The sequence below is a fragment of the Rhinatrema bivittatum genome, chromosome 2, assembly GCF_901001135.1.
Source record: "Rhinatrema bivittatum chromosome 2, aRhiBiv1.1, whole genome shotgun sequence".
Classification (NCBI taxonomy): Eukaryota; Metazoa; Chordata; class Amphibia; order Gymnophiona; family Rhinatrematidae; genus Rhinatrema; species Rhinatrema bivittatum.
Genome location: NC_042616.1, coordinates 688,511,856 through 689,612,284, shown reverse-complemented (window position 1 = coordinate 689,612,284; position 1,100,429 = coordinate 688,511,856). Strand labels below are relative to the sequence as shown.

At 43.2% G+C, this 1,100,429-nt stretch overlaps 2 protein-coding genes across 10 annotated transcripts; both read right to left on the bottom strand.

Moving 5' to 3' along the window:
• Positions 1–19,286: 19,286 nt before the first annotated feature.
• On the bottom strand, positions 19,287–240,699 carry LRRCC1 (leucine rich repeat and coiled-coil centrosomal protein 1). Of its 8 annotated transcripts, none has more exons than XM_029591575.1 (19): positions 220,867–220,978; positions 209,113–209,318; positions 203,031–203,096; positions 198,662–198,829; positions 188,655–188,830; positions 185,945–186,157; positions 177,150–177,355; positions 170,933–171,131; positions 160,851–160,999; positions 138,734–138,938; positions 116,651–116,790; positions 111,297–111,498; positions 103,639–103,824; positions 86,903–87,077; positions 73,207–73,370; positions 53,753–53,961; positions 53,522–53,659; positions 36,718–36,853; positions 19,287–19,698 (listed from the first exon to the last, which is right to left on the bottom strand). In XM_029591575.1, exons 1-19 carry the CDS (start codon positions 220,923–220,925, stop codon positions 19,576–19,578), a joined length of 3,120 nt encoding a protein of 1,039 aa, XP_029447435.1. In that variant the 5' UTR covers positions 220,926–220,978; the 3' UTR covers positions 19,287–19,575. The 8 variants fall into 8 exon arrangements, with proteins under 8 accessions (XP_029447435.1, XP_029447436.1, XP_029447440.1 ...); XM_029591576.1 differs by having other exon boundaries at positions 103,639–103,755; XM_029591578.1 differs by lacking the exon at positions 19,287–19,698 and adding an exon at positions 46,898–47,005.
• Positions 240,700–422,509: 181,810 nt separating this feature from the next.
• On the bottom strand, positions 422,510–1,088,873 carry RALYL (RALY RNA binding protein like). Of its 2 annotated transcripts, none has more exons than XM_029591573.1 (8): positions 1,088,618–1,088,873; positions 845,513–845,588; positions 740,353–740,400; positions 636,937–637,100; positions 595,982–596,095; positions 555,977–556,149; positions 509,920–509,975; positions 422,510–424,272 (listed from the first exon to the last, which is right to left on the bottom strand). In XM_029591573.1, the coding sequence occupies exons 1-7, from the start codon at positions 1,088,871–1,088,873 to the stop codon at positions 509,934–509,936; spliced, it is 873 nt and encodes a 290-aa protein (XP_029447433.1). In that variant the 3' UTR covers positions 422,510–424,272; positions 509,920–509,933. The 2 variants fall into 2 exon arrangements, with proteins under 2 accessions (XP_029447433.1, XP_029447434.1); XM_029591574.1 differs by lacking the exon at positions 1,088,618–1,088,873 and adding an exon at positions 914,498–914,610.
• Between the last annotated feature and the right edge of the window lie 11,556 nt (positions 1,088,874–1,100,429).

The window sequence follows — 1,100,429 nt, the reverse complement described above, 5'->3', positions numbered from 1 at the left end:
CTTAGGTATTAAGTTTGAAATTAAGAGAATGCTTGGTTGAACAACCAGGCCATGTGCTACATCATCGCGTTCTGCGATGTGTCATTAGTCGAGGTGCACACGAGTAGCTGGGTCTCACGTTTTTTTATCCAAACTGCACAATATCTGTTTTATATTTATACCCACTTCCTGTAGCTGCCTCTTTGAGGATGTGTTGAGGCACGGTAGGAGGTGAGTTTGTAGTTTAGTGGATTAGGAGTTCTAATACCGATTTCTGAGTGTGTTGTCCTGTTCTTGACTGTTTTTCCTTGTATTTACCTTGACCTTTGTCTTTTATCTATCTGTGTGTGAAAGTTTTAGTTTGTCACATTTGTCTGTTTGCCTTTTTCTGTGAAGATGGTAAGTGGAGGAGTGAGGAGGTGAGTGAAGGAGGTGAATGGAGGAGGAGGTGAGTAGAGGAGTGGAGATTGCGGGATGGAGCATGAGAGGTGTGGGGAGAAAGGAGAGGAGAAGGGAGGAGAAGGGCAGGAGTGCTAGGGGAAGTAGGAGTAGGGACAGGGCCAGCAGTAGAGATAGGCAGGAAGGAAGGGATAGGAGGGGAAGGGGATAGGCAAGTGAGGATGGAGGGAGAAGGACTAGGGATAGAGAGAGAGGGAAGAGGGGGAAGGGAGTTTGCAGGCCAGGGAAGAGAAGGGGGGAGGGGAGATTAGAGTAGGAGTGAGAGCGAGGAAAGGGAGGACGTGGCACCCCATTCTGGCAGCCAGGCAGCAGGATGCCCTCGGCTAAGGACTCTATAATTCAGCATCGAAGACAATGAGTGTCCTCGAGCATTATCCCTTTCTGTTTGGAAACCGTGCATCCAGGACCTCCAAGGCATCGAAGGGCCATATCTAGCGAAGCATTGCACAGGCAATATCCATGCGGAGTGGTGTCGAGCGCAGTGCTGAGCAGGGGACATAAAGGCACAGTTAAAGATGAAGGTCACCAGCCGCAACAAGTACTTCCGGCAGCCCAATGGTGCTCACGCCCATGGAGGAGCACCTCATCCAGTGGCTGGGACTGGACGTGTTTGAAGGCATTGCCGAGCGGCTTGACACCATGCGCACCAGAGGTGGTAAGTTCACCTTAAGTGTTAATGACAAGGGTGTTACATTTGTGCACATCATTTGTCACATTGTTTGAGATGCTAAGTGCACGTCATGTCACGTGTTCCATATGTGTACCTCTTATCTTTGGTACTTATGTTTTCTTCTTTGTTTCCACGGCCCAGGCCTCTGCCGGTCTCAGCCGTCAAGCCCCAAGGACCAGCAGTCAAGCCCCAGGGACCAGCAGCACAGCTGCAATGTTAACTGCACCCTTGCTTGTGGATGCAGAGATCCAGTTCAGTGAGGAGGAGAAGCAGCAGCAGCATCACAGCCTGCTTCTGGATGTCCTGACCTCAGCAAGCCCGCTAAATCTCACTGGCTTAATGGATGAACCCTGCCTGCAGTGGGACACAGTGTAGGCAGTGCAACTTTGATCGAGCACACCACATTGCCAGCAAGAGGCAGCAGCCCACTCATGCCTCTTCTGAAGAACGAACCATCATCTGCCAACATGAGCATAGCACTACCTCCATCCCCAGCACCAGTTCTGCCACCAGCTCTCCCAACGGCACCATCTAGAACATTGGCCTCCATATAGGAGCAGCTGATTTTACTCTAAAGGAGCCATCGTTTGCAGCCACACCAGATACGGGCAGAGCTAGTACACCTGAGGAGGGCTGTCAATGGGCAAACCAGACATATGGTTTCACTATAGTGGTAACATCAGTAAACAATCTCACTGCTGTCGTGACCCAGATTCTGCAAAGAGTGCCGGAGCCAGCTCCTGTGGCTTCCCCAGCCTCACACGACCCAACCCTACACAGCAGCGCCTGTTCAGAGAGGTGACTGAGGGGGAGGCCTCCCAAGGTCATGTCACCCCCAAGTGGCAAGCCACATCATGGCAAAGGCCCATGAACCCACCCAAACACCTGGCCTCTAAGGCCAAAGAACAAGACTCTAAGGACTCTAAGGCCTCTAAGGCCAAAGAACCAGGCCTTACTATAGAATTCCTGTGCAGGCTAGATGGAAGAAGACTGCGGGACCCGCTTTCACTACAGCGTTCCTCTGCCGGCTAGATGGAAGACAACTGCAGGGTCCATCCTCACTATAGAGTTCCTGTGCTGGCTAGATGGAAGAAAGCTGCGGGGCCTGTCCTCACTACAGAGTTCCAGTGCCAGCTAGATGTAAGAAGGCTGCTGGGCCCCATCCTCACTACAGAGTTCCTGTGCCAGCTAGATGATGGCAGTAGTCAAATGTGTGCCACTGTAGTCCTTCAGTCTACTTCTAATGACCTCCTCTATGCTCTGCCTGTACTTTAGCCTCCTAGAGGCCATTTCTAGGCATGGTTCAGCTGCTGCCGCTGCCTCATCCTGTCTCATGTACTGCTCCTGATGCTAGTGTCTTATCTCATCTGAGCCTGCTGCTGCCACTGCATCATGTGTCATGAGCTGCTCTTGATACTGATGTCTCATCTCAGCCTGCCGCTGCCTCATGTCTCACGTGCTGCTTCTGATGCTGGTGTCTTATCTCATCTCAGCCTGCTGCCACCTCTATGATCCTGTCTTCTCCTGCCTCCATGCTGCTGTGTTTTCTCCTGGGGCTCCTACCTCCAGGCTGCAGTGCTCTTTGCTCCTGGTCGTCTGCCTCCATGCTGTGCTCTGCTGCCTTGGCCATTAGGCTGTCCCCTTGAGTGCACTCTTTCAACATGGACTGTCTGGGCCTTCACTTGAACTCCATTGCCTTGGTTCTTAGGCTGTCCCCTTGAGTGCACTCTTTCAACATGGACTATCTAGGAGGGCCTTTGGGTTAACAGCACATAGTTGTGCTGTTAATAGCTCTAGTATTATAGTTTTAATGTAGCTATTGGGGTGCCACTTCCGTTTTCTATGTTCTTTGCTTTAATCATGATTGTGTAAAAAGGATAAGATGCAAAGCCTGTATATGTAATGATGCCATATCTAACAATGTATGTACAGGTCTAAATGCAATGCGCTGTTCACTTAATTTACAATGTTATATGTTATTTGCTATCTTGTCCTTGCAGAATGTGATTACCAAAGACATTGACTTGCTTTGAATCTGTTGACTAGATTTGTTCAGTAATAAACTGATAACAGGTTAGAAATATGCATTTTCTGGTTGTGTCTTGTCATTGTGTGTATTTTTCATAAGGGTTAACGCAGTCAAAGGTGTGGCCTCCACATGATCTTGCATGCTTGTGAGCCCTTGCTTATTGCAAGTAGACTCTTAAGAAAATGCCATACTGGGTCAGACCAAGGGTCCATCAAGCCCAGCATCCTGTTTCCAACAGTGGCCAATCCAGGCCATAAGAACCTGGCAGGCACTACCATATGGCCTATGGCATACAGCTCAAAGCTCACTGTATGCTCCCAAAGAAGACAGCAAGAAGTGGGAGCTCCTTACTGTGGCACTTCACTCTTGGCACCTGTTGCCTTCTTCACTCAGGATACGGTTAGCTAAGTATTGAGTACATAGGTCTGTATATGAGATGTCCACTAGGTAGCTAAGTATTGGATATATGGACCTGTATGCGAGATGGCTGCTAGGTAGCTAGTGTATAGCTCCATATGCTGTCGCGTACAATTGGTGTCAAAATGTTTGGCTACAGGTGAAATAGCTATATCTTCACTCTGTGGGGGCCCAATCGGTGGTGGAGCTATGCAGCCACACATTGGAGATAAAGCTTCTACGGCCAAGTCCAGAAGCAAAGAATGTTCAAGCAGCATTGTCTGAATTATCAGGAAGGCTGTTCACCACGGAAAAATGTTGCAATAATTTTGTAATGGGTTTGACAGATGCTTGGTTTCTGCTTGTAAGAATTACTATCCTTAACATAAGAAATGGGGTAATCTGCACGGGGCAGCAGGTTTTGCCATGGGAAGCTTGCTGGACAGACTGGATGGACCATTTGGTCTTTTTCTACCGACAATGCTATGTTACTATATAGTACAGCTACAACAAATAAGTGCCCTCTTCCATTGTCAAGATATATCACCTATGACCTTTTAATGGGCTTTCTCTTTCACTATGGGCCCGAATGCTCTCATGACATCACTCTTTTTTCAGAAGCCTACTTGAACAATTACCAAAGCCCAAGGTTAGATTCTTCAGTAATGAACTGAAAGGTGCAGCTGCAGAGGACAGGGCCAGAGAGTACATTCTGAATATGTCAAGCTTGTGTGGTGTAACTTTACCTTGGGCCCTCTTGTATCCTCAGTACATTAAAAATGCTATGTGTCTCCAACCCCTTTTATGGTTCACACTACATCAAATAGATTAGCAACTTGCAGGCTACAGGAACATGGTGCCATCTGCCCTATGACAACTGAGGAGGAGTGAGGGAGTTGTGTTGTGTACAGAATGGGCACAGGTGAAGAGCAGATGGTCTAGAGGACTACAGCTGCTGCTGTTTGGGACTAGGCAGACTTGCACAGACCAACTGCCACCCCTGTACTGGCCTTGCCTATGGATCTGTCTACCATGCATTTCAACCTTCAAAAAAAGACTAAAGACCTGGATATTCATACAAGCTTTCCCGGACGCCAACATGGTCAACTAATCTCCAACTACACCTTGTTTAACCATATCTTCTATCGTTTACCTGTGTGAATTAATAACCTGTCCTTTCTCTTCCTTCTCAGCCAAGTTCTTATCACCCTGTTATATGTAACTGCCTTTTCAGCACCATTGTTATAGTTATGTTTACTATGCACCCCTGTTTTATGTGAACCAGCACGTTGTGACTGCTGTCTCGAATGCCGGTATATAAAAATCTGAAATAAAAATATAAATAAAATAAATAATACTAATGTTTAGAGCAGCAGACTACGAACCAGAAGACCAGGGTTCAAGTCCCACTGTTGTACCTTGTGACCTTGGGCAAGTCACTTTACCCTCCATTGCCTCAAGTACAAACTTAGATTGTAAGCCCTCTGGGGATAGGGAAATACCTACAGTACCTGAATGTAATCCTCTTTGAAGTGCTGAAAAAAGTGCAAAAAGCGGAATATAAAAATCTAAATAAATAAAATAAATAATACCTGTTAGCTTAGGAGGAGATAACAGACTGATCCACAAGACAGCCCAGTACAGGTTTGGTAGCCAGTCTGTGCCAGTCTGCTTGGTCCCAAACAGAAGCATCTACAGCACTCTAGACTGTCTGCTCTCGGCCTGTGGGCATTCTGTACATGACACAACTCTCTCACTCCTTCTCAGTTGTCACATGGCTGATGGCACCATTTTCCAGCAGCCTGGAACAAAACAGCAGTGCATGATGGCAAGGTGGCTTATTTGCAAAATTAAATGCCACAGGTTTAAAGGCAAGCTTGGCCCCTACATTACACAGTGGATTGATGCCACCACTTCTATGTCTGCAGAGTAAAAAAATTTAGCTACATATGCCTGATTCTAGGCATGCATACCCTGTCCGTGTATACAGATGGTGAGTATGTGTCAAATGATGTGGCCTGCTGTGCCACCCTCTAGGTCAACTGTACATGTTATGATCTATAGAAAGGAGGCTAAAAAGGTCACTGCCCTAAAAAAGGAACCTTACAATCTGAGTCGTGGCAGGCCTCATGCACCTGCAACCCCTCATCCCCCCCACAGGTCTCAGCAGCATGCTGCCTCTGTGCCCATAAAGCAACCCAGGCCTCCGGATAAGCCTAACATTGCTAGCATGAGGGGGCCATTGTGACTCTGCGTTCCAACCATCCCTGCATCCCCACATTCCGGGGACACCTTTTAACAACCACACCCCTGCTAAACATGATAGGCCTCCCTATCAGCAGATCGTCTGAGAACCCTGCACACCTCCATGTTACCGGACTATTACCACCACGCGTGGTATTAGGTGGAAGATCAGCCAGGTTGGGGGGGGGGGGGGGGGAGGTGTGCAGTACAGGCAGATATGAAGTCATACCAAACTGTCAATGCATATTGGAGTTGTGATGCAGCCAATTGTCACTCCCCTCCCCAACGCCTCCTCCTCTCAACACAAGTTCTTACCAGTGATAGGCCTAAGGGGAAGGTCAAAGTACAACACATGAGGCCATTCTGACAACAGCCCATACTATCAGGTCAGTGAGGACACCCTTGTCATGAGTGGAAGCACTGGATTACTGCTGGGCAAGGACTGTGTGTCCAAAATGAATGTCCACACACTGCCTGCTGTGAGGTATGCATTGCAGAGGTAAGGGACAGAATTACTAGGCCTACACCACCCCACACACATAAATATTGATAGAGGCTCACACTGTACATCACATAGCCCCCCTCCCCCCACATACACATATCTGTGGTGAACAGACTACCAGCACAAATTCATGCACCTACACATGGGCAATGTGTAGGTTTCCTTGACACTTTGTAATCAAGCATCTGTAATATCAGTGGCGGCCTGGTCCCTAACAGCTAATGATGTAGTAAGGTATACTTGGCCTACACCCTTATCTACACCAGCATGCCAGACACAAATCTGTCCGAGATCTATATGGTATGTACTTTGTCTCAGGTACTGACATAGGCCCCTCAAGGCCTCAGGTGGCACTAAATGTGTGTTTTGCAAGAGACCAACACAGAAAATGCATAAGCCATCAGGCAACCACATGAGACACAGCCTATAGGACAGCTACTCCTCTGAGGGGGCCACAAGTCATGGCTGTCATGTGGACCAGCAAGGGCCTCTTAACCCTAAACCACCTGCTTGTGCCTTCATCATCCTGGACTCTGTCCTTTCTGCATGCAGCTCACCTCAGGAATCATACAACTATGTGCTTTAAGGGTGCCAACAGAAAGCATATGGAGTGTAACAGATAGTAGCTATCGCTATTAACATACAAGTATTCATTAATTACAGGTACATACATACAGCAGCACATGATGACTAGCCCTTAACTGTATGGGCCAAGGGCCAACCAGCACCATCACATCTCCTTATTGGGCTAAGCCTACCAGAGATATCTCATGCTAGGCAAATCGTTTCAAACCCACTTTTGCAATGGGTTCAATTAGGGGAAGCTTTGGTTAGGAGACATTTGGGTGATATTACAGTCTTTACAGTCTTTCCAAACCATACTGTAACCTTGACAATGGGGACGTGATTTTATAATACAGGTAAAGGCATACCACCATCTAATTCCATGTCCTGCTTCAAACAGTCTGAACAGCACACTTGTCTAGGCTCCCTGAGAAGTCAACATTACTAACCTGACATCCCAACTGACAAGGCCCTCACCGTCTGGACATGATAGTTTACATTTAGCCTAGGTAGCTGGAGGCCGGTGCATGTGCGTATGGTTGTACCCAAACCCTCACAGATATGCTGGCTTGCAAACACCAGTGAGCATTGTGGGAATGACACTATCCTTGTTATGCTCGCTAGGAAAGCCTGTTACTGCACTCCTGCTAGATGAGCAGGTGTGCAGTGGCTCTGCCACAGCTGATACATTGCTGGCATCAGTGACTTCACAGGTCCTTGTGACACTAGGCATCCCATGTACTGGTGCAATCGTCAGAACACGGATGTTTGTTATGGAAGGAGCCCGTTAAATGTGTACTCTGAGAATGATATTGTACCTAGCTGGGCTGCACATGATATCTAGATCTGATGGTCTCCATGTTCCAGGGGCAGATGGAGTCCCAGCACAGCTATCAGGTCTGGCAGAAAGCATTCAACAAACTAGGTGGCTGCCTAAGGCATTGGAAGCAGGCAGGGAGCTGTGAGCGCCACAATGGATGTGAGGGAATTATGCGATGTCCGCACAATCTCTCTGTGAGATTGCCAGAAAGAGAGAGAGAGAGAGACCAAGTGGTAGGTTGTCATCACCACCTCGGGTGCCTGTGCATCCTTGAACCAGCACTGATGCCCACAACATGTGAGGTGTAGGACTGTGTGCAAAAGCCTAGGGTCAGCCAGCCTAACACAGCAAGCTAGGGCAAGTTATGTACACTGTGTTGGCATGCCTACATGAACACTATGTAGAGTACATACATTAAAGCTCATACATTACTATGGGTGGTACATACATTAAAGCTCCACCTGTCGGCAGGTGGAGTGGGCTGCTATGGAGGTATAAGCTGCTATGGAGGTATAAGCCATGGAGGTATAAGCCATAAAAGAAAGAAAAATAGGCAGATGTGCGGGGTTTGAAGGGTCAGGGTTAACTGAGGGGAGTGAAAGCTATTCAGCTAGGAGGGTTTGGAGGACGTGAGTGAACTAGGACAAACTGGTTTAACTGGCAATGGTGTCGGCACACGCTACTTTTAAAATTCCCCAATTTACTCGGTAGAAGCAGGATTTGCGAACGCCTACTTGAAATTTGGCACACATATGCTCATGGCCAGGCAATTTTATAACATTCATGCATATGTTATAAGATGGCCATGTATCTCGGCACAGGCCAGCATGCACACACATATCTCACAAAGTGCACTTGCTCGCATAAAACCTATTGAAAATTCAAGAACATATATTGTATCAAATTTCAAAAGCCCACTTACACGCGTAAACTGCATTTACAAGTGTAAAAGGAGAAATTACTACTTACCTGATAATTTTCTTTCCTTTAGTGAAGGGTAGGTCAATCCCAATAAGTGGGTTATGTATCTGCCAGTAGATGGAGACAGAGCAAAGGTTGATGTCACCGACATCAGCCTGCCTGGAAAAGCCAAACTGTGGACAAACTGATTATACTTGAACATTATTATCCACAGGCAAACATTCATGTTTCTCAACTAACAGGAACACTGAACCTCAAAGAAAGGAACATATCTATCAAACTAAGGGCTAGAGAAGTCACTTACCAGTTGACAACGAAGAGCAGGAATCATACTCTGCACAGCACACTCTAAGAAAAGCTAATCACAAATTCAAACACCGGAAGCCAAGGGCAGGTCTGGGATTGACCTCCCTTTCACTAAAGGAAAGGAAATTATCAGGTAAGTTGTAATTTCTCCTTCCATAGCATTCGGGTAGGTCAATCCCAATGAGTGGGATGTACCAAAACTAATCTTGAAAAGGGTAGGAGACTGCCAGTGATCCAGACAATACCATCCGTGAAAAGGCAGTTTCCTCCCTAGCCCTAACATCCAAATGGTAATGCTTGGAGGAGAGCAAAGATGTCCATTTCGCTGCTTGGCAAATTTCAACAGGCAACAAAAAAACAAAGTTTCACTCACGATACAGCCTGAACCCATGTGGAACACAGTCTAATCTATCTTGATAAGACAACTTCAGCAGCCACCTAGGCTGCCGAAATGACTTCCTTAACCCAGCGGGCAATCATTGCCTGTATTGCTGGAGCTCCTTACTTATCTCCATCATGGAGCATGAATAGGTGATCAGACTTCCGAACAGCCTTAATCACCGCCTAACACCACTGTAAAGAATGGTTGACAACGAAGGAATGCAAAAGGCAGTACTAATCTTCATCTCCCTCTCCAAGGCAGGCAGAGAAATGGACTGATTCAAATGAAAATCTAAAACCACTTTAGCAAAAAAGAGGGCACCATCCCAAGTTGAACTGCACCCAGAGTCATAAGAAGATGATTCATGGCAGGAAAGAGCCTGCAGCTCAGGACCCGACATGCCAATTAGATTACTACCAGAAAACATCTTCAAGTTAAGCAGCTGCAGAGAAAGAGTACGCAGTGGTAGAAAAGTCGGATTTGCCAAAAACTCGAGGACCAAGTTAAGGCCCCACAGAGGCACCAGAAGCTGCAGCGGGGAGTGAAGATGTTTAACTCCCTGCAAGAAGCAGGACACATCCGGATGGGAAGCCAAATGTCCTCCAATGGCTCATCCTCTATAAGAAGCCAGAGCTCGGACTTGACCTTCAAGGTGCTAAGGCAGAAGAAAGTTCCTATTTTGGTCATCCTTTACAAGGCTTTTTTCTTTCCCCTCTGGGCTGCACTCCAGGAGTTGACTTCTGGAATGGAGTGCGCCAGGGGTGTCTTATAAAGGAGGACGTGTCTTGGTGGGTTTAAACCCCTTGGATCCGCAGACCAGAGAGTGGTTGCATTTCCCTAGGGTGGATGCCTTGGTGTGTTCTATCACAAATTGTAACTCCATCCTGGTAGAAGGAGCTGCAGCATTAAAGGATGCTCAGGACTGGTGGATTGAGACTATCCTAAAGCAAAGCATTTGAAGTGTTTTCAGCCTTATAGGGGAGGTTCTTTCTAGAGATCCTGTCCCTTCCCTTTTGCCCCCGAGGACCTTGAAAGGATATGAAGTCTGGAAGTGGAGCCCCTCTGACTGCCAATGAAATTTGGTAGGCTCACCTTTTGGTTCAGGAGATAGAAGGCTCCCAGCCAGCAGAAAAGACCAATACAATCCAGAGTCTTTCTCCCTCTTTATCAGCAGCAGATAAGGCAAGAAGTACTGAGGAGAGGAAGATGAGGAGGCAGCAGTAGCGGATCTATAGAGCACTCACATTTCTCCCTTATGCTCCTGCTTTCACATTCAGGCCCCATGGGGTAAAGAGAGCACCAGCAGTCTCACTGCTAGGCCAGGCAGAGGCAGATAAAGTTGGTGTCCTGCCGGGCTCATAGGAGTTGGTGATATCGTGCTCTGATCTGGGTGAAGAAGGGACCAACCTCCCACTAACCAGAAAGAGAAGGAAGCAAGAGAGCTTCCTGTCATACCCAATAAAAATCAGCCAATTCCTGCCCAGACTGATGAGGAAAGATCAGTCTTCTGCTGGCTCTGCGACACACCTCCCGGGATCTTCATTTTCAGTTTTAATTTTGCCTGTAAATTTCAGTGTTCTCCTGTGCGTTATATCAGTCATTTTTCCACTGGCTTTTTTCTGTTAAAAAATTCTCAGGCAAAATAAAAAAAAAAAACTAAAAACAAAGGTCCCTAATAGGACATCACAGAGCAAGCCTTAAATATTTGTTGAATCATATCTAATTTTTATCCTACTTTCTGAGGGAAAATAAGGCTTATGAGAAGACGGTGAATTGGTCTGTTGGTCCTTAACTTATGTTTAGTGTCCTAGCCATACCAGGTTTTCCTGTGTGGTGTTTGTTTTAATGAATCTATGCATTCTGTATAATGTGCATGACCCAGAAAGTAAGCTCCTTTAGTTCAGGGTGGAACTTGTATCTATAATATTCCAGTCAAAGGTCAAGTGCTATACAAGTACAGTTGTTTTTTTAAATGCAATATGGCAAGTGCAATGTCTCAGTGCAGAGCACTTGCACACATTTACTCACCCTTTGGATGGTGTAACTTAATGCTTGTCGACATATGCATACTTTTTAAAATCAAAAAGTATGTCAGTAACTTTCAAACTGATGCGCATGCGCATATGTGCACACATGGACATGCAGATTTTATAACATATGCGTGTTGGCAACGCATTAGGCCTATTTACCAGTTCCCTCCCAGTTCTCCCCAGTAAAGGAGAGGACTTCCTAACCCCCTACCTAATTTGCCTCTCTTTTACCTACTAGCCCTGACCCCCTAAAACCCTGCTGACTACCCTTTTTTTTATTGAACTACTTATACGTAGTCCATAGCAGAAGCAAGTTACATGGTTGTGGGATTCTGGCGCGCGCTTGTGCACATAACTGACTTTATGATGCAGTCCTGGCCCACCCATGCACCCACCCAGACCATGCCCACGTCCCACCCCTTTTCCCCAAAACATTTTTAATGCGCGTTCCGGAAGATACGTGGCTGTGGGCCTTTTAAAATCCACACAGCCCCATGTGCTTCCGAGTTACTAGCGTATCTCTCGGCTTGGCCGAGCATAGGGTTTTTAAAATCTACCTGTATGTATGTAATTGCCAACTCTACCACAACTTTGCCCACTGGAATGTCTCTTCTTAGTAAATGTCAATGTACTCGCAAAACCCAATTACACAGCTACTTTAAGCGCTCTAAGATAGGATCAATTTTAGAACACCCATTTTTGTGCATAAAAGGCTTTGAAAATTACTCCCAGAAACATTAATTTTGATATGATCATATTATACACCGTTTTGAATTTCTATACAAGTATACACTGAAACTTGAACCTAAAACAATTAGTTATACTTAGAGATAGATTTTAAAAACATACGCACGCGCGAACAAAAGTACACTGGATTTTCTAAGGTACGCGCGTAGGGGGGTCACGTGATGCGGTGCAGCTGAGCGGACGTCTCTGCTTAAGCTCTGTGTCCCACTCTCCCGAATCGGCAACAATCGTCAGAACCCAGAAGCTAAAAACCTCTCAAAACTTCGGGAAACTAATCTTCCATGTCCATAGACAAATTCATGCTGAAATCGGCGAACACAATGCCCATCAAGGGAGCAAAACGAGACAAGGAGAAAACAATCAGTGTCGGCCCCAAAATGGCGGACCCTGTCAGCCTTACGGCTTCGCCGGCCTCGACTCCAGTTCCCAGCACTAAAGAAGATCTAACCGTGAGTGTTACCAATGCGGTGGTATTAGCGCTGGACACTAGATTCACTGAATTGTCAGCTCAATTTCAAGAAGTTAAAGAAGCGCTTATTGAGCTACACCCGAGGTTTGACCTTGTGGAAAACCGCGTTTCCATGCTAGAAGATGAACGAGCTGCGCTTACTAGCAAGATTTCTAGTTTGGAGAAACTGACAGAGGCCCAATCAGAAAAGATAGATGGTTTAGAGAACAGGGCGAGAAGGAACAACATTCGCCTTACAAGATTTCCAGAAAATGCAGGAGAGCAAAACTTAGAAAGATTTTTAGAAAAATGGCTCCGAGACACACTGGAGTTGCATGACTTACCTGAACCCTTGCATATTGAACGAGCGCACCATATAGGGAGAAAAATGGATGGAGATCGCCGACCCCGTGTAGTAATTGCTAAAATTATGAGTTGGGCACATAAGCAAAAAATCATGCAGTCCTATCGGCAAAAACAGAAGATATCTTACCAAAATTCGGAGATACGCATTTTCCAGGACTTTTCCACTCAACTAGTGCAGAAGAGAAAGCTGTTCAGCCCGCTATGCACTGAATTATATAAAAGCAATATACGCTTTCAGTTGGCCTATCCCGCTGTTTTGAAAATCCGACACGCAGGGAAGGAACATCAGTTCACTGAAGTGGAACCCGCCAAATTGTTTGCATCAGAACTGACCAAAGACTGAGTCCATATTATGGTTTTCTTTTTACCATTGCTGGTAACACGGCCTGATCTTCCACCATCGTTACTTTTGCTGTTCACGTTCTGGGTTCGATGTGCGACTTGAGCTGTGCAGCTGGACGGCAGACTCTTTAAGACTTAGACACATCAATACACAGAGGGCTGCCGAGAGAATACCCCCAGTCTATGGGATAACCCTTCCTTTTTACTTTAGCACAAGAGGAAGTTTACAACTCTCTCAGATAGCGCATCACTGTTCCTGAATTTTGGACTGAATCAGTTTTCATCTTTACACATCTATTTGGAACTGAGTTATTTTTCCCATCCTTAAGCAGACTGAATACTTCTGTTACCATCGTTGGTATTCTACCGCCATCTTATCACTCAAATCAGGCGGTGGAGAGACAGTGGTGGTTCACCCGCATGAGCTTTTCCACTTCCCAAATATTACCGCCACTTACTCGATTGAATGCAGAAGGATTAAGCTCCACTATAAATCAGAAGACTCTGCAGCAGGGGAATTCAGGAGAGGATGATCTACATCAAGTTTGAAAAATTTCGTTTTCTCTGATTAGCCACTCTAAAACGTTACTGGGTTTTGTATTTCTATTAATATGCTGTCACTTGTTCTTGTTGCTGGTTCGGGAGGGGAGGGGGGGTCACATCGCATTATAAATGTACCCCGGAAATCTCCTATTCATTGGGGAAACTTTATTTGAGTTAGATTATGGGGTGGGGGGAAGAAGGGTAAACTGGGTGAGGTAATTTTCTCTCTTTGTTATCTACTATGCTGTAGATTGAATTATGTAGTTGTATTACAGGCTGCCAACATTTTTACTTCAGGTGTAACTAACTTAATAGTGAGTGCCCCAGATGTTAGACTTGCAGGCTTAGGCTGGGGAGCCTGCAAGCCCTTATACCTAGTACAATGGAACAAAATATTAAACACCATAAAATCTTCTAAATGACATTTCGACTAGCAAGTCTGAATGTGAATGGTCTAGGCAGCCCCATAAAGCGTACCAAAGTGCTAACTTTCCTTAAAAGATCTAAGGTCCACATTGCCTGCTTGCAGGAAACTCATCTCACTGCCCATGAAAGTGCAAAACTATAGAAGGACTGGGTGGGCGCCACTTTCTTCTCACCTGCTGTGGGGAAGAAAGCAGGGGTGGCTATCTTTTTACACAAAAGCGTTTCCTTTCAACTACTATCTGAATTATCTGATCCAGAAGGCAGATATATTATCATTATAGGCAAATTAAATGGGAAAGAGGTTACTATATGTAATATTTACGGTCCAAATACCCCAGATCCTAAATTCTTTACATCATTGGCTAACCTGCTGATAGCTCATGGGAAAGGGGGGGGGGGGCATTCATCATGGGAGATTTTAACTGTGTTCATGATTCTTTAGTGGATCGTTCTTCCCCCATAAGGAATACTGCCCGGAAGTCTCACAAAACGAGTATCAGTCAATTATGTCAGGACCTCCATCTTTTGGACTTCTGGAGAGTTCTCAATAGTGATGCATGTGATTACACGCATGTTTCCAAAGCACATGGCATTCTTTCTGGGATTGATTATATCTTAGGCTCAACATCACTTTTTCATTTAATTGCCTCAGCAACCATAGGGTCAGCAGGGGTCTCTGATCACGCCCTGATATGGGTAGATCTTAACTGGGAAGATAAATTGCCACCACATTCTTGGTGGCGTTTCCCCGCTTATTTGAAAAACGATATTCCCTTTCAGCAATACTTACAAAATAAGTGGGCTCAATATCAAGAATTAAATGAGTAACATAAGAATGATTCTAATCTATTTTGGGAAACCAGTAAAGCGATCATGAGGGGAGAAATTATTTCCTATGTGAGGAGCAGAAATAAAATTCTCCATGCAAAGATCATTTCGTTGGATGCTGATTTAAAAAAGGCCAAAGAGGATTTGATCAGATACCCAACACTGGCCAACTTTGATCATTATTATGTAGTCCTCAGTTCCCTACAATCATATCTACACCAAAAATCCCTGAAAGACTACCAATTCAAGGAGCACACCTATTTTAAATATGGAAATAAGTCAGGGAAACTATTGGCGAAATTAGTGAAACTCAAACTCAGTAAAACATATATAGAGAAGCTGAAAACACCACAAGGGACTTGGGCAGTCAAAGGGAATGATATCTGTGAGGTGTTAAAACAATTTTATGAGAACTTATACACTGAAGATAGAACGGGGGGAGCACTGAAGAAGCCTCCTTCTTTGATAATCTCAAAATTCCACAAATTTCCCCATCACAATTAAATTTCCTGAATTCCCCTATCACAGAACCTGAAGTCCTTACAGCAATCAAAGCATGTAAATCGGGCAAAGCCCTGGGACCCGATGGTTTCACCTACGATTATTATAAGATTCTGGGTGATAACTCCACTGAGGTGCTGTGCTCATTCTACCAGGGCGCACTTGTAAAACGGGAATTTCCAACGCTGTTTAATCAGGCATACATAACTATACTGCCCAAACCAGGAAAGGATCACACTCTACCAGCTTCTTACAGACCAATTTCGTTATTAAATTGCCACCTTAAACTACTTGCCAATATTCTGGCAAAAAGACTTAGTGTAGTACTGCCCTCTTTGATTTCCCCACATCAAGTTGGGTTTGTTAAGGGGAGGTCGGCTAGTTCGCACATAGCTAAATTGGTTACCGCCATTGCTTACTGTCAGAAGTATAAAATTCCATCCATGACAGTGAGCTTTGACTCAGAGAAAGCCTTCGATCGGGTTTCATGGGGATATCTTTTCTTGGTTTTGGGGAGGTATGGTCTCCAAGGTAATCTCTTCACGTATATCTCCCTTCTTTACCACTCACCATCTTCCCACATACTAGCGAATGGCCATGCCTCTCAAGCCTTCACACCACAAAGAGGGGTCTGGCAAGGATGTCCTCTATCCCCTCTATTATACATTATGGCAATAGATCCTCTGCTATGCATCATCTTTAACGACACTTCAATCACAGGTCTCACACATCTGGGCCCCACGTTCAAAGTGGCAGCCTTTGCCGACGACATTCTCATTTACTTAACACACCCACAAGAATCGTTACCCAAAGTTCTGACCTATCAGAAATGGTATGGTACTTTTTCTGGTCTAAAGATTAATGTGGAAAAATCGGAAGCCTTAGAAATTTACGGACAGTTGCATACCTCATGGGGTTCAGATTTCCCCCTTAAATGGGCCAATAAGCAAATTAAATATTTAGGAGTTTATATCCCTAGTTCTATCGCTGCTACTTATGACATAAATGTAAAACCTATGCTCCAAAAAAATGGAAAAGCGAGTCACAAATTGGCTTTCCCTTCCTCTCTCCTTAACAGGGAGGATACACTTATTTAAGATGGTAGAACTCCCTAGGTGGTTGTACCTCCTTCAAATGCTCCCAATCTGGTTAAAAGGTCGGGACCTGTGCTCAATAAATAAAAATTTACAAAAATTCATATGGCGTGGGAAAAAAATCACGGCTTGCTTTGAGGTTCCTGCAGCTTCGGCCAGTTAATGGAGGGCTAGCGTGTCCCAACTTTCGTGATTATAACTTAGTTTGCATGATGAGAAATATCAGAGATTGGACACTAGGCACAGAATACTTTTCTCCTTACGCATTCATCCGGAGTTGGCTAAGCCATTACTCACTGCCGACCCTTCTACAATTAAAATCGCACCAAATCCCACAGGTTTGTAAGGGATACTTAATCCTCCACTCAAGCAGACAAGCATGGTCTTATCTATGTAGAAAATTGGGTATCCCAGGGAGTTCAACATCCTTAACAGAGCTCTGTGATAACCCACAATTCTTGCCAGGTAGAGGTCAATCAGTATTTCAAGCATGGGCCCAAAGAGGCTTAGTAAGAGTGTCTCAGCTCTTTTCCAGAACATTTAACATGATGTTATGTTTTCAAGAGTTACAAGACCAATACCACATTCCAAGAGTAGATTTTTACGCATACCTCCAAATAAGACACTATATTTCGCAATCACATCTGAATACACTCTCCTCCTGTCATCAACCCTTCTTGGAAGAACTGTTTGGTTCTCAACCAACAGTGAAATATTCTTGTTCGTTTTTTTCCAAACTTTTGCACTCTTATCTGAATATCACAGCGTATGAGGAGGTGTTGAGTAAATGGTCTAAATACCCAGATATTTCTTTAACATCAACAAAAGTCAAGCAATATTTATTAAAAAGTGGAAAAATAACAGAAAATGCTAATATGAGGGAACTGCAATTCAAATTCATTTGGCAGTTATACTGCACTAGCACTGTGGCTTTTAAGATGGGGATTGCCACATCTCCTCTTTGTCTGAAATGTAACATTGAAGAAGGTGATTATTTACATTGTTTTTGGAATTGTATTAAGGTCAAGAAATTTTGGCTGGATGTTACAAGTCACTGCTCCCACGTGTGTAATTGTATCCTCCCGATCGACCCTATGTTATGGTTGTTTGGTTTTCATAACTACACTAACCTCAATTTAACGTACCCGCAAAAACTCTTTCTAGATATGGCAGGCATAACTGCTAAACACATAATTGTAAGTAATTGGATATCTACCGAACCTCCAAGCTTTCTTCATTGGAACAGAAACCTTTTACAGTTAGCCACGTTTGAGCATATGACCGCTAGAACTATGAGTGCTCAGAAACAAAAGTATACAATGGAACTATGGTCTGCCTATCTTCAAAGTCAACCTACTGGATTAGTTTAACATATCGGTCGCCTGGACCCTGAGGAGAATCAGAAACAATGCTTGGGACTTCATACCTCTCCATAAGAATATCCCAATTTAGCGTCCAAACGTTCATGGCAATTATCTAATTTATACACAGCATTTATTCAGTCTGTGTACTTGGTCTGATCTCTAACGTTCCTTTGTTACAAGGTAAAGTTTTAGTTTGAGCATGACATCTTAGTCTGTGGTCTGTGTATATTCCTTGGGGATTTTGAAACACCCTAGCAACGCAACATATTATATCATACTTTTTGGCACTCACTAGGACAACTTAAGACAACTTAACCCAAGTTAATTCTCTGTTACTATATGTTACTTCCAATTCCTAAATGTTGCCTTTATGGGATGCAAAGAGAACACGCAGATCGAAAAGAGGATACAGTTGGGGGGGGGGGGGGGGGGGAAGGGGGGAGAAAAGAGAAGATTCAAATGATTTAAATGCTTCAAATGACTCTAATCATCTAAGTTATTCAATTTGGTTTTCAGTAGTGTCACTCGTTGGAATCATTGTATGTTCCTGTTATCAAGTAACACCTTAATGACATTTCTGATATTATTTGAAGTTCAAATATGCACAATGTTGTATACGTTTGGATTTTCTATAAAATCAATAAAAATGTGTAAAAAAAAAAAAAGATACGTGCGTAGCCGCGCGTATCTTATAAAATCCTGGGTCGGCGCGCGCAAGGGGGTGCACATTTGGGCAACTTGCGCGCGCTGAGCCCTGCGCGTGCTGCCCGTTCCCTCCGAGGCTGCTCCGAAATTGGAGCGGCCTCTGAGGGAACTTTCTTTCTACCCGCCCAAACCTTCCCTTCCCTAACCCACCCCCCTGGCCCTATCTAGACCCCCCTACCTTTATCGGAGAACTTACTACTGCCTCCGGGCAGTAGTAACTTATGCGCGCCGGTGCGGCAGGCCCCGACACAGGCTGCTGTGTCGGGGCACTCGGCCACACCCCTGGACCGCCCACACGCCCCCGATCCCTAACCACGCCCCCTGGCCACGCCCCAACCGCCCCTTTTTGCAAGCCCCGGGGCTTGTGCGCGCCGCCGAGCCTATGCAAAATAGGCTCGGCGCGCACAGGGAGGGTTTGGGGTAGGTTTTCGGGGGTACGCGCGTACCCCTTTGAAAATCTACCCCTTAGTTTCCACTCAAGTGAAAGCAGATTCAAAATTTTCCAGTTCTGCATATCCCCCACATCCCTGTACTAACCATACTGAATAGTGTTAAATGTCAATGTGAAAGATATGGACAATCAGAAAAGCACTGTTCATGTGAAATCTTTTTTTGTTTTGTTTAAACGTTTTTATTGGTGATAGCAAGTTAACACTGTAAATAAATATAAATACAATCGTATCACCGTTTTTTGTTCATGTGAAATCTATGCAGAAAGACTATCTTTATTTAATACAATGTTGTATACAATGATGGCACTACATAAATAATTATTATTTGTTTGTACTGCTCCAATGGCAATCATGGTTTCCAGGTTTCACTCTGTACACAGAGCATATTTTTTAATCTCTCCAAATAATGGAAGTAAACAGTGTAGGATAAAATTTGCTTCAGTTTTTAAAAACTTCATCAGAGGTCTTGCTGAATATCACTTAAAGCATTTGTAAGTCGCCTTATTTTTTCCTCCATGGCCTTTTTGCTGTTTGCTGTCTCTTGCAGAAGCTGGCGCATTTCTTCTTCAACTTGATAAACCTGTGTATAGAAATATATATATATATTTTTTTAATTTTTTATTTATGCTTTTGAAAATACATACAATAAAATATAAGGAATACAGATATTCCATAATCTAACATAACAGAAATGCTTATTGTAATGATACACATCTCAGATTACATATCTGTATAAATTAGAGGTAATCCCCAGGAAAGGAAAAACCAACTTAAGCGGTTAAAGGAAAAAAGAGAAAATCCCCATTGAACAACTGAAAAAAAAAAATATGATTGCACTTAGAATCTCATTTACTTTGCCTCGGATCCTAAAGCTAAAGCCTCTTGGGAATGGGAATCGAGAAAATTGCGTAATTGTGAAATTTCAAAAAATATAAATTTCTGATTTTGACGCATAATCTCGCACCTACATGGGAATTTCAAAATCATGTTACCCCCCATATTCTCCACTTCAGATGTAAGTGCCAGGAATTTCCTCCTCCTTTCCTGTGTTAACCTAGAGAAATCAGGGTATATCCAAACTTTTTCCCCATGGAAATTTTCCATTCTCCTTCTCATGTAGAGGCGGAATACTGCGTCTCTATCAAATGCAAATGTGAAAGTAACATGCAATACAGATCTAGTAGCAATAGTTGTTTCTATAGTTGCTTCTAATATAGCCATCAAATTTAATGATGAATCCTTTGGTTTATTTTCTGAAGATATATTATCTCTATTAGAAACATAATAAATCTTTGAAACAGGAGGCAGAGATTGTTGAGACATCTTTAAGACTTGAGTTAAATATTCTCTAAACATATCTAATGGCGATACTAAATCCAGCCTAGGAAAATTTAATACCCTAAGATTTAAATATTTTTGTGAATTTTCAATAGCCTCAAGTCTTTTATCATATAATATTTCATTTTTTGTAAACCTTTGATGACAGGTTTCTAAATTAATCATCCTCACTTCCATCTGCTGTCTTTCTCTTTCAGATTTAATAATAGAATTCTCAATATCCATAAATCACTGATTTGAATCTGAAGTTATTTTAGTTAGTTTAGTAATCGCAGCTTCTAGCGATTTAATGGCAGACCATAAGGATTCAAGTGTGATCACATTTGGTTTTTCCAATTGTTATTTATTTATTTTATTTAAAGGTTTTTCTATACCGAGGTATGGCTAAGTGCTTTCACCCCGGTTTACATGTACAACAACCAAATACATTTGACAGTAGAAATTTAACATTTAACAGTTTAACATTTAACAGATTAACATTTAACCGTTTAACATTGGGCAGTAGCTGAGAAGGATAAAAAAAACTTGTTGCAATAACTCATAGCATTTTGAACAGGGTCTGTCAGATTGGTCAACGAGGTAAAAAAGGAAAGTAATATTGTAAAAAGCACGAATTATCGAAAAAGTCTTGTTTATAGTGACAGGAGTCATAGTTTACGGGGTGAAATTATCAACCAGGGGAGGTAAAGGTAAGTCTCAGAGTTACATATATTTGATAAATTCAAAGTGATTAGTGACATGATCTGTGAACTTAACCGATACCGTTGTATCGGTTGTAATAAAGCATTCTCAGATCTCGGTTCCCATTGTCCCTCTTTAACCTGGTCACCTCCTCTCATCCCTTGTGGGGTATTTAATTGTAGAAAATCAGGAGAAATAACTGAAGGTGGAGGAGGAGTACTCGGGGCACCGGGACTTAGAGATGTCTCAGCCGTATAGAAATATATTTGTTGTTATTTAGATAACTTAAATGTATTAATGAAACATTTCTAGTTATATACAGGAGCAAATGTATTACATTGTTCTAATACTTTTATAAGCATTAAAATACATTAAAATCTTTAACAACATGTAGAAGAGAGACGGCTGAGGGAGGGATATGATAGAGGTCTACAAAATCATGAAAGGACTTGAACAGTTAAATATAAATTGGTTATTTACTCTCTCGGACAATCAACTCCATGAGTTAGCAAGTAGCTCATTTAAAACAAATCAGAGAAAATTCTTTTTTTACTGAACTCATAATTAAGCTCTGCAATTCATTGCCAGAGGATGTGGTTACTGCAGTTAGTGTAACTGGGTTTAAAAATGGTATGGATAATATCCTAGAGGAGAAGTCGATAAACTGCTATTAATCAATAAGAAATAATAGTTTGGGATCTATTTAATGTTTGTCACAAGTACTTTCCAGGTACTTGTGACTTGGATTGGCCACTATTGGAAACAGGATGCTGGGCTTGATTAATCCTTGGTCTGACCCAGTATGGTATCTTATGCTCTTATCTAGTTTACATGTGTTAGCTTGCAAGAATTGTAATGCAAAAACTATGCTGATGCACTGACACAAACAACAACTACCCACAAGGAAGTGTAGTTAAGCTTTTACGATAATATCTACAGATAAATTCTATGCATACTTTACAGACATCCTAAATTGCAAGTCATTAACATTGGCTGTTAGTATGTACAATAAATACCATGTTAACAGCTGACGTCAGCACACTTCAGTACATTGGTCCCTTAGTTTGTGATACCACTTCTATGAAATGGTACAATAAATGAAAACAAAAGCATAAACAGACACGCTGTCTTTTTTGGATTCTTTGAGACCACCCCATTTTCTGATGCTACCAGTGTGAAAGAATAGATTTGAAGAAATTTTAATTTATGATAGATTCTCAAACTTTAATACAACTTCTGAGCAGATCTTGAAGCTTGGGTTCAGTTTGCTCTGAATTATTCTCGCGAACACCTCTTAATCATTTCTTCATGATCTGTTAAGCTCTGTCTCATATGGGATCTTTAGTGCACCGGATGGTTTGTGTCCTCCACTAAATGGATATTTGGACAGCAGTCCACATGAACATTTAAGGAAAATTTACAGCCAAATCCAATGCTGTGTGAAGGAGGTTTGGGGGGGGGGGGGGGTATTATGATTCATCGAAGTCCTTTGAACTGTGTCATAGACTTAAAATTACAAACACAATGACTTCTATGCATTGAGTGTGGCATGGAGGACTGTTTACAGCCATTTTCAATTTACTAGAAGTGTTGTCTTTATCGGGACTGGTGGAGAGACTGTTCTTTGAGCTTTCATAGGGGACACACATAAAAACCACTAATAGTATAGTGCCATGGTGGAGAGACTGTTCTTTGAGCTTTCATAGGGGACACACATAAAAACCACTAATAGCATAGCGCCATGGTGGAGAGACTGTTCTTTGAGCTTTCATAGGGAACACATATAAAAACCACTAATAGTATAGCGCCATGGTGGAGAGACTGTTCTTTGAGCTTTCATAGGGGACACACATAAAAACCACTAATAGCATAGTGCCATGGTGGAGAGACTGTTCTTTGAGCTTTCATAGGGGACACACATAAAAACCACTAATAGTATAGCGCCATGGTGGAGAGACTGTTCTTTGAGCTTTCATAGGGGACACACATAAAAACCACTAATAGTATAGAGGCATGGTGGAGAGACTGTTCTTTGAGCTTTCATAGGGGACACACATAAAAACCACTAATAGCATAGCGCTGTGGTGGAGAGACTGTTCTTTGAGCTTTCATAGGGGACACACATAAAAACCACTAATAGTATAGAGGCATGGTGGAGAGACTGTTCTTTGAGCTTTCATAGGGGACACATATAAAAACCACTAATAGTATAGCGCCATGGTGGAGAGACTGTTCTTTGAGCTTTCATAGAGGACACATATAAAACCCACTAATAGTATAGCGCCATGGTGGAGAGACTGTTCTTTGAGCTTTCATAGGGGACACATATAAAAACCACTAATAGTATAGCGCCATGGTGGAGAGACTGTTCTTTGAGATCTCATAGGGGAACCCTAAAAAATCATTAAGAGTATAGTGTTTTAATTGTCTTTTCATACATTTTTTCTCTACTATTATTTTTCCTCTATTTTTTTCCTATTATTTCTTTGGTTTTGGTGCTTTATGTCTGTTTTTAACATGATATGGATGGGTTGGTAAATGAAAAGAATACAGAGTGATTTTTAGAAATTGTGTTAGTTGAAAATATTCTATACATTTGATAAATAGTGATAAACTGTGATTAGTGAGAAATAAAGATATTTAAGGATTATCTTAAAGTTTAGTGATTTTACTTCTAATAACTGGTACTGTTCTAGTTGGATGTCAGGATATATATCTTTTGAGAACAGTAATTAAGTATATTGTAGATCTTGAAGTTAACAAGTATGGCACTGTATTTATATCTATTGCCTGCAAACTTTAATTCTATAACTGCTGTATTTCTTTCACTGATGTATTTGATGCTTATTGTAGATAGCAAAATGTATTATAATATGTTTTGAACTCTTCTGTTGGAAAAGTGTGATATAAATAAACACTGAGGATGGCAACCCTTGACTTAGATTATAGACATTCTTTTTTTTCAATCCATCTTGTAAAAATAATTATATACAGTGAGGTTTGATGGCTCAGAAGCAGCCACTTGAGCAAAGCATTACACCAGAAGCCTTTTTGTTCTGTCCCCCACCTCCCCCCACACACTCTACCTCACTTTTCCATAGAGTAAAAGATACAGCCTTGGCTCCTTGTTCTCTTTATAAACCAAGACTAGCAATAGGAAGACGTATGAACATAGTGACAGTGACTGTTGACGGCTGGAGTAAAGCAAATTACCTGTAAAAGGTGTTCTCCTTGGACAGCAGAACAAACAGTCACACACGTGAGTGACATCATCCAATGGTGCCAAGTTGGGTCCTGCTCTCAGAAAGGATAAAAGATCTTTCTAAGAATGCATGGGAGTGCCTGCATAATGTCACTGTGCGCATATCTCAGTCTGTTTCACAAGCTCACTTCAACTGACCAGGAAGGGAGGGATTGTGAGGCTGTTGTTCTGCTGTCCACTGATAACACCTGTACAAGTAAGCAACTTCGCTTCCTCTGTGGTCAGGCAGCAACAATACAGCCATACAAGTGGGGACTCCTGAGCTGAGGGCTGCAAGGAAAATAATATGATTTGATCAATTTGCATCCAAGTAGCAAAAAAGTGGGCAGTTGAAGCTGTTACTGAAAGTTTTCCAAATGGCTTGGCTTGGCCAAAATTACTGTCTGTATATGATTCATGATCCAAATAATAATGCTTGGTAAAAGTATGTATGGATGACCAAGCAGCTGCCTTACAGATATCCTGTACAGAAGCTCAATTAAGATGCGCCACTGAGGTGCACCTGCTTTAATTTGATGAGCCTTGAAAGGTGAAGCTCGGCAGTCTTGTATGGCAGTGAGAAATACCTAGAGACAAAAATCTGGACATAGTTTGTTTCTTGATTGGTAAGTCTTTCCTGTTATCATAGAAAGAAATGATTGAGATGATTTTCTGTAAGGTCTGGTTCTATCAAGTTGAAGAGAATGGCTCGTCTACATTCCAACATATTTATTTATTTAACTCTTTTTTTTATACCGACCTTCATGGTAAAAAACCATAACAAATCGGTTTACACAGAACGGGGGGAAAACTATACCAATAAACAATCATTTAACAGAAGAAGTAAAGTTACAATCAACAAGGAGGATAAACTTGGAAGCTTATTCAGCTGGAAAGATAGGGGCGGAGAAGGCAGTTAAACTAAAAAACATAATAAAAATTAAGAATTAAGTGATTGTATGTAGGGATTGTTTTGCTGCTGAGGAGTATAGTTTTGGGGAAAAGATAGAAACACTATTGAAATTATGAAACTTTTGAGTAAAATTTTTGAATGTATTTTTAATACCACATTGTTCTTGATGATCTGTGTATAGGGTGAGTAATCCACTAGCACTTGAAGCTCATTGTGTGAGCTGAAGTAACTACTACAAGAAATGAGATTTTCCAAGTCACAGATTTGGAATCTGTTGTAGTTATTGGTTCAAATCGAGATTTCATTAGTTGTGAAAGTACTATGTTTAAGTCCCATTCAGTTGGGGGTGTTTTTATCGGGGGCCATATACCCTTTGAAAAACTTGGAAACTAATGGCTCTTGTGAAGCCAACAAGCCTTCTGAATGTTGATGGTAAGCTGCTATTGTATTTAAATGCACCCTGATGGAGTTTGCTTTTAATCCTGAATCAGCTAGGTGGAGAAGATAACATAAAAGTAAAGGAATTGAACATGAGAAGGGATCTTTATTATGAGAAAAACATTAGTGCAAAACTCTTTTCCATTTAAAAATATATTTACATCTGGTAGCAGGTGTTCGATTTAGAGTGATCCCAATTGTATTGATGCACTGAGGTTGACAAGGCCAGAATTAGACAGTTAGAAATAAGGCTTTAAGTTCTTCTTTTAGTTATATAATTAAATAATGCAGAAACTGCTAAAAGCTGGACATGAGACAAGGAGGCTATGCATAAAGCACCTAGAAATAAGTATGGAATAACCAGTTATAACCAGTAGTAGATTACTACTTAAAAGACCATTAGGGTTGCATAAGTTTAGCTGCACCTGTGATTAATGAATATTAATAAGCAAAGTACTACAATTCTGCTTTTAGCGCAATGATGCAGTTCCTCTTTTTATAGAGATATATAAAGAGAAATAATTAATAAGAGAATAATTCTCAATCCTTTACCTGATATGTAAAAAAGCAGACATAAGAAAGTGTATTTAGTGCTGAATTTTAGCTGCGTAGTCAGGCATTGCTTTCTGAACTTTTTGTGATAGCAAGCCTCCATATACACATACTGAATAAAACAGAAGTGGTTTACAGCTATGAGAAGGACTGTGAGTTAATTCTTTTTAACGGTCTTATCACAGGAAACTAGGGAATCCACACATTTTTTTGCTGTCATCAGTACTTGTTTCACTTCTTGTGAAAGGGAAATAATGGGGCAGATTTTAAAACCTGCGCGCAAGTGCAGATTTGTTCGCTCAACCTGGCGCGAACAAATCTACGCCCGATTTTATAACATGTGCGCGGCAGATGTTATAAAATCCAGGGTCGGCGCGCGCAAGGGGGTGCACAATTGGGCAACTTGCACGCGCCGAGCAGCCTGCCTCCGTTCCCTCCGCCCCCCCCGCACCTTCCCCTCCCTAACCCGTCCCCCAGCCCTACCTAGAACCCCCCCTTACCTTTGTTGAAGAAGTTACGCGCGCTGGCAAATGGCCGCTGTGCCTGGAGGCTCAGGGCCCGCACCCGCTCCTTTTTGCAAGCCCTGGGACATACGCGTGTCCCGGGGCTTGCTCGGCGCGCGCAGGGGTAGGTTTTCGGGGGTGCGCGCGTATCTTACGCACGCAACCCTTTGAAAATCTACCCCAATTTGAACTTCTTTGTATTCAGTATTCACGCTGCTAATGCTAAAGACCAAAGAATGGGGTGAAAGCAACCTCCTGAACTGAGATAGAAGATTTGGATATATTGGAAGCCAAATTGGTGGAGCTAAACAAGCTTGTGTAACCATGGGAATCAGATTTGTTGAGGCCAATATGGGGCTACCAGAATCATTGTTCTGGTGTCTTTTCTTAGTCTGAGCATTATTTTGGCAACTCAAGGAATGGAAAAGAACACATATGAATGTTCCTTGTTCCATGGAATTGCAAAAGTATCCATCACTAGTGCATCCCATGATGATCTTTTGGAACAATAACGAGGCAGTTTGAGGTTGAGGAGAGATGCAAAAAGATCTATGCCAGGAGTTCCCCATTGATGAAACAGAAATTGTACTGTGTCTGAATGGAGTGACCATTCATGTGGCTGAAGAGGACAACTTTGCCTGTCTGCTATAACATTGTCTTTCCCTGGAAGATAAATTGCTAAAAGATGAATGTTTCTCATAAATGCCAGCAAAATTAACAAAAAAGGAGAAGGAGAAAGTGAAACCAGTAACAGAGAAAATGGCTGCTGAATAACCACCAGGCCCCCTTGAAATTGCAGCTAGTACACCAATCTCTGAGATCACTGTGGCAGTAACAGAAGCTGTCTCCCGGAAATTTGATGTGATTTTGGAGTAGATAAGTGAGGTAAAGAATTATCTTACCAACCTTAGGCCAAGGCTGCATATGCTGGAACGGCATGTGGTGGTCGTTGAAGACTAAGCACTGGTGGCAACGAGGAAAGTCCACAAAATGACCTCCACAATAACAACATTAGAAGATAAAGTGGACAATTTAGAGAACAGATTGAGACACAACAATTTGTGCTTTGCAGGCTTCCCAGAGTCCATCGAGGAGCAAGGGCTGGAGTCGACGCTGCGTAAATGGCTACTGGAGGCTTTTGATTTATCAGAAGATTGCCATGTCTACCCTGAATTATTTATTTATTTATTTATTTATTTAGTGTTTTTCTATACCGGCATTCGCGAAAGGTATCACATCATGCTGGTTTACATTTAACAAGGGGTGTAAAATGAAGATACAAAAAACTTTAACAGGTAGGAGGCGAAGCATTGCAGTTACAATAAAACAGGGAGGTATACAACTGGCAGCAGAGAAAAGGCGATAGGAATTTAACAGAAAGAACAATTATTTACATAGTTGTGGTATTTACAAAGTTATGGTGTTTACAATGTTATTGTTTACTGTGTTATGGTAATGTCTGAGAGTAACTTAATGTGAGTTAAGGTTCAGTTGGGGTCTGGAAAGGCTTTCTTAAATAACCACGTTTTGAGCCTTTTCCTGAATGTTGGAAGGCAGGGTTTCTGTCGCAGATCCAGAGGAATGGAGTTCCATAGAGGTGGTCCTGCTGTGGAGAAGGCCCGGTCTCTAAAGGTTATATGATGAGAGGTTTTGCAGTGTGGTACATGTAGTGATTCTCTATAAGTCTCTCTGATGGGTCTGGAGGAGGTATGTTTTCTGAATGGGATTTGAAGGTTAAGTGGAGAGTGGTGATGGACAGCTTTGTAGATGGTACTAATGGACTTATAAATGATTCTGTAGTGAATTGGCAACCAATGTAGGTCTTTGAGGATTGGAGATATGTGGTCCCTTTTCCTTGAGTTTGTCAATATTCTGGCTGCCGTGTTTTGAACCATCTGAAGAGGTTTGGTGTGAGATGAGGGGAGAACTAATAGGATAGAGTTACAGTAATCTAACTTAGAGAAGATTATTGCTTGCAGGACTGTTCTGTAGTCATGAAAGTGGAAGAGTGGTTTTATTCTTTTTAGGACATGTAGTTTATGAAAGCAGTCCTTAGTTGTTTGGTTAATAAATGATTTAAGGTTTAGCCGATTATCAATGATAGCTCCTAGGTCTCTTACTTGTGATATTTGCAGGTTGGCTGGAGGATACTTTATGATGTTACTGTTTTCCGGGGATATGAGGAGTTCGCTTTTTGATGAATTTAGTATTAAGTTTAGGCTGGAGAGGAGGCAGTTGATTTCTAGAAGGCAATTTTCCCAGAATTCTAGCATTTTTGTGATGGATTCTTTAAGGGGGATCACAATCTGGACATTGTCGGTGTATACAAAGTGTTTTAGGTTCAGTTTGGATAACAACTGGCAAAGTGGGAGAAAGTAAATGTTAAAGAGCGTGGGTGAGAGGGATGAGCCCTGAGGAACTCCTAGTGAGGAAGGATAACAGTGAGATTCTTTATTGTGTATTTTGACCTTGTAACATCTGTTCCCAAGGAATGTTTTGAACCAGGCCAGTGCAGTACCTGTTATGCCGATGTTCGCCAACTGATTTAGGAGGATGGAGTGGTTAACAGTATCAAATGCTGCCGAGAGGTCCAGGAGGATAATAAGTAGGCATGACCTTTATCGAGGCCCATGATGAGGTAATCTGTCAGGGATATGAGTAGTGATTTAATGATTTTTGGAAGCCATATTGAGTAGGGAACAGAATTTTGTGATCTTCGAGGTAGTCCGATAATTTTGTGTTAACTAATTTTTCCATGACCTTGGCTATGAATGGGAGGTTGGAGATTGGACGGAAGCTGTTGGGATCTTTAGGATCCAAGTTTGGTTTTTTTAGGAGAGGTTTGATGGAGGCCATTTTAAGGTCGTCTGGATAGATTCCCTGGGATAATGAACAATTGATAATGTCCGCCAGAACTTTGGAGATGGTGTCAGGGATTAGCAGAAGCAGTTTGGTCAGGATTTGGTCAAATGGATGTGAAGAAGGTTTCATTTTCTTCAAGACTGTTTGGATCTCTGAAGTTGTGATGGGTTCGAAGAATTGGAGAGATATGTCTTTGTTGGGGTGGAGATAAATGCTGGAAGGCGAAAAGGAATTAGGCGTCAGCTGTGTTAGAAGGTTAGTGATTTTATTGCTGAAGAAGAGGGCCAACTCATCTGCGTTTGCTTGAGCTTGGTTAAGTGGAATGTCAGGTGCATTGATTTGTGTTAAATTGGATACGTAAGCAAAAAGGGCTTTAGAGTCGAAGATGAGGTCATGGATCTTATGAGAGTAGAAGTCCCTTTTTGTTTTTAAATGTAGAGCTCTTGTATAAGTGGAGGGCGAGATTGTAAGCAGAGAGGGAGGTCGATGATGGTGCTTTACGCCATTCACTTTCTTTCTGTCATAGATAATGTTTGAGTTTTTGAAGTTCATCATTAAACCATGGTTGCCTTTTGGATGCATTGTGTTTGAGTTATTGCCAGTGGATAAAGTTTGTTTGCTACCGTTTCTGTTATGTTGGAACAGGAGTGGAGGGTAGAGTTAGGAGTGGAGACGTCTATGAGAGGGAGTTCTAGGGCAAGGTGTTTGTTGAGGTCGTCAGAGGAGCAAGGCTTCCTGTAAAGAAATTGTGATCGAAAGAGCTCATTGGCTTGGGATCAAAAAGGATAAAAAACCGCACCTGAGTGGTGATTGCGTGTTTTTTAAATTTTGCTCAGAAAAATAAAATCTGGCAATTATATCAAAAAAGACCTCCGTTTGTTATGAAAATAGAGCAATAAAAATATTTCAAGATTACACGATGTCTGTTTCAGCCAAAAGAAGAGAATTTGTGCCTCTCTGCTCAGCGTTGGTGTCCAGGAAGATCTGGTTTGCATTACAATTTCCAGTAAAGTTGTGGATCTGGCATGAGAGAGTCTCTCAGGTGATTGAAAAGGTGGAAGAGGCAAAAAAAAATTTGTGGACACATTCGAGACCTGATGGATATATTTGCTGTGAGGTTTTGCATTGGTATAGCAGCCGGTTTCATGATTGTTGATTTCTGATTAAAGTTAAGCCAAATGACTCATTGTACTGGGAATACAATATTCGTAATTTAGATTACTGGAATGTCTAATTTTCTACTTAATTTGTTTGTTTTCTTTCTAACAGGTTCAGATTGGTCTTTTGGAAATTTAGAATTTGGAGATGGCACTTGCTCCTGACATCAGGGCAACTCCATCTCTCAAAAGAGAGCATAAATCAAAGATGAGATGTTTGGTGATTTCTTTGGGGGAGGGGGGGATTGGTGATTAGTTTGGGAATAGTTTTGGTAATAAAGGGGATTACAAGGAGGGATTGGGGGAGGGGGGCTGAATCAGGCTGATGTACTATGTCCATGTTATTTTACCCTATTAGCCTCTCCAATTGGTAGTTGTACTTTTATATAATTTTACTTTGTTCCCAATGTTCAGAATGTTTCTCATCTGGTGGCCCTGAAGATGGTTGGTATTTGGGTGCATATATCTGAAGGTAAAAATCTTGTTTTAGCTGTATAAAATGAATAAACATATAAACTATATCTCCTGGAATGTTGTGGGGATTGGCTCACCAATCAAAAGGGAAAATGTATTGTCACAATTAAACAGACTGAAAGGTAATGTGGTGATGCTGCAAGAAATACACATGACAAATATTGAACAACAAAAATTGAGAAAGAAAGGTTCAATCGATTTTTTATTCATTGGATTCCTCAAAGGTAATATGAAGTGTCCATCTTGTTTCATAAGAATGTCTCCTTTTTTTATTAGAGAACTCTTGCCATGATGAAGAGAAACTCTTTGGTAAATCGGTATTAATAGCTTTGGTATACATGCCCAATTGCTACTCCCACCCTTTCTTTACCATATTGATTACATGAATTTTAGAGTTAGGCTCAATCCCGTTGATAACGGGAGGGGACATTTTTGTGTGTGTGAGGACTGGCTGAGCAAATTCCTCTGGGCTGGAGCAGTAAGCACACTGATTCCAACCTTTTCTTATACAATTTCTCTTTATTAAATCAAACAGCAAACTCAGCTTCACAATTACTGCTTACCTTTGCAGTCTTCTTTACAACACAACTTCCCAGAGCAGTTCAGGAGCTCCTACTTCTAGAGGGATGGGGCCTCTCTATCCCAGCTGGGCTTAATTTCCCTCTACCTGGTCATGCCCTCTGAGCTCCTCCTGCCCCGCAGGGTCCCACCTATACAGCACTCTCCCTTTTGGGGATTTAAGGTTTATAGGGGAAAACTAGGGGCACTCTCTCACATTCCCCTCCCCTCAGCTTTGACCCATTGGGCCAAGTGTCCTCAATCCCCCTGGATTTTATCCAGGGAAGTGCTTCACATCGCAGCTTCCCCTCAATAGCCCTCTTGCCCCCTAGAGTTAAGCCTAGTTTTCTAGGGTCATGCTCAGCCCCTACTACTAGGATTACCCTAAACAGCACTACCACCAGCACTTAGTGTGCTGTTCAAGCAGTGTGCACCTGCAGTCATTTTACTGTGTCCTTTGCTGGCTCTGGGATCAAATTCCTCAACAGAGCTTCTTGGACTAGCTGGAGGACATCAAGTGCTGGTTCCTCTGTTCCCAGCTGTGAGCACTTCCTGGCATCTAGTATTTCCTTTGTAGAGCCACTCCTTGTCTCCTTTGTATCCCCAGTTCCTGAGGTCTCCACAGCGCCACCCTCCTGGCTCTCCGGGGTCTCCTCCTCCAGGTTCTCTGCAGCGCCTCCTTCTGGGCTCTCTGCGTTACCTTCATCTGTGATCTTTGCAGTGCCTCCCCTCTGGAGTCTTTGCTGCGCCTTCCTCTAGGGTCACAGCGGTACCTCCCACCAGGGTCTCTTAGACCGCAGCTCCATCTGGCTTCCTTGCCATGTCTGTGCTAGGCCAATCGATGCTTCATTCTGCAGGCCACTCTATTCCACCCCTTCTGTGCACTCTGTGTTATTGCTTCTTGGCAAAGCTATGAAGCTTTCTGTTTCTTCCAACACAGTTCTTGCAGGATCTAGTCCTTGGCACTCCTCCTGCTCAGTTGCCTTCTTTGTGAGCTCATGCCCCTCAGAGTCTGCTTTGGCATGAGCCGGGTTGTCAATTCCTATTCTCCCCAACATGGACTTTTCATTGATGGCTTGGCCTGCAGTCAGGTGCATCCCTCAGCTGCTGGGCTTCCACAGGGTCCCTCCTGCAGTGGCTTTCTCAGCTCCCAGGATATGTAAGTTCCCCTTTGTAAGGGTGTCAAGAACAGCATTGTTTGCTTCCAGGATCTGTTTAACCTTATCCCAGCACAGCTGGCTCTGTCGAAGGCTCTCCAGATACTTCCTTTCTCCTTCACGGAGGCTCTGAATCCAAGCTTGCAAGCCTCCTTCAGTCATGCTTCCAAATGTCTGCATTCTGGTGCTGCTCTCTCTTTTCTCCTCTCTCTTCAGAGCCTGAGCTTATTAGGGCCAGGCCCAGTGCACAAAAGTAATCCCTTCAGTTTCTAGAGGGACCAAGCCCTTTTTTTAGCTCCGTGCACAACTGTGAGCTTTTTTGTTTTCTGCTACATTTTTTTTTAAAAAAAATAAAACAAAAGTAAAACAAAAACCTGCCTCACCAGCTCTTACTATACTTTTGATACAAGTGCTAACTTGGGATATAGCTTGTCTCTTTAGTCCACAGAAAACATAAACCTGCTTCTTTCCAGGCCCCACTGCTGCTCTCTGCTTTAAAAGCAGTTTCACTCTTCTCTTTTTTTTCCTCTGTGCACTGCAGTCCTAGCAGTGCCTCCTTGCTTCAGTGTGCTCTGTGAGCTATACCCTTTTGCCTTCAGTTACTTCTGGTAAGCACCACAGCAAACCTTTCTTCCTTCCAAACAAACCTTTCTCTTCTCTGTGCTCTGGTGCACACTACAGCAGTGTATGCCTTCAATCCTCTGGCAGGCTATGCATATACAAACTTTTCTCACTTTTCTCTTTTCTGGAGATTTTGGGCTTTACTCTATACCATACTTAAAGAAAAAAAAATCCCATGTATGACACCATATGTGAGGACTGGCCGAGCAAAATCCTCTGGGCCGGAACATTAAGCAAGCTGACAGCCTTTTTTTATACAATTTCTCTTTATTAAATCAAATAGCAAACAACTTCACAATTACTGCCTACCTTCGCAGTCTTATTTACAACACAACTTCCAGAGTGGTTCAGGAGCTCCTGCTCCTGGAGGGACGGGGCCTCTATATCCCCCATCTGGGTTTCCACTATTATTTCCCCTCTAGCTGGTTATGCCCTCTGTGATCTTTCTGCCCCGCAGGGTCCCACCCATACAGCACTCTTCTTTTTGGGGATTTAAGATGGACCAGGCATCTAGACTGGTCCTGCATAGTTTTATAGGGGAAAATTATGGGCCCTCTCACAGTGTGATAACCTAAATTTGTTAGATATTTGGAGAGTCCTCCATCTGGGAGAGCGAGATTATACACATTATGTCAGAGTGTATGCTTCTAAATCATGTATAGATTATTTGTTAGCATCTCCTACTTTCTTTGATCAGGTTGTAACGGCCAAAATGAAGGAACTAGTTATCTCAGACCACTGCCCAGTTTCCTGCCAAAAAGATGCCTTTAAAAATCAGTGTCCATTTGGAAACTGGCAGATGCCAGGTTGGCTTCATGAAGATCCTCAATTCAAAACATTCATAGTTGATACACTGATGTGGGTGGCACTGTGCGTGATGGTGCCATACTTTGTGCCATAGTGCTTTTCTGCATGGTATTTGGCTTGCACCGAAGATTCTTTGGTGCAGTGATGATTTGATGCTGTCTTTTTCAGCAAGGTCTCCTTCGTGTGGTACTTTTTCTGAGCTTTTCTCTTTGGAAAAGAGGATTTTCTGCTCCTTTATCTAGACTGGATCAGACTTCACTTTTGAAGATGATACCTTTGGACATGACCTTGCTTTGTTTGATGGGGAATACAGCTCGTATTTTAATTTCAAGCTTCTGAACATGCAGGCCCATGGGGAGATTTTACCACAGTGGTCAAAGTTTGAAGAGTCACGGTTAGGACCTAGACACCTCAAATAGAGGTCTTGAAGTCTGCTGGTCATTTTATGTTGGCACTTTGTGCAAAGCTTTAAAAGCTTCTTGCCTACCTTGTCTGATTTTTCCAACATGGCCCCAGAGAGGAAAAGAATATATGAGATAAAATAACTTTTTTTTCTAATTTTGTAAGGCAGGAAGGAAAACTGTTGAAAAGTACTTATGTTGGAAAAAAAAATTTAAATTCACAAAACGCACAGCTACAGGAGAGAATAAAAAATGAATAAAGGATGTGCGTGACAGCGAGGTAATTCCTGTGCATACTCTGGGTTTTGGTTTTGTTTTTTTTTAATCTTTCTTAGCTTTGAAAGAGCAAGACCTGACTGTGCCATTGGATGTCGTCATCCACTTTTATGGCTGTAGTGCTGTTGTTTGTCCATGGAGAATGGATTGACAAGTTTGGTCCTGAGTGCTTCCTTAATTGTGTTTCTGCTAGTAACATTTAGCACAGACGTTGACATATAGCCCCTCAAATATCCAATTATTTCAGCAGTATGATCTTGTCAATTTGTTTAGAAATGAAAATCTTTATAATACATTGTTCTTGTAGACAACTGGAACCTTAAAAGACTGCAATACCTTTTATTGGATGACATAAAAACATGCTGTACTTCAAGTCTTAAAATATATTGTATAACAATTACAAGTCTGAGTGAATCATAAAAAAAAGCTAAGAGAGCAATTTTTGCCCATTCCATTTATTTAAATAAAACTCTCAAAAAGTGCTTTAAAAGCTATCAAACTGTTGTATTTTTTATTTTATAAAAGCTAAAGTTCTCATCAGGAATATGACACACTGTGCATTTTCTGTAAGTAATAATATATATGATACTTAGCTTCAGCATAAGCCAATGATTTCTGCCCATATCGCTGCTGTGACAGCACAGCACAAATGGGCAGACTGGATGGGCCTTGTAATGCTTACCTGCCAACATCTTCTGTTTCCCTATGAACTGTAAATATCTTGCAGGCATACACAAAAGCATTTTTTCAGTCAAAGAACTATGGAATTTCTTGCCAGAGAATGTGGTCAAAGCTAGTAGTATACAGTGGCTGAGTTTAAAAAAAAAGATCTGAACAATTATCTGGAGAATTAGGGAACTGACCTTCCTATTTAGATCTGCTGAGTTCTTCTAAGTGACCCATACTGTTGAAGACAGGATGTTGGGCTTGATAGACCATTGGTCTGCCCCAGCATGGCACCTCTTATGTTCTCATGTAATATTCAATGAAAAGTAAAATTCTATTTCAATAGGCTCATATTTGAGGCAGTGCAAGCACTGATAACATCATTAATATGAGGGATTGCTCCCTGCTTAAATATGGAAATAGTTTGCACAGTTATGCTACTAATCTTCTGCATAGACGAAGTTCATGATAATTCTACTTTAAAAGCTACTGAGACTAAATAATGAGTGAAGAGAATGAGGTAGGGGCCCTTTCATGGAAGCTAATGATCTGCTGAAAGAGTTGAGAAACCTTGGATCTTTATCTTCATCAACTTTTACTGAACAGAATGTCCTTATTGTTTTATAAACTAGATTGGGGGGGGGAGGGATGGAATAGGTGGGGCAGAAAGTAAAACATATTTCTTTGTTTACAATTGTGGGCATTTTCTGGCCGTTAAAGCTTGCCATGGTAACCAAACAGAACTCAGCATTCCCATGCCAACATTCCATTAACTTGATTAAGTCTGTTAAGTTCTATTAGGACTACTGCCATAACAGAAGGGAAATAATTTAGCTGTTTAGAAATACAACATCAATGCAAAAATGAAACTGCAATATGGAAAGATAGGCATTATGCTACAACTACGAATCAATATTTACACAGTAAATGGCACAGTAGAAAACCAGACATTACCTTTTTGTTTGCTGCTTCAATTTCTTTTTGCTTGTCATTTGCTAGCTGTAGTAATTCTGCTTGGTGAGCTGCTAGCACTGACTCAAGCTGTCTTCGAAATGCATCGTCCACAGAGTGAAGTTTTTCCACTGCAATCCTAAACACAAGTATTTTCAGCTAAATATGTGTCCTTAGATTACCATCTGAAAGAATCTGGTTTTGCCTTCAGCATCATTTTAATCCCTTGTACACTTTCTGTAGTGTTTACTTTTCATTCCATGCATTCATAAGCATCTCTGAATATTTCTAATGAGATGTTTTATTACTGTATTTATATTTTATTTTCCCAGCTATGCAACATTCTTCTGTAAATCATTTACATTCAGATAAGCCTCTTATTATAGAAAGCATCACATGCAGCACCTAGTAACTTATAAACAAGCTCCCCTGTTTATTTTAATGAAGCTATCTTCGGCCATTCCTCTGCATAAGGATAGGAAATTCTCAGTCAATCCAGAAATCTCTTTGATTAAACTCCCGCTGCCGCAGTACCTGAAATTAATTCCATTTGCCTTTTATTTATTTATGCAAGAAGCTGTTGCCAATAGGGACTTAAAATATGTAATGGAAGGAATTGATGTGTATATATATGTATAAGAATACAGACAAAACTTGAGGTTTAAGAAATGCCTCAAAACAAAGACAATAATATTAATATATCTTCTGAAACTGTAGCTGATTTAAATGTTAGCAAAATTAAACTACTAAATTTTCATTAAAAAGTATTATGTAAATATTGTATTTCCTTGCTAGGGTTAAGTAGAAGAAAATCTAGAGATTAAGATATTGAAAGGTAATAAAATATGTTTAATTGGATATCAAAGGAAGTTCAGGTCCAATGCATATCTACAAAGAAAATGTATAGGAGGGGGAGGAGGAAAACAAAATGGCTTCATTACATAACTATGTATAAAGAAAAACAAACAAAAGGATGGTGTTTAAACAGCCGAAGGGGCACAAGACAGGGAAAACATTCACAAATTCAAAGAGATGTATTGAGCACTAACGATGGCCATTCATTTGAAATGACTGGGCACAACATGATAAATGAGCTTACATTTGTTTCATTCGTGGCCCCCTGAAACAAATGGAGAGGTCTCAAAAATGAAACAAATATGTTTTATCCCATTTGTTTATGTTTCCCATTCATTTCAATGACTCATTGACTTCTATGGTTGTGTACTGCTAAGAAAAAAATCTAGTAACTATAGCAACCAGCTCTTGCCTATATGACCTCACCACCTTAACAGAGCCAAGGCAGGACAAGTTGGCAAGGAGACTAGCCAGAGGTTAAATCATGGTGCATCATCTATTTATCTAGCCTATAGCTGCTATCTGGATCAAGTAATGCTGATGTTCTACCATTGTAAAGTCCAAGTATGTATAAGAAAGCAACCTGTATTTCCTCTGTAGCTCTTTGCATAGAAGGATGTGCTAAGAGAAGCTGCCATGCTCCTGATATACCAGCTTAAGAGGTCTTACCGCTCATCTGCCTACCTGCCATACCCCTGATATACCATGAGGGATCTTACTGCTACTGCTCTGCCTACCTGCCATGCCCCAAATGTACCACCTTAAGGATCTTCCTGCCACATTTCTACCTGTCATGCCCCTGATATACCATCTTAAAGGTCTTCCTGCTACTGCTCTGCCTGCCATACCTATTATATATCAGCATGCAAGTTTTGGTGCTTCTATATTGTTTGATGTTTGGATCTCAGCCTAGTTCTCTCGTCCTGTTATATTGATGTGTTTTGTCCCCAGAAAAAAAACATGAAAAAAGAAATAAAAAGTTTATTCTCCTGCCCCACCTCTTTTATAGTTCTTTGTTTTGTTGTACCTTTCTAAAATCCCAGCCTAATTCTCCCACTCTATTTATTTTATTTATTTATTTAAATCTTTTCTATACCGACATTCAAGGGAATATCACATCGGTTTACATTGAACCGGGGTAACCATTAACTTAGGAAATTAGAAATTACATGTAACTTAAGGGAGCTGTAACTGGGAGAGAGGGCTAGAGTAGCAGAGTCAGGTAAAGGAAAGGTATGGTAACAAAAAAGTTAACAATTGATTAAGATATATGACAATATTGTTTAAGATATATGCTAATATATAACAATTATTTACAGTATGTACAATATGTAATCGTAGGTTAGTTACTTGAATGAGATAGTAACCCGATTAGAGAGAAAAAGGAAAAAGAATAAAGGCTATTGGGATATCGGATTTCGCTGGTAAGAGGGTAAGGGGAGGTGGTGGGGCACTTAATTGAAGTAGAGTAGCCTTAGATTGAGGGGTACAGGGAAAGTATTTGTAGGAATGGTGGAGGGGTGGGGCTTTGATCTAGGGCTGCGGGGTTAAGTAAAGGCTTGTGGGAAGAGCCAAATTTTAAGGTTTTTTTTAAAGATTTGGGAACAATGTTCTTGGCGCAGGTGAGGGGGCATTGAGTTCCATATGGTTGGTCCAGCGATGGACAGAGCCCGTTCTTTCGTGGCTATGTGATGGGTGAGTTTGGGGGGGAGGAATGTAGAGGGTTCCTTTATAGGCTGTTTTCGTGGGTCTGTTCGAGGTGTGATATTGCAGGGAGTTATTCAGCCATTGGATGTTGTGGTTATGTAGGGTTTTGTGAATAATAGTAAGAGACTTGTGAAGGATTTTAAAGCATATTGGGAGCCAGTGGAGGTCAATGAGTATGGGGGTTATGTGATCTCTTCTGCGGGAGTTAGTGAGAGTTATGGCCGCTGCATTTTGGAGCGGTTTGATCGAGGTAGCAGGGAGGCCTAGGAGGAGGGTGTTAGTCAACACGAAAGCTTATAGACTGAGCAGGATTTTTCATCTCCATGAGTGGGCTCTACACCAGAGGATAGTCAACAGTCTTTTTAGGATGTGGGACAAACCATGCATAGACTTATTCACAACAGAGAATAAAACAAAGCTACCGAGGTTTTGCTCTGTGTACCCAAGCCTAGATAGAATCTCACAGGATGCGTTCCTGATACCCTGGGTGGGAAATCTGTTTTATGCGTATCCCCTGATACCACTAATAAGTTGAGCAATTCAGAAATGTATCTCAGACGAAGTGGATCTTATATTCATAGCTCCAGCCTGGCCAAGACAACCATGGTACACCTATCCAGCTCTGGTTCGCCCCTAATACCTCTGGAAAACAGAGTAGACCTTCTATCTCAGGAAGACTGTACTCTACCCCACCTCATGTATTCTTCTCTACATCTGATGGCTTGGAGGTTGAAAGGGAGGTACTGAGTCACCTCCCTTTGTCATTGAGCATTCAGGATGTCCTTGTTTCTGCTAGAAAGCCGCCTACCAGAAAGAATTATGCATTTAAGTGGCAAAGATACCTAATTTGGTGTGGGTCAAGGAGCACAGACCCCTTTTCTTGTTCCCTTGAAATTCTACTGGAATATCTGCATATGCTATTCACATGAGGACTAGAGACATCATCAATCAGAGTTCACATTAGCGCAATAGGTACTTATTATTCAACAAAAGATAGAAACCCCAGTTCAGTCCATCCATTGGTGTCACGCTTCAAGATGGGAGTTCTGCATCTTTGACCACCAATTGCAAAGTCTGCAATCCTTTGGGATATCAACATGGTACTGAAGTCATTCATGCATCCAACTTTTGAGCAGTTAGGAACTACTTCTATGAAGAATTTAACTTGGAAGGTGTTATTCCTTGTAGCACTGACATCTGCGAAAAGAGTTAGTGAACTTTAACCACTAGTTCACTATCCTCCTAACTTACAATTTTACTATGACAAAGTCACCTTACAATGTACCTGTCCTTCTTACCAAAGATTGTTTCAACCTTTCACCTGAATCAAACAATAACACTACCTACATTTTTTCCAAAGCCTCATAAGAATAACTGGCAAAGACTACTCCTCACATTAAATTGTAAACAGGACCCAGGCAAACAACCGGGTATCCCAGCTATTTGTATCCTTTAATCCAAACGCACCGGGACCATCAGTAGTGAAAAGAACTTTGGTGAACTGGTTAACTCAATGCTTTCACTTTTGCTATTCAGCCAAATCTATTGTGCCATCATCCAGAGTTAAAGCTCATCAACTTTGAATCGCTGCAACTTCAATTGCACAAGGTAGCAATATGGTCTTCTGTCCATACTTTCACATCTCAATACTGTCTCAACCAGCAAACAGCTTCAGATACCCATTAGGATCAGCGGTTTTACAACATGCAACTAGGACCTGAGACTGTCCACAGAATATGGGGGTTGTGCACACATCTCTTACCAAAAGTACTTGTAATGCCTGAGCCATCTTTTTCAGAAGTCAACCAGATTTGTGTGCATTATGACAACCCTAGACAGGGGACTCCCATACAGAATGGCTAATTCAAACTGCTTATCGACGGGAAAAAAGCAAATTTTCTTACCGTAAACAGTGTTTTCCATAGATAGCAGGATGAATTAGCCATGTGATTCTGCCCTCCTCCCTGGACAACTCTCGGATTTTCGCTGCACTATGCACTATAACATCAACTAAGGAGAACAGTCAAACACACGGGTACACCTGTGCAGCCGCACACAGCAAAGCTCTGTGCTCTTTTAGAGAAGCTCCGCCCCGTGCCACTAGAGGACATCACCAATACAGCATGGCTAATTCATTCTACTATCTACGGAAAACACCATTTATGGTAAACAAACTTGCTCTTTGTGTGTTAGGGAATATTTGCGCAGATGTTTTAGCAAGTGTAACTTGTACATAAAGACTGAGTGGAATAATTTTCAAAGCGGACTTATGTACGCAAGTCCACTTTGAAAACTGGTACAGTTTCCACGTGATTTTAACTCTCTTGTATTCAGGCTTTTGAAAATTAACTCCTGAACATGTAATTAAATATAAAATAATCAGATCAATTTTCAATAAGCAGGTAAGCAGAGAAGTTATCTGAATAAACCTACCAGGATAAATTCAGCTGAACATTCAGTGGCACTTATTTGGATGCTGAGCCTAAAGTTACCAGGGCAAAATTATCCAGATAACTTTGCATCTCACCAGCTTACAGGCAAATTTTAAAAGCGTATGCATGCAAAAAATTGCATATATGTGCATAAGCAGCTGCTATGCACATATTCCATATTTTATAAAAGCCGCAATTATGTGCATATATTCAATTTGTGCATGAATATACATGTGTAAAAAAAGGGGGGGTCTAGAAGCATTCCAGGGCGGGGCTAACACATGCACATGTCAGTTGCTATTTTAAAAGACATGTGTGCGTATATATTCCAACTTACTTGTATATTTTTTTACACCTGCTAATTATCTGGCGTAAGTGATAATAAATGAGTTTATTGTATAGTACTGACTGGGGGAGTAGGTCTGGGTAAATTGGGGGGGGGGGGGGGGGGGTTCAGGCTAAAGAGTCAGGAGAGTCTAGATGGCTTAGTGAAGGATTGGTGGACCAACTGGTAAAACTGGCAATTTCCTCAATGCATTCATGTTATAAAATTGGACAAATTACATGTGCAAATTGGGACTTATGCTAGTAAATCCTCATTTAATTTTGCATGTAAATTATACTGTATGTGCATGTATGTATAAACAGGTGAGTAAAGTATGCACATTCAATGAATGGAAATATGTGGTTTTAATTCATAATATGTATTCACATGTAGACCTACATATGTGTGCATGCTGTATAGTAAATATACACGTATTTTATAATATATGCATATATGAAACACGTATGTATATGGGCACGCGCGGTCATGTTTCAAAGTTATCCTTCCACTGAATATAAAAAAAAAAAAAAGCATCCAACAGTACCCCAATCTCTCCCTCCCTCCCACCCATAGGATAAACATTTTTTTAGCATGGCTGAATGGACCCTTCACCACCTCCAATAAAAGTGAATTTTCAAAACTTGTGCATGTAAAAATCAGCTTAAACAGTGTAAACAGCATATACTCACATATATGCTATTTTATAAACTTCAAAATACATGTACAAGGGTCCACAAGTAAATGTGTGTGTGTAGAAAAGGGGCAGGCCAGGGGCATTGCCAACATTTATGCATGTAAGTTGCTATTTTATAAGCAATTTATGCAAGTAGATTTGGCAGCTTGTGTATATTTACACCTAAGAACATGACATACTGCGTCAGACCAAGGGTCCACAAGCCCAGCATTTTGTTTCCTACAGTGGCCAATCCTACCAGTATCTGGCAAGTACTCAAAACACTCCATGGTGAGACCACACCTTGAATACTATGTACAATTCTGGTCGCCGCATCTCAAAAAAGATATAGCTGTGATGGAGAAGGTATAGAGAAGGGTGACCAAAATGATAACGAGAATGGAACAGCTCCCCTATGAGGAAAGACTAAAGAGGTTAGGGCTGTTCAACTTGGAGAAGAGACGGCTGAGGGGGGATATGATAGAGTTGTTTAAAATCATGAGAAGTCTAGAATGGGTAAATGTGAATCGGTTATTTATTCTTTTGGATAATAGAAGGACTAAGGGGCACTCTATGAAGTTAGCATGTAGCACATTTAAAACTAATTGGAGAAAATTCTCTCTCACTCAACGCACAATTATACTCTGGAATTTGTTGCCAGGGGATTTGGTTAATGCAGTTAGTGTAGCTGGGTTTAAAAAAGGCTTGGATACGTTCTTGGAAGAGAAGTCCATTACCTGTTATTAATCAAGCTGACTTAGAAAATAGCCACTGTTATTACTAGCATCAGTAGCATGGGATATACTTAGTTTACAGATGCAATATGACATTTTCTGTTTTATTCACCAACCCTTTCAAATAATTCCTAACATTCTGTTTGCTTTTTTGACGGCCACAGCACACTGAGCCAACAATTTCAATGTATTATCCACTATGACGCCTAGATCTCTTTCCTGGGTGGATGTTAGGTTCCTAATATGGAACCTAACATCGTGTAACTACAGCATGGGTTATTTTTCTCTATATTCATCACCTTGCACTTATCCACATTAAATTTCATCTGCCATTTGGATACCCAATTTTCCAGTCTCACAAGGTCCTTCTGCAATTTATCACAATCTGCTTGTGATTTAACTACTCTAAATAATTTTGTATCTGCAAATTTGATTACCTCACTCGTCATATTCCTTTCCAGATCATTTATAAATATATTGAAAAGCACGGGTCCCAGTACAGATCCCTGAGGCACTCCACTGTTTACCCTTTTCCACTGAGAAAATTGACCATTTAATCCTACTCTCTGTTTCCTGTCTTTTAACCAGTTTGTAATCCACGAAAGGACATCATCACCTATCCCATGACATTTTACTTTTCTTAGAAGCCTCTCATGAGTTTGTCAAATGCTCTATATCTGGAGTAGCTAATCATAAACGTCTTAAAAGTGAAATGGGTGGGGGAAGTTCAGGCTGACGAGCCTGATGTGTCTCAATGATCTGCAGAAGGACTAGGCAAGCTGGTAGCTAATTGGTAAAACTGGTAATTTCATTGCTGCGTGTATATTAGAAAATCTTCCGACTTACATGCATAACACCCAAGTTATAGGGGATAAATGTATGTAAATTATGCAGGTAAAATCTCCACATGGATATTTTTAAAGTGAGATATATACATACATAAGTACAGTACTTGCATGCTATTTATCTGGATAAATCGGAGTTTGTCCAGATAAATAGCATGCAAGTACTGCACTTATATACAAACTCCGATTTATCCAGCTGCATAGTGGCTTTGCTGCGACTAATCTAGATAAATTATGATTTATCTGGCTAAATGTAGGCTTTGCTGCTACTTATCTAGACACATTTTGAAAGTGGCACTTATCCAGATAAATTCTGATTTATCTGGCTAAGTAGCAGCAAAGTCACTACTTAGCCGGATAAGTCTTAAAAGTGCTAATTATCTGGATAACTAAGATAGACGGATAAGTCTCAATAGAGCTACTTATCCAGATAATTAGCTCTATTTGAGACTTATCCATCTATCTTAATAATCCAGTTAAGTAGCTCTAATTGAGACTTATTCATCTACCTTACTTTTCTGGATAAGTAGCATTTTTCAAACCTATCCTATCTGATTTAGCTGGATAAGTAAAGTTTTTAAGATTTATCTAAGTAAGTGCTTTGCCGCTACTTATCTGGCAGCTACTTAGCCAGATCAATTAGACCTTATCCAGATAAGTGCAATATGTATTCACGCCTTTTAAAAAACTTTTTAAATGCACGTGCATGTTGCAGGATACATTTACACATATTTTATAACCTGCGTATATCATATACATGCAGGTTATAAAATACAGGAGTACATTTGTGCACGCCCAAATACACGTGAATATGGATACACAGCTGTTTGAAAGTTATCCTCTAGATTTTCAAATTGTAGCATTGTCCAAGCAACCCTCCTCTCCTGCCTCTCCGTATGTCTTAAACTTGTAGCACTGCTGAGCAGCACCAATTTCTTTCTTTTCCACCTTAAAAAAAATTGTGGGCAAAAATCTCATCCTCACCCCCAAATCCCTGAAACTGTCCCCAAAGCAGACTAGGACGAGAAGAGATCTTACCTCCGCCCACTCTGCTACATAGTGAGTACCGATAGATTTGATAGCTACCGGCACTTACCATTAATTTATTCACTTCTTTCAGGCAATAATTGGTTCCTTACTGATAACCAATCACCATTCAGAATTAATTTCTGCTATCTTCTTTCATTCCCTCCATGTCCATCCTTGTCCTCAGTCTCCTATGGCAACAGAAAGATCATCATCAGGCCAGCAATGCAGTAATACAGGTGTGACTGTACTCCTGGATCCTCCACCTCGCCTACTGTTAGACCTGTGAAGAAGATCAGGCCCAAGAGAGACAGGAGCTCCACTAATTACTGAAGTGGCTCACACTCTGTCTTTCCCTGCCAGTGACCTGTGCTTCTCATGCCTGCTGGTGGGCTGATTTTCAACTTTCACTGTAAGTGGCCTGTGTCTAGTCTCACTAGGGTCCTGATAGTCAACAAGTGTACCAAACAAATCTAGCAGGAAGACAATGTTGTTTGCAGGCTACCTGTTAGCCATCCTGTGCCTTTGAAAGTCACAATATGTAAATATTTGGAGAGTCAGCTTTCACTCTAAATTTAGTCAGGCATCCCCTTGAGGGTTTTTTTGTTTTACATACAAGGCATTTTAGCTGTTAAGTTATGGCTAATTAAGCTTTAAAAACTGGAATGTTTCAAACCAGTATGCAATAGAAGTCTTACAATATTCCCTGGACATAGTACTGAGGAAAATGAGAACACCACCAAAAATGTACTTTAATAAAAATATGGAATGCCTCTTTTATTGTCTAGAAAAATAGTCCTTCTTAGAAGCAGTTTACATCTGTAAAAGCAAAATCCTCCCTTAGTTCATTATTTGGCAAAGGAACCGCACAATTCCAAAGCATGCCGGATAACTCAATCTGCATACATTAATGGAACTAAGCTGATTAAACAAATTGGCAGCTTCTATTAATTTATTTTTAATCACTTATTATATTCCATTTTATATAAAGATATAAAAAAATCACCTAATATGAAATTACCATTGAAATGTGCACAGATTGATGGATAATAACAACAGTCATGCTGTACAAGTGTATTCAAGTTTTAAATATTAAATAATCATTAAATCTTGAGCATGCAGCATCACTAGATGGAAAATGTTTTCTCCACATAGAAGTTAAACATTTTCTATGGGTAGTACACACAGATCTCATTTTTCATCTATGTGTTTATACAACTTCAGTTTTCCTATTTAACTTTAGTTGAAGATACAGAGGATAACTTTCAAACAAATGCACGCAGCTGCAAATATGCATATATATGGCCATGAGTATATCTAAGCAAGTATTTTATAACACACATGTATGATATGCGCAAGCTTTATAAAATATGCGCATCTCTACCACACAACTTATGTGCGAATACAGGCAATGAATTGAAATTACATATTTCAATGCATTGAGCGTGTACTTTTCCTGCTTTTTAAAAAATATACGTGTACATTTTATACACAAAAGTTGAGTAGGACTTACATAAATCCCGATTTATGTGGGTAAGTCAGCCAATTTTAAACCATGCACGTGTAAATGAAATTATCTAGCTTACCAATTAGTCCACCAGTTCGCTCAATCCTTCTCTACGTTATATCAAGACCTTGCTGGTTCTTCAGCCTGAATTCTCCCCAGTTCACCTGGATCTTCCACCCAATGAGTACTATACAATACACACATTTACTATCACTTATACCATACAAATAGAAGGTGTAAAAATACACGAGTAAACTGGTAAATGTACACGCGTGTCTTTTAAAATAGCAACCTATGCACATAAGTGTTGGGCTCTGCCTGGGAATGCCCCAGACCACCCTTTTTTAAAATATGTACACGTGCATGCGAAAGTGAAAATACACAAATATTTTTACTTTTATAAAATACGGAATATGTAAGTAGATGCTACTTATGCCAGATAACTCGAAAATCTAACCAGCTAAGGTTGAATATAGACAGTTAGGTTTTCAAGTTGTCAGGCCTTGTGTGGCCGGATAGCTTTCTACTTAACTGGATATCTTCAAAGATATCTTGTTAAGTTGCGCTGTCAGTGTCACCCAAAAAAGAAATAATTCAAAGGGCTCGTGGCCTGACTGTGTGCCTCCCTCCCCGTACATAAACGGCCAACAGCCTCAAAACAAGAACATTCCTCCTCAACTGGGCAAGCCAGGCCACACCAGTGGGTTGTGCATTCCAACCAGCAGGTGGAGACAGAGAACAAGGATTCACTGAAGTCCCTCTCACATAATTCACCACAGACATCAGCCAGCCTGTATTTCTCAGTCTCCAGCAGGTGGTGGACATGCATCCTTGCTTGTGGACCGGATTGAACAGGCTGTCTTGACCTCCCTGTGGTGATAGCATTTGCTCCCTCCCTCAGCTGAGTGTCTGATTTGTCGGACAGGAGTGAGGTGAAGGCTGGTGCCCTTGCCCTCCTCCTAACAGAGGGAGAGTTCCTGTAGGGAGAGTGCGGTAGGGTAAGGGAGCCTTGGGCTCAGTCCTGTTGATCTGACTCTCTGCCTCTCTCCTGTTTTGTCCTCCTCTCCTCTGCCTGATCTTTACCCCGGTGTTTCTTTGCTATTCTGCTTTACCCAATCTTCAGCATGGTGAATAAAGTTTGAAAAAAATAGAGGCCCCCCCCCCCCCGCACCAGCAGTTTGCTGCAGCGATCACGCACAGAGCAGGAGCAGGGATAGAGGGCCATGTTGCGTGATGGGGCCAAAGTGCTGCTATTTTTGAGCCGGCCAGAGTGCTGTGGCAGGAAAACCACACGGCAGACACCATTTTGGAGGTGCAGTAATACTGCTGAGGCGCACGCAGGGGAGAGATGGCGTCAGGAAAGCAGCACAGAAAAAAGCTGCGCGTCTACTCCGCCGGCTACATGACGGTAATTAGCCCCAGGAGATTGCTGAGCATTTGCCAGAAATCATTAAGGCTCAAGGGGATGTCTGCAAGGGGAATTTGTCCCTGCAGGGACTTCAGGAGCTACAGATTCTCAGGAGGGAAGTGTGGCCACAGCTCCTCCTAGGTGGAGGTGAGAAGTCCTTCCCACCGCCTTGCCTTCAATTCCCACAGGGGTGAGCCCAGAAGGGGCCTCCCTACTAAGGCAATAGATCTTTCCACTGTGTCATGGGTGGAATTTTTTTAAAGGACTGTAGGGCTTTTTGTTAATAGCAGGATGGGCCCTGGGTATAATCTCGGGAATGCCTGCATCAGCGGTCTCCCTCCTTGACATCAAGGAAGCGGTCAAAGGAGAATTTGTCCCCCCCAGAAGGATAAAGCGGAGAATGGCTCAGCGTGCTTAGGGAGAAGGTAAGAATGCAGATTCTTCAGGAGACTCCTGGGAAGAGACAGGATCCTTGATGGGGGATCCTGAGGCATTTTTGGACGAGGGGGAGATTCCTCCAGATGCAGAGCCACACAGGACGATGCTTCAGCTTTTTCACAGAGACAAGATGGGTTTCATTTTACAGACCCTGAAGACCCTTGGTTGTGAGGAGGCCTTGCCTGCAGCAACTCAGGAACCGAAGAAGAATCTTGTGATGGTTAGTTTGTGAAAGGCGTCCTGGTTTTTTCTCTGCAAGAGGCTGTTCAGGAATAGATCGATTTGGAATGGTGTTCTCCTGAGGCTAATTTTAAAACAGGTTGCTTGCAAGCGGGTTTGTACCCTATGGGTCCTAAAGCTCTAGTTTTCCAAGGTGGATGCCCCGGTCTGCGCAGTGACAAAACGTACCACCATTCCGGTGGAAGGAGGTCCGGTATTAAAAGATGCCCAGGATCGTAAGATTGAGGTGATTTTGAAACAGGCCTTTAAGGCAGTTGTCATGAATCTTCAAATCTCTGCATGCTGTTGTATGGTCACCAGGGCCGGATTACAGTTGGCCCAGGAAGCTCAGGCATTGATTGGGAATGGCTCATACCTGGAGCCAGGAGCTGTGTTCTTCGCAGATGCAGGATATAATTTGGCATATAAGACTGGTTGGGGGGGTAGGGGGTGGCTTCACAGATTGCAGCTCGAAGACTCCTCTTGCTGCGGAACTGGTCTGCTGATATTGTTTCAAAGTCCAGTCTCACCAAGCTGCCTTTTAAGGGGCACTTATTGATTAGGGAGAAGTTAGAGAACATGGCAGATTGATGGGAAGACTCCAAGTTCCCTCGGTTGCCTGAGGACAGGAAGTCTACCCCCCCCCCCCCCCCCGGTTTTAGTCAGTGAAAGGGTGATTTTGGAATGCCAGGCATTTTCACCATTCCAGAGGTTCAAGTAATCAGTACCTGCTCCTTTGCCAGGTCTCAGTCGTTTTGGGCAAAGAAGCCAAGTAAAAGAGGTGCCTCCGGCTCCGGAGCTCCTCAATCCTCCCAATGAAGTTTTGGGGGGTCCATCCTCCGGTTCCAGAGATAGGCAACTACTTGTCTCAATTTTATCGGAGGTGGGTCCACATCAATACAGACCAGTGGATCTTGAAAGTGGTACGTGTGGGTATGCCTTTTGCTTTTATGGTTTCCCCTTGCCATTCCGCAGAAAAGCAGACAGCAGTTCGGGCCACGTTGCAAAGGCTGCTTGCTCTGAAGGCCGTGGTGCCGGTTCCAAAGGATCAGAAAGGCAGCGGCCATTATTCCATTTACTTTGTGGCTCCCAAGGAGGGCTCCTTTCCACTTATTCTAGATCTAAAGGGAGTCAATCGAGCCCTTCAGGTTACCCATTTTCGAAAGGAAACCTTAAGGTCAGTCTTCATAGCGGTACAAAGGGAAGAGTTTCTTACTTCTCTTGACTTCTTGGAAGCATACCTACATATTCAAATTTGCAAACAGCATCAGTGTTACTTGTGCTTTGCGGTTTTAGGCCGTCATTACCAGTTTAAGGCATTGTCTTTTGGCCTGGCCACAGTGCCCTGGCCCTTTTGTAAGGTGATGGTGGTGGTGGCTGCAGCTCTCCGCAAGGAGGGAATTCTGGTTCATCTGTATTTGGATGACTGGCTAATCCGAGCCAAGTCGGATGTGGAGAGTTGGGTAGTGTCGAACAGAGTGGTTCAATTGCTGCAGCAATTGACTTTGTCCAAGAGCAACCTGCAGCCATCTCAGGTTCTGGAGTATCTGGGTGTCTACTTTGATACAGCTCAGGGTAAGGTGTTTCTTCCAGAGTTCCGCATTCAGAAGATCTGGGGTAAGTTTGCGCCCTGAGATTGGCAGTCTCTCCATCGGTGTGGTCGTACCTATAAATGCTGGGTTCAATGGCCACAATGATAGAGGTAGTTCCTTGGGCAGGCGTGCATATGCATCCTCTGCAGAGGTCCCTTCTGGCCTGCTGTCTCAGGAGTACAATGTGCAGTTGACCTTGCCGCTGGAAGTGATGGTTTCACTGGAACCATCTGGAGAAAGGAATAGGAGTTGGAGACTACAGATGAGAGTCTACAGGTTTGGGGAGCTATCTATCAGGAGCTCCTGAAGAGGCATCTTGGTTAGTTGGCTCCTGGAGAGGCATCTTGGTCCATCAACCAGCTGGAAGCCCGAGCAATTTGGTTTACCTTACTGCAGTTCAAGGCCCAGTTGGTAGGAAAAGCAGTGAAAGTAATGTTGAAATACGCGACAGCGGTGGCCTATATAAAATCATCAAGGGAGGACTTGGAGTTGGCAAGACTCTCAGGAAATGGATCTCCTTCTATGGGAAGAACAGAATTTACTGGCGTTGTCAGCTTCTCATATAGCAGGGGTCAACAAAGTGCGTGTAGACCATCTCAGTTGTCATGAGTTGGATCCAGGAGAATGGGAACTGCTTCCTGAAGTGTTTCGACTCATCGTGGAGCGATGGGGTTAGCCCATTCTGGATCTGATAGCGAGTCTCAAGGATGTGAAAGTGGATCGCTTTTACAGTTGAACCTGGAATGTTCTAGCACGGAGTGGATGTGTTGGTTCAGTCTTGGCCATGGGGCCATGTTTCCACCTTGGCCCATGATCAGTAGTTAATATAGAAGACAGTGTAGCATCCAGGCTTGGTGCTTCTGGTGGTCCTGAATTGGCTGCACAGTCCATGGTATTTAGATCTCCGTTTACTGGCAGAAGATCCGTGGCAGCTCTCACTGCCTGGGAGGTTTCTGCGGCAGGGTCTGGTATTTCACGACAATCTGGATCAATTTTGTCTTACAGTTTGGCCCTTGAGAGGGCTCAGCTGTTGAACCGGGGGTATACAGGTCCAATGGTGGAAACTCTTACTTGCAAGAAAGTTTTCCACTTCTTTGGCCTATATCCTGGTCTGGTGGGTTTTTGAACATTGGAGTCAGAGCCACTCTTGTCCCGTTTCAGCTTCTATTCCTTTAATACTGGAGTTTTTGCAGGAACGTGAGTAAAGGTTTGGCCTTGAACACGCTCAAGTGGATGTCATAGCGTGTTATCGTGGACGCCTTCAGGGGAGGCCCCTTTCTTCACATTCAGATGTCTGGATTTCTGAGGGGTGTGAAGCATCTTAGACTCCCCCTTGCATTTGCCAGTGCCTTTATGGGATCTGAACCTGGTTCTTTCCTTTTTGGTGGGTCCAACCTTTCATCCTCTGTGGGGTATTTCCTTGAGGTTGTTGATCCTGAAGACCCTTGCTGTGTAGAGAACCCTTTTTGTTTATCACGCCGTCAAGAACCATATTTGCCTTTCTTCCGAAGGTGGTTTCAGATTTCCATTTGAATCAGTCAGTTTTTCTACCATCCTTGAATAGTGATTAGGATGGACACAAATGTAGAAAATTGCGGCTTTTGGATGTGCAGCGGCATTTATTGCATTATCTGGAGGTTACCAATGTCTTTAGTAAGATGGATCGGCTCTTTCTCCTTCACTGTGGCTCAGTGGATTAAGGAGGTGGTGACAGCAGCATACATGGATGCTGGGAAACCTCTTCCGAAGCAGATAATAGCATATTCGACCCAGGCGGTTTCCTGAATAGAATTGCATTTGCTTTCTCCGGTGGATCTGTAGAGTTGTGACATGGGCTTCCTTGCATTTATTTGCCAGATAATATTGGTTAGATCTGGCTGCACGGGAGGATTCATCCTTTGCTAGGGCAGTGCTGCTTTGGCCTCAGGCAGCCTCCTGCCCTTCTGAGGAGTAGCTTTGGTACATCACACTGGTGTGGACTGGCTTGCCCATATGAAGAGGAAGGTGAAATTACTTCTTACCTGATAATTTCCTTTCCTCAAAGTAGGGCAAACCAGTCCACCATCTCACCCTGGGCCACCTTGCGGCATTCCATAATCTTCTGTTGTGTGAGATCCTTATTAAGGAACATAGTATATGGTAAGGATCTTGCATGCACATGGAATGGTGCTATACCTGGTGAGTTTTGTTCTGCAATATTCATTGTACAGTTTTCCTATGTGACTACTGTTGGTGAAGCTGAGTCCAGTGTTTCATTATGTTTAAAAAAAAAAAATTGAATTATTATATAATGGAAGAATGCTCTGTTTTGAATAATGATTATTGGAGGATGCAATAATGTTTAGGTGGTTTAGTTTTCACAGTTGGCTTTGAAGAAAAAATACTGGCTGGCTGATGTCTGTGGTGAGCTATGAGAGGAACGTCAGTGAGTCACTGTTCTCCATCTCCACCTGCTGGTTGGAGTGTACAACCCACTGGCATGAACTAACTTGCTCTACTTCGAGGAAAGGAAATTATCAGGTAAGAATTAATTTCACCATTTCCCCCCCACCCCTCTCAACCTTTCTCAGTTTCATTAAAAAATTTGTCATCATTACCCCTGGACTTCATCTCTCCCCCATCACATCAGAAACAGGTCTACTCCGGACTCTTCTATCCAGCCACACAAGGCCAAATAACTAGACCTGCTCTGAAAAAAGTCTAAAGTCATCCAGCTATAACCTATCCAGATACATTTATTTGGCTGGGTTAGTCAGAATTCTTAGTCCCTCTTTGGAACGCCTCCAAAATGCCCCCTTTATTATTCAGCTAAATTATAGCCAGATAAGTAGTTATCTGGCTGTAATTTAGCCGGATAAGTAGCTGAATATGCCAATTTTGCCATTTAGTCTAAATGACTAATGAAAATTCACCCCATAGGCTAATTCTTTAAACATAACACATATAAATTCTCTTGTAAAATATTTATTTTCAAAGCAAACAAAAATAATAATACATTTTTAAGGAAGTATTAAAATCAATATCGCTTTTTCTTCCATCTCCTTACTTTTGAGTTTGAAGACTTCTGTCTCTCTCTTCAATCAGTTTCTTTTCCTTGGCATCAAAATTTTCTTTCATTTGTCTGACTTGCATCTCAAGCTGGGTTAGCAAGCCTGCTTTATCTTGCCACTTTTTATTCATTGTACTGAAAAAGAGAAGGCTTGAAGTGAGCCAAGCTCCCCGATGAATATCAGAAACAACCCTTGTGCAGCACACAATGCTGAATATGGTTTATCACCTGTAAGCCTTTTTAATATCTTCAAGTTCAGCAGTCTTTTCTTCTAGCAGTATTTTTAGCTCCTCCTTTCTCTCATTGTGCCTTTCCAATTTCATCTCTAGCTCTTCCACCCGTGCAGCTCTTTCATCAATTTGTTCTTGAAAGACCTTTCGGATTTCAAGATTTTCATCACGATGTTTTCTTATTTGCTCATCTCTCTCCTGAAGTCCCTAGACATGACAATATTTACTTTATTTTGTTTGACAATTACTTCTTTATCTTGTGTTACCATTCCACATGACAGATATGATCCAATAATTGTAAAGCTAAACAGACATCAAAATAAGCTCAGCATAATTTGCGCACACAGCCAAGTCAATGTACCAAGCTAGTTTTTCTAATTTCTTTCAAGAAATCTGATTTAAGTATCTCTGTATGTATTTAAAACATTCTTGAAAGCATATTTATACGCATGCAATTTTATAAGAATATTGCCTTACAGCACTCCATACTTATTTGCACAGAAACTCATTTACCATATGTGAATTCCAGCTGCACATGCATTGTAAACATTTTTTCAGTGTAATTAGTCCTGCACTTTGACCCAGTAAACTCAAAATGTCAGGTAGGCTGAATCGCTTCCAGAGTGTAGAACACTAAAAAATAGTGGTGTAACCTTCAAAATGAGAGCATAACATCTTGAAAAAACAAAACAAACAAACAAAAAAAAAAAATCCCCCACTGTGATTTTCCCTACGATTTGAGACTTGGCACATGCTAAGTGAAATCTTGTTTTCTCAAACGCACTGCCAACCCCCCCCCACCTATTAGTGCTCATCACATACAAATGCATGTTGATGAGTCTATTAATCGCCTGGGATACTGAAAGTAAAATGTGCGGCCAAGTCGCAGATTTTATTCTCAGAAATTAACGCCTGCCCAAGGGCAGGCGTTAAATTCTAAGCAACCCAGAAGGGTGTACAGAAAAGCAGAAAACACTGCTTTTCTGTACACCCTCTGACATAATATCCTAGCGATATTAATTCGGAGGAATGGAGAAATTACTTACCTGATAATTTAGTTTTCCTTAGTGTAGACAGATGAACTCAGGACCAATGGGTATTGTGCTCTTCTGATAGAAGATGGGAGACGGAGTCAGATTTCAAAGCTGACGTCAGCCTACATATACCCGTGCAGCATGCTTAGCTCTTCAGTATTCTCCTCGAAAAGCCAGTGTGGATATATGTTGCTTGATACTTGATTACACTTGAGTATACTTGATTAACTTTGAACTGGTTCAACTGATTATATATATAAAAAATTTTTTGGCACTGGAGATCGCCGGTGCGCTGAAACAATAAACGCCGACACCTAGGTAATTGCGGGTGTCTTAACATAGAGGTAGGCCGAGGCTTACCTGTACAGTCTCAAGACTGATATCAGAGGTTCTCTATTTCTGGAACAGCCATGGGCGGGATGCTGAGTCCATCTGTCAACACTAAGGAAAATGAAATTATCAGGTAAGTAATTTCTCCATTTCCTAGCGTGTAGCCAGATGGACTCAGGACCAATGGGATGTAGAAAAGCTACTCCCCTACTGGGTGGGAGGCTGCCCGTGGCCCACTTAGTGCTGCCCTTGCAAAGGCTGTATCCTCCCTGGCGTGGACATCCAGGCGGTAGAACCTGGAGAAGGTGTGTAGGGAGGACCATGTCGCCGCCAGACAGATCTTGGCTGGCGAAGGCAGCCTGGTTTCAGCCCAGGAGACTGCCTGGGCCCTTGTAGAATGTGCCTTGACCTGTAGAGATAGTGGTTTTCCTGTCTCTATGTAGGCAGCATTAATGATTTCTTTGATCCAGCAGGTTATGGTCGCCCGCGATGCCGCTTCCCCTTGTTTCTTCTCGCTGTGAAGAATGAACAGGTGATCAGTTTTGCACAAGGGTTCCGATCTCTTGAGGTATCGGACTAGGATTCTGCCAACATTCAGGTGGCGAAGGAGGCGCGAGTCTTCCAAATCTCTGTGTTCATCTGGTGATGGTAAGGATATGGTCTGGTTCATATGGAACTGAGAAACCACTTTTGAAAGGAAGGATGGTACCGTACACAGCTGTAAGTTGCCTGGGGTGAACATGAGGAACGGTTCTCGACAGGATAATGCTTGAAGTTTGGAAATGCTCCGGGCTGAGCATATTGTGATCAAGAATGCAGTCTTTAAAGTCAAGAGGCATAGAGACAGGCCGCTTGTTGGTCTGAAGGACTCCCCTGCTAGGAAGAGGTTCCATAGATATACCAGCCACTTTAGAGGTGGCCAGAGTTGTTTGACTCCTTTCAGGAAGAGAGACACATCAGGATGAGTTGATAGTCTGATGCCATCCGCTTTGGACCTGAAGCAGGCCAGTGCAGCGACTTGAACCTTGATGAAGGAGTTGAGCGACAACCCCTTCTGCATGCCGTCCTGTAGGAATTCTAGGATTGTAGGAATCTTGGCTGTCCTCGGAAGGAGGGCATGGTCTTCACACCAGGCCTCAAATACTCTCCAGATCCGTATGTAAGACAGAGATGTGGAGAACTTGCATGCTCGGAGCAGGGTGTCAAGCAGGTTAGTCCTCTCAAGGGCCATACCATAAGAGAGAATCGAGTCGGGTCTTCGTGGGAGATCGGTCCCTGCTGAAGAAGGTCTCTGTATGGCAGTAGACGCAGAGGATTCCCTGCCAATAGTCTTCGCATATCCGTGTACCATGGTCTTCTTGGCCAATCCGGGGCGACTAGTAGGACTAGTCCCCTGTGGTGCTCTATCTTGTGAATGACCCTGCCCAGTAGTGGCCAGGGTGGGAACGTGTACAGGAGGTCTTCCTTTGGCCAGTTCTGGATGAGAGCGTCAATTCCTTGAGACTGTGGTTCTCTTCTGCGGCTGAAAAATCTGGGGACTTGGGCATTGCGACAAGTTGCTAGGAGGTCCATGGTTGGGGGACCTCATCAATTCACTATCAGCTGGAAGGCTGTGTCCACCAGCGACCATTCCCCTGGATCTAGGCTCTCTCTGCTGAGATAATCCGCTGAGATGTTGTCTTTTCCCATGATGTGGAAGGCCGAAATCCCTTGCAGGTTTGTTTCTGCCCACTTCATGAGAGGGTCTATTTCCAGAGACACCTGCTCGCTCCTGGTTCCTCCCTGGCGGTTGATGTAGCCACGGTTGTGGCGTTGTCCGACCTGACTCTGACATACTCGCCTCGGAGTCTGTGGCTGAATCGCAGGCAGGCTAGTCTGACCGCTCGAGCTTCCGGGTGGTTTATGTTCCATTCCACCTCTTCTTTGTTCCATTGTCCCTGTACTGTTAGTTCCTGACAGTGAGCTCCCCACCCTCGCAGACTCGCATCCGTGGTGAGCAAGATTCACTTTGGTGCAGATAGGTTTATGCCTTTGCTTAGGTGTTCTTCTTGTAGCCACCATTGAAGCTGATGCCAAACCTCTGTTGGTAGCTGGAGGTGAATTGAGTAGTTCTGGGACACTGGATTCCATCGTGACAAAAGGGAGCATTGTAGAGGTCACATATGGGCCCTTGCCCATGGAACAACTTCCAGAATTGAGGTCATGAGGCCAAGGACTTGAAGGTAGTCCCATACACCTTGGGGCGAACCGAGTTCAACAGGTTTCGCAATTGACCCATCAATTTCCTTCTCCTTGGAGGGGGAAGGTAGACTTTGTCCAGCTTAGTATCAACCCGGACTCCCAGGTATTCTAGTGACTGGGAGGGCTGTAGGCAGCTCTTGGCTGTGTTCAAGACTCACCCAAGTTCTTGTAGTAGGTTCTTGACTCTGGTGGTCATGTGGCGACTCTCCTTTGGAGACCTTGCTCTGATCAGCCAATCGTCCAAGTAAGGATGTACCAGAACTCCTCCTTTCCTCAGAGCGGCCGCTACCACCACAATATTTGTGAAGGTTCTGGGAGCGGTGGCTAGTCTGAAGGGTAGCGCTTGAAATTGGTAATGATTGCCCAGTATCACAAAGCGCAGGAAGCGCTGGTGGTCCTGATGGACTGGGATGTGAAGGTAGGCTTTGGATAGGTCCAGGGAGATTAAGAATTCTCCCGATTGCACTGCCATTATAATGGAGTATAGGGTTTTCCATGCGGAAGTGTGGTACCTTCAGGTAACGGTTGACGGCCTTGAGGTCCAGGATGGGTCGGAATGTTCCTACTTTCTTGGGAACGATAACATAGATGGAATAGTGACCAGTAGTTTTTTGAGTCGCAGGCACCGGAATTATTGCCTTCAGGCTGAGTAGTCTTGCTAGCGTGGTTTCCACTGCCAGTCTCTTGGGGTGGGAGTGGCATGGTGATCTCATAAATTTGTCTGGGGGTTGCTTTGGAATTCCAGGGCTTACCCCTCTCGAATGATAGTTAGGACCCACTTGTCCAATTTTACATCGACCAGTGGCCAATCCAACAGTGGACTGGCCACTGTTGGAAACAGGATGCTGGGCTTGATGGACCCTTGGTCTGACCCAGTATGGCATGCTCTTATGTTTGGTAGAAGAGGGTAAGTCTGCCTCCTATGTCTTCTTCCTGTGGATGGGTCTACGACTTCTCATTGTGGGGCATAGCCAGAGCCTGCTCCTCTCTTAATGTGGTTGTTCCGAATGGACTGAAACCTTCCTGAAGTACGAGGTGCTTGGGACTGTATGTTCCTGTAAGGTTTAAAACGCTGCAATCCTCTACCCTTGGATCTTCGGGGGGAGGAGCGCTGATATGTTCTTTTGTTCCTGTCTTCAGGTAATCTGGGTACTGGGGATTCGCCCCATTTGTTGGATAACTTCTCCAGTTCGCTTCCGAATAGGAGAGATCCTTTAAAAGGCATTTTTGTGAGGTTTGCCTTGAAAGCCGCGTCAGCTGACTAGTTTCGGAGCCATAATTGTCTTCTGGCCGCCACTACGGCAGCGACACCCCTGGATGATGTGCACACAAAGTCAGCAGTAGCATCAGTGAGAAAGGAGACCGCAGGTTCCATTGCTTCTCCAGGCGTGGTCGAGTTTCTGGAGAGGATCAAACAGGAACGTGCCACCAAGGCGCAGCAGGAGGCTATTTGTAGTGTCATTGTTGAAACATCAAAGGACTGCTTAAGGATGGCTTCCAGCCTTCTGTCTTGGGCGTCCTTCAGTGCCACTCCTCTCTCCACAGGGATTGCGGTGCATTTTGAGACACCACAGATAATAGCGTCCACTTTAGGGAAGCGTAGAAGTTCCTTGGCCGTGGGTTCCAGTGGGTATAGAGCTTCTAGTGCCCGTCCCCCTTTAAAACTGGCCTCTGGTACATTCCATTTCATTCCAGGTCAATTAGTTCCTTGTTGGGCTCCAACATGGGAATATAGCATGAGGCTTTATGGATATACACCAACATGGATTCTTTTTCGGTTCCAATGTGGGGTCCGTGCCTGGGGACCCAGTGTCTTCATAGTTTGGGACACGAGGGCTGGTAACTCGTCATTGTGGAAGAATCGGAGCATGGTTCGGTATGGCTCCATCTCTGGAGGGATTTCCCCTTCTTCCAGGGAGTTGGTTTCCTGTTCTGAGGTGTCTGGATCCCCATCCGGGATGATCTTGGTTAGGAGAGGCATGTCTCGAGAGTCTCGGGAGGTGCTGGGAAGGATTTGTGCTTCCGGTGGAGTTTGAGGCAAGTGTACAGCTGGGGCTGGTTGCGCCTGGACAAAGGTTTGCAGCAGCCCTTTGAAAAACTGGACCCAGGAAAAGTAGAAGTTATGCGCCATATGGGGTACATTTTAAAAGAGAGCACGCGCGCGAACAAAAGTACGCTGGATTTTATAAGATACACGCATAGCCACGCGTATCTTATAAAATCTGGGATGGTGCGCGCAAAGGGGTGCACATTTGTGTAACTTGCGCGCGCCGAGCCCTGTGCGCGCTGCCCGTTCCCTCCGAGGCCGCTCCGAAATCGGAGGGCCTCAGAGGGAAATCGGAGCGGCCTCAGAGGGAACTTTCTTTCTACCCCCCCGCACCTTCCCTTCCCTTCCCTAACCCCCCCCCCCCCCGGCCCTATCTAGAAACCCCCCCCCCTACTTTTATTGGAAAAGTTACTACTGCCTCCGGGGAGTAGTAACTTATGCGCACCGGCGGGGCAGGCCCCGACAAAGGCCGATGTGTCGGGGCACTCGGCCACGCCCCCGGACCGCCCACACGCTCCCAGACACGCCCCCGATACATAACTGCGCCCTCTGGCCACGCCCACGACCGCCCCTTTTTGCAAGCCCCGGGACTTGCACACGCAGGGGGGGTTTGGGGTAGGTTATCGGGGGAGGGGGTACGCGCATATCTTACGCGCGTACCCCTTTGAAAATCTACCCCTAAGTGCGCAGAAGTTATGCGTGCAGGCGGGTTTTGTGCACTTGGCCCAGTTATGCGTGCAGCCTAGTTGTGCGCGCAGCTAAGCGTGTATCCCTACAGGCATGCTCAAGTGAGGCACCTCGGGCCTCTGGCCTGCTCTGAGTGTGATGACGGCGACGGAGAGAAGATGGCGCCGACGACCCCGGCGACAAGATGACAACCCCCCCAGAGGGTCTCCACGTGTGTGGACCCTCGACCAGATCGGAGCCTAGACAGAGGAAGGCTGCTCAACCCGATTTAAACCCCGTCAGAGGAAGGTTGGTACGGCTGTTCAAGCCTTGGAGACCGGAGATTTAGATGAAAAGGTTTCTACCTTATCTGGTCTCGGCGCTTACCGGTCGCGTGCCGGGCAGTCTCCAGCTGCGGGGGAAGAGGGAAATACCTTCACCTCCGTGTTCGAATCTGCACCTGCTGCCTTTCAGCCACCCTGGAGGCAACATCCACGCCGGGAATCGGCCGGCGGACTAAGGCTCACCTCTGAAGGATATCGAATCGACCTCAGGAAAGTCTCGACTGGGGGAGGGACCATTAGGTTTCACCACAGGAGAAGCAGGGCTCTCTTCTTAAAAGTAAATTTTCTTTTCTTCTAAATGTTACACTATTCTCTTTTGGATAGTGTCCGCATCTACTATGGAAGACAGAGAAATACTGAAGAGTTAAGCATGCTGCACGGGTATATGTAGGCTGATGTCAGCTTTGAAATCTGACTCTGTCTCCCATCTGCTATCAGGAGAGCACAATACCCATTGGTCCTGAGTCCATCTGGCTACACGCTAGGAAACGAAAAAACAAACAAACAAACAAAAAAAACCAACTGCCCAGTGGTCAGTGGGTTAGAAAAACGGCCGCTCAATTTTACCGACAAGCGTTTTTCTAACCCGTGGCTGTCAGCCACCTCTTTACTAATAAGGAGGCACTAGGAACATGCTATTGTCCCTAGCACCTCCTTATTAGCCCAACACCTCATTTAAATAGAGAACCGAACACCCAGGAGAGGTGCCTGCGTGTGCATCGGGAGAGTGGGACCTCAACATGGAGCACTGGCTCTCCCGCATTTTTTACATTATCGGCCCGAGAGTAAGCCCTGAATTTCAAATAAAGTGAAACCCCCTACCTGCAGTTATTTCTGAAGACAAAAGAAAAATAAATCACACTTTTGGGTTATATGACTTACACTCCATGCATTGTCTATCTCAGCATGCACATTTTCTCTCATTCATATTCGTTGTAGATATCCTGAAAACCCAACTGGCTGGGGGGGGGGGGGTCCCCAGGACAGGGTTGGGAACCCCCGGTCTATCTGATGACATATGAGACATGTAACTCTGATGCTGCTTGTCAAAGCAATACAACATTTGTAATTTAAAAATTATTTTCTATATTTTATTGAGTAGTGTGTTATACTTTACCACCATATACTTTCAGGAGGCATTTAAGCATAGTTGATTTTGAACCTTGGGTTGTGTTTGATTTGTCACTTCCAACATGCTGATAAAGCCTACAGTTTGAAATTGCTTAAGCCCCTTCACATTTTCCTCTGTGACGTCTCTCATTTATTGCCAAATCACGCATCAAAATCATCTCCTTGTCTTCCTTTGGCCTCTTCTTTGTTACACCTCAGATAAAATGCTAGTACCAGTCTAATTTTTCTGTCTCCTGTTTCTTCCATCTTCACAAATTCAAACAACTTGGTACATTTGTTGTCTAAACATATTTATATTTCAAATTCATTATGTATAGCTCTTATTTCTCACAATACTCCATCATGCCCCTTCCATTCCCACTGTCTTTGTAATTTATTCTTTTTTGCCACATAAGCTTAAACAGGTTTTGCGCCTTCACTCTTTCTTACCTACATTTAAATGTACCTTTCCAACATGAAGATGACCTAGAGATTGCCAGCAAATGTAAAAAAGCATTAGGGAGGACGGCAGGATGTTAATCCTCACAAGTGGGTGTCATCATCCGTTGGAGACTGGCCTGAACTTTTATGTCAAAATTTCTAGAACTTTGAATGCCCAGAATGCCATTATGCCATGGGTTCACATGGGGGCCCCCCTTCAGTCTTATTCCTTATCTTAAATAAGGAGAAGCCAACTCCAAGGAGAGGGCGTGTGGGTTTTGTGAGGACTGACATCCTGCTGTCCTCGGAGAACACCTGTTTCAGGTAAGTAATTCTGCTTTCTCCAAGGACAAGCAGGACATCAGTCCTCACAAGTAGGGAATTCCTAGCTACAGACTGCCCTGAACAAAAAAAGGGAACAAAGCAGTACCAACGGGACAACAAACTGTTTTTGTTTGAAACAGACCTTTTTTCATTTGTATATTCCTAAGATTGGCAATATGGAGCAAAACCAAAGGGCTCTAGGAGAAATGAAGCTCGTTTCTACACCTCAAAGATTCTGCAGGACAGACTAGCTAAACCTATTGTCACATCAGGAGTCCCTGTCTAAACAGAAGTGTGATGTGAGGAAGTGCTGACAGCAAAACCTTCATCTGCTGATGAAGGTTTAGACTTGCTGGGAAGAAATGCTTAAATCTCGAGACAAATTTAAAAATATAATAATTTTTGGAGGATTAAACTATTATTGGCTGTTTACACTGTCTGCTAGTTTTAAGGTTAGTATTTGCCAGTGTTACAAGTGTATGGATAGTAGGAAAATAGACTGATTCTCTGAGCTATTAATAGATAGCATTTTTTTTTTTACCAGTGTTTAAATTGTGAGTTTGCAGAGATCACTTATTTGATCTGAGAAAGTGAATGTACTGGTTCCAGAGCAACTAGTTAGATTCCCAATCTCCCACCCATCCCATCTCATTTTTGATATATAGATTATCACCCCCATTAGGAGCAAAGTCTTCAAAATAAGTTATTCACCGTCAATAACATTAAATTATTCAGAGTAGTTAAATCACAAGTGGATAGTGATAAATTGTAGCATACATAACTGGAGATAAATGTTTAAACCACCCCATTTTTTGGAATTAATTTTTAATAAGGTTGTCTTAAACATGGGCAAATTGTAACTACAAGATTTTCATTACTTCAATTTTATTTTATTGTCACCATTTAATTTGATTTTATTTATATGTTTTTAAACAATTTTTTGATATTTAATATTTATGTTTTTGTTGATTATTGATTGTTTGTCTTTACAGTAAACAAAGCGTTTTGTATAATTTATTTTTAGCCCCTGAGGCAGCCGTTCCGTAGATGGCGAAACTCGGCCAGAGTCGGGCTTTAAGAAATATATACGTCTCCACTGCAATAAAGTTTTGAAAAAGACTGAGACTGGAAGATTGGGCATCTAAATGGCAGCTGAAATTTAATGCGTGATGCGTATAGGAAAAAATAACCTATGCTGTAGTTAACCACCCAGGAAAAAGATCTAGCCATCATAGTAGATAATACATTGACATCGTTAGCTCTGTGTGTTGCGGCAGTCAAAAAAGCAAACAAAATTTAAGGAATTATTAGGAAGGGAATGGTGAATAAAACATAGACTGTCATAATGCCTCTATGACTTCCATGGTGAAATTGAGTACACTGTTCAATTCTGGTTGCTGCATCTCAAAAAAGATAATAGATGCACTGGAGAAGATAAAGAGAAGAGTGAATGATAAAGTAGATTGAATGGCTCCTGAAATTAGGGCTATTCAGCTTGGAGACAAGACGGCTGAGGGAGGATATGATGGAGGCCTGCAAAATCATGAGAGCACTAGAATGGATAAATGTTAATCGATTGTTTACTCTTTCAGATAACAGGAGGACTAAGGGGCACTCCATGAAGTTAGCAAGTAGCACATTTAAACCAAATCGCAGACCATTATTTTTCACTCAATGCACAATTAAGCTCTGGAATTTGTAAAAGGAGGATGTGATTAGGGCAGTTAGCTTAGCTGTGTTTAAAAAAAGGTTAGGATAAGTTCCAGGAGGAGAAGTCTATAAACTATTAGTCAAGTTGACATAGGGAATAGCCACTGCTCATTACCGGCATTAGTAGCATGGGATCTATTTAATGTTTGGGTACTTGCCAGGTTCTTGTATCCTGGATTGGCCACTATTAGAAACAGGATGCTGGACCTGATGGACCTTTGGCCTGACCCAGTATGGCAACTTCTTATGTTCCTAACCCGGATTTTTACTGATTGACTAATTTTAGTCTGGCTGCTGGTCATGCACTAATAAACATTAATCACCAAATTATTACATTTAAAAAAATGCAAATTTTAAGACACTTAATACATTTAAAAACTCTAAGCACATCCAACAACCCTTAAAAGAGACATATCTACTCCTTACCAACCTTAAGACTTTATCAACTCAACAAATTAAGATACAGACAGAAGCCCAGAAATGAGATGGGAGTTATCCAGTCTTTTGCACTGCGTGTCAGAAGTATGATTATCTACCTGTTGGTGAGAGTTTGCAAAGAAGTTCTGGCTCTCAGAAAACAAGTTCCATCTCTGAAGGCCAAAGTGGCAGACCTGAAAGAGCTGAGGCAGACAGAAAGGTATATAAAGGAGACCTTCAGAGACATAGTAGAGTGGTCCCAAATCCAGTCTAGCAACCCTTGTGCTGCTTTGGAGGAGCAAGTTCACCTAGCAGGAGACCCTGGTCGGGCAGGAAGTGATCCTGTAGCTAGGACCTGCTCTTCAGGTGATGCTTTATCCTCTTGCACTGAGGATGTCTTTCCATGGGTCTGTGCCCAGGAGGAAGGGTTAGGGCAGCTACTATAGTGTCTGATTGGATCATTAGGAAAGTACATAGCTGGGTGGGCTGGTGGGTGTGAGGACCACTTCATAACTTGCATGCCTGGTGCAAAGGTAGCAGACTTCATGTGATATTTAGATAAGAATTTAGAGATTGCTGGTGCGGAGCTGGTGTCATGATACACGTGAGTATTATTTATTTTATTTATTTATTAGAAGCTTTTATATACCGATGAACGTTGGGAACATCTCATCGGTTCACAATGAACATAGGAACACAATGAATATTACAATAGATAGGAACAATACATAGGATACATACAATACATAGGAACACAATGAACATAGGAACACAATGAATATTACATAGGAACGTTCAGGAGGGAAGGTTCTGGAAGATACATTTAGGCTTTTAGGTAGGAAACTGAAATCCAGAACCTCCAAGGCTGCAATTCTCAATGTTTCCCATTGGACACCAGAGGCAGACCAAGCTCCAGGTTCTCAATGCATGGATGAGATGGATCTGTGAAGAGGGCTTTAGATTTGTTAGGAACTAGGGAATATTTTGGGGAAGGAGGAGCCTCTAATGGGATTGGTTCCCCCTTAACGAGAGTGGAGCTAGGCTGCTGACACTGACCTTTAAAAAGGAGATAGAGCAGCTTTAAAACTAGATGATAGGGGAAAGCAGATAGTCGCTCAGAAGTGTATGGTCTGAAATGAAGTACCTTTGAAGGATACTAACAAAATAGGGAAGTCAGGGCATCCTGATAGAGAGATTGCAATAAATACAGTAGCCCAGATGACTAAGTAAAGAGCAGATAGAGCAGGAAGATTCCAACTGATAAGCAGGTGGTTAATACAAACAAAAAACATACTTTAAAATGTCTATACAAATACTAGAAGTGTAAAAAAATAAGATGGGAGAATTAGAATACTGTATCAGAGGGAATAGCTAATCCGATCATTAACATATCATATACATGCCGCGGGCGGAAAGGGATACGCGTCGATTTCAAGAAGTGGTAAGGACGGGTAAAACCGGATACCGAATCGCGGGTTAGACATACGTGTCCAAATTGTGCGTACAAAGCGGGTTAGAAACAGGGTAACCGCGGCCGCGCTTTACTGTATCGGCCTGAAAATTAGCAATATAGTAATTACAGGTGATTTCAATTATCCCAGTACTAACTGGTTAAATGTCACATAATGATATACTAAGGAGGTAACGTTTCTAGATGAAATAAATGACTGTTTCATGGACTAGATGGTACAAGAACCAATGAGAGAGGGAGATATTTTAGACACAATCCTTAGTGAGACACATGATTTGGTACGACCGGTAATGATGTGGGGGCTACTTGGCAACAGTGACCATAACATGTTCAAATTTTTTTTTTTTTTTTATAACTGTCTATTTTTAGAAATGCACAAGACACACAAGAGAATATAAACAGATTACATGGCATTGAAGAAGGTCAAATAACAATAAAAAGATATTGAATCCCAAAGACTCATTCAATTATAAAAGGAAGGGAAACAAATCAAACAGGAACAGTAACTTTTAAAGAGCTGCGTGGGTGCATACATACGCGCATATGCCTGCTAATGGACTATATGTGTATACAAGTGCGCGCAATTTTATATGGACATGTGCAGGTGCACGCAAATGCTGCCTCTACCGCGTAAGTGGGGAGATTTTGCTACACATGTGCCGAAGCAATTGCCAGTTTCCCCAGTTCGTTCCCAGTTCGCCCAGTTAAAGAATAGGACTTCCTAACGCCCCTAGTTTCAGAACCTACTTTTTACCCTGTTAGCCCCAATCCTTAAAACTCAACTAACTGTTTATTTTTTTTCGTTTCAGGACTTACATGCTATCCATAGCAGAAGTTACGCGGAAGGGGACCCCATCGTGTGCTTGTGCGTGTAAATACTTACGCACAGATTTCATTGAGAAATCTAGGAATGTCTGTACCCTGCCTCTGTTTTGCAAACTATTTTATATGCACGTACAGCAAGTGTTGCTTACCTGTAACAGGTGTTCTCACAGGACAGCAGGATGTTAGTCCTCACATATGGGTGACGTCAGTGGACGGAGCCCTGCTATGGAAAACTTTTCTGTCAAAGTTTCTATAAAGCTTTGACTGAAGCTGGCACACTGAGTGCACTAAGCATGCTCAGCCTGTAATTATCCCTGTGACCACAGGTGTCTCCCTCAGTCTCGTCTTATAGCAAAAAGTGCAAGCGAAACTAAAATAATAAAACGTATGTAGACCCAACTCCGCGGAGTGGCGGGTGAGTTTCGTGAGGACTAACATCCTGCTGTCCTGTGAGAACACCTGTTACAGGTAAGCAACACTTGCTTTCTCACAGGACAAGCAGGATGGTAGTCCTCACATATGGGTGAGTACCGAGCTGAGGATGCCCAAGAGTGTACCCAATGCAGCCAAGACGTGCAAAACGCGCAACGACAGGGGTGGAATTTGGTAAGGAGGGCATCCTAAAACCCTTAACGGGTTGTGGAAGGATGTTGGGTAGTTAAACCGAACAGAAAAGTAATAGAAGGACTGGCCAAACATGGAAGCATGCCGGCCAGTCTTATCTAAGGGATAATGGGCTGCGAAGGGATGGAGAGAGCTCCAGATCGCAGCTTTACAAATATGTACAAGCAGCACCAGCCGAAGGTGAGTTATTGAGGCTGGTACGGCCCTAACAGAGTGTGGTTACACATGGTGTTGTAGTGAAAAGCCTGCTTGTTAGTAGGAAAGAGAGATACAGACCGTCAATTAGGAGGAATAGGTCTGTTCACCCACTGAAACTCGCAGCTTGGCTTTTGCCACAGAAGGAAAGTGTTAGGTGTAATTCCTATGGAGTGTAGTGCGGTCTGGATAGAATGCAAGTGCACGTTTACAGTCCAAGGAGTGGAAAACCCTCTCGCTCTGGGAGAAAGAGGTGTTGGGAAAGTGGCAGAGTATATTTTGAGTAAGGTGAGATGCTGCCTCTACCTTAAGAACGATATGTAGTTGAGTATGTAAAACCACTCGGTCACGGAGGGTCGGGTGAATATGTAACAACGTGTGGAACTCACTGACCCTGTTGGCAGAAGTGATGACTACAAGGGAAAGAATTTCCCATTGCAGACTGTTATGTGAGAGGAATGGCAAGGCTCGAATGGGGAACGCATGAGTCTTGTAAGCACTAATATATATATATATATGCCCCTTTCCGTAACCAGTAAAATAGAGGCAGCTTAATCAGTGGATAACCCATGGTAAGCTAACTTGGAAGGAGTTGAACCGTTAATCGGGTATCCCCACTCCCAAGTGGTACGCCAATTGGAATCGAGGCGTACCCATGTAGAGGATGTCTGGGAAGCAGAATCCGAGGGAGTAAGAGAAAAGCGTGGTGAAGAAATAAAGGGGGGTAACATTTTGAATGGTAAGATTTATGTGTAGAAGGTTTTTGAAAATCTACCAGTACCTGAGAACATCAGTGAGTCCATGATATGAGACTGACCTGTGAGAAGGCGAATTGGTTACTGGTATGATAGATTGAGAAGTATGGGAAAGCATACTGGTCTCGGCCAGGACATGGGTCTGAAACAGTGAACACCGTCCCAGTGCAGCATAAAAAGGGTGCTGGCTATGAGAGGCATCGAAAGAGACACATATAAGAGGCCTTTGTTGCAGCAAAGGCGTCCATGGGAACGCATTGGAGACATGTGTAGGGAGTAGAATCTGTCCACCGTGTGGCTTTGATTCAGACGCAGAGGGCAGGTTCAGTTCACCTCAGCAGTAGAAGATTTTTCTCGCTACACATATAATCCAAGACCATCCGGGAGCATGGATCTTATGTGGAGAAGGTCTACTAGTGCGTTCAGTAAGTCTGTTAGATAAGTGGCCCGGGGATGCATGGAGTGAGCAAGGGCCAAGAGTAGAGCTGCACAGCTTCCTAGCAGAGCAGCTAAGAGGTTGTGGGTGCTTGTGTGTTGGAAATACCACAATGTCACTATGCTGTCTGTCTGTATGCACAAAGGTTTGCTGCATCGGCAGTATTGTAAGGCATAAAGGCATAACTCATGGCTCAAAGCTCCAGGAAGTTAATGTAAAAGTCTGCATGGAGCGGAGAAGACGCAAATTGGGTTGAGAAGATGTTAGTTCGAACTCTGCAACCCTGAGTAAATGCGAGCATGAGCAGGACCAGTCTAGATTTTGGCTCTAGATCTGCAATATGGATCAGGGACGATAGCGGTTGAACATCTTACGTCCACTGATAATTGGATTTCACTGAATCTTACTTATAGCAAAAACTTTTTTTTTTTTTTTAACCCATGAGTAAATGCATGGTGATAAAATACCGTGGCCCAACAATGAAAGAATTGAGGGGCTCAGGTTATGGTGTAAGAACATAAGAACATGCCATACTGGGTCAGACCAAGGGTCCATCAAGCCCAGCATCCTGTTTCCAACAGTGGCCAATCCAGGCCATAAGAACCTGGCAAGTGTATGCGCGCAGAGACACATAAGAATTTGTCAGAATGTCTGTGCGGTTGTTGGACAGGAAGGTCGTTGTGACTGTGGTGTCCAGAAGTATGCTCTATGGGATTTATGGTAGTGAACAGCAATCCCAGGTAGTAGATTTATAGTGAGTCATGAAGAAGGTAGAGGTCCTTGCTTGGGTTGACTGTGTTATGCAGCTGTCCATGCAAGGAAAAGCATGAATGATGTTTTACTCCGTAGAGAAACAGCAGTCACTGCTAGTGATGTAATGAAATACCCCAGTTGCCGAAGCTGGTGCAACCGGCAGAGCTTGGGATTGTAATATTGTTGACTCACCATGAAGCACACAGAAAAAATAGAAGAGAGAGGCAACCTATTTACTGTGGTACAGAAGCATGGTGACGAGAGATACCATTTTACCTGCACCTTCTGAAGAAAGTTGATATTTCTGAGGTCCAGGATGGGCAGAGAGTAACTACTTTCTGTTGAAAGAAAGAATAGTGAGATTAAAACTCCCCCCGCCCCTGCACTTTAAAGCGTCCGGGGGACTGTACCCTGAACCTTGGGACAAAGTGGGGTGGCTGCTCTGATATCCGGCAAGTTGAGAGACCAGGAGGTGTCCAACTAGTGAGGCTGATGTAATCAGGATATCATGTAATCTCCCACGGGAGCATGAGCGGTAAAAGTCGTACCCACATTTGTGTGTGCTATACAAGAAAACGACGAGACCTGTCGCCAGGTATTGAGGTGGACTTGCAATTGAGACAGTGTTTGCTGAATCTCGTGTTTAGCAAATCAGCGAATGCATCTGGAATTTCGGTCCTTAATTAGGAACCAGAAACCAGAGTATTAATCAGTACAGAGCCCGTTGCTAACAACGGGAGGATGTCCTGATGTAATCCCAAATGATTGGTAGAGAGGTTCTTTTGGTATTGTGTCCAACATAGCTGGCAATAGCGATATGTAATACTAATACGGCTCTTGGAAGGCCAGACGACCTAGAACCTATCGAACCATATGGCCTGGTTTAGGGAACAGGTCTCAATGGGATAGTCGCTGAAGCAGGATTAAAGTAGAGTACTTACCATCCGTCGTGGATCGCAGAAGGAAGAGCCGGCGAAGATGGATGGCTCCGTGGATTTCAGGAGTCATAGAGGTATAGCCTGGTGGAAGTAGACTTCCGACTCAACTCTGTAACCCGGTATGGTGGCACAGGTACAGAGGAGTCCAGGCTGAGCGTGTCTGTCGCTACCACATTAATTTGTGGAGGTACAGAACCCTGCACCGGTGTCGGTGGGGAACGCCTCGGGTACAGGGGAGCCATTATGACTCATGAACCCAGCCCTCTTTGCAGCGGCTCGATGTATGGTGATGCCAGTGCAGAATTCCTCGGAACTCGGTCCGGTCATTCTGGAGCATGGAGGACTGCCAGCGTTGTGTGGAATAGCGGCGGTGGAAGTAGCGATGTTGCTCGGCCTGGGCATTCTCCAGCACCGAGTAGGATAGCACCGATGTGCTGGATGGCGTCAGTGGCAGACGATCACCGTGCCGGTGACAATGAGTGCCACGGTGCTCAGCCCGGTCTTTCCCCAGCGCCAAGGTGGACGGCCTCGCTGTCCTGGATGGCGAATGATGATGGACTATCAGCATGCCTGCACTGCTCCTGGCACTATGTAGTGTCGTAGGCTGATATGGGGCTGTAGTAAAAACCCCAAAGCATGGAGCACTGTGTTTAGGTGAGGGCATTGCGTGTAGGTGCAATATTGACGGAATCGATGGCGGCATGGGGTGGCCTTGAGGGTATCGTCAAAAATATATATATATATGAAAAAATGTTGATGGCTGGGCAAAGCAACGATAACAGTAACGTGGCTCCGACGGCATCGACGGCAATGATGTGGCATCGAAGGATCGAAAAGACATCGATGGCATCGGAAAATTGATGTCGGCATCGACGAAATCGATGGCCGCATCGATAGGATCGATGAGGACACCGATGGAAACGACTTGGGCGTTGACGGCATCTATGGATGGAGACGGGCACCAACAGCATCGGTGGCATGGCCACGTGCATCGACGGCATGGCTACGGATGTCGACGTCCTTGATGGCATTGAGTTGGGCATCGATGGCATTGACCTGGGCGTCGATGGAATCAACATCGACAATGGCATCGATATGGCATCGACCCGGGCATCGATGTCATGGATGGAATTGATCCGGGCATCGATGGAACCAGCCTGGGCATCGATGGCATCGATAGAATTGACAATGGCATTGATGGCACCGACCCGGGCATCGATGGAACCGACCCGGGCATCGATGGAACGACCCAGGCATCAATGGCACCGACGACACAGAGGTGTGCATCGATGGCATGCGCCCGGGCATCGATGACACTGATGGAAAAATCAGCTCCATGGATGAAAACATCGATGGCACTGAATCAATGCGGGGATCGATGGCATCGACGGACCACCGGGGGAGGGGTGTCGAAAAAGGCAGGATGGCCTGGAAAGTGGTACCGATGGCAGCGATGGGGCATCGACTGCACAAAGGTACCGAGATATGAATTTGACAGGGGGCCCTGGCGGCAACGGTAACCATGGAAGTCCCTATTCCACTAGCGCTAATAACCAGGCAGAGGGTCACAGGGGACACTCACAGGCTATGTGGGGCTAACTGTGAAAACATAGGGAGAGGGAAGGCCGCAATTCGGTTGGTAGGCCGGGGAAACCGTAGTGAGGTGACAGGAACCGACCGAAAAACAGGGCATAGTACTCACCGAACGTCGGTTAAACGTACGCGAGGGGAGACCCGCACAGGGAAAAAGCATTTGTGAAGTAAAAGTTTAAGTGTTTCCGTGCGGAAAAGTTGTGAGAATTTCTCACAGAGCTCCTAACCGCTATGCTTACTGCAGAGCGGAAAAAAGAAGACTGAGGGGAGACACTTGTGATCACAGGGATAACTGCAGGCTGACTATGCTCAGTGCACTCAGTGTGCCAGCCTCAGTCAAAGCTTTATAGAAATTTTGACAGAAAAGTTTTCCGTAGCAGGTCTCCGTCCACTGACGTCACCCATATGTGAGGACTACCATCCTGCTTGTCCTGTGAGAATGGGAGATAGGTGGTATTCGCGCGCTTTTTAAAATCCACACAGTGCACACCAGCCCACCTTCTGGGTGTATCTCACAGCTCTCTCACATAGGACTTTTAAAATTCATCTTTTAGAATATATCAAGGTGTCAGCAAGCCTGTCAGTGTGCCCTTAAGTGCATGGGCCATCCGGTCAACTCATTCATCTATCCTATGAGCAATCGCAGAGAAAAATAAAGCTTGGGCTTTATGTTTGATTCCGAGACTGGTTATCTATAGACATTTTGTAAGTGCATATATAAAAAAAAAAAAATACTGATCAAAGGCTAAAGCTTTTGAATGTATATACTGTTGTATTTGAAGTATATGTTTTGCTGATGCAATGTTGTAAGCTGCTTTGGGTCCTCTGTTGGAGTAGGGCGATATATAAATTGAAAATATAGTGCAATGTAATAACACTATTTTAAGATGAAATCTGGGGATCAAAGAAAGGTTTCTTGACTGTGAGAACATTGCACTGATTGGGCTGGCTTCATATAACCAGGGAGTAAACAAGATATCTACAGTCCACTCCAGCTCCTGCTGGAAAATAGCAAATATAATAAATATCAAGGCACATCTGGTATTTGCTATTAGTGTCAATTCAGTATAGCCAAAATAAAATAATATAAAACCTACAAGTTTTATGAATTCAGGGCAATATTTTACACTAGAGGTAGTCTAATGAGGAACATGTTTGAATGTTATTTGTTCTGAAAATAAAATAAAAAACAACTTACTTCCTTTAATTTTCTGATGGTTTCTGTTTGGTCGTCCACAACTTTGGTTTTAATTTTCAGGGCATCATTATTATGTTCAATTTGTTTTTTAAGAGTCTCATTTTCAGTAATTAGAACCTCAATTTTAGCCTCCAATTTTCCCCGATCTTGAGCTAACGAAACTCCTGGATAGCAAGAAAATTCAAGTTAGAAAACTTTCCAAAAACAGCAAATGCAAAATATATTTTTGTCTGGCAGAAATTTCACACCGGTGCAAACACAAAAAAGACAGCTTGAAATACTTAATACATATGCAATGGTATCTATGGTTAAGCATTTTTTAACACAAAATTGTTACGTAAATGGCCTCGAAAGGCCTTGCATACTGTTACATATGCGGGTGATTTAGTGTGCCCTTGGGTCTCAGCCCAACCCCAGACGAATCCAGGTCCGAGCTGAGTGTTGGCGACGTGTCCCAGGATGGCAGAGACACAGTCTTACCTTCTGCCGGACCTGCAAGCTCCCAGCGCCAACAACATGATGATGTTGGTAGATGAACGGTCTCTGACCGTTCCGAGCCCTTTCGGACCTGCCGCTTGGATCGGCATGGAGCAGCAGGCCGGCCTGAGGATGAGGGCAGACGGAGGCCTTGACACAAAGACATGACACCAAAGTTGATGCGACGGCATCACATACGAGGGTTGAAGTGAAGACATGACACCAAGGCTGCTGAAGACATGACACCAGGGCTGTTAAAGACATGACACCAAGGCTGATGCAACACCATCAGAGACAAGATGAGGAACTTGACAACGTCCAGACGAGACTAGAAGCTGGGCAGGTAGACATTGGCACTGTCTCTCAGGGCGCCCTACTCAGCCCACCTTCACGGGTGGACCCAATGGGCTGGTCGCAGAAAACCCTGTCCCACTACGCACCCTACACAGCCCAAGGAGGCTGGTCACGGACCACAAGGAGAGCGGGACGAGCGCAGGGAAGAATCCAGCCGAGGCAGAACTTCGATGATGGAGCCAGATGTCATCCGAAGCACCACAAAGGCTGGCAGGACAAGACGGCTCAGGAGCACAGTCCACTGCCGGCATCTTCCATGACAAAGCTGCATGACCCGGAGATCCACGGCCAGCAGAATAGAAGGCTCCGGAGCAAGAATGAACACCAAGGAGGGCTAGAACACCAGGAAGCGAGACGTCAGGAGATGAGACACCAGGACACCTGGACGGGGACCTCAGGCAATGAAGACATGGCATGACGACATGGTACGAAGCAGACGAGACGAGGAGCTCCACAAAGAAGATCAAGGACTTGTCTGAGCGCTGGCAGGCAGGAGCCTCCAGGGCTGAAGTCACTCCGATGCAAGGCAACGAGGAATAGCAGGAACAGCTCTTTTATAGGGCTGAAGCAGGAAATAGTCACAAAGGTGGGGCCCAGGGCATATCCGGCCGTGGGCCCTTTAAATGGAGCAGAGAGGCGCAGCTGCGCGCCTAGAAGGCAGGAAGCAGGAACTGTGCAGGCCCGTGGACAGCAGTCCTGCACCGATGTCTGTGTAAGAGCAGGGCTGAGCTGGAAAGCAGGCGATGTCGGCAGCGGCTCCTGCCGCTCCAGGAAGCCCTGATGACGGCTCCAGCCGCCAGGCAAGACCGGGGCTTGCGGCCTCCAGCCCCAGAGGTAGATGAGACGTCGGCGGTGGCTCCGTGCCGCGAAGATGAGGCAGGCAACATGGGAAAATCCGCGGCGCCTGCCGCGGTGAAGCAGGACACCAAGGGAGGCTTCCGGGCCGCGTGAGGAACTCGAGTCCGCGGCTTCGGCCGTGACGGAGTCCCGACATCGGCGGCATCCGACTGCATCAGATGAAGAAGGCAGCAACGTGGTAACTGGAGCCTGCTCGCGAGGGGACCCGCGGGCAGTGTTCATAACAAAAATCTGCCCAATGTACAATCAATGTATTCCAGAGACAATTAATAGTCACACAAGCACAATGGAGAAGTCCATTACCTGCTATTAAGTTCACTTAGAGAATAGCCACTGCCATTAGCAATGGTTACATGGAATAGACTTAGTTTTTGGGTACTTGCCAGGTTCTTATGGCCTGGATTGGCCACTGTTGGAAACAGGATGCTGGGCTCGATGGACCCTTGGTCTGACCCAGTATGGCATTTTCTTATGTTCTTATCTCAATATGTCTACTGGTATATTCTTCAATTTTTTTGTATCCCATATAGCCACATTTATTACATGAACATATATATTTTCATAATCTTTGGTTGTTTTATATTATTTATATTATTTATTTTCATCAATTTTTTATATTTCATCAATTTTTTATTTTCCTAAGAAATGAATCTGTTGATGATGATACTGCATGGAAAAAAATAAGTTTGTGTCAAGGGAATTTTAAAATTGTTTTTGGAATCTAGACCACGTCCACATCGGATACCTACATCATTTTTGCTGAATTTGGCGCAGATAGCCTTATGTGACAACTATTTTGTATTTAGTGAGCAATTTTTCATGCAGATCCACGGCACAGCTATTGGTGCCACTATGGCCCCCAGCTTGGCAAATTTATTCATGTCAAATTTTGAAGAAACTCACCTTTACCCAACTCTGATTTTCAAGTCAGTTTCTCATTGGACACATTACATAGACGATATCTTTTTTCTATGGCATCAAGACGTACAAAGTTTACATCTATTTCTTGATTGGATTAATTCCCTTGACACAAACTTATTTTTTTCCATGCGGTATCATCATCAACAGATTAATTTCTTAGACATTTGCTCATCCGCCATGAGAATCATTTTGCGACCACATTATATAAAAAACCCACTGACAGAAACACTTGCATTTTTCAAGTTTTCATTCTTACAGTTTGAAAAATAATTTACCCAATGGTCAATTTTTACGGCTCCGCCGTTTATGCTCTAAAAAAAAGTGAATTTCTTTCACAAGCACAGCAGCTGTCATCAAGATTACTGTTTTGTGGATATCCTCCTGCTACCATCAAAAAAGCTAAGAAACGGCCCTCCTTTGCCCAACGTGAATGGCTCTTACTTGACAGTTCCAGCGGATCAGAAGAATACCCTCTGGTATGCACAAAAAGATACTCTACAAAATTATCTGAGATTGCGAATATTATTCGCAAATACTGGCACATTCTCAAAATTCATGCAATTTTTGTTGAACCCCCTATGATTGCCTACAGTATGGTTAAGAACCTCATAGATTTATTGTCTCATTTCTTCTTGAGATCTGAAGTTGATCCACAATCAGATTTGCCGCCCGGACACTGGCCTTGTAATACATGCTCACTGTGCGCTCAAACTTTACTCGGCCTTACTTGGACCGATAACATGGGCAAAACTCATATGGCAAGAACTTATTCAGATTGTTCCACCTCTAATGTCATGTACATAATCGTTTGTCCGTATGATAAAATCTATATCGGCCATACCAAACGGCCAATTCGTACTCGACTGATTGAGCATCAGAACTGCCTCACCACTGAGAAACTTCAAGCTCCCATCGTTCTTCATTGTCTACACCAAAAACACAATTTTGTGGATCTAAAGTGGCGGGTGATGGACCGAATACAGCTGTCAACTAGGTAGGGAGATCCACAATATCTGCTTAATTACTGCGAACAGCAATGGATTTTTTATTTAAATAGCACACATCCTAATGGATTGAATGCATCGATTGAATGGTACACTATTATTTAGAGTTTTGTGCCTATAGTTACCAATGTCAGTGGCTGCAATCCATGTGTAATTCTCCTATTGGGTAACAATCCCTTTAAAAATGGCCCATGTACGGCCCCTATGGCAGAGGAAACGCATTACCGTTAGGTCGGTGGAAATGCCGCTGGAATCAACAAACGTTAGTACCGCTACATTGAGTGTCTTGTATATTTGTGAATTTTTATTATTGTTCCAAAAGTCACCTTCATGCTGTTTTCAGATACATTCGGCCCCTTGATGAAGGCAGTTGCCGAAACACGGTTCGTGTCGGGCTTTTAGATCTTGAGTCTCTTGAGGTTTTGAACATATGGGCGTTTCTTCGCAAAATTCAAAGTTAAGATGACAATATGTTATAAATTATACGCAAATGACAAGCGATGAATAAGTGTGTTCATCTATGATTGTTGAAAGACTAAGTATATATTCGCTTTTGAACTTTGATTTCACTAAGCATACAAAATTTCATTTAAAGACCTATGATTATATTACTGGTGCCAAATAGTTTCTGCTATTGAGCATTAACAACTGATGCCCACGTATGAGGTCTATCAAATGATTAAAAAAAAAAAATCATAATCCACGGTGCATTATCTTTGTGGTAAAACTTTTGGTACTTTAGCCTTTCTGTTAACATTAAAGATAAATTAATAAACCATTTTTCAAGCTTATCTCTTCTATTTACAGAAATATCTCCTGAATTCTCAGATACTGTAAGTACTTGACTTTTCACCTTCAATTATATTTCCCTTTCATTGTCTAACTTCCTTTTCTTTTACAGATTTTCTTTTAAGAAGTTTATTTCCTAGATTAATTTCTCTTAAACTTACAAGTTTCAAAAGTTACTCGAGAATTTGAAATCAGATAAGGCCAGTTCTATTACAAATTCAGGCTTTTAATATATCAAAATCCCTGCAAAAATTTGATTCTTTTCAGAGATTGAACATGTACAAGAATGCTTCCAGGTCAGTAGAACTGTTTGTTAGCTTCAAGCTACAGATTATAAATATTTGAAAATGTTAGGGGCGGATTTTAAAACCCCTGTGCGCGCAGGCGCGCGTAAGTCCCGGGGCTTTCGAAACGGGGAGGGAGGGGGCGTATCCGGGGGCGTTCCCGAAACGATGCGGCGTTTTGGGGGCGTGCCGTTTCAGGGGCGGGCCCGGGGCGTGGCGCCGGCCCAGGGGCGTGGTCGAGGCCTCCGGACCACGCCCCTGGGACCGGAGGACGGAGCGGGGCTGCCGGCGACGCGCGCAAAGTTAAGGGGGGGGTTTAGATAGAGCCGGGGGGGGGTGGGTTAGGTAGGGGAAGGTGGGGGGAGGGCGAAGAAAAGTTCCCTCCGAGGTCGCTCCGAAATCGGAGCGGCCTCGGAGGGAACAGGCAGGCCGCGCTGGGCTCGGCGCGCGCAGGTTGCACAAATGTGCACCCCCTTGTGCGCGCCGACCCCGGATTTTATAAGATACGCGCGTATCTTATAAAATCTGGTGTACTTTTGTTCGCGCGTAGTGTTTTAAAATCCGCCCCACAGTCACTAGTGTGTGTATACAGATTCGGTGCAAATCTTTCTCTATATAAAACTGTCGCAATAGTGAGCCCTTGTGCTGTGGCAGGGTTGACACAGCCTAGCAGGTGAACCTACTAGGCCCACACCAGCAGCTGCTGGACACGCCCTTCGACAGGACTGAGCTGGACCATCATCTATACCAGGCCATTTTCCCACAGGTTGAGCCCTTCAGTTCTAGGGGACTGTAGGACTTAGGTGAGTATCCCTAGGGGCAGTCACAGAGGGAATGTTCAGAGGTCCGTGGAGGCAGCAAAGAGACAGACGCCAGATGCATGCCAATGATCCGGGCAGGCAGCAAGCAAGGTGTAGTCAGGATACAAGGCAGAGGTCAGTATCAGGAGATCAAGCAGACAAGGGGGCAGAAGAAGGCAGGAACATGGCTGGATGTGGCAAGGCAGGCTGGAGCATGGCAGGATCCGGGATAGCAACACACTCTGCAAGGCTGCAGGGGACCTTTAGCTTAAGCAAGGATAGGGGGCATGGCTGGGGTTTATGTACCCAGCCACATGATGACATCGATGCACGCCAGCCGCTCCAATTCCCATCATGGGACTTTAAGTGGTGGAGCACGAGACTAGGGAGGCCTGTGGGAGGAGTGGCATGGCGGTATCTTCACCGTGTTGGTGTCTGGGTAGGCTCATGGCAGACTAGATGAGTAGGCCAGTCATGGGATCTCCCCGCAACCAACCTAATCCTAGAGCCCCAGGGGCTCTAGGATTAGGTTTCTGGGGACAGCACTGATGGAATTCTTCGACCATCTGAGGGACTTGGAGTCACCTGAGCTGCGAGTCGCCAGGGTCTTAGGCTGTTGCTTGCTGAATATGTCGGTAACAGTTGTGTACTGGAATGGCCGGCCTGGCAGGTTAGGCAAGATTGTTTGGGCCTCTGTGATAGATGGCAGGATCTGAGAGGAATAGTGCCTCCTGGCAGGAAGAGCCCCAATAGGCAATTTGCAATGTACACTAATTTATGGTAGATTAGTGGAGTCTGAACCAGGGCACCCCGAGAATGACAGGGTTAATTGCTCTAGGTAGCACATAGAAAGTGATACTTTCCTGTTGGAGGTCAGTCTGTATGGTTAGAAGTAACATGACCTTGGTCAGGTAGCCAGGCAGAAACTCACTATAGACTGAGGAAATGGTGAGGATTATGACCAGCATGGTCGTGGGCAGGTTATACTGATGGACCAATGACTCCTTGATAAAGTTGCCACCTGCTCCGGAGTCCAGCAACACCTGGGTTTGAATGGTGGACAAACAGGAACCACCAGCTGCAGAGAGGAGTCAAGATGACCCAGGATTGTCTTCCTGACTAAACTTGAATACAAAGGTTTTCCTGACCTCTTTAGGCAGTAGCTAGCAAAATGCTCCTGAGCTGTGCAGTAGAGATAGAGATTATGCTGTCTCTATCTCTGTTTCTCTCCATCTGAGTTCCAAAACCGATCAAACTACATGGTTTCTTCAGAGGTGAGTACCCTCACAGGCTCCGATGCCGAGTCTAGGGAATGCTAGAATTAGAAGCCAAACTGATAGGTCGCCTGGATGTTTCCTTTTCCTGGGCTTGTTCTTGGAACCTTAAATCCACCCAGATGGCCAAGGCAATGAGTTCTTCTAGTGTGGATGGAAGATCTTAGCCTGCCAGCTTGTCTTTTTTTTTTTTTTTTTTTTTAATTTTAAACAAACATTTTGTTTTCACATGGAATGACACCCAAAAAGTGCATAAATGAACAATCATCATACAAATATCTGTCATTTCCATAGCAAAGAAAATATGTGAGTTTCATGTTAATATCATCCTGTTCCCACCCTCCCCTTCTCTCTCTGCCTCTAAGTAACATTCACTGTCTGGAATAGGATACTAGAAAACATGAAAAGCATTCTAGATATCAAATGAGAATATGATGAACAGAAGCCCATATTAATGAGGTTGACAACAATGATCTATCAATAACTGTATGTCTTTTTGTAGATATGAAGAGTTCTTTTCATGTACTGATTGAGATTCCAGACATAATAAATCCATCAATGTGCTATGCCAGATACTGATGGATGGATGTTCAGAGTCCAACCATTTCAGCAAAATACATTGTTTTCCAAAAAGCCAACATCTATGTACAAATGCTTTTGCATAATTCCTGTTAATCAGCTCATTAACATCAATCTCCAATAGACATAGATCTACTGAGCAAGTTGTGACTTGTACCCTCCAAGTCTAGAAGGACTTAGATGAGTATACCTAGGGGAGGTCAGAGAAAGAATATCCAGAGCCAGGCTGAGGTCAGGGCAGACAGTGAGCAAGGCATAGGCAGGATCCACAGCAGAGGTCAGTATTAGGAGAATAGACAGGCAAAGGACTAGAAGACTGGAGCAAGAATGGATGATGCAGGGCAGGCTGAACAAGGCAGGACAGGATGGACAAGGCAAGGCAGGCTTGACGAAGCAAGGCAGGCTGAAGCATGGCAGGATCTGGGGTAGTAACAGGCACTGCAAAGCTGTAGGAGACCTGTTGCTGAGGCAAGGCTAAGGAGTGTGGCTGGGGTTTATACACCCAGCTGCATGGCATCATCCATGTGCGTCAGTCACTTAATTCCCACCGTAGGGCTTTAAGTGGTGGTGGGCGCGCCAAGGGGGGTCTGCAGGAGGAGCAGCATGGTGGTGTCTGGGTGGGCTGGTGGTGGCCTAGAAGAGTGCGGCCGGTCACAGGATCTTTCCAAAACTAGCCAAAGTCCCCTCCCCAGGGTTCTAGGCTTAGATTTCTGGGGATAGTGTTGATAGAATTCTACCATCTGAAGGACTTGGACGCTAGATGCAAGTTTAAGAGGAGGTTCCAAGAAGTCTTTATTTTTTGGAAGAGCGTGAAAGAGCATCAGCTCATTGATCCTTGTCTGTGGGAGGGAGGGAAGGGCCCTTTGGGGAAGTGAAGGCATGATACATGAATCCCTTGGTCATCGTTTTATGTGAGGACAGCCCCACTCTCAACGACAATGGCTTCTACTTCCAAAACGGGATTTAGAAAGATCCAAGTGGTGGAGACAGATCACGTGGGAGTTCTAATTTGAGAGATTTAAATGCCTGAATGGCTTCTGTCTCCGGTGTGGACAATAAATGGACCCTGTCCTTAAGGGGCATCTTCCTTAGTAGTGGGCAGTCGCCAGAGCTGTGAGGCAGCAGGGTCTTATAAACCCAGCTGTGTGACATCATCCATCTGTGCCAGTCACTCCAATTCCTACCACAGGGCCTTTATGTGGCTGTGTGCAACTAGGGGGAGACATAAGGAGCGGCATGATGGCATCTGGGTGGGCTGATGGCAGACTAAGTGAATGCAGTCAAATGTTACGATAAGCTTCTGGCCAAAGATGCTTTTAAAGCTTGTGAGAGTTTAAGATTCATGATTCCAAAGCAGGAGTGTGTTGATGCATGTCTAAGTCAGATCTGAAATCTTTTATCCTGGTCTGTGTTCTCCATCTCGACTCTTCAGCACCTACTATCCTAAGCTTTAAAAACTCAACAAGTGACTCCAACTACTGTCTTCATAAAATTTCCTCTGGTATTCTGTCAGAAAATGCCAACATTTTAAATTTCAGGATACTATTGTGATTTTGTGAATCTGGCATTTAAAAAAAATTATAGAAGACCCACCCCTCTATTTCACTCTATTATTATTAGATAAACTTTGTTATGAAGAGTGTGTGTTATATGTTACAGTCTGGCTTATACTGTATAGGCTTTTAATGATTGGGAGTGGGGGGTTTAAACACTCAACGTTTGGAATTATTCTTCTAAATTTTAATCAGTCAGACTAACACTATGAAAAATATATCTTCCAATATATGTTAGGAATTTTTTATCGTATGTCAAACCTCCAAATTTCAAGGTTTAGAACTTTTTTTTCTCATAGGAGACATTTACTCAGCTTCCTATTAGCAACTTAGCACTGTGGCCAGCACTGAACAAACATTCTGAGCTTTACTGTGGAAATTTATAATTGGCGTTTTTCAGTAAGTCTCTAAATTTTAGCACCCAGTGTTAATTCTCCTACTTTTGTGCGCAGCCAATTTTCTTTCACTCAATTTTCTCTTAAAGCCAAAAAACAAATTCCCACTTTTTATTTTTTATTTATTTTTTTAAACTAATCCTTTCACTTAAGATTTCTTTTCTTACTTTTGCCTTTTTTCTGTCTTCCTTTAGTCAAAGGAAATAGGTAGCAATAAACATTTATGATTATGTTCTGACTGGTTCCCCATGCCCTCTGGAGTTCCTGAGGGCTCGGCATTATATGCCTTGCTCTTCAACATCTATTTGGCGCTTCTATGCAACCTACTGTTCAGCCTCTGTGAGGGCTTCAGAGTGTATGCGGATTATATCCAGTTTTATATGCCAATGGAAAAATCCTGGGTGGAAACAACATCCTCGGTTAAAAGTGTATGATTTCATTTAGAAGATAGCTCTCTGAGAGCAGGTTTGCATTGAATGTTGCTAAGACAGAACTATTGGTATTAAGGTATTGTGAATCTGTATCTCTGCCCTTAAAGATGTTTATCGATGGCCAGGAACTCAAGATAATTTCCCACACAAAAAGTCTCGGTATTATAATGACTTCAGGGTTGTTGTACAATTGTTGATCTTACCTGTCCTCGACTATTGCAACGCACTTTAACTTGGTTTGCCTAATGCTGTAACTAATGTTATGCAGCTGTTGCAGAATGCTGCCGCTCGATTGATTTCAGGCCATTCAATGCAGGAGCATATTTCCCCTGTGTTGGCTAACCTGCATTGGCTCCCTGTACATGCAAGAATTGAATATAAATTTGCTATAACTGTCTACAAATTGCTTTCTCAGAACCCTCCCCTTCTGGATATAATGTGCTGATTAAAAGATACAATCCTGACACAGCTTTACATTCTTTCCAGAAATCACTGGTGGAGGTTCCAAGTGTCTGCCAAGCCCATTTCAAGGATACCTGGAGTTGTGCTTTTTCAGTTGCTGCATCTAAAGTATGGAATAAGTTACCTGAAGCCTTATGGTTTACCACGTTTAAAAACATTTAAAATTCAGTTAAAAACCTTCCTTTTTCAGGAAACATTTTAATTAATACACCTTTGTTGTTTGCTGTTTTAATACTTTTTTGTTCTGTATCACTTTACCCTCCATTGCCTCAGGTACAACTCAGATTGTAAGCCCTCTGGGAATAGGGAAATACCTCCAGTACCTGAATGTAATCCACTTTGAAGTGTTGAAAAAAGTGCAAAAAGCAGAATATAAAAATCTAAACAAATAAAATAAAATACATAAAATATTACAAAGTTCTTTTATAATTTTAATGTTTTGAATATTCTTAAGTTTCATTAGGAATGCTTGTAGGAGTCCTTAAGGAATTTTATCATGTTTTTATTAACTTATTTTAGCTATGTATTTTTATATACTGAACTTTTATCATGAATGTCCTTTATGTGAGCCACTTATGGATTTTAAACGGGTTATAAATAAAGAAACCATAAATCAAACTCTCTCTCTTCCTCTATATATATTATGGTGAATTTTAAAAGCCCGGCACACGCCAAAACTGGGAGATATGTACAAAAGTTGGGCCAGCACACGCTGAACGGATAGTAAAAAGCTCCCAGTACGAGCATAAAACATTTTTCTCAAAGGCAGGGCGTGGGCATGGTCTGAGTGTTCATGATTTTCTCAGTGAAACCACTGTCTAAATACTTACATGCACAAGCACGTGCTGGGGTCCCCTGCTGCATAACTTTACTTCTGCTATGAATGGCGAGTAAATTATAAAAAAAATCTAGGTATGGCAGCAGGGTTTTAAGGGTCGAGGCTAATAGGGGAGAAGGGAAGCTATTAAACCCCCAGGGTGTTTGAAAGTCCTATCCCTTAACTGGACACAAACTGGGAAAATGGCCAGTTGCATCGGCGCACATGGCTTTTAAAATCCCACTTTTGCAGTAGAAGCAGCGTTTGCATGCATAGACACGTGCCCACTTAAAATTGCATGCATTCAACCTATTTTATAACATGCACGCATATATGCGCATGAGCTGGCAAATGTGCACTCGCGTGCCTGTTTCAAAGTTAGTCATACTGTATATTTGCAACAATGTGCAAGCTTTCCTGTCATATTCATCCTCAAAGGATAATTTTAATAGTTATGAGTCTCAGTTCCTAAATTGTATTTTAAAGTGTTCCACACAAAAACTTTTTTCTTTCCTTTAAAATAAAATTCTTAAATTTTTGGAAGCTCACAGCAACTCAGCTAATTAGAACCATCTTCCCTCCTGGTGTCCCAACTATAATCTGTCACTTTCTCAATTGACTCACGTCTAGTGAGCTCCTATATTGCCTAGCAATGCAGGGCAAGCCTCTTTCCTTCTCTCCACCCCCCCCCCCCCGCCCACACACACACACACACACACAGAGTCTCTGTGGCAACAATCAGTCCCCTTTATAGAGTCAGTATATAGCCACCAATGTATAATCTATATCTAGCTTTTAACCCCTGGTTATATTACTATCACCGCTCTCTATTATACCACCACCCCATCACACACACACCACTGATCCTTGGTGCTGCTGCTGCTGCTCTGTCCTCTCCCATCCCCTGCAACCACTGCCAGACTACACAGCTCTAGTTACTAACTCAGAACCTTGGAGATCAGAGAGCATTTGCAGGAGCACAGAGGTAAGCTGCATGGCTTCAAGTTCATAACCAGCGTGGTGTGGTCTGGCAGAAGCAGTAGTAGTGGGGGCCTTGGGAAGGAAAGGATCAGCAGCAGAGGCTACAGGGAAACTGAGACATGGTGGTGGAGGTGAATGAGAGCAGAGATAACTGGGGAGGAGGAGAGGAGATACATGGGAGGAGAGAGAAAGGGAAAACAGGAGAGACTGGAAGGAAGGAGAAGAGAGGAAAGAGGAGAAAAGAAAAAAACATGAGTGGGAGCAAGATAGGTTAGAATAAGAAGAAACAGAGAAATAATCATGACAAGTAAAAAACTGAAATTTGAAAAATATAAAATTGACAAACCAAATAAAAGACAAGAAATTATTCATATGCACACAAAAAAAGGCTAGAATTTTTTTTTACATGGTTTAAAAATAGATTTTCAATAAAACTAGTCAGATTTTGTGCAAGTAATATACAATGTATTCATGCAAATGAATAGCAAAATATAAAAAAAAATGTTCTACAGAATATTCTCACCCTTGCTACAGAACCTACCCTCAGCTGGGAGTATTGTTTGTCTCTTCAACCACATATCACAATGTTCATTCTTTATTTATTCAGTGCTTACATAATAAAGGCTAAAAAAAACAAATGCCGTTTTTAGGGAATCTGATTTCTTAATTTTATTTTGTATAGAAGGTCTAAATAAAAGACATTTTTTAAAGCTAGAAATATGAAGGATGGTATTCAGCAGGCCCTGTATGGATAAAATTAAATGGGCAACTTTTACTGCATAAATTTAGACCTGATTTTCAGCAGGAACCTGGAAAGACTAACTATCCGGTCTAAAGTTACTCAGACAAAATTGACTGGGTAATTTTAGGCCTGCTATTTTCCAGTGCAGAGTGCAGCTGCAATCAGGAAATGCCCCAAGTTCAGCCTTTTGTATGGGTACAGTTTTCCCCAGACCAAATTTAGCCAGTGATCAAAGAGAAAAAAATGTAACCTCAGAGTTTGTTCAGCTAACTCCCAAAGTTAGCTGGGCAAACCCTTTTCAAACTTGATCTCATGATTTCCATATTATTCTGGATGAAGGAATTGCAGTAGGTCTCCTACAGAAACATTTTGTTTGCCTCCTGTAGTGCATCACCGCAGTTAACTATAAAGGAAAAATATTTTACAATTTTGATTACCATTCTGTTTCTGTCAAAAAAATAAAGATTCAGACATTCAGCACCATTTCTCTGGTTAAGTTCAGACTAAGTCAAACAAAGGGTGCGATTTGAAAATCCTGCATGCTGACTGACCCCTAGTTAGCTGGATACATTTTTATCTGGCTAAAGTTATCCGACTAACTTGGGGTGAGAGTTGGAGTCTGCTATCCGGTTATGTTAGCTGGATAAACACTGATTTTGAGTGTGTATCTGGCTAACTTTAGGATAACTGAAGATAGCTATGGATATTCAGCAGTGTGCCCACGTCTCTGAATCTTCCTGTAAAGGTAACAGATAAGTTTATCCAGTTAACTATGCTAGCCGGCCAACAGCTGAATATGGATCTCAGGGTATTTTTGTGTTTTAGGGTTGTTGCACCTATAAGCTGGCATGCAGTAATAAATATGCAAGCATACTGTGAAATGTTAGCACAGAAATCAGCTAATGTATTTAAAATATTTAAGAATAAAAATTAGCCAGTAGACTGTCAAGATTCTCATGAATAAGTGAATTTTACCTTGTTGTGCTAGTTCTTGCCCCCATATTTTTCTTTCTGCTTTTAACCCATCGATTACAGACTCCTGGGCTGTGAGTTGTGAAATAAGTTTTGATTTTTCCTGCTTAAAGAGCTCAATTTGAACAGTTTTGTGTTTGTCTTCTTCAGCTACCCTTTCAAGGGCTCTGATTCGACTCTACATACAAAAATAAAAAATAAAAATAGCTTAAGATAAATAATACAGGCTCAATTCACCCTCATTCAGTTTGGATCTGAGCAAACAGAGCTAAAATCATGAAAAACTTTAAAAAGATATTTGGCATGTGCAGGAGGAGCTGTCATAATAGAACCTCCATTAACATTTTCCACTTTGCCTGTACACATCTCACAAACACTCATTCACCCAAATATGAACATTCTTTTTATTTACCACTGGCAGTTCTCAGACCTGAATATGCTTTCTCCTCAAACGCCAGGGTAACACTGAGTCCAGCTGTTGCCACCATCCCACATTGTTCATTACATCCTATGGAGTGATTTTGCCACTTACAAATTTAGCTTTGTGGGAAAAATAAGACAAAGTAGTGTGGTTGCCACTTTTTTAAATTTTATTTTTAAGTGTGTCTCTTCAACCACATATCACAATGTTCATTCTTTATTTATTTATTTATCAAGTTTTATATACCGTTGTTTGGTTTCACCATCACAACGGTTTACAAAGTTCCGATGTTTAACATAAATAGCAAATAAATAAATAAATAAATAGCAAAACGACTACAATGGCTCAAGCCCGGAAATACAAGATGTGTACAAGTGTAATCGGCAACAAATCTTTACACACTGATTTTCCAGTTTGGTTGTCATACTAGTTTGCTGACCTTTGTTTTTGGGAAAAACATAGCAAAGCTAGCTTGCATAAACTTTCTCTGTCACATAACATTGCCCCAAAATATTTGAATAACCTCACTATTTTAGCATGTTTTATGCAAATCTGCTTATGTTTTCACTTTGTCGATTTTTGCACAAATTATATGATATCAATTACCCCAATATCGGGTGAGGCATCTAATATAGTATTGAACAAAAAACTTTTTTATCCAGAAAATATTTTTTGATGAGAAGAGGAACATTTCATATATTGGTATCATGAACCCCACCAGGTGATACTGTTATGTTATAATCATGAACGGACCTCCTCCATCCACATTTTTTTTTATCGTGTGATACACCAAGTGAAGAAATCATTTGTTTAAAAAAATTTTGCTTGTCTGTAAATTCAACGCTTGTGAAACTTGAACAAACGATATCACAGTCCCAGTATTATTTGATGTGACAGAAAAGCTTAAAGCTCTATCAATGTGCCAGACTTGGATGGACCTGAAATGTGGTTGCGTCGGTCATTGGTTTACAATATCAGATAAGTCGGGATGTTGCTTGAGCTTGTTTCAAGCCTTTTTAACAGCAAATAATGCCTGAGAGGTTGATATAGCTTGTCAAAGTTTCACAAGCGTTTGATTGAACGAATGGTCATCTTATGTCAACAATAAATAAGTCTGGCACATTGATAGAGCTTATTTAAGCTTTTCTGCCACATCAAATAATACCGGGACTGTGATATCGTTTGTTCAAGTTTCACAAGCATTGAATTTACAGACAAGCAAAAATTTTTTAAACGAATGATTTCTTCACTTGGGGGTAGATTTTCAAAGGGGTACGCACGTACCCCCCGAAAACCTACCCCAAACCCCCTCTGCGCGCGCTGAGCCTATTTTGCATAGGCTCGGCAGCGCGCGCAAGCCCCGGGACACACGTAAGTCCCGGGGCTTGCATGGAGGGGCGTGTCGGGGGGCATGTCGGGAGTGACGCGGCGTTTCGGGGGCATGGTTCCGGCCCGGGGGCGTGACAGCGGCCCCTGGACCAGCCCCCGGACCGGAACATGGAGTGCGGCAGCCGGCCCGGCGTGCGCAAAGTTACGCCTGCTTCGAGCAGGCGTAACTTTCGTGATAGAGGTAGGGGGGAGGTTTAGATAGGGCCAGGGGGATGGGTTAGGTAGGGGAAGGGAGGGGAAGGTGGGGAAGGGTGAAGGAAAGTTCCCTCCGAGGTCGCTCTGATTTCGGAGCGGCCTCGGAGGGAACGGAGGCAGGCTGCGTAGCTCAGCGCGCGCATGCTGCCGATTTTGGGCAGCCTTGCGCGCGCCGACCCCAGATTTTAATGGATACGCGTGGCTGCCCTAGCGTGTATCACATGATAAAAAAATGTGGATGGAGGAGGTCCGTTCATGATTATAACATAACAGTATCACCTGGTGGGGTTCATGATACCAATATATGAAACGTTCCTCTTCTCATAAAAAAATATTTTTTGGATAAAAAAGTTTTTTGTTCAGTGCTATATTAGATGCCTCACCCGATATTGGGGTAATTGATATCATATAATTTGTGCAAAACCTTTTCTCGAGGGGTTTGAGATTCATCGATTGATTCATTGTATAAATTCCTTAAATTTATTGGGTGCCATTTAAAGATTTGGTGTTTCACTTTATCTGTGACATCTGACATCACAGGCAGCAATTAGTGATGCAGTTGGCCTCATGGTGTGGACAACAGTGGAGCAGTCCTGCAAAGCATATCCTGACAGACTGAAGACTAACACTAGAGAGATCTGGATGAGCTCACCCATTGGGTCAAAGTCTGCCTCCAGGGTACCCTGACCAGAGTTGGCTCCTACCTCTTGTCTACTCCCTGTGGGAAATAAAATAAATACTGATCTATCTCTTCCACGCCAATCCTTATCACCACCTTCACCATGATTAACCATCTCCTCTATTGTTTACATGTTTAAATTAATTATTTAACCTGTCCTTTCTCTTCTTTCTCCGCCAAGTTCTAATCACCCTGTTATATGTAACTGCCTTTTCCGCACCATTGTTTTAGTTTATGTTTACGATACACCCCTGTTTTATGTGAACCAGCATGATGGGACTGCGTTCTCGAATGCCGGTATATAAAAACCTGAAATAAATAAATAAATAAATCTCCCAGCCCCTCTCACTTGCCGACAATTTCCAAAGCTCCTCTCCTTGCAAAGAATTTCACTTCTCAAGTGAGATTCTCTTCCCTCACTCCCCAAGTAGAAACAGACAGAACGTTCCCTCTTCCCACAGAGAAAACCTTGAAGTACTCAGCCCCAGATTCAGAATAATTCTCTGTCCCATGGAAACCAGGGAATATCACAGGGAGTCGCTAAACTGATAGGCTCACATGTTTATAATTTTCACATGCTCTAAAACTCCTCCATTCACTTGTTTTTCCTAGGTGGTGGTATCATCATGCAAGCAACATGTCAATTGGGGAACACACTAAATTGCACCCAAAGCAGCTGTAAAACAAAGACACAACTATTGCTACTTCTCACTTCTAGATATATGCAATGTTGTACACTTACACATAAGGGACAATTCCTTATCTGAAGAGCTTACAATCTAGAGAAGAAAAACATAAGGAGAAAAAAAGACCTTGGGAAATCATTTATTAAGAAAATTATTAAAACCAACAAGGCTGTGATCAGGAATATCAGGTGGGATTTTAGAATGGATGTGAATAAGGCCAGAGTGTGTGCATGATGCAGCAATTCAGGAAGTCTATTCCAAACGTATGAAGCAGATGGAGAACTCAGAGTCTGGAGTTGGCAATGGAGAAAAAAAAGACAGATAGGAATGACATGCCCCATTCAGCAGAGTTCATGAGGAGAGGTATAAGGAGAGAGAAAACAGGAGAGATAGCGAGGAGCTGTAGAATGAATGCACTTGCAGGTAAGAGAAAGTTGCACTGCATATGGAAGTGGTTAGGGATCCAGTGTATTACTTTGGGGGGGGGGGGGGGAGGGGGAGTCATATGGCCTTAGCAATACTGGCAAAAGATAAGTTACGTAACTGAATTTTGAATAAATGGTAAAGGAGAGAGATGGTTCATTGGGAGACCTGTGAGGAGTGGGATATAGTAGTCTAAATAGGAGGTAATGAGAGAGTAGATAAGGGTTTTGGTAATGTGTTCAGAAATGAAGGGAAGTATTTTGATAATGTTATAAAGAACACTTTTTGCAGTTTTTTTGGATGTGTGTAGAGAAGGAAAAAGAGAAGTTGGAAGATGACTCATAGGTAACAGGATGGGGGGGACTGAGAGAAAGACAGTGTTATCCACAGAAATATAGAATGGGGGGAAGAGTTCCTGCAACACACACAGAGTAATTATTACACAGACACATACAATGAAAACACTAGCTCAGTTATGAAAAATATATTGTTTTAAGGCAGAATTTTCAGTGCCATTAACGCATACAAAGCCATTCTTTATATCCATACTAGCCGTTAAGCCCATAACAACGGGCTACATTTAAAAAACTTTTTTCGGTCCATTTCCTTCCCACTCCCTCCCCCTCATTCTCCCTCCCTCCCTCTAGTCTCCCTCCCCCCTCCCCTCACTCTCTCCTCCCTCACTCCCTCCCACCTCTCCCCTCTATTCTCCCTCCCCCCTCCCCTCACCTCACTCTCGCCTCCCTCCCTCCAACCTATTCTCCCTCCCTCTCATCTTCCCCCCTATTCTCCCTCCCTCTCACCTTCCCCCCTCCCTCTCTCCTCCCTCTCCCTCCCCCTCTCCCTCCCCCTCTCCTCACTCTCTCCTCCCTCCCCTCACTCACTCCCCCTCTCTCATTCCCCTCCCCTTTCAGCTCATCCACAACCGATAACAGAGGCTGTCCTTCCCTCCCTCGCGCGCCGCTGCTACTCTCCTCCCGCTCCTGCTCGTCGTCGTCGCCGCTGCTACTGCTCCTCCCGCTCTTGCTCGTCATCGCCGCTGCCGCCGCCACCGCTACTCCTAGCAACCCAGCGCCATTTTATTTTTCAGGCACTCTGGCCGATGTGCTCGCCCGCGCATGCGCGGTAGAGCTGCTCTCTACTGCGCATTTGCGGCACGTCGGTCAGGGTTCCCTTATCTAGTAGATAAGGCTGTTGGAAAATAGTCCTGGGCACAGTGCACATAAAAGTATGTACATACATTGGTTTTGCAGACTTTTACACAAACCGGGGAGAGGCTTTCTGGGGGAATAGGGGAAGAGAGTTTGAATTTACATACATACTTTTTGATTTACAAAAATATGCATGTAAGCTAACCCGCACAAGGTATGTCCTCTGAAGAGTAGCTTTAACTGTGCAAGTTGTTCTGTTTGTACACCAAGCCAGTTACCCACAAATTTTCAAAGCAAAACCTCAGGCGCATAAATTCACTAAGAAAGTTCAGGGTAAAGTCTGCATGTAAAAGATACATGAAGACTTTACCCACCTGTGCAGAATTATACAATTACTCTACTACAAAATAATTGTTTTCATAAAACACACTCTTAAGTTGCCATGCAATTCGAAGCTTAAGAACATAAGAAATTGCCATGCTGGGTCAGACCAAGGCTTCATCAAGCCCAGCATCCTGTTTCCAACAGAGGCCAAACCAGGCCACAAGAACCTGGCAAGTACCCAAACACCAAGAAGATCCCATGCTACTGATTCCAGTAATAGCAGAAGCCATTCCCTATGTCAACTTGATTAATAGCCGTTAATGAACTTCTCCTCCAGAAACTTATCCAAACCTTTTTTTGAACCCAGCTACACTAATTGCACTAACCACATCCTCTGGCAACAAAATTCCAGAGCTTAATTGTGCATTGAGTGAAAAAGAATTTTCTCTGATTAGTCTTAAATGTACTTCGTGCTTACTTCATGGAGTGCCCCCTAGTCCTTCTATTATCCGAAAGTGTAAATAACTGATTCACATCTACTTGTTCAAGACCTCTCATGATTTTAAACACCTCTATCATATCCCCCCTCAGCCGTCTCTTTTCCAAGCTTTTCCCTCATATAGGGGAGCTGTTCCATCCCTTTTATCATTTTGGTTGCCCTTCTCTGTACCTTCTCCATCGCAACTATATCTTTTTTGAGATGCGGCGATCAGAATTGTACACAGTATTCAAGGTGTGGTCTCACCATGGAGCGATACAGAGGCATTATGACATTTTCCATTTTATTAACCATTCCCTTCCTAATAATTCCTAACATTGTTTGCTTTTTTGACTGCTGCAACAAACTGAACCAACGATTTCAAAGTATTATCCACTATGATGCCGAGATCTTTTTCCTGGGTGGTAGCTCCTAATATGGAACCTAACATCGTACAACTACAGCAAGGGTTATTTTTCCCTATATGCAAAGGAAAATTGGTTCTTACCTGCTAATTTTCATTCCTGTAGTACCATGGATCAGTCCAGACCCTGGGTTATGTCACCAATCCAGCAGAGGAAGGCAGAGAAAACATTCTAATGACTCTGACGTATACCCTGGAGCATGCAGCCAATCAGTATTGACCAGTATCAAAGCAGAAATTTAACTACTAACATATTAACTAGCTATCTAAATAGGAGAACGAATTTCCAACTCACAAATCCTAAATGGAAGCAGAATCCCCCCACAAAAATCTTTGGAATAAACAAGAAAATATTAAGAAAAATAGACAGCATGAAAAGACGGTTTAATCACCCAAACAGTGAACGAGCGGACTCTCTGAAAAGATAAATATAATACACAGACATAAAGGGTGGGCGTCTGGACTGATCCATGGTACTACAGGAACGAAAATTAGCAGGTAATAACCAATTTTCCATTTCCCTGTATGTACCTGGATCAGTCCAGACCCTGGGATGTACCAGAGCTGATACAATTAGGGTGGGACCCAGAGAGTCCCGCTCAAAGAACACTCTCTCCGAAGGCTGCCGAACTTGGAGCATGAACATCCAAGCGGTAATGACGAGCAAAAGTATGCAACGACTTCCAAGTCGCTGCTTTACAAATCTCCTGAGGAGAAACTAACTGTCATTCTGCCCAAGAGGTAGCCTGTGACCTAGTAGAATGAGCTCTCAACCCTTCAGGAAGGTCACGACGAGCTAGAAGATAAGCTGAACGAATTGTCTCTTTTAACCAACGAGCAATCGTAGCCTTCGAAAGCTTATGACCTTTGCGAGGGCCACTCCACAAAACAAACAAATGATCAGACAATCGAAAATTGTAACTTCAAGATAACGCAACAGAACTCGTCATACATCCAATTTTTTTAAGATCCCTAGAAGAAGGATCCAAACGATCTAAACACGGAAAAGCCGGAAGCTCTATGGACTGATTTAAATGGAAAGAAGATACTACCTTAGGTAAAAAAGATGGTACAGTCCGTAATGACATTCCTGTATCAGAAATTCTAAGAAAAGGCTCTCTGCAAGACCAGGCCTGCAACTCTGAAATTCTACGAGCTGAAGAAATGGCCACAAGAAACACCACCTTCAATGTGAGATCCTTCAAAGTTGCATGATTAAGGGATTCAAAGGGAGCCGAACACAGAGCCCTGAGAACCAAATTCAAACTCCAAGCAGGACAAGGATTCCAAAATGGAGGACGTAGATGTTGCACACCTTTGAGAAAACGCACTACATCCGGGGATGCGCAGCCAAGGATAATCCCTAAACCTTACCACAAAAACATCCAAGCGCTGCCACTTGTACCCGTAAGGAACTACAGGACAAACCCTTGGCTAATCCATCTTGTAAAAAAGATAAAATATTGGATACAGAAGAGTGAACTGGATCTACTTGATGCTCATTACACCAAGATTCAAAAACCTTCCACAACCTTGCATAAGCCAAAGATGTAGAAGGTTTTCTAGAACGCAATAAAGTAGTCACTACAGCATCTGAATAACCTTTATTCTTTAACAGATGCCTCTCAAAAGCCATGCCGCTAGAGAGAAGCGTTCGACCTCTTCCAAACAAACCGGACCCTGAGACAGAAGGCAAGGAAGATCTCGAAATCGAAGGGGACCGTCCAGTGCTAGTCTGACCAGGTCCGCGAACCACGGACAGCGTGGCCACTCCGGAGCCACTAAGACAACGTCAACTTGTTGAACTTCTATCCGACGCAGAACCTTGCCGATCAGAGGCCAGGGAGGGAACACATAGAGAAGAACATCCCTTGGCCAAGGAAGTACCAGAGCATCTACTCCTTCCGCTCCTCTTTCCCTCCTGCGGCTGAAGAACCGAGGGGCTTTGGCATTCTGAAATGTGGCCATGAGATCCATTGCCGAAGTGGACCATCTGTTGCATATCATTTAATAGGCCTTCCTCGCACAGTTCCCATTCACCTGGGTCGAGATGATGCAGACTGAGAAAGTCGGCTTGAATGTTGTCCACCCCGGCAATGTGTGAGGCTGCGATGCTGAGCAGATGTTGCAGATGCTGAGCAGCTGTTGTGCTTCCTGAGCTACCAGGAAGCTTCAGGTTCCTCACTGACGGTTGATGTACGCTACCGTGGTCGCATTGTCGGAAAGAACCCGTACCGACTTCCCGCAAAGGAGAGGTTGAAGAGCGATTAAGGCTAAACGAACCATTCTGGTCTCTAAAAGATTTATCGACTACTGCGCTTCCTCTTCGGACCACTGACCCTGAACAGATGTATTCTGACATACCGCTCCCCAGCCTGAAAGACTGGCGTTGGTAGTGACCACAGTCCATTCTGGAATCTCTAGCAGTACACGTTGTTGCAGATTCGCTGTCTGTAACCATCAATCTAGGCTGGAACGAGCCGTCTCTGTAAGAGGAAGGGGAAGGTGGTATAGTTCCGAAACCGGATTCCAGCGTGAAAGCAATGCAGACTGAAGTGGTCTCATGTGCGCAAAGGCCCAGGGAACCAACTCCAGGGTAGAGGTCATTGAACCTAAAACTATCAAGTAATCCCGCACACAAGGAATAGGAATAGACTGTAAGTCTCAAATTTGTGATTGAACTTGAGAAGGCGATGCTCCGGAAGGAATACTATCCCTTGAAGAGTGTCGAACCGTGCATCCAAAAACTCCAGAGATTGGGAAGGTAATAGGTGACTCTTGTCTTCGTTGATCACCCAGCCTAGAGACTGCAAAAAGCTGATTACCCTGTTGATTGTATAATAACAAAGAGATTCCGACTTCGCTCGAATCAACCAGTCATCCAGGTACGGATGTACCAACAAGCCCTCCTTCCTGAGTTGAGCAGCCACCACAACCATTATCTTGGTAAATGTTCTGGGAGCTGTGGCTAATCCGAACGGGAGAGCCCTGAATTGATAATGTTGCCCTAGAATGCAAAACCTGAGAAACTTCTGATGATCGGATCGAATGCCGATATGAAGATAAGCTTCGGTGAGGTCGAGAGATGCTAGAAATTCTCCTCTGTGAACCGAAGCTATGACAGATTGAAGAGTCTCCATCCGGAACTATGGAATCCTTAGACAATGGTTAACCCTTTTGAGATCGAGAATGGGACGAAAGGTTCCTTCCTTTTTGGGAACAACGAGGAAAATTGAATAATGACCTTTCCGATGTTGGAACTGGAACTATAGCTCCTAGGTCGCTTAAACACTGTAGCGAGTCTTGGATAGAACCCATTGATCCGACGTACATCTGGCCCATTCTTTGTAGAACAGAGACAGCCTGCCCCCTATGACGGGAACCGGAGAAAAGACCGGCCTCATCTCATTGGACAGACTTTGTGCCTCCTGAGACTTGGGAAGTTCCAGGTCTACCAAAGCAGCGGCCACGAAAGGACTGAGACCAATTCTGTTGTCTACCTGAAGACTGTTTAGCTGGAGGAGCCAACGGATGAGAAGAACGAAATCTTCTGTTAGACCGAAAACGAGAGCGAGATGAAAAAGAGCTTCTAGGTCTAGGATGGTCCTCTGGCAATTTGTGAATCTTATTTTCCCCTAGGGACAAAATTAAATCTTCCAATTCCTTACCAAATAATAAATTTTCCCTTAAAGGGTAAAGCCCCTAATTGAGCTTTGGAGGATGCGTCTGCGGACCAATTCCTCAACCAGAGAAGTCTGCGAGCAGATACAGAAGCAACGATAGAGTGAGCCGAGATCCTAATGAGATCATATAAAGCATCTGCACTATAAGCAACTGTAGCTTCCAGTCTACCAGCCTGAGCAACTTCCTCTTCAGAGAGGGAAGAATTGTTTTGTAAAGCCTGGACCCATCTTAGTCCAGCTCACAAAGCCAAGCTACTACACATGGCCGCCCGCACACCAAGAGCAGAAACCTCAAAAATTCGCTTAAGCTGAACCTCCAGCTTACGATCTTGGAGATCTTTAAGAGCCGTAGCCCCAGTTACTGGAATAGTTGTTTTCTTAGTGACGGCTGAAACAGCGGCATCCACCTTAGGAAATTTTCAAATTTCCAAAGCTTCCTCAGGAGTATCCCACTCCCGGTATATAAGGTCAGTGAGAGAAAGATGAAAAGGAAATGATGTCGTGGGACCTTTAAGGTCAAGCAACACTGGGTCAACGCCACCCATCCGAGAATCCTTCACTGGAGCCTCGAGACCCAATTCCAGTAAAATTGCTGGAATTAAGGGACTAAGTTCCTCTCTTCTAAACATGCGGACTACTTTGGGGTCATCCCCATCGACAACATGAGGGTCTGAACTAATACTCAAAGCAGGGTCTTCATTTAAATCCAGCAAGGACTTATCCGGGATAGGTAAAGAGCCATGCTCAGAATCATCTGAAGAAGAAAAAATTGTCTGATCCGGACCCGGAAGAAGGGGATGCTTCGGAGCTGATCCCACTCCCAAATTCGAGGAACTAGCCCTTTTAGAGGAACGTGGCTTTAACCTCTGTTCAGATGAGAGACTCTTATGTCTCTTATGAAATTTCTTAGATTTGTAAGCTTTGCGAAGAAAACGAAGAAAATCCCCTGAAAAGGCAGGAGAAGAGGAAGAAGAATCTGAAATCTCTTCCAGACTTTCAGCCGATAAATATGGCCCTGTTTCGCGCGGCTTGTCCCCCCCAGGGACCGCCGGCTGCGGTGACAGCGGAGGTGGGTCAGAAGCACCCTGAATAGCTTGTTGTGTCGCCACTCTCAGAGTAGACAGGAGTGCCTCAGTTCCAGCACTGCAGAGAAATTCCGGGGCAGGAGAGCAGCTGGGCCGAGGTTTGGGGCCGCGCGAAGTGGCCGAGTCCCTTTTGTTATCAGCAAACTTGATGAGCCTTCCCCCCCCGGGGAGACACGATGAACAGAGACTCTCCCTGGAGAGATGGGCGCGCGCATCTCCACAAGCGCGGCAGGCAGTGCCTCGCAGCATTATAAAGAAAAAACGGCGCGAAATAAAAAGTATGAAGTAAACTAAAAAATTAAAAGAAACCGCGGCGAAAAACAAAGGCACGGGCCCACCGAACACCAAAAGGTAAGTAAACAACGATTCAGCTGTGAAGAATTATTTTTATTTTTTAACTGACCGAAACGCCACAGCCTCCAGGAGCTGCTCCAAGTAGGGTGAGTGAGCCGGGCACCCCGGTATCACCCATGCCAGGAGTGGTTGCTGGGTTCAAAACCTCCCCAACTCTGGCAGCCTCAAAAACCAGGAGGGATAGTCCTCCCAGGACTTGGCAACCTCCCAGGAGGCAGTGAAATGGCTGTGAAGAAAAATAAAACCTTTTTTTTTTTTAAATAACTTAAATGAAAAGAACAGGCTCTCTTCAAAAGAAAAAGAAAGTTTGCAAAAAATTAACTCCTAAACTACCTGACTAAAAAATAACAAACTACCACAGACTGCAGGGGTTAGGAACGTCCACCTCTGCTGGGAGACAGAGAAATACTGATTGGCTGCAGGTGGTGCTCCAGGGTATACATCAGAGTCATTAGAATGTTTTCTCTGCCTCCCTCTGCTGGATTGGTGACATAACCCAGGGTCTGAACTGATCCAGGTACATACAGGGAACAGGAAGATGAAGCTCTTAAGAAATCAGTACTGTGGCCATTTTGTTGGGTTTTTTTTTTTTTATGTACCACTTTGAGTTTTAATAACTTGACATATTTATGACAAACTAGTCTCAGTCTTCATCAGCTTGACACCTTTTAATCACAGATCTGTCATCCTAAAGCCAGAAGTTTCCAGGGTGGTCCTGGAAACCTCCAGCCCAAGGATGCTGGATCCATGACTTCCTTTAATTGGAAACCTTAGGCCAGAGGATGCCAGGCCCATGATTCCCTTTTCTTGGAAACTTTCAGCCCTAGGATGCTAAACCCATGATTTCTCAATCAACTGGAAACACTGCAGCACTTTTCAACTTTGTGCTGTTTTTTTTATGCAGTTTTCTGAATTTTAGTTTTAACTCCAGTTTTAACATGCTTTTTTGACTTACCAAAGATTTTTTTTTTTTTACTCTGATTGTATTTGCATCCATTAGCTTACTGCATCCCATTGGACCGCATGTTTTTTCCACGCACATTAAGGAAAACCTGCGCTAAAAATTAACCCCCATGTTAGCATGGGTTTTTATTACATCAGTCTCTAAAGTAGCAAAATAAAAAATAAAACTAATTCAGTTGATATTACACTGAACAAACATGCTTACATCCCTTTCTCTTTTGATTATTTCATTCTTCATGAGATATGAGACTATGAAAGCTATTCCAATTTGACTAATTTCACCATTAGGGATCTAAGTAGCCAGGGGTGCTACTGGATGACTTTCATCAAAACCCTTTGAAGATTATACTAATATATGTAAAAATGAAATATGGGAATATAAGACTTTACACCTGCATTGTGTTGTTTAGGCAATAAGCTGAAGGCATGAGTTGATACAGACCATAAGCATAAAAGGTTGTATCAGATTTATGCCAGTAGGCACAGATTCTCAGCTCTCATCAGCTGACAGGACAGCATCAACAGTAGCACAAGCACAAACAGGAATTTCAAAAGAACCAATCCTCTAAAAACCTACACCAACATAAATGTTCTATCAATATTCGTCAATCAAAAAGTTTTGTAATGCTAGGAATGTTTTAAGCTATTAGCTTTTTTTTGTCAGTCAAATTTGATGAACAGAATGAGACGAGGTTACTTGTAAAATGGAAGAGACTGAAGAACTTTCTTCTTGGCTAGTAGGGATTTTATAGGGGGTAATATTCAGTAGGCTGGTTAGTGGACAAGTTATCTGGCAAAGATAGCTGGATAACTTGTTCCGTATATTCAGCTGGAGAAATGTCCCACTGAATATACTTGCCTTAAGTTATCCCCCTACCCCCCCCCCCCCCAATTTCACTGATACCCCTTTTATCCCCACCCTACATCTCCTCCTAAATTTCAGAAACCACCCATGGTCTGCTGCTGATCCTCCCCCCCAAACCCCTTCCCTGGACTGAAAATCACTGCTGCCGCCAGGCCCTCTCACCCCCCCCCCCCCCCATCTAAATAAGCTCCCCAATGCACCAGCCCTCTGACCCTCCCCCACCACTAATGTAGTTTATGCTTCCAGCGCAGTTTTGATAGAGCTGCACTGAAGATCGCCAGAAGCTGGTAAGTTCAGACTCCGCTCCCAGCAGGGACAGTTTTTGGGGGGAGGGGAAGGAGGTGGAGCATTGGGGAGCTTATGCAGATAGCCTGGGTGGGGGTGGAAGGGCCTGATGGTAGCAGTGATTGTCAATCCAGGAAAGAGGCTTGTTGGGGGCATTTCTACAGCGGACCATGGGTAATTTCTGAAATTTAGGAGGAGATGTGGGGTGGAGGGTGCAAGGGGCATCAGTGAAATTTTATGGGGGAGGGGGAAAAATAAGTCAAGCCACTGTATGATTTTTTTTTAATGGACATTCCTAATGCTATTTGCCTGGATATCTTTTGAAGATATCCAGATAAGTAGCAAGTTATGCAGTCATACAAGGCTGGATAACTTATCCAGATAGCACTGAAAATCAGCTAAGTTAGCCAGATAATGTTACTCCTCCATGAAATACTCCTAGAATACCTCTTTTATATCCAGCTAAAATATATCTAGGTAAATGGCTGAATGAGACAAACCTTGCCATTTAGACTGATAGCTTATGCGTTATCATTCTAAATGGCTTTTGAATAACAACCTCAAAGTGTCTTTATATAGCATAAGGCCAATATTCAAAAACCTGGAAAACAGATAACCTATCTGAATAAAGTTAGAATACAAACGGTTAAGTGGCGAACTACAGATATAAAAAAACAAAACAAAAAGAAAAAGAAAAATGATTGCAGGCATACTGGTCCTAACACAACTCCATACTCCCTCCTATCCTAGTTCCAAAAGCTCAGTTCTGTCAGCCCAAGCCTCCAGCTTGCCTAAAAGCCCCTCCCATTTAATTAAAAAAAAATAATTTAAGGGCAGGGACCAATGCCAGTCTTTGCCTCTCTCCCTACTCTGGTACAATTATTTAAAAAATGAACTCTCCAAGGATCCCCTAATTCTCCCACCCTCCCAGTAACTTAATTTTAGGTTAGTTTCAGCCCAGATTGCCTACCGTGATCTGGGCCAGGTACTTTTGCCGTTACTAAGCACATATGCTAGAAGCGCAGGCTGCTAGGATAGCACATCTAAATTATGCTGCAAGCCTGCAATTTCAGCATGTTTTCCCCTCCCAATTCGGTTTTCGAAAATTCTACAACACAGAAATCCTCCTACTCTCACTCTCTGACTCCATTCTAAGAGATTTTCACAAAGGTCACTCACACTTACTAGCACTTCTTGACATCTCAGCGGCATTTGACACAGTGAACCACAACATACTCCTTACGCGCCTCAGTGAAATTGGCATTACGGGCACCCCATCTCTTTGGTTTAAATCCTACCTTACCAATAGAATCTACAAAATAAAAATTGAAGATTGTGAATCGAAACCGATCCACCTCTCCAGTGGCGTCCCACAAGGTTCCTCTCTCGCTTTCACTCTGTTTAATATTTATCTATTTCCCCTCTGCAAGCTGCTCTCTGACCTTCACCTCACACACTTCATTTACGCGGATGACGTACAAATACTCATCCCCATCACCGACTCCCTAGCCGCCACCATGAAAAGATGGGAAAGCAAGTGTTGCTTACCTGTAACAGGTGTTCTCACAGGACAGCAGTATGTTAGTCCTCACATATGGGTGACATCACAGGATGGAGCCTTGGACGGAAAACAAACAAAGGTACCCTCCTCACCCTGCCCCCGAAATATATTCACCTCAAATCTACAAAAGAGTGGGCCTTTTCAATCGCCGGCCCCTATGCCTGGAACACCTTGCCATAAATTTAAATCAAAATTCAAAACTTGGCTCTTTAAACAAGCCTACCCTTAAATCCTTTATTCTTTATCCTTACAATCTATCTACTTCTATCGACCTCACCTTCTTCCCACAGAGATCCCCTCAGCCCTCTCCCCCTTTCTCTCCCGCTGTTAACCTGGTTAGGTTCGCCTGTATGTAAAGCTTTGTCTCTACTTCCGGTGCTGCCTCTCAGCATCCAAATATTGTGAAATTTATAGCTCATTTAACCTGTCCACACATTGTACGCACTATTGGATATTTGCACTCCGTCATCCCATCTTAAATGTTGGGACACATATTATGTATATAAGTTAAATGTTGGGACACATATTATGTATATAAGTTTGCTATACTGCTTTCAAGCCTTAAGCTATTGCTCCTACTTGCATCTTCCTCTGCACCTCCCAGTTTTTCCTTAACCTGTTTTTTGTAACTGCTCTCTTCATGCTTTGTTTTCCCCTGTTACATGTAAACCGGCATGATATCTCTGATGATGGTCAGTCAAGAAAAAATAAACAAATAAAATAAATATTTGTAGAACACCAGGCCCGGATAATGATAGATTGCTACCATGATCTTGGCTAAAGATTAACCTAAAATTAAGATATCAGGAGGGTAAGGGCTGGGGTAGGGGGGATAATGGGGGATCTAGAGAGGTAAAATTTTTAAAAATATACTGGACCTTGCAGTGGGAAGAGGGGTCAAGACAGGCAGAGGTCCCTGCCTTTACATTTTTTTAAAAATTAGATAGAGGCGGTTTTAAGGTGACTTCAGGCTTGGTCCTGCAGGGTCAAGCCTTTGGAGCAAGAATGGGAGGGAAGCCAATAGGCCCACAATCATTTTTCTTTTTTTTTAATTCTTCATTTTCTTCTTAATCATCTATACATGTTCCCAGATAACTTTAGACCTGCTCTCAGGCACGTCTAGAGGTAGCCGAATAACTTTTCCAGCTAACTCCAAATACCAGTTAACTGGACAAGTTATTTGGCTAACTGAACCCAAACATACCCCTTGCTTACTTGGCTAAATCTTAGCCAGATGACTTATCTGGCTAAGCAAAGAAAATAACAACTAGCCATTTAGATGGATAACTTGTGAGTTATCCATCTAAATCGTTTTGAATATTAACCTCTATATCTTTACAGTTACACACTTTGGATCGAGTTTACATATGCCACTGTCCCTCATATCTTTAAATATGGTCAAAACAAGTTTTGAGTTGGTTGTGTCCTGACAACGAATGATGGAACACAATCAATAGGCGCAGAGCAGCTTTCACAGTGACTGATGGCTACTCTATCAATAAACGCTAAATTAAAACAGCAACCTCTGAAGTTAACCCAAAAATTAGGAGTTACAATTAAAAAGTCCCTTCTAAAATTAAGGTGTAAGCAGAAATCAGTTTACGGTTTTAAAAATAGTTCCATGCTTTTAGTAATGCTATATGCACATAACAGGCTTTCAGGAAGCCAACACTTAAACCTGAACTGCTAAAGCAACTGTCATTATAGATTTACAGCTCAACTAAACTAAAAATACATAAAGTAACAGAGAAAAATTGGTTCAGAAGCTCATACCTTTAAGTCTGATGTCATCTCCTGTTTTGACTTTGTTACTTCTGCAATTTTTGCTTTTTGCTCTTTTACCATGGCAGTCAGTTCTTGAATTAAAGTTGTTGACCTCTTTTCCTTTTGCTGAGACAAAGCAAGAGAATCCTTATATTCTGCTAACTCAGCTGTAACATTTTCAAATCCATCCTTAACCTACAGAAGTCAAACAAAAAGTTTTCAGTGAAACTGCTGCATCCATTTTTTTTTTAAAGGTCATACTTTGTATATTTATCTATTTAACCACATTTTAAACTGTCTTTACATCAGAGTATCCAAGATGATAAACACAAGAAAAATACAGTATGATAAATATAAATGAAAAAAATATATTAAAACTGTACATGACCAATAAAACTGACAAATAGTATAAATATAAAAATCACTACAGAATAGCTAAAAGGCACAAAGCCAAACAAATAGCCTCTTTTAGCCTCGTAACATAGAAACATTCATAGAAACATAGAAATGACGGCAGAAAAAGACCAATCGGCCCATCCAGTCTGCCCAGCAAGATCCCACACTTATTTTCCCATATTTACCTGTTTCACTGACCATCAAGTTCAGGGCCCTTGTTGGTAACTGTTTGATTCAAATTTCCTGCCAACCCTTGCCATTGAGGCAGAGAGTAATGTTGGAGTTGCATCAAAGGTGAGCTTAAGGCTTAATGGTTAAGGGTAGTAACCGCCGCATCAAGCAAGTTACCCCGATGCTTGTTTATCCAGACTGCACAAATCATGATCCATACAAAAGAGTTGAGGCTCACTAAGAATCAAAAGTTAACTTAAAAAGCCATGTTTTAATGTATTACTGTAACTGGAGAATACAAAATTCCTAGGAAGAGGAATCTTTCTTTACACTCATCTCTCTCTCTCTATTTAAATCCTAAATGGCTAAGTAACTTAGTCAGATATAAATTATCCGCAGAAGTTGTTACATAGCCGGATAAGTTGTATCCGTCTAAGTTTAGACCTGCTATTGAGCAAGTCTAACTTAGACAGACAACTTACCTGGCTAAACCCTGAGCAGAACCACCAGATCCGCCAATAACGGATTAGTGACAAGACCACCACCCAAAGCCACACACCTAAACTCGACTCGTGAACGAGCATTATCTATAGCCAGCCCTTCCATCTGAAACTCTATGTCGCTAGAATTAAGACTAGAGCCAAACACCGCAAACTTAAAAAAATGCGAAAAACCTGGCTGTTTATACAAGCCTTCACATGACACACACCGACCACCATGACCTATAACTCGAATATCTCCTCAATACCCTTTGTATATAGTTACTGTCCCTCTCCTCGCCACCTTCTTTCCATATTTTTTCAAATTGCCGTCTTTTTTTTTTTTTTTTCATTACTTTATTAAGTTTTCATAATAGGGTATAAAAAACAACACTGATAACATGTTCATGCAAAAGATTCAGAGCTCCCCATCATAGTCTCAGATAATCTCTACATTCTTTATAAACTTCTTTTATGTTTCCCCCCTCCCCCCTTCTTCCCTCCCCCGTCAAGCCCTCTATGCTTGGCATTGGTGTCCATTTCACACGAAGATTATGATGAATTGCCGTCTCTTATCCTTATATATCCTAACTGCCTCCAATCGTTGATCAACTTGAAAGTTCACTGAGTTGTAATTCCTGTTCTTAAGCCAGTTACCGTATTTTTGCTCTTTAAGACGCACTTTTTTCCCCCCAAAAGTGGGGGGGAAATGTCTGTGCGTCTTATGGAGCGAATATAAAAAAAAAACAAAAACCCATCCCAACCCTTTAAAGGAGGGGGGGGGGGGGGCTTGTAGTTAATTAACTTTAAAGGGTTGGGATGGGGTTTTTTGTTTTGTTTTTCTTTTTTTCCCAACAAAGAGAACGATAAACATTTTCTGATCCGGGAAGTGGACAGAAATGGCCCTCCCCGGACTCGAAAATGAAATGGGGACCAAAAAAAATGTTATGCCCTCCCCTAATTTGCTCCATAAGACGCACAGATGCCCAGGAACAGAGCCGGTTTAGCACACCATTATTATTTTTTTTTTTTTTTAATTTTCCCACTCTGAATCCTAGGTGCGTCTTATGGTCAGGTGCATCTTATGGAGTGAAAAATAGGGTACATGTATCAAGCTTCTCACTTGTTGTAATGTATCAAGTTTCTCATTTGTTGTAATGAAAACCGATGTGATGTGCAAACGAATGTCGGTATAGGAAAAGCTATAAATAAATATATAAACAAGTCTAAACTTCGCCGAGTAAGTTATCTGGCTAAGTAGCACTGCCCTCATCTGCCCACTGCCCGCCCACAAAGTTCTCCAGCTAAGAGACAGCCAAATAAGTGACTTTTCCGGCTATGTAGTGGCCACTGAACTTAAGCAGATATTCAGCGACTGCTGAACATTGGGCCCATAATGTGCTTATGAGGAAGTGGTTTCTGCAGAAAAGAGCTAGAAGGTTCATTTGCATACTTTTCCTAACAGCCCCAGAGGACACTATGAACCATCTAGGTTTCAGTTTTCATAGCCCCCTCCTTACACTGTTCCAGTAGCAGAGAATTGGAAGGCTTATTTGCATGCTTTCCCCAGCTCACTGTGCTGTAAGAAGACAGTCCTCACTTCAAGGGCTGAAGCATCTGCCTCTAGCACAAATAATTTTGCGGGATCCAGGTGATTTAGGCAGGGGTCCTGGGTGAATTCCTGCTTGAGTCTGGTAAATGGATGAACAAAGAAGATAGATGCCTGATGTCTTATGAATTCCTTTATTGAAGCGGAGACACAAATTTTGTGTCTCCGCTTCAATAAAGGAATTCATAAGACATCAGGCATCTATCTTCTTTGTTCATCCTGACGGCTTTCATAGATCGCCTTCCTTCGTGCTTTTTGAGTCTGGTAAATGACAGTATGGCCTCCTTGGTCCAGTTTTGAGTATCGGTGCCCTTCTTAGTAAGAGCTGTGAGGGTTGTGGTCAGAGTGGAATATCTGTGGACAAATTGCTGGTAGTATCTGGCAAACCTTAGGAACAGCTTCAGGGCTTTGAAACCTACTGGCTGTGATACTCTTAACTTATCAGGGTCCATTTTGAGACTGGTCTGGGATATAATGTACCTGAGGAAGGGCAGCCCCTGCTGCTCAAAGGTGCATTTCTCTAGTTTCGCAAAGAGGTGGTATTCTGAAAGCATTGAAGGCCTTGCTTAACATGGTGTCGGTGCTGTTCCAGGGTCTTAGAGAAGATGAGAATGTTATTGAGATACACGACTACATGAGATCAGAGAAGATTCTGAAAATCCTTGCTCATCATGAATTGGAAGACTACAGGGGCATTGCCTAAGTCAAAGGGCATTACCAAATATTCATAATGCCCATCTCTGGCATTGAAGGCGGTTTTCCACTCATCGCCTTCTCGAATTCTGATTCAATTATTTGCTCCTCGAAGATCCAACTTGGTGAAAATCTGAGCCCCTCTGAGCCAGTCGAAGAGCTGTATGATGAGTGGCAAGGGGTAGCGATTCCTCTTCATAATGACATTAAGTCCTCGATAGTTGAAACAGGACAGAGAGATCCATCCTTTATCCCTCACAAAAAAAAATTCAGCTCCTGCAGGGGAAGATGATGGCCGAATGAATCAGCTTTCCAGATTCTTATGAATATATTGTGACATGGCCTCCATCTTAGGAGCAGAGAGAAGATAAATCCTCCCTCAGAGAGGCATCTTCCCTGGCAGTCTTAGCCCACTAATACCGGTATATAAAAGTTTCTAAATAATAATAAATAATGATGTGGAGGAAAAATCTCAGCACTGGTCTTGCTGAAAACAATTGCCAAATCGGCATATGGTGACGGCAACCCTGAAAACTGCAGGACAGTCAGTGGCAACAGAGTCGGCAGCAAGACTTGGGGTAGGTATTGTTCATGGCAAGAGGTGCTCTACTTGGCAATCTGAAAAGATCCACAGACAATGTGGGGATGGTGTTGTATCATCCAGGGTAAACCCAGGATCACCTCATTGACAGCTTTAGGTAGGACATAGATGTGACTCTGTTCCTGATGAAGCCGGCCAGATTGCAACTGAATTGGTGCCGTGACTTTGGTAACTCAGCCTGGTAAAGGTTCCCCTGATACTGAGGAGACCATGAAGGTGGTCTTCATTAGCTCCTTGGGGATCTCATAATCCTGTATTGGCGCCTCCTCAATAAAGTTTCCAACAGCACTGCTGTCCAGGAAGGCTTGAAGATAGATGCGGGTATCTCTGAAGGAAAGGCAAACCGGATTAAGATCTGGGGAGAGGTGCTGGGTCAACTTAGGATGGCATCTGAATCACTCTCCCTCACACACACACACACACACACACAGGCTACACAATCACTGGCTTGATCTCGCTCACACATCACACGAAATCACAGTCATTGGCAAAACTCCCCCACAGGCCCGTTCATGCTCACTGGCTCTCTCCCCCAAATAAACAAGCTCTCACACACTGGCTTGCTTTCCTTCAAATACACACTCAGGCTTCCTTCTCTATTCATATATTTGGCCAGCAGGGCTTGGACTCCCTGCTGGTTGTCTACTCATGGGGGTGCATTTTCTTCTGCCGGCAGCACTTGAGCTCTCTGCCGGCCTGCTGTTCCTGGAATGCATCTTCTTTGACTGGCAGGGCTTGAGCTCCCTGCTGCTCCTGAGGTGCTTTTTCACCCAGGCTGCAGCTCCTTCCACCCAGTGTTGGTAGCTTCAATGAAGTGAATTCCCTCTCTACTGCCAGTGGCATACCTAAAGTATTTGGCACCCAGGGTGGATACTTCCTTTGGCACGCCTCCAAAGTTTATTTCTCCATCGCCCCTCCCCCAACAATCTCCGGTTCCCCGCTCCCTCTCTCTCTCTTGCGCACACACACATACATCCATACCCACAAAGGCTGTCTCTCTCTCGTACACACAGCCCATCATACAGGCTCTCGTTCGCACAAACATCTCACTTCTCACAGGATCCCTCTCTCTCTTGCACACATTTACACCTCTGCTCAAAGGCTCCCTTAATTTCCCTCTCTCACACATACACACAGGCTACCTCTTCCGTTGCTCCCGGCATGCAGGTCAAATATCAGCTGTTTGAATAGCACAGGCTACAGAGGTCTCCACAGTTCAAACAGCTGTTGAACTGTGGAGATCTCTGCTCCTGTGGCACATTGAACCACGTGCCACAGGAGCTACAGAAGAGGTGCTGTGCCACCTTTGGCAGTAGGAAGGAGACTCCATTGAGAGGCTCTGACTTAAGGCCACTGGCAGAGCACTGGAGCTGGGCAGGAGGTGGTTTTCAGGCTGGATGGACTGCAGCTGGATTGGAGGGCTATAATTGAGATATTTAGCCCTCCTTCTGGTTTCCAGACATCTCCTGAAATATTCCTACTATCTGGAGAAAATCCAGACAGTTGGCAACCTTAGTCTCTATTCAACTGTAATTATTGAAATTTTATAGCTATTGGGGGGGCCTCCTGACCCCCACAAGACTTGCCAAAAGTCCAGCGGGGGTCGGGGAGCGACCTCCTGCTCGCCGGCCGTCCGATGCCAGTACTGAAAATGGCGCCGATCACCTTTGCCCTCATTATGTCACAGGTACCGACGGTCGGCCTCTGTGACATAGTGAGGGCAAAGGCGATCTGCTGCCAGTATTCAAAATGGCGCCGATCGCCTTTGCCCTCACTATGTCACAGGGGCCGACCGTCGGTACCTGTGACATAGTGAGGGCAAAGCGATCGGCGCCATTTTGAGTACTGGCATCGGCCGGCCGGCGTGCAGGTCACTCCCGGACCCCCACTGGACTTTTGGCAAGTCTTGTGGGGGTCAGGAGGCCCCCCCAAGCTGGCCAAAAGTCCCTGGGGGTCCCGGAGCGACCTCCTGCACTCCGGTAGTCCGATGCCAGTACTCAAAAGGGCACCGATAGCCTTTGCCCATACTATGTCACAGGGGCTACCGGTGCCATTGGTCAGCTCCTGTCACATGGTAGGAGCAAAAGATGGCGCCGATGGCCATGTGACAGGGGCTAACCAATGGCACCGGTAGCCCCTGTGACAAAGGCTATCGGCGCCATGATGAAACTGGCACAGAGGGTGTGAGTGCAGGGGATGGTTCCCGGACCCCCGCTGGACCACCAGGGAGTTTTGGTAAGTCTTGGGGGGGGTTCAGGAAAGTGGGGGGTTTGTTTAAATTTTTATTTAAGTGGCTGTATAATTCGGTGAAGATTCGTGTATTCGTGGGGAATCGCGATACATTTCGCTTCCCCACGAATACTACGAATAGTGCAATATACGTTGCGGATCGCCAATACGGCGAAAACGAATGCACACTCCTAATGTAGGACAGGGTGGTCCGTGACCAGACCAGTAGTACTGGCTGTGTAGGGCACGCTGAGGGATCGTGCCACTGTCCTTATACCCGAGTCTCGTCTGTGCATCAAAGTACCTTGTTCCTGAGTCTACGTCTGTGCATCCAAGTACCTCGTTCCTGAGTCTCGTCTGTGCATCCAAGTACCTCATTCCTGAATCTCGTCTGAATCTCCATGTTCTGGTCTTCGCTGCCCTGGCCTCCATCCGGCCTCCCGCTTCTTGCCGTACCCTGCGGCAGGACGGAAAGGGCTTGGAACGATTGAAGAACTGTTCATAACACTACCATTGCGTTGTTGGTCTTCCGAAGCGTGCAGGTCCGGAGGAGGGTCAGTATCTCCAGTCCAGCCTCGCTCCTGTTCAACCCATGCTCGGGCATGCCTCGCTTACCGTGGCACCTCTTCGGAGTTCCTCTGGGGTCGAGCCGTGGCCCAAGAACACATCTCCTGGTAAGCTGACTGCTCTCCTAGCGCTCCACAACACTACGTGCGTAAATCACGGGGGGTTACGCTCGTGGCCGGGTCTTGCATGTGCTGCGCACATTTTACAATAGGCCCAGCCATGCACGTAACCCCCGTTATGTGCAGAAGTGCCAAGCCCAAAAAAAGGGGCAGGTTGGGACAGCGCTATTCGATGCTGTCCTGGGGAAGGTTACCTTGGCAGCTGGCCATCACACGGAGATTATTTCTGCTCCAGAGGAGCAGTAAGTACGCATAAAAAAAATGAGGGGGTAGTAAGAATAGGTTTAGGGGCGGAGAAGAGAGGAGAAGAGGGCAGAAGGGTAGGGTTAGGGAAGTTCACTCCCAGTCCGCTCCTTAATTGGAGCGAGCTGGAAGGGACCTGGGGACCGGCTGATCGCGTCGCCGCTCATAGGTTTTAAAATCCCCCCCCCCCCCCGCGTGCGTAAGTCGCGGGCTGCCCGCACGGATTTTAAAATCCGGCATGCATGTGCGCGCAGCCAACGGATTGTATAACATGCGTGCGCATGTTATAAAATCGGTGTGTCCATGTGCACACATCAGGAACCATGCGCGGGTCTTAAAATTGAGCCCTTAGATATGAAGTCTGATACCAAAGTATCATTGTCCTTAAAACTAAACAGAATGACAGTTTGCAAATAGAATATTTATTCTAAAAAGAACTTTTTGAAATTTATGTTAGGCAGGGAAGTAGCGCAACAATTCATTGTAAGTGACAAACATTTCTTAAAAGATGCACCAGCCAGTACAACATAAAAAACTGTGAGAAATAAGGCACAAATTACCTCTTTAAATCGTTTAGCTTCAATAGTCAAAGCTACACGAAATTCATCTTCTAAATCTGAATACTGCTGTTTCAGAGTATTAATTTTCTCTTGAAATTCTTTAATATGCTGAGTATGTCTCTGCTCATCTTTTGCAATTTCCTTGGCCAGTGCTTCCTGGAATTCAGGCCCATACAATGCAACTCTGGCTTCAAGTTCTTTCCTATAGTTTGTTCAGAGATATATTAACAATAAATAGCTAATGTCATTAACAAGCCAAAGAGAACATTTAACCATGTAGCAAACTTTTGGAATGGAAAAGAAATTCCCTGTGAGTCTAAAATGTTCAGCTTATACAACTGTAGAATTATAGTATTTTATTATGATGATATTTATACTTTGTTGTACACCACTTTGAACTGAAGATCTTTCCAGGAATGCGGTGTATAGAAATGCAACATGACATGACTTCTAGGATGGAGATCTATAGAACAATTAATATCATAGCCACATTTAAAAAACTTGCAAATAAGGTTTTAATTTTCAGCATATGGCCAATTTTTACAAGTTGTTTCAATTTAAAACTTCAGTTTTGAAGTTTTCTCTAAAGATGCACAGTGCTAAAGTAAAGCACTAATCAGTTTCAAAGAGAAAACAAGGAGGCGTCTGGACAGCAGGAAGTCCTCACACATAGGTGACATCATCGTATGGAGTCCAGCATAGAAAACCTATGTCAAAGTTTCTGGAACTTTGACTAGGTATAGTGAGCATGCCCAGCATACCATATAACACATATCCATGCAGGGTTCCTCTCGTTTTGCTTTCTGGCCGCACACGCACACACACAGAATATACTGAGGGGCTTGCCTGTACTCCCACAAGGCTAATGCTCAGGAAAGAGGGAGATACAGAGGGGCTTCTCCGATACACAAACAAACATGTACACATACAGTGAGTCAGTACACCAGAATCCAGGTATCAGATGGAAAATTTATTTGAGCACTTACTAAGCAAGAGGATAATAACACAAATGGTAAACAGAAAGCACTGGAGAGGTGATTGCAAGCAAATAATAATAATTAGAAAGGTATTAAAAGATACATATAAAGATAGCAAATCTTAAGTTCCTAATGATAGATGAAATGGACCCAAGAAAAATCAATTCAGCTCCAGAAGTCTGAAATAAGTAACAGGCGACGCTGCTGTTCTCACAGCTCTGCTTAATTTTATCCTAACTTGCAAAAAGCAGGAGTGAAGTCCCCCTCCCTCCTACTGTTTTTATCACATTCCAGCACATCTGCTTGGTACTGTATGGTGTTTACTGCTGCCCCCCTGTTACTCCCAGGTTTATGGTCTGACTTTGGGTTAACAGTTCTCATGGTTTCAACACAAGCATTTTTAGCATCTGCATACCCTTTGGAAAAAAAAATTAGTTCCTAGAGACATCTAGAGAGGACTCTCTAAAAATAACAGTATTTGCAACAAGTGTCTTAAACATCTTCCTTCTCTGCGGCCTTTCTTTTACCTGAGAGTTCTTTCACTAACTGAGGCTGGCTAATTGTGGCCAGCAATTAGACAAACCTCCAATAGCTCTTCAGTCTCATAACATAGAATTAACGATAAAATTAAAATTAAAAAAATAGGAGAAACCCAATTCCGCTGGGAGGCAGGTGGGTTTCGTGATCAGTTTCCACTCCAGCAAAGTACTTTATAAGTAACTCTGCTTTCTCTTAGGACAAGCAGAATGGAGGTCCTCACACATGAGTGAATCCCTAGCTACAGGCTGCTCCCCAACTCAAAAGGGTACCAATAGGCACCAACCAGGTGCCAATGGGCACAACAACCACAGTGTTATTGGTAAAAGAGGGGGACACAGCCTGACTCCAAACAATTGGCCCTAGGCAAGGTTGGGCTCTACACCTTAAAGAGATTCCTGAGGACAGACTGGCCGAACCTACTGTCATGTTGGCCATCCCTATCCAGACAGCAGTGGGAAGCAATTGTGTGGAGAGAACTCCATGTTGCAGCCTTGCAGGTCTACTCTATGAGAACTGCTCGCAAGTGGGTCACAGACATTGCCATGCCTCTGACAGAATGAGCTTTGACATGACCCCCAAGATGCAGTCCAGCTTGGGCATAATTTCTATGTTTCTAAGATGCAGTCCAGCTTGGGCATAATAAAAGGAGTTGCAATCTGCTAGCCAATTGGATAGTGTGTATTTGGCAACAGCAATTCCCAACTTATTCCTATCAAAAGAAATAAAAAGTTGGGTGGACTGTCTACGGGCTTCTGTCCGCTCCAGATAGAGGGCTAAGGCTCTCTTGCAGTCCAAACTGTGCAGTGCTCATTTGCCTTGGTACGAATGGGGCTTGGAAAAGAATGTTGGCAGGACAATTGACTGGTTATTCGGCACCATATTAAGCAGGAACTTAGGATGTGCACGCAAGACCACCCTGTCATGAAAAGACTTAGAGTAATGTGGATAAGTCACTAAGGCCTGGAGCTCGCTGACCCTGCACACCGAGATGACCACCACCAAAAATATGATCTTCCAGGTCAGGTACTTTGGGTCACAGGAATGCAGCAGCTCTAAAGGAGCTTTCATCAGCTAAGCGAGCACCACGTTGAGGTCCTAAGACACAGCGGGAGGCTTCAATTGAAGCAGGCCCCGTATGAAACTATAGGCTGTACAGAGATGGGCATACCACCTATACCATGCTAGTATGCGCCAAACACACTCAGATGAACACTAACAGAATTGGTTTTCAAGAAGGTAATCAAGCAGTTTTTGTGTGTAGTAGGAGAACAGATCTAGGGCCTTCTACTCACACCACATGGAAAATCTCCTCCACTTCAGTCCATAGGTCTTTCTAGCGGTAGGTGTTCTGGAAGCCACCAGGATCCGAAACACATCCTATGAGAGATCGAGCGGTTGAGAATTAACCTCTCAACATCCAGGCTGTGAATGACAGAAACTAGAGCTTGGGATGCCACAATCTGTCTTGGTCTTGAGTGATGAGCTCCTGAGAAGTCCCCAGACCCATCAATTTCTGGATGGATAACTCTTGAAAAAGTGCAAATCAGACCTATCTTGGCCAATGAGGGGCTATGAGAATCAAAATCCCTCTGTCCTTGCGGAGCTTCAAGAGAGTCTTCGCCACTAAGGGAATCAGACGATATGCATATAGAAGACCCTTGTCCCAGTGGTGGGAAAAGGCATCATCTGCCATCTGTTTTATATAGGGAGCAGAACTGAATCACCTTTCTGTTTGAAGGGGACACAAACAGATCCATATCTGGTCTCCCCCAGAGGTGGAAGATCTGGTTCGCTACACCCTGGGTCCAGAGACCACTTATGGGGTCTGAAAACATGACTCAGTCTGTCCGCTACCACGTTCTCCGTTCCTGCCAGACACATGGCCCTGAGCACCATCCCATGGGACAGGTCCGGAGGCTGGTCCAGGGGCCGCTGTCACGCCCCCGGACCGGAACCACGCCCCCCGGACAAGCCCCCGAAACGCTGCGTCACTCCCGACACGCCCCCGAAACGCCACGTCACTCCCGACACACCCCTCCATGCAAGCCCCGGGACTTACGCACGTCCCGGGGCTTGCGCGCGCCGCCGAGCCTATGCAAAATAGGTTCAGCGCGCGCAGGGGGTTTTGGGGTAGGTTTTCGGGGGATACGCGTGTACCCCTTTGAAAATCTACCCCATTAGGTTTTAATTCTTAAAATCAGGCTCTTCTGATTACGCACTCAGCCAATCAGCTCTCCTAGCCAACAGAATAGTGCCATTAAGTAAAATGGGATGTTTATTACAACAAAATGAATAAAAACCGTGACTACTTTCTGTCCTAATGCAATGTTTTAAATAATGAGTGTTGAGGGAGGGAGGATATGGAGTGGAGATGGCATATTTCATGGCAGTTAACTCCCTAAAGGGAGATACTGAAGGCTTAAATTCAATGTCATGGGCCCCTAAGAAGAAATGACTTACCTTACAATACATTGTGCACAGGGATTTTTAAATTAAAAAAAAATGTTTAAAATAGTCTTTTAAAAAATACTTTCAGAACTGCAATAGTCAGCATTTTGCAAATTCTCAATGAGACTGACATTCAAAACAGTTTGTCCAGCCAAACTTGGGGTTTTTATCCTACCCAGGCAAACAGCTAAGATTTAGCTGGTAAATTATCCGGCTATAACTTAGCTGGATAAAAAAAAGCCAGAGTGTCAATGAAAGGATCAACTAAGTGAGGGAGTATACTGAATAAATTATTACTTAAGTTGCAGTAGCTATCAACACAAATCATGAGAGAAGCAGGAGGTGATACGATTTCTCTTCCTCCCACTCTATAGTAGGTATCCAGATTGCGGGAGGGTATGCTGGTAAGAAATATAGTCACTGGATATCTTTATCAGGGTAACTTTAGCTGAGTATATTCAAAAGATTTGTCCCATTGAATTAACTAGATAATTTAGCACTCGCCAGTCACATAATAGACCTCGGGAGTAAAAAGATGTGGTATCAAGATTTGATATCATCCAATCAGAATAACCCAAAATTTCAAGGCCACACCCAAGAGATCTAATGTACATTATTTTCAATTTTTCAACATGATTTACATGCATAGAAGGTAATTTTTACATCATTTCCACTGATGAAAATGAGCTTATTTAAAATAGTCACCCAATATGCAAGTAACGCTTTTTGTATATGTCTTATTCATGTGTAATTTACCTGGATTGAGTAGAGGTACTCCTGGGGGCAAAGTTGAGGTGGAGTTTGCACTTTACGCATATACTTTTGCATTTTAAAAAAAGTATGTGCATAAGTTAGCCCAACAAATTCTGTGTACATTTTAGCTGGTGGAATTGTGTGTGAGAAGTTGATTGGGATAATTTTCAAAGCAGATTTATACATATAAGTCCTCTGAAAATTGGTATCTCTTACATGTATATTTGCTGGCTAACGTAAGATATTACAAAATTACTCCCACAAAACCTATTGCTACAGTATTAGTTATTTCAGTATTCTGATCTGGTTTGATTCCCTTATATATTCATCCAAGTACTTGCTCTAGGGCTCAGTGTAAACTAGTTTTCTTTTGTGTTCACACTTAATATCAAAATTGCTGACTCCAAAGTACCTTTCATATTTAATCTAATATTAGATACTGTCAGAGCAACTAATCCAGAAGTGAACACAAGCAGTTATGTCTCAAGTAAATGCAGTTTAGTACTAGATCAGAATGTAAGAAAATAGTACAATCCTGAGCATTCCTTTAAATTGAACTCTTTTTTTTCTAGATTTTATCAGTTAGTTTCCATTCTGTTAAAAAAAAAAATAAAAAAATACAGTCACGTATAATACCTGTGTGCTTGCTCTCTTGATGCAAACAGTTCCTGAAGTTGTTGGACCTTTTCTTTATGTTGCCGAATAGATATTCGAAGTAAATCAACTTCTCTCTGAGCAGCTGCAGTTTTCAGTTCAGCATCTTGAATTCGTTTCATCTGTTCCAAATAAAAAAATAAACAAGAAAACAATTCTTTCCTGTTAAATTATTGCTTTTGTAATAACTGGAAGTTCTAGAAAAAGAACAAGTGCTCTCAAAGCTGGGTCTGTCTGGCAGGCAGTGCAGGGAACCCAAATATTCAATAAACAGCTTTGTGATCTGTCCTTGAAATGGAGGTGTTATCTAAATTGGTTATTTTGTATGCTTATCTACCCAAGATGTTGGAATGCTAAGGAGGAAGACAACAAAAACCGTCCTGGATAAGGAGTGATATCTTGTAAGCCGTCACATTCTATGGATGGCAGCTGAGATCTATCCTTAGCAGTGTGGACAGAATTAACTGGGTAGACTGGATGGACTGATTGGTCTCTCTCTGCTGTCATCTACTATTACCCTTAACCAATAAGCCTTGATGCTTTTGTTGCAACTACAACCTTGCTTTCAATTTCAACGGCAGGGGGAAAAGGGGAACTGAATTCAGACAAAAACCAATGAGGGCCCTGATTCTTAAGGTACGGGGAATTGATAAGCAAGGGGGTGGCCTGCATGGAGCAGAGGTTATTACCCTTAACAGAAGACATGGGATTACTATCCTTAACCAATAAGCTTTGATGCTTTTGAGGCAACTGCAATATCGCTCTCCACTTTCACAGGGGTGGGGGTGGGGGAGAGGAATTACATTCAGATAATAATCATCAACACAGGCCTTGACTTTTACAGTCTGTGGTACTGATATGCAGACACAAGGAAAAAAGCATGACTGCTTTCTATGGCCAACTCCATAAGTAAAGCACATCAAGCAGCACTGTCTGAATTTTCAAGAAGGTTCATCACCCAGTAAAAATGTTGCTAGTAGTAAATTTTTTTATCCATTATCATATGGCTTGGGGATAACTGCACAGAGCGGCAGTTGCTACCCTTAAGAGAAAAATGGGGGTAACCTGCATGGCACGGCAGATACTACAATAAAAAACTAGCTGGGCAGAGTAGATGGACCATTTGATCCTTTTCTGTCGTCATTTCTATGTTACTGTTTTCATTACAGTAGTATGGCTTTCACACAAAAAATCTACTCTTGGATTAGTTACTCTTCAGTATCCTAGTAAGACTGGAGTTTGGCATCTAGATTAAATACAGATTTACTACCTTATCAAAATTATGCACAAACAATTTTTATAATACACTGAGGTTTTTTGCTTCTCAAAAGAACCCAGTTTCTGTCTTCCAATCAGTTCTAAATATCCTTACAGGTAGTACAAGCTTCCACCCTAGTGTCATTTCCATTGTTTCATGGTTTAAATTGGCAATTGTTTTTCATATTTGGTTTTACTTTTGAAGAATTAGACTTTGGGAGCCATTTGACTGAATTATAATTATTTTAACAGCATATACAGATATGACATGGCAAAACTGTGAGGAGATAGTATCAAAGTACGTAAAACCATAAAAGCAATGGAAAAAGTAAACCAAGAACATTTATTCACCAAGAACATAAGAATTGCCAGACTGGATCAGATCAAAGGTCTATCTAACTCAGTATTTTGTCTATTTGCTGTCCTATATTCTGTCTCATAACAGAAGGTACCAGATGATATGATCAGGACTGAGTTTAGAAAAGATAAGTACTTATCTGTAAAACACATGGTTAACATGTAGAATTCACTGCCACAGCACACTGTAGAAGCAAACAGTAAACCTAGATTCAAAAATAAAGCTCTGGAATTTGTTGCCAGAGGATGTGGTTAGTGCAGTTAGTGTAGCTGGGTTAAAAAAAGGTTTGGATAAGTTCTTGGAGGAGAAGTCCATTAATGGCTATTAATCAATTTTACTTAGGGAACAGCCATTGCTATTAATTGCATCAGTAGCATGGGATCTTCTTAGTGTTTGGGTAATTGCCAGATTCTTGTGGCCTGGATTGGCCACTGTTGGAAACAGGATGCTGGGCTTGATGGACCCTTGGTCTGACCCAGCATGGCAATTTCTTATGTTCTTATGTAAGGAAAGCAGAATTTCTTACCTGTAACAGGTGTTCTCAGAGGACAGCAGGATGTTAGTCTTCTCACACGGATGGTAGTCCTCACACATTGGTGACATCATCAGATGGAGCCCAATGCATGAAATTTTGGCTAGGCACACTATACCACGCATGGTCCCTCTTCAGTCTCATAACACAGAATTACGATAAAATAAAAAATAGGAGAAACCCAACTCCATGGGGTGGCGAGCAGATTTCGTAAGGACTAACATCCTGCAGTCCTCGGAGAACACCTGTTACAGGTAAGCAACTCTGCTTTCTCAGAGGACAAGCAGGATGGTAGTCCTCATTCATGGGTGAATATCTAGCTACAGGCTGCTTCCCAACACAAGAGAGGACCAACAGACACTTAACAAGGTGCCAACTGGCACAACAATGGTACATTGGTAACAAGGGGGAAGACAACATGAACCCAAACAACAGGGTCTAGGTTGGGAGAGTTGGATTCTACACCTTAAACAGGTTCTGGAGGACAGCCTGGCCGAACCTACTGTTGCATCTGCCATCCCTATCCAGACAGTAATGTGATGTGAAAGTGAGCAGGGAACTCTATGTCACAGCGCAAATCTCCTCCACAGGAACTGCTCACAAGTGGGCCACTGACACTGCCATGGCTCTGACAGAATGAGCCTTGAGATGACCCCCAAAATGCAGCCCCGCCTGGATATAACAGAAGGAGATGTAATCTGCTAGCCAATTAGATATTGTCTGTTTGGCAAAAGCAACCCCCAACCTATTCTTATCAAAAGAAACAAAGTTGGGTGGACTGTTTATGGGCTTCTGTCCGCTCCAGATAAAAGGCTAAGGTTCGCTTGCAGTCCAAATTCTGCAGCGCATGTTCTCCTTGGTGTGAATGGGGTCTGGGAAAGAAAATTGGCAGGGCAATTGACTGGTTAAGATGGAAATCCATCACCACCTTAGGCAGGAACTTAGGGTGTGTACGCAAGACCACCCTGACATGATAAAATTTAGTGTAAGGTGGATAAGTCACTAAGGCCTTCTAGGTCAGGTACTTCAGGTTTCAGGTGCGCAGTGGCTCAAAAGGAGCTTATATCAGCTAAACTAACACCACATTGCGGTTCTAAGACACAACAGGAGGCCTTTAAGGGAGGCTTCAATTGAAGCAGGCCCCACATGAAATGTACAACTTCTGCAGCAATGGTCACCAAGGCAACTGTCCTCTGGCATAGCAGAAAGGCCTTGGTCTGAGCTGTGTCTAGCAGGGCTCTGATGGAGTCCACTTGAGGTGACAGACTAAGATGGGACTTTGGGTAGTTGAGAACAACTCTAAAATCCAGATGGTCAAGCACATGGACCTGGTGGCCCTGTTTGAGTCATGCTCTTGACCAGCCAATCGTCCAAAACAGGAAAACATGCACTCCCAGCCTGCAAAGGTGTACCGCTATCACAGCCAGGCATTTTGTGAAGACCCGTGGGGTTGACGTGAGCCCAAACGGCAAAGCCCGGTACTGGAAGTGCTGTTTTCCCACCACAAACCAGAAATACTTTCTGTGACTGGGGAAGATTTTGATATGGGTGTATGAGTCCTTTAAGTGGAGGGAGTATAGCCAGTCCCCTTTTTGCAAAAGGAAGATCAAGGTGCCTAGAGAAACCATCTTGAACCTTTCTTTGCTTTGAAACTTGTTCAAGGCTCTCAGGTCTAGGATGGGATGGAGTTCTCCTGTTCTCTTTGGAATCAGGAAGTAACTGGAGAAGTCTTTGCCCTCTTTGCCCTGGTGGTACAGGCTCAACTGCTCTGGTCTTTAAGAGAGAGGAGAGCTGTAGTACCTCCTGATGCACTACCGGCCCCGAAAATAGGCACAGAGGGCAATTTGGCAGGACACATAATAGATTTAATTGGTACCCCTGGCGGACGATGGACAAAACCCACGTGTCCAAGGTTACACTGGGCCACTGGTTCACAAAAGAACTGTAGCCTGCTCCGGACCGGAGGATCCATTGTCCCGAGTATGGGCAACTGGCTTACGCTCCCTGAGGCCCAGTGAAAACCCCAATCCTGGAGTTGATTGAGATGCTAGCTGGGGCTCGGGAGCTTTCTGCTGCCTGGGATGGCCGCGGGAGTTCTGATGCTGTGGAAGGGATCAAGGAGGCAAAGGATAATACTTCTTTTGGCAAAAGAAAAACTTCCTTGGCCCCAGCCTAGATGGGCTCCTAGAGAAGGAAGACAGGTCTAGAGTACTGGCGAAGAGTTGCTGGAGGATTTCATGCTGGTCCTGGAGTTGGGCCACAGCATCCCTCACCCTATCTCCAAAGAGATTCTCTCTAGTACCCGGTACGTCAGTGAGTCATTCCTGTATCTCTGGTTGGAGATCCAAGGCCCGCAGTTATGCCATTCTGCGGGTGCTGATTCCCACTGCAGAGACCCTCAATGCTGTCATGAAAACATTGTAGGTGGCATGGACCTAATGTGTTTCCCATACTCGAGACCCTTGTGCATCAGCGACATGAGGGTGTCTTGCTGCTGTTGAGGCAGCTGCTCAGCCACCTCCTGCACCTGCTTCCAGATGTTCTGAGAGTAATGGCTCACATAGCACTGGTAGGCAGCGATGCAGGCAATAAGCATGGTGCTTTGGAACACTTTCCTCACAAGAACATCCATCGCTCTGCGGTCCTTCCCCGGGGGCGCCAAGGAATGGGGCCGAGAGCACTTGGCCCTCGACACCGGATTTGATCAACTGGTCAGGCAGCTGACACTTATCGATTCCGGCAGCCTTCTGGACGAAGGGAGGCACTGTGAAGGGTTATTCCCAAATCGTCAGCAACTCCTTAAGGATCTCATGCACCGGGACCACCACAATCTCCTTAGAAGGCTCCACAAACTGGAGGATCTCAAGCATTTTGTACCTGGCATACTCCTCGGTCAAAGCTGGAATGGGATGGCCTCAGCCATCACCCTCACAAACCCTGCGAAGGTTAAGTCCTCAGAGAGTCTTTGTTTGTTTTTCTACTGCTGGTTTAATTTCAAAATAGTTTATTTTATTTTTTTAATTCTTTTGCATTCATTTTGATTTCTTCCTCTTCTCTCTCCTCCAGCTTTCTTTAGAACAGTCTAGCAGGACAGGGTTACTCTTGGCCCCAGATCAGTGTCAGGCCCTGAATTTGAAGTGCCCCAGTTTTTTCCAGGAAAGTAATTTTCATACTATATCCAAATCTCTCAGTGTTGTATTAAAGACAGTTTATGCAGCAACAGATGAGGCACTTAATCTTAAACATTTTCCCAAGTAAATTAAATACAAATACCTTATTGCTATTACAAATGGTTTTTGAAAAAAAAAATTGCAAAATTTAATTTATTCATGTATTAAATTTATTGCATGCTTGATCAAAGGATTCTCCAAGCAAGGTACAATATACAAAATTCCTCTACAGGAATTATAAATACACAAAATAAGACAATGCCACACTTGGAAAAAAGCAACATAATACAATTATAAACAGTTCACCAAGTTGAAAAACATCTCTGCCTGCTTGTGACCAGCTGGCATGCTGATCCATGAAGTTTCAGACAGACCTATATAGATTTTTTAAAAGACTCTTTTGCAATCAATTTTTGCAGGTACTGATGGGATCTGAAGAACGTGGGACAAATTAATAATACATTACATAGATCAAAAAGTTATATTAGTTATGTCAATTTTTTCCTTCCTCTTACATGCTGTTAAAAAGTGAACATAAATATGATTAAGCTTCAATAACAAAATGTGCATAGGGTGTAACATTAACCATTATGCATATACATGACTTTCAGTGAACACAGCATTCCAGTTAGACTGTAAAACCCAAACTGAAACCACAAAGATAATATGGAGGCAGGAAAAAAAACAACCACCACCGAAGGACAATAATCAACAGATAATTTAAAAAGTCCTCTGGGTCAGTGTTACAAATACCTAATACAGAACTGGCAAGCTAAGGTGAAAATGCAATGTAAAAAAGGAAAGAAATAACCAAATGTAAAGTAATGAGAAAAGTACATACGAGAATGTTCATGCCCAGTTATCATGACATACCAAAACAAACACATCTTTTCTTTATTTTCAATTATATTAGTAATTTTTATAAGTAAAATTTCTTTTCATGACTATTCTCTCAAAATATTTTCCCATAATTCTGGTAAATAAAATTATCTTGACAGTTTAATGTGTGGTGTTATAAAGATCTATTAAAAGCTCTATTTATCTTAGCAGGTGCTGAGACCACATCGATAACTACACTATCAAATTCAGCACAGACAAAAGTATTTAAGACTACAAAATAGGTAATGTCTGTCACAAAATCTACTGGCATCTTATGGCTCCAACCTACTCCACACTTCACCCAACCAGACTGTTTCAAGGACAATTATTTGAGATACATGCAAAGCCTGAACAGACAATTGTTCAAACATTGCTCATTATCTAGATGCTTTCTCACAGCACCAGATCCCTTTGTTGAAGCCATAGCTACAGAGGATCTAGTGAAATAAAGAAGTCATAAGAAATTTTGCTTATAAAAAAAATACTAAAAATATTCTTTTGAGAGAAAATGTTTTTGATATGTCTTGATGATGCGAAAGGTCTGGTCTTTATCCCTTATGTTTTTTTAAGAGGGATATTTATTATTTTTATTCTGCTTTTTTGTGATACTTCAAAGTGGATTATATTCAGGTACTTCCTCATCCCCAGAGGGCTTACAATCTAAGGGGCTCATTCACTAAGCCACAGTAAATAAAAGCTATTACTGAGTGATATTTACCATTAAAATTACACGGTAATGGCTAGCATGTACCACGGTATTTAGAAAGGCTAGGAGGTATGGTTATGAAAATATCATACAAAGTGCTTTACGCCATCTTTCCTTGCTCTATAAAGGCCAACTTCTATTCTTGCTCTTTTGAAAGTTGGTTTGGTGTTGAAGGAGAGAGGACTGAGAGACGAGAGGAGTTTTAGAGAGAGGTTCCAGATTTCAATTACTTCATCTGGTCTTTTTCTCTTATTTTTCTAGTGCCATTGCCTTTCCCCATTGTCTGTAGTCTTTACCTGGGAGTGAAAGAAGTGTATGTGTTTGTTCTTTTTGTTTAAAGTGTGATAGGTGTGTGAAAGGTGTGTATGTGTGCGCACACGCTGGAGACAAAGATGGTGAGTGGCAAGGGAGTAAGTGGACTTGAGAGGTGTGAGACTGGGGTCAGTAGGAATAGGAAGAAAAGGGGAGAACAGGAGAGGAGGGTAGGCCAGGAAGGAGAAACACTAGAGTGCTAACGAGGCCAGAGATAGAGGGAGGGAGTGGTAGAGGGAGGATGGAGGTGGCAAGGGGAAAGAAGATTGCCATACAGCAGAGAAAGTGGGGGAAGAGATGACCACTCAGTGGAGGAGCAGGAGGTGGAGAAAAGGGCAAGGAGATGGGAGTGGGTTGGAGTGACAGGAAGGGAGGGAATAGACTGCCCTCCATCCCCCCCCCCAAAAAAAAAAAAAAAGTGCCAACCTGGCCAGGTGGCAGCAACACAAAGGGCAGACAGCAACTAAGTGCTCACAAGTTCTCCATGGAAGAGAATGATCTTCTCATAGAGGGAGTAACCAGATCTTTCGATGACAGGCAGGCAGCCAAAACTTTTAAGAGCACAAAGACCATGATCTACAGCAGGATTGCCCAGTGAGAATGGAAGGAGCAGTAGTAGCAAGAAGGTGGCCCACTGCTTTTGTGACCTAAGACTAGCCATAAACAAAATCACAAAGATAGGCAAACACCAAGAGGGAGCCTGGAAGACATGCACCTTGCCCAATTACTCTGTCAGCTGTAGAGTAGAACCTGAGAGATAATCTGTCTCTCAAGGGCATTGTGCTGGATCTGGATAAAGCACCCATTTTTTTTCATTGAACTGTGTAGACTTCACATTCTAGAGAGTTTGATTCTATACTTTGTGTTTCCTGGACTGTTTTCCATGACGCAGGCCATGGCAGACGAAATGCTGTCAGCGTCGGAAGTAGATGTCCAGCATTGAAATCACCGTTAGTGGGTAATTGGCAGCCATTTGATGTCAACTGTTCCTGTGGACTCAGTCACCAGCAATATTAAGTTAAGTTTTCTAAGCATTCATATAGAAAACTGGCTGCAATATTCTCCTTGAACAAGCAGTTTCTCCACTTTGCAGAAGACTACAGATTTTACACATTGTAAGTAATTTGATAAGAAATAGTACTAATCTGTCTTAAGAAAAAGGTTTTTGTGGTTATGACAAATTTTGAAAAATTATTGATACATTTTGAAAAATAGCAACAGCATAAAGTGTTCTTTCTGGAGGTTTTTTTAAACTAATGATGGTGCCATTAGTCACCTGATTGCCAGCAGTTTCTGCAGAGATCAGGCATCTGAAGTTTTTTCCTCCAGTTTGAGCAATCACAAGTGCATTTAAATAAGTTCACTGAAGGCTTTTTTCTCTTCTACTTATTATATTATCAGCTATCAGTTTATTCTCCTTTTTTTTTTTTTTTTTTTAATGTTCCTTGCTGTGAGTAATGTGTGCAGTTCCGGTTACTGATTCTCAAAAAAGACATATCAGAAGTAGAAAAGGTACCGAGAAGGGCAATCAAAATGATAAAGGGGATGGAATGATTCTTTTAGGAGGAAAGGCTAAAGAGGTTAACGTTCTTCACATTGGAGAAGAGACAGATGAGTAGATAGAGGTCTATAAAATAAGTAGAGTGGAACAGGTAAACACGAATCAGTTTTTTACTCAATGCATAATTAAACTCTGGAATTCATTGCCAGAGGATGTGGTGAAAGCTGTTAGTGTAGCTGGGTTTAAAAAAAGCTTAGAAGAATTCCTGGAAGGAAAGACCAGAAACCATTATTAAGATGGACTTGAGGAAAACTACTGCTTATCCCTGGGATAAGCAGTATGGAATCTAATCGAGCTTTTGGGAAAGTGCCAGGTATTTGTGACCTGGATTGACCACTGTTGGAAACAGGATACTGGGCTTCATGGACCTTTGGTCTGACCCAATATGGCAAAACTTATGTTCTTATGGTCTCAATGGAGAAACTGAGTGGAATTCCCTAGTGTAATGGCTAACAGGGTCATTCATTATTTTGCTATGTGCTGGTATCACGTGCAGTAGGGCCTTATCGCACATGATAAGGCCCTACCATACACGATACCAGCTGCATCGCAGCGGTATTATTAAAATTAGGTGAAAGGGAGGAGTGTGGGTGGGGTTTGGGTGGCGTTATGTCCCAGCACTGCTTTTCCCATGGTGCTATGGGGGCGATAGTGAGCGGTGCGGCTGAACTGCAGCGGGTAAAACCACCACCACCACGATGCAACCGACTGCCCACCATCGCTCCCCAACCTCTTCTTCTTTCGCGACTCATCATTCTGCAGAATGATGAATATTAATATGTTTTATTTGTTGTGACAGTAATGTGGGATCAGCGACTGACGTCAGAAGTATCATGTGTACTTTTCTTTTGGGGTTTTATGGGGGCCTTTCATTAGCTTAGGCATTATCATATGATCCTGCACTTTCAGACTTTAAATCGGCTTTTTTGAATATTCACAGTGTTTTTTTGATCGATGAGCAGATATGAGACGTGTATTGAAATCACAGGGGTCAATATTAAAACATGCACGTGGTTCCCAGCACGCACACATGGACGCGACTATTTTATAACATGCGCGTATGTTATATAATACGATATCTGCATGCACATGCGCACGCCGATTTTATAATGGGCAGGCGGGTGCCCATTCACGCGTACAGGTGGGGGAATTTTTCAATTACGCGTGGCGAGATCGGCCTTTTTTCCAGTTCCCTCCCAGTCCATTCCAATTAAGGAGCGGACTCGGAGGGAACTTCCCTAGCTCTAACCCTATCCTTCTTCCCTCTTCTCTCCTCCCCGACCCCTAAACTAAACCTATCTATTCCCAATTTTTATTTTTATTAATACTTACTGCTCCTGTGGAGCAGAAGTAAACTCCGCGCACCAGCCAGCTGCCGGCGTGTGTTTCCCCGGGACAGCATCTAATGGCACTGTCCCAGTCCGCCCCTGCCCCTTTCTTCAGGCCCAGCCTTTGTGCGTGTATCAGGGGTTATGTGCGTGACCGTGCCCTTTCGAAAATGGCCACATATGTAACCCCCGATTTTTATGCATGCAGGGCTTTTAAAAATTTGGGAGACAGTGAGTATTCGAATGGTTTGACAAGGATGTTTTTAGTTTGGGATTACGGTTTTTAATTTCAAGTTAACTTGTTAGGTAGGATATCCACTCATGTCAGGGATAGGACCCCGAGAATTATCCTTTAAGAAAAGAATGCCTGTTAATTCTTCTTCAGTGTGTAGGTGAATCCAGACAGAAATCTCTGACCTAAGATTTCACTGGTCTCTTCGCGCACACAAATGTCTAAAAGAAATCATACTTTTTTTTTTTTTTAATTTCAAATTCTTTGCCAGCAGGGAACACTGTGAAATTTCCCCAAGATTATTTTAGTTCAATTAGACTTGGCGGGCATTCCAGACTTGGTGAGCATCCCAGAATACAACGTAACACAAGGTTGTACATAAGTAGATTGTTATGGTTTGTCAGATTAGATAAGCAACTTTTTTTTTTTTTTTTTTTTTAATGTTTATGAGTTCAGAACTCAAACAATATTTTGTAAATCAGAAACCGTAAACAAATATTGTTTATAAGATTTAAAATTGTAAGTCCAGGGCTGCTGTCTTCTGTGACATGCCAGTAGATCTGGTATTAGTCTGTATGGGTGAGTCTAACCATTTAGTTTCTTTCTAAAACCTTAAAAATAAGTAATTTTACTCAAAGAATATGAGGTCAATTTTAAAAGGCGCGGCGCAGTTCCCGGTGTGTGCACATGGACATACCAATTTTATAACACGTGCACGTCAGCGCGCGCATGTTATAAAATATGTTTCCCACGTGTGCACGTGCTGGCGGGTGAATTTTAGAATAAAATGCGTGGTGACTTATGGACTAACATTTGGCAGTTTGTTTAATGAAGACGGCAGTTTTGGTTTTTTTTAAATTCTTTATTTATCAATTATTCAACAGAATGTTTACAAGAAAGTTCTTGTTACAAAGCAGAAGAAGAAAACATAATTCTATTACAGAATCTTTCATTATTAAACCACTATATACGTTCTTCTTCCTACAGGTAGTCCACAATAATACTGATTTAGGATTTTACAAGTACAGAAGAAAAATTATTGAACAAAACAGATAGAGATTGGATATTAAGATTATATTTTAAATATCGGCTTGAAGAATTTCTAAAATTAAAGGTTAGAATATATCCGGATGTATCCAAATCAACACAAAAAAGGAGGCAACAATTCTTGTTATTGAGGACGAAGTTTATCCAGATAGGGGGGACCTTCTTATTGAAATACCCATGTAAGTGTAATGTAAAACTTAAAGGTGTGTCATATTTTTTTTCAGCCGTCACAAGTGATAAACTCCTGTGGTATAGTAATTCTGATTGAATTATCCTACATAAGATTAGGAAAACCTAAAATATATGTATAGACGCTGTACCAACTGCAAATAACAGAAAATTAATTCTGTTCAATTGAAGACGGCAGTTTAATGAAGACGGCATGTGGATGAGCGGGGACCCCTGAAGAAGAAAGAAGTTTTGAAACTTTGCCATGTCGGGTTCAAGCGCTCCTGGTTATCAAAGCTAAGTGCTCTTTCACGTAGTCATTGGGTTCAAGTATTCTTGGTTACTTAAGCTAAGTGTTCTTTCACGTCGTCATTTAAAGCTCAAGTGTGTTTGTCGACTAAAGCTAAATGCTCTTTCACGTCGTCATTTTTTGAAAGTTTTACATCATCAAATATTGCCTTTCAAGTTGTATTTAAGATAAAAAGCAATTTTTGTGCCACTGTTTACAAATCAGCATATTTGAATTTTAGTGGTGGTGAGCTGTTTAGTCCAAAAAAACCCCAAAACATTTTTTTTTTTAAACAAAGACATTTTTTGAATATTTTTTTATTAAAGTGATAAAACAATGGATGGACGGGGGTGTTCATGATTAAAACTAAGAGTTAGGTTAACCTGGATGGTACCTGTGCTCATTTATGAAACAACCTCCACACATCTTAAACATTTTTTTCTTGTGTTGATTTTTGAAAGTAATTTTTAAAAAAATATACAAAAAAGTGTTGATATTATACATCATTGAATTTAAAAAAAAAAGAGAAAAACATATAATAGATTTTTGTTTGTGTGGGTTTGATATTGTATGATTTAGCTATTACCTGCATTCGTGGTTTTGTGATTGGGTTTGTTACTGAATTATTCTTAGCATTTACATATGTAAGTGCACTTTATGCTTTTAAATGGCTTTTAAAAAGTTGCTACAATAGTATGTTACATTTATACATGTAACGTCTTTGAAAATTACCTCTACAGAGTTAGTCTCTGAGAGTTACCAAGCACAGATAGTAGTGTTATAGGAGAAGCTTAAACAGGACAATCTGGATACCTTTGATGCATCTCTTAAAGAATAAACAGAATATTGATTGTTTTAAAATTGAGATTAAATGCATCAAGATTTCTAAATTACAGAGAGATGAGCAAGATTATGCCATAACAAGCATACCTATGGTTGAAAAAGGTACGGTAGATGCAAGCGCCACTAAGAAGAGAGTTGCCTTGTTTTTCCATCTGCTTCAGCATAGCTGTGATGATACAGGGACACCATATTAGGCAAACCTTCTTTAGAAAGAAGCTTCCAGGCTTGCAGATATTGCCAACAGTATCAGCACCCTCGAGGTGTTAGTTTACAGTAAACTACCTTGTGACACAGACCAGTCACGAGGTCTCAGACTCTTCAAAATTGGTGGTGATTAATCTTTCAGGTAAAGAACATTCCCCTATATAAATTCAAGTATTAGACCATAGTCTAGCGTATGTTCCTTCATCTAGATATCAACCTTTTAAAAGTCATTTTCAGCTATAAAGATTATTTCAGATGTTACAGCTCAAAGATTGCCAAATATGTCAATAGTGAAGACACATTTGTACTGGATACCTCCAGACCCAGTGAATCCGTACATTTTAATGTTTCAAAATTTGGTAATAGATTTGGAAGCCTGTAAGCAGCAGCTGAATACATTTTTCAACTTATCTACTCAGGAGAAATTAGCTTTGAAATCTTTAGAAAGGGACCATGAGCTTGTTATCAAGCCTGTGGTTAAAGGTGGAGCAAGAGCAGTTATGGATGTAAGAGCGGTTATGGAGACAACTAAGAGATACACACTACTACTGTAAATTGAAAGAAGATTCTATGAGACTGGGGAATGAAGTTGATGTCTTACTAACATGAGTGTCTAAGCAAGGATTTTTATCATCTAAAGAACTATCCGTTTATGAGTGAAGAGGTCTCGTATACCAATATTATACAGTGTACCCAAAGTACATAAGGCTCTTATTAAACATCCTTGCTGGCCCATAGTTTCAGCCAATGGTTCATTCTTGGAACCCCTCACAATCCTTATAAATCAACTCCATCTTACATTCAAGACACCTCTCATATATTAAGGAAGTTAACATCTTTAAAGTATGTCCCAGAATATTCATTTTTGGTTACACTAGATTGCTTTACACGAAACATAGAAACATAGAAATGACGGCAGAAGAAGACCGAACGGCCCATCCAGTCTGCCCAGCAAGCTACGCACTTTATCCTTTTTTTTTAATCTTTTACTCTCTCCCACCTGTTACTATTGGCTTCCAGTACCCTCCAGCCCTAATTCCCCTCCACCCCACCACCAATGTAGAGAGCAGCGCCGGATCTGCATCCAAGTGAACATCCAGCTCAATTAGGGGTAGCAACCGCTGCAATAAGCAGGCCACACCCCTGCCCCATACTCTTACTCACCCCTGTTTTTTTTTTTGGAGATGGCAGCCCTCCATCCTTCCGCTCCGAGAAGGTGGAACACCAACCACTGGCATCCCGCTCCGTGAATGCCTCTGTGGCTACTGCCGCTCCGTGCAGTGTTTTGCTGCCTCCTCTTTATTCACGTCCTCTAGACTTGATGGATCCACAGTGTTTATCCCACGCCCCTTTGAAGTCCTTCACAGTTTTAGACTTCACGACTTCCTCCGGAAGGGCATTCCAGGCATCCACCACCCTTTCCGTGAAGAAATACTTCCTGACATTGGTTCTTAGTCTTCCTCCCTGGAGCCTCAGCTCATGACCTCTGGTTCTGCTGATTTTTTTCTGATGGAAAAGGTTTGTCGTAGTCTTTGGATCATTAAAGTTTTTAAAACATCTGAAAGTCTGAATCATATCACCCCTGCTCCTCCTTTCCTCCAGGGAGTACATATTTAGATTCTTCAATCTCTCCTCGTATGTCATCCAATGAAGACCCTCCACCTTCCTGGTCGCCCTTCTCTGTACTGCTTCCATCTTGTCTTTGTCTCTTTGTAGAAACGGTCTCCAGAACTAAACACAGTACTCCAGGTGAGGCCTCACCAAGGACCTGTACAAGGGGATAATCACTTCCCTTTTCTTACTCGATATTCCTCTCTCTATGCAGACAAGCATTAGAAACATAGAAACATAGAAATGACGGCAGAAGAAGACTAAACGGCCCATCCAGTCTGCCCAGCAAGCTTCACACATTTTTTCTCTCATACTTATCTGTTTCTCTTAGCTCTTGGTTCTATTTACCTTCCTCCCCCACCATTGAAATATCTAGCTTGATTAGTTAGGGGTAGTAGGGGTAGTAACCGCCACAATAAGCAAGCTACACCCATGCTTATTTGTTTTACCCAGACTATGTTATACAGTCCTTATTGGTTGTTTTTCTTCTCCCCTGCTGTTGAAGCAGGGAGCTATGCTGGAAATGCGTGATGTATCAGTCTTCTCCCATGCCGTTGAAGCAGAGAGCCATGCTGGATATGCATCGAAAGTGAAGTATCAGACACATTTGGTTGGGGTAGTAACCGCCGTAACAAGCCAGCTACTCCCCTCTTTGTGAGTGTAAATCCATTTTTCCACATTTCCTCTTGCTGTTGAAGCTTAGAGCGATGTTGGAGTCACAGTAAGCATGTGTATGTTTATTGAATAAGGGTATTGTCTCCAGGCAGTAGCTGTCATTCTGGTGAGTCACCCACTCTTCATTGGCGGCCTCTTGACTTTATGGATCCACAGTGTTTATCCCACGCCCCTTTGAAGTCCTTCACAGTTCTGGTCTTCACCACATCCTCCGGAAGGGCATTCCAGGCGTCCACCACCCTCTCCGTGAAGAAATACTTCCTGACATTGGTTCTGAATCTTCCTCCCTGGAGCTTCAAATCGTGACCCCTGGTTCTGCTGATTTTTCTCCTACGGAACAGGTTTGTCGTTGTCTTTGGATCATTAAAACCTTTCAAGTATCTGAAAGTCTGTATCATATCACCTCTGCTCCTCCTTTCCTCCAGGGTGTACATATTTAGATTCTTCAATCTCTCCTCGTACGTCATGCGATGAAGATCCTCCACCTTCCTGGTCGCCCTTCTCTGTACCGCTTCCATCTTGTCTTTGTCTTTTTGTAGATACGGTCTCCAGAACTGAACACAGTACTCCAGGTGAGGCCTCACCAAGGACCTGTACAAGGGAATAATCACTTCCCTTTTCTTACTCGATATTCCTCTCTCTATGCAGCCCAGCATTCTTCTGGCTTTTGCTATCGCCTTGTCGCATTGTTTTGCAGACTTCATATCGTTAGACACTATCACCCCAAGGTCCCTCTCCTGCTCCGTGCACATCAGCTTTTCCCCCCCCCCATCGAATACAGTTCATTCGGATTTCCACTCCCCATATGCATGACTTTGCACTTCTTGGCATTGAATCTGAGCTGCCATATCTTCGACCACTCTTCCAGTTTCCTTAGATCCCGTCTCATTCTCTCCACTCCTTCCGGCGTGTCCACTCTGTTGCTGATCTTCGTGTCATCCGCAAAAAGACAAACCTTACCTTCTATCCCGTCCGCAATGTCGCTCACAAAGATATTGAACAGGACCGGTCCCAACACAGATCCTTGCAGTACACCACTTAAAACCGCTCTCTCTTCAGAGAAAGTTCCATTTACCATCACACATTGTCTTCTGTCCGTCAACCAGTTTGCAATAGAGGTCACCACCTCGGCACTCACTCCTAAGCTTCTCATTTTATTCACCAGTCTCCTGTGCGGAACCGTATCAAAAGCTTTGCGGAAATCCAAGTAGATGACATCGAGCGCTCTTTCTTGATCCAATTCCTTGGTTACCCAGTCAAAAAAGTCAATCAGATTTGTCTGCCAGGATCTTCCCCTGGTGAATCCATGCTGCCTCTTGTCCATCAATTCTTCCGACTGTAGATAGTTCACTATTCTCTCTTTTAACAGTGACTCCATTACTTTTCCCACCAATGAAGTGAGGCTAACCGGTCTGTAGTTACCAGCCTCCTCTCTGTTCCCACTCTTGTGAAGAATGTCCCAAAATCATTAGGACTGGATATAGTTGAAGGTGTTTTGAATCAGAGACCATCGCCACAGCAAATTACATCCACATTTGTGCATGCTTTCTCTAAATTGGTTCTTTGCCACAATTTCCTTGTTTCAAACAGAGTTCTATCATCAGATCCATGGAGTGATGATGGGTTCACCAGTGGCACTATACATTGCAAACTTGTATGTGGCTCAATTTGAAGAGCATGTCTACACGGCCCCTTTTTTCAACCATGTGATTTCATTGAATAGATATATTGATAATATTTTTCATCAGGACAGGCACAGAAATTCAACTCCAAAATTTTCATAAATGTATCAGTTTGCAAGATACAACTCAAAATTTCCTTGTATTATTATTGGCCTAATATATCTTTCTTAAACAATATTTGTAAAAGTGACACTTTTACAGTAACCAAACTATATCAAAGAAACATGGCAAAAGAAAAAGATCCTATGGCACATCTAGTCTACTCATCTTTCCAATTTATCTAGTCTTTACAATACCCATCACTCCCTTAGAAATCCCCTTTATTTACCCCTTGTTTTAATTCAGTTACCGCTTTTGCCTCCACCACCTCTACTGGGAGGCTGTTCTATGCATCCACTACTCTCTCTGTAAAGAAATATTTCCTAAGATTACTTCTGAGCCTTCTCACTTTCAACTTCATCCCATGACCCCTTGTTCTAGAGCCTCTTTTCCATTGAAAGAGGCTAGCCTCCTCTGCATGGAAACCTTTGAAGTATTTAAATGCTTCGATCATATCTCCTCTATCTTGCCTTTCCTCTAGAGTTTAGCTCTTTAAGACTATGCCCATATGCTTTAGAACGAAGTCCACTCCATTTTAGTAGCCATCCTCTGGACTGACTCCAACCAGTTTATATCCTGCTGAAGGTGCGGTCTCCAGAACTGAACACAGTATTCCAAATGAGGTCTCACCAAGAACCTATACAAAGGTAATATCATGCTGACCATTTCTCTCACAATGCAGCCAAGTATCTTTCTGGCTTTTGCCATCACTTATCCACCTGTTTGTTTCTGATGATCTTAAGGTTGCCAATCACCTCCAAATCCCGCTCTTCTTTAGTGCTTAGAAGAATTTTGCCTCCACTCTTGGGTTTTTGAACCCTAAATGCATTACTCCACATTTTTAGCATTAAATCTTAGCTGCCAAACCAAAGGATGCTGTCCAGTAAGCAGGTGCATAACCTGTGATTGACATGGACATGCTGTTGAAAAAAATATAAGAAATGAGACGATGGAACTTTGGAGTCCTCTATCATCATCGTCAAGAAGAAAGCCTGGGAGCAGACCCATCCATCTGGTCTACAGGGAACAGTTTGTCAGTTATTTATTTTATATACCGTCATTCGGTTAGACCATCACAACGGTTTACAAGTTAGTAGAACGTAAGCTAATACAATAATTCAGAGTAAAACACAAAAAATAAAACTTAATACAATCTACAAAATAAGTCTTACTGTATTTCTTGCAAGATTAATTTTACATAATCTTACTTTATATTTAATCCCTTCAAGATCCCAAGTTTCCTAGAGACTCTCTCACACATACTCAACACTCTTATCTCCTTTCCCAATTACTCAGATTTATCAGACAGAAGATAGTTCAATCCTCTTCCAGTTCCCAATTTAATCCCAGTTCTCCCCTTTGTAGGGCAGCTAGAAACAGTTCCAGTATTTTAAACACACCATAGTCCCAATTCTCATACCTTTCAGAGAGTCTTCTGCTAACACCGGTTGCATCATATAAATGGTCCTTCAAGTAGGAAAACATTGTTGAAATAGCTAATTCTTAATTTGTTTTCGGCAACACAAATAGCCTCCAAAAATTTCAAATACAGAGGAAGGTTATTCCATAATGTAGGCACCACTGCTTAAAAAGCACAGCCGCAAGCCCTTTATAGAGCAATGAATTTAAGAAACGGAAATTTTAACTGACTACCTTGGGAAGAATGTAAACTGCAAGGTGGGATATAACTCACCAGCTTTTTTCATAGATATACAGGACCATCACCTCCCAAAATGTTGCATAAAGATAATAATTTTAAACTCTCTCTGAACTACAACTGATAACCAATTTAAATTCCTTACAAGAGTCACATAGTCCAAGAACTTTAATCTACTTAAAATTCTCGCAGCTGTGTTCTGTAAATCTTTCCAAGATAATCAGACTTTGAGGACAAAACGGGCAAAGTTGGCTTTTGTGAAAATACCCAAAACAAGCTTTCACAGTCTTTGAAAAATGAGTTCACAAAGCGAGTCTTGAATCAAAGAATTCTCCTAAATATCATACAATAGACAAGAAAGGCAAAGTAGAATCAGCAATACAGATTTGAAAAGAGGGCTATGGCTTTTTCACTCCAACCCACAAAGACTCTGAATTTTGAACATTAATCCTTATTAATCATATCCATTTTATCCATCCTATCTGCAATTATAGGGTCACAAATATGCAAATCTGCATAACAATAATGAAGACTTGCCTCCCTAAACCACCGTATACAATGAGGACTAAGGAGAAATACTGTATACAATAATAACTAAGGAGAAAAAACAGATAATTTTAGAACATCCCAGGCATTGCCGAGAATAAGAATAAGAATAAGAATAAGAATCTACAATTTGAACTTGTTGATGTCTTCCAACCAATTAAGAGGTAAATCAAGTACAGTGCTCTCCCACACTTGCCATTGGCACACAAGCAAGCAATATTCCATGATTAATCGCATCAAAAGCTGCTTATAAGTCAATTAAAATTACAATCATTCCCTGACCCTTATCCCTCTGCAGATATAAATCATCCAGTAGAGATAATAAAGTCTCTGTGCTGTGATAAATACAAAAGCCAGACTGAAAAGAAGCTAGACACCAAGGATCATCCAGAAAAGTCCAAAAGTTGCTGAACTACTGCCCTCTCAATCAATATACTTGAAAAGGGCAAATTTGAGAATGGTCTAAAGTTTTCCATCTTATTCAAATCAAAGCCCAAACTCTTCTTTAAAGGATGAATTAAGGCCTTTTTCAGAGGCCCAAAAAATATTTGACAATAAAGAGCTATTTACTGTCAAATTGTAGTTTATCTATCAGATCAGGTGCTGCTAACATTAATGCTGGCAGCCGCTAGAAACACCTGCCTGGCCCACTCCCCTCCCCCACACATGTATCTACAGTGAATGAAATCCAAGACACAAACTGAAAGCATACAAGTAGTATGAATTAGAAGTATAAGCAACAGTTTATCATCAAATATATATGAACAACTAACCCTTACTCGAGCTGTGGTATATGGAAAAACCGGGCTATGCCCACCAATTATGCCACCTACCGTGATAAACCAAGCAAAGCAGCGATCTTTGCTCTGGCCCACCGTTTTTCTAAGCAAGGGGGCCAACCCTCCAAGGCATATCTGCATGCCTCACCATTTTTGCCGCAAAGGCGTCCTCTTGCCACAGACAGCTGACCTGGTATTATGGCGAAAAACTCCATCGCCAGCAATAAGAAACTTGCTGACGGCTAGGGTACCTACCCATAGGCATGATGTAAGAAAACTTTTGCCTCATCCCCCTAACACTCATCTACGGCCTTCTATAACACCAAATAGTTCCTCGAAGGCCTCCTGCAACGCATTGTTAAAAATGTCATAACCAATGTCAGACAAATGTGTCTTATCTGGCCTGAACAAGCCTTCACATTGTACATCGGTCCATCCATGCCCAATCTGGCACCCACCCCGTTTCTGATCCCACACGCCAATCTGGTGATTTACCTTTCTCCCCCAGAGCTTCACATCATACCATTTTCGGCATGGGATGATGTCAGACCAGAAAAGACAAGTCCATGAGATCCAAGCAACTATCTTAGAAAAGGCTTGCCAGCTTGTGTTAACCCAGAGCTGCAAACCCTTATCTTGAACTTTAAATTTGTTTAAGTGAAGATACCTGGGAGATCCACATCATGAATGAGATTTGGAGGAGAGGAGGCTTCGAGGACTGTGTGGAGGAGCTGATCCCGCTGCCAAGTGGCAATTTTGAAAATTGGTTCAGTACTCAATATACTGCAAGTGCAGTGGTTCGTCACAGATATCCTAAGATATCGTTAGATATCCTAAGCCGTGAACAAGATAGAAATTGGCGAACCATGTGGGACGCCGCTGAACGCTGCTGCCAGCAAAGTGAAGGAGCCTCCAATGATGTGGCAGCTTCAAAAGCTGAAGGCAAAAGGGATGGGCTTCCCAGACCTTGCCTTTAAAGGGGGCCTGATGTTGCTGGGCTGCGACTGCCATCCCCACCCAATGACATCATCCGGCATGACCGGCACCCCTGGATGACGCTGTCGGCGCGCCAAACCAATGCACGCTGACAGAGCGGTGAGCAGATGGCAGTGTCCCAGCGATGCAGCCCATGAGGATTGACAGCGCTGGAAGTAGGGGGTAAAACAGGACGCGGTGCCAGGTTACTTGTGGGCTCCAGACCATTTAGCCCTGGCCCGCACATAACCAATATAAAGTGACAAAGGTCTACAACACACATGGTTCCTTTTAACTCCTTTAACATCTCTGCCCAGTTCTCCTAACTAATCAAATGAAATGCATTCCAGATAACATCAGAAGTATCAGAACCCCTGTCTGAAGTTGGCATCTGACCTAAGTCTTGATCACCCTCTTCCAATCCTGTGTCACCACTACTTGATGAAGCTTCTAAAATGCCTCCTATTGTCTGAATATCAACTCCTGCTCTCAGAGGCTGTCATCTGTTTTCCACTCTCCATTATTTGTGTCATAATCCCTTTTCTCAAAATAGGAACAAATTACTTCAATCTTATGTGTGAAAAAGTTCATACATTTATTACAATGAAGAAACAGAATTAACCAATTTGACCTCAGAGACTGCTGTCAGGTGTTTAACCAATGAAACATGGTATCCAATATTAGTATGCTTCAGCTAACTTTTTTCCAGACCAATTTAACCATGTTAAGGCCTCGCTGCACAGCATGCTATTTTTAGCATACAAAAGAGAGCATTTAAAGTGCATATTAAAAATATATTGCACAGGCCTTTAAGTGTCAAAAAACATAACTAGATCGCCACTGAAATATAAAGGGCATCAGATGACTTTAGTGGATAAAAAAGAAATTAAGGGAAACTGCAGGGCCACAGCAGTATTAAACCTCTGTACAAAGGTCTTCCCGCTTTTCTAGCTCTGGAATAATCTCTCTGTTCAGCGCAAACTAGTCTCGTCACTCACTTGTGCAACTCAGTGACCTATTTGGCTTCAATAGAAAAAAACCCCCAAAATATTTAAACACAAATCACAAGAAGAACCCAAAGGCATTTTCTAGACTGAGAATATAATAGGTCTTATTTGTTAAACAAACTCCCCCTTTTAAATTAAATGTGAATACCTCTGTGGCTTGTTGCTGCACTCTTTGAGTATCCATTTTTGATAAGGCTTCTTCCAAACTTTTTAAGGCTTTCTGTTGTTCCTCTTCTTTACTTCTCACCTGAGTCAATTCATTACCAAGTCTTTCAGTTTCATCTTTCAAGTGATGGACAAGACCTTCAAGTTGGATCTTAGCATTCCTTTCTTTTAAAACCAACTCCTTTAGCCTGAACATTAGAGAAATAAAAAAAAAATATTTACTTCTGTTAAATTGAATGCCTTTCTACAAACTCTTTTCTGCAATAAGACTAGTAGCTAATCAATAATAGTTATCTTTTGCAAAACAATGGCAGAATAATGATCTAACGATTATAATGCAAAACCAGTTGAAGAACTGCTGGTTGTTTGCAGGTCTTGAACAAGTCACTTTTCCTTCAAATAAAAAGAAAACTTATCCAAGTCAAAATCCCAAAATATGAAACTTCAAGTTAGTTTGCTTTTCATAATAAATCTAAATAATTTTGCTAGTTTTAAATCTTATAAATAACTCCTAAACATACAATTATTGAAGTGCAGTGTACTACTAAGATACCAAAGTTATTTATTAATAAATAATATTGAAATAATATCAAGCGTCACTGTAATGGCTAGTGATGCCTGCAGATTCTTATGGCTATGGGCTCATCTTTTTGTGAGAATGTGTAGGAAAAGCTTGCAAATATGCCTTGCAGTGCTGGAAATCTCTTCAGAGGTAAGGGAAGGAGTGGAACTCATGAAAAATCACCACTCTGTACTTCAAATCTTATCTACTGCCATCTCCAAAGCATATATTACATCTTGGTTTCGTAGTGGATCTACTCATGGCGAAGTAACTGAGCTGTAGATAGAAACATAGAAATGACGGCACAAAAAGACCAATTGGCCCATCCAGTCTGCCCAGCAAGCTCCCACACTTATTTTCCCATACTTATCTATTTCATCAACCAGCAAGTTCAGGGCCATTGTTGGTAACTGTTTGATTCAAATTTCCTGCCATCCCCTGTCATTGATGCAGAGAGTAATGTCTCATACCCCACGGATGAGTCTCATACCCCACGGATGCGTCCATTTCCGCAACTCAAAGGAACTGTTGTTCGACTAATTGCACTATCTTATAACTTGCTTAATTCATATACACTATGTAAATTTGTACATAATTCTTATCCTGTAAGCACCCTCTCCTGCTTTTTGCCCTTCTCTCCAGTTAGAATTTGTTTAACCTATCTTTTCTCTAACAGCCTAGTTCCACGTTCCCTGTTATAATGTAACTTTTGCTTTCTCTGTTAACTGGTTCCCCCTAGTTTATTGTAAACGGTACGATAAGACCTGGTCTTGAGCATCGGTATATTAAAAGAATTTAAATAAATAAATAAATAATAAACAATGGTTCCACAGTATTGTACATAACATGTCAGGACAAGTTGAAAGAAAAATGTACATCTACAGCCATGTTAACACTAGGAAAAAAACTGAAGAACTCACCACAGGTTTAAGTAAACATAAGTATATATGAATATAAAGTTTAAAACACTGTATCCACCCTCCAAATATTGTTAGTTTTTTGTATATGCATACATACAAACTTCTTCCAAGTTCCTCGATTTACATTTCAACTCATTCAAGCATCTACTTCTGGGTAAATTTTATTACAGGGGTCAGGAATGTTTTTCGCCGAGTGCCAAAAAATTTGCAAATCTGTATGTTTACTATCTCAGGAATGGGCAGTAACCTATCTATTCAGGGAGGATAAATATAGAACAGCCCGCCTTGGGCTAAAGTCTGTGTGAAGAAAGTACACGTAAGACTTTAGCTCAAATTTTCAAAAAGGACGTATACGCTTTGAAAATCACCAGGTGTGCGTGGAACTCTGTGCAGAATACATGTACAACTTTACATCTGCTACTGTGCGTGTACATTTTCATGCAAACTTTCGAAAATGGAAAGCATGCATCAATTGTTTCCTTGCCTTAAATCTGCCCCTCCCCAAAACTGCTTCTTTCAAATGCATGAAATCACTTTTGTGCACACATGTATACACACAACCTCCAGAGCAATTTTGAAAAGCCTATTTACGCACATGAAAAACATTTTTATGCGCCTATATGCTTTTGAAAATTCATCCCTAAATGTACCAATATGACTGAATGCCACCTAAAGAAAATTATAGACAAGTGATTTCTGACTTGACCTTTTTTGGGACCTCCATTGACTGGGATTACTTTTTTCTAAAGACAAACTGGTACTTCTATGTTCTTTGAAAATAACATGTTTCACCTAAATATGCTGAACTAAACTCTCTGAAAATAAACACTGTAATTGCAAAAACATGTTACCGTAGAAAAAGAATGGGAATTACAATTACTACAGTGGCCATAGAAATTCTACACTCCCTTCCAAAATGTTCTCCTTTTATTGCTTTATAGCCTGAAAGCAAAATGCATTAAGCCAGTGTTTGTTTCATGCATACACACATCCTACACCACAATTGCTAAGTGAACAATATATTCAAGAATTTCTTAGAAAATGAAGTAGAAATAAAAACATGGACTAACTTGGTTAGATAAGAATCCACTCTCCTTCTTCTGAGCAATCCTAAACACTTCAAGTTCTAGTGTAACCAATTGCCTTCAAAAAGCATACATCAAATACTTGACCCTACCTGTGTTAAACTGCATTGCTTTAAATGATGTTAAGTCTCTCTGCTGGATAATGCATTTAAACAAACAAACAAACAAACAAAAAAGCCCCAAGGAGCTATAAAAAGAACTCTGGGACAAAGTTGTGAAAAGGCATAGGTCGTGTATAAAAGAATTGCAAAGTCCTCGAATATCTCCCAGAACACAGTCAAGAGGATTATTAAGAAGTAGAAAGTGTACAGCACCACCAAAACTGTGCCTAGATCAGACTGTTCCTCCAAAATGGAAGACCAAGTAAGGAGGCTAATCAGAGAGGCAATCAAGAAGCTAATGGAACCTTTCAAAAAGATACAGGCTTTCAATGCCAAGCGTTGTCAAAGTGTGCATGTGACAATAACATCTCAAGCACTCCACAAATCCGGCCTGTATTGTAGAGTGGCAAGAAGAAAGTCATTATTCAAGAAAGCCCATTTTGCATCCTATTTGAAGTATTCAAGGGAACACTATAGCCATGTAGCAAAAGGTTTTGTGGTATGAAAATAAAACATTTTGGCCTGAATGCAAAGCATTGTATTTGGCAGAAACCAAACGTATCGCCCACAGAACAACATCCCTACTGTGAAGTATGGTAGTGGCTGCATCATATTATGAGGATGTTTCCTATCTGCGGGGAATGGGATACCTTTCAAGAAAATGAATGGACAAAAAGTACAGAAAAATAAAATACTCAAGGAAATTCTACTGCACTTTGCAAGAAAGCTGAAACAAGGATGGAAGTTCACCTTTCAGCATGACAACAGCTTGAAGCACAAAGCCAAAGCTACACTAGAGTGGCTAAAGAAGAAAATGGTAAATGTTCTGGAATAGCCCAAAGCGAGCCCAGAACTCAACCCAATCTAAAATCCGTGGCATAGAAGACTACTACACATCAAAGTTCCCCAAGGAACTTGACAAAAGCTTCAACAGATTTGTAAAGAATGGTCTAATATTAATAAATCTAGGTGTGTAAATGTGCTGGAGACTTATCTCAGACTCCGAGTTGTAATTACTGCCAAAAATGTTTCCACCCAATTTTTTGGCCCTGAAAGGTGTGGAGTATGGTATGTTCACGACTGGAAAACAATTCTAAGAAACAACAAAATGTGGTGAGTGTGTGTGTGAGAATGTGTATAAGAGTTTAGATAAACTACCCATGTTCTAGCAAAATGGAAGAATTTGCTGCAATAATTAAAGCAAAATATGTAGTTAGTTTGCTTTTAATACTGTCCTATGAAAAATTAATTGCAAAAATGTCTGCTTGTGTTTTTTTGCAGATACTTTTACAAGGCAAAACTACATGTGTAATTTTGATTAAAAAAAAAAAAAAAAAATGGTATAGTTGTTCCTCTTTCCCCACCCACATATCCCCATCCCAGGAGCACCTACAAAACCCCATGGGTAAAAGTACACGTGTTGGCAATAATCAAACAGCCCATTTCTGCAGGTAAAACTGCATTTTATCTTTTGTTATTGCCCTCAGAATGTTTCACTGTAAATCTGGGTTCCTGGCTAGAGAGTAGGGAAGGAGGCAGTCTTTCCTGTGGCTCCTTGAGAACAGGTGGTGAGGGAGGCAAGATCTCTAGTATATCCACAGGGCCAGCTGAAGAGGAAGGCAGGCCTTCCCGTGGCTCCTCTGGGAAGGGCAGGGAGACGAGCCTTCCTGAAGTTCTGAGGCTGGGTGGAGGCAGCCTTCCCACAACGCTTAATTTTGTATAACAAAAAGCTTTACTTAAAAATAGTGGGCTCGATTTTAAAAGCAGCGCACGCATGTCTATGTCCATGTGCGCACGGTTCCCGGCGCAAACACATGGACGTGCTGATTTTATAACATGCCCGTGCTGGCACGCGCATATGCACGCTGGATTTTAAAATCTGCGCGTGCACATTCGGGTGGCATGCGCTGGGGGGTGGGGGAGGGGAATTTTCGCAAAATATGCGCGGCGTCGCTCCAATTAAGAAGCGGACTGGGAGGGAACTTCCCTAACCCCTTACTAACCTTCCTTCCTCTTCCCCTCTCCGCCCCTAAACCTAACCTATTCCCAAATTTATTTTAGTACTTACTGCTCCTCTGGAGCAGAAGAAATCTCCGCGCGCTGGCCAGTTGCCAGCGCACACTTCCCCAGGACAGCATCAAATGGCACTGTCCCGGCTCGCCCAGACCCTGCCCCTTTGGAGAGGCCCGGCACTTCGACATGTACTAGGGTTTACGCGAGTGGCTGGGTCCATTGTAAAATGCGCACAGCGCACGCAAGGTCCATCTACGCACATAAACCCCAAAATCTACGCGCATAGCCAATTTAAAATTTACTTGATTATATTCCTGACTACAATGAACAGGCACATAAAACTAATTACAAGCTTTATCTCTATTTATATTTATAACATAGCCGCGCACACAAATATACAGGATTTTAAAAATCCACTTGGAGTCTTCAGCCCTGATTTGGGGATGGGGAAATGGAGCAAGCAGGCCCAGGAGGATGAAGCATCTTCAGCATTCATCAGGGTTGCAGGCTAAGGGTAGGGAGAGTGGGGTTGGAAGGCAGAGGAAGAAAAGTACAAGAGGACTGAAGGTTGGGGGAGTAATGGAGGAGAGAGAAATAGTGCTGTGGGGTGGAGGAGAGGAAGAAGACCTGAAAGAGAACAAACTGTACTTTGTGAGGTGGGAAACCTGGGAAAGGAAGGGGATGTGCACTTATCAGGGAAGAAAGGCACTTATGAATGCCTACCCTCTGCTTCCTCCTTAAAAACAAATTATTTGGATGCGAGGAGGAGGAGAAAGAATGCATGACAAGTGGAGGAATTATTGAATCCCTGCATACACATACACACCATGGCCAAAAGTAAGGCATCTCACAAAAGCCACTCAAAGTAAAGACAAGGATTTGGCACAGTCTATAACAAAAACTGATTGCCCACAAAAGATGAGAAATTTCAAGAGGGATTGAAGGCAACTATGCAGTATGGAAATAAAATATATGAGTTTAGTGATGACACTAGTATGAAGCATGGCTGCATTTTAGTGCCACTGATTTTGACATCTTGTTCTCTATTCTTAAGTATACTTTGGGAAAGGATCAATCTGGCATAACTAACTTCAGGATGGATGACAGTATGGATGATCAGTATTGTCAGAGGGCATTGATATTCCACAAAGCTCTGGACAACCTGGATCACATCTAATGCATCAGCTCATTGCTTACTAGTTTGCAGAATCTAAGACAGCATGGATTTGCCAGAGGAAGATCAAGTCAAACAAATCTGATCAGTTTCTCTGACTGGGTGATCAAAATGACAATGTTCAAAGAATTTTACCCGTTCAGCAGTCTTAATATTTCCCTCCCTCAATGTAATTAAACGTTTGTAGGTATTTTCATAATGTGCACACTTCAAGCCTCATTGACAGGTGTTTGCCATAGGGGAGTGTTTAGGTAAAGGAAGAAAGCATGCATAAATTTCATTTGCAAGTCTACTCACATACTTTTCCAGTAAAATTCTACCCACAGAAAAAGCTGATGCAAGTGACTGTGCATACTTTGTACCTGCAAGTTTCAAAGTCAAAGTACTTGCACACTTTCACTTTGAGAACTGGTAGAAAGCCCACAAGTAGGGACCAAGATGGCCACCACATGAGATGCAGTGGAAGGAGCTCTCTCTGATTTTCCTGATCTTTTTTTGAAATTTCCTGATAATGCCGCATACAAAACACAAAGCGCGTTTGAAAGATTCTACTAATTTGAAAGAAGAAGAATCACTGCAACAACAACCTAAGATTGAGTCCTTCTTCAATCTTACCCCGCAGTTGCCGGAAGCGAGGGCCGCTAGGGGTGAACTCCAGGAGCTCGGAGCGATCCCCATGACCGAGGAGATCTCGCTTAGCCCGGGCGCACCCAAGACGCCATCACTGCCGTGAATCCAAGGGAGAGGAGGAGGAGAGGAGATATCGCGAGCTCTAAGCGAGAGGAGGAAAGAGCTGCTATCCCCCCCCCTCTCGAGACAGACGGAAGCGGCAGAGAATCGGCGCACGGAGAGGGTGGAGGAGACTGGGAAGGAGTTGTTGCCGCCACGCCTAAACCCATAAGCTTACCGGGGCACATCAAAGAAAATGCCCTTCAAGAACTGGTAAACTTACATTCCTTTAAAGCATTTGTATTACAGAAACCTCCTGTGGTGACTTTAGACATGCTGTGGAAAGCTATGGCGTCGATAGAGTCAGCTGTTTCAACCTTAACGCAGGCATTCTTAGATTTAAATAAAAAGGGATTGAATGCTGAAAAAACGACAAGTGAGAACCAAGGTAAAATCATAAAACTGGAGGAGAAAGTAATTTCTATGGAAAAAGTCCAAGGAACTATAATTAAAGCAAACTTAAATGCAGAAAAACGCTTTGAGATGATTGAGAACACATTAAGGTTTTCTAATCTACGAGTGGTGAACTTTCCAATGCTGAAACAATTATCTCCGGTAGAAATGCTGAGAGAATACATGCAAGAATGTTTAAAGATTCCTAAAGAGATAATACCGGTTGCTTCAACGGCTTATTATGTTTATAAGAAGGAAACACCACCAGCAGCAGTAGAACAAAATCAAGAAAAACAAGAAAATAAATCTTTGAATGCCTCATAATTATTGGAAATGTCTTTACAGACTGAGATTAAGAATAGGGGTACATTATTAGCAACTTTTCCGTTTGAACAGGATAGAAATCTAATTTTGAAATATTTTTTCAGGAATAGAAATGTAAAATACTACGGGCAAAATATTTGGACTTATCCAGATATTGTCCGCTCCACACAGGAGCGGAGAAGAAAGTTCTTGGTAATGAGGCCTGAAGTATTGAAACGTGGGGCCACAATGGTCTTGAAATACCCCTTATAAATGTTGTTTAAAATTTCAAGGAAATAGATACATATTCAATGAACCAGACCAATTAAGAGGTTTCCTGGATGGTAAGGGTTGAGGGGATAATATATTAGGGGGTAATGCATCATGTGATGGCTTATTTCTTTTTTGTATGTTTAAAGGTATTGAGCTCCAATATTTCTTGTTAATCTTGGTCCCAATATTTCCTGTGTTTAAGAGAATTTGTTTAATAGTATTTTTCTTTTACTTTATTACCTTAGTGAAATATTGTAAGCTCTCTTATACTTTGATATATGATGTAATATATCTGAAATAATGCATAAATAAAAAATTAAAAAAAAAAAAAAGAAACCCCACAAGTAAAAATTATGAGCAATCTTTATCCCAATCCCCAATGAGGATAGTATGAAAAGGTTCCCACCTCCCCTCAAATAATTAGATCGGGGTAAACATGTTCACTGGGTCCTTGGAATTCAGTAAGGCTAGAGGTGGATCTAGCAGGCTAGAGGTGGATCCTAAGATGGTTAAGCTAGTTGAGTGATGGGAAACAGAGGATAATGGTAAATGAAGGTCATGCCAAGAGTGGTCATCAGTGAAGGACCTTGACAAAAATCTGGCTTCAGTTCAGTTCTATTCAATATTTTAAGTGCATTTTGCAGATGATACAAAGATTTGCAACAGAGTGAATGAAGCAGATGGAGTAGAAAACTGAAAAGCGATATAAAAATGTTTGAGAAATAGTCAAGTGTTTGTCAATTAAAAATGAATGCAATAAAACGTACGGTCATGCATATGGAGTACAGAAATCTAAAGGAGCAGTAGTACTTTTTTTTTTTTTAGACTTCTAGCATTTGTATACAGGCATTTCAAAGTATGCTTTTTGTTTGTATTAATAACCCGCTTATCAGTTGACAGGGGTAATTTGGAATCTTTCTGCTCTGTCTCCTGTGAAGAAATACTTCCTTACCTTACTCCTGAATCTATCCCCATATTCTGTCCCCTCATGGAATGATTTTCTTTCTACTAAAAACGGCTTGCGGCTTTAATATTAATAGCTTTGAGATGTACTTGATGGAAGTACTTGATGGAAGAGAGGAACTGAAGTGCAAAGACAAAAGATCTTGGGATGATTACACCTGAAGATCTCACGGTATAAAAACAGTGTGACCAGGTGGTGACAAATTCTGGCTACACAAGAAATAGTTGTTATTTATTTATGATTTAAAAAAAACAAACTAGGTGATGTCTTTCTACAGGTTATTAATGAATCCTTATCTGAAGCATTGTGTCCAAACCTGGAGGCCATATGTCAAGAAACAATTAGACTGGAGTACAGACAGTTCAGAGAAGGGCTATTAAAATGGTACAAAGTTTGTATCTATAAGCCCTATGTAATGAGATTATGAGGGTAATTTTTAAATTGTCCAAACTGGGAAATGTACACATGTACTTTTGCTTTGCAACTTGATGTGGTTACAAAGTACTTATGGACATTTATATCTTTTTTTATTTATTTTTTAATGGAAAATAAATTCATTTGTCATAGGGGAAGGAGGTGTGGGTGGAGGGGAAAGGGAGGGAAGGTTGATATTCTGAAAAGCATCTGAACCATGTAGCCCTGGTTTATTGTATTTGTTTTCTGGTTTGTGATAGATTGGATGGTTCAATAAAAAATTTGAATTATAAAAGAAACTAATGCATTTACTGTAGATCTGAAAATGCAATTTATGCATGTTATTTCCCTCCCCTGAATTACCCTCTCCCCACACCTCCTCCAAGGAACACCAACTAGTAGCTGCATTGAAGGACATCAATTTTCAAATGGCTGATTTATGCAGGTAAACACTTTTTACTCATGTGAATGACTGTCTAGAAAATATACCCTAGAAGAAAGGAGGGAAGAGGGTTAAGACAGAGACATTCAAACATCTCAAAGCTATTAATATTAAAGCAGCAAGCCGTTTTCAGTAGAAAGAAAATCATACCATGAGGGGAGAGAATATGGGGATAGATTCAGGAGTAAGGTAAGGAAGTATTTCTTCACAGTAAATAGCAGACAGAGCAGAAAGATTCCAAATTACCCCTGTCAACTGATAAGCGGGTTGTTAATACAAACAAAAAGCATGCTTTGAAATGCCTGTATACAAATGCTAGAAGTCTGAAAAAAAATAAGACAGCAGAGTTAGTGTGATTAACACCGGATGAAAGGGGTAGATATAACTGGCATTTCAGAGTTTTGGTGGAAGGAGTATAACCAATGGCACACTGTGATAAAGTACAAATTATATCACAATTATAGGATGGTTCAAACTGGTGGAGGGATGGCATTATATATTAAAGAGGGCATTGAGCCAAACAGGATAAATGTTCTGCAGGAAACAAAATGCAATGTTAAATCTTTAGGGACAGAAATTCCAGGAGAAAGGAAAATTTGTTCTTACCTGCTAATTTTCATTCCTGTAATACCACAGATCAGTTCAGGCATGTGGGGTTTGCATCCCTACCAGCAGATGGAAGCAGAGAATAAAAACTTTTCAGGCCCTGCTATATAACTGAGCGTAGAAACAGAGGGTGATCGGTGTGAAACAGCCTTTATTGGAAAAAGCCCGACTCTGGCCGAGTTTCGCTCCTACAGGAGCTGCCTCAGGGGCTATCGTTATAGATTGTCTTCAATTGTGATCAATCAATATACTGTCAAAAAAACATGTACAGTCCAGGCTGAGCAACTTGGTGTGATAGTCTTCAACATTTGTTGATTAAATGTGTAAAATGGTGTAGCGACATTACTTAATATGACTCTGGCTGAGTTTCGCTCCTACAGGAGCTGCCTCAGGGGCTATTAAGGGCAAAAAATATAATTTAAAATCTGAATCACATACAAATATGACATACATAGGTGTCAACAATAAAAACATACATGCATATTTAACAAAATACATATATGCATTTTTTTATATATGTATTTTTTATATAAGTATTTTGTTAAATATGCATGTATGTTTTTATTGTTGACACATCTATGTATGTCATATTTGTATGTGTATCAGATTTTAAATTATATTTTTTGCCCTAATAGCCCCTGAGGGAGCTCCTGTAGGAGCGAAACTCGGCCAGAGTCATATTAAGTAATGTACTTATCGCCTTCTTCAACCATCTTGCAATCGTGCCCTTGGAAGCCTTACTTCCCTTCTTTGCTCCCCTGAGCAGGACAAAAAGATGATCTGATTTCCGAAAGGCATTCATAACCTTAAGTTATTGCAAGAGAATTCACTGCACATCCAAGGGGAAACCCTGGTGATAAATGTGGAAAGGCCAGCAGTTCCACCATCTGGTTAAGATGAAATGAGGAAACAACCTTAGGCAAAAAGGAAGGAACTGTTCGTAACGACACACCCTCCTCTGAAAAGTGTAGGAAAGGGTTCCAAGAATATGGACTTCAAAGTTATATTTTTAAGGAAGCCCTTCTAATCGGTTCAAAATGAGGACTACACAGAACCCGAAGGACCAGATTAAGGTTCCAGGCCGGGCAAATCTTCCAGACCAGTGGACATAGATGCTTTGCTTCCTTCAGCAAACGAATCACGATCGGATAAGACGACAACGAGCTTCCCTGCACCTTACCTCAAAGACACCCCAAGGCGGCTAACTGAATCTGTAGGGAATTATAGGCCAAGCCCTTAGTTAAACCGCATTGCAAAAAGGCTAAAACCGGAGGAGTCTCCACCTTCAATGGTTGCAGTTCATTCTGCAAACAACATGACCCAAATATTCTCCAAACCCGGAAATAAGCCAAAGACGTGCATGGTCTCCTTGCCTGAAGCAAAGTCGTAATCACAGGTTCCGAATAACCCTTCTGACGGAGAAGTTGCCTTTCAAAAGCCAAGCCGCTAGACAAAAGCGTTCTGCCCAGTCTGAAAAGATGTGCCCCTGCCACAACAACCCATACAGATGGGCCAATCGCACTGTGGGATGAACCAGATCTGCAAACCATGGCCGGCGCGGCCACTCCAGAGTCACTAGAATCACCCTGCCCGGTGATGTTAGACACAACATAACATTCAACCTATGATAAGCCATGGGGAAACATATATAGCAGCATTTCTGGAGGGCCATGGTTGGACAAGGGCATCGATGCCCTCAGAGGTGACTTCCCTCTGGCGACTGAAGAACAGAATTGTCTTTGTTTCATAGAACCACTATGAGGTCCAACTCTGGCCTGCTCCATCTGGCCTGTATAAGGGCAAAGGCCTCCACCAACTCCCACTCCCACTCCCTCAGATCCAGACGTTGCCTGCTGAGATAGTCTGCCTGCACATCATCTACTCTGGTCACAAGCGACGCAGCCATTCCCGCTAGATGGTTTTCTGCCCAAGCAAACAGCTCCTGCGCTTCCTGTGCTATCGCACGACTCTTCGTCCCTCCTTGATGATTGATGTAAGCCACTGTCATCGCATTGCCCAAGAACACACGTACTGCTCATCCTTGAATGAGGGAGAAATAAGAGACAGGCTTTGTGAACTGCTCTGGTCTCCAATCGATTGATTGATCAGGACGTCTTCTTTGGGCATTTTCCCTTGACAAATTGCCCTCCCCCCCAACCTTTGAGGGTGATGTCCGTGGTTACCACCACCTAGTTGGGGACCTCCAGGTCCATTCCTTTCTCCAAATTGTGATGAGACAGCCACCAAGAGATACTGGACCTGGCTTTCCACTGAAGCGGTAAAGGAAGCTGAAATTCCTCCAAAAGCGGGTTTCAACGGGACAAGAGGACCCTCTGAAGAGGTCGCATGTAAGCAAAAGCTCATGGAACTAACTCCAGCGTAGACATCATAGAACCCAGGACCTGCCAATAGCCCCAGCCTTTGGGAACCGAAAGTCGTAGATGTTTGAGCACCCGAGCCTGCAACTTGTTCATCCTCTACAAGGTCAGAAATACCTTCCCGACTCGGGTATCAAATTGAGCTCTCAGATACTCCAACGACTGGGATGGTTCCAAGTGAATCTTCACCAGATTAGTCACAGAGTCCAATGACTGCAGCAGCTGCATGACCCGTCAAACTAAATGACGCAATTCCAACTCTGCTCTGATGAGCCAATCATCCAAGTACAGGTGCACCAGGATGCCTTCTCTCCTGTGTGCTGCCGCCACTACAACCATCACCTTCGTGAACATCCGTGGTGCTGTTGCTAACCCAAAGGGAAGGGCCTGAAATTGGAAATTCTCCCCTAACACCATGAATCTTAGAAATCTCTGGTGGTCAGCTCTTATGGGAATGTGGAGATCGACCTCTGTCAAATCCAATGACGCCAGAAACTCCCCCTTGCATACGACCATTATCACCAACCGCAACGTTTCCATCTGAAAGCGTGGTACCTGGAGAGCCGCATTGACATTCTGAAGATTCAGTATGGGCCAAAAGGTTCCCTCCTTCTTGGGAACCACAAAATATATTGAGTACCTTCCCTGTCCCCGCTCCTGAAGGGAATGAGAATGACTGCGTGCAGGCACTGCAACTGCTGTCACTCCTGGTGCTTCCAAATGAGCAATTTTGAGGTCCCCAACCCCTGCTCGTCCGAACCCTACTTCCAGGGTGGATGGTCCCACCAGGATCTGCCAACCCTCTGGGAGGGAAGATGATAATGTAAAAAACGAATCCTAAAATCAATAACTTTTCTTTTTTGAACCTAGTCTATTCAGGTACAGAACTGCAGGTTTTGCACCACCTCCATTTGCTGGAGAAAGAGAAATACTGAGGAGATGCAGGCGGCATACTGGATTAAGAGGAAATGCCTTTGAAACTATCTCAATCTGCTAGAAGGGAGGTAAAACCCAGGAGTCTGAACTGATCTGGGTACGTACAGTGAACAAAGAAATTTAAACATGACCTAAAAACATGGTTATTTCAAAATGCCTATAACCTAAAGGAAAATGTGGTTCTTACCTGATAATTTTCGTTCCTGTAGTATCACGGATCAGTCCAGACTCCTGGGTTTAGTCATCTGTGCCAGCAGGTGGAGACAGAGAAAGTAAAACTGACACTGCTTTATATACACTGATGCCACCTGCAGTTACTCAGTATTGATCTGTACCAAAGCTAAATGCAAAAAACACCATAAAAAACATTTGAATATAAACTTGATTAAAAAAAACTTCTGATGTTGAGCGGACGACTCTCCACCCTCCTTAATATTTGGGCGGGTTCTGGATTGATCCGTGGTACTACAGGAACGAAAATTATCAGGTAAGAGCCAAATTTTCCTTTCCCTGTATGTACCCGGATCAGTCCAGACTCCTGGGATGTACCAAAGCTTCCTAAACAGCGTGGGACCTGGAGAGTCCCGCTCGTAACACACTTTCGCCGAAAGACAGACTCCCGATCCGCCACATCCAGCTGATAATGTCTTGCAAAAGTGTGCAGAGTCTTCCAAGTTGCCGCTCTACAAATCTCTTGTGGCGATACCAAGTGAGCCTCTGCCTAAGAGGTCGCCTGAGATCGAGTGGAATGGGCCCTCAAGCCTTCCGGAACTGGCTTCCACTTGAGAATGTAAGCAGAGCCAATAGCCTCCTTAAGCCATCTGGCAATGGTAGTCTTGGAACCTTGAGACCCCTTCTTCGGAGCACTCCACAAAACGAAAAGATGATCAGATTGTCTAAAACCATTTGTGACTTTAACATAGCAAAGTAACGCTCTACAGACGTCCAGTAGCTGAAGCTCACGAGCATTAGACTCAGAGGCTGCCAAATCCGGAAAAGCCAGTAGCTCAATAGACTGATTAACATGGAAGGCGGACACCACTTTCAGGAGAAAGGATGGCACCGTTCGTAAAGACACACCCACCGATATTTTAAGAAAAGGATCTCAACATGACAGAGCTTGTAATTCCAAAATTCTCCTCGCAGAGCAAATAACTACTAAGAAAACAACCTTTAAAGTCAAATCTTTAAGAGTAGCTCTGCGGATAGGTTCAAACGGAGCCTCACACAAACCCTGAAGTACCAGATTGAGGTTCCAAGGAGAACAAACTCTCCTCACTGGTGGACGTAAATTCTTGACTCCTCGAATAAACCTGATCACATCAGGATGAGAGGACAAGCAGTAACCATCCAGCTTTCCCCTCAAACAAGCCAAAGCTGCCACGTGAACTCTAAGAGAGTTGAAAGCAAGGCCCTTGACTAAACCGTCCTGAAGGAAAGACAAAACTTGTGACACTGAAGCTCGCAAAGCCTGAACCCCCTTAACCACACACCAGGACTCAAATACTTTCCAGACTCGGACGTAAGACAAGGTGGACTTCCGTCTAGATTGGAGGAGAGTATTAACTACCAGTTCCTGGTACCTTCTCGACCTTAAACACCTCCTCTCAAAAGCCAAGCCGCTAGACAAAAGCAATCTGCCTGGTCGGAAAATACGGGGCCCTGTCACAGGAGGCGAGGGAGATGACTGAGTCGTAACGGGCCTTCGACCGCAAGGTTTATCAGATCGGCAAACCTAGGATGGAGCGGCCACTCTGGGGCTACTAGCACTACCTCCCCTGGATGCCTCTCTATCCGCCGCAAGAGCTTTCCCACCAGCAGCCAAGGAAGGAAAACATATAGAAGAACTCCCTGCGGCCAAGGAAGGACCAGAGCATCTACACCCTCTGCTTCGTATTCCCTTTGTCTGCTAAAAAACAGAGGAGCCTTCTTTTTGTGGTGTGTCACCATCAGATCAACCTGAGGGTAAGCCCCATGTCGTGCAAATGAGTTGCATCGCTCTGTCCGACAACTCCCATTCTCCAAGATTGAGTAGCGTGCGACTGAGATAATCTGCTTGCACATTTTCGACTCCGGCGATATGAGACACCGATATTTGAACTAAGTGCTGTTCTGGCCAAAGGATCAACTCCTGAACTTCCAGAGACACTGCATGGCTCTTGGTGCCTCCTTGTCTGTTGATATAGGCTATGGGCTGTCGCATTGCCCAAAAGAACTCACACTGAACACCCCTGAACTAAAGGCTGAAAGGCAAGCAAAGCCAAACGCACTGCCTTGGCTTCCAAGCGATTGATAGACCAAGACGCCTCTATAGCTGACCAGGTGCCCTGAGCCGCTTGACTGACAACCTGCCCCCCATCCAAAGGGGCTTGCATACGAAGTCAGAATCACCCAATCCGGAACTTCCAAGGCGTGAGGTTGAGTGTGTGCAGCCACCAAGGCAGACTGTCCCTGGTCGAAGGGGGAGAGGAACAGGCTGGCGATACTTCTCCGACAATGGACTCCACTGGGCCAGAAGAGCCCTCTGAAGGGGACGCATATGAGCAAAGGCCCATGGCACCAGATCTAATGTGGAAGTCATGGAACCAAGGACCTGCAACACATCCCAGGCTCTGGGGACATGCAACTGTGCCAAGCGCTGAATCTGAGATTGTAGTTTGCGCACTCTCTCTTCTGTTAGAAAGACTCTGCCTTGGCTTGTGTCAAAAAATGCTCCCAGATACTCCAGAATTTGAGACGGATCTAGGTGGCTCTTGGCCAAATTCACCACCCGGCCTAACGATCGCAAATTCCAAAGGACCGCTTGCACGGCTGTATGACAACTGGTCTTCGACTTCCCCCGAATGAGCCAAATATTGAGATAAGGATGGATGAGGACTCCCTGTCGCCTTAACGCCGCCACTACGACCACCATAACTTTGGTGAAGGTACAAGGCGCTGTGGCCAATCTGTATGGGAGCGCTTGAAACTAGAAGTGCTGCCCTAAGACCATAACCCTCAGGTAGTGTTGATGGTCTCGGGAAATGGGAATGTGGAGATACACTTCCGTCAAATCCAATGATGCCAGGAACTCCTGGGTGCGTACCGATGCTATCACCGACCGCAACGTTTCCATCCGAAAACGGGGAACTTTCAACGCCATGTTCATCCGCTTCAAATCAAGAATGGGTAGAAAGGCTCCCTCCTTCTTCTGGATCACAAAATAAATTGAATATCGACACGTTCGAAGTTTGTATGGAGGCACCAGAACCATGGCCCCCAAGCGCTGCAACCTGTGCAAAGTCTTCCGCACCGCCCTGCGCTTCTGCAGTGAGCTGCAGGGGGAGATTAGGAACAGGTCGTGGATGGGCCGAGCAAATTCTAAAGTGTAACTGTCCCTTATCACACTGAGTACCCACTGATCCTGGGTAATTTTGGTCTTCTCCTCATAAAACCAAGCCAGCCGACCTCCTATAAAAGGAATGGCAGAGTGGGCCGGCCTCCCTTCATTGTGTGGATTTGGGACCAGAGGAGCCGGTATTGGTGGGGGCTCTGAAGGGCTGACGTCCTCCGCGAAAGGACTGCCCCCAGGACTGACCTCGAGAAGAAAAGGACCTTTGTGTCGCAGACGCGCTGCGCGGTTGCCGAAACCTCTCCCAAAAACGCAGCCGTGCAGGAAAACTACGTCTGCCCCGCGGCTTGTCCTCCGATAAAAGAAGCACCTTAGACTCTCCTAATTGCTTTATGAACTGATCCGACTCCTTGCCAAATAAGAGCCAACCTTTGAACGGTAAAGATGCCAGCTGGGCCTTAGATGAAACGTCTGCGGATCAGTCACAGAGACACAGGAGGTGCCTCGCGGAAACCACAGCCCCCATAATGCAGGAAGACGTCCGCACCACATCATACAAGACATCTGCCACAAATGCAATGGCCGCTTCCAACCGGTCTGCCTGAGCACCTTGCGAACCCCCAAACGTTGGATCCTCCTGGGAACACTATACCCAGCGTAAACATGCCCGCTGCATGAAACTGGAACAAATACTCACACGGAGACTCAAAGCAGAGACCTCAAAAATCCAATTGCAATGGATCTCCAGCTTGCTATCCTGAACATCCTTCAGAGCTGTTACCCCCGCAACCAGAATGATCATTTTCTTTGTGACGGCGGATACCGCAGCGTCCACCTTAGGGAGCGCAAACAACTCCAGGGCCTGCTCCGGCAAGGTATAGAGCTTGGCCATGGCCCAGCCGACTTTCAATCCCGTGTCCGGGTTATCCCACTCCTGATACACCAACTTTTTAATGGACTCGTGATACGGGAACCTGGAAGAGGGACACCGCGTGCCCTCCAAAACTGGATCCGCACCGTCCTTGCGAGGGTTATCAGGTGGAGGCTGTAGTCCCAGCTCCTCCAGAACTTGGGGAATGAGAGGTGCCAATTCCTCCCTGTGGAACAACCGTAGGATCTTAGGGTCATCCCCCTCTGCCACAGGCCCGGGATCAAGATCATCACTTTAGCTCGTGTCCGTCATGTCCGCCACCCGATTACCGGAAAGCGGTGCCCCTAGGCCAGAGGCATTTCCCTGCGGCGCCGTAGCAGGTAAGCGCAATACTCTGGCGGTCGCAGTAACTTTTTGCAACCCCCCTGCCTGCCCTGAGCTGGACTCTGGCAGTGACCTGCCTGGAGTTAAACCAGCCTCCGGGAGTAAAGAAGGGGGGTTTTGGCCACCCCTGCAGGGCACAAAGCCCTCATGTTGTGCCAAAAAAGCTTTGTGTATAAGAAGCACAAATTCCAGCGAGAACGGAGCCGGGGCCCATACGCTGCCCACATCCGGAGAAAAAGAGCCCCCCAGGCAGCCTGCAGAGTTCCCCTGTCCCCCAATAGGGCCTGGGTGAACCAGGGAAAGGACCGGAGTAAAATCCTCCTCAGACCCCAAAAACGTGGGCCTTACCACCAAAATGGCAGTCGTTCCCGTGCCGGACAGCTACATGCGGACTGAACCGCTCAGAGCTGCAGGAGGAGGAAAGGATGCAACCTTCCTCTGTTTGGCAGGCACTGGGAGCTCCAAAGGACCCTCTCCCCACCCGAAACACAGGCTGGGCACAGACCACGGCAATTCAGCCACGCGGGAGTTGCTCCACACGCGTGGCCACCCCCTCACCATTGCATCGCCGGCGGCCTGATCAAATGCCATAAGCAAAAAAATAGAAAAACTAAGAAAACCTTTGAAAAAGACCTCTGAAACCGCATGCGTGGGGGGAGGAGAACCGACCTAATCCGCTGTTCCTACCTGCTCCTGTGCTTCTGCCTTTATTTTGTTTTTAAACTTTACTGCTCTAAAATTAGCCTCACTGCAAGTTCCTGCTCCTAACCCTGAAAAGAGCTGTCCAGCTCAATTCAGCAAGTGAACGAAAATAGGAAAGTGAGGAAAAAATAAGGAGCCAACACATGAAAGTGTGATCTGGAACATCAGGAGTGCACCTCACGGTTACCTGTGGAGCGGGCATACAAAAGGGTCACCGACCCACAGCCTGTCCGCCTCGACCAAACAGGGTAGGTGTCCCTCATGAGAAACTCCAACCTCTGGGAGGAAGGCTCAGAGCAAAAATCAAAAACAGGACCAAAAAGTACTGGAACAAACTGCAGGTTTATGCATCAATCACCAACTGTTGGAGACAGAGAAATACTGAGGAACTGTAGGTGGGATCAGTGTATATAAAGCAGTGTCAGTTTTACTTTCTCTGTCTCCACCTGCTGGCACGGATGAATAAACCCAGGAGTCTGGACTGATCCGGGTACGTACAGGGAACTTAAAATCACCTGAACACAGAGCATGCACCCTCAAGGACAATAATAGACAAAGTTTGACCACCAAATAACTTGTATTTCTACAAGTTAAATTTCCACGTGCTCCAATTATATATGGAGTTCCTAAGATACATTAAACTTTGATTAATCCTCCATGTAGACCCATAGTGTCAGCAAATGGGTCGATTTTGGAACTGGCCAAGTTTGTGGATATGTTTTTATAACCATTCGTAAAACAAGCAAGGTCAAACATACAAGACACCTCTCACATGTTGAGAAAATTATCTGAGCTTGAACCTCTTTCTGGATGTCTTGATGTAGAGGCATTATATACTAATGTCCACAACAGGCAGCGTTACAAATAGTGAGAGACACACTTATCTCAAAGAGAGAAGCCACAACGGGTGCATCAGAGTTTTTAATGCAAATTACAGAGTTAGTGCTGAAACAGAACTTTTTCTTTTTTGGTAAAGACATATATTTGCAAACCCATGGGGTAGCAATAGGTTCCCCTGTAGCCCCGGATGTAGCCAATCTGTTTGTAACAGTTTTTGAAGAGACAGTGGTTTATAAGTCTCAATTTTTCCATTCAGTGAGGATGTGGTCCAGATATATAGACGTCTAACAATTTTATCACAATACGGCTTCAAAATCCTCATGTCAATCAACATGCAAACAAAACACAACACCATTATTAAAGTGGAGTTGCAGAAATCCAGAGGTTTTCTGGATTTCTGCTTCTAGCTCCCCTTCTCTCACAGCTAGCAGTAGTACTGGTGGGAGCAAAGATGGCGGACAACTGAGGAGCAGGATCTGAACGCTCTTGAATTACCTGCACTAACAAATTTCCTGGCTTAAAATTTTCTTCGTTTACTTATGCCGCATACAAAGAGAAAAGCCAAGCTGCGTGAGAGCTTGGCAAATTCGGATGCCTTGGACAAAATTCAGCCGAAAATACAAAGCTTCTTTTCCTCCATGCTGGAAGAGAGGGTCGCTTATGGAGGAGATGTAGAGCAAACGCCTCCCCAGATGGCCAAGGAGATATCACTGAGCCCCGGCCGCTGTCCCCACCCCGACTGCCGGAGGCTGTAAACCTCGCAGATATTGAGGCTATTACAAATTTTCCTGAGAACATGGACAAGCGAGAGAAAGTCCTAGCAGAAGCGGGAGCAGTTCTGAAGATGAACAAAGCGCTGGATGTATTATTGGAGGGTCATTCATTGGCCTACTTGCTTTCATCGTTAAAGGAGTCATCGTCAACAGCATTGTTGGACCAGGAACTGATTCGGGACACTGACATAGGAATCACGGAGAGGGGTAAGCAAGAGGCCTCTGCAGGTTTATTTTTAATTAAACCTAAAGTAATAACGCTAGGGGTACTGTGGGAGGCTTTAGTATCGATACAATCAACCATGGTTACTTTATCTCAGACATATACAGATTCTGTAAAAAAAAAACAAAAAAAACTGTGAATATTGAAAACAAAATGTCTGAACAAGAAGAACAACTGAAAAATGTTGAAAAGAAAGTAGAGCTATCTGAAAAAGTGCAACAGAAGCTCGTTATCTCAGAAAACATTCCACAAAAAAAGATGGAAAATATAGAAAAAAAACGCTTTAAGAAATCTTAATATAAGTGTTGAATTTTCCAATTGTGAAATTACTGGTGCCAGTAGAGCTGTTTAAAAATTACTTGGTTAATAATTTGAAAATTCCTGAAGAAGTATTACCAGTTGTTACTAGAGCATATTATTTGCCACAGAAAAAAAATAAAGAACAACAAAGAGCTGAGGAAAGTCAACATTTAATGAATGTCTCTGACATTTTAGAACTTTCACAACAAGATATATCTCAGAGGAACGTTATTAGTAAGCTTCGCATTTCTATTGGATAAAAATACAGTATTATTTATTTATTTATTTATTTATTTAACAGCTTTTAATATACCGGTGTTCGTGCGAGCACATCACGCCGGTTTACAATAAACTTGAGAAAGGAGGAAAGTTACAAAAAACAGGGAGCTTTTTCCAAAACAGAGATAAAGAATTCCATGGTTATAAAATATGGATTTATCCTGACATTACACGTACTACTAAAGAAAGGAGAAAGAAATTCATCTCGATGAGATCAGAAGCATTAGTGATTTGTAATACGTTCATACTCAGATACCTTTGCAAATGTGTTGTAAATTTTCAAAATTTCAAGATATGTTTTCTATGACCCATTACAGCTGCGGACCTTTTTAGACTCACACCCTAAGTGAATCGTACCTATGCAGATAGGCATGTGTTCAAAGCAAATCTCAGAAGTCCTCTAGATTTCCTTTTTGTTGTTACCTTTGATAAATCGCTCAAGTTTTCCTAAGGCTCCTTCTCCCAATTTTACCTTGAAAATTATGGAAGAGGCTTTAATATTTACTGGAATTGTTATTTATCCGCCAGATGTAATGCAGTTAATGGAAATATATGCCTTTCTATTTCTTAAGCACAAGAGTAAATGTGTTTAAATATTGAAAATTAATTAATTAAAAAAAAAAAAAAAAAGCTGTGCTGGGAGCATATCCTTAATGTAACCAAATAATTTTAAGCAAGTATATTCAGCGGCTAACCTTATCCGGCTAACCATAGCTGGATAACTTGTTCATTAACTGCCCTACTGAATATGGACCTCCCACTGCTTATCCCTGGAACAAGCAGCTTGGAATCTATCTATCCTTTGGGATCCTGCCAGATATTTGTGACCTGAATTGGCCACTATTGGAAACAGGATACTGGGCTTGATGGACCTTTGGCTTAACCTAGTATGGCAATCTTATGTTCTTAGATAATGGATTATTGCATTAAGAACTATATTAAATGTCTTGTATTATGAATTTATATTATTTATTGCATTATGAATTGTATTATGATTTGAAATGTATTACAAATTGGTTGTAAGCAATGATGGGCAATCCTTTGGGATTAGGAAGGTGGTATTCAAATGTAACTAAAGATAGATAAATAGAAATTTTATTTTACCTGTCTGTTGTGTATACAGCCAAACTGTTAATATCTTTTTCTTCTTTTGTCTTGCTTTGTAATTCTTTTATGTTTTCGGTCAATTTCTTAACAATCTGTTCAACTTTCCACCTCTTTTCTCGCTCCTGATCCAGTTCTTGAACTAGCACCTGGCAATACAATGCACAGTAAAGTGAATTAATTGACAGTCTGAATCAAATTCTTATGGACATAAATAGTTCTCAGAAGTCTATATTCCATTTTTCTCAGAAGTCTATATTCCATTTTTCTCAACTATGCTATAACCCAATGACAATGCACATCCTATGTGAGTGCCTACTGATGGGATGGTGTATTAGAAAAAAAAAAACCACATCACATTTTTAGATCATATTAAAATTCCTGAAAATCAAGTAAATCCACCATTGCTGCATTATGGTTTTATATTTGTACAAGAGGCTGTTTGAACAATTACTGGAACTAGATAAATATCCCATGATCTTTCATAAAATTTTAGTATGCGGTTTTCATATATGCATAGGAGCACCACAGGGCATTTCACAGCACTTGATACTGGTAGTTTCTCCTCATAAGTTTATAAACAGTCCCTCAAGTATCTGAGACAGAAGATAGCGTAGTAGTTAGAAAAATGTTTAAGAAACCAGGACGCCTGGTTTCTGCCACTAATATTCACTGCAACCTTAGCAAGTCACTTTCTCTTTCATTGACCTAGTCCTTACTTTAAATAGTAAGCTTTCTGGAGAAGGGACCCATTTTACCTGTATGGAAGTAGCTCTAAAGCACAGTGCTACATAAATACTAAAATAAAAAATAAAATCATCATAAAAGCAGAGTAGTTTACCTGTAGCAGGTGTTCTCTAAGGACAGCAGGATATCAGTCTTCACACATGGATGACAACATCCGATGGAACCTGGCACAGAACTTTGATCTCAAATATTCTAGAGCTTTCAGCATGTTCTATTCAGCCTGTGCAGCTGCAGTCACCTCCCTGCCCCCTAGGCAAAGTTCCTCAGTCCCTAATATAGCTAACACATGGAGAACCAACTCCCAGGGGAGGCAGGAGGGCATTCCAAGGACTGACATCCTGTTGTCCTTGGAAAACACCTGTTACAGTTAAGCAACTCTACTTTCTCCAAGGACAAGCAGCATGGTAGTCTTCACACTTGGGTGAATCCCAAGCTACAAGCTGCCCAAAAACAAGGGAAAAAAGTAGGGAAATCCATAATGTGGAAGATACCACATTTCCATCTATTGTTTGTGAGACAGCCAACCCATCATGGGCTCTAGAAGGGAAAACAGTTGGGTTCAATGCCTCAAAGAGAACCATAGGACAGACAGACAAAAACCCCAATGCACAGCATAGGCGCCTAAGGCACAGGTGTGATGGAAACCCCTGGCGAGAAGCCCACTTTGCCGCACAAAAAGTAATGCAGGTAGAGATTCTGTACTGTTAACTCTGATAAGCTCCAATAAGCCTAGGTCCTCCTGTACAAGAAAGGGCATAAATCAACAACCAAGAAAAAGAGCTCTTGGACAAAGACCGCATAGATTTTCTTCAGTGACACAAGACAAACTGGGGCTAGAGAGCCCTCCAGAAAGAAAACCACAATTCACTAATATCTAAAGAAGAAGAACAGACTGCATTCACAGTTACACCTGTTGTTTGGCCAACAGGGACAATGGGCATAGAAACCCAGCACTGGCTTGGAAGAAGAAGCGACAAAAAGTATTAGTGTCCGTGGCAGACCCCCTACCAGCTAAACAACTACAAGAAAAGATCTAACCTCCCAGGTCAGATGATGGAAAGAAGTGTGCCAAGGCATGAAATGGTCATCCCTCTAATGGGAACGCCAAGCCAAGACCCTTTGCACAGATGGAGAGCTGCAACTGAAGCTCACTCAGGCTCGACAATACCATGACAGACAGACCCCATCCACCTGGCAGGAAGCCCAGGCGAAAGGGATGCACCTTGGCCAGTGAAAGCTCAAAAAGCCAATAACAGAGAAAGGACGGTATACCTTTCCCTGAAGTTATATGTTAAGATCCACCAAATCATACCATAGCTTCTCCCTTAACATTCCTATGGGAAAAAATCAGAAGAAGCGAAGAATACAAGGAGGTAGAACCTGGGGTTGCAGGTTAATAAAGAAATAGCCTCTGGGCCACAGTAATCAATGTTAGGCAATTCCCCAACTAACCCTCTGCTGATCTCATCAGTGAGTTACCACCAAGGCCGTCTCAGTCCATAGGGACCATCTCCTCTCAGCAGAGAGTAACAACGTATACTTAGAGACAAGGGTGAGAACATTCTGAGGAAGAAGTTCAGAAACCTCTCTGATGACAGCACAAAAACAGAATGCTGTAAGAGCCAGCTTCTGTAGAAATTGGACTGCTTCATTGATCTGGAAACCCCGAGGGACCAGATCAGGTTCAGTCTGACTAGCAGAACAGACTGCTCACTAACCGGGCATAGGTATCAAAAACCCTTCAGTCCACTCCAAATAGAACACTACTTGTCATTTGTAATCTGAATTGCAACATCAGTTCATCTTTTTGTATTTAGGCACAACCATAGGCAAGGACTTAGGAATGTGTGCAGAACCACCATATTGCAAAAACTTAGTGTAAGGTGGAAAAGTCACTAGGGCCTGGAGCTCACTCCGCATGCCGGTGACTAAAAAAAAAAAAAATTATGACCTTCCAGGTCATGTACTTCAGCTTATAAGAGCTTAAAAGAAACATTTTAATAGCTGGGTGAGCACCACAATGAAATTTCACAACATTGCGGGAAGCTTGACCTGAAGCCAGCTCCACATAAAAACATACAACTAAAGGCTGTAAGGAGAGAGATTTACCTTCTTTATGGTGGCAAAAAGCACTAATTCATCTGACTAAGTGGACACTGTCCTCAAAAGCTCATGCTTCAATAAATTGGTTAAGTCTATAAGATGTCACCTGACTCCTGTCATTTATTAATTTCACCAAGGTCTACTTTAATTGCATTTGTTGCCAAACTGGCTTTTAGAAATATAGATGGTATTCAAGCAGTTTTGTGTGAAACAAGAGAAAGGATCTAGGGCATTTCCCTAAGCTACACAGTAAAACTTTGCCTTTCCACCCTGTAGGATTTCCTCTTGAAATACTGATTGAATACCAGAGGAAAAAGAGAGACATCAATGGGCAGATTCAGAGATTGCAGGGCTACCCTTTCTCATCTAGGCTAGGAGAGCCCAAATACAAGCTGGGACGATATAGCAGTCTAACCCATATAGATCAGCTTTTGGAAATTCCCCAACATGACAGGATACCTGAAGGATTTCATCCAAAAGGAACATGAAGCAAGTCTGTCTTGGCTAATAGGAAGCTATAAAGATCATAATTCTCCAGTTTCTTCTGAGATTCCATAAGGTCTTCCAACCAGAGGAACTGCAAGATATATTCACTGAAAGCCCTGACTCCAGTCTAGGATGAGGGTATCCGAGATTAGTTGCCACGTTTTCCTTTGTTGCGACAGAAGTTTGGGAATATCTCTATTAGAAAAGCTGGAAACTGAGCTACCAAGGGTGTGCTGCTCCTGCAGAATATCTGGTCTTCAACTTCCCCATCCATTAACCATTGAAAGGTTCAGGACCTGACTAAATCTTTCCACTAGGACAGTCTCATTGTCCATCCAGCATGAAGCTTTGAGGCTATATTGTGAGACATGGCCCTGGTTCTTCATCAAGACAACTTCCTGTCACAGAAGGTTCGATCCTGTTCCTCCCTTCTTGTTGAGACAGAAGATTGCAATCTGAATGTCTGTTTGGATGAGGACCAAATAGTCAGCCAAATGAATCCCCCAAATTTCTTTAAGGCAACTCTAACTCCCCTTTGCTCAAGGAAGTTTCTGGAATGAAAATTCTCCTCAGCAGATCAAATTCTGGATGTGGAGCCCCTCTATAGGGACTCCACAACCCAGGTTAGACACATCTGTAATCAGGACATATTTTACTAGAAGAATCTGAAATGAATCAGCCATTAGGACAGAGTCCCTCATAAATAGGTACTGCAGATGCTGCTACAGAGATTCTTAATGGCTGGAATCCACCAATAATGTAGGGTCCATTGTACTTTTCAACAGTGAAGACACATCATAGAGAACCACATACGGTCAATACCATAAGAACTAATATAACATGTCCACTACTGATATCTGCTGACTCGTTCATATCCTCTCCGCAACAGATATCAATACATTAAATCACTTTATGCGGGAGAACGGCTTTTGCCCAAGTCATGTCTAGCAGAGTTTTTATAAATCCTATTGGGATAGCAGCCTCAGTTTGGATTTAAGGAAAAAAATGAACTTTGGCAACACCAACACCCAGATGCTCATTAATTCCTCCTTGAGATGTGCCTATGAGCAGTCAACTGTCCAGGTGAGGAAAATTTGACCATCACTTCGCATAGGTAACCCTATAAGGTTTATTTATTTATAACATTCAGTGTGTGTAGGAGTAGCTTAGTGTTAGAGCAGTGGGCTACGAACCAGGAAAGCCAAGATTCAAATCTCATTGCAGCTCCTTGGGTAAATCACTTCGCCTTCCATTATCTTAGGTATAAACTTATAAGTAGATTTGTTAAGCAGCGATAAGGGTGTAAGTGTATCTCCAGCTATTCTTTATAATAATCCGCCAGTGATGGACTATTCTGATGCTGTTTATTCAGAAGCTCCAAAAGAGAGAACTAACATGGGTACAGTCCCGTGACACAGGCCATGTTTCGTCAGGGAGGCTATGTCAGGGGGATAAGGAGAGCTGTACACCTTTCATCTGTGTAAGAGGAGACTCAGATTACAATAAAGAACAGCGGCAAAAGTACAACTGCATCCAGCAGAAACAAGAAAGTACAAATACATACCATTTCAAAAGAGTTTTTATGCTTTTTAACAGCAGAATGCTTCACTCAAACGGTACATTTACAGAACACTAAATGATGATTGAAAATTGTGCCAGTAGTTAACAATCAGAGACAGAGGATGTCAACTAATCTCATAAGAGAAGGATGAAGGGCAATGGCCATTCATAAATAAGTATCACTATTCCCACTAGGAGTGCTACATTGTTGTGAACCAAAGCATAAGTGAATGGGGGGAATTTGAACCAATAAGAGGGTGGGTTGATGATGCTGAGGAGATAAAAATTTAGACAAATTTTAGACAAAATGTCCACCTCCTCATTAACAGGAATCATAGGTTCTCTTCACAAAGCTGCCAGAGGAGATGTCCTCTGGAGGAGAAACATTGCCTGTGAAGGTGGCGATTCAGAGAGATATTCCCTGATATCAGGCGTCCTCAGATCCATAGATCCACTCTTAGGATTATCCCATCCGGACAGGATGGCATGACAGAGTAGACTGGGATTTTACTCAGATAGTAGGCACTAGGGATGTGAATCGTTTTCCATATCGTCTTAACGATAGAAATCGTGTGGCAGGGCAAGAAAATCGTCTTAGGCACGATTTTTTAGTTAAAAAATCGTTAAAAATCGTTTTTTCCGATTAGTGCGCACTAACTCGAGTTAGTGCGCACTAACTGGGAGTTAGTGCGCACTAACTGGGAGTTAGTGCGCACTAACTGGGAGTTAGTGCGCACTAACTGGGAGTTAGTGCGCACTAACTGGGAGTTAGTGCGCACTAACTGGGAGTTAGTGCGCACTAACTGAAAATGATACAATTTGACACTTTTCAGGTCAGTTAAGGTCAGTTTAGGAATGAATATGTATTCCTATTGGCTGCCCTCTTATTTATTCATGTTACCAAGTTTCCTACTGACAGTATATGGGGGATGGGAAATGGAAACAGTTGGTAGCTTGACAAAACAAGTAATGTGATCAGTCAATGTGACTAGAACTTGTGCCCTAACCCTGATACCAGGGGTATTGTGATCTTCCTGCACACAGTGCCCTATCCCTATTAATACCAGGAGTGTTGTGATCTTCCTGCACACAGTGCCCTATCCCTAATACCAGGGGTGTTGTGATCTTCCTGCACACAGTGCCCTATTCCTGATACTGGGGGTGTTGTGATCTTCCTGCACACAGTGCCCTATTCCTGATACCGGGGGTGTTGTGATCTTCTTGCACACATCCCGGTATCAGGGATAGGGCACTGCATGCAGGAAGATCACAACACTCCTGGTATTAATAGGGATAGGGCACTGCATGCAGGAAGATCACAACACTCCTGGTATTAATAGGGATAGGGCACTGCATGCAGGAAGATCACAACACCCCTGGTATCAGGGATAGGGCACTGTGTGCAGGAAGATCACAATACCCCGGAGGAGTGAGGGTCAGGCAGCTCCCCCCTGTCTGTGAAGCCAGCCTCTCACTAGTAATGCAGGGAGGGAGCTGTCTCAGACTTCACCATCCTCCCCCCCCCCTTACCCACACACCATTCACTAGCTGGGACATGGGGGAAGTCAGGAGTGAGGGTCAGGCAGCTCCCCCCTGTCTGTGAAGCCAGCCTCTCACTAGTAATGCAGGGAGGGAGCTGTCTCAGACTTCACCATCCTCCCCCCCCCCCCTCACCCACACACCATTCACTAGCTGGGACATGGGGGAAGTCAGGAGTGAGGGACAGGCAGCTCCCCCCTGTCTGTGAAGCCAGCCTCTCACTAGTAATGCAGGGAGGGAGCTGTCTCAGACTTCACCATCCTCCCCCCCCCCCCCTCACCCACACACCATTCACTAGCTGGGACATGGGGGAAGTCAGGAGTGAGGGTCAGGCAGCTCTCCCCCCTGTCTGTGAAGCCAGCCTCTCACTAGTAATGCAGGGAGGGAGCTGTCTCAGACTTCACCATCCTCCCCCCCCCCCCTCACCCACACACCATTCACTAGCTGGGACATGGGGGAAGTCAGGAGTGAGGGTCAGGCAGCTCCCCCCTGTCTGTGAAGCCAGCCTCTCACTAGTAATGCAGGGAGGGAGCTGTCTCAGACTTCACCATCCTCCCCCCCCCCCCCTCACCCACACACCATTCACTAGCTGGGACATGGGGGAAGTCAGGAGTGAGGGTCAGGCAGCTCCCCCCTGTCTGTGAAGCCAGCCTCTCACTAGTAATGCAGGGAGGGAGCTGTCTCAGACTGGTATCAGGGTTAGGGCACTGTGTGCAGGAAGATCACAACACTCCTGGTATTAATAGGGATAGGGCACTGTAAGAGATGACTGTAGTAGATTGAATAAAGATCTGATGTTTCTGCTCTCCTCACACCAAACAAAAACAACACACAAGCAGAGAAGCCCTTCTTACAAAGCTGAGCTAGTGAGTTAAGTAGGAGGAAAAGTAAACATACTGGTGCCAGTGTGGCTACTTAAAAAATACACTTACCAACAATCAATTACATATATTTGAACTGTGTACAGTTCCAGCCAGGACCACCTTTCTAAAATGCACAGTGATTGGCAAATTCAACATGCACTAGCATTTCAGGTGCCTGCTAACAAAAATAATAAACAAACAAGTTCTAGTCAGGTGAGTGCTGATCATTACATTACTTTTTTTGTCAAGCTTCCAACTGTTTCCATTTCACATCCCCCCCAACCATATTGGTAACATCAATAGATAAGAGCACAGCCAGCCAATAGGAATACATACATACATATTCATTCCTAAGTGACCTTTACTGACCTGGGAAGTGTGAACACTTTGTTTCATTTTCTGTTGGTGTTCGTTAGTTTCCAGTTCCATTTCCCATCCCCCCAACCATCACCTCAGTGGTAACATCAATAGATAAGAGGGCAGCCAGCCAATAGGAACACATATTCATTCCTAACTGACCTTCAGTGACCTGGAAAGTGTTTATTTGTATCATTTTCAGTTAGTGCGCACTAAATCGAGTTAGTGCGCACTAACGGGGAGTTAGTGCGCACTAACTCGAGTTAGTGCGCACTAACACGATTTAACGATTTTTAACGATAAATCGTTAGAATTTCTATTGTATCGTGTTCTATAATGATTTAAGACGATATAAACATTATCGGACGATAATTTTAATCGTTGAAAAACGATTCACATCCCTAGTAGGCACTATACCAGGGAGGACCTCAGTTGCTTATGGGACTCAGCCTGAACATCTGCCAATGCACTTGAAAGATGCAATCAGTACCTTGGTGCCCCAAAGTCGATTCTCATCAGTGCACCTGCATCAGATGCCAATTCCCACCAGTGCACAGGCACCTATCAGTGCATTGGCACATATTAGTGCATCAGCAACTACTGATTGTTCCTGGAGCTTTCTGTCCAACTCCTTTCTGAAAACTGCCCATGCCAGCAGAGACTGGGAGGCAAGAGGGGAGGCTTTGTCTTCCTGAGCTCCAGAGGTGAATGAGTCACCTGAACCCTTATAGATTGGTGCAATTCCCAGGATTCTGGCAAGGGTAAGTTCTCCTCCCCACAGGAATGCCTTGAAGCATTCTTGGCAGATGCTAGAATTGCCCTTCTCACAGCATTATGCACCAACCAGTTTCTGAATCCTTCTTGGTGCATGGGTCCAGAGGAAATAGATGCCATGTCAATGTACCACCAGCGGTTGGTGCAATCCTGAATCCCCTGATATTAAAGCCAATTGGACGGGTTACAGAATCCCAAACCTACCGAGAGCGCCCACCAGGAACAACTTTTTCCACTGTCACAGCTTCACAGAGGAAGCGGTCCAAGAAGCTGTGATCCATTCCCAGGTAAAGTCCTCATCCATCATGGGGCGAAAAAGACCTAGCCCTCCTGCACGGCAGGGGTGGGGGTGGGGGGGTGCAATCATCTACAGACCAAGTAAGGAATTAGACAAAAAGGCAAAAAACATGGCTTGAAGGCTGAGAAAACCTGACTAGAGCAGCACCTGGGGCACTGGAACTTATGCACCATATGACCAACAGAAAATGAGAAAATACACTGACAAAAAAAAACCTACCTAGAAGGCAAGATAATAAAAGCAATACAGTTTCTCTTAAAATTCTAGAAATTTTCACTGTAGCAGCTGTGAGAGACAGAAAGAACTGATAAGTACAGGCTTCACAGAGAAGATGAGAACAAGGGGCCCTGCATGGGATACGGGACATGCTCAAAGGTTCTAGAAGCTCTGACATCAGTTCTATGCTGGGTTCCATCTGATGATGTCACTCACATGTGAGGCTGCCATCCTCCTTGTCCTCTGAGAATTCTGGCAGGTTGAGATAAGCACAAGGCCCTATATAGGATGATGTCAGCAAACCAGTTGCTCTCTGCCTCTATCTGTTGGTTGGGAACCATAACCCACTTGTCTGGACTGGTTTAGCAAGACGACGATAACGACCACTATTACTACAACGACAACTACTACTACCACTAACACCACCACCACCACTACCTCTGCTGCTAATAGTACTTAATATTTCTATAGCACCACTTGACGTATGCAACAAAGTATAATTTTATTTGATGCACAATCAAGCTGTGGAATCTGTTGCCTAGGGATGTGGTCAAGGCAACTACCATAGCTGGATTTAGAAGGGATTTGGACAAGTTGCTAGAGGAAAAGTCCATAATTATTAGCCAAGTAGACTCTACTGAAATCTGGGAGTGAGCAACAAGGTATGGATCTACTCTTCGTCCTAATGACCTGGATTAGCCACTGTCATATGGTGGGCTCAATGGACATTTGGTCTGATCCAACATGACACTTCTTATGTTCTTATGTAGCCTGACTCCATTCATTCAACAATTAGTTCAAACAGACTCATGCAATCACTTGTTTATTCTAGGTATAGGAAAGAATGTTCTGTAATTTGAAGGAAAGGCAGAATTTTAAATCTGGTCCTGTGATTTTTGTTATACATTTATCAAAATGATTGCTTTAAGTTGTGAATGAAAATATATTATGCCATAGCAGATTGAGCTGGAGGCATAAAAGGGAGCAAGAAAAAGCTTCTAGCATTAAAATAAAAAAAAGTAAAAGTAAAACTACATTGTTTGTTAGTTAATTCTTGCCCCATTTTTGCCATCACATGTTCACCACTGTCAATGAAAAAAGTGATTTCCATCACTCTTGAAGTATTTTAAAACCAATACCCTGTAAGTGGATTCTTCAGCAGTACTTGAAGTTACTGCTTCTGTTCTTCTATGTGGGCTCTTCTGTGCTGTATTCAATTTTCTGGCCGACACTCTCATGCCTTCGTCTGCTTTTCCTGAAGATGGACTGCTATATAGCTCCTCTCCTTTTTCAGAACTTGGTTGTTTTGGTTTCCTTGTGATACTCTGTTCCCGGCCACTAAAAGAACAATCAAGTCCTTGAGAAACATGGACAATGAAGAGACTAATCAAAAAACCTATTCTATAGCACAGGAGTGAGCAATCTGGGGGCAGGTCCCCCCATGGAGGGGGTCTTGAACAATCCTGAAGTGGGGGCAACACTAGCTGCCCAGTCAGTAAAGAAAAAAATGGCTATGCTGTTGAAATTAGGTACTTTGGAGGCACTGCAAACTCAGGAAGGAGCTGCCAGAACATAGTGATGACATTGTAAACATGCCACACCTTAGCCAGGTGTCTCTTTTGGTGGGCCAGGGAGAATGGGCTGAGTTGCTTTCTCTGTGACAGAATTCGACATGGGAACAGCCATCAGAAAGAGCTACCACCCCTCAGGTCTCAGCCCAGGAGGAGTTCCCTACTACTACCAGGTCCCTAACCGGGGAGAGAGAAATCACAGCGCTTGCCCACTGGAGGAAAAGAAGTGGTGAGTTTGGGGAGGGGAATAAGCAAAGAGGCTAGAGAGAATCAGGATGTAGAAGGGAGCAATGGAAGAGGCGGGGAAGAGAGAATAAAGGCAAAAAGTGTTTTATAAAAGTTAAATAAGCAATTCAAAACATGAGAAAATAAAATGAACAAGCAAAAATACAAAAAGAGAAAAAAGAAAAATTAGTGAGAAAAAAAAAAGCAAAAATATAGTTGGGCAGGATGGGATGGAGTTGCTCAGTTCCTAAAAAATTGAGGCTGGCACCTATATTTTTTGAAAAAATTTCCATCCTTTACCAGTGTGGTGTGTAGTCTCTCTCTCTGTTTGTCTCATGTGCTTTGGTTTGTGTGCGTGGTCTATGTCTCTGCATGTGGTGTGGTCTGTCTGTCTGTCTTTGTTATGTTTATGCCTCTCTCTATGTGTCTATTTTTATTTAGACATTTTATATACCATTGTTCCATTATAGATCACAACGGTTTACAAAGTGATATTCATAATTATAATACGATTAACAGATAAGTATGGATTGGTTAGAGGTGGTATGCAAAGGCAGGCATTTATCTATCAAATCTAATTTTCTAGTACATATTAACATTGATCTAGTACACAAGGAAGAGTTTGAATGATAAAAATACGAGTGATGGTTTTCATGTCTTAGTCAGCGAGTTGTTTTGAGGATCTTGCATTCTATTGTTTGATTTGTTCTTCAAGGTTCAATTAATATCTTTTGTCCTTGTTTTTGTGGTTCTGTAAATTCTGATGATTTTAAGTTAAAAATTATATGCGTTTTTGAATAACCATGTTTTTAATTCACATTTGAATCTCTTTCTATCTGGTAAAATACGCAACGTCTCAGGCAGAGAGTTCCAGAGCTTTGGACCTGCTATGGAAAACACTCTACATCTTATTTGCGTCAGATGTGTGCACCATATTGTGGGAATAGACAATAGTCCTTTATTTTGAGATCTTAGTGTTTGTTGAGGATTGTAAGGTTGTAGTGTCACTCCGAATAAGCCAGTGTTATTGTCGTGAATTATGCTGAATATAATCATTAATATTTTATAGTAGATTCTGGATTACACTGGTAGCCAGTGCATTATCAGTGCTGGTGTAATGTGATCATATTTCCTAGATCCTAATAATAGTCTTGCTGCAGCATTTTGCAATAGTTATAGTGGTTTTAATGACTTGCTGGAAGACCTAGTAGTAAGGAGTTATAGTAGTCAAGGTTTGAGAGTATTAGAATTTGCAGTACAATGCGGAAGTCTGAGAGTTAATAATGGTTTCAACCGATGTAGAATACGCAACTTGGCGTAACCTGCCTTGATTAATTTACTGATGTGCATTTTCATTGTGAGGTTATCATCATAACCTGTCCTTTCTCTTCTTTCTCTGCCAAGTTCTAATCACCCTGTTATATGTAACTGCCTTTTCCGCACCATTGTTTTTAGTTTATGTTTACGATGCACCCCTGTTTTATGTGAACCAGCATGATGGGACTGCGTTCTCGAATGCCGGTATATAAAAACCCGAAATAAATAAATAAATAAAATCAAACTGTATACCTAAATCCCATATTTGATTTAAGGGATTAATTTGAAAATTACCCAGGTCTAGGGCAGGTTTCTTCTCAGCTAGATGATTTCTGTCTTTTTAGGGTTTAATGTCAGTTTAAGTTGTGATAGTTCTTGTGGTATTGCTTTCATATATTTAGAGAGTATCGAAGCTATGTTTTCAAACAAATCTAGATAGTGGTATGTAAAATTTAAGTCATCAGCAGACAAGAAGAAAGTTATTCCTAGATTTGTCAGTAATTTACACAGTGGGAGCATATAAATGCTGAATAGTGTTGCTGAAAGGGCTGAGCCTTGAGGGACATCTGTATTGCATTGGAAGGTGTCAGATGTGTTCTGTTAGATAGGAATGAAGTGAACCATCTGTGAACCATGCTATTGATCCCTATATGTTTCTTATCTGATGGCAAAACAGGTTATGGTCTACAGTGTCAAAGATGGCTGTTAAGTCAATTAGCACAAGGCAATAATGTTGGGAAACCCGACCACTGCAACCCGCGGCCAGTCCCCCCCCTACATGCCTTGGCCAGCAACGCTTCAGGGCTTCCCCTCTCTTGGCGCAGCAGGGCGCCAAATCGGCCAACAGTGCCTCTCACACGCGGCCCAGGATGCCGCCGACTTCCTCTGGGACATGCCAGAATTTAAAGGGGCTGCAGCGGGAAACCGGCCTGGCCCCCAAAGATAACGTCACGACTCCTGATAACTTAAGCCCAGTTCAGCTTCCTGTTCTTCACCTTGGCAACAGGTTCTGCTCGTAGGAGTGCGTTGTTGCTGCATTCCAGAGTTCCTGATCCTGAGTTCCTGCATCCCACTCCACAGATTGTCCTCTTGGTTCTAAGTCTGGCTTGGTTTCCTGTTTCGGCTTGTCTTCTCGTCTCTGCTCATCCACTGCCTGCCCCGACTTCCAGCCTGGTTCTCTGTACTGCATCTTCGCTGCCAGCCTTGACTCCTGGACTGTCCACGACCACGCCTGTACTCCGCCAGCCTCGACCCGGACCCCCAGATGCTGCCTCATCTTCTTTCTGGACTCCGCTTCGCCAGGAGACCCGCACCTAAGTCGTGCCGGCCCCAGCACCCAAGGGCTCAACCTGAGGGGACGAGGGCTGGTGTAGGTGAAGCTCCAGCTGGGTCTCCTCCACCCATACCACCTCCCGGCGACAAGGACTACTGGGTTGCCGTCCCTCGGTGGTGGTTCCAACCCTCTTCCCGGCCCAAGGGTCCACAGCACCAACAAATACGATTCATTTGATTCAAGCCCTCGTAAAACAGAGTTTGTTAATGAGAATAGCAATGTCTCAGTTAAGTGATGTTTCCTGAATCCAAATTGGTTTGGGCAGAGAATATTTTGAATTTCCAGGTGATTTACAACTTGTGATAACACTGCTTTCTCAAGAACTTTAAGAAACACCAAGTTGGATATTGGACAATAGTTGTCTCCATCATCAGTTCTACCAGTCTTATTTTTTAGGATCGGTTTGATCACTGCTTGTTTTAATTCATATGGTATAATTCTTTCTGAAAGTGAATGATTAATGTTGTGATTGTCGGAGTGATAACATGGTGTATGTTTCAAGGAACTAGCTGATATTGGGTCACGTGGGGGAGTAGCAGGTTAATTTTAGCAATGATTTGACTGATTTCCAGTTTCAATGCTCTGTCGAATGTTGACCATTTAACTATTGATATCAATCTCCGCCTAGATGAGACCGAAAAGTATTTAATCTAGTGTCCACAAAAAACAAAAAATCTCACCCTATATTTTATTTATTGTAAACTAGCAACGCATTTTAAGAATAATCAAAAATAATTGAATGCGGGATGAGGTAAGTTTCATATATTTAGACGCATGCCTCCACGGCCTTGCCTCATAATTTACAATATAATCATTAACTTACCTCCCACCCACACTCTTTGTTTTGTAAAATTTTTTATAATTTTTATTCAGTACTTTACATTTTACAAAAAATTTAATTTGAATAATGTACTCTTTGCCATTTCCCTAAGCTCGCCAAGTTTTATGTCCTTCAATGTCTATAAAGTATCTTATTTCAAAAATAGGACTATTTCCTTGTTCTTTGAAGCTTTCTACCTTTAAAGACTTTTAACCGCTTTAAAATCTTTACTTAAAGTAGAAACCTTAGTCTTGCGGCTTAGCGGATAGGGTCAAATACCTCTTCAAATCCGACAGAAAATGTTTGTGAAAACGCCAACATTTTCCCATGCTCCCCTCCAGAAGCCATCTTGTCACTCCAGCTCCCATTGAAAACCACATGCATCCCAAAGACAAACTCAGGCAACTCATCTGAACTGCCTCTCTCCATGGATTAACTCCTTCAAAAATCCCCTGCTTGACCTGTGATCGCCACAGCAATTCCTGCCACTGTGAGAACACTGCTACTCTTTCTCTATTTTATTTTTTTAAACTTTGTCACCGCTGCAGTGCAAGGTAGACCAAACTTTAGAGAGGCAAACACCCCAAAAACACACATATTATCCAGCAAAGGGGGAGGAGAAAGAGAGGGGAAAAAAAACAAACAAAATCTGAATCCTGCTGGAAGCCTCTCGGTTTCACAATGAGGCCCTGAGGGAGGAAACCACAGCAATCTCCTCAGGTATTTTTTTAATTTACCCGGGATCCTGCTCATCTGAGGGGGAGGGGGAGAAACAAGCCTTTACCTCAGGATCCCTATTACTTTTTTTCTTAAGCCTAATGGGCTGCAGTCCACTGTACAAGATGCTTGCCTACCGTCTGCTGGAGGCAGATATGCTAGTGTCAGCACATATGATTATAAGGAGTGATATCAGCAAGCCTGTTGCTCTCTGTCTCCATCTGCTGGTTGTGGAGCACAACCCACTTGTCTGGACTGGTCTGACAGGATGAAGAGGAACTACTCATCACCTCCCACTTAGGCTTCTGCAATTTGTTCTTCATGGACCTCCCACTCAACCATCTTTCTTCACCACAATATATTCAAAATTCAGCTGCATAACTTGTCTTCCTTGAACATGGCTAGGCTCATGTAAATCCATCTTCTCAAGCTACTACATGTCCACTTCCAAGTTCAAGATTCTCTTACTTACCTACAAATTCATTCGCTATGCAGCTCCTTATTACCTATCTTCTCTCGCCCTACATTGCTTACGAATTCTGTTCATTGGGCAAAATGCTCTTGTCTGTGCCCTTCTCACCTATTGCCAACTCCCAACTCCGTGTTCTCCACCTTTCTGCAGACTTCCTGATTTGGTGCATGCTGCTTTCTCTGGCCATATTCAAGTCCAGTCTAAAAACTTACCCATTTAATGCTGCTTTTAAATCCAAGCCACTTCTCTACAACAAATATACTTCCTAGAAATTCTCGTTTGTCATGTATTTTTGTCGACTAGATTGTAAGCTCCATGGAACAGGGACTGTCTTTTATATGTATCTGTACAGATTTGTGTATGTCTAGTAGCAGTAGTAGTAGAAATATAAGGAAATACTTCTTTATTGAGAGGGTAAAGGATGCCTGGAAGAGTTTATGAATAGCGGTGGAAGTAACTACAGCTGTGAAAGAATTCGAGCTTACTTGGGACTGATACAGAGAGTTGTGATAAAGACAGAGGAGGCTGATGACCAGAGCCAGGCAGGCTGGGTGAGACAAGCTTTTCTTACCTGCTGACATTCACTATGTTATACTATAAAGCAGCCCAAATTTACCCTTTATTACACAAAATTAAAAAAAAAAAAAAAAAAGAAAACTGATCCTATCCTTGTAGAACAGAGTAACTTCTGCTGCCTTACGAAAAACAGCTATTTCTATCACCTTCATATAAACAGACTGACCAACATGAGCTGTGAAAAGCAAAGCATGTCTAAAAGATACATCTTAAACAAACAAAAGAAAATGTGAGGCACGCTGAAGTGAGCCTAGGGTCCCATTTATGGCAGAGAAGTGCTCAGCGAATATTATTTGCTGTGTTAGTATTCAGCTGAATAGAGTACCTGTCAGACACTTTGCCTTTCACTGGCTGTTTGGCACGGTGCCTGGAAGACTGGATGTTTTTTCGATAGTTGGGAACCTTGGTTCGTTTAGTCGCGCTCCTGTGGTTTTCTTTTCCACTTTCAAAATCACTCTCAGACACCACATCCAGGTCTCTCTTTGCTTTTAGCACATTCGGAGGTGTGCAAGTTCTTGAAGAAGTAGAGGACTGTAAAAGGAAATAAGCATTTATCATCATTACTGAGCTTCTTTCATATAATTATCTGCATAAGTTATATTAGTTTATTCTATGCATGTGAGCTCAATCAAGCAGATGTCTTTATTGGAAGGCAATTTCCAAAAGTGATTTACCTGTGGAAAAGCGATTGTTTGAAAACTGCCCAGCCAGTGTGGGTAAAACTGTTTGTGTTGAGGAACAATGCATATATTTTTACCTGTACAGGGCGGGGTTAGGCCAGGGGAGGCAACATCACATGTAGATTTGTGTTTTCAGAACTACATGTTTACCTCTGAAAAGGCACCTGCAGAAACAGCAGATGCAAATGTCCGAGTCCTTTTTCCTGATGCAATTTTCAAAGGTAAAGTGTGTGTATACTTTACCTTTGAGAACTGATGCAAAGCCTGAAGGTAAAAATAACTGCTCACTTAGTACCAACATGGGCAGTTTTGAAAATGATCTCCTTAACTAATAAATAAACTTAGAGGAATAATTATATATCTCAGTTTGTTTTTATAATGTTAAAGAACTGCCAGGGTTGCTAAAAGGCATATTTAACAACCTCTTACCAGGGAGATTAAAACTAGTTTCCAGTTGAAATTCTGTTTTAGGGTCATGATCCCCGAAAGCAATAAGAAAGGAAATATTGGAGAACAAATGGCAATCTCTCTGGACCTTCTCACTGAACAACATAGTTGGTGGGTGCTGCAAGTGGAAATGGCACATTGAACCCTTCAGGAAATGATAGCCAGTCTGGATTCCTAACATAGTCTGATGTAAGAGGATCACCAAAATGCTCCTTACTATATGCATCAATGTTTTCACAAACCCTGAATGTTTGAAGGAGGAGAATTGGATATTGTTCCCTGACACTCCCCAGTGGGAGGTATCTTGCAGGGAGAATATTTTTAACTAGACTCCTGAGTCCACTTTGAGTCACACAGAAACATAGGACATGATGACAGAAAAGGTCCAAACGGTCCATCCAGTCTGCTCAGCAAGCTTATGGAAGCATCTGCTGTGTCTTACAAGTCACCCCCTTACTTAGTTTCCCAAACTGTCAAAGTCAGGGCCCTTGTTGGTTGCTGTCTGAGTCCAATGCCCTGTTACCTCTTGCCATTGAAGCAGAAAGCAATGTTGGAGTTGCATCCAAAGCATCAGCATGTTGGTTAAGGATAGTAACCACCACACCAGCAAGTTACCCCCATACTGGTTTTCCCAGACCATAAAATCAAATGTCCTTGTTGTTTTTGTCTGAATCTAATTCCCCTTTTCCCTCGCCGTAAAAGCAGACAGCAATAATGGAGTTGCATCAACAGTTCTTATCTGTTGGTAATTTTCTTCAGTATCAACTCTGCAATTAGATTGCCCAGTCTGACAGTCTTCAAACTGACTCCACTCAGAAATCCAGTCTTTAGAATTGTTAGGTCATTTCTGACAGCGTATGAGTATGGGACTGACGTCTCTCTTCTTTCAGATCATCTCTTGAGCCTTTCTATGCTCAAGATCCTTCTTGAATATCAAGTAAATTACCAAAGTCCGAGGGCCTGGGGTCCTGTAAGGAGCAGTCGGACAAAGTCAAGTAGCGAGCTGAGATCAGCGCAGGCAGCAAGCAAAGTGTGTCAAGGTTCAATCTGAGACCAGGTCAGGCAGCATCAAGGTCCAGCTTGAGCTAAGGGCAGGTAGAGATCAGGAAGTGTTGAGGTTCAGGCTAAGGTCAGGGCAGGCAGCAGTCCAAGGGCATAATCAAGGTCCAAAGCCAGGGTCAAACCAGGAGTCAGACAGAGACAGACAGAAAATGACAGGGGTCCAAGACACAGCAAACAATAATGCAAGGCAAGACAAGAAACACAAAGGCAGGGCAAAAGATAGCAAAGCTAGGCAAGGAGAGAGGTAAGGCAAGGCAAACAAGACAGCAAGATAGCATCATGCACTGTAGGAACAGGAGGATCTGCAACTGAGGCAACTGATGTAACATGGCTGGGGCTGATGTCATCACTGGGTGCTGGCAGAAGTATTTCCTGCTACGGGGTCTTTAAAGCACACACATAAAGGAGGCCTAGGGCAGGAGCAGAATAGCAGCTTCCCCCCGCCATGATGGAAGTGCTCAAGGATAAGTGCGGCCAAATGTTACAGAACACCACCAACTTGGTGTGTTCTATCTTTGTTTTCAACTAAGACTTGGAAGAAGACCTCCAGAAAGCTTACAGGCCTTGAAAGAGATTTTACCTCCCTGACTGGAAAAGAATCAGAAGCATGGACCCCAGAAATTTCAAGTGAGCCCTTAAACCTACTAATATAGTAACATACTAAACGATGGTAAACCAGTGGAACAGAGTCCACACCTGCACTGTAAAAAAATAAATAAATCTCAAACTGAATAATGTTCAGCTTTGTTGTAATCTGTAAACGGGTGGTTGGACTCTGTGCCCCAATGCTGCATGAATTAAGAAATGCCAGGTGGCGGTATGTTGCAATCAAGGCACATGGTCACGCATTTTATGAAATCAGCCTAAACTAATGCACCCAACATTAGATGCCTCACTAAATGAACTCTGGAAAGAAAGCAAAAGGTTATCTGTACTGTAATGGAACTAAATTTAAATAGGACTATGTAGACTCAGTGTTGTAGGTGATGGTACTGCATATTTGGTTTTCATTAGCCTTAAAGTAGAGGTGGCCAATCAGCAACTATTCCACCTCCAGACTGTTGCTCAATCCACTCCTCTCCTTGAAATTCAAGCCCTTCCTGTGGTGCCTACCTCCAGAGCTTACAGCTCCTGCAAATGATGATCTTCTCCTTTCTCAACAGTCAGCATGACAGCAGAAACTCTCTCAAACAACTTCTGCCCATATGGTTGCCTAGAAGGGAGAAGATCGCCTTGTGCAGATCTGTGAGCACTAGAGCTACCTGCAGTTGTTGTTGCCACCATTGTCGTTTCCCTCCACCCAAAAATATATCTGGCTAACACAGCAGAGTGGAAGGAGGGATGGAGCACTTGCTAGATCCAGCAGTCAACTACTATAGTCAGTGATCTTTCTGTCCCAGGAGGCCCGTGGCTGTCAGTTTGCTGCCTAACCCGATAAACAAAACGTTTTGAGGGAGAGGGGAAGACATGCTGAGTGCAAGGAAGAGAAAGAGAAAGAGACACTGGGTAGAGTGTGGGGGGAGACAGAGAGGCAGGGCCAGCATTAAGTAGGCAACCAGGGTAAATTGCTGTTATGATATCGAGGTGTTTGGTGGATTCTTAGGGGCAAGAGTGATAGCGACTCCCACGGGGAGAAGCCCCGTAGGGAACTGTAGCACCAGGCTAGACTCAGATGCACAAACACAGAGAATATATCTTTATTATGCAGCTTGTATAGTTCACCAGATTAGATAGCAATGGTCTGTGATCATCGGTGGAGGAGACCCGTCCCACAATGGTGGTATAAGGCCCCGTTGCAGATATCCAGTAAGGCGCTGTAGGAGAGACAGACTGGTTGATGTTATTACACACTCCCTTGTAGCTGAGTAGATAGAGTTCCCAATAAGCAATAGAGAGAGGATAGGTAGCAACAGTCTGTGATCCTCGGCAGAGGAGTCCCGTTCCACAATGGTGGTGTAGGGCCCAATGCAGATAGACAACGAGGAGCTGTAGATAAACGGACAGGGAGAAGTAGTACTCACTCTCTGTAACTGATAGGTAGTGTTCCAGCAGGTAGAAGAATTGGTAGCAGGCACCAGGATAGACATACAGGCCCTCGAGGAGCGAGTACCTGGATTCAGGATAGGCACCTGGAAATAAACAAAGGGCCCCCGAGGAGCGGGTACCCAAGTTAGTAGATCCCCTGTGGGTGAAGATAGCTTCCAGCAGCAGCAGAAGCAGCAGAGCAGCTTCACACCGGAACAAATCCAATCCATTGCTAACTCGGCAAGAGTCAGCAAATTGGCAACCTTTTGTAGTCGGAAGCAGTGACGTCACTCGAGAGGGACGCCCCCGAGGTTCGTGCCAACACTGTTATAAAACGTGAGGCGTGCACGCTCCCTAGGAGGCCTCAGGTCAACATGGCGGGACCCCGCGCCAAAACTGCTCCGGGGACGCCGGAGGGTGCGGCAAGGAGACGCTTGGATGCCATTCTCCCGAGGCTGGTGGAGAAGGCTGAAATAGAGGTGAGGCATGTCGGGCGAAGCCGTCTGAGACCGACGGACACAATAATTACCCAGTACTTCCATGCCATAAGTAGCCCTGTACATGCCCAAAGTAGGCACAGTTTGGTTTCAGGCCTGGCCCACCATAGATGGCACTGAAGACTGTAAGGTATATATTAAGACCTCCTTAAAAAGATAAGAATCAGACATTTAGCCTGGTTCACTTTAAAGATAACTCAGAAGGGAATTCTGGTCCCAGGGCATTTTCCTAAGAAGGGGACTAAGAATAGACCCAAGAGGGAACAGGAGGCCCTGGTGACAAGGAGAAGGCAATTCCTACTACAAGACTGATCTATTGCTGTAACTTTTGAGTTAGAACTGCTGAGGTAAGCAGATTCTCTCTATAATTGTTTTGCTGCACTGTAAAATAAAGCCAGTTCTGTGGAGAAAAGGCCAGAGTTCTAGACCAATCAGTCCTCCGGCACCCTTATAAAATCAAAGACTGCTCTAACATTATCACATATGGTGACAGAATAGGAGGTCTATTTTATTTAATTTTTAATAACACCATCAATAGCACATATCTTCAAAGATCAACAAAAAATATCTCCTTAAGATAACAATCTTCAATACTCAACAAATGGTTCATAAATTAACAGCTTTCACTCCCCCCACCTTCTAGATTACCATAAATAAAAGAAACTAGCTAGACATCGTATACCTCTCCAAAAATGGCTCCCATATAGCAAGCAGTATGTTCAGACATTAAGTCTTTATGTAAAGCTGTCAATCAACATATATAACATACTGTCCATATATATTAAGTAAGAGAGGACAAAGTTGGAATGAGATCTGTCTTCTGAGAGGCTTCACATCGTGCCACACATAGAATTTATAGAGTCAGCTTCAATTTCTTCACTGGTCAATCCTCCAGTAGAATGGATAATAAAAAAAACAAAAAACAACCTTAGGATCCCTAGGAATGTAATTCCCTAAGAATTACATTTTCTATTAAATTTAGTTACCACAACCCCAAAGTTTTGAATCTTCACACATTCCCACCATATGTGTAGGAAGGTACCCTTCTTTCCACACAGTCGCCAAAACTGCTCTGAACATGTGGGATAAATCCTATGCAACTTAGGAGGAGTGAGGTACCATCTATACAATAGCTTATAGCTGTTCTCCACAATAACAGACATAGAACTCTTAACCACTCCCCAAAAGCATTTATCCCATAAATGATCATCCATCACCTCCCCAAAATCCTATTCCCAGGCCAATACATCTTTGGCTTTCCCAACTCAGGGTGAGTATGGAAACATAGAAATCTTGGACAAAAGACCCTTAGTTGGAGTTTGTTTGGAACATAGATGTCCAAATGGTCTTCAATTGCAGGAAATCTTACTTTTAATTACATTTCTGAGAAAGAACATGTCATATTTGAAAATATTTGAAATCAATGCTGTGCTCATGTATTATATTTATCTCTCAGGTCATCAAAACCCAAGAATGTATTGTCCTGAAACAATTGCCCACATACCCTTAATCGTAACAGCTCCCAGTTATAAAAAAAAAAAATGACCATCCCTCTTTTAAATAAGATCTGCTAGTATCCCTTAATGCATTAGAGGAGAATTTTACCTATGACTAGTTAAAATCCTATGGTATTCCCACAACTGCAAGGTGAGAGATGTAAAAGAGTTAAGCAACCGGTGATAATGACCAATAGGTTGTGGGCTCCATACTAACATGTATAAAAATGCCAGATTTTAAAGACCTGCTCCATAGAAGCCCACTGTTTAAGAATGTGAAATGGATGCCAACCACATATTACTCTAAGCTGGGCTGCCACATAATACTACCAAACTTTTAGAACCACTAGGGCAGTGATGGCTAACCTATGACACACGTGTCAGAGGTGACACGCCGAGACGTGTTTGCTGACATGCGCAGCATTTCATGGACTATCGGGATTTTTTTTTTTGGCTGTGCCGAGCCTTTTTTTTTTTTTTTTTTAGCGGCTGCGCCGACCCTTTAAAATTAATTTAGTATCCCCCCCCCATATGCCCCCGGGTGCAGAGAGGCTCATGCAGCGCAACGACAGGCAGATAGGGATCGCATTTAAACGCGTTGAATCCCCTCCTCCTTCCTGCCTGTGCGGCCCGGAAGTAAATGTTGCCGGAGCCACGTGGGCAGGAAGGAGAGAAGCATCAGCACGCGCAGAAGAGGAGCAGCACTTGAGCTTACGGGTCGCCGCGAATCCCACCCAAGTCGCAGCGGCCCGAGAAGAGGAAGAGGCCCGGTAGCAGGGCCGCCGCGGCCAGAGAAGATCAGGGCCACCGCAGAGCCCATCCTGCGGCGACCCGCGAAGAGGCGGCCCAGAGGTGAGAGAGGCTGAGGGTCTGTAGAGGGTGTGTGCGTGTATGAGACGAGTTGAGAGATTGTGTTTTAGAGTGAATGTTTGCAGAGACAGCATGAGACAGCATGTGCTTGAGCAAGACAGCATATGGGAGTGAGAGAGAGCCTGTGTGTGTGAAAGTCAGACAGCATGTGCCAGTGAGAGCCTATGTGTGTGTGTGTGTGAGAGAGAGAGAAATGTATGTGAGAATGAGAACCTGACTGTGTGTTTGAGGGAAGAAGATGGAGAGAAAAGAAACAGAAAAAAAGACAATATAAAAGGAATTGGCAAAAAAAAAAAAAAATAAGAAAGGGAAGGTGGAAAAAAAAAAAGCCTGTGACCAATCAATTAGAAAACTAAGATCAGACAGCAATGGTTAAAAAAATATATATATTTTTAGTGATTGGCACATGTAATCTTTGGGAATGTGCAAGAATAGTAACATCGCCAATAGTCATGTGGCAGCAGTGACAGTGGCAGCAGAGGAATGAGAGAGGTTCCGAGGTTGCTGGCAAAAGAGAGGGGGGTCTGCCTTTAGTGTGTGCATGTGTATGAATGGGACTCTGCCTAGGGGTGTATGTGTGTGAATGCATAGGTGCCTGCCTGGGGGTCTGTGTGTGTGAGAATGAATTGGTGCCTGCCTGGAGGATGGAGCGGGAATGGTGTGAAAATGAATGGGAGCCTACCTGGGGGTCAGTGTGAGAATGACTGTGAGCTTGCCTGTGTGTGTGTGTGTGTGTGTGTGTGTGTGTTTGTGTGAGAATGATTGGGAGCTTGCCTGGGTGTGTGTGTTTGTGTGTATGTGAGGGAGCCAGTGAGTGTGAGAGCATGAGTGTGTATGAGAAAATCCAGGGGAGTAAGAGTTTGTGTGGGAGGGGCGGTGGGGGAGAGAGTGTTTTAATTGAAGATTTAGCTGACGAAATTCAGCAACAAAAAAGTCACTAAGCAGGCAAGGTAAAGAATTATTTGTTTTTGCTTTATTAATAAATATAGTACATATATTAAAATTATAACTTGTTATTAATTAGAGCTACAAATATCACAATTATGGATTTTTCTAGAAGTGACACACCACCCGAGTTATGCTCGGTTTTTTTATGAATTTTGACACACTGAGCTCAAAAGGTTGGCCATCACTGCACTAGGGGGACTTCATGACTCGAGAGCAGTGATTTGCCTGTCCCAGCCAGCCGCCTGAAGCTTTTTTTGTCATTCAGCATCAAGGTGGCAATCTAGAGGTCCTGATGCTGACTTCTCGGGGTGATGATAAAAGCGGCCAGCCTGGAGAAGAATTTGTGGACTTCCTGACTCAAGAGCAGTGTGTTGCCTGTCCCAGTTACCTGACGTTTTTTGTCTTCTTGGAGTCAGACTCATTATTGGGGCTCCATACATAGCGCAGTGTTTATTTATATAAGTAGAATGCCAAACTTAAGTGGACAAATTTTGAGATGGTGACTAAGGATGAAATTATGCAGGTCATCTCCAAAATGAACACCTCTTCTTGTCCACTAAACTCTTGTGCCACAGTTGTACAATATCAGTGACTCACCAAAATTGTGAAACTTTCCCTCTCTGATGGTTATTTATCCCTGAAGCTTAAGCGTGCCTTGGTTCATCCATTCTTAAAAAACAAAACATCTTTAGACCTTCAAATCTGGCAAATTTTCATCCCATTTCATCTCTGCCTTTTTTTTGACAAAGGTGTGTAGTTCTAAAACAACTAAACGCCTACTTGGATGAAAATGCAATTTTTCTACCAATTTCAGTTAGGGCTTCAGAAATTTATTTATTTTTTTTAAATACAGACACCCTTACGTTGTCAACCCTCGATACATTCAGATGAAGCTTTGATAATAAGCTCACTGAAACTGCTGAGAACTCTATGCAGTTTTTACACTAGGGGGATTCTCAACCCATATACAATTTGAAAGTGCATGCACTCATTTGCTACAGATTACATTAGGGCCAGCTTGCATGTTCTAGAGCATCCATATTAGTGATGGGTGTCAAAATTAATACATCAATTGATATTTGAAAAATGAAATACCTTATGCAGTAGTTGTGCAATCTGATCCTCTAATTTTTTGATCCTCAGTTCTCGGTAGAAGCTGTTAGCATCCTCACGTTTAACACTTTCTGGCTCAGAAGAGGACATTTTATCTACACCAGAACTGCTTTGTGTTGATACAATTACACGTTGTCGATATTGTGATAATACTTTGTCAATGCAAGGAGTGACCAGTGGTAAAACAGCAGATCTCTACTGAAACAGACAACTTATGAGTTATATTCAAAGCAATAAGAACAATGTTTTCTTATTAAAGCAGTACCGGCAAACAAATATAATTTACTTGAACATTAATGGAGAAATCAAGGGGACACTCCTGTTTTGTTCAGATTCTATGTTCATTTCTGAGAAGAGGTGAATGTTTAAAGTTGCTGAAAGCTCCATCTATTTAGTTCTTCCTATCACTGTACTGTTAAATTAAATAGGGGTATGGTTTTGCTCATCTTTGACAGAATCTCATGTGGGCAGTAGACATGCAACCCATGAATATAAAATAAGCAAATGAAGGCAAAAGGTCAAGCAGAAGAAAGGATTACCAAAGAGAAAAAGCAAGGTAACAAAACATTTTTGAGATATATCAGAGAAAGAAGAGAGGTCCGAAATGGTACAGTGAAACTAAAAAGTGACAAGGAGCAATGTGTGGAGAGAGACAAAGAAATGGCAGAAATATTAAACATACACTTCAGTTTGGTATTCACTAAAGAAAACCCTGGAGAAGGGCCATTGCTGGTTGAAAAGACAGAAGAAATGGTGAGGTAGAAGAAACTCTGTTTATAGAAGAGAATGTACACAAAGAGCTAGAAAAACTGAAAGTAGATAAGACCATGGTACTGGATGAGGTGCTGACGGGTTCCTCTGAAAGACCTGTTCAATAGATCCCTGGAAACAGGAGTGGTGCCGTGGTGGTTCCACCTCACAAAAGTGGTAAGCAGAGAGGAGGCTGGAAACTACAGGCCAGTTAGCCTCACCTCGGTGGTAGGAAAATTAATGGAGACGCTGCTAAAAGAAAGGATAATCAACTATCTACAAACTGGTGGGTTGCTGAACCTGAGGCAACATGGATTCACCAGGGGAAGTTGCTGTCAAACAAATCTGATTGATTTTTTTTTTTTGTAGAGAAATGGCTCAAGGATGAGTGTTCAATGTGATTTATATGGATTTCAGCAAAGCTTTTGATTCGGTCCCGCACAGGAAGCTCGTGAATAAAATGAGAAGCCTGGGAATCTGTGTCAAGGTGGTGCAGTGGACTACAAACTGGCTGACTGACAGGAGACAGTGTGTAATGGTAAATGGAACATACTCTGAAGAGAGAACTATGTTAAGTGTAGTGCCACAGGGATCAGTTTTGGGACCGGTTTTGTTCAATATCATTGCGATCGACATTGCGGAAGTGATAGAAAGTAAAGGTTTGTCTATTTGCGGATGATACTAAGATCTGCAACAGAGTGGACACGCCTGAAGAAGTAGAAAGAATAAAAAGTGATTTAAGAAAGCTTGAAGAGTGGTCAAATACTTGGCAGCTGGGATTCAATGCATAGAAGTGCAGAGTTATGCATCTAGAGTGCAGTAATCCAAAAGAGCAGTATGTGATGCGGGTGAAAGACTAATATGCACGGACTGGGAGAGGGTCCTTGGGGTGATAGTGGTTGGCGATATAAAGGCAGCAAAGCAATGTGACAAGGTGATAGCTAAAGCCAGAATTAATGCTGTGCTGCATATTGCATAGAGAGTGGAATAACAAGTAAGAAAAAAAAAGGGGGGAGGTGATAATGCCTTTATACAGGTGAGGCTCACCTGGAGTACTATGTTCAGTCCTGGAGACCGCATCTCAAAAAGGAGAGACAGAACAGAGGCGGTCCACAGAGGAGCGACCAAAATGGTGTGGGGTCTGTATCAGAAGACTTATGAGGAGAGGCTGAAGGATCTGAATATATATTCCCTGGAACAGAGGAGGTGCAGGGGAGATATGATGCATGCCTTCAGGTAAGAAAGGTTTTAATGATGCGTAAGCAAACAGTAAACTAGTGGTCACAATGTGGAACTTCAAGGGAAACGACTCAGAACCAACATCAGGAAACATTTCTTCACGGAGAGGGTTTGGATGCCTGGAATGCCCTTGCAGAAGAAGTGGTAAAGACAAAAACAGTAAATGAATTACAAAAAAGCATGGGATAAACACTGTGGATCACTAAAGGCTAGAGCTGGGGGGTAACCAGCATAGAGTGGCAACTACTACCCCTAACAGAAGATATGGGAATTACTACCCTTAACCAAGTAGCTTACATGGATTCTGACAGCTGCAACTCTCCGCTTCAACGGCAGGAGGGGAGGGGAATTGGATTAAGACGACAGCCAGTGCTGGGCCCTGACTTTTACAGGTCAAGATACTGAATAGCAGACATTAGGAAAAAAAAAGTACAGGACTTCTTCTAGACCAAGTCCAAAATAAGCAGCATTGTAGGGATTATCAGGAAGGCTGCTCACTCTGAAAAACTTTTGCTAGGAGTAATTTTGTTATGGGTTTGACAGTTGCTTCATTTTCATTATTAATATTACTAGCCTTAACATAAGGCTTGGGGGTAACCTGCATTGAGTGGCAGTTATAAGAAGCTTGCTGGGCAGACTGGATGGACCATTTGGTCTTTTTCTGCCATCATTACTATGTTATGCTACTGTGTAATATACATACCTTCCCTTCATCCAACACAGTTTTCCCAGGATCCAAAGTTTCCAAATGTTTTAAAAAACTTTCTAAAGATGATAAATCTGAATTTTCTTCAAGCACATTTTCAGGTTGACCCAACAAATTCTTCTCATCTAGTACCATTAACTGGGGTAAATTCTTCAGAACAATTTCTCTATAACCTTGAAAAAGAAAATGTATACATTTAGGCATGTTTTTTTCTCGGTCTTTTTTCATTTTGCTAATTTTCTACAGCAGTTAGAGACTGGATAATGGCAGAAGGGCTTTGGTTAGATGCTCTAATAAACAACTGAAGCCATTACAGACTGTTCAAGATGTAGACAAAATTATGATCATACTATGCCATAATTTCAGAGAAAGGCAGAAAAGCAGCTGCTCCCAAAGTCTCCAGATGTCACTTTTGAGCTCTAGTAAAATCCCAAGAGAAAAAGGACTTCAAAATCCTGATCCTTCAAGAATTTTCTCTCATTTGTGCCTATAGAAAAAACCTCTGGTAAATCAGACCCACTATATTTTCCACAGCTTTAACAATTTACACAGCTTTTAACAATTTACAGACTAAGGAACTGAATTTACTAATGGGGTAATTTTCAAAGAGTTCTACAAGATTTGTGTGCGTAAAAGCACGTTTGCTTACCATAAACAATGTTCTCTGTTGACAGTAGGATGAATTAGTCATGACATGACATAACATAACATTTGTTAGTGAACAATTTGGAGAGGGAAATGATGGAAAGCCACCATTCCAAGGGAATGAGGTATTACAAGAGATGTATGAGAAAAAGAATGGGAGTCATCCCTTGGAGGAATATGAACAGGTTTCACTATGTGAATTAAAGCGCTGGTGAAGTCATCAAACTCATGTAAGTTTAGATCCTTGCACTTCTTGGTTAAATCAAGGGATGTCAGATAGAGTTTTAAGATGGTTGCTAACTTTTGTGAATAGTTCACGTGAAAAGGGATGGGTACCAAGTAGACTTCAAAAAGCTGCTGTTTTTCCCCATTTTGAAGAATGAATCAATGGGTCCATGTGAATGTAGTAGCTACAGACCAGTTTCAAACTGGCGTATATGGTGAAGATTTTCAAACAAATTGTGACAAAGCAATCATTAGATTATTTGGAGATGAGGGAGTTCTTTAATGTGGCACAAGAGGTTTTAGAAAAGCATGGAAAACTTTAATGACATCGTTGATAGATGAGCTCTTGTCAGGAACTGATAAAACGCAGATGGTTTTGTTAAGTTTGCTGAACTTATCCAATGCTTTTCATTTAGTTGACCATTCTATTCTATTACAGAGATGTAAGGATTGTGGGATGAATGGGGTAATCCTAAAAATGGTTGAAAGATTACCTTAAGGACAGACAGCAATGTGTATTTTTTCTAGGAAAGAAATAGATATGGCAGACGGAGTGGGGGTACCGCAAGGCTCCTCCCTTTCTCTTCTACTCTCTAATGTCTTTTTTATAACTATTGGGTAAAATAATTTGTTATATATGTGGACGATATCCAGATTATGGACTCTTTGGGTCACAAAATGGAAAGATGCTATGGTATGTTTAAATGAATGTTTAGAGGGGGTTATAAATTGATTACTTGAGAACAGATTGTTTTTAAACATCTCAAAAGACAGAACATTTGAAATTTGGGAATGAATGGCCAAATTTGGGGAAATTAGAGTTGCTCCCTAAAGAGGAAGTTAGATTGTCAGAAAATATTTTATTATTTTGTGTTTATTGATAATTACCTATATTCAGTGTACTCGTATTCAATAGGCCATAAGAAAAATGTAAGCATTAATACCCATATGCCTTTTTTTTTTTACTTTTCAGAAACTGTAGCACTAGTCAAAGCCTCTGCTGGATACATTCCAGACCTTGAAAAGAGCTGCTTTGAAGCTAATTCCTTATCTATAGTGGGAAAGGAATGTTCAAGGTTTGAATTTTATGGCTTTGGGCAGCCTCAACCATTTGGTTGCTCAGGCATGTAAAAGTCCAATTCTTTTAATTAAAATGCACATGGAGCTTCCTAGCAGGCCGATACAGTAAGAACGCTGTAGAAAGAGTGCGGCAGTGCCGGGCGCACCCTCGTTTGCCGCACGCACAGTTCAGATCACATACCGCTCGATACAGTATTTAAATGGCATGCAAATGCAAGCCGCGTCCAAGAAGCGTCCATGAAGTGCAATCCATTTTACTGTATATAGAGCGGTATACAGCGCCTATACAGTATCCTGGGTGCGCTGATACCTGTCATTTCAAATGTCATTTGAAATGACAGGTACCAGGAAGTGATTCCCAACTTTAAGCAAAAGAAAAGGATCAGAGAAGTATCAGCCGGCCATTAACAGCAAGGGTCATGATTTAGCAAGACAATTCCCCTAGGGGAAAAAAAAATACAATCAAATCAGACCAAAAGAAAAACGTATTAGGAAGGACCTGTTATTTCCAAGCATAACCTAAACTCTTGCCTGCCCAACCTAAAATCCAAAGCACCGGGAAAGCCACTCTTCAGATCGCGACTAATCCCATCACTGGAAGGACGAAAGATTTTTTTAAGCATCCCAGTTCCTCTCTCCGCTATGTTAATGCATTCTCCTTTCCACTGCAATGCGAACAGTATTCTGAAAAATAACTTTCAAAACCAGAGTGGTGGAGCATTGTTGTGCTTGATAAAACCTGCACTCAACAGAATCGGGCAAACTTTCCCCCAAGCCCCCGCTCACATGCCCTGGTCGCGTCCATGGGTGCCGGTCTCCGGAGCAGCCCCAGTCCTCTCTCCCCTCCTCCCGGGGGCAGCCAGAAGCGAGAGCGGCTTCAGCAGCCCGGGGCGGATCGGGCGCTCCCCATGCGAGGCGGCTCCCAGCAGCCCTCGCCGGCGATGGTGAATGAGCGTACGCCGTGACCTCGGACATCCAGCCGGGCGCACAGGTCACGGCGTGCGTTCATGCACCCCGAGATGTGCTCTGTCCTCGAGCATTTTCTGCATATTTGACTAAGTCAATCTGCTAGCATATTCTTGTCTCCCAAAAGGTAAGTCACCTAAAGAGACATCCTGAGGTTGATCACCCACTTTCAGATCTTAAGGGTTTTCTGACAAACCAACCACGACCTCGTGCCGCCCTGCTTGTTGATGTTGAACATTGTCACGTGATTGTCTGTTTGGATTAAAATCCTCCTTCCAAAAAGAGTAAGGGAGAAGACTAATGGCATTGTGGCTCTCTGTTCTACTATAAGAACCGGAAAGTCTGACTGGGACCATATTCTAAGTGTAAAATGAGTGGGTATGTACACCCATCCCTCTGTGGATGTGTCAGTGCCTAATGTTACTTGGAACAAAAATGGCCATAGAGAGGATCCCATCTCTAGAACCCCCAGAGACAACCATCAATGAAGAGATGTGAATATGCTCTGGGAAATCCATACCAGGACAGACCAGCATTACATCAGCTGGACGAAGCTCCACTGGCCTCATGTGTAGTCATATGTAGATACAACATGGACTGCTGCAGCTATGTGGACCAAAGCCACAAGGACAGATTTGGCCACAGCTTGAGCTTCCACATTGGAAGCTAAAGTTAATTAAGTTTTGCAGGAAGTTAAAAATGATAGTGGGAGATTATTGTTGAAAATGAAGGCTGCATGGCTATTTGTAGACAGGTTTCTGTTAAATGGATCACATTTTGTTTTGTTATATTTTATATTTTGTTTAGTTTTTATGTATTGTAATTTGAGGTTTTAATTTTGTATATCGCTTTGGGTGATTTCTAGAAATCTGTAAAGCAATTAAATATTTTTAAATAAATAAATACATAGAAGTTCTCAACCGTAGGGCCCTGTCAGCTGGAAGATATGCTATTTTCTCCAGGGAATGTATCCACACCCCGAAGAACTTGAGCTGCTGAGTTAGAAAATAAATGAGACTTGAAAAAGTTGATGAGAACCCTAGGGACTGAAGCAGAGTTATCATCTTGTCCCAGAAAATGATTACTCTCTCTTGAGGTGGGCCCATCACCAGCCACAAATACACAAATGCTCTGGCAATAGAGCTACACCGCCACCACCACCATCACCAGGTACTTGGTAAAGATTTCGTTCAAAGTACTCATGATGATACATAAAGACATTCATAAAACCGCCCCTCTCAATCTGTGCCATCAATTCCGTGCTCATTCCTCTGAAAGACCTATCAGAAAAGCTTATAAGGGCTCTCTGCATGTCCCCCCTACTAAATCATTACTAAGCAAAAGAGCATTATCTACTTCTGAGCCGATGCTTTGGAACACTCTCCCACCTGACCTCCGTCAAGAACAGTGTCTCCTAACCTTCAAGAAGGACTTAAAAACTTGGCTGTTTAATCAAACTTTCCCTGAAAACCCTGGTTCTCCCTGATGCAGATCCCAAAACATGAATGCAAGACTTATGACTAATCATTTAGTGGACTTATTGAACTTTCTCTTCACAGCCCTTTCAGGTCACAATCCTATTTTAATAATGTACTATATGTTTTTTCGCTTCATTCATTTTATTTATTTTATTTTATGATTGATTCACAATTTTATTTATTTTTGCTCTCGGCTTGCTGTTGTTCCTTGATTCCAATTGTTTTTAAATGTTCAATGGTTCATGTTCACTGTTTAATGTATCGCCTCCTAGCGAAAGTTTAGTTCTTTTGTAAACCGGTGTGATCTATATTCTTTATAGGAATATCGGTATATAAAAAATTCAAATAAATAAATAAACCCCAGGGCAGTAGGGAAAGTACCTTGTACTACCAAAGGGAAGTACCTTGTACTGATAATGGGACTCGCCCACCCAGAATCAAAGAAATTTCCAGTGAGAATGGTGGATGGGTACGTAAACATAGGCTTCCCTCAGTTCTTGAGTACACATCCAATCCCCTTTCTGAATAAAGGGAAGAAAATTGTGGAGAGCATTCATCCTCAAGTTTTCCCACACGAAGGTCTCATTCTGCCTTCATAAATCCAGGATAGGTCTCAGGCCTCCCGACTTGTTGGGTATAAGCAAGTAGCGGGAATAGAAACCCTAGCCATGCTCCAGGGCTGGGACTGGTTCTATTGCACATTGGCATAGGAGCCAATCCAGTTCGAGTCATAATTGAGGTACTGTACTTGAGACTGATCTGAATTGAAAGCTGAAGTCTGAGAAGAAGCAGGGGTACTGGAGAAATGTACGCAGTAACTATATTCCACAATCTTTAGAATCCAACTGTCTTTGGTGATCCCTAAATTTGTCTGCCTATTGGAGGATCCTTCGATGTGGGAAGAGGCAGCTCTGTAGGTGGGATGTGGTTGAATGGTCTGGCCAACCATACTGTCAAAAAGCTCCCCCCCCCCCCCCCCCCCCCCACACACACACACACTTGGCCAGAGGAGCCTGAGCCAGCTTCTGTTGATGTTGCTACCCCTGGGTGTCGAGAAGGGTTGCTGTTGTTGGGCTATGAGTTACTCGTAGCATTGAAAACTCCAAAACAGGCAGCAATGGTAGAAAAAAGGGCTGCCTATATACCTAACATGTTAGACAGGCCAATGAAGCCTGATGACAGGATTTGCAGAACCTCATGATGCTCCTTAATTTGAGAGATAATTTCCTGGACCTTTTTCTGAAAAGGTTATCCTTTAGGCAGGGGACATCTGCCAACTTGTCATGCACATCCTCTCGAAATTCTCTTGCCCTGAGCCATGCAGGCATCTGGCCCAGATGGCCGCTGCCAAAGCCCTGACTGCCTCAAACTGAGCAGGTGAAATACTGCTTACATTTCTCCACCTTTTGAAATGCTTGGCAACTGGATTCATTCTTTTCACCTAAGGTCAACATCATGGGCTGCATATGACTAATACAATCATAGAGATATTGCAGAAGATACAGTTGGTGATTGGCGATTCTGGAGTTTAACATTGAGGATTGAAAGAACTTTTTGCCAAAGGCATTGAGGAGCCCAGAGTCCTTGTCAAGAGGCAAACAATTAGTATCTGAATTTCTTTGCCTTCTTCTGGGCCGATTGCACCACCACGACAAATTGGTGTGGTAGTTGAACCACCTCAAAACCTGGAGAATGCTGAATCCTATATTTTGGATCCTGCTTCTGAGCCACCAGAACACAAGAAACTAGGAACTCCCACATTCTGGACTGTAGTGCAATATCTTGTGACCCTTAGGGCCGCTGGTTCTGCCGGGGTTTCCAACATCTGCAGGATGTCGAACATCTCTGCTCGTGGGTCGTTGTCCTTTTGGATAGAAATGTTAAGGATCTTGCCCACTCTATCCAAAAACTTAAGAGCAGGAAAGGTTCTTGGTTAGAGAAGTGTTCTCTGGTGTATACAAAGGGGTGCTCTGACAACATCCATGTAGAACCTTATGGCAATTCATAGGACAGGGGACTGACTCAAGACACTGACGAGAACCCTGGAAATTTTGAGTGAAGCCTTTCAGGAGATCAGGGCAGGGGGTTTGCTGCCCTCTAGGATGTCTCCTCCAGATGAACTATAGTCACACTGGCAACCACTGACCCCTTGGAACTAACCCCCAGGCATGGGAGATTGGAGGAGGGAGACCTGCAGCTGTGCCGAAGTAGTAAGCTGCTGTGTCCCTGGTTGTCTGATGGCCAGGGCCATAAACCATGCTCGAAATAATTCCATAATCTGAGCTGGAGGCTGGCTGGGTTGCCCGGGTACCATATTGGTACATCCTCCACTAACACCAAGATGATGTAATCGCTCTGGGATTTCTCCGCTTATTTCCACAGTGGCGCTTCTGTCTAGACCTCCAGCTCCTAGATTGCTGACTCTGACGTGTGAGCCAGGGTGGAAGTATCCTGCACTGGATCCAAGTAAAAAAGGTGGGACATTGCCAGAGAGTTTTTCCTTGCCAGAACAAGGATGGAACCTGCACAGGGTCCAGCAGTGGAGATCTGGGCTTTGCTCCCAACTTATGCCAAGACATAGTCGAAGAGACTCTGGGTGAAGGAAGCGAAGAGGAGGGGCTCCTCCTTGACATCAGTGCCAATTGTGTCAACAGAGCCAAATGTTTCAAAGGCTTTGCTACCCACTCTGGAAGCAGCATTTGCGTAGTCTGTTCTGGTTGTGTCGACTGTGGTGGTGCCATATGCAGACTGTACTGACAATGCTCAATGCAGATGACTCAGTATGATTCCCAGATGGTGCAAATATCTGCACTGGTGGCACCTTAGACTCCTTGTCACATTTATAACCAAGGGACTGCTCTTTTTTGGCTGAAGCCTGACCTTTTATGGAGATGCTTAACCCTTTTGATGAGTCTTGGTAGTGAGCATAGGACAACTCACCACTGTGAATGGTAGAGGAGGAAGAGGATGAGTGTCGATCCTGGAGCTTGGCCATTTTGTGGGTCCTATTGCTTGGTGACCTTGGTGACATCTAACCTGTTGTAACAAACACCGGTAGCACAATTTGTGGCCATCAATGATGGATATCACTCTCCAACAGAGGCAGGCCTTGAAGCAGTCAGCTTTTTTATGGCCAGACAGTTCTGGTGCAAAGCAACAAAAGCTACAATTTTGTTTTGTTTTTTTACTTTTAGAGCACTGAAAAGTATTGCTGGGGAACTGCCAAGGCAGCAACGCTATAAAAGTTCAAGAAATCGAATACTAAGGAAAAATGTAGACAGAGAGAAAGCAGTGGTGGACAAAAATTAACTTAGGGGCTCACGAGATAGCACATGCATGGGAACCACCACGCTTGCTTTGTAAAGGAAAACTCTATCAAGCTAGAGAGAGGGGTCAGTTTTAGTGCCTTGGATGATGTCACCTATATGTAATGAATAATTCAGCCCTGCTTGTCAACAGGATATGCTTGCATATGTTAGTCCTTGTTTGTGGTAAGTGAATTTTCAGGTCAGAACTACATGTATACTACTATGTAAGTAGAAAAGATGGAGTTTGGGAGGTAGGGATCAGAAGTAAATGCACAAGTATTTTGTAAATACTGAACACAGACATTGCATGCACACTTTTGTACCTGCTAGTTAAGTCTCAGACGTGAAATCACACTTATCTTTTACAGTTTTTGAATGAGAGGTCTAGGCGAACTGGCAATTAAAAGTATGCATACAAGCAAAATATGCACATACTGTATGCTATAAAAATACCTGCTTTCATGCATAAGCCAAGGGTAATTAAGCATACATAAGAACATAAGAAATTGCCATGCTGGGTCAGACCAAGGGTCCATCAAGCCCAGCATCCTGTTTCCAACAGAGGCCAAAACCAGGCCACAAGAACCTGGCAATTACCCAAACACTAAGAAGATCCCATGCTACTGATGCAATTAATAGCAGTGGCTATTCCCTAAGTAAACTTGATCAATAGCCGTTAATGAACTTATCCAAACCTTTTTTGAACCCAGCTACACTAACTGCACTAACCACATCCTCTGGCAACAAATTCCAGAGTTTTATTGAGCATTGAGTGAAAAAGAATTTTCTCCGATTAGTCTTAAATGTGCTACTTGCTAACTTCATGGAATGCCCCCTAGTCCTTCTATTATTCAAAAGTGTAAATAACCGAGTCACATCTACTCGTTCAAGACCTCTCATGATTTTAAACACCTCTATCATATCCCCCCCTCAGCCGTCTCTTCTCCAAGCTGAACAGCCCTAACCTCTTCAGCCTTTCCTCATAGGGGAGCTGTTCCATCCCCTTTATTATTTTGGTTGCCCTTCTCTGTACCTTCTCCATTGCAACTTTTTTATATGCGGCAACCAGAATTGTACACAGTATTCAAGGTGTGGTCTCACCATGGAGCAATATAGAGGCATTATGACATTTTCCATTTTATTAACCAATCTCGTCCTAATAACTCCTAACATTCTGTTTGCTTTTTTGACTGCTGCAGCACACTGAACCGACAATTTTAAAGTATTATCCACTATGATGCCTAGATCTTTTTCCTGGGTGGTAGCTCCTAATAGGAACCTAACATCTTGTAACTACAGCAAGGGTTATTTTTCCCTATATGCAACACCTTGCACTTGTCCACATTAAATTTCATCTGCCATTTGAATGCCCAATCTTCCAGTCTTGCAAGATCCTCATGTAAAGTATCACAGTCTGCTTGTGATTTAACTACTCTGAATAATTTTGTATCATCCACAAATTTGATAACCTCACACATCGTATTCCTTTCCAGATCATTTATATATATATATTGAAAAGCACCGGTCCAAGTCAGGTTACAATTATTTCCTGTGTAAAATATATACATGTACTTTTATAAAATAGATGCACAAACTATTTGGATACCTGCATTAAAAAAAAGCCACACTCATAGTGACACATATGCATATACTTTTGAGGTAGAGATACACGGAATTATATAAACTGTACAACTTCCACCGCACACTTTATGATATACAAGCATAAAACTTTCCCAGCGCCCACTTGTATGTGCTGACTTATATGTACTCTTGAACGTTACCCTCAAGTGTCTCCAGTGAGGTTTTATCTTATGACTTACCTGACAATCTTCTAGGAGCAATTTAGAGGTCCAGTTCTGAGAAGGAACCCAAGTTAGAGACTAGATCCCAATAATTAACTTCCAAAATATATATATATTTTTTTTTTTAATATATCGACATTCAATCTGACATATCACATCGGTTTACATTCAGTTACTGTAGGCATTTCCCTATCCCCAGAGGGCTTACAATCTAAGCTCGTACCTGAGGCAATGGAGGGTAAAGTGACTTGCTCAAGGTCACAAAGAGCAACAGCAGGACTCAAACCCTGGTCACCTGGCTCATAGCCCACTGCTCTAACCACTAGGCTACTCCTCCAAATATAAACTTTCAGACAAGATTTAAACAGCCCAAGAGCACTGATAAGGCCGACAGGAAACATCTCCAGTTCTCAAACACATCTTCTAACTACTAAATCCATGCTCACTCTCCAGGCACTTTTCAGGAATACCTATAGATAGTAAAAATTAGTTACTCTTACCTGGTGATTCGCAAACTGGATTCTTTTTTCCATTCTTTTCCAAAGTAAGATAAGACAAGCAGCACAACCCTGCCATACACTGGAGTAAATGTTCAAGCCCACTAATGCAGTTACTATAGAGGTCAATATTACTAATTCTATGATTCGTTCCATGAAGATGCATAAATCCTGAAAGCAAGAAACAGGAGAAAAGCAACAATTTCTCTCTCAGACAAAGCAATGTGATAGCTGTGCTCTTCTGCTTGAATGCACAGAGATAAAGGCTAACAAAAAAACCAAAAAAACATTAATCCAATAAAAAGGTTTCACCTAATACATTCCTTGACCAGCTTTTGAGAGTTAATAATCTCTTCCTCAGCTCAAAATATAATTCTGGATAGGATTCTATTCTGACCTGAGGAAGAGGGAGTATTTGCTCCAGAACGGAAGGAAGGAAAGAAGGAAAGAAGGAAAGAAAGACAGACAGACACTTTGTTAACCTTTACTTCTTTATGTTCTTATGAAAGTCAGTTATAAGACCATGCCTGGCAATCTGTGCCGTTCTGACAAATCAACAAATAAAACACTGAAACCTTGAAAGAAATTATTCAGTCACAGGACAGTTTTCTCTAGAAACTGTACACTAACTGCTATGTAGACAAATACAAACCTAGTCAGTCCCATGTTTCATACTTTAAAAGTTTTCAGTTTCAAAGGACTTAAGTAAAACGGTAAAACCTTGCTTTTCAAACTGCTCCAACAATGGGAATTTTCTTTACCCTCAACTCCTGTTCTATTAACTTTTACAGCAGGCAGGAACTGTGGTATCTCATAATGTATGATTAAACAGCAGTTTGAAGATCATTAACTGGGGTAAATTCTTCAGAACAATTTCTCTATAACCTTGAGAAAGAAAATGTATACATTTAGGCATGTTTTTTTTCTCTGGTTTTCTTTTTTCATTTTGCTAATTTTCTACAGCAGTTAGAGACTGATTGACCACACAGTAAAAGAACCCTAAGCAGATCAAGAAGAGCTCCACTAGAACTCGGAAGACTGCCAGACTGTAGGTGGCACCAGCCTAGATAAGGCGGAGTTTTGTTTGTAAACTTCTGTCTCCATCTGCTAGAGGGGGGGCATAACCCAGGAGTCTGGACTGATCCGGGTACGTACAGGGAAGATCAAGATTTCACTTGTTTATCTCAGGTTGAACTGAACTGTTGTAATTTAGCTGGATGCTACCATGCTTGATGTAACAAGAATGATCATTTAAGTAGTCATTAGAACATTTTAAAAAATTATCAGGGGGGGGGGGAAGGAGAGCGTACCGGCTATTGCAGGAGTCCTGAGGCGAGTGCTGACGCTGAAACAGAGAAAAGAACACACTATCTCCTCGTCGAAGGAGAGGAGGACGCGGCTGTGGACACGCCCCCAGGTGACGTCATTCTCGAGCACCCGGAACAGCATAAAAGCAGGCACCTGCGGCGCGCAGCCGAAGCCGCGCGCCAAAGGGGCGCGCCCCTGGTAAAAAAATCTTTTGTTGGTAGAAGTTTACCATGGGGAAGAAACGCAAGTCAAAGAACTGGACCTCCTCACCAACAACTCCCGTCGTAAGAAAAGGACCAATGGACAACCATATAATTCATATGGGTGAGTCCATTGTACGGGGCGATTTTGAAGGTAGTTCCCCTTTGGGGGTCTCCTTGAGCCCCAGGTCCAGTCAACCCCCCCAACAACCTTTAATGGAAGGTACTAGTGAGATTATTACAGCTGAAAACCCACGAGTGAACCCCCTAGGAAATTTAGAAGGGGGTAACACTGGAGGGAGTAGGCTGTTTGGTCCCATTATTGAAGGGAGAACTGATACTGCTATTGATAACATTGTGCCTTGTCCAATGGTATTGCCAGAGTTGACCGAAGAGGTAGATGAATGTAATATAGAACCAGAAAATGTTACTCTTTCTGATGTTTGGAAATTGTCAGCAAAAATAGATAAAAAACTAACTAGATCTGTAGTGCAATCACATGAATTCTCTCTTCAGGTTAAAGCAAAATTTGAAGATCTTGATAATAGAATTATGAAAGTAGAACAAGCAGTTGAGTCGTTGGGCCCACAAGTTAATACTATTGCTGTCACTAATACCTCATTTATAAAAGACAATTTAATGCTACATAATCAGATTGAATTATTAGAGAATGAATGTAGATCATTCAATTTAAGAATGTTAAATTTTCCTAAAACTAGATTATTGTCAGCAGGAGAATTGTTTAATAAATATGCAATGGAGATTTTATCCTTTGAGAATGATAAAATACCAATACTATCAAGGTTATACTATTTACCTATTAGAAGGATTACTCAGGTACAAGAGGAGGGGATGGATATATTGAATAGCCCTGGAGTCTCCACTTTTTTGGAGGATTCCATGGATATCATTAATTGTAGAGCTACATTGTTAGTCTCTTTTTCCTTAAAGAAAGATAAAGATAGATTTTTCTCTAAATATTTTCAGGTCAAGGATCTTAATTTTTGTGGGCATAAAGTCCAAATCTTTCCAGATGTTTCCCGTGCGACTCAAGCACGAAGGAAACAATTTCTTAATTTGAGGAAACAGGCTCTTGATTTAGGGGCCAGTTATTTTCTAAAATTTCCTTGCAAATGTTTAATAACTTACCAGAATAATAAGTTTATCTTTACCGACCCCATCCACTTGGAGCGATTCTTAAAGGATAAATCTCAGCAATCTTAGCAGTGAAATTAGTTTTGTTTGTTGGGATAGGGTTGTACAAGAATAAAGACATAGCAAGTAGCTTGGAAACCCTCTTTCCCACCCAGGATGTGGACTAGGATTGTTATGTAATGTGGATTGTGCCTAATATTTTGTGATATTTTATTTCTTTACTTTTCTTGGTTATTTCATTTGTGAAAAAATGTTATAATTCAATAAAACATTAAATAAAAAAAAAAAAAAAAAATTATCAGGGGGTGAGAAAATATTCAAAATATTTTTACATTAATTTTCAAATCTGCTTGAATCTTTGATTTTAATTCTGTAGTAGACCTGTTGTGGGCTATCAAACACTTAACACCAGCAGCTAAAAGAGAAAGATCTTTATTCCAGGAAATGGAATATTCCAGAAAAGTGCAATTAACAGCAAAAGCAATTCAGGAATAGACTCAGAGAACATTATTGATACAATAGATTAAACAGATTTACACACCAATGAGTTAATTTGCATAACATTTTCTTAATTGGTTGGCATTATAATTCTCTCATATATGCTAATAAGATTGAATTTTTGAAAGTCATATGATTTCTTGTAAATTGAGCAAGAAGGCAAAAACGAAATTTAGTGTTGAACCTTAATATTATTTTTGCTCTTTTACATACATTCTAGCATTCAGCATACTTGGATATTTTTTCATATCTGATCAGGGCAATTTCATAGTGCTGCAATGAGCTTTATTTCTTCACTATCACCAAACTAGGTTGACATTCATAGGGAAACCTTTTCAAAGCACCCCTATAGACCTGTATAACAACTTATATCTTTAGCAAAATGTAATATATTTTTTTATTTCAAATCTAGTCACCAGAACATTCCATACTACTTGTCTTTTTTTTTTTTACACAGTAAGATTTTCACCATTAACAGAACTTTCCTGGAAACATTACCATGGTAATGTGTTTACAATTTTCCTTCTTTCGTTTACAGAACTTAAATCTATTGCACATTGTGCAAATCATCAGTAAGATGATTTAAGATTACAACTAGCCTGGAATTTTTGTAAGTGGGATAAAAGGACATCATATTTACTATAGATTCTATCTCCAAACCATGTTACAAAATATCCCTATCATAAATATTACAAAGTCTTGTAAGAGTGACATAGGATCATGTTCAGTCAAGTGGCAAGGAATTGGACAAGTTGAAAGGTAGCTTACACCTCCCCGTAAGAAACTAGAGGGCTCATCTTACATCAAATGTCAAAGGGTAAAGCAATTCAAGGATTATTATACTTGTGCTCTTTATTTTTAAACAAGAGTTACTGCCACCATTTTTAGCAAAAGGGCTCACCACTTCACAGATAAAAATACATGTATGTAGAGGACACAATATGAAGCTACAGAGCTACTGTCAGTCTCAATGGCTAAAATAGCTTGCATGTGTGCTTATGGAATAACTGGGCAAACTGGATGAATATTACTAAGTAACTGTACTCCAAATGCAAACATTTTTATCCTAACATGTAGATGGAGGAGAAGTTAAAGAAATCTCCACCAGGTACAAAGCAGGAGCAGGTCGAAAGAGGCTCAAAAATCATAAGTACTGACTGCATGATTTCTTTTTATATTAAATGCATTGTGCACTGCAAAATTTTACTTACCAGAAAGGTCATTTATACGGTTGTATGATAAATTCAGTTTAGTAAGGTTAACTAGCTTTTGAAGTCCTAAACAAAAGTAAGAAAAAGTGTGGTCAGAACCAGTAGTGCTAATCAAGTCAGTTGCAGTACTGCTGTGTTTCAAAACATTTCCCCCACTCCTTAGCTTATGAAAAACTCCACTCTTACAGTAATCAATAATCACAAAAGAAATCAGGGCAGCAACAAAGAAAAGCAAGTTTGCTTACTGTAAATGGTGTTTTCCAATATAGCAGGATAAATTAGCTAGGACGTGTGATAACATCATCTGGTTGTACCAAACAACTCTCTCTCTCTCTCTAAGCTAGTAGAGGTTTTGCTCTACTGAGCATGAGTGGAAATTCCCACTTGGGCACTGCCTCATGAACCACCTCAGTCAAGTTTAGAGCTATATCTAGCTAGGTAATTAACTCTCCAGGGAGGCAGGTAGATATTTACCATGGCTAATGCATCCTGCTATCTATGAAACACACAGTTTATGGTAAGCAAACTTGCTTTTTCTGTCAATAAGCAGGGCTAAAATTAGCTTCGACATGTGGGGAGTCCCAAACTGAAGGATGTTAAAGGATCATCTACTGAATAAGCAACCCAGACCCTCACTGTGGAGAGCTACTGTGTGAACAGGCTACAAAAAACTGCTTGCCCGAATTTACTGTCACTCTTTGCGAAAGATTGTTTAGTTAGTAATGATAAGTAAGGGTGTGTACTGACGATCAAGTTACAGCTTTTCAGATGTCTTCGAGAAGTACAGCTTATAGATGAGCCAGAAATGTAGTCATAACTCTCACTTGATAAGCCTTGATAGACATGGTACTCTGGATGCCTGCTAGGAGCATAACAATGTGCAATACAATCTGCAAGCCATCTGGTGACTGGTTGAGGGGGAGGTAATATATCTCCATCTGATCCCATACACCTACTTGTGTGACTTATATACAACTGTGTAGGGAGAGTTGTTGCCTGATGAGTTGATGCTTCTGACAATGAGGCAATGAGGAACAATGTGTAGACATATGCGCCAAATGGCGCTCCATGCATCATCAGTGTCGATGGCACTCAAGCATCTAATCTTCTTCAATGCAGAATGTTCCAAGTGTTCCGCAGAGCAGTGCCACTTCTTCTTAGACACGTCGGCCGTCTACTCGACTCTGAAGAATTGGCCTGTTCTGATGACGAGGGACATATGTTGGAGGAGCTCCTGCTCAGCAACCTTCCCAATGAGGCAGATGAGGCTGCACTTTGGGAGGACCAACAGTGGCTTCTCCAAGCCTTTCGAAGTTCCTCCATTTTGTAGGTCCTCGATTTCGACATACGCAGGGAAATCATTCCTCAGTTATAACAGTTGGCTGGTCATGGTCAGGATGCAGGCAAATGTAACAAAGCTCATGTCCATGCATAACAGACATTTTTCTGCCACAAATACAGTCCTAAAAACCACTTATTGTGGTCATCTTCTTTACTAATAATGTTAGAAAATTTTTTTTTGAGATGTAGCATTGAAAAGTGCTGTTTAGGGGGCTGCAGAAGCAAATTTAGATAGAAAAAAATATGAGAAAAAAGTAGAGATTTACATCTATGCTTTTGCTCAGACAAAAAAAAAAAAAAAAAAGAAGACTGAGAGGGTTCACAAGGCAACATCCAAGTAGGAATTCCTGCACATGCTCAGTAGAGCAAAAGCTCTATTAGCTTGGAAAGAGAGGTCTATTCAGTGCCACCAGATCACCAGATGACATCACCTAAATGTCATGGTTAATTCAGCCCTGCTTATCAATGGAAACATTTGTTTGTATGCATTTGGGAGGGAGGGGGCATCAATTCACTCTTTCAACAGAGCAAGTAGACATTTGAATTTCATTTGTCTCAAACCTATTTGCCCAGTCTTGATGGAGAAATAAAGAAATAATTAAACAAAACATATGGAAAAAAAATACTGTAAGATTCCTTAAAACAAAGGCTTAAGCTGGAATCTCAGATTTCTATTCTTAGATTCAAAGACACACAAGAGGAATATGTACAGACAGAAAGTAAAATTAATAAATTATTTCTATGTGAAAAAAAAAAATCACAAAGCAACAGACCAAGGACCTGAGTTTCAGATGCAGGACACTAACATCTAAGGAGTCTACCTAAGGGTTCTATCAAAAGCCTAGATTCATCATTTTCCTATATTTATAGCAGAATGATGAGCCATGCGGAAAAAGGGGGCAAAATTGTACAGCCGGCCACATCGCGGCGGGGTGTTTTTGCCCGCTGCAGTAGCAGCTGAACCGCACAGTTTCTCACCCGTAGCGCCACGGAAAAGGTGTAGTTATTTCTTGTGGCGCTGCCGGCGATAATGTACTGCTGGGACATAACTCTGCCCAAACTCTGCCCACACTCCTTCCCTTTCCCTAATTTGCATTATACCGCTCGATGTGGTTGGTATCGCGTGCAGTAGGACCTTACTGCATGCAACACCGGCACATCGCGGTTTGATGAATGACCCGGAAAGTTCATTAAAAACTCAGAAGACCCTGAAGGGGGAAGAGAGATGTGAAGTAAACACATGGTTAAGGTTTAAACCTGTGTTTCCCAAACTTTTCAAACCCAAAGTTCACCTACATAAAAAAAAAAAAAAATGTTGCATGGCGCACCAGCCTCCAAGAAGCAGGCAGCACCGACATGGAGAGAACTCATATGATCAAAAGATGAGCTAAGAAAGCGCTGAAAGCCCAACCAGTCTCGCAGGGACAATAAGAACCAGCTCCCTCTATGAACAAGTATGAGATAAAAGAGAAGTTGATGTGATACAGGAAACCAGCTAAGGGGCTGATGCAATAAGGTGCATTCAGTAGAGTGCAATTTTACCCTTAGTTATATGCCCATTTTTGTGTGCAAATGTTGGTCCTGATGGAGCAAGGAGTTTTGCACATAAAAATTGTGATGTAAAACTATGTGCCTTGCTTAACGCCCACAAATGAAAATTCCATGCAAATGAAGGCATTAATTATTATTGCCCACTGCAAACAGGTGCCCTCGCTTAACTCAGGTTTTCCTAGAACTGGAAATTTTAAGTTTCCAGCACTTGTGTTAGTCTATGGGGAAAAGCTGAAATTTCAACACCAGGACCTGTAAATCGGGATTTATGGTTAGAAAACTTTTTTGTATACACAAAGCATGTTTTCTGCACATAAACATGCTTTCTGCAATTAAAGCATTTTTGAGCAAAAAAAAAAAAAATCACATTTTGTGCACATAAATCACTTATGAGACTTCCCCACTTCCCCAAGTTTAAAATGTGCGTTCAACTGGTGCTGAGCTCACATTTGAACTCTGGTTTCTGTGCATATTTTTCAGTCACAGCACTTTAACTCCTGATATATTAGCAAACCATTAGCTTACTGCGTCGGGAGTTAAAAAATTTTAACCACAGAGTTTCAGCACACAGTTTTAACCCACATCTTATTGCATCGGCCCCTAAGTTAGTTACCTTGGCTGCCACATGTGGCTGCCAGAGCTCCTTCACTGCTGCTTCTCCCAATACGTGAGTAAGTCACATAAAGTGCTCCATGCACGGTCTCCCCATCTCATAAGAACAGAGGATATGCCATAATGGGTCAGACCAAGGGTCCATCAAACCCAGTATCCTGTTTCCAACAGTGGCCAATCCAAGTCACAAGTGTCTGCCAAGTACCCAAACATTAGAAAGATTATTAGCTACTATTGCTTATTAATTACCATCATAGCAGTTTATGAATTTATTCTCTAGGAACTTATCCAAACCTTTTTTAAACCCAGTTACACTAACTGCTGTAACCACATCCTTTGGCAATGAATTCCAGAGCTTAACTATGCACTGAGTGAAAAAGAATTTTCTTCAATTTGTTTAAATGAGTTACTTGCTAACTTCATGGAGTGCCCCCTGGCCCTTCTATTATCTGAGAGAGTAAATAACCGATTTACATTAACTTGTTCAAGTCCTTTCATGATTTTGTAAACGTCTATCATATCCCCTCTCAGTCTTCTCTTCTCCAAACTGAACAGCCCTAACTTCTTTAGCCTTTCCTCATAGGGCAGCCGTTCCATGCCCCTTATCATTTTGGTCGCTTTTCTCTGCACTTTCTCCAGTGCAGCTATATCCTTTTTGAGTATTCAAGGTGCAGTCTCAACATGGAGCGATACAGAGGCATTATGACATCCTCTGTTTTGTTTTCCATTCCATTCCCTTCCTAATTCTGCTTGCTTTTTTTTTTTTTTTTTTTTTTTTTTTTTATCACCACAGCACACTGGGCCAATGATTTCAATGTATTATCCACTATGACGCCTATATCTTTTTCCTGGGTGATAACGCCTACGATAAAACCTAACATTGTGTAACTACAGCAAGGGTTATGTGGACTTTGCACTTGTCCACATTAAATTTCATCTACCATTTGGAAGCCCAATCTTCCAGTCTCGCAAGATCATCCTGCAATTCATCACAATCCGCTTGAGATTTAACTACTCTGCATAATTTTGTGTCATCCGCAAATTTGATCACCTCACTCATTGTATCTCAGCTTGGGGTAGGACAGAGGCTGGAGGAGCTCAAGATTTATTTATTTATTTAGCATTTTTATATACCGATATTCAAGTAACATAGTTACCAATCACGTCGGTTTACATTCCAACAATAACCATGACATGAGGATGTCTTACATTAAACCAGGGTAATCAAACTTGGATACAAAAGAACTGGGTTTAACACAATATATAAGCAAAGAGGATTAACCGGCGAGCCTAATGCTTGCTGGTGTAGTGTTCGGTGACTAGTTAAAGGTAGAAGAGTTAAGGTGTTCGGTGACTAGTGATGGGGAATTTGAGGAGATGCACAAAGTGGAACCCAGCTATTCATGTCCTACATGCTGTCCAAGTATGGGCTCATGATATAGCTAGGAAGAAGAGGCATGCACATAATTACACGATCTCAGAAAGGAGCATCTACATATTTAAGAGCCATCGCTGATGTTTCTTGATCCTGTGATGTGCCGAGAGCTGTGCCTAGCTAATCGCTTTTATCTGAGCATCAGGCAGTGGTGATTTTTCCACTGTACACAAGATTAGGTCTGAAGGTACACCATGACGCACTGGAAACATTGGTTTAAACTTCTGAAAGATTGCTAGCCTTGGTTATTTTTCAACTACTCTAAGTAGTAAGGAGATAATCTTAACAATAATTATAATGAGATTGACAGCAAATGCATTAGTTTAAATGGTGACCCTGGATATAGAATGTCAAAGTCTAAATCTACGAGGGTCATCAAACAGGATTCTTAGTTTCTTTATCCAGAAAAATGAAGAAACGTTCAAACAGAATGGAAATGTAAAATTAAAACCACCAAAGGGAAGATCATCATGGAAACAAATACAGAAACAGTATCACATAAAGTGGACACAGAGAACCATTCAATTATCAAGAAAATAATTATAACAGCCTGATGTAAATGTCTAGAATGAAAGACTGACCTTTATACAAGCATCAAAAGTTAAAGTTTTTAGACAGAACACTGAATTATAAATACTTTAAAAGGGCAACTGTATTGCAAGGTGTATTCTCAAGTCACTGCTGATATTATGCTAAGTCATTCTACTTAGGAAGAGAAAAAAAATACATAAAATAAATTTAGTCCATCTTTTGACACCTCACTATCAAATTTAAAACCACTTTCATACCAAATTAAATTCATAAGTTAACTCCTTTATCATATTAGTAAACATATATTCAGAAAATTGGTTTCAACAGACTTCATTTGGGAGCATAGATATAGGAGGTAATTTTTAAAGGTGTTGCACACATAAATGTTAACATACTATCGTAGCAATTTTCAAAAGCCCATTTACATGCTTAAAGTTCACTTATATGTGCATAAAGCCTTTTGAAAATTACCTCCATACTGAATGTTTTGTTGCTGCAGCTTGCACATAAACAACTTACAAAATAGGGAAGATTGGCAAGAAATGATATAGAAAGTCATTTCTAAGAAGAAACACAAACCAAAGGAAAACTTTAAAAAAGTCAAACACAAACCTTCCACTTTTCTTAGCAAATTGCAGGACAAGTTTAAGGTCCGCAGATGGATAAGTGTATTCAGGCCTTCAATACAAGTTATTCGATTAGATGACAGGTCTAAATGGTGCAAGTTCTGAATGTGCCCAAGTCCCTCAATCTTAGCAATATGGTTACAGTGCAAGTTGAGCGTATGGAGATGTGAGCTTAAAGATATCTGTAACAAACTAGAAATATAAATCAAACCATAATTAATGCAAATCACCGTGTCATAATTAAGCACCTGGAATATGTTACAGTACTACATTAAAAGGAATTTATCACAGAAATCATCTTTAATTCACTAAAGTCTTTCTATGTTGATATTTTGTCCCAAATATACAAAACTGAAACGGACATAATATAAAGCAAACAATGGACCATCAAATTCAGTATAACTTTGTTACCCTGGCATCACTTAAACATAAGCAGAAAACAAATGTTAGCAATCTGATGGCAAAAGGAAAGAGAAAAATAAAGTATGGATGCTGGAGAAAAAAACCCCCAAAACAAACATCTGCTCTGTTTTCATACAATTAATTTAACATTAATCTGTGAATTAGGAACGTTGCCACACACCCAGAAACTTCTGTGGCACCTGAAATGTTTGAGCCACGCTCCTGCTGCAGTTCAGGCTAATGGAACAGCTGTTTTCTGGTGTGGGCTTTCATCCCATAGCCCACGATGCCCAAACACTCGTGAGACTGAGACCAGTGCGAAAGTTTGGGCACCTTGCATCTGAAATTCACTGACAGCCATACAATGCCTGACCGACAGCAGTAGCCACAATCCAACAAGATGAGGGACAGCACTATTTTGCTTGGCTTTTTTCTTTTTCTATTTGGCACCCCTACGGGTAGGCCACTAGATGTCCCTAGTCACCCATAGATGAGTACTAGGACTTAGCAGCTCCGCCTCGATGAGGTAGCTGAGGAGGTGGACCTGGCTATAAGAGGGTCAAAGGGAGTTTTTGCAAGAGGAGTTGAAGGGAGAGGAGCCCTAGGGTGAAGGGTCCCTCCCTACGGCTTTCCCCAGATCCTTTAGGGGGATCAAGCCTGTCCACATCCTGGTAGGTTAAGAGCTATGCAGAAAAAAACATAAAGCAGCTCCTGTGTCTGAAATACTATGGTCTGGGCTACAGCCTGGGTTTTGAAGATGGAGAAATCCCCAACTATCAATCTAAGGAGTATTTCAGAAGACCCCTCCAAGTATCTTTAGTCAGGGCATCCTGTGAGGTCGGCGGGACCCAGGCAGAACTGGGAAAAATACCCAGGGAACCCTTTCAAGGCAGGGCCAGCCAGGAGGAAGGAAACTCACCTCAGAGCCAGGGAATCAGTACTTACACAGGGAGCGTAAAAGGATGATTGTACCAACAGTTACCACACTTGGAAAAGGACGACAAGTTGCTCAGAATCATTACAACTTATTATTCGAACACCCATCCTGTGTGCATCTACCCTGACTACACATCACCAAGGGCACATCAAGGAAAGTCACCGCACTACCTGGGCCACAGCAGAAAGAACTCACCCCTGGAGACTGCGGCAAGGAAAAAAAAGCCCCAGGAGACAAACTCTTTTGCGTGCTCTCTGAGGAGAAGCTCTCCGAAGAAAAGGGTTACATTTATATTTGCTGCTTCTCCTTTATTTTTTTGCTTTTCATAAGTGATTGTCATACTCACAAATGTACATGTATATATTTAATGTGTGCAATAAAATGTGGGAAGCAACATGAGATTAAGGAAAAGATTCTGTAACTCACTATATTATTCAATGCAGAACTTTTGAATAATTAGAGACTATATTGGGTATCTCCATACTCTTGGTCAAGGCTTCTTCAATGTGGCTACCAGTGTATATTTTTGTAGCCACTTGATGGCTCCCTGTAGCTCTCCTCTCTATAGGTACTTCATCTGCTGCCACTCCCCAGCTCAGTACATTCACTGCGTGCTGCCCATACCTTCACACTGTTTTTGCAAGAAACAAAGCAGTGCATGAACATGAACACTATACGTCTCAAACTTACTGAGAACTGTGGAGCTAAAGATTCAATACTGGTGCAGGGAGCATGCAGGAAGACAGCCAAACAGCAGTGGTGGGCAGGCCTGTAAAACCAGCTGCAGATTAACTCAATAGGATCAATCCAGTCCTGGGTTTACTCCACTGCATGCAGAGACTTACAGACTTACTTTTCTTCAGAATGTGAACAGGGCAAACACTCCCAAAGGCAGCCCATGCTACAGGTATTAACCAGTGGGCTCCATGTCCCACGGGGTAGCCACAAGATTCCATCTCAAAGTAATATCTGTGAGGTGGATTTTAAAAAAAGAAATAAATAAACAAATTCCAGAGCTTGGTAATTTTCACCAGTCTCACTAAACCACCACATAGGCCAAACAACATGCAGATGGTCAAACATTCACTCACCAGAGTGATTCAGTGTTCTGGCGATTCCTTACTCAGCCTTGAGAAAATCCCATTGGGTGACTACTTCCCTTCCACTAGGCCTAATTTCCTTAGGCAAAAAAAAAAAAAGGGGATGAAAAGCAGACTGCATTCTCCAAGAGTGCATACTCTCGCATTGAAGCCACTACTACCCATCCTTAAACATCTACAAGAATGAAAATCTGTGTACATATATGTACCCACACACCGCCGCACAACTGTACCAGCACACATGCAAGTGCGCATTCATGTATCTTACTTGGGTGGATAACGGTTCAACCACTCTCACTTTTGTTATTCTGATGCCGAAATAATAAATCATTAACCAGCTTTGCTAAGGCAGATAATCTCTGTCCTAAAGCCTAAGGGCCGATGCAATAAATGTGCGCTGAAAGCGGGCGCTGAACACTCAGCACCCGCTTTCCTACCGCACCCCCAGGCACCCTTCTTGGGTGCGCCATGCAATATTTAAATTAGGGGGTCGCATTGTCAAGGAGGTGCTAGGGACGCTTGCATGCCCCTAGCGCCTCCTTGAGAACAGGAGCCCGCGAGTGACGGCCATCCCCCAGTTAGGAAAACGGACGCCGAATTTATCGGCATCCATTTTCCTAAACGGTGCACAGCCAGGGGTTCAAGAAACGGACGCTTGTTAACTGAGCATCCATTTCCTGAACCTGACCGCTGGCGGGTTTGTGGGTTTTTTTAAAGACTTGTTCCTCCTACTTAATATCGTAATGATATTAAGTAGGAGGATGTACAGAAAAGCAGTTTTTCTGCTTTTCTGAACAACTTCTGAGTGCAAAAATGTGCGTCTTAAAGACACACTTTTTTTTTTTTCATTTGGAGTGAAGAGCTAATAGCCTCATTCACATGCATTTGCATGTGATGAGCGCTATTAGTTTCGCTCCGCATTGGATGCGCTTTGTGGAGGCGCTAATCCCCAAGGGGTGGGGCCTATACAACCCGCATCCAACTGCCAATTAAACAGTACGCTCGGCTGAACACAATGTATTGCATTGGCCCCTAAGTAAGTATAACCCTTTCTTGGGGAGTTCTGCTTTCCAAAGGCACACAAACTCATTTTGTCTCTGGGGCTGCTCCGGCTAGTGCCTCTCCCCTCTCTCTTTCTATGGCGGGAAGCTGATGCTTATGGCCCAGGCAGTGGTGTGTTTCTGGCTCAATCTTCCTCAATAACTGTAATGTTGTTCCTGGGACAAAAGGCAGGACAAGGTTCTGGGTGAAGAAAATAAATTTTACAGATTCTTGAAAGGCAAATCAAACTCCAATTTATCCAAAAGGTGAAGGTACAGCTGTGATGTTTACAGATGTCTCTCTTTTCTCTCTCTTATAATCCTGGGGTTTTAGCTTACCACTTTTACTCAGGGATGGTAACTTTTAAACAGACACGAGGGCGAACATTCGTTGGCTTGCACTTAGGGATACGGCCATTTTATAACATACACGCATGTTATAAAATAGCCTGACTGTGCGTACATATGCACATAATTTTAAGTGTCCGCGTATCTATGTGCGCAAATCCCGCTTCTACTGCGAAAGTGGGAGGATTTTAAAAGACAGACGCATCAATGCCATTATCAGTTTTATCAGTTCTTTCCCAATACACCGAGGTAAGGAATAGGACTACCAAACCCCTCTAGTTTAGTAGCCTCCCTTCTCCCCTGTTAGCCCTGACCCTTAAAACACCACCGATCTGTCTATTTGTCTTTATTTTATAATTTTCAAATCATCCATAGCAGAAGTAAAGTTACCCGGCAGGGTACCCAGTGTGCACCTTTGTGTGTAAGTACTTATGCACAGATTTCAATGTGAAATCCAGGAATGCCCATGCCCTGCCCAGATCATGCCCCGCTCCTGTTTTTGGAACTTTTATTTGTGCACCAAGCAGCAAGTATGCACTCATCCAGGTGGCTTTTAAAATCCGCTCAGCGCGTGCCAGCCCAATTTGTGCACATATCTCCCAGTTTTGGCAGGCGCCGGGTTTTTTAAATTCACCTTTAAAGTGCATAAACTGTCCTAGAGCTATAGGGAAATCCTATGGTAGGTGGGATCCCCTTTAACATGGAAAAATCCTACCTTGGAGCAGATGGTCATTCTTGGTCATGTGGGGATCTCCACGATCTCAATTAGTGTCTCTCACATTCAAATAGATGTGACTTCTCAGAAGGAAAAGTCTGGAGAACAGGAAGCAAGCTAGACCAGCCTAGTTCCCATAAGCGGAGGGGTGGAGCAAAACAACCTCCTCACAACCAAAAGGGATTCTCTAATTCCAAAATCTCTCAGTGGCTGAGGTGATGCCATCACTGGTGCTTGCCTCTTCTAGGGAATAGACATAAGGCTCACAGGTCTTCAGGTAACCTTCCCCAAGAGGGAACAAGGTTTTCACAACAGTCTCAATCTCCAAATATTATAAGAAATTATAAGAAACTCTGGCCATCAAAAACCCATGTTGGGTACTGCTGTTACTAGTGCTTGCCTCTCCTAGGGAGTAGAGGGATGGCTCACAGGTTTCAGCCCCTGGTCCTAGGATTGGTGTTTGTCCCTCTCCAAGGAAACCAAGGTTTTCCCCAGAATGCAAATCCAAAAGGAATCCAACAAGTCTCTATATCGTCCCAAAAATTGAGTTAGGACCCCTCAGACAGAGAGTGTACTGAGAGGAGCCTCCTCGCAAAGAAAAGCCTTGAATTCAGATTTGGTTAACTAAAAAGGACTACACTGATCTTATTGATTACCTCACTAAGTACCCTGAGAGAAACAATCATGGCCCTCCAGGTTGGGATGGACTGAAAAAGAATGGAAATCTCATTGAACTATTATTTTTCTGAATATAATTCCTAGGGTCATCTATGAGCTTCTGTGTTCATATTTACATCTGGACTGCTATGTCAAGCAATCTAATAGTCCCTGTCAAAATGGGGTGGAGACCCAGGCCCCATATACGAATCCTGGGGCACTCCTACATCCAATCCCATCCCACCACAAAAACCCTCCAGATTTCAGGTACTCTCCATCTTATCTTCTCTCCTCTTTTTTGGAGTTGAAGAGAGAGGGTCCAGCACAGGAACAGCAAGCTCAAGCACCAGATCCACTGCACTCCATGAGCTCTAGTCCCCCTCTTCCCCTCCCAGGTCCAATTCCACCAGAGCAAGATGGAGACTAGTTAGAATGGGGAAAGGGGAGATACACCCACCACAGAACCCAGAGGAGATAGCAGCAATGACAATTGCAAGATTTCCAGAGAGCATGAGGACCCTGGGTCTCCTGCCCTCCCCACCTTCACCCTCTTTGGACCTTTTAAAAGCTTAGTGGATGGAATCAGCCTTCAAAGCACTCCCTCTGCCTACCCTTGCCGTTTTGGAGGTTACCCTCTTAACCTTCTTCCAACCCATGGCATCCTGGGATTTATTCCCCTGGGTTGGCAGGGGGGGGGGGGGGAGATAAAGGACTGAGGTCAGAGCTTGGGGGTACTTTGTCACTTATTTTAGGGGCCAGTGGGATTACCTATGGGGAGCTAGGGTGTTCCTGGTCCCTCCCAGACTCATGTGACTCTGCACCCACACCAGTGAATCTACCAGACTGTAATGTCATGGAACATTTTCAGGCTTAGCGGCCCCAGGAGGTGAGGCAAGGAGAGGCATGTGAACCAGCAACAGGACACCATTAACTGGTGTGCCCTAGCTTGTGGCAATGGTCATATCCCACCTTTCTTGCAGCATATTAAATCCTGTAGGGATGGTCCAAGAGGAAAACAAAGAGTCACTTAGCCCCCCCCCCCCCCCCCGATGTCCCTCAAGCAACCAGATATTAACCCAGTGCTTAAAGGATTTTAGGTGCCAAAGCACCGCATCCTTGTACCCTGGGGAATTAAGGAAATCTACTATGAAACTTTCCCCAGGACACTGAGGCGGGCCTCAACAGATCATTCAAGAGTGCCACGTTTGTCCCCAGCAAATACAGGGCTTCAACCATTGTTTTGTGACCCCCAGTCTCAGTGCCATTCCCCTGAGCTCATGTCTCTGCAGCCATGGAAACAAGGAGAAAAACTGCTTCCCCGCTTGCTTCAGTGACTGCCAGTAAAGCCTTTTGTCCCATCAGATTGGCCACAATGGAGGCGTACTAATGGATGTTAAAGTCCCTAAAGGAACCAGAGACAAAGGTAGTGCTGTCAAATGTAGTGCTTTACCTCTCAGATATCCTTTTGTGGCCCCACCTGAGTACCCAGGGGCAGGTTACATATGAGATCTTTGCAATTCCCCTGGAATACAGGGATGCAGAGCTGTGGCATCTAAAATCCTTCAGATGCTGGGTTAACATCCAATTGCCTGAAGGCCAAGAGATGAAGGGGGAGGTGTGTGTGGTCTTCCATTTCAGCCAGCACTACAAGACATAATATGCTGCCAGCAAGGAAAGGTGCTACCACTACCACAAACCAAGGCTCACCAGGCAGTGGTGCACTGTGGCTAGTGCACCTTTCGCCCCTCCTCTGGGGCTTCCAAGCAGTGGAAAGGTTCTGTGGCCTTGCAGCTTGGTAGATCCAGCAGTGTGGCTGCTGTGTCATTAAAGTCCAGGAATATCCAGGAATACCTGAGCTCCCCAGGGGTGATCCCACTGACCCCGAAGGTCAGCAGTGAGATACATCTCAGGACCATTTTGAGTCCCTCCTCTTCCCCAGCAGAATTTAAATTCCAAAGCATCATAGGAAGGCAGGGGGTCAGCAGAGAGAAGTAGCTTCGCAGGTTGACCTCCTGCCCCAGGAGTGCCTTAGAAACGCCCAGAGGTGGAGGAGCAACACGAGTGGTAGCTCCACTATTGATCCCCCACATAAGTTGTCAGAAAGCCCAAGGAAGCAGTGAAGAAGGATCACCTTAAGATAGCCTCCTACTCCAAGGGAAATTCAGGGGATCTGGGTTCATCTCACCCCCACCCTCCTTAGTGGGTGCTATAATGGATGAATCCCTCTGTTCCCCACTATAACAGGTTTCACCTCACTCTGGGGGAGATGGATTAAAAGTGGAGAAGAGGAAGACACCTAGGCTCTTGGGGTGGCGAGTAACTCTGCAGTGGAAGAAGCATTTGTGCCCCCCCCCCCCCTCATTCCTGTGTTAAATCTTCTCATCCCTATTCCAAAGCAGAGGAGCTAGGAGAAAGCAGAGCACACCCGCAGTCCTTCTGGAGGAGTGTTTCTGTGATGGGGAGAGCCTGGACACAGCAGTACCCAAGGAGTTGTATGTAGGCCCTCTTGAGTTGCTCCCCTTTTCACATTCTTTGGGACCAGGACCCTCACCCCACTCTGAATGAAAACAAAAACTAGGCTGGATACAGCTCAGCTCACATGAAGCATGTGCATGGAAGAATCTATGTTATCTGAGTGTGCGTTTCTTGTATGTGCATCTGCGTAAATTGTCACTACATGAGTATATTCTGTAAGCCCTTGTAGTATCTGGGTCTCCCCTACCATCTCTATTAGGCAGAGGGCAGGGTGGGTAGCACTGTGCCCTTTCTTCAAATGGTTCCATTTGGAAAAAGGGGGTGCATTGATTTTCCTTTGGATGATATTCTATCCACTAGGAGGAAAGATGTCATTCTAGAGGGTAGATTTTCATTGTCTTTTTTTTTTTTTAAACAGGTGAAGCTGGAAAGGCAGATACTTGACATGAGAGACTGTGAGAATTTCTCCTTGTTAAGTCAATGAGGTTGCCAAAAAGTAATTAAGTACACACGGTGAGGGCATCCACCACTTTCATTGCCTGAAATAGGCAATAGGAAAATCAGAAGCACAAATTACTGTATGCAATGGGGTAAATTCAGGACCGAATCAACCCTATCGGGCAAATCTGAAGTCAGTTCACCCTTAGCAATGCGTGAGTTCCTAAAGGAGAAATAAGCCATCTCAGGCAGTATGAGAGAAGGAACAGCAGCAGCAGTGGTTGTACTGGCAAGGGGACAGGAGGCAATGCACTCAATCCCCTCTCATGCACTTCCTTACTCCCCTTCAGCAAAAGAGCAGAGTAACATAATGCCTTCCTGCCAGAAGGTTTGAACAGCTATAGTAGTAAGAGAAGACAGTAGCTAGCAAAGATGTATGTTGCCAGTTGCTGACAGCCTGTAAATACTGCCAAAAAATGGATGTCTAAGTTGCATAAATATCTTCATGCCACTCATCAGGGCCAGCACAAGGGTATTAGGTGCCCTAGGTGAACCTTCTGCCTTGCGCCCACTCCCAGCCCCAACCTTATTCACTCAGACAGGCCCCCCTCTTACACACACTTAGGTTCCTTGTCTCATTCACAAGCGCACCCTTACACAGGCTCCCTCCTTCTCTCTCACTAACACCATTGCGCTCTCGTACACACACAATCCCTCTCACTCACACACACACAAACAGAGGTGCTGCTCATGGCCCGCCGAGACTCTGCTTCTCTCGGCTGCAAGCAGGCTAGGTGCTGCTTGCGACCTCAGTGTCTGCTTTTCTCGCCCGTAAGCAGGATGGGTGTTGCTCGCAGCTCAGAGTCTCTGCTTCTTTCAGCCACGAAATGCATGGCGCCTCTCACGGCCCTCTGAGTCTCTGCATTTCTCGGCCGCGAGCCGGATGGATGCTGCTTGTGGACTGCCAAGTCTCGGCTGCTCACGGCCCACCAGGTTTCTAATCCTCTCAGCCACGAGTAGGACAGGCTCTGCTCATGGCCTGCCGAGTCTCTACTCCTCTCAGCCGTGAGTGAGATGGGCTCTGCTCGCAGCCCCATATGGCTGCTCTTTGCCGCCCCCTAATGGCTGGAGCCCTAAGCGACCGCCTAGCTCACGTATTGGGAAGCGCTGGCCCTGCCACTCATAAAAATACTGGTGATCAGCAACCCAGGCAAGATCTTTTTTTCTGGTTCCCTCCATTAAGTGGGGCAGACGCAATTTAGTGCACTCAGCCTAGTACACAGGTTGAAGCATGGTTGGACGCATGTTTTGAACAAGCTAGAATAACACCAGATGCAATAAGGGGATTAGCACGGCTAAAACATGCAGCCTAACAAACGAGTAGTTAATAGCGCTCATTACATGTAAATGCCATGTAAATGAGGCAAAAAAAATCACAGTGCTCCCGATACGCACGTTTTAACATGCAAAAATTAATGCCAGCCCCAGAATTGGGTTAAGTCTTGACGCGCCCCAAGCATCCACAAAAAAAAAAAAAAAGCAAAAAATACTGCTTGCAATATTAAATAGGAGGAACCACAGAAAGCAGCATCATGAAAAAAAAAAAAACCCCAACAACTCTTGACGACAGATGTTCAGTTTACGAGCGTGTAAAATTGAGCATGTTTTCCTAATCCACACAAAGCCACATCTCCTGGGCTCCCGATGCCAAGGACACGATAGAAAAACAAATGGAACCTCTATGTGTAAGAAAAAATAACAATACAAGAATAAAAAAGGATTTCTTACTTCATATATTGGACTGTGAAGATATTTGTGTTTATGTACTAGCAACCATCATATAGCACAGAGTCCCGGATATCTTGCCGGGTGACCCGTAGGAGCAATAAGCTTGTGTGCTGTAGGGTATAATCATCGGTCGCTATAACACCAATCTCATATCGATGCTAGTAGGCAGATGAAGTGCTTTTCTGCATCTTATTTTTTTGGCCGAAATAGCACTGGTCTGCTGAATGCCGCTTGAATATCACTAGTTGCTGAAATAAGACAGGCTTTAAATGGCTGCTGTCAAATTCGCACTATTCAAATGTTCTTTTTTCCAAAAACATACCGCCTGCTGTCAAAAACGCTCGACTCTGCAGGGTTTCGGGGAAATCTCCTTCTTCAGGGGTTCAGCAAGCTTTTCAAAAACTTTGCGTGTGCTATGCATTTAAAGCAATTGCACAACGTATCTGTATGCGGCTCAGCTCCTTGATCTTGTAGATGGGTCAGCGCTGCTTTGTGTTGACGTTTTTTCTATGCAATGGATTTGACAGCGTCTATGCAATCCATTGCATAGAAAAAATGGCAACACACAGTAGCACTGACCCATCTACAAGATCAAGGAGCTGAGCCGCATACAGATACGTTGTGCAATTGCTTTAAATGCATAGCACACGCAAAGTTTTTGAAAAAGCTTGCTGAACCCCTGAAGAAGGAGATTTCCCCGAAACCCTGCAGAGTCGAGCGTTTTTGACAGCAGGCGGTATGTTTTTGGAAAAAAGAACATTTGAATAGTGCGAATTTGACAGCAGCCATTTAAAGCCTGTCTTATTTCAGCAACTAGTGATATTCAAGCGGCATAAGCGGCATTCAGCAGACCAGTGCTATTTCGGCCAAAAAATAAGATGCAGAAAAGCACTTCATCTGCTTACTAGCATCGATATGAGATTGGTGTTATAGCGACCGATGATTTTACCCTACAGCACACAGAAGCTTATTGCTCTCCTATGGGTCACCCGGCAAGATATCCGGGACTCTGTGCTATATGATGATCGCTTGTATATAAACACAAATATCTTCACAGTCCAATATATGAAGTAAGGACGTGATAGGGCACACACTTGATCCCCAACGCGTCCTTTTTAGCGCAGCACCTCATTAACATATTGCATAGCACACCCAGGAAAGGTGGATGGATGGCTGTTTTCTATCTGCTTTTATTGCATGGGCCCCAGTCTTAGTCGCAGAAGCTGTGTGTTGGGAGGGGGCCACAATTCAAAGTAAATGTTGTTTCATGTCAGAAGGAGGTACTAGCAGTAGCTTCCTTATGTTGAGCTCAGAAACTCTTGTCCTGGACAGCAGGGAGAGTGATGCCATGTCCGAGAGTTCTTCCCACTCCCAATCCACAGACATTTTAACTATCGTTAAAAAAAAAAAAGAAGAAGAAACAAGCTGTCAGTAAAATTGTTTTTCAGGCACTGGGAACCCTGGTTGTTCTACGCCCTATTGTCAGCTGGAGATAGGAGGAAAACAGTCAAAGTACAATTTGCTACCACCAAAAAAAAACATTACAAGAATCCCTGCTTCGGGTTGTCTCACTGCAGAGCGACAGCATTGCCATAAGAGTACCGATAAAGGAAAGCTCAGGGAAGATTTCGCTGATCGCTTACTCAAACGAGTATGCGAATTCTGAAATATACTGTGTCAATTACTGGGACAGCTGTTCAGCATCATAGTTCACGTGAAAGCACATCTGTAGCAGTTGTATGCACATAAACTCATGCTCCGAGTGTCACTGGAAGGTTGTGCAGCCGGCGCTGGGGAGTAAAATCAAACGGCGCAGCGGAACCAGCACCAGCGACCCTACCTGGATATGTCTTTATCCATGAGCGAAAGCTCCCTGCATGCGGGCTCCCCTCCCGCCATCCTCCAGCGCCAGCAGCTCCAGAAGAAGACGGAGGAAAAAAAAAAAAAGAAAGTTGTCCCAGAGGAGAGCGCGGCAGTCGCACGACCCACGATAAACAGAGCCCCCTCTTCGCCTCTCTCGCGCCGCGATTGCCGCCTTCTGTTTCAAACGAGTTCGTGTCAAAGCCAGCGACCCACTTCCGGTTCGACTCTGCCGTGCGGCTGCTGAAAAGCGTCGCGGAAGGGCGGAAAAGCGAAAGCGTCTGGCTGCGCGGGAAACAAAATGTGCCAGGCTGGTGGCGGTCGTTCAAGTCAGGCGTTCTTTTTTTGTTGTTGTTATGGTCTGCAGCGGAGCTTTGCTCTGATGCGTTTGGAAGACGTCCCGTGCCCGCTTTGGGCAGAAAGGAGGGAGAGAGGTCTCTTTTCGTTTCAATTCTCTGAACTTCCAGTAAAGTTGCATTTTGTGCAAATGGCGCCCAGGTCAAAAGGCGTCCCCTCGCTTTGGCCGTGGCGGGATGGGATCCGCCGAGGCCACACCACCACAGGATGGGTGATGCGGTTGGTGCCCAGGAATCGCCCACTCCAACAATTTGCCCTTTGCAGGCCGTTACAGTACAGTGCGCTCCTAGCCGGCATTTGGACGCGCGTTTTCGACGCGCTAGCTTTACCCCTTATTCACCGGCCGATACAGTATGGAGTGCACTGTTAACTGGCATTTTTTTTTGTACGCGCTATTACCCCTTACTGACAGGTCAATCCAGTAAAGTGCGGCCGCGTTTACCCTGCTCCTAACCCGTTTTCTACTCACTTTCAGGCCGCGTTAGCCCTTCCTGCGATCCACAATCCCCTTTAACCTACTCTTACCGCTTCCTTAAATCCCCGGGTAACCCCTTCCACACGCGGCATGTATATTACATGTAAACGATCGAATTAGCTATTCCCTACTATCCACTAATGCGCGCCCCGACTATAGCTTTTTTACCCTGCTGTTTTGCTGCGCGTTTAACCTGCTAACTTACCGCCTACCCTTACCCCTGCGTTAGAGGCAGGGGTAAGGGTAGGCGGCAAACTTTCCCCCAGCCCCCGCTCACCTGCCCTGGCCGCGTCAATGGATGCTGGTCTCCGGGGCAGCCCCAGTCCTCTCCCCCCTCCTCCCGAAGCAACGAAAGCGGAAAAAAATCTAAAAATCGAAAAGCGCAAAAAAAAAAAGTAGCAACGAAGTAGACGGTCGGGATGGCCAGTCCTCTCTCCCCTCCTCCCGAAGCAAGGCTGCTTTACTTTACTGGATTGACCTGACACGCTTTGAATCTTTCCCGTATTTTTTCTTCCCCTCCCTCCACTTTCTTCCAGCACTTTGCCTGTTTTCTTTTGGGGGACTCTCGTTTTCACCACTTCAATTCCCTGCTCCCCCCAGCAGCGAAGGCCTCCTCCCTCCTCACAGTCCCATGTGTAAAGCAGCGACTAACTTTTTTTTTCGCAGCCGCTCGAGATTGCCAGTCCTCTCTCCCCTCCCGGAGCAAGACGCGAAAAGCAGCCTTGCTCCGGGAGGAGGGGAGAGAGGACTGGCAGTGTAAAGCAACGACTTACTTTTTCGCAGCCCTCCTCCGAAGACGGACCGCGGCTCCCCTGCCTCCCGGCGAAGATGGATGCCTGCACGGGCGAAAGCGGCCCCTGTGCGTGCAATTGGGCCGCTCAAGGCGTGACATCACGACGTTTGGCGTCACGGCAAAGTTAGTCGTTGCTTTACACATGGGACTGTGAGGAGGGAGGAGGCCTTCGCTGCTGGGGGGAGCAGGGAATTGAAGTGGTGAAAATGAGAGTCCCCCAAAAGAAAACAGGCAAAGTGCTGGAAGAAAGTGGAGGGAGGGGAAGAAAAAATACGGGAAAGCTTCAAAGCGTGTCAGGTCAATCCAGTAAAGTAAAGCAGCCTTGCTTCGGGAGGAGGGGAGAGAGGACTGGCCATCCCGACCGTCCACTTCGTTGATTTTTTTTTTTTTTTTGCGCTTTTCGATTTTTCCCGCTTTTGTTGCTTCAGGAGGAGGGGGGAGAGGACTGGGGCTGCCCCGGAGACCAGCATCCATTGACGCGGCCAGGGCAGGTGAGCGTAGGAGAACCGTCCACTTCCTGGTACCTGTCATTTCAAATGTCATTTGAAATGACAGATACCAGCATGTCCGTGAAGCGTTAGGCCCGCGCACCCAGGTTACTGTATAGAGCGCTATACAGCGCCTATACAGTAACCTGGGTGCGCGGGCCTAACGCTTAAAGGACGCTTCTTAGACGCAGCTTGCATTTGCAAGCTATATACATACAGGATCGAGCGGTAGGTGAGCTGGACTGTGCGTGCGGCAACCGCGGGTGCGCCCGGCACTAACGCAGCTCTCCCTACCGTTCCTTACTGGATTGACCTGTGAATAAGGGGTAAAGCTAGTGCGTCCAACCCTCCCCCCCCCCCCCACCCCCACGAACCTAATAGCACCTGCAGCATGCAAATGCATGTTGATGGCCCTATTATGTATTCCCGCGTGATTCAGAAAGCAAAATGTGCAGCTAAGCCACACATTTTGCTTTCAGAAAATTTCTCCGGGCACTGGGAAAGTGCACAGAAAAGCAGTAAAAACTGCTTTTCTGTGCACCCTCTGACTTAATATAATGGCGATATTAAGTCGGAGGTCACGAAAGTTTAAAAAAGTAAAAAAAAAAAAAAAATTGAAATCGGCCCGTGGCTCGCGGGTTGAAAACCGGATGCTCAATTTTGCCGGCATCTGGTATCTGAACCCGTAGCTGTCAGTGGGTTTGAGAACCAACACCGGCAAAATTTAGCGTCGGCTGTCAAACCAGCTGACAGCCGCCTCTCCTGTCCAAAAAGAGGCGCTAGGGACGTGCTAGTGTCCCTAGTGCCTCTTTTTGCCGGGGGCCCTCATTTGAATACAGAATCGCACGCACAGGAGAGTGGGCTTTCGCCCGCTCTCCCACGACTTTTACTGTATCGGCCCACTAGAGACCGATACAATATAAAGCGCGGAAAGCGGGCGCCATGCAATATGCAAATTAGGGGGTTGTGCAAGCCGCACATTTTACTCTCAGACGGCACCAGGCAAGTGTACAGAAAAGCAGAAAAAACTGCTTTTCTGTACACCCTCAGACGTAATATGGAGATATTAAGTCTGAAGTCCCAAAAAAAGAAAAAAGCTGTCCGCCAGCTCGCGGGTTCGACAAGTGATGCCAGTAAAATTAATTGTAGGCTGTCAGACCTGCTTATAAGGAGGCGCTAGGAACATAAGAAAATGCCATACTGGGTCAGACCAAGGGTCCATCAAGCCCAGCATCCTGTTTCCAACAGTGGCCAATCCAGACCATAAGAACCTGGCAAGTACCCAAAAACTAAGTCTATTCCATGTTACCATTGCTAATGGCAGTGGCTGTTCTCTAGGTAAACTTAATAGCAGGTAATGGACTTCTCCAAGAACTTATCCAATCCTTTTTTAAACACAGCTATACTAACTGCACTAACCACATCCTCTGGCAACATATTCCAGAGTTTAATTGTGCGTTGAGTAAAAAAGAACTTTCTCCGATTAGTTTGAAATGTGCCCCATGCTAACTTCATGGAGTGCTCCCTAGGGATGCTAGTGTCCCTACCGCCTCCTTATTAGCGTGGGCTCTAATTTAAATAAAGCATTGTGCGCCCAGGAGAGGTGCCTGAGCGCGAGTCGGGAGAGCGGGTGCTCGCCTCGGAGTGCCGCTCTCCCGCGGAGTGTATTGAATCGGCCTGACAGTTATGTTCACAGCTACCGCTCCTGGGCGCTTGATATTAAATGAGCTGCGGTAAAAAGGACTCACAAGGGAAGAATTGTGCATCCCTAGCACTTAAATGCCTCGGAACCCATAATTGCAATAGACACTCAATATAAACATCCATTTTATCCCGCTTCAGGTCAGTTTTGTCTAATACACACAGAATAGCAAGGGGTGAAATCCGCCTAGAGAATGTTTATCGTGCGTGTATATTGTGCATCCAGAATTTTTTCTCATCGAGCCATTGCATTATACCATTCTTAAATACTGCAAACAGTAGATTTAAGTATCATAACTATATTAAGTAGGAGGAACCACAGAGGACAGTATTTTTTAAAATTTCTACTGAGCCCTTGTCTCATGGATTGACTTCATGCCAGCTCCAGGGCTGGAGTTAAATTTGCTGCATTAAAAAGTGTGCGTGAAGCGACTTCCGGTAGCATGGTGAAGGAGTAGGACGGGCTTCTGCAGAACTCCGCTCTTCCTCCCTCCGTTTTGTTTCTTTTCTGTGTCCTTTCCTACTCCCTCGACCCGTTTTACTTACCTCGCTTGCCGACGGACCTATTTGCACGTGTTCCAGCAGCTTGGACTTTAACTTGTGCTCTGGTTATGGAATGGCAGCGAAACCGCAGCGCCAGGGCCCGGACAAATACCGCCAAACGGAGCTAAAGATGGCGCGGCGACTGGCTCTCCCTCATCTCCCGAGATGGGAAGGTAACCGAGATGGTAGAGGCTGTGGTCGCAGCCCTGGATGATAAATTTGATAAATTATACCAAAAATTTGAAACCATGAGCCAGCTGTTGACAAACTCCTCGACTCGTCTGCAGGAAGCAGAGTCTCTTATCTCAACGGTAGAGGTTCGGATTACTCAGCTAGAAGAGCAGCTCGTGGGTTTACAAGCAGAGAATGAGAGGCAAGCTACAAAGCTCGATGACCTTGAGAACAGGTCGAGGAGGGGAAATCTAAGATTCATCGGCTTCCCCGAAATCCTGAAAGATGGTGAGCTGGCAGCCATCTTGGAAACCTGGCTTCCCCGAGCCCTTGACCTGATGGAGAGACATGACGCACTTAGAATAGAAAGAGCGCACAGGCTGGGTCAGAAGCAAGCCAATGTTCCTAGACCGAGACCGGTCCTAGCGAAACTCTTAAATTCAGCGTATAAAATGGAGATTCTGGCCACCTATCGAAAGAAGCAAGCGATTGACTATGACGGCCACACCATCTTAATCTTCCAAGATTATTCTGCATTGGTGGCAGCGTGCCGCAAAGCATTTGTCCCTATCTGCACAAAGCTGGCCCGCCACAAGGTAGCTTTTATGCTCCAATTTCCTGCCCGGCTACGATTTTGAATCAGTGGATGCAACGACCCAATTTGTGAATACTCTGGATCTGCCGCCAGGAGACTGAGCTGCCTACCTAGATGAGAATCCTCACCTCTATTCTTGACTGCGCTAAGACCGGTCGTAGAGTATGATTCCTGGATTTATTTCACTGGCGATTTTCCTCATCTTGTATTTGGATGAGAAGATATGACGCAAGCAGTTTTCTCCCTGTTGGATGTTTCACATGTTCTTATTGTTATTGGGAACAGCCTTGCTTTTTGTTCCTTTTTGATAAATCTTGTCCTTGAATCTGGAGACGCTGGGAAATGGTACTGACTTTTCTTTTGGCATCCGGGATGGTGATAAGGGACTGTTATTGGTTTGTTTTTTTTTAACATATGTGAAGGACCAGTTCTTTATATATTGACTTCTCGGACTATGATCTCCATTTTTGGATATCCATTTTTGTTTTGGTTTTTCTCCCTGTGCGGGCTCATCTGTGTGATCCCAGGGCTCCTACTGAACCTGTCTGCTGACTTCTGATTTGCTTTTATTTACTCAGATAGTGGGAGCCATTCATATTTCTTAGGACATGGGATTGGACACAGACTAGTTTTTGGGGGTTTTTTTCTTTTGTTCTTCTTTCTCTCTTCTTTCTTTTTCTTTTTCTCTCTCTCTCTTTCTCCGTTTGTCTCTTTTTATTTTTTCTTTTCCTTCTCTACTCTTCTTCTGCTTTCTTGCTCTATGCTTCAGCGGCAGGGAGGAATGGTCTGTGCTTCAACGGCAAGAGGAAATGTGGAAAAAAGGATTTGCAACCACATAAAAGCAGGTGAGTAGCTTGCTTGTTACGGCGGTTACTACCCCAAACCAAAAATACCTGATACTTCACTTTCAACGCAAATCCAGCATAACTCTCTGCTTCAATGGCAAGGGAGGAAGTTTGACACTTCACACATATCCAGCAGAGCTCTCTGCTTCAACGGCAGAGGAGGAAATTTTGACACTTCACACATATCCAGCATAGCTCTCTGCTTCAACGGCAGGGGAGGAAGTTTGACACTTCACACATATCCAGCAGAGCTCTCTGCTTCAACGGCAGGGGAGGAAATTTTGACAATTCACGCATATCCAGCATAGCCCTCTGCTTCAACGGCAGAGGAGCAAGTCTGATATTTCACTTTCAAAGCAAAGCCAGCATAGTTCTCTGCTTCAATGGCAGGGAAGGAAGTTTGACACACATATCCAGCATAGCCCTCTGCTTCAATGGCAAGGGAGCAAGACTGATACTTCACTTTCAATGCATAGCCAGCTTGGCTCTCTGCTTCAATGGCAGGGGGGAATGAAGAAAGGTGGATCTATATTCAGGCAACAATCAACAAGGACTGAATTACATAGTTTGAATAAACAGATAAGCATGGGTGTAACTTGCTTATTGCGGTGGTTAATAGCCCTAACTAAATTAAGCTATTTCACTTAGATGTAGTTCCAACACTGTTCTCTACATTAATGGCGGGGGTGGAAGGGAAATAGGAAAAAAAAAGGTTACTAAAAGCCAACAGGAACAGATAAGTATGTGAGAGAAGAAAAAAAACAAAGTGCGAAAGCTTGCTGGGCGTTTGGTCTTCTTCTGCCGTCATTTCTATGTTTCTATGTTTCTTCTTATCTATCTCTTCTGGAGGGAGTGCTCCATGCTGAAGGAAGTGCATTCTCTATGGGAAGAGAATGGAATGATGGGTTGGGGGAGGGGGAATGGAGGGATGGGATGGGGGGCGGGGTTGGGATACAGAACATCAGTTTTTTTTCACCGCTTTCATTGGTTCTTTCATTCATATGGCACCATTGAATTGATGGACTTGGGTCTAGGCTGAGGGACCCGAGTCTCTACTGAGTATTTTGTCTTCGGTTTCTTTGTCTCTTTTTGTCTGAGGGTACTATGTCACAGTCAGTAATCCGTTTTGGCTCATGGAATGTCTCAGGAATTGGCTTTGTCATAAAATGATATAACATTTTACAGTCTCTTCAGAGACACCAGATCCATATTGCTCTCCTACAGGAAACTAAATTAGATTGAGATGGAACATCAAAAGCTCCACCGCAAGTGGGTTAACCAAGTGTATTCAGCGCAAAGTTCCTCTAGGACGGCGGGGGTCTCCATTTTGATTGGCAAGCAATTTCCTTTTAAAATGGAGCGAGTTCTGGCTGATCCTGATGGTCGCTACCTCCTTTTAATTGGGCAACTTCAGGGACGGGATTTCACTATCTGCAACATATATGCTCCAAATGTGTATAATCATGGTTTTTTTGCTCGCCTGATCACTTTGATAGCAGCTAACGCTAAAGGTCACCTCCTCCTGGGCGGTGACTTTAACTGCGTATTAGACCCCACACAAGATAGAACTACCAAGAAGGCAGGACCTGGAGATGCCCCCACGAAAGGAGTCTCCATGATTTGTCATGCTCTTAGTCTATTGGATACGTGGAGGACACGCCATCCCAATGATTTGGAATATACAGATATCTCCAGGGCCCATGGTACAGGGTCTCGGATTGACTATGTTTTAACTCAAGATTGTGATTTTGCCCAGATACTTCGAGCTGACTTAGCCCCTTAGAAATAACGGACCATACTATGGTGTTGGTGGACTTTTTAGTGGGTGTTCCTTTTGACTCCCTGCGTCTCTGGCGATTTCCCCATCGTCTCTACGGTGATGCGTCTTTTCGCGCCTCTCTTGCACAGTGCTGGGACACTTATGTTTCTAATAACACTCAGCATACCTCCCAGCCCTTGCTGTTTTGGGAAACAGCAAAAGCTGTTCTTAGAGGTGATCTTATAGCTTATACTGCCCGTAGCAATAAAGCTTGCTTGCAACAGATTCGCCAATTGGAAACTCAATTGCGGGTCGCCAAGCACAAGTATGAGCAGTTCCTATCGGTAGCCACTAAATCCTCATGTGCATCCAGTTTCTTATCAAGGGGCTGTCATCAGTTCTGTTCCATTTGGCAAGGTACTCCTGGTTTTCACAAAAATGATCAAGCTCTGCACCAGCTCTCTCCATGTAATAAAAATACATTTTAAATTAAATTAAATAGGTTCTAAACAAAAACAAAACTGAAATCCTCATTATAGCACCGGAAAACTATACCCCCTCCTCACATTCTAACACTAACCAACATCCGGACACCGCAGGGCTCTCCACCACGCAACAAGTTAGAGACCTGGGAGTCATCATAGACAGCAGACTCAGTCTCAACAAATTCGTCAACACCACAACGCCTTACTGGATATCTGCAACGGGGCCTTATACCACCATTGTGGGACGGGTCTCCTCCACCGATGATCACAGACCATTGCTATCTAATCTGGTGAACTATACAAGCTGCATAATAAAGATATATTCTCTGTGTTTGTGCATCTGAGTCTAGCCTGGTGCTACAGTTCCCTACGGGGCTCCCATGGTGCTGCGAGTCAGGTAGGGGGACGCGGTCGTGGGGCGCCACGGCCGCGGAGCACAACAGCTTGAGGGCTCTGTGGCGGTACTGGGTTTGATTCCTGGGCCAGGATTCTACTCCTTCGGCTGACTGAGGCTGGAGATGCTATGAAGGAAAAGTAAGCTCCAGCCTTCACTCAACAGCTAGACTCAGGGTCCAGACTGCCGCGTTCTAGAGGGAGCTACAGTCAGTGGTACATGGCCGAGGACTGTCACTTAAATGAGTAGACTAAGTGAGTTAGGATGGGAAACAAATAGAGTAAAACAAAAACCTTGATTATTAAACTTTGGCAGAATGAGGGAATATTGAATATAAGCTGGACTGCTGAACTATGGGAAATGCTTTAGTTTGAAAAGATAACTATTTCCATCAGAGATAAATATGAAGTTTGTATGGTCACATTTTGAACTGATGGCTAAATCAGTTAATTCAAAGTTAGATAGTTGGTTGTAAATTGTGTTGTGTCATTTAGCATGTTTAAACTTCATAAAACTGGAATTATTCACCTCAAATGATATTGTTAAAAGGCATTCTACTGATAGTAAGGGGTTTTCTTTATTATTTAGACTGTGGAAGGAGGAAGTCAGTTAATTCATTGTTCTTAGAAGCAAAAAAATAGGGAAGTCATTATTAGACACATTTTAGATGTTTGGTATATTGAAATTCATGGGTAAGAATCATTGTATATCTAATGCAATAGCCGAGAAATATTTCAATAAAGAAAAACTGACATTATAGCAGCCAGATGAGAACATTGTCAGTACCCAAAGGTACAATTTCCTTGGGTGGCAGGACTATGAGGTATGAGATGTTCACCAGCAAATAGAATGCAATAACGGTAGATAATACTATTATCACACAGTGGGGAATGCTCTTGCTGGGGTTTTCATTCTCCTCTGAAAATATATAAACTGGTGAATAAATCAATAAAAAACATATACTGACACTGGGCACTCACCAGAGAAAAACACAGCTGAGAAGAGTATATCTTAACATAAGAGGAACATTCTCTATAAACATAGATTACCCTGTCCAGTGGGAATCTATTCTTAAACCAAGTCCAATACTATTTCTCATTTTTACCAGAATAAGCCAGATAAAAAAAAGGTGGCCTAAAAAATTAGCTCTATCTGGGATAGAACATCAGTGGCAGATTCAAAAATTACAATTTCTCTAAAGCTTAACTTAAATACATCTTGGTATTTCCTTCTGAGAATAATTCAGAATAATGCATACTGTATTCAATGCAGTGTAGTGTATAAAGCTGATTATATCATTTACAATTGATACAGAACACTGCGGCGAGGCTTATAGGGTAGTCTGAAAAGGAATGAATCTGTTTCACTGATGCTATGTCAGCTTCACTGATTTCCTATGTCGCCTGCAGTTTAAGCTGGCAGTTTTATTATTTAAAGCCCTTTATGGTACAGCAACCTTGTATTTGAAAAACAGAAATGCCCATTATTCTCCATCCGGATATTTAAGATAATCTGAAATGGACCTTCTTCGGGTACCTGAGTTTTGGGAAATTATACTTGTTAAGGAGCTGTGTCCATGTTTTCTGTGGCTGCTCTTATATTTTGGAATTCTCTTCCAGCACAGCTGAGAAATGTCAGTGACCTCTGTGTATTTCACAAGCATGGCTTTTCCGCAATACAGTAAAGTTTCAGTAAACTGCTGGATTCTGTTGTATAGCATTTACTAAAATGCAGTAGAATATTATTTATTCTTTTGTAATATGTATATCCTTGTTGTATTTGATATTTATGTAACAGACACTTTTGTTACCATTAAGGCCTGGGTGAACCTTTAGTAAGAGCATAGGTTAGTGAATGGGGGAGAGGTTACCATTCAAATTCAGCCCCTTCCTTTGAGGGGTCTGGAATGGCTGTCCCCCTTGAGAGTTTTTTTTAAACAGAACTCTCCAGAGATTTGGGAGGCAGTCCCGTATGGTTTACTAGCAGTTAGAAGGTAGAGAGAAGATTTTTCCTGTGTTGACTTTTTTCAGGCCCAGACAGAGGAGCCAAGCAAACCCTGCCTGGGGTTACTGACCAGGGTCAGGAGGGTATTTCCTTATCCAGTCCACTCATTGGCTGGTCAGGATTTCCCCTATGGGTTTGTTTTTTAAGTGGTAGAAGCCTTGTGAGACCCAGCACACCACCTGAACTCTGGGAATGAGGAATCTGGTTTCTGGGGCTTTGCAGGTTAGGGAAGACCTGCTCTTCCATACCCTTAACAAGGAAGGAGGACGTGGTGACTTGCCGCAAGGAGAAACTCCAGTGTTAAACTCAGTTAAGGGAATAAGCTCTTAAGTTTTGAGATCCAGGAAGAAGGGGCAGCCAAAACCTTCCTTTCTGTTGGAACAGGGAGAGCTGCCTACTTCAAAGGTTCTTATGGCCTGGATTGGCCACTGTTGGAAACAGGATGCTGGGCTTGATGGACCCTTGGTCTGACCCAGTATGGCATTTTCTTATGTTCTCCCATTAGAGATCTGAAAGAGATTGAAAGAATCAAGAAATTCAGAAGTTCTGTTAACCGTGAGTAAAAGAAACCAGTCATCACTGGGGACACCTATCCGGTGTCTTCACCCCTGGGGAGAGAGCCTTGCTTGTCTATGTCAAGGGCAGTGTCCATTTATGCCAGTGCTTGAGGGGTTTTTCCTGCTCACATATGGATAATCTCTCCACTTGGAAGCTTCACTTTTCTATCCCCTGGAGGGTGGATGTTTCCCTGCCATTAAGAGAGGTGATATGAGGGATTGGGCTTTCCTTTCACTGCAATGCTGATGATGTAATCTTTAAACTCTAATTCTCACATTGGTGAAGAGGTTGTAAAGCTCAGTGACTGAAGTGACTGCATAGTTCAGAATAAATTAACTACAGATTAATCCCAGTAAGACTCAGGTTTTATGGATTAGTAAAATGTTGCGAGCACGGAGGCACGGTCACTTATTCAAGGGAAATTGTGAGCCCTTGGATCATGGTGCGGCTCAGGAGAAGCCCCAAGACAGATTGTGGGAGGTGAGTGTGTACAGGCACGGGCGGAGCAGGAACAAGACTGGACCGGAAGCAAGGCAAGGAACGTCAGGAACTGGAACAAGGCAGGCTCAGCCCTCCACTGGACCTATATGCCACTCGGTAGCCCTTCTGGATCCGCTGCTTGTAACGACGAGTGCATGAGGTCAGACGGAGACTGAGGGCAGGAACAAGATGAGACAAGGAACTTGGGAGACTCAGACGAGGATTCAGGAACTTGGAAATCTCATGCAAGGATTCAGGATTCAGGCATTAGTACTGGGTGATTACTGCATCGCAGCACACTCTACACAGCCGTCTGTGGATGGTTGCAGATCATGCTGAAGCGGAGCAGGTTCTTTCAGAGTCTTGGGCATGGACGGAAGCAGATACAAGGTACTCTGAAGACCAGGACAGGATTCAAGACTCGGAACTTGGCATTAAAAATGGGAGCCTTCTGGAGGCTTGCACTGCAGACATGAAGGTAGGCCTTGTGCCACGAATCGCCCTACACAACCCCCCATGGGCTGGTTCTGAACCATGAGGGTGGCACGCCAGGAAAGGTAGACAAGCAAGCAAGGAACCTGGAAGCAGGATGAAGAGCTAGAGGCGAGGACATCAGAACCAGGACTAAAACACGGAACATAGAACATCAGGAACTTCTGGACCGAGAACACCAGGGACTTCTGGATGAGGAACATCGGGACTTGGAATATCAGGACAAGGAACAAGCAACGAAGGGGGTCCTACGAGGAACAAGACCAGGAATATCAGATGAAGGGGACCAGGAACAATCAAGAGCATGGAACATGGAGCCATCTGGGCAGAAGCAGACCTCAGAAGACTTTGACTGGAGAAGAGGAACATGGAACCCAATTCGAAGGCCCCAAGGAAGTGAAGCTGAGCCCTTTTGTAGGGCTTGGACTAAGGAACAAGCTGATGGCATCATCCGGAGGGGCTGTGGGCTTTTCCTGCCGCTGGCCCTTTAAATATGATGAAGAGGTGTGTGCCAGTGCCTAGAGGAGCCCGGAAGATGGAGGCCTACAGCGTCAAAGAAGAGCAAAGCTGGAGGCAGCTTCCTGCCACAAAGAGGTATCCCAGCGGCGGCGGCTTCCTGCCACTTCAAGGGATCCTGGTGGCATCTTCCCTGCCCCGAAGGCGGAGTCAGCAGTGGCGGCTTCAGGGCCGCATGGGAGGAAGTCTGCAGTGGCTTTGCAAGCCGCAAAGAAGAACATCGGCGGCAGCGGGCCGGGTACAGTGGTAAGTGAAGGACCTGCTCGTGGGATGGGCTCCACGAGCAGGATCGTAACATAAAACCAATATCCCTAATTGAACTATGTATGTTCATAGCCTGGATATTGGATTCAAGTTTATAAATGGTTCCCAAAATCTTTTTGATTGTTAAGACAATCTTTTAGTTACTCAGGTTGCACCCTTTCTGCCCTTTCTTAGATAAGCCCTTGTTTCAAAATCAATTCATTCTTTTGTTATGACCCATCTTGGCTGCTGCAATTTGCTTTTGGTTGGTCTACCTCAGAACTCCATAAGATGAATGTAGTTGATCCAAAATGCAGCTACTCATATGATGGCTGGCATAAAGTACTCTGAGAGCTGCACTCAGAGGTATTGCTAGGTACTTAGACTTGGACATGGGCCTATGGGACTCGGGCCCATTCAGTCACCACCTGAGATTTTGATAATTAAAATTCAATAATCATGATCCACCTCTCCCGAATAAATAAGTAATCTTGTAAGAACACAGGACACTAGTATTACTGAGATCTTATGGGACAATTTAAGAAATTGGCACCAACTACAATGGAAGAGCCAAAGAGGATATACTTTATTGGCTGATTCTTACACAATCAGTAATGTGCATCCAGTTTCTTATCAAGGGGCTGTCATCAGTTCTGTTCCATTTGGCAAGGTACTCCTGGTTTTCACAAAAATGATCAAGCTCTGCACCAGCTCTCTCCATGTAATAAAAATACATTTTAAATTAAATTAAATAGGTTCTAAACAAAAACAAAACTGAAATCCTCATTATAGCACCGGAAAACTATACCCCCTCCTCACATTCTAACACTAACCAACATCCGGACACCGCAGGGCTCTCCACCACGCAACAAGTTAGAGACCTGGGAGTCATCATAGACAGCAGACTCAGTCTCAACAAATTCGTCAACACAACAAAAGAATGTTTCTTTAAACTTCAAACAATAAAGAAACTCAAACCACTCCTTCTTTACAGAGACTTCCGCATGGTTTTACAAGCCATCATACTCCCAAAGCTGGATTACTGTAACTCTCTCCTAGGCCTACCAGCATGCACCATCAAACCACTTCAGATGGTCCTGAACGCCTCTGCAAGAATTCTATCAAATGCCAAAAAAAGAGATCATATCACCCCAATCCTACACCACCTCCACTGGCTTCCGATTAAATACAGGATCCAGTTCAAGTCTTTAATGATGATACATAAGGCCTTACACAACATCGCACCTCTCAACTTAACATTTCAAATTAAACTACACACATCCGTGAAACCAACCAGAAGCGCCTATCAGAACAGACTAATCACACAACCGGCGAAATCCGTTCTGAGGAAATGTGCATTATCCACAGCGGGCCCTTCACTTTGGAACTCGCTCCCTCCAGACCTTCGTCTGGAACCATGCCACACTACATTTAAAAAGAAACTTAAGACTTGGCTGTTCAAACAAGCTTTCCCCTAGAGCCAAGAACATGAAGAAAAGTCTTTTCAAGCCCACAACGATTTATTCAGATCTATTATTTTCTTCCTTTATTCAATCAGAAATTTACATATGCATGCTGACTAGATACATACTACATATACTCATATTGACTTCATATTTTCCATGCTATTTATTGACTTAACTGCATGTTTATTAACGGTTCAATATCATACACTATTTGCTTACTTCGATTACTTTGTTCAATGTAAAAACTTCTTTTTTATTCTGTTCTATGTAAACCGCTAAATGTAGCGAAAGTTACTGTTCCTTGTGAACCGGGGTGATATGTATACAGGAACCTCCGGTATATAAATTATATTAAATAAATAAATAAATATAATAACACTGAAAATTACACTTCAGTCATGGGATTCTAGACAAATTCTTAAACCTTTTACTGCATCAGCATACAAATAATATAAAGATATTGTACATGAACATTTGAAACCACAGAGATCCTTTCTTCAGATGTTACATCAGAGACATTCACATTTGAAGAAGGGATCTCTGTGGTCTTGATAGCTCATGTACAACATTTTTGGACAATACTTACATTGATCCAATAATTTTTTTTAAAATGTATAATCTGCCTTTTGTGACATGTCAAAGCAGAAGGGTCAAAATATCACAGGGGGCGGCCCTGCAGTATTTTGCCCCTCCTTGACAAAATATTATGGCATTATTGCCACATTCTTTTGTACTGCGGGAAAGGTCCCCTATATAAAACATGGCTGAGGCCTCCTAAAAGTACAATGGCTGCACCCTACACAAGGGGCCACCATCACTTTAAAAGGCCATGTAGACCGACCCAAATTACCCCCCTGCTTTAAAAGTATTAAAAAAAAAAAAAGTCACCAGGGTCTTGCTATACTTCCCACCCACCTCAGGGCCACCTTTTGAGGAGATCCCACAAAACAAAGTTTAAAAAAATAGAATAGTAAAGACACAGCAATGCCCTGGACCCCAAAACTGACCCTTTAAATAACCCTTCTGGGCAAAGAAAATTGCCCCTCTTAGTAAATTCCTCCACATTTGGACCCTCCTTTCCATTGATACCCCATGTAGGTTTCCCCCTCCGCTAACCCCCAAAAATTAGCCTAGTGAGCTAATTCCTCCCCCCCCCCCCCCGATTCCCTGACTCCCCCCATACCTTTAAAATGCTCATTGGTGGTGAATGGAGGGCTCAGTGCGATCCCCTAGCCCAGGGCCTGGTTGGAGCCATTTTCTTAAATGGCACTGACCAGCCTTTGACTGTACCATGTTTTGAGGAGGAAGAGGAGGAGGTACCAAGGCACAGTTTCTGGATGTATCAGAGGAGCTAGTTTTGTGCAGGTTCAACAAGGAAACCATACTGTATCTATGTCAGCAGTTAGAGCAGAACCTCACCCTCCCATTCAGAGAGACCATATCTTGCCAGTATACCTCAAAGTCACCTCAGCCCTTGCCTTTTTGGCCACTGGTACCTTCCAGACTCCTCTAGGATTCATGGCAGAATAAGTTAGCCACCTCCTTATATATTGATCAGTTTCTGGGTGTATTTCTCAAGAAAACACTTTAAAATATATCTTTCCAATGGAGCAGACAACAACAAGTCTCAATTGATTTCTACAAAATTGCATATTTCCCCTCTGTTTTGGAGGCTGATTGTACTCACATCCCTACAAGGGTATGTGCAAACAACGAGGCCACCTTCTGCAACTTCAGCTTCTTTCACTCCCTTAACATGCAGGTGGTCTATGATGCCAAAGATATCATCATGGTCATGGATGTAGTGACCAGATTTCCTATATCCTGTCATGATACCTACATCTTCTCACATTCAGTCATGATTGCTACTAGTAAGCTCTAGTCACTGGGTGTTGGCGTCTGCGTTGGTATGCTGCTCTCAATACAGTGACACAGCAACAAACCTGTGCTCTTTTCTCTCTCTGTCTCCAGGTGGTCTTACCACTTAGAACCAGGAGGGCCACTCCACCCTCTACCAGTAGACAGATTCACTGCCTACCAGTTTGGAATATCTCAATCTCCTCTGCTTTCTCCCCTACAGGTGATAGAGGATATCCACTCAAAAATTGGTTTATAATCCCACTGGAACACCCACAGATTGCAGCAGATGTCTCCTACAGCAGGATCCACCAGTAGACTACGGGTAATCATTGAGAGAACCTTTGGCGACTTCAGAACATGTTTCCTTTGCCTGAACAAATCAGGATGATATCTTCTCTACAACCAAACAAATATCTGACATCTTTCTAGCCTACTGCATACTTCATAACCTGGCCAAAAGCCAAGGCCTGCCTCCACCAGAAGGAGAAGATAATTATCTTTCAGGGCCCAGTGATGAATAGGAGGAGGAGGAGGGGCAACATACAACCTGAGTGAGGAAGAAATGCAGGAGATACATCACCAAACTCAGCAGATTGTATAGGAAAGGAACACAATGATACAAAGACATTTTCAAAAGGTGAAGATTCATTTATTTACAAAAGATAGGTGATTTTTGTGCATTGCAAACAAATTATTGGGATGTCTTCCTCTATAAAGGGATGCTCTGGTCCATTGGACTGCCCAAGCCTGGTGCTTCTGCACTGAAGTGGCAATCACTACTGACAGTACCTTCAGAGGTCATGGGCACAGAAGGCAGTGACAAGTGATAGCTGCAGGAGAGCTCTGGAGGTGAGAGAGGCTCCTGAAAGCAGATGATTGGGGCTCTAGAGAATGAATGCCTGGCTGCACTGGTGTGCCTTTCCTTTTCAGCTCGTGTTCAAGATGAGGCTATCCCCATGAAACCCCCTCTCTGGCAGACAACCCCTGATGCAGGGGCTACAGAAAAGTCTCAAGTGTTAGTGGCGCCAGCCGCAGCAGACCGCGACTGGGACCGGGTGTCATGGCCGCCGGCCGCGACGAAGGCAGGATCAGGGGCAGCAGGCTTAACTCACCTGGTTTGCCGGAGTTTGGCTGCGGGAACTGCGGGGACGGACAGCCCTTCCTGTCTCTTCTTTGGCTGCCGCTACCGCTGAGCCAGCAGCGAGGCTCTGCGGCAATCTGACTCCTCCCCCTGTGCCTCTTAGGGCCGCGCGCGCGGCTGCAGGAGAATCTTAAAGGGACCATGACAGGAAGTGTCATGGCTCCCCCTGTAGCTCCTCCTCCTGCTTCCTGTACTTAAGGCAAGGACTGAGCATTCAGTCCTTGCCTTGGTATTAAGGTTCCTGCCTTGAGTGAGCTCCTGGCTCCTGGTTCGTGCTTCATCATCCCGTCTTCTCCCCTGCTCCGTGGATTGATTCTTGGCTGCTGACTTGGACTGGTGGACGTGTCTTCTCTGGATTGATCTCGGTACGGCTCTGGACTCTTCTCTGGCCTGACCTCGGTACGGATTTGGACCCTTCTCCTGTCTCGACCCCGGTACGGCTTCGGACCCTTCTCCTGCTTCAACCCTGGACTGGATTTGGACCCCACTGGCATATTGAACTTGGACTGGCTTTGGACTCTTCTTCGATTTCATCCTCAGACTGTCACGACCTGCTGGAGGCGCCAGCCGTCTGGAACCCACGACCTGCAGGAGGCGCCTGCATCCAGACGCCTGCATCCAGACCTCTTACAAGTCTTCAGGCCTGCATCCAGACCTCTTACACGACCTGCAGGAGGCGCCTGCATCCAGACGCCTGCATCCAGGTGCCTGCATCCAGACCTCTTACAAGTCTTCAGAGAAGTCGCCTAAGTCCCAGCGGCCGGACCCTTACGGGCTTTTCCTGGGGGGGGTCGCGTGCTTCCAGGGTGAAGCCTTCTAGCAAGAGTCCTCGGTTCGAAAGGCCTCACCCTTCGACGGTAACTGTTACCTCGAAACAGCGGTCCACTTTCACAACATCAAGGCTGTCTTTGCTCTCCCAGATCTCCAAAACAGTCTTGCACCAAACTGCTGGAGTCTTGCACCAAACTGCTGCAGTCTTGCACCTCCCTGCTGGAGACCCTGGCCCTGGGGGCCAGGGTCTCCAGCAGGGAGGAGCCTAAGCCTATGGAGTCCTAGGTGCTGTGGTGGGATAATCAGGCCACACAATCAATTCACTCTTGTAACAATACTCATAGTGAGAGGGTCTGCTGATCTAAAAGGGCATCCTTGAAGGAAAACTCAAAGTCCAAGGTTGGTATTCAAATAATAAAAAGGTTTACTTCAGCTTAAAAAAGCATCTGCATGCTAGGCTTCCACAAATCATGAACAGGATGAGAAAAAGATGCAAATCAAAAATACACTTGTCTTTGTCCATAGTGCCTCTTTTGATGACCCCCCTGCTCTTAACTGAAGGTCCTGGTCCAAATTGCCTTCCCCAATAAGGGTTTGTAAGTTCTCCTCCAATTATAAGATAAACCAGGGATGATGGAAAACATTCCTCAGCTTCAAAAATAGAATCTCCAAAGTATTTTCCAAAATACTCAAAAATCCTAATCTGTTTTCTACTTTGCTGTTAATGGGGCGCAAGATGCAAAAACAGGAATACAGCCCTTCCATCCAGGGGTCTTCCCTCTAACTCAGAAGCTGATCCAAAATTTCAAAAATCAGTTCCCAAATCCTCAAAAAAAAACTCAAACCCACCACTTACTTCCAAAAACCACTTCACATGATTACGCCTTGGGGACCTACAGTTGAAACATTAAAACTCAGCTTCAAGGTGCTGCCCCAAGAACACACAGAGGTCCAAATTTAATACAAACAAATTTAAGTTTATTATTTAATATTGAAAGCCAATCATATGAGACCTCTGGAAGACTCAGAGTGAGAGCCTCATGTTTTTTTAAGGCTCTCTCTGCATGTCTTAGCGTTTGTCAGTGAGTGCTGACTTTTTATAGGTAAAACATAAAATGATCCCTAATAGGACTTCATAGTGTATCAGGTACCACGTGTCTTGTGTCCAAATCAGACAACCTATGTCTAAGGTACTGTGACGCTTTCACCGGTCCGTACACCGTCTGCTTGCATCCATTCCCGGGTCCAAACCTTGTCCGAGCTTCCCTGGAAACTCAAATAGCAGTTTAAACATATTTATCTTAAAAGTCCCCAGGTGGGATTTGTACCCTCATCACCTGGATGGAAGGCAGATGCCTTCCCTACTGAGCCAGCAACTCACTTTCCAACCACTGGCTTCAGAAGTCCCTCTCAAAGTCCATAGTTCAAAAGTCCGGCCCCACTGGGCCTAACTGCCACCTCCCTCCGTACCTCTGGGAGCTCAACCCTTCCCCAGAGATACAGCCACCCACCGGCAGTTCTCCAGGCAAAGTATCCTTGTCGTTCGTCCAACAACAGAAGTCCCCGCGCTCACCTTCTCTGTGATAGTTGCGGCAGTCCTTCACATGGTCGGGGAATGTCCAGCCTCGACGTCTCCCAGAGCAGACAGGAAATCCAATCCTTACTCCTCAGTCCCCCACAGGAGACTGAGACTGCTCTACTAGGGAGTCCTTTTTATCCTGTGGAAACTCCTCCTCCTCTGCCAGCTGATTGGCTCCAGGGAAGTCCCACCCTTAACCTCCCACACCTGTGTTTCTTCTGCTCTTGTAACATCCGGGGGAAGGAACCAAGGGACGTCTGTTGCCTGGTGTTGCTGTATTTTCCTTCCCCCTCCCTTCCCTTGAATCTTTGGTTCCTGGGTCTTTACCTTCCTATCTAGTCTAGCATAGTGACTCCGTCATAGGTACCCTGGTCCTGCCTCCCATATTGAGATCCAATTAGGCCCAGCAGATACCCACATTTCTGATGATTAGTTTCAGTAGGCCACGTGTCTGATGATTAGTTTCAGTAGGCCTTTGTTCTGTCACTCTTTCCAGTCTTTTGATCAGACTCCTAATCTCATGGGGATCTCCAGTTACACTGGGCCCCTCAAGTTGAGATAGTATTCTGTGAGAATATGGCCTGGTCCATGTGTTCATTGTGACCTCATAACCCTCCATCATATCTGAATAGGTCTGAATTCATTCCAGATGTCTCCCAGAAGCCATTCAAGCTCGGGTCAAAGAATAAGGAATTCAAGAAAACATTTGATCCACACTGAAACATATCACACTCTAAAAGGGCAAACAGTGGAATATGGTATTTGAGTAGTGTGATCAAAGCAGCTTTCATAGACAAAGGTAAGGAAAGACATATTACATAATCATTTAGCTGATTCAGCAAAGAAATGCATATAAGTATTAGAAGTTATAAGACTGGAAAATGCTACAAAACTTGGAATGAACAAACTTCCCAAATCCTCAAAAAAACCCCAAACCCACTTCACATGATTACGCCTTGGGGACCTACTCAAAAAACACAGCTTAACTGTGAGATCCTGGGATGACCACCTTACTCTCTCAATATCTCCTAACCCACTGGCTAATGCATGTGCTCAGTGGCAATTGGTACTACTGAAATCCATCCCAAAAAGAGGATGTCCCAAAAGCTTGGAAGGTGTAGGATATGCAAAAGTCCACTTACAAAAATCCAAGATGAACACATACAGGATAACATGGCCCCAATATCAGCATAATTTTTAAATGGACAAAAACCACAGAAATTTACCTGTCAATCAATGCTAGCAGAGCACCAACATTAGCACTCCAACAGTCCCGATGTCAGCACCATTTTTAAAAGGACCTAACAGCAATACAATATTTGTCAGTCAGTGCTACAGTGCCAATGAAGATGAAAATTAATTGCAAAACCATCTTAGGAGTAGAATAATGTCCATTATCCTGTTCACATTGCAGATTTCCAAAATTCAATTTGTAAAGATTTTTTATATATGCACATACAATATAAATACAAATAGAGGCAACATCACCTACTATCAGTACCTTAAGGGTATTTTTTTTTCTTTTCAAAAGCAACAGTGATATCTTTAAATTGTATGATTTTCTCAGCAGAGCCCTCAAAACAGCAAATTCTATAAGAGAACTCTATAGTATACCAATGGTTGAGATGGACAGATGCTGAGCACAAGTCTGGATGAAGAGAAGCTTGAAGAAAATGGCAATCCAGTTTGCAGTAGTGTTCGTGTCAAAGGCTTTGTGATTAGAAGAAACAGTAAAATCCTTTGTCTCTTGTTTCAAGAGACAAAGGATTTTGTTACAGCCAAGGAGCCTCTTTCAAGGTTCTATAGTGTCAATTCCATTCTAGGGCTGTCATTCAAGGATAGCAGGAAGTTTAACTATCTTTTCACAAATGTTTTTGGGACTTTAGTCTCTATGATGTGCCTTTCTCTGTATGATGTGTACTGTTACATGAGGGGCCTCGAGAGGCCTTGAATTCTGTTACATGAAGGGCCTCGAGAGGCCTTGCATTCTATTACAAACGGGGGTGTTTTAGTGTGCCCTTGGGCCTCAGCCCGACCCCAGACGGATCTAGGGCCGAACCGAGGGTTGACGGTGTGTACCAGCATGGCTGAAGGGCTTACCCTCTGCCAGGCCTGCAAGCTCCCGAGGCCAACAACATGATGATGTTGGAATGTGAATGGTCCTCCGACCATTCCGAGCCCTTTCGGACCTGCCACTTGGATCGGCATGGAGCAGCAGGCCTGGCCTGAGGACGAGGGCAGACGGGCCTTGACACGAAGACATAACAACAAGGTTGATGCTACGGCATCGCAGATGAAGACATGACACCAAGGCTGATGCGGATGGCATCAGAGATGAGGGCTGGCACAGGACATGGCACCAAGGTAGCTGAAGACATGACACCAAGGCTGATGCGAAGACATCACGGACCAATGGTCGATGCGATGGCATCCTGGACCAGGGTCGATGCGACGAAATCAGAAACAAGACATTGACATGATACCAAGACTGATGCAATGGCATCCAGGACGAGACGAGGAACTTGACAAAGTCCAGACGAGATGAGAAGCTGGGCGGAAGGACATTGGCACTGTCTCTCAGGGCGCCCTACACAGTCCACCCGCAGGACTGGTCGCGGACCATCCTGTTCCACTGCGCGCCTTACACAGCCCGAGGAGGCTGGTCACGGACCATGCTGAAAACGGGACAAGCACAGGGAAGAATCCAGTCGAAGTGGGACTCCGACGACGAAGCCAGATGTCGCCCAAAGCACCACAAAGGCTGGCAGGACATGATGGCTCAGGAGCAGAGGACACCAGTCCACCTGCCGGCCACTCCATGCTCGGGAAAGACATCATCCGATGGAGTCGGGCCTGACACGACCTGAAGGCTCAGGAGCACTGAAGCAAACACCAAGAAGGACAGAACATCAAGGAACCTGGGACATCAGGAAGCAGAAGAGCAAGACGAGACAGCAGGACACCTGGACGGGGACCTCAGGCACGAACATGACTTGACATGACAAGAAGACGAAACGAAGAGGAGCTCCACAAAGAAGACCTGATGGAGCTCTGGCAGGCAGGAGCCTCCAGAGTGAAGTAACTCCGATGCAAGGCGGAGCAGCCCTTTATAGGGCTGGAGCAGGAAGTCCAATCTTAGGTGGGGCCAGCACACTTCCTGTGTCTGGCCTTTAAATCCTGTAGAGAGGCGCGCACCGGCGCCTAAGGAAGGAAGCAGGCGCTTGTGCAGGACCGCGGACAGCGGCCTGCACCTACGTCTTCGACGCAGGAGGCAGGGCTGGCCTGAGAGGCAGGCCTCGATGACGGCAGCGGCTCCAGCCGCTGAAGGAAGCCCCGGGGGCGGCTCAAGCCGTCACTCGAGCCCAGGGATGCGGCCTCCACAACGCGAAGAGGAGATGACGTCGGCGGCGGCTTCTAGCCGCGAAGAGGGACAGGAAGTCCGCGGCTCTGGCCGTGGTGAAGACAGGCAATATGGGCGGCCTCCGTGCCGCGCAGGGAAACAAAGTCCACGGCTCCGGCTGTGCTGGAAGGCCCGACGTCAGCGGCGTCCATGCCGCGTCGGGTGAAGAAAGGTAAGCAGTGCCTGCTCGCGGGGGGACCCACGGGCAGGGTCCATGACATGTATAGCTTGTTGTGTTTGATTTTGTACACAGCAGTGTGTTTTAAAAATTGTTTTATAATTGAAGAAGTTTGAAGAGGCTATTTGAGGCTAAAGTATTCTATAGACAGTCACTGTCAGCAGTTTTGCTACAAATATGGAATTGAAAAAAGATCAAAGAAGCTGAATTCATTTTTTTTACATGGTATGAATATTTTGGCATCTAACTGCTGATATAGCAATTTTTTGATAAGATTAATTGTATCATCAATACATATTGTATTTAATCACTCGCTTCCCATTAGTGATGAATGAAGTTGATTTTTTTGTGTGTGTGTATGGCTGATGCAGATACTGTAATTTTGAAACACTGGGATAGTGTCAAAAATCCTCCATGTATTGAAGACACTAATAACAGATGAATTGTTCGTGTTTCTTCTTATTTTATTTGCATATATACAAAATTGTAATTTTGGAAATTATGTATTGTGGACAGATGAGAATAATGGATGCTAAAGTGATTTTAGATACATGATGTATGTGTCATCAGTGTCTTTTTGATGGCCACAAACACAATGCAACTTCATAGTGAAGCTGGCAGAGAAGGAGGCAGACACAGGTAAAAAGCACTGCTCTACTGCCACCAGTGAATTTTATAAGAATCATAAGCAAGAAATCTCCTCATATTTACTGGCAAATGTTTAATCTGTATTAGATTAGAGTGGGATTTTCTTGGATATTATTTGAAGTTTTCTTCTCTGAGATTTTTTTAAATATAGTAATGTTTCCATTCATGCCAGTTAACCCTTGAGAGGTTGTTTTTAACAGAAACCTCCTAGAAATGGAGTGAGATTACAAGTACCAATTCCAGCTGCAGTAGGGATTTCATCTGAGCAAAGAGGCTTGATAATTGGGGAAATAATTGAACCAGCTGAGACAACCCTCAGAGAAATATGGAAAGTAGTCTCAAGGACTGAGACTTCTTTGTCTTGAACTGTTACACAATGCTGTACATTTACCTCCAAAGCATAAAAAAAAATATAGCAGATCTGGAATATAGGATGAATTCTGATGAAAGCAAACTTGAAACATTAGAAAATTCAACCAAGACTTTATAGGGCCCGATATTCAAAGCACATAAAATGCTATTTAGCCAGATAAGCAGGACTTATGTGGCTAAGTAGCGGCCGCTGAATATGCGCCTACGTTCAGCAGCCTCTGCTTAGTTGTCTAAGTCCCTTATACGGCTAAATGTTACATGCCAAAAAGTAGGTGTGTACTGTGTGGATCAGGGCAGAGTGAGTTATAACTTATATGTATAAGTTATATGGCCACCACTGTATCTCTCTATAGGAGGGCTACCTGATAGGTCGAGGTGAGGTGTTAGTGGTGATTTATGGACCAGTTTCGCATGCAGAGTGAGATGTATGAACAGCACAGTACACCTTGGTGAAGATTTGACATAATTTGGAGTGAGCAAAGTCTCACAAAGATGAAATTTCTATATGTTCTCTCACCCTAGCTTGATGGTCTAACAGGGTATCATTTCAATACTTTCTCATGTAGTCTGGAAGGAACAACTGTCTTCCCTGAAGGGACAGTCACTATGGTAGCCAGAAGTATCTTAGTGGGATTAATGATGAGTCTGGGAGGTTCTGGGACATCTTCTATCTGGAAAGAGAGGGCAACTGCCCATTGATTCATGAGTGTGGGGCGATACTGCAGTTTGAAATTGAAGTGAACGAAGAACAAAGACCAGTGAGCTTGTCTTGCATTTAGACATTGAGCTAGGTGAAGATGTTCCAGGTTCTTGTGATTTATATATATTTTGATATGGTGTTGAGTCCCTTCAAGTAGGTGGCACCACTCCAAGAGTTAATTTAACAGCCAAGAGCTCTCGATCTTTGATGCCCTCTGCAATTGAGAATTTCTTTGAAAAGAAGTAACATGGATGAAGTACTCCTTCTGGAAAATGTTGGCTTAAAAACAGCTATGTCCAGAATAGAAGCATAGATTTCTAGGACAAAAGGCCATGTAGGATCTTTATGAAGTAGGCAGAGCCCATCCACAAAAGCATCCTTCAGGTTCTGGGATGCCTCCAAGGCTTCAGGTGGCCAGTTCTTGGTGTTGGCACTCTTACAGGAAAGCGCAGTAAGGGGAGCTGCCACGGAGGAGCAGATTGGGATAAACTGACAATAATTAGCGAATCCCATGAATTTCTGTATAGCCCAAAGTCCCACCAGACAGGGCCAGTCCCTGATGGCTTTTACTTTGGCAGAATCCTTATAGAATCCATAACGAGAGACAATGTATCCCAGAAAGGGAGTTCCTATTCAAAGAAGCATTTTTCCAGCTTGGCATATAGATTATTCTCTTGCGGGCATTGTAGGACTGTGCAAACATCTCGAAGTTGGGTGCTGAGGGTTTGAGAGAAGATCAATATGTTGTCTAGGTACATGACCATACAAGTGTACAGCAAGACACAAAAAATCTCATTAACCATCTTTTGAAAAACTACAGGTGCACTGCAAAGCCCAAAGGGCATAACGATACTCGTAGTGTCCATCACTTGAATTAAAAGCTGTTTTCCACTTGTCGTCAGCCTTGATTCAAATGAGATTATATGCCGCTCTGAGGTACAGTTTGGTGAAAATCTTCACTCCTTGTAGGCAGTTGAAGAGCTTCAATATTAATGGTAATGGGTAATGGTCCTTTTTTGTGATGGCGTTCAAGCCCCAGTAATTGATGCATGGTCTGAGAGAGCAGTCTTTCTTTGCAATGAATAAAATTCTGGCTCCAGCCAGGGAGGAAGAATGACAGATAAAACCATGTTCCAAGTTTTTCCCGGATATAGTCAGACATGGAAGTGACAAGGGGTAGACCCTTCCCTGCAGGAGCATGGTATCTGGGAAGAACTCAATCTTACAGTCCTATGTACAGTTAGGAGGCAGGATTTCAGCCTTCTTCTTTAAAAAGACGTCTTCAAATCCGCATACTGCGGAGGAAGTCCCAGAAGAGTTGTAGCTACGGTGAGGTGGCAAGGAGGCTCAACATGCTCCAGATAGTGATCCATACATTCTTGATCCCACCTAATGAGTTGTAGGATAGCCCAGTTAAATTGTGGGCTGTTCTGTTGGAGCCAGAATAATCCCAAGACAATGGGATGGATTTATTTATTTATTTATTTATAACTTTTATATACCGAGGTTCAATTAACAAGATTAATTATCACTTCGGTTTACATTAAACAGCAAAAATATAACAGAGACAAAGTCTTGCTTTACAATGAACAGGGAAGAAATAACCTGGATAAACAATGAACAGGGTAGAAATAATTAGGAAAACACATATTCTGGATGGACCTGGAGATTAGATGTAAACTGAGTTCTTCCTGATGGAGGAGACCAGTGAGTAAGGTCACCAGCGTTGTAGTCAGGGTGACCTGGCCAAGAAGATATTCCTTGTAGATGGAAGAAATTATCAAGGGGGAGGCCCTCCAGATTGTGGGAATGAGGAGTTGATCCACATGTTCTTTCATGATAAAGTTCCCACGGAACCTAAATTCAAGAATGCTTGTATGGCAAAGCTTATGGGACCCAGTTCCAAGGTCACAAGAAGTAGTAGTTGGAGAGCTGGAATAGTAAGGCTTAGGGTCATCTCCCTACCAGACACTAGGCACTGGAGTTTCCCCGACTTCAGCGGACAGTGAGCTAACAGACATTCCCAACCAGCACAATATAAACATAGGCCCTGCTGTTTACAGCAGAGCCTCTACTTGGAGGCCAAATAACTATGACCCATGTGCATGGGTTCTTGCGGAGGGGTAGAGTTGGTAGATTAGATGCTGGAGGTGAGACTGGCCGTTGGAACCAAGGTGCTAGTGTAATGTTTCTTAGAGGTGAATGAGCCTCACGTGTCCTGTTGGAGTCAGCGATCAATCTTCCCGGTCAGCTCGATGAGTACTTCTAAGGAGCAGCGAACTCATCCTTAATCTTTGAGGAGACACCCTCTAGGAAGATTGTGATAAGACAGTCCTCCTTCCAGTTGAACTCTGTAGCCAGGCTCTTAAATTCTATGGCATACTTGGCCAGGGTTCTGGAGACTTGGTGGAGGTGGAGTAAGTTGGAACCTATGGTGGCTGTTTGGCCAGGATCCTCCAAGACTGTCTTAAACAGGTCAGTAAACTGTTGCAAGTTGTGCAGCAGTGGGTCTGCAGGCTCTCAGAGCAGAAGGTCCAAGCTAGGGCTGTTCCATCCAATAGGGAGAGAATACAGGTCATTTTCGTCAAGTCATCTGGAAATAATGGTGTTTATAAGGAAAAGTACATGTGGGACTGATTCAGGAACCCTAAGCATTGCTTGAGGTTCCTGGTAAAGTGGGGTGGAGCCAGCAGTTGTGGTATGGGACAGCTGGAGGCTTTGGATGGTAGCAGTACTGACATAAAAGGTAATGGAGCCTCTGAGGTAGTGAGTGCATCTAGTCATGTGGAGAGCCAGTCCATAGAAGCCGCCAGGATCTTCTGCTGGTCTTGTAGCTTATGAAGCTTGGGATGGCCTACAGGGATATCAGATCCGCCAGGTCCATGGCCTCAGCAACCTGTTGCAGAGAGGAACCCTGCAGGTCCCCTCTGTCAGCAGATGGACCCAGATGAGGCAGAGGCCCAACTGGAGCTTTGCCTTTACCAGCCCACATTCCCCTTGCATTGAGCCTTTGGGTGCCAGGGCTGGCAGGTCTTAGGTAGGGGCATTTGCTGATGACAATGGGTTCCGTTGATGTAGATGGGTCAATGTGGGTGTGTGAGGTTTCTATGATGGCAGGCAGAGGTTTGTGGCAGGTGGCATTTCAAGTGTCCAGGAATCAAGCTATGGTCAATACTGGGTATCCATCTGAAGGTAAAGGCGGGCTGGATAGGTAGGATAAGAAGGCATGGAGGAGAACAGTCAGGCAGCAAGGGAGGCAAAGATGTACTGAAGAATGAAGACAAGGATCACTTGAACTGGAGATGTGAAGACAAGGACCACAAGAACTGAAGACAAGGAGTGATGGGGCAACATACACTACTGAAGGGTAGGGAGACCTGTTGCTGAGGCAAGGAAGTGGAAGTCTAGAGGGCCTTTAATAGGCCTAGCTGCATGATGTCAGAGCATGCTGCAGGACCTTTCCTGCCAAGGGTTCTTTAAATCGAGCAGCATCGGCTGCTCACGCGCCTAGGGGAGATATGGTGATATGGAGTCAGCAGTGTCCTGCTATGAGGTAAGCTGCTGGCATAATGCTGCAAAGGAAAGAAGGGTATAGCATGGAGTCGGCAGAATTGTGACTGGGGCCCGGCCTGAGAGGTTATGGTGGTGGTTTGCGGGGTTAGCCCAAAACTGCTGAATGCAACACTGGGTAGCATATTCTGCAAAAAAAAACTTTAAAAAAATTGGGGCATGTGCGGCCTCAGATACTTGTCTGATAAACATTGTCAAATTCTAAATAAATATGAAAACAAGAGGGAATCAGAGACATCTTTTCACATGATAGGCTCCTCCACTAAAGGGTAAACCATTACCTAGGTCTGCGTAACAAAGGAAACACATCCTGGTTAAGACTCCACTAACTGCCCACAAGCTTAGTGCAATACTCACATTGAGGCAGGAATATTTTAGTACACCTGCAGAGGACACAAAAATACCTGCACCTTCAATGCTATCTACCATAAAGCACACACCATCAAACAAGTAAATTGAACTTCCTAATTGAATCCTGTCATTCTCTCTTTTTTTCTCCTCTTTTCTTCCATTTCTCCATTTTAGCAGTCATCAAGATTGATGATTTTGGCCTGGGATGTAAAAAATATATATATATTTCTCCTTGACTGGTTTCAAGTGCATTAATTTCCTAGGTAACTGTTGCTAAATGGTTAATTGAACATCGGTACTCTATTATAAACCATCACATATTAACTGTTAAACAACTTATTTCATGATAATGTGCTTAGATTCTTCTGCAGTAAGGCCTTTTGGTTTCTACAGTTCTGCAGATGTAAACCAGGTCACAAGTACTGGATTGCGAGAGTTTGAAAGATTAGGTTGTTGTGTCTGCAAGTGGAACAATCAGGGCTATCCAATGCAGGCTTTTGATCAGCCATCTGAGCAGAATGGAGGAGTAGTCTAGTGCAGTGGTTCCTGACCCTGTCCTGGGGACCCCCCAGCCAGTCAGGTTTTCAGGATATCAACAATGAATATGCATGAGAGACAATTTGCATGCACTGCCTCCATAACATGCAAATTGGTTGGGAACTACTGGTTTAGTGGTTAGAGCAGTGGGCTGAGAACACCATTACTTCAGATATAAACAAAGGGAGTCATTTGCCAAGCTTTCAGGCCAATTCATTAAAAAGTCCGGGAGAACTGGTACTCCGTGTTGAGCGCCTGCTCTCCCGACGCGCGCAATTTTGTAGTTAAATTAGGGCCTATGCTAAAGGAGGCACTAGGGACACTATCGCATCCCTAGCACCTCCTTATTAGCAGAAGTGGCGGCTGTCAGTGGGTCAGACAACCGAAGCTTAATTTTACCGGCATCTGTTTTCGAACCCGCTGACAGCCATGGGTTCGGAAAACGGACACGGGCAAAATTGAGCGTCCCTTTTTCAACCCGCGGACTGGCGGGCAGATTTTTATTTTTTTTATTTTTGGGGCCTTTGACTTAATATCACTATGATATTAAGTTGGAAGGTGTACAGAAAAGCTGTTTTTTCTGCTTTTCTGTACACTTTCCCGGTGCTTTCTATGGTTAACGCCTGCCAAAGAGGTGCTAAACGGTGTGCTCGGCTGATCGCACCGTACTGAATTGGCCCATTTGTTGACTCCGTCCTTGGGGCTATCTCTGGGACTCATCTACTACTAGGCGACTCCCCCGCTCCTTGGGGTTGTGCCTCCACCTTGAACGAGATTGCCCATGCCTCCCACTTCTCAGGACCGCGTCTTCATACTACAGTGATTGCCATAGCTTCCCCTCTCCTCGGGGTAATGCTGTCCATCTTCTCTGGGGCTTGTGTGCTTCCCTGCTCCTCGGAGTTGCACCTACGAACGACATTGTGACTGCCTCCACTTCCCCGCTCCTTAGGGAGGTGCTATGTCATCACTAGAGGCTCAGCTCGGGCTTCCCTCTCCTATGGGCTGGCCTACGGCATTTCATCATCACCCTACGCTGTGCAGCTCCTCCCTTCGGGGTTGCCCTCCGGAGTACCTCCTGCTTGGTCAAGCCTCACGTCCCCCGCTCTGCGGTCTGTCTGGCATCCCTTCCCTCGGTTTCCCTTACCAGGCATTGCGTCCCCTCCTGGTGCTGAGGGATCTCTCTATTGCCTCACCCAGAGCTCTCTGCTGTCTCTGACCTCACCTTCCGAAGGTGCAGACCTGTGGGAGTCCTTCCCACAGGTAGTATCAACTTGCACCTCAGGCCAAGGTCCCACATACCCACAAATCATAACAAGGTCTTTACTGCCTGGTAAACAGAGTTTACTACATGGTAATTGCCTTATGCATAGATAACAAGCAGTATTTCCAATAGTGCGGTTTATCTACCCCCTAAAATCCCGGTACAATGTGGATATTAAAATTAATTTATTTGCATGCAAATCAGCTCATTACTTGGAGATCTTATGCTAAATGAAAAACATGACTTGCCTCAAAATTCGCCAGCCGTGTTATTTCATCGATAGTTAACTACATCTCAAGAGGTGAAGCTAACTTTCCTTGGGAACATCAGAAATTAACATACATCTTGATGCTCCAGGATCAGGTCTTAAAAGGTCCATTCAGGCCCAGAACTCTCCTCTCCAGAAGAGTGTAAAAATCAGGGGGGTCTATTGAGAAACCCTCTCCAACCCCCCCCCCCCCCCCCATCTGCTGGATTATATAACCAAATTTTGAAAAATAGATAATAATTGAGCCTGTGGTAGCCTGTCTCCTTGTTCTTAAAAATATTATCTAGCCATTCTACCTCTCTTCAGGCACCATAATTCATTTGCTATTAACCCTGGTAGTCTAGCCGTGAAGGACACAGTGCACTCTAGTCATCTTGCTCTGGGGACTCCATTTTCAAAGTGGTACAGGAAAGCTTCGGGCCTCCCTTTGTCCCTGTCATGGGAACAGCCTAAACATCCCCTTTAAAACATGGTGTCCTGGGATGAGGAGGCCACCATTGTGCAGCGTTTCTTCAGGACTGCTTTGCCACAGTATTTTTTGCCACATTATTTTACCACTAGGAAAAATGCTGCATGATGCATAAACCTCCAGTAACAAGTACCACTAGTTAGTGAATCCCATTTTTTCATCAGGAAAAAAATGACCGTGTCTTATTACATACACCCACCTCTCTGCCCCAGGCAGGGAAATATCTACTACACTTGAATGTAACTTGATTTGTGATTGATTTTGGAAAGACAAGTAATTACATCCAAAAAATCAAATTAGGATTAACCATTGTCTTGCATTTGGATTTATTGTTACTGAGCTGGATATTTTAAATCTGACTTATATGACAATCCCAAGTATGAATAAGAGGTAAAGGAGAGGAGTATGGTAAGAGGAGACTAGGGTGATTGAAGGGAGGGGAGGGTGTAAGATGAGAGGAAGGAAAATAGTATGGGAGGTGTAGGGTGAGTGAATGGGAGGGGAGTAGGACGAGAGGAAAGTGTGGAGAGTGAGGAGAGGGGAGTAGGTAGGATGAGAGGGAAGTGGGGCAAGAGGAAAGTAGGATGAGAGAGGGGAGGGGTGAGAGAAGGAAGTGAAAGGAGAGGAGGGAATGAAAAGAATGGGATGAGTGAAGGAGAGAGAGTAGGATGAGAGGGAAGTGCAGAGTTTGAGTCAAGGGAGAGGGTGAGGGAGGGAAGTAGGGTGAGAGGAGAGTTGGGTGAGTGAGCAGGATGAGTGAAGGGAGGGGGTGAGTGAGAAGGGAAGGGAGTGAATGAAAAGGGTGAAAGAGGGAGTTAAAAATGAAAGGGAAGGGACACACACAGACACTTCTCAGAGGGGCTGATGCAGGGGAAGGGGAAGTGTTGCCAACATCCGAGAAATTTGGAAATATTACTGGCATGTTATCTGTTACACTCCTGGGAACTTTATTTTCACAGTATTTCAAATCATCCAAAGGGCCAGATATACCCCAGATATACCCCAGACTGAGTTGGCCCTCCTACTTACCCCACCCCAGTTCAGAAAACTCCAAGTGGGGGAGGGGGGGAACTCTTGCGGCCTTCTTGATGATTTTAAATTTCCTATGTGGCCCCCCTGGGAAAGTTTGGGTACCCCTGAGGTGGGGCCTTAGAGGGGGGATCAGGCAAAACTGGCGAGTGATTTGGGGTCAGGGTGAGTAGGAGGGGAGAAAGAAGTTGGCAATTTTCATATAGGAAATGCATGGTAGAGTTAAATAAAGGTTACTAGAATGTCGCACATTGTCTTGGGAATGTACAAAAAGGCAGGAATCAGAATATATTACTGATGAAACTTGGAAGAGCAGACAAAACAGGTTATGATGCGCAGAGTAAAAGACATCCATCTCTAAAAGCCTGAATGAAAAGCTAATTTTTAACAAGGTGTCTATTAGTGCAAAGAATGATCTCATAAACAAGCTTCTTTTGGAAGGAAATGCCACAGGCAGTGACAGCACAATGGCAGGTTTTAACAAGTTGTGAGATACAGGAAACTTCCTCAAACCACCTTAACAGACTGGCCACAACTATCTAGCCTGGTCCTCCTTAAGGATCAGCCCCCTCAAGGAATTCTGGGTGAAGAGAGGCCCCAACCCCACCATTAGGGTAAGATGTCAAAGCCCAGAAAGGGTTAGAGAGGCCCCTGGGAACAGGCAGAAAGCCAGAGTACTGCCAGATTACTTGTATTTGTTTGATTGTTTTGGAACTGCAAGGAAGGACTTTCTCCCATTCTGTATCTATGGGGAAAATGCTTAGTAAATGAGGTCGTTTGGAAGCTGTTATGTTTTTCTGTTTTTGTAAATAAAATTGGTTATAAAGAAATAGCCAGAGTCTTCCTCCTTTATCCCGCTGGCTGCGTCCCAAGCCATGATCGCCCAAGTTACCACACAAGTCTTAATTTATTTTAAAGCCAAAGATTCTAAAAGGCCATCTCCGGCCAACCTAAGTGTCCTCTAGAAAACATACCATGTTTTAAATAGGAGGGACTATTTTCTTTTGTGTTCCAAAAACTCATGCCTTGTATCCCCCCTGCATCCCACAGGCTTGACCGCAAACTATTATCTTTTTTTTTTTTTTTTTTTAATTTTTAATTTCTCATTTTAATATACATCCAAGTCAATACTTGTTTGAAAATTATAAAATACAAATGGAAACACAGTAATCTTCACATCTTATAAGGCAACATACTAAATTTGTATTTTAAATAATAAAGGAAATACGGAGACACCTCATATAAGGAGCGATTTGAGGTAATCTATTACAACATGAAAATTAACAGCCTGATAGAACTCTTGCTTATTTCAATTTCCACTTTATAGTGAGGCTTCTTAGGGGCGAGAAGCCAAGAAATCCCTAAGCTGGGAGGGTTCAAGGAAAATATATTTCTGTTCCTGGTAAACAATATAGCATTTGCACGGGAAGTGCAGTTTAAATTGAGCCCCTTTTTGAATCGCTTCAGCTCTCATATCAATGAAAAGTTTACGCCTAGTTTGGGTCGCTTTAACAATATCAGGAAAACACCACAGTTTATGACCAAAGAATTTTTCTTGACTATTTCTAAAAAAATATTTAGAAACATTATTTTTATCCATAAGAAATGCAAAGGAAATCAGTAAAGTTCTCCTCTGGGTCACAATCATCTCTTGTGAGGATTCAAGTAAAGTGGTAACATCAGGTAATAAATGTTCATCTATATTTCCACGATTAGAATCCGCTGTTGGTAGATAGTATGCTTTCGTTACTACGGGTTTCACCTCTTCAGGCATTTTCAAAATTTGAATTGTATAAAGTCTGAATAAATCAAGTGGAGAAATATTTTTCAAGACCGGGAAATTCAGAAATCTCAGATTGTGGGATCTCAAGGAATTTTCTATATTCTCAAGCCTCTTATTGACAGTTGATTCACTCTGAATTAAGTTTAGTTGTATTTTTTCTACTTCCTTTATACGTCCATCCATTGTTTGTATTCTCACTTCTTGTTGTGTAAGCTCAATTGCATTTTTTGTTACTTGGTTTTTGACTTCCCGAATTTCTTTAGTGAGACCCACAACTGCTTTTTCCAGTGCTTGCAAAGCGTTCCAAATCATTGTTAAGGAAATTTCTGTTGGAGGAATTTTAACTCTCTCAGTCTTAGTTAAATCTTTCCTCTCGTCTCCTCCACCCACTATATCCCCGGCACCAATATCCAGGCTCGGATTACACAGCCTAACAGCACTTTCCAGTCCCAAGATGCCATTACCCCTCTGGGGCTGTACCTTTGCCGTTTGCTCTAGATTTCCTCGACCTTCCGATGGTATCTCTCGTCCAGCTGTTTCTTCCCACTCCTGGGGGGCTACAGCTTCCAACGTTCCTCTCTCATCCACGAATCCTGGTGGTGCCGGTTTACGTGGAGACCCGGGGCTGAGAGATGTTTCAGGAGTCAGGGAGAGCGGATCACGCTCCGTATCCACTCCCACAGCGACTTGCTCTCCGGGTGTTCCAGGCAGGACCGCCGCGAAAAAACTCCCGATGCGGGGTTGACTTGACTCCAACGGGGTAGATGTCATCTCTGTCCCCCGTACCCTCGCTTTTCTTTTAGTATGGGGCATAACGTTCCTGAGGAAAAACAGTTCGAAGACAAAACTTCGGGAGCTTCTCACAGACGCGTCTATTCAGGCGGCCATCTTGTGGGCGTCTCCCAACTATTATCTTTAAGGAATGAGTGTAAGAAGTTGAGTCCTCACTGGAGTATCTTAGATACTGTTTTCTAAAATGTTTCCTTAGTCTGTATCTCTAGAAAAGCTCTTTTGAAAACAGAAAAGCAGAGATTAGTTAAGATAACTGAGAAATTATTTTCCAGAATGGTGGATCAAGCTTAGTTCTGAAGAAAAAAAAATGGTTAGAGGATTTCTTGCTAATTTCTGCGGTCCCCTGAGTTTCTCAGTAGTCCCCATGTGCTGCCGCATTGAAACACATGGAAATATGTAGGAAAGAGGAGAGAGAAGTGAAACAATAAATATCTATTTATTTTCTCAACTCTTTGGTTGAGGAAAGAAAGCCCTTTTTGCACTTTGCAGTGCCGTCAGAGATCTGTCAATTACCTCTCTTTGCTAGCTCACTGGGATATGATTACATTTCCTGATAACGGTAAAATGAAATCCTTCAGAATGATGGAAATGGAAGCTAAAGCCTGCACATTCATGTAGCAGCAGTGATATAAGCTGTTAGCCCATTAGCGACAAAAGATTAGGGATCCAGGAATTTATAAGCCAAGGAGTGAGTTTCCCATTTCAAACAGCCTAGACAAATAGGTATCACTCATCAGTTAAAACCAGTGAAAGGGCAAGGATGCCCCTTTAATCTGGCATTTAATTCAGAGCTAAGCCTACTGTATTTGAAAAGCTTGTCACACCAGGTCAGCAGCTGCAAGGTATATATGTCCAGAAATACACTTCCATTAGCGAGATCTGGAAAATTGCTCTTTGTTAAGGACAGAAATATTGAACAAAACATTAGAGAAGATTCAAAGCCTGGCTATTATCCTTTTCAGAAGTGTTACCTGTTCATGGAAAGGAAAAGGAAAGTTTATGCTATATAGATAATTTCAATGTCTGGCTCAAAACCTGGTGTAAGGAAAATGCTTTTGGATACATTGGAGGCTGGGGCTGTGTATGGAGCAATAAAAGATTACATGGTAAGGATGGCCTACATTTGTATGTGGCAAGAAAGAAGATGCTAAGTGAAAAATTCAGATCATACATTATCAGGCATTTAAACTAGGGAGTGGAGGTGACAGAAGGTGGCCAGTGGAATTGGAATGTCACCCCCAAGCAATATAGGAAGTTGAAAGATAAAGTAACAAAATCAATCAGTTCAAAAAAACAGATAAGATGACTAGGAAGAGCAGCTGGAAAGCTATGACCACAAATGCTTAGTCTGAGCAATAAAATCCCAGACCTGCAGGCCTTAATGAAGGAGGCGGAATTGGACATTGTTGCTGTTATGGAGATAAGGTTCTCTGAGTCTCATGATTGGGATGCGGCTATCCCAGGTTATAACTTGTTATGGAAGGACAGAGAGGACAGAAAAGGAGGGAGGAGTAGCTCTTTATATGAAAAACAATATCCAAGCAACTGAATTGCAATGGACATCGGGGTAAAGAAGAAGCATTATATACCGTCCTAAAAAGAGACGATGGTGCTTCTATTTTTACTGGTGTGATCTACAGGCCTCCGACTCAAATGAATGAACAGCGCAGAGACTTGATCGAGGACATCCAAAAGTTGGGAAAGAAGGATGAAGTGTTTCTCCTTGGAGATTTTAATCTGCCGGATGTGGATTGGAGCATCCCTTCTGCAGAATCTACAAAAAGGTAGAGAGGCAGTGGATGTCCTTCAAGGTACTCTGCTCAAAAAATTGTAATGATAACCACAAGGGAGGGTGTGATCCTCATTCTTAGTGCTCACTAATGGGGAAAATGTCTCTGAAGTCCAAACAGGGGCTCACTTGAACAGTATTGATCAGATGGTATGGTTCAATATCACAAATAGGATACAGAGAAACATAGAAACATAGAAACATAGAAATGACGGCAGAAGAAGACCAAATGGCCCATCCAGTCTGCCCAGCAAGCTTCCCTCATTTTTTCTCTCATACTTATCTGTTTCTCTTAGCTCTTGGTTCTAATTCCCTTCCACCCCCGCCATTAATGTAGAGAGCGGTGATGGAGCTGCATCCAAGTGAAATATCTAGCTTGATTAGTTAGAGGTAGTAGGGGTAGTAACCGCCGCAATAAGCAAGCTACACCCATGCTTATTTGTTTTTACCCAGATTATGTTATACAGCCCTTATTGGTTGTTTATCTTCTCCCCTGCCGTTGAAGCAGAGAGCTATGCTGGATATGCATCGAAAGTGAAGTATCAGGCACATTTGGTTTGGGGTAGTAACTGCCGTAACAAGCCAGCTACTCCCCGCTTTGTGAGTGTGAATACTTTTTTCTTCTCCCCTGCCGTTGAAGTTATGCTGGATATGCGTGAAGTATCAGTTTTTCTTTTCCCCTGCCGTTGAAGCAGAGAGCTATGCTGGATATGCATCGAAAGTGAAGTATCAGGCACATTTGGTTTGGGGTAGTAACCGCCGTAACAAGCCAGCTACTCCCCGCTTTGTGAGTGTGAATCCTTTTTTCTTCTCCCCTGCCGTTTAAGCAGAGAGCTCTGCTGGATGTGTGAAGTAACAGTTTTTCTTCTCCCCTGCTGTTGAAGCAGAGAACTATGCTGGATATGCATTGAAAGTGAAGAATAAGAATGGAGTGATCAAGCTAGTTGAAAGGCATCAGGAATAGAGGAAGGTGGAGGTAGTAATTTGGATATTTGGTTTGGGGTAGTAACCGCTGTAACAAGCCAGCTACTCCCGTCTTTGAGAGTGCAAATCCTTTTTTCCACATTTCCTCTTGCTGTTGAAGCTTAGAGTGATGTTGGAGTCACAGTAACCATGTGTATGTTTATTGAATAAGGGTATTGTCTCCAGGCAGTAGCCATCATTCTGGCGAGTCAGCTACTCTTCATTGGCGGCCTCTTGACTTTATGGATCCACAGTGTTTATCCCACGCCCCTTTGAAGTCCTTCACAGTTCTGGTCTTCACCACTTCCTCCGGAAGGGCATTCCAGGCATCCACCACCCTCTCCGTGAAGAAATACTTCCTGACATTGGTTCTGAATCTTCCTCCCTGGAGCTTCAAATCGTGACCCCTGGTTCTGCTGATTTTTTTCTTATGGTAAAGGTTTGTCGTTGCCTTTGGATCATTAAAACCTTTCAAATATCTGAAAGTCTGTATCATATCACCTCTGCTCCTCCTTTCCTCCAGGGTGTACATATTTAGATTCTTCAATCTCTCCTCGTACGTCATGCGATGAAGATCCTCCACCTTCCTGGTCGCCCTTCTCTGTACCGCTTCCATCTTGTCTTTGTCTTTTTGTAGATACGGTCTCCAGAACTGAACACAGTACTCCAGGTGAGGCCTCACCAAGGACCTGTACAAGGGAATAATCACTTCCCTTTTCTTACTCGATATTCCTCTCTCTATGCAGACCAGCATTCTTCTGGCTTTTGCTATCGCCTTGTCGCATTGTTTCGCAGACTTCATATCATTAGACACTATCACCCCAAGGTCCCTCTCCTGCTCCGTGCACGTCAGCCTTTCCCCCCCCATCGAATGCAGTTCATTCGGATTTCCGCTCCCCATATGCATGACTTTGCACTTCTTGGCATTGAATCTCAGCTGCCATATCTTCGACCACTCTTCCAGTTTCCTTAGATCCCGTCTCATTCTCTCCACTCCTTCCGGCGTGTCCACTCTGTTGCAGATCTTAGTGTCATCCGCAAAAAGACAAACCTTACCTTCTATCCCGTCCGCAATGTCGCTCACAAAGATATTGAACAGGACCGGTCCCAACACCGATCCTTGCGGTACACCACTTAAAACCGCTCTCTCTTCAGAGAAGGTTCCGTTTACCATCACACATTGTCTTCTGTCCGTCAACCAATTTGCAATCCAGGTCACCACCTTGTCACTCACTCCCAAGCTTCTCGTTTTATTCACCAGTCTCCTGTGCGGAACCGTATCAAAAGCTTTGCTGAAATCCAAGTATATGACATCGAGCGCTCTTCCTTGATCCAATTCCTTGGTTACCCAGTCAAAAAAGTCAATCAGATTTGTCTGACAGGATCTTCCCCTGGTGAATCCATGTTGCCTCTGGTCCATCAATTCTCTGGACTGCAGATAGTTCACTATTCTCTCTTTCAGCAGAGACTCCATTACTTTTCCCACCACCGAAGTGAGGCTAACCGGCCTGCAGTTGCCAGCCTCCTCCCTGTTCCCACTCTTGTGAAGTGGGACCACCACCGCTCTTCTCCAATCTCTCGGCACCACTCCCGTTTCTAGGGATCTATTGAACAGGTCACACAGCGGACCCGCCAGAACATCTCTGAGCTCCCTCAATATCCTTGGATGAATCCCATCAGGCCCCATGGCTTTGTCCACTTTCAGGTTCTTTAGCTCTTCCCACACATTTTCTACTGTAAAATGATTTTCATCTATTCCCCTCCAGTTTCTTGTTGAATAGAGATGGTCCTTCTCCAGGGTCTTCTTTAGTGAACACAGAGCTGAAGTATTCGTTTAATATTTCTGCCATTTCTTCGTCTGTCTCCACACATTGATCATTACCACCTTTCAATTTCACTATACCACTTTGGACCTTTCTCTTTTCGCTGATGTATCTGAAAAATGTTTTGTCACCATTTTTTATCTCCTTGGCAATCCTCTCTTGAATTTTACAAATACAGAATTTGTCAAAATGGGGATGTACCTAGAGGAAGGACTGGAAGACTGGGAGAAAATGGGTGAGGTGGAACAGTAGGCCAAATTAAAAGGAGCTATTACAAAGGCAACAAATCTATATGTTAGGAAAGTAAAGAAGAGTAATAGGAAAAAGAAACCAATCTGGTTCTCAAAGGAGGTGGCTGAAAAAATTAAGGCAAAAAGAAAAGCATTCAAGAAGTAAAGGATTCCAAAAAAGGAACACAAGGAATAATATCTGTTAAAAATGAGGGAGACAAAGAAAGAAATCAGGAAAGCAAAAAGTCAAGCAGAAGAAAGTTGCCAAAGAGGTAGAGAGGAGACAAAACATTTTTCAGATGTATCAGAGAAAGAAGGGAGGCCCGAAGTGGAATAGTGACATTGAAAGGTGACATAAGAACATAAGAACATAAGAAATTGCCATGCTGGGTCAGACCAAGGGTCCATCAAGCCCAGCATCCTGTCTCCAACAGAGGCCAAAACCAAGCCACAAGAACCTGGCAATTACCCAAACACTAAGAAGATCCCATGCTACTGATGCAATTAATAGCAGTGGCTATTCCCTAAGTAAAATTGATTAATAGCCATTAATGGACTTCTCCTCCAAGAACTTATTCAAACCTTTTTTGAATCCAGCTACAATAACTGCACTAACCACATCCTCTGGCAACAAATTCCAGAGCTTTATTGTACGTTGAGTGAAAAAGAATTTTCTCCGATTAGTCTTAAATGTGTTACTTGCTAACTTCATGGAATGCCCCCTAGTCCTTCTATTATTCGAAAGTGTAAATAACCGAGTCACATCTACTCGTTCAAGACCTCTCATGATCTTAAAGACCTCTATTATATCCCCCCTCAGCCGTCTCTTCTCCAAGCTGAACAGCCCTAACCTCTTCAGCCTTTCCTCATAGGGGAGCTGTTCCATCCCCTTTATCATTTTGGTTGCCCTTCTCTGTACCTTCTCCATCGCAACTATATCTTTTTTGAAATGCGGCGACCAGAATTGTACACAGTATTCAAGGTGTGGTCTCACCATGGAGCGATACAGAGGCATTATGACATTTTTCGTTCTATTAACCATTCTCTTCCTAATAATTCTTAACATTCTATTTGCTTTTTTGACTGCTGCAGCACACTGAGCCGACAATTTTAAAATATTATCCACTAAGATGCCTAGATCTTTTTCCTGGGTAGTAGCTCCTAATATGGAACCTAACATCGTGTAACTACAGCAAGGGTTATTTTTCCCTATATGCAACACCTTGCACTTGTCCACATTAAATTTCATCTGCCATTTGGATGCCCAATCTTCCAGTCTTGCAAGGTCCTCCTGTAATTTATCACAGTCTGCTTGTGATTTAACTCCTCTGAATAATTTTGTATCATCTGCAAATTTGATAACCTCACTCATCGTATCCCTTTCCAGATCATTTGTATATATATATTGAAAAGCACCGGTCCAAGTACAGATCCCTGAAGCACTCCACTGTTTACCCTTTTCCACTGAGAAAATTGACCATTTAATCCTACTCTCTGTTTCCTGTCTTTTAACCAGTTTGTAATCCATAAAAGGACATCGCCTCCTATCCCATGACTTTTTAGTTTTCGTAGAAGCCTCTCATGAGGGACTTTGTCAAATGCCTTCTGAAAATCCAAATACACTACATCTACCGGTTCACCTTTATCCACATGTATATTAACCCCTTCAAAAAAATGAAGCAGATTCGTTAGGCAAGACCTCCCTTGGGTAAATCCATGTTGACTGTGTCCCATTAAATCATGTCTTTCTATATGCTCTAAGATTTTGATCTTGAGAATAGTTTCCACTATTTTTCCCGGCACTGAAGTCAGGCTCACTGGTCTATAGTTACCCGGATCGCCCCTGGATCCTTTTTTAAATATTGGGGTTACATTGGCCACCCTCCAGTCTTCAGGTACAATGGATGATTTTAATGATAGGTTACAAATTTTAACTAATAGATCAGAAGTTTCATTTTTTAGTTCCTTCAGAACCCTAGGATGCATACCATCAGGTCCAGGTGATTTGCTACTCTTTAGTTTGTCAATCTGGCCTACTACATCTTCCAGGTTCACAGTGATTTCGTTCAGTTCGTCTGACTCATCACCCCTGAAAACCATCTCCGGAACTGGTATCTCCACAACATCCTCATTAGTAAACACGAAGGCAAAGAATTCATTTAGTCTTTCTGCAATGGCCTTATCTTTCCTAAGAGCCCCTTTAACCCCTCTGTCGTCTAATGGTCCAACCGACAAGGAGCACTGTGTGTAGTGAGAGGAAGAAACAGCAGAAATATTAAACAAATACTTCAGTTCAGTGTTCACTAAAGAAGACCCTGGAGAAGGACCATTGCTGGTTGAGAAGACCGAAGATGGAGATGGGGTAGATGAAACTCCATTTATAGAAGAGAATGTATGGGAAGAGCTAGGAAAACTGAAAGAGACCAGATGGGGTACATCCCAGGAAATTGAGGGAGCTCAGAGATGTGCTGGCGTGTCCGCTGCATGACCTGTTCAATAGATCCCTGGAAACGAGAGTGGTGCAGAGTGGTTGGAGGAGAGCTGTAGTGGTCCCGCTTCTCAAGAGTGGTAGCGCAGAGGAGGCTGAAAAGTACAGGCTAGTTAGCCTCATCTTGGTGGTGGGAAAATTAATGGAGACTCTGCTGAAGGAACGGATAGTGAACTATCTACAGTCAGGAGAATTGCTGGAGCCAAAGCAGCATGGATTTACCAGGGAAAGGTCCTTTCAGACAAATCTCATTGATTTTTTGATTGGGTAACTAAAGAATTATTATTTGTTTATTCTCTCTTTCTTCTCAATCCTGCACTCTCGTTGCCCTGTTGGCTTTGTTTTTCCCCTCCCCATCTCCCTGTTCTAATGTATTTTCCGCTCATTTTGTTAAAATGTGAACCGGCATGATGTCTCGCACTAATGCCGGTATATAAAAACTATAAAATAAAATAAATAAATAAATAAGATTGAGGAAGAGCGCTTGATGTGATCTACCTAAATTTCAGCAAAGCTTTTCATACGGTCCCACATAGAAGGCTTGTGAATAAAACGAGAAGCTTGGAAGTGAGCACCAAAGTGGTGGCATGAATTACAAACTGGTTGACGGATAGAAAACAGCATGTAATGGTAAATGGAACTTACTCTGAAGAGAGAACAGTGTTAAGCGGAGTGCCACCAGGATCGGTGTTGGGACCGGTTCTGTTTAATATGGGGTAAATTTTAAAAGCTGCGTACATGCATCCATGTGTGTGCGCTTCTCGGAGAGCGCAAAGGGGGTACACTAATGCAATTTCTGGGTAGTGACACATCCCGCCCTTCCCCAGTTCACTCCTAGTCCTCTCCAATTAAGGAGCAGACTGGGAGGGAACTTCCCTAACCCTTTACCTAACGTCCCTTCCCTTCTCCTCTCCTCCCCATCCCCTAAACCCTTTTGCCTACCTTAACTTTTTTAAATTTTATTGCTTACTGCTCCGTTGGAGCAGAAGCAACTTGCATGCGGTGGCTGACTGCTGACGCGCTTCCCCGGCACAGCAGCAAATGGCCGTAGTACAGGCTACCTCCAGCCCTGCCCCTTTCTCTGGGCCCAGCACTTTGGCGCATAATGGGTCCCTTTGAAAGTATGTGCGCAAGGCCCAGCCACGCGCATAACTCCCATTTTTCACATGCATGGAGGATTTAAAATTTGGCCGTATCTTTGTAAGCGACATTGCGGAAGGGATAGAAGTTAAAGTTTGTCTATTTATAGATGATACTAAGATCTGCAACAGAGAGAACATGCCAGAAGGAGTAGAGAGAATGAGATGTGATTTAAGGAAGCTTGAACAGTGGTCAAAGATATGGCAGCTGGGATTCAATGCCAAAAAGTGCAGAGTGATCCATCTGGGGTGTTGTAATCCAAAAGAGCTGTATGGGATGGGGTGATCGTGTCTAGTGATCTGAAGTTGGCAAAACAAGGTGACAAGGTGATAGGTGAAGAAAAAAACAAAGAAATGGATGCCACAAGATAGTCCTTTTCAACGTTTAATCAAGGAGACGTAAAATTCTTATAAACATGCCCGACTCTGGCCGAGTTTCGCCACCAATGTTGGCTGCCTCAGGGGTTTGTTGGTCACAGAGCAGTATTCAGATGGTGGTCCAAATAAGATCAAATGTATATCTATGTCAATCGCGCGTTTCTCGTAGCGATTCGTCTCCTCTCAATAACAGATAAGCTTATCGTGTCTAGTGATCTGAAGTTGGCAAAACAAGGTGACAAGGTGATAGGTGAAGCCAGAAGAATGCTGGGCTGCATAGAGAGCGAAATAACTAGTAAGAAAAAGGAGGTGATAAAAGCCTTGTACAGGTCCTTGATGAGGGCTCAACTGGAGTACTGTATCTCAAAAGGGACAGAGACAGGATGGAGGTGTTCTTTATCAAATGATGGGGGGGGGGGGGGGGGTCCTCTATCAAATGACTTATGAGGAGAGAATGAAGGATCAGAATATGTTTACCCTGGAGGGGAGGAGGTGCAGGGGAGATATGATACAGCCCTTAATATACCTGAAAGGTTTTAATGATGCACAGTTGAGAAACCTTTTCCATTGGAAAGAAATCAGTCTAACTAGGAGTCATGAAATGAAACTTCAGGGAGGAAAACTCAAAACCAACATCAGGAAATATTTCTTCATGGAGAGAGTGGTGGATGCCTGGCATGCCCTTCTGAAGGAGGTGGTGAAGACAAAAACAGGGAAATAATTCAAAGGGGCATGGAATAAACACTGTGGATCCCTAGAGGATGGAAATGAAGAAAAGAGTGCTTGGGGGTAACTTGCTGGTGTGGCAGTACTACCCTTAACCAATGTTACAGAACGTGCCCTCAGGCCTGTTAGGAGTGCGGAGGCACGGTCCCATCTCAAGGGATCATGGCGCAGCTCAGGGTGAAGCCCCAAGCCACACCATGAGAGGTGAGCAGGTACAAGCATGGGTGAAGTAGGAGCAAGGCTGGACTGAAGACAAGGCGAGGAATATCCGGAACTGGTAAAAGGCAGGCTCAGCCCTCCACTGGACCTACACGCACCAATGACACCCATCAATGCAATGCTGGTCTTGAGAGTAGCCCTCTGGCCACTCGATAGCACTTCAGGACCCACCGCTTGGGAACGATGAGTACGTGAGGCCAGACAGAGGCTGAGGGCAGGAAGAAGAAAGACGTAGACTTGGATACTCAGGAGGCTCAAATGTAGACTTGGATACTCAGACTCAGACTTGGATATTTGGACAAGGACTCAGGTTACTCGAAAGACTCGGGCAAGGATTCAGAAGACTCAGAAGGCTCAGATAAGGATTCAGGAATATCAGAAGACTCAGACAAGGATTCAGGTTTCTCAGAAGTTTCAGGCAAGGATTCAGGAGTCAGATGAAAGTACTGGGTGAGAACTGCATCGCAGTGCACCCTATACAGCTGCCGGTGGCTTGTCACAGACCACGCTGAAGCGGAGCAGGTTCTGGAAGAGGCTTAGGCATGGACGGAAGCAGGCACAAGGGACTCCGAAGACTGGGACAGGATTCAAGACTCTGGAATCTCAGAAGCAAGGCATTAAAAACAGGAGTCTTCTGGAGGCTTGCGTTGCAGACGAGAAGAAGGCCTTGTACCATGAAGCACCCTACACAGCCCCCCATGGGCTGGTCATGGACCACGATGGTGGCACACCAGGAGAGGTGGACAGACGAGGGACCTGGGAACCGGACGAAGAGCTGAAGATGAGATGGACAAAGTCAAGACAGGAACATCAGACATTAGGGACATGGAACATGGTACCTCAGGACATGGGACATCAGGAGATCTGGACACGGAACATCTGGTACATCAGGAACAGAAGACAGGCGATGAGGGAGCTCCGACGAAGGACGAGACCGGGAACATCAAGGAGACGAAGTTCAGGAACATGAAGAACACGGAACGAAGATCCATCAAGGCACAGGAAGACCACAGAGGACCTGGATCCGAAGAAGACCACAGACGCTGTGAAGACTGGATCCGAAGGTCCTGAGGAATAGAAGCAGGACCCTTTTAAAGGGCTGATCCAGCGAAGACTGATGACATCATCAACGAGGGCCATGGGGCTTTTCCCACTGCTGGCCTTTTAAATATTGAAGAGAGGCACGTGCCTGCACCTATTATGAAGCAGGAAGCTAGACTGCATTGGCGGCGTTCCTGCCACATGGGAGGCCCGGAGGACAGCGGCTGCGGTAGTGGAAGCCCTGCTGTGAAGAAAGGAAGCAGGCAGCAGCAGCGGCTCCATGCCGCGGTGAAGATGAAGGAGGCATCGGGCTGGACAGTGGCGCTAGGACCTCAGAGGCCCAACAACAGGGTGGCCTTGGGCCGTGCTTAGGAACAGCGTCGGCGGCCTGGCTGGACACAGAAAGGAAGGGAACTGCCCACGGCTATCACGGGCAGAATCCTAACAGTACCCCCTCCTCAAAACCCCCTCCTCCAGCCTCTTATCAATAGCATGGAAGGGTGAAGGTATCATTCCATACCATGGGGAAATCAAGGGTCCAAGGACAGAAGCTGGAATTTATTGGCGATGAACTGTAACGATGGAGATACTTGTAGCTGAAGACTTGACGTAGAGGGTTGAAGATCCAGGCAAGACGTAGACAAACACTGAAGACATAAAACAAGCAGAATGCAGGATTTGCAGGACAGCAAGGCTTGCATCTCACATTCTAGTAGTCAAGATGGTGGAAATTGAAGACAAGGAGTCCAGGATGAACAGTAGGCACAAATGAAGATAGCATCTTGGAGTAAGGACCAATTCTTGGTTCAAATTAGTCAGAACAAGAGTAGCAAGTAGACAAGCATCATCTTCATGGTGGTAGCATTGGTGAAGACAGACCAGGCTTCAAGATGGATTCTGAGATGCAAGGATGGTACTCCAGGAGAGTAGGTAGACAAACCTACAAGCGCCACTGCTCTTGGATAGCTTCTGGTACCAGGAGGACTCGGATGGAATCAGGAAGTCCAACGAACATTGCTCAGAAGGTGGAGAGTTGGTCCAGGAGGCAATTTTACCTTTAGAAGATAGTTGGCTCATTGCTGAAGAAGGCAAGTACAAGAAGCTTAGGATTGCTGCTTCCAAGCTTGCAAGGCCAGATGAGAGAAGTCCCTTTACTTGGAAAAGGAGAGAATTGCATCTTGGGAAAATCCATATGTTTAATACAGGCTCTTTTATGGTGGTGAAGTTGTTCTCAAGAGGAGCTTGGCAGTCGATAGATGTTGCTGTAGTACTTTATGCAAGGGAATTTCCAATTGACAGAAGAAGTATCTCTCAGGATTGAGTCAAGGAGCTATTTAGGCAAGTGAAGCTTCAGGAGACACAGCTCATAGACAGCACAGGATTCCAATGAGTACACAAGTGAATCCCCACAGATGGATGGTTGAAATGCAGCCAATGGCAAACATCCTTGCAGAAGCAGCTCACTGGTGGAAGAGATAGAAGTTGTCAAATACTTTAGTGATCTCGTAGAGCCATTTGGAAAGCTCTCTGGGGTGATGGACTGAAGATAGTTCCCAGTAGTTCAAAGGATGGAAACCTCTGGTGAAGATGACCATAGGCGTTTTCATGGACCCAGGAACAGCAAAGTAGAAACGCCATGCGGTTCCAAAAGAAGACAGAGTCCTTCCAGGATGATGAACAGCACAGGAGTGCAGGCATACTGGACAAGCTGGAAGATGGAGTTGCAGTCCTTAGCCTAGCAACGAGACAGTACAGAAGAGCAGAAGACAGGGAATCAGGATCTCCGAGCCACTAGAATCAGGATTTGGGGGATCCTGATTCTAGTGGCTTGGAATGCTGCATGAAGGATGCTGGAGGATTATTGGCAGCAAGTTCTCTGGATTCGAGATGGCTCACAATGATGATACAGGGTAGAGTTCCACTTGCACGGAGCAAGGGCTGGATTGAAGCTGTGGATTCGAGGCAACTCGCCATGTTGAAGTCATGAAGGTGACGTCTGCAAAGAACTGACATGGAATCCATGGCTGAAATCACCACTTGCAGAAGCGGAGAGAAGTTTAAGCTGAAGATGGCCCCAGGGCAAGCACCAGGACAGTACAAGCAGGAGCTGAGTTGGGATTGATGAGACAAAGACAGATCTAGGGTGCAGGCGTCTCCTGCAGGTCATACAAACCGAAAGACCCGGAGTGTTGATGTGGAGTACACTTTAATGGGACATACTCCCTGATGCATGAAGATGAACTTGATGCTGGATGTGGAACCTGGGAGCAGGCGCCTCCTGCAGGTCGTATGGTACCCAGGGAGATAAGCCAACATTGCAGTGGAAAGAACGGAGATGGTCTCTGGAAAAGTGGCAGGTGCCTCCTGCAGGTCGAGAAGGGTCCAGGACCGGACTGGACTTGGAGATCTGCATGCAGGCACCTCCTGCAGGTCGTGGGATCCAGACAGCTGAAGAGGAGAGACAAGCAACAAAAGAAAACAAAATTGGCTAAAGCAAGGTATTAAATGTCCAGAAAACTGAGAGCAAAAAATTCTGGGCTAGGAACAGGTTATCAGAATGTCCAGGAACTAGGGCCAATTAGCTCAATAGTGACTTCCGGACCTCCATTGAGGAGGACTTAGGTGGGGGTTTGCAGTTAAAGTTTAGTATGGGGAAAAGGTTGGGGTGGGGGACGGGATGGGGTAGAGAGATGCTGACAGTGGGTAGGGGTAGTGCATTTTGCTTCCGAGACAACCAGGTCGGCCGGTGTTGCCATTTTAGTGCATAAAAATGTCCAGTTTTCTGTTAGGCAGGAAATTAGGGAACCGCAGGTGCGCTTCTTAATTTTAGTCGCGGACCTGGATCGGAAACCTGTCATTTTATGCAATGTCTATGCACCCAGTAACCCGCATATGGAGTTTTTTCAAACACTATATCAGTCTTTGTTACCTTATGTAGAGTAGGACCTGATCCTGGGCGGTGATTTTAATTCAGTTCGAGAGCCACTTTTGGACAGGGCTAGTGCCCAGTCTCACGACATACCGCCGAGTAAGGGTATTCATTTTTTGGAAAAGTCCTTGCATTTGATCGATCCTTAGTGTCTTCTTCACCCCTCGGAAAAACGTTTACCCATATTTCCAGAGCGCATCCGTCGCAGTCCCGACTTGACTATTTTTTTATTAGCAACTCTTTGCCCAGGTTGCGCATACAGAAATAGATGATGTCATACTCTCTGATCATGCACCTATATGGCTGGAATTGAGTTGGTCTACTTTCCATTCGGTGGGTCATTGGTGGCGCTACCCCTACTTCCTGGCAGAAGATGCTTCATTCTAGGATTACTTACATACTAAATGGGATGAATACCTTCACTTTAATGGTGCCCATATGACTGACCCAATTTTGTTTTGGTATACTGCAAAGGTGGTCTTGAGGGGGGACATCATTGCCTATTTAGCACATCGCAGGAAACTTTTGGATAAACAGCTTTTGTCCTTAACCACGCAGCTGCGGCAGGCCCGCCAGGCCTTACAACAAGCCCCCTTTGCAGCACATAGGGAACAGTATTTTGCACTCCAATATGCTACTAACACTCTGTTGCATCAGAGGGCCAAAAAAGGTCTAGCACTCCAGAAAAATGTCAGAATCATAAATTTTTCTGGAAGGTTCTCATATAATCTGAGGGCTATGCCTTCTGGAGGCAGTGTCCGTGAATGAGCCTGAGCACTTGCTGCCGTTTGGACGTCTGGAAATAGAATGCTCCAGGGAAGTCCATGTGTGCTCTTTTTTTTTTAAAAGGAAGATGATTCTGCCTCAAAGTCGACCACCAGGGTGCAAAGGACCCGTGGGGGTCTATGCCCTGACAAATGATCCATGAGTGGTCTCTTTTTCTTTTTACGTGAGCTTTCTGGCATCATGTAGTCTTGGTGCCTTGTTGAGCTTGCGCTGGTATGGCGCCTAGAAGTCGGCTCCTCGACACTTGTGGCTTACGCGTCGAGGTTTCGGAATTTTGGCGTTTCGGCACGTTGGCGGGCTTGTCGTTGCACCAGTGGATGCATCGGCAGTTGGGTGTTCCGGCAGATATGTCAGTGTGCCAGTGGATCCGTCGGCGCCTTGGTGAGCTGGCGGACGCATCGGTATAGCGGTGGACGCACTGGCGGTTGGGTCTGCCGACGAATGCTACTGAAATAAATTGACATCCAATTGGTTAATGAATCAGTGGCTGGATGTGAAGTCTTTGAGTGAGCTGCCTTATAAGCTAGAGGTTACGCTCTGAAGAAGCTTCTTGCGCCGGTGGACGCTGGCGCCAAAGGAGGGATTGATGCACCAGCAGACGTGTCACCGCTCCTGTGCATCGGGAAAAACGTGTTGGTGCGCCGTTGGATGCATCACATGTTAGTGTGTTGATGTGCCGGCGGGCGTGTCAGTACTTCGAAGTCGGTACATCAACCCGTTGGCTAGTTGATGGTGCGTCGATGCAGATGCTGCTTCGATGCCATGATAGCACTTCTGGCTCCGTTTATCGCTATTGCAGGAGCTCATCTCGGTGCCAGCCCGGGCAGACTGGGAGGCCACCGAGGAGGTCAGCACTGGAAGGCCTCATATGGCCCGAAGAGGTCCGCGGAAGATAGGATTCCTCCACAGGTAGTGAATTCAATCCCTGCGATGCAGGCCGTCTGTGTCGCTGAGACCGTGAGGGGCACAAACAGCTGCAGCTGGAAGGATAAGGAAATTGGGTCTTAAGCAGGGGGACACTGATTACCTGTTGTCTACTTTTTTTTTTGCTGATCACATTTGCCAACTTGGCAAGTTGACATCCGACGGACATGGTCCATCAATGAAGGAGTAGTTAGTAATTCTCTTTATTTCTTCAATCTTTTTTTTTTTTAATTTATTTTTTTTTTAAAGAAAGTTGAGAGGAGAGAGAGAGAGAGAGCTCTGCATGCACTTAGTAGCACGGATAAAAACGGACTGAGCAGATGTGAGGTAGCGCAGGCACATACAAGCAGGCGCACTTCACTACAAAGATCAGTTTAGCTTTGAGAGCTCTGCCACCTAGTGGCACGGAGGACATCCCAGACAGCATGGCTAATTCATGTTGCTTATCTATGGGAAAAAAAAGTGTTACAGGGTAGATAGACATTCTTAGAAATGGTAGTAATACAAAGGTAGACATCTAATGTAGAAATAGAGCTAGATAAAAAGGGTTAGTGAGGGGAGGTGGGATATTGAACGAAAATTATTTATGTTATCTGAGTCAAGTGGAAGGCATTTTTGAATAGCCAAGATTTTTAAGTCGCTTTTGAATTTCTTTATTTAATTTCTTTAGATCTTTACATTTTTCCTTTCTCCTTGTCAGTTTTTTTCATTTTTTTTCTTCCTTTAAGCCACTTTTCTCTTTTTCCTCTCTTCCACTTCCATCCTCTGTCTTCTTCATCCCTCCAATCCACTTTCTCCCTCCACCCTTTCCCCTTTGTAATTTTCCTCTCCCTCTCATGCATCATTGTCCCCTCCCATCTATGCTCTTCCATCTCTCTTTCTTACTCTTCTTTCAACTCCCTCCTATCCACTCTCTTCCTCCTTGTTCCAAGATCCTTAGCCTGCTTTTCATGATTCTGTGAGCAACATGGTACTAGGAGTAACTGAGCTCTCATTGTTTACCACAAGAACAGAAAGTTATAGCTCGCCCTGCCTGACTTATACAGCAAACAGAGACTTGCATAGTTGGCTACAGAGGTGGCTGGCAGATAGACAGAAGAGGTGATAGGAGATGTTTCAGGGACCGGTGGGGAGGATGAAGCTTTCAGTTCAGTGGTGGATGGTATCAGAAAGCCTTGTGGATAGTCCATGTCTAGGGAATCCTGCATCAGAGATAAACAAAGATCGAAAGTACGCACGTACTTTAGGTTTCACATGCACTTATGTGGGAAACTGAGAATTGTGGTTATATGTATGTTGAACTAGAGCAAATGTCTGGAACTTTTGTGCTTCTCAGCAATAATGCTCCAGTTCAATGTGGACAGGGCGCATACACTTTGCAATGGGAAATCTGTTACCTACATCTGAAATTCCCATTTTGTCCTGTTTTAGGAAATATAGCTATTGCCAGGATGCCTTATTGTGCAGACACCATTTGGAGAATTAGACAGTGAGTCACAAACCATAACATGGCATATTGCCAGCTCTCTTTGTAAAACTGGAGCTCCTGAAAAAAACTTACTTTTTTTTTAATGGAATGCAGAAATGATGAAATGATTTCCTTTCCAATCTTACCCACACACCCTTTTGAAAAGGAATAAATGTGTGTGATTTCAGTGCTTTCAATAATAACAAAATTGATATTCATGTTAAAAAATGATTACATAATTATCATAAAAGCACCATTATTTCTGCACAAAAAAAGTTGATTATTATTGGCTCCTATAAGAGCATGAATACATAAATGAGAGTAAATGCTAGCTCCTTTATTCAATTAACAGATTAAAAGCTTATGAAACAGACTTAACTTTCAAAACTGAGCAAGGGAAGGATCTGATACAGGAACGCTGGTATATAAAATAATAATAAATAAATAAATAAATGAGGAGAGATCTTTGGATCGACTGCTGGCTTAAGCAGAAATAGTCTTTTATCTGCTTGTTTACTTTCTCACATTCTAACTGAAACACAATTAAAAGTGGCCACTTCTGCTCCCAGTTCTTTCTGTCTGGTCTCTCAGGTGCTAGCTTCTATATTTTTCTATTCCTTCACTTGCGCCTTCCTGTCTACTTCACTACAACACAGTTCCCTTTTTGTATAATGGTTCAGGGTCTCCTTTTCTGGGTGTCCAGTGGGGGCGAAGACTTCATATCTCACTCAACAGTTAATTAGTTTTTGCAACATCTAAATTACTAACTCAGAATTATGCATCGTGTGATTTTTCTAACAAGCTTCATGATTAGATAGTTAAATATTGATATATCTTGGCAATGTTCCCAATTCTTTCTCCCTGGATTTTTTTTTTTTTTTGCTGATTAGTACCATTATTTCTACTTATTGTCTATTTTCCTGTTTTTATCTTGGTCTCTTTTGCTGGCCTCATATATCTCAAGTCCTACTGCAGTACCTTCTCTGATAAATAATCTGTTCAGCTTTCATAATTTCCATTACTTTGTTTCCTCCAATGCCTTTTTCTGGCTGTGACAGGGAATAGGGTTACACTATCTTAAGATTTCTATGGACCTTCTGAAAACAGTTCCTTGTGTAACCCCACCCCAATGTGCAGGTTCAGCACAGGTGAGGCCATAAAGTTATTTTTTAGATTCTCTGAGGCAGGGACCCCGGCTAGCTCTTTTATCTCTCTTAACTCCCACGGTGTGGATCCTTTTTGACTGAGGGTTGAAAGGGGTCCTCTCAGGTCCCAGTCTGGGGTGACTAACTTCCTCCCTTGAATTCCCCTGGGTGAGGAGACTTTTCACATACTGTGTGCTGGGTGCTCAAAGAAGAAGCAGGAACCACTGGATTAGTGTCCAAAAATACTTTACTGTAAACAACTCCGGGTTTATGACACAATAAATATGAATTTCCAGCTCCACAGTTATCTCTATTTCTTTCTCTTGATTTATAAATCCTGTGTCATCTATCTATGCAAGAGTCTTTGGAAAGGCTGGGAATTCAGCCACCCTCCAGGATTAGGCTGAGTAGTGGTCCTGTTTGGTCTTTACACAGAGAATGAATTTTTCTCTCTTCCCTGGGTTTATGAAGACACCAATTGGGAGTCCTCCAATTACAGATAATTTTTTTACTCACAGTTAGATATCCTTGATCTGAAGGGGATCCCTGATGGAAGGAATCCTGGATGGAACTGCAGGTTTCACAGGTCGACAGATGAGTAGGAAGAGGGACAGAAAATACTTCCTCCCAGGTCTTGAAAATCATCTTCTTTTGTCTTCTCAAAAAGTAAATGACACCGGAGATCCCTGCAATGTGTCACCACCACTTCCCTATCCCTGGGCGTCTTCAACTCAGGGTTCCCCAATCCCTGAGTCTCAGAAAGGCCCAGGTGTTCAGCAAAATGTCTAAAACCCCCCACTGTACCTCTGAAGAAGAGCACAGCAGAGGAGCCAGAGCCACTATGGAGGATCTCCGTTGGATTCCAAGGCTCCAGGTAGGCCCAAAATGTAACAGGAAAAAAGTCTAACCTTCCTCTCAAACTGCCAACTAAGACTGCCCCCAGAGTCCTTTGCAGAGCTCTGCTATAAAATCTCCTGCAGTGGATATCTGTTACAGCCCTGCATTGGGAGGGCTGTCAATGAATTGATCCTCCTCTTTCTCTCGCTGCACTCTCAGGGCTTAATGGTAACCCGGAAAGATGCCTGGGTTACACTTATCATCTGCATGTCTGCAGGCCTTCCCATCTTCCTCCTATATTACTGCACATCTTTCTAATATTAGCAAAGAACACTATATGTCAGCACTTCAGCAGGGATAACAATATGCCGAAAGAAGAAAAGGGAAAGAGAAATATATGGAAGTCTATAAACAGAAACGCTCATAGTCTAGGTCAGGGGTCTTCAAACTTTTATGAAAAAGGCCACATAAAACGTTATAAATTACTGAAAGGGCCAAATGAGAACATAAAGTTAGCATAAAAATTAACATCAAGCTGTGAACTAAAAAGAAATAAACAGAAGGCAAAAATGTCATTTTGTTCTAATATAAGCTCTACTGGTAATCAGTGAAAAACCATGAAAAGTTGTGCTCTTTCCACCAAATAAAATTCAATTCAATGGCCACAGCTCGCAATAAAGTCTTATAAGTGAGGCGCTGTACAAACCCCACTAGCCAGTCCGCACTCTCCAGCAGCAACATTAACCTACCACCAGGGAACTGCCAACCAAACAGCCAGGCTGGAGTAGCTGGAGCAGTGGCTATATTCCTTCACCTAGGAGCCAGAAAACAAAGGGTTAGGACACCCAGAAGCCAGGACACAGCAGCACAGAGATAGCAATTCTAACACACAGCCTCAGCCAGAAAACAAATTGCTGGAACACCAGGGAGGATGGCTACAGCCAAAAACAAAGTACAAGGATATCAGGAAGCCATGTTAGAGTAGCTGCTGCGGCAGCGGCAAAGTACTCCAGTGCTGTGGAGCCAGAACTAACAAGGCTGGAGCTATGGCACAAGTCAACTATGATTAATATGTACTTTTCAAAATAGCTTGTGAAATACTAGTATTTCAAAAAGTACATGTACTATATAATAATATAATAATTGAATTCTTAAATTAAGAAAAATCACACAAACTGATATTTAAATTAATTTTTTCCTATCTTTGCTCTCCATATCTTTTTTGCAACAGTGCATTGTTCTCAGTTTCCTCTGCTTTTACCTTGTCAGTCTTGTCCTGAAAAAAAAAAAAAATTAAAAATTCAAAGGAGCAGTTGCCCAGGTTAAAATTGCATGAGGCATGGACATTGTTTAACAATATCCTTGTTGGAAACCCAGATAAAATATATTCCATATAAAATATATTCCATTCATTAAGAAAGGTCAAAGAAAGACAAATTGACTGCCAGCATGGTTTAATGGTGAGGTGAAAGAAGCAATTAAAGCCAGGAAAAAGCATCTTGCAAAAAAATAGAAATCAGACCCAAATGAAGAAAATAGGCAAGAGGTTAATATTGGCAAGTTAAATGTAAAACAGTAGTAAGACAGGCCAAGAGAGAATTGGAGAAGAAACTTGCCATAGAGGCAAAAACTGATAATATAAACTTTTTCAAGACCACTTGAAGTAAAAATCCAGCAAGTGAGTCAGTTGGGCTGCTAGATGACTGAGGGGAAAAAAAGATGCTCAGGGAGGTCAAGGAAACAGCAGAAAAACTGATCTCTGACTGTATCATCACTTTTTCCATCTAGGGTTGTCTACTATTTTTTTTCTCTGTTCTCCTCTGGAGCTGGACAAGAAGACCCTTTCTTTGATCTCTCCTTTGTGAACCCTGGCTCTCAATGTCTTCTTTACCTTTGTTGCTGGTAGCTAGAGTGCCCATCCCAACCAAGGTATAATTCAAACAAACCTTTTTATTTCTGGGATTTCCAGCCAGACACAATTTACAATAGACTAGAGGTTAAACAATTTTGCAAAATAATTCAGGGATCAACAGGATTCATAGCTAAGATACAGTTAACAAAATCAACTAAACAGTGCTCCTTAGTTTACAGTGCCATTTTCAACACTCTTCCCACTATTCCACATTTCTTCAAACTACTCCCTGCAGGAATGTGCGAGTCAAATGCCTGGATTACTCCTACATCCTCAGGGCCATTAACTCACCCCACCAGTACTATGCTCTCCATCTTCATCTTCTCAGGGTCCCTCTACCTGAGGTACTGTCAGGGTCAACAGAGTTTGAACCTGTGGCCCTGGAGATTCCAGGCTATGGACCTAACAGAGAACTGCAGAGGCTGTTAGCTTACCAGGAAGTTCTAGCATTTTATTCTGTTTTCCTGGAAAGTCACACATGTCCTTTCAGGCTCCCTATTGGACCAGCATTAGATGAGTCCAAAATTGAATCCATGGCTCTCTTCAAGAAAAGATCTGTATAGAAGTGCCTGTTAAGCTAGACCTCTAGGCTATAATCATCACCTCTGGAGGGAAAAGGAATATATCATCACAATCATGCATGATGCCATGACTAGCAGCTGAGTTCACAGAATGGGCTTTTGGCCCACTCAACAGACTCCTCTCCAGGTTGAGTATGCAACAGTTTCCAAGACTCTCTTCCAGGCTATGCCCACAGCATCTAAGAAGACTCCATCCTATATGCCTGGGATTTCTGATAGTTTAAAAGACCATTTGTTACCAATAGACTGGTATTACCTTCTGCAGCAAATTCCTCTGGTGAGTCCAATTCAGGTAGCACCAGCAAAGGCAGACTCCATTTTATGCTTTGCTGGCCAGATTCAAAGATTCCATTCCAGGCTGTGTCTGCAGCCCCAGAGACCTTACTTCAAGTTGTGCCCATAGTAGTCTCCCAGACTCTGTTTCAGGCAGCTCCCACTACCATGTCTCAGACTTTTCTTCAAGCTGCACCTGCAGCAATGTCATAAGCTTGACTTCAGGTTGTACTTGCAACAGCAATAACTACTCAGCTCCAGGCTGTGATGGCAGTGTCTCTGAACATTCAGTTCCAGGCTGCTCCAATAGCATTCACAAAGACTGCTCCAGGTTGGTCCCACAGCACCTTAGGCCTTGTTCTAGGCTGCTTCTGCAGCGTTGCCAAAGACACTGCTCCAGCCACTCCAGCTCCAGCAACTTTAGGTGACTTCATTGATAACTCTAGTGTTACAAGCTGAGCTGGCTGCTCCTGCCACAACGTCACTCCAGGCTGAGCTAGCTGCTCCTGTCTTGATTCCACTCCAGGCCATGCCAGCTGTTTTATTTTAAATAGGTAGTTAGAAAGTCAGGCAGCAAACAGAAGTTTGTGAGTTTTATTTTAAATGGGTAGTCAGAAAGTCAGTGTTGTGTTCCGCGCCTGCGGTCGTCCGTGGGCATGCCCCCCCTACCTGACCACGATGGTGACCCGCCGCGGCAGCATTGGGAGAAGAGCCGTGGTCCGGTGCCAGTTGTTCCGCGTTTTGGCGCGGGCCCCTGGGGTGACCGCCGGGCTGGAAGCCGTCCCTGCTCCTCCCACGCGGCATCAGGCAGCTTCTCCCCCGCGGCCGGAATCCAAGATGGCCACCGCCATCTTAGGTGCGAGGCCGTGCCTCCTCACCAGATTTAAAGGGACCTGATCCCTTTAACTACTTTCAGCTGTCTCCAATGAGCCAGAGCAGAGGAAGTATATAAGGAGGCTTCCTCTGCTCATTCCTTGACTTGGCAACGTTCCATGTAGTCAGGTCTGCTTGTTTCGGTGAGTTCTTGTACTTTGGATCCTTGATCCTTGGTTCCCGTCTCGTCGCAGTGATTCTTGGTTCCTGACTTCGGATTGGCAAGCGTTGATTCCTGGTGGGTGACTTCGGACTGGCAAGTGGTGATTCCTGGTGTGTGACTTCGGACTGGAAAGTGGCGATCCCTTGGTGTGTGACCTCGGACTGGTAAGCGATGACCCTCTGGCACTTGACCTCGGACTTCTTCTGGACCCTCGTCTCCAAGGGCCCACCTAAGTCTCAGCGGCCCGGGTCCCTACGAGCTCCTCCCGGGTGGACCGCGGGCTTCCAGGGGTGAAGCTCCAGTTAGCCCTTGCCCCGATCTCTCGACGCCTTGACCTCGCAAAGGTCCACCTAAGTCCCAGCGGCCCGGGTCCCTACAGGCTCCTCCTGGGGGGACTGTGGGCTTCCAGTGGCAAAGACACCGTTCCTCTTCTTGATGTCACGACTCTTCATCTGTCTCCACAGTCGCCTCAGTCTCCAGTGCCGAGGGTCAGTTGTTCGCATCTTCTGTTCAGCCTCGCCACCCGACGGGAGAACCTACGGATCCACCTCCTAAGATATACCATCCTCCCGTCAGTCCAAGGGTTCACAAGCCTGAGCATAACAGTCAGGCAACAAACAGAAGTTTGTGTGTTTTATTTTAAATAGGTAGTCAGAAAGTCAGGCAATAAACAGAAGTTGTGTGTTTGTATTTCCCAACACTCCCCCCTCTCCCACCGTCCCCTAGCTAATCCTTTAATTTATAGGCAGGTGTCATGTTCACACTTCAATTTTTTTTTTTTTAAACCAGCCTTTTAACTTAACCTCAGAAATTCCCCACACCTTATCAAGAGTTTGATCATTCCCTTGTAGGTCATTATCAGATATATAGTTAATACACTAATACAAGTAAAGGAACCTAGTCATTCAGCAGCACATGGTTCACAAGGAGGTATCTTCAAAGGATACTAATGAAGCATTAGAGTCAGGGCATTCCAACAGAGAGGTTTCAATAATAGAAAAAGTAGTCCAAGGGCCTATAATTAAAAACTCACCCTCACTAAAAGATTCCAATTTATCCATTTCAACTGAAAAGCAGAATGTAAATACAAACAAAAAACTCACTTTGAAATATTTGTATGCTAATGCCAGAAATCTAACAAGTAAGATGGGAGAATTAGAGTGTATAACAGTGAATGATGATATAGACTTAATTGGCATCTCAGAGACATGGTAGAAAGAGGATAACCAATGGGATAGTGCTATACTGGGGTACAAATGATATCGCAATGACAGAGAGGAACATCTTGGTGGTGGGGTGGCGCTTTATGTCTGGGATGGCATAGATTCCAACAGGATAAAGATCCTGCATGAGACTAAATGTACAATCGAATCTTTATGGGTAGAAATCCCTTGTGTGTTGGGGAAAGAAATAGTGATAGGCGTATACTACCATCCACCTGGCCAAAATAGTGAGATGGACAATGAAACGCTAACCAAACTGGTAGTGCAGTAATAAGAGGAGATTTCAATTACACCAAGATTGACTGGGTAAGTGAAATATCAGGGCATGCTAGAGAGATAAAGTTCCTAGATGGAATAAAAGACAGTTTTATGGAGCAATTGGTTCAGGAACCGACGAGACAGGGAGCAATTTTAGATCTAATTCTCAGTGGAACTCAGGATCTGGTGAGAGAGATTACTGTGGTGGGGCCGCTTGGCAATAGTGATCATAATATGATCACATTTGAATTAATGACTGAAAGGGGGACAGTATGTAAATCCATGACTCTAGTGCTAAACTTTCAAAATGGAAACTTTGATAAAATGAGAAAAATAGTTATAAAAAAAATGAAAAGTGCTGCTACAAAGGTAAAAAGTGTACAAGAGGCATGGGTATTGTTAAAAAAAAATACCATCCTAGAAGCAAAGACCAGATGTATTTCATGCATTAAGAAAGGTGGAAGGAAGGGAAAATGATTACCGACATGGTTAAAAGGTGAGGTGAAAGAGGCTATTTTAGCCAAAAGATCTTCATTAAAAAATTGGAAGGAGGATCCATCAGAAGAAAATAGGATAAAGCATAAGCATTGTCAAGTTACATGTAAGACATTGATAAGACAGGCTAAGAGAAAATTTGAAAAGAAGTTGGCCATTGAGGCAAAAACACACAATAAAAACTTTAAAAAATATATCCAAAGCAGAAAGACTGCAAGGGAGTCAGTTGGACCGTTGCATGATCAAGGGGTTAAGGGGGCACTTAGAGAAGATAAAGCCTTCATGGAAAGATTAAAAAAAATCTTTGCATCAGTGTTTACTGAAGAGGATGTTGGAGAGATACCCGTTTCAGAGAAGGTTTTCATGGGTGATGATTCAGATCAACTGAACAAAATCACGGTGAATGTGGAAGATGTGGTAGGCCTGACTGATAAAATGAAGTGTAGTAAATCACCTGGACCAGATGGTATACACGCCAGGGTTTTGAAAGAACTAGAAAATGAAATTTCAGAACTATTAGTAAAAATTTGTAACCTGGCATTAAAATCATCCGATGTACCCGAAGATTGGAAGATGGCCAATGTAACCTCGATATTTAAAAGGGGGTCCAGCGGTGATCCAGGAAATTATAGCCCGGTGAGCCTGACTTCAGTGCCAGGAAAAATCGTGAAAACTGTTACAAAGAATAAAATCACAAAACGTTTAGATAGACATGGTTTGATGGGACACAGTCAGCATGGATTTAACCAAGGTAAGTCTTGCTTCACAAATCTCCTACATTTTTTTGAAGGGGTGAATAAATATGTGGACAAAGGTGAACCGGTACATGTGGTGTATTTAGATTTTCAGAAGGCGCTCAACAAAGTCCCACATGAGAGGCTTCTAAGAAAATTAAAAAGTCATGGGATAGGAGGTAATGTCCTTTTGTGGATTGCAAGTTGGTTAAAAGACAGGAAACAGAGAGTAGGATTAAATGGTCTGGAGTGCCTTAGGGATCTGTACTTGGACTGGCACATTTTAGCATATTTATATATGATCTGGAAAGGGGTACAAGAAGTGAGATGATCACATTTGCAAATAACAGAAAATTATGCAGAATAGTTAAATCTCAAGTGGATTGTGATGAATTGCAGGATGATCTTGTGAGACTGGGCTTCTAAATGGCAGATGAAATTTAGTGTGGACAAGTGCAAAGTGATGCATATAGGGAAAAATAACCCTTGCTGTAGTCACACAATGTTAGGTTGTAACTTAGGAGTAACCAGCCAGGAAAGAGATCTATGTTACGGTCGTGGACCCTTGGGCCGGCTGAGACGGTAGATGGAATACTGTGAGAACCCACAGGAAGCATCACAGCCGGGAGGTGGCGCTGAAGAGACTCTGGAGACTTCACCACTGGAAGTCCGAGGTACCCCCAGGAGGAGCCCATAGGAACCTGGGCCTCGGACTTAGGCGGGACCCTATGCGACCAAGGATCCGGGCAGCGTCCAGAGAGGTGGACGAAGAGGACGGCTGGGCCCAGGAGGCTGGAAGAGTCTTCACCTTCGGAAGCCTGCGACTCCCCCGGGAGGAGCCCATGAGAGCCCGAGCCGCTGGGACTTAGGAGAATCCTCTGGGCCAGCGAGTACCAGATACCTGAGGTGGTGGAAGAAGCCGAAGTCAGAGTCCAGGAGCAAAGCCGCATCAGAAGCCAGAAGTCAGAGATCCAAACCAAAGCCAGGGGTGAAAGCTGAAGACAGAGTCGTGGGACGGAGCCAGGTCGGAAGCCAGAAGTCAGAAGACAAACCAAAACCAGGAGCGGAAGCTGAAGACGTAGTCAGGGAACGGAGCCAGGTCAGAAGCCAGAAGTCAGCAGAGACGAACCAGAGTCCAAACACAGCAACTAGCTGTGTTTGGACTCTGGTTCGCTCAGGAACTGAGCGAACCTCGTTGCAAGGCGAGGTTTAGGTCAAGCTGCAGGGTTTAAATACCCTGCAGCATCTGACGTCATCCTGAGGGCGTCCCCCGAGTTTCCCGCACTGGCCCCTTTAAATTCCGCACCGCTGTGCGCGCGCACGCCTAGGGGGTGGGGCCAGACGTGACAGGACGCCGGCGTCTCCCTCGAGGAGGGAGCGCCGTGGCTGAGGCCTGGGAAGGCCGAATCGGCAGCGCAGCGGCCTGGGCCGCCCTCGAGGTGACTGAAGGACCAGGGCATGGCCCGGGGCCGTAACAATCTAGGCATCATAGTTGATAATACATTGAAATCGTCGGCCCAGTGTACTGTGGTGATCAAAAAAGCAAACAGAATGTTAGGAATTATTAAGAATGGAATGAAAAATAAAATGGAGGATGTCATAATGCCTCTGTATCGCTCAATGGTGAGACCGCACCTTGAATACTGTGTGCAGTTCTGGTCACCGCATCTCAAAAAAGACATAGCTGCACTGGAGAAAGTTCAGAGAAGGGCGACCAAAATGATAAGGGGCATGGAATGGCTGCCCTATGAGGAAAGGCTAAAGAATTTAGGGCTGTTCAGTTTGGAGAAGAGACAACTGAGGAGGGGGGGGGGGGGCTATGATAGAAGCCTACAAAATCATGAAAAGACTTGTGCAAGTTAATGTAAATTGGTTATTTACTCTCTCAGATAATTGAAGCACCAGGTGGCAGACCATGAAGTTAGCAAGTAGCTCATTTAAACAAATAGATGAAAATTCTTTTTCACTCAGTGCGAAGTTAAGCTCTGGAATTCATTGCCAGAGGATGTGGTTACAGCAGTTAGTAAAACTGGGTTTAAAAAATATTTTGATAATTTACTAGAGGATAAATCTATAAACTACTATTATGGTAATTAATAAGCAATAGTAGCTTGATTCTATCTAATGCTTGGGTACTTGCTGGGTACTTTTAACTTGCATTGGCCACTGTTGGAAACAGGATACTGGGCTTGATGGACCCTTGCTCTGACCCAGTATGGTTTTTCTTATGTTCTTATGTTCTATGTTCTTATGTAAAATGTATTCCTTTGTGTTAATTGAATTTTCTTCTTACATAGATAGTGTCACATACTGCACCACACTTCATCAATTTCTCCCTTTGTCATATCTATAGCTCAGTTTGGGTTGCACTGATACACTGCTTGAGACATTTATTTATTTATTTTAAAATCTTATATTTCCTTATATTTCAAAAAAAATGTCTTCAATGCAGCGGACACATTTAACAGTCAAAATTGCATATTTCACAACTACTAATCATCACATACACATCATACATTAACAAATTACATATTATTCATACAGTTAAGAACATAAGACATTCCGATATTGGGTCAGATCGAGGATCCATCAAGCCCAGCATCCTGTTTCCATGAGTGGCCAATCAAAGATACAAATACTTGGCAAGTATCTAAACATTTAATAGATCCCATGCTACTTATGCCTGTAATAAGCAGTGGCTATTTCCTAAGTCAGCTTGACTAATAGCAGTTTTTGGATTTCTCCTCCAGGAACTTGTCCAAACCTTTTTAAAACCCAGATAATCTAACTGCCTTAACCACATCCTCAGGCAACAAATTCCAGAGCTTAATTATGTGTTGCGTTAAAAAGAATTTTCTTCAATTTGTTTTAAATGTGCTGCTTGCTAACTTCATGGAGTGCCCACTAGTCTTTGTATTATCTGAAAGAGCAAACAACTGATTTACATTAACCCATTCTAGTCCTTTCATGATTTTATTTACATCCATCATATCCCCCATCAGCTATCTCTTCTCCAAGCGAAATAGCTCTAGCCTCTTTAGCTTTTCCTCATAGGGGAGCCATTCTATTCTCTTTATTATTTTGGTCACCCTTCTCTGTACCTTCTCCAGTGCATCTATATCTTTTTTGAGATGTGGTGACCAGAATTGAATACAGTACTCAAGGTGTAGTCTCAACATGGAGCAATACAGAGGCATTATGACATTTTCTGTTTTATATATCATTCCCTTCCTAATAATTCTTAACATTCTATTTGCTTTTTTAACCACTGCAGCACACTGAGCCGATAATTTCAATGTATTGTCCACTGGGTAGTAATTCTTAACATGAAACTTAACATCGTATAACTAAAGCAAGGGTTATTTTTCCCTATATGCATCACCTTGCACTAGTCCACATTAAATTTCATCCGCCGTCCAATCTTCCAGTCTCGCAAGGTCTTCTTGCAATTTACCACAATCCGCTTGTGATTTAACTACTCTGAATAATTTCATGTCATCGACAAATTTGATCACCTCAATCACCCTTTCCAGATCATTTATAAATATATTAAAAAGCGCCCGTATGACATAGTGAGGGCAAAGGTAGCGCCGGCGCCATTTTGAAGATTGGCAATATGGACCCCCGCTGGACTTTTGGCAAGTCTTGTGGGGGTCAGGAAGCCCCCCCCCAAGCTGGCCAAAAGTCCCTGGGGGTCCAGCAGGGGTCCGGGGGCGATCTCCAAAAGGCGTGATGTCAGGAGCCAGGAATCAAAATGGCGCCGGCGCTACCTTTGCCCTGTCACATGATAAGGGCAAAGGGCCACCGGCGCCATTTCTCAATGCAGCCGTGGCCAGAGAGAAAGAGGGAGATCGCGTCGGGAACCCCCAATGGACCCCAGGTAATTTAAAACATTTTGGGGGGGTTCGGGAGGGTGGGGGATTTCTTTTAAAGGTTCGGGGTGGGTTTTAGGGTTTTTTTGGTGTGCTGGTTTTCCCGCCCTCCCCCGATTTACGATTTTTAACGATTTTTTAAAACAAAAAAACCCGACGATAAGATTTCCCTCCCCCCCAGCCAAAATCGATCGTTAAGATGATCGATCACACGATTCACACCTCTAAAAACTAATAAGAGAAAATATTTTTTTACTCAACGCATAATAAAGCTCTGGAATTCATTGTCAGAGGATGTGGTGAAAGCTATTAGTATAGCTGTGTTAAAAACTTTTGGACAAGTTCCTGGAGGAAAAGTCAATTAATCTTTATTAAGGTAGAGTTGCAGAAATCCACTGCTTATTCTTGGGTTAAGCAGCTTGGAATCTATCTACCCCTGGGATCCTGCCAGGTACTTTTGACCTGGATTGACCACTGATTGAAGCAGGATACTAGGCTTGATGAACCTTTGGTCTGACTCAGTATGGCAAGTCTTATGTTCTTATGATCATTTTTCCAGTTCTCATAAAGGAAACCCACATTAGAACCTCTTGATAAACCTTATCTGGAAGATTCCCAATAACAGACATATAATATAGCTCACCACTGTTTCTAATGCCATCTAGTAGCGGTTCACTGGTAGTGTGACCCATACCTATTTTTTTCTTCCAAATCTTCCAATAGAGACATGATAGGGCTCCTCACCCAAAGTTCCTCAAAATAACACATTTCTAGACATGGCCCCCATTTATGGAGGTGTCATTACATCATTCTTTCAAATAACATAGAAAAGACTAAATTCAAGCAATGGCATATTATGTTTTACCATGCAGAGAAAACCTTTATTTACTATTTACTGATTTGTTAACACTACTAGACAGACTTATGCAGCACTGAAATTCCTGTACTGCAGGCTTCAGGTATGCTTAGACTCCATCTCTACTAACAGCAGACAAGCAGCATAAAACAGAAGTCACTGGGCTGAGATGACTCTCCTTAATAATATACAGGCCTACAAGACACATTCAGTGTAGTACCTGGGGATAGTCTGGGTGGACCAAGAGGTCCTTTTCAGTTAAGGATTGCTATGTTATGTTATACATATGTAATCCTGGGATGGTTGAACTTGGATGGTGGTACCAGAGGCCATATTTCAAATCACAGTTTTAGGTATTCCATGTCTCTTGTTATTAAATGCTTTTAATCTCCAGGATTCCCTGATCAGAAAGGAAGATAACTTTCAAGGCCCTGTGTATTGCAATACTTAAACCCCCAGTTCACATGTCTTGTATCAGCAGTGAGGATAACAGCATTATAATGAGTGTTCAAGTCACTGTGATAAAAAGCAAAATGGAAGCTGACTTTTTGCTTCTAACTACTTTTATTGAGATGTTGTGAAATGATGAAAATAGTTTTTACAGCTGCTTAGTCCACTTATCAATGTTGTAAGTAACTCAATAAATTTGTGAGATTTCAGAGTCTTATTAAAGTTTAAGATGGCAAAGCCTATTAATTCAGTCTTTGATGTTTCTCCAATCCCATTGGCATAGGGCAAGTTTATTACTTCCCTCCCAATGTAGGTGAAATTTTAAGGATGAAATCCAGTTTTAGAGGTCTATTCACATATACAGTCTGATCTCCTACCTCCCCATGCTGTATTCTCCTCGGAACTCACGTTCTCCTCACCGTACCTGAATGGCACCAGTCACTCTCCTCTTCTCCCTTTTATTATCAGAGCAATACTATTACTCCTGTTATTTCTCTTCTCCCAAAATCTGCAGTAGATATTCATGGGCTCTATAAGGGGTCCATCGCAACTCATTTCTCCTCCTTCTTCTTTGGAAGGCTATAAGTCTGGACACTGATGATCCTCAAGTGTTTTCTCAATGAAGCTACCCCTCTAATTAATGTTAGATCAAGAAAAAAAAAAAAACGGAGTCCCTAGTTTAGTAGTTAATGGGCACTCAGAACGTAAATAAATCAACACAAGAAGATAATAGGGATAGGGAGAGTGGAAAGAAACTCCCATATCGAAAATAAAAGTCTCTATAGAGGCATTAAACAATAGAAAAATCAGGGGGGACAGCCATGACATGCTGTCCCTGGAATGGTAACAGAAAATCTACACCTAGAAACTAGCAGTCTGGCTTTATATAGCAGAGGAACACACTATGCACTCTGTTCCACCTGGGGGATTACCTACCCTTAGGTTTAAAATATCTCCTCCACACACAAATGGTACATCCCGTATGGTTCTTGGTAGAGATCTGACAGAATCTCTACATACATATGTCACTGAAGAACAGACTATTTCATTTTGGTTAAAAAAAACTATAGATATAGTATCAAAGTCTCAAGAATAGTAATATATATGTCCATATTGAGTAATCTGGCAGATGGGAAAGGTATCTGGGTAAACTTTCTTGAATATTCAGTGGAACATACCGAGTTAGTTTATAAGGTGCTACCTTTCTCTTGTCATTTTTATAGTCAGATAAGTGTTCTGCTGAGTATACCCAGAAAAAGTTAGCCAGGTAATTTTAGGACAGGTATTTTTTTCAACCAGACTTTCCTATCCCCTCGGAATCCCCCAGCACTGCCTCTTTTTATCTGGCTAAGTTTTGTCTGGGTAATGAGCTATGCAGACAAAATTTAACTGGATAACTGCTTTTGTTGGGGTAATGCCAGAAGTCACCCTGGTACACCCTTCAAATATTGACCTTGTAGCTTTCATCAGTAGAAGGAAGGTGAGACATCTGGTAGTTTTCTCATCTGAAGGCAAGATGCACAGTTAAGTATCTTTTAATCAAATCATTTGACTTGGACTGTGTTACTATGGATGCGTGTTGAATATGCATGTTTCAGTTTGCTCATATTCCTCCATGTAGAACCCGGATCCATAGGCAATACATGCTAGAATTAAAGAATGGAAATCAGCCCTAGGCAATTTCCTATTTAATTCAGTGAACAAAACAGCACTGTCAAAAATATCTAGTGCACTTGGAGAGTTAATTAGGAAAACAGATACTTTGATTTAAGAAAATTAACAAGCAGGCCAGAAAAAAAAAGAACGACATCTAAAAAGAGCAAGAGTGATGGAGAGAGACTTTTTTTTTTAATGGAGATAAAAAAAAATGATGTAAAATAATTGTTTCACGTAATTGAATGGGAATGTATAAGATCAGCAATTATTAATTTTTGCCCTTCAAAGCTTTAATTAAATCTTTATCAGTTCAATTAGTGCTGCTGAAAACTGCAAAAAATATTCTGCTTGAAGAGAAAATCAATTTTGCTGAGAAATAGTAATCTGTAATTCAGCACATGATGGTAATAAATCAAGCTTTGTTTCTTAAAGGACATGGAAATGAAGAAATTAGATAAAGCAAGCACATTATTATTTCAGGTACAATGGCTCAGTAGCAGATGTTTTGTGAAATGCTACTCTATAGTTGAAAGACTGAATACATCACAGAAGCTAGTACACGGCTAGAAGCTAGACTAGTGTACTGATTATTAATGGAGACACCAGGAATTATGCATAATCAGAGCTAAGGCTGAGGGAATAGATTCATGATATCACCAGACAAGAGGAGGAGGGGGAGTCTGAATAACCTAAATCAAATTCAGACAATTTGCAAATATGTCCAGAAAAAACACAGCCATTTGTCACGACCCAAACAAATCCAAGTCACTTGACTTGACTCAGATCTTTACTTCCAAATTTGCAGATAGCATGGACAGTGTGACTACTTGAGATAGAGTTAGATATATGCCTACCTACCTACACTCCCCATCCCATCATGCAGAATACCTCTGGAGCAGTATCTCTGTTTTATAGAACACAGCTTAAGCTTTGTCCGGCAGTTGCTTTCTGCAGTAAATGAGAGTTCTTCACATGAGTCCTTTCAGCATTTTTCAGTGTCACAGCAGAATCTTATCATCATCTGCTATCCTAGAGCTCACATTATAGTTTGAGGTGGGGCCTTAAGCCAGCAATAATAATATTAAAAATAAAAGAGCAGACTATCAGTTCTGATCCACCACTTTTAGGATTGTCATTCCATGGCAATGGAATGGCATATTAACGTACAGCCATGTCTATTATCCCAAGGACAATGAATGCAGTTCCAACATTGGTATTGTCCCAGCAGGCTTCTTCCTGCAGTTGCAGATGGTGTGAGTCCTCAAAGATTAAAAAAAAAAAATACAGTAAAACACAATGGCTCAAACCTTACAAAAACTTCTGTGTGCAGTGACCAAGAGAAAAAAAAAATCACTGCTGATCACATATCTATATGCAGGTTTTTGAAAAAAACAAAACTTAGGACCCCCCCCCCTTAAAATCTTAAGAGGGAGATGAGGCACAATCTCATTCCTTTGCCCCATAATTATGCCATGGGCTACAAGCCCTCTGCCTGTTTGCAGGAGATGAGAAAAGGGAAAAAAGAAAACAACAACAAGGAGACAAAAATCCAGTACAAGACTTTCAGCACTGTTGAAAGCTCTTAAGGGTAATTTTAAAAGGAATGTTCGTTCACTCATAAATGCAGATATAGGCACGCGAGCGGAGAGATGCTGCAATTTTAAATTGTGTTTGAAAAATGCACATGCATCGTATTTCGGCGAGGCTTTTATGCACATATGCAGGTAGATTTTAACACATGCTCACACAAGGGAAAAATCAGTTTTTCAAAGTAGTCCACCAGTTTGCCCAGTTCATATTGAGGTCTTCAAAACCCCTCTGGTTCTTCATTCTGCAAACCACCCACTTGACCACGAACCCTCATGCTGTGTTAAATGCCCTAAAACTCAAGATCTCCAGACTTGCTCCTCATCAGGACCAGAAGTAAAATTATGTGGATAACAAGCCGACGCACGCCATGATCAGCTTTTTAAAAATGCATGTAAGTCTTGGCCCGGCCCTGTATGCCCATGCGCCCCCATGCTCCATGCCCTTTCTGCCCCTTCTTCTTGATGCGCCCACAGGTATGTATGCGTGTACTTCATGGCTTCTTAAAATACATGTTTTTTGCATAAAGCCCGCATACATGCATATGTGGCTGTTTTTGTGCAAGCAATGCTTTTAAAATCGACCTGATAGGTTCTAACCCCAAGGTAAAAAAAATTAGAGTAGAATACCCTTAATCCAGTTTCATATCTGACAGCGCATCAGAGCAGAACATTCCACCTCCATCTCCTTTGAGGTCTCTAGAAGGTCTGTATGAAGTTTAAACCCCATAGTGGTTAGGTATTTTACTTCCTCCTCCACCTGTATTTCCCCCAAGGTGCCTTCACGTGTGTCTGATGGGAGCTGGGAGTTCCCGCCCTTCCTGCACTCATAAACTCCCTCCCTAGAGCCCCATTGGTCACTGTCTACCTCATGCACCTTGGAACATGTAGTTTCCTATCAAATCTTCTCTGATCTGGGGATTATCAGCCTATATCTTGCCCTACCCTTAACAGGCTGCTTCCTGCTTCAAGGCAGAGCTGAGGGGCTTATTTCATCAGTGCACACACACACACACACATACAAATATATATGGATAGATAGATTCAAATATCAATATAGATATTTTAAATCAGTGGTTCTCAACTAGGGATGTGAATCATTTTTGAACGATTAAAATTATCGTCAGATAATTTTAAAATCGTCCAAAATCATTAGAGTGCACGATACAATACAAATGCCCCCGATTTATCGTCAGGGGCATTTGTATTGTATCGTTAAATAGGGCACGGGAATTATTTGGGGAGGGCGGGAAAACCGGCACACCAAAACGACCCCTAAACCCACCCCGACCCTTTAAAACCAATTCCTTACCCTCCCCCACCCTCCTGAACCCCCCCAAAATGTTAACTTACCTGGTGGTCCAGTGGGGGGGGGGGGGGGTGGGGGTCCCGGCGCGATCTCCCGTTCTCGGGCCATCGGCGCCATTTTGGCTGCCACTAATTAAAATGGTGCCGATGGCCCGATAAAAAAAAAACCCCACCGACCCTTTAAATTGACCTCCCCTTAGCCTCCCCCACCCTCCCGACCCCCACAAAACCTTTTAAATTTACCTGGTGGTCCGGGGGGGCGTGGGGAACGATCTCCCGCTCTTGGGCCATCGGCTGCCACTCATAAAGATGGCGCCGATGGCCCTTTGCCCTTACCATGTGACAGGGTATCCGTGCCATTGGCCAGCCCCTGTCACATGGTAGGAGCACTGGATGGCTGGCGCCATCTTTAAAGATGGCGCCGGCCATCTTTACTCATCAGCCCCTATTATACTATACTCTATAATAGGGGCTGATGAGTAAAGATGGCCCTATTATAGAGTATAGTATTATGGAATACAGATGGCCCTATTATAGAGTATAGTATTATGGAATACACTCAAACAGGAGCAACCCTATCTATGAAAAGGCAACACTACAAATATTAAATCAGGCCCTAAAAACCAATACACCTCTTATTAGGAAAACAGAACTAGCAAGCAGCTATAGTTCCCCACAATTGTAAAACTATACTAATAAGCAGAATAAATGTTTCAAAACAGCTATGAACAGAATAACATCCAACAATTAAAAACTCATAAAAACTATTAAACATTCTCCAAACAACAATAAAATATTTAAAAAATGCAGACATCACATAATATTAAATAATTAAAATGGCAGTCAATCAAGAAAAATAAACTTAAAAAGCCACCTTTACTTACCCCCTCCAGCAGCTCTCCTACTCCCCTTCCATGCAGGCCGTGGCACACACCTGAAACAGCAGTAGAAGCTAAGCTCTATACTCATGGTCCTCTTCCTTAGTGCCCATGTCTCTCATACACACACCATACCAGTCATGCCCCCAGGACCAGTTTCTGTCTCTCACACACCAATCATCTCCCAAACAGTCTTTGACACACACACACCAGTCACCTTCCTGAACAGTTTCTCTCATGCCATACACACACACACAGGCGTCCCACTCCCGTTTTCTACTTACATATATGGGCTTCTCACTCTCATAATCACTTTCTCTGTCTTTCACACACACACACACACACACACACACACACACACACATACACACACACTCACCAGTCTCTCACTCCCATGTTTGTTCTCTCCACATGCACAGGCTTCTCATTCCCATAATTACTTTCTTTCTCTCTCTCACACACACACACACACACACACACCAGTCACCTGACCTCTCTCATGCATACACACACATACACACAGGCTTCCCACTCCCATGTTTTCTTTCAGATATACAGGCTTCTCACTCCCATGCTGTGTCTCACACCCACCTAGGTTTCTCACTCCCATGCTCACTCTTCACATGCACAGGCTTCTCATTCCCATAATCACTTTCTCTCTGTTAAACACACACCAGTCTCGCTCTCATTTCCATGCTCACTTTCCACGTGCACAGGCTTCTCATTCCGAGTCTCATTCTTTCTCTCACATTCACACACACCAGTCTCTTTCTCTCACACACACCATCACCTTACCAACCAGTCTCTCTCTCTCATGCATGCATGCACACACACAGAGGCTTCTCACTCCCATGCTCTCTCTCACATAATCAGGCTTCTCATTCCCATGCTTTCTTTCACACACGCACACACACACACACACACACACACCCCTACACCCCACAACACCAAGCTTCTTACGCCCATGCTTTCTCACGTACCCAGATTTCTCACTTCCATGCTTTTTCTCTCTCTCACACACACGTCACCTCCCTGACTAATGTCTCACACTCATCTCTCACACTCATCTCTCACACTCATACATCAGTCATCTCCCTGAGCAGTCACATATACACACACATCAGCTCTCTGACCAGTTTCTCTCAATCACACACATGCTCTCAATCACACACAGGCAGGCTGGCTGGCTGCTTCTCTCTCTTTCTCTCACTCACTTTCTCTCCCCCCACCCCCGAGCACAAATGGTAGCTGCAGCAGCCTCCTCCTCCAGCCCCCGCAGGCCAAGAAAGAAGAATCCCATCAGCCGCGGGAGGCTCAAGCTGCTGTCTCCTTTCCCGATTACCGGCTGCTTTGATTGCTCGGGGGCCGATGCTGCTGCCGCCGGGGGGGGCGGGAAGAAGAAAAGGCCAGCCACAGGTGCCACTGCTTCTTCTACCACCACTGCCATTCCCACTGGGCTTGAACGTACTGATAGCACGGTGGCAACGGCAGCAGGGAAGGAAGAGCAGCGGGAGAGACCGGGAGCACGCGACACACCTGCCGGTGCTTGGTGACACACTGGTGTGTCGTGACACTCCGGTTGAGAAGTGCTGTTTTAAATCACACAGTTGTATTCTTCCAGTATTGCATAAAGGGATACTGGGGTTACAGGTAGGCTGAGAAGACTGTTTTGCTTGAAATCAGAATTCTTCCCCAAGAATATCTAAGGTTGTAAGCAAATGTCACAGATTCGCAGAAATAAAAACTTTAGTCTTAGAAAATCCAAGTTCTGGTTCCCTTTCAATGAGATAATGATCAGTAGTCAATTGGATGGCTGATAGTAATGTACATTTGTTTCAATCTGAATTGAAAATGGTGACAAATGGGTCTATTTTTGGTTTGGTTTGGGGCAGCTGAACTGAACAAGTGTCAAACTTAAAAAAATCTGAATCCTTATCAACTCATTTGGTTAGATCCCATTAAAATCTATGGGGGAATTAAAGCAATGCATTTTTGTACTCCAAGTCAGACAGAACAAAGCTGGTTGGGAATGTGACAAGTAAGGAGCAGAACCAATTATGTTTCAGACTTTTTCAACCATCTTAGCTGGCAGCTGCATGTCGTGACTTTATCATTTTATTAGGTGAAAGTGAAACAAAGAGCACTTTGAGCAGTCACCATTTTGTTCACTCATTCCTTTGTTAAATCTAAGAAGGGAAAGTAGGGAGTCTGAAGCTTCTTGCTTCAAAAGAGTGAAAGAAAAGATTTGAACAAAGATAATTTACAGGAGAAAATAAAGTGTGCCGTTAGAGTGATTCACTGATACTGTGCTTTGCTGTGATTTGTGGTGCTATCTATTGAGAAGTCAGTAATTTCTGTGAGAGGGTTAAAGTGTACAGTATTAGTGTAGGAATACCACTACAGCTGACACTGCACCAGAGGCTGTAGGAAATATACAGAAAGAGATTGTTTCTTCCAGTGTGTGGAGTGTTTGGTCACTGCAGTAACTTAGAAGGAGCCTCCTGCTTTCTCTGTATAAAAGAGTCAGTGTGACAGTGTACTTATTTATGTGTGTGTGTGTGCATACCTCTTGTACTAAGTTTGACTTATTTTCTTAGCAAGCATCATCAGTTCATTTATTTTGCACTGTATGTGACAAAAGTGATGAGTTTCTTATCTGTGTGTGTCTAAGTGGTTCCCAACCCTGTCCTGGGGAACCCCCAGCCAGTCGGGTTTTCAGGATACCCACAATGAATATGCATGAGAGAAAATTTGCACGCACTGCCTCCATAACATGCTAATTTTCTCTCATGCATATTCATTGTGGATATCCTGAAAACCTGACTGGCTGGGGGGTCCCCAGGACAGGGTTGGGAACCACTGGTATACTAGGATGTACAAACATTGCAACACTAAAATAAAAAACTGCTATTCCTACTAGTAATCTTTTTAAATACATTTCATCATCTCACTTGCATCAAGAGGCAGATATGGCAATGGAAGAGGAAGAGGGAAGGATATATTTCCTCCAGAGAAACATGGAGTAAGCATAAACAGCAGTGGTGATGAGAGGTATAGGATTATGAGAATTAGGGGAACCCCTGCTAATAGCAAGAGAGATTTTTTTAAAGAGAGGGAAACCAGCTAGAGAAGCAGATTTGGCTGAATAGGTGGAACAGTAGTCTCATGTTCACATCTCCACTTTTAGTAGAGTGCAGGGGCAGAAAAAGCAGATTTGGTGGAGGATTGCCCACCTACTATAGGGGGGTCCTCTAGTAGGTGGGCATCAGCCAAATGTAGAGGACAGTCATATAGAGGTCTAGTACTCCCTGTTCTGTTCTGACCAGTGTCTGCAGCAGATTTTTTCATTGCCTATTGATGAAGATGAATCTTATGAGGGATTTGCAAAATTAGAGGAAAGGAATATTGAAAATCTGGTAGTCGAGCAGGGTGTGGAGATCCTAGTTATATTTTAATTTATTTTGATTTATAGTTTGCTTAAATTTGAAAGAAAATCACTTCAAGCAGATAACAAAAGCCAAAAGGCACATACACAATTCACATAAATTTAAAAAACCAAAACTCAAAACAACAATTCTGAGTAACATTAAAACATAATAAACTGGGATATTACAGTAAAAAATAAAGTTAAACAAAAACCACAATTTATCAGAAAGCAAAACTGACATTAATTAACAGCTAGACTTAAAAGCTAGACTATAATAGTGAGCTGTACGCAATTTCCTAAAAACTAGCAAATTATCCTTCTTGATTAGTAAATGATTCTAGGATTCTAGTTCTACATAAGAAAAGGCCCTTTCCTTCTTCTAGTCAGTTGAGTTTAAGATCTTTAAGAAAAGGCAAAGCAAGCAGGGCTTCATTTGAAGATCTTAAGTTCCTGCTTGGGACACACAGATGAATCAGTTCCTTCATAGGAATGGTGGATAAACCGTGGAGAACTTTGAAAATAAAAGTTAATGCCTTAAAATGAATACAAAATGTTAATAGATAACCAATATAAATCAGCCAATAGAAGTGCTACATTGTCCCTTTTATTGCAATGATTAATCTATCTAGTTCCCTTATTGTGAATAGTTTGGAGACTTGTACAGCATGTTTGGGAAGACCCAAATTTATACTGCTACAATTGTCACACATAGACAACTCAAAGCTTTGCACTATTGAAGCCACATCAGAGCTTGATTTTAAAGAATGCATCTGCTTCACCTCATACAAAAAGTAAATAGCAGATTTAATAATCAGTTATGTAAGTTAGACACTCAATAAAAAGTTGTGGAAGTGTGATCAGGTTAAGTTTTTTGTAACAGTTTTTACTGAGTAATGTATGTAATATGTTGTATTTTATTTTTATTTGTTTTATGGCTTTTTAATTTTTAATGTATTTAAATTTGTTGCATCAAGAAGTGAACACTTGCCGAGGTGAAGGTGGTACTGCCTGTAGGGGCGCCCTAGGCCCTCAGCGTCAGTAGGCAGATGTAGATGGTGGAGACCCAACTGGACCTTTACCTTTACCAGCCCTCGTTCCCCATCAGATTGAGCCCTTGGGTGCCGGGGCCAGCAGGACTTAGGAGCGGGTCTCCTGCGAGCTGGTCTGGTGGCGTGAGACGAAGGCAGGTCAGACGGTCCGAGAGTCAGGGCTGGCGGTGAGAGCGGACTCCAAGAACAGGCAGGTCAGGGCAGGTCAGGGCAGGCAGCAGACAAGCGGAATCCAAGGATAGGTCACATGTCGAAGCAGGCAGCGGTCAGCAGAAATGGAGAACATGCAGTCGGTGGGGGCAGGCAGCAGCAAGCAGAATCCAAGGACAGGCCAGAGGTCGTGGAAGGCAGCGGTCAGCAGAAATGGAGAACAGGCAGTCGGTCGAGTCAGGCAGCAGACAAAAGCGGAATCCAAAGACGAGCCAGGTCAGGTACCAAGGAGCAAGCCGAAGGGATGGAGGAGGTAGCAGGAACGGAGACACTGGGAACAGGACCAGGAACAGGAAGGCACAGAGGCTGGACGGCATGGAGGCTGGAAGGCACGGAGGCTGGAAACAACTAGTAGCACAAACAGAGCAAGACCTATTGCTGAGGAAATGCTAGGACAGCAGGGGCTGCCTTAAATAGTGCCAGCAGGGCCTTGCACATCCTGGTCCCGCAGGAAGGTCTTCCGGCGCGGCTTCTTTAAGGGGGGAGGAGCTGCGTGTGCGCCTAAACTGTGTTATGTTTTTGTAAGAATGTGAACCCTGGGCTGAGATGAGAGGTGTCTCCCCCCACAGGGAGAAGCCCTGTGAGCCTCACCGCCAGCAGGCACAGTCTCAGTGGCATGGGACACAGCTACAAGTAGAGACTTTATTATGAAGGAAGGAAAAACTAATGGCCACAGAGTTGGAGATGTAGTATTAAAGTCCTGAGCAATGGGAATACCCAGAGTGAGACCACAGATGAGAAGATCCGGTAGTGACCCTCGGAGCGAGGTATGCCGGGGATCCCCTCTGATGAATGTAGGCACCTCAGGAATATAGATCCGGTAGTGGCCCAAGGGGCGGGGTATGCCAAGGATGTCTGTACAATAGATGTTGAAGAACTGGTAGAGATGCTGGAACCAGGAAGTGGCTCCCGTAGTTGGTGTGTCGATACTCTGCAGTGCAGGAAAGCTGAATAGCTTCTACTGAAGAAAGGCAGTAATGGCCCGAGTCTCGGGGTACACAGCGTGAAATCCTCAATACAGTTCATATAGTAGAAGTTAGTAGAGGTACTCACAATTGAAGGCTCCTGGAGAGAGAGAAAGAGAGACCTGAGAAGCAGGTCTAGTAGCAGTCAGGCAGGTAGGCCCTCCGAGGAACGGATAGCCGGGAACTCAGGGGAGCCCTGAGGAGCGGGTACTCAGAGCATTAGATGCCAAGACCAAAGTCAGGAACAGGAAGTCCTTGAATGAGGTGGATTCAGCAAGATGGAACTCCTTGCTAACTCGAAGAAGGCAAGGGCCGGTCAGATAAAATACACTAGTGTATTTGACGTCATCGGGAGGGGATGCCCCCGAGGTTCCTGCCTTGACGTGTTCAAAAGAGGCCCTTGCGCGTGCCTAAGTAATTCTGGGTCCAAGATGGCAGTTGGCAGCACCCACACTGTCCCGGGAATGCCGGAGAGGTCGGTGGGGATTAGCAGAGGCCACCATTCTTCCCAGACTTGATGGAGCGGGGAAAAAAGAGGAGAGTATGAGAGGTTGCAGCTGTCTGCGACTGACAGGCATAACAAACTGATGGGGCTGGCTGCATGGCGGCGGGGAAGGACCCCTGCCGCGCCAAAGAGAAGGCCCCGGGACAGAGGAGCGATGGCAGAGGCCTGGACCCGCGCGATGGGTGAGAGTGGCCGGCCGCGGGATGCTGCGGCCGGCCACCGTAACAAAATTGTAAACCACCATGATTGTTGAAGTGTGTGGTAAACAAATAATTAAAAAAAATAATTAATAAAACAAATAAGTAAATAAATAACAGCTGTCAAATGATCTGTTATTTCAAGATGAGTCTATTAATACCTCATGTATATGTACTACATTAGAAGGAGTTAAACAACCTTACAAAACAAATGAAGGGGTCATTAATAAATGAGGTTTCCTTAACCAGAGCAATTCAGATTTGGATGGATTTAGTTTTAACTTATTAGTTTTCTACCACCGAGCTAGTAAAACTAAGCAGTGATTCAATCTATTCAGTATTGCATCTCTGTTCTTACCCAGTGGGACTCATCTGTAATCATTAGAACACTAATGGCGAACTCTACTCTTCAAGTGCCACAAACAGGCCAGATTTCAGGATAGCACAATGAATATACGTGAGATAGATTTGCATACAATGGAGGCAGTGCAAGCAAATCTTTCTCATGCATATTCATTGTAGATATCCTGAAAACCTGGTGTTACGGGTGCCAGCCGTGGCAGATCTGCAACCTGCCCCCTCACCTTTCTCAGATGAATCCAGTGCCTGGTTCATTGTCCCTGGCAGCGGTGGGCCCCTGGCTCCTTCCTCGGGCCTCCCCTGGTGCCTCCAGCTAAGCTACGGATCTCTGTGCTCCTGCTCCATGTCGGGCCTCTCCGCGTGGCCCGTGGAAAGACACCAGCGTCCAGTGCCGCACACATCACTGAGACTTATGAAGGGCCCGTGGCGGGAACTTGGCCGTGACCCCGGATGGTGACGTCAACGGTGCTCCGGTACTTAAGCCCTGACTCCACTCCCTAGGATTGCCTTTGCAACAAGTCTCAACGCTGGTCATGTACTTGTTGCCTCCTGGTGATCCTCCCTGCATTCTTGGTCCCTGTTCTTCATTGTACCTTGTTCCAGTTTTCCTTGCTCCTATGTTCCTGATTCCTTTCTACCTTTGGACTGCCTCCTCGGACATGACCTCTGCTTTGCCTGACCACGCCGTTGACTCTCTCGAAGCCCGGACCTCTGCTTTGTCTGACCACGTCCGTCATTGACTCTCTCCAAGCCCGGACCTCTGCATTGCCTGACTATGCCATTGCCTCTTTCCAAGCCCCTGCATTGCCTGACTACGCCGTTGCTTCTCTCCAAGCCCAGGCCTCTGCATTGCCTGACTACGCCGTTGTCTCTCTCCAAGCCCGGACCTCTGCATTGTCTGACTAGATTTTCCAAAATGGCCCATTTTGTTCCCCTTCCGGGCCTACCATCTGTTCCTGAATTGGCACGCCTGTTTTTTTCGCCATATATTCAGATTACATGGCTTGCCCAAGGACATTGTCTCTGACAGGGGTCCACAATTTGTTGCCCAATATTGGTGCTCTCTTTGTAACAAATTTGGGATTAACATCAGTTTAACAACAGCGTACCACCCACAAGCCAATGGACAAGCTGAGCAAATGAATGGCTCCTTGAAGGCATTCCTCTGCGCCTATATCAATGACCGTCAAGACAATTGGTCTGAACTCCTTCCTTGGGCGGAGTTCTCCCAAACTCCCATATTGCCACTGTTACAGATACATTACCTTTTTCCATCGATTATGGGAAGCAACCGCGACCACCATTGCCCATACCGTTATCAGTACCATCTCCTGCTGCGCAAGCTACTGCCGATGCCCTCAAGGCACTCTGGAATCAGACAAATCTTCGCTTACGCCAAGCCACATTCTGGGCCAAGAAGTCTGCAGACATCCATCAAAGCTTGGCCCCTGAGTTCCTTCCTGGCGAGAAAGTCTGGTTGAGCACTCGGTATATTCTGCTTAAGATACCTTCCCAAAGGTTTGCACCAAGGTATATTGGACCTTTTCCAATCACACGTCGTGTTGGCCCAGTTACATATCAACTTTGGTTGCCACCAACATTGGGAATTCATAATACATTCCATGTATCATTCTTGAAGCCAGTAGTCCTTTCCTGGCCTTCATGTAAAGCTCCTGAACCATCTCTGTTGGTTGCGGAGACTGACACTACCTACAAGGTGCACAAAGTCCTCGACGTTCGCCGTAGGGGCCGCCGGTGGGAATACCTCCTTTCCAGGGAGGGTTACGGCCCCGAAGAGAATTTGTGGGAACCAGCCTGCAACATCCTGGATAAGACCCTTCTCCTTCAATTTCATCAAGCCCATCCGGGCAAACCCAGACCTCCAAGGGGAGGCATAAAGGGGGGTACTGTTACGCTTGCTGGCCGTGGCAGACCCGCGACCTGGCCCCCTCACCTTTCTCAGATGAATCCAGTTCCTGGTTCCTTGTCCCTGGCAGCGGTAGGCCACCAGCTCAGTCCTCGGGCCTTCCTCGGTGCCTCCAGCTTAGCTACAGATCCCTGTGCTCCTGCTCTGAGTTGGGCCTCTCCGCGTGGCCCGAGGAGAGACGCCACTGGCCAGGATCGTGCCCCTCCCTAGGCTCGTGCGCATCACTGAGACTTATGAAGGGCCCGCGGAGGGAACTTGGCTGCGGCCCTGGATGATGACGTCAACGGAGCTCCGGTACTTAAACCCGGGCTCCACTTCCTAGGATTGCCTTTGCAACAGGTCTCCATGCTGGTACTCGTTGCCTCCTGGTGATCCTCCCTGCGTTCCTGGTCCTGTTCTTTGTTGTCCCTTGTTCCATCTCTCCTTGCTTCTATGTTCCTGATTCCTTTCTACCTTTAGACTGCCTCCTTGGACATGACCTCTGCTTTGCCTGACCATGTTGTTGACTCTCCAAGCCCGGACCTCTGCTTTGCCTGACCATGTCATTGACTCTCTCCAAGCCTGGACCTCTGCATTGCCTGACTACACCATTGCCTCTCTCCAAGCCCAGACCTCTGCATTGCCTGACTACGCTGTTGCCTCTCTCCAAGCCTGGACCTCTGCATTGCCTGACTACGCTGTTGCCTCTCTCCAAACCCAGACCTCTGCATTGCCTGACTACGTCATTGACTCCCTCCTCGTCCAGACCTCAGCCTGTCTTGCCATTACTTCCTGATTGCCGCCAGCCCTGACTCTAGCTTGCCTATGACGCTCCATCAGTCTACGTCCTGGATTTGGCCTATTCAGGCTTCAGCCTGTTCTTGCTCAGGCGCCTCCTGTCTGACTCTGTTCCTATTGGTGCCCGCGTCTCCGGGACTCCGCCTCGTCCAGTACAGACTTCTTCTCATCACTGTTGCCTCTGGGCTGACCCTTCGATCCATCCATCGATGACGACAAACGGAGGCCCAACTAAGCCCAGCCGGCCCCGGTACCCAAAGGCTCAACCCGCGGGGAACGAGGGCTGGTATTGGTGAAGCGCCAGCCAGCCACCGTACCTTCAGTCCACTCCGCCTCCTGATGGTGGGGACCCGTAGGATCCTTCCTAAGGGTAGCATGAACCCCACCTCCGGTGCAACACTTGGCCTGTTTGTGGCACTCAAGGACTGGAGTTCACTATCACTGCACTAGAAAGCAATACTCTGTTTACGCAATAATTTAGCTACAGGTAGAAGATACAGATTGAATAAAAAAGCACCCTGCAGAACACCACTTTTTAAAAGCACAGAAGTCAAAGAGCAATTACCTAACACCACACGTGTGCAACTGTTCAAATAAGAACTTAACCACTTTAAACAAAGATGACAAACAATTTTGAGCAAATGATCAATGGTATCAAATACCACTGTGAGGGCCAAAAGGACTTCCACAGCATCAATCCCCAGATATAAAAAATGATGAAGGGAATTAAGTAGTACAATTAAAGTACTTTCAGTATTGTGATGTTTACAAAATCAAAACTGAAGCATATGTGAGATCAAATTTTTATCCAAAGAATTGAGTTGACAAGCAACAACTATTTCCATCAACCTAGCTACAAATTGGAGATAAGAAACTAAATGAAAATTTGTCAGGTTATTAGGCTCCAGTGAAAGCTTCTTCAGCAGAGGCTAACTGCTATCTCTTTAAAAACACCGGATAGCATCCCTCATGTAAGGATGAGTTAATCAGAAATCAAAGAGGTCCAGTCAACTCAGTCCCAGATGACTTATATATCCAGCCAGATACACAAAAACTTGGCATCAATTGAAATAAAATATTTCTTAGCTCCTCCTCAGAAGCAGGTTCAAACATATTCCACTGAAGATGTATCACTGCCTGTACCTCCATGCTATTTAACATGAGGCTAGCATCAGCTCTTTTCAGATAAGAACAATTTTACTAGAAAAAAATTAGTAAATTTCTAACAGTTAGGAATTGAAGATAGATTAGTTTCAATGGGTGCTGGTAAGGGAGATATCAGCCCCTTCACCATCTTAAACAAGTCTGCTTTGGAATAATGAAAAAAATATGTGAATAAAAAACCTGTTTAGTTTCCAGGATCTCCCTATTATAATCCTTCAAATGGCCTTTATCGTTCAGCTTATCCTGATACAAATACTAATTTTTCCATGCTTCTGCTATCAGTCCTGTAACACAGAGCCTTTCCAGTCTATGGCCCTTCCTCTTCATGGATCATAGCTCCTCAGCAAACCATGGGAGCTTTATTTATTGCTTTCTTCCCACAGGTTTTCAGTAGAGCAATGACATTGAGAGTTCTATTTAGTTCAAAATTCCAAGTCTCAGTTGTCATATGCTGTATTTTGGGAAATAAACCCCCAAAGTCAAATTTAAATTAGCAGGGATCATCAGCTTCCAAGGTCAAAAGGCTTGAAGAGTTACAGAAGGTGGCCTGCTAAGTGCAAAAAAAAGCCACTCAAAAGGAAGGAGAGTAAACGATGGTCAGATTAGGGCACTTGAGTATCAGTGAGATCTGCAAGTGAAAAACTAAATCTAAAATCTTACCAGCTTCACCAATGATAATGTCAATAAATTGTTTAAACCCAACATTAGAAATAGTTTCAAAATGTCAGAGTCATTTTTCAGCTCTAAATATAAATTAAAATCCACTGAAGTCATCAAACAGGGGTAAGGCACAGATAATTTTACAATTTTATCCAATAATTCTCAAGCAGATAATATTATGTCACATGGAGCACGATAAACAAAATTAAAACAATTCTTTGGTACTACCTAAACTAGTTAATATACAGTTTGAACCTAATATTTGACTAAAATCCTTTTGAACACTCATCAATTCAAAGCAAGCATGAGCTTCAAATCCATTACTCTTTTTATCTATGCAAATATAAGAAAGGAAAACCCAGGTGGACAGATCTGAGAACTAATCAAATATTCAGCCTCTGTCAACTAGGTCTCAGTAATAAAAAGCAAGTCAAGCTGCTTATCCATAATTAAATCATATAGCAAATTAACTTTACCCTTTACTGAATGAGCATTGATCATATAAATCTGAAGAGCTTTATTTTCCACTTTAGGAGAAACTATAGCTCATGAAAGCTGCACTAAATGATGGCGGGGAAATGCTAGGAGTTACTAGTGTGATAACTCATGAGCAGCAGTAATTGATTCTGCCTGGTTGAAGATCATCCCCCAGGAACAGCAGGCAGTCAAAAGTGTGAAAGATGCCCCTGACCTATTACTTCCTGGTCTGCCCTCAACCCAAGCCCCAGCAACAAAGATCCAAGAGGGGATCCCACAAGACATCAGAGGTGTAGATGCACTTTACAGTTATGGAGGATCAGCATTTTGCAGAATTCATTTACTGTAGAAATGCCATTAATAGAGGGAAGGCCATATTTCAAATAATGGTATTCTCCATTCTTTGCAAAAACAACATCCATTAGTATTGGTTTCAGGGGAGGCTGATACTAGTCTGGGAACCCCACCCTCTACTCACAGCAGTAGCAGCAGCAGCAGAAGCAGGAAAGCCACAGCAAAGAGGAAGTCCAATTCCAAAGTTTACCTTTCTGTCCCCTTTCCCCAATGATATGGCAGGCCAGTTGCACCCATCTACCTGTCAGTTGCAAGCCAGCACAGAGCAGATGGGGTAGTATTCCATATCATTATCCTGGAGCAAAAGGCAGATAACATTAAAGATGGTGACATCAGAGAAATGATTGCCCTGGATGACCATCCATGCAATGGTTGAGAACATGGAATTTAAGTGACTACAATATGTCTTATCTCCAAATTGTAACATTTAGTAGGCCAAGAAATCCCCACCCTGTACACTCAATGTCATAGTTAGTTCCAGGTTCAATTGCCCAAAATGTAGGGGAAGAGCATCCATTTCACCAGCAACATCTAGTCCAGCTAGCATGCTATGCATGCCTATCTCTCCCTAGTGGCAGCTGATCAAGTCAGGGGCAGGCAGAAGCTCTAGTAGGGATGGATCAGCAAGCTACAGGGGGGCTGTACTCAGGGCTGGCATGACCATTAGGTGAGACTAGGCAGTTGCCTAGGGCACTGTAAATGGGCGGGCCACCATCGGTGTACATGAGGCTGCCCTTTTCGAAATGCCAAAGGAGGTATGAGAGCCATTGTGGAGCACAAACCAGAAGGAGGTGGCAGAGTTGGCTACATATGGTACACATTTTCGGGAGGGGAGGGGAGGGGAGTGGAGGTGAAAGAGAGAGAGACAGAAAACTGTCAAAGGGAGAACATGAATACATATCAGGGTGGGTTTTGGGGGAAGTGGGGTTACATTGGTCTGCCTAGGGTGCTACAGATCCTTGCACTGGCCCTGGCTGTGCTGCACAGTCAGGTGATGGATAAGTGCTATACTCAGCCCATATCTTAATGGTGATAAAGAACATGATGGAAAGCTGGCTGCTAGCCTGGAAACACATGACAGTGGCTCTTCAATGCAAAATGATGGTGTCTGCTTGGGTCACACTAGAGTTAAATAACTCCAACACATTCACCCCAGCGGATGGTGTCATTTTGATGTATGGGTCAGGTCATGACATCAGTCCTAGGTCTGGGCCGAGGCCACGGTGTTGGGACTCGGCCCTCGAGTTGGGTCACGGCATTGGGCCTGGGGTCAGGCTCCAGCATAGGTTGAAGCCCAGGCATTGGGTCCCAGCCTCCGGGTCAGGTCGTGGCGTCGGGCCTAGGTTTGGACTGAGGCCCCGGCGCCAGGACCTGGCCTTTGTCAGACTACCTGATGAATCAGGTAAGTATTTTAAATAATTTTTAGGGGTCTTGTCCGAGGCCTATACCCTAGGCGAGGCCCCGGCTTCGGGCCTAAATCTAGGCCCAATGCATTTGTTTAAAATGAAATAAATGAAAAAGGTTTGTTTCATTCAGGGGGCCCTCAATTAGGTTCTGGGCCCCTTGAATGAAACAAATTAGCCTTATTCATCATGTTTTGCACTTCTGTTTTAAACAAATGCACATCCCTAAATTAGCTACAGCAGTTGGCAGGAGAGACCAGTATCTCCTCCAACACAGGAGACCCCTACACAAATTTCAGTCACATACTACCTCACAGAGTCTATCAAGGACATTGTCACATACCCAGTAACATACTGGGCATACAAGGCTGCAGTCTGACCAGACCCGGATAAGGTAGTCCGGCATTTCATTTCCTGTCAGTAATCTGCATGCCTAATGAATGTATATTCTCAACAACAGGGAACATCATGAGCCCACATTGTTCATGGCTGGTACCAGATTTAGTGGAAAAATTGGTCTTCATTAAAATAAACATTGCTGAGTTTCCCTGAATTTCTATGCAAGTGCTGTGAGGACTGAGTGCACAGCTACAGTGAAGCAATGACCAAATCTTTTCCTCTCAGCACCTTGCTGTGTTGTTGCCAGTTGCCACTCTTTCCACTGTTGCCTGGTTTGCTCCTCCCGCCCTGCCTCTTTTCTTACTATACTTTGGTGTTTTGATCTAGAAACAAAAGCATTAAGAAAAGAAAGAAAAACCTTTTCTTCCTGTGTCTCTCATTGGATGGCTTGGGAACCTGGAGCCTTGTTCCTACTTCTGCCTGACCTGCTCCAGCTCCTCTGCCTGCTCCTCGTGCCCTACCTCTTTCATGGTTCAGCCTTGTTGAACTGTTGTACCACTGTTGCTGTATGACATGCTCTTCCTGACTTGCCTCTCTCTTGGGGGGTTGCTGGCCTTCTCCTCCTACCTTGCCTGTGTTCTGGTTAAACACCATGCTGTGTTGTTCTGCCATTGATATTGCTCGGACTGTTCCTGCTTCTTTTGTGGTGCCCTATCACTGTTGGTACCATTTTGCCTCTCTCATGGTGTCTTTAGGCATTGATGCCACTGTTGTTGGCACCCTTCACCCCTTTTTTGGGGTGTTCCTGTTAAGAGTCAGTAGTGGTCAGTGTTAGATATTTTAATCATATTTCATATAGAATTTAGAAGACAAAAGACAGTTTTAGTTATCTGTTTATTCCTAGCTATCAGTCATTTCCTGCCTTAGTGGACATTATAAGTCACAAAAATAACCAGGGGGATGGGGAATGAGTAAGATGTTTGAATTTAGCTGCTTTAAAATGTCATAAAAAAATTCATAGCAGGAAGTGCTCACAAGCTGGACCTTTGGTACATAGAGCTCAGCATGTTGCAGAAAGATGTCTAGATAGCTACCATACTTACATACTTTCTCTACCAGAATATCCCTGCCAACCAATCAGATTTAAACTAAATTCTAGTCAATTAAAGGCCTAGCAATGGATTGCTGACATTGCAGGGTATCCCACTAATGCACAAACCCAATCACGATATGACAGCAATTTAGTCGTATCCAATCACATATCTAAAAGGTTTGACCACAGGATACCAATCAAATACATCTCTATGTACTTTCTAATCAAAAAGAAATGGTTAGTCCCCCCCCCCCACACACACACACACTGGGAGTGCACTGTATTAAAGGGGGTAACACAGTTCCCAGGGCAGCTCCTCAATATCCCAGACCTCTTTTGTCTCACACGTTGTCCATACCAGTCTCTGGGAATGCCGTGGTTCATCTGATGATGGGAAGGTTCAACCTCCTGGGCCTTTGGTGCAGTAGTGGATAACAGTCTTAGTCAGGTAATCACATACATGTGAATTTTACATAAACCCCAGAATCCTTTATAAAACAGGAAGGAATAGGATTGTGCTTTCCACTTGGCACTGTTCAGTATTTCCCAACCAGCATGCATTGCACAGTGTTTTGCCATCAGATCTGATCAAGTCTGCCACGAAAAAGTTATCACTACCTGAATCTCAAATCCATAAGAGCACATGAACCCCAGAGTATGGGAATTAATGAGCAGCACGCAGTGCATAGATGGCTGTGTCCCAATTTGTGTAGCCCACACATTGCAAACAGCACCTCCTCCTCTTCTCCCTCCTGAGCATCCTTCTTTGGGCTCTTTCAGCCTCAATTTTATCCTTAGGCTGAGTAAGATGGGGAAAGTATGCACTGCACACTGGATGTGACTCAATAAGTATTTGGACCAGCAGCAACAGAGGAACTCTGGCAGTGACATGCAGCAACCATGGTAATTAATTTAATAAATCTAGCTGCCTACATCATGCCCATGTTTTCCTACATTTATGGGGCCGATGCAATATTTGTACGCAGAAAACGGGCACTCAGTGTTGAATGCCTGTTTTCCTAATACGTGCCCAGCCACCTCTCCTGGATGCATGATGCAATATTTAAATTAGGGGTCATGCAAAAAAGGAGGCGCTAGGGAAAATTTGTGCATCCCTAGTGCCTCCTTGGCATTGAGTGCACAGGAGAGTTGGCTGTCAAGTGGGATGAGAAAGTGGATGCTCAATCTACGAGTGTCCATTTTCTCCTGCTACCAGAATAGACACGCACTAGATACATGGCCTGGACCATGTATCTTGTGTGTGTCTATTGGGCGTCCAGAATTTTTTTTTCAAAAATTTTTTTTTTAACTAAACCTGCTTTATTTGGTTCCTCCTACTTAGTATCGCTATGATACTAAGTAGGAGGAATGACAGAAAGCAGGATTTTTCTTTTTTCTCATTGTACTCTTGAGTGTGGTATACCTTTATGCCAGCCCTGGGTGGCGTAAAATTTGCTGTGTTGTAATGGGTGCATTCGCCGCGCAGGAAATCTTTTGCATCGCGGGAATTAGCTAAGAGCTTCATCTATATGGATTTTACATGTGATGAGTTCTATTAGCTATGTGGTGATTTGGACATGTGTTTTGGACATGCTAATCCCCGTATTGCATAGGAGGTTATGGACGCATGTTCAAAACGCGTGTCCAATCGCTTGTTAAATCGTGTGCTAGCCATTGAGCATGGTATTGCATTGGCCCTTATGTAAAGGTTGCTGTTCCATTGTCATGGGTTCAAATGTATCTTTACTCCCTTTGGTTTAAAATTTGGAAAAGAGACTGATGTGGGTCTCAGTACTTCCCTCAATCTTCTTTTGCCATTTGAGTCCTCTCCATGTCCACATTGTCTGCAGTAGAGATTGATATACCTCACAACATTTTTGTTAAAGAAGACATACCTTGGGCTTGAAAAGTTTGGAAAACATTGGCATAGTTAATAGGGATATACCTTAGTGATGCTGAGACTGCAGCTACTCTTTTATGTACATTGCAGAAGATGGTGAACTGCCCATGGCAAAATCTTACAACTCTGTGCTGATTTAGAGGAGCTGAGAATGTAAGGATACTTTGAGAGAATTTTCTGTGAAGCCAGACTAGTTTTGGTGACAGTGAAGAAATAACAGCATAATCACAGGATAGGGGGTGATTCAATAAATATGTGCAGAAAATGGGCACTCAGTGTTGAGCGCCTGCTTTCCTAACTCATGCCCAGCCACCTCTCCTGGGCACGCGATCAAATATTTAAATGAGGGGTTGTGCTAAAAACAAGGTGCTAGGGACAAATGTGCACCCCTAGCACCTCCTTGGCAGCAGGTGCCCAGGAGAGGTGGCTGTCAGTGGGTTATGAAAATGGACACTCAATTTTTCGAGCATCCATTTTCCTAACCTGTGCAAGGCCAAGGATTAGGAACATGGATGTATTTATTTATTTATTTATTTATTTATTGGATTTTTTTATACTGTTATTCGAATAAACATCACAACGGTTTACATAGAACTGAGGAGAAAGAAAGACAGGGCCGGATTTTAAATGTCCTGCGCGCGTAAATCCATCCGGATTTATGCACACAGGGCCCTCGCACGCTGGCGCGTCTATTTTGCATAGGCATCCGGCGCGCGCACAGCCCCGGGACGCGCGTAAGTCTCGGGGCTTCGTAAAAGGGGCGGGGAGTGGGCATGTCTGGGGCGGGACCGGGGTCAGGAGGCGGTTCGGGGCGGGACAGGGGAGTGTGATGCCAGCCCAGGGGCGTGGTCGAGGCCTCCGGACCAGCCCCCGGGTCGGGTGATGGCACGCCAGCAGCCCGCTGGTGCGCGCAGATTTACGCCTGCTGAAAGCAGGCGTAAATCTGGCAACAAAGGTAGGGGGGGGTTAGATAGGGCCGGGGGGGGGGGGGGGGGGGTTATGTAGGGGAAGGGAGAGGAAGGTGGGGGGAGGGCGAAGGAATCATTAATTATCATTCAATTAATTATCATATAAGCGACCTTACTCTCAAAATTGGACTATTGCAAATCCTTACTCCTAGGCCTCCCATACACCACCATTAAGCCCCTCCAAATTCTGCAGAATTCCATGGCAAGAATCTTGACAAACACCCGCAAAGCTGATCACATCACCTCCATCCTTAAGGAATTGCACTGGCTCCCCATCCCGGCCCGTATAATACATAAAACCCTTACAATCATTCACAAATCACTCTACAACCATAGGGCTGGATTTTATAAATGTACGCCCGTGCGTACTTTTGTTCATGCACGAGGCGCGTGAACAAAAGTACGCCGGAAATCGGAGCGGCCTCGGAGAGAACAGGCAATGCACGCCGGGCTCGGCGCGCATAGGTTGCACAAATGTGCACCCCTTGGGCGCGCTGACCCCGGATTTTATAAGATACGCGCGGCTATGCGCGTATCTTATAAAATCTAGCGTACTTTTGTTCGCGCCTGGTGCGCGAACAAAAGTACGCCCTTGCGCAAATTTATAAAATCTACCCCATAATGAACATTGGGAGGGAAAAAGGGAGCAGCGAGGAAGAGAAGAACAAAGAGAGATAGGGGAGGAAAAAAGGACAGCGCAAAACAAAGGGAGATAATTGTCGAAGGGCTAGAGAGAATTATCTACAGGATTACAGTAAGCATCAAACAGTAAAACCATCAAGCAGTATATAGATAGATGAAACTATAATACAGTAAGCATCAACAGTAGGCATCAAGCAGTATAATCTATGATACAGTAAGCCTCAAACAGAGAGCATCAAAGAGTATAAATAGGTGCATGGACAACCGGGTGCAAATTAGCACTGAAGACAACGTGGGAGATGGAGGCTAAAGGGGGTTTAGATCTGGGTAGGTTTGATTGAAGAGCCAGGTCTTCAAACCTTTTTTGAATTTTTTTGTGCAGACTTCCAATCTAAGATTGAGAGGCATAGAATTCCAGAGGGGTGGGACCGCTATGGAGATGGCTCGTTCCCTAGTGGAAGAAAGGTGTGCGATTTTGAGTGAGGGGGTGAGGAGGGTGCCTAGATGAACTGGTCTAGATGGCCGGTTGGATGAACGGAAACAGGGAACATCGTTGAGCCATGAGAGATTAAGGGGTAGATTTTAAAAGGGTTACGCGCATAAGTTATGCGCGTAACCCTTTCAAAACCCCCCTGCGCGCGCCGAGCCTATTTTGCATATAAGCGACCTTTTGCACGTAAGTCCCGGAGCTTTGCTAGGGGGGGGTGTCGGGGGGGGGGGGGGGCGTGTTAGGGGGCGGCGCGATGTTCGGGGCGTTCCAGGGGTGTGTTGGGGGCATGGTGCCAGCCCGGGGGCATTTCGGGGGCATGGCCGAGGCCTCCGAAATAGCTCCTGGACTGGGGAATCGCGCAGCGGTGGCCGATCGGCGCGCACGAGTTACGCCTGCCTGGAGCAGGTGCAACTTTCACGATAAAGGTAGGGGGGGTGTAGATAGGGCTGGGGGGGTGGGTTAGATAGGGGAAGGGAGGGGAAGGTGGGGGGAGGCCGAAGGAAAGTTCCCTCCAAGGCCGCTCTGATTTCGGAGTGGCCTCGGAGGGAACGGGCAGCGCGCGCAGGGCTCGGCGCACGCAAGGACCACAAATGTGCACCCCCTTGTGCGCGCCGACCCCGGATTTTATAAGATACGCGCGGCTACGCGCGTATCTTATAAAATCCGGCGTACTTTTGTTCACGCGCCTCGTGCGTGAACAAAAGTACGCACGGGCGTACATTTATAAAATCCAGCCCTATGGTTGTAGAGTGATTTGTGAATGATTGTAAGGGTTTTATGTATTATACGGGCCGGGATGGGGAGCCAGTGCAATTCCTTAAGGATGGGGGTGATGTGATCAGCTTTGCGGGTGTTTGTCAAGATTCTTGCCATGGAATTCTGCAGAATTTGGAGGGGCTTAATGGTGGTGTATGGGAGGCCTAGGAGTAAGGATTTGCAATAGTCCAATTTTGAGAGTAAGGTCGCTTATATGATAATTAATTGAATGATAATTAATTGAGCATCCCTTTTCCTAACCAGACCACCGGCAAACTTTTATTTATTTTTATTTTTTTTTAAAACATTCTGGTCCTTTTGGTTCCTCTGATTTAATATCGCCATGATATTAAGTTGGAGGAAGTATAGAAAAGCAGTATTTTCTGCTTTTCTGTACACTTTTTGGGCTTCTCAGAAATGAATGCTTGCTCTGGGCTGGTGTTAATTTCTGAGAGGAAAAATGTGCGAGTCGAGTGCACATTTTTTTTCCAATTGGGAAGAATAGCTAATAGCCTTGTCAACATGTATTTGCATGTGATGAGTGCTATTAGCTTCATGGGAGGTTGGTCGCGCATTTTGGATGTGCTAATCCTCTTATAGAATAAGGGTTTGTGGAAGTGCATCCAAAACCCGCATCCAATCATGGGTTAAACAGTGCGCTTGACTGAGTGCAATGTATTGCATTGGCCCCATAAAAAGATTGTACTCATCAGACTTGTAAAAAGAGTCAAGGCTATTGAAATGCTAAAGTAAGTTAAAGTATTACTAATATGTCCTGCCTTGTGGACTCCCTAATGAGTATAAGGTTTATATTCAGAGCTTGGGGGTTCCACTGCGAGGTCAGTCAGCTACAGTTTATCTCTGGATTTTGAATAGATATGATTGGGTAATCCTCAGGGTTAAAGTTCCTGGGTAGGATATCTCACATTATTAGTAATAGTGAAATGAACCTGATAGCTAAAGTCCCTGGGAAGATTCTACTGTTTGAGACAGGCAGAATATAAAGTAATATTATTTTGAGATGTCAAGTATGAATGTATGCTTGAGACTGATTGCATGTTTGTTTTGTCTGTTTTCAAACTACACAATAACTTTAAATCTTGTGTAATGCATGATTTGGCCAATTTTATGTTTAATTGTCTTTTGAAGTCTTAGTTTTGTTTCTCATAAGGTCTGGGAGACCAGAGTAGTCATGATAACCTTATTGCATGGAGAGCAGGGTTCTTCTCATGAAATCTTGCCTACAAGGATACGGATCTTTGTCTGTTCTTGTTGGTTTGGTACAATGTTACTTTATGTTTCTTTCCCTCCTCCCTTTTTTCTTCATGTGTACTATGAGTGCCAGCGCTAGCGAAACCCATATGCCTGTGATGCTTAATAAAAAAAGAATTAGAGTATAATGATGAATTTTAATAGTTGTGCTTTGTGTATGTTGGCTTGTGCAAACATGAAAGCTGTGTATATTTAGAATGATAGTCTGTAAAAATATTCTTTGTCATTTTTGTGTGCTCTGTGTGTATTTAGAAATAGTGTAACAATATGTTCTAGCATGCATGATCTTTGTTTTGTCATTTTGTGCTTAGCAAGCTGGAAAAGGAATCAATTTCATATTTTACCTCTGTCTCTGTCTCACTTATCTTTTGAGATTAATTCTCTTCTTCCTGCCAATTTATCTATTTTTCTTTCACCACCCTGAATCTAAACAACTACATTTCTTTTCTTTCTCTTATAAAAAAAAAACACGTGAACAATAGAATAACTGTTAAGCATATGATAAATAGTAACACAGCAAAGAAAATATTTGCTGTCTTTAGTTCATACACTATTAGTTCTGTACTTTGTTTCTTAGGAGCACAAAGGAATTTTTATTTTCATAATAAAGCAAATGTCTAATTTTGTTATCACTGTAATGCATTGTTTAAGAAAGTGTATTTATATAGAATGCAAATGTTATTTTGAAGAAATTTAATTATTTTGAGATGTGAAGCCATTTTAGCACAAAGTTAATTTTGAGGTCTAACATTTTCCAAATTGTTTTCATTATATTGCTGCTAGTTCATTAAAATAATGTATGTATGGGTGTATGTGAAATATTTTAAGTTTTAGCTTAATGAGCAAAATAATTGATTGTTTATTTAAGTGATACACATTATTGAAACTGTGTTTGTATGTGTATACATATATAGACAATATACTTGGTCCTTGTGTTAACAAATTTTATTACATAGGACTATTGGAACATGGCTTTAATTTGGCATGTTAGTCTCATAAAAATGAAGGAAAGAATTGACCATAAGGATACTCATTAATTTTCCTTTTTAGTAACCAGTGACACACATTTAAAACCAGATAGGACTTTTATGTATTTAAAGGGATAATTGAAATAAAATAAGAATATATTGCCAGATACTAAACTAGAAAAAACTCTCACTCTTTCCTACTATTTACTCACTTACTTTCAATTTAGATATTAATAAATTAATTTTCAAAAGGATTTACACATGTAAATGTAACTACTATTGTAGCAATTTTCAAAAGCCATTTACTCAAGTAAAATGCACTTACGTAATAAATCAATGGCATATAGGGGGTAATTTTCAAAGGAGTTACACGCATAAATGTAACTACTATTGTAGCAATTTTCAAAAGCCATTTACTCACGTAAAGTGAACTTATGCGAATAAATCCTATGGACGATTCAATGGCATATACTGTAGCAATTTTCAAAAGCCCACTTACTCGAGTAAAGTGCATTTACATGCGTAAAACCCAGATTTACGCATGTAAATGCTTTTTAAAATCCGCCCCATATTGTAGCAATTTTCAAAAGCCCACTTACACAGGTAAAGTGTATTTACATGGGTGAAACCCAATTTGAAGTGTGTAAATATTTTTTAAAATCAGGTCCTAAGGTTATCTGGAATTCTGCTCCAGATTTCAGTCCTTATTTTCTTTCTTGCTGACCATTAATTTTGTCAGATCTCTTTCCCCTGTGAATCTACATTATTATAATATGTTAATGATTTTATTCTGTTTTCTTACTTATTCTACCTATGCTTTATACTTGCTGTGCCAATTTAGCTAAAAAAAATATTTCTTCTCTCTTCTGTGTTAAATGTATAATTTCACCATTGATTTATATTAAAGCATTTCATTTAGATTTAAGAAAAAAAAAAAAGAAAGATTGTTAAGCAGAATGATATCTGTTGATGAATTTAAGAGTTTCCATTTAAATTATTAAATATATTTCCTGCAAATAAATGGATGAATAAATAAAATGTATATTGTACAGAAATATATTTGAATATTATTAGCCAAAATGGCACGTCTCTAAAAGAATTTCTTCCCTTCCAAGGAGAACATAAGAACATGCCATACTGGGTCATACCAAGGGTCCATCAAGCCCAGCATCGTATTTCCAACAGTGGCCAATCCAGGCCACAAGAACCTGGCAAGTACCCCAAAACCAAGTCTATTCCATGTTACCACTGCTAATGGCAGTGGCTATTCTCTAAGTGAACTTAATAGCAGGTAATGGACTTCTCCTCCAAGAACTTATCCAATCCTTTTTTAAACACAGCTATACTAACTGCACTAACCACATCCTCTGGCAACAAATTCCAGAGTTTAATTGTGCGTTGAGTAAAAAAGAACTTTCTCCGATTAGTTTTAAATGTGCCACATGCTAACTTCATGGAGTGCCCCCTAGTCTTTCTATTATCTGAAAGAGTAAACAACCTATTCACATCTACCCGTTCTAGACCTCTCATGATTTTAAACACCTCTATCATGTCCCCCCTCATGAACCTTGCACAGAAAAGACCACTCTGCCCCCTTTTATCAAAATTGTGAAAGACGATCTTCTTAAGGACATATTTTTTATATTATTTTATAAGCTTTTGATATAAAAAATTATTTCTATTTTTATTTATCAGTATTCTGAATATCTTTTGCATTGTACTACAGTATGCAAACAATTTTGGAAACAATTATATAAAAAAAGATAATGAAGCAGAAATAAATTCAGTTGCATATTTTACTTTGTCCTTGAGCTGAGAACTGGAATTAATTAATTACAGAAAAAAAACCTAAGTGAAACAGCTCAGAAAAGATATATATTCAAGGTGGATATTAACAGAGCAGAGTTCATTTTGGATAAAAGAAACCCTTGAGTTCTTTGCATGCTGAATCCAAGAGAGTTTTTCCCCCAGCAAAATTTTGACTAAATTGAGTTAAAGTCCATTAATTGAATTAACAGCTTTATTTGGTGTTGCTTTTATTGTCTTACATCATAAATGATAATTAGTGGGTTCAAATTATATTTTAATGACTAGCATTTAAGCAAAAGAGTTATGAGGGCTAGATTCATCAAACTATCACATGCAATCGGAAGAGGGGTGTTTTAAGGTAATAGCTTATTTATTGCAAAATGCACTATCTTTGCACAGGTATTACTGCAGAGTGCAACAACTTTTTGGTAAGTGCCACAATTGTTACAACCACTGGGGGGGAGGGGGAGGGAGGGAGGGAGGGAGAGAGAGAGAGAGAGAGAGAGAGAGAGAGAGAGAGAGAGAGAGACTAGCTATAAAACCCTCATAGTAGTTAGGTATTTATACCTCTATAGGAGGCCCACCTAGTTACTCAAGGTGAGGTTTAGGTAGTAGTATAGGGGTTACGGGCCACTTTCACATTCAGAGTGCGACGTACGAACAGAACAGTACACTCTTGTGAAGATTTGATGTGCTTCGGAGTGAGAAAACTCACACAACGATGAGATTTGTACAATGTTCTCTCAACCTAGCTCTCTCAACCTCTCTTTCTCTCTCTCTCTCTCTCTCTCTCTCTCACTATGTGCAAAAACATCTCAAAGTGCAATAAAGCCATGTCACACAGCTTAATGAAAAAGATGTAGCATTGTAAAGCCAGCCCACTTGGCCAGAAATCCCCCCCTTTTCAAAATTAGCATCGCATCATGTGTTATGGTGCTTTTTACATGCAAAACGCCCATAACACAGCTTGGAAAATAACCCCCCAAGTGGCAAGTACCCAAACATTAAATAAATCACAAGCTACTATTGCTTCTTATTTAATAGCAGTTTATGGATTTTTCCTCTAGCAACTTATCCAAACCTTTTTAAACCAAGTTACAGTAAGTGCTGTAAACACATCCTCTGGCAATGAATTCCAGAGCTTAATTATGCACTGAGTGAAAAAGAATTTTCTTTGATTTGTTTTAAATGAGCTACTTGTTAACATCATGGAGTGCTCCCTGGTCCTTCTATTATCTGAGAGAGTAAATAACCGATTTACATTAACTTGTTCAAGTCCTTTCATGATTTGGTAGGCCTCTAACAAATCTCCCCTCAGTCATCTCTTCTCCAAACTGAACATCCCTAACTTCTTTAGCCTTTCCTCTTAGGGCAGCCATTCCATGCCCTTTATTATTTTGGTTGCCCTTCTCTGCACTCTCCAGTGTACCTATATCTTTTTTGAGATGCTGTGACCGGAATTGCACACAGTATTCAAGATGCGGTCTCACTATGGAGCAAAACAGAGCCATTGTGACATCCATTCTTTTATTTGCCATTCCTTTCCTAATAAATCCTAACATTCTGTTTGCTTTTTTGATCACCACAGCATACTGAGCTGACCATGATGCCTAGATCTCTTTTCTGGCTGGTAACTCCTAAGATAGAACCTAACATTGCATAACTATAGCAAGGGTTATTTTTTCCTATATGCATCACTTTGCACTTTTCCATGTTAAATTTCATCTGCCATTTGGAATCCTAATCTTCCAGTGTCAAAGTCCTCTTGCAATTCATCACAATCCGCTTGAGATTTAAATACTCTGCATAATTTTGTGTCATCCACAAATTTGATCACCTTCACTCATCGTACTCCTTTCCAGATCATTTATAAATATATTAAAAAGCACCGGTCCAAGTACGGATCCCTGAGGCATAAGAACATAAGAACACAATGCTGGGACAGACCAAGGGTCCATCAAGCCCAGCATCCTGTTTCCAACAGAGGCCTAACCAGGCCACAAGAACCTGGCAATTATCCAAACACTAAGAAGATCCCATGCTACTGATGCAATTAATAGCAGTGGCTATTCCCTAAGTAAACTTGATTAATAGCCGTTAATGGACTTCTCCTCCAAGAACTTATCCAAACCTTTTTTGAACCCAGCTACACTAACTGCACGAACCACATCCTCTGGCAACAAATTCCAGAGATTTATTGTGCGTTGAGTGAAAAAGAATTTTCTCCAATTAGTCTTAAATGTGCCACTTGCTAACTTCATGGAATGCTCCCTATTTCTTCTATTATTTGAAAATGTAAATAACCGATTCACATCTACTAGTTCAAGACCTCTCATGATCTTAAAAACCTCTGTCATATCCCCCCTCAGCCATCTCTTCTCCAAGCTGAACAGCCCTAACCTCTTCAGCCTTTCCTCATAGGGAAGTTGTTCCATCCCCTTTATCATTTTGGTTGTCCTTCTCTGTACCTTCTCCATTGCAACTATATCTTTTTTGAGATGTGGCGACCAGAATTGTTGACAGTATTCAAGGTGTGGTTTCACCATGGAGACATATAGAGGCATTATTACATTTTCCGTTTTATTAACCATTCCCTTCCTAATAATTCCTAACATTCTATTTGCATTTTTGACTGCTGTAGCACACTGAGCTGACAATTTTAAAGTATTATCCACTATGATGCCTACATCTTTTTCCTGGGTGGTAGCTCCTAATATGGAACCTAACATCGTGTAACTACAGCAAGGGTTATTTTTCCCTATATGCAACACCTTGCACTTGTTCACATTAAATTTCATCTGCCATTTGGATGCCCAATCTTCCAGTCTTGCAAGGTCATCCTGTAATATATCACCATCCACTTGTGATTTAACTACTCTGAATAATTTTTTATCATTTATTTATTTATTTATTTATTATTTTTATTATACCGAGTTTCATGATAGGAATCACATCAACCCGGTTTACAATTAACAATGTGAGTAAAGGCAGAGAGTAACATAGTAAAACATTTCCCAATTCAACGTCACATATAGAATGAAACTTAACAGATATAATAACAATATTTAGGATGTGAGAAAGTTACAAAAAACAAGGAAAAATAACTAGGATCATCCACAAATTTGATAACCTCACTCGTCGTATTACTTTCCATATCATTTATATGTATATTGAAAAGCACCGGTCCAAGTACAGATCCTTGAGGCACTCCACTGTTTACCCTTTTCCACTGAGAAAATTGTCCATTTAATCCTACTCTCTGTTTCCTGTCTTTTAACCAGTTTATAATCCATGAAAGGACACTGCCTCCTATCCCATGACTTTTTCGTTTTCTTAGAAGCCTCTCATGAGGGACTTTGTCAAATGCCTTCTGAAAATCCAAATACATTACATCTACCGGTTCACCTTTATCCACATGTTTATTAACCCCTTCAAAAAAAAAAATGAAGCAGATTTGTTAGGCAAGACTTTCCTTGGGTAAATCCATTTTGACTGTGCTCCATTAAAACATGTCTTTCTATGTGCTCTACGATTTTGATCTTGAGAATAGTTTCCACTATTTTTCCCGGCATTGAAGTCAGGCTCACTGGTCTATGGTTACCTAGATCGCCCCTGGAGCCCTTTTTTAAATATTGGGGTTACATTGGCCACCCTCCAGTCTTCAGGTACAATGAATGATTTTAATGATAGGTTACAAATTTTAACTAATAGATCAGAAATATTTTTAAAAGTTTTTATTATGAGTTTTTGTCTTTATGGCCAACTTCATTTCAAATTCCCTCTTAACCTATCTTATCAATGTTTTTACACTTAACTTGACAATGCTTATGCTTTTTTCTTAATACTTCAGAAGGATTTTTTGGGGATAAAATAGCCTCTTTCACCTCACCTTTTAACCATGTCAGTAATCATTTTGCCTTCCTTCCACCTTTCTTAACGTGTGGAATACATCTGGACTGCGCATCTGAGATGATATGAAGTCTGCGAAACAATGCGAAACAATGCAACAAGGCGATAGCAAAAGCCAGAAGAATGCTGGGCTGCATAGAGAGAGGAATATCGAGTAAGAAAAGGGAAGTGATTATTCCCGTGTACAGGTCCTTGGTGAGGCCTCACCTGGAGTACTGTGTTCAGTTCTGGAGACCGTATCTACAAAAAGACAAAGACAAGATGGAAGCGGTACAGAGAAGGGCGACCAGGAAGGTGGAGGATCTTCATCGGATGACGTACGAGGAGAGATTGAAGAATCTAAATATGTACACCCTGGAGGAAAGGAGGAGCAGAGGTGATATGATACAGACTTTCAGATACTTGAAAGGTTTTAATGATCCAAAGACAACGACAAACCTTTTCCGTAGGAAAAAAATCAGCAGAACCAGGGGTCACGATTTGAAGCTCCAGGGAGGAAGATTCAGAACCAATGTCAGGAAGTATTTCTTCACGGAGAGGGTGGTGGATGCCTGGAATGCCCTTCCGGAGGATGTGGTGAAGACCAGAACTGTGAAGGACTTCAAAGGGGCGTGGGATAAACACTGTGGATCCATAAAGTCAAGAGGCCGCCAATGAAGAGTGGGTGACTCGCCAGAATGATGGCTACTGCCTGGAGACAATACCCTTATTCAATAAACATACACATGCTTACTGTGACTCCAACATCGCTCTAAGCTTCAACAGCAAGAGGAAACGTGGAAAAAAGGATTTACACTCACAAAGAGGGGAGTAGCTGGCTTGTTACGGCGGTTACTACCCCAAACCAAATAAGCCTGATACTTCACTTTCAATGCATATACAGCATAGTTCTCTGCTTCAACGGCAGGGGAGAAGAAAAAAGGTTTCGCACTCACAAAGCGGGGAGTAGCTGGCTTGTTACGGCGGTTACTACCCCAAACCAAATGTGTCTGATACTTCACTTTCGATGCATATCCAGCATGGCTCTCTGCTTCAACGGCATGGGAGAAGACTGATACATCACGCATTTCCAGCATAGCTTCAACGGCAGGGGAGAAGAAAAAAGGATTCGCACTCACAAAGCAGGGAGTAGCTGGCTTGTTACAGCGGTTACTACCCCAAACCAAATGTGCCTGATACTTCACTTTCGATGCATATCCAGCATGGCTCTCTGCTTCAATGGCATGGGAGAAGACTGATACATCACGCATTTCCAGCATAGCTCCCTGCTTCAATGGCAGGGGAGAAGAAAAACAACCAATAAGGACTGTATAACATAGTCTGGGTAAAACAAATAAGCATGGGTGTAGCTTGCTTATTGCGGCGGTTACTATCCCTACTACCCCTAAGTAATCAAGCTAGATATTTCACTTGGATGCAGCTCCATCACTGCTCTCTACATTAATGGTGGGGGTGGAAGGGAAATAGAACCAAGAGCTAAGAGAAACAGATAAGTATGAGAGAAAAAATGTGTGAAGCTTGCTGGGCAGACTGGATGGGCCATTTGGTCTTCTTCTGCCGTCATTTCTATGTTTCTATGTTTCTATGTATTTTTAAATAATGTCCACACCTTTATACACTTTTAACCTTTGCAGCTGCACCTTTCAGTTTTTTTTCTATTTTCCTTATTTTATCAAAGTTTTCCTTTTAAAAATTTAGTGTTAGAGCTGTAGATTTACAAATTGTCCCTCTTTTAGTCCTTAGTTCAAATTTGATCATGTTATGATTACTATTACCAAGTGGCCCCACCACCATTACCTCACTCACCAAATCATGCATTCCACTAAGAATTAGATCTAACATAGTTCCCTCTCTCATTATTTCCGGAACCAATTGCTCCATGAAGAAGTTATTTATTCTATCCAGGAACTTTATGTCTCTTGCATGTCCTGATGTTATATTTACCCAGCCAATATTGGGGTAATTGAAATCTCCCATTATTACTGTGCTGCCAAATTGGTTATGTTCCCTGATCTCTCTTAGCATTTCATCATCATCTGTCTCATCATTTTGGTCAGCTTGATGTTAGAATACTCCTATCACTATACTCTTACCCAACAAACATGGGATTTCTACTCATATAGATTCTACTGTGCATTTAGTCACTTATATGATCTCTATCCTGTTGGAATCTTGGACCTCATGGACATAAAGTGTCACACCCACATCAAGTTGATCCCCCCTATCATTGTGATATAATTTATTCCCTGATATAGCACTGTCCCATTGATTATCCAATTTTGTCTACAGCAGGGAAGTGGGACCTTTTGCTGAGGTGAGTTGATTTCTGTAGTGTAGCCCTTTTATAGGGCCTTAGGCTCATGTCAGAGGTTTCCCTCTGCAGTCCCTTTTAATAGAGAGAAGAAATGTGTGTGCCTAAGGAGGGCGCACCACATAGAGTTTGTTGTCAGCGACGAGCCATGATGGAATCACTGTCAGCATCTTGCCACGTGTGACACAAGTGGTAGGTGGTACATTGGGGAAGTTTCTCTGTGCCAGGACATGGCACAGTGTGCCTGAGGCAGTTCACGGGGGTAGCCCTTGGACCACCAAGTATAACAGTGCATCCCTTCTTAAGTCCCCCTCATGAGGCCTTTGGTTTATTGGAGTACCAGTGATGAAAGTCTTTTCCACTTATCTTGGACTGGGGTGCTGACTCCTTGTGGCAATCTGAAGGTTTCTGGGCTTGGGTGGTAGCTTCCACAACCAAACAATTGGTTTTTTTCCCATAGTTTATGCAATTTCTGGGATGAAAGCTGAGTCGCGGTGAAGGAGTGGTTTCTTCTGTTCTGGTGGAGGACAATCATTATTACAAAGATAGAGACATTTACCTCCTTCTCAGGCACTTGACTGGAAGAACTAGACAGGGTTATAGGGTTCCTTTCACTTTTTTTTCTTCCTTTTTCTCCCTTCCAGAAGTTGGATCTGCAGGATTTGGAACTCTTCATCTTTGTTGTCGACAAGTGACTCAAGCTTTCTCATAACAAGTTTATTTACTTTTTTTAGACTCTTTTATTTGGAACTCTCTTGTCCCAGTTGATCTTGTAGCTGTTTGTAAACTACTTGAAGGATATTTCCCTGGAGATGCTGCAGAGCAGTCTGGCCCTACCTGTACTCCATGCAGGAAGGTGAAGATCTTGGAAGGGTGTATGCCATGATCACTGGGTGAGACAAGCCTTTGGATTCCATACAGGATCCAGTACATTTAGGTCCCCAATGAATGAGTTGCAAAGTAGACCAGTCAAACTGAGGCTGATGTCACTGGAACCAAGACAGGCCTAGTATAACCAGACTCATGGCTCTGGACAGGACGTGGAAGCTAATGACCTCTGTGTGAGGGGCCCATATGTAACATGATGGGTCTGGTGGACTAGGTCACCTGTCTAGAAGGGGGTCTTCATAGATGGATGAGAGAACCAGGAGTAGAGTCATGGAAATCATAGATATCCGGAATTGATTGACCAGCTCTTGTTGTATGAAGTTCTCCCCTGAGCCAGAGTCCACTAAGGCCCGGGTGGAAAAACATATGGGAGATTGTTCCAAGGTGACTGGCAGGAGCAGCTGGGGAGTTGAAGCGGTGAGCCCTAGGCTCATCTACCTAACTGACTCTGGGCATTGTGCAGTCCTCATCCTCTCAGAGCATTGAGCTAAGATGTGTCCTTGGTCCATTCAATAAAAGCAGAGGCTTAGTTGTCCGTGTTGAAGTAATGGGGGCCAAGTGACAGTGGCCCATTTGCATCGGATCCTCTAGAGGAAGGGTCACTAGCATGGCGGTATCAAGCAAATGTTAAAATTGGAAGGACAGCACTCATGTGACATTTCTACAGCCAAGCAGTTCTCTTGAGCTCGATCTTGTAGATGCCAGTCTATTTCCCCATGAGGTCAATGAGCGAGACTAATGAGATAGGAAGCTCCTGGGTGGTAAGTTCATTCTTAATTTTAGGAGATAGGCTTTCCAAAAAAATGGCAAGTATGCTGTTGCCCTGCCAATTCAACTCAGAGACCAAGATATGAAATTCCATGGCATACTCAGCTAGGGTTCAGGGTCCCTGTCACAATTGAAGCAGATCCAAGGCCATTGTCATCACCCAATCTGGTTCCTTGTAGAGTGGAATTGTTCTGTAAATTGTTGAAGATCAAGGAGTATCGGGTCACTTGTCTTCCAGAGCATTCAGCGAAAGAATGAATGTGTTTTAGTTTGGTCATCTGGGAAGAACAGGGCCTGCAACTGAAAATGCATATGGCACTGATTCAAAAATTCCCAACATTTCTTGGGGTTCCTGGCAAACCAGGGTGAAGCTGGATGATTGGGAACTGGAGGAGATTCTGGTACCACTGCTGGTGGGGGTGGGGTGATGGGTATGGTCAAGGCCTCCATTCGCAAAGTGAGATGGTCCACCATTGCAAGTATGATTTCTAAGGCCACCCGTTGTTGCTGTAGCTTTGAGCTATGCCAGGAACATCCTGCAGTGCATGCAAGTCCGCTGGATCCATGGCCTCAGCAACCTGTTTCTTTTGTGGACCTTAGGCCGAGGTTGGGTTGATGCAACCTACAGGGAGGAGCCCTGGAGATTCCCACTGTTAGGCAGACCCAGATGAAGACAAGGCCCAGCTGGAGCTTCACCTTTACCAGCCCACATTCCCGTTGGGTTGAGCCCTTGGGAGCCAGGACTGGCAGGTCTTAGTTAGGGTCTCTGCTGATGGCAGATGTGGAGATCCTTGGATAGCAGAGTCTTAGGCAGATAGAGGTCAGATGAGTCCAAGGTCCAGGCAATGGTCAGAGGCAGGTGGCGGACAAGTGTATCCAGGAGCAGGCAGTGGTCAGTGGCAGCAATGGTCAAGCATATCCAGGAGCAGGCAGTGGTCAGTGGCAGGCAGCGGTCAAATATATTCGAGGTCAGGCCAAGGTCAATCCAGATATTCAACCAAAAGGAAGAAAGGATGGGCAGATTGGATGGGTCAGGCAAGGAGAAGCACAGAAGGCAAGGAACACTGCAAACTGGGCTGGAACACAAGACAATGCAGGACCAGAAGACAAGGCCCTGAAGACAAGGTTGGGCTGAAGACAAGATGCTGTAGTGACACAATCCCTGTACGTACCCAGATCAGTCCAGACGGTGGGTTATGTCCCCCGTCCAGCAGATGGTGTCAGACAAAACTTCGAAGGGAGCTGCCTTATAAACCAGTGCACTCCCTGTCCCTCTTCAGTATCTTTCTGACTCCAGCAGATAGAAGCAGGGGAACCTCCGTTTCCCCAGTACATTTATTTTACAGTACTTGTTTTCTTACCTTTTCTACTCTCAAGCTTTTTTGATGGATCAAGTTCATTGAAAAAAAAAAACAAAACAAAACAGGGGTCCTAATTTTTTACCGGCTTAACTTGCAGACAGATCTGTATTCTTTCTCTGCCTGTTGTTTCTTGTTCTCATTGGGCTGTGCGGGGTAAGTTGTGTCTTTCTCCCCTTTAGCTTTCTTTTTCAGAACAGCTTGTCTGGGGATGCATGTTGGAGGTTTCAACCTCTCCCCCCCCTCCCTCCCCCGTCGTGTTCCGACCCGTGGTCCCGAGAAGCGCATTCCTTGGGACTGCTTACTGCAGAGAGGTTACCTTCCTCTGCGGAGCCTGGCCCGCTCTGAGGGTCAGTGTAATTTAGTAAGCAGAGACTCTTTCCTGCTTCCCGCGGCACTGCTGGTCATTGCCTCGTGACTCCCTTCCTCCTCATTCCGATCATGCCGAGGGCTTGCCGATGTGCTGCGTTTGGGGAGCCCAGGTCGAGGCTCTCCCACGAGGGGATCTGCACGAGGTACCTCCCTGGGGGGGAGGGCACTTCGCAGCCGGCGGGAGGTTCAGCATCGCGCTCCTCAGTGTGCTCTCACAGGCAGGCAGGCCCCGATCCAGCTGAGCGTGGGAACGGCTGCCATTTTGGACTCAGAGCCAGTGGCTACGGCTTCCCCAGAAGACGAATCAGAGGATATCGCTTCACTTTTCCCACTGGTATTGACACTGGTTCCACCTCTGGGACATGTTTTACCTCCTAGGAACCCCTCGGTTTTGCCTCCTCCTGGTCCGCCGCCGTTTTCCACAGACTTTGTGCTTCTCATGCACAATGCCTATCTGGCCAGGATGTCGCCTCTGGATTCCGCCCCTGGACCTCCACCTCCCAAAGTTCCCAGGATGGCTGACCCTCGGCACCCCTCGGACGCCCTCTTCTTGATCTCAGTCTTGGTCCCGTTCTTCTCGAGGCCGCAGACCAGCAAGGGACGGGATGGCCCAAGGGGCACCCTCCAAGTCTTCACAATGATGCCAGGCTGACCCGCTCACCGCCGCCCAGGATTGGGGATGGTTCTCTCTTTTCTACGAGGAGTGGGTCCGGATCACGTCGGATCAGTGGGTCCTTGATATCCTAAGGCACGGCTAAGCATTGGACTTTGCTTGACCCCCAAGGGACAGATTCCTCTTTTCTCCCTGTGGGTCCCCTCAAAAACAGCTCATCGTTCAACAGACTCTCGACAGGTTCTTAGCTCTCAGGGCAATCAGCCCAGTGCCCCCCACGGAAGTGGGCGCCAGCCATTATTCAGTCTACTTTGTTGTCCCCAAGAAAGAGGGAACCTTCTGTCCAATTCTGGATCTCAAATTGGTCAATAAGTCGCTCAAGGTCCCTCATTTCAGGATGGAGACCTTACGCTCGGTGATTGCTGCAGTTCATCGAGGAGAATTTCTGGCCTCCCTGGATCTGACAGAGGCTTATCTTCACATTCCCATTCTCACAGCGCATCAGCGTTTCCTTCGATTCAAGATTCTGGGCCAGCACTTTCAGTTCCAGGCCCTACCTTTCGGCCTGGCGACCGCCCCCCGAACATTCACGAAGGTCATGGTGGGGTAGCGACAGCTCTCCGATGAGAGGGCATACTCATTCACCCTTATCTGGATGACTGGCTCATTCAGGCGTAGACTTTGCGCCAGGGTCACCGGGCGGTCAACAGAGTTTTGCAGCTGCTCCAATCCCTCGGTTGGATCATCAATTACGCCAAGGGCAGTCTTACTCCTTCTCAGTCGCTGGACTTCTTGGGAGCGAGGTTCGACACAGCGACGGGCAAGGTCTTCCTCCGACCAGATCGGGCACAGTCACTCTCGGTGCAGGTCCAAAGCTTTTCTTGCCTCTCCTTTCCCATGGCTTGGGATTACCTACAGGTCCTGGGCTCCATGGCATCCACTATCGTCCTCGTACCCTGGGCATTTGCGCATATGTGTCCGCTTCAGAGAGCATTACTCTCACAATGGAAACCAGTGTCGCAGGAGTACCAGGCCATCCTTACACTTCCACAGTTCACCAGGGACAGCCTGCTCTGGTGGCTAGACCCACTCCAATTGGTGCAGGGAATGCCCTTGGACACTCCGGAATGGGTGGTGGTCACCACGGATGCCAGTATCTCCAGCTGGGGGGCAGTCTGTCAAACGAGCTCCGTGCAGGGACAGTGGACAAGGACTCAAGCTTCTTGGACGATCAATCACTTGGAAACCAGAGCCTGGCGCTGAGGAGTTTCCTTTCCCTCGTCTGTCATCGGGCGGTCAGGATTCTCTCGGACAATGCGACCACGGTAGCATATATCAATCGCCAGGGGGGCACGAGAAGTTGTCATGTCTCATTGGAAACGGACAAGCTGATGGCATGGGCAGAGATACACCTCTCTTGACTGGCGGCCTCTCACATAACAGGAGTCAACAACATTCAGGCGGACTTCCTGAGTCGACAGCGTCTCGATCCCGGGGAGTGGAAGCTTTCCGAGGAGGAGCTGCAGATCTTCATCCAGCGTTGGGGGACCCCTCACCTGGACCTCATGGCTACCCCCCCACAATGCAAAAGCACCGCACTTCTTCAGTCGCAGAAGGGAGCATGGCGCAGACGGCGTGGATGTGCTAGTTCTCCTGTGGTCCTGGCATCTTCTCCTCTACGTGTTCCCTCCGTGGCCCCTCGTGGGCAAGGTCCTCCGGGGAATTGAACTTCACCAGGGTCCGGTGATTCTGGTGGCACCAGAATGGCCCCGTCGTCCGTGGTTCGCGGACTTGATCAACCTAGCGGTGGACAGCCCTATCCGCCTGGGCCATCTGTCATGCCTACTACATCAAGGACCAGTGTTTTTCGACCAGGCAGATCAATTTTGTCTTGCGGCTTGGCTTTTGAGAGGCGCAGACTAAGACGCTGCAGATACCTGGAGGCCGTAGTTTCGACACTCCTCCGGGCTTGGAAGACTTCTACGTCTCTCGCTTATGTCCGGGTTTGGAAAGTTTTCGAATGCTGGTGCACTACCAACTCAGCGTTGCCATGGAAGGCTTTGGTACCTCAGATCCTTTCCTTCCTTCAGGTGGGTCTGGAGAAGGGCCTCACCTACAGGGTCCAGGGTCCCTCGGATCTCTGATTCTTCGTCGAGGGGAAATTCCGCTTTCCTCTCACCTGGATATCGTCCGGTTCCTCAGGGGTGTAAAGCATCTGAAGCCACCGGTTCAGGATCCTTGTCCTTCCTGGAGCCTCAACTTGGTCCTCAGAATCTTGGGCGGCCCTCCCTTTGAGCTTCTACACTCCGCTACCCTCAAAGATCACACCCTCAAGATGGTCTTCCTTGTGGCCATTTGCTCTGCCCGCCGGATTTCTGAACTCCAGGTGCTGTCCTGCAGGGAACCTTACCTTTGTTTCATGGATTCTGGGGTCACCTTGCGCACTGTGCCCTCGTTTCTGCCCAAGGTGGTTTCTGCTTTCCATCTGAATCAGACGGTGGAGCTCCCTTCATTCTCCGCTGATGATCCATGAGATCTTCGAAAGCTTGATGTCAAGCGCATCCTGATCCGTTACCTGGAGGTCACTAATGATTTTCGTCTGTTGGACCACTTGTTTGTTCTTTGGCATGGTCCCAAGAGAGGATCCAAGTCTATGAAGACCATGATTGCTTGCTGGCTGAAAGAAGCCATTGTGGCAGCGTATATAGGCGTGGGTCGGCAACCCCCGATGGGCATCAGGGCCCACTCTCTTCGCTCTCAGGCGGCATCATGGGCGGAGTGCCAGTCAGTTTCTTCTCAGGAGATCTGTCGGGCAGCCACCTGGAAGTCATTGCATACCTTTGCTAGACACTATCGTTTGGATATCCAGTCGTCGATTTTTGGTTCCTTTGGTGACAGGGTCATTCGAGCAGGTCTATCAAGGGCCCACCCTCAGTAGGGAAGCTTTGGTACTTCCCACCATCTGGACTGATCAGGGTATGTACAGGGAAAAGAAAATTATTCCTTACACGCTAATTTTCGTTCCTGTAGTACCATGGATCAGTCCAGACGCCCTCCCTCAGCATTGTTGGGATTTCTGTTTGGGATCTACTGCTCAACTTCCTTGCCTTGTCTTCTTTGCTTATCTACTACTGTTGTAGCTTCTCTTTACTGGGGCTGTTTTTCAGAGTTCTTTTTGCAAGTTGCCTCTTGGCATCAGTTTTGTTCATGTTCCTTTTCACTATTCACGGTTCACACTTACACGTGTATGATTTCCTTGATCAATCCTCTTCTCTGTCTATATGGCATTGATATTCTTTTTACTGAAGAGGGACAGGGAGTGCACTGGTTTATAAGGCAGCTCCCTTCGAAGTTTTGACTGACTCCATCTGCTGGACGGGGGACATAATCCACCATCTGGACTGATCCGTGGTACTACAGGAATGAAAATGAGCAGGTAAGGAATAATTTTCTTTTCTACACCAGGGTAGTGCTATCTATTGCTGAGATGAGTTGTGTCTGTAGCACTGCCCTTTTATAGGACCTTAGGCTGACATTATCAATAGTGGCTGCAGGAGGGTTTCCTGCCACGATCCCTTTAAATTGAGAGAAGGGACGCACAAACCTAAGGAGGACATGCCGTGTAGGGTTTGTTGTCAGCATCCTGCCATGATGGAATCACTCACGTAACATACCACAAATAATTGTATTATATTAGGTAGGTTTTGGTTAAGGTTAATTGTGATGGAATCACTGGAATTGTCTTGCCGCATGTGTCACAGGCAGTGGTGTAGTGTGCTGGGGAAGTTTCTCCATGCCAAGACAAGGCACAGAGGGCCCGAAGCAGAAGGTGAGTGTGGCCATTCACGGGGTAGCCCGTGGACCACAAAGCATAACAAAATTGTAGACTGCTCTAGTTTAGTCATAGGATTTTTATACATGATTTTGTAAGTTCTATACTGAAGAATGAATGTTAAGTGATAAAATACATTTTCTTATGCCACATTTTCTGCTTTTATTTTATATTTATACCAATGTCTAAAATCTCTCATTTCAGAACTAAAAGACTATTCATCACTTGTGAATATTCACAAATTATACTTTTATTTTGCCTTTCATTCACAGTTGCATATAGACAATGGGCTCTTTAGACTGAATTCATAATAATTAAGAGTGGTGTGGAATAATGGAGAAGGGTGTGGTGAGCCAATCAGGGTTTCATTATGCATTCTTCCTAAAATACCTAGAGACCTCATCATGAATGATAAAAGAGGCTAATTATTGAGGTATATACAGACTGAATGAATTTAAATTATGATGAGTTCTCTTTCTCACATACACATCTGTCTATAAAATGAGAAGTGAAAAGAGAAATACAGAAACTGATTGTAGGTTTTCATAATATGTAAAGAGCAAGTGTTCATCAGATATTGATTAGACAAATAGTTATTTCTCATCTCTACCAGGAGTTAAAGAGGGATTTAGAGAGTCCATCCCAGAAATGCTATGCTTTGCCCATTGATTTCAGAGTCGTCACTACTCTAAGCTTCCTTTCCAGAGGCAACTTTCAGAGAACTCTGGAGGACACCACAGCTGTGGTACATCAGTGTCACTTGGGTTCCAGTACATGTTTTCAATTAGGGCCTTTATTCCCATCACACACAATACCCAGTCCTCTCCCATGTTCAGTGTGCTCACATACTCCACCCAGTGCTCTCACTCCTCATTCACCACCCTACGCAGTACTTGCACCCCACACTCCTACCTTCTTGCCCAGTGCTGTTACCACATACTTTTCCACCTCCCTTGCTCAGTCTCTCACCTTACATTCTCCATATGCTCGTGGCTTTCATACCACACCTCCCCTCCCAGAACTCTTACCCTTCTCATCCCACCCAACCCAGTACTCTCACCCTACACTCAATCCCTGCCCAATGCTCTCACCCCTATATGTCCCCTCCTGCTCAGGGCAATCACCTCACATCTCCTTGCCCAATACTCATACCCCATCTTCCCCTGATTAGTGCTCTAATCCCATACTCCTCCCCTGCTCAGGACTCTCACCCTATACTCCTCCTTCTGATCAATGCTATCATTCCATTGCTCTTACTCCACTGATCAGGGCCTTTACCCCCACCATCTTATCAGTGTTCTCATTCCTTTTCTATCCATGCTCCGTGCTTTCATCACTCTTATCACTCTCTAAAGTTCTCCAGTCTTCCCTCCTATGTGCTCTCACTCTTCCTTGCCCATGTACTTTCATCTTTCTGTCCAACCAAAGCTTTCTCCTCTCTGACCCCAACCCAGTGCCCTCTCTCTTCTCCAAGTACTTTTACTCTTCTCCATCACTTTCCTTTCTTCATCTTCCTCTCCCCCCCCCTCCCCCCAGGTAGTGCTCCTTCACAGTGCATTCCCTTTTCTCTATGCTCTCACCCTGCTTTCCTGTTACTCTTACCTCCTGCAGACAGATGCTGGAAGTAGGAAGACGTTCTGCCTAGCTCCTTCTCCTGCAGCTGATTAGTTTATTCTGTTCACAAGATCCAAACAGTTATAGAAGGTGGGACAGCAGCCCAGCAGGCCTCCCTTTCAATCTCCCATGGCCAATGGAAACTAGAGAAAACAAGAGAAGAGGTAGAGTCTAATTGCTTCCCATTTTCTCTGCCCTTCTTTCCTGCTGTGGTATCTGCATAAGAGCTGGTTCTGACCCTACACCGTGGGGCCCGGTGCATCTTCCTTTACTGCCTCACTAGTACCTCCACCCTGTGGATTCATTAGCTCGATGCCACTTTTCACTGTATTAGCTAGTTTATTGATGCTGTTCTCATGAGAACTAATCTATATATTTATTTTTCTTGAGAAGCACAGCATCAACAGCAAATGCTGAAATACTTTTCGGAAACTGCTAACTTCCCATCAGTTTTTGGGGAAAATAGATTGCATTCTCTTTGCAATCAGACCACCTTCCACTACTGAGATGACCTCCAAGAACAGATAGTCCTTCTACTCCCTCAATATATGTGACTTTCACTGCCATACATCTCATAACTGAGGTAGTATACTAGCTCTTTTAGAGTGACAATGGTAGAAGTGAATGGCTGCTTAGTACATGCTTTCATTTTGGAATGTACTCACATTCCCAATGCATTGTCCCCTTCTTTACTTGCCTTCTGCCACTTAGGGGTGGGAATGGGGCTGCTAGTTTGGACACCTGCTTCTCCTCCCTCTCCAATTAACTCACCTACTTCCACTGAAATCTGTACAACTGTCACCACTTCCTACCACTTATGAAATCTATTTACTCCCCAATAGGTGATCAAGGCTATCCCATCAAGATCTAGCAAATGACCCCATCTCTTATTCTATAATTATTATGGAGGAACATAATAAGGAAACTCAGAGGCTCATGACATCCATCACGGAAAAGACATTTGGTATCTTAAAATTCTATTTTAGATGCCTTGATTAATCAGGTGATACATGATTGTATAACCTAGCAAAGGCCTATCAGATTTTCCTTGTATGATATATCCTCCACAAAATAACTATGCATTGTGGATTACTAGCCCCTCAAGGGGAAAGCAGTAAACCAAATGACACTGATTCAGAGTCTTATGAAGATACAACAAGGTTACAGCAGCATCCTTACAATGCTGCTATATATATTGGAAATAGATGAATCATACAGCATTTCTAAGTGCAATGTATGTATTTCTTTACTTCTCATATAATCTAGAAGCTCAAATTCTTTACCACCCCTTCCAAAGTGCTCATTGTCTTCTGCCTCACCCTAGCAATTTTACAAAGAGAGGCTTGTCCTATGAGGCTTCCCCTATGAGGAAAGGCTGAAGAGGTTAGGGCTGTTCAGCTTGAAGAAGAGACGACTGAGGGGGGATATGATAGAGGTCTTTAAGATCATGAGAGGTCTTGAATGAGTAGATGTGAATCGGTTATTACACTTTTGGATAATAGAAGGACTAGGGGGCATTCCATGAAGTTAACAAGTAGCACATTTAAGACTAATCTGATAATTTTTTTTTCACTCAACACACAATTAAGCTCTGGAATTTGTTGCCAGAGGATGTGGCTAGAGCAGTTAGTATAGCTGGGTTCAAAAAAGGTTTGGATAAGTTCTTGGAGGAGACATCCATTAACTGCTATTAATTAAGTTTACTTAGGGAATAGCCACTGCTATTAATTGCATCAGTAGCATGGGATCTTCTTGGGGTTTGGGTCATTGCCAGGTTCTTGTGACCTGGTTTAGCCTCTGTTGGAAACAAGATGCTGGGCTTGATGGACCCTTGGTCTGACCCAGCATGGTAATTTCTTATGTTCTTATCTTTTCCTGCATCTTTGGTATCCTGAGGCCAATCTAAGGAGGTCTATGCTCAGATAAGGATGCGATAAAATGAGGGCAGACACCTGAGGGGACACTTAATGTTCCCATATTGGTTCAAGTATTTTTCTGCATTAAAGCAGCTTAGCTGGTATTGATACTGTGGAGTTCTTGCAGCATCACCAGCTGACCTAGTATTACAACTCTCTCCAGAAATGCCTCACCTCACTGTTTTTAGACGGTAGCTTCTCCCCCTTTTCATCCTTTGTTTCTGGTGAATAGACCATTGCCAGAACATCTCAAGGATATCCTCTTCTTGGGGTTCTTCTGAACCCTCTATGTGAAAAGCCAGCAAGGTGTTTTTTAAAATTTATTTGTAAAATGTATTACTTATCTTTCCAAGAACAAAAATGTAATCGATAATTAGGGATCTTCATTTTCAGTTTTTATTTTATTTTTCCTGGGAATTTATCAGTGTTTATTACAAAAAGACAACATTATTGAATATACCTGGAAAAATGGAGAGTATTTTTTTCCTGTAGTTCCTATTTTTGCATTTGTTGTAATAAATACTGACAAATTATTAGGCAAAATAAAATAAAAACTGAAAATGAAGGTCCCTATAAAAATACATAAAATAGATAAAATCATTTATAAAACACATGACACAAGGTCATAAATACCAGTATAAAACATAAAATGTAAAAAATATGCTGAAATAAAATGGAAAAGCAATATCAAATTCAATTATACTAGGAAAAAAGAACATAAAATGTAATTTATTGGTGTAAAAAGCACGTCAATAATTTTTCTAAAGGCCAGATAACACTGGGGAACAATTTTTAACATAATTCCTGTTGAGTTCGATTTTTCAGCTGCTTTAGACTTAAATAGGCATGCTGATTTCAAAACTGCAGTTAGCTTTCTTCTATCATGTCAAGTTTTTCCTCTACAGCCTATCTTAGGCCTAGATTTATCAAAATGCACTAAATATCTCATGTGATAGGAAAAGGGGCGTGTTTATGGTAATAGGCTGTTTATCGCAAAGTGTGCTATCCAAACATTCTACATGAGCCACTTGTTGACAGAAAGAACACTATATTCCCACCTTTGCACATAAAACTGGGTCTCATGAAGCAATTTGTTAAAGTTTTGCAAACTGAAGAAGACTGTTTCAAGTATCTCATTTTGGCATTTCCTAGCCCAGGGGTCAGGAACCTTTTTGGCTGAGAGAGCCATAAACGCCACATATTTTAAAATGTAATTCCATGAGAGCCATCCAATATGTTTAAAACTAAATACAAGTAAATGTGTGCATTTTATGTAAGATCACACTTTTAAAGTACAATAAGTACACTTTTAAAGTACAATAAGTCTCTGCCCTTGTTAATTCCTACCTGTTAATGTTATTATTGTAAAGCCTGTTGCTAATTTATGTTACATTGTGAACCGAGGTGATGTTTTGCAAACGTGCCTCGGTATATAAGAAACCTCTAAATAAATAAAATAAATAAATAAATATTACACCAGGCCTTAAGACACCAATACATCTCCTATTAGGAAAACGGACCAAGTCAGGCTGCTATAGAGTCCTACACAGAAACTACACGCCAGCAGAAAACCTCACCTGAATCACGTGCTGATCCTCACCTAACATAGAATAAAGAGACCAAAACACATAACTAGAAGCATGCAGAAAAAACTGAATTGGAAACTGCAACAAGTCAGAATCTCTGTATGCAGTGTAACAAAGGAAAAAAGAAACATCACCCATCCTTATAAAACAAATCAAGAAATATAAAATCATCAGCAGTAAAACTGTACTAACAAAAAGAACATATTTCGAAACAGCTGATGAGTGGAATATCCAATAATTAAAAACTCATATAAAACATTTCTAGATACCAACAAAATATTTCAAAATAGCAGACACAAAGACCCAGTAATGAAAAATAATAAGGATACAAAAAATTTTTTGCTCTGCACATCTGGGAACATTTGATATCCAGGTGTCCTGAGATTGTTCTGAATTAGCAGGAGGTGGGGTGGTGTGCTTGGAACGTTCTCCTCTCTCAGTCACATACCAGCGCTCTCTCTCACACTGGCTCTCAATGACACACCTATACACACATGCTCTCAGTACTCACATATACACATGTTTTTTCTTTCTCATTTATATAGGCTCTTAATTACACATTTACACACATGCTGTCTATCTTTTCACGCTTACACACACACACAGGCTTTCAATCACATAAATACCTGCTGTGTTTTTCTCTCACACACAGATTCTCATTCACATGCTTACAAACATGTCCTCTCTTTCTCTCATTTACACACAGGCTCTCAATCACATACTCACATGCTCCCTCACCTAAATCAGCTCTCAATCACACACAGACACACATGGTCTCTCTCTCTCATTTAAACACAGGCTCTCAATCACATACTCACATGCTCCATCACCTAAACCAGCTCTCAATCACACACAGACACACATGATCTCTCTCTTACTTATACACACAGGCTCTTAATCATACATACACATGATTTCTCTCACACACAAAGGATCTCAATCATACACACATACTCTTTCACACAAACAGGTTTTCAATCACAAACGTACACATACAGGTTCCCAATGGTAAACTTACATTCATGCTCTCTCTCTCACAGGCAGGATCTCAATCACAGACATACTCTCTTTCACATATACAGGCTCTCAATCATTCACATACATGCAATCTCTCACTCACACACACAGGATCTCAAACACACATGCTTGCTCGCTGATTCACTCTCTCTCTCCCCCACCCCCACCCCGGGAACTCGCGGCAGCAGCAGCCTCCTCCCAACGCTAACCTCCTTCATTTTCAGCCCTCGCGGAGGCGGAGTCCCATCGGCAGCGGTTGAAGCTCTTCATTTTCCTCCGAGCCGCGCTGCAGTCTTCTTTTCGTCGGACACTAGAGTGGCCTCTTCTTGCCGGGCACGCACCCGATGCTCTCCGCTTCCTCTTCCGGGCCGCGGGGGGGGGGGGGGGGGCGGGAAGAAAAGAGCACGCCGGTGCCGCTGACTCTAGCTGTCCTGCCACGTTCCGCCCGGGCTGACAGCATTTTAAGCCTGGGCGGAGGAGGACCGGGGAGCAGCTGGGTCAGCGGGGGACTGGAAAGTGTGGGGACACTTGTCTGCGAGCCAGATGCAGCCCTCAAAAGAGCCATATCTGGTTCGCGAGCCATGGGTTCTCGACCCCTGTCCTAGTCTGTCATTTGAAAAGATAAAGGCTGGTGTGTTTGATGGTCCACAGATTTGGCAGCTCATTAAAGATGAACATTTCATTGGGAAGAGTAGTAAATCACCTGGACCGGATGGTATACACCCCAGAGTTCTGAAGGTTCTGAAGGTATTTACCCCAGATGGTATACACCCCAGAGTTCTGAAGGAACTAAAAAACGAAATTTCAGACCTATTAGTAAAAATTTGTAACCTATCATTAAAATCATCCATTGTACCTGAAGACTGGAAGATAGCAAATGTAACCCCAAGATTTAAAAAGGGCTCCAGGGGCGATCCGGGAAACTACAGACCGGTTAGCTGACTTCAGTGCCAAGAAAAATAGTGGAAAGTGTTCTAAATATCAAAATCACAGAACATATAGCAACAAAGTCAGCATGGCTTTACCCGGGGCAAGTCTTGCCTCACAAATCTGCTTCACTTTTTTGAAGGAGTTAATAAACACGTGAATAAAAGTGAACCGGTAGATGTAGTATACTTGGATTTTCAGAAGGCATTTGACAAAGTTCCTCATGAGAGGCTTCTAGGAAAAGTAAAAAGTCATGGGATAGGTGGCGATGTCCTTTCGTGGATTGCAAACTGGCTAAAAGACAGGAAACAGAATAGGATTAAATGGACAATTTTCTAAGTGGAAGGGAGTGGACAGTGGAGTGCCTCAGGGATCTTTTCAATATATTTATAAATGATCTGGAAAGAAATACAACTAGTGAGATAATCAAATTTGTAGATGACACAAAATTGTTCAGAGTAGTTAAATCACACGCAGATTGTGATAAATTGCAGGAAGACCTTGTGAGACTGGAAAATTGGGCATCCAAATGGCAGATGAAATTTAATGTGGATAAGTGCAAGGTGATGCATATAGGGAAAAATAACCCATGCTATAATTACACAATGTTGGGTTCCATATTAGGTGTTACAACCCAAGAAAGAGATCTAGGCGTCATAGTGGATAACACATTGAAATCATCGGTTCAGTGAGGAGGGATATGATGGAGATGTTTAAAATCATGAGAGGTCTAGAACGGGTAGATGTGAATCGGTTATTTATTCTTTTGGATAGTAGAAAGACTAGGGGGCACTCCATGAAGTTAGCATGGGGCACATTTAAAACTAATCGGAGAAAGTTCTTTTTTACTCAACGCACAAACAGTGGAATTTGTTGCCAGAGGATGTGGTTAGTGCAGTTAGTATAGCTGTGTTTAAAAAAGGATTGGATAAGTTCTTGGAAGAGAAGTCCATTACCTGCTGTTAAGTTCACTTAGAGAATAGCCACTGCCATTAGCAATGGTAACATGGAATAGACTTAGTTTTTGGGTACTTGCCAGGTTCTTATGGCCTGGATTGGCCACTGTTGGAAACAGGATGCTGGGCTTGATGGACCCTTGGTCTGACCCAGTATGGCATGTTCTTATGTTCTTATGACAATGTCAGAACTCCAAAAGAATGCTTGGTTGTCATTAAAAAACTTTGTCAAGGAGTTTCTTGGAAATACATGAGCACAGAAAGGAGCAGTAAGGAGACAGGCAAGGATTTTCCCCTAAAATACCTAAACACCTAAGGAGGAGAAGTAAGGGTGCAATATTGCCCAGGACTTACCAGACTGCACCTGTGTCTAACCAGGACAGGAACTATACTGGACCAGGAAGCCAAACCAGGTCAGTGGGGACTTGTGCTGGGCTCGGAGGACTCTGAGGTTACCTCTGAAGGGGCTTTCCTTGGGCTGGAACAGGACATTCAAGTGAGTAAACAACTTATTCTTAAGAGAGGAGTGAAGGAAGAGAGGGGCTGAGGTTTCTGCTAAGGGATAAGAGGAGCAAAAGTAAGAAAGTTACAAGGGACACTGTGTGTGCAACTAAGAGGCCATTTCTAAAGGTGGAATTTGTGTAAAGAGGAGTAATGATTTCCTGGATTGTGTTTTCTTTTGAGCTGCATATCTGTCTGCTTTCACCAGACTGTCAGTATGTTTTCCCCTGAAGAAACTAAATTCAACTATATTTGCTTTGGAGCACATTTAGAGACTGGAGAGTTTCTTATTTACTTGGAGTTTTCTTGGCCTAGCACTGGCCTTGCAGGAAGACCTGCCCCCAGCCCTCAGCCCTTAAGAACTATTTCCTCACCTCAGGATTGTGAGTCCCAAGCACCCCGAGGCTGGGAAGGTGGCCCCTGCACAAGGTGGGGTTCCAAATAATGTAATCACTGCTAAAACAGAGGATAGTGCAATTTCTGGATGGCATGATCCAAGGCAGCATGATTTTACTAGAGGTAAATCTTGTTAGGTGAATATGATCAATTTCTTAGATTGGGTGATCAGAATTTTGGATCAAGGAAGAGTGCAAGATGCAGTGTACTTGGATTTCCATAAGACCTTTGACACAGTACCACACAGGAGACTTATAAATAAACCTGTTGTTGAGGCAAGGATCTGGGGCTCTAACAGAGTTAAAATGGCTCAGGCACTGACATAATTGAGATGTGCCAAATCTTGCTTTCCCAACATGGGGCCTTTATGAGAGGGACGGGAACATGCACGTGCACCTTAGAGAGCAGTGTGCATAGCTGGGGAGTGAAGACATTCCCCAGCAGCACTGGGGAATGTCTACGGCATCCAGGGTAAGTGCGGCCAGTCGCAGGGTCATTCTACGAATAGCCAAATGTTACAGGATGATGTTTACTACTGAGGATGTTTGAGAGATATGCAGAGGCAGTTTTCAAAGGTGATGATTCAAATGAACTGAATCAAATCACGATGGACCTGGAAGATGTAGTAGGCCAGATTGACAAACTGAAGAGTAGCAAATTAACTGGACCAGATGGTATACACCCATTGTTTTGAAAGAACTAAAAAATGAAATTTCAAATCTATTATTATTAACTTTTAACCTATCATTAAAATCATTCATTGTACCTGAAGAATGCCGGGTGGCCAATGATATTTACAAAGAGCTCCAGAGTTGATCTAGGAAATTATAGACTGGTAAGCCTGACTTCAGTGCCAGGAAAAATTGTGGAAACTATTCTAAAGAACAAAATCACAGAACATATAGATAGACCTGGTTTAATGAGACACAGCCAGCATGGATTCACCTAAGGGAAGTATTGCCTCACAAATCTGCTACAGTTTTTTGAAAGGGATAATGAACATGTGGATTAAAGTGAGCTGGTATATGTAGTATATTTGGATGTTTAGAAAGTGTTTGACAAAGTTCTCTATGAGATGTTTCTAAGAAAATTAAAAAAGTCATGGGATAGGAGATAATGTTCTTTTAACTGGTTAAAAGACAGGAAACTAAGAGTAGGATTAAATGGTCAGTTTTCTCAGTGGAACTTGGACCGGTGCATTTTAATACATTTATAAATGATCTGGAAAGGGAAACAATGAATGAGTTGATCAAACTGTAGATCACACAAAATTATTTAGAATAGATAAATCACAAGTACATTGTGATAAATTGCAGGAGGACCTTGTGAGACTGGAAAACTGGGCATCCAAATGGCAGATGAAATTTAATGTGGACAAGAGCCTGGTGATGCATGTAGGGAAAAATAACCCATGCTGTAGTTACACAATGTCAGATTTCATATTAGGAGTTACCACCCAGGAAAAAGATCTAGATGTCATAATGCACAATTCATTGAAATTCTCAGCTCAGTGAGCTGCTGCGATCTCAAAAAAGCAAACAGAATTTTAGGAATTATTACAAAAGGAATGGCATATAAAATGGAGAATGTTATAATGCCTTTGTATCGCTCCATGGTGAGACCGCTCCTTGAGTACTGTATTCAATTCTGTTTGCCGCATCTCAAAAAAGATATAATTGTATTGGAGAAGGTATAGAGAAAGGTGACCAATATGATAAAGGTGATGGAACAGTTCCCCTATGAGGAAAAGCTAAAGAGGTTAGGGCTGTTCAGCTTGGAGAAGAGATGACTGAGGGGGGGATATGATAGAGGTCTATAAAATCATGAGGAGAATAGAATGGGTAAATGTGAATCAGTTATTTACTCTTTCAGATAATAGAAAGTCTAGGGGGCACTCCATGAAGTTAACAAGTAGCACATTTAAAACAAATCAGAGAAAATTCTTTTTCACTTAATGCGCAATTAAGCTCTGGAATTCATTGCTGGAGGATGTAGTTAAGGCAGTTAGTGCAGCTGGATTTAAAAATGCTTCAGACAAATTCCTGGTGAAGTCTATAAACTGCTATTAATCATGTTGACTTAGGGGTGGATTTTAAAACGAGCGCGAATAGCCTACTTTTGTTTGCGCTCCAGGCGCAAACAAAAGTACGCTGGATTTTAGTAGATACGCGCGGAGACGCGCGTATCCGATAAAATCCTGGATCGGCGCGCGCAAGGCTATCGATTTCGTATAGCCGGCGCGCGCCGAGCCGCGCAGCCTACCCCCATTCCCTCCAAGGCCGCTCCGAAATCGGAGCGGCCTCGGAGGGAACTTTCCTTTGCCCTCCCCTCACCTTCCCCTCCCTTCCCCTACCTAACCCACCCGCCCGGCCCTGTCTAAACCCCCCCCTTACCTTTGTCGGGGGATTTACGCCTCCCAGAGGGAGGCGTAAATCCCCGCGCGCCAGCGGGCCTCCTGCGCGCCGGGCCGCAACCTGGGGGCGGGTCCGGAGGGCGCGGCCACGCCCCCGGACCGCCCCGGGCCGTAGCCACGCCCCCGTACCCGCCCCCAAAACGCTGCAAACACGCCCCGAAAACGCCGCGACGACCGGGACCGCCCCCGACACGCCCCCCCAACACGCCCCCTCCGAAAACCCCGGGACTTACGCGAGTCCCGGGGCTCTGCACGCGCCGGTAGGCCTATGTAAAATAGGCTTACCGGCGCGCAGGGCCCTGCTCGCATAAATCCGCCCGGTTTTGGGCGGATTTACGCGAGCAGGGCTCTGAAAATCCGCCCCTTAGGGAATAGCCACTGCTTATTACTGGCATTTGTAGCATGGGATCTATTTAATGTTTGCATACTTGTATCATGAAATGGCTGCTATTGGAAACAAAATGCTGGGCTTGATGGACCCTCGGTCTGACCCAGTATGACAACTTCTTAGATTCTTATGTTCTTAGAATTGAAGAAGAATTCCTTCCAAGCACACAAGAATGGAATTTGGGGATTATTATATCTGATGATCTTAAGGCGACCAAACAGGTGGATAAACTGATGAAAGATGCTTGGCTGCATAGAGAGAGGAATGGTCAGCAGAAAAAGGGAGGTGATATTGTCCCTGTGTAGGTCCCCAATGAGACCTCTTTTGGAATACAATGTAGAATTCTGGAGACTGCATCTTTAAAAGGATATGAACTAGTTGGAGTAGGTCTAAAGGGTGGCTATTAAAATGATCAGTGGTCTTCGTTCCAAAGCTTATGGAGATACTTAAAGATCTAAACATGTACACCTTAGAGGAAAGGAAAGAAAGGGAAGATATGATAGATATATTCAAATATCTAAAAGGTTTCCATGCACAGTAGGTTAGCCTTTTTCAACAGAAAAGAGGCTCTAGAACAAGGGATCATGGGATGAAGTGAAAATGGGATAAACTCTTGAGTAATCATAGGAAATATTTATTGACAGAAAGAGTAGTGGATGCATGGAACGGCCTCCAAGTGGAGGTAGTGGAGACAAAAACAGTATCTGAATTCAAATAAGCATGGGATAAATATAGGGATGGATGGGCAGACTAGATGGGTCATATGGTCTTTGTCTGCCATGTTTCTATGGTCATTTTGATATTGAATCACATTGTCCAAAACTTCTGATAGTGTAAACAAAGACACCTTAGAAACTTAAATTGTACCTAGACTGCTAATCAATTTCAATTAGGATTTGCTTAGATTTGCTTTAACTAATGTTCTTATATCAGAGAGTTCAGTGACTTAGAACTTAATAAACACATAGGAGCGGATTTTAAGAGCCCTGCTCGCGTAAATCCGCCCGGATTTACGCGAGCAGGGCCCTGCGCGCCAGTGCGCCTATGTTCAATAGGCCTACCGGCACGCGCAGAGCCCCGGGACTCATGTAAGTCCCGGGGTTTTCCGAGGGGGGCGTGTCGGGGGCGGGGCCAAGCGGCGCGCCATTTTCGGGGCGGGACGTGGCGTTTCGGGGGCGGGCCCGGGGGCATGGTTTCGGCCCAGGGGCGGTCCGGGGGCATGGCCGTGCCCTCCGGAACCGCCCCCAGGTTGCGTCTAGGCGTGCCAGCGGCCCGCTGGCGCGCGGGGATTTACTTCTCCCTCTGGGAGGCATAAATCCCCCAACAAAGGTAGGGGGGGTTTTAGACAGGGCCGGGGCGGTGGGTTAGGTAGAGGAAGGGAGGGGAAGGTGAGGGGAGGGCGTTAGCGAATTCCCTCCGAGGACGCTTCAATTTCGGAGCGGCCTTGGAGGGAACGGAGGTAGGCTGCGCGGCTCGGCGCGCGCCGGCTACACGAAATCGGTAGCCTTGTGCGCGCCGATCCAGGATTTTAGCGGCTACGCGCGGCTACGCGCATATCTACTAAAATCCCGCGTACTTTTGTTTGCACCTGATGCGCCTACAAAAGTACGCGAGGGCGCCCTTTTTATAAATCTACCCCATATTTCTTCATCTGCAGCTAGGATAAAAGTTTCTTGAAACTTTTCTTTTATTGGTTATAAAGGAATGCAAATGCCAGAACATTTTTTGAAAGAGAATGGGAAGGGTAATTAACTGTTTATATAGTGAACTGTTAAATGATTTGAGAAGATTTCTTTTGATGCTTATTACCTCCTGTCTTCACAAGCAGGGGTACTTTTGGCTGGAAACCAGTGCTATATTATTATAGTGACACTCGGTGAACTTTACTGGAATGAGGAGATACCAGCATTTATTATAATTAACTGTCCATGAAGTTAAAGTTATATTTGAAATGACAAATGCTATATCCTTGCATCTTAGCTTGGTGGGCAATACCTGCTTGGATCCAATGAGGGACAAGGAACTGAATACTAATGAACTTTTTAAATCAAGTATTAAAGGTGGCTGTATTTTGTTTTTAAGATACAGAGCGAAAGAGAGACAGAAGGAGGAATGTAACTATGAAGTGAAACCTAATTGTAGCCCCCTGCAGGTTGCTTCTAGCAAAGGAGAACAGTTTCCAGGTGAGTAGAAGTTTTCTTGTACTCATTATCATAAGAAAAGTACTTCTTTAGCAGTACTTAGAAAGATAGCTATTTTGTTATTTTGTAGCAAGGGAAAGGAGTGATTTTCAGATATTCCCTGACTTTGTTTTATTTCAAGCTAGATGAACATTTTACATGATTTGTATTAGTCTAAGTGAGAGGGAAGGTTCAGAAGATTTGCTCTGAGTTTATTCAGGATAGAAAGGGAATATTATAGTTTATTTTGGAGATGACTCCTGGGTCTACATGAAGAGCTGGAAACTACAGCTGCTTCATCACTCATCTGGACTGCAAAGAAGTTTGTCTAAAGAATCTTCACGTGAGATAGAACTAAGAACTTCTCCTAATATTCAGGCTAGAATTTAAAAGAGAATTTTGAAACCCAACATTTTAATTTTTTTGAAGTGAACTGAGATATAGGTGGATTAAGTGGTTTTCTGTGATAATTTTTAAAAAGCTAATTTTCTTTATTTTCCTATGCAAATAAATTCTTCTATCACTATAATGCCATAAAATGAAAAGAGATGGGTGGCACCTTATAGACTAACACATTTATTGAAGCATGAGCTTTCTAGGATAGAGTCCACTTCATCAGATGCTTGAAGTGTAGTTTAGAAATAGTTAAATTATAATGTCATGTGCTTCTGTTTCCTAAATCTAAATGTGTTATGTAAATGTGCAGGCACTGACTTGCTTATATTACTAGCAATAGTAATACACTATTTGTTTATTTTATTTTGTGTTGCTTTTATTTTCTGCTCCATCCTCTCCTCCCAATCAATGGAGAGGAGAGAATGGCCTCCTACTACAGGTGGTGGGTGTTTACATTAAGGATACTGCTATGACTCCTGACGTGGCCAGTTTATAAGCGTAATCACTCTTTCGCTTATGATCTTTTGTTTTGCATAGGATTTATGGATGAAATTTTAATGTTGTGGAATGGGAGTGTTAAAAAATGGAGTTTGCATTATCAGTGAATTCATATGATTCATATTTGACACTTTCTATGACAGCTGATTTTCAGAAAACCATTTCTATGCCCATTGCATGATAAAAGTGGACAACAGTTAAGCGATTACTATTTTTATAGCTAGACTAATTGATACAATGTGTCTGAATTGCAGTAGTTTACATTTGAAATCACATAGAAAGAGCCTTTCAGACAATCTTCTACATTACGTCTATGTACCTCATGTACTTCTACCAAGGAATAAAAATTACAAGCAAAAGACATGTTTTTGACATTTACAATATTCAGTAAAGGTCACCCACATCTTGTTATCAAGTAGGTTTACTACAATAGACAGGCTTTTTTAAAGACTGCAACTAAATCAGATTTTGATCAAGTAATTTGCACCATGCATTATATTCCTTTAAAAATACTGTCACTTAAGCACTAAAGGTCAATGTGTACATAAGAAGATAAGAACATAAGATATACCACACTGGCTCAGACCAAGGGTCCATTAAGCCCAGTATCCTGTCTCATACAGCAGCCAATCCATGTCACAAGTACCTGGCAAGTACCTAAACATTAAATAGATCCCAGGCTACTAATGCCGGCAACAAGGAATCACTATTCCCTACTGATTAATAGCAGTTTATGGACTTCTCCAGGAACTTATCCAAATCTTTTTTAAATCCAAGTACATTAGGTGCCTTAACCACAGCCTCTGGCAATGAATTCCAGAGCTTAATTGTGCATTAAATGAAAAATAAATTCCCCCAATTTATTTTAAATGTACTACTTGCTAACTTCTTGGAGTGCTCCCCTAGTCCTTGTATTATCCAATAGAATAACAGTTTCACATTTACCTGTTCAAGTCCTTTCATGATTTTGTAGACCTCTATCATATCCCCCCTCAGCTGTCTCTTCTCTAAGATGATCAGCCCTAACATCTGGCCTTTCCTCATAGGGGAGCCATTCCATGCCCTTTATCATTTTGGTTGCCTTTCTCTGTACTTTCTCCAGGCAACTATATCATTCTTGAGATGTGGCAACCAGAATTGCACACAGTATTCAAGGTGTGGTCTAACCATTGAGCAGAGCAATACAGAGGCATTATGATATTCTCCATTTTATTTGCCAATCCCTTCCTAATAATTGCTATCATTCTGTTTGCTTTTTTGACCGTCACAGTACACTAAGCTGATGATTTCATTGTAATATCAACTATAATGCCTAGAGCTTTTTCCTGGGTGCTAACTCCTAAAATGGAATCTAACATCATGTAGCAGCATGGGTTATTTTTCACTATATGCATCACCTTGCACTTGTCCACATTATATTTCATCTGCCATATTGACACCCAATATTCCAGTCTCGCAAGGTCCTCCTGCAATTTGTTACAGTTTGCTTGTGATTTAACTACTCTGAATAATTTTGTGTCATCTGTAAATGTGATCACCTCAATTGTCATACCTCTTTCCAGATCATTTATAAATATATTAAAAAGCACTTGACCAAGAACAGATCCTTGAGGCACTCCACTGTTTACCTTTTTCTACTGTGAAAACAGACCATTTAATCCTACTCTCTGTTTTCTGTCTTTTAACCAGTTTACAATCCACAAAAGGACATCTTCTCTTATCCCATGACTTTTTAGCTTTCTTAACAGCTTCTCATGAGGAACTTTGCCAAATGCGTTCTGAAAATCCAAATATACCACATCTACCAATTTACCTTTATCTACATTCTTATTCACCCTTTCTAAACAATATGGCATATTTGTGAAGCAAGACTTCCCTTGGATAAATCCATGCAGGCTGTGTCCCATTAAATAATATCTATCTATATGTTCTGTGATTTTATTCTTTATAATAGTTTCCACGATTTTTCCCAACACTGAAGTCAGGGTCACAGGTCTATTGTTTTACAAATCACCTCTGGAGCCCTTTTATATATCGGGGTTACACTGGCCATCTTCCAGTCTTCAGGTACAATGGGTAATTTTATTTATAGGTTACAAACTACTTGTAATAGGTCTGAAATTTCATTTTTTAGTTCTTTCAGAACCCTGGGATGGTTTTTTACGGTTCAATTTGTCAATCTGGCACACTACTTCCAGGTTCACCGTGATTTGGATTAGTTCATCTGAATTGTCACCCTTGAAAACTGTCTCCAGAACGGATATCTCCCCAACATGCTCTTCAGTAAACACTGAAGCAAGAAATTCATTTAGTCTTTCTGAGATGGCCTTAGCTTCCCTAAGTGCCCCTTTAACTCCTTGATCATCTAACGGTCTAACCAACTGCCTTGCAAGCTACCTGCTTTGGATATACTTTTAAAAGTTTTTATATTGAATTTTTGCCACTACAGCCAACTTCTTTTCAAATTCTTTCTTAGCTTGTATGCTAAGACATGTAGAGTGGACAAAGAGACTAACATGCTATGCACTAAGGCCCTATTTCCTAATTTTAAATGGAACACGTGTGCGCCAATAAATGTGTGTATGTGGGCATGCACACCAAACCAAATGTATTTGAATATGTGTGCACAACTATATGTGCACGATGGGAAATACTTGTAAGTTTTCGGCGAATTTACATGCACATATGTGCGCAGATCCACACATGTAGTACACAGATGCACGTAGATCTGTGCACATGCACGTGCAAACACAAGGGTGAAATTTCCTGTGCATGGGCATATAGCCTGATATTGCCAGTAAGAGCCCAGCAACCTAATTTCACACCCAGGGACATCACCCATCTGATGTCTCTCGTGGTGGCACAGGAGGAAGAGCTCTTCCTAGTGCCTGGCGGGAGGAGGAACCTGCACATGATGCGTAGGGTCTGGAGAGACCTGCAGCAGGAGTTCAACAATCGGGCATCCTTCTGACATGAGGTAAGTAGTATGTGGGTAATGTGATGAGGTAAGCTACTGAACAAGGGGGGCACTGAGGGGGTAGCTAGGTATGGTGAGGCATGGGGGGCCCAAGTGGCCATCATATAGTGTGATATTAAATAGTTAAGTATGGAGACTGTAATAGTTTAACCTGATATTACTAGCCTGGGTGTTCATTTGTTGACTATATTATACAATGTCACAGACATAGTAGGCCAGATTTACATGAAATGATTGAAGCCTTACAAGTACAAAAAAGAAGGAAAAATAGGTATTACATAAGCAAGTAGCAAAAAAATACCCATAGTGATTATTAAAGTGTTTATTAAAAATATTAAAAAATTGTTAATACTTAAATAAACAATAAAAAATGTACCCTAGAATCACATCTTACATATCAAAAGCACTTATACCACATTAGTACATTGTATCTGTAATCCAAAACATATAGGGGCAGATTTTAAAAGGTACGTGTGCGGGGTACATTTGTGCACGCTATCTGCTGTGCACAAATGTACGCCTGATTTTATAACATGCGTGAGCAGCCGCGCACGTGTTATAAAATCAGGGGTTGCCGCGCGCAAGGGGGTGCACATTAATGCACCTTGCGCGCGCTGAGCCCTCGGGGAGACCAGCTGGCTTGCCCTGTTCCTTCCGAGGCCGCTCCCCTGCCCGCCCATTCAGAAAAGCCCCGGGACACATGCGCATCCCGGGGCTTTATGCGCGCCGCTGGGCCTTTTGAAAATAGGCCCGGTGCACGTAACTCCCCTATGCGCGTAAATCTTCCTGGATTTACGCACGTAGGTCTTTGAAAATCTGCCCCATATTGAAACAATGTAACAATTATAAAACCACATACAATGTAACAATTGTAAGACCACAACCAGTGTAAAACACAGCAATCTCAATGTGATCATACAACATATCTTGAATTCCCACATCTACTCCATCACAATCCTTTTATATACCCAACAAAGGGCCTTTGTTTCACCAATGGCTTCATTAGGAGATGTCAACTAACTATCTAGGGGGTCATGACACTGAAGTGTGCCATGCTATGGTTTCCAGTCTTGTCTTATTATTGTTGATCCTCTTATTATTGTTGATCCTGCTTTAAAAAAGCTTATTTTATTTTATTTATTTATTTAGAATTTTTATATACCGACATTCTTACATTAAAATGCAAATCATACCGGTTTACATAAAACAGAAAAAGCAGGAAAAAATATTTCCATAGTCAAATACAGAGAACATTTATAATAAAATTGTTAACAAAGGCATAAGGTAGGAACTTGAAAAAAGGTTACTTAACAGAAAACGTAAAAGAAAAAATAGTAAATGAAGCACAAAGAGTTGACGTCGGGGGAGGGGCATGGTCAGACATCGCAGTCACCCATTTCCCCTCACCTCCTGATGATAGTTCCGTTTCTTTTTTATTATTTAAGATGGTGTTCGCTTCTTGCGGGGGCCCAGGATGGAGGGTGGCCTCCCCGCTCGCTGGGATGCTAATACATTCTTCATATGATGACTGTAATAAGATGAATGATGTTCCATTTTCATGTGTCTCAAAAATGAAGACACTAATCTAAAAAACATAAACATCAAATGATGTCATACCACACTCCTATGCCATCTACAAAAAATATTATACCATACAGTTCTCTATGATGAATAAGTAAAGTTTTAGTAAGTCACACTTTCCCACATCAAACTTACTGATATGATATCCCAGTGGACTATGTCTTCTCATCAATTGCAACTGCCATTTGAACCAACAATTCACCACGGTCATCTATATAAACTGCAAACACAATTTACATAGAAATTTAAACATTTATCTACAAATTCAAAACTATCTACAAGCTAACTAAAATATAATTAGAATTAAAATTAAATTGTTCTGGCCACAACCTACTCTAATCAAACAGCATAATTTACCAGAATCAATCTCAAAACAGACATGCATAATGTAATATCTGGCGAATGTACAGAATATGCTTCAAATTACCATAATTCCTTAAGCATGGGGAATAAAACATATATTGAGTGCTGCAGGCAATCCCTACCCCTCTCATATAAGATCAGCATAATGTACCATTACACTCATTATATTACGCATGTCCGTTTTAGGTCTGATTCTGGTAAATTATGCTGTTTGATTACAGTAGGTTATTATGGTTTTAAAGTTTTTATAATATTTTGTCCCTAGATGTCCCCTCCTCTGTTCCTAATTTTTTTCTTTTATGTATATATAGTTTTACAAACTTGAAACAAAGACTTATTTGTGAAAAATTATATGTCTGGTTTATTGATAACCTAGTGAGAGGAGAAGGGGGGAGTGGGGGAAGGTTGAAGGGGGTGGGAGAGGCAGTAAGTAGTAAGATTGAAATAACTTGAAAATGGAGCGGACTGGGAGGGAACTGGGGAAGGCCGCGATGCGTCACCGCACGAGAATTGCATAATAATTCCCCCCCCCCATGCGCATGTGGATTACAAAATCCGGTGCGCGCGGCCCAACAATTTTATAACATGTGCGTACTGGCGCGCGTATGTTATAAAATTGCCGTGTCCGTGTATTAAAATCTACCCCTTAGAGTGTAACCTCCAACAGGCTCAATTGACAGGTTGGGTTCCTTCTCTTATTCCTATAATGCAGGTAACTCAACAGTTCACCCCCAATGTATCATTGATGTGTAACCATGAAATTTGGGAGAAGGATGATTATGTCCAATAAGGATGTTCAGCTACGTATTTTTTGTTCAGTTCATTTCATTCATATGTGGGCCATTTTTGCAGGTTTTTTAGTTTCATAAAATAGCACGCACTATTTTCAAATAGTGCGTGCTATTTTCAAATAGTGCATGCTATTTTTCAAAAACAAAAAAACTTGAAAATCTTGGTTTTTCAGAGGAACTGGGTATTTGTTTTATGGGCAAATGAACCAAAATGAAAATGGCTATTTTGGTTTGGATTTCTATTTGTTTTTAACGGAATAAATATTTCAACAAGGTAAAGTGCATGCCACAGATATAGCCTTAGACATTAGAGATGTGAATCGGAACCAGAATCGGATCCGATATCAGTTCCGATTCACATCTCTACTAGACATAGCCCGATGGGGAGAGATTTTCCTCATTGGCTTGGCTTAATATCTTGAAAGTAATTTTTCATTTGTTCAGGAATGACTCTAAGGCTGCTTACTTCCTATATATAATTTGCTTACATATTCTTTCCTTTGCTGCCAGTGATTTTCTTGTGGATTTTCTTGTTTATTTTCTTCCTGAGTGAGGCATTATATCTGCTGTCATGGTAGTTTGTGGTGCAGCCTCCTGCTCTTTCTCCTCCTCCTTCTTTTCTTCAGGGTGCCCGAACTCCTTTACAGGCATAGGAGTAATGCGCTATGGAGAATCTCAGGTTTTCTTTAACAGTTCCTCCTTTTCATTTCTCCCATCCCTTCCTCCCCCAGCTGTGATGTCCTGTGCTCCCCCACCCATTGAGTAATGGGCCTGATCTGGGCTATGTGGAGTCCCTCCTCCACTGCTCTGACCTGACAGCTCTGCTTACACCCCTTCTCCAATACTCCCTTGCCCCTTTACCTTTTTGCTGCATTGTTGTAAGCCTCTGATCTTCCAGCCTTCTAAGAAGATCAGATTCCTGTGTCCCCTCCGATCCCTCTGGAATGCAGTTGGTATCAGAAAATTCCATATGCTAACCTCCTCCACCCAGGAATTTGATTTAGGCATATAAATTAAATATATAAATTAATTCAAATAATAGATCTATATATAAATGTATTTATATGAATATATAGATACCATAAGTCTGTTAAACAGATTGTATGTGATCAGAGATATAGAAATGTTTGCCTTGTTGGGAAAATTGTCCTTTAATTGTTTTTCAAGTTTTAATTTTATTCCTGATGAGTTAAATTAAATTCTTTAAATCAAGTAATGCATTTTGCCAGCTTGCTGCTTCCTTTCTGACATTCAATTTAAGGCCTCAATGAACTTCAAACTTAATGTCAGATTGTTCTAATGCAATGTTCTACAAAACTTTTGGGAAAGTGAAATAAAGGAACAGACTTTTGTATTTCAAGTGGGAAGTGCTGTATAATGCCAGCATGATACTGAGTCTGTATATCTAAAACCCCAAAATACACAGACAATGTGAAAGTGTTGAAACTCCAGAGGATTATAGGACACTTTGAATATTTAATTTTGGAGTAAGCACAATATTTTGAAATTTGTCAGATTTTGCATGTGATCCAAAGAATTCATCTGCAAGATTATGTAAGTGTAGGGTTGACTAGTCTGCAGTGTGTTAGTATCAGTATTAAGAATGGGAAGGTTCCTGGGGAAACAGTGTCACCTACAAGTGAAAGGGCAGGTCTGACCTCGAAAGGGTGGGTTAACAGAGTAGAACTATAAAGGATGGGCAAGATGGTGACTTGACTGGCACTGATTCTGTGAATATTCTCACTGCAAAGTGTTCAAGAAGGCTGCATCATGCTGTTCCTCCCACATATGGCATGCAACAGTCAAAAGTTGCTCCAACATCTCATGCACGGCTGTAGTATAAGCCTCATGACCCTCATGGATGATATGAAACTCATATCAAGCATGAAGGTATTTCCTGTTGCTACATTAGATGATAATGAAATATTAATTTCTCCCCTTTTAAAATCCAACAGCTCAGCAGATTCTGCTCTGGAGTTGACTATCTCACAGGATCCTCTTTAGAGCACTGCCTATCTAACCTTGGAGTAACTCAGAAGGAGGAGAGTATTTACCTATGTATTTATTTATTTAATACCGCCTAAACAGTTTATGGTAGGTTTAAGCAGTTTACAGTGAGTAACGTACATAATCATAAGATAAAATAAATGATATAAAATAAAATGAATTACATAATAAGTTAAAAGAAAAACAGATTATAAAATAATACAGAAAATAAGAGCATAAACCATCATGCCTGGGGTTTATTAAATACAATGGAGCATAAGTAAGGTTTTATGGCCTTTTTGAACTCTTTTGTATTCGGCAAGAGTCGAAATGAATCTGGTATTGAGTTCCATAGTATTTGACCCGCCACAGAAAAGGCCCATGTTCCAGTGAGATCTAACCTAGCTGTCTTGATGTTTGGAACTTGTAAATAATTTTTATCGATGGAGTGTAATGACGTTGAGGCTGATATAATCGCAGTGAGGAGCATAGCCAGATTGTTGAGGGGTTATGTATTAAACTGTGTATAATCAATAGGACCTTATAATGGATACATTGATGTATTGGACTCAAGCGGCAGTACTTTGAACTAATTGAAGGGGACGTAAGGCGGAGTCTGGAAGACCTAAGTAAAGTGAGTTGCAATAGTCCAAGCTTGTTAGAATTAAAGCTTGTAATATAGAATGGAAATCATTTGGATATAAGAGGGGTTTTAGTCTTTTCAATAGGTGGATTTTGTAAAATGAACCTTTTACTACTGATGAAATATTGGCAGACAATGATAAGTTAGAGTCTAGGACAATCCCTAGGTTACGTGCATGAGTCAAAGTGGGAATGGTGATATTTTCAAAGGTAAATTTTGAAGGAGGGCACATGATGAGTTTGGTGTGGTGGATAGCTGTAATATTTCAGTTTTTGTGGTGTTTAGTTTAAGGCAGTTGTGAGATAACCATATTTTATTGTTTTGAGGTATACATTCATTAACAATAGCATGTTGGACCAGGAAGACATATATGGTAAGATGAACTGAATATCATCCACATATATTTTGAAATTTATACTTAGGCCAGATAGTAGATGGCAGAGCAGCAGCAAGTAAATGCTATTGATACCAAAATCTGCAACAGGGTAGATAACCAGGAAAACTCAATGAGGGATCTAGCTCAAGGAATGTCTAGAGACTAGCAGCTAAGTTTTAATGCTAAAAAAATGAAGAGTAATGTATTTAGGCTGCTAAAACCCAAGAGAGAAGTATAGTATTGGAGGTAAAATTCTTCTAAGCACGAAATAAAAGTGGAATCTGGAGGTGATTGTATTTGATCTTAAGGTGACCAAAGCGACAGCAAAAGCCAGAAAAATGCTTGGCTGCATAGGGAGAGGAATGATCAGTAGAAAAAGGGTGGCGATATAGCCCCTGAATAAATCCCTGGGGAGACCTCACTTGGAATACTGTGTACAATTCTGTAGACCTCATCTTCAAAAGGATATAAACTGGTTGGAGTTGGTCCACAGGGTAGCTACTAAAATGATCAGTGGTCTTCATTCTAAAGCATATGGGGATAGACTTAAAAATCTAAACATGTATACTCTAAAGCAGTGGTTCTCAACCTTTTTTCTGTCGGGACACACCTGACAAATGGTTCTCACATGCATGACACACTGAACTCATGACTATCATGGGGCTAAATGTAAACATATACTCTGCATCCACAGGAACCCCCCCCCCCAACCCCCAGCAATGACTGCAGGATTGAACTAGGACATTGCCCGTAAAACTCACAGCTTGGAGAAGAGATGGCTGAGGGGGGATAGGAGACGGCTGAGGAGGGATATGATAGAGGTCTTTAAGATCATGAGAAGTCTTGAAGAATGAGAATCAGTTATTTACACTTTCGAATAATAGAAGGACTAGGGGGCATTCCATGAAGTTAGCAAGTAGCACATTTATGACTAATCGGAGAAAATTCTTTTTCACTCAACGCACAATAAAGCTCTGGAATTTGTTGCCAGAGGATGTGGTTAGTGCAGTTAGTGTAGCTGGGTTAAAAAAAGGTTTGGATAAGTTCTTGGAGGAGAAGTCCATTACTGGCTATTAATCAAGTTTCACTTAGGGAATTGTCACTGCTATTAATTGCATCAGTAGCGTGGGATCTTCTTAGTGTTTGGGTAAATTGCCAGGTTCTTGTGGCCTGGTTTGGCTTCTGTTGAAACAGGATGCTGGGCTTGATGGACCCTTGGTCTGACCCAGCATGGCAATTTCTTATGTTCTTATGTTCTTAATATGGCTGACAGACCAGAACCTGTGTAATACCAGTTTGAGTGACATTGTCCGAGATTGATTTGTTGAGGATGGCGGGATAGGAATGATTGAAGAAGGGTACCATTGAAAGTGATATGTTGAAGGTTAGCATAGAGGATTGTATGATTTAGAGTATTGAATGCTGCAGAGAGGTCTAGAAAAATTGTGATATAATCTATGCTGGAATCAAAGCCATGAATAATAGAGTCAAAAGAGGAAAGAAGAAGAGATTCAGTACTATGTCCTTTGCGGAATCCATGCTGATTTGAGTGAAGAATGTTATTTATTTATTTATTTATTTATAACTTTTATATACCAGCATTAGTGCGCAGACATCATACCGGTTTACATTGTAACAAAGCAGATTGAAACAAGATACAGAGAACAGGGAAGGGGCAGGGGGCAAACAAATGTGCAGGGTGCACAAGAGAAGACACGGCAGGAGGAGGTAAAGCGTAACTCAACATAACAAGGCAGTTATATACAGTGTACAAATTGAGTTATAAACAAAACGGTAATAAATACAATTCAGGTATCAAGCGTGGTTAATATAAGCCAGACGGTCCAAACTCCATATATTCAGTGAGATGTAAAGGGGTAGGGAGGGAGGAGTGCATGGGTGGGTAAAGTGGGGTGATCTATTCAGGGTAGGCTCGTCGAAAGAGCCAGGTCTTGAGTTTCTTTCTAAACTTAGCGTAGCATGGTTCGAGTCTGAGAGGAGTAGGGAGAGAGTTCCATTGTCTGAGGCCTGCAACTGATATGGCCCTGTCCCTGGTGGAGGAGAGGTGGGCTTTTTTAATTGAGGGTACTATAAGGGTTCTTCTGTTGATGGCCCTGGTGGGTCGGTCAGAGTGTGTGAGTTGGAAAGGTTCGTCTAACCAGTTGGAGTCATGACAGTAGATGGATTTGTGAATTATTGAGAGAGTTTTGAAGATGATACATGATGAGATTGGGAGCCAATGTAGGTCTTTGAGAATAGGGGTGATGTGGTCGGATTTGCGTATGTTGGTAATGACCCTGGCTACAGCATTTTGGAACATTTGTAAGGGTTTGATAGTGGAAAAAGGTAGGCCGAGCAAAAGGGAGATACAATAATCAAGCTTGGAGGAAAGGGTGGCCTGGATGACGGTCCGGAAATCATGATAGTGTAGGAGGGGTCTGAGCTTCTTCAGGACATTGAGCTTAAAGAAGCCTTCTTTGAGGATTGAACTGATATATTTTTTTAGGTTTAGCTGTTGGTCAATAATGACCCCCAGATCTCTTACACATAGTTGGGACGAGAGGGCTTTGAAGGCTGGGTCATTGGCAAATGAAGGGTTAGGGGGTTGATGTTGGGAAATGAGGAGGAGTTCGGTTTTGGAGGTGTTTAGAGCGAGATTCATATTAGTGAGAAAATTGTTTATGGAGGAGAGGCAATTGTTCCAGAGAGCTAGGGCGTCAGAAAGTGAGGTATGGATGGGGATGATGATTTGTACATCGTCAGCGTAAATGAAAAATTTAAGGCCGAGATTTGTTAGGAGCTGACAGAGAGGGGTGAGGTATATATTGAATAAGGTGGAGGATAGGGATGAGCCTTGTGGGATGCCTTGGGACAAGGAGTAGGGTGAAGATTTGGCATTACCAATTTTAACGGCAAATTTCCTGTTGGATAGGTATGATTTAAACCATAGGAGGGCTAAGCCTGAGATGCCTATTTCTGACAGTCTTGTGAGGAGGTGATTGTGATTGATGGTGTCAAAGGCAGCAGATATATCGAGAAGGGCAAGCAGAAAGCAGTTGCCCTGATCCATGCCTCTGATGACATGATCTGATAGGGTGAGAAGGAGAGTTTCCATATTGAGGTGTTTGTGGAAGCCAAACTGGGTCGGGTGTAATATGTTATTGTTTTCAAGGTATTCAGTGAGTTGAGAATTTACTATTCTTTCCATAATCTTAGAAATAAGGGGAAGGTTCGAGATGGGGCGGAAGTTGGAAGGATCTTTGGGGTCAAGTGAGGGTTTTTTAAGGAGTGGTTTGACGACTGCAAGTTTAAGGGTGTCTGGGACAAAACCTGTGGAGAGTGAAGAATTTATAATGTCAGCAATGGGTTTGGCTATAGTGTTAGGGATGGAGAGGAGGGCTTTTGTGGGGATAGTATCAAAAGGATGAGAGGCAGGTTTAAGTTTTTTGAGAACTGTTTCAATCTCCTTGGCTGTTGTGGGCTCTAACTGTTCGAACGTGGAAGTAATGGGGTTTAATTGAGGGACGGGGAAGGAGGAGGTGGCAGGAGAGGGGTGTCCGAATCTGAGGAGAATATTAGCGATTTTATTATAGAAGTATTGCGCGATTTCTTCGCTTCTGGTGGAGGCTTCATTGTCATAAATTATAATAAATAATAAATATAATATAATAAATATTATTAATAATAAATAAAATATAATAAATAATAAATTCATAAATTATAATAAATTGTTATTATAATTTATGTATTCATTCAGCTGAAGGAGGACAACGGATTCAAACGCCTTGGCTAGGGTAGGTAGAGAAGCTAACGGGCGGTAGTTTGAGAAATCCATGGGGTCTGTTAGTTTCTTTTTGGGAATAGGCAAAATAGAAGTTTGTTTTAGAATATTAGGGAAATTACTGGTAGTAAGTGACACGTTAATAACTTGGGCTAGAGCACACAATATATAGTCTCGCATTTCTTTTAGTAATTGTCCTGAGCAAGGGTTGTATGGGCTGTTGGATACATTTATTTTAGTAAGAATGAAAGTTATGGTAAGGTTTGGTGGAAAAATCAGACACATGCAGATAGCTGGAAGAAGGTTGACTATTGGAATAGACAGATGAGTGAATTCAGAGGAAATTTTGTTAATTCTATCACAAAAAAATAGAGCAATATTGTTGCAAAAAGTATCAGAAATATGAACAAGAGACCTGTTTTTAACTGTGGTTAGTGATTTTACAATGTTAATGTTAGGAACGTGGACCCTTAAGTTGGCTGATGCAGTGTGGGAACCCACAGTGGACGTCGCAGCCGGGAGGCGGCGCTGAGGAGATGGCCCTGGAAGGCTTCACCCTTGGAAGCCCGCAGTCCCCCCGGGAGGAGCCCGTGAGGACTCGAGCCGCTGGGACTTAGGCGAGGCCCCTTGGTGGACGAAGAGCCGGATACCTGTGGATGAAGAGAAGCCAGAAGCTGGAGTCCAGTCGGGGGCGGAAGCTGAAGCCAGATGTCAGTGGACGAGCCAAGGTCAGAAGCCAGGAGTCAGAAGCCGAAGACAAAGCCAAGGACGGAAGCTGAAGCCAGAAGTCAGTGGACGAGCCAAGGTCGGAAGCCAGGAGTCAGAAGCCGAAGTCACAGCCAAGGACGGGAGCAGAATCAGAAGTCCAGGAACGGAAGCTGGAGTCAAAAACCAGAAGTCAAAAGCCGAAGGCAAGATCAGGGATCTGAAGCAGCAACTAGTAACTCTAACCAGAGTGAACCTTGTTGCAAGGCAAGGTAAGAGCCTAGCTGCAGGGTTTAAGTATCCCTGCAGCGTCTGACATCATCTGGAGGCAGTGCTGTGGTTTCTCGCTCTGGCCCCTTTAAATTCTGAGCCCCTGCGTGCGCGCACGCCTAGGGGGCGGGGCCAGATGCGGCGGATTGCCGGCATCTCCCTTGAGGAGGGAGCGCCACGGCTGAGGCCAGGACGGGCCTTGTCAGCGTTCCAGCGGCCCAGGCCAGCCCTGAAGTAAGTGGAGGTCCCGGGGCATGGCCCGGAGCCGTAACAGTTAAATAAGGTATTAGGATTGCCATTAGCTGCATGTATTTTGCTGGTGTAAAACAATTTTTTGATATGAGCTATTTCTTTTTTATATTTGTGTAGGTGTGAGAAAATGTCATTTTTCCATCCTGGAAGAGGGGTTTTCCTCCAGCGCCTTTCAAGGTGATGTAGTTTGAGTTTCAGGCTACTTAGAGGTGAAGAGAATCAGGGGGCACTAGCTGTAGTAGAAACGCTACAAGACATTTTAGGGGCTATATAGTCTAAGGAATTCGAGATGGAGTTATTCAATTCCTTAACTATAAGATCTAGGTCGACATCAGTGGCAGTATCGGTGATAGCTGAAATATGAGGGAGAAGAAGAGTAGCTAAGGCTTCAGGATCTACCTTTTTGGGTTTGTTAGATGTTCAGGAATATTCATGTTTAAGATTACCAATTATTTGGATTACAAAGTGATCTGACCAAGGCACAATCTGAGTGGTAGCTGAGTAGGTTGGAAATCTGGGCAAAGAGTAAGCCTGTCTCTTAGCAGAGAAATGTAGAGGCTTCACTTTAGCCTCTTCATCTAGTGGCTTTGTTGGGCAATGTTATCCATTGGACCCATATATGTAATTCCTAATCTATTACTTGGGAGTGAAGGAAGGTGAGAGCTATTCACGGGACAGGTCACAAGCAGCAGATAAAGAGTACCTTGGGAATGATAGGAAAATAAGAGGAATCCCATCATCAACCACATTGATGTTTTCTGTGGCATCCTCTGTCACAGAAGTACTAATGTTCTGCTCATTGACTTGGGTATAAGAGTGAAAACTGAGATGATGCATATGGAGTTAAACATTGATAGTACTATTGGCCTCAAGATGATGGAGTTTTCACCATTGATTCATATGGATCCAGGAAAAATAAGCATTACAGAGATTATACAAATGAAGCAGTGTAGAAACTGATGTGTGAGCAGTTAGTTTTAACAACTTTCCTTTAGATTGCACTAATATCATGATAAAGCATGCTCAGTGCAATTCCATGCCTTTTTCTATACAGAACCAACATCACCCAAGCAAATTTTCATGTCTGAAAAGGGATGATGAGGCATATGCATAGAAAAATGAGGTAAGTAATGCATTCTGAAGCTCAGAAGAGACCTGAAATAATTTTTTTATATGCACATTATCGGTCAATTTATCAATATTCAGCCTCCTGTGCAGCCTCTGTTCCATCTTTGAATAATGATGTTTAAAAATTTGCCATCCTCCCCAATATATATTTGCCATGGACTCTTTTCTGGCCTCAGATTGAGTGACCCCCGTTATTAGTGTCTTCTTCCTGCGCAAACTGAGACTTAGAATACCCTTTGCAAATCTACCAAGACTATTTTAGGGTACATATAAATGAATATATTATATCAGAAATACATTTATTGAGCTTTTAATTCTGGAAAAAGATTTGGCCCTTATAGCATCTTTATCCATATTAGGATTAAAAGCCTGTCAATGAAGACATTTGAATTCCTGAAACTAAAATTCTTTCAATACAAAAAAGTTGATGGGAATGAAATATAAGACTAACAGAAATGAGGAAGGAAAACATTGAATATATTCAGATATAAAACTTCCATTTAGGCCTAAATTTATCAAATTGCTGTAAATGAGAGAGAGAGAGAGAGAGAGAGAGAGAGACTATCTACAAGGCCCTTGTAGTTTTTAGTTATTTATATCTCTATAGGAGGACTCTCTACCTGGGTAACATCAAGCTAGGTTAAGAGAACATTGTACAAATCTCATGTTTGTGTGAGTTTCTTCACTCCGAAGGGCATCAAAGCTTCACAAGAGTGTACTGTTCTGTTCGTACATCTCATTCTGCATGTAAAAGTGGCCCCTAATCCCTACACTACTACCTAAACCTCATCTCGAGTTATTAGGTGGGTCTCCTATAGTAGCATAAATAGCTGCTTACTATGGTGTCACCCCCAGAAGTGCTCTCTCTCTCTTTCTTTCTCCCCCCCCTCCCCGCCCAGAGCAGCCCAACATAAAAATGCCTGTCTGGGCACTTCTCAGCTTGCAAAGGGAAAATATCACAGGTGTGATAAATTTAATGCACATTGTAGTAACTCAAAAATTACCCTAACCATGTTCCTTTTTTTTATATCACAGTTGCTATTCATTAGCAATTTATAGCAAAATGATAAATCTAGGCCTAAGTGATTTCTTTTTATTGAATCTTAAATTTCACTTATTGTAAACCGATGTGATGTACCCTACGAACGTCAATATATAAAAACAAACATATAAATAAATAAATAAGTTAGAAAGAAAGAGGAAAATCTTAGTAATTTTAATTTTCACGCGTATTAACTGTTTTTTTTTAGTACTGCTGCTTTAAGCTGAAACAAGAAAGAGGGAGATATGTATAAATGGCCAATGTAGATTCTAAACAATGTCTTTTGGATTCCTCTCAACACTTGGGTTTCCAGAGAATAAATGAGTTATTGCTTCATGCAGAAAGAGTAGAAAAATTGTACGTATTGGATGACAGCCATGAAACAGCTTGATGATGTTTTCTGACAGATAATGGATTGAGGAAGACAAATGAAAATGTGACATTTAATACATACTCAGGGCAGTAAAAGAAATGATATATTTAAGAAAAGGATGCCAAGAAAAGGGTAATAAAGGACCTTCATCTACATGAGTCTTGATAAATAGGATGCACTGACCAAAATGACCTCTTTGAAATCTAAAGTGAATGAAGGAAAATAAGATTCTGAAAAGGAAAACTTAAGGAATTCCAGATATCTAATCTCATATTTTAACAATATACACAATGCAAAACATATAGAAAGAATTTCTGTTTCAGAAAGTATATAGGAACTTTTGTTCTGCCTACTAAAAGTACAATGTGTTGACAGACAGGCTTATTGCATGCTGTGCTTGATGTATAATATATAAGAATTTGCTGACATATTAGAGATAGAGTCAAATTAAAAATTATTGTTGGCACCATGGAGCCTTAAAAAGCAAAGTGCTCATGGGGCTCAAGACACCTGACTTCTGTGGTGTGAAAAAAAGATATTTCCTATCAAATAAATCTATAAAATTGTATCCCATCTTACCTTAAATAAAACTGTTGCTAAGTGGACTCATAACTTTAGTATAAATGGGGCTTATGTGCCCCTTTGAGATGGCCACCGGTCTATGCCAGAGGGAAACATTGTCAACCTCATTATAATCTATTTTTTTTTTTTTTGTCATTACTCCTTTTTCAATATGTAGCTACTACCAATGACATCATGTACATCTGAAATAGGGGAGGTGAAGTCACACTGGACATGCTCAAAGAACAGGTAGTCAAATGCATGCTTTTTTTACATTAAAATTTTTTTCAGTCACTGAGCATTATAGCAAATAGGGAATAGCGAATTTTATGGTAAAAAATACAGATTGTATTCTTTGTATCTAGAAAAATACATATTAAGGATTATGTATTACAAATATTTTACAAAGAATTCTAACAGAAGCTATGTTTTCTGAAATGAGATTGAAATATCTATGAAATTATATGGTACAACTTTCTAGTAGAAATTGTTGGTACTTATAGCCTCCCTTCAACTGGAACATCATCAGGCGATACAGTAAACTACAGTATATTCGCTCCAGTTGAATGTGGAGTTATGGGTGTCAATGCTTCGGGATGGATTCACTAATAAGCACTAAACATTAACAAGCATATTAAATCGTAGATGATTCACTACTGATACAGCACTGATGAGAACTGGGCAGGGGTGTTTATGCTATTAATCAGTATTCATGTGCATTCAACATCTGCAAATAGGGTGATAATGAGCTCTTTAGCTGTTATCAGTATCACTAGGGATGTGCATTTGCTTTTAAATAAAATGAAAAACATGATGAAACACCCTTGTTTGTTTCATGTAATGAAATGAAAAAAATGAATTCTCTGAAATTCTTTTGTTTTTCGTTGACTTTTATCTTGGAAAATCAACAAAAAAAACCTCCTGAAAGCTGCCAAAATAAAAAATTTAACCCTTTCCCAGATCTACCTCATACAATCTCCCCCACCCTCTCCCAGCGATCTCTTACCCCTTTACCGTAGCCTGTGAAGTCGAAAGGGGCAGGAACAACTCCCAGTCCCTCCTACTCTGCCAGGTCCCGGTTTCAAAATGGTGCTGGCTGAACCTGAGATCAGTGCTATTTTGTTGTATGGCTGTTGCTGTGCCGCTGAATATCTCATGTAAGTTAGCCAGAAAAGTCTTCTCTGGCTTACTTACATAGCTGGATATATTTTAATATTGGCCCCTGTATTCATTCTAAATGGTTTGGGATTTTATGTAATTTGTAAACAGCATTGAAACAGACATTGAGATATATAAAATTTTTAAATAGATAATAAAATGCATATATTTTTCCATTTCATGCAACAGAGGACTGCATCCAGAGTACAGAATAGAAACAACACCTCAACACTCACATGTATAGGTACAACTGAGATGGACTTTAGGTGTAAGTATGTATGGTAGAAAAGTTGGACTAAATGACACTAATAAACAAGATGAGAGAGATGTTATGGCAGAATTCCAGACAGAGAAAAAAAATACCTCATGAAAAAACACCTGAAGATACATATTCACCAGATTCTCTGAAGGACAATGAGAGACATGTACAGAGACGTATAAAATGGATCTCCTCCACTTGCTTCAACTGGGCCCTTTTAACTCTGATGGTTGTTCAGAAGCGATTGGGACACCTAGCCCGCTCAGTGTTGACCTTCTGATAAATAGGAGGCAGAGTATCCCAATCTGACTGCCAGACTAAGAGCATGCATTTCACAAGACTGTGATTGGTTTGAAAAACATCAAAAGGGAGGAGACTTTCATTAGTGAACAAGTGAAGTATTAGGTTTGAGAAAAGATTCATTCTCACTCTAGCAGAATATATTGAACCCCTCAACCAGAGCCGTAGCATGCCTATGGCCATTATGGCCATGGCCATAGGTGCTGCTACCAAAAGGCGCCAACGAGAGCAGTGCGGTCGGCCGCCGGCTGGTCCTCAGCAAAAGAAAAGCAGTGTAGCCCTGTCGAAATTGACGGCATGGCCGGTGTGGCCTTAATAAGTGGAAAAGCAGCGCAGCCCCGCTGGCATTGCTGCTGATTCTGGTGAGGCTGCGCTGCTTTTTCTTACTAAGGCAGTGCCTACCATGCTGGCAATTTTGGCGGGGCCATGCTTCTGAAGAGGAGGAGGAGGAGCGCACCCTGCCGGAAGTAGTCCAAAGCCCTGTGGCCAGAAGTCATTCCTTTGGCCACAGGGGCTGAAGAAGGAGATAGCTGCTGCCTGCTTCCTCAAGGAGGAAGTGAGAGAGAGCTTGTGTGTGGGAGAGTGAGAGAGAGCATGTGTTCTTGTTTGTGGGACAGTGAGAGCAAGTGTGCATGTGTGTGGGAGCATGACAGAGCATATGTGCTTGTGTGTGGGAGAGTGAGAGAGCATGTGTGCATGTGTGTGGGGGAGTGACAGAGAGCATGTGTGTGTAAGAGAGGGAGCATGTGTGTGCACAACTACCCCAGTTACTTTTTGGGGTCGATGCAATAAAGTTGCGTAGAAAGCGGGCACTGAACAGTCAGCACCCGCTCTCTTAATGTGTGCATAGCGCCCCAAAGGGGGGGCACCATGCAATATTAAGATTAGGGGGTCATGTTAGCAAGGATGCACTAGGGTCGCTAAAAACCAATGCTGAGTTTATCGGCGTCGGTTTCCCTTACTGCCATACGGCGGGCACGAAAAGCAACGCCGGGTTTATCAGCGTCAGTTTTCCTTAGTGGCGGACAGTCACAAAAACCGACGCTGATAAACTCGGTGTTGGTTTTCAGCGACCTAGTCACGAAAACCAACGCCGGGTTTATCGGCGTCGGTTTTCGTGGCTGTCCGCCAGTAACGAAAACTGACACCATTAAACTCCGCGTCGGTTTTTGTGATGGGTCCGACTGTCAAAATTTTTTTCTTTTATTTCTTTTATTTTTTTTCTTTTTTTGATGCGCACATCTATTAACGTCTGCTCCCAGCAGGCATTAATAGATGATAGTTAAATGTGCGTCCGAGATGCAAATTTTTCTTTTTGCATTGGGAGTGAATGCCTAATAGCCTCATTCACATGCATTTGCATGTGAAGAGTGCTATTACATTCACTCCACGTTGGACGCGCATTGAATATGCGCTAATCCCCTTATTGCATTAGGGGATTGATTAGCGCCTATTCTACCCGTGTCCAACTGCACATTAAGGGCCAGATTTTTAAAGGGGTATGCGCGTAAGATATGTGCGTACCCCCTGAACACCTGCCCGAAGTTCCCCCTGCGTGCCGAGCCTATGTTGAGTAGGCTCGGCGGCGCGCAAGCCCCGGGATGCGCGTAAGTCCCGGGGCTTTCCTGGGGGGCATGTCGGGGCGTGTTGGGGGCATGATGAGGTAGTGCTTCATTTGGGGGCGGGGCCACGGGTGTGGTTCCAGCCCGGGGACGTTTCAGGCGTAACTTCTGGAATAAAGGTAGGGGGGGAGTTTAGATAGGGCTAAGGGGGTGGGTTAGGTAGGGGAAGGGAGGAGAAGGTGGGGGGAGGCTGAAGAAAAGTTCCCTCCGTGGCTGCTTCAATTTCGGAGCGGCCTTGGAGGGAACGGAGGTAGACTATGCCTCTCGGCACATGCGTGTGCCGACCCTGGATTTTAATGGATACGCGCGGCTACATGCGTATCTATTAAAATCCCGTGTGCTCTTGCTTGCGCCTGGTGCGCGAACAAAAGTACGCGTGTGCGTAACTTTGTAAAATGTACCCCTAAGAGTGCGCTGAGCTCAGCGCACCACATTGCATCGGCCCCTTTGCCTGCTAATCCATGATAATTTCAGGGCATCTGGAAATCAAAAATTCCGAGGTATGGATAACGGGGAATTTTTTAAAATCCTTATTTTAATTTTTGGGTGTTATTTGATTTTCTTTTTTGAAATATTTTATTGATGTTTGGAAGATTTTTATATGAGTTTTTAATTACTGAATGTTATTCTATTCATTAATTATTTTGAATTATTCTTTTTATTGGAATGGTTTTACTAATTTTATTTTATGAGGAATGGTAAAGTTTGTGTTTTTTACATGCAATGCATACAGAATTTGGCTTGTTGCAGTTTCCAATTCAGTTTTTGTCTTACATTTCTATTTATACTGTATGGTCTCTTTATTCTATATTTGAGGATCTGTCTGTGTTTTGCATGTGTGACTGAAGTGAATTATTCCATTAGGGGTAGATTTTAATACCTATGGGGCGGATTTTAAAAGGGTTACGCGCATAAGTTACGCGCGTAACACTTAAAATCCCCCCCTGCGCGCGCCGAGCCTATTTTGCATAGGCTCAGTGGCGCGCGCAAGCCCCAGGATGTGCATAAGTCCCGGGGCTTTGCTAGGGGGCGGCGCGACATTCGGGGCATTCCGGGGGGCGTTCCGGGGGGCTTGGCCGAGGCTTCCGGACAAGCCCCTGGGTTGGGTGATGGCACCCCAGCGGACCACCTGCGCGCGCGAGTTACGCCTGCTTCGGGCAGGCGTAACAAAGGCGTAACAAAGGTAGGGGGGGGGGTTTAGATAGGGCTTGGGGTGGGTTAGGTAGGGGAAGGGAGGAGAAGGTGGGGGGAGACGGAAGGTAAGTTCCCTCCGAGGCCGCTCCGATTTCAGAGCGGCCTCGGAGGGAATGGGCAGCACGCGCAGGGCTCAACGCGCACAAGGTGCACAAATGTGCACCCCCTTGCGTGCGCCGACCCAGGATTTTAAAAGATATGCGCGGCTACGTGCGTACCTATTGAAATCCAGCGTACTTTTGTTTGCGCCTGGTGCGCGAACAAACATAAGAACATAAGAACAAAAGTACGCACCTGTGCTTTTTTAAAAAAATGTACCTCTATGTGCGCACATGGACACGCGATTTTATAACATGCGCGCGCAGGTGCGTACATGTTATAAAATCGGGGGTCTGTACGTGCAAGGGGGTGCACGATTTCGGAGCGGCCTGGGAGGGAACTTCCCAACCCCCTAATCTAACCTTCCTACCCCTTCCCCTAACCTATTCCCCCCAACCATATCCTAAACCCCCCCGATCTTTGTTTTACCTTCTGCGCCTGCCTCCAGGCGCAATCTGCCTCCAGGCGCAGGTTGCGCGCGCCGGCAGCCTGCCGGCATGCGATCCTCTGGCACAGCAGCAAATGGCCGCTGTCCCAGGAGCTTCTGACCCCGCCCCACCCCTGGGCCACCCCCTCCTCACCCCTTTTACAAAGACCCGGGACATACGCACATCCCTGGGTTTTATGCCCGTGGCCGGGCCTTTCTAAAATAGGCCCGGCGCACGTAAGGTCTCCTACGCACATAAATCCTCCTGATTTATGCACATAGGCCTTTTAAAATCTGGGCCTTAGTGTGGTTTCTATGTAGGGATCTATAGCAGCTTGGCTTGTTCTGTTTGCCTAATAGGGGATGTATTACTATTTTAGGCCTGATGTAATATTTGTAGTATTAACTTTCATAGGTAGTGTTGTTGCGGTTTGAGTGCTGGCAGTTAGTGCTAATGTTATATAGAAATTCTTATTTCTCGAGGCTCTTTGAGGTCATGCCCATGGCCATGATGCATTACAGTAGGCCTAATACCATATAGATTGCAAGTGTCTATTGAGTTTTTGCAGGGTTTTCTAGTTGGCATCTCAGCAGTGCATGCAAATATAATATAAATATTGAAAGCGATATTTTTACCTCAAAAGCCTGTGCTTTGAATGTCCTTTTTCATGTAAAATCTGTATTATAAATGCATAATTTTTAATTGTGTGTGAGGCGGGTGTGATGGGGTGGGGGGGGGTGCAAGGCTATAAAGTTTTCCTAGGGCCTCTAATACCCCTGCACTGGCCATGGGCATTGCTGTACAAACATTTAACAGAATCTCCCAACTTGTGGTGTCATGTGTTGTGGAAAGGGGGAGGGCACAGTTTTCATTTGGACAAAGGAGCCAAATTGCCTAGCTATAGCTCAGCTCTCAACTATGGTGTGTGTATGTGTGTGTGTGGGTCCTTTGCTTCTCAAAGATAGGAGACAAGGCATGCCAGAATTGGCAGGAGGACCCATCAGTAGTAGTCGTCATCCTTGTCCCAGTACTGGTTCCGGAGGACCAGCTGCACGATGGTGAGCAGGCCTCTTGTGGGAGTAGTGACTTAACCTGCTAGCGAGATCATGGGCCATCATAGGATTTCAATCAGTCTATGAGCAGAAGTATGAGATACTTACATTTTTATACTGTGTCCCATCCCAACACTGGGGCAGACCATTGCAGTGATTCTAAATGGCAGGTTTTAGAGAAGGGGCAAGAAGAACGAATAGCAACAGTCCACTATTCTGACTGCAAAACAGGTGAACTGACGTCCTTATGTGTGACCTGTGAAAACTGTATCTGAACAATATAGTGCCTTAACACAAGTTAAGCCGCTCTCTCCTTCTTTGGCCGCCCACGGCTTCTCCTGCTGCCGTACGGCCCACTGATCTTCCTGCATGGGGGGTTGGGGGGGAGGTGGATGGAGCAATTAGGCTTAACCCAGTAAATAAATAAATAAATAAGTTATATTTTCTGAAGCCATCTTATTTAATTACAAATTCTTGTGGATGAATATAATATCTTGGCTAAACATCAATCAGGATTTAGGTACTTCCACATCACATTTTTGATGACTTGCTGAAAGAGCTTGCTAAAGAGAATGATTTTGTCTTAATTCTCCTGGACCTTAGCACGTGTCTGAAACTGCAGATTACTTCATTTTATTAGAATGCCTTGCTGCAAAGGGGGTAACATTGTTAGCACAAAAATTATTTCATTCCTGCAGAACTCAGTTTGATAGCATTGCTTCTTGATCTTCCAGGAATTATCCACTGCCCTATAGAGGTCCCCAGGGTGCACTGTTGTCACTGCTTTTATTTAATATAAATCTTGAATATTTGAGCAAGATTATTATCAAATTTAGAATTAGATTCCAGATATTTGCAGATGACATTCAATTATATGCTCATCTGAATTCAAATAAAAAGAATTCTCGGCATCAACTGAAGCTTTGCTTGAGGGAAATTTAGCTCTACATGAATAATAATAAACTGAAAATTAATCTCCAAAAGCAGAGGTCCTGTGAGTCTGGAAAGGAAAGTATGTGGCTCCCCCATTCTCATATTAGCTGGGATGGCCCTGTCATCATTGCTAAGAATCAGGTATGTAATTTAGGCATAGAACTTGATTATGCCCTGACATTAGAGCCTCAGATTTCATATGTGGTAAAAAACCCCAAAAACAAAACAAAAGAAAAACTGCTTTTATTAGTTGAGGCATTTACAAATTCTGCATCCATTGTATTCCTGATATGATATTGCATGATTCGCTGTATTCTGTCATACTGTATTGCCTTGGCTATGGTAATACATCTGACCCTGTGCATGATCCAGACCCCTCTGGACAGCAAGAAGAAAAGAGAGCCAGACACCACTGTTCTTAGCAGCTGATGATGTCATTCAGGCCCGGTGCGACCAGGTGTGCATACTGTGCATTTGCAAGGAGTGGAACACCTGGGGAGGCTGCGGGCCGCTGGCATAGCCTAACCTGAAGAAGGAGAGAGCGCCGGTGCATGCGAGCCGCTATCTTCTTCTTCGGCCGCCCGCAGCCTCTGCTGCTGCCGTACGGCCCACTGATCTTCCTGCATGGGGGGTTGGGGGGTGGATGGAGCAAAAACTGTGCACAGGAGTACAGAGACACCTGCTGGCCTTCCAGCCGATGAAACCCTGCACCAATAGCAGCTCTTGTGTTCTTGCCAGGAGCGGGTGTGGTGAATGTGTGGGTTTTTTTGTTTTAAATAAAGGCTGGGTCAACAGGTTCTCCCTACCCCCAGCCAAATAGGTGCTGTTCTCACTATTTCCACCCCTGCTTGCCTTGGTAGTGTGTGTGTTTAGAGAGATGGGGGTGTTAGGTGTAAACTACCGAAGCTCAGTTCCTCATTCCTCTCTGGCCCCTCTCCAGCAGGGATGATTGTTTGCTCTGGCTCACCAGTCTAAAGGAGAGGTGTTTTTTTTTTTTTTTGTTGGTTTTGGTTCTCCTGTGCGGCTGGTGACTTCATTTTCAAAACTCCCAAGTTCCTGACAGTCCCTTAAACTGGAAAGAGGTGTCAGAGGGAGGTGCTCCTGTGCTCCTCGTCACCTCCTAATGCAGCTCATCCCAGTGGTGGGCGTTCACTTTCAGCGTTACAGCTAGCAAGCAAATCTAAAGTTTAAACCTGCTGTTTTGGGTGCCCTAATGTGACTATGATAACTCATCTGCAAGTTACCGTTTGCCTATCCTGATATGTACTTTTCGGGTTGAGTGAGCAGTGAGCACAGATTTCATAACTTGCCTGCAGTTGAGAATAGCTGTTCCCCAGAGATTGCATCCTTCAGAGCATTATGCTGGTGACTCAAACATTTTAAATCAGGACTGCCCGACTTTGATTTTCAGGGGTTAAGCTAACAGGTCTGATTTTCAGGAGGTCTTCATTAGAACCATAAAAGTATTTTTCAGTGCATCTGATTTAAGGAAGCCTTATGGTTCACTGTTGAATGGTGGTTATTTTGAAAATCAGACTAGTTTGTGACTGTCCAGGATTTCTCTGCGTTATATGTGGGCAGGCCCGGCATGACCAGATGTGCATACCGTGCATTTGCATGGAGCAGCACACCTGGGGAGGCAGCAGGTGGCAGCAGCAGGAGAGACCGTGGGCCGCCCGTGGAGCCTAACCAGCCACCAGCCAAAGCAGTAGAGAGCGCTGGCACATGAATGAGCATGCCCGCGCACAGCTTCCAGCCTTCCACTCCCTCCACACCCAAGCAGGAAGATTGGTGGGCCATATGGCCCGAAGATAGCAGGAGGCCCACCATGGCCTGATGATAACAGGAGACCATGATGTGTGTGAGCTCGTATGTATGTGTGAATGAGAGAGAGCCTGTGTGTGTCTGAGAGCCTGTTTGTATGTGCACGTGTGTGTGTGTCTTGTGAGATCCTATCTGTGTGTATGTGCCTGTGTGAGAACCTGTGTGTGTGTCTGCGTGAGAGCTTCTGTGTGTCTGAGTGAAAACCTGTGTGCCTGTGAATGTGTGTGTGAGAGCTTGTGTGTTTGTGTATGGTTTGTGCCTGTGAGAGCCTATGTGTCACATATAGGCTCTCATAGGCATGCACACACACACACACACTCACACGCACACTCAAAACACATACATAATGTATCTATGAGGGTGAGGGAGAGGCAACCTGTGCATGTTAGAGAGAGGGAGTATGTGAGAGAATGAATATGTTACTGTGTTACAAACTGGTTAAAAGACAGGAAACAGAGAGTAGGATTAAATGGTCAATTTTCTCAGTGGAAAAGGGTAAACAGTGGAGTGCCTCAGGGATCTGTACTTGGACTGGTGCTTTTCAATATATTTATAAATGATCTGGAAAGGAATATGATGAGTTGCACACAGTATTCAAGGCACGGTCTCACCATGGAGCGATACAGAGGCATTATGACATCCACCATTTTATTCGCCATTCCCTTCCTAATAATTCCTAACATTCTGTTTGCTTTTTTGAGTGTCACAGCACAGTGAGCCAACAATTTTAATGCATTATCCACTATGGCGCCTAGATCTCTTTCCTGAGTGGTATCTCCTAATATGGAGCCCAACATTGTGTAACTATAGCAAGGGTTATTTTTCCCTATATGCATCACCTTGCACTTGTCCACATTAAATTTCATCTACAATTTGGAAGCCCAGTCTTCCAGCCTCACAAGGTCCTCCTGCAGTTCATCACAATCTGTGAGATTTAGCTATGCTGCATAATTTTGTGTCATTTTGTGAGGTCTCATCAGGGAACTATGCAGGGCCAATATCACCTCCCCTTTTCTCGCTATGCAGCCAAGTATCTTTCTGGCTTTTACCATCACTTATCCACCTGTTTAGCCAACTTAAGATCATCAGATACAATTACTCCCAGATTCCGCTCTTCCTTTGTGCTTAGAAGAATTTCACCTCCAATACTGTAACTTTTTCTTGGGCTTTTGCATCCTAAATCCATTACTCTGCATTTTTTAGCATTAAATCTTAGCTGCCAGACCTTAGACCATTCCTTGAGCTTCACTAGATCCCTCCCATGTTTTCCACTCTTTCCTGGCTCTGCACCCTGTTACAGATTTTCCTATCATCGGCAAAAAGACAAACTTTTCCCAACAACGATTCTGTTATATCACTCACAAAAATGTTAAAAAGAACCAGAACAAGGAGCAATCCCTGAGGCACACTGCTAGTAACAATCCCCTCCTTAGAGAAAACTCCATTTACCTCTCTCTCTCTCTCTCTCTCTCTCTCCATCATGTCTGGGACCATTAACAATGGTCCCCCAGTAGTTGAATGTAGGAAATACAACAGATCTGGCACTTATCACAGAATCTGAAAATGGTATCGCAATTTGCGCTAACTTAGCTCTTCGCACAGGTAATCATTGCAAATTGTGATAAATGCTATATTAGCATAAAACACACCCCTTTTGCTATCGCAAGCGGTACTTACCGCATTTTGATAAATCCAGTCCTTAAGGGACTGGATTTATCAAAATGCGGTAAGTACCCCTCCCCAATTCAAGTAGTTGTCTATCAACTTCTTTAATATATCCATAACTAGCTGATACTGGGTGAAATTTCTCAGAGGCCCCTATTCATTTTTTTCTGCCCCAGCCCAAGCCCATAACGCTCTTCCCCTCTTTCCAGCCTGACCTCCCTTCCCCAGCCCAACACTAGCACATTTTAACCCCCTCCCTGGTCTGAGCTTAAAACTCTTCCCCCTTCCCTAGCCCAACCCTTGCATACTCTGAGATTCTTCCCTAGCCCTAACAAAGAAATTGCTTCCCCCCTCCCCAAGCTCAGCCAGATCCAGACACTACAACCTTCTTCTCAGTCAGACCCCCATACACTCTGACCCCATACCCACCCCATTCTCAGAATGTTCTCTCCCCCTCCCCAATTCAATCATAGAACATTCTCCCTTTATTACCAGCCTGCCCCAATCTACTCCAGTCTCCCTCTTCAGCCCAACCCCAAAACTCTATTCCCCCCAACCCAGCCAGCCCCTGCACACTATGACCCCTTCCCCAGCCTGTGCCCAGAATACTTCAGCCCCCTCCTCAGCCTATCCTCAGCATACTCCAACCTTTCTTCAGTCTGACTCAGTGGACTCGAACTCCCACCTTAGCCTAATCCTATAACTCACTTTCCCCATCCTTCCCTAGCACATCTTAACCCCCTCCCCAACCTCTTACCCCGCTCCAGCCTGATCCAAGAACTCTTCTCCATCCCTATCTTGCCCCAGCATACTTTAACCACTCCTTCCCAGCCCAATGCTGAACTCTCTTCCCCAGCTCTCCAGGTTGATCTACAGCCCACTCCAAGCCCCTCTACAGCTCATCTCAGAACTCTTTTCACCTCCTCCTCAGTCTTTCCCCAGCAAACTCTGACCCCTCCCCAGTCCAACTCCAGAATTTTCTTCCCCATCCCCAAACTGCTCCAGCATTTTTTGACTTCCCTTCTCCGCACAACCCCTGAACTCTCTTCTCTCCCAGTCCAATCCCAGAACACTCTTCCTTCATTACTAGCTTACTGCAGCACACTCCAACTACCTCCCCCCAGCCTGAGCCCAACATCCTCATTCCCCCAACTCCAATCTGACCTAATTCAAGCAATCTTAATATTTTCCCCCACCTACCCATCGGTATGCTTCTCTCGATTTCTGTGGCCCTCTTTTCCTGGCCACACATCAGTGTGGCTCCATCCAGTCCCACAGTTCTCTGGTTTCCTGTGGCCCTACTGAGAACTCCTGTATCTGCTACGCAATGGGTGGGATAGATATGCGTGCTGGCACTCATATGCAGAGCCCACCAGTTCCCATGTCTGCTTGTCTTGCAGTAAACTGTATGTGCTTAACATGGAACTTGTGCATTTGTAACTTGGAACTTATATACACATGCATATAACTCGGAATTTACAAGCAAACATTCTGAGCTATGCGCCTAGCTCACCAAGTATATGCTTAAGTTCTGAGTTCTGCAAGTATGCCCCTCAGTGGCTGGTGGGGGTACACATGGGCACTGATGCACATGCACAGTCCACCAGTCCCACTTTAGGCCAAGCATATTATACTGTATATATTGATGTTGAAACATAATGAACTTCAAGAGCATGATAGATTGTAAGGGTTGAATTTGTATTTTTTTTAAGGTTGATGTAATCACTGCGAAAATGTCATGTCAAAGTTGTACTGTTCTGGTCTTAGGATAGATTATTGCAGTGCTTGCTGTATGTATGGATGGGAGAGCAAGAGTTCTTCTTGGGAATTTTCTTATCCTTTTATTGTATATATAGATTAAAATTAGGAATTTACAATTGCATGAAGAAAACAGAATCATAACCTAGGTATATGTGTAACTCAGAAAGAGAGTATCTGGCACCAGTGCTTGAAATAAAGAGGTTTTTTTTTTTAATATAGTTTGAAGCCAGAATAATGTTAACTATCTCATATCTAATGCTGATATTATTGTAATGATCATTTGTAAAATGCTGTCTAGTATGCCACATACATAAAAAAGAGAGATTTAAAATAAGACAGCTAACTGTTACGCCTGTCGGTCTCAGATGGCTGCGACATCTCATGCTCATCTCTTTTTTCCCTGCTCCATCAAGTCTGGGAAGAATGGCGGTCTCTACTAATCCCCGCCGACCTCTCCAGCATTCCTGGGACAGTGTGGGCGCTTCCAACCACCATCTTGGACCCGGAATTACTTAGGCGCGAACGCGCGCAAGGGCATCTTTTGAACATGTCATGGTGGGAACCTTGGGGGGACGTCCCCTCCCGATGACATCAACCCGCTAGTGTATTTAATCTGACCGGCCCTTGCCTTCTTCGAGTTAGCAAGGAGTTCTGTCTTGCATCATGCACATCACACCCTGGAGCATATGAGCATACGAAATGACACACATTGTTGATCACAGCACAGTCGGCACCACCTCATCATCAGAGGAAGAGGAGAAGGAAGAGGCTGAAGATGACAAGGAAGGCTGGCCTCTCCTGATGCTGTTGCAGCTGAGGCCACTGCTGGGGAACAGCAACCAGCAACATCAGTGCTGGTTGCTGGTTGCTGCTCCCCAGCAACCAGATCTAAGGGGATCTAAATCTAAAATCTAAATGCTCTGAGTACCTGCTCCTCGGGAGCTCCCCTGCGTTCCCAGTTATCTGCTCCTCTTAAGGCCTATCTGCCTGACTACTACTAGACCTGCTTCTCAGGTCTCTCTCTCTCTCCAGGAACATCTACTGTGAGTTCCTCTACTGACTTCTACTATATGAACTGTATTGAGGACTTCATGTGGTGTACCCCGAATCTTGGGCCATTACCGCCTTTCTTCAGTAGAAGCTATTCAGCTTTTCTGCACTACAGAGTATCGACACATCAACTACGGGAGCCGCTTCCATGTTCTGGCATCTCTACCAGTTCTTCAACATCTACTGTACAGACATCCTCGGCATACCCCGCTCCTCGGGCCACTACTGGATCTGTATTCCTGAGGTGCCTATACTCATCAGAGAGGATCCCCGGTGTACCCTGCTCCGCGGGTCACTACTGGATCTTCTCATCTGTGGCCTCGCTCTGGGTAATCCCCATTGCTCTGGACTGTACTACTATATCTCCAACTCTGTGGACATTACTTTTTCTTTCCTTCATAATAAAGTCTCTACTTCTAGCTGTGTCCCATGCCACTGAGACTATGCCTGCTGACAGTGAGGCTCACAGGACTTCTCCTTGTGGGCGGAGATACCTCTCATCTCAGCCCAGGGTTCACATTCTTACAAAGACATAACACTAAAGTTAGTTGTATCCTCCTTCCTCACAAGGCATTAAACATGCAACTGGGAATGTCAAAATGTGGATATGGTGACTGTAGCAATGATGACTAAGCTAAACAATGGAATAGAGGGTATTAAAAACCAATCTATTTTACAAAAGAACTTTGAGACTTTTAGTTTTATTGGCTTTATTATTATTATTATCAGCACTAAGATAAAATTTTCAAGCTTCAGATTACTATTTAATTAAAATAAATTATGCCAACATGACTTTCTCCTTCAATGACACCACTTATTATTAAATTTGACAGGTTACTTTATAATCCCATTACAATCTTTATATCAATACCAGGACTTAAACTATTATGACATTCTAACTGCTTTTGCACAAACACATTTACAGTAAAAGCAACCCAAATTCCCATACTAGTTCACAAAGACAGATATTCTATTATGTTCCAAACAATTCAATTTTCTGTTTCTGTTCAGAATTCAGTCAATACATATCATACAATAGAAATCCTAATAAATAAATAAAATAAATGTCACTTGTATATTCAGAGTTCTTTCTTTCCTGGATATTACTGTTGCAATGACCTGCACTTCTACCTGATTTATGGCTGATTTTCTATTCTTAGTTGTTTTCTCTATAGCTGACACCACTTTTGATAGGTCTTTGTGTACTGGGCAGCAAGCAACATACAAATTGAGATCTTAAATATTATGGGGCACATTTTTAATGCATTTGTCTGCCTGTAAACATGCAAAGCAAACCTAAAGAAAAGAGTACTCTGGTTCTATTTAACTATTTATAGTGGAACTGGGACAGCTATGCACTAAGCACTGTTATATAATAAAGTCTGCTATAGGATAACCATAGAGTTCTATGTCTAAAGAGATGGGCTGAACCAGTTCTGGTTTGATTATCACGACTTTTACAAACTTGTTGCTCCAGTTTCTTAAGAAATTGGGTTACAATTACATACTGTAGATGTAATAGGAGTAAAGACAGTCCCTTTTGACATGGAGCTATACGGTCACAATAGACAACCATGATATATATGTTTCTAAGGGGATCAGTACCAACTTCCAGGGTATGCATATTTATCAGTGACTGTGTGACTTTTTTTAAACTTGTATTTTTTCTGTTTTGATATGTGCTAGTTGTTTATCTGAACTCAGCCTGCTCTGATAAATCAAAAAGGTTTAATAGATGCCTGGACCATATAGCTGAGTGACTCCAAGTTCACAAGCTGAAAATTAATCCTGCTAAATTAGAAGGTAGTGGAGGGAATACCGATGTTGCTGGTTGCTGCTCCCCAGCAGTGGCCTCAGCTGCAACAGCATCAGGAGAGGCCAGCCTTCCTTGTCATCTTCAGCCTCTTCCTTCTCCTCTTCCTCTGATGATGAGGTGGTGCCGACTGTGCTGTGATCACATAATGTGTATCATTTCGTATGCTCATATGCTCCACGGTGTGATGTGCATGATCATTCAGGCAGTCATAGGGCATTCCTTTTCTGGGAGAGGTGTATGCGAAGGGAAATATCCTAGCTAAGGGACACCCACTTCATATAGGTGGTGGCAAGGTCATTGCTTGAAATACAGAAGCTTCAGTTCAGCAGTATTTTACTAGATGGTGCCTCACTAGTGATATGTGCTGACAGGTAGACTTTGTGTCAAGGCCATCCATTACTCCTACCATGTGACAGGGGCCGACCAATGGCACCGGTAGCCCCTGTGACATAGTAAGGTCAAAGGCTATCTACTGATACAGGCATTTATTCTTTCTTTTTTTTTGCTCTTAAACCCAGGAATTTAGTAGGGGTGTGCATTTGTTTGCAATGTATTGGCAATCCGCAACCTATATGCCAAATTTGTTGTATTCGTGGCGGTCACAAAATGTATGGCGAACCCCCATGAATACAATGTATCACTAACAAATAAACCCCCACCCTCCTGACCCCCCCAAGACTTGCCAAAAGTCCCTGGTGGTCCAGCGGGGGTCCTGGAGCGATCTCCTGTACAGGCTGTCGGCTGCCAGTATTCAAAATGGCGCCGAAAGCCTTTGCCCTTACTATGTCACAGGGGCTACCGGTGCCATTGGTTGGCCCCTGTCACATGGTAGGAGCACAAGATGGTGCCGGCCGTCCATTGCTTCTACCATGTGATAGGGGCCGACCAATGGCACCGGTAGCCCCTGTGACATAGTAAGGGCAAATGCTATCGGTGCCATTTTGAATACTGGCAGCTGACAGCCCAAGTACAGATCACTCCAAGACCCCTGCTGGACCACCAGGGACTTTTGGCAAGTCTTGAGGGAGTCAGGAGGGTGGGGGTTGTAGTAAATTAAATTTAAAGGGTTGGGATGGGTTTTTTTGGGGAAACAAATACATATGTAACTAATGAATGGATCGGGGTCCCCCGAGAATGGATGCAACGAATTTGGGTCCCGACGAATCTGAATACTGAATGGGACGAATCCGTTCCTGCTGCACATCCCTAGAATTTAGTACTCTTTTTGGGACTTGGGGTTGGGAAATCTTGGGGGGGGGATAGGATTTCTTTTGATAGAAAATTTAGTGACTGCATGATTATTTGATTATATTCCAACTGCTTCAAGGTTTTACTTACATGAATTGCAGGTGGATGCATTGTTTTAAATGTCATTGTTACTTATGTATAGTTGTCACCACATCATCCTGCTGGTGTGGCATTCATAAGAACCTAAGAAGATAACACTTGTCATACTAGGTCAGACCGAGGGTCCATCAAGCCCAGCATCCTGTTTCCAACAGTAGCCAATCCAGGTTGCAAGTACCTGGCAAGTACCCAAAAATTAAATAGATCACATGCTATTAATGCCAGTAATAGCAGTGGCTATTCCCTAAGTCAACTTGATTAACAGCAATTAATGGACCTCCTCCAGGAACTTATCGAAACTTTTTGTAAACCCAGCTACACTAACTGCCCTAATCACATCCTTTGGCAACAAATTCCAGAGCTTAATTGTTTATTGTGTGAAAAAGAATTTTCTTTGATTCTCTTTGCATTATTTTTCTTATATTTTATGTACGAATTGGATGGAAATTTCTATTATTTCAATGCAAATTTAAGGGCCAAGTTTCAAAGAGTTAAGGTTCCTAACTTTTGGAGTTAGGCTCCTAGATTGTCCATTTTTTAAATGTACTAGGGCCGAGTCCCTAAATTTAGGGGCCTCATTATTATAAGATGCCTAAATTTAGGAGCCTATAAAGTGGGTGGCAACAAGGGTGGAGTTAAGGTGAGGAAACAAAGTTAGGGACTTAGCACTGATTTTTAGAACAAGGCATCCAATTTAGAAGTGTAAATCCAGGCAAATGAATAGTAGACCTAAATTTAAGGTCCTAACTTTTAGTCCCCTCAATTTATGTGCATTTTCAGTTGAAAACTTAGGGTTCTAATTTTGATTGAAAATAGGCCCCTAACTTAGGGACCTAATTAGGGGCCTAAATTTAGGAGCTCAACATTTTTGGAATATCAGCCCCTTAAATTACCAAAAAAAAAAAAAAGAAAAGAAACAGTGAATCTATCACTGTTGAAAAACAATTAGGAAGAACACATTAACACCCATGTACTAAACTGTTGAAACGTCTACAAATGGTGCTTCATCCATGAAAACCCTGAAATTTCAGGGATTTTGCACTGTTTTGTGCATGAAGCCTCCTCTGTAAAAATGTTTGCAGATTTTCAGATTCACAGTACTAAAATTTTGTACATAGACTGTTAAGTGAGAAATGTTACTGAAATTCAATAGTAATGAGCTGATGCGAAGCAAGATCATGCAAAGCAGCTTATTAATTATGAATGTGTCAAAAACTACTATGTGAAAAAATCTTCATGCGCCAGTTTTCACAAAAAAGGGTAACTACACCTCCTTGAGGTGTAATTATCTTTTTTTGCTGTCTTCCCAAAGAAAGGTTTTGTATGAAAGTTTGTTCCAGAGCTCATGTGCAATCCTTAGCAAACCTTTGCATGAATAGGCCACTACCCCATGAGCAATTCTATGGGTTAATACATCAAACTGATTGTAAGCTGGTAAAGGATCTAATTCTTTGATCAGGGAAATGCAATACGGAGAACTGTTCCTTAGAGAAGAATATAGCTCTTCAAGGATGGAAGAAATTTGTTTGTAGGTGTAAGTATTTTTCCACTTCTGACATTATCATAAAGTTAAAACAAGCCAGAAATAAAAATATGAATTAATAATTACAGTAGTATTTGATGACAATTTTCAGATCGGTGGACCACAATGCTTTAAATCATACATACAGTACGGGAAAACCCTTTTTATGAAAAAGGCCTAGAATTTCAAGTGCGCTATAAGTGACTAGTATTCATTGTAACCAGCATTTAACAATACTATAAATATGTTGTATAGCTGATAATGGATATTTTTATCATCATGTGAAGCTCTCTCTGCTACATCTTGAACAGTCTAAAACAGATCATGAACAAATTGCTCAGAGTGATTACCGTTTAAAAGGTATTATTTTCCCACGGAATGTGCAATATAAGCACTAAAGTCTTCAGATAAATAAAAGGCTGCTGAATTCAATCCTTTAAAACAGAATTCTCTCTCTGAAATCACAGCAGTTCACTTCACAGTTTGCTGTCAAAACTATTTTCTGTTCTTATTGAGTACAGATGAAAGCTTGCCACCCTGAACAACAAAGCTTCATGAATTATCGCTTGAAAACATAGGTAACATCTGCTCTAAGTAATATAATCTGGCACTGAGAAAGTGACAAATTCTGAAAAAACATTTATTAGGGATGTGCATTCGGATTGACCGCATATGGAAAACGCAACTCAATTTTTTTTTTTTACTTAAAAAAAAGATGGGGCGTATACGAGCAGATTTCCGACATAAATGAACATAGATATGTCGGATACGGCGAATCGCCATGCGCGCGCTTTCTCGCCGCCATTACCTGCGACTCGAGCTCGGAGCCCCGGATTACCTGAAAATGGCGGCGCCCCTGCGGTAACCATGCCAACCTGTCTGACCCTGTCCTGTGAGTCTCAGTGACTCACAGGAAAGGGTGGGACAGGTCGGCATGGATACCGGAACGCAGCGAATCTGCGTTCACCTTTTCAGAGAAGCACTGAATGCAGCGAATCGCGCTGTCATTCCGTGCTTCTCTGAGGATTTCCTGACGAGCCAGCAGCACTATAAAAGCAGCAGCAGCACGAGGACTGACGGACATTGTCAGCGATTCAGTGGGGAGGTGGGATCGGGATCGTGCAGGGTGGGCTTAGGCAGGCTGAGGCAGAGAAGATAGCAGAACCCGATTTGATAGACAACACAGAACAGAACCAGATTTGATAGACAACACAGAACAGATTCTTTGTTAGGGAAAAAAAAAAAAGAACATTCTTATTGAGTGAGTCTGTACATTTTATCCTGGGCAGTGCCAGGCAGGGCTGGCAGTACTCTGCCTCATATTTGCTATTTTTAAACAGACTTAAAAGCATTCTCCTTGAGTGGTTCAGTGCTGGCTGGGCAGCAGTTCCAGGGCTGGGAGTACTCTGCCTCATATCTACTTTAGTTCTATGTGCACTGCAGTGCACACAGACAGACACATTCCGTGCATTGCCAGGCAGACAGTGAGGCAGTGGGCATTGTAAACAGAGTGAACATTGCCCTTCAGCGAGTCTGTTACATTTGCTATTTTTACACAGACTTAAAAGCATTCTCCTTGAGTGGTTCAGTGCTGGGTGGGCACTGGGCAGCAGTTCCAAGGCTGGGAATACCCTGCCTCATATATACTTTAGTTCTATGTGCACTGCAGTGCACACAGACAGACACATTCTGTGCATTGCCAGGCAGACAGTGAGGCAGTGGGCATTGTAAACAGAGTGAACATTGCCCTTCAGCGAGTCTGTTACATTTGCTATTTTTAAACAGACTTAAAAGCATTCTCCTTGAGTGGTTCAGTGCTGGGTGGGCACTGGGCAGCTGTTCCAGGGCTGGGAGTACCCTGCCTCATATATACTTTAGTTCTATGTGCACTGCAGTGCACACAGACAGACACATTCCGTGCATTGCCAGGCAGACAGTGAGGCAGTGGGCATTGTAAACAGAGTGAACATTGCCCTTCAGCGAGTCTGTTACATTTGCTATTTTTAAACAGACTTAACCGCATTGTCCTTGAGTGGTTCAGTGCTGGGTGGGCACTGGGCAGCAGTTCCAGGGCTGGGAATACCCTGCCTCATATATACTTTAGTTCTATGTGCACTGCAGTGCACACAGACAGACACATTCCGTACATTGCCAGGCAGGCAGTGAGGCAGTGGGCATTGTAAACAGAGTGAACATTGCCCTTCAGCGAGTCTGTTACATTTGCTATTTTTAAACAGACTTAACCGCATTGTCCTTGAGTGGTTCAGTGCTGGGTGGGCAGCAGTTCCAGGGCTGGGAGTACCCTGCCTCATATCTACTGAAAAGGAAGCTTGTTCTCTGTGCACTCACTGCACACACACAGACAGACACATTCCGTGCATTGCCAGGCAGGCAGTGGGCATTGTAAACAGAGTGAAGATTGGCCTTCAGCGAGTCTGTTCAATCTGCTATTTTTAAACAGACTTAAAAGCATTCTCCTTGAGTGGTTCAGTGCTGGGTGGGCAGCAGTTCCAGGGCTGGGAGTACCCTGCCTCATATCTACTGAAAAGGAAGCTTGTTCTCTGTGCACTCACTGCACACACACACACAGACAGACACATTCCGTGCATTGCCAGGCAGGCAGTGGGCATAAACAGAGTGAAGATTGGCCTTAAGCGAGTCTGTTCAATTTGTTATTTTTAAACAGACTTAACCGCATTGTCCTTGAGTGGTTCAGTGCTGGGTGGGCAGCAGTTCCAGGGCTGGGAGTACCCTGCCTCATATCTACTGAAAAGGAAGCTTGTTCTCTGTGCACTCACTGCACACACACAGACAGACACATTCCGTGCATTGCCAGGCAGGCAGTGAGGCAGTGGGCATTGTAAACAGAGTGAAGATTGGCCTTCAGCGAGTCTGTTCAATCTGCTATTTTTAAACAGACTTAAAAGCATTCTCCTTGAGTGGTTCAGTGCTGGCTGGGCAGCAGTTCCAGGGCTGGGAGTACTCTGCCTCATATCTACTTTAGTTCTATGTGCATTGCAGTGCACACAGACAGACACATTCCGTGCATTGCCAGGCAGACAGTGAGGCAGTGGGCATTGTAAACAGAGTGAACATTGCCCTTCAGCGAGTCTGTTACATTTGCTATTTTTAAACAGACTTAACCGCATTGTCCTTGAGTGGTTCAGTGCTGGGTGGGCACTGGGCAGCAGTTCCAGGGCTGGGAATACCCTGCCTCATATATACTTTAGTTCTATGTGCACTGCAGTGCACACAGACAGACACATTCCGTGCATTGCCAGGAAGGCAGTGAGGCAGTGGGCATTGTAAACAGAGTGAAGATTGGCCTTAAGCGAGTCTGTTCAATTTGTTATTTTTAAACAGACTTAACCGCATTGTCCTTGAGTGGTTCAGTGCTGGGTGGGCAGCAGTTCCAGGGCTGGGAGTACCCTGCCTCATATCTACTGAAAAGGAAGCTTGTTCTCTGTGCACTCACTGCACACACACAGACAGACACATTCCGTGCATTGCCAGGCAGGCAGTGAGGCAGTGGGCATTGTAAACAGAGTGAAGATTGGCCTTCAGCGAGTCTGTTCAATCTGCTATTTTTAAACAGACTTAAAAGCATTCTCCTTGAGTGGTTCAGTGCTGGCTGGGCAGCAGTTCCAGGGCTGGGAGTACTCTGCCTCATATCTACTTTAGTTCTATGTGCACTGCAGTGCACACAGACAGACACATTCCGTGCATTGCCAGGCAGACAGTGAGGCAGTGGGCATTGTAAACAGAGTGAACATTGCCCTTCAGCGAGTCTGTTACATTTGCTATTTTTAAACAGACTTAACCGCATTGTCCTTGAGTGGTTCAGTGCTGGGTGGGCACTGGGCAGCAGTTCCAGGGCTGGGAATACCCTGCCTCATATATACTTTAGTTCTATGTGCACTGCAGTGCACACAGACAGACACATTCCGTGCATTGCCAGGCAGGCAGTGAGGCAGTGGGCATTGTAAACAGAGTGAACATTGCCCTTCAGCGAGTCTGTTACATTTGCTATTTTAAAACAGACTTAACCGCATTGTCCTTGAGTGGTTCAGTGCTGGGTGGGCAGCAGTTCCAGGGCTGGGAGTACCCTGCCTCATATCTACTGAAAAGGAAGCTTGTTCTCTGTGCACTCACTGCACACACACAGACAGACACATTCCGTGCATTGCCAGGCAGGCAGTGAGGCAGTGGGCATTGTAAACAGAGTGAAGATTGGCCTTCAGCGAGTCTGTTCAATCTGCTATTTTTAAACAGACTTAAAAGCATTCTCCTTGAGTGGTTCAGTGCTGGGTGGGCAGCAGTTCCAGGGCTGGGAGTACCCTGCCTCATATCTACTGAAAAGGAAGCTTGTTCTCTGTGCACTCACTGCACACACACACACAGACAGACACATTCCGTGCATTGCCAGGCAGACAGTGAGGCAGTGGGCATTGTAAACAGAGTGAACATTGCCCTTCAGCGAGTCTGTTACATTTGCTATTTTTAAACAGACTTAAAAGCATTCTCCTTGAGTGGTTCAGTGCTGGTTGGGCAGCAGTTCCAGGGCTGGGAGTACCCTGCCTCATATCTACTGAAAAGGAAGCTTGTTCTCTGTGCACTCACTGCACACACACAGACAGACACATTCCGTGCATTGCCAGGCAGGCAGTGGGCATACACAGAGTGAAGATTGGCCTTCAGCGAGTCTGTTCAATCTGCTATTTTTAAACAGACTTAACCGCATTCTCCTTGACTTGGTCCGTTCATTTTGTTATTTTAAACAGACTGAGCATTCTTCTTGAGTGGGTCTGTTAATTTAGTTATTTTAAACTGACCGAACATTATTATTGTGGGACAGTGGGCAGTGTTACCACTAGTACTCATTGACATTAAATCCATAATGTCAGGGAAAGGGAGATGCAAGCGACTTAGTGGGAATGGCAGCGGAGGCACCGCAAAAGACACCAGCGCAACACCACCAGTACAGGTAAAAAGGCAACTGTCGCAATCAAACGTCTTTGTAGGGGATGGCAGTTCCATGGCAAAAAAAAAGAAATCAGACCATGAAACTTTGCAATCGCCAGCACCTGTTTCTGGCACTGTAGTTTTGGAGGAGAGTGAAGAGGAGGCAGAGTCTAGCCAGACAAAAGTTACACACCCAAGAGCAGCCAGGGGACAGAAGTGTCCTGCAAAACTTTGCGGTGACAAGGTAGCGCTGGCACTGTTAGCTTCTGATTCAGAAGAAGAATCTTCTTGGATGGGATTCTCATCAGAAACGGAAGATGTAATACCTGAGCAATCTTCGGTAGAATTGTCAGTTAGTCCTGTTTTAGCCTCCACCTCCAGAAATCTGCGGCAGGGGAGACATTCCACTGATATCGAGGAGGAGGAAGAGCTGTCAGAAGGGAGACAGAGGGTGACTGTTGCCCCCGCTGGCATTGCTTCGCCGGGTGCAGTGGGTGCACCACCCACACCCAGTAGTACCTCAACTCCAGTGCCACCATCCACCCCCAGGGCGGGAAAGAGAGGAGGATCACAAAAGAAATCTGCGATCTGGGCACATTTTAAAGTGACAGAAGACCCGCGTTATGCTCGGTGTAATTACTGTGCCAGGGATATTAGCAGAGGCAAGCAACTGGGACATCTGTCAAATTTTGGCATGGAGTATCATGTTAAGAGGCAACACCCAACAAGATTACTGCCATCTGGGGATGGTAGCATTTTCCGTCAGGGGACCCCTTCCCCTTCCAACCAGGGTGCAGTGGTAGGAAAGCAGCAGAGTCAGCCCACGCCCTCATACCCTTCTAGCAGTCAGGCGGCAGGCCAGAAACCCACTGACATGTGGGAGAAGCGACAATGCACCATGGAGGAAATGGGGTGGAGTGCGGTAACGCTATCCCGGGGTAGGAGGCAGGCAGCCGCAAAAGTAGTAACCAGGAGCATTGGGGAAATGATTGCCCTTGATGACCAGCCCCTGCAGTTAGTTGAGAATGTGGGTTTCAAACGTTTCTTGAAGGTCGTACTTCCAAATTACAAAGTCCCCTCCAGAACCACATTTAGTAGAAAGGTCATCCCCAGCCTGTACAAGCACTGTGTCAGTCGCGTGCAAGCACTGCTAGGTAAGGCAGACGGAAGAGTGCATTTCACCTGCGATATCTGGACCGCCATGAATGCTGCACACTCTTACCTCTCTCTGACAGCACACTGGTGGGACATGGCAGAGGCAGGGGCAGCCAGCAGCTCTATTACTGAACAAGCATCAGGGTGGAGGTGGGCTTTACTGAACACCCACCTGACGGACCATTCCCATACCGCTGCCAATATTCTAGCATGCATCAGAAAGATGCTGGCGAGCTGGAAAGTACACCAGCGAGACAGTAAAACGCGGGCAGGCTTTTTTGTCACAGACAACGGTGCAAACATGGTTAAGGCAATAAGCGATGGGCGGTTTAAGAACATCCGATGTTTTGCACACACTCTGCATCTGGTAGTGAAGTCAGGTTTGGGCTTGGAGTCCAAGGACAAGGAGACTGAATACCTGCGTCGGTTAATACACAAGTGCAGGAACATAGCAGCACACTTCCACAGAAGTGTCAGGGCGGGGCAGGTTCTCCGAGAAAATCAGACTGCTTTGGATATGCCCGAGAAGCGTCTCATTCAAGACGTTCCCACCCGGTGGAATTCCACCTTTATGATGCTGGAGAGGTTATTGGAGCTGCAGACACCCCTTCATGAACTTTCTGGTACAATAGACATAGGTGTACAGAATCCCCTAGGGCATCACGATTGGTTAGTCATGAGTCAGCTGTTAAAAATCCTGCAGCCCTTCAAGGACGTCACGGAGGAGCTGAGTTCCAGAAGTTCCACCTTGGCTGACATCATCCCTATAGTGAAATTCCTGGATGACCATTTGGAAGGCATTAAACGGCAAGAGGGAATGACTGCTGAGGTGCTGCAGTGTGTGGACGTTTTGCAGCAGCAGGTGAAAGACAGATTAAGGCCTTTAACAGAGGACAGCACATACATGCTCGCCTCTGTCTGTGATCCCCGTGTGAAAGGTAAAATCGCCCTACAGACCAATTGTCTGTCATTTGTGAAGGAGCTGTTGTTAGCACAGGTCCGTGAACAGGAGCACCATAGGCGGAGACAGATTAGGCTTGAAGCACAGGTGGAAACAGCAGGCACGTCACAGAGTTGTGCTGCTGCTAGCCCTGGCAGGAGAAGGACTGTGTCAGTGACAGATACTATTACTAGTGCCTCCACCTCAACGTCAGAACGCCCAAGGCATGTTGGCCATAAAGATACATCAGTAGTGCAACAGGCGAGAGAGAAAGTAACTGGATTGAGTGACTCTCAGCCCTCCCAAGCACAGGAGGAGACAGCAGCAGAGCTGTCAGTGAAACGGTATCTCTCAGAGCCGATAGAGAATACGCAGACAGATCCGCTGGCATATTGGGCACACAAGTCCACTGTCTGGCCACACCTAGCCAAAGTGGCTGAAGGATATCTGTCATGTCCACCAACAAGTGTGCCCAGTGAACGTGTTTTTTCAATGACAGGGGATATCATGAGCCCTCACCGCTCAAGGCTTTCACCGGTCTTGATGGAAATGCTAGTGTTTTTGAAAGTAAACCTGCCATTGCTTGGCTTTCCCGATTTTCCTTGTGAATGGCAAGATGAATAAAAGCTATTGAAAGGAGCCTTGCAGCAGTTCCAATTGCCTCCTATGCTCAAGATAATGTAAGCAGTAAGCACTGCAGCACATGTTCTTGACATGAATCGCTGTGTCTGACCGGCATCTACTGTGCAGCCCTAGTGTTCCCACAAGTGTTTTAACTCCGTTGCTGTTCCTGCCTGTACCTCCAGGCATTGTGTTCCTAGCTGGGCAGTTCCATTTGGTTATTTTAAACAGACTGAGCATTGTCCTTCAGAGTGGGTCTGTTGATATTGCTATTTTAAACAGACTGAGCATTGACCTTCAGAGTGGGTCCGTTAATTGTGTTCTTTTAAACAGACTGAGCATAGTCCTTGAGTGGGTCCGTTAATTTTGTTCTTTTAAACAGACTGAGCATTCTTCTTCAAGGCCGAAGTGGAGAAGGGTTCCATGTGAACAGCAGTTCAACATGGGTCAGCCGGTCCTAACAGATAGGCGAGCGCCGTTCGGAAGGGACGGGCGATGGCCTCCGTCATCCTCGGCCGATCGAAAGGGAGTCGGGTTCAGATCCCCGAACCCGGAGTGGCGGAGATTCGGCGCTGGGCTCTTCCCTCTTCACTCGCCGTTACTGAGGGAATCCTGGTTAGTTTCTTTTCCTACGCTGCTTGTGTCCCTAGCTGGGATTGACATCTGTCCTCAAATGATGTGCCTGTTCATCCAGACCTTGTGTTCCCACGCGTATTCTTATTTCTGAGAGATTTTCCGATTCCTTTGTCATCAGCTAAAGTGCATAAGATGCGTTGATGAATAGTTTTGAAGATGACACATATGGCTTTATAGATGATACGGAAGTGGACGGGTAGCCAATGTAACTCTTTCAGAATGGGAGATATGTGGTCTCTCTTTCTTGCGCCTGTTAGTAATCGGGCTGCTGAATTTTGAACCATCTGTAGTGGTTTGGAATAGGATGAGGGCAGACCTAGCAATAGGGAACTGCAGTAGTCTAATTTCGCAAAAATGACTGCTTGGATGATCGTTCTGAAGTCTTGAGCATGGAAAAGAGGTCTTATCCTCTTCCGAACCTGGAGTTTATAGAAGCAGTCTTTGGTTGTTTTGTTGATATGTGCCTTGAAGTTTAGCCGGTTGTCTATTATCACTCCTAAGTCTGTAACTTGTGTGGTAGGTAGGTTGGTGGGAAGAGTAGTGTTGGAGATATTGTTTTCAGGAGAGATGAGTAGGATTTTTGTCTTGGATGAGTTTAAGATGAGGTGTAGGTTGTTTACTACTTGTTTGATTTTCTGGTGGCATGTTTCCCAGTAGTCAAGAGTTTTAGAGTATGTGTCTTTGATATGGATGATGATTTCAATATCATCTGCGTAAAGGAAGTACTTTAGATTGAGGTCGGTAAGAAGTTGGCAGAGAGGAAGAAGATAGATATTAAATAGGGTCGGAGATAATCAAGAACCTTGAGGGACTCCTATGACAGAGTCAAATCTTGAGGATTCCTTGTTTTGGAGTTTAACTTTGTAACCTCTGTTATTGAGAAACGTTTTGAACCAGGATCGGACGGTGCCGCTGATTCCTATGGACGAAAGCTGGTTTAGGAGGATGGCGTGGTTGACCGTGTCGAACGCTGCGGAAAGGTCTAACAAGATCAATAGGAAAGAGTTTCCTTTGTCGAGGCCCATTAAGATATAATATTATATCTTACAGTTGTGGTTTGGATCATATTCTTTAGGTGAAGACGGTTGTCTATAATTACTCCCAGGTCTCTCACATGATTGTGGGTGAGAAGGTGTTTGTGATGGATCTGAGATGGGAGGTTTTCTTGCTTGTAGGAAATGAAGAGGAGTTTAGTTTTAGAGGCATTGAGGACCAGGTTTAGACTGTTGAGGAGATTAGTGGTGGCTTCGGCTTGTAAGCTGTTGTTCCAAAGTGCGATGGCTTTCTTAATAGATTCTGTTATGGGAATAAGAATCTGAACATCGTCTGCATAGATGTAGTGAATGAGGTTAAGACTACTTAACAGTTGGCAAAGGGGAAGGAGGAAACGGCGGGGGAAACGGCAAAGCTGCTGCCAGGGGGGGCTATAACACGCGCCGCCGGAGCGGCGGGCCACCTGCCCCCCCTGGGCCTTCCCAGCCGACACGGAGCCGGTTGCGGCGCTCCGCCGCGGAGGAAATGCGCCCTGCGGCCGTCCGGGAGGCGTTCCCCGCCCCCCCGCGAAAGGGGTGGGGGATGCGCCGAAACCCCCCCCCCGGTCCCACCGAACCCGCCGCCGGGTTGAATCCTCCAGGCGGACTGCACGCACCTCACCCGTTTAACTCTTAACGGTTTCCCGCCCTTTTGAACTCGCTCTTGAAAGTTGTTTTCAACTTTCCCTTACGTACTTATTGATTTTATATATTTACTTTATTTTTTTTATTCCTGGACGGGGCCGGGGCCGTCCGGGAGGCGTTCCCCGCCCCCCCGCGAAAGGGGTGGGGGATGCGCCGAAACCACCCCCGGTCCCACCGAACCCGCTGCCGGGTTCAATCCTCCAGGCGGACTGCACGCACCCCACCCGTTTAACTCTTAACGGTTTCCCGCCCTTTTGAACTCGGTCTTGAAAGTTGTTTTCAACTTTCCCTTACGTACTTATTGATTTTATTGCTTTACTTTATTTTTTTTATTCCTGGACGGGGCCGGGGCCGTCCGGGAGGCGTTCCCCGCCCCCCCCGCGAAAGGGGTGGGGGATGCGCCTAAACCACCCCCAGTCCCACCGAACCCGCCGGGTTCAATCCTCCAGGCGGACTGCACGCACCTCACCCGTTTAACTCTTAACGGTTTCCCGCCCTTTTGAACTCGCTCTTGAAAGTTGTTTTCAACTTTCCCTTACGTACTTATTGATTTTATATATTTACTTTATTTTTTTATTCCTGGACGGGGCCGGGGCCGTCCGGGAGGCGTTCCCCGCCCCCCCGCGAAAGGGGTGGGGGATGCGCCTAAACCACCCCCGGTCCCACCGAACCCGCCGGGTTCAATTCTCCAGGTGGACTGCACGCACCTCACCCGTTTAACTCTTAACGGTTTCCCGCCCTTTTGAACTCGCTCTTGAAAGTTGTTTTCAACTTTCCCTTACGTACTTATTGATTTTATTGATTTACTTTATTTTTTTATTCCTGGACGGGGCCGGGGCCGTCCGGGAGGCGTTCCCCGCCCCCCCGCGAAAGGGGTGGGGGATGCGCCGAAACCCCCCCCGGTCCCACCGAACCCGCCGCCGGGTTGAATCCTCCAGGCGGACTGCACGCACCCCACCCGTTTAACTCTTAACGGTTTCCCGCCCTTTTGAACTCGCTCTTGAAAGTTATTTTCAACTTTCCCTTACGTACTTATTGATTTTATTTATTTATTTTATTTATTTATACCGGCATTGCATCCGCTGTAGGCTTCCCTGGTCGGTCTTGTGCATTTGAATAAACGGAGAGGAATTTGTAGGTCGATAATGGTGTGTTGGTGAATGATTTTTTATATCAAGGTGATGGATTTGTAAATGACTCTGAACTGAATTGGTAACCAGTGGAGGTCTTTTAGGACTGGGGAAATGTGGCCTCCTTTCCTAGTGTTTGTTAGTAGACGGGCTGCTGCGTTTTCAACCATTTGGAGTGGTTTCGTGTATGAGGAAGGGAGTCCAAGTAATGTAGAGTTGCAGTAGTAGAAAATGAGGGCTTGGAGGATGGTTCTGAAGTGTTTGGCGTGGAAGAGTGGTCTTATCCTTTTTTAAACTTGCAGTTTATAGAAGCAGTCTTTGGTGGTTTTATTGGAGGGCCACTACCGGCCTAACACCGTCCGCCGGCTGATCCTCCATCAGAAGGACTTGGGCCCCCGAGCGGCGCTGGGGAGCCGGTCTTCCGTATGCCACATTTCCCGCGCCCGCCGGACAGGCGGGGATTCGGCGCTGGGCTCTTCCCTCTTCACTCGCCGTTACTGAGGGAATCCTGGTTAGTTTCTTTTCCTCCACAGCTTGTGTCCCTAGGTGGACCCTGCGGGTCGGTACGGCAAGAGCGGTATTCAAACAGCAAGCAATGGGGTATGAAAATACAGACCCCTGTGTACTTACTTGGTATAGGTTTTGCTAGGAGTAAGAATTTGTTGAGGATAATGTCAGTTTCTTAATAAGATCTCATGCTTTGACTGTTGAGGAGATTAGTGATGGCTTGTAAGCTGTTGTTCCAAAGTGCGATGGCTTTGTTAATAGATTCTGTTATGGGAATAAGAATCTGAACATCGTCTGCATAGATGTAGTGAATGAGGTTGACTACTTAACAGTTGGCAAAGGGGAAGGAGGAAACGGCGGGGGAAACGGCGAAGCTGCTGCCGGGGGGGGGGGGGGGGGCAATAACACGCGCCGGAAATGGTATTTAACCTTAGATGGAGTTTACCACCCACTTTGGCCTGCATTCCCAAACAAACAGACTACGAGAAAACCCGGTCCCGGAGCGCCGGGGGCCGCTACCGGCCTAACACCGTCCGCGGGCTGAGGCTTGATGAGAAGGACTTGGGGCCCCGAGCGGCGCCAGAGAGGCGATCTTCCGTACGCCACATTTCCCGCGCCCGCCGGACGAGCGGGGATTCGGCGCTGGGCTCTTCCCTCTTCACTCGCCGTTACGGAGGGAATCCTGGTTAGTTTCTTTTCCTCCGCGGCTTGTGTTCATAGGTGGGATTGACCTCTGTCCTAGAATGATGTGCCTCTTCATCCAGGCCTAGTGTTCCTACTGGTGTTTTAAGTCCATTGCTGTGCCTGCCTGTTCATCCAGACCTTGTGTTCCCACACGTATTATTATTTCTGAGAGATCTTCCAATTCCTTTGTCATTTTCTGAAGTGCATAAGTAGGGTAGCTAAATGAGGAGAATATTGGAGGGGCGAAGTTCCATATTGAAAGCTGAGTAGCTTTACTTATCTAGTGAAAGTTTGAAGGATCAGGGAAGGCTTGTAAGAATAGCCAAGTTTGTTAATAGATTCTGTTATGGGAATAAGAATCTGAACATCGTCTGCATAGATGTAGTGAATGAGGTTAAGACAAGTTAACAGTTGCCAAAGGGGAAGGAGGAAACGCCGGGAGGGGGGGCTATAACACGCGCCGCTGGAGCAGCGGGCCACCTGCCCCCCCTGGGCCTTCCCAGCCGAACCGTAGCCGGTCGCGGCGCACCGCCGCAGAGGAAATGCGCCCTGCGGGGGCCGGGGCCGTCCGGGAGGCGTTCCCCGCCCCTCCCCCACCCCCCGCGAAAGGGGTGGGGGTGGGGGATCCGCCGAAACCCCGGTCCGACCGAACCCGCCGGGTTGAATCCTGCGGGTGGACTGCACGGACCCCACCCATTTACCTCTTTACAATTTCACGCCCTCTTGAACTCCCTCTTCAAAGTTGTTTTCAACTTTCCCTTGCGGTACTTACTTATTTATTTTATTTATTTAAGGTTTTTTTATACCGGCATTCATGAAATCGTTCACATGATGTCGCTTTACAGAAAACAGGGGTGCAAAGAAAACAACCTATAACATAAATACACGTGGTGAAGAGATGCAGTTACAATTAACTGGGGCTATGAACTGGGAGTGTAAGAAATAAAGAGGGATAGAGGAGGTTAATTATATACATGTGTAGAATATAAAAATATACAAGAGTACATTACAAATATGGCGTCCAATATATACAGCTTCTGAGCTGAGAATTTATTGATGGTGTGTGTTAGGTGCAGTTCGGGAAGGCTTGCCTGAAAAGCCATGTCTTGAGTCTTTTCCGAAAGGTTAGGAGGCAAGGTTCATTTCTGAGATCTGGGGGGATGGAGTTCCATAACGGTGGACCTGCTGTGGAAAGGGCTCAATCTCTAAAGGTGCTGTGATAAGTGGTTTTGGAGGGTGGAACAAGGAGGCATCCTCTGTAGACTTCCCTGGTCGGTCTTGTGCATTTGTATAAACGGAGAGGAATTTGTAGGTCGATTATGGTGTGTTGGTGAAAGATTTTGTATATCAAGGTGATGGATTTGTAAATGACTCTGAACTGAATTGGTAACCAGTGGAGGTCTTTTAGGACTGGGGAAATGTGGTCTCTTTTCCTAGTGTTTGTTAGTAGACGGGCTGCTGCGTTTTGAACCATTTGGAGTGGTTTTGTGTATGAGGAAGGGAGTCCAAGAAATGTAGAGTTGCAGTAGTCTAATTTGGAGAAAATGAGGGCTTGGAGGATCCTGGTTAGTGTCTTTTCCTCCACGGCTTGTGTCCCTAGCTGTGATTGAACTCTGTCCTCGAATGATGTGCCTCTTCATCCAGGCCTTGTGTCCCTAGCTGGGATCGACCTCTGTGCTCGACTGCTGCGCCTCTTCATCCCGGCCTTGTGTTCCCACAGGTGTTTTAACTCAGTTGCTGTACCCATTCTTCCGGGCCTTGTGTTCCCACAGGTGTTTTAACTCAGTGGCGGTGCCTGTTCATCCAGGCCTTGTGTTCCCACAGGTGTTTTAACTCAGTGGCTGTGCCTGTTCATCCAGGCCTTGTGTTCCCACAAGTGTTTTAACCTGGTTGCTGTGCCTGTTCATGCAGGCCTTGTGTCCCTAGCTGGAATTGACCTCTGTCCTCGAATGATGTACCTGTTCATCCAGGCCTTGTGTTCCCACACGTATTCTTATTTGTGAGAGATCCTAGGCTCCAATTCGTTTGTCATCAGCTGAAGTGCGTAAGTACAGTCTGAATTCACTAGACGCCAACGGAATTCACTAGACGCCAACGATATTCACTGGACGCCAATGTAAACACCGGGTACACACAACTCTAGGGGTGGACCCGTTCCAGGGAGTCCTTCCCTGAACAAGCATGAGGGTGGAGGTGGGCTTTACTGCACACCCACCTGACGGACCATGCCCATACCGCTGCCAATATTCTAGCATGCATCAGAAAGATGCTGGCGAGCTACCAGTGTTTTAACCTAGTTCCTGTGCCTGTTCATGCAGGCCTTGTGTCCCTAGCTGGGATTGACCTCTGTCCTCGAATGAAGTGCCTGTTCATCCAGGCCTTGTGTTCCTACTGCTGTTTTAACTCCATTGCTGTGCCTGCCTGTTCATCCAGACCTTGTATTCCCACACGTATTCTTATTTCTGAGAGATCCTCCAATTCCTTTGTCATCTGCTGAAGTGCGTAAGTACCGTCTGAATTCACTAGACGCCAACGGAATTCACTAGACGCCAACGATATTCACTGGACGCCAATGTAAACACCGGGTACACACAACTCTAGGGGTGGACCCTTTCCAGGGAGTACTTCCCTGCACAAAGGAAAGGGAACTCTCTCCTGGGCCAATTGATAAGAAAACCACAATTCTGCAGCCAAAAATAGGCTGGAAATCCTTCCCCCATTGACTTTAATGGGCGACATATGTACATATACCCAACTCATTAGATTTTTTTTATGTCCATATTGGCCGCAAGTGGGACCCACTTTCGGACATAAGAAATATGAACATAAAATTTTGCTCTGCACATCCCTAACATTTATAGGTTTCTATACAGAAAATTGTACAACTCTCTTGATGCAGATTGATTATTTGTCACTAACGTGGCTGCCCCTTGGTCCAGGTTATGAATTACCCCTATTCTTGGGCTGAGGAGTACCATATGAGAAATTATATTTATTAATATGATTCATCTTCGGGTTTGTAGCCTGAATAGGGTTGAGTCACGTAATCCTGACACCACAATTATGCGTCCTTCCCAAACAACCTCTCACTTGTGCAACCACAGACCAGATAAAGTCATCACACCAGAATAAAACATTGATTAACCCTTTTACTAGTATTGTGTAAGTAGACAGTAAATACAACCAGAACATTAAATGGGAAAAGTACAGTCATGCAGTATAATATAAACTTGCAGTTTTCTTATTTTTAATCAAGCAATGCAAAAATAACACTGAATATGGCCTGTTAGCCAGGGCAACCAACATACTCATATGGATAGTAAAAGAAAAAAAAAAGGAATGCTAATAGAGAAAGGTTGGGGGAGGGGGGGGAAGCAATGAAGTACGCAGATTTAAAATTATTTTACCCCTAAGTACTCAAAAAAGAGGGGGGGAGGGGGGGACACAGATCCACCCCAATGTTAACCGTTTTTAAAGGGTGCATCCAGTCCCAAACACAAAATTGTGTGAAAAAAAAAAGTTCCTCTTGATGATGGAGCTGGCTAGATGACAAAAGGCAAGGAAATTAACCTTTTCCTTCCTCTGCTAAGAAACTCTCTGTGCAAAGTTTAGATTACTAAACTTTGCTCCTGGGCCTGGATATCTCTGGAAAGGAAGTCTCTCAGTCTCTCAGCTCTTGGCTCCTCTGTCACTTGTTAGAATTTTACATGGAGCTTGGCTATGTCTCTCTGTTTCCTCAGAGTGCAGATTTCTGTTTCGCTCTCTCTCTCTCTCCTAATAATTAACCCTTCAGGACAAGAACTGATTGCAGGAGTGCCAGATGCACTCTTCTCTTCCTGGCTCTTGGCTACAACTCCTGGCTGTCCCTGCCCCCCACACACAGACAGAGCCAGCCAAACTATGCTTTTTCTACTTAAATGGTCTCCCAGGATTCCTTTGGCTACCTCCTCTGCTGGCTGTGTAGTGCTGCTCTCTGGGCAGGCTAAACAATATAGCCATTTTTCCAACTTGTTAACACTGTGGGGTAGATTTTCAAAGGGTTACGTGCATAGGGCTTTCCTGGGGGGCGTGTCAGGGGCATGTTGGGGGGCGTGTTGCGGCGGCACGTCATCTGGGGGCGTTCCGGGGTCGGGCCGCAGGCGTGGTTTTGGCCCGGGGGCGTTCTGGGGGCATGGCTGTGGCCTCTGGACCAGACCCCGGACCGGAACATGGTGCACCGGCAGCCGGCCCACACACGCGAGTTATGCCTGCCTTGAGCAGGCGTAACTTCTGGAATAAAGGTGAGGGGGTTTAGATAGGGCTGGGGGGGGTGGGTTAGGTAGGGGAAGGGAGGGGAAGGTGGGGGAGGCGGAGGGAACGGAGGCCTCCCCCCACAAGGCTGAGCAAAATCGGCACGCAGGCTGCTGATTTTGCTCAGCCTTGTGCGCACCGATCCCGGATTTTAACAGATACGCGCGGCTACACGCATATCTATTAAAATCCAGCGTACGCTTGTTTGCGCCTAGTGCATGAACAAAAGTACACATGTGCATAATTTTGTAAAATCTACCCCTGTGAGTGCTGGATGCTGGTTCTTGCAGATCATTTGTCATTCACAGCAGAGCACACAGGTTTTTTTAAAATGTATTTTAATATTATTTTACCTTGGCTGCTGCAGCTTGCAGTCTCTGTAGGGTAGAAAACCCCTTTTTGACAGGTCCAAAACACATCACTCAGATCCAGACACAGCTCTGTCCACATTGTAAGGCTCCAACACATGATAAGCTTGTGGGGGCAGGAGCCTGCTTTATAGTAGCATGCTATACTGAAATAAAAAAGTACTGAGAAAATATAATGGCAGTTAAGGAACACAGTAAGGTCCATGCAGTTTATTCAGTTTTCTACATGTTGCGATATCACAGACCACACTTGATCTTTTGCTTCCTCTTCATTTCTTTATAATTAAGGATGCTCTGTGCTTATCCCATGCTTTTTTGAATTCCATTACTGTTTCTTGTTTCTATTACTTCCATTGGGACGCTATTCCATACATCCATCAGTCTTCCTGTGAAGAAATATTTCCTAATGTTACGCCTGAGCCTATTCCCCTGGAATCTAATATTATGAGAACTACCCTTCCACAGAAAATTTTATTTATTTAGATATTTTATATACCATCGTTCCATGTGTATATCACAACAGTTTACAAAGTGACATTCATAATTATAACTCAAGCAACAAACAAACAAAGAATGGTTACTGAAGAGGTATTCACAGACAGGCACTGATATCTCTCAAGAGAAATTTACTAGTACAAATTAAAATTGATCTAGTAATGGGGCAAAGAGTAAGGATAATTACAAACGAATTGGTAATTTTCGTGTCTTAGTCAGTGAGTTGTTTTGAGAATCTTCCATTCTCTCGTTTGATTTATTCTTCATGATTCAATTATTATTTTTGTCTTTCTCGTTTTTGTGGTTCTGTATATTCTGATGTTTTTAAGTTAAATTATATGCATTTTTGAATAGCCATGTTTTTAGTTCATGTTTAAATCTCATTCTTTCTGGTAAATTATGTAACGTCTTGGGCAGGGAATTCCAGAGCTTTGGAGTTGCTATTGAAAATACTCAATTTTTTTATTTGGGTCAGATATGTGCTCTGAATTGTGGAAATAGACAATAGTACTTTATTTTGAGATCTTAGTGTTCATTGAGGGTTGTAAGGTTGTAATGTCACTCCTAATAAGCTGGTATTATTGGAGTGAATGATGTTGAATATTGTCACTAATACTTTATAGTAGATTCTGGGTTGTACTGTTAACCAATGTAGTGATATCAGCAATGGTGTAATATGATAATTTTTCCTAGATCCTAATAATAGTCTTGCTGCAGCATTTTGTAGCAGTTGTAGTGGTTTTAAGTGACTTGCTAGAAGACCTAGTAGTAAGGAGTTACAGTAGCCAAGGTTTGAGAAGATTAGAGTTTGCAAAAGTGAATAATGGTTTCAGCCGATGTAGTATACGTAACTTGGGGTAACCTGTTTTAATTAATTTACTGATGTGAATTTTCATTGTGAGGTTCTCATCTAGCTGTACACTTAAATCTCATTCTTGATTTGAGGGATTTATTTGAAAATTGCCCAGGTCAAGGGCTGGTGGTCTAACTGTTGATAAGCTAAATGATTTTAATCTTTTAAAAGATTAAAATGATTTAAATCTTTTTAGAGTTTAATGTCAGTTTAAGTTGCAATAGTTCATGCTGTATTGCTTTCATATAGGTGGAGAGTATTGAAGCTGTGTTTTCAAATGATATGGAGACTGGGATGTAAACTGTAAGTCATCAGCCATTTTTGTTTCTCATCTAGTGGCATAACAGGTTATAGTCCACAGTGTCAAAGGCGGCTGTTAGGTCAATTAATACAAGACAACAAGCTTCATCTGCGTCAAGTCCTTGTAAAACCAAGTCCATTAATGAGAGGAGTAATGTCTCAGTTGAGTGTTGTTTCCTAAATCCAAACTGATTTGGATAGAGAATATTTTGATCTTCCAGGTGATTTACAAGTTGGGATAACACTGCTTTATCAAGAACGTTTGCTAGAAAGTAAGTCCTCAACATACAAGAAGAAAATTATTCCTACATTTGTCAGTAATTTACACAGTGGGAGCATGTAAATATTAGAGATGTGAATCAGAAACGGAATCGGTTCGGATTCTTGTTCCGATTCACATGTGTTTTTTTTTTCATTGGGCCCGATCGCGGTTTTGTTTATCGGCTGCGCCCGAGCCGATAAACAAAAAACCCACCCCAACCCTTTAAAACTAATACCTTAGCTTCCCCCACCCTCCCGACCCCCCAAAAAACTTTTTACAGGTACCTGGTGGTCCAGTGGAGGTCCCTGGAGTGATCTCCCGCTCCTGGGCCGTCGGCTGCCACTAATCAAAATGGCGCTGATGGCCCTTTGCCCTTACCATGTGACAGGGTATCCGTGCCATTGGCTGGACCCTGTCACATGGTAGGAGCACTGGATGGCCGGTGCCATCTTGTGCTCCTACCATGTGACAGGGGCTGACCAATGGCACCGGTAGCCCCTGTGACATAGTAAGGGCAAAGGCTATCGGCACCATTTTGAATTCTGGCAGCCGACGGTCCGAGTGCAGGAGGTCGCTCCCGGACCCCCGCTGGACATTTGGCAAGTCTTGTAGGGGTCAGGAGGGTCCCCCAAGACTTGCCAAAAGCCCCTGTTTGTCCAGCGGGGGTCCGGGAGCGATCTCCTGCACTCGGGCCATCGGCTGCCAGTAATCAAAATGGCGCCGATAGCCTTTGCCCTTACTATGTCACAGGGGCTACCGGTGCCATTGGTCAGCCCCTGTCACATGGTAGGAGCACAAGATGGCACCAGCCATCCAGTGCTCCTACCATGTGACAGGGTCCGGCCAATGGCACGGATACCTTGTCACATGGTAAGGGCAAAGGGCCATCAGCGCCATTTTGATTAGTGGCAGCCGATGGCCCGGGAGCGGGAGATCGCTCCAGGGACCCCCACTGGACCACCAGGTACCTGTAAAAAGTTTTTGGGGAGGTCGGGAGGGTGGGGGAAGCTAAGGGATTAGTTTTAAAGGGTCGGGGTGAGTTTAGGGGTTATTTTTGTGTGCCGTTTTTCCCGCCCTCCCCCAAAATGATAAGAGAACCCCCACGATCAATATCGTGGGGTTTTCCTATCGTTTTGGGGGAGCCCCCGATTTCTGACGATTTTGAAAATATCATCCGATATTTTCAATCGTCCGAAGCCCGATTCACATCCCTAGTAAATATTGAATAGTGTTGCTGAGAGGACTGAGCTTTGAGGAACCCCTGTATCACATTGGAAAGTGTCAGATATATGGTTGCCCACAATAGCTGTGTACATAGTCTTCCTGCCAGTCACATGGAAATTCATGGAAATCCAACAATGGAAGGTTTATTTTAATGAAGTCCAGCTTTTCACCAATTCTGGTTCCAGTTATGAATAATGTGGACTCACAAAGTCCCTTGCCACTAGGAAATGAAATGCTGGGCCTCCTTGGCCAAGTCTATTTGGATTGTGACCTTGTGTGCCCAGTATGCCAATAGTTCTGTGGCCATATCCTTAAAGGGTTCTGTAAGGTAACATTTGACTAAAAGCTGAAATTATCAGGCCACAGTTATAATAGTTGGAACATGGCATGTCACGGATGTAAGTGTCAGGTCATAGTGGTTAGTGTTAGAACATGGCATGCCATAGTTGTAAGTGACAGGCCTCAGTGGTAATGGTTGGAACATGTCATGCCCAAGTTGTAAGTGTCAGGCTACATTATTTATGGTTTGAAAATGGCACGCCATAGCTCTAAGTAACAGACCTCACTGGTAATGGTTGGACATGGCAGGCCGCAGTGGTTATGATTTGAAAATGAGATGCTGGAGCTGTAAGTATCAGGCAATAGTGGTTATGATTTGAAAATGGCATGCCACACCTGTAAGTGCAGGCACAGTGGTTATGGTTTGAAAATGGCATGCCATAGCTGTAAGTGACAGGCCTCAGTGGTAATGGTTGGAACATAATGGTTGGAACATGGCATATTGCAGTTGTGTCAGGCCACAGTGGTTAGGGTTGGAGTAAGACAGGCTGATAAAGGATAAGTTATTCTTCAGTGGTGGTGTTTGGAGAAGAGGCAGAGGATCTCAGTGGAGGCACGCCCCAGTGGTATTTTGCATACCCCACTCCTGAGGCATAACTCCACTGTCTTCCCCTGCCTGCTTTCCATCAACAATTGTTTGGAGTGAAGCAGGCAGGGGAGGTCAGTGGAATCATGTCTTGGTGGTAGCATTTGGGGAAAAGGAGGCAGAGGAAAGTGGAGTCATGCCTTGGATATGGCATTTGGGGAAAATGAGGCAGTGGAACAGAGTAGAGTCATGCCTCAGAGGTTACTAGGGATGTGAATCGTTTTTGAACGATTAAAGTTATTGTCAGATAATTTTAAAATCGTCGAAAATCGTTAGAGTGCACGATACAATACAAATGCCCCCGATTTATCGTCAGGGGCATTTGTATTGTATCGTTAAATAGGGCGCGGGAAAACCGGCACACCAAAAAAACCCTAAAACCCACCCCGAACCTTTAAAACAAATCCCCTACCCTCCCGAACCCCCCCAAAATGTTTTAAATTACCTGGGGTCCAGTGGGGGGGGGGGGGGGGGGGTCCCGACGCGATCTCCCTCTCTCTGGCCACGACTGCGTTGAGAGAAATGGTGCCGGTGGCCCTTTGCCCTTATCATGTGACAGGGCAAAGGTAGCGCCGGCGCCATTTTGGTTCCTGGTTCCCGACGTCACGCGTCCAGGAGATCGCCCCCGGACCCCCGCTGGACCCCCAGGTACTTTTGGCCAGCTTGGGGGGGCCTCCTGACCCCCACAAGACTTGCCAAAAGTCCAGTGGGGTCCGGGAGCGACCTCCTGCACACCGGCCATATTGCCAATCTTCAAAATGGCGCCGGCGCTACCTTTGCCCTCACTATGTCATACGGGCGACCGATCGATCACACGATTCACACCCCTAGAGGTTACATTTGAGGAAAATGAAGCAGAGGAACTAAGTGGAGTCATGCCTCAGAGGTGGCATTTGGGGAAAAGGAAGCAGAAAAACTCAGTGGAGTCATGACTCGGTGGTGACACAAGCAGACAGAGGAATTCAGTGGAGTTATGACCCTGCAGTGGTGCTTGGAATATGGCAAGCAGACAAAGGATGTATCAAACCCCTGAAGTTGTGAGACATTTATGGCACTGTAAGGCTGCTGCTGGATGTGCCGCCAGACCCCTGTGCTGTTGGTGTTGGAGTATGGTAGTGAAAGGCTGTTACTGTATGTGCTGTCAGACCCCTGTAGTGTCAGGTCCCAGTGTTGTTGTTGGGGACATGTCAGGAGGATATAAGCTGAATTAGACCCCATTGTTGTTGAAGGGGACATGTCAGGAGGAATCAGGAAGATTGAAGCCCCAGGGATGAGGCTGGGATATGTCAGGAGGAAGTAAGTTGAGTCAGACCCCCATTGTTGTAGAAGGGGATGTATCAGGAGGAATCAAGAACATTGAAGCTCCAGTGTTGAGGTTGGAAATGTATCCGGAGGAAGCAGGAGGATTGAATCCCTAGAATTAAAGTTGGGTATGTGTCAGGAGGAAGCAGGAGGACTGAAGCCCCAGTGTTGTTGTTGGGGACATGTCAGGAGGAAGTAACCTTAGTCAGGCCCCATTAATATTGAAGGAGATGTGTCAGGAGGAATCAGAAAGATTGAAGCCCAAGTGTTGAGGATGGGGATGTATTAGGAGGAAGCAGGAGGACTGAAGCCCCAGTGTTGTTGTTGGGGACATGTCAGGAGGAAGTAAATTGAGCTAGACCCCAGCTTTCATAATGAGGTCAAGTCAGGAGGCAGTAGGTGTGACAGACCCCAGTTTTCTGGGTGGGGACAAGTCAGGAGGAAGCAAGATGAGTCAGACCCCAGCTTTGTGGATGGGGAGAAGTCAGGAGGTAACATGTTGTAACAGGCCTCAGTTTTGTGACTTGAGACAAATCATGAGGAGCATGCTGTGAAAGGCCCCAATTTTGTGGATGGGGACAAGTCAGGAGGCAGCAGGGTATGACTGGCCCCAGTTTTCTGGGTGGGGACAAGTCAGGAGGAAGTAAGCTGATTCAGACCCTAGTTTTATGGATAGGGCTAAGTTGGGAGGTAGTAGATTTGGTCAGACCCTAGTGATGGTAGACAATAACAGGGCAAGGCAGACAGATTGCGTCAGTCTATGTTGTCCCCTGTAATGTTGGTAAGGGCAAGGCTGCTGGATGAAGTCAGTGCATGTTGGACACTATGATGGTGGTAAGGGCAAGACAGGAGGATTGAGTCAGTGCATGTTGGCCCCTGTGATGTTGGTAAGGGCAAGGTAGGTGGATTGTGTCAGTGCATGTTGGCCCCTGTGATGTTGGTAAGGGCAAGACAGGAGGATTGCATCAGTGCATGTTGACTCTTGTGATTTGAGTAAGGGCAAGCCAGGAGGATTGAGTCAGTGCACATTGCCCCCTGTGATGTTGGTAAGGGCAAGGAGGTGCAGGGAGGACACAACAGGACTCAGCATTGGTGTGTTGTGGCCTTTAGATTGACTTTTCAGACCGGGGAGGCAGCTGCAGTGTGGTTGCTGCAGTGTGGCCCAACTGATGGTGTTAGGAACACAGAGGGCAGATGCAGTCAATCAGTCACAGTCACTGAATGTTGCTGGATGCTGGATGAGGGCCCCATTACTGTTCTTCAGGCACAGTAGGCAGACAGGCAGTGCAGCCAGTTACAGGATCTTCAAGTTCCTTTCATTCGTCTTGCCACGCCACATGACAAATCTGGAAAGCCAAGCAAAGACAGATTAATTTTAAGGAACACTAACTTCTCCATCATGTGTGGTGACAGCCTGGAGCAATGAGGGCTTTTGATGTCTCCTGTAATGGAAAACACTCTTTCACTGGGGACACTCATTGGTGGGCAAGAGAGATAGCATTTTCTCGGTAGGTCTTGCTAGATGCTAGACTTGTGGGACTAATATGCCAGCACATCTATCTCCATGTCCTCAATGGTCTCTGCAAGATAGTGTGTCACTGAGATTTGAGCTGCCATCTTCTTTGCTGGTATCACACGTGTGTCTTTCTTTCCAGCTGCTTTCACAATTGCTTGGGACAGAAGTGAAGATTGTTTCTATTTTACTGTGCTCGAGGGAGTTCTAGGTGGCAATGACAGGATGCTACTCTGACTTGCACTACTATTTGACCTGAGCAATGATGGTGTTTCCTCCTATGCTACATCCTTCCTTTGCCTCAGCTTCTGGTGCTCTAGTTGACAGTAGGGATGTGAATTGGTACCAGACTTGTTTCAGGTATCGGGTTCGGGTAAAAACCACAGGAAATCTTTGTTCCCGCGGTTCTTAGAGGTATTTGTTGGCTGTCTCATGCCGAAAAAACCCCAACCCACCCATACCCTTTAAATTTAATTATTTCGAATCCCCAACCCTCCCGACCACCCAAAAACTTTTTTAAAGTACCTGGTGGTCCAGCGGGGGTCCCGGTAGCGATCTCCCGCTCTCAGGCCATTGGCTGCCAGTAAACAAAATGGCGCCGATGGCCCTTTGCCCTTACCATGTGACAGGGGTATCTGTGCCATTGGCTGGCCCCTGTCACATAGTAGGAGCAATGGATGGCCGGCGCCATCTTAAAAAATGGCACGGGTCATCCATTGCTCCTACCATGTGACAGGGGCCAGCCAATGGCACCGATAGCCCCTGTCACATGGTAAGGGCAAAGGGCCATCAGCGCCATTTTGATTAGTGGCAGTCGATGGCCCAAGAGTGGGAGATTGCTCCCAGGACCCCTGCTGGACCACCAGGTACTTTAAAAATGTTTTGGGGGAGTCGAGAGGGTGGGGGATTCAAAATAATTACATTTAAAGGGTCGGGTGGGTTTGGGGGTTGTTTTTGAGTGCCCTTTCTTCCCGCCCCCCCAAAACGATGAGAACCCCACGAAATTAATCATGGGGTTTTCCTATCGCTATCGGGGACCTCCTAATATTTGACAAGATTGAAAATATCATACAATCATCAGATAAACGATTCACATCCCTAGTTGACAGACCTCCTCTGTCAGCATGTTCTTCATATGGGTCAGTTTGCTGGTCTACAGTGCAAGTCTCCCTTTTACACATAGATCACATAATGTAGCGAGCATGTATGTGTTGCGACCGTCGCTGCCCGATGTCTCCACTACGCACACCTTACCTCTATGGTGACTCCCTCTTTGCCTGTTGGAAGTTTGGCTGCTGCAGTGTCATTGTGCCATTCTCCTCCGGCATCCACGGACCGGCTAGACGCCGCACTCCGCCATGTTTTCCAGCAGCCTAAGGGCGCGAGCGCAGCGTGGCCCCGACTCAAGTACCAGCAGTGGCGCAAACCTCAGGGACATCCCCCTGAGGTGATGTCATCTCCACTGGATTTTTAAAGTCTCTGATATTGCTAACTAATTGAGTTAGCAAAGGGTTTCCTTGTTACTCTGCCTCCTCAGACTTACCAGGGGTACCCGCTCCTTGGGGGCCTTGCTTTCTCTTTGCTTTTCAAATTGCAGTCTGGAACCGGTACTCGCTCCTCGAGGGTCCACGTACTCGGACTTGCTACTGAATACCACTTCTGCCTGGAAGTCATCGCTGCCTACTACACCAGTGAGTTACCATCTCTCTCTCTGAGCATTCCTTGGAACCAGGTACTCGCTCCTCGAGGGCCTAATCCTTTCCAACTCCTGGGCTGCTTCTAAGAGACTATTGTGTGAGTGTTACCATCAAGGACCTGCTCCTGAACTCTGCATACCCTGCATACTCATAATATTCAGTTTCTCTACAGCTCAGTTATCCAGGATCGCTGTTCCAGTATCTGAGGGACTACAGCCCAGCCGGGCGTTCCAGCTCACTACTGCCATCTCTGGTGGTTCCATATACTGTCTAATAAAAGAACTAGTATGTGTCTGTCTCTGAGCCTGACCCAGGGGTGGGCAAGTCCGGTCCTCGAGGGCTGCAAACCAGTCGGGTTTTCAGGATACCCCTAATGAATATGCATGAAATAGATTTGCATACAACTGAGGCAGTGTGTATGCAGGTCTCTCTCATGCATATTCATTAAGGATATCCTGAAAACCCGACTGGTTTGCAGCCCTCGAGGACTGGAATTGCCCACCCCTGGCCTGACCGGTGGTCCCTCTCGGGATTTCCCCCCGCGGGTGTGGTCATCTGCCACTGACCCAAGGATCCACCCACAACTACCTCATACACTAACAGTATGTGGGGTTTCTGGTCAGAGGTTTTAGTCTCTCTGTCACCTGTTTTTCCAAGGACACCAAACAACACATCACCTCATTTCTCATTCCCTATTTCTATTGAAAGCCCTCCAACTTTTCTAATAGGATTTTTACTGTAGGGATTACATCTCCCAAGGAATCACTTGTGGCTCCCAGCTCCTCTGTGGTATCTTCAAGATTTTTCCCAAGCTGTCTCATGACTGACCAATCATGATGCCCTAGGGCAGCCTGCACACCTTTCTCCATTTTCTGAGACAGATTATGCAGAGGTGTCTGCTGCTCCACTAGCGTCTGCAGCATCATGTAGTAAAATTCCTGTGGGTATCCACATCTATAATGAGATGTTTGTGAGGCATCTTTAATTCCTCCTGCTTTTCACGGAGAAGGTCCCCTGCCTTCATACTCTGTTGGAAGTTCACAGCTATTTTTTTTGTATACTTTTCTTGTAAATCATGCAGGTGAACATGATCTGGGTCTCTGGACCCCAGCTAGGTGCAGTATGTGAGCAAAGTATTATACACCTTGATATTCCCTGTCGAATACTGCCTTTACCATATTAGAGCCATTATCAATGACAAAGCACCCTGTGTTAAAACTCTAATCTAGCTGCCAGCCCTCTAGCATGTGTCTAATAGCTGCTAAAATATTGGCAGAGGTATGGGAACCGTCCTCCAGGTGAGTGTGCACTAGTAATAAATGCAGTAACAAAATAAATTAATCCACAAAGTGGCTGGCTATACCTGTGGTGGTGACTGTCACAGATTGTTCTCGTTGTGGATGTACTGACTCTTGTTCACAGTATACACAGTACATTCAGCACACACAGCCTCTCTTAGGTGCTGTGCGACAGCTAGTAGCACTAGTACTACACTGGTTCACACAGCAATGGGTTTAAAATTTAATAAATCACCACAAACACTGCCAGGCAGCAGCCAGCTTTCTCTAAAGGAAGAAGAAGATGAAAAAGACTAACCTTCCTCTAGGTCCATTGCAGTGACAATGAGATGTTAAAAAAATCAATTAAAAACCTGTGCAAGTTAACACAGTGTGATAGCAGCTAAAAGGATTCTAATGATAAACAAAAGCACTAATGATACAGAAGATTGTAGTAAAATACAGAATTCCCACACAATAACAAAGTACTATGTACGTATCCTGTACAAGAGAGAGATCCAAACGCAAGCTTTGATAGTCTGGGAATACTATAAGAAGAATAGACACCAACTTTTTGTGTTTATGAAGACTTCATATATAGGCATTAGGACTGTACAATGTATCTTTAGGGCTACTATGTCCCTTTATCTTATGCCATGTAGTTTATAATTATTGGTCTGTGGTAGTGCCAGTTCTCATTTTTTCCATTATGGAAGACCTGATTCGCTGATTTAGAAAAATGCTTCCCTCTTTGTCAGTCTTGTTTCCTTGACAACAGATCTCGGTTCTTCTCTGAGTCATAGGCATCAGGGCTGGTTTCTATGGAAACTCCCACATGACCTGTCCAGCCTCAATCCAATTTAGCCAATGCTTTTCAATGGGAAACATAAATGAAATGAATGACAAATGTTTCATTCATGGGACTTGCTTATTCATTTTCGAGGCAAACGGATCAAATGAATACAGCGTATTTGTCATGGATTGGCCATTTGTTCTAAATGAATGCACATCTCTAATGTTTCATGCTCCAGTGAAAATGCCCTGCTATTTTCTGGAATCACCCTGTTACTTCCTTCAGAATTAAGCTGCAGCATTCCTTGGCCTTGATGCCCCAGGGCCTTCCTGTGATTTCTAGTGCAGCAAGTATGCAAAGCATTGGATCCCCTCATAGCCCCCATCATCCAATGCCCTTCTCATATTACCACCACCGTCTATTACAAAACCCTAGCAATGGTCATGTTTTTATAATTTAGCTGCCAGCAATCCATTATCTCTCTTATCACTGTTAAAACATGGGCCAAAAAAATCTATGTCTTGGAACTGGATAACTTGGGAGCTCTGTAACAGGCAACAGAGAGGTTACAGTGTCTCCTCTGACACAGTGATAATAGGCAACAGCATATCTTGCTTTCTTTCCTTCCTTTCTAAATCTTTTTAAAACATTTTCTTTCACTCTCAGAAAGAGCTGCAGAATTGGAACCTCTGTGTCTGAAATCTAACAAATGACTGATCAAAATGGTGCCTGCTCAAAGTTTTTTTCTTTCACTTATAGGTAAAAGAAAATGTCATGCTGGGATAGGCTGGTTAAAAACATTCTTCACCTTGATTGGTCGATGCCAACTCCACTCTGACTTGAAGAGAAACAAATATATAGTTTTACTTGCCCCATAGACTATAATGTATCTGAAAATGGATGAACTGGAAACTTTCTGGCATTTTAAGAGGCAGTATACATTTGGTTCAGAAACAGGAGGTCGTTCAGAAACAGGAGGTCGTTCAGCGAGGCGCCGGAACCCTCGCTGAACGACCTCCTGCAGTCGATCTCCTGCCGGCGCCATTTTCCGTACGGAAAATGGCGCCGGCCATACGCGTATGGCCGGCGCCATTTTCCGTACGAAAACGATTCGCGGCGGGAAATCGCTCCCTGACCCCCGCTGGACCTCCAGGAACTTTTGGCCAGCTTGTGGGGGGCCTCCTGACCCCCACGAGACTTGCCAAAAGTCCAGCGGGGGTCCGGAAGGACCTCCTGCCGTCCAATCTTTTTCGTCTATGGCCGCCGCCATTTTTCGGCGCCATTTTGGAAAATGGCGCCGGCTGAAGACGACAAGATTCAGAGCAGGAGCCCGTTCCGGACCGCTGCCGTTCCGGACCGCCGCTGGACCCGCAGGTTATTTAAGTTATTTGGGGGGGGGGTTCGGGAGGGTGGGGGATTTAATTTAAAGGGTCGGGGGTGGGTTTTAGGGGGTTTTAGTGTGCCGGCTCACGATTCTAACGATTTATAACGATAAATCGTTAGAATCTGTATTGTATTGTGTTCCATAACGGTTTAAGACGATATTAAAATTATCGGACGATAATTTTAATCGTCCTAAAACGATTCACATCCCTATTGCATAAGTACCTATGAGGGAGAGAGAGAGATAATCTGACTCTCTACATATCTTCCACTGTAAGAGGGGCACTTTCAACTCAGGGTGGGTTTTGGGGGTGGTGGTGTTACAAGGGTCTACAGACCTTGCTCCCTAGGCAGACCAATGTAACTCTGCTTCCCCCCAAAAAAAATCCCCTACCTGAGTTGAAAGTGCCCCTCTTACAGTGGGAGATATATAGAATGTCAGATTGTTTTTCTTACAGAGGCTCTCTCTTTCTTTCTCTCTCCTGTTTTTTGTGTGAGCAACGCTTTTGAAATCTACCATTAAGTTTTTTTGCTGCTTTGGCTCGGCTTGAAAGTTTGACAACTGGCAGGCACTTCTATCTCCATCGCTGAATATAATATCAACCTCTGATAAAGAAAAGTAGTTTTGAAATGCTGCAGTGTCAGGTTGGTGATAGATGGGATGTTATTTGGGATGTGCTCCATTAATTCATCCATTTCTTGAAGCAACTGAATTGCAACTGAATTGCAAACCCTCAAGACCTGCGATAACTATCGGTGTTTTGCTGCTATATATGACCTCATTTGAAATTTTATTTGCAAAAAAAAAAAAAACTGTTATAAAAAAAATAGAACAGACCAATGATTATAAACTACATGGTATATGATAAAAGGACATAATAGCACTAAAGATACACAGTGTGGTGCTAATGTCTGTATATGAGGTCTTCATGAACACAAAAAGTGGGTTTTGAGCCAATGCATATTTGTTCTGTCAAAAGAGTGAGATTCCAATTGTAGTTAGGTTATTTCAGGCATCTACCACTCTCCAGAAAAGAAATATTTTCTCATATTTTCTCTGAACCTTCCTTTCTATAACTTTAGATCATAACCCCTAGTTCTTGAATTTTTGTTTATGGAAATGAAATATCACCTTCCTGTACTTTATTGTAGGTTGTCAGATATTTGAATGTTTCTATCTTATTCCCCTTTCTCCTCATTTAATATGCAGTATCATATTTTAAATATATGTACATATCAAATAACTCTCACTTCAATTTCTTTGCTTTCTTGTCATATTTACCCTAAGGAGCCTTTCAGTTTATTTTCAGTCCTTTGAGGACTTACCTTCCAAGTCCCATGAATTGATATGTGAGATCATGGTACAAACAGCAGTCAGTTACTGTGACTTTAACTTGTATCAGCCTCTATGATACACCCTCTTGGGGTGTCCACCAGCTGCAGTACCTCACAATACTGAGAGTGAAGATCTGGCACAATAAGACTGTCATGAGTCACTCCTATTGGCCACCCTCAAATACTTACAGGATCAGCCTGGCCAAGATCTTTAGCAAACAGCTTCTTTATTATCCTTTTAACATCTGTTTCTGTAGAGACCACAGCACAGTTAAATAGCCCTGAGGCTTCAGAGTCAATTCCAACATGAACAGCAAGTTTTAAAAGCAGGCTGTGCTCTCTCTTGTCATTTGCATAGCTGTTAGCTGCAGGATCTCCTGTCCACTTACTGAGGTATTCCCAAACTGGAGTGGCAGCTTTCAGCCTCCACAGTCTCCTATGACTGGCCTCTTTGTCTCTGGGATCCCCTGACCCCCTTGGCAGACTCTGCTTCCTGTTTGCTCCTTGGCAGATTTTGCCTCCCCAGCAATCTGCTAACCCAAGCAGGGTCATTTTATCTTTGGGCAAAAAGGGAAGCTGCCTTAGGCCTTGCATAATAGAGGGCCCACTGAACACATAGGTCTCTGTCCTGATGACTCTATTGGCCAGTGCCTCCAATCTCAGGCAGCAGAGAACAACCCTCTGCTGTGCTTTATGCTTCAGCCTATTGCCTCCCAGGCTGCATGGAAAGAGCAAGAGGGGAGGAGTGGGAGTGAGTTTAGAGCAGACAGAGAACAAAGCATGGAGCAGAACAAAGAAGAACCATTTTGTACTCTATTCCAGTCTTCCCCAACCCCACCATTCATGGATAGGAGGGGAGTGGTGAGCCTAGAGGAGACACTGCAGAGCAAAAATATAGTCATTCTGCTCCCTAATCTAGCTTCTCTCTCCTTTGTCTCCTTTTCCCTCCTAAATGCACAGAACAGGAGGGAAGGTATGAACCTGTAGTGGAAAGCATAGACAATTTACTTTGGGTCTGCATATTTCTATTTTTATATTTAAATTGTGGTCACTTATTCAGTATTTGCTGAGGGTCTGTGTTCTGCGTGTGTGATAGCATGTAGTTTCTGTGTAGGGATCTGTAGTAGTCTAGATTGTTCTGTTTTCCCAATAGGAGGTATAATATTTGCATTCTTGTCTTTCAATATAGGGTGGTTGCTATTTGAGATCAGAGAGTAGTGCTGTTTTAGTCTTCAGACCTGTAGAAGAGAGAATTATCTCTCAATATCTAGTCAAGAAATATATTTAGTCCAATAAAAATATATAATCTCATGTATATATATATATATAGTAGATAATACATTCAAATCATCAGCTCAGTATGCTGCGGCAGTCAAAAAAGCAAACAGAATGTTTGGAATTATTAGGAAGGGAATGGTGAATAAAATGGAAAATGTCATAATGCCTCTTTAATCATTGCATGGTGAGACCGCATTAACTGCTATTAATCAAGTTTACTTAGGGAATAGCCACTGCTATTAATTGCATCAGTAGCATGGGATCTTCTTTGTGTTTGGGTAATTGCCAGGTTCTTGTGGCCTGGTTTGGCCTCTGTTGGAAACAGGATGCTGTGCTTGATGGACCCTTGGTCTGACCCAGCATGGCAATTTCTTATGTTCTTATGTTCTTGAGTACAGTGTTCAATTCTGGTCACCACATCTAAAAAAAAATATAGTTTTACAGGAGAAGGTACAGAGAAGGGCGACCACTTGATAAAGGGGATGGAATGACTCCCCTGTGAGGAAAGACTAAAGAAGTTAGGGCTATTCAGCTTGGAGAAGAAACAGATGAAGGGAGATATGAAAGAGGCCTATAAATTATGTGGCAGGTTTCTTTTCAAATTCTCTTTTAGCCTGCTTAATTACTTTTTTATATCTAACTTGCCAGTACTTATTATTTTCCTCAATTGGGTCTGCTTTCCATTTATCAAATGATGCCATTTTAGCTTTAATTGTCTCTTTTACCTCAATATTAAATCACACTGGAAGTTGTTTTGTTTTCCTTTGACTTTTTTTAATGTATGGAATACATTTTGTCTGGGCCTCAATTATGGCAATTTTAAACAGTTTCCATGCCTCCTGCAAGTTTGTAACCTTATGAACTGCTCCTTTTATATCTTTCCTAACAAATGTCTTCATTTTATCATAGTCTTTCTTTTTATAGTTAAATGCTAGTGCAGTAGCTTTTACTTAAAATTCACCCTCCAGTGATTGTGTCAAATTGTATTACATTATGATCATTGTTACCAAGTGCAGTAGTTTTTACTTAACATTCACCCTCCAGTGATTGTATCAAATTTTATTACGTTATGATCATTGTAGCCAAGTGGATTTAACGTCTTTATTTCTTGCACCAGGTCCTGCATTCCACTGAGAATTAGATCTAAGAACATAAGAACATAAGAAATTGGCATTCTGAGTCAGACCGGGGGTTCATCCAAGCTCAGCATCCTGTTTTCAACAGTGGCCAATCCAGGTTACAAATACCTGGCAAGTACCCAAACAATAAATAGATACCATGCCACTAATGCCAGTAATAGCAGTGGAAATTCCTTATCAACTTGATTAATAGCAGTTTATGGAACTTATCCAAACATTTTGTAAACCCAGCTACACTAACTGTCCTAATCACATCCTCTGACAACAAATTCTAGAACTTAATTGTGCAATCAATGAAATAGAATGTTCTTTGATTTGCTTTAAATGTGCTACTTGCTAACGTTATGGCGTGCCCCCAGTCCTTCTATTATCTGAAAGAGTAAATAACTGATTCACATTTAGCTGTTCAAGCCTTCTCATGATTTTGTAGACCTTTATCATATCCCCATTAAGCCATCTCTTCTCCAAGCTGAACAGCCCTAACTGCTTTAGCCTGTCCTCATAGAGAAGCCATTTCATCCCCTTTATCATTTTGATCACCCTTCTCCAGTGCAACTATATCTTTTTTGAGATGTGGTGACCAAAATTGCACAAAGTGCTCAAGGTGCCATCTCACCATGGATTGATACAGTGGCATTATGACATTTTCCCTTTCAATCACCATTCTCTTCCTAATAATTCCTAACATTAATTTGCTTTTTTCACCACGGAAGTACACTGAGCCGACAATTTCGATGTATTATCCACTATGATGCCTAGATCTTTTTCCTGAGTGGCAACTCTTAATATGAAACCTAAGATTATGTAATTACAGCATGGGTTATTTTTCACTATATGCATCATCTTGCACTTTCCATATTAAATTTCATCTGCCACTTGGATGCCAATCTTCTAGTCTCGCAAGGTCAACCTGCAATTTATCATAATCTGCATATGATTTAATTACTCTGAATAATTTTGTGACATCTGCAAATTTGATCACTTGATCATCTCACTCATCGTATCCCTTTCCAGATTATTTATAAACATATTAAAAAATACAGGTCCAAGTATAGTTCCCTGAGGCACTTCACTATTTACCGTTTTCTACTGAGAAAACTGACCATTCAATCCTACTCACTGATTCCTGTCTTTTAACTGGTTTGCAATCCACAAAAGGATATCACCTCCTATCCCATTACTTTTGATTTTTCTTAGAAGCCTGAGAGACTTTCTGAAATGCCTTCTGAAAATGCAAATACACTACATCAGCTGGTTCACCTTTATTCACATGTTTATTAACCCCTTCAAAAAAAATGTAGCAGATTTGTGAGGCAATACTTGCCTTGGGTAAATCCATGCTGGCTGTGTTCTATTAAACCATGTCTTTCTATATGTTCTGTGATTTTGTCATTTAGATTAATTTCTACTATTTTCCCAGGCACTGAAGACAGGCTTATCAGTCTTTAGTTTTCTGGATCACCCCTGGCGCCCTTTTTAAACATCGAGGTTATATTGGTCACCCTCCAGTCTAAAGGTACAATGGATGATTTTAATGATAGGTTAGACATTTTTACTAATAGATCTGAAATTTCATTTTTGAGTTCTTTCTGAACCCTGGGGTGTATACCATCTGCTCCAGTTGATTTACTACTCTTTGTCAATTTGGCCTACTACATCTTCCAGGTTCACAGTGATTTGGTTCAGTTCATCTTAGTCATCACCTTTGAAAATGGTCTCTGAAAGCAGTATCTCCCCGACATTCTCATTAGTAAACACGGAGGCAAAGAATTAATTTAGTCTTTTCGCGATGGCCTTATCTTCTCTAAAAGCCCATTTACTCCTCGATGGTCTAATGGTCCAACTGATTCCCTCGCAGGTTTCCTGCTTTAGATATATTTTTAAAAACTTTTATTATGAGTTTTTGCCTCCATGGCCAACTTCAATTCAAATTCTTTCTTAGCCTGTCTTATCAATGTTTTACATTTAACTTGGCAATGCTTATGCATTTTCCTATTTTCTTCAGATGGATCCTTCCAATTTTTGAAGGAAGCTTTTTTTGGCTAAAATAGTGGCTTTCACCACACTTCGGAGCGGCCTTGGAAGGAACGGGGAAAGCCATCGGGGCTCCCCTTGGGCTTGGCGCACGCAAGGTGCACATGTGTGCACCCTCTTGCGTGCGCCGAGCCTGGATTTTATAACATGTGCACGGTGAGGTGGGGGCTGCAGAATTTTGAAGGGGCACTTTTTGCCACTTCAAAGTTCTGCCTCCTGAAGCAGCCACCTCACCCTGCCTCATTATAGAACCGCCCCTGACTAGAGCTATAGATTTATATATTATCCCCTTTTCAGTCATTAGTTCAAATTTGATCATATAATCATCACTATTGCTAAGGGGCCCCACCACAGTTACCTCTCTCATCAAAACCTGTGTTCCACTAAGAATTAGAACTAAAATAGGTCCCTGTCTCATCAGTTCTTGAACCAATGTCTCCATGAAGCAGTCATTTAATCTGTCCAGGAACTTTACCTCTCTAGCATGTCCTGATGTTATATTTTCCCAGGCAATGTTGGGATAATTGAAGTCTCCCATTATTACTGCACTGACAAATTGGTTAGCTTCCCTGATTTCTCTTAGCATTTTATCATCTATTTCTTCATTTTGGCCAAGTGGAAGGTAGTATACAGCTATCACTATACTCTTACCTAACACTCACAGGATTTGTACCCATAAAGATTAGAGATGTGAATCGTGTCCTCGATCGTCTTAACGATCGATTTCGGCTGGGAGGGGGAGGGAATCGTATTGTTGCCGTTTGGGGGGGGTAAAATATCGTGAAAAATCATAAAAAATCGAAAAAACGTAAAATCGCAAAACCGGCACATTAAAACCCCCTAAAACCCACCCCCGACCCTTTAAATTAAATCCCCCACCCTCCCGAACCCCCCCCAAATGACTTAAATAACCTGCAGGTCCAGCAGCGGTCCGGAACGGCAGCGGTCCGGAACGGGCTCCTGCTACTGAATCTTGTTGTCTTCAGCCGGCGCCATTTTCCAAAATGGCGCCGAAAAATGGCGGCGGCCATAGACGAACACGATTGGACGGCAGGAGGTCCTTCCGGACCCCCGCTGGACTTTTGGCAAGTCTTGTGGGGGTCAGGAGGCCCCCCCCAAGCTGGCCAAAAGTTCCTGGAGGTCCAGCGGGGGTCAGGGAGCGATTTCCCGCCGCGAATCGTTTTCGTACGGAAAATGGCGCCGGCAGGAGATCGACTGCAGGAGGTCGTTCAGCGAGGCGCCGGAACCCTCGCTGAACGACCTCCTGCAGTCGATCTCCTGCCGGCACCATTTTCCGTACGAAAACGATTCGCGGCGGGAAATCGCTCCCTGACCCCCGCTGGACCTCCAGGAACTTTTGGCCAGCTTGGGGGGGGGCCTCCTGACCCCCACAAGACTTGCCAAAAGTCCAGCGGGGGTCCGGAGGGACCTCCTGCCGTCCAATCGTGTTCGTCTATGGCCGCCGCCATTTTTCGGCGCCATTTTGGAAAATGGCGCCGGCTGAAGACAACAAGATTCAGTAGCAGGAGCCCGTTCCGGACCGCTGCCGTTCCGGACCGCCGCTGGACCCGCAGGTTATTTAAGTCATTTGGGGGGGGGGGGGTTCGGGAGGGTGGGGGATTTAATTTAAAGGGTCGGGGGTGGGTTTTAGGGGGTTTTAGTGTGCCGGCTCACGATTCTAACGATTTATAACGATAAATCGTTAGAATCTCTATTGTATTGTGTTCCATAATGGTTTAAGACGATATTAAAATTATCGGACGATAATTTTAATCGTCCTAAAACGATTCACATCCCTAATAAAGATTATACTTTGAATTTAGCTTCTTGTAGGATCTTTATCTTGTTGGATTCTATGCCCTCCCAGAGAAAAAGTGCCTCCCCCTCAAATTGATCCTCCCTATCATTGCAACATAATTGGTAGCCTGGTAGAGCACTGACCCTTTGATTATCCTCCTTCTATCACGTCTCTGAGAAGACAATTATGTCAATCTCATCATTCACTGCTATGCACTCTAACTCTCCCTTCTTACTTCTTAGACTTCTGGCATTGGCATACAGACATTTCAAAGTGTGTTTTTTGTTTGTATTAACAACCTGCTTTTGAGCTGATAGGGATAATTTGGAATTGTTTAGCTCAGGTGATTATTTATTTATAGGATCATGGACTACTTTTGCTTTTATTGGAACTTCTCTGATGGGGTGCCCTAACTCTCCTGTTTCATTAGTATCCTTTGAAGATACTTTCCTCTCAACCATGCGCTGCTGAGCAACAGTCAGTTTTCCCCCTTGATCTAGTTTAAAAGCTGGTCTCTCTCCTTTTTAAAAGTTAGCACTAGCAGCCTGGTTCCACTCTGGTTAAGTTGATGCCTGTCCTTGCCACCTTTGCACCAGGCAGGTAATTTACCTGGCAGTCCTCAACTCCACCAGTCACCCAGCTATCTACATTTCTAATACTTGAATCACCAACTATAATGGTCAACCTAACTCTTCCCTCTTGGACAGTAGCCCTGGGAGACTCTTCCTCAGAGATAGAGGACAATGCATCCCCTGAAGAGCAGGTCCTTGCTACAGGATCATTTCCTGCTACATCAAGTTGATGCTTTCCGCCCTGGAGACCGTCCTGATCCAAGGCAGCACCAGGGCTGGCAGACATGAGCTGGGACTTGGCTACTATGTCCCTAAAGGTCTCATCTATATACCTCTCTGCCTCAGCTCCTCCAGGTCTGCCACTCTAGCCTCCAGAGATTGGACTCGTTCTCTGCTCTGGGTGCACACATACAACCTCCTTCTGGCAGGAAGACTAGAAGGCACCTCTCTTCTGCTGGACTGCTGTCATCATCTTAATTTTGTTGAGTTCCTAATTAATTTTAGATTGCTATGGGAGTAGGAATGCTTAGAATTAGAGTCCTTTAAATTTATTGGTGTATTCACTATTAATCTGGTAGTGACCTGCAAAGGGATGATTGAACTGTCAATAAGAGCTGGTGCAATAGTGTGATTTAGATAAGATCCTGATTGATTTTTAATGAGAAAGTGTCTCTTGCCTATAAATCAAAGGATGAGTGGTGGGTTGGATTGAGGTGGGAGAGAGGGAGGGAAAGATAAACACTGGAATTAACTCTCTCTGGCTTGCTTTTATCTCAGACACACACAAACTCTAAAGCATATAACCCACTATTTCACCTCTTCCCAAACATTTTGAAGTCCTAAGATTTCCAAGAGCCATACTTACTGATCCTTTTCAGCCACCATCAAGATGATCTTCTCCTCTCAATGATCCCCTCTTGTTGGTTCCATGACCAACTGCTGTATGAAGCAATCATTGAAGGTATCCAGGAACTTTACCTCCCTTACATGTCCGATATGACATCTACTCATTCAATACTTGGGAAGTTCGTCTCCCATTATTATTGTGTTGCCATTTTATTAGATATTCTAATTTCTTTTACCATTTTACCATCTGTTTCCTCATCCTGGCAAGGCAGGCAATAATATATCCATACTACTATACTCTTCCCTTTTACCCTTGAAATTTCTATTCATAAAGATTCCAAAGTGCAGTTTGTTTCCTGCAGAACTTTTATCCTTCTTGACTCTATGCCATCCTAGCATATCAGGCCAATTTTATCTAACCTGTCATGTTGATATAATTTGTATCCTGGTATTACAGTGTCTCATTAATTATCCTCCTTCCACCGGGTCTCTGAGATGCCTATTATGTCTATATCTTTCTTTAGCAGCATACGTTCTAACTCTCATGTCTTATTTTTCAGACTTTTGGCATTCACATACAAACATTTTAAAGTAGGGTAATTTTATTTCTATTTTTGAACTCACAACCTGCTAATTATCAGATGATACAGGCAGTTTGGAGTCATTTTATCCAATTTCTGTGTGCTCTGTTTTTAAATACATCTGGACTTTTTTCAGCTTTTGCCACCACATCTCTATTGGGACATTCTAACATACTTGGTTTGCCAGGTTGGGAGCAAAAGTGGCTTCAAAAGCTGCTTCATGAAGGCTATAAGATCTGTGGCAAATCTGATGTGGGGTGGTAGGGAGTTCCACAGTACTGGGACTGGAGCTACAAAGATTTTCTTCTTGATTTTGCTTCAAAGAAGTAACTTTGCAAATTCAGAGAGAAAATAAACTCATATATGATGATTTCAATTATGCATTAGGTGTTAGAAAGCAGGGACAATCCTAAAAAATCTGAATAAAAGGTGTTATTTTGAATTGTTGGGATCAATGAGGTCTCTCAGTAGTTTTTTCAAACTCAGGGTATAATGAATTTTATTCGCCCATAATGGTGGATATATTTCTGTCAGAAAATTTCAAAGTCCTGAATAGGAGTGAATAACATTCTTTCAGGCCAATTCTGTAAAGTGCGCTTGGCCGTGTGTACTGTTTAACAGGGGTTTAGCCGCGTGTTTTCGAGGGGCATTTATTATCCCTTATACTGTAAGGGTTCAGCACCTCAAAAATGCATGGCCAAACCCCCTGAAAACTAATAGCGCTCATCACATGCAAATACATGTTGCTGAGGCTATTAGTCAGTCACCCAGGATTCAGAAAATACTGCTTTTCTGTCCCCCCTCCATCCAACTTAATATCCTAGCAATATTAAGTCAGAGGAACCAAAAATGTAAAAATTTATTTATTTATTTATTTATTTATTTATTTATTTAATGTTTGTTTTATACCGATGACCGTTTACACATCGCATCGGTTTACAGTTAAAAAGGAACAATTGGGCAGAACCCTTACATATAACATTGAAAAAACAGGTTAACTTTTGGGCAGGGCCCTTACATGTAACTGAGAACAAGGAGGTTAAAACTGGGAATAAATTAAAATTTAAAAAAATTAAAATAAATAAATAAAATAAATCAAATAAATTAAATTAAATTAATTAAATTAAATTAAATAAATTAAAATAATTAAAATAAATAAATTAAAATTTAAAAAAATTAAAATAAAAAATAAACAAATAAATAAATGTGCCGGCCAGTCCAGTTAGGAGAACGGACGCTCAATTTTACTGGTGTACATTTTCCTAAACGATCGCTGTCAGCGAGTTTGTAAAGCCGACAATTGTAAAATTGAGGGTCAGTTTCCTGAACCCCCTGACAGAGCCACCTCTCCTGGGCCAAGGAGGCGCTAGGGGCGTATAATCATCCTTAGCGCCTCCTTTTAGCACAACCCCTCATTTAAACATAGAATCGCACGCCCAGGAGAGGTGGCTGGGCACGTGTCGGAAGAGCGGACGCTCAACATGGAGTGCCCGTTCTTCAGTGATCTTTCCTGAATCAGCCTGCTTGTTTTTAAACTCTTGCTAATATTTCACCTTTAACTGGTTAATTCCTATTCCTGTGATAGTTTTCTTTGTACACAGGGATTTTTTTTATAGTGATACACTTTTCACTGTATTCACAGTTATATGATGTACTTATAACAAAACGTTTTTTTAAATTCTTAACTACTTGGCAGTGTTTAATGCATATAGGAAATATATATGGAAAATTTCAGTATATCATGGAATATTACTACAACGAGTGGAAAGAAACAGAGAGACTGACTTCCTATTTCAATTTCACAACTGGGAAGCAGAAATAAAAAAATTCAGTACATAAATCAGAGAAAATATTTATTTACAGACATGTAAAAAGTATGTTACAGCATTTTAAACAAAAAAATGTCATGACCAATACATCAGTAAGCAAGAATGAAATTGTACACATACTTCATATTCTATTTCATTTCCAAAGTGTTTTTCTTAGAAATAACACTTTTGGCAGAGTGGGAGTGTACTTACTATTTGGAAATTATAATACGGGAGAAAGCAGGATTTCTGGAACCAAGGAGGGTCATTTTCTATAGCTTTCGCATGCGAAAAGGGACTTTCCACTTGTGATAGCTAGATCAGGGTGGATTCGGGGGTGGAGTTGGCACTGAAAGGGGAGGAGTTGAGGCTGCAATGTGTTTTTTTTCTTTTTATATATATATATATATATATATAAATAAATAAAAACCTTTCACGGTGGTGCTATTTTTTTGCGAACGCTGGCAGCGATGGCACCGTGGTGCGATTGCTGCCGGCTTTCGCAGGCCCGCCCCCCGCTTCGTCCCCCCACCCCCCCGGTACTGCGCAATTCACTAAGGCCTGCAATTTTAGAAAATCCAGGCCCAAGTGAGATGGTATGGTGCATGGATAGAGTACATGAAAAGTAGAAAAGGTGTACTGTGTTAACCCACTATAAGCTTGAATCTTTGAATGATCATTAGTTATATAAAAGTATTGTCTCAACCTAACTACTTCACTGGTTTCCTTTCAGATAATTTTATTCAGAGCATCAAACAAAGAGGCAAATAATGAAATTCTGTCTCACTGGTTACAATTACAAAGCTAGTGTTTACAACAGAAAATAATGTTTTGTACATATGACCAGACACACTCAGTGAAAAAAAATCTCAGAAGGATTTGGGATTAAGAATGCATAATAAATCGCTTTAAACATTTTTCCTTATACCAATGATTCAGGCATAGGTGTATCTCTTTTTAAAAAAAAGAACATGAAGATCAATAATAAAAATTATTGAATAAAAAACATTAACTGCTATATGTTCCTCTAATATTCTATGAATGACATCATAGAATATTTTGTAAATTGTAATCTTTCCGCCTTCATCTCCTTTTCACTAACTGGGTCAGATTTTTTCATGAGCTCAAATAAATATTTTGCCCATTGTAAAATTAATATGGATGACTGACTTAATGACTTGGTAGCAATGCTACCATGATATAAGACGGAATTGGCCTGCTCCAAGAGGCACAAACAGGTCTGGTTTTCAGGATATCCATAATGAATGTGCATGAAATATATTTGCCCACATGCCTTTATTGTATGCAAATGTATATTATGCACATTCATTATGGATATCCTGAAATCCAGACCTCTTTGTGGCTCTTGAGGACCAGAGTTGGTCACCCCTGACTTAATAGATTGTGCTAAAAGATTAGATTATGGACCTGATCTATCATAGGGAGAGTGATGGCTTGCTTACTTGTTGAGTGCTATCTACAGGCTGAATTTTTATCAACAAGGCAGCGGTTTCAGACAAACTCTCCTGTGGGCTTTCCAATCAAAGGAAAAGAACATTAATAAAAGCCCTGTGAGAAAGCCCCCAGACAGCTTCACAAATAGCAAGACATTTTGTTACTTTTATGCCCTTTGAAAGTATGTTAAAATATTACTATCATTACAAACAGAAGTAATTTGCCAAGGTTCCATATGACTAGTGTAAGCAAACTGTGCATAGCATCAGTAAATATACTGCACATAAAAGTAATATGTGGATTAAGCTCAAGTACAAATCAAAACAAAAGAATCCAAAGGGAAACCACTACATATAAAGAACCAGAAAATAGAACCCAATGAAAGTTTTTTGAAATAAGTCTTTGGTTGGCAGCAATCACGTGTATATCTCTATAGACAGGTGTCAGCAAGGCTAGGACCGTCCGGACCTCTTCCCCATAAGGGGGCTTATTATTTATTAGTGATTAACTCTTCACTAACTGGGACTGTTGTGGTTATTGGGTTTATATGCTCTAAAAAGGTGCTTAAAAATATTCTGAACTACAGGTGGATGAATGAACTGTCTGGGCGGTCCTAGCTTACGACAGCAGGACAGGCCATCAGGCTTGCAGACACCTGCTATAGAGATATGCACGTGATGGCTGCCGACCAAAGACTTATTTCAAAAAACTTTCATTTAGTCCCTTTTACTTTTTGGTTTTTAAGTTTACGTACGACACTAAACAGAATGTTAAAAATACTGGGCCATATTTTAAAAGGATTTACGCACGTAACCGGCCTTACACGCGTCAGTCCTATTTTAAAAAGGCCCGGCGACGCGCGTAAAGCCCCGGGACGCGTGTAAGTCCTGGGGCTTTACAAAAGGAGTGGTCCGGGGCGGGGCAGGTCAGTCCAGGGGCGGGGAGGGGCCAGAGGCCTCCGACAGAGCGGCCATTACTGCTGTGTTGGAGGATCGCGTGCCGGCAAGCTTCTGGCGCGCGCAACTTGTGCCTGCCCAGAGGCAGGTGCAAAAAGTAAGATAATTTTGGGGGTGTTAGATTAGGGCTAGGGGGGAGAAAGGTTAGGGGAAGGGGTGGGAAGGTTAGATTAGGGGAAAGGGAAGTTCCCTTCCAGGCCGTTCCGAAATCAGAGGGAATGGGGAAAGGCAGCGCGGCTCAGCGTGATCAAGGTGCACAATTGTGCACCCCCTTGCGCACGCCGACCCCTGATTTTATAACTTGCACGCACCTGTGTGTGCAAGTTATAAAATCGGGCGTACATGTGCATGCGCGCTTCTTTTAAAATCTACCCCTCTAGGTTTAAAAATGGAGAATCTTAAGCCAAAGGTTTCAGCCTTTAACCCAGCCATTGTGTACACTGCAGTGGGTTTAGACTATATTGCCTAATCATATGCATTTATTTGTGCAAAGATATGTAACCATCAGGTTTCCCTGATAGAGTGCAGGCTGATTCCGAGTCCCTTGGAGTGAAGAGCTTTCTCTATATCTTTGTTTCTGATCCTAACAAGCAGCAAGTAGGATTCTTCATGCTTTCTTCACTGCCAACCCTTCTCTCACCCTTACCCACTATTAGCATCCCCAAATATTAGCAAAGGAGGCAAGTGCAGCCCATGCAGGGAGCCCCGGTAATGATATTCTGTAAACCAGTGGGGGTATTTACGCTGCCCATGTTGATCTCACCACTTTATAAACTGTGTAACCCTAGAGCAGTGTGAAATAGATTACTCCATTTTCACAGTGTGACAAGACTACTGTGCTTGAAAGAGTCTGAATGACTGAAAGGGTGGTTTGATTAATAAAATGGAAAGGGGGCTTGGGAGGGAGAATTATTTTTCTGAAGTCACACTAGCATTCAGCAATTGCTTAGCAGAAAATTGCTAGTACAGGCAAACATCACCGTTCCCTCTTAACGCGCTCTGCTGTGAGAAAAAGAAACATTTTAAAATAAGTGCACTGAAGGCCAGGTGTCTATCAGAAAAGACCTTGATGAATAAGGCCCTAAAAGTTAGGTTTAAAACTTGGAATAACTATTGATTACCATTTTACATTAGCAGCCCACTGCAGAGTGTCTGTATTGATGTCTGAAAGTGCCTTCTTTAAAGAGGTTTCATTTTGGATTCAGCTTTCAGACCTCTCCCCCTATTACCAGTGAATGCCTGCCACCTTTGGATAATACTGCTGAAACCCTGCACTTACTCTTCCTTATTCTCTGATAGGTTTAATAATCTTATCTCACCTACAGTGAAGATAATTATGCGTACTGCCATGTGACCTTTTCAAACTGGAAACAAAATCCATGTCTACAATTCACAGAAGGGGCTATAATTATTTATGTGTGTGAATATACATATTTTAAAAGCTGAGTGAAACATTGCCTCGATTTAAAAAATCTACCTGATCACCCATTTAAAAATATTTTCACTCTTTAGCTTGCTGGGCTAACAGTTCATGAACATAGAGGAAACCTTGCACTTTGATATTATGTTACAACTAAACATGATGCCTATAAATTATGATTCACATTGAATAAATTAAAGAGGACATTTACTATGCAATGTGTTTGATGGCTGCCTGAAGGAAAAAGTATTACGCTATAAACACATAGCAAGTGCAGTATTAGCTGACCTTAAATATGACCAGAAAGCATGCTATTCATAAAAATAGCATTTACAAATATACAAATGTGTACAGTGTTCCCCACATCTTTTAAATATATTCTCCACATTATCATACATCAGTCTCTAGGACCTCAAAATAAATATAAAAAAATAATAATTAAGCAGGAAAAAAAACACATTTACAATCTGAACAATAAAAATCCAACAGTTGTACAGCTTAGAACATATGAGAAATGAACAAAAACCTCTGTTGTCCTGAAGTGAACACAGCATACATACAAACTGATTCAAAGACGCTGATCTCCAGCAAGAAACCGGTTTATATTTCAGGGAGAAGTCACAGTGTATCCTCTCAGGCTCCGCAGGCACTGCACTTGACTGTTATTCACTTCATCTGCAGAGACTGAGAAATGAAATAACGTGCTTTAGTAAGAAAACATGAACCTTAGACTTACTCCCATAACTGGGAACACTGAAGTGTGACAAGTTCATCAGTGGAACCATAGGTGAGTCCCCGCACCCCTCAATACTGAGCAAACTCCTTCACTGTGTCAAGGGAGGGGGAATTTATGGCATTTTGAAAAGTTGGCTCCTCTGCGTAGGGCAACATATTTGGTCATGGCATTGCAGTCGCTTTGGGGTTCAATCATACTTGCAGAGATATGCATTTTCTTATGATTTTTTTTCAATACAGGTTGTCTGGGAGATAGCACAGCTACAGCCTCTGACCTTATATAGCAATGCTTCTCACAAACAGCACCGGAAGGGAAGAGCAATTCTGAAAGAGATATATAAGGGTAAAAATCATTTTACCCATGTTGGCTGACCTTTCCCTTTTAAGTCTTCCAGGGGGCGGGTTTAGATCGGGGGAGGAAAAGTATGTGCATGGATTGCATTTTCAGACCTTCGAGCGCACCCTGCCAGCAAAGATCTGCCTGAAGAAAAAGCAGGTCGTTCCACTGAGTGCATGCACTTTGTACCCATGGAAAGAGTCAAAGCATAAGTACGTGTGCATTTTCAGTTTGAATGTTAGTGCTGAGCTTGTGGATAAGAAACATGCGTGGCTTTGCCCCAGTGCAGACGGTTTGAAAATTGCCCCCAATATGTTTATACAGAGAGTCACCTTTTAAGTTCATAAATTTTGTTTTTTTTTTGTATCGGTTTAGGTTGTCCCACGATATTGGCCTTACAGAACATAACGCAGAACATAACTCTCCTCTGTATTCGCTAAGATTTGGATTTGGCTGGAGTAAATTTTCTTGCTTATGCCAAAATGACTTACAGTCGTCATCCTAGGGACATGATTTAGCAGTGCTTCCATTCAATTGTACTCACAGCGGTGCTTTTAAGTATTCTCTGCTCTCTGAAAACGAGTCTGATTTAAAACAGAGGCTGGGCTCAGCATTAATAATTAACACAAACTACAAGGTGCCTATTCGAACAGCAAACATATTTTATTTAGCAGCCAAGAAAACAACAAAACCAGTGTACGTGGCCTTGTATATCATCATTCCATACTATACATCTTGAGAGCTGTGCAAATCCCTCCTGGCAAAATTTTTCCTATTAAGGTTGTGCTCTAGTTATTCATGTTGATATAATTAGAAAAGGTACAGAGAAGGGTGACCAGGATGATAAAGGGGATGGAACAATTCCCCTATGAAGAAAGGCTAAAGCACTCTTCAGCTTGGAGAAGAGACGGCTGAGGGGAGATATGATAGACGTCTATAAAATAATGAGTGGAATGCAAGGAGTAAATGTGAATCACTTTACTTTTTTGAAAAGTACAAAGACTAGGGGATACACAATGAAATTGCTGGGTAATTCATTTAAAACTAATAAAAGACATTTTTTTTTACTCAACGTATAATTAAGTTCTGGAATTCATTGAGAGGATGTGGTGAAAGCTATTAGTAAGCTGTATTTAGAAAAGGTTTGGACAAGTTCCTGGAGGAAAAGTGCATTAACAATTATTAAGGAAGAGTTGCAGAAATCCACTGCTTATTCTTGGGATAAGCAGCTTGGAGTCTGTCTACCCCTTGGGTTCCTGCCAGGTACTTGTGACCTTTAACATCAATATAATATTTTATTAATATAGAAAAACCCCCTTTCTATAACCCTACATAGACAAATTAAAAACTAAGCTAGCACATTCATCCACATCCAACACAATAAAAACATTGCATGAAGTTTGAAAAATTAATGCATACATGTTTCTTTCATATTAGTATAATTATACATCCAATTTTATAAGTGCAAATATGCAAAAATCATACATATGATAATTCAACGATTTTAGAATCCATCTGTAATAGGTCCGACAAAAGATATCTTCGTTTCGCCTCTGTAATCTTGAGGCTTCCTCAGGGACTATTTTAATAGCGTTATACTTGCAGTCATGCAATTGCTGTGGGTGACGTTAATTTACGTCACTTCCGAGGAAACCGTCATGATAGTTTGAATATGTGGGCCGGTTGATGTGGCAAAAACTTTGCTTTGTCGTCAAGAGAAAGTGCAATTGTATTATAAATTGAAGACTGTGAGCCACAGGAACGGCATTATCCAGCCTATGACAATATCTTTTCATAGATATGTTGCAACATTCGGGTGTCCGAATTTTTCTGCAGTGAATAACATGGCAATTGCATGACTGCAAGTATAACGCTATTAAAATAGTCCCTGAGGAAGCCTCAAGATTACAGAGGCAAAACGAAGATATCTTTTGTCGGACCTATTACAGATGGATTCTAAAATCGTTGAATTATCATATGTATGATTTTTGCATATTTGCACTTATAAAATTGGATGTATAATTATACTAATATGAAAGAAACATTTATGCATTAATTTTTCAAACTTCATGCAATGTTTTTATTGTGTTGGATGTGGATGAATGTGCTAGCTTAGTTTTTAATTTGTCTATGTAGGGTTATAGAAAGAGGGTTTTTCTATATTAATAAAATATTATATTGATGTTAAAGGTCTCTCTATTTTTGTTATATGTTGATACAGTGATATAGGGAGTTGTACTTTAAATTGCTCTTAGTATTGTTATACCTAGTAGGTACTTGTGGCCTGGCAGGAACTGGAAATAGGATACTGGTCTTGATGGACTTTTAGTCTGACCCAGTATGGCAAGCCTTATGTTCTTATGCTCTTGGATGTGTCAGAGTGCCCTGGAGCTCAGCAAAAAGATGCATTTAAATAGTCACTGCTAAAACAGACCACAATAAAATCAATTACTGAGCAGACTAGATGGGCCAACAGGTCCTTATCCACTGTCATATTCCTTATTTATGTTTTTATATGCACTTTGAGAATTGTGCAAATCTCCTTTAATATAAACTTGCTTTTATTGTACACCACCTTGAGCCTTTGGGAAAGGCTTAAATAAATAAAAATTAGATTAATCCCCTAATGATAATCCCTTCCATGTTATCCACTATTTCTCATTACCAGCTAGGGATGTGAATCGTTTTAGGACGATTAAAATTATCGTCCGATAATTTTAATATCGTCTTAAACTGTTATGGAACACAATACAATAGAGATTCTAACGATTTATCGTTATAAATCGTTAGAATCGTGAGCCGGCACACTAAAACCCCCTAAAACCCACCCCCGACCCTTTAAATTAAATCCCCCCCCCTCCCGAACCCCCCCCCCAATGACTTAAATAACCTGCGGGTCCAGCGGCGGTCCGGAACGGCAGCGGTCCGGAACGGGCTCCTGCTACTGAATCTTGTTGTCTTCAGCCGGCGCCATTTTCCAAAATGGCGCCGAAAAATGGCGGCGGCCATAGACGAACACGATTGGACGGCAGGAGGTCCTTCCGGACCCCCGCTGGACTTTTGGCAAGTCTTGTGGGGGTCAGGAGGCCCCCCCCAAGCTGGCCAAAAGTTCCTGGAGGTCCAGCGGGGGTCAGGGAGCGATTTCCCGCCGCGAATCATTTTCGTACGGAAAATGGCGCCGGCAGGAGATCGACTGCAGGAGGTCGTTCAGCGAGGGTTCCGGCGCCTCGCTGAACAACCTCCTGCAGTCGATCTCCTGCCGGCGCCATTTTCCGTACGAAAACGATTCGCGGCGGGAAATCGCTCCCTGACCCCCGCTGGACCTCCAGGAACTTTTGGCCAGCTTGGGGGGGGCCTCCTGACCCCCACGAGACTTGCCAAAAGTCCAGCGGGGGTCCGGAAGGACCTCCTGCCATCCAATCGTGTTCGTCTATGGCCGCCGCCATTTTTCGGCGCCATTTTGGAAAATGGCGCCGGCTGAAGACAACAAGATTCAGTAGCAGGAGCCCGTTCCGGACCGCTGCCGTTCCGGACCGCCGCTGGACCCGCAGGTTATTTAAGTCATTTGGGGGGGGGTTCGGGAGGGTGGGGGATTTAATTTAAAGGGTCGGGGGTGGGTTTTAGGGGGTTTTAATGTGCCGGTTTTGCGATTTTACGTTTTTTTGATTTTTCACGATTTTTCACGATTTTTCACGATATTTTACCCCCCCAAACGGCAACAATACGATTCCCTCCCCCTCCCAGCCGAAATCGATCGTTAAGACGATCGAGGACACGATTCACATCCCTATTACCAGCTGCTCTCCTTTTCCTTCCTGCCTTCTCCCTATCTAGATTACAGGTCCTTCCTTTTCCCTGGTATGTGGTTCCTTTCTCCCCTGTCTCTGTCCCCATCAGCAGTGACGAAATGCCAGAAGAAACACAATGGAGGGAGTTATGGCAGGCCGAAAGGATTGTAACTCTTTTTCGTTAGCGCCATCTCCCATAAAGCTTGATGTCATTTGGCCTTGGATCAACCTATACCCCAAGAAGAAAGCAGCAAGAAAATTATTGGAAGGTTTCCAAAACGGTTTCACCTTTCCAGTGCAGGGCAATATGGAAGGTATGCAGGCAACGGACATCCCATCCAGAACATAACATGCAGACCTGGTGCAGCAGAAGCTGGAGACAGAATTGGCTATGAGACCTTTCAGCTCCCCCCTTCAGGAAAATGGCAATCTTCCCACTAGCTATCATCCCAAAAAAGGAACCGGGCAAGTATCGTCTGATTCAAAATTTGTCCTACCCCGAGAGGCATCAATGAATGATCACTTTCCAGACAAAGAGTCTACAGTGCAATATGTGTCATTCGATAGCATTATCACCAAACTCCGCAAATGCGGCAAAGGGGCTATCATGGCAAAAACTGACATAGAGTCCGCTTTCCACCTGCTTCCGGTCAACCCAACAGTTTCCTGTTACTGGGTTTCAGTTTCAAGGGCAAGTATTACTTCAACAAATACATGCCTATGGGGTACTCCAATTTGTGTGCATACTTCGAGCTTTCCGGTTCCTTCCTTCACTGGGTCACCGTGCAAAAATCCGGTCTTGAGGCCATAGTACGCTATCTAGACTATTTTTTGTTTGTAGGCCCATTTGGCACACAGACATGTGCACGCCTGTTGTCTGCATTTCACACTTTAGCTGTTGAATTAGGCATCCCCTTAGCACTAGGGAAAATCGAGGGTCCCACCACTATGATCACATTTCTGGGAATCGAGTTGGACTCCACCGCAAGGGTATCCCGATTGCCCGAGGATAAGCTGCAGAATCTACATCACATAATCGGACTTGCATTGTCAGCTAATAAATTGACCTTAGTGGAGGTCCAATCCCTAATCAGCACCCTAAACTTTGCATGCAGGATTATCCCGATGGGGAGGATGTTTTTGAGGAGACTGCCCGCTTGCACAGCAGGAATGAGCCATCCAAAACATCACTTTCAATTCACATGGACCGTTAAAGAAGACCTGGCAATATTTTGAGCAATTCTAACGGGATCTGAGTATGGCTGGAGCCCCCCATATCCAGTCGTGACCTCAGCATACATTCCGATGCCTTGGGGGACTTCAATTTCAACGTGTATTGGCAGGGTTCATGGTCCATCGAGCTGTGGCCACTATAATGGGTAGAATCAGGCCTCACTCGCAATATTACCTTTCTCGAGCTCTTTCCCATCCTTGTCACTTTGGTTATATGCGGCGACAGGCTGCGCAATAAACACATAGAATTCTGGTGTGACAATATGGCCGTGGTTCAGGTCATAAACTGATCGTCCACCAGATGCCGCAAAGAAGAAGAGCTGCTAAAGGAGGTGGTAATCACCAGCTGCTACCTCATGTTCCTGGAATGCATAACAGCATTGCAGACACCTTGTCAAGGGGTAAATGGAGTCTCTTTTGTAAACAGGTACCTGGAGAAGACACAGAGGGAATCCTGGTGCCGGTGCATTTGAGGAACATTGGAGTGACACGACTTGAGACCTCCTACAGAGATCGGTAGCCCCAGCTACAGGGATGCTTATTGTAGAGTGTACACCGCCATGTCTAATTTTTTGAAGGGACACAGTTGGGATAGCGGGTCTGTATAGGAGGGGTTAATTGCAGAGTACATAGCTTGGGCCAAAGATAAAGGAAAATCTAGAGACATGGTCGTTAAGCAGCTCGCTGGTTTTTCCTTTTTCTCCAAGGTCCGGGGTTGGGGCGACTCCGCCAAAGGTTTTCTAGTTAAGAAGATAATGTTCAGGTGGGCTAGAAAGAAAAGGCCAGCACATGATGGGAGGCATTCAATCACTAACAACCTGCTCATTCAACTTTGCCTCCAACTTTGCTCTTCTTCGCTCCAGCGCTGATCTTCATCATCCCTCGCCGCTCGGTGCCTGTTGAAAGGGGAGGCCTGCGCAGTCGGTGCCACCGACCCGCCGGGGTAAGGCCCTTTAAATTTCTCCCTTACCCATGGCAGCGCCGACGCTGACCGCGAGACGCTTCAGCAACTTCCGGCTTCCTTCCAAGGCCCATCGTGTGGCCGGCCAGCGAGAATCCAGCCAATCAGGGCGATCCCGGCCAGCCAATCACACGAGGCCCAAAAGTGCTTTAAATTCAAGCACTCCTCCGGCGCCGCGCGCTGAAGGTACGTGACAAAGGGGCAGGCCCCTTTGTGCGCCCCTTCGTGCAGCCCCTGAGAGTAGCCACAACCCACCAACCCCTCTTCTACACCTTCACCACAATCTCATCTTCCCACAACCCGCCTAAACCACACTCAGCATCGCGGCTGCCTCCAATCCCCCCACCCACGCACCTCACCCACCCACTGCACTACCGGGCTATTCTCGACCCCGCAGCGCCGCCCAAACCTGGGATCTGAACCCACCGCTCGAAGCCTACCGCCTCCAGTTGCCGTGGGGCGCCCAACCCGCAAGCCCTCAGATCATCTCCAATTAGACACCAGAGGTTCATAAACCTCATGCAGAAAAGGTGTGGATGACAAAAGAAGCAAGGATACAAACCAGAGTGACACCAGACCAACAAACGAATAGAACACCACTGACCATACCAATAAAAAGCATCTCTTATACTAAGCTGCTTATGTCTCCCCTGGGATAAGTGTGAAGAATATATCCCAATTCTCCAGCACCTCAAACCCTGCTCCTTGCTTCATTTCCCTCCAATGGAACTACCGGAAGAAATGCTAACTCATCAGATTCCCATCAGACACCAACGTCACCACAATAGCTTTTATCCTGCGCTAGAACTACCATCAAGAAGTCATAGATCTTTCATACCAATCATGATCACCCCCCTTACCCAGCTCTTAGGGCTCACCCTACTTTCAGTAACCCTATTTAACGCCCAATCCCTGACTAAAAAGGCACACATCCTCAACGACTATCTACTGGACTCCGACCCAGACATCTGTGCCATCACAGAAACCTGGTTAAAAAACTCAGACATTGCGCTAATTAACCAACTACTGATACACAAGTACGACATATTATCGTACTTATCGTACACAGACACAAAAAATATTATCGTATTATCGTACACAGACACAAAAAAAGAGGGGGCGGTTTACTACTAGCTACCAAAAAAGAACTCAGACTTACATCGCATACCATCAGATCCAAGTCGAAACTGGAACTGGGCTTAGTCAAATCGCAACAACTTCAACTACTACTAGTTTACGCCCCTCCAGGATTTCTAGAAGCTGACGCCTCTCCTCTTATTGAAACCATAGTGAAGCACATCGATACAGACCTTCCGACCATGATCATGGGAGATTTCAACTTACATACCGACGCCTCACCCCGCTCCCCCAATTGCGAAACACTCCTCAACTCCCAGTGCAATGGGATTCACGCAGATCGTCGATAAACCGACACACAAAGCAGGACACACGCTGGACCTTATCTTTATTAATTCGAAGTTCTCCTGCTCTTCAGCACCCTCTTGTACTCCAGTCTCCTGGTCAGATCACTTTCTGATAACCACCAAGGTCTCCGCAAAACAACAGACTCACAGCCAGCAGTATCCCTCTACCATTCACTTCAGGAAATCATGTGCATCCGAGATACTCAGTGACAATCTGTCAAAAGAACTCTCAAACCTGGATCTATCCAACCCCGATTCAGCCGTTCTCTCATGGCACAACATCACGGAAGTAGTAGCAAACAAATTATGCCCCACAGTCTCCAAAATAATAAATCCAGAAAAAAAAGGAAATCAACCCTGGTTCTCTACTGAGCTCAAACGGATGAAACAAGTCCTACGTTACAAAGAAAACAGATGGCGCAAAGCTCCCAACTCTTCTACGCTATCGACATACAAAGGAACCCTACATCATTACAGGACCTCTATTCTAAAGTCAAAAAAAGAATACTACGCCGACAAAATCCACGATCTTCAATATGATGCTAAGGTGCTTTTTTCTTACGTGTCACAAATCACTAAGTCATCTCCATCGATGATACCAGACGAACAGGCACAATCTAAGGCCAACGAACTTGCATCTTTCTTTCAACAGAAGATTTCAAACACCCTGGCACTCCTACCAACCAATACTACCCCCAGCTCTACATTCACCAACACTCACTCCTACACTGGAGTCAAACTCAACAACTTTGAATTAACATCCTCCAGTGAGATCGAATCTCTCCTCAAGAGACAGAAACCTTCTAGCCATCCAGCTGACAACATACCATCCAAACTTATGCTACTGATTCCTAACAGGATCTCTGGATCTCTAGCGAACATTATAAACTGCTCTTTAACCCAAGGGATGTACCCAGACAGCTTAAAAACTGCCTCTCTTAAACCCCTCCTAAGAAGCACAATTTAGACCCCAAAGAACTTTCTAACTTCCGTCCCATGTCGAATCTCCTTTTCTTAGCCAAATTAAAAGAGAATACTCAGCTTTCAGAATATCTAGAAGAACACAATATCCTATACCCATCCCAATACGGATTTCGCAAATCCCACAGTACAGAAACTCTTCTCATATCATTAACAGACCATATTATTATGGGACTAGACAAGGGCTACTCCTTTCTTCTAGTACTCCTAGACATTACGGCGGCATTCGACACCGTCAACCACTTCATCCTCCTGAATCGCCTAGCCGACATAGGGATAGCTGGTTTAGCCCTCAGTTGGTTCACGTCTTTTCTCAATAACAGAAGCTTCAAAGTTAAAATTAATGATAAAGAATCACCTTCGACTAGGTCCTCGCTTGGTGTACCTCAAGGATCCTCTTTATCACCCACCCTCTTTAACATCTACCTCCTCCCCCTCTGCCAGCTTCTAACAGACCTTAACTTAATTCATTACCTATATGCAGATGACGTGCAGATTCTGATTCCGATAACAGAATTTATCGCAAAATCTCTCACGCACTGGAACAACTGCCTAAAATCGATCACCAGCCTTCTCAACAGTCTTAATCTGGTTCTTAACGCATCTAAGACCGAACTCCTCCTCATCTCCCCCAACCAAGACAACCCCCTCCCACAGACAATCCACAATACCCAGCTCAAAATGATCAACACCACAACCAAAGACTGTTTCTATAGACTTCAGGTTCTAAAAAGACTCAAACCCCTACTATTTTTCCACGACTTCAGGACAGTTCTTCAAGCCTTGCTATTTGCCAAAATAGATTACTGCAGTGCTCTTCTCATGGGTCTCCCTAACTCCACCACCAAGCCATTACAGTTGATATAGAATGCCGCGGCAAGACTCCTGACCAGCACCAACTGTGGAGAACACATATCACCTATCCTCCGTAACTTACATTGGCTTCCAGTGAACTACAGAATCCTGCACAAATCACTCACCTTAATTCACAAATCCATCTACAATCACCTTCATCTGGACCTTGAATTCCTTCTCAAACTCCATATCTCCAATAGACTGACAAGAGAACTATACAAAGGAACCCTACAAGCACCACCTACCAAAGCATCACGCCTCACCTCGACCAAAGACCGATCATTCTCGTCAGCAGGCCCAGCTATCTGGAACCCTGCCTCTTAACATTTAGGAAAAAACTTAAGACCTGGCTTTTCTGCCAAGCCTTCCCAGATCCCCCGGATACACACTAGACGACTGAACCTCCTCATGAACAATGGATCTCTGTACCTCCTCAAGTATTTAATAAGACCCACCCCTGATTATACAATTGTTTACACTCCTGGTTTACTGCGTTCTTAAGCCTTTCTTTCCAGCTGCCTATGCCTCCAAGTTTACCTACCTTGTTAAATGTAACTTTGTTCTTCCTGTTCAATTTACTATTTTTTACTGTTTTTTGTTACAGTTCCCCTGTTCGATGTAAACCGATCTGATATGGTCATTTAACCATGAAGGTCGGTATAGAAAAGTGTTAAATAAACAAATAAATAAATAAGTACAAAGTTACACGTTTCCGCGCTGCTTTTTCCTTAGCCTTATTCGGTGTGATGCATATTAGTGAACTGATGGCGATGTCTAAACATGATAAGAGTTTACGAGGATTATTGACGCAGAACATCTCGATATCTGGTGATTCCGCTCATATAATGATACAAAGGTCAAAAACAGATCAGACAACAAGGGGTTCCAGCTATGCCTGAAATGCACGCTATCTCAGGTCACTTGCCTGGTCCAGAATTTGCAAAATTTCATGATACTGAGACCAGGCAGTGGCAAGTTCTTATTGATACATGCTGACCGATTACCCCTTACATGATATCAATTTTCAGTGATACTGGTGCATGCGCTGGTCGCCGGAGGCCACAATGCGAACAATTACGGAACGCAGTCCTTCTGAATGGGGGTGGCCACCAGTGCGGCGCAGGCTGGTTTGCAAATAGATGCCATCCAGAGAATCGGGTGATGGATGTGCAGCGCAGTGTACTCTTATATTAGAACCGAGCATGTTTGAGTGGATAACCATGTCTTCTTTTCTCTGTCAACCTCTCTTTACAGGTTTGTGCCAAAGGCAAAGGACTGTTTGGATTATTAGATATTCCTTTGTTCACTGAGCCAGAAGGGGGGCCATGGCTTAGTCGTACGGGACTCATTTGGGGTTGGCCGCCCGGGATGTCCGTATTTTATGGATGGGCAAAGGAGGTATATCCTGGGAGCAGCTTCTCCCACTCACTCAGATCAAGAAGGATATGATGGCTAAGCATAGCGTCATTGTCATTCATCTGGATGGTAACAACATTGGCTCATCGACCTGCATATGGCTAATTCGCCGCATGAATACAGATCTGAGTGAGTTGGCGTCCTGGTTCCCCAATACATGCTTCATTTGGTTCAACATCATACATCGAATAAAGTGAAACGACAGCAGGCTATGCAGGCGAGGCCATAAAAAGATCAACAGGGGGTGGGCCTTTGGGTGTGGAAACTCAGAGGCCAGCAGATAAAGCACGAATGGGCTGACAACCCTTGTGATGGCCTCTATAGTCCTGATTGGATACACCTCTCTGACATTGGATATGATCTTTTCAATAACTCAGTACAAGAGGGGCTTGAAACTTTTCTCTTGGGAGGAAGACTGCAGCTTTATTGGGGTGGGGGGCATTAGGCAAGTCACACTGCCTCATGCCAGTGGTGGGTGTATGAGCCAGTGGGGTGACTTTGTCAGCCTGGGTGACCCCCCCTTGCTAGGAGGTCATGCTGTGGGGGGCCAGGCATTATTTATTTATTTAATACTGGTTTATAATCAGGTACTGTAGGTATTTCCCTATCCCCAGAGGGCTTACAATCTAAGTTTGTACCTGAGGTAATGGAGGGTAAAGTGACTTGCCCAAGGTCACAAGGAGCAACAGCATGACTTGAACCCTGGTCTCCTGGTACATAGCCCACTGCTCTAACCACTAGGCTATTCCTCCTCTCTTATGGGCTGCCTTGCCAGGTGAAATGGCAGGCAGCTGGGCATCACCTTTCGTTTTGAGTGCTTATTTGACTTGTGCTAGGACTGAACTTTTCTTCACTTTTATTGCAGATAAGTTATAGCTTGTGAAAAGCAATAGTAAATATAGAAACAATTTGGATTCGTTTTAAAAATATTTAAGAAAGTTGTTTTCTTCCTATAAAGCTTGCAAAGCACTACATTGTCACTTTAAATAAAAAGCCTCATTAGGTCTGTTTTTAAACAGTATTAATTATCTGAATCCCCACTGTGAACACAATATTCCTTTGTCATTTAAAAACAATTATGAAAATAAATCAATGAAAGAGGCAGAAATCTTGAAAATTCTGTAGGTTTGATGCTTGTTTTTAAAACAAAGGATGAATCGCTATAACCTGTAGTAATCAAGCCTCCATTTTCCCTGAAACAATAGGTGTCAAGAGGTCTGATTAGGATTATATAACTTGAAACTAATTTATAACGCAGGACGTTCTTGCTCTTGAATAATTTTTCTTTGAGATTGATGAGAGCTTATATGCTATTACAAAATCCAATAACTTATAACTAGACTAGTGTTATGCTTCATCTTTCTATTTCCTTTGAATTATGTAAAAATAACTGACACAATAAGAATAAAACTGAATTATATCCCAGTAAGCGATATGTTTTCATATTATGGTGTCACAACAAGAAGCATTAGCTTGGAAGGAAAGGTTGCTATATACTAGGTGAATGAAAGTATAGCATAACTTGATGGAATTAGCTGCAGTTTCAACATTGTTAGATGCTTACTAACTGCAATATCATCTGCAAGAGAAGCACATACATATAAGAAAATATTAAGCAGTAATTTTGATGGATTAAATTATCTTGATTCACTTTATATTTTGTATTTGGTCATTTCACCATTAACACTCTTACTGCAGGCTATCAGAAATACAGACTGATTTTTAGATTGGAATGGCCCAATTTAAGTGTTTTCCAGAACATAGGCCACATTTTATTGCAATCCTAATTCAAACTGTATGAAATTTGCTATATTGCCCTCAGAATGGGCCTTTCATATTTCTGAAAGCTTTTATTATACACAATTGTTACACTATTATCACTTATGCAGCTGTTTCTTCCTATCAGACCCTCCTAATTTTGCATTATTGATATATCATCAGGCTGAAGAACACAACCTAAGAGGAAATGGTGAGATGAAAATACATTTGTTTGTACTAAATCACAACTTTTTCTGATAGGCTGTAAGCTGGAAGGAGCAGATAGAGATGGATTTAAAGGTAAATAAAGGGAAAATGGGGGACATGAGGTAGGGTTAAAGGCAGATAAGGAGAAGGTGAGAGAGGAATGAGTGCAGATAAGGTAAGGAGATGAATAAAGAGTGCATTAGAAATGGTAGAAAAAAGGAGAGAAAACAGATGGAATTAGTGAAATGGAAGGGGAGAATGTGTTGAGGAAAAAGAAAGGTGGGAAGAGCGGAGATCAGCTAGGAAAGAGAAAAAATGGTATAAAAAGCAAAAAGTAATTACAGGGGGTAATATTCAGTAAGCTGATTAGTGGACAAGTTATCTGGCTAAAGTTAGCCAGATAATTTGTTCTGTATATTCAGCAGGATAAATGTCCCGCTGAATATACTTGCTGAAAGTTAAATAACTTTAAAACCTAACCAGCTATGTTTGAATATAACCGGTTAGGTTTTATGTTATCTGGCCTTGTGTGGCCAGAAAACCTTCTACTTAACCGGATATTTTCAAAGATATCTGATTGAGTAGCACCTGTCATTTGCAGGCCAGCGGCCTGATTTCCACTTCCCTCCCCAGTATGTTCAAATTGGCCCCAATAAGCCGAGCAGGGTCCACTCTCCCAACCCCTTCCAAAGAGCAACATTTGTTAGCGGGAGGCGGATCTCTGATCTCCCCCCTCCTTCCCCTTGCTCTTTAAATTTTGTTACCTGCTCCTGGCACTTCCAGCGCTCTTCTGAATGACACGTGCTAGAAGCATGAGCTGTGCACGGCTTATGCTTCCAGGGCTTCCAGAACAGGTTTGACATAGAGCTTGGAATTTGCATCAATATGGGCAGTTTTGATTATTGCCCCCAATATTAGGGCAAATTCCTTGTCAGAACCATAAGAACATAAGAAAATGCCAAACTGGGTCAGACCAAGGGTCCATCAAGCCCAGTATCCTGTTTCCAACAGTGGCCAATCCAGGCCATAAGAATCTGGCAAGTACCCAAAAACTAAGTCTATTCCATGTTACCATTGCTAATGGCAGTGGCTATTCTCTAAGTGAACTTAATAGCAGGTAATGGAATATTCCGCTTTCCAAAATTAACGCATTGGAGTGCAGAAATTGAAAGACAATAAGGACTGGGTGTCTATGGGAGACATACTTAGTACATTTGGCCCTAAGGGGGGGGTACTTACTAAGTATTTTTCTCATAGACACAAAACAGGAGAAAATCTTTAGTAAATAACACCCTGACTTGAAAAGTGCTGCCTTGAAGGGCTTGGGGCTGATTCTGATTTTTGTTTTGCCTCTCATTCTGAAAGAAACTAATTTGAAGAGTGAGGTTTTTGATTGGGTTACTTTTTTGGACTGTATTCAGTTGGTAATTTTAACAGTTGGACCTATAAAAATTAATTCTCTTTTTGAACCGAAACTCAGATGTGGACCTTCAAATTTTGTTGGAACCTGGTAAGTCTCCCCTGGGCCTCGCAGAGGATTCTCTGGTTCCCAACTGGCGATCCCTGCAGAACCGTGACTGTTTCTGGGGCTGCAGCAGGATAGCTCACTACCACTGCAACTTCCGAAGGTGGCCCTAGTGAAAGAGGGGTTACATATCTAACCAGGTAAAAATCCCCAATTTCCACCTTGACTGGCTAAATCTGTGCACACAAAAGCAGAAGATATACAAATTTAGCCATCAATAAGGCAGTGGAGCCATAGGAATTTTTGAGGTGAGTTTACAACTGAGTCAGTTAGTGTATGTTTTTAGCACTAATGAACTATATTTAACTGCACAACTCTGGTCACACAAATGATGTCCTCCATCTAGCTGGACAAATTTTGTCTGGCTAGATTTAAGCAGGTTTTCAACAACAAACTTAGCCCTAGATTCATCAAAATGCTATAAATATAGCACTGAAAAAATTTGGGCAGGAGAGAGAGAAAGAAAGAAAGAGAGAGAGAGACTCTAGAGGGGTCAATATGTCACTCTACTATTTATAGCACTGTAAGAGGGGGCACTATTAAATTGGGGTGAGGTTTGGGTAGTGGGGTAGGTTTTGGGGGGCAGTTTTACATACACAGTTAGAGGTACGAACCACACAGTTACCATCAGTGAAGATTTTCTGTTATTTGCAGTGATGAAAGGTAAAAGAGGAATTGATTTGTACAATGTACTCTCTACCTAGCTTGATGCACTCTCTACCTAGCTGCAATCAAGCTAGATAGAGAGTACATTGTACAATATCCACAATGATATGATCCATGCAGCCCAAAATGTTAGTTTTATCTGACACAGATCTGTTATTGTCAATGCTGATGCAACAGTTAGAAAATGACCTTTATAAATAACATTGTAAAAACATCTTATTTTCAAATTTGAAAATGTTATGTACAAGTAATATAAGTAATGCTAATGCCCATGATGAATCAGAAAGATTACTAATCAAGTGACACCTTGCAGCAGACATAATACAGGCACATTAAATGATGAATTAAATATGTTATCATTTTCTTTTCAATTACGCTTCTTTCTCTGGCAAGCTCATAAATTATCTGGACAGTGGCCATTATAAGATTGATTATAGTGTAGAGCATAAGCTGTTCCATCTGTATCAGAAAAAGCTTTGAAAAACTATTAAAACACTTTCTACCCACTGTAAATTCAATAGCATAGAGTTCTAGTAGTTGTGTTGGTCAAAGGTGACTGCATTTTTCCATGATTCATTTTCATGTCATGTAACCTTTCTGTACTTTTAATGTTCATCAGGAGTGTGCATGGAAATATTTTTCATTTTATGTGTTTTTTCTGGTTTTATAATTTAGTATTTCATTTGTTTCTATTTGAATGCATGCTAAAAGGTTTAGTGTGTATTTATTTATTTATTTATTTATTTATTTATTTAACATTTTTTTATATACCGAAATTCTAGCAACAATGTTGCTAATCATTTCGGTTTACATATAACATTGGAGTGACTTAACATGCGAGTCTTACATGGAACAGGAAAATGAACTTGGAGAAAATTGAATAAATACTAATAACAAATAACATTAAAACAACAACAGTAGTAATATATAATATTTAAACACTTTATTGTACACTAAGAGGCTTATTTACTTCCAGGTGCAGCAACACGTTCTTGGCTTTGTCCCTGTGATCTTAAAGAGTCATCAAGCTCCGAGAGACTGTGAATCCCTAAAAGAGACCCCCCAAAGCCACATGCAGGTACAAAGTAAAAGCCCCCCTTGCCCCCCTTTTCACCTACCCTGGCACATTATTATGTCCGTGGAACACTAAATGACTACTTTCCCTACTTCACAGAACTTATAACGCTAGAGATCTTTGACCATCATAATAGGCATCATTGTGTTATGCTTCTTCGCAATTTTTGCACTCTGCTTTATTTATAATCATAGGTCAATATTATCACCTCAAATTCTTTTTTATATTTTTCTATACTTTATCACCTGTGATATTAAAATATGTCCATGATCTATGAAAACTTCAGCTTATCTTAAATTTCAATTTTGATGCTGGTGCAATCTTCATATTCACTCCAAACTCTCTGTAAGGTATTATAATTTGTTGCAGTCTTTAAATTTATAGCCTGCTCCTTGCCCACATGTTGCGATCTCCTTGCCCGACACAGTGCTGTGTTTCGGACTAGATAATGTGCCCCTATAACTTATATTATATAGGACGTACAAAACGCAGTATTAGACATACAAAACGCAGTATTAGAGTGAGACTAACAGAACATCGGAGTTGCATCTCTACAAAGAAATTGTTAGCCCTGATGGTAACTCACTGCGTGGAACAACAACATGATTTTCAATCTTTACAGTTGCGAGTATTAGAACAAGTTTTTCAAAATCCACGAGGTGGCGATCCTAACGTAGTGTTAAATTTGCGAGAACAACAATGGATATTTCATATGCGATCAGTATCTCCAGGAGGTTTGAATAGCTCCATAGAATGGAATTCTTTAATTTAATATGATCAGTTTGAGTGGCTCCCGCTGCAAATGTTTGAGTCAGCAAGGAGGTGGAGTTTGGTGACGTAGATAACCTAATATGGGGGCAAAAAACACATGATCAGTGACGTAGGTGACTTAATAGCGTGATTAAAATAAATCATCAGTGACGTAGATAACCAAATGTGGATATAGGGTAGATCCGGTGTTCACCGGAAGAGAACTGTGCCGAAAATGTCAAGAGAAACCATGTTGGATATATAGTGAGTATTCTGCTGAGTAACTTTTAAGTGTGTAATGTTGGACGTTGGTCAAAATGATGTTTTTCTAATGATTATGAACATTTGTATTTCTTACGCAGAAACAAGCCCTTGAGAAAGGACATTATCTAGTCCGAAACACAGCACTGTGTCGGGCAAGGAGATCGCAATATGTGGGCAAGGAGCCGGCTATAAATTTAAAGACTGCAACAAATTATAATACCTTATAGAGAGTTCGGAGTGAATATGAAGATTGCACCAGCATCAAAATTGAAATTTAAGATAAGTTGAAGTTTTCATAAATCATGGACATATTTTAATATCACGGGTGATGAAGTATAGAAAAATATAAAAAAGAATTTGAGGTGATAATATTGACCTATGATTATAAATAAGGCAGAGTGCAAAAATTGCGAAGAAGCATAACTGATGCCTATTATGATGGTCAAAGATCTCTAGCGTTATAAGTTAAGAACATAAGAACATAAGAAAATGCCATACTGGGTCAGACCAAAGGTCCATCAAGCCCAGCATCCTGCTTCCAACAGTGGCCAATCCAGGCCACAAGAACCTGGCAAGTACCCAAAAACTAAGTCTATTCCATGTTACCATTGCTAATGGCAGTGGCTATTCTCTAGGTGAACTTAATAGCAGGTAATGGACTTCTCCTCCAATAACTTATCCAATCCTTTTTTAAACACAGCTAAATTGTCCATTTAATCCTACTCTCTGTTTCCTATCTTTTAACCAGTTTGTAATCCACGAAAGGACATCGCCACCTATCCCATGACTTTTTACTTTTCCTAGAAGCCTTTCATGAGGAACTTTGTCAAATGCCTTCTGAAAATTCAAATACACTACATCTACAGGGTCAACTTTATCTACATGTTTATTAACCCCTTCAAAAAAATGAAGCTGATTTGTGAGGCAAGATTTACCTTTGGTAAAGCCATGCTGACTTGTTCCCTTAAACCATGCCTTTCTATATGTTCTGTGATTTTGAACTTTAGAACACTTTCCACTATTTTTCCTGGCACTGAAGGCAGGCTCACTGGTCTGCAGGTTCCTGGATCACCCATGGAGCCCTTTTTAAATATTGGGGTTACATTAGCCACTCTCCAGTCTTCAGTCACAATGGATGATTTTAACGATAGGTTACAAATTTTAACTAATAGATCTGAAATTTCATTTTTGAGTTCCTTCAGAACCCTGGGGTGTATACCATCCAGTCCAGGTGATTTACTACTCTTCAGTTTGTCAATCAGGCCTACCACATCTTCTAGGTTTACCGTGATTTGATTCAGTCCATCTGAATCATTACCCATGAAAACCTTCTCCGGAACAGGTATCTCCCCAATATCCTCTTCCGTAAACACCGAAGCAAAGAATCATTTAATCTTTCCATGATGGCCTTATCTTCTCTAAGTTCCCCTTTAACCCTTCGATCATCAAACGGTCCAGCTGATTCCCTTGCAGGCTTTCTGCTTCAGATATATTTTAAAAAGTTTTTACTGTGAGTTTTTGCCTCTGCAGCCAACTTTTCAAGTTCTCTCTTAGCCTGTCTTATCAATGTCTTACATTTAACTTGCCAATGCTTATACTTTATCCTATTTTCTTCTGTTGGATCCTTCTTCTAATTTTTGAATAAAGATATTTTGGCTAAAATAGTCTCTTTCACCTCACCTTTTAACCATGCTGGTAATCGTTTTGCCTTCCTTCCACTTTTCTTAATGTGTGGAATACATCTGGACTGTGCTTCTAGGATGGCATTTTTTAACAAAGGCCATGCCTCTTGCACGCTTTTACCTTTGTAGCTGCTCCTTTCAGTTTTTTTTCTATTTTTCTCATTTTATCAAAGTTTACCTTTTGAAAGTTTAGCTCTAGAGCCGTGGATTTGTTTACTGTCCCCCTTCCAGTCATTAATTCAAATTTAATCATATTATGATCACGATTGCCAAGTGGCCCCATCACCATTACTTCTTTTTCCAAATCCTGTGCTGCTCTGAGAATTAGATCTAAAATTGTTCCTTCTCTTGTTGGTTCCTGAACCAATTGCTCCATAAAACTCTCATTTATTCCATCTAGGAACTTTATCTATCTAGCATGTCCCGATGTTACATTTACCCAATCAATATTGGGGTAATTGAAATCTCCCATTATTACTGCATTACCAATTTGGTTAGCTTCCCTAATTTCTCTTAGCATTTCACTGTCTGTCTCACCATCTTGGCCAGGTGGACGGTAATATGCTCCTATCACTATACTCTTCCCCAACACACAAGGGATTTCTACCCATAAAGATTTGATTATGCATTTAGTCTCATGCACAATGTTTATCCTGTTGGACTCTATGTCATCCCAGACATAAAGCGCCACCCTGCCTCCCAGATGCTCCTCTCTGTCATTGCGATATAATTTGTACCCCGGTGTAGAATTGTCCCATTGGTTATCCTCCTTCCACCATGTCTCTGAGATGCCAATTAACTCTATGTCATCATTCACTGCTATACATTCTAATTCTCCCATCTTATTTCTTAGAATTCTGGCATTAGCATACAAACATTTCAAAGTGTGTTTTTTGTTTGTATTTTCATTCTGCTTTTTAATTGATAGGGATAAATTGAATTTTGTAGCTCAGGTGAGTTTTTAATTACAGGTATATGGACTGCTTTTCTTATTGGAACACCACTGTTGGGATGCCCTAATTCTAATACATCATTAGTATACTTTGAAGATAGCTCCTTCTGAACCATGCACTGATGAACAACTTCAGCTTTCCCCTTTGTTCTAGTTTAAAAGCTGCTCTATCTCCTTTTTAAAGGTTAGCGCTAGCAGTCTGGTTCCACCATGGTTAAGGTGGAGCCCATCACTTCATAAAAGACTCCCCCTTCCCCAAAAGGTTCCCCAGTTGCATACCAAACTGAATCCCTCTTCCTTGCACCATCGTCTCATCCACGCATTGAGACTCCGGAGCTCTGCCTGCTTCTGGTGACCTGCACGTGGAACAGGGAGCATTTCAGAGAATGCTACCCTGGAGGTTCTGGATTTCAGCTTTCTACCTAAGAGCCTAAATTTGGCTTCCAGAACCTCCCTCCCACATTTTCCTATGTCATTGGTACCCACATATACCAAGACAGCCGGTTCCTCCCTAGCACTGTCTAAAATCCTATCTAGCTGACGCGTGAGGTCCGCCACCTTTGCACCAGGTAGGCATGTTACCAGGTGATCCTCATGCCCACCAGCCACCCGGCTGCCTACATTCCTAAATAATTGAATCACCAACTATGACGGCTGATCTAACCCTTCCCTCCTGGACACACATCCTTTTTCTGTTTCACTGTAAACAGGCATGATTTGCATTTAATGCAAGAATGTCGGTATATAAAAGTTAAAAATAAAAAATAATAAATAAATAAATCCTCTGTGCGAAAGGACAATGCACCTCCTGGAGAGCAGTTCCTTGCTACAGGATCCTTTCCTGCTGCACCAGGTTGAGGGTGGCTAGTTCTGTGGCTCACTAAGTAATAGTATGCCCTAGGAACATCTCCTGAATGGGGTTCAGGCACTAACTAGGCAGTTTTGAAGAATGATCTAGGAAGGAAGAGAGCAGGGTGAGAGTAGTTAGCATGGAAAGAATTGTTGCTAACTGGCTTCTTGGCAAGGTTACCAAAAACCCCAAGGGAGAATCATGGCAACTCATTTTTCTATTAGGTGAGATTCCTGCATATGAACCAGAGTTGAAGCAGTCATTTCTGGTTCACAGATAGAAATAACTTCTTTATCTCTAAAATATGAAATTGCAGACCTGATATTAGTGATTTGTAATCTATCTGTTATGACTGTCAGTCGCAGAAGGCTGCGACCGCATGGCTTACCTCCTGCACTGCTCTCCTGCCCTCCCCGGGGCTCCTCGCGGCTCAGGCCAGCCTTCACCACCACATTCCCTTGGACTCCTCATGGCGGCCCGGACGCCACCGCCATCTTCCTCGACTCTGGGTTTTCCTAGGCGTGCGCGCACCACCGGGCCCTCCTTTCTAGCCTCCTCAGCGGGAACCTCAGGGGTGTCTCCAGTTGATGACATTATCAGACCGAGGTATTTAATCTCCACCTTCGTCCTCAGCTAGCCGACTTGGCAACAGTTCCGTACGTCTACGACTATGTCTACGACTACGTCTACTGCTTCCTGTTCCTGAGACTACGCTTTGGGCCTTGCAGTGAACCCTGTCTGGTACTCGCTCCACGAGGGCCAGTGTACACACCGGGGACGTGCTCTCCTGGGCTACCCCGCTCCTTGGGCTGGCTCTGCGTCTCTTGGGTTCTTTCTGGCAAGGTTTCCCGTTCCTCGGGGCTATCTCTGGGACACCTCTACTATTTGTGAGTACTATGAGGGACTTCCCTGCTCTTCGGGGTTGTACCTGCATTGTGAATGAGATTGGCCATGCCTCCCGCTCTTTGGAACTGCGCTCTCAACAACAGTGATTGCCAGAGCATCCCTGCTCCTCGGGGCACGCGCTCCAACTTCTTGGGACTTGCGCGCTTTCCCGCTCCTTGGGGTTCCACCTACAAACAACATTGGGCCTGCCTCCACTTCCCCGTTCCTCAGGGCGGTGCTACGTCATCTCTAGAGGCTCACCCGGGTTTCCCTGTCCTGTGGGCTGGCTTAAGGCGTTGCATCATCATCCTGCACTGTGCAGCTCTTCCCTTCGGGGTTGCCCTCTGGAGTTCCTTCTGATTGCTCAAGCCTCACGCCCCTCGCTCTGCGGTCTACCTGGCATCCCTTTCCTCGGGATCCCTGCCCAGGACTCGCCTCCAGTCTATTCTCTCGAAGGTCCCCTCTTGGTGCCTCCAGATCCCTCCAGATCCCTCCAGATCCCTCTTTTGCTTTACCCAGAGCTCTCCGCTGTCTCTGACCTCGCCTCCCAATGGTGCAGACCTGTGGGGGTCCTTCCCATGGGTAGTGTCAACTTACACCTCGGCCAAGGGCCCACATACCCACAAATCATAACACTACCATTAAAATCGTCAATGGTACTTGAAGACTGGAGGGTTGCCAATGTAATGCTAATTTTTAAAAAGGAATCCAGGGGTGATTCAGGAAACTACAGACCAATGAGTCTGATGTCTGTCCCAGGCAAAATGGTAGAAATTATCATATAGAAAAAAATTGTTGAATATATAGATAGGAATAGTTTAATGGGACAAAGTCAACGTGGATTTAGCCAAGGGAAGTTTTGCATCACCAATCTGCTACTTTTTTTTTGATGGCGTAAATAAACATGTGGATAAATATGAGCCAGTTGATATAGTGTATCTGGATTTCCAGAAAGCATATGACAAAACCCTTCATGAGAAACTTCTTAGGAAATTAAAAAATCACAGGATAAGGGACAGTATCCTTTTGTGGATTGAGAACAGGTTAAAAGATAGAAAACAGAGAGTAGGGCTAAACAGTAAATTTTCCGAATGGAGAAAGGTGAATAGTGGAGGCCCCAGGGATCTGTTATGGGACCTCTATTTTAATATATTTACAAATTTATTTTATTTATTTAACTTTTTTATATACTAAAGTTTGTTTGCACATCACATCGGTTTACATTGAAACAGATAGTTTAACAAAGATTTGGAACGGGAAAAGGAAATTAGAAAGTAGAAAGTTATATTAAAACATTTTGGGAGAGATTATAACATTACAGGGAAGAAGAATTAAAGGTACAGGGTGCTAGTAAAAACAACAACAATGCATGTTTACTTTATATGGTTTCTTAACATGGGGAAAAGTATGGGGTAAGGACTTTGTACTAGAGTTGTTAACTTATGATGACTCAGTTAGGGTATTTGATTGTTAAGAGGGGGAGGGGGGGGAGCTATGGAAAGGCCTTTGTGAAAAGCCAGGTTTTCAATGTTTTCTTGCAGGTTTGTGTGTTGGGTTCTAGTCTTAGGTCGTGGCATTGAGTTCCAGATGGGGCCAGCGAGTGAAAGGGTTCGTTCTCTGGTGGAGGTGAAGTGTGTTAATTTGGGGGATGGTGTGGGTATAGTACCATTGTGAGCGGATCTGTTGGTTCTCCTCGGGGTTTGGAAATGGAAGGAGGCGTTTAGCCAGTGAACGTTTGGATTGTGTAGGGGGGGTCTTGTGTATTATGGTTAGACTCTTGAATAGGATTCTGAAATGTATCGGGAGCCAGTGGAGGGCTTTTAGGATTGGAGTAATGTGATCATTTCTATGTGTGTTTGTGAGGACTCTGGCGGTGGCGTTTTGTAGCATTTGGAGGGGAAATGGGAACAAGTGAAGTGATCAAATTTGCTGATGACACCCATTATTAAAAGTTGTTAAATCACATGAGGATTATTAGAATTGCAAGAAGACCTTGCAAAATTAGGAGACTGGGCATACAAATGGCAAATGAAATTTAATGTGGACAAGTGCAAAGTGATGCACTTAGGGAAGAGTAACCCAAATTATAGCTAAGCGATGCAAGGTTCTGTTGTGTGTGCCGGCTATGGCAGGCCCGCGGTTGTGCCCACTTACCCCCGTTTGCCTTCTCCAGCACCTGGTTCCACCTCCCTTGCGGCCGTGGGCAGCTGCCTCTATACTCGGGCTGCTCCTGTTGCTCCCAGCTCCTCCGTGGATGTCCCAGCTTTGCGGCAGGCCTCCCCACATGGCCTGCTGGGAGACACCGCCGTCTCACACCATGCTTCTCACTTGTGCGCAACCGGGCTTCCTTTAAAGGGGCTGTGGCGGGAAATCACCCCACGGCCCAGATGATGATGTCACTGGGTCCCGGTATATAAGGCTGGGCTCAGCCAATATTTCTTTGCCTTGGCAACTGGTCTCCATGCTTGTCGTGTGCTTAGTTGATTGTTCCTGTATTCCTGGTTCTCGGTTTGTTTCTGCTTTGTTTGTGTTTCTGATTCCTGATCCTGCCTTGTTCCTGGTACCTGTTCCTGCTCCTGAGTTCTGCATCTTCCTTGTTTGTCTACCTTCTGACTGATACCTGGCTTGACCCCTGCTTCATCTGACTATGCTTCTGACTGATACCTGGCTTGACCCCTGCTTCGTCTGACTATGCTTCTGATTGATACCTGGCTTGACCCCTGCTTCGTCTGACTATGCTTTGGATTGATACCTGGCTTGACCCCTGCTTCGCCTTACTACTTTCCTGCTAGATACCTGGATTGACCTTTGCCTTGCCTGACCATCCTCTGCTTGACTTCGGTTTGACCCGTGCCTTTTTGCCACATCTCCTTGCCTGCCACCTGCCCTGATCCCAGTCTGCTCTAACTCGCCTCTGCTGAATCTACTCTGGACTTGGCCTTTCAGGCTTTGGCCTATTCTCACTCAGGTGCCCTCTGTCTACTCTGAGTTCCTTTGGCGCTCGGGTTTCCTGGACTCAGCCTCGTCTGGACTTGTTCTCTGATCTCAGTCACCGCTGCTGGCCCCTGGCTGATTTGTACATCTCTCCCAGGAAGACCTCAGATGGAGGCCCAGCTAATACCAGCCGGCCCCGGTACCCAAGGGCTCGACCTGTGGGGAATGAGGGCTGGTACTGACAAAGCTCCAGCCCGCCTCTGTCAATCAGCCAGCTACGCCTACCGACGGTGGGGACCTATAGGGCTTGCCCTGCGGGTAGCGTCAACCCCACCTCGGCCTAAGGGTCCACCTCTGGTACAACAGGTTACACATTAGGAGTCACCATTCAAGGAAAAGATCTAGGTATCATTGTTGATAATGTGTTGAAATCTTCTGCTCAATTTGCAGCAGCAGTCAAGAAAGCAAATAGAATGCTAGGAATTATTAGGAAAGGAATGGTTAATAAAAGACAGAATATCATAATGCCTCTTTATCGCTCCATAGTGTGACCTCATCTTGAGTATGCAGTTCTGGTCACCACAACTCAAAAAAGATATTGCAGAATTAGAAAAGGTATAGAGAAGGGTAGCCACAATGATAAAGAGGATGGAATGAGTTCCCTATGTAGAAAAGCTAAAGAGGTTAGGATTCTTCAGCTTGGAGAAGAGACGGCTGAGAGGAGATATGATAGAGGTCTCTAAAATAATAAGTGGAGTGGAACAAGTAAATGTTAATCAGTTGTTTACTTTTTCAAAAGTACAAAAACTAGGGGACACACAATGAAATAACTTAAACGCTTAAAACTAATAAGAGGGGGAGCCTAAAGCCGAGGAGAACCGCACCTGAGAGGGAGCGAGGGCGAACGGGACTGTGCCGGTGAGCTAGAGAGCTGTCTCCCGCCCCACCCGACGTCATCAATACCAGACGCCAGCTGACTGCATTTAAACAGCAGAGCAGCGGCAGTATTTGGGAGCCTAAAGCCGAGGAGAACCGCACCTGAGAGGGAGCGAGGGCGAACGGGACTGTGCCGGTGAGCTAGAGAGCTTTCTCCCGCCCCACCCGACGTCATCAATACCAGACGCCAGCTGACTGCATTTAAACAGCAGAGCAGTGGCAGTATTTGGGAGCCTAAAGCCAAGGAGAACCGCACCTGAGAGGGAGCGAGGGCGAACGGGACTGTGCCGGTGAGCTAGAGAGCTGTCTCCCGCCCCACCCGACGTCATCAATACCAGACGCCAGCTGACTGCATTTAAACAGCAGAGCAGCGGCAGTATTTGGGAGCCTAAAGCCGAGGAGAACCTCACCTGAGAGGGAGCGAGGGCGAACGGGACTGTGCCGGTGAGCTAGAGAGCTGTCTCCCGCCCCACCCGACGTCATCAATACCAGACGCCAGCTGACTGCATTTAAACAGCAGAGCAGCGGCAGTATTTGGGAGCCTAAAGCCGAGGAGAACCGCACCTGAGAGGGAGCGAGGGCGAACGGGACTGTGCCGGTGAGCTAGAGAGCTTTCTCCCGCCCCACCCGACGTCATCAATACCAGACGCCAGCTGACTGCATTTAAACAGCAGAGCAGTGGCAGTATTTGGGAGCCTAAAGCCAAGGAGAACCGCACCTGAGAGGGAGCGAGGGCGAACGGGACTGTGCCGGTGAGCTAGAGAGCTGTCTCCCGCCCCACCCGACGTCATCAATACCAGACGCCAGCTGACTGCATTTAAACAGCAGAGCAGCGGCAGTATTTGGGAGCCTAAAGCCGAGGAGAACCGCACCTGAGAGGGAGCGAGGGCGAACGGGACTGTGCCGGTGAGCTAGAGAGCTGTCTCCCGCCCCACCCGACGTCATCAATACCAGACGCCAGCTGACTGCATTTAAACAGCAGAGTAGCGGCGCGCAGCCGCCGGCGAGGGGCGTGCCCCTGGAGAAAGTTTTGAGGAGGAAGAGCCTTTCATTTTAAAATGGGGAGGAAGCGAAAAATGAAGGTATTAACATCTACACCGGTGGCAAAAGAACAAAGAGGACCGATGGACTCACACTTAATAAGAAGGGTGAGTTACACCTCCAAGGAGGTCCCTCAAAATCTTTCTTCTTCGTCTGGGGCTACAGCGAGTCCCGCCCACGATCAGATATCCATAAGTACCTCAAGTAGTGTAGGGGTAAATCCTTTAGATACCCCGAACACAGCTGGGGTGGTGACAACTGAAGATAGGGATAAAGATCCTCTGGACCAGGTTGCAGCCAATATTGAAGGTGTGGAGGAGGGAGCGGCCGCACCAGACCCAGAGAACATATCCCTAGTCGACATCTGGAAAGCAATTACAAACATGGAAAAGAGGCTATCTCAATCCATGGCCCAAGCTACTGTGTTCTCTACTGAGATAAAAGGGGAACTGAACGACCACAGGAAAAGAATAGAACAAATTGAAACTGCTAATACTGCTATGAATTCCCAGATAACAGTTTTACAGACCACTGGGACTACTTTCATCAAAGATACTTTGGTTATATATAAAAATCTGGAAGGGTTAGAAAATGATATGCGGAGGAAAAACTTACGCTTTTTAAATTTTCCTGTTACCCGACTGTTATCGGCGCAAGAATTATTTAAAAAATATCTTAGAGAAATATTGAGTGTTACATCGGAAATTCCTATTTCTAAGATATATTATCTATCAAATTTTAGGAGAGAAGGTATAGCCCCAGAAGGTGGAATAGATGTGTTAGCTGATAATAGCCCTAACTTAACATCATTTCTTGAGGCTTCTGAAGATAACATCCCAACAAGGGCAACTTTGATAGTTACCTTTGTTGCTGAGCAGGACAAAAATCTAGTCCTGCAAAAATATTTTAAAAATAAAAGTTTCTTGTTCTGTGGTAAGATAGTTCAAGCTTTCCCTGATGTATCGAGAAATACTCAGATGAGAAGGAAACAATTTCTTTTGATGAGACAACGAGTGTTGGCCCTAGGGGCCACCTTTTTTCTCAAATTTCCGTGTAAGTGTATTATAACACTACACAAAAACAAGTTTGTTTTTCTTGATCCTTCTCATCTAGAAATTTTTCTTAAGGATAAAGGTAGCTGAGGGAGTTGTAATCGTTTATATGGATATATTGTATACTGGTCAGAAATGTATATTCTCCTGAGAAGTTCATAAATGTATGATTATTTTCCTATGATTTTATGTTTTCAGTAAACTCCCCATAATGTGGACTTAATTATTGGAAATGCGGAATTGTAATGATTTCCTAAATTTGAGTGAGATGTTATTAGAAGCCAAATTTACTTATTTTCTTTTCATGTAAAAATGTATGAGAAATCAAATAAAGTATAAATTAAAAAAAAAAAACAACTAATAAGAGACATTTTTTTTTTACTCAATGCTTAATTAAGATCTGAAATTCATTTCCAGAGGATGTGGTAAAAGGTATTAGTGTAGCTCAGGGCTTCCCAAACTTGTCCTGGGGACCCCACAGCCAGTCAGGATTTTCAGGATATCCACAATGAATATGCATGAGATAAATTTGCATATACCGAGTCTCTATGGATATGCAAATGTATCTCATACATATTCATTGTGGACATCCTGAAAACCTGACTGGCTGTGGGGTCCCCAAGACAGGTTTGGGAAGCCCTGGTATAGCTGCATTTAAAAAAAGGTTTGGACAAGTTCCTGGAGGAAAAGTCCATAAGCTATCATGAAGGTGTGGTTGCAGAAATCCACTTCTTATCCCTGGGATAAGCAGCTTGGAATCTGTCTACCGCTTGGGATCCTGCCAGGTACTTGAGAAATGGATTGGCCACTGTTGGAAACAGGATACTGGGCTTGATGGACCTAAGTCTTATGTTCTTAAGTTGATATAACTGTAGAGATGTAAACGAGCAAGTTTTCTAAATCCTGTGAATACTTCTGATGAGAAGATCTATCAAAGATCTGATCTATTGCAAAGAATAGCGTAAGTTTACAGGGAAGTGCTGGAGAAAGAAGCCAAAGTTTAGGCAGAATGGTTAAGGAAAACTTAGAGATTCAATAGAGGATTGTTTTCTAGTGAGGAGGCCAAGTACTGGGTAAAACGCTTGACAAAAACCTGAAAAGTTTCAAGATTACTTTTGTGCTGGGGAGGGGCGGAGGGGGGGGGGGGGGAAGAGAAACTAAGGTTTGGTCAAACAGGCTGAGGAGAACCTAAAGAGCACTGAACATACATGAGATAAATCTGCTTTCATTAGAGACCTGGTATGTGCAAATATTTCTTATTCATATTCATTGTGGATATCCTGAAAATCCGACTAGTTGTGGGGTCACCAGGAAAGGTTTGGAAAGCCCTGTTCTAAGAACTCAGCTGTAACAGGGAACCCGGAACATAAAGGGTACACATGTAATAAACTGCACTCCTTTTTTATGATCCGCTAAGCCATGCATACTGATAAGTTCAATCTTCTTTTAACATTATGATGTTATCCATGCAGAAGAACACATAAATTGCCTTTATATCTATTCTATAAACTAACATCACACAGTATAATTGGATCATTAGTGACTATGCTTGAGGGAAGACAGGAATAATGACAATTTCTTCTCTTCAGTCTTTTTCCGGTGAAAAAAAGAGAGCCTTTGCATTTTAGCTTGATTACTTGTCAGGTACAAAAAGATTCAAAAGGAACTATTTTTAAAGATAAATTTACTACTACATTATTTGAATACCATAAAGCATTTAATCAAATCAAACAATTTTTATTCATACCTGGAATCCCTATCATACTTAACTCTTTTGTCTAATTATATCACCTTTCTTAGCATGACTTGAAATTAAATTTTCTTAAAGATAAGGGCTTAGTCAATAAAATTTCAGCTAAAAATAGTTTAGCATGTGAATTGGTAAAAAATTAACAAGTACAGCAAATTACTAAATAATGTAGTAGGCAATAACTTCCACTAATTGCATGTTAACATTTTTCCACACTAGTATGGCTAAGGTACAAGTGTGCAAAATAACAAAAAATCTAAGCCATGTCCTATTCTGGTTAGCAAGAAATCCCTCATGCTAACAATCTCTTCCACTTTGGGCTGTTTAGGATAGGGGATTTCCTCTCCCACTGAGCTCACAAAATTAAAATGGCATCCTTCTGAAACCTTTTTTGCTCTTGCGCACCATCCACCAGTATAGATGAAAACCCCTCCTCTGAGAGAGACATCCCCCCAACCCCTAGAGACATCTCCCCACTCATTAGAGGCCTACCCTACAAAAGTCATCTACTCAAGAGTTTAGTGGCAAATCTTCTGCCTGCAAGGCTTCCCCTACAGAGATGTCCTCCCGCAGAAAGCCCCTTTTTGCATAGCAGGATCCCCATCCCCCATCCAATCCTTTAGAACCAGGTCACTACCAGTCTGAAAGGCCAGGATCTTCTTGAGCAGAAGAGACATCGGAACTTTCTTCTCACTCCACTACCACTACCAAGCTATGCCACGGGAGGAATGTCATCATATAGGGTGAAACACCTCCTAGCAATGTTAGTGAGTGGGGACCTTTCTAGACTGGTAAGGACCTGATTCTGGAAGAGTGGGTGGGGGTACTGCTATTCAGGGGGGCAAGCATCTTCTGGGGGAGGGCAAGGGGAGAATACCATTTGGAGGTGGTGAGTTGCATTTTGAAACATAGAAATATGACATTAGAAAAAGACCATACAGTCTATCCAGTTTGCCCATCCATATCAACTGCTCAGCTCTACAATCCCTACAACTTCTTCAGAGATCCCCTGTGCTTTTGAGAATTCAGATAATGCCCTTTTCTCCACCACTTCCATGAGGAGGCTGTTCTATGTATCCACTATCCTTTCTGGGAAAATGCATATAAATAAATATTTCCTTAGATTACTCCTGAGGCAATCCCTTTCACCCTCACCCCATGACCTCTCATTCTACAGCTTCCATTCTATAAAAAGAGCCTGCCTCCTTTGCATTGACATGTTGGAGGTATTTAAATTTCTCTATCATATCTCCCCACCCCACCTTTCCAGAACGGTATACATGTTTAGATCTTTAAGCCTGTTTCTTTACTCTTTACAATGAAGACTTCTGACAATTTCAGTAGCTGTCCTCTGGACTGACTCCATCCATCCTTTTGAAGGTGCAGTCTCCAGAATTGTACTTAGTATTCTAAATGAAGTCTCATCAGGGACTTTTTCAAGGGCAATATAACCTCTTTTTTTTCTGCTGACTATTCCTCTCCATATGCACCCAAGGATCTTTCTGGCTTTTGCTGCTGCTTTATAGATCTGTTTTTATCTACCTTGAGATCATCAAATACAATTACCTCTCAGATCCCGCTCTTGTTTCATACATAGAAGAATTTCACCCCTAGACTGTACCACTCTTTTTAGTTTTTGCAGCCCAAATGCATCACAGCATTTTTTTTTTTAGCATTAAATCTTAGCTGCCAGACTCTAGAATCCATACTACTCCTCGTGTGGCTAGATTCCTTTCTCATATTTTCTACACCTTCCCAATATTCTATCATGCTTCAGGTTTGATATCAGCCCCCAAAAGATAAACCTTTCCTGATTGTCCTTCCACAATACTGCTTACAAAAAAGTTGAAAAGAATTAAACCAAAGACCAATTCCTGCAGCACACTACAGTAATGCCCCTTCCCCTGGAGTGAACTCCAGTTACTACTATCCTTGGTCATGACCCAGTCAATCAGTTTAGGGCCTATACTAAGGGTGCTCAAATTATTTATCAGTCGCCTATGCAGAACTGTGTCATAGGTATGATGACCCTTTAGGATCATCACGATAAGGCCCTAATCTTGAACCCTGTGAGATAGGATAGGAAAGGTAATGGAGGGAGAGGTGCTCCATTTCTGAATAGTGTCTTCACTGACGTTGCTGGAATGGCCAGCCCTCTGCTGCTTATAAAAGCAGGCTATAGCAATTCACAGTGTGGTATTTTGGTTAAGCGTTAGAGTGGGTAGGAGTGTTTTCCTTGAGTTGTTCCCCTGCTTGGATACTGGGTTTCACAGTCTGGGCCAATACCCTAGTGGGAAGGGGATCAGTGCCTCTCTGGGTGCTGGTCTTATTTTTTATTATGATTTTTGGATCTTTTTGCCTTTTTGGGTTTTCTCCTGTGCGAGCCTTGGTAACTAGTTGGAGGAATTCAGGGTCTCTGCCAGCTAGGTTAGATCAGGAGGTAGGGAAGATTCCTAATGGTGACCTGCTGCAGAAGGATTCCAGATTTTTGCTACCTTTGTGTGAAAATGTTTTTAATTTTCCAGGAGGAAGTTTTTGGCCACCCTTCCTGCTTTAAGAAGGCATATCTGTAGACAGCTGCTGTGTTCCCTGCTACTGGACTTTCCTTAAGAAAAATCCTATTAAGATCCATAAAGTCTAGAGGATGTGAATGAAGAGAAGAGGCATGAGGGTGGCTTGCGGGAATGACAGCTACTACCTGGAGATTAATATCTTTATTCAATAAACATACACAAGGTTAATGCAACTCCAACATTGCTCTATGCTTCAACGGCAAGAGGAAATGCGGAAAAAAGGATTTGCATCCACATATAAGCAGGTGAGTAGCTTGCTTGTTACGGTGGTTACTACCCCAAACCAAAAATGCCTGATACTTCACTTTCAATGCATATCCAGCATAGCTCTCTGCTTCAACGGCAGGGGGAATGAAGAAAAGATGATTTATATTCAGACAACTACCAACAAGGTCTACATTACATAGTCTGGGTAAAACAAATAAGCATGGGTGTAGCTTGCTTGTTATGGCAGTTACTACCCCGAATCAAGCCTGATACTTCGCTTAGAATACATATCCTGCTTCAATGGCAGGGGCAATGAAGAAAAGAGGATTTGTATTCAAACAACCAACAAGGACCGATTTGCACAGGCTGGGTAAATTACGCTTATTAGGGCGGTTACTAACCCAAACCAATTAGCTAGATACTTCACTTAGATGCAGCTCCAGCACTGCTATCTACGATGGCGGGGGTGGAAGGGAAATAAACCAAAAAAGTTATTTAAAGGGACAAGAGTAACAGAAAAGTATGAAAAAAAAATAAGTGTGAAAGCTTGTTGGGCAGACTGGATGGACCGTTTGGTCTTCTCCTGCCGTCATTTTTATGTTTCTATGTTTCTATATAAGATAACTGAAGAGAGAACTATAAGATCTAAATTTCTATTCTGAGGACACCCATGGATACTTTACTCTGGTAGAGAGACACTTAGGGGAGACTGTGCAGAGACTGTAGTTCTTTTTGCCAATCAGTATTTTTGGAAGGGGTTTTCCATCCCATCTAATGACACCCTGCCTGACTGGGACCCTTGTTTGTCTAAATCATAGAGGGTGAGAGCTTCATCTTATTAAGATGAGAACTGTTGTGGACAGGGCCGGCGGAAGCACTAGGCGAACTAGGCGATCGCCTAGGGCGCTGAGCATTAGGGGGCGCCGAGCCGCTGACGGCCAATGGCCGCCGGTGGACGTCATCCCAATGGCAGATATACACAGCAAGAAGATCGCAGGGCCGTGGTACAGTCGCGTCTAAACATGCTGGTGCTCCTCCTCCTTCCTGCCCGCGCGGCCCCGGAAGAAAAATGTTGCCGGAGCCGCGCGGGCAGGAAGGAGGAGAAGCAAGGAGGAGCATCAGCCAATGCAGGAACTTCTCCTCCTTCCTGCCCGCGCGGCCCCGGAAGAAAAATGTTGCCGGAGCCGCGCGGGCAGGAAGGAGGAGGAGGAGCATCAGCCAATGCAGGAACTTCTCCTCCTTCCTGCCCGCGCGGCCCCGGAAGAAAAATGTTGCTGGAGCCGTGCGGGCAGGAAGGAGGAGGAGGAGGAGGAGCATCAGCCAATGCAGGAACTTCTCCTCCTTCCTGCCCGCGCGGCCCCGGAAGAAAAATGTTGCCGGAGCCGCGCGGGCAGGAAAGAGGAGGAGCATCAGCCGCGTGCCGGAAGGAGGAGGAGCATCTGCCACGTTCAGAAGAGGATCAGCGCGGCTCGAGAAGACCGGGGCCGCTGCAGAGCCCATCCTGCAGTGGCCCGTGAAGAGGAGGCCCAGAGGTGAGAGAGAGAGACTGAGGGTTTGTACAGTGTGTATGTGTGCGTGTATGAGATGAGTTGAGAGACTGTGTGTGTGTGTGTGTGTGGGAGTGAAGACCTGAATGTTTGCAGAGACAGCATGGGAGAGCCTTTGTGTGTGTGAGAGACAGCATGTGGTAGTGAGAGCCTGTGCTTGAGCAAGACAGCATGTGGGAGTGAGAGAGAGCCTGTGTGTGTGTGTGTGTGTGTGTGAGTCAGCATGTGACAGTGAGAGCCCGTGTGTAGGAATGATTGTATGAGAGAGAGCATGTGACAGTGAGAGCCTGTGCTTGAGCAGGACAGCATGTGGGAGTGAGAGAGAGCCTGTGTGTGTGAGTCAGCATGTGACAGTGAGAGCCTGTGTGTAGGAATGATTGTATGAAAGAGAGCATGTGACAGTGAGAACCTGTGCTTGAGCAAGACAGCATGTGGGAGTGAGAGTTAGACAGCATGTGCAAGAGAGAGACTGTGTATAAATGATTGTATGAGGGACAGCATGTGAGAATGAGTGCCTGTGTATGTGAGAGAGAGAAAGCATGTGAGAATGAGAACCTGACCGTGTGTTTGAGGGAAGCAGACAGATGGAGAGAAAATAAATGTTATAAAAGGAATTGGCAAAAAAATAAGAAAGGGAAGGTGGAAAAAAAAAAGCCTGTGACCAACCGATTAGAAAACTAAGATCAGACAGCAAATGTAAAAAGAAATAAATTACTTTTTACTGATTGGAACATGTAATCTTTGGGAATGTGCAAGAGTAGCACTTTCTCTATGCGGATCTCACAATGTACGAGATCAGCATAGAGGAACTGGAAGCCCATGGGGCCTGCACAGAGGAGGCAGCAGAATGGGCTTCAGTGCCAATAGCAGCAATCAGCACCTCCGCAATAGTCATACAGCGGCAGTGACAGTGGCAGCAGAAGAATGAGAGAGGCTCTGAGGTTGCTGGCAAAAGAAAGAGAGGGGGTCTCTGCCTTTAGTGTGTGCATGTGTATGAATGGGAGTCTGCCTGGGGGTGTATGTGTGTGAATGCATGTGTGTCTGTGAATGAGAATGTATGGGTGTCTTCCTGGGGTTTGTATGTGTGAGAATAGGTGCCTGCCTGTTTGTGGTGTATGGGTGTGTGTGAGAATAAATTGGTGCCTGCCTGGGGGTCTGTGTGTGTGAGAATGAATGTGTGCATGCCTGGGGGATGGGGAGGGAGTGGTGTGAAAATGAATGGGAGCCTGCCTGGGGTTCAGTGTGAGAATGACTAGGAGCTTGCCTGTGTGTGTGTGTGTGTGTGTGAGAACGAGTGGGAGCTTGCCTGGGAGTGTGTGTTTGTGTGTATGTGAGGGAGCCAGTGAGAGTGAGAGCATGAGTGTGTATGAGAAAATCCAGGGGAGTAAGAGTTTGTGTGGGGGTGTGTGTGGAGGGGGAGAGAGTGCCTTAGAGCCTGAGTGTGTCAGTGTCTGTGAGAGCGAGAGGTTATGGTTGGGTATAAGAGCATGAATGTGTATGTATGTGACAGTGTATGTGTGAGAGAGAATGGACATGTGAGTATGTGTGAGAGAGAGAGGATAACCTCCTAATCCTCGACAATATCAGGGTGACTGGAAATCAAGAGCTCCCATGTATGGACAGCAGGGGCTTTTTAAAATCCTTATTAATTTTAATTATTGTGTGTTATTTGATATATGTACTGTTTTGAAATATTTTATTGGTGTTTGGGAAATTGTAAAAAATGCATATGATTTTAATTAATAGAAATTCTATTTATCAGTAGTTTTAAAATATTTTATTAGTATGGTTTTACTATTATAACTGATGCTTTGTTTCTTGATTTTATTTGTTTTATGAGGAATGGTGGTTCTGTTTTTCCATTATTAATACACAGAGTCTGGCTTCTTGGGGTTTCCATTCCAGTTTTTGTCTAATTTGTGCTCCTTTATTTTGTATTCTGTATTTGGTGAGGGTCTGTCTCTGCTCTGTGTGTGTGACCACGATGAGAGATTCTGCTAGCATGTAGTGTCTGTATAGGGATCTATAGCAATCGGGTTTGTTTTGTTTCCTCAGTAGGTGGTGTATTGTTATCCCAGGACCCAGTGTAATATTTACCCTTGCTTTTTCACAGGTAGGGTTATTATTGTTTGAATCCTTGGTGTTATTACTGTTATGTTATGATGGGATTGCAGTATAGATTTTGGGTGTCTCTTTTGCGGTGCTATATGTTAGTTCACAATGTGTCTGGCAGTGGAAGGTGTTTGTGCTGCTGTTACTGTGAGGTGACACCAGAATTTGAAAATATCTTTTAGTATGATGAGCTGTAAGGGAAACATCCAAGCTCCATTGTTTGGGGGAATTTCAGTGGATGCACAGAGATACAGAACTGGAGGTGCAGGATTTGTATTGACATTCTGTCCCTTCCTATATATTCCAGACTTCATTCTCATAATCATATAGAATTAGTTGAATGAGGCTATCAAATAATTTTATAGTAGTTTTACTAGAAGTGTGAAACTGGCCAGCTTTTTAAAATAATGCAGAGGACCCTTTGGACTTTGTTTAACAACACTTTTTTTTATAACCAATTTTAAAGCAGGATCCATGCTATAGAGGTGGGTGTGATGAAGAAATGTCATTTTGGCTCCCCACCCACCCAAAACAAATTCTTCTGTCTAGAGATGCCACTGATTTTCTGTGGCACACAAATGCATTGGCCCCTGGGCGCTGGAGACCCTTGGTGCGCCACTGGGTGCGAGCCATATGGGGCCGCAAGTGGTGGCAAAGAGGAGTGGAGATTTGGCGGGCCGCAAGCAGTGCCCAATCTGCTCGCGACCCAGAAAACCCCAGTCAGCGGGCGTGATTGAGAATGAGGTAGGAGTCGGGGCCGAGACCGGGGGGGGGGGGGGGGGGGGCGCAAGGAAGAAGGCTCGCCTAGGGCGCCAAATCCCCTTGCACCGGCCCTGGTTGTGGAAGTGCCATTTCTAACATTTAAGAACTCTGAGAGTAAAGATATAATTTTGGACACTCAGTCTGAGCCTCCAGAATCTTTTGTGGCACTCATATCTCTTGAAGTGAATAGAGACCTGTTACTCCCCTCCTAGGGTAAGAAACTAAGAGTCTCCCCAGTCATCTTGGACCATGAAGGATTTAGTTCTCCCCCCCACTGGAAAAAGAACTCTGGCCCGGGGTCCCTGGACTCTATTGGAGTGGGAGAACATTACAGGGTTGGCCTCATGTGCCCCTGCCCTCCTGGCCTTAAACTGGAGAGGGAGTTACATAGGTCTTACTGAAATCCAAGTACACCTAACACCTCCTCTCATCCAACTTTCTGGTTACCAGTCATAGAAAGTAATCAGATTTGTTTGACAAGACCGACTTCTGACAAAACCATGCTGTCTCGTATTTGGTATCCATTGAATTTCAGAAACTGCACTATACTATCTGTTCTGGTGTTCCTCAAGGAACCTTTCTCTCTGCATCTTTATTCAATATTTATATGCATCCTCTATTCATGTTACTGCAGAAATTGGGGATTACCTTTAGGCTGTATACTGATGATGTACAGCTGTTAGAACATAAGAACATAAGATATACCATACTGGGTCCATCAAGCCCAGTATCCTGTTTCCAACAGTGGCCAATCCAAGTCACAAGTACCTGGCAAGTACCCAAACATTACATAGATCACAAGCTACTAGTGTTTATTAATTACCTTATTACCGTCATAACAGTTTATGGATTAGGAACTTATCCAAACCTTTTTTAAACCCAGTTATACTAACTGCTGTAACCATATCCGCTGACAGTGAATTCCAGAGCTTAACTATGAGCTGAGTGAAAAAGAATTTTCTTCAATTTGTTTTAAATTAGCTACTTGCTAACTTTGGAAACCATTAAACATTGAATTAATGATAATTGTTTTCTGCTAAATTTGGAGAAGACTGAAGCCATTTTGATTTCTTGTACTGCTGTTGATTCTCCTATCCCTCATTACTGATGGATGAGGCTCCTGTGCCTTTTTTAGACAATGAACATAATCTGGGATTCCAATTCAATAGATCCTCTACATTTCAAGCCCAACTGCATTCAGTAATAACAAATGGCTTTTTCAAATTGAGGAAGTTGAGGCATCTTAAATACGTCTTGGAATGTAAAGACTTCAGATCAGTGGTTTAAGCATTTGACCTATCGATGCTAACACATGTAAACGACATTGTATATGTTGCACTTTTAATGCACATTAATGCTTGCAATATCCTTACTATACTCTATTGGCCCCTTAATGAGTAAAAGTGAAGTGACACATACCACCCATGAGACATCTACACTCATGATAACCCACTAAATTACATCTTGAACATAGTTACAGTGTCTAGGCCCATGTATGCACTAATGTGCACATGTTATAAAATAGCTGCAACCATGAGAGTGCTGCAACCATGAGAGCGCTGGAACTGCACGCACATGAACGTGCATGCGCGAGTTTTAAAATCGACCCCTAGATCTAGCACTCTCCCTTGATCCAACTTTCTGGTCACCCAATCAAAGAAATTGATCAGATTCGTCTGACAAGTTTTACCTCTGGTAAAACCATGCTGCCTTGGATCTTGCAATCCATTGGATTCCAAAAATTGCACTCTCCTCTGTTTTAGCAGCAATTCCATTAGTTTGCTAACCACAGAGGTCAGACTAACTGGCCTGTAATTCCCAGCTTCCTCCTTACTTCCTGTTGCATTTTGGACATTGAAGCATGGGCCCTTGGTCGCTGTAAGAGATGGCACCTCCCACAGGGCAGGGCCGTGTGGGGACTTGCGGCGATAAGCTAGCTTAAGGCAGAGATGGACACAGAGAATTAACTTTTTGTATTACAACGTAGATGGTGACCCGAGGAATGGGTGATGATTCCAGCCAGGAGATGAGGAACCAGATGGCAATGTTCCATCTGTAGGTTGCAGGGTGGAAAAGATAGTTCCACAGACTTACCAGATCTCACCAGTCCGGTAGTGGTCCACGGTGCGGGGTAGGCCGAGGATCTATGGAGAGAGAGATGAGACAATGCAAAGACAGAACTGAAGTGGCAGTACTCACTCTGATACTGGTAGTTGATGAGAGAGGGAACCCCCGAGGAGCGGAGGTTCCAGACGAACAAGGCCCCCGAGGAGCGGGTACCATAGGCGTCCTGGTAACTGAGTAGGCAACCCCGAAGGGAAGGTAGGAGCTCGGCAAGGCCCCCAAGGAGCAGGTACCTTAGGCATCCTAGTTGGTAGGAGATAACCCCGGAGGGTAAGGAGGAGCGAGGCAAGGCCCCTGTGGAGCAGGTACCTAAGTCGTCCTGAAGCGAGCATACACAGAGCTGGAGCATCTGGTAACATGGAGAAAACAGCATGGAGGATTCCTTGCTAACTCGAAGAAGGAATCATGAGCGGAGATTAAATACCAGAGCTAGTGATGTCATGCGGTGGGGATGCCCCCAAGGTTCCCGCCATGACACATGTAAAGGACCTGATGCATGTAAAGGACGGGGCTGCGCGTGCGCATATGTCCTAGGTGACTCCTGGAGAAAGATGGCAAACGCAATCGCCCATGCCAGGCCAAGGACACCAGAGGGTTTGGTGAGGAGAAGCGGAGTCAGCCATCTTTCCAAAATGAACTGAGTCAGGTAGAAGAAAGGTGAGCAATAGAGGGCACAGCCGTCTGCGGCCGACGGAAGCAACACTTCCACTGTATGAATAGGAACGACATCTGCCCTTTTTCAGTCCTCCAGCACTATTCCAGACTCTAAAGAAGCATTGAAAAGATTAGTCAGTGGAGCTGCTAGGGCACCTCTTAATTTCCCTTAGTACCCTCCAATGTATCCCATCCAGCCCCATCGCCGTATCTACTTTAAGTTTAGTTAGCTTCTCACGAACACACTGTTCTGAAAATTGATTGAGGTTTACCTCACTTCCAGTCTTATTTGTGTTTGTTTTATCTGGTCCTGCTCCAGGCCCTTCCACAATGAACAATGAATAGAAATATTTATTAAGCAGTTTTTCTTTTTGCTCATCAGCATCTACATATTAGGATGTGCATTCACTTAAAACAAAAGTGCAAACATGATGAATAAGTCTAATTTGTTTAGTGCAATTTTTCGAATTTGTTTGGTTTGGGGAGCCCCAAACTGAATTGGGGCCCTCCAAATGAAATAAAATTCATTCATTTCCTTTTAAAATAATGCATCAGGCCTCACCTAGGCCTGAAGCCTGGGCTTCGCCTAGAGCCTGAGGCCCACAGCAGGAGCTGCGGCATATGCCTCAGCATGATGCTGGTACCTTGGCCTAGGCCCAAAGTTGCACCTCGCCTACGGCCTAGGCCGAGGCCCAAAGCAGGGGACATGGCCTAGGCCCGAGCATGACCCCTGAAAATTAAAAAAAAAATCTTACCTGATCCATTGGTAAACTAATAAAGGCCATGTCCTGATGCTAGATCCTCAGCCCGGACCCAAGACCTATCCGTAATCTAACCCAGAGGCTGGGTCCTGACACAAAGCCTCGGCCTAGGCCAGGGCCCATACCCAGGTCCAATGCCATGACCTGACCCGGAGGCTGGGTCCCAACAATGGGACCTAGGCCGGAGCACGAATCCAGGCCCAATGCTGTGACCTGAATCAGAGGCCGGGTCCTGACACCTTGGTCTTAGCCTAGGCTGGAGCCTGAGCTCAGGCCCGACACCACAACCTGACCCAGAGGCTGTGTCCTGGTGCTGGGACCTAGGCCCAGGGTCAGTCCATGCCTTGAAGCCCAGGCTTAGAGCTCCTCTTCTGATCCTCTTCTTTCTTCGACTCTTCAATGCCAAATGATCCACTGGGGTCACCCTGGAGTTAATTAACTCCAGTGCATTCAACCCAGCAGATGGTGCAATTTTGATGTTCGGCATTGTATGGCATAGCATCTAGATACGGAGTGTATCAACCTAGAGCAAGAATACATTGTAGAAATCTTATCCCTGTGTTTCTTTCCTCATTCCAAATCACATCAAATGTTCACTGATGTGTACTGTGCTGGTCGTACTTACTTTACATGTAAAACTGACTCAAAAAACCTAGACCACCACCAAAACCTCACCCCGAGTTACTAGTTGGCCCCCCTACCATGGTATAAATAGATGACTAATATGTGTTCCACCCCAGAGGCTATCTCTCTCTCGAAATGGGATTTGCGATAAATATCACAAACCTATTTTGGGCTTAACACCAGGAAAAAAGGTGTAGTTATTTCTGGCATGATAATGAGTGTTATGCTATCACATGCAACATTAAACACCCCAAATTTTCATAAACCCTGCCCAAACTCCTCCCTTTTGACTAAATTTTCAAAATTTGCATATGCTTCTCGCAATGCGAAAAATAATGCAAGCGTTATGGTATTATTGCAGGTGTTAGGGCCCTAATGTGATTTCAAAATGACGCTGTTGGAGAGCACTCAGGTCTTGTATGTAATAACCCAAGAAACACCTTTAAGAGAACTATAAGGTTTAATACATTTCCAACATGCTGAAAAAAAAGGATATAATGTTTCAAACAGTAGTTTGAAGGATTTAGATGCTAAAACAGGAAATTATGGACAGCCATATATGTAAGCTACGCATAGGAAAGCATGTTCCATGGCAGCCAGCTCTCATCGTAGACTGGGAATAAAGTAACCAGCTCAGGATATTCTAGTGATGGGTGGAAGATAATTCGAATGGGAATAACTCAGGTGGAAAGCAGTTGAAGATTGTGTTGAAGGAAAGGAAGGACCTACCTATTTAAGTAGTCTCTACTATTTAACTATATTGTTTCGAACTCAGTGGAGACTGAAATCACAATATTTATTATTATTATGATTATCATTATTAATAATAATAATAATAATAATAATAATAATATGGTTTTGTATAATAAATTTAATCCAAACCTGATCTCAGTGTCTTTGTGTATACATATATACACACATGCATGTACACATATACAGTATACACATCCAGTTTGGATGAAATTCACAACAGAAACCCAAATTATTATTATGAAAAATTTTGATTTCCTTACAATTTATCCCCATTGTAGAATGTAGTTGATTACAATAAATTACAGTAATATGGTTTATACTTTGTCTTCTTAATTACATTGGAGTGACAAATTTAATAGTACATAATTGGCCACTATGTATACATACTCATTAGTTATACGTAATTAACTGGAATTATGCTTAGTACAACTTCAGTATTAGCAAAGTACAGATGTAGCTGCAGTGCCAACTGCTAAAAAAGCATCAACATAGAAAAGCTAGCACTTCTGTGAATAGCTCCACTGCTGATGCCCATGAGCTGTCATGCTAAATGCTGTCATGACCAGGACTCTGGCAGATATGTTGGCACAAGCTGCAAACATTTCAAGTAGTTGTGAAACTAAGGAGTCTAGGTTTAGACAGAAAAACAATTTAAATAAATTGATTTTGTTTAAACTCTCCTATGTATGTTGAATTTAGAGCTTAACAGTTTGGTTCAAAATATGTTTAATAGAAAAACAAATTATTTCCTAAATCTAAAATATAAAAGCAATTGCTAGGCAAATGAGAATGCCCAATTTACAAAGCATTTCCCCTACAGACATGGGAACAGGAAAATATCTTGACTAAATCAGGCCTGAAATCAAAAGGCAGTAAAATACAACTGCCACACCTGGGGTCAAGGGTTACTGGGGAGCCCATTTCTCAATACTCAGTCAAAAGATCTAAAACAATCTAATTTAAAAACCACCTGTTACTCCCCCCCATGTGTACAGTTCAATAAAAAAGTGAGAGAATGCCTCCATTTCTGTTGCTAATATTTTGATGGCATACAGTGCTGGGATGGTCAGTCAACTGAGTGATTTATTGACTTAATAGTAATAACTTACAACAAGAAACCCTTGTCACATATATATTGCAAGGTTACATATTGTTGTTTTCTATTAAAAAATGTGACCCAGAGGTCCTGCATATCTCAGGAACATGAAATAAAGCCCCTTTGCTTGAGTTTTTGGCTATCCCCAGTTTGGACTTGTATAATAAATTACCAGCACATTTATGATATATGTGAGCCCCACCTCAGATTTCCTGATATAACTACTTACTCTCCTGACTTCATTAATATTTAGAATTGGTTGGAGGAAGCACAGATGTTAGCTTGAAGTAAAGGCAGGAAGTAAAAAATGCTTGTCCAGAGCAGTGCCGAAGACATCGGGAGTGGGGCAGTACGCTCTTCACTTCTGGTAGGGGAACATAAGGTATTGGGGGGGGGGGGGGGAGGGAATGGAGAGGATCGGGATAAAGGGGGTCAAGCACCAGATATCATCTTTGTGAGTTGGTGTCAGGGAAGGCTGTTCATCCTAATTATCAAAAACTGGGAGGAGGGCCTTCGATTTCTCCAGGATTAAAAAAGGTTTGGGTGACAAGGATAGCATGACCTGACAGGACCTTTATATAATGTTTTGGAGGGGAGGGAGGGAATTGGACCTCTGACCCTTTTATTTCTTTTGCTTTGTTTGGTTATGACAGCGCTACTCAGCCAGATTTCTTTTAAAGATAGCCACTCTGTTTTCATCTCGATAGGTCTTCTTCAGGGGACAATTTGTACTGAATTTATACTGAATGTACTGAGTTTCCTTCTAATAATATATGAATAACTGGATTCCTCCCTCTTATATACAAATGATGTATAGTAGTCTATAAACTTGAAATAATACATGGGCTCCTTCAAAATTGTCACTGTTCTCATATAACCTAAAGCATTTTATAAAACACACTACTAAGGAGTGCTTTTACAAGTTACAAGTACTCAAAAAACTCAAACCGCTCCTATTCCACTACGATTTCAGATCCGTCCTCCAAGCCATTCTGTTCTCTAAGATCGACTATTGCAACTCCATCCTGCATGGTCTTCCAGCCTCTACCATTAAACCGCTCCAGCTGCTACAAAATGCAGCGGCAAGGATTTTGACAAATACCAATCGGAGAGAGCATATTTCTCCTATTCTAAAAGATCTCCACTGGCTCCCAGTAAACTTCCGGATCCTCCATAAATCTCTCACAATCATTCATAAAAATATCCACCATCAAACCCCGCTTGATCTGTCTCATCCTCTCAGACTGCACTCGACAGCCAGGCCTTTAAGGGATGCTTACAAGGGATCTTTACACGTTCCTACAATCAAATTAGTGCACCACGCAAACATCAGAGACCGGTCACTCTCTACAGCAGGCCCTTCCATGTGGAACGCCATGCCTCCGGACCTCAGACTGGAGACTTGTCTAACAACTTTTAAAAAGAAACTAAAGACATGGCTGTTCAGCCAAGCCTTCCCCACCACAAACTCCATTGCCTGATCTAGAATTGTTCACCACACATCTCTGTAAACAAAACTTTTCCAAATTTTTCATGCCTAATATCCATTAAAGAGAGGTTGGCCCCTTGCCCCCTCTTCTGTATATAGTATTTATTCTATTTTATTTCATTTTATTTATATATTTATTGCTCCGTTCACCCCTTCTTTATTTTCCTACTCCAAGTTAAGGCTTCCTTGTTATAATGTAACTGTATGCTCTGTATCTCTTGTTGATTGGTTAATTGTATATTCTACTTAGTTCATTGTAAACCGAATTGATTTGATTTGTATCAAGAAATTCGGTATATAAAAGCCTTAATAAATAAAATAAAATAAATATAATCAACTGATTAATTAACGCTACTTTTCTTTGTCGCCCAGCTGTAACATGTATAACATTTTGTATCAGCCCATCATAAAACTGCTTCTTCTGCAGATACAAACTGAATCTGCAGAAGAAGCAGTTTTTTGATGGGCCGGTATAAAATGTTTTGAAGGGATTAATGTATTATACATGCTACGGCAGGGTGACAAAGAAAAGCAACGTTAATTAATCAGTTGATTATATATGAGACAAGCAACGATTTTGAAGAAGCTCGTGTATTATTTCAAATTTATAGACTACTATACATCATTAATACGTGAGTGGGAGGAATCCAGTTATTCATATATTATTAGAAGGAAACGCAGTACATTCAGTATAAATTCAGTACAAATTGTCCCTTGAAGAAGCCCTAGAAAGGCGAAACAGAGTGGATCTGATTGTTTGTTGGGACTGTTTGGAAGACATTTCTCTACAGAAAGTTGATTGGAAGACCTGGATTCTCATATTGTATTATATTTTATAATCTTTTTGAGACCAGTAAGTATGTATGTATGGTGATTGGTCATGACAGAATATCAGTGAATGTGTTTGTAGTTTTGGATGTTGAGCAATGAGTGGATAATTTCCTGATTTATATATTAGAGTGGCTGTGTAATTTTTGTTCTTGTTTTTTGTTTTCTTTTAGGTTTATTAGGATTACATTGTATATTTAAGCACTTGCACTTTATATTTGTGAGTATGTAGATGATGACATGCTATTCATTTACATACAATTTATTATAGCTATCATGTTGTCATTATCATTTGAATTGCTTTTGGTCATTTTATTTAAGTACCTGTATTTTATGGGATAGATTTTAAAAAAATGCGCGTTCGCGTACTTTTGTTGGCGCACCAGTCGCAAACAAAAGTACGCTGGATTTTAGTAGATATGCGCGGCTACTAAAATCTTCTAAAATCCAGGATCGGCACACGCAAGGCTGCCGATTTTGGGCAGCCGGCGCGCGCCGAGCCGTGCAGCCTGCCTCCGTTCCCTCCGAGGCTGCTCCGAAATCGGAGCGGCCTCGGAGGGAACTCTCTTTCACCCTCCCCTCACCTTTCCCTCCCTTCCTCTACCTAACCCACCCCCCCGGCCCTATCTAAACCCCCCCTACCTTTGTCGACGGATTTACGCCTCCCGGAGGGAGAAGTAAATCCACGCGTGACAGCGGCGGTTCCGGAGGGTGCGGCCACGCCCCCGGACCGCCCCGTGCTGAAACCACGCCCCCGGGCCCACCCCCGAAACGCCGCGTCCCGCCCCCAAAACGCCACGTTGATCGGCCCCGCCCCCGACACGCCCCCGACAAAAAACCCCGGGACATACGTGAGTCTCGGGGCTCTGCACGCGCCGGCAGGCCTATGGAAAATAGGCGCGCCGGCGCGCAAGGCCCTGCTCGCGTAAATCCGGGCAGATTTACGCGAGCAGGGCTTTTAAAATCCGCCCCTATATTTGTAACTGTATTGTAAATGATTTTTTGTAACATGGATTATGAATAAATATAGATTCCTTTGTGGTTATATTATGAATTATATGTTGGGATCTTAACACATACCTGCTCTTGTAAATTTTTAAACAATGTCCACAACTGTTGTATACTCAACCTTTGCAGCTGCACCTTTCAGTTTTTTTCTATGTTCTTCATTTTATCAAAGTTTCCCTTTTGAAAGTGTAGTGCTAGAGCTGTAGATTTACATATTGTCCTCCTTCTAGTCATTAGTTCAAAGTTGAACATGTTATGATCGCTATTGCCAAGTGCCCCCACCACCATTATCATTCTCATCAAATTCTGCATTCCACTAAGAATTAGATCTAAAATAGCTCCCTCTCTTGTTGATTTCTGAACCAATTGCTCCATGAGGCAGCCATTCATTCCATCTAGAAATTTTATCTCTCTAGCATGTCTTGATGTTATATTTACTCAATCAATATTGAGGAAATTGAAATCTTCCATTATTATTGCACTGCCAAATTGGTTAGCTTCCTGATTTCTCTTAGCATTTAAACATTTGTCTTATCATTTTGGCCAGGAGGATGGTAGAATACTTCTATTGCTATACTCGTACCCAACACACATGGGATTTCTACCCATAGAGATACTACTGTGCATTTAGACCCTTGTATGATCTTTAGCCTGTTGAACTGCATCAGCAATTATTATTACGCACACAAAATGCATGCTTAACTACGAGTAAACGGTGCACTAGGCTGGATGCACCATATTGCATTGGACTATCTGTGTACACGTGCAGTACAGAGAAAGATCTATTTTTATGTTAACAGCTGCAATGAATCTGATATTTGACCACTGATCTGACCAGATACAACAGAAGTCTACCTTTTCTTCGTTCTCTCTTTCTTTCTGAGTATGGAAAAAAGAGTCACTATACAATGACTACAGTGTGTATGTGTGACTCTTTTTCCATAACCTATTTCATTTTCTAGTGGAAATCTGAATCGTCATAGCTAGCAAGCAGATATTGTGTGTGACATGCTTTTTAACAAATCAGATTGTGTGCTCTATTTAGCTATCTGTCTATCTATCGCCATTCCACAGTAGTACTGGTTTATAGTACATTACATTTACTGTAACAATAAAAACCCCTAGCCATTCCTAGTGATTGAATGACTGAGTCAAATTCCATCATGCCACAGAGAGTAAAAGGAAGCTGTGGTAGTGCACTAGTAGCATCAACAATAGGAAAGAAAGAGGGAAGGCTTTTCCTCTAGGGGAAGCTAATCTTAGCACAAATAGCACTGCTGATGATAGCAGTGAGAAGACTTGGACTCCTCTGCCCAAGTTAAAAATGATATTTTTTAGCAGGGGGAACCACAGGAGAGTTCAGGCAAGAAGCACAATCTGGAAGAACGTCTTCCACTTGTTCTCACTCTCATCTCTTTTCCTATGGTGTATGGGCAGAAGGTAGAGTCAGGGGAGGGTTACATCAGCAGTGGCACTGGGAGAGGAGCACCCAAAAGTAGTATAGTGCTTTCTCTGATTCCTCCTGAGCAGTGTCTTCAGTAGATACATAAAGAAAGCACTGATTCAGATGAATTATGTGAGAAATTCTTAGACTCAGGGGATATTGAGCATCTAGTAGCTCAGGAGGGTTTAGGGAGTCTAGTTACTAGCATGCTGTCCTCTAGTGGCTAGTTAAAAGGGCAACAAAATAATAATAGGAGACTTCGATTTTCCAAGTACTGATTGGGTAAATGTCACATCAGGTCATGCAAGGGAAGTAAAGTTCCTAAATGCCATCAATGAATGTTTCATGCAGCAGTTAGTCATGGAACCAACAAGTTGTGTGTGTGTGTGTGTGTGTGTGTGTGTGTGTGTGTGTGGGGGGGATCCTTATAAGATCTAATTCTCAGTGGAATGCAGGACCCAATGCATGACATAAAGATGGTAGATCTGCTTGACAACAGTGATCATAATGTAATTAAATTTGACATCATTACTGGAGGGTGAATACTAAAAAAACTACTGCAATAGCATTTAACTATAAAAAGGAGACTATATTAAAATGAGGATATTTACTAGAAAAAAGCTAAAAGGAGCAATTAAAAAGTTTAAAAACATGCAAAAATTGTGGACATTGTTTAAAATGATCATCCTTGAGACTGAAACAAAATGTATTGCATGCATTAAAAAAGCCCGAAGAAAAAAACAAATGGCTACCAATGTGGTTTAATAGTGAGCTGAAAGAGGATATTAAAGCCAAAAGGGCATCTTTCAAAAAATGGAAAGCAGGCTAAAATGAGGAAAATAGGGAAGAGTATAAGCACCAGGGTATGCATTTGTTTGAAATGAAATAGGAAATGTCAACATTTCCTATTTCTGTTTCATTATGACAAAATAAAAAAAAAAGAAAAAGCCTTCTGGCAAAGACTGTAGACTTCTCTGAGGCCTCCTGAGCCCTCCCTGGGGTGGACAGGGGGCCAATTTGAGGCCAGGATCGACCTGGGTCCCACCTAACTGGGACCCCCAATTATCCACCATCCAAAAGGTACTGGGGGCCCAGGAACCACCCCATTCATTGGGATCCAGAGGAGCAGGAGGGCTGCCATGAGGTCATCAACATTGCAATGGTTCCTCTTAGCCCTGGAACCAGCACCATGGTGTGACATCCAAATTAAACCTTTTCAGTGCCCGCACGTACTTTTGTTTGCGCCTGGTGCGCGAACAAAAGTACACGCGGGCGTAGGTTTATAAAATCTATCCCATGGTGTTTATGGCATGTACTAACGATTGCTATTAATGGCATGCAAATGTGGTATGAGTTCCACAGATGCTAAAGTATACAAATACCAGTACAGTAAGAAGTGAATTTTACAAGCTGGATGTGCACCAAAATCGGGAGATGGGAGCACATGTAGCAGTAGAACGTGTCCACTCTATTTTATACAGCGGGCAAATGTACGCACATCTTGCATCATAAGAAAAAGGGGCATGGTGTAGGCAGGGCATGGGGGTTCCAGTGTGGGCTAAGAGATATATGTGCAAGTACGTACTGTTGCGTTGATGGTGGACCCTTGGCCCGAGGTGGGTTTGGCACTACCCGCAGGGCAAACCCTATGGGTCCCCATCGTTGGGTGGCGGAGCAGGCGAGGAGGCGGAGGCTGACTGGAGCTTCGCCAGTACCAGCCCATGTTCCCCTTAGGTTGAGCCCTTGGGCGCTGGGGCCGGCTGGACTTAGGTGGGCCTCCGTGAGACTACTCCCAGTTGATGAAGACAAGGGTGCGCCAGAAAGCAGCAGATGTGAAGGAAGGCTGAGGACGGTCCGGATGAGGCAGGGTTCCAAAGACCTAGACACCAACAGGAACAAAAGGAGACAGGGGGTGTCCAGGTAAAGGTAGGACGAAGCCTGAGAGGCCAGGTCCATAGACGACAAGGAGAATCCAAGGCAAGTTGGAGTCAGGGCAGGCAACAGGAAGACACAGTACCAGGAACAGAGCGGAGGTCAGAGCCAGGGGATAGGTCATACGTGGTCAGACAATTCAGAGGTCAATACTGGAGAATCAGTCCAAGCGTGGTCCAGGCAATGCAGGGGTCAATACCAGAGAATCAGTCCGAGGAGTAGACAAGATGACACGTAGGGGCAGGAACCAGGAATGAGGACAGGTACTGAAGACAGGAATGAAATGAGGACAGGAGCCAGGAACAAGCAGCTAGTACATGAGCAATCGTGGAGACCTGTTGCCAAGGCAGGGAACAAGTGGCTGGGCCCTGCTTTTTATACAGAGGCCCAGTGATGTCGTCATCATCTGGAGCCGCGGGCTACTTTCCCACCACAGCCCCTTTAAAAGAGCTAAAGTTACACGCGCGTGCGCCTAAGCTGGAGCCCGGAGGAAGCAGGGCGGCGGTGTCACTTCGCGGCCCATGTGGGGAGGCCCGCAGGGCGCCAGGAGGAACTGCGCAGGAATCAGAAGCGGGCGAGATGGCTGTAGGCGCTCGGGGACAGAGAGCGAAGGTGAACCAGAGCTGGCAGCTGAACTCCCGGGGTGAGTAGGCCCGGGTGTGGGCCTTGCACGGCCGGAACACATAACACATATGTGCCTGGGTGTGTGCCCAGGTCCAGGTCTGCATAACTTTACTACTTCTATGGAGGAGGTGTAAGTTAAAAAAAAATAATACAGGCAACTGTAAGAGGTTTGAAGGGTCTTAGGTAACTGAGAGGAGTGCAGGCTATATAATCAGGGGGTTTGGGAGGATTTAGGAGAATACTGGGCAATCTGGTGGACAAACTGGTGAAACTGGTCCTTGGCTGGATGCATGTCTGTTTTAAAATACAGGCAGTTGTGCATCCATAAGATAACTCATGATGCTGTGCATGCACAAGCTTAAGATTAGGCGCACACATACATGCACTAGGCTATTTTATAACATGTGTGCATATGTGTATGCATGTTATATAATGGCCACATCTCTGGGCACACGTTTACACACACACACACACACTCACACACACACTCACACACACATATGTATATGTGTGCCTGCTTACCCGTTAGAATGTTATCCCTGTGCATGCATGGGATGGTTTTGCAAAAACTTAACTAAATCTGCCCAAGGAAGCAATTAATTAAAATGCTGTTATTCTAGCAAATATTGTAAAAGAAAATATGCACATGAACTGACTTGAAACATGATGGGTGAAGGATGGCATACAATTCTCTGCAAGGGAAATGTAGAATAGCCATGGCCTTTTTTCAAATATATTGATGCCATCATATTTAAAAAAACAATATTACCATACAAAAATGAAACTGAAATGTGTATTTTTGGTGAAAGTGTGCCATGGAAAACTATTAGTTGCCTTTTTTAGGTCACAGATTATTAGATTTGTTGACACAATTAGAAATACAACATATCAGTAACTGTAAGCTACAGTTTGCTACCACTAATGACTTTCTTAGCTAGCTCATGTATAAGCTTCTAGTATTCATATTCATCAAATGAGCATAGCTCTCTTACATGCTTATTCATTTTAGGACAGATAATCTTTTAATGCTCATAATATGCCCCATTGAAACCATTTCTATAAAGGACAGCATCAGTTATGTCCAGCAAATGATTGCACTGGGTAACTTGTTCCTCCAAAACTGTTTTTTATATTTTTGCCATAAATCTTCTGAATCGATTAAAATGGCATGGCAACTCATACCAGTTCCCAGTTTCAAAGGCATCTATTATACCATTAAGTTACTTTTCAATAGGTAGGTATAGAAAGCTTTGTCACATTGAAATTAATTATTTGTAGATATTACATTAGGTGAGTAAAAATAAAAATGCAAAGAACAAGAGATGGAAAGTCAGAATAAGCTTGCACTTACGGAATTTGTAACATTTGTATATGATGACATCGTTAAATGGAATTACAATGTCAATTTATCACTTATTTATGACATGGTTTTCCAGCAAGAAGAGTTCAAAGTGTATTACAAATAGTGTAGAAGATATCATATACAGTGTGTAAATAGAATAGGTTAAGGCCTTTCTGTTCCCAAGTATCTGAGAGGTGGGGGTTTATTTTTCTGATGTTTGTGCAGGGGTATACAGTGGATCAGTGAAGAGTGTAATCGTCTGTTATTTGTTTGATTTTATAATTTTATGGATGCTATTTTTATTGTAAACTGCTCTGATAGTTTTGCTTATGGTATGATATACATTTTTAAATAATAAAATAATATAGATACAGTTCAACTTAGATGGTAAAAGCAGGTAAAAATAAATAGTGAGAGGATACCAAAGATAGTTAAAGATAGGTCAATATTCAAAAGCCATTTAGACGGATAACTGAAATCCTCATTAAGTTTGCAAAGCATCCCTACATCTGGCGTCCACGAAGGCACCGCATGTTGTTGACAACTGAACATCCAAGGCAGTCAGAAACATGAATGCCTTGGAAAAGCCTTCGGCAGCAAGGTTAGTATCTGTCACAAGGGGAGAGTGATGTAAATAACAGAGAACAGAGCCATTATAGAAATTCCAAAAATTTATTGACACATTTAGAATAAAAATAATATATAACGCTTTTCGGTGCTGGGTACATCTTTCATCCTTTGATCACAGCTCCTGAAATAAAACACAAAACAGGATTTAGCTTTCATTCCCCAGGCATGGTATTTAGTAAGATGCCAAGGGGGTGGTGCTAACATTTGGAGTAGGTGGGATATTGTGAGGCCGAGATGACAGGGACAGACTCCAATCAAGAGATGCAACCAATCTACTGTTATAATAAGGAAAATATAAAAAGATTTTGCAGAGGCATTTTGTTGAATCAAGACCACATACATATCCTGATAAGGGGTCAAGGGTTATAGGTGTAATCGATAACAACTTACATGAGCAATAAGTCACAAGGATCCTTCTGCGAACATCATAGCCCCACACTGTGTTGTCTACCTCTGCAGCCGGTTCCAGAGGTGAATATGGTGGCAAGTTTTCTGCAACCTCAGCATGCATGCAAACCACAAACAAATGTTGTTTAGCATGCAGCAGGCTATAATAATGCTCACCACTTTTTCCGCATTGTATTGCAGGGCTCCACCAGAGCGATCCAAATATCTGAATCTGCCTTTCAGTACTCCAAAGGTCCGCTCTATCACTTTTCTTGTACTGACACGAGCCTCATTATAGCGTATTTCTGCTGCAGTGTGTGGGAACTGCAGCAGAGTTAGCAACTAAGGCTTACAGCCATAGCCGCCATCACCTATATAAGGTGTAACTAAGAATGCATCAGAAAACACTACAGTGACAACAGTAAGCATAAACAAAGATTCACATCCCTTATAAATATGCATATACTCATTTTATACCTAACCACCCTAACACTAAATTTCTTAATGAAAAACTTTCAGAAATTAACACATCATATGCCATCATCCCACCTGGTTATCTAGAACCCCTTCCCATAGCCAATGTCACTTATCGAGCTATCACCGTATCTTCCCTGCAGGAAATGGGCTTCAAGTGATGAATGTGCAAGAATGTAGGAGTTATGGCAGCACCCAGGAAACCTTGCAACAACATTAAGGATTCAAAGGTGCACATCACATACAACTTGCACATTCATTGAATGGAATTTTTTGTGGTTCCGGAAGAAACTTTCCTCTTCTGAATTTGGGGACAATGCAATATGAGTGCAGTCTATGGCACCCAACACATTCGACATCCTTGCAATTGCCATGAACCCACTGCAGACATCTTGCAGTTGGACTGGGTCCTCAGGAAACGCAATGTACTTCTTCATGCACCTCATCATCGCCTTCAAGACCTGTGCGAAATGCCACGAGAATGAGGCCTGGGTCATCCCCGCAATGATACCAACTTCATTCTGAAAATGTCCAGTGGTGACAAAATGTAAAGCACCCAGAAGTTTCATCAACCCAGGCCCAGCATGGTTGCGATTGGCTATGGGGTCAAGTTCACTGCGCAGGTCTTCATATAGGGCTGGAAGGGGGACAATATGTAAATCTACAGCTTTAATAATAAATTTTCAAAAGGGAAACTTTGATGATGAGGAAAATAGTTAGAAAAAACTGAAAGGTGCAGCTGCAAAGAATAAAAGTACACAACACGCTTGGACATTGCTTAAAAATATATTCTTGGAAGTGCAGTCCAGATGTATTCCATGCATTAAGAAAGGTGAGAGGAAGGCAAAACGATTACCGGCATGGTTAAAAGGTGAGGTGAAAGAGGCCGTTAGATGACCAAGGGGTTAAAGGAGCTCTTAGGGAAGATAAGGCCATTGCAGAAACACTAAATTAATTCTTTGCTTCTGTGTTTACTAATGAGGATGTTGGAGCGATACCGGTTCCAGAGTTGGTTTTCAAGGGTGATGATTCAAATGACCTGAACCAAATCACTGTGAACCTGGAAGATGTAATAGGCCAGATTGGCAAACTAAAGAGTACCAAATCACCTGGATCAGATGCTATGCACCCCAGAGTTCTCAAGGAACTAAAAAATGAAATTTCAGATCTGTTAGTTAAAATTTGTATCTTATCATTAAAATCATCTATTGTACCTGAAGACTCGTGGGTGGCCAATGTAATTCCAATATTTAAAAAGGGCTCCAGAGGCGATCCACCATAGACCAGTGAGTCTGACTTCAATACTGGGAAAAATAGTGGAAACTATTCTAAAGATCAAAATCACAGAACAAACAGAAAGACATAGTTTAATGGAACACAATCGGCATAGATTTACCCAAGTTAAGTCTTGCCTCACAAATCTGCTAAAGAGATTAATAAACATGTGGATAAAGGTGAGCCAGTAGATGTAGTGTATCTGGATTTTCAGAAGGCGTTTGACAAAGTCCCTCATGAAAGGTTTCTAAGGAAACTAAAAAATCATGGGATAGGAGGTGGTGTCCTTTAATGGATTACAAACTGGTTAAAAGTCAGGAAACAGAGAGTAGGATTAAATGGTCAATTTTCTCAGTGGAAAAGGGTAAAAAACAGTGGAGTACTTCAGGGATCTGTACTTGGACAGGTGCTTTTCAATATATTTATATATGATCTGGAAAGGAATATGATACGTGAGGAAATCAGATTTGCAGATGATACAAAATTATTCAGAGTAGTTAAATCACAAGTGGTGCATCAGTTCTTTAGCTCATGCATTACTCTTGTACATGCCCATCAACACTGTTCTGTTATCTGTATATCCCTATATAGCCTACCCTCCTTCTTAGCTAATCCCTACATTTATTCACGTTATTTTGACGAGTTATTGTTGTCTATTTAATATTTAATATTTATGTTCTTATGTTCAGAAACCCTGTTTTATGTAACGCCTGTTTAATGGAACGCCTTAACCGCGACAGTTTTGTTCTATGGAAACCGACTTGATTTGATATTTGTATCGAGAATGTCGGTATATAAAAATCCTAAATAAATAAATAAATAAGTGGATTGTGATAAATTGCAGGAGGACCTTGTAAGACTGGAAGATTGGGCATCCAAATTGCAGATGAAATTTAATGTGGACAAGTGCAAGGTGATGCATATAGGGAAATATAATCCATGCTGTAGTTACATGATGTTAGGTTCCATATTAAAAGCTACCACCCAGGAAAAAGATCTAGGCGTCATAGTAGATAATACATTGACATAATTGGCTCAGTGTGCTGCGGTAGTCAAAAAAGCAAACAGAATGTTAGGAATTATTAGGAAGGGAATGGTGAATAAAATGGAAAATGCTAAAATGCCTCTGTATCACTCCATGGTGAGACCACACAAACTCTGGTCACCACATCTAAAAAAAGATATAGTTGTGATGGAGAACATACAGAGAAGGGCAACCAAAATGATAAAGGGGATGGAACAGCACCCCTATGAGGAAAGGCTAAAGAGGTTAGGGCTGTTCAGCTTGGAGAAAATACAGCTGAGGGGGATATGATAGAGATCTTTAAAATCATGAGAGGTCTAGAATGGATAAATGTGAATTGGTTATTTACTCTTTCGGATAATAGAAGGACAAGAGGACACTCCGTGAAGTTAGCAAGTAGCACATTTAAAACTAATCGGAGAAAATTCTTTTTCACTCAACACAGAATTAAGCTCTGGAATTTGTTGCCAGAGGATGTGGTTACTGCAATTAGTGTAACTGGTTTTAAAAATGGTTTGGATAAGTTCTTGGAAGAGAAGTCCATTAACTGCTATTAATCGAGTTGTCTTAGAGAATAGTCACTGCTATTACTGGCATCAGTAGCATGGTATCTACTTGTAGCCTGGATTGGCCACTGTTGGAAACAAGATGCTGGGCTTGATGGACCCTTGGTCTGACCCAGTATGGGAATTTCTTATGTTCTTATGTTCTTAGGGCCAGAATTGCCCGTGAGGTGAGCCTGTACCTTCACACCACATTGTGCTCGGGCAACCCAAAGAGAGTTTTCCTTGGGCAAAAGATATGTTGATAACATGGTCAATGGATGGCTCTGGCCTGTATCAAAAACAAAAGGACATAAGAACATAAGAATGTAAGACATACCATATAGGGTTCATGAAGTACAGCTTTAGCCTATCAAGATATCAGTAACTTCCATTATTATTTTTGTAGTATTGTTATTATGGATAATAGTATCAATCTATGGTATGTAGGAATAGCTACTGCCCTTTATCCATAGCCTGCATACAGTTATTGGATGTCCATGTACAGCCCTTTCTTGAATGGACGCATGGTTGCCCTTCACACCCTTGGCGGACATTTTTGACCGGTTAAGACTTCCTGAATCAGTGTCTATAATCCAGACCGCATGAAAGTCGATATTTCTCAACAGCTAAGACGTTGTGGAGGAAAACATCGTGAACAGGTGAATGGATGTATGGATGAGAAATACACGCCGTTGGGTGTTGTGAGGGTCTTATAGTCATGCATTTACTGCTACCTAGGCCTTTCAGGCACCCACCCCACTAACTCACACTAAGTATATGGAATTTGTGCTTCAGACATAATTAGTTTAGGTGCCCAGCTACTTAGGTTTGCCCAGGAAGGACTGTGAGTCAGTCATTAGAACTTACTGCAGGATGTATTGCATTTTATCCACACACACAGAATGGGAGAAAAGCCTTATTGTGTAGGGCCCTTACAGAGAAGCAGACATAGAGCTCAATATACTATGACAAACGTTTGATGAACTAAAGCATATTACATGTGAAGGTGCAGGAAGTGGACTGAGTCGTCCATACTCAAAACATGACTGTGTGGGTCGCACTCTGTGAATGACCTGCTGTGTTTTCAGTGCTCAATCCCTCTGTGCGTGGGAGCTGCAGAACTCTGAGGTCCCTCCCTTGCCACTACAATCCTGATCCCTGAGCAGGCAGAGTCATGCACCGCTAACAGCGTTAACACAGTATTGAAGGACTTGTAGGCCTGTTGAAACGTGGCGCCTCTGAAAGCATGGCATATGGGCTTAGGTTGCAATGGTCTGAACTCCTTGTACTGTAACTTTTACACATATTACACTCAGAGTTTATACATACTGTTTATAGAGAGTCTGAGATGTGTTGATTGTTACTGTGACACATCAAAGGTGGAGTATAACTTGACTGTTTTGATACCCATGCCCCCTAGCCCCTTGATTCTTTACCACATAAGATTTAGAGTTGCAAGAATAGTTACGTTATTAGGGTTGTGCAGCCTACAGAGACCTTTGGTAGTCATAGAGGCTTACAATTTTCTAGTGGGAGGTTCTGTAGGATAAGAAAAGTGCTGTCAATGTGGGGATGCTGTGATGGATGGAACATGAAGAGGCAAGGACTAGATAAAGCCATAGCTATAGGGCTGATTCGAATAAGTAGTTAGCATCATGCAGTTTATTTATTTATTTATTTATTTATTTAGAGGCTTTTTTATACCGATGTTCATGTATTGGTACATATCGCGTCGGTTTACAGAGAACCAAAGATAGAATTTCATCAAAACATATGAACAATAGTTAACAGTAAATAGTTTTAACAGTAAATAAAGTAGACATTTGGTCATTTGAACAAAGGTTCTAACCAGGCAATAAACATTGACCCTTAGAACGGGGTTATACAGGGTTCCAAACAGGGCACACTGTAAAAAATACAAGAACAAGTCGGGGAGTAAACTAGTATATGGTAAAAAAGGATGGATAACTGGGGGATAACATTCAATACTGTAGTAGGGGAGTTGTAAAGCGGTGAATTAGAGTCCATGCGATTCATCTGATCTTTAAAGAAAGGCTATTTTGAAAAGCCATGTCTTAAGCTTTTTCTTAAAGGTCCGTTGACAGGGTTCTAGGCGAAGGTCCGGGGGGAGAGCATTCCACTGCGTGGGACCGGCTGTGGAGAAGGCGCATTTCTTGAGCAAGGACTTGGAGGGGGGTGCATAAAGGGTAGGGATGTGAATCGTTTTTTGACGATTTAAAATATCGTCCGATATATTTTAAATCATCAAAAAATCGTTAGGGCCACGATACAATACCAATTCCCCCGATTTATCGTTAAAAAATCGTAAATCGGGGGAAGGGGGAGGGCAGGAAAACCGGCACACTAAAACCCCCTAAAACCCACCCCCGACCCTTTAAATTAAATCCCCCACCCTCCCGAACCCCCCCCAATGCTTTAAATTACCTGGGGATCCGGCGGTGGTCCAGAACGGCGGCGGTCCGGAATGGCCCCCTCAATAGAATCGTGTTGTCTTCAGCCGACGCCATTTTTCAAAATGGCCGCCGCAAAATGGCAGCGGCCATAGACAAAAACGATTCGACGGAGGAGGTCGTTCCGGACCCCCGCTGGACTTTTGGCAAGTCTTGTGGGGGTCAGGAGGCCCCCCCAAGCTGGCCAAAAGTTTCCTGGGAGTCCAGCAGGGTTCCGGGAGCGATTTCTCGCCGCGAATCGTTTTCGTACGGAAAATGGCGCCGGCAGGAGATCGACTGCAGGAGGTCGTTCAGCGGGGGTTCCGGACCGCCGCTGAACGACCTCCTGCACTCGATCTCCTGCCGGCGCCATTTTCCGTATGAAAACGATTTGCGGCGAGAAATCGCTCCCGGAACCCCGCTGGACTCCCAGGAAACTTTTGGCCAGCTTGGGGGGGCCTCCTGACCCCCACAAGACTTGCCAAAAGTCCAGCGGGGGTCCGGAATGACCTCCTCCGTCGAATCGTTTTTGTCTATGGCCGCTGCCATTTTGCGGCGGCCATTTTGAAAAATGGCGTCGGCTGAAGACAACACGATTCTATTGAGGGGGCCATTCCGGACCGCCGCCGTTCTGGACCACCGCCGGATCCCCAGGTAATTTAAAGCATTGGGGGGAGGGGTTCGGGAGGGTGGGGGATTTAATTTAAAGGGTCGGGGTGGGTTTTAGGGGGGTTTAGTGTGCCGGCTCACGATTTTAACGATTTTTCACGATAGTTTACACACCCAAACGGCAACAATACGATTCCCTCCCCCTCCCAGCCGAAATCGATCGTTAAGACGATCGAGGACACGATTCACATCTCTAATAAAGGGTACCTTTGTACACTGTTCTGATTGGTCTGGAGCATGTGTGATGTTGAAGAGGGAAGTTTAGCTCGAGAGTGGTCTGGGAGTGGATGGTCTTGTGTATCATGGTTAGGACTTTGTACTAGATTCTAGATTTAATGGGGAGCCAATGTAGGTTCTTAAGAATAGGTGTAATATGTTTTACACACAACGTTTACTGATATATCAGGTTCTTGGATATAGGGGCGTGTACATGTAGTGGGTGTAGGTTAGCTTGCCTTGTGACTGATGCATAATGGAAAAGTTATTAATAAGCATGACTTTGCTGTGAGTGGTCAGGTTTGCCTCCTCTGTGTGCATTTTATCATGCACACTTCACATAGAGGTAGCCACCCCAGCCCCCATTTTTTCACACTCTGTGCAGTCCAAAAACTGGCAAGGTAGGGCAACTTTTTAGGTGCCATTGGAAGGCCAGTACCTTTCTTGTGCAGACATAAAAGTGGTGCAGCCATTTCTGCAGTGCCATGGCTGGTACAGGGCTTACCACACACTGTAGGTGCTTCTCTAGTATATTATACAAACAAGTGTGACACTTCTCTGTACTTGCTGAGTGTTGTAACTGAGTGATAACTGTTGAGTTACAAGTAGGGAGGAGTACTGAGGTACCACCCTATGGTGCACAATGTACACAGGCAAATGGCACAGGGAAAAGATATACTTCCAAAGATTGAATGCCATCCCTGAGTGGGCAGCCTTTGGGATATGGATGCTACTTTAAGATAAGTCTTATCCTACATGTATTATATGGACCCCCAATCCATTCTATTACAGGGTTGACAAGCACTCTGTGGAAGCGTGCCTGGTCTTTAGCCCTCTGCTATTTGCTCGAGGACATTGTGCCCTATACAGTACTAACTCACTCTTCTTCCACTTGTCACTTAGTAGCTGACACTCTGTCAATTCACTCAGCAAGTACACATCGTATTAGGTTAACAGTGAAAGTTAGGGAGTTCACACACACTTCTATTCCTGACACTAAAAAGGCCAGTGATTATCAACTCTTATGGAAGGATGAGTAACTTACAATAACCTTCACCCATGTTGTACATATACAACGGAATAACTGTCAGCTATGAAGGAGTAGAAGAGTAGTCTAGAGGTTAGAGCAGTGGGCTATAACCCAGGGAAACCAGCATTCAAATCCCATTGTCACTCCTTGTGACCTTGGGTAAGTCCTTTTACCCTCTGTTGACTCAGGTACAAAATCAGATTGTAAGCCCTGTGGGGATAAGGAAATTCCTGAATGTAATCCACTTTGAAGTGCTGAAAGGTGGAATATAAAAATCTAAATGTAATAAATACATTCTGCATATCATATACAGGTGTGGCGTGCCCCATCCGCATCTAGCCTGCGCACAAGCCTGCTCACCTCTCTGGCTCCTCTGCAGGTCCCGGGTCGGCCTCCCCAGTGACAGCCGCGAGCTCCTCCAGGCCTCGGCGTCCCGCAGCGTCAGTCGTCAGGCCTTCCACTGCGCACCAGACCTCACGCCAGAGTTCGGCATCTCCCGTGGCACTGGCCATGCCCCTACGCGCGTGCGCATGGACCGCCTGGCCTCTTGTAGGGCTAGAGGTGGGTTCTAGCTCCGCGGCGCACCCTGATTGAAGGAACTACTTAAGGATGTTCCTGCCTGCACTTCCTTGCCTTGGCAATCGGGTCGGCATTGTATTGTGTGCTAGATTGTCACTGTGTTCTAAGCCTTGTTCCAGTCTCGTTCCAGCCTTGTTCCAGGATCCTACTGTTACAGCCTTGTTCCTGCATCCTACTGTTCCAGCGTCCCTCTGTTCCTCGTCTGCCTGTTCATCTTCCAGGTAGTACCCTTGGACTGTCTCTCTGGTACTGACCTCGGCCTGTTCCTTGCCCTTCCTGTCTGCTGCCTGCATCCTGACCTCTGCCTGCCTTGTGACCTCGACTGACTTCTGGAACCTGACCTCTGCCTTGTTGACTACTCCTCGGACTGACCCTCGGATTCTGACCTCTGCCTGATTGACCACGTCTCCTGATTCTGGCTCTGCTCCTAACCTTGTCATCACTTATGTTGTTCTGGTCCACCTTGCTCCATCTGACCTACAGTCTTGAGTCCAACCATGCTCCCTTGCTGACCCTGGGCACGCCTGTCTACTATCTCTCCAGGAGATCCTGCGAGGCCCACCTAAGTCCAAGCGGCCCGGGTCCCTACGGGCTCCACCCAGGGGGCCCTCGGGCTTCCAGTGGTGAAGCTCAACCAAGCCTCTGTCTCCTCCAGTTCTCCGCCCCCTGGGGGCAAGTGCTTCCTGGTCCCTACCAGGGAGCCATTCTCCACTGCTCCAGGACAAGGGTCCACCCCCGAGTGCAACAACAGGCCCATGTAAGCAGGAGTTAGCTAACATTATGGTGTGTGAAGAAGCTAACAAGAGGCAAAGTAGAAGGTCCCCTGTTATGAGCTTATTTTTTTTACCTTTGGCTGTATTCCTTACTAGCATATCCTGAGGTTTGTGTGGTATGGCCCAGGCAAGATATTGTTGGCTGCTAGTTAAGTGCAAAATAGGAAAGTGCCTGTGCATTCTATCATGCAAGTTAATGTGGAGGCCAAACCTTTAACACTCTCAACCATTAACACAAAAAGCATACAATGAAAGGAGAAGAGGATGTGTGTTCATCAAAACAGTTAACACTTTATTAACAAACACATGTAGTGCACTGTTTTATAAAACATTTATGTATTAGGTAATCATCTTATGCAAGGATAAGATAAGAAATAGCAAAAACCAACGTATTTTTCATTTCCTTCACATTCTGTGTACACCTATACAAATATATATTGACATTGGATCTTTACATAATCAGGCTTAGCATCTTATCCTTAATGCACAGTCATGATTACAACTAAGAACATAGAAACAGGGAATGGCACCCCAAGACCAAAAGTATTGTTGTAATAAAACAAGTAACAGCAGCACAACTATGTGCTGTAAACACAAAGGCCCCAGACAGTCCATGTTGAAAGAGTGCACTTAAAGAGGACAGCCTAAGGGCCAAGGCAGCAGGACTAAGACCAAACTGTTTAGCATGGAGGCAGCAGGAGGCCCAGGAGGAGACCCAGCAGCATGGAGGCACCATTTGCAGGAGCAGAGATGAGAACCAGCAGCATGAAGGCTCCACTTGCAGGAGCTGCTAGATGGCACACTAACTCTGTTGTGAGGCCCGGCCCAGTTGTGTTCTTCCATCTAGATGGCACACCAACTCGGGGGTGAAGCCCGGCCCAGTTGTGTTCTTCCATCTAGATGGCACACCAACTCGGGGGTGAAGCCCGGCCCAGTTGTGTTCTTCCATCTAGATGGCACACCAACTCGGGGGTGAAGCCCGGCCCAGTTGTGTTCTTCCATCTAGATGGCACACCAACTCGGGGGTGAAGCCCGGCCCAGTTGTCTTCTTCCATCTAGATGGCATACCAACTCTGTGGTGAGGTTGGGCCATGCTTGTTCAAAAAAAAGATTTTCTTCCACCTTGTAGCCAGGTGGTTAGTTATTATGGACCACGTCCACCTCATTGGTTGCCTCTTGGGGGGGGGGGGAGCATGCCTCTGGGGGGCTTAGCCCTTGGGTGTCTTCCCTGATGGGGACTCCTTTGGGGTGTGGACTCCACTGAGGCAGTGGATGACTCCGGCTGATCTGGCATCCTTTGTAGGATTTGCGTTAATACATTTGTGAGGTTGCTGACAGCAACAACTAGTGCATCGATTTTGTGTATTTGAAGCTGTATTCTGTTGCAGGATGAGATTTTGCCTGTTTACAGACCTCCTCAAGGCATGTAGCTCTGCATGCATGTGCCTCATCTCTGCAACTGCATCTGTGCTATAGGTTCAGGTGTTGGTGCTGTGGGTTCTGGTATTGGTGGTGCTGGTTTCTCAATCTGCAGTGCTGGTTCCAGTATTGCTAACTGTAGCTGCAAGATGGGCATCAGCGGGCTTCTTGGGTCCTCTCAGTGAGGGGGAGTTGTTGGTGGTGGGTGGCACAGTGGTGTGCTGGTTTGTGCAGTAAATATGTCAGTCGACTCCCACTTCTGACTGCCTTCCTGCATGAAATCTTCCAGGTTTAGTGACACATCAAGAATGCTTAGTGAGGCTAGGGATTGCATCATGACCAATGGGGGTTGTGACGCTGTGGCTGCTGCTCCTCCGGTTGTTGCTCCTCCTCCTCCTCCTCGCTGACCTGGGTCTATGCATTCATAAGGAATGGCTTCTGGAATGGTGTGAACACAGCTGCTCCCTGGGGCATTATGGCTCGTCCCTGGGGCTTCCTAGCTGGGACCTGGAGCTTCCTGGCTGGGACCGGCACTTTGGAAGGCAAGAGCTGTGGAAACAAAACAGAAGCCATTAGTACATATGCCAGCAAGTAAACTTTTTTTTATTTGGCATCAGAATTGCACTTTGATTCTTTGCAGAGTAAGCAAATTATGTTTACATACGTTGCTGAATGCCCTTTGATGGGTGAGGTGAACTTACCGGCTGCAGCTTGTAAGGTGTCTAGCTGCTCATCCATGCCCTCAGATTCGTCCGGTCCCAGCCTGCTATAGGACAGAGGGCTCCTCCTCAGGTCATCTATTGATACTTAGCTCTGGATACAAGCTTTGCCTTGATCTGGGCTTTCATATCACGATATCTATTGGTGACCTGCTCCCCACCTCTTTCCACTCCGCTGCGCCAGCTGATGGCCTGGGCAATGGTTTGCCATATTTGGCCCTTAGTTGCCTTAGAGGTCTTTGCTGCCTGGTTGCCAACCAACATCAATAATGTTGCAGGACCCCTGCGATGAGGAGCTTATTCTCTTGCACAGTAAACTTAATGGCCCTGAGATGCTGCCGTGGTGCTGCCTGGCTGCCTGGGGAGGGGGTGCCACTTCCTGTTCTGGAGATGTATCCTCCCTTTTCTCACTCTCTGCCCACGCTTCCCTCCCCTCCCTTCCTCCCCCCTACCTGACCCTGGCCTACCAACTCCCTTCCCCTCTGCCCTCTCTGTCTATCCCTATGCGCTGCCCTACTCCTCCCTCCACTCTGGCCTGTCTAACCCCTTCCCCCACCTGAAACCTATCTCTTCCCTCCTGCCTGTCTCTACTGCTGCCCCTGTCCCTACTCCTACTCCTACTCCTCCTTTCCTTGGCACTCCTGCCTTCATCCTCCCACTCCCTCTGCCCCCTCTTCTATTCTCACGCCTCTTCTCTCCTCATGCCTCTCATGCTCCATCCTCTCAGCACACACACCTCAGCGCACACACTCCTCACTGCACACACTCACATTCCTCCAGTCACTCCTCTGCACACTCCTCCACACTCCCTCTGCTCCTCTGCTCACTCCTCCACACACCCTCTGCTCCTCTGCTCACGCCTCCTCTCACTCTCTGCATAACTTCCACTCCTCTGCTTCTCTGCTCTTCCTCACTACTTCCACACAAAATGAAAGACTAGACAAACTAATTTTCACTCCAACAAATAAGACAAATGACAAAGGGAAAGGGAAACAGATGAGAACAAAAACAAAAGATTGCTCACTTAGTATTTGCAACAAAACTCCTCGAAACCTCCTCTAGACTACTAACCTCCTCTCCTCCCACTCCAATGCGTGACACACCCTCAAAGAGGCAGGTGCAGAAAGTGGCTATTTATACTGGGAAAAAATAACGCATGCCGCGATGACTACACGCTATGCGATGACTTTACGTGCTGCGCTATGACGCAATGCAGCGTGTGATGATGCAATGCAGTGAGCAATAAAATTGCTATGTGATGTGGCAATTTATTGTGCTGCGCGGTACCATCCAAATTACCCTCTCCTGCCCCTTTTTCTATCATGGACATTATTTTTGCTTTATTTATAGCAATTTGAAAAATCTAGGCCTTAGGTTCTTCTTTCATCCCACTTTCCCCATGTCTAGCCATAAAATTCCATAGTAATACCTACAGTACCTGAATGTAATCCACTTTGAAGTGCTGAAAAGCAGAATATAAATCAAACAAACAAAAAAAACAAACAAATAAATAAATAAATAAATAGCCAGCAATACTAATGTGGTTGTTACCTAAATATCTGGCCTCCTAGATCTCCTGTATAGCCTGCCAGACAGACTCAGCTGCCAGACAGACTCAGCTTGATTCTGTCACTACATCTTAATCTAAATAAGTCTTCTAGGTCCCCTGCACAGCCCCTACATAGCCTGCCAGACAGACCTTGCTACATAACAGCTTGTGTCAACTTATTACTAACTTTTGCTAACTTGATTTAGTGCACACTAAAATGAAAATGAACCAAAGTAAAACTCGAACTGAATAATAAAAATATAACAAAATGAAAATAAAAACAAATGTTTTCTGCCTGCGCTTCCCTAGTATTTCCAGCCTGTCAGACAGATTCAGCTGCTAGTTGGTTCTACCATCACAAGACATACTCAGCCACATGGTTGTCTGTGTTTCCACTAGGCCTTCTAACCTTTCGTATTTACCACTTTGTAATTTATTCCGGCAGCCCCAACACTCATTGTTGAATCAGTCTGGTATAGAATTATAAATCCTTAAAAATGCACCATTAGTTATGCTTTCTTTGGTTACTTCACTTTTAGCAATGAAGTACCTGCTGTGCTTAACTTTTGACCTTTTAAACTCCTTTACTGTTTTAACCTCCACCACCAACCGTAGGAAGGCATTCCATGTACCCACCCCTTTTTCAAAAAAAAAATATTTCCTGACATTGCCACAGTTACTAAACAGGCTAATTTTAACACCCCCCCCCCCACCCCGCATGCAAATCCTGGCAGATATGCGCGTGGCCGGGATGAGCGCGCGCCAAGGGCATTTTCTAAACAGCCCAGCCACATGCGTATCTGCTGATACACTCATAAGAGCTGGGGTTTAGAAAAGGGGCAGGCTGGGGGCGGGGTCTGGGTGGGCCGGGGAGGGGCCATTTTGGCTGGCGCGTGGAACTTACTTCATCTATTCAGATGAAGTAAGTTTCGAAATTAAAAAAAAAAAATGTAAGGGTCGGGAAGGAAAGGGGAAAAGGGAGGCAGAGAAGGAAGGGATAAAGGGAAGTTCCCTCTCAGTCCGTTTCTTAATTGGAACAGACTGGGAGGGAACTGGGAAAAAGCCTGATTGCATCGCCGTGCGTATTTAAAAAAATCCCCCCCCCCCCCTGCACGTGCGAGTGGGGCATCCGTGCACACATGCGTGCACCGATACAAAATTGGGCACGCGTGTGCGTGTGGGCAGAGGATTTTATAACATGCTAGTAATGGTGCCTAAAGTACATGGTTCTTTTCCCGTTATAAACACTTTTCAGTCTTTTGTTTTCCATTCAACAATGCATGCAAGTCATTTTCAAAGACAACAGTATTACCTATAATAATTATAGATTACATTTTAAGGGCCTGATTTACTAAGCTGTTTCCCCATAGACAGAATGGGAGAAAACCCTTAGTACCAGTAAGTAATGCTCTAAAACATTTGGTGAACCTTAATTTCAATATGAATTTTCTCTTATTCAGCACTTTTACGGGATGCATTACTCATTCATTTAATCTTTAAGTTCTTAGAATTAGCAGTTGTAATTAGAACAGGATATTACTCCTTTTACATACTTTTGAAATACTGTACCATATACTGATGGGTTTTACTAAGAACATTGCTCAGTAGAAAGTTCACCTTTATTTCTTACATGATTTCCTCTCTGCACCTAGATCATAGTATTATATCTTAGCTCTGTCATACAAAACTAGTATCAAATGTAACTCAGTATAGCAAGCATCATACTGGTTGAGGCTCTCTCGGTATCTCACAGCATTATAGTAATGATGACTAGAATACACCAGCCATTGCCTTTTTCCTTTCTTTAGCTACATATTCAATAACAATGTAAAGAACTGGATTTAAATGTGATTAAATTACTGTAACCTGATACTGATTGAGGTTCCACCTATAACACTGCTCTCTACATTATGGGGTAGATTTTCAAATAGCGCGATTTGGCGTACTTTTGTTGGCGCATCAGGCGCCAACAAAAGTACGCTGGATTTTAGTAGATACGCTCGTAGCCGCGCCTATCCGCTAAAATCCGGGATTGGCGCGCGCAAGGCTATCGATTCCGTATAGCCGGCGCGCGCCGAGCCGCGCAGCCTACCTCCGTTCCCTCCGAGGCCGCTCCGAAATCGGAGCGGCCTCGGAGGGAACTTTCTTTTGCCCTCCCCTCACCTTCCCCTCCCTTCCCCTACCTAACCCACCCGCCCGGCCCTGTCTAAACCCCACCCTTACCTTTGTCGGGGGATTTACGCCTCCCGGAGGGAGATGTAAATCCCTGCGCGCCAGCGGGCCGCTAGCGCGCCGGGATGCGACCTGGGGGCGGGTCCGGAGGGCACGGCCACGCCCCGGACCGCCCCGGGCTGTAACCACGCCCCAGGCCCGCCCCCGAAACGCTCCCGACATGCCCCGAAAACGCCACGTGGATCGGGCCCGCCCCGACACGCCCCTGACACGCCCCCCTATGAAAACCCCGGGACTTACGCGAGTCCCGGGGCTCTGCGCGCGCCGGTAGGCCTATGTAATATAGGCGCACCGGCGCGCAGGGCCCTGCTCGCCTAAATCCGCCCGGATTTAGGGGGATTTAGGCGAGCAGGGCTCTTAAAATCCGCCCCTAATGGTGGGGGTGGAACGGAAATAGAATCAAAAGGTTACTAAGAGCCAAGAGTAACAGATAAGAATGAGAAAAAAAAAAAGTGCAAAACTTGCTGGGCAGACTGGATGGGCCGTTTGGTCTTCTTCTGCCGTCATTTCTATGTTTCTATGTTTCTATTTTACAGTATAGTTTATGGAGTTTAAAACAAATGTGTCTTTCTCTTCTATAATATCTCCCCATTCTCTGATTACAAAAGCAATTATTCACAATACACCACTGAAGACCAATAACACAAAAAATAAAGAAAACAATATTAATTAAATTAAAATCAGTATTTCTAATTACCCATACTGCTCTTTACATCTAACCATACAGGGCACAATTTTCTGTAGTTTACCCTAGTTGAAACGTATAGACATAGAGGTGAGTTCTCAAAACATTACATGTTTACACATTTGCATATGTGCATATACAGTAAATTGCCTCTACACATGTATTCTGTATTTTATTAAACAAAAAATATGCATGTATTTTCACACGCACATATATGCGCGTAGGGGGTAATTTTCAAAAGGAGTTACATGCGTAAATGTAGCTACTATTGTAGCAATTTTCAAAAGCCATTTACTCAAGTAAATGGCTTTTGAGTGGCAAAACCCACTTACTCAAGTAAAGTGAATTTACTCCAGTAAACCTGGTTTTTACTCGAGTAAATGCTTTTTAAAATCAGGCCCACAGAACGGAGTGGTATGGGGCATTCCAGGGCAGGGCCAACATTTAGGTGAATAAGTTGCTTTTTTAAAAGACAAGCTCATAGATTTTCCAACCTACTCGCATAATTTTACACCTGCTATTTATTTGGCATATTAAATATGTTTATTATATAGTACTGACTGGGTGGGAGGTCTGAGTGAATTGAGGGGAATTTAGACTGAAGAACCAGGAGGGTCCTGATGACCTGGAGAAGGACTGGGTGAACTGATGGACTAATTGGTAAAATTGGTAATTTCCTTGATGTGCGCATGTTTACATCAACTTACATGCTTAAATCCCGATTTATGTGGGTTAAGTTCTACTTTTTCACACATTAAATATACACACATGTATTTTTTAAATAGGTAGAAAAAGTACACATGTTCATTGCATGGTTATTCATGATTTCAATGCATTGATGCATTTGTGCACAAGCCTATATTGCACATATGTTACGGGATAGAGATACGCATATTCTATAAAACATGCATCTATCAATAGTAGTGTAGATCTACTCTTAGCCATATTCATATATATAGATATATACCACCGTGCATATTTGTATAAAAGTTATCCTCCCTATTTAGTATACATTTAGGATCTGATATTAAAACGTATTTACACACTTAACACTGGGTTTTACATGTGTAAATGCACTTTACTTGAGTAAATGGGCTTTTGAAAATTGATGCAGTATATGCCATTGAATTGTCCATAGGATTTACTCGCATAAATGCACTTTACGCAAGTAAATTTCTTTTGAAAATTGCTGTGATAGTATATTACATTTACATGTGTAACTCCTTTGAAAATTCACCTGCTACCGTGTAATTTTATAAAATGGGTAGAGAAAGAATGCACGTTCCTGCATTACAAGTATACATGTGTGTAATGATACATACGCACATTCTTTCAGGGCAGAAATATGCAGTATTTTTTTAAAACTGCAGCTCACACCATGTGGTTAATAAAAGTGTGGCAAATCTCTAAGGACTCACCTATGCATGCAAATGGTGTACTGTGGGAAGTTTTGAAAGCTGGGCTCCAAATGTGTTGCTACAACTACTAATCATGATAAGTCTGTCTATTTAAAGAGACTCCATCAATATCTTTAATAAACTGAAATTAGGACTAATTAATTGACCATGCAGGACAATATGGATATTTCCAGCTTATTTCTAAATATTTCTCATACCTTGGGTATTTTGTGGTTTAGAGTTCTATAGATTTGAGATATGGGCCTTCAACTGTATTCACTGTGTTTTTGTTGGATGTGATATTCCATAAGAATAATTTTGGGAATAAATTATTGCTCCAAATTTGTAGGATGACCAAAGGTTCAAAAACGTATCACCCATGTATACAAATCTATTTATGCATGATAGTGACAATAAATACTTCCTGGAGGTACTACAATATGCAAGTTACATCAAAGCATATTATAGTTAAATAACTCAAGTCCCTGAAATCTAGTATCTCCCTACCTGTAGACTTCCCCTCAGATATAAATATGTCCCTGGAAGTCTAGTGGCCCACCTCCCTGGACTCTCTCATACCTTGAGAAGAGAACCCTGGTGTCTAGTGGTGGCTAAGTCTGCCCTCTAGGCTCCTGAAAGTTTGAAACCTTTGTCCAAAATAGCACCAACCGGCCTTTGCCTTTATCAGTTTACAGTTTATTCTGAAGCTTCTTCTTTCATTTATATGCACAGAGTGGATGATTCTTACTTCATCTAGTTAATGTTTTGTTTTTTTAAAGCAGGAAATGCCAGTCCCTAAAAAAAGACTTCCTTAGTATGTTCTCAACAGTTAGCACCCTTTCTATCCAGATATTTGTAATCATATGACCCTATTAGATTCCAATGCTTTTTTCTGTGCTATCTCAGCTTTATGATCATGGTAATCCATATCACTAAAACATTTTACTATTTCTAAATCTTCTTTAGCATTCAAATTTTCGATACCCTTATCATTTCTGAAAATGCAAGCCATGTTTCAATGGGAAGAGATGAAAAAATAGAACTAGGAAGGATAACTTTGAAACAACTGTGTGAACATATAGCTGTAAACTGTGGCCTCTTTGGCGAAGACCCTTTCCTGATGTTGTAGCTGATGGTAGTGGGTGTAGTTGTAGTTGTGGTGTAGAAATTAGGGATGTGAATCGTGTCCTCGATCGTCTTAACGATCGATTTCGGCTGGGAGGGGGAGGGAATCGTATTGTTGCCGTTTGGGGGGGTAAAATATCGTGAAAAATCGTGAAAAATCTAAAAATCTAAAAATCGCAAAACCGGCACATTAAAACCCCCTAAAACCCACCCCCGACCCTTTAAATTAAATCCCCCACCCTCCCGAACCCCCCCCAAATGACTTAAATAACCTGCGGGTCCAGCGGCGGTCCGGAACGGCAGCGGTCCGGAACGGGCTCCTGCTCCTGAATCTTGTTGTCTTCAGCCGGCGCCATTTTCCAAAATGGCGCCGAAAAATGGCGGCGGCCATAGGCGAACACGATTGGACGGCAGGAGGTCCTTCCGGACCCCCGCTGGACTTTTGGCAAGTCTCGTGGGGGTCAGGAGGCCCCCCACAAGCTGGCCAAAAGTTCCTGGAGGTCCAGCGGGGGTCAGGGAGCGATTTCCCTCCGCGAATCGTTTTCGTACGGAAAATGGCGCCGGCAGGAGATCGACTGCAGGAGGTCGTTCAGCGAGGGTTCCGGCGCCTCGCTGAACAACCTCCTGCAGTCGATCTCCTGCCGGCGCCATTTTCCGTACGAAAACGATTCGCGGCGGGAAATCGCTCCCTGACCCTCGCTGGACCTCCAGGAACTTTTGGCCAGCTTGTGGGGGGCCTCCTGACCCCCACGAGACTTGCCAAAAGTCCAGCGGGGGTCCGGAAGGACCTCCTGCCGTCCAATCGTGTTCATCTATGGCCGCCGCCATTTTTCGGCGCCATTTTGGAAAATGGCGCCGGCTGAAGACAACAAGATTCAGGAGCAGGAGCCCGTTCCGGACCGCTGCCGTTCCGGACCGCCGCTGGACCCGCAGGTTATTTAAGTCATTTGGGGGGGGGGTTCAGGAGGGTGGGGGATTTAATTTAAAGGGTCGGGGGTGGGTTTTAGGGGGTTTTAGTGTGCCGGCTCACGATTCTAACGATTTATAACGATAAATCGTTAGAATCTCTATTGTATTGTGTTCCATAACGGTTTAAGACGATATTAAAATTATCGGACGATAATTTTAATCGTCCTAAAACGATTCACATCCCTAGTAGAAATGACATTGTCTTAAGATGTTGCAAAGGGTACACAGCCCAATGCCCTTCTCCCAACTGAATTTCCCATTAAGGAATGGAGGTACATAACTCAGTCAACTATGTCTGCCCGGGTTTGAAGGAGAGGCAGTGAAAAAGTGAAGTACTCAACTTTCCTTGGAAGTTAAATAATCTCAAGAAAGTTTTATTTAAATAACACATCTGCTGTTACTTGTTTCTGATAGCATATCACAACTTCTACCAAATAAATAACTGAATACTAGTAAATAAATTCTTTCTTTCTTTTCTTCTAGATTAATATTTTTGTGGAACCAGTTCCTTCTTACAAGTAAAGGAATAACTTTTAAGATAGCTATAGCCCTATATTGTAAATACTTTTCTTAACAGTACTGTTTTCATGTGTTTACATTTTAAGAACTGATCCTTTGTGTCTATGTTTTTGTTTTCTTGCAGGAGCTTGATATGTTCTGAGAGCTAAAAAGATTCCTAGCACAATTTTGATATGTATTTTTCTCAGTTTCCCCACAATTCTTTTCTCTTTTTTCTATTTCTGTTCCCCTTTTCTTCTATTCCTCTCTTCCTTCTTTTTCTCCCACTCTTTAATTTCCCTTGTGAGTCTGAACCTTTTTCCTGCTGTCTCCCTTTTTTCCCAATTCCCTTTTTATAATTGAAATGTCTATGTGTACATACTTAGCTCAGAATGGAAGCTCATAGGCATTGCTAGGGTCCATGGCTTGGGTTCAAGGATTCTGTAGACAGGTTCCAGACATGGAAACTTTAGTGGATAGTTATCATAGCTTGTGTTTGGTGCTCATGTGCACAGGCTGTAATACTTGAGGCTCCGGAGATGGTTCTCTTCTCTCTACGACCTATACTTTACAAAACAAATACAAGATTCTGCCTCCCTTACACCAAGAATCTTCCAAAACCTATAAGTTTCCTGGGTGAGGTGTCATTGATGGCTTGTTGAACTTGTTGTTGTTCTAACTAAACAAATAAAAGAATAATCAAAAAGACCCTATTCTAGATGAAAGAACAGTGTTACCTGGAGCACTCAAGCACTCATACTCTCCTGCACTGACAGCTTTGTAACTGCTCTGACAAGGGATTTATTATACTTCTTTTTTTTGTTGCTCTTCTTCACTGATTTTGATAAGCATTTATTTTTCACTTTTGACCTTGATGTTGTTTGGAAAAGTTTCTAGCTTAAATGTTTTCCCTTGATACTTTAATTAGGATGGACTTCCTCTAGCACAAACTGCTATGATACCACAATTTTTATTTAGAGTTTGCACTACACTTCAAGAGCTAGAGCCCACCTCAGGTCAGGGCATACAAGAAGGCAAAAGTTATCAAACAAATTATTTGCCTCGCTTGCCAAGATAGGCGGGGTAATCTCTTTTTTGCTCTCTTTCTCTTTCTATGTCAGCTGATTCCCAGTTGAGTAAGTCCTCCTTAGTCCTCCTTGATGACAACAGAGACAGAGACAAGATGGAGGCGGTCCAGAGAAGGGCGAGCAAAAAGGTGGAGGGTCTTCATTGAATGACTTATGAGGAGAGATTGAAGAATCTAAATATGTACACCCTGGAGGAAAGGAGGAGCAGAGGTGATATGATACAGACTTTCAGATACTTGAAAGGTTTTAATGATCCAAAGACAACGACAAACCTTTTCCGTCAGAAAAAAATCAACAGAACCAGGGGTCATGATTTGAAGCTCCAGGGAGGAAGACTCAGAACCAATGTCAGGAAGTATTTCTTCATGGAGAGGGTGGTGGATGCCTGGAATGCCCTTCTGGAGGAAGTGGTGAAGATCAGAACTGTGAAGGACTTCAAAGGTGTGTGGGATAAACACTGTGGATCCATAAAGTCTAGAGGATGTGAATGAAGAGTGGGTGGCTCGCGGGAATGACAGCTACTACCTGGAGATAATACCCTTATTCAATAAACATACACAAGGTTAATGCAACTCCAACAATGCTCTAAGCTTCAATGGCAAGAGGAAATGTGGAAAAAAGGATTTACATTCACCAAAAAGTGGGGAGTAGCTTGCTTGTTACGGCGGTTACTACCCCAAACCAAATAAGCCTGATACTTCACTTTCAATGCATATCCAGCATAGCTCTCTGCTTCAACAGCACGGGAGAAAGACTGATACTTCACGCATATCCAGCATAGCTCTCTGCTTCAACGGCAGGGGAGAAAGACTGATACTTCACGCATATCCAGCATAGCTCTCTGCTTCAACGACAGGGGAGAAAGTCTGATACTTCACGCATATCTAGCATAGCTCTCTGCTTCAACGACAGGGGAGAAAGTCTGATATTTCACGCATATCCAGCATAGCTCTCTGCTTCAACGGCAGGGGAGAAAGTCTGATACTTCACTTTCAATGCAAATCGAGCATAACTCTCTGCTTCAACGGCAGGAGGGAATGAAGAAAAGTGGATCTGTATACAGACTAGGACTGAATTATATAGTCTGGGTAAACAAATAAGCATGGGAGTAGCTTGCTTATTGCGATGGTTACTACCCCTAACTAGCTAGATATTTCACTTAGATGCAGTTCCAACACTGCTCTCTACATTAATGGTGGGGGTGGAAGAGAAATAGAACCAAAAGGTTACTAAGAGCCAAGAGTAACAGATAAATATGAGGAAAAAAAAAGTGCGAAGCTTGCTGGGCAGACTGGATGGGCCATTTGGTCTTCTTCTGCCGTCATTTCTATGTTTCTATAACAGTCATTCGTCAAAGGCTTGCACACTTATTTTTCAAAGTCATGTAAATAACTGTGGCACAGCACAATTTTATCTTTACACTAATCCGTATACCTCTTACCATGACTTGAATCCTATATCTAAAATAAACTCAGACACTCATCACACTCTCTTTCTAAGTATTCCTTACTGTTCTTCCTTTTCAAAGTGTTTTTTTTTGTTTTTGCTTTTTTTCATCCCAGCATTGCTCTCTCAAAATTCTAAAACATCACTTACATTTATTTTCCACTGATATCCCTATTTTGCTGATGCAGTGTACTAAAATAGTTCAGAGCCTGGCTGAGAATTGTATGAAGGGATTTTAAGTCCTTAAAAATCATTTTGGTTATTTTGAAATGTCCTTAATTGGTTTCAAATATTAATGGAAACGTACCTCTATATTGTTTGAGTGTTCTTCTACTTGCCTCTTTGCTATATTGTTTACTAATAGGCCGATGCACTGTAAGCCATCATCCTATATTTCCTTGGAAACAGCTTCAGAATGTTATCTTCCTGTACTTGTGCTGCTTGAAAGGTACTTGTTTAGCTGAAGAAAACCCAACCTAGATCAATGTAAATCCTTTGAATTGGAGTCTATTTATCTATGAGTTTAAATTTTAAACTCTAAAAACATTCACAATAAGTTTCCCTGATGACAAAGTCCAGTCCATCAATATCAATCTAGGACAATTTGGATACCTATAAAACTTAAAGGATGCCTACATTTAAAATCTATAATTTCTGTAATCTAAATAAACCCTAGATATAAGTCCTCAGTTCTTCCCTTGAGTCCTCCAACCTGAATTTACTTGATTTTAAGCTTTTTAAGAGTTTTTTTTACTCCTGAAAACAGCAGGGATCAAATAGGTCATTCTACATTTTTACAACTGACTTTTGAGGCATGACAGGAGCATTCTCCATGTCCCTGGACACTGCCCAACTGCACCTTATCTTTGTTTCATTTAATTTTACTTATTTTGCTTTATTTAAAAAATATTTTGGATTCCCTCAGTCCTGGATCGTTTATGCTGGTGACATCACTGTTGACATCACCAGCAACATGGCCTCCAATTTTGCAACATGCTGGGGGCTTTCCTCATTTTTTTTTTTTTCAACTTAAACCATGGTGGTGCTGTGTTTTTCTTTTTTCACTGCCACAGCTGGATAGGTCACAGTGACAGCGGCTCAATGCCAGACTACCTACTCTGACTCCAGCTCCTTGCAGCTCCAACAATGCCATAGGAATCCTTTCCATGCTCCTGCAGTCTTCAGATCTGGTCTCATCTGACCTTTGGTAGCTTTTCCCTTCACCAGCTGCCCTCCATCTCCATGCTGTTGTGAGAAGCTGCTCATCTATTCCCATGGCACCCAGCACAGCTACAGCTCACAGCTGCTATGGCAACATATCGCTGCTATGAAATTCGGCCCCATTCAAGCCTTTTCACCCCTGTGGGCCTCCCACAAGCCTGGCAGTCATTTGGCCTTACCACAGGCCCTCTGAAAGCCTTCTAGGCTCACTGAATCCTTGCTGCCTTTTTCTGTCACTTGCTCAACTAGGCCCTGCAGCCTTAATCAAGTCAGAAAGACCTCACTCCTTTAAACCAAAAGCCATTCCAGGATGCCTCAGAAGTTCCCTGAAACCCAGATAACCAATTTTTATTTTAGTTTAGGTACCTCTATTTATATAGCCTCCTAAGTTGTGTTTTTAGCTTGCCTGACAGACTCCATTAAGTCTACTAATTACTAATACACTTGTCCTCCAGAATATTATCCAAACCTTTTTTAAACCTAGCTGTACTATTAACCTTGATCACATTCTCTGGCAGCAAATTCCTCAGCTTAATTGTTCATTGACTGTAAAAATACTTTCCTAACTTTGTTTTAAATCTGTTACCAGTTTCATTAAATGTCCATTAGTCCTAGTTTTATTTGAAAGTGTAAATAATTGTTCCCTATTAACTTGCTCTACACCATTTCTGATTTTATAAAGCTTTAGGAATATGCATTTAATTGAAATGAATGCAAAATATGCAAAATAAGAAGTCATTTTTAGTTTGCTCTATCTGAATTTTAGGGTATTTTTGTATTTGTGACATAAAAAAAAAAAAAGGGCCTCCAGCAGACTAGAAACCCCCTCCCACCCAACAAAACATAAACTAGGCCCCAAGCCTGCCTGGCTGAGTCTCCCTGAGTTCCTCCGAGCCATACTCCTTGCCCAAAAAAATGAATCTTTTCCGGCCAAGGCTTATCAGAGGCTAGCCCAGAGCCTGCCTGCCTGGACTGGCCTGGGGTCAGCCTGGAGCCTACCCAGGGCCTGGTCGGGATCCTCTCCCCATTTCAATGTGCCGGAGCTAGGGAGCTCCCATCCCAGCACCCACTTACCCCTTTTCTGGACTGTGAGTAAAAACGTGCAGGAGTGAGACCCACTCTCTCTTGCCTGGGTCCTTTAAAAATGGTGTGGTTACTCAAATGTATATCTTGAAAAATAATGGAAACATTTTCAAAATTAAAAATTAAAAAAAAACAAAAAAACAAACAAGATAAGGGGAAAAAACTTACATATTATAAATTTTCCTAAAGATCCAACAGTGGCACCCAAGTATATGTGGAAAAGATACCTACTAGAAGTGCTAAAACTCCCAGAGCAGACACTACCCTTGGCTTCGAGAGTATACTACATACCACCTTTTAAGAAGATTTCCTCAGACCACGAGGGCTTTCAAATTATAACACCAATGGATATTCCTCAAATGGATATTTTGAATTTGCTAGAGTCTTTTCAAAAAGACCTAATATCTCCAGCAACTTTAATAGTCACTTTCTTGCTTGAATCTGACCGTGATTGGGTCCTGAGACCCTTTTTCCTTCATCATGGAGAGACTTTTCTGGACCGTAAAGTTAGCATATATCCAGGAACCACGCACATGTACGCCCAATTTTATAACTTGCGTGCGCAGGATCGCAAAAATCATGAACAGCAAAATAAAAATCATAACAACAAAAGCAGTGGTCTCTTTGTCCACAGCACCTTCTCTATTCACTCCTCTAATCAAACCAGTTTCCAAAATCCCTTCCCCATGGAGGGTGGGAAAAGTCTCTTCAGCAACCAGTATAAGGCTAGGGGTAGGATGGAAAACAATCCTTTTGTTGCAATAATTAGATGTCTTCAAATATTCTTGAAAAGTCCTTACAAAAATCAGCAGACTTTACCCACTGTTTACTGGTTGTAGAATATAATAGCCAGCTTCCAATTACTACAGCAAGGTGATATTGGCCTTACCACAAAACTGGTCACATACATTTTCAAGTCACTATCTTCATTTCCAGAATATATGCCTTGCAAAAGCCCTAGATAAAATCCAGTTCCTCTAGAGAGGGGGGTAACTAGCTCTCCAAGTAGAGTACTGGGCAAAAATATCGAAAGCTCTTCAATAAACTTCTTCCAAAACTCCCAACTCTTAGACAATTCTGGATCAATCCACCGAAGAGCAGAAAGACCCACTGTACATACTCAGGGGGCAATTTATACCCCTAAGACCCATTCCATAAAAGGGAAGGCCAAAGGCAGGGGGAGGACCCCCAAAAATGCAAAAACCCTTTTATAACTGGAAAAACAGGGATAGTAATATTGGCAGAAGCAAGGTCCTGCTACATGAGGGATGTGATAAAATTCCTGTGGATTATCTTGATGCTATATTACATAGCTTTCAAATCCTATGCAAAGATTCTTTGGAGGCTTTATCCCTGGTATCCATGAGATCAGACATTAAGCATAAAGGGAAAAAGTGATTTACTAGCCGATTGAAGCAGATGAAGAGGGATTATGGCTGAATTCAGGTAAGCTAGGGATTTAGCTATTATGGGCTTTTTGTTTTAGACTGTATAAACCAGCAGTTTTTATAGCAAAAAATATTTTCACCAAACAAATTTTAAGGGCAGATAACACAGCTAAGGTGTTAATTTTCATTGTTTGAAATGTTTTAGGTGACTGCCTGTCAATTCTAACCAGCATTCCATGTCACCAGATGTGGAAATGCTTACTGCATATTTCCGAGAGAAAATCACTGCTATATATAGACTTGGGAATCCTAGTTTTTCATTTAGTAATCCTACTGTATGGGATTGATCATCAGTGGGTGAAGTAGAGTTTAGGTATTTTTTATTCTGATATCATGGAGGATACACAGAGACATAACCTGTCATTATTTTTATCAAGTAGGGATAATGAAAATTCAGAAATGGCGGGAGAAACTAGCCAAAGATCCATGGATCCTTGTCCTGGGTGGCTCTTAAATGACCTGTCAGAGGAGGACTAAAACATGCTTATGAATATTGTTCCAGTCTTTTGCTCAAGGTTGCTACCCAGATTTTCTGAAGTCAGCAGTTTTTAAATCTTTGCTGAAAAATACAGGGTTGGATCCTGTTGATTGTTCAAGTTATTGGCCAGTTTCAAATCTTACGGTTTTTACTAAATTAATAGAATCTATTGTAACCATCCATTTGAAGTGTTTTATTGGAAAAAGAGGGGTGTTTAGATCTAGTTATCACTGAAACAGTGCTGTTTGCTGTTGAGGATGATATTCAGGTTTCTTGGTCCTTCTCAATCTTTCAGCAGCTTTCAATACAGTTAATCCACAGAGGCTTTGTCAATGTTTAGTATGTAGGGATTCCCTGGTCACCCACTAGATGGCCCTAGATCCCTATGATAAGAGTTATATAGCTAAAGGGAGATACCAGCCTATCAGCACCTTCCCCTCTGAGGATGACTGAGATGGCTGGACCCCCTTCCTTGAAGTCGGGGCTAGGAATAGGTGTGGTCTTTTGAGTTAACTCTTGAAGAGTAAGGAGTTCCGTTTAGTTTCCTTTCCTGTGTGAGGCCCATCCTCCTCACTAGGTGAAGTTTTTGTTTAAGGGAAAGCCTGCCGGGCACTGCCTGCTGGTGTGAAGCTACCCTTAGATTAAAGATAGACTTTGTTGGAAATTTTCATCTATTTTAAGAGTTTTTGACTGGAATTGAGAATGTGAAACCCCTGGTGATGGTCATTTCCCAGATCTGGAGGCCTGGGCATTGACGTTCTGTGAGCACCTGTCTAATAAAAAGAAGGGTTACACTGACACTGCTCACTCTAGGGGAGATTGTTGATGATCAGAGAGTTTTATCATTTTTTGTTTGGTGAGGAGGTTTTTGCCTTCCCTCCTCAGTTGGGGATGGAGCTGTAATAACTCAGTCCTGAATTTGAATTTCAGACCTTTCCTTCTGGAAAGTCACAGACATCAGGAAGAAGGAGAACGTCATTTGAGTCTTGCAGAGGGATCACCATGCTAAGGGACTGGATACATGCTGGGTGCCAGAGACTGAGAAGTGATTCTCAGGTAGGATTTTTCCATGTCAAATGGGAACCCTACGCAGAATAAGACTTATGCCCCAGTGGCTGGGACTCATGCATTCAGTACAAGAGTAGTAAGATAAATCTCAGGGAACCTAAGCTCAGCAACCACCTACACAGAGGTAGACCCACCAAAAGCTGTTACTTCACACACAGGCCGATACAGTACAGTGCACTCCGATGGAGCACACTGTTAACATGCTCTTGGATGCACATTTTCCCTTACCCCTTATTCAGTAAGGGGCGGAAAACACGCGTCCAACCCGCGGCACCTAATAGCGCTCTCAACATGCAAATGCATGTTGATGGCCCTATTAGGTATTCCCTGCGATACAGAAAGTAAAATGTGCAGCCAAGCCGCACATTTTACTTTAAGAAATTAGTGCCTACCCAAAGGTAGGCGCTAGTTTCTGCCGGCACCGGGAAAGTGCACAGAAAAGCAGTAAAAATTGCTTTTCTGTGCACCCTCCGACTTAATATCATAGCGATATTAAGTCGGAGGACCTGAAGGGTAAAAAAAAAAAAAGTAAAATCGGCCAGCAGCTCGTGGGTTGAAAACTGGACGCTCAATTTTGCCGGTGTCCAGTTTCCAAGCCTGTGGCTGTCAGCGGGTTTGAGAACCAACGCCAGCAAAATTGAGCGTCGGCTGTCAAACCCACTGACAGCTGCCGCTCTGGGCTAAAAGGAGGCACTATGGACGCGCTAGTGTCCCTAGCGCCTCCTTGTGCCTGATTCTACCGCACCACCTCATTTGCATACTGTATTGCGTGCACCGGCGAGTGGCCGGTGCGCGCGCCAGGAGAGTGGGCGTTCATCCGCTCTCCCGCATTTTTACTGAATCGGCCTGACAGTTTGGGATAGATCAGACATTGAGTTACATTTCTGAAGAACCAGTAAAGTTTTCTTTTGAACACTCAGTACTGTGTCCTGCCTGTTTATCCCCAGCATCACAGTACCATAATCCACCAGAGTGAGCAACAGAAATACACACGCAAGGGAAAAGCACCCCACTGCCTGGGCCAAGAAGGACTGCCTTCACCCCCACCGAAAGAACCCACTCCTTGGGGAACTGCAGGAAGGGACAAGGGAATGAAGACAGCCCCAGAAAACCATCTTTTGGGATCTGTCAAACCCATGAAAAAAAAGGGTTACAAATAGAATGTGGTTTGAAAGGCACAACTCTAAATTGTATAGATTCTCGCCTCTTTAGGTAAAAAAAAATAATCCTAGAAAGTTCATCTATTGAAATAATGGACAGAGCTACGTTACTAGTGTCTTTTATTACTAGGTTGGATATTCAAGCTATTATGAAAAATTATTTTCAATTATTTCCAGTGCAATTTATGAGTGCGACAGTAAAACGTTTTCCGGATCTGGCCCCTACAACGCAAGCAAAACGTAGAAGTTTTTTAACTCTTCGTCAAGCTGCGATTGATCTAGGTTATTCCTATATGTTAAAGTTTCCTTGCAAGTGTGTTTTGAAAAAGGGACCAGAATTATATATATTTTTTTCAGTTGAGCAACTAAGAGTTTTTCTTGATGCGAAAAAGTCCACGATTCAAACCCCTATAATAGTGTCAAATTAAATGAAATGCTGGAATTATGCGTTAGGGCTTTTCCTTGAATTTAATGCTTGTGATAATTCTCTCTTATTATTTACATAGGATCTCCCCCTGCTTAAAATGATTTTTGGTTAAATGGATACAGAGTCTGTAATATGATACTGTGATCTAGTTATGTTAAACTTTTTAAATTTCTTTTCCTTTTTTCTGTATAACCATGTATTTCTTATATACAAATTATAATATTTAATTTGTACAATGAGATAAATAAAGAATTAAAAAAAAAAAGATTCTCGCCTCTTGAGGAAAACGTAAAGAGTGAAAGTGGAGTCACAATTTTCAAAATCATGGCCTCTAGTTTGGGGAGTGCCCCAGGGCTCATCATTGTTGCCACTTATTTGTTTATCTTCACACCATTTATTTATTTATAGCAATTTATATTCCACACAGAATATAGTTCACTCCCCTTCTAAATTCGGAATTGTGTCTGCATGTTTTGTCTTTTGTTGGAGTCACAAAAAATAATGAATAAATTCTAAGGGCCTGATTTTCAAAAGCTTTTATATTACACCATGGGTAATTTTATTCAAAATATGGGTGTGAAAGTTTCTGTCTCTACAGCCAATATTCAGATTTTGGTTCCATGGTGAGATTGTTGGCATGAATCTATTGAAAAGCTTAATTTAAAGATGAATTTTAAAAGCCCGACACGTGCCAAAATTGGGACATGGGCGCACAAGTTGGGCACGCATGTGCCTACCAATTTTAAAAGCCACTCAGATGTGTGCATATCTTCTGCTGAGTGCACATCTCACTTGATTTCAAAAAGGGCTGTGGGCATTTTGGGACCTGGCCAAGAGATGTGCACATAAATACTTAAGTGCCCCGGCATGCACCCATAACCACTACTGCATAATTTTACTTCTGCTATGGAGGAAATGTAACTTAAAAAATAAAAGAAATGAACTATTTCTGCCGGGTTTAAAGGTTCTGGGGTAAAGGGGGGCAGTGCAGGCTATCAAATCAGGAGGATCTGGAGAACCTAGCTCTTAACTGGGCAAACTGGTGGACAAACCAGTGAAACTGGCAATGGTGTGGCGCACACCTGTTATAAAATACCCTGACTTATGCAATAGAATTGGGATTTGCATACCTAGGTGCGCAGCCACTTAAAATTGGGTGCATATGTATGTGCGGCCAGACTATTTTATAATTTGCATGCAAATTATAAAATGGCCGCATATTTGGGTGCGTGCCGACGCACACTCAACAAAGCGCACCTGCGCACCAATTTGAAAGTTACCATCCCTTTGTTTAAAGCTACTTCAGCTTGGATGCATTCTAATTTTTCAAAATTAAATGAGAATATGGTGGAGATTTTATCAGTTAAGTTCTACCCCTTGGCCCACTCAATTTGTAAAAATTACAACTGGGTCTTTGGAAATTGAGGTAGCCTCCCAAATCTCGGAGTTATTTTAGATATAACTCTTTTATCTGAAAATCACCTACAGGCAAAGTTGAAAAAAATCTTTCTGTGCTCTCTGGTTGCCCCTATCTAGGTTTATAAGAGTTGAGGACGGTATTGCAGGCTATCTTCCTTTTATATCTAGATTATTGCAATTCCATTATGTGGGACTTCCTAAGAGATTAATTACAAAATTACAACTAGTTCAGAACACAGCAGCCAAGGCTCTTATAAATAGTAAGCAGAGGAAGAGACCCACCATCCTTTTATATCACTGAACTGGATTCCTTTAGCCTCTCATATTCATTTAAAAATCTTCTATCTGATGTTTCAAGCTTTAACTGGTGTTGCCCCATCTTATTTAGCAGACAAGATTACATTATATGATTCAGGGAGGATACTGCATTTAATTCAGGAAGGTAGATTGGCCATTCCATCAGTCAACATAATTACTAAAGCTGGCATTGATGGAACGCCTTACCCATTATATTAAGGAATTCTTCTGATTATTTGATGTTTCCACAGCAGTTGAAAACCTGCTTTTTCACTGAATCCTTAATTGTTCTTTTTAGTGGATGAACTTGATTAGATGAAATGTGTGTGTGTGTGTGTGGGGATACAGAGGCATGGTTTGATTGGGGACAGGCGATGGGATTAGACAAAAATAGTATTATTATTTGTGCAGGAGTTAGGTTCCCTTGTTAGTTATAGGGTTCTGGAGGTGTGAGATAGTAGTGCTTTTTAGAGGGACAAAGGAGGGAGGAAAAAAGTTTTTTTAAATTTTATGATATGGTTGGGATTAGATTTAAATGTATTTTTTGTTCATGTTTTATTTTGACATGTTGATATGACTTTACTGTATTTGCAGATTCTGCTATTTTACTTTGTCTATAAGCTGCTTTCAATAGGTCATGAAGCCTTGGACGGCAGAATATAAATCAGTAAATAATATTACATCAAAATGTAGATTTATATACAAGTATTATTTTAGTCTTAATTTATTCTCTATCCCTTTCTGAATGAGCTGATGATTTCAAGCTACTTTCAACAATGATTCAAGGTCTTCTCCTGAGTGGTAACTCTTAATATTGAACCCAGAATTGTGTACATGAGTAGGATAATGATATAACTCTATGGTAGGGGCAAAATCTCCTTATAACTGATATGCACAGATATTACCCCAAATTTTAAAATCAAACTTATATGCAAAAATTAGCTTTGTAAATTCCCAAATAAGTAATTTGGAACATGCACAAACAAAACCACACAAAACTACCACCTGCTCTATCTGCATGTAATTCCCAGGTCTGCTCAAAAATTACAACTCTCCCTCCCCACCCTGGAATGCAAGTCCCTGTAATGGAGTGACCCTGTTTTGCCCCCTTTTGTATATGCAGGACCAGCCTGGTCTACCTTAAATCCCACAGAGGGAGATGGATCTGTAGACAGGCCCCTGCGGGTCAGGATAGAGTCTTGAGGGTGGGATAGCAGGGGCAGAATGAGAGTGTAAGCCCAGCTGGGTTCAGGAGGCCCTCGCATCGCCAGATGAGGCAACTCCTGTAAATCTATTCTGACCCAAACCAGAAAGACTGGAAAATGTACTGCAAAGGTAGGCAGTCCACTGTTGTGTTATGCACGCTGTTCAGAGTTAAGGCAGTCTACTGTGGTGTTAAGGTGATGTGAAAGATAGTAAAGCTGAAATTGCATTAGAGAAAGGCTGGAGTCAGTGTGGTTTTCTGCTCTAGCCACGGTGATTTTGCTCGGTCACTCTCACAATCCACACTTCACATAAAAGTATGTGTGAAAAATCAGGTTACATGCATGCAATCATGCAAACTGAGCTCCAGGCTATTTTATAACAGCCATTTATGTGCATCATACTGTGTTTGATGTACATAAATGGCTTTGAAAATCAGTCCTATAAAATCATATTTATTAAAGTGTGCTAATATAGGTTAATTGCCAAATTTGTCACTTTGGCACTCTCTCACCCTCTCTGGTCTAATCACACCCCCCCCCCCCCCCATTTGCTGTCATCGCTGTTTGGAGCTCCTAAGATGAGGAGGAGAGTGATGATGCTTCAGGTTGCTTCCTTCTTCACTATTGAGGAGACACAGCCAAGCTTTGAATTGCACGTGTCACTCCTGCTCCGAGTGGTAGAGGAGGAAGCAGTCTGAGGAAGCGCAACTCTCCTCCTTTTGCTAGCCCCAATGACAACAGTGGCAGCAAGTGAAAGGGATGGTCAGAGATTAGGGTGAGGGGGAATTAGGGAGGATAGAGGCAGCTGAGAGAAAAAGAGAAGACAGGGGATTGGAGGAGGGAGGGACATTCTTGGATCATGGGAAAAGGAAGGATTTTTTGAGCTTGGTGGAGAGGTTAGAGGGGTATGTTCTGGGATTGTGGGGTGGGTGGAGGTGTTGAGGAAGGAGAGGGATAGAAGGTAGTTCCCTGATCAGGATAAAGAGGGAAAGAACTTTAGGAATGGGGGATGGCGTGGAGAGAGGTTCTTGGACCTGAATTTGGAGGAGGGAGCTGTCCTTTCCCTAGTTCTGCATGGTTCAGAGTGCGAGACTCTGGCTTCAAACAAAAGAAAAGGAAGAAGTCACCCAGGCACCATTGCTCTCTATTTCCTCCTGTTGGCTCAGATCAGCCCAGGGGGGTGGGGGGGAGGGAGGGGAGATCAGAATAGGCAGGAAGATGCTTGATGCATGATGCTTGATGTACATTCATGCATGCACCCGGTTATTCAATGCCCCTTGACCTGGCTCTTATTCTTCTGTGGTTTCATGGGGACCAGCCAGTTCCACAGCAAGGGCCAGATTTTACAGCCCTTGTTGCAACAGCAGTTGGATTCATCTCTAATGATTAGACTTGGTCGAGAGAGTTACCTGATTACTGTGTTTCAGTTACTGGTGTCCTCTATGTCTGATACATGGTTCTCCATCTAAAGACATCAAAATAGTAAATATAGTAAAAAAAAATATATATATATACAGTATAAGTATATAATTTCAAACAAGGAAATCATTATTAGAAAAAAAAAATCATTGTAAAGCGATGTTTTTATTTTCATTCCTTTGGTAAGCATATCTACTGTTCACAAGACCATGGATCCATGCAGGGGATTTCAGTACTGCACCATGTCTGTTTTCATTTTTATAACAATGTATAATTTGTCATAACATTCTATCTTAGGGGTACATTTACTAAGCCCTGATAAGTGATTAAATTGCAGAAACAGTATTTATCGTGTGATAATGCATATTGTGGTGATATTGTGTGATATTTGGGATATCACATGATATTTTAATAAAAAATCTACAAACTAAGGAAACTAACTGCTTTCCATGCAAAACATTTCAAATGCATACAAAGCAACTAACGCTTAAGTAATCCTGGAGCATTGAGACATTGACACATGTCCCAGTGCTCTGAGGCTGCTAAGTAAAGGGCCATAAGAAACCCTTGTCCATTCCCCCACTATCACTAGAGGTGGCTTAAAAGAAATAAAATGAAATATTGCAAATTTAAAATGGGGCAGCAATGCCCTGACCCCTATCCAAACACCTTCCCTTTCCAAAAAAATTCTCTCTGGGTGCCAACACTCCCACTATTCTCCCCTTCCCCTTCCCAACATAAGTAGTAGGACCTAAGAACATAAGAACCTGCCATACTGGGTCAGACCAAGGGTCCATCAAGCCCAGCATCCTGTCTCCAACAGTGGCCAATCCAGGCCACAAGAACCTGGCAAGTACCCAAAAACTAAGTCTATTCCATGTTACCGTTGCTAGTAATAGCAGTGGTTATTATCTAAGTCAACTTAATTAATAGCAGGTAATGGACTTCTTCTCCAAGAACTTATCCAATCCTTTTTTAAACACAGCTGTACTAACTAATAGTCTATTGGCCCCTCTACCCCACCCTCCTTCAATGAAAAAAGTCCCTGGCAGTTTAGTGGCTCGCATCCTACATCCCACCCTCCAGATGCCACCCCTATACCTATAGAAAAAATTCCTGGTATCTAGTGGTGGCCCAGAGCACCCCCTAAGCTCCAAGTTGGTTGATGTTATTTTCCAAAATGGCACCGACAGCTTTTGCCTCTATCATGTGATATTTTTTTCCTCCCATGATAATATACCACCACATAATAAATGACCCCCTTAGATTTTAATAAAAAGTGAGTGCAGTGTGTGCCCTATATGCCATGATATTTAGTCTCAAAAGAAATCCATGCCTCCTGCATACTCTTAAAAGTCTTCAAATGTTTACAATGACAAGGAATAATAATTACATAAACAAAATAAGATAGGAATAAATATATCTCTTTATTTTTCAAACCAAACTAAAAATGTGAGACATATATAATACATGGCTGAGCAGGAGATGTGGCTGGGTAGATTGAATGGGCTGCATGTTTGTTCTTTATCTGACATTATGTTCTGTTTCAAAACCTGTCCTAGGACACCCCATCCAATCAGATTTTCAAGATATCCATAATAAATATGCATGAGATAAATTTGCATACATTCGATACCCATAATAAGCTAATTTATTCCACACATATTCATTGCAGATATACTAAAAACTCTAGTTGCTGTAAGGTCACCAGGGAAAGTTTGGTAAGTATGCATGTTTAATTCTTTTTTCGCACTGTTACAGTTGTTAACCCTGTGAAGTGGTGTAGTTGACTCAACTGCTCAGGAGAACTCATGGGGCCTACTCCAACTACGGACAGAAGTGCCTGGGTGGGACTTTATGGAGCTTCACCTATACCAACCATCATTCCCACAGGTTGATCCCTTGGTGTGGACAGCCGGAAGGACTTAGATGGGTCCCAGGGACAAGGCAAAAGGGAATGACCAGATCCAAGCAAAATTCAAGGCAGGCGGCAAGGAAGGAAGTCCAGGAGCATGAACCAAAGTAGAGGCTGGCAGCAGAAGGCAGAATCTGAGAGGCATACTAAGGTCTGGGCAGGCAGCAGGCGTTAAACAGTAGCCAGGTCCAAAGCCAGGATCAGGCCCAAGAAGTGGTCAGCAAAGTCTGGGACCAAACCAAGGTCAACCAAGAAGTCAATCCAAATAAGCAGGTAGGGCCAGGAGAAGAACCAGAGCAAGACACATAAGAAGAGAAGAGACAGAGGAAGGAGCAGACACCAAGGAGCTGGAATTCAGGGACAAGAACAAGCAACACACCCTGAGAAGCAGGCTACTCAGGAGACCTGTTGTCAAGGCACTGGCTGATTGCAAGAGACTTCCTTATATACTCCTGGAGGATGTGACATCATCAGTCAGCATCTCAGGAAGTCCCAGTGAGGGGGGGGCTATAAAGGCAGTCCAAATCTACAGGAAGTTTTATCCCGGGTCCTTGGAACAGCATGCTGCCTGAGGCTATGCTGGAGTCACTTCAGATCAGAGGTGAGGCAGCTAGAGCCTAACACACACACACACTAAAAATAGCGTGCATGCAATAAGGCTAAATCAAAAAATGGTCCCAAACACTTACCGTATTGACAAACAGAAAACATTATTGAAAGACCGTCATAACAGGGAGCATTGTTTGGTAAATGTGATTGTATTCTTTCATGGGACTTATTTGTTTGTGGGAAGTGAATTGCTGTGCAGTAAGGCTATAACATGCACATTAAACAGGACCTCAATGACATTAGTGGGACATTTTGGGGTTAATATTCAAAAATTGTCCATTTATCTAAGTTAGCCAGATAGACATATCTGGCTAACTTAGATGGGATATTCAGCAGCACCGCTATGCTGCTGAATATCCCCAGAGAGATGGATTGTTACAGAGGTGGAGTTCATGCTACCCGTGGGGAAGCCTCCATGGGTCCCCACCATTGGAAGGCAGAGCAGAATGGGAAGTGGAGGCCAACTGGAGCTTCGCCAGTTCCAGCTCTCATTCCCCGCAGGTTGAACCCTTGGGTACTGGAGCCAGCTAGTCTTAGTCAGGCCTCCTCATGGTTGATCCCATGGAGGGTGCTCAAGGCAGGGAGCCAGGAAGCAACGGAGACACAGAGTCCAACAAAGCTGGGTTCAAGACAGGGCCTGGATCCAGAAGCCTGGACAGGCTGAAGCAGGCTAGGAGTCAGGTATTCGTTAAGTCCGGGCTTGTAAATAGGCAAAAACCTAAGAAAGGCCAAGTCCAAGTAGTCAGCTGGAGGCAAAGTCAGGTTCAAGCTGGAGTCTGGGCAGGCAGCAGGAGACAAGGTCAGATACAAGCTGAAGTCAGGACAGGCAGCTGGAAACAAGGTCAGGTACAAGCTGAAGTCAGGGCAGACGGATGGAGACAAGGTCCGGTACAAGCAAGGGTCAGGGCCAGAGAATCCATCCAAAGCGTGGTCAGGAACAAGCAAGGGTCAAGTCAGAGAATCCTTTCAAAGGGTAATCAGTAATAAGCAAGGGTCAGGAACAGGACACTGGAACTGAAGCACAAGGACTGGAACAGGAACGCAGGACTGGAACAGATCAGGAACAGGAGCAGGAACAGGAACACGGACGAGCAGCAACTAGGCACACGACTGGAAGTGTGGAGACCTGTTGCCAAGGCAAAGACCAGATGGCAGAGACTGCCTTAAGTAGCAAGGCCCGGAGACGTCATCATCCGGGGCTGTGGGAAGGTTTCCCACCGCGGCCCCTTTAAAGTCGGGGAAGGCGCATGCACGTGCACCTAAGGCAGACAGACTGGAACTACGTGATGGTGGCGTCTCCCCTCGATGCAAGTGGGGAGACCCTACTGGGACCGCAGGAGGCTGCAGAGCTGCCAGAGGAACCTGGGAGCGTAGCAGGAGCACGAGTGCGTAGCAACTGCATACCACTGCCAAAGAGGAAGGGGCCAGGTCTGGGATCCGGGCATTGAGGGTGAGTAGCTGGTCGTGGGCTTGCCGCGGCTGGGATACCCAACATGGATAAGTATTATCTATCTAAGTTTAGACCTGCTATTGAGCAGGTCTTGCTTAGGCAGATAAGTTAGCCATCTAAGGATGAAGATTGCTACTTAGCTGGATAGGGAGCACTACCCTGATCTGCCCATAAAGTAACTGGCTAAAAGATAGCCAGGTAAGTCACTTATCTGGCTATCTAGCGACTGCTGAATATAACCGGATATTCAGCGGCTGCTGGATAGCTGGTTATCCTACTTATCTGACTGTCTGCTGGCTGAATATAAGCCCTTTAAAATTAGCAAGCAAATGGGAAATAGTGTGGCAAGGTTTGTGGGGGTATATGGGGAGGCTGTACCCTCTCAAATGCTCCAAGTGCAAGCACTGAATTGGGTCCCCTCATGTCTACCACCTCCACTACCACCATCACTAATATGAATCCTGTGGTCTTGCTCTCCCAGTCTAAACAGGCAAGCTATGACTATGGTGGTATGTTTTCCGTGAGCTCACTAAATTATGCTAATGTGTTAAATACTATAAATAGTGTTTGCCACACATTAAAAAGCAAAAAGGAAATAATGCGAGGACCTGATTTCCACATGTTATTTACTGGGTTGTAAAGTTGGTGCAATCTGGATTAGGTTATAAGCTGCTTTGCATGGGAAGAAGCACGATATATCAAGGCAGATGGATCACAAACATGATGGCAGACTATTGCTGGTGTTTACAGCGTGACAACCCTGATCATAACTATTACCCAGCATCCAAAAAGAGAAAATTCTCCCTAACAATTAGTATTTACACAACTAATGCTCTCTTGGATAGACGATAGACTAGTTTTTTTTGCATGAAACAAATATATTATGTTGTTAAGCTCAGACTTGTGGACCCTTGGGCTGATGAGAGGATGGAATACCTCTCATCGTTCCATAGATTCTCTCGTCGGGTGGCGAGGCAGAACAGAAGAGGAGCACAGTTGACCCTCGGCTCTGAAGGCGGAGACGACTGTGACAGATGAAGAGACTAGAAGAGGAGCTGAATCTTCACCCCCTGGAAGTCTGGGTCCCCCCAGGAGGAGCCCGTAGGGACCCAGACCGCTGGGACTTAGGTGGACCCGAGAGGTCTCAGGTACCGGTGCGAGGGCTGACTGAAGTTTCACCCTGGAAGTCTGCGGTCCCCCCAGGAGGAGCCCATAGGGACCCAGACCACTGGGACTTAGGCAGGTCCTTGGAGACGGAGTCCAGGAGAGGTCCAAGATCAGGTGCCAGAGAGTCGTCGCTTACCAGGCCGAGGTCACACACCGAGGGATCAACGCTTGCCAATCCTAGTCGCACAGCAGAGAAGTACCGAAGCCAATCCAAGCCGAAACAGGAACCGGGATCCAAGCTCAAAGAACTCACCCGAGATGGGCAGATAAGACAACGCTGGAGACGTTGCCAAGTTAGAGAATGATCAGAGGAAGCTCCCTTACATACTTCCTCTGCTCAGGCTGATCCAGGACAGGTGAGGTTGTTAAAGGGATCAGGTCCCTTTAAATTAGTGAAGGGGGCGTGGCCTCACACCTAACGATGGCGGCGGCCATCTTTGATTTCCTCCGCGGAGGAAAAACTGCAGAAAACGGCGCAGGGGCAGAGCAGGGACGGCTCTTCCCCTGATATTCAGGCCGGGGACCTGCGCCGGGGCACCGAGCACCCAGTCAGGAGTTTTTCCGGAGGCTGCCATGGCGGGTCGCTGCCGCGGACGAGGTAGGGGACCGCGGTCGTGGCCTGCTTCTTCAGAACTTCTTATTACCCTTGATATTTGACTTATAATCTTAATCAAACATTTCTAATTTGTGAAAAAAATTTGACATATTGCATATTTTTTGACTTCATATTTGGAGTCAGCACCTTTCATTTGGGTAAAATCAGCAAAAATAATTAGGTCAGCAGAAAACTTTCTTTCAAATGTAGACCAGTATTATGAGGCAGTCCCCAGTAACTATGTCAGTGTTACGTTCATGGCCTGCTTTCGCCCTTGCTCCACCCTCTCTACCTGTGTGGCAACTCCCTCTGGGCATGATGGATGGCTTGCTGCTATGGCGTCTCCATGCCGCTTCCTTCTATCTCCCCGGCGTCCCCGGGCCGGCTTAATGCTGCGGATCCGCCATGTTCACTGATGACATAGGGCGCACGCGCGCGTGCTCCGAAGTATGTACCAGCAAGGGCGCAAACCTCAGGGGCGTCCCCCTGTATTGACCTCATCCGCTTCCAACATAAAAGGTCTTTACTTTTGCTAATAGATTGAGTTAGCAAGGACTTGCTTCAGCTGTCCAAGCAATTCTGCAACCGAAGGATTGATTGTGGGGATTCCTTGGACCTGCTTCCCTCTACGCAACTCTGCCTCCTCGGACTTTCTAGGGGTACCCGCTCCTCGGGGGCCTCGCTCTCTTTTCTCTATTTCAGATTATTGATGGGAACCGGTACTCGCTCCTCAAGCGCCCATGTTCCTAAACCCTCTGAAGATTCTCTATTACCTGGAAGCAATCGCAGATACGGACATTGTGAGTTACTATTTCAGATTACAGATAGGAACCGGTATTCGCTCCTCAAGGACCCATGTTCCTGAACACTCTGAAGATTCTCCACTGCCTAGAAGCTACCGCAGGTACAGACATTTGTGAGTTACTATTTTCAGATGGCAATATAGGAACCGGCACTCGCTCCCTCGAGAGCCCATGTTCCTGAACACTCTGAAGATTCTCTACTACCGCCTGGAAGCTATTACAGAAATAGACATTTGTGAGTTACTATTTCAGATTACAGATAGGAACCGGTACTCACTCCTCAAGGGCCCATGTTCCTGAACACTCTGAAGATTCTCTACTGTTTAAAAACTATTACAGATACAGACTATTGTGAGTTACCACCGCTCTCTCAGAGCTTTCCCTGGAACCAGGTATTCGCTCCTCGAGGGCCTAATCTTTTCCAGCTACTGAGCTTCCTCAAGACCTTATGTGAGTTATCATCTAAGTACTGGCTATATATATATATATAACTATATATAACAGGGTATGCTGTTTTATATATATATATATATATATATATATATATAATGTATATATAAAACAGCGGCCCAAGAAGAGGAAGAGGCCTGGTAGCAGGGCCGAGGAAGAGGAAGAGGCTTGGTAGCAGGGCTGCCGCGGCCCGAGAAGTTCTGGGCCTCTGCAGAGCCCATCCTGCGGCGACCCGCGAAGAGGAGGCCTGCAGTGGTATCCCGAGGGGAGCCGATGCCCCCGGGCGCAAGGAGGCTCATGCAGCCGCTGAGCCTCCTTGCCCGAAGAAAAAGATCGCGTTCAAACGCGCTGATGCTCTTTCTCCTTCCTGCCTCTGCGGCCCCGGAAGTAAACATTGCCGGAGCCTCGTGGGCAGGAAGGAGAAAGAACATCAGCGCGTGCAGAAGAGGAGCCGCCGCGGGCTGCTGCAAATCCCAAGTCGCAGCGTCCCAAGAAGAGGAAGAGGCCCGGCAGCAGGGAAGAGGAAGAGGCCCGAGAAGTTCAGGGCTGTTGCAGAGCCCATCCTGCGGCGACCCCGCGAAGAGGAGGCCCAGAGGTGAGAGAGAGGCTGAGGGTCTGTAGAGGGTGTGTGCGTGTGTGTATGAGATGAGTTGAGAGATTGTGTGTGGGAGTGAGGATCTGAATGTTTGCAGAGGCAGCATGTGAGAGCCTCTGTGTGTGTGAGAGAGACAGCGTGTGACGGTGAGAGCCTATGCTTGAGCAAGACAGCATGTGGGAGTGAGAGAGAGCCTGTGTGTGTGTGTGAGAGTCAGACAGCATGTGACAGTGAGAGCCTGTGTGTGTGTGAGAGAGAGAGAAATGCATGTGAGAATGAGAACCTGACTGTGTTTGAGGGAAGAAGATGGAGAGAAAAGAAATACGGAAGAAAAAAGTGCAATATATAAGAAATTGGCAAAAAAATAAGAAAGAGAAGGTGGAAAAAAAAAAGCCTGTGACCAACCGATTAGAAAACTAACATCAGCCATCAAAGGTAAAAAAATAAATAAATTACTTTTTAGTGATTGGCACATGTAATCTTTGGGAATGTGCAAGAATAGCACTTTCTCTATGCAGATCTCACAATGTACGAGATCAGCATGGAGAAAGTGGAAGCCCACGGGGCCTGCACAGAGGAGGCAGCAGAATGGGCTTCAGTGTCAGTAGTAGCAATCGGCGCCTCCCCAATAGCCATGTGGCAGCAGTGACAGTGGCATCAAGATTACTGACATCTGGGGATGGTGGCAGTACCAGTCGGGGGACCCCCTTCCAAGCAGTGTGCAGAGGTTCAAAAGCAGCAGAGTCAGCCCAAGCTGACTACCATGAATGCTGCACACTCTTACCTCTCTCTGACAGCACACTGGTGAGGCATGGCTGACGCAGGGGCAGCCAGCAGCTCTATTAGACATCCCCTGAAAATAAGGCCTAGTGCATCTTTGGTAGCAAAAATTAATATAAGACCTGTCTTATTTTCGGGGAAACAGGGTATTATATAGCAACAGTAGCATTGGGATAGACTTAGTTTTGGGGTAATTGCAAGGTTCTTATGGCCTGGATGGGCCACTTTGGAAACAGGATGCTGGGCTTGAGGACCCTTGGTCTGACCCGTATGGCATGTTGCTTATGCTGCCTCCTCATCTTCCTTTCCTCAATGCTTCTTGCCTACCTCTGCTGCTGATAAAGAGGGAGGGAGACTATAGAATGGAATTATATTTATATTTAATATTACCAACAATTTGATCTCAATTGAGATATCACACCGGTTTACATTCAGGTACTGTAGGTATTTCTCTATTCCCAGAGGGCTTACAATCTAAGTTTTTTTTTTTGTACCTGAGGCAATGGAGGGTAAAAGTGACTTACCTAAGGTCACAAGGAGTGACAGAGGACTTGAACCCTGGTCTCCTGGTTCACTGCTCTAACCTCACTAGGCTATTTCTCCTCCTCTCCTCCTTCTACTGGCTGGGAGCCAGGAGGAGGGGGAAATGTACTGGGCAGGAAGGTGTGGGAAGACAGGAGTTAGTCTGCTGGATAGGAAGGGGTGGGGGTAAGGAGGTTGGAGTTGCTGTGTAGAGAGAGGTAGGAGGAGAAGGGGTTGGGGTCTGCTGGGCATGGAAGAGAGATGGAAGTAGAGGAGAGATGGAGGTGTGGGGTTTGCTGGGTTGGGGAGAGGGGAGATGGGGAGAGGGGAGAGGGGAGAGGGGAGTGGGGATGCTGATGAAGGGGTAGGACAAAGAGGTGGTCAGAGGGATTCTGGGTATGGAAGGGGAGACTGGAAGGGCAGAAGAGTTGAGCAGGGGAGAGAGGAGCACGGGAAGAGGATGTGGAGTGGAGGGTGTTGGAAATGTTGGACAGGTATATGAGCATGTGAAGGGATGATTAAGTGAGTAGTTGGGAGAAGTGAGAGGTGATGGAGGCATGTAGGGAGTGATTGAGTATATCAGTTTTTGAAAATATGAATTTCTTCTCTCTTTGAAGTTTGCTTAGTATAAGTGTTAGGATCCCCGGCTGTGCCAGGAGGCTACCAGCCCAGCTCTTTCCCCATCACCATTCACTCACAGCCGACGCCACCGCCACCACTGTTGCGGCATGCCCTAACGACTCGGCATGCCGCTGTCCCCGGCCTCTGCACATGCCTCCCTAGGCGTGCACACGCGCTGTGCTCCCAATTTAAAGGCCTGCGGTGGGAAAGTTCCCTGTGGCCCGTTGAAGATGACGTCAGGTAGGGTGGGTATATATACCCAGCCCTGCATCCAGGACTTTGCCTCAGCAACGGGTCCCTGCTCTGCTTCAGAGTACGAGTTCTGTGTTGTCTCCTGAGCCTGTGTTTCCAGCCTTGACTCCTGATCCTGCGTTCCCAGGCCTTGATTCCTACTCCTGTGTTCCTACATTGCTCCTTGTTCTCCTGTTCCATGCCCTCCTGCTCCTCACCTCGCTGGACTGACTTCCTGGTTTTTGAATCCGCCTGGTAACCCGACTCTGCCTGACTTCCTTCCGCCTTCCTAACCTCTGCTTGGTAACCCAACTCTGCTTGACCTCCCGCCTGCCCTGACCTCCAGCCTGTTTCTTCCGTCTTCGCTTGTTCACTGCTTGTCCTGACCTCTGGCCTGTTCCCTGGTTTCCATCTGTCTGCCCACCTTCCTCGACTTCTGCCTGTGCCCAATGCTGCTTCAGCGTCCTCCTCTGGTTCCAATGCTTGAGAGACCCCTGCCTAAATCCTGCCAGCCCTGGCACCCAGGGGCTCAATCTGTGGGGAATGAGGGCAGATAAATTTGAAGCTCCAGTTGGGTCTTCTCTGCCTGCAGGCACCTCCTGAGATGAGGACCAACAGGGTCCTCTCCTGGTGGTAGCATCAAGCTCGTCTCTGCTCAAGGGTCCACCTCCTTAACAGTAGGAGGAAATATATTTTTATTTCTAGTCTCCAGTTTTGTTTCCACATTTGTAATTTTGTGGTCTTTTACTCTATATTTGGTGAAGGTAGATCTGTTTGTGTTCTGTTGTGTATGTGACTGAGATTGAGGTACTTAAAGTTTGTATCCACCTCATTTGTTGTATTTTTTCAAATATTATATTTGCACTGGTGAGAACTGATGCCTTTCATGGGTAAAGCTATTGCTTGTTTCATTTCTTGGAGTTAGTGCTGCTGAGGTATGGCAAGTTTGATAGACATGTACAGAAGTGGGGTTTGTTTGTATTATTTTACAATGTACCTAGTAGTAGAGGAAGTTTGTGATGCTGTTTTAAGATGACACCAGAATCAGAATATCCTTTTTGTATGGTGAGTTGTACAGGGAAATGTCTTAGTTCTCCTCTGTATCCATTGTTAGGAAGCCCCATGATGGTTATATGTTCAGTGTGTGTGAGCATCGTGTCTCAGGTGTGTCCTGATAGAAAAATGGTTGAGAACCACTGGTCTAAAGGATATAATGATGTCTGGCATTTGCATATTGAACCTATTGTGATTTCATTTAATCCAGCCAAAAGGATGCCATGGAAACCACAGTTTGCATTGAAACCTGAAGCTGTTGAGGAAATTCATCCAGTGATATGGAATCTACTGGCTCAAGGGATTTTAATTAAATTGTCACCTGAAGATTCAATTCCTCGCAATACTCCTATATTGCCTATGTTAAAAAATCATTCTGACAATTACAGGTAGGTAATAGTCTAGAGTTGTATATACCTAAGTAAAAAGGTGGAAAAGGTCAGTTATTCACCTTGGAAAGGTGTTAGAGTAGTGTGATAGATTTGAGTAGGTGCCTTTGTTAAACAGAATGGCAGTGAGTCACTCAGGCTAATTAACAAGTGTAAATAACCAAAGAGATTGTTTTGTACTAACTTACCTTAGAAGCACAAGATATATTGCAGGGGAAGAGCTCAGCAATCTAAATTCAGTGGGAGTACTGAGCGGAGAAGATCATTTTGTTGGTGGCTGAAGAGAATTGGTAAGTATTGCTTTGAGAAATTTTAGAGCTTAAAAGTTTTTGGGAGAGGGAACTATTGGGGTATATTCTTTAGTGTTTTGTGTATGTGTTTCTTATAAAAAAAAAAGTAAAACAGTAGGAAAAAGCTTATAGGTGTGTTTCTTATAAGAAGAAAGCCAAAAGGTGTGGAAAGCTTAGAGTTTGTGTGTTTCTTATAAAACAAAAACCAAAGGTAAGGAAAAGCTTAGAGTTGTGTGTTTCATATAAAGAGAAAGCCAAAGATAGGAAAAAAGATTTTTTTATTTATTTAATTTTTTTATATTCTGCTTTCCACACTTTTTTCAGCATTTCAAAGCAGATTACATTCAGGTACTGTAAGTATATCTCTGTCCCCAAGAAGCTGTTTCAATCTAATACCTAGATGTATCAAATTGCTGGAAAATATCGCATGCGGTAAAAAAAAGGGGTGTGTTTTATGTTAATTTCTAATTACCGCAAGTGTGCTACATTAGAACTTCAAAAGCCATTATATCTTTATAGGAGTCCCATCTAGTAAGTCGAGGTGAGGTTTACATAGTGGTGTACGGGTTAGGGGTCACATTTACATGCATGAGTGGAGACATACGAACAAAACAGTACACTCTTGAGAAGATTTGATGTTCTTCAGAGTTGAGGAAAACTCACATAAAGATGAAATTTGTACAATATTCTCTCACCCTAGCTTGATGGAATCTACCTGGGAATCCTTTTGGGGGAAAGAATGGTCTCCACCTTAACTAGGGAGGAACCAGGCTCCTGGCGCTAGCCTTTAAAAAAAGGAGGGACAGAGCAGCTTTTAAACTAGAACAAGGGAAAGCTGACAGTCCGCTCCAGTAGTGCATGGATTGGAGGGATGTATCTTCACAGGATATTAATGAAGCAGTAGTTAGGGCCATTCCCAACATATAGGTTCCAATAAAAGGAAAAGTAGTCCATGTGCCTATAAGTAAAAGAATCACCTAAGCTAAAAGATTCCAAATTATCCCTGTCAACTGAAAATCAGAATGATAATACAAACAAAAAACAAACTTTGAAATGTTGGTATGCTAATGCCAGAAGTCTAAGAAGTAAGATGGGAGAGTTAGAATGTATAGCAGTGAATGATGAGATAGATTTAACTGGCATCTCAGGGACATGGTGGAAGGAGGATCATCAATGGGGACTAGTGCTTATACCCGGGGTATAAATTATATCACAATGATAGAGAGGAGCAACTTGGTGGGGGGGGGGAGGGGGGCTTTATGTCGGGGATGGCATAGAGTCCAACAGGCCAAAAGGATAAAGATCTTGCAAGAGACTAAATGCACAATCACATCTTTATGGGTAGAAATCCCTTGTGTATTGAGAAGAGTATAGCGATAGGAGTATTCTACCATCCACCTGACCAAAATGATAAGACAGACGATGAAATGCTAAGAGAAATTAGGGAAGCTAGCCAAATTGGTTGTGCAGTAATAATGGGAGATTTCAATTACCCCAATACTGACAGGGTAAATGTAAAATCAGGACATGCTAGAGAGATAAAATTCCTGGATGGAATAAATGAGAGTTTTATGGAGCAATTAGTTCTGGAACTGATGAGAGAGAGAGAGCTATTTTAGATCTAATTCTTAGTGAAGGAAAGGGTTTGGTGAGAGAGGTAACTATGATGGGCCCGCTTGGCAATATTGATCTTAACATGATCACATTTGAATAAATGACTGGAAGGGGGACAATAGGTAAATCCATGGCTCTAGCACTAAACTTTCAAATGGGAAACTTTGATAAAATGAGAAAAATATTTAAAAAAAACAAACCCTGAAAGTTGCAGCTACAAAGGTTAAGATTGTGCAACAGGCATGAACATTGTTAAACAAAATACCATCTTAGAAGTGCAGTCCAGGTGAATTCCACACATTAAGAAAGGTGAAAGGAAGGCCAAACAATTGCCGGCATGGTGAGATGAAAGGCTATTTTAGCTAAAAGATCTTCCTTCAATAATTGGAAGAAGGATCCATCTGAAGAAAATAGGAAAAAAACATAAGCACTAGCAAGTTAAATATAAAACAATAATAAGACAGGCTAAGAAAGAATTTGAAAAGAAGTTGGCTGTGGAGGCAAAAACCTATAATAAAACCTTTGAAAAATATATGTGAACCAGGAAGCCAGCAAAGGATTCAGTTGGTCATGTTAGTCAATCGAGAATTTAAAGGGGTACTTAGGGAAGATAAGGCTATCACGGAAAGACTAAATGAAGTCTTTGCTTAGGTGTTTATGGATGAGAATGTTGTGGAGATTTCTATTCTGGAGACAGTTTTCAAGGGTGTTGATTCAGTTGAACTGAACCAAATCTAAACTTGGTCTAAACTTCTTCCTCTACATGGATGATCTACAAGTTTATTTTCCACTAAAAAACTCAACAGAAAACACAGCATCATTAATCGCAAAATATATTACAATAATAAATGAAAAACTATCCCTACTTAAACTAACACTAAATATAAAAAAAACAGAAATCATATGGCTAAATCGAAACCTCCCAAAAATGCTTCCACCCGCTAAAGACCTGGGAAATGGCCAAAATAATGCATTGACACAAGTGAGAGACCTAGGAGTACAACTGGATGAAAACATATCAATGAAAGGTCATATCAGTAAAGTGATAAAATCCAGCTATAGCAAGCTGTGGATACTAAGCTGCGTGAAACCTTTACTACTTACTACAGACTTCAGAACTGTTTTAAAAACACTAATATTTTCGAACCTTGACTATTATAACTCCCTGCTCCTTGGTCTTCCTGCTTGTCACATAAAATCCCTACAACTTCTGTAAAATGCAGCCACAAGACTGTTAACCAGAGCCAGGAAATATGATCACATTACTCCTTTATTGAAAGCACTACTGGCTACCAATTCAATTTAGAAGTCAATATAAAACATTCACGATCATATTTAATATCATTAACCTAAATAATAATGATCTGCTTGGAATACCACTTAAACAACAAAAACTCCAATGAATATTGAGATCACAAAATAAAGGTCTCCCTCGATCCCTGCATTGCAAACCTGTCGCAAACAAGAGAAAGGGCAATATCTATAGCAGGTCCTGAACCTTGGAACACCATGCCTGAAGAACTAAGAACCATGACTGACAAGAAGAAATTCAAACAAGACCTGTTCAAACATGGCTGTTCCAAAATACATACAACTCAACACAAACTGATTGAATGATTATTTTCTCACCCTAACTCTCTTCCTATTTTCACCCTTATATCCCTTTCTCTCCCGCTAATACCCTTCCAAGCTACTACCTGAATACTCTACCCATTGCCTGGTAACTAATTATGGTGTATGTTATTGATGTACTCAGTGCTCTCTAATACTTATGAATGTTAATGTCATGAACCAGGGTGATTTTCACTAGGAATGATGATATACAAGATCTTCAAATAAATAACTAAATAAATAAATATATCAAGGTGAACCTGGAAGATATAGTAGGCCAGATTGACAAATTGAAGAGCAGTAAATCACCTGGACCAGATGGTATATAACCCAGGGTTCTGAGAGAACTCATAAATGAAATTTCAGATCAGTTACAAGTAATTAGCAACTTATCATTAAAATAATCCATTGTACCTGAAGACTGGAAGGTGGCCAATGTAACCCTGATATTTAAAAAGGGCTCCAGAGGTGATCTGGGAAAATATAGACTGGTGAGCCTGACTTCAGTGCTGGGAAAAATCATGGAAACAGTCATAAAGAGTAAAATCATAGAATATTTAGATAGATATGATTTAATGGGACACAGCCAGCATGGATTTGCCCAAGGGAAGTCTTGCCTTACAAGTCTGCTACATTTTTTTGAAGGGGTGAATAAACATGTGGGTAAAGGTAAACTGGTAGATGTGGTATATTTGGATTTTCAGAACATGTTTAATAAAAGTCCCTCATGAGATGATTCTAAGAAAACTAAAAAGTCATGGGATAGGAAGTGATGTCTTTTTGTGGATTCCAAACTGGTTAAATGATAGGAAAAAGAGAAGAGGATTAAATGGTCTGTTTTCACAGTGGAAAAAGGTAAACAAAGGAGTGCCTCAGGGATCTGTACTTGGACTGGTGCTTTTTAATAAATTTATAAATGATCTGGAAAAGATATGACGAGTACGGTGATCAAATTTGCAGATGACACAAAATTATTCAGAGTAGTTAAATCACAAGCAGCTTGTGATAAATTGCAGAAGGACCTTGTGAGACTGAAAGACTGGACATCCAAATGGCAGATGAAATTTAATGTGGACAAGTATATATAGGAAAAAATAACCCTTCCTGTAGTTAAACAATGTTAGGTTCCATATTAGGAGCTACCATCCAGGAAAGAGACCTAGGCATCATTGTGGATAATATAATGAAATCATCAGCTCAGTATGCTGTGGCAGTCAAAATAGCAAACAGAATGTTAGGAATTATTAGGGAGGGAATGGTGAATAAAATGGTGGATGTCATAATGCCTCTGTATCATTCCATGGGGAGAATGCACCTTGAATACGGTGTGCAATTATGGTTGCCACATCTAAAAAAAGATATAGCTGCACTGGAGAAAGTACAGAGAAGGGCGACCAAAATGATATAGGGCAAAGAATGGCTCCACTATGAGGATTAGGGATGTGAATCGTGTCCTCGATCGTCTTAACGATCGATTTCGGCTGGGAGGGGGAGGGAATCGTATTGTTGCCGTTTGGGGGGGTAAAATATCGTGAAAAATCGTGAAAAATCGTTAAAAATCGAAAAATCGAAAAATCGAAAAACCGGCACATTAAAACCCCCTAAAACCCACCCCCGACCCTTTAAATTAAATCCCCCACCCTCCCGAACCCCCCCCAATAACTTAAATAACCTGCGGGTCCAGCGGCGGTCCGGAACGGCAGCGGTCCGGAACGGGCTCCTGCTCTGAATCTTGTCGTCTTCAGCCAGCGCCATTTTCCAAAATGGCGCCGAAAAATGGCGGCGGCCATAGACGAAAAAGATTGGACGGCAGGAGGTCCTTCCGGACCCCCGCTGGACTTTTGGCAAGTCTCGTGGGGGTCAGGAGGCCCCCCACAAGCTGGCCAAAAGTTCCTGGAGGTCCAGCGGGGGTCAGGGAGCGATTTCCCGCCGCGAATCGTTTTCGTACGGAAAATGGCGCCGGCAGGAGATCGACTGCAGGAGGTCGTTCAGCGAGGCGCCGGAACCCTCGCTGAACGACCTCCTGCAGTCGATCTCCTGCCGGCGCCATTTTCCGTACGAAAACGATTCGCGGCGGGAAATCGCTCCCTGACCCCCGCTGGACCTCCAGGAACTTTTGGCCAGCTTGTGGGGGGCCTCCTGACCCCCACGAGACTTGCCAAAAGTCCAGCGGGGGTCCGGAAGGACCTCCTGCCGTCCAATCTTTTTCGTCTATGGCCGCCGCCATTTTTCGGCGCCATTTTGGAAAATGGCGCCGGCTGAAGACGACAAGATTCAGAGCAGGAGCCCGTTCCGGACCGCTGCCGTTCCGGACCGCCGCTGGACCCGCAGGTTATTTAAGTTATTTGGGGGGGGTTCGGGAGGGTGGGGGATTTAATTTAAAGGGTCGGGGGTGGGTTTTAGGGGGTTTTAGTGTGCCGGCTCACGATTCTAACGATTTATAACGATAAATCGTTAGAATCTGTATTGTATTGTGTTCCATAACGGTTTAAGACGATATTAAAATTATCGGACGATAATTTTAATCGTCCTAAAACGATTCACATCCCTAATGAGGATAGGCTAAAGAGGTTAGGGCTGATCAACTTGGAGAAGAGATGGATGAAGGGGGATATGATAGAGGTCTACAAAATCATGAAAGGACTTGAATGGGTACATGTGAATCAGTTATTTACTTTTCACATAATAGAAGGATTAGGGGGCACTCCATGAAGTTAGCAAGTAGCACATTTAAAACAAATTGGAGAAAATTCTTTTATACCCAATGCACAGTTAAGCTCTGGAATTCATTGCCAGAGGATGTGGCTAAAGAAGTTAATGTAGCTGGGTTTAAAAAAGATTTGGATAAGTTCCTGGAGGAGAAGTCCATAAACTGCTATTAATCAATAAGGAAGAGCCACTGCTTGCTACCAGCATTAGTAGCTTGGAATCTATTTAATGTTTGGGTACTTGTGACTTGGATTGGCCATTATTAGAAACAGGATACTGGGCTTGATGGACCCTTGCTCTGTTATGTAATGCTGTGGTTTTGCCTAGCGCTTCAATAGTACCTGATTTTTACACTCTCCTGTCTATGATCCCACTTGAAGGCAGGTGTTTACAGTAGCAGATTTATGCTCTGCGTATTTTGCAATTGAAATTACCCATGATTCCTGCTACTTGATCTTATTCTTGTTTAAAGGACAGAGATATACTTGGACCCATTTGTCCCAGGATTTTATACATTCTCCATCTATGTTTTCACAAGCCCTACATATGGTTTTGGAATCATTCATATTTCTATGTCAGTCTGTCTTGTTATAATATATTGATGATCTTCTTTTATACTCCATTGCATACCACAACATCAGTTGCAAACACAATCTAGCTGCTCATTCATTCACCCCATCATTCATCAAAATGCGTTATGGCGTTAATGCATGCGATAATGCGTTAATGCACATGTTAACGCCATAACGCATGTGAAAAGTATAGTAATGCATGGCGCAAATGCAAATTTTTGAGGAGGGCAGTATTGGGGGAGGAGTTTGGGTGGGATTTAGTTAAATTAAGACAATAATGCAAAGTGGTATATCAATGCATTAGTAACACTTTTGATGAATCTAGGAGTCAGTTAGCTACAGTGGAACTGAAGGTTCTGAAAAGTAAGTTACAATTTTGCTGTCCCAAGATCATTTATCTGGGTTTTCAAATATCACAGTGCCGTTGTTCAGTAACATCAGATCATGTATAGGCTATATTAAATACTCCATGGCCTGTTACTGTTAAACAGTTATTCTCCTTTCTGGGTTCAGTAACTTTTTGCAGCTTATGTATCTTAGAGTTTGCTGCATTGATACACCAACTGTATGCTTTGAAACAGGGAGCACAGACTTCAAGTTCACAGCAGATACTGTTGGATGCAGAAGCAGAGAATTCTTTAAAAGCAGTGTCTGGCATCCACCCCCGCAACAGGCCTTCCAAATTATACATTATCTTTCTCATTGTTCTGCCATGAGCAAGAGAGAGTAGCTTTGGGGGTCTTAATTCAGCCTCACAGAGGGTATCATAGACCTGTTGATTATTTTTCATATCGATTAAATTCAATTGCTCAGGCATTCCCTACTTATTAGAAAGCTGTAGCAGCTGCTGCAGACCTGGTTGAGATGGCTCAGTCTTTTGTTTTGGATCTTGTTGAACTATTCCAAAATTTGTCTAATGCATGTCTCACTCATTATGAACTTTTACCTACAGGGCAACAAAATGTAACTATTCATTGGTTACCCTTTTGAATCCTGCATTACTATTGCCCATTCCAGAGGATGGAGACCCACATGTTTGTGAAGAAGTGATGCAGAGGATTCTAGGTTTTGTCCTGATGTTTTAGAAATCCCTATTCAGAATTCAGATGTTATCTTTTTTTCTGAATGGCTCCTATAGCTATGATCCTTCAGGGTCTTTGATTATTAGTTATTCTATTTGTTCTCCTCTTCAGGTGATAGAATCAGGATGGCTCCATCCACAGTGTAACTCAACTCAGATAGCAGAGTTAGTGGCATTAACTAGAGCTTGTCAGAGATCTAAAGATGTCACAGCTACCATTTATACTGATTCTCAATATGACTTTTGAGTTGCGCACAATTTTGGAGCTATATGGAAGAGTCAAGGTTTCCTTATTTCTTCCAGGTCTCCTATTCAAAATTCTGAATTTGTAGAAGATTTACTAATGGCTTTATTTCTACCCAAACAGCTAGCAGTGGTGTAGTATTCTGGACATTCCAAAGAAGATTCTTTTGAAGCAAAAGGCAATGCTCTTGCTGACGCAGCAGCTCATAAGTGCATACTTCGCTGGTGTTTTATAATCCATCAATGTAAAGATAGTGTGACCTGTAATCACAATATCTCACTAAATTTCATGTAAACCAACATGATACCCTCGGGTGAATATCGGTATATAAAAACAAACAAATAAATAAATAAATAAATAAAAAAGTGTGTAGTAATGGTTTAATACTTTTTAAAATTTGTAGTTCAAAAAAGGTTGTTTTCACCACTGCCTTGACTTGAGTCTTCCTTGATAAATCAGACTCTAGCCAGACACCTACATTCCTTAATTGCTTGTGGGAAGGCCTAACCCTCCAGACTCATAGACTTCACCAGGACATCATATTTCAGTCTGGGTGGCTTACCCTGCCAGATGAAACTAGAAATTCTACCCCGTAAAACCTGAAATGTCCATATAGGCATGTCACATGGCAGGTGCATGGGTAAAATAGCCATCTTGACCAAAGTGACCCCTCTCCAAAAGAGAAAGAGGTAAAGAAGACCACCTTCTCAAATCTCCCTCAATAGATTTAAGAATCAGGACATAATTATCCTTAAATAAGCTGGAGTAATTGCTTGAAACCCAAATACCCAGATACATAAATGCTGTGTCTACTTTCTTAAAAATGTCCTCCGCTGGAGCCACTTACCTGGTGGGTCCCAAGCACATCAACTCTGATTTAGTAAAATTAATAATATATCCTGAAAGAGCTCCAAATTTGTCAATAAGAATCATCAGAGCCAGAAGTGAGCAACATAGGTTCGTCATATATTCCAAGTAGGGATGTGCAGCTGGAAAGTATTTGTTGGATTCGGGATACATATTCGTCTGGGCCCAGATACATTGCATTCGTTCAATGGCGCCCCTGATACGTTGATACGTGCATTCGTTTTCCATTTCCCATTAAAGTCAATGGGGGAAGTATTTGCAGCCTATTTTTGGCTGCAGAATTGGGGTTTTATTATCAATTTTGATGAAACTTCTGGGGAGCAATCATCAGAACAACAAAACAGCTCCAAGGTACTTAGACTGTGGCAAAGTGGCACCAAAGTGGCATGAATAGCCTAAGGTACTTTAAAGGGGCAAAGGGGTACCAGGAGTGGCAAGAAGAATGCTTTAATAGAGGTGCAAAGCAGCAGCGAGAGTGTCAAAACACACCACAGCTTCAAAAGAGAGCACCGATAACAGATGCATGAACCCTCGAAGGCAGCACAACAGGCAAAGTGGCATCAACATCCTACAGCACAATGAAGGGGGAACATAGCAAGCAGAAAGACTAGCACCAACATACTGAGCAACCATGATAGTGGCCAGAACACCACAAGGAGTTGAGTGAGTCAACTGGTGTATGGCAGCAAGGTACAGAGGCAGAGGGTAGATACAGGCTGGCTACACCCAGGGAGAGTTCCCTTTCCTTTGTGCAGGAAAGGGCTCCCTAGAATGGGTTCGCCCCTAGAGTGGGTGTTTCCGTTGGTGTCTAGAGAGCTCTCATTGGTCTTTTAAAATCTGGTAGAGTTAGCAGATATACATATGAGAATTTTCAAGACCGGGGCAGAGGAGGTTACCATGTAAACAGTGGTTCAACATGGGTCAGAGGGTAGATACAGGCTGGCTACACCTGGGGAGAGTTCCCTTTCCTTTGAACCGGGAAGGGCTCCCTGGAATGGGTTGGCCCCTAGAGTGGAGCACGAGCCTTCAAAGCATGGCGACCTGGAGCAGGGTCTCACTGTGAGCATGGTCTCACTGTGTTGTGTTTGCCACAGTCTAAGTACCTTGGAGATCTTTTCTTGTTCTGAACATGGGTCAACAGGTGGTAAGAGATAGGCTGCAACAACGGGGAGAGTTCCTGTTTCTTTGAGCAGGAAAGGGCTCCCTGGAATGGGTTGGCCCACAGAGTGTATAATGGTACAAATTGTTAGGATTTAAGCATTTGCAAACAGATCATGACTTCATAAGCAAGATGGAGGAAGTTTTCTTCTCTGCCCTGAAAGAAAACTGTTTGTTTTATTTAAGGATCCATGCTGTGAAGGATTACTTGTTTGAATTGCCAGACCACTGAGGTTTCCCTTTGCAATGAGGGGTTCAGCCATTAGGACAGGACATAAGGCCTGGCCGGACAGGCACAGCATTGGAGGACAGAGGTCAATCCCATGTAGGGACATAAGGCCTGGACGTACAGGCACAGCAGTCGAGGACAGAGGTGAATCCCACCTAGGGACATAAGGCCTGGACAAACAGGCACAGCAGTCGAGGACAGAGGTGAATCCCACCTAGGGACATAAGGCCTGGATGAATAGGCACAGCAGTCGAGGACAGAGGTGAATCCCACCTAGGGACATAAGGCCTGGACAAACAGGCACAGCAGTCGAGGACAGAAGTCAAGCCCACCTAGGGACATAAGGCCTGGATGGACAGGCATAGTAATCGAGGTCCAACCCTTGTAGGGACATAAGGCCTGGATGGACAGGCACAGCATTTGAGGACAGAGGGCAATCCCACCTAGGGACATAAGGCCTGGGCGGAAAGGCACAGCATTCGAGGACAGAGGTCAATCCCACGTAGGGACATAAGGCCTGGGATGAACAGGCACAGCAGTCGAGGAGAGAGGTGAATCCCAACTAGGGACATGAGACCTGGACAAACAGGCACAGCAGTCGAGAACAGAGGTCAAGCCCATCTAGGGACATAAGGCCTGGGACGGACACACAAAGCAATCGAGGTCCAACCCTTGTAGGGACATAAGGCCTGGATGGACAGGCAAAGCAATCAAGGTCCAACCCTTATAGGGACATAAGGCCTGGAAGGACAGGCATAGCAATCGAGGACAGAGGTCAAGCCCCCCTAGGGACATAAGGCCTAGACGGACAGGCACAGCAATAGAGGATTTCCTTTGTGCAGGTATGTTGTGGTTTGACCTGTCACTTCTTCCTGAACTGGCTCACTGCCAGAAGAGAATGGCATCTTTTTCATTTCTGAAAGATAATTCAACAGAGGATGCTTTTAGAGCAAAAGAGACTGCCATTTTTGAAGCAAGAACTGAGCTGAAGATTATTTTTGAATACCCAGAAGCTATTAACTGTACTTATGCTCTTCAGCTGATGACAAAGGAACATGAAGAGCTCTCAGAAATAAGAAACCACTACTCAAGTCAAAATCTACAATATCAACCTATGTTGACTTTGTGGTTTACACAGTGTCTCTGTAACCAATGGGAAACTGAGGATGAACTAGAATGCAACTACCACCAGTTTTCAATAGTACTTGAAAACATTACTGTTGGCAAGGTCATGAAAAATATTGAGCATATTAAATATGCAAGTTCCAAACATCTTAAGTCAGCTTTTTATGTTATTACATTCCAAATGTGGATGGACAGACACAGCGTTTGAGGTCAGGCCCTTGTAGGGACATACGGCCTGGATAGTGGACGGACAGGCACAGCGTTTGAGGTCAAACCCTTGTAGGGATGTACGGCCTGGACAGTGGATGGACAGGCACAGCGTTTGAGGTCAGGCCCTTGTAGGGACGTATGGCCTGGACAGTGGACGGACAGGCACAGCGTTTCCGATCAGGTACGTGTGTTGCAGTGCTTATATTATCTGGAGCATAGGAGGCAGTTTAAGCTGCTGCAAGGCTTTCAATTGCTTTTATTCATCTTGCCATTCACAGGGAAAATTTGGAAACCCAAGCAAAGGCAGGTTTACTTTCAAAAACCCTAGCATTTCCATCAACTCTGGTGCCAGCCTTGAGCGGTGAGGGCTCATGATATCCCCTGACATTGAAAAGGCACGTTCACTGGGCACACTGGTTGGTGGACATGACAGATATCACTGAGCCACTTTGCTAGGTGTGGCCAGATAGTGGACTTGTGTGCCCAATATGCCAGCGGATCTGTCTGCATGTTCTCTGTTGGCTCTGAGAGATACCGTGTCACTGACAGCTGTGCTGGTGTCTCCTTTGCTTGGGTGGGCTGAGAGTTACTCATGCCAGCTGCTTTCTCTCTCACCCGTCGCACAACAGATTAATTTTTATGGGCAACATGCCTTTGGCATTCTGAAGTGGAGGAGGAGGTACTATCTGTCGCTGACAGAGCTGCTCCTGCTTGGGCTAGCACAATTCTCTGAAGTGCCCACTGTTTCCACCTCTGCTTCACACCTAATCTGTCTCTGCCTATGGTGCTCCTGTTCACGGACCTCTGCTAACAGCAAGTCCTTCACCAATAAGAGACAATCGTACTGTAGAGCGAGTTTCTCTTTCACATGGGGATCACAGACTGTGGCGAGCATGTATGTGTTCCTTTCTGTTAAAGGCCTTAATCACTCTTCCACCTGCTGCTGCAAAACGTCCAGACAATGCAGCACCTCAACTGTCATTCCCTCTTCCTGTTTAAAGGCCTCCAAATGTTCATACAGGAAATTAACTATAGGGATGATGTCAGCCAAGGTGGCACTTCTGGAACTCAGCTCCTCCGTGACATCCTTGAAGGGCTGCAGGATTTTTACCAGCTGACTCATGACTAACCAATCATGATGTCCTAGTGGATTCTGCATACCTATGTCCATTGTACCAGAAAGTTCATGAAAGGGGTGTCTGCAGCTCCACTAACCTCTCGAGCATCATAAAGATGGAATTCCACCAGGTGGCAATGTCTTGAATGAGACGCTTGTGAGGCATCTCCAAATCAGTCTGCTTTTGTCGGAGAACCTGCCCCGCCTTCACACTTCTGTGGAAGTGCGCTGCTATGTTCCTGCACTTTTGTATTAACCTATGCAGGTATTCATTCTCTTTGTCATTGGAATCCAACCCCAGAGCTGACTTCACTACCAGATGCAGAGTGTGTGCAAAACATCAGATGTTCTTAAAGCGCCCGTCATTTATTGCCTTAACAATGCTTGCACCATTGTCTGTGACAAAGAAAACTGCCTGAGGATTCCTGTCTCACTGGTGTAGTTGCCAGCCCTCCGGCATCTGTCTGATGCATGCTAGAATATTGGCTGCGGTATGGGCCTGGTCCGTCAGGTCCAGTATGGGCCTGGTCCATCTGGTCCATCAGGATGGAGGTAAAGCCCACCTCCACCCTGATACTTGCTCAGTAATAGAGCTGCTGCCTGCCCCTGCCTCAGCCAGGTCCCACCAGTCAGGGAGAGGTAAGAGTGTGCAGCATTCATGGCAGTCCAGATATTGCAGGTGAAATGCACTCTCCCCTCTGCCTTAGCTAGCAGTGCTTGCATGAGACTGTGACACTGTTTGTACAGGCTGGGGATGACCTTTCTGCTAAATGTGGTTCTGGAGGGAACTTTGTAATTTGGAACTATGACCTTCAGAAAACACTTGAAACCCACATTCTCCACTGGTCATCAAGGGCAATCATTTCTCCAATGCTCCTGGTTACAACTTTTGGGGTTGCCTGCCTCCTACCCCGGGATAGCATTACCGCACTCCACCCCATTTCCTCCATGGTGTATTGTCGCTTCTGCCCACATGTCAGGGGGTTGCTGGCCTGCCACCTGATTACTAGAAGGTGATGAGATCGAAGGCTGACTCTGTTGCTTTTGAACCACTTTATGCTGCTTGGAAGGGGTCCCCTGACTGGTACTGCCACCATCCCCAGATGGCAGTACTGATGTTGGGTGTTGCCTCTTCATATGATGCGTCATGCCAAAATTATATAGATGTCCCATTTGCTTGCCTCGGCTAATAGCCCTGCCACATTAATTACACCGAGCAAAACGCGGGTCATCCATCACTTTAAAGTGGCTCCAGATCACAGATGTTTTTCGTGATCCTCCCTTCTCTAAGGCCTTGGGGGTGGATGCTGGCACTGGAGCTGAAGTAGTGGGTGCACCCTGAGAAGCAATGCCAGGGGCCTCAGTCACCCTCTGTGCCTGCGCTGACTGCTCTTCCTCCTCCTCATCAGTTTCATCTCTCCCCTGCTGCACTGAAGTGGAGGCTGACAGGACAAACTGATCCTCCTAAAGCTTCATCAGCTATTACTTCTTCCATTTCTGATGAGAATCCCACACAAGATGATTCTTCATCTGAATCAGAAGCAAACAGTGACTGTGCTACATTGTCAACGCTAAGTCTTAGTCGAGACTTCTGTCCCCCTGCTGCTTTTGGGTGTCGACATTTTGTCTGGCATGACTTAGCCTCCCCTTCCCTCCCCTCCAAAACTACAGGGTCAGAAACAGGTAGTGGCGATGGTGATGCATCATGGTCAGATTTCATTTTTTTCTGGATGGAACTGCCTGCCCCTCCAAAGAGTTTAGATTGCGACAGGTCCCTTTTTAACTTTAATGGGGGACTGGCACTAGAGCCTCTTGAAGTGCCTTCTCTGCCAGTCCCAATCACTCGACCACATCTAGCTTTCCCTGATATTATGGATTTAATGTGACTGCCCAGTGCCTACTGACTGCCCACTGTCACAGTGTCTTGCTATGCACTAATGTAACGAGTGTGGTGTGCACACACACACACACACACAACTTGCTTGTAAGCACAAAAGAGGCAGACTGGGGATTTCACTGCACAGACTGTCCCAATAATAAAGTTCAGTCTGCTAAACTTCCAGCCCACTGAAGCCCAGTGCACAGAGAGACTGAGTTGAATTATACAAACTCAGTTTAGAAAAGCTAGAATTGTTGCCACAGCAGGAAAATCGATGAAATATATTTTCCAATGGAAATTCTAGCAAACTAGCTAAAAATGGTATATATATCTCCCAGCCGCAACACCCAAATGGTGCTTACTTGCAGCCTAGCCCAGAGGGTGAATTAAACAAAATGGCACTGCTAGCAGCTTCTCTCCCTGGCACAGAGAGACCATCTCTGATCACCTAAATAAACCGCTGAAAAAACAAACAGGGCTATTTTGCACTGCAGCAAAATAAAGAAATATTCTTTTCCTCTTAAGCAACTAGCCTAGCTAGCAATTTGAATAGAGATTTCTGAATTCAGACTAGCTCAGAGTACTGCCACCTTCCGCAGAGACCACCTCCCCAGACCACCCCTGCAAAGAAAGTGCGTGGCATGCCGCGTGCTTAAGTATATATAGTGCTGGGTCATCAGGAAAATCGTCACCGAGGACTGAATGACAGCGTGATTGGCTGCATTCAATGCATTTCACAAAATGTTATTGCTGATACGCTGCCAACCTGTCCGACCCACTCTGACAGGGCTGTGAGGTCACTGATGATTCACAGGAAAGGGCTGGTTTTTGGTTCTGGATACACCCAAATGGCGTCCTCCGATTGCAAATGGCGGTGAAGAAAAGCGCGCGCTCGTGCCATGTGCCATGCAATGGATGAAATGGATGATACGTTATATTCATGGGGAGTCACGATACATTTCGCTTCTGCACGAATATAATGAATAGGGACATATATGTTGCGGATTGCCAATACTTCGAAAACGAATGCACACCCCTAATATCAAGGCGTCATCCGCATATAAAGAAATTTTATGAGATACTCCATGACACTTTACCCCCTCTATCTCTGGAGATTGCCTTATCACCTCCACAAGTGACTCCAACACTAAATCAAAGAGTAGTGGAGATAGGGGACAACTTTGCCGGGTTCCCCTAGCAATAGCAAAACAGGGAGATATGTCCCCATTGGTCAATAACCGTGCCATAGGAGTAGTATTTAAGGCATAGATCTAAGAAAGGAAATCCTGGGGAAATCCAAACTGGTCCAAAACCATGAACATATAGGCCCATGAAACCCTATCGAATGCCTTATCCGAGTTCATAGAGATAATCGCTTCTGACACCTGCTTCTGTCTAGTCCAGTGTAAAATATTAAACAGGCGCCTAGTATTTTTTTTAGAGAGTCTCCCTTTAATAAACCATGTCTGATCCTGGTGTACAAGAACAGGTAAGATCTCTTCAAGGCACACTTGCAGGATCTTAGCCAAGAGCTTAATGTCTACGGCTGAGGGGGGATATGATAGAGGTCTTTAAGATCATGAGAGGTCTTGAACGAGTAGATGTGACTCGGTTATTTTCACTTTCGAATAATAGAAGGACTAGGGGGCATTCCATGAAGTTAGCAAGTAGCACATTTAAGACTAATCGGAGAAAATTCTTTTTCACTCAACGCACAATAAAGCTCTGGAATTTGTTGCCAGAGGATGTGGTTAGGGCAGTTAGTGTAGCTGGGTTCAAAAAAGGTTTGGATAAGTTCTTGGAGGAGAAGTCCATTAATGGCTATTAATCAATTATACTTAGGGAATAGCCACTGCTATTAATTGCATCAGTAGCATGGGTTCTTCTTAGTGTTTGGGTAATTGCCAGGTTCTTGTGGCCTGGTTTTGGCCTCTGTTGGAAACAGGATGCTGGGCTTGATGGACCCTTGGTCTGACCCAGCATGGCAATTTCTTATGTTCTTATGTTCTTACATTAATAAGAGAAATCAGATGATAGGGGGAACATTCCAGGGAATGTCTATTAGCGTTTATATATCAGTACTAAGAGCGCTTTGGTAAAGGAACCCACCTGGGCACCAGGAGAGTGAAGATAATTAAAAAGATCACCCAATCTAGGAACTAATTCTTCTGCAAAACCTTGTAAAATTCCAGGGAAAATCCATCTGTTCTCGGGCCTTTCCCCCCATTAAAACCTTCAGAGCTCTGGTTTTCAGAGCTCTGGTCACCTCCAGCGTAGAAATACCTGTATACAACCAGGTTGCATCCTCCCCTGATACCCCGTGTAAGTCCAAGGGAACTAGGAAGTCCAAAATATCCTGCCTGACCGGGTCATATTGGGCTCTATAAAAATCCCCAAAATGGGAGGAAAAGAGTGCATTAACATCCTTCAGGAGTCGCTTAATATTCCCGTGGCTATCCCGGATCCCATAAACTAAAAAGCTTTATTGCCATGCTCATAATACTGTTGTTTCAGAAACTTCATAGGCTTTTCAATAACATGTACTTGTAACTCTTTAAGGCAATCTTGGAGCAGACATAGTTTCCTATAGGTCGCCGGAAAGCAGTCTAGTTTATGCTGAGTTTCCAGAAACCTAATCTGGCCCTCCAAGGCAACCTGCTCTGCCTTTCTCTGTTTATTATGGTGACTAGCATAATATCACCGTTTTCAAGGACTCCCATCTAAAAGTAGGGTTAAAAGCAGCTATAACCGCCCACACTCCCTCCCGAAAATCAGTTCTTCCTAACAGGGACATGTTAAGTCTCCAGTGTTTATAGCTCCCATCTCCACATACTGAAAATGACAGAGAAATAGCATGGTGATTAGAGACAGAGTACCCCATCAGCATCAAAATCTGAGCAAACCAACCCCCTACTACACAAAATAAATAAATAAATAAATCGAGGTGACTATAAGTATGAAAGCATGGAGAAAAATATATATAATTCCTACTACTCATACAAGCCCGCATCATATCATAATTTGCCAAGATCTTCTGCAGTTTGCTGTAAAAAGCAGCCTGCACCACATACAGCCCATAGATATTAATTAGGGTAAACAAACTCGCGATACAGACTACATTCAAAAATTACATAACGACCTTCTGGGTCACAATAAGAGCTGTGAACCTGCAGCAGGAGATTTTTATGACTTAACACACAGACTCCCCTACATTTTGAGGAAAAAAAAAGCTGCATAGACCTGCCCCACCCATGCTCACTGAAATTTTGCATGCTCACTGGCCACAAGGTGGATCTCTTCTAAGAAAGCAATAGTTGCTGCCTTCTGTCTCAGAAACTGCCAAATCCTTATGCATTTCACAGGGGACAAAATTCCCCTGACATTCAAAGATGTCATTTTTGTTTGATCCATGGTCAAGGATATAAATAATATCTGTAGCAAAAATCTCCTCTGGAGAGTACCCCTTCTGGTGGGCAACCAGAATTTCCCTCCAAAACACTGCCATAGAAACCCAGGTGTCACCTATATGAAATTGAAAATCCCAATGCGGAGAATCCCCAACACACATCTCTCTGAAAAATATACAACCTCCCCGCAAACCCTCCCCCCAACAAATAACCCTCTCTACCTTGAAAAGCCCCAACCTGAACCCCACCACCCCCACCATCCTCCTCACCCAATCCATACCAACAACCCCCAACCCCCATCCCCCCCTTAACAACAGTCAAAACAAGTCCAAATAATGAGAAGTTCTTGGTGCCAATGTCCCTGTTATGCAGCAAAAAAAATTCCAGGAGCATGTCTCCCATGGTAAAAACCACCTGCTAGCACATGCAAAACCAGTCTCTACCTAGCAAACCCTGAGGAGAGAAAAAAACCCCCGGGGATGCCAGCCAACACCAAGGTAAGGAAAAAAGAAGACAAAAAATATGTGTAAAAAAAAGGCATATGAAAAAATGGCACCTCCTTTACAGAAACACAAAAGTCCAAGACATATAAGCAGATCTCTGACAGTAGATTAAAAAACAGTATAAGAACAATGCAGCATCGCATCCAGAGAAATATCAGTCTGAAAGCAGTGCTCCCCTTCATTTGAAGATCCCTCTGTTTGGTGTAGTGCAAGTTACAAAGACACCCGAGGATCCTCCTCTTCCCTCAGACCACTATGAAAAGCTAGCATAACCATATAAAGTGGAACTCATTGAAAAATTGAAATAACTGCCAAGCCAGGACCATAATAAAGCAAAAATGTTGTGAGCACCAAGAGTGATCAGCCTCCAGGCCCGATAAGTCTAGAAATGCAGCTGACAAAAAAATCCCACCAGTCCACCGAGTATGGAAAGTATGAGAAAAAAAGAAAAAAATAGGAAACCAATAAACCACCAACAGGCAGAAAAAAAAAAGATAAGGCAATCAAAAAAGGGGCCCATAGCGCTCCTCGATATAGTGCCATTGCACTCCTTCAGCACTCCTACCCTGGCAAATAAGAAAGGAAGAAAAGCCCTGTCTCTCTCATGAGGGTCTCAACAATCTTGAATGCCACCATTTGCCCCACTGGGACCAGTATTTGCAGACAAAAGAAAGTTCTTTGCAACCTCGACTGTATTAAAAAAGATTGGTGGCTGGCCTGCTGGCATAACCTTGAGTTGGGCGTGATAAAACAGAGCATAGGAATACCCCTTGGCCTGTAATCCCTGCTTCACCTCCTGGAAGACCACTCATCTCATTTGCACAAGTAGAGAAGAGTCCTGGGAAAACATAAGAAAATGCCATACTGGGTCAGACCAAGGGTCCATCAAGCCCAGCATCCTGTTTCCAACAGTGGCCAATCCAGGCCATAAGAATCTGACAAGTACCCAAAAACTAAGTCTATTCCATGTTACTGCTGCTAGTAATAGCAGTGGCTATTTTCTAAGTCAACTTAATTAATAGCAGGTAATGGACTTCTCCTCCAAGAACTTATTCAATCCTTTTTTAAACACAGGTATACTAACTGCACTAACCACATCCTCTGGCAACAAATTACAGAGTTTAATTGTGCATTGAGTGAAAAAGAACTTTCTCCGATTAGTTTTAAATGTGCCACATGATAAATTCATGGAGTGCCCCCTAGACTTTCTATTATCTGAAAGAGTAAATAACCGATTCACATCTACCCATTCTAGACCTCATGATTTTAAACACCTCTATCATATCCCCCCTCAGCCCTCTTCTCCAAGCTGAAAAGTCCTAATCTCTTTAGTCTTTCCTCATAGGGGAACTGTTCAATTGCCCTGTGAGAGTCACAAGAGATAGTGGGCTACAATTGAGCCTTTGCCATAATTTTAGCTTTATCAGCATATTGTACAGTTGAATAATCACAGCCTGCAGCCTGCCCCCAGTACCGCCAATGCCCTGTGAGCTCACTCGATTTTCATGCAGCCTTTTTGAATCTCAATCCCAAGTACCTCTGGCAGCCATTTTGAAAAAAAAAGTCATTAGGTCTTTCCCCTCTACTTCTTCCGGCAAGCTCAGCATGCTGATATTTTTCCATCTCTCCCATTCTCTATATCATCAGTCTTTTCCAGCAGTGCTTCATATTTCCAATCCAGTAAATCCACCTTGATCGAGCCTGTGTCAGGGACATTTCTAACTCCTTAACCCTGGTTATTATTCTTGCCAATCTGCGTCAGATTTTCTTGGATTGAATAATCAAGAGTCGTCACTTTTTCTATGACCACCAACAACTTCGAATCGATATTATCTGTAAGTTGTTTGGAAAATGTATTAATCATTTTCTGTAGCATCGCAGTCTGGTCCGCTGATATGGAAAGGGCTGGCCATTATTCCTTCCAGCCTGAGGCCTCCGATTTGCAATCAGCATCGGCAGTCGATTTTCTCGGAGGCTTTGGATTTTAGAGGTCTTTTCTGCCCACATCTTGGGGATAGATTTCTTAGACATTGTGATGATTAAGATGTGAGCTAAAATGTGCGATAAGAAGCTAATAATTTCACAAAATTAAACGCGAGCCGGGGGAGTTAGTTCAGCATATGTCCACCATTCAGCAGAGCATCACGTAACTTCCATCATCAGCATATTTTTGATATCTGACTCCCAAGCCAGAAAACAATTTACAAATGGGAGTCATAAGGTTGTCAAACAATGTTGCTGAAAGGGCAGAGACTTGTGGCAGCCCATAGTGATTTTATGCCAGGTTGAGTTTGTAGATCTAATTCTAACCAGTTGGGAGAAGTTGATAAGATATGAAGAGAACCATTTCAGTACAGAATCTGATATTCTAATCTCTTCTAGCTTTGACAACAAGATGAAATGATTAAGAATGTCAAAGGAAGCAGATATGTCTAATAATAATAATATATAATTGATCCCATCTGAACATGTCCAGGCTAGATAGTAAAATAGTTTCTGTACTGAATTCTTTCCTAAAGCTGAATTACAACTGTTCAAGTATGTCATTACCATCCATGTGTTATGCGCCCCACCCGTGGTCGTCCCGCGCATGGGACTGCTCACACAGCGGGTCCCGGTCCTGTCTTCCTCGCGGCCCTTGCAAGTCTGGCTAGGCCCCGGCGTCCCCCAGCGGCGGTCGCCGGGACTTCAGTCGCGTGCCGGGCCTCATGCCAGGCCTCGGCATCTCAGCAGCTAGCCACGCTCCTATGTGCGCGCAGACCAGCCGCCCTGATGTAGGTTCCAGGGTGAGGCCTAGTTCCGTGGCACACCCTGATTGAACTCATGTTATAAGGAAGTTCCTGGCCTCACTTCCTTGCCTTGGCAATTGGGTCATTTGCTCCTGAGATTGCCCTTGCTCGTGTTCCTGCTTGCTTATTCCTAGTCTTGTTCCAGGATCCTTCTGTTCCAGTTCCGTTCCTGCTTGTACCTGCTTCCTTACCCTGCTTGTTCCTGTGTTCATTGTTCGTCTCCCTGGTCTTACCTCGGACTGACTTTCTGGTAAAGACATCAGCTTGTTCCTGACCTGCCTGCCTGCCACCTGCCAAAGATTTCATCTTGTTCCTGACCTGCCTACCTGCGTACCTGCTAAAGACCTCAGCTTGTTCCTGACCTGCCTGCCTGCCGCTTGCCAAAGACCTCAGCCTGTTCCTGACCTGCCTGCCTGCCGCCTGCCAAAGACCTCAGCTTGTTCCTGACCTGCCTGCCTGCCTGCCACCTGCCAAAGACCTCAGCCTGCTTTTTGACCTTGCCTGACCTCTGGATCTTGACCCTTGCTTCGTTGACCACTCATTGGAATGATTCTTGGAATTTGACCCTGCTCGCCTGACCTTGCTTGCTTCTGGCTCTGTCCCTAGCCTTGTCCTCACCAACTCTATTCTGGTTCACTCTCCTCCAATCTGTTTCCAGCTTTGAACCTGATAGTGCTCTCCCAGTGTCTGTGGGCATACCGGACTCTGACTCTCCCAGGAGACCCTGCGAGGCCCACTTAAGTCCCAGCGGCCCGGTTCCCTACGGGTTCCTCCCGGGGGGACCTCGGGCTTCCAGTGGTGAAGATCTACACTGCCTCTGTCTCCTTCCATGCTCCGCCCTCTGTGGTCAGTCCCTGTATTGCCACAGGACAGGGGTCCACCCCCGAGCCCAACAGGTTGCCAAGGCCATGGCGGAGTCTCCCGCCTCCAGGGCCCTACTAGGACTGGCTGCTACAGTAAAGCAACATCACCAAGCCTTGGAGACGCTGGCTTCCTCAGTGGAGGAGCTACGCTCCCAGCTACAAGAGACTGCTATGGCCATCTCTGTGGGCCTCCTGGCCACTATGCTTCCTAGAGCAACTCTGGCACTCCCTGCACCTCCTAGATACAATGGAGATCCACGCTCCTGTCGAGGCTTCCTTAATCAGTGCTTTATGCAATTTGCTCTCCAGCCTTCCTTGTTTTTGAAGGAGATCACGAAGGTCACCTTCATCCTGTCACGGTTGGAAGGGAAGGCCCTGGCATGGGCCTCTCCCTTATGGGAACGTTCTGATCCCATCCTCTCCAAGATGTCTGACTTCATTACTCTCTTCAAGCAGACCTTTGGAGATCCTGGTCAGATGGCTATTGCCAGTCACAATCTACTCCATCTTCGTCAAGGGTCAAGGACCCTCTCTGAATATACGGTGGAGTTCCGAACCTTAGCCACAGAACTTGAGTGGCAAGAGAATTGCCTACAAGCCATCTTCCTAGATGGATTCTCTTCTGCTCTAAAGAATGAGCTCTCTGCCGTGAGACTCCCACGTCTCTAGAGGACCTGATTTCACTTGCTGGAAGGATTGATTATTGCCTCCGGCAAAGAAACCTAGAAGTAAAGGCTCCACGCCCTTCTCCAGTATGGCCTGCAAGTGTACCATACACTCCTGCAAGGGCCATAACACCACCACCTTCCTTCACGGTGGAACCCATAGAGGTGAATCGGGGACGGTTGTCTCCCACTGAACATCTCCGCCATAGAAAAGAAGGGCTTTGCCTTTACTGTGGCACCTCTGGACATCGTTTGCAGTGCTGCCCGGTCCGTCCGGGAAACTGCAACGCCTGAGCCCGGCGGGAGTCCTGAGCTTGGGCGCAATTGTTTCTGGCCCTCAACTCCTTCTTCCAGTATCCCTGAGCATCAAGACCCACACGTTTTCCACCACTGCCCTTATTGATACCGGTGCGAGTGGCAGTTTCATTATGGATGATATCGTCAAAATCTTGGGAATACCTCTTCAACCATTAGAGGTGAGTCTCCGTTTCGCTTCCATTCAAGGAGAACATCTTCCTGGTCTCATCACCCATTGGATCGTGGCTATTCACATGTCAGTGGGCACACTCCATAAAGAAGAAATATCCTTCTACGTGTTAAAACACTCAACGCATCCGGTAATTCCGGGGTTGCCTTGGCTCCAGACTCATGAATCCCAGTTCGACTGGCAATCCCTGCAGCTCATACAGTGGGGTCCGAAATTCCAAGCTACCTGTCTCCAGCTGGTGTCTCCTGTGGTCCCGGTTTTGAAGCCCACAACTTTCCTGGTTTGCCTCCTCAGTACGTGGAATTCAGTGATGTATTCTTAAAACAGAAAGCAGACACTTTGCCTCCATTACATAAGTTCAACTGTCCCATTGAGTTGCTGCCGGGCACGATGCCTCCCAAAGGCAGAACCTATCCCTTGTCACAGCCTGAGACACAGGCTATGTCAGAGTACATAAAAGAAAACTTGGAAAAGGGCTTTATTCGACCATCTGATTTGCCCGCATGAGCAGGGATCTTCGTTTTTGTAAAGAAAAAAGATGGTGTACTCCACTCTTGCATTGACTATTGGGGTCTTAACACCATAACGCGCAAGGACCGTTATCCACTACCTCTTATCAGTGAATTATTTGATCACCTCGAAGGCACCAGAGTATTTACCAAGGTGAATTTGAGAGGTGCGTACAATTTAGTATGCATTCAACCTGATGACATCTGGAAGACAGTGTTTAATACAAGGGATGGTCATTATGAATATGTGGTCATGCCCTTCGGGCTATGTAACACCCCAGCCATCTTTCAGGGTCTCATGAATGAGATCTTCAGGGACCTCCTGTACAAGTTTGTTGTCATCTACCTTGACGACATTCTAATATTCTCCAAGGACATCAAAAGTCACCATGAACATGTTCGCACTGTCCTTCAACGATTACGAGAAAATCATCTCTACACTAAACTAGAAAAGTGTCTGTTTGAACGCACTAGTCTACCCTTCCTAGGGTTCTTCTTTTCATTTTGTTTTATCCTCCACTCCCAATTTATGCTACTCCCAGTTGAATTTATTAACTAAAGTCTTAGGTTTCTTGTTGTATACTTTCTGTTTTTTGTTCTTTGTAAAGGCCATGCCTATTTGATACTCATTGTTCTAAGTTATCTGTAAACCGATACGATGTGCAAACGGTTGTCGGTATATAAAATCTTTAAAATAAATAAATAAAATAAAATACATAATATCTGACCGTGGTTTTTCCATGGACCCAGAGAAGGTCCAAGGAATCTATGACTGGCCTCAGCTGGTTGGGCTTCGAGCCTTACAATGGTTCCTAGGCTTCACTAACTATTATCGAAGCTTCATTGCTAATTTCTCCTCCATGGTCGCCCCACTTACATCAATGACTAAGAAGGGGGCCAATACCAAAGTCTGGACACCGAAAGCCATCGCGGCCTTCCAGAGGCTCAAAGATGCCTTCAGCTCTGGCCCTGTGTCTCCATCACCCGGATCCCAAATGTTCGTTTATAGTTGAGGTAGACACCTCAGCTATCGGAGCCAGGGCTGTCTTAAGCCAGTATTCGTCCATGGGCAAATCAACTCCTTGTTCCTTCTATTCGCACAAGCTCACCCCCACAGAACATTGCTACATAGTTGGCGATCGTGAACTACTGGCAGTGAAGTTAGCTCTTCAGGAATGGCACCCCTGGTTGGAAGGGGTACAGTACAAATTCACTCTATTCATGGATCACAAGAACTTAGAGCACCTCAAGGAGGCCCAGCTCCTAAATCCCCGGCAGGCCCCCTGGGCCTTGTTTTTTGAGAGATTTGACTTTAATCTCTGTTTCCATCCTGGTTCAAAAAATCAGCAAGCTGACATGCTGTCTCGATCCTTTGAACTTGAAGACCTTACAGAAGTTCCTAGTTATATCATCGATCCTGCCTGTATATCCCTAGCAGCAACCACTACTGTTCCAGTTGGGAAGACTGTCGTTCCTCGCCAAGTCCGAGAACGGGTCTTAAAGTGGGCCCATGATTCAAAACTAGCAGGCCACCCTGGCCGTGCCAGGACACTAGAGATGCTACGCTGACATTATTGGTGGCCCACCATGGTACAGGACCAGAGTTATGTGGACTCTTGTTCCACCTGTGCACAACAAAAGCCACCTACAGGAAAGCCCTGGGGCTTGCTACAGCCACTCCCAGCGCCTACGGAACCCTGGATCAGTATTTCAACAGATTTCATCATGGATCTTCCTCCATCACAAGGCAACATGGTGATTTGGGTTGTAATCAACTACTTCTTGAAGATGGGGCACTTCATCCCATTACCGGGTCTTCCGTCAGCCCCTGAACTTGCAAAAATTTTCTTGAGAAACATCTTTCAACTTCACGGGCTCCCCAAGGAGATTGTCTCCGATCGGGGACCACAATTAGCCACCAAATACTGGTGCTCCCTATGTCAGAAATTCAGTATTTCCTTGAGCTACACCTCGGCTTATCACCCTCAGGCCAATGGGCAGGCTGAAAGAATGAATCAGAACTTGAAAGCATTCCTACGCTCATACGTCAATGACCAACAGAATAATTGGTCAGACATCCTCCCTTGGGCTGACCTGTCACATAATACTCACCTCGCAGTGCCACCAATGTGTCTCCCTTTTTAGTGGTCTTTGGAAGGCAGCTCCATCTTCCCCTTCCTGTTCCTGTTTCGGTTCCATCTCCTGAAGCACAATCCATGGCTCAAACCATCCTCCAAGTATGGACCCAAGTAAGAGAACGTCTCTCACAGGCTGCTGAGTGTACTAAATGCACCTCGGATCTCCATCGACGACCTGCTCCACTCTTCCTACCTGGCCAGAAAGTTTGGCTGAGTGCCCGCCATATTCTTCTCTGACTTCCATCTCATTGGCTGGCCCCGAAGTATATTGGTCCATTCCCCACCCTCAGAAGAGTGGGGGCCGTTTCCTATCAGCTCCAGCTACCCCGGTCCATGGGCATCCACAACACATTCCACGTGTCCTTGCTGAAGCCTTTTGTCCTGTCATGGCCCTCTCACAAAGACCCTCCAGCTCCACGCATCTCAGCAGAACCCGATACTTCTCTGTAGGTAAGAGAGGTCCTAGATGTCCGACAACGTCGAGGTAAATGGGAGTATTTTCTCGCTTGGGAGGGCTATGGGGCCGAGGAGAATTCATGGGAACCCTCTCAGAATATCCCTTGACAAGGATTTCCTGAAGACCTTCCATAGACAGAATCATGAGGAACCCCAGCTGCGTAGGGGGAGGCCTAGAAGGGGGTTACTGTTATGCACCCCACACGTGGTCGTCCCGCGCATGGGACCGCTCACCTTCGGGGTCACTCAGCGGGTCCTGGTCCTGTCTCCCTTGCGGCCCTTGCAAGTCCGGCAAGGCCCCGGTGTCCTGCGGCGGTGGTCGCCGGGCCTTCAGCTGCGCGCCGGGCCTCACGCCAGGCCTCGGCGTCTCAGCAGCTAGCCACACCCCTACGCATGTGCGGACCAGCCGCCCTGATGTAGGTTCCAGGGCAGGGCCTAGTTTCGCGGCACACCCTGATTGAACTCATGTTATAAGGAAGTTCCTGGCCTCACTTCCTTGCCTTGACTATCAGGTCAGTTTGTTCCTGAGATTGCCCTTGCTCGTGTTCCTGCTTGCTTGTTCCTAGTCTCGTTCCAGGATCCTTCTGTTCCTGTTCCATTCCTGCTTGTACCTGCTTACTTGCCCTGCTTGTTCCTGTGTTCGTTGTTCATCTCCCTGGTCTTACCTCAGACTGACTTTCTGGTAAAGACTTCAGCTTGTTCCTGACCTGCCTGCTTGCCTCCTGCCAAAGACTTCAGCTTGTTCCTGACCTGCCTGCATGCCTGCCGCTTGCCAAAGACGTCAGCTTATTCCTGACCTGCCTGCCTGCCACCTGCCAAAGACCTCAGCTTGTTCCTGACCTGCCTGACTGCCTGCTGCCTGCCGCCTGCCAAAGACCTCAGCCTGTTCCTGACCTGCCCACCTGCCTGCCGCCTGCCAAAGACCTCAGCCTGCTCTTCGACCTTGCCTGACCTCTGTGTTCTGTTCGGAATTGTCTGCTTGCAAGTTAGCAATCTGTTCTGAAACAGCTATCTGATGGGAGGATCAATCAGATAGGAGTTAGCATTCTGTAGTATTTAGTAGAGGTGTGAATCGTGTGATCGATCGTCTTAACGATCGATGTTGGCTGGGGGGGAGGGAAATCTTATCGTCGTGGGTTGTTTTTTTTTAAAAATCGTTAAAAATTGTAAATCGGGGGAGGGCGGGAAAACCGGCACACCAAAAAAACCCTAAAACCCACCCTGAAACCTTTAAAACAAATCCCCCCACCCTCCGGAACCCCCCCAAAATGTTTGAAATTACCTGGGGTCCAGTGGGGGGCTCCCGACGCGATCTCCCTCTCTCTCTGGCCACTGCTGCGTTGAGAAATGGCACCGGTGGCGTGCAGGAGATCGCCCCCAGACCCCCGCTGGACCCCCAGGGACTTTTGGCCAGCTTGGGGGGGGGGCTCCTGACCCCCACAAGACTTGCCAAAAGTCCAGCGGGGGTCCGGGAGCAACCTCCTGCACGCGGGCCGTATTGCCAATCTTCAAAATGGCGCCGGCGCTACCTTTGCCCTCACTATGTCATACGGGCGACAGTCGCCCGTATGACATAGTGAGGGCAAAGGTAGCGCCGGCGCCATTTTGAAGCTGGCCAAAAGTCCCTGGGGGTCCAGCGGGGGTCCGGGGGCGATCTCCTGCACGCGTGACGTCGGGAGCCAGGAACCAAAATGGCGCCGACGCTACCTTTGCCCTGTCACATGAAAAGGGCAAAGGGCCACCGGCGCCATTTCTCAATGCAGCCGTGGCCAGAGAGAGAGAGAGATCGCGTTGGGACCCCCCCACTGGACCCCAGGGAATTTAAAACATTTGGGGGGGGTCCGGGAGTGTGGGGGATTTGTTTTAAAGGTTCGGGGTGGGTTTTAGGGTTTTTTTTGTTGTGCCGGTTTTCTCGCGCCCTATTTAACGATACAATACAAATGCCCCTGACGATAAATCGGGGGCATTTGTATTGTATCGTGCACTCTAACGATTTTGGATGATTTTAAAATTATCTGACGATAATTTTAATCGTTCAAAAACGATTCACATCTCTAGTATTTAGGAGAGTTGTGGGTGGATCCTTGGACCAATGAAAGATGACCACCCCCCCCCCCCGGGGAAGACCCCGAGAGGAACCACCGGTCAGGCTCAGAGAATGGAGACAGACACACATTAGTTCTTTTATTAGACAGTATACTAAACCACTAGAGATGGTAGTAGTGAGCTGGAATGCCCGGCTGGGCTGTAGACCCTCAGAAGCTGAAACAGCGATCCCTGGAGGCTGAGCTGTAGAGAAACTGAAATATAGTGAGTAGGCAGGGTAAGCAGAGTTCATATACCAAACCTGATGGTAAGACTCACACAATGTCTCATAGATGCCCAGGAGCTGGAATGTATAGGCCCTCGAGGAGTGAATACCTGGTTCCAGGGAAAGCTCTGAGAGAGCGATGGTAACTCACAGATGTAGTAGGCAGTGCTGACTTCCAGGCAGAAGTGAATTTGAAGAAGGCCGGGAACAAGGGCCCTCGCGGAGCGAGTACCAGTTCCAGACTGCAATCTACAAAGTAAGAGAGAGAGAGAGGCCCCCGAGGAGCGGACACCCCTGGTTAGTCCGAGGAGGCAGAGTAGCGTAGGTAACGAAACGCCTATCCCTTGCTAACTCAATCTGTTAGCAAATTCTAAGACTGTAAATATCTGTTGCGGGTGACGTCATCTTCGAGGGAAGCCCCTGAGGTTCGCGCCATTGCTGGTACTTCAGTCGGGGCTGTGCCGCATGCGCGCCTTTAGGCCTCCAGGAAACATGGCGGTCAGCAGCATGGAGCCTGTCCGGGGACACCGGAGGACCTCGGCAAGAAACACCGCAGCAGCCAATCTTCCCACGGGCAAAGGGGGAGGCGCCAAGAGGTGAGGAGGATGGATAGAGGGCGTCGGGAACTGACGAACACAACATTCTGGATCTTGACCCTTCCTTCGTTGAACACTCTTTGGAATGATTCTTGGACTTTGACCCTGCTCGCCTGACCTTGCTTGGTTCTGGCTCTGTCCCTATCCTTGTCCTCACCAACACTATTCTGGTTCGCTCTCCTCCAACCTGTTTCCAGCTTCGAACCCGATAGCGTTCTCCCAGTGTCTGTGGGCACGCCAGACTCTGACTCTCCCAGGAGACCCTGCGAGGCCCACCTAAGTCCCAGCGGCCCAGGTCCCTACGGGCTCCTCCTGGGGGGACCTCAGGCTTCCAGTGGTGAAGATCTACACTGCCTGTCTCCTTCCTTGCTCTGCCCCTTGTGGCCTGTCCCTGTCCTGCCACAGGACCGGGTCCACCCCCGAGCGCAACACCACGTATGTAGTTAGCTGACGCAATACAGCCCCTTCAGTAAATTTTGCTAGGAAAGAGTGATGAAATTGGCCCGTAATTTGCTAAATTAGCTGGATTAATTAAATGCTTTTTTATTTTATGATATGTATTAAGATTTTATGCTACATTTTGTATAATGAATTTTGATGCCATGAAATTATATATTTATGGGGTTTTTTTCATTGCCTGTGCTATACTTAAAGGTTTACTATTAAGCACATTATAAATAAGCTGATAGCATAGTAACATAGTAAGTGATAGCAAATAAAAGCCAAACGTTCCATCCAGTTTGCCGAGCAAGGTGTTTAGGGTTATAACTGCCACTTTATGCAGGTTACTCCATGCCTTCTGTTTAAGGCTGTAATTGCTAATTCATGCAGGTTACCCCCTTCAGATATGTAACACAAAAATTAACTGTTATCTCAGTTCTTTATTCTGGTTTCTTTTAAGAATTATATCTTAAACTGGCTTCTTCTCCTGAAAGAAAGGATTGTAAAATACCTACAATATGGTGACTAGCTCGATCCACATCAGCACAGATTCACCAGAGGTAGGTAGTGTCAGACAAATGTGATTGATTTCTTTGATTGGGTGACTAGACAACTGGATCAGGGAAGAGTGCTTGATGTGATTTACTTGGATTTTAGTAAAGCCTTTGATACGGTCCCACATAGAAGATTTGTGAACAAACTGAGAAGTTTGGGAGGGAGTACTAAGGTGATGACGTGGATTACAAACTGGTTGCCGGATAGAAGACAGAGTGTGATGGTAAATAGTAACCTACGGGAGGCAAGATGGCGGCATAGACGCGGCTCTGAACGGCGGTGCTCGGTTATTCCTCTTGAAAGATTTTTTTCCCTTTCTTCAATATGCCTTCGAAAAGAAAGGGGAAGGTAAGAATCTTCCCACCGGAGACCTTACCTTCCACCGGGCAACTGGACATCATCCGCTTTCTTAGCCAATTGGAACAAGTAGAGAGCGCCGGTGAACCCGGTGTGAGCACCCGTGGGGGAGAACGGGGAGCTCCTGCGGACGAGGCTTCTCTCAGCCCGGACTTTAGACCACCCCCGGCACAGCGAGACCCGGATGGAGAGACTTCCTGGTCGCATGTCGATGACGCGGCAGAAGCGACCGGGGATGTGGAGGTCGATCCAGGAAGCGGGCAAACGCTGGAGAGGGCTCCCTGCCTTGAAACGGAGGCATCAGCGGGAGCTGGAGCCTCAGGGGCCTCGATTCCGGAGGCAAACCTCGCAGAGGATATCGAGGGAGCTTCGGTGGACCGAGGTCAGTCTTTAACAACTAATGGTGTGGGAGACATACCTTCGACTTCGACATCTAAGCCGGGGGTAGTGACACTCGAGTCACTCTGGGATTTGGTAGCTGGTCAAGGCCAAGCTATAAAACGGCTTGAAAAAAAAATGGACTCCCTGAATTACAATGTCCAATCACTGGAGTACAAGAACAGGCAAATGAGACATTAAATAAAATGGCAGAGAATGAAAATAAAATTCACTCTCTACAAGCTGTCAATGTAGCAGTAATAAAAGAACAAATGGCCTGTTCTAAACGTTTGGAAAATTTGGAAAACAACATCCGACATTTAAACCTACGTATTATGAATTTTCCAAAAATTGCTGGGGAAATCCCTTTTACCACTCTGAAAAGACTTTTTAGAGAAGGACTGGAATTTACGGAAGAGAATATGCCGTCTATAAATTTTTGTAGGTTTTTAAATAGTAGTAATAGACCTGCTGCTGCAGGGCCTTTGCCAACACCTGCTATTCCCTTAAATTTAACTAGTTTCCTGGAAAACTCTGAAACAGATGTATTGGAAAGGAAAATATTACTGGTAGCATTTATTTCTGTGTATGATCTAAATAATGTTATGCGTAATTTCTTTAGAAAATTTCCCTTGAATTTCTATGGTCAAACAATAAGAATATACCCAGATTTAGCTCCAGTCACTCAAATAAGACGCAGAGAATTTCTAACTTTGAGACAAGATGTTGTATCCCTTGGTTTTGCTTTCACGCTTAGATATCCATGCAAATGTTTAATCAAGAAAGGGGATGACTGTTTTATTTTTTTTCAATCAGAACAACTTCGCCAATTTATAGAGGCCAGAAGACCAACCACTTCTTCCCCGGTCAATATTGAGGGTTAATTGTATCAGGTTCCACTTTAGTCTATGTTATATGCCACTGCTAAGATAAGGAATTTCTATAGAGTCTCTCAGTTTGATTTCACTTGCCCTCCTCTGTATTATTGCTGAAGGATGATTATATACAATTATATAAAAGTAAAGTACTTTGATTAGTTTGTACATTTTGGAATTTCAATTAAGATAATATGAGGCAAGTTTATAGTAATTATCTACTGGCATTGTTATCTAATATGTATTTGCGATATACTTTTCTCTTTTTTTTTCTCATAAGTCTTTACTCATATAAATTCTCTTTTATTTTGTAAATTTGAAAATTATAAATAAAGAATTAAAAAAAAAAAAATAGTAACCTACTCTGAAGAGAGAACAGTAGTAAGTGGAGTGCCGCAGGCATCAGTGTTGGCACCGGTTCTGTTCAACGTCTTTGTGAGCGACATTGCGGAAGGGACAGAAGGTAAAGTTTGTCTATTTGCTGATGATAATAAGATCTGCAACAGAGTTGACACACCGGAAGGAGTAGAGAGAATAAGATGTGATTTAAGGAAGCTTGAAGAGTGGTTGAAGATATGGCAACTGGGATTTAATGCCAAGGGTGCAGAGTCATACATCTGGGATGTGGTATTCTGAAGGAATTGTATGCAATAGGGGGGTGAAGCGCTGCTGTGCACGGAACATAAGAGAGAACTTGGGGTGACAGTGTCTTGCGATCTAAAGATGGCAAAGCAATGTCACAAAGAAGATAACTAAAGCTAGAAGAATGCTGGGCTGTTTAGAGAGAGGAATATCTAGTAAAAAGAAAAAAAAAAAGGAAGTGATAATCCTCTTGTACAGGTCCTTGGTGAGACCTTACCTGGAGTACTGTGTTCAGTTCTGGAGACTGTATCTCAAAAGGGACAGAGACAGGTTGGAGGCGGTCCAGAGAAGGGCATCCAAAATGGTGAAATATCTTCATCAAATGACTTATGAGGAGAGGTTGAAAGACCTAAATATGTATACCCTGGAGGAGAGAAGGAGCAGAGGAGATAGGATACAAACCTTCAGATACCTGAAAGGTTTTAATGATGAACAATCAACAACAAACCTTTTCCGCTAGAATGAATCCAATAGAACTAGGGATCATGAAATGAAACTTTGGGGAGGACGACTCAGAAGCAATTTCAGGAAATATTTCTTCATGGAGATGGTGGTGGACGCCTGGAATGCCCTGCCAGAGGAAGTGGGGAAGACAAATGGTGCAAGATTTCAAAAGTTCATGGGATAAACACTGTGGATCTCTAAAGGCAAGGGGGAGGGAAAGGGGAAGGAAATAAGGCATGGGGGTATCATGCTGGTGTGGCAGATACTACCCTTAACAAATAAGCCATCGCATGGGGGTAACTTGCTGGTGTGGCAGATACTATCCTTAGCAAATAGACTTCAGAATGTGATGCAACTCCATCATTGCTCGCTGCTTTAATGGCAGGGGGAAAAGAGGAAAGGAGGAATTCGATTCAGACAACAACCAACAAAGACTTTGAACTTTATGGTCTGAGAAAACACATGGGCATGGGGGTAACTTGTTTGGTGGGGGTAACTAGATTGATGTGGCGGTTACTACCCGTAACCAAAAGCCTGATACTACACTTCCGATGCAACTCCAACATTGCACATTGCTCTCAGATTCAATGGCGGGTCGGGGAGGGAAATTGGTTTCAAATGGTAACCAAGAGCCCGGACCTTGGTGGTCTGAGTAACTGGTAGGATGGGAAACTGATAACTATGGGAGCTTGCTGGGCAGACTGGATGGGCTGTAAGGTCCTTTTCTGCCGTCACTTTCTATGTTTCGATGAGCCCTTTGCTTCCTTCCTCCCTCTCTCTCTCTAGATTTTCCCTATACAAAGACATATTTATTGATCAAAATATTGTTACAAAGTACTCCCTTTAATTTCAGGTAAAAACTGAACAAAAATAAAAGATGAATTTGCCTTGAACTTGGTTTCACATATAAGTAGAACTGGCAGAATGTCCAATTTCACTTTCTTTTTGACCTGGCAATTTTCTGCTGCTCCTTTGGGCCTCTATCTCATTTGGAACAAGAGCTATGATCCTGGTGCCATGAGCCTTCATTCATAATCATCTATTTTTATATCTCCCAATGTACCTAGACTGGTCATTGCAGCAACAGTCTGGCAAAGGGGCCATGTACCAGGGCTCCTAGAACACTGAAATCCAGCCACTAGGTGTCACTCTTGAGTAATGACCATGACTGATTCCTTCCTCCCTCCTCCATGGAGGTTATGATTGTATTGTCATAGTACCCCCACCTCCACCTGACCAGGAAGCAGAGGACTTAAATCAGATATCAAACCAGGCACCTTTCACATGGCTGTACACAGCCCTACCAATGAGTCATTAGGCCAGACCACTAAGTTAACTTTTATTTGAAATTATTCTCACAGTTGTAAGCAGAGATCATAGTTTATAAGACAGTTAAATTAATAGCTTTTGATACATTAAATATTTGTATTTGTTGCTTTAAGGAAATGATTAGCTTTGGTTTATTAGTTCTTGCTGCCTACTGTCTTCTACTATGTGAAAATATATTGTGTTATATGACCAATTTCCAGTACTCTTGAAGATTGCAATTTATAGGATAAAACTGAATTTCTAGCATTATCATACTTTTAAATCTCTGCTTTGAATATTTTTGCAATTTTGGCCAAGTACATACAATAATTTTCTTAGTAACCATTAGTGATTAATGACATTTAATCCTGGCTCTCACTATTAATGGATTAGGGAAATGGAATGTCTACTGTTAGAAAATTATATTCATTTCTTACCAGCTCATTGCTTCCATCTTCATCAAAATCCTCCTCTATTCCATCAGTAATCTCGCCTCCATCTACATCTGGCCCTCCTTCGACAGGTTCTTCTGTGGAATTATCTGCATTTTCTGAAATGCATTCCTCTTGAATCAAATCTGTGGTATCTTCAGTTTGTTTTTTCTGAGCTTCTGTAAGAAAAGTCATATATTTAAGAACCCAATTACTTTTTATATGAACTTTACAATAAACTATTCCAGGAGATGGAATCCCTTCTAACAAAAGATACAGAGGCTAATAATCAGAACGGCATCTAATGGATAACTTAACTGGATAAGTTAGCCAGAAAAATTGTCCCACTGAATATACTCAAAGCCATTTGGGTATACCTAATCAGATAACGTTCACACCTAACCAGCTAGGTTTGAATATAGCTGGTTAGGTTTAAAGTTACCTGAGCACGTGTCCCAAAATAACTTTAACCCCAATTGACTTTATTGAAAATATAGCCAGTTAAGTGCTGAACAAACAAATAAAAAAGAAATTGCAGGCCCAATCTCCCAGCACCAGAAGGTTAAAGGATTAGAACTAATGCAGGCCATCACATCCTCCCATCCTACCCTTCCCCAAAGCTCCTGAAAAGATTTAAACACTGCGGATTTTCCCAATCTCTCTCTGGTCCCTTCTGAAAACCCAGTCTCCTACCCACTAGGTGATCTGGAACTCTCCTGCCCCATCTGTGTCTCCAAAACCCCAGGCAGCTAAGAGCATGATAGAATTGTCTTGCGCCTGGTAGCATTCAGAATTGCTGTCGTATGCGCTCAGGCATCAATGCTGTTAGCTTACACTAGCAGTATTGCTGTCAAAGCAACACTGGATACAACTGGAACATAATGATCCTAATGTTCTTCTGGCAGACTAGAGGTTTTGGGGCAGAAGGGTTCTGGACACTGTTCCTTTTATGGAGTGCACATAGGTCGTGAAAACTCTGCATATGGCAAAACATAGTGCACATAAGAAATCATGATGATATTTGCATTAAACTGGTTCGAAGCACACACGTTTTAACTTAGTGTATAAAACATTGCACAAAAGAAAATTTTAGCACACATACCTTTGGAAAAATAAAGGGAATACTGGTTCTGGGTCACCTAGTGGGTAAAAAGGTGGGCTTTCAGAGGAGGTTTAAAGGCCAAGGATTAATTCATAACTTGGGGAGGAGGTGAGGAAGATCTTCAGGATGATAACTTAATGTATTAAATTTTTAGGAGAGTTTGGCAGGAAGAGAAGAGGTGAGAGTACTATGGCCCACATTAGTTCTACTCCTTTAGTGAGATGGGGTATCGGGCCTTCAAGCCTGTAGTTAAGGTCTTTTTTTTTTTTGGTTGTGTGGAAAACTCCAAACAATTTTAGATCCCTGGTCTGCCTCCTTACTCAGATGGAATAAAAATCACACCCAAGTTATCTACAGTAAATAATTACTTTTATTGATATGCATATGTAGAGAAGTGTGACGGAGGCAACTCCTGATTCTAACAAGGATAAAGCATGATTCTTACACCTTTACAAAGTTAGCATGATTCACTTATCTCAGCATTTTGGATCAGCTTGACCAATCACAATCTCATTTCTGTATTTTATTCCAGCAACATACCTCATACATCATTACATCTATTTTTTTCAAAGCAGACTTATTTCTTCAACATCTATATATTTATCTTTTGCACAACTAAGAAAGTAAGAACATCTTTCTTTCTTGACTTTAAGTCTCATTCCCTTTGTATCCTGTCTATGGAGCCAAACGTCTGACAGTACAGCCTTGAGCAAGTTTTTCTACAGCTGCTAGATACCATATATTCTAACTATATTCTATTAATGCTAGTTTCTATTTAGCACAACCCTTTACCTTTGACCTGCTTCTGATAACTAAACTGTAAAAGCTCAAAGGAAAGCTTGATTAATCACCACAGTTGGCTCCCAGCTAACTTTAACCCTACTTAAAGCACATCCATACTTAGCTAAATATCTTATTTTGCAAACTCAAATATGTACCATGAAGGAGGAATATTTAGTGCAAGCCAAGGACATGATATTCCGCTTTATAAATAGGGGCTATCCCTATTGGGTGTTAAAACGTGCATTTAAACAGACACTGTACATTAATAGGTACCTTCTTTTTCAATCATAATCTCCACCATCATCGAACAATGTGAATTGTATATTATCATATTCTGCACATGTGAAAGAGATTAGCTCTATTACTGACACCACTGGCCGATGCTATCATGGCAAGATGTGTTTAATGGTCCATTAAGATTCATGTTCCATTGGGGAAAGAACTTATGAGATCTCCTTGAACACTCCGAATTATGCTCTCAATCAGCGCCAAACTCTTTGTCACCGGGTCACCACCCCTGTGGGCCTTGCACAATATGTGTACACTGACTTTTAATATCATCTTTTTGACACATGATTACCAACATGGAATATGCCCCTCTGGTTTACTACTATGTGCTTATCCACAGGTGAAATCTACATTATCATCTGCCCCTGTCAAAAATTGTACATTGGCAAAACTACACAGTTGATTAAAACTTGTATAATTGAACATCTTTCCTGTATTCGGACATCATAGGAGGAGGCTTCTTTAGTGTCACATTGGCTGTCTGCCTCTCATTCCATTGCTGATCTGAAATTTTTTGTTGACTTACTAACCCCTCTTTTACGGTGTGGAGACTTTTCGAAAATTTTAATCAGTAGGGAACAAAAATGGATTTTCACTCTGACGACATTATCTCCACATGGTCTCAAATTCAGATATAGAATGGGTACACTTTTTATAAATTGATTTAACTTGGATATATGGGAACATTGTTGCATGTGCCAGCCGCGGCATGCCCGCGACCAGGCCCTCTTACCCTCTGCAGCCTAATCCAATGTCTGGCTCCACTTCTCTCACAGCTGTAGGCTGCCGGCTCCATCCTTGGGGCATCCCCAGCGTTCTTGGCTCTATGGCAGACTCCTGTGCTCCGTGGCGGGCCTCTCCACATGGTCTGCGGAGAGATGCCGCCATCCAGTGCCATACCTCTCCCTAGGCGCACGCGCACATCTCTGCTTCCTTTGAAGGGCCTGCAGCGGGAACTTGGCCGTGGCTCCAGATGATGACGTCGCTTAAGCTCCGGTATATAAGGCTGGGCTCAGCTCCTGTTAGTCGCCTTTGCAACAGTCTCCATGCTGGTCATGTACTTCGTTGCCTCCTGGTGATTCCTCCATTTTCCTTGTTCCTGTTCTCCTCGAGTTCCTGTTCCTGGTTTGTCTTCTTCGTTCCTGTGTTCCAGGTTCCCAGCTTTCCTTACGGCCTGATCTTCTCCTGGACTCGACCTATGCTTCACCTGACCACACTATGGATCATCTCCTAGTCCAGACCTCTGCTTTGCCTGACCACGCTACTGATCATCTCCTAGTCCAGACCTCTGCTTCGCCTGACCATGTTTTTGCTTCTCTCCTGGACTTCTCTCCTGAATTCAGCCTTGCCATCGCTCTTTGAGTGCCACCTGCCCTGACTTTACCCTGTTCTACGATGCTCATACTGTCTGCGTCCTGGACTTGGCCCCTCAGGCTTTGGCCTGTTCTTGCTTGGGCACCCCCTGTCAGACTTTGGCTCCTATTGGCGCCCGGGTCTCCGGGATTCCGCCTTGTCCAGTACAGACTCCTCAGTTCTGCTGTTGCTGCCTCTGGGCTGACCTCCCCATCCTCTTGTCGACGATTACATATGGAGGCCCACTTAACTCCAGCTGGCCCCAGTACCCAAAGGCTCAATCTGCGGGGAACGAGGGCTGGTATTGGCGAAGCTCCAGCCGGCCTCCGTCAGTCAGCCCACTCCACCTGCCGACGGTGGGGACCCATAGAATCCCTCCTACGGGTAGCGTCAACCCCACCTCAGCCCAAGGGTCCATCTCCTGCACAACAAACATTACTGCATCCTGCTATAATATTCTATCTAGGCTATATAGTTGTCTTTTCTGTTAAGCCCTTTTGGATTTCCACTCATATATCAACCAATACAATTAAAATGTTTCTTGTCATTTAATCCCTGAGTTAGGGGACTATTTAATGTCCATATGTTCATATTTTTTGTACAAACTATATACAGCATTTATGTTTTCATGCTAGTGTATTAGTCTTTTCACTACTGCTTTTACGTTTGGCCTCTAAATTGTGACATCATATGTATTTAGATTTGTTGTTTTCTGCATCAGGTGATCCTATGCTTAGTTTGTAAGTCATGATCTCATCATTTGCTCTGATTGGCCGATCTCTGCACCTTCCGACTGAGAGTGATTGGTTGATTTTTTGGCGCCAATTTTTGGTGCCTTTAAATAACTTAATTGTGTGTTTGAAATGAACTCCTTTGAATAGTAGAATATACCTATGAGAGGTATGTTATCTTTGTGATTTGCTATATGTATCCGCTTTGTTTCTATTGTGTCCTTACCTTACTATGTTTGTTTTCTTTTTAGTATATGAATCTTGGCTTCTTGCCCTTCTGATGCAGCCTTTGGGGTGAAGCATGGTGTCCATGTCAGGGGACAATTTTTGATTGTATCAACTAATCAATTTAAAACTTAGGAGTTTCTTTTGAATAAAGATGTAAAAGACTATGAACTTGTAAGGACTATCTCATTTTCTCTATACTCATCTTTTGTGTGATTATAAACTGAGTGTGGATTTATTCTCCACATCATTTTCTTTGGCTTCTCAATGATGGATACATCATGAGCCTTCATCGCTCAAGGCTATCGCCAGAGTTGATGGAAAAGCTAATCTTTTTGAAAATCAATCTACCTCTGCTTGAGATTCCAGAATTTCAATGCAAGTGGCAAGATAACTAAAAGCATCTTTAAGGCCTTGCTGCTGCTCTGCCTACCTCCATGCCTCAGATGTACAACCTTAGGGATCTTGCTGCCACATATCTACCTACCATGCAATGTATCACTTTAGGATTCTTTCTGCTACCACTCTGCCTACCTGCTATATCCATAATATACCATCTTAAGGGTCTTGCTGCTACATGCTTACCTGCCATGCCCCTTATATATCACCTTAGGGGTTCTTGCTGCTATCAGTCTGCTTACCTGCCATGATAGATTTTTATGCCTGATATCCTTTTGGGGTGAAAAGGCTCTCACCAGGGGACCAAAGACCTGTGATCCTACTCTAGGTGGGCAAGCACCAGTGATGGATCCTGCTGTGTGAGACAGTGAAGGCAGAAGATGTATCCAGTTTAGCTTTTGAAGTATTTTTTGGACTTGAGCAGAGCGGGGAGGTTTTTAGATCCTCCTTCACCACTGGGATTGCAGTACTGAGAACTAGCCTGATCCCATTGACTTTTCTCCAAGAGAAGTCCCCCTAGGAAAATAACTAAGGATGGAAAAACAAGAGCAGGAAACCCCAATCGAATCTCTACAACCAAGGGACCAGGATGAGCTGGGTTTCCAAGGAGAAGATGAACTTAGCTAGGATTTTTGCAATAAAGTTGGTAACCCCTGCAATAGGATTCCCAGATAGTCGCTGGGTGAGCTTTGCACATTAAAATTACCATGGGAGCTCTACCCAGAGGTCTGACTCAAGGACACCTTCCTACAGAGGAAAATACACTTGTACCATCAATCAGATGTAAATTCACATTTCTGGACAATTGACTTTAATTTCTGATAAAAAATCAGTAAATTCTTATTTTAACACCCAGACCCTAGTCCTGCCTACTTTATTACAGCCTCATGGGAAGCACCTATAGTCTACACACACACTGGGAGCAGCACAACATTGTCTGGGCCATAAGCGAGAGCTTCCCCCCATAAAAAGAATCCCTCCCCCCAGGGATTAAGAGTCTCATACACACACACATATGCTCATTCTCTCTTGCACACACACACACACACATACACACACACACACACACACATGTTCCATTTCTCTCTCTCTCACACACACACATATATGCTCCCTCTCTCATTCATACTCTCTCTCACACATTTATGCTCACTCTTACTCCCACACAATCCTTCTTTCTCTCACTTGCACACAAACACACACACTCACACACACATAGGCTCCCTTACACATCCTCCTTCTCTCTCACATTCTCTCACAAACATACACATTCTCACTCTGACCCTTACTCTCTCTCTCCCTCATTTACATATACACACATGTTCACTCACACACACTCAAATGCTTACTCACTCATGCTTCCTCTCTCTCACTTACTCACACACATATATTCTCTTATCTCTCCTGCAAACAAATGCTCACCCTCTCTCACTCACATATACATATTTCATCTTTCTATCATTCACACACACTCCCTGACTCTCACTTACAGATGCTATCTCTCACTCATGCCAGTCCATTTATTCTTCAGCTGCTGCAGGGACCTGCTGGGTCTCTCCCTTTCATATTTGGTTGTCTCTAGAATGGGATTTGCTGGTTGCTCCACCGGTAGCCCTGCCAAGTCCCTCTGTCTTTGGCCATCAGCAGTATGAACTCTGCCAGCAGCCTCACCAGGCTCTTCTGTCTCTTCTCTGGCTGCCAGTGGGATGGGCCTGTAATGGAATTGCTTAACCTAAGAGGATAACTTTCAAAACTGCTCAGGCGTGCCTATATACACATGTATATGGGCACGCATAAAGTTGATACAGTAGTTTATAACAGATGTGCAGATTATAAAATGTGAGTACATTGGCACGCAAACATTCTCATGTATGTAAAAACCTCAAGCTGTGCAAGTTAGAACTTATCCAGATAAGAGCAGCATTTATTCAGATAAGTTACGATTTATCCAGCTAAGAAGCGATACTTAGCCAGATAAGACTGAAAAGCACCACTTGTTCATCTAAGTAACACTTTTCAAACTTATCTGGGTATGTAAGTCAGATAGCCAGAAAAGTTAAATGCTACATATCCGGCTAAATCTGACATCAGGATACGTAGAGTTTTTAGACTTATTTGGTTATTTGACTTAGTCGGATAAGTAGTGGTTTTCATACTTCTCCAGCTAAGTAGCGTCTGCTGCTAATTAGCAGGATAAATTAGAATATAGCCGGATAATTGCTGCTACTTATCTGGTTATGTACAAATTTATGTACAAATTTGACCATCTAAGTAGCAGCAAAGGTGCTACATAGCTGGATAAGTTGGAAATTAGCTGGATACATGTATACAAATGATATATTTGCATATTTGCACTTTGAATTTTAAAGGAATATATGAGTAGATTTTATCCTTGTTATATAGAAGCATTTACCCCCATAAGTCGGCTTTAACATTAGTAAGTTGGGGGATTTTGTAGCATGTGTGTGGCAATGAAATAATCAGTTTTACCAACTAGTCTACCAGTTTGTCCAGTCCATCTGCAGCTTGTGAAGACCCTCCTGGGCCTGCAGCCTAAAGTCACGCCCATTTCACTAAGACCCCCACCCAGTCATTTTTTCACTTTTAAGATGTTTATAATCACTTACTTCTGATAGTGAGCAACAGTAAATATACACCAGCAAGGTGCCACATTTACGTGCATACATTTCTTATAAAATAGCATCTTACTTGTGTAAATATTGGCCCTTCCCCGGAATGCCCTGCTCTGCCTCGTTATTATATGTGAATATTTACTCATGGACTCTGATTTACACGTGTATTTTCAGATTGTTAAAATTGTAAAAAAGCAAGCAGAAGCCTACACAATATCAATCCACTACACAAAGAGGCATATAAATATATAGTGTTTACAAGTATCTTAAGTGAATTTATAAAACTATTATCTTCTATGAACACTGCATCACATTGACATAATAGGGCTTTTTAGATTTACTTCCACCGCCTCTCACCATGCAATGGGCCTCAAATGGTATCAGCGGTAAGCACACTCTTACTCATTCATTTGCTGGTTCAGTGTACCTAGCTCAGAATAATAATCTACAAAATACTTATTTCAAAAAAACAGATAAAGACACAGATGTCTAACTAGAATAAAAACTTATCTCAAGTCAAAAATCTTATCCCAATTGAAAGATATCTAGGGTTCACACTGGCTCTTGAATAACTTCATAATGTCATGCAAATCACTTCATAATGTCATTTCATAGAAGTCAATAGTTTAATAAACTCACTTAAGATATTTATAAACACTATATATTGATATGCCTTTTTGTTTGTGTAGAAGATTTTTAAAATAGTATATACTTGTGTATATGCTGTTTTACAAATGCAAGTGATATTTTTTACATACAACCTTTGAAAATTCACCTTTAAGTCTGACAAACTTGGCTATGGTGAAATTAGAAGCTAGGTCTTAGTGGATTCAGGGTTCTCACACTGACATACATCGCATGAATATAACTAATGTGAGAATAGAAAAAGTAAACAGCAGGCGCCCAATATTCAAAGATATCCATCAGTCTAACAGGGTCATTTATCAAATTGCATTAGGGCCTTATCACACACGATAAATACCGCATCACAAAATGTGTATGCAAATTAAAATCTAGCATTCAAGTGGGAGGAGTTTGGGTGGGGTAAATGGAAATGAGGGTGTGCTAGCGCAATGTGCAATACAGTAATGCACACTATTGCAGGATTTAACACAGGAAAAAGCTAAACCTAGTTTTTTTGTGGTACATTTAAAAAAGTATTTATAGCAGGTTATATCACAGATTGCGGCTATTATCGCAGCAATTATTGCACGTGATAAAAAGAGGACTTGTAAGGGCACACCCAGCAGGCCTTCCTGGCCCAATAAAAACACCAGTTTTTACCTGGTCTACCTTCCTAAAGCCATACTGTTTGTGGCGAGTTTAATTGTTGTGGGATACTGCATGCATCGGCAGACTAGCCACATACGACAATAAGCAGTACAGCAACAACCTCAAGAACAGGCAAGGCCAGTTCCAAGCCCTCCTAGGGAAATCCCTGGATGCAGGTGGTCATGGCACAGGAGATACAGGGAGCATATCTTCACTCCATGAACATCCTTGCTGGGCATGCCAGAGGACTATGTGGTTTGCAGGTATCGCCTCAGCTCTCAGGCTATCCTGGAATTATATGAAGAAATCCAAGGGCATCTGGAATCAGTTGTACAAAGGTCCCACACTATGCCTGGCCTCGCCAAATGGTTGGCCACCCTGCATTTCATGGCAAGCGGCTCTTTCCAATTGACAGTAGGGATCATGGAGGGAATGTCCCAAACCACTGTTTCCCACTATCTAGGCCAGGGCATCACAGCAGTCTCTGACCGCATTAATCGCTACATAGAATTTCCTCACGACAGGCAGGACTTGATGGATTTGAAGAGAGGCTTTTATGACTTTGCAAACTTTTCAAATGTTCTGGGAGCTATCAACTGTAGTCATGTGCCCATTATTCCACCCCGTGACAGGGAGGAGATGTACCACAATAGGAAGCTCTTCCACTCCATCAACACGCAAGTGGTCTGTGATGCTAGAATGTGCATCCTCGATGTGATGGCCAGGTTGCCGGGAGTCACCCACGATTCCTTTATATTTAGGCAATTGGGCCTCTGAAAATTTTGAGGATGGCCTGTACTGTGATGGTTGGCTCATAGGTAAGACAGACACTTCTTTCTATATTCCATCTCTGGCTATGTGTTTGTGGCAAAAAGTATGCAAATAGGGGGTGGCTGGAGGGGAGGAAAAGCATTGCTGCCATGACAAGTGGCCTGCTTGAAGTATCCTCACTACTAATACTTCCGCCTCCTCCTATCCCTTCTCTCCTGCCTCTCTCTGCTCCTGTCCCTGTCCCTACTCCTACTCTTCCTTCCCTTGGTACTCCTGCCCTCTTCCTCCTGCCTCCTCTCCTGCCTCCTCTCCTCATGCCTCTCCTCTCCTCATGCCTCTCCTCTGTCCCCATGCCTCTCATGCTCCATCCTCCCCACAACCTCCATTCACCTCCTCCATATATCTCCCCATGCCTCTCATGCTCCATCCTCCCCACAACCTCCATTCACCTCCTCCATATCTCTCCCCACGCCTCCATTCGCCTCCACTCTTCCACACACTTCCTCCACACACGTTCTCACTCCTCCTCCACTCACCTCCTCACTCCTTGACAGAAAATGGCATAAAGTGTATAAAGTGTTATGTGTTATACACAAAATAATCTATGGAGAAGCAATAGAATGGTTTAATGCAGCCATCAGACTACATGTACCACAAAGACAACTAAGATCTAGTAATAAAGGGCTGTTATCAATTCCTTCAGTACAATCAGCCCATCTCTCACAGGTCATAGATAGAGCAATCTCCCTAGCCGGACCAAAAATCTGGAATACACTACCTGAAAAGTTAAGACTCCAGCAAAATTTGAAATCTTTCAAGAAGGAGGTAAAAACTTGGTTAATTTGTAAGGCCTTTGAGGGAGAAACTCGATGATTAGATAGAATATCAATGCAGGACAGATAAGGCAAAATCAAGTTTTAAATTTACTTGATTTTATTGTTTTACTGTTTGTCTTTTACTATGATTGATTTTTATTTATTTTATTTCTATTGCATTTTATGTTTTATTTTGTGATAACTGTTTTATTGACTAAGATTGTTTTTTGGTTTATTTCATGTAACTTTTTAAATAATTATTTATTTATGTAAACCGTGATGATGGTATATTCCGAATGACGGTCTATAAAACTTATAAATAAATAAATAAACTGACAAACACAAACTTTCACATACCCAGATAGACAAATGACAAAGGTGAAGGTAAACAGAAGGAAAAACAGTAAAGGACAGGACAACATACTCAGAAATGACAATACTAATCCACTGAACACTACTCACCTCCGCTCCTCTAACCCACGCCTCGACACACCATCAAAGAAGCAGATGCAGGAAGACTGTATATATAACCTGGAAAAAATAACTCACCACGCACTAATTAATGTGAGCTGCATCAAATGTCGTGGCACGCAGTGATGCAACGCACTGCAAACTGACGGAACATCGCGTGCCCTAACATAACGCCGCATGCGGTATTTACCTACGTGATGTGGCAGGCTGAAAATTTTTCTAAACGCCCTTTTTTATCACGAGTGCTTTTTCTGTGATATTTATAGCATTTTGATGAAAATAGGTCAATTTTCTCAGTGGACGGGAGTGGGCAGTGGAGTGCCTCAGGGATCTGTATTGGGCCCCTTAATTTTCAATATATTTATAAATGATCTGGAAAGAAATACGACAAGTGAGGTAATCAAATTTGCAGATAATACAAAATTGTTCAGAGTAGTTAAATCACAAGCAGATTGTGATAAATTGCAGGAAGACCTTGTGAGACTGGAAAACTGGGCATCGAAATGGCAGATGAAATTTAATGTGGATAAGTGCAAGGTGATGCATATAGGGAAAAATAACCCATGCTATAGTTACACAATGTTAGGTTCCATATTAGGTGTTACCACCCAAGAAAGAGATCTAGGCGTCATAGTGGATAACAAATTGAAATCGTCGGTTCAGTGTGTTGCGGCAGTCAAAAAAGCAAACAGAATGTTGGGAATTATTAGAAAGGGAATGGTGAATAAAACTGAAAATGTCATAATGCCTCTGTATCGCTCCATGGTGAGACCCCACCTTGAATACTGTGTATAATTCTGGTCGCTGCATCTCAGAAAAGATATAATTGCGATGGAGAAGGTACAGAGAAGGGCGACCAAAATGATAAGGGGAATGGAACAGCTCCCCTATGAGGAAAGACTAAAGAGGTTAAGACTTTTCAGCTTGGAGAAGAGATGGCTGAGGGGGGATATGATAGAGGTGTTTAAAATCATGAGAGGTCTAGAACGGGTAGATGTGAATCGGTTATTTAGTCTTTCAGATACTAGAAAGACTAGGAGGCACTCCATGAAGTTAGCATGTGGCACATTTAAAACTAATCGGAGAAAGTTCTTCTTCACTCAACACACAATTAAACTCTGGAATTTGTTGCCAGAGGATGTGGTTAGTTCAGTTAGTATAGATGTGTTTAAAAAAGGATTGGATAAGTTCTTGGAGGAGACGTCCATTACCTGCTATTAATTAAGTTGACTTAGAAAATAGCCACTGCTATTACTAGCAATGGTAACATGAAATAGACTTAGTTTTTGGGTACTTGCCAGGTTCTTATGGCCTGGATTGGCCACTGTTGGAAACAGGATGCTGGGCTTGATGGTCTGACCCAGTAAGGCATGTTCTTATGTTTGTTGGATGTAACTTATCTGGCTAACTTTGAATGGGTATTCAGTGGAACAGTTATGCCAATGAATATACTGAGATAAGTTCTAGTTAGCCAGATAAGTTATATCTAGCTAACTTTAGACCTGTTTATTTTATTTGGTCAACTTAACTGGATAAGTCAGACAACTGGCACTTATCTGGTTAAGGTAATCGGATATGTAGCCCTGCTCCAATTTTCCCAATGCCCACTCCCATGCTATCCAGCTCTCTACTTAGCTGGATAAATACTTATCCAGCTAAGTGGCTGCTGTGGAACATAGCTGGATATTCACCAGCTACCATTTACCCAGATAAGTCTCTATTTATCCAGCTAAGTAGCACTAAATATCAGTCTCCAGATATGCAGAATTTATGATGACGGAGTTAGAATTACAAGAGAAAGCCAGTATGTTTTGGGAATTTTTATGCATTTCTTAAAACAAACCTTCTGATGCACAGATGAAAACGGTGTAACTAGAAGATGCAGGGAAGGGAGATGGCAGAGGGACAGACAGTGAGAAAGAATCCTCACGGACAGAAGTAACTCATAAAAAAGTATTAGTATTACAATATTATCATTGCAACTGTTGCCTTTGCTACATCTGTGCATTCTGCCTTGCTTTCTGGAACATAACCTAGCATTAATGATAAACAATGCTTGTCCTGGTATCTATCGTGTGCTGACTCAGAGTGTGAGTGAGTATGTGAATGTGACTTTGTTTTTTCTTATGTAGCAGATCCTGTAGGGAAGGGAGCCAGAAGGGTACTGCTTTGGGTCTTGAAGTGGCAGATCTCACCAGGGGAGTTGCCCAGGGGATACCGGCCTTGTGTTTTGAAGTATTGGATCTCGCCAAGGGAAATGCCTGGGGAAAACTGGCACTTTGTGTCTATGTTTTTCCATATCCACACAGTGAACCTGCAACAAATTTGGCACAGCAAGCAGGGACTCCTGGCATTTCAGTGTTGTCATTAATTATATAAACCATTCCAGATTTATTTCTAAATTATCTTTCCTTCCCCAATGAGCAGGTCTCACTTATCTTTGAAATTTTTTGTTAATTTGTTTTTCCAGCTGAGTTTGCTTTTTTTCTCTTAAAGCTACCAATAGGTTTACATTGTCTAACTGTAATTGTCTTGTGTCAGTCAGAATTCTCTCTTTCTGTCTTTGAATATTAGTGCATGAAAATTGTTTGTATATTGCTTTGACTGAAAGGGTTTCACCGTGGAGGGAGAATACAGGAAGTAATGTTCATTGTCTTTTGTGGTGTCTGTGTTTTGTTTTGTATTGTTTGCTTCTGTTTGAAGAGAAAAACCTAATTTCTCTTTCTTTTTCTTCCTTCTCGCCTTTGCTTTCACTGCTCTGTCCTTTTTTAATTGGTCATGAATCTTTTCTGCTGCCTTTCACTTGTGACTCAGCCTCTTATGAATGTAGAAGTTTAAATGGACTTGTGCATTCTTAAGATAAGCTAAAGAGAGATTGTGGCAGACTTCTCTGTTTTTTTTTCCCTCCTAAGAAAAAGAAGTTATTTAGCTAAAACAGAGAGATTTATCTCTTTTTGTATGAATTAATAAAAGCAACTCATTGCAGATAAACGGGACAGGAAATAAATGTATCCTGCCTTACTTGTTTAGAAACAAAGAAAGAATGCACTGCATGTCTTACCTTGTGATTTGATTTTAAAAAATTATTTTAAACTTTTTTATGTGAGAATTTGTGTTACAGATAGAAAGAAGAGATGACATTTGCCTGTTCTTCCAAGGAACCTAAGGGACCTGAGAAGATTTTTCCCTGTCCTTGTTGAAAGAAAGAGAGTTTATTTTGGGCATTTTTTATTTTTATTTTTGACAAGTAATTTTGCATTCTGTTATGGATTTTTCTTTTTCCACTTTTTTTTGGGATATTTGTTTGCTATATGATGGAAATAGAGGACTAAGGGCCTCATTTTCCAATATCACATTGGTAACGCATTAGGGGGCGTTACCAATGCAAATGAGGCTTCTTTCGTGCAGTGGGGAAACATCGCGTGCGGCGATGTTTTCGCCATTCGCGAAAACATTAGCGCCGCACACGATATGAGAGAGAGAGAGAGAGAGAGAGAGAGAGAGAGAGAGAGAGAGAGAGAGAGAGAGAGAGAGAGAGAGAGAGAGAGAGAGAGAGAGAACCATACTATAGTGCCTATGCCCTACATAGGTATTTGAATCCCTATGGGAGGGCCACCTACTAACTCGGGGTGGGGATTAGGTATGAGCGTCGGGGGTTGGGGGCCACTTTCGCATTCCACATGAGACCTACGGACAGAACAGTGGTCTCTAGTGCAGATTTGTTGGCCGTCGGAGTGAGGACGCTCACTCCAAGAAGTGGTTTGGGCAACGTTCTCTCTACCTAGCTTGATGGACACTCTACCTGGGCAACAACATGCTAGGTGGAGAGAATGTTGCCCAAATCTCCTCTTGGAGTGAGCGTCCTCACTCCGACGGCCAGCAAATCTGCACTAGAGACCACTGTTCTGTCCGTAGGTCTCATGTGGAATGCGAAAGTGGCCCCCAACCCCCGACGCTCATACCTAATCCCCACCCCGACTTAGTAGGTGGCCCTCCCATAGGGATTCAAATACCTATGTAGGGCATAGGCACTATAGTAAGGCGCTCGCGCTCTCTCTCTCTCTCTCTCTCTCTCTCTCTCTCTCTCTCTCTCTCTCTCTCTCTCTCTCTCTCACATATCATTTTCTGGCCTGTAGCGCAGTCCATAACGCAAATTTGAGGTTGTAGTTATTAGCTGCGCTAACACTGCGGCTCCCGCTTTACATATGCTTGGAAAATGTTATGGTAACATCTGCTGCGCCGTGCATTTTTCTCTTATTTATTTATTTATTTTATTTATTTAGATTTATATTCCGCTTTTTGTGGCACTTCAAAGTTGATTACATTCAGGTACTGTAGATATTTCCTTATCCCCAGAGGGCTTAAGGGTAGCCCTCTGTGTAGTTATTCCCAAGCCTTATGATAACGCATAAAAGATTTACTGCTAGCAACATTTTTACTGGGTGATGAGTCTTCTTGAAAATTCAGTTGTGCAGCTTGACATACTTTGCTTATGGACTTAGCCTTAGAAGAAATCCTGTGCTTTTTCCCTTATATCTGCTTATTGGTAACCCAGATCATAAAAGTCAGGGCCCGTGTTCATTGTCATCTGAATCTAATTCCTCTTCCAGCCCCTCCTCCCTACTGCCATCAAAGCAGAGAACAATGTTGCAGTTGCGTCAAAAGCATCAAGGCTTATTGATTTAGGGAAGTAATACCATGCCTTCTGTTAAGGGTAGTAACTGCTGCTCAGTGCAGGTTACCTCCATGCTTATCAGTTCCCCAGTCCGTAAAAGTCGGGGCCCTCATTGATGTTGTCTGAATCTATAAGACCATAAAGTTTGTCATACTGGATCAGACCAAGGGTCCATCAAGCCCAGTATCCTGTTTCCAACAGTGGACAAGCCAGGTCACAAGTACTTGGCAGGATCCAAGATATAGATAGATTCCAAGCTGCTTATCCCAAAAATAAGCAGTGGATTTCTGCAACTCTACCTTAATAATTGTTAATTGACTTTTCCTCCAGAAACTTGTCCAAACCTTTTTTAAACTCAGCTATACTAATAGCTTTCACCACATCCTCTGGCAACGAATTCAAGAGTTTAATTATGCAATGAATAAAAAAATATTTTCTCATTAATTTTAAATGTATTACCCACTAACTTCATTGTGTGTTCCCTGGTACTTTTTGAAAGGGTACATAACTGATTATCGCTTACTAATTCCATTCCAGTCATTATTTTATAGACCTCTATCATATCTCCCCTCATCTGTCTCTTCTCCAAGCTGGAGAGTCCTAATCTCTTTAGCCTTTCTTCATAGGGGAATTGTTCTATCTCCTTTATCATCTTGGTCACCTTTTCTAATTCTGCTATATCTTTCTTGAGATGTGGTGATGAGAACTGAACACAATACTCAGGATGAAGTCGCACCAAGGAGCGATACAGAGGCATTATGATAGTCTCTGTTTTATTCTCCATTCCTTTCCTAATAATCCCTAGCATTCTATTTGCTTTCTTGGCTGCTGCTGCACACTGAGCAGAAGATTTCAATGTATTTTCAATGATGTCACCTAGATCCTTTTCCTGAGTGGTGACTCCTAAATAGGAACCTTGCATAATTTGGGTTACCCTTCCCTAAGTGCATCACTTTGCACTTATCTACATTAAATTTCATTTGCCATTTGCATGCCCAGTCTCCCAGTTTTGTGATGTCCTCTTGCAATTTCTCACAAACCTCTTGTGATTTGTCAACTTTGAATAATTTTGTAGAGATGTGAATCGGAACCGGAATCAGTTTGGATTCCGGTTCCGATTCACATCGTGTTTTTTTTTTTTCCGTCCGGCCCGATCGCGGTTTTGTTTATCATCTGCGCCCAAGCCGATAAACAAAAAACCCACCCTGACCCTTTAAAACTAATCCCTTAGCTTCCCCCACCCTCCCGACCCCCCCAAAAAACATTTTACAGGTACCTGGTGGTCCAGTGGGGGTCCCAGGAGCGATCTCCTGCTCTAGGGCCGTCGGCTGCCACTAATAAAAATGGCGCCGATGGCCTTTGCCCTTACCATGTGACAGGGTATCCATACCATTGGCCAGCCCCTGTCACATGGAGGGAGCACTGGATGGCCAGCGCCATCTTTAAAAATGCCTATGTCACAGGGCTACTGGTGCCATTGGTCAGCCCCTGTCACATGGTAGGAGCACAAGATGGCGCCGGCCATCCAGTGCTCCTACCATGTGACAGGGTCCGGCCAATGGCATGGATACCCTGTCACATGGTAAGGGCAAAGGGCCATCGGCGACATTTTGATTAGTGGCAGCCGACGGCCCGGGAGCAGGAGATCGCTCAAGGGACCCCCACTGGACCATCAGGTACCTGTAAAAAGTTTTTTGGTGGGTCGGGAGGGTGGGGGAAGCTAAGGGATTAGTTTTAAAGGGTCGGGTGGGTTTAGGGGTTATTTTTGTGTGCCGTTTTTCCTGCCCTCCCCCAAAACGATAAGAGAACCCCCACGAACAATATCATGGGGTTTTCCTATCATTTTGGGGGAGCCCCCGATTTCTGACTATTTTGAAAATATCATACAATATTTTCAATCGTCCGAAGCCCGATTCACATCCCTATAATTTTGTGTCATTGGCAAATTTGATCACCTCACTTGATGTTCCCATTTCCAGGTCATTTATAAATATATTAAAAAGCATTGGTCCCAAATCAGATCCCTGGGGCACTCCACTATTCACATTTTTCCATTGGGAAAATTTAACATTTAGCCCTACTCTCTGTTTTCTACCATTTAACTAGTTGGCAAGCCACAATAGGACACTGTCACCTATCCCATGACTTTCTAATTTTCCAAGAAGTCTCTCATGAGGGACTTTGTCAAATGCTTTCTGGAAATCCAGATACACTATATTAACTGACTCACCTTTATCCACATGTTTATTTATGCCTTCAAAAAATGTAGCAAATTTGTGAGGCAAGACTTCTCTTGGCTAAATCCATGTTGGCTTTGTCCCATTAAACTATGCTTATCTATATGTCAGCAATTTTGTTCTTTATGATCGTTTCTACTACTTTGCCTAGCATACACTGTTATGGCTTTGTCGTCCCTAAGTGCTCCTTTTACCCCTTGATCATCTAATGGTTGAACTGAATCCCTTGCAGGCTTTTTACCTCAAGTGTACCTGAAAAAGTTTTTATTATGAGTTTTTGCTTCCATGGCAAGCTTCTTTTCAAATTCTTTTTTTGTCTTCTTTATCAATGCTTTGCATCTGATTTGCCAGTGCTTATGCTGTTTCCTGTTTTCTTCATTCGGATCCTGTTTTCATTTCTAGAATGATGTCTTTTAGGTATTATAGCCTCTTTCACCTCACCTTTCAACCATGCCAGTAGTCGTTTAGCCTACTTTCCACATTTTCTAATGCATGGCATACACCTCTTCTAAGCTTCCAGCTCCCCTTTTCCCCCTGCTGTTGAAGCGGAAAGCAATGCTGCAGTTGCATCAAAAGCATCAAAGCTTAGTGGCTGAGGTAGTAACTGACACACCAGCAAGTTACTCCCATGAACTCTTTTCTTCCATCCTCTCTAACCTTTAGGGATCCACAGTGTTTATCCCACACCCCTTTGGATCCTCCAGAAGGGCATTCCAGGCATCTACCACTCTCTCTGTGAAAAACTATTTCCTAATGTTGGTTCTGCATCATCCCCCTGGAGTTTCATTTTGTTCTACTGATTTCTTTTCAATGGAAAAGGTTCAAAATTTGTTCATTATTGAAACCTTTCAGATATCTGAAGGTCTGCATCTCTTCTCTTCCAGGATACACATATTTAGATTCTTCAGCCTCTCCTCAAAAGTTTTCTGATACTGATACCATACAATTTTGGCCATCCTTCTCTGGACCCCTCCATCTTATCTCTATCCTTTTTGAGATGTGGGCTCCAGAACTGAATACAGTACCATAGATGAGGCCTCACCAAGGACCTGTACAATTGCATCATCACCTCCTTTTTCTTACTAGTTATTCCTCTATGCAGCCCAGCATTCTCCTGGCTTTAGCTATTGCCTTGTCAAATTGTTTCACCATTTTCAGACCATCAAATACTATAACCCCAGGATTCCTCTCTTGGTCTGTGCACATTTTTTCACCCTCCGTCACATATAGCTCTTTTGGATTACCGTATCCCAGATGCATGACTTTGCATTTCTTGGCATTGAACCCCAGCTGCCAAATCTTTGACCACTCTTCAGGCTTTCTTAAATCACTTTTTATTCTCTCTACTCCTTCAGGTGTGTCCACTCTGTTGCAGATCTTAGTGTCATTCACACATAGACAAACCTTATCTTCTATCCCTTCTGCAATGTTGCTCACAAAGATGTTGAACAGAGCTAGTCCCAAAACCAATCCTTGTGGCATTCCACTTAACACTATTCTTTCTTCAGATTAGGTTCTATTTATCATTACACAATGTTTCCTTTCAGTCAAGCAGTTTGCAATCCACTCTACCATCTTGGCCCCTGTTCCTAAGCTTCTCATTGTTAGGAGCTGCTATCTGTTGGGAATATCAATCAGATAGGAGTTAGCAATCTGTTGGTATTTAGGACAGTTGTGGGTGGATCCTTGGACCAGTGGCAGATGACCACGCCCCCGGGGGAAGATCCCGAGAGGGACCACCGGTCAGGCTCAGAGTTAGGAGACAGACACACACTAGTTCTTTTATTAGACAGTATACTGAACCACCAGAGGTGGCAGTAGTGAGCTGGAATGCTCGGCTGGGCTGAGTTCCTCAGATACTGGAACAGCGATCCCTGGAGGCTGAACTGTAGAGAAACTGAAATATAATGAGTAGGCAGGGTATGCAGAGTTCATGTACCGAACCTGATGGTAACACTCACATGATGTCTCAAAGAAGCCCAGGAGCTGGAATGTATAGGCCCTCGAGGAGCGAGTACCTGGTTCCAGGGAAAGCTCCGAAAGAGCGATGGTAACTCACTGATGTAGTTGGCAGTGATGACTTCCAGGCAGAAGAGAATACGGAGCAAGTCTGGGAACGAGGGCCCTCGAGGAGCGAGTACCGGTTCCAGACTGTCACCTGAAAAACAAAGGAGAGAGCGAGGCCCCCGAGGAGCGGGTACCCCTGGTAAGTCCGTGGAGGCAGAGTAGCTTAGGTAGAGTAACCCCTTGCTAACTAGATCTGTCTATATATCTGTCATGGGTGACGTCACCTCAGGGGGACGCCCCTGAGGTTCGCGCCATTGCAGGTACTTCAGTCGGGGCCGCACCGCCTGCGCGCCCCTAGGCCTCCAGGAAACATGGCGGGTTGCAGCGTCTAGCCGGTCTGAGGATGCCGGAGGACTTCGGCAGAAGGACACCATGGCAGCCAATCTTCCCGCGGTCGAAGAGGGAGTCGCCAAAGAGGTAAGGAGGGCGGAGACAGGGCGTCGGGAACTGACGGACAAAACACTCATTTTATTCACAAGCCTTTTATGTAGGGCTATATCAAAAGCTCTGCTGAAATCTTAAATCACGTCAAGTGCTTTTCCTTGATCCAATTCTCTAGTCACCCAATCAAAAAAATTAAACAGATTTGTCTAACAGGACTTTCCCCTGTCTTATATGTGAAATCTGTATGAATGAGCTGTTTATCTTATATGTTGTCTATTGTCCTATATAAAGAAGAGGAGGTATGAATATATTAAGCATCTGCTTCTTTTGACTAAACTAGGAAACAGCACTTGACACTTAACTTGGTCTTTTTTTTCCATAGGGATATTACTCACAGATATTTGGGTCAATAGGATAAGGAAATAAAAGGGTTATATATATATTGCAGCTGCTTCTATGGATAACAAATAAGTTTTGCTGAAAAAAACGGGGGACACAGAATTGTGGCACATTCCTTAACCTATAGAAAATTAACTCTCATACTCTCAAGCCCTATAGAAACAGTCCTGATTTAGAAACAGTTTTTACTTTCTGAAGTAAAGATTTAGAAAATTCAATGCATATAATTGTACCTGATTCCCATATCACTCCCTGTAAGGATTTTATTCTTTTTTCAGAATAAATGAAAGACAAATTGCAAATACTTGCTACACAATTTAGAAATATTTTTGTTTTATTTTTTATAGCTCAGCAATTTATTTTGCATTTCTGAAACATATAATAAGTTTTCTATTGATACTATATATATCTTGGTTTTTTTTATGTCTATGCATTTTATTATATCCAATCCACAAGGAGTGCAAAGAAGCTGTAGGTCCAAAGGTTTTTGTCATCAAAAGCAATTTATTAAAGGTTTAATTTGGCATCTCCTTTTCTCCAGAACAGTAAAGGTAAATAGCTTTTTCAGGGTCCCCCGACACGGACCCCGTGTTTTGCCCGAAGGCTGTGTCGGGAGGGACAAAATTATTTTGCAATAGCTAAAAGAGAACAACAAGAAAAGGTTTTAAATTAATGGACCAAATTTAAGGGTACAAAGTATATCTACTAGCGCCGGAACACATACCTTGAAATTAGCTGAGGAGTTCATACAGCTAAAACGGCAAGGAGAGCGGGCGGCTCGACAAAACACAGCATTTTAAAAGTAGTTGTTTTGGCGCGGTTTTGTGCACCCAATCAGGAAGCGAGTAGAACAGCCAATCAAGAGCAAGGTAAACATTACAAGGATAAACAGACCAATAATACAGAAATCAGAACTACAAAACAGATGAATCAGATAAAGTATTGCCACTCGATCTCGTTATTAAGTCCAGCCGGATGAAGGCAGTTAAGTATAAAAATCCACTTCTGTTCTCTACGAATAAGCATTTCGGAAAAATTACCTCCCCGACATGGGGGATGAAGCAAACCAATTACCAGAAATATTAAGTCATCCTCAGAGTGCCCTGCCGTTTGCCAATGAGAAACAAGGGGAGCAGTTTCACGGCCAGTACGAATATTTGATCGGTGCTCAATAATGCGGGTACGCACCTGTCTAGTTGTTTTACCCACATATAATTTTGGGCAAGGGCACACAATTACATAGATTACTCCTCGTGAATGACAATTGGTGGAAGATCTCAAAAAGAATTGTCTATGTGTAATAGGATGTTCAAAGATGTTAGTAGAGAGAACAAAAGGGCACACTGAGCATTGTCCACAAGATTGATGACCTAAAGTGGCAACTGTATCAGTGATCATGTCATGTTGGAAGTGCGAATGAACTAGCATATTTCTCAAATTTTTACCTCGGCAAAAAGAAAAACGTAATGGACAATTGAAAACCTCATGTAAAGATAACATTGACCAATGATGTTTCAAAATAGAAGTAATATTATACACATGAGTAGAAAAGGGCAAAATACAGTTAATAGAAGGGTCCTCTGTCCAGGTCTGAGGAAGGAAAAGAAGATCACGGTTCACATATAGTGCTCTTTTAAAGGCTTTGCAAAGTACCCGATGAGGGTACCCTCTTTCTTTAAACCTAAGCACCATCTGCTTAGCTTGAATGATGAAGTCATCTTTTGATGAACAGAGGTGCCGGAGTCTTAACAACTGACTGGCGGGTATGTTCATTTTTAGAGAGGTGGGATGGTGGCTATCGAATCGCAATAACATATTACGATCCGTACTCTTCCAAAAAATGGATGTACTGAATGACCCTTCATGTAACTGTACCTGCACATCTAAAAATGAAATGGTAGAAAGATCAATGCAATAATTGAATTTTAAATGGGCATTGCAGTGATTAAGCCAGTCCAAAAAGTAGTAAAATTGGATGTCTGTCTCTGTCCAAATCAAAAAAATATCGTCTATGTAGCGATACCATGCAAACACAAATTGAAAAAGAGGAGAAATGTAAATAACTTCTTCTTCAAACCTATTAACGTACAGGCAGGCCAGGCTGGGGGCCATAGTGGCCCCCATGGCCGTACCTTTTACCTGTTGATATAAAGTGTGGTGAAATTGAAAATAGTCTCTAGTGAGAGCTAAACGTGCTATAGACACAAGAAATTGTGTGGAAATACAGTTAGGAGGGGGACGAGAATTTGCGGGCATAGGATCCATTTTGGAACCCTTGTCTCAATTTGTAGACCTTTTTTTGAAACCTCAAGTTCCTTTAAGTCGGTCCTATGTCCGTGACTCTAATCACTTCATTACAATCTTGGAAAATCTCCCTCCCCCCCCTGACACATGTTTTTTGATAACGGTGGACATTGTTTCCCTATATTCAAATATCCCCCAGGATGAAGCACTAACATTGGTTGAAGACATTACATCATGAAAGGGTAAGAATTTTTCTTTTCAATTGCCTTAAGCTTTTATAGAAAAAAACCCAAAGTCTTCGTTGAAGAGATTTATTTACAACTTACAGTCAATGGTTGACAATTTATTTTTCCTTTACAATGTTTACCCTTTGTGTGATTATTTAGTGGGAGTAAATTTTACCCATCCTTCCTATTTGATAGAGAGGAGAGAAGATTTGAATTTTTCCAAGTAATCTAGGCATCCCTCAGTCCAAGGGATCCATTTGTAAATCTGGCATTTGGTTGTAGAAGGAGTGGATACCAAGCTGGTATAATAACCTGGGGAAGAGAGGAGGAACCAACCCAGCACACTGGTGCTCCCTAAAAGCAAATAGCTAAGGAGGAGAGGAGAGAAGCAAATTGGAGATTTCAAGATCAAACAGGGCACCCCAGGTATTTCAAGAAAACTCCTTAAGGGGATAGGAGGAACCTAATTAGAGTGTCCAAAGCAGTTTTAAAATCCATCCCAGGAGAAGCAAGTGTTAAACTACCACTTTAGTAAAGTTTTATGATGGAATAACTTCACAGTGTCTAGCTTCTTTATTAGCATTCAGAAGAACATGCAGGACCATAGAGGTTTATTCTTCATCCTGTAGGGTAAAAATCCCCTGGCCTTTTCCTGTCTCTGTAGCATCCCAACCTCTGCTTCTAGGGTCACTGGTTTATCACCCATCAATCCTGACAATATCATAATGCCTCTGTATACATCTATGGTGCAACCGCACCTTGAATACTGTCTGGAGTTTTGGTCACCCCAGCTCAAAAAAAGTATAGTAGAAGCATACACATGAACTTTGTACCGTAAATGCAAGATAATCCAACTGAACACGTTATATCCATTGCATATATGTTACCATGGTTGTTTTTCCCCTTTTTTGTACCACCCTCCCCCTCCCCCCCCTATAACGTGTTCAGTTGGATTATCTTGCACTTACGGTACAAAGTTCATGTGAATGCTTCTGCTATTCTAGTACTTCATGTTTTGGAATGTACATATCTTGGTGTTATTATCAGTATAGTGTGCTTTGTTATATCCTGATTGTTCTTTATAAATCTTAAATTAAAAAAAAAAAGTATAGTAGAACTAGAAAAAGTAAAGAAAAGAGCAAAAAAAACTATAAAGGGGATGTATCGGCTCCCTTTGGGCCTCGCCTAGGGAATAGGCTATGGCCCAATGCAGGGGCCTTAGACGAGGCCTGAAAAAATTTGCAATGGCTGGGGTACCTGGCCCCAACTTACCTGATCTGTTGAGGATCCAATGTCATGGCCCAGGCACAGGCTTGTCACTGGGGCCCAACCTGGAGGCCGGGTGCTGATGCTGGGGCTTTGGCATAGGAGAAGGTGCGACACCAGGGCCCAGTCCAGAGACGGGTCCCAACACCTGGGCCTTTGTGTCAGGACCCAGTCCCCGTTACCGGCGGCACCCAGCCACCCGCCATGGTCACATTGGGCAAGGGGGCTGGCCTCCCATTATGTATAACAAAGAGATACTTCCATGGATGTCAAATTTCCCCATGAAGCCACTTATCTATTTATTTATTTATTTAAAATAGTTATATTCCTCCTATAGAAGATCAGCTGTGCTATGAGGATTACATAAAAAACACATTTCATATAAGACTAAAAACACCGAAATATCTGAGATGCCCATCATTATAATGCACACAGGGATGGTAAATTTCAAACTGGTGTATGAGCGTCGGTGTGCGCCTAATTACACAGCATTTTATAACTTGTGCACACATATACGTGCGCATTGTAAAATATCCTGGGCGCCCGCCCTTGTAAGTCAGGGTATTTTATAGCAGGTGAGTGTCCATGCCATTTCCAGTTTCACCAGTTCATCCACTGGTTTGATACCTTGCACTCCCCCCCCCCCCCCCAGTTACCCCACACCCTTTAAATCCCTCTGAAATGGCAAATTTTAAATTTTTGTAGTAGCAGCTTCTCCTTAGTAGAAGTAAAGTTATGTGGCAGTAGACCTGGGTGCACAATGAGTTGTGTAAGTATATACGTGCGCATCTCTTTGCCATGCCCTGAAACAGGAGATAGCATACATCTGGGCAGCTTTTGAAATTTGGTGGGAGTGAATGAGCCTGACTTGTGCACGTATCTGCTGATTCTGGCACATGAGGGCTTTTAAAATTCACCTTTTAATATCTACTGCTGCCTGATCAACTACTGATTTCTGAAATGATAAAGCCTTTATCTAGTCTGTGTAAAATCATATCTATGGGTATGTCACATCAGAAGCAAAGAACTTTTACGTATTCTGCTTCCAAATGAGTTTGTTGCTATGTCATTAACATTTCTGCAGCTTAGCAAATTGGGTGAGATGATAATTATATTTTCTGACATAGAAGGCTTAATTGCTACTTAATCGCTGGATGAGCTGAGCTGTACTCAGCAGATGGCTGGAAAAAAAAACCCCTTCCAGAAATATATGGAACTTATTATCACACAGAGTGGAGCCCATAATTTTCTTTCATTGGCAAATATGGATGCCATGCATCCTATTCTTCCACTAATAATGCACTTTAGTTTAACATTTTTAATTTAGAACATATCAAGAGCAGAAACCTCAAAATCATTTGCATACAAATGGATTTCTGATAGAATATAGTATGTAGTACCTACTGAAAATGTAATGATTCACAACATTTATAACTGAAATAGTTTATTTTCCAAATTAAAAGTTTTCTACTGTGATATCCTATCTACAATATCTATAAATATAAGACTGTGTCTTTTTTTTTTTTTTTTTAATATTAACATAGTAGAAGAACAGATATGCATAGATGAGGAACATTTAAAATTCTGCCTGAATACTCTTACAATATTACTATAGCTATGGATATCCCCCAGTTGTCAAACCTCGTCAGAATACAAGTTTAGCTGTCTATACTGCCCTTGCTCTAGTTATCACCATTTCTCACCCTTACCACTACACTCTGCCGTTAGGATTTCTCATCTTTTATCCATACAAACTTGACAGCCTGGAGGTTATTATTATTCCTCATCTTTTTTGCTCGTATCTGGGGAAATGCAATTAACTCAGCCTGCTGTCCTTGTTAGGTAACCTGTCCTCTTCCCAGATTATAACCGAGAGTATTCCAATATCTTTCACTTCTTTGCTTAAATCTACCACCTTTCCTTACTGTAGAAGTGCAAAGCAACTACAGCATCACTCTGTTCAAGTCAGCTTTGCCATCTCCACCATTAGGCTCGCTACTGTTCAGGATAGATGAATATATGTTTCCGTACCTCAACCAATACTCAAAGTAATATTTCTTTTGCCATACCCCTCTCCCCTACTCTTATCACCTTCCTCTATATTTTTAACAAGGATACTTAAATTCTCTTCTAGCTTTGCTTAATACAACTTCTGTTGGTAGGCTCTTCTAGGTATCTACTATCTTTCTATTTCCATGAGCATCCTTCCACCATCTCCATATCATGATCCCATGTCCTTGAATTTCTTTTTTTACATAAATTATCACTTTCTATTTATGGAAGCCTGTTAAATATTTGAATATATCTTTCATATTCCCTTTTTCCTTTTTTCCTTCCAGAGTGCACATTTTGCTAGCCCTCATCTGAACTTTTTCCATCTTTTTACTGTCCTTGCAAAAGTACAGCTTCCACAACTGAATATAGTAATATAGTATTCAAGGTGGAGTCTGACTAGTGCCCTATAACAAGGGCAATATTACCTTCTTTTTCCCGAAGATGCTACCTTCATTTATGCATCCAAGCATATGATTAGTTTCCCCTGTTTCTTTATTCCATTGAAAGGCAGATCAGCCAGGATGATTGCTCCTAGATCCCGTTCCTATTTGGTAATTGCCAAGTTTGTCTTCCTAATTGAAAAGTGGCTAATGGATTTTCATGCCCTAGATGCACGATTTTACACCATTTCGCACTGAAGTACAGTTCCCAAACCCTTTATCATTCTTTCCTTTCATTATTTATTTATTTAAGAGCATTATATTCCACCCTACCTGAAAAAGTAGGTCAGGGTGGATTACAATATTAAAAAACAAATTTGTCATAAGCTGGCCAGAGAGGAGTAAGATTGCGGCATGAAACTTTCATGGATCAGATGCCTGCTTCCCTTCTTTTCATTAGTTTCTTGCTGCTACTATGCATCTAAAAAGGAAGGCAAAGTTAAACCCTTCAGAGTCTTCTTTGTCCCCCACCCAACAATGTACTATCCCTGAATTCATGGTACCTGCGATGATTGAGGGGGGAATCCCCATTGTTGGGGCAAACAATGGAGAGCTGGCCTCAGCTGAGGAAGAAGTTTCCCTCAGCCCCCTTGACTTTGGACCACCGCCAGATCAGCATGATGTCTCCTAGAGTGGGGCTTCAGCAGCGTAGACTGATGTCAGCAAAGAAGATGAATCGAGGGGAGCCTCCGAGATCCACGTGGTAACGCTGATCTTTCATTTGATGGGGAAGCCACTGATATTTTGCTGGCTGATCAGTCAGGGCTTCTTGTGGAGCTTGGTGGTTAGTAACATTTTTCTTCACAACTTGCTATAATCAGCTTAATTCTACCAGCTCACAGTGGTCACACTGGATGCTATATGGGACTTGGTAGCCTCAATCTGTCTCGCCTGTGTTAACTGGATAAAGTTGATACTATTTCTAACTCTCGTCGTATTTCTGCCTGTGAGACTGTCCAAAATCAATTCCAGGAGAAGTTTTCTTGCAGGAATAGGAAATATCTTCAATAAAGACAGTTCAAACTATGCTTATGAAGGAGAGATATATTCTTCATGAAGGAATGGAATTTATTGAAATAGATTGTGTCATCTTAATCTTCAATTTCTTAATTATCCTAGAGTGATCGGTGAATCTCATAGGGTTGCTTTCAGAAGATACTTTCTTGGGGTATTGAAGATTCCTTTGAAAACTATTCTCTTTCTGATTAAAGTCTATTTTCTGCCATCAGGAAGCCAGCAAAACCAAGCAGAGAGACCTTAGATCTTTCAGCCTTCCTAGAAACTTCCAATTACAAAGTTTCTGAAAAAGCCCATTTGTTAGTATCCTTCTTCTTGGAATCTGATCTCAACTTTGTTATGAAGAGTTTCTTTAAAAATGAAAATGTTCAGTTTATAGGGGCTACTGTTTGGATTTTTCCTGAACTTTTACATGCTACTCAAGAGAGAAGGGCTTTTTAGCATTACATCAGAAAATGTTGGCATTAGGAGCTATTTTACTATTAAGATATCTGTGAAAGTGCTATGTTTAAATGCATGGTTAAAGTTTGTTGGGTTTTTTTGTCCCTGAACAGTTACAAGTGTTTATAAATTCTAGGAAAGCTATTTTGGCTTGCAGCCCCCTAGCTCAGTAAGTCAATTAGAAGTCAATTTTATTGTTCATAGGATTTATCATGTTATAGCTGTTTCTTTTTTGTTTCTCATTGATTTTTTAAATATTTCTCCTTTTTTGTGCTGATCTTCCTATTTTCTTATATTGATTTATTGAGTTAATAATTTGTTTTCTTTAAAGTGTCTAATTCACTTTATATTGTTTATTACTCTCATGTTTCTGTGCAGAGTGCTTGTAAATTTGAAATACTTTAATAAAGTTGAAAAAACCACATATTTGTCCACTTTTCCTGGTGTGTCTACAATGTTATAGATTTTTGTGTTATCAGAAAACAAGTATATTTTCTCAATCAGGTTCCTTTGCAATATCGCTAATAAAGATATTGAAGAGAACTAACCTTATCACTGAACCATGAGGTACCCCACTGGTGATCATTATGAGGGCAATTTTGAATTGCCTATGTTGTTTGCAATGTACATGAACACTTTTAAGAACATAAGAACATAAGAAAATGCCATACTGGGTCAGACCAAGGGTCCATCAAGCCCAGCATCCTGCTTCCAACAGTGGCCAATCCAGGCCACAAGAACCTGGCAAGTACCCAAAAACTAAGTCTATTCCATGTTACCATTGCTAATGGCAGTGGCTATTCTCTAGCGGGCGGATTTTAAAAGCCCTGCTCGCCGGCGCGCCTATTTTCCATAGGCTGCCGGTGCGCGCAGAGCCCCGGGATGCGCGTTGGTCCCGTGGTTTTTGGAAGGGGGCGTGTCGGGGGCGCGTCGTGGGCGGGACCCGATGGCGCGGCGTTTCGGGGGCGTGGCTGCGCCCTCCGGAACCGCCCCCAGGTCGAGTCTCGGCGCGCTAGCAGCCCACTGGCGCGCGTGGATTTACGTCTCCATCCGGGAGGCGTAAATCCATAGATAAAGGTAGGGGGGGGGGGTTTAGATAGGGCCGGGGGGGTGGGTTAGGTAGAGGAAGGGAGGGGAAGGTGAGGGGAGGGCGAAAGAGAGTTCCCTCCGAGGCCGCTCCGATTTCGGAGCGGCCTCGGAGGAAACGGAGGCAGGCTGATCGGCTAGGCGCGCACCGGCTGCCCAAAATCGGCAGCCTTGTGCGTGCCGATCCAGGATTTTAGAGGATACGCGCGGCTATGCGCGTATCTTATAAAATCCAGCGTACTTTTGTTTGCGCCTGCTGTGCAAACAAAAGTACACGATCGCGCAGTTTTTAAAAATCTACCCCTAGGTGAACTTAATAGCAGATAATGGACTTCTCCTCCAAGAACTTATCCAATCCTTTTTTAAACACAGCTATACTAACTGCACTAACCACATCCTCTTGCAACAAATTCCAGAATTTAATTGTGCGTTGAGTAAAAAAGAACTTTCTCTGATTAGTTTTAAAAGTGCCCCATGCTAACTTCATGGAGTGCCCCCTAGTCTTTCTACTATCCGAAAGAGTAAATAACCGATTCACATCTACCCGTTCTAGACCTCTCATGATTTCAAACACCTCTATCATATCCCCCCTCAGTCGTCTCTTCTCCAAGCTGAAAAGTCCTAACCTCTTTAGTCTTTCCTACACCTTTTGGCAAATCATCAGTCTAACACGGAAGCTTTGAGACCCTAATGTAGGTAATGATGCTCCCGAGCTAGAATTAAAGGGCCCACCTTCACAAAAGAGAAAAGTGGCGGTGGGGACCCAAGATGGCCGCCACACTGTGAGCATGGAAGCGACTGAGCTCCGCATTTCTTTTTGCTGAAACTTGCCTAAATTTTCCTCTGGAAGTTTTTTCCTCTTTATCTTTCATGCCGCACACCAAACGAAAGGCAAGGATCTGAGAGGTTTTGACCTCAATGCTTGAAATACCATTTTGCCAAACGTGGATCGAGGAAGCATTTTGTGGCGTGCAGACTGTGCCGGAGAGTGGGGCCACTGGCGCAGATGGCGGAGAGCGGACGTCACACGCCTTGGCCGATGAAATATCTTTAAGCCCCTGTGAGCCGACAACTCCTTTCTTCCCCTACAAACCCCCGATGGAAGGGGGTACGGAACAGCAGCTAGAGGAATCGCCGAACCAGCTCCCAGGAAAATTGGTGGACCCCCAGAGAAGAGGTATGGAATCTGTGCTTACTTCGGAGAGCCTCGAAAATTCAGGCTCTGGGGGGGAGGGGGAGAGGCTGGAACACGGCCAGATGAGCTAGGCAAAGAAGGCCTTCCAGATAAAGGAGGTGAGAAAAAAGGAATACACGTAGTATTGATTTACCCACTAAGAGTACCTGAGAAAATAACGTCTGAAGAGATTTGGAAGGCCCTGACCACAATGAACATGGCTATAATTGATTTAACAAATGTAGTGAAGCAGAATATGGAAAAATCTAATTCCTTGGAGATTAAAGCCCAAACGATTGAAAAATCTTTAGAAACGGTGGACAAAGAAATTAAAAATATAAACGAGGTACAAGTTAATCTTATAAGATCAGAATCCTATGCTACTGGGAAGATTGATTTTTTGGAAAATCAGCTACGGAAAAATAACTTAAGAATTTTGAACTTTTCAAAAACAAAATGGATGTCATTAAAAGACTTAATCAAAAGTTATTTCATAAATATTTTGACCTATACATAAATAACAATACTAATAATGTCGAGATTTTATTATATACCTGAAAGATCAAGAAAAGAGAAAGTGCAGCAAGAAGAGTTGTTGGATAAAAATACCTCCACAGATAATTTAACAGATTTCTTAGAGAAATCGTTTGAAGCAAAAATTGAAGAAAGGGTAACAGTCCTAGTGACTTTTCTGCAAATATCTGACAAGGATGAAGTCTTAAAGAGATCTAAAAAGCAGTCTGATTTATTCTATGGCTTTCAAATTAGAGTCTTCCCGGACATTACTAAGAGAATTCAAGAGAAAAGCCTTCCTGTCTATGAGAAATGAAATTGTGGCCAGAGGTGCCAAATTTTATTTGAGATATCCTTGCCGTTGTATTCTGGTTTACCATGATGATAAGTATGTATTTACAGAAATAGAGCAACTACGTCTATACCTGGACTCTCACTCCAGATAGGATCTGGAAGTGATGGCTAATCTATTTGTTAATCTGCATAACAAGGTGTGCCAGGTTTTTTTTGTTCTTCGAATTATGATTTTTCTTAATTGTACTGCTTATATTTTAGGGTCTCCCCATATTTACTTATAATATGGAAGAAATGTTACATTATATTGACTATTTTCCTGGAAAACAATGTAAAAAATTGTGCTTCTTATTCTTCTTCCTGTTTTCTGTGAAATTGTGGTTTCAATGTATTTGAAATTATGAAAATTCAATAAATATAAAATTAAATTTAAAAAAATGAGAAAAGTGGCAAAAAGTTTAAAAGTGTTTGGGGGGGGGGTCACACCTGACAACTCCCTCCTCAGCCTGGGACTGCTGGATCATAGGGCAACCACCTACCCCCCTTTCAATACAAAAAGTGACAGACAGGTCCCCCCCTCCCGATACTCCGTTCCCCACCAATCCCCAAATTAAGAAATAAAATCGTTAGTGTATAGTGGTTTCCCCCACTCCCCCTTGTACCTTCCAAGTCCAAAGAATTGTTGGTGTATAGAGGGGATCCCCCTACTCCCGATACCCATTTCCATACTCTATTACCTCAAAATGAAGACTGCCAGCAAGTGGAAGGGCCTGTGGCACCCCCTAGCACATGGCTGAGGTCTGGTGCCTGGACCTTGCCTCAGTCATGTGACTGGGCAAGGTCAGTTCAGGGCCGGTTTAAAAAATGGCACTGAATGGGCTCAGGGCTAGGGGGTGCCATGGACCCTTCTGCTTGCTGGCAATCTTCATTCTGAGTGTGGAAGGGGTATTTGGGAGGTGAGGGAGGAACAATTATACCTCAACAATGTTGTTTTTTAATTCAGACAAAATAACGTGGTAATACAGCTGCACTATTTTTTTCAGGGGAGGAGCCCACTATTACGGGTACACCTCCCCCCCCCCCCCCCCCCCGCAATAGTGGAGCCTCTGCTGCGAAAAAAATTCACAGCTCATCGAAATAAGTAGCTCCTCTCTGGAACACCCCTATCGTGTCCACCACTTACTCTGATGAATAGTTATCTGATTAAGTGGTGGCCAATGGACGTGGCCAAACATTGGATCACCATCACTTAGCTGGATAAGCCAAACTTTTATGGCTAAGTAGCTCTGAATATTGGGCCTGAAGTATTTTAATTGTGGAAAAGGTGCACCGTGAAAAAAATGATAAACACAGATTTTCAATACCTTCAAATACTCTTAAGTAACTTGAAAATAAACACACAAGTTTACAAGTTATAAACAACTAAATCAGAAACCCAAATCATAATTAGCTCTTCTGATTCTAGCAGTTTATAAAATGTAAATTTAGGAGTTTATTTTTCAGCAATTAGGTGGATTTTTTGGTACCAAAAATAGGCATTGGTGTAGCATCCATAGTGTGCAGTAGTGCACAGGCACCTCCAATTTCGAAGCGGGGTGTGCTGTGCACCACCAACTGCATGCACATTCAGGAGAGTGGCGGGCAAGAAGAGGAAGAGGATCATGAGGCCATCAGCAGACCCCATCTCACCAGTGGCAGAGAAGAGACAGAGGCCCAGGAGGCCGCCGGCGAACCCAACCTCGCCGGTGGCCGAGAAGTAGAAGAGGCCCAGAAGGCCACTGGCAAACCCCATCTCACTGGCAACCAAGATGAGGAAAAGACCCAGGAAGTCACAGGCAGACCACATTTTGCTGGTGGCTAAAGAAAGAAGAGGTCCAGGAATCTGCTGGTGGCTGAGAAGAGGAACAGGCCCAGGATGCCACAGGCAGCTTAGAAGAGGAAGAAGCCCATTCTCCTGCTTCTCTAAGTGAGCTAGCCTTCAAACTATGTGTGGCCAGTATGTAATCATTGCTGCACTCATGCATAGTGAAATCTGCATAGAGGAAGTGCTAGCCCTGCAAGTTTGAATAATGCAGGACAGGCATACATGGAGAATGGGTTCCTTCCTCTTCTCAGCTGCCAATGGCCTGCTCTTCTTTTCAGCTGCTGGTGGCCTTCTGGATCCAATGGGGAGCCTGCCTATGTTTTCTCATTGTGTATGTGAATGAAAGGTAACTTGCCTGGGTTTGAGTCTATGTGTTTATGAATGGTAGTCAGCCTGGGTATGTGTGTGAGAGAGAATGGTAACCTGCTTGGGTTTATCTTGACCATTTCTTGCTACATATGCCTTTGTGATATCCAATGTGAATATATCTTTATGAGTTTATACCCATAGCAGATATTACATATTGTGTTGCCATTTTACTCTTAGTACACAAGCTTCAATCTATTTTATGAATAGTTAGGTTGACTTTACAAGCCTGACACTTTACATAAGAACATAAGAAATACCATACTGGGTCAGACCAAGGGTCCATCAAGCCCATCATCCTGTTTCCAGCAATGGCCAACCCAAGACACAAGTATCTGGCAAGTACCCAAACATTAGACAGATCAGAAGCTACTATTGCTTATCAATTACTGTAATAGCAGTTTATGGATTTAATCTCTAAGAACTTATCCAAACCTTTTTTAAACCCAGTAACACTAACTGCTGAAATCACATCCTTGGGCAATGAATTCCAGAGTTTAACTATGTGCTGAGTGAAAAAGAATTTACTTCAGTTTGTTTTAAATAAGCTACTTGGCGATCGTTGATGACTTTAATATGCCAGATGTAGACTGGAGAATCCCATCTGCAGAATCTAATAATAGTAGAGAAATAGTGGATGCTCTGCAAGGAGCTTTGTTCAAACAAATGGTAATGGAACCCATGAGAGAGGGAGCTATACTCGACTTAGTGCTCACTAATGGAGATAATGTCTCTGATGTCCAGGTGGGCGCTCATCTCAGCACCAGTGATCATCAAACCGTATGGTTTAATATCACAAAAAGGATATGGAAAAGAAGCACAAAGACCCAAGTCTTGCAGTTCAAAAACACAGACTTTGATGAAATGGGGAAGTACCTGGAGGAAGAACTAAAAGGCTGGGAGTATGAGAGAGATGAGATGTGGATCAACAGTGGACCAATCTAAAAGGAGCAATTACCAAGGCAATTAATCTATATGTTAGAAAAGTAAAGAAAAGCAAAAGCAAAATGATCTATATGTTAGAAATCTATATGTTAGAAAAGTAAAGAAAAGCAAAAGAAAAATGAAACCTATCTGGTTCTCAAAGGAGGTAGCTGACAAAATAAAGGCTAAAAGAACAGCATTCAAGAAATACAAAAGATCCCAAAGAGAGGAGCACAAAGAAGAATATCTGGTAGAACTGAGGGAGACAAAGAAATTAATCAAGAGAGCCAAAAGTCAAGCAGAAGAGAGGATTGCCAAGGAGGTAAAGAGAGGTGACAAAACATTTTTCAGATACATCAGTGAAAAGAGAAAAGTTCAAAGTGGTATAGTGAAACTGAAAGGTGGAAAAGATCAATGTGTGGAGAGAGATGAAGAAATGTCAGAAATATTAAACAAATACTTCATTTCTGTGTTCACTAAAGAGGACCCTAGAGAGGGACCGTCGCTAGTTAACAAAAAACTGGAGGGGAGTGGAGTAGATGTAACTCCATTTACAGTAGAAAATGTATGGGAAGAGCTAGAGAAACTGAAATTGGACAAAGCCATGAGGCCTGATGAAGTTCATCCCAGGATACTGAGGGAGCTCAGAGATGTGCTGGCGGGTCCGCTGTGTGACCTGTTCAATAGATCCCTAGAAATGGGAATGGTGCCGAGTGATTGGAGAAGAGCGGTGGTCGTCCCACTTCACAAGAGTGGGAACAGAGAAGAGGCTGGTAACTACAGACCAGTTAGCCTCACTTCGGTGGTGGGAAAAGTAATGGAGTCACTGTTGAAAGAGACAATAGTGAACTATCTACAGTCCCGCACAGGAGACTGGTGAATAAAATGAGAAGCTTAGGAGTGAGTGCTGAGGTGGTGGCCTGGATTGCAAACTGGTTGACGGACAGAAGACAATGTGTGATGGTAAATGGAACTCTCTCTTGTTCATGTTAAATTTCATCTGCCATTTGGAAGCCCAATCTTCCAGTCTCACAAGGTCCTCCTGCAATTCATCACAATCCACTTGAGATTTAACTACTCTGCATAATTTTGTGTCATCTACAAATTTAATCACCTCAGTCATCGAACCCCTTTCCAGATCATTTATAAATATATTAAAAAGCACCGGTCCAAGTTCAAATCCCACTCCACTGTTTACCTTTTTCCACTGTGAAAACTGACCATTTAATCCTACTCTGTTTCCTGTCTTTTAACCAACTTGCAATCCGCAAAAGGACATCGCCTCCTATCCCATGGCTTTTTAGTTTTCTTAGAAGCCTCTCATGCGAGACTTTGTCAAATGCCTTCTGAAAATCCACATACACCACATCTACTGGTTCACCTTTGTCCACATGTTTATTCACCCCTTCAAAAAAAAATCTAGGAGATTTGTAAGGCAAGTCTTCCTTTGGGTAAAACCATGTTGGCTGTGTCCTATCAAACCATGTCTTTCTAAATGTTTTGTGATTTTATTCTTTATAACAGTTTCCACGATTTTTCCTGGCACTGAAGTCATGCTCAGTGGTCTATAGCTTCCCAGATCACCTCTGGATCCCTTTTTAAACAGAGGGGTTACATTGGCCATCTTCCAATCTTCAGGTACATCGGATGATTTTAATGATAGGTTACAAATTTTTACTAATGGTTCTGAAATTTCATTTTTTAGTTCTTTCACAACCCTGGGGTGTATACCATCTGGTCCAGGTGATTTACTATTCTTTAGTTTGTCAATCAGGTCTACCACATCTTCCAGGTTCACCGTGATTTGGTTCAGTTGATCAGAATCATCACCCATGAAAACCTTCTCTGGAAAGGTATCTCTCCATCCTCTTCAGTAAACACTGAAGCAAAGAAATTGTTTAATCTTTACGCAATGGCCTTATATTCTCTAAGTGCCCCTTTAAACCCTTGATCATCTAATGGTCCAACCAACTCCCTTGCAGGCTTTCTGCTTTGGATATATTTTAAAAAGTGTTATTGTTATTTTTTGCCTCAATGTCCAATTTCTTTTCAAATTTTCTCTTAGCCTGTCTTATCAATGTCTTATACTTTGTCGGTGCCAGTGTCAAATCAGTTATAATAAAAAGCTTATGGGGTAGATGTTACAAATCTACGTGCGCGCGTACTTTTGTTCACGCACCAGGCATGAACAAAAGTACGCGGGATTTTATGATACGCGCATAGCCGCGTGTATCTTATAAAATCCGGGGTCGGCGCGCACAAGGGGGTGCACATTTATTTATTTATTTATTTATTTAGAAATTTTCTATACCGACATTCTTGAACAAAATATCAAATCATATTGGTTTCCATATAACAGAACAGTCGCGGCTATGGCGTTACATAGAACATTTGAGCAATTGAACATTTGGGCAATGAACATAGAACAAGTCAACAATAACAAGCAACAGTAAAATAATTCGTCAGTGAATAACATAATAAACATTTGTGCACCTTGCACGCGCTGAGCCCTGCGCGCGCTGCCCGTTCCTGCCGAGGCTGCTCCGAAATCGGAGAGGCCTCAGAGGGAACTTTCCATTCACCCCCCCGCACCTTCTCCTCCCTTCCCCTACCTAGCCCCCCCCCCCCCCCCCCCGGCCCTATCTAAACCCCCTCCCTACCTTTATCTTAAAAGATCCTACTACTGCCTCCGGGCAGTAGTAACTTACGCGTGCTGGTGCGGCAGGCCCCGACACAGGCCGCTGTGTCGGGGCACTCAGCCATGCCCCCGAAACACTCCCGAGCCGGAAACACGCCCCTGGACACGCCCCAAAAATGCCGCGTCACTTCCGACATGCCCCCCCAGGCAAGCCACGAGACTTGCGCACGCCGCCGAGCCTATGCAAAATAGGCTCGGCGCATGCAGAGGGGATTTTAAAAGGGTTACGCGTGTACCTTATGCGCGTAACCCTTTTAAAATCCGGCCCATATTGTTTATAAAGAAGCTGTGTTCTAAAATATGGCTAGTACACTATTTTAAAAGTCTTTTTCTTTGAATTTTTAAATATAAATTTTGACTAAAGGAATGGGTAGCATTAAAGCTATTCATTGCATAGTTCTGGAAAATAAGACTAAAATCCAGTAAGAATAAACATTTTCTCTTCTAGTTGATTTATATTTAAATGAGTCTTTGCAATCCTTTAACAATGTGCAAACTGGTTATTAAAGTCTGCTATCCTTCAGATTGCTATATACATAACAAATGTATTTTACTGAAATATTTTTATTTGATTTATATTCTGCTTTTCAGACACTTCAAAGCAGATTACATTCAGATAATGGAGGCATTTCCCTGTTACTAGAGAGCTCACAAAATACTCCAAAATGTGAAAAAACTTATTGAGGGGGGGGGGGGGGGGGTTAGTTGTCAGCAATAGCTCAGTATCCAACCTTGCTAGCATAATGCCTTCACACTAGCTAGGTATTTATATCTCTATGGCAGGCCCACCTAGTAACTCGAGGTGAGGTTTAGGTATTAGTGTAGGGGTTAGGGGCCACTTTAATATTCAGTGAGACGTACGAACAGAACAGTGCTCTCTTGTGAAGATTTGATAACCCTCGAAGTGAGGAAACTCACTCAAAGAGGAGATTTGTGCAATGTTCTCTCAACCTAGTTTGATGGACTCTGTACCTGGGTAACATCAACTAGGTTGAGAGAACATTGCACAAATCTCCTCTTTGAGTGAGTTTCCTCTCTCCGAGGGTCATCAAATCTTCACAAGAGAACACTGTTTTGTTCGTATGACTCACTTTGAATGTCAAAGTGGCCCCTAACCCCTACACTAATACCTAAACCTCACCTCAAGTTACTAGGTGGGCCTCCCGTAGAGATATAAATACCTACCAAGGTGAGGGCACCTTGGCTAGGTTCTCTCTGTCTCTCTCTTTCTCTCTCTCTCTCTCTCTCTCTCTCTCCTGGGGCTTCAAAACTACTAAATCATGTATTTGAGAACACATCACAAAATGCAATAATAACACAATCTATTGCATGGCTTAATACTACTGAAAAAGGTGTAGCTAAAATCAGTGTTAAAGCCATGCAATAGGGCTTTGCAAAACAGTAAACCTAGCCTGCCTTTTTCAGATTTGCATCGCACCATACGTTATGATGCTATTGCATGCGTTAAAGGGGTTTTTGCATGTGTTAAAGGTGCTTAACGGATGCGAAAACACCATAACGCTATTTGATAAATGACCCTGTTAGTCCTGCAGCACCAAGATTTGGGCACCTAAGTTAGGCCCCTGAGGCTGGAAATCATTGCTAGGCATTTAACATTCATTCCTTGACCTAACCCTACTCCTGAAGCAGCCCAATTTTTGAACAGCTAAATGTAGCCAGATAGTGACATTTTTAATGGGGGCTGATCTAGCTGCCTAATTGCCTAATTCTCAGTTATAGAACTACATAATTTTGACCATTTCCCAACATTTAGAAAGTAATATACATTTCAATGCAGCATAATAGACAATATCTTATTCATAAATAGATATAGAAGTAGCAATAAATCCTATACTCGCACATCTGCCTGCTAATCTATAACTAATATTAAAAGCAGGAGAAAATAATTTCACCATGCTTTTGCTTTGAAGAAGACAGTGTTTAATCATTATTGCTGTATCATGCAATGCACAGCAATTTCCTTATCATATTTTAATTATAGCACATATAGAGTCATTTATCAAAATGCGATGCGGCCTTATCATGTGCGATAATGCCCTACTACACGTGATAATGGACGCATCTCGGGGGTCTTATTGAAATGAGGGGAAGGGGGTGAATGGGGTTTGGCAGGGTTATGACCCAGAAGCGCTCTGGGCGATAATGTTTTCCACATTATCGCCAGCAGCACCACGGGAAATAACTTCACCTTTTCTCGTGGCGCAATGCGGCCGGCTGCACAGTTTCTCCCCTCTGCCCCTTTTCTTACCACAGCTCATCATTCATCATTCTGCTATATAGCAGAATGATGAATCTAGCTATAAAAATGTAATGTTTCAGACCACTAGACTAGAAGGCCAACAGCAGCAGAAGAATCAAAAGACCCTAGAGGTAAAGTAATCTGCATTCAGTGTAAAATTGATTATATTTTTCAGCACAAATCAATTTTCCTTATGCAGATTCAGTTTACCACAGTGTACTTAGCTTAGGTTATCAACAATATAGCACCTAAAATAATCTGAAAATCTGTTAACATTTGTTGTGCTTTTTGATTGCAAAGCAACAGAAAAATGTTCTCAATAAATCTTCGGTAAGTCAGGAAGAAACGTAAAATCTTATCATTTCAAGTCAAGCTCCTGCTTAGTCTCTCTTAATTCTGACCCTAAATCACTGAATATCATAAAAAGTTAGCATAGCTTCTATACATGTGCTGATATGTCAGTGCGATAAATAATAAGCACGCAAAGGTTTAATTAGCTTTTTTCCTATGACTACAGTATAGATCATTCTTACCTACCTGCTTCCACTTTCTGTTGCTTTTCAATCTTCTCCAGCCTGCCCAATAAGGAGTCAATTTTAGTTTTAATTTGCGTTAGTTCCTTCTTGATTGCTTGTAGCTCATCTGATTTCACTGAAAAGAGGAAAACAAATAAAGCATATAACAAAACAATTAGATTTAAACTGAAAATGCACAACAAGAGGAACTTATAGCTTGGCCCTGTGACCTCTCTTTAGTGCTGTGCACTGCAATGCAGGAGATTTGGATTCATATATTCCATCCCATCATCCCATCTAATAGTCAGCAGGTGAATCGGGGAGCTGATGCACTCGGGTTTCAGGTGTGAGGAAAAAGGACTGTCACTGGTGAATTCATCCCTGTTGGTGTGGTAGCAGCACTGAAGGGGTTAATCATGGAGAAGTCTTACCCTGCAGTCCCTGCCCAGCAAGGGATCCTGAAGTCACCCAGGATAGGACATTGGTGGGGAAGGGGCAAAGGAGAGTTAGGCAGAAGGAAATGGGGATAAGAGGAATTATGTTTTTGCTTTTCTTACTTGTGGCTGTACACAATAACTTTCAATATCATTATGCTGAAATGTATTTGAGGTCGTTTGGGGGCAATTTTCAAAGAGTTAGTCAAGGTTATAAGCATAAAATAACACTGTATGGCAAGTAAGAGGCCTTTGTATGGGCCAAGTGAAATTTTCAAATGTTGGCAATTTGCACGAACTGCTAATGTCGAGTACAAATGTATGCAAATGAAAATAGGATGTTTCAAGGGCATTCTATGGCAGGATCTGCAAGCATGCACACATTTATGTATTTTTTAAACAGAGTACACATATACATCATCAAACATGTGTACACGCTTTTACACTTGCTTTTTAAACCTCACTTGTAATTTGGGCTCTAGTAGTTGGATTAATGGTTAGTGCCGGAGTCTATTGTGAGTAGTTTGTAGGGGAATCATTACTAGTGTTTAATTATCTGTTGTTTTTGTGCTGTTGCTTGCTCCTTTTTATTTCTTTTCTTCTGTGTTTGTCAGGTGTGTGCCTTCTCTGTTTATGAGTCTGGGAATCTTTTCCGTGTGAATGTTTCTCTTTCTTTTCTATTGGTGAGTCTCTATATAATTCCTTGATGAGTCCTTGTTTGGAATGCAGTGTACAGTTCTGGAGACTGCAGGATATAAACAGGATGGTATAGGTCCAGAGGATGGCTACTAAAATGGTCAGTGGTCTTCATTCTAAGGCATATGGGAATAGACTTAAAGGTCTAAACATGTATACCCTAGAGGAAAGGAGAGATATGATATTTAAATGTCTCAAAGGTTGCATGCACAAGAGATGGGCCTTTTTCAATGGAAAGGAGGCTCAGGAACAAGGGATCATGAGATGAGGGTGAAAGAGGGTAGACTCAGGAGTAATCTTAGGAAATATTTCTTTACAGAGAGGGTAGTGGATGCATGGAACAGTCTCCCTGTGGAAGTGGTAGAGACAGTATCTGAATTCAAGAAAGCATGGGACAAGTACAGGAGATCTCTGAAGGAGTGGTAGGAATTGTAGAAATGGGCAGACTAGATAGGTCGTATGGGTTTTTTTTTCTGCCGTCATGTTTCTATGTTTCTATGCTGTGTGTACTTACAGCTTAAGAGTCTGTGTGCCTGCTGTTTGAGAGCTGGTGTACCTACTGTGTGTGCCTGTTGCTTGAAAGCCTATGTGCCTGCTAGGCTTGTGTGAACAAACATTTTCTATGCCTGCTATTAATGTTTGGATTCTGTGGAATGTGCGTCAGCAGTGGAAGAGGCAACAGAAGAGGAGAAGACACTCTATGGAGAGGATATATCAGCCCAGGCTCCAGCTAATGAACTTTCCAGAAGAGCAAGTGATATACATATAAAGGTTTAATAAGAAAGTAACTGCATACACGTAAGAAGGAGGAGTTGTAATTTTATGCCGGTGAATGTGTGCATGCACTCAGTTAATCACCCGAGTATTTTCAAGTTTGCTTTGAAAATATTTGGTAAATACTGGGTGTACATGCAGACTTTACCACTGTTTGGGCTGTTTAGAAATTACTGTCCCCAAGTATACATCATGTGTTGCATTTTTATACACTCACTTGTAATTTTGAGCTTAGTGGTATAGATCTTTTGAATATATGTAAGTGCAGATAAAAATTGCTATAAAGATATAGATGTTTTAGAACGTGTATTAAATTGCAGCTGAATATCTGGCATGCTAATAGTTGCCAGACTATAACTGGGATATTATAAACTGCCTTTTAGGAATGTGTTGGATTGTTTAGAAATTGATCACTGTGTTTGTGTAAAACAAATAGCAACTTATTGATATTGTCACAGTACTTGACCCTTTGTGCATTCGAATTTAATTCCAATAACTGCTGCACCAGATGGTAGATGTGAGCCAGGTGAAAGAAGTGAGGCAGTTAGGTAAAAATGGCAAGCAACCTTAACCTCTAACAATACTGTAGCTTTTAAGCAATGGAGAAAGATGGAGTCAGGGCCAGCGGAAGCACTAGGCAAACTAGGCGGGGGCCTAGGGCACCAGACTCTCAGAGGCAGCAGCCGCGGCACCGTCACAGAGCAAGAGCCACTGACATGCTGTGCTGCCGGAGATTTGCCAGCTGCTGCTGTGGCGCCGGTGGCAGTAGTGGCAGCTCAGCAGCTGCTGACCCGGCAGGATATTTCATGACAGTGAAGTGAAAAGTGTGACCGACCCATCCGTCCTCACCTGACCCGACGGTGACTATAGCTACTGGCTCAAAGAAGGCTTCATTTGAATCTCTCTGTGAGTTTTTCCCCGGTCCCCCACAAATGCTTCACCTCCTTCACATCTGTTGGCGAGTTGGCGCCCCTTCCCCCCTGCAAACTGAAGGCCGGCTGAGCCTATAATCAAGTGCACAGACGCAGCAGGGAAGCTCGTGCTATTTGCTGCGTGCGCACTCGAGGAGGAGCGGAACAGGAGCAGTGCGGCAGGAACCTGCGAAGAAGAGACCTGTGACTGTCCCACCCCCAAGGACCTCTCCCACCCCCAAGGACTTGTCCCACCGACCAGATCCAGCCTGCCTATGCTGATCCAGGCAACAGCCTGCAGGTAAGTCACAAGCCAATGCTGCCTCTGCTTGGGGGGGGGGGGGGGGGGAAGGGTGGAAAGCGTAATGAACCACGGGTCAGAGTCAGAGAGCAGAGAGGACAAAAATGGCTGGGCCAATTATGGCCAAATTAGACAGTGTGGGAGGGCGGGGGGAGCAGAGAGGAGCAGCCCTGAGAGGAGAAGGAGAACAGGGACTCTAATAGCAGGGCCTGGAGACACGGCATGGAGGAAGAAAGAGATGGTTGGAGAGGACAATAGGGAAAGACTGAGGGAGTAACTGAGACTGAACATGCAAATTTGGGGATGCATCTGAAGGAAAGAGCAGGTATTGGGGGACTGAGTGGGAGAGAATGTTTGCCGGGAAGGGGTATGTGCAATAGAGAAAGGGAATCAATGTGAGGGTAAATATGTGTGTGCACAAGAGAGGGAGTTTGTGTGAGGGTTTGTGTTTCTGTGTGTGCTTTGACCCACCATTTTCTATTTAGTGATAGCAATATGTCGTCTTTTGGAATGTGCAACTTTTCTGTTCGTATTTCTTACTCCTGGGATAGCATACATTTCTGCACACGTTACCAAGCTAGGTTTTTCACACCCCCCCCCCCACACTATCTGACATCCTCCTTCCTTCCAGTCTATAAAGACCATCCATGCTGTCTTCAATATTGCCTATCCACAATTGTAAATTCTGTGCAGAATTTTAGAATTCTGTGTGGGAGGAGAATTTTGCATTGCATAGTTGTGCAGAATTCCCTCAGGAGTAAAATTTGTTGGTTTCTACAATATTGCACTACATGCAGAGCTTGGCTACTTGGGGTTTCCATTTCAGTTTTAAATACTAATTTCTAATTTGTGGTCACTTATTTTGCATTTGGTAAGGGTCTGTGTCTGTTATGCATGACACCATAGTGATGCAGAAGGGGAGCTCCAGTAAGAGAGCCAGAACCATCAGGTAGCACTGGGGACAGCTCTGGGAGCAGCCCTCCAGCACCGCAGCAGTGCCCGAGTCACGCTGAAAGCACTCCCTCCCCCAGAAACCACCAGAGAGAGGAGGAAATCTCAGTTCCCGCTCAGCAACTCCGCCCATAGCCCGCTCACCTTCCGCCGACTTCAATGCCATGGCGATGCCGAATGGGAGCTCCAGTAAGAGAGCCAGAACCATCAGGCAGCACTGAGGACAGCTCTTGGAGCAGCCCTTTCGTGCTCACCTGAGTGGCCTTACTTCATTACTTCAGTGATAATTCCATTAATCCCATGATTGAACCTTACAACCATAGACCAGTTATACTACATTGAACCCATTCAAGGATGTGGCATATACAGATTTCTAAGGAGAACCACAAGCATGAAACAAAGAAGAACAAACTTGGTCTTCCCAGCGATTACTAACCATTCCACTATCTCCTCCTGCTTAATGTTTACTCTGTTATTATTAAATGTCCAATTTATTTAAAAAGAAATCCCTCTGATTAATGACCTGCTAGAAGATTTAAAGCCCACTATTTTTTGCATATTAGAAACTTGGCTGACTGACAAAGATAATATAACCTAAACCAAATTTCCCAACCTAACTATGATGAGGTACTTCACGTTCCTAGACTGAAATGTAAAGGTGGGATTTATTAATAATCAGTAAAAAAGAACTAAAACTAGAACCCAGCAAAGTAGACATTATCCCACCCTATGAAGTGGCAATACTAAAATCTCATCAGCTAAACATAGGACTGGTCTATTGCCCTCCAGGTTTACTATAAAAAGATTGCTCACCACTAATAGAACTATTCACCAAGGTATTTACTACACCAGAATCTACAATAATTGTAATAAACTTTAACCTACAGGTAGACAAAAAACCAAGATCCTTAGAATTTAAATGTTTCTAGGAGCAATGGAAGTGATGGGATGGTCACAATTTGTTTTGAATGCAACACACAAAGTGGGCCATACTCTAGACCTAATATTTGATAATACAAGTAACTACATAACCAATACATCGCACACGAGAGAGCCTTGGTCCGATCACCAATTAATAAAAGCGGAAATAGCCATCACCAACCAAATCTACATGAGTATGGATAATAAGCATACATCTGCCTTCAGAAATAAGATAGAGATAGAAGTACTGGTGGCAGCAATAGAAACAAAGATAGATGACTCAATCTAACCAACACTGCAACAGCTTTTGACTCTTGGGACAACATTGTCAATAACATAGCTGAAAAACATAGGCCCGTTCAATGAAAACCATTAACAAAGGTAATAATAACTCCAAAACTAAGAAACCCTGGAAGCACTAAACAGAACCTTAGGAAACTAGAGAAACAATGGAGGAAATGTCATTCGACTGAATCCCTAGAAAAATATACTTCTTCCCTCACAAAATATCAAACACAAACCAATAAAGCAAAATTAAGATTACTATGCTAAACAGATTCACAGGGCTATTTTTAATTCTAAACTTATCTTTGAGACAGTTAAACATCTAATTAAAGACCTGACATCTTACATATCAAGAAACTACACAAAGGCCTCTTGCAATGAGTATGCCACCACACTCTTAGACAAAATCGATAAGTTGAAAAAACAATTCACTATCTTTTCCCCAACAAAAGCACCTGAAGGCTCAAAGGACACAGTCAAATGATTCACATTTGACAGGGTATCAAAGTTGACAATTAATCAAATCATAAATTAAACCAGCTACTCACCCACATGACCCAATACCAGCTAGTTCATTAAAACAAATACACCAAGTTATCACTCCAACAATCACATCCATGATTAACCATTCACTATCAGAAGGAATCATACCTCAAGGTTTAAAAAAAGCAGTGATAAAACTGATCCTAAAAAATAAGTCTGGTCGAACAGACAATTGGGACAACTATCACCCAATACCTAACCTGCCATTTCTAGACAAAGTACTTGAGAAAGCAGTGTTATCCCAGCTTGAACATCATTTGGAAGATCATAATATCCTATACCCAAATCAATTCCGATTTAGTAAACATCATTCAATGGAGACATTACTCTTACAAGGACTTGTTGCAGATTAATCTTATTGCCTAGTGCTAATTGACTTAACAGCAGCCTTTGACACTATCGATCATAATCTATTATGCCATCAGCTGATAAACACTGGAATTGATGGTACAGTTTTGAGATGTGCATTCGTTTATCACGAATTAGGCAATTTCATTGAAATTGCCTAATTCATAGTGGTTCGGGGGACCTGAACCACAAAATGGATTTTCCATGAACTTCGAGGAAAATTCATTTTTTGGGTTAGTGCGGGGGGAGGGGCACATTTATTTAAAAAAAACAAAACCCACCCCAAACCTTAAAATTTACTGTATTACAATCCCCCCACCATCCTGATTCCTCCCCAAGACTTACTGGCAGCTGACGGCTCAAAGGACACCTGACCCCCCCAAGAATTGTCAAAAGTCTCTGGTGGTCCAGCAGGGTTCCTGGAGCGATCTTCTGCACTCGGGCCGTCGGCTGCCAGTATTCAAAATGGCGCCGATAGCCTTTGCCCTTATTATGTCACAGGGGCTACTGGTGCCATCGGTCGGCCCCTGTCACATGGTAGGAGCACAAGATGGCTCTGGCCGTCCATTGCTCCTACCATGTGACAGGGGCCGACCGATGGCACCGGTAGCCCCTGTGACATTGTAAGGGCAAAGGGTCATCAGCGCCATTTTGATTCATAGAAGGCCTGACAACCCGAAGGCCCGGAGGGAGAGATTGCTTGCGGGACCCTGCTGGACCACCTGGTCTTTTAGTAAGTCTTGGGGAGGGATCGGGATGGTGGGGGGGGGTTGTAAGAAAGTAAAATTGAAGGGTTCGGGTACTTTATTTCCAATTCTTTTTTTTTCCGATTCTTTTTTTTTTTAAATTTGTTTTCTGACTCGTTTTCTCGATCCGCGCCGACAAAAAACAATCCACCGAAAAACAAAAAATTTGACGAAGCGTCTGAACCGAAATACGTCCCGATACGAAAAAACGAAGCTCATTTCTAGTACAGTTAGCAAATTGTTCTCATCATTTCTCTCTAACAGAACATTTCAGGTCAAACTGGCTGGGAACAACTCATAAAGACCCCAACCCATACTAAAGATCAAATACTAGATCTAGTATTTTTCAACTCACTTTTTGTCACACCTATCTTGAAAGACATAACAGTTACCCCCATACCCTGGTCTGACCATTATAACATCCACTTTTCCATTAACTTAGACTATAATAAGCATGTGATCAGAAAACAATCTATGATATCAAAAAGGAAATTTATCAGCTCAGACTCCTTTATAGAAGCAGTTATACCTAATTTGCCAAATACTATATCAACTAGGGATGTGAATCGTGTCCTCGATCGTCTTAACGATCGATTTCGGCTGGGAGGGGGAGGGAATTGTATTGTTGCCGTTTGGGGGGGGTAAAATATCGTGAAAAATCGTGAAAAATCGTGAAAAATCTAAAAATCTAAAAATCGCAAAACCGGCACATTAAAACCCCCTAAAACCCACCCCCGACCCTTTAAATTAAATCCCCCACCCTCCCGAACCCCCCCCAAATGACTTAAATAACCTGCGGGTCCAGCGGCGGTCCGGAACGGCAGCGGTCCGGAACGGGCTCCTGCTCCTGAATCTTGTTGTCTTCAGCCGGCGCCATTTTCCAAAATGGCGCCGAAAAATGGCGGCGGCCATAGACGAACACGATTGGACGGCAGGAGGTCCTTCCGGACCCCCGCTGGACTTTTGGCAAGTCTCGTGGGGGTCAGGAGGCCCCCCACAAGCTGGCCAAAAGTTCCTGGAGGTCCAGCGGGGGTCAGGGAGCGATTTCCCGCCGCGAATCGTTTTCGTACGGAAAATGGCGCCGGCAGGAGATCGACTGCAGGAGGTCGTTCAGCGAGGGTTCCGGCGCCTCGCTGAACAACCTCCTGCAGTCGATCTCCTGCCGGCGCCATTTTCCGTACGAAAACGATTCGCGGCGGGAAATCGCTCCCTGACCCCCGCTGGACCTCCAGGAACTTTTGGCCAGCTTGTGCGGGGCCTCCTGACCCCCACGAGACTTGCCAAAAGTCCAGCGGGGGTCCGGAAGGACCTCCTGCCGTCCAATCGTGTTCGTCTATGGCCGCCGCCATTTTTCGGCGCCATTTTGGAAAATGGCGCCGGCTGAAGACAACAAGATTCAGGAGCAGGAGCCCGTTCCGGACCGCTGCCGTTCCGGACCGCCGCTGGACCCGCAGGTTATTTAACTCATTTGGGGGGGGTTCGGGAGGGTGGGGGATTTAATTTAAAGGGTCGGGGGTGGGTTTTAGGGGGTTTTAGTGTGCCGGCTCACGATTCTAACGATTTATAACGATAAATCGTTAGAATCTCTATTGTATTGTGTTCCATAACGGTTTAAGACGATATTAAAATTATCGGACGATAATTTTAATCGTCCTAAAACGATTCACATCCCTAATATCAACAAATATAGAAGATTCTGTAGCAAACTGGAACTCAGCCATTACATCTACCTTAGATACCATCGCCCCTTTCAAACAAGTTCATTTAAAATATAACAAAAAGAAAATTAAATGTCCCCTGGTATACAAAATCCCTACACTCTTTCAAAACACTTCTTAGAAAACTAGAACGTAAATGGCGACGTAATAGAACTACTGAAACAAAAAATGCATACCAATGTACCTTACACCGTTATAATAAAGAAATAAATCAGGCCAAGAAGCTTTACTATGCAAACAAAATCTCCAAAGCCAATGGAAACCCAAACACTTTATTCAATATTGTGAAACATCTAACTACCCCTCGCAGTGAAAATTTTACAGATTACGATGATACTTTTTGCAATATAATTGCTAACCATTTTAAAACAAAAGTAACGAATATTTCCATAGAATTTTCTCAACTACCTTATCCTACATATGTTAACAAAGAACCTAGTTATCAATGGTCTGAATTTACTCCCATACTTGAAAATACCATTTTAACTATAATTAATAAACAAAAACCCTCCAACTCCTCTGAAAATCCTTGTTCTGGCATCTTCTTCAAAGCCCTTGGCCAACATGCCTGCACCTTTCTCTGTGCACTAGTTAACCAATCTCTAGAAACCGCCGCCATCCAGTGCTCCTACCATTTGACAGGGGCCGGCCAATGGCACGGTTACCCTGTCACATGGTAAGGGCAAAGGGCCATCGGCGCCATTTTTATTAGTGGCAGCCGATGGCCCGAGAGTGGGAGATCGCTCCCGGGGCTCACTGGACCACCAGGTAATTTTAAAACATTTTTTTTGGGGGGGGGGGTCGGGAGGGTGGTGGAGGCTAAGGGAGCGGTTTTAAAGGGTCGGGGTGGGTTTTTTTGTTTATTGGATCGGGCGCAGCTGATAAAAAAAAAAAACGATCGGACTGGACAAAAAAAATGCTCGATTTGAATCGGAACCGGAACCGAACCGATTCCGGTTCCAATTCACATCTCTAGTTACAATCACTCCCTTCCCTATCTCCTGCGAATATCATTCCCTAGATAACTACTAGTCCTTTCCTTGCCCTCCCCTTCCTATGACCACAAAGCGACCCATGGCCCAAACCCCATTTATTAAATATTTGTTAATTTGTTACTTACAATTTATATACCAGTTTATGTATTTTATTCTTTTAAGTTATATTTTTATTTCATTAATTTCATATTTTTGTAAACCGTTTTGATAAAAAATTTATTTTTAAAAAACGGTATATAAATGCTTTTAAATAAATAAATAAACCAGATATCTGACACCTTCCCATGTGATACTGGTGTCCCTGAAGGCTCAGCCCTCTCAGCAACACTATTGAATATTTACATGCTAGCACTATGTAAATTACTGATGAATCTAGAAATAAACGTCTTGTATGCAGATGACCTACAGTTCTACATACCACTTTCCAGATCATTTGAAAATACAGATGTGATAATATCTACATATATTAAAGCAATTCAACAAGAACTTTCACAAATCAAACTGACACTAAATCCCAAAAAGACTGAAATAATCTGGTTGAGTAGAAGTTCATTGATAGTTAAACCACCTGCCTTAGATCTAGACAACTTTCAAATTAATCCCTCAAATCAAGTACAGGATTTAGGCGTACAGCTAGATGAGAACTTCACAATGAAAATGCACATCAAGAAATTGATTAAGACTGACTATGCTAAGCTGCATATACTACAAAGACTGAAACAACTATTAACTTTTGTGGACCTCATACAGTATTACAAACTCTAATATTCTCAGATCTTGACTACTATAACTCCTTACTTCTAGGTCTTCCAGCAAGTCACTTAAAACCACTATAACTACTACAAAATGCTGCAGCAAGACTATTAGGATCTAAGAAATATGATCACATTACACCTTCACTGATGGTACTGCATTGGTTACCAGTACAATCCAGAATCTACTATGAAATAATAATAATATTCAACATCATTCATTCCAATAACACCAGACTATTAGGAGGGTCACTATAGCCTTACAACCATCAATAAATACTAAGATCCCAAAATAAAGGACTATTGAATATCCCCACAATATGGAGCACACGCCTGACACAAATAAGAAATCGAGTATTCTCTATAGTGGATCCAAAGCTCTGGAAGTCTCTACTGGAGTCATTATGTATGTTACCAGATAGAAGGAAATTTAAAAGTGAATAAAAAATATGGCTATTCATAAATACATCTAACTTAACTTAGAATACCGAGTCACAAAGACAAGAAGGACAAAAGATAATTGTATCATGAAGAAAAAATCAACTGAGAGAATGCAAGATTCTCAAACTTCCCAAAGACTAAGTTGTGAAAATTACCTTTTTTTCTGAAATTACCTATACTCCTTGCCTTTTGTACTAATTTAATTCCTTATGTCCCAGAAACTGCCTTTAGATAGATGGAAATCAGTACCTGCAGACGATTAACAACATTGTAACCAATCATTTAGTTTCAGATTGTTTGCTGAATTTACAACTATGAATGTCACCCGTAAACCACTGTGATCTATACAAGGAATGACGGCATATAAAATATCTAAATAAATAATATATATAAAAGTATTTTTTTCTATGTAGGGATCTAGAGCTATCCAACTTGTTTTGTTTTCCAATAGAAGGCGTACTGATGTATCTAGCACTTATTGCAATATTTTTCATTGCTAGGATTGTTGCAGTTTGAGCCCTGGGAGTTTCTGCTGTTATGGTTTGGTAATTTTCCTGCATATGTTCTGAGTATCTGTTTTACATGGATTTCAGTGTTTGGTCTGGTTAGCACCACAGTAGTGCATTTAAATGTAATATGCATATCATAGTCATATCATCTCTTCCACTGAGATACAAACCATCCTGAGAAGAATGAAACCTTCGTCTCATCCTGCTGACCACATCCCCACCAAACTACTCCTATCTATTCCTGACTCAATAGCCACATCATTAACAAACATCATCAACTGCTCTCTGGCCCAAGGATCCTTCCCAGATGATCTCAAAATGGCCTCAATCTCACCACTCCTAAAGAAACCCAACCTTGACCCGAAGGACCCCAACAACTTCCGACCCATTGCTAACCTCCCATTCATCGCCAAGATCATGGAAAAACTAGTCAACTCTCAACTGTCAAACTACATCGAAGACAATAATCTCTTCTTTGCCCCACAACACGGATTCCGAAAAAACCGAGGCACAGAATCTCTCCTTATCTCTTTGACAGACCATCTCCTACTGGGCCTCGGCAAAGGAAACTCATTCCTTTTGATCTTGCTAGACCTATCCGCAGCGTTCGACACGGTCAACCACGCTATCCTCCTAAACCAGTTGTCATCCATAGGAATCAGAGGCACCGTCCTTTCCTGGTTTAAAACCTTTCTCAACAATAGAGGTTACAAAGTCAAACTCCAAAACAAGGAATCCTCAAGATTTGACTCTACCATAGGAGTCCCACAAGGTTCTTCATTATCTCCGACTCTATTCAATATTTACCTTCTTCCTCTATGCCAACTTCTCACCGACCTCAATCTAAAGTTTTTTCTATATGCAGACGATATCCAAATCATCATCCCCATCAAAGACACATACTCTAATACTCTTGACTACTGGGAATCATGCCACCAAAAAATCAAACAACTACTCAACAGTCTACACCTCATCTTAAATTCCTCCAAGACTGAGATCCTTCTTATCTCACCTGAAAACAACACCAACAACAGTACTCTTCCCACCAATCTCCCTACCACACAAACTAGAGACCTAGGAGTGTTAATAGATAACCGGCTAAACTTCAAAGCACACATCAACAAAACAACCAAAGACTGTTTCTATAAACTCCAGGTCCTGAAAAGGATAAGACCTCTTTTCCACGCTCAAGACTTCAGAACGATCATCCAAGCAGTCATATTTTCGAAACTGGACTACTGCAACTCCCTATTGCTAGGTCTACCTTCATCATACTCCAAACCACTACAGATGGTTCAAAATTCAGCTGCCCGTATTCTGACAGGCGCAAGGAAAAGAGACCACATTTCACCCATCCTGAAAGAGTTTCATTGGTTACCCGTATACTTCCGCATCATGTATAAAGCCTTAACTATCACCTATAAAACTATACATCAACTCACCACTCTCGATCTCCAATTCCCTCTCCAAGTACATAATTCCACTAGACCTACCAGAGATGCATATAGAGGTTCCCTCCTGGTTCCCCCAGCGAAAACGACCAAACACATTACCGTAAGAGATCGTGCCACCTCCACAGCTGGCCCTCTACTGTGGAATTCCATTCCTACAGACCTCAGACAGGAGCCTTGCCTCCCAAATTTTAGGAAAAAACTTAAGACTTGGTTATTCAAGCAAGCCTTTCCGGACACAACTCAATGACACAATCCAATAACTCCTAAATCACCTTGCCGTTTGTTTATAACATTTATCTATTTTGTATACTACATTTAAATTGTATATTGTTTAAACCATTTTCTATCCTCTTTTCTATTTTCCTACTCCAAGTTTGGCCACCTTGTTAAATGTAACTGTACCTTCTGTCACCACAGTTCTAGTTCTCTGTTCTTAAGTTCTATGTATTTTATTGCACCCCCATTCTATGTAAACCAGCAAGATATGTTTTCATGATTGCCGGTATATAAAAACTCTAAATAAATAAATAAATAAATAAATAAAATAGTAAAAAATATCTAGAAATAACATATCTATTTAGTACAAAATTTGATTTTTCAGTTCATGTGACGTGGCATTATGGCAGAAAGAAAAAAAAATTGTCTGGGGCACATTATCGTAAACGGAAGGCTGAAAGGGAAAAAGACAAAGCAGGAAGATTCCTTGCTGAAATATTTTCATCTACAGCATCAGTGTGAAGGTAGTTCAAGGGATCTGTCTGAGACTGAAGCAACACACAAGTATATAGGGAATCTCATATCATCAATCTAAAAACGTTTAATGTATCTGTTCAATATCATTTAACATCATTTATCAGTGACACATTTATCAAAATATATTTAGAAACTGTATTCATTTAATTACATACATGTAAACTCACAAATGTAGCTATTAATAACCATTAATACAAATACATGTGCAACATAGCATAATATACTGCCCCATCATAGCACCAACTAGTTAACCTTTAAACCCTTTAAAAATATCCCATTACAAACACACTCATTCATACCACAAGCACTCCCCACCCAATAAAACCTCCACACGAATAACAGGTGGACATCTGGACTGGAACGTAACTTACAGGAACGGCAGGTGGACATCTGGACAAGACGAGGAGCTCCAACGAAGAACAGGAAACACAGGACCTTGAAGAAGTGCTGGAACAAGGACGACTCCTGGAGTGAAGGACAGCAGGATCCCAGGAGTGACCAACTCCTTGCGAAGGCAAAGCTGGAATGGACGCTGAGCCCTTTTGTAGGGCTGAAGAGGACAACACCCAGGGAGGGGTCAGCAGAGAGCCACACCTGGCTGGCCCTTGAAGAACAGACGAGAGGCGCGCGCCCGCGCCTAAGGAAGCTGGAGAGGAAGAGAAGCAGGACCCGCAGGTGGCGTCCTCAGCCACGTGGAAGGCCCGAGGAAGCCAGGCAGGCAGCGGAGCAGCCCTGCCCTGAGGCTGAAGAGGTGGCAGGCTGCAGGAGCGGCTCCCAGCCGCGAAGACAGAAGCAGGAAGCAGAAGAAGGACTGCAGGCACCGGCAGGGTCGGCCTCCATGCCAGCCAAGGACCCGGGCTGAAGCAGGCACCGGCAGGGACGGCCTCCCTTCCGGCTGAAGACCCCAGCATCGGCTGCAGCACGTCGGAGGAAGGCAGGAGCGGCAGCGGAGGAGCCGGCCGCAAGGAGAGTTCCCGGCGGCCCGACCCTGCCACGCAGAACCGGAGGCAGCCGGGGAGGAGCCCGGCGACGGTGGCAGGCCTGCCGTGAAGGAGATAGTGTCAGCGGCCTGACTGGCCGTGAGAAGGTAAGAGCCTGCCCACGCTCCTCGCGGGCAGGATCGCAACAGCGGAAGCATGACTTCAGTAAGCCAAATGTTCCCTCTATGTCAGCCCTGGTCTTATGGTGTGCCCTGTTGTAGTGAGCCACAGCGGCAGTTGTGGGGGAGGAAATGGGGATCATGAGCCAGGTTTTTAGTGGATAGCCTCTGTCACCTGTAGGAGAAGACACAGAACATCAGGGTTACATAATATTCCTTCTGTGTTTCATTGTGGCATAGCTCACAGGCCAAGTAAACAGGAGCCCTGCTGTGAGCATACATGTAAGGCTGACACAAAGATAGCTGGGAACTATGTATGTTAGAAGTGTTGGTTAGCTTACTACCTAGCAGCCATCCCCCAGTGATGTGTCCTTTGGAAGTGGTCATGAATACTGGGTTGTGATAGAATGTAGGCGTCATGAGTGGATCCAGGAAAGTGGGGCACCAAATTCATGATGATGCCCTTGGCGTTGCAGACTACTTGCATGTTTAGGGAGTGGAATCCCTTACGGTTGCGGTAGGTGGCCTTATTTCCTCCTGGTGCCCTTAGGGGCAAGTGAGTGCAATCAATAGCTCCCAAGACTGAGGGGAAGCATGCAATTTGATAAAACTCTGTCATTATTTCTTGTTGATCCTGTCATCTGAAGGGGAAGGAGATAAAGTGTTGTGTTTTCTGGAGCAAGGCAGCTAGGACCTGCTCTAGGCACCTTGAGGTGGCAGACTGAGTGATTCCTGATGTCACTCCGAGCGGTGTCTGGAAGGTGCCGGTAGCAAAAAAGGCCAGGGCAGTTGTCACCTTGATGTGTACTGGCAAGGCATGGCCCCTTTGGGTGATAAGTTGCAGGTCAGGCTCTAACATTTGGCAGAGGTACAGTATGGTTTCCTTATTAAATCTGAACCTGTGCATTACTTCCTCCTCAGACAGATCCGGAAATTGTGTGCGCGTCCTGTAAACTCTATGTAAAGGGTACCTCCTCAGTCTCAGCATTTTTCTTCTCCTCTCTCTTTCTCTTCTCAGCTGTATATAGCGTAGGACCCATGCAGCTATCATAATTATGTGAAGAAACAGGAATGCCCAAGGAGAATTGATGTTCCTTCTGTTCATCACCTCCTCAGGTAGTCCCTTACCGTTACACACAAATGAACAGTGCCTAGGAAAATAGCCATTTCCCAGTTACCACCAGTAAGCCCCACAAGCTCTTCCTTCCACCTTCGGCCTTTCTCCAAAATTGAGGGTCCCTGAGCAATGAGGCCAGGAAACCGCGGTCACTTTAGAAGTCCCTTGCGCCCACAGGCAGGCAGTAGTAAATATACATGCGTGAGATACACTGAACGTGCAGGGGGATTTGTGCGCGTCCCTTATAAAATACATCATACGCGCGTAAGTCATGCGCACGCTCCTGACATGCCCCCAACACGCCTCCAAAACACCCCTTTTTTTCACGCAGTTTTATGCATGCTGGGTCATTTACATGCACAAAGACTGCTATGCAAAATTCGAGTTGTGCGCGCCCCGGGAATTTACGCGTGTAAGTACCCGTTTTTGCGTGCGTAGGGCTTTGAAAATCCGGCTCTTAAATTGAAGGAATTTGACATACACAATGCCAATGAGCAACTGAGTGGAACCAAGAAATTTCTTTTAGACTGCAGGAGTGATGGAGGGTTTGCGAAAATACCGGTGGATGCATGTGAACTTGCTGAGCAGTTGGAGATACCAGCATGCTTTGAACCAAATCCAGTCCGGATTAAGAAAAAAAAAGAAGCAGTTCACATATGAAGCTGATGATAACCCTATTCAGAGTGCTGAGGAAAACTTCAAAGTGAACTTTTATTTTACAGTCCTTGACACAGCAATACAATCATATGAGGAAAGATTCACACAGATGCATCAAATTAGTTCTGTGTTTAGCTTCCTCTATAATATTCACAGTTTGCAGATTAGTACATCAAATGAAATTCTGGAATAGTGCTTGAAATTGGAGAAAGCTTTACAAATTGGGAATTCCAAACATATTATTGCTTCATTTATGTGGAGTGAATTGCAAGCCATCGCAAGATGAATTCAAAAGAGCTCATCACCACAAGATGTTCAGAACTTTATATGTAGCCAAAAACTGTCACATAGTTTCTTTAACATATTTCTTGCCCTCCGCATCCTCATAACCCTTCCTGTTTCTGTGGCCTGTCGTGAGTGAAACTTTTCCAAGCTAAAGTTGATTAAAACATATATTCATTTCTCAATGATGCAAGAAAGACTTGTTGGGTTGGCCACCTTGTCAATAGAAAACAAAATTGCACAAAACCTTGACTTGAAGAAACTTGTTTCTACATTTGCTAAACTGAAAGCAAGGAAAGTAAAATTCTAATGTACAGTCTTTCTAAAACAGATCCAGTATAAAGTGTAGCACAAATTTTTTATGTCTGAATTGAATATTTTATATTTTTGTCCTGTTGATTGTTCAATATACTGTAAACTGTTTTGCTGTTTTTGAACAAAAATTACAGCCTTGGTTTACATTCTCCCACTCTTTTTTGTTAAATATTTATAGTATTCTGCCTCAATATAGACTGGTTATGTTATTGTAAGTTATCATTCGTCTTTTCATGTCAAATAAATTTGTTGTTATAAATGCAGATTTCGTTATTCATATTAATACACATTGTAAGGGCACCTAATACCCTTGCACCAGCCCTTGAAGGAGTTAGGTCACTTTGTGGATGAGACTCACAGTAAGGTGTTTTGCATTTTGCCTTTTGTTACGTATAATATGGGAGAGCAGGAATCTGCATTTTAGTAAGAAGCAGGGCTCTGGAGATTTTATAGTGCTGGGAATGAAGACAAATTTTACTGCTAGGACCATATCAGGAATATCAACAACCTTCATCCTTAAAGTCTTTTTCAATTTGCTTCATTATGCTGAAAAGATATTAACGGCTGACTTTCTCGTCATGATGAATACTGCAACTAGCCTGGGCAGAATATGATTTATATGCGAGAAGCAGATAGTATTTCATGCTACTACTTCTGGGTACTTTACTAAGGGGCCAATGCAATAAATTTTGCGGAAAGCAGGCGCTGACTTTTCAGCACTCGCTTTCTTAGCACACACATGGCGCCCACAAGGGGGGGCGCCATGCAATAAGCAAATTAGGGGGTCGCGCTAGGAAGGAGGCGCACATTTATTTTTTTGAATACGGAGTAAATGAGTAATAGCCTCATTCACATGCATTTGCATGTGATGAGCGCTAACTCATTCACTCCGCGTTGGACGTGCATTAAATAGGCTAATCCCCCTATTGCATTAGGGGGTAGATTAGCGCCTATTTAACCCACGTCCGACAGCGGGTTAAACAGTGCGCTCGTGTGAGCACACTGTATTTCATCGGCCTCTATGAATAAAATGGGGCTTAGGGACTCCTTATCTGCTTGGTTTTGCATTCTATTGTTGTCAAATTGTTACCAGGCAAATGACTTTTCTTAACTCTTTCTAGGGCTTTAATTCAGTGAGGTGGGGGATTCAGGAAAACAGGTGCATGTTCTATTAAGTCTTGTAGTGCTTACTTGAAATGAGACCATTCGAGAGATGGGAGATCAGATGCCCACAAAAAAGATTTGAATGGCCATGCTGACTTAGACTCAGTGCCTGGCTTTCTGGGATTCCTGGTACATGTAGCTAAGGGCACCTTTAGGAAGGAGGAAGCACCAATCTTTTACCTTTTCTGACACCTTCTTCTTTAGCATTCTGCCCTCCCTTCTCTGTTGTGTTACCCTTAAAAGGCTCTATCTGACTTGAGTGAGTGGTTACATGGTCCCATATACCAAACAAAAAGAATGGTACTCTATTTGATGGAGGAAGGCCAGAATGGTGTGCATCCATCAACATCCATCTTTTTGCCTAGAACACAGTTGCTCCTCAGTCTAACTCCTTAAAGGCTCTTACTTCTTGGAGGTAGGAGACCCCGTGGTTAAAGTGGCAGAGGAAGACCAGACAGGTGTGGAACATCTTTCCCTGCCTCCTCCTGACACCAGGAATGGGGAACAGCCAGCCCTCATCTGTCACAATTAGCTGGGTCAGCATCCAGACAGCCTTGGTGCTGAAGGTGGGATTGTGGACCCATGGTGCCATTTTGACGATATCCCCACACATTCCCAGAATCATAAATTATATGTGCAGAAACTGTGTTAATAGATTTTGTGGCAATTTCTAAGTTATCTTTCATGGCAAAATGTCTAGAGATGGTCATTTTGTGACAATTATTCAAATTTGTTGAAAACAAACAAATTCTTGACTCGCATCACTTCAGATTCAGAAAATCAATGAGTACCAAACTCCTTTTGGTCTCCTTATTTGAAATGCTGCAAAGAGGTTTTGACAATGGTGACAGCTAAGTGATTGTCTCATTAGACATATCATCTGCAACTGACACTGTGGACCACAACATTTTACTATACACTTAAGAGAATGTGGAATAACTGGAACTGCCCTAGACTGGCTCAGATCATATCTATCTTATCATATCCATTAAATTAGCATAGGAAGAACTATTTCCAAATGGCAGGCTTGAATATGGGAGTCCCTCAAGGATTGGTGTTATCATCACCACTTTTTAATTTCTACTTTGACCTCTTGTGTAAAATTCTTTTCAGCCTTTGTGATGGATATAAAATATATGCTGATGACATCCAGATTTTTGTCCATCCTCAGTCCACATGGTCTGCCATGGTCGAGTAGATACAAATTTGTTTGAAAATGATTGCACTATAATAAGTTAGCCCTTAGTATGTCAAAAAAACAACTTCTTGCTGGTACAAAGGCCATACTTGAAATTACACCCCACATTTAGATGGGTCTACATTTAATATCTGCCCTAGCCTTAAAAGCTTAGGCATTTGGAGTGACACAAATCTTTCTTTGAGTACACATGTTAAGTTTGTAGTGAGAACGGGTTTTATAAACTACGTATTGTGAATGGCCTAAAACATATACTTGAAAAATCTGATGGTGATGAAAACTTTAATCTTACCTGTGGTTGATTATTGGAATTCTCTTTATATTGGCCTGACTGATTCCACCTTGAGACATTAACAACTGCTGCTGAATTCGACTACATCTTATTTCAGGTATTAACTCTAGGGATTACATTATCCCCATTCTTATTGACTTACATTGGTTACCTTTTTTTACAGCATATTGAATACAAAATAGGACGGATGGTTTTTAAACTCATCAATTCTGATGCAACCCCTTAGTCCAATGCCTTACTGAGAGTCTATCAACTGAGTTGTTCCTTGAGGTCCTCACAGAAAGGTCTATTAGACATCCCAACAGTGTGGCATGCTCGTCTTGTGGAAATGTGTGGATGTTCCTTTTCTGTCACAGCCCCTACTCTCAAACTCCTTTCCAGAGACATTGCATCTGTCAGACTGTTTAAAGACTTTTAAGGTTTTATTAAAAAGCCATTTTTTTAAGCTGGCTTATTTTTACATGAAATAATTTTAAATGAGGATAGATCTTATTTCTGTTCATCATTTTATTCATGCATGTTTTACTTTATATATCATTTATAATGTTATGAAACTGATTTGTCTTATTACTTGTTTTAGCACTATGTATATTTATATTGTAAATCGCTTAGTGCTTTTGCATATAAGTGATTAATAAATCTCAATAAAGTTAAAGATAAAGATAAAGAAAGTTAGGGATAGGCATATGTGTAATATATAAACTGTGTGGTAGGAGCCAAACAGTTTATAAAGTATGAATGTAATTTTAGGTGCTCCAACTTAGACATGATTGTGCCCGCTTAACGAACACCATTAAAAGTTAGCCTCTTAAGGACAAATATTTCAACCAGCTTTATCAACTACAGATTATGAATCTCAATATGGTATATGACACTGTAAATATAGGCCACAGCAGGCTACGTATGGGGCTGCTGTTTGACAACAAAAATATAGGACAAAATATTTTAAGGCCATACAGCAGTTATACTGCAAAATTATAGCATTGTATTAATGACTACTTAAACGACAACAGTAACTTATTGTGACTGTAGGATTGTAATGCAAGGAATAACTCAACAATTCACATGCACTGTGTCGTATCTTATGTTGAAATAAAAGTTTCAGAGAAAGTGCATACTTTTCTATAAGAATGAAAGTTGCTAGAGATGTTAATGCATCAAGACATATGGAGGCTTCTACACTATGGGGCGGATTTTAAGAGCCCTGCTCGCGTAAATCCGCCCGGATTTACGCGAGCAGGGCCCTGCGCGCCGGTAAGCCTATTTTACATAGGCCTACCGGCGCGCGCAGACCCCGGGACTCGCGTACGTCCCGGGGTTTTCGGAGGGGGGCGTGTCGGGGGCGTGTCGGGGGGCGGGCCCGGTCGTCGCGGCGTTTCGGGGGCGTGTCGGGAGCGTTTTGGGGGCGGGTACGGGGGCGTGGCTACGGCCCGGGGCGGTCCGGGGGCGTGGCCGCGCCCTCCGTACCCGCCCCCAGGTCGCGGCCCGGCGCGCAGGAGGCCCGCTGGCGCGCGGGGATTTACGTCTCCCTCCGGGAGGCGTAAATCCCCCGACAAAGGTAAGGGGATGGTTTAGACAGGGCCGGGCGGGTGGGTTAGGTAGGGGAAGGGAGGGGAAGGTGAGGGGAGGGCAAAGGAAAGTTCCCTCCGAGGCCGCTCCGATTTCGGAGCGGCCTTGGAGGGAACGGGTTAGGCAGCGCGGCTCGGCGCGCGCCGGCTATACAAAATCAATAGCCTTGCGCGCGCCGATCCAGGGATTTTAGTGGATACGCGCGGCTCCGCGCGTATCTACTAAAATCCAGCGTACTTTTGCTTGAGTCTGATGCGCAAGCAAAAGTAGGCTGATCGCGCTTCTTTTAAAATCTACCCCTAAATGTTAGTGTACATGCTAGGGCTATTTAATGTGCACAAAAATTAACATACTAATGCCCTTGCTTGCTCTCTACGCCAGAGATTGAAAATGTTAGCAGGTACACACTAAAATTAGAGTTTAGCAGCATGTAAATGAAGAAGTGTAGGATTTAGGCTATATCAGGTGCATAACAAATAGTGTAATATGCTTTCTTCCATCTACTATTATTATGCATCCAATAAAGGCTAAACTTTTTTACACCTGTTTCTGGCCAAGTGTTAACATTTTTAGCACTCACGCTATTACAAGGGATCAGCTAACAGCAAGCATTGGGGCTTACAGAATGAGTACAAGAAACGACACTGTAAAAGTTTACCCACAGGTCTTTCAGCTATAACACATCCTCCAGCATGTTTCCTTCAAAATTGAAAAGACCACAATAATAAACACCTGAACATTTAAAAAAATCAATCCAAGCCAAGAGCTTACAAAGGGACAACAGTATTTCTAACATTGTTGTACACTTCAAAATGTGTTACACACAATGCTGTCACAAGTAGAAAGAAAGGCTCATTTCCCAAATTCTTAACTATTGCCATGATTGTGCACATTTAAGCAATAATTCCATCATCGTCAGCCTTTGAGAGTCAATGGGTACAGCATCAATACAGCAGGGATGAGCTGATGAGTTACCTGCTTTACAAGATGTAGTGTGTCCCTGACCCTAATAGCTTGCACTGCAGCCAAACCTCAGTACCTTTCTGTCCCAGCTCTGATGTGTTGTCTTGCATTCCCCTGTGGCCTTCCAGCATGGCTCCTTGCATCCTGGCTTGGCCCTGCTTCCTGTAGCTGATTAGGGCACACTCAGGAAGTACTGAGCTTTATAGGGCCTGAAGACAGGAAATCTTGTGGTGTACCTTGATGACATAAGCATTGCTTAAAGAATTAATGGAAGCCCAGTTCACTTCAACAATTACTGAGCAACAGGTCCTGTTATTCCTGCATCGGAGTACATGCTTCTTCATGTTTCTGCTTCGCTTTGATCTGGACTGTTCTGACCTCACTCTGCTTGCAACCTATCCCAACCTTGGCCTGGTATTTCTTCTCTACAAATGGACTCCATCTACCCTGACCATTGATTGACTATTACTACGCCTCCCTTGGTTCTGCACACAGCCATCTTGCATCGACTGTCACCTGCTGAAGTCAGATTTGCTTGCAGATCAGTGTCAATCCAATTGTGGTCCAACGGGTTCACATCTCAGCCCATGACAGGCATGAAAGGATGGAGGAGTAGCTGGAGGAATACCCCATTACACAAGAAAATGAACTAGGGACACAGCAAGAGTTCTGTAAAATTCCTTTAAAACGCAGTATTACAGGTCCCTGATTAGGAGAGTCCAAAAGGAGGAGAAGGAATCAGCTCATGTGCTGCTTGGTCAGATTATGCAGTGCTAAGCTTAATAAATAAGTACTTTAAATTAATAAATTAGCATTTTAAAAAATGATAGTTCTATAGTAAATGGCTTTGCTAGAAAGGATTATTGCTATCAGAAGACACATTTTGATTTTTAACAGTTTAATAGGGGTTTTCTTTTTAAAGAATTTGATCTGAGTATTTCTGGGGCATTAATGACCTGCTTCCAACCAGTCAGCTCTTTCAGCATCCAAGTTAAAATTCTATTTATTTGATATAACTCAATATTTCCAATTCTAAAGGTAAACCTATAAAATAAAGAAATAAATGAATCTAAAAATGATAAATCATAAATAGAATTTAACATAGTTTTGTTCTTGTTTTGCATTGGCAAAATCATGTTTATATGAATAAATCTGGAACTCTGGGAAAACTATTATTTCCCTAATAAGCTGATTATATTTCATTCCAAACAAACGAGTCATATCTCTATTTTTATGGCACCCTGTGAGACAGATCTGTGGGTTGGGGCTGAGAGTGATATAATTCTGTGAAAAAATCAAGCATGAAAGAATATACTATATAAAGTAAGCCTGCATTATTTTTTCCCAATGTTTATTAAGTCCTAAAAAGCAGGAGGTATAACTCAAACTACTGTTAGTGCTGTTAGCTGTGTAAAATAGAATTTGCTTTTTAATCAGTTGTAGTCTGCCTGATTTTAAGCCCAAATTTTTTATGTGTGTTTTGAATGTCATACAGCAGTAATTAAGAAAACAACCTATTGGTAAGGGAGTTCGTAAATAATGAACTATCATGGCTTAATTATCTGTCCTCTAAACATTCTGCATTTATCAAAGTCCAGTGGTTATGCTTGTCCCTTTCTTATTCCTAGTGAAGGAAGGAAGAAAGGGAGGAAGTCAGGAAGTGTGGCATTATATATAAAAAATATGAAAGAAACAGAATTGTAATATTTACAAGGTAAGGAAAAGGTATTGTGGCTTAATCTGGAAAGACAGAATGGCAAGCTGCTATTGCTAGGGGATTTCAATCTGCTGGGTGTTGATTGGGACATCCCAGCTGCAGTATCTTCTAGAAGTAGAGAAATCTTGGATTCTCAATAGATAAAACTGTTCTGTCAACTGGTAATGGAACCCACGTGGGAGGGAGTGATAGTGGACCTGGTGCTTACCAATGGGGACAGTATCTCCGACGTTGTAGAGGACAATCATCTGGGATCTGATAATCACTGGATGGTGTATTAGAGTGCGGAAGATGAAGGTTCATTCAGAGGTGAGGTTCCTAGACTTCAAGAAACGAACTTAATTACAATGGAGGAGTATTTCAAGAAGTCATTAGCTGGATGGGAAAATGTAGGATATGTAGAAGAGCAGTGGGCAAAACTAAATGGAGATATAAAAGCAACCAACCTTTTTGTTAGGAAAGGAAAAAAGAGGCCGTTATGTTTTTTTTAAAGTAGCTAAAAAAATAAGGAGAAAAGATTAGCGCTCATAAAGTATAAAAATCACAGAAAGAGGAAGAAGGCAACTATATCTGGAAAAGCTAAGAGAAGCTGGGAAAGTAGTCAGGAATGCATAAATTCAAATAGAAGAGAAAATAACGAATATGGAAAAATTGGAGGGAAAGATTTTTTTCAGATATGTTAAGAGATAGAAGGAAGTGGAAAATAGCACTGTGAGATACCAAGGTGAAGGAGATGAATATGCAGAGGCTGATGAAGAAAATGAAAACTTGCTTAACCAATATTTCAGTTTGGTGTTCACTGTGGAAGGGCCAGGAGTAGAACTACATAAAACAAAAACAAATAAGACTGGAATTAAGGTAAACTTCATGTGATTTTGAAAAAAATGTGATCATGAAGAGCTATCTAAACTTAAAGTAGATAAGGTGATGGGGCCAGATGAAATACATCTGAGGGTGTTAAGGGAAATTAGAGAAGTTCTGACAGCTCCAATGAATGACCCTTTCAATGTTTCTTTAGAGTCAAGAGTAATTCTGAAGATCTGGAGACAGATAAATGGATGTGGTTCCTATTCATATAAAAGTGGAAGTATGGAGGAGGCTGGGAACTACAGGTTGGCTAGTCTGACCTCTGTGGGGAGCAAATTAATGGAATTCCTGGTAAAACAGAAGAAAGTGCTATTTCTGGAATCCAATAGATTGCAATATCCAAGGCAGCATGGCTTTATCAGAGATAGATCTTGTCTGACCAATCTGATTAATTTCTTTCATTGGGTGACCAGAGAGTTTGATCAAGTGAGAGTGCTATAGTGTACTTGGATTTCAGAAGACTTATAAATACATTTTACACCCTTGTTATGAATCCTAGAATGACTGCCTGAGTTAGAAACTAATTGAGTGGGAGGTGACACAAGGTAATGGTAATGAAGTTCATTTTACTAGTTTTATGCTTCAGGGATCAGTCCTTTCAACCTGTTTGGGAGCGACATTGTAGAAGGTTTGTCAGGAAAGATTTGTCTTTTTCCTAATGATATCAAAATCTGCAACAGGGCAGACCACCAGGAAGGTGTGAAAAACATGATTTAATGCTAAAAAATGCAGAGTTATGTATTTAGGATGCAAAAACTCAAGAGATAGGTACAGTATCAGGGATGAAATGTTATTTTAAGTGACTGACTGACTTATTTTGAAGACTTTTCTCCTAGTGGGGAGTATTAATCTGTATATCAAAAAATGAGACTGATGTGGATGAGAGGTAGGAATGACACTAGTAACTAGTTACCCAAGAATCAGTACTCTGACCTTCTCAGATCAAGTGACATTTGCGAACACTAGTGGTATGCAGTCGTTTGCAACGAAATAGGAAATAAAGACAATATTACCTATTTTATTGCATTTCGGAAGCAAAAAAACCAAAAGGAAAACCCATGAAATTTCATGTGGTTTTCCTATCATTTTTTTTAGGGGGGGGGGGGGGGGGAAGGACACATCCACTAAAAAAAAACCCAAACCCGCCCCAACTCTTCAAGTTTAATTAAATACAACCCCCCACCCTCCTGACCCCCCCTCAAGACTCACCGAAAGTCCCTGGTTGTCTAGCAGGAGTCCCAGGAGTGATCTCCTGCTCTCAGGCCATCGGCTGCCAGTAATCAAAATGGCATCGGCTCTCCATTACTCCTACCACGGGGCTGACCAATGGCACTGGTAGCTCCTGTCACATGGTAAGGGCAAAGGGCAGCCGGCGCCATTTTGATTACTGGCAGCCATTGGTTCAAGAGCGGGCCCCTGCTGAACCACCAGGGACATTTTGGCGAGTCTTGGGGGGGGGGGGGGTTGGGAGGGTGATGGTGGGGTTGTATTTAAATACATTTGATGGGATGGGGTGTTTTTTTGTTTTTTACGAAATTGGCCATGAAAAAAATATTCCGATCCGGGGGTGAGCCGACATGGCCCAACCCAGACCCAAAAATGAAACGGCAATGAAAAAAAAATGTATGCACACCATTAGCAAACACCATTCTGATATTGATAAATGCTATCTTTTACCAGCTCAAAGAATCAAATTCTATTTTCCCACCATACAAACAATGTTAACACTGACAAGAAAATATTATCTTTTATTTGCTCAGAGAATCAAAGTCTATTTTTCCAACATGCAAACAATTTTAACACTGGCAAACAAATATATAAGTTATATAAATTATTTTATTTATATTCCACCTATGCAATAGCCCTAGAAGTCTTAAAAGATCACATACATAAATAAAATAAAACAAAACTATCAAAGCTGTAACAGTTGCGCATCCTGGCCCCGTTGGCACCGCAGACGGCCCTACTCACCTCGCGCTTCCATCCACCGGCTCCGGCTCCCCCTCCTTGGTGTCCGTGGCTAGCTCCCATCGCCCGCAGTGCTCCCAGGCGTCCCCAGGCCCATCGGGGTCTTCCGCTCTCAGCGCTCCTCACGTCGGGGCTCGGTGTCCTCCATGGTATCGGCCCTGCCGCTAGGCATGCGGGCGCGAGCCATGCTTCCTTTTAAAAGGCCAAGCGTGGGAACTTGGTCCGCGGCGCCTGGAGATGACATCACATAGCCCTGGTATATAAGGCGAGGCTCTTCCCCCAGAGCTTTGCCTTGGCAATCGGGTCAACACATTTGGTGTGATAGTTTACCTCTGTTTCAAGTGTCTCTGTTCCAGTGTCTCCTGTTCCAGCGTCTCCAGCCCCAGCGTCTCCCTGTTCCTGTATCCTTCCCAGGTAGTACCTATCCAGACTGACTTCTTGGTACTGACCACTGCCTGCCTGACCATTCTCTTGCCTGCCGCCTGGAACTGACCACCGCCTGCCTGACCATTCTCTTGCCTGCCACCTGGAACTGACCACTGCCTGCCTGACCATTCTCTTGCCTGCCACCTGGAACTGACCACTGCCTGCCTGACCATTCTACTGTCTGCCGCCTGGAAATGACCCTCGCTTGCCTCGACTATGCACGGACTGATTCTGGTATTGACCCCCGCTTCGGCTGACCTCTCTTGGATACTCTGGCTCTGACCCTTGCACTTCACTCGGACACTCTCTTCTGGCCCCCTGTGACCATTGGGCCAAACTACTCGAATAACAACCATGGCTTCCACGTGGCTAGACCTGCAGGCGCTGCCTGTCTCATCCAGAGGACCTCCCTGAACTGTTGTCTCCCTGAGGTCTCCGGAGCTTCCGGTTCAGGTCTAGCTTGTCCACTCTGCATCAGCCGTGCACCCTTGTTCGTGGTGGGCACATCTCTCCGACACCTCTCCAGGAGACCACCGGAGGCCCACCTAAGTCCAGGCGGTCTGGGTACCCAAGGGCTCAACCTGCAGAAACCCCAGACTGTTATTGGTGAAGCTCCAGCTAGCTTCTGTCTCCTTGTGTGCTCTGCCTCCTGGTGGCAGGCACTCTCTGGGTCCGACTAGAGGGCCGTACTAATCCTGCACCAGGCTAAGGGTCCATGTCTAGCACAACATTAGCTGCTTCTTAAAAGTTTTGGTACAAGAGATAGATCGCAAGGGAGACTATTCCAAAGGTCAGGTACAGCTACTGAAAATATATGGTGGTGAGTCTTGTATAAATGGACATGGTGTACAGAAGGCACATCTAATAGAGCTATCTTTTATTAGCTCAGATAATCAAAGTCTATTCTCCCACCACACAACACATTCTAACACTGGCATACAAATACTGGGGTGGATTTATCAAAATGTGGTAAGTACCGCATGTGATAGCAAAAGGGGTGTGTTTTATGCTAATAACCTGTGTGAAGAGCTAAGTTAGTGCAAATTGTGATACCATTTTCAGATTCTGTGATAAGTGCCAGACCTGTTGTATTTCCTTCATTCAACCATGAGAGAGAGAGAGAGAGAGAGAGAGAGAGAGAGGTTGAGAGAACATTGCCCAAATCTCATCTTGGAGTGAGTTTCCTCACTCCGAAGGCCAGCAAATCTTCACAAGAGACCATGTTCTGTTCGTAGGTGTCACGTAGAATGTCAAAGTGGCCCCTAACCCCCTACACTCGTACCTAAACCCCATCTCGAGTTACTAGGTGGGCCTACCATAGGGATACAAATACCTACCTATGGGCCATGACATCATGGCCAGTCTCTCTCTTTCTCTCTCTCTCTCTCTCTCAGCTCTGGACCCATCAATTCACCTGAAATAGGACTTATAGGAGACATCACAAATGGCAATGAAGTGCCCACCCCTGGCCTAACGCAATCCAAATTGGCTGTGCAATAGCTCTTCGCAGACAGGCTAACTCCTCCTATTTTCTGAATTTGCATTGCACCATGCGATTGCATGCGTTAACGGGGCTTTTCGCATGCGATAAGCCCTTAACGCATGCGAAAACACCTTATCGCATTTTGATAAATGACCCCCAATATCTTTTACTAGCTTAGAGAATCAAAGTCTTATTTTCCCACAACACAAACAATTCTAATATTAGCAAACAAATATTATTACTTACTAGCTCAGAAAATCAAAGTCTATTTTCCAATCACACAAACAATTCTAACACTGGCAAACAAATGGAACTTTTACTAGCTCAAAGAATCCATATCTATTTTCCTACCACACAAACAATGGCAAATACTAAACTTAAAACTAGCAAACAACATAAACTGCTTGTAATAGTTTAACCTTCCAAGAATACTTTGCTCAAGATGTAAGCTCTTCTTCCCAGCAAGTCGAAACTTACCACCAATAGATGAAGGTTCCACTATCAGCATTCCTTCTGGACTCACCATTGTATGCAGAACAAGTGACTGCTGATATAACCACTTTTTAAAGTGACCTAACCCCTTATTTTGTTTCCTCTGCTTGGCAGCTACAGCTAATTGCTCCATACCATTAAAGGTTAAGTATAGGCAGAGGTTAAGTTCAGTTTCCATTTACACCTGTCTCACTTCTTACAGCTGGCTCACATTTACCATCATATGGGGCAGGGGTAGCCAATTCCAGTCCTAGAGAGCCACAAACAGGTTAGGTTTTCAGAATATCCACAATGAATACATATGAGATAGATTTTCATGCACTGCATCCATTGTATGCAAATCTATCTCATGCATATTCATTGTGGATATTATTTATTATGTATTTATTAGAATAATTTCTATTCCATCTATATTGAAAATACATACTAAGCGGATATCCTAAAAACCAGGCATGTTTTTGACTTTCAAGGTCTAGAGTTGGCCACCCCTGATATAGGCCAATTATTGGAATCCAGTGAGAAAGAACAAAGGGTCACAAGCTGACTACAACATTAATAAGCTACACGTTTTTCACACAAACACAGTGGTCAATCATTAAACAGGCAACACATTTCTCTAAGGCACAGTACAGCATTGCAGATTTAATCTGGCAACCAAGGGCAGTGGAACACTTTTATGATTAGGGTCCAACCAAGCTCTGTCCCAGCTCTGCCCCAACTCTGTTGCAAGCTCTGCCCACATTCCCACTGCCAATTTTTTACTTTACTTTATTTATTTATTTATTTTTGGTTTTTTTATATACCGGAAGTTCCTGTATACAATACATATCACTCCGGTTCACAGGTAACAGAGATAACTATCGCCGGGATGGCGGTTTACATGGAACATATCAAATGATTAATCTATTATAGAGTAAAATACAAACTAAGATCAACTTAGAACACATAACTAAAGCAAATGAACTTGTACAGTTCATGTCATTCTATCTTATTTATGTAATACATTTGTTAGTCACCTATCAGCTATTCCTAGGCAATGTACTTAAAAACAGTCATAATAAATTAAAACATAAAATAACAAACATAACCATATCAAAATTAAACTTAATCAATAAACCATCATAAAATAGCAACAGAAAACATCAAAATCAAAAATTCATAAAATATCATTAGACCCATGTAGCAAACTACACATGCAATAAAACTGACATTTTGACTCACATAAACTGCACATACTATAAAACTGCTGAAGAAAGTCATTAAGTTACATTCTTCACATAAATCATAAATCATAGAGTATTCATTCCCAGACCAATTAAATACTTGATGCTAGAAAATCAGACATAATGATAAAGGATGAAACAAAAATAATAGCATTACTAAAAGAAATGTCAGTAGTAAGTGACTAGTTGTGATCACAGATCAACACCCAATACACACACAGCCTTTGAACAATGGAGACAGAGCTGGATATTTTCCCCTACACATCACCATAGTAAAACATTCTGATGTAATCTATTTATTTATTTTATTTTATTTAACATTTTTTTTATATACCGGCATTCGTAGGACACATCATGTCGGTTTACATGTAACTGAGAAAGGAAATCTAAGTTTAATCTAAGTAAAAGAAACAAAAAGTTCTATTAATGTTAGGCACATTGGGGTAGATTTTCAAACCAGTGCGCGGGCGTACATGTGCGTGCTCTACCTGGCGTGCACACATGTACACCCAATTTTATAACTTGCGCACGCAGGTGCGCACAAGTTATAAAATCGGGGGTCGGCACGTGCAAGGGGGTGCACACTAGTTCACCTTGCGCGCGCCAACGCCAGCGGGCTTCCTCCATTCCCTTCCCCCTAACCTAACCTTCCCACCCCTTCCTCTAACCTTTGCCCCCCTAGCCCTACTCTAACTCCCCCCAAAATTGTTGTCAAACCTTTTGCGCTGCCGGCACGCGAACCTCCAACACATCGGGAAATGGCCGCTGTGTCAGAGGCCTCTGGCCCCGCCCCCACCCCACCCCCAGACCACCCGTTTTTGCAAGCCCTGGGACGCTTACATGTGTCGCCGGGCCTTTTGAAAATAGGCCCGGTGCGCATAAACCTTTTGAAAATATGGCCCATTGTGAAATAAAAAATCCTGGAAAAAAAAAGAAACAATCAGTACATATGTAGCAAACATGTCATACTATAGCAGCACTATTTCACAAGACTCCAAAAGCAACAACTCTACCTATGATTAGGTATTAATGCAAATGTTACACCGGGCCCTAGAACAAGAATAAACCTCCTATTTGGAAAACACAATGAGCAAGACCACTATACATCCCTATACAGAAACTACATGCTAGCAGAATATTTCATCTTGGTCACACATGCAAAATGACCCTCAACAGATACAAAATAATTGATCACAAATTAAAAACAGAAATATGCAGACAAAAAACTAGAATTATCACCTCATGAGATGTGTGTGCTAGTAGGATATCTCACACTTGCAGGACACAGACAGACCTTCATCAAATACAGAACAAAAAAAAATACCATAAAATAGAAATAAAAACATGCAGACAAAAGCTAAACTGGAAACTGCAGCAAGCCTGACTATATTATGCAGTACCTGAATGGAAAAAATAACCACCACCATTCCTCAAAAACTAGCAAATGAAATCTAGAAATATAAAACATCATTCATATAGCAAAACCATACTAATAAAAGCAATATTTCAGAACAGAGGTCAGAACATCCAATAATTAAAAATTCATACAACTGTTTTAATATTTTACCCAAAACCAATAAAATATTTCAAAACAGCAGACAAATCAAATAGCACCACAAATTAAAACAAGTATAGATTTAAGAATTTCCCACCCTCCATACTTGGGATCATTTGGTGGCCAGTCACCCTGAAAAGGTTGTGGATTGAGGGAAGGGTAGCCACACAAATTTTATCCTCTCTCTCTCTCACACTCACACACTTACAAATGTTCATTCTCTCAAACATTCCCCGCATGCTATCACACACAGGCAGACACTCACCCACATACAAGCAAGCACACACACACTAAAACAGGCACTATCTCACATACACGCCACAGGCATGCACTCTCTCTCTCTTATACATATGCGCAAACAGGCATTCTTTCATTCACATATACAGCAGACAGGAAGGCATTCACACACATATAGTTATATTTATTTATTTAGCCATTTTATATACTGTCATTCCAAGTGAAGATCATAACGGTTTACATCATGACAAAAATATTATAGGTAGCCAATTACATTCATTTGATGAGTTCATATATCAAACATTTTAGCGAAAGACACATACAGTGAATAGGGTGGTCAGGGGTGGTGAGACATACAGGGATGAGGTAGCACTTTTAACCCAAGGTGCCAGAGGGATATAAAGTTAGGGGGTGAGAGAAGATGGTTCAGAAATATTTGGAGGGGGTTGGAAAGTAAAGAGGTAATGAGTTCTTTATTTAGGTTCATAGTGATTTTGTCCATGAAGGAACAAATATAGATTTAAGAAATGTTTAAGTTAGGTTATATGCATTTTCAAATAACCATATTTTAAGGACACGTCTGAATTTCTCTGTTTCAGTAGTCAGGCATAGAGTCGCAGGTAGAGAGTTTCAAAGTATAGGACCTGCTATGGAAAACATACGGTTTCTTATTTTTGTCTGATGTGTATTCTGTACTGATGGTACAGATAGTAGTCCTTTATTATGAGATCTTAGTGATCTCTGTGGCTTATATGGTAGTAGCGCCACCCCTAACAGGCCAGTGTTGTCAGAATGGAGCGAGGAATGTATTAATGTTAAGAGTTTGTAATGTAGGCCAGCACACACACACACACACACACACACACAGGCATGCACTCTCACCAGGGCCGGCGGAACCACTAGGCGAGCTAGGCCTGTGCCTAGGGCGCTGAGACTTAGGGGGCGCCGCGGCAGGCAGCAGAATTTTCAAAGGGCAAAAAGTGCCCTTTCAAAATTCTGCCAGCCTTCGACTCGCCTAGATGGAGGCCAAGCGCCGAGATTTAGGGGGTGCCGCGGCAGGCAGCCAGCTCCCGACTCGCCCTGCCTCCCCCCGAGTGTCACCCTCCCGACACCCACCTAGTGGTCCAGGGGAGGTCCCGGGAGCGATCTGCCGCTCCCGGGGCCTCGGCTGCCACTAAGCAAAATGACGCTGGTTACCTTCAGCCCCTATCATGTGACAGGGGTCAACCAATGGCACCATTTTGCTTAGTGGCAGCCGATGCCCCGGGAGCGGCAGATCGCTCCCGGGACCTCTGCTGGACCACTAGGGGGGTGTCAGGACGGTGGCACTGGTGGGGAGGCAGGGCGAGTCAGGAGCTGGCAGCCTGCCTGCCGCGGCACCCCCTAAGTCTCGGCGCCGATCTTCTTTCTGTGAGTGTGTGTGTGTTTGTATGTGAGAAAGGAATCTGCCAGTTTAAAAAAATGAAATATGATAATGCATATACCTGAACTTTTTGAAAAGTTGGATGAAAGATAGACCCATAGGCGCTGCCTATCTCGCCCAGAGGACCACCTCCCGTCTCCTTCTGGAGGTCTCCAGTGATCCAGATCCAGGTCTAGTTCATCCATTCCTCATAAGCTGCGCACCTTTGCTAGTGGTGGGCACACCTCTCCGCTACCTCTCCGGAAGACCCTCTGAGGCCCACCTAAGTCCAGGCAGTCTGGGTACCTAAGGGCTGAACCTGCGGAAACCCCGGATTGCTATTGGTGAAGTTCCAACTAGATTCTGTCTCCTAGTGTGCTCCGCCTCCTGGTGGCAGGTGCTCTCTGGGTCCGACCAGAGGGCCGTACCAATCCTGCACCAGGCCAAGGGTCCATCTCCAGCGCAACAGTGATCAACTGCCAAGGTTAATACATTCAAATGCAATAAAAGTCTACTACCTTTGCCCCACTGCATAAAGATTTGTCCATTAGATCAATATTTGATAATGCTATATTGGGGTGTTGAATGTCTCGTGAAACTACTTATTCGCTTCAAAGAATTTCTTACACCAAAATCCATGAAGCAGTGTTTTATCACTTTGTTTTATATGGCAACTGGTTTCCCTGTAAATTTTCTTGTGGTAGAAACCATATCTAAAATAAACTCTAAATCCCTAGAGATTGTCCACCACCAATTAAATTACTATTTCATAGTTCTTCATCATCGTTGGTCAGCAGTACATGCATATTGCTAACCTATGGATACTTCACTTGGCCAGCATAAAGATCATTTACGGGCACACAATGTTATTTTATGCACACAAAACCCCACACAACCATTTGAAAATTGCCTCCATAAAGTTCTCTTTCATTGTGGAAATCCCATTCAATTCTTAGGGCTTAAAACAGAAAATACTAAGAAGCTCTTAGCATCTATAATAAAGAACTACTCACCTGCAGAACTGAAGATCAGAGAAAATTCTAATCTGACACACTTCAAAATTAAAAATGTATCGCTTGGTATCCTGCTTGCCCTAGCATATTTACACTGGTATCATTTTATGTTTGTTTATTTTAAAATGTCACTAGCTGGGACAGATACATATCTGCCAGTTCTTTCTTATGCCCCTGGGAGACAGCAAATATGTATTCATTTACTGAACATAATCATACACAATAGACAATTCCAATGAATAGGCAATTAAGGCCATATTCTTCTCAGCAAGGTGGCAGACAGATAAACACAAACTGAGAACAGATTTCATTTGTTTTTTTGGGAAACAGTTTTTTTCCTTAATAGTTAGGTTGAAGATTTGCAAAATCAATAACTGTAGCAATGGGTTTATGTACTGTATAAGTGAAAGCTGTATTGTTAGCTGTAAATGTGTCAATATGCAAATAATGATTAAGTTATAAATAGAATCAAGAACTGGCGAGCATACCAGAAAATTGAAATTTGTGACAATAGTTTTCCCCATTCTTGAGAAAATAAGTATGTTATTAATTTCCAAATAATCACAATGCTTCATTTTACTGTTGCTTCTGACATAAAATGTGGTTTGATTGAAAAATGATAGGTATTCACTGACAAGGAATACATATATTCCCATTATGAGTACTCTGTTTATCAGTGATGACTTTACCCAAATTTCTTTCATCTTTCCTCTAACTTGGGTTTAAGCATAATGGTAACAGTACCATGGGGACAGAGTGAGAGACAACACGCTCCACTTGTATCCTCATGATCACCTTTCCTCCTCCTCTTTTACTATTGTGATTCCTTTATCCTTTTGAAACAGAAAAAATACATAGAAGACAAGGAGGATGGGCAGCCGTAGGCACACTGAAACATATTCTTTCTATCCCTGCAGCCTAACATCAAATGAAAACATGAAATCTGGCTTTTCTATCTGGGAGGCAGAAGAGAAGATGGACAGCCCCAGAATTTCTAATTGGTAGAAAGTTCAACAAACAAGTTGTAGGTGACATATTTTTATTGGACTAATTTAATATATTTGTGATTAGCTTTTGAATGCTATTTTGCCTTCATTAGGTGAATGCAGAATTATCTGTCTACAGAAGATGTTGCCTGAATATGCATTTTAAATATAAATAAATTGTACATAAGCTATGTTCCCTTTAATACTTTCAAAAGTTATATATTTTTACCAATTACATGTGGTATTACAAAGGTGGTATTTATTCTTAAATCTTTACAGAGTTCAAGAAAAGATGAGGAAGGGGTTTGATGGGTTTGCAGAGAAATGATAAAACTGAGGAAGAGAAACAGCAGAATTTACAGCTATAGCAGAACTATGCCTAGGATGATCATATAACTCCATGTCCAGTGGGGACAAGCTGAGCCAGTTCTGGTTTTATCCCCTTGCATGGATGGAAGTGCAGTCCTGTTTTCCTTAGGGTACTCAATATAGAAATCAGAATTATATTTTCCTACATGCAGTAGGATAAAACCAAGACTAGCTCAGCTTGTTCCCCGGACATGGAGTTTTATAGTTACTCTTTGCTTTGTAATGGGTAAGGAAGTCAGTGTCCCTAATAACTCCCTTTGTGTTTGTTTCAAAGTGAAGGTGGCACTTCTGAGGGGTAGTTTTTTCCAGGCCAGGATGCTAATGGGGAACTTAAAAATTATTCAAGAATGTGACACATTCAAAATTAAAATCATCACCCATTATCAAACATATTCCTGCTGCCATTTGCTCCCCTCATTTTTTTCACTCCTCTGGAAATGCATTATCCTGCCCTCCATCCTTTTACTTTATAATGCTATAAAGCTTTGAAATCAAACATCACCACAGCACCATTCAATGAACAAGTGACCTACTTTTACATAATGACAACATAATTCTTAGCTCTTTTTGCCTTGGCAGGATGAACAGAGCACAGCTCTTTTTAGTCATCTACAGCTTGTTTATTGACTTTTATTTTTATTATCCAAATTAACTAACATGGTAATCAAACTACTTTATTCTGGTACAATTGAGAAACAAGCTGTTTCTAGATATTGATGATGACATTTTTCACTGATTTAACATACTTTGTATTGTACAGTGATAAATCATTACATTTCAAAAAATCCACCAAAACATCTCTGACTGTAAATGCTTGTTAATAATATAAGAAACCAAGAAGAAGTTTACCTTCCTATTGGTATAATTTTCACCCAACAAAAACAGTAACAGTCTATCTGACCTCCTGGTATTCAACAGCCCTACTAGATACCAACTCCCTTGTCATTCTTAATGCACTGCATATGTTGAGTAGCACAGTAGTAATAGTAAATAGTAAAAACATTGGCATTCATGTTGATACTTCTACCAACAAACGGACCGATACAGTACAGTGCGCTCCGACACGCATTTTGGATGCGCTAGCTTTACCCCTTATTCAATAAGGGGTAATAGCGAGTCCAAAACGCGCGTCCAACCCACCCAAACCTAATAGTGCCCGCAACATGCAAATGCATGTTGATGGCTCTATTAGGTATTCCCGCGCGATTCAGAAAGCAAAATGTGCAGCCATGCCGCACATTTTGCTTTCAGAAATTAGCGCCTACCCAAAGGTTGGTGCTAATTTCTCCGGGCACCAGGAAAGTGCACAGAAAAGCAGTAAAAACTGCTTTTCTGGGCACCCTCTGACTTAATATCATGGCGATATTAAGTCAGAGGTCCCGAAAGTTTAAAAAAGTAAAAAAATTTTTAAAAAATTTTAAAATGGGCCCGCGGCTGTCGGGTCAAAAACCGGATGCTCAATTTTGCTGGCGTCTGGTTTCCGAGCCCATGGCTGTCAGCGGGCTCGAGAACCGATGCCAGCAAAATTGAGCGTCGGATGTCAAATCTGCTGACAGCCGCCGCTTCCGTCAAAAAAGAGGCGCTAGGGACGCGCTAGTGTCCCTAGCACCTCTTTTTACCACCGGGCCTAATTTAAATAAATTAAGATACTCTATCACATGCACAGGAGAGTGGCCTGTGCGTGCGCCGGGAGAGCGGGCGTTCGCTTGCTCTCCCGCGTTTTTACTGTATCGGCCCGAAACTGATTAAAGACTTCCTGGAAGAATGACTGCACTTGGGTTTGTTCAGTGTGTAAAGGGGCCCACACATCAAGCCCGAAACACCTGGACCTTATCTTCTTGCCCTCTTCCTCCCTCCTTCAACAGAATGATAACAATTTACTCACCATCCAACTATCCTGGTCAGAGCATTTTCTATTAACACTAATCATGAACTTCCTAGTGAAACACTATCAACTGCCTCTGCCTGTTAAAAGAACCCACAGAATTAAAAAACTGTTGCTCCAAACTGCCCCTAGACAACTCAGAAGTATCAATGGTCTTAGGTACCTAGAAAGAAAAAGAATGCTGTTAAAAGTTGAATCTGAATACAACAGGCTTAAACAGAGCAAACTATGGGGGTCATTTATCAAAATACTATAAGGCGTTTTCACATGCGTTAAGGGCTTATTGCATGCGAAAAGCACCATTAACGCATGTGATTGCACCATATCGTATGGAGGAGGAGTTAGGTGTACCATTTTGTGAAGTCCTATTGCTGATTTTAGCTATACCTTTTTCAGTAGTGTTAAGGCTTAATTGCATTTTGTGATGTGTTCTCAAAGGCCTGTTTGACTAGATTTGGGGCTCCTGGAGCACCAACCTAGCTATCCAAGGAGGGGGGTGGGGGGGAGAGTGAGAGAGAGAAAGAAAGAGAGAAAGAACCTAGCCATAATGCCCTCACCCTAGATAGGTATTTATATCTCTATGGGAGGCCCACTTAGTAACTCGAGGTGAGGTTTAGGTATTAGTGTAGGGGGTTAGGGGCCACTTTGACATTCAATGTGAGACGTACGAACAGAACAGTGCTCTCTTGTGAAGATTTGATGACCCTTGAAGTGAGGAAACTCACCCAAAGATGAGATTTGTGCAATGTTCTCTCAACCTAGCTTGATGTTACCCAGGTAGAGAGTCCATCAAGCTAGGTTGAGAGAACATTGCACAAATCTTATCTTTGGGTGAGTTTCCTCACTCCGAGGTTCATCAAACCTCACCTCGAGTTACTAGGTGGGCCTCTCATAGAGATATAAATACCTATCTAGGGTGAGGGCATTATGGTTAGGTTCTCTCGTTCTCTCTCTCTCTCTCTCTCTCATATGTAGGAAATACCACATTCTGGCAGTTATCACAACTTGTGGTAACTTAGCTCTTCACATATGTATTAGCACAAATTGCAATAAACTGCCTATTACCATAAAGCACACCCCTTTTTCTATCATATGCAGTATTTAGTGCATTTTGATAAATCCAGGCCTATATAACAAAGCTGTAATTCATGAAAACTTATTTCTCATCACTAATCACCAATGCTCAAAACAGCACAAAAGAGCTATTCAAAATTCACAGAGACCTTATTCAGTCAAATACACAAGACAAACTATTACACTCAAATGGCAAATGTGAAAACTTTGCATACCATTTTTCTGACAAAATTCTGAAGATATGCACAGACTTAGATCACTCAAGCTCTCTGAAAAAAGACAAACCAACATTAGAACCCAACAATACCTCACTCTCTCATTTTCAAGAAGTCTACAGTGACCAGATTGTCAAAATCCTCTCTGACCTCAACCATCATTCAGTTCCCTCAACTATCCAACCAAATTGATAAAAGTGGCCAGACTTGGGTGAATCCTCACAGCACCCATGTGGGTGACTCCACACCTGTTAAAACCCCCTGCCTGTCAGTATTCCACAAGAATCAATTGTAGGTCTTCCTCAACACTCCTAAAATAACTAAAGTTGGTGCAGAATGCTGCTGCATGGATGTTATCTGACTGCAACTACAGAGTCCACATTAGATCAATCCAGAAGCTACACTGGCTAGCAATCTTCTGCTAGGCCCATTACAAAGCCCTCTGCATTGTTTTCAAGTAACTATATGACCAGGGCCCAATCTATCGGAAGGATTGCCTGTCCTACTACAAAAGCTTTTGCAATTCCTGATCTAAAAAAGGAATTACTATAACTCCCTGCTCTCAAAATCTCCAAGCTGGTCTAAATCCATAAACACACATACTCAACATTTATCCCCAGACTTGGAACTCTTTTTTGATAGAGGCCAGTTTAGCCCCTGAAATATTGACATTCTGCTAGAAGATAAAGATCTGCGTCTACCAACAGGCCTACTCTCGTTAGCCATGAAATAATGACTTCCTTCTTATCTTTATACCCACTCCCATCAGAACATTCCCATGGCTGTCCTAGTACACCTAAACACTACCCCATACCCAGCCTCATATCTATGTATTATCTAGAAATTATGTATTATGTTTATTTCATATTATTTATACATGTGTTTATACTATGCTTAGGTAGTAGTGTATACTATATCTCATTTTGTATTATGTATGTAAATTATCCAGCTAATCCTGTACTTTGCTCTGAGTAGGAGAGCAAGTAAGAAATCCATGTAATAAATATTAAAATAAAAAATAAATAATATTTCTGTTACATGTTGACTATTTTTTATGTTTTATTGTAACTTGAACATAAGAAAATGCCATACTGGGTCAGACCAAGGGTCCATCAAGCCCAGCATCCTGTTTCCAACAGTGGCTAATCCAGGCCATAAAAACCTAGCAAGTACCCAAAAATGAAGTCTATTCCATGTAATCATTGCTAATGGCAGTGGCTATTCTCTAAGTGAACTTAATAGCAGGTAATGGACTTCTCCTCCAAGAACTTATCCAATCCTTTTTTAAACACAGCTATACTAACTGCACGAACCACATTCTCTGGCAACAAATTCCAGAGTTTAATTGTGCGTTGAGTAAAAAAGAACTTTCTCCGATTAGTTTTAAATGTGCCCCATGCTAACTTCATGCCCTGATTGTCTTGGAAAGTCAAGATGAATATTGAAAAAAATAAATAGAGAGTTCAATAATTTAGTTTAATATATATGGTAAACAGATAAAAATCTGCTCACATGCTATAGTCATTCATAATTACTTCAGTCTTGATACAAATTCATCTAGTCTTTCAATTATTGGCCTCTGCTGGGTACTTATTTCATGTAGATTTTCAATGATTACTAAATAAAAACATCATTCTAATAAACTATAAGTCATATTTTAACTCAAATCTCTAAAAATGAAAGATGTATTCCCCATCCACACCATTTGCCCCAAAATAATATTTATTTTATATAACAACCAAGAAAATAGTTGGGTAAAGAGAATATTTTTTTGATTAACAAATATTTAGGACTGCAAAGGCCTTTTCCTCAAGTAGAGAAGTTTAAGTTCCTTACAAAAAGATTGGAAAGAGGATCAACTACTACAAATCACTCACATTTTGATCCTGATGAAGAAGCTCCACCTGATGTAGATCTTAATCCTCCTTTAATAGAAAAAACTCCTTTTCCTCTGCGAGTTGATGGCACGGCTATACGAGGGCGTTTCAGAGGTATCACTGCACGAGGTGGTGGTGGGACACGACCATGATAATCAAATAACCTTAGAAAAATGGAAACAAGGGCTTTTTAATGCTACTATATATATATAATCTCTCTCTCTTTCTTTTGTATATCTATCTATCTGTCTATATATCTATATCTATCTATCTATCTATCTATCTATATATACACACACACATAAACTTTGAGTTATGTAGTTCTTTTTCACATTATATGAAAAAGTCATACTTCTAATATTATGTTTCTATTACTTGGTTACTTAATAGATTACAGCTGATAAAGACCACTGGCCCATCCAATCTGCCCAGTTATTTTGGTCTACTAAGTATTTATGCCAGCTATCAGCCATAGAAGTCTGACCACTTAAAGTATTTCACTCTTTATCCAAGTCAATTTTTGTTGTCTTGCCATCCTAGATAGCACTGCATCACAATTAGTATTGAACCTCTCAGTAAATTATCTTGAATCTGGTGCATCCAGACCAAACAGGTTTTCTTAAAAAGAGATCCCTGAATACTTCATAAATATGGTGAGATGTATATAAATGTCCCATAACTAGGGCATATGGAAAGACTGTGGAAAGACTGTTTCCATAGACTCCAGGTTCTAAAAAGACTCAAACCTCTACTATTCTTCCACGACTTCAGGACAGTCTTGCAAGCCTTACTATTCGCTAAAATAGACTACTGCAACGCTCTCCTCCTGGGTCTCCCCAGCTCATCCACTAAACCCCTACAATTAATACAGAACGCTGCGGCAAGAATTCTGACTAGCACCAACCGTGGAGATCACATATCACCTATTCTCCGTAATTTACACTGGCTCCCGGTGAAATACAGAATCCTCCACAAATCACTCACTCTAATTCACAAAGCCATCTACAATCATCTGCATCTGGACCTCAAATTCCCTCTCAATCTCCATAGCACCAACAGACCGACCAGAGAGGCTTATAAAGGAACCCTGCAGGCCCCACCTACAAAAGCTACACGTCTCACCTCGACCAAAGACCGAGCCTTTTCCACAGCAGGTCCAGCTATCTGGAACAACATCCCATCCGACCTCAGACTGGAACCCTGCCTCTTAACATTTAGAAAAAAACTCAAGACCTGGCTTTTCCGCCAGGCCTTCTCAGATCCGCCAGACACTCATTAGACGACAAAAAAGCCATCCCCAAGCTCGATATAAGAGCCTACCCTGACTCTTAAAACAGTTGTTATCATTACCCTAAGCACTTCGTTCCTTAGTCTTTTTCTTTCCAGCAATCTTTGCTTCCAAGTTTACCTCCCTTGTTGAATGTAACTTTGTTCTTCCTGTTACCTACGGTTTCGTTACAGTTCCCCCTTTTTTGATGTAAACCGACCTGATATGGTCCCTACCATGAAGGTCGGTATAGAAAAGTGTTAAATAAATAAATAAAAATGATTTAGTAATAATGTTTTATTTGGCGAGTTTGAATTACGTAAGGAAACTTGACAGGGATATCTCTTATCTTCATGATTTATTATTGCTTTAGAACCACTAGCTATACCTGTTAGGCAGAGTAGTGAAATTCATGGTGGTTGCTTTCAATCTAGAAAATGCAAACTCTCCACATATGCAGATGACATCCTAGCATATGTCACAGTTCCTTCAGTTACAAAAATTACTGTACATAATGCATTTGCTTTCAAACATTTTGGAAAATAAGGTTAATTAGTCAAAAATTAGAACACATCACCCCAGTCCTCAAAGAGCTCCACTGGCTCCCAATAGCCTCCCATATCCTACACAAGACTCTCTCCATTATACATAAAACCATTCACAACAGTAACATTCAATGGCTTGACAACAGCCTGCACCTCTCCATTCTTAATCGCCCAACTAGGACAGCATACCTTGCAACTCTACACACTCCCCCTCCTAAAACTGTCCACCTTAACACTACTAAAGAGCGGGCCCTCTCGATTGCTGGTCCCACCCTCTGGAACAATATGCCACCAGACCTTCGACTAGAGCCATCCACCCACCAATTCATAAAGAAGCTAAAAACCTGGCTCTTTAAACAAGCATTCCCTGATTAATATTACTCCCCCGCCTACATATTATATTTCCCCCCTCTCTCTGTATGTTCCAATAATGTTATGTTTATTCCCTGACATTGTCCTATATTACTCATTATATTTACTCATGTAATGTAATGTTCTGATTACATACCCTCTTTAGCTCTTCCTCCCTCTGCAATCTGGAATAATGATCTTTTTGTACACCTCGCCCCCCAACCCTCAGGTGCTCCAAATATGTATATATTTCACCTGCTCCTACCATCTTTATCTCCTCCCTAAACCTCCCCCCTCTCCCCCCCCCCTAAGTTTCTTTCCCCTCACCCTCTACCTCAATAATGTTCTTTGTTACCAAAAATATGTTACTCCCTTCCAAGTTTTGATCACCCTGTTCTCTGTATTATAATCAAGTTATTATATAATCAAGATACTAGAGGTCTGCATTGCATTTCTATTATAGTTCATTTTATCTTATGATATATCGAGAAGAGTTATATTATTATATATTATATTTTATTTTACAATATGTTTTGAGGAGTTTTGGACCGTTTTTTCTTTTGTTAACTGTAACCTATGTTCCTTGTACCGCCACCGAGCGATTGTTGATGTTACACTGTAAACTGATATGATTTGTATATTTTAGAGGAATGTCGGTATAGAAAAACATTAAAATTAATTAATTAATTAATTTGTAAACCGATATCATGTACCCACGAATACCATTCTAAAAAAAGCTTTTAGAAAAAAAATAAAATTAAAAATACTACCACTCAACATTCTTATTGAAGGAATGGAAAATTCATGTTATAATCCATTCAGCAGGTGTTAGATGGAATTAGAAACCTAGAGGAATGATTTAATAAACACTTCTATATAACTAATTTAAGCAATAGAGACAATTGCTAAAATAGTATTACATATAACTTCCAAATGGTCTTCTTTTAGGTGAATTTTTAGCTGCAGATTTAGGTTCCTAAGCTTGACTGAAAATAGGCACTTACATTTAGGGTCTCAGTTTTTTTTCTTTAAAAATCTCAGGCTCATATTCATCCAACGTCCCTTTAAGTATATAAGTTAATCTCTCAACATTGGACATTTCAGCAGAGTATCTTTTCCAATATTTCATCTAAAGCTGAGATTTTCACTATAGTATCAGGGATGTGCATGGTTCAGTTGTTATTTTGGTTTGGTTGTCATCTTTTATATGTTTTATTTTTTTTGGTTCTCAAATTCATTCATTTAATTTATTATGCCATTTCATTCATTTCCATTAAAGTCAATGGGGTAAGGAATGCATCCTATTTTGGACTGTTAGGGTTTTGGGATTTTCTATGGATTATTAGGATTTGGAGATTTTCTACCCAGATTTAAGGAAATGTGCAGGCAGGCAACAACAGCAGAGGGAACCGCACTTCAAGACACCAAGAGAGGGGGAAAGTGACACCAACAGTGGCATAAACAGCCTGATGCACTATGAGAAGGCCAAAGCAGAATGAACAGTGGTGAGAAAACTTCAAAGCACAGTGAGAGGTGAAAAGGCCACTGGCCTACCAACAACAATAGCATGAATACTCCAAGGTGCCAAGAGAAGGGCAAAGAAGAACAAACAGTAGCCTAAATTCCACAAGAGAGGTGCAAACAGAACCAGCAACAGTGTTAGGAAGACCCAATGCACCAAAAGAGAAGAAAAGGGCACCAACATCAGTGGTATGTAAAGCCTAGATTTCTGTGAGAGGACACTACAGCACCAACAGTGGAATGGAGACCAAAGCAACATATTAACACTCCAAAACACCAAAAGAAGGATAAAAAGCACCAACAACAGAAGCATGAAGACCAAAGGCACCAATAGAAGGGCAAGGGGCACCAACAAAAGCGTTCTAAAGCTAGATTAATGTTTGTCCAGAATATAGATGTTACAGTGAGGCTTATCAGGAGTCGTCTCAACTTAGGTACTCGTTTACAGTATGTTGCTCACCAGTCGTGGTGCGATCACTACCGGTTTTGCACTCAATAGTGCCACCATAGGAGGTGTAGCTATTGGGAGTGAAATAGGTCCGTGGCGGCTTCGCGGAGTCGGTCCCAGTAACACCCCGACTCCTCCTCTCCCGGGGCCGACTCCGCCCCCATTTTGGTATCGCACGCGAAACGTCCCTTACCGCGTGCGATACATTTAGAAAATAAGGCCCTATGTGACTGAAAATGGCATAGGAGAATTTTTTGATTCCTATGGGCAACAGTCTGATAGCTTATTCTTTCCTATCAGTATTATGAACTTTTTCAGTAAACATTGTGAGGATATTTTATACAACAGCAGACAATTGCAACATCCATTATCTACACCCTACGGTTACCACTATGTGTTTTTCCTACATCAGCGCTGTATGGGGCTATCTTTTGAAAATATCTTAAAATTGTATTCTGAAGAACCATTGCACAATGACAAAATGGTTTTACAATTTGTAAAAAATGACAGAGAACATATTGTATGTCTAGATCGTTTCGCTGTCAGTTTCATAACCCCCAGATGTGTGTACCATGCCAAAATATTATACTAATCCTAAATAAAAGCACCCCTATCTCTTGAGGGTTTTTGAAAAATGAACCAAATGTCCATAGTCTTTTTTTTTAAGTATTTTTTTATTGAAAAGATATCATTAAACATTCAGCCATTTGTATGTGCTTTGCACTTTACAGTCTTTGTGGACATTTCAGCAATTGTCGCAGAAGGATTTTCCTTGCGTCGTATCAACAGATCCCTGTTGGCCAGGTTACCCATGACCATGGAGAGCATGTTTAGTTCTGCCAGGGTTTGCATGAACTCACCCCAACCTTTGGGTATCCTCCGATGTGAAAGAGCACGGGTCTGTGTAGCTCCACGAACCAGGTCTAATAGGTTAAAGCCACTTACAGGGTTTCCCTTGTATACAAAAGTACCATTACTCTCCCAGGATGCAATGTCCTTATTCTTTGCCAGTTTATTGAGCAGTACTTCTGCATTTTTTTCTATAGCGCATGCTGATACCATTTAACACTTCCTGCAGGATGGGGTCTGGAGGGCTAATGTGCTCTAGAAATGAAGAGGTGGCTGTACAATCCTGCAGGGGTAGATACAGATTTATTTTTTCTTTTTCCAATTCTCCATGTCTGTTAAGCACCACATAGCACTGTAGCACTTCTGAATAACATTTCACTTTCTCATATTTGGACATACCAGAACTTTGAAGTATAACTTTCATTTCTTCATTGAGTCTTTGAGCCATGGTGGTTCTAATATTTTCCTCTAAAACCGAAGGACTTTTCAAATGATCAAGTTGTTGACTAGGCACTAAATACATTTTTTTCAATGTACCTCATTAGTGCTTATCTCAAAAGGCCTGTGAATAGTGGCAATGCAAAACCTAGCAGAGGCCCGATAAAGCCCCCTGACTGCTTCACCAGCTTCTTTTTCTTTTTAGGTGTCACCCTTTTATCACCAAGAGTCCTTATGGCTTGAAATTTCCTTTTCAAGATGTTAATCTGCTGTTGTGGTAAAGGAACATTACCTTTCAGAGTGTTTAGTGCAATCTCTGCTATGGCCCCCACTAAATCATTAGAAGCGGTATTTAGGATAGCTTTTCTCCGCTGTGGAGAGGCTTGAACTAAAAGTTTTAAAAGGGCCAGGTTCCACTTTAAGCGAACATACATGGTCTCTGGAGCACACAGAACAAATATGTGGGGGGGGCGGGTGGAGAATATATATTCACTTCTTTTTATAGGGGGCTATATTTTTTCACAGTATACCGTGGTCCAGTCTGGTGGAAAGATGTTTGTCCTTAGTCTCTAACACTGAGGGGTCATTACATTTAAATCCATGATGAGATATCCATATGCTTTTTTGGTCGCATCCTCAAAGGCTTCTAATAAAAAGCATGACTTATCAGGATACATCTGTCTGGTTAAAACAGCGATTTGCAACTTGTCTCTAGGATTCTTAAAGAGCACCATATATTTGGTATTTAAAGCTATAGTTCTGCTTGTTTTGCCTTGACAGAAAATATTTTCTACAATATATATAATACTCAGATTTCTGTGATGCACATACCGGTATTGTGTGAAGGCTTTCTCGATTTCATCTCTTTTACAAGCAGACACCATCGAATCATCTACATAATCATGTTTATTGTATTGGTTGGAAACAATTGATCATCATTAAAAGTATCAGGCAAAGAATCCATAAAGGTAATAAAATGATATTTACACAACATTTCTTTATGCAAAGGTTGCCAGTGGTCAGAAGGCCCCCCCAAGCTGGCCAAAAGTCCCTGGGGGTCTAGCGGGGGTCCCACAGCAATCTCCTGCCCTTGGGCCATCGGCTGCCAGTAATCAAAATGGCTGAGAGTGTTAAAAGAAAACGAGGGAAAGCTCAGTATCATGGTCAATGTGTTTGGATATACCCAGGTAGGATGGAGATTGGTTAAATGATTACAAATTGTAAGATTCTGTGTACAAGGCCGAGGAGGCATGTTACAAAAAAATGTATGAAACCTTCCTCATCCTACTTCATTAATATATCTGATTTTTACAAAAACGAAGATGTAGATTTAAGGCCAGAACAGGTTAGTATAAACCTTGCAAAGTGCCAAATTGCTAAGCTTTTCTTAAACTCTTTGTGGGGAAAGTTTGGCCAAAGAACAAACCTACCTGTTACAATCGTTTATCACGAATTAGGCAATTACGACAGGGGCTGCCATTGGTCAGCCCCTGTCACATGGTAGGAGCAACCGACCAATGGTGCCGATAGCCCTGTGATATAGTATGGGCAAAGGCTATTGGCGCCTTTTGTTCTATATGACTAAGTTAATCATTTTCATATGTTATCAAATGTTTTCCTATGTTCCTTAAATGCTTTCAAATGTTCACTTATGCATTCCATGTAACAGTTGTGCCATTTCCCCTGGCCTCCCGCTTGTTTCTTGTAAAGCGGTATATAAAAAATGTTAAATAAATAAATAAATATTTACCAAACCCTCTGAAACATCATTATCAGTACAATTATCTAAGGTCATGCTTTCACATTCTTTCTCTACTGTGTCACTGTGCGCTGGTCCCCTCTCTCTGAGGCTCTCACTGTTTTTTCTTTTGGAAATAGGTCCTTTTGTATCATTTTCACTGTCTAAAAATTAAAAATAATAATAAAATAATTAACATGGGGGTCATACTTTTTATTGATTTTACAATACTATAAGAAGATTTTTGTAAAACTGTAACAGAATAAATGCTTACTATTTTGCATAACTTTTGGTTTCTCATATGGTCTTTCATCAGGTTTCTTTGGCATATGTTGCTCTTGGTCTGCTATGTAAAACACACATGGTAATATCTTTTCATTTACACAGCTGAGAACTAATCGGAGGTTTGCTTGTATAGATATAAAAATAAAAAATGCTTCCTTACTTTCATTCGGTTCACTGTCTGTTAAGCTGTCGCTGTCTTTTCTTTTTCTTTTGAAAATTTGCCCCTTTATGATATTTTCTTGGTCTAAAAAGAACCATAAAACAAAACATGGGGTCACACATGTTTTTGATGTCTTTGCAACATAGCTCTCTGCTTCGATGGAGGTTGTGGAGGAAAAGAGGCATTTCGATTCAGGGACAACAAACATAACTTTTTACAGTCTGGAGGTCCTAAGGCACAGACATTAAGAAAAAAAATACTTCTTACCTTCATTTGTATTATTATTGTCAGAAATGTCATAGGTTTTTTTTGTTTTTTGTTCTGAGGCCTCACTGCAACCAGGCTGCTGTCTGTGCTCAACACTGTATCTGTTCTTGTAATATTTTCTTGTTCTAATAATAAAAAGAAAACAGACACACACTTTTTTTTAAACCACAGTTTTAAAATCATATCTAAAAACAAAAGATGCAATAAAACTATTAACCCACCTTTCAGTTTTCTTTGTTGCCTCCATTTAGTGAGTGACAATGTATTAATAAATCCAGACTTCTTGCCTTTCTTTGTTTGAAGAATTCATTTCTGTTTCAAACTCTTCAGGCCTTACAAGCTGCAGACTGGTGAACCTTTCTGGTCACTGGCTATACCTTTTAATTCCATCATAAGGGCGAAATACCTAACAATCCTCAAAAAGTGTGTATTGCAACACAAAAGCTGTCCGGTCCCTCTCTGTCATGTGAAGGACATCTACTGCAACTATCCCAGACCTCCCTTATAGTACAAGATAGTTCTCTTGATTGGATTACCATTGACCGGCCTTTTGTGTGTTTTATCAACATCTCTTTAGATCTGGAGCCATTTTGCCAAAGTACAGTCTGTTGAACCTTCTGTGATTTAATGGTTCTTGGTCATTGTTTCCCCCTGATTAGTCCAGATATCTACTCGCACCTATGTCATTATAATGTCTGATGAGCCTTTCAGTGCTTTAATGGTCAACCCTCTGTATATTCCTTCATTCCCCCCCCCCCCCTTCAGCAATCCTAAAAAATATTGTGTATTGTAACACAAAACTGACTGCCCAAACTATCATGTGTTGAACAACTGTATTGTCTACAGCATCCCCACCACCCCTTATGGTGAAGGTCTTTCTCTTAATGGCTTGTCATCCAGACCCCTTGTTTTCCTCCAAAGATTACATATTAAACATTGTGTTACCCTGATTAGATTAACCATTTACATTTCTTGAGTCCAGGCAACTTCCCCCATACCTAGGTCATTGCAATGTTCATTCCTTAGTTAATGAAATGGTTGCTGTATCAGCCATTTTACAGTCTGTGCATTGTTATCAATGAGACTTAATAAAACCATAAGCAACACTTGCTATACATGTTTTGTGTGTTTGTTTGTGGGGAGGAGTGGGGTACCCCCCTTTGTAGCCCCCCCCCCCAAAAAACCTTCTAAAGATCCTTAAATCACAATTGACACATTTTGTTAATTCAGATATATATTTGTTTATTAGTTGTTTTTATATGTTTCTTTATATAGAATGAGAGAAAGCTTCCTGCCACATCACAGCTAGTAACTTTTTAAAACAGAGGGGCTAGAAAAAAACCTGCTTCTGGCTCTGTCATCATTAAAAAGTGACAGGGGACATTTCTTATGATGCTCTGGGGGAGATGCATTTTTGGGTGTGGGTTGAGTTTGTGAAATGCTTCCAGTGAGATCTTCAAAAACAGCCAGACTCCATTAATTCTGTCATTGTTGTACTTCCAGTGAGATCATCAAAAACAGCCAGTCCATTAATTCTATCATCATTAAAAAGTGAAAGGGCCTTTTCAGATGATGTTCTAGGGGGTATGTTCTAGGGGGTGTGTGTGATGAGGAGGTTGAACTTCCAATGATGACATACCTGTGACATCACAGGGGATTTGGCTTGGGGTGGGGCATGGGAGGGACCACCAGTAACATCATAGGGGGTTTGGTTTGGAGGAAGGGTGTGGGAGGGGCCACACGTCTATTGGGGAGGAGCATGGGCATGGCCAGGGATGGAGCTAGGGGCATGGCCAGGAGCAGGGGGTATGGGCAGGGCTACATCCATTCACTTGTATGGAAGTGGGCAGAGCATGGGCAGGGCTTAGACTGGAAGTGAACGTTGATTGGCTGACATCACTTTTGATTGACAGTGTACCCACAGACTACTAACATAGATTGATAGAGCCTTTTCCTAGCATTAATGTTTTGTTGCATCTGCTGTTCTATTTCTGCAGAACTGTTTGCATTAGGTTGCCACTTCCCATTTCTGTGCTCTTTGCTGAAATACCAGTTTGTATAAAGATAAGATGAATAATCTGATATGGACTTTAGCCTTTTGTGACATTTGTTATAGCTGTATCAAATGTTCAGTCATTTTGTCATGTACTGTAATATATCTTGTTCTTGCATATTGTGAATAGGAAAGATGCATGCATTGCAAAATTTTTGTGACATCATAATTGTAACTCCTCCTGAAAACTTTGCCAAATTAACAATTTCAATAGTGGAACATGAGAAGCATCCCCCACAAAATGATTGCAAAACTAAAGTGTGTATACACTGTTATCAATTGATTGACAATGTTAGTGAGACTTTCATATCTTGGGACTAATATGCATCACATCTAACTCTCCAGCAACTTATGTTGCATGCACACAATTATAATCATAGGTCTGCAATATCTTTTTTGTGTTTTTAACTTTTTGAATTTGTGTGGTGAGTTAATAGATCTACCCCAATCCCTGAACTTTAAAAAAATGAATAATTCTTTTAAATGTGCCTTGGTCAGATTTGTTTGGGCAAAACAGCATGCCGTAGCTTGGTTGCGTGTGAACTACAAGTCCCAGAATCCCTAGCAGCTAGTTCCTAGGTAGGATTGTTAGGGAACAGCTGGAGGCAGGGTGGAGTCCACCTAAGATCCTAGCAGTAGGTGGCATGTAAAATACATGGGGTAGCCTACTGTTGGAGAGAGATACAGTGGAGAGGAGGTGGAGAGAGAGAGAGAGAGTACAGCACCTGGGCTAACCATGGGAAGCAGTGCTGAAGAAGAAGAGATAGAATCAGACATTTTCATTCTTTTAGTAAAGTCTATTGCCTAGAAGACAGATGGACAAGTAGGGAAATGTATGGAGGTGAATCAGAGCTGTAAAGAGGCTTTGTGTGCATTATACTTGGGTTATCAGTTTCTGTATTTGGAGGATTGTATGAAAACTATTTGTTTTGGAGTTATTTGCATTATACTTTTATCAGTTTGGGAATAAAAAAGAAAATGACAGCCTCATTAGGTTAATTTTATATTAACTGCAGCAGAGGAATTGAACTTGTACGAAGGGACAGCTTGGAGGAAAAAAAAAGTCCAGGGCCAGCTGATTCGCATGACAGAGAACCCTAATTAAGGCTATAGCCAGTTTTAGAGAGGAGTTTGCTTCAAGGTTGTTGCCTACAGCTTAGTTATAAAAGGGCAAGATTTTACTATTGAAGGCAGCAGGAATGTAAGCTGAATACACAAACATATAGGGGCAGATTTTAAAAGCCCTACACGCGTAAATCCAGCTGGATTTACGCGTGTAGGGCATTGTAGTCACAGACACAGGTAAACTCAAACTGGTCAATTTTCAAAAGCTTGTGCATGCAAAAACTAGGAGATACACGCAGGACTCGGACCCACGCACACCACACAGATTTTAAAAGGCCTGCAGTCACATGCACATCAAAAACATTTTCAGAAAAAGGTGTGGGACATGGGTGGGCCGGGACTGCACCGTGAAGTCAGCATGTAAACAGTTACGTGCACAAATGCGTGCCAGGGGCACATGCAAGCCTTTGAAATTTGACCAGTTTGAGTTTACCCGTGTGGGTGACTACAGTCGTGTAACAAAAAAAAACGAAGCTGGGGTTTTAAGGCTCAGGGCTAATAGGGTAAAAGGGAGGCAAGTTAGCTAGAGGGTTTAGGAAGTCCTCTCTTTTACTGGGGCAAACTGGAACAAACTGGGAAAAAGGCCTATTGAGTTGCTGCATGCACCTATTAAAATTCCCCTCACTTTCGCGCTCCAGATGGCATTCGCATGCACATGCGCACATCAATATAAAATCGTGCATGCATGTACATGCAGATAGCCAATTTTATAACATGCGCACATATATGTGCATATGTTATAAAATTGGTGTGTCCATGTGCATGCGCGCATGGGTCTTAAATTTTACTTCAAAGTGTGAGGTTTCAGGCTCCCATACATAGCCTCAGCAATTATGGGAAGCTGGTATTAGCCATCAATAATAAGATTTAGAAGCATGTTAAGGGATCAGACTCCTTAGACAGGGCCTTTGTGCAAATTAGGCTTGAGAACTCACACCTTGAGTAAATAGCAAAGGAGCATTTCGGAGACCTTCAATCATAGTAAAGTTTGGGAACAATATTAATGGTATCCTTAAACTGAACACCTTCATTATCAACCTCCTGTAGCTAGGTTGGATTTAGCAAGAACACTACCCATGAGTAGGGGTAATTGGTAAATATAAAACGTATTGGGTAGATTTTAAAAGGAGCGCGCATGCGTCCATGTGTGTGCGGTTCCCGGCGCGCATGTTATAAAATCGGATAAGCGGGCGGTGCACACAGGGGGTAAATATTTGCTAAGTGCGACAATGCAATTGAGCCTCTCCCAGTTCCCCTCCGGTCCCTCCCTCCCTCTTCCCCTCTGCTCCACACCTCTTAAACCCTTCCTATCAACTTACTTTTTTTTTTTGTTTTATTACTTACTGTTCCCCTGGAGCAGAAGTAGTTTGCACACATGTTTGCTACACTCTTTATTGAGGAGGATATTGGGGAGATACCCCTACTATAAATATTCTTTGATGCTGATGGTTCAGAGGAACCAAAGCTAATTACTGTGAACATTGAAGTAGTAATACAGCAAACTGGCAATGCAAGTGTAACAAATCACCAAAATTGGAGACCCAGAGTTCTGAAATAACTCCAATATGAAATTGCACATCTGTTACAAGTAACACAGGTCACAGTACCTGAAGACTGAAGGGTAGTCATTGAAATGCCAAATTTGTAAAAAGGTTGCAGAGGTGATCAGGGAACTATAGACCAGTGAGCTTGAAGTCAGTGCTGGGCAAAATGGTAGAAAATATTCTTAAAAATGAAATTCCTGGCCATATAGATAGATATGGGCTATTGGGCTATGGGTTAAAACCAACATGAATTTTGAAAAGACAAGTCTTTCCTTAGCAATCTAATACATTTTTTGAAAGTGTTAATAAACATGAGGATAAGAGTGATTCATTCAGTATAGTGTACCTGGATTTTCAGAAGGCATTTGACAAAGTCTGTCATGAGAGGCTCCACAGGTATTTAAAATGTAATGGGATAAGAGGCAATGTCCTATTGTGGACTGGTAACTGATTAAAAGACAGGAAACAGAGAATAGGACTAAATGGTCAGTTTTCCCAAAGGACCATATTCAATTGCGGGCAGACCTTGTAAGTTAAGAACATAAGAACATAAGAACATGCCATACTGGGTCAGACCAAAGGTCCATCAAGCCCAGCATCCTGTTTCCAACATTGGCAAAACCAGGCCATAAGAGTACCCAAAAACTAAGTCTATTCCATGTAACCATTGCTAATGGCAGTGGCTATTCTCTAAGTGGACTTAATAGCAGGTAATGGACTTCTCCTCCAATAACTTATCCAATCATTTTTTAAACCAGCTATATTAACTGTACTAACCACATTCTCTGGCAACAAATTCCAGAGTTTAATTGTGCGTTGAGTAAAAAAGAACTTTCTCCGATTCGTTTTAAATGTGCCACATGCTAACTTCATGGAGTGCCCCCTAGTCTTTCTATTATCCGAAAGAGTAAATAACCAATTCACATCTACCCGTTCTAGTCCTCTCATGATTTTAAACACCTCTATCATATCCCCCCTCATCCATCTCTTCTCCAAGCTGAAAAGTCCTAACCTCTTTAGTCTTTACTCATAGGGAAGCTGTTCCATTCCCCTTATCATTTTGGTAGCCCTTCTCTGTACCTTCTCCATCACAATTATATCTTTTTTGAGATGCGGCGACCAGAATTGTACACAGTATTCAAGGTGCGGTCTCACCATGGAGCAATACAGAGGCATTATGACATTTTCCGTTTTATTGACCGTTCCCTTCCTAATAATTCCCAGCATTCTGTTTGCTTTTTTGACTGCCGTAGCACACTGAACCAACAATTTCAATGTGTTATCCACTATGATGCCTAGATCTCTTTCTTGGTTAGTAACACCTAATATGGAACCTAACATTGTGTAACTATAGCATGGGCTATTTTTCCCTATATGCATCACCTTGCACTTATCCACATTAAATTTCATCTGCCATTTCAATGCCCAATTTTCCAGTCTCACAAGGTCTTCCTGCAATTTATCACAATCTGCTTGTGATTTAACTACTCTGAACAATTTTGTATCATCTGCAAATTTGATTATCTCACTTGTCGTATTTCTTTCCAGATCATTTATAAATATATTGAAAAGTAAGGGTCCCAATACAGATCCCTGAGGCACTCCACTGCCCACTCCCTTCCACTGAGAAAATTGTCTATTTAATCCTACTCTCTGTTTCCTGTCTTTTAGCCAGTTTGCAATCCACAAAAGGACATCACCACCTATCCCATGACTTTTTACTTTTCCTAGAAGCCTCTCATGAGAAACTTTGTCAAACGCCTTCTGAAAATCCAAGAATACTACATCTACCGGTTCACCTTTATCCATATGTTTATTAACTCCTTCAAAAAAGTGAAGCAGATTTATGAGGCAAGACTTGCCTTGCGTAAAGCCATGCTGACTTTGTTCCATTAAACCATGTCTTTCTATATGTTCTGTGATTTTGATGTTTAGAACACTTTCCACTATTTTTCCTGGCACTGAAGTCAGGCTAACTGGTCTGTAGTGTCCCGGATCGCCCCTGGAGCCCTTTTTAAATATTGAGGTTTCATTAGCTATCCTCCAGTCTTCAGGTAAAGTAAAGTACAGAAAGATTCCAAGTTACCCCTATCAAGTGACGAGCAGTAAAGTAAAGTTATATGGACATATTTATCTGGATAACTTAAACCAGATATTCCACACCTTTGAATATATGCAGATAAATCAAAGCTATCTGGATCAGTTTGTCTAGGTATCCTTGTCTAAGAATGCCTCCAGACTGTCTCCAAATTATCTGGATGAAATTTTAACCAGGTAAAAAATCGTACTCCTAGATTCATGATTTGCAAAAAAAAAAAAAAAAGGGTGGCGGCAATAATGGGCAGCCAGCTGCATCATGGCGGTGCGGTTTTGCCTGCCTTGGTACGGCCGTACTGCACACTATCACTCCCCCACGTAACATGCTCCTGCTATGGGCTGAATGTAAGTAGATACATTTTTTTAAAAAGGGTAGTTAGCGTAGTTAGCGTGGTTTTAAGGGTTGGGGTTAGTAGGATAAAAGGAGGGCCTGTTAGGTAGGGGGTTTAGGAAGTTCTCTCTTTTACTATAGCGAACTCAGAGGGAACTGGGAAATAGGCATAATGCTTCGCCGTGCACATCTACAACCCCCCCCCCCCCCAACTTAAGCGCTTGAGACGGTATTCATGTGCCCATACGCGTGTCAATAAAAAATTGTGCGTATATGTATGCACGGGTAGCTGATTTTATAACATGCACATATGAATGCGCAATTGTTATAAAATCGGTGTGTCCATTAGGGATGTGAATCGTGTGATCGATCGTCTTAACGATCGATTTTGGCTGGGGGGGGGGGAATCTGATCGTCTTAGTTTTTTAGGTTAAAAAATTGTTTTATCGGGGGAGGGGGGAGGGAAAACTGGCACACCAAAACAACCCTAAAACCCACCCCGACCCTTTAAAATAAATCCTCCACCATCCCGAACCCCCCAAAAATGTTTTAAATTACCTGGGGTCCAGTGGGGGGGGGGGGGGGGGTGTCCCAGCGCGATCTCCCGCTCTCTGGCCACGGCTGCATTAAGAGAAATGGCGCCGGTGGCCCTTTGCCCTTACCATATGACAGGGCAAAGGTAGCGCCGGCGCCATTTTGGTTCCTGTGACCCGACGTCACGAGTGCAGGAGATCGCTCCCGGACCCCGCTGGACCCCCAGGGACTTTTGGCCAGCTTGTGGGGGCCTCCTGACCCCCACAAGACTTGCCAAAAGTCCAGCGGGGGTCCGGGAGCGACGTTCTGCACTCGGGCCGTATTGCCAATATTGAAAATGTGTGTTAAGTCCACTTTCAAAATTAGGGTAAATTATGCATGCATTTGCCAACCTTTTTAAGCACAATATTACAAAACTACCCCCAATGGCTAAAGGCCTGATTTTTAATCCCCTGCACGTAGGGAAAACGGGGAATGTGCACGGCTGGGCCTTGCACGTGCTGCTTGTATTTTAGAAGGGGCCCGGCCGCGCGCGTAACCCCCGTTTTGCACTCAAGAGCCAGGCCTTTTCCAAGGGGCAGTCCCGGGGCGGGGAAGGGCAGGTCAGGACATCACCATTCATCGCTGTCCTAGTCCCTCAGCCGGCGTACACAACTTACTTCAGGTTAGGCCTGAAGTAAATATTGGAACAACAAAAAAAGGAAGCGGTGAGATTTAGGGGTTGAGGAGGAGAGGGGAAGGGGAGAAGGGGGGAAGGGGAAGGGAGGTTGGGTAGGGGTTAGGGAAGTTTCCTCCCAGTCCACTCCTTAATTGGAGCGGACTGGAAGGGAACTTCCCTACCCCTACCTCCTTAATTGGAGAGGACTGGGAGGGAACTGGGGAAGGCCGCGATGCATCGCTGCACAAATTTGCCGAACTTTATCCCCCTTGCGCACATGACTTGTCAATTCTATAACGTGTGCGCACCGGCGCATGCATGTTATAAAATCGGCGCGTCCATGTGTGCACGTCGGGAAGTGCGCAGGTTTAAAAATCTACCCCTTAATTATTTATGTAACCCCTTTTTGGCGGATTGTCGCTTTTAAGGGCATACAACTAATTTATATATTCTGGGGCTGCACCAGCTAGCATGTTACATCCCACACTGACTCTCAATCCCTGGGGGGGGGGGGGATTCTTTTTTATGGCGGCTTATGGCCCAGACAATGAAAAACGGTTGCCAGTGTATAGATACTGGAGTGGTGCTTCCTATGAAGTGAGAGGCTGTAATAAGCAGACAGGACCAGGTCTGGATGTTAAATAAAAGTATACTAATTGGTAATCATAAATTAAAGTCCATTATCCAGAAGTGTGAGTTTACATCTGACTGATGCTACATTGGGGTTTTTCCTGTGTAGGTAGGTGTCCTTAACTCAGACCTCTGGGTAGAGCTCATGGTGATTTTTAACTGTGCAAACTCTCCCAATGTCTTTATTGGAATCCTAGTGGAGGTACAATCCCCAGATTTACTGCAAAAATCCAACCTCTAGACATCTTCTCCTTGGACACCCAGCCTGTCCTGGTCTCTTGGAGAGAAATCCGGATGAGATCTCCTCATCTTGTTCTTCCTTCCTTTAGTTTAGTTGTTCTTTCATCCTTTATTCTCTGATCTTTCTGGTGGACTTCTCTTTAGGAAAAGTCAGGCTTTCATTCCTATGCTGAAATACCAGTGGGGACGGGGGATCAAAAAGCCTCCTCACTCTGCTTAAGCCCAAAAGATCCTTTAAAAGTTAAATGGGGTACTTCTTCTGCCTTCACTGTCTCTCGCAGCAGGATCCATCACTAGTTCTTGCCCACCTAGGGTTTAGAGCAGGCTCACAGGTCTTTGGTCCCCTGGTGAGAGCCCTTTTGCCTCTATAGGGTATCAGGCTTAAAAAAAATCTATCTTTCTGTAAATTAGAAGAAGGACCCTCTGGCAGGGAGTGCACTGAGAGGTATCACTTCTAAAAGAAACCCCTTTGGGGGAAGCTAGGAGGCCCTACCAGAGTGTGGAAAAAATGCATCTTTACTACTTGACTGCTTCCTCAAACTGAACCCCATGAACATAAGCATAGCTGGGCTAAATAGCAAAGAGGCATCCAATCCAGACTCTCCATGTGGGAAGGACTGAGAGGGATGGATGACTTCACACTAAGTATGTTATAAGGATAGGGGCAATGGCATCTAGTCAAGAGGTTCTGCCACATTTAGTACATTAGTAATTAACATGATTAATACATGTTAACATTGAAGCATAGAAACATGACGGGGAAAAAAAGACCATATCCACACCAGCTTCTCAGCTCTACAATCCCGCCACTTCTTCAGAGAAATCTTGTTCTTGCCCCATGCTTTCTTGACTTCAGATACTGTCCTTGTCTCTTCCACCACCACTAGGAGGCTGTTCCATGCATCCACCACTCTTTCTGTAAAGAAATATTTCCTTAGATTATGCCTGAGTCTATCTCTTTTCTCTCTCATTCCATGCTCCCTCATTTCAGAGCCTCCTTTCCATTGAAAGAGGCCCACCTCCTGTGCATTGACACCTAGGAGGTATTTAAATGTCTCTATCAAGGGAAAATTCAGACCTGTAATAAAGAGGTGGAGTCGATGTATAAGAGAATGGAGAAGAAGAAAATGGAGAGTGTTGTTTAAGTCTGCAATTGAAGTTCGGCTTTATTGCATCTGATGAAGTGAGTGCAATGGAAGTAAGAGGGACATTATCAGGCTGTAGAGCAAAATGGTGTCTGTTTGACCTTTGTCCTTCTTTTATGATTAAAATGTTCTCTGATTAGTTTTATTTCTACTCTGTACTAGATTGCGAGTTCTTTACAGGAAGGTATTCTTCCTATAATGTTGAAAAATTCTACTTTTACTCCATTATTGAAGAAATCCACTTTGCAAGTGTCAAGTTGTGTGAATTATCATCTGGTAGCCAATATCCCTTTCTTATCTAAAGTAATAGAGAAAGTGGTAGTTCAACACCTCACATAACATATGAACACTAAATGGAAATAGTGCACACTAAGGGGCAGATTTTTAGAGGAGCGGGTGCGCTACCCGTCGCGCACAAATGTACACCCGATTTTATAACATGCACACTTTCCCGGTGCTGGCAGAAATTAACACCTACCTTTGGATAGGCGCTAATTTCTGAAAGTAAAATGTGTGGCTTGGCTGCACATTTTACTTTTTGTATCGTGCGGGAATACCTAATAGGGCCATCAACATGCATTTGCATGTTGCGGGCGCTATTAGTTTCGGGGGGGTTTGGACACTCGTTTTCGACGCGCTATTACCCCTTACTGAATAAGGGGTAAAGCTAGCACGTAACCCTTTGAAAATGTACCCCAAAATGAAAATAGTGCACATTAAAATGAAAAACAAAACCCCTTATAAATTAAGAAAAAACAAAAATAGGCACCAAACGAAATGAATCAATCCAAAATGATAATTTTATTGAATGCAGCCATACCAATTCTTTTTCTCTTTTGACCAGTCATTTCACTTTAATCCCAAGCATATTTCTGGTTTTTCATGTCACCATTTCCATGTTTTGCCATTTTGAGATCAGATATGATAGACCCCCAGATTCCTGCTCTTGATTCATGCATAGAAGAATTTTGCTCCTATACTGTACTGCTCCATTTGTTTTTTGCAGCCCAAATCCATGACCCTGCATTTTTAGCATTAAATCTTAGCTCAAAATCTCTAGACTATTCCTCAAACTTTGCTATATCTCTTCTCAAATCTTATACTCTTTCCCGGATGTCTACTTATTGCAAATTTAGCGATTTCTGCAGCACACTGATAGTAACGCCCCTCTCCTTGGAGGACTACACCTTTTTTGTGTGTGGTAGAAGTGAAAACTGAGAGAGAGAGAAAGCACTTTCATAGGGGAATAGGATCTTAAATATATCTAGCACATTAGATGAGCACATTCAATTCAGGGTGGTTTGGGGAGTGGTGTTACATACACAGTCAGAGGAATTAACTGCAAATTTACAATCATTCAGCAGTTTGAATCGATGAAAGGTACAGCAAGAGTTGATTTGTACAATGCAGTCTCTAGCTAGCTGATTGCAAATTTGCAGTTAATTCCTCTGACTGGTATGTAACACCACCCCCTAAGTTGAAGGTGCTCATCTACTGTGCTAGATATAGAGTCCTATTCCCCCCATAAAAGTGCTCTCTCTCTCTCTCACACACACACACACAAGAAATTATCCTAACCATGCCGATTTCTTTTATTGCAGGTGCTATTTATGCTATATTTATAGCATTTTGATGAATCTAGGAGTTAGCCAGATAAGTAGTGTTTTATCACTTATTTCTCTAAGCAGCACTTTTTTAGACCTATCTAGCTATCTTACTTAACAGCTAAGTCTGAAAAGTGCTATTTAGACAAACAAGTAGGACTTTTCAGACTTACCCGACTAAGTAGCGGCTTTGCTATTACCTAGCAGGTTAAATCAGAACATATTTGGATAACTGTATACGTGTCCGTCTAAGTAGCTATTAGGCTGGATAAGTTAGAATTTAGCTAGATAAGAGTGCATATATGTAGGGGTTTCTAAAATAGCATATATTTGTGTACATGCTATTTTATATACATACATGTTAATTTTTGTGTGTGACTTTTGAAAATTTGCCTTTAAGCTTGTATTTTTGTGTGTGTGACTTTTGAAAGCTCACCTTTAATGCATTTAAGAGAGAATTAGCTTGTCTAAGGTTGCAAGGAACAGCAGCAGGATTTGAACTTTTGCTTTTCTGGTTCACAGCCTACTGCTCTAACCTATTGGCTACTCCTCCACTCTGTATATAGGCCCTCCCCCCAAAAAAATATTTTTTGGTCTTGCTTTTGAAGTTATACTCTGACCAGGTATGTTCAAAATCGGCTAAGATAATGGTGTCTGAATATACAAATAAATGTTAGGCTCGATTACAACTTCATTGTTTATTTTATAAGTTGTAGTATTCTAAAGCAACAGGAAAAGGAAATGGGCGGTGATGTCATTACAAATGTCAAAGTCAATTTGTTTGTTCAGCAATGCAGAGTATTTAGAGAAGCATAAGAAAACTAGGGAGACAAACAGCATAGTTGGAGGTTTATGGTTTATGCACTAAACATAAAACAGAAGAAAAACTTTTTTCTTCGCAGAATGATGAATCCTGTGAAAATGGGGCCTGCGAAAGCCCACAGCCTTCACACCACTGTTGGCTTTCGCACCTAATAGTGCCACTGTGAAAGGTGGTGCTATTCGGTGCACTACTGCCGACGATAAATTTAGTAACATTGTCGCCGGCAGCAATGACACCGCCGACTCCGCCCCTCCCTGCTGCGACTCCTCCCCTCCCCCTAATTTGCATTATATCGCATGCGAAAAGATGCTTTTCGCATGTGATATGACCTTATCGCTTGCGATAGGGCCCTAACGCACATGATAAAGCTTTAGAAAATAATCCCTTTAGGTTGGTAAAATGGCCTTATTAAAACTTTCCCTCCTCAAATGTGGCTAAAATGTGTATGTACATGTATTCATTTATTCATTCATTCATTCAATTTGATATACCACCTGATAATAAAAATCTCCATGTGGTTTACAAAAAGAAAAACAACATAAAATAAAACATATAATAAGAACAATAAAACAATAAATATAAAAAACAAATTTGCCTAGCCCACACCCTCCAACCCTATCATCCAATCCACCTCTAAAAAAACCCAATTTCTTAATCCCCATCAGATCCCCACTATCTCCCAAAGCATCTTTATTTATTTGATTTATATTTCACTTTTCAGGCACTTTCAAAGCAGATTATATTATATTCAGGCACTGTAGGTACCCAGAGCTTTTACAGTCTAAGGGCCTGATTCATCAACATATTTTCCCATAGACATAGGATAGGAGAAAAGCCTCAGTGAATCAGATAATAAGCTTGTACCTGAGGCAATGGAGGGTAAAGTGACATGCCCAAGGTTACAAGGATCCACAATCAGCCAGGCTTTTAATAGTTTGTGAAACTTCAATAATTAACTTGTCATATTTCTAAAAATACGCTGTTTCACAAAATAGGCATAGCACAGGTAAAAGCTGTGCCTGGTGTTTTCATTAATCTGATATAGGATAGTCGGAGTTTTCAACAAATCTTGTACTTCAATCCTAAGATTTCTTTTAAACATATAAGAAAACAGTATCTTCAGATAGCTTTGGCCCTGATCATGCAAATATTTATGCACATTGCACGATAGATAGCAATTTAAATTGAATATGTTGGGAGTAATATCATTAGAACTATTTAAACCCTCCATTACCCAGTCCACCTTATTTTGAAACATTTGCAATTGCTCAAGTATAATCCCTGTGAAACCCTACTATAAAGCATTATAGTAATTTAGTATATTAGTAACAAAAGCATATACTAATGTCTTTGGGAGTAATTTAAAAAGGATTTACATGCATAAAACTGGGTTTTACATGCACTTTTAAATGCACTTTACATATGTAAGTGAGCTTTTGGAAATAGCTAAATATATGCCATTGAATTGTTCATAAGTTATATATTTGTATAATAAAACTGCTATCTGATGGGAGGAGCAATCAGATAGGAGTTAGCAATCTGATGTGTTCTCCGTGAGAAGTTAGCAATCTGTAGTATTTAGGAGAGTTGTGGGTGGATCCTTGGTCCAGTGGCAGATGACCACGGCCCCAGGGAAGACCCCGAGAGGGACCACCAGTCAGGCTCAGAGTATGGAGACAGACACACACTAGTTCTTTTATTAGACAGTATACTGAACCACCAGAGGTGGCAGTAGTGAGCTGGAATGCCCAACTGGGCTGTAGTCCCTCAGAAGCTGGAACAGCGATCCCTGGAGGCTGAGCTGTAGAGAAACTGAAATATAGTGAGTAGGCAGGGTAAGCAGAGTTCATGTACCGAACCAGATGATAAGACTCACACAATGTCTCATAGAAGCCCAGGAGCTGGAAAGTATAGGCCCTCGAGGAGCGAGTCCCTGGTTCCAGGGAAAGCTCTGAAAGAGCGATGGTAACTCACAGTGCTGACTTCCAGGCAGAAGTGAATTCGAAGAAGTCTGGGAACAAGGGCCCTCGAGGAGCGAGTGCCGGTTCCAGACTGCAATCTACAAAGTAAGAGAGAGAGCGAAGCCCCCAAGGAACGGGTACTCCTGGTTAGTTCGAGGAGGCAGAGTAGCTTAGATAGAATTAATCCAAATCAGTTGTCATTCCTTATCCTTGCTTACTTGATGTGTTAGCAAATTCTAAGACCTTAAATATCGTTGCGGGTGACGTCATCTTAACGGACGCCACTGAGGTTCACGCCATCACCGGTACTTCAGTCGGGGCCACGCGCGCGCCCCTAGTCCTCCAGGAAACATGGCGGTTAGTGGCGTGGAGCCGGTCCGGGGTCGCCGGAGGACCACGACAGGAAGACGCCGCAGCAGCCAATCTTCCCGCAGATGAAGAGGGAGGCGCCAAAGAGGTGAGGAGGGAACCGACGGACACAACAATTTGTAAGCGCACTTTATGCACATAAATAACTTTTAAAATTGTTACTTTTACATGTGTAACTTCTTTTAAAATTACCTCCTTTATGATCTGAATAGGCAAAATTTGATATAATTCACAAATCAATTGCAAATAGCCAAATGAGGCCTAAACCACTTTAGATATAAGAAAGGGAATGTTGCTTACCTGTAACAGGTGTTCTCACAGGACAGCAGGATGTTAGTCCTCACATATGGGTGACATCATAGGATGGAGCCCAATCACAGAACACTTTTGTCAAAGTTTCTAGAACTTTGACTGGCACCTACAGGGCATGCCCAGCATGGCACTAACCCTGCAGCCAGCAGAGGTCCCCCTTCAGTCTTGTTTAAATGCAACAGGAAGTGCCGAAAAATAAAATAAGAAATGTAACGAACCCAACACCATGGGGTGGAGGGCGGGTTTCGTGAGGACTAACATTCTGCTGTCCTGTGAGAACACCTGTTACAGGTAAGCAACATTTGCTTTCTCACAGGACAAGCAAGATGGTAGTCCTCACATATGGGTGAGTACCGAGCTGAGGATGTCCGAGTATGCACCAAATGTACCCAGGTGTGCAAAGGCACTAGGACTGGGGTGGAATTTGGCAGAGGGCATCTTGAACCTGTATAATTTTTGCTGGACTCAAAGCTTTAGGGCAACAAGAACATTTCAAATCCACAAGAGGTTTTCAAATTTAGTTTATTTGGCTTCTTAAAAGTCAAATGTTCCTGTGAGATGCAATATAACTGCCCTCTATCTGTAATAACTTGCATCTCAGTAAATCTCTGACCTGCCCTGACTTATATAATCAAAATACAACATTCCCGAAGCTTCCAGAATGAATGACGTAACTGGCCAAAGACAAAATACCGTATACTGTTGTCATGACAATCTATCCTGTATAGGAAATGCTTGTGAGGACCTCCCTCAACTAAGAATTCTTCTAACCCTGTTCCTCCTCCCACTGTAAACAAGTTCCTTTATCAATGACTTTGATGCAAGTATTCTCTTCTGTTCTTCTTTTGTTCTTCTTTGTTTATGTAAACAACTCGCAGTCTGGGTTTTGAATAGAGCTAGACTTGGATTCCACTTCTTGGCACCAGGATTCATTCAAAACTATCACCTCACAAGATCTCCTTTTCAAATTGGTTTCTGTTGCATCTGCAAGATAAAAGCTTGCATCCTGGACTCAGTTTCTCTGCATTGTGAAGTAAATGTGGCCATTGATGCCTTCCTGGCCTGCAATTATAGGCTTTGCAGAGCTTACAAGTTTCCCAAATCCTCTGCATCCTTCGAAACTGTGATAGTCAGAAAGTCTCTCAAAGTTCATTCACCTCTGACAGGCTAGTACAGCAGAGGCGTCTGGGTATTCTTAATATAGAAACATAGAAACATAGAAATGACGGCAGAAGAAGACCAACCGGTCCATCCAGTCTGCCCAGCAAGCTTCACACATTTGTTCTCATACTTAACTGTTTCTCTTGGCTCTTAGTAACCTTATGTTCTAATTCCCTTTTCACCCCCACCATTAATGTAGAGAGCAGTGCTGGAGCTGCTTCCAAGTGAAATATTAAGTTTGATTAGTTGGGTAAGCGGCAGCATAGCTCTCTGCCATGAAGCAGAGGGCAATGCTGGAAATGTTTAATGTTTAATTGTTAATTGTTATTTTTTATTTTTATTTTTATTTTTCATTGTTATTTTTCAATGTTCAATGTTCGATGTAATCAACCCAGGTCTGACCTCCCAGACTGGGCAATTTCTTCGTTTACTGTAAACCGGACTGATTTGTATTGTATACAGGAATTCCGGTATATAAAAATTAAAAATAAATAAATAAATAAATGTGTGAAGTATCAGTTTTTCTTTTCCCCTGTCATTGAAGCAAGGAGTCATGCCGGACATGCACCGAAAGTGAAGAATGCCTTGAAAGTCACATTAACTATCATCAAATATTGAAAAGCCTAATAATTGGTAATACCTATAAGCCCATGAATCCCTGTTTTTTTTTCTTTTTTTCTTTTCTTTTTTTAATTGGGAGATGGATGCCCTTCATCCTTCTACTCTGTGAAGGTGGACACCTACCACCGGCCACTGGCATCCCGCTCCGTTAATGCCTCTGTGGCTACTGCCGCTCCATGCAGTGTTTTACTACCTGCTCTTTATATGCGTCCTCTAGAACTGATGGATCCCATCCCTGGGTTTTTTTATTATTTATTTAATTGGGAGATGACAGCCCTCCATCCTTCCGCTCCGTGAAGGTGGACACCTACCACTGGCCACTGGCATCCCGCTCCGTGAATGCCTCTGTGGCTACTGCCGCTCTGTGCAGTATTTTACTACCTGCTCTTTATATGGACACCTACCACTGGCCACTGGCATCCCGCTCCGTGAATGCCTCTGTGGCTACTGCCGCTCCGTGCAGTATTTTACTACCTGCTCTTTATATGTGTCCTCTAGACCTGATGGATCCCATCCCTGTTTTGTTTTTTGTTTTTGTTTTTTATTTAATTGGGAGATGACAGCCCTACATCCTTCCGCTCCATGAAGGTGGACACCTACCACTGGCCACTGGCATCCCGCTCCGTGAATGCCTCTGTGGCTACTGCCGCTCCGTGCAGTATTTTACTACCTGCTCTTTATATGCGTCCTCTGGACCTGATGGATCCACAATATTTATCCCATGCCCCTTTGAAGTGCTTCACAGTTTTGGACTTCACCACTTCCTCCGGAAGGGCATTCCAGGCATCCACCACTCTCTCCGTGAAGAAATTCTTCCTGACATTGGTTCTTAGTCTTCCTCCTTGGAGCCTCAGCTCGTGACCTCTGGTTCTGCTGATTTTTTTCTGTTGGAAAAGGTTTGTCATTGTCTTTGGATCGTTAAAGTTTTTCAAGTATCTGAAAGTTTGAATCATATCACCCCTGCTCCTCCTTTCCTCCAGGGTGTACATATTTAGATTCTTCAATCTCTCCTCGTATGTCAACCGATGAAGACCCTCCACCTTCCTGGTCGCCCTTCTCTGTACCGCCTCCAACTTGTCCTTGTCTCTTTGTAGATACGGTCTCCAGAACTGAACACAGTACTCCAGGTGAGGCCTCACCAAGGACCTGTACAAGGGGATTATCACTTCCCTTTTCTTACTCGATATTCCTCTCTCTATGCATCCCAGCATACTTCTGGCTTTTGCAATCGCCTTGTCGCATTGTTTCGCCGACTTCATATCATTAGACACTATCACCCCAAGGTCTCTCTCCTGCTCCGTGCACATCAGCCTTTCCCCCCCCATCGAATACAGTTCATTCGGATTTCCACTCCCCAAATGCATGACTTTGCACTTCTTGGCATTGAATTTCAGCTGCCATATCTTCGACCACTCTTCCAGCTTCCTTAAATCCCGTCTCATTCTCTCCACTCCTTCCGGCGTGTCCACTCTGTTGCAGATCTTAGTGTCGTCCGCAAAAAGACAAACCTTACCTTCTATCCCGTCCGCAATGTCGCTCACAAAGATATTGAACAGGACCGGTCCCAACACCGATCCTTGCGGTACACCACTTAAAACCGCTCTCTCTTCAGAGAAAGTTCCATTTACCATCACGCATTGTCTTCTGTCCGTCAACCAGTTTGCAATCCAGGTCACCACTTCGGCACTCACTCCCAAGCTTTTTGTTTTATTCACCAGTCTCCTGTGCGGAACCGTATCAAAAGCTTTGCTGAAATCCAAGTAGATGACATCTAGCGCTCTTCCTTGATCCAATTCCTTGGTTACCCAGTCGAAAAAGTCAATCAGATTTGTCTGACAGGATCTTCCCCTGGTGAATCCATGCTGCCTCTGGTCCATCAATTCTCCGGACTGTAGATATTTCACTATTCTCTCTTTCAACAGTGACTCCATTACTTTTCCCACCACCGAAGTGAGGCTAACCGGTCTGTAGTTACCAGCCTCTTCTCTGTTCCCACTCTTGTGAAGCGGGACCACCACCGCTCTTCTCCAATCACTCGGCACCACTCCCGTTTCTAGGGATCTATTGAACAGGTCACACAGCGGACCCGCCAGCACATCTCTGAGCTCCCTCAGAATCCTTGGATGAATCCCATCAGGCCCCATGGCTTTGTCCACTTTCAGATTCTTTAGCTCTTCCCATACATTTTCTACTGTAAAATGATTTTCATCTATTCCACTACCCTCCAGCTTCTTGTGTAGAAATGGTCCTTCTCCAGGGTCTTCTTTAGTGAATACAGAGCTGAAGTATTCATTTAATATTTCTGCCATTTCTTCGTCTCTCTCCACACATTGATCATTTCCACCTTTCAATTTCACTATACCACTATGGACTTTTCTCTTTTCGCTGATGTATCTGAAAAATGTTTTGTCACCATTTTTTATCTCCTTGGCAATCCTCTCTTCCGCTTGACTTTTTGCCAACTTGATTAATTTCTTCGTCTCCCTCAGTTGAATCAAATATTCTTCTTTGTGCTCCTCCCTTTGGGATCTTTTATATTTTTTGAATGCTGTTCTTTTAGCTTTAATTTTGTCAGCCACCTCGTTTGAGAACCAGATAGGTTTCATTTTCCTTTTGCTTTTCTTTACATTTCTAACATAAAGAGTAGTTGCCTTGGTGATTGCTCCTTTTAGATTGATCCACTGCTGATCCACATCTCTCTCATTCTCCCATCCATTTAGTTCTTCCTCTAGGTACTTCCCCATTTCCTCAAAGTCTGTGTTTTTGAATTGTAAAACTCGGGTCTTTGTGGTTCTTTTCCCTATTCTTTTAGTGATATTAAACCATATTGTTTGATGATCACTGGTGCTGAGGTGGGTGCCCACCTCGACATCAGAGACATTATCTGCATTAGTGAGCACTAAGTCGAGTATATTTCCTTCTCTCGTGGGTTCTAATACCATTTGTTTGAACAAATCAGACATATTCTTCATTTCCCTCTATGGGACACCTTTAATGGACAGGTGTCACATCAATCAGTCTTCGATATTGTGCCATGACAAAGGAACTTAAAAGTGTAACCTAACCCCTAACCTTGGTATTTATCAGGTGTAGTGCATAGGTGTATGTCCCTCTAGATTCCCAATTAATATGAATGATACTCCCACAAGCATTCACTAGTTAATAAAAAAATAACATCAAAACTAATTTTCACTAGGTAGCTATTAGCTCTATAATGGAGCTATACAGATACCTGCATTATAAAAAGGACCTACTTCATAACAACATGATCACATATGTTATCTTTCAGAATCAAGTAAGTACATAATAGTGGTATAACATGTAAAGATAAGTACACAGAGAGACTAGTATGAAAGTACTGTGTTTCTCATATAATACTAGGTATACTGGGCAAATCTTTTCAATGAATACTGTTGTTGTGAACAACTACCCAGGATAATATTCATTAAAATGGCAACCAGGGATATAATCAATGCACCTTACCAGAAAAGTAAAGAAACCAATAACATAGAAGAAAACCAAGAATCTATAGAAAAACTCATACTGTGTTGTGCATACTTGATGTAAAAGTGTTGCAAAGCATAAGACATATTCTAGTCATATGCTGTAGTGATGGAAGATTAAATACAAAAGCATATGCATGATAGGCAAAGGCATAGCAAAAGTCTGAAACATCATACTAATTCTGTAGGGTATGTATAGTGCTATCCAGTATTATGACAATAAACTGTAGCAGTGAAAGCACTCACTGTATGGACTGTCCTAATTCACTTATGGCAGTCATATGTCCAAGAGATAATACGGCTGTGTAGGGCAAGTATTAATTATTAAGGTAGATGATGGCTAGTAATACTGCTTCATCTTCAGATACTTCTAGGGGAAATGGGGCTAATACCCTTCTCAAATGATGGTAAGTCTAAATATATTGGGGATAATCATAACAATAAATGAAAGCTAACTCTGTGAGAAAGTCTTTAACATATTATGTGAACTACTTTGCAGAATTGATAAACCATCAGTGTAAGATTTTACACAGGGAAGGAAGGAATGTCATATAAATAAAAAACAAAACTAAGGAAAATTATATCTTCCCCTTGGAATCCTAAATAGAAACCAACTAGCTTATAAGTCACAGATAGAGTTTATAGTGAAAGGGCCAAGATAAGAAGAAAAGAACAATGAGCAATTAATATGCCGAAAGATATAGTAATAGAATGTTGCAGATCCCTATAGCAGAGCTCCTCATGTGTAAGGTCAGTATTTGTTTCAAGGAGAACAGTCTCATAATAAGCATCACAGGCTACACTAGTAAGAAATCTTTGTGAAAGAGAGTGAAACAGTCATTAGGCAAAATCTAGTAAATAGTGTCATACGAAAAGATATTCAAAGAAGGGTTCAGCGAAAACATTAGAATAAGAGATAGAATATTGAGATATTAAAGATCAGCAAAGTGATTATCCTAAGTGCAAGCTGCAAAACAAAAGAATAGAAATAGCTTATAACTTAGGCTGGTGTGGAAGAGAAATATAAAGAGATCTCCCTCTTGAACCCTGAATTATCATATTTGAATCACAATGAAACACATCACCCTCTATGTGATCAAAGCAGCTTCCATAGATAAAGATAGAAAAACCTAGTACATACACATTTAACTGATTCAGCATATAAGTATTATAAAATCTAAGACTGGAAAATATTACTTAACTTGGAACACAAACTAATAAAAACAGCATCACTTCAAATAATATTATTAACTTGAACACCTAAGTGCTGACAGAGAATGAAAGAACCTAAATTCTGCATAAAGTCATTCCCACAAAACATAGAAAAAAGCAAATATCAGGTATAAATTGTAAGCCTTGCAGTCCATATAATATGTAAGAAAGTCTGCGACCAAGAATTTCTGCATTCAGTGCGTATATAGTTCTTTTAGTAGGATTCAGTGATGATGTCAAGGCAGAATCTCTTAGCTCCTTAGATTAGATGCATGTGTATGAAGTCAAACCTAAATAAAAGTGTAACAAATCCGATTAAGTAGTAAGAAAATACTTTTATGTCACGTACTCCCTATATTTAATTTGCCAAATAATCCCCACATTATTTCAAAACATCATGCAATGGTCCAGACCACAAACATAAATACTCAGACTGTACATTAAAACATATATGTCACAGCACTGACTACATAATGCATTCCTTCATTCATTCCTCATTTTACACATGTAACATAGAACAAACAACATGTCAAACGTTTGAGCTCAAAAAGAAAAAAGTACTTTAAAAATATAAAAGAATTGGATCGATCCACAAAAGAAAACAAAAACTCAGGATGAAAATTAAAATAGATCTATTCCAAAATTGAAAAGGAATCAAACTGGAAAAAAACTGATCTTCATCTCCCATAGAACAGAGACAGATGCGCTTTGTGCTTTGGTACCCTGGAAAGAAATCTAATATATAACAGTTAATATGATTAAAATTAAATTTAAAAATGACATTACAGGTTCCTTAAAAGTCAAACTGCTATTATACCTTAATTCAGCAAAAAGCAGTCATAAAGCTACTTTCCTTTCTATGATGGTCCACCCCTAGGAGGCACTGTCCCCTGTGATAAGAGCTACTTCCTTTTACAAATCTAAAACCTTTTTGTTTTCCTATACTTGTAAACTCCTAACTTGCCTTCTAAATGAAAAACTTAAAACAAACAACTTTGCACTTAATTAGAAGTCATTCTATTTCCATCCAATATGCATATGTTCCACAAAGTTCTTACTACCAAATCCTGCAAATACCCTAAATAGAAATACGAATCATTTCCAAAAGCACAGACATATCAGCTAGGAGTCTGGAAGTCTGCAAAATAAAAGGATGGCACATACTAATATACATTAACCAAAAGTTTTTCTTACTGGCACATAAATAGATAATAGACATTGCTGCTTATTTCTCTGCTGTTCACCGTCTCACAATCTTTCTCCTTTACATATCATCTAACCAGTCCACAATACAAACATGTAATACCTGAACTCCCATCAAAATAAACCACCTAATTCATTCCCTTACATCTATAAGTTAGCAGCTAGTGAGATATAATCAAAACTGAGAACTAACGTAATTAACACATACTGCCATAGCACTTTACCTACCTACACCAACATAAAAGAATTCTCTTCCCTCTTTAACATTACGTCATCTCTCATCACTAATATTCACTTTCCCCATACTTTCAACACAAATTTCTGTTTTCACATTAAACAGATCAATTCATTAGTCCCTCTTCTATCACCTGTGCACTCAGTCCTATAACATACTTAAACCTCAAACCTCTCAGCAGAACTGTAAAATCCATTTTAAAAGTGACTCACTCCCAGATTTTTTTTTTTTTCTTTCTTCTCAAACACATTCCTAAGGGGGGGTTCACCTCCTCTCCCGCCAAACAACTGTTACACTCAATGAATAGGTTTGTTAAGTGATAAAACACTTAAACAGATCATTTCATTAAAATGGAGTCGCTCTCTTGTAGTATATCTATAGATTGTTTTCCTGTTCTATCTCTCTGCCTATACCCCTGAGCAAAGAAAAAACCATACATCCCTCTCCAATGATACATCAAATCTAATTATGAATGGCTTTAAATAAACACAGGTTCATGCTTTCGTTCTTACCAAATGAAATAACACACCCTTCACAATAAACTCTCGTTAAGCACACAATTCTAAAAACTTAGATGCAAATATGAGCATCTCTGCATTAATGGTGGGAAATAAAAGTACCTGAGCAAACTGGATGGACGACTTGTGCTCCTTCTGCCAGCATTGCTAAATCCTTGAAGCCAGCCAGGGCTGATGAAAAACAACATAGCACTGAAAGATTCCTTTCTCTGTTTAATGAACTGCAGCAATTAATTCAAATGTCCCTATATACCACACTGCCAGCAGTTCACTAATGTCCAGATTTAAGTTCAACTACAATCACTAAACTTTTCTTACAAGGAACCATTTTACACAAAATCTTAACTATTTCCTTGTTAAAGCTAATCAAAGAAGGAAAAGAAAGTAACCACATGTAACCTGCTATAAAAGATTAAAGCCATTAGCACCTTCCTATAAGAACAATCACCAAACTTTGGGGAATATTCCACTAAACAAAAACTCCTTCTTATACTAATTATAACTTTCAACTTACCAATTGTAACTTATTCCCTCTTTCTCCTTCTGAATCTACACACTCACAACCAGCCGCTCCCCAGGTGTAAAGTGAAAGTGAAACTACTGCCGAGCCCAAGCCATGCGGTCTGAGGACAAAAGACCCCAGACTGACTAGTGCTGGGTACCCCTCTGTTTTTTCAACTGTTCAATCTGATTTTAATCAAATCATCAACTCATGTCCTGTCTCCCTAACATATATTAAAGAACATTTTGCAAAAAGTATTCTAAACCCGATGTAACACACAATCTATATACACACAAATAAAATAAAAACATTGATACTTACAGATTTTTCCTTTTTTTTTTTTTTTTTTCTTGTTACATACTCACAAAATGGATCCAACTTCATTCCACATCTGCTCTGAACTCATAATTCTCCGGGATAAGCCTCCAGTCTACCTGGGTAACTCAATCTTTGAATGACCAGCCAATTAACCATTCAAGAACCTAGTATACTTTCGTCCGCCAAAAGTAATACTACAGCTTATTAATAATTAATAATTATAATAACAACAGCTATTAGAGTCCCACCTGGGGTGCCAAATGTATAATTTTTGCTGGACTCAAAGCTTTAGGGCAACAAGAACATTTCAAATCCACAAGAGGTTTTCAAATTTAGTTTATTTGGCTTCTTAAAAGTCAAATGTTCCTGTGAGATGCAATATAACTGCCCTCTATCTGTAATAACTTGCATCTCAGTAAATCTCTGACCTGCCCTGACTTATATAATCAAAATACAACATTCCCGAAGCTTCCAGAATGAATGACGTAACTGGCCAAAGACAAAATACCGTATACTGTTGTCATGACAATCTATCCTGTATAGGAAATGCTTGTGAGGACCTCCCTCAACTAAGAATTCTTCTAACCCTGTTCCTCCTCCCACTGTAAACAAGTTCCTTTATCAATGACTTTGATGCAAGTATTCTCTTCTGTTCTTCTTTTGTTCTTCTTTGTTTATGTAAACAACTCGCAGTCTGGGTTTTGAATAGAGCTAGACTTGGATTCCACTTCTTGGCACCAGGATTCATTCAAAACTATCACCTCACAAGATCTCCTTTTCAAATTGGTTTCTGTTGCATCTGCAAGATAAAAGCTTGCATCCTGGACTCAGTTTCTCTGCATTGTGAAGTAAATGTGGCCATTGATGCCTTCCTGGCCTGCAATTATAGGCTTTGCAGAGCTTACAAGTTTCCCAAATCCTCTGCATCCTTCGAAACTGTGATAGTCAGAAAGTCTCTCAAAGTTCATTCACCTCTGACAGGCTAGTACAGCAGAGGCGTCTGGGTATTCTTAATCAGACATATTCTCGGTGACATCATAGGATGGAGCCCAATCACAGAACACTTTTGTCAAAGTTTCTAGAACTTTGACTGGCACCTACAGGGCATGCCCAGCATGGCACTAACCCTGCAGCCAGCAGAGGTCCCCCTTCAGTCTTGTTTAAATGCAACAGGAAGTGCCGAAAAATAAAATAAGAAATGTAACGAACCCAACACCATGGGGTGGAGGGCGGGTTTCGTGAGGACTAACATTCTGCTGTCCTGTGAGAACACCTGTTACAGGTAAGCAACATTTGCTTTCTCACAGGACAAGCAAGATGGTAGTCCTCACATATGGGTGAGTACCGAGCTGAGGATGTCCGAGTATGCACCAAATGTACCCAGGTGTGCAAAGGCACTAGGACTGGGGTGGAATTTGGCAGAGGGCATCTTGAACCCTAACGGACAGGCAGAAGGGTGTTGGTACGTCAAGTTGTAAATAAGTTGCACAAGACAGACTGGCCGAAGATGGAATCTTGTCTTCCGGCTTTGTCTAAGCAATAATGGGCTGTAAAGGTATGGAGAGAACTCCAGGTGGCAGCCCTGCAAATGTCAGGAAGCGGCACCGAGCGTAGGTGTGCTACTGAAGTCGCCATGGCCCTCAGAGTGTGCTTTAACATGGTCTTGAAGTGGAATGCCCACTTGCTGATAGCAAAAGGATATGCAGTCCGCTAACCAGGAGTAGAGAGTCTGCTTACCCACAGGCTGCCCCAATTTGATGGAATGGAAAGAGACAAACAACTGAGTGCTCTTCCTGTGGGCAGCTGTATGGTCTAGGTAGAATGCTAGAGCCCGTTTACAGTCAAGGGTATGCAGAGCATGTTCTCCTGGATTGGAATAGGGCCTGGGGAAAAAGGTAGGTAGTATAATGGATTGATTGAGATGAAACTCCGATACTACCTTAGGCAAGAACTTAGGGTGAGTGTGGAGTACTGCCTGGTCCTGCAGAAGCTTAGTGTATGGCGGATAGGTAACTAGAGCCTGTAACTCACTAACTCTGCAAGCTGAAGTGATTGCCAAAAGGAAAATCACTTTCCATGTAAGATAGCGAAGATCACAGGATTGGAAAGCTCGAATGGTGGTTTCATGAGCCAACCCAAAACCAGGTTGACGTCCCAAGAAGGGGCTGGAGGAAGCAGTGGAGACTTGAGGTGAAGCAAGCCCTTCAGAAAACGTGTTACAAGGGGCTGTACTGAAATAGGAATGTCCTCGATACCTTTATGGAAGGCGGCTACTGCACTGACATGCATTCTGATGGAGGAAGTTTTTAGACTGGATTCTGACAAGTGCCAGAGATAGTCTAGAAACTTCGTGGTAGGACAGGTAAAGGGGTCAAGAGATTTAGACGAGCACCATGACTTAAACCTGTTCCATTTGTAAAGGTAGGATTTTCTCGTGGAAGGCTTCCGTGAAGCAATCAGGACATGGAAAACTGATTCCGAAAGGTTAAGTGGCTGAAGAATTAACCTTTCAACATCCAGGCTGTCAGGGAAAAGGCTTGAAGATTGGGGTGGCGTAGGCACTCGTTGTTTTGAGTGATCAGGAGCGGGTCCTTTCCCAAGGGAATGTGCCTGCGAATGGAGAGATCCTGAAGTATTGGAAACCACATTTGGCGTGGCCAGTGAGGTGCTAGCAGAATCATAGTTCCCTTGTCCTGATGTAACTTCACGAGAGTCTTTGAGAGAAGTGAAAGTGGAGGGAATGCATATAGGAGACCAGTCGCCCATGAGAGGGAGAACACATCTCGTGGCTGATAGTGTTGGCTATGAGAAAGAGAACAAAAGTTCTTTACTTTGCAGTTTTGAAGTGATGCAAAGAGGTCTATATGAGGGTAATCCCATTGTTGGAAGATCAAGTCCGCCACTGAAGGGGTGAGAGACCACTCGTGCGGTTGAAAGGTGTGACTCAGCTTGTCTGCCAACACATTATCCACTCCCAGCAAGTAGGTGGCCCTGAGGTACATCGAGTGGGAGAGGGCCTCCAACCATACCTGCGCAGCTTCCTGACACAAAAGGTAGGAGCCCGTCCCTCCCTGTTTGTTGATGTACCACATGGCCACCTGGTTGTCCATCTGAATCAGGATGACCTGATTGGACAGGCGATCCTGAAATACCCTGAGAGCTCAAAGCTCCAGGAAATTGATTTGGTGTTTGGCTTCCTCTGGAGACCAAGATCCTTGTGTCTGCAGTTCGGCCACATAGGCTCCCCAGCTGAGGTTGGAAGCATCGGTGGTGAGAATTATTTGAGGATCTGGAGCCTGGAAGGGCAAGCCTTGGAGGAGATTGATCTGATTTCTCCACCAGGCTAGAGACTGATGGAGTGAGTCTGTGATGTGGACAATGGTCGACAAGGGCTGAATGGATTAAGTCCATTGTGACCTTAGAGTCCACTGCATAACTCTCATGGCCAAGCAGGCCATTGGGGTAACCTGAACTGAGGATGCCATATGTCCCAGCAGGATGAGGAAGTGGCGTGCAGTCGTGCGGTGCTGAGACTGCAGCTGATGTGCGAGAGAGACGAGAGTGGGAGCTCGCTGTCGAGGCAGAAAAGCTTTTGCCTATAAGGTGTCCAAGTCTGCTCCTATGAATGATAAAGTTTGAGATGGAACTAAGAAGGATTTGTAGTAGTTGACGAGAAATCATAGCGAAATCAGAGTGTGTAAAGTAAGATGTAGGGACGACAGAGCAGTTTGCTGAGTGGGAGCCCTGATCAACCAATCGTCTAGGTAGGGGTAGACGTGAATACCTTGAGTCCTGAGGAAGGCTGCAACTACTACAAGGCATTTTGTGGTGCAGATACCAGGCCGAATGGAAGCACTCGGTACTGATAGTACTTGGGGCCTACCAGAAATCTCAGGAATCTGCGATGAGATGGAGTTATCGCAATATGTGTGTATGCGTCCTGGAGGTCTAGAGAGCAGAGCCAGTCTCCTCTTTGCAAAAGAGGAAGAGGAGACCCTAAGGTTACCATTTTGAACTTTTCTCAATGGAGGTACTTGTTGAGGGCACGGAGGTCCAGAATTGGAAGAACGCCTTCCAATTTTTTAGGGATTAGAAAGTACCGGGAATAGAACCCTAGGCCATGCTGAGAGTAGGGCACTGGTTCTATTGCTTTGGACTGGAGGAGGAGGGAGACCTCCTATTCCAGGAGGATAGAGTGGTCGGATATTCTCCATGTCGGTAGAGGTGGGGAGTTCGGTGGGATGGAGAGAAAGTTCAGATGATAACCTTGAACAATTATTGCCAGAACCCACTGGTCTGAGGTGATTGAGTGCCACCTATTGTTGAAATGGCACAATCGACCTCCCACTGGTATGTGAGGCAGTGGAAGCTGGCTGCTTCTCTCTATGCAGGAGTCAAAAAGCGGAAGCAGGGCCCGGCTGAGGAGCTGCTTGAGGCTTTTTTTTTTCATAGTTGATGAGACTGGGATTTTTGGAAAGGTGTCGTAGAACGAGCTCTAGATGGTGGCGGGTAGGATTTCTTCGGACGGAAGAATGACTTTAGTGTCTTTTCGGAGAGGTTGTTTTGAGGAAAACTCAGAGGGCATCAGAGAGAGCTGTCTCAGGGTCTCATGATGGTCCTTGAGTTCCGCCACCATCCGTTGAATCTGCTCGCCAAACAGATTGTCTCCTACACAGGGCAGGTCAGACAATCTGTCCAGTACTTCAGGGTGAAGGTCCAAAGACTTGAGCCAGGCCCATCTTCTTGCCGAAATAGCAGCTGCAGATACCCTGGTAGCAGTGTCAAAGATATCGTAAGATGATCTTATCTAATGCTTGCCTGCTTCAAAGCCCTTGTTCACTACGGTTTGAAGTTGTTCTTGGAATTGTTGAGGCAGGGAGTCTGTCAATTCTTGTATCTGCTTAAATAAGACCCTGTAGTATTGGGTCATATAGAGCTGATAAGAGGCAATTCGGGAGATGAGCATTGAGCCTTGGAAGATACGACGACCAATGGCATCTAGAAATTTCTGCTTCTTGCCTGGGGGAAAGGAAGAGTGGGGTTTTGATCTCCTTTCCCTCTTTTTGGGCCAATTCTACAACCACAGATTGGAGATCCAACTGAGGTTTTTGAAAACCTGGGGCTGATTGTACCAAATAAGTGGTGCCATCCTTCCTATTGACTGGGGCAACAGAGCCAGGGTGTTCCCAGTTCTTTTTGAGGAGATCCAGAAGAACCTGGTGAATAGGGATGGAGGTTATTTCCTTGGGAGAATTCAGGAATTGCAACAGCTCCATCATTTGTTGCCTGTCATCTTGTTCGGTCTGTAATTGGAAGAGAACCAATTCAGACATCTCTTTCACAAAATTTATGAAGGAAAGGTCCTCTGGAGGAGAATGCTTCCTGCTTTCAGTAGGAGAAGGTGGTGAAGGCAAGTCATCGGTGTCTGGTGAAGAATCATCAGTCCAGGTATCATAGGGATCAGCACATGCCCCTTTAGGAACCAGTGGGGGACGGGGTGGTGGAATTCTTGAAGGTCCAGGTCTAGGCTCTGAAGGAATCAAAGGAAGAACTGGAGGTACCAAGGAAGGCATTGAAGGCACTGGTACAGGCATCGAGGGCATCGATGGATGGATCGGTGGCGCCGACGGATGCATTGGCATCGATGGCTGAGGCATCGGTAGGACCCCCAATGGAGGGATGCGGAACTGTGTTTCTCCTCCCGATGACAAAGTAAGCGGAGAGAGCAGCGGAGCCATCGGTGACCCGGGATCCATCGGTGGAAAAGCGGCAATAAGCGCTTCCATCTTTGAGAGCAGCAGTGCCAACGCTGCCGGAATCAGGTCGGTGGTCAGTTCCACGATCGGCACCGGTGTCGGTGCCGGAGGAACTTGGAGTCGATGCATTGCCTTGTCAATGGCCTCCTGAACCATCCGGTCCAGTTCTTCATGGAGACCTGGAGCAATCAGCCCCGGCTCTGGAAGGGGAGAAGGAGGCAGAGGCATAGCCGGAGGGACCACCATTAAAGGCGGAGCCACGGCTCCCGATACCCATCCGGGTGAGGGTTGCCTCGGTGACCTGGTCGCAGAAAAGGTCGGTGCATTTTGTGGATGGGGTTTTTTTGACGGCGGCTCGGATGTTGGCGAGGTCGATGATTTCACTCCCTTGATGGCCCGAGTCTTCCGATGTCGATGGCGATGTTTCTCTCTACGATCCCCTCGGTCCTGATGGGGAGTAGAGGTAGTTGAAGGCAGAGAAGTCATCTATGCCGGTCACTCGCCGGTGGCCAATATTGGCGCGAAGTGGATGGTGCCAGTTCAGACGACGTCGATGGTTTGAGCATGGAAGAGAAATTCCATCTTCTCCATTCTGGCCTTGCGACAAATTGGTGTCATTAGGGCACATTTGGTGCAGATCAGGACATCGTGCTCACATCCAAGACACATTACACAGACCTTATGAGGGTCTGTTATGGACATGGTGCGGTTACAATCCAGGCACCAACGGAACCCTGACGCCATGGCCCTGAAAAATTTGAGCCGCGGTACGAGGGCCAAACGACGGGAATTGACCGAAAACGGGTAAAAAAGTTACCGGAGTACCGCGGCTTGAAAAATTTGAAGGAGGGACCCCTGTGGGGTAAGAAAGTTTTCAGTAATTCCGTGAGGAAAATTCCTGTCAGGAATCTCTGCGGAGCTCCTTAACCGTGTGGCTAATGCTGTGCGGAAAAAAGAAGACTGAAGGGGGACCCCTGCTGGCCTCAGGGTTAGTGCCATGCTGGGCATGCCCAGTAGGTGCCAGTCAAAGTTCTAGAAACTTTGACAAGTGTTCCGTGATTGGGCTCCATCCTATGATGTCACCCATATGAGGAATACCATCCTGCTTGTCCTGTGAGAACATGCCATACTGGGTCAGACCAAGCCCAGCTTCATGTCTCCAACAGTGGCCACAAGAACCTGGCAAGTACCCAAAGTACCCAGAAAAGAAACCCCACCCCAGATGGGATTTGAACCCACAATCCTAGGCTTAGAAGGCCAGTATCTTATCCATTAGGCATACATTCAGCCATTCTTGTGGTGTTTGTATCAGCAGAGAAAAACAGCATGGATACATTTGATTTTCCCTCCACCATCCAAACAAATGGTCTAAGCCAGCTCTAGGGCAAAAGGTTCCCTGGATGAAAATTGTCAGTGGTTCTCCCCCCCCCCCCCCCCCCCCCCCCCATACATTCAACCCCTTTCTCCCTGCTTCCCAGATATTCTCTCTCTTCTACCCTTCCCTTTATCCACTTTTTACCCTCTTTCTCTTCCTCCAGACATTCTCTCCCTTCTATATCCATTTTCTCTCTTTTCCACCTCTCTCCAGGCATTCTTTCTTTCTACATCCATTCTCCCCCCCCCCCCCCCCCCCTTCTCCCTTCAGGCAATATCTCTTCCCTCCTGGCATTCTCTCTCTCCTCTAGATGTTCTAACCTATCCCTCCTCTAAACATTGTCTCCTTCTTCTCCTTCTTCCACTCATTCTTTCTCACTGCCCAGGTATTCCCTCCCCCTTCTCCTTCCTTCCTCCAAGTATTCTCATCTGCATCCCATCTGCATCCCCTGCCCTCCACTCTTCTTCCCTCCAGATATTCTCTCTCCCTTTTTCTACCTTCTGCCTCCCCCTGGCACCTTCTCTCCTTTCCCTACCTCGGCAGTCAAAAAAGCAAACAGAATGTTGGGAATTATTAGAAAGGGAATGGTGAATAAAACGTAAAATGTCATAATGCCTCTGTATCGCTCCATGGTGAGACCGCACCTTGAATACTGTGTACAATTCTGGTCGCCGCATCTAAAAAAAGATATAATTGCGATGGAGAAGTTACAGAGTAGGGTAACCAAAATGATAAAGGGGATGGAACAGCTCCCTATGAAAGACTAAAATGGTTAGGACTTTTCAGTTTGGAGAAGAGACGACTGAGGGGGGATATGATAGAGATGTTTAAAATCATGAGAAGTCTAGAATGGGTAGATGTGAATCGGTTTTTTACTCTTTCGGATAATAGAAAGACTAGGGGGCACTCCATGAAGTTAACATGTGGCACATTTAAAACTAATCGGAGAAAGTTCTTTTTCAAACAACGCACAATTAAACTCTGGAATTTGTTGCCAGAAAATGTGGTTAGTGCAGTTAGTATAGCTGTGTTTAAAAAAGGATTTGATAAGTTCTTGGAGGAGAAGTCCATTACCTGCTATTAATTAAGTTGGCTTAGAAAATAGCCACTGCTATTGCTAGCAACAGTAACATGGAATAGACTTAGTTTTTGGGTACTTGCCAGGTTCTTATGGTCCATCAAGCCCAGGATGCTGGGCTTGATGGACCCTTGGTCTGACCCAGTATGGCATGTTCATATGTTCTTATGTTCCCCTCCCCTCCAGGCATTTTTTTCCCTTCCCTTCCCTCACCTCCATTCCCATTTTCCCCTCTCCTCCCAGCATTCTCTCTATCCCTTCCACCACCCCTTCCTCTTATCTCCCTTCTACTCCCTCTATATAGGCATTCTCTCAATGTATATAATAGGAGTCAGCAACAGATGGTACGCATGTCATGAATGGCATGCAAGGCCATTTTCAGCAGCATGGCAGTGGTGGCATAGCTGAATAAAAGCTTAGCTGACACTCCAGCCACCATGGTTGCTTCAGTGCAAGCAGGAAGCCCAGGGCTGGCAATATATCCCCTTCCCCATGCTGGCAGCAGAAGTCCCACTTAACCGAATGTTATCTCCTGCAGCTGTGGGGCCAGTCTCAAGGCTCATAATGTGAAATTAACCCTGTGGAAGCAGGAGATGACATTTGGTCAAACACAAATCTTGCTGCTGCCCACCCCATGACTCAACCGACTATGTACTGCCATGGCAGCTGAAGAAAGAGAAAGCACCTGATGGCCATCAGTGGATCTCATCCTGCTGGCAGCTGAAGACAGGCCTAGCAGTCTGCTGCAGAGCCTTTAGAGAGGAGGACCCAGTAGTCCAGACTCTGAGAGTATTATGTCTGAGTCTGTGTGTATGGGTGAGATCCTGTGTGTGTGTGCGTGTGTGACTGTGTATGTGTGTGTGTGCATATGTGTGTGTGTGTGTGTGTGGGGGGGGGGGTGGATCGGTGAGGGATGGGGTGGGTGGGTGTGAGTAGGATTGCATGTAGAAGACACAGAGAGTATTTGTGTGTGATTGCATATGGGTTTTGTGTGTGTGATTCCATGTTGGGGGAGAGAGATAATGAGCATGTGTGGGTGTGTTTGCATGTGGGGGAGAGAGAAAACCAGTATGTCTGTGTGATTGCATGTGGGAAAGAGAGAGAGAGAGAGTGTGTGTGTGTATGTGATTAGATAGGGGGGACAGAGCAAGCGTGTGTGTGATTGCCTGTGAGAGAGAGTATGGGTGTGTATTACATGTGGGAGAAAGTAAGAGTGTGTGTGATTGCATATGGAAGAGAGAGCATTTGTGTGTGTTGGAGAGTTTGCAATTTGTGAGAGAGAGAGAGAGAGAGGAGAAATGTTTCTGTGCACCCTCCCCCACTGAAGCTAATTTATGACAATCTCAGGGTGATTGGAAATCAAAAGTTCCTACATAAGGAAAGTAGGGTGTTTTTTTAATCCTTATAAGATTTAATTATTATTGTGTGTTAATTGATATATCTGCTGTTTTTAAATATTTTATTGGTGTTTGGAAAATTTTATGAAAATTGTGTATGAGTTTTTAATTATTGGATGTTATTCTATTCATCAGCGTTTTTTTAAACATTTATTCTTTTTATTGGTATGGTTTTACTATTATGGTTGATGCTTTATATTTCTTAACATCGGTAGCTTGCACCTTCGTGTCATCCCCCTTTCCTGCCTCTTCACCCATCACCAAAATGACCCTACCACAATTAAAACACTGTTACCACTCAGTTTTGGGGAAAACAGGCCACAGCTTTATTAACCGATAACATAAACAACAATACCGGTACCCGAGTCGCTGGTATGTATAACAAGATTAGAGTCCTGGGCATTGCGCCGGCGTCTGCCGTGTTAAGCCAGACCGCCCAACATCTTCCGGCCCCCTGCCTTGGCTCCAAGCAAGGAGACCATCGCTTCCGGGCAGCCCACACCCACTTGACGTACTACTCCGTCCCCTAGGACCTCCAGTTTGTCCACACCATATCCTCCAGGTCCCTGTTTTGCCTACCATCTCAGGTACCCCCGCCACCAGCCTGGGATAGTATCTTACTTGTCCCAGGCCCCCCACCACCATTATTGCGGCCTACCCCCACCACCCAACAGTTGTTCCATTGCCTCCTGTATGGCATTGTTAAATATGTCATATCCCACTCCAGATAGATGTATCTTGTCCTACCTGTATAAATCTTCACATAACTCGTCAGCCCATTCATGCCTAATTAGTTGTCCCCCCATCCTCTGTAACCATGATCCTACCTGCCTATTCACCTTTTTCCAACCCCTGCCCTCAACTTGACATCCCGCCAATTGATGCGGGGTGAGACATCCGACCATATAAGCATGGTCTGGGGGGTCAATTCCAATAATGCCGACAAATTCCTCTTCATCATGTCAATCAATTGTTTGCACGAGAACTCGCCCAGATCATTCCCTCCCAGATGTATCACTATAATGTGTGGTCTCTCAAATGTGCTCAACTTGCGTCGCACCTCTGGTAGCAATTTTCCCCATCGCATTCCCATCCATAACAGCTTGGCGCCCCACCGGGCCAAGCCAAAATGTGTGCCGTACGATCTCTCCTGTGTCCTCTTGGCGGCCCAATGTATGAAGGAGTGTCCTACTATCCTCCACTTTGACCTCAGACCAGCGAAGGAAATTAATTAATAGTTAGGAGCCACTCTGCACAATCCAGGCCTAACATACAGGTTGGCTGCTGCGGACTGCCATCGGCCGATCTTACGTATGGTGTCCATGGGCAAACCTGCCTGCACTGCGCTTGTGGCTGCCCCAATCCTGAACGAGTGCATTCCGTATTCTGTCGGATCAAGCCCAATTTCTGTCAAGGCTCGACGAAGAACTGCCACAAACTGAAATTTCATCAGTGGTACCCCGTCTGCGTGCACTAGTAGGTGCGTCCACCCCTTTGGCCTTGCCTGCAGAAACCAGTTATATTTTTTACTGGGCAAGTTACTTGAGATACCACCTGTGCTAATCTAATTTCCACCCCTCTTGCCCGCTGATCCGTTTTCGATCGGTGCACTATTATGCTAATGCTCTGCCCCTGTGCCTGTACATTATTAAGTAGTATACCGTTTATTCCTATATCTTTTTTCAATGCGGCCACCAGCTCGCTCACCTGTATTGCGGCAAAAAATGCAATGCAAAAAGCAGCTCTAAATGATCCTGTTTCGAATTCTGATGTGCATACTTGTGGCATAGCATGCCATAAATGGACTAATATGTCTTGAGTTATTGGCGGCCTCTTATCCCCATCCCATTCCAAACCCCTCACCCAACCTGACAGCATCTTCTTGACCATAAAGTTATCAAGCGGTTCCCCGCATCCCTGTGCTTTCATGAAGAATGCAAAACCTGCTAACTGATTTACCATTGCCTCTCTAGACAACCCCAACTCTTTCGCCCAGGAGATGAACTTGACCATGAGTTTGCCTTCTCATGAACTTTTCATCATAATTTACCCTGGTATTCCTTGTATGCTTCCAGAATAGTGTCCGCATAACTGAGCATTGGGGCATACTGTGAGGGGTCATCCCATCTCAGCACTCTAATCATTCTCTGGTCTAATTGGTTATGTTTCTGGGAAACTTCGATTCTGCCCCTTTTCACTCCTCTTTTTTCTTCCCTTTCTTCTTCTCTGTTGCCCCTTTTCGACCTTCAAGTATTGTAAAAATATCTATATATTCTCTCTTCCTTATCTTGCTCCTCAATGCCTTGGGTACACTCTCCCAAAGCTCAGATAAGTTAGGAAGAGGCGGTGGTGCTCTGCTTGTCTTCAAGGGGTCTCGTACCAGATGAGTCACTCCAGTCAGAGTTGCCCCCCAATGACCCTGCCCTTGAACCGCTCCTGTTCCTTTTTCTTTTCATACCATTTCCCTTTGCTTCCCATGATACCCTTAACTCTGCACCTCGTGCCTCTACCTCTGTCTCCTGCTCCGCTTTTGTCCCAGCGGCAGCTCTGGATGTCCCTGAATCATTGCTGTCTCTGTTGGTTGATGTTCTGGCACTCGCTTCTGTGTCCTGTGATGCCCATACTCCCCCCAGCTCGTCCAGTGCTGCTTGGTTCTCTGATCACACGGTCATCGCGGTATCCCTCGTGTCCTCCAGCAGCACCTCCTGTCGACTTGCGCTCCCATAATCTGGCTGCTTCCTTCTACCGTAGCCATATTCCCTGCTGGTGCGGGATAATGTCTAATACCACCCTGCCAGGTTGCCATTGGCTGCCACCATGGGTGACACATCTGCGGGTATCCTGGCGGCAACACATGTGGCAATTGGAGTGCTAGTGTGGGCCATGGTGCGCTGCAGTTAGGGTTGCGTCCTGCACTCTGCCTGCGGCCACTGTACTGGCTTGTCTTTCCAGCCCTGGTCCAATCGGGGGCCACATAGGCCAAAATGGCCATTGCGCTGGACCGCAGGCCTCTCTTGTTGGGTGTATCGTGGCTTGCCCTTGATTGCTGGTCAGCTCTGCTACAACTCCTTTGCTTTGCTCGCCCTTGGCCACTACAATGTTGCCGATCTGAGGCATGTCCAATTCAGCTTCTGGCGCCACTGACTGTCCCCTCGTACTTCTGTCTGATTGAGCCCTCCATCTCCTCATGCGTTGTCCATCTGGTCTCCCTTCGACCGTCCCACCTCCCGTGGCCTTGTTCGGGAACTCTCTGTCTCCTCTTCCCTGGGATTGGCCTCCCTGCCTTCTCGCCGCTGCTCCCTATCCTTGGGCACTCCTTTCCGTGCCCGTCCTCTTCCTCCAGCCATGTGTAAAGCAGGACAGTAATCCGCGGTAGCTATGGGTATGTGTCTTTAAATTGAATCTAAGGAGGGGGGTAGGGAAGGGTTTTTCTCCCCTGACGGTACCGATTGAGGCCTGCACTTACGGCTTCCTGTGTCCACGTGGGTCCATGGTGGGAGGTAGTCCGGTCGGGTGTCTGCCTGCCAAGCTCCTTCCGCGTCATTCTCTTTTGTCTCCATGCCGCCGGATCACATGCTTTTATTTAATTTTTTTTAAATGCCCCCTGCAGAATCGCTTCCCTGGTGTTCTCGGGCCTCCGGGAGCCCGACCACGTGGCTCCCGATTGCTGTCGCATGCAGGTCCTGCAATGCAGGCACCGGCCAAGCAAAGAGGAAGTGCCAGGCATCTGCAAGGGAGTTATGGCTGGCCTCAGTCTCGAGATAAATGTGAGGCTGACATCAGCTGCGTAGCCGCGACGTCATCGCGCATTCTCCCCGTCCCTCCCTTTCCCTCTGCTCTTTGTTCGGGACTAGGGATGCCGGTAGCAGGTAAGGGGAGGTCCACTTGGGCTCACGCCATGTTAACAGGGGGGCCTCCCCGCATGAGTGCGTCGACCCTTCCTAATTTTGTTTTTTCATGTTTTATGAGGCATGGTAATGTGGTCAGATAACTTTATGACTGCTCTAAGGTTGTCCTAAAGTTATTTCCTAATATAAATAGATACAGCTGAAAATTGGCTAAGTTAACAGGATGAGTTCAGAATGCCTTTTTTTTTATCCAGCTAAATTTTAGCTGGATAATGACTTACCGAGCCAAAACTTAGCCAGATAAGTACCCTAGATATTCAAAGGTAGGCATTTAGTTGGAAAACTCACAAGTAATTCAGCTAAATGCCTTTGAATGTAGAACCCATTATTTTGTTGTCTGTAACTCTTGTAATTCTATTTCCAACTTTCTGTGAGATTGGTATTTAGCTCCCACAAAAAAGTCATATTAAACTCTAAGGGAGTCATAGACAGCATTCTAATTAATTGCCTGATTAACCCAAACAAAGAAATCAGAGATTTGCTTGACATGATCTTTACCTGGTGAATCCAGTGTTATGCTGGTGGTGGACCCTTGTCCCGAAGTGGGGTTGAAGTTACCCGCAGGGCAAGCCCTACGGGTCCCCACCGTCAGAAAGTGGAGCAGGCTAGGAGACGGAGGCTGACTGGAGCTTTGCCAATACCGGCCCTTTTCCCCACAGGTTGAACCCTTGGGTGCTGGGGCCAGCTGGTCTTAGGCGGGCCTCCATATGACGACTCCCAATTGGTGGTAACAAGGGTGCGCCAGGGACTAGCAGATGAATCAGAGGATTGAGGATGGTTCGGACGAGGCAGGGTTCCAAAGACCTGGACGGCGACAGGAACAGAGTAGGACAGGAGGCGTCCAGGTAAAAATAGGCCAAAGCCTGAGAGGCCAAGTCTGTAGGATACTGAAGAGAAGATCAAAGCAAGCTGGAGTCAGGGCAGGTGACAAGCAAGCAAGGTACCAGAAAGCAGAGCAAGGGTCAGAGCCAGAAGATCAGGTCAAGCATAATCTATCGAAGCAGAGGTCAGTACCAGAGGATCAGTCCAAGCATAGTCCAATGAAGCAGATGTCAGTATTAGAGGATCAGTCCAAGGGAACAAGGAGGAGACGAAGGAGTAAACAGGAACTGGAACCAGGAACAAGGACAGGAACAGGAACCAGGAACGGTGGGCAATGAGCACATGAGCAATCGTGGAGACCTGTTGCCAAGGCAGGGAACAAGTGGTTGGGCCCTGCCTTATATCAGAGGCCCAGTGATGTCATCCTCTGAGGCTGCAGGCTACTTTCCCGCCGCGGCCCCTTTAAGAGTGCGAGAGTTGCGCGCGCCTAAGCCAGGGCCCATGAGGAAGCAGGACAGCGGCGTCACTCCGCGGCCAACTCAGGGAGGCCCGCCAGGAGCAGGGAGGAACCATGGAGGAGTCAGAAGTGGCAGAGGAGGCTGCAGGTGCTCGTGGACAGAGGCGGCTGCCCACCACCATGAGCGAAGATGAACCAGGGCTTACAGCTGGATTCTTGGGATGAGGAGGCCCGGTCGCAGGACTATCGCGGCCGGGATGCGTAACATCCAGATTGCCTCAGATCATGTAATTCACTTTCAGACAGTCCTCTATCTTTTCTATTAGCAGTGATTATATTAATTTTTACACCATCAAAGTGAAGCTAGCTGGTCTATAATTGCCATTCTCTTGTGTTCTCACATTTGCATAGACGAATTGCATCAGACCATCTACAGTCATCTGGCAATACTTTGTCTCCAGTGAGTGATTGATCAGGCATGTCAGTGGTACTGTCAACATTTTTCCCCTTCATCTTACCTAGTTCTATCCAGACTCTTTTCTGAATATAAAGCCTACACAGTCCAAATTCCTTTTTAAGGGGCTCATTTTCCAAGCGGATCGCATGCGATAAGGGACATTTCGCATGCGAAAAGTCCCTTATCGAGTGCGATACCAAGATCGGGGCGGAGTCGGGGAGGCGTCAGCCCCGGAAGAGGAGGAGTCGGGGCGGCACCGGGGCTGACGCGGCGAAGACTTTGCCGACAGCGAAAGGTACGCTGCGTTTTCGCTGCCATAAAAGGTGTAGTTATTCGGCGCGATGCTGGCAGCGATTGCACTGCGGAGGTGCAATCACTGCCGGCTATCGCAGGACCGCCCCCCCCACCATTTCGTCCCCCTGCCCCCTGTTACCGTGGTATTAGTAAATCCAGCCCTTAGTTTCATGTGTAATCTCTCCTACCCAACCTCCAACTTTCCTCTTTGCTTGTACTTCAGACTATCCCAGATTTTAACATCAGTTTTTATACTAAGAAATCAGCTTGATAAACCACGCATTCTCTTTTAGTGGTTTGGACGAGTGATCCTTCAAACCTTCCATTTCCAGTAAAACTCTTATTTCCTTTGCTAATAACTTAGAATATTCTGCTTCAATTGATTGCACGGCTTGCTGAATAATCGGTTGTGAGTGAGGGAATCTTGCTTTTTTTCATGATCTTACTGGGCTTTTTTCTTGATAAGACATCCAAGCGTTATTTACATTTAAGACTGTTAACTTTTAAATGCATTCATCCTTGAGAAAGCTCGTGCTTTCTTGCTTATAAATCATGATTTATAGATGTGACCTAAAGGGTTTTAAGCTTCAGATAGCTGCCATTATATGACACAGTTCTCATTTCTATTTACTTCAAGCTGTTATAAATTTAATGGAATCACCTAAAGCAACAGATGAAATCAGGACTGTGAGGACAAGTAATTTCTGAAACAATAAGATGTACTTTGAAGCAGATAGTTTCTAAGCTACAGTAAGGCTGCACGCACATTATTGTTGCAAATGCTTCAAATACCAAATAAATTATACTTTAAGATGAAAGATATAATTTTCTTCCTTTATAAGATTTATGTGTAAAATCTCTGCTCCTTTGTTTAGGGTTATATTCAGCTATTCAGATAATTTTCTTTATTAGATATCAAACTGTCGTGTTAAAATTTGGAAACATTTTTAAAAGTTAAATATAGATCCCAGCATTCAAAGAAGAATTAGCACCTTATTTAGGAGCCTGATGTAGGCACCTATATTCAGCTGTTTAAGGTTCCTAAATAAGGCAGAATATAGGCACCTATATAAGGCCCCTAATTAAGGTACCTAAACTTTGGTGAAGTTCTGACTTTTCTAAATGTATTTATTCATTCATTTAAAAATGTATGTAACCCTTTGTTGGGGAGTTTGCTGTTTCCCCTAGGGACATAAAAGTATTTGTTAGTCAGACTGCTCTTACTATCCTTCTCCTTCTTCCTGCCCCTCCCAGGGGGTGAGTTCTTTCTGACGGGGAAAGGAAATATTTTGTGGCCTATGTGATGGAGTGTCTCTCCTGATGTGTGTGTGTCTCTCTCTGGCACAAACAGGATGGACTCAAGCTAGGTGTTCAACTTAAGTTTACTGATTATTTCCAAAAGTTCAATCACTGTCCCACAAACTTTCCACAAATGAAACTGTACATTCAAACTATTTACATAGTTTCTCTGCTGGGATGCTTGTGTCCTCTCTTGCTCCTAGGAGGAAGCTTGCCAATGTCTTCTCATCTGTGCAAACAGCCCAATAAATTGGGGTATCCTAGGGGTAAGCCCAACATCACGAAAAGATCCTACCTGTCCAAAGTTTAATCTGATGCCCACAGCCTGTATCCTGATCCCTTTGGAGTGGAGGTCCAATTGGAAATTTTCCAAGATTTGATGTTCCAACCTTCCAGCATCCTTCTTAAAGCTGCTAGAATATTCCTTAAGGTGTGGGAGCTCTCCAGCTAGGCACAGCAAAGTCTACCTGCATCCTGATGGTTCATCCCCTTGAAAGCTGCTTCCTGATCCTGACTCTGCCAGGTCCCACCATTATGCCATCAGGGAGAGATAACCATGTACTGCATTCATGCTGGTCCAGATATCTCTGGTGATCTACATGATACTCCCCACTACCTTAGCCAGCTGTGCCTGCATGTGACTACAGCACTGGTTGCACAGAGTGGAGATGACCTTATTACTAAATGTAGTCCTAGAGGAGACTTTTGTAATTGGGGGCTAACTCATGCAGCAGATGCTGAAAGCCCATGTTCTCAAATTCCCAAAGCAAGATGTTACACGTGCCATCTGCGGCAGACCCGCGGCACGGCCCCCTCACCTTTCTAAGTTGATTCCAGCTCCTGGTTCCTCCTCGTTGCCGGTGGTGGGCCGTCAGCTCCATCCTCGGGCTTCCCCCGGAGCCTCTGGCCCTGCTGCAGCTCCTGGCGATCCTGGCCCAGCTATCACTTCTCATCGGGCCTCTCCACGTGGCCCGTGAAGAGATACTGCTACTCATGCCGTGCCCCTCCCTAGGTGCGCGCGCGCACACCATCGATGTTTAAGTAGGGACCACGGTGGGAACCTAGCCGCAGCCCCGGATGATGACGTCAACTCAGTTACAGTATTTAGTGCAAGCTCCGCTGCCTAGTGTTGCCTTTGCAACAGGTCTCCTCGCTGGTCAAGTACTCGTTACCTCCTAGAGATTTGTCTCATCTCTACATTCCTGTTCCTCGTTGTTCCTGGTTGCTGTCTCCTTGTTCCTACCTTGCTTCATTTCCTCGCCTGACCACGCCATTGACTCTCTCCAGCCCGAACCTCTGCTTCGCCTGACCACTCCATTGACTCTCTCCAAGCCCGGACCTCTGCTTCGCCTGACCACGCCATTGACTCTCTCCAAGCCTGGACCTCTGCTTCGACTGACTACGCTACTGCCTATCTCCAGACCTGGACCTCTGCTTCGCCTGACTACGCTACTGCCTATCTCCAGACCCAGACCTTTGCTTCACTTGACCACGCTACACTATCTCCGTGATCAGACCTCAGCCTTGTTTGCCACTGCCTTCGGATTGCCGCCAGCCCTGATTCAAGCCTGTTCTAGGATGCCTCTCCGGCTTACTCCCTGGACATGGTTTACTCAGGCTTCGGCCTGCTCTTGCTCGAGCACCCCCTGTGTGCCTCTGTTCCAGTTTCCAGGACACTACCTTGTCCAGAGTAATACTGTACTATCTCTCACCTGTTGTCTCTGGGCTGAACCAACTCTTACCTCGACTACATACAGAGGCCCACGTAAGTCCTGCCGGCCCCGGCACCCAAAGGCTCAACCCGTGGGAAATGAGGGCTGGTGTAGGTGAAGCTTCAACGGCCTCTGTCTATTAGCCCACTCCGCCTGCCGACGGTGGTGACCCGTAGGTCCTCACCTACGGGTTGCGTCAACCCCACCTCGGCCCAAGGGTCCACCTCCGATGCAACACAAGAGGTATCCAGCTGCACCTTTTTTAGTATGCAAAAATTAAACATCCTTTTAAACTAGCAGCAAAATAACCCTCTATCAAATAAATATTTATTAATTCCACTAAATATTAGAGTATCTCCCCTTGCATTGACTTAATCTGTTGTGGGGCATAAACATCTAAAGAACTCCCTGGTGGCTTCATTCCTTTCATAGTATGGCTCACTAACACAGGGGTAGTGAGAGTAAATTCCTCAAAGGAGACTAATTCTCCTTCCCTCTCTGGATTTGCATCTTAGTTATCCCTCTCTGCTTATCAACAACCTGTAATTCCAAAACCTCATTTTTTTCCTTAAAATAAGAAAAATCTGAGCAAGCTGGCATCAGACATGACCTCACTATCTTCTTACTCCCTAACAATTTATCCACTACTGTAAATAAATTCTTAATCCCATTTTCTGATGATTTTATAAAACAAGCTTATTTTTTTCTTCTGAATCATGAACAGTTTATATCTATTCGCTAATTGTCTCCAAGACTTTCTTGTCTTAAGAGTCCTTCAATGTTTCCAACAATGCTCCAATCTCCTAACCTCCTTCTGTATATCCTGCAGTTCATCATCAAACCTATGAAACAGCTGATTTGATACAGAAATCCACTTCCAGGGTGCAATAGTATCAAATATAACAGTATCCTGCCATTTCACTATCTGTTCATCCAAAGGTCCTTCCAACTCTCCTACCAGCTGTTCATCTAATAAGCACTAAATACCTCCCCTTCTATTTTCCCATGATCCTAATAACCTTTTTTTACTGTTTGTGCTCTGTTTAATTTTTGGAAAACCCAGTAGGGAAAAAAAAGACCACTTTATGTTTCAACCAACAGGCAAATTCAATCAGAATGCAGTATAATCTGAAATCTAATTGTTCCAAAACAATGACTAAATGTAACACATGGCCAGCCTTATGAATGTCTGATGAAAACCATAACACCAAAGGAAATTCTCAAATTTTTTCGCAACAGGACAGTGTACCTGCTCAAAATGAATATTCAGATCTCCCATAATCAATAGGGAAAAAGAATTGTAAACAAATCCAATAACATATCATACAGATCTTTTACAGACTGTCCACTCAAAGCTGGACAATGATATTTATAACCAAAAACCCACCACTAGTTCTTTATCTAATTTTAACAATAAAAATTCACAATCAGATAAACCTGCCCCAGGTAACTGCAATACACTCCATGAATCTTAAAAAACACAACCCACTCCTCCTCCTTATTTACCTACTCAATCCTGATTAAAACACAGATAGCACTGTGAGCACATTTGAGTAACAGCAACCTCAACAGCCCTCAAAAAAAATCCAAACTATATTGTAAAATAAAATCATGTGTATGTATGTATATATATATATATGGTCTTTACAAACAGATCTCAGATTTAATAAACCACAGGCAAGATTTATATCTGATTCTTGTTCAAATTACTCATTGATACCCAGATTCACAATGACATTTTCCGACCAACGATAACCATCTCTCCTCCCCCAACCTCATCCTACCCCTCATACTATGCAGTCAACAGTTTACCTAAAGCAAGACTCCGTAACAAAAGGGAGGCGATCAAGAGTCCCATAGATAATTACAGGAACTTACACATCCTAGCTAACTGGACGACTGCCTTATTTAATCAGACAGTCCATGCATTAAAACTACTCACAACAGAAGTTTCTCAGATTAGAGAGGTAGCATTACAGAAATGCTGCCTTAGACACCGCTTTAGCTTCAAAGGGTGGTGTTTGTGCATTAATTGGATCTCATTGCTGTGTATACATATCAGATTATAAAGCAAATCTCACACATACCATAGAGCAGATTATTTGCCTGTGCTGCTGTATTCAGTGCATACCCAACCTCATATCCATACTGAAACCTTGCTTTCAGCCTAGATACAAAGATGTCTTGTATGCTGCTTAATAGGGAATCATGAGCCCTGCAGCAGTTGGCACACCACGCTGCACCAGCTCTGGGTGATGTGGAGACTCAAGAGCTCTGCGGCAGCTGGCACACCACGCCGACTCAGCTTTTCTCTCCACTTCCCCCTTCCCCTATCTCCAGCCCATACGCAAAGCATAGCAGGTTTCAGTAGGGGTCTAAAGCATGGATACAGAGATATTCGTTATGCTGCTTAAATAAAAACAGAAAAGGTGAGATGTGGGGAATTATGAGCTTTGCCAGCAAGCCATGTCAGGGGTTAACTCTAACTTCCCTTCTCTCTGACCTTTGCACTGAATGAAGCAAGACTAGCACATCTTAAATCTCTAGCTTATAATTAGCCCTCACTGCCTAGGGAGAGGATACCTAGCTGCCACGTATTCAGATGCAGGCAAAAAACAGACACATATATGGTATAAGCTTCAGCAGCCAATGAAATGATCTGTACACACCCCCTGAGCCAATGGTCTAATGACACGTCTGTATGCTATGGCTAGGAGAGCCAATGATATAATGACACGTCTGTATGCTATGGAGAGGGGAGCCAATGATGTGATGGCACATTTGTATACTATGGATGTATGTACAATAAAAAGGGACCCGCAGGAGTGGTCAGCCCTTCTCTTCACTTCCCTTCTTGCCATGAATCCTGCCTGATGTGTCTTCATTGCCGCAATAGGGATAAAGATGGTTTTCTCGTAGACGTTGGAGGACAATCCAAACATGATCTCGATGGGATTCAAGGTCTTTGGAAAAGATCAGGATGTTGTCAAGATATACAACTAGAAATGAGTACAGGAAGTCGTGGAGTATTTCGCTCATAAGGTGTTGAAAGACCGCTGGGGCATTGCATAGCCCAAAGGGCATCACGGTATATTCATAGTGACCCTCCCTCGTGTTGAACACGGTTTTCCAGATATCTTCAGGTCGGATGCGTACCAGATTGTATGCTCCTCTCAGGTCCAACTTGGTGAAGATCCGTGCCCCTCGAAGGTGGTCAATCAGCTCACTGATAAGGGGCAGAGGGTATTGGTCTTTGCGGGTTATTGCATTGAGCCCTCTGTAGTCAATACAAGGGCGTAAACAGCCATCCTTTTTCTTGATGAAGAAAAAGCCCACTTTTTCTAGGTTTTCTTTGATATACTCAGACATGGCTAGGGTTTCTGGGTGAAACAATGGATAAGTTCTGCCCTTGGGAGGCATAGTGCCCGGCAGAAGTTCTATGGGGCAGCTGAACTTGCATAACGGAGGTAAGGTATCCACCTTCTGCTTCGAGAAGAAATCTTCGAAGTCAGCATACTGAGTAGGCAAATCAGATAGAGTGGTAGACTTCAGAACAGGGACTACTGGAGATACTTGACATAGACATGTCTTCTGGCATTTGGAGCCCCACTGCACCAACTGCAGGGAATGCCAATTGAACTGGGGTTCGTGGGCCTGGAGCCAGGGCAGCCCCAAGATCACTGGATGTGTAGAACATTTTAACACATAGAAGGACATCTCCTCCTTGTGGAGAGTGCCCACGGTAAGATGGATAGCCACTGTTCGATGGGTGATGAGCCCTGGAAAAGGTTCTCCTTGAATGGAGGAGATGTGAAGACTCACATCTAATGGCTGAAGAGGAATGTTCAGAAGCTTGACAATCTAACAATTGCATGTGTGCCTTATTTGATGATACAATTATAAGGTTATGGTGCCTAACAAAGATGTCAATCAATAAACCAAAAACCCCAAATCCAAAATCCCAGTGTAATAAAAATTTAAAACTTAGCTTTAATTTTTGACACCGTTAGTTTTCCTTAAACATTTTACAATATTTGTTCTTTTTCAAAGGCGTAGTCAGAATTGTTGGGGTGTTCATCTCACATTTACCTTGGCGATATAGTAAACGAAATGTCTACGTCAAGTAACTCCAGCAGTCCCTGTGAAGTTCAGGACCCTGGCTATTGAGCTCGGATGGCAAAAGATTGTCTGCAAGCCATCTTTCTAGATGGACTCTCCAGCGCTCTCAAAGATGAACTCTCTGTCCGTGAGACTCCCACGTCTCTAGAGGACCTGATTTCCCTCACCGGGAAGATTGACCATTGTCTCTGGCAAAGGCGCCTAGAAGTAAAGGCTTCCTGCTCTCCTATACCGCGTCCCACGCGTGTCCAGAGTCCTCCAACCAAGACTCCAGCACCACCGCCCTCTTCCATGGTGGAACCTATGGAGGTGAACCGTGAGCGACTGTCTCCGACCAAACATCTTCATCAGAGAACACGCCAATAATGCTGACTACGCCCTTGAAAAAGAATGATTATCGTTTGAAACATGGACCCATGTGGGCTCTTTTGGCATCATAAAATGTTTAAGGAAAACTAACGGCGTCAAAATTTAAAGCTAAGTTTTAACTTTTGATTACACTGGGATTTTGGTATTTTGAGAAAAAGCATATATAAAAATAAGAAAAAAAAGAGACTATTATCATCATTGACCAATGATTAAACATAAGGCAGAGTAATACGTTCAGAGGATGCCTATTATGAAGGTCAAATATAATTAATAGAAGCGTCTATTTGAATTTATTGGAAGGTTTTGGTTTATTGATTAACATCTCAGAAGCTTGACAATGTCATCCATGATAAAACTGCCACTTGCTCCAGTATCAACAAGAGCAGTGGTAGCGAAGGAGTGGGCTTCGATGCCCAGAGAGACGGGAAGCAGGAGTTAGGGGCCGATGACAGTAGCGCCTAAGCTCGGGACCCCCGACGGGTTCGGGCATTGCAGTTTTCTGGACAAACTGGACAGGACTGCAGAAGATGTCCGGAAGTGCCACAGTAAAGGCAAAGACCCTCTTTCCTCCGATGGAGATGTTCGGTCATTGGCGTGCTTGTCTATTAAAATCCCCCCACTTACGCGGTAGAAGCAGCATTTGCACGCATAAGAGCGGGTCCACTTAAAATTGTGCTATATTATTACATAAGTGCATATATGCACATATGTTATAAAATGGCCACATTACTGTGTGTGTGCCCATGCATCTATTCCGTTAGTGTGCAGTAACTATGAGCATGTTCATTGGTACTAGTAATAAGCAGGTACCAATGTACATGCCTCCAATCAGCCTTTTTTTTTTTAAAACTGAGCAAGTTGTTTTAGTCACCGCCCAAAATAGTCTCTCTCTTTCTCTCTCTTTCTCTCACCAATCACCCCTACTCCAGTCTCTCTCTCTCTCTCTCTCTCTCTCTCTCTCTTTCTCTCTCTCTCTCTCTCCCCAGTCTCTCTCTCTCGCTGTCTCTCACCAGTCCCCCTCCACACATCTCTCTCTATCTCTCTCTCTCCAGTAATCCCCCATTGTTAACCAGTCTCTCTTTCTCTCTCTCTCTCTCTCTCTCTCTCTCACCAGTCACCCGACACCACTTTCTCTCTTTCGCCAGTCACCTGCCACTCCAGTCTCTATCTCTGTCTCACCAATCACTCCCTGTTGGAAACAGGATGCTGGACTTGATAGATCCTTTGACTGTTATGTTTTGTAAGGTTTGGGTGGACCCTTGGACACTGTGGCAGCTGACCATGCCCATGGGGGGAAGTCCCGTGAGGGGCCACAGGGCAGGCTCAGCTCTGGACACACAAACACAGATTATATCTTTATTTAGACAGTTTGTGAAGCCACCAGAAGTGGCGGTAGTGAGTAGAAGATGGAGCCCGGCTAGGCTTATATTCCTCAGGGTACTGGAACAGCGGTTCCTCTGGTAGCAGTGCTATAGTGAAAAGAACTGAGAGAATGAGTACAATAAGACATTCACAGAGTCCCCAGTATGGAGAAGCCCTGAGATAGGGAGAGCTGGCCCTCAAGGAGCGTGTACCAGATCCCTGGGAGCAGAGACTCGTTGGCAAGTACTCACACAGCAGTTCTACGTAGGAGATGGCACTGGTGCTGGAATGGAGGCAGGCCCTCGAGGAGCGAGTACCTGGTTCCAGGGAAACAGCTCTGAGGAGTACATGGTAGTAGTACTCACAGATGTAGTGAATTCTTCCAAGTAGAAGAGGAGATGGACACAGGCAGTGATTCAGGGAACATGGGCCCTCGAGGAGCGAGTACCAGTTCCTGATAGCAACCTAAAAGAAGCAGAGAGGCCCCCGAGGAATGGGTACCCCATTAGCAGAAAAGAGTCCAATAGAAGTTGGAGGCAGAGTAGCTGGGTATGGAGAGAGAATCCAATCCGTAGGAAATCCCTTGCTAACTCAACGGCTAGCAATAAACAGAAGGTTTAAATATCTGGGCAGCATGACATCATCACAGGGGGACGCCCCTGAGGTTCACGCCATAGAGGAAAGAATGAGGGCTGCGCGGCGCGTGCGCCCTAAGGTACCTGAGGAGCATGGCGGAGGCAGCGCCCAAGCCGGTCTGGGGACGCCGGAGGGGACGGCGGGCAGACGCTGCGGCAGCCAGACGTCCACAAAGAGCAGGAGGAGTCGCAGAAAAAGAAAGGTAGGCGGAGTGAAGCCGTCGGCAGCGACGGTTGCAACACTGACTCAATATGACAACTTCTTATGTTCTTAATCTGACTGTCTCTCTCTCTCACCATTCACCCCAACCAGTATCTCTCCCCAGTCCCCCTCCAGTAAAACTCCATGGAACATATTTCTTCAATACAGTACAATTTTCTTCCGCAAATTCTTCACTGACCCACTATCAACTGACCATACCAACCATCAAATGAACTCTCAACTCTAATCTCCAACCAAACTCGCTTCCCTTCACTTCCAACCCAAGAATAGTTATTTGACCTGACTTGCTTATTTCTATATATGCTCATTCTGTTATAATGTTTCAATACTGTTAAGAAAATAATATTTACTTTGTAAACCGTTATGATGGCTCTACCGAATAACGGTATATAAAACTCATCAAATAAATAAATAAATAAATAGATTCTCCCCTCCATAGTATTTTAAACTCTACATCAATCTCACTGTCTCTCACTAGTCACCCTCCTCCCCAACCAGTCTCTCTCTCTCACCAGTCCCTCTCCACTCTAGTCTCTCTTTCAGCAGTAATCTCCCACCATCATCCAGTCTCTCTCACTCTCTCACTCTCCCCAGTCACCCCGCACACCATTCATCCCATATCAGTTCCTCTCTCTCACCAGTTACCCTCCAACCAATTGCTCTCACTCTCACCAGTCACCCCTCATACAATTCTATTGCTAACAGTCACCTCCATACCAGTCCTTCTTTTTCACAAGTCAACTCCCACACAGTCAGCCCTCACATCATGCTCACTCTCACTAGTTAGCCCTCACATCATGCTCACTCTCTCACCAATCAACCCACTAATCTCTTTATCTCACCATTCATCCCAGCCAGTATCTCACTCTTATCAATCACTCCTCACACCAGTTTCTTACTCTCTCACCAGTCACACCCCACTCCACTCCCTCATTCTCTCACCAGGCACACCCACACTAGTCTCTCACTCTCTCACCAATCACCCCATACCAAACCCTCTCTTTCACCAGTCATCTCCACTCCAGTCACTCCCCCAACCAGTCTCTATCACTCACAAGTACCCCTCACATAAGTCTCTCACTCTACCTGTCACCTCATATGAGTCCCTCTCTAGATCAGTCATCCCCTACTCCAGTCTCTCTCTCTCTCTCTCATTCTCACCATTCACCTTGACTGGTTTCTCTCTCACTTGTAATCCCACACACCAGTCTCTCACTCTCACATGAGTCACCTCCCCTACATAAGTCCCTCTTTCTCACCAGTCACCCCTCATTTCAGTTTCTCTCACCAGGCTATATGATGGAGGACAAACTCAGTCAATAACTAGCAAAGAAAATGTGATACTTTCTCCAACAATTAATCAATGACAGCAAATCATACACCAAGAAAATATAATTTTTAACTGCTGACTGCCTGCCTGCCCATTGCCCCAAGTGTACTACTGCAGTGCTAACTGTCTGGTGTATGTAAATGGAGTACTGCATTTAAATTTATAATTTAGAAATGAGAAATGGCATTGTGCAGTGTTTGACTGTGTGTACCCATCAACAGATATTAATATAAACTGAAGCATTCACTGAGGCCAGAGGCAAAAAGTCAGATAGCAGAAGCCAGGCCTCAACAAGAAGGAAAAACAGAAACCTAGTATATTGAAATTGCACACTAAGAGCAAAGCAGACAATGTGACTTTGTCAGATTAATGACAAAGCACTGCAACAGTTAGTGAAAGACCACACTACTATTATATTGCACACTACAGAGCCTATGCACTAATGCCCTACCTTGCAGGCCAAGTGCTTCCCAAGACTGACATTAATTAAATCATATTAATCACCAATTATTAAAACAATGATGATTAATTTGAAGTCTTGAAAAAGTATTACCTACTAGAGGTGTGAATCGTGTAATCGATCGTCTTAACGATCGATTTTGGCTGGGGGGGGGAGGGAAATCTGATCGTTGAGGTTTTTTTTTTCTAAAAATTGTTAAAAATCGTAAATCGGGGGAGGGCGGGAAAACCGGCACACCAAAAAAACCCTAAAACCCACCCGAACCTTTAAAACAAATCCTTTTGGCAAGTCTTGTGGGGGTCAGGAGGCCCCCCTAAGCTGGCCAAAAGTCCCTGGGGGTCCAGCGGGGGTCCGGGGGCGATCTCCCGCACGCGTGACGTCGGGAGCCAGGAAACAAAATGGCGCCAGCGCTACCTTTGCCCTGTCACATGATAAGGGCAAAGGGCCACCGGCGCCATTTCTCAACGCAGTGGTGGCCAGAGAGCAGGAGGAGATCGCGTCGGGACCCCCCCACTGGACCCCAGGTAATTTAAAACATTTTGGGGAGAGTTCGGGAGGGTGGGGGATTTGTTTAAAGGTTCAGGGTGGGTTTTAGGGTTTTTTTGGTGTGCCGGTTTTCCCGCGCCCTATTTAACGATACAATACAAATGCCCCTGATGATAAATCGGGGGCATTTGTATTGTATCACGTATCTAACGATTTTGGACGATTTTAAAATTATCTGACGATAATTTTAATCGTTCAAAAACGATTCACATCCCTATTAACTACTATCTCTCTCAAAAGAACAAAGAGCTATGCAGTCTTCTCAATTCATCCAAAGCAAAGCAGCAGACAAGCCAGAGCCCTCCTTAATATATCTGCACTCGAGTCAAATTAGCGAAAAAATAGAACTGCAAATTGGCAGAATCAAAATACACTTTTACCAACAATAACAATGTACTCTTTAAAAAATGAAGCAAGATTGGGTGATTCATAGTTGTATATCCCGAAATGACAGGGCCCCTTTCCCAAAACGAACATGGATTGGCATATTCAAAATATACGCTTGCATTGCATGCTAATGCTGACTAGAACTTGATGCTTTTACTTGTTTGCTTACATTTGTAACTAGCCCTCCACATACAACTTTTCACCTCAAACAAGTAACTAAAGAGACAGCCAAAGGAAATGCAGAAACATAGCTCTAGCTAATGAACTGCTCCAATATTCAACACTTTTAAACCTATCTGTAACATTTTCAGCTAATGTGCAGTAAATACAGTTAGAGGTAGATCTTAAAAAAGTACGTGCATGCATACTTTTGTTCGCGCAACCGGCACGAACAAAAGTACGCCGGATTTTATAAGATACGCGCGTAGCCGCACGTATCTTATAAAATCTGGGGTCGGCACGCGCAAGACAGCACAAAATCGGCAGCCTGCACGTGCCAAGCCGCGCAGCCTGCCTCCATTCCCTCTGAGGCCGCTCCGAAATCGGACCGGCCACGGAGGGAACTTTCCTTCCGTGTCCCCCACCTTCCCCTCCCTTCCCCTATCTAACCCACCCCCCAGCCCTAACTAAATCCCCCCCTACCTTTGTTGTGCAAGTTATGCCTGCTCAAAGCAGGCGTAATTTGCGCGCCGCCTCACCATCCCCCGGCACAGGCTGCAGTGCCGGGGGACTCGGGACCGCCCTCCCGGCCCGCCCCTGAACTATCGCCATGCCCTCGGACCTGCCTTGGACCGCCCCCTGACCCCGGACACGGCCCCGGACACACACCCCGACTTCCGACTCGCCCCCCGGACACGCCCCCTCCCGCCCCTTTTACGAAGCCCCGGGACTTACGCGCGTCCCGGGGCTTTGCACGCGCCGGCGGCCTAAGCAAAATAGGCGGGTCAGCGCGCGAGTGCCCTGCACGCGTAATTCCTGCAGGATTTACACGCGCAGGGCTTTTAAAATCTACCCCTTAGTGCATACTAACACAAAATTATAAAAACATACATTTTACTTTTTTTTTTCTTTTGTTTTGTGGGATCAATGAAATAGACAAGTTTTTATTTCATTTCAAATGAAATGAAATGGAAAAAAATCAAAACTGAATGTATCTTTTCCTTATGACATGGAGCCAGGTAGAAACCCTATATAAAGTGACTTAGGGGGCAATCTTCAAATGCCATTTACCTAGGTAAATAGGCTGTCGGAAATTTTCCCATCATATAGGCGAGTGAATGACAACATATATATATATTTTACCTTGGAAAACGTAGGTAGGCTCAGAGGCAAGGTTAGGTTGGGGAGGGAAAACATGCATGGTTTTGCAGAAACAATTATCCATAGAAAATGTAGCTGTTTTTCCTTAGCCATTTTTGAAAGGGAAAGCACACACTAGAGTTGTGCAGCCCAAATATTTTTGGTTTGGTTCATTTTTTGTTTAGGGTTTCTTTTTTTTTTTCTATATATATTTTTTTTCTGTTCAGTTCGTTTCGCAAACTGAAGAAAATTAACTTCCAAACCTCCCCAAATAAAAGAGAACAAATAAACTGGGCCTCTTCAGGGCCCTCCAAAAACTCCCACCCCATACAAATCTTCTGCACTTTCCCGAGGCCCTCCAACCCTCTTCTTACTCTGGGCCCCTCTAACCCCCATCCCTGACAGTAAAAATCAAGCCTGGAGCCTCCCTGCTGAGCTGGGCCCCTCCCGCTCCCCATGAAGCATGTGCCAGGGTCAGGGACATCCCTCCGTGACCCTCAATTACTCCCTTCCCCATCCCAGCTCTGGATGAAAAAGATGAAAAGGGCATGAGCCAAACCTACTTGCTTTTGCCCTGCCACCTGGATATTTAAAAATTGCACAGTTGTCCAGGACATTGGCACCAAATTGACATCACTTCAGTGCCTGTCTGAGATGTAATTGCACAAAAAATGGCATTGTCTGTACTTCAGACAGGTGCGGAAACGACTATCCAGGCAGCAGGTTCTGGGTTGTTTTTTTTTTGACATATCTAAATCTTTTCTTAGAAAGAAGACTAATATAGGTTCAATAAATAAATCTTGACATTTAAGGCCCCACCTCCACCTCCTATGACTCTTTTGATACTTAACTGTCAGTTTGATTTATTGAATGAGAGAAGTTAAAAGTCTATGGGACTAATATGGCTATAGATTTGTTTTAATATAGAAGATCCTGGACAATTAATACAATAGCTAGAATATATTTATAAGCTATGGACAATGGTAACAGTAGCTGTATTTTTAGTTGATGAATGTTGGGTGCACAGAGAATGAGGTGCAATGAGGCAGGGAGGCAGCTGGTGGTTGAATTCTTTTGTACATGAAAATCTATGATATGAAGTTTCTGTATCTTGGTGTTTAATTCTATAAACAATTATTCATACTATTTCAATTGGTTTTAAATATACTTTAATTTGGCTCCCATTGCCTGAATCATATTTTCTATATATTTTTTTAAACAAGTGATAAAAATCTATTCTAGAAAATCATATATTTGTATTATTATTTACAGTTGTAGTTTCAGATTAGAACAATAATGCAAATAATGTCATTTCTCAGGATTTTCAACCCAAAAAGAAATGACTGAGACAGAATATAAATTTAATAAATGAATCTATAGCTAAATAGAGAGAACAAAGTAAGTAGGATATGAGCTAAAACAGACCCTGCAATCAGAACATACCTACTGCAATTATGTTGGACTCATATTGATGTCTAGTACTGTTTGAAAAACTCAATGCTGAGGAAGGGCATAATAGCTAAGAAAATATGAGTTTTGAAATAATTTATGTGCTAATGTATTTTACATTAGCACATGTTAACCTCATCTAAATAAATGAGGCCATTTAATTTGTTCTATTCATTAGAGACCCATTTCATGCATTAATTAAATTACCACTTTATCAATGCCATTTAGGAGGCCATTCAAAAGTAACAAACACTGTACTGGTTTACCTGTAATCTTTACTTTTTCTTCATTCTGGTTCAGAATGAATTGATTCTGTAGTATTGTGTCTGTGGACACTTGGACTGGGGTGCTATTGGCTCTGCCTGCATGGAGGAGTCTTGCAGGTTCTCACCACTAGCAGGCAGACCCAAGCGAAGCAGACACTTGTCAGGAGATTCACCTCTACCAGTCCACATTCCCCTCAAGTTGAGCTTTTGGGTACCAGGACCAGCAGGACTTAGGTGAAGGTCACTGCTAATGACGACTGGACAAGGTGGGCAGATGAAGCCTGGAAATGGCAAAGCAAATAAATCCTGAAGCTGGCTGAACCAATGAAGGCTGAAGCTGGCTTCCAAAACAGGATGAAGGAGGACCTGTTGCTGAGGCAGTGAGAGAGAGGCAGGGGGAGCCCTTTATAGGGTTAGGCATGTGATGTCATCCAGAGGCGTTGCAGGACTTTTCCTGCATGGGCTCTTTAAATCTGCCAGGTTTCAGCATGTGTGTGCCTAAGGAGGCATCAGAGGAGTGCAGGTGCGGTGATGTCCTGTCATGCATCCTGGAGGCTGAGGCTGGGGTATATGAGCTGGCTTGAAAGGCAGCCAGTGAGTCAGCAAAATGCAACAGCACACCCCCTTTTAACCCCCCCCCCCTAAGGCTTTGGATATCACTGGTGGAGGCCCTTCAGGAGATTGGGATCCAATATGTTGGATGATGGCCCATGAGTTTTCCTTTGGGATGTAGTTCTTCCAGGAGATCAAGTATTCAAGTTTTTTGCCTCTCTGTGAAAGTCCAGGAATTCTTGGACTTTATATACCATGACTTCCTTGGAGGCAACCTCCTGGGGTTCAGGCAATACTCTGGAAGACCAGGAAAGTATTGATGACTTGAGTAAGGAGACATGGAACACCTTATGAATCTTTAAAGTGGGCGGTAGCTTTAGCTGGTAAGTGTCGGGCCTATTTGTTGTGACTCTGGGAATGGTCCATTGAATCATGAAGCCAATCATAATGAAGGGAGCCAAAGGCGTAAGTATCTGGTGCTTAGCCAAACTTTCTCACCCACCTTAAATTGGGGGCTGGTCGCCTTTGGGCGTCAACAGTTTTATTGGCTCACTCAGCAGCTTTTATGATCATTAGGTTGGTTTGCTCCCATAGGCTATGTAATTCTTGTGCTGAAAGTTGAGCTGCATGAGACGGGACTGTCATTGTCAATGGCGATGGAAGCAGAGGTTGGTTTCTACAGACATTCTGGAAAGGAGATGAACCAGTAGCTGTGTTAATGTGGTTGTTATGAAAAATTCAATCCAGGGCAGAAGAGCTGCCCAGTCATCCTGGCATTTATTGACATAGGAGCGAAGGAATGTTTTAAGGGTTCTATTAGACACTCTGCTTGTCCATTGCCTTGTGAGTGGTAGGCAGTCATATTATCTAGTGTGATGTTGAATTTCTTGCAAAGAGAGTGTCAATACTAAACAGTAAACTGAGCCCCTCTGTCCAACAGGATATGTTTTAGTAAGCCATGCAGGTGGAAGATATGAAGGGTTAAGAGATGTACCAGTTCAGGTGCAAAAGGAAGACCAGACAATGGGATGAAGTGTTCCGTATTGGAGAATCAATTGATCACCACCTATATCACAGGAGCACCAACAGAGCAAGAGAAATCCATGATAAAATCCATGGACGTGGGCCCATAGTTCCCTAGGGGCTGGCAATGGCTATAATAGTCCCCAGGGTTGGCCATGCAAGGCTTTTTGTTGTGCATAGGTAGGGCACAAGTTGATATAAGCCTTCACATCCTGCTTCATTTGGGGCCCACAGTAGTGCTGTTGAAGTAATTTGAGAGTCCGTGCCTGTCCAGGGTGCCCTGCTACATGGGAGTCCTGGGCCCATTTTAATAATTTTTCATGCAATTGGGAAGACACTACCATCTTCGGTGGGATGGGTACTACTGTGGCCAGGAGTATCTTAGCAGATTAACAATATGTCTAGGAGCTTCCAAGACATCCTTGGTCTGAAAAGAGTGGGAGAGAGTGTCTGCACTTTGATTTTTATGTAAGGGGCAGTATCGCAACTCAAAATCAAAATGGACAAAGTTCAGGGACCAGCGGGCCTGTCTAGGGTTAAGCTGCTGAACTTGAAGTAGATGTTCAAGGTTCTTGTGGTCCGTGTATATGTTGGTGTGATATTGGGCCCCCTCCAGAAGATGACATGAGGGCTAACTTGACTGTCAAAAGCTCCCAGTCTCCAATATTGCAGTTGTGCTCAGCTGAGGAAAACTTCTTAGAGAAGAAGGAGCATAGATGAAGAGCACCTTCAGAGCTGTGTTGGCTGAGGACAAGCCTACCAAAAGGGTAGAGGCATCTACCTCCAGAATGAAAAGTTATGTAGGGTCCGGGTAGCACAGACAGGGTCTGTGGGAAAAGGCATCCTTTAATCTTTGAAAAACCTCCTTCTGGCTGCCAATCCTTGGGGGGGGGGGGGGGGGGGGCACCAAGGAGGAGTACTCAGAGATAAACTGGTGGTAATAATTTGCAAACCCTAGGAAAGTTTGCAAGGCTCAGAGTCCCACGAGATGAAGCCATTCCAGGACGGCTATTACCTTGGCCGATTTCATTTGAAATCCATCTCGGGGGAGAATATATACCCAAGGAAGGGGAGTTCCTCTTGCTCAAAGAGACAGTTCTCCAGTTTGGTGTAGAAATTACTTTCCTGTAGGTGCTGAAGAATGGTCCAAAAGTCTCTATGATGGGACTTTAAGGTCTGGGCAATGATCAATATGTCATACAAATATACGACCATACAGATATACAGCAGATTGCAGAAGATTTCATTGACTGTTTTATAAAAGACCTCTTGGAGGAGCCCTGCAAGTTCTCACTGCCAGCAGGTGGACCAAGGTGAAGCAGAGACCGGTGAGGAACTTTACCTCTACCAGCCAACATTCCCCTCAGGTTGAGCCTTTGGATGCTGGGGCCGGCAGGACTTAGGAGAGGGTCTCTACTGATGATGACTGGATCAGGTGAGCTGATGAAGGCTGAAGCTAGCTGAGCAGATAAACACTGAAGCTGGCTTTCAAAATAGGATGAAGGAGGACCTGTTGCTGAGAGAGGCAGGGGGAGCCCTTTCTAGGGCTAGGTGTGTGATGTCATCCAATGGTGCCACAGGGCTTTTCCCACTGTGGCCCTTGAAGTCTCCCAGGGTTCGATGCATGCACAACTAAAGAAGTGTCAGAGTAGTGCAGGAGCAGCAGCAGCATGTGGCCACATGTCAACGGCGACCTGCCACACATCCAGAAGGATGAGGCTGGTGTAAGTGAGTTGGCTTGTGAGGCAGCCCATTAGCCAGAAACGACAACATGTAGAGATAATTTTAATAAATTCAAAATAATAAAATACATACTGCTAGTATTGGTAATGCTCTGATTTCCCCTGTCAAAACCTACAAGCTGACATGAAAATAATATTGCTGCTTCATTTGTTACTTGTGAGGAGAATTATCTGTAAGGGTGGTAACAATGCCAATTTATGCAATCAGACTTGCAAATGAAACAAATTAAATCTTGGAAAACAGAAAGTCACTAAAAATATATATTTTATTTAAAGACTACAAATATTACAAATTACAGCACTAATTACCATAGATCACCCTCCAAGGATGTCTTCAATGTAGATATTTTGCATTTACTAGGGATCTTTAGAGATAGTATATATAAACATAAAGCAAGGCTCTGCTATTTTTTTTATTTTATTTTTATTTATTTAAAATTATTTTTATCCCGCACCTCCAATGCTGAAATATGCACCTACATATGAATGTAAGAAAGGCCATATTGGTTTCATCAAGCCTAGCAACCTGTCTCAGACAGTAGACAAGATCCAAGTACCCAGATCACAAGTACCCAGCACAATGCCAAAGAATAGATCCAATTCTTCTTGCTCCCAACTAGGGATAAGCAGTAGTTTTTTCAAGTCTACATGGATAATAATGGTTTATAGACTTTTGCAGACATCAACTGAGTCGACTAGGTAACCCACATCAATAAATATAGCAAAGACAGGGAACCAAAATCACATAAATCATCAAAGAGGCTTAAAGGTGTGTTTAAAGATGTCAGCAAGCCAGATGGTGTGTTCAATAAAAACTGAACCGCCCGGTCTTTTCTTTCATTCACCTTGTATGCCTGTGTAAATCCAAATAGTGAAACAAATTTGTGCTGAATTAATCAAAATACATCTTTCAAAGAAAAATTTTTAACGACCAATTTCTGATGATAAAGTCCTAAAGGAAGCCCGACACAGCTGATGTTTCACTAAAGAAAGCTTCATCAGGGGTCACATTTATAAATAGTAAGTCAATTCAAAAACTATAAGAAATCAAACAAAGATAATGTTAATGTTTCCAAGAAAATTTAGAGAAATCTCTCATACTTACCTGCACAGCCTCATGACAAAAAATTGCCATCATTCTGGACCCAACAGGTCTCAGTGTTCTTCTAAGAGGAGTGAAACTGGTAGGAAGTAGGTTCTATTTAAATGTATCACTATGTGCTGATGTAAGAACAAGGAGAGGACCTAAAAGAGAACTAGTATTAATGGTAATATAACAAAACACAGACATAATAGAGAACTTCGTTGATTTACAAAAAAATGCTGAAATCACATTCAGCATTTAAACCACAAGGTGCGATTGAATGCAATTTGTAAATCCATCGTTGCTCAATTTGTAATAGCCGTAAATTCAAATATCCACCATGCCAGCCAATCTGAGGTTGTTGAATAGCACAGGAGCATAAGTCATCAAAAGTGTTTTGAAATTCTTCACAATGACTGACCAGAGGAGCACCTTCCTTATGGTGAAGAAGTGCTGACTGATGTTCTATGCTCTACCCAAAATACATTAGACATTGGTCAACCCTCCAGGGAGACCTATCATCTTGAGCAGAGGTTCATTACTTGAACCTCTATCTTGATTTGTTGACCTTTTTTCTAGCACCTTTCATTTCAACAATGTCATAATATATTCGAGATTCTCAAGACATGATCACTTTTTTAGAACAACTACAATTAGACACGACTGATCTTTTGTTGATCATTTTAGATGTAGAATCTCTCTACACTAATATTCCTCATGATGAAGCTTTGGCTATAGCTGCTGCATGCTTTGATCTATGTCCTCAGCCACATAGAATATCATCATATTTTTTAAATCAATTACTAGAAATAGCCTTGAAAACAATTTTTTGCTTTTGATCAACAATTCTACCAACAAATATGCGGAGTAGCTATGGGTGCCATGGTAGCTCCAGACATCACCAATTTATGTTGGTTATTTTGAAGATCAGGTCTTGCAAGACCATCCTTTTTTTTTTTTTTGCAAAAATCATTGTCTGGAATCGTTACATAGATTTTTATTATGGAAAGGTACTGTTGCAATTTTTGATAAGTTTTTGCATTGGTTGAATTCATTGAATCATCATCTTCACTTTATAGCAGTCATCAGATCTGTTGAGATTCCATTTTTGAATATTTTGATCAAGAAATCATCTTTTGGTTTTTCCACCACTTTATATCATAAACCGTTTTCCTCAAATGCATTACCACATTTCACCAGTGCACATCCTAGAACTTTAAAAGAAAGCTTGCCAGTGAGTCAGGTCTTGAGATTGCATTGGATTTGCTCGAATATTATTGAATTTCAATCACAAGCTACACTAATGACTGATAGATTCATCAATCATCGTTATCCCAAAACGGTGGTGCATAGAGCTTATTTAAGAGCTAGACATTGTCATCATGAGTGGCTGTTTTTACCACCTTCTAATGTATCTTCCTCTTGACCCACTTGTATTTTACTATTTTCACCAGCTGCTAATCAAATTCGAACATCGATCATGAGTTACTGGCACATTTTACAGACGCATGAGGTTTTCAAATATCCACCTCGCATCACCTTTACCAGAGGATCGAATCTGCAAGATTTACTGGTGCATTCGGACTTCACACAACTCTCTGCTAAAAATCCACTTTCAGGATTCCATAGTCCATGTGGAAAATGTTCAGTTTGTCATATTTCTATGAGTACATCTTCTATTCATATTCAAGTAATAGACTATATGATCACTCTTAAACATGTTACATCTTGTTTATTCACATCAGTGGTATATCTGATTGAATGCCCTTGCAAGAAGGTCTATATTGGAAAAACCTCCCTGATGTTAAAAACCCAGTTGATAAGAATTTATGGCTCTTACAAATTGAGCAAAAATGGATTTACAAATTGCATTCAATCACACCTTGTGGTTTAAATGCCAAATGTGATTTCAGCATTTTTTTGTAAATCAACGAAGTTCTCTATTATGTCTGTGTTTTGTTATATTACCATTAATACTAGTTCTCTTTTAGGTCCTTGTCTTATTTTTACATCAGCACATAGTGATACATTTAAATAGAACCTACTATCTTCTGGTTTCACTCCTCTTAGAAGAACACTGAGACCTGTTGGGTCCAGAATGATGGCAATTGTTTGTCATGAGGCTGTGCAGATAAGTATGAGAGATTTCTCTAAATTTTCTTGGTAACATTAACATTACCTTTGTTTGATTTCTTATAGGTTTTGAAGTGACTTACTCTTTGTAAATGTGACCCAAGATGAAGCTTTCTTTAGTGAAACATCAGCTGTGTCGGGCTTCCTTTAGGACTCTATCATCAGGAGTAGCAGATAAAGAAATTGGTCGCTAAAATATTTTCTTTTGAAGATGTATTTTGATTAAGTTATCATGAATTTGTTTCACTATTTGGATTCACACACGTACACAAGTTGAATGATAGAAAAAATTGGGCAGTTCAGTTTTTATTGAACACACCGTCTGACTTGCTGACACCTTTCCACACAACATAATTAAGCCTCTTTGATGATTTATGAGATTTGGTTCCCTGTTTTCGCTGTACTTATACACTTTTTAAACCAAATGGGGAAAGAGTGAAGTCCCTGAGACGAGAAGATTCAGAGGCAGTCTCCAGGAAGCTATCACTACTCTTCATCTGTGAATGGAGAGTGCTTCAGAGGTTTGGAGGAAAGAAGATTTAGCCTTTGTGGGAGTTCAGATTGAAAACTGCTTAATAAAGGAAGTTCCTCATTTGAGTGTGAGAAGTAAGAGAAGTTCCACAAAAAAGGAAAAAGAGCTGCACCCAAAGAAGAGGTACCAGGGGAGATCCCAGGAGGAGGATTCCTGCCCAAGCAGCTTACCTGCCATGATTGTGCAACCTATGCTACTGTGAGAGATATAGTTATTATTATTATTCTATTTGATTTATTTTTCCAAACTGTTGGTGCACTACACCTTTGTATGCTGCTGTGGAGTTTTGTTACCTGCCATCAGTGAGCAGTAAAGAAATGTATTTCTTTTTGCAGCAACCACTGTGTACAGTGCGTTTATTCAAACTGAACTGATATACAGGAAAGCTCAACAGGTAAGAGAAACCCCTAGGGACCATGAAAAAACTGTTTTCTCACCCCACCCCACACACTTTGCAGGACGAAGCATGGGTGCAGCTCATGACCTCCCAAGTGAGCGCCTGCCCAGCCAGAAGTCAGGGCAGAACTTACAATTAGATGACCCAGGGATTAAAGGAGGGTTCAGGGAGAGTAAGCTATACCAGAAAAAAAAAATTGAATTCTTTGCTTTGGTCTTTACTGAAGGAGATATTGGGGAGATATTCTGATGAACTGAAGCTCAGCCCTTTGAGACTAGAGATGTACTAGAGCAAACTGACAAGCCAAATAACAATAAACCATCCAGATCTGTTGGCAGTCAACCCAGTATTCTGAAAGAAGGCAAATATGAAATTGCAGACCTACTACTTGTAATCTATATCTATTGTTAAATTTGCCACTGTACCTGAATGCTGGAGGATAAAATGTAATATCAAATTTTAGCAAGGGCATAAGGAGTGATCCTGAAAACTATAGACCAGTAAGCATGACATCAGAGAATTACTGAGCATAGACATGATTCAACTGGGAAGAGCCAGCATGGATTTAGCAAAGGAAAGTCATGGCTATTAGAATTTTTTGATGGTGTAAATAAGCATATGGATTAGGGCAAGCCGGTCGATAAAATGAACCTGAATTTTCAGAAGACATTTGATAAAGACCCTCATGAAAGATTCCTCAGGAAATTTAAAAGTCATAGTACAGGAGGCAATGTCTTATTGGAGATTGGACACTGGTTAAAAGATAGGAAGTAGAATTAAATAGTCAGTTTTCCCAGATGAAGATAGGTAAATAGCGGAAAGACCAAATGATCTGTACTGAGATGAGTGCTGTTTAACATTAATTAATAATGTAGAAAACAGAATTATAAGCAAGGTGATTATAGTTACAGATGACATTAAATTATTCAAAATAGTTAAAACATGAGTTGATTGTGAGGAATCACAAGAGGATCCTCCATGACTGAGGAGCAGGGCTTCTGAATGCCAGATGGAATTTAATGTGGACAAATACAAGGTGAAGCACATAAAGAAAAATATTCTTAAATATGTGGGAGATTTACTAAGCCATGGAAAAATCTGAGGGATTCACTGCCAAGTGCTGCAGTTTTGGAATTCCACAGTATTTTTTCTGGCAGCAAATTGTCAGAAAAAACTGTGGCATGGTGGCACCCACACCCCAGTGCTGCTATCTTTTAAAGGTCTTGAGGGAATCTAGACCCCCTATCCTTTGAATAGAAACCCCAAGGGAACTATATTAAAACACCCTATCCCATTCTCCCCACAGCACACTAAACACAGAATAGATTAGGGATGTGCAGCAGGGACGGATACGTCCCATTCAGTATTTGTATTCGTCAGGACCCAAATCCATTGCATCCGTTCTTGGGGGCCACGATCCGTTCATTAGTTACATATGTATTCGTTTCCCCAAACAAAACCCCCATCCCAACCCTTTAAATTTAAGTTACTACAACCCCTCACCCTCCTGACCCCCCCAAGACTTGCCAAAAGTCCCTGGTGGTCCAGCGGGGGAACTGGAGTGATCTCCTGCTCTCAGGCCGTTGGCTGCCGGTATTCAAAAAGGCGCCAATAGCCTTTTCCCTTACTATGTCACAGGAGCTACCAGTGCCATTGGTTGGCCCCTGACACATGGTAGGAGCAATGGACGGTCAGCGCCATCTTGTGCCATTGGTCGGTCCCTGTGACATTTTGAATACTGGCAGCCTGAGTGAAGGAGATTGCTCCAGGACCTCCACTGGACCACCAAGGACTTTTGGCAAGTCTTGGGGAGGGGGGTACTCCTGACCTCCCAAGACTTGCCAAATGTCCCTGGTGGTCCAGCGGGGGTCCTGGAGCGATCTCCTGCACTCAGGCTGTTGGCTGCCGGTATTCAAAATGGCGCGATAGCCTTTGTCCTTACTATGTAACAGGGGCAAAGGCTATGATAAATGTCACAATGTCACAGGGGCCGACGGTCGGCCCCTGTGACATTGTGAGGGCAAAGGTAGCGCCGGCGCCATTTTGAATACTGGCAATATAGCCCGAGTGCAGGAGGTCGCTCCCGGACCCCTGCTGGACTTTTGGCAAGTCTTGTAGGGGTCAGGAGGCCCCCCCCCAAGCTGGCCAAAAGTCCCTGGGGGTCCAGCGGGGGTCCGAGAGTGATCTCCTGCACTCCGGCCGTATTGCCAATATTCAAAATGGCGCCGGCGCTACCTTTGCCCTGTCACATGGTAAGGGCAAAGGGCCTTCGGCGCCATTTTTTTTAGCGCAGCTGATGGCCTGGGAATGGGAGATCGCTGCCCGCGGCCCCCCTGGACCACCAGGTATGTGTAAAAAGTTTTTTGGGGGGGTCGGGAGAGTGGAGGAGGCTAAGGGGGTAATTTTAATGGGTCGGGTAGGGGTTTTTTTTATCGGCGCGGGCCTCACTAAAAATAATTAGTGATGTGAATTGGAATTGGAACTGATCCCAATTCACATCACTAACGATCAGATTCCCCCCCCCACCCCTCCCAGCCGAACCCAATCGTTAAAACGATCGGGCACACTATTCACATCCCTATTATAAATTACTAGCGGTACCCGGCCATGCGTTGCAGTGGCAGAGTCAGGTTCTTTACCCTCCCTCCCCCTTCCCCTTGCTCATTTACCTCAGTCACTCATCCTCCTCCCCCTTGGTCACTCACCCCCCCTTCCCTCCCCTGTCCCCACTCCAACTCTCACCCCTCACACTCACCTCTCCCCTCTGTCTCTCCCCTGACACTCACCTCCCCCTCATTCTCCCTCCCCTCACTGTCACCTCCCCCCGCCTACTGCCTACCCTTCAGATCAGAAAACCTTTGTCTTTCTATTTCTGTGGGAACCCCCCCCAATCCCAACCCTTTAAATCAAATAATAACCCCCCACCCTCTTGCCCCCTCCCATGACCTGGGAAATTAAAATTGTTGGTGCTACATGTGGTCTGTCCCTGGGCATCTCTGCGCATTATGTAACCAAATAGGGGAGTGCCTAACCAAATTTGCACTTCCAAATTTGTTTTGTTGTCTGGGGAGGGCTATTTTGGTGCGTTCCCGAGATCGTGCAAGTTTAGTGTATGTATTTGTGTGTGAACCTCTCCTTTCCCCCAAAAAACAACCCTATGAGAAAAGTTCTCTTAAACTAACCACCCCACACTCTCCTGCCCCTCCCCCCCAGCCCTGTGAAAAACAGTAGCCCACCCCCCTGCCCCCCAGAGTTGCTGAATGAATGAAACCTGCCCCCCCCCTCGTGACCCCTCCCCAAGATGTTTGCAATAAATTCATTACCACCCCCCACCCTCCAGACCCCCCGAAACCTGATAAAAATGTCTGTCGGTGGAGCGGGCGTTCAGTAGCGGTCCGGGAGCGATGTATTGGCGTTGGTCCGTCGGCTGCAAGCACTGAAACGGGTTCAGATGGCCCTTTGCCCTTACTATGTCAGTGGGGTAGAGCAATGGCAGCGGTAGGTCCTCTGACATAGTAAGGGCAAAGGTCCGCCGGCTGCCAGTCCTGAAAATGGCGCCGAGGGGCCCTCGCCCTTACTATGTCACATGGGCTACTGCCGCCATTGGTGTCCCCGAGTGGCATAGTAAGGGAAAGGGCCGTCAGTGCCATGTTGATTGCTGGCAGCCGACTGCCGTAGTGCAGGAGATGTGTCCCGGACTGGTCCTGGCCCCCCGCTGGAGCCTCCCGGACTTCTGTCAGGTTTTGTGTGTGTTGTGAGGGCCTGGGAAGTAAATATATTTGGTATGTGTGTGGGGGGTGTGAGGAGGGTGGTTTTGTGTGTGTTGGGAGGTTGTGGGAAGTAAATCAATTTGGCATGTGTGTGGGGGGCATGAGGAGGGTGGTGGGTGTATTTTATCTGTAAAGGAAATAGTTATCTTCTGGCGAAAAAAGTGCGCGAATGTGTTAAAATGGAAGTGAAAAGTGGACCTGGACTGGCGAAATGATTAGTGTAGCATGTGTTAGTGTAAGGTGTAACAGATGGCGCTTACGTCCAGCAGATGTCGCTGTTTTCTCGAAACAATTTTTAAACCTATTTTACCTGTCACAGGTGTGACATATCTGTAATGTAAGTACAGAAGAACCTTCCTATATGCAAAATAAAGGTTGTGTCCAAATTTGAAAGCAATCGGTTCAGTGGTTTCTGAGATTAGCGATTTTGTCCAAACTATTTAACATTTTTATTTATATAGATTAGGAAAGGTATGGAGAATAAAACAGAGAATATTACAATGCCTCTGTATCGCTCCATGGTGGTTCAAAACCAGGCAGAAACACTCCCAGTCTTTTTCCATGGTGAGACTGCACCTTAAATACTGTGTGCAATTCTGGTCACTGCATCTCAAAAAGGATATAGCTGCACTGGAGAAAGTGCAGAGAAGGGCAACCAAAATAATATGGGGCATGGAAAGGCTGCCCTATAAAGAAAGGCTAAATAAGTTAGGACTGTTCAGTTTGGAGAAGAGATGACTGAGGTGGGATATGATAGAAGTCTACAAAATCATGAAAGGACTTGAACAAGTTAATGTAAATAGGTTATCTACTCTCTCAGATTTTAGAAGGACCAGGGGGCACTCCAAGAAGTTAGCAAGTAGCTCATTTAAAACAAATTGAAGAAAATTCTTTTTCACTCAGCGCATAATTAAATTCTGGAATTCATTGCCAGGGGATGTGGTTTCAGCAGTTAGTGTAACTGGGTTTAAAAAAGGTTTGGATAAGTTCCTAGAGGTTAAATCCATAACTGGTATTAAGGTAATTAAGCAATTGTAGCTTATGATCTATCTAATGTTTGGGTACTTGGCAGGTACTTGTGACTTGAATTTGAAACAGGATACTGGGCTTGATGTCATTTTTTATGTTCTTATGTTCTTATGCTCTCTTTGTTATTCAACACCTTATGAAATGATCTTAAATTAACTGTGGTTTTCATTTGGGAACCAATGAAGTTCATTCAGTACTGGAGAAATCTGGTCCCATGTGTTTAATCCTAATACCAGTTGAGTCACAGTGTTCTGCAAGCTCTAAAATTTCTGCATATTTCTCTTAGGCAAAACTATTTATTTTCAAAAAAAGCAGAATGCCTTATAAGCCTGATTGTATTTGTATGTTAAGTAGTAGCCATATGAAAGGTGAGTGCCATTCAAAGAAACAGTTTATACATTTATAAGAACAGAAGGATGGAAGTTGAATAACATAGAATAAGCAGGCATATTTAATTTTTGCTAAATTTTGCAAAGATTCAAATGCTAAAAAAAAAAAAATCCTCGTTCAGGTTAATAGCATATTCAGGAAAGAATCATATGAAACACTTCACAAATGGAAATTGAAATACAGGTTCTATTATACAAAGACAGAAATGAGACTTTAGAATTTCAGGCTGAGGAAATTAATTCAAAAGTCATATCTGACCTTACACAGTAATAAGTTTAATCTGGTACAGAGCACAATCACAGGAAAGCTTTGGGAGGAAGAAGATGGTGTTAAGACGCTTAAACATTTTTAGAATGTGTCTGAAAGCCTGTGTTGCTAAGCTGGACAATAGAGTACATAATGGAAGTGAATTCTAATGTAACACCAGTGATACTTTTGTCCCCTTTGGAAGGAAAGTGCTAGTGCTATTGAAAGAACGATATTAAAAAGCTCAGTCTCACAAGCAAGCTGCAGAAGTCCACTGCCGATAAAAAGTGGTTATTTGGCACTTAGATGTGTCCTGCTTAGAAGGTAAACATTTTCCAGATTACCATTTGGTGTCTGCAATGAGTGTACAGGGATCAGAAATATATTCAAAAAATGTTAATTTGAAATGATTCACATATCAGATTTGAATTGGTAATAAACACACAAATGTATGGAAAAGAATTCAAGAATTTTAGGAGGATGTCAATTGAGAAATGCAGGACAAAAGATACAGGAAAAAAAATGTAAAAAGGCTGTCTGCTTGGATGACATTTGGACAAGGACAATTTAAAGCCAAATGGTGCTGAAAGAAAAACGATCCAAAAATGTTCATGGATGCAGAAATCATAGGCACTGTTATTTAGTCCTCATACCAACAATTTGGTATGAGGACTAAATAACAGAGGTCATACATTATTTTAAAACAGGGGTATTCAACTCTGGTCCTAGAGTCCTGCAGAATCAAAACCACAATGAATAGTTATCAGATTTATTTGAACATCTTTAGTGGGAGAGCCTTGATAACCTTGTTAATCAGACTTGATAATGTGAAACCAGAGTTGTATATCTATTATTTGCCACATTATTATGGTGATAAAAAATACCCAGGGTCTTTTCTGGGTTTTAAGACATCAGTGTTGTTTTGAGTGTGACATCTCATCAATGAGCAGTTTTTTTTTACTGTCATAGACTCCTACTTTTACTGATTTTTTTTATACTGCAGCCCAAATTTTTATACAATACTTTTCAAACAATTTTCTGTTACTGTAATTAATGACAAATCTACCTTCTATGTACAAACTGTATTAATGCTACCCTAAGATAGCAAGCTATGGGCTTGATTTTAAAAGTGTTGCCCATGCTAAAAGTCCCATATACATGAGGGCCCATATACATGAGTATGTGGGCTGCGCAGGAGTGATGTGGATTTTAAAGCCACTAAATATGCACCTATATGAGCATGCATGAGCCATAAAAAAAAGGAGTGGAAAAGGGGCGTGGTATAGCTGGGGCATGGCCACTTCAGGTGGGGCCAAAGGTTATCCTTGTAAATTTGTATTTTAAAACCGGAGGCTGCAGCACGTGACAGCTTGTTAGCCGTGTATATTTATTGCTGCTCCTGATGAGGTGTAAGCCTGCAGAAATCGCGTTTCATGCCTAACACTACAGAGTAAGGGGTATGGGTCAACTGGGGGAAGAACCAGAGGGGTCTAGATGACCTTGAGATTGACTGAGCAAATTGGTAGACTAATTTGAAAAACTGGGAATGTCCTTCGTGTGAGCATGTTTTAAAATTCACTTAACTAGATGCTTTAAAGCAGACAAAGTCCCAAGGAAATTATGTGAAGTACATTTCTTCATGTAATGGCTTAAAATTAAGAGCATACTTCCGTGCGGTAGGTGTATTTTAAATCATATGTCTGTAAGTGCATGCATGATTTAAAATTCCAGGTTATGTCCTTTTATGCGCCCATTCACACATGTATGGGCACCCACACACTTGTTTTAAAGTTACCATCTACGTGAGTGCTCATTTTACCCTCTGGGTACAACTATGCTTTCACTCTGAATTCACATTTCTAACAAGAATCTGGGATACTGTTCAAAGAGAAACTGCTTCTGAGCAGCAGTTAATTTGGAGCAAGCTCTTTTATCATCTTCAGACATCAAGACCTCAGCTCTTCATGCAGAATTTATTATTATTTTTTAAAGGTTCCCCTGAAACCGGCATTTGTTGTCAAAACACAGCCATGTTGGGACTTCAGTTTTATCCTTGTTCTTTTTTATTTGGTTTTATTTTTCTAATATTTGTTTCTTTGGATATAGGTTTAAATAATTTATGGTTTTTCAATTATTAAAATGTTTTGGATATGTTATTTTTAACTCTTGCCTGTATTTATAGGCCATGGCTCATTTCTAAGCGTTGGAGAGGCCCAGGGAGGGCCCAGTTGGGTAGACCTGAGCCTTTGCTCATTGACGGAGGTGAGAGAATTAGAAGGTCCTGAGGAGGCCAGAGAGAACCCAGGAGTGGCAGCTGGAGCTTAAAGAGGCTACATTCTTTTTAAACATTTTGGGATATTTTCAGGAAAAGCTATTTTTGATTTGTACCATTTGGAACAAACCAAAAATGGCTTTTCTTGATTCAGAATGAATCAGGAATGAATGAACATTCCTAATACACTTTTAAAGTTCTAAGAGGTTTCAGGTCTATTGGGTGCAGGAGCGAAGAGATTCTTCGGGGGTCAAGAAGTTGTGGATACAGTCAAGAAGACTGGGAATGACTCTGGACCTTTCTATATGTGGAAGGTTAGGGACATTATAGTCTGCTCATAAGGTAAATTGGAGTGTTACGGAAAGTACAGTTGCTTACCAGTAAGTGATATTCTCTGTGGCAGCATGATAAGACAATCAAATCTGTGGGTGATGTTATCGGACAGTGCCAATGATGGAATATGCCCTAGGTATAGCTAGAAGAGGTTAGAAATACTTTCTGCATATGCATGTTTGATACCATACAGTGGCACAAGCCACAAGACCCCCTCAATTATATAATATAGCTAAAGATGTAAAAAGATTTTGTGACTGTCCTTGGAAAACTCCAGTTACAGGTAAGCAACTGTTTTCTGCATAGACAAGCAGGCTAAGTCAGTTCTATATGTGGAAAAGCTAAGGGCTGTCTTCAAACTATCCTTTCCTTATGACAAGCCATACCAATTAGTGTTAGGTGGTAAGGAGATGAAAACAAATTTTAGTCAATTTATAAACAGATTCTTTAGTATTGATTGCTCAAACCTTCTAACTTGTCAGGAGTGAGACAGCAGTGAGAGGTAAACGTATATACCGAGCTTCAACAGAGGTAGAATCAAAATGACCCATAAAAGCTGTTACTGCTCTTACATTAGGAGCTTTTTCATGGCCTTCTAAGGTCTGACGTGCTTTGTCATAGCAAATTGATTTACATTCTGAGATCCAATTTGCAATTGTATATTTAGTAATAGCCAGCCCAGGTCATTTAGGGTCATGAAAGGGAAAGAGTTAAGTGGATTTCCTAAAATCCTTAGTTCTGTCTACATAATAGGAAAAATGCTCTTTTACAGCCCAGTTTTCAAAACTGTCCGTGGTATGCCATTTGCTTGCACAGATGGATACACAAAGATTTATGCTAGTATTTTAAAATCTGGGTGGCGGGAGCACATAGTCTTTCAAATTACTATGTATTTCTTCCTCAAAAGTATATGTGTATGTTTTAGTACACACGTATAGGGGTAGATTTTTAAAAAGTACGCCCGCGCAAACAAGAGTACGCTGGATTTTAATAGATACGCGCGTAGCCGCGCATATCCTTTAAAATCCAGGGTCGGTGCGCAAAAGGCTGTGCAAAATCGACAGCCTGCGCGTGCTGAGCCGCGCAGCCTGCCTCCGTTCCCTCCTAGGCCGCTCCGAAATCGGAGCGGCCTCAGAGGGAACTTTCTTTCCACCCCCCCCCCCCCCCCCGCACCTTCCCCTACCTAACCCACCCCCCCAGCCCTATCTAAACCCCCCTACCCCGCCCAGTGCACGATTCCCCGGTCCGGGAGCAGTTTCGGAGGCTTCGGCCACGCCCCCAAAACGCCCTCGGGCTGGAACCACACCCATGGCCCCGCCGCCGGATGACGCGCCGCCGCGACACGCCCCCTGTATGCCTCCCCAGGAAAGCCCCTGGACTTGCGCGTGCCGCTGAGCCTATTCAACATAGGCTCGGCGCACGCAGGGGGAGCTTGGGGAAGGTTTTCGGGGGGTACGTGCGAATCTTACGCGCGTACCCCTTTGAAAATCTGCCCCATACTGTATTTGTAATGCAGGAATGTGTATCTGGCTTTATGTGGCTGGATAATTTGCTACTTAAACAGATATTTTCAAAGATATCTTGTTTAGTAACACTGTAAAACAAAAAAAAAATGCTTTGTGGACCTGCAAAACATTCCTGAAATAGGGTTTAAAGCGTTCCAGTGAAGACAGATGGGGGAATATAGAGAATTGCAAAAAAACAAAACAAAACATAAATTCAAAAGCCTAACTGAATTGTTCATTTATCCAACTTTTGATTCGCATTTGTTGATTCTTTATCAGACTCACTTGGATCAACTTTATTGAGTAATAGAAGTCTCCAGTTTTCCAATACTGTTCTCATGGGATACCATTATGGTTTCCTGGGATTGAAACCAGAAATTGATGTCCACAGAAAGTAATACTAAGGAAGAAACAGTATGTTGCAAGGAAGCCAGCATGCTCCAAATACTCTCCAGGGTGACAACGAAGGGTTTAATCAATGGAGCGCTTGCCTTTAAACCAAGAATAGCTGTACTGATCTCTGGGGGATGCAATCATTTCCCCAGGTGACAGCATAGTACTTCCTGCAGTCACCACACTCAAAGCAGGAAAAACAGCATCCAGCTCACTCGCTTCTGTCTCTCAATGCGGTTGCTGCTCTTTTCCCTACCCATTACCTCTCATGAGATACAGTTTTTGGACACCTTTACATGACAAGGCTTGATCTCCACTCACAGGGATTGTGACTTTCTTCTCTATTCAAGCAGCTGCTTCTATTGCTGGAGGCATTGGCCATGAACAACTGTTGGGGCTTAACAACACCTCAGCCTTCAGCAAGCCAGCGTTCCTTCTGCCAACAACACTGGTGTCTGATGGTCCAACAGAGAATTCTCTGACATGTAAGTTTGTCAAAGCTGAGGAGTAGGGGATCTGAGGACTTCCTCCAGCAGATCCTTATGCCTCACTATATTAAAACACTAAAGAAAAGATCAAACTAGGAAATAAGAAAAAAACTCGAGCTCTTGCACACATGACTAATCCATAGCCACCATCTTGGATACTTGGAAGAGAATTTTTGAACCTTGTGGTCGAAATGGATTGCAAAAAAATCTATATCTGGTGTCTGCAGTTAAGATATATCTGATGGTTAAGGAACCATTCGTGAGGGCTGAAGACTTAATTTAGTTTGTCCATTATCACATTCTCTGTGCCTGGTAGATACTGAATGTGGCTTAGAGCATAGAGCATTGTGCTAACTGAACCACTTTTTGTGTCTATCATGTATTTGTGTCCAATATACATATTCATAATCTATTTTGTCATTTTGCATCTTTGTTTTTTTATGCTAGTGAAATTTATTTGCATTTTTATGCTGATCTAATTATTATATTTTGCAGATGTAATTGTATATTGATATAATTGCAAACCACTCTGGGTCTTTGGAAAAGGGTAGTACATAAAACGAAAAAATAGAATAGAATAGAATATGTGCACATTGTTCTCTGTAGGAATGTGCAGCCAAAATGTTTTCGTTGCATTCGTGATACGTATTCGTGGGGGGTCAATTCCGTTTCATGCGGAAGTATGGAGAATTCCATAAGTTGTCGATCTGTCAATACGTTACTACGGCGAGTTAAATTCCTGTCCCAGCTAAAATTAAAATTAACTACAACCTCCCACCCTCCTGACCCCCCCAAGACTTACCAAAACTCCCTGGTGGTCCAGCGGGGGGTCCGGGAACTCACTCACACCCTCGGTGCTGGTTTTTCATCATGGCGCCAATAGCCTTTGTCACAGGGGCTATGGTGCCATTGGTCAGCCCCTGTCACATGGTCACCGGCGCCATCTTGTGCTCCTACCATGTGACAGGGGCTGACCAATGGCAACGGTAGCCCCTGTGACATAGTATGGGCAAAGGCTATCGGCGCCATTTTGAGTCCTGGCATCGGACGGCAGGTCACTCCGGGACCCCCGTTGGACCCACAGGGACTTTTGGCCAGCTTGGGGGGGCCTCCTGACCCTCACAAGACTTACCAAAAGTCCAGCGGGTGTCCGGGAGCGACCTCGTGCACGCCGGCTGTCAGATGCCAATACTCAAAATGGCGCCGATCGCCTTTGCCCTCACTATGTCACACATAGTGAGGGCAAAGGCGATCGGCGCCATTTTGAGACTCAAAATCGCCATCCGATGCCAATACTCAAAATGGCGCTGATCGTCTTTGCCCACACTATGTGTGACATAGTGAGGGCAAAGGCGATTGGCGCCATTTTGAGACGCAAAGGCAAAGGGCAAAGGTGATTGCGTCTCAAAATGGCGCCGATCGCCTTTGCCCTCACTATGTGTGACATAGTGAGGGCAAAGGCGATCGGCGCCATTTTGAGTATTGGCATCGGACGGCCGACGTGCATGAGGTCACTCCCGGACCCCCGCTGGACTTTTGGCAAGTCTTGTGGTGGTCAGGAGGCCCCCCCAAGCTGGCCAAAAGTCCCTGTGGGTCCAACGGGGGTCCCAGATCGACCTGCCATCCGATGCCAGGACTCAAAATGGCGCCGATAGCCTTTGCCCATACTATGTCACAGGGGCTACCGGTGCCATTGGTCAGCCCCTGTCACATGGTAGGAGCACAAGATGGTGCCAGTGACCATGTGACAGGGACTGACCAATGGCACCGGTAGCCCCTGTGACACAGGATATCGGCATCATGATGAAACCGGCAAACGTGGGTGTGAGAATGTAGGGATGGCTGTTGGACTCGCCGCTGGACCACCAGGGAGTTTTGGTAAGTCTTGGGGGGGTCAGGAGGGTGGGGAGTTTAAATTTTTATTTAGGAGGCCGAATAAAACAGAAATCTGTTTAATACGTGGGGAGTCAAGATGCGTTTCGCCTCCCCACGTATTTAACAGATAGGACAAAATAAGTTGCGGATTACAAATACGTGGAAAACGGATGCACACCTCTAGTTCTCTGTGTAATTACATGTAGAGAACCCTATTGAGTCTCTAATAAAAGGAATATACCAACTGTGTAGGTAGAAGAGAAGTATCTTTAGCACCTCCCCCATGTGGGCTGCTGTTGTTTGCTCCTTAATACTCTAAAAAAGAGAAATATCTAGAGAGGATCTGACTTTTTTGAATTGATCTTTGAGAGGCAGGTTAGAGTTTTTCTGCTCCTGTTTTGTCACTTTTTTTGAAGGGAGTATCCAAAGCCCTTTAGAAGTAAGATCTGGGTTGGAAAGAAGAAAGGGTAACTCATCTTCTCTTTTGAGAAACTGTTTACCTCCTTTTGGATTTTGCTTTGGAGGAAATTTTGTCCACTTCACCTGTTTGTTGTTTTTGGAAGTCAGGATTGTTTTGCTTCAACTAGCAAAACAATTCCCCCCAGGTCTAGGGAACTTAGTTACTATCAGGAAGAAAGGAATTTTTCCCAGGAGTCTCTCACTCAGAGGTATGCAAGGACCCATCAAATGTCAATAGAAGGAGTAAATTAACATTCATTCCTCGGAGGAAAAGAGAAAATGAAGGACAGGAGAACAGTGGCACCTATCTGGTGTATATCATCAGAATATTTTAGAGGAGACTGGGGAAGGAGTAATCATCTGAATCAAGGTATGACAAGTGGGATTGTATTAGTGAAGAATCAAATTTACCAGTTCTGGGAGGAAGCTGGAAAATTACCCTTGCAATTGAAAAAAGATGTCGAAAGAGAAGAGTAAATTAAAACATCATAACAAGCCACAGATTTTGAAATGAACTGTAGTGAACAAAGACGTGTAAATAGTTACTTATCTTCATTTACCTTCAACTATCAGAAGTTATGTTGGAACCACATCTATTGTTCAGCATGATTATTACTATATACTATTTTTATTTTTTATTTATTTATTTAAAATCTTTTCTGTACCGTCGTTAAGCAGGTGCCATCACAACGGTTCACAATAAGGCACAAAAATTATGTTGTATAAAGTGTCTAGAATTCTAACTCTTAAACAGGTGCCATCAAAAATACTGTACATAATATCATAAATACTATTTGGTGAGTGTTATAAGTCATGTCTAGTTTTTTCTAACTCCGCTATAAGATTGCCCTCCCCTACAGCCCAAGCACAGCACAGCCTACCCTCCTGCTCTAGGCCCCAGCAAAGCCTACTAACCTCATCATAGTCCACCATCTACCCTGCATCCCCAGAAGTAGAACCAAGAGCAGCCCCAGGCCAGGCTATCTCTCCTAGCCCTAGCTAGAGCTGCAGCAAAGCCAACCATGGAAATTCCTCAGAGACTCCTATTTATTGCCCTCCATCCCTGCCCCAGCAGCCTGACCTTCCCTCTCCAGCCCCAGCAGAGCCAGCGCCCCCCCCACCCGGTCCAAGTCCCTCCCCCAGCCTTATCACAGCCTGCTGCCCCAAGGCTGAGCCCCTCTCTCATGCCACAGCACAGCCTGCCTCCCTACCTGTCTGAGCCCTAGCCACTCTAGCCTCCACTTATCAGACTTGTTCTATGAGGGCTAGGAGCTCTTTGAACTGAGGGTACACATATAGCCCCTCGTCAACTGGTAGATAATGATACATGTGGCAATCAGTGCAGAAGGCTGGAAAGCTCCCTCTTACTGTTGGACTACTGTCTGCATCTTAATTTTATTCAATTGTTATCAATTTAAAATTTGTAAGTGAGTAGAGATGTTCAAAGTGATCTAAAGTATTTTTAATATATTGGTTTACTTTATATTTGTCTGTCAGTGATCCTCAGGAGTGCTACAATTAATCTGATTATAATTTTCTGTCAATGTATCAAATAAATCTGTTTTTGAAAATTTAAAGGAAGTAGTGCCTTGATATATGTTTTCTGATCTTCTGCTGCTAGAAAAAAGGAGGGTGTGGAAACTGGGCTGTGGTTGCTGAAGCCTAGATTGCTCACTGATTTCTCTAGATTACTCTACTGGAGCTGCTAGGACAAGTAGCAGCTCCATCCCTTGGTCTGATCATTCACTAATCTCCTCCGAACTAGCAATAAGAAAAAAACAGACTCCCTCCTCCCCTAAATCTATTATTCAGTTCAGAAAACCCTGTTCCATGGATGCCCTTTCCACCAGCCTCTCCAAAGACCTAACTAATTTGGACCTCTCCAATGCTGACTCTGCTATGAATTCATGGCTAAACATCACTCGCTCAGTAGCAAATAAAATCTGCCCCTTGGTATCGAAAGAAATCAACCCAGCCTGGCTCAACAAAAAACCTTGGTTCACCATAGAACTGAAAAGCTTAAACAAGACCTGCAACATAAAGAATTACACTGGCGCAAGGACCCCTCACCAGCAGCCCAGGCCACTTATAAAACCGCTATGAACCTCTATAGGAGCACCATTTTACGTACCAAAAGAGATTTCTATGCCAAAAAAATTCACAGCTATATGTACGACCCCAAAACTCTCTTTTCATATGTAGCATCCCTCACAACCCCGGTTCCTCCTATCATCCCAGAAGAAGCAGCCCAAAACAAAGCTACAGAATTGGCCTTATTCTTCAACAACAAAATCAAGAACCTACTCACAACCATGACCTCATCAAACACCCAGCCTCCACCTCTTCCTAACCAATCCTCAGATACCATTAAACCAACCTTAGATTCTCTCGAACACACTTCCTCCCTGGAGATCGAATCCATAATCAAGAAAATGAAGCCTTCATCACATCCATCAGACCAAATACCTACCAAACTTTTACTTACCATCCCCAACACCATAGCCAAACACCTGGCTGACATCATAAATTGCTCCCTCATGCAAGGATCGGTCCCAGACTCTTTAAAAACAGCCTCACTAAAACCCCTACTAAAAAAACCTAACTTGGATCCAGCCAACCCGGCCAACTTCCGCCCTATTGCCAATTTACCTTTTATCGCCAAGATAATGGAAAAACGTGTCAACAACCGACTCATAGATTATCTTGACTCACACAATATTCTTTGCCCCTCTCAATTCGGCTTCCAGAAGCGCTTAAACATGGAATCACTCCTCCTCTCGTTAACTGACAAAATCTTGACAGGTCTTGACAAAGGCCAGTCCTACCTCCTGGCCCTTTTAGACATTTCGGCAGCGTTTGACACTGTCAATCATTCTTTACTCATCAATCGTCTGGCAGAAATTGGCATCACAGGATTGGCGCTCATCTGGTTCAAATCATTCCTCAATAACAGACACTACAAAGTCAGGATAAATGATAAAGAATCCCACCCCGTCCAATCCAATCAAGGTGTTCCCCAGGGTTCCTCTTTATCTCCAACTCTGTTTAATATTTATCTGCGACCCCTATACCAGCTACTAGAAAATCTCAACCTCACCCACTTCGTTTACGCTGATGATGTTCAGCTATTAATCCCCATCAAGGACCCCTTCCACAACACCCTAAACTTTTGGAACAACTGCCTTCACTCCATCAACCTTTTACTCTCTAGTCTCAATCTAGTTCTTAATACTTCCAAAACGGAACTCCTTGTCATCTGTCCTAATGACAATAACCCCCTCGCCGGCAACCTATCCTTACCTACAACCAGTCAGGTGAGAGACCTTGGTGCTATTCTGGACAACAGAACGAACCTCAAAAAATTCATCAACAACACCACAAAAGAATGCTTTTATAAGCTACATGTTCTAAAACAGTTAAGACCGCTCCTCCACTTTCAGGACTTCCGCTCAGTCCTTCAAGCCATTCTGTTCTCAAAGATTGACTACTGCAATGCGCTACTGCTCGGCCTCCCTTCCTCCACAACTAAACCCCTACAGATGCTGCAAAACGCAGCAGCCAGGATCCTCACTAATTCACGTCGCAAGGACCACATCACACCAATTCTAAAAAACCTACATTGGCTCCCTATCCATTATAGAATACTGTTCAAGACCTTGACCATTATCCACAAATCCATCTACAATCAATCCTCACTTCAACTCACCATCCCGCTCGAATTCCATAATTCCAACAGACCGATAAGATCTGCATACAAAGGAACTCTCCAGGCACCTCCACACAAATCCTTTATCCACAATTTCTTTCAAAAACGAACACTGTCATCCGGCGGACCACAGCTATGGAACACACTACCACCAGATCTATGCCAGGAACAATGTCTTCTGTCCTTCAGAAAGAAACTGAAAACTTGGCTGTTCTCTCAAGCCTTTCCAGTATGAGACTCTCCCCAACTAGCAAGGACTTGCAAACAATTGTTTATAGTTGCCTGTTACGCATTTCCTTAAAAAGCGTTTTCTTAATCTAATTCCTTCTACTTTCAATTGTCCTGAATTATGCTCCCTGTTCATTGTAACTTTCATTTTCATTTTCATAATTTATGGTATTCCCCTGGTTTGATGTAAACCGGTACGATAAGACATGGTCTTGAGCATCGGTATATTAAAAATAAATAAATAAATAAATAAATAAATAAATATGCAGATGAACCTTCTAATGCTCTGCTGCCAGAAAGACTGAGAGGGCTATGAAGGCAGAAATCTAGATGGCTTACAGTGTTCTCTGCTGGGACCGCTGGGACCGCTGGGAGAAGTATACAAATGAGCTTTCCAGTTCCTAGCAGCTGAAAACAACTTGGGGGCTGTGGAAAATGAAGCTTAGACAGCTCACATTGTCCTCTGGATTCCTCTGCTGGGGCTGATAGGAAAAGTATCTAAATTAGCCTTTAAGTCCTTTTGTGTTAAAGAGTGTGGGAGCTGTGAATGCTGGAATGTAGATGGCTCACATCTATAGAAACAGAGTCTTTATGGAAAAATTTTTGTGAAGTAGTAGTCGATATAAATACTAACAAAAATGAAGTGACTAACACACCTCTGCCATCAAACTTTATATTAATGAAAACTAATATTCAAATGACCTCATACTGGGCATCATCGTGAATGCACAATCGCATATATGGATTTAGCCATTCTTTATAATCATAGGTCAGTAGAGGATTATATAACAACTTTTTAATTTGCCTTGCATAGTGGTTAAATGCTTGCAAAGTGATTACATAGTGAACTTCTTCTTCGTGGTGCAACAAAACATTTTTATATTTTTTCTTTATCAACTGCTTTTCAATGAAAAAAGCTACTTAGCTTTATGGAGGAAACACATCTTAGCCCAGCGCTTAAAGAGGCTGTATGGAGTAGGGATGTGAATCGTTTTTTGATGATTTAAAATATCGTCCGATATATTTTAAATCGTCAAAAATCGTTAGGGCCACGATACAATACCAATTCCCCCGATTTATCGTTAAAAAATCGTAAATCGGGGGAAGGGGGAGGGCAGGAAAACCGGCACACTAAAACCCCCTAAAACCCACCCCCGACCCTTTAAATTAAATCCCCCACCCTCCAGAACCCCCCCCCCCCAAATGCTTTAAATAACCTGGGGATCCAGCGGTGGTCCAGAACGGCGGCGGTCCGGAACGGCCCCCTCAATTGAATCCTGTTGTCTTCAGCCGGCGCCATTTTGCAAAACGGCCGCTGCAAAATGGCGGCGGCCATAGACAAAAACGATTCAACGCAGGAGGTCGTTCCGGACCCCCGCTGGACTTCTGGCAAGTCTTGTGGGGGTCAGGAGGTCCCCCCAAGCTGGCCAAAAGTTCCTGGGAGTCCAGCGGGGTTCAGGAAGTGATTTCTTGCCGCGAATCGTTTTCCGTACGGAAAATGGCGCCGGCAGGAGATCGACTGCAGGAGGTCGTTCAGCGGTGGTCCGGAACCCCCGCTGAACGACCTCCTGCATTCGATCTCCTGCCGGCGCCATTTTCCGTACGGAAAACGATTCGCGGCAAGAAATCGCTTCCTGAACCCCGCTGGACTCCCAGGAACTTTTGGCCAGCTTGGGGGGGCCTCCTGACCCCCACAAGACTTGCCAAAAGTCCAGCGGGGGTCCGGAACGACCTCCTGTGTTGAATCGTTTTTGTCTATGGCCGCCGCCATTTTGCGGCGGCCATTTTGCAAAATGGCGCCAGCTGAAGACAACAGGATTCAATTGAGGGGGCCGTTCCGGACCGCCGCCGTTCTGGACCACCGCTGGATCCCCAGGTTATTTAAAGCATTTGGGGGGGGGGGTTCTGGAGGGTGGGGGATTTAATTTAAAGGGTCGGGGTGGGTTTTAGGGGGTTTTAGTGTGTCGGCTCACGATTTTAACGATTTTCACGATAGTTTACACACCCAAACGGCAACAATACGATTCCCTCCCCCTCCCAGCCGAAATCGATCGTTAAGACGATCGAGGACATGATTCACATCTCTAGTATGGAGTGCCTGACACAGTCCGTGTTTCGGCTGTGTACCGGAAAAAAGCCATAGGACCACCATTTATTAAATTTTCAAGAACAACGATGGATTCATCGATTAAATACTGTTCATCCTGAGGGCTTAAATTTAGCTATCAAATAGTACACCATTATTTGAGATAAGCACACACTCAATTATGTTTACAAATGCCAGTATTGACTAATTCAAATAATGCCATTGTCCATCTTTCTCAATACATGTAATTTTTCTATTGGTTGAGAGACCTTTAAAAATGGCGGTCCTATGGCTTTTTTTCCGGTGGAAGGAGCACACTACCGGTCTGATGGTGAACACTCGCTGAAGCTCAACACATTAGTATGTTTCTCTTTTGCCTTTTGTTTAAGTGGGAAATACACAGTAACCAGTCTTGTAATTCGTTGTAGATATCATTGGCCCCATGAAGAAGGTACACAGCTGAAACACGGATCATGTCAGGCACTCCTACATACAGCCTCTTTAAGCGCTGGGCTAAGATGTGTTTCCTCCATAAAGTTAAGTAGCTTTTTTCATTGAAAAGAAGTTGATAAAGAAAAAATATAAAAAAATGTTGTTGTACCACGAAGAAGTTCACTATATAATCACTATGCAAGCATTTAACCACTATGCAAGGCAAATTAAAAAGTTGTAATATCATCGATATAAACAAGAATGGCTGAGTCCATATATGCGATTGTGCATTCAAGATGATGCCCAGCATGAGGTCATTTAAATATTAGTTTTGCATTAATATAAATTTTGATGGCAGAGGTATGTTAGTCACTTCATTTTTGTTAGTCACAATGTTTTCTCACCTACAGTCTCTGGGAAAAGTGTGCAAATGAGCCTTCCAGTTTTCTATAGCTGGAAACAGTTTGGGTGGGTTGTGAAAGTTGAAGCCTAGACAGCTCGCAGTGTCCTCTGGAGTCTTTTGCTTGAGCTACTAGGAGAATTACTCAGTTGAGCCTTCTGGTCCTCTGTTGCAAACAGACATAGATAGAAGATCCTTAAAAACTTTTCCTCCCCCTACCTCCTGACAGGGAATCCTGGAAATCAGAGGATTTAAGGACAGTATAGGAGGCTTGGATATCTTAATCCTTGGGACTGAGAGTAGCCTGTGGACTCCACAGTGAGGACCTCAGCCCACGGTTACAAACAGTTGAGCTGAGTTTGCATATGTACAAAATAATACTCTTTTTACTGATCCAAGGAAATGAATCCCCTATGTGGCTGTGATAGCCACTTGGCTATGAGTATACCAGCAATACTTTAATTAAATTAGACCGTCTAAAAGCCTAAAAAGAATTAAGCAATCTTTGAAATTCATATAGCAAGAGAATAAGAATAATGGCAGGATAAGTGGTAACATATGATTCTTGTTACTTTACTTTACCTTTACCTTACTGAAGAGGATGTTGGGGAGGTACCCATAATGGAGAAGGTTTTCATGGGTAATGATTCAGATGGACTGAATCAAATCATCTAGAACCTAGAAGATGTGGTAGACCTGATTGACAAACTGAAGAGTAGTAAATCACCTGGACCGGATGGTATACACCCCAGAGTTCTGAAGGAACTAAAAAATGAAATTTCAGACCTATTAGTAAAAATTTGTAACCTATCATTAATATCATCCATTGTACCTGAAGACTGGAGGATAGCAAATGTAACCCCAATATTTAAAAAAAGGCTCCAGGGGCGATCCAGGAAACTATAGACCAGTTAGCCTGACTTCAGTGCCAGGAAAAATAGTGGAAAGTGTTCTAAACATCAAAATCACAGAACATATAGAAAGAGATGGTTTAATGGAACAAAGTCAGCATGGCTTTACCCAAGGCAAGTCTTGCCTCACAACTCTGCTTCACTTTTTTGAAGGAGTTAATAAACATGTGGATAAAGGTGAACCGGTAGATGTAGTATACTTGGATTTTCAGAAGGTGTTTGACAAAGTTCCTCATGAGAGGCTTCTAGGAAAAGTAAAAAGTCATGGAATAGGTGGCAATGTCCTTTCGTGGATTGCAAACTGGCTAAAAGACAGGAAACAGAGAGTAGGATTAAATGGACAATTTTCTCAGTGGAAGGGAGTGGCCAGTGGAGTGCCTCAGGGATCTGTATTGGGACCCTTACTTTTCAATATATTTATAAATGATCTGGAAAGAAATACGACAAGTGAGATAATCAAATTTGCAGATGACACAAAATTGTTCAGAGTAGTTAAATCACAAGCAGATTGTGATAAATTGCAGGAAGACCTTGTGAGACTGGAAAATTGGGCATCCAAATGGCAGGTGAAATTTAATGTGGATAAGTGCAAGGTGATGCTTATAGGGAAAAATAACCCATGCTATAATTACACAATGTTGGGTTCCATATTAGGTGCTACAACCCAAGAAAGGGATCTAGGCGTCATAGTGGATAACAAATTGAAATCGTCGGTTCAGTGTGCTGTGGCAGTCAAAAAAGCAAACAGAATGTTGGGAATTATTAGAAAGGGCATGGTGAATAAAACAGAAAATATCATAATGCCTCTGTATCGCTCCATGGTGAGACTGCACCTTGAATACTGTGTACAATTCTGGTCGCCGCTTCTCAAAAAAGATATAATTGAGATGGAGAAGGTACAGAGAAGGGCTACCAAAATGATAAGGGGAATGGAACAGCTCCCCTATGAGGAAAGACTAAAGAGGTTAGGACTTTTCAGCTTGGAGAAGAGACGGCTGAGGGGGGATATGATAGAGATGTTTAGAATCATGAGAGGTCTAGAACAGGTAGATGTGAATCGGTTATTTACTCTTTCGGATAATAGAAAGACTAGGGGGCACTCCATGAAGTTAGCATGTGGCACATTTAAAACTAATCGGAGAAAGTTCTTTTTTACTCAATGCACAATTAAACTCTGGAATTTGTTGCCAGAGGATGTGGTTAGTGCAGTTAGTATAGCTGTGTTTAAAAAAGGATTGGATAAGTTCTTGGACGAGAAGTCCATTACCTGCTATTAATTAAGTTGACTTATATAATAACCACCACTATTATTAGCAACGGTAACATGGACTAGACTTAATTTTTGGGTACTTGCCAGGTTCTTATGGCATGCATTGGCCTCTGTTGGAAACAGGATGCTGGGCTTGATGGACCCTTGGTCTGACCCAGTATGGCATGTTCTTATGTTCTTACTCTCTAGGACAGCATCACAGCTACTTTTAAAAAATATTGCTTCCCTCCCAATACCTCCTTACATGCTAAATAATCATGTTGACCCACAAATCTGTTCATATATCGATATTTAAATTTTCCAAAGAAACTCCTTTAGCGTTTGCAGCTTACATACTGTTGAACCATTTCTGATCCAAGCATGAGGTATGTAAATATGAGAGAGATTCTCCACTTTAGATAGATTTTTAAAGATTGAATTATGAATGTATACAAAAGATGTGCTAATTGATGCAGCAAGAATGGAAGCTTTGATGATTGGCTCAACTGCTCACAAGTTTCAAACGTGCACAAGTTCAGCCCTTTATTTTGTCTGCCCAATCCCAGTTTCTGATGTTTCCAAATATAGGGGATAAGGCCTCATCCCTTCCATTGTGACCTGATTGTCCATCTGAATTAAAATGATTTTGTTGGACATCAGGTGATGTAAAACTGTAAGAGCCAGTTTTACAGTAGTTCTAAAAGAATGATGTGGCAATGCATCTCTTGGGGAGTCCAAATAATCCCAAGTTGACAGGTCTTGGATGTGTGCTCACTAACCCAGTAGTGACGCATCTGTTGCTAAAACAATCTGAAGCAGAGGAATTTGTCCAGTCTGAAATGTGTCCTTGAAAAGCCACCAAGATAACGATTTTCTTAGTTCTTTGGTCATCTGCATCTGACAGAAGCACTGGGGGGAACTGATTCCACTGTGAACTTAAAGTCCACTGAGGCTGAGTTATGTGGAAATCAGTCATAGGGAAAATGTGAATTGCTTAAGCCATGTAACTCAGCATTTTGAGGTACTCTCTACTACTAATACAACTCATCACTTCTTTAGCGCTACTCGATGTATACCGCACTGTACAAAAACATATAAGACAGTCCCAGTTCAGTAGAGCTTATAATCTAATCAAGGCAAACATACAGAGAAAAGGAGACTAAGATTTAGTTTATTAAGAAAATGAAAGTGGAATAATCAGGGAGCTGTGGCCCAAGAGATCTCTAAACTGGAGCAATTCACCTAATAACAAGGCAAGTAAATTTGATTTCACAGTCATAATAAACATGTTAATTGCAAAGCAATACTCACATGAATTCATACAGAGAGACAAAACATTACACTAGAAATACATTCAGTTTCACATTATAAAGGTTGCTTATTCCAAACCCTACCTCACATAATTTACCTACTTTAAGATATACTGGAAATGTAAAATTCTGTATAGAAATCCCCTAGAGGTTCATATTCAAAACCCTACCGCGTGGCAGAGTTACCTGGATACATTACCCAGATATTCAGTAGCACTTATCCAGATAAAAGGGCTAATGAACATAGCCAGATAAAGTTATCAGGTAACTTTAGGATAGGCGTTCAGCTCAACGAGTCTTACCTGACTAATAAGTTGAACAGTGCTGAATATCAGTGCTGTCCTAAAGATTAACTGGGAACACCTCCAGCTCCAATTTATTTTTTCTGGGTAAATTTTGTGTGGGCAACTGTTTGCCAGGACAAAATTTACTCATTCAGCAGGAGGATATGTTCAATCCTGCAGATATGTACAGCTAACTTTCGAAGGTGGATATTAATGCAGAATAAATTCCTAACATAGCATAGTAAAACAGTGTTTACCACACTGTTTTACATGCAGAGGTGGCCTTTTACAAAATTTTGCGCCTGATATGTGAGTAAACTTATTTGCGCACATACCTACTTGTACGTTTTCTTGGACTGAGCAGTGGCATTCATGGTGAAGACATTGGGGAGGGTTGTGCACTTATATACTTTTGGATTTTAGAAAGTATGGGGCAGATTTTAAAAGGGTTATCCACGCGTAACCCTTTTAAACCCGCTCCTGCGCGCGCCAAGCCTATTTTGCATAGGCCTGGCGACGCGTGCAAGCCCCGGGATGCGTGTATGTCCTGGGGCTTGAAAAAAGGGGCGAGGAGTGGGCGGGGGCAGGACCAAGGCCTCCGGCACAGCGGCCATGCCGGGGGATCATGCGCCAGCACTCGGCCAGCGCGCACAACCTACAACTGCCCAGAGGCAGGTGTAAATAAGAAAATAAAGGTAGGGGGGGGAATTAGGTAGGGCTGGGGGGTGGGTTAGATAGGGGAAGGGAGGGGAAGGGAAGGGAGGGGAAGGTGGGGGAAGCGGAAGGAAAGGTCCCTCCGAAGCCGCTCCGATTTCAGAGCATCCTCGGAGGGAACGGGGAAAGCCATCGGGGCTCCCCTAGGGTTTGGCGCGTGCAAGGTGCACAAGTGTGCACCCCTTTGCGTGCGCCGACCCCGGATTTTATAACATGTGCGTGGCTGCATGCGCATGTTATAAAATCGGGCATAGATTTGTGCGCGCCGGGTTGCGCGCACAAATCTACGCCGGCGCGTATCTATCAAAATCCGGCCCTATGCATGCATATTATTATGAAAAATAAATGTGGATGTTTTAGTACGTGTAATTTGTGTGGGTAAGTTTGGTGAGATAATTTTTGAAACAGACTTATTTTTTCCCTATATTATTTTTTCCCTATTTGTCCACATTAAATTTCATCTGCCATTTGGATACCCAATCTTCCAGTCTTGCAAGATTTTCCTGCAATTTATCACAATCTGCTTGTGATTTAACTACTCTGAATAATTTCGTGTCATCTGCAAATTTGATTACTTCACTCATCGTATTCCTTTCTAGATCATTTATAAATATATTGAAAAGTACTGGTCCAAATACAGATACCTAAGACATTCCATTGTTTACCCTTTTCCACTGAGAAAATTGACCATTTAATCCTACTCTCTGTTTCCTTTCTTTTAACCAGCTTGTAATGCACAAAATGACATTGCTTCCTAGCCCATGACTGAGCATGCTCAGTGTGCCTAGTCAAAGTTTCTAGAAACTTTGATATAAGTTTTCCGCATCGGGCTGCATCTGATGATGTCACTCATGTGTGAGGACTATCATCCTGCTTGTCCTTGGAGAAGGAATTTATTTCTTTGGGCAGAGACTGACACATTGCTTCTTTGCCAGCTGGTGGGCTGCTGAGCTAAAGGACATCCTGCTAACCTGGGGACTATTTTTCCAAGCCATGGTGGGTAGAGGTTCCTCCTGGCTCTGTTAGATGATATTCCTGCACAGGTTGAGGGAGGAGATAGTAAAAAGAACATTCTGTGGTGCTGAGGACCATTATTGTACAAATTTCACTTATTTTATTTATTTATTTATGCGTTTATATACCGATGCTCATGAAAAATCATATTGCGTCGGTTTACATATAACTACAGTTGGAAAGTACAATAAACAGGGGACTTTAACCTGGAAAAAAAGACAACTTTAGTGAGACAGTAAACACTTGGACACTTATTTGCGACAGTAAACACTTGGACACTAATAAAGTGCTCCATTGACCTTATTTGGCATCTTCAGTACACAGTGGGACATACATCTGCCTCTTCCCAGGGACCATAACAAGAGACATGTGGAGCCACCCTTAGAGTTGGGGGCCTTGGGAGTAATCTTCCCCCCCCCCCCCCGACCAAGAATTCAGGCCCTGAAAAGGAGAGGCTGTGCAATAGCTACCCTGGGAAGGAACCAGCCCTGAAGAAAACAAGAAATTCTTTTATGGTCTCATTGGGTAGCAATCTGCACCCGAGGACAGGGTTACACAAAATTATCCCAGATAATATATTTGCACTTCGGGGACAATTTACTTGTTGGTGTATGCAAAAATATTGTACAGTGCCTGTTAAATAGTATTTTAGTGTGCATATTACATTTTTAACACAGTCATGTAAAAAAAAAAAATTCAGAGCAAGTTTTCGTGCATAGGCCCCTATAGAGACAAGTATCCCCAGGGAACATGCAAAGTACCCAAGGATCTGTACGTTCAATTTTCAAAGAGACATTTCCCCGTAAAGTTTCCCATTGAAAAGTCAGTGCCTGCGGAGACTCCAGATACAGAGGTAATTGCAGATGTTGTACTTGCAAGTAAAAATTTCACAGAGTATGCATGGGGATTGCAAAATGAAATCACAGCATGTACTTTCTTCCCCACCATAATTCCATCAACAGCCATATCCCTTCTTCTCAGGGTGAAAAGTACTGCACACCTACTTTTAGTTGCTGAGGGGAGGACAATCTTCAGTCTGGGGAATTTGCCCAGGTAATTGCTTAGTTGTCTGCATTCATTCATTGCCCTCCAAGAGGGTAATTTTCAATAACCTGGGTAACTCAGCACATACATGCACAGGCTGATGTGTCTAAACTAACAGCAGTATTTTATAAACTGTGTGGAGGGCAGCTGCATAGTTTATAAAACACTGCATATTTGGTTGGGAAAGTATGGATATATATTTCAGTACACACAAACACATGTCGATTTGTAATGCCGGAAAATGCATACTTTTTCTGCCCATTTTATAAAAGTCTGCCCCTGTAAAGGCTTTCTATCCTGGTCATAGCAGAAAATCTGAGTGGCTTTCTCCATCCATTAAAGACAAAAACGGTAATTTTCAAACCAGCACATGGGTACTCTGGTGCGTGTGCGTCGTCGTGCGCCAAGATACATGGCCATTTTATAACTTGTGTGCGTATATGCGCACCTGTAATAAAATAGCCTGACCACACACGCGTGCACCCAATTTTAAGAGGGTGCGCACCTATGCGCACAAATCCCACTTCTGCTGCATAAGTTGGGGAATTTTAAAAGGGGTGCTCATCCCTGCCACTACCAGTTTCATCAGTTCGTGCACCAATTTACCCAGTTAACAGTCAAATCCTCCAAACCCATCTGATTTGATAGTCTGCAACCCCCCCCCCCAGTTACCCCAGACCCTTTAAACCCTTGAGAAATGGTACTTTCTTTTTATTTTTAAACTTACACCTCCTCCATAGCAGAAGTAAACTTATGCAGCGAGGGATCTGGGTGCGCACACAGGCACACAAGTATTTATTTATTTATTTATTTACCGTGTTTTGTATACCGTCATTCGGTTTTGCCATCAGAATGGTTTACAGCAACGTGAAACAAGGTTAGTTAAACATCATCCAAGCAAATTGTCATGCGGGAGGGTTGTGGTTTTTGGGATTTGAGTGTTAGTTGATTACATATAAAATTGTTGATACATATAAAAATTCTGACATACATCAAATGTTTTATATATAAATTATTTTTACAAATAAGAATGGGGTTATTAGGTGAGGAAGAAAGGAATGTGTCTAGGTTGTCTGAGTTATCTAGTTGGGTCAGTAAATGCAGGGGATTACAAGTTCAAGGTATACTTAGGAGGGTGTAATGTATATTATGTGAGGTCAGTTGCATATTATCTTAGCTATTCTAATGGTAAGAGTTATTTAGTTGATCGAGGGATGTAGCATTCTTCATGGTGTTGGGTTGCGTGGGTCCTTGGTAGACTGGTTGCTTGAGTGAATTTGAGTAGGCTCTGGTGAACAACCAGGTTTTCAATTCTTTGTTGAAAGTTTTAGTGTTTGGTTGCGTTCTTATTTCAGTTGGTATTGAGTTCCATAGTGTGGGGCTGGCGATGGAAATGGCTCTCTCATGGTTGTATTCAGTTGTGTGGTTCTGGCGTGGGGTATTTTGAGGAGGCCTTTATTCGCTGAGCATAGGTTCCGTTTTGGATTGTGGATTATGGTGGATTTGCTTAGCCAATTGCTTTGTTGTCCTATGAATATTTTATGCAGGATAGTAAGTACTTTGTATTCTATTCAGTATTTTATTGGTAGCCAGTGTAATGAGATGAGGGTTGGTGTGATGTGCTCATGTTTTTTTGATCAAGTCAGAATTCTGGCGGCTGTATTCTGTAAGATTTGCAGAGGATAGATGGTGGTGAATGGTAAGCCAATGAGTAGGGCATTGCAGTAGTCCAGGTTGGAGAAGATGAGTAGTTGCAGGACTGTTCTGAAGTCATTTTGTGCAAGGAAAGGTTTAAGCCGTCTGAGTGTCAGAAGTTTGTGATATCCTTCATTTATCTTGTTGGTTATGTGGATTTTGAATGATAGTTCTTTGTTGATGGTGATTCCTAGATTTCGTGTATGGGTGACCGGGAAGATTAATGTATTTGCTGTTTTGAGTGGTTTCATAGGAACGGTGATATTTTTTTGTTGAGGACGATTAGTTCAGTTTTATATATGTTTATTATGAGTTTCAGGTCAGTTAGAAGCTGTTTGATTTCTGAGAGATAGATAATTATTCTATTGTATGTTTCTACTAGCATATTCTGTATGGGGACTAGTATTTGTATATCGTCAGCGTATAGGAAGTGGGTCAGATCTAGGCGTTCGTGTATGACAGATTGGAAGGAGGTATATGTTGGAGTGTAGCTGATAGGGCAGATCCTTGTGGCACTCCTGTGTAGAGGCTTACTTTATTCGAGAGGTTGTTGTTGAACATTACTTGGAAGTTTCTATGTGATAGGTATGAGGAGAACCATTTTAGTGTGTTATCCATGAGTCCTATTTCAGATTGTCGAGTAGGATGGAATGGTTGACTGTGTCGAAAGCTGCTGATAGATCCAGGAGGATTAATATGTAACTTTGTCCTTTGTCGAATCCTCTAAGTACTGTGTCATTTAGTGAGAGAAGTGATTCTGTGCTTACGTTTTTCCTGAATCCAAATTGAGAGGGGTGAAGTATGTTGTTTATGTCGAGGTAGTCAGAGAGTTGGGAGTGGATGATTTTCTCTATGATTTTTGCGATGAAAGGCAAAGTTTGATATAGGACAGTAGTTTTGAATGTTCTCCGTGTCTAGGTGTTCTTTTTTATTAGTGGTTAATGATTGATGATTTTAAGCATTCAGGGTATTTCTCTTCGGTGAGAGAAAGGTTAACTATGTTTGGTGTTGTTTTGGTTATTGAGTTTTCAATCAGTTTGATTGTCTGAATGGGGACACTATCGATGGGGTAGTTTGCTGGATTCATTTTTTCGATTATTTTTTGGATTTCCAGTGTGGAGGCGGGGTTGAAATTATACCAAGTTGAAGTCATTTTCAGATGGACTTTTTGGGTTTGGGTGTGTGTGTTGGTGTTGTTGCTGTAGTTGTTTATTAGTTTTTTGATTTTGTTGGTGAAAAATTCCACAAATCATTGCTTTTGTTCGTGCTGGAGGTGCTCTTAGTTTCATTGGTGGTTTAATGACTGTTTGTACGATGTTGAATAGCATTCTGGGGTTATGGTAGTATTTATTTATTTTGCTCGAGTAGAACTCTTTTTTTGCATTATGGATCAGTTTTTTATAGTTTACTAGATGGGTTCCGTAGGCATTGAGAAGTGGGTCAGTTTTGTTTTTTCGCCATGATCTCTCCTTTTTCCTGAGTTCGCATTTGGCTGCTCTTTTGCTATCATTGTACCAGTGATTTTTTTTGTTTTGGGTTTTTTATTGACTTGATGATGATAGGGTTTATTCTATCTGCTAAGGCTTTGGTAACGTTGAGCCATGAGTTTGTGGCTGTTTCTGAGTTTGTAAGGTCAATGTTCATGAGTTCATCTTGGAGATTTTGTTGCAGTGTTTCTATATCAAAGGGAGGGTGGTATGCGATGGTTCTTATGCTGTTTTCATTTTTGGAGGGCTTTGTGTTGTATGTGAGGGAGGCTTGGATGAAAGGGAGGGGCAAGCTGAATCTTCTGATAGAGCTAGTTGGGATTTGATAGGAGCAGCTATAGAATCAGTGAGTCTCCAGGAGAGAGAGAGAGTGCTAGGAAGATGTGAGAATGGGAAAGAGAGGGGGCTGCTGCAAGCTGACAAAAAGCTGGCAACAAGCAAGAATTTTTACATAATGATGTGGCAGTGCTGGGGCAGGGTGGATCATGCTGAGTGAGCACATGAGCAGCAGCACAACAGCAAATGTCTTTGTGTGTGTCTGAGCCACTGGTTGGCAGTGTGGTTGTTTCGTTACTTAGCAACTGGCTCAACATTTGATTGGTTGGCAAGCAACTTTAAAAACAGACCAGGATATATATGAGAGATATAACCAGACTTGTGGGGGGCCCAACAGATTGCATGGATGGAAGGGGGATTGCAGGTCAGTTTGCTCACCTCTGGTCTAAGGTGTGCTGTAGTTAGTTGATTAGGATAAATGTGAAATTTGTTGGAGATTTTTTATCTCAATTCTTCCAGGTTCCAGGTCACATGATGTACCTATCATGGGTTGACTGTGGTTTTGGGAGTTGTTGAAGCATGTGCTGCACAGAAAGTGCATGAGCGAGTCACAGATATCCTGTGGGCTGATTTTCAAAAATATTCCCCGGGCTGATATTTTCCTGCAATCCGCCCCTGATATTTTCCCATAAATTGCTTCTCATGTTAAGAGTCTAAGAGTCTGGCTTGACTCCAGACTGACTTTTATTCAGCAGATTAAATCTGTAGTTAAATCAAGGTTTTTCAAACTAGGGGGTTTTACATGGTTTGAAACCATTTCTACAGCTACCTGATTTTTGATCAGTAGTCCAAGCATTTAAAATGCCTTTACTTGACTTTTGTAATGTTGTACTTTTTGTTCCCCCAGCTTCATTATTATGAGCCCTGCAGCTGCTGCAAAATTCTGCAGCATGCTTAATTACTGATAAGAGCATGAGGGAGCACATCACTCCAGTTTTATATGGCCTTCATTAGTTACCTATTCACTGGCAAATACAGTACAAAGTTGCAGTGATGGTATTTAATTTACTTACATTTGATACCTTTCCATGGGCTTCTGCCCTTTTACATATATAGTTATATATTGTGACCTGAATATTGTGATCTGCTGGCAGAGGTTTGTTGGATGTGCCGTCACCTAAAATGGTGCGCTTGGATGAGACAAAAGAAAGGGCTTTTTTAGTAGCTGTACCCAAGCTTTAGAATCATCTTCCATTAAAATTATGGATTTTGTCTTGTACTAAACCATTTAAAGCTCTTCTTAAAACTCACCTGTTTAGACTGGCCTAAGAGTAACTTCAGGATGGTGGCAGTGGTGTTACCACTGTGTTTTTATTCTGATGGAGATTTTGTTATTCTACTTTATATTTTTATTGATAATGTATATTTTTGTTTTTTTAATATGTTTTAATTTTGTTATTCTATTATGTCTTCTTTTATTCTCTGTTTTATTGATTATACGTTCAGTTTTTGAATGTACATTGCCTAGAGCCTTGTGCACCAAGTGATTAAGAAAGTTTAATAAACATAAACATATATTTTATGTGTGTAATAATTATAACATATGCATGTAATAACCCTGAATTATATGTGGAAACATGTATTTATAAAGAATGTGCATGAAAAAATATCTACTTGGGGGACTGACAAGTCCAACAGTTCACCCAGACCACCACCAGTTCATGCAGACCCTCCTAGATGTTACTATAACCCCAACCACCCAAAAAACTGAAGACAAAAGACAAGAGCAATTTTACTTCTGTGACTAAATTATCAATTGTAAAAACATACGGAGGTGTTTGGTAATGAATACGTGCAATACTAACAAAATAGCAGCTTGTACATGATCTTCTGAGCCCCACGCTGGACCACCCCCTTTAATTCTTTTCACAATTACGTGGGACACTGCTAATATATTTCAGGCTTTTGGAAAATACAAAGATGTGCATGGTCATACTATTTACGTGAGCAACTTCCAATTTTAAACGCTTAAACATTCTGAAAATCTAACCCATATTGTTTTGTACTGCACTAAATTCTTTGTCAAGAGACAGAAAAAGCAGAATGGCAACCAAGTTATGAATGTTCAATAAGGTAAGATGTGCTAGGATCGGTGCTATCTCTTACTGTAGAAAAGTGTCAAGTAGGGCTCAATTCTCTCAAATTAGTTTTGGTTCCTGGAGGGCAAATGGATTCAAAACTCCAGACAGCAGCTGATATAAAAGCTGGTATTTGAAAGACAATTTGGTTCATTCTGCACATATGTGTTAAATTAGTCAAATAAGAAATAATCACCTAGAAATGTATTTCTATGTATGAAAGTGTCAACCATATAACTTTGTGGTTTGAAAAAATAAGAAGACTTATTTTGTCAGATGGTTAAAGAACAAACTAAATGGGCAAGTCTAGAAGGCAGAACTATGGGAAACCAAGTTATAGTTTTTGGTCTCTCAAGAAAAGGCAGCAAATTGAAGGAAATGCATTATAGGTATCCTATCTTAGAAGATGATGCCATGAAAGGGTTATATGTTTACTCATAATACTCATTCAGTATTATACTGATGCTGTATTGTATGAGAATACATTGCCATCTAATAATTAGTATTTACTTATGAATAGGCAATAGTAAACAATAAGATTATTATATAAAGTAGAGATAAGTTTTAAAAAGATTGCATGATACAAAACGGTGGTACTAAAACATAAACACTGGAGGAGTCAAGGAAGTAAAAATAGAAATATTTACATACCGATTGTAGAAATCATCTCGGTAATAATCATAATCAAAGTCATAACTGCTGTGGAAAGAAAATAAAGGGCATTATAGCAGTAACTGAGATTCACATGCAAAAATCATAGCTTAATGGTGGATGAGTAGCCTAGAGTTAGAGCAATGGGCTGGAAACCAAGGTTCAAATCCCACTGCCATTCCTTGTGACTTTGGGCAAATCACTTCACCTTCCAATACCTCTGATACAAATTTACAGGGAGATTTTCAAGCCACAATATTTTACCATGGTGTGGAGTTCCTGCAATATTCTGCCTTTCCCATGAAAAAATATTGCAGTGCATTCATTGTGATATTTTTTCTCGCAGAAAAATTCCGTGAGCAAAAATATCACAGAGAAAGGGTGAAAAAGCACTATGGTGGTCCCCTTCGTATGGGACCATCATCTTCTAAAAGGGACAGCAATTGTTCTATCCCCCAATGTGCCAAAATACCCTCTGGGGGTCTATGCAAACCCCTGTCCACCCCCCACCCGTCGAAGTGGCCCCACAGTAAAAAATGTAAAATAAAAACTTTTAATAACTTGTTTCGCAAAACTCCTCCTTGAGTTGGGGGGAAGTATATTTTGAAAAAGGAACTGCTTTGGGAAGGGGGCAGGGTGTTACCACATGGCATTAAAAGATTTTCTTTCTTTTTTTTTTTTTTTACTGCAGAGCTACCTCAATTTGAAGCAGAAGGGGGCAGGGGATTTTAACATGTTGGGAAGGGGGTAGCTTTGAACCATGTGCCCTTTAATTTCAGGGTGGGAGCATCAGAATGTGTATTAATGTCATGATGCTTCTACCAAATATTTATCTCCTGAGTTGTAACTAATTTTTTGGCAAATAAAGTGGCTGTGGATAGCTGTGTTACTTTATTAACATAGGACAGCAATGATGAACTCCAGTCCTCTAGTCCCACAAACAGGCCAGGTTTTCAGGATTACTACAATGAATATGCATAAGGAAGATTTGCATGCATTGCTTCTATTGTATGCAAATCTATTTCATACATATTTATTGTGGATATCCTGAAAACCTGGCCTGTTTGTGGCACTCGAGGACATAGGATGGTGAATTCTGGCATAGGATTATTTATGCATTAACTGCATTGCATACATTAGTAAATTTTATGCATGTAAATACATGCAAAGCAGCAATTTCAATAGGGTCAGATTTTTAAACAAAATATTGTGTGATATCATGACTATCATGCAATAAACAATGTTTTACATGTGATAAATGCTGTTTTTCTCAAGCTATAGCCTTATCGTGGCTTAGTAAATTTCCATATTAGCTTGTAAGCCCTCTGGGGATAGGAAAATACCTACAGTACCTGACTGTATTCCATTTTGAAATGCCTGAAAAAGTGAAATCTAAATCAAATAATCACTAAATCCATTGTAAATGCAAATAACAGAGCCAGATAATTTCCAAACCTGATTTAGGTACCAATGCATTAAATCTCAGCCTGCATATTAAGGGGTAGATTTTAAAACCCCTGCGCACGTAAATCCTCCCGGATTTACGCGCGCCGGCGTGCCTATTTTGCATAGGCCGCTGGTGCGTGCAAAGCCCCGGGAGGCACGTAAGTCCCGGGGCTTCCTAAAAGGGGCGGGAGGGGCGTGTCCAGGAGGGCATGTCCGGGGGGTGGGGGGTGGTCTGGGGCGGGTCCGGGGCATGGCGACGGTTCAGGGCGGGCCGGGAGGGTGGTCCTGAGTCCCCCGGCACTGCGGCCTGTGCCGGGGGATGCCGGGGCGGCGCGCACAAGTTACGCATGCTTCAAGCAGGTGTAACTTGCCCAACAAAGGTAGGGGGGAGGATTTAGGTAGGGCTGGGGGGTGGGGTTGATAGGGGAAGGGAGGGGAAGCCGGGGGGACGCGGAAGGAAAGTTCCCTCCGAGGCCGCTCCGATTTCGGAGCGGCCTCGGAGGGAACGGAGGCAGGCTGCGTGGCTCGGCGCGCGCAGGCTGCCGATTTTGCGCAGCCTTGCACGCCGACCTCGGATTTATAAAATACACGTGGCTATGCGCGTATCTTATAAAATCTGGTGTACTTTTGTTCGCGCCGGTGGCGCGAACAAAAGTACGCGCGTATTTTTTGAAGATCTACCTCTAAGGTTAATTAGCATACACAAAAAATAACATGCTAATTGGTCTTAAAATATGCTGGCATTTACAGTACATTCCTATGGGCCTTATTTTCTAAGGCTATTGCACGCTTGTGCTAGCTGCATCGGGGCGGAGTCGGCCCCGGAAGAGGAGGAGTCGGGGCGTCACCAGGGCAGACTCCGCAAAGACGGCGCTGACAGCGAAAAGGTAAGGAGCCTTTTCGCTGCCTTTTTCATGCCAAATAACTACACCTTTTATGGTGTAGTTATTCTGCACGATGCCGGCAGCGATCGCACTGTGGCGGTGCGATCGCTGCCGGCTAGCGCAGGACCGCCACCCGCTTCAGCCCCCCCCCCCCCCCCGTTAGCGCCGGGATTCACTAAGCCTTGCGGCATTAGTGAGTCCAGGCCTATATTAGGAAGAACACACATGGTACTGAAGGAATGCGAGATGCAAATGCGGCTTTAGCAAGTGTGTACTTCCCTCCTTGTGCTCTTTAGCACACAATCGCTAAGGTAATGCTTCCCAAACCTGTCCTGGTGACTTCACAGCTATTGGATATACACATTGAATATACAGGAGATAAACTTGCATATTCTAGGTCTCCAAAGTATGAAAAAATGTATCTCCTGCATATTTATTGTGAATATTCTGAAAACCCAGCTGGCTGCAAATTATCCGGAGAGGTTTTGGGAAGCCCTGTGCTAAGTCCTAAAATTCAACACCTGCTTCAGACACTGGAGTAGATTTTAAAAGGTTGAGCGCGGGCGAACATGTGCGCGCGTTACTTGGCGCGCACACATGCATGCCCGATTTTATAACATGCGCGAGCAGGCGCGCGCATGTTCTAAAATCCTGGGTCGGCGAGTGCAAGGGGGTGCACGATTGTGCACCTTGCATGCATCGAGCCACGCTGCCTTCCCCCCTTCCCTTCCCCCCACCCCAACTTCCCTTCCCTTCCCCTACCTCCCCCACCCTTTCTCCCCTACATTTTCCTTTTTTTCGGTTCTGTTTCACAACTTACTTCAGCCCTGGGGATGAAGTAAGTTGCGCATGCCGGCCGCTGTGCCTGGAGCCTCTGGCCCCGCCCTGTCCACGGACCGCCCACACCCCACCCCCTCCCCACCCCTTTTTTGCAAGCCCCAGGACTTACACGAGTGCCGGGGTTTTACGTGCTTGGCCGGGCCTTTTTAAAATAGGCCCGGCGCGCGTAAGACCGGTTACGCGCGTAACCTTTTCAAAATCCGGCCCACTGTGTGTTATCTTTTTAAGTGTGCATTCTATTTCAAGGGCTCAGCTAACAGGATGCATTCGGGCTTACTAATGGAGGATATGGAACTGCTAGAACAGAAAATGTTGTGAGAAGTCTGAAGGAGATGTCAGGGAAAGGATAGAGAAAGAGAGAGAGAAAAACAGAAACTAGAGTCACCAAAACACACTTGAGCACTTCCAAAGCAATTTCAATTTAGTTAAACAAGTGAATGTATTTTCAAACAAAAGGTTCATTGATGAGAACTGTTTTTGAAACATTGTGCACTGTACAGCGTAAAATGCACTATGCTGTGTAACAGGACTGGTCACATTACCAATACGTCCTGAGTAATTCATGTTCAGAGGGGCAGTGTAAGTTAGTAATTAAGGGGAGGCACCATTCATACACAGCCTCTCCCTCTGAGGGGTCTGGAACAGCTGACTTCTTTCAGAGGTTTTATAGCAGCTCTCTGCAGAGAGCTCAGAGGGCAGTGTAGCTTGAATTTTGGAGATTTAGGAGATGTCTGGAGGTCTTGCTTAAGGTTGGAGTTTTGGGCCTGCTCCAGGGCTCCAGCAAACTGCTGGTTCTCTGTGAGTTGGGCCTGAAACCTGCTTTTTCTTTTCCACTCCCTGGTGGGTAAGAGCTGTATCCCGGGAATATTTTGTGTCGCAATGAAAACACCTCAGACGGTCTTCAGGGTGAAGCGTGCTCTCCCAGGCTTTTGGGAAGGCTGCTCTTTTATTGTAAATGATCTCATAGCATTTGATATGATACATACGTCACATGTTTACTGCTACAATATTTCCACATAAATGTTTATGCTGACCTTTTACTACGTGGGTGCAGAGAGGTGCAAACGGTCAATCTTCAGGCAGGGAGGGGGGAGGTCATTAGCTGGTCATGAGGCAATGGTACTGAGCTATCTAGGTGTGAAAAACCACATACATGCTAGTAGGTCATAAACTAAGCTGGTGCTGCAAAGCTTTTGCTGCAAAGCTTTTGCCCTAGATATGTTCCTTGCAGACTTCCTGTTAGCTATAGACAGGAAGTATGTTTGCTTGCTAAAACTTGCTGCGGTCGGAGCAAAACAGTTTCTTTACGCTACGAGTAGGTTTTAGACATGGGACAGATGTTGACCTTCTGAGGTGGCGTGCCATCAGTCAGGGAAGCCAAACACCCAACCCCCACAATTTTGGGCTTAAAGACTTTAATTTGTAGGAGCCCTGAGAGACACCTGGACCTTTCTTGGATTCAAAATACGGGGAACCCCATGTCCGGGACACCCAGGATAGGGAAGATCTGCTCTTGAGGTGGTGACACCCAGGGATAGGGAAGACTTGCTCTTGAGGTGGTGACCCACTGCAGAGATCCAAATCCAATGTTTTCAGCATTTTTGGGCTAATACCTTGGTTTTGAAGATCTTAGAGGAAAGTTTGGCTACCCCTCTTCCTTCCCATCTAAGGACAAGTGAAGCTGCTGTTCTAGCTTGGATTCCACCCACCTGGGATCCGTAAAGAAATATTAAAAACCCTAGAAGACCAACTAACTGTGAATAAAAAAGCTTTAAGGTCACTGAGGACTCCCATCTGGAATCTTCATACCCTGGAGAGAGAGAGAGAATGTATCTGTGCAGAAACAGTATCTTTTTTATTTTTTGACAGTTTGGAAGGGATTTCCTGCCCATCTAAGGGATATCATGCCCATCTGGGGACTCTACTTTTCCAAGCCCTGGAGGGTAGAAGTTTCCTTGGTTTTGGTGCCAGAGATTTCTGCACAGATTGAGGAAAGACATTGTAAAAGGAAACTACTCTGTGGTGCAGGGGATTAAGTTGATGTGCCATTCTTCACCAAATTTCAACAGTAAAGTCCTTATTTTTTGACGCTAACTCATTGGCTCCAGTGGTTTCATTTGGCAGACTTAGCACACATTGTGACATATAGATTCCCCTCTCCCAGGGATGTGAACAAAGGTACAAAGGGTCAGCCCGCAGGACCTTGGAAGTAATCCCCCCCCCCCCCCAAACAAAGAATCCAGGCCCTGGAAGTAAGAGACCCATGTAGGACAGGGACACTGGGGGGGTTACAGTTGCAACTCGAAATAATAAAGCATATACTATAAATTCCAATAGAACATACTTAAACATTGCACAGCATGTATTGTGGAAGCTATCAGACATTCTGTCTTACTGTGTATCCATATTCTTGGAGACTTATTTTAAATGGGAAAGTCTCCATGGATTTTCCCTTTTAAAATCTGTCAGTGTGTGCACATCACAAATACAAAAATACTTACAGATTTATATTTGCTTTGCATCAAAAAGTAAGGATGTGATTTCTTCTAAATGAAATCACTGGGCAATACCAGACATGCCAGCCCCCAAGAAAATGTTCTTCATTAGTACCAGGAACAAAATCTTTCTCGGATAAGTACCAACCCTTTGGAACTCTTTACCATCAACACTGGGCTGACTCCAGATCTTCTCAGCTTCGGACTTTGAAACAGTCTTTGGGGCAAGCTATGGGCCTTATTTTCTAAGGCTATCGCACGCTTGCGCTACCAGTGCAAGCGTGCGATAGCTGGAAAGCTTAGCGCAGGCCTGCACTAGCTGCATCGGGGCAGAGTCAGCCCCGGAAGAGGAGGTGTCGGGCCGTCACCGGGGCCGACTCCGTGAAGTCGGCGCTGACAGCGAAAAGGTAAGGAGCATTTTCGCTGCCTATTTTGCACCGAATAACTACACCTTTTATGGTGTAGTTATTCGGTGTGAAGCCGGCAGCGATCGCACCGCGGCGATGCGATCGCTGCCAGCTAGCGCAGGATCGCCCCCCCCACCCCCGTTAGCGTCGGGATTCACTAAGCCTTGCAGCATTAGTCAATCCAGGCCTATAACTCAAGCGACAGATATTTACCCATCCAGAAATCCACCCATTCGCTCTATCGATCTCCCATGAATATTTTTTTCATTTGGACCCTGTTAAAACCAACTATTATATTTATTGTGCATTTATTACCATTACCAAATATTTATGCTATACCCACCTATTTTATTTATTAGGCATGTGTAGAAGCAAAAAAAAAAAACAATTCAGTTTGTTTATTCATTTTATAGGTCAAAGTTATTTGTTTGGGGATCGAACAATTCCCCTATGAAGAAAGGCTAAAGAGGTTAGGACTCTTCAGCTTGGTGAAGAGGCAGCTATGATAGAGGTCTATAAAATAATTAGTGGAATGGAACGAGTAAACATTAATCACTCGTTGTTTACTCTTTTGAAAAGTAGAAAGACCAGGAGACACACACACACACAATGAAGTTACTAGGAAATACATTTAAAATTAATATGGGAATTAGCATATACATACAAGTAAAATGCACATACATTGATGACACTGTATTGAAAGTCTGTCAACCAAATTAAAGAAATAATAATGCACAAATTGCATGTACACTTGTATATGCCATTTTAGAACCCCTGAGAGTTTTTTTGGTTTCATGCATATGTTTTACTGGGGGAAAAAAGGGGCAGTCTAGATAGATTCCAAGATGGGAATCAGAAGTAAATGCTATTTTGTAAGAGACATACATGTATATAATAGTGAATGTGTTTGTACACTTTTCCACCTGCTACTTGACTCAAGCAAGTGAAATCATACTTGTCTATTGTCTGCAGATTTTGGGTAAGAGGGTTGGATAACTTAGGGGGTCTCAGACTGAAGTGCTAGAAAGTCCAGATGAATAGGAGAAGGACTGGGTGAACTGGTGGAGGTTTCGGAAACTCAGAATTCCAAGCACTCACGTAAGTATTTTCAAAATGGTTGTTATGAACTGTGCTGCCCGTGGGTTTCCCCGCGAGCAGACTCACTTACCATGCTGCCTTCTTCACCCGACACGGCAGGGACACCGCTGTCGGACCTCCTGAGCAGCTGGAGCCACGGTCTCGCCTGCCCCATGCGGCCCAGAGGCCGCCCCGGATCATCATCTCCTCCGCGGCCGGAGCCGCGGCCTTCCTGCCTCTCCCCGCGGGGCAGGGACTACCCCCGACGCAAGCCCTGGTTCCATCCGGTGGCTGGAGCCGCCCCCGGGGTTCCCTGCAGCGGCTGGAGCCGCTGCCGACATCAGGGCCTATGTCCAGGCTAGCCCTGCTCTCTCCACACTGTCCGCAGTCCTGCACAGCTTCCTGCCTGCTTCTTAGGCACCGGCGCGCGCCTCTTTACTGGATTTAAAGGGCCAGGCACAGGAAGTGTGCTGGCTCCACCTAGGGAGCACGAAGAACAGTCCAAGCTAGGGCAGGACATTGTTTAAGCGTCAGGAGATATACTCCACCTACCCGGACCAAGTTTACAGGTCTCACTAGGGATTCGAAAATGGCGCCTCAGCGTCCTAGTTGATCTCTGCAGCCGTGTTCACTCTAAATTTAAGCGCATCCCACTAGTTCTGACAACCGGAAATCCGGATCCTCTAAACCCAATGAACTCCAATTCCCACAATTCTACGCTCTTAAACAATGGATTATAGTTTATACTAGGATTTTGGCTGTGTGGTCTGCTTTGAGTGGTTTTAATTTATGGTTTTTAATTTTTAGGGTACACGGAATATTTTGGCCTGATTCGAGATATCACAATTCCCCTGAAGAAGACTGATATTTCAGTCGAAACATGTTGGGACGTTTAAATTGACCAGCAAAGCATTGTAGCTGCTCGATGAAAAATTTATGGCTAAGTATTCAATTTTGTTGAACTTGATATTTAAAGAACGTTCCGTTCTGTAAAAGTTTAAACTATTGAAAAAGATTAACATGGTTATAGGACTGTTTTTTGAATAAAGGTATTTGGTGGGTGGACAAATGACAGTAAATGATTACAATAAAAGAAGCTCTGTAAGCTGACAACAGTCTGCGGCCCATTGCGTGGCGAGAGGCTGCAGATTACAATACCAGAGCAACAATCTTGATGATATTGTCATTTGCCGGGTAATTAATTGTTGGGTAACAAGTTCGTCGATACTTGATTTGTTAGATTTATTGAGTGAGTTGAATCTCCTCTCTCCTTTGTTTGTGATTAATTTAGGAGAGGTAGTTGCTTCATATTGTTTGTTTATTTTAAAGTATCCATCCTGAGTGTAAATCTCAACTCTACCTGTTCTGCCGCAGAGCACCTCTCCAGAGTGCCTAAAAGTATGTGTAAAATTGGGTTGTGCCCATACCTTTACATGCACAAAGCTCTGGGATATTGTAGAATAGTCATTTATGTGCATAAAACACAGTTTTGAAAATTCACTCCATAATGCTTGTCCATCCTTGGAGAACTGTGTCCAGTTCTGTAGACCAGTCCTCTAAAAGGATATAAACAAAAGGAAAGCTGTCCAGTTATTAGCTACTATAATGGTGCAGGGTATACACCAAAAGCCCTGTGGGATGAGACTTAAGAATCTAATATGTATATCATAGAAGAGAGAATGGGGAGGGGAGTACATTAAAGATATAGAGGGGACAATTTTCAAAGGCATTCAGTATGTAAAACCCTTTTTATCCCGGTAGAATGTTAGCTTTGAAAATTCCTCCTGCCCCCCCCAAAAAGTGCTGAAAAGGATGTGTACTGCTTTATAACACATTTAGGGAGTGTGTTTTGGGCAAGATCAGACAATAACACATGTAGATTATACTTTCAAATCTATGCAAAAGTGGTTGTCAGGACTGATACGGCTGAGGTTGACAATTGCCTGAGACCCATTATGCTGTATAGCTTTCATGTATCAGTCTTTCGATGAAAACACTTTACAGTTTAGCAATGGCACAATGATAACTTCCAAGACGGCTGCTGATGTGAAGTATCTCTGTCATATGACACACAAAAATCAGGTGCAAAACTCTACAAGTACTTTGCACTCGTGACAGTTTTCAGAGGGAAAGTATCCACATACTTTCCTTTTGAAAATTTGGTACAAAAGATCTGTGGGGAAAACCGAAGGGGGACATTTAAAAATTCTCCTATTAAGTACCTCAAAGGTTGAATAGTTCACAAGTACCAAACATTTTTCATTGGAAAGGAAGATCTAGAACAAAAGGTCATGCAATGAGAATCAAAGGACAACATTAAGAAATATTTCTTCAAGGAATGGGTGATGGATGTATAAAATAGTTTCCCAAAGGAAAAGAAGGGGGAGATATGCCATCCCATGTTGGAACATATATGTGTTAAGGATCCATAAGGTATAACAAATATCCAGCAACAGAAGATATAAATAAGACTCCTGATGAAGCGTGAGCTTGAAACCTCGGCCGTTGTGAAGCCTATTGAGATGAACATTTTTGGATATTTATATTTTTAAGCATTATCTTTGTGGAGATTGCTAAAAATCATTAATATTTTCAAAGTGGTTTTTTGAGTTAAAGATATTTTGTAAGGAGGCAATACCAACTCCGAAATACACTGCAAATGATTGAATAGTCCGGGCGGTCTCCTATCATATATAGAGATACGCTGACAGGCTTGCTGATGCGGTACCTGATAAAATATATAATACATTGTTTTGAATCCAAATTAAAATAATAAAAACATTTTTAAAAAGTGAATAATATTGGTTGGACAAATTAGTTGTGAATTTACGTTGATTTTCACTTTTTTTGTGATATTTTTGTATAACGTGGGAATTTTTGGCTCTTTATCTATTTTATTCCATTTACAATCATGCCAATAGCAAAATATTTCACAAGCTGCAGTGAAAAATTAAAGGGAAAACATGAGTTTATTTTTTCCTAATTAGCATTCATTTTTGTGGAATTGTTTGATTTAAATCAGGAACTCCGTCAGGTGTTTCTTCAGAGCAGTTATATCAGTTTTCCAGTGGATCATTAATGGATTGCATTTTCATCTGACAGTCTTTCAAGTCTTACCTGCTTCTATTTCAATTAACTTTGTGTACACTAGCAGTTTCTTTCGAGCTCATGAATCCATTTTTGCTTTAATAAAAATGTGTCCATGTTTGTGTGGATGCTCCCATCCCATCATTCTACAGCTACTGTTGCAGCATCTTTCGACAGAGCAAAAGTTGTAGTTTTAATAAAATATTGTGGGAAAAGCTACTACCTATTTCTGGATATTAGCAGCATGGGATCTATCTGCTGTTTGGGATCCTGCCAGGTACTTGTGACTTGAATTGACCACTGGGCTTGATGGATCCCCGGTTTGACCCCGTAAGGCAAGATTTATGTTCTTAGTATTTAAAAAAAAAAAAAGCTTTACACAGTCCAACAATGAAATGAATATGCCAGGGTTGGTCTAGGTAGTTTCTGATGCCAATCCTTCCCTTCCTTGGCAGACATCAATGGCATATGCTTTTTGGTTTGTTGTTTCCTGTTCTGAAAATATTTTCTTTTACTTCCTCTCCTGGTGTTGAAATGTTCTCCCGCTTCTGCTTTTAACACTGACAACCACACAGTTTATATTGAACCACACAGTTCAGGCATCACCTTCCTGCGTTCTCTGGTGCTGAAGAATCTGACAGGCAAAAGTGGATGTCAGGACTGATACGGCTGAGGTTGACAATTGCCTGAGACCCATTATGTTGTATAGCTTTCATGTATCAGTCTTTCGATGAAAACACTTTACAGTTTAGCAATGGCACAATGATAACTTCCAAGACGGCTGCTAATGTGAAGTATCTCTGTCATATGACAAATTTGACTTGAAATAGCATTTCATCTTAACTGCTAATTTCATGCAAACTAAAACACCTAAAAACCTATTTCATGACAAATGTTCATTCATATTCATTTGAACCTCTAATATTGCATGACAGTGACTACTTTATTGTACAAGCTGTGCATAACAATATAATAAGATGCAATGCATATAGGACTGCCAAAACAATAGATGATATATTTGTTGTTTTTTTTTATCATATAAATACCTGTGATTCCATGTAATTCAAATAAAAAAATGGAACAAACAGGTCAATGTGACGAGCAGTTGCAGGCATGGGCACTGATAGGCTGCCACCATTTTTTTAGATTGAGTGAGTTAATATTTCTATTGAAGAATTAAACATTAGAGACAGTTAGACAATATAATGATAATATGCTAGAAATTAATTTATGTAATTAGCAGAGTATCATGTATGCATCAAGCATAAAACATAGGAAGAAACAATACAATGACAGATAGGGACCATAAGCACCAGGCCAGTGCAGAATACTGTGATCTGGTCTCAAGATTAACATTTTGAAGGTACTGAGAAAATGGGAAGGATAGGACTGGTGTGGGGTAGGGGGGGGGGGGGGGAGTGGGAGTATAGGGAGGGAGGCCCTGGAGGGCAAATTGGTCAGCATTATGGTGAATAGAGGATGGGTGGCAGAAATTGGGGGAGGTATACTCTACCAACATTACTGTCAAAGTATTACTTTGACAGCAATGCTGGTAGCTTATATGATCTGCATAGCTGTCAGAGCAAAGGTGAATGTGCCAGGAACTGGGCCTTCTTTCCAGCCCTTGGTTACATTTAGAAATACAGAAGGTTTCAGGTGAAGATGTGGGGTGGGTTAACTGGGATGGGGAAGGATGGATTTCACAACATAAATTTGTGACTATTCAATGATTCCAGAGGGAGAGGGGAGGGGATTTCAGGCCTATAGGCTTAATACCTTTACATTTATTTTGGAGGTCTTTGGGGGAAAGACAGGTTCTACCTCCCGGTAGGGGTGGGGGATGGGGATTCAAGCTGGGAGGCCCTCAAAGCAGTCTTTGTTATTTTCCCCCTGAATCTGCACTTAGCTGGCTATATTCCCAAATAATTTATCCCTGTTTGTGCCAACATCTACAGTTATTTGACTGAGTTATTTGGCTAACTCCAAATATCGGAGTTAGCTAGATAACTTATTTGGCTAACTTGACTCTGCCCTAGAAATGCCTCTTAATTGGCTGGATTATAGCCAGATAATTATTTATCATAGTAAAATTTAGCTGGATAAACACTAGAAAATTTTAATATAAGCATTTATCCAGATAACTCAAAATGTATTTGGATAAGTGCTTTTGGATATTGGCCTCATAGTATATGCTAAAATGAAACAAAAACAATATATATGGAAAAACATCATAAATCCAAAATATAATGACATAATAACATAAAACTATTTTTCCCATATACAACCCTAGAATCTACCAACTTGAAGCCTCATATGGTGACCTCTTGTACTAAAGCATTCTTTCCTCTAACAAAGGATTACTTCTTGTGCAATATAAATCTTTGCTATATTTGAATGTCTAATCCACTGTTTCTCCTCTTCTTTATGAATACATAAATACATAGATCCTTAATATACATCTCATATGTATCAAATATGTATCTCATATGTCTTTTGGTGTAGACCCTGCACCATGTTTCTAGCCTTACACTGGATCATCTCCAGTCTACTATAACCATTTTACATATTGCTTCCTGACCTGGACACACTATTCTAGAGAAGGTCTCAGCAATGACCTGTCTTCTCTCTTTTTTTAATGGGTTATGCTTCCCCTATATATCCTAACATCTCTTTATTATGCGGATTGGCTAATTCAAGATCATCTGATATGATCATGCACAGGTTTTTCTTCTGATTAGTACACCTGGGGCGGATTTTACAAGGGTTACGCGCATAATATATGCACGTAACTCTTTTAAAAGCCTCCTGCGCGCGCCGAGCATATTTTGCATAGGCTCGGCGACGCGCGCAATCCCCGGGACTTGCATATGTCCTGGGGCTTGAAAAAGGGGGCAGGGTGTGGGCAGGATGTTACGGGGGCAGGGCAGGGGGCGGGGCTGAAGCCTCCAGGCACAGCAGCTATTTGCCTCTGTGCCTGGGATCACGGGCCGGCCGTCACCGGCATGCGCAACCTATGCCTGCCCGGAGGCAGATGCAACTTAAAAATTAAAGGTAAAGGGGGTTTTTAGGTAGGGCTGGGGGGGGCGGGTTAGGTAGGGGAAGGGAGAGGAAGGTGGGGGGGAGGGGGCGGAAGGAAAGTTACCTCCGAGGCTGCTCTGATTTCGGAGCGGCCTCGGAGGAAAGAGGAAGGCTGCGCGGCTCGGCGCGCACAATCGTGCACCCCCTTGCGCGTGCCGACCCTGGATTTTATAACATGCGCGCGGCTGCACATGCATGTTATAAAATCAGGCATAGATTTTAAAATCTGGCCCATAGTATCTTACTCCCCATCATGTACTGTTCCCTTCAATTTCTGAACACCAGTCATGATCGCATGTTTTTTGCATTGAATCTTAACTACCCAGAAATTGAGCTCATTGAACTTTCTTAGATCATGTCTCATTCTCTCTAATTCCTCAAGGGTGCCCACAGTGTTGCAGATCTTAATGTTATCTAGGGATGTACATTTGATTGAAATGAATTAGAAAAACTAAACAAATAGGGCTAATTTGTTTCTTTTGTGGGGCCCTGAAAAGAAAAAACTGTTACCCATCAGACCTAGGCCTGAGGCTGGGTTCTCGCCTAGGGAATAGGCCAAAGCAAGGACCACTGCCAATGCCTGTGCGTGATGCCAGTGCCAAGACATAGATTTAAGCCTGAGGACAGGGCCTCGCCTAAGTATAGTTTGGGGCATGATACAGGGGCAGTAGCCTACACCCAAGCCCAAAACTTGGGTATCGGCCTATGTCTGGGTCCGAAAACTTTTGCTGGATTTGGGAAATTTCCCAAGCCTCACAAACCTGATCCATTAGTGATCTGATGCTGGGGGAGAACCGATGGCTGGATCTGATGGATAGAGGGGATCTGATGGAGGGATCCCGACATCTGGAGGCTGGATCCCGACATCTGGGCCTCAACCCAAGCAAGAGCCTGGACTCAGGCCCAATATTAGGACCTGGTCTGGAGGCTGGGTCCCAATGCCAGGGCCTCAGCCCAATCCCAAGCCTAACACTAGGGCCCAGCCCAGGCCTGGAGGGCCATGCCCAGACCTCGGAGTCTGAAGTCTTTAATGTTCATTCTTCTTTATTCTTCTTGAAATAAAGTCATCTTCTGGGGATGCACCAGAGTTAGTTTACTCTGACAGGTCCCCAGCGAATAACCGGGCCCCTGTCTTGGGTCTGGGTCTTGGGAGAGGCCAAGGCCCAGTTGTCAGGATCCAGCCTCCAGGCTGGGTGTTGATGTCAGGCCTGAGTCCAGGCCTTGTTCTAAACTGAGTCCCAGGCATTGGGATCCAGCCTCCAGGTCAGAATCTAGTACTGAGTCTGGCCTTAGGCTGAGGCTCTGGCATTGGGACAGAGCCTCCATGCTGGACCTTGGTGTTGAGCCTGGGTCTGGGACAGCGATCTCTCCCAGACCAGGTGAGGTGGTGCAGGAAAGGATCCTGGAATCAACATTTTTCTGGGTGGAAGGGATGAGTGGTGGGGACAGAAGGCCTTGGGAAACCCTGTGTCTTTCTTTTTTTCATTTTTCTTTTTTTTTTTTTAAATGAAAGAAATGAATGAAACATTAAACAAACCAAAATTCATGGGAGAACCCCTCCCAAAAAACAAAACAAAATACATTTTTTACCCTTGTACACCCCTAGTACTATCTGGAAAAAAAGATTTTTTTTTCTTATCTTCAAAATTCTCTCCAATGTCTCTTATAAACACCTTGAACAGAGCCAGTCCCAGAACAGATACCTGAGGCCCTTCACTAATCACCCTTCTCTCTTCTGAGTGAATTCTATGTACTATCACCCTCTGTTGGCTTTTACTTAACTAATTTCTATTTTAGTCTACCCCCTTGGTAGCCTCCTGTGTATGTATTATTAAAGGCTTTTCCGAACTCCAAGTACATCACATCCAGAATATGTCCCTAATCTAATTCTCTGGCTATCCAATCAAAGGAATTGATCAAACTTATCTGACCCAGTTTTCCTTTGATAAAATCATGCTGCCCTGGATCTTGCATCATTCTTGATTTTTCCAACCAGACTTTGGCAATTGAGGTGTTACTTTTTTGATGGTGGCTGGGAGTAAGAAATATAATGAGTGGGCTTGCTGATGTAATTGGTACAAAGTGAGGAGAGGAAGCTGGAAGGGGAGCTGGTTGGGGGTAGGGTTGGGGAGGGAGTCAGAGGTCAGTGAGAAAGGTTGTGAGTTAAGATGTACGTTCAGTACCCTTTTGAAGTTATTTGGAGAGAGCGAGGAGAAAGTGTTTAATAGGTATCAGCGATGTATGGTTTCAGTGCCTCTGAGGGATGCAAATTCAATCCTTGTTGTTTCAGACAACAGAGTTGATAGTATACATAGGGCTAGATTTTAAAAGCCCTGTGCGCGTAAATCCTACCGGATTTATGCGCGGAGGGCACTCGCACGCCGGCGTGCCTATTTTCAATAGGCCGCCGGTGCGCGCAAAGCCCCGGGACGCGCGTAAGTCCCGGAGCTTTGTAAAAGGGTCGGGAGGGGGGCGTGTCGGGGGGCATGACTGGGGTCAGGGGGCGGTCCGTGGCGGGTCCAGGGGTGTGGCAACGGTTCGGAGGTGGGCCGGGAGGGCGGTCCCGGCACTGCGGCCTGTGCCGGGGGATGCCGAGGCGTCGCGCACAAGTTACGCCTGCTTCAAGTAGAACAATGGTCCATCATGCTGAGCATTCTGTCTCCAACAGTGATCAATCCAAGTCACAAGTACCCAGATGGATTCCAAATGGAACCAATCCTTGTAGCTCATAATCATGGATAAGCAGTGACTTGTCAAAGTCTATATGGCTAATAATGGTTTATGTACTTTTCCTCCAGGTGTTTGTCCAAACCCTTTCTGAATCCAGCTACAAAAACTGCCTTCAGTATATCCTCTGGCAACAAATTCCATAGTTTAATGCTACAATAAGTGAAAAATACTTACCTCCATTTGTTTTACATGTGCTACCTATTAGCTTCAAGGAGTGACTCCCTAGTCCTAGTACTATTTGAAAGGGAAAATAACCATATCCCTTTATCCATTCCACCTACACATATTTTTGAATAATTCTATCATATCTCCTCTCAGCTGTTTCTTGTCAAGGCTAAAGAGCCCTAATCTATTTAGCCTTACCTCATAGGGGAGCTGCTCCATCCCTTTTATCATTTGGTTTTCCTTTTTTTTCATCATTTGCCCCCTTTTTTTTAAATGGGGGCAAGCAGAACAGAACACAATTCTCAAGGTATAGACACACTATGGATTGATACAGAGGCATTATGATATCCTCCATTTTATATTCCATTCCTTTCCTAATAATGTCTAACATTCTGTTTGCTTTTTTAACTGATGCCGCAAACTGGGTCGAGGATTTCAAAATATTTTCCACAATGATTCAAGAATCACTTTCTTGGGTGGTGATACCTAATATGGAACTCAGCATCGTGTACCTATAGCTTGGATTATTCTTCCCTATATGCATCACTTTGGACTGTTCCACATTAAATTTTATCTGCCATTTAGATGGCCCAGTCCCCTATTCTCATAATTCCTCATAATCGGCTAGTGAGCTGGCAACTTTGAACAATTTTGTCTTATCTGTAAACGTAATCAACACATTCCTCATTCCCTTTTTGAAATCATTTAAAAATATAGGGGCAAATTTTCAAAGTGTTAAGCGCGTAATATACACGCGTAACCCCCGTAATATACATGTGTAACATGCGTAACATGCGCATGCGCGCTGCAGCATGCGCATGTTATAAAATTGGGCGTAGATTTGTTCGCACCAGGTTCGCACCTGGAGATACTCCACTATTTACCTTCTTTCATTGAGAGAAATGGCCATTCCATCCTACACTCTGTTTCTTAAACTTAAGCCAGTTACCAGTCAACAATAGGACACTGCCTCCTAACTCATGACTCTTCATTTCCTAATAAATCTGTTATGAGGGACTTTGACAAACACCTTCAGAAAATCCACATATATTATAATAACTGACTCACCCTTGTCCAATATTTCTTAACCTCTTTAAAAACATCTAACAGATTTGTAAAACAAGACTTCCCTTTGCTAAATCTATGTTGGCTCTGCTTTATTAGTCTGTATCTATCCAGTTGGCTGTAATTTTATTTTTCAGAATAACATTTACCATTTTTCCTGGTACTGTCAGGCTCACTGTTTTGTAGTTTCTCTGAAACCTTGTTAAAAATGGGCGATTGGTTGGCCATCCTTCAATCCTTTTGTAGATGATTTGAGTGAGAAGTTAAAGATTACTAGTAATTAGTAGAGATGTGAATCGGAACCGGAATCGTTTCGGATTCCGGTTCGGATTCACATCGTGTTTTTTTTTTTTCGTCTGGCCTGATTGTGGTTTTGTTTATCGGCTGCGCCTGAGCCGATAAACAAAAAACCCACCCGACCCTTTAAAACTAATCCCTTAGCTTCCCCCACCCTCCCGACCCCCCCAAAAACATTTTACAGGTACCTGGTGGTCCAGTGAGGGTCCCGGGAGCAATCTCCCGCTCCGGGGCAGTCAGCTGCCACTAATAAAAATGGCGCCGATGGCATTTGCTCTTACCATGTGACAGGGTATCCGTGCCATTGGCTGGCCCCTGTCACATGGAGGGAGCACTGGATGGCCGATGCCATCTTTAAATAAGTACTAAAATTCAATGCTAAAATTACATTAAAGAATATATACTAAAATAATTGCTTATATTAATCTTCATTAAAATTAGCATTAAATAACATATCACATCATAAGATAAATCAAAGCATTGACATTCTAGTTACTTTCAGAGTAAGCACATTTGAAAAGCCAGGTTTTTAATTCTGCCTTAAATTTTTTTATATCAGTCTGGAGTCGCAATTCTACTGGTAAGGAATTCCATAATTTCAGGCCTGCAATTGACACTGCCCTATCTCTGTCCTCGGTTAAGTGTGCGAACTTTACATTTGGGATTGTCAGCAGGCCCTTGTTTGCTGATCTCAGATTTCTTTGAGGTACATGTGGATAAAGGTGAACCGGTAGATGTAGTATACTTGGATTTTCAGAAGGCGTTTGACAAAGTTCCTCATGAGAGGCTTCTAGGAAAAGTAAAAAGTCAAGGTGGCGATGTCCTTTCGTGGATTGCAAACTGGCTAAAAGACAGGAAACAGAGAGTAGGATTAAATGGACAATTTTCTCAGTGGAAGGGAGTGGACAGTAGGGATGTGAATCGTTTTTGAACGATTAAAATTATCGTCAGATAATTTTAAAATCGTCCAAAATCGTTAGAGTGCACGATACAATACAAATGCCCCCGATTTATCGTCAGGGGCATTTGTATTGTAACGTTAAATAGGGCATGGGAATTATTTGGGGGAGGGCGGGAAAACAGGCACACCAAAGCAACCCTAAAACCCACCCCGACCCTTTAAAACAAATCCCCCACCCTCCTGAACCCCCCCAAAATGTTTTAAATTACCTGGGGTCCAGTGGGAGGGGGGTCGTGGCACGATCTCCTGCTCTCTGGCCACGGCTGCTTTAAGAGAAATGGCCCGGTGGCCCTTTGCCCTTATCATGGACAGGGCAAAGGTAGCGCCGGCGCCATTTTGGTTCCTGGCTTCCGACGTCACACGTGCAGGAGATCGCTCCCGGACCCCTGCTGGAACCCTAGGGACTTTTGGCCAGCTTGGGGGGGCCTCCTGACCCCCACAAGACTTGCCAAAAGTCCAGCAGGGGTCCGGGAGCAACCTCCTGCACGTGGGCCGTATTGCCAATATTCAAAATGGCGCCGGCGCTACCTTTGCCCTCACTATGTCATACGGGCGCCCCCCCAAGCTGGCCAAAAGTCCCTGGGGATCCAGCGGGGGTCTGGGAGTGATCTCCTGCACGCGTGACGTCGGGAGCCAGGAACCAAAATGGCGCCGGCGCTACCTTTGCCCTGTCACATGATAAGGGCAAAGGGCCACCGGCGCCATTTCTCTTAACGCAGCCATGGCCAGAGAGCGGGAGATTGCGCCGGGACCCCCCCACTGAACCCCAGGTAATTTAAAACATTTTGGGGGGGTTCAGGAGGATGGGGGATTTGTTTTAAAGGGTCGGGGTGGGTTTTAGGGTTGTTTTGGTGTGCCGGTTTTCCCGCCCTCCCACGATTTACGATTTTTAACGATTTAAAAAAACAAAACAAAACACGACGATCAGATTTCCCTCCCCCCTCCCAGCCAAAATCGATCGTTAAGACGATCGATCACACGATTCACACTCCTAGTGGACAGTGGAGTGCCTCAGGGATCTGTATTGGGACCCTTACTTTTCAATATATTTATAAATGATCTGGAAGGAAATATGACGAGTGAGATAATCAAATTTGCAGATGACACAAAATTGTTTAGAGTAGTTAAATCACAAGCAGATTGTAATAAATTGCAGGAAGACCTTGTGAGACTGGAAAATTGGGCATCCAAATGGCAGATGAAATTTAATGTGGATAAGTGCAAGGTGATGCATATAGGGAAAAATAACCCATGCTATAATTACACAATGTTGGGTTCCATATTAGGTGCTACAACCCAAGAAATAGATCTAGGCATCATAGTGGATAACACATTGAAATTGTCGGTTCAGTGTGCTGCGGCAGTCAAAAAAGCAAACAGAATGTTGGGAATTATTAGAAAGGGAATGTTGAATAAAACGGAAAATGTCATAATGCCTCTGTATCGTTGCATGGTGAGACCGAACCTTAAATACTGTGTACAATTATAGTCGCCGCATCTCAAAAAAGATATAATTGCGATGGAGAAGGTACAGAGAAAGGCTACCAAAATGATAAAGGGAATGGAACAGCTCCCCTATGAGGAAAGACTAAAGAGGTTAGGACTTTTCAGCTTGGAGAAGAGACGGCTGAGGGGGGATATGATAGAGATGTTTAAAATTATGAGAGGTCTAGAACGGGTAGATGTGAATTGGTTATTTACTCTTTCGGATAATAGAAAGACTAGGGGGCACTCCATGAAGTTAGCATGGGGCACATTTAAAACTAATCGGAGAAAGTTCTTTTTTACTCAATGCACAATTAAACTCTGGAATTTGTTGCCAGAGGATGTGGTTAGTGTAGTTAGTATAGCTGTGTTTAAAAAAGGATTGGATAAGTTCTTGGAGGAGAAGCCCATTACCTGCTATTAAGCTCACTTAGAGAATAGCCACTAAAGAGCCCTAATCTATTAGCATTAGCAATGGTAACATGGAATAGACTTAGCTTTTGGGTACTTGCCAGGTTCTTATGGCCTGGATTGGCCACTGTTGGAAACAGGATGCTGGGCTTGATGGACCCTTGGTCTGACCCAGTATGGCATTTTCTTATGTTCTTATGCTCTTATGTAATCGGATTATGCTATTCAACCATTCTGTTTGATCAGCATACAGTATTTTATGTAGGATACAGGCTGCTTTATATTGGGAGCGGTATGTGATTGGCAACCAATGTACTGAGATCAATGTTGGAGTTATATGGTTGTACTTTTTTTTTTTTAAATCTAATTTGATAGGGAGGTTCAGGAAACTTGGTGGGGGGGGGGGGGGAGTTAAGCATGGTTTTATAGGTAATAAAATGCAACATGGACACTGAGCAAAAAAAGCTATTTAGCATGGCTTGTTTTATTCCTGGTCTATTTGCATTCATTAGCTTCCTGCATCCCAAGGGGACTGCATTTTTTTAGCACAGGTTTTATTACATCAGCCTCTAAATTTGTTTCCTCTCCTTTTCTTCCCAGAATGAAGAAGCAAAATTCTTCTATTAGATAAGTGCAAATTATTGTTTTTCTGTCCCTTAACCTCTGTTTTTAAACATTCTTAATATTGTTATATGCATTGATTCTTTGGGTTTTCTTTCTCATTATTACAGGATTCCATGCAGGAACTTTTCCAGGTATGTACAGGCTATTTTTCTTCATTGAATTTCCTGAATATTTCTTCCTATATGTTTTTCTCACTATGTAACTGCATTTTAGTGCTCTCTATAATTCTCTAGACTGGCTAGAACTGGGGTGTGTGATGGCAGTGAGTACATTTAGGTCTCTTATTGTCTTTCTTGCATAGGGCATCAACTCCAAGTCATCTGCTTCTCTGATTCTGTTTCCTTTCCTTTTCTTCTGGTTCCTACTCGTCTGTCATTAATAAACCAGTAAGGAAGGCTGACTATGCTATTTTATGTTCCTATTCTGCAGACCAGATGTCAGTATCTTGCTGTTATTTTTCGTTATCTAAATGTATTTTGGCAAAGAAAATCCTTTTTTTATACAACCAATTGCTTAGCTTATTTGTTTTGCCAATTTATTTTATCAATTGCTAAATTCAGTTAAAAAGAAATTCTCTTTGCCGAAACTGTCTCTCTTTGTCAATTTATATACTTGGACAGGGACAAATTTTCTTCAGAGACTCCTAATATAATTAGCTATGTCTGACTTGGTTTCTCTCAGTTTATTGTGTTCTAATAGCTTGTTCCTCTTTCGCTCAATTCCAGGTCTTTCACTAAAATAGGCAGAGATTTTACTTTCTTGCAGCTCTGGCTTATCAAAATGTTAGCAAGTCCTGCTGCTTACCACTACAGGAAACTATTTTCTAAACTGGGATGTAAAATCACTCATACTTCTCACTCACACTTCTCCAAACCAATTACCGTATTTTTCGCTCCATAAGACGCACTTTTTTTCCCCCAAAAGTGGGGGGAAAATGTCTGTGCGAATATAAAAAAAAAAATAATAATTATAATCCCCCACCCTCCTAACACCCCCCCCCAAGACTTGCCAAAAGTCCCTGGTAGTCCAGCTGGGGTCCCGGGAGCGATCTCATGCTCTTGGGCCATTGGCTGCCAGTAATCAAAATGGCACGGGTGGCCTTTGCCCTTACTATGTGACAGGGGCTAACGGTCCCATTGGTCGGCCCCTGTCTCATGGTATGAGCAATGGACAGCCCATGCCAAGTTGGCGCCATCCATCCATTGCTCCCACCATGGCAGAATTGATTTAACTTGACGAAGAACTCTGAGAGTTCAGTCAAAGGCAGATTACTGCAGCTGTGGAGGAAGTTATGACTGTCAGAAGATAGCAGAAACCAGCAGCAGGAGGGAAAGGAAGCAAAGTGGAAAGAGTGATGCTTCTAGGAACCTGCCGAGGATCCAGGAGAGCTGCAAGCTTGTCCAAAGCCAGTGGAAACTGAACTTTCAGCAGGAAGTAGGGTCTTCAGGGATTCCAAGGAGCAAAAGACCAATAGGAAGAAGTAAGAGAACACAGACAGAGAACACAGACAGAGAGGGAGCAAACAGGAACAAATCCAAGCACAAGCTCAGCAACATTTAAACAATATCCACAAAGGAGGGTTAGCTGTACAACATGAAGGGAACCTAAGCTAAACAATGGCATAAACTGATGCAGGTGGCAGGTAATAAAGAAACATATATAAATATATACATCAGATCCTTTAATTCCACAATTCTCTTAATAGACACAATCTTGCTACTGTAATCCATGTGCTAATAACAAGCATAATTGTTTATTGCGAAGCTTCTCCACTGCTACAACAAACTGCTGCAAGAGTTTTGGTATGTGCAAAAGCAACAGATCACATCAAACCTATTATTCATTAACTTCACTGGCTCCCAGTAGAAAGCACGATAAAATTCAAAGCTCTCTGTATTGTCTTCAAATGCTTGAATGGACAGGGCACTGAATACCTCTTCCCAATGTCTCTCTGCTTACCCGTCAGGTCTGGTGCAAGGGTCTACAGTGCCCTAGGCAGACCAATGTAACATTGGCCCCTGCTCCCAAACCCACCCTGAGTTGAATGTGCCCCTCTGACAGTCGTTGATATATAGAGTTATGGTCTCTCTCTCTCATTTTGGCACTCTCGTGTACCCGGCGGCGCCCTGTTCACTGAAGCTACCCTAGGTGATTGCCTAGTCACGGCTAATGGTCTCTCCGTCCCTGTTACCCTTATTCAAGAGAACAGCAGTCCTCCCAAATGGATCTTCTTTCCTCTCCTCTGCTGAGAGCTGCCGGATTGTTCTGCACGAGATTTGCATTTTCAGCCTCTATGCACTAAAAATTTAGAATGAACTACCACTAATCCTGTGTCCGGAGCTATTCTATCTTAAATTCATAAAAAAACAAAGACTCGCTTCCTCTGGTCCATCCACCTTAACACTCACTTAACATACTGTATTATACACAGCATGGCCTTAAACATTTCACAAACAGGTTTCCCATGTTGGATCTCATTGTTAACTTTCAGGCCGATTCAGTAAAGTCCGCGGGAGAGTGGACGAACGCCCACTCTGCCGGCGTGTGCACCGGCCACTCACCGGTGCACACGATTCAGTATTTAAATTAGGTGGCGCAGTAGAAACAGGCAAAAAGAGCGCACTGTACTGTATCGGCCTATTTAATTGCTCATTCTTTTTGATTGTATGCTACTCAAATGCCTCAGATCATTTAGATTTTCTTGTAATCTGCCTTAAGACCAACTTTGGAAAAGGGAGAATACCAGATTTACATAAATAAATATATTTATTTCTGGGTTCATTCCAGAGCTTTAAAGTGTGGTGGGGACTTGTTCGGGGCTCCCTGCCACATTCTGGCCCTTTATTATTTACTTATTTAGAAAAAAATCCCCTGTAGGCTGGCCCCAACTGCACCACACTCTAGATCCCATTGCTGGATTTGCAATGCTGCTGGTGACATCACCACCAGGCCCAACAAATCATTACTGCATCAGTGAGAGTCAGTGTTGTGTTCCCTATGCTTTTTGTTTCTTCCCTCTACAGCCCAAGCAGTAGCTGCTGTAACCTGCAGAATCTTCTCCAAAACTTCCACTGCTCTTTGGAGCCTCTGCCTGCCAACCTGAGTCCCCTCTCAGCAGTGTCAGCAGTGGGAGCTGAGCACTAGTGCTCCTGTTGCTCTGGTCCCATTAACAGCAACTGAGGCAGCAGCTGTATAACTTCTCTCGGTGCCTAATACTCCTCTCTAACAATTCATCCTACCTTTCCAGTTGGCCCTTCTTAACACTGCTGAAGGCCCTCTTTCCCATCTAGGATGCAGCTACACTTCAAAATTTGAAAAAGAAAAAAAACCCATCAAGTCTCCCTTTACAGACAGGATAGTGCTGTTTACAGTGCTCTGACTCTCTGCTTGCCACTCTCTCTCTACCTCTTATTTCTCTGATATTTGCTCCCAGCTAGATAATATCAGCACAATTCTGAGACAGCCTTTCCACACCAAAGGGCATTTCAGGGACATGGTGCCACCACTCAATCATGTAAACAAAAATGTCTATTACTTTATTTTAACCCCTATTACACTGCCACTTAATTGACTTAGTACTTGTGTCAGACACAGCAATATTCAAGAGAATAGTATCAAATCACAGCCATTGCCACAAATCTGAAAAATTAGAGAGAGAGAAAGAGAGAAAGACTAGACATAATGCCCTGACCCTAGATAGGTATTTATATCTCTATGGGAGGCCCACCTAGTAACTCGAGGTGAGGTTTAGGTAGTAGTGTAGGGGGTTAGGGGCCACTTTGACATTCAATGTACGAACAGAACAGTGCTCTCTTGTGAATATTTGATAACCCTCAGAGTGAGGAAACTCACCCAAAGATGAGATTTGTGCAATGTTCTCTCAACCTAGTTTGATGTTATCCAGGTAGAGCGTCCATCAAGCTAGGAGGACCTTGCAAGAATGGAAGATTGGGCATCCAAATGGCAGATGAAATTTAATGTGGACAAGTGCAAGGTGTTGCATATAGGGAAAAATAACACTTGCTGTAGTTACACGATGTAAGGTTCCATATTAGGAGCTACCACCCAGGAAAAAGATCTAGGCATCATAGTGGATAATACTGTAAAATCCTAGGCACATTGTGCTGCAGCAGTCAAAAAAGCAAACAGAATGTTAGGAATTATTAGGAAGGGAATGGTTAATAAATCGGAAAATGTTATAATGCCTCTATATCGCTCCATGGTGAGACCACACCTTGAATACTTTGTACAATTCTGGTCACCGTATCTAAAAAAGATATAGTTGCGATGGAGAAGGTACAGAGAAGGGCAACCAAAATGATAAAGGGGATAGAACAGCTCTCCTATGAGGAAAGGCTGAAGAGGTTAGGGCTGTTCAGCTTGGAGAAGAGACGGCTGAGGGGGGATATGATAGAGGTCTTTAAGATCATGAGAGATCTTGAACAAGTAGATGTGAATAGGTTATTTACACTTTCAAATAATAGAAGGACTAGGGGGCATTCCATGAAGTTAGCAAGTAGCAAATTTAAGACTAATCAGAGAAAATTCTTTTTCACTCAATGCACAATAAAGCTCTGGAATTTGTTGCCAGAGGATGTGGTTAGTGCAGTTAGTGTAGCTGGGTTCAAAAATGGTTTGGATAAATTCTTGGAGGAGAAGTCCATTAACGGCTATTAAGCAAGTTTACTTAGGGAATAGCCACTGCTATTAATTGCATCAGTAGTATGGGATCTTCTTAGTGTTTGGGTAATTGCCAGGTTCTTGTGGCCTGGTTTGGCCTATGTTGGTAACAGGATGCTGGGCTTGATTGACCCTTGGCCTGACCCAGCATGGCAATTTCTTATGTTCTTATGTTCTTAAGGTTCTCCCCCCCCCCTCCTTTTTTTTAAAAATACTATGTTATTGAAGGTTAATTATTGACAAAACTGGTTGGTTCTTTTGTATGCACAATGTCTGGCTTGCTGACACCTTCATTTAGGCTTTTTGATTTATGGATTTTGTGATTTTCTAGTTTCCCCTTTTTTTGGAAGATTTCAATTACCCCAATATTGACTGGGTAAACGTATCATCATGACATGCTATAGAGATAATGTTCCTGGATGTTATGATCTGTAGAGGTTGTGGGTGGATCCTTGGACCAGTGGCAGATGACCACGCCCTCGGGGAAAGAGTCCCGAGAGAGGGCCACAGGTCAGGCTCAGTGTTGGAGACACACAGCCAGAAAATGTTTATTAACAGTTCTTAATGATCGCCAGAGGTGGCAGTAGTGAGTAATACTTGTAGCTGCAGTCCAACAGAGATAGGCAACCACAGAGGGCAGCAGTGAGTAGAATCTACAGCAGTGCTGAGGAGTCCTGTTCCACAATGGAGGAAAGGCAGTTCCAATGCAGATAGCCAGATAGGCTGAAGGAAGTACTGCAAGATGGTGGTAATTACTCACTCTTCTTATAGCTGTGAGGATGGTGTCCAAGCAGATGGTAGATGAAGCAGATACCAAGATATGCACTCAGGTCCTCAAAGAGCGAGCACCTAGACAGAGAGTAGGTACCTGAAATAAACAAAGTAGGTAAAGTAAGCATAGGGCCCCCGAGGAGCGTGTACCCAAGGAAAAACCCCCGGAAGGTGGAAAGAACCTCCAGTAACAGCGGGAGTGGCAGAGAAGCTAAGACCAAGCGAGTCCTTACTAACTCAATTCAGTCAGCAGTGAAGCCAACTAATATACTCCCAGGAAGGGGCGGAGTCACTGATAAGGGCCACCCTTCCTGAGTAGTTCCTCTTTAAAACCAGGGCTGGCTTTGCTGCATGCATCTAGAGGACGTTGGGAACGGAGCCTTCGTTTCTGAGGTGTCTCCAATGTGGTTAGAAGGCCTTACCCCAGCGGGCCACCGGCCCCGATCATGCAGGCCTGACTTCCCCGGAGCCGCGCTGGAACAGGAACAGGAAGTAATATGATCAAATTTGAATTAATGACTGGAAGGGGGACAGTAATAAAATCCACGGCTCTAATGCTAAACTTTCAAAAGGGAAACTTTGATAAAATGAGAAAAATAGTTAAAAAAAAACTGAAAGGAGCAGCTACAAAGGTAAAAAGTGTGCAAGAGGTGTGGACATTGTTTAAAAAATACCATCCTAGAAGCACAGTCCAGATGTATTCCACACATTAAGAAAGACGGAAGGAAGGCAAAACATTTACCAGCATGGTTAAAAGGTGAGGTGAAAGAGGCTATTTTAGCCAAAAGATCTTCATTCATAAATTGGAATAAGGATGTAACAAAAGAAAATAGGATAAAGCATAAGCGTTGGCAAGCTAAATGTAAGATATTGGTAAGACAGGCTAAGACAGAATTTGAAAAGAAGTTGGCCATAGTGGCAAAAACTCACAATAAAAACTTTGAAAAATATATCCGAAGCAGAAAGCCTGTGAGGGAGTCAGTTGGACTGTTAGATGCTCAAGGGGTGAAAGGGGCACTTAGAGAAGATAAGGCCATCATGGAAAGATTAAATGATTTCTTTGCTGCAGTGTTTAATAAAGAGGATGTTGGGGAGATACCTGTTCCGGAGAAGGTTTTCATGGGTAATGAGTCAGATGAACTGAAGCAAATCACATTTAACCTAGAAGATGTGGTAAGCCTGATTGAAAAACTGAAGAGTAGTAAATCACCTGGACCGGATGGTATACACCCTAGGTTTCTGAAGGAACTAAAAAATGAAATTTCAGATCTATTAGTAAATGTTTGTAACCTATCATTAAAATCATCCATTGTACCTGAAGACTGGAGGGTTGCTAATATAACCCCAATATTTAAAAAGGGTTCCAGGGACGATCCGGGAAAGGGAAACTACAGACCAGTAAGCCTGACTTCAGTGCCAGGAAAAAGAGTGGAAAGTGTTCTAAATATCAAAATCACAGAACATATAGAAAGACATGGTTTAATGGAACAAAGTCAGCATGGCTTTACCCAAGACAAGTCTTGCCTCACAAATCTGCTTCTTGTTTTTGAAGGAGTTAATAAACATGTGGATAAAGGTGAATCAGTAGATGTAGTGTATTTGGATTTTCAGAAGGCATTTGACAACGTTCCTCATGAGAGGCTTCTAGGTGTTGCGACCGTCGGTCTTTGACGGCTTTGCCCCGCCTACCTTTCACTACTTGCGGCTCCTCCCGCTCACCTCGGACTACTGGCTGCCACGGTGTCTGTTTGCCGTCCTCTTCGGCGTCCCTGGACCGGCTTTGGTGCTGCCTCCCGCCATGCTCCTCAAAGGTACCTTAGGGCATGTGCGCGCACGCTGCCCTCATCTTTATTTCCACATTGGCATGAACCTCAAGGGTGTCCCCCTGATATGACGTCACGCTGCCCGGATATTTAAGCCTACAGTATTTGCTAGCTCATTGAGTTAGCAATGGTAGCTCTACGGATGGAATTCGCTCTGGCACTCTGAATGCTTCTTATCGTGTACTCATAACTCTGTCTCTTTCCACTACAGCACAGCCTAGCAGAGGATTCGCTGTTCCAGCATTATGTGTGAGACCTGCCCAGCTGGGCTCAACATCTACTACTCACTACTGCCACCTTTATTGGATTCTAAAACTGTTTAATAAAAGATTCAAATCTGTGTTTGTGTGTCCAGAGTCTAGCCTGACACTGTGGTGCCTCACGGGACTGCCCCCTGTGGGCATGGTCAGTTGCCACAGTGTCCAAGGATCCACCCAAACATCAATAACCATAACACTAGGAAAAGTAAAAAGTCATGGGATAGGTGGCGATGTCCTTTCATGGATTACAAACTGGCTAAAAGACAGGAAACAGAGAGTACAATTCTGGTCACTGCATCTCAAAAAGATGTAGTTGCGATGGAGAAGGTATAGAAAAGGGCGACAAAATGATAAGGGGAATGGAACAGCTCCCCTATGAGGAAAGACTAAAGAGGTTAGGGATGTGCAGACCAAAAGTTTATGTTCATAAGTTCATAAGTCGAAAGGGGGGGTCAATTTCGGTCAATATGGACATATGGAGAATTCCATAAGTTGAGTCTATGTCCATACGTGCACCGATTCCCTAAATAAAAATGTAAACCCCTCACCCTCCTTAATCCTTAATCCTTAGTCCAACAAGGGTCCCGGAGCGAACCCGCGGGGAATCACGTGACGTCCGCGTCACTCCAACGTGACGCCGACGTCACGTGCTCCTCGCAAAGGAGTTCAGAAATGGCGTCCTGACTCCCCGCTCGACCACCAGGGAGTTTTGGTAAGTCTTGGGGGGGGGGGGGGATTAAGGAGGGTGAGGGGTTTAAATTTTTATTTAGGATCAACAATCGCGATTTCCAACGTATTCAACATAGCTATGTTGAATAAGTTGGAAATCCGATCGTTTTCGCCTCATCACTTTTTTTAAGTTAAAAAAAAAAAAAAGTTGCGTTTTACCTATAAGTTCAAAACGAATGCACACCCCTAAAAGAGGTTAGGACTTTTCAGCTTGGAGAAGAGATGGATGAGGGGGGATATGATAGAGGTGTTTAAAATCATGAGAGGTCTAGAACAGGTAAATGTGAATCGGTTATTTACTCTTTCGAATAATAGAAGGACTAGGGGGCACTCCATGAAGTTAGATGCGGCACATTTAAAACTAATCAGAGAAAGTTCTTTTTCACTCAACGTACAATTAAACTCTGGAATTTGTGCCAGAGGATGTGGTTAGTGCAATTAGTGTAGCTGGGTTTAAAAAAGGATTGGGTAAGTTCTTGGAGGAGAAGTCCATTACCTGCTATTAATTAAGTTGACTTAGAAAATAGCCACTGCTATTACTAGCAATAGTAACATGGAATAGACTTAGTTTTTGGGTACTTGCCAGGTTCTTATGGCCTGGACCTTTTGTCACCATCCTCATTACCTATACAAAGACCAAGGGACATTAGACCAGCAGGCCACAGACCGTGTGGAATGTGTAGCATGTGCAATGTTAATTTGAAAACCACAAGCATTAAAATAGGGACAACGGAAAAAGAATATTTTTTGAATGTTTCACAGACTGTAGGAGTGATGGAGTAATATACGTGGTCATTTGTCCATGTAAAAAGATGTATATAGGCAAGACCATCAGACCTCTGCACAAACGCATAATTGAACATAAAAGTGCAGTCAATAGAAAGGTCGATGGCAAACCATTAGTAGCGCACAGCTTAGAGGCAGGACATAAATTTGAAGAATATAGATTTTGTGCCATCAAGAAAGTTAATAAGAATTGGAGAGGAGGGAATTTTGACCAGGATCTGTTGAGAATAGACCAAAAATTCATTTTTTATTTTAATAGTATGTCACCTAATGGTCTCAACAATGAGATAGATTTTTCCGTGTTTTTATGATTTCCCATGTTCATGATATTCTGTTTTTTTTATGTTTTATGATTTTTTATTTAATTTTTAATATTTACTTTTTTTAATAACTAGTTTTTATTTATTTTAATCTCATTGTTCAGACACATGGTCACATTTTTTTTAATGGTTTTTACTGCCTCTAGTTTTATGTGCATTAACATGGTTTAATTGTAATTCTGTGGTTTTAAGTAATTTAATGTTTTTATGGTTTTTACTGCCTCCTCTTTTATATGCACGGATATGGTTCTTAAGTAATTTAATGTCCCTATATATGGATTTTATCAATTTATGATTCATTATTTATCATTTTAATGTTATTCATTTTAATGATATGGTCACCTTTAAGAAATATCAAATATTCTGGACTCAGTATAATGTGATTTTCCCCTGTTGTTCAGATACATAGGAATTTATGATTTATATTTTGGTAATTGTGTTGTTTTCATGTAATCACCCGTATTTTCATGTTTATTTTTGTGCCGTTTTTATCATCTGTTCTCCCATAATTGCTTTTCTGCCGTTTTTAATATTTATTTTCTATCTAGAATTTTAATTCGTGTATAAATATTGCATTTTTATGTATGTAGTTAATGCACGGAGGTTTGTCTCCCTACAATCAGCCTGCACCGGTGTTTTAGAAATTGGCGAGAAAAAGGAAGTCTGTAAAAGCCAGCTTGACACTCAGCCCAGCATTTCAAGCTGTAAAATTTATGGCTTTGACTGTCTAAAGGCTAGCATCTATTTGGCTGAGCTCCTACCCGAAGTGGAACTTGCCACTGAAGTTTTTGTGCCGGCATTCGAGTGGAGGTGGTGGGTCTTTAGTGAGAGGAAACGTACCTGATAGCGGTTTTTAATTTGTTTGATAGTTTTCCATGCTTCCAAATTTCAACCTTTTTTAAAATAGTTTGATTCAATTGATATTTATGTATGCCATAATTATTATTTCAAGTCTTTTCTGAGATTAGATGTATAGTGCACAGCATGTAAATGCAGCGGAATAAAAATCAATGTTAGTGTAGTTAAGCCATGGGTTTAATCGCTTTTAAGATACTCTTGCTATTTGATGCCTAGTAGTTTATATTTGTTATTTTTTACTTTATGTTTAGCAGGTTTTAAATAGGCTTAATTTAAAGTTTTAGTAACCTTGTTTTATAGTAAGCTCACGACTGCATGTCAACACTTAAAGCATTAGTTGTTTTAGAGCACTCCTTTTTTTAAGTCCAGGCAGACATCTATGTGTTCCATTGTTTTACAATACTTTGTTTCAGTGAGTGGTTGTAATATGTTACAGTATTAATCACTGTTTGCCCTGAAGGCAATTGTAACATTTCTAAAAGAGGCTGAACTGCTACATGGAGTCAAACCACCGGCATTACATAATAGGCATTTAAAAGCTGTTTACTTTTATATGGATATAGATACATACAGATTTAATCAATTTTTCTTATATTAGAAATAAATTCCCTTAAGCCAATGCCACAATGGTTTAGACATTAAGGGCCTCGTTTTCCAATATCACTTGCGATACCAAGAAGGGGGTGTTACCTTATGCTAATAAGCATGTGTATCACAAAATTAACCCAATTTAAGCTACATTGCAGTTCACAATGTTGAGAGAGAGAGAGAGAGAGAGACTTGCTATAGTGTCTCTTGCTATAGTGTCTCTTCCCCCTGAAGCAGCTCAAAGAGTGAAACTCGGCCTGAGTTGGGCTTTTTATGATGTTTTGTGCAAAATAAAAGAACTCCTGATGTTCACTGATCCTCTTGTTTTGGTCACAACCCTTGTTATATTGGGCCATTTCCCATCATCTGACAGATAGGACTGGTCACCTACCAGCTACGCTTGCCTGCTTCGCTACGGATACACGAAGTTTTCCATGTCTCCCTCCTAAAACCCTTGATGCTATCATGGCCCACCCGAAAGGTTCCAGACCCCTCAAGGGTCTCTTCAGCTGAGGATCAACTCTTCCAAGTGAAGGATGTTCTAGATGTCCATCGATGGAATCAAATGTGGGAATACCTGATATCCTGGGAGGGTTACGGGCTTCAGGACAACACTTGGGAACCCTGCCCCGAGGGAGGAGACCTAAGAGAGGGGGTATTGTTAAGCTTTTTGGCTGCGCATTGGCATGACCGGCCTCCCTTACTCGCCAGGGCCCCAGAGCTGAGCCAGCCTCTCTCACAATGGCAGGAAGACACTGCCGCGATCCCTCATGGCTGCCGAGAATGCCGCCAGTCCTCCAAGCCCGACCTCAGCCTAGGCGTGCATGCATGCCCCGCGTCGGATCTTAAAGGGACCGCGGTGGGGAAAGTTCCTACGGTTCCCAGCTGACATCATCAAACAGGGACTATTTTAACCCAGTCCCTGCTCTCCAGCCTTGCCTCTGTAACAGGTCTCCTGAAGCTGCTGCCTGCGCTGATTCTGCTTCTCATCCCTGGTTCCTGTTCCTCTCCGTACCCGCCCTGCTCCTTGCCTCCTGGTCTGTTTCTTTGCCTCGATCCCTGGATTGTTGCTGGATTCTGCTGTTAGCTGCCTGTCTCGACCTTGGACTGTTTGCTGGATTTGCCTGTTTGCTGCCTGTCTCATGCCTTGGATTGTTGCTGGATTCTGCTGTTGGCTGCCTGTCTTGACCTTGGACTGTTTGCTGGATTCTGCTGCTCGCCGCCTGTCTTGACCTTAGACTGTTTCCTGGATTTGCCTGTTTGCTGCCTGTCTCATGCCTTGGATTGTTGCTGGATTCTGCTGCTCGCCGCCTGTCTTGACCTTGGACTGTTTCCTGGATTTGCCTGTTTGCTGCCTGTCTCATGCCTTGGATTGTTGCTGGATTCCACTGCTAGCCACCTGCCTTGACCCTGGACTGATATCTGGATCTGCCTGTCTGCTTCTGACCGCTAACCTGGACTGGTACTGAGATCCGCCTCCCAACGATGAGAGCCTGGGAAGTCTTCTCTCTGGTAGGGTCATACTTGTCTCAGCTGAAGGGTCCACTGTCACAATACATATAAGCTGAGAGGATGTTAATTGCATGATTTTAGTTACAAGTTTAGAGAAACATGATTTGAATAGCCAGAGGATGAAGGTTAAATCATGCTACAACACAACATATTTCTCAAGTGTGTGAATGCGTTTTCTTTTTGTTTTCTTTATTTTAACTGTGTATATATTTTGTAAATTGCCTAGGGCATTTATAGGCGATTTATAAAGAATAAATAAATACATAAATTTCACTAAGAATGTTTTTTTTTCTTACAGTAAGAAAAGGAGCTTAGATAAGAGAAATTATAACTGCCTGCTATTAGATCTGAGGTTTTCAGTCATCTTATTTAACTGCTACTCTCATATAGATGTTAGTCACCAAACCTGGATTTGTGCACAGGCATACTAGGCCTGGGCCTAAAATGGCAAAAATCTAGGGATGGTAATACAAGTCTGAGCAGCCCATGGGACTGAATAAAATGGTCATCACCTTGTTGGGGCCGAAGACGATCCATTGCTCTCACCCACCCCAAGCTGGACCACAGAAAAGCTGTCACTGTCCCTCTCTGTGGTGGTCTAAAGGGCTTAAGAACTGCCATTAACCTTCTGAAGTGATCTACGGGGCCAAGGAAGAGCCACCACGCCCTGTTCACCCTGTGGAGGCCAAAGAAGTAAGTACTACTGCTGCTCCGATGTAGCCCACGGGGGTGCAAAACTGTTAACATGAATGTTCCAATGTAGCCTACAGCCCCTTCGATCACTACTATTTACATATAGGTCCCTGCTGGCATTTGGTCCTTCCCTCTGGAATAATCTTCCACTGGACATCAAGGCAAAATCCGATAGTATGATATTTTAAGAAAAAGTTAAAGTCCCACTTGTTTATACAGGCTTTCTCCTTAAGTTTCTAGTGTGGCCTAAGGTTTTTAATTTGGTTTTTTTGTCACAGTTTGTGTAATACTATGTGCTTTAAATGTTCTTTAATGCCTCTTGATTTTGATCATTTTATATGTATTGTATGTTATAATCCACTTAGAATGACCAATGTTGAATTAGGTGGAATATAAGAGTTTGAAATGAATAAATAATACAGAGCTGAAGAGCCACTGATGGTGGCCTGAAAGTATGGAAGGTATGAGCACTGTAACCCATGCTTGGATAGAACCCTTGGGACTGAAAAGTTGTTGCCTGATTCCATCTTGCTATTGGACCAAAGGTATACTGGGATTTGAGGGTAGAAAATCAAATTAAGCTAAGAATAGAAGGGATAATGTGAGATCTGAGAAGGTGGTATGTGTGTGGGTGGGAGGGTGTTAAGGCAATGAATCTGAAGTTATGTGGGAGTATTAAGACCTCGGGTGTGATTTCCAGTGTCGGAGAATAAAATGGAATTGAAGGTTGTTAAGGGGGAGGGGGGGGGGGGTGGTGCCAGGGGATGGAATTTGAGATCTGCCATAGGGGAGGCAGGGTAAAGAGAGCAGATCCAGGGTGGAGGGAGGGAACAGAATGGAATTAGAAGTAGGCTGGGTGGAGTGGGAAAAGAAGCTAAGGTCTGTGGGGGGAGGGGGGGAAGAATTAGGGATCAGATTTGGTAGTGGTAGCAATGTCATGTTGTAGACGGCAGTGCTAATAAATGCCAAGAGGTGTTCAAAGCCCACATCTGTCACTGCCACTCACATATTCAAACTACCAACGTAGTCAGAATAGTATAAGGCAAAGACATTTATTACTTTCTGATGTTTATACTATTGGCCAGTTTCACTTGGATGCCACATGTGAAATACATTGTTACGGTGCATTTTTTTCCCCCCTCAACTGTTAATGTGACCAATTGTCCATTTGCACCTTACTTCCTTGAATAAACCAGTTCATGACTATACTTGAATTTGCTTGACAAGATGAAGAGCTAGAAAACTAAATTGTGCTTTTTCTGATGTGTATGAAAGTGCTTTTCCTAGTACATTTCTTGAAGTGCCATATCTTTCCTTTCACCTTTAATAATATAGTCTAAAGGGTATTTTTCATGATGGTATTCTAGTATTTTTTTGTTACAGAAGAGTAATGGGTTCTTGACTCTTAAAAAAATGTTCTGAATTTCATGTACTCAAGACACTGCTGTCAAACTATATACATACATGATTGATTATCCAATTTATTGGTAATTCTGTATGTGTCACCTCAGTTCAGTCTAACAGATTTTGACACATACAGAACGCTGTCTATGACAGGTGTAGGAATAAGCGATGAACTTAAGCTTTCAAATGGTTCAACAGCATTTTCCTGAGTGACAGGTTGATAAATTAAAATTATAGTCGCAGCATTAGACCTGGAGGAATAACTACAAAACTAGTGTTTTGGAAACTTTGCACACTCTCAAGAGAAGTAACCTAAGGAAAACTGGAAACAATAAAAAAGGATAGTATCATCTATTTTAAAATGAAAGAAAACAAAATAACTTTCTTAAAGCTGTCCCAAATTGGTTTATTTACTTGTCTGGCAGAATACATAGAGGTGAGTCAACAATACATGAACATTAATATAGAAGATTACAGTTATAAGTAAATCCTAAATAATAGATAAAAGGAGATTTGTATAATGTGCTTTATTGTACTTCCATAGACAGAAACAGCTTGAGATGTCATTTTAGAAAGTTATTAAAATCTAAAAATATAGGATAGCAAGAAATCTAATAGTGGCCAAAGGTATTCTGGGTTTCTGACAAGAAAGAAAACAACATGAAAGAGACATGGTGGTGGAACAAAGATTTACAAAAGCCAGGAGAGGACAAGAAAATCAAATGTATGTGTTTGCAGGAAATAAGACAGAGGAAACACCTGGATGACTATGTTATAGGGAAGAGACAGGCACAAGTAACAGTACTGAAAGCCAAGGTGATAGCATGTGTGTAGGGACCTTCATTTTCAGTTTTTATGTTATTTTTCCCTGGAATGTGTTTATCAGTATATCAGTGTTTATTATAATAAAATCGGGAGAACAATCAGTGGAAAAAAATAACTCATTTTTTTCATTGAAGTTCTCCTGTTTTTGTTCATTAAAATAAAAAACTGATATATTCTTGGGAGAAATAAAATAAAAACTGAAAACAAACGTCCCAACACACCTGGAATTATAACTTAAGTTGGACAGCAGAGAAGGGTATCGTGTTGAATTTTTCAATTTTTTGTATGTCTAACCTAGTTATAACCACCACATTCTACGCTCCTCATCTTTAACGGATTAGGTTTTGGTTAATCCTCTGTTTGATGTAAACTACCTTGTTCGATGTAAACCTTCGTTTGATGTAAACCGATACGATATGACTTGTGCCATGAACGTCAGTATAGAAAATAATTTAAATAAATTAAATAAAAAATAAAGACACTGTATAAATAGCAAGAGCAAAGAAAACAAAGATGAAATACTTTGAGATGGAATTCAAGGACAATGAAAGTCAAGTTAGGATGAAATTAAAATGAAAAAGGTGCCAAGAATTTAAGAAACTGTGAATAATGAGAACCCATGAAGAGAACAAATAAAAGGACCACCAGAAATAATGACTGTTGAAGGAATTATTAAGGGTGACATGGCAGAAGTGGTGAACAAGAGGCCAACCACAGTCCCAGATGAGGGCAGAGAAAAATAGAAGGGCCTGAAGGAATGGTAAATTGTCATTCCAAATGAGTAAGAGGATGCAGCATAGCTGCTGGAGGTTGTTCTTCCTTCTTCAGGGGTTGAAGTGGGGACTAGTAGACTATTAGGATGATTCAGCAGATATTAACTAACTAATTATGTCCACCAGCACCCACTGAGGTAGGAGATGCATACTCAGAAAAGATAAAATGTTCTGCTTAATTGTCAAGCAAATAGGCAGATCTATCTGACTAGTAATTACATTTCAAGTCAACGAGGAATCCAAAATCATTCTTAACTATTGACTCCTTTCTCAAACTATCCGAATTTCTATATAATACTGCCACTACTACCCACAGCCTATTTATAAGTACTAAGGGATTTTTAACTATTATACAGAAGCTCCCCTCAAAGGGCACCTTGCCACCTTCTAACAGAACATGGACAACTTTGGCTTGACTCAGCTAATCAAGGTTCCCATTCACAAATTTGGTCATTCCCTTGACTTAATTTTCCATTCATCAAGTGTTACACTTGACCTTGACTCAATATCTGAAGTTTCTATCTCATGCTCAGACGTCAACCAAGTCCAGACCATCATTCCAATCCAAAAATAACCCCTTCAGGCTCCTAATTCCAAACCTCCCACAGAAATGTATCCTCCATCATCATGTGAAACACGAAGCATACTCATCAAGATACCAACAATGATTACTTTTATAAACCCACCAGAACTACTATCCTTCAATGGAACAATGAATTTTCCAAAGCTTTTGAGACACTAGTCTCTCTCAAATTCAGTTCTACCAGATGCCCAAGGAACTCTCCATGCTCTCATGAAGGTCTTCTTCTATTTAAACAATTCCAATGACTTGAATGAGCATGACAGAAACAAAAAACAGATGCCAACCTCCGTCAATGCAAAGAGCACTCTAGAAAATATAAAGCAGCCATTCAACAAGCAAAGATTACATATCTAAACAACTAAATTTATCCATGAATCATCCAAGCAAATTCTTTGAACTGGTGTGAAAACTCTCCCAACTTGATACACTTACAACTCTTTCCAACACAGGAGATTACAGAACTGTTCAATTTTTCATGGCAAAAAATGTGTTCTTCTTTCAGCACCCCCACTCACAACTCTTTTTCACATATCACAACACACATCACCTCAGGTACTTGTGAATTGGATTGGCCACTGTTGGAAACAGGATACTAGGCTTGATGGACCCATGATCTGACCCAATATGCCAATTCTTATGTTCTTATATAAATATACAATCACCACACCTCCTACCTCAGTGTATTTATTCTTACTCCCCCCCAGATTATATCCCTCTAGCTGATGTCAGAACAGGCTCTCTCCAAAATGTAGAGATGATTCTACACAGAATCAAACAATCTGTGTGTCCATTATATCCTAATCCCCCCAAGATTCATCTGTAACCTAGAGGAAGACCTAACCCCCCTGGCTAACCAATATAATGAATCCCATCTTATCCTAATGTTCTCTAACTTCCATACATAAAAAACAGTCATCAAACCTATCCTAAAGAAACCTGCTCAACTCCAAAAATAGTTGACAACTATCGTCTAGTTTCTAGTCTTTCCTACTTGTCCAAGAAGTGGAAATAGTGGTTTACCTCTAACTATTAGACTTTCTAGAAGAATACAACATCCTATTAGGGATGTGCAGAGGGACCGCATATGTTACATTCAGTATTCATATTCGTCGGGGGGCAGATATGTTGCATTCGGCAAGGGGGGCCCCCGATCCATTCATGCGTTCCATTCTTATTCGTTTCCCGGCTAAAATTTAACTACAACCCCCCCACCCTCCTGACCCCCCCAAGACTTGCCAAAACTCCTTGGTGGTCCAGCGGGGGTCCGGGAGCCATCTACTGCACTCACACCATCGGCTCCCAGACCCCCGCTGGACCACCAGGGACTTTTGGCGGGACCCAAAAGTCCCTGGTATTTTGGCAAGTCTTGGGGGGGGGGTCAGGAGGGTGGGGGTTTTGTTTAAATTCGGCAAGTCTTGGGGGGGGTAAGTAGGGTGGGTGTTTTGTTTAAATTCACTCCTGTAGACTGCCGAATAATTCGGTGAAAATTTGTTGTATTCGTGGGAATCATGATACGTTTCGCTTCCTCACGAATACAACGAATATGGCCCTATATGTTGTGGATTGCCAATACATTACAAACGAATGCACACCCCTACATCCTATATCATCACCAGTCTGGCTTCAGCAAAGGTTATGGCGTGGAATCTATTTGCTTGGCTATAGTGAAAAATATTCACCTTCAGGCAAACTAAGGAGGTAACAGCCTCCTTTCCTCTTAGAACTTTCAGCTGCTTTCAGTACTGTCAATCACCTACTCCTGATCCAATAATTAAAGAACATTGGCATTGATGACAAAGCCCTTCAATAGTTTGAATCATTCCTATTCAACAGAACCCAATCTGTCACATGGCCAATAAAACATCAAAACCCAGAGATCTCATCTGGGGAGTGCCTCAGGCTCCAACCTCTCCCTGATCCTTTTCAATATTTACATCCATCCTATTTGTGACCTCATCCAGTCTCTTGACATTGAATGCCTCCTATTTGCTGATGACATCCAACTGCGCATCAAAATGAGGTCTGACCAAACATCATTCATTGCAAACTTCAGTGATTGTCTTACAGCAGTAGTCCAATTGCCTACTAACCACAAACTCAAGCTGAATCCTTACAAATCAGCACTCCTCTGGCTCAGATGGCTGGGTCATCTCCTGCGCTCATTATCTTCCCTGTCAAGTAACCTGTTACAGCCCAAAGAATCAGTTCAAAGCCAGGGAGTTCAGCTCGATCAAAACATCACCATGGAATTTCACATCACAACGATGGTAAGGAGTCAAGACTTCCTTTATGTACCTGCACCAGGTTCACCAGTTATACATCTACCTAAACACAGTCTTATCACAGTAGTCCATGAAGTAATCATCAGCCAAATTGACTATGGCAACTTCCTGTTTAATGGAATCAGGCACTACAGTATAAAACATCTCCAACTCCTTCAGAGTACCAATGCTAGAATTTTGCCTGGCACCAAAGCAACTGACCACATAAAACCAATACTCAGGGAGTTATTTTTTATTAATTTCTTTTTGTTCATTTTATTTTTTGAAAGTATGGATATTTTTTCATTGCTTTTTTGTTTCTTGGGCATTTTTTCTACCTAGCTTTGGAAAGAAAGAGTAGAAGGGAAGGGGCTCCCTTCCCCAATCCCAGCTTCCTCCACCCCTACCTTCAATTTTATCTTTATAGAGTAACCCACTAATTAGGGGTTGGACTACATCGAATAACCTGACATTGGTGGAAGAATATCACAAGGAAGTAATTTAGATACATTACATTTAGTTATTGTGGAATCAAAACACATAAATAAAGTTAAGGGGAAGCTTAATTAGTAATAACATAGTATATACTTCAGGTTATTAATCTTCAGGATAAATTACCAGTCATCATTTGGAGAAAAGTAGTTCTTTTTATCAGAAAGAGGAGGGTAGGAAGTGAATTATGTCATTTTGTGTTTTCTGCAAATAGAACAAATTAAGTAAATTTCTTGTGAACTAATTCATAGCTTCCTATTAGATCTTATTGTAAAAATAATTTCTAGTTGCTCTGCTTTGCTTTTATACCCTCTGCAATGACCCAAAATACATACCTCACAGACATAAATATATTTTATAGCCAGAAAGAATAAGAAAACACACTTCATACTTCCAAGTATCAAATAAGCAAGCGAACAGGACCACATGCAGGGATTCTGAGTGTATAGATGAAAGAGATTCCACAGGCTAGGTAATTTTACTTGCAGGACAGTTGAGGAAAAGGAAGGGATTTTCACAGGTCTTTCTCATTTCTTTCAATAGGTACCAGAAGCTACCAACAACTGAAGGATGGCTAGGAAACACTGTATCACCAAAGCCGACACTACTTTTACCACTTATACTGCAGTCCAGACAGATGTTCTGATCCACAGTGAGGAACCAGTTCAATGTGAAAGATGTCTGCAGATTGAATCCCTCAGGAAAGAGGTGGTGGAACTCAGAGACCAGGTGGTGATACTGAGAAGCATCTAGGAGAATGAGGACTACATTGAAGTGCATATCAAGGCATCTAAGATAGAAAATTCAAGCAGACAGTAAAGTAAAAATGTACCACAAAATGACAGATGGACCCAGATCACTTCAGCTACGAGACACTACACCATGGTTCTAACTTCCCTTGAACTGAAGAATTGATACGTAGCCTTTGAGGTGGAGGAAGAGGTACCATCCCATGATGAGAAGGAACCAAAACATGCAAACTCCAAAGCTTCAGGCACAACAACCACTGCCACTAGGAGGCAGAGGGTAATGGTGGTTGGTGCCTCACTTCTGAAGAGCACAGAGGCATCCATCTGCCATCCAAACATGTTGTCCCAGGAATGTGTTATCTGCTGGGTGCCAAAATTCAAGACATTGTAGAGAGATTGCCCAAAATCTGATGCTGCGCATCCATGTTGGCATGAATGATGCTGCTAGGTTCCACACAGATCTTCTTAAAAGTGACTTTATAGCTCTAGGAGACAGGATGAATCAGATAGGTGCACCAGTGATATTCTCCTCCAACCTCCCAGTCAAAGATAAAACCCCAGGCAAGGAATATTGCATTCTGGAGATAAATGAACAGTTAAATAGATGGTGTCAATGAGAGCATTTTGGCTTCCTGGATCATGGGATGATATTTCAAGGACTGCTGAGCACAGCTGAGGGTCCATCTGTCAAAGAGGTGCTGCAACGTCTTTCAAAATAGAATGGCAAACTTACTGAGGAACTTACTTATTTGAAACTAGAATTATTAGGGATGAATCAACAAAACCCCAAGGAAAATAAAACATTAAATGCATTAAATATTTGTATAGAAATGGGAAAAAAGGGCAATATTTGGAAAGCCATGTACACTAATGCTCATAGTATGGGAAATAAAGACCCAGATTTAGAGGCAGTCATGGAAGAAGCTGATTTAGATATACTGGCTGTCACAGAGACATGGTACACAGAAAGCCATGAATGGGATATAGTTATATTGAATTGCAATCTATTCAGGAAAGATCGTGTAGGAAGGCAGGGAGGAGGTATAGCACTATATATTTAAAAAACAATAGGGATGTGAATCGTTTTTTGACGATTTAAAATATCGTCCGATATATTTTAAATCATCAAAAATCGTTAGAGGCGATATTTAATAGGAATTCCCCTGATTTATCGTCAAAAATCGTAAATCGGGGAAAGGGGGAGGGCGGGAAAACCGGCACACTAAAACTTCCCTAAAACTCACCCCGACCCTTTAAAATAAATCCCCCACCCTCCCGAACCCCCCCAAAATGTCTTAAATTACCTGGGGTCCAGTGGGGGGGTCCCGTTGTGATCTTCCACTCTCGGGCGTCGGGCGCGTTGATAGAAAATGGCGCCTGCGCTACCTTTGCCCTGTCATATGACAGGGCAAAGGAGGTAGCGCCGGCGCCGTACAGCAAAATGGCGCCGGCCATTTTAAGCAAAATGGCGCCGGCCGTACGGCAACACGATTCGAGTGCAGGAGATCGTTCCCGGACCCCCGCTGGACTTTTGGCAAGTCTTGTGGGGGTCAGGAGGCCCCCCCAAGCTGGCCAAAAGTCCCTGGGGGTCCAGCGGGGGTCCGGGAGCGATCTCCTACGCTCGTGACGTCGGGGAACAGGAACCAAAATGGCGCCGGTGCTACCTTTGCCCTGTCATATGACAGGGCAAAGGTAGCACCGGCGCCATTTTCTATCAACGTGCCCGACGCCCGAGAGTGGAAGATCACAACGGGACCCCCCCACTGGACCCCAGGTAATTTAAGACATTTTGGGGGGGTTCGGGAGGGTGGGGGATTTACTTTAAAGGGTCGGGGTGGGTTTTAGGGATGTTTTAGTGTGCCGGTTTTCCCGCCCTCCCCCGATTTACGATTTACACGATATTTAAAAACACAAAACCGTGACGATCCGATTCCCTCCCCCCCCCCAGCCGAAATCGATCGTTAAGATGATCGACCACACGATACACATCTCTAAAAAACAATATTAAAGCAATAGCATTGCTGGGCTTATGAGGTAAAGAGAATGCACTGTGGGTTACTATGTAAAGAGAGAATTAAACATCTGTTTATATTGGTGTTATATATAGACCTCCATCGCACGCAGAAGAAATGATAGAGATTTAATGGTGGGTATTCACAAAATTGCTAAGAAAGGGAAGGTGCTATTGCTAGGTGATTTCAATCTGCTGGATGTTGATTGAAACCATTATGTTTGATGGTACATGGGTTGCTTATGTGAACCACCACACTCACTTCCCCAGTTGTGCCATTCCCGCTGACTTCCAACATGTCCAGATGTCACTGGCCCTCCACATGGTGGTAGAGTTGCTCTAAAGCAGTAAGACACCACCAGAACTTCATGTAGCAGGATGCCGCTAGTCCCATCCAGCCATGCTTCCCATTAAGCATGCATGCCCCCGACCTCATGCTAATTGTTTAAGCCAGTGCGGCATTCTTGGCCCTCCAGAGTGCCAACTGAACAGAAGGAAATTGGTGCTGACAGAGATTTTATTTACGAGGTCCAAGACGTCCTGCATTCCCACCAAAAGGGGAAAAAAGTTGAATATTTAAACTTGTGGATGAACTATAGCCCAGAAGAAAATTCATGGGAGCCATCCTCCAATATATTGGACACCAACCTTTTGAAGGACTTTCATAAACAATATCCCATGAAGCCCAGATCCTCAGGGAGGGAGCATAAGAGGGGGAGTACTGTTACATTTGGTGGTCCACGGGCTGGTCCCACGAACTGCCAAACTCAACCCCCCCAGCCAGGCAACTGTCTCCTGATGCATCCAAATGGCACTGGTCCTCCATGCAATGAGACTCTGTGCTCTGAAGTGGTGAGATACTGCCAGTTCTTCATGCAGCAGGATGCCGCCGGCACCATCCAGTCACGATTCTCCTTAGGTGCATGTTCACCTAACCTCACACTATGTTGCGTCCGTTGCTGCTCGATGCCCTCACTCCGCCCTCTCTACCTCTGAGGCGACTCCCTCTGGGTCTGATGGATGTTTGCTGCGGCGGCATCTCCATGCTGTCTCCTTCCGGCGTCCCTGGACTGGCACGACGCTGCGGATCCGCCATGTTCCTGATGATGTAGGGCACGCGCGTGCGCGCTCCCATTGATGTACCAGCAAGGGCGTGAACCTCAGGGGCATCCCCCGAGATGACGTCATCCGCTTCCAATATAAAAGGTCTCAGTATTCGCTAACAATTTGAGTTAGCAAGGATTGATTGTGGGGATTCATGTGGACCAGCTTCTCTCTACATACTCTGCCTCCTCAGACTTACCAGGGGTACCCGCTCCTCGGGGGCCTCGCTCTCTTTCCTTTATTTCAGATTGCAGATAGGAACCAGTACTCGCTCCTCGAGGGCCCATGTTCCTAAACCCTCTGAAGATTCTCTATTGCCTGGAAGCGATCGCAGATTCAGACTTTGTGAGTTACTATTTCAGATAGGAACCGGTACTCGCTCCTCAAGGGCCCATGTTCTTAAACATTCTGAAGATTCTCTATTACCAAAAAGCTATCGCAGATACAGACATTTGTGAGTTACTATTTCAGATTGCAGATAGGAACTGGTACTTGCTCCTCGAGGACCCATGTTCCTGAATACACTGAAGATTCTCTACTGCCTGGAAGCTATTACAGATACAGACAATTAGGAGTTACCATCGCGCTCTCAGAGCTTTCCCTGGAACCAGGTACTCGCTCCTCGAGGGCCTAACCCTTTCCAGCTACTGAGCTTCCTCATGACCTTATGTGAACTTTCATCTAAGTACTGGCTATGTATACAGCATACCCTGTCTACTCACTATCTATACTTTCTCTACAGTTCAGCAACTCTGGGATCGTGGTTCCAGTACCTGAGGGACTTCAGCCCTGCCGGGCATATCAGCTCATTACTGCCACCTCTGGTGGTTCTACTAACCTTTCTAATAAAAGAATTATCTGTGTCTGTCTCTATACCCAAGCCTAGCCGGTGGTCCCTTTCAGAATATGTTCCTGGGGGCGCTGTCATCTGCCATTGGCCCAAGGATCCACCATTCTACATTCTACTACAGCTGAGTGCCCTCTCCAAGCACTCTGTTGGTAACAGATTGTTATCGACTCCCTCTACAGGAGCTGAGCATATCAGATGGCTTCTTCCTAGCAGATCCATTACAGATTGCTTACTCCGCCCACGGAGCATAACAGTTTGCTAACTCCTTCACAGGAGACATATTCAACAGATTGCTAACTTCTCCCCTCTGGAGGAGTGATTCATAACAGATTGCTACTCCCATCTGCTTGCTCCACCCATCAGCATAGCAGATCATAACAGATTGCTAACTCCTCCCCTCTGGAGGAGCAGTTCATAACAGATTGCTAACTCCTCCCCTCTGGAGGAGTGATTCATAACAGATTGCTAACTCCAGTGGATCCAGCTTTAATTTGGAGAAGCAGTACTCCTGGGAATCCAGCTTAAGGATGTCAGTAACCATGGACCCGGCACAATTCTCCGCTTTGCAGGCTATACTGGGCCTGGCTCAACGCATCTCAGAACAGCAAGAAACCTTGGAGAAACTTAATGCAGCATTCCATCAGCTTCACACACAGAAGATACAAGGCACAGCTTCTTCTCAAGAAGGTCAGTTACAGGAGGTAACTTTAAAAACTGCAGCTCCTATTCGCTTCTCTGGTGAACTCCAGAAGACGCGGGGCTTTTTGAACCAGTGCAGCTTACATTTCACCTTACAACCTTCATTGTTTCCCACGGGCCTCTCTAAGACCAGCTACATCCTGTAATACTTGGATGGGAGAGCCTTGTTGTGGGCATCTACCTTGTGGGAACACAAGGATCCTATTTTGCAGGACATAGAAGGATTTATGGACTTGTTTAAATCCGTTTTTGATGACCCTGCTCGTATGTCTGTTGCCGGGTTTGCTTTGGTGCACTTGAAGCAAGGCAACAGATCATTGACTGAATTTGCTATAGAATTCAAGACTCTTGCAGCGGAACTTCGCTGGGACCCCAGATGTCTCAAGACTCTCTTCTGCAGAGGCCTGGATACCCGCTTGAAAGATGAGCTGGCCACTTGCCAGATTCGCTGGAAGAATTGATAACCTTAGCGACTCAGATTGATTGTTGGCTCCGAGATAAGGTGAAGGAATTCCGGCCTAAGGCGTTAATTGGGTTGAATCAGGCCAGTACCCCTGCACTACGGATGGGTCCAGCAATTCCTGCTGTTGATAAAAAGGAACCGAAGGAACCTGGTCATGGTCACTTGACCTCAAAGGAGAGAAGATTTTGGAGGAAACACAGCCTGTGCATGTACTGTGGATAGCCCGGCCATGATGTCTCTGCATGCCCTATTCGTCCGGGAAACGGACGGGCCTGAGTCCTGCGGGAGGACTGTTCTTGGGCCATACGGCGATATCTCCTCTGCTCTCTCATGCAGTCTCTGTGACCTCAGAACCAGTGACGGTTCAGACCCCTGCCCTGGAGGACTCAGGGGCAGGAGGCAACCTTATTCTCAGATATCTTGCGGAAGACCTGAGGAGTCCATTCATTAAATTAGAAGATCCATCATTGCATCACAACTTGAAGTGGGCTTTGGATGTTCCTTTACACCGCCACTTCTTTTAAGGATCTTAATAACGTCCGCAGCAGTTCTACTATTGGCTGCTGATATACATAGCTAGATGGCGCTCTATATCTTCTCCATCTTCACGGACTAACTTAGAGATATCTGCTACGATTGTTTTACTCGGAAGTCGTGCTGAAGGACTACAGCACTGTTGATTCCGAAGAAGATATCTCTAGCTACCACCTGTTGGATTTGCTGGTGCTGCCATCTTGATGCAAAGAAGATATCTCTAGCTACCAGCCAGAGATGCTGTCACTACCTCTCTCCCAGTTCATCTTCAGTCAATTCCTCAGTTGCATTCACAAAAAGCAGGGAGTAGCTTGCTTGTTATGGCGGTTACTACCCCAAACCAAATAAGCCTGATACTTCACGTTCAATGCATAACCAGCATAACTCTCTCCTTCAACGGGAGGGGAGAAAGACTGATACTTCACACACATCCAGCATAGCTCTCTGCTTCAATGGCAGGGGAGAAAGTCTGATACTTCACGCATATCCAGCATAGCTCTCTGCTTCAATGGCAGGGGAGAAAGTCTGATACTTCACTTTCAATGCATATCCAGCATAACTCTCTGCTTCAACGGCAGGGGAGAAAGTCTGATACTTCACGCATATCCAGCATGCTCTCTGCTTCAATGGCAGGGGAGAAAGTCTGATACTTCAACGGCAGGGGAGAAAGTCTGATACTTCATGCATATCCAGCATAACTCTCTGCTTCATCGGCAGGGGAATGAAGAAAATGGATCTATATACAGACAGCAACCAGCAAGGACTAAATTACATAGTCTGGGTAAACAAAAGCATGGGTGTAGCTTGCTTATTGCGGTGGTTACTACCCCTAGCTAATCAAGCTAGATATTTCACGTAGATGCAGCTTCAACACTGCTCTCTACATTAATGGTGGGGGTGGAAGGGAAATAGAACCAAAAGGTTACTAAGAGCCAAGAGTAACAGATAAGTATGAAAACAAAAATGCTAAGCTTGCTGGGCAGACTGGATGGGCCATTTGGTCTTCTTCTGCTGTCATTTCTATGTTTCTATGGAAGAGTTTTCCAGAAGTGGGTTTTGGGTGCACCCCAACATTGCCACATCTGTTGCAGTTCACTGACGTCCATAGCAGTTAAGCTATTGCTGCTGAATTCAACACTTCATCTGGTTACATTACTGAAGAAGTATCCTTAGAAGTGGGGTTGGAGGCACCCCAACATCGCCACTTCCACTAAAAGGTTCAGTGACATTTTTGCAGCCAATCCATTGCTCCTGAGTTCAACACCTCATTCAGTTATGCTACTCAAGAATTACCCTTAGAAGTGGGGTTGGACGCACCCCAACATTGCCACTTTTGTTGAAGGTTCAGTGACATCTTAGCAGTTGAACTATTGCTGCGGAATTCAACACTTTATCCAGTTATATGACTGAAGAAATTACTCTTAGTAGTGGGGTTGGATGTTCACCAACATGGCCACTTTCACTGAGGTTCACTGACGTCATAGCAGCTGAGCTATTGCTGCTGAATTCTACACTTTATTCCGTTGCTTACTGAAGAGTTACCTTTAGAAGTGGGTTGGATGTACCCTAACTTCGCCACTTCCACTGAAGGGTCAGTGACATTTATTTATTTATCTATCTATTTATTTATTTATTTAACATTTTTTATATACCGAGGTTCTGGTAACAATGTTACTAATCACTTCGTTTTACATATAACATTGAAATGACTTAACACGTGTGTCTTACAGAGAACAAGGAAAATGAGGAACTTGGAGAAAATTGAATTAAATAACACATTATAAAACATCAATTTAAATAACAGCAATCTTATAGACTAGCGATTAGAATGAATCAATCATGTAACAAGTGGTTGAAAATAGGCAGGAGGGATTTGCAATTAATTCTAGGATTATTAATCAATGTGGGATAAAATGAAATTGTCCAGGAAGGGAGGGTGTTTGTAAAGTCCAACTCAGGCGTAGGCTTGTGTGAAAAGCCAGGTTTTAAGTCTTTTTTTGAATGTGATGGGGCATTGTTCAAGCCTAAGATCTGAAGGGAGAGAGTTCCATTGGTTAGGACCTGCTGTGGAGAAGGCTCTTTTGTTTGAAGATATTTTGAGTGGAGGGGTTTTTAGAGAGCCTTTTTGCGCAGATCTCAATGGATGGGAGGATGAATGTAGCTGCAATGGGATCCTGAGGTCGAGGTATGAAGTTTTGTAAATAGATTTATGGATGGTTGAGAGGGTTTTGTAGAGGATTCTATACTTTATAGGGAGCCAATGGAGATTCTTTAAAATTGGAGTTATGTGGTCCCTTTTTTTTGCTTTAGTTAGAATCCTAGCAGTGGCAATTTGGAGCATTTGTAGAGGTTTTAGGGAGATAGCTGGGAGCCCAAGTAAAAGAGAATTGCAGTAATCAATTTTAGAAAATATGATTGCTTGCAAAACTGATCTGAAATCATGGGGGTGAAGTAAGGGTCTGAGTCTTTTTAAGACTTGGAGTTTGAAGAAGCATTCTTTCACGGTGTTACTGATAAAGCTTTTGAAATTCAGTTGGTTATCCATGGTGACTCCTAGGTTTCTGACCCGGGGAGTTAGAAGAGGTGGTGCCAGAGGATGAGTGCTGGAGAGCTGGTAGTTGCCATCTTGGGTGATTAGGAGGAATTCAGTTTTGTTGGCATTGAGAATTAGGCAGAGATCAGCAAGGAGATTTGATATGGAGAGGAAGCATAGACATCAGAGCAGCTGAGCTATTGCTGCTGAATTCTATACCTCATTCCGTTGCTTACTGAAGAGAGTTACCTTTAGAAGTGGGGTTGGATGTACCCTAACATCGCCGCTTCCGTTGAAGTCTCAGTGGCGTCTATAGCAGTTAAAGATTGCTGCTAAATACTACCATCTCTCATCCAGCAACATCTACTGGAGAGTCATCTTTAGAAGTGGACTTTGGACTTTTTTCTACATCACCTCTTCCACTGAATTCCTCAGTGACGTCCACAGCAGCTCCATCCATTGCTGCTGATATCATCAATAATACTCTACAAAATTCTTCCACATCTCATGATCCACCTGTCATCTATGCAGAAGACGACATAGAAATTAAGATCAAAGAGGTTTTGGATGTTCGTAACAGAGGCAAGAATTCTGAATACCTTCTGATTTGGGAAGGCTTTGGCCCCGATTTGATCACTTCGGAGCCTCAGACCAATATCTTGGATAAAGAGATGGTTCATCAGTTTTCACCTCGCACATCCTTTGAAACCAAAACCTGGTACCCGAAGAGGAGACGGTACTGTTGTGTCCTTAGCTGCTTGATGCCCTCACTCTGCCCTCTCTACCTCTGTGGCGACTCCCTCCGGGTCTGATGGATGTTTGCTGCCGCGGCATCTCCATGCTGTCTTCTTCCGGCGTCCCCGGACCGGCACGATGCTGCAGATCTGCCATGTTCCTGATGATGTAGGGTGCCCCCATTGATGTACCAGCAAGGGCGCGAACCCCAGGGACGTCCCCCCAGATGATGTCATCTGCTTCCAATATAAAAGTATTCGCTAACGATTTGAGTTAGCAAGGATTGATTGTGGGGATTCATCTAGACCCGCTTCTCTCTACGCTACTCTGCCTCCTCCGACTTACCAGGGGTACCCGCTCCTCGGGGGCCTCGCTTTCTTTCCTTTATTTCAGATTGCAGATAGGAACCGGTACTCGCTCCTCGAAGGCCCATGTTCCTAAACCCTCTGAAGATTCTCTATTGCCTGGAAGCGATCACAGATACAGACTTTGTGAGTTACTATTTCATATTACAGATAGGAACCGGTACTCGCTCCTCGAGGGCCCAAGTTCCTAAACACTCTGAAGATTCTCTACTGTCTAGAAGCTATCGCATGTACAGACATTTGAAAGTTACTATTTCAGATTGCATATAGGAACCGGTACTCGCTCTTTGAGGGCCCATGTTCCTGAATACACTGAAGATTCTCTATTGCCTGGAAGCTATTACAGATACAGACAATTGTGAGTTACCATCGCTCTCTCTGAGTTTTCCCTGGAACCAGGTACTTGCTCCTCGAGGGCCTAACCCTTTCCAGCTACTGAGTTTCCTCAAGACCTTATGAGAATTATCATCTAAGTACTGGCTATGTACACACATACCCTGTCTACTCACTAGCTATAGTTTCTCTACAGTTTCTCTGGGATCGTGGTTCCAGTACCTGAGGGACTTCAGCCCTGCCGGGCATATCAGCTCCCTACTGCCACCTCTGATGGTTCTACTAACCTGTCTAATAAAAGAATTATCTGTGTCTGTCTCCATACCCAAACCTAGCCGGTGGTCCCTCTCAGGATATCCTCCTGGGGGTGCTGTAATCTGCCATCGGCCCAAGGATCTACCATTCTACATTCTACTACAGCTGAGTGTCCTCTCCAAGCACTCCGCTGGTAACAGATTGTTATCTAATCCCTCTATAGGAGCTGAGCATATCAGATGGCTTCTTCCTAGCAGATCCATTACAGATTGCTTACTCCTCCCACGGAGCATAACATTTTGCTAACTCCTCCTTCACAGGAGACGTATTCAACAGATTGCTAACTCCTCCCCTCTGGAGGAGCAATTCATAACAGATTGCTACTCCCATCTGCTTGCTCCACCCATCAGCTACTCCCATCTGCTTGCTCCACCCATCAGCAGATCATAACAGATTGCTAACTCCTCCCCTCTGGAGGAGCAGTTCATTACAGATTGCTAACTTCTCCCCTCTGGAGGAGCAGCTCATTACAGATTGCTAAATCCTCCCCTCTGGAGGAGCATTTCATAACAGATTGATAACTCCTACCCTCTGGAGGAGCGATTTATAACACACTATTTAAAGGGTCACAGCTGGAAAAATCCCGCAGTGCCTACTGATGACCTCACACACCAAGCGCTATGAAGGGCTCTTTCAATCTTTTCCTCACTGTCTCAACCACAGGTCTAGTTACTTTATAGTAGTGCGTGTTGCTTCTGAGCATTCCAGCCTTCATCCAGCTTATCCCCAGTCTCCATCCAGCTTGTCTTGTTTCCAGTCTGTCCCATCCTCCATTACCTGCTTGTTCCAGCCTTTGCCTGCTTACTTCAGCCCTATCTATTTCTCTCCCTCTCCTTCAGATGGATAGCCAGTTGGCCCCTGTATGGACTGGATATGCCTGCTTGCTACCTGCCTCTGACCCCTGCCTAGACTTCAGTTTCGTCTGCCCGATGCCTACCTCTGAGCCCTGCCTGGACTTCAGATACGCCTGACTGAAGATGCCTCTGACCTCTTCCTGGACTTTGAATATGCCTGCTTGCCACCTGCCCATTACCCTAAATGGCTTTGGATCTTCCCTTCTCTCATCTGTAGAGACCCCACCTAAGTCCTGCCAGCCCCAGAATCCAAAGGCTCAACCTGTCGGGAACATTAGCTGGTATAGGTGAAGGTCATGATCGGTCTCTGCCTCACCTGGGTCTGCTGCTGATAGAACCTGCAGGGCTCCTCCCTGAAGACAGAGCAAATCTCACCTCAGTTCAAACAGAAACAACAATTTGCTGAGGTCTTGGATTCGGCGGATTTGACTTCACTGTAGGCCATCCCCAGCATAGCCACAAACTACAAGATCAGCAAAGTGCCTTGGAGCTCCTGGCTGCAAAAATGGACCAGCTAACCACACACCTGGATGCCCTGAACACTCCTGCAGCCCCATCTCCACCCGCACCCTTTCAGCATCCAGTCAGTCAATTCCTCAGTTGCCAGCTCCTCCCACCAGTGTGCCAGGGATCCCAAGCAATGTTGGGGATTCCTTTAGCAATGCAGAATGCACTTCCAAGTACAGGATCCACTATTCCCTGATGATCAAGCAAGGAACATGTGCATTCTCTCCTTGCTTGATGGAACAGTACTGGCCTGTAGGGATGTGCAGACAAAAAGTTTATGTTCATAAGTCCATAAGTCGAAAAGGGGGGTCAATTTCGGTCAATATTGACATATGGAGAATTCCATGTTGAGTCTATGTCCATACGTGCACCGGTTCCCTAAATAAAAATTTAAACCCCTCACCCTCCTTAATCCCCCCCCCCCCCAAGACTTACCAAAATTCCCTGGTGGTCCAGCGGGGAGTCAGGAAGCCATTCCTCTATTCCTTTGAGAGGAGCACGTGACGTCCGCGTCACGTCGGAGTGACGCGGCCGTCACGTGGTCCACCGCGGTTCCGCTCCCGGACCCCTCGTTGGACACAAACGGAACTTTTGGCCAGCTTGGGGGGGCCTCCTGACCTCCCCAAGCTGGCCAACAGTTCCGTTTGTGTCCAACTAGGGGTCCGGGAGCGGAACCGCGGTGGACCACGTGACGGCCGCGTCACTCCGACGTGACGCGGACGTTACGTGCTCCTCGCAAAGGAATAGAGGAATGGCTTCTAGGGATGTGAATCGTTTTTCAACGATTAAAATTATCGTCCGATAATGTTTATATCGTCTTAAATCGTTATAGAACACGATACAATAGAAATTCTAACGATTTATCGTTAAAAATCGTTAAATCGTGTTAGTGCGCACTAACTCCCCGTTAGTGCGCACTAACTCGATTTAGTGCGCACTAACTGAAAATGATACAAATAAACACTTTCCAGGTCACTGAAGGTCAGTTAGGAATGAATATGTGTTCCTATTGGCTGGCTGCCCTCTTATCTATTGATGTTACCAAGGTTACCACTGAGGTGATGGTTGGGGGGATGGGAAATGGAACTGGAAACTAACGAACACCAACAGAAAATGAAACAAAGTGTTCACACTTCCCAGGTCAGTAAAGGTCACTTAGGAATGAATATGTATGTATGTATTCCTATTGGCTGGCTGTGCTCTTATCTATTGATGTTACCAATATGGTTGGGGGGATGTGAAATGGAAATAGTTGGAAGCTTGACAAAAAAAGTAATGTAATGATCAGCACTCACGTGACTAGAACTTGTTTGTTTATTATTTTTGTTAGCAGGCACCTGAAATGCTAGTGCATGTTGAATTTGCCAATCACTGTGCATTTTAGAAAGGTGGTCCTGGCTGGAACTGTACACAGTTCAAATATATGTAATTGATTGTTGGTAAGTGTATTTTTTAAGTAGCCACACTGGCACCAGTATGTTTACTTTTCCTCCTACTTAACTCACTAGCTCAGCTTTGTAAGAAGGGCTTCTCTGCTTGTGTGTTGTTTTTGTTTGGTGTGAGGAGAGCAGAAACATCAGATCTTTATTCAATCTACTACAGTCATCTCTTACAGTGCCCTATCCCTATTAATACCAGGAGTGTTGTGATCTTCCTGCACACAGTGCCCTAACCCTGATACCAGTCTGAGACAGCTCCCTCCCTGCATTACTAGTGAGAGGCTGGCTTCACAGACAGGGGGGAGCTGCCTGACCCTCACTCCTGACTTCCCCCATGTCCCAGCTAGTGAATGGTGTGTGGGTGAGGGGGGGGGGGAGGATGGTGAAGTCTGAGACAGCTCCCTCCCTGCATTACTAGTGAGAGGCTGGCTTCACAGACAGGGGGGAGCTGCCTGACCCTCACTCCTGACTTCCCCCATGTCCCAGCTAGTGAATGGTGTGTGGGTGAGGGGGGAGGAGGATGGTGAAGTCTGAGACAGCTCCCTCCCTGCATTACTAGTGAGAGGCTGGCTTCACAGACAGGGGGGAGCTGCCTGACCCTCACTCCTGACTTCCCCCATGTCCCAGCTAGTGAATGGTGTGTGGGTGAGGGGGGGGGGGGAGGATGGTGAAGTCTGAGACAGCTCCTTCCCTGCATTACTAGTGAGAGGCTGGCTTCACAGACAGGGGGGAGCTGCCTGACCCTCACTCCTGACTTCCCCCATGTCCCAGCTAGTGAATGGTGTGTGGGTGAGGGGGGGGGGGGAGGATGGTGAAGTCTGAGACAGCTCCCTCCCTGCATTACTAGTGAGAGGCTGGCTTCGCAGACAGGGGGGAGCTGCCTGACCCTCACTCCTGACTTCCCCCATGTCCCAGCTAGTGAATGGTGTGTGGGTGAGGGGGGGGGAGGATGGTGAAGTCTGAGACAGCTCCCTCCCTGCATTACTAGTGAGAGGCTGGCTTCACAGACAGGGGGGAGCTGCCTGACCCTCACTCCTGACTTCCCCCATGTCCCAGCTAGTGAATGGTGTGTGGGTGAGGGGGGGGGGAGGATGGTGAAGTCTGAGACAGCTCCCTCCCTGCATTACTAGTGAGAGGCTGGCTTCACAGACAGGGGGGAGCTGCCTGTCCCTCACTCCTGACTTCCCCCATGTCCCAGCTAGTGAATGGTGTGTGGGTGAGGGGGGGGGGGTGGATGGTGAAGTCTGAGACAGCTCCCTCCCTGCATTACTAGTGAGAGGCTGGCTTCACAGACAGGGGGGAGCTGCCTGACCCTCACTCCTGACTTCCCCCATGTCCCAGCTAGTGAATGGTGTGTGGGTAAGGGGGGGGGGGGGAGGATGGTGAAGTCTGAGACAGCTCCCTCCCTGCATTACTAGTGAGAGGCTGGCTTCACAGACAGGGGGGAGCTGCCTGACCCTCACTCCTCCGGGGTATTGTGATCTTCCTGCACACAGTGCCCTATCCCTGATACCAGGGGTGTTGTGATCTTCCTGCATGCAGTGCCCTATCCCTACTAATACCAGGAGTGTTGTGATCTTCCTGCATGCAGTGCCCTATCCCTATTAATACCAGGAGTGTTGTGATCTTCCTGCATGCAGTGCCCTATCCCTGATATCGGGATGTGTGCAAGAAGATCACAACACCCCCGGTATCAGGAATAGGGCACTGTGTGCAGGAAGATCACAACACCCCCAGTATCAGGAATAGGGCACTGTGTGCAGGAAGATCACAACACCCCTGGTATTAGGGATAGGGCACTGTGTGCAGGAAGATCACAACACTCCTGGTATTAATAGGGATAGGGCACTGTGTGCAGGAAGATCACAATACCCCTGGTATCAGGGTTAGGGCACAAGTTCTAGTCACATTGACTGATCACATTACTTGTTTTGTCAAGCTACCAACTGTTTCCATTTCCCATCCCCCATATACTGTCAGTAGGAAACTTGGTAACATGAATAAATAAGAGGGCAGCCAATAGGAATACATATTCATTCCTAAACTGACCTTAACTGACCTGAAAAGTGTCAAATTGTATCATTTTCAGTTAGTGCGCACTAACTCCCAGTTAGTGCGCACTAACTCGAGTTAGTGCGCACTAATCGGAAAAAACGATTTTTAACAATTTTTTAACTAAAAAATCGTGCCTAAGACGATTTTCTTGCCCTGCCACACGATTTCTATCGTTAAGACGATATGGAAAACGATTCACATCCCTAATGGCTTCCTGACTCCCCGCTGGACCACCAGGGAGTTTTGGTAAGCCTTGGGGGGGATTAAGGAGGGTGAGGGGTTTAAATTTTTATTTAGGATCAACGATCGCGATTTCCAACGTATTCAACATAGCTATGTTGAATACGTTGGAAATCCGATCGTTTTCTCCTCATCACTTTTTTAAGTTAAAAAAAAAAAAAAAGTAGCGTTTTACATATAAGTTCAAAACGAATGCACACCCCTACTGGCCTGGGCTTTTCCCCTCTGGGAGTGAGGAGACCCCATATTGCTCGACTTGCAATAGTTTATGGAGAAGTTTCACCCTGTCTTTGAGGAGCCAGGTTGTGCAGCGGTGATAGCCTCTGATGTGTTCCAAAACCTTAGTTGGATATCCATTGGAATTTTGGACATTGGCTACTGAGCTAAACTGGTGAGAGGACAGCTTAGTCACCATTTTCTTAGAAGGCCTCTCTGGGAAAATAAAGGACATGCTCTCTGCCCAGGATCTCCCACCTCGCTAGAGGCTCTCATTGCCCTAACTGGAAAAATTGTTCTTGGTTTGCAACAAAGGGCTCCTGAGGTCCATCTAGCATAAAGGATTGCCTCATTAGCACCCCAGTTTCAACATCCGTTCTCACCCCTGCCTGTCACACCTTCAACCTCTCCTCCTTCAGAAGAGCTGATGCAGAGGGGATGCTGCTACTTGGCCCCAGAAAAGAGGCTCCTTCGCAGACAGCAAAGCCTCTGTCTCTATTGTGCAACCCGAGTCCATCTCTTGACCCAATGTCCACAGAGGTCATGAAACGTAAATGCCTAGGGTCTTTCAGGGAGATAAGCCAAGGCCATACCACTTTGGCTCCCCAAATTGTCAGACCAGTCACACTAGAACTGGGGTATACATGTTTCTCTACCCAAGCCTTTGTAGATTCCAGTTCTGGAGGAAACTTCATTTTGCAAGAAATAGTCAACCAATTTCAAATTCCCATGGTCCAGATAACCTCTCCTCTGGTGATCTCCTCTGTTTACAGAGACCCACTTCAATGTCAAGTTACCCAGACCATAATGCAAATAGCCTTATGCACCAGCCTCTTGCATGTAGAGATCATCTTGCACATAGAGATCATCAGTTTTCATGTGATCACAAGACCCATCCATTCCATCATACTAAGCCTGCTGTGGCTCCAACAAAATCAACCACACTTTGACTACCTTACCTCTTGCCCACTGGGGCCAAGGGTATACATGTTCCTGCTTGGTACTGGTAGAATCTCCTCTTACTTCCAGTGCTTCCCCCTCAGTGTGCGGATTACCAGGAGTTTTTCTCAAAATCTTCAAAAGATTTCTCAAAATATTTCTCAAAAAAGAGTGCTGAACTCTTGCCTCCTCATTGCACGTATAACTGTAGCATTGAGCTTATCCCAGAAGTCACACCTCTGCGGGGCCAGGTTTACCCCCTTTATCTCCCAGACACTCAGGCTATGTTGGCCTATATGCAGCAGAATCTGGAACATGGATTTACATACCTTTTCTCTTCCCCAGCAGGGACTAGGTTCTTCTTCATTGTAAAGAATAATAGATCTCTCAGGCCATGCACAGACTACCATGGCCTGAATGCCATTACTAAGAAGAATCATTATACCAACCTCTAATAATGGAGCTCTTCAATTGCCTACAGCAGTGGTTCTCAACCTTTCTAATGCCGTGACCCCGCAATACAGTTCCTCATGTTGCGGTGACCCCAAACCAAAAAATAATTTTGGTGGCTACTTCAAAACTGTAATTTTGCTACAGTTATGATTCGGAATGTAAATACCTGATATGCATTATGTATTCTCATTGCTACAAATCAAACATAATTTAAACATAGTGATTAATCACAAAAACAATATTTAATTATATGTTGAGAAATATTTATTACTAATTCCAATAAATAACATTTCACCATGGCATAGCATAGGTTTAAATATAACAACAATTCCAAATAAATAACATTTCACCATGGCATAGCATGGGTTTAAATATAACAACAGTAATATAACAGTAAACAACAGTGCAATATTTTGCAACAGTATGCTGCCAAATTCAGTGAGATGGTTGTGGTTGCTTCTTGCTTACCAATTCAGAAATGATTACACACAAAGCACCTTACACTTACACAGTATTGTGTGTATGGTGTGTGTACTGTTTTTACATTATTAACCTTTTTTACACCAGCAGGCTGTCTCGCAGGCTCTCTTGGCTCTCCACCTCTTGCCTCTCCGCCTCCTAGGCTTCTGTCCTCCGGCGCTTGCTGCGTCCGCCCACTGATGACGTCAGCAAGCGCCGGACACATGTAATGCGCTGCTATGGACTGTGGAGCGTTTCCCCCTGCTTCCCCCGCCCCTTAGGCCCCGGACGGATGATGCAATCACGTCTGCGCATGCGCGCAGGCGTTCAGTTTGGAACGCGCATCCATAATGGCGTGCGTTCCAGCTGAATAGCGCTGCTGCAGACGGTAGCGCGACTTCTCAGCGGCTAAAGCCATCAGAAATATGTATTTTCCATGGCTTTAGGCGACCCCTGTGTTTTGGTCGTTCGACCCCCGCCGGGGTCGCGACCCACAGGTTGAGAACCGCTGCATTAAAACAACATTTTAGAAACTGACAGTGTAATCTGAGATCAATCGTATTCCTTTATTAAGGTCCTAAGATAGGCCAGGGATACCACTGGGTCTGCCAAGTATATATATAATGCCCTCTTACCTCGTGGAGTGATCCTGGGTCCAGGACCGACCTGGCGGGAGCCTCCTCGGGCAAACACCATTGGTCCTCACATTCTTGGCGCCTGGTTCTTCCACCTGGGGAAGAAGCTGTTAGTGGGTGGGTTTTCCCTCCCTTTACCCCAGGAAAATAAATAGGACTGTGAACAAGGCTGGCAGTATAAACAAATATATACAGGTTAATTACACTACATATGTATATACATTTTTACATGACTATGAACATCGCTAATAGGATGTCAAACAGCACACTTATCTACTTGTGGTTAACAGTCTCAGAACACACAACTATATATATTTATTCATCCAAAGCCTCCTGGATGAAGAGCTGGAACAGAGAATCCAGGAGCAGACCAGCTCCATGACTAGCTCCTTGCGAAGGTGAAGACTGACTGAAGGAAGGCCCTCTTTATAGGGATGAAGAGGAAATGCCCTGGAATTGTCAGCAGGAGGAGCCCAGGAGGACTGCCCCCTGCTGGCGCTTTAAATGGAGCAGAGAGGCATGGCCGCGCACCTAGGAAGAGGGCAGGACCTCGGAGAGCGGCATCCATGCCACGAAGGAAGGAGCAGGCCCAGACATCAGTGGCTCCCTGCCGCGAAGAGAACTGAAGATGGCAGCTTCCTGCTGCAAGAAGAGGAGCTCCGGAGCGGCCCCCCGTCGCAATTAGAGGATGTTGGAAGTGGCCTCCAGGCCGCGAAGAAACAGCGGAATTGGCAGTGGCCTAGCCATGAAGATGGTCCCAAAGCCAGCAGCTCCGGTGGTGGTGGAAGAATGGTGGTGGCCTCCAGGCCGCAAAGAGGAGGCTGGAGGCAGAGACTCCCCGCACAAGGAAGATGTCGGCAGCCTCCAGGCCTCGTGGAAGCACGGCAGCATAGCCCACCATGCAGGAGAAGGACATGGGTGGCCTCCTGGCCACAAAAGCAGAACGGCAGCAGCTCCAACCACCACGGAGGACAGGCGGCGGCCTCCAGGCCGCAACGGGTGGCATCGGGATGGCAGGCTGGCAATGGAAAAGTAAAGGCTGCTTGTGGGCCTAGCCCGCAAGCAGCATCGTAACAGTGGGGTTTCCCCATTTATTTATTTTTTAATTATTTATTTATTTAACATCTTTTATATACCACCTATACAATTTTTGTAGGTCTAAGCAGTTTACAAAAATGGAGCATACATATTTAAAACATAAAACAAACAAATCAATTATAAATATTGCAACAATTCAAACTGTGACAAAATAAAAGGCATTGAGCTAAAAACTAAAAACATTTCATTAAAGAAGTTAATAAAACATACTGCTTGAAGCTTGCCAAACACAGCAGAACATAGGTATGTTTTTAATTTTTTCCTGAACTCTTTTGGATTTGTTAGAAGCCTAACTGAGTCTGGGATTGAATTCCAGAGGATAGGGCCTGCTACTGAACAAGCAGGCCCTATCCTCTGTTAGATTATTGAATCCTGGGTAAAAGGTTTTTGTCTATGGAGCGAAGATGACTTGATGGTTGGTATATACACAATATGGAACTCAACCATACGGAAGAGGATTTATGAATTAAGTTATGAATGATTGTCAGAGTTTTGTATTGAATTTGTTGCCATACAGGAAACCAGTGCAAAGTATTAAGAGTGGGGATGATATGATCTATAGTTTTTGTATTGGCGAAAGGACGAGCAGAGGCATTTTGTATTTAAGCTGGCGAAGGGTGGTGTCAGGAAGCCCTAAATATAACGTGTTGCAATAATTTAGTTCAGTCAAAATTAAAGCTTTAGTATGGTATGAAAATTATCAGGATATAGGAGTGGCTTTAATGATTTTAACAGGTGAATTTAGTAAAATGAAGTTTTTACAACTGAGGAAATGTTAGAGGACATTAATAAATTTGAGTCCAGAATGACTCCTAAGTTATGTGCCTGGGTTGTGATAGGAATGGAACAATTTTCAAAAGTAAAGTGAGAAGAAGGATGACAGGAGGAATGAGATATTGTAGATAGATGTACAATTTCAGGTTTTGAAGCATTCAGTTTTAAACGGTTAAGGGAAAGCTAGGTAGTAATAGTTTTAAGATACAATTGATAATAGACATAGGGGCGGATTTTAAGAGCCCTGCTCGCGTAAATCCGCCCGGATTTACGCAAGCAGGGCCCTGCGCGCCGGTGCGCCTATGTTCAATAGGCCTACCGGCGCGCGCAGAGCCCCGGGACTCGCGTAAGTCCCGGGGTTTTCCGAGGGGGGGGCGTGTCGGGGGCGGGGCCGATTGGCACGGCGTTTTCGGGGCGGGACGCAGCATTTTGGGGGCGGGCCCGGGGCGTGGTTTCGGCCAGGGGCGGTCCGGGGGCGTGGCCGCGCTCTCCGGAACCGCCCCTGGGTCACGTCTAGGCGCGCCAGCGGCCCACTGGCGCGCGGGGATTTACTTCTCCCTCCGGGAGGCGTAAATCCCCCAGCAAAGGTAGGGGGGGGTTAGACAGGGCCGGGGGGGGGGTGGGTTAGGTAGAGGAAGGGAGGGGAAGGTGAGGGGAGGGCGATAGCGAATTCCCTCTGAGGCCGCATTTCGGAGCGGCCTTGGAGGGAATGGCGGCAGGCTGCGCGGCTCGGCGCGCGCCGGCTACACAGAATAGGCAGCCTTGCGCGCGCCGATCCAGGATTTTAGCGGATACGCGCGGCTACACGCGTATCTACTAAAATCCCACGTACTTTTGTTTGCGCCTGGAGCGCCAACAAAAGTACACGAACGTGCCGTTTTTGAAAATCTACCCCATAGTGTTAGACCAGGACATAGTGTATGGAATGATAAAATGTATGTTGTCAACATAGATTTTAAATTCTATGCCTAGACCAGCTTTTAAGTGACAGAGAGGAAGTAGATAGATGTTGAAAAGGATGTAGACGATGGTGCAGGGAAGAGGGATTCAGCTTTGAAAGGAACTGGGGAAACTTTTGGCGAAAGGGGAGACTTTTCTGAAAGGATGGCTTCCACCTTAACCAGAGTGGAATGAAGCTGCTGGCACTAACTTTCAAAAAGGAGATAGAGCAGCTTTTAAACTAGAACAAGGGTGAAAGCCAACAGTCACTCAGCAGTGCATGGTTCGGAGAAATGTATTCTTGAAGGATACTAATGAATCAGGAGAGTTAGGGCATCCCAACAGAGAGGTTCCATTAAAAGCAAACATAGTCCATGTGCCTATATGTAAAATATCACCGAAGCTAATGATTTCCGAATTATCCCTATCAACTGAAAAGCAGATTGTTAAAACAAACAAAAAACACACTTTGAAATGTCTGTATGCCAGTGCCAGAAGTCTAAGAAGTAAGATGGGAGAGTTACAGTGTATAGCAGCAAATGATGAGATTGACATAATTGGTATCACAGAGATTTAGTGGAAGGAGGATAACCAATGGAACAGTGCTATATCGGTACAAATTATATCGCAATGATAGGGAGGATCAACTTGGTGGGGGTGTGGCACTTTATGTCCAGGAGGGTATAGAGTCCAACAGGATAAAGATCATACAAGAGACTAAATGCTCAGTAGAATCTATATGGGTAGAAATCCCATGTGTGTTGGGTAAGAATATAATGATAGGTAGGGATGTGAATCGTTTTAGGATGATTAAAATTATCGTCCGATAATTTTAATATCGTCTTAAACCGTTATGGAACACAATACAATAGAGATTCTAACGATTTATCGTTATAAATCGTTAGAATCGTGAGCCGGCACACTAAAACCCCCTAAAACCCACCCCCGACCCTTTAAATTAAATCCCCCACCCTCCCGAACCCCCCCCAAATGACTTAAATAACCTGCGGGTCCAGCGGCGGTCCGGAACGGCAGCGGTCCGGAATGGGCTCCTGCTCCTGAATCTTGTTGTCTTCAGCCGGCGCCATTTTCCAAAATGGCGCCGAAAAATGGCGGCGGCCATAGACGAACACGATTGGACGGCAGGAGGTCCTTCCGGACCCCCGCTGGACTTTTGGCAAGTCTCGTGGGGGTCAGGAGGCCCCCCACAAGCTGGCCAAAAGTTCCTGGAGGTCCAGCGGGGGTCAGGGAGCGATTTCCCGCCGCAAATCGTTTTCGTACGGAAAATGGCGCCGGCCATACGCGTATGGCCGGCACCATTTTCCGTATGGAAAATGGCGCCGGCAGGAGATCGACTGCAGGAGGTCGTTCAGCGAGGGTTCTGGCGCCTCGCTGAACAACCTCCTGCAGTCGATCTCCTGCCGGCGCCATTTTCCGTACGAAAACGATTCGCGGCGGGAAATCGCTCCCTGACCCCCGCTGGACCTCCAGGAACTTTTGGCCAGCTTGTGGGGGGCCTCCTGACCCCCATGAGACTTGCCAAAAGTCCAGCGGGGGTCCGGAAGGACCTCCTGCCGTCCAATCGTGTTCGTCTATGGCCGCCGCCATTTTTCGGCGCCATTTTGGAAAATGGCGCCGGCTGAAGACAACAAGATTCAGGAGCAGGAGCCCGTTCCGGACCGCTGCCGTTCCGGACCGCCGCTGGACCCGCAGGTTATTTAAGTCATTTGGGGGGGTTCGGGAGGGTGGGGGATTTAATTTAAAGGGTCGGGGGTGGGTTTTACGGGGTTTTAATGTGCCGGTTTTGCGATTTTTCGATTTTTCGATTTTTCACGATTTTTCACGATTTTTCACGATATTTTACCCCCCCAAACGGCAACAATACGATTCCCTCCCCCTCCCAGCCGAAATCGATCGTTAAGACGATCGAGGACACGATTCACATCCCTAATGATAGGAGTATACTATCGTCCACCTGGACAAAATGGTCAGACAGATGATGAAATGCTTAGAGAAATCAGGGAAGCTAATCAATCTGGCAGTGCAATAATAATGAGAGATTTCAATTACCCAATATTGACTGGGTAAATGTAACATCAGGACTTGCTAGAGACATAAAGTTTCTAGATGTAATAAACGACTGCTTCATGGAGCACTAGGTTCAGGAACCAACAAGAGAGGGAGCTATTTTAGATTTAATTCTTAGTGAAAGACAGGATTTGGTGAGAAAGTTAATGGTGGTGGGGCACTTGGCAACAGTGATCATAATATGATCAAATTTAAACTAATAACTGGAAGGGGGACAATAAGTTAATCTGCAGCTTTAACACTAACTTTCAAAAGGGAAACTTTGATAAAATGAGGAAAATAGTTAGAAAAAAACTGAAAGGTGCAGCTGCAAAGGCTAAAAGTGTTCAACATGCATGGACATTGTTTAAAAATACAATCCTATATGTGCAGTCCATATGTATTTCATATGTGCAGTCCATATGTATTATGTTCTTATTACCATCATGGTTAAAAGGTGAGGTGAAAGACATCCTTCAAAAATTGGAAGAAGGATCCATCTGAAGAAAATAGGATAAAACATAAGCATTGTCAAGTTAAGTGTAAAACATTGATAAGACAGGCGAAGAGAGAATTTGAATTGAAGTTGGTCATAGAAGCAAAAACTCATAATAAAAACATTTTTTAAATATATCCAAAGCAAGAAACTGTGAGGGAGTCAGTTGGATCATTAGATGACCAAGGGGTTAAAGGGGCTCTTAGGGAAGATAAGGCCACTGCAGAAAGACTAAATGAATTCTTTGCTTCCGTGTTTACTAATGAGGATGTTGGGGAGATACCAGTTCCGGAGATGGTTTTCAGGGGTGATGAGTCAGATGAACTGAACAAAATCACTGTGAACCTGGAAGATGTAGTAGGCCAGATTGACAAACTAAACAGTAGCAAATCACCTGGACCGGATGGTATGCATCCTAGGGTACTGAAGGAACTAAAAAATGAAATTTCTGATCTATTAGTTAAAATTTGTAACCTATCATTAAACTCATCCATTGTTCCTGAAGACTGGAGTATGGCCAATGTAACCCCAATATTTACAAAAGGCTCCAGGGGCGATCCGGGTAACTATAGACCAGTGAGCCTGACTTCAGTGCCGGGAAAAATAGTGGAAACTATTCTCAAGATCAAAATTGTAGAGCATATAGAAAGACATAGTTTAATTGAACATAGTCAACATGGATTTACACAAGGGAAGTCTTGCCTAACAAATCTGCTTCACTTTTTTGAATGGGTTAATAAACATGTGGATAAAGGTGAACTGGTAGATGTAGTGTATTTGGATTTTCAGAAGGTGTTTGGCAAAGTCCCTCTTGAGAGGCTTCTAAGAAAACTAAAAAGTAATGGGATAGGAGGCGATGTCCTTTCATGGATTACAAACTGGTTTAAAGACAGGAAACAGAGAGTAGGATTAAATGGTCAATTTTCTCAGTGGAAAAGGGTAAACAGTGGAGTGCCTCAGGGATCTGTACTTGGACCGGTGCTTTTCAATATATATATAAATTTGCGGATGATACAAAATTATTCAGAGTAGTTAAATCACAAGCGGATTGTGATAAATTACAGGAGGACCTTGCAAAACTGGAAGATTGGGCATCCAAATGGCAGATGAAATTTAATATGGACAAGTGCAAGGTGTTGCATATAGGGATAAATAACCCTTGCTGTAGTTTCACGATGTTAGCTTCCATATTAGGAGCTACCACCCAGGAAAAAAATCTAGGCATCATTGTGGATAATACTTTAAAATCGTCGGCTCAGTGTGCTGCAGCAGTCAAAAAAGCAAACAGAATGTTAGGAATTATTAGGAAGGGAATGGTTAATAGAACGGAAAATGTCATAATGCCTCTATATCGCTCCATGGTGAGACCGCACCTGGAACACTGTGTACAATTCTGGTCGCCACATCTAAAAAAATATATAGTTGCGATGGAGAAGGTACAGATAAGGGCAACCAAAATGATAAAGGGGATGGAACAGCTCCCCTATGAGGAAAGGCTGAAGAGGTTCAGCTTCGAGAAGAGATGGCTGGGGGGGGGGGATATGATACAGGTCTTTAAGATCATGAGAGGTCTTGAAAGAATAGATGTGACTCAGTTATTTACACTTTCGAATAATAGAAGGACTGGGGGCATTCCATGAAGTTAGCAAGTAGCACATTTAAGACTAATCAGAGAAAATTCTTTTTCACTCAATGCACAATAAAGTTCTGGAATTTGTTGCCAGAGGATGTGGTTAGTGCAGTTAGTGTAGCTGGGTTCAAGAAAGGTTTGGATAAGTTCTTGGAGGAGAAGTCATTAATGGCTATTAATCAAGTTTACTTAGGGAATAGCCACTGCTATTAATTGTATCAGTAGCATGGGATCTTCTTGGTGTTTGTGTAATTGCCAGGTTCTTGTGGCCTGGTTTGGCCTCTGTTGGAAACAGGATGCTGGGCTCGATGGACCCTTGGTCTGACCCGGCATGGCAATTTCTTATGTTCTAATGTTCTTATAGTTGAAAGTGAAGAACCTTGTGGGATACCAAAGGTGGTGGTGTACCAGTCAGAGTGATGCAAACCAAGATTGACTTGGTGGGTATGTTTGGACAGAAAAGTCCTGAACCACTGAAGAGCAACGTACTTTATACTTATAGATTATAAATTAGTGAAAAGGATGTTGTGATTTAAAGTAGCAAAGGCAGCTGAGATGCCGAGGAGAACTAGAACATAATCTATATTGTAGTCAAATCCACAGATAATAGTATCAAAAGAGGAAAGAAGCAATGTTTCATTACTGTGGCCTTTGCGAAAGTCGGGTTGATTTGAGTGAAGAATGTTATTTTCATTGATATAGCCTGTTAATTGATGAAGAACTACAGATTCTATGGTCGTGGCTAAAGTGGTTAATGATGCAGTTGGTGGAAATTGGTAATATCAGTGGGGTCTAATGTTTTCTTCTTGGGAATAGGTAAGATGGACATCTGTTTTAGTATATCAGGAAATATGCCAGAGCTGAGCGAGAGGTTGACTAATTGAGCCAGAGCAGGAGAGATGTATTCACAAATATCTTTTAATAGATAACCTGGACAGGGATTATAAGGATTGTTAGAAACCTTCATTTTTAAGAGAATGCAGACTATAATGGAGGAGTCAATATCAGAGAAAACAGCTGAAGAGCATGCAGCTGGAGGTAAATTGGTTTTGGAATGAGAAAATTCAGAGGAAATCTTGGTTATCTTATCTCTAAAATGTTGTGCAATGTTATCACAGTGAGAAAATATTAAATATTGAATAATGGGAACATTTTTCATAATAGATTAAGCATTAAAAATCAAGAGTGAGATAGAAGAAAGCACTAAAGCAGTTGTTTTTACAGAAGGCATAATGGTAATTAAACATGATTTTTGGGCGAGAGGAGGTTTATGACGATGGTGATTAAGGTTACCATATTTACCATCGCCAATTATTGTATGAATTTCCATGGTGGCAAAGCATACACTATATTAGAATAAAGTAAAAAAGAAGAGAATGACAAAGAAATAATCAGATACAACCTATTTAAAGCTGTGTTTGTGTCCATGTACGCTAGATGCTTGAAAAGAGATGACTGCAGAAGGGTGCATGAAGGACTGTGACAAAGGGCCGTGCCCTTTTGTCGTGCTTCTTTGGCACGCAACACACCAGTTAGTGGTGGCTCCTGCAGCACACTGGCCCTTTAAGCCTGCACCTAAATGATGTCACAATAGACAGGGCTGGACAAACCTGCATGGCAAAGGGGGGATGCAAATTAGGAAATGCAGCGATTTTACAGTTCTGACAGCTAGAGGCAAGCAGGGCTGGCAAGATGGTGGTAAGGAGCTGGCAGAGGCATGAGTTAAAGTGCCGCACTGGCAGCACATTGGGCCCCTTAAGCCGGCACCTAGATGATGTCACATTATAAGTCTTGGAGTCATATTAGATCAGCACTTCTCAACCGGTATGTCGCAACACACCAGTGTGTCGCCAAGCACCGGCAGGTGTGTCGCGTCCCCCCGGTCTCTCCCGCTGCTCTTCTTTTCCTGCTGCCGTTGCTGCCGGGCTATCAGCGCGTTCAAGCCCAGTGGGAACGGCAGCGGTGCTAGAAGAACCTGTGGCACGCCTTTTTTTCTTCCCGCGCCTGCCCCCCCCCCCCCCCCCGTGACCCGGAACAGGAAGTAATACGCGGTGCGCAGGAAGGAAAAAGGCCGTGCCGTGTGGAAAAGTAGCAGCAGCGGGAAAGGAGACAGCAGCATGAGCCTCCCGCGGTCGATGGGATTCTTCTTTCTTGGCCTGCAGGGGCTGGAGGAGGAGGACGCTGCAGTGACATTTGTGCTGGGGAGGGGGGGGGGGGAGTGAGTGAGAGAAAGAGAGAGAAGCAGCCAGCCAGCCTGTGTGTAAATGAGAGAATGTATTTGATTGAGAGCATGTGTGTGATTGAGAGAAACTGGTCAGAGAGCTGATGTGTGTGTATATGTAAGAGACAATGAAAGTGACTGCTCAGAGAGATGACTGATGTGTATGTGAGTGTGAGACAGAGAAAAAGCATGGAAGTGAGAAATCTGGGTGTGTGAGAAAGCATGGGAGTAAGAAGCCTAATTATGTGAGAGAGAGCATGGGAGTGGGAAGCCTGTGTGGGTGTGTGGTGCGTGCATGAGAGAGAGACTGGTTGGTAAGGTGACGGTGTGTGTGAAAGAGACTGGTGTGTGTGAATATGAGAGAAAGAATGTGATTCAGGGAATGAGAAGCCTGTGCATGTGGAGAGCGAATATGGAAATGAGAGAGAGACTGATGTGTGTGTGTGTGTGTGTGTGTGTGTGTGTGTGTGTAATAGAGAGAAAGTGATTATGGGAGTGAAAAGCCTGTGCATGTGAAGAGAGTGAGCATGGGAGTGAGAAACCTGGGTGTGTGTGAGACACAGCATGGGAGTGAGAAGCCTGCATATCTGAAAGAGAACATGGGAGTGGGAAGCCTGTGTGTGTATGTGTGTGTGTGTGTGTGTGTGAGAGAGAGATCAGGTGATTGGTGTGTGTGTGTGAGAGAGAAAGAAAGTGATTATGGGAATGAGAAGCCTGTGCATGTGGAGAGAACAAGCATGGGAGTGAGAGACTGGTTTGTGTGTGTGAGACAGAGAAAGTGATTATGAGAGTGAGAAGCCCGTATATTTAAGTAGAACAGGGGAGTGGGAAGCCTGTGTGTGTGTGTGTATGGCATGAGAGAAACTGTTCAGGAAGGTCACTGGTGTGTGTGTCAAAGACTGTTTGGGAAATGATTGGTGTATGAGAGACAGAAACTGGTCATGGGGGCATGACTGGTATGGGGTGTGTGTGAGAGACATGGGCGCTAAGGAAGAGGACCATGAGTACAGAGCTTAGCCACTACTGCTGCTTCTGGTGTGTGCTACGGCCTGCATGGAAGGGGAGTAGGAGAGCTGCTGGAGGGGATAAGTAAAGTTGGCTTTTTAAGTTTATTTTTCTTGATTGACTGCCATTTTAATTATTTAATATTATGTGATGTGTCTGCTTTTTAAAAATATTTTACTGGTGTTTCGAGAATTTTTAATAGTTTTTATGAGTTTGTATTCGTTGGATGTTATTCTGTTCATAGCTGTTTAGAAACATTTATTCTGCTTATTAGTATAGTTTTACAATTATTTCTGTGTGGGGATCTATAGCAGCTTGGCTTGTTCTGTTTTCCTAATAGGAGGTGTATTGGTTTTTAGGGCCTTATTTAATATTTGTAGTGTTGCCTTTTCATAGATAGGATTGCTCCTGTTTGAGTATATTCCATAATACAGGTGTAACTGTGAGCGGATTAGTTTATGTGCATTACTACAGATCCTGGGAGTATGTTAGGTCAGTTCTGTGTCTGTTACCGAGATGAGATATTTTACTAGCATATAAGCGTTTGTATCAGTCTTATTTGTTGTATTTTCTCAAGAGGACGTGCATTGGTGGTAAACTGCTGTCTTTTCATAAGTAGAGCAATTGAGCCTGGAAGTAGAAGGAGTTTGAGTTGCTGTTACTGAGATGACACCAGAACCAGAATATCTTTTTTGTAGGGTGAGTTGTATGGGGAAAGTCGTAATTCTGCTTTACATCCGTTATTGTGGGTCAGGGGGGTTCCTATGGATGCAAACTGTACTTTTACATCTAGCCCCGTGACGATCATGGGTCAGTGTGTCATGCATGTGAGAACCATCTGTCAGGTGTGTCCCGACAGAAAAAAAATTGAGAACCACTGCATTAGATGATACAGTCTTGTCACCCTCAAATCAAACAAATTATTTTGCATGGTTTTTACAGGCTTCGTATACTTGCTGGCCTTAAAAAACTGTTTCATGAAGTCTAATTCCATACAGTCCTTCAAGCCTCCATCTTCCCAGTCATTGATTACTGTAACAGCTTATATCTTGGCATTCCCTATTCATCCTTACGTCCCTTACAGTTGCTTTTCAACTCTGCAGCTTGGTTACTTTCTGGGCTAAAAAGTCTCAGCATATTACATCTGCTTTGACAGAACTGCATTGGCTTTCAATACAAGAGAGAATTAAGTATAAACCGCTGTGTTGATTTTCAAGTTGTTAAATGATAATACCGATTATTGGGCTAATTCAATGTTAAAATTTTACCAGCCAATGAGAGCTTTTTGTTCATCACAATGTGACTTATTGGAGATTCCCTCTCCAAAAGTGGTGCATCTATATAACACACGTGAATGTGCTTTCTATGTTGCTGGGGCCACTTTTTGGAATTCTCTCCCAATTGACTTGAGACAATGTGATTTACTTAAAGATTTCAGGAAGCAAGTAAAAACCTTTTAATTCAATTTAGCTTATTTTTAGACTTTTGATTTAATTTTATTTGGTTTTTTTTATCTGTGTTTTTACAATTATTTAATTTTTTTAGTTTTAGTTTAGTAACATATTTATTATTTTAGGAGAAGGATTTTGTTGTCAATATTATTTTTTAATTATTTTATTCTCATTTTGCTGTATTATGTTTACATGAAAAAAAAAAATTGCCACCCTCATCGCGCCCCTCACGGCACCCTCTCAATCGCCCCCTCCCTCACGCTCAACCGGTCAGCAACAAAACTCATCCCTAGTCTCCTTTGAGTCCATGTCTTCTCTTGAAATAGAAAACATCCTCAAGAAAATAAAACCATCTTTTCACCCGGCAGACCACATACCGTCCAATCTGCTCTTTACCATCCCAAATATCGTTGCCAAGCCTTTAGCAGATGTCATAAACTGTTCTCTATCTCAAGGGCTTGTCCCAGACCAGCTCAAGCTTGCCATGCTAAAACCTCTATTAAAGAAACCCAACTTATCACCATCAGACCCAGTCAATTTCCGCCCCATAGCAAACTTGCTGATGATCACCAAATTCATGGAAAAAATAGTAAACAAACAGCTATCTGAATACCTCGAAGATAATGATATTCTCGCCCCTACACAATTTGGCTTCCGCAAGGCACTAAACACGGAATCACTACTAGTAGCTACCCTCTTGGACACCATCCTCTTAAACCTGGAAAAAGGACAACCTTATCTATTCGCTCTTCTGGATCTGTCCGCAGCCTTCGACACCGTAAAACACATCTTATTACAGCTTCTTTCAGACATAGGCATCTTGGGAACTGCATTCAAGTGGTTTAAATCCTTCCTGGAAAACAGGTTCTTCAAAGTGAGGATCAACAATAAAGAATCACACCCAGTCAGATCCAACCTTGGAGTCCCCCAGGGATCATCTCTCTCACCCACACTATTCAACATCTACCTCCTCCCGCTCTGCCATCTACTCACCAACCTAAAATTAACTCACTTCCTCTAGGTGGACGACATTCAGATCCTCATCCCTATCACAGAGTCTCTGCAAAAAACATGGTCCCATTGGAATAGCTGCCTCCAAGCTATCAATCGTCTTCTCACCAGCCTCAACTTTGTCCTCAATTCTAACAAGACAGAGATCCTTCTAATTGCTCAGGACAACAACATTTCTCTCAACTCCCCTAGCTTATCCCAACTATCCAAAACTTCAGTCAATCAATCACCACATGTGAGAGACCTGGGTGTTCTGCTGGACAACCAGCTTAACTTGAAAAAATTCATAAATAACACCACCAAGGAATGCTTTTTCAAATTGCAAGTACTAAGAAAACTAAAACCACTCCTACACCTCTGAGACTTCCGCCTGGTGCTCCAATCAGTCATCTTGTCCAAAGTTGATTACTGTAACTCCTTCTTCTGGGTCTACCGGCTAACACCATTAAACCCTTACAGATGGTCCAGAACGCGACTGCCAGGATTCTCGCCAACAAAAGAGATCACATCACCCCCATCCTTCACAACCTTCACTGGTTACCAATCAAATACAGGATTCTCTTTAAAACCCTCATGATGATCCATAAGGCCTTGCATAATATCTCCCCCCTCAATCTAACCTTCCAACTACAGCCACACATCTCAAATAGACCAATCAGAAGAGCATATAAAGACACTCTGTATACCCCACCTGCAAAAATTTCATTAAGGAAGCGTGCCCTTTCCACAGCCAGTCCACCCCTGTGGAACTCTCTCCCTCCGGACCTCCGCCAAGAGCCCTGCCCTCTGGTCTTCAAAAAGAAGTTGAAAACATGGCTTTTCAGCCAGGCCTTCGCAGAGTGATAATCCTCTTACCATGTCTAACTTTAGTCTGGTCTTTCGACTCTAAGTCCTTAACTATACCGGCTCTACAGTTTCCCCCAACTCATTTTCAATATCGGCAGCCAGAGACCACATTAATTCCTGACCTAGTCGCGGATCAATACATTGCCAGTAGCCACCTAATCTCTCTGTGAATCCTATTGCACTTGTTGTTTGAACTCTTTCATTGTAATCGCCCGCTAGCTAAGTTGGATCTACCCTCATTCCTCTAGCTAATCCAGTTTTCCCGTTATTATAGCGTTCCCCTTAAATTAGCTGGAAGTTTCTTTCATGTATAGCCCTATGTTTATATTATACTTAATTTATTTCTATGATATCATCTGTTCATTGTTTCTTCATGTTCAGTATACCACATGTTCTTGGTATTCCTACCAATTGTTCAGTGTTTCTGCATGTTTTATTATTTCACAAATTTCATTGTATCCGCCCCATGGCGACCATTCAGTTTTGATATAAACCGGTGCGATATGTATACTTTACAAGAACATCGGTATAGAAAAGTTAAAAATAAATAAATAAATAAAATAAATGATTATGTATGTTCCACTTTGTTCATTGCCCAGGCCTTAATTGTGTTGGGCGATTCATGAATTTTAATAAATGCAATTGTAAATGTAAGTAGGTGGGTCGGGATGGACCTGCACAGCAACGAGGGATTACGAGTTGGGAAATGCAGCAGATTTTGCAGTTCTGGCAGACAGAGGCAAGCAAGGCTACCAAGATGGTAGTAAGGAGCTGGCAGAAGCAGGAGTTGAAAATTCCACTCTGGCGGTATGCTGGACCCTAGATGATATCATAGTAGGCGGGGCAGGAGGAACCTGCATGGCAAAGGGGGGGCTGTGAGTTGAGAAACGCAGTGGATTTTGCAGTTCTGGCAGCTGGAGGCAAGCAGGATTCCCCCTCTACTGAGCTGTTGCATGGATGAGTAGGCAGTGGCAAGCTCCCTCCCAGGAGCTGAAAAAATGGACATCAACATCTCAGTAGAGACCCCGAGTAAATAGTTCATCTATTCAGTTGTTGAAAGTTTGTGGGACAGTGACTGACCTTTTGGAAATGATCAGTAAATATGATTTGAACACTAGTCTGTTTGTCCTTGAAGAGAACACAACAACAGAAAGATACATACAAAATAGAAGGGACTTTCCATCACCTGGGCCACAGAGGATTTCCTCATCCTTCACAGAAAGAGCTCACTCCCTGAGAAATGCAGAAAGGAGGGGAAAGATGGTAAGAGCAGCACTGACTTATAAATACTTTTATAGCCCGAGGAGAATCCACAAAACCGAGAAAAGTGTGACAAATGAAACAGTTTGGCTTGCTAGCATAGTCATAAAAGGGCATTTTCATAAGCTTTAAATAATGAGCTGTTTGAGATCTTTTCGAAGCATTAATTCCCCTCTGACATTAATTAGTCTTTCTAGTGTATTATCATCCTTCCTTTTCTTATGAGTATCCTCTAATAGAAAAAGATTAGTTTCTAGCACAGTAGGCTTTGCCTTTCTTTGGGTTTCTTTTTTAAAGCTGTGGCCAGAAAGGTAATCTGACCCATAAAACAGCTTTGGCAGGATCTCAAACAATAAATAAATTCACTTCATTGCTATGATTAAACTCTATATATTCCTTTCATACTTCAGAAATCTTAGTAATAAAATCCAGGTCAGTTAGTAAATTCCTCTTCATAGATCACCATATCTGCAGAGAAGCTTAATCCAAAACAAAACTAACATTAACATAATCAGATATCAGAATAGTACCAATATGTTTTGTCTTTAATATCTCTATGTGGTCATTAGAGACAAACCAGTAATCAATAGGGATGTGCAGACCAAAAGTTTAAGTTCATAAGTCCATAAGTCGAAAGGGGGTCCCATTTGCGGTCAATATGGACATATGGAGAATTCCATAAGTTGAGTCTATGTCCATATGTGCAAATAAAAATTTAAACCCCTCACCCGCCTTAATCCCCCCCCCCCCCCAAGACTTACCAAAACTCCCTGGTGGTCCAGCGGGGTCAGGACGCCATTCCTGAACTCCTTTGCAAGGAGCACGTGACGTCGGCGCCACGTCAGAGTGACGCGGCGTCACGTGATTCCCCTCGGGTTCGCTCCCGGACCCCTCGTTGGGCCCAAAAGGAACTTTTGGCCAGCTTGGGGGGGCCTCCTGACCCCCCCAAGCTGGCCAAAAGTGCCTTTTGGGCCCAACGAGGGTTCCGGGAGCGAACCCGAGGGGAATCATGTGACGTCGGCGCCACGTCAGAGTGACGGGGCGTCACGTGATTCCCCTCGGGTTTGCTCCCGGACCCCTCGTTGGGCTCAAAAGGAACTTTTGGCCAGCTTGAGGGGCCTCCTGACCCCCCCAAGCTGGCCAAAAGTGCCTTTTGGGCCCAACGAGGGTTCCGAGAGCGAACCCGAGGGGAATCACGTGACGTCGGCGCCATGTCGGAGTGACGCGGCGTCACGTGATTCCCCTCAGGTTCGCTCCCGGATCCCTCGTTGGGCCCAAAAGGCACTTTTGGCCAGCTTGGGGGGGTCAGGAGGCCCCTCAAGCTGGCCAAAAGTTCCTTTTGAGCCCAACGAGGGGTCCGGGAGCGAACCGGAGGGGAATCACGTGAAGTCGGCGCCACGTCAGAGTGACGCGGCGTCACGTGCTTCCCCTCGGGTTCGCTCCCGGACCCCTCGTTGGGCTCAAAAGGAACTTTTGGCCAGCTTGGGGGGGCCTCCTGACCCCCCCAAGCTGGCCAAAAGTGCCTTTTGGGCCCAACGAGGGTTCCGGGAGCGAACCCGAGGGGAATCACGTGACGCCGCGTCACTCCGACGTGACGCGGACGTCACGTGATTCCCCACGCGTCCGCTCCCGGACCCTCACGGAACTTTTGGCCAGCTTTGGTAAGTCTTGGGGGGGGGGGATTAAGGAGGGTGAGGGGTTTAAATTTTTATTTAGATCAACAATCGCGATTTCCAACGTATTCAACATAGCTATGTTGAATAAGTTGGAAATCCGATCGTTTAAGCCTCATCTTTTTTTTAAGTTAAAAAAAAAAAATAAGTTGCGTTTTCCATTTAAGTTCAAAATGAATGCACACCCCTAGTAATCAATTCAATACATAAATAAGACTTTGGACTAGACAATAAGGTATAATCTTTCTCCTTCATATGTATTTGCCCAGATATCAAATAATCCCAAATCTCTTTAATGGGATAATAATGCTGTTGTGACTGATTTATTCATGTTTGTTTTCAGATATGTCTAAGGGACAAGAACACAGTTAAAATCTTCACCCACACACGTCTGAAAAAGACAAAACATCAACATTTGGATCATATACATTTGCTAAAGTTACCAGTATGTTAATGGTTTTCCCTTTAGAATGATAATATTTCTATTTTTATCAAGTCATTGCTTACTATCTTCCATGAAACAAGCTTTTGCAGCCACAATTGCTACCCCCCTTTTATTAGAATTGTAAATATCTGAGAAGACCTGATCTTCCTCCCTGATCCAGGGAGGAAGACTCAGAACCAATGTCAGGCAGTATTTCTTCACGGAGAGGGTAGTGGATGCCTGGAATGCCCTTCCAGAGGAAGTGGTGAAGACTAAAACTGTGAAGGATTTCAAAGGGGTGTGGGATAAACACTGTGGATCCATAAAGTCTAGATAATGAGAATGAGAAGAAGAGGCATGGGGGGTGGCTTGCTGGAATGACGGCTACTACCTGGTGATTAATACCCTTATTCAATAAACATACACATGGTTAATGCAACTCCAACGTTGCTCTTTGTTTCAACGGCAAGAAGAAATGTGGGACAAAAGATTTGCATTCACAAATAAGCGTGGGAGTAGCTTGCTTGTTGCAGCAGTTACTACCCTGAACCAATTAAGCCTGATACTTCACTTTGAATACATATACAGCACAGCTCACTGCTTCAATGGCAGGGGGGAATGAAGATAAGAGGATTTACATTCAGACAACTACCAACTAGGATTGAATTGCATAGTCTGGGTAAACAAATAAGCGTAGGAGTAGCTTGCTTATTGCGGCAGTTACTACCCCTAACCAATTAGGCTTGATACTTCACTTTTATGCAGCTCCAGCACTGCTCTCTACATCAATGGCGGGGGGGGGGGGGGGCGGGGGAGAGAAGAGGAAATTAGAACCAAAAAGTTACCAATAAGGGTCCTGACCTCTGTGGTCAGAGTAACAGATACGTCTGAGAAAAATAACTGTGAAAGCTTGCTGGGCAGACTGGATGGGCCGTTTGGTCTTCTGCCGTCATTTCTATGTTTCTATGTGTCTATGTTACTTAATCTTTTTTAAGTGTCAGATATTCTGACTGGGATAAAAGTGTTTACTGTAAAAAAACTAGAGGCCTTCCTTTTCTTATCCATATATTATGCACTATTGCTCAACTATTGCATGTATGAAATTATAACATATGAAGAACAAAGTAGCTACATAAATAAAGAGAACATGATTCCAATAGTATTCCAAAAGTTACTATTCTTGGAAGGAAGAAAAAAATCCATTAACACTCTTTGACCAGAATCTGTATAGGTCTCCATGCTCCCGCAACAAAACCCTTCTACAAATCAAAGGAGAAAATAATAGTCTAACCTCAGAAAAAGAGAAGAAAAAGGCAACATTTTCTGTATTTAGAAAGTTCCATTTCCTGCTCTGATGTCCCTGGAGAGGCCCTACTTAATTGCCTTCCTCCACTAGAAACTTTTTGCCCTTTAGAGATGACCATCCTCCACTCAGATTCATGTGGGGAGCCTTGATACTTTGTCAGTTTCTTCCTATTTCTGAACTAGGCAACCAAGTCAAAAAATTCTTTAGTCTCAGCCAGCTGATAATTAGTAGGGATGTGAATCTTTTTTTGACGATTTAAAAAATCGTCCGATATTTTTTAAATTGTCAAAAATCGTTAGAGTGCGTGATACAATAGAAATTTTCACGATTTATCGTGAAAAATCGTTACTCCCATTAGTGTCCACTAACGGGAATTATTTGGGGGGAGGGCGGGAAAACCGGCACACCAAAACAACCCCTAAACCCACCCCGACCCTATAAAACTAATCCCTTACCTTCCCCCACCATCCCAAACCCCCCAAAACATTTTACGAGTACCTGGTGGTCCAGTGGGGGTGCGGGGATCGATTTCCCGCTCTCGGGCCATCGGCGCCATTTTGGCTGCCACTCAAAAATGGCACCGATGGTCCGATAAAAAAAACAAAACACCCGACCCTTTAAAAATGACCTCTTAGCTTCCCCCACCCTCCCGATCCCCCCAAAACATTTTAAAATTACCTGGTGGTCCAGTGGTGGCCCGGGAGCGATCTCCCGTTCTCGGGCCGTCGGCTGCCACTCATAAAGATGGTGCCGATGGCCCTTTGCCCTTACCATGTGACAGGGTATCGTGCCATTGGCCGGCCCCTGTCACATGGTAGGAGCACAGGCTGGCCGGCGACATCCTTATAGATGGCCATCGCCATCATAAAGATGGCCACCGCCATCTTTAAAGATGGCGCCGGCCAGCCAGTGCTCCTACCATGTGACAGGGGCCGGCCAATGGCACGGATACCGTGTCACATGGTAAGGGCAAAGGGCCATCGGCGCCATCTTTATGAGTGGCAGCCGACGGCCCGAGAACGGGAGAGCGCTCCCGGGACCACCACTGGACCACCAGGCAATTTTAAAATGTTTTGGGAGGATCGGGAGGGTGGGGGAAGCTAAGGGGTCATTTTTAAAGGGTCGGGTGTGTTTTATTTTAATCGGGCCATCGGCGCCATTTTTGAGTGGCAGCCAAAATGGCGCCGATGGCCCGAGAGCGGGAGATCAGTCCCCGCGCCCCCACTGGACCACCAGGTATTCATAAAAAGTTTTGGGGGGGTTCGGGAGGGTGGGGGAAGGTAAGGGGTCAATTTTAAAGGGTCGGGCCTCACTAAAAAAAAATTAACGATATGAATCGGAACGGATTCCGATTCACATCTCCACCGATCAGATTTTTTTCTCCCTCCAGCCGAACCCGATTGTTAAGACGATCGGGCACACGATTCACATCCCTAATAATTAGCATAATCATATCTGAATAAAAAAGCAAAAGAAAAACTCCTTCTGTATGGAATAACTATCTCTTAGAAACTCTGTGAGAAGTCATAAGCATCTTCTTTTCTGTATTGAGTACTATGACAAAACAGAAAAGACTTTCACTTCCACTCCATTAAACAAAATATAATCATTTTTTCCTTATGTTGGTCCTTAGCTTCTTCTTTGAAATTATGAAAATAGGCAATAATGACACAAGTATAACCGCTTTAAGAATATATTTCTTACACATTCTGTGTGCTCTCTACAACTTTAGTTCTCTATCTTTACTTTCTTGAACACAGAAGTAAAAGAGATCTCTGATAATATGAAATACATCCTCACCTTTCTCAGATTCAGGGATTCCCTGTATTTTCATGTTACATAGCCTCTCACTGTTCTCCAAATCAGCCTGCTTATCCCTGATGTCTTTATTTAAGGTTTCTTTATTTTTCTTGAAAGCACAACACAAAATTGATCTGCTCCCACTCAATCCTCCAAAGCTTTAATTTTGGACTTAAGTTCTCCTACCACGTTGGCAAAATCAGTCCTAAACACTTGCTCTCTTTTACCAACTCTGAGCTATCCAATTTGGTAACAGATAGGTCCAAGGTTTGATGGTCTGTTTCAGAAATCTTTGGCCCCGACCTGACAGCCATTATGGGAACTGAGTCTTGATGCACTTTAGGCACTCTAATAAACTAGTTTAGGAATGATGAATAGCTTGGCTTGGACAACATGCACAGCTACCACATTCAATTGATAAAAAGAATCAAAAAAATAAATCTTCAGAAATAGAAGCACTCAGCCTTTGTGCTGATTTACTTTTGTTTAGTTTATATAATTATCTGCATCTTTTTCTCCATTTTAACAACTGTTCCCTGATGCTGTTTAGTTCAATGTTGGTCTGTAATCTCTGACTCATCTAGTTCACTGTTACCTGACATTGCAGTTCTTGCTTTTGGTCTCTTCCACACTTTCAGAATAACTGTTGCTTTGTCTGTCTGATTTCTCCTCTACATCAGGCCTCCAAATCAGTCACACTCCAATGGCCTACATCTACCATTATTATTTTGGTAGTTTAGGGTTGAGGCATGATAAGACTAGAGATGTGAATTGGAATCGGAATCGGTTCGGATTCCGGTTCGGATTCACATCGTGTTTTTTTTTCCGTCCGGCCCTATCGCGGTTTTGTTTATCGGACCGATAAACAAAAAACCCACCCCGACCCTTTAAGACTAATTCCTTAGCTTCCCCCACCCTCACGACCCCCCCCCCAAAAAACTTTTTACAGGTACCTGGTGGTCCAGTGGGGGTCCCGGGAGCGATCTCCTGCTCCTGGGCCGTCGGCTGCCACTAATCAAAATGGCGCCGATGGCCCTTTGCCCTTACCATGTGACAGGGTATCCGTGCCATTGGCCGGCCCCTGTCACATGGTAGGAGCACTGGATGGCCCGCGCCATTTTTAAAGATGGTGCCGGCCATCCAGTGCTCCCTCCATGTGACAGGGGCCGGCCAATGGCACGGATACCTTGTCACATGGTAAGGGCAAAGGCCATCGGCGCCATTTTGATTAGTGGCAGCCGATGGCCCGAGAGCGGAAGATTGCTCCCGGGACCCCCACTGGACCACCAGGTAACTGTAAAATGTTTTTGGGGGGGTCAGGAGGGTGGGGGAAGCTAAGGGATTAGTTTTAAAGGGTCGGGGTGGGTTTTTTGTTTATCGGCCCGATAAACAAAACCGCGATAGGGCCGGACGAAAAAAAAAACACGATGTGAATCTGAACCGGAATCCGAACCAATTCCGGTTCCAATTCACATCTCTAGTCTTATCTGGATTACCTCACTACTGCCACCTCCTGGCAGAACTACTGAGCTGTATAATAAATATTCTTATCTGTGTCTACCTGTCTCAGTCTAGCCTAGTACTGCAGCTCCTCATGGGGCTCCCCCCCCCCACTTGTGAGAGTCATCATTGCTGCAGCACTCAAGAATCTACTTCAACACCACAAACCTTAACAATGGGACAGAGTCCTCCTGTTTGCTTTGGAATCAGAAAGTGCCGGGAGTAGAATCCCTGCCCTCTTTCCCCTGGTGGGATGGGCTCAACCGCTCTGGCCTATAAGTGGGAGGAGAGCTCCATGAGAATTAGTTCCTGATGTGCTACCAGTCCTTGATAGAGGTTCAGGGCAATTTGGAGGGGTACTCAAAAGGTTTAAATTGTATCCTCCCCTGATGATGGATATGATCCTCTGGTCAGAGGTTACAAGGGGCCACTTGTTCACATAAAACAAGTCTCCCCCACTGGAGGTTCCAATGTCTTGGTTACGGTGGACATGGCTATATTCCCTATGATTCAGTCAAAACCCTGTCCCGTAAGTTGATTGGGATGCCTGTTGGGTCTTCGGGGGCCTTTGCTGCTGAGAGGGGCATGTTGTTGCTGACGGGGTTAAGGCAGCACAGGATAGCATTCCCTCAGGTGGAAGACATGCCTCCTCTCCAGCCTCAAAGACCTCCTAGCAGAAGAGGTTGGATCCTGGTGGAGAGCTTCTGAAGTGTCATAAGGTGTTCATACATTTGAGCCACCACGTCCTTCATTCTGTCTCCAAAGGGATTCTCTCCAGTGCATAGCATGTCAGCGAGTCTGTCCTGAACTTCCTGTTAGAGATCAGTTGCCCACAGCCACGTGAGTCTGTGCCCCCCAATTCCAGCTGCAGAGACCCTCTATGCCATTTTGAAAACATTGTAGGTCGTTCGGCATGTGTATTTTCTGCAATCCAGGCCCTTCCACACCAGCAACTTGAGGGTCTCCTGCTGCTGCTGAGGCAGCTGCTTAGTCACCCCCTGCACCTGCTTCAGAATGCCCCGCATTCAATGGCTCATGTAGGGCTGACAGACTGCTATGTAGGCAATGATCATGGTGCCTTGAAAGTCCTTCCTCCCAAGAACATCCATGGCCCTCTGATTCTTCTCTATGGCCACTGAAAAATGAGTCTGAGTGTGCTTGGCCTACTTAAGAGCAGGTTTGATGACCACAGACTGGTGCAGTAACTGACGCTGTCAAATCCAAGAGCCTTCTGTATGAGATAAGCCATGTTTGCCTTCCTGTTAATAGGAGGAACTGAGAGAGGGTATTCCCACATCCTCAACAGTAATACCACAAGGATCTCATGCACTGGGAATGCCATGATCTCCTTGGGAGGCTCCACAAACTACAGGATGTCCAGCATTTTGTGCCAGGTATCATCTTCTGTTTGCCTCTACCATCTCCCTGACAAATCCTGCAAAGAAGAGGTCTTCTGGAATAGACTTCCTTCTGTTGGTGGGAGGAGACAGTTCCAAGGAGAGACCCTCTGATGCATCATTGGAGACACTGGAGGCATCATCACCCTAGGAGTCATAGGGGCCCTCATCCTCCCTGCCTGATGATGGGGCCAAGGCCCTGGACTCTGCACCTCTGGCCAATGGTATGGGTACCAGCTCTGCTAGCCATGGGTGCTCAGGCCCCGGTGCTGGTGTGGTCTTTGGATGAACTTCCTCCTTCAAGGAGACATGAACCAGCATTGGATCAGTCGGTGGTGCCACTGATACCCCACTGAGAATCATTACCACCCTGGGAACTGACACCAATTGTGTTTGTAAGGCACTGAGGAGCACATGCATGGATTCCAACAATGGCTTGATGAGGGATAGTTCCAGTTCAGAGGTTGTCGGTGCCACAACACTCAGAATACGCATTGCCTTCTCCACAGCCATCTGTACGCACCTCTCCAACTTCTCCTTAATGATCACTGATGTCAATACTGACTGGGATCTAGGAAATGTGACCACATCATCTTCAGAACCAAGAGGATCATCGTTGATGGGCACTGGAGCTTGTGGAGACCATCATAAACCCCAAGCATCACTGGAGAATTGACACTTCTCACCAAGGGGACGTTTTGGGGGCAACGTTTTGGGGGCATAGCAGCCAAAGCTGCTGAATCCCCATAACCAGCACTGTGCATCAATGGGGACCAATACCAGTGCTTCCTTGGCTCCCCTCAATACTCAGATCAGTACTTCCTCGGTGCCAAGGTTGAAGTCAACAAACCCAATGCCTTCGACTTGAAGGATGCAGATGATGGTCTATCTCTGGCATTTCTGGCAGCCATGGTCAATGTTGATGGAACTGATGGCTCTGCTGATGTTGATATCTCGGGGTCCATTAGTATGGCTGTATGGCTCCTTGATGCCAATGCCTCCAATGCCAATGTCAATGGTCTGGCCTTCTCCACCCAAAGAGTCACTCCATCTTTTTGAGTTGGATCTTATGTCCCTTAAAGGTCATCTTGGCACACCTGCTACAACCCCAGATGTCATGCGATGCCCCCAGGTGGAAGACACATCATTCATAGGGAACCATGATCGACATAGTTCTTGAGTACCGGGGGCAATGCTTAAAACTGGATTTGGACATGTTGGCATGAAATAAAAGGGATGATAAATTGAACTTGATGGTGGTAACCAACAATGACTAGTGGGAACCGAAGGCACAACCACTCCAGAGACATTAGCAAAATAAAACTTTCTGAAACACTGTGAAACCTAAGAAGACCAAGGGTATAAAAATCAAGGGATCCCGCATCGATGACAGGAACTCTCTGAAAATAGCTCAAATCTGCAAAATGTGTGAAAGAGAGAGAGAGAAAGAGACAGACAGAGAGGGAGACTCAATTACTCACATCTACAAACCTCTGCAGAAAAAAAGAGACTGAAGGGATCCCGCATGGATGCATGGTATAATGACATGCTGGGCATGCTCAGAAAAGCTCAGTTAAAGTTCTAGAAACTTTGATATAAGTTTTCTGTGGTGAGCTCCAAATGATGATATCACCCCCATGTGTGAAGACTGACAACTTGCTTATCTTCAGAGAATCCTGCCACTCCAGTTTAGCTGACAATTCTCTTTCTTATGGCTGATAGAATATTGCATGAGGTATGGAAGTTATGCCTCAACTGGGTGTGCAGCAAATTGCACCTGCACTCTGATGCTGTTAGCTCCTGCCTCATCCAGGTCCCACCAGTGTGCCATCAGGGATAGATAAGAGTGCATAGCATTTGTGTAGGTCCAGATATTGTTAGTGAAATGCACACTTCTCCACTCTTAGCCAGCTGTGCCTGCATGCTACTATGACACTGATTGAACAAGATGGGGATGACCTTCCTATTAAATGTAGCCCTGAGAGGACTTTGTAATTGGAGGTTAACACGTGCAGCAGACACCTAAAGTCCATGCTCTTCACTACCTGCAGGCACTGGTCATCAAGAACTGTTATTCCCCTGATGTTCCTCATTACTATTTTAGATGCTGCCTACCTCCTGCCCCAGAATATTGCTAGGGAACATCACCCAACTTTCTCTTTGCTTTGGGTGCATGGCTGGGGACTGCTGGCCTACATCTGACTGCTGGAATGGTCCATGACATCAGGTTGGGGAAAAGTGTTTCCCTTTTCAACCTTTTTCCACTGGCTTTGAGTGGCAAAAGAGGTCCCTAGGCTAGTAATGTCATCCTCCTTTAATGCCAATGCTAGCAGGTGCTGCTTCTATAGGTGATGCTGCATATCAGCATTTGGGAGATGCCCCACTTACTTCCCTTCAGGGCATAAACTGAACAAAAAGTGGGCCCTCTATCAATTTAAAGTCCCTCCAGGTCAATGATTTCTTTTGCAATCCCTCCCCCCACACCATTCACTGGCTGGTATATGGGAGAGGGGAGGGGGTGAAGGGCCAAGCAGTCCCCATCTCTGAAGGACAGCTGTCTCTTCAGAAGCTCAGACCTGAATGCAGGGGACTGTCTTACCCTTCACATCCCTCCGCCCCACACCATTCACTGGCTGGTATATGGGAGAGGGGAGGGGGAGGGGGAGGGGGGTGAAGGGCCAAGCAGTCCCTGTCTCTGAAGGACAGCTGTCTCTTCAGAAGCTCAGACCTGAATGCAGGGGACTGTCTCACCCTTCACATCCCTCCCCCCCTTACCCACACCATTCACTGGCTGGTATATGGGAGAGGGGAGGGTGGGTGAAGGGTCAGGCAGTCCCTGAAGGACAGCTGTCTGTTCAGAAGCTCAGATGGGCCACGCAGATAAAATTGGTGAGAAAACTGTGCCCAAGTTTGCAGTTCCTGTGTTAAACTTTTTTTTTCCACTAGAGAAGCATAAAATAAAATGAAGTACTTTGTGTATTAAACTAAATAAACTTTACATACAATGAAATAAAGTACTTGTCTTCATTTAATATTTATTAATATTTATGCTACGTTAGTGAAACAAAACATTTAATAAAGAAACTTGCAACCTGAGCTTCAAAACATTAAAAATTCTGGAGTGTATACAGAAAAGAGGACATTTCTCCTTTCAACTCATCATACAAAAATATATTCAGATTCCAATATCTCCTCAGTAACAGTACTTCAAAATCCCTTTCCTATCAGCCACTTTGTGAAATAACATGAAAACCTGCTAAAAAGGCATTTAGAAATTATATAACTATACCATAAGAATACTAATACCCAGGACTTGAAAAGCAGTAACCTTACCTATGAAAAAGTAAGACTGCAAATATAAAACCCAGTACACTTACTATTAGAAAAACAAAGAAAGCCAGACTGATCTAGATTCCTACACAGAATCTACATCCTAGTTAGCAGAATCGCTCATCTCTGTCAAGCGTGCAGAATGCAGACTGACTCTTATATAATACAGAATAAAAGGCCATAAATTATAAACAAGCATACAGAGAAAAACCAAAACTCCAAGAAGCTGGGGGGGGGGGGGGAGGAGTGCAGCAAGATACAGCATGCCTGTAAATTTTCTGGCTTGGATTGGTGGTGGTAGTGATTGCCAGGGTTGAGGGAAAAGCAGCAACAGGGAGCAGTGATGAGGAATTTTAAGTATCAGCTCCTTACTCTGCACCCTCCCCAAGCAGCAAGCACATGTGGCTGTTATAGAAAGTGTAAGCTTGCTATGTCAAATTTTTGGTGACACACCTTCCACAACTTGGTGACACACCAGTGTGTCCAGACACACTGGTTGAGATCCACTGCTATATTGTATTTGAAGACAGTAATTTGCGGATTCCTTTTATAAAGGGTTAACATACTTATCCATATGTGCGTGCTCATGCAAAATAGAGTGTATAAAAAAGATGGTCCAGGGCATTCCTAGGAACAGCCAACATTTATGCGAATAAGCTACTATTTTAGAACCTGCCAAAATGATGCACTTAAATTTGTTTCTTGCGTATATTTACACCTACTAATTATCTGATGTAAGTGAGATTAAAAATGTTTATTGCCAAATTCTGACTTGGTGAAGGGTGTGAGTAAACTGGGGGGAGTTCAGACTGAAGAACCAGGAGAGTGTCGATTGTAATTTTCTTTATGCATGAATGTTTTAAAATTTGCTGACTTGTGCGTGTAAAAACTGACAAGTGCTAAGGAAAATAGACATATGAAATCTCCACGAGAAAATGTTTAAAATTAAGAGAACAAATACATGTGTATAGGTGATGCATTCCACTTATCCAGATACTTTGCCTCCACTTAGCCGGATAAGTCTTAGAAAGCTAAGTAAGATAGCCGGATAAGTTTCCAAATGCTAGCTATCCAGCTATCTTACTTATCTGACTAAATAGCACTTTCTTTTAACTTACCTGGCTATCTTACTTACTTTTAAATATTTTTTAAATATCTTGCTTTCCTCTGTTTTGAGCTCCATCCTTGTCACTCAGCCTCAATGACATTTGACACATTCACTATCGTCTGTCTGGCTAGTCCATCTTGGCACATTTTGTCATATGATATGCCCACTACTATCTGACTGGTTGAACCATTTGGCATGCTGAGGTTCACACCAACCTGGAAATAAAGATGAGGGCGGCATGCATGCGCGTGCCCTAGAGGTACCTTGAAGGAATATGGCGGGAGGCAGCACCAAAGCCGGTCTGGGGACACCGGAGAGGTCGGCAAACAGACGCCGCGGTGGCCATCAGTCCAAGGTGAGCAGGAGGAGCCACAAGTAGAGAGAGGTAGGCGGGGTGACGCCGTCAAAGACCGATGGACGCAACAGTACCCCCCTTCAAAGGACGGCCTCCAGTCTTTTTACCAGGTTTAGGTTTGTGTGGATGCATCCGATGAAATTGAAGGAACATCTCTTTGTCCAGGATATTTGCCATCAGCTCCCAAGAATTTTCTTTGGGGCCGCAACTTTCCCAAGATAGAAGGTATTCCCAAGTTTTGCCACGTCTTCTTACATCCAGAATAGCTTCAACCTTGTATTCAAGGTCTTCTTCTGTGGTAACAGAAGTTGGTTCTGGAGACTTGGATGAGAACTTACTGAGAATGAGAGGTTTCAAAAGTGAAATGTGGAATGCATTGTGGATTTTCAATCCAGGCGGTAGCTTCAGACTGTACGTAATGTTGCCAAGACGTCGGAGAATTGGAAATGGTCCAATGTAGCATGGAGCAAATCGAGTAGAAGGTAACTTTAATCTCAAGTGCTTAGTTGACAGCCAGACTTTGTCACCAGGTAGAAATACAGGCACTTTAGAATGATGAGCATCGTATGATTTCTTTGCTCGTTCACCCACTTTAGTTAGCATGTCTTTAGTCTGAATCCATAATTGATGAATATCATCAGCAGTGGATTGAGCTGCTGGGGATGACACTGAGAGAGTCAGTGGAAGTGATGGTGAAGGTAGTCGTCCATAAACCATTTCTAATGGTGTTGATCCAGTGGATGATGCTGGATGTGAGTTAATGGCAAATTCTGCCAATGGAAACAGTTCTGACGGCAACTCACATAGGCGAAAGATGTGGACAATGAAGAGCTTAGGAAGCTCCAAGGCTGAGGGTAAGCCAGGCAGCACCATGAAATGGGCCATCTTACTGAAACTGTCAACCGTCACCCAGATAGTATTCATTCCTCCAGAATGTGGCAGATCAACTACAAAGTCTGTAGTGATGTGAGTCCATGGCTCCTCCAGAACTTGCTGCAGTTGCAGCAATCTCCAAGGCTGACCAGAAGTAGGCTTATGTTTGGCACAGTTGGAGCATGTCGTTACATAGGAGTACATGTCCTCCTTGATAGTAGGCCACCAATAATACTTCTATAATATTTGAGCAGGGTACGGCATTGACCAGGATGGCCAGCCAGCTTGGAATCATGAGCCCAGTGTAATAGCTTCCTTCTGAGGTTCTTTGGTACAATAGTTTTACCGGCAGGCATGGAGTGGGTAGCCGCCAAGATGAATTTCTTCAGGTCAATGATATGCTGTGGTTCTTCAGGAACAACTGCCGAAAGGAAAGAGTAAGACTCTAGATTCTTATGGTCCAAGAATACGGTAATTTGATGTTGAGCGCCTTCGAGCCAAGGCCACCATTCCTCGAATGCCATCTTAATAGCCAGGAGTTCTTTGTCTCCGATCCCATAGTTCTTCTCTGCAGGAGAAAAGTGCCGCAAGAAAAAGGAACAGGGATGTAAGGCTTTAGAATCTCCAGTTTGGCTCAACACAGCCCCTACTCCAACATCTGAAGTGTCAACCTCCACGATGAAGGGTCTGTTGGGGTCCGGGTGATGCATGCATGGCTCAGTGGAAAAGCAGTGTTTAATTTCTCGAACGCGGAAATGGCCTCCGTAGACCACTTTGAAGCGTTGGCCCCTTTCCGTGTCATCGCAGTTAAGGGCACTGTTAAAGAAAAGTAGTTCTTGATAAAGCTTGTATAGTAATTTGTGAACCCCAAAAATCATCTCAGGGCCTTCAGACTGGTAGGTTGAGACCAATTCTTGATACTCTCTAATTTTTGGGGATCCATCTGGAATCCTTGTTTCAATACGATGTAGCCAAGAAAAAGCACAGATTCCTTGTGAAACTCACATTTCGACAATTTGGCGTAGAGACGGTGTTCTCAAAGTCTCAGTAATACTTGTTTGACATCTGCTAGATGAGTAGGCATATCTTCAAGATGTCATCTAGGTAGACAATGACACATTTACATAGAAACATAGAAATGATGGCAGAAGAAGACCAAATGGCCCATCCAGTCTGCCCAGCAAGCTACGCACTTTATCCTTTTTTTTCCTTTTTCTCTCTCCCACCTGTTACTATTGGCTTCCAGTACCCTCCATGCACCCTATCATTCCATTTGTATAGAAGGTCCCGCAAGATGTCGTTAATCATGTTCTGAAACAAGGCGGGGGCGTTGTTCAGGCTGAAAGGCATCACCAAATATTTGAAATGGCCGTCTCAATTGTTGAAAGCTGTTTTCCACTCGTCGCCATCACGAATGCGAACCAATTTATAGGCTCCCTTCAGGTAAAGTTTTGAGAATATCTTGGCCCCTTGCAGTCAATCAAACAGCTCCGAGATCAGAGGTAGGGGGGTATCGGTCTTTAATCGTGATCTCGTTCAGACCTCTATAATCGATACAAGGACGCAGGGTACCATTCTTCTTCCCAACGAAGAAGAAGCCTGCGCCCACAGGAGACTTAGATGGTCTAATGAACCCCTTTTGTAAATTCTCCTCAATATTATCCGACATGGTTTTAGTGTCTACCTCCGACAGGGGGTAGACACGTCCTTTAGGAGGTTCAGCATTAGGTTTCAGTCTTATGGTGCAGTCATAAGGTCTATGTGGCGGAAGGATGTCAGCAGCTTCTTTGGAGAACACATCACGAAATGATGCATACTGAGGCGGCGGTCCTAGCATCACTGGAGTAGTAGGCATACAGAGAATAGGAGTAATCTCCTTAAAACATTTGCCATGACATTCTGGGCCCCAACGGGAGAGTTCCAACATAGCCCAATTGAATTGCGGCATATGCAATTGCAACCAGAGTAACCCCAGAATGATAGGGTGCATGGCCTTCTCCAACACAAAGAAGGACATCTGTTTGGTATGGAGAGCGTTGGTGCGGAGAGATACCGGTTTGCTACAATGGGTAACAGCACCTGGTAAAGGCTCCCCATGTATAGATGATAAGAGTAGTGGAGTCTTCATAGTGGTGAGGTGGATCCTCAAGTATTCCACTAAACACTGAAGAATAAAATTACTTCCTGCCCCTGAGTCCACCAGGGCATGAGTCTGAAACTCCAACGGTCCGCAGATCAGAGAATTATGACCAGGCTGTGTTAGGCACTAGGCCTACATGCCATGTGATTGACAGAAGTAATGCATTAAAAAAAAGAACATATTGAACTAAACATAAACTACCTAAAGGTAGTTTAACAGTCCGACCCACAAAGATGGCCACATTTTAGATCTCATTTTTATAATCAAGGGCATCTCATATTCTACCAACCCAATATGTTCTCCGGTCCCCTGGTCTGACCACCAGATCACCTCCACGGTCCTAGAGATTAAGGATCACCCTCCCCATGCCTTCCCCAAAACCATGGTCACAGTCAGGAAACCCTCCACCATAGAAATCCTTAGCACGCAGCTCGTCAAGGATCTAGTCCAACTCGACTTTGCTGACGCCAACACAGCGACCTCATCCTGGAACACCATCACCATCAAAGTAGCTGAACGAACCTGCCCAACAATTTCTAAAACATTACATCCCGCCCAGGACAACAGGAAACCATGGTTCCCGCCAGAATTAAAAGCCCTCAAGCAAGACCTAAGAAGTAAAGAACATAGATGGTGTAAAAATCCCTCCACCACAACCCTAGTGGCCTACAGATCCCTCCTAAATGCATACACGAACACCATCCACAGAACAAAGAAGGATTTCTTTTCAAAAACGATCCATCACTTCATCTTCGACTCCAAAGCTCTGTTCTCCTATGTTTCAGCCCTCACCAAACCAGCCACACCTCTCATTCCAGATGACCAAGCCACCAGTAAAGCCATGGAATTGGCCGACTACTTCGAGAATAAAATTGCCACCCTCATTGTGCCCCTCACGGCGCCCAGCTCTCAACCCCCTCCCACTCTCACCACCGGGCCTAACCGAAATGCCTCACTAGATTCCTTTTAATCTACATCCTCACTAGAAATTGAAAACATTCTCAAGAAACTTAAACCCTCTTCACACCCGTCAGACCACATACCATCCAACTTCCTATTCACCATTCTGAATATCATTGCTAAGCCTATCGCAGATGTCATAAACTGCTCCCTGGCTCAAGGGCTTGTTCCAGACCAACTAAAGCTCGCAATCCTTAAACCTCTACTGAAAAAACCCAACCTTTCTCCATCAGACCCAGCCAACTTCTGCCCCATAGCGAATTTGCCGATGATCGCCAAACTCTTGGAAAAAATTGTAAATAAACAACTCTCAGAATACCTGGAAGAAAACAATATTCTTGCCCCAACACAGTTTGGTTTCTGCAAAGCGCTAAACATGGAATGACTACTTACCTCTCTCTCAGACACCATCCTCCTAAATTTGGAAAAAGGACAACCCTACTTACTTGCTCTTCTGGACCTCTCTGCGGCGTTCGACACCATGAACCACTCTATCTTACTACAGTGGCTTGCAGACATTGGCATCAAGGGAACAGCACTCAATTGGTTCCGTTCCTTCCTTGAAAACAGGTTTTTCCAGGTGAAGATCAACAATAAAGAATCACACCAAGTCAGATCCAACAGTCCCAGAGGGATCATCCCTTTCACCTACGCATTTCAACATCTACCTTCTCCCGCTCTGCCAGTTACTCTCTAACCTAAAGTTAACTCACTACCTCTATGCGGATGACATCCAGATTCTCATCCCGATCACAGAATCTCTGCACAAAACTTGGTCCCATTGGAACAGCTGCCTCCAATCAATCAACCTACTTGATTCGATGGGGGGGGGGAAAGCTGATGTGCACGGAGCAGGAGAGGGACCTTGGGGTGATAGTGTCTAATGATATGAAGTCTGCGAAACAATGCGACAAGGCGATAGCAAAAGCCAGAAGAATGCTGGGCTGCATAGAGAGAGGAATATCGAGTAAGAAAAGGGAAGTGATTATTCCCTTGTACAGGTCCTTGGTGAGGCCTCACCTGGAGTACTGTGTTCAGTTCTGGAGACCGTATCTACAAAAAGACAAAGACAAGATGGAAGCGGTACAGAGAAGGGGCGACCAAGAAGGTGGAGGATCTTCATCGCATGACGTACGAAGAGAGATTGAAGAATCTAAATATGTACACCCTGGAGGAAAGGAGGAGCAGAGGTGATATGATACAGACTTTCAGATACTTGAAAGGTTTTAATGATCCAAAGACAACGACAAACCTGTTCCGTAGGAAAAAAAAAGGCAGAACCAGGGGTCACGATTTGAAGCTCCAGGGAGGAAGATTCAGAACCAATGTCAGGAAGTATTTCTTCACGGAGAGGGTGGTGGATGCCTGGAATGCCCTTCCGGAGGATGTGGTGAAGACCAGAACTGTGAAGGACTTCAAAGTGGCGTGGGATAAACACTGTAGATCCATAAAGTCAAGAGGCCGCCAATGAAGAGTGGGTGACTCGCCAGAATGATGGCTACTGCCTGGAGACAATACCCTTATTCAATAAACATACACATGCTTACTGTGACTCCAACATCGCTCTAAGCTTCAACAGCAAGAGGAAATGTGGAAAAATGGATTTACACTCACAAAGAGGGGAGTAGCTGGCTTGTTACGGCGGTTACTACCCCAAACCAAATAAGCCTGATGCTTCATCTTCAATGCATATACAGCATAGTTCTCTGCTTCAACGGCAGGGGAGAAGAAAAAAGGGTTCGCACTCACAAAGCGGGGAGTAGCTGGCTTGTTACAGCGGTTACTACCCCAAACCAATTGTGTCCGATACTTCACTTTCGATGCATATCCAGCATGGCTCTCTGCTTCAACGGCATGGGAGAAGACTGATACATCACGCATTTCCAGCATAGCTCCCTGCTTCAACAGCAGGGGAGAAGAAAAACAACCAATAAGGACTGTATAACATAGTCTGGGTAAAACAAATAAGCATGGGTGTAGCTTGCTTATTGCGGCGGTTACTACCCCTACTACCCCTAACTAATCAAGCTAGATATTTCAATGGTGGGGGTGGAAGGGAAATAGAACCAAGAGCTAAGAGAAACAGATTATGAGAGAAAAAAACGTGTGAAGCTTGCTGGGCAGACTGGATGGGCCGTTTGGTCTTCTTCTGCCGTCATTTCTATGTTTCTATGTTTCTATGTTACAAGTCTCAACCTCGTCCTCAACACCAACAAGACGGATATACTTCTCATAGCTCAGGACAACAACAAAGTCCTTCTCAACTCCCCAAGTTCTTCCCAACTAGCCAAAACATCAATCAATCACTCACCACATGTGAGAGACCTAGGCATTCTGCTGGACAACCAGCTCAATCTAAAAAAAATTTGTAAACACCACCACCAAAGAATGCTTTTTCAAACTGCAGACACTAAGAAAACTTAAACCACTCCTACACCTCAGAGACTTCCGCTTGGTGCGCCAGTCTATCATCCTGTCCAAAATCGATATCTGCAACTCCCTCCTTCTGGGCCTCCCCGCTAACGCGATCAAGCCTCTGCAGATGGTCCAGAACGCAGCGGCCAGGATCCTTACCAACGCCAACAAAAGAGAGCACATCACCCCATCCTTCAAAACCTCCACTGGCTACCAATCAAATACAGGAATCTCTTCAAAGTTCTCATGTTGATCCACAAGGCCTTGCATAACAACTCCCCCCTCAAGCTAAATTTCCAACTACGACCACACATCTCGAACAGACCTATCAGAAACGCATACAAAGACATTTTGTATACCCCACCCGCCACAACTTCACTAAGGAAGCATGCCCTGTCCACAGCGGGTCCTCCCCTTTGGAACTCACTCCCTCTGGACCTACGACAAGAACCCTGCCCGCTGGTTTTCAAAAGGAAACTCAGGACATGGCTTTTCAGTCAGTCAGTCAAGCCTTTTCAGAGAGATAAACGTTTCACAGAGGTACCCCTGGCCCCTCCTAAGGACTACTCTAAAACTCTTGTCACACACTCTGGTCCTGTCACATCACATTCAACCACGGTCCAACCGCCAGGCATGCGGCTAGAAGTCTCCTTTAATTAGAACCTATAAGCCAGTCATTTTAATATATTACCTCCTTGTTTCCGTTGTAATTTGCCTACTAGTTTGTATTAGCCCTCTCATTATCCACTAGCCCACTCTAGCTTCCCAAATTATTGTGTTTACCATAGGTGTATTTGAAGTGATTTCATGTTTAACCCTATGTTTTTGTTAGACTTTACTCTATTATAATTTATCTGTATTACATGTTTCATGTTCCTTGTACTCGCCTCAAGGCGACAGTTCAGTTCTTATATAAACCGGTGCGATATGTATCCTATACAGGAACAACGGTATATAAAAGTCCAAATTAAATAAATAAATATATAAAGGTAAATGAGAGAAGAACAAAACTCCATAGGACACTTCTAGAAAAAACAGTTTCTACAGTTGTAGAAAGAAACTTTTATTGCAGTAGCTGTGAAAGAGAGCAAAGAACTGTGACTTACACAGACAGCACATAAAATGAGAATTAAGGGCTCTGCCTTGGAGGCAGGGAGGTAGCTGGGGCTGCACATGCTCAGTAGAACATGCTAAAACCATCTAGAATCTTTGAGATCAAAGTTCTGTTCCAGGCTTCTTCAGTTGATGACACCCATATATAAAGACTAGGGATGTGCAGCACGGACGGATTCGTCCCATTCAGTATTCATATTAGTTGGGACCCAAATCCGTGGCATCCATTCTCGGGGGATCCCGATCCATTCATTAGTTACATATGTATTTGTTTCCCACAAAAAACCCCATCCCAACCCTTTAAATTTAATTAACTACAACCCCCCCCACCCTCCTGACCCCCCCAAGACTTGCCAAAAGTCCCTGGTGGTCCAGCGGGGATCCTGGAGTGAACTCCTGCACTCGGGCCGTTGGCTGCCAGTATTCAAAATGGCGCCGATAGCCTTTGCCCTTACTATGTCACAGGGGCTACCGGTGCCATTGGTTGGTCCCTGTGACATAGTAAGGGAAAAGGCTATCGACGCCATTTTGAATACTGGCAGCCGACGGCCCGAGTGCAGGATATGACTCCAGGACCCCCGCTGGACCATCAGGGACTTTTGGCAAGTCTTGGGGGGGGGGGGGGGTCAGGAGGGTGGTGGTTTATTTGTTAGTGATACGTTGTATTCGTGGGGGTTCGCCATATGTTTTGTGACCCCCACGAATACAACGGATATGCATATACGTTGTGGATTGCCAATACGTTGCAAACGAATCCACACTCCTAATGAGGACTGTTATCCTGCTTGTCCTCAGAGAAAGATGCTTAAGTTAGGTTCCCAGCACTAGAAATGAGTACTTATTTCCTAATTTACTTTCCCTGACCTGGCTCTGCTAACTTTTTAGATCCATAAATGTAGGTGCCCAGTAAAAATAGGCATATAAATTTAATGTCACTTTTTAAAGGGGAAACATAGTCACTTTTTAAAGGGGAAACATTAGACATCTAAATGTCAAAACTAGACAACTAAAACCTTTGAAATTTGACTTGTTAGGGTATATTTTGTTCATCTCAGTATTTTTCTTATTTTTATTCATGCCTGTCTCAAACATTTAAGAGAATGGTTTACATTTGTCTTGTAGAATGTCTTACCTTGCTTCATATGCTACGTACCTAAATTCATGTCTTGTTCATCTAATTTCTTAACCGTTTTTGAATATGTCTTATTTCTTCTATTGATTTATATACTTTAGTGTATGCTTTGTGCTTTAGTTTTTTTTCTATCATGACTTCAGTGCCAGGAAAAATAGTGGAAAGTGTTCTAAACATCAAAATCACAGAACATATAGAAAGACATGGTTTAATGGAACAAAGTCAGCATGGCTTTACCCAAGGCAAGTCTTGCCTCACAAATCTGCTTCACTTTTTTGAAGGAGTTAATAAACATGTGGATAAAGGTGAACCAGTAGATGTAGTGTACTTGGATTTTCAGAAGGCATTTGACAAAGTTCCTCATGAGAGGCTTCTAGGAAAAATAAAAAGTCATGGGATAGGTGGTGATGTCCTTTCATGGATTACAAACTGGCTAAAAGACAGGAAACAGAGAGTAGGATTAAATGGACAATTTTCTCAGTGGAAGGGAGTGGGCAGTGGAGTGCCTCAGGGATCTGTATTGGGACCCTTACTTTTCAATATATTTATAAATGATCTGGAAAGAAATACAACAAGTGAGGTAATCAAATTTGCAGATGATACAAAATTGTTCAGAGTAGTTAAATTACAAGCAGATTGTGATAAATTGCAGGAAGACCTTGTGAGGCTGGAAAATTGGGCATCAAAATGGCAGATGAAATTTAATGTGGACAAATGGAAGGTGATACATATAGGGAAAAATAACCCATGCTATAGTTATACAATGTTAGGTTCCATATTAGGTGCTACTACCCAAGAAAGAGATCTAGGCGTCATAGTGGATAACACATTGAAATCGTCGGTTCAGTGTGCTGCGGCAGTCAAAAAAGCAAACAGAATGTTGGGAATTATTAGAAAGGGAATGGTGAATAAAACGGAAAATGTCATAATGCCTCTGTATTGCTCCATGGTGAGACCGCACCTTGAATACTGTGTACAATTCTGGTTGCCGCATCTCAAAAAAGATATAATTGCGATGGAGAAGGTCAGAGAAGGGCTACCAAAATGATAAGGGGAATGGAACAGTTCCCCTATGAGGAAAGACTAAAGAGGTTAGGACTTTTCAGCTTGGAGAAGAGATGGCTGAGGGGGGATATGATAGATGTGTTTAAAATCATGAGAGGTCTAGAACGGGTAGATGTGAATCGGTTTTTTACTCTTTTGGATAATAGAAAGACTTGTGGGCACTCCATGAAGTTAGCATGTGGCACATTTAAAACTAATCGGAGAAAGTTCTTTTTCACTCAACGCACAATTAAACTCTGGAATTTGTTGCCAGAAGATGTGATTAGTAGGGATGTGAATCGTTTTTTGACGATTTAAAACAATCGTCAGATATATTTTAAATCATCAAAAATCGTTAGAGCCGCGATACAATAACAATTCCTCCGATTTATCGTAAAAAAATCGTAAATCGGGGGAGGGGGGAGGGCGGGAAAACCGGCACACCAAAACAACCCTAAAACCCATCCCGACCCTTTAAAACAAATCCCATATGACAGGGCAAAGGTAGCACCGGCGCCATTTTGGTTCCTGTCACCCGACGTCAGGAGTGTAGGAGATCGCTCCCGGACCCCCGCTGGACCCCCAGGGACTTTTGGCCAGCTTGGGGGGGGCCTCCTGACCCCCACAAGACTTGCCAAAAGTCCAGCGGGGGTCCAGGAGCGACCTCCTGCACTCGCGCCGTATTGCCAATATTCAAAATGGCGCCGGCGCTACTTTTGCCCTCACTATGTCATACGGGTCAGGTGAGGGCATAGTGAGGGCAAAAGTAGCACCGGCGCCATTTTGAATATTGGCAATATGGCGCGAGTGCAGGAGGTCGCTCCCGGACCCCCACTGGACCTTTGGCAAGTCTTGTGGGGGTCAGGAGCCCCCCCAAGCTGGCCAAAAGTCCCTGGGGTTCCAGCGGGGGTCAGGGAGCAATCTCCTGCACTCCTGACGTCGGGTGACAGGAACCAAAATGGCACCGGCGCTACCTTTGCCCTGTCATATGGTAAGGGCAAAGGGCCACTGGCGCCATTTCTATTAACGCAGCCGTGGCCCGAGAGCGGGAGATCGCGCCGGGACCCCCCCCCCCACTGGACCCCAGGTAATTTAAAACATTTGGGGGGGGGTTCGGGAGGGTGGGGGATTTGTTTTAAAGGGTCGGGGTGGGTTTTAGGGTTGTTTTGGTGTGCCGGTTTTCCCGCCCTCCCCTGATTTACGATTTTTTACGATTTTTAAAAAAAACAAAACATGACGATCAGATTTCCCTCCCCCCCCCAGCCAAAATCGATCATTAAGATGATCGATCACACGATTCACATCCCTAGTGGTTAGTGCAGTTAATTTAGCTGTGTTTAAAAAAGGTTTGGATAAGTTCTTGGAGGAGAAGTCCATTACCTGCTATTAATTAAGTTGACGTAGTTTTTGGGTACTTGCCAGGTTCTTATGGCCTGGATTGGCCACTGTTGGAAACAGGATGCTGGGCTTGACGGACCCTTGGTCTGACCCAGTATAGCATGTTCTTATTTCTTAGTCTTACTATCAAAATTGTAACTCTGAAATGACCGTCTTCTACATTTTGCACATTTCTTCCATTGCTCCAAGTGAAGCATAATGTAAAGATACTGAGTAATATAAATTTCTTCGAACTTCATTGATAGCTTATTTTGAATAGAACCCTCTATAATTTTGAATATTCAGAGCTCTCAAGATAAACATTAATAACTTTTCTATTTCATAATGTATCCTCTAAAAACTGAAGACTTGATCATTCTAGGCTGATATTGCTGTGCTCGGGGGTGGACCCTTCGTCCTGGAGCAGGCGGCAGGCAGGTCAGGAACAAGCTGAGGTCTTTGGCAGGTGGCAGGCAGGCAGGCAGGTCAGGAACAAGCTGAGGTCTTTGGCAGGCAGCAGGCAGGCAGGTCAGGAACAAGCTGAGGTCTTTACCAGTAAGTCAGTCCGGTGTAAGACCAGGGAGATGAACAGACGAATGTAGGCACAAGCAGGATAGGAAGCAGGAACAGAACTAGAACAGAAGGATCTGGAACAAGACTAGGGACAAGCAAGCAAGAAACACAAACAAGGGCAATCTCAGGAACAAGCCGACCCGATTGCCAAGGCAAGGAAGTGAGGCCAGGAACTTCCTGTTAACAGGAACTCAATCAGGGTGCGCTGCGGAACTAGGCCCCACACTGGACCCTAAATCAGAGTGGCTAGTCTGCACACGCGTGCCTAGGGGCATGGCCCGGGATGCTGAGGACGCCGAGGCTCAGCGTGAGGCTTGGCGCACAGCCGCAGGCCCGGCAACCGCCACCATGGGACGCTGGGGCCTAGCTGGACTAGCGAGGGCCGCAAGGGAGACTGAACTGGGACCTGCTGTGGAACCCCGAAGGTGAGCGGTCCCGTGCTCGAGACGGCCGTGGGTGGGGCGCGTAAGATATTTAATGGGTGCTTGCTTTAAAAAAGCAGGGGGACTTCAAAGCTTCTACACTAGAAAAGGCAAGGAATGAAATCTTCTCTAGTAACCTTTTAATTTCACTCTTGCTTGAATTGCCTTATTACTACTGCCCACTGGGATATATTTTCCTCAATTGCAGTTTGTTTGTTTTTTAGTAAAATTGTCTCCCCTATATGTGCTATGTGCCATCTTCCCATCCCTATATCTTACCACCCCCACCTGCGTAAAACCTTCCCTTTCCATACACATCCCCCCATCTCCCGGAAATCATTAATTCCAATCATGATCTCCCCTTTCACCCAATTTCTAGGCCTTGCATCCCTAGCTATTACCTTAATCAATGTACAATCCATACTCAAAAAAGCCCCCTTTCTCCATGATCTGCTATCTGATGACAATCCTGATATATGCGCCATTACTGAATCATGGCTAAAAGATTCAGACCACGTTTTCCTTAACCAGTTACCCCACCAAACCTACGACATTATTTCTATCCCCAGACCCAAGAAACGAGGTGGAGGGCTACTCCTGGCCACTAAAAAACACCTTAACCTTAAACTCCAACCCACCTCCCCACCCCCCAAACTGGAAATTGGGTTACTCAAATCCAACACCCTTCAAGTCTGCCTCATTTATGCCCCCCCCTGGCCTTCTGGAGCATGACCCCTCTCCTCTTATTGAGCTCCTTGTAGACAATATCAAGCCTGATATCCCTGCAATTATCCTCGGAGACTTCAACCTCCACATGGATGCTAACCCCAAATCCTCTGCCTGTGATGCCCTCCTGATCTCCCTCTCAGCACTAGGATTCAAACAGACTATTACTACCCCGACGCACAAAGCAGGTCACACCCTTGACCTTATCTTTGTCAATTCCCACATCTCAATTCCCAACTCCCCCATTGCCACCCCTGTCCCTTGGTCCGACCACTATATCATTAATACCACCTGCACACTCAACACCCGCCCCTGTACCCCACACACACAAAAAAAAACGATCACCTTTCGAAGACCCTGCCCCCCTGAGGCCATATCCCAAGCGATCGAAACAGCCACCAAGACCCTAGACCTTTCAAGTCCGGATGCAGCCCTCCACTCTTGGAATAATATCACCTCCACCATAGCCGAGGAATTATGCCCTTTGATCCACAAAGAAATCCCCCCTCAGAAAGATAAAAAACCATGGTACAACAATGATCTAAAAATACTCAAGCAGACCCTTAGATCCAAGGAGCGCATCTGGCGTCGGCAACCCACACACACACACACTACAAAATACAAACAGACCCTACACAACTACCGTCAAGCCACCCTCAAAGCCAAACGTGACTTCTATTCAGCTAGAATCCATGACTATCAATTTAATTCAAGTGCCCTCTTTTCCTATGTTGCTGATCTCACAAAGCCCTCCCTTCCCACACCCCATGAAAGCAACCCCATGGAAAAATGTGAAGAGCTCGCAAAGTATTTCCACAATAAAATTGCAAACATCATCAAGCGCTTCCTCCCTACGCCTATCCATACCCCCTTGCTCCCTATCCACAATGGCCCAATGCTGAAATCACTAGACCTTACATCCACATCAGATATAGTGTCTATCCTAAAAAAGATAAAACCAGCATCCCATATAGCAGACACTATCCCCACAAAAACCCTCCTCTCTATTCCCACCTCTATTGCTAAATCCTTAGCTGACATAATAAACTGCTCGTTAGCATCGGGCATGGTCCCAGACCCACTCAAAATTGCGGTCGTCAAACCCCTCCTCAAAAAACCATCCCTCAACCCCTCTGACCCAGCAAACTATCGTCCTATATCCAACCTCCCCCTGATTGCCAAAGTACTTGAGAAGGTAGTCAATTCCCAAATTTCAGACTTCCTCGAGGACCACCACATTTTACATCCATCTCAATTTGGGTTCCGCAAGGAGCGTAACACAGAAAATCTCCTGCTAGCAATCACCAACACCATACTCATAGGTATGGGCCAAGGGACATCCTTTCTCCTCGCAATCCTTGATATCTCAGCTGCCTTCGATACAGTCAATCACCAAATCCTACTTTCCCTACTAGCAGAAATAGGTATCGCAGGCACTGCCTTATCTTGGTTCTCCTCATACCTCGCCAATAGAGAATACATAGTAAAAATTGACAAAGCTGAGTCTTCTCACATCCCCCTCACACAAGGAGTTCCTCAGGGGTCCTCACTCTCTTCTACTCTGTTCAATATTTATATACTGCCCCTCTGCCACCTGCTCTCTGACCTAGGATTGAACTTTTTCTTATATGCCGACGACGTTCAAATCCTCATTCCTATCCAAAATACTCTAAATGAAACCCTTCAACTATGGGACTCCTATCTTACATCCATCAATTCTCTCCTCTCCAACCTCCACCTTGCCCTCAATGCTTCTAAAACTGAGATACTCATAATATCTAATCAACCTGAACTTACCCTCCCCAATGTTACATCCTCCCCCCACGTCTCATCTCCAACTGTCAGAGACCTTGGCATCGAACTTGACCAGCGCCTCGATTTCAAAGCCCACATTAAATCCCTTCTTAAGGGAGGCTTTTACAAGCTTCACATCATGAAAAAGCTAAAACCACTACTCCACACACAAGATTTCCGTCTAGTCTTGCAGACCACTATCCTTTCCAAAGTGGATTACTGCAATTCCCTCCTCCTTGGCCTTCCAGAGTCGACCATCAAACCCCTACAAATCCTGCAGAACGCCATGGCAAGAATCCTAACGAACACACGAAAACGAGACCACATCACCCCCATACTGAAGGACCTTCACTGGTTACCCATTTCTTTCCGTATACAGTATAAAACCCTCACCATACTACACAACCTCCTCTACAAACCCAACCCCTGGCTCAAGGACTCACCCCACTTCCGCATAACCAACCGTCCTACCAGATCCTCCCACGCAGGTACCCTACATACCCCCTCCCTCAAAATCGCCCACCTCACCTCCACGAGAGAAAGGGCCTTTACCATAGCGGGCCCTTCACTCTGGAATACTCTCCCTACCTTTCTCCGCCTTGAATCCTGCCTGGCCACCTTCAAAAAAGGCATAAAAACGTGGCTTTTCAGAAAGGCCTACCCGGAAACCAACCAAACCTAAACATTTCCACATAATCTACCCCAAAACCAACCAAACCTTTACATTCCCACTTAATCCCCCCCCCCACCCAGATTCCCAGCCTCCATCCCCCCCACCCCCCCCGCCCTTTCCCCCCCCCCCCCCTCCTAAGGCGTTCCCTTTTTTTCCCTTTCTTCCCCCTCCTTAGGCCTTTTTCTCCCCCCTCCTTAGGCTTTTCCCCCCCTCCCAAGGCTTTCCCTTTCGCCTCTCCTTGCCCGCCCTTCCCCCTTTATCTTCCTACAATTTTACAAAATTGTTCATTTTAGTCCGATATAATCAATCCTATGCTAATTGTCACTAATGTAAATATTCCTTTTTCTGTAAATAAGTTCCTTTTATTTCTTATGTTAACGGTTGTTTTTTATACTCTCACTCATGCTACCTATCTTTCCCTCTCTCCTTCCTGTCTCCCTTACCCCCCCCCCCCCCCCCTTTTTCTGGCCTGCTCCCATCCCCCGGCCCCCTGTTCATTGTAATTTCCTCCTTTAACTGAGTTACTTGTAAACCGGCGTGATGTGCCTCACGAACGTCGGTATATTAAAAGTTGTTAAATAAATAAATAAATAAATAAATAAACATAGCAATTCATTATCATACTGAGAGATAATCTTGCAATTTATGTTCACCAAAAAAAGCAAGATGACTTTTATAATGACATGCAATGACAAAAAGAATTAAAGTTCAATATTAAGTATTACTTTTTCAACTACAATCAGTATCTGGCAATAAAAAAGTCACAATTAATAATAAGTATCTTTGCTGAAATTCAGTCAACACATTCAGCTGTGTGCCTTACTAAATCAAAATTAGTTGGTTCTAATATTTTTTGTATAATTTCATCCACTAAAAAATAAATATCAAAAAAGGTAAGTTGGTTCATCCATGTACTGTAGTTAAGAGTTACTCAGTACCAGGGTAAAAAAAATTATTTCATTTTTCGTTTTGTTTTCAGGAGGTTTTTTCCCCATGATTTTCGCTTTATTTAATGTTTAATTCATTTCTTTCATATAAAAAAACCCAATAAACCCCCCCCCCCCAAAACCAAACAAAAAAAGGAAATGGGGCCTCCCAAGGCCTTACAACCTCACCACCCAACCCCCACTAGTAAACATGTTGGGACCAGGATCTCCTACAGCCCACACTTACCCATTACAGTGGGAATCCACCGGCGAGGCCGAAGCCCAGGCCGAAGCCTAATTCTTACATAGACAGAAGCCGCAGTAAGTTGCAGCGACATTGGCCTAGGCTCTACACATGGCAAAGGCTTGGAGGCCTGGTTCTGATACCTCGGCTTAGGACAAATGCCGGGACCTAAGCCAGACACTGGGGCCTTGACTTAGACTGGAACCCAGGCCTCACACCAAGGCCTGATCTGGAGACTGGGTTCCAATGTTTGGGCCTCTGTCTAGGCTAGAGCCCGGACCCAGGCCTGATGCTTGGGTCTCAGCCTAAGCCTGGGCCTAGGTTTGATGTTACGGCCTGACCCAGAGACCATGTCCCAATACTGGGGACTCAGCTTCTGGACCAGACCCTGGCTCTGGCCTAGGCTGAGGCCCAAGCATCAGGAACCAGGCTGCTGAGTCAGCCTGGTTCCTGAGTCAGCCAGGTCCTGGCCTTGGCTGAGGCCCAGGAGAGGGGACCCAGTTTCTGGGCCGAAATCTGTAATTGGGCCTGGGTCTGGGCTCTGGCCTAGACTGAGGCTAAGGCATTAGGACGGCCTCCAGGTTGGGAACCAGCAGTGGGCCTAGGCCCGGGTTAAGGATCAGGCATTGGGACCCTGCAGGCCATGTTTATGGATACCCAAGAGATCAGGTAAGTGGGGAAATATTTTTCAGGGGGCTCTACCTTTTCTCATAGCTCTGTTGAGGCATCATCCTGGACCTATGCCAAGATCCCAGCATCACGATCAGGCCTAGGCTGCAGTCTCTGCTTTGAGCCTTGGCCTATGCCCTAGATGAGGCCCCAGCTTTGGGCTTAGGTGTAGGCCCAACTGGAAGTTTTAACTGAATTAAATGAATAAGATTCTTTTAATTTGGGGGCTCCTAAATTTGTTTCAGAGCCCCTGAATGAAATGCATTAACTTTTATTCATGGCATTTGGCAAATTCAGTTAAAACAAATGCACATCCCTATTTAGTGCCTCTGTTTAGTTTCTGTGATTCTTCTCTACAAAATTTGCTTCTCTCAGTATCCCTAAACTGTCACCTTCCATTATGATTTTCCTAACCACTGTCAGAACCACACACTGATATTATTCCTTTCAACATCCTATCCTTGGACTATCAGTAGAAAATTAAAAAAAAAAATACTTAAGTCATTTCAATAAGGATTTCCTTTCATACTGTGCCTTTGCTTAAAAAATCCTTGCTAAATCAAGACCTTGATTCTCCTTCAGTCTCTTCAATGCTGAATGCTAAAGTCAAGTGGGTGGCTAAAATAATGGGCAGTTTTAAGATAAAAATTGGTAAAGAATATATTTTAGTCAAATAAGTATCCATTTCAAGTGCCACCATGGCTCTCACATATGCAAATAGCAAAACATAGTTGTTGCCAGAAGAGCTATGATACATCCACTGGACTCTGTGGCCCCACTAAATTCTGGATCATTTTGTTACTGCTCTATAGGTAGTTTATGAAAGAAAACATCAAAGGATGTGTAGTTTATGGTGAACACTTAAAAAAAGTAATTTTTCCAAAACAATTCTCTTTAAAGATCATTCCTGGGTTATCATCTGTATTATCTTTTCAAAATGCAAGAGGGGTAACTTAGGAAGAAAAATGTTGTAATATGTAAAATATCTACACTTCAAAGGTAATTATTTTTACAATGTTATAAATATTAGCAGTACAGTGTTCTTCTGTCTTGCCAACCTAAGTACATCTTTTAAAATAGTTCATGAAGTTATAAAAGTTTTAGCATTTACTTGGACATGAGCCAATTACCAAAATGTAAATGCATGCCAATAGTCTGTTTATGCAGCTGTAACACACAGAACTTAGAAAAGAAAATGTCTAAAATATATAATAAAACATAATTGTTAGAGAAAGGTAAGGGAAAATGGGTTGAATAATTGAATTAATATCTCACTTTGCAATGAAAAGATGTGACAGAACAGAATCTATTAAGAGTTGAAATATGGCACTATCTTTAAATTTCTGTATATAAAACACCATATAAACAGAAGTATTTTAGGTGTGGGGAAGATAGTTATTCAGTATACGATATAATTTTGTATATTACAATATATATATATACAATAAAAGAATAAGTGACTGGCATAATTTACATTAAACACAACTTACCTGTAAAGAGCTGAAAGTTGCCTCTTAGTTCCAGGTTTTGGTCTATATGGTTTTGGTTCTCCTGCCATGTTGATATCTAAAATGAAATAGGTGGAACACATTGGCTAAATGTATAAGGTTGGAAAAGATAATACTAATTCATATAAAATAAACACAACTGTAATATGTAAGAAATTTATGCTAGTGCTATATTATGAGTTAATATACCTAAACATAGTAGGCAGCTAACATTTATTTAGTTGGATTTTTTACCTGTTCGTTTAGTCCAAGATACTCTTGGAGAGAAATATCACAAAAGTTCTATCACAACCAATGAGAACAATAAAACAAACAATACAAATGATAATAAAAAATAATCAATATAAAAATCATAACATAGATTAATCTATGAACTATTAAAATTAATATGCATTATTAGTCTTTGCACTGCTAGTTCAAAAGCCTGCTGGAAAAGCCAAGTTTTTAAACCATTTCAAAAATCAAAATGATCTTTACATTCTTACCGCTAGAGAAAAGATTATCTGTATAACTGGAGCAGCTATAGTAAATGAACGTACACAAGTTACTGTTAAAAGAGCAACTTTTAGCAATGGAATACATAGTAAAATAGCCTGAGAGAAATGAAGTTGGCTAAAAGCAAAATACATGAACAATGCATATTTATCACTTTAAAAGCCATACATGCAATTTTAAAAATGATCCAATAGTGTACTGGCAACCAATAAAGAGCCCATGAAATCAGGGTGATAAGTCCTCCATACCTAGTGCCTGTGATGACCCTTACAGCTGCATTCTGGACCACCAATAAAGACTTCTTTTAGGTGAGCCTACCAACAAACTACCAACAAACAAAGATGATGCAAATATACACACCTGAACTGTCTCAAGAAATTGTTTAGCTTGCTTAATTAAATGTAAAAAAGTAAAGCAAGTTATATAGAGTAGATATAGCCATGCATTGATATGGGCCACGCACACAAAATCTGGGGGTTATGTGCATTGCTGGGCATTGTGCGCACATTTTCCTCAGTTATGCGCCGAAGTGTTGGGCCTCTTAAAAAGGGCGGCCCAAGGGAGGGTGGTATGAGCAAGGAGCGGGGGGGAGCAAGACGAGACAGTGCCATTAGCCGCACAGAGGTTACTTCAACTTGGAAGTTGAAGTATTAAAACAAAAAAACCCCCAATAGAGTGGGATTAGTGGTCGGGTAGGAGAGGGAACATAAGAACATAAGAACATGCCATACTGGGTCAGACCAAGGGTCCATCAAGCCCAGCATCCTGTTTCCAACAGTGGCCAATCCAGGCCATAAGAACCTGGCAAGTACCCAAAAACTAAGTCTATTCCATGTTACCGTTGCTAGTAATAGCAGTGGCTATTTTCTAAGTCAACTTAATTAGTAGCAGGAAATGGACTTCTCCAAGAACTTATCCATTCCTTTTTTAAACACAGCTATACTAACTGACCTAACCACATCCTCTGGCAACAAATTCCAGAGCTTAATTGTGCGTTGAGTGAAAAAGAAAATAACTTTCTCCGATTAGTTTTAAATGTGCCACATGCTAACTTCATGGAGTGCCCCCTAGTCTTTCTATTATCCGAAAGAGTAAATAACCGATTCACATCTACCCTTTCTAGACCTCTCATGATTTTAAACACCTCTATCATATCCCCCCTCAGCTGTCTCTTCTCCAAGCTGAAAAGTTCTAACCTCTTTAGTCTTTCCTCATAGGGGAGCTGTTCCATTCCCCTTATCATTTTGGTAGCCCTTCTCTATTCAAGGTGCAGTCTCACCATGGAGCGATATAGAGGCATTATGACATTTTCCCTTTTATTCACCATTCCCTTTCTAATAATTCCCAATATTCTTTTGCTTTTTTGACTGCCGCAGCACACTGATCCGACGATTTCAATGTGTTATCCACTATGACGCCTAGATCTCTTTCTTGGGTTGTAGCACCTAATATGGAACCTAACATTGTGTAACTATATCATGGGTTATTTTTCCCTATGAGCATCACCTTGCACTTATCCACATTAAATTTCATCTGCCATTTTGATGTCTTATCAATGTCTTACATTTAACTTGCCAACATTTATGCATTATCCTATTTTCTTCTGTTGGATCCTTCTTCCAATTTTTGAATGAAGATCTTTTGGCTAAAATAGCTTCTTTCACCTCCCCTTTTAACCATGCCAGTAATCGTTTTGCCTTCTTTCCACCATTCTTAATGTGTGGAATACATCTGGACTGTGCTTCTAGAATGGTATTTTTTAACAATGACCACGCCTCTTGCACATATTTTAATTTTGTAGCTGCTTCTTTCAGTTTTTTCTAACAATTTTTCTCATTTTATCAAAGTTTCCCTTTTGGAAGTTTAGCACGAGAGCTGTGGATTTGCATACTATTCCTCTTCCAGTCATTAATTCAAATTTGATCATATTATGATCACTATTACCAAGCGGCCCCACCACCGTTACCTCCCTCACCAAGTCCTGTGCTCCACTGTGAATTAGATCTAAAATTGCTCCCTCTCTCGTCGGTTCCTGAACCAATTGCTCATAAAGCTATCATTTATTCCATCCAGGAACGCTATCTCTCTAGCGTGTCCCGATGATACATTTACTCAGTCAATATTGGGGTAATTGAAGTCTAAATGAGGAAGAAGCATAAACCTTGCACATTAGCAAGTAACACAAAATGCTGGTGCAGGATAAATGTTAAACCACCAATTCTATGGTGTATTTTAATAGCAGTTCCAAATGGCAAAGAATAATACTGTTTATAATGGCAACTCCATGAATTCAGATATGAGGGTTTAAACAGGTCCCCCGACACGGTCCCGTGTTTCGCTAGGCTGCATCGGGAGGGACCCAGGGTACATTCAAATCTAAAGTATATTCAAATCTAAAGTCTCCCATTATTACCACACTACCAATTTGGTTAGCTTCCCTAATTTCTCTTAGCATTTCACTGACCATCTAACCATCTTGACCAGGTGGACGGTAGTATACTCCTATCACTATAGTCTTCCCCGACACACAAGGGATTTCTACCCATAAAGATTCAATTTTGCATTTAGTCTCATGCAGGATGTTTATCCTGTTGGACTCTATGCCATCCCAGACATAAAGCGCCACACCGCCTCCCGGGTGCTCCTCTCTGTCATTGCGATATAATTTGTACACTGGTATAGCACTGTCCCATTGGTTATCCTCCTTCCACCATGTCTCTGAGATGCCTATGTCATCATTCACTGCTATACATTCTAATTCTCCCATCTTACTTCTTAGACTTCTGACATTAGCATACAAACATTTCAAAGTTTGTTTTTTGTTTATATTTTCATTCTGCTTTTTAATTGATAGGGATAAGTTAGAATTTTTTAGCTCAGGTGAGTTTTTAAGTACAGGCACTTGGACTACTTTTTCTATTATTGGAACCTCACTGTCGAGATGCCCTAATTCTAATGCATCATTGGTATCCTTTGAAGATACCTCTCTCCGAACCATGCGCTGCTGAGCGACTGTCGGCTTTCCCCTTTGTTCTAGTTTAAAAGCTGCTCTATCTCCTTTTAAAAGGATAGTGCCAGTAGTCTGGTTCCACCCTGGTTAAGGTGGAGCCCATCCCTTCGGAAGAGACTCCCCTTCCCCAAAAGGTTCCCCAGTTCCTAACAAAACTGAACAATTCTTCCTTGCACCATCGTCTCATCCACACATTGAGACTCTGGAGCTCTGCCTGCCTCTGACCTGCGCGTGGAACAGGGAGCATTTTAGAGAATGCTACCCTGGAAGTTCTGGATTAAAGCTTTCTACCTAAGAGCCTAAATTTGGCTTCTAGAACCTCCCTCCCACATTTTCCTATGTCGTTGGTGTCGTTGGTAGGAAGGTTAGGTAGGGGTGTAGGGAACTGGGAAAGGCCTACTTGCATCGCCGTGCATTAGTTTAGAAAATCCCTCCCCCCCGCGTGTGAATGCCGACCCACATGAACATGCACACCGGATTTTAAAATACCAGAGGTAGATTTTGAAAAAATACGTACGCATGTCCATGTACGCGCACTACAAAATCGGGGGCGGTGTGCGCAAAGGGGGTATATTTTAGCAATTTTTGCATGGCAACGCATCAGGGCCTTCGCAGTTCCCTCCCAGTCCGCTCCAATTTAGGAGTAGACTGGGAGGGAACTTTCCTACCCCTTACCCTAACTTCCCTTCCCTTCCCTTTCCCCTCTTCTCTCCACCCTCTAAAAATGAATAATGCTGCTGTCCCGGCCCGCCCCCACCCTGCCCCTTCCAAGAGACCCAGCACTTGAGCGCATCCCGGCCTTTATGCGCATGGCAGGGTCTCTTGGAAGATTCGCTTGGAGCATGAAAAGTCCGGCCTTGCATATAAAGGCCGGGTTTACGCGCTACAGGCATTTAAAATCCGCCCTCCTGCATGCATTTCCACGCGGGAGCCATATTTTATAACATGCGCGTGCCGACGTGCACATGTTATAAAATTATCATGTTGATGTGCGCGCACCAGGAACCGCGCACACATGGACGCATGTGCGGACTTTTAAAAATCTACCTTTCAGCATTTTCATCTGCAAGTTGAACGCTAATATGCTTCCATAACATCAAGTTTGTAAATGAGCTGTACTGTCTTTGCCAACCCATCAGTTTTCTTATGATTAAGATACAGCGAATTGCTTCCTAGTCAAGAGTCTATTGCTGACAAGCAGGCAACCACATTTTGTATAGTCAAGATAATATTGTTATGTGTGCTGCCCGCGGCAGCCCCACGGTGAGGACCTCTCACCTTTTCAGATAGACTCCAGATTCTGGCTCCTCTTCACTGGCGGCGATGGGCTGCCAGCTCCAACCTTGGGTTCCCACCAATGCCTCCAGTCCTGCCACACTACCCACTGTTGCCAGCCAAGATGTCCCTGTTTGTCGGGCCTCTCCACGTGGCCCGCGAAAAGATGCCACCATCAGCGCCGTGCCCCTTTCTAGGCACGCACATCATTGATTCTTTTAAAGGGCCTGTGGTGGGAACCTGGCCGCGGACCCGGATGCTGATGTCAGACTCTTCAGCGTATAAAAACTCAGGCCTCGCTCCATAGCGTTGCCTTTGCAACAGGTTTCCTCATACTCCGAGTACTCATTACTGATCCTAGAATCGTCTCTTTGTTGTTTTCTTGTTATCCTGTGGTTCCCGGTTTCCTGTTCTCTTGTTCCTGTTTCGTCTATGTGTTGGACTGACTCTTTGGATTTGACTACTGCTACACCTGACTACTCTTCAGCTTCTCTCCTGCCCCAGACCTCCATTATGCCTGACTACTCTTCAGCTTCTCTCCAGCCCCAGACCTCCACTTTGTCTTTCCATGCCTGCCTTCCCCGTGCCTTGACCACTGCCTTGATTGACTAGTCCTGCCTTCCCCATTCCCTGACCCTTGCTTTGAACGACTACGCTACAGACTTTCCTGAGTCCAGAGTTCCACATTGCTTGTCACCACTTCCACTCGCCACTGGCTTTGATCCTAGCCTGTCAGTGAAGCATCTTCTTGCCTATCCTCTGGACATGGACTTACAAGGCTTAGGCCTTCTTTTGCTCAAGCACCTCCAGTTCTTCACTGTTCCTTTGGCGCCTGAGTTCCAGTGCCAAATCCAGTCCAGGATAGGACTAAATCATCTACCGGCTGCTGTCTCTGGGCTGAATCACCTTTCATCTCTAGCTAACCTCGAGGCCCACCTAAGTCCTGCCTGCCCCGTCACCAAAAGGCTCAACCCGAGGGGAACGAGGGTTGGTATAGGTGAAGCTCCAGTGTCCTCTAGCTTCAGCCCACTCCACCTGCTGATGGTGGGGATCCGTAGGCCCTCGCCTGCAGGTTGCATCAACCCCACCTCAGCCCAAGGGCCCACCTCCGACGCAACAAATATCAGAACCCAGAGGATATTTGTAAGTATGTATCATCCTCATACAGATAGTATTTAATATTTAACTTCCCCAAAGGTAACATTTACAAATTATAAAGAGAAGGAACCGGCTGGGAAATAGAAGAGTGAATCGATACAAATTGAGTATGGCTAAATACAAAACTGGAAAAGCAGTTAAGAACTGTATCCCTAATACCTACAACCTCTAGCCTTGCAAGCAAAATCAAATTATCAATTGTATTAAAAGCAGACTTTAGATATCATAACATCACTTTCTCCTCTGTCTATTCATAGGTGTAAGTCATCTCTAGGCCCTGAAGGGAGACATGATGCTTGTTGGAGATTTTAATATGCTGGATATGAATTGGAGTATCCCTTCTGCAGAATCTGCAAGAAGTATAGAGATAATGGATACCCTTCAAGGGGCTCTGCTCAAACAAATGGTAATGGAGCCCAAGAGGGAAAGTGTGATACTTGATCGAGTGTTCACAAATGGGTAAATTATGAGCACCAGTGATCATCAGACGGTATAGTTTGATATCGTAAATAAGATACAGAGAAGTCACATGAAGATCCAAGTTTTGAATTTCAAAAATACTGACTTTGCAAAATGTGAATGTTTCTGGAGGAAGAACTAGAAGACTGGGAGATAATAGGTGAGATGGGTTACGAGCGTGACCTCCGGTAGCTGTTACGAACCGAGGGCTTGGAGGCCTTCGGCTATTGTTACGGGCATGGAGGTGCGATCGTCTCTAAAGCAGGTGATGTGAGCCCTTGGGCCACAGCATGACTCAGGGAGGAGCCCCAAGACAAACCGCGGGAGGTGAGCTGGTGCAAGCATGGGTAACGAAGAACAGTACAAGGCTGAAACGAAGACAAGGAGACAAGGTCTGACCCTCTACCGGACCTGCACGCCCCAGGATGACCAACAACGCAATGTTGATTGATGAACAGTCCTCTAACCATTCCAAGCCCTTTCAGACCTGCCGCTGGGTACGGCAAAAGGCGGCAGGCCAGACAGAGGATGAGGGCAGACGGAGTCCTTAGAACACAAAAAACTTAGACAAGGACTGAAGCGAGGACACTGTAGATAAAGGCAAGGATCAAGGCTCTGTAGACAAAGGCAAGGAGGTCAAAGCACTGGGTCAAGGCTGTGATGCAGCACACCCTACACAGTCCACCCACGGGACTGGTCACGGACCATGCTGGGCTCGTAGCAGAATCTAGAAGAGATAAAGGAAGCTGATACCGGAGCATAACGAAGATACTGAAGAGGCCTTCACCGGGGCGCGCCCTACACAGTTTCCCACAGGACTGGTCGTGGACCTCACTGGCAAGGAGCAGAGTCTTGACATGGACAGAGGCAATAGCAATAGGTTCCAAAGATTGGGACAAGATTCAAGCACAGGATTCAACGATAAAACTTAGGACTGAAGCAGAAGTCTTCCGGAGAGTTGCAGTGCGCAGATGAGGGTGGCCTTTGTACCGTGAGGTGCCCTACACAGCCCACCCATGGGAATGGTCGCAGACCATGACAACGGCACACCAGGAAAGTGGACGTCAGGGAACCAAGGCATGGAGGCAGAGGAGAAGACAAAGGCATCAGGAAGGATATCGGACATCAGAAGGTACGAACGAAGAACATCAGGAACATGAAGACACCTGAAGACACGGACGAAGGACATCAGGAACACGGAGACATCTGGAGGCCTGAACAAAGGACATAAGGAACATGAAGATGACTGAAGACCTGGACAAGGGACATCAGGAACATGAAGACAAAGCCTTCAAAGCAGGAGAAGACCACGGAGGACCTGGACTGGAGAGAAGACATAGCCAACTGTGGAACCTGATCTGAAGGCCTGGAATGACTGAAGAAGAGGCCCTTTTATAGGGCTGAAGCAGGAAGTTGTCATCAGGTGGAGCCCGGGACATATATGGCTGTGGGCCCTTTAAATGAAGAGAAGAGGCATGCGCCGGCGCCTAAGAGGAAGCAGGAAGAGGAAGCAGCACCATGGACAGCGGTAAGCTGCGCGCAGGAGCAGAGAGGAGCAGGCAGGGCTTGGGGCAGTCTACAGGCCGCAAAATGGCATCCGGACAGGGGCGGCTATCCCCTGCCACTGGAAAAGGTCTTCGGCAGCGGCACCATGCTGTGAAGAAGCCCGCTGACTGGCACAGTCTCCTGGCCGCTTGGGTGAGGCAGCGGCAGTGGCAGCGGCGGATGCTCAGCGGGGCTGGCCCTGCCTAGCAGGGCAGGAACTGCTGCGGCCTCTGGGCCGCAGGGGACAGCAGCAGCAGCAGACTGCCGTGATACTAAAGTAGGTAAGGTGGAGGGGCTACTCGCGGCTCACTGCGGGTATGCCCATAACAGGAACAACAGTGGGCCAAATTAAAAGGAGCTATTACAAAGACAACAAGTTTATATATTAGAAAAGAAAACAAAAGTAAGAGGATAAAAAAAATGATCTAGTTCACAAAGATGTAGCTGAAAAAATACAGGCAAAAAGAACAGCATTCAAGAAGTATAAAGGATTCCAAAAAGAGGAACACAGGGAGATTGAGGGAGATGAAGAAAGAAATCAGGAAAGAAAAAAGATCAAGAAGAAGAAAGGAAGGCCAAAGAGGTAAAATGAGGTGACAAAACAGTTTTGAGATGTATCTGAGCAAGAGAGGAGGCTAAAAGTGGTATAGTGAAATTGAAAGGTGACAAGAGCAAAGCGTGGAGAGATAAAGAAATGGTGGAAATATTAAAAAAAATATTTCAGAAGACTTTGAAGAAGGACTGCTGCTGATTGACAAGACCATATGTGGGGGTGAGGTAAACAAAACTCCATTTACGAAGAGAATATATGGGAAGAGCCAGCAAACTAAAAGTGGACAAGGCCATGGGTCCAGATGAGGTACATCCCCAGATATTGAAGGAGCTCAGAGATGTGCTTGTGGGTCTGCTTAAGGACTTGTTACATAGAAATAGAGTGGTCTGCTTCACAAGACTGGAAATAGAGAGGAGGCTGGAAATTACAAGCCGGTTACCCTCACCTTGGTGGTGGGAAAATTTATGGAGGCACTGCGGAAGCAAAGGATAGTGACTGGACTTGAGGCAGCATGGATCCACCAGAAGAAGGTCCTTTCAGGCAAATCTGATTGATTTGTTTTGATTGGGTAACTAGAGAATTGGATCGATGAAAAGCGTTCGATGTGATCTACTTGGATTTCAGCAAAGCTTTTGATATAGTTCCACGTAGGAGGCTTTTGAATAAAATGAAAAGCTTGGGAATGAGCACCAAGTTTGTGGGGTGGATTACAAACTGGTTGACTGATAGGAGACAGCATATAATAGTAAATGGATCCTATTCTGAAGAGACAACTATATTAAGGGGAGTGCCACTTGGGACCAATTAAGTTCAATATCTTTGTAAGTGACATTGCAGAAGGGCTAGAAGCTAAAGTTTGTCTATTTGCAGATGATACTAAGGCTTTCAATACAGTGGAGATGCCTGAAGGAGTAGAGAGAATGAAAAATGATTTAAGAAAGTTTGAAGGACATTTGGCAGCTGGGATTCAATGCCAGGAAGCACAGTCAGGCATCTGGGATGCAGTAATCCAAAAGAGATGTATGTGATGGGGGTGTGTGTGTATGTGAAAGACTGATATAAATGGACGAAGAGAGCGATCTCGAGGTGATAGTGTCTGGCAATCTGAAGGTGGTGAAGCAATGTGACAAAGCAATAGCTGAAGCCAGAAGAATTCTGGGCTGCATGGAGAGAGGAATAACCAGTAAGAAAAGGAGGCGATAATGCCCTTATACAGATCCTTGGTGAAGTCTTACCTGAAGTACTGGGTTCAGTTCTGGAGCCCATATCTTAAAAAGGAGAGAGACAGGATGGAGACAGTCCAGAGAAGGGTAACCAAAATGGTGTGGAGTCAGTATCGGAAGACATATAAGTAGAGACTGAAGGATCAGAATATATATACCCTAGAACAGAAGAGGTGCAGGGGAGATATGATACAGAACTTCAAATACCTGAAAAGTTTTAATGATGCATGAACATCAAACCTTTTCCATTGGAATGGAAACAGTAAAACTAGGGAACACAAAATGAACCTCCAAGGGATGACCCAGAACCAACATTAGGAAATATTTCTTCACAGAGAGGCCTGGAATGCCTTGCTGGAGAAGGTGGTGAAGACGAAAATAGTAAAAGAATTCAAAGGGGCATAAGATAAACTCTGTAGATCTCTAAAGGCTAGAGGATGGAAATGAAGAAAAGGGGGTAACTTGCTTGTGGCAGTTACTACCCTTAACCAATAAGCCTTGATGCTTTTGATGTAACTGCAACATTCATTGTTCTTAGCTTCAATGGCAGGGGAAAAGGGGAATTGTATTTAGACAACAATCAATGAGGGCACCGACTTTTACAGTCTGGGGAACTCATAGACGCAACTGCAATATCGCTCTCCACTTGACGGCGAGAGGGCCAGAGGAATTGGACATTTACGGTCTTGGGTACTGATTTGCACACATAAGGGAAAAGGGCAGGACTGCTTCTATGGCCAAATGCATAAGCAAAGCATATCAAGCAGCACTGTCTGAATTTTCAAGAAAGCGCATCACCCAGTAAAACTATTGCTGGCAGTACATTTTAATGGGTTATCATATGGCTTGGGGATAGCTGCACAGAACAGAAGTTGCTACACTTCAGAGCAACATGGGAGTAACCTTCACTGCACAGCAGATACTACCAAAAGAAGCTTGCTGGGTAGACTGGATGGATCATTTGATCCTTTTCTGCCATCATCACTATGTAACTATGGTACTATGCTACTAGTCTTCCCAAGTTATTGCAAGGTTGATATTCAAAGGGTTTGTGGAGGTAACTTGTTTAGTTACTCAGACAAAACTAAATATTTACATATTTCCTCCCATTCCCTGCCTAAATTTTGTCCAGATAATTCATTACCTAGACAAAATTCGGCCCAGTAAAAAGAGTGGCAATGGGAATATTCTGTGAGTGGGGCTAAACATCAACTGCTGAGCACTGACATTCAGTGTTCCTTAGCTAAAGTTAGCCAGGTAAGACTAGTCGGAAAAATAGGTGACCTAAAGTTCTCCAGGTTACTAACCCAGGGAATTTTAGACAGGTATATTCAGTGTGCACTTATCCGGTTATGTTGCACCGAATATTCATCCAGGTAGTTACCTGAGTAATCTTTCTGCTCACTATGCCACTGAATATCAACCTCTAAGATTCTGGCTGATTTCCAGCTTTAGCTTTGCTTTCCCAGCCTTAAGGATTCTTGATACTTGTCCTGTGCTTTGTTTCACTCTGAAAACATTTTCACATTCATCACTACTGTCACTCTATCACTGTTCCATGAATCCACCCCTGCTTTCTGCATGTATTTTTTTATGGAAAGATTTAGACTTCCATACAGTATATAAAAGCTTCCAGTCCTACTGTTTTCTCAAGTAGCCTACCTTAATTTCTATATCAAAAAATAACAATAAAATAAAACACGAAAACAGTTGCCTCTGAAGGTTTGAATCTGAGTCAACAAATATAAAATCTGATCCCTCGTGGCAATGCTGTATGTGTGCTTGCAAAGATCTCATTTAACAATTATGGGATATATTTTTGAAAGCTTAGTTGGGACTTGTGCATTTAGGCTGGCTGAATGCACTGATGTGAATATTCTGTTTCCTAAAATTACACCAGAATGTGCATACATTTGTCTGCATAAAAAAGATTGCCAGGGGCATGTTTTAATCTAGGCACAAATCAAACATTTTCAAACAGCATGCCTGTAGCTGGCATACCAATGCAGCATGTAACTTTGCTGCATCATTTTGGAATGGGTTAAGACATGCACCTACTTAGAAGCAGAATGACCAATACTCAAACACAATTTATGGGGAACCTTGTTTTGTGTGTGCGTAAAAATATATTTGTAACTTTGCAGACATGTTCATTGCTGAAAATATACTCCCTTATAAATGAAATGCAAATTATATCTTTATCCTACCAGGCTATCTGACCTCTGTAATGTCTTTATCTTCTTCAGTTTTCTCGTTCCCACTACCTTCCATTTTATATCTAATAATGGGCAATATTTTGAAAGTATTTTGATCACTCCTAGAAATTGTAATTTCTGAGTCTCTCTTTTAATACTTAACTTAAAGAAGGGTCACTCTGATAGTCAAATTTTGCTGAGAAATTGAGGCATGACACAAAATTCATTTTAAATGGTAGACGACTACAGTGAATAAGTTAGGTAACTCTTCAAGTATTAATCTATGTTGACCGTTTAAAAATAATTCATTTTTAGTATGCCTTTTTTAATTGACTTATTGATATGGATGATTTATGCCTTAGTTCCTGACCTTCCATATTCCCTCCCCATCTTAAGGTACATCTGCTTATTAAATTTGGAGATTTATAAGCGTTACAGAGGCCTCCGTGGATACAAAAGGCAATTAAAAGAAATGCTTTAACCTAATACCAGGGAAAAAATTAACAAAACAACAAAATGTGTTAATCCAAGGTAGCTTTTTATAACATTATAACAAAGGCAATTATTTTCTAATCTTTTCCTCAGTTTTTTCTGTTTTGTTAGAACACTAAATACAATTTCTCAAGACTGAGTAATTCAAGGAGAATTCTTCATAGCAACACAGAAAAATGCCATAGATTTTATTTTAAATGCTAAATGCTGTCAAATGTACCTTGTAGTTTATTATCTATAATTATGACATCCTTCACAGTCCCTACATTTCTCCAAAGTTTTGACTCAAAACTTTATTCTAATGTGTCTATTGGAGATTTATACAACATAGTACAGGATCTGAATTGAACTTGACTAAAATGCATTTTTTTAAAAATAGAATTTTTTATTCCAGAATTGTACCACAATTTTTGACTCCCTTCTGCTATAGTTCAGCCATTGAAGCAACAGTCCTGTGACCAAGGGTCACAGACCTCAGCTATGTATGGAAGTCATGGTGAACATACTCCAGGCTTGGTCAGTAAGTTGTCCTGTTCTGCAAGGGCTGGGATTACGTCCCTCTCATGGGATTGTGACTGAATGAAATGTGTAATTAGGCACACAATGGGAAAAAGTACAACCATGAGCTTGATTTGCAAAATGAAGTAAAACAAGTGACTACCTGAGTTGCATATTTAAGTTTCTTCTCAAATTCTTTCTTGGCCTGCTTTATTAATGTTTTACACTTAATTTGTCAGTGCTTATGTTCTTCCCTATTCTCTTCAGTTGGATCTGCCAAAAAAAATTAAAACATTGACTGTATAATACCACTATTAGAACCAACAATTGAGAAGTTACAAAATAGAATATAGAAGGTAACTTCAAAATTAAAATAGACATTTTTCTTTCATGATTCATGAGATTTTATGTATGTGGGTTGAAGTGTGTGTAGGAGGGACGCCACATTAGAGGTTTGCACAGGGCTCAAAGAAATGATGCTTGGGTCTTGTTGGCGTCTATTGCTGAGATTTAAATGGAAGCCATAACTGCAACTATTTCTGAGGACAAGGAAGGCAGACTATAAATAACAGGAAATAAATAAATAAATAGATAATTAGCTAAATAAATAAATCAGTACTAAAAGGAACTCTGCAAGTATATTTGTGCTGCTGGCTCTATGTAAGTAGGTAACCTGGCAACGTGGTACCTTCTCACACTGTCGTAAGTGCAGCTCTTGGCTTCAGGGTGTCCCACAAGTTAGAAACTAGTTGTTTGGGTCTGTGATAAGTGTGCTATTTCTACATTCAAAACAGCATGCCACCATAATTGTGCATGTAACAATAACTACACACATGGCCAATATGAATAAGCAACTTGTCCAACTGTGCAAGTACTTGCTTTGCTTCTTTTTGACAATTGAGCTCTGCATGTTATCTTTTTTGGAGTTGCAAGAAACAATTAATAGAACATATTTTGCCAATAAAGTACCCTGAAAAAAGGAATGATAATTTGAACAATTAAAACAAAAAAAGCTCTTAGTTGCTCCTGAAACTGACAGCTGCTAGTCCTTTTAAAATGACTTATATGGAGAGTCTAATAATCAAAACTCTTTCTAAATTTCTGACTTTTGGAAATGATATCTAAGGACTTTTGGAGAGCATCATAGAAACATAGCGTAGCCTTGAACCATGCCAATTCGTGCACAAGCTTATGGGGTGGTTTGTTTTTTTTTGCATAGGAGGAAAGATTATTCTTCAAAGACCTCCAGTACAGAAACCTTTCACTTTTACTTTTGCCATTCCGCAAATGTACTTTCCACACAGGTACTTGTGTTCCCAAGTACTTTATTTTGAGATGGCTGATGAAGCAACTAGTAGAAGAAATCAGTTCACTAACATCCATTCACAACCAACAATGTTTGTTCTTCTCTTATCATGCTCCTCTGCTTTAGAAGAGTGACTGCCTATTATGTTTTTTGGATGGAACAGCAGATGCTAATTAAATAGGAACATAGCTCCCACTTTCTAACACTATCAGCTATCTCTAACAATATGACATCCTCCTGCCACTACCAAAAACTTGAAGATTTTCCCATTCATCCCACAAGAGTATTACAACAGTGTCTCATAAGAACATAAGGTATGCCCTATTGGGTCATACCAAGGGTCCACCAAGCCCAGTGTCCTATCTCCATTAGCATCCAATCCAAGTCACAAACACCTGACAAGTACCCACACATTAAATAGATCCTATGCTACTAATGCCAGCAACAAGTAGTGGCTATTCCATATTGATTAATAGCAGTTTATGGATTTCTCCTCCAGAAAGTTACCCAAACCTTTTTAAAACCCAGCTATACTAATTGCTTTAACCACATCCTCTCCTGGAACATACTTCCCTACATGGAGCTTACTCACAGTTTCTGTGTTGACGAGTTAAGTTTTAATTGAGTTCTATTCAGAAGCAAGTCTGAGCATTCCCATCCTTTCCAGAAAGATTTTTTTCCTGTTGTCTTTCAAGGGAAATCTCTTGTAGGTCATCTGTCTTAACTCCTTATTATTCCCCATCTAAGGAAGAACTCTCTCTCTCTCTTTTCCTGCCTTTCTGAGAAGACCTCTAACTTCCCATAAGAGGTCTCTATATTCCTCTGCTGTCAAGAATGGCTGCACACCACAGGGATGACAGGCATCTCTGCTTTAGGGGCTGAATTTGACCATCCCTGAGCCTTACAATAGAATATGACAGCCAATAAGAACTTTAAGGCAATCTAGTCTGCTCAGTTTACTTCCTGATTTTGTGAAGATCTTAGTATTGTCTGGAAAAAAGACAATGTTTCTTCTAACTTCTCTGCAATAATGTTCACAAAGATATTACATAGAATCAGCCCTAGGACCAATCTCTGTGGCACTCCACTTACTACTCTTCTTTCCTTACAGTGAACACCTTTGATCCTTATCCTTATCACTCAACCAGCTTCTAATCCATACTACCTCATTAGGGTCAACCCTCAGATTGCTCAGTTTATTTATGAGCCTTCTACATGGAACAGTATGAAGAACTTTGCTGAAATTAAAGTGTACCTCTTTTACTGCTTGTCCTTGTTCTAATTCTCAAATCACCCAATCAAAGAAAGTGATCAGGTTTGTTTGACAGCCTTCAGATCCTGGGCTAGTGGGGACAGAAGTGACCCCCACTCACTCTTTCAAAATGGTGCTGGCAGACCATAAGTGTTCCTTTGTCCCTCTTTCCATATGGGCTTAACTGAGTGATGGGGCTTAAGTGGGTTTGTCACTAATATTTTTTCAAGGTGGTGTGGCCTGAGAATCAGGTTGGAAGAGGGGGGTCCAACTAGAACCCCATTGATTTTTGAAACACTCTAGTGTGAGGCTTTTCTGGGTATATGTAGCCCCTATAAAACATGATATCTCCAGGATGGGGAGGCTACCACAGAGTGTAAAGTTCCCAGTCACGGCAATGCATGGAAACTATCATGGGATAGACTCAATGTGGTACTTGATACCACAATTTAGTGAATCCTGTAGTAGTTTCCACTGTAGTACAAATACTGCACTTTAATAAATCAGCCCCATAAAGATTTGCTGCCTTTTCTGTAGATTATTTTCATTTAGTCCACTTTTCTTTTATTTCTGTAGAAGGTAACAATATCTAGGCCTGCTTCTTACAGGCTAGAAAGGAAGTACCTTAAGTTCAGGAAACAGTAAAAACCTGGCTTTTTATCCAAGCTGGATAGAGGGGAGTATTAACTGAACCTTAACGCACCCTCAATTTACTCTCAGACATTACCATAACATTGTAAACAATAACATTGTAAATACCATAACATTGTAAATAATTGTTCTTTCTGCTAAATTCCTATTGCCTTTTTTTCTGCTCCCAGTTTTGTACATCCCTGTTTTATTGTAACTGCAACGTTTCTCTTCGCACCTGTTAAAGTTTTATTGTATCTTCATTTTACACCCCCCTTGTTAAATGTAAACCAGCATGATGTGATACCTATCGCGAATGCCGGTATAGAAAAACACTAAACAAATAAACAAATAAATAAATAACAATAAAACTGTATTTAGTAACTTGAGGTGGTTGAAGAGAATGTCTTACTGGGATGTTGGGGGCCTAGGGGGTTAGGGCAGCATGGGACAGAGAGGTAGGATGCAATTTGAATGAAACTGGAGAAGCTGACTAGGATTGTTTAGACAGAGGTTTATGTGGGTGGTAATAATGGTTCAGAAAGTATTTCATTTTATGCATTAATATTTGAGATTGATACTTGGGGTTTTATTTATTTTATTTATTTAATTGTTTTTATAAACCGACATTCCTTGGAGTATATCACATAGGTTTACATTGTAACTCGTGGAATAGTAAGACTAAGGTGTCTTATTATTGATACATTGTAACATTGAAACATAATAACTTAGGACTAAGGTGACTAATTATTAATACATTATAGCATAAAAGATTCATAACTTGAGACTAAGGTTTCTTATTAATTAATCATAGTAACATTGAAACATCAAGATGTAGTAACATTGAAAAATCGAAACAATATGGGTCGATAGCTTTGATTGCTGAGAGGAAGGGTTAAGTGGCTCTGCTAATGGGGATGGGAGGGAGGGGTTAGAATTGAACAACTTGTTGGGTGAAATTAAAATGATTATTTACTGTACAACATTTTAATATTTATTATGAGAAGCAAGTAATCAAATTTTATCAATTAAAAACAAAAATAATTTAAATTTCCTAGACTATAGGCATTTCTGCTCATAGCCTTCCATATTTGTGTCTTTCATTCTTCTTCTATCTATCTTTATATCTGCTGCCAATGTCTTCACATTTTTGTTTTTTTTTATACAGGTCGTCTTATAAGATACACATTTTTGCAATTGTCTCCACTAACTTTAGTTCTTGTTCAGGATTATAGCCTGATTCAATGAGCTTCCATCTATCTCTTCCATGTATTGTCCCAACCCCTACAATAGCGAAAACTCTCTTCTTTATACCAGCCCTTCAGCCTTGCACTGAAGATCTTGATGCAATCTAGTCTTTCCTACATGTACCATAGGAAGCTTGCTGAGCAGATTGGACAGACCATTTTGGTCCTTTCCTGTCATCATTACAATGTTACAATGTTACTATATATGTAAGTGGACTATGACATCCATATTACTTTCTGTTTTTGCAATTCCAACAATACTAAGATAACAGTTGCTATACTGGATATCTAAGGATCCTGGCAAGCAGTTGGCCTTCTTGTCTCTCTCCAAACTTGCCCATAAGTGAATTCCTCTGATGGAAGATGCAAGAGTTAATCCATTGATTTGAAGAAGGGAACATAGATCTTGAAAGCTGGTCACAAAAGTATAAGTTCATTCAATGAAATAATATAATAAAAAACATATTTGTTGACCTTAATTTCTATGTATTTCAAAATAACCAAAACTTAGAGGATTCTCCTGATTTGCAATTACAGATTAGATGCTAGATCACAGTTGCCTTAGTCAATGGGCATGTCCAATTCAGCTTTCATTTAGTGATGAACCTGGGTAACATCAAGCTAGGTTGACTAAACATTGCACAAATCTCATCTTTGGGTGAGTTTCCTCACTCCGAAGATCATCAAATCTTCACAAGAGAGCATTGTTCTGTTCGTAGATCTCACTTTGAATGTCAAAGTGGCCCCTAACCCCTACACTAATACCTAAACCTCACCTCGAGTTACTAGGTGGGCCTCATATAGAGATATAAGTACCTATCTACTGTGAGGGCATTCATTGTCTCTCTCTCTCTCTCTCTCTCTCTCTCTCTCTCTCTCTCTCTCTCTCTCTCTCTCTCGTTCGTGTAATGCAAAATAAAGCCCTATGCAAAACTGTGAGCCCACCCCAATATCCTCCCCTTTTTGTCATTTGTATCACACCATGCGTTATGGTGCTTTTGCACGCGTTAATGGAGTTTTTGCATGTGTTAAAGGTGTTTTTTGCATGCGAAAACGCCATATAGCACTTTCATAAATGACCCCCTAAGTTACAAAGGTTATTCAGCGGCATGAGCCATCGAATATCCATGGTCTAGGTGCTATTTAGCCAAATAAGTTAAATTTGGCTAAGTTAGATCAACTCTAAGGCTGATCTAATTTACCCGATAAACTTAACTGGATAAGAATGAATATCGCTACTTATCTGGTTAAGTTAACCAGATAAGTAGCACCACCCAGGTCCATCACTGCCTACCCACAAATTAACCAGTTAAAAGATAGTCAGATAAGAGATTTATCCAGCTATCTAGTGGCCTTTGATTTTCAGCAGACCACTAGATTGCTGGATAAGTCCTAAATATCCAGCTATCCTGCACTAAAGTGCTTTCAATATCGGGTCCTACATGTATATGTGTAATAACTGACATGTGCCTTTGGGCTAGTTGTTAGCTCTATTTCCTACACTATTTGGCACATTTTATTTTTATTTTTTTTTTGGGGGGGGGGAGGCAGGATCTAAAGTTATTGCTATAATTTTTGCTTCCTGCCCCTCCCACAACTATCTCTGAAGTCAGCAATCTAAAACTGGGCTGTCAGTGTTTACTTTTGTTTTGGCAATATCTGATCAATTCATTATATGAAAAAAACAAAATACCTAAGAAATGTAAAAATGAATCAAAAAAGTAATGAAAATCTAAAAATAATGTACACAACAATTTCTGTGCATATCCCTGTCTTCCTTTTCAGTTTGACCATCTTGAAAGCAAAAATATTTTTTCTATATTGTAAAAAAAAAAAAAAAAAGTAAAAGAATGAAATATTTATGAAGTATTTTGCCTTGGACACTTGATAAATGAAGACAGAGTTAATAGTTCTATTTTCTTAACTTCAAGAACATATTTTAATTATGCTTAAGAAAATCTACAAAGCTGTAAACAAATTAACTGTATGATTGAGAAAAGTCCTTCAGAACTCTAACAGCGAATGTGTAATAGCTGTTGAGCAAGAACATTTTTTAAAAGAAACCTTCAGAATTTGAATACTAACATCAGTCAAATCATTCAACCAATTACATTCTTTTTCTTCACACTCAAAGGAAATGATGATTAGACAATCTCACATAAGTAGGCATATAAAAATAACAAGTGTAGAGATTTGGAAGACATTGGCTATATACAGATACTGTCTCGACACCATGTAAATTAAAAAGGTGCCACTCGTAAAACCTAGTATTTTAGTATGATATCAAAGTGTGGAGGTGGGTGTGGTTAGAGGTGTGGATGTGATAGGAGTATATCTGTGGAGAGTATATGTGTATATGTGTGGGCTCCGTGTGTGTAGGAAGGGTGTATGTGTAGGGGGTGTCACACTCCATCCCTCCACTTCCTCACCGACCCCTTCTTTTCTCATTCCCCTCTATCACTTCACTCACACCTTCATAAGAACATGATAAATGCCATGCTGGGTCAGATCAAGGTCCATCAAGCCCGTCATGCTGTCTTTAACAATGTCCACAAGTACCTGGCATATCCCATAAAGTAGATTCATTTCCTGTTACTCACTGCCAGGGGTAACAATAGCTTTCTGTAGACTATCTGGCTAATAATGTGTTATGGACTTTTCCTCCAGGAGCTTATCCAAACCTCTATTAAACCTGCTATACTAGTTGTCCTGACCATGCCCTCTAGGGGTGGGAAGAAGAAAAATTTTAGTTTGGTGTTTCATTTCATTTTCAGGGGTTTGAATTTCCACAAATTTAATTTCATCAAATGTTTATTTTGTTTACTTAGTTAAAAATGAAATAAACCCCCAAAAAATGAAACAAAAAAGAAACAGGGCCTTCTGACAAGCCCCCCCCCCCACCTGAAAAATTCCAGGACCAGGATCCTCCGTGGCCCTCAATTACCTGTCTGGGGGTATTTGACACCAAGGCCTAGGCCTTGACAAAAGCCTGGGCCTTGCTTACAGCATAGGCCGAAATCACAGAGACCTACCATGGCCTAGGCCTACACAAGAATGAGGCTTCAGCCTGATCATTGGGTCTGGGTCCAGGCCAAGGCCCTGGTGTCGGGAATTGGTCTTAGAACCAGGTCATGGCATCTGGCCTGAGCTAGAGCCTGGCCTAGGCTTGTACTGGATATGAACTGTGATGACGGATCCCCGAAGCAGGAAAGGTTTTTACATTTTTGGGGTTTCAGTCAAGGCCACAGCATTAAGTCTAGGCCTCAGCTGAGACCCCAGCATCATGCTTGTGCCTAGACTATGGTTAGTGTGTTGGGCCGTGGCCTATGCCTAGGCGAAGCCCCAGCCTCGGGCTTAGGCCCAGGCCCTGGTGTCACACTCTTGTCTAGGCTGAGGCCCTTGCTTTGGGTCTCAGCCTATTCCATAGGTGAGGCCCTGTCTACAGGCCTGGGCTAGACCCAACAGATCAATTTTGTTTCAAACCAATGAAATTTCGTTAGATTTTCAATCATTTCACTTTGATATTGAAATGAAATGAAATGAAATAGAAAATTTAATATGATTTCCTATTTCATTTCTTCTGAATGCACATCCCTAATGTCCTCTAGCAACAAATGCTACGGTTTGATTGTGTGCTATTATCTGTTTTAAATCTGCTGGTTGTTAGGCTCATGGAGTGTCTCCTTATTTTAGTATTTTTTGAAAGGGTAATTAATCATTTCATCCTACTCATGATTTCATAAACTTCTATCATGTTCCCTCTCAGCCCTAGCATACATAGCTTCTCATCATAGGAGAGCCGTTCCATCCCTTTTATTATTTGTAGCCCTCTTCCTCACCTTTTCTAGCCCCTCTGTCTCTTTTGAGATGGAGTGTCCAGAACTGCACTCAGTACTCAAAGTGTGGTCATATCTTGGCTCAATACAGAAGCAATTTGATATTTTATTTTTTATTCTCTATTCCATTTCAGATCATTCCTAACAATCTATTTTTTATTGACTGGCACTGTACACAGGGTCGGTAACTTTTAAACAGGTGTGCAGGTGTACATTGTGTGCATTCATCTGCCCACGCCTAGGAGCGCAGCCAATTTATAACCTACACACGTATGTGTGCATGTGTTATAAAATAGCCTGACCATGTGCACATGTGCATGCAATTATAAGTGGACGCATGCCTATTCGTTCAAATGCTACTTCTACTGCATAAGTGAGGGGATTTTAATAGACACACGCGCCAATGTCATTACCAGTTTTTCCAGTTCAGTCCCAGTTCACTCAGATAAGGAATAGAACTTCCAAATCCCCCTAGTTTAATAGACTCTCTTCTCCCCTGTTAGCCTTGACCATTAAAATCCCATTGATCTGCCTATTTATGTTTATTTTATAACTTACACGTCATCCATAGCGGTAGGAAAATTAAGTGGCAGGGACACCGGCATGTGCCCATGCACATAAGTATTTGCACCCTAATTTCAAGTTAAAATCCAGGAACTCCCATGCGCTGCCCCTTTTTTTTTTTTTAAGTTTTCATTTGTACGTGTGGAGGCAAGTACGGGTATATCAAGGCAGCTTTTAAAATCTGCTCGGTGTGCACCGGCCCAACTTCTGCATGTATCTCCTGGTTTTAGCATGTGCCGGGCTTTTAAAATTCACCTTCAAATAGGTGTACAGGAGCATATATACACATGTGTGTTAGCACAAGCCCAGAGATGCAGCAATTTTATAATATATGCACACATATGGGCATATGTTATAAAATTGCTTGGGCATGTGCATGTGTGCACACAATTTTGCAGGTGGGTGCACACAGCTGTGCCTATCCAGGTATGTGCTGCTTCCTTAAAAGAGGTAAAGTTAAGTGGCACTGGCCCTGGGCGTGTACCTGGGAGTATCTCCTGGCCCTACTATGGAACACCCATGCCCGGCTCAAATCACGCCCACACCTCTTTTTGAATTGACGTAAGATATTCATGTCTTGGGAGATGCACATGCATGTAGGCACCTTTTAAAATCGGGTGAATACGCGCATGTCCTACATGTACGCCCGTCTTCTGATTATGGCGCGGATATCCCTTTTAAAATTCACCTTTATGAGGATAACTTTCAAACAAATGTGTGCAGCAACATATATTTGCTTATTTGGCCATGAGCAGATATACGCAAATATTTTATAATCTGCATGTATGAGGAAGATCCGTCATCCCAATATGGAGCTGCTTTCAATAAATTGCATCAAGCGCTCATCCAGTTTCCTGCACCTCAATCCAGGATTGCTGAAATGTTCTATGGCAAATCATAAAAAGTTCATCGATCTGTGAATTCTCCTTCATGGGAGCCATAGCAATGCTGAAGGAGGGAGGCCTGGATTGTTGTTAGGACCACACTGTAAGCACTGAGCCTGCTGTGCAGGAAACAGAATCTAGAGTTGCGAGGAGCGGATGGACAAGGGTGGATTTCCTAGATTGGTTCACTGATTTAAAGAAAGATATTGTAGCGGTAAGACCAAAAATTCAGTTGGCAGTGGGAGAGATGAGATGGGAGGTAGCCGAGTTGGGGCAGAGAGTGTTCGATGTGGAACAAAGGGCCAGTGAGCAACTGGAAGAAATGACACAGCAAGTAAAAGAGATACAGGAGTTATGAACAGGGCACCAGAATTTCTTAACTAAATTGAAGGACCTTGAGAATCGCTCCCAGTGGGGGAATATTCGTATACGAGGTGTGCCAGAGAAAGAGGAATTCCCTGATAGTGGCCAGGTTGTGAAAGATATCTGCAGGCTTGTTGTCCTGAAGGGCCTACCTGACAAAATGGCTCCTGAGGTGGTGGTGGACCAAGCACATAGAGCTTTGGGTAAAGCTATCCGCAATCGTCCCAGAGATATAATTGCTTGCCTTCATCACTCTCCAGTGAAAGATAAGTTAATGTGTTTGGCAATAGATCTGGCAGCTATCATATGAGAGGATAAACCAATTCAAATCTTTAATTATATCTCAGCTACCACATTACAACGGCAGAAAACTATGCAATCCGTTACTAACATGCTGAGGGTGGAAAACATTCATTATAAATGGTTATTCCCATTTGGTATTGCATTTATGATTAATGGAAATACCCCTATCTGAAATCAGCCACGAATACTGTATATTGAATTTCTGCCATGTACACTGTATATTGTTCTGAACCCGTGCATATGCCACTGAACCCTGTTTATAGCTCCTTTTCTATAACTTCTGCTACCCACATTGTTAATTTCTAATATGCCTGCTTTTGGCAAGTTCATTGACCGTTTGTTCCTTTATTTTCCACCTTGACCTCTTCTTTCTGTTTGATCCCAACCCAAGCCCTGTTCTATGTATTTTCCAATCTTTTGTTGAATGTGAACCGGCATGATGTGCCCACTAATGCCGGTATAAAAAAGTTCTTAAATAAATAAAATAAATAAATAAATGTGATCTATTGAAAAAGCAGCAGCCATTTTACAAAGCACAGGTATAAAGCTGCAAGAGCCAGCAACGGAGGCCAAAATACAGCAGCACCGAGAAACATCTAGATGGCAGCGAATTGGTAAAGGCAGGAAAAGAAAAAGGAAGAATTCAGATGGTTTTCTGCAGCTGAGAGACCTTAACACTTGATCTGAGATTTTTGCTACTGAAACAATACCTTGTGAGAAGGTGAAATTGAACACTTCCTGCTTAGAAAAGCAAAGACAGATATGCCTGGAATGTCTTATCAAAACAATACTAATTAATTTACGACTTGCAGGCTCATTGCTTGCTTGATTTTTACATAAAAAATAATATGGTCTGGCTTCTACTTATTTTTAGAATTATACATTTGTTAAAAAATATAATCCTGGCTGTTTCTGTCTTTTTTTTAGTTTTTGAACATTTAAAAATAATAAAAAAGGGAGAGGGTCCAATGGAGACCACCTCTGAGCCATAAAATAAATTTCCCTTTCTCACTACAGTGAGTGCTGGGGGAAGGGGGTTACAGAAATCAACGAGGGACTGAAATTCTCTGCTGAGATTAAATTACAGCCAGAGACTTTTCTCTCTTTTTCTCAAACAGCCCTGAGTTTGATAAAAAAAAAAAAGAAAACACTGGTACAAAAATATATGGCTTCTGGCAAAAGAAAACAGAAGGATTTTCTTTTTATTTTAATGATTGATATCAATTATCAACATCCATTTCAAACCCCGGCTGCTTACTGAGCATGCTGTGGCGATGTCATACCTTCAAACATGGCTGTCCTTCATTCTCTCTCCTTGTAAACAAAACATATGAGCATGCTCAGAGATGATGTTGTGACATGTGACATCATTTCAAGATGGCTGCCTATAGCACAGCATCACGATTCAAATGTGTTTTCTTTTGATTTTACTGTACATGCATAGCCGTGATATCATTTCTGGCTCTTCCATAACAGCCGCCATCATGGATGCATGTCATTTCCTATCTCCAGGCTCCCGCTACCATCTTGAAAAATGTATTTCTGATTACGGTCTGTCCCATCTGCAAGGGCCAGACAGGCAGCATAGCCAAAAATGACATCATCAAAAAGGGACAAAAGAGGGCTGAGTGTTGGTGGGGTTATGAAGGATGTTAACAAAGGGGTAAAACATGGCAGTGATCGGGATGAGGCTTAATCTGCTAGTGAACGCTGATTGGCTGAAGGGGGGGGGGGTCATTGGGCAGTGCTTAATCCAGAAGTGGGTGTGGAACCTGTCAAAAAATGTTTGACAAGATGTGTATCCCTGGACTACTACACCAACAGATAGAGCCCAGCATGGAATACTTATCTCAAAGTTTCTAGAACTATGGCTGAGCCTCTCTTAGCATGCCCAGCATGCCATTATACCACGCATCCAAGCAGGGTCCCTTCAGTCTTATAACATAGAATTGAGGAACAAAATTAAATTAAGAGCAATACTGACAAAGTGAAACTCAATTCCGCAGGGTGAAGGATGGGTTTTGTGAGGACTGGCATCCTGCAGTACTTGGCAGGCACCTGTTACAGATAAGCAACTCTGCGTTCTCCTAGGACAAGCAGGACTACAGTCCTCACACATGGGTGAATCCCTAGCTACAGGATGCCCCCCAACTTAAAAGGGGGCATCAAAACATCAAACAAGTGCCCAAGGCACAATAACAACAAGTTTTGTTGGTAACAAGAGAGGATGCATGGTATAATGGAATGCTGGGCAAACTCAGAGAGGCCAAGTCAAAGTTCTACAAACTTTGACATAAACTTTTCATGCCAGACTCCATCTGATGATGTCACCCATGTATGAAGACTTCCATCCTGCTTGTCCTAGGAGAATATAGGGTGATTATTCAACTAATTTTGTGGTTTCTATAACACTTGCAATAGGTGCTCTTAGAAGATATCATCTGCATTTTTCTAGGTACAAACATTTTTTTTCTTTATGTCACAAGAAAGGTCCAATTAATTTTGCCTAGTGCTGCTGCATAAATGAATTATACATGATGCCATTTGTAAACATTGTCATGCCCTTTAGATTCTTTATCAGTCCAAGAGCCTTCTTTGAAAAAATCTATGTTGTGGATAAATTGCCAAATGGATATTTTAAATCTTCATTAAATTCACTATAGCTTTATATACCATTGCTTCTTCTAGCTTGCTGTCACAGCAGGGTTTAATTAAGGAAAAGAAAGTCTATTTGTATTCAAATTGCATTAGGGTCCATGGCAATTTACTAGGTAATCACTGCTCATTGCCTCCTGCTTCCCAGAGAAGAGAGTTGGCTCTGCTAAGCATTGTGGCTAAGTATTTCTACATTTTGGATATTTTAAATCTACATTAAGGGGGTAATTCTCAAAAGGATTTACATGCTTCAAATTGCATTTTATATGCATAAATGCACTTTACCTATGTAAGTGGGCTTTCAAAAATTGCTATGATATATGCTACTGAATTTTCAATAGGTTTTACTTGTATAAGTGCACTATAAGCACTAAAATGAGCTTTTGAAAATTGCTACAATATATGCTACTTTTACACACAGAAAATCTTTTGATGTATTTTTTATAAGTTCAACTACCCTACCCCATTCCCTTCTACCCCTCATCCATATCTTCTTACATACACTCCCCAAATTGTGGACAGGCTATACTTTTCTGTAAGGTGTCAAAATGCATACATAGATACATGCTTTTATTTATCTCTTGCTGTCTGAAAGAGATAGAAACATAGACACATGAAAAAGACCATGCAGTCTATCTGATCTACCCATCCACCCCAATTAATCAGCTCTACATTGTCTACCTCCCCTAGAGATCCCCTATGGTTACCCCATACTTTCTTGAATATATATACTGTCCTTATCTCAATCACCTCCACTGGAAGGCTGTTCCATGTATCTTCCACCTGCTCTGTAAAGAAATATTTCCTTAGATTACTCCTGACTCTACCCTCTTTCACCCACATCCCATGGCCATTCATTCCAGAGCCTCCTTTCCATTGAATGACGCCTGCCTCCTGTGCACTGACACTATGGAAGTATTTAAAATGTCTCTATTATATCTCCCCTATCACACCTTTCCTCTTTAAATCTGTCCACATGTAACCCCACCCCTGTGTGCCTCTCCTGCATGGGTGGGTACACAATCTTATTTGTTACTCTTCGGGGCTGGAACCTCTCCCTGATTAGCTGTTCTGTCTCCCTCACTTCCCCAAGTGTGGATTGGTTGGACTGCGGGAAGAAAGGAGTCCTTTCAGGTCCTGATGACATTTACTTTTGTTTCCCCTGGGGAGGATGTCTGTCCTTTACGTGGGTGCAGTGAATGCAAAATAAATACTCTGGAGTCACTTTGGTAGTGACCAAAATAAAAGTCTTTACTGTAAATACTGGTGATGAATGGCACAAAACTCAAACTGCAGCACCACAGAATTATCTTCTCATTTTCTTTCTAATCTTTTTCCTCTATCTGTATAGAACTCACTTGTTTTGGGAACCAGGGAAAACTCTCACTCTTGGATTAATTAAGTGGAGCTCCCAGATGGATAGAATCTTTTAAACTGGGCAAAACCCCTTCCAAAACTGATAATTTGCAAAAACAGTCTAAGCTCAGAGAGCTAATTCTCCCTTTCTCTCCCCAAGGTGGTAAACACTGGATGGGTGCTTCCTTTACTCACAGTTATGAGATCTTCTGGATCTTCTTTTATTTTACAGACTCTTTAGTACTCTCTTGCAGGATCTTTGATGGCAAGATGTTCTCTTGCTTCAAACAGGAAGGAAAGGGCAGCCAAACTTCCTCCTGGATCTTCTAACAAAAACTATTCTTTCCTCCAAAAGGAACAGAATCAAAATAATGGAGTCTTCTCCTCACAGCTGTCACCACTACTTCAGGAGTGTATCTTCCTTATCCTTGGGATGCCTACACACAGGGTTCCTCAATTCCCTTGGGCAGGAAAAGTCCAGGTGTCCAGTGAGGCTCCTTAATAAAAATCTCAAAATCCCTGAAATTAGAAGGAATCTTAACCTGCCAGGTTGTAGACTGGGAAAAGAAATCCCTCCCGACCCTGGTCAGGACCCTGGTCAGGACTGAGCCTGGAAAAATAACAAAAGATAAACTTCTCTACACCTCTGTACTCTTTGATAACCTAAAGGGACTGCCTCCCAAGCTCAGTTTGGAGAGCTCCTAAATAGACTCTCAGGGGGACGGCCACTCCAGACTCTACAGAAGGAAGAGCTGTATTTGAATGGCACCTCCAACTACTCTAACCGTCTCTCTAAAGCTAAACTTAAGGTTCACTCAGGTCTTAATAGTGGTGGGACTGTGGTCCCTCTCATATATGCTTTAGAATGAAGTATATTAACTATTTAAGAGAGGAGTAGCCTAGTGGTTAGAGCAGGCTGCAAAACAAAGAAACCAGTGATCAAATCTCACTGACACTATTGTGATCTTTGGGAAGTCACTAAACTCTCCATTAGCTCAGGTACAAACTTAGGGGTCATTTACTAAGCCCCAGAGGAGGATAATAGCACAGGTTTACTAAGCTGTGGTACTCAGTTCTGCAGCTTAGGGAAAACAAGTGGTATTTTCTCCAGTGATAAAATACAACCGGTTACTAGCCTCACTAATACCAAGCAATGGCAGCCACCCAGCCTGGAGGCCACCACTGTGTTAAAGTGCCAGAGAGGCCTGGACCAACTCTCCCACCCAGCATCATTTTGAAACCATCCTGAGTCTTTTGAGACACCTGGCTGCTCCTAGGGAAGGACCCAGTGCCCAATAAAAAAAAAATATATACAAAAGAAATGTGATGAAGGCCCCTTCCCAACCCCACCACTTTGTAAAAATAGAAATCCTCCCCCTGCCTCAGGACCCATAGCGCAACCCAGGTCATACTTTTATAAATCTTGTGCCCAAATGGGGCCCAGAGAGGCCCCCCAAGGCTCCAGGCTCTACACTGTCTGATTTTAAATGGCACAGTCCTGCCACATTTCAACTTATAACCCTACCATGTGATGTGGCATAAGTTGAAATGTGGCCAGCCAGTGCTATTTTAAATCAGACAGTGTAGTGCCTAGAACCTGGGGAGCACTCTGGGGGGGCCACTAGAAATGACTGCGACAGGTGGAGAGGGACACGAGGTGGGTGGCTAGGGTGGGACCCTAAGGCCTTGGGGGGTTTGGAGGCCAGGCTGCTCATTACCATACCTGTGTTTTCGAGAGTAAAATAACATGTGCTATCTACATTGCAAGGCTTTTATCACATGGTATACGCTTAACGTGGCTTGGTAAATGCCCCCCTTAGATTATAAAGCATCTGGGAATAGGGAAATAAATGTAGTAGTTGAGGATTGTAATGATTTTAAGATGTTTACAGTTTTTAATAGTTTTATGTTGTTTTGTTATATGTCTTCTGGTTGTATTTATGTCTGTATAACTGTAATCCAGACTGAACTAAGAGGATTTACGGAATACAAGATATTAAAATAAAAGAATAAATAAAATATCTGAATTTAATCCACTTTGAAGTATCACAAAATGTGAAATATAATGAAAATAAATAAGTATAAATTGTAATTTTAGTAGCTACCCTCTGAACAGACATCATTTGATTTATATCCTTTTAAATGTGCGGTTTCCACAATTGTACATAGTATTCCAAATAATGTCTCTCCAGGGGCAATATCACATCCTTTTTCTGGTGACTATTCTTCTCTTTACATACAGAAGCATTTTTCTAGCTTTTGCTGTTGTTTTAACCACCTGTTTGAGCACCTTATGATCATCATATAAGATCACCTGAGATCTTGCTCTTGATTAATACTTACTGTAGAAGAATTTGACCCCTATACTGTACAGTTCCCTTGATTTGTACAGCTTAAATGCATAACTCTACATATTTTAACATAAAATCTTAGCTGTCAGACTCTAGACCGTTCCTCTGGTTTCACTAGATCCTTACAAATGTTTTAAACAGCTTCCTTGGTAGGTACCCTGTTGCAAATTTAGTTGCCCTTATGCTTATAATTTTGCCCCGTGGTCGTAACACTTATGCGCATGTATGCTAATTTGTATGCGTGTAACTCTGAAAGTTTTCCCCTATGTCTCCAACAGTTTTAGGTTAAACATCTTTATTAACATTGTAACAATAGTATAAACAATAACAGTACAATAAGAAATACAGTATTGATTATGTTCCCTACCTGTACCTTATGTAAACAAGCCAATAACATCATACAGTAGGTCGAATGTCATAGTCTTGTATAACCAGCCCCCACTAAAGGGTACAAGCTCACCACACTGAACCCCCCCATATCCCCCCACAACCCAAACTCCCCAATGAAATTCTTCTTCAAAGATTATTTTTTGACACTTTTATTAAATAAATGAGTAATAATAATAATAGGGGGCTTGATATTGAGAAGAAAATGTCTATGAAAGAGAGATGGATAAAACTTATCCAGCTAAATTATATAGGACATTCAGCACAGTTAGCGCTTCTTAGCTGGATAAGTTATATCTGGCTAGTTACACCTACTGTACGGCAGATCTAACTTATCTGAATCAGATAAGTCCAAAATTCGGCACATATCTGGCTAATTAGCTTGGTCATTTATCATTTCACATAAGGTTCTTAACGCTAGCATTAAGGCCCTAACGCATGCGATAACAACGCAACACGTGTTAGTATGCAAATGTCACATTTGCTATGCAAGTGGGAAGAGTTTGGGCAAAGTTACTGGTAATGAGCAGCTCCTAACATCAAATGCAATAGAGTAACACACAGCAACACAGGTTTTAATGCCAGAAATAACTATACCTGTTTTCTGTGCATTGTGCCTGTGTTACCAACCAAAAGGTTTTTTATTGCAAATGGTTCATAGGAGAGAGAGAGAGAGAGAGAGAGAGAGAGAGAGAGAGAGAGAGAGAGAGAGAGAGAGAGAGAGAGAGAGAGAGAGAGAGAGAGAGAGAGAGAGAGAGAGAGAGACCAATATCTGAGTTTACTATTTATACCACTGTAAGAAGGGGCACTATTAACTTGGGGTGAGGTTTGGGGGATGTGGTAGGTTTTGGGGAGCAGTTTTACTTACACAGTCAGAGGTACGAACTGCAAACTTGACATCAGTGAGGATTTCCTGTCATTTGGAGTGATGAAAGGTAAAAGAGAAGTTGATTTACTGATATTAACTTTGCTGTTAGTACCTCTGACTGTTCATACTTCTGACTCTGCTGCCCCCCAAAACCTACCCCACCCCCCCAAACTCACCCTGAGTTAATAGTACCCCCTCTTACAGTGGTATAAATAGTAAACTTACATAGTGTCCTCTCTCTCTCTCTCCATTTCAGTCACTACCATGCTCCCTTTTTTAATCAAGCACACTATTTCTGATTATATTTATAGCATTTTGATGAATCTAGGTCTAAGCTGGATAAGCAGCACCACTCTGATTTCCTACTGCCTGCCCACTAGATATTTGGCTAATTACTTAGCCAGATAAGTGGCTAAGTGGCAGCTGCTGAATGTAACCAGAAGCTGAAGCTTATCCTTATCCTCTCGGGTACATCCTGAGGAACCAATGTATCCAAAACTTTCTTCCCTGAACCAGTTTTTCAGCCCCTTATTAAAGGGTTTTGTGTGGCCAGTTCTTTCTGTTTCCCTATTATAGCAGGTAGTGCTTCTGAGAAGATCACAGATTTGGCTACCTGTTCAACATTTTTCTTTACCTCCTTAGCTGTTTTTGAATGTTTCAAACTTATTTTTTTATCAGATCATTTTTTAATATAATATCCATTTCATCTACTTTTTATAGTTCTTTAGCTAATTCTTGACGTTCCACCCATCCCTGCAGACTAAGACACTTGGAAGACAGGGGTTTTTTTTTTCCCCAATGCTACATCCCTTACTATAAAGTCTCCTGTCAAAATTAATTTGTTTTTCTGTTGGGTACATCTGCCATCCTTTGCAAGATCCTTTCTACAGCAGACTCCCTCATTTAATTTAATCTCTGTTTCAGTTGCCCTAGAGGTTGCTTCTGCATTACAAGTGTGTGATTAATTTCTTATGGAAGAGGAGGCAGCAGACATCTGCAAACCACAGTTCCACTTCTCTGTGAGCTTACAGTAAAATTAATTTTCCTCCTTTTTAGATACTTTTATGTTGCTGGTCTCTGGGCTGTTCTTTTAACAAACTGCAGCTCAGTCCTCAGTTTAGCAAATTTCTTCTTCAAATCAGACAGATGGGCACAAGCAGGGTAACCAAGTTTCTACAAAGTGTATCTAAGTACCCTGCTATTCCCCTATTCTTTCCCTTACTTTTATGTCAAAGGAAAAAGGAAAAATGTACTGTAGACTTTTTTACCTAAATGAGCAAGCGCGCATTAAAATCCTCACCTCCATTCAGGAATTGGTTTATAAAAAGGGGAAGCACGGTAGGCAGATAGTTTATGTGGAAAGGAGAATTGTGCACCTACAAAGTTTCAGCTTCAGGGCCTCTTCAGAGGTAGAAAAAAAACCTAGTTTTAATACCTATTCAGAAAAAGATAGAAATTGCAAAGCAATAAATTAGCCCTAGTGGGTTTCTCTTAAAAACTCATCAGAAATAGAAATTATAATCTAAGAGAAGTAGAGGAGCAGACTCAGATAGAGACTCAGGATACTAGGAAGATTCAGACTGAGGACTCAGACAAAAACTTGGAGAACTCAGGACACTTGCAGGACTCAAAGGACTTGGAGAACTCAGGACACTTGGAGGACTCAGACAAGGTTACATGGAGCTTGGAAGACTCGGACGAAGATAGGATACTTGGAAGACTCAGAGGAGGTTATGTGGAGCTTGGAAGACTTGGACGAAGACTCAGGATAATTGGAAGACGAGGTTATGTGGAGTTTGGAAGACTTGGACAAAGACTCAGGATACTTGGAAGACTCAGATGAGGTTTCATGGAACTTGGGAGTCTCAGGCAAGGATTCAGGATTCAGGCATTAGTACTGGGTGAGCACATGGCTGGTCATGGACCACGCCGGAAGCGAAGCAGACTTCAGGTAAAGCAGTGGAACTTGAGACCGGGAACATGTTGTTGCGTTTGTGCCTGTTCTCGCCCTCGCTCCACCCTCTCTAGCTTTGTGGCGACTCCCTTTGGGTCTGATGGACAGATGCTGCCGTGACTTCTCCTCGCCTCTTTGCCCCAGAATCCCCAGGCTGGCTTGACGCTACGGATCCACCATATTCCTGATGACATAAGGGCGCACACGCTCTTCAGACAGTACCAGCAAGGGCGCGAACCTCGGGGGCATCCCTCCGTAGTGACATCATCTGCTTCCAACTTAAAAGGTCTTTGCTTGCAACTACGAATTGAGTTAGCAAGGGGAATTCTTTCTCCGCTGCTCTGCCTCTACAAACTTACCTAGGGATACCCGCTCCTCGGGGGCCCCACTCTCTCTCTTCTTGATTTCAGATTCCTAAGACGGGATCCGGTACTCGCTCCTCGAGGGCCTACGTCCCTGAATGCTCAGAAGACTCCTAACTGCCTGGAAGAGATCGCAGACGTGAACACTGTGAGTTCTATTACAGATAGGAACTGGTACGCGCTCCACGAGGGCCCATGTTCCTAATCTCTGAAGACTCCCTTCTGTCTAAGACGTTATCTCAGGTACAGAGATCGTGAGTTATTATTGCAGATTGCAGTTAGGAACTGGTACTCACTCCACGAGGGCCCATGTTCCTAAAACCCCTTACAGACTCTCTTCTATCTCAGAACCTATCACATATCTAAATCTTATGAATTACTATTACAGATTGCAGATAGGAGCCGGTACTCGCTCCATGAGGGCCTATGTTCCTAAATCCCTCCAAGACTCTCTTCTATTCCAGAAGCCATCTCATACACAGCTATTGTGATTCTTATTTCAGACTGCCTATAGGAATCAGTACTCGCCTACAGCTCCTGTTCCTGAATATACTGAAGACTCTCGGTTGCATAGAGGCCATTACAGATATCTACAATTGTGAGTGTATTATCTACTACTGGTTATGTATCCAGCATACCCTGTCTACTCACTACCTATAGTCTCTCTTTACAGCTCAGCAACCCAGAGATCGCAATTCCAGTCTCTGAGGGACTTCAGCCCTGCTGGGTTCATCAGCTCACTACTGCCACCTCTGGTGGTTCAACTTCCAGTCAAAAAAAGAACTATCTGTGTTTGTCTCAATACCCCAGCCTAGGCGGTGGTCCCTCTCAGGATCTCCGTCTGGGGGCGCTGTCATCTGCCATCGGCCCAAGGATTCACCATTTCTACTGTGTCTATTCCTTACACTACTCGAGCGGTATCATACTGACTGCCACTCTGTGGGAGCCATCCCACATCAGACCACTAACTCCGCCTACGGAGTATTATATATCACTAGCTCCTTTCCTTGGGGAAACAGCATTCTAAAGAATACTAACTCTGCCTCCCTGGCGGTCACATCACTAACAGATTGCTACCTTTCTCTTCTCGAGGATTGATCTACAACAGATTGCTACGCCTCCCCTCTGAAGGAGCTAAGCCATATGTATTACTACTTCGCCCTCCTGGCAGGGTGAGCGCTAACAGATTACTAACTCCGCCCTCCTGGCAGGGTTATCCATAACAGATACTAGCTCCTCCTTCTACAGAAGTATCCAGCAGCCAGATCGATACCAGATTGCTAACTCCTCCCCTCTGGGGGAGTAGATCAATAACAGATTGTTAACTCCTCCCTTCTGGAGGAGCAGATCTATAACACATGTCAAAGATTCAGGAGAGGCCTGCATCGAAGCATGCTCTACACAGCCGCCTGTGGATGGTCATGGACCATACTGAAGCGGAACAGGATCTGGCAGAGTCTTGGGCATGGACGGAAGCAGGCACAAGGTACTCCAAAGACCAGGACAGGATTGAAGACTCAGAATTCAAGACTCAGGAACTTGGCATTAAAAACAGGAGCCTTCTGGAGGCTTGTGCTGCAGACATGAAGGTAGGCCTTTTGCCATGAGGTGCCCAACACAGCCCCCCATGGGCTGGTCACGGACCATAATGGTGGCGCGCTGGTGAAGGTAGATAAGCAAGGAACCTGGAAGCAGGACGAGGAGCTGGAAGTGAGGACATCGGAACCAGGACAGGATCACGGAACATCAGGAACTTCTGGACCAGGAACATCAGGACGAGGAACATCAGGACTACAGGACGAAGAATATCAGGACTTCTGGAACATCAGGACTTCAGGATGAAGAACATCAGGACTTGGAACATCAGGACTTCAGGACAAGGAACATCAGGACTCCTGGATGAGGAACATCAGGCAAGGAACAGGCAACAAAGGAGCTCCAATGAGGGATGAGACCAGGAATATCAGACGGAGGAAACCAGGAACATGAAGAACATGGAACATGGAGCCATCTCGACAGGAGCAGACCACGGAAGACCTTGACCGGAGAAGAGGAACAAGGACGACCATGGAATCTGATTTGAAGGCCCCGAGGAAGTGAAGCTGAGCCCTTTTATAGGACTGGACTGGGTCAAGGACTGATGACATCATCGTTGGGGCCGCGGGGCTTTTCCCGCTGCTGGCCCTTTAAATAACAAGAAGAAGCATGCGCCCATGCCTACAGGAGCCCAAGAAATGAGTAGTCAGTGGCGGCACCAGGGCTACGAAGAGGACAAGGTTGTAGGAGGCTTCCACGTCGCGAGAGAGCTACCAGGGGCGGCTTCCTTCCGTGAGGGAGGGCCCGGCGGTGCTCAGGCCGCAAGGTGGAGGCAGCGGCGGCAGCAGCTTCCTGCCGCTTGAAGGAATCCCAATGACGTCTTCCCCGTTGCGAAGGCGGAGTCAGCGGCGGCGGCTTCAGGGCCGCATAGGAGGAAGTCTGCGGCAGCAGCATGGTCCGGGGGTGGCCTAGGCCGCTAGAGAGGATCCTGCAGCTTTGGCCAGCATAGGGTATGTGGAGGGCCTGCTCGTGGGATGGGGTCTGCGGGCAGGATCGTATCTATAAGTAGCCCATACTTATGTAATCATTATTTCATAAAAGTTAAAGGTATGCACATACTTTAGATTTCAAATGTACACATAGTGTGGGAAAAAGGGGCAGTCTAAGGGTGTTCCAGGGTGGGGCCAACAGTTATGTGCATAAGTTGCTATATTAAAATATATGCGCATACATTTGGCAACTTACCTAATTTTACATCTGCTAATTATCTTGCAGAATTGATATCAGACTTGTTTATTGTATACTTTTTCTGGGTGGGAACTCTGGGTGAACTGAGGGGAGATCAGGCTGAAGGACCAGAAAGGCCTTGATAAACTGGAGAAAGACTTAGTGAACTGGTGGAGAAACTGAAAAAGTTTTTTTCAGTTATGTGCACATATTTTATAATATACTGATTTCTGTGCAATAATCAGGTTTTACACAAGTTCTATTTTATTTTTGCATATAAAATATATAAATGGAACCTTTTAAAAATGAGAGAGCACTTTAAAATGGGCAATAAAACAAAAAAGCAGAACAAACCAACATATTAATAGTTGAAGATAGCAGCTGGTATTTAAAAGCTTAAGAAAAGATTTTAGAAAACAACCAAGACTTTAGTTGTTTCTTAAAGTTCACATATTCCTTTTCAAGTCATAGGATAAGGGGTAAAGAATTCCATATTGAAAGGGCCAAGAATGAGAAACTTATATGTTTTTTCAAAGATGATTTTCTTAGGTGATAACAGTACTAAAAGTTGATGTTGAGAGGAGACTAAGGTTCTGTTGGGCTGATAAGAGACAACAAGATTACAAAGGTAAGGTGGTGTTCTTCTACACAAGGCTTTAAAGATTACTCAGAGAATTTTAAATTGTATGCATGATGTTATAGGTAAGCAATGCAGGTCCTATAACGGTGTCACTTGATCATACTTCTTTGCTGAAAATTAGTTTAGCAGCTGTATTTTGTATGAGTTGCAAATGATAAAATAAACTAGAAGAACAGCATCACAATATTCCAGGTGGCTTAAAACCAAGGCATGAATCAGGGTTTCAGATCTGGTGGACCAAGAAATGTTTGAAGCCATCAGATGAAGTTTAAGAAATAAAATGACTGCTGAACAAGATGAGAAATCATGTGTGCTAAAAGTGAGGAGAGGATGGAGCTTAACACCCAAAGAAGTAACAACTTCTTTGAGTTCAATAGTAGAGTCTGCCACTTCTGGGGATTATGATCTGACAAAACTTTTATCTCTGGAGAAACAGATGGCTTCTGATTTTTCTGAATTAACTTTAAGTTCATGGGAAGAAAGCCAGGCAGCTACAGCAGAAAAACAGGTATTGAAATTTGATAGTGGTTTGGAAATTTTGGAATTAAAAGAAGCTAGAATCTGAATATTGTCCTCATTCAAAGCCAAGGCTTTGAATTAGAGTGGGCAAGAATGCAAGATATATAGGTTGAAATTGTTGGCGATAAATGAGCACCTTGTGGTACACCACAAGCCAAATGGCATACAGCTGATGATTCAGAATTTCACTCCACTTGATGTGTTCTTTTATTAAGAAACGAGCTGAACCAATGTAGCACAATATTTCTTATGCCAATATTAGTTAAGCACTTCAGCAATAGTTGATGATTAACAGTGTCAAAGGCTGAGGCCATATCAAGGAACACAACCAAAACATCACTATGTATGTTGTGGGCTAGAGATGTGCATATTTTATAACATGTGCATATCTTATACTTGCAGATTATAAAATACTATCATAGATCTACATGTAGTCATATACACGTGTATATGCGGCAATGCAGAATTGTTTGAAAGTTGCCATCGTATTTTTTAATTGGCAAAATAATATCTGCTGCTGCAGACTTTATGCACAGCACTTTGATTAAAACATGCATCGTACCAATTACTCTAGTTCATGGACATATTATAACCTTATCAAAGTCCTTGTTCATACCCTCTGGTTTCTATGCTGAAATGACTAGATGGAGGAGATTCATTGCTTTAAATAATTAACTGGCTTTGCTGCAAATTAAATTTACACAGTTGTTAAAATCAATCAAGCATGAGTGGTGTGAATTTTTGCTCTGTCTTTTGTTATGGGACAATAATCTCATGTTTATTTAATGGCCTTGCTCATAATTACACATCAAAAACCAAAGCTAAACAATCTATGTTGACTGCTAGAGGAGTCACAGCGCAGGATGACACATACCCAAGCAACATCAGTATGCAGATAATACCAGAAAAATGCCAGAAGGAAAAGCCCATAGGTAGCAATAAAATCATGGAACATTAATTAGACACACGCTATTTAGAACTATGCAGTAGGCTAACATGCCATAAAATTAAGAGCATCATAAAAGTTAGGTTGATTACACATTGAAAATTAATGAAGTTGTTTTCCTTAATTAACGCATGCCATTTAAATTCAAAATTCTAAGGAGTCATAATTTTACCTGTGTTATTGAAGTAGCTTTGGAATGGTTTCATTGGGAAAATTAAACTTAATGGAATATGGTATGAGCACATTCATTTTTTATTCAGTTGTGCAACATCAGTAAGCTGAGAAATCCACTGAGTTCAAGTGCAGATACAGGATTTGAACACTGCATCTAGCGATTTAAAGCTAAGGATATTGAGTAAAGAAGACAAAAGGAAGCCAGATGTCCTATCCTTTCAATAATTGCCTTTATCAAATTCTGTACAAATGGTTAACTGTTACTAACTTTCAAAGGAGCTTTTGATTGCTACAATATAGTAAACAGAATTATTGTAGTTTTCTTAGGTACCAAGAACCAGTATAAAAGATAGGGCAGTTACTCAAAAATCTCCAAACTGGGAGCTAAATGTAACTTTTGATGCAGTGTCCATAAAGATGATGAGATGGATTAGGAAACACCTATATTACTCAAACTTCCAACTGCAGTCTGGTTCTCTCTCTGATTTCCTAATATGTGAGATTGTTAAGACTTTTAATATTGGCTTAAGGCAAATTTTGAAGTCAACCTTAGAAATTGAATTATTTTGGTAAAATTCAATTTTGTCTCACAGGTGGTTTACTTAAATTATCAATAAAAGCAAAATTCAGCTGTGTTGTGAAATTACTTGCAAATATGAAATAGGTCTACCATTTATTTATTTATTTGATTTATATTCTGCTTTTTGGCACTTCAGAGTGGTTACATTTCAGATACTGTAGGAGTAATAAAACGTGCATGATCTGTATACTTTGCTATATTTCAAAACAATTAAAAGTTGTGCTACACAATTATTACAAGACCAGTGGCACAGGCTAGTCCTGCAAAGCAGGGATAACATGGGAAAAATAGCGCGAGGAAATAGTTGGTGGGGGATGGGGAAGGGGGAAGGGAAAAGGGTAGGAAAGAGGAGAGCGGGAAACGGTGCAAGAAGCAAGAGTAAAAGGGGGGAGGAGTAACGGTGCTGCAGAGCAGAGATTCGAATCTAAGTCCCTGATTGGCTGGCAGAGTCTGGTGACATGACAGAGCCCTGCCACATTGACCAGGCTGAGCCAGCGAAAGGAGCGCTTGGCTGGTTGTCGGTATAGAGAGAAATAAAACTAAAAATAGAATTTATCCAGGGCAGGGGCGGTAGGTTTTCGTGGGTCAGCCATCACTATGAGGAAGGGACGAGAGCGTGGTGCGCGAGCAGCTCCTGGCCAGGCCCCGAAGGAAAAAGGTGGGTGTCGCGTCACAGTGGCGGTCAGATTCCCCAGGCTACCCCCTTCAGGGGTTGTGAGAGATCCCAGTCGATCCCCGCCTGTGCAGATCACGGCATCCAGCTCAGGAGAAAGCGGGGCCGAGTTAGGGCCAGATCCTGTCAAGGTTCCCCCTCCTAGTGATTATCCAGCGGCTGCCGCAGCCCTGCTTGACCTCTCTTTAAACGCCTCGGGAAGCGATTTCAGCTCACCCCCCAGGTCCACCAGGTGGCGGAGGGCCCAGTCAGGAAGGGAGCGCACCTAGGCAGGCCTTCGGGATGAAGAGCAAAGAGATATCCATAGCAGAGGCCGGTTCCAGCAGACGAGGTGACAAGGTTGCAGTGCTGACAGCGGGAGATGGTCCATGATTTCCCGCAGAGCCAGCATCAGCAGCAGCAGGAAGATGACCCGAACCAGAGGAGTTGGGCAATCGAGGAGGAGCCAGGGGCATCAGAGGGCGTAGCAGAGGACCACATCAGGCCGGCGGGAAGGCCATTGGGTTCCAGGAGGAGCGACTGGGATCGGATTGGCAGCCATGCGGTGAGTGTGTTTGCTCATCATCGAATACCAGCTTGATAAGGGAAGCAAAGGGGGTAAAGGGGTTGGGGTATGAAGCGTCGCAGAATAGGCCTAGTGCAGGTTTGTCTTTTGGAGGTTGGTCAGATTGGCCCCATACGCCTCGCATGGAGGATTTAGGATGCAGAATTGTGGGGAGGATCAAGAGGAAGGGGAGGGAGGATAGAGGTATTTACGGTGATACCAGGGGGGAGGCGGCTGGGGGGTGGGGGCTACGGGGGAGGGGAGGGATTATGATTGTAGACCGGATTCTGCCGCTGGTGTTTTTGCCTTCCAAGGTGTGGCAGATGAGGAGCAGCCTGGTACATCTCGTTGGGAAGCGTGGAGGGAGCAGTTGCCAGTACGGACACTGGGTGGGGATGGACAGCAAGCAGCTCCGAAGGATGGAAGGGAGAGTACAGCCACTTTCAGATCCAGGGAAGCAGTGACAGGTAATGCGGTCAAAGGGCAAAGAAACAGGGAGAAGAAAAAGAGTATGAAGAGAAAGCGGTCATTGTCCACAGCTTCAAGCTCAGAGTCTAGTTCATCATCAACGTCCTCCTCCGATGCCAGCGAGGTGGGGACGAAAGTGGGCAGCATTGGGTAAGGACCTAGTCAAGATATGGGGCATCCTGCCTTGCCATCCCTGACGGAATTGTGAGAAGGGGTCCCCAAAAGATTGCGTAGATGAATCAGGAAACGGAAATATATCAATATATTTCAATTGTTAGATGGTAGGAGGGGAGGCAGGAAAGGGAAGAAGAAGGGGAAGAAGAAGAAGAGTGGTAGTGAGGTGGGGATGAAGGTGTCCAAGAACATCTTAAACTGGGTAAGGGGCTTTTTCAGGTTAGCTAGTGTGGAAGGACATTTTCAGCCAGGTCAGTAAGGGGCGCTATTGGCATACGGGGATAGCATTATTGGTGCATTTAAGGATTATGAAGGTTGGGCTTGGCTCAATTATGATGAAACATTCCGTGATAAAATGGCCGGGAATAGGTTTATGTCCTGGGACACACAGGACATCAACCTATGGCTTACGCAGATGACAAACAAGGGTACGGGGCACATTAAGAGAGTGGGGTCTAGTGGTACAGGAGGGATTAAAGCTGGAGCAACTACGGTAGGTGGAACGGGAAGCTACTTTCAGGGTATAGGCAATGCTTTTAAAGGGATTGTGGGGTCGAAAGGGGTTGGGGGGAATACAGATGTGTGTTGGAGATTCAATAAGGCAACATGTTTGTCCCAGATTGCAATTTTAGACACGCTTGGGCCAACTGTAACGGGGCGCTAGGGATGTGAATCGTTTTCCATATCGTCTTAACGATAGAAATCGTGTGGCAGGGCAAGAAAATCGTCTTAGGCACGATTTTTTAGTTAAAAAATCGTTAAAAATCGTTTTTTTTCCGATTAGTGCGCACTAACTCGAGTTAGTGCGCACTAACGGGAGTTAGTGCGCACTAACTGGGAGTTAGTGCGCACTAACTGAAAATGATACAATTTGACACTTTTCAGGTCAGATAAGGTCAGTTTAGGAATGAATATGTATTCCTATTGGCTGCCCTCTTATTTATTCATGTTACCAAGTTTCCTACTGACAGTATATGGGGGATGGGAAATGGAAACAGTTGGTAGCTTGACAAAACAAGTAATGTGATCAGTCAATGTGACTAGAACTTGTGCCCTAACCCTGATACCAGGGGTATTGTGATCTTCCTGCACACAGTGCCCTATCCCTATTAATACCAGGAGTGTTGTGATCTTCCTGCACACAGTGCCCTATCCCTAATACCAGGGGTGTTGTGATCTTCCTGCACACAGTGCCCTATTCCTGATACCGGGGGTGTTGTGATCTTCTTGCACACATCCCGATATCAGGGATAGGGCACTGCATGCAGGAAGATCACAACACTCCTGGTATTAATAGGGATAGGGCACTGCATGCAGGAAGATCACAACACCCCTGGTATCAGGGATAGGGCACTGTGTGCAGGAAGATCACAATACCCCGGAGGAGTGAGGGTCAGGCAGCTCCCCCCTGTCTGTGAAGCCAGCCTCTCACTAGTAATGCAGGGAGGGAGCTGTCTCAGACTTCACCATCCTCCCCCCCCCCCTTACCCACACACCATTCACTAGCTGGGACATGGGGGAAGTCAGGAGTGAGGGTCAGGCAGCTCCCCCCTGTCTGTGAAGCCAGCCTCTCACTAGTAATGCAGGGAGGGAGCTGTCTCAGACTTCACCATCCACCCCCCCCCCTCACCCACACACCATTCACTAGCTGGGACATGGGGGAAGTCAGGAGTGAGGGACAGGCAGCTCCCCCCTGTCTGTGAAGCCAGCCTCTCACTAGTAATGCAGGGAGGGAGCTGTCTCAGACTTCACCATCCTCCCCCCCCCCTCACCCACACACCATTCACTAGCTGGGACATGGGGGAAGTCAGGAGTGAGGGTCAGGCAGCTCCCCCCTGTCTGTGAAGCCAGCCTCTCACTAGTAATGCAGGGAGGGAGCTGTCTCAGACTTCACCATCCTCCCCCCCCCTCACCCACACACCATTCACTAGCTGGGACATGGGGGAAGTCAGGAGTGAGGGTCAGGCAGCTCCCCCCTGTCTGCGAAGCCAGCCTCTCACTAGTAATGCAGGGAGGGAGCTGTCTCAGACTTCACCATCCTCCCCCCCCCCCCCCCCCCCTCACCCACACACCATTCACTAGCTGGGACATGGGGGAAGTCAGGAGTGAGGGTCAGGCAGCTCCCCCCTGTCTGTGAAGCCAGCCTCTCACTAGTAATGCAGGGAAGGAGCTGTCTCAGACTTCACCATCCTCCCCCCCCCCCCCCCCCCACCCACACACCATTCACTAGCTGGGACATGGGGGAAGTCAGGAGTGAGGGTCAGGCAGCTCCCCCCTGTCTGTGAAGCCAGCCTCTCACTAGTAATGCAGGGAGGGAGCTGTCTCAGACTTCACCATCCTCCCCCCCCCCTCACCCACACACCATTCACTAGCTGGGACATGGGGGAAGTCAGGAGTGAGGGTCAGGCAGCTCCCCCCTGTCTGTGAAGCCAGCCTCTCACTAGTAATGCAGGGAGGGAGCTGTCTCAGACTTCACCATCCTCCCCCCCCCCCTCACCCACACACCATTCACTAGCTGGGACATGGGGGAAGTCAGGAGTGAGGGTCAGGCAGCTCCCCCCTGTCTGTGAAGCCAGCCTCTCACTAGTAATGCAGGGAGGGAGCTGTCTCAGACTGGTATCAGGGTTAGGGCACTGTGTGCAGGAAGATCACAACACTCCTGGTATTAATAGGGATAGGGCACTGTAAGAGATGACTGTAGTAGATTGAATAAAGATCTGATGTTTCTGCTCTCCTCACACCAAACAAAAACAACACACAAGCAGAGAAGCCCTTCTTACAAAGCTGAGCTAGTGAGTTAAGTAGGAGGAAAAGTAAACATACTGGTGCCAGTGTGGCTACTTAAAAAATACACTTACCAACAATCAATTACATGTATTTGATCTGTGTACAGTTCCAGCCAGGACCACCTTTCTAAAATGCACAGTGATTGGCAAATTCAACATGCACTAGCATTTCAGGTGCCTGCTAACAAAAATAATAAACAAACAAGTTCTAGTCACGTGAGTGCTGATCATTACATTACTTTTTTTGTCAAGCTTCCAACTGTTTCCATTTCACATCCCCCCAACCATATTGGTAACATCAATAGATAAGAGCACAGCCAGCCAATAGGAATACATACATACATATTCATTCCTAAGTGACCTTTACTGACCTGAGAAGTGTGAACACTTTGTTTCATTTTCTGTTGGTGTTCGTTAGTTTCCAGTTCCATTTCCCATCCCCCCAACCATCACCTCAGTGGTAACCTTGGTAACATCAATAGATAAGAGGGCAGCCAGCCAATAGGAACACATATTCATTCCTAACTGACCTTCAGTGACCTGGAAAGTGTTTATTTGTATCATTTTCAGTTAGTGCGCACTAAATCGAGTTAGTGCGCACTAACGGGGAGTTAGTGCGCACTAACTCGAGTTAGTGCGCACTAACACGATTTAACGATTTTTAACGATAAATCGTTAGAATTTCTATTGTATCGTGTTCTATAACGATTTAAGACGATATAAACATTATCGGACGATAATTTTAATCGTTGAAAAACGATTCACATCCCTACGGGGCGCACCCTGCGCTTAAGTGCATGCAGCCTCCCAGCAGTGTGCCCGGAAAAGGGGGTAAGCTGTGAGTGAGCACTGGCAAAGGCAGATTCCCTGATAGCGCTTATGCAAATGGAGAGATGGTTGCAGCGCTATCCGGATAGTATAATGGCACAGTTTCTTTATTTAGGTTTTAGGGGCAGCTTCCAGATTCCATACATAGGAATGGGAATAGGTGGAAGAGTGCAGAATGCCAGATCAGCATCACAATTGGCGAATGTAGTTAGGGAGAAATTGAAAGAGGAATTAGTCTTGGGAATCATTGCTGGCCCTTTTCGTAACCCTCCATTCCAGAAGATGCATTTATCCCCGTTGGCAGTTATTCCTAAGAAGGCCCCTGGAAAGTTTCGACTTATTTTGAATCTGTCTTACCCGAGGGGATCCTTGGTTAATGATTTCATTCCAAAAGAATGTTGCTCTGTGAAATATGCCTCGTTCGATATTGCTTTGGCCATGGTGCGATTGGCAGGGCGCGGTACCATGATGCTAAGACGGTCATCAAATCTGCATTCCGGTTGTTGGCTATCCACCCCAGTAGTATGCATTTATTGGGTTTCTTTTTCGAGGGTAGTTACTTTGTGGACCGTTGTTTACCAATGGGATGTGCGGTATCTTGCACCTACTTTGAGAGGTTCAGTTCCTTTTTACAATGGGTTACGGAGCAGCACATGGGTAGTCAGCAAATGTTACATTATTTGGACGATTTCATGTTTATCAGATCTGGGGGGTCGATAGAGTGCAAGAGGTTGTTAGAGGGATTTTTGCAGGTAGCAGAGCAGTTAGGTGTGCCGGTGGCAGCAGAGAAGACGGAAGGCCCAGCCACCAGGATCACATTCCTAGGTATAGAATTAGATACTGTAGACATGATCTCGAGGTTGCCTGAGGACAAGGTACATCAGTTGAGGATTTTAGTATAAGAGGCGAGGACGGCGACTAAGTTGACATTAAGGAAGATGCAATCTTTGATCGGATCTTTAAACTTCGCTTGTAGAGTAATACCTGTGGGAAGGGCTTTCATTAGGCGTTTGTCTGCAGCCACAGTGGGGGTACGAGCGGGGCATCATTTCATTTGTGTCACGAGAAGGATCAAAGAGGAATTAGAAGTTTGGGATGGGTTTTTGGAAATGTTCAACTGAGTACAGATGATACCTGGCTGTACATCCAGATTTGGAATATACTTTTAAGGTCAATGGTGCATGTAGCCTTGGCCGGAGGATTGGGTGTGGCAGGGAATGACGAAAAACATTACGTTCCTGGAGTTATTCCTGATAGTGGTGGTGTTAATACTTTTGAGGGAGCAGTTAGCAAATTGCAGAGTAGTCTTTTGGTGCTACAACCTGGGAGTGGTGCAGATAATTAATCGTTTATCGGCACATTGCTCAAAGGTGTCGGAGCTGCTGCATGCTTTGGTCCGGTTATTGCTTGAGGCCAATGTCAGTATCAGGGCTAAGCCTGTACCGGGGGTGCAAAACATGGTTGCTGATGCGCTTTCCTGTTTTCAATGGAAGGTGTTCTGGAGGTGTGCTCCAAGAGCGAAGATCCAGGCAGAGCCATTCCCAGAACATTTATGGAACCTGGGCCGGATGAGGAATGGACATTAATCCGGTGGTCCGTAGCACCGGCTACATGGATGGCTTACATAAAAGGAAGTAATGCAGTGACGGATTTCCTGCGCATGTATGGTTGGGGCAGGGGGCCGGCACATGACAGTTGTTTAATTCAGTTCTTAGTGCAGGTAAAGCATGAGGGCTATTCTTTGGTGATGGTGAGAACACAGGTAGCAGGGTTTTCCTTTTTCCAAAAATTGAAGGGTTGGGGGAACCCAATGAGTAGTTTTAGGGTGTGAAGGGTGTTCGGGGGATGGCAGAGAGGGCGGGGAGCTCACTTCAATTCGAGACGCCCAATACGTTATGAAGAGTTGATATGTTTGTCGGAACAGTTGATAAACGTATGCTGGTCTCGGTACGAGGAGACGCTCTTCAGGGTAGCTTTCTCGTTGGCATTTTTCGGGGCGTTGAGGATCAGCGAGCTGGTGGCGAAGTCCCGGACTAGTACAAAAGAGATCGGTTTCTTCCCAGATCAAAAACTGATCAAGCAGGGAGGGGCAAGCTTATTACATTGGGACCAGCACAAAGTGTTATAGTGTGTCCAGTAAGGATGACCCAGGAGTATGTGGGGTTACGTCCAGAGGTACGGGGCTCCTTCTTGATACACGAGAATGGATGGCCGTTGACCAGATTCCAGTTTGGAAGGGTGTTAAGCTTATTAGTCAGCAGGATGGGCTGGGACGCAACAACATACAGCTCTCAATCTTTCCATATTGGAGCGACGACATCTGCAGCAGATGCTGGTATGTCAGAGGCTGGAATTAAAAGTATTGGAAGATGGAAATCCAATGCATTTCGAGCCTTTGTGCATTTATAGGTGGGGTAAGGATAACAGGGAGGGGGAGGAGGAGGTTCGGTGGGGTAATGGGTGGTAACATGTTTTTATTTTATTGCAGAGTGCATTGGGGTGTGGCGTGATGCAGGGTGTTCCTGGATCGTGGGCCACTCATACATTCACAGGGCGCAGAGAAGAGCGCTGAAGTGCCCTTATGGAGAACACCTCGACCTTGAGTGTGTGGGATGGCGATTGGCATGGTTTAGTAGGAGGGGCATGGGTTGGGATGAACTCTTGCTCTTTCTGCAGGAAAGAATCGAGATGTGGGGAACGCCAAACATTTTTCAGATTCACCTGGGTGGAAACGATATAGAATCGAAGTCATGTAGGGAACTAATTATGTGAAAGAAAAAAAGATCTAGCCCAAGTAATGATTAGATGGCCGCAGGTATAGATAGGATGGTCTGATGTCATAGTTCGCTTAAGAAATAAGGAAGAGGCATTATGGAATAACGGCTTTAAAAAACTTAACCGACAGATGGGAACGTGGATGGAGTGGGTAGGGGGATTTTGGCTGAGACATCAATGGTCCTGGGCAGTGGACGCAGGATTATTCAGCGGGGATGGCGTTCATTTGTCTGATGTGGGGATGGACCTTTTCAATAACTCCCTGCAGGAGGGATTAGAGATGGAAATTAGGAAATGGCAGGAGGCCACAATGGAGGAACAAATTGACATAGGTCGGCTTGTTTGTGGCGGAAACCCGAGCCCAAGTTATATTTGATTGTCTTGGTGAATTGGGGTTGGGGGGGGGCATGCCTCTTGTAGTTGGGGGGCTGCTACACAGGATGGCCTGTGAACTATGGGGGCTAAGTTCATGGTCAGAACTTGCTCTCACTGGATTGAGGCGGAGTAGGCAGCATTGGGGGAGGGGCAGCGCTTCACCACTGGGATGGGGTGGTGGAGAATAATGGGGAGGGAGAAGGGGAAAAAGGGGGAGGGGTTTAGTGTTTGTGTTAAGAAAGTTATTGTTGTAAGGGCTCGGGTTAGGTTAATAAACTGCAGCCTATATAGAAGCCAAAATAAATGTGTCATGTGTTTATTGGGGGGAAAAAGGGCAACGAGTCAAGCACAATTATTGCCTCCCCATGTTATTAAGCACTAAACACCCTTTTCAGTATACTAATACCCCAAGAAGCCATAATCATCAAAACATTGTCACAGATGACCTCACTTAGGGGTCTATATAACTAACCTGAGTAAGAAGTGGCAGGTAACCCATGTTAACTACTGGTTTTAATGTGATCATTGCATTCTGTTTTAACCTGTGCTGCATAAACTGACAATCAGAACATAGTTATGATATAAAGAACCTTAAAAGTGAAAAAATACTACGTGTATGTAACCAAGATCTGATTCCTCCAGACAATAAAAGTGTTCCAATTCATAGGAACATAAGAAATTGCCATGCTGGGTCAGATCAAGGGTCCATCAAGCCCAGCATCCTGTTTCCAACAGAGGCCAAACCAGGCCACAAGAACCTGGCAATTACCCAAACACCAATCAGTGCTACATCCAATTCAATCTGCTGCCCTCCCAGTTCTCTACGGATCAGATTAAAACCAGCTATATCCTGTCTTTGCTAGACAGGAAGCCTCTGGCCTGGGCCTCCTCATTATGGGAGCATAAGGATCCCATCCTTTGGAATCTGGAACATTTCATTTCTGCCTTCCGACAGATCTTCGACGAGCCTGCTCGCAGATCCACAGCTGACTCCGAGTTACTCCAACTGCGCCAAGGCACTTGGTCCCTTGCCGAGTGTGCGGTTGAGTTCGTACCTTGGCAGCCGAACTAGACTGGAGGGATGACAGTCTCCATGGAATATTCTTGGAAGGGATATCTCCACGTCTCCAGGACGAGCTAGCCACGAGAGACCTTCCAGATGATCTGGATAGCTTGATTGACCTAGCAGGGTGGGTCGACTGCTGAATCCAATGCCGTTTTTGTGAAGGGAAATCCGGTCGTAGACCTAATAACTCAGGCTCTACATTCCCTCGACCAGTACCACCCACCGCTGCCGCTGCAGGAGCTCCAGGGGAAGAACCCATGCAATTAGGATGAGGTCCGATCTCTCCGGAGGAGAGGAGACATCACCGTACTCAAGGCCTAACCCGTAGGTAGGGATCTATGGATCCCCACCATCGGCAGATGGAGTAGCTTGATAGGCAGAGGCCGCTGGAGGTTCACTTATACCAGCCCTCATTCCCCGTGGGTTGAGCCTTTGGGTGCCGGGGCCAGCAGGACTTAGGTGGGCCTCGAGATAGAATAGCAAAGAGGTAGGTTCAGCCCAGAGACAGCAGACGAGGGATGGTGTAGTCCTACCCTGGACTGGGTCAGGTTCTGGAAACTCGGGCACCAATGAAACAATGGCAGACTGAGGGCACTCGAGCAAAGGTAGGCCTAAGCCTAATAAGTCCACATCCAAGGAGTAGGCAGAAGAGGTGTACAATGGTAGGCTTGAGTCAGGGCCGGCGGCAATCCAAGGGCTGTGGCAAGTGATGCTGAGGTCTGATCAAGGAGATAGGCAATAGCGTAGTCAATCAAAGCTGAGGTCTGATCACAGAGAGGTCAATAGCGTAGTCGGATAAAGCGAAGGTTAGGGTCTGGAGATGGGCAGTAGCATAGTCAAACAAAGTGGAGGTCTGGGTCTGGAGAGACTGTAGCGAAGTCAGGCAAAGCAAAGTCAAAGTCCGTGTAATCAATCCGAAGCATAGACAGGGCAGGAACAAGGAAACAGGAACCAGGAACAATGAGGATCAGGAACGAAGAGTAGAGACGAATCTCTTAGCAGCAACGAGTACTCAACCAGTGAGGAGATCTGTTGCAGGCAATGCTATGGAGCAGGGCCTGAGCTTAAATACTATGAAGAGGTTGACGTCATCACCCAAGGCCACGGCCAGGTTCCTGCCATGGTCCCTACATACGGATCAGTGATGCGCACGCATGCGCCTAGGGAGGGGCGTGGTGTGAGTGGTGGCATCTCTCTGCGGGCCACGCGGAGAGGCCTGATGAGTAGTGGCATCAGGACCGGGAACGCTGGAGACTGCAGCAGGGCCAGAGGCACTAGGGGAGGCCCAGCAAGGAGGAACCAGAGGCTGGAGTCCTTGTGAAAAGGTGAGAGGGCCATGCCGAGGATCTGTTGCGGACGGCATGCGTAACAGTATCAGATGAGTATATGCTTAGTCTGCTACATAGCATTGAAAGTGAATATTTCAATGTATTGACTGCATGAATTTTTCCTACACCTGCAGCTCAGAAATTCGATGCGCAGAACATATTGCCACCAAAAACACTATTTTCAAGTTCAGTAAGCGCAAGAAAAGGGAGTGCATTGGTTGAAACATAGGACCCGCTATAAAGTTCAAAACCAGATTAAGACTCCTTCAAGGGCACCGGTAACTGCAAGGGAGGACAAACATGTTTCACTCCTCTCAAGAAATGGGCCACATTAGGATGAGAAGGCAAGGATTCACCATTCACCTGACCCCTGAAACAAGCAAGAGCCATTACCTGTACCTTCATGGAATTAAGGACCAACCCTTTATTCAACCCATCCAGCAAAATTTCCAAAATGAGCTGGATCCGAAATGAATGAATTACTCCTCAATCCTTTCACCAAGCTTCAATCACTCACCAAACCTGTACACAGGCTAAGGAAGTGGAGAACGTTCGTGCTTGGAGCAAGGTGGCAATCACCACAGCAGACTATCCATGCTTCAACAAGTGAGCCCTCTCAAGGGCCATACTGTAAGACAAAACTGAATCAGATCTTCATGAAGAACAGGTCCCTGCTGCAACAGATTTCTGTGTGCCGGAAAATGAAGGGGGGAGTCTACCAGGAGTCTTTGCAGATCTGCATACCATGGTCTCTTGGGCCAATTCATTGCTACTAAAAGCACCATGCCCCTGTTGCCTTCGACCCTCCAAACTATTCTTCCCAATATGGGCCATAGAGAAAAGGCATATAGCAGCTTGAACTCTGGCCAGAACTGCATGAGAGAATCAATACCCAAGGACTTCGGATCTTTCCTGCGACTGAAGAATTGAGGAACCTTTATATTGCAAGAAGTCGCTAGCAGGTCTAGGAAAAGAAGGCCCCAGTGATCCATTGTAAGCTGAAATGCCTCGTCTTACAATACCCATTCTCCTGGGTACAGACTCTCCCTGCTGAGAAAGTCTGCTCTTACATTGTATTTTCCTGCAATATGCGAGGCCAAGATCTCTTGGAAATGCACTTCTGCCCATTCCATAAGTTGGTCTATTTTCTGCAACACTTGCTGGCTCTTGGTTCCTCTCTGCTGATTGATGTAAGCCACTGTCATTGCTTTGTCTGACATTACTCAGACCGCTTGACCCTGCAGCCTACCGCTGAACTGCAAGCATGCCAACCAAACCGCCCAAGCTTCCAGCCAATTGATGTTCTAGAAAGACTCCTCTAAATTTCAGTGACCTTGCACCTATAGTTCCTGACAATGAGCTCCCCAACCCTGGAGGCTTGCATCTGTCATGAGTACCAACCAGACCGATGATGTCATGGAAACTCCCTTTCTCAGATGATCCACTTGCAACCACCACTGGAGGTGAGTGTAGACCTCTATTGGCAGGTTGAGCCGAATCAAGCAGACCTGAGACTTCAGGTTCCAAAAAGACACGAGAGAGCTCTGAAGAGGACACATGTGAGCCCTGAGCCATGGCACAACTTCCAGGGTTGCTGTCATCAAATTGATTACCTGTAGATATGATCACACTGTTGGGCATATAGAGTTCACCAAGAGACACACCTGCATCAATTTCTGAATATGAGCTTCTGGCAAGCAAACGTTGCCCTGTCTCATGTTAAACTGAACATCCAGATACTCCAATGGCTGAAGACTGCTCTTGGCTAGGATCACCACCCAACCAAGCTCCTACAAAGGGAGATCACCCTGTGAGTCACCAAACGGCTCTCTTCCAGAGACTTGCCATGAATCAGCTAGTCATCCAAATATGGATGTACTAAAATCCCATCCTTTCTCAACTCTGCTGCCACTGCCACCACCATAACCTTGGAAAACGTTCTAGGTGTGGTGATCAGACCAAAAGGCAACGCATGAAACTGACTGTACCCCAACACCATGAAACGTAGAAATAGTTGGTGCTCCAATCAGATGGGATTATGGAAGTATACCTCAGATTGATCCAAGGAGGTCAGAAATTCTCTCTAACATAAAGAAGGGAAAAGGGGCATATGATACAAACATTTAAGTACCGTATTTTTTGCTCTATAAGATACACTTTATTCCCCCAAAAGCAAATATAAAAAAAACCAAAACAAAAAACCCCATCCCAACCCTTTAAAGTTAATTAACTACAACCACCCACCCTCCTGACCCCCCCCCCCCCCCCCCCCCCAAGACTTGCCAAAAGTCCCTGGTGGTCCAGCGGGGGTGCGGGAGTGATCTCCTGCACTCGGGCTGTCGGCTGCCAGTATTCAAAATGGCGCCGATAGCCTTTGCCCTTACTATGTCACAGGGGCTACCAGTGCCATTGGTCAGCCCCTGTCACATGGTAGGAGCAATGGCCGGCCCACAGGATGGTCGTCCATTTTGTATTACTGATATCTCTTTTTTATGGGCCTTAGTATACTATTAGCTTTCCAACTACTTTTTCATATGGACAGGCTACTACCATATTATGTTAAAAAAGCATATTTAAAATTGAAAGTATATATTCAAACACTAGACAATATTGTCATTCTAGATGGTTATATTACAAGAAAAAAAATTATAGTTAGATTAGTTATTCTATCTTAAAATGAGGAATATGGTCATCTGTAATAGTATGTAAGACACTGAAATGATAATATACCTCAGTAGTTTTGTAACAGAAATCACCTACTATATCATCATAATATATGTGTATCATTTACAATTTCTCAGGGGATATGACTTCAACTCCTGGATGCTAGAAGAGTTACCCTCTGTGGAAAGTACTCCATGACCTACATGGCATTTCAAATTTGTCTGATCAGGCATGGTTGGTTAAACATTTCACTATACTGGGCAATATCACAAAATATATCATTGGTTTATCTATTACACTTGTCCCATATATGAGAACACATTCTAGAACTTCCTTAATAGAGCTGGACTGTAACAAGTAGTGCACACATGATTTGTAATACTTTAAATATAACCAGTTTCATTCAACCAAAATTTTCTCAAAGAAAAATTTCGACCCTCTCCTAGTTCTATCACTTCAGTCTTCAAGTCTTAGAGAGTACAGCAAGAACAAACATCCATTCTGCATAACTGATGACTTGTAGCTATGGCAGCCAGCTCTCATTTGCAATTTTTTATTTCAAGGAGAATGAAGGATTAGAGGAGGTTGGAAATGGAATAAGGATTAGGAGTGTGGAGGTGGAGGTGGGCAAGGCAGGAAGAAGCATACAGTAACAGCTCCATCTAACCCCTGAAAAAATAACAAAACTAAATACAATATGATGTAGATATATTAGCTGTAAATAAAAAAATGCAGGAGATTGATAGCTACAATTTAAAGAAGAACACAGTATAATTTATTAATTATATCAAATACAATTTAAAAAAATAAAAATAAATTGTAAATACAATGCATAATTTGAAGTCATATTTTCAATGGCTAAATTATGAACTGATATTGTCATGATTTTGAATTCTGAGTTATTTTCCCTGTCTGAGGAAAACAAAAAAATATGTTCTGCTATCTCTTCAGCAGTCCTTTCCTCCTTCCTGTTTGCATTTTTCATATTAACAAACCAATCCTGTACCAGAAAGACAGCTGAAGATGGAGCCAGTGTAGGGATAACAGTGCAGCTCTTCTGTGTTCCATGGACTACAACAAAAGCCCTATGAAATGAGGCTAAGGGGGTCATTTTCTATCCCTATCGCACGCAAAAAGTCCCTTTTCATGTGCGATAGCTAGATAGGGGCGGAGTCGGGGTGGCGTCTGGACCAGAACAGGAGGAGTCGGGGGAGCATCAGGGCGGATGCCGCGGAAACTTTGCTGGCGGCGATAAGGTAAGACCCATTATCGCTGCCAGTAGCGCGTCCAATAGCGCCACCTTTCACCTTTCACGGTGGCGCTATTGGGTGCAAACGCCGGCAGTGATAACACCGCGGTGGTACGATCGCTGCCGGCTTTCACAGGCCTGCCCCCCCCTGCTTCGTCCCCCCGCTTCCCCGTTACCGCGGGATTCAGAAAACATTGCGTAAATAGAAAATCCAGGCCTAAAATACCTAAATCTGTATAACTTAGAGGAGAGACAGGCTGATATGCTAGCAACATCTGAATATCTCAAAGGTAAAAATAATGCACAAGAAGCAAACCTGTTTCAATGAAAAGAAAGTTCTACAATAAGTGGTCATGATATGAATCTCCAAGAGGATAGACTAAGGAGGAACATGAGAAAATATTTCTTTACAGAACGGGTAGGTTTATGAATTGGCCTTCTATGGGAGATGGTGGTGACCAAGGTGGTAACAAAAATTTTAAAAAAGCAGAGGATAAGCAGTAAGCACATAGGATCCCTAATTGCAAAGAAAGGAAAGTTGAGGGTCAACTGGTAACTATGGCATTGCTCCAGAAATCAATTGGGCAGGCTAGATGGGCCTTATGATGCTTTTTATATTCTGTTTCTGTGTTGTATATTGCAAGCACTTTGGTTTCAGAATCTGAAGCACTGCTTTCAGCTCCTACTCTTCCTTTGTGCAGCAGAGAAGGTTGTTTCAGGTCCAGGGGAGCTGCCAGAAGAATTTTGAGGCAGGAGTGTCCCAAAAGGTTTTGGATATTCGGTTGCCTGTTACGACTGAAATACAATCTGTATCTTATTTTCTGAAACGTTACTGCTCCTCAGGGTTTAAAGTTTGATCTTTCCTACTTAGTTTTTCTCTCGTAATCATCTCTGAAACTTCTATATGAAAGATCAGACAGGAATCTCAGAGCCTCTGAGAAGAACAATGAAACATCTGGATTCAATCTGAAATCTTTCCAAAACAATTTACGTGCATAAAACCACTGATCTGCAGGATTTATCAGCTCATTTGCAAATTATATAATAATGATTGCAAAAATGCAAATTAAAGCATGCTAAATTTCACAACAATATTTATATATTTATATATTTTATATGGGCAACTCCCCACCCCCACCCTTAAAGGTTTAATTAAATGGAGCTCTACTTTACTGTAGGTAACTTCCCATCAATATGAGGCCCATGGGAGGAGTGAGTTAAGGAGTGATGAGTGGCATGCCCCTTCCCCCAAAAGGGGATAGATTGGGTGGTGATATGAGTGTTTTCCTTGAAGCATTGGAAGAAGCCATTTCAGGCATTTGCAGATGATCAGAATGTAGTGTGGTGTGCTGAAAACCAGAAGGGACAGAAAGGAGCTGTGGCCTATCCTGGAGTTCCAGTTTTGGATCTGTGCAAGAGGAAGAACTCTTCTGCAAGTGGCAAAGGTTAACCAGAAACTTCTAACCCCCTAAATCAGTACTTTGGGAACTTTTAAGAAGGACTGTTCACTTTTTCTTTGGGCTAAGTAACAAAGTTTATGGGACAAATAGTGCTGTCAATGACTATGAAGCCCATGATTAACAAACTGTCTCTACATTAGGAGACCTAGGAAGAGATGAAAAGAAATGTAAGCTATTTCTGACGATATCTTTTGGACTTTATTTTGTATCTGCTGAAACTTTGACATTTTTCTACAAGTAAACATTTTCCTGGTTTGGAAAACACTATTTCTGGCGTGAACTGTTTATTTCTTGATTTTTTTTTTTTTTTATACAGTGAAACCCTCTTGGTGATCCTGCAGGAGTCCTCCTGTCCCCAATCCACAGAACCTATAGCTGTAACTTTCAAAAGTGACGCGCATGAGCACACGTGCGCGCATTTGCCAGTACATGCACATGTGCAAATGTGCGTCACTTTGAATGCCGTCTCGAGTGTTACTTGGGGATTTTAATAGATGCGCACGACGATGCATTAGGCCTATTTCCCAGTTCCCTCCCAGTTTGTCTCAGCAAAAGAGAGGACTTCCTAAACACCCTACCTAACTAGCCTCCCTTTTACCCTACTAACCATGACCCTTAAAACCCCGCTTTTTTAAAAAAATGTACCTACTTACATACAGCCCATAGAAGCAAGTTATGTGGTTGTGGGAGCCCGGCACATGCTAGTGTGCATAACTAACTGCATGGTACGGTTCCAGCCTGCCCATGCCCTGCTCAGACAACACCCACTCCTGCCCCCTTTTTGCCAAAACGTTATTATCCAAGTCCCAGGAGATATGCAGATGGCCGCAGGTGTTTTAAAATCCGCACTGACAGAACAAATTCAAATCACGCATGGATCTCCCAGTTTTGCCACGCACAACCCTTTTAAAATCTACCTCTATGTTTCCCCACTCTGTCTGAGTGACCAGTGCTCTCTAGAGCTGGGAAGTGTGGCCCCTGCCCCACGCGGGGGGGTTTACAAAGTGGCACCTGAACAGAGTCACTGGCAAAGAGAGCTTTTGTGTGTTTCAGCTTGATTTTGAGAGGTTTTTTTGGTGGAATCTGCAGCTTTCAACTGTGTGAGAGAAACAGTTGGAGAATGTTTTCAGTTTTGGTGCTTTTAACTATAATTGGCCAAAATGGCTGCCATGTGTGTTCTGGGGGGCATGTAGAAAAATAAGCCTTTGTCTACTCATTGAGGGGTGGAACAGTGATGTCCCTGGTTGAGAAGCTTCATCAGATCCTGACATCAGCTGGATATCCTCGGGCTGTATATGGCCTGCAGCAATCAATATGCTGTGCTGCACTGCAAAGCCATGAAAAAGACTCCTTCAACAGCCTAGAAGGCAGAAAGTATGGGAGATTACGAGTTTCCTACCCCAAACACCGGCAGGTGCCTTATGCAGTCGAAGCTGCTACCATTGATCATTTCTAGGTTCTAGCACTCTCCCTGCTGCACTGGAGTTGAAGATGCATGCAGATGAAGCATAAGGTTGGAGCCAGTGGGGCTGCATCTCCTGCTGGCTCAGCTTGTACCCCAGAGTGCTGTGCATAAAGTGAAGAGTTGGCAGAAAAGGGTTGGAAGAGCCAGTTGAGAAGAGGGGCTGTTGCTTCCCTATTACTGCCTACTGCCCTTGAATTTACTCCTGCTGCTGTGTATCTGAACAGGAATGAAGGAAGGTAGGAAAAGGGAGATACTGTGGGGCTGCTAGAAGATAGGCCCATCTCAGAGCCTGTGAAGATGGAGCTGGATTTTGGCACTGGGGGCAAATGGGGGCCTGAACCACAGCTAACCCCAAATAGAGGGGTAGACCATGGGAGTTAGTAAAGTGGAAAAAACTGCTGCTCATTGTGAGTGGAGTTGCCTGGGAGGAGAGCTGCCATGATGTAGGTCCCTGCCCAATGAGGAGGAATTGTCTGGATTGTTGCTGTTTTCCCTCTCGTACCTTATTTCTTCTACCATGGGATCCCAAGGGACAGCGGCTATAAGAGGTACCCGAAGGGTGTTACACTGTGCAGCCGTGAATTGACTGAAGCCCCAAGATCTAGAGAAGAGAAGCCTTTGTCAAGGTATGTTGCAGAAGCTGATCAAGGCCCAAAGAAGAAAATATTATCTGTCTGTGAAGAAGTGAACAGCTGGATTATAGCGCCAGAAGTATTTGAGTGCTATCTTAAAGGGAATAAAAGATCAAAAGAACATAAGAAATTGCCATACTGGGTCAGACCAAGAGTCCATCAAGCCCAGCATCGTGTTTCCAAAAGTGGCCAATCCAGGCTACAGTACCTGGCAAGTACTCAAAAACTAAATATATCCCACGCTACAGATGCTAGTAATAACAGTTGCTAAGTCAACTTGATTAATAGCAGGTAATGGAGTTCTCCTCCAAGAACTTATCCAAAACTTTTTTAAACCCAGCTACACTAACTGCACTAACAACATCCCCTTGCAACAAATTCCAAAGTTTAAATGTGCATTGAGTGAAAAAGAACATTCTCTGATTAGTTTTAAATGTGCTACATGCTAACTTCATGGAGTACCCCCTAGTCCTTCTATTATCTGAAAGAGTAAATAATCGATTCACATTTACCCGTTCTAGGCCTCTCATGATTTTAAAGACCTCTATCATATCCCCCCTCAGCCGTCCCTTCTCCAAGCTGAACAACCCTAACCTTTTTAGTCTTTCCTCATAGGGGAGCAGTTCCATCTCATTTATCATTTTGGTTGCCCTTTTCTGTATCTTCTCCATCACAACTATATCATTCTTGAGATGCGGCGACCAGAATTGTACACATTATTCAAGGTGAGGTCTCAGCATGGAGCGAAACAGAGGCATTATGACATCCTCCATTTTATTCACCATTCCCTTCCTTCTTAACATTCTGTTTGCTCTTTTGACTGCCACAGCACACTGAGCCGAGGATTTCAAAGTATTATCCACTATGATGCCTAGATATCTCCTGGGCGGTATCTCCTAATGTGCAACTTAACATCGTGTAGTAACAGCATGGGTTATTTTTCCCTATATGCATCACCTTGAACTTATCCACATTAAATTTCATCTGCCATTTCGATGCCCAATTTTGCAGTCTCACAAGGTCTTCCTGCAATTTATCACAATCTGCTTGTGATTTAACTACTCTGAATAATTTTGTATCATCTGCAAATTTGATTACCTCACTCGTCGTATTCCTTTCCAGATCATTTATATATATATTGAAAAGCATGGGTCCTAGTACAGATCCTTCAAGGCACTCTACTGTAAACCCTTTTCCACTGAGAAAATTGTCCATTTAAACCTACTCTGTTTCCTGTCTTTTAACCGGTTTGACATCCACGAAAGGACATCGCCACCTATCCCATGACTTTTTACTTTTCTTAAAAGACTCTCATGAGGAACTTTGTCAAGTGCCTTCTGAAAATCCAAATACACTACATCCACTGGTTCACCTATATCTACATGTTTATTAACCCCTTCAAAAAGGTGAAGCAGATTTGTGAGACAAGACTTACCTTGGGTAAAGCCATGCTGACTTTGTTCCATTAAACCATGCCTTTGTATATATTCTGTGATTTTAATCTTTAGAACACTTTCCACTATTTTTCTTGGCACTGAAGTCAGGCTAACCGGTCTGTACCTTCCTGGATTGCCCCTGGAGCCCTTTTTAAATATTGGGGTTACATTAGCTATCCTCCAGTCTTCAGGTCAATGGATGATTTTAATGATAGGTTCCAAATTTAACTAGTAGATCTGAAATTTCATTTTTGAGCTCCTTCAGAACCCTGGGGTGTATATACTATCCAGTCCAGGTGATTTGCTACTCTTTAGTTTGTCAGTCAGGCCTACCACATTTTCTACGTTTACTGTGATTTGGTTCAGTTCATCTGAATCATTACCCATGAAAACTTTCTCCGGAACGGGTATCTCCCTAACATCCTCTTCAGTAAACACTGAAGCAAAATCATTTCATCTTTCCACGATGGTCTTATCTTCTCTAAGTGCCCCTTTAACCCCTCGAACATCTAACGGTCCAACTGACTCCTCGCAGGCTTTCTGCTTTTTATATATTTTAAACAGTTTTTATGTGAGTTTTTGCCTCTACAGCCAACTTCTTTTCAAATTCTCTCTTAGCCTGTCTTATCAATGTCTTACATTTAACTTGCCAACACTTATGCTTTATCCTATTTTCTTCTGTTGGATCCTTCTTCCAAGTTTTGAATGAAGATCTTTTGGTTAAAATAGCCTCTTTTACCTCACCTTTTAACCATGCTGGTAATCGCTTTGACTTCCTTCCACCTTTCTTAATGTGTGGAATACATCTGGACTGTGTTGAGCTGGAGGTGGACCCTTGGCCTGGTGCAGGATTGGTACGGCCCTCTGGTCAGACCCAGAGAGCGCCTGCCACCAGGGGGTGGAGCACACAAGGAGACAGAGGTTAGCTGGAGCTTCGCCAATAACAGTCCAGGGTTTCCACAGGTTGAGCCCTTGGGTACTCGGACCACCTGGACCTAGGTGGGCCTCAGAGGGTCTCCCAGAGAGGTAGCGGAGAGGTGTGCCCACCACGAGCAAGAGTGTGTGCAGCTGATGCAGAGAGGATGGACCATATCTGAACTAGAGACTCCGGAGTCCTCAGGGAGGTAGCAGTTCAGGGAGGCTATCTGGGCAGAACAGGCAGCCCAGGGTATCCGTCCAGAAGTGGTCAGCCAAAGCAAGGATCAAATCCAAGGTCAGTCTCAGCGTAGTCAAGGCAAGCAAGGGTCAGTTCCAGGTGGCGGTCAATGTGGTCAGGCGGGCAGAGGTCGGTTCCAGGCAGTGGTCAACATGGTCAGAAGGCAGGCAAAGGTCAGGTCCAGGCAGCAGTCAGTTGTAGTCAGGCAAGCAGAGGTCAGTACCAAGAATCAGTCCGAAGGGTACTACCAGGGAATATGGAGCAGGAACAAGACAGATGCTGGAAGACATGGAGGACCACGGAAACACTGGGAAACAGAGACGCTGGAACACAGGAGATGCTGGAACAAGGAGACGCTGGAACAAGGACACACTGAAACATAGGATCAGGCACAGGAGCAAGAAACAGGCAAACTTGAAACACTGAGGTGTAGACCCGATTGCCAAGGCGAGGTTCTGGGGACAGAGCCTCGCCTTATATACTAGAGCTGTGTGATGTCATCGGAATGGGTCCAAGCCAGGTTTCCCGTGCTTGGCCCTTTAAAAGTAGAGATGTCGGCTGCATGCGCGCCTAGGGGCAGGGTCGAGGAGATGGAAGACGCGGAGCCTCTACAGGAGCTCTGCTTTGAGGCCTGTGGTGTAGAAGAGGCCAAGGATGCCTGGGGAGAAAGTCAGGGACGTCGGGAGCTGGCGTCTGCAGCAAGGCTGGAACTGGTGGAGGGCAGTGCGACGTGAGCAGGCCCGACTGCGGCACCAAAGCGGCCGGGACGAGCAACAGACTGTGCTTCTCGGATGGTATTTTTTAGAATGTCCATACCTCTTGCACACATTTTACCTTTGTAGCTGCTCCTTTCAGTTCTTTTTTAACTATTTTTCTCATTTTATCAAAATTTCCCTTTTGAAAGTTTAGCATTAGAGCCGTAGTTAACCTTCCTGTCATTAATTCAAATTTGATCATATTATGATCACTATTGCCAAGCGGCCCCCACCACCGTTCAATCTCTCTCACCAAATCCTGTGCTCTATTAAGAATTAGATTAAAATTGCTCCCTCTCTGGTCGGTTCCAGAACCAATTGCTCCATAAAACTGTCATTTATTCCATCCAGGAACTTTATCTTTCTAGCATGTCCTGATGTTACATTTACCCAGTCAATATTCAGGTACATAAGAACATAAGAACATGCCATACTGGGTCAGACCAAGGGTCCATCAAGCCCAGCATCCTGTTTCCAACCGTGGCCAATCCAGGCCATAAGAACCTGGCAAATACCCAAAAGCTAAGTCTATTCCATGTTACCGTTGCTAGTAATAGCGATGTTTATTATCTAAGTTAACTTAATTAATAGCAGGTAATGGACTTCTCCTCCAAGAACTTATCCTATCCTTTTTTAAACACAGCTATACTAACTGCACTAACCACATCATCTGGCAACAAATTCCAGAGTTTAATTGTGCGTTAAGTGAAAAAGAACTTTCTCCGATGAGTTTTAAATGTGCCACATGCTAACTTCATGGAGTTCCCCCTTGTCTTTCTATTATCCGAAAGAGTAAATAACCGATTCACATCTACCCGTTCTAGACCTCTCATGATTTTAAACACCTCTATCATATCCCCCCTCAGCTGAAAAGTCCTTACCTCTTTAGTCTTTCCTCATAGGGGAGCTGTTCCATTCCCCTTATCATTTTGGTAGCCCTTCTCTGTACCTTCTCCATCGCAATTATATCTTTTTTGAGATGCGGCGACCAGAATTGTACACAGTATTCAAGGTGCGGTCTCACCATGGAGCGATACAGAGGCATTATGACATTTTCCGTTCTATTCACCATTCCCTTTCTAATAATTCCCAGCATTCTGTTTGCTTTTTTGACTGCCGCAGCACACTGAACCGACGATTTCAATGTGTTATCCACTTCGACCCCTAGATCTCTTTGGTAGTAGCACCTAATATGGAACCTAACATTGTGGAAATATAGCATGGGTTATTTTTCCCTATATGCATCATCTTGAACTTGTCCACATTAAATTTCATCTGCCATTTTGATGCCCAATTTTCCTGCCTGACAAGGTCTTCCTGCAATTTATCACAATCTGCTTGTGATTTAACTACTCTGAACAATTTTGTATCATCTGCAAATTTGATTCCCTCACTTGTCATATTTCTTTCCAGATCATTTATAAATATATTGAAAAGTAAGGGTCCCAATACAGATCCCTGAGGCACTCCACTGCCCACTCCCTTCCACTGGGAAAATGGTCCATTTAATCCTACTCTCTGTTTCCTGTCTTTTAGCCAGTTTGTAATCCACGAAAGGACATCGCCACCTATCCCAGACTGCTGGTGCTAACCATTAAAAAGGAGATAGAGCAGCTTTTAAATCAGAACAAAGGAGAAAGCCGGCAGTCAATCAGCAGTGCATGGTTCGGAGAGGTATCTTCAAAGGATACAATGATGCATTAGAATTAGGGCATCTCAACACTGAGGTTTCAATAATAAGAAAAGTACTCCAAGTACATGTAACTAAAAACTCACCTGAGCTAAAAAATTCCAACTTATCCCTATCAGTTAAAAAGGAGAATGAAAATACAAACAAAAAACAAACTTTGAAATGTTTGTATGCTAATGCCAGAAGTCTAAGTAGTAAGATGGGAGAATTAGAATGTATAGTAGTGAATGATGACATAGACTTAATTGGCATCTCAGAGACATGGTGGAAGCAGGACAACCAATGGGACAGTGCTATATCAGGGTACAAAATATATCACAATGACAGAGAGGAGCACCCGGGAGCCGGTGTGGTGCTTTATGTCCGGGATGGCATAGATTCCAACAGGATAAACATCCTGCACAAGACTAAATGCACAATTGAATCTTTATGGGTAGAAATCCCTTGTGTGTCGGAGAAGACTATAGTGATAGGAGTATACTACTGTCCACCTGGTCAAGATGGTGAGACTGACAGTGAAATGCTAAGAGAAATTAGGGAAGCTAACCAAATTGGTAGTGCAATAATAATGGGAGACTTCAATTACCCCAATATTGACTGGGTAAATGTATCATCGGGACACGCTAGAGAGATAAAGTTTCCTGGATGGAATAAATGATAGCTTTATGGAGCAATTGGTTCAGGAACCGATGAGAGAGGGAGCAATTTTAGATCTAATTCTCAGTGGAGCACATGACTTGGTGAGAGAGGTAACGGTGGTGGGGCCGCTTGGCAATAGTGATCATAATATGATCAAATTTGATTTATTGACTGGAAGGGGGACAGTAAACAAATCCACGGCTCTTGTGCTAAACTTTCAAAAGGGAAACTTTGATAAAATGAGAAAATAGTTAGAAAAAAACTGAAAGGAGCAACTACAAAAGTAAAAAGTGTGCAAGAGGCATGGCCATTGTTAAAAAAATACCATCCTAGAAGCACAATCCAGATGTATTCCACACATTAATAAAGGTGGAAAGAAGGCAAAACGATTACCAGCATGGTTAAAAGGGGAGGTGAAAGAAGCTATTTTAGGCAAAAGATCTTCATTCAAAAATTGGAAGAAGGATCCAACAGAAGAAAATAGGATAATGCATAAATGTTGGCAAGTTAAATGTAAGACATTGATAAGACAGGCTAAGAGAGAATTTGAAAAGAAGTTGGCCATAGAGGCAAAACCTCACAGTAAAAACTTTTAAAAATATATCTGAAGCAGAATCCCTCCTTGTGTGGAGTTGATTTTTGTTAAATTCTGTTTTTACTTGGCTGGTTGGTTGTGTTTTGCCAATAAAAATTATTCTGAAAAAAAAAAAAAAGCCTGTGAGGGAGTCAGTTGGACTGTTAGATGATCAAGGGGTTAAAGGGGCACTTAGAGAAGATAAGGCCATCGTGGAAAGATTAAATGATTTCTTTTCTTTGGTGTTTACTGAAGAGGATGTTGGGGAGGTACCCATACTGGAGAAGGTTTTCATGGGTAATGATTCAGATGGACTGAACCAAATCACGGTGAACCTAGAAGATGTGGTAGACCTCATTGACAAACTTAAGAGTAGTAAATCACCTGGACCAGATGGTATACACCCCAGAGTTCTGAAGGAACTAAAAAATGAAATTTCAGACCTATTAGTAAAAATGTGTAACCTGTCATTAAAATCATCCATTTTACCTGAAGACTGGAGGATAGCTAATGTAACCCCCATATATAAAAAGGGCTCCAGGGGGGATCTGGGAAACTACAGACCGGTTAGTCTGACTTCAGTGCCAGGAAAACATGTAGAAAGACATGGTTTAATGGAACAAAGTCAGCATGGCTTTACCCAAGGCAAGTCTTGCCTCACAAATCTGCTTCACTTTTTTGAAGGAGTTAATAAACATGTGGATAAAGGTGAACCGGTAGATGTAGTGTACTTGGATTTTCAGAAGGCGTTTGATAAAGTTCCTCATGAGAGGCTTCTAGGAAAAGTAAAAAGTCATGGGATAGGTGGCGATGTCCTTTCGTGGATTACAAACTGGCTAAAAGACAGGAAACATAGAGTAGGATTAAATTTTCTCAGTGGAAGGGAGTGGGCAGTGGAGTGCCTCAGAGATCTGTATTGGGACCCTTACTTTTCAATATATTTATAAATAATCTGGAAAGAAATCCGATGAGTGAGGTAATCAAATTTGCAGATGATACAAAATTGTTCAGAGTAGTTAAATCACAAGCAGATTGTGATAAATTGCAGGAAGACCTTGTGAGACTGGAAAATTGGGCATCGAAATGGCAGGTGAAATTTAATGTGGATAAGTGCAAGGTGATGCATATAGGGAAAAATAACCCATGCTATAGTTACCCAAATATTAGGTTCCATATTAAGTGCTACCACCCAAGAAAGAGATCTAGGCGTCATAGTGGATAAAACATTGAAATCGTTGGTTCAGTGTGCTGCGGCAGTCAAAAAAGTAAACAGAATGTTGGGAATTATTAGAAAGGGAATGGTGAATAAAATGGAAAATGTCATAATGCCTCTGTATCGCTCCATGGTGAGACCACACCTTGAATACTGTGTACAATTCTGGTCGCCACATCTCAAAAAAGATATAATTACGATGGAGAGGGTACAGAGAAGGGCGACCAAAATGATAAGGGGAATGGAACAGCTCCCCTATGAGGAAAGACTAAAGAAGTTAGGACTTTTCAGCTTGGAGAAGAGATGGCTGAGGAGGGATATGACAGAGGTGTTTAAAATCATGGGTAGATATGAATCAGTTACTTAGTCTTACAGATATTAGAAAGACTAGGGGGCACTCCATGAAGTTAGCATGTGGCACATTTAAAACTAATCAGAGAATGTTCTTCTTCAGTCAACGCACAATTAAACTCTGGAACTTGTTGCCAGAGGATGTGGTTAGTGCAGTTAGTATAGCTGTGTTTGAAAAAAGGATTGGATAAGTTCTTGGAGGAGAAGTCCATTACCTGCTATTAATTAAGTTGACTTAGATAATAGCCACTGCTATTACTAGCAATGGTAACATGAAATAGACTTAGTTTTTGGGTACTTGCCAGATTCTTATGGCCTGGGTTGGCCACTATTGAAACAGGATGCTGGGCTTGATGGACCCTTGGTCTGACCCAGTATGGCATGTTCTTATGTTCTTAACTTTCCATTTCTATGTCACACAGGATTATACGCACATTCACAAGTTTTCAAAGTGGATTTATGTGCATAAATCTGCTTTGAAAATTCTAGCTAAAGTCTGCAGGTAAGAAGTCACCACAGACTTTACCATGTATGGGCTGTTTGAAAATTTCCCTCCCCAAATGTAACAGATGCTAGCACAACACCCGCTGGCTATTTGGCGTAGGGTATCATCCACACTACCATATAAGCAATGTAATATGGGATTAGAAAATGCTATACGCTATAGAAACAAGACATTTTAACAATAATAAACCAAATATCTGTTGAACTTCAAATGGCACAGATAATGAATCATTCATCCCTATGCATCCCCATCAACAACTCCATCCTTTCTTGTCTTCACTTCATCTGTGCTTTTATAAATGGGGGCATTAAATGCACGCAAGGTGGTTAATTTTATAGCTGTACAGTCTGCTGTACATTGTATATATAGACTTTATTGAGAATTGTCAACGTGAACTCTTCGCATAAGTTTGTTTTGAAACTTTGCGGGCAAGTGGCCAGGTGCATGCAGACTCACTTGCATAAAGTTACATCTCCTCCTCTTAGGAAGTAACTTGTGCATGTACACTTACATGCATACTTATTACAAATAAAAAAAAAAAATAGATGTGAGTGCTGACTCTGTCCCTGGAATGCCTTTGCTCAGATCTTGTACAAGAAACTGGGTTACAGGGAGTAGTTTTACATGAACAGATCCCCGGTCGATTTTGCAACAACCATTTATGGGCATAAAACCAGATTTTACGCATGTTAAGTGGCTTTGAAAATGACCCCCTTTGAGGGTTGTTTTAAAAGCCATTTCCATAGATGAATCCATGCTTTACCTGCAGAAATGGGCTTTTCAAAACTTGGCTGCCCTATCATCAGGCTAAAATCCATTTGAAGGGCTTCTATGCACATACTTTCACTTGCAGCAAGGGGGGGGGGGACATTCCCAGGGATGTAGGGTGAGGAGGGAGTTGCACTTATGTGCATACTTCTGAATTTTTAAAAGTATGCGTGTAATATTCTCCCAAAAAATACTTACCAACATAAATTAGTAGAAATACATACATTTGTATGGGATAATTTTCAAAGGGGATGCACTGTTCATAATTTCCTTTTGATAATTAATGCACAATCTGCGAGTAAAAAGTGCTCACAGATTGCACTAATGCAGGCAGTTTTAAAATCCCCCCTCCCCCCCCCCAAATAATTAACAACTCATACATGATCTGGTAATGATATATAACAAATCATATCTCTTAACCTCTAATCATTTTATGAAATGAAATTAAGAAAAATGTTAGTGTTGTAAAAAAAAAAAAAAATCATAAAATTGGCCAAATAATGAGTATTTTGTATGTTCAATGAATACTTTGTTTCATATGTAAAATCTATGCAACAATTCCATGTTTCTAAAAGTGCATTTAAAAAAAGAGTGCACAGAAAAAAAGCATAATTCCACAAGTCATTTCCATATGCAGCTCTGAAGTAGCACAAATTCTGCATGATGCAAAAACTTGCATTTAAAACTTACGTATGCAAAAAGATACAAAACTAGTCCTGCAGGGCATTTGCCAAATGATTTCATCTGGCCCTAAGTTAGCTGAAATAAAGAAAATGATTAGAAAATGTTAACTGGTGTTGTATAGTTTATTAAAAAAAAATAACAAATCAAGTGTGCCTAATATTTTTACAGATTTCATTGTCACTGAAATATTCACAACTGTGTTAATGCCAGCCTTTTAAAACCTTTTGATTTTTCTTGTGAGCAATATATTTTGTTCCTGCTGCTAGATTATAGATTGCTCTGTCTTTAAAAAAAAAAGTCAATGCAATTCATACAAAGATATGTAGAAGTAATGAAGAGGATTTTTTTTTTTTTGTATTGTGCATGTGATATTTAGTCCATTTGCCAACCAACACAGTAATGAAAAGTCAGCAGTCACATAAAACAAACACGTGAGCAGGCTGGAATAAGGTGTGCACTGGAGTGGAGAAGCTTCATGCTGTCTTCTCTGTCTACTGGGAAACATTATTTTAGGACTTAGAATCACTTTTTTCACAGATGGATTTAAACATAAAATCAGCAGTGGTAATTACTTTGTTCTGCAAAGCACAAATAAAATAGTGATATACACAGAGAAAGGATGCAGTATATAAAATACCCTCTAGCCATCTGATGCACCAGGAATCCACTTATTGCTGTCTCCCTAAGAGTAACAGCTTGTGCTTGTATATGTTTACAAAAACATTTATTTTTTGATAATGAAAGCGTAACTGCAGAGAGAAATGGAGCAATGTGTACTCAGTAGAAAACAAAATATTTCAAGAGTAAAAATATAGGAAAATAAGTTTGATACTTCATTGTTCTGAAATCTTGTAAAAGCAAATTTTATTTTAAAGATGTTTAGCAGTTAGCAAAATATTACCAATGAATAACAGTCCTCTGACAAAAGATGAAAAAATAGCATTTAGAGCAACAGTAGGCCTATCAAGGTTTTCTTTTTAAATGGCTAATAAAAAATGCTCAATTTTGGTTTAATATTATTAATTTAAAATGCTGCTTCTGTTGTCCTTCAAATACATCCATTTTTTTTTCTGATTGCACCTGAGTGTATAATGCTCTTTGTGGCTAGGAAAGGAGCAATCAGTGAATAGTAATTTACCAAGAAGTATTTGTTTCTAAAATCATATGCAAACGGTATGAGTGGCAGAGCACATAATTCTGAAATGTCAAACCTTCCTCAACTAACAAGTCTGAAATTTCTTATTTAAGAGTTCTTTTCCCTTTCCGGATTTATATGCCTGACACGTAGCACACAGTACTGTACAGAGGCACATACTTTGTGTGTTAGGAAATTTGTAGCTGGAGCTCCTCTCCTGTATTGTGACATTTGAGATGGTTGAAGTGTGATTGCTATTTGGCTTTTCATATTCTTTTGCTTCTGCCTTCCTAAAGCTTACTGATCCAAGCTATAGCAGGCAGGAATGTCATGCAAAAGGAAGATGTGCCACTCTTTGGAAGACAAAGGATATCGATATCTCGTTTGTAACATGCCCTGGATAACAAATGATAAGGTCAACTGAACTCACATTTAATGTCTCTTCCCCAGATGATTTTATGAAGCAGTCCTAGTTACCAATTGTTTCCATAGTAACAACTGAGCTTTTTAAATATATAAATGTATATACACACAGATCCACAAAGCATGCCCCTGCTATTTATTACGGAATTAGTAAGAAATGCTAGAAAATATTACTCTTCCACACTTGTTATATAATTACTGGGAGCAAAGGATGGGGATGGAAGTAATGCATAGTTTTAAGTGAAAGAAAAATGTTTGCTTCTCTTCAAAGGACAGATAAAAATAAGTTGACTCGGCTTTTTACTTACATCTCTGGTTTCTGCGCTTGCTTTTGTACATGGTCATTCTGAAGAAATCCGACTTTTCTAAGAAGTAATTACCTTGAACACAAGGACAAAAGAGATGGGGCTGTGCCTCTGCTTTGCAGTGAGACAGTTGCTCACTGGCAGAAGGTAACCAGCAATCTAACAGTGAAAGCCTGGGAAGTACCATTCTCATAAAATCCAGGGGGGTGGGAGGAGATACTACTGACTCTCTTTTACTCTGGACCTCTGTACACATACATTTTCTCAACTCCAGTGTGATAGGAACCTTGCAAGATGCTTTACCCTAGGCATAACAGAGTTGCATTGCTAATGTACCCATTTATTGAACAATTTACAAGCAAAGTTTCCATAAAAATGTGGAACAGATGCTGAGCAAGGACATAGATGCAGAAAAGATAAATTTAAATTAATAGTGCATAAAAGAGAGCATGAGTTCTCTGGAAAAAATGCATTTACATTATATATTTAGATGGGCTGCGTGACTGTTTTTTGTTTGTTTGTTTTTGAATTGTGCAATTGTTTTTCACAATTCATGTGAAATCCACTTTCTGAATAAAAATGAGGCACTTCTAGGTTTAAAGGACTATATCAGACAAAACTAGTCTTATTTCAAAAACGTTTCCCTCATTCTGTGCCAGCAGCAAAATTCCTTTTGAAAAGAGTGCCTCACATACGTATTCTGAACATTCACATGCAGCATCCAAGCCCATCAAAGATTTCTGTCACTATAGTCTTGTGTCCACAGCTTTGGTGTCTATAAATTTTCTAAACAAAAGCAATTTTATTTTCTTAATACTGAGAAGCTATTTCTATTTGTGAAATGGACTCAAAACTGACAGCTTCCATGTATTTTTACAATAACAAGTTAATGTCATTTAATATATTTGTCCTTACAAGTAAAAATTCAAAGTGATACTGTCAAAAACATGTTAGTATTGCATAGAGAGAGTGATTTTATAACTTCCTTTACAGCTGTAAAGTCTGCATGTAGATTGTACATGCAGACTTTACTGAGCATTTCCAAAGCAAAATAATGCATATAAATTTGCAGGTAAGTGGACAGGTATGTGCAAAGATTCATTCAAATAAACGTACACCTTCTCTTTGGAGGCTGTGGGAGTAAATTTTAAAATGATTTATGCATGTAAATGTAGCATATATAGTATCAAAGCAATTATGTAAAGCCTATTTTCATACTTAAAGCTGAATTTTCAAAAGCTGCACACGTAAAAATCAGCATATATGCATGTAAATAGTATATGCTTGTGCATATGCTAGTTTAGAAACTTATAGCATACATGAATAAGCAAAGGTTCATGAGTAAATCTACATGTATAAAAAAGGGGAGGTCCAGGGTGTTCCCGGGTGGGGCCAACATTTATGCGTGTAAGTTGCTATTTTATAAGAAATTTACACCTACTCTTTATCTGGAGTTAGTGATCATTAGCATCTTAAAAGTGAAATATTGACTAGGATGGATGGGTCTGGGTAAAATGGGGGAGTTGAGGCTGAAGAACCAGGATGGTCTCTATGACCTGCAGATGGAGTGGGCGAACTGGCAGACTAACTGGTAAGCCTGTTAACTTCATTGCTACACGCTTGTTAGAAAATCTCTTGATTTACATGCATGAAACCTGACATATGGGGGGGGGGGGGTAAATGTATGTAAATTACATGGGTAAAATCTCCATGCATAAATTTTTAAAGTTAGAAGTAAAAATAAGTGGATATAATAATTGTGCACCATTTATACAGATAAGTTCTGACTTATCTGGCTAAGTAGCAGATTTGCTGCTACTTATCCAGATAAATCTTAAATGTGCTACTTATCCAGCTAAAGCCTAGAATCATCCAAATGCTATAAATAAAGGAGAAATATGGTGCGTTAGTGTCTGCAATAAATAAATGGGTGTGGTTAATGAAATTTCTGATATACTACATCGTGTAGGAAAGATTTGCAACTCACAATAATGTATCATGTCATGCAACACAACACTAAACTCCACTAAACTCCAAGAACTCACCTCTTCTCCTCTCTCTCTCATTTGTAACACACCCTCAGAGGCAGCTGCAGGGCCGGTATACATAAACCAAAAAAATAACACACCAGATGTAAAATGATGTGTGATGTGTAAAATGATATGCAACAAGCGAATGCTGTGTGATGCATTCGCTTGTTGCATATCATTTTACACATCACACATCATTTTACATCTGGTGCGTTATTTTTTTGGTTTATGTATACCGGCTTCCTGCAGCTGCCTCTGAGGGTGTGTTACAAGTGAAAGAGAGAGAAGAGGTGAGTTCTTGGAGTTTAGTGGAGTTTAGTGGTTGTAGTTTGTAGCGATTTCTGAGTGAGTTATTCTGTTTTGTTTTAATTATTATGTCTGTGAACTCTTGTGAACCACTTTGTGTGCTACTGTAGACAGCGGTATAAAATATTTTAAATAAATAAATAATTCTCACCTTTTTTCCTTTAATTTTGTCTTTTTTCTTCATCTGTGTGTAGAATTTTATCAGTTTATCAGTTTGACTTTTTGTGGTGGTGAAGAAGTGGTAGCAGAGAGTGTGGAGAAGTGGAGGAGTTTGGAAGAGTGGGGAGAGGAGAGGCATGAGGAGAGGAAAGGAGGGAGAGGAGGAGGGTAGGAGTAGTAGTAGTAGGAGGAGTAAGGAAAGGAGTAGATAGGAGGAGGTGGGAGGGGGAAGGGGATAGGCAGGTGAGTGCAGTGGGAGGAGGACATAGGGTAGAGATAAGCTGAACGCAGCGAAAACAGAACTAATTTACTTATCTACTATTCCTGATTCCACTCAACGCCCTCCAAAAACATTCACTTTTGATGGACAATCTATATCAATAACTAACCATGCTAGAAACCTTGGCATAACAGTAGATTCTAAGTTATCTCTATCAAAACACATATCAGAAACAGTCAAAAAATCATTTTTCAAGATACACATGTTAAAAAAACTAAAGCCACTTCTGCTGTCATCAGACTTCCGAACAGTAGCACAAGCTTTAATATTATCAAATCTGGATTATTGTAATGCACTATACATTGGACTCCCACTATCATCTTTACGCCCACTTCAGCTTATCCAGAATGCTACTGCTAGACTGATTTTCAACCTTCCTAAAAGAGAACATATCTCCCCAGTACTCCAACATTTACACTGGCTTCCCATTACTCACCGCATAAAATACAAAATCTTAACCACTATCCACAACCTACTTTATAACCCCAATTCTATATGGCTCTGCTCTATGCTACACATATATAAACCAACAAGACAGCTCCGTTCCACAGACAAATGTTTACTGGAAATTCCGTCAGTCAGATCTACTAGCTTAGCCCTAACAAGAAACAGAGCTTTCTCAGTTTTTGGTCCTTCCTTGTGGAACTCTATACCAGACAGTATCCGAATGACATCTAATCGAAACGAATTCAAAAAGATGGTTAAAACCTTTCTATTTAATGAAGCATACAATCTCAGTACCACTATTTAAATGTTTACTCTGAATTACCCATATCTGCTTGATACTTGTAAAGAAAGAACTATTTTTGTTTTATTGTGTCTTATGTTCAAATTGTTTTTATTGTGTATGTAAATTGTAAACCGCCTAGACGGACACGTAAGTGACCCCATGTGCGGTATATAAAAAACTTTTAAATAAATAAATAAATAGAGATAGACAGAAAGATTGGGGGGGCAGTTGGCAGGGTAGGTGGGGGGAGGGAGGAGAGCAAGGAGCGGAAGTGAGAGTGAGGAAAGTGACACCCCTCCGGAAGCGGAAGTGGAAACCCATTCATCTGGCAATCAGACAGCAGGTCAGATTTGTCTTCGCACAGACAAATTCTGCATCAAGGACCACGAGATGCTCATCACTGGGGTCCTTGAAAATTACAGCATGCTGTATGGGAATCATGAAGCGAAGACATTCAGGGCAGTCAAGGGCCAGATGTGACATACCATTGCTCAGGCCATAACCCACCACAGTGGAATAAAATGGACTGGAGATCAGGTAGCCCACCATTACCGCGAAGTAAAGGTTCAGCTGAAAATCAAGGTGATGAGCCACAACAAGTATCTGTGACAGATGGGAGGAGGAGACCCTTGCCCAAAAGTCCTGACCCCCATGGAAGAGCATCTCATTCAATGGCTGGGACTGGATATGATGTGAGCCAGGGCCGGTAAGTTCACATCATCTGTAAATGTCAAGTTTGTACATCTAATGCCAAACAGTGCATGTGACCTTCTTAAAATTCATACTTATGTCTTCTTTGTTTCCACAGTTACCTAGAAACCCACCGGTCCCAGCTGTGAAGACCCAGGGACCAGCAGCGCAGCCCCAGCTCTCAGCTTGCAACTTGATGTCCAGACCCAGTGGAGTGACAAAGAAGAGAAGGAGGAGCAGCAGCAGCAGCAGCCACCAGAACAGCACCAGTATAACAATCCCTTGGCTCACCCCTACAGCTTGATAGTTTCCTAAAGTTCACCAGCTTCAATGAAGTGACATCCCTGCCATGGGGAGAAGATGGCCAGTTCCCACATGTATTCAGCATGCCACATAACCAATGGAATGCACTTGCCGGCATGCCAGCTTTGGAACCATACACAACCAACACCAACCACAGTATCTGTGGCAGAAGCAGCACCAGTAGCACTGGAGCAGACTGTAAATGACACATTTGACTGCATCAAGAGGAAGCATGGGTTCTACCTGCACCATATATGGACAGAGCTGGTGCAGTTGAGGAGGATTCATGTCGCCCACATCAAAGTCCTTCAGGTGCAGACAGCAGCTCTTACCCAGGGCCTAACCACCATCTCCACCTCCATCAAAAACTTGACATCAGTCATAGCAGAATTTATTCAAAGACTGCCAGAAACTGCATCTAAGCCATCCCCATCCTCCCAGGAGTCCACTCCATGCAGCAGTTCCCAGCTCTCAGGATGGTCCAGGAGTAGGCCCTCCAAAGGCAAGCCAACCCCAACCAGCCAAAATCCCTGGCGAGGAAAAGACCCATGAGGCCCCTATGTTGTAAATGTTGTAAAGAGTAAAATATTTCACTCACAGATGACTTATCCTAATAAGCCAGGCTGGTCCTCAGTACAGAGTTCCTGTGCCGGCTAGAAGGAAGATGCCTTCTGGGTCCATCCTGACTACTGAGTTCCTGTGCCATCTAGATGGAAGATGCCTCCTGGATCTGTCCTGACTATAGAGTTCCTGTGCCAGCTAGATGGAAGATGTATGCTAGGCCTGACCACAGAGTTCCTGTGCTGGATAGATAGAAGATGCCTGCTGTGCCTGGCTTGATTACAGAGTTCCTTGCCAGGTAGATGGAAGATGCCTGCATGGCCCCTCCTGCCATCTTGCTGATGGGGATGGTCTACTGTCTGCCTATATCTTTTTCTGCTTACTTGCTCTGCCCTCCACTATGCTCTGTTGGTAGTCCTGCCTCTTTGATACATTCTCCAGTCATGATCCTGCTGCTGGTGTCTCATCTCATCTTATCCTGCTGCTGCCTCCATGCTGGTATCTCACCTCATCTCATCCTGCTGCTGCCTCCATGCTGCTGTCTCATCTTCTGGGGCTGCTGCCTCTATACTGCTGTCTAATCTCCTGGGGCTCCTACTTCCATGCTGTGCTATCCTGTTCTGGGGCTCCTGCCTCCATAATGTACTCTCTTGTCCTCGTCCTGCTTCCTCCATACTACCTTCTCCAGTCTTGGCCTTTCTGCCTCCATGCTGTGCTGACCATTCCTGGTCCTGCTGTCTGCTACTTGAATTTTGCTGCAATGGACCTTAGGCTGTCCCCTTTGAGTCAACTCTTTCAACATGGACTGCCTGGGCCTTCTTCAGGAACTTTGTTGCTGTGGCCCTTAGGCTTCCCCCTTTGAGTGCGCTCTTTTAACATGCTGTCTGGGCTTTCTTCTTGAACTTTGCTGCCATGCCCCTTTAGCTGTCTCATTTGAATAAACTCTTTCAACAAGGACTGTCTGAGCCTTTGCTTGCCACCACATAGTTGTGCTGGCATCATGTCAAACATTAGAGCTGTACTGTAGCTAATGGGTTGCCACTTCCACTTTCTAGGTTCTTTGAGTAATCATGATTTTGCAAAAGAATAAGATCATAATTCTGAACATGTCATGTTGCCATTTGTAATGAATTATGTACATGTCTCAACTAAATATACTGGTCATTTCAGTTACAATGTATGTGCTACTTGATATCTTGTCCTTGAAGAATGTGATTACCAAAGATGTTGACTTGCTTTGAATCAGGTGACTTCATTGTTGTTTAATAAAGTGGTCCCATGCTTTGAAACTTCACTCTTTGGTTGTGTCTTTTCATTGTGTGGTTTTTGTCTTAAGGTTTCATTAGGTAAAGGTTGGGACCCACATGACCTTGCATGCTAGGGTGCAATTGGCCATTCCAACTAGACTCATTTCTCATATGTAAGACCATATGTGCATTGGCTGTAAGAAATTGGACATTTTCTTGCAGCCAATGCACATATAAAGAGGCACATTTCATTGAGAGCTGTTTCCTAATGGTGTTGTGATAGAAATAGATGATTATTCCCCTGAAGAAGAAACCAGTATTTTTGAAATGTGGCCCATGTCAGGTTTCTTAAAGCTCATCAGCTGGCATCATTGATCTAGATAAGTGTGTATGGACATTGATAGTTGAAAGATCACACATGGTTACTAAAGGATTGTGCAATAGCACAATAGAAAGTGGAGATGATGAGCGATATACACAATCAGTGAAAGCAATTACGGATGGTATAGCGCTATAGAGTTCACAGATTCTTATACTGGATTAATCGAAAAAATGAGAACAAGGAAGGACTTTAAAATAAGCATTTTCCACCTTTTATTGATGTGATTCAGAGAAGGTTTCGGTCCCCCATCACGGACCATGTTTTACCACATAGGCTGTATCGGGAGGGACAGAGGCCCAGACAAACAACTTAGCTGTGCCAGAAGGTTTCCAATGTATAAACCAACAAAAGTGTACATGTACTGCAGGAGGAAATGCCAGTAGCAGGTGCAGGGTGCTGTACGGAGAATTGTCCAAGTCAGAATGAGCTTCCGAGCATGGTGAAAACAGGAGACAGTTTCCGATCTATATAAGATTGACCTTTCAAGGTAAGTATTTTAAATAAAGGGGAATTCTGGCTTTAACATAAGAGGGAAACTAGAGCCGTGGTTCAGTATCATCTCCATAGGGATTGTATCTTTTTAAGTATCATTGTCTAAAAATAAGCTTTGATTGATTCTCTGCTGGAACTTAATCTAGCTGTTGGGTGGAACAATAATTGTCTTGTGAATCATATTTTCTGAAGATGCCTGATATATATCCAGGGCAACTAAATGGTTTTTCAAATAAGTTTGGTGTGGATTTTCTGAAAAGTAGTGAAGGTTGCTCCATTTGGAAACCATTTCCTGAAGTCTGTCTGTTGTGTATGCTGATTTTTCTGGTATTGTATAAATACAATTTGTCTGATTGAAATTCTAACCACCCGCAGAATATAGAAATGATGACTGTCCTCTATGTTTTCTATTCTGCCTGTGTTTCATCCTGCTGGTGACTGAGAGCTTTTGTAGAGATAAACCACCCTATTATCATCAACAAAAAGCAGGATGTGAGAAGATACCTAGGCTTGGAATAAAACAAGGAACCATACAACAGGTAGAGGGAAGCAGAAACTTGTATTTTCTTAAAAAATAAATAATTTTTTCCACGTAAAAACAAACTCTCCAGTAGAACAAAAACTAAAAACAACAATCAACACTGCATACCAAACCTCCAATGCTTATTCAAGAAGCAGGTTGTGTCAGGCCCCAGTGGTGGAGTTGGGGATATGGCAGGAGGAGGCAGGATGTGTCAGGCCATAGTAGAGATGGTTTGACCATGGCAGGGAGAAGTAGGATATATCAGGCTCCACTGGTGGTGGTTGGAGCATGGCAGGAGGAAGCTAGGTGAGTCAGGCTCCAGTGGTGGTGGTTGCAGTATGGCAGGTTGAAGCAGGATGTGTCAGGCCTCAGTGATGGTAGTTGGAGTATGGCAGGTTGAATCAGGATGTGTCAAGCCCCAGTGGTGGTGGTTGGAGTATGGCTGGAGGAAGAAAGATGTGCCAGACCCCAGCGGCAGTGTTTGGGGCATGGCAGGAGGAAGCAGGATGTGTCAGGCCCCAGTGGTGATGTATAGGTCAAAGCAGACAGACAGAAAGAATCAGTGCATATAGGCCCTATTTATTTATTTTAAAACATTTTTAGCCTGCACTCGAGATTTAGACCAAGGGAGCTTACAACATTTAAAACATCCATGATAAAAATAACACAGGGCAGCTTACATAAATGAGAAGGTAGAAAGTATAAAACATCAAAACATAATGTGCTAGGACGAATCAGCTGGTTAAAGTGTAAACCTTTGAAAACAAAAATGGTTTTAAAACCTTCTTGAACATTTTGATGCAAGAGATGTTATGGAGGGTATCTGGAACAGATTTCTTTAAATGAGGACCTGCATCTGATAGTACTCTTTTGCGAGAAACATCTAATCTTGCAATTTTTTATGCTGGAACTTCAAGGAGATTTTGAGTGGATTATCTTAGTTGTCTGGATGGCTTGAACAGTAAAAACGATGCATTAAGCCATACTGAAGCATCCTTCTGAGAAACTGGTACTATATTCTTTGGGTTATTGGGAACCATTGAAGTTCAAACAAAATGGGTGCAATGTGATCTCAGAGGTATTTATTTATTTATTTATTTATTTATTTATTTGTTTATTTATTTATTTATTTATTTATTTATTTATTTATCTGTTTATTTATTTATTTGCTTATATTCTATACCGTCGGTCGGTTTTGCCATCACAAAGGTTTACATCTATTCCATCTATTTAACAATCATAAAACATGGTACAAATATTGTAGTAAAAGTGAGGTAATGGTGCAGTTCACATAATAGAATTGGTGTAACATAAAATATTTCTGTTAAATTCTTACAGCAGTATTCTGGTTTACTTGTAAATGTCATATAACTGTTGCTGGAAGTTCAAGGTATAAAGAGTTGCAATAATCTAGTTGGTTTAATATGAGCGATTGCAAAACTAGATGGAAGTCCTGGCATTCATGTAATGGCTTAAAAGATATAGCTTGTAGAAAGATGATGATACTACCTGTGAAATATGCTTTGTATAGATAAATGTGAATCAAGCAGAATTTCAAGGTTTCTTGCTTGATGGATGATTGGGATGCAGTTTCCCTGGAAATTTAGAGATACTGAGACATGAGAAGATATTGAATTTACTCTGGACAAGAATAGGATTTCGATTTTGTTGTTATTTTACAGACAATTGTGGTGCAAGCCATTGAGTAACAGAATTAATGCACAGTGAATCCAAACCCAAGGTATTTTTCCAATCTATATTCTGTAATTTATGCTTTAACAGGCGAGCTATGTATATGTTGAATAGTGTGGATGACAGTGGATCCCTGAGGTATACCAGAGGAAACTGCAACCCAATCAGAGTGAACAGAACCAATTTTAATTTGTTGAAGACTGGATAGATAAATATGATATTATACATTTTAATATAAAACCATTTATACCTATTGATTTTAATCTGGAGAGGAGAATAGAGTGATCTAGCGTGTCAAATGCTGATATCTCTAGTAGCAGCAAATTGTTGTTGATATTTGAATCAAATCTGCGCATCAAGATGTCAAATGAAGAGAGGAGCAAGGTCTCCAAGCTAAATCCCTTTCTAAATCCATAATGGTATGGATCAATTATTGTATTATTATCCAGAAAGTCATATAGTTGATGCAATACTATTAGATCACCAATGATGTTAAAGATATTGGTCTATAGTTTGAGAAATCAGAAGTATCTAAATTGTTATTTTTTAAATATTGGCCTTACTGATTCCTGTTTAAGTGTGTCAGATATTATGCCTAATGTGAGTGATAAGTTTACAATTTCTGTAATTGATTGGGAAACTTTCTGGGTTGCTAGTTTTTAACATTGCAGTTGAACATAGATTAAGGGGAAAGAAAGAATTATTCATTTTAGCCAAGATTTGTTGTACCTTCTCTGCAAATATCAAGATGAAAGAATCCCACCACCATGTCTCAGAAGTGTTATTAAATGTTTTGATGGGAACTGGGTGATATCTGAGGCTATTTTTAATTTTTTAAGTTTTTTGGATACAGTGTTCAGGTGTGGCTAATGTGTTATCAAGATGCCTTTGGGTGATTAATGATTTCAATATGTGAAATAATTATGCTGTATTATTTCCAGCTGCTGCGATCTGAGATGAATAATAATGTTTTTTGATAATGTCAATCTGACATTTTCTTCATGGCACAGGATTTTTGCACCAACAGCATTCTGGGAGAGGGACCATGGGATAATAGTGTCTGGTGATCTGAAAGTGGTGAAGCAATGTGACAAGGTAATAGCTAAATCCAGAAGAACGATGGGCTGCATAGAGAGAGAATTAACCAGCAGGAAAAAGGAGGTGATAATGCCCTTGTTCAAGCCCATGGTCTGGCCTTACATGGAGTACTATGATCAATTCTGGTGCCCTTATCTCAAAAGGGGTAAGGTCAGGATGGAGGCAGTCCAGAGAAGGGTGACCAAAATGGTATTTTGTCTGTATTGAAAGACATTTGAGGAGAGGCTGTAGGATCTAAATATGTATAGCCTGGAAGAGAGGAGGTACAGTTTAGATATGATATAGCACTTCAGATACATGAAAGACTTTAATGATGTACAAACTTTGAATCTTTTCCATTAGAAAAGGAACTGTAGAACTAGGGGTCACAAAATGAACGAACATCAGAAAACATGTCTTCATTTAGAGGGTGGTAGATACCTGGAATGCCCTTTCAGAAGACATGGTGAAGACAAAAACAGTAAACAAATTCAAAAGGGCGTGGGATAAACAGTGCAGATCCCTAAAGGCTAGATGTTAGAAATGAAGAAAAGGGTGCATGGGGGTAGCCTGCACAGAGAGGCAGATACTACCCTTATCAGAAGGCATGGAGTTTACTACTGTAGCATCCCCTCTGGTAAGACAAAGGAAACCTGCTTCTAAGGGAGAGAGGGTTGTTGTAACAGAAGACCCCGCATGCACTTAGAGGGGCAAAGTGAGGATGCAGATTTCTTATTTAACACTGAGACAGAAGTCCTGTGCCACCCAAAAAACCTTGAACCCCCTTTCAAACCTGATTCTTGGAATCAAGATACACAGAGCAAATATCACACATTGTGAACAGTTTATACTTTAGCAATAACTTGTAAATAGAACACTTAATGCAATAAGGACAGGGCAGAAATATGGGGAAGCTTATAAAAGCAACAATAAAAATAAAGTTAAGAAATATTATAATTTATCTGGAACTAAGCAATGATATGATAAAAAAATAGCACTAAACAATTGGTACTATAACTAGAAATCTGAAAATGCTTGTACCCAGTAAAAGAACCATGTTTGTTACCAAATCCCAATGGGGCAAAATTCCTCTGGTGCACCCAAAAAATAGATTCTACTTTTCCTCACAATAGTCCTCAGTCCAAATAGGTATTATACAGACAAAACCACAAGAATATAAAAAACAGTTTGCCCTGTCTGTTGGTAAAAATGGAGTTGATAAACCACAACCAGTGAGCATTGCTGCAGATGGAAAAGTACTGAGCTCGCTGAGTAAAACTCAGTCTTGTTATTGCTCAGCTAGGGAAAGATAAGCTGGATCCCAGCCCTGTACCCGGTTTTTACTCAGTCTGGAGCAAAAAGCAATCATTATTAGGGATGTGCATTCATTTAAAACGAAACTGAAAAACATGATGAATAAAGCTAATTAATTTTGTTCGGAGAGCTCCAAACTAAATTGGAGCCCCCAAAATGAAATGAACTGTATTTGTTTGTTTTTATTTAAAAAAAAAATGAATTGGGCCTAGTTCTAGGCTCAAAGATGGAGCTTCGCCTAGAGCATAGGCCGAGGCCCAAAGCAGGGATCGCAGCATAGGCCTGACTACGATGCCTGGGTCTCGGCTGAGGTCCCCACAAATTTTAATAAAAAATAAATAAAAATGTACCTATGTCAGGTTCCATCGAAGGTTGGGTCCCAAGGCCTGGGCCTGATACCATGACCCAACCCAGAGGCCGGGTCCCAGTGCCGGGGCCTTGGCCTGGACCCAGGCCAAATGCCACAACCCAACCCAGACGACAGATCCCGATGCCGGGGTCTCCGTTCACACCCAGGCCCGACACCACAATCCGACGGTGGCTGGATCTCAACGCCGGGAGTTGGCCTATGCCAGGGCCCGGACCCAGGCCCGATGCCATGACTGACCAGGAGCCAGGTTCCAATGCTGGGGCCTTGGCCCAGACCCAGGCCTGATGCCACAACCTGACCGTAGACTGGGTCTTGACATCGAGGCCTAGGCCTGGACTCAGGCCCATTCCGGGGCCTCGGCCAGGGTTTTGGGTCCAGACGCCTGGTCCTCAGCCCAGGGTTAGGCCCAGGCCTTGGTGTCCAGGCATGAGAGCCCCCCATCCAACATCTTCTTTTTTTGGCTCTTCACTGCCAAATGACGGAATCCACTGGGTTTGCGCCGGAGTAAATTAACTGTGACATATTTACCCCCACAGACGGCACCATTTTGGTGGATGGCACTTGTACGGCATTGCCATATAGCATGTGTACGACATTGCCTCCAGGTTGGATCATGGTGTTGGGCCTGGGTCCAAACCGAGGCCACAGAGCCAGGACCCAGCCTCCAGGTAAAGTCACGGCATCAAGTCTGGGTCCGGGCCGAGGCCCCGGGTCAGACCCAAGCCTCAGCTTTGAGTAGATTGAGATGGCGGCAATCTACTGCATCCTTGGCCTACACAAGGCCAAGGTTTTGGCATGGGCCTAGGCCAAAACCAGCAGATCCTCACCGGACCAGGTAAGTAGGGTCCAGGGGATCCTGGCCCCAGTATTTTTGCAGGCAGGAGGGCCTGAGAGGCCTAATTTTGTTTTTTGGCCGTTCTGGGGTTTTTTTCTTAATTGTATGATTCATTTATTTTTCACGAATAAATTCAAATAAAACAACCCATGAACCAAAATTCATGGGAAAAATCCTCCTGAAAATAAACAGAATAGTGAAAATCAAAATTTTTTCTCTGCACATCCCTAGTAATTATTTGGTCGATACAGAAAAACCTGGGTGCGCGATTCAGTAAGGAAAAATAGGTAAATGAGGGCCTGCGGCGCCTCCTTTTTGGCAGAAGCGGCGGCTGTCAGCGGGTTTGACAGCCGATGCTCAATTTTACCAGTGTCGGTTCTCAAACCTGCTGACAGCCACGGGTTCGGAAAATGGACACCGGCTAAATTGAGCATCCGTCTTCCAACCCACGGGCCGCGGGCAGATTTAAAATTTTTTAAAAAATTAAAAAAAAAATGTTTTTAAAATTTTTTTTTTACTTTTAGGGCCTCTGACTTAATATCGCTATGATATTAAGTCAGAGGGTGTACAGAAAAGCAGTTTTTTCTACTTTTCTGCACACTTTCCCGGTGCCGGCCGAAATTAAAATGTGCGGTTTGGCTGCACATTTTACTTTCTGAATCGTGCGGGAATACCTAATAGGGCCATCAACATGCATTTGCATGTTGCGGCTGCTGTTAGTTTCGGGTAGGGGGGGGGTGTGTGTGTGGGTTGGCCGCTCGTTTTCGACGCGCTATTACCCCTTACTGTATAAAGGGTAAAAATAGCACGTCGAAAACGTGTGGCCAAACACGGGCTAACAGTGCGCTCCGCCGGAGCGCACTTAACTGTATCAGCCCATATGTGACAGTTCATTGATGGAAGCAGTCTAATAGTCATGATGGCTTTATATTTACTGCAATGTGGGGGGCAGAGGAGGAAAGACAAAACACCATTTTTCCTCTGTAATACTTCTGAGGATATTTATGGTTGCTTAGCTCTGTATGTAGGAGGATGCAGACACTCAGCTGTTGCTTCTGAGACTCCTGACAACTCTTTCAGTGTCCACTGTCTCCTTGTTGCCATCGGGGAGGGAAAGGATCTTCCCTGCAGCTCATGGTCTGTCCGGATTTCATCCATCTGCTACTCACCCTTCCAGCTGCTCTCCAAACATTGTTCTTTCTCTTCTTCTTCTTCCTTTCAGACTTTCTCAGCTCCTGGAGTGAAGCTTTCTCTTACAACTATCTTCTCTGTCCCTTCACTGACGCAGAGAGAGAAAAAACCCCTCGTGTTTTTCTTTCTCCAAATCCTCATGCTTCCTGATTCGTTAACAGTTCTCTCTCTCTTCCTAGGTTCTGTACCTCACTCCAGATTGGTTCAGTGATATTAGTCTGAGCTGATCTTGTTTTACCATGTAGCTTCTGGTTTCTGAAAAGACATTTGCTCTGCAAGGGAACTGCAAGTCCCAATAATGCTTTTAATATTAAAGTCTTTTTGCACCATGGAACAACTGACAGGTTGTGTAGTGCTGCAGTCTCTGAGGCAAGCTGCAGGCACAGATATATCAATTCATTTTCAAACAGTCTTCTGTTTGGCACAGCATCAGTGCAAACTCCTTGGGGTAGGTATCATGCCACACTACACTTAATCAATTAGCCTTGATGCTTTTGATGCAACTGAAACATTATTCTCTGCTTCGACAGTGGCAGCAAAAGACAAAAAGGGGAATTGGATTCAGAGGACAGCCAGTACTGGGCCCGAACTTGTACATTCCAAGGTACCAGTGGCATAGCAAGGGGGGGCCAGGGGGCAACAAGGGAGCAAGGCATACCACCCCGTCCAAAGAAGAAAAGACTCTTTGGCTGCAGGGGGTGCTTAAACTGCCTGGTGGCAGAAGAAGAGGAGGCCTGCAGCACCAGGAGAGCTCATCCCAAATGGGGGCAAAGAAGAAACGCTTCTGAAGCAAGGCCTCCAAGGGAACCCATCCCCATGGCACGAAGAAGGCCCTGCCAAAGCAAGGCTGCCATGGGAGCCCATGGCGGTGAAGAAGAAGGCCCACCGTAATAAAGCCATGGCAGAAACCTATCTCCGTGGCAGCAAAAGAGGCCAGCCAAAGCAAGGCCACCACGGGAGCCCATCCCCTCAGTGACAGAAGAAGGAGTTTGGCAGTCAGGCCTGGTTCGTCCATATGAGAATGCAAGTCTGAGTGTTTGTATGTGTGTGTATGAGATTGGGAACCTGGGTGTGAAAGAATGGTAGCTTGAGTGTGGGTGTTTGTGTATCAAAGAATCATGGGAGCCTGGATGTTTTGTGTATATGTGTGTGTGTGTGTATGTGTGTGTGTGTGTGTGTGTGTGTGAGAGAATGGAGGCATAGGTGTTATATGTGTGTGAGAATGGGAGCCTGGGTGTTTGTATGTGAGAATGGGAGCCTGTCTGTGTGTATGTGTGTATGTATGTGCAAGAAGGGGAGCCTGAGTATTTTGTGTTTGTATGTGAGAATGGGAGAATGGGAGTCTGGGTGTGTGAGTGTGAGCTTGTGTGTGTAAGGGAGTCTGTGAGAGAAAGCATGAGCCTTTGTTTTTGTGAGAGAGAGAGAGGAAGGGAAGAAGACAGGAGAGAAGAAACAGAAAGAGAAAAGTGACCCTGGAGAAAGAATTAGGAAAAGACTGACAAGAGGAAAGTGGAAAAAAAGAGACTGGGACTAACTGAATAGAAAAATAAAAAGATCAGAGGACAAAGGTAAAAAAAAAATATTTTGGGATTTTTAGCAATTGGAATATGCCGTCTTTGGGTATATGCAATTCTTATTATTTTTCTCATTAGAGTTCCACTGTTCAGAGTCTGGTTTCTCAGGCTTTCTATTTCAGTTTTGCTTGCATGTTTCTATTTCTAAATTGTAGTCCCTTATTTCAGTATTAGGTGTGACTGAGGTGCAATATTGCTGCTAGTGTGTAGTTTCTCTGTAGGGATTTGTAGCAGTCTGTCTTGTTCTGTTATCCCAGTAGGTGGTGTATTAATGTTCTAGGACCTGGAGTAGTATTTGCATTGCTTCTTTTTCATAAGGTTGTTGTTATTTGAGTCCTTAAAGTCAGTGCTGTTATGATATGATATGGCAAGTTCTTGGTGCCTTTTTTTGCAGGGGTTTGTGTTACTTCACAAAATGTTTAGCAATGGAGGGTGTCTCTTTTTTTTTTTTGCATTAGGTGACTCCAGAATTTACATAGAAACATAGAAATGACTGCAGAAGAAGATCAAATGGCCCATCTAGTCTGCCCAGCAAGCTACTCACTTTATCCATTTTTTTCCCCTTTTTTTCTCTCCCACCTGTTACTATTGGCTTCCAGTACCCTCCAGCCCTAATTCCCCTCCACCCCACCACCAATTTAGAGAGCAGCGCCGTATCTGCATCCAAGTGAATGTCCAGCTCAATTAGGGGTAGCAACTGCTGTAACAAGCAGGCCACACCCTTACCCCATACTCTTACCCACCCCTGTTTTTATTTTTTTGGGGTTTTTTTTTGTTTTTTGGTTTTTTTTGGAGATAGCAGCCCTCCATCCTTCCGCTCCATGAAGGTGGAACACCAACTACTGGCCACTGGCATCCCGCTCCGTGAATGCCTCTGTGGCTACTGCCGCTCGGTGCAGTGTTTTGCTGCCTCCTCTTTATTCACGCCCTCTAGACTTGATGGATCCACAGTGTTTATCCAATGGTCGTTGTCTTTGGATCATTAAAGTTTTTCAAGTATCTGAAAGTCTGAATCATATCACCCCTGCTTCTCCTTTCCTCCAAGGAGTACATATTTAGATTGTTCAATCTCTCCTCGTATGTCATCCGATGAAGACCCTCCACCTTCCTGGTCGCCCTTCTCTGTACCGCCTCCATCTTGTCCTTGTCTCTTTGTAGATACAGTCTCCAGAACTGAACACAGTACTCCAGGTGAGGCCTCACCAAGGACCTGTACAAGGGGATAATCACTTCCCTCTTCTTACTCGATATTCCTCTCGCTATGCAGCCCAGCATTCTTCTGGCTTTTGCTATCGCCTTGTCGCATTGTTTTGCAGACTTCATATCGTTAGACACTATCACCCCAAGGTCTCTCTCCTGCTCCGTGCACATCAGCCCTTCTCCCCCCCATCAAATATAGTTTTTTTTTTTAGGTTGGGTTGTAATGTGAACTGTCATTTATTATTTATTTATTTATTTGTTTATTTATTTATTTCATGTTTTTTATATACTAACAACCGTTTGCACATCGTATCGGTTTACAGTTAACTAAAAACTAATAGGCAGGGCCTTTACAAGGAACGGTAACTATAATTAAAGTTAACAGAGATTACCAGAGAGACAGGAAACAATTAACAAAAATGGGAACTAATTTACAAAATATTTATAAGAGAATTATCAGTAAGAAGGTCAAAGGATTTCAGATAATCATGTGGAGGGATTGGAGGACGGGTAGGCTTGTTGAAAGAACCATGTTTTTAGTTTCTTTTTGAATTTTGGAGTGGATGTTTCTGTGAGCAGATCTGGAGGGAGGGAGTTCCAAAGAGTGGGGCCGGCGAGAGAAAAGGCTCTATTCATTGTGTAGATTAGCTTGTAGGGTTTGATAGAGGGAGAACAGAGTATTCCTTGAAGGGCAGGGCGGGTGGATCTAGTGGAGGAACGAGGAAGGAGAGGGGGGCAGAGCCAGTTGAAGTTTTCATTAGTGATGCTTTTGTGAATGAGGGACAGTGTTTTGAAGAGGATACGTGATTGAATTGGTAACCAGTGGAGCTCAATGAGGGTTGGAGTGATGTGGTCTCTTTCTTGTGTTAGAAAGAATACGTGCAGCAGCGTTCTGTAGGAGTTGTAAAGATTTGGTGTGGTTGGAGGGGAGGCCGAGGAGGAGAGCATTATAGTAATCAATTTTGGAGAAAATGATAGAGTATACTGTACGAAAATCAGAGAAATGCAGGAGGGGTCTGAGTTTTTTGATAGTTTGTAATTTGAAGTAGCAGTCACTTAAGATAGATTTGATGTAGGGTTTGAAGGAGAGTTGATTATCAAGAACACCAAGGTTACGGATGTGTGGGTGGAAGGTAGTGGAAGAGTGAGATAGGGGAGCAGATGGCAAAGGGAGTTTAGTGAAATGATAAGGAGTTCAGTTTTTTGAGGGTTGAGAGCAAGGTGCATGTCAGTGAGGAGTTTGTTGATGGCGGTCAGGCATGATTCCCAGTTTTGGAGAGCGGAGTTATGAGAGTCAGAGAAGGGGAAGAGAATTTGCACATCATCTGCGTAGATGAAGTGTTTGATGCCAAGGTTGGTGAGGAGGGTGGTGAGGGGAAGCATGTAAATGTTAAATAAGGTAGAGGATAGAGAGGAGCCCTGGGGAACACCCTGATCCAATTTAATGGCATCAGATTCGTTGTTATCTAAGAGAACTGTGAATTGGTGATTTTGTAGGTAAGATTTAAGCCAGGAGAGTGCAGTTCCAGTGATACCTATACTATTGAGGATGTTGATGAGGATGGTGTGGTTAACAGTATCGAACGCTGCAGAGATGTCTAACATAGCAAGAAGGTAAGAGGTACCAGTGTCAGTTCCCTTTATTATGGTGTTGGTAAGGGAGAGTAGTAAGGTCTCGGTGCTCAGATGCTTTCGAAAACCATATTGAGGGGGGGGGGGGGTAGAATGTTGTGTTGTTCGATGTAATCAGAAAGGCGAGCGTTAACAAGCTTTTCTAGGATTTTAGCCAGGAGGGGGAGATTGGAAATGGGTCTGAAATTGGAGAGGGTGGAGGGATCAAGATTGGGGTTTTTTAAGGATAGGTTTAACTACCGCATGCTTGAGTAAGGAGCCCCAGAAGAAGACACCGCAGCAAGGAGGAAAGAGCCCCAGGAGAAGACACAGCAGCAAGGAGGCAGCAGCTGGATGAGATGAGAGTAGACACCAGCATGAAGGCAGCAGCAGGATGAGATGAGATGAGAGGAGAGGAGATACCAGCATGGAGGCAGCAGCAGGATGAGATGAGTTGAGATAAGACATCAGGAGCAGGAGGTGAGACATGATGTGGAGAGACAGTTGCTGGACAGTGACTGGAGATGGCATCAAGGAGGCTGGAGAATGGGCAGAGCATTGAGAGGGTATAAGAAGTAGAGAGCAGGCCAGCACTGGCTGACAGTAGACCATCTCCATCTTCTAGCTGGCGCAGGAATTCTGTAGTCAGGATGGGTCTAGTAGTCTTCTTCTATCTAGCCAGCACAGGATTTCTGTAGTCAGGACGGGCCCAACAGTCTTCTTCCATCTAACTAGCACAGGAACTCTGTAGTCAGCATGGGCCCAGCAGTGTTCTTCCATCTAGCTGACACAGGAATCCAGAAGTTCAGCAAGGCTTTTTCAATAAGTCTTGATTTTAGGCATTACAGGGCAGCAGTTGATAACCTTCATGTCCCTTTGCCATGCTGTGGCTTGCCATTTGGGGGTGGCATGACTTTGAGGAGTCTATCCTGGGCCATCTCTTGGGCTGGGGACTGCTGTGTGGTGTGGAGTACTGGAATGCTGGGGAAGGCACAGGTGGAGGCTGCGGCTTTCATTGTAGAATCTGGGTGAGGACACTGGTGAGGCTATTTATTGAGGTAGCCACTGTGGTGAGTGCTTATGTGTGGGCTGTCATCTGGTCATGCAGGGCCTGGCTCTGTCTATTCACAGTCCTCCTCAGGTTCACTAGCTCTGTCTGGAGGTGGACACAATGGCTCCTTTCCAACCAGTCCAGCTGCTCATGCATTGAGGCCTCGGTCGGTACTGGTGCTGGTGCTAATATAGTAAATGTAATGTTGCCTTTTATAAAAATGTATGTAGACATACATACATAATTTTCCAAGCATTTTGTAAAAAACATATTCATACTATATCCATATATTTTTTCTTATACATGTTTTACATGTTATAAGATGAAATAATATGAATATTGTATGAATGCTTTTTGGGCCTACTAAAAACCTGAGGTACTTGCGATGAGTTGGAGTGATAGCAATGTGTGTGTATGCGTCCTGGAGGTCCAGAGAGCAGAGCCAGTCTCCTCTTTGTAGAAGAGGTAGAAGCGAGCCCAAGGTTACCATCTTGAATTTTTCCCGCTGGAGGTACTTGTTGAGAGTACGTAGGTCCAGAATTGGACGAAGCTCCCCGGATTTTTTGGCGATCAAAAAGTACCGGAAATAGAACCCTAGGCCTTGCTGTGAGAGTGGGCTGGGTTCTATTGCTCTTAACTGGAGAAGAAGGGAAACCTCCTGCTCCAGAAGGACAGAGTGGTCGGATACTCTCCACGCCTGCAGAGGTGGTGAGTCTGGTGGAAGAGTAAAAAAGTTTAGGTGGTAACCCTGAGCAATGATTGCTAGCACCCATTGGTCGGTTGTGATTGATTGCCACATGTTGTGAAAGTGGCACAATTGACCTCCCACTGGTATGCTTGGCAGAGGAATCAGACTGCTGCTCTCCAAGTAAAAGTTAAAAACCGGAAGCAGGCCCCAGCTGGGGAGCTGCTTGCGGCTTTTGCTTTCAGGCCTGGCGAGGCTGAGGCTTTTGATAAGGTCTCGTAGTTTGGGACCTTGTTGGTGGAGGATAGTACATCCTTGGATGGAAGAACGACTTCTTAGAGTCCTTCCTGAAGGGTTGTCTTAAGGGGAAGTCGGAAGGTATCGATGAGAGCTGTTTAAGGGTCTCATGATGGTCCTTTAACTCAGCCACTATTTGCTGGATCTGCTCACCGAACAGATTGTCTCCTACACATGGTAGGTCAGAAAGTCTGTCTTGTACTTCTGGGCGAAGGTCAGAAGATTTGAGCCAGGCCCATTATCTTGCTGAAATAGCAGCTGCAGACACTCTAGTAGAGGTGTCGAAGATATCATAAGCTATTCTTATCTCATGCTTTCCTGTTCAAACCCCTTGTTGACAAGGATTTGAAGCTGGTCTTGGAAATGTTCAGGCAGGGTTTCAGAGAAGTCCTGTATCTGTTTGAAAATGACCCTATTGTATTGTGTCATATTCAGCTGGTAAGCAGCAATTCTAGAGATGAGCATGGCCCCTTGGAACACTCGTCGACCAATATTGTCTAGGAACTTGTGTTCCTTAACAGGAGGGGTAGATGAGTGAGACTTCGTCCTTTTTTATTTATTTTGAGCTGATTCTACCACAACTGAGTGGTGGTCGAGCTGAGATTTTTGAAAGCCGGGGGCTGACTACACTAAATAGGTAGTGTCAGCTTTTCTATGGACTGGGGCAATGGATCCAGGGTTTTACCAGTTCTTTTTGAGGAGGTCAAGAAGAACTTGATGAATGGGAATGGAAGTGATCACTTTAGGGGCATCCAGGAACTGGAGCAACTCCATCATCTGGTGCCTATCATCCTGCTCCATCTGAAGCTGAAAAGGGACCAACTCAGACATTTCCTTCACTAAATTAATGAAAGAAAGGTCCTCTGGAGAAGAACGCTTTCTACTTTCAGTAGGAGAGGGAGGTGAAGGTAAGTCATCGGTGTCTGAAAAAGTATCATCACCCCAGGTGTCATAAGGATCAGCAGACTGACCTGTAGGATGAGAAGGGGGTTAGATACCCAAAGGCCACAGCTGAGACTCCGAGAAAATCAAAGGAATCGCCGGGGGCACCGTGGATGGCCTGGAGGGCATTGGTGCCGGTATCGAAGGCATCGATGGCGCCGACGTATGTATCGCCCCCGATGAATGAATCGGTGGTGAGGGACGAATTGGCATCGATGGCTGAGGCAAAACTCCAGAAGGAGGGATGCGGAATGGTGTTTCTCCTCCTGATGAGGCTGTCAATGGGGAGCGCACCGGAGCCATCGGAGACCCGGGAATCACCGTTGGAAGGGCAGTTATGAACGCCTCCATCCGGGATAGCAGCGGAGCCAGCACTGCTGGAATCGGGTCGATGACCGGTTCCACAATCGGTGCCGGTGTCGGTGCCGAAGGGACCTGGAGTCATTGCATCGCCTTGTCGATGGCCTCCTGTACCAGCCGGTCCAGTTCTTCTCGGAGACCTGGAGCAAGCAGCCCCGGCTCCGGAACAGAAGAGGGAAGCAGAGGCATAGCCAGAGGGACCACCTTTACAGGCGGAATTGCGGCTCCCAAACCCCGATCAGGTGAAGGTGGCCTCGATGACCCGGTCGCAGGAATTGTCGGTGCCTTTCCTGTATAGGGCTTCTTCAACGGTGGCTCGGATGGTGGCGAGGTCGATCATTTCGCTCCCTCGACGGTCCGAGTCTTACGATGCTGATGGCGATGTTTCTCCCTACGATCCCCTCGATCCTGAGGGGGAGTAACGGGCGCCGATGGCCGTGAAGACGTCGATGGCGGGCGGTCACCGGACAGTGGTCGATGCTGGTGCGACGTCGACGGTGCCGGTTCCGATGACGTCGATGCAATAGACGGCGTTGGGATGTGAGCATGGAAGAGGAGTCCCATCTTCTCCATCCTTGTCTTGCGGCCTTTGGGTGTCATGAGGGCACATTTGGTGCAAGTCAGGTCATCATGTTCCCGGCCTAAACACATTACACAGACGCCATGAGGGTCTGTGATAGACATGGTACGAGTACAGTCCGGGCACCGGCGGAACCCCAACGCCATGGCCATAGAAAAAATCGAGCCGCGGGATGGACAACGGCCAGCAGGCCGCAAGGGCCAAACTCGATGGTAATCGACGAAAACTGTCAAAAAACTTACCAGAGTACCGCGGCTAGAGAGAAGTTAGAGGAGGGACCCCTGTGGGGCAATTTAACGTTAGTTAATTCCATGAGGAAAATTCCTGTCAGGAATCTCCACAGAGCTCCTAAACTGCGAGGCTACTGCAGCGCGGAAAAAAGAAGATTGAAGGGGGACCCCTGCTGGCTGCAGGGTTAGTGCCATGCTGGGCATGCCCAGTAGGGGCCAGTCAAAGTTCTGGAAACTTTTATAGAAGTTTTCCGTGATTGGGCTCCATCCTATGATGTCACCCATATGAGAGGACTACCATACTGCTTGTCCTGTGAGAAACAACATGACATCCCAACAGCAAGGCCCTAACCATCTGGACATGATAGTTTATATTTTGCCTAGGTAGGTGTAGCAGGATGCATCTGTGTATGCGTGCATGCAACCACAAAGATATATGCTAGCTTGGAATAACCTGTGAGCATTCTGGGAATGCTACAATGTTGCACAGGAACTATAGTAAAGGCTGCAACTGAAGGTCTGCTAGGTGAGCACTCTGATGTCAGCACTGGCTCTGAAACAACTGATGCAGTGCTGTCAGCAATGTCTTTGCAAACCCATATGACAGAAAGCATCCCAAATACAGATGCATAAATTCACATTCACACAGTTGTCAGCTATGGGATGAAGCTATAAAATGGCAACTCTGTGACTACCTTAAACTGTCTACCTGTAGCTTTAGGCTATACCTTTAAGCTTAAGAGCTACTTGTAATTTATAGGATTTGTAGAGCTGTTGTTTTCCATGTTCAATGCCCAGCTAGAGTTCCATCACACCCAATATGAGGGCTAGGACAGGGTCCTAGGAATAGGCCCATCAGTCAAAATGCCACAAGCTCCCTACACAAATTCCCTACACAAGTCCTACACAAATTCTCTTGCGACACATAGCTTTTTTAGATTCACTATCAGTCAGAAAACATTAGGCCACCCACATGTATTTGGTGTTATTTTTACTTTGACTACATTTTTTCAAGTACAGTCTATTGCTCCATTGTCAAGATGAAGCCTAAGTAGGCATATGTGGCTTTTGTTACACATTGACACAGATAGAGGATCAGTGAGTGAAAGAAAGATGATAGAGAGGAGAGCAGCTGCAAACACTCTACTGGCCTCACTTCCATGAAAGGGGAAAAGGTAGTTGAGGCCTAACATGCAAAGTAGCATTCTATAAGGCTTTGCCAAAGCTGGCTGCCACTCAGCGTGATGTCCTCGGCTTGTGCAGGTGCACATGGGGGATCCGGGGTAGATACAGAAGTATCTCCATTGGTTTCCCATGGCATAGATCGAGATTATGGAAAACACAGCAGAGCAGCACTATATCTCTTACTTTGGGTGCGGTATACATTAAAGCTCCACCTGTTTTGTCCAAACAGTGAAATCTGTTTTTGAGAACTCTGAAGGTACATTCTTTAACACATGCCTCTTTGTACATTCTTTAACATAAGGCCTCGTTGTACTTCATCTCTGCCAGCATGTTGAGAATAGCAATGGGAGTGAGAAGCCAGGTCCTGTAACCATATCCCGATTCTCCTATGGCAAAGATATAATGAAGGCATCATTCACACCACAGTCACTTTGAGATTTGGCTGCCAAACCACAGCATGCTATAAGACAGTAGAAGCTAACCTCTAGTTTAGTATGAGCCTTAAAAGCCTAATTCCCTACCCTGAGTGCATGCTACCTTTTTCTGTGATACTATATGACCAGTATAGTAGTAGCTGATTCTAGATCAGATCTTCCAGACTAGTAAATTGCATCTGGGGATTCCACCAAATGTGTGGCAGCACCTCACAACCAAGCTAAAGCTACTCATTCATAGCAGTCATCAAACCCTGAAGCAGTACATCAGAGCTGCCACACCTGTTCTAGCAGAAAAACTTCTACCTCATAGTCTGAATGTGCAAGTACCTGGCTGCTTTGCAACATGTCCTCCATACATACAAATTTGTCAGCCCTGACACAGGAAACATGCTAGGCCCCAAAATGCACAGCAAGCTGCTTTTGGTTTACCTGTGTGATGGAGAAGACAACCTGTGTCTGACATCCTGGCTGACCCATCACAAACAGGGCACCCGGCACACCTGATCTGTGAATACCAGCAGTGTGGACACTTAATGGTTGTGATTAACCAGTGAGCTTTCCACTGTTCCAAATGAGAGGAATAGAAAAGGCCACTGTTTAAAGTGAACCCATAGAAAGTGTGCAGTGGCTGCTAACACACCAAGCTTTATAGCAAGTGCATAGTTTGGCCTCACAAGATTAGCAGGCCTCTGGACCATGGGGAGAGAAAGCTTGGCCCTGGTGCAATGATGTGCTGACCTAACTGTACAAACCACTTGTCATGTCAGTGATGCTGTTATATCCCCCACAGCCCTCTCCCCTCCTTGTCCATGCCGTTTGCTGATAAAATAAAGCCAGAGATGGAATAGAGAAAGAAGCATCTCTCTTACTTACGAGCCAACCATCATTTTAGAGGCCATCCTCAAAATTTTCATACAGGCCCAATTGCCTAAACATAAAGGAATTGTGCACAGTTCCCGGATACCAGACCAACATGTCGAGGATGTGATTTTGAGAGTCACAGACCACTTGCATGTTAATTGAGTGGAAGAGGTTATTTTTGCAGACAGTATCCCTGTCACAGAGTGGAATGATGGCTACATGAGTGCAGTCGATAGGTCCCAGAACACTGGGAAAGTTAGCAATGGCATAAAAGCCTTTCTTCAATTCCATCAAGTCCTGCCTGTCCCGAGGAAATGCTATGTAGTGATTCATGCGGTCAGATACAGCTGTTATGACCTGGTCCAGACGAGGGTAAAAAGTGATTTGGGTCATTCCCCCCACGACCCCTACAGTCGTTTGGAAGGAGGCAGTTGCAATGAAATGAAGGGTGGCCAATAGTTTGGTGAGGACCAGATCAGTGTGGGACCTTTCCATGACCGGATTCAGATCCCCTTGGATTTCTTCATGTAATTCCAGAATAGCCTAAGAGCTGAGGCGATACCTGCTAACCACATAATCCTCTGGCATGCCCAACAATGAGGCTTGTGGCGGAAAGATGCATTCCCTGTATCTCCTCCACCATGCCTGCCTGCATGTCAGGCATTGCCGTGGGCGTGACCCTCTTCCTGCTGGGTCAATGGCTCGGGTTCCAGTGCAGGCACTTCCCTAGGAGGGGGTTGGAACTTCCCTTGCCTGTTCTTGTGGTTGTTGTTGTTGTTCCTCTTGTTTTTGTCTGTGGTAATCTTCATGAAGCATCCAGTGTCTCCCAGCAAGTAGTCTTGGCAACAAAAGTTATGGGTTTAGGAAAACAGGTTAGGTAAGAACAGGTGTTTTTATTGGTGCAGGAGGGCCTGGTAGGTGTGTCTGACAGAAGACCTCTTTTTATCATGCGCGATAATAGCTGCGATCCACAAATACGGCTGTGGGCGTGCATTAAAATGTTTTTCCCCTTATACCTCTGACGTGAAATCCTGCTTTAGTGTACATTAAGCTATTGCGGCATGAGGTATGCCGCAATAGCATGAGGTATGCCCCTTGATTTGCATTAACTCCCCCCACTTGCAATTTTACTAAATGTAAAATTTACATGCTAGCTTGTGTTGCACTATTTATCGTGTGGGCAACGTAAGTTAGACCCCATTTAACATTTGTTTGGGCCCTAATGCACTTTGATGAATGTCACTTTGGCTACTGGCATCTTGTGGGCATTAAAAACCATAGATTGACCAAACATGAGCAGACCTCAGAAGAAATATTAACGTGACCACCAACAGAGAATTTTGGACTTTCTACAACATATGTCACAAGCCAAAAGGAGTCCTCTGATATGCATCCTTTTCAACTAAGACTGAAGTAACCCTTGTGGGGATAATTGCCATATGTGGTAAGCATATGGCAATGTGGCTGTTTTTGTGTGGCAATGCAATTGTCTGTTACTACAGTATATGGTGCCTTGTGGTAACCACAAACTTGATTGACCATGTAAAGATAAAAACATAGAAACATGTCAGCAGAAAAAGACCATATAGGCCATCTAGTCTGCCCATCCACCCAATTAATTTAGCATTACGATTCCTATCAATTCCTAAGAGATCCCCTATATTTATCTCATGGTTTCTTGAATTTAGATACAGTTTTTGTCTCTTTCACCTCCACTGGGAGTCTGTTCCCTGCATCCACCACTCTTTCTGTAAAGAAATATTTCCTAAGATTACTCCTGAGTCTACTTCCTTTCACCATTCTATGATCCCTTGTTCTAAAGCCTCCTTTCCATTAAAAGAAGCTTGCCTCCTGTGCATGGACACCTTTGAGATATTTATATCTTTATTATATCTCACTTATCACACTGTTCATCTAGGATATACATGTATAGATCTTTAAGTCTATCCACATATGCTTTAAAACAGAGACCAGTAACCAATTTAGTAGCCACCCTCTGGACAAACTCCATCCTGTTTATATCCTTTTGAAGGTACGGTCTCCAGAATTTTACACAATATTCCAAATGAGGTCTCACCAAGGACCTTTATAGGGGCAATATCATCTCCATTTTTCTGCTGACCATTCCTCTCCCTATGCAGCCAAGCATCTTTCTGGCTTTTGCCATTGCTGTATTCACCCGTTTGGCCACCTTAAGATCATCAGCATCCCCAGATCCTTTGTGCTTAGCAGAATTTCACCTCCAAACTGTATCTCTCCCTTGGGTTTTTTGCATCCTAAATGCATTACTCTGAATTTTTTAGCATTAAATCTTAGCTGCCAGACCCTAGACCATTCCTGCTAGATCTTTCCTCATGTTTTTCACACCTTCCTGGATGTCCACCTTGTTACAGATTTTATCATTGTCAAAAAGACACATCTTTCCCTACAATTCTTTCTTATGTCTCTCATGAAAATGGTGAAAAGAATTGGTCCAAGGATCCCTGAGACACACTACTTCTAACACCCCCCAGCCTCAGAGAAAACTCCATTTACCATAATCCTTTGTCACCTCTCATTCAGTCAGTTTCTTATCTTTAATGTGATGACCAAATGAAGAATTGCTGTGTGAATATTATCACTGCATGAGCTGCAGCATTTGTAGGGTTCATACTTCTCATTTAGACCTTACATATAGGAATCCAGTTCCCTTAGTTGCTGGTAAAAGTAATAGTATAGTTATCTTGCCAGGGAGTGCCCTCTTGTGGTAACAAAGTTATTTATGTAAAGCAAGCATTGCAATCTTAAATGATAAAATTCGTATTGACTTTTAAGTGGCTTTGGCAAGATAAATTTTAGCCAATCTTTAAACATAAGAGGAGTTAATTAAAAATCACTGGGGATGCTCTTGAATGCACTTAAAGAGGAGGGTTTGTCAGCTAGATTGCCTATCACTAAGCACTAAAAGGCCCATAATCAAAAGCCATTTAGACGAATAATGTAATAGTTATCTGTTTAAATGGCTTACCCGGATATATACAACTCTCATCCAGCTAAATTCTAGCTGGCTAAAAAGTTAGGGAGCTAGAATTTAGCTGGATAAGTTAGGGGCAGGCCAGTGGCATAATTGGGAGGAGTTCAGTTAGCTGTAAGTTAACTGAACTTCAATACTTCAATACTTCAATACTGGGAATCCTGAACTTCAATACTGGGAATCCTGAACTTCAATACTTCAATACTGGGAATCCTGAACTTCAATACTTCAATACTTCAATACTGGGAATCCTGCCTCTCCACCATCAACTCCCTTTTGGCCAACCTCCACCTGGCACTCAATGCAGATAAAACTGAAATCCTCGTCATCACCAATCAACCAGAGCACACTTCCTGCCCCACTGCTCCCACCCCTACTATAACCCACTCACCTACATCTAATGTAAGAGACCTAGGAATCCTACTTGATCAACACCTCAATTTCAAGCCACACATCAAGTCCCTAATAAAAGGAGGCTTCTACAAACTTCACATTCTTAAAAAACTGAAACCACTCCTTCATGCACATGACTTCCGTTTAGTTCTGCAGTCCACTATCCTCTCCAAACTAGATTACTGCAATTCCCTCCTGTTAGGCCTCCCTACTTCCACGATCAAACCCCTACAAATCCTTCAAAATGCGATGGCAAGAATCACCACCAATACCCGTAAGACTGAACACATAACCCCCATCCTAAAGGACCTGCACTGGCTTCCCATACCATACCGCATTAAATATAAAACCCTCACCATCCTGCACAACGCCCTTCATAAATACAACCCCGCCTGGCTTCAAAACATGCCTCACTTCCGTACCTCTAACCGTCCTACTAGAAATGCCCTCGCAGGCACCCTACACACCCCACCTCTCAAAACCGCACACCTCTCCAACACGAGAGAAAGAGCGTTTACCATAGCTGGCCCCACCCTTTGGAACTCACTTCCCCATTACCTTTGACTTGAGCCCTCCTTACAGTCTTTCAAAAAAGGCATCAAGACCTGGCTGTTCAGGCAAGCCTACCCAGAAGCCAATCAAACCTAGCCCACTCCCTACCCCTTCCATCACCGTCCTCCCCCCCTTCACCCCCCAGCCTCCCCTTACCTCCCTAGCCCACCCTCCCTGCCCCCCTATCTCCCCCTCCCACCTCTTCCTTCTTCTTCCGCCTCCCTCTCCCCCCTCCCCCTTCAATCAATTAATCATACAACTGATCTATTGTAAATGAATACTTCGCCTTAATTTATAATTTTAAAACAGTTACAATTATGTTCCTTTTATTATATTTATCAAGTTGTTTGTTCCTCTCTCTCCTTCTGCCCTATTCTTTCTTGCTGCTCTTCCCCTGCCCACCTCTCACCTTTTTCTTGCCTGCTCCCCTTCTCCCCTACCCTTGTTCATTGTATTTTCTACCTGCTTCAGTTTTTTGTAAACCGGCATGATATGCCCTATGAATGTCGGTATATTAAAAGTTAAATAAAATAAAATAAATAAATAAATAAATAAAACTGACTAACTTCGATATTCAGAGTTAGCTGGATGACAACCAGCTAAGACTGGTCAAGTGAAAAAACTGTTCTCAAGTTAGCCAGCTAACTAATTAACCCCTAGATTCATTAAAAAAAAAGTTAATAATGCATTGATACCAAAAAGGGGTGCGTTTATGGAAATTTTTAAGTTACCACTTCACATAGATATGGTAACCTTAGCACATCCTATGCTAATGAGAGAGAGGGAAACTATCTACAAGGCCTTCAGAGTAGGGAAGTATTTATGTCTCTATAGGAGGGCCACCTAATAGGTTGAGCTGAGATATTGTGGGTGGCTTAGGAATTAGCGGCCAGTTTCGCATGTAGAGTGAGACATACGAACAGCACAGTACGCCTTTGTGAAGATGTGATGTCATTTGGAGTGAGGAAAGTCTCTGGAAAGTCTCAAAAAGATGAAATTTCTACTCTCACCCTAGCTTGATGGACTCTATAACAGGGTACCATTAAGCTAGAGTGAGATAACTTAGTACAAAACTTCATCTTTTTGAGACTTTCCTCACTCCAAATGACATCACATCTTCACCAAGGTGTACTGTGCTGTTCAGAAGTCTCACTCTACATGTGAATCTGACCCCTAAACCCTAAGCCACCACCAACACCTCACCTCGACCTATTAGGTGGCCCTCCTATAGAGATATAAATGAGTGCACACAGTGAAGCCTTCCCCAGAGGCTCTCTCTCTCTCACTCTCTCTCAGAAATGGCCACACTGTTTCTGGTGTTAAAACCATGCAATAGTATGTGTTATGCTATTGCATGGTGCGATATTGCCACTAATTTAAGTAGATGCCTCCCCAAAAAAATTTGCGTTACCATACTTTTCCCATGTGTTATGGTGTTAACGCACGTGTTAGTGCCATAATGCATTTTGATAAATGATGGGATAAGATAGCTGGCTATATGCAATAGTGTGGCTGCACTAGCGAATATGCCTTCAAAGTTAGCCGGATAAGTTTATAACTTTACTATCTGGACTATGTCTGTATACAGACCTTAAAAAGTTTTAAAATTGTTAAAATCACTACGATAAATGTGAAGCAAAAATACATGACTATGGCAGCACTCTGGCCCATGCTTTGGATTAAATATATTCATATCTGCAGAATTTCATAGGCTATTAAAAAGGCAGGTATGTATTTGAGTATATTGGTATTGAGGTCTAAGGTAAAAAAAAGAGAGTTTTATTAGAGTATCTATGATGGCCAATTCTTCTTCCTTGCTGGAATAACTTTATTCAATTTATTCCAAATACCTTGGGGGTGGGGTTGTTGAGGGGGGGGTCTGCTGAATAACTTATGAATATGTTCAGTTTGTCTTTTTATGATGTTCACACTCTAAAGGCCATAAACAAAATTTAGGTGACTTGAAGCCTTGGGGGGGGGGGGGGGGGCTATTTGCTGAAGCACTTTAATACCATCAGTTAACAATTAAGTTATATGAATTAAGAAAATAAAAATAAAAGATTGTTACTTCCTCTTAATCCAAAAATTTATGGGACTCCAAGAAAGGAAATCAATAATAGAAAATGATGTATTTATGAATATGGATATTCTGCCTTTTCCTAAAGGATTAACTAAATAAAGGTCCATATCTAGAAGCATTTAGCTGAATAACTCACAAGTTATCTGGATAAATGCCAACTTTTGAATTTTTTCCTCTCTTAAGATAAATTTTAGCCTGATATCTCATTATACAGCTAAAATTTAGCCAGAAAACTTAAAGCTGTTTCTAGGAGGATTTAAGTTAGCTTGTTACATTATCTGACTAACTCTGTTATTCAGACTTAGCCAGATGATATATTTAGATTTTTAAATTCTACTTTTTGGCACTTCAAAGAGGATGATACAATGGGAATATAGGTATTTCCCTATCCCCAGATAATGTAAGTTTGTACCTGCAGCAACAAAGAGTAAAGTGACTTACCCACAGTTATAAGGAGCAACAGTGGGACTTGAAGACTGGTCTCCCCAGGTCACAGCCCACAGCTCTAATCACTATGCTACTCCTCCACTCTTATACCTTGCTGATTCTGACTGTACTATAAACTGTCCTAAAATTAGCCAGCTAAACTTATCTGCCTAGCTTAAGATAGCCATCTATATTCAGTAGGGATGTGCAGACAAAAAGTTTATGTTGATAAGTCCATAAGTTGAAGGTGAGGGTCAATTTCGGTCAATATGGACATATGGAGAATTCCATAAGTTGAGGCTATGTCCATACGTTCATCGGTTCCCTAAATAAAAATTTAAACCCCTCACCCTCCTTAATCCCCCCCCAAGACTTACCAAAACTCCCTGGTGGTCCAGCGGGGAGTCAGGAAGCCATTCCTGTATTCCTTTGCGAGGAGCACGTGACGTCGGCGTCACGTCGGAGTGATGCGGACGTCACGTGATTCACCGCGCCTCCGCTCCGGGACCCCCGTTGGACCCAACCGGAACTTTTGGCCAGCTTGTTGCAAAGGTAGCGCCGGCGCCATTTTGGTTCCTGTCCCCCGACGTCACGAGCGCAGGAGATCGCTCCCGGACCACCGCTGGACCCCCAGGGACTTTTGGCCAACTTGGGGGGGCCTCCTGACCCCCACAAGACTTGCCAAAAGCCCAGCGGGGGTCCGGGAGTGACCTCCTGCACTCGAATCGTATTGCCATTTTGCAATACAGCAATATGGCCATACGGCCGGCGCCATTTTGTATTGCAAAATAGCGCCGGCCGTATGGCCATTTTGCAATACGGCAATACGATTCGAGTGCAGGAGGTCGCTTCCGGACCCCCGCTGGACTTTTGGCAAGTCTTGTGGGGGTCAGGAGGCCCCCCAAGCTGGCCAAAAGTCCCTGGGGGTCCAGCGGGGGTCCGGGAGTGATCTCCTGCGCTTGTGACGTTGGGGGACAGGAACCAAAATGGCGCCGGCGCTACCTTTGCCCTGTCATATGACAGATATCCAATCCTGGCAACAATTCTTAGGTATCACAAACCAATTAACTACTAATATATATATTGTGACAACAATCCAATTCAATAATCTTTATTAGTGTAAGTTCCATATAAAACATCCAACATTAATCCATAATACCCCACACAATAGATATTAACATTTTATAAAACATCACTTAATTATTTCATTTTTCAAGCAGAAAGAGTTATATTGCACATTAAATCTTGCGTTACAAGAACGTCAATCCTCTTAGGCTCCTTTTATTCTCTCAACATGTTTCGCCTTCCTTCAGGCTTCTTCAGGAGAGTTTGTTTTCCCCACAATCTCCCACTGCTCATATATCCAGCATCTATCAGATAGGGTTTTCTAAAAACATTTCCACAAATATTCATAAATATTCAATTTATACAATTTTCAAAAAACTGATTCTTTATAAAGTTTTCCAAAATGCTACTATACCTGCACGTCCCAGAAAAACTTGCCCAGACGTACAGAACAGCACTTCCCCGACTCTTGTTTTTTAAAGCATATTAATCATTCAAAGCAAGCAGCACATCTCTCAAAGATATTTAGACTGAAAAACAAATCGAAACAAATTCTAATGAAAGACATTTCTTCCCCCCAGGAGTTTACCAACATGCAAGACAAGCAAGGATCCTTACCTTCCTTCTATTAGGCAGAAAAACCGCCATCACCTCATTTCAAAAAAACGCCGCCATGGAATGAATCAAACGGAAGTAAACAGACTCTTCCTCTACAGCCTTTTAAAGCGCGCTACACCAATCAAAACTCAATGTAGAGCTAACTCCACCCCTGTAAACCAATCAATCACGTCACCCTTCCAAACCATTTAGCACCCAGCAGCCCGCCAGAATCAAGTCAATAGGGATCAATTACTAAGGCTCTGTAGCCCGGATCAAAAAATCTAAAAACATGTTACCCAATCGATCTTATCATTTAATCCTTTCGGCCACAGAGTCTGTAAATTAAAAATCCATCATTGTTCCTTCTGCAATAATATTTTATTTATATTGCCACCTCGTCTGGCAGTGACCTTCTGGAGTACAAAAAAACGGAGATCTTCTACCGTATGGTTATATTCCCGCCAATGTTTCACTAGGGGAGCTGTCTCCACCACATTTCTAATCCTGCTGCAATGCTCCAGGATTCGAAGTCTCACCATTCTCGATGTCTTACCTACATATAATAGCCCACATGGGCATTGCACAACATATACTACAGAACTCGTTTGACATGTAGTGAAGTGCTTCAGAAAATTTTTTTTCCCCGAAACAGGATGTAAAAAATTATTTTGCGTTAAACAAAGTTTGCATACACTACATTTCGTGCAAGGATAATGCCCACCAACCTTGTCTAATTGTTGTTCACTACCTCCCAAATCCGAGTGAACTAGAATGTCCCTCAAATTCCTGGACCTCCTAAAGGAAAACATAGGAAAACCCTGCATTCCCACAAAACCACTCACAAGATGCCAATGAGTTTTTACAACTTCAATGAGATCCCCAACTCGATTCGAATATGGTAAAACACATACTAAGGCTGGTGCATTCTGTTTGGGCCTCGGATGTAATAATAGATCTCTATTAATATACCGAGCTCTTTTATAGGCCTTTTTCACTATGTGTGTAGGAACCTTTGTCTATCTACATAGATCATTTTTCACTATGTGTGTAGGAACCTTTGTCTATCTACATAGATCATTTTCTAAGACCTTTTGTCCCTTTGGCCAGATCTTATATAAGGGACTCGTCTCATTTGATTACAGTTCTACAATCTTTACCTGAAGTATCGGAATCTACCCTGCTAATTTCAATGGATATTGAATCATTGTATTCAAATATCCCTCAGAAAGCTACAATAAAATTAGTGCAGGAGATTTTGGATACAAGGAGAGAGAAGAAGGTTCCGACACATTTTTTGGTAGAGCTGGCTACAATAGCGCTCACTCAGAATTATTTTATGTTCCAAAATGATTTTTTTCAGCAGGTGCATGGAACCGCTATGGGCGCGACGATGGCACCTGACCTCGCATGCTTGTACGTGTCAGCATTTGAAGAAAAATTTGTTTACCCTTCATCATGGTACAAGCATGTGAGGTTATGGTGCCGTTATATTGACGATGTCCTGGTTCTTTGGTCTGGAATGCAAGGTGAATTTGAAGAATTTTTTCATTATCTAAATGGACAGGATATGAATCTTAGGTTCACCTGTGATGTCCAGAATCAATGGGTCCCATTTTTAGATATGAAGGTGGGAAAGAGGGGTGGTAGATTTGTTACAGAGCTATACCGTAAATCAATTGATAGAAATGGTTTGTTACATTTTAATAGTTTCCATCCCAAGCATGTCAGAGAGAATATTCCTGTAGGTCAATTCTTTAGGATAAGAAGGATCTGTTCTGATGTATTATCGTTTAAAACCCATGCTCAGGATCTGCAAGAAAGGTTTAGTGCAAGAGGTTATCCTACACACATAGTGAAAAAGGCCTATAAAAGAGCTCGGTATATTAATAGAGATCTATTATTACATCCGAGGCCCAAACAGAATGCACCAGCCTTAGTATGTGTTTTACCATATTCGAATCGAGTTGGGGATCTCATTGAAGTTGTAAAAACTCATTGGCATCTTGTGAGTGGTTTTGTGGGAATGCAGGATTTTCCTATGTTTTCCTTTAGGAGGTCCAGGAATTTGAGGGACATTCTAGTTCACTCGGATTTGGGAGGTAGTGAACAACAATTAGACAAGGTTGGTGGGCATTATCCTTGCACGAAATGTAGTGTATGCAAACTTTGTTTAACGCAAAATAATTTTTTACATCCTGTTTCGGGGAAAAAAAATTTTCTGAAGCACTTCACTACATGTCAAACGAGTTCTGTAGTATATGTTGTGCAATGCCCATGTGGGCTATTATATGTAGGTAAGACATCGAGAATGGTGAGACTTCGAATCCTGGAGCATTGCAGCAGGATTAGAAATGTGGTGGAGACAGCTCCCCTAGTGAAACATTGGCGGGAATATAACCATACGGTAGAAGATCTCCGTTTTTTTGTACTCCAGAAGGTCACTGCCAGACGAGGTGGCAATATAAATAAAATATTATTGCAGAAGGAACAACGATGGATTTTTAATTTACAGACTCTGTGGCCGAAAGGATTAAATGATAAGATCGATTGGGTAACATGTTTTTAGATTTTTTGATCCGGGCTACAGAGCCTTAGTAATTGATCCCTATTGACTTGATTCTGGCGGGCTGCTGGGTGCTAAATGGTTTGGAAGGGTGACGTGATTGATTGGTTTACAGGGGTGGAGTTAGCTCTACATTGAGTTTTGATTGGTGTAGCGCGCTTTAAAAGGCTGTAGAGGAAGAGTCTGTTTACTTCCGTTTGATTCATTCCATGGCGGCGTTCTTTTGAAATGAGGTGATGGCGGTTTTTCTGCCTAATAGAAGGAAGGTAAGGATCCTTGCTTGTCTTGCATGTTGGTAAACTCCTGGGGGGAAGAAATGTCTTTCATTAGAATTTGTTTCGATTTGTTTTTCAGTCTAAATATCTTTGAGAGATGTGCTGCTTGCTTTGAATGATTAATATGCTTTAAAAAACAAGAGTCGGGGAAGTGCTGTTCTGTACGTCTGGGCAAGTTTTTCTGGGACGTGCAGGTATAGTAGCATTTTGGAAAACTTTATAAAGAATCAGTTTTTTGAAAATTGTATAAATTGAATATTTATGAATATTTGTGGAAATGTTTTTAGAAAACCCTATCTGATAGATGCTGGATACATGAGCAGTGGGAGATTGTGGGGAAAACAAACTCTCCTGAAGAAGCCTGAAGGAAGGCGAAACATGTTGAGAGAATAAAAGGAGCCTAAGAGGATTGACGTTCTTGTAACGCAAGATTTAATGTGCAATATAACTCTTTCTGCTTGAAAAATGAAATAATTAAGTGATGTTTTATAAAATGTTAATATCTATTGTGTGGGATATTATGGATTAATGTTGGATGTTTTATATGGAACTTACACTAATAAAGATTATTGAATTGGATTGTTGTCACAATATATGTATTAGCTGTCATATGACAGGGCAAAGGTAGCGCCGGCGCCATTTCTATTAACGCACCCTTGGCCCGAGAGTGGAAGATCACACCGGGACCCCCCACTGGACCCCAGGTAATTTAAGACATTTTGGGGGGGTTCGGGAGAGTGGGGGATTTATTTTAAAGGGTCGGGTGGGTTTTAGGGTTGTTTTAGTGTGCCGGTTTTCCCGCCCTCCCCCGATTTACGATTTACACGATTTTAAAAAAAACAAAACTGCGACGATCCGATTCCCTCCCCCCCCAGCCAAAATCGATCGTTAAGACGATTGATCACATGATTCACATCTCTAGTACTGATCACTACTGCAGTAAAACTACAAAAATGAACTAATTAATCTAATTGGAAGCAAAGTGTTAGAGAATATACAAAATTGGTTATGAAAAGCTAAATATTTCTCTGTGATAATAGATTGTACTCCTAATATATATCACTCTGAAAAGCTTTTATTGTTAGATTCTAATATAAAGTTAAAGTAACTGTTATAGTACTAGAACATTTCTTAGGCTTTAAGACAAGACAATTATGAATCGATTAGAGAAGGCCTTATAGATCCTTTACTAAACACCTTAAGAGAGACTAATATAGACTTCATAGACTGCCGGGGTCAAGGTTATGACAATGGTGCCAACATGAGGGCAAAACCAAAGGTGTCCAGGTCAGAGTACTGACAATTAACCGACTAATTTCATTTGTACCCAGTGGCTCTCAATGACTCAAATTTAGTAGTTTCAGATGCAGCTTCATTGTCAAAGCAATGTGTCATACTTTTTGGTGTGTTACAATGCAATTTTGCATTATTTTCTGCTTCATTTCAAAGATGGAAAATTTTGACAAAACATGTATCCAACTTTACTGTTAAGTTTCTACGTACTACTTGCTGGGAAAGTCAGATTGACAGTCTTAAAGGATATTCAATATCAAAGCAAAGAAGTCCAAAAAGCTCTGATATAAGAGTCAGAGTCAACTGACTCTGCCATGATATAGACATAGTAAATGCTGCCATATTCATGAACAAATATTTTTAATTCATCACCACCTATAGAAACAATGGTTTAACAGATGCAATTATCACAGCAAGGAGAAAGCAGAAACTCTTGTTAACGAAACACATTTTAAGGATCCTTAATGCACACTGTTGAAAGAAAAGGCAATTTGAAAATGAGGTTTGTGATCAAGAGTTTGGCACTCCAGAAGAAATAATTAAATCTATACTCTTGTTGACATAGCTCAAGTATCAGTTGAACAATGATTTGAACAGTCTGAAGCTCACAGAAACCTGGGGATTTTTGTATAATTTAGAGTAATTAGCAGGAAAAAATGAACTGTACAAATAATGTATGGATCTTTGTGGCATTCTTTCTGATGATGAATATTCTGATATTAACAGCATAGAACTTTGTGATGAGCTGATCCATTTATGTGATATGTTACCCACTGGAAAAGACTTGCAATGAGGTGTTTTGCAGTATATACATGATGGGCCGGATTTTAAAAGCCCTGCGCGCGTAAATCTGGCTGGATTTACGTGCGCAGGGCACTCGCGCGCCGGCACGCCTATTTTGCATAGGCCGCCGGCGTGCGCACAGCCCCGGGACGCGCGTAAGTCCCGGGGCTTCGTAAAATGGGTGGGGGAGGGGCGTGTCCGGGGCGTGTCCGGGGTCAGGGGCGGTTCAGAGCAGGACCGGGGGTGTGGCGCCGGCCCGGGGGCGTGGTCGAGGCCTCCGGACCAGCCCCCGGGTCGGGTGATGGCCAGCAAAGGTGGGGGGGGGGGGGTGGGTTAGGTAGGGGAAGGGAGGGAAAGGTGCAAGGGGGTGGAAAGAAAGTTCCCTCCGAGGCCGCTCCGATTTCAGAGCGGCCTCGGAGGGAACAGGCACTTAACAGGCACTTAACTGACCTTCTTCACTCTTTCCCTCTACTTCCTGCCCCCTATCCCTATCCTATCTAATCCCAAATTTTTTATTTTACCTTTTGCAGTAGCAACTTGCGTGTGCTAGCAGGCTGCTGGCGCGTGCTTCCCTAGCACAGCAGAAAATGGCCGCATTACCGGCCTCGCCTCTCCGCGCCCCCTGACCACCCATTTCTCTGGGCCCAGCACTTCTGTGCATAACGGGGGTTACGCGCGTGGCTGGGTCCCTTTGAAAATGCGTGCGGCACGTGCAAGGCCCAGCCACGCGCGTAACCCCCGTTTCTTACACATGTGGCCATTTTAAAATTCAGTTTCCCAAACCATCAAAGTCAGGGGCCTTGTTGGTTGCTGTCTGAGTCCAATTTCCCATTACCTCTTGCTGTTGAAGCAGAGAGCATTGTTGGAGTTGCATCAGAAGTATCAGGCTTATTGGTTAAGGGTAGTAACCCCACACCAGCAAGTTACCCCCCCCCCCCCCCTCCATGCACTCTTTTCATCATTTCCATCCTCTAACATTTAGGGATCCACAGTGTTTATCCCATGCCCCTTTGAAATCTTTCACTGATTTAGTCTTCACCACCTCCTCCGGAAGGGCATTTCAGGCATCCACCACCCTCTCCGTGAACAAATATTTCCTGACGTTGGTTCTGAGTCATCATCCCTGGAGTTTCATTATGTGCCCCCTAGTTCTACTGATTTCTTTCCAATGGAAGAGATTTGTTGATTGTGCATTATTAAAACCTTTCAGGTATCTGAAGGTCTGTATCATATCCCCCCTGCACATCCTCTACTCTAGGGTATACATATTTAAGTTCTTCAGTCTCTCCTCATAAGTCAATTGATGTTGCCCTTCTCTTGACCATCTCCATCCTGTTTCTGTCCCTTTTGAGATACGGTCTCCAGAACTGAACACAATACTCCAGGTGAGGCCTCACCAATGACCTTTCAAGGGGATTAACACCTCCTTTTTCTTACTGGTTATTCCTCTCGCTATGCAGCCCAGCATTCTTCTAGCTTTAATTATTGCCTTGTCACATTGCTTTGCCGTCTTCAGATCATGGAGCAGGTCCCTGTCCTGCTCCATGCACAACAGCCCTTCACCCCCATCATATACAGTTTTTTTGGATTAACTCACCCCAGATGCATGACGCTGTACTTCTTGGCATTGAATCCCAGCTGCCATATCTCAACCACTGTTGAAGCTTCCTTAAATCACGTCTCATTATCTCTACTCCTTCCAGCGTATCCACTCCATTGCAGATCTCCTGACCCCCCCAAGCTGGCCAAAAGTTCCGGTTGTGTCCAACGAGGGTCCCGGAGCGAACGCGCGGGGAATCACGTGACGTCCGCGTCACTCCGACGTGACGCCGACGTCACGTGCTCCTTGCAAAGGAATAAAGAAATGGAGTCCTGACTCCCCGCTCGACCACCAGGGAGTTTTGGTAAGTCTTGGGGGGGGATTAAGGAGGGTGAGGGGTTTAAATTTTTATTTAGGATCAACAATCGCGATTTCCAACGTATTCAACATAGCTATGTTGAATAAGTTGGAAATCCGATCGTTTTCGCCTCATCACTTTTTTAAGTTAAAAAAAAAAATTACGTTGCGTTTTACTTATGCGTTCAAAATGAATGCACACCCCTAGGGGAGAGTAACAACAAACTTAGGAGATATTCAAAAGGAAATAATAGTTAAGAAAAGGGCATCGCTTAAACCATTATTTTACTTTTAGGATCAGACATTGACATTTAATTGTAGGGAAGCCTTTTTTCCTTCTACAAAGCTTTTCAAATGCTCTGGTTGATAAAATGTATGTGTATTTTCCTTATACTTCACAATGCACTTACAAGGGAAGCGCAAGAAATAAGATGCTCCCAAAGCTAAAACTTCTGTTTTTAAATCAAGAAAAACCTTTCTTCTCTGTTGTGTAGCTTTAGATACATCAGGGTATATACCCACATTAGCTCCCATGAAACTTTTATTGGGCTTCTTAAAATAAGCCCGCATAATATCTCCCAAGTCCTTCTCGTTGAAAAAGGAAATCAGGAGAGTTGCTCTCTCAACCACCTCGTACGCTGACGATTCTAGGAACTCCGTAAGGTTTTCCAGAACATTGGTAGATATTGTTTGTCCCTGTTGAGACTTGCGATTAGGTAGGAAATAAACTTTATCCAGTGGGGGAGATTTATCAGTAGAAATATCCAAAACTTCGGTAAAATACCTTTTAATAGTTAAATGAGGAAACTCACCCACCTCTCTTGGAAAATTTAAAATCCTAAGATTTAGATGCCTATTCGCATTCTCCAAATATTCAATTTTTTTATTCACAGTCCCAAAGTTCTGCACATTGTAGATTGTACTATTTTAACTTGTTTCAGTTCTTCTTCCATTTTTTTCAAATTCTCTATGGTTTCAAATTTAGATTTCCCAAAGTTATCATTCATCATACACAACTGTGAAGATAAAGTACTTATATTTGTAGAACATTCATTCAAAGACTTTGCCAATATAGATGTTAAAGTCCACAAAGACTCCAAAGTTACTACCTCCGGTTTTTCGATATTCAAGATTTCACTGGGATTAAGGGGAGTAATAGAAGTCAAGATCTCACCGCTTCTGTTGTTCTGACTCAACTCATTATTCAGCACGAGGCCTCCAGTGCCAATCACTCCAGCCTGCCTGGGACTCTGGGCGTCCTGCTCTCCCAACACATCCCCCTCGGCTCGAACAATCAGGGCACCCACTTCGGATCCTACGTTTGAGCTCAGTGTTGGGGGCTCCCACTCAGCCGGAGGCAGTCTCTGATCCAGTGGGCTAAGAGAAAACAACTCCGTGGTCGGGTCGTGGTCTCCCTCCATCGGCCCGACAGCCGGACTAACCAGCCTGCTCTCTACAGGTTTAGTGGTGCATTGTGTGATAGTTCGCTGCCCTGGAGGTAGCAAAGACGTCGAAGGGTACGTTCTCTGCTTACCCTTTCGCTTTGGCGGCATAGTTCGAGAAAATAAAATCTAGAGAAAATCCTTCTTTAGAAACAAACGCGCCAGAGCAGCTTCATGATGCAACCAGCAGCGACGCCTGTTTATTTTTCTAACATATATATTTGTTTCTTCTGTAATTGCTCCTTTGAGTTTGGCCCACTGTTGTTCCATTTCTCCCATTTTCTCCCAGTCTTCTAGTTCTACCTCCAGGTATGTCCCCATTTCGACAAAGTCCATATTTTGAAGTTTGTATAGGCCCTGCAAGTTTTTGAAAGGCAAGTCTGTAAATAATTATTAGCCAAATAGACTTTGGTTTTTCCCCAACTAAATTCTCAGGGAAAGCAACATGCAACAGACATTCATAGAAACATAGGGGAAGGGGAAGGGTGGGGGGGTGGGGGGGGGGTCAATTTTCAAAAAGTTTAGATTCCTATCATTTGCACCCTCTTGCGGCGCACGCAAGGGGGTGCACATTTGTGCAACTTGTTAGTTAAGTGCCTCCCAGTCCGCTTCTTAATTGGAGTGGACTGGGAGGGGACTGGGAGAGGCCCGATCTCATTGCCGTGCATACTTTTACAAAATTAGGCCCCATGCGCATGCCATCTACACATGCGCACAAATTATACAATCAGCATGCACACCTTTTAAAATCTTCCCCTATATATGGGGGTGACCTTTATGGCATGGCAAATGCTAACATAAGCTTGCTGGGCAGACTGGATAGGCTGATTGGTCCTTTTCTGCTGTCATTATCTATGTTTCTATGTAAACCTTTGTGGATGGGCCCCATTTTATTTTTCTGTATTTGGATTTTAGATTTACATACTCATCTTTATTATCAGATAAAGGAGGCAGCTCTCTGGTCCAGACTTAGCTTACAGTCTAACTGCCTGATTTACTAAGGCTCTTTTCACATTCTGTGTCTATGAGAAAATATCTTGATGAATCAGACCCTAAGTTTGTAGCTGGAAGGTTAAGTGACTTATTCAAGATCATAAAAAGCACCAGTTAGAGAAGTAGAATTTGAACACTGAGATCTCTGGTTCTGTGCCTGCTGCTTTAACCACTAGGCTACTGTGGACTACTAGGGATGTTCTTTCATTTGAAATGACAATGTCAAGAACATTGTCTATATTGTTTCATGTTGTTTTTAATGAAGTGATAAAGCAAAGCATGAAATTACAGGATTTTGTCTTATTGCTCACTATTTCAAAACAATGCGCACTGAATTGAAATAGTGCACACTAACTAAACATAATACACACTAAATAAAATTAGTTTGTACTAACACAAATAGCACTAAATCAAATAGTGCACACATTCAAACAGTGCACACTGTTTGAGTTAGTGTGTACTATTTTGAGTTAGTGCACACTATTTCCATTTAGTGTGTGCCATTTGAATTAGTGCGCACTAATTGGAATTAGTACACACTAAAAATGACGCAAATTTAAAAATAAAAGTTATTCAAACTAAAAAGCAGAAATAAAAATAAAACAAAAATAAAATATTTTGCCATGTACAGCCCTAGTGACCATCACTCTTTTTGCCTTTCTGACTGCAGCACTGCCCTCTCCATTAAGCTGCTGGTCCACTACTGCAACCTTCCACCTCTGTCATGGCTGGTGAGAGGGAAGTCACATTCCGATGCCTGTCAATGCAAGCATACCTGCTTTATCTCAGAGTCAATCCTAGAGTGGGGTGGGTGATTCCTATATACTAAGCCACATTGAAACTGCCATAATTATGAAAATTACCTGCTAGTTTTAATGGGGACATTATTTCAAGTTCTAACGTCTGATATACAATAATGATTTTCAGAAAGTGATGGAATTTAAATGGCACATTAAACTGCAGTGTACTGTACTGTTTGTGTTACGCCGGTCAGTCGCACATTTCACGACTGACCGTGCTCACCTGCCTTCTGACCCATCTTCTAGTCTTGCTGCGGGCTGCTGGAGCTGTCCGCAGCACGCCGCTCCATTTCGGGGCCTACCCTGCGGGCAGTAAGCCTCAACCTGCGGCAGGGACGCTGTTGCCACGATAAGCCCTGCCTCTTGGATCTATATTGGCACGCGTGAGTGCTCCTGTGATGATATTTAAAGGGCCCAGGGCGGGAACCCTGGGCCAGCCCTGTCAATGATGTCACGCCAAGGAAGGGTATTTAAACCTCTTCCTGCCTCATACCTACGAGTTAGCAAGGACTTCCCTCCTGCTTATTCCACTCCTTTTGGAGTCGCTTCGCTACTCTGAACTGGTTCCTGAACTCCTGGTCTTAGAACGCCTTAGGTACCCGCTCCTTGGGGGCCTTGTCACATTCAGGCTATCCGCTCCTTGGAGGGCCTTCCTGCCTGGAGAATCCATCTATCCTTGTTTGGGATCCTGCCTGTTCAGCCTTGTGAGTGCTATTCTCGTTTCTACCATCTTGCTGATGGAACCACCAGTGTACCCCGTGCCTCGGGCCACTACCGTGCTCATCTCAGCTCCCTTCTTCTACACTTTGGAGTGAGTACCATCATCTACCTTGCTCTGCTGACCTCCTGCACCTCTCTGCAATACTACTCGCTGATCCTCGGCATACCCCGTGCTGTGGGCCACTACCGGATCTACCCTGAGAAGCGAGTCATCGGGAGAGGAGTACCTGGCGTACCCAGCTCTGCGGGCCACTTCCAGGGATATCATCATTGAGCTAAGTCACTACTCTGGATTGTGTCTTTCTTCCCACTCCATGGGCACTATACTTATTCTCCAGTATAATAAAGACTCAACATTTCTATGTCCTTCTCTGCTGAGACCTTGCCTATCGTGGTGAGTCCCCACAGGGCTCCTCCCTGTGGGTGGAGTCAGCTCTCACTATGATCCAGGGTGCACAACCACACCAGATTATAACAGTTTGTAAGTTTAAGTATAAGGGAGGCTGAGAGAAGCAGAGATTGCCTTCATCAGTAGCAGTACTTTTGTAAGAACCTTGGCACTGTTGGCATGATTCCGATTTTTCACTGCTACATACATTGTACTTCAGCATCAGACATATGTTCCTAATTTTTCAGATAATATGTTATAAAACAAAGATCTCATTTTCTAATTAAGCAGTACAATGTTCAGAGTGGGAAAAATACAAATGAAAATAAACCAGGCATTCCCTTAAGTATAATAATTTCAAAAGCATTTTAGCAGAAGATCGACATTTCATTCACGCATTCAGACTTGTGTCAGAGCACTGAATGTCAGACTAAGATAATGTCCTTTTGTTGAAATTGTGTTTTTTTCACTTATTATATTCCACAAATGCCCCAACTTATTTTTTTATTCTGTTGCTCTAGGAATTGTTTTTGGCGTTAAGAGGACCCTCTGCGGTTAGATTTTTCAGTGCTCATTTGGGGTGTGGTTTTCTTTAGTACCAGGAAATTTTATTGGCTGCCTGGCAAATCAACAGACTGCCATTAGCAGATGGATTATTCTTAATACAGTGTATGTATAATGCTCCCCCAACATTAGGCTGCACCAAAGGTCAACTTTCCCTTGAGAATGTACATTATATTTATCTTAATAATAAATCAATTAGCAGTTTTGAAAAAGTGCAATGGACACCAAAACCTTTTGGGTGAAATTTAACTGCATACCTTGCTGCTTGCATACTTTGTGGCTTATATACATTGATACATTGCTGCTAATTTTCAAAGGGAAACTGCTCAGGTAGTTCCTCTTTGAAAATTTGCCACAAAGTACTTCAGACAAAAGGCACATCTACTATACATTTGTAGCTTCTGCTGATGGACAAATGATCAGTGATTTAAAAAAGCATACATACATTTAAATATCATGTGAACACAAATACATTTAAATATCAAGTAAACACCACCAGGAAACAGCTCTGTTTAACCAGGATAAAAAAAAGTATATGCATTTTGAAAAGTCACATGTACTTTCAATCACCTTTGGGGAGCAATTTTCAACCAGGAAATCTACCCAGGTGAATGCCTTTTGGTAATTGTACTCTTCATGAGCATAGAACTGTGTGTGTAGTGGAAGGGTTGTTTTCATTTGCTTTAAGATTATGGTTTCTAAATTCCTGCCTTTATTTTCTGTTTCCAATTGACAGCTCTTTCTATAAAAGAAGTGACTAGTTTAAATGTGAATAAAGCACTCCATCATGTGGTCACACACTGATGTTACAGCAAAGCACAAATCAGGATTTGGGTTCAATACCGTATGCAAGCGTCAGAGAAATGTTTTGTTGACTGTAGAGAATTAAAATACCTGTGAGATTCTTGCTGTTCTCAAAGGGGCTGATGTACTTACTACAAATGCACAAAAAATATAGCATTAAAATTAATGAACATTTCTTGTCATAGGTTCTAAACATGTTTACCACTACTAATGATATGAATAGCTCATGAGTGCTATTAAAAGTACACAAAGAAAGCATAACACTTGTGTGCTATATATAATGCTTAAATTAATACGTAGACCTAGTGATGCTCTGTCCCCACCTACCAGGGGTCTCAAATTTAGGATCCCTGGAAGGCAGAGTTATAGTATTGTTGAACACTGAGGATGGTTGAAGGTCTTCTCCTGCTAGCTTAGCACTATGAACTTTTTCATTGTGGGGGGGGGGTGTTCTTGAAGGGTGAGAGAAGATCAGGAGTTGGGTTAATATTTTTTTTTTGGGGGGAGGGTGAGGGAAGAATGAGGCTTGGGGAGGATTGGGAGTAGGGTGATATTCTTTTTGCATGGGAAGAGTGATCAGGAGATGGGGCATCCAGTAGTAAACAGCTAGTTTTGCAAATCAGCATGCTAACAGTCTACTACTGGCCCTTGACAGAAGCTATATTTACAGAACTGTAAGTCTACCTTTTAGCTTTTGTTCTGGGTGGCCATTGCACATAGAATACTAACAATTAATTAGGTTGTTAGCATTCAGTGTATCTGTTTAGCATATACTGGGCTGTTAACATTTAACATGCTGGAATATTAACTAAATAGCATGTTTTTAAAAAATTATCAAGAGGCCTTGTACAAAGTACATTAATTAATAAGCTTGCTAACGGAAGATAGTTTATTTTAGTACATCTTCCCTAATGAGAAACAACTACTTTACTACATCATAAATGTATAATAATACTAAACAGTGATAATTTAGAAGACCTTGTGCATGGAACCAAGCTCTAGCATAGCTTCTGGGCCCTGGCAACTGCTCTTTTCCATTGATATTTTTTAGCATGGTCTCAGTGGGAAGATTCTTGAGGAAGGGATGGGGTCAGCAAGGCCCATAAAAAACAGTGCAACTTTTCTGCTGTTTCTGTCTGTTGTTTGGCCAAGCAACACATTCAGCTTATTTCTGGCTTTATTTGTTGCTTTCTCTGCTTGCCAAGCACAGGACAGTAAACAGAGACAGCAATCAAACAGTACTTATACTTCCAACACAGTCGCAATTATTCAAACTCACACTATTGATGGCACCACACTTGATGCAGGGAATGCATGATCGCAGTAGCAAATCAGGAGGGTCAGGTTTTTTTGTAGAGGGGTGGGAGCCAAGTAGGGCATTTGCCCATGCACCAAATGACACAAGGGGCCTCGTTGGTGAAGCCGAGTGATGTAATTGAAGAGGAACTTCAGGGCACCTGATACCAGTTGGGTTCACTCCTTAGTGTCTGCATTGGGCCCCAGTGTGTCTAATGCCTGCCCTTGCGGCAGAAACTTGCCCTGGTAACCTTGCAAGCCTTCCTCACCCTGCTGTGGGAGCGCTAGGGAGTGGTTCCAATTCCGGAGAGGTTAGTGTGCCCTTGGACCATGGCGCGACTACAGAGGAGCTCCGAGGAAGCGCCGAGGCAGGCAAGATGTGTCCAAGCACGGGTGGACAGGCTGAAGACCAGGAGCTCTGACCTCTGCCGAACTTGAACACATCAGAAGAGACCAAACAATGCAATGCTGATCTTTGGGGTAGCCCTCCGGCCACAAAAGCCCTTTTGGACCTGCCGCTGGAATCAGCAGATGCAACAGGACGGACAGAAGTCAAGGACAGGAGATGGTACTGGAACAAGACGAAGACACTTGAAGACATGGTCGAACGAAAGTACTTGGAGACATGGTCGGACAAAGGCAGTTAAAGACAAGGTCGGGACGAGAACACTAGGTGAAGGAACATCAGGAAAATTGACAAGGACATTTGATGAGTGGATAGAGGAGAGCAGGGTTAAAGCTCAGCATGTAGAGGAATCCGGGCAACACTTGAAGCAGCATCGTACCTGAACAGAGGCTTCAGTGACCCAGCTTAATCGACGCACCTGACAGATCAACCAGAAGATGAAACTTCAGACCCGGTGAGAAAAACACACCAGAAGTCATCAATAAGCTGAACAGAGGACGACAGGAAGCTAGGAGTCAAATCTGGAACCAGGACATCCAAGGACAAGACTTCCAAGGAGTGGAGCCGGAAGGAGTGAATGCCTGAAGGTGGAACATCTGAAGACAAAGACCTCAGGATCATCTGAAGATAAGGACATCAGGAACATCAGAGGATGGGAACATCAGGGACATATGAAGATGAGGGCATCTGAAGACGAGGACATCTGAAGACAAGGACGTCAGGGGCATCTGAAAACGAAGACATCAGGGAGGAAGCTGACATCGGCAGCCTCCGGGCCACAAAGGCAGGACAACGGTGGCGGCTCCGACCACCGTGGAAGACAGGCGGCGGCCTCTAGGCCATGTGGAAGCGCAGCAGGCGGCCCTGCCCGCTGAAGGAAAAATGACAGCGGTGGCTCCCTGCTGCCACACAGGTAGAAAGATGACATTGGCGGCCTCCGGGCCGAAGAGGCAGGACGGCGGTGGCTCCAACCACCCGGAAGATAGGCGGTGGCCTCCAGGCCGCGAGAGACAGAGTCAGGGTGGCAGGCAGACTAAGAGGTGAGAAGCTGCTCGCGGCTAGGCCCGTGAGCAGCATTGCAACACACCTTTCAAGCAGAAAACAATGGGGGGGGGGGGGGGGGGGGGTCCCAAACCAAATTTTACAATTACAGCAACCTCAACTCTAAGCACTTCAGAGACAAAACAGGGCCACATAGTTTATGGTTGAAGCATTTTTAATGAATAAAGTGTATGACATGGGAGGGCATGGCAGACTATTTCAGAGAGGAAGTAAAAAAGAAATAGATGCCTGACATCCGTTAATTAAAATTTATTTCAAAGGAGACAATAAAACAATTTAAAAAGCCCGACTCAGGCAGAGTTTCGCTCCTGTCTTGGTGCTGCTTCAGGGGCTTAATGTGCTTTATATGAGTTATTCTGTTCAGCTTGAGGGAATAGGATGGCACTTTTTCCTCAATCAGATTTGCAGAGTCATTGGATGCAATGTTTAGGAACAGCTGATATTAGAAAAAGAACATGAATCAGCATGGATCGTAATGTGCAGCTTAATGAAGTAGGATGACACTTTTTGCTCTTACTGTCAGCTTTACAGTATTGGATGAGCTGTGCAACATGAGGTGATATATTTTTCAATAAAACTGGTTATATGCTTATGATGAATTGTCTGTAGTTATTTCTTTGATAAAACCAATGAGGTATCAGCTGCTATAAGTTCCCTCTGGACTTATGCTGTTTCCAGATATCCTTGTCTGTGCAGCATGCTGTGTTTAGTCTCTGCTGAAAAAGCCCCTGAAGTAGCTCCAAGCAGGGCTGGTGCAAGGGGATTTGGCGCCCTAGGTGAGCCTTCTCCATTGTGCACCTTCCCCCCCCCCCCCGGGGTCTTGCTGCCACCCCCGGTCTCGGCCCTACCTTTGACCTGTCATATGACAGGTCAAAGGTAGCGCCGGCGCCATTTTGTTTTTTTGTCCCCCGACGTCAGGAGATTAGGAGATCGCTCCCGGACCCCCAGGGACTTTTGGCCAGCTTGGGGGGGCCTCCTGACCCCCACAAGACTTGCCAAAAGTCCAGCGGGGGTCCGGAACGATCTCCTACAGCGAATCATTTTTCCGTACGGAAAATGGCGCCGGCCATCGTATGGCCGGCGCCATTTTCCGTACGGTCAAAGGTACGGTCAAACGTAGCACCGGCGCCATTTCTACAACGCAAGGAGGTCCGAGAGGGAAAGATCACACCGGGACCCTTCCTCTGGACCCCAGGTAATTTAAGGCATTTTGGGGGGGTTCGGGAGGGTGGGGGATTTATTTTAAAGGGTCGGGGTGGGTTTTAGGGTTGTTTTAGTGTGCCGGTTTTCCCACCCTCCCCCTTCCCCTCCCCCTTCCCCCGATTTATGATTTTTTGATGATAAATCGGGGGAATTGTTATTGTATCACGGCTCTAACGATTTAAAATATATCGGACGATATTTTAAATCGTCAAAAAAATGATTCACATCCTTATTCTATTCATTTCTATTAGTTAATGAAAACTTATATATTCAGGGTAGCTTTTGATGGGACATGATTATCTTAGGGGTGATCTTTTTAGTTTTAAGTTTTTGGATTATGTATTTTATTCTTTTATTGTATATATTAATTGCCATATTTTATTTATTTGTTTTCTGTTGTTTTCATTATACTGGTTACTATATGTAGTTTTCGTTGTTGTACATCAGGGTGTTTTTACAATTCAATCAGGTAACAAATTTAATAAATAAGAATGAGTAAATACATGAATTGCTAAACTTACAGTCTGACAGTAGGACTCAGTTGCTATTTAATTTTATGATCACAGTTAATTTACTGTCAAATCACTGCCTGCTAAAAACACCCATTTATGTGGTTTCTTTTGTTTTCTAAAGGTATTTTTACATTTCAACTTGCCATTTATTCTGGTAGCTCCAACATTTATTATTGAATTGCTTTAGTGGGGTAGCTTACTGTAGGCTATGCTTCTACCATCTCTTCATTTTTTTGAACTTAGGGTTTTTTTTTAATAATAAACAATTTTTATTAAAGACAAAACAAGCTTCATACAAAGTATAGTATGTAAATGAAAGCACAACAGTGCTTTCATTTAGCTCAATAGACTAAATGTCCAAACCAGTAATTGCATATTCATCCATGTTCATTCTCCAGTTTTTTCTGTCCTTTAATTCCTGGCTACCCTAGCCTCCAAGTTCATTTTTCCTGTTATTTGTATCTGCGCTTCGGCCTTCTTGTTATACGGTTTTTTGTTAAGTTAACCCCTAAGTTCGATGTAAACTGGCCTGATATGAAGGTTGTCATGAAGTTCGGTATAGAAAAAAATGTTAAATAAATAAATAAATAAATAAATAAATAATGATTTTGAGCTAAATAAACTATCCAGATTAATCTCTCAATGCTTTTCTTCATGATTTAGCACAGTGATTACGAACTTTATGGATATGCATTTGTTTTGAACAAATAAGAAAAATGAAACAAATGAAGTCATTATTGGTTTGAACAAATAAAGTAAACAAAAAATAACGTTTTATTTATATTTTTTCTCTAAAAACAAACAAACAAACAAACAAAAAAGTAGCTTCTGGTGAGACCAGGCCACAGCTTAGTCCTGTTGCTGAAGCCTGAGCCTGGTTCTAGGCCTGGGTCCAATGCTGGGCCCTGCTGAAACCGGGTCCTGTCATGGAGGCTGAAGCCTAGGCCTAGATCTAGGACCTATATCAAGGCCCAACCAGAGGTTAGGGACCAGTTACTGAAGAGCAGGCATAGCTTTGGGTCTGACACTGGATCCCATCAGAGCCTGGGCTAGGCCCAGGTCTGACCACTGAAGGCCAGCCAAGACTGGGTTCTGTTGAAGAGCCTAGGTCTGGGCCTAGGCCCATACCCAACACTGGAGCCCAGCTAGAGGCTGGGTCTTGATTGTCAAAGCCTAAGCCTATGCCTGGGTTTAAGCCTAGATATAGAAAAGATGCTAGGGCTTGGCCTAAAGCCAAGTCCTGATAGCCAAGGCCCAAGTTTAGGCCTGAGACTTAGGCTCAGCTTTGATGCTAGGACCTGACTGAGGCCTAATCCCATCACTGTGGCCATGAGCTAGGTGACAGCCTGATACCAAGGCTTGGAAAGAGGCCAGATACTGGTCACTGAAGCCCAGGTATGGGTCATACACTGGAGCCCAGCAAAAACAGGTCTCAGTCAATAACAGATCCCATTGCTGAGGCTCGGGCCTTGCCATAGGCCCTGGCCTAATCCTATGGCCCAGCATGAAGCTGGGTCCTGGTCACTGAATCCCACACCTAAGCCAGGGCCTGGCCAATGTTGGGTCCCATCATGGCCTGGGCCTAGACCTAGGTCTGACCTCTGAGGCTAGGCCAGGCTAGGTTCCAGTCAAACACCTGGGCCTGGGCCTAGACCTGACCCTAGGGCCAAGCCAGAGGGTGGGACCAAGCTGCCAAGACTCAGGCATCGAGGCCTTGCTGAAGCTGAGACCCTTCATCGAGGCCTGGGCCTTGCATCTAGGTCTGTCACTAGGGTCCAACTGATACCAAGTCCCACTGGAACCAACAACTGGTCCAACTGCTAAGGCTCAGACCTGGGCCTAGGTGTGATACCAGGACCCAGCCAGAGGATGGGTCCTATTTACCAAAGTCCATGCCTAGGCTTGGGTCCATCACCAGGGTCAGTTGATGATGGATCCAAGCTCGAACCTAGACCTAGTCCTAGGTCTGATCCCAGGGCCAGCCTGAGTTCAAGTTCCAGTTGCCAAAGCCCAGGCCCAGGTCTGACATAAGGTTAGGACTGAGGCTGGGTCCTGGTCACATAGCCCCAAGCCAGGTCCTGAGGCCTAGGCCAGGGTCCAAGTCTGGGTCCCAATGCCTAGGCCCAGGCCTGGGCATATGCCTAGTCCCATTGCTGAAGCATGGCCAGAAGGTAGGTCTCATTTGCTGAGGCCCAGGCCTATATTGGAAAAGCTATACATCAAAATGGCACTGTCTACTCTGCAAAAGAGTCTCACTAACATCACTGCGTTGTGTCCTCTGGGGGCAGGACAACATTTTTAGTCGCTGGATCAAGAAAGAAGTCTCCAGAATGCCTGTTCTTGGATCTCAGGATCTAGGCCTTGGGCTTGAGCCTGAGCCTAGAATAGATATAATTTCATTGTATTCAACTAAGGAATTTTTCCTGCTTTTTCTGTTTTACTGTAAACCGGCATGATTTGCATTTAATGCAAGAATGTCGGTATATAAAAGTTAAAAATAAATAAATAAATAAATAAATAAATAAGAATATAAGGAGATAAGAACGATCTATACTGGATCAGACCGAGGGTCCACTAAGATCCGTATCCTGTTTCCAACAGTGGCCAATCCAGGTTACAAGTACCTGGAAAGATCCCAAACAGTAAATACATTCCATTCTGCTTTCATGTAATGATAAGTAGTGGCTATTTCTTAAGTCTACTTGATTAATAACAGCCGAATTAAAAAATGGCCACGTGCGCAAATACTGGCAGTTACGCGCATGGCTGGGCCTTGAATGCGCTGTGCTAATTTTCAAAAGGGCCCCTCCATTTGTATAACTTCCAATATCTGCACAAGTGCTGGGCCCTAAAAATAGGGGTGGGCTGTTGACCAGGACAGCGTCCATTAGCTACTGTGCTGGGGAAGCCCACGCTGGCAGCCGGCCGGCATGCGCAAGCTGCTTATGCTCCAACAGAACAGTAAGAAAAAAAAAAATTAAATTTTTTTTACTTAGGTCGGCGGTAGGGGTCAGGGTGGAGAGGGGAAATGGAAGGAAGGTTAGGCAGGGGGATAGGGAACTGGGGGAGATATAGCAACCAGAACCGAACATAGTACTCTAAGTGCAGCCTCACTAATGGGGAAATACAAGAAAAATATGACATTCATCATTTCATTCTCCTTTCCTTCCCTAATAATTACTAATATTCTGTTTGCTTTTTTGACAGCTGTTGCATATAGAACTGAGTATTTCAAAATTTTACCCACTATGACGCCCAGGCACTCTTCCTAGGCAGTAACTCCTAATATGGAACCTAATATTGTGTACCTACAGTGTAGGCTACTTTCCCTTATATGCATCACTTTGCACTTGTCCACTTTCAATTTAATCTGCTATTCAAATGCCCAATCTTTCAGTCTCTCAAGATACTCCTGCAGTTTTTCACAATTTGCTTGTGAATTAACAACTCGGATTAATTTGTATAGTCTGCAAATTCGATCACCTTACTCATTGCTCCTTTTCTAGGTCATTTATAAATATATTAAACAACACAGTAAAGATCCTTGAGGCACTCTACTGTTTAGCTTTTCCCACTGAGAAAACTAACCATTTAGTCCTACTGTCTGCTTCTTATCTTTTAGCTAGTTTGTAATCCACAATAGGACATTGCCTCCTATCTGATGAATTTTAATTTTTCTGGAGTCTCTTATGTCAAATGCCTTCTGAAAATCCAAATATACTACATCCACTGGCTCTCCATTATCCACTTCTTTAGTAACCCCTTTAAAAAAATGTAGTACATTGGTGAGGCGAGATTTCCCTTGTGTAAATCCATGCTGGCTGTGACACATTAAAACATGTCTTTTTATATGTTCTGTAATTTTGTTCTTTATGTATGTATGTATTTATTTATTTAGACATTTTATATACCGTTGTTCCACTGAAGATCACAATGGTTTATATCATGACATAAGTATTATTGGTAGCCAAATGCAATCATGTAATTTGTTCATATATCATAAATTAAAGCAAAAGACATGTACATTGACTTAGGTGGGCAGGGGAGGGGAAAATATAGGGATGAGGTTGTAGGGGAAGAGTAGCATTTTTAACAATAGGTGCTATGGGGAAATTAAGGAGGGGGTTAAGCGAGGGTGTTTCAGATACATTTATTTGTGTTTGGATTGGAAAGAAAGTGATAAGGAGTCCTAAGGGTAGGTTCATCAAGAGTTTGTCGTCGTAGGAGCAAGTGGTAATTTCAGAAAGTGAGATTGTAGGCATTTTGAAACAACCACATTTTGAGATAACATCTGAATTTTTTTGTTTCAGTAGTAAGCTATAGAGTCTCAGGAAGAGAGTTCCAAAGTGTAGGGCCTGCAATGGAGAACATACGGTTCTTATCTTTGTTAGGTGTGTATTCTACATTGAGGGTACGGCAAGTAGTCCTTTATTTTGAGATCTTAGTGATCTCTGTGGCATGTACAGTTGAAACACCACCCTTACCAGGACTGCATTGTCAGAATGGAGAGAGGAATGTATTAATGTTAAGACTTTGTAATGGATTCGGGATTGTATTGATAGTCAGTGCAGAGCTATCAGTGATTGTGAGATATGATCAAATTTCCTGGATCCTGATAGGAGTCTTGCTGCAGCATTTTGAAGTAGTTGTAGTTTTTTTTATGAGACCTTTAGGTGCTCCTAGTAGAAGGGAGTTGTAGTAGTCTAAGTTTGAAAAAATTAGAGTTTGTAGTACCATACAGAAGTCTACTTGAGTCAGCAATGGTTTGAGTCTATGTAATAATCAATAATCATAGTTTAGCATAATCTGATTTGATTAGTTTGTTTACGTGTTTTTCCATGGTTAGGTTCTCCTCAATCTGTACTCCTAAGTCCTGAACTTGGTCTTAGGGTGTAATATTGAAGTCACCCAGGTCCAGTGTTTGCGGAGGCATTATTGAGGGATTTCTTCATAGAAGAATGATTTCCATTTTTTTTTGTGTTTAAAGATAGTTTGAGATTGGAGAGTTCATGATGAATAGCCTTCATTTATGATGCCAGCGTCTTTACTGAATTTTCAATGGAAGTGGTGTATGGTATATAGAACTGAATGTCATCGGCATATAGGTAGAAGATCAGATAGTAGTTTGCCTAGTGGGAGCATGTAGATGTTGAAGAGAGTTGCAGATAGTGCTGAACTCTGAGGGACACCAGCGTCGATTGGGAAGGTGTTGGAAATATGGTTGCCCAGTTTGACTTGGAATGTCCTTTTAAATAAGAAAGAGGTAAACCACTTCATTACATCATCATCAATTCTGATTTTTCTTAGCTGGTGGCATAGAAGGATATGGTCAACAGTGTCGAAGGCAGCTGAAAGGTCAATTAGCATGAAGATATAAGATTCATCAGTAGAATCCCCATAATATGGGGTCCATTAAAGATACGAGTAAAGTCTCAGTAGAGTGATTTTTTCTGAATCCAAATTAGTTTGGATGTAAAATGTGGTAGTAATCTAGATAGTCTTCAAGTTGAGATAATATGGCTTTTTCAAGAATTTTGGAAAGAAAGGGTAGTTTAGAATAGTTTCCATAATTTTTCCCGGCACTAAAGTCAGACTCACTAGTATATAGTTTCCCGGTTCACCCCAAAGTCCTTTTTAAAGATTGGGGTTACATTGGATATCCTCCAGGCTTTGGACATGGTGGACGATCCCAACAACAGGTTATTTTTAATCGATGTTCCAAATACCACATGTACTTACCTGTTCCCTGTAAAGCAATGTTATGCTGCATTATTGTTATATGTAAACCGGTATGATGTTCCCAATGAATATCGGTCTATAAAAATGCTAAATAAATAATAAATAAATACACATTACCAGTAGAGTAATTTCATTTTTGTGCTCTTTCAGAACTCTGGGGTGTATAGCAACTGATCCGGGCAATTTGCTACTCTTTAATTTTTCAATCTTTCTTATTATATCTTCCAGCTTCACAATGATTTGTATTAGCTCTTCAGAATTATCACCTTTGAAAATAGTTTCCAGCACAGGTATCTCTCCAATATCCTCTTCAGTAAACACAGAAGCAAAGAATTCATTCAGTCTTTCCATGATTGCATATCTTCCATAAATGCTCCTTTCCCCCTTGATCATCTAACCGTCTAACCAATTCCCTCACAGGCTTCCTGCTTCAAATATATTTTAAAAAGTTTTTATGATGACATTTTGCTTCTAAGGCTAGCTTCTTTTCATATTTTCTTTTAGCCCATCTTATCAATGTTTTACATTTAACTTGCCAATGTTTATGTATTTTCCTATTTACCTCAGATGGATCCTTTTTCCAATTTTTGAAAGAAGTTCTTTTGGCTAATATAGCCTCTTTCATCTCACCTTTTAACCATGCCAGCAGTCGTTTGACCTTCCTTCCACATTTGTAATGTGTGGAATACATTTGGACTGGGTTTTTAAGATGGTATTCTTAAATAATGATCATATCTGATGTAAACTCTTAAACCCAGTCCCTGTTGATGGTAGCCTTGGCTGGGATCCGGCTTCTGGCCCAGGGTTACACCTTGGGCATGGGCCTCGGATGATGTCTTAGGGATTGGACCTGGCCTTGTATGAGTCCTGGCATCTGGCTCCTACCTAAGCCTCAGCAACTGGGACTCAGCCTTGGACTGTGCCCTGGCTTTGGACCTAAGCCTAGGCCCAGGCTCAAGTCTTGCATCAAGACATGGCTCCAGTATTGTACTGGGCCATGGTATTGGGGCTAGGTGTAGGCCCAGTCCTCTGTCTCATTGACAAGACTGGTCCCAGTCCTGTTTTTCTTTTACAGAGAAGTCAATGGTGCCTTCCCCGTTGACTTAAATTTAAAACAAAAATGATTGTAATGAATTAATAAAAAAAAAGTTTTTCATTTTGAAATTAAGGAAATTAATTTAAGTGCCTATGAAACAAATTAATGAACCAAACTAAATTTCTCCCCTCTGCACCTCTGCAGTGAATTTATTGAACCTGTTTCCAAGGTGCCACCAGTAGCCAATTCCATTATCACTCCAAAGATACAATTCCCTGCTCAAAATGACTTAAGTACAACTGAGATTGACAATCTGATAATTTTGTGTGTCTGGAACTTAATGTCAATTGAGCTCAGAAAATGTATACCATTCTTAATTTAGAATGATTTGTATAATTAAATTTGTAAAATATATTTAGGGGAGAGATGGCATGTAATCTAATAAAGTTATATTGTAGCTGTCCGATAGGAGGTCATGCTTGGTAACACCAGTGTATTTAAATTGAAATGCTATGTTATATGACTGAATAACTACATAAGAGAAAAAAAAGCAAAACAAACAAGATAGTAGAACAGTATGCTTTTCTGATTAAAACTTGTCACCTTCCAGAACTTTCAGGGAATTGCAACCAGTTGCCTTCTTATGCTGCTTCATTATCCATTATGTAAATTATGAGAGATTATTTGTAGAATCTCATAGCAGGATAAATTATCACTTTTGAACCAGAAGGATCCTGCAAGCAATAAAGTAAGGTTTGACCATTTTTTTTAAATTATTAGTCTAGAAAGTACATATTTAAAATAAAATAACCAACAGCTATAAAAATGAAGTGGTTATCAAAAAAAGATATACAGTCTGTTTTCTTAATTGAAGATAAGAAAGCCCTCCAAGTATCACACTTGGGACATTAATCTTTTTGTCATAATTTTCAGTAAAGGCTACAAAAAAGCTCATCTGTTTAATAGATGTAAAATGATTTAAATAATACAATACAAGTTCTACATTGTCCAAGGGAAAAGAACCAAAGAGAAATATGCTGTGCTTTTCCACTGGATGGCACCAAAGTACTTTTCAGAAGCTCTGATTCCCCTGATTTAATAGCTTTTCTATTTTTACTGTTCAGAGTGGCTGCGGCTAGGCCATTTTTCACCAGAATATTGTAGCTAATTAGAAGTAACAGCCTCATTGCCTTTTTTTTATCCTTCAAGAAGAAACACCAAGAATGGCAACCTATTGCAGAAGGTATGATAGCGTAGCCACCTTAGCGACACCAGTCGTGCTGGGCCAGAGTCGCGGTAGGAGGCTATCACAATCTGGACTGAAGAGAAAGCAGTATTTAGGGTACAGGGAGGGTAAGGGTTGGAGTAGGGGTAAGGAGGGGACCTGTAGATAAAGATGGAACGTGAGAGCGGGGATTTGGGGGAGGGGAGAAGCTGTTGCCGACCCCCAGCCCATATATTTTTAAAACATTTTGATTTAGACACTTTGAGGAATCGACAGCATAGTCAAGCCTCTGAGTTTGTGTTGAAGAAGAAAGGCGGGGCGGGGGGTCTAGTTGGGGCCAATAGGCCTGCAATTTTGTTTTATTTTTTTCACTATGATTGCTACTCAACCAAATATCTTTTGAAGATGTCTGATTAAGTGGCAGGTTATCTTGCCACATAAAGGGGGTCATTTTCCAAGGTGTTACCGCGGGACACTTTCGTGCAGTGCGATGATTCTTTGGTTGGTTTTATCACGCACCGCAAAGATATTTCGTGATTTGCGAACACATTTGCGCAAATCGCGAAAACATCGCCGCACGCGATGTTTCCCCACTGCACGAAAAAAGCATCATTTGCATGGGACACACCCCTTAATGCGTTACCAATGCGATATTGGTAAATGAGGCCCAAAGCCGGATAATTTTATACATAATCAGCTATATTCAAAGGAGTATCTGGTTATGTTTAAATTTATCTGGTTACTAATATTCGTATAATTTTAATCGGGGATATTCAATGGGACGTTCATCCCACTAAATATCTAGGACGTTATCCGGCTAAATGTAGCTGGATAACTTGTCGACTAAATGTCCTATTGAATATGGAACATGTATTTCCTATGTAAAAAGACCCTGTGAAAATTGCCCACCTTCCCTCTTCCCCCTCTCATACCAGTGCAGGTTAAAGTACAAGTGCTCTCATTTACCTATGGCAAAAAGAGACAGGGTTAGGTTGGCGGAGGAAAAGTATGCACATTAAATCACTGTGAATACTTTAAACCATATATTATGCACCTGCTCCAAAGAAGATTCAAAGTCTATGGGTAACTTGTATGTATGATTTGAGCCTCAGCCTCCAGCTCCAAGGAGAGTAACTTTTCGAAAATGGGCTTGCACACCTGCAGGTACAAAGTATCTACATACCTGCAAGCACCATGAAGTAGAATAAAAATTACTGTATCGGTATGAGCCTCCTGGAGGTTTCCTCAATAATGGTATTTTCTGCAGCCAGTTCTTCCGGGTACATGAACTGCAGGGAAAGCATGACCCCTTCCAATGCTTTTACCATGCCTCCTCATCTTAACCACTTTTCTGACTCTAATGCACTAAAGTGTAAATAGCTTCGCAAATGCAATTCTGTGCGGAAAAATGGCAACCAGTGCATGCAATGACATTTGTGAATTTTTACACATAGTTTTTGCAAATTTTCCCTGCACAATTTAGAATTTGTGAAGCCATTTGCTAAAATTATGCAAAATCACTACTAAGATGAAGAATTATGCAAATCAGCTCCTTAGCAATTTCACAGTAGCAAAATGTCACAGGAACTGTTTTGCAAATGCCAATTATTTTGTAAAACTTAACTACAAATTTTTGTGATACAGTCAGTGCAAAATTGTAGACTTTATTGAAAAAATATTAACCCTGTGAACCTATTTGAATATTATTTAAAAGAGCTGGTATAGTGAAAACAATCATGAAGGACCAGTTCATTTCTATGAAAAGTTTCACTACTTTGTACATTGGCCTCTATCTGTGCTCTCATATCTCTCCACTTGTTTTTCAGTTTCTACAATTATCTGGGTGTCATAAGTTTATAAAATACCACATATTTATTTAGCACTGAAAGTATGCACATATATTTGTAATGTGGGAAAATGCATACTTTCTCTGCCCATGATATACAATTATGTGCATATATTTTGCCTATGTAATAATTATAACATGTGAGCATAATCAACCCGAGTTATATTCTGAGGTATGTATTTAATAAAGAATGTACATGCTTTGCTTATGAAATTACTTACTTGCACATGCTTTGCAATCACCAGTTCACCAAGACCTCCACCAGTTCTCTCTGACCCCCTACTACTTCACCCTGACCTGTCACCCCAAACCTGCAGACAAAAGGCAAATGCAATTTCACTTCTATGGCATAATTAGCAGGTGTGAAAGTAAACAGACAAGACTGGTAATGTATGCACATAAACTGCTTAGAAAAAAGCAACTTGTGCATGTACATCTGAACTCTGTCCTGGAATGCTCCTAACTACTCCTTTTGTTCCTAACATTTACATGTGGCATTGAAAATACATACATACTTGTGATGTGTTCAAAATAGCATATACGCATGTACACAATATTCACAAGAATATATGCTGATTTTGCTAAGAGAAATATTTGAAAATGAACTCCATTACATGCGTAAATTATATGCACATAATTTTATAAAATGGGTAGAGAAAGCATATGCTTTCCTGTATTATAAATATACTTGCAAACTGAAATGTATGCGTGTAATTTTGAGGCAGAAATAAGCAGTATTTTATAAACTATGCAGTTCCTGCCCCACAGTTTACAAAATATTAGCATAAATCTCCGCAGACCCACTTACACGTGCATTTGGTGACTTATGTACACTATAGAACATTCGGCTCAGTGTAGCAGGACAAGGAGCAATGTGTGGAGGTAGCTTTTATATGCTTTATACATCCTGTGAAGTCCTAATTCTTTCATGACACAAGTGCTGTGATTAAGACCTACATGTTCACATATGTTATATAATACTTTCATACTTTCATTTGCCAACTGGCTCTGTTTTTTTCAGGGCAGGTTGATCCAGATCTGTTTTCATCCCATTGCAAGCAGGGAGCTGCAATCTTGCTTTTCTTAATCTTGCCCTAAAACCCAACAAATCATGGGTCACATGCTAATAAGTGGAAACAACCCTTAAGATACTACCAACCTGCTTTCTCCATTCTCCTTAGCTATTGGTTTATTTCAGATGTACAGTTTTACTTCTGTGCATTGTATTTCCCTTGATTTACAGGCACTTTTTATCTGTGTTTCATTTACTTTCAAATTAAATTGGTTCTATCTGTTTCTTCTCTATTTAATGGAACTAATATTGATTGAGTAATGATTCCTTCATCAATGGAATTGTTAGCTACAGGTCTAAAATGGGCCACTTTTTCTTAGAGAAATCAGAAGTACAAGTCCATAGATGAATTGGGATAAAACCAGGCCTGGAACAACCTATCCTGGACTAAGCTGGCAATCCTATTGCTACTGCTGCATTACAGAGGTTTAATGATGCTGAACTTTCCACTTGATATCGTATGGAGTCAGCCCATATATATGTAAATGAGGTAATGCTGAGACCAAAATATGGGCACATTTTTTACCTGAACTTATTTCATACTTGTATTACTCCTTAAGAAGCCTTTTTCTATTAGTGACCAATGTCAAGGCTGTGATTTTGCATGTTTGAAAAGGGATAATGAAGCCAATAATGCATTCTACGACTCTGAGCTGGACCAGCCTCCAATGATTCATTATAATGGTCTATTTGTATTGTAAAATCCTCATTCTAGAAATTGCACTTAAGGAACCTTAGGATTTTCAATCTGTATTACAAGCACTAATATTAAATGTATTTGATTATTGCAGCTCCTTTTATCTAGGTTTACCTATGAACACAATCTGCCCATTACAAATTACACAAAATGCAAGATTATTAAGTGGAACAAAAATCCAAAAACATATAACACTGATTCTCATGAAGTTATATTGGCTACCAGTTGCATGGAGGTGATAGTACAAAGTGTTCAATCTCATTTACAATCTTTTGAATGAGGAATCATCCACCTGGCTTACTTCAATTCTTCATCTGTACAAATCATCCTGTCAATTGAGTTCAGCAGAAAAAAATCTGTTGAAGGTCCCAAAACACCAAAACCAGCATTCCTGGAAGTCACCAGAAACAGAGCTTTTTCAGAAGCTGGTCAATATCTCTGCAACATACTACCTGAGTCCATTCAGACAGCCTCGTCACATAAATCCTTCAAGTCAGCCTTTAAAATTCATCTTTTTATGTATGCCGATGTAAATGTTAATAAATAAATAAATAATAAACAGTATAAATGAAAATAAATCCATAACACATTGGTTGAAGATTAACTCTAAAACGACTGACTTGTTGGGCTGTCTTGAAATGTTTTACCTTACTATTTACCATATGGAAAAAAATAATTCAAATGCTGTTATCATATCAGCAACAGTGACACAGACTCTCTCTATTACCAGATACTTTGTGAAGTAACAGAACCTGTATAGCAAGCCTGCCATACCAAAACATACTGGTTATTGCCGTACCAAAACATACTGGTTATTTCATTCTATCACAATGCCACTATCCAATGATCCTTTTGGGGGGGGGGGGGGTATCACAACCTTCATGTGAAACATTTGCTTCATTTTTCTCCATGAAGATTGCTCAAATTGTAAACTCTTTTTCAATTTCTTTAACATTACCACTCTTTTCGAGCTGCTCCTCTAAGGCTTTGGGGCCTTCTAGTTTGCCAGTGGCTTGTTCTGAATTCACTGCAATATTGAGGCGTATGAAGGCTAACATTTGTTCATTTAACTCATGCTCTACTGCTTTGATCAAAACTCTGCACTCTCAGGTAGGCTTGTTCATTGCCATGATCGTTAATACCATTCTATCTAAGGGCATTTTGCTTAAGTCTCTTAAGGTGGCAGTTGTCCACCCATTATTGAAGATGGCCAACTTAGATTCTTTGGAACCTTCTAATTATCGACCTATTTCTATTCTGCTACTGCTTTCAAAAATCATTGAAAAAGTGGTTCATACTCAGCTTCAAGAATTTTTGGAACGGAACAGCCTTCTCAACAATTTATAATTTGGTTTCTGCCCACATCGTAGCATGGAGTCACTTCTGCTGTCTAGATTTGATGTGATTCACCGTGATTTTAACTCAGGTACAAAATAGGTATGCTTCTTCTATTCAGTGTCCCCTTACCACCGGGGTCCCTCAGGGTTCATCCATTTCTCCAACTCTTTTCAATATTTATCTTGCACCACTTTGTGCTGTACTCCCAAAGATGGAGGTTTCATTTAAACTGTATGTGGACAATATACAGTTCTTCCCAATCTTGTCTTTTACCATGGCATGTGAAAGATTATCCACATGTTTGATGAAGATTAAGGACTGGTTGCATAATAATAGATTAGCACTTAATGTAAAGAAAGCAGAAATTGTTCTTTTATCCTGGAATCTGCCAGGGGAATTTCCTTCACATTTCTGTTTTGATGGACACGCTATCTCTATCCAGCTGAAGGCATGTAATCTGGAGATTGTTGCTGACTCTTCTTTATCTATGCGTTTGAACACTGACAAGTTGGTATAATCATCCTATTATAAACTTCATCTACTTTGTCCGTTAAAACCACTACTCAGTTACTCTGATTTCTGTACTATTACACAGTCTCTTGTGATATCATCACTGGATAGGGATGTGAATTGTTTTTGATGATTTAAAACAATCGTCAGATATATTTTAAATCGTCAAAAATCGTTAGAGCCGAGATACAATAACAATTCCCCCGATTTATCATCAAAAAATCGTAAATCGGGGGAGGGGGGAGGGCGGGAAAACCCTAAAACCCACCCCGACCCTTTAAAATAAATCCCCCACCCTCCCGAAGCCCCCCAAAATGTTTTAAATTACCTGGGGTCCAGTGGGGGGGGGGGGTCCCGGCAAAAGTTTTGCCCTCACTATGTCAGTGAGGGCAAAAGTAGTGCCCGTGCCATTTTGACTTTTGCCCTCACTATGTCGACATAGTGAGGGCAAAAGTAGCGCCGGCGCTATTTTGAATATTGGCAATACGGCCCGCGTGCAGGAGGTCGCTCCCGGAACCCCGCTGGACTTTTGGCAAATCTTGTGGGGGTCAGGAGGCCCCCCCAAGCTGGCCAAAAGTCCCTGGGGGTCCAGCAGGGGTCCGGGAGTGATCTCCTGCACTCATGACTTCGGGTGACAGGAACCAAAATGGCGCCGGCGCTACCTTTGCCCTGTCATATGGTAAGGGCAAAGGGCCACTGGCGCCATTTCTTTTAACGCAGCCGTGGCCCGAGAGCAGGAGATCACGCCGGGACCCCCCCACTGGACCCCAGGTAATTTAAAACATTTTCGGGGGTTTCGGGAGGATGGGAGATTTATTTTAAAGGGTCAGGGTGGGTTTTAGGGTGCTGGTTTTCCCGCCCTCCTCCGATTTACGATTTTTTACGATTTAAAAAAAACAAACACCATGGCGATCAGATTTCCCTCCCCCCCAGCCAAAATCGATCGTTAAGACGATCGATCACCCGATTCACATCCCTATCACTGGATTACTGCAATATTTTGTTTTTAGGTCTTCCCAATTCTTATTTGCAAGTGCTTTTGCTGATTCAAAACTCCTCAACCCGTCTTATTACTGGTACCCCATTGTGCAACCAAATTTCTTTGGTTCTAGCAAGTCTACACTGGCCACCTATCAGTTGGTGTATGAAGTTTAAAACACTGATGTGGGTATTCAAGGTCCTTCATGATCAAGCTCCTGTTTGCTTTGCTATGACCATTCAGAAATATCGACTGGCTCGTTGCCTTCGCTCTTCCTCACAACAACTAGTGGAGATTCCATCTTTAAGTCAGGTACGACTTACGGAAACTAGAAAACTGATTTTCTGTATAGCAGACCCCACTCTATGGAACAATCTTCCTGAATTGGATTTGCTGCACTTTAGAAAGCTCCTCAAATTATGTCCATTCACCTTAGCTTTCAGAGAGGGTCCAGCCTAGTCTCACCTGAGTCTTCTCCTATTTTCCATTTCCTTCTCCTCGGTTGTCATTATTTTTAGTAAAGTGTACATTAATTTTGTAGTTAAGTTGTTAGTGGATTGTGTTTTTAATATGTACATTTGTTGTAATCTTCTGAGACTGGAGGATCAGTGGAATATAAGTTTTGTAAATAAATAAAAGAAATAAGGAAAGAAAGAAAGAAAAAACAGCACTAACTAGTCTACCAGACCCTAGTGTCATTCAATATAACTCTTATTGGGAAACAAATAAGTCAGAATACTACAGATCCCTACAAAGAAACTACATACTTGCAGAATACTATATCTTGATCCACACAGAACACACACTCTCATTAAAGACAAAATAAGTGGCTTCCAATTAACAATATAAATATGCAGACAAAACTGAAGTCTTCTTTGCTCTGATGTTCATGTCAGTCTTGTCTTGCTTCTTCTGTTCTTTGCAGAAAGGAGGGAAAGTGGAATAAGAGGAGGAGAGGAACTGAAATGGATAGCAGAGTAGATCTTTTTTGCCCTGCTCTGTACTCTGTTTGCTCCAGGATTACCCCCTTCCACCTTGTTCTTTGCATACTGCCTGAGAAGGAAGGGACTGAAGCAGAATGTAGAGGGTTGTTCTCTTTTGCCTGAGGTTGGGTGAACTGGTCAACAGTCATTCTGGCAGAGCCCTGTGTTTTCAAGCAATTGGCCCCCTGTAATGCAGGGCCTAAGTAAAAGTAACCATATCTATGATCATCAGTTACTCATACATAGAAATCTGGAACTTTTGGAAATTTGTGTTTAGTCATTTGAATCAAATAATTGTTTCCTCCAGAAGCACTATGAATACTTAAAAAACTTCATTATACTAATGGATCTCCCTTTGTCTTGTCAGGCTAACATAGTCCTTCAATTTACCACCTGCCATTTCTCAGTTACTTTTGATCATAAAATTTAATCCTCTTGCCAGACTGTTACAGAACTCCCACTAATTTCAGTTTAAAAACTTAACACTGAACCGTCCTTTCTGTTTTAGTAAATCATCACTCCTTCCTTCCTGAACTTTCTGGAGGCACTTTTCAAAATCCAGTGGTTGGTTGGTATCATGCGGTCTAGATTGACTATTTTGTTTCTTTCTAAAAATGTGGGATTGGACCAAATGCATTTGTGCGACTGTTTATCTCATGATCTTTCTGTCACGTTTAAGGAGGTCCACAAACTGCCAACTGGCAGATGTGAGAGAAGAAACACGTGTCACTACTAAACAAGCACGTGCCAGCTGCTTTGTAGGGCAAGCAGGAAGAAAGGCATCTGGTATCTTAAAATCTTAAAAGAACCCATTAGCTGGCTGTGAGTAATCTGCTTAGCTAGAAGCTATTTGTGAGGTTGGCAATCAGTGTCTGTTATAAACTAAGTGATGCTCCATGAAGTCCTCTATTAAAACACACGTAGTTTTCTTTGGTGTGCAAGTCATGAATTTGATATATAAGAGATTGCACTGCTTTATTTAAGTTACAGGTCTAATTTATTTATAAGGCATCCTATCTATGGCACTTTACAAGAAGAAAAAGAAAACAGTACAAGTGAAGTACATTGTAACAGCCATTTGAACCAGAGGAAAATTGGGAAATGAGGTTAAATTAAGTAAAATCCAATTTAAAGAAATAGGACTAACAGAGACAGAAAAGGGAGGAGAAATGGTGATCCTAAGTGACAGAAAGAATTTTATTCTACAGGAAGGGAGCTAGCAAAGATAAAAAAGAAATGAAAGTGGGACATTGCTTGCTTTGTGTAAAGGCTACTGAGGATGCAAAGCAGGAAGTATAACAGGTGGGAGAACAAGTAGCATAACTTAAAGGATGAGAAGTAAGGTGGAGACTAGCCCATAAAGATATTTAAAAGTAGAACAAGAACTTTGAATTGGGAGCAGTATTGAACAAGCAATAAGTGAAGAGAAGCAATCAGGGGAGAAGCTTGAAAGTAGTGAGGTAACTGGAAAAAGAGATTCAATTTTGTTAAACAAAGAATTTGCTTAAAACATGGGGAGGGAAATAATCAAAGCTAAGAAATAATAATAAGAGGCAGTTAACTACTGCCATCTACTTGGGATACTTTTTAAGAATCACAACATGTAGCAATTTAAGGGCCTCATTTTCCAAGCACTTTACCGCGTGCGATAAATTCGCAAATCGCGTTAACAACTGTTAACGCGATTTGCGAATGCAAATTAGTCATTTGGTATTCAGGGGGCGGAGTCAGGGTGGAGCATATGTAAAGCGGGAACCTGTTAGCGCGGCTGCTATCGCGGCTAATAACTACAACTCCAACCTCGTGTTATGGACTGCGTTACAGGCCTGAAAAGGATTACCGCCATCCACGATAGTCCCAGACAGGCTGAGAGAGAGAGAGAGAGAGAGAGAGAGAGAGAGAGAGAGAGAGAGAGAGAGAGAGAGAGAGAGAGAGAGAGAGAGAGAGCGAGCGCCTTACTATCGTGCCTATGCCCTACATAGGTATTTTAACCCCTATGGGAGGGCCACCTACTAACTCGGGGTGGGGATTAGGTATGAGCGTCAGGGGTTGGGGGCCACTTTCGCATTCCACATGAGACCTACGGACTGAACAGTGGTCTCTGTCCTCACTCCGACAGCCAGCAAATCTGCACTAGAGACCACTGTTCTGTCCGTAGGTCTCATGTGGAATGCGAAAGTGGCCCCCAACCCCCGACGCTCATACCTAATCCCCACCCCGAGTTAGTAGGTGGCCCTCCTATAGGGGTTAAAATACCTATGTAGGGCATAGGCACTATAGTAAGGTTCTCTCTCTCTCTCTCTCTCTCTCTCTCTCTCTCTCTCTCTCTCTCTCTCTCTCTCTCTCTCTCTCTCTCTCTCTCTCTCTCTCTCTCTCTCTGGGACTATCGAACTATCGTGCACCGCGATAAAAGAAACTGGCAATTATCATGCACCGCGATAAAAGACTGAAAGAATCATCGTGCAGTGGGAAAACATTGTGTGCGGTGCTAAAGTTTTCGCGAATGGCGAAAACATCGCCGCACACGATGTTTCCCCACTGCACGAAAGAAGCCTCATTTGCATTGGTAACGCCCCCTAATGCGTTACCAATGCGATATTGGAAAATAAGGCCCTAAGTCATTCTGATTTTCACAATGACCTCAATCAGGCACACCTGAAAAGGTAAGACTCTTTTGGCTCTTTACAGTTATAAAGCTTAAATGTAAGTAATTAAGATGAAGGTAAAAGCTGGAATATATCAAATTGTTATGCTATAGAAATCTTAAAATATTTATTGACTATTTGAATTACAGAATTTAAACTGGAAAAAGTCCCTTTCAATAATAAACTTTTTAAATGATTAGCCTCACAATCATATATAGCTTACCTTTGCATGTCAAAAATACATTGTGAAATATGAAGTGAATTCTATACACAATCTCTAGTTCATTCTTTGTGTTATGTATAATATTTCCTTTTTTACTGCTAAATATTATATTGTAGTAAAATATTTTCTAATTATAATACCAGTACTCATTTTTGGCAATGTAGGCATTTCTGTTGTACCTGAAAGTCCAAAATATTTGCTTATTGTCCCATTGGTTATGTGGATATTCAACTGCTTCATAAAGTACGGTACATTTCTCTTTTAAGCATATTTAAAGGAATGTATCTTTTTACTACTGAGTAACTGAAAAGGCAAGGGTATTTTGGGTTAGCTGCGACAGCTACGATATATAAAAAGTTCAGATATGAATTGAAGTGTTTTTGGAAGATAGTTGTATGCATATTGCACTAAAAAACATGATTATTTTTTATGATACCCAGCCAATCCTAAAGTTTCATAAATGGTGCTAAATTTATGTACATAAATGCTACAAAAATGGTAATTCAAGATGGTTAACATGATTACCATGAACCATCACAATGATCAAAAAAAGTAGGTAATCTTGTGGAATGATAATGGACACTGACTTAATTGAAGCATTATCTATCTATCTATTGTTGCGCCAGAGGTGGACCCTTGGGCCGAGGTGGGGTTGACACAACCTGTAGATAGGGACCTACGAGTCCCCACCATCGGCAGACGGAGTGGGCTGATGGATAGAGGCCAGCTGGAACTTCACCAATACCAGCTCTCGCTCCCTGCAGGTTGAGCCCTTGGGTGCCGGGGCTGGCTGGACTTAGGTGGGCCTCTGTATGTAGTCGATGTAGAGATGGAGTTCAGCCCAGAGACAGCAGGTGAGGGATGGCACAGTCTTACACTGGACAAGGTAGTGCCCTGGAGACTCGGGCACCAAAGGAACGGAGGCAGACAGGGGGTGCACAAGCAAGAGCAGGCCGAAGCCTGAATAGACCAAGTCCAGGAAGTAAATTGGAGAGGCGTTGAGGAACAGGCTTGAGTCAGGTCAGGCGTCAATCTGGAGGCAGTGGCAAGCAAGGCTGAGATCTGATCACGGAAATAGTCAAGCGTAGTCAAATAATGCTAAGGTCTGGGCCTGGAGAGAAGCGAAGACATAGTCAGGTGAAGCAGAGGTCTGGGTCTGGAGAGAGGCAACAGCGTAGTCAGGCGTTGCAGAGGTCTGGGTCTGGAGAGAGGTAATGACGTAGTCAGGTGATGCAGAGGTCTGGGTCTGGAGACAGGCAACAGCGTAGTCAGGCAATGCGGAGATCTGGGTCTGGAGAGAGGCAACAGCATAGTCAGGCAATGCGGAGGTCTGGGTCTGGAGAGAGTCAATGGCGTGGTCAGGCGAAGCAGAGATCCGGACTTGGAGAGAGTCAATGGCGTGTTCAGGCGAAGCAGAGGTCCAGGCTTGGAGAGAGTCAATGGCGTGATCAGGTGAAGCAGAGTCAAAGTCCGAGTAGGCAATCCGAGGTATGGAGCAAGACAGGAACAAGAAGAAGGAACCAGGAACAAACGAGGAACAGGAACACAGGACTGAGATGAATCTCTAGGAGGCAACGAGTACTCGACCAGCGAGGAGACCTGTTGCAAAGGCAACGCTAGGGAGTGGAGCCTGCATTTAAATACTGAAGCTTCGCTGATGTCATCATCCAGGGCCACAGCTAGGTTCCCGCCGCGGTTCCTACTCAAACCTTGGTGATGCGCATGCATGCGTCTAGGGAGGGGTGCGGCGCCAAGTAGCAGCGTCTCTCTGCAGGGCACGAGGAGAGGCCAGACGAGAACCAACAGACATGGTGCCTGGACCGGGAACTCCAGGGACTGCAAGTGGGCCGGAGGCACTGGGCTGGAAGCCCGAGGTCGGAGCTGACGGCCCACTGCTGCCAGCGAGGAGGAACCAGGAACTGGAGTCACTGTAGAAAGTGAGAGGGCCGTGCCGTGGGTCTGCCGCGAACTGCACGTGTAACATCTAGCTATCTATCTATATAGAACCTTCCCTTCACATGGGGGTTGCCTTTAGACTACTCTGCTTTTTGTCATTCAGTGCAGCATCCAAAACATGCATGGATTCGTGAACCGAATTCACCTGTAAGGCCCAGGGGATGACACCGCAAACAAAATCAGTCCACACAAGTTAGTGTATTCCAAACAAATATAAAGGTGAATTTTAAAACCGGCATGTTTGTGCGTGTGTTAGGCTGCATCCAAGGCCACAGCTATTTAATAACTTATGCGTATATGTTATAAAATAGCCTGGACATATGCACAAGTGCACCCAGTTTTAAGTGGATGTGCACTGTGCATGCAAAAGCCGCTTCTACCGCATAGATGAGGACATTTTAAAAGGGACACACACCGACACCATTGCCTATTTATCCAGTTCCTCCCCAGATTGCCCATTTACCAGCTAGGTCCTGGTTGGAAAGCCTGTGTACCCCTAGGTACCCCAGACCCCTTACACCGCCCCTTTTTGAAATGGCTTTTAAAGTCAGCTTGGCATGTGTGAGCCTGATATATTTGCGCATTCCCTAATTTTGGTGCACGTCGGACTTTTAAAATTAACTTTATGGAGTTTAATGCATAAATAAAAAGTTCAGCATATTCAATAAAGTCAGTCTGAAGTACACACAACCGAAAAAACAGTTAGTAATGCCACACTGGTTCTTGCAACTATATCAGGATACAAAAAAATAGATCAAACACAGCCCCAAAAAGAAAAAGGGTAAGTCCTCAATCTACTTGCATATTAACCCAGGACTTTGGGGATCCCTTCTAGTTCTCTTTTTTGAAACTTCTATATAAATGTCTATCGATCTAGCTATATATACACTTTTTTAAAGGAGTACAGCATCTGTAAATATATTGGACATGGGGGAAGCAGAGATGAGTGGGAGATGAGTAAATTAAAATAAAATATAAATCACATGGGGATTTTTAATTATTGCCAACCCCTATTTGAATGAGAAATAAGTTAAATATCATGCGGGGTAGCCCATACAAATTTCGTGTTATTCTTGTTTTTGCTTCGGGGGTGGGCCATTTGGGGTCCACCCTCAGATTGTTTTTATTTTGCTTTTATTTTCTGTTTAAAAAAAGAAAAACAGAACCTATCCCAGCCCTTCTTGTTATTAAAATATTCAGCCCCCCACACCAGCTGAACCCACTTGCCCAGCCTAGCCCATCCTCATGACCCCCTCATGCTTCATCAAAATGACCATGGAGCTCTAGCGGGGGCCCAAGAGCGACCTCCCACTCCCGGCCCAGTGGCTACCATTATTCACAATGGCATAGGCTGACCTTTGCCCCATCATGTGATAAGGGCTACCAGTGCCATTGCACAGCCCTTGTGACAAGATTGGGGCATTGGGCGGCCCATGCCATTTTTCAAATTCTAGTTCCCATAGGTAAGGGGAAGAGGGCAGCATCCAGACTACAACTTACATTTATAAATCCTTACAGGCCACAGAGACCCTTCATTTAATGTTGGAGAGAGTATTGATCTGCCTTCAGGGATAGGGATGATGAAATCCCTCATGCTATCAGGCCACTTACCACAGGAGATTTTGTGATGTAGCTAGCATGAATGCTATTTTTGGGTGTTCACTATAGCAGAAGTATTTTAGCGTGTGAACAAAAATATTTAAGGGCTGATGGAGAAAGGTGCATTTAGCCAAACACACTTTTCTGCACGCACTTCAACACACATTTTCTGTGGGAAAGAAATTGCTGCTGATGCAGCAAGGAGTTTTGTGTGCAGAAAATGCACATTTCCAAAGAGGTGTACTACTTAGTGACCTTGCATGAAAATCCCATGCAAATGAGGGCATTAAGTATTTCCCCCCACCCCCACCAATGCAGAGAGACTGCATCTGGCCAGCGAGTCTTTTTAGCACTGGAAACTTAACCCCTGGTTAGAGCTGGAGTTAAGTTTTCAGTGCTATATAAAAATAAAAAAATGATTTACAAATTTTTTAAAAATTCTCTGGGTAACTGCCGGCAGCCATCACATACTTACCCAGATAATAACTGACTTACCTACATAAGTACTGATTTATCTGAGTAAGTGGCTGCAGTTGCCATTGCCACTTATCTGAATAAATACTGATTTACCCTTCTATCTGGCAGGGAGAAACAGCTGCCAAATAGCTGCATAAGTCACTCAGTAGTGGTGGCGGCTTACCCAGATAGCCTGTCAGGGATACCTCCACCTCCTTCCCTGGTTAAAAGGTGTGTGACCTGTTTTCATGCATTTTTCATGCATTTTTTAATTCCTAATGTATTAGCATGTCATTAATTTATTGCAACAGGAGTTAAAAATAAAATAATCTTGGCATTAAAACGTGCACTGAATACAAGTACACATTTTAATAGCGCCAAGATTATTGTATCAGCCTGTTAGTACATTGCCTAATGAAAGCCATTTCGGCATACGCACTAAAACAGAGAATTTTAGTGCATAGGTCCCTTGATGACTTAAATATGTGTATCCTAGAGCAGGAGTCCTCAAACATTTTGAGTGAAGCGCCACAGTGGACATTTCATATCACCGAAAGGGCTGGGGAAGGGGAGGGTCTTCTTGGAGTTATGATGAGCAGGGGGAGGGACTGTAATACATTTCCCTTTGGAGTCTGGCCCTTTCAGTGATTTAAAATGCAGCAAAAGAGGGGAGACAAAAGGCAGGATCACCACAGAGCTATGGAAGATAGGGTGTTAGTAGAACTATTTCTAGCAAGTTGGTATCTTTGCCACACTTTGGGATACCTTAAACCTGCCTTCCCCCCTTCCTCTGAATCTGCAGCCTGGAGGAGTGAGGTGGATGCGCTCACTCCAGTCTCATGCTACCCATACATTCTTGGGCTCTCTACTTCTATCACCTTCCTACACATGCTTTTCCTCCACCCAACCCTTTTGTCCTTTCACGCCTTTCAAAATCTTCCCCTCACTCACACTCTATCCCTCCTCTTCCCTACCCTTCCATCATTCATAATCCCTTCCTTACCCTCCCTTCCTTTCCTCTCATCCTCCCTCCCATCTTCTCCCATATTCCCTCTTATGCTTACTTCCCTCACGCTCCCTCCCCTTCTCTCCCCACAACACTGCCTTCTCTCCTCGCCCACATTCCCTTCCCTTCTGCTTCTGTCTCCTTCATTCCGCCTCGTGAGGGCTTTTTCTTTTTCTGGCAAGGAGCACGGACCCTTTCAGCATCACGGTCCTCACAGCCCCAGACTTCTCCTTCTGCTGGCGAGGAGTGGGGGGACCTGCCAATAGTGTAGCCTTTGTTGGACATTTCCTTCAGCTGGTAGGGACTCTGCCAGTACTGTGGCCTTCACTGCACTGCCAGCCATCCTCTTTCTTCTACTGGCAGGGAGTGGGGATCCTGCCAGTAACTGCGATGTTCACTGCACTTTTTCTTCTGGCTGGAGGTGGGGACCCTACCAGAATTCGAGCCTTTACCACTGCCGTGTGTGAGCCCAAAAAAAAAAAAAGATACACCTTGTTCTGCTGGACGATTCGGCTGAGAGCAAGGAAAATTTCGTGGGTCAGAATAAGTTGTCCTACAGGCCGTAGTTTGGGAACCCCCCGCCCTAAAGGACAGGGAAGAGAAGGGAGATCGTAGAAACATTCAAATAAATAATGGACAGGAAGCTTACATTTTTAGTGAACAGGATATTCTTGAATTCAGGGTCAAGCAGGTAGACTCCGGAGTAACATTAGAAAATATTTGTTTTATAGTAAGGGTGATGGATGCAAGGAATATTTGGAATTAATTATTACTATCTTTCCCAAACCTATGCTCAAGGGAAATTGCAATTCAGGTACAGTTTGTAGGTCCTTGCCCCAGAGAGGGATTACAATATAAATTGATATCTCCCGTGAACTGTTGGAGGCAAAACCTGTAATAGAGGTCAAGAATACATGGGATAATTATAATCTTGTATCTTGGGCTTATCCCATTGCAACAGGCAAAAAGGTCAAGAATTTTCTGGGAGGTTCTGAAAGAATGTTTTATACTGATCATGGTGAATTTTAAACAGTATAAAACAAACTGATGTCTTAGCTGTGATAACTGGACAGAAACTTCTTGCTTGCCCAAAAACCTAAAATAATTTTATTACAAAATCCAGGATGAAAATCAAAAGTCCATTATAACACCATGACATTCTATAACATCTGAGGGAAGATTCTATGTTCATCCCCTCAAATCTCAGAACAGAACCATGCATCTCAACTTTCAAAAAAAGACTAAAGACCTGGATATTCACACAAGCTTTCCCGGACGCCAATTGATAGAACACCTCCAAGCCACCCCTTATCTCCAACTATACCATGGTTAACTAATCTCCAACATGGTTAACTAATCTCCAACTCGGTTAACTAATCTCCAAATACACCATGGTCATCCTTATCTTCTATCGTTTACCTGTGTGAATTTAATAACCTTTCCTTTCTCTTCCTTCTCAGCCAAGTTCTTATTACCCTGTTATATGTAACTGCCTTTTCAACACCATTGTTATAGTTATGTTTACTATGCACCCCTGTTTTATGTGAACCAGCACGATGTGACTTCTGTCTCGAATGCCGGTGTATAAAAATCTGAAATAAATAAATAAATAAATAAAATGAGAAAACATAGTTATTCTTAGCAGGATGAAAAAAGTTTACCAGTTCTTCAGAGCATCAACTGAGATATCAGTAATTGCCAAACCTTATATTGTCCCTACTGCTTGGGAAGCAATTCTGTCACCTGAGAGCACTACTGCTGCTTGGATAATGAAATGATTTCTTCAAAAATTCCTGAGTGAAGGTAGAATGAGTAGATCATCACCCTTCCATTTTCGGTCAGTGACTGTAAGCTGTAACCACCCTAGAAAGATCGCTCTAACTGGATTGCTCTTTCTCAGAAAATGGGATCTGAAGGAAGTTGCTCACCAGGTTTGAAAATCTGGATCTAGAGAGGTTTGAAGAGATATGCTGAAAGCTGCAGTGCACTCCACAAGGTCACTCAGCTGCAGAATGTTCACAGTGACAATTCCCACGCCCAGCACCTTTCTTTTCCATCTTTCACATGTCCATGGAGCAGAGGTAAAAGGAGTCACTTCCCTGTGGCACCACCTCAACTACATCTTGCTTTCTCATGCCTCTCTGCCAAACTGAAAACTTCTAGCACATTCTCAGCTAGGTGGCTCCAGTTCCAGATTAGACCTGTCTTGCCCCTAAACATAGGGGCAATCTAGGCAGTGCTAACTTGTAATCACAAAGAAGGTTACATAAGTTCAAATGACCCTTAGTTATGAAGATATGAAGGTAAGGCAGGAGACCAGGTAGGGTCTATAGTATTGTAACAGGAAATAAATTGGACACACTGGATGGACCTTATTATAGTCCTCATCTGCCATCAAATGCTATGTTTCGCTCAGAATTGCCAAAAAAGGATTTTACTTTTAACTCTAGTAGAGTCTGGTAGTAGCAATGATGTTTCTTTTTGGAATTTCATATTGTTTATTAATATTTGTATGCAGTTCATTATACTTGAGTTCAACAATAAATTATATTTCAAAACAAAAACATCAGATCCAATCAAGAAAACCTATTTGAGATCAACAATATTATAGTACTAGTCTTAAATTTAGAAACTTTAAAATCATGTATAGCATACCTCACCATGACTGATTCTGAAGTATTCCCCATGGATATAATGGGGAAGATATTGAAGAAATGTTATTGCTTGCTGAGCCTCTGCTTTAGCCAGGTCCATTCAAGGCAACAATATTTGCTTTCCCTAGTGTGTGACTGTGCTAATTAGGGAAGATTTTTAGTAGAAAGTGTAAAATTGTTCCAGAATGCAATGAAATGACTTTGCCATGAACCATGTGTCTTCAGCAAATTATAAATAAATTTATGGTTATGGTTTATTAGGTTTTTATAAACCATCACATCAGTAATAAAACCATCACAATGGTGTACAAATAGTAAAAATAAAAATACAATAATATAGTAAAATACAAATAAAATAGGTTAAAATTAACTAAATTGATGTAGCTTTAAATGGGCCTAAAATAGCTCTAAAGCATTAATAATTAAGATACAAATACAAGCATTAAATAAATAAGATAAAATAAAATAAAATAATATAATAAAACCAATGTTGGAAAAAGTTTAGAATTAAGATTCAGAGTTAGGTACTTGCTGAGTTGGTTAGCATGACTCTGCATAGGCGCACGTAAATAGCCATGTCTTGAGATCACTTTTAAATTTCTTTAAGTGTGTTCATTTATTTATTTATTTGTTGAGTTTTATATACTGTCATTCGGTAAAGCCAACATAACGGTTTACAAAATTTACTTGGATTTTCAGAAAGCATTTGACAAAGTTCCTCATGAGAGGCTTCTAGGAAAAGTAAAAAGTCATGGGATAGGTGGCGATGTCCTTTCGTGGATTGCAAACTGGCTAAAAGACAGGAAACAGAGAGTAGGATTAAATGGACAATTTTCTCAGTGGAAGGGAGTGGACAGTGGAGTGCCTCAGGGATCTGTATTGGGACCCTTACTTTTCAATATATTTATAAATGATCTGGAAAGAAATACGACGAGTGAGATAATCAAATTTGCAGATGGCACAAAATTGTTCAGAGTAGTTAAAGCACAAGCAGATTGTGATAAATTGCAGGAAGACCTTGTGAGGCTGGAAAATTGGGCATCCAAATGGCAGATGAAATTTAATGTGGATAAGTGCAAGGTAATGCATATAGGGAAAAATAACCCATGCTATAATTACACAATGTTAGGTTCCATATTAGATGCTACAACCCAAGAAAGAGATCTAGGTGTCATAGTGGATAACACATTGAAATCGTCGGTTCAGTGTGCTGCGGCAGTCAAAAAAGCAAACAGAATGTTGGGAATTATTAGAAAGGGAATGGTGAATAAAACGGAAAATGTCATAATGCCTCTGTATCGCTCCATGGTGAGACCACACCTTGAATGCTGTGTACAGTTCTGGTCGCCGCATCTCAAAAAAGATATAATTGCGATGGAGAAGGTACAGAGAAGGGCTACCAAAATGATAAGGGGAATGGAACAGCTTCCCTACGAGGAAAGACTAAAGAGGTTAGGACTTTTCAGCTTGGAGAAGAGACGACTGAGGGGGGATATGATAGAGGTGTTTAAAATCATGAGAGGTCTAGAACGGGTAGATGTGAATCGGTTATTTACTCTTTCGGATAGTAGAAAAACTAGGGGGCACTCCATGAAGTTAGCATGGGGCACATTTAAAACTAATTGGAGAAAGTTCTTTTTTACTCAACGCACAATTAAACTCTGGAATTTGTTGCCAGAGAATGTGGTTCGTGCAGTTAGTATAGCTGTGTTTAAAAAAGGATTGGATAAGTTCTTGGAAGAGAAGTCCATTACCTGCTATTAAGTTCACTTAGAGAATAGCCACTGCCATTAGCAATGGTTACATGGAATAGACTTAGTTTTTGGGTACTTGCCAGGTTCTTATGGCCTGGATTGGCCACTGTTGGAAACAGGATGCTGGGCTTGATGGACCCTTGGTCTGACCCAGTATGGCATTTTCTTATGTTCTTATGTTCTTAAATTGTAACTCTCTTAACAATTGTGGAAAAAGTATAACAATGTGCATATTAAACAGAGGTTAAACATTTCAAGTCCAGAAAGTATCATTATGTGGGAGGAGGAGGGATTGTTTGTTCTGGTTGGAGAGAAGTTATTTTGAGGTTTTTGGATGAAAGTTCGATTGGGAGTTAGGATGTTGAAAAGTATGAAGATCAGTGTAGAATTTTGAAACAGCAATGTTTTTAGGTCTTTTCTGAACATTTTGAGGTTGGGTTGGGTTCTCAGATCTTTAGGTAGGGAGTTCCAAAATTTAGGGGAGGCAATGGAAAAGGTTCTTTCTCTTGTTGTTGTAAGATGCGCATCACTGATGGGGGAATGTTTAAGCATCCTGATTTGTTTGAACGTAGGTTTCTTTGAGGATTCTGGGGGGTTATGTTTAAGCCATTTAGTCCTTGATGATCATTGTTTAGAATTTTATGAATGATGGTCATTGATTTGTGTTCGATGCGTGCTTTAATTGGGAGGAAATGAAGTGAGATCAATATGGGCGCTATGTGTTCATTTCTTTTTGTTCCTGTCAGAACTCTGGCTGCTGAGTTCTGCAGAATCTGAAGTGGTTTGAATAAGGTATTCCAATTAGTAAGGAGTTGCAGTAGTCGAAGGTGGAGAAAATGAGTAGTTGTAAGACCATTCTGAAATCATAAGGGTTAAGAAATGGTTTTAAGTGTCTTAGGGTTAGAAGTCTGGATATCCTTCTTTAGTTTTATTTGATATGTTGTTCTTAAATGAAAGTTCTTTATCGATGATAATTCCAAGGTTCCTGATGTGGGTGGTGAGGAGTATAGAGTTCATTTGTTTGTCAAGTAAAGGCAGGGGTGGTGGAGTTGGATTGGGTTTTTTGTCCATGAGTATTATTTCAGTTTTGTCTATGTTGATTATGAGCTTCAGAGAATTTAGGAGATGTTTAATTGAGATAAGTAGAATCAAGATTTTCTTGTAGGTGTCTTCAATCAAATTTTGGATGGGATTAGAAGTTGAATGTCCTCGGCATAGAGGAAGTGGGTGATTCCATTATCTTTTAGTAATTGGCAGATGGGGAGAAGGTATATGTTAAATAGGGTGGCGGATAACGATGATCCCTGGGGAACTCCAGTGTTCAGGTTGATCTTTTTGGATGGGTTGTTATTGATTAAAACTTGGTAGGTTCTGTCAGATAAATAGGAAGAGAACCATTATAGGGTGGTGTCAGTTAAGCTGATTTGAGTCAGTCGTTCTAACAGTATATTGTGGTTTACTGTGTCGAAAGCAGCTGAGAGGTCAAGGAGAATGAGTAGGTATTTTTCACCTTTGTCAAAGCCTCTTAGTATTATGTCATTTAGGGACTTATTTTCTAAATGTATCGCACGCGGTAAGGGACGTTTTGCACGCGAAATGTCCCTTTTTGCGTGCGATACCAAAATAGGGACGGAGTCGGCCCCGGAAGAGGAGGAGTTGGGGCGTCACTGGGGCCGACTCCGTGAAGACACCGCGGACGACAAAAAGGTAAGGCCCTTTTCACATCCGAGTTCGCTCCCAATAGCTCACCTCCTATGGTGGCACTATTGGGTGCGAAACCAGCAGCGATCGCACCGCGACGGTGCGATCGCTGCCGGCTAGCGCAGGCCTGCCCCCCATTTCGGCCCCCTGCCCCTCATTCCCTAAAGTATCGCAGGCCTGCGATACTTTAGAAAATGAGGCCCTTAGTGAGAGAAGGCGAGATTCTGTGTTTAGGTTTTTTCTGAATCCATATTGAGTTGGATGTAGGATGTTGTTTGTTTCAAGATAGTCGTCAAGTTGGGTGTCTATGACTTTTTCAGTGGTTTTGGCTATGAATGATAGGATTGAGATGGTGTGATAGTTAGTGAGGATTTCAGGATCTAAATTGTTCTTTTTTAGAATAGGTTTGATAACCACAGATTTGAGGCATTTGGGGTAATTACCTTCAGTCAGGGATAAATTGACAATTTTGGTGATAGTTTTAGATATGGTGGGTTCAATTGTTTTGAGGGTTGTTATAGGGATGTTGTCTATTGGATGGCTGCCGGGGTTCATTTTATTTATAATAGATTGAATTTCGAGAGTGGAGGCGGTATCAAAATTTGACCATGATGAGGTTATCTTAGTGTTCAGTTTGATGTTTTGGTAGTTGTTGGTTATGTTGGTTTGGATTAGATGATATATTTTGTTGTTGAAGAAGTCAGCAAAATCATCACTTCCATGTTTGGTACATGTAGAATCTTGGGTGGTTTTAGTAAGTTTCTGAACTATTGAGAATAACATTCTGGGGTTATGATGAAATTTGGAGATTTTGTTGGAGAAGAATTCCTTCTTTGTATTGTTGATGATATTTTTATATTGTGCTAAGTGGCTCCGATAAATATTTAGTGTGGTTGTACTTTTGTTTTTTCTCCATTCTCTTTCTTTTTTCCTGAGTATACGTTTGGCAGTTCTGATGTTATCATTATACCACTGGTGGTGTGTTTGAATTATTGTTTTGTCTTTGTAATAATGGGATTGATGCTGTCTGCTACTAGTTTTGTGATATTTAGCCATGATGTTGTTGCATCTTCGGAGTTAGATAGATTTATGTTGATTAATTTGGCTTGAAGAGTTTTTTGTAGAAGTTCATTGTTGAACGGAGGACGGTAAGATATTTTGTTTGGAATGATTTGAGGCGCTTTAAGGTTGAAGTTGATAGATAAGTTGGCTTGGATTAGGTGGTGGTCAGACCAAGGTATCTCTATGGTTTGAGTAGTATTTAATTGCCAGACTTCAGTGTTGATAAAGATGAGTTGATGGTGTGACCTGCTTTATGAGTTGGAGATTGGATTATTTGCTTTAGGTTTAGTGATAGTGCATCGATGATAGTTTGGCAGGTTTTTGAGTGGTTGGGTAAGTTGAAGTGTATGTTAAAGTCACCAAGGATGATGAAGGGTTTGTTGAGAGATATGTTATTCATGATATATTCAATTAGTGGGGAGCAGTTTTTTTTTAGAGCTCCTGGAGGACAGTAAATGAGGCAGATCTGTAGTTTTGGCAAATCAAATAAAGCAATTTCGAATGGTGGAGATATGTTTGAAGGACGAAGGGTCAGTTGAAGGTTTTTGTTTTTTAGATAAGCATTAAACCACCTCCTTTTTTATTTTTTCTGGGAATTGAGGAGGTGTTGTATTCCTGGTTGGACAGTTGGTTAATTAGTACGGAATCTGTGTTTTTGAGCCAGGTTTCCGTTATTGCGATGAAATCTGGTTTGGAGTCAATGAGGAGGTCATTGAACAGAGGAATTTTTTTATTATTGAACGGACATTGACAAGTATGAATGAGAGTAGCATATAGCTTGAGAATTGGATATGTGTGTTGTTTTTGTTGTTTATTGGTTGTTTCAGTTTGTAATCGTTTCAGTTTGTAATTGTAAATGAGTTGGTAAGGTATTCCAAAGCTTGGGGCCTGCAATGGAAATTGCCCTCTCACGGACCTCACTAACAGGCCGATACATTTGGATGCACATTTTGGACATGCTAGCTTTACCCCTTATTCAGTAAGGGGTAAAGCTAATGCTACTAGAGTGCAGGTCTCTTTGTGGCACATGTAGCCGTATGGCATAGTTTAACCATTCTGTTTTTTTCCCATGTATTATTTTGTGGAGGATGCACGCTACTTTATATTGTGCCCGAAACATTATAGGCAGCCAGTGTAATGAAATTAAAATGGGAGTGATATGATCACATGTTCTTGTCCCAGATAACACTCTTGCTGCCGCATTCTGTAAAACTTGCAATGGTCATATTGTGCTGAGAGGAACACCAAGTAATAGTGCACTGCAGTAATCTATATTAGAAAGGATCAAGGCTTGAAGAATTTTTCTAAACTCATTTCTATCAAGAAGGGGTTTCAGTTTTCTCAGAGTGAGAAGCTTAAAATAGCCATCTCTTATTTTTTGAGCAACGTGTTTTTTAATCCTAATTCCGTGTCAAGAGTAATACCTAAATCCCTAACAGTTAGGCATGGCATTATCTTAGAATTATTACTAAGACAAAGTAGTGGAATATCGCGATCCATACATTTGCGTTCTAGTAGTAATATCTCGATTTTCTTTGTATTCTGGTATAAGTAGCTGGCTAATCGCATTTAAGTACATGACTGTAGTTTTAAGGGATTGTTCAATAGATACATCAATGGGGTCCAGGAATTGTATATCATCTGCATAAATATAAAAATTAAGACTGAGCCCTGATAAAAAGTGACAAATAGGTAAAATATAAACGTTAAAAAGTGTTGCGGAGAGTCTGGAGCCCTGGGGTGCTCCAGTTTCTAAGGGTAGGTTATCGGAGTATGAATTTTTTATCTTTATGTGGAATAGACAATTGTTTAAAAATGACTTGAACCAATTTAGAACAGTATTTTATATTCTGATTTCTTTAAGATGGGATAATAAGATAGAGTGTCCACCGTATCGAAGGCTGCAGAAAGATCAAATAAAACTAAAATATAACTTCGTCCATAATCAAAACCCCTAAGAATTGTGTCAGATAAAGAGATTAAAAGGGATCCTGTGTTAAAATTCTTTCTAAAGCCAAATTGGTTCGGAAATAAAATATTGTTGTATTCTAGGAATGTATCTAATTGTCGTTGTACAATTTTTTCCAGTAATTTTGCGATAAATGAAAGATTGGATATTGGTCTGTAATTAATCACTTGTGTTGCGACTAATTTAGGATTTTCAGAATAGGTTTAATTAAGGCATTTTTTAATATATTGGGATAAATACCTTCTGTTAGTGATAGATTAATTATCGTAGCAATGGTATTAGCAACTGTTTTTAAGGTAGAAATTGGAATTGAATTTAGGGCGTGTTTAGCAGTGTTTAATTTGCCTTCAAGAATAGAACTGCTGGGTTAACTGAGCTAGACAGTTAACTGCTGGGTTAACTGTTTAGCAGTGTTTAATTTGCCTTCAAGAATAGAACTGCTGGGTTAACTGAGCTTCCCCACAGTACTCTATTATTCTTTTAAGAGAAATATGGGGAGCAAATATTGGTGAAGCGAATATTTAAGCAGCTTCCATATATACTAGACCTCTGGGAGAATTCCTTTTAGCAGGAGACTGCTAAATTACATCACATTCACTGGATCTGATTAGTCCATATGTCTATGATATTATAATCACATTATATGTACTGAACCAACTAGATAAAAGTCCATTGAATATTTATACTGTGCCTATTATGATCCAGAGTTCAAAGGAGAGCTGATTAAATAATTTCAATAAAAATGACAACAGTAAAAGATGTAGTTGATTGAGTTACTACTTGCTGTTGTGGTATAAGGTACAGTATATAGAGAATTCAGCTTTCTTTAAAGCTAGATACTGTATATATATATATATATATATATATATATATAAACACATATATAAATTGTAAATAAGTGATTCTGAATAATGTAAAGCAGGTAATTTCAGAGTTTTAAGAAATTTCAGCGGCAGTTCCTTTCAACTTTCTTGAAATCCAACATGTGGACAGGCCTGTCTCACATTTCTCTGGCCTCTTTTCAAAGTGATTAATGAGATGGAGCAGATGTTCAAGAGCAGACCTGCAACTGTAGACAGTTCTCTCCTAGAATTAATTCTCTGCCAAGAATAATCTTTTTTTTGTATCTGAGGGGTCTTGGCTAACTAGAATAGCCTTTTATTAAGTGAGCTATGTACCTACATGTTGGGGTGATGTAGCAACTAATTATAGTCTGGCCCTGTTGTTTAAAGTGCAGAGAAGTTTATATCACTTAAAATATACTAGCAGGCTTCATCAAGAGGGATTCAGCTATCTATAAAGGCACTTGCTTCAGAGATGATGTAACTTCTGCATGTATGTCCCCAGCGTGCCCCTAGCACAAATCACAAATTTTCAAAGCAGCAGGTACTTTAACTTTTTATCTGCAGACTTTATCCTTTCACAGGCTACTGAAGATAACCTTTTTTACCTACTTGCCCAGAAATCATTTTCAAAGGCTTAATCAGGATTCACATGGGAAGGAGCTACAGAGGGGATCAGCTGAATCTGCATATATGGATTTTTAAGCCACTAAAGAGTACATGCACACTTCCAAAAAGAGGGTACTTTTCGCCACATTAAAAAGAGGCAATCCAGGGAGGATTTTGGAGGTGTGGTTGAAAACTGTCTGTGTATATTAAATTTTAAATAGTGCATGTGTGTACCTAACATGCATACTTTACACCTATATTTGATATGGCTTAAAATAGATGTATACTTTTATCCACATAAAAACCCAGCCTTCAAATACAAACAATGCAGGGACTTTTTGTTTCAAGATCATTTTGGTTTAAGTGGACTGAAAAAGAAATGCTTACATTACCAGACACATGCCTTATTGAAAAATTACCCCCAAGCATGACAAGCATTAGTACTCATGAAAAACACTGTTCGTGCACTTGCCAAACAATGGAGTAATCATAAAAGTCTGATTGCAGCATTATTTGCAAGTTACAGCGGAGCAGCACAGTAGCACTAAAATATTGAGAACTTGTAAAATAAGGAAATGAGCATGCAAATGATTCAGCACATGCAAAACCATTTGAGCTGAGTCTCTGAATTGTGTAAAAATATGATGCCATCTTAACATCCATTCTTTTGCTCCATCTTATAAGTTTCATGTTAACAGGGGTGTTAACCAAAAGATTAGTGCAACCATTAAATGGAACAGGGTTCTCCTAGCTGACTTGGCATGACTTGAAAGTCATCTGGGTTCTAGAGGAGGAGGCATACCAGAAGGCTGGTATCAGAGGCCAATAAAGTCAGAGGAGCAGTTCAGCAAGGAAGAGGAGCACACTATGGAAAGCAGCAGCAGGCTATGGAGTTAGGAAGAGAACAGAATGCAAATAGTTGCACCCCTGAATTTTTGCACTCTATGCCAACTCCCGCAGGGTTTACCAGAAGGACTGGCACTAGATGTCACTAAATCCCTGTATAGAACCTTAATATCATGAGCCTTCCATCCCTCTCAGCCTCTCCCAACTTGGAGGGTCTGGATTGGATTCCTCAATCCTATTTAGCCCAGCCATTTCAGGTAACTTTTGAGTCAGTTTGATTTAGATTCAGAGCAGTGAGGATATAGATTTTCCACACTCTGGTGAGGCCCCTCTGCCTCATCAGGGTCTTTATATTTTTTTAAGAGATGCCTCTCTGTACTCATTCTGCCAGAGAGTTGTCCTATATTTAGTTGCAGTGAGATAAGTTTTTGTCTAATTCCCTCTGGGGCAAAACGACTCTCATCCAGAGACCTGAAGACCCATGAGCCCCTTTATTCTCTAGTTGGGGCAAGCACCAGTGACAGATCTTCTGTGAGAGAGTTTTTATGGCCAAGATGAATCCTGACTTTTTGAGAAGGGAATCCTGTTTAAACCCTGCTCTCTTTGGAGAAGGGCTAAAGACTTGTGAGCCTTCATCTACACTCCAGATGGGGCATACACCAGTGATAGTAAACCAGCAGTTGCCGAGAGATTTTTCAAACAGCAAGTATTTGGACTGTTTTGTGGGGAGGTTTTTGGATTACCCCCCCCCCCCCCCCCCCCCCACACTGGGATGCAGGGCTGGCATAGCCTGATCCCCTTAGATTTTTTCCCCAAGAGAAGTCCTCAGTATCAACAACTAAGGATGAAGGAGCAAGACCAGGAGACCCCAAACAGATCTCCACTCATGGGACCAGAACAGGCTGGGTGTCCAGGAAGGAAATGGAGTCAGGTAACATAGAAACATAAAAACATAGAAATGACGGCAGAAGAAGACCAAACGGCCCATCCAGTCTGCCCCGCAAGCTTTCACACTTATTTTTTTCTCATACTTATCTGTTACTCTTGGCCCTTAGTAACTTTATGGTTCTATTTCACTTCCACCCCCGCCACTGCTGTAGAGAGTAGTGCTGGAGCTGCATCTAAGTGAAGTATCTAGATTAATTGGTTAGGGGTAGTAACTGCCGCAATAAGCAAGCTAGTCCCACGCTTATTTGTTTATCCAGCCTGTGCAATTCAGTCCTTGTTGGTTGTCTGAGTATAATTCCACTTTATTTCATTCTCCCCTGCCGTTGAAGAAGTGAGCTGCGCTGGATATGTATTCCAAGTGAAGTATCATGCTTAATTGATTCGGGGTAGTAACCGCCGAAACAAGCAAGCTACACCCTTGCTTATTTGCTTATCCAGACTATGTAATTAAGTCCTTGTTGGTTGTTGTCTGAATATAAATCATCTTTTCTTCATCCCCCCCTGCCATTGAAGCAGTGAGCTATGCTGGATATGCAGTGAAAGTGAAGTGTCAGGCTTTATTTGGTTTGGGATTAAAAACCCCAAGGTAGAACTGTTTTTGCTGTGAATGTGGGAACCCCTCCAATAGGATTCCCAGTTAGCAGCTGGGTGGGCTATACACAAATAAAATCACCATGGGAGCTCTACCCAGATGCCAGAAATTAAAGGGCACCTACCTACAGAGAAATACACTCATGTACCAGCAGTCATATGTATCTTCAACCTTATTGACAAATGGACTTTAATTTAATTATTACCAATCTGTAAACTTTATTTTAACACCCAAAGCCTGTTCCTGTTCTGATTTGTCCTAGCATCTCACTCTATGGGTTGCACCTATAGTCAAGACACCATGGTCCGGGCCATAAGTGAGAGATTCCCCCCATAAAAAGAATCCTGCTAGGATTAGGATTTAATCATGGGAATAAATTGCTAGCCGGAGCAGCCCCAAAGAGTGAAAAAAAGTTTGTGTGCCTTTGGGATTAAAAATCCCAAGTAAAGGTTACATGTAGATATCACCTGAGCTCAGTAGCCATCATAAATTATATGAGAATCGCAGGGAATACCTCGATCCTCTGACAAGCAGATCTCATAATGCAACTTGTCTTTCAGGCTCCTGAACTCATTAAAGGGGCAATTTTTAAAGGGATTCTCTAAAGGTGAATGGGTGTTTACCCTCAGAGAAGGCCCCTTTTAAAACTGTCCTCCTACCCACATGGGGAAACCAGGCCTGCTGTCCACAGACAGGGCTGGTGCTAGCATTGTGAACAGTTACTGTGCTGTCTTCCCCAACCCGCACATTCTGGGTTTTTTTTGGGTTTTTTTAAAGAATTTTTGTTGTTTTCCAAATAACTAAGCACAATAGAAAACATCAGTCTCATGCTCTGTCCCAGACCCCCTTTCCCCACCTAAAAAATCACTGCTCCCTCCAGTGATCCAAACTGAAAATTGACACACTCCATGAACTTATCTTACCCCATCCACAGGTCCAAAATTCCTAAATTGTACAGGAGTGATACCCAGATGCTCTTGCCCCACCTACCGGTATGTAAAAATGGCACTGGATGGGCCCTGTATCCACTACCATTTTGTTGTACAGAAAAACATGAACTGCTGTGGTACCACCCGGAAAACCCTGTGAAAAACAAGACATTTGAAACTCATATGGTATAAGGCCTATTGTAATGCATGTTAGGTGTGAGTTTGATCTACTCCTGGGGGAATTCTGCACAAAAAAATTAAAAATTCTGCAACAAAGAACTGAAAATTCTGCACCACATTTTCAAAATTCTGCACATTTATTTTTCAAAATAACACAATGGGGCGGATTTTAAAAGGAGCGCGAATAGCCTACTTTTGTTTGCGCTCCAGGCGCAAACAAAAGTACGCTGGATTTTAGTAGATACGCGCGGAGCCGCGCGTATCTGCTAAAAACCTGGATCGGCGCGCGCAAGGCTATGGATTTTGTATAGCCGGCGCGTGCCGAGCCGCGCAGCCTACCCCCGTTCCCTCCGAGGCCGCTCCGAAATCGGAGCGGCCTCGGAGGGAACTTTCCTTTGCCCTCCCCTCACCTTCCCCTCCCTTCCCCTACCTAACCCACCCGCCCGGCCCTGTCTAAACCCCCCCCTTACCTTTGTCGGGGGATTTACGCCTCCCGGAGGGAGGCGTAAATCCCCGCGCGTCAGCGGGCCTCCTGCGCGCCGGGATGCGACCTGGGGGCGGGTCCGGAGGGCGCGGCCACGCCCCCGGGCCGCCCCGGGCCGTAGCCACGCCCCCGGGCCCGCCCCCGGAACGCTCCCGACACGCCCCGAAAACGCCGCGCGGTTCGGGCCTGCCCCCGACACGCCCCCTCCGAAAACCCCGGGACTTATGCGAGTCCTGGGGCTCTGCGCGCGCCGGTAGGCCTATGTAAAATAGGCTTACCGGCGCGCAGGGCCCTGCTCGCGTAAATCCGCCCGGTTTTGGGCGGATTTACGCGAGCAGAGCTCTGAAAATCCGCCCCAATATGTTTTGCAAATTATTCTGCATTTCAGTGCAATGAGTGTCCCTGGCACCTTGGCTTATCTGCCAGCAGTGTAAATTGCTGCTGCTGGCAGATGAGCCAAGCTGGCAGGGATTGCTGCAGTTGTTGCTAACCTCTCCACCTGCTTTCTCTCACATGCCATCTGTCACACACATGTTCTGTCTCCCCACATACAACTCTCTCTCACACACACACACACACACTCCCCCCATACAGACTCCCAGGTAGATACCTACCCACTGGCTCACAACAAACACAAGGGCTCAAACATACACTATCAGGGTCAGGGCCTCTTCTTTAGCCCCTCTCCCCCCTTCTTTCTCTCTTTCTCCCTTCTCTCTTTCTCTGTCCCCTTCCCCTTCCCCTCTGTTCCTCTCCCTTCTCTCTCTCCCTCTTCTTCTCCTTGCTTGCTTACCTCGAGCGCTGGTGCCGTGCTGCGATGCCCCCACTCTCTGTGCGCCACCTGACTTCCCCTCCCTTCTCTCTCTCTCCCTCCATCTTCTCCTCCTCCTCTCTTCCCCCCCTTCTCTTTTCCCCTTCTTTCTCTTCCCCCTTTCCCCTTCTTTCTCTCTCTCTTCCCCTTCTCTCTTTCTCCCTTCACCCCCCCTCTGTTCCCTCCCCTCTCTCTCTCCCTCTTCTCCATCCCTATTTTCCACCTTCTTTCTCTCTTTCCCCCTTCTCTTTCTCTTTCCCCCTCCCCTCTGTTCCCCTCCCTCTTCTCCTCCTTGCTGCTTGCTCCTCGAGCTGCCGGTGCCGTGCTGCGATGCAATGCCTCCAACTCTCCATGTGCCACCTGACATCGCTGTCCCGGATTGGCCACTAATGGTGCGTGGCATGCTTCCGGGGGTTTTTTTATCCTTTTCCGGTGTGGGAGGAAATCGCGAGGGCAGTGAGGGAGGAAATCTGCGCGGTGGTGTTGAAATCTGCGTGGTGGCAATGAAATCTGCGTGGTGGCAATGAAATCTGCGGGAACTGCGACGAATTAAGAAATCTGCGAGGTGAGGGAGGAATTCTGCACGAAGCAGGAATTCTGCACAAATTCTGCATTCCGCAGTAGCGCAGAATTCCCTCAGTAGTAGTTTGATCCTTAGACAACCGTGAGCAAACTGAATGACAACAACATAGTAAACCTTCCATTCCAAAACAGTATTTACTGCCAGGACTCAAAGAGGAACAACCCTATCTATGAAAAGGCAACACTAAAAATATTACACCAGGCCCTAAAACACCTCCTATTAAAGAGGCAGAACAAATCAGGCTGCTATAATTCCCAACACAGTAACTACATGCTAGCAGAATACCCTACCTTGGTCACAAATACAGAACACAGACAGATCTTTGCCAAATACAAAATAAAGTATAAATAGAAACATGGAGACAGAAACCAAACAGGAAACTGCAAGAAGCCAGCTTCTGTATGCAATGAGGCAATTGAAAAACAGAAACATCGCTGGTCCTCCTATATCAAGCAATAAAATCAAGAAATATAAATTAATCAAAAGAAACCAAGCTAATAAAAAATTTTGGCCAAAGAGCAGATGGGAAAAATAACAATCAATAATTAAGAACACAAATAAAAAGTTTAAGAGGGTTAAGGCCTCAAGATGGCGGCACGCTGAGTGACGGGGGAAGCTGTGTGTTTCTAGCTCCGTCAAATATTTACCTTTAAAAAAATGCCTGCAAAAAGGAAAGGGAAAATACAAGTTTTCCCTGCTGTTTCCTCACCTTCACCGACAGTACAGCTAGAAATCATGAACTTCCTCAATCCAACAACAAGAGAACCAAGGAATGAGGATCCCAATGTGCCAAACGAGGAGAGAGCTTCGTTTGTGCCGGTGGAGGAATTATCCTTGAGTCCCGATCTAAGGCAAGCACCGACACAGAGGATCGGGGAGGTGTTGCAGCCCAGACCGCTAAACGGGGGAACTGCTTCCGGACCAAGTGCAGAAGGAACATCGACGCCCGCGGCTTAGGGTGAAGCTGGACAAACTGAAGCGGGGGAGTCCGGGACTCGGAATAGCGGTGGAACAACAGGTACTGGGCTGGAACCGGGTACAATAAGGGCTGATACCATGGTAAGTTTGCTGTCAATTCCCAGTGGGGGAACCCCCAATTTTGTACCTTTGGTAGTCCCTGAAAGGCCTCAAGTGGTCACTCTTGCAGTATTATGGGACATGATGGCTGGAATGATTTCTGCTTTAAATGTTCTTAACACTAAAATGGAGCATTCTATACAACAGAATATAACATCAAATTTTCAAATGCAGAACCAAATAAATTCTTTATCTGCTAAAATTGCTGTATTAGAAGAGAAAGAATCTGGGACTGTGGACTTCAAAGTGGCTATGGTTAGAAACAGAGAAATCCTTGCGAAGAGAGTTGAAACATTGGAGAATAAAACCAGGCAATTAAATTTGCGTATATTGAACTTCCCCAGAGTTATAGGGGAAACCCCGTATATCACCTTGAAAAAATTTATGGGGGAAGTTTTGGGATATACTCAAGAAGAACTACCATCGATTAATAAATGTTACTTTCTTCCTAGATCAGCAGCAACAACTGCTGGTCAAAATTGGCAAGAGAATCTTACCGAAATAATTGAGAACTCAGCCATAGAAGTATTAGAAAGAGCAACGCTCCTGGTTTCTTTCATTTCCCTATCAGATTTACAATGTGTAATGAGAAAATATTTTAGGAAATTTCCTATTTCATATTTGAATGCTAATATTAAGATCTACCCTGATTTGGCCGCATCTACACAAACTAGACGAAGGGGTTTTTTAGCCCTGCGTCAAGAGGTCATTGATTTGGGTTTTTCTTTTATGCTTAAATTTCCCTGTAAATGCGTCCTAAAGAGGGGCGGAGAAACTTTTATATTTTTTTCTTCTGAACAATTAAGGACTTTTATAGATTTGAGGAAACCAGCTACATCTACCGCCATTAATACATGAAATGAAATGTGTTGTTGTCAGCATGCTAAGTTTCTTTCTGATGTTTAAGTATATCTAATTTAGTAGTACTCTCTTTAAATTGCGGGGAGGGGGGCAAAATAGAAATTATTGATTTATGGGTTATGGGGAAATATTTGTTAAGCAGTTTCAGCCTTTATAGGCGGTTTCTTTTGTTTAAATTGTGAAATGTTTAATTCAGCTTTTTCGAATTTGCAAAAATGATCAGTTTTTTAAATAGAAAATGATAAATAAAGAATTGAAAAGAAAAAAGAAAAAAAAAAGTTTAAAAAATTTTCCAAACAATAAAATACTTCAAAATAGAAGAAACAAACACCCAGTAATTAAAACTAATATGGGTGGAAAAATCCTCCATTCCCCATACCTAAAAACTTTTCATTTCCAAACTGAGCTTGTCATGGATTAGTGGGGGTGGCACAAAATTTCATCACACACACATTCCTTCCAGTCTAGCAAGGTGCCATTCACACACCCACACCCACACCCCAGGCTGGGATTCATACACCCATATCCATACCCCAGGCTGGCATTCACACAGACCCCAAGCTGACAGGCTGCCATTCACAAAGACACATACACATACCCCCAGGCTGCCATTCAAACACACAAAAAAAACCCAGACTGCCATTTACAAACACTCACACATACACACACACACAATATACACACACGCACAAAACCCAGGCTGGCTGGCAGGCTCCCATTCTCACACATCACCCCTACACACAAGTTGACAACAGGACATTACATAACAACATAAGAACATAAGAAATTGCCATACTGGTCAGACCAAGGGTCCATCAAGCCCAGCATCCTTTTTCCAACAGTGGCCAATCCAGGCCATAAGAACCTGGCAAGTACCCAAAAACTAAGTCTATTCCATGCTAGTAATAGCAGTGGCTATTTTCTAAGTCAACTTAATTAATAGCAGGTAATGGACTTCCCCTCCAAGAACTTATCCAATCCTTTTTTAAACACAGCTATACTAAATGCACTAACCACATCCTCTGGCAACAAATTCCAGAGTTTAAGTGTGCATTGAGTGAAAAAGAACTTTCTCCGATTAGTTTTAAATGTGCCACATGCTAACTTCATGGAGTGCCCCCTAGTCTTTCTATTATCTGGCACAGCATTGTTTCCATTCCTCATCTTACCAGGCTACCTGCATTTTTTGTCTTCGGCAGCCCTGCGCAGCTGAAGCTTTTCCAGTGGACCTCAGTCTGAAGGTAATTATGCCTCCGCCTTTTAAATTAGCCCTGACACTCTCAGCCATAGGTTGAAGCGTAGGCCGGCGCCAGCAACACAGGATGGGACCTGACTGAATATGAAAAAGAAAACCTGCTAGGAGGGTTCTGTGCCTCCAATAGCTGCAGGTGGGAGAAATCATTAGCATCTAATCTTGAACAAAAAAAAGATATGGCTCCAGTGACCAGTGCTGTGGAGGAGGAGGAGGTGAAAGTAGGAAGCGGAGCATGCATGCTCCCCAAGTCTACAAAGTTTGCTCTGGTTGGTACTCCAGTGGCCCACTGGGACTTGGCAGGGCAAGGAAACATCAACTCTGCCCACTACTGCTGCTTCCCCTCTGGGTGTGCCATCCTTAGCAATTGCCTAGTATGCACACCCAATTGCATTGGGCTTATCCCCAGCAGTGCTGGGTAGGGGTGTGCATTCGTTTTCGATGTATTGGTAATCTGCAATGTATATGTCCCTATTCGTTGTATTTGTGGGGTCACGAAATGTATGGCGAACCCCCACGAATACAATGTATCTAACGAATAAACCCCCACCCTCCTGACCCCCCAAGACTTACCAAAAGTCCATGGTGATCCAGCGGGGGTCCTGTCGCGGGCTGTTGGCTGCCTGTATTCAAAATGGCGCCAATAGCCTTTGCCCTCACTATGTCACAGGGGCTACCGGTGCCATTGGTCGGCCCCTGTCACATGGTAGGAGCAATGGATGGTCAGCGCCATCTTGTGCTCCTACCATGTAACAGGGGCTGACCAATGGCACCGGTAGCCCCTGTGACATAGTAAGGGCAAAGGCTATTAGCGACATTTTGAATACTGGCAGCTGGCGGCCCAAGTGCAGGAGATCGAGCCAGGACCGCCGCTGGACCACCAGGGACTTTTGGCAAGTCTTGGGGGGGTCAGGAGTCCCAAGATGGCGCCAGCCGTCCATTGCTCCTACATATCATATCTATATGTTGTCTCTCTGTATCCTGCTGGATACATATGGCATATTTTTTAAACTATAGGATGATAACGACATACAGCTTATGTTTCCTATTGGTCAAGATATTCATGGGGATCTATTAAGGGTTAACAACTGTTTGTAGGAGATACATTTCTGGATATATACAAACAAATGAATTCTAAACCCACAAAAATATAAAGTAGTTTGTTTTTCTAAAACCTCTCATCCAGATACTGTTATTCCTTGGGAGTATAATATAATGAGAAAAATGGTTAGGAAAACTTAAAGAAGCAGGTGCAAAAGCATGGACCTTGTTTAAAAATACCATCTTGGAAGCCCAGACCAGATGCATTCCATGCATTAGAAAAGGTGGAAGGAAAGCTAAACAACAACCGGCATGGTTAAAAGGTGAGGTGGGAGAGGCTGTATTAGCTAAAAGAGTATCTTTCAGGAAATGGAATAGGGATCTGTTACGTAAACAGCCTCGAAAGGCCTTGTATTCTGTTATGTGACGGGTGTTTTAGTGTGCCCTTGGGCCTCAGCCTGACCCCAGACGAATCCAGGACCGAACCAAGGTTTGACGGCGTGTTCCAGCATGGCTGACGGTCTTACCCTCTGCCAGGCCTGCAAGCACCAAGGCCAACAACATGATGATGTTGGAATGTGAATGGTCCTCCGACCATTCCGAGCCCTTTCGGACTTGCTGCTTAGATCGGTATGGAGCAGCAGGCCTGGCCTGAGGTTGAGGGCAGACGGGCCTTGACATGAATACATAACACCAGGGTCGATGCAGTGGCATCGCAAATGAAGACATGACACCAAGGCTGATGCAGACGGCATCAGAGACAAGGGCTGGCACAAGACATGACACCAAGGTAGCTGAAGACATGAGACCAAGGCATCCAGGACAATACGAGGAACTTGACGAAGTCCAGACAAGACGAGAAGCTGGGCGGAAGGACATTGGCACTGTCTCTCAGGGCGCCCTACACAGTCCACTCGTGGGACTGGGCGCGGACCACCCTGTCCCACTGTGCACCCTACACAGCCCGAAGAGGCTGGTCACGGACCACACTGAGAATGGGACAAGCTCAGGGAAGAATCCAGCTGAGGCAGAACTTCGACGACGGAGCCATAAGTTATCCGAAGCTCTGCAAAGGCTGGCAGGACATGACGGCTCAGGAGCACAGGACACCAGTCCACCTGTTGGCTACTCCACGCTCGGGAAAGACGTCATCCGAGAGAGCACAGCCTGACAGGTACCAGAAGGCTCAGGAGCACTGAAGCAAAAACCAAGAAGGGCAGGACACCAAGGATCTTGGAACATCAGGAAGCAGAAGATCAAGATGCGACACCAGGACACCTGGACAGGGACCTCAGGCATGAATATGACTTGACATGACGAGACGAAACGAAGAGGAGCTCCATGAAGAAGACCTGATGGAGCTCTGGCAGGCAGGAGCCTCCAGAGTGAAGTAACTCCGATGCAAGGCGGAGACAAACTGTGAAGACAGCCCTTTTATAGGGCTCAAGCAGGAAGTCCACTCCTTAGGTGGGGCCAGCACACTTCCTGTGTCTGGCCCTTTAAATACTGTAGAGAGGCGCAGCCACGCGCCTAGGAGGAGCAGGAAGCTGGCTGTGTAGGACTGCGGACAGTGGCCTGCACCGACATCGTTGCGTAGGAAGCAGGGCTGGCCTGAGAAACAGGCCCGATGACGGCAGTGGCTCCAGCCGCTGCAGAGAGGCCCCGCGGGAGGCTCCGGCTGCTAATCCAGGCTGGGGCTTGCGGCCTCTGGCCGCAAAGATCACAGAGACATCAGCAGCGGCTTCGTGCCGTGAAGAGAGGCAGAAAGTCCGTGGTTCTGTCCGCGGTGAAGAGGATCACCCGGGGCGGCCTCCGGGCCGCGTAAGAAACTCAAGGCCGCGGCTCCAGCCGCGCTGAAGGGGGCCAACATCAGCGGCATCACGCCGTGAAGAAAAAGGCAAAGGTGAGCAGGGAACCCGCGGGCAAGGTCCATGACAGTACCCCCTCCTCTAAGCCCCCCTCCTCAAACCTCCTATCAACAGTTCGAGGATAAGGGTAGCAGTCCATACCGGATGGAGACATTCGAGGGTCCAAAAAAGGAAGCTGGTATATCCAGGGACAGAATGAAACAGAGTAAGAACAGTAGAAACACAGAACACAAGAAGACAACGATGAGAGACCAAAGAGCACGAGACCTAGGGAACACGAGACCGAGTGAGCGGTGACCAAGCGAGCGGTGACCGAGCGAACGGTGACCGAGCAAGCGGTGACCGAGCAAGCGGTGACCGAGTGAACGGAGACCGTGCGAATGGAGACCGCGCGAACAGTGACCGTGCGAACAGTGACTGCGCGACCGACACACAACAAAAACAAAAGAGGGAGCAAGGGAACCGAGAGCAAGGGAACGGACAGCAAGGGAGCGGAGAGCGAGCAAGCAAGGAGCGAGAGAGCGGAAAGCGAAGGAGCAAAAGGCGAGAGAGCGAAGAGCGAGGGAAGGGAGAATGAGGGCGAGGAACACGGGAACGAGGAGGACGGGAAATACATAACCGGGAAGCAACAAGTGGAAAACAAAACAAACAAAGAACAAACAGAGAACAAGACAAACAAGTAACTACAAAGAGCAAAGGCAGAATAAGCAACAAACAAGACCCAGACAAGAAGCACCAAGAAAGAACAAGAAGACCTGGGGGAGGGAACCCAGGGTGGGCAAACAAAAACCAGCAACACCAGTAGGGGTGCAGGCGCCTCCTGCAGGTCGTAAAGACCCCAAACTGGCCAACATGACAAAAAAGTCTGGATGCAGGCACCTCCTGCAGGTCCTTACAAAAAGAAATCCAGACAGCTGGCGCCTCCAGCAGGTCATAACAATGGCAAAGCTGGCGCCTCCAGTGAGTCGAGAACAGAGATGTGAATCGGAACCGGAATCGGTTTGGATTCCGGTTCCGATTCACATGTGGTTTTTTTTTCATCGGGCCCGATCGCGGTTTTGTTTAAAACTAATCCCTTAGCTTCCCCCACCCTCCCGACCCCCAAAAAGCATTTTACAGGTACCTGGTGGTCCAGTGGGGGTCTCTGGAGTGATCTCCCACTCCTGGGCCGTCGGCTGCCACTAATCAAAATGGCGCCAATGGCCCTTTGCCCTTACCATGTGACAGGGTATCCATGCCATTGGCCGGACCCTGTCACATGGTAGGAGCACTGGATGGCCGGCGCCATGCCAGAAATGATATTCAAAAGTGATGATTCAGCAGAACTGAAATAAATCTCAGTGCACCTGGAAGACAAAATAGGAAAAAGTGACAAACTAAAGAGTAGCAGATCGCCTGGGCTGGATGTAATACATCCCAGGTGTTGAAAGAAATATAAAAAGAAATTGCAGACCTGCTATTTGTAATTTGAAAACTATCATTAAAATTGTCTATGGCACCTCAAGACTGGAGGGTTGCCATTGTAATGCCAATTTTTAAAAAGGGATCAAGGGAACAAAGTCAGCATGGCTTTACTCAAGGTAAGTCTAGCCTCAAAAATCTGCTTGGCTCTTTTGAAGGGGTTAATAAACATGAAGATAAAGGTGAACTGGTAGATGTAGTGTATTTGGATTTTCAGAAGGCATTTGACAAAGTCCCTCATGAGAGGGTTCTATGAAAAGTAAAAACTCATGGGATAGCTGGTGATGTCCTTTCGTGGATTACAAACTGGTTAAAAGACAGGAAACAGAGTAGGATTAAATGGACAATTTTCTCAGTGGAGGGGAGTGAGCAGTGGAGTGCCTCAGGAATCTGTACTGGGACCCGTGCTTTTCAATATATTTATAAATGATCTGGAAAGGAATATGATGAGTGAGGTAATCAAATTTGCAGATGATACAAAATTATTTAGAGTAGTTAAATCACAAGCAGATTGTGATAAATTGCAGGAGGATCTTGTGAGACTAGAAAATTGGGCATCCAAATGGCAGATGCAATTTAATGTGGATAAGTGGAAGGTGATGCATATAGGGAAAAATAACCCATGCTATAGTTAAATGATGTTAGGTTCCATATTAGGAGCTACCACGCAGGAAAGAGATCTAGTCGTCATAGTGGATAACACATTGAAATCATCGGTTCAGTGTGCTGCGGCAGTCAAAAAAGCAAACAAAATATTAGGAATTATTAGAAAGGGAATGGTGAGTACAACGGAAACTGTCATAATGTCATAATGCCTCTGTATCGCTCCATGGTGTTGCCACATCTCAAAAAAGATATAGTTGCGATGGAGAAGGTACAGAGAAGGGCGACCAAAATGATAAAGGGGGTGCAACAGCTCCCCTATGAGGAAAGGCTGAAGAGGTTAGGACTGTTCAGCTTGGAGAAGAGATGGCTGAGGGAGGATATATTAGAGATGTTTAAAATCATGAGAGGTCTAGAATGCATAAATGTGAATTGGTTATTTACTCTTTTGGATAATAGAAATGTAGCACATTTAAAACTAATCGGAGAAAGTTCTTTTTCATTCAATGCACAATTAAACTCTGGAATTTGTTGCCAGAGGATGTGGTTAGTGCAGTTAGTGTAGTTGGGTTTAAAAAAGGTTTGGATAAGTTCTTGGAGGAGAAGTCCATTACCTGCTATTAGTCAAGCTGACTTAGAAAATAGCCACTGCTATTACTAGCATCAGTAGCATGGAATAGACGCTGAGGTAGATCTTAAATAAGTACACGCGCACGTACGTTTGTTCGCGCAACCAGCACGAACAAAAGTACGCCGGATTTTATAAGATACGTGCGTAGCCGTGCGTATCTTATAAAATCCGGGGTCGGCACGCACAAGGCTGCGCAAAATCGGCAGCCTGCACACGCCAAGCCGCGCAGCCTGCCTCCGTTCCCTCCGAGGCCGCTCCAAAATCGGAGCGGCCTCGGAGGGAACTTTCCTTCCACGTCCCCCCACCTTCCCCTCCCTTCCCCTATCTACCCCACCCCCAGCCTTACCTAAATCCCCCCCCCCACCTTTGTTGTGCAAGTTACGCCTGCTTGAAGCAGGCGTAACTTGCGCGTGCCGCCTCGGCATCCCCAGGCACAGGCCGTAGTGCCGGGGGACTCGGGACCGCCCTCCCAGCCTGCCCCCAAACCATCGCCACGCCTCCGGACCCATCCCGGACCGCCCCCTGACCCCAGACACGCCCCCAGACACGCTCCCCCCACCCCTTTTATGAAGCCCCGGGACTTATGTGCGCCCCGGGGCTTTGCACGCGCCAGCTGCCTATGCAAAAGAGACGCATTGGCGCGCAGGGCTTTTAAAATCTAGCCCTTAGTTTTTGGGTACTTATAAGGTTCTTATAGCCTGGATTGGCCACTGTTGGAAACAGGATGCTGGGCTTGATGGACCCTTGGTCTGACCCAGTATGGTATGGTATGTTCTTATGTTCTTATGTTTTTAATTTAACACTGCAAGTGTATTGATTGATATATGTTTTTCTAAGCATAATTAAAAAGGAAAAAAAAATGTTGGCTTCAGAAACAATCTGTGCTTTGTGGAAATGAGAATATTTGTGGATGCAATATACTGTTTCCCTTTCATTGGGTGATCCCCATTCTATTAAGAAGGCCACTGTACCATCGAAACCCTTTTTCAGATTTAGCCATTGTGACTTCTGATTAGAACTGTGTGCCATGGTAAATTATAAACAGTTTCAAAAACAGTTGAAGGCATATTTATTTTTATATATTTTGTTTTATTATCTAAGTATGTGTTTTATTGCTTATAATTTTATGTTTTATGCATATTGAACCCCACTCAGCAGGAAATTCTCTGTAATGTTAGTCTATAAATGACTGCAATGAATGAATGAATAAATAAATAATCTTTTTTAATTTTTATTCTGCCAATAACAGAAAAACTGTACTAAGTGACTTACAATAATACATTCATAATAAAGCATAAAACAATAAGACTAATAAAACAAATAAAACAAACTAACAATAGTATCCTGCTGAAAATAAATTGAAAAACATTAATTATTGTACAAATACTTCCTGAAACAAATAGGTCTTAAGTTGTTTATGAAAAGCTGCAAGATCTGAAAAAGAGCGCAGTACTGAGGGCAGAGCATTCCATAACACCTACACAATCACTGAAATGCTATGACTATGAGTATTTTGTAAGCAGTCTTGTCTTAGTGAAGGGATCTATAACAAAAATCCTTACTAGCAGACCACAAAAAAAGCAAGTAAGACATAAGGAGAGAATAATTTAGCTAGAAATGAAATAGCTTGATTATGAACACATTTAAATACTGAAACCAGCAGCTTAAAATGAATACTCTACTCAACAGGTAGCCATGTAACTTTTTTAGTGAACTCCCAAAATCAATCTAGCTGTGGAATTCTGCAAAACGTGGAGTGCCTTTATTCTAAATTTTGGCAGCCCTACATAAAGAACCTTGCAGTAACCTACAGTTTTTAAAAGACAATCTTGTACTAGGGTGCGAAAATCATCACACGTGAAGATATATTTCACATACCTTAATATTTTTAATGTAAAAAACCTTGTCTTTAAAACATTATTTATTTGGGTCTTAAATAATAATTGCTCATTATAAATGAACCCTAGATTCGGTCCACGAGGACATAATGAAAATGCTCGCTGAACAAAAGATTACTTGATAAAACAGAACAATCCCTTGATATAAACTGTGCTCTGATATCTGCTAAAGGGAAGTACCCTGAATTTAAATCGAATAGTACTCTGATATCTGTTAAAGGGAAGCACCCTGAATTTAAATCATATCATGATTTCCATACTTCAGTAATGTCTTGATTTCTACATCTTGAACGTTGCTTTTAATATATAAAAAAGCAAAAAAGCAAAAAGGAAAAAGAAGTAGAAAATTTTGAATACAGGACTGAGTATGACCAATGATTAAAGATGGCCCCTTCAGCGGTTTAAAAATGGAGCAGTAACACCCAAAATACCGTGAGTTGTTATGAAGGTCTATTAAACTCATACCTGGTATATGTGAAATAATGACAATTGGGACTCTGTCTTAACTTCAGCATTAAATTTAAAGGCATTTCAATGTTGACATTGTGTTGAATATATAATCTTGGTGTCATCAACCTAGAAAGGAGTATTATTTAAAGTATATAAGACTTGCCATAGTGGTTCAGACTAAAGTTCCATCAAGCTCAGTATCCTGTTTCCAACAGTGACAAATCCCAGTCACAAGTACTTTCCAAGATCCCAAGTTGTAGACAGAGTCCATGCTGCATATCCCCGGGATAAGAAGTGGATCTCTGCAACCCCACCTTAATAATGATTTATAGACTTTTCCTCCAGGACCTTGTCCAAACCTTTTATAAATGCAGCTAAACTAATAGCTTTCACCACATTCTCTGGCAAATAATTCCAGAGCTTAATTATGCATAGAGTAAAAAAAATATTTTCTCTTATTAGTTTTAAATATATAACCTAGCAACTTCATTGGGAGTCCCCTGGTCTTTGTACTTTTCGAAAGAGTAAACAACTGATTAACGTTTACTTTTTCCATTCCACTCATTATTATAGTCCTCTATCACATCTCCCCTCAGCTGCCTCTTCTCCAGGCTGACCTCTTTAGCCTTTCCTCATAGGAGAATTGTTCCTTCCCCTTTATCATTTTGGACCCGCTTCTTTGTACCTTTTCTAATTCTGCTATTTCTTTTTAGAGCTGTGGTGACCAGAACTCCGCACAATACTCAAGATAAGGTTGCACAGTGAAGCGATACAGAGGCATTATGATATTCTGTGTTTTATTCTCCATTCCTTTCCTAATAATTTCTAGCATTCTATTTGCTTTCTTGGCTGCCTCTGCACATTGAGCAAAAGATTTCAACATATCAACAATGATGCCTAGATCCTTTTCCTGATTGGTGACTCCTAATGTGAAACCTTGCATTGTGTAGCTTTAATTTGGATTACTCTTCTCTAAGTGCATCACTTTGCACTTATGTACATTAAATTTCATTTACCATTTGCATGTTTTTCTTGGCACTAAGGAACACAGTTAGTTGAGGAGCACATAGTTTTTAGATTGATATTTAACAATACATTTGCATGGGTACTATAAAAAGAAAAAAACTGCAATCTGCAAAACAGTTGGGTCATTAACAAAAATTGCCTATGTCGCTTTTGGATACTACTGGACAGATCAGGAAACATTCAAACATTACAATTCCCTAAAAAAAAAAACCATTTACTTTTAAGAAAAAACTTCAATAGCCATTCCCTATCAGAGTACAAAACATTACATAAATTCAAAACAAATCAGAGAAAATTCTTTTTCATTCAATGAAGAATTAATTGCTGGAGAATGTGGTTAAGGCTGTTAGTGTAGCTGGGTTTAAAAAAGATTTGGACAAGTTCCTGGAGGAGAAGACCATAAACTATTATTAACCAAGTAGATTTAAGGAAAAGCCATTACTTATCACTGTGCAATAGCAGTATAGGATCTATTTACTCTTTGGGATCTTGCCATGTTCTTGTGTTCTGTATTGGCCAATTTTGAAACAAGATACTGGGCTTGATGGACTCTTAGTCTGATCCAGCCAAATTCTTATGTTTCCTTTTTTTTTTTTTTATATACCTAGCAGTCATTTTTCTCCTTCCAGTCCAGGCATGTCTCTGTCTAGAGATATGAATCACAATCACTTTGAAACTAGTCAGAAGTATGCTCTTAAATCAGTTCATAAATCACACAGTTGAGCAATGTCTGGAATTACCTCAACCAGTTTTGACAAATGTTAGGTAGAGTATTATTCAAGGTCTACACCTGATACATGAACGAGTGAGTTTGTAAGCTATAAATTTATTTTCATTTGCAAATTTGATCAAATGTATTGCTCAGAGCAGAAAATAAAAAGTGCACATCCATCAATAACTAAATTGAATGAAAAAAGGTACAAAAAGAGGGAGGCAAATTAAGCTTAAAATTGTATTTCCTATCTCAGAAACAAATTAGTAAGTCTGGAACACTTGAACTTAAAATGCAGGTCTGACATTTTTTTTTAGTCATAACCATTAGGTATAATATGCAAAGGTACAGCTTCAGAATTACTTTGCTTTGTTATTATTGTAACTTGTCTGGTTGAGAAATAAAGAGATAAAACAGAAATGCTTTCTAACATCAATTAGAGGAAAGGGGCGGTAGGGTTCTTAGATACAATTCTGAATATATACTATGCCTCAGTATGTATTTTTTCAGTTGTTGCAACATATATATGTGAAAATGTATATGAAGGTTTGTGTGTGTGTGGGGGGGTGTGAATGTGTCACTGAAGGAGTATGTGGGGGTATGTATAGGGAGACATTTTGTTTGGGAGTTATTGGTACATGGGTGTTGTGACTGTCGAAATCCAGAAGTGGATCCTTGGGCCGACCGATGCAGGAGAACGGTCGGGAGGCAGAACACACACTGGAAGGACTGGAACTTCACCTGGAAACCCGTGACCCCTCCAGAGGAGCTGTGGGAGCCCGGGTTGCTAGGACTTAGGAGTCTTCGCCCTGGAAGCCCGAGGTCCCCCCAGGAGGAGCCCGTAGGGACCCAGACCGCTGGGACTTAGGAGAAGGATCTGAAGAACCCAAGGAGCGGAGACACGAAACGGAGTCAAGGCAGGCGGCAGGCAGACAGAAGTGGAGACACGGACCAGAGTCAAGGCAGGTGGCAGGCAGGCAGAAGTGGAGTCACGGACCGGAGTCAAGGCAGGCGGCAGGCAGGCAGAAGTGGAGGTCAGGCAGGCAGGCAGGAGTCAGAAGTCAGGCAGGCAGGCAGGCAGAATCCAGGAACGAGCAGGCAGAAGTCAGGAACCAGGCAGGCAGGAACGGCAACTAGATACTCAGCGAGTGACCACGTTGCAAGGCAAGGTAGGGAGCGCAGGAGCCCGTTTAAATCCCCCGCCGGCGTCTGATGTCAGTCGGGGGCGGTTCAGCACATCTGGGTGCTGAACCCTCAAAAGGCTGGCCCTTGCGCGCGCGCGTTCCCCTGCAGAGGGGAGGAGTCTTCGGCGACGTCTCCCTCGTGGAGACGCCGCTGCCATGCGGCTCGGGAGGCCCAGGATCTGGCGTTTCGCGGCGCTCGAGAAGAAGGTAAGGGCCCGGTCACTAAGCCAGTGACCGGGATCGTAACAGTACCCCCCCTTTTACGCCCCCTCTGCAGAGGACCGGGCTTCCCGGGATTGTCCAGGTGATATTGAGTCAGCAGAGATTTGTCCAATATGTTCCGTGCAGGCTCCCAAGAGTCCTCCTCGGGGCCGCAGCCCTCCCAGGCCAGTAAATACTCCCATCGGCGATTGTGAAAGCGCACATCCCGTATCTCCTGTACCTGATAAACAGGTTCCTCAGATGAAGTGGCTGAGACCGCATCTGGAGTAAGCTGATGGAAACGAGAGAACACCACAGGTTTCAACAGTGATACATGAAACACGTTGTGGATGCGTAAGGATGAGGGAAGACGGAGCCTATAGGAGACCAGGCCTATTCGTTCAGCCACCGGAAATGGACCACAAAATCTGGGAGCCAACTTGCGAGAATGACCCGGGAAGTGGAGGTTCTTGGTACTCAGCCATACCTTAGTGCCGGGCAACAATTCTGGTGCGGAGCGTCGGTGGCGATTCGCACCTCTTCGTGCTCTCTCCGCTGCTGTAGTGAGTCGATGCTGAAGGATTCTCCAGAGCCGATGAAGTTGAGTGGCCACCGTCTGGGCCGCCGGCGAAGGGACATCCACAGGAACTGGAACAGGTGATCTGAGGTGGCGCCCGAAGACCGTCTGGAATGGAGACTGACCCGTAACCGAATGTGTGTGATTATTGTAGGCGAATTCGGCCCAGGGCAGAAGGGAGACCCAATTATCTTTCTTCTCAGAAATGAAGCTGCGAAGAAATGTCTTGAGGGAGCGATTCATCCGCTCAGTCTGCCCATTGTTCTGGGGGTGGAACGCGGTGGATAAGTTCAATTGTACTCCAAACGTCTTGCAAAGGGCGTGCCAGTAGCGGGCTGTAAATTGGGGCCCTCGATCGGAGACAATGCTTTGCGGGAGACCATGAGCCCGAAAGATATGCTGCGTAAATAGAAGTGCCAGTTCTGGTGCTGATGGAAGCTTGGGCAAGGGTACCAAGTGAACCATTTTAGAAAACCGGTCCATGGTGACCCAGATTACCGTGTTACCTTCAGATGGAGGCAAGTCCACCACGAAGTCCATGGCGATGTGAGTCCAAGGCTCGGTGGGAATCGTCAAGAGTTGTAAGAGTCCCCAGGGTCGTCTACCGAGAGGTTTCTGTCTGGCACATACTGGGCAGGACGCAACATACTCTTGCACATCTTGTCGTACCCGGGGCCACCAGTAATATCAATTCAAGAGGGCTAAAGTTCTTTCCCGGCCAGCGTGGCCCCCCCGTGAGGGAGTCATGAGCCCACTCTAGGACTTTTCTACGGTCTCGTCGAGGAACTACCACTCTTCCTTGAGTGGATACACTGGTACTGGCTAGAAAGATTCTGGCCGGATTGATGATATACTGAGGGGGATCATCTTCGAGGCAGGCCGGTATTTGAGAATGAAGTCAAATCGACTAAAGAATAATGACCATCGAGCTTGCCTGGGGTTAAGGCGTTGGGCCTGCGAGAGAAACTCCAAATTCTTATGGTCAGTATAAAAAGTGACCTGATGTTGGGCTCCCTCAAGCCACTGCCTCCATTCTTCGAAAGCCAACTTGATGGCTAAGAGTTCCTTGTCGCCTATTCTGTAGTTGCTTTCGGCAGGGGAAAATTTCTTGGAGAAGTAGGAGCACGGTAGTAATCTCCCGGCGCTGGAGTACTGAGAAAGTACAGCTCCTACGGCCACACTGGAAGCGTCTACTTCCACGACGAAAAAACGCAGTGGATCAGGGTGGCACAAGCAGGTCTCCAACAGAAAAGCCTCTTTCAAGTCACGAAACGCTTTACATGCTTCGGAAGTCCAGTGTCAAGTGTCCGCCCTTTTCTTAGTTAGAGCAGTCAGTGGCGCCACCAGCTGCGAATATCCAGGTATGAAGTGCCTGTAGAAATTCGCAAACCCCAGAAAGCGTTGTAATGCTTTTAAACCACTTCTTGATTGCGGACACTTTTTCGGGATCCATGCTAAATCCCATGGCGGAGATAATATAGCCCAGGAAGGGCAAAGAGTCCTGCTCAAATAAGCATTTTTCAAGTTTCGCATAAAGATGTTGATCCCGGAGAATCTGGAGCACTTGTCGGACCTGGAGTCGATGAGTGTTCAGGTCTCGAGAGAAAATGAGGACATCATTCAGATATACTATGACACATGAGTATAACAGTTCTCGGAGAATCTCGTTCATGAGATGCTGGAACACGGCAGGGGCATTACATAAGCCGAACGGCATGACCAGGTACTCATAGTGTCCGTCCCGGGTATTGAAAGTGGTCTTCCATTCGTCCCCGGGAAGGATACGGACCAGGTTATAGGCCCCTCTTAAGTCCAGCTTAGTAAATACTCGAGCCCCTTGGAGTTTGTCCAGTAATTCCGGAATCAGTGGTAGCGGATAGCGGTTCTTCTTGGTAATGGTATTCAGGCCCCGGTAATCGATGCAGGGCCTCAACGATCCATCCTTTTTAGCTACAAAAAAGAATCCTGCCCCAGCAGGCGACTTAGACGGACGGATGAATCCCTTGGCGAGGTTTTCTCTGATGTAATCGGACATAGCCCTAGTCTCCGGCTGGGATAGAGGGTACACTCTGCCCCGTGGCGGAACTGTACCAGGGAGTAGCTCTATAGCGCAGTTGAAGGGACGGTGTTGAGGTAGCAGTTCTGCTTTCTCCTTAGAAAAGACGTCGGCGAAGTCTGCATAGGGAGCCGGGAGTAAGGCCCCGACGTGTGCCAAAGGAATGGGTGGAACCACTTCGGTTTTGATGCAGGAGCGGAAACAATGAGAACTCCACTGGGTAATCTGTAGGTCGTCCCACCGGATCACCGGAGAGTGTTGCTGTAGCCAGGGTAGACCGAGGACTACCGGGTGTACCGACCTCTCCAAGACCAGGAATGAAATTGTCTCCTTGTGCAGTAACCCGATCTGAAGTGTGAATGGAGTCGTGGAAACGGAAATACTTCCAGGCAAAGGGGTTCCTTGAATGGAGGTAACCCGCAGTGGCGGTTCACGGGGTCGTGTGGCTAACTGGAGTTGCTGGACAAGTTCACGGGTGATAAAGTTCCCTCCAGCTCCGGAGTCAATGAGAGCCCGCGTCTCGAAGAAACCCCCCAGGAACTTCAGGGTTATAGGTACTGGTCATTGAGGAGCAGCATTAAGACAAGCCAGGAGACACTCCTCCATTACTCCTAGGCGCAAGCGTTTTCCGCCCATTCTTTACATTGTGAAAGGAAGTGTCCCTTTCCACCGCAGTACAGACAGAGTCCTAGAGTACGGTGGCGGCGTTTCTCCTCCTCAGACAGGGACGTTCTTCCCAGTTGCATGGGTTCCTCGGTGGAAGGTTCGGAGGAAGCCCCGGTGGTCCGAGGACTCGGCATGAGCGGCCTCGAGAAGACGGGAGCCAGAGACATCATACGTCGTGGGGGGCGTACCTCCTTTGCCCTCTGTTGAAGGTGGCGATCTATGCGCCCTGCGAGTTCTATGAGTGCATTCAGGTCCTCTGGGAGATCCCTGGCGGCCAATTCATCCTTAATCTGACCCGCAAGGCCCTCCAGGAAGATACCACGAAGAGCGTCATCACGCCACCCCACCTCCAGCGCAAGCGTGCGGAAGTCTAGGGCGTATTCGGCCAAAGTGCATGCTCCCTGCCGGAGTTGCAGCAATTCTGAAGTGGCCGAGGTCTGACGAGCGGGCTCATCGAAGGCTGATTTGAAATTGGCTACAAAGTTATCTAGATTAGTAAGTGTGACGTCATTCTTCTCCCACATAGGTGAGGCCCAATTCAGGGCCCTGCCGTCCAACAGGGAAAAGATGTATGCCACCTTGACGGAATCAGTGGGGAACTGGTTGGGTAATAAAGCAAACCGTACGAAGCACTGGTTTAAAAATCCACGACACGCCTTGGGATCCCCAGTGTATCATGAGGGAGCAGGAAGTTGAGTAGGCGTCTGGAGCGTGACGACCGGAGCGGGCGCCAGTACTGGTGCCAGTGCAAGGGGTTCCGCATCCATGCGAGTAGCCATACGCTCCACCGTGGCTACTAAGGCGTCTAGAACCTGTTGCTGTTGTACCAACCGTTGAGCGAGCCCCGGAATGGCCTGGAGACCAGCGAGGTCTGCCGGATCAATGGCCTTGCAAACTGTTGTGACTGTCAAAATCCCGACCGACGCAGGAGGACGGTCGGGAGGCAGAACACACACTGGAAGGACTGTAACTTCACCTGGAAACCCGTGACCCCTCCAGAGGAGCTGTGGGAGCCCGGGTTGCTAGGACTTAGGAGTCTTCGCCCTGGAAGCCTGAGGTCCCCCCAGGAGGAGCCCGTAGGGACCCAGACCGCTGGGACAGGAGAAGGATCTGAAGAACCCAAGGAGCGGAGACACGAACCGGAGTCAAGGCAGGCGGCAGGCAGACAGAAGTGGAGACACGGACCAGTCAAGGCAGGCGGCAGGCAGGCAGAAGTGGAGTCATGGACCGGAGTCAAGGCAGGCGGCAGGCAGGCAGAGGTGGAGTCATGGACCGGAGTCAAGGCAGGTGGCAGGCAGGCAGAAGTGGAGGTCAGGCAGGCAGGCAGAAGTCGGAAGTCAGGCAGGCAGGCAGAATCCAAGGGGACCAGGCAGGCAGGCAGGAGTCAGAAGTCAGGCAGGCAGGCAGGCAGAATCCAGGAACGAGCAGGCAGAAGTCAGGAACCAGGCAGGCAGGAACGGCAACTAGATACTCAGGGGCGGATTTTAAGAGCCCTGATTTACGCGAGCAGGGCCTTGCGCGCCGGTGCGTCTATTTTACATAGGCCTGCCGGTGCGCGCAGAGCCCCGGGACTCGCGTAAGTCCCGGGGTTTTCCGAGGGGGGCGTGTCGGGGGCGGGGCCGACCGGCGCGGCGTTTTCGGGGCGGGATGCGGCGTTTGGGGGACGGGCCGGGGGTGGTCCGGGGGCGTGGCCGCGCCCTCCGGAACCGCCCCCGGGTTGCGTCTAGGCGCGCCAGCGGCCCGCTGGCGCGCGGGGATTTACTTCTCCCTCCGGGAGGCGTAAATCCCCCAACAAAGGTAAGGGGGGGTTTAGACAGGGCCGGGGGGGTGGGTTAGGTAGAGGAAGGGAGGGGAAGGTGAGGGGAGGGCGAAAGCAAATTCCCTCCGAGGCCACTCCGATTTCGGAGCGGCCTCGGAGGGAACGGAGGTAGGCTGCGCGGCTCGGCGCGCGCCGGCTACACGAAATCGGTAGCCTTGCGCGCGCCGATCCAGGATTTTAGCAAATACGCGCGGCTACGCGCGTATCTACTAAAATCCAGCGTACTTTTGTTTGCGCCTGATGCGCCTACAAAAGTACGCAAGGGCACCCTTTTTTAAAATCTACCCCTCAGCGAGTGACCACGTTGCAAGGCAAGGTAGGGAGCACAGAAGCCCGTTTAAATCCCCCGCCGGCGTCTGACGTCAGTCGGGGGCGGTTCAGCACACCCGGGTGCTGAACCCTCAAAAGGCCGGCCCTCGCGCGCGCGCTTTCCTCTGCAGAGGGGAGGAGTCTTCGGCGACGTCTCCCTCGTGGAGACGCCGCTGCCATGCGGCTCGGGAGGCCCAGGATCCAGCGTTTCGCGGCGCTCGAGAAGAAGGTACGGGCCCGGTCACTAAGCCAGTGACCGGGATCATAACAATGGGGGTGTGTATGTCAGGAGGGTTTTGCATATGGTATGTTTGTGGAATGTATATGTGGGGGGTTATATGTGGGGATGCTTGTATGTTTGCAGGGGATTGTGTGTGAGGGAATTGTGGGAGCAGCAGAGTGGATGGTATCTGTATGTGGGGTTTAGTGACTTGGGAAGTGTGTGTAAAGAGGAATGTGTATTTTTGTGTAGAAGAGTTGCTTACCTGCAACAGGTGCTCTCCAAAGACAATAGGATATCAGTCCTCATGAGTGGGGTGACATCATCAGTCTGGCCTAGAAATTTTATATCAAAGTCTCTAGATCTTTGATTGTGCTTCACAGGGCATGCCCTGCATACCATCATGCCATGTGTCCACTTTTGAACCCCCTTCTGTCTTATTCCTTAGCTTAAATAAGGAGAAGCTAACTCTAAGGAGAGGCAAGCATGTTTCATAAGGACTGATATCATGTGGTCCTTGGAAAACACCTGTTACAGGTAAGCAATACTATTTTCTCTGAAGACAAGCAAGTCCTTATAAGTAAGGAATTCCTAGCTACAGACTGCCCTTAACAAAAAAGGAGAACAAAACAGTGCCAGTGTGCATAACAAACAACTATTTTTGTTTGCAGTTGACCTTTTTTCTTCTACACTTTGCTATGACAGGTATCCTAGAACAAAAGTAACAGAACCTATAAGGGATGAAGTTAGGTTCTATATCTCAAAATTGATTCCAAAACACAGACTGGCCAACCCTACTGTCACGAAAGGAGATCCTGACCAAATAGTAGTGCAGTGTGAATGTGTGGAGAGCATTTCACATCAAAGCTTTGCAGCTTTCCTACACAGAGACTGACATTAGGTAGCCTAATGATTCTGCCATGGCTCTGACATTGTGAGCCTTGACATAATCCAACAGTTATTAGAGATGTGCATCATTAAGGTTTTCGGGTCGGGCTGCGGTTCAGGCGCCTCGTGGAAAATGTCGTTTTCCTGCGGCTCTTTTTATTTTGGGCGATTTTCCACGAACCCCCCCAACCCAACCCTTCAAATTTACTTACCAGTAATTACAAACCCCCCCGCCCCCCCCCACCATCCCGATCCCTCCCAAGACTTACTAAAAGCCCTGGTGTCCAGCGGGGTCCCGGGAGCGATCTCTCCCTCTTGGACCGTCGGCTGCCACTAATCAAAATGATGCTGGTGACCCTTTGCCCTTACCATGTGACAGGGGCTACCGGTGCCATTGGTCAGTCCCTGTCACATGGTAGGAGCAATGGATGGCCGGTGCCACCTTAGAAAATGAGTTGGTCTTGTGACCCATTTCAGAGACATGTAAAAGGTAATCAAGCAGTTTTTGTGTGGAGCAGGACAAAGGATCTAACAACTTTGGCCCATACCACAAAGCAGACCTCTTCTATTTTAGTTCAAAGGACTTCCTCATCAATTCCTTTCTTGAAGCTACTAAAATACAAGACACATTCTCTGACAGATCTAGGGGTTGCAGAGTTACCCTTTCAACATCCAGGCTATGTAAGCTAGGGACCTGATGTTGGGATGGTACAAATGACCATGATCCTGAGTGGATGACATCTGGGGAATCTGGGGAATTCCCCAACTTGAGTAGTTCCTTGATGGACATCTCCCTTAGGAGAGCGAACCAAATCATTTTCAGCAAAAAGGGGACTATGAGAATCATGGTCCCCTAGTCCTTTTCCTCCTTGATGTCGATGTTCAGTGCTACTCCTTATCCCTTGGATGACAACATTGATGCTTCCAATGCTAATATTGATAGGCTGGACTTGATTTTCCAGAATAATTTTTTTATAAGCTTCAGGTGGGAATGATATCCTCTGGGAGTCTTCTTCCTGTACACAAAACACTCTGTAATGTCATGGTCCTCTCCCAGGGAAAGCTTAGCACACATCTATCATGGGGATCCATGAAAGACATCATGCATCCAGACTGATGGCACATGCTCAAGTTACTGGCCTTCTTCTCTTTTTGGAATATCAGCCACAAAATCAAAGGGGCAAAATCAAAGGACTCAATTTTAAGAAAAACACCAATGGATGCCATCCAATGCATCAATGTACATGGTGAACAAGAAAAAACATTTTTGAGAATGACTGAAAAACCTACCTAGTGAACTTAAAAGGAATAAGAAAGTGAAATAAAAGGCCCTGAAATGAAAACATGCCAATTTTTTTTTTTTTTAAATCTTCAATTCAGGAAGAAAGAAAAGTAACCACTAAGCTTGAGGAAAAACAAAAACTGTAGGAGGCCCAGCACGATGTCAAAGATGTGCAGTGACACACGTGCTCAGTAGCACATGCCAAAAGCTTCTAGAAGCTTTGAAGAAACCTTCAATGACTGGGTTTTGTCACTTGTGAGGACTTAACATTCTGCTTGCCCTCAGTGAAAAGAAAAAATTGCTCACTTTGGGGTAGATTTTCAAAAAACGCGAATAGGCGTACTTTTGCTGGCGCATCAGGCGCAAGCAAAAGTACGCTGGATTTTAGTAGATACGCGCGGAGCCGCGCGTATCCACTAAAATCCTGGATCGGCGCACGCAAGGCTATGAATTCTGTATAGCCGGCGCGCGCCGAGCCGCGCAGCCTACCCCCGTTCCCTCCAAGGCCGCTCCGAAATCGGAGCGGCCTTGGAGGGAATCCTCTAACGCCCTCCCCTCACCTTCCCCTCCCTTCCTCTACCTAACCCACCCGCCCGGCCCTGTCTACACCCCCCCCTTACCTTTCTCCGGGGATTTACGCCTCCCGGAGGGAGAAGTAAATCCCCGCGCGCCAGCGGGCCTGTTGCGCTCTGGGACGCGACCTGGGGGCGGGTACGGAGGGCGCGGCCACGCCCCGGACCACCCCGGGCCGTAGCCACGCCCCCGTACCCGCCCCCAAAATGCTGCCAACACGCCCCCTAAATGCCGCAACGACCGGGCCCGTCCCCCCGACATGCCCCCTCAGAGAACCCCGGGACTTACGCGAGTCCCGGGGCTCTGCGCGCGCTGGTAGGCCTATGTAAAATAGGCTCACCGGCGCGCAGGGCCCTGCTCGCCTAAATCCGCCCGGTTTTGGGCGGATTTAGGCGAGCAGGGCTCTGAAAATCCGCCCCTAGGGATACAATGACTTCTTCCATTAATTATTGTGAAATATCATAGAACATATATGCCATGCTACCCATAAATAAAGCAACTTTATTTAACATAATAAGCAACTTAATTGAATTTTTAGAGTTAACAAAATAATAGTATAGCATCAATAATTCAAACTATAGACTGTACATTAAACTCACACATGTATAGAAAGCATTCAGCAGATTTCCACTTGTTAGTTTAGTTTTCTGTTGAATACTGTAAGACTCTAAAAGCTGATTTGAATAATGTCTAAAAACTATATCATATAAATCGTTCAGAATTTAAAAAATAAGAGATGCAAAATATTAACTAATGTTTCTATAAAGCTCCTTATAGCTTTGAAATACTATAAATGCAAAGTTGTATTAATGTAACTTAATCATAAGATATATGGTAATGGAGATAGGGTACTACTTTAAAATAATGAAACATAGAAACATAGAAATGACGGCAGAAGAAGACCAAACGGCCCATCCAGTCTGCCCAGCAAGCTTCACACATTTTTTTTCTCATACTTATCTGTTTCTCTTAGCTCTTTGGTTCTATTTCCCTTCCACCCCCACCATTAATGTAGAGAGCAGAGATGGAGCTGCATCCAAGTGAAATATCGAGCTTGATTAGTTAGGGGTAGTAACCGCCGCAATAAGCAAGCTACACCCATGCTTATTTGTTTTACCCAGACTATGTTATACAGCCCTTATTGGTTGTTTTTCTTCTCCCATGATGTTGAAGCAGAGAGCCATGCTGGATATGCATCGAAAGTGAAGTATCAGGCACATTTGGTTTGGGGTAGTAACCGCCGTAACAAGCCAGCTACTCCCCACTTTGTGAGTGCGAACCCTCATTTCTTCTCCCCTGCCGTTGAAGCAGAGAGCTCTGCTGGATGTGTGAAGTATCAGTTTTTCTTCTCCCCTGCCATTGAAGCAGAAAACTATGCTGTATATACATTGAAAGTGAAGTATCAGGCTTATTTGATTTGGGGTAGTAACCGCCGTAACAAGCCAGCTACTCCCCGCTTTGTGAGTGCAAATCCTTTTTTCCACATTTCCTCTTGCTGTTGAAGCTTAGAGCGATGTTGGAGTCACAGTAACCATGTGTATGTTTATTGAATAAGGGTATTATCTCCAGGCAGTAGCTGTCATTCTGGCGAGCCACCCACTCTTCATTGACGGCCTCTTGACTTTATGGATCCACAGTGTTTATCCCACGCCCCTTTGAAGTCCTTCACAGTTCTGGTCTTCACCACTTCCTCCGGAAGGGCATTCCAGGCATCCACCACCCTCTCCGTGAAGAAATACTTCCTGACATTGGTTCTGAATCTTCCTCCCTGGAGCTTCAAATTGTGACACCTGGTTCTGCTGATTTTTTTCCTACGGAAAAGGTTTGTCGTTGTCTTTGGATCATTAAAACCTTTCAAGTATCTGAAAGTCTGTATCATATTACCTCTGTTCCTCCTTTCCTCCAGGGTGTACATATTTAAATTCTTCAATCTCTCCTCATTAGTCATTTGATGAAGACCTTCCACCTTTTTGGTCGCCCTTCTCTGGACCGCCTCCATCTTGTCTCTATCTCTTCGGAGATACGGTCTCCAGAACTGAACACAATACTCCAGGTGAGGTCTCACCAAGGACCTGTACAAGGGGATAATCACTTCCCTTTTCTTACTCAATATTCCTCTCTCTATGCAGCCCAGCATTCTTCTGGCTTTAGCTATCGCCTTGTCACATTGTTTCGCCGACTTCAGATCATTAGACACCATCACCCAAAGGTCTCTCTCCTGCTCCATGCACATCAGCCTTTCTCCCCCCATGGAATACAGTTCATTCGGATTTCCACTCCCCATATGCATGACTCCGCAATTCTTGGCATTGAATCTCAGCTGCCATATCTTCGACCACTCTTCCATCTTCCTTTAATGACAGCTATAATCTAAGAATATGCTTTATAGGATTTTCTAAAATAAAAAATATATTGTAAAATACATTAAGTTGATATTAAGTCAATATAACATTCAAAGCCTTTAACACGTTTATTTTTGTTATTTATTTTTTTAATCTTTAAAACAATCTATAGAAATTCTGAAAATATCAAGTGGATCAAAACATGTCTAGGACATATTTCTTTTAGTATTCTCAGTGCAAAGCACTAGCAGATAGCTGCCAATTTTTTTACTGTCTCTCAGGGGACAATTACGAAACTGTGTTAGACATTTACTGTGCACCAAGGGGTGGTGGGAGTGGGACAGAGGCACTCACTAGACCCACAGGGATTTGGGCACTCTGGTAGGAGATATCTCAGGTTGGTGTGCCCCTCTAAATCATGGCAGCCCCATAGCCCAGGGAAGCTATCATGTGATTTTTGAGGGACTCTGTTAAGTTATGGAATTTTTCCCTGCAGTGTTTTATTACCAGGGAAAGAACCACAGGATTTACTAAGCTGTGAAACAAGTATAGCAGCTTAGTGAATTCTGAGGTATTTTCCCTCCAGGGAAAACACTGTGGCTTAATATATAAATCCCCTAAGAGACTATTTATTAGACTATCTTAACACTAACAAGGGTATTAAAGTGCATTAATTGCCTGCTTTACTACTTCATTTTTCATTAAAATAGCATTAAATCACATTGATGAGCTCACATTACTATTAACATGTTTTTTAGCTCTGGAATTTAAATGAACTAATTAATATACAGATTCATTCCAATCAACTCATTTAAATTTAACACAGATAATATTAAAAAATAAAAAATCAACATTAATGCTATTGTTAATGCAAAACTTTAACTACATGTCTAGAGGTGTCGTTAGAGATTTTGCATTAAATGTGCATGGTAAAACACACTTTTACACTTATTAGTGCAATGCATTAACATACTATTCTCTAAAGGGCATAAAGCATTTAATGACTTACACATTAACAGGTAGATTTTAAAATCAAAAAGGCCCCATACACATGTATGTGGGCAGTGTGCGAGCAACTCAAATTTTATAAATTCTGAACATGAGAGATAGAGAGAGAGAGAGAGCACCTTCTTTAGAGAGACAATAGGACTCTCTATATATCTTTGGTGGGTGCGGTGTTACATGGGTCTGTAGACCCTTGTAATACCACCCTCCCCCCAAAAAAAACCCACCCTGAGTTGAAAGTGCCCCCCTTACAGTGGGAGATATAGAGAGAGTCCTATTGGCTCGCTCACTCAAGTTCAGAATGCCATAGCCTTTCCCCTTTTCTACTTCCTTATTCTTGACATGCACACAGGTATGTACGCACGTATTTCCTGGCTTTTTAAAATTTGTGTTGCTCATCCATGGACCACATACAAGTACATGGGGCCATTTTTGCATGAGCAATGCTTTTAAAACCTACCTGTATGTGTGTCTTAATAGAGGACTTCATGGAGCATCACTTAGTTTATAACAGAAACTGATTGCCAACCTTACAAATAACTTCTAACTAATCAGTCTCTTCCCAGCCAGCTAATGGGTTCTTCTAAGATTTCAAGATGCTTTTTCTTCCTGTCGGCACTGCATAGCAGCTGGCACGTGCTTGTTTAGTGCTTGTTTAGTTTCTTTCATATCTGTCATTTGGTAGTTTGTGGACCTCATGAAAGATCATGAGATAAGCAGTCACACAAACGTATTTGGTGCAATCCCACATTTTGGAAGAACACAAAATAGTCAATCTCTTCCTTTAAGACTGCATGACACCAAACAACCAGGGTATTTTGCAAAGTGCCTCCAGAAAGTTTAGAAAGGAAGGAGTGATGACTTACTAAACAGAAGGGAAAGTTCAGAGTTGAGCTTTTAAATTGAAATTAGTGGCAGTTCTGAAACAGCCTGGCAAATGGATTCAATTTTATAATCCAGATATTTTATAATCCAATTTTATAATCCAATTTTATAATCCAGACCGGAAGGATGTCTCCCTTGTGTCTGTCATAACCTGCCGTAGATACTGCGGTCGGAGTAAGTCTCAAACGGTTAGTCATACAAGTATCGGCAGTAATATCAAAGTGTTCCTGCTTGAACCAGCGGGTACAGCCTAAGCTTAGACAAGCTTAACAGTACGACCATTTAAAACTACTAACAGTAAGGCTAGCAAACGTTATAGCACCTGTCAGTGAGCCTCTGGTAATCTGATTCTGAACGACAATTAACCCTATGTGCGTCATGTGTCTGTTGCTTAATATTGTGAAGGCTATTTAGCACGCTGTACCATCCTCGCTCTCTTTACCAATGCGTTAGCGGGATTAATGCGTTGTTTCTGTGCCTAACCAGGACCTCTTTTAGAAGTAATCCACTCATATGCCTCTTTGCTAGTTTTAATGCATATGCACGTTATCAATATCAGTGTTTTACATCCTTTGCTATCCAGACACCTTTAAATAAGATAATCTCTGTCAGAATTGTTTAACCCACCTTACAACCGGCTTTATTAATCATTATCGCCAGAAACACTATTAGAATGGTGCTTTATCTGTAAACTGTATGACAATAGTTCTCGGTACCTTTCTGCCTTACAACTGTCTCACCAAACTCTACACTTTTAACACACTGTAGGTTAACAATGCCTCCTTTAAGTGGAAACTGTTCTCTATCCTGCCACCTGGGACACAACCCATTCTTTCCCTTTACATTCTCTTATCAGACCCCACACCACCAGACTAAGCTCAGCAAAAGAAGGCTTATCCCAATATACACCCTCACACGCACTCAAGCCATCAGTTTATCTCTTATCACCATTATTCTATTTAACGCACAATCACTCCAAAAGAAAACCCATCTACTACATGATATTCTCACAGATTCTAAACCAGAAATATGTGCTGTCACGGAAACCTGGTTTAAACAACATGACACGCCCCTCATCAACCAGCTACCCTTAGAAACCTACGATGTTTTCTCTATCCCTCGGAAAAAGAAAAGAGGTGGTGGCATACTCTTGGCTGTAAAAAAGGAGTTTCAACTACTACCCCAGAATTGTGATATTCCAAACCAGTACGAAATCGGCTTTTTCAAATCTAAGTCGCTCCAACTATGTCTCATTTATACGCCCCCAGGCCTACTGGAGAAAGATTCATCTCCTCTTATCGAATTCTTTGCAAATTCCCTATCCCCTGACATACCCACAATTCTCCTAGGGGATTTTAACTTACACGTGGACACCTCCCCGCAATCTCCAGCATGCGAAGCATTCCTTTCCTCTCTTGAAGCAATGGGTTTCCAACAAATCGTGAACGCTCCTACACATAAAGCTGGCCACACACTTGATCTGATCTTTGTCAACTCCCCCATCAACATAAACAATCCCCCTACATGCAACACAGTACCTTGGTCTGACCACTCCCTGATTCAGACTAAACTCTCTCTCCCGCAAATGTCCCCCATCACACCCCAGCAGCCCTTTTCTTTTAAATTTCGCAAACCATGCGATATAGATACCATCTCACAAGCATGCGCTGACATAGACAACCAAATTGACGCCTCATCCCCAGACAATGCCTTCTCTACCTGGATCAATCTCACTCTCAACATTGCTGACAAACATTGCCCTCTTATAACAAAAACTATTAACCCAAACCGTAGAAACAGAAAACCCTGGTATACGCCTGATCTTAGGAATCTGAAAATCCAACTCAGAACAGCTGAGAGGTCATGGCGCAAATATCAATCCCCTGCAACCAAAACTTTATACTACCAGCGAATGCACGAATATAGAAACTCCATCCTCCAGGCTAAACGTAGTTACTATGCTAAAAAAATACATGGTATGCAATACAACCCTAAGGCCCTTTTCACCATGGTGGCGGACCTCACTTCTCCTGCCCCCACGCAAATATCAGCCAATCCCTCTAAAAACCGCTCCAATGAATTAGCTCAATTTTTCAAAAACAAGGTCTCCTCCATCACTGCACAATTCTCACATAATAACGTCAATATTTATCTGCCCACCATCAACTCTCCAGTCTCCCTCTCGTCTTTTGACTCTTCATCCTCTCTCGAAGTACAAAACATCCTTAAAAAATTAAAACCATCATCTCATCCTTCCGAAACTATCCCCACTAAACTCCTGCTAGCTATCCCCGAGGTGATTGCCAAACCCCTCTCAAATATCCTTAACTGTTCCCTAGAGCATGGCACAGTCCCCAATGTTCTTAAACAAGCAGTAGTGAAACCACTACTCAAAAAACCTAATCTTGACCCCGACACTTTATCTAATTACAGACCTGTCTCTAACTTACCCCTCCTAGCTAAAGTTCTTGAAAAAATTGTCAACTCACGGCTCTCAGATCACCTGGAGCAAAACAAGATTCTCCCATCCACACAACACGGTTTCAGAAAGCAATTAAGTACTGAAACCCTGCTACTCTCTCTACATGATACCCTCATCAGAGGTACAGACTCAGGTTCTTCTTATCTGATTGCCATGCTTGACATCTCAGCGGCATTCGACACAGTCAATCATGATGTCCTCCTTAACATCCTCAGGAGCATCGGGATCACTGGCAATGCCCTTTCCTGGATACGATCGTATCTCCAGGATCGCCTTTTCACAGTATTAGTTGATAACAATGAATCTGACCCCATCAGTCTTCCCCAAGGTGTGCCCCAAGGTTCTTCACTCTCCTCCACCCTCTTTAATATATACATGCTCCCCCTTACCACCCTCCTCACTAACCTCCACATCAAGCATTTTATTTATGCGGACGATGTGCAACTTATTTTCCCATTCTCTGACTCTCTCCTTACTGCCCTTCGCAACTGGGAATCCTGTCTCTCAGCCATCAACAAATTACTAAATGACATGCAACTAGCGCTAAACCCCAGCAAGACTGAACTTTTAATTATATCTAACAGGCCACCGCTCCCAGACATCCCACCTGCATACTCTTCCACAACTTTCCCATCACACGTTCGCAACCTTGGTGTTTTCATTGATAACCATCTTACATTCAAACCTTTCATTAAATCTATCATTAAGGAATGCTTCTTTAAGCTCCAAACCATAAAAAAACTCAAACCACTGCTACACTTTTCTGATTTCCGCACTGTACTACAGTCTATCATTTTATCTAAGGTAGACTATTGTAATGCACTTTTTCTAGGCATCCCCGCTACCCATATCAAACCCCTACAACTACTACAAAACGCTGCCGCCAGGATACTATCAAACACGAAAAAAAGAGATCACATCACCCCCACACTCATCGAACTTCATTGGCTCCCTATACACTCTCGAATTCTCTATAAAGCCTGTTCCATCATCCACAAAAGTCTGTTGAACTCTAACCTGAATTGGATTAACCCCCCACTCCTCCCCCGCACCTCGAACAGACCCACACGTACTGCCCTCCAAGGAACCCTACGTGCACAACCTATCAAATCTTTCAAATTATCGTCCACTATAAACAGAGCTTTCTCCCTAGCCGGCCCCTCTATATGGAACTCCCTGCCTCCTGATATACGCCTGGAATCATACACACCCACTTTCAAAAAAAAACTGAAAACATGGCTTTTCCAGCAAGCTTACCACACATCACCTCCCATTACATAAATCCTTACTGATTAAATAAGTGATTCTCCTAGAATCTGATACGCGACTTTTGATTTATTTCTCGGATTACGTTGTATGCCTATCGATTTTGTACTTTGACTCGGCTATTTATGTACTTATCTTTTGTATATAGTTTTGGTGATATGTATATAGTGATTTTGCTGTTCTCAATTTTATGTAAGGGCCCTGCCCAAAAGTTAACCTGTTTGCAATGTTATATGTAAGGGTTCTGCCCAATGGTTCCTGTTTAACTGTAAACCGATACGATGTGTGAACAGTTATCGGTATAAAAAAGACATTAAATAAATAAATAAATAAATAAATCAAGAGTCACATGATGTGGTGATCCTGAGCAGACATGTTTGCTGGTGGATCCTGGTGCCACCGCAGGTTTGAGGCTCATTTGATGGCAACTGCAACTTTTTTTTAATAAATCCTTTCAATTGTGTCAAGGCGTATGAACATTGATCGATATATGCAGAAATCCCCTTCGAGAATACCCGTGAGACCGGTGAGAAGGAAGAAGGAAAAACTGAAGGCGGGGGAGGAAAAGATGGCTGCCAGATCTGATCATACAATGCAGTGTGATATTAATAAATAGTCTATGCAAGCTATTAAAGAAGCGGTGAAGACAGCAATTGCTGGTCATCTTACCACAATAGCTGATCAACTTGCCAATCTGACATCAGCGATTGCTGAATTCAGCCCCCGGGTTGAAGCGCTGGAAGGCTGCATGACGGTCTTTGAAGATGATACTCTATCGGCAGCCAGAAAGCTTCAGGCCTTAGAAAAGCTGATGTCGGCTCATGAGGAAAAGATAGACTAGCTAGAGAATAGTTCCCGTCAGAACAATCTGAGCTTTGTGGGCTTCGCTGAATCTATCGAGGAGCATAAGTTGGCCAAGCTCCTCGTGGACTGGCTGCCAAGAGAATTGGGAGAAATGGATCAGCTCACGTCACTGATAATAGAGAGAGCGCATTGCCTGGGCCCGAGAAAAGATGGCAAAGCTGCTTCCTTGCAATATCAAAATATCTCTATAAGAATTTTTCAGGACTTTTCCTATAAACTGGCTACAAAACAGAAAGAATTTGGACCGTTATGCACATGATTGGTGACCAAGCATGTTAAATTAGCCTTGCAATTTCTAGCTAAACTGAGGATTTGACATGAAGGTGTACCATACATTTTGATTCAGTCTTGGAAGCTAAGCATTTTGTGGACAGTTTGCAGTGATCTTTCAGCTGCCATGCTTCTGCTCCTGCCTGAGTATTCGAGTGGCCATTCTGGCTCCACGGACACAATTTCTGTGCTATCATGCTGAGGATTTGATCCTATTGTTACTAGCCCTGATATTGGTTTTTTGGTGTTGCCTTCTTGTCTTTATGTTTCGGGCATTCCGGTGGTGGCACTGGATCACTCACAATGTTGTCTCCCACTCTCTAACCAGAAGGTATGGTTACAAAGGGCTATGTTGGTATTGGGGGAGTAAGGGATAAGGGGTGGAGGGAGGTGGGGTGGGGATTGGGAGAGGGGGCTAAGAATTGGAAGCTTAGTTAAATGCTGGGTATTCTATAGGATCAGTATTGCCTTTTTCTTTTATATATTGAGGAATGATCGCCTATTGTTGGTCTCATTGGGTATTTGGTTTTGGGAATCATGTTCTAAGGATATTTGGGAGGGGACATGCTGGGCCTACTTTGACGAGTCCCTGTTCTCCACTTAGGGCAAAATATTGTTTGGTTAGTATATGTTCATTTCTTTGAATCCATGGGTTCTTCGGCAGATGTCATTACTTAGAATGTTGCAGGCCTGAGTTCTCCAATAAAAAGGGAGAACATTTTGACCCCCATACATAGGTTGAAGGGTGAGATTGTATTCTTGCAGGAGTCCCATATGGTTGATGACGAGCATGCCAATCTACGGAATAAGAAAGGCTACAATCAGTTTTTTTTTTAATCCTCAGGCTCTTCCAAACGCTGCAGAGTGGCAATTTTAATCCATAAGTGGGTCCCCTTTGTGTTTGATCAGAAATGGGAGGATAAAGAGGGCAGACTGATAGCTGTCAGGGGGGCTCTTTTTGGTAAATTAGTCATTTTGGCATCTGTGTATGCCCTGAATATGTATGATCACAGTTTCTTAACTAAATTAATCACATGTATTTTAAATCTGGACCCAGCCCTGCTGATTATTGGGGGTGACTTTAATTGTATTTCTGATCCTTCTTTGGATAAATGCTCAACATTAGTCCTCCCTTGTTTGGGCCCAGTGAAGGGTATTTCCTTTATTTGTGAAGCTCTTTCCTTGTTTGATGTATGGCGATCATTTCATCCTGAAGAAAGAGACTACACCCACTACACCAGAGCACATTCCACTAAAACCAGAATTGATTACATCTTAATCTCAGAATTTTTAAAAATATTCTTAACTTCATAGAAATCAGGCAGTTGGTGATTTCAGATCATTGCCCTGTGCTCTGTTCCTTAGGGGGTTCCCCAGGAGGTTATTCTCTTTTTAAATTGAGGATGCCAGAATGGCTCTGTAAGGAAAGTGACTTTTCCCACTTTTTGCAGAAGTGGAAATTGTTCACAGAGGCCAATCAACAACATAGGGATACCCGCATTTTGTTTTGGAAGACAACAAAGGTGGTAATGAGGGGGGAGATTATTCAATATGTCATGCTGAAAAAGAAACAGAAGACTCAATGGATTTTGGCATTGAGTAAAAAAACTGAATACTACAAGAATCAGTGGAATATAACAAACTCTGAAGAGTGGAAACTTAGGTTTCAAGAATTTCAGATAGTTCTTAATGATTTCCTTCATCAGAAGGCAGCTGGTGCTCTTTTCATTTATAAGCACAAATTGTGTCAACATGGTAACAAGCCAGGGCGCTTGCTAGCTAATCTTACTAAGTCATTCTCTCAGTCTAAATATATTAGTCAAATTAAGAGAACTAACAGTTCATTTGCCACTATGACCCATGATATAGGGGGTGTATTCCAGGATTTTTATTGAACTTTATACAGCAAGGAACTCCCTGATTTAGAACACCAAAACATGTTTTTTGAGAGATTACAATTGCCTTGTTTGCTACCTGCCCAAGTGGAGACCTTGAGCAAACCGACTAGTCCATTAGGGTTTTCTTTAATTATTAAAAAGGTTTAAACTGCACAAATCTTCAGGACCAGATGGTTTAATTTCTTTATTTTATAAATCATTGCACTCATCTGTGTCTCATGACCTTTGTGCTCTCTTTAATCACATGATCCAAACCTGAACTATCCCGGACTCTATGTCAATTGTCGCTATAACTATCTTGCCTAAGCCTGGGAGAGACTTAATGGATCCTGGGTCGTATAGACCAATTTCCTTGTTAAATCATGATGTTAAAATCTATACTAAGGTTTTGACCGATCTGTTAAAGTACATTTTACCAGACCAGTGGCATACCCACGGGTGGGCCTGGGTGGGCAGCTGCCCACCCAATTTGGACCCAGGCCCTCCCAACTGGAACCAGAAGTGGAGCACCGGACCTTCAAGGCCATCGCGGGATCCAGGGATGAATTGGCCTATCGGGCCGTCGCTGCCAGCTGCCGCCAGATACCAGGCCGGAAGGGGCTGAAGAAATGAAGACCGGCACTGCCAGCCGCCGCAGACCAGGCAGGTGGAGGCCGAAGAAATAAAGACCAGCGCTGCCAGCTGCCACTGGAGACCAGGCCGGCGGGGACAAAGAAATGAAGATCGGCACAGCCAGCCACTGCCGGAGACCAGGCCAGCAGGGCCGCAGAAACGAAGACCAGTGCTGCTAGCCGCTGCCAGAGTCCAAGCCGGCGGGGCCGAAGAAAAGACCGGCACTGCTAGCCGCCGACGGAGACGAGCTGTTCAGCTGGGGGCCTTTGTGTGTATATATATTTGAGATCGGTATGGTGCTTCTGTGTGTGTGTATTAGAGATGTGAATCGGAACCGGAATCGGTTCGGATTCCGGTTCCGATTCACATGTGGTTTTTTTTTCAATCGGGCCCGATCGCGGTTTTCTTTATTGGCTGCGCCCGAGCCGATAAACAAAAAACCCACCCCGACCCTTTAAAACTAATACCTTAGCTTCCCCCACCCTCCCGACCCCCCCAAAAACTTTTTACAGGTACCTGGCGGTCCAGTGGGGGTCCCTGGAGCAATCTCCAGCTCCCGGGCCGTCGGCTGCCACTAATCAAAATGGTGCCGATGGCCCTTTGCCCTTACCATGTGACAGGGTATCCATGCCATTGGCCGGACCCTGTCACATGGTTGGAGCACTGGATGGCCCACGCCATCTTGTGCTCCTACCATGTGACAGGGGCTGACCAATGGCACCGGTAGCCCCTGTGACATAGTAAGGCCAAAGGCTATCGGCGCCATTATGATTACTGGCAGCCGATGGCCCGAGTCAGGAGATCGCTCCTGGACCCCCGCTGGACCACCAGGGGCTTTTGGCAAGTCTTGGAGGACCCTCCTGACCCCCACAAGACTTGCCAAAAGTCCAGCTCCCCCCAAAACCCACCCTGAGTTGAAAGTGCACCTCTTACAATGGGAGATATATAGAGAGTCATATTGTCTCTCTAAAGGAGGTGCTCTCTCACTCACTCACTCTCTCTCTCTCTCTCTCTTTTGAGTGCTTGCAAGCATGATATAAATTGAGCATATTTTTGCTCCCGTGCTCCTTTTACAATTTACTTGTAAATGCAAGGCAAACAGCGAATAAACAGAAGATAGACTGTTTGTATTTTTAAATAGTCAATCAGTAAGGCAGCTAATAAGCAGTAGTTAGTGTGTTTATTTTTAATAGTCTGTAAGGCAGCTAATAAGCAAACGTTAGAGTGTTTGTATATTAAAAACAACCCCCCCCACACACACACACACACAAAAAGGTAGCCAGAAGCTAGAAATAAGCTTGGAGCAGTGTATACCTAAGTAAAAAGGTTGAAAAGTTCAGTTCAGTTACTTGTCTTGGAAAGGTGTTGAGGTAATGTGATTTGGTTTGATTAGTTACCAACATTTGTTAATCAAGAGAGCAGTAAGTTACTCCGGCTGACTAACTGAAGTGTTAAGGTTGTGTGATTGATTTGATTAGGTACTTTCATTTGTTAATCAGAACAGCAGTAAGACACTCAGGACAACTAACTGTAGTATAAATCTCCAAAGGAACTGTTTTGCACTAATTTACCTTAGAAGCACAATATATATTGCAAGGGAAGAGCTCAGTAACCCACAATCCAGTGGGAGCACTGAGAGGAGAGGATCACCTTGCTGGTAGCTGAAAGGAATCAGTAAGTTTTTGCTTGGGAAATTTTATTTTCTAAAAGTATTGGGGGGAAGATAACTATTTGGGAATATTATTTAGTGTGTTTGTATGTTTGTGCTTTTAATAGTCAGTAAGGCAGCAAATAAACAGAAGTTAAACTGTTTGTATTTTTAAATAGTCTGTCAGTAAGACATCTAATAAGCAGTAGTTAGTATGTTTAGTTTTAATAGTCTATAAGGCAGCTAATAAGCAGAAGTTAGAGTGTTTGTATATTAAAAACAAAACAAAACAAAAAGTTAGCCAGAAGCTAGAAATAAGCGAGGAGCAGTATATACCTAAGTAAAAAGGTTGAAAAGTTCAGTTCAGTTACTCATCTTGGAAAGGTGTTAAGGTAGTGTGATTTGGTTTGATTAAGTACCAATTGTTAATCAAGAGAGCAATGAGTCATTCTGGCTGACTAACTGAAGTTACTGTTTGTATTTCACACTGAGGATATCTCCCCAAGGCCTACTGCCCAGGAGGGAAGGGTTAGGTCGGCCATCAAATCAAATGGGCCGACCCTTAGTGACCTCTGCAGTCCACCTCCCTGGCTCCCAATTGGTAAACAGCTGTCACTTATTGGATTGGAGTAAGAAAGGTGGAAGCAAGACCTTGGTGCTAATTGTAAAGAATAGCAAATGGGTGAGCCATACAACCCAAGATCAGTAGCACTACTGAAAGAACTGTTGAGGAGTGTGGTAGTAGAAAGCAGGAGCTCAACAGGGCTGCATAATATACACATGTAGTACTCCTCTGAAAATTGGAGCTTCAAGGTCCGCAGGTTTAATATTCCTGAGGACTTTGCACCTGCATTTTATGCGGGGTGAGTCTGTGTGACAAAATACACATGGGGATCTGAAAATCGAATCCCGGCATGTACTTTACGGACCTCAACCCCTTCCTCTTCCTCATCCTCTCCAAGGACCTTACCTTTTTCCTGTGGCTAAACCTAGCCATCATATGTGGCTAGATTTAGTCATTGAGGGAGATGACAATTTCCAGCCAAGGAGTTACACAGGTAAATCCCTTTGAAAACTGATTTCATAAGGAACTGCAGGCTCTGTTGCTGCATAGTAGCTGTGATGTCACTCCCTTATAATCTAGTGATAAAATATATTAAGAGCATGTATACCTGAAACAGAAAGGTATACATTCAAGTATTACCTTCAAGTTCTGAATAAGAGTCCCCCCTGATTCTCCAACTGTTTATACTATTTAATCACTAAGTTCCTTAAGCCTTTCTTTTCTAGCAGTCTATGCTTCCAAGTTTACTATCCTTGTTAAATGTAACTTTATTCTTCTTGTTATACCTATGGTTTTAGTTACAGTTCCCCTATTCGATGTAAACCGATCTGATATGGTCTTCAACCATGAAGGTCGGTATAGAAAAAGTGTTAAATAAATAAATAAATAAATAAATAAATACATGTTTAAATAGCCAATGAACATGGATGTGCTTTTTACAATTCTCTTTTTGTTTGGTTAGGCAGTTTTCCCCTGTACCTTTGGGTTTCCAGGTCACTCAGAAAGGCTTTTATCAAAACTACCAGGGATTCCTCCCCATCTCCTATTTTACAGCTGTTTCCGCTAGTCCTTAGCAGAGGACCAAAGACTGTGCCACTCTCTGGAACCTGATGTGTGTGTTTTCTGAGTCTGGCCAGTAGGTATCACTGCTTAGCAAAGGCTGAGATTTCTTCCCTTCAGGGGCTATGAATGCCACCTCAAGAGCATCCCCAGGCCTGGCCAACACGTACAGTAGAAAATGGAACTGGGAATCAAACCCATGTTTTCTCATGGCAGTAGACTGCGCTGCCACTGAACCACTTGTGCAGTCTACAGTTAAAGCAGCAGAAGTATCTAGATTGCTAAAAATACTGTTTTGCCTGTTTGTGGCTTTTCTTTTTTTTCTGTTTGTGTGGTTTTTCTTACTTATTTTCTTTTCAGTTGTCTTTTTGCTGCTCTTACCTGCTGTTTGTCTCAATTTACTTAAATGTATAATAGTGGTATTGACTAAAGTAGAGAAACTTTAAACTTACAAATGATGTCAAACTCAGAATAGTAAAGGATCATAATTAAATGTGTCTAATTGCTAAATGAATTATTTATTAAACAAATATTTTGCTGGTTTTGTTGCTTTAATGCAACAGAGAAAAGGCACATGTTGAAGGTAATTTTTTACCCAAGAGCTTTCGGGTAAAGCCTGCGCACCATTTTTACATTCAGACTTTACCCCATATTTTCAAAGTGAACTTATGTACCTAAGCCACCTTTGAAAATTCTTAGGTAGCTGGCCTGCTATGCACCCAGAATCACTCACACAAAGTTGCATCTGTGAGGGTTAGCTTTTTAAAATCAGGAAGTCTGCATGTAAGTTCCAACTCTACCTCTCCCAGAATGCCTATTTCTTATTCACGCAAGAAGATGTGCAAATCCACATACTTTATGCGCACTGAACCCCAGACTATTTTATAACAACTACTTATGCGCATACAACTGTTTTATTCATGTAAATAACTCTGAAAGTCAGGTGCATTATTAAAAGCATTCCTTAGAAGTAGTTGATGTATTGTCAGATTTCTTTATGAAGAAACTTTTCTGTGGTACATGCAAGATTATGCACTGTGTGTACCATCCACTGAAATGATGTAGACAACCACATAAAAGTTTGTAGCTTGCCTGTGCTCAACCATGGGCTACACACACACAGTGACAACAGTGACATTTATTTTAAAAGAACCCGTAGCAATTTTCCACAGATTCTCAGCAGATGGCAGTGTAAGTAAATCCCATGGCCACAAGAACATTTTCAGTTTTTCAAGAAGCACAGACTCACTGAGCTGGAGATGTAGTTGGAAGAAAAAGGTGAGGGGTTAGCTGCTAATGTGGTAGGTGCTAAGTCGGAGGAATTGCAAGAGCGGTAATACTACAGGTTTCACTATTATCATAATCATATTCTTGGAAAGTATTCATTCTGCTTGATTCTGCAGTAGTTTTGCATTAAGCTGAAATAACTGGCAATCATTGTTCTCACAGGCTTCTTTCTATTCTCTAAAATTTGAAGTCTAGAAAAAATATGCACTGGCATATATTTTGCAGGAGAAAGCTTAATGTGACTAAAGTCGTCCTGAATATACATTTTTCAGCTTCAGAAAAAATGGCATAATTCAGTTGGTCAGATAAACAATGAAATATTATAACTTTAAAACCAAAGTATATGATCATTCCTTTGCACAATTATCTTTTAAATGGCTTATTCATTTGATATAAAGAAGACCCTAGCAACAAGAATATTAGGAATCCTTCCAAACCTAGTCCAAGTCAATCGCATTGCTTTTGCATCTGACAGAGAGACTTCAGACAAGGAAGCTGATACACTAATCTGTGAAATTTCCCCTGGACTGGTGGCTTGCTTGTATGAAAGTTTGATATGGAAGTTGTGTAGCAAGCTTTGACATTAGGTTCTGCCATGGGGAAGCCAGCAAAGTGATAACTACCCCTCACTGATGCATGGTTATCTTTTATGCGAAAATCAGCCCGCAAAGCCTTTTCCCAAATGTGTTTTCTATAAATTCATAATTAATGAGCTGGTTTGCATGATCTTGCATCACAGCAGCTCATTTTCAATTTAAAAATGATTTTGTGTGGTAAACCACATATGAAATGTTACTATTTGTAAAGCTTTTTACAAATGGGTCTATGCATGAAAAGAAATTGTGCAAGCCTCCCAATTTTTGGAGATTTTGTACACTTTTGCACTTTTATTATGTAAAGATCTGTTTGTGATAAAATTTGCACAATCAGAATATAGAAAAAAAATACTGTAGGTAAAGTAGCGGACCTACTATGGTTAGCTAATTAGAGGAATGTACCAAAAATAATCCAGAGGCTTGATGTGAAGAAAGCCTATGACTTGGTTCCTTGAGACTAGATAAACTCAGAACTGAGTACATTTTCTGAGCTGGAATAGGGAATTATATAAATGTCCAAAGGCTTGTGTATATAAGTGGGGTATATTCAACATTTTTTAACTTAGAGAGAGGTACAAGGTAGAGGCAATCATTTTCTCCCTGCTTTTTGCTATGAGAGGTGGGTTGAACAACTTACAAAATCACAATGTTCACTGATGATGTTCTCCTGACTAGAACTAGGCATCTCACTTCTGAATCTTATGAAACAAATGATTCCAGTAGGATTTCAAGGTTCAAGGTCAATTTCAATAAAACTGAAATATTAAATATCAGTCAGAAACAATCTTCTTTAAAATTCTGATAAAAAACTTTCCAGTTTAGATGGACCAACAATTTTATGAATTAAACAGTTGTCAACATCACTAAAAAATAGGAAACATCTCTAAGAAGGTAACTACGCCACGCTTTACAGTAGGATTCAGTGAGATCTAGAAATATGGGCCAGATATACTATTTCCTGGTTTGGAAGGATTATTAGTAGCTGTGCACTTGATGGAATTTTTCATTTTATTTCAGATTTTTGTTCCTTTTTTCATTTTATTTTGTTTCCTTTTGTTTTATTTCATTTCTACAAATAAGCATTTTTTTTAAAAAGCTGTTGCGACAGTGGACCCTTGAACAGAGACGAGTATGGCCCTACCTGAGAGACTTCCCAGGCTTTTGCCATCAGGAGGCGGATCTCAGTACCAGTCCGGGCTAGCGGTCAGCAGCAATCAAGCAGATCCAGATATCAGTCCAGGGTCGAGGCAGGCAGATAACAGCGGAGTCCAGCAAACAATACAGGGGTCGAAGCCAAGAAACAGTCCAGGAGGCGAGGAGCAGGACAGATACGGAGAGGAACAGGAACCAGAGACGAGGAGTAGAATCAGCGCAGTCAGCAGCTTCAGGAGACCTGTTGCAGAGGCAAGGCTGGAGAGCAGGCACTGGGTTAAAATAGTCCCTGTTTGATGACGTCAGCTGGGAACCGTGGGAACTTTCCCCACCGCGGTCCCTTTAAGATTTGTCATGGGGCGCACGATTGCGCCTTGGCTGAGGTCGGGCTCGGAGGACTGACGGCGTCCTCGGCGGCCATGAGGGATCGCGGTAGCGTCTTCCCATGGCTGTGAGGTAAGGGAGGCCGGGTGCGTGTTGCTGCAGCCAGAAAGCATAACAAAAGCATACACTAAAATGTTATAGCAGACACTAAAATAGCAAAATGGGGAAAAAAAATCCCCAAATGTTGTGGTTTTATTTGTGTTGTTTCATCTTAGAGAGGTAATGTCATAGGAAATATTGTTGCTATTTCTTATATTGTTTCAAATGACTGCACATATATAATTTTTTACATAAAATGAACGTTCTTCCCAGCATAGGCTAGTTCAGATCGTTTCCATAAATTGTATTCAATAAAATAGAAAAGAAAAGAAAAGGAAGAAAAGAAGCAGCAGAGAATAACTCCCAGTGCGAGTAAACCAGACAAGTAAACTAAAAAAAAAATAATCCATCCTTCACAGTCAACATTCTATCCCCCATCTATATCACAGGAACATGGTGCTGGCTCATAAAAAAGGATTCTAATCGCTGGGCCAAAAAATACAGTTATGTGGATGATAATTTTGTATTTCTGTAGATAATTGAGTGTGGGTGCCATGTTAGTCCATTTGAATTCATGGAAATAAAATAAATAAATAAATAGATTGAATAAAGTGATACCTTTCTAGTGGCCTAACAATATATTTCTTGGCTGGCTTTCAGCAGAGACGGATTTAGGATTTTGCTGCTCGTAGGCACTTCTGGTACTTGTACCCCAACCTCCTGTAAGGGTCTGTTACAGAGTAGTAGAGCACTGTTCCCTGCTGAATGAGTTTCAGCAGAGCTGCTGCCCCTAAATATTGCCTTTGGCACAGGTATAATAGGTGCCTATTGACAAATCCAGGGCCAGCTTTTGGGAGCTTACACACCCTTCCTCAAGTTATAGCAGAATCTTTTGGCAAATTCTACATATTGACCTAAAATCCACAAACCTGGGAACCCTAGCAAACCAATTATATCTGATACTGGCACACTCTTAGAGAAAATATCTGAGCTTATAGAACCATTTCATATGTCACCACTGATTTTCTGCACAAATTAAACATCAAGCAGCTATGCCTGACATTCTCCTGGTCACATCAGGTATAGAATCACTATACAGCAACATTTATATTTCTGATCTCTGCACAACAGAATCCATGCAACAGTGTGCTTTTTTGTGGGTTTATTTGGAATAAATGTTTATTTTTTAGTTTTGCATTTCAGGGTTGACCTATCCTTCAGTGAGAGTTGGGGATAAGAACTGCCATGCTCAGTCAGACTAAGTTCCTGTCTCTGACAGTGGATAATTCAGGTATCAAGTACCCAGAAGATCAGATTCCAGCTATCTACTCCAAGGAATAGCAATAGCTTTCTTTAGTCTACCTGGCTAATAATGTATTATGGAATTTTCCTCCAGGAACAAGTCTAAACCTCTTTTAAATCCTGTTATGCTATTCTGTATATTAGGCACTATTTTATATTGATTATTTGTTTATATTGTATTTTTCTTATAGATGGCATAACTGCATGAGACAATAAACATGAAGAAAGGATCAGCGAAAAAGGACTTTTATCGAATCTTGCCCGACTCTGGCCGAGTTTCGCTCTTCTAGGAGCTGCCTCAGGGGCTATTGTAAACAAGTATAAAAACACACATACATAAATATGTGTAAAATCAATAAAACTACATAAATAATAAAATATAAACATAAAAACATACATACTTGTAAATAAAATACATAAATACTACAAAATAAATGTATATATATATAAACCATGTTTAAAAATTATATAAAATATTAAAAATATAAAAATATCACATGCATGTGTGTAAATATATCAAAATGGCAGGTACAAACAAGTTTGTCGAATGATGAGAGGAGGGGTTAAGGAACACCATGTCTGTATTGAACAACTTAAAGTAGATTATATACTATAGATATATGAAACAATCAATGATGTTCAATTATGCCAAATAAAATGAAAAAATGGGGGAAAATCAAAAACACGATGTGAATCGGAACCGGAATCAGAACCGATTCCAGTTCTGATTCACATCTCTAGTGCTCATAGAAGAGCCAACAGATGTGACTGACAAGGTAACTGAATAGTGTTTTTTGCATATACATTCACACCAGCATACAATTATCATTGAAAGAGTCATATAGGCTAAATAACACCCCCATCTCTTATTACACATTTTTTATTTCATTCATTTTATTTCATTCACTTTTTTTATTCAGTTTTTGATTTTCCCCCATTTTTTCATTTTATTTGGCATAATTGAACATCATTGATTGTTTCATATATCTATAGCATACAATCTACTTTAAGTTGTTCAATACAGACATGGTGTTCCTTATCCCCTCCTCTCATCATTCGACAAACTTGTTTGTACCTGCCATTTTGATATATTTACACACATGCATGTGATATTTTTATATTTTTAATATTTTATGGATTTTATTGATTTTACACATATTTATGTATGTGTGTTTTTATACTTGTTTACAATACCCCCTGAGGCAGCTCCTAGAAGAGTGAAACTCGGCCAGAGTCGGGCAAGATTCAATAAAAGTCCTTTTTCACTTTCTTTGTGTTTATTGCTGCTAGCCATCTTGGATCGGCTTCCGCTTTGTTTTTTGGGACCATAACTTGATGAGAGACATTTCTAAAGATATCCATCCTGGATTTCCAACACGTACCAGAAACTTACAACATTAATCAAATTCACCCTAACCCACAACTACTACAGTGTCAATAATGGCATCTAACCACAGATCATGGGCATTACTACAGATATTAAGTTGCCAAACATCTCATGGAAGAATAAATATCAGGTATCAGATTAAAAATTTCAACTATTATTGGTATATTGATGACATTCTTAGGATTAGGATTGAGGGAGAACAGACTTTCAAACGATGTTATAATTATTTTAATGCATTCTATCCTGCATTCAGATTCAAAATAGACTACTCCACAAAAAGAGTTAACTTTTTGGAAAGAACAGTTTCTATCAACAATGGCCATCAACAAACATCCACATACAGGAAGACACTGTCACAGTTTCAGTTTCCACCATACAAATACTAATAGTCCATTATACACAACCAGTTTACATGGTACCACCATGTATGCTCTGTTTCTAGAGACAGGGACGAACAACTCAAAGTCCTGAGTGTATCCTTCAAACAAAAAGGCTACACCCCCAAAACAAATTCCAGGAAGACAGGTTCTTCACTCAAAATAACCTTGGGAAACTTACTGCAGAATAATAGAATACTACATTTTGTAGTAACATATAATATCTCCAGAGCCGGAAAAACTGAGAAAAATCATAAAAGACTCTTAAAGAATGACTCACAGACAGAAATATTCCCTGCTCCACTGATATTGGCCTTCCCCAAACACTCTTTATCCACTCTCTGACCCCAGCCCAACCCCAGCCATCTGCATCCCACAACTGATGCTGCAGGAATTATATCAATGTTAGAACCATTACAGATCTCCTACAGAGTTTCCTCTAGCTTTTGTTTAGGATGCTTTGCCCCCACTCCCCTCGCCTTAAGGTACTCCTGCCAATGTGAGTGACAGCTCTGTACTTCTTATGGTGATTTGGGGTGTGTATGTGTACCTGCCAGTGCCTGTGCCTGCTTGTCCTTTGTGTGGGAGCATGAGAGACAGGGCTTTGCAGACAGAGCATATTAGCAAAACATACCCAGGTTTTCTCAGGTTGTCTGGTTCACAACTGATGTAAATGTGCAAAACCAAACAAAGTGGAAAAGATAAAAAGGTGCGCATGGGCGTACATGTTCGCACACTACCCGGCGTGCACGCGCACGCAAGTTATAAAATCAAGGGTCGGCGCGCGCAAGGGGGGGGGTCAAAATTGTGCACCTTGCATGCGCCGAGCTGCGCTGCCTTCCCCTGTTCCCTCCCAGGCTGCTCCAAAATCGAAGCGGCCTGGGAGGGGACCTTCCCACACTTCCCCTAACCTTTGCTCCCCCAGCCCTACCTAACCCCTGCAAAGTTTTTATTTTTCCTTTTGCGCATGTCGGCAGGCTGCCGGCATGTGATCCTTCGAAACAGCGGCAGGGGCCGCTGTGTTGCAGGCCTCTGTCCCCGCCCCGCCCCTGGAACGCCCCTTTAGTACAGCGCTGGGACCTACACACATCCCAGGGCTTTACGCACATAGCCGGGCCTTTTTAAAATAGGCCTGGCGTGCGTAAGACCGGTTACGCGCGTAAATCCTCCGGTTCCAGCCTTTGAGCTGTCCAGAGCCTTCGTTTCTGGTTCAAGTCTTCAGAAGTCCTTCTTTACTTTTAAAGTTTGGGTCTGAGTCCGAGTTCCTGAATCTGAATCCAAGTTCGTGAGTCCTGTCCCCGGTCTTCTGAGTTTATGTTCTAGGTTCCATCTTGTTCCAAGTCTGAGTATAGTGCCTGCTGTATAGGTCACGCAGCGCTGCCAAACTCTCTCAGAGCCTTCATCTTGTTTCCAAGTTTCCAGAGTCATATCCAAGCCTTCGTCACATCTTGTCTTGAATCCTCAGCCCTATGTCTGCCCTCTCATACAAACTGCTTCCAAGTGGCAGTCTGAAAGGGCTTTCGAATGGCTGGAGGGCTACCCCTGAGACCAGCATTGCATTGCTGGGTCTCAGTTCCTGATGCATGTTGGATGCTCAAGAGTGTTCATGTTTCCAAGCCAAGAGTATTCCTGCTCAGCCAGTTTGTGCCCAGATGCGTTCGCCTGCCACCGACATGGATCGCGGCCAACCCCGGGGTTGTACAGGTTTTGTCACGGCACAGCAGCTTACGCCCTTGAGCACCATCTGTGCACGCAAAAAAATTGCATTATGTAAACCAAGATTCAGCTGAAATTTTGACTAATTATGCTGTAATCTGCCTTGTGACCATTAATTGGTAAATGGTGGAATATTAAATGTTTATAAATAAATAACTTACCTGGATAAATATTCCATTGAATATACCCAGATAAATTTGTCCAGATAGTTTTAGAGCAGATAATTTTCTGACCAGAATTATCCAGATAACTAACTGGTTAATGTTGAATGTCAGCAATCACTGTCTAAAATTGAACCACACCTCAGAGTGCCACCATCACTGCCTTTTTATACTTGGCTTAATTTTGTGAAGGTAATAAGTTACCCAGATAAAATTTAATGAGGAAATTGGGGGAAATTTTTCAATTCTTGGTTTTTGTCTGGGAAACTCCAAAAGGTACCCAAACAAAGCCTTTAAATATCAAATAAATATCAAATAAAATAAAATAAAAATATCAACTTCTCTATAGAAAAGATAGCTGCAGAATTATGAGGCATGATTTGGAAACCCATCTTGAAATGTGCTGATTTGGAATATAAATAACAATTTTACCCATATATACTGTATGTGCTATTAATATCGCTACATATCACTTGTCTGACCTGGGATTCTGTTTCATTTTATATTTCTTTTATTTCTTTGGTTAGACTAGACATTCTCTAACTTAATTTCAGTATAGTCTGGTTTTGTGTTGTTTATTTTTAAGTTAATTTTAAAGATAAATGCATTATTTATCGACAGTAGATTCATATTTCTATGTATATTTAGCACATAAAGATATTAATGAAGTTTGGCATTATAAATCCCTCTGATTTTTGTGAAAAGGGAATCCACAAACCAAATAAAATAAATAAATACATTTGATATTGCTTTCAAGAAAATAGTAGTTACTGCATTGTTTACAGTCAATAATAGACATTTTGTCAATATTATTTGACAGGAATGTTAGGCTGTGAGTATTGGTATATGCATATTTGTATTTAATCTTCTAAAATGTAAATTTAAAATTGTAATGTTTATATTCTGCAATGCATCTATGATTACAAACCTGCACAAAAAATACAAAAAAAGAAGAAATTACTACTTACCTGATAATTTCTTTTCCTTTTGTTATGAGTCAGCCTGTGGCAGGAGCCACAGGCCGCCTCTCCACCTCCCTTCATCCCCACGGCTGGAGCCGCGCTGAGGTTTCCTGCAGCAGCAGGAGCCTGTCTTTGTGCCAGCGTGGCTAGAGAAGTGCCGGGGATCTCCCTCGCGGCATTGTGCCACGCTACTGCTCCTCAAGCGGTCCGGTGACCACCGACGCCATTCCTGCTCGGCAGGAGCCACGCTTCCACCTCCCTTGCGGCCTGGAGGCCACCCTTGTGTTTATCTTGCGGCATGGAGCCGCCTACATCATTCCCATCTCCCTGATCAGTCTCTCTCACACATACACATGTCACCTCTCTGGCCAGTCTCTTTCAATCACACACATGCTCTCTATTTCACTTACACGCAAGCTGTCAACCACATACATGATCTGTCTCACTTACAAACAGGCTCATTCACACATATGCCCTCTCTCACAGCCACAAGCCAGCCAAAAACATGCTCCATCTCTCTCTCGCTCACACACATTGACACACACAAGCACCCTCCCTGACTCACATATACACCACACACATACAGAAGCACCCTCCCTATCTCACATACATGAAGCACCTTCCCTGTCTCATACACAGAAGCGCCATTCCTTTCTCACATACACACCACATACACCCACACGCACAGAAGCACCATTCCTTTCTCACACACACATCACATACACACACACACACACACACACACACACACAGAAGCACCATTCCTTTCTCACATACACATACACAGAAGCACCCTTCCGATCTCAAAGGCCCCCAGCTGAACAGCTCGTCTCTGGCGGCGGCTACCAGCGTCGATCTTCTTTTCTTTGGTCCCGCCGGCCTGCTCTCCGGCGGTGGCTGGCTGTGCTGGTCTTCATTTCTCCAGCGGTGGCTGGCTGCGCCGATCTTCTTTTCTTCAGCCCTGCCGGCCCACTCTCCGGTGGTGGCTGGCTGCGCTGATCTTCTTTTCTTTGGCCCTGCCAGCCTACTCTCCAGCGGCAGCTGGATGCGCCGGTCCATATCTCTGGCGGCGGCTGACTGCGCCGGTCTTCATTTCTCCGGCGTCAGCTAGCTGCGCCGATCTTCTTTTCTTTGGCCCCGCTGGAGGCCAGCAGCAGCTGGCTGTGCTGTCTTCATTTCTTTGTCCCAGCGCCCTCAAATGTGCGCAGGTGCAGAGGAAGCCATGTGATCAGCTAGTCCGGCCCACCGGGGGAAGCTGATCCCCCGATAGGCCAATCTGCCCCTGGTGGATACTCTCACATGGCCTTCTATTTCAAACGGCCACTAAAACACCGCGAACCAAAAGAATGAAACTAATGATATGTTGCATTCGTGGGGATTCGCCATGCATTTCGTGGACCCACGAATGCAACAAAAACGGACCTATTAGTTGCAGAATGTACATTAATTAAAAACGAATGCACATCCCTACTACCAGGATACTAAAAAGCTAGGGTGAGAGAACATAATAGAAATCTCATCTTTGTATACCTTTTCTTACTCCAAAACACATCAAATCTTCTTTGATGTGTACTGTGCTAGTTGTACATCTGACTGTGTATGTAAAACTGGCCCCAAAACTCTAGACCATACCAAAACATCATCTTGAGTTACTAGCTGGCCCTTCTATAGTGGTATAAATAATAGACTTATATGATAGCTTTATAAAGAGTCTCTCTCTCTCTCTCTCTCTCTCTCAACCTGCCTGGGCACTTCACAATGAATATATTGCAGGCATGATAAATTTAACACATGTTGCAATACAATACCTATGGAAAGCACTAAAATAGTACACAGTGTAGTAACTCAAAAATTATCGTAACAATGTGTTATTCATGCAAAATTTATAGCATTTTGATGAATCTAGGGGCAAGTTAGCAGGCTAACTCCAATAATGTGAGTTAGCTGGAACGGGCCACAGCACAGACCTATCCTAAAGTTAGCTGGAATGGGCCACAGACCTATCCTAAAGTTAGCTGGCTATAGTTAGCAAACTAACTTGAAGATAGCAGTCTATTTTCAACAGTATGGCTGCACTATTGTACACACCTCAAAGTTAGCTGGATAAGTTTATCCAGCTAACATTTCTATCCGGACTGTGTCTGAATATGGATTGATCTATGTCATAAAATAACCTAAAACAAATCTTGACACCAGACCCAGCTTCAATTAAACTATAAGAAAGACTTCAGAACACCCTTAGAATCTTGACCAACTTAATAAGCCAGGAAAAAAAAAGTCTTAGGCTGTTTTCTAAACAATGCCAACTCAGACTCCTGACTCAGCACCTCAAGGAACCTTTTTCTTACTTGAGAACCAATCACTTAGAACATACAAGCCCACATCTACACTCTAGCACTTCTTTAAGAGTAAGTAGATATAATAATACCAACTGACTAGACATAGACAATGTGCTGGAAAGTGCCACTTCAACTTCTGTCCTAAATACCTTGGACACTCTCCTCTCAAGGAATGAAATACCAAGCAAAGGATGTTAAATCAGATCCCTTTCTCAGTAGAAGGACAATGTATGGCCTTGAACAGTGGAGAAGCAGCATTCCATCTAGGGCAGTCAAATATATTTCTTGCTGCAGCATTCTGAATCTACTGCAGCCCATATATGACTCACTGGAGAAGGCTCACTTACAGACCATTGCAGTAATCCATGTGAGATTATACAATGGACTGGAGCACAGATCTAAAGACTATCCATTGGAGATGCAATTTTGAGTAAATGTCAGTTTTAAAAAAGCTGAACAGACGACTTGAGAGATCTGGATGTCCAAACTAAAATCTAGTCAAATTTAACCCCTAATTATTTTATTTTAAAAGCCATCATCAAAGTGCTCAAACTATCTCTAAATAATAAAAAGGGCATATCTTGTGTTGGAGTATCAATAAACAGTAGTAGTTTACTTTGCAGTCCAGATTCTCTGCACAGTTTGCCCTCAGTACAACAACCAACCCCATGCATCAGGCTTATTTTTATACAGGTTTTTAGCAAGGGGACTCAGTCATGAGGGATAGAGAAATGAACATGCTAGGTTTAGCATGCACATGCCAATTTGTGTAGGATCTACATAATATTTAGCAATAAAGCAGAAACAGCAACAAGATACTATAATAATTGGATTAGCATATGAGCAAATAATATCCATGTGTTATGGAAGCTATTGTTTTTTTGGGCATATGCTAAAATTAGTGCATCACTCATTCAGTGTGGCTCAACATGTACATTTATTTTTTAGCGTGCACATGCTAAACCCTTTATAATGTGAATTTTAATGCATAGCCCCAAAATAGTTACCAATATAATTTTCTTCTGCAAACAGAAAATAAGGATTGCTCTTACTCCAAGCAAGTCTTACTGCAGAAGAAGCCCATTCCCACTCTGAGCATATGTCTATATTGAATAAGCGTACACTCCCCAAGGAGGTCCACTCTCAAACTTTTACTGAAAGAAGCCTGTAAGAACCCATGCCATAGTCATCTGTAATGGTAAAATCACAACATAACCAAGCTGTAATATAGGAGTTTAAAGTAGGAGTTACACTGGGCTTTAATCCCCAATGCATATAGCTAGTGATATACATAATGCGGCAACATTTCCATGGCAATATTAAAGACAGCATGGCCATGATAAAGTAAGTGGTGCTCTTAATATCAGATTTTCCTTTGATAACCAGTCCAAATTGAAAGAACTGGTTAGTATGTGGAAACATTGTCCCTCTCCTATGATCTATTGGATACCCTTCCTTCTTATCCCCTGGCCTTGCCCCCTTCTTCCCTATAAACTGTTGTGGTCTTCAGACCTCCACTTCTCTGAAACTACCATAGACTACCCCTCTTTCTTGCTACCATGTTACTTTTAATGCTTCCTAGTGTATACTAGTACCTAGATTCCTTAGTATTGGTACTGTGAGCACACTAATTTGTCATTGAATATATCTGTAATTTAGAACTGACAGAAACAATACAGAATGAACATAGCAGAGTACTACACTGACTCCAAAACCATTCTTCTAGCAATCAGAGTGCAACAGCAGTGACATGTAAATTGCCCACTAAATGTAATAAAGCTGGGGTTTTCTGTGGCACACACCATTACTGTGTTGACTGATAGTTATGGGACCAAGGAATTACAGTCACCTTAATTCCATATTACAGTATCCCTGTCATGAAATATGGAGACAAGTTTTCAACAACAGGTTTTTCTAGTACATTTCCCTCATAACACTGCAAAAGATGGATTTATGACTGGTTTAAGGAAATGGCAAGAAGTGCACTGCTACAAGAGTGATTATTACAAGAGCTCTGCCACACTTCTGAGATCAGCATTTTCAAACATGAAGCAAGCCTTTTTTTATCATGCTCATGCCTAAAGTTCAAGACAAATACTTTCCCATTACTGTAACAAACATAAACCTATTATCAGCCTATGTACTAAATATTTTTCCATGGACACAAAAATGGGAAAAGTTGTTATGTATTTGAAAAACATATATCGTGCTCCATTTCCAGTTCATAAGGGCCACAGGCATGGATAAATGTACACAGATATAGGTTACCTGCTCTCAGAAGAGCACTGTTGATTAACTGCTAATATGCTGTGCCCTAATGTATTAATAATAACAATTTATCAATTTCAAATTTGCATTACATTTTAGCACTGTCAACACATGACCTCAGAGTACTGCATATGACCTACCATATATAAAAAGTAAACTGCTATTTCCAGGAGCTAGTTTTAAGTTACAAAAGTTGTATTTTGAGTAAAGCTATGGAAAAAAAAAAAAAAGAAAGGAGCATTTCTCTTAAGATCACAACAGAGGAGGAATAATCTGTAACGCTGACTGGGAAAAGTGGTCCTGTGGTATGATTGGTGCTGCCTAGGAGGCAAGCCCATTAGGCCCATACTGACAGCTGGCGGAGAAGCCCTTGGGTGAGACTGGTTGAAGCTTTGCCTATACGAGCCGCCTCCCCTGCAGGTTAAGCCTTTGGGTTCCTGCGGCCAGCAGGTCTTAGTTGTGTCCCTAGGGCAATCCAGGAAGGAGAGTCCAAGTCCAGGCGAAGGATGGGGCAGGCAGCATTTAGCAGAGATGAGTAACAGGCCAGAGGTCGGGGCAGGCAGCAGACAATCAAGGTTGAGGTCCAAGCCAAGATCAAGATCCAGAGAATCAAGCTGAGGGGAAGCTGGAAGACAAGGAGCAAGGGCAACAAAACAACCAGGACAAATTAGACGAGGCTAGGGCATGATTAAGGAAGAGTAAGACACAGACAAGGAAAGGACGAGGCAAGGGAAAGGCACAACAAAGAAAGGAACAAGACACGAGAACTAGCAACACACATTGGGACATAAGGCACGCCAGGGGACATATTGCTGAAGTGAACTAAGGATGTCTGAGGAGCCCTTTAGGACTAAGCTATGATGTCATCAATTGGTGCCACAGCCTTTTCCACTACAGGCCCTTCAAAGGAAGCAGCATCAGGCATGTGCAAGCCTAAGGAGGGGCAGCTGGAGGCAGCAGAAGTGGCAGTGTCCTGGTACATGTGAGGCGGTTGTTGGCATCCGGCTGCAAGAGAGAGGCTCAGCTGTTCACAGCATTGGGGGTGAATGTGATGGCTTGTGGAGCTAGGAGCCACAAATAGTAACATAGCTGACACTAGGGCTAGAGTCAGGAAATACTCTCTCAGGAGCAGGGCAGGACCACAGAGCAGAAGCTGGGCCTGTCTTCTGCCAAGCCAGCCCCCCCTCTCCTGCAGGTTGAGCCCTTGGGTTCTGGGAGCCAGTAGAGCTCAACTGGACAGGCTGGATAAGCTGATCAAGGCAGAGCAGATACAGGCTGGACATTGTTGGCAGAGGCAGACTGGAAGCAGAAGTCTGGGTTTAGGTACAGACAGAGAGCTAAGGGCTGGAGACTGGAACAGGCAAGGACTAAGCACTAGAATAGGCAAGGACTGGAGACTGGAACAGGCAAGGTGCTGAGGACTAGATGCTGGAGCAGGGAGAGGACTGCGGAATCTACCAGAAGTAGAGAGATAGTGGATGCCCTGCAAGGGGCTCTCTTCAAACAAATGGTAATGGAACCCACGAGAGTGGGAGTTATATTCGTCCTAGTGCTCACTAAAAGGGATAATGTCTCCAATGTCCGGGTGAGTTCCCACCTGAGCACCAGTGATTATCAAACAGTATGGTTTGATATCGCACATAGGATACAGAGAGGTCATACGAACACCCAAGTTTTGAATTTTAAAATTATGGACTTTGTTGAAATGGGGATGTACCTGGAGATGAACTAGAAGACTGGGAGAAAATGAGAGAGGTGGAACAACAATGGACCAAACTAAAAGGAGCAATTACAAAGGCAACAAATCTATATGTTAGAAAAATAAACAAAAGTAAGAGAAAAAAAACCCAATCTGGTTCTCAAAGGAGGTGGCTGATAAAATAAAGGCAAAAAGAAGAGTATTCAACAAATTTAAAGGATCCCATAAAAGAGGATACAGGAAATAATATCTGGTGAAACTGAGGGAGACGAAGAAAGAAATCAAGAAAGAAAAAATTCAGGCAGAAGAAAGGGTTGCCAAAGAGGTAAAGTGAGGTGACAAAACACTTTTCAGATATATCACAGAAAGGACAAAAGTCCGAAGTGGTATAGTGAAATTGAAAGGTGACAAAAATTAATGTGTGGCAAGAGACAAAGAAATGGCTGAGAGGAGTCACGTGATGTGGTGAGCCTGAGCAGACGTCCTAGTTTAGGCTCCAGGTGCCATCCTCCCAAAGTTAATAAATTAATATCACCGGCATCCTTGAAATAGAGCCCTCAATCTATATACTGACTGACTGGACATATGTCCATCGGCAAATATATGCAAAAATCACCAAATATTATGCCCTTAAAGGGGGGAAAAAAGGAGAAAGAAAAAATAAAGGATAACCCTGAAAAGATGGCTGCTGCTGCTGGAAAATCTTCGCCTCCTTCCCTCCCCAGCAATACAATTGCGGACCTTACACAGCAGATAAGGAATGCTGTAGTTTCTGCACTAGTTGCATGTTTCAAGGACTTATCTTCTCAATTCATGGACTTTAAAAGCATATTTCTGAATTACATCCATGCATGGATAATGCTGAGGATCGCATATCATGCATAGAAGACGATAACCCTGCGCTCACAAACAAAATTGCAGTGCTTGAAAAAACCTTTGGGGACATCGGAGACACATGCATGTGATTGTAATTTATGTTAACAAAAAATTTTGGTTTCGGAAAATCATATTTTACAAGGACATAAAACTGTACCATCTTCAGAATTCACATGTAAGACAACTCATGTGGTATATTGCATAGTATGCCCTTGCAAACTGCTATATATAGGAATGACACAGCTGATGACAGAACACAAATCTCGTTTGAAAACACAAAAGATAGAAGCGCCGCTAATTGAACACTTTTTGCAATATAATCACCAGATTCAAGAATGTAGGTGGACAATTTTAAGAAAGTGTTTTCTCACTGGTGAGGTGGGAACAGAGCCACTCGCAGAGAGTGGGACAAGTGCAGGAAGGGAATCCAGCTGAGACAAAACTCCAATGACGAAAACAGGAATCGACGAGATGGATTTACCCCAACAAGTTGTCATCTGGAGAACCAAAGGAGTTGGAGGGTCAAGAGGACTCGAAAAAAGTGAAGGAGGAGCGAAACCTCGGAACATCAGGAAGTGGAACATCAGGAAACCTGGAACATCAGGAATCTGGAACATCAGGAAGTGAAACATCAGGAAGCCTGGACTGTGACCCTCGAAACATGAATACATGGAACATCAGGAAACCACAAAGACTCAAGAAGCAATGAAGACTCAGGCGAGAAAGAACATGGAGCTCCAATGAAGAACAAGGAACGAAGACCAGACGGAGCACTTGAAGATGAGACTTCCAGGAGCAGGAAACTCCAGTGCAAGGCAAAGCAGGACTGAAGGTGAGGCCCTCTTATAGGGATGAGACAGGAAGATATCATCAGGTGGGGCCCGGGGCATATCCGGCCGTGGGCCCTTTAAATCACAGAAGGAGGTGTGGCCCACGCCCTAGGAAGACAAGAACAGGAAGTCCAGCACCAAGGACAGCGGCCATTCTTGCTGCTGCATCGCTGGCAAGTAGAGCTGGGCCGTGGAGCAGGCCCTATCGTTGGCAGCGGCTCCTGCCGCTGCAGGAGAGACTGAAGGTAGCTCTGGCCACCAGGAGAGCCCGGGGACTGCGGCCTCCAGGCCGCGAAGATGGAAAGACATCGGCAGCGGCCCCAGCTGCTAGCAAGGTTGGGGCAGGTGATAGCAGCTCCCAGCCGCTGAAGGCAGGCTGACTCGCAACTCCCTACCGTGAGTGAAGGCCCCGAGGGCAGCGGCCCGGCCGTGATGGCCGCCCGGCAACAGCGGCGGCCTCCTGGCCACTGAAAAGGTAAGCAAAGCAGCAGTTCAGGCTTCGGGAAAACGACAGTCTCGGTGGTTCCCTGCCGCGAGACAGAAGGATAGTCAGCAGCGTCTCTTCAGCGACTTCTCGGCCGCGATGGGAAAGGCAGCACAGGAGGTGAGAGGCCTGCTCGCGGGGAGTAGCTCTGCAGGCAGGAATCATAACAAGGACATGGGATAAACACTGTGAATCCCTAAAGGCTAGAAATAAAGAAAAGAGTGCATGGTGATAACTGGGGGTAACATGCTGGTATTGAAATTGTAACCCTTAGTAAATAAGCCTTGATACTATTAATGAAACTTCATCATTGCTCTCTGCTTCAACAACAGTGGGGAAAGGGGAACTGGATTCAGACAGCAACCAATAAGGGCCTCGACTTGTATGTTTTTGGAAACAAATAAACATGGGGTAACTTGCTAATACAGCTTTTACTACCCTTAATCACTAAGCCTGAAACTTTGATACCGCTCTACCATTGCTCTCTGCTTCCATGGCAAGGTTTAAGGTAAATTGGATTCAAACAGCTTCCAAGGGCCTTGACTTATACAGTCAGGGCCCTTGGATGCTGGGAAACTGATAAGCATGAGGTTAAGCTGTACATGTAGCAGATAATGGCATAAACATAAGCTTGCTGGGCAGACTAGGTGGATCATTTGGTCCTTTTCTGCCGTCATTTCTGTTTCTCTGGTTACTGGAACAGGCAAGGGATTGGATACTGGATATTGGGACAGGCTGAGGACTGGAATTTGGGACAGGCTGAGGGCTGGATATTGGGACAGCTGTGAACTGGATGCCTAGGAGGAACTGGGCTGAATACAGATAAAGGCTTGTGCAAGGCAAAGCAGGGAAAGAATACTGGGGACTAGACTGGGCAGGGCATGACAAGACCAGACAAGGACAGGCCTAAACAAGGCAGTCTAGGGCAGGACTGAGACAAGGCAGACAAGGTTAGGAACAGACAAGCACAACATAGAACAGAGAACAAGGAAGCACAAAGGTAGCAAGGCTGGAGGCCCAAAGACCACTAGGCAAGGTAAGGCCTGAGTAGGTCACAGAGCTAGGCCTAAGGAGACAGAAGGTTTGGGGGCCACAAGGTAAGGCATAGATAGGCCACAAGCAAGGAGTAAGAAGCAAGAAGGCCTATAGGCTGCAGGGTATGGCAAGGTGATAGGTCACATGGCAAGAAGCTTGAAGTAAGAGGGCCCGGAGACCACAAGGCAAAGAAAGGCCCAGGTAGGCTGCAAGACAAGGAGCAAGATACAGGAATGCCCACAAGCCACAAGGCATAGAACAAGGTAAGAAAGGCCAGGTCAGAGAGCCAAGGGTGACTCCATGAAATAGTGACTAGATTCTGGCAAGACAGGGTTAAATGGTGCTGGAGCTTGAGTGTGGTGCAGGCAGCAATATGGAGCTTGGCAAGGCTGGAGATGAAGCTCACTTAGGACCCCTGGTAGACGGAAGGCTGCACCAGATTTTAGTCAGGTGGCCAGTGAGTAGATGGCTTGGGTAGCTTGGAACAGAGCTCAATGGAAGCCTCTGCTAGTGGGAAGGTATCACAACAGGCTAGATTAGGGCAAGGTGAGACTGCACAGCAGGCAAAATCATGACAATAGCCTAGTGGTTGGAGTAGAAGGCTATGAACGAGGGAAGTTAGGGTTGAAATCCCGCTGACATTCCTTGTTACTTTGGGGAAGTCACTTCACTCTCTATTGCTTTAAATACAAACTTAAGTGCTCATTCATAAAAAATAGTGTTAAGCTGTTTACCATGCAGAAATGGCTTAATGCAGGGATAAGATGAGGAATGTCATATATCTTGCATTGTTCTGCCCCTGGAGCCACACATATTAAAATGAGTTGATTAACTTAATGAATGAGCCCCTTAGATTATAAGCCTTCTGAGGGCAGGGAAATATCTATAGTACATGAATGTAATTTGGTTTGAAGTGTCACGATAGACAGAACATATTTAAAAAAAAAACCCTAATTAATGAAAATAGGTGAGTATCTCTGGTCTGCTGTTTTAATGTTATCTATTAGACTGACATGACCTAGACTATCTCTACAGGCTGCCTGTTTATAAGGTTGTGCAATGGAATATGGTATCCAAAATCTTTCTGGAGGCTGTGGCAATCCATGCTCAGGGTCAGTTTCATTGAGGCTTTTCTTCCATTTTGTGTCTATGGGAAAAACCCTTAGTGAATCAGGTCCTGAACTAGATCTAGAGGCAAAGTGATATGACTAATATTTAGAGAAAAGAAACTAGATTGGTACCACGATGGAGCTAATTCGTTACTTGAAAAACCCCTTTCAATCCACAGAACGGTACAATAGATTTTCATGATGTTCTGCAACTTTTGCAAATGACATATATGCTAATAACAGTTATCAAATACACTGGTGCTTTTTTTTTCCCCCCATACATAATTTCTATCCCGATTCCTGCATATTTTTCTCGACGTATCTTCAAACTTTGTGCCTCAGCTTAGACTCTGGCAAGGCAATTGAAGAATATTTTCTTTGCACACACAGTGGGACAATAAGCTCTTTGCCAATTCATAACTGGATGGTGAGGAATGAGGCAGCATTGTTTCTCTTAGAAAATCAGCAAAGCGTAAAGTCCTCACCTTAAAAGCACTCTGCAGCTGCTATTTGTACGAGCGGCAGAGAAAGGATAAAAGAGCCTATGCGCATTTGGACCTCAAGGGAGTAATTTTGAAAGCCATTTCCATGAGTAAATCAGTGTTTTACCATGGGAATTCTTTTCTTTTAAATGTTCCTTGCTCGGTGTGAGTATAGTGCCACTGCGTATGTAAATTTACTCGCAGTGAGAGGACAGGCCCCAGGCCCCAGGCCTACTTTAAAAAAGTATGCATGTATTATTTTCACAGGAGAAAGTCCTTGCAGAAAAATGACAGGGGTACATGTGTGCATGCACTTCCACTTTCAAAACTGGGGCAAAATCCACATGGATTTTGCACCAATGTGGGCAGTTAGGAAATTACCACCCATAAGTACGCATGTTGTTGTCCTTCCCTGTCCCTCATTTTTCCAGCTATGGAACACAGGCATAATTTTAGCTGCATAGGAGGAAGCCCAGTTGACAGTCAGAACTGTTTACCATGGGTGCGAAGGTTTTGCCCAAGTCAGGGGGTGAAAACTTAGGATTATTTGGCAAATATTACATAAACGGACCAGTTCTCGCAGGCTAAAATTGAATAAAGAGAAAACTGAGGTATTGTGATTGGACTCAACTCCCTGGCCAGAGAGCTACTCTACATTTATTGCTGTGGAGACACAATATTTACTCTCTTCAGAAGTGAAAAGTCTGCGGGGTATCTTGGATTCTGCATTGTCCTTAGACAGCCCAGTTGAGGCAATAGTTAAAAACTTTTTTCTCAAGAATGAGGCTGGTAAAACATCTTCATCCACTGATGCAGCCACTGGATTTTTTTTTTTTTTATTTATAATTTTTATTAGCATGAATCAAATAAACTACAATACATGTGGATAAAGGCTGAACATGGGCAGGAGATGGGCTATTGATTTCTTTCCTTGTCTGCTTTAAAATCTTATGTCTTACATTTAAGAGGGTAATTTTCAAAAGGATTTATGTACAGAAACCAGGGTTTCTGCGTATAAATCTCCATTTGAAAATCAATGTGGAGTATATGCTTATAAAAGTACATGCACAACACAGTTTTGTGTGTACATTTACATGCATAATAACTTGGCATTCCGGTGGGGGCAACGTGGGAGTGGGGTAAGAATTGACAGTTTTGAAAACATGCATGTAAATCCACTTGCCCAAAGTTACACCTGCTCTTTAGCAGGAGGTTCTGCACACACCCATGGAATTTGAAAATGGATTTGTGTATATAAATCTGCTTTGAAAATGTTGCATAAAGTCCATGGGTAAAAAGTACCCATGGACGTTATGCAACACCCCAGGGCCAGCGGAGACTCCCATTGCACGGTACCGAAGACTTAGTTGGGGGCTAGAGGTTCCCAGTTCTCCCCATGACACCTGGAACCCCCTCATAAATTGATGGGGACGGCCCTATTACTCCTCCCCTTCTACAGGTTACTTTAATGATGGGAAATTCCACCCCGTTAATGCGTCTTCCAGAAGTAGGGAAAAGGGGGCTAGGATGGAAAAGAAAAACTTAAAAGAATGTTGGCACATTTTCAAAAAAAAGACCCAAAAGAATAATTGAAACCAATTTATGTTCCTCCTTCCAACAGGTTGGGAGGATAGCATTTAAATGTGAGTCAAATCAGGAAGACAGGCAATTTAACCTTTTCTAAACAATAATACTTAAGCAGTATACAACTTCTCTTCCTTTACAGTAACAGGAGTACTCAATTCAATTACACAATTTATGAACTCATGCTGCTACCATTAATAGTAAGAAACTAAATTTCCTCTTTGCTTTAACAGGTTTCAACAACAAGCTTCAATATCAAATAAATATCTAAGTTTAACTCTAACACTAAGTGCTTCTTATATTTTCAAATCTTTCACCTATTGGTATTTTTGCAGACTTCCTCGGAAGGAAAGTGTTACACCAGAGAAGTACGACTATAACTCAGTTACAAGAGACCTTGCTCAGGAGCTGCTGCAGTGCTGAAAGGCTTGAGGTATCTGAACCTGTGCACTCTCTCTGGCTGGGACAGTGACTTCTCACTGTCCCAGCTTTTCGGGCTGCGCTCCTTCCTCAGAGTTCAGCTTCAGCTGGTAGACTCTGCTCTCAAACTCCCTATTCCAGCCTTCAGCTCCCTACAGCAGACATTCAGTAGTGGCACCCACATAGTTTCCTCAATTCTTCAATCAGGTTTGCCCTTCTGGTCTCCTCAGGATCTGCTCTCTCCACAGCAGCTCTCATGACCAATTGCATTGATCTGAGCACTTTCTCAGTGGGGACACTGGTCTCTCTCTGCCTCCCTGCAACTCTAGGCAGTCTTCCTCTTCACAGCTTCCCTGACTGAACTCACTTGCTTCCTTTCTCTCCCACTTCAGGCACCCAGTCTGGATCCTCTTCACCCTGGTTCCCTGCTGTTCTCTTAGACAACAGGCTCACTCTCTCCAGATCAGTGCTATTCCCCCTCTCACCTCAGCTGAGCTCGGGTCCTCTCCACAGCGTCTCTCAGCTCCAGCAGCTCCTGGGTGACTCTCTGCTCCGTTCGTCTTTTCTGCTGGCTCTTGGCACCTTCTCTTGCTGCTGACACTCTCAGGCTTCAAGGTCCCTTCTTATGCCCTCTGGCTAATGCCTCCTCTTCCGTGTGCTTCCTGGCTTCAGCATGAGGACCCTCGTGTGCTGTTCTTCAGCAGGAGGATTACTGCAAGAGCTTCTGGTGGTTTTTTTCTTCTTGTTTTTTTCTTTCTGTGATGCATGCTGTAGGTTTTCTGTGCCTCCAGGGGGAGATCTCTTGCTTCACAGCAGGAACTGTGCTCCTCCTCCAGCTGACCTTCTCCTTGGTGCTCCCCTCTTGCAGCACAGCTCCAGTCTCTGCTTGGGCGGCCACTGCTGTGAACTGAGCAGCTCAACTGGGTCCAAACTTCCATGTGTTTTTCCTGCCTGCTAATTCAGCTGCTGTAGCATTTTCTGTTTAACTCCTGACTCTGCCTACTGCTGGGTCCTCAAAGAGTAAGTGATGTAAATACACATACAGGCTCTTACTAAATTATCCTCTTACTGGGTCATTTATCAAAATGTGTTAGGGCTCTCATGTGTGTTAAATGGGGGTTAACACACGTTGCATGCGCGATAAGTAATGCAACACAAGCTAGCATGCAAATTTTAATTTTAATGGGCAAGTGGGAGGCGTCAATGCAAATTAAGGTGTCCTACCACATTCCACGATAGATTAATGCACGCTAACACAGGATTTAACATCAGAAATAAGTACATCTTTTTTTTTTTTTTTGGTACAAGGGAAAAAGGTTTTTATCACGTATCCGCAACCATTATTGCGGATCATGGCTATTAGCATGGGTATTATCAAGAGTGATAAAATGAGGCCTTCTATCAGACACATCTACCATGCCCTCCTGAGCCAATAAAAACACCTTTCTTAGCTGGCCTTGCTGCTTCAGGATGCTCTCCACAGACAACAGCAAGAACAACAACCACAAGAACAGGCAAGGGAAGTTCCAAGCCCTCCTAGGGAAGTCAACTGGAGCAACAGCCACTGGCCCCGCAGGGAGAGGGTCATGGCCCATGGCAGTGCTTGGCATGCAGGCAGCCAAGGCCGAGGAGATATAGGGAGCGCATCTTTCTTCCACGAGCCTCATTGCTAGGCACGATGGAAGATTATGTGGTTAGCAGGTATCACCTCAATTCTCAAGCTGTCCCAGAATTATATGAAGAAATTTAAGGGAATCTTGATCCGGTAATGGAAAAGGTCCCACACTAAACCTGGGTTCACCAAACTATTGGCAACCAGCATTTCCTGGCATCCGGCTCCTTCCAGTTGACAGTAGGGATCATCGTGGGAATGGACCAAACCACTTTTTCCCGCTGCCTGGGTCACGCTTGCATTCAATATTCGCTTTATAGTGTCCTTCTTACAGGACGATACTCGTCTCAACATCACTGAATCCAATGGGAACAGAGTAAACGGGAACTGTAAAGCGAATATTGAATGCAAGCGTGAATTGTTTAAAGTGGAGTGCCCTTTAAATATTGGAGGGAAAGGTTGAATATCACACAGCACCTGAAGAAGTGGCACAGCGAAACATCAGCCGGGTGTCGGGCTGTTCACTTTTCTTCCCCTAGTTTGGGACCACAGAGAGTTAAAAAATACATACATATAAAAATTGAAAAATATTGGATTTGAAAAAGAAAAAATTAGAACTGTAACAGACTTGGACCACAGATGATTAAAAGACCGGGTGGCTTCCCTTTACAAAATGCATAAGGAAGCATGTCGACAGGCTTGCTGATGCGGTAAAGATATATTCTTATGAGATTACTGAGATTTTGAGTGGTGCTGAGCGAGAGAAAGTTGTTTGGCGTTTTTTCCTTTTTTTGGATACATGCGTAATTATATGGAGAAACATTAAGCTCTTCGTTTTTTTATCTCTATCCAAGCCATAAACAGGTCCAACCCTGCTTAACTTTCCAAGATGAGACAAGATCAGCACATTCTAGAATTAACTGCAGAAATGTGCCACCACATCTATGTATGCACACAAAACATATCAAGCTGTGTAGGTCAGAGAATCCCACAGCTGTGGGGGATTCTCAGCTTGGGGATTATCATCTACCTGCTGTTGCTGGGACTAGGCAGACCATCACAGACTGGCTGCCCCCCCCCCCCCCCCCCCCCGTACTGGCATGGCATGTGGATCTGTATAATACCTGTTCACTTTAGCTTTAGCAAATAGGTATTATACAGATCCACATGCCAGGCCAGTACAAAGGGGCAGCCAGTCTGTGGAGGTCTGCCTGGTCCCAAGCAACATCAGGTCTCTTAGCTGTCTGCTCTTGGGCTGTGGAGATTCTAACCTACACAAATCCCTCACTCCTTCTCAGTTGTCACACAGCTTCTGACATGGTGTTTGAGCATCCTGCAAGTAGAAAACATTTTGTTTAATATGGAACCTAAAAAGGGTTTTGTCCAGATTGCCTTTTAGGTGGAGTGAGGACCCAAGTAAGGGGTCCAATGTTAATTCTTGTGGTATGATTAATGTAACTTGCCCTTAACACTGAACAAGCTTTACATGTACACTATGCACTCTCTGGCTCTGAAACCAGCAGCTGCACATTTATGCTCCCTAGAGATAAACTACACCTAGGGCATTATGTCATTTTCAAGTAGCCCTCTGACTGAAGACTTATGTCATGATAGCATTTGGTGCCATATCCAGAGAGAAGGGCATTGTTTGGTCAGCGGTGATACATCTTCACAATGTTAGAGGCCAATAGTTTGTAATAGGTGCTGTATGAACTTTGCATAGCTAGACAATGATTGGTCCCCAACAGAGTGAAGACATAGCTACTGCACATCTAGCCAAGCATTTTTATACCTATTTCACAGAATTGCATATATAGGTGAACACTAGCCAGCTAATGCCCATCTCATATACATGCTCATGTACCCAACAGTTAGCTAACAGTATGCTCTCTGGAAAAGGCAATTGAAGCCAATACTGAAGCTCCACAGTCAGGAGCATCCTGTTTAGCTCTTTCTGTCTTCCTTGGGAGCATACAATGAGCTTTTGGTTATATGCCATAGGCTATATGGTCTTGCCTGCCAGAAAAGTACCTATTTGGAATGGCCAGTGGTACTCTAGCATGTGAGATCATGTGAATCCCAAACCTTTGATCTAGTGAAACCTTCAGAGAAAAAGAACACAATGAGCACAGACAAGCAGAAAGTGTTCTTTCAAACTTGTGACCTTTTTATTATACAACAAATGCCAATAGATTGAAAGCAAGTCAACATCTTTGGTAATCACATTCTGCAAAGACAAGATATGTAATTGCACATGATATTGAAACTGAAATGACCAGCACAATCAGGCCAATACTGTAAAGTGTGCTCAGCTGAGCACACTGTTTAATACGCTGTTGGATTCATGTTTTGGACACGTGTCTACAACCCCTTATACAATAAGGGGTTTAGCGCACATAACGCGCATCCAAACCCCCCACAAAACTAATAGCGCTCATCACATGCAAATGCATGTTGATGAGGTTATTAGTAATTTGCTCCATATACCGTAAAAAAATGTGTGCCCAATCTGCATATTTAATGCTAAGAAATTAATGCCTGAAAAAGTGTACAGGAAAACAGAAAATACTGCTTTTCTGTACATCCTCTGACTTCATATCCAAGCGATATTGTTGGAGGAACCACAAAGGTAAAAAAAAAAAAAAATGCACAAGCGGGTCAGGATAGGAAAAGGGACACTCAATTTTACAAGCATCCATTTTCCTAACCCATGACTGTCAGCAGGTTCGAAAAATGGACACTCGTAAACTTGAGCGTCCATTTTCTGAACCCGCTGACAGCCACCTCTCCTGGGTTTCCACTGCGAAGGAGGTGCAAGGGATGTGTTATTGTCCCTAGCACCTCCTTTTTAGTGTGACTCCTCATTTAAATACAGTATCACACGCCCAGTAGAGGTGGCTGGACACGCATTGGGAAAATGAGTGCTCAACACCGAGCACCCATTTTCCCATGCACTTTACAGTATCGGCCTGTGTGAGTGTTGAGCTCTACATATATTATTCCAAATGGCAACATTACATATACAGTATTAGCATCTTATCCTTCTATACAATCATGATTACAGCAAAGAACATGGAAAGTGGAAGTGGCACCCCATTTGCTACAGTATAGCTCTAATGTTAGAGCTGATAGCAGCACAACTATGTGATGTTAACCAAAAGGCCCCATGTTGAAAGACTGCACTCAAGGGGACAGGCTAAGGGCCAAGGCAGCAGAGTTAATCAAGAATGTCCCAGACCGTCCATGTTGAAATAATGCACTCAAAGGGGACAGACTAAGGGACAAGGCAGCAAAGGTAAAGTAGCAGGCAGCAGGATCAGAACTGGAGAGTGCAATATGGAGGCCAAGGACCAAGACTGGAGAGTGCAGCATGGAGGCAGGAGCCCCAGGAGAAGACACCGCAGCATGGAGGTAGGAGACCGAGGAGAAGACACAGTAGCATGGAAGCAGCAGCAGGATGAGAGGAGATGAGATGAGATACATAGAAACATAGAAACATAGAAATGACGGCAGAAGAAGACCAAACGGCCCATCCAGTCTGCCCAGCAAGCTATGCACTTTTTTTTTTCCTCTTACTTGTTACGCTTTGCTCTTAGTACCTTTTAGTTTTATTTCCCTTCCACCCCACCATTAATGTAGAGAGCATACCAGCATGGAGGCAGCGGGATGAGAGGAAATGACACCAGCATGGAGACTATATTATGAAAAAGTCTAGCTAGAAAATGAAAGTATGTATTTTGAACTGGGGAAACCTCATAAAGTGCCAATACTGGGCTATATAAAGAAGCCTCTTGTGGCTACTTAATCCAACTCCAATGTGCAGGTTGTTGGAGAAAGGTTATAATCATTGGAAAACCCCAGCAGTCCAGTGTAACTTGGGTGGTATACAACTGAATGATGTTATACCACTTCACAACTCACAGTTCTGTCGCAAAGATGCTGAATCGAAAACTTCATGCAATAAGTCTTTTAATCCCGACACTGCAATGTTTCGAGTGGACTCTCTTCATCAGGGAATGGCAGAGCATTGAGGAGGGCATTAGAAATAGACAGCAGTACAACACTGGCAGTCAGTAGACCATCCCCATTATCAAGTTGCCACAGGAACTCTATAGTCAGGATGGCCCCAGCAGGCTTCTTCCATTTAGCCTGCACAGGAACTGTGTAGTCAGAATGAGCCCAGGAGGCTTCTTCCATCTAGCTGGCACAGGAACTCTATAGTCAGGACAAGACCAGCAGGCTTCTTCCATTTTTTCAGCATAGTAATTCTGTAATCAGGAAGGATCCAGCAGGATTCTTCCATCTAGCTTGCACAAGAACTCTACACAGAGACCCTGCCAGGCTTGTTCAACAAGTCTTGTTCTTAGGTGTTAGAGGCCAGCAGTTTGGCTCCTTCAAGGCCCTTTGCCACAGAGTGGTTTGCCACTTGGGGCAGCATGTCTTTGAGGGGGCCTACCCTGGGTCTTCTCTCAGGCTGAGGACTGCTGCATGGTGTGGAGTCATGGGATGCTGGGGAAGGCTCAGGTGAAGACTCCAGCATTTGTTGCAAAATATGGGTCAGGACACTGGTGAGATTATTGATGTGAGATAGCCACTGTGGTGAGAGCTTGTGTGAGGGCTGCTGTCTGGTCACACAGGGCCTGGGTCTTCTCATTGACAGCCCTCCTCAGATGCACTAGCTCTGCTCATATGTGGTGGAGGTGGAAACCATGGCTCCTTTCCAGCCGGTCCAGCTGCTTGTGCATTGAGGTCTGTGTCATGCTAGTGTTGTGGTGGTGCTGGTGCCAGAGCTGGTGCTGGGGCCAGTGATGGTGCTGTGCTCGTCATGGCCAGAGCTGAGGTTTTGGCTTCCAGAAGTGGCATGAGGGAGCTGATGGGCTGCTCTGACTCAGTGCCTGCTGCCTCGTGCTGGCTATGTGGTGTGCTTGAGCGAGATTGTGCTGGCTCAACTATGTCCCAATGCAGGCTATGTTCCTCCATGAATGCAGAAATGTTTAAGCTTACATTCAGTAGCGATGTGCTTCGTTTTTTCCTGCCGGGTCGTTTTTTGACTCGGATACTTCGTGGTAAATTTCGGGTTTCCTCGTCTCGTTTTTCGAAAAAATGAAACGAGGAAACCCGAAACCGGGCCAAAAAGCGAAACGGCAAAGGAAGCTTAAAAAAAACCCACCCCAAGCATTTAAAATCCTTTTTTTTACATATCTATCATACACTACCACCCCCCCCCCCATCCCGATCCCTCCCCAAGACTTACAAAGTAGATCCCTGGTGGTCCAGCGGGGTCCCGGGATCCATTTGCCCTCCTCCGTGCCCATGTTTCTGCAGCCGTGCTCTTTAAAATGGTGACGCGCAGCCTCTGAACTACCATGTCACAGGGGCTACCGGCGCCTTGGTCAGCCCCTGTCACATGGCCATCGGCGCCATCTTGTGCTCCTGTCATGTGACTGGAGCTGACCAATGGCGCCGAAAGCCTCTGTGACATAGTATGGGCAAAGGCTATCGGCGCCATTTTGATTACTGGCAGCCGACAATGAAATGGCTCCCGGACCCCCGCTGGACCCCCAGAGATTATTGGCAAGCCTTGGGGGGGTCAGGTAAGGTGTTTTACAAGGTTCTCTTCCTGAAATGCAAACCACTCATAATACTTAGTGTGTTAGCTATATCACAATAAACCAAAAATTCAAAGACTTCTATACTCACAAACTCAAATCGGGAGAACAGATATTACACCCGACAAATACCGAAACTCAGGGTCTCCACCATCTTACTTCATACGTAAACATTTCACTCGCTAAGCGGTTTCTCCAATACCCATCTCATCACGGACTGATCCATCGAATAGTTCTTAACCCACTGCCACTAACTTCTTAAAGAATCTCAAAGCCAATCATAACGCACCACCTGTACTCCACCGTAATCCACACACATCCATCTCACCTGGAATTAAATCTTCACATACCAATAGCGATGCACATTCACAACCCAAAAGACAACACCCACCTTCTCCGCTTGTGTCCTCACGCTCCCTGACCACATCTTGCCGACATCGTCATGTCTTTCAATAAATATGTAAATTAGATTAAATACCTATTTATCTGGGTAAATGACTTTGAAAATTGCTCTCCCCAAGAAAATATCCATATGAATCTTTTCATTACTCAATGGAGTAATAATGTAATGCACACTTCTGGAATACCACATTATATTGGGATTAACTGGAAAATAAGAACTGAAGACTAACGTATGCATTTTCATAACAGTACTGGCTGATTACACTGTAATATATCTTCCTTCTCTCCTGAAAAATATTTTCTGACCTTCAGTAATAAATGTTACATACAGCCTTACCCACTGCCAAGCACCTCTGCTGAATATCTTAATTAAACCATAGCACAGCTTGTAATTTATACTGTTTAACCTGGTAAAACCAATATCTTTGTACTCCCTCTCTAACCCTTTTGTATAGCAAATTCTGTTGGTGAAGGTCTGGAGAAATAGAGAACTCAGGTTTTCAATAGATTCTGTTTATTGGGCGGAATAGAAATTACAATAAGTAAATAAATAAATACATAAATAAATAGGCTTTTACATCTTTATAAGGGAGATGATCATGATTGATTATTGGGAGCAGACTCTGTGACAGATTATTATTATGTATTTTGTTAGCGTTAACTATGTATGCTATGTGGGAGTTTTGTTTTCTATTGTATGGTTTTAACTATTTTATTATTTGATGGCTATTACTTTGTAATCCACACAGAACAGAAATTCTGGTGATTAGGTGCAATAGAAATCACTATCAATCAAACAAATACATAAAGAAATAAATAAATTGCCACAAACAGGGCTGGTTTTCAGGATATTGTATTTAACTTTGCCTTTATTTGGTCCAATAGCCTGTTTAAATAGCATTGCATCAATTAGTTATCCTGAAAAACAGACCTGTTTATGTCTCTAAAAAAATGACATCGCTAAGTCTGGGCTGTGTGTCCCAGCTATCTATTATTTTAAAATCATCCTTTATTTGCTCTCATTAATCTTTCCCACTTATTTGGCTACATAGAAAGGATAAATAATTAAGGAATAAAGGACATTGTAAATTACAAAGCGGGTACTCAATGCAAAATGAGACACTTGTACAGGAAAAGCCTTACTCATTTTATAAACATGGATATAAAGATTTCAGCCTGTCAGTGCACTTAATGCAATTTTCGTGAGCATTCATTGCATTTGGTAGAACTATTCATGAAATTTCTCTCATCATATCGTCTGCTTCTTCAAGCAGTAATATTATGCATTTCTCTTTGACAACAGAAGTGCCAGAGCTGGTATAAATGTGTGTATGGAGTATAATAATAACAGCTTCTGTTGCCTCAACTTGACAAGTTTATGACAATACTTAAATGCAAAAACTATTCTTTCTAAAACTGAAAATATTTAAAAAGAAAACATTAACAAAAGAAGGAATAATAAAAATCCTTCAGCTTAAACCTCAATCTTCCTTTCTTTTTTCTGTCCCTTTGCATTTTATGGATTGTTTTACTGTGCTGCTTGTTATTGGAAAAATATAAATATGTATATGTTATGCTTTATTGTCAAATTGTGCTTTGTTTTTATTATTGCCTGTTACTCAAACTTTGTTGTAACACGCCTTGAGCACTTATTATGCTAAGGCACACAAGAAATAAAACATTGAATAATATACGCGTAAAACATACTGCATAAATAATAGTTTCATGTTCACTTGTTCCATCTTCTTTTGATTGCAATTGGTTATTGGAAACTTGATAAAGAAGAATTTCTATAATATAAATTTTTATAAAGTCTTTATTATATACAAATAAAATGTCTCTTCTTCAGGATTATACAATCTGCAAGCCATGGGTGTGAGTCACCCTATTTGAGTCTGGAAAGGAGACTGAAATGAATAGGGCTTTTTAGGAAGGCCTGTGTGTTGGAGTATATACTGTGTACATACCTGTACATCCCATCAGCTGCCCAAATGGGGAGAGAGGTGATTATGCAGGGACCTAAAATACTAAGAATTCTATGGGGAGAGGGGAATCATGGGCCCTGGGGGTGGGGTCTTGGAAAAGTTGTATGGGCGAAGCACTCCTACCTTACTTGGAGAAACACAGATGACTGTTAAAGGAGGGACAGAGAAAGAAAGAAAAAAAAAAGACAGAGCTTGATGGGAAGCCCCAATGACATGAAGGGGGCCTAGCTCAGTCTAATCTACAAAGATGGGAAGAGAGAGGAGTGGAGCCGTATGGAAACTGTCTGGAAAAACACTAGGCTCAAACTGCGATGGCCGAGGCTTTGTTTTTACTCTGCAATCCTGAGCCAGAGGGAGAAGGAATAAACTGCAGCAACTTTACAGATGTGATTGCTGAGCACTGTTTTTATTTTTTCCAGTAATACTGAGCCAGAAAGGGAAGGGAGAAAGTCAAGCTGCTTTGAACTTTGAGGTTCTGCTCCACAGAACCAACATGGCTGGAGATGCTACTGCAGTGTTTTTGTGAATAACCTGTGTCCCGGGTGCTTCACAGCCAGTGAATGAAAGAGGCACTCTGATTAGAATAAAGGCATGATTTCTGCTGTGCTTCACTGGAAATGATCTATTATTGTTTTCTTTCTCAGTTACTCCCTCTGCAGTCTTTTTTTGTTTGTTATGCATTGATTGAAGTTAAAGATGGGCATTGTATGTAGCGATTAAAGATGGGTTCAACTATTTATTCTCTGATATGCTGTTTCTCTTCTTTTGCAATCATACCACAATTATTTCTTACTACAGTAGGAGCAGCAGTAAAAGGAAGAGAGGAGTACTCTAAAGAGTACATTTCAAAACTGTGTGCATGTAAAAATTAGCATATACGTGTGTAAATAGCCTCTACTTGCATATTCTGTATTTTGTAAATGTCATGTATGTATTTTCACTTTTTCATGCATATATACACATGAATTAAAGGGGGGGGAGGGTTCTATGGGCATTCAGGGGTGGGGGACAGCACTTACGAACATGCAGATGAAAAAAGAGCTGCTCACATAAAAAGGACCATATACATGAGTATATGGGCTGATCGCACACAACTCGTATTTTATAAGTGGCAAAGTAAGAACGTTTATGAGAGTACAACAGAGCGCATGTCAAAAAAGCGGCGTGTTAGGGGCATTCCAGGGCAGGGCCAATATTTACGTGAATAAATTGCTATTTTAAAACCGATCAAAGTGACATACATAAGTCTTTTACTTTTATATATTTACTGCTGCTAAATATCTGGTGTAAGTGATCGTAAACTTCATATAAGTGAAAAAATGCATGAGGATCTGGGAGCAAGGTGAAGAGCCAGGAGGGTCATCACGAACTGCAGATGGACTGGGTGAACTGGTAGACTTATTGGTAAGACTGGTTTTTGCCGCGTGCATGCTATAAAATCCCCGACTTGCACGTGTAAAAGCAGATTTGGGGGGGGGGGGGGGGGGGATCAAATTAATGTGAGTAAAATTGAAAGTGCAAATACAAGTTATCTCATTTGCACACATTTAATTCGGCTAATTTCCAACTTATTTGACTAAGTATTGCCTTTCCTAATACTTGGACTTATCCAAATAAGCAGCGGCACTTATCCGGCTATATTCTAATTTATCCAGCTAAGTGGCAGCAGGCCTACATAGATGGCTAAGTCTGAAAAACGCTACATATCTGTCTATGTAGTGTTTTTCAGACTTATCCAGTGGGATAAATTGGCATGTATCCGGATAAGTTTGAAGTCGTGCGGCTCGTGATTTTTATATATGTAATTGTTTGTGCACCCATATGTACTCATATTTTCTTATCTGCGCATATCTATTCACAAAGTTAATAAAATATAGTAGCAACTTTGTGGGCACCCATATACACATGTAAATGGATGCACACGAGCAGTTTTGAAAGTTATCCTCATGAGTTACTATTTTAAAAGACATTTACACACGTACATTTGCCAGGCTACTGTGAGCTTTTGCCTCTACGGCCAACTTCTTTTCAAATTCTCTCTTAGCCTGTCTTATCAATGTCTTAGACTTCTGGCATTAGCATACAAACATTTCAAAGTTTGTTTTTTGTTTGTATTTTCTTTCTGCTTTTTAATTGATAGGGATAAATTGGAATCTTTTAGCTCAGGTGAGTTTTTAATTACAGGCACTTGGACTACTTTTCTTATTATTGGAACCTCACTGTTGGGATGCCCTAATTCTAATGTATCACTAGTATCCTTTGAAGATACCTCCCTCTGAGATATCTTCATTCTCATTATTTCCTGTCCTCATATTCATCAAGGACATCATCAAATGGACATACATAAGAAACTTTCAAAAAAGGATAAAAGGTATGCACAGAGGACAATTTTCAGTCATTTGAGCATGTAAATTGACTTCCTGAGAACTGTCGTCTCTCAATATGGCTAAAAGTATGAGCAGAGTTCCACAATGCACATCCTTGCAACTGCATTTTTTTTTTGGGGGGGGGGGGGGTGACATTCTCAGGGGGGGGGATGTTTTGAGCAGGATTATAAAATAATGTGAGTAGAAGAAAATTAACCCACTCAAAAAAGCAGGTGTACATACTTTCTCTTTAAAAATTGGTGAAAAGAACATGGATAAAAACTAGAAAGGGTAATAAAGTGGACTTGGGAAGTAAGGTATAAGGATGTATTTCTTTATATATTCTTCTAGCAAAGTGAAAAAAGTATCAGAATTCCAGACATTGTGGGGCAATCACAGGAGATCTTTAGTGGTAGAATAGCGAAGTCCTGAGTGAACAGTGGTGGTGGTGGTGGTTTGGGGGGGGGGGGGGGGCAGGGAGTCCAGTTAAAGTCTGTGCTATTGCACTAGTTATGGAAAAGGGACAGGCTAGATGGGTCTAGCATTGTTTTATCTGTCATCAAAGGACCAGATGTACTAAGAAGACAAATGGGTACATTTTTGATAAGTCACTTAACTGACAAAGTGCGCATTTACTTTTCAGTCTGTACAAACCAACCGATATTCAAACCGAAATTACCTGAATCGGCTTGTCTAGAGCACCCTCTAATATCTCGTTTATTGCATGAAGACAATAGTGCCCTGTATTTTCTGATTTTATGTGCAGAACATAGATACTGTAAAATGGAAGGCCTAAGGTGTAAACCTAACTTCAGCAAAGCTGACATCCAGCTGTTAGAAGAAATGACCCAGCCCCAGCAGGAGGTCCTGTTGCTCCTCCTGGTGGAATGCTTTTTGAAAGCTTCCAGGACCCAAGACATATTGTCAGAGAGGTCAAGGGGCCACAGAACTACCCTCTCATCCAGGCCATCAGAGACAATGCCCTGAGTTTGGGATGGCACAGCTTGCCCTGATCCTGCATGATCTGGGGGGGGGGGGGGTCATTCTGGGGGAGGTCCCCAGACTGATCGGCTCTCTGTCAGAGAGATCCCGCAGGAGCGGAAACCAGACCTGCCTTGGCAAATGGGGAGAAATGAGAATCACAGTCCCCCTGTCCTGTTGGAGCTTTCTGAGAGTCTTCATTACCAAGGGACACAGAGGCTATGCATACAGAAGGCCCTTGCACTAATGGCAGGCAAAGGCGATTGAGGAAGGCCTTCCATCTCCCCTGAATAGGGAGCAAAAATGCTATACTTTGCTGATGCAGGGGGAGGCAAAGAGGTCCACGTCCGGGATTCCCCAAAGACGGAAAATGCAATCCACCACCACTGGATTCAGGGACCATTTGTGGGGCCGAAATGCTCAAGTCAGGTGGCCTGCCACCACATTCTCCATCCCAGCCATATACATGGCCCGCAGGAGCATGCCTTGGGACTGAGCCCATGACCAAATCTGTACTGCCTCCTGACACAGGAGGAATGACCCGATGCCTCCCTGATTATTGATGTACCACATGACAACCTGATTGTCTGTCTGGATCAGGAATGTCTTGTTGGATAAGCGATTTTGGAATGCCCAAAGCACATAGCGGATTGCCCGCAGCTCCAGGAAGTTAATTTGGCATTGAGATTCCTGAGCAGACCACTGACCTTGCGTGTGGAGGTTGTCCACATACATGCCCCAACCCAGGGTGGAAACATCTGAGGTAAGTACAACCTGTGTTGGAGGAGACAGAAAAGGAGCACTCTGCTCCAAACTGAATAGACTCTCCCACCAATACAGGGAGACCTGGAGAGGTGACGTGGTGCAGATACGTGCACTGAGATCCTGTGTGGCTTGCTGCCACTGAGAATGCAGGATCCACTGAGCCCTGCGCATGAGCAAGCAAGTCAAGTGGGTTACACAAACAGATGCATCCATGTGACGACAGAGCAAGCACCCGATCATGGGGAAGATATCTCTGGCCAGAACTGTGTCCAGATGGGCGCCGCTGAAGCTCATCTGTGGCAATGGTCTGAGATGGGATTTCGAATACTTGATGACAAACTGAAGAGACTGCAGCACTTGAATGGTCAAATGCAGAGAGAAACGTGCCCTCTCTTGGGTAGCACTTTTGACCAACCAGTTGTCCAAGAAGGGATATATGTGCATCCCCCATCAGCGGAGGTGTGCCCCCGCACCTGCCAGGCACTTGGTGAGGATCTATGGGGCCAAAGCAAGGCTGAATGGCAAAACCCTGTATTGGAAGTGCCTCTCATCCATGAGAAATCAAAGATATTTCCTGTGACTAGGGAAGGTCACGATGTGGGCATAGGTATCCTTTAGCTCGAGGAAGTAAAGTCAATCTCCTCTTTGTAGGAGTGGGATTAGGATGCCCAAAGAGACCATCTTGAACTTTTCTCTTTGAAGAAATTTGTTCAAGGCTCTCAGGTCCAGAATAGGCTGGAGCCCCCCTCTTCTCTTTGGAATCAGGAAATAACGAGAATATAACCCCCACCCCTGCTGCTGCCATGGAATGGGATTGACTACTCTGGCCATAATTAGGGTGGAGTGCTCCATCAAGAGTATTCCCTGATGCAAGGATAGGCCCCAAGATGTGCATGGTGGAGAGTCCGAGTGGACACCCAGGAAGTTTAACTGGTACCCTTGACGAATGATGGACAGGACCCACTGGTCCGAGGTAACCTGGGGCCAGTGATCCTTAAAAAGCCAAAGCTGGCCTGTGACCGGACGGTACAGTGGTAAGGCTTATTCTCCCTTGCAGTTGGTCAAAACCTTGTAGCAGGGCTCTGCTAGGGGGGCAGCTGAGGCCTAGGGGTCCGTTGCTGCCGAGGGTGGCCCTGAGAGCTCATGCATGGAGTTCGTGCATGTAAGGCAGGAGGATAGTATTTCCTCTGGTGTTAGAAGGACCTCCTGGAGCCCTGGCATAAGGATTTCCTGGCCGAGGATTGTGGATCAGACATACTAGCCAATAGATGCTGGAGGCTTTCATGGTGATCCTTCAACTGAGCCACTGCATCCCTGACCTTGTATCCAAACAGCTTCTCACCAGTATAGGGCAGGTCCGCAAGCTTCTCCTGAACTTCCAGCCTGAGGTCAAACACTCAGAGCCATGCCATCCTGCGGGCCCTAATGCCCACAGCTACCACTCTAGCCGCCATCTCAAACACATGGTAGGTGGACCTCACCTCGTATTTATCATACTCTAGGCCCTGATGGACCATGCCACAAAAGTGTCCTGCTGCTGTTGGGGCAGGTACTCGGACAAACCCTGAACCTGCTTCCACAGGTTTCGGTTGTACTGGGTCATTGCTGATAGGAAGCAATACGGGCGATCAGCTTGGTGCCCTGATATACCTTCCTACCCAAGGCATCCAATGCCCTATGCTCCCGACCTAGGGAAGCGGAAGCGTGGGTGTGGGAATGCTTGGCCTTTTTGAGGGCAGATTCTACCACAACTGATTGATGTGGGAGTTAATGCCTCTCAAAACCCAAGGCCTGCTGGACCAAGTAGACTGAATTTGCCTTCTGATTGACCTGAGGAATGGAGATGGGGGTGTTCCCAGATCTGAAGGAGTAACTCCGTAAATATATCTTGGACAGGAGCAACCACCATCTCTTTTGGGGCATCAACAAAATTGGAGGAATTCCAACTTCTTATGTCGAGCGTCCTCCTCTGTCAAGAGTTGAAACGGGATAGCTTCCACCATGGCCTGAACAAAGCCCGCAAAAGTTAGATCCTCTGGTGGGGACTGGCACCTCTCTTCTGGAGGAGACGGGTCCTAAGGAAGATCCCCTGAGTAATCCGAAGACGACTCCGAGGTATCATCCCCCCATGAGTCATATGGGGCATGCTCCTCACTAAGATCCCTTGGGGGCCATCATGGAGGGTGCCTGCCCTGGTCTCTCAGTTTGGGCACTGAGGGCATCGAGGGTACTGGGAACATCGAAGGCACCATTGTCAGTAAAGGCACCAAGACCCCCCCAAGGCCCAGGAACCAGAACAGGCAACACTGGAGTGGACGTGGTACCAATGGCCCCGATGTGGTATTCATCATCCTCGAAGGAACCCATGATGGGAATTGCATCGGACAGAGGAGGCATTGGTGGCCACTGGGGCATCGATGGACCCCCAGACTCCGGCAACTGCTGTGTAGGCAAGATGCCCAGGAGGACGTCAAGGTGCTCTAGCAGCGGTGCCAACACTAAAGGTGAAGATTCCGACACCAGTGGGAGCACTGGCAGATCCTGCAGCTTGATGCCTTGCAGGACTTGGAGCACCACCAGCTGCATCCGGCACCAGTATCGGTGGGGAACACCTGGAACTCCCAGGTTCAATGGAGGTCAATGCCTCCTCTCTGTGGGGTTCCTTCAGTGGCATTACGGCAAGCGCTGGTGCCAATCTGAGTCCGGTGCCGTGTTATGACGGTGACCAGTGATGATGCTTCTGATGTTTCCCATGGTGCTCAACCCAGTCTTTCCCCAGAGATGGTCAGAGACTACTCCAATGTCTTGGAGCACAACGATCCTGATGACAGCCTATCTCAGCCTATCTCCTGCACCTCTCTACCAAGAGAGCCCTGGAGGGAGAGTGAACAGTGAAGGCACTGTGTCCATAGGCTCCCGCAGCTTTTTGGTGTCAACACCCTCTGATGCCAGAGTTGATGGATCGGATTTCTTGGAACCAAAAATTGTTGCCATCTTATCTAACGGGCGTGACAACTGTTGGGGGTCATTTGATCATAAAACCTACACCCCTGGACATTGTGCGATGCCTCCAGGCAGAGGACAAAAACCTCATGCGGATCTGGGAGAGACATGGTCCATGGACATTGGGGACATCAGCGAAAACCTGATGATGCCATTTTGATAAAGATCCGGCGATCCATCGATGATTGGCAGCTACCAAAGGAGTACATCACTAGGAATCAAATTCACAGAAGGGCAAAAATTTACTGTACTGCCCTGTAGGGAAACCTACGTGCCTGAAATATTACCTTTGCCTCACCGTGCCACGACCAACAAGGCTGCAGCCTATCAGGCCAGTTCCAGTCAAAGCAGTCATTCCAGCAGATTGAAGAGGGGATGACCAGTTGAGTGACCGGGGGTCGATGGGTGAGTGATGCCTTGTTTTTCAAAGAAGGGCCTGGATTTGCGTTTGGCCTAATGAGTCTGGCCTGACCCATCCAGTGCTAGGAAGTTTTATTTATTTATTTATTTATTTATTTATTTATTTATTTATTTAACAGCTTTTCTATACCGACATTAAAATACACATCATATCGGTTTACATTTTAATGTAAAAAAAGCTGGAAAATTAAAATAAACAGGGAAATGGGGAATGGGGCAACTGATAAATACAAAAGGAAGCACAGAGAGGCGAAATTTAGCAAAATGAAAACTAAAGAGAATACAGTATGCAAAATGTAATGGAGAATAAAACAGAATATCATAATGCCTTGGAATCGCTCCATGATGCGACCACACCTTGAGTATTGTGCACAGTTCTGGTCACTGCATTCAAAAAAGATATATTAGAATTAGAAAAGATACTAAAAAGGCCGACCAAATTGATAAGGCAAATGGAACGATTCCCATATGAGGAAAGGCTAAAGAGGTTAGGGCACTTCAGTTTGGAGCAGAGACGAATGAGAGGAGATATGATAGAGGTCTATAAAATAGTGAATGGAATGGGATGGGGAAATGTAAATCTATTGTTTACTCTTTGAAAAAGTACAAAGAGTAGGGGACCTTCAATGAAGTTACTATCTGATACATTTAAGACAAATGAAGAAAGTATTGCTTTTATACAAAGAATAATTAAATTCTGGAATTTATTTCCAGAGGATTTGATGAAAGCTGTTAGTGTAGCTGCATTTAAAAAAAGATGTGGGCAAGTTCCTGGAGGAAAAGTCCATAAACCATTATAAAGGTGGAATTGCAGAAATCCACTTTTTAATGCCTGGGATAAGCAGCTTGGAATCTATCTACCCCTTTGGATCCTGCCAGGTACTTGGGATCTGGATTGGCCACCGTTAGAAACAAGATATTGGGTTTGATGGACCTTTGGTCTGTCCCAATATGGCAAATCCAATGCTCTTATGTTGGAAAATGACTGCTTTTGAATATTCACTCCAAAGGACTGAATTTTCAAAAGGTTTTGGGAGGATAGGCTGGTCTAGGTGCCCATCTGCCTGAGGTAATATGGGTGCCAGGCTATCCTTGAGCGCCGCAACTAGGGGAGGGGGGGAGGAGGATTTGGGCACTGATCATTCTGTCCAGATGGTTAGGACAGGGATATGCAGGGGCAGTTTAAATTGTAAGCAGGCGGCGGGAGGGGAGGGGGTGTCTAATGCTATTAGTCCCAGACCCCAGGGCAGAAGGGAAAAGGGGAGGATTTCTTAGGAGGGGTTTTCTTCCTCGGCAGGCTAAGACCCACTTGCCTGCTGTCTTTTGCTGGTGCTGCATCTTGCCCACCTTGTTCCTTGGTGTTTTTTGGTTTTGGGGGTTTGACTGTCACAGTGGTGGTGGTGGGGGGGGTGGGGGGGTTGCACGAGCTGATATTTTCAGCGGTATGCTGGAATGGTTTGCTGACTTGACCAGATGGTCATGACTGGAAATAGGAGGATGGATCAATTGGGTGCTGAGGTTTGATATACCGGTGGCATGCAGGCCGAGCGATCTGGGGGCGGTCATCTTGCTGGGTGGAGGCGGATGATCACTGTGGTCTTGTTATTTTGGGGTATAGCCAGCTCGGGCTTCTGTTATGTATGGCAATAAAACTGCGGCCTGTTTTGATTCCACTCTTGCGTCTGGTGTTTCTTCCTGTGCTGGTGATTCTTTTCTAAAAGGGCGGGTACCGGGAGAGGTGAAGGTCCTGGCAATCCATATTATATTCGCGTAAATGGACTTCACGTGTATGAATGGGTGATTGAAACTTGCTATGATATATGCTACATTTACGAAGGTAACTCCTTTGAAAATTCAGTCCGAACTGGGCAAAAGTGCCAAAATAGAACCCACATAAACAGTGGGTAATTAACTGCATAAGAGGGTGGGCAATTTTCAATTAGAAGGCAATCCCTTTCCCTTTCCGAGGATAACCTGCATAAATGGCTTTGAAAATTGTCCTCACCGCGAATAAAATGGGAACAGAAAAAAATCCAATTCACTGTGCAGAAAAAGTACTAATTATGATGTTGCTGGTATGTTAGCATTGGGATCAGTAAAGTATCATTGTTCATACAAAATGCATTTGAACCAGTTAAAACCTTAAAATGCATTTCTTTTTTCTTTCAAGCAACAAATTAAGACAAGAAATATAAACTACTGCACCACAAACAAAACCATTACTTCTATCAATTGCAAGAAAATATCAAAATGAAAAATGTTTCTAATTGCTGACTGACTATTGGCTTAAGATTGCTATTCTATAATGGAGAACAGACTGTAACTTGCTTTATTGATCACTATTGTTCCTTACATTGTTTAGCAGGTACAAACAGAAAGAATGCAATTTTCAAAATATTGAAAATACATATTCAATTGATTCTTTTTATTTCCTATGAGCATAATCGTAAAAGAAAAACTGTGGTGTATATACTGTATATTCTTAGGAATTAAAGAACACGTAAACACAATATTTATTTTTATTTTTTATTTAAGTTTTTTTTATATACCAACATTCAAGACAGTAGTCCCATCATGCTGGTTCACAAGAAACAGGGGTGCAATAAACTTTACAATTTGAACAATGGTGCAGAAAAGCAGTTACATGTAACAGGGAATCAATAACTAGGAGTAAGAAGGAAAATGAAGATCAAATAATTATATATATATATATATAATAACATTATAAGAGGTGGCTATTAATGCTATTACTAGCGAAGAATGTTGATTGGCTATTAATGCTATTACTAGCGAAGAATGTTGATTGGAGGAGGTTAAGTAATGTTGGAGTTAGGAAAGGCCTGCGTGAACAGCCACGTCTTGAGTCTTTTCTTGAATGTTGAGATGCTGGGTTCCATTCTAAGATCCGGGGGAATGGCGTTCCATAAAGTTGGACCAGCTGTGGAGAAGGCCCGATCTCTAAGCGTGATGTGTCTGGTAGTTTTGGCTGGAGGTACTTGAAGAGATCCTTTGTAAGCATCTCTTGTCGGTCTTGTTGAGTAGTGTAATCGGAGGGGGATATGGAGATCGATTGGGGCTAATTGATGGATGTTTTTGAAAATGGTGAGAATGGTCTTGTAGATTATTCTGAAGTGGATAGGCAGCCAGTGGAGGCCCATCAGGATAGGGGTTATGTGTTCTCTTCTCCTGGTGTTAGTGAGTATACGGGCGGAGGCATTTTGGACCATTTGCAATGGTTTGGTGTGTGAAGAAGGGAGACCAAGCATGATGGAGTTACAATAGTCCAGCTTTGCGAAAATGATTGATTGTAGAATCGTTCTGAAGTCATGTGTGTGGAAGAGAGGCCGTATTCTTTTCAGCACTTGGAGCTTATAAAAGCAGTCTCTGGTGGTTTTGTTGATGTTCGCTTTCAGGTTTAGGTGATTGTCAATTAGAACTCCTAGGTCTCTCACTTGTGTAGTATTTGGTAAGGCTGGATGAGTGGGTGTGAGGGAGCTGTTTTCTGGTGTGATGAGTAGAAGTTCCGTTTTTGAAGAATTTAGTATAAGGTTGAGACTTGTGAGAAGCTGTTTGATATTTTGGAGGCAGGTTTCCCAGTGAGACAGTGTTTTTGCGAGTGACTCCTTGATGGGGATCAGGACCTGAATATCGTCAGCGTAGAGGAAGTGTTTGAGATTGAGGTCAGTGAGAAGTTTACATAAAGGTAACAGATAAATGTTAAACAAGGTAGGAGACAGGGATGAGCCCTGAGGGACTCCTACTGACGCAGGGTGAAGAGAGGATTCTTTATTATGAATCTTAACCTTATATCCTCTGTTGCTGAGGAAGGTTCTAAACCAAGATAGGGCGGTGCCCGAGATACCTATGGCTGTTAGTTGGTTGATGAGAAGAGAGTGATTGACCGTGTCAAATGCAGACGAAAGGTCGAGTAGGATCAGAAGGAAGGATTGTCCTTTGTCTAAGCCTAGGATGATGTGGTCGGTCATAGAGATGAGAAGGGCTTCCGTGCTTAAGGTTTTACGGAATCCGTATTGTGATGGGAAAAGTAGGTTATTGTCTTCAAGGTAGTTTGAGAGTCGGGAGTTTACCAATTTTTCCATTATCTTGACTATGAAGGGGAGGTTGGCTATAGGTCTAAAGTTGTTAGGATCGTTTGGGTCCAGATTTGGTTTTTTGAGAAGGGGTTTAAGTCAGGTATTGCAAAGGATGACTACAAAAATATGCAGCAACAATATTACCTAGAATCTTTAAAATATCAAAATGATTCTTGGGCAAATTTTGCTCTGTCCTTATTATATTCTTTTTTTTTTTTTTTAATTTTTTATTTCTCAAATTTTCAAAAAATATACAATAAATCATTGTATCGGAAAATACAGAAATTATATAATTAATAGTGGGCCTTTCCTGCCCTTAACATCAGAAACAAAATCAAAATTTCTTAATAACAAATATCGTTTTCTTTTTACGTAGGAAATTTAGGGGGGGGGGGAAAGGAAACTTTTACGAGGAGTAATCAAAAGAAACAATTGCAAATTACTAGCCCTGTAACTACCGCCTTTACACATCGACCTCATTACAACTCCTCAGGTGGTCTCCTACCAGATAAGAAATCCTTCAGCTGGACTGGTAAGAAGAAAATATATGTATTACTGGCCAGTTGTATTATGCATTTACAGGGGTAGCGTAGTTTAAAACTACCCCCAGCTGCTATGGTCTCAGATCTCATAAGTAGAAATTCTTTTCTACGCTGCTGCGTAGATTTAGCTAAATCAGGATATACCCGAACAAGGCCTCCACAAAAAGAAACATTTATATTTTTAAAATAATTCCTCATTATCAAAGATACAGCAGTTTCTTCAAAAAAGGTCACAAAGAGCACCGCACGATCAATAATTTCAACATTTGAGTTTTCTAAGTAATCAGTCAGATTATGAAATTCCGACTCTTGAGGGGGAAAAGTTATCGGCGTGCTACTTCTCTTAGGAAGGAAAAAAAAGCTTTTTAGTTGCTGGTATCTCACTCTGAGGAATCTTCAAAACTTCCATTGCAAATTTTTTAAAGGTTAATAAGGGTATTTCCCCTGCAATTATAGGAAAATTCAACAGTCTCAAATTTAAATGTCTCATATAATTCTCTATTGATTCGATTCTTCTTAAAGATGAAATCCTTTCTGAGACCGTTGTCACATTAATGGACTGGAGGTTTTTTATATCATCATTGATTTTCTTTATAGAATTATCTTGCTCCAAAAACTTTTCCTTAGTGTCCTGTTCGAGTACACCAACCTTAGCCGCAATCTCGTCCAGTTTCAAGGCCTGATTATCTAGTTTGGTAGACATTTTCACCATTAGTTCCCAGATGTTATCCAGGGTAATAACCGCCGGTTTGTTTAATTGCTGGGAGAGGGTTCTTACCCCGGTTCTATCGGGACCGCTCGCTTCTCCCGCTGTTCTGGGTCCTTCAGCGGCCTCCTCCACTCCTCTGCTCAATTCCTCGGTCCCGCGAGGTTCCAGGGTTTCTCCTGCCTCTCCAGCCGTTCGGTCGGCGTCTGAACCACCCAGCTGAGCATGCCCGATGACCTCATCAGCCTGCGACTCAGCTCCTCTGCCGACGGGCGGGGGCAAGGCTCTGACCGGAGTCCTGAGGTCTGGAGGGCTCAATGATAGCTCCCCTGGTGAGTACAGCTCTCCTCCCGCCTGCTCTCCAATGGGGATTGCAGCCCTCGATTGCGGCGTTTGGAGGGAGAATTCAGTTATTAACCGCTGACCGGCAGCATTATCAGGGTCGGGTGGGAAGACCCGAATCCTGCCTTTCCGTTTGTGCGGCATCAAACTTGAGGAAATAACGTTGTTAACTTAATTTAAATCGTGGGTCCGGAGCGATGCGAATTCACTCCCTCTCAGGGCGCCATCTTGGATTCCCCCCCATTATATTCTTAAACCTCCTTTCCATGTAATCTAGAATATTTTCATTTCTTTTTCTCTTTTGACCTGGCAGTTTCCTCCTGCTCCTTTGGTCTTTTAGCTCAGTCAGAAATAAGGTTGTGAACTGGTTCCATAAGCAATTCATTTGTAACTGCCCAAGCATATTTTCCCCTGTATTACACCCCCTCCCACCTTACGTTAAGTCCTGCTATTAGAGTGACAATCCTGGGCTGGGGGCCACGCGTCATGCTTCCTTCTAGAATTCTACAATCATGGGCCCTGAATCCAGCCACTTGGTATGTCACCATTGTTCAATAGCTCTGATCTTCTCCCCCTTCCCTCCCCCCCATCCCCCCATCATGGGGCTGTTAATGTTGCCTCCGTAGTATCCCTAGCCCTGGTTGACCCAGCAAAATATATTTTTCAGTGGTTTTACATTTTCTTAAGACCCTGAACTTCAGCATTTAAATAGTTTCTATCATGAGGTCACACTTTAGCTATGCATGTTGTATTTTCACATTGGTTGTATCTGGGCGATGCTAATACCATTTCTTATGGTCACGAGGATGAAATTTCATAAACATCAAAGATCACAAACAAAAATGGACAATTTATATGATTTTATTTGGTCTGATTTGTCACCGAATCACTTGGAAATACTTTTGTTAGTATCTGCACATATCAAAAACTATTACACCTGTATTAAATGCCAAGATAACTAATGCACACTGTATGTCAAATAGCAAAACATTATTACTGATGATTCTATTCATGCCTCTCGAGAAAGCAGCAGTAAAATTTAGTTCAGCAGGAGGGAGAATGCATTCTACAATTTTGTTAAAATGAGACTAGATCCCTACACAGCACAAAGCGCTGCCTGCTTCAAACAAGCCAACCTGATAGCTTAGTCTTCACTAATTCAGGCATCTAGTGCACATCGAGGTTGTCCTATTAAGACAGTGTCATTATACAGCAGTGCAAAAGAGAGTGCTCTATTTGTCACTGTAATAGCTAATGTGCACCCTCTCTGACCTAATGTAAGGAATACATAGAAAGAAAGACAGTGACAGAAAAGACACCTGCCACAAAAGGCAGGCAAATGAGAACTGAAATAGTAATAGCAGGTGGATTATGTGTGATGAAAATTTCAATTCTTTCCTGCACAATACATTAAAAAAGAGAGGAAAAACCTCTTAGGAAAATTAATTACAGTCTAACACCCATAAGCAGCAAATAGTTCTCATCCAACTTATTACTGCCCACTTTGATTCCTATAAGGCAATAGAAATACAGCTTATATGACAACTGCAACCCTACCACATCTTGCAGTAAAGCACCAATAGATAGCCATCAAAGAAAGGAAGAGAAGAACAGGGAAACAGAAAATTAAATGGTTAAAAAAGCCACTAGTACTTACCAAGTGGTTGTCCTGCAATGATCCTGGAATTTTCTCCTGTCACAGCAGCTCTTGCATGTCTTTCACTCATATACTGTACAAATGCATAACCTTTGTGTACCGAGCAGCCAACTACTTTGCCATACTTAGCAAAGATTGCTTCAATGTCAGCTTTTTTAACAATGGCTGTGTTCAGATTACCAATGAAGACTCTGGAGTTGATAGACTTGGGGTCATTCTTATTGGTGACATTGCTGGTCTGTGTTTTGCCCGTCATAGTGGTCTTACTTTTCTTACCTATGAACAAATGAACAGAAAGAAAAGAGTTACTCTCACGCTGCTTGAATTCCAATGCATGAAAAGCTGTTTTTCCAGTAGTCACAACTGACATAGAGGAAATCCACATTGTAAATTTCTTTCTCTCACTTTAATCTTTAAAAAGAAAATAAAAATAAGAACACATTTCTCTTTAAAATTGTGTTCAACTAATCAATCCTAGATTTTCATTATTTTATGCTTAAGACATTACTCTTACTTGGGTCATTGATCTGAAACTAATAAAAAGTGGAAATTTGCAATGAAATTATTTGAATTTAGATTTGGAAATTTGGTTCACCTTTTAAATGTCTGTCTAGATCATAACTATTTTTAAGACACTGCAAGAAAATGAACATTTTCTTGAATCAATGCAATGAATCTGTAGGGAGAGATTTGAAATTTCTTTATTTTATGCATCAAAATATGGATTCTGACTTTACAATGTATTTCAGCAGAGAAATACTAAGGTGATGAACTTTGGCCAGAATATCAATCTTGACTAAGTTATCTGGTCTTCCAGCACAAACTGTTTAACCAGGCCCCTCTGAAGGAATCAGAGCTTTCCTCTGTAAAAAGACCTGACTTAAGACAATACAGACCAGGTGTGTGTGTGTAGCACAGATCCAAGACCTGCAGCAAAGCCCAGTTCTGCCTATAAACAGGATCCTCCAGTCCTATAAGACAGTCTTATCAGATAGGTCATTCACAGGTAGACTCTTTGATGCAGCTAGTCAGCAGCTGGCATGCACTGGGCGGATGACCAGTTTAAGAAAAGGGGGTCCAGAATTCCAAAATGAAGAACAGACCCCATTTTGTGCTCCTGTTTTACTATGTATGAGCTCCTGAATATGCATATCCTGGTTCTTAAAAACAGCATGGGAGAAAGGCTCAGGAGTGCGATGGTAAAGAAGATCCATTAACACCAACAGAAGACAACACCCGAGCTATCACTCTCTGCCCCTCCCTGCAGCCAAGCAGATGAGCTTCAGCATCCTGGAGGGCCCCGCATCTAAGAGAAATTTCCTGCCTACCACCTTAGCCAAAGTGGAACCTATCTTTTTTCTCTCAAGGGATCCAACAAGTCCTATTAACTTTGTACACAGTGATCTTAACATGTGCTTCCATCCCAGGGACAATCTCCGTGAACTACAATGTTTCTCATGGCTCCACAACAGAGACATCTCCAATGGTGAGACTGAGAATAATCCTCTAAAGTTATGGGGGTATTTAGCTAATTTTATTAATAATACCCTAAGTAAGTCAAGGCTAACTTGATGTATATTGTGCTAAATTCACCTAACATGCTAATCTTCAGTATGGACCGAACTACAACTGGATCTGTTTTAGACCTGCCAAAAAGAGGGTTTCATCCCGGCAGAGACTGCAAGCCTCTGCAGCCAAGATGAAGGGATATAAAAAAGAGTCAAGACCCCTGTGTGCTCTCCTGTGAATGACAAATGTTCTGCAAGAACCAGAATACAGCACTCACAGTGTTAACAAGTTGGGAAAAGGCTGTGCTGTTTAGCCTGCTCAGAGAACACTACCACATAGCCAGCAGAGGAGGAAGCCAAAGGAATACTAGGAGGACATTTAAGGTAGAAAATGCACAATATGGCTGGCTGTGTCTGTGTGTGAGAAGCGAAGATGGCAGGAGTTGGAGTCAGGAGGAGAGGAATGCATCTGGGAGCCCTGTAATCAGTTCTCCAGGAAAGATATTATGAAGAGGGAGAAACAGAAGTTTGCACACTGAGAAACTAGAAAGGTAGACAGCTGTTCTTGCCTCATAGCCTAGCTACATATACAATTCCAGCAAGGGCAGAGGAGCCAGGAGCTGGGAAACTGAGAGACTTCCTTTCCAGAGATATCCAGGCCCAGGAGCCCCATGGCTAGATCACCCTCCTAAGTAATCTAAACTTTGTACAGAAAGTATTTTAACAGAGGAGGAAGAAGGTTTATTTCCTTGGTATTTTCCCAAATTCAGTATCTCATCTTAATTGCTTTAGCCTTTCAGCCAAAGTCAAGCATAAACCCTTGGTGGCAGGTACAGCCCCATGAGATAGAGCAGGGAAAGAAAAACTGGTGGACCATGGTTTTTCTATAAGAAACTGAAATCAGGCCAGCCTTCTGTCTTGTGCAAGTAAACCATTTTGGGAAGCTTCCCAGGAGAGAGAGGCCTTTCATACCCTGCAATGTTCATCTATTTGGTTTGTCATCTAGCCAGCTCTACCATCAATAGACTTCTTCATTTTCTTGACTGTTATTTTTCCACACAATTTTGTATTTGGGACAGGGTACACCATGTACAAGTTGGTGACTTTGGGTAGATCTGGTTCACCCCCCCCCCCCCTTTTGAATATTCAGGAGAAAAGACATTTTTTTAAAAGTTGTATACTTCACTGCCTCCCCCCCCCCCCCGAAAAAAACTTTCTCTATTTGTGTTTGTTTATTTTTTATTATCCACATATGATATGATAATCTTCATGAATGTCGGTATAAATAAATAATTAAGTAAATAAGTATATTGGTTGCCCTGCTAACAGGTCATACTCACTGTTGTTTTTGCATTGCTTAATTTAAGTTTATTGGTTGTGAAATGTTATAGCTGATGTTGGTATCTTATACTTCACTGCTGTACTTTTCCCATTTAATCTTCTGGTTGGTTTATTGTCTACTTACACAATACTAGTAAAAAGGTTAATTACTGTTTTATTCTAGTGCGATGATTATAGGGGTGTGCATTTGTTTGCAACGTATTGGCAATCCACAACATATAGGGCCATATTTGTTGTATTCGTTGCGTCACGAAACGTATCGCGATTCCCACGAATACAACGAATCTTCACAAAATATTTTGGCCGTATAAAGGAGCAAATTTAAACAAAACTCCCACCCTCCTGACCCCCCAAGACTTGCCAAAACTCCTTGGTGGTCCAGCGGGGGTCCGGGAGCCATCTACTGCCCTCACGCCATCGGCTTCCAGTATTCAAAATGGCGCCGATAGTCTTTGCCCTTACTATGTCACAGGGGCTACTGGTGCCATTGGTCGGCCCATGTCACATGGTAGGAGCAATGGATGGCCGGCACCATCTTGTGCCCCTACCATGTGACAGGGGCCGACCAATGGCACCGGTAGCCCCTGTGACATAATAAAGGCAAAGGCTATCGGCACCATTTTGATTACTGGCAGCCGACGCCTGAGTGCAGGAGATTGCTCCCGGACCCCCACTGGACCACCAGAGACTTTTGGCAAGTCAGAGCGATCTCCTGCACTCGGCCCGTCGGCTGCCAGTAATCAAAATGGCACCGATAGCCTTTGCTCTTACTATGTCATAGGGGCTACCGGTGCCATTGGTCGGCCCCTGTCACATGGTAGGAGCACAAGATGGCACCGGCCATCCATTGCTCCTTCCATGTGACAGGGGCCGACCAATGGCACCGATAGCCCCTGTGACATAGTAAGGGCAAAGGCTATCGGCGCCATTTTGAATACCGGCAGCTGACGGCGTGAGTGCAGTAGATGGCTCCCGGACCTCCGCTGGACCACCAGGGAGTTTTGACAAGTCTTGGGGGGGTCAGGAGGGTGGGGGTTGTAGTTAATTAAATTTTAGCCAAGAAACGAATAAGAATGGAACGCATGAATGGATCGGGGGCCCCCCTTGCCGAATGCAACGTATCTGCCCCCCGACGAATACGAATACCGAATGTAACGTATGCGGTCCCTCTGCACATCCTTAGATGATTGTATCTGATCTGTGTTTCCACAAGTGACAGGTTGTTTGGGAAGAGCACGGAATTGTGGTATCGGGGTGACAGGGACCTTGATTACAAACCTGAAGATAAGAACATAAGAACATGCCATACTGGGTCAGACCAAGGGTCCATCAAGCCCAGCATCCTGTTTCCAATAGTGGCCAATCCAGGCCATAAGAACCTGGCAAGTACCCAAAAACTAAGTCTGTCCCATGTCACTGTTGCTAGTAATAGCAGTGGCTATTTTCTAAGTCAACTTAATTAATAGCAGGTAATGGACTTCTCCTCCAAGAACTTATCCAATCTTTTTTTAAACCCAGCTACACTAACTGCACTAACCACATCCTCTGGCAACAAATTCCAGAGTTTATTTGTGCTTTCTCCGAATAGTTTTAAATGTGCCACATGCTAACTTCATACATATATTCATTAGTAAATATAATTTCTCATGGGCATTCCCCATCCCAAGCATAAGGGTAATTCATAGTCCAGACAAACGGGGGGAAGGGGGGGAGGCACATACGTTTCTTACTTAAGAGGAATAAGATGTTTGCATTTGTTCCAAGCAGTAAATCTGAAAAGTATGAGAATAAAAAGGTCTGATTCTGATACAAATGGCTGTGATTTCCTGGGTTTCCTTGGTCATATATAAAAGGAAATAAGTGGTAATCTTCAGTGGCATCATCACTCCCCCAGAGAGAGAAGGGGGACAAAAGCAGGCATTAACCCACAGGCTATAGTATACTCTCAAAATTCCTTACAAACCCTCAAGGCTAAGCAGCGAGCAAACTAAAATAATGAGAGATTTCTCTCCTTTTGACCACTGAGTGCCAGAAAGTGCACATATTATCTCTTCTCTCACATTAAATACAATTCAGAAAAGTCATAGTCCCTCACTACAATCAATACCTTTCCATCAGAAGTTACCAATTCTTCCATTAAAATCAACATAGACAACATATTGGTAGTCTACCTTAAATGACAAAATATTACAATAATCTCATAATATATTTAGAAGCAGGGCTTGTCTTTAGGCATTACATGGCTAAGTTTATAGTTTATAGCCTATTTTTCTAGATAAACTTGTATATTTCAAAATCACACCACAGACATTATGTGTCAAGTTTAACGCACTATTAGCACAATTTTAGCACACTCTTAAAGGTGAATTTTAAAGTGATGCTCATGCATAAAATAGCAGATGCACTTGCAAGTAGTGCTTATTCACATTACTGCTATTTTACAAACCTCGCACATATGTGTGTAAGTACCAGTGTGGGAATAAATTTGCTCATGTAAAAACGGGGCAGATTTGGGGTGGATCAGGGCAGTGGAGTACTAAGGAGGGGGGGGGGGGGTGGGATTGAGGTCCACCCCAGGTGATAGCTGGGAGGGGGGTGGCATCGAGGAAGGTCAGTGGCCGGGAGCGGAGCACAACCCATCCAGGGCAGAAAATGAGGGAGCCTGCTGAACCACTAGCGGTGGATGCACTAGATGGCCATCTTGAACGGCATGCGTCTGGGGGCCGCAACTGCATAGTGTTTTCTTCTTCCCACCTGCGTGGCCCAGAAGAGGAAGTGGTGAGTCCACATGGACGGAAAGAAGGAAAGTCCATGCAGTCACAGCCCAAAGCAGGAAGAAGATCAGCGCGTGTCTTGGGCATCGCAGGAAGAGGTAGCATCAGCATTTGAGTGCACTTGGAGCAGCAACAATGCTGCTAGAGCCCCCCACCCACCCCACAGCAGATGCAGGAAGCAGAGCCGCACCAGCCCCCGATACCTCAAGAAAAATGAAGAGTCCCCTGTCTGTGCAAGGGGAAAAGGAGGAAGCTGCTGCTGTGCTTATGATGGGAAGCAGGGTAGGAAGTGAGAGAGGGTGTGTTTGTGTTTATGTGTGTGTGTGTGTGTGTGTGTGTGTGTGTCTGACTGGGATAGTCTGTGTGTAAGAGCATTTCTGTGGGTCTGTGTATTGGAGCACGTGTGTGTGATAGAGCATGTCTGTTTGTATTTGTGTGTGAGAGCATATCTGTGTGTGTGTGTGTGTGTGTGTATCTGTCTATGAGAGCATTTCTGTGGGTGTGACTGAGAGCATGCCAGGGTCTGTGTGAGAATACCATATATAAACAAAACCTCTTACAGTGAGAAAAACAACCAAACAAATATATATATATATATATATATATATATATACTTCCCAGTTTGTGAGTTTAAAAGGACAGCTTTGAAGGTTTTTTGAGTTTAAAAGGACAGCGCATGCACCGCGCTACGTCAGACGCTACAGTAATCCCCGCGTTCACGGGAAGATTACCTTAAAATTCTGCACTGATCATAAACAACAAGTTGCATATTTATAGGACTGGCCGCTATTTATCATCTTGCTGCACCACTGAAGAAGGAAGCGATTCCGAAACCCTGCAGGGTCGGGCGTTCAGACAACGAGCGGCAAAGAGAACTTGAAAGGGACCCATTTACATGACGTTCAATTCATAACCCCGGCCGGGGAATACACACATAGGGTCTGTGTGAGAGCATGACACATAAACATATGAGAGTATGTTTGTATGTGTGTGTGAGCACATGTTCTGTGATTGAGCATGTGTGTATGTCTGAGTGAAAGATTGTGAGCTACAAGCCCTCTCCTCTTCCCTGCTAATCCAGACATTCTAAGGGCATCTGGAAATCAAAAGATCTCAGGTATGGCCAGCAGGGGATTTTTTTATTTAATATTTTTTAAGTTTTAAGTATTGGAGGTGTTTGTGTCTGCTGTTTTGAAATATCATATTCGTCTTTGCAAAATGTATATGAGTTTAAATTATTGAGTGTTATTCTTTTGCCAGTTTCTTGCAATATTCTTTGTATTTGTATGGTTTTACATCTATTGATGTTTTATATTTCTTGTTTTTATTTTTTGATGTTTATGAGAAATTGTAATGCTTCTGTTTTTCCTTTGTTGTACTGCATATATAGTCTGGCTTGTTGCGGTTTACAATTCAATTTTTTACTGCAATTTTTTATTACTACTTTATAGTCACTTTATTCTGCACTTGGTGAGGGTCTGTTTCTATTTTGCTGTGTGACTGAGCTGACATATTCTGCTAGTGATTTGGTCCTCTGTAGGGGTTTATAGCAGCTTGGCTTTTTCTGTTTTCCTAATAATAGGTGTATTGATGTTTTAGGGCTTGGTGTAATAATTGCAATGTTGCCTTTTCATATGCAGGATTGCTAGTGTTTGAGTGCTGGCAGTTATTGCAGTTTTGGTATGGAAGATTTACTGTACTGAAATTGTAATTCAATTTACTTGTGGCTTTCAGAAGACTAAACCCATACTCATCACACACTACAATAAACCTAATACCAATTCCAAGGATCTTTTTTACATTTTTGCATGGTTTTTCAGCACTGCATGTAAATAAAATATACATGGTGTAAGTAATATTTTTACCTCAGAAGACTGTACTTTAAATGTTCATATAAAATCAATTATTATAAATGCATCATATTTAATTGTGTGTGGGGAGGGTATGACTGGCATGAGGTGGTAAGCTGTATATTTCGCCTAGGGCACCTAATACCCTTTCACTGTCCCTGGGTGGAAGACAGTGAAGAGAGCGGCCAGATAGCCCCAGGCAGCTGAGGAGGGAGAAGGCCAAAATGACTGCATGTGAGCCAATGTGATTGAGAGAGAAAGGGATGTGTGAGTGTGTGTGTAGGTAAGTAAGAGACTGGGAGCGAGTGTGTATATGGCCATGAGTGTGTGTGTTTATGTGTGAGAGGGGGAGTCTCTGTGAAGGGGTGTGTATGTGTGAGGGAGAGACAAACAGAGGGAGCCTGTTTGAAGGAGAGGGGTACCGGAGATCACTGGGGCAGAGAAGTGAACCTTGGGGAGGGGGGTGCCAAAGGATGTATCCACCCCAGGTGCCAAATAGTTTAGGTACGCCATGGGATTAGGAGAATTCTGGGGTAGGGGCCAATATTTATGTGCAGAAATTCTAACCTGCAAATGCAGGCTGCATATGGCTGTTACCTGCGCATATTTACTTCTGCTCTTTATCAGGTTATGCAGATTAAAACTCATTATAGGCAAAAAATGATTGGGTGAAAGGTCTGGGGAATGCACACTGAAGAACCAGAGGGGTCTGGATGACTTAGAGATAGACTGGGCAAACAGGTGGACTATTTGGTAAAACTGGTAATTTCTTTCACATGCGCATATTATAAGATGTGCTGTCTTGGGAGTGTAAAAGCCAATAAGTTCTAAGGAAAATTTGTGAATGATGTCTTAAACTTAGAAGCACACATCACACACTAGGCATATTGTATATAATATGTGCGGACGATGTAAAATTCCAGCAAATGCGTACTCATGCTCCCATATGCATGTAGATGGGTGCACACTTGTTTTAAAGTTACCATCTTAAAGAGCATGCTACTAAACTTCTAATGCACTAGTGTGTCAGTGCATCAAAAAAGGTCTCTATGTAGCACACATCTAAGGGTTCTAAGATATAATGCATCTCTGTATATTAATGGCCATATAAATGAGGGTTAATGCACATACAAAATCTTAACTTTCCATGTATCTAAAGTGCATTCAGTGTTCTAAACTTCCCTTTCATGTTTAGAGGTGCATAATGCTTTTGCTAGCCTGTGAGGAAAGGCTGTCCCAGCTGGGCCAACTAATTGGCAGCACTTTTCTCAGTCTACAAAATCACAGTAAGAACACAGGAAAACAGAAAAGCAAGTTTGCAAAAATATAATTGGAATATCACCTGCCTTCCTACTGTTGTCCTGACACAATGTCTTTTCTTTTTCACAAATTGTACCATTGCCAAGGCAGCCCCAGTGGCTCAGTGATAGTGCTGTGCACTGGCAGGCAGAGAACTAAGTTTCATTCCTAGGCCAGGTTTCTGCTCCCTGTGCTGACTGTAGTTGAGAAGGCACTGACTGAGTACACTATTTTCACTATGAAAATGTAAAAAAAAATCACCCCTTGGCCAAAAGAAATTCCAGTGCTCTACTGGGGATCCAAACTGCATAGAAATCAAGCAGTTCCAGAGCATTAGAATTTCTTTTGTGCAAGAGGTGATATTTTTAAAAATTTTAAGGTATATAATTGTCACTTTTTGAGTGAAGGTTTTGTTTTTGGGTTTTCACTATGAAAATAGGGCAGACTACACTCCACATGAATTATGAAGATGGACAATTTGTCATTCTTAACATTAAGATCCAGTGAGAAATATTTCAGGGAGATGCACCCACACCACTTTTGTTTTGTCTGGCATTAAATCTGCTGACTATTCTAATTAATTCTTTGGGTTATGGAATTAGTCTTAATCCTAGCTCTACCAATCATCTATCAATGACATTCCACCTACTGTTTGTAGATGACTTGAAACTCTACAGCTCCTGTGATTGCTGTTTAGCAGAACAATTCCAGGTAGTGATGAGGTTCTCTGATGACATCAGGATGGCCTGGACAAATGTGCAAAGTGACTTTCCTTAGAGGAAAATTAAGCAAAACTGAAAATATCTCCCTGACTGAAAATCACAATGTAAATGAACTGGAGCAGGAAGGTATACACAAAATACTAGGAATAGAGGAAGTTGGAAAAAATTGGCATAAAGTATTGAGAATAAAGATCAAGAGACTGAAGCTGATATTGAAAAGTGTCTTAACAGCACAGAATAAAATACATATGCAATTCCTGCATTGTCATACAGCTTTGGAATTATCCTGAAGAACTGAACCTAAGAACAAGAAAGCTCCTCCATACCCATTAGGTAATCTGTAAGAACTAGTGTATGCTGAGATTGTACATCCCTAGAGTTGAAGCGGTATGCATATTATTGAAATTGATTATCTATATAGAGCTATCATAATAGGCCTTCAGGTATACTTAAGGGCATCAATAGACCCAAATGCACAAATCATACTGAAGTATGAAAGTAAGCAAGCAGCATTAGTCTCAGTCCTTAAGCTTGGACAGTCATTCCAGCAAATAGAGGAAATGACTGAAAATCTACCGGCACATGAAGGGAAACAAGTTAGCAAAGTAAGAGAAGAAACTCATAAAGAATTACAAGGAAAGATAACTGGCAGATATTTAGTGGGAAGTACAGAGAGCTACTTCTAAAACACTATGGGGCAGGATGATTTATGCGCGTAGGGGGGGTTATGCGTGCCGGGCCTATTTTCAAAAGGTCCAGCGCCATATTTAAACTGAGGGAAGATGGTACAGAAGAGCCTGGTGGAAGCACAGTTTTTATTGTAGAAAGAACCAGGTAAGAGACTTTTATAAATTTACAAGGGGATAGGAGATTGGGGATAGGGGGAGCAAGACACGATGGGGCCTGTGTTTGACTTTGTGGGTGAGGTGTAAATCGGGCCACAGGCCCTTTTTCTTCTTTTTTTTTTTTTTTACAGCAGTACTTATCCAGATATATTTTGAAAATATGTGGATAAGTAGCTAGTTATTCAACCACACAAAGCCAGATAACTAAAAAACCTAAACAGGCATATTCAAACATAGCCAGTTAGGTATCATAGTTAACTCGCTACATGTAGCCAGACAACTTTAATCAAGTATATTCAGTGGCACATTTATCTCGCTGAATATACAGGACAAGTTATCTAGCTAACTTTAGCCAGATAACTTGTCCACTACCCGCCCTACTGAATATGACACCCAGAATGTCCACACATGTAAATGAAAGGATGTCATATGCCAAGCAGGGTTTAGTGTGTGCAAGGTAAATAACATTGTGTGCTCGCACTTCATGCTATTTAGTGAGCGCTCTTTAATGGCACACTATTTAATCCCTGCCATGAACCAGGAGATAACTTGATAATGAGTTTGTCTTTGAGAGGGCTCAGATCATTGCAAATAAAGGGCTTCATAAATGAAGGCATGTACAGGTGATGAGACTAAACCTGTAAAACAAAAACATTAACCATGTAATTTTAATGATGCTCCCTAACCTTGCAAACAGTTTTATTATTTGAGAAAAGGACCTCATAAATAGGTGCAGAGAGAGAATTTACTGCTACCATACAAGGCTTATAATCATCAGTCCTCAAAAGTCACTTTTTAAAGTGCAAATTTGTTCTGTTGCTCCATGTTTAATGCAAAAAAATATGAATTAAAACTTCATTGTTAAACAATGAAACATTGTAACTCCCATTCTATGTTGGCAAATGGAGAGATAAAACACAATATGGGTATTTTGTTTCCACTGCATTAGGAGTAACTTGTTTGAATTAAGCTTTCCAGCAACATTCCATTTAATAATATTCACTTATAATGCTTCAATCACTTGCTGTATATATGAGCAGGACCAACAACATTTCTTAATTACACCAATCTCACCAATTTACATTTTAAAACAGCCTAATGCACCTATAGTTTGTAAGCACATCGTCATTAGTCCATACATTGTTAATGATGTCACAGAACATCCCCATTTGATCAAAATATCCAATCATATTTTTCATTGACTTCAGTAAAATCATAACAATACACTCTCATTATATGGTTGTTAATATCATTCGTAGAAGGGAGTTCTCAAAACATCCAGTCAGACACTTCCTTTTTCACCTAAATATATTCTATACACTTGCAGATTGAATCTTGAGATTAAATCAGATCTAAAATCCAAAGCAGCTTGCACTGTCAATCCCCACTATGACTATCCATTTTCACAAGATCAATCACAAAGCACCAGAGTTCATAAAAGAATGCTGTTTCTGTAGGAAATGTTCAAATAGT

Excerpts from the sequence above, each read along its gene's own strand:
- RALYL (XM_029591573.1), bottom strand. The coding sequence starts at position 1,088,873 with ATGACGGGCAAAACACAGACCAGCAATGTCACCAATAAGAATGACCCC. Across the intron at positions 845,589-1,088,617 it reads CATTGCAGGACAACCACTTG|ATATCAACATGGCAGGAGAA; the intron begins GTAAGTACTAGT and ends ATTTCATTTTAG. Across the intron at positions 556,150-595,981 it reads GCAACAGAAAGTGGAAGCAG|AAGCTCAGAAAAAACAAACT; the intron begins GTAGGTAAGAAT and ends CTTTTCTTACAG.
- LRRCC1 (XM_029591575.1), bottom strand. The coding sequence starts at position 220,925 with ATGGCGGGAGGGGAGCCCGCATGCAGGGAGCTTTCGCTCATGGATAAA. Across the intron at positions 177,356-185,944 it reads TTGCACAACTACTGCATAAG|TCCTCTACTTCTTCAAGAAC; the intron begins GTATTTCATTTT and ends TTCCTTTTACAG. Across the intron at positions 138,939-160,850 it reads GCTGTATACACAACAGACAG|GCTAAAGGAGTTGGTTTTAA; the intron begins GTAAAATAAAAT and ends TCTAATGTTCAG.